Genomic DNA, 1,153,433 nt, shown 5'->3' with positions numbered 1-1,153,433 from the left:
TTGACCCACACTTTTATGTTTAAAATTTACTAAAATTCAACTGAGCAACATAACTTTTTGGTTTGTAAGATTTATGCTTCTGTTCATAAAACCTACTCTCGTTTGCAGTTTAAAGGCTCTAACTTATTTGCATCTTATCAAACCAGCTAAATCTGCAGGGGGTTGAATACTACTTGTAGGCACTGTATATGCAATGGAATTTCTGACTCTCTAAAGTCAATATGTTGTCTTCAGGAATATATTATGCAAACTTCATATAATCTTAATCTCCATGATCATCTATTTTGACATCTTTCATGTTTACCGATACTTTGCAACCCACAATAATATGAATAATGTCCCCATAGGGCACGAATAATACAAATGCAAACAAGAGAAAAAAATGTGCCAGGGATGCAAATCATGAGCAAATAAATAATTATAAAATAAAATCTTTATTTGGACATTTGATAAAATAATGTAAACAAGTAAACACCGAGATCAAGCAAAAAGACTAAAAGTTGGTGGCTGAGCTAATAGGGGAAATCCCTGGAAGTTTAAATTTAAATACCTACCATATGTAATACATACATTCCAAAAGTGAATTAACACATATATTAACACATATATCAAGGGTCATATAAGTAGACGTATGTTCATGTATACACACATGTATATACGTATAAGTGTGTACTTATAGATGGTTACTTAATTTCTATAGGAAGGTTCTTTCAATATAAATTTGTAGTACTAAAAAAGTATGTATATATTACTGTGTACTTAGGAATATTTAGTTAGCTCCTTTAGATAGGTGCTTCCAACATAGATTTGTAGTACTAAAAAAGTAAACAGTTATGTGTTAAGTGCATAAATCTACCATTAAACCCTCAAGGTAAGTATTTCCCACAGAATAAATCTATATACAGTACAGACCAAAAGTTTGGACACACCTTCTCATTTAAAGATTTTTCTGTATTTTCATGACTATGAAAATTGTACATTCACACTGAAGGCATCAAAACTATGAATTAACACATGTGGAATTATATACTTAACAAAAAAGTGTGAAACAACTGAAAACATGTCTTATATTCTAGGTTCTTCAAAGTAGCCACCTTTTGCTTTGATGACTGCTTTGCACACTCTTGGCATTCTCTTGATGAGCTTCAAGAGGTAGTCACCGGAAATGGTTTTCACTTCACAGGTGTGCCCTGTCAGGTTTAATAAGTGGGATTTCTTGCCTTATAAATGGGGTTGGGACTAGTGTTGAGCCACCCCCGTAGTGTTCGGGTTCGGTTCGTCGAACACCGGGATGTTCGAGGAACTGTTCATGGAACTGTTCGTCGAACACCTTAGAACACCGTCGAACACCGTTAAAATCAATGGCAGGCAAACAAAAACACATAGAAACACATAGAAAACACCTTCAAAGGTGTCCAAAAGCTGACAAACTGCTCAGAAGACGCTCTCTTTAAAAAAGCCGGCCGGCAATTCAGCAGCGGCATACACCGGTACCCGACAATTTAGACAAGAAGGAATAGAGCCTCACACATAGATTAGATAGATAGAAACATGTCAGTCACATATATATGAAGTACAGTGACAGTGTTGCTTACTGTACTTGTCATTTAGTGTAAAGGATTTATTTAAAAAAATAATAGTGTTTTCATGCACTGTCTCTTTAAAAAAGCCAGCCGGCAATTCAGCAGCGGTACCCGACAATTTATAACAGACAGAATAGAGCATCACACATAGATAGATATAAACATGCCAATCACATATATAATAAGTACAGTGATAGTGTTGGTTACTGTACTTGTCATTTAGTGTAAAGGATTTATTTAAAAAAACTATAGTGTTTTCATGCACCGTCTCTTTAAAAAAGCCGGCCGGCAATTCAGCAGCGGTACCCGACAATTTATAACGGAAAGAATAGAGCATCACACATAGATTAGATAGATAGAAACATGTCAGTCACATATATATGAAGTACAGTGACAGTGTTGATTACTGTACTTGTCATTTAGTGTTAAAATAAAGGATTTATTAAAAAAAAAATTGGCGTGGGGTTCCCCGTAATTTTAGTCTCTAGCGGAGGTTAAGCAGATGGCTGGGGCAGATGTTTGAAGCCTGGGAAGGGGGTAATACCCACGGAGCTTCCCAGGCTACTAATATCAGCCCCCAGCTGAATACCTAGCCTTTACTAGCTATTAAAATGGGGGACCCCCCCAAAAAAATGACGTGGGGTCCCCCCTATTTTAATAGCTAGCAAAGGCTAGGCAGACAGCTGGGGGCTGATATTAATAGCCCAGGAAGGGTGCCATGAATATTGGCCCCCTCCCAGGCTAGAAACACCAGCCGTCAGCCGCCCCAGAAATGGCGCATCCATAGGATGCGCCAATTCTGGCACTTAGCCTCGCTCTTCCCACTGCCCTGTAGCGGTGGCAGTGGGGTAATAGGGCTGGGGTTGATGTCAGCTTATAATACCAGCTGACATCAAGCCCAGGTTAGTAATGGAGAGGCGTCTATAAGACACCCCCATTACTAACCCCATAGTCAAAGTTACAAAAAAAACCACAAACACCCAGAATAAAGTCCTTTAATTGAAATAAACACACAATTCTTTATTGTTCTAAATTAAACCATACTTACCATCACACCCATTCCAGCTGAAGCCAACGATCTCCTGCAATAAAAGAAAAATAATAAAGCAACATCATCCTTACCTTTCCATGGTTCCCAGGACAGCTTCAGCTCTGCTACATCGAGATGACAGGCTGGACCGCAGCAGAACGCTGCCATCCAGCCTGTCATCCCGCAGACACTGAGAAGCGCAGGCATGCTTGCGCTCCTCAGTGTCTCTCTGTGACGGCATCCAGATGAGCCGAGGTCATGTCCAATGAACTCAGCTCACCTCATGCACGTCACTGACAGCGTGGGAAAATTCTCCTGCACTCAGCGCTTAAGCGTGAGAATTTTCCCACGCTGTCAGTGACGTGCATGAGGTGAGCTCATGTCCAATGAACTCAGCTCACCTCATGTACGTCACTGACAGCGTGGGAGAATTCTCACGCTGAAGCGCTGAGTGCAGGAGAATTTTCCCAACGCTGTCAGTGACGTGCATGAGGCTGATATTTAAATTTGGCGCACAAATCGGTGATTGGTCGCGGGCAGCGTCCGTGACCAATCAGCACGGTAGTGTTTAACTTTGGTGGCAAGATCAGTGATTGGTCGCGCGCCAAGACCGCGACCAATCACCGATTTGGGCGCCACATTTAAATATCGGCCGCGACCAATCAGCACAGCGTTGTTTAAATGTGGATCCAAGATCGGTGATTGGTCGCGGCCGATATTTAAATTTGGCGCACAAATCTGTGATTGGTCGCGGGCAGCGTCCGCGACCAACCAGCACAGTAGTGTTTAACTTTGGCGGCAAGAACAGTGATTGGTCGCGGTCAAGACGGCGACCAATCACCGATTTGTGCCGCACATTTAAATAGCGGCCGCGACCAATTGGATGTCAGCGCCGCTCCCCGGTCCTCCCTTCACGCCCTTGCCGCATGGATGTCAGCGGCGCTGCCTGTGCGGATACTTCCGCTGCGAGAACCCGGGACATGAGCGGGCGCTCGCAGCAGAAGTATCCCGACCCGCAGCGCCGCTCCCCGGTCCTCCCTTCACACCCTAGCCGCTGATGTCCCCACAGTATCCGCATGGTGTTACAAAGGTCCGGACATTTGTGTTAAAAATCGCTGATTGGTCGCTGGCGCTGCCCGCGACCAATCACCGATTTGGGCGCCAAATTTAAATATCCTCCGCGACCAATCACCCATCTTGGCTCCACATTTAAACTCCGCTGTACTGATTGGTCGCGGACGCTATTTAAATGTGGCGCCAAAATCGGTGATTGGTCGCACCCAGCGTCGGCGACCAATCAGCACAGCGGTGTTTAAATGTGGAGCCAAGATTGGTGATTGGTTGCGGCCGATATTTAAATTTGGCGCCCAAATCGGTGATTGGTCGCGGGCAGTGCCCGCGACCAATCAGCGATTTTTAACACAAATGTCCGGATCTTTGTAACACCATGCGGATACTGTGGGGACATCAGCGGCTAGGGTGTGAAGGGAGGACCGGGGAGCGGCGCTGCGGGTCGGGATACTTCTGCTGCGAGCAGTCGCTCATCTCCCGGCTTCTCGCAACGGAAGTATCCGACCAGGCAGCGGCGCTCCCCGGTCCTCACCAATACGATTAGCTGATTGGTCGCGCTCTCCGCACGCGACCAATCAGTGATCTTGGCGCTAAAGTTAAACACCGCTCTGCTGATTGGTCGCGGACGCTGCCCGCGACCAATCACCGATTTGGGCGCCACATTTAAATAGCGGCCGCGACCAATCAGCGAGCTTGGCGCCAAATTTAAACAACGCTCTGCTGATTGGTCGCGGACGCCAGACGCGTCCAATCAGTGAGATTGGCGCCAAATTTAAACAACGCTCTGCTGATTGGTCGCGGACTCCAGCCGCGACCAATCAGCGAGATTGGCGCCAAATTTAAACCCCGCTCTGCTAATTGGTCGCGGATGCCGGCCGCGACTAATCAGCATTATTGGCGCCAAATTTAAACACCGCTCTGCTGATTGATCGCGGTCGCCGTCCGCGACCAATCAGTAGTATTGGCGCCAAATTTAAACCCTGCTCGGCTGATTGGTCACGGTTGCCGGCCGCGACCAATCAGCAGTATTGGCGCCAAATTTAAACCCCGCTCTGCTGATTGGTCACAGTTGCCTTCCGCGACCAATCAGCGATTTTGACGCCAAATTTAAACACCGCTCTGCTGATTGGTCGCGGCCGGCGATTGCGACCAATCAGCATTATTGGCGCCAAATTTAAACCCCGCTCTGCTGATTGGTCGTGACCGCCGGTCGCGACTAATCAACATTGTTGCCGCCAAATTTAAACACCGCTCTGCTGAATGGTCGAGGTCGTGACCAATCACCATTATTGGCGCCAAATTTAAACACCGCTTTGCTGATTGGTCGCGACCACAACCTATCAGCATTATTGGCGCAAAATTTAAACCCCGCTCTGCTGATTAGTCGCGACCGCCGGCCGCGACTAATCAACATTGTTGCCGCCAAATTTAAACACCGCTCTGCTGAATGGTCGAGGTCGTGACCAATCACCATTATTGGCGCCAAATTTAAACACCGCTTTGCTGATTGGTCGCGACCACAACCTATCAGCATTATTGGCGCAAAATTTAAACTCCGCTCTGCTGATTAGTCGCCACCGCCGGCCGTGACCAATCAGTGATATAGTCGCCAAATTTCAACACCGCTGTGCTGATTGGTCGCGGTTGCTTGCCGCGACCAGTCAGCGATTTTGGCGCCAAATTTAAACACCGCTCTGCTGATTGCGCCGGGTCTGCCGCATACATATTCTAGAATACCTGATGCGTTAGAATCGGGCCACCATCTAGTTTCATGAAATAATTAAAAAAAAAATTGACATGGGGCTTCACACTATATTTGTGTCCAGCCAGGTACAGCAGGCAGGAACGGGCTGCCCCCAACCACCAGCTGCCTATTTGTACCTGGCCGGACACAACAATATAGGGAAGCCCTTTTTTTCTTAATTATTTCATGAATTTCATGAAATAATTAAAAAAAAAAATACGTGGGGCTTCGCCCTATTTTTGTGTCCAGCCAGGTACAACTAGGCAGCTGGGGGCTGGAATCTGCAGCGCAGGGAGGCCCAAGCTTTCTGGGTCCCCCCAGCTGCAAATTGCAGTCCGCAGCCACCCCGGAAAATGGCGCGTTCATAGAAGCGCCATCTTCTGGCGCTGTACCCAACTCATCCAGGGCCCTGGTGCGGTGGCTCACTGGGTAATAAAGGGGTTAGGGCCAGCTTGGCATTATCAGCTGGCCCTAAGCCCGAAATTCATGGGGTCACGCCAATATTAGACATGACCACTATGAATTTCTAGTAAAGTATTTAAAAAAAACACAACACCCAGAAAAAAGTCCTTTAATTGAAATAAACACACAATTCTTTATTGTTCTAAATTAAACCATACTTACCGTCATGCCCATTCCAGCTGAAGCCAACGATCTCCTGCAATAAAAGTAAAATAATAAAGCAACCTCATCCTTACCTTTCCATGGTTCCCAGACAGCTTCAGCTCTGCTACATCGAGATGACAGGCTGGACCACAGCAGAACGCTGCCATCCAGCCTGTCATCCCGCAGACACTGAGAAGCACAGGCTTGCTTGCACTCCTCAGTGTCTCTCTGTGACGGCATCCAGATGAGCCGAGGTCATGTCCAATGAACTCAGCTCACCTCATGTACGTCACTGACAGCGTGGAAGAATTCTCCTGCACTCAGCGCTTCAGCGTGAGAATTCTCCCACGCTGTCAGTGACGTACATGAGGTCAGCTGAGTTCAATGGACATGAATGAGCTCACCTCATGCACGTCACTGACAGCGTGGGAAAATTCTCCTGCACTCAGCGCTTCAGCGTGAGAATTTTCCCACGCTGTCAGTGACGTGCATGAGGTGAGCTCATTCATGTCCAATGAACTCGGCTCACCTCATGCACGTCACTGACAGCGTGGGAAAATTCTCACGCTGAAGCGCTGAGTGCAGGAGAATTCTCCCACGCTGTCAGTGACGTGCATGAGGTGAGCTGAGTTCATTGGACATGACCTCGGCTCATCTGGATGCCGTCACAGAGAGACACTGAGGAGCGCAAGCATGCCTGCGCTTCTCAGTGTCTGCGGGATGACAGGCTGGATGGCAGCGTTCTGCTGCGGTCCAGCCTGTCATCTCGATGTAGCAGACCTGAAGCTGTCCTGGGAACCATGGAAAGGTAAGGATGAGGTTGCTTTATTATTTTACTTTTATTGCAGGAGATCGTTGGCTTCAGCTGGAATGGGCGTGGTGGTAAGTATGGTTTAATTTAGAACAATAAAGGATTGTGTCTTTATTTCAATTAAAGGACTTTATTCTGGGTGTTTGTGTTTTCTTTTAACTTTCACTATGGGGTTAGTAATGGGGGTGTCTTATAGACGCCTCTCCATTACTAACCTGGGCTTGATGTCAGCTGGCATTATAAGCTGACATCAACCCCAGCCCTATTACCCCACTGCCACCGCTACAGGGCAGTGGGAAGAGCGAGGCTAAGTGCCAGAATTGGCGCATCCTATGGATGCGCCATTTCTGGGGCGGCTGACGGCTGGTGTTTCTAGCCTGGGAGGGGGCCAATATTCATGGCACCCTTCCTGGGCTATTAATATCAGCCCCCAGCTGTCTGCCTAGCCTTTGCTAGCTATTAAAATAGGGGGGACCCCACGTCATTTTTTTGGGGGGGTTCCCCATTTTAATAGCTAGTAAAGGCTAGGTATTCCGCTGGGGGCTGATATTAGTAGCCTGGGAAGCTCCGTGGGTATTACCCCCTTCCCAGGCTTCAAACATCTGCCCCAGCCGTCTGCTTAACCTCCGCTAGAGCCTAAAATTACGGGGAACCCCACGCCAATTTTTTTTTAAATAAATCCTTTATTTTAACACTAAATGACAAGTACAGTAATCAACACTATCACTGTACTTCTTATATATGTGACTGACATGTTTCTATCTATCTAATCTATGTGTGATGCTCTATTCCTTCTATTCTAAATTGTCGGGTACAGATGCTGAAATGCCGGCCGGCTTTTTTAAAGAGACGGTGCATGAAAACACTATTATTTTTTTTGATAAATCCTTTACACTAAATGACAAGTACAGTAAGCAACACTGTCACTGTACTTCATATATATGTGGCTGACATGTTTCTATCTATCTAATCTATGTGTGATACTCTATTCTTTCGGTTCTAAATTGTCGGGTACCGGTGTATGCCGCTGCTGAATTGCCGGCTTTTCATGTTTCACTGTTGGCACTGTTCCCATCGATTTGGGCAATCACTGTAATGCCACAACCACCATGGCTGTGGCATTACAGTGAGTGGCAGACAATCCCTGCATGATTGGTGCTCTAAATAGCGCCAGACATGCAGGACACGCTTTTGGTGCACGAACAGTTATCGAACATAACCTCGAACAGCCGAATTTTTTGCAAATCGTTCGGGTTCGTCGAACAACTCGAACACCGCCCAAAACAGCTCTAATTTGAGATTGGCGAACAGTTCTAGTCGAACACCGCTCATCTCTAGTTGGGACCATCAGTTGTGTTGTGCAGAAGTCAGGTGGATACACAGCTGATAGTCCTACTGAATAGACTGTTAGAATTTGTATTATGGCAAGAAAAAAGCAGCTAAGTAAAAAAAACGAGTGGCCATCATTACTTTAAGAAATGAAGGTCAGTCAGTGCGAAAAATTGGGAAAACTTTGAATGTGTCCCCAAGTGCAGTTGCAAAAACCATAAAGCGCTACAAAGAAACTGGCTCACATGAGGACCGCCCCAGGAAAGGAAGACCAAGAGTCACCTCTGCTTCTGAGGATAAGTTTATCCGATTCACCAGCCTCAGAAATCGCAGGTTAACAGCAGCTCAGATTAGAGACCAGGTCAATACCACACAGAGTTCTAGCAGCAGACACATCTCTTCAACAACTGTTAAGAGGAGACTTTGTGCAGCAGGCCTTCATGGTAAAATAGCTGCTAGGAAACCACTGCTAAGGACAGGCAACAAGCAGAAGAGACTTGTTTGGGCTAAAGAACACAAGGAATGGACATTAGACCAGTGGAAATCTGTGCTTTGGTCTGATGAGTCCAAATTTGAGATCTTTGGTTCCAACCACCGTGTCTTTGTGCGATGCAGAAAAGGTGAATGGATGGACTCTACATGCCTGGTTCCCACCGTGAAGCATGGAGGAGGAGGTGTTATGGTGTGGGGGTGCTTTGCTGGTGACACTGTTGGAATTTTATTCAAAATTGAAGGCATACTGAACCAGCATGGCTACCACAGCATCTTGCAGCGGCATGCTATTCCATCCGGTTTGCGTTTAGTTGGACCATCATTTATTTTTCAACAGGACAATGACCCCAAACACACCTCCAGGCTGTGTAAGGGCTATTTTACCAAGAAGGAGAGTGATGGGGTGCTACGCCAGATGACCTGGCCTCCACAGTCACCAGACCTGAGCCCAATCGAGATGGTTTGGGGTGAGCTGGACCGCAGAGTGAAGGCAAAAGGGCCAACAAGTGCTGAGCATCTCTGGGAACTCCTTCAAGATTGTTGGAAGACCATTTCCGGTGACTACCTCTTGAAGCTCATCAAGAGAATGCCAAAGAGTGTGCAAAGCAGTCATCAAAGCAAAAGGTGGCTACTTTGAAGAACCTAGAATATAAGACATATTTTCAGTTGTTTCACACTTTTTTGTTAAGTATATAATTCCACATGTGTTAATTCATAGTTTTGATGCCTTCAGTATGAATGCATAATTTTCATAGTCATGAAAATATAGAAAAATCTTTAAATGAGAAGGTGTGTCCAAACTTTTGGTCTGTACTGTATATAGAAATGAATATCACAGTAAATTAGAATACATTATAACAACAGCTTGAAAAATTATCTCAAAATCCAAAATGTTGGCCTACTGAAATGTATGTTCAGTAAATGCACTCAATACTTGGTCGGGGCTCCTTTTGCATCAGTTACTGCATCAATGAGGCGTGGCATGGAGGCGATAAGCCTGTGGACTGCTGAGGTGTTATGGAAGCCGAGGTTGCTTTGATAGCAGCCTTCAGCTCGTCTGCATTGTTGGGTCTGGTGCCTCTCAACTTCCTCTTGACAATACCCCATAGATTCTCTATGGAGTTAAGATCAGGCAAGTTTGCTGGCCAATCAAGCACAGTGATACAGGTATTGGTACTTTTGGCAGTATGGACAGGTGCCAAGTCCTGCTGGAGAATGAAATTTCCATCTCCAAAAAGCTTGTCGGCAGAGGGAAGCATGAAGTGCTCTAAGATTTCCTGGTAGACGGCTGCGCTGACTTTGGTCTTGATAAATCACAGTGGACCTACACCAGCAGATGACATGGCTCCCCAAACCATCACTGATTGTGGAAACTTCACACTAGACCTCAAGCAGCTTGGATTGTGTGCCTCTCCACTCTTCCTCCAAACTCTGTGACCTTGATTTCCAAATGAAATGCAAAATTTACTTTCCTCTGAAAACAACACCTTGGACCACTGAGCAACAGTCCAGGTCTTTTTCTCCTTGGCCCAGGTACAACGCTTCTGGCATTGTCTATTGGTCAGAAATGGCTTGACACAAGGAATGCGACACTTGTAACCCATATCCTAGATACGTCTGTGTGTGGAAGCTCTTGAAGCAATGACTCCAGCAGCAGTCCACTCCTTGTGAATCTCCTCCAAATTTTTGAATGGCCTTTTCTTAACAATCCTTTCAAGGCTGCGGTTATCCCAGTTGCTTGTGCACCTTTTCCTACCACACTTTTTCCTTCCACTCAACCTTCCATTAATATGCTTTGATACAGCACTCTTGTGGAGTGTGTCAATGACTGCCTTCTGGACATCTGTCTAGTCAGCAGTCTTCTCCATAATTGTGGAACCTACTGAAACAGACTAAGGGACATTTTTAAACGCGTAGGGAGCCTTTGCATGTGTTTTTTGTTAATTATTCTAATTTACTGAGATAATGACTTTTGTGTTTTTATTGGCCGTAAGCCATAATCATCAACATTAACAGAAATAAGCATTTGCAATAGATCACTCTGCTTGTAATGACTCTATATAATATATGAGTTTCACTTTTTGGATTGAAGAACTGAAATAAATTAACTTTTTGATGATATTCTTATTTTGTGAGAAGCACCTGTATGTGTTACTATATGCTGTTATGCACACGCCCAGACTGACTGGCGTGTGCGTGTTTATGTAGTGATTCCACTGTGCCATGAACCGGAGAGTGCCTGGAGGGGCGTAACTAAGTATCTGCCTGATCCGACCAAGGTCACACGACGGCATACGACGCCAGTGCACCAGGGAGGAACCGAGCAGAGGAACCAGGGTCTACTCCAGGTCAGACTCCGGACACGGCTGTTGACCCACACCGGGGAATACAGGAACAGGCAGACTAGAGCACAGGCTGGGTAGGGTCCAGTACAGACTGGGAGACAAATTCGAAACCGCAGACGCGGTAGACAGAGCTGAGCAAAGCGAAAACCGCAGACGCGGCGGACAGAGCTGAGCAAAGCGAAAACCGCAGACGCGGCGGACAGAGCTGAGCAAAGCGAAAACCGCAGACACGGCAGACAGAGCTGAGCAAAGCGAAAACCGCAGACGCGGCGGACAGAGCTGAGCAAAGCGAAAACCGCAGACGCGGCGGACAGAGCTGAGCAAAGCGAAAACCGCAGACGCGGCGGACAGAGCTGAGCAAAGCGAAAACCGCAGACGCGGCGGACAGAGCTGAGCAAAGCGAAAACCGCAGACGCGGCGGACAGAGCTGAGCAAAGCGAAAACCGCAGACGCGGCGGACAGAGCTGAGCAAAGCGAAAACCGCAGACGCGGCGGACAGAGCTGAGCAAAGCGAAAACCGCAGACGCGGCGGACAGAGCTGAGCAAAGCGAAAACCGCAGACGCGGCGGACAGAGCTGAGCAAAGCGAAAACCGCAGACGCGGCGGACAGAGCTGAGCAAAGCGAAAACCGCAGACGCGGCGGACAGAGCTGAGCAAAGCGAAAACCGCAGACGCGGCGGACAGAGCTGAGCAAAGCGAAAACCGCAGACGCGGCGAACAGAGCTGAGCAAAGCGAAAACCGCAGCCGCGGCGGACAGAGCAGAGCAAAGCGAAAACCGCAGACGCGGCGGACAGAGCAGAGCAAAGCGAAAACCGCAGACGGGGTGGGAACAGGGCTCTGTTCACACGGAACAGACTAGAAGGAAAAGGCAGAACCAGATACCCACAGGGTACTTGCAGAGAAGTAGCGAGTGGACCACAAACTCACAAACGGAAGTACAGTGACAACGAGCAGGAGTTAGGTACGAGTTCAGACTCTGCAGAAAAAGGAAGGGAACGGACATAGAGGCAAAACAGGTAAAGGATAGGAGAGAGTTCAGACTGGAACTGAGTGTACGGAGGAGACCGACACAGCAGCGGGATACAGGAGCGGGTCTGGGAATACGGCCCCCAGAGAGGCAGGACGAACAGGCAAGGAGCGTGTTCAGACTGGCCTGGAAATACAGCCTCCAGGAAGGCGGAACGAACAGGCAAGGAACGAGTACAGACTGCAGGTTAAGGTACACAGATAGGACACAGTACAGACACGGGAACTGATACCGCAAGGCAGGAGAGATAGACAGGACTCAGTTCAGACACGGGAACTGATACCGCAAGGCAGGAGACAAAGACAGGACTCAGTTCAGACACGGGAACTGATACCGCAAGGCAGGAGACATAGACAGGACTCAGTTCAGACACGGGAACTGATACCGCAAGGCAGGAGACAAAGAACGGGACCTGGCACCTTCAGAGTGCAAGCACACACTGAAAGAAACACTATGCTCAGGCAGGGATAGATGGGAGCAGCTGAGCTATATACCAGGTGACAGACAGCAATAGGCTGAGGACGCACAAGGGGTGTGACCCACAGCAGGTACAAAAAGCAGGAAGTGATCGGGCGCCGCCCTTAAGCAGCAGAAACAGACAGACAGCAAGGAGGGAAGCCAGAAAGACATTCTGGACTGGAGATCAAGTGCGCGCTCTTGCACAGTGGGAGATGGACCACCATGCAAGGACGCCGCCAGGTATGTTACAGTACCCCCCCCCTTACGCCCCCTCTTCTTCAGGCCTGCCAGAATCTTCCGCAGGGAATTCGAGGACCAGTCGTTCACTTCAAGGAGATCACTTCCACAGTCCACAGGAAAAATTGATCTCATCTGGTTAGCTAGGATGCTACCTCCTATCCAGCCATCCTTGGCAACAGACGAAACGGGTGGAGTACCAGGAACAGCACACAAGGAAGTCTCTCTCCACATATTTTCAGGTGGCACCCCAGAGGGTACAGGAGACAACTTGAAGTCCTTCACCGGGTTGGAGGGGGACAGAGACTTGGGGGTAATCTCTGCTTCGAGGTACATCTTGTCAAGCTCACAGGAAGAAATAGACGGGTTATCAGGTACATAATGAGGAAAAGTCACTGTCTCTTTGTTATCTGGTGGTACCCCGGAGAATTCAGGAAACAACTGGAGGTCCTCCGCCCGGTCAGAAGAGTGCAGAGGCTCAGAGAAAACATCTGCTTCAGAGTACACTAGGTCGGACTCACTGGAGGAAGCAGGCGAGGTATCGGGTACCGAGTATAGGAAAGTCTCTGTCCATTCACCACCAGGTGGCACCCCAAAGGGTTCTGGAGACAACTGGGGGTACTCCGCCTGGTCAGAGGAGTGTAGAGACTCATGGGTAACCTCTGCTTCAGAGTAGACAAGGTCGAACTCACTGAACGAAGCAGGCGAGGTATCAGATCCAGGATATAGGAAAGTCTCTGTCCATTCACCACCAGGTGGCACCCCGAAGGGTTCTGGAGACAACTGGAGGTCCTCTGCCTGGTCGGAGGGGTGTAGAGACTCGGGAGTGACCTCTGCTTCGGAGTACACTAGGTTGGACTCACTGGACGAAGCGAGCGAGGTATCAGGTACAGAGTATAGGAGAGTCTCTGTCCTTTCGCTACCAGGTAGCACCCCGTAGGGTTCTGGAGACGACTGGAGGTCCTCCGCCTGGTCGGAGGGGTGTAGAGACTCGGGAGTAACCTCTGCTTCGGAGTACACTAGGTTGGACTCACTGGACGAAGCGAGCGAGGTATCAGGTACAAAGTATAGGAGAGTCTCTGTCCTTTCGCTACCAGGTAGCACCCCGAAGGGTTCTGGAGACAACTGGAGGTCCTCCGCCTGGTCGGAGGGGTGTAGAGACTCAGGGGTAACTACCACTTTGGGGTACCCATTGTCAGGCTCACAGGACGAAGCGGACAAAGTATCGAGTACCGAGTGTAGAGAAGTCTCTCTCCATTTGTCATCGAGTGGTATCCCGGAGGATTCAGGAGGCAACAGGGGGTCCTCCGCCAGGTAGTAGAGGTGCACAGACTCAGAGGTAACCACAGCTTTGGAGCATCCTTGGACATGCACACCGGTTAAAGTGGGTGAAGCATCTGATGCCGGGTGCAGGAAGTTCTCCTGTGTGGAGTCTGGATGGGCAGAAGTCTCTTCGGGCAGGAGAACCGGTGCACTACCCACGCACATTACCCGTTGGGGCTTCTCCGGGATACAGGGAGATGAAGCTTCAGTAGGGACTTCAAGGTTGGGGTCAGGAGGTCTCAGGGAGGACAGACCCTGGTGTGACGGCTTGCCTCTACGTCTAGCACATCTGGACTGCCTCTTGAGGTTGAGAGAAGTCTTCTGGGAAGCGTAGTCACCCTGTGAGGATTCTGGGTGGGCAGTAGTCTCATTGGGCTGGAGGACTATTGCGCTACCCACACACATTACCCATCGGGGCTGCTCCGGGATATTGGGAGGTGAAGCTTCAGCAGGAGCCTCCGGGTTAGGATCATCGAAGACCATTAGAAAGGCCACCAGGAAGGCCATTAGGTCCAGGAGGATCGGATCCTGTGTTTCATATAGGGGGTTGATCCATTCCAAGGCATCACCCGCCAGGTAAGACATAATGAATGCCACCTTAACCCGATCGGTGGGAAAACATAGAGGGTAGAACTTGAAGTGTACCATGCATTGCTCCACAAATGCACGACTTTGTCTTGGATCCCCATAGTAACGTGGCGGATCCGCAGGAACGAGAGCAGATAGATCCATCTGGACGGGTGCGTAATTCGCCTGGAACTCAGCTGAGAAAAAAAAATTTATTTATTTATTTTTAATGCATGTATTCGCTGGAAAACTTCTCAGAGAGCGAAGGCCATGGGGCTCAACGGGAACCATGGCCTGAGCATGCTGTTATGCACACGCCCGGACTGACTGGCGTGTGCGTGTTTATGTAGTGATTCCACTGTGCCATGAACCGGAGAGTGCCTGGAGGGGCGTAACTAAGTATCTGCCCGATCCGACCAAGGTCGCACGACGGCATACGACGCCAGTGCACCAGGGAGGAACCGAGCAGAGGAACCAGGGTCTACTCCAGGTCAGACTCCGGACACGGCTGTTGACCCACACCGGGGAATACAGGAACAGGCAGACTAGAGCACAGGCTGGGTAGGGTCCAGTACAGACTGGGAGACAAATTCGAAACCGCAGACGCGGTAGACAGAGCTGAGCAAAGCGAAAACCGCAGACGCGGCGGACAGAGCTGAGCAAAGCGAAAACCGCAGACGCGGCGGACAGAGCTGAGCAAAGCGAAAACCGCAGACGCGGCGGACAGAGCTGAGCAAAGCGAAAACTGCAGACGCGGCGGACAGAGCTGAGCAAAGCGAAAACCGCAGACGCGGCGGACAGAGCTGAGCAAAGCGAAAACCGCAGACGCGGCGGACAGAGCTGAGCAAAGCGAAAACCGCAGACGCGGCGGACAGAGCTGAGCAAAGCGAAAACCGCAGACGCGGCGGACAGAGCTGAGCAAAGCGAAAACCGCAGACGCGGCGGACAGAGCTGAGCAAAGCGAAAACCGCAGACGCGGCGGACAGAGCTCAGCAAAGCGAAAACCGCAGACGCGGCGGACAGAGCTGAGCAAAGCGAAAACCGCAGACGCGGCGGACAGAGCTGAGCAAAGCGAAAACCGCAGACGCGGCGGACAGAGCTGAGCAAAGTGAAAACCGCAGACGCGGCGGACAGAGCTGAGCAAAGCGAAAACCGCAGACGCGGCGGACAGAGCTGAGCAAAGCGAAAACCGCAGACGCGGCGGACAGAGCTGAGCAAAGCGAAAACCGCAGACGCGGCGGACAGAGCTGAGCAAAGCGAAAACCGCAGACGCGGCGGACAGAGCTGAGCAAAGCGAAAACCGCAGACGCGGCGGACAGAGCTGAGCAAAGCGAAAACCGCAGACGCGGCGGACAGAGCTGAGCAAAGCGAAAACCGCAGATGCGGTGGACAGAGCTGAGCAAAGCGAAAACCGCAGACGCGGCGGACAGAGCTGAGCAAAGCGAAAACCGCTGCCGCGGCGGACAGAGCAGAGCAAAGCGAAAACCGCAGACGCGGCGGACAGAGCAGAGCAAAGCGAAAACCGCAGACGGGGTGGGAACAGGGCTCTGTTCACACGGAACAGACTAGAAGGAAAAGGCAGAACCAGATACCCACAGGGTACTTGCAGAGAAGTAGCGAGTGGACCACAAACTCACAAACGGAAGTACAGTGACAATGAGCAGGAGTTAGGTACGAGTTCAGACTCTGCAGAAAAAGGAAGGGAACGGACATAGAGGCAAAACAGGTAAAGGATAGGAGAGAGTTCAGACTGGAACTGAGTGTACGGAGGAGACCGACACAGCAGCAGGATACAGGAGCGGGTCTGGGAATACGGCCCCCAGAGAGGCAGGACGAACAGGCAAGGAGCGTGTTCAGACTGGCCTGGAAATACAGCCTCCAGGAAGGCGGAACGAACAGGCAAGGAACGAGTACAGACTGCAGGTTAAGGTACACAGATAGGACACAGTACAGACACGGGAACTGATACCGCAAGGCAGGAGAGATAGACAGGACTCAGTTCAGACACGGGAACTGATACCGCAAGGCAGGAGACAAAGACAGGACTCAGTTCAGACACGGGAACTGATACCGCAAGGCAGGAGACATAGACAGGACTCAGTTCAGACACGGGAACTGATACCGCAAGGCAGGAGACAAAGAACGGGACCTGGCACCTTCAGAGTGCAAGCACACACTGAAAGAAACACTATGCTCAGGCAGGGATAGATGGGAGCAGCTGAGCTATATACCAGGTGACAGACAGCAATAGGCTGAGGACGCACAAGGGGTGTGACCCACAGCAGGTACAAAAAGCAGGACGTGATCGGGCGCCGCCCTTAAGCAGCAGAAACAGACAGACAGCAAGGAGGGAAGCCAGAAAGACATTCTGGACTGGAGATCAAGTGCGCGCTCTTGCACAGTGGGAGATGGACCACCATGCAAGGACGCCGCCAGGTATGTTACATATGCGTTAATGAACTTTTGGAATGTTTGTATTACATAGATATTTAAATTTAAACTTCCAGGGGTTTCCCACAGTAGCTTACCCACTAACTTTTAGTCTTTTTGCTTGTACTCGGTGTTTGCTTATTTACATTGTTATATCAAAGTCCAAATAAAGATTTGATTTTGTAACTATTGATTTGCTCATGATTTATGTCTCTGGCAGAATTTTTTCTCTTGGCTGTTTCTGAATTTGAAATAGGTAGTTCTACAGAGACAGAGACAATTTTTAGAGAGTATTGGATACAGACATGTGGCATGCTTGATAACATTGATCATACAGTGCAATAGAAACATTTGAAACCTTGGTCTCTTGGCTGCTGAGTTTGGAAAATAGAACGCAAGACATGATAAAACAGATTATAACAAGGTTCATAACAAGCTTCCTTAAATTTAAAGGACTTCTCCAAGAAATGTAATAAAACAAAATAAACAATTCACATTTAAATATTAAACATTTTTCTAAATACCTTTATTTAGAAAAAAATGTATGCTTTATCTACTGCACTTTGTCAGGATTTTAAACATGGCAACTGCCAGGATATGCAATAGGACGGACTGCATGAAGACAGACACTCTAAACTGTCAGGCTAACTGAACAGAGGGATGGATATTTATTCTCAGTCAGTTTATCTTCTCCTTTACTCCGGCTCCACCCAGTGTCCTGTCAGGTTGACTGAACAGAGGGATGTGCGTTCATGATGCCTGACAGGATGCTACTGTGATGTGATCTCTGTCTCTTGCTTCATGCAGCCTGTTCTACTCCTACTACGTGTCCTCCGAAATCTAGGACGGGTTGTGATTGATAGTAGCTGCCATCTTGGAATCCTGACAGAGTGCATTATATAAAGCAAACCTTTTTGCTATATAAAGATATTTAGAAACATGTTAAATATTTAAATGTGCACTATTTATTTTATTTTAGTACATTTCTCAGAGAACCCCTTTAAAGAATAGATTCTGTTGTGTCCTTTTGTTTAAATGAGATAGCATTTCCTCCATGTCCATAACATTTTCGAGGTTTAGATTAGCCATTTTCGGATTTTACCAAATCTTCTGAAAAAGCGTGCAATACCACGATGGATACTGAACTTTAACACTTCACAAAGCACAATGGCATTCCTTGAAGAAAGAAAATAGGATACATACTACAATTATAAAACAAGGAATCCACAGAAGTCATAGATGACACATTCATTCTAAAGGGTGTTTCACATAAAAAATGAGAAGTAATATCCCAGCCTGGCAGCTGCTGCAGAATGTTGTTGGTACATTATAGCCGCCCCTCGCTATGATATGTACTAATCGATCTCCTGTAACCTTGCCATCAAGAGGACTAACCTTCATGTTAAAGACATCCATGGCATTTATATGCCATAAATGTCTGATGAATGTGTGTCTCAGCTCTCAGATCTGTATGTAACTCCAGAAGAGAGGGCCAAAGACACCTTTCTTACTTGGTGAAGTAGCCCCTCGCTGCCACATCCAGGTGGACAATGAATCCAGTGGTAGCCGTTCAAGGTGAAACTTTCCATTCACTTCTATGTATGCTTGCTCAGATAACAACTACCATAAAGTGAATGCATATGCACCACTTCACCACCTCTCTATTCATTCTCTTCCATGATTCTGAGGAAATCAGGTAGCTGGATATGCTGTATGTTATGTAAAGGTTGGCAAAGTTGGAATTACTGGAGATGACACAAAAAGGAGAGGAAGTTTGCTTTCTGTCATGGACACCAATTAGCTTGGAAACTTCTGTCTTTCCCAATATTTTAACTGCAGCTTTACCATCATTCAATTTCACCTGTTATGAAGGATGGGGGAATGTAATGGCAGCTTACAATCATCCTGAAAGCATGTGTATATTCCGCAGGAAGTCCAGCCTTCTCAGCTGCAAAGTCAAAACTCACACCCCCATCAGCTTAGCTAGTATTCAGAGGGGGGCTTTTTGTGTAACTGTTTGTTAAATCAGATAGGTTTTCATAAGAAGAATATGGAGTTACATCCTAGCCACAAACCGTACATCCTAGCCACAAACCGGTTACATTTTCGAGATCTCCAGAACATAGCGAACGTTTTAGCACTCTGGGGTAGGGAGATACATAGAACAGGTAGCAAAGCCGTTTTGGTCTCAACACATAGCAGGGGCCTGGCTGGATCCGATGGCACCAGAACCGCTGCCCTAGGGCCAGCCAGTAAGGAGTTATGATCTTTCATAGGTTTTAAAGATTTAGCTACAAATCTCCAAGGGGAGAGGGATAAGGACTATCCTGTGGGCGGCAAAGGGTGTGACCAACCAAGGGGTTAAATGCTGGTGTAAAGCATCGCCTAGTACTTTTTTCTGGGGAGGTCACAACCACATATCGTGTGGGGAGAAATCAAGACAGGGGGGACCACAAGTCTCCCATGTGGCAGTCTCTCCCCCACAAGCCAGGCCTTTCATCTGACTGGTAACTGAATCTTAACTCCTGCATACTTTGTACTACCACTATTTGTATTTGCATATACGACCATTATACCGTATATACAGTATATATTGCCAATGTGTATATTGTATATTGTCTATTTTGCCCTTAAGGTGATTAAATATAACCTTGGGCTGCTCTTTTATCTTGATCCACAAATCCACACGTCTGTATTCTCAGCTTAACTTTCCATGCTACCGGGGCTGGTTTCTGGCCGATATAATCCCGTTAATGGACCGGGCTTATATATAATGAGTGACTGGTGGCAGTCCTACCAGGCTGACCAGGCACTGTTTCACAGGTGCTAGTGAAAGGGGCCACTCAGTCTGTCAGGGCTTCGGGCGAGTGTGGTGCCACGTCAGTGAATGCGTGGGCCACATCCTCTCACTCCCCGTGCCTCCCTGGGCCCATGTGGAAAGGGGGAGTCTATGTAAAACTGTGCCAAGCTGACCTTACGTGTCCCCTGATTTAATAGTGATGTCAGGTGGGGTGGAGAGGTGCGGGTTCATCACACCCGTCATTTTCTGTTGGTTATCTCAAATCCTATAGCAAACTATTTACATGTGTGTCAAAACAGAGCTGTTGTAATAGCTCTGCAAATTAGTAACATATTTATGTATGTTAAATAAGACAAATATCCATCAAGAACGTTTTTTTTTTACCTTTTTTACATTTAGCTATTTGCCCAAGAGTTAAAAAAATGAAAACAAAACAAAGCTTTCACTTACTACTAGTGATGAGCGAGCACTAAAATGCTCGGATGCTCGTTACTCGAGTCGAGCAAATCGTAATGCTCGGGTGCTCAACCCGAGTAATGAGTATAATGGAAGTCAATGGGAAATTCGAGCATTTTCCGGCGGCCCCCTGGATATGTGGCAGCAACAAACTGTGGAGGAACGCAAGCAACCCTACCTGCTTTGATGAATTTCTGAGTACAGATCATAGTAAAAAACATGAATCTGTCAATGAGTGTATGGAAAAAAGCAATCAAGTTATGGACAGTGGAAGAGATGTATGTAACCAGAATGAAAACTCATTGCTAGCAGATGATGCCTAGCACCTATCCCTATGCTAAATGCAGCTAACAGCGGGATTAATAGGGAATAGAATAGATGTTACCTGTGTGTTTTGTCACCTAAGCAGATTAGGTTCAGCGGAGCCTGTTGCCGCTTGGCCAAGGCAGTGCTGCAGTGCATCCAGCTTGTGATTGATGTTGACATTTCGGAGATGGAGAGTGAGGAGGAGGTGCAGTAACTGCTGTAGAAGGTGTGGGAAACCCTGATTGAACCAGGGCCTTCAATCCTTGGCATTGATAACATTTTTCCATCCCATGGTCAGACTGGGTCCCGGCTTCCACAATGTTTACCCAGTGTGCCGTCATGGAAATGTAGCATCCCTGGCCACAAGCACTTGTCCACGTGACTTTAGTTAAGTGGACCTTCCCAGTAACAGCGTTGGTCAAGGCACAGCTGATGTTATGGGAAATGTGCTTGTGTAAGGCGGGGACGGCACACAGGGAGAAATAGTGGCAGCTGGGGACCAAGTACCGAAGGATGGCCGCTGCTTCCATCTCCACAACCCTAAGCGGCAACATTTCCAGGGCAAGCAGTCTGGAAATGTGGCAGTTTAGTATTGTGGCCTGTGGGGGGTGGCTGCGTATTTACGCTTGCGTTACAAGGACTGGGGTAGGGACAACTGAACGGTGCACTGGTGCAAGCACGTGGATGTGGTTGCCGACGGTGGTTGCAAGTGTACAATAACAGGTGCAGGGTGGGAGGCATCTTCACCTGCGTCATGGACAGGGGATTGGCATGCATGTAGAAGAGGGGAATAGGCAGTGGTGTCACCCGCAGACACTGTTTCTGGACCTTGACATTCGGCCCAACTAGTCGGGTGCTTTGCTGTCATGTAACAGCATGGCAGATGTTGCAAATGTTGTTTTTATGTTAATTGGACTGTCTATAAAAAAGCCCCAGACTAGGGAACATCTAACCCTTGGCCTCGCAATTTCCCCCGTGTTGGTGCTCTGGGGAACAGTTGCCCGCCTTGTGTCTCTGGCCACCCCGCTGCCTCTTCCTGCCTGTTGTGGTGTTGCGGATCCCTCCCCCTCAGCGCTGCTGTCCTTGCTCTGCATGTCACCTTTCCAGGTTGGGTCAGTGACTTCATTGTCCACCACCTAGTCTGCCATTTCCGCATCCTGCTCCTCCTGACTTGCTGACTTAACAACATCATTTGCTGGTAATTGTGTCTCATCATCATCCACCTCTTGCGGCAGTAATTACAGTTTCCAACCATCGCCTTCTTATGACCATGGCTGCTCAAATATTTGGGCATTGCTACCTGCAATTTCTTGTCCTACTTGAAATAGGCAGGGCGAGAGGCCAGAATCTGTAAACTGAAATGTGAACAGCTCTTCGGATTGTCCAAGTGTGGGATCACTTGTCTCCAGGCACTCGGCATGGTGGGAGGAAGGAGGATCAGAGTGAGGATTATGTGGTTCAGACTCACGCCTACTAAGACTGGACCATGTGGAAGACAGGGTGGTGCTGGCAATCTGACTGGAAGCATTATCTGCTATTCAACCAACAACTTTTTCACAATGGTCTAGCTTTAAGAGTGGTGTTCCGGACCCCCTAAAAAGTGGGACAGGAAGTTAGGTCAACATGATATGTGTGTTTGTAGTGCTCCCGCAGAAGGCACAGTTTCACCTTGCCCACGGCCTCAGCCTCTGCGCTCACCATCAGCATCACATCCACTTCCCCGTCCCTTACCATGCGCCTTGCCCATTGTGCATGATATACATATGATATTTCCCTGCTGAAAAAACTTTGCAGGATTAGTATCGCAAGTAAATTTGCCAACCTCCTATGGATTTGTTACACTGCAGTAGCAATATAGCAATGCTATTGCTAACCAACCAAGTCTGGCTGTATTCTTTTAGAGCACAACTAGAGCAGTTTAAATAGTGTATAATATTTCGATGCTGAGAAAAATTTGCAGGATTAGTATTGCAGGAAATTTTGCCCACCTCCGATAGATTTGATACACTGCAGTAGCAATATAGCTATGCTATTGCTAACCAACCAAGTCTGGTTGTATGATTTTAACGCACAACTGGCGCAGTTTCAATGGCGTACAATATTTTCCTGCTGAGAAAACTTTGCAGGATTTGTATAGCAGGAAATTTAGCACACCTCAGATGGACTTGTTTCACTTTTTGTGCTATATAGTGATGCTATTGCAACCAAGCAAGTCTGGCTGTATGGTTTTAACCCTATCCTGTCCTACACTATCCCTCCGGCACAATCTCTCCCTAAGTGCTGCTAACCGCAGTATTAATATTGATTATAATTAGCCCTAATAAGGGCTGTTGTTGCAGTTGAAAGAAATAAAAGTTGTGTCTAATCGCTGCCTATACACAGCTAAAACTATGTCCCTTGTTCAGCAGCACCTCTCTCTGCTCTGCCTGTTTCCGTTGGTACACTGTGCTGAGCATAGCGCGACCCAATGACACTATGCGGCCAGCCAATCACAATAATGCCACTACCAACATGGCTATGTCATTACAGTGACTGACAGGCAATCCCCGCATGTTTATTGACTGCCTAACAAGCGCCAAATATGCGAGGCGGAGACTCGAGCTTGCGGAAAAAGCACTTTTGGAAAAGTGCCAAAAATTTTGTCCTACCCATTTTTGGGGTTCAGTGTGAAATGATGTCCAATTTGTCTTTTTTCTCAGTTTTTTGTGTTGTTCCAATGTGCACAAAGGAAATAAACATGTGTATAACAAAACATGTGGAATTGCAACCATTTTCTGTGAGAAGTATTTAATTTTCAGGAACAATTTCAAGGGTGCAAAACACTTTTTGTTACAATTATATGTTCAACGAATAAATAAGTTTTGGAAATGAAAAAATAAAAGTGCAAAAATGAAAAATAACCCTGCTCTGAAGGGGTTAATTTAGCTTCTACTTCACCACAAGCTAGTCTAAAGATTCATAAATAGCAGCAAATTACCTATGTACCGAAAAAAAATAAAAATTCTGTGCACAGGTAAATTTGCTGCTATTTATGCATCTTTAGACTAGCTTGTGGTGAGATAGAGCAGGGATAGAGAGATAGAAAATTGTAATAGTAATTTGTGTGGATTTGGGGGGATGACATACTTTGCATAATATGGATGCATTATTATAAAGGTGCAACATGCCCATGTAATGTGCATCAGTGTCATAGAGGATACTTGTGATACAGCTGGGTTAGGAGGTGGTACATATTTTTAATTTGAATTTATTATTATTATTACTATTATTATTATTATTATATTTTTATTTTTTTAGGAGGGGTATGTTTAAATTTTTAACTTATTTTTATTTCTTTATTTTTTACTTCTTTTTTTATACATATTTATATTTTTTACTGACTTTTCTGTTTAAGTCGAAATTCCCAAGGTGAATGGAATTTTTAGAAATCTCATACCCACTGTGCTTTTTTATAATTCTGCGTGAACTGACTTACATTTTCTGTTTGAAATCCTGAACACTAGTAGAAAAGGAGGGCACAACTAATATGGAGTGCTAGCAAGTGTGTTAAAAAAGGAATGTAGAAGAATGCAGAAGACACAAAAGCGATAAAGAATCATTCAAAAATAGAACAATTTACCGAGGACATACAAAAAATCAGATATTTAAAAACAATTATGACAGATAACTCCTGCCTGGAGGCAGAGAATACAGCCTACTGGTCAAATGGTAATATAAACCAGGGAATTCCCCATATACAAAAAAGTATACGTGTAGGATGCAAAAATGTATAAAGAAATAAACTCTAAGTGAAAATACACTAAGTGCTATAAATAATAAAATTACATTATGCAATGCAAACACACCTTTTTGAACCCGTTTTATTAGAAAACCTAGAGCATGAAATTCAGAGGTAGATACTGTATACCATGAGAGTAATACACTATAGGAACCAATATTGAAAACAATTGCCCCTAATATGGTAATGAAACAAACAAAGGATTCCCTATGCTCAAGAGGTAAAAGTATATACAAGGAATAAACTATAAGGCTGTGTGCCCACGATGCATTTTTTAAGCGTTTCGGCAGCGGCAATAACGCTGCTGAAACGCTTAAAAAACGCATGGTAGAAGGCCTGCTATGTTCCCCAATGATAATCCGCATGTGCTGTGCACATGCTGCGGAAATTTCCGTTGCGGGTTATCATTGCGGAAAAAAACGCAGCACTACCAATTATTTTGCGGAAGCGCTGCGCTTTCGCCGCCATTGACTTGCATTGGAACGCATGGATTACGCATCACTGCATCTGTAGATGCGGAATCCATGCGTTTCAATGTGCGGATGGTAGCTGGGTCTGGAGAAGAGGAGACTCTCCTCCGGACCCGGGTACCATAGAACCTGTAAAAAAAGAATAAAATAAAAAATAAATATTATATTTACCTTCTGATGGCCCCCGGTGTCTTTGTCTTCGCTTGCCGGCAGATCGCGGTGGTTGAAGGACCTGCGCTGATGTCATTTAGTCATGTGATGGGTCAAGCGACCGCTGACGTCGGCAGGTCCTTCAGTGTACTGCGAGCTGCCGGCAAGCCGAGACGCAACGTATAAAGACTCCGGGGGCCCATCAGAAGGTAAGTATAGATTTATTTTTTATTTTTAACCATTCTTTACGGTCACACTATATAAGTCCATGCCGGTTGGATGGATTTATATAGTGTGACCAAGTTGTTGCCTAAAGTAAATTCTCAGCATTGTTGAAATCCACAAAACATCAATTTCTCTTGCAGTAGATCTGAGTTTTAACTGCTTATTTTCCTCATAGACTTGAATGAAAATTAAAAAATCCACAGATAAAACACGTGTGAGTTAAATGCATTTCCGCAGCGAAAATGCAATAAAAATGCATGTAATCCATACATGACTTTATCAATAAACTTTTATCAAAGCTAAGTAATAGGAAGTATGCAAAGCAAAGCAGTTAAACCTACCATACAGAAACAAATATTGCAACTGATTAAAAGCGAGAAAACCAATTGTTAAAAAAATGCAATCAATAATGCATCGAAAAAACACAAGTGACACAGTGTAGCTAAAAAATGCTGCAGAAATACTGCAGAAAATCTACATCGAAAGCGCACCAAATACTCATTATATTCATCTTTACGCAACGTAGCTTAAAGGCCCCCATAAACATTTTACTAAAGTTATCCAAGTTTGTCGATATCAACAAGTTTTGCCCCAAACCAATGTGTATGGGGGCAGCAGCCAACATGTTAGCCAGCGGCTCTCTCATATAGAAGTAACAAAATTAACATCTAGGCACAATATAAAGTCCGTAATAAATGATTCATTTGAAGTTTTCAAAATTTATTGCCAACATAGTAAAACAGACTTCAAACCAACGTTTCGGCTCTCGAAGCCTTTATCAAGGTTTATCGGCATATAACAAATTAATACATTATTAATATATTAAACAAAATGAACAAAACAATACAAAGAAAATTAACAAACGGGAATATACATCGATCCGTATACCAATGGCATAAAGTGAGCATGGATAAGTAAACATAAAATATAAAAAAAATATAAAAAACGCAGGTATAAAGGTGATGACATTGAAATAACAAAGGCCATCATATCCAGGTGAAGTTCGTTCTGTAATCAAATCAAGTGAAGAATCTGTTGATAAACATAAGTATACTATATAATATATATAATAGATACGCATCAGTTTTAAGAGGTCCTCTGGTATGCAGAATGAGAGATAGAGGTAAAGGAAAAGAAAAGAAAAGAAAAAAAAAGGGGAAAAAAGGGGGCAAGAAAAAAAGGGGGGAACAAATGGAGGAAAAAGCGGAAAGAAAAAGGGGGGGAGAAAAAGGAAAAAGGGGGAAAAAGAAGGGAAGGGGAAAAAAGAAGAAGGGGAAAAAAGAAGGGGAAAAGAGGGGGGAAAGGGCAGCGGAAAAAGGGAAAAAAATAATGAAAAAGTGAACACATATCAATATGATGATGGTAGTATCATAGGATAAAAAGATATAATTACCTGTCCACTCAGGCTGGAACAATAAGGTTTCTATGAAAAGTATAATGTGAGCTATTAGTTTAAAAGTATAATATAGAATAAATTAACATCAAGAAGAAAAGAAAAATAGTCCCCAAGAATCTATTTAATAATACCTGGTCAATCCTGGGTGATCCAAATAGAAATAGTAGCCTGGGATGGGCGGTGTGTGCTTTCTCCTGGCGGACGCCAGTTTAAATGGAGCCGAGGCGGAAGTACGCGCCCGGCAGCCCGAATCAGCTCTGCGATGATGCGCAGATCAAAACTGTGCATGCGCCAAACCGGCAGAGACGGAGAAAGCCAAGAGAGACCGAAGCAAAAGAGCGGAGCAGCCAGGACAGGGAATAACACAAAACGGAACGAGCACATCGCAGTAAAAAACATAGGAGAATAAGCTGGACAAGAATGAGAGGAAAAAGGGAAGCACAGAAAAATGCAGAAAATTGTAGAAAAATACAGAAAAATACTAGAAGGACGCTATATATATATATATATATATATATATATATATATATATATATATATACAGTACAGACCAAAAGTTTGGACACATCTTCTCATTTAAAGATTTTTCTGTATTTTCATGACTATGAAAATTGTACATTCACACTGAAGGCATCAAAACTATGAATTAACACATGTGGAATTATATACTTAACAAAAAAGTGTGAAACAACTGAAAATATGTCTTATATTCTAGGTTCTTCAAAGTAGCCACCTTTTGCTTTGATGACTGCTTTGCACACTCTTGGCATTCTCTTGATAAGCTTCAAGAGGTAGTCACCAGAAATGGTTTTCATATCACAGGTGTGCCCTGTCAGGTTTAATAAGTGGGATTTCTTGCCTTATAAATGGGGTTGGGACCATCAGTTGTGTTGTGCAGAAGTCTGGTAGATACACAGCTGATAGTCCTACTGAATAGACTGTTAGAATTTGTATTACTGCAAGAAAAAAGCAGCTAAGTAAAGAAAATCGAGTGGCCATCATTACTTTAAGAAATGAAGGTCAGTCAGTGCGAAAAATTGGGAAAACTTTGAAAGTGTCCCCAAGTGCAGTTGCAAAAACCATCAAGCGCTACAAAGAAACTGGCTTACATGAGGACCGCCCCAGGAAAGGAAAACCAAGAGTCACCTCTGCTTCTGAGGATAAGTTTATCCGAGTCACCAGCCTCAGAAATCGCAGGTTAACAGTAGTGTTGAGCCACCCCCGTAGTGTTCGAGTTCGGTTCGGTTCGTCGAACACCCGTGTGTTCGCCGAACTGTTCGTCGAACTGTTCGTCGAACACCTTCGAACACCGTTAAAACCAATGGCAGGCAAACAAAAACACATAGAAACACATAGAAAACACCTTCAAAGGTGTCCAAAAGCTGACAAACTGCTCAGAAGACATAACTAACACATGGAAAAGTGACAAGTACATATAGTCATGCGAAAATAAAAGAGGTGGAGGAGTAAAAGGAGGGGGAGACACAGATATAGGCATGTCATGCCCTTCTAAAATCCAAAAAGTGAGAAGCCGACACGGCCAGTCCGCTCCTGCCCGTGCCACCTCCGTGTCGCCGGGTTTGTGCCAGAGCCGCGGTGAACCCTGATGGCCAGCCCCCCTCTCCCAATACTGGTGCCTGTCCGCTGGTGGGTCGAGCGAGCCCCCCTGTGGTGGAGGCAGCTCTAAGCTTTTTAATTTAAATTGTCTCTCTAATTTGAATGAATACACTTTAAATCCATTTACAAGGATCTATTGGAGGGCAAGTCTCATGCCAGCAGCCGCGTAATTCCAGCTCCAGTAGCGTCCACTAAAGCTGCTGCAGTTAAAAAGCTTTTATAAGGATTGAGCTCGGCTGTCCACCGCAAGGCATCCTACTGCCAGTCCCAGCCCCTATGCCTTGGGGTGCCTCCTGATGCTCTTCACTGAGTATCCCATGGTCCCGAAGCATTTCCTTTGAAAAAATTAAGTGTCTAAACTACAGGTGGTGTAGCTTGCTTAACAGCCGGGATAATCCGCTGACTAGCAGACACTGCTACTAGGCACAAAGTATTTCCTGGGCTAGATGCAGTTAAAAATTTGTAATTAGATACTCTCGTTGGATGCTGAGAAAGCATTCCATAGAGTCTCCTGGCATGCCATATATGATTCTCTTAAAAAGCTTGGGGTAGGGGTCTAGGGGACCCTTTTATATCCAAAATCACGGCCCTGTATCACAATACGTCACCTAGGCTGAAGATAAATGGAACTGTAGCACCCTGAGGGCTCGGTTGCTACAGAGGTATTGCACCTCACCCAGAGGTGTGATATCTCACTCTCAGGTAAGGATGGAGTGTGGATCAGGACCCGACACCTGCATGCATTACACCACATTGCCGTGGGGCAGGGCGACCAATATGCCTCTGAGATGGGCACGACAGTCCCTGTCCCTGGCTGGAGTGGGGGGAGGGAACACTGAGGAAGGGGAACCCTGTAGTGCAGGAGCAGGGAGGAAGCAGTTCCTGGGTGCATTGAGAAGGGAGTATAAAAGGTGGGCACCATCTTAGTTCAGTGCAGAGAAGTCTGAGCAGAAGTGGCAGGGAGCAGGGGCTCTGCATGAGCTCTGCTCCGGAGGCGGGCCTAGTAACAGAGGCCCAGGCCTGGAAGAGGGAGAAGGAAGGAAGAGGAGCGGAGAAGGCTCCAGGAACGAGGAATGAAGGGATCCCAGGGGTGCGGACGGGCGAGTCGCCACCGCACGCCCGAATCCACCTGCGTGGAGGGGTCAGGCCAAAGGGGGAGACCGGTCCCCGAAACTAGTGGAGGCAGGAAACGACCCTCAGCTAGAAACCGGAGGCTGTGACATTTTATGTGGCGCAGCCCCTCGCTACACCCGCTAGGAAGGCACCACATAGGGTCAGGGAAACTGGCGCCAAGTTTACCAAGAGGAGGCCCGAGGCAGCCGGACAGAAGGGTTGGTAAGAAAGGCCAGACAAAGGACACACAAAGGGGGTCCTGTGAAGCGCTCCAAAGTTATCTGGGAGTTGTCTGAGCCCCTCACCTGGTGAGCACAGTACGACGTGGGCAGACGTTACCTGCAGACGTGGTCTGGATAATAAGAACTGTGAGTAAAGGCCCTGGACTGCATCACTGACTCCGTGTCGTTACTGCTGCTGCCCTGCACCATCACCCCCATCCTCCGCATACACTGCCCTGAGGCTATACTCCTCCCGTGGGGAGTTATGCTACGCTCTGCTGCACCCACAACACCAGCCTCAGCGGTCTGCCCTGCAGCGGCGGTTCACTCTGACCGCAATCCACGGGTGGCGTAGTCGGACATTTAAACATCAAAACCACATAAATAGTTCCGCCACTGGTTTGACCACCCTGAGCCACGGAACCGGGTCGCCGCCACGAAGACTACAACCACCAGCATCCACCAAAAAGGGTCCGGCTCCGGGTGTCCCAAGGCCCAGGGGGTGCATCAGAACATTTTCATCACCTTTCACAATCACCAATGGGACAAGGCAGGGATGTCCTCTGTCCCCTCTCTTATACATCCTAGTGACGGAGCACCTGCTCTCATCAATTCGCCATAACCCCAATATTAGGTGGATTGAGGTGGGAGGCACCAAGTACAAGTGCTCTCTATTTGCTGATGATGTCCTAGTATATATCACTCAATCACATATATCCATCCATGCTGTTATGGCTGAAATAGATCACTTTGTTACATGGTCAAATTTTAAAATCAATGCAGCAAAGTCTGAGGCCCTCGATGTCTCCCTCCCCAAATCCATATAGGATTCCATCCAGTCCAACTTTCCCTTTGCCTGGCCCTCACAGGGTATCAAATACTTAGGAATTCTATTCATAGAGACCTCTCCCATCTATGTTATCTTAATTTTGGGCCCTTTATTGAACAACTCCATACAGACCACGGTTGGCAAGTTAGAACTGTAAGATTCACTATGTGAACCACTGGTGTTTTGTGGAAAAGCACATGTACACTGCGTTCCAAATTATTATGCAAAAAGTGTTTAGGAGTGATAAGGGAAGAATTTGTTTGTTTGTCAGTTAAACTCATTGATGGTGATGTGTGTCAGGGCTCTTTATATCACTGTAAGCAATTGCAGACACCTGTGCTAATTAGTTTGGCAGGTGTGTCCAATGAAAGGCAAGACTACTTAACAAGGCTGTCTCACATTATTAAGCAGCCTACATTTTCTGCCAAAATGGGAAAGAAAAAGGATGTGTCGGCTGCTGAGAAGCAACAAATTGTGGAGTGTTTAGGTCAAGGCATGACTACAATCAACATTGTGCGATGATCAGGATGAAGTGTCTTGGCAATCAAGAAGTATGTAGCTGATTCACAGTACACACGTGTGCGTGCTGATAAGGGCAAATTGAGGACTCTTTCCTACAGGCAATTACGTCAGGTTGAAAGAGCAGCGGCAAAAAAGCCTTGTCATAGCAGCAGACAAGTTTTTGAAGCTGCTTGTGCCTCCAACGTCCCCCGAACAACAAGATGCAGGGTCCTTCAGAGGTTTGCAGCTGTGCATACGCCATCCTGTCGACCTCCTCTATCCACTTCACACAAGCAGAAACGGCTCCAGTGGGCCAAACATTACATGAAGACTGATTTCAAAACTGTTTTGTTCACGGATGAGTGCCGTGCAGCGCTCGATGGTCCAGATGGATGGAGTGGAGGATGGCTGGTTGATGGACACCCCACGCAAACACGGCTACAGCGCCAACAAGGAGGAGGTGGAGTAATGTTTTGGGCTGGAATCATGGGGAGAGAGATTGTCGGCCCCTTTAGTATCCCTGAAGGCGCTAAAGATGAACTCCATAATGTATGTGGATTTTCTCAAACAGCACTTCCTGCCATGGTTCAAGAAGAAGAACCGTGTATTTCACAGCAAGATCATTTTTCTGCATGATAATGCACCATCTCATGCTGCACATAAAACATCTGCATCTCTGGCTGATATGGGTGTAGCACCCTGAGGATTCGGCTGCTACAGGAGTATTGCACCTCAACCCAGAGGTGTGATATTCCACTCCCGGGTAAGGAAGGAGTGTGGAACTGAGCTCAGATAGACTGCATGCACTACATACATCCCATTCCAGAGGAGCAGGCCGACGGCACTCCCACTTAGAAATGTGCAGGTGCGACCGAGCCTGTTCCTGGCTGGAGTGGGAGGGGGGAGGAACATCCCATGTAGTGTAGGGGCAGATAGGGGGAGCAGTCTGGGTAGTGGTAGGAGCTCATTGGGTGCTGGTCACCTGAGCTCACACATAGAGGGCTATATAAGGTGGGCACCATCAAAGATCAGGGTCAGACGCAGAGAGTAAGTCTGCTGCAGAGGAAGTCAGCCTGCAGCGAGGGAGCAGAACAGACCTGAGCCTGAAGAGTGGGAGAGTGGAGTACAGAAAGACCCAGAGGGGGAACAAAGAAGGGACCCAAGAACCCAAATAAGAACACCGGGTGAGGAGTCAGCAAGAGGGTACCGGAACCCAAGCTGGTGGGGGTAAAGACATTCCCCAGCCAGAGACCGGAGACCGTGGGCAGAGTCTGTCACGGTCACCCACTACATTCACCCTGAAGGCACACCACATGGAGGGTCAGGGAACCTGAGGCCAAAGGTTGCCCAACAGAAGGCCCGAGGGAGCTGGATTTAGGTGAATCACTGGTGGGGACGGCTGAAGGAAGGACAGAGGGAGAGCTCAGGGCCACGCTCCGGACTTGTTTGGGGGTTGGCCGGATCCAGGACCTGGTGGACGCAGCACGGCTCGGGAGGTCACTTGGAGCTAGAGTGACCAGGAACATCTGCAGTAAGTAAAGACCCTTAACTGCACTACCCGAGTCTGTCATCATTACCGGCTGCACCGCACCACCACAACCCCCATCCTCTGCGCCTGTCCCCTCTGAGGCTATACCCCTCCCGTTGGGGGTTATCCCACCAAGCTGCACATCCACCATCAGCCTCAGCGGACCCCGCTGCAGCGGCGGCCACAGTGACCGCATCACAACGGGTGGCGTAGTCGACACAACGAACTTTAATAACATCAGTAAGGACTGCCACATAACCCTGAGCTTGACGCCCTGGGCACGGGACCGGGTCACAGCCGCTCGGAGACTACAACCCCCCATCTGATCCGGTGCCGGGTATTCCCCTCAAAAAGGAATATGTCCCAGGGGGCGCGTCAACTTTGGCGTAGTCGGCAGGATTACGTGCCCACAACATCCGGGTACTGCGTGCCTGAAGAAAAGTGCAAGTTTACCTCAGAAAGAAGACTCCTGCCGGTTCCGGAGGGTCCACGCCATCGGACTCCATCACCAGTCGTTTCCCGCCGATTGTCCGCCATTTCCAGCTTGTTCCCGCCATCTGCAGAGTTTCCCGCCACTGGGAAGCGATTCCCGCCAAAACCGCAGATTTCCCGCCTTGGAAGAGCAGCGGACGCCATTATGGGCGTGCCAAAGGAGGGCAAGAGGCCGCCTCCCATCGTGGGCCGGGACAGAAAATGGCGCCAAAAGTGGAAACCGCCCCCACCAACAGAGACTGTGATGCTGGAGGTGTCTGTCAGCGTGAAAGAACTACCCCTGGAGCTGACAGTCACCGAGTGGCCCCGGGACCGCCTTCGGAGTGGGAGGAGACGAAAGAAAAGAGCAAAGATGGGTGTCGCTTGGAGCAGTGTAGAACGAGCGCACCCGGAGGCAAGAGGTCTAATGAGGAGTAGCGGAGAAGCTCACCCGGAGTCGAGGAGAGAAAGAGTGGACCCGGGAATGGAGCGGCAGCAGAGCAGCACCGGCCCGCTGGCCAGGAGCCTGCTGGAGGAAGAAGGAGGAGAGCAGAGCAGCACCGGCCCGCTGGCCAGGAGCCTGCCGGAAGCAGAGCAGAGCAGCACCGACCCGATGGTCAGGAGCCTGCTGGAGTCAACAACCCCGCTAGGCTTAGCGGAGATCCTGGCGCAGCTTCCCCGAGATCGGGAGTGCGCGCGGAGTGCCCTGGAGGGCCTCGCGGGAAGGATGGCCCGAGTGCAGAGGGAGATCCTGGCGGAGTGGGGCCGGGAGATGGCCCAGCAAGCTGGAACCCGTCCACTTAACCCGCTCCCTTGGAAGAAGACATCGACTGCCTCTGCGGATGACGCGGGAGGACCCAAGGCCGGAGACGGCGCAGAAGAGGGAGCGAGACGCATGGCAGCAGGTAAGGGGGATGCCTATACCCCATACCGGAAGACCGCTTACCTGCCCCAGCTCCCCGTCGCAGAGCCCGAAGGTCCCCCGGCCGTACCCGAGACCGCCATGACATCGCCACCGACTAGGCCCCGACCGGAAGCCGCCGTCGCGACCCCGATGACGTCACGCATCGTGACCCGGAGCGTGGCGCCGGAAGAGGAGCCTCCGGCCTGGTCACAGGGCCTAGCATTTCCGGGCGCCGCATCCAAAGCAGAGCCATCTACCTCCGCGGAGCCTCCGGCCTTGTCGCAAGGCCAGGTAACCCAGGGCGCCGCCGTCCTAACGGTGCCCTTCACCTTCCAGGTGCCCCAGGCCTGGCCGCAAGGCCTGGGCAACCCGGGCGCCACCACCACCGCGCCCGCGCCCGTAATACCTAGGGTGCCACATCTGGGAGAGGACCCCTTCAGCCAGCTAACGTGGCCGGACGGTCGGCCTTTCATCTGGCCCGAAGGATTCTTGGAGCTGGAGCGGCAGAAGCAACTAGGTCCCCTGTGTGAGCCCCTGATCCCGGCTCCAAAGCCCGTGACTCGGGTCTCGCCTCCCCTAGAAGAGGCTCAATTTGCGTGGGACCCCAAGGGAGAAGATCTGATGGGGTTCACCGGAGAGACTCGGGCAGCTGCAGCAGCGCGCACAGAGTGTTGCCGTCAACAGCTGGCAGAGTTCAAGAGAGAGCGGGAGGAGAGGCAGGCCAAAGAGCAATGGGCCCAGACCCGCAGCGCGGAGCAAAAGAGTCGGACCAGAAGGGACCCCCGTGCAGCAGATCGTCCCCGTACCATCGGGACGGTAATAAAGTTTAATGCGCAGCATGGGTGGGGCTTCATAAGGGACCGGAACACCATGGGTGACGTCTTCGTTACACGACGGGACGTCGAGTCCCACCTGCCAGAGGGTCACAAAGGCCGTGACCTCTACGTCGGTGATGAGGTAACGTTCACCCGGCACAAGTGTGCCAAGGGACCTTACGCCCTCCACGTGCATCGCTTGACGGAGGAGGAGTTGCGGTGCGAGGAGGAGGAGCAAGAGGACCCGGACGGGTCTGAAGAAACCACCAGCCGTAAGATAAGAGCAGGAGGCAGACGCCGTTGAGTGCGGCAGAGCAGGAGACTGTATATAGTTGCCTGTCGGGGCACAGTGAATCGGAACTGAAACTGAAACTGGAACTGTTGTTGCTGCTAAAATAGTCCCCGTTGGGACCAGCGAACTGTTACCTGTAACCCTTTCCATACCAGGCTGAGGACTGTGAGCAGCCATCCCTTTCCCTTTACCTGGCCGGGGACTGAGAACGGCCAAAATTCCCTGTACATAGTTGCGCTTGCTAAAGCGCCCCCTACCGGTTTTATAGGAAAAACCATTTTTCTAAAAGACTGTCGCACTCTACCTGGTCACGAGTTGCACGGTGACCAGAGGAACAGAAGAGAGAAAGAGACGACGAGAATGTTGTTTACCTGAAAAAGTTTATATATATATTTATATAGTATTTCGTATAATATTTAATATGTTTTACATGTTTATAAAATGTTGTATGTTTTGGTGTTTTTTGTCTTTGCAGCCCGAGGACGTGCTGTGATTTACCAGGGGGGAATGTAGCACCCTGAGGATTCGGCTGCTACAGGAGTATTGCACCTCAACCCAGAGGTGTGATATTCCACTCCCGGGTAAGGAAGGAGTGTGGAACTGAGCTCAGATAGACTGCATGCACTACATACATCCCATTCCAGAGGAGCAGGCCGACGGCACTCCCACTTAGAAATGTGCAGGTGCGACCGAGCCTGTTCCTGGCTGGAGTGGGAGGGGGGAGGAACATCCCATGTAGTGTAGGGGCAGATAGGGGGAGCAGTCTGGGTAGTGGTAGGAGCTCATTGGGTGCTGGTCACCTGAGCTCACACATAGAGGGCTATATAAGGTGGGCACCATCAAAGATCAGGGTCAGACGCAGAGAGTAAGTCTGCTGCAGAGGAAGTCAGCCTGCAGCGAGGGAGCAGAACAGACCTGAGCCTGAAGAGTGGGAGAGTGGAGTACAGAAAGACCCAGAGGGGGAACAAAGAAGGGACCCAAGAACCCAAATAAGAACACCGGGTGAGGAGTCAGCAAGAGGGTACCGGAACCCAAGCTGGTGGGGGTAAAGACATTCCCCAGCCAGAGACCGGAGACCGTGGGCAGAGTCTGTCACGGTCACCCACTACATTCACCCTGAAGGCACACCACATGGAGGGTCAGGGAACCTGAGGCCAAAGGTTGCCCAACAGAAGGCCCGAGGGAGCTGGATTTAGGTGAATCACTGGTGGGGACGGCTGAAGGAAGGACAGAGGGAGAGCTCAGGGCCACGCTCCGGACTTGTTTGGGGGTTGGCCGGATCCAGGACCTGGTGGACGCAGCACGGCTCGGGAGGTCACTTGGAGCTAGAGTGACCAGGAACATCTGCAGTAAGTAAAGACCCTTAACTGCACTACCCGAGTCTGTCATCATTACCGGCTGCACCGCACCACCACAACCCCCATCCTCTGCGCCTGTCCCCTCTGAGGCTATACCCCTCCCGTTGGGGGTTATCCCACCAAGCTGCACATCCACCATCAGCCTCAGCGGACCCCGCTGCAGCGGCGGCCACAGTGACCGCATCACAACGGGTGGCGTAGTCGACACAACGAACTTTAATAACATCAGTAAGGACTGCCACATAACCCTGAGCTTGACGCCCTGGGCACGGGACCGGGTCACAGCCGCTCGGAGACTACAACCCCCCATCTGATCCGGTGCCGGGTATTCCCCTCAAAAAGGAATATGTCCCAGGGGGCGCGTCATGGGCATAAAAGGGGACAAACTTATGGTGTGACCCCCATGCTCCCCTGACCTGTACCCCATTCAGAACCTTTGGAGCATCATTAAAAGGAGTGTCTATGATGGCGGGAGGCAGTTCACATCTAAGCAACAGCTCTGGGAGGGTATTCTGTCCTCATGCAAAACAATTGAAGCAGAAACCATCCAAAACCTGACAAATTCAATGGACGAGAGAGTTCAGAAGCTCCTTTCGAACAAGGGGTCCTATGTGAAAATGTAACATCACCTAGAATAAAGTTTTGAGTTGAAAACTGTTTGATTTCAGTTTCTAACAACCTGCTAATGCTTATAATTTCAAAAATGACCATTTTTTTGGTCTTTATTAAAATGAAAAGGTTGATCGAAAAGTTTGGGGGATCTAAGAGTGTGGCAACCCAGTAGTCATGATTACTTAGAATTCTGACAATATGAGGGTCATGCTGCAGGTAGTGCAGCAAGAAGGCACTTATGTGTCTTGCGCATCTCGGAGCCCCAAAATTATTTTCCGGGCTAGATGCAGCTAAAAATTATTATTAATTTTAAATCTGGTGAAGCTTTAGTATAGATGGCCTAATAGGATCAGTGCTGCACACTGCTACAAAGCCCAAATTATTTTCCAGCCAAGATACAGATAAACATGATTAGTAATTTGAAAGCTTAAAACGGTTGGTAGGGTGATTTTAACCAATCATCAAGCTTTTACTCTCCCCAGGATGACACAGGGGTAGAAAAGTCGTTTCGGATCCATGATTTGTTCATCTTTATGAACGTGAGTCTGTCTACATTATCAGTGGAGAGCCGCGTGCGCTTATCTGTCAGCACACCACCAGCAGCGCTGAACACACGTTCAGACAGAACGCTGGCTGCGGGGCATGACAAGATCTCCAAGGCGTAAGTGGCTAGCTCCGGCCATTTATCCAGATTGGAAGCCCAAAAAGAGCAAGGGTCCAGTGACACAGTCGTGGCTTCAATGTTTACTTGGAGATACTCCTGTACCATCGTCTCTAGGCGTTGACTATGTGTCAGACTTCTTGTCTCCTGTAGCCTTGCAAAGGATGGGCTAAAAAAGTGGTGAAATGATTCCGCAAAATTGATGTTACCAGCAGATACTGTGGTTCTGTTACGGTTTGAGTGCTGAACACTTGACGGTCCCACGGTTGGCAAGTTGGAACTGTGAGATTCACTACGTGCACCACTGGTATTTTGTGGAAAAGCACATGTAAGATTCTGCAACAGTCTCTGCTGATACTCCTGCATGCGTGCATCCCTTTCTATGGCAGGAATAATTTCTGCAAATTTACTTTTGTACCGGGGATCTAACAGTGTGGCAACCCAGTAGTCAGGATTATTTCTAATTCTCACAATTCGAGGGTCATGTTGCAGGTAGTGCAGCAAGAAGGCACTCATGTGTGTTGCGCATCCAGGAGCACCAAGTCCCTGTTGTGTTGGTGGCGAGGTAACAATCACGCTTCCTTCCTCTGTCCTCTCCCCCCAACCTCGCACAACAGAAATGTGATCAAGGTCTCCCTCATCTGATGAGTCTTCCATCAGTTCGTCCTCCACTTCTTCCTGGGCTCCTGCACCTTCCTCACTAGTTTGGCTGCTACCATGCGCCCTGGTAAAACCATCTCCCCCACCCTCACATGCCTGCCGCCTTGGTGCTGCCGACCGTCTGGACCTTGCAGATGTTAGCCCTTCCGCATACAACTCCTCCTCCTCTACTTCCTCCACCTCCTCTTGTGCCACCACCTGACTCCGAATTCTGTTTAACATGTGCTCCAGCATGTAAATCACCGGAATAGTCATGCTGATAATGGCATCGTCAGCACTAAACATCTTCGTCGCCATTTCAAAACTGTGCAGAAGGGTGCATAGGTCCCTGATCTGAGACCACTCCTCCAGCGTGATTTGCCCCACCTCTGAATCTCGTTGGCCCAGGCTATACGTCAGAACGTATTGCACCAGGGCTTGTCGGTGCTGCCACAGTCGCTGCAACATGTGCAGAGTTGAATTCCACCGGGTAGGCACATCGCATTTTAGCCGGTGAAGTGGCAGGCCCAACGACTTCTGTAGAGATGTAAGTCGCTGAGCTGCGGGATGCGAACGGCGGAAGTGAGCACACAGCGACCGTGCCCTCTGCAGAAGGCCATCTAGTCTGGGATAGTGGGCTAAAAATTGCTGGACAACCAGGTTCAACACGTGAGCCATACAAGGCACGTGTGTGACATTGCCCCGGCGAAGGGCCGCACCCAGGTTTGCAGCATTGTCGCACACGGCCTTCCCTGGTTTCAGGTCCAGTGGAGACAACCATTCATGAAATTGGTTCTCCAGAGCTGACCACAACTCCTCAGCTGTGTGACTCACATTTCCCAGACATTTCAATGTAAAAACCGCCTGATGACGTTGAGCCCTACTGCCAGCATAGTAAGGAGGTGTGCAGGATCCCTTCTGCGCAGTTAGAAAGCTTGTGGCATGACCAGACAGGCTTTGGGTGCAGGTGGAAGACCGAGAGGAGGTTGAGGAGGCAGAAGCAGTGGAGGAACTTTGACATAAAGAGGATTGACGCACAACTCGTGGGGACGGCAAGACTTGGACAGCAGACCCTTGTCCTGCTGTCACCATAGTTACCCAGTGCCCAGTCAGCGACATGTAACGCCCCTGTCCATGCCTACTCGTCCAAGTGTCTGTGGTGAAATGCACCCTGTCACACACAGAGTTTCTCAAAGAAGCGGTGATGTTGTGTGCGACATGCTGGTGGAGCGCAGGCACACCTTTCTTTGAGAAGTAGTGCCGACTGGGCATCTGGTACTGGGGCACTGCGACGGACATAAGGTCTCGAAAATCCTCTGTGTCCACCAGGCGGAAAGGCAGCATTTCTGTAGCCAAGAGCTTGCAGATGGTGAAATTCAACCTCTTAGCTTTCTCATGGCTAGGAGGAAATGGTCTTTTACTTGTCCACATCTGAGGGACCGAGGGCTGGCTATTGTGCTTAGACGGGGTTGATAAGGGTGTCCCCGGCAAACTGCCGGTCTGTGAGGAAGATGCAGGCGGACATGTTAGGTTGCCTTGATCCAAATGTGGTGCTATCGATGTCGGACAGCGCTCAACACCAGCTGGTGTTACCACCTCCAAAGAAAATGATGACCTGCCAATCACGCTGGCTGTTGCGGGTAAAGAGGTGGCAGGTCTGCGCCCCAAAACAGGTGTGACTGCTGTCCCCCCAGTCACAGAGGATGAAGAGGCCGCGGATGCACAAGATATGGCAGACGGTGGTTGGCCCGGCCGGCTAGGCCGCATTGTAGCACACTGAGCTTCCCACTGCAACTTATGCTTCATGTCCATGTGCCGGTTCATGCATGAAGTACTCAAACTATGTATTTTTTGGCCTCTACTTAGCTTTTGCTGACAAATGTTACAGATAACACGAGTTGGGTCATCTTTATCGATCTGAAAAAATGCCCAGGCTATGCAAGGCTTAGCACCCATGCGACCTGAAGAGCCACCACGACTTGTGGTGAGAGGCAGAGTTGTGTTTGAGGATGCAGTTGTTGACGTGCTTCCAGTACTACGTCTCTGTCCAGGAAGGCGCAACCTGACCTCGTCGTCACTAGCATATTCCTCCACCTCCTCTGCTGACCTCATCTCTTGACTGACTGTGGGTTGACAGTAAGTGGGATCTCCAACCTCATCATCATCACCCTGTGTGTTATCACACCCGTCGTCCTCAGAGCCAACCTGTTCCTGCCCTGACAAAAAACTAAAGTTGTCGCTCCAATCAGGTATTTGAGTCTTATCATCGTCTTCCTCATTGTCTCCACCAACAGGAGTTACAGTTTGGGAATGAGGGTCTACATTATGGTCAGAACCTTCTGCGTCTGGTCCTGGATCCGACTCATAAAGATTCTGGGCATCAGTGCAGATCATTTCCTCGTCTGGATTCACAGAAGCGCTGGAGTCGACCTCTGATTCCCAGGCTATAGTATGAGTAAACAGCTCTGCAGACTCAACCATCTGTTCTACCTCATACTCAGACGGGCAGCTGGAGATTTGGGAGCTGTGAGGAAGCAAGTGCGATTTGGGTGACACCTTTGAGGACTGGAGTATTTGTGATGTTGAAGTTGATGTGGAGGAGAGCCCACTTAAAGGAGCACTTGATATCCGTTGAAGCACCTGCTGTTTTTGTGCCTCATCTGGAATTTGTAGCGATTGGCGTGGCCGTAAGAAAGGGATCTTATCACATTGTCCGCTAAAAGAAGTAGACATTTTAGTTTGGCTGGAAGATGGTCTTTCTTCTGCAGATGTTACTGTTGCTTTAACACCTACCCCACGGACACAACCTTTTTTCCCCTTCCCAACACGCCTATTCCCCTTTCCACCAGCAGCAGGCCTTTTTCCACTCATTTTGGTGGTTAACTAATTCACAACTCTGGAGTTGTTTGCACAAAAAAACAATGGATGGTAACCGAGCAGAGCTGAGTGGCCAAACTGTGGTATTAGGCCAAAACTATTGGCTGGGTTAGATGCAGAAAAAAATTATATTCAATTTGCAACCTGATGGAGGTCAGTATAGATGGACTAATACAACAAGTCCCACACACAGCTAGAAGCCCAATATTTTTTCAGAGGTAGATGCAGAAAAAAATATATTCAGTTTGCAACCTGATGGAGGTCAGTATAGATGGACTAATACAACAAGTCCCACACACAGCTAGAAGCCCAATATTTTTTCAGAGGTAGATGCAGAAAAAAATATATTCAGTTTGCAACCTGATGGAGGTCTGTATAGATGGATTAATAGAACAAGTCCCACACACAGCTAGAAGCCCAATATTTTTTCAGAGGTAGATGCAGAAAAAAATATATTCAGTTTGCAACCTGATGGAGGTCAGTATAGATGGACTAATACAACAAGTCCCACACACAGCTAGAAGCCCAATATTTTTTCAGAGGTAGATGCAGAAAAAAATTATATTCAGTTTGCAACCTGATGGAGGTCTGTATAGATGGATTAATAGAACAAGACCCACACACAGCTAGAAGCCCAAATATTTTTTCAGAGGTACTGTAGATGCAGATAAAAATTATTTTTAATTTGCAACCTGATGGAGGTCAGTATAGATGGACTAATAGAGAAAGTCCGACACACTACTAGAAGGCCAAATATTTTTTCAGAGCTAGATGCAGAAAAAAATTATATTCAGTTTGCAACCTGATGGAGGTCAGTATAGATGGATTAATAGAACAAGACCCACACACAGCTAGAAGCCCAATATTTTTTCAGAGGTAGATGCAGAAAAAAATATATTCAGTTTGCAACCTGATGGAGGTCAGTATAGATGGACTAACAGAGAAAGTCCCACACACTAATAGAAGGCCAAATATTTTTTCAGAGCTAGATGCAGAAAAAAATTATATTCAGTTTGCAACCTGATGGAGGTCAGTATAGATGGACTAATACAACAAGTCCCACACACAGCTAGAAGCCCAAATATTTTTTCAGAGGTACTGTAGATGCAGATAAAAATTATTTTTAATTTGCAACCTGATGGAGGTCAGTATAGATGGACTAATAGAGAAAGTCCGACACACTACTAGAAGGCGAAATATTTTTTCAGAGCTAGATGCAGAAAAAAATTATATTCAGTTTGCAACCTGATGGAGGTCAGTATAGATGGATTAATAGAACAAGACCCACACACAGCTAGAAGCCCAATATTTTTTCAGAGGTAGATGCAGAAAAAAATATATTCAGTTTGCAACCTGATGGAGGTCTGTATAGATGGATTAATAGAACAAGTCCCACACACAGCTAGAAGCCCAATATTTTTTCAGAGGTAGATGCAGAAAAAAATATATTCAGTTTGCAACCTGATGGAGGTCAGTATAGATGGACTAATACAACAAGTCCCACACACAGCTAGAAGCCCAATATTTTTTCAGAGGTAGATGCAGAAAAAAATTATATTCAGTTTGCAACCTGATGGAGGTCTGTATAGATGGATTAATAGAACAAGACCCACACACAGCTAGAAGCCCAAATATTTTTTCAGAGGTACTGTAGATGCAGATAAAAATTATTTTTAATTTGCAACCTGATGGAGGTCAGTATAGATGGACTAATAGAGAAAGTCCGACACACTACTAGAAGGCCAAATATTTTTTCAGAGCTAGATGCAGAAAAAAATATATTCAGTTTGCAACCTGATGGAGGTCAGTATAGATGGATTAATAGAACAAGACCCACACACAGCTAGAAGCCCAATATTTTTTCAGAGGTAGATGCAGAAAAAAATATATTCAGTTTGCAACCTGATGGAGGTCTGTATAGATGGATTAATAGAACAAGTCCCACACACAGCTAGAAGCCCAATATTTTTTCAGAGGTAGATGCAGAAAAAAATATATTCAGTTTGCAACCTGATGGAGGTCAGTATAGATGGACTAATACAACAAGTCCCACACACAGCTAGAAGCCCAATATTTTTTCAGAGGTAGATGCAGAAAAAAATTATATTCAGTTTGCAACCTGATGGAGGTCTGTATAGATGGATTAATAGAACAAGACCCACACACAGCTAGAAGCCCAAATATTTTTTCAGAGGTACTGTAGATGCAGATATAAATTATTTTTAATTTGCAACCTGATGGAGGTCAGTATAGATGGACTAATAGAGAAAGTCCGACACACTACTAGAAGGCCAAATATTTTTTCAGAGCTAGATGCAGAAAAAAATATATTCAGTTTGCAACCTGATGGAGGTCAGTATAGATGGATTAATAGAACAAGACCCACACACAGCTAGAAGCCCAATATTTTTTCAGAGGTAGATGCAGAAAAAAATATATTCAGTTTGCAACCTGATGGAGGTCAGTATAGATGGACTAACAGAGAAAGTCCCACACACTACTAGAAGGCCAAATATTTTTTCAGAGCTAGATGCAGAAAAAAATTATATTCAGTTTGCAACCTGATGGAGGTCAGTATAGATGGACTAATACAACAAGTCCCACACACAGCTAGAAGCCCAAATATTTTTTCAGAGGTACTGTAGATGCAGATAAAAATTATTTTTAATTTGCAACCTGATGGAGGTCAGTATAGATGGACTAATAGAGAAAGTCCGACACACTACTAGAAGGCCAAATATTTTTTCAGAGCTAGATGCAGAAAAAAATTATATTCAGTTTGCAACCTGATGGAGGTCAGTATAGATGGATTAATAGAACAAGACCCACACACAGCTAGAAGCCCAATATTTTTTCAGAGGTAGATGCAGAAAAAAATATATTCAGTTTGCAACCTGATGGAGGTCAGTATAGATGGACTAACAGAGAAAGTCCCACACACTACTAGAAGGCCAAATATTTTTTCAGAGCTAGATGCAGAAAAAAATTATATTCAGTTTGCAACCTGATGGAGGTCAGTATAGATGGACTAATACAACAAGTCCCACACACAGCTAGAAGCCCAAATATTTTTTCAGAGGTACTGTAGATGCAGATAAAAATTATTTTTAATTTGCAACCTGATGGAGGTCAGTATAGATGGACTAATAGAGAAAGTCCGACACACTACTAGAAGGCCAAATATTTTTTCAGAGCTAGATGCAGAAAAAAATTATATTCAGTTTGCAACCTGATGGAGGTCAGTATAGATGGATTAATAGAACAAGACCCACACACAGCTAGAAGCCCAATATTTTTTCAGAGGTAGATGCAGAAAAAAATATATTCAGTTTGCAACCTGATGGAGGTCAGTATAGATGGACTAACAGAGAAAGTCCCACACACTAATAGAAGGCCAAATATTTTTTCAGAGCTAGATGCAGAAAAAAATTATATTCAGTTTGCAACCTGATGGAGGTCAGTATAGATGGACTAATACAACAAGTCCCACACACAGCTAGAAGCCCAAATATTTTTTCAGAGGTACTGTAGATGCAGATAAAAATTATTTTTAATTTGCAACCTGATGGAGGTCAGTATAGATGGACTAATAGAGAAAGTCCGACACACTACTAGAAGGCCAAATATTTTTTCAGAGCTAGATGCAGAAAAAAATTATATTCAGTTTGCAACCTGATGGAGGTCAGTATAGATGGATTAATAGAACAAGACCCACACACAGCTAGAAGCCCAATATTTTTTCAGAGGTAGATGCAGAAAAAAATATATTCAGTTTGCAACCTGATGGAGGTCAGTATAGATGGACTAATACAACAAGTCCCACACACAGCTAGAAGCCCAATATTTTTTCAGAGGTAGATGCAGAAAAAAATATATTCAGTTTGCAACCTGATGGAGGTCAGTATAGGTGGACTAATAGAACAAGTCCCACACACTGCTAGAAGGCCAAATATTTTTTCAGAGCTAGATGCAGAAAAAAATTAGATTCAGTTTGCAACCTGATGGAGGTCAGTATAGATGGACTAATAGAATGATGCTATGCCCAAAAGATTTTACTTCACTAGGTGCAGTAAAAAAATTGGTATTCTATACACAGGTGGTATATCTTGCAACACAGATAGGCTACTCCACTGACTAACACACTCTGCAATAGGCCAAAAAGGATTAGCTTTGCTAGATTCAGCCAAATGCTGTGAAAAAAACTTGCACAGCACTGGCACAGACCTGCCTGACAAAAACTGATAGGAACTTATGTAACCTAGTCCTGAAAAGGACTCCAATTACAATTAGTCTTTACTCCCACAACCTATCTATTTAAGAGCACAGACCTGCCTGATAAAAGTCGTAGGAAATGCTGTAATCTAGTCCTTAAAAGGACTGCAATCACAACTATTCCCTACTCCCAAGCTATCTGTATATTTGTGCGAAAATTGGCTTGAAATTAACAAGGTATAGCGCACACAGCAACAGCGGTGCCGTCTAACACGCAGCTGCAGCAGTGAGAAAATGGTGGCGACGGGGAAAATGGCTTGGTCTTATAGGGCAAGGACATGTGACATACACTGCCAATGACACATGCCCTTGCTTGTGTGAAAAAAAGCACTTCGCTCCGTGTGTGCGCTGCTGATAGGCTGACAGATTGCACCTCCCCACTGTAAATGCGGGAAAGAGAAAAAAAAATGGAGATCTTCATTGTTCCTGCAGAGATCCATCCCCTGCCCCTCCCCCCACCCCGCTGTACACTCAAACTGCGTATTAACATTAATTTTCATCATTACTGAGAAAAAATCCAGTTATGATTTTGGTGCACGAACAGTTATCGAACATAACCTCAAACAGCCGAATTTTTCTCAAATTGTTCGTGTTCGCCGAACGGCTCGAACACCGCCCAAAACAGCTCGAATTTGAGATTTGTGAACAGTTCGAGTAGAACAACGCTCATCTCTAGTTAACAGCAGCTCAGATTAGAGACCAGGTCAATGCCACACAGAGTTCTAGCAGCAGACACATCTCTTCAACAACTGTTAAGAGGAGACTTTGTGCAGCAGGCCTTCATGGTAAAATAGCTGCTAGGAAACCACTGCTAAGGACAGGCAACAAGCAGAAGAGACTTGTTTGGGCTAAAGAACACAAGGAATGGACATTAGACCAGTGGAAATCTGTGCTTTGGTCTGATGAGTCCAAATTTGAGATCTTTGGTTCCAACCACCGTGTCTTTGTACGACGCAGAAAAGGTGAACGGATGGACTCTACATGCCCGATTCCCACCGTGAAGCATGGAGGAGGAGGTGTGATGGTGTGGGGGTGCTTTGCTGGTGACACTGTTGAGGATTTATTCAAAATTGAAGGCAGACTGAACCAGCATGGCTACCACAGCATCTTGCAGCGGCATGCTATTCCATTCGGTTTGCGTTTAGTTGGACCATCATTTATTTTTCAACAGGACAGTGACCCCAAACACACCTCCAGGCTGTGTAAGGGCTATTTGACCAAGAAGGAGAGTGATTGGGTGCCATGCCAGATGACCTGGCCTCCACAGTCACCAGACCTGAACCAAATCGAGATGGTTTGGGGTGAGCTGGACCGCAGAGTGAAGGCAAAAGGGCAAACAAGTGCTAAGCATCTCTGGGAACTCCTTCAAGATTGTTGGAAGACCATTTCCGGTGACTACCTCTTGAAGCTCATCGAGAGAATGCCAAGAGTGTGCAAAGCAGTCATCAAAGCAAAAGGTGGCTACTTTGAAGAACCTAGAATATAAGACATATTTTCAGTTGTTTCACACTTTTTTGTTAAGTATATAATTCCACATGTGTTAATTCATAGTTTTGATGCCTTCAGTGTGAATGTACAATTTTCATAGTCATGAAAATACAGAAAAATCTTTAAATGAGAAGGTGTGTCCAAACTTTTGGACTGTACTGTATATATATATATATATATATATATATATATATATATATATATATACTAGAAAAAGTACTAGAGGAAATACTGGAAAAATTTGAAAAATTACTACAAAATATTAGAGAAATGCTAGAATAGAAGAAATCACAAGAAAAAGTAGAGGGAAAAAAAGACCATAGAACCAAAAGTAGATCAAGGAGAAAGAAGGAAAAAGGACAAAACGCAATACCTGAGGAACCCTTAATTAGCCTGTGGGACATAACGGAGGTAAAAAGGAAGGGAAAATTATTAAAAAAGGAATTTATAACAAATACAGACATCATAAATAACTATTTCATGAGTGTATCAAAATCAAATGGCATACATAACAGATACAATAATAGGGAAAGCAGTCAATGTAGTATTGGCGTCTCTGCCCCCTGACAGGCGGAGACGCTGTCGCTCTCACCGCCGCGCTCCCCGCCCGGCGTCCTCCGGCGCTCCTGCTTCTGCTGCTGCCGGCACTGTGCTTAGGGCGCGCACGCGCTCCCTCCCTCTTCTGAGGCTCCTGCTTGTTACCTGCCGAGTCTGCCAGTCCATCTAGCCGGATCACCCGTCTGCCTGCCGTGCTCATCTGCTGTACTGGTCAGTCCCTGACTTCTGACCCGTGGGAGTCACCTGCTCTCATACAAGGTCTGGCCCAGAGTAGCACCTGGTCCCTCTGGTCGGTCCTTCCCTGGTCACGGAGTCGATTGAGCCTCCGTACGACCTTGGTCAGTCCGAGTTGATACCTAGTTACACCCCTCTGGTCCCTCCTTGCACCGCAGCACAGAGGTTCCACCACCCGGATCCGTAACAGTCAAATACAAAATTTCAATGGAAAACTTCAATAAAAAAATTTCAATAAAAAATTTTGTATTCCCTATTGAGGCCATACGGTTCCAGTGTGTTCAATCTATGGATCCAGTATGCCTCTCTTTCTTTCAACCTAAGGATTCTGTTACCACCACGTCTAGAAAGGTGAACATGTTCCAATACTTGAAAACGATGCTGAGAAATGTCATGTCCTCTCAAAATAAAATGTGCTGGTATAGGTAACATTGTTCTCTTACAACGTATTGTAGATTTATGTTGAGAAATGCGGTCTCGGATATGTTGGATAGTTTCTCCAACATATCCGAGACCGCAAGGGCATTTAATGAGGTATATGACAAATGACGAGTCACATGTAAAAAATCGGAATTTCTTTCCCAACCGGGGATGCGTGAACAAGTCACCTTTGGAGATGTTGGAACATTGTAAACAGTGAAGACAAGGGAACGTTCCCCTTCTCGGTGTAGATAGAAAAGTCTGTGTGTCTTTAAACATTTTGGAGCCAAGATCGGCTCTAACAAGCATATTACGAAGGTTCCGGGGGTTTCTTATGACAAATTAAGGGTAGTTTCTGAAATTCAGATATGTTGGGATAAGAGTTCCTTAAAAGGGCCCAATAGGTATGAATGACTGTATGGATAGCACGCATAAATGGATGGTAGGTATTCACAAATGTCACTCTCGGACCTTCAATTTTTTCTCTAGGTGTCTTAGATACCATGGAAAGGCAAGTATCAGGATAACCCCGATTCCTAAATTTATTCTGCATTTCTCTAAATCGAATCTCGCGGGTGTGAATGTCTGAGACAATACGGCTGACCCTATGGAATTGTGAACGTGGTAATGACCTCTTCATATGGTTGGGATGACAGCTTGAGAAATGGAGGAGACTATTCCTGTCTGTCGGTTTAATAAAGAGATCCGTGGTCAATGTTTCCTCCTGATTTAAAATAACATAGGTATCCAGAAAATTAATCTTATGGGGATGGGAATGTAGCGTAAAGGTAAGCCATGGCACCGCAAGGTTGATGACCTCACAAAACGTGTCAAGGGTAGTTTGATCTCCATGCCATATAAGAAAAATATCATCAATGTACCTCTTCCAGAGTAAGGCATGCCTCTGGAAGAGGACATTGGAGTAAATATAGGTGGATTCAAATTGTGCCATATAGATGTTGGCATACGGAGGCGCCACATTCGAGCCCATTTGTTCCCCCCTTTTTTTCTTGCCCCCTTTTTTCCTCTTTTTTCTTTTCTTTTCTTTTCCTTTACCTCTATCTCTCATTCTGCATACCAGAGGTCCTCTTAAAACTGATGCGTATCTATTATATATATTATATAGTATACTTATGTTTATCAACAGATTCTTCACTTGATTTGTTTACAGAACGAACTTCACCTGGATATGATGGCCTTTTTAATTTCAATGTCATCACCTTTATACCTGCGTTTTTTATATTTTTTTATATTTTATGTTTACTTATCCATGCTCACTTTATGCCATTGGTATACGGACCGATATATATTCCCGTTTGTTAATTTTCTTTGTATTGTTTTGTTTATTTTGTTTAATATATTAATAACATATTAATTTGTTAATTTTTTATATGCAGATAAACCTTGATAAAAGCTTCGAGAGCAGAAACGTTGGTTTGAAGTCTGTCTTACTATGTTGACAATAAATTTTGAAAACTTCAAATGAATCATTTATTACGGACTTTATATTGTGCCTAGATGTTAATTTTGTTACTAGAATACTGTTTTTGCATCAAATAGGCACCATTAAGGAGTGGCCTGTATTCTTTTCCATACTATAGTCGCTCATAGAGAACACACTAGCGCTTGGCAAAAAACAAGAGCTCCTGTGTATGGGAGAGTCGGCTGAGATGGCTGTTGGCTGAACGATCGGCCAACCATCGTTTAGTCGACAGTCATCTAATGTGTATGGCCGGCTTCACTATTCTTACAATTTAAGGGACCCTGTCATCCCAGAATGACTGTTGAAATCAAGTACAGGTGCTCGGTTCTTCACGGTGGAGCGAATCATTAAAATAGACCTTCCCATCTGCTTGCTTTTCATTTATCTCTGCCCCTCTTTGGTTCTATGAAGCCAGAGCTGTCAATCAAAGCAGAGGGGAGGGGGTTGAAATTGAGGGAAAACAAGCAGGTGGGAAAGTGTAGTTAAATGATTGTCCCCGCCTTGAAGCACCAAACGGCGGAACTTATGTTGAACAGTCATCCTGTGCTTACAGAGTCACTTTAAGGCCACGTTCACATGTTCAGTATTGGATCAGTATTTTATCTCAGTATTTGTAAGCCAAAACCAGGAGTGGGTGATAAATACAGAAGTGGTGACGTGTTTCTATTAGACTTTTCCTCTGATTGCTCCACTCCTGGTTTTGGCTTACAAATACTGATGTAAAATACTGATCAAATACTGAACGTGTGACCGTGGTGTAAGGCTCTAAGGCAGTAAAAAGCTTGGATGATGTAATCTGTATCTTCCCTGCATTTCCCTATATGCAGATCACAGATAATTGCAATCTAATACCTGCAGGGCATTGAGTGACTATAGCGGTGATCTGTAGTAGAGAATTGCTGGGAGGTCATTGTGACATTATGGATTTCAATGGCAATGTAATGAATGCACGAAAGAATCTTCCTACATTTGGTCCCAGGACTAAACACAGTGCTCACTGTTTTGCGTTTTGCTCCTCATATCAGCTCCATGACTTGTGTCTGTACATTTTTTATTGTGCAACATTTTAGCCTCACTATTATTTTTTTACGTTATGACCTTTTTTAAACATAGATCCATTGTATTGCCTGCGAGTGGATACAGCATAGTTTGAAGTATTATGTCATTTAGATTCTTGTTTATGGAAATAGTTTTTTCGCATGAGTCACACTTCAGTCAAAATGGAGGTCACACTAAGTTCATTTAAAAGCTTTCATGAAACAATAAGCCAATAAATCAAGATGCGAGGTTTTTATACAATGATATCTCCAACAATAGCATTGTATTCTCAGATCTGTGGGGGTGCAATGATACTTAAAAAAAAAACAGAGCAAGCAAGTCGTTTGAAAATGCGCCACCCTTATCCTTGGGTTGTGTGTGGTATTGCCACTTAGGCTCATTCAAGTGGAGAGTAATCGCTGCATGATTTCTTGAACTAGCCATTGACACTTTCTAACTTATACCTGAATCTTATTTCTGCTTTTTACTATAGCTCTTCCATAATAATTAATTACATAAACTGCTGTACCATAAATGTACTGAGGGTAAGATCCAAATCAGACTACCCTCTCCTACATAAAAAATAATCCAATTCAGTAGGCATCCGTATTACGACTCATGCACCCTACTGATTTTCTCGTATGAGTGCTACCTGTGGTGTTCACAGATATCTCTCTTACCTATGATAGTCTATGGGGCTGGAAAATAAAAAATGATGTAGTGGGCACCACAAATGCTATAGGGGTGCTACAAGAGGCTATGCAAAAATAGGAACAATGAAAAGAGAGGGAAAAAAGCTGCAAATCAAATAAAAGTGCACACCAAAATATTATGTAAAAGGATAAACATGGTTTTATTGAGAATCAAAAATAAAGCTGACAAACTAATAGACAACAAAAATTAAAAGCAATCAAAAAAGGCAGGGGAGAGGTATAATGATCCAAAGTAACCTCCAAAACACCAGGCATACATAAATGTAATAAATGATGTCCCGGATAATGAGACAATCTTATATGCAGGTAGAATAAATAGAGTTGAAAAATAAATTAATAAATTAATAATTGAATAGATGATAAATCAGCAAGACAAATAAATGTTATGATAATTGGAAACAAATATATGCAAAAGCAATCAGAGAAGTACAAAGTATAACCTGCAGGTGGAACATCAGTATATGAGTGCCAGTAAATCTGTCCATGGGAACTTGCAAATATGTAAAAAGATGTCTGGTGGAGGAAACCTGAACCCAACGCGTGTCGCTACTTAGTGTAGTTTTGTCTGGGAAAATAGACTTCCTGTTTCTACATAGAACGTAGAAGGATTTTTAATCACGAGATGTCATAGACCTAATGCAAAAGAGAAGAAGTAACTGGGTAGAAGGGCGAAATCAGCAATTGCAAGTACACAGTGCTATATAATAAGATGATTGCAATATATTAAGAGGATAAAAATTTTTTGGGGGGATTGCTTTAACCCCTTTAGAGACACAGTTCTACTTTTTTGCTTTCATTTTTATCTTATCGCCTTGCAAGAGCCACAGCTTTTTTTATTTTTCCATCAACATAACAATTTCAGGGCTTGTTTTTTATAGGACAAGTTATAGTTTTGGACGACACCATTAATTTTTCAATATAAAATACTGAAAATTAGAAATAAATTCCAAGTAGTGTGGAACTGAAAAATGACAGCAATTCCGCCATGTTTTTTTGGATTTTGTTTTTATGACGTACACTTTCCTGTAAGAATGACATGTTAAGTTTGTTCTACTGGACAGTATAGTGTTGGTGATACCAAATTAATATTTTTTTATGTTTTACTAAAGAAAAAAGTGAAAAAAAAATTGTTTGAGTTGCTATATTCTAAGAACCAACACACAATATGTTCAGAGCTAGTATTTATCCTTTTAGGTATATGGGTTGTACACTGATGAGCAAAAGCAATTCTCATAGAATTAGCACAACCAAAAGCATGTCTTTGGCTTGTCTGCAACTTACTGCCAAGAGATCTTTCTTTTTTGTACTAGTGATTATGCTGTCCCTCCCTTCCTATAGCCATCTCAAAGTGTTCAGAGCCTAGCGACACATAACTTACCAACTATGGCAGTCATTTGGACAAGTGCTATGGGTTGAGGAAAGACCTGGTGACCTACCCCATAAAACATTCACCATGAAACTCTATGAATCATATTCAATTTGCTTTATATATGGTGCTTGACAGTGAGCTGCCCCGGCTGGACAGCATAATACAAGCAGTTGGGAAAGAGCAAAGGCAGATCTGAATTAATCAGGGCAACAAGGAAGCAAGAAGGGGGAACTGAAATGGGGGCCTAATTACTGATGTGGTCCATTACGAAAAAGGCTGCCTGAGCTGCAAAGAACAATATACCATCAGAACGTAGAATGTAAGACAGAAAGGAGAAAATGACATGCAGTTGTGGCCAACAAAAAAGGATTGTAAGGGGTATACAGAGTACTCTGTACATCAATAATAGGGTTATATCAATACACATCAGAGGGAAACTTCAAAATGCAAACATCATGCAAGTCTATGCACCAACAGCACAAGCATTAAAACAGAATATTGGTGACTTCTATACCCAGGTCCAAAGTGCACTCAATAGAAATCCAAGACAGGACCTCATTTACTTTATGGGCAAATTATACCCCAAAGTTGGAGACGGATAGGATGCAGGAATGGTCAACAGTCACAGTCTAGAGGTGAGGAATGAAGTTGAGGTCTGCCTTACAACTCTGGAATGAGCACGAGCTTGGAATCAACAACACTTCATCCAGCTGAAGCGACACCTCTACAGCTGAACATACTCAAATGGACAGCGTCACAAGCAGATCGACTATATCCTCCCCAGCAAAAAGGGAAGCCATTAATTTCTCAGCAACTCCTTATATCAAATTCATGGTCAGATATGCAAGATCAAGCATGCAGCCATTCACAGGAAGTTTGCTATCAATAAGATCTCAGCATGCAGTATGTAACTGAAATGAGTAATAGGTTAAATCGACTCAGGCAGTAAGAAGGGCAATGCCAACATTCAAATAAAGCAAGAAAAGACAAGAACAATTTTCTGAAAGTCATGCAGGAACCTTGAAGAAGCCTATAAGAATAGCTACTCCAGGGCATTATTTTCTAGTGAAACAAGTGAAGAACCTTTCTTAGCATGACAAACAGCCATCAAAGACTGTGATGGGAACCAAATTAGAAACAAGCAGGATATTAATCAGAGATATAAAGAATACACAGAAGAACGTTATGCCAGCACCAGCACTGGCCATCATAAGGAGCGCAGTGGCCAAGAGGAACCAGAACCAGACCTTTCAGAAAGTAAAGTGGATTGGGAGTTGAAGCAGATGCCAAACAAGAAAGCTCCTAGCATTGATAGTGTCAGCTGCTCAAACCAGTCCCAAGAGTCACACTGACAGCATTATTCCAGAAGATCTGGAAGATCTGCACATGGCCAAAGGACTGGAAAACACCAGTTTTCATCTCACTGCTAAAGAAAGGCGACAGCAGAGACAGTGCCAACTATAGAACAATAACCCTGATCCATCATGACAACAAGGTGCTTCTAAAGATCATTCAAAAGTGCTTGGGCAGCATCGTTGATAGAGAACTTCCTGATGTCAAAACTCAATTCTGAAAGGGCATAGGGACCCATGATCACATTGAAAACTTAAATCATAGTAAAGACAAGAGAGTACCAGAACATACTCCCCTGTGCTTAATTTATTATACCAAGACCTTTAACTGTGTTGTACATGATAAGCTTTGGGAAACACTGAGTGAGTTAGGAATGGCTGCGCGTTTGATTAAGTTAATTAGATCACTCTATGGCAGTAAAGAACCTACAGTGTAAACCAGATATTGCAATATGGAATGGTTCAAGATCAAATAGGGCGCAAGACAAGGATGCATATTCTCTCCTTTTCTTTTCAACTACTGTGCAGAAGTAATCATGAAAAAGCTGAACATGGATGATTCGAGTGTTGAGGTGAAAATAGGAGGAACAATCATTAGCAATCTGAGGTATGAAGGACCTAAAAGATCCTGAAGATGAAAGAAGAAAGCAAGAAGATAGTGTTAGAATCTCTGTTGTTTTACTATCAGCCATCTTATTGTGGTTTGCTGGCTTCTAGTCTTTTCCTCTGGTGCTGGATTTCTTAGTCACGTGATCTCTGCACTCTTTATTACCCAGCACCTGGCCCCCATTCCCTGCTGGACATCAGTGTTGTAACGCTCGTGCTCTGGCTAAGTAGCCTGGTTTAGTTCTTCTTGCTTTGGACTATTGTTATCCTGGGACTTCTTGTTCCACCAGTTTTGTTTCCTTTAATTTTCATTTCTGCAACTAACTTTTCTGTTAGGAGGTCTCCTGCTTTTGCTCCCAGTCCTTAGATCTTTTAGGGACCCCTTCCCCTTTCCTACAGGTCTTCATTTGAGTTCAGTGCAGGAGTTTCGGTGGGGCTATTCATAAGGAATAGGGCACCCACCCCAGCGTAGGGTTAAGCTGAGTCTCAGTGCAGGGACAGCTTTTCCTCCTATTCCTTAAGCCCCCGTCTCACATAACGAGATTGCTAGCGAGGTCGCTGCTGTGTCACGGTTTTGGTGACGCAACAGCGACCTCACCAGCGATGTCACTATGTGTGACACTTTGCAGCGATCATTCCCCTGCTGTGAGGTCGCTGATCCCTGCAAAGTGTCCTGGACCATTTTTTGGTCGTTGCCCTCCCGCTGGTCAGCACACATCGCTGTGTGTGACCAGCGGGAGCAGTGATCAGGCTGGTAACCATGATAAACATTGGGTTACTAGGGGCACACGCGCACCTAGTAACCCGTTGTTTATCATGGTTACGAGCCTGCTAAAGTGAGCGGTAACCTCCCGCTCACTGTAGCAGAGTGGTAACCATGATAAACAACGGGTTACTAGGTGCGCGTGTGCCCCTAGTAACCCGATGGTTATCATGATTATCAGCCTGCTAAAGTGAGCGGTAACCTCCCGCTCACTGTAGCAGAGTGGTAACCATGATAAACAACGGGTTACTAGGTGCGCGTGTGCCCCTAGTAACCCGATGTTTACCATGGTTACCAGCCTGCTCCTGCTTCAGCAGCAGGCTGGTAACCAGGAGCAGGACTTCGTGGAAAGATTCTTTCCACGATGTCGCTGCTCCCCTGATCGTTGGTGAGCCTGCCTGTTTGACAGCTCACCAGCGACCACATAGCGACGCAGCAACGATCCCTGACAGGTCATATCATTGTCGGGATCGTTGCAGCGTCGCTAAGTGTGACGGGGCCTTTAAAGTCCACTTAAAGATCAACAATGAAGAAATAGAAGAGATTGACAACTTTGTTTTTCTTGGGAGACCATTATTCACAGTGGATGTTCAAGAGCAGAGATGAGGCATCAACATGAACCAAATATGTAAATACAAGGACATCTCAGTCAATGTTAGAGAAAGACTGAGCACTGCACTTGTGTTTCCATTTGTGACATGTGACTGAGACATGGACACTCACAAACGCAGACAGAAGAAAATTTTATGTCTTTGAGCTGTGGTGCTGAAAAAGACTTCGACAAATCCCTTAGACAGTTAAGATCACCAACAATGATGTTCTTGATGATATTAACCCAGAACCGTCCATGGAAAACAATATCACCAGACAGAAACTGACATATTTTAGACATGTGATCAGGGCAAATCCATTAGAAAAGAAGATGATACTTGGAATGCTCAGTTGTAAGAGGAAACCTGTGAGACCAAAGGCCCATTGGCTGGATACCATTAAGAATGTCATCGGAATGTACAACAAGCAACTGAAAGAAGCTGTGAAAAACAGGGAAGCATGGCAAGTGTTGGCCTACAGAGTATTCAAAGGTAGGGCATGACTGAATGGATAGAATCAGAATCAGAGTGCGCTGTAATTAAATATATACGGTCAAATCATTGGATACCATGTTAAAAAGTGACACCTTGATTTTCATGTTACAATGTAGCCCTAAAATAATCCTAATTAATAGTGTGACACCCCAGGGGTCTGGTTGCCACAGTGATAGAGATATTACGTCTGAGAGCAGGTGGGAGGTCTCTTGGTCAGGGATCCTATGCATGCCACACCTCCTGCCCAGTCCTGGGAGGGGAAGAACTTCCCCTATATAAACCTAGGGCTGAGGCAGGGTTAGTGAGTAGAGAAGAAGTAGAGACAGAGAAGAGCAGCAGATATAGGAAAAGAACATCAGGAGCTCTGTGGGAGCAGTGCTATAAGGAGTCAGGGGCTGGCAGCTGCAGAGCTCGCCCTGACTGAGAAGCTATCACCGGACCCGGAGTCCGAGGCTGTGGGGACTAATCTTTACCCAGCAGCAGAAACCGCCCGGCAGGGGATTTCAGGTCCTCTGGCCAAGAAACCCGAAGGCACGGTCACACGCGTGGGACCAGCACCGCCGTCGTGGAGCGGACGCCACTAGAAGGCCCCGAGTCACCGGCCATACGGGTGAGCACCACACGGTACACTCAGGGACGTGGGCTACTTATACCCGCCTCTAGCAAGGTAGCCAGAAGAGTACAGTCAGTTTGGGAGGCCTACAACTCCGCCTGGCCAGGGGAGATCCCATCTGCTCAAGGACTGACCAGGCCCCGATCGCTAGCCAGTACTCCGGGAGGGTCTATCTTTATCACCAGTAAAGACCCTGAACTACACCGCATCGTCTCTGAGTGATTCCTGCTACCCCCATCATCCACGTCGGCTGCCCTGAGGCCATACCCCTCCCGTTGGGGGTGATACTATCACGCTGCACAATCCTACCACCGGCCTCAGCGGTCTGCCCTGCAGCGGCAGCTCCTTCGCTGCATTCAACGGGTGGCGTAGTCGTCCAACATCTACCGCTAATACAACGCCACTTAGTCTGACTCCCTGGGCACGGACCGGGTCACCGCCACGAGACTACAACCCTCAACAGATCCGGCTCCGGGTAAGCTCCTGCATGCGCAACGCTGTGCGACACAGGCCCAGGGGTGCGTCAACTTTTGGCGTAGTCGGCAGGATCTCGTGCCCGCAACCACCGGGTACTGCGTGCCTGAAAAAGACTGTTCAAACTTACCAGTGGTGAAGATTCCCGCCATCCGTGGAGGTTTCCCGCCATCCGGCGCCATCTTCTACCTTCTTCCCGCCATCCGCGAAGTTTTCCCGCCATCCGGCGCCATCTTCTGCCTTCTTCCCGCCATCCGTGGAGTTTTCCCGCCGTTGGACGCCATCTTGAAGACGCCGCGCGGGAAGAAGAGGGGCGTGGACTCCGAAAACGCGCGAGAACTGAAGCCCCGCCTCACGTCCGGACGTTGCGTAAGGTCCTGGAAGGAGCCCAGCAGACGCCGACGTCACAGGAGCGCGACGGAAGGTCCTCAACCCTGACGATCCACTGCGGAGCCGCGGCCTACAGAAGAGGATCATCGCAAGGTAGGCCACGGTCCACTAGGGGGGAGGAAGATGTCAGATACGGAGGAGAGCTTCACTGCCTCAACCCCCGCCAGCGCCACCGCTGCTGCAGTCATGCCTTTCACCATGCCCTATATCCCGGGAGCGGCCTGGCTACCCCAGTACTCAGGGGAGTCACATACCCTGCATGACTTTAGAGAAAAGCTGGATAGCCTCTTCCAGGTGTATCCCCTCACAGAAGAGCAAAAAGTGAGCATCCTGGTGGCCCAATTAACCGGGGCAGCCCAAAGGGAGGTAAAGTCCTGGCCACCTGGGGGGAGGACTGTTGCAGGGATACTAACCCGGCTGAGGGACACCTTTGATACCCGCACCTCAGCCGAGATCAAGCTTAGATTCTACGGGTGCAAGCAGCGAGCACACAAGAGTATAAGGGACTATGCCCTGAACCTACAAGAGGCCCTGAGAGCCATTAAGCAGACCGACCCTGACGGCCTGGGAAACGAAGACAGGCTGTTGACTGAACAATTTATAGAGGGTTTATATTGCAATGCCCACCGAACCCAGTTGCGGGCAATGGCCTTACAGGACCCTCATCTGGGATTTGCACAGTTCAAGGACAGAGCCATCCGGGTGCTCCGAGAACCGGCACCAGGTGGCGTTGTGACCCACAGACGCCCCACTACCACTTACCACCAGGAGGCGGCGCCCTTGTCGGCAGGGCCTGTGGGAGCTGATGCGCAGGCTTTGAACAATGACCCGGCTCCAGACCTGCACCATCAGGTCCAAGAGCTAGCTAAAAGCGTTGCCGCGCTAACCCGAACTGTGCAGTCTTTACAGGTTTCCACTCCAGGGAAGATCCAGCTGGCATCCGGACCGGAGGACATCCCGTGGCGTCGACCAAGGAGGACCCCACCGGCCAGAGGAAGACCCAGCGATCGATACAACGAGGACGGACAACCCATCTGCCGCCGCTGCAATCAACCCGGACATATGGCAAGGTACTGTCCTTTAAACTGGCACAACCTGGGGTAGAGGGCCAAACCCCAGGAAAAAGATCATCAGGCCCATCGAACTGGCGCGACAAATATGTGGGAGGACGTCCAGTCTTGCCTGTGGTACTGGATGGCATCCCTATGAGTGCCCTACTGGACACCGGGTCACAGGTTACCACTATCCCGTACGTGCTCTTCAAGCAGTACTGGAATGACTCGGATATCACCCGCTACCCTGACGACGATTTGAGTATCATCGCCAGCAATGGTCAGCCCGTGCCACAGATTGGATTTAAAGAGGTGACCATTAAAATCGGTAGACTTGAACTGGCGGCACAGGGACTGATCATTGTAGACATTGACAAGCACGAGAGTCACCCAAAGATAACTCTAGGAACTAATGTAATTGAAAATTGTCTTGCAGAGGTGATTTTCCTTTTACAGCAGGTTGCCAAGAACGCCAGCTCCGGCCAGCAGCGAGTGCTCCAGAAAGAGATCCGGGCACTGATGCGACGGCAACAGATAGAACTCTCCGGTGGTGAGATTGGTAGCGTAAGAATGTGTGACCCTTTCCCTATTGCCATGCCCCCAAAAAGTGAAATGATGATTTGGTGCCGGGCAGCTATTGGTCTGAGAGGTAGAGATTACCAGGCAATGGTAGAACCAGTTTACTCAGACAGTAGGCCCACCATTTTGACAGCACGGGGGGTGGTCAATGTACGCCATGGGAGGGTGCTCGTTCGCATAATAAATATCGGGAAGAGGGAAGTGTACCTGCCCCGGTATGCCACGCTAGCCAAATTGTATACCATCAATCAAAATTCCATACAGTCCGTAGAACCCTTGCCTCCATCTTCCCCGGAGGAAAGTAACGGCTCTAAGGAAACAATGGAGGACTGGTGTCAGCAACTACATTTGGGTACTGACTCCACTCCCTCACACCAGAGACAGGGAGTCTATCGGGTGGTTCAAGAGTACGAGAGAGTGTTTAGTAAACACCCGTTAGACTTCGGGCGAGTCAAGGGGGTAGAACACCACATCCCCACGGTAGACCATCTTCCCATAAAAGAGAGGTATCGACCCGTACCCCCTGCACACTACCAACACGCCAAGGGGATGCTTAGGGACATGAAGGAGGCTGGGGTGATCAGGGATAGCTGTAGCCCCTGGGCAGCTCCACTAGTCTTAGTCAAAAAGAAAGACAACACCATGAGGATGTGTGTAGATTACCGGAAAATCAACCGTATCACACACAAGGATGCGTACCCCTTACCAAGGATAGAGGAGTCTTTGGCTGCTTTAAGATCTGCTAACTTCTTCTCTACCTTGGATCTCACTAGCGGGTACTGGCAGGTTCCTGTAGCAGAGGCGGACCGGGAGAAGACCGCATTCACCACCCCGATGAGACTTAGCGAGTTTACCTGCATGCCGTTCGGACTCTGTAACGCACCAGGAACCTTTCAACGATTAATGGAGTGCTGTCTGGGCCACAAAAACTTCGAGACGGTCCTGTTGTACCTGGACGATGTCATCGTATATTCCAAGACTTATGAGGACCACCTGAAACACCTGGCGGAAGTGTTCGAAGCTCTGGCAAACTACGGCCTAAAGGTAAAACCCTCCAAGTGTCACCTCCTAAAACCAAAGGTGCAGTACCTGGGACACGTGGTGAGCGCTGACGGAGTGGCTCCCGACCCTGATAAGATCACCGCAATTAAGGAATGGCCAAGTCCCTCCAGTGTAAAGGAAGTGCGGCAGTTCCTCGGGTTGGTAGGCTATTACCGCAGATTCATCCCCGGTTTCACCAAAAAGGCAGCTCCTATGCAGGACCTCCTGATAGGCCAGTCCCGAAAGGCCAAGAACCAGAAGCCGCCCTTCAAATGGGAGAAGTTAGAAGAAGAGTCCTTCCGCCAGCTGAAGATGGCCCTCACGGGGGATGAAATCCTGGCGTACCCTGATTACAGCCAGCCCTTTATCCTCTACACCGACGCAAGTAACATCGGGCTAGGAGCCGTACTGTCCCAGATCCAGCAGGGGAAAGAACGAGTAATCGCTTACGCCAGTCGAAAACTGCGACCCACCGAAAGAAACCCTGAGAATTACAGCTCATTTAAGCTAGAGTTCCTGGCAGTGGTGTGGGCAGTCACCGAACGCTTTAAGCACTACCTCGCTTCTTCCCGGTTCACCGTGTACACGGATAACAACCCGTTGACACACCTGGACACGGCAAGACTCGGTGCCCTAGAGCAGAGATGGATGGCCCGTCTGTCCAACTACGAGTTCACAATCAAATACCAGGCAGGACGCTCCAATACCAACGCGGACGCCCTGTCCAGGATGCCAAACCTACCGGACGTAGGAGAAGATCCAGAGGGACTGGAAGAAGTCGAACTCCCCGCGTTCCACCGTCATGGGACTATCCAGTATTCCCATCGGGTAAGGAGTAAGCAAGCCGCTACGTTTAACCCCTTGCCTCACTACAACTGGGAGGAAACGCAAGACAGTGACCCTGCCGTCCGACTGGTGAAGGAGATGCTGACTCGGCCAGAGGCTCGCCTTGACCCAGACGCTCCGGAGGAAGCCAAACAACTGTGGGCTGAGAAGAGTCGACTGTTCCTTTACAAGGGGAAGTTGTGCCGCAGAATGGTTAACTCCCGGACGCATGAACTAATCTGGCAAGTAGTGGTGCCACGAAGAGACGCAGCCATGGTGATGGAGGCATACCACGACGGGGCTGGACACTTCGGATGGAAGAAGCTGGAGTTCCTGCTGCGTGGGCGGTTCCACTGGGTAGGCATGAGGGGAACCATCGAGAGGTGGTGCAGAGACTGTGGCCCGTGCAACCTAAGAAGGAAGGACCGTGCCAGCCAGAAGACCCCCCTTCAGTCCATCGTCACCAAGCAGCCGTTGGAACTGGTAGCCTTGGATCATGTAAAACTGACCCCAAGCAGAAGTGGCTACGTCTACGCGTTAACCATTGTGGATCATTACTCCCGGTTCTTGGTTGTCGTCCCCGTTAAGGACTTAACAGCTCAAACAGCAGCTAGAGCCTTCCAGCAGCACTTCTGCCATCCACAGGGGTACCCGGACCAAGTGCTGACGGACCAGGGACCTGCCTTTGAAGCGGAGGTCTTCCAGGAATTCTGAAATCTGTATGGCTGCCGGAAGATAAGGACGACACCCTATCCTCCGCAAACTAATGGACTTTGTGAGAAAATGAACCAGGTGGTAATGGATCTTCTGAAAACGTTGCTCCTGGAAGAACGCAGTCTGTGGCCTGAGAAGCTGCCCGACCTGGTGGACCTATACAACTACATCCCTGTAGGTTCCACCAACTGTACCCCGGCTTACCTAATGAGGGCAAGGCCTGGTAAGCTACCTGTTGACCTGGAGATGGGAGTCCTGACACCCGAGGACACTTCACCGGAAGCAGACTGGGACACAGAGAGGCAGCAGCAGTACCGGAAAGTACAGGAGAGCGTGGAGCGAAGTCTCTGTCTCGCTAGGGAAAGACAAGAGAAAACTTACAACCAGTATGCTCCCGCTGTTCCCCTGGTACCCGGAGAGCAGGTCTTGAAGAGGAAGAGACGGCTCCACAAGTTGGACGACCAGTGGGAGAAGGACCCGTACACCGTACTGCCCTCAAGCCACGATAACCCAAAGGTTTGTACCATCAGTAAAGACGGAGGGGAAACCACAGCCATTGTATCCCGGGACCACCTGAAGAAGTGTCCCGAACAGCTACGGAACCCAGAAGGAGAGCAAGAAGACCCTCGAGCCGTAGAGGAAAGGGAAGATATGGTTAGTACTGTGCTCGGAGACTTCCCTCGGTCCTGGACTCAAGTCAATGGTGCAGTTGTGGTACCCGTCCTCACGTTCCTCCAACCAGCATCCCAAGTGCCTACGGAGCAACAGGTAGAGCTGGAAGAGCAGCCGGTCCAGGAGGCAGCAGACTCCACACAAGCAGAACAGGAGGATCAACCCTCTGCTCATAGTGAGCCTGCCGTACCCTTAGTGAGCCAAGGAGCCCGTAGACAGCTGCCCAGTTTACCCTTGACAGCTCCTACACCCTGTAGTTCAGGGCCAGACAGTCAGCTCCGTAGGTCCACTAGGGTCACTAGAGGCCAGTTACCCGCACGTTGGAGGATTTGAAGTGTTTAAATTGTTTTATTTGTGGTCACCTGTCTGTTACTTGTAAATAATTATGTGTTTCTAGTTATTTTTAGGAGTCCTTGGTGGATTTACCGGGAATCCTTGTACAATTAGTTGGAGCGTAACCCAGGATGGACTAAAAGACTGATAAGGACTCGGGGCAGGACAGACCCCTACCTGGTTACGTCTCCCTGTTTTGGTGAAATGGACACCTTTGTTTTCTTCAAAACTGCACCCGGTTGCGGACACGCCGTAACCATCTTTATGTGTTTTTCTTATTGTATTATTATTGTTTATACCTTGTTATGTTTTTCTAAAAATATGTTTAGTCCCGGAGTACTAAATTTCACTAGGGGGGAATGTGACACCCCAGGGGTCTGGTTGCCACAGTGATAGAGATATTACGTCTGAGAGCAGGTGGGAGGTCTCTTGGTCAGGGATCCTATGCATGCCACACCTCCTGCCCAGTCCTGGGAGGGGAAGAACTTCCCCTATATAAACCTAGGGCTGAGGCAGGGTTAGTGAGTAGAGAAGAAGTAGAGACAGAGAAGAGCAGCAGATATAGGAAAAGAACATCAGGAGCTCTGTGGGAGCAGTGCTATAAGGAGTCAGGGGCTGGCAGCTGCAGAGCTCGCCCTGACTGAGAAGCTATCACCGGACCCGGAGTCCGAGGCTGTGGGGACTAATCTTTACCCAGCAGCAGAAACCGCCCGGCAGGGGATTTCAGGTCCTCTGGCCAAGAAACCCGAAGGCACGGTCACACGCGTGGGACCAGCACCGCCGTCGTGGAGCGGACGCCACTAGAAGGCCCCGAGTCACCGGCCATACGGGTGAGCACCACACGGTACACTCAGGGACGTGGGCTACTTATACCTGCCTCTAGCAAGGTAGCCAGAAGAGTACAGTCAGTTTGGGAGGCCTACAACTCCGCCTGGCCAGGGGAGATCCCATCTGCTCAAGGACTGACCAGGCCCCGATCGCTAGCCAGTACTCCGGGAGGGTCTATCTTTATCACCAGTAAAGACCCTGAACTACACCGCATCGTCTCTGAGTGATTCCTGCTACCCCCATCATCCACGTCGGCTGCCCTGAGGCCATACCCCTCCCGTTGGGGGTGATACTATCACGCTGCACAATCCTACCACCGGCCTCAGCGGTCTGCCCTGCAGCGGCAGCTCCTTCGCTGCATTCAACGGGTGGCGTAGTCGTCCAACATCTACCGCTAATACAACGCCACTTAGTCTGACTCCCTGGGCACGGACCGGGTCACCGCCACGAGACTACAACCCTCAACAGATCCGGCTCCGGGTAAGCTCCTGCATGCGCAACGCTGTGCGACACAGGCCCAGGGGTGCGTCAATAGCACAAGTTTTTCAGTTTCTTACTCATTACAAATGCAAACCAATTTGTTAAAAATTTAAACCATACGCAACGTGATATAACAATGTAACCAGGTCCAGAAGTTAGCAATTATAGAGAAATCTCAGGAAAAGAAAGAAAAATGTGACAAATTTGTAATTCAAGACCTCACCTTTTTTCATCAATTGATTGCGAGAAACATAAGATTTTATTTTTCCATCAACAAAGATGTATGATGTCTTGTTTTTTGAGGAGCAAGTAGTTTTTATTGCCAACATTTTGGTGTATAACATAATTTATTACCCTTTATTATTATTTCTGGGGAATGGAGGAAAACGTAGAATAATGCCATTGTATTTTCTTTAAAGATGAAAAAGGTTTAATAAAAGTTTCATAGCAAGTCAATAAAACACTAAGGTTATGTGCATGCAACATCTTTTTCAGGCGCTTGAAAAAAGCACCCTAAAAATGCGAACAAGATCAAACATATTCATATCTATGTGTTACGTGCATGCCGCTAGGTTCAGATAGGGGCGAGATAGGTCTCATGAATTGTTGGAATCCTGGGGGAGCCGTTACTCAGGGCGACCATAGGCTGCAGCTTTCTCAGGAAAAAGATGTATTCACTTACTGGCACAGACGCACTTGACAGTGTCCTCATGAACAGGTGAACAGTAGAATTTAATGTACAAGGACGGTCAATACAGATCAAGTCCTTTACAGCAACAGGCTTTCCCTTATTCAACATCAAACAGCTTCTTCACAAAGGCACAGTAGTACACAGCATTCTTTATAGCACAGTGAGATGGAGGAGGGGGGGTTTGCTCCATCAGACGTTATTGCATTATATACCTAACAAGAGAGGACGCTATGTAATAAAGAACAGGGCGCTATAGATAATCCAATATGTAAGGGATGGTGCTGTACATAACAAGAGAGGGCATTGTGTAATAAGGGGCAGCAATATACATAATAAAGGAGGCTATGTAAGAGATATACACTACCGTTCAAAAGTTTGGGGTCACTCAGACAATTTTGTGTTTTCCATGAAAACTCATACTTTTATTTATCAAGTGAGTTGCAAAATGATTAGAAAATATAGTCCAGACATTGACAAGGTTAGAAATAATGATTTTTATTTGAAAGAATAATTTTCTCCTTCAAACTTTGCTTTCGTCAAAGAATGCTCCCTTTGCAGCAATTACAGCATTGCAGACCTTTGGCATTCTAGCTGTTAATTTGTTGAGAAATTTCACCCCATGCTTCCTGAAGCCCCTCCCACAAGTTGGATTGGCTTGATGGGCACTTTTTGCGTACCATACGGTCAAGCTGCTCCCACAACAGCTTAATGGGGTTGAGATCTGGTGACTGCGCTGGCCACTCCATTACAGATAGAATACCAGCTGCCTGCTTCTTCCCTAAATAGTTCATGCATAATTTGGAGGTGTGCTTTGGGTCATTGTTCTGTTGTAGGATGAAATTGGCTCCAATCAAGCGCTGTCCACAGGGTATGGCGTTGCAAAATGGAGTGATAGCCTTCCTTATTCAAAATCCCATTTACTTTGTACAAATCTCCCACTTTACCAGCACCAAAGCAACCCCAGACCATCACATTACCTCCACCATGCTTGACAGATGGCATCAGGCACTCTTCCAGCATCTTTTCAATTGTTCTGCGTCTCACAAATGTTCTTCTGTGTGATCCAAACACCTCAAACTTTGATTCGTCTGTCCATAAAACCTTTTTTCAATCTTCCTCTGTCCAATGTCTGTTCTTTTGTCCATATTAATCTTTTCCTTTTATTAGCCAGTCTCAGATATGGCTTTTTCTTTGCCACTTTGCCCTAAAGGCCAGCATCCCGGAGTCGCCTCTTCACTGTAGACGTTGACACTCGTGTTTTGCGTGTAATATTTAATGAAGCTGCCAGTTGAGGAGCTGTGAGGCATCGATTTCTCAAACTAGAGACTCTAATGTACTTGTCTTGTTGCTCGGTTGTGCAGTGGGGCCTCCCACTTCTCTTTCTACTCTGGTTAGAGCCTGTTTGTGCTCTCCTCTGAAGGGAGTAGTACACACAGTTGTAGGAAATCTTCAGTTTCTCAAATCAGCCAAACCGTGTTCAGCTGGGCTAACATACTTGTGCAAGGGTTTTCTAGGGTTTTCTAAACATCCATTAGCCTTCTTACACAGTTCGCAAACACAATGTACCATTAAAACACTGGAGTGGTGATTGTTGCAAATGGGCCTCTATACACCTATGTAGATATTGCAATAAAAACAAGACGTTTGCAGCTAGAATAGTCATTTACAACATTAACAATGTATAGAGTGTATTTCTGATTCATTTAATGTTAGCTTCATTGAAAAAAAATGTGCTTTTCCTTCAAAAATAATGAAATTTCTAAATGACCCCAAACTTTTGAACGGTAGTGTATATGTGTGTCTTTCTTTATATACATCTGTAGCTTTAGAGCCATAAAAGGTAGGGGGCCCAGACACATTTCTTGCACAGGGGCCCCAAACAGTCAGTGTCCGCCCCTGACAGCAATAGGTATCTGTCCTGGTCTGGAGAGTTGGCCACGTCCTGGTTATTAGTGATTGCTTCTAATGTTGTTGGGAGCGGTGTTTGGTTAACCCTTTCCTTTTTCCCTAGGAAAACTGAGAGGCAACAAAGTAATATAAAGAATATTACTTTGTTGCCTCTCAGTCTGTACACTTTATATTCCTCTGTGTATTTCCCTTAGAGAGTGTTGTGTGGTTGTGCTTCCATTTCTGCCCTGTCTGTCTTATTTTGTAATTCCCCATACACTGTGCAGACTAGTGCTACTTAGGAGCATAGGAAGAAAGAGGACCAGGCATCTCTACCTTCAGGGGTAATCCTGGAACAGGGATAGCCAGGGACTCCTAGCCTGAGGGTCAGTATAGGCGAACACCTATTATCCCACAGTCACACCGTGACAACATGCCACTTTTGAGACTCGCCTCTTTCATAAAGAGGTGTGTGCTTCTTAATTAATCAGAGCATCTGACTCCAACACACTCCCTCATCAAGACTGGCATTGTTCATACTGGTCTTGATGAATCGGGGAGTTTGTCTTTTCACTCATGTTCCTTGCATACAATTAGACATCCTCCTCTCACCTGTATAGTAGGAAGGTTGAGGGCAGAGGACAAGACCTTTATAATCTCTCATCCAGAGAAACTTTGTTTTATATCCTGGAGAAAGAATGCGAATTGTATATCTGTCCTAATTTCTGCGGTGATCTCCTCTGCAAAGAATCACTCAGGGATCTAATCTGTAAGGGCTTTGTTTATTTATTCCTTTTTTTATACTGTTTTTGCCTCATGTGGATGTCTTTTTTATTATTTAATGTTTTCGTCATTTTTGTAAGCATTGCACTTTTTTTAGGAGAGGCTTTATGCATGGATGACACATGCCATTTCTCTGCAGTGTACGTCGTATTGTGTCATGGGAAACACTCACTCCAGTTTAGCTTTCTACCTCTTAAGCTAATTGCAGTGAACTAACATGTCAATTTTCTTCAATCAGAAGATGCTCCTGTTTAGGTGTTTTGTGATTGACCTGGACGTCTCTGTGAAATGGTTACAGTTCCATCTTTGTTAAATTTTTGGATCACTTTTGCTACAGTATTCTGACTGATCAGTAAATATTTGCAGATCTTCTTGTAGCCTTCACCTTTCTTGTGTAAAGAAATAATTTTATTTCTTAGGTTTTGTGACATTTCTCTTCCATGTGGTGCCATTGCTGACAGCATGAAATGTGAAGGGGTCCTCTTTGTTAAGTAATGCCCTTCTATAGTAAACTGTCTTCTGGACACCTTATTAATGAATAATTAGCCTTACCTGTGGCTGAATTATTGTTAATTAGAATTTTGTAGTCTAAATTTTAGCTTTGCTCCTAAGACTTTCATTGGGGTGTACCCATTTTTGCAACACGGTCTTGAATGAATTTGATAGTAAAATTAATTTTCTTGCATGTGCAAAATGAATCTTGTTGGCAATCAGTGGCACACATTTGTGAAAGTATTTTTTATCTTCATTCTGAAAGGCAATTAAAGGTTTTCTGACAATTTCTGAGTGTACTCACTTATGCTGAGCACTGTTGTCTAGATGCTAGTGCTACCTTTAATTGTAATTTTGCCTGTGACGATAATGATATAACTACTGAAGTGTTTTCTATAGACCAGGCAGTGCCAGATTATTGTGAGACTAAGTGGTCAGAGTGAAAATTTCAAGATGTTTGGATTTCTATTAATTTTTTTACAACTGTCCAATTTTTAGACATTGTAAACTTAGACTAATCAGTTTTAAAATGTGGCAATTTTTTTTAGTCTGGCTTGTGTTGTTTGATAAATGTAGCGCATCTTTGGGCTGTGTAGTGTTAGTTTAAAGCAAAAACACTAAAATGTATCTTAACCCAGCACACCTGTAGAAAAATGGTCAATAAAAACAAAAATCAATATTTGAAAAATACATCGGTTATTAATCATATTAAAAATTCACAATTTTGTCTATGCATAAAGAGCATTTGACAAACTGATACCCACATGGGCACAGGAGAGAGATATAAATCACGGTATTTTACATAATTAGGCTTCCGCCTTATTTTGAAGTACAAATATAATGCCTATTACAATAATAATACATAGACACATTTATGCAGACATTTATAAAAAAAAAAACATAGCGTCAACTGAATTCTTAAGGTCAAATACATGCATCAAATACAATTCTTTTAAAAAAGAATGTATTCCTTCAAGTGGTCCCGTAACCACCTTCTACATCTTGGCCAGATAGTAATCATGTGCTTATTAGGTAATAATAATAATATTTTTTTATTTTTAAAGGGGCATCATATTCCACAGCACTTTACAGTGAGTACTTAAAGTATTCAGACCCCTTTAAATTTTTCACTCTTAGTTTCATTGCAGCCATTTGGTAAATTCTAAAAAGTTAATTTTTTTTTCTCATTAAAGTACTCTCTGCACCCCATCTTGACTGAAAAAAACAGAAATGTAGAAATTTTTGCAAATTTATTAAAAAAGAAAAACTGAAATATCACATGGTCATAAGTATTCAGACCCTTTGCTCAGACACTCATATTTAAGTCACATGCTGTCCATTTCCTTGTGATCCTCCTTTGAGATGGTTCTACTCCTTCATTGGAGTCCAGCTGTGTTTAATTAAACTGACTGGACTTGATTTGGAAAGGCATACACCTGTCTATGTAAGACCTCACAGCTCACAGTGCATGTCAGACCAAATGAGAATAATGAGCTCAAAGGAACTACCCAAGGCGCTCAGAGACAGAATTGTGGCAAGGCACAGATCTAGCCAAGGTTACAAAAGAATTTCTGCATTACTCAAAGTTCCTAAGAGCACAGTGGCCTCCATAATCCTTAAATGGAAGAAGTTTGGGACCACCAGAAGTCTTCCTAGACCTGGCCATCCAGCCAAACTGAGCAATCGTGGGAGAAGAGCCTCGGTCAGAGAAGTAAAGAAGAACCCCAAGATCACTGTGGCTGAGCTTCAGAGATGCAGTAGGGAGATGGGAGAAAGTTCCACAAAGTCAACTATCATTGCAGCTCTCCACCAGTCGGTCCTTTATGGCAGAGTGGCCCGACAGAAGCCTCTCCTCAGTGCGAGACATATGAAAGCCCGCATAGAGTTTGCTCAAAAACACATGAAGGGCTCCCAGTGCTATGTTCTGCAACTTAGAACTAAGGAATAGGAGGGAAAAGCTGTCCCTGCACTGAGACTCAGCTTAACCCTACGCTGGGGTGGGTGCCCTATTCCTTGTGAATAGCCCCACCGACACTCCTGCACTGAACTCAAACGAAGACCCGAAGGAAGGGGAAAGGGTGTCCCTAAAAGATCTAAGGGCTGGGAGCAAAAACAGGAGACCTCCTAAAAGAAAAGTAAGTTGCAGAAACAAAGATAAAAGGAAACAAAACTGGTGTAACAAGAAGTCCCAGGATATCAATTGTCCTAAGCACAAAGAACTAACAAGGCAACTTAGCCAGAGCACAAGCAAAACAACACTGATGTCCAGCGAGGAATGGGAGACAGGTGCTGAGTAATAAAGAGTGAAGAGATCAAGTGACCAAGATACCCAGCACTAGAGGAAAAGACTAGAAGCCAGCAAACCACAACAAGATGGCCGATAGTAAAACAACATAGATTCTAACACCCAGACTATGAAAATAAGATTCTCTGGTCTGATGAGACGAAGATAGAACTTTTTGGCCATAATTCTAAGCGGTATGTGTGGAGAAAAACAGGCACTACTCATCACCTGCCCAATACAATCCCAACAGTGAAACATGGTGATGGCGGCATCATGCTATGGGGCTGTTTTTCAGCTGCAGGGACAGGATGACTGGTTGCAATTGAAGGAAACATGAATGCGGCCAAGTACAGAGATATCCTGGATGACAACCTCTTCCAGGGTGCTTTGGACCTCAGACTTGGCCGAAGGTTCACCTTCCAACAAGACAATGACCCTAAGCACACAGCTAAAATAACAAAGGAGTGGCTTCAGAACAACTCTGTGACCATTCTTGACTGGCCCAGCCACAGCCCTGACCTAAACCCAATTGAGCATCTCTGAAGAGATCTGAAAATGGCTGTCCACCAACGTTCACCATTCAACCTGACGGAACTACAGAGGATCTGCAAGGAAGAATGGCAGAGGATCCCCAAATCCAGGTGTGAAAAACTTGTTGCATCTTTCCCAAGAAGACTCATGGCTGTACTAGCTCAAAAGGGTGCTTCTACTCAATACTGAGCAAAGGATCTGAATACTTATGACCATGTGATATTTCAGTTTTTTTCTTTTATTAATAAATTGGCAAAAATTTCTACATTTCTGTTTTTTTCTGTCAAGATGGGGTGCAGAGTGTACTTTATTGAGAAAAAAAATGAACTTTTTAGAATTTACCAAATGGCTGCAATGAAACAAAGAGTGAAAAATTTAAAGGGGTCTGAATACTTTTCGTACCCACTGTACATTTTAGAGGGGAATTGTACAGACAATAAAAGACATTACAGAATAACAATTGTCACATAAATAAACAGATAGCAGGAAGAGTGAGGGCCCTGCTCGCAAGCTTACAATCTATGAGGAAATATGGAAGACACGAAAGGTGGATGGTAACAATTGCTTGTATTGTACAGTCAACCATCAATGTAATAAATGCGATAAACACATAATGCTGAATGAACCAGTCACCAACCAGTATGTGAACAAGTTCAGACACAGAGGTATATTAAGTACATGGGGGTGTGTGAACAGATGATACGAGGGTCCTGATTTGGAAGGAAATTTTGTATGGGATAAACAGGGATAGTTAGACAAGTGTGGTAAGGCAATAGACCAGTCTAAAGAAATCTGTTTTTAGGACACGCTTAAAACGGTGGGTATTGGGGATTAATTGAAGTGTCCTGGGAAGTGCATTCCAAAGAATTGGCGCAGCTCTTGAGAAGTCTTGGAGACGGGAGTGGGAGGTTTGGATGATTGAGGATGTTAATCTTAGGTCATTAGCAGAATGATGGGCACGGGTAGGTTGGTAGACTAAGATGAGGGAGGAGATGGAGGGTGCCGCTGAAGCATGGAGCGCTTTGTGGATGAGGGTGATGAGTTTATATTGAATTCTGTAGCAGATGGGTAACCAGTGCAACGACAGGCAAAGGGTGGAGGCATCGGAGTAGCGGTTGGAGAGGAATATGATCCTGGCTGCTGCATTCAGGACACATTGGAGAGTGTAGAGTTTAGTAAAAGGGAGAACGATTATCAGAGAGTTGCAGTAGTCCAGGCGAGAATAAATCAGAGCTACAGTAAGAGTTTTTGCAGAGTCAAATGGTAAGAAAAGGTCGAATTCTAGAAATGCTTTTGAGGTGTAGATGGCATGAGTAAGCTAGTGATCGGATGTGAGGAGTCAATGAAAGATCTGAATCAAGTATGACCCCAAGACAGCGGGCATGTTGCTGGTGAGTAATGGTGGAGCCACACATGGAAATGGCAATATCGGGCATGGGTAGGTTAGTGGAGTGAGGAAACACAAGGAGTTCATGCTTTGACGGGTTCAGTTTCAGACAGAGGGAGTACATGATGTTAGAGACAGCGGAAAGACAATCACTGGTGTTTTGTAATAATTCAGGGGTGAGGTCAGGAGACAATGTGTATAATTGGGTGTCATCTGCATAAAGATGGTACTGAAAACCAAATCTACTGATTGTTTGTCCAATGGGGGTAGTGTATAAGGAGAAGAGGAGGGGACCTAGGACTGAACCTTGAGGAACCCCAACAAAAAGGGGAAAGGGAGAGGAAGAGGAGCCAGCAAAAGATATAGTGAAGGAGCGGACAGATAGGTAGGAGGAGAACCAGGAGAGAATGGTGTCCTTGAGCTCCATAGAGCGGAGCATCATGAGGAGGAGCTGGTGATCCACAGTTTCGAATGCTGAAGAGAGATTCAGGAGAATCAGCAGGGAGTAGTGACCATTTGATTTAGCTGTTAGTAGATCATTAGAGACTTTAGTAAGGGCAGTTTCAGTGGAGTGTAAAGAGTGGAAACTTGGATTGTAGAGGATCAAAAAGAGAGTTATCTGAGAGAAAGAAGATTAGATGGGAGTAGATCAAGCATTCCAGGAGTTTAGAGATGAAGGGAAGATTAGACACAGGTCTGTAGTTAGTAGTGTTGAGCCACCCCCGTAGTGTTCGAGTTCGGTTCGGTTCGTCGAACACCCGTGTGTTCGCCGAACTGTTCGTCGAACTGTTCGACGAACACCTTCGAACACCGTTAAAACCAATGGCAGGCAAACAAAAACACATAGAAACACATAGAAAACACCTTCAAAGGTGTCCAAAAGCTGACAAACTGCTCAGAAGACATAACTAACACATGGAAAAGTGACAAGTACATATAGTCATGCGAAAATAAAAGAGGTGGAGGAGTAAAAGGAGGGGGAGACACAGATATAGGCATGTCATGCCCTTCTAAAATCCAAAAAGTGAGAAGCCGACACGGCCAGTCCGCTCCTGCCCGTGCCACCTCCGTATCGCCGGGTTTGTGCCAGAGCCGCGGTGAACCCTGATGGCCAGCCCCCCTCTCCCAATACTGGTGCCTGTCCGCTGGTGGGTCGAGCGAGCCCCCCTGTGGTGGAGGCAGCTCTAAGCTTTTTAATTTAAATTGTCTCTCTAATTTGAATGAATACACTTTAAATCCATTTACAAGGATCTATTGGAGGGCAAGTCTCATGCCAGCAGCCGCGTAATTCCAGCTCCAGTAGCGTCCACTAAAGCTGGTGCAGTTAAAAAGCTTTTATAATGATCGAGCTCGGCTGTCCACCGCAAGGCATCCTACTGCCAGTCCCAGCCCCTATGCCTTGGGGTGCCTCCTGATGCTCTTCACTGAGTATCCCGTGGTCCCGAAGCATTTCCTTTGAAAAAATGAAGTGTCCAAACTACAGGTGGTGTAGCTTGCTTAACAGCCGGGATAATCCGCTGACTAGCAGACCCTGCTACTAGGCACAAAGTATTTCCTGGGCTAGATGCAGTTAAAAATTTGTAATTAGATACTCTCGTTGGATGCTGAGAAAGCATTCCATAGAGTCTCCTGGCACGCCATATATGATTCTCTTAAAAAGCTTGGGGTAGGGGTCTAGGGGACCCTTTCATAGCCAAAATCACGGCCCTGTATCGCAATACGTCACCTAGGCTGAAGATAAATGGAACTGTAGCACCCTGAGGGCTCGGTTGCTACAGAGGTATTGCACCTCACCCAGAGGTGTGATATCTCACTCTCAGGTAAGGATGTAGTGTGGATCAGGACCCGACACCTGCATGCATTACACCACATTGCCGTGGGGCAGGGCGACCAATATGCCCCTGAGATGGGCACGACAGTCCCTGTCCCTGGCTGGAGTGGGGGGAGGGAACACTGAGGAAGGGGAACCCTGTAGTGCAGGAGCAGGGAGGAAGCAGTTCCTGGGTGCATTGAGAAGGGAGTATAAAAGGTGGGCACCATCTTAGTTCAGTGCAGAGAAGTCTGAGCAGAAGTGGCAGGGAGCAGGGGCTCTGCATGAGCTCTGCTCTGGAGGCGGGCCTAGTAACAGAGGCCCAGGCCTGGAAGAGGGAGAAGGAAGGAAGAGGAGCGGAGAAGGCTCCAGGAACCAGGAACGAAGGGATCTCAGGGGTGCGGACGGGCGAGTCGCCACCGCACGCCAGAATCCACCTGCGTGGAGGGGTCAGGCCAAAGGGGGAGACCGGTCCCCGAAACTAGTGGAGGCAGGAAACGACCCTCAGCTAGAAACAGGAGGCTGTGACATTTTATGTGGCGCAGCCCCTCGCTACACCCGCTAGGAAGGCACCACATAGGGTCAGGGAAACTGGCGCCAAGTTTACCAAGAGGAGGCCCGAGGCAGCCGGACAGAAGGGTTGGTAAGAAAGGCCAGACAAAGGACACACAAAGGGGGTCCTGTGAAGCGCTCCAAAGTTATCTGGGAGTTGTCTGAGCCCCTCACCTGGTGAGCACAGTACGACGTGGGCAGCCATTACCTGCAGACGTGGTCTGGATAATAAGAACTGTGAGTAAAGGCCCTGGACTGCATCACTGACTCCGTGTCATTACTGCTGCTGCCCTGCACCATCACCCCCATCCTCCGCATACACTGCCCTGAGGCTATACTCCTCCCGTGGGGAGTTATGCTACGCTCTGCTGCACCCACAACACCAGCCTCAGCGGTCTGCCCTGGAGCGGCGGTTCACTCTGACCGCAATCCACGGGTGGCGTAGTCGGACATTTAAACATGAAAACCACATAAATAGTTCCGCCACTGGTTTGACCGCCCTGAGCCACGGAACCGGGTTGCCGCCACGGAGACTACAACCACCAGCATCCACCAAAAAGGGTCCGGCTCCGGGTGTCCCAAGGCCCAGGGGGCGCGTCAGAACATTTTCATCACCTTTCACAATCACCAATGGGACAAGGCAGGGATGTTCTCTGTCCCCTCTCTTATACATCCTAGTGACGGAGCACCTGCTCTCATCAATTCGCCATAACCCCAATATTAGGTGGATTGAGGTGGGAGGCACCGAGTACAAGTGCTCTCTATTTGCTGATGATGTCCTAGTATATATCACTCAATCACATATATCCATCCATGCTGTTATGGCTGAAATAGATCACATTGTTACATGGTCAAATTTTAAAATCAATGCAGCGAAGTCTGAGGCCCTCGATGTCTCCCTCCCCAAATCCATATAGGATTCCATCCAGTCCAACTTTCCCTTTGCCTGGCCCTCACAGGGTATCAAATACTTAGGAATTCCTATTCATAGAGACCTCTCCCATCTATGTTATCTTAATTTTGGGCCCTTTATTGAACAACTCCATACAGACCACGGTTGGCAAGTTAGAACTGTAAGATTCACTACGTGAACCACTGGTGTTTTGTGGAAAAGCACATGTACACTGTGTTCCAAATTATTATGCAAAAAGTGTTTAGGAGTGATAAGGGAAGAATTTGTTTGTTTGTCAGTTAAACTCATTGATGGTGATGTGTGTCAGGGCTCTTTATATCACTGTAAGCAATTGCAGACACCAGTGCTAATTAGTTTGTCAGGTGTGTCCAATGAAAGGCAAGACTACTTAAGAAGGCTCTCTCACATTATTCAGCAGCCTACATTTTCTGCCAAAATGGGAAAGAAAAAGGATGTGTCGGCTGCTGAGAAGCAACAAATTGTGGAGTGTTTAGGTCAAGGCATGACTACAATCAACATTGTGCGATGATCAGGATGAAGTGTCTTGGCAATCAAGAAGTATGTAGCTTATTCACAGTACACACGTGTGCGTGCTGATAAGGGCAAATTGAGGACTCTTTCCTACAGGCAATTACGTCAGGTTGAAAGAGCAGCGGCAAAAAAGCCTTGTCATAGCAGCAGACAAGTTTTTGAAGCTGCTTGTGCCTCCAACGTCCCCCGAACAACAAGATGCAGGGTCCTTCAGAGGTTTGCAGCTGTGCATACGCCATCCTGTCGACCTCCTCTATCCACTTCACACAAGCAGAAACGGCTCCAGTGGGCCAAACATTACATGAAGACTGATTTCAAAACTGTTTTGTTCACGGATGAGTGCCGTGCAGCGCTCGATGGTCCAGATGGATGGAGTGGAGGATGGCTGGTTGATGGACACCCCACGCAAACACGGCTACAGCGCCAACAAGGAGGAGGTGGAGTAATGTTTTGGGCTGGAATCATGGGGAGAGAGATTGTCGGCCCCTTTAGGATCCCTGAAGGCGCTAAAGATGAACTCCATAATGTATGTGGATTTTCTCAAACAGCACTTCCTGCCATGGTTCAAGAAGAAGAACCGTGTATTTCACAGCAAGATCATTTTTCTGCATGATAATGCACCATCTCATGCTGCACATAAAACATCTGCATCTCTGGCTGATATGGGCATAAAAGGGGACAAACTTATGGTGTCACCCCCATGCTCCCCTGACCTCTACCCCATTCAGAACCTTTGGAGCATCATTAAAAGGAGTGTCTATGATGGCGGGAGGCAGTTCACATCTAAGCAACAGCTCTGGGAGGGTATTCTGTCCTCATGCAAAACAATTGAAGCAGAAACCATCCAAAACCTGACAAATTCAATGGAAGAGAGAGTTCAGAAGCTCCTTTCGAACAAGGGGTCCTATGTGAAAATGTAACATCACCTAGAATAAAGTTTTGAGTTGAAAACTGTTTGATTTCAGTTTCTAACAACCTGCTAATGCTTATAATTTCAAAAATGACCATTTTTTTGGTCTTTATTAAAATGAAAAGGTTGATCGAAAAGTTTGGGGGATCTAAGAGTGTGGCAACCCAGTAGTCATGATTACTTCGAATTCTGACAATATGAGGGTCATGCTGCAGGTAGTGCAGCAAGAAGGCACTTATGTGTCTTGCGCATCTCGGAGCCCCAAAATTATTTTCCGGGCTAGATGCAGCTAAAAATTATTTTTAATTTTAAATCTGGTGGAGCTTATTATAGATGGCCTAATAGGATCAGTGCTGCACACTGCTACAAAGCCCAAATTATTTTCCAGTCAAGATAAAGATAAACATGATTAGTAATTTGAAAGCTTAAAACGGTTGGTAGGGTGATTTTAAACAATCATCAAGCTTTTACTCTCCCCAGGATGACACAGGGGTAGAAAAGTCGTTTCGGATCCATGATTTGTTCATCTTTATGAACGTGAGTCTGTCTACATTATCAGTGGAGAGCCGCGTGCGCTTATCTGTCAGCACACCACCAGCAGCGCTGAACACACGTTCAGACAGAACGCTGGCTGCGGGGCATGACAAGATCTCCAAGGCGTAAGTGGCTAGCTCCGGCCATTTATCCAGATTGGAAGCCCAAAAAGAGCAAGGGTCCAGTGACACAGTCGTGGCTTCAATGTTTACTTGGAGATACTCCTGTACCATCGTCTCTAGGCGTTGACTATGTGTCAGACTTCTTGTCTCCTGTGGCCTTGCAAAGGATGGGCTAAAAAAGTGGTGAAATGATTCCGCAAAATTGATGTTACCACCAGATACTGTGGTTCTGTTACGGTTTGAGTGCTGAACACTTGACGGTCCCACGGTTGGCAAGTTGGAACTGTGAGATTCACTACGTGCACCACTGGTATTTTGTGGAAAAGCACATGTAAGATTCTGCAACAGTCTCTGCTGATACTCCTGCATGCGTGCATCCCTTTCTATGGCAGGAATAATTTCTGCAAATTTACTTTTGTACCGGGGATCTAACAGTGTGGCAACCCAGTAGTCAGGATTATTTCTAATTCTCACAATTCGAGGGTCATGTTGCAGGTAGTGCAGCAAGAAGGCACTCATGTGTGTTGCGCATCCAGGAGCACCAAGTCCCTGTTGTGTTGGTGGCGAGGTAACAATCATGCTTCCTTCCTCTGTCCTCTCCCCCCAACCTCGCACAACAGAAATGTGATCAAGGTCTCCCTCATCTGATGAGTCTTCCATCAGTTCGTCCTCCACTTCTTCCTGGGCTCCTGCACCTTCCTCACTAGTTTGGCTGCTACCATGCGCCCTGGTAAAACCATCTCCCCCACCCTCACATGCCTGCCGCCTTGGTGCTGCCGACCGTCTGGACCTTGCAGATGTTAGCCCTTCCGCATACAACTCCTCCTCCTCTACTTCCTCCACCTCCTCTTGTGCCACCACCTGACTCCGAATTCTGTTTAACATGTGCTCCAGCATGTAAATCACCGGAATAGTCATGCTGATAATGGCATCGTCAGCACTAAACATCTTCATCGCCATTTCAAAACTGTGCAGAAGGGTGCATAGGTCCCTGATCTGAGACCACTCCTCCAGCGTGATTTGCCCCACCTCTGAATCTTGTTGGCCCAGGCTATACGTCAGAACGTATTGCACCAGGGCTTGTCGGTGCTGCCACAGTCGCTGCAACATGTGCAGAGTTGAATTCCACCGGGTAGGCACATCGCATTTTAGCCGGTGAAGTGGCAGGCCCAACGACTTCTGTAGAGATGTAAGTCGCTGAGCTGCGGGATGCGAACGGCGGAAGTGAGCACACAGCGACCGTGCCCTCTGCAGAAGGCCATCTAGTCTGGGATAGTGGGCTAAAAATTGCTGGACAACCAGGTTCAACACGTGAGCCATACAAGGCACGTGTGTGACATTGCCCCGGCGAAGGGCCGCACCCAGGTTTGCAGCATTGTCGCACACGGCCTTCCCTGGTTTCAGGTCCAGTGGAGACAACCATTCATGAAATTGGTTCTCCAGAGCTGACCACAACTCCTCAGCTGTGTGACTCACATTTCCCAGACATTTCAATGTAAAAACCGCCTGATGACGTTGAGCCCTACTGCCAGCATAGTAAGGAGGTGTGCAGGATCCCTTCTGCGCAGTTAGAAAGCTTGTGGCATGACCAGACAGGCTTTGGGTGCAGGTGGAAGACCGAGAGGAGGTTGAGGAGGCAGAAGCAGTGGAGGAAATTTGACATAAAGAGGATTGACGCACAACTCGTGGGGACGGCAAGACTTGGACAGCAGCCCCTTGTCCTGCTGTCACCATAGTTACCCAGTGCCCAGTCAGCGACATGTAACGCCCCTGTCCATGCCTACTCATCCAAGTGTCTGTGGTGAAATGCACCCTGTCACACACAGAGTTTCTCAAAGAAGCGGTGATGTTGTGTGCGACATGCTGGTGGAGCGCAGGCACACCTTTCTTTGAGAAGTAGTGCCGACTGGGCATCTGGTACTGGGGCACTGCGACGGACATAAGGTCTCGAAAATCCTCTGTGTCCACCAGGCGGAAAGGCAGCATTTCTGTAGCCAAGAGCTTGCAGATGGTGAAATTCAACCTCTTAGCTTTCTCATGGCTAGGAGGAATTGGCTTTTACTTGTCCACATCTGAGGGACCGAGGGCTGGCTATTGTGCTTAGACGGGGTTGATAAGGGTGTCCCCGGCAAACTGCCGGTCTGTGAGGAAGATGCAGGCGGACATGTTAGGTTGCCTTGATCCAAAGGTGGTGCTATCGATGTCGGACAGCGCTCAACACCAGCTGCTGTTACCACCTCCAAAGAAAATGATGACCTGCCAATCACGCTGGCTGTTGCGGGTAAAGAGGTGGCAGGTCTGCGCCCCAAAACAGGTGTGACTGCTGTCCCCCCAGTCACAGAGGATGAAGAGGCCGCGGATGCACAAGATATGGCAGACGGTGGTTGGCCCGGCCGGCTAGGCCGCATTGTAGCACACTGAGCTTCCCACTGCAACTTATGCTTCATGTCCATGTGCCGGTTCATGCATGAAGTACTCAAACTATGTATTTTTTGGCCTCTACTTAGCTTTTGCTGACAAATGTTACAGATAACACGAGTTGGGTCATCTTTATCGATCTGAAAAAATGCCCAGGCTATGCAAGGCTTAGCACCCATGCGACCTGAAGAGCCACCACGACTTGTGGTGAGAGGCAGAGTTGTGTTTGAGGATGCAGTTGTTGACGTGCTTCCAGTACTACGTCTCTGTCCAGGAAGGCGCAACCTGACCTCGTCGTCACTAGCATCTTCCTCCACCTCCTCTGCTGACCTCATCTCTTGGCTGACTGTGGGTTGACAGTAAGTGGGATCTCCAACCTCATCATCATCACCCTGTGTGTTATCACACCCGTCGTCCTCAGAGCCAACCTGTTCCTGCCCTGACAAAAAACTAAAGTTGTCGCTCCAATCAGGTATTTGAGTCTTATCATCGTCTTCCTCATTGTCTCCACCAACAGGAGTTACAGTTTGGGAATGAGGGTCTACATTATGGTCAGAACCTTCTGCGTCTGGTCCTGGATCCGACTCATAAAGATTCTGGGCATCAGTGCAGATCATTTCCTCGTCTGGATTCACAGAAGCGCTGGAGTCGACCTCTGATTCCCAGGCTATAGTATGAGTAAACAGCTCTGCAGACTCAACCATCTGTTCTACCTCATACTCAGACGGGCAGCTGGAGATTTGGGAGCTGTGAGGAAGCAAGTGCGATTTGGGTGACACCTTTGAGGACTGGAGTATTTGTGATGTTGAAGTTGATGTGGAGGAGAGCCCACTTAAAGGAGCACTTGATATCCGTTGAAGCACCTGCTGTTTTTGTGCCTCATCTGGAATTTGTAGCGATTGGCGTGGCCGTAAGAAAGGGATCTTATCACATTGTCCGCTAAAAGAAGTAGACATTTTAGTTTGGCTGGAAGATGGTCTTTCTTCTGCAGATGTTACTGTTGCTTTAACACCTACCCCACGGACACAACCTTTTTTCCCCTTCCCAACACGCCTATTCCCCTTTCCACCAGCAGCAGGCCTTTTTCCACTCATTTTGGTGGTTAACTAATTCACAACTCTGGAGTTGTTTGCACAAAAAAACAATGGATGGTAACCGAGCAGAGCTGAGTGGCCAAACTGTGGTATTAGGCCAAAACTATTGGCTGGGTTAGATGCAGAAAAAAATATATTCAGTTTGCAACCTGATGGAGGTCAGTATAGGTGGACTAATACAACAAGTCCCACACACAGCTAGAAGCCCAAATATTTTTTCAAAGGTACTGTAGATGCAGATACAAATTATTTTTAATTTGCAACCTGATGGAGGTCAGTATAGATGGACTAATACAACAAGTCCCACACACAGCTAGAAGCCCAAATATTTTTTCAGAGGTACTGTAGATGCAGATAAAAATTATTTTTAATTTGCAACCTGATGGAGGTCAGTATAGATGGACTAATAGAGAAAGTCCGACACACTGCTAGAAGGCCAAATATTTTTTCAGAGCTAGATGCAGAAAAAAATTATATTCAGTTTGCAACCTGATGGAGGTCAGTATAGATGGATTAATAGAACAAGACCCACACACAGCTAGAAGCCCAATATTTTTTCAGAGGTAGATGCAGAAAAAAATATATTCAGTTTGCAACCTGATGGAGGTCAGTATAGATGGACTAATACAACAAGTCCCACACACAGCTAGAAGCCCAAATATTTTTTCAGAGGTACTGTAGATGCAGATACAAATTATTTTTAATTTGCAACCTGATGGAGGTCAGTATAGATGGACTAATACAACAAGTCCCACACACAGCTAGAAGCCCAAATATTTTTTCAGAGGTAGATGCAGAAAAAAATATATTCAGTTTGCAACCTGATGGAGGTCAGTATAGATGGACTAATACAACAAGTCCCACACACAGCTAGAAGCCCAAATATTTTTTCAGAGGTACTGTAGATGCAGATAAAAATTATTTTTAATTTGCAACCTGATGGAGGTCAGTATAGATGGACTAATAGAGAAAGTCCGACACACTGCTAGAAGGCCAAATATTTTTTCAGAGCTAGATGCAGAAAAAAATTATATTCAGTTTGCAACCTGATGGAGGTCAGTATAGATGGATTAATAGAACAAGACCCACACACAGCTAGAAGCCCAAATATTTTTTCAGAGGTAGATGCAGAAAAAATTATATTCAGTTTGCAACCTGATGGAGGTCAGTATAGATGGATTAATACAACAAGTCCCACACACAGCTAGAAGCCCAAATATTTTTTCAGAGGTACTGTAGATGCAGATAAAAATTAGTTTTAATTTGCAACCTGATGGAGGTCAGTATAGATGGACTAATAGAATGATGCTATGCCCAAAAGATTTTACTTCACTAGGTGCAGTAAAAAAATTGGTATTCTATACACAGGTGGTATATCTTGCAGCACAGATAGGCTACTCCACTGACTAACACACTCTGCAATAGGCCAAAAAGGATTAGCTTTGCTAGATTCAGCCAAATGCTGTGAAAAAAACTTGCACAGCACTGGCACAGACCTGCCTGGCAAAAACTGATAGGAACTGATGTAACCTAGTCCTGAAAAGGACTCCAATTACAATTAGTCTTTACTCCCACAACCTATCTATTTAAGAGCACAGACCTCCCTGATAAAAGTCGTAGGAAATGCTGTAACCTAGTCCTTAAAAGGACTGCAATCACAACTATTCCCTACTTCCAAGCTATCTGTATATTTGTGCGAAAATTGGCTTGAAATTAACAAGGTATAGCGCACACAGCAACAGCGGTGCCGTCTAACACGCAGCTGCAGCAGTGAGAAAATGGTGGCGACGGGGAAAATGGCTTGGTCTTATAGGGCAAGGACATGTGACATACACTGCCAATGACACATGCCCTTGCTTGTGTGAAAAAAAGCACTTCGCTCCGTGTGTGCGCTGCTGATAGGCTGACAGATTGCACCTCCCCACTGCAAATGCGGGAAAGAGAAAAAAAAATGGAGATCTTCATTGTTCCTGCAGAGATCCATCCCCTGCCCCTCCCCCCACCCCGCTGTACACTCAAACTGCGTATTAACATTAATTTTCATCATTACTGAGAAAAAATCCAGTTATGATTTTGGTGCACGAACAGTTATCGAACATAACCTCAAACAGCCGAATTTTTATCAAATTGTTCGTGTTCGCCGAACGGCTCGAACACCGCCCAAAACAGCTCGAATTTGAGATTGGCGAACAGTTCGAGTAGAACAACGCTCATCTCTAGTAGTTAGCACTGCAGCACAGTTTTGGTCGATTGATGTTTTTTTTAAGTAATGGATGTATTCTGGAGTGTTTAAAAGAGGAGGGAAAGATATCAGATGAGAGAGAGAGGTTAAATATTTTAGTTAGGTGAGTGGTGACAGCTGGGGAAAGAGACTGAAGGAGATGTGAGGGAATAGGGTCACTGGTGCAGATAGTAGCGTGAGAAGATGCAAGAAGCCTGATCACTTCTTGTTCCATGACTGGTTCAAAAACAGAGAGTGAGCTAGATGCAATGGGGCATCGAAGACCGTGCATGGTATTAGGGGATTGGGAGAAAATTTCCTGTCTGATATTGTAAATTTTTTTTAAAAAATAATTAGCCAGATCGTCAGCGCTGAGGTCGGTAGTCAGGGCTTTCACTCTTGGATTGAGGAGGGAATGAAAAGTGTCAAAAAGGCATTTAGGATTGTTGGAAAGTGAGGTGATAAGGATGTTGAAATGGGTTTGTTTGGAGAGGTGAAGGGTGGAGTTGTATGTTTTAAGCGTAAACTCATAATGAATGAAATCTTCAGCCAGATTGGATTTTCTCCACAGACATTCAGCGCACCTGGAGCACCGCTGGAGAAAACATGTTTGCAGCGTGTGCCAGGGTTGTCGTCGTCTGTGCTGAGTTGGGCCAAGGTATAGATAATATGCTAAAAAAATCAGTTTCCATTTAAGAAATCTGCACAAAGCAGACTAAATAGTAAATCACACAATAGGCTGAATAGAAGACTATTCATTTGTTGCCAAAAATATATGCAAAGCTCGTGCAACAGCATTTAAAAATTAATCATGTTAGTAAAAGCAAAACCACAGTTCCTATTAAGTGAATCCACTAAATGCAAGCCATATTTATATAATACAATGAGCTGGTTAGTGGTTTGTACTTTGTATTTTATTTTTATATTTTCTATTTGAGTATTTTTTTTTGTGCACTCTTGAGTTCTTTAATTATTTGGGTAGGTGTTACTTTAAGACTGTATTATAAAGTGATACCTCGGCACCTGTTAAAATTGATGGTGCTTAGAGTATTAATTGGCTAAATCATGAGAGCCCACTAGCCGCGATTAAGTGTTTTTCTTTGATGACACCCTAACCTAATATTCATCAAACATACCTCTTCCAGGTAATCCTACAAATGAAAAGCACAAATAGAATCCAGCACAAATTAAATACAGCCTTAGAGAGGGATGCTCAGTCAGATATGGAAGCAGTCACCATCCCCAATAGTATACTACAAAAAACAACAGGGTGCTGCAGTATTCATTTGTTTATATATTATGCAGTCATAGCAACTTGCACCTGTTCACATTGCTTTATTCTGTTTGAAGATGCTGGTCAGTTTTTTTCTTGTACCTAGCCACCTGTTAGCAGATTCTGCAGTAGCCGGAAATAAACAGTGCTTACAGATGATTGTGCTGGTGCTGGATGTTAAACCACTACCGATCTGATATTGATGATCTATAGGCCATCAGTATCAAAGTCCTGGACAATTCCGTTAACCCCTTACAGACATATGACATACTGGTACATCATATGCTGGCTCTCTGACTTTGCTGCATCTTTCCCGGCAAGTGATGGCTGAAGTACTCAGCCATGATCTGCCTCTAACAGTTCCGCTCCACCCGTGGCTGATAACATTTAGAATGCCATGGTTAATCTCTGACAGCGGTATTTAACAGGCGCTGGCAAGAGGGAGTGTCACTCCACATGCCCATTGGCGCGCCCATGAAGTGATCGCGGGGAGCTGATGACAGCCGGGATCTGCTGAAGACCCCCGTGCCTATAATTACGATACTGCTGTGAAATCCACAGTTTAACTGGCATTCATAGCGGAATGGCAATTAAAGTCTCAAGGGGTAGATGATGATGAGACACAGTTTCCAACTAGTGATGTTGTTAAGTCAACATTAGGGCCAGAGTGCAGAAGTGGAAGACCAGGTGGTAGACCATGAAGTCCCTGAACCAACCTGGGAGGGTGCCATGCAGAGTGAGTCCAGCAGCGCAGAGGGGGAGGGATCTGTAGCACCGCAATAGGCAGAAAGAGGCATTGAGGTGGCCGAAGGAGAAGGTGGGCAACTGTTGCCCAGAGCACCAACACGTGGCAAGCTCCCAGGCCAAGGGTTAGGTGTTACCCAGTCTGGTACTTTTTTAAAGAATGGTCATTTGCAACCTGTGCTGTACCAACATCAGCAGGGGCCTGACCGCCAGCAGCATGCTCAGTTGCATGTCATATAAGCACCCGACTAGGTGGGATGAACACCTGGTGACACCAGTGCCTTTTTCCCTGTGCTACATGGTTGCCAATCCCCTATCCATGTCGCAGGCACGGATGCTTCCTGTCCTGCACCTGTCGTTGCACATTCACAAGCATCATCAGCAACCACGTCCAATTCCTTGTCCCAACGCAGTGTTCAGCTGTCTCTACCCCAGACCTTGGAACACAAATTAAAATACCCAACCACCCATCCACCTACAGTCCCAAACACTAAACAGGCACATTTCCAGACTGCTTTCCCAGGAAATGTTGCCGTTTAGGTTTGTGGACACTGAGGCTTTCCGCAACCTCATGGCAGAGGCTGCCCCTTGGTACTCGGTCCACAGCTGCCATTATTTTTTCCGGTGTGCTGTCCCTGCTTCCACCAGCACATGTCCCATAACATCACCTGTGCCCTAACCAATTCAGTTACTGGGAAGATCCACTTAACGACCGACGCGTGGACAAGTGCTTATGACCAGGGATGCTACATTTCCCTTACGGCACACTGGGTGAACCTTGTGCAGGCCGGGACCAAGTCAGATCCTGGGACTGCACGCATGCTACAGACACCAAGGATTGTGGGCCCTAGTTCAATCAGGGTCTCCTCCACCTCCTACACCAGTTCTTGCACCCCTTCCTCCTCCTCATCCTCCATCTCTTAATTGTCATCTCGGAGCGCGTCATACATATCAATCACAATCTGGAAGCACTGCAGCACTGACTTAGTGAAGCAGCAACAGACTCTGCTGAAACTAATTTGTCTAGATGACAAACAGCACACCACCGCAGAGTTGTGGAAAGGTATGACAGACCAGACAAATCTGTGACTCTTGCCACTGAACCTACAACCAGGCATGGTCGTATGATAATGGCCGTAACCTGGAGACAGCTCTGAAGCTTGGTAAGCTTGCACATGTACCATGCCTGGTCCATATGCTCAACTTAGTGGTTCAGCTGTTTTCAAAAACCTACCCAGATTTGCCTCAACTACTTATGAAGGTGCACTGCGTGTGCACCCATTTCAGCAAGTCAGCTACAACTGCCACCGGTCTGGCAGTGCTGCAGCAGCGCTTGCAAGTGCCAGTTCACCGACCGGTGTGCGACTTGACCATGCGCTGGAACTCCACATTGCACATGTTGGAAACGCTTTATGAACAGCAGAGGGCAGAAGTTGAATACCAGCTACCACATGCCCGTTGGTTTTCCGGTCAACCACAGCACATAACACCCGATGAGTGGGCATGGATGTCTGACATTTGTGAGGTTATACAAAACTTGAGGAAGCAACCAAGATGGTGAGAGGAGATGACGCCATAATAAGCCTAACCATCCCGATTCTGTATCTACTCAAATGCTTGCTGCTCATAAGTAAAGCGGAAGCTTTGCATGTGGACCAGGTGGAGAGGAGGAAGAAAGTACACAAGTTGATACTACCCAGCCCATCCTCATCTCACCTTCTCAGCATGTATTGATTGATAATGAGTAGGCTGAGGAGGATGAGGAGGAGGAAAAGGAGATGGTTGCCTGCACTACAGAGGGTACCACCCACACCAGCTTCATCCATCCCATCTGTTCAGTGTGGATGGGCTGAAGAGGAGGAGGAGAGGGAGGACTAGCAGGAGATGGAGAGTCATCTTACTGGTGGGGACAGGGCAGTCTTGCCTGTTGGGAGTCTGAACACTATCAAAGGTCTGGGACAGTTTTATAAGACCCTTCCAGCACCCAGGCCCTGATACGTGGTGTAGCCTGACACGGAGGGAAACGTTTTTGAAGATTGTGAAAAAGTACGTAGCTGAACGTACCAGCGTCCTCCGTGATTCCTGTGTGCCATACAACTATTGGGTATCCAAGCTCGACATGTGGCATGAACTGTCCCTCCACGCCTTGGAGCTGCTGACCCTTTAGAGGGTCATTAGGTGTCAATCACTCAAAATCTTTATAGGGTCATCAGACGGCCCTCATTCAAAATCTTTATTGGGTCATCAGTCGGCCCTTATTCAAAATCTTTAGAGGGTCAACATGCTACCCTGAATCAAAATTTTTAGAGGGTTGTCATGCGACCATTGCTCTTAATTTATCCAGGGTGTGTTTGATGCCCTCCTTCATAATTTAGGATGTGTATGAGGCCTACCTCTACAATTCTATTACATATATATACACTGCTCAAAAAAATAAAGGGAACACTTAAACAACAGAATATAACTCCAAGTAAATCAAACTTCTGTGAAATCAAACTGTCCATTTAGGAAGCAACACTGATTGACAATCAATTTCACATGCTGTTGTGCAAATGGAATAGACAATAGATGGAAATTATTGGCAATTATCAAGACACCCTCAATAAAGGAGTGGCTCTGCAGGTGGGTACCACTGACCACATCTCAGTAGCAATGCTTTCTATTTGATGTTTTGGTCACTTTTGAATGTTGGTTGTGCTTTCACACTCGTGGTAGCATGAGATGAACTCTACAAACCACTGAAGTTGCTCATCCAGGATGGCACATCAATGCAAGCTGTGGCAAGAAGGTTTGCTGTGTCTGTCAGCGTAGTGTCCAGAGGCTGGAGGCGCTACCAGGAGACAGGCCAGTACACCAGGAGACGTGGAGGGGGCCATAGGAGGGCAACAACCCAGCAGCAGAACCGCTACCTCCGCCTTTGTGCAAGGAGAAACAGAAGGAGCACTGCCAGAGCCCTGCAAAATGACCTCCATCAGGCCACAAATGTGCATGTGTCTGCACAAACGGTTAGAAACCGACTCCATGAGGGTGGTATGAAGGCCTGACGTCCACAGATGGGGGTTGTGCTCACAGCCCAACACTGTGCAGGACGCTTGGCATTTGCCACAGAACACCAGGATTGGCAAAGTCGCCACTGGCGCCCTGTGCTCTTCACAGTTTAAAGTAGGTTCACACTGAACACATGTGACAAACGTGACAGAGTCTGGAGACACAGTGGAGAGCGATCTGCTGCCTGCAACATCCTCCAGCATGACCGGTTTGGCAGTGGGTCAGTAATGGTGTGGGGTGGCATTTCTTTGGAGGGCCGCACAGCCCTCCATGTGCTCGCCAGAGGTAGCCTGACTGCCATTAGGTACCAAGATGAGATCCTCAGACCCCTTGTGAGACCATATGCCGGTGCGGTTGGCCCTGGGTTCCTCCTAATGCAGGACAATGCCAGACCTCATGTGGCTGGAGTGTGTCAGCAGTTCCTGCAAGATGAAGGCATTGAAGCTATGGACTGACCCGCTCGTTCCCCAGACCTGAATCCGATTGAGCACATCTGGGACATCATGTCTTGCTCCATCCACAAACGTCACGTTGCACCACAGACTGTCCAGGAGTTGGTGGATGCTTTAGTCCAGGTCTGGGAGGAGATCCCACAGGAGACCATCCGCAACCTCATCAGGAACATGACCAGGCATTGTAGGGAGGTCATACAGGCACGTGGAGGCCACACACAATACTGAGCCTCATTTTGACTTGTTTTAAGGACATTACATCAAAGTTGGATCAGCCTGTGGTGTTTTTTTCCAGTTTAATTTTGGGGGTGACTCCAAATCCAGGCCTCCATTGGTTAATAAATTTGATTTCCATTAATCATTATTGTGTGATTTTGTGTATGAGGCCCTCCATTATGTCTAATACAGGGTGTATCGGAGTCCCTCTTCCTTCTAATTTTTGGCTGTTCTTGCATTATCCGCATAAGCTTTGTGAATTTCAGAGTCCCTCCTTCATAAATTAAACAAAATGTATCTGATCATGTCACACACACCACATGCCCAGATAAGGTAGTAAAATGTTAAAATTACATTACCGGTGACCACCAGTGGGTGTCATTTTATATCCCTCTCAGTGGGGAAAATAAATATTTGATACACTGCCGATTTTGAGTTTTCCCACCTACAAAGAATGGAGAGGTCTGTAATTTTTATCGTAGGTACACTTCAACTGTGAGAGACGGAGTCTACAAAAAATCCAGAAAATCACATTGTATAATTTTTAAATAATTAAATTGTATTTTATTGCATGAAATAAGTATTTGATCACCTACCAACCAGCAAGAATTCTGGCTCTCACAAACCTGTTCTTTTTTCTTTAAGACACCCTGCACTCATTACCTGTATTAATTGCACCTGTTTGAACTTGTTACCTGTATAAAAGACACCTGACCACACAGTAAATCAATCACACAGCAACCTCTCCATCATGGCCAAGACCAAAAAGCTGTCTAAGGACACCAGGGACAAAATTGTAGACCTGCACAAGGCTGGGATGGGGTACCGGACAATAGGCAAGCAGCTTGTTGAGAAGGCAACAACTGTTGGAGCAATTATTAGAAAATGGAAGAAACGTAAGATCACTGTCAATCTTCCTCGGTCTAGGACTCCATGAAAGATCTCACCTCATGGGATAAGTATGATTCTAAGAAAGGTCAGGAATCAGCCCAGAACTACATGGGAGGACCTGGTCAATTACCTGAAGAGGTTTCAAACATTAACGTTAGTAACACACTACGCCGAGCAGTATGATGGCTGGACATTCCCATCTTGTTTGTACTTGCGTATAATTGTTTGAACAGATGAACGAGGCACTTTCAGGTATCTTGAAATTGTACCAAAGGATGAGCCAGACTTGTACAAGTTCACAATTCTCTTCCTGATATCATGGCTGATTTCTTTACACTTTCCCATGATGCTACACAAAGAAGCAGTGTGTTTCAGGTGTTCATTAAAATACATCCACAGGTGTGTCTCTAATTAACTCAGATGTTGCCAAAAAGACCTACCAGAAGCTTGCAAACACATGACATCATCATTTGGGAAGTCCAGAATTGTTTAAAGGTATAATAATCTTAGTGTATGTAAACTTTTGACTTTGCTGTAAGTAATAAAAATGCCTTAAAACATTCTCTCTCTCTCATTATTCTGGCATTTGACAAATATTAAAAATTCTGGTAATCCTAATTGACCTAAAATGGAAAAGGTTTATTCTGATTTCATGTCAGATATTGAGAAAAACATGCATATGTGTCTTTTCTATATAGTGTATGTAAACTTCTGCTTTCAACTGTATATGTTTTGTGGATTGTTTAGTCCTTTTTTGCTTTTAGAGTACTTATTAAAAGTTAATTTTTAGGGGTCTAACTTACTTATTCATGCTGGTGTCTAACAAGGTCCTGGAGTGGCCTAGCCAATCTCCAGACCTGAACACAATAGAAAATCTTGGGAGGGAACTGAAACTCAATGTTGTCCAGCCACATCCCCAAAACCTGAAACATCTGGAGAAGATCTGTATGGAGGAGTGGGCCAAAATCCCTGCTGCAGTGTATGCAAACTTGGTCAAGAACTACAGGAAACGTCTGAGCTCTGTAATTGCAAACAAAGGTTTCTGTACCAAGTATTATCTTCTGATTTTCTATTGTATCAAATACTTATTTCATGCAATAAAATGCAATTTAATTATTTAAAAATCATACAATGTGATTTTCTGGATTTCTTTTTAGATTCTGTCTCTCACAGTTGAAGTGTACCTATGATAAATATTACAGACCTCTCCATTCTTTGTAGGTTGGAAAACTTGCAAAATCGGCAGTGTATCAAACGCTTATTTTCCCCACTTTATGTAATTTCCTGTAGCCATAGGTGATGGGAAAATACGTTGAGAGATGGCCCGGCTAATACGGGGTGGAGGAGGCTTGTTTCTTTTTTTTTTTGTCTTTTTAATTTTGCCTTATATACAAGTCATTAAACAGGAAGGGATGTCTCCTAAAAATTTTTCCTGTAAAATCCCTCTTATCTTCGATTTTGGATGTTTTATTGTCAGTCCATAAAAGTAGAGTAATACTCTGACAACATTGTTCCCAACAGTGACCTTGGAGTCAGAGATGCATCCAGGCATCTTCCTTATGCTGTTCCCATTACATTTCAGCGATATTTCCATCAATTTCAGCGTTTTTCCTGCCCCCGGCCCTCCTGTTAGGGTCTTCCAAAAAAATGCTAGAGTTTCCTATTGACTTCCATCATACTAGTTACTCGAGTCGAGCCCATCCGAGTGTCCGACCTGCTCGATTCGAGTACAAAGCACTCGAGCATTTTAGTGCTCGCTCATCACTAGTTATAAATTCCACATTAACCTCCTTCAATTTCCCAGTCTGTATTCACCTTTCTGATCAGGTCAATTTTTTCAATTCTGACCAGTGTCACTTTATGAGGTTAACTCTGGAACACTTCAATGTATCCCAGTGATTCTGTGATTTGTTTTTTTTTTCATGACATGATGTAGTTCATATTAGTGGTAAATTTTGTTAGAAAAATTGATAAAAAAATTTGAAAATTTTTAAATTTTTAAACTTTTAATTTTTATGCCCTTAAACCAGATAATTATTTCACACAAAATAGTTAATGAATAACATTTACCACATACCTACTTTACAGCAGCATCATTTTTGTTGAAAATTAAAAAAAAAAATTGTTAAGAAGTTAGAAGGGTTTAAAGTTTATTAGCAATTTCTCATTTTTCAAACACAATTTACAAAACCAATTTTTTAGGGACCACATGCTATTCGAAGTGACTTTGAGGGACTTATGTGACAGAAAATACCCAAAAGTGACACCATTTTAGAAACTACACCCTCAAAGTCATATTTAAGAAGTTTATTAACCCATTAGGGGCTTCACCAAAATTAAAGCAATGTGGAAGGAAAGAGAGTGCCAACAATTTTGTCCAGCCCATTTTGGGGGTTTTGTGTGAAATTATGTCCAATTTGTCATTTTTTCCTTTGTTTTCTTTGACTGTATATATATATATTTGTAGCATCGGCGTCCCTGCCTCCTGCTAGGCAGGGACGCCGTTCCCCTCACCTCTCCGCTCCGTGCCCGGCGTCTTCCTCCCGCTCTGCTGGCAGCGCGCGCTGCTTCCCGGCCTCTGTGCTTAGGGCGCGCGCGCGCTCCCCTTCTCTTAAAGGGGCCGCGCGCGTCATCCTAAGGAGTCCCCGGCCAATGGCCGGAGGACCTCACCATATATAAGGCACCTCCTCCAAAATGGAGGTGCCCGAGCAATGTTGTTGCAAAGCCTTTCAACTCTGCTTCAGCCCTCAGGTCCCGTTACCAGTTACCTGCCAGTCACCTGCCAGATTCCTGCTTGATACCTGCCTGATACCTGCCTGATATCTGCTTACCTGCTTGCTATCCTGTGGTCCGACAGTCTGCCTACCAGCACCTGTCAGTCTGTCTATGGATCAGTCCGCCTGCGGACCAGGAAGTACCTGCCAGATACCTGCCTGATACCTGCCTGCCTGTCTAGAGACTCTTACTCGCTCACCTGGGAGCGCTCACCTGCTACCTGCCTGCTAGCCTACCTGGAGGCTTAGCCGTCACTTGCTGTGACCACCTGCCTGTCCAGAGACTCTTACTCGCTCACCTGGGAGCGCTTACCTGCTACCTACCTGCTAGCCTACCTGGAGGCTTAGCCGTCACTTGCTGTGACCACCTGCCTGTCCAGAGACTCTTACTCGCTCACCTGGGAGCGCTTACCTGCTACCTACCTGCTAGCCTACCTGGAGGCTTAGCCGTCACTTGCTGTGACCACCTGCCTGTCCAGAGACTCTTGCCCGCTAACCTGGGAGCGCTCACCTGCTACCTGCCTGCTAGCCTACCTGGAGGCTCTGCCGTCACTTGCCGTGACCACCTGACTGTCCAGAGACTCTTGCCCGCTCACCTGGGAGCGCTCACCTGCTACCTGCCTGCTAGCCTACCTGGAGGCTCTGCCGTCACTTGCCGTGACCACCTGCCTGTCCAGAGACTCTTGCCCGCTCACCTGGGAGCGCTCACCTGCTACCTGCCTGCTAGCCTATCTAGAGACTCTTACCCTGCTGTCACTTGCCGTGACCATCCGCCTGTCAAGAGACTGTCCCCGTCACTTGCCGTGACTTCCTGCCCTTCTACCCAGAGACTGTCCCTGTCACTTGCCGTGACTACCTGCCCGCCTTCCCTGGGAGCCACACGCTTCCTTACAAGGACTGCCCCTTTGTATAGTTGCTCAGAGGTTCCTCCTCCCAGACCCGTTACAGTTTGCTCGGGCCATGGAACCCGGTGGCACCCAAGCTCCCTCGCTCTCGGACCTGTGTCATGAACTGTCCCGTCAGAGGTCCCAACAGGAGTCCATCCTGAGCCACCTGCATAGTGTTAACTCCCGCCTGGACACACTGACTACATCTTTGCGACCAGCTTCCAGTCGCACGACTCCTACCCCGGCAGCGCTGCTGCCCATCAATTCCATGGCATCTCTTCCAGGTCCCCGCCTCACCGCCCCGCCTCGTTTTGGCGGAGATCCCGGTCAGGCACGGGGCTTCATTAACCTGTGCACTCTGCACTTCGAACTGTTGGCACACCAGTTTTCCACCGACCGAGCCAAAGTAGCCTTCATCATGTCCCATCTCACGGGGGAGGCGCTGGCTTGGCTAAATCCTCTATGGGAGAGAGGAGACCCCCTGGTGTCCAATCTGCCAGCCTTTCTCTCGGCTTTCCGGAAGGTCTTCGACGAACCAGGACGGAGGACCTCATCCGCCTCATCTCTGCTACGCCTCCGCCAAGGAAGTCTCACCGTGGGCCAATATGCCATACGGTTCCGTACCCTTGCTTCGGAGCTTGCCTGGGATAACGACGCCCTGGTGTCCGTCTTCTGGGAGGGTCTGTCCGGCCGTATTAAAGATGAACTCGCCGGTCGGGACATTCCTACCACTCTCGACGACTTAATTACACTTGCCACCCGGATTGACATCCGGTTCCAGGAGCGCACCAAAGAGGTCACCCATGAGAGAAGGTTTCCACGCCTTGCCCCTACCTTCCAGAGATCCGTCACTTCCTCCGTTACTCCTCCGGCGCACTCACCCGAGCCTATGCAGGTCGACCAGACCAAGATGGTCAAGACCCGTCAAGAATTACGCCGTGCCGAGGGGAGCTGCTTCTACTGTGGCAAAACCTACAAAAGACAAAAGACAAAAATATATCTCATACCCTACCATCATTATATATAAATGTAAAGCAAAGTTGCATAATAAATATAGGGTACTTAGTGAACTATTTTTGATCAAAAAAAGTATACAAGCCGTCCCACCAGCGGCAAGGTGACCCTAAATTGGGACGGTACCTATACTGCCTATATTAAAAACCTTACTGTATATCAAAGTTGAAATAATGCATATAAAAGGGTAGACAAATAGGACCGGGTCCCAACTCCAGACCACCCAGGCCCGTGGTAAGCTACATATATACCAGTCAGCTCAACAAAGGGGATGCCACACCCTTAAATTGCACAGAATGCAAACAAGACAAAAAACCAGGCAATGTGAACTGAGGTCTAAGATGGTAGACATGCAAGAAATAGGAGCATGTTCACACTAGCAAAAAAGAAACAAAACCTACAAAAGACAAAAGACAAAAATATATCTCATACCCTACCATCATTATATATAAATGTAAAGCAAAGTTGCATAATAAATATAGGGTACTTAGTGAACTATTTTTGATCAAAAAAAGTATACAAGCCGTCCCACCAGCGGCAAGGTGACCCTAAATTGGGACGGTACCTATACTGCCTATATTAAAAACCTTACTGTATATCAAAGTTGAAATAATGCATATAAAAGGGTAGACAAATAGGACTGGGTCCCAACTCCAGACCACCCAGGCCCGTGGTAAGCTACATATATACCAGTCAGCTCAACAAAGGGGATGCCACACCCTTAAATTGCACAGAATGCAAACAAGACAAAAAACCAGGCAATGTGAACTGAGGTCTAAGATGGTAGCCATGCAAGAAATAGGAGCATGTTCACACTAGCAAAAAAGAAACAAAACCTACAAAAGACAAAAGAAAATTTAGGGTCACCTTGCCGCTGGTGGGACGGCTTGTATACTTTTTTTGATCAAAAATAGTTCACTAAGTACCCTATATTTATTATGCAACTTTGCTTTACATTTATATATAATGATGGTAGGATATGAGATATATTTTTGTCTTTTGTCTTTTGTAGGTTTTGTTTCTTTTTTGCTAGTGTGAACATGCTCCTATTTCTTGCATGTCTACCATCTTAGACCTCAGTTCACATTGCCTGGTTTTTTGTCTTGTTTGCATTCTGTGCAATTTAAGGGTGTGGCATCCCCTTTGTTGAGCTGACTGGTATATATGTAGCTTACCACGGGCCTGGGTGGTCTGGAGTTGGGACCCGGTCCTATTTGTCTACCCTTTTATATGCATTATTTCAACTTTGATATACAGTAAGGTTTTTAATATAGGCAGTATAGGTACCGTCCCAATTTAGGGTCACCTTGCCGCTGGTGGGACGGCTTGTATACTTTTTTTGATCAAAAATAGTTCACTAAGTACCCTATATTTATTATGCAACTTTGCTTTACATTTATATATAATGATGGTAGGGTATGAGATATATTTTTGTCTTTTGTAGGTTTTGTTTCTTTTTTGCTAGTGTGAACATGCTCCTATTTCTTGCATGTCTACCATCTTAGACCTCAGTTCACATTGCCTGGTTTTTTGTCTTGTTTGCATTCTGTGCAATTTAAGGGTGTGGCATCCCCTTTGTTGAGCTGACTGGTATATATGTAGCTTACCACGGGCCTGGGTGGTCTGGAGTTGGGACCCGGTCCTATTTGTCTACCCTTTTATATGCATTATTTCAACTTTGATATACAGTAAGGTTTTTAATATAGGCAGTATAGGTACCGTCCCAATTTAGGGTCACCTTGCCGCTGGTGGGACGGCTTGTATACTTTTTTTGATCAAAAATAGTTCACTAAGTACCCTATATTTATTATGCAACTTTGCTTTACATTTATATATAATGATGGTAGGGTATGAGATATATTTTTGTCTTTTGTCTTTTGTAGGTTTTGTTTCTTTTTTTGCTAGTGTGAACATGCTCCTATTTCTTGCATGTCTACCATCTTAGACCTCAGTTCACATTGCCTGGTTTTTTGTCTTGTTTGCATTCTGTGCAATTTAAGGGTGTGGCATCCCCTTTGTTGAGCTGACTGGTATATATGTAGCTTACCACGGGCCTGGGTGGTCTGGAGTTGGGACCCGGTCCTATTTGTCTACCCTTTTATATGCATTATTTCAACTTTGATATACAGTAAGGTTTTTAATATAGGCAGTATAGGTACCGTCCCAATTTAGGGTCACCTTGCCGCTGGTGGGACGGCTTGTATACTTTTTTTGATCAAAAATAGTTCACTAAGTACCCTATATTTATTATGCAACTTTGCTTTACATTTATATATAATGATGGTAGGGTATGAGATATATTTTTGTCTTTTGTAGGTTTTGTTTCTTTTTTGCTAGTGTGAACATGCTCCTATTTCTTGCATGTCTACCATCTTAGACCTCAGTTCACATTGCCTGGTTTTTTGTCTTGTTTGCATTCTGTGCAATTTAAGGGTGTGGCATCCCCTTTGTTGAGCTGACTGGTATATATGTAGCTTACCACGGGCCTGGGTGGTCTGGAGTTGGGACCCGGTCCTATTTGTCTACCCTTTTATATGCATTATTTCAACTTTGATATACAGTAAGGTTTTTAATATAGGCAGTATAGGTACCGTCCCAATTTAGGGTCACCTTGCCGCTGGTGGGACGGCTTGTATACTTTTTTTGATCAAAAATAGTTCACTAAGTACCCTATATTTATTATGCAACTTTGCTTTACATTTATATATAATGATGGTAGGGTATGAGATATATTTTTGTCTTTTGTCTTTTGTAGGTTTTGTTTCTTTTTTGCTAGTGTGAACATGCTCCTATTTCTTGCATGTCTACCATCTTAGACCTCAGTTCACATTGCCTGGTTTTTTGTCTTGTTTGCATTCTGTGCAATTTAAGGGTGTGGCATCCCCTTTGTTGAGCTGACTGGTATATATGTAGCTTACCACGGGCCTGGGTGGTCTGGAGTTGGGACCCGGTCCTATTTGTCTACCCTTTTATATGCATTATTTCAACTTTGATATACAGTAAGGTTTTTAATATAGGCAGTATAGGTACCGTCCCAATTTAGGGTCACCTTGCCGCTGGTGGGACGGCTTGTATACTTTTTTTGATCAAAAATAGTTCACTAAGTACCCTATATTTATTATGCAACTTTGCTTTACATTTATATATAATGATGGTAGGGTATGAGATATATTTTTGTCTTTTGTCTTTTGTAGGTTTTGTTTCTTTTTTGCTAGTGTGAACATGCTCCTATTTCTTGCATGTCTACCATCTTAGACCTCAGTTCACATTGCCTGGTTTTTTGTCTTGTTTGCATTCTGTGCAATTTAAGGGTGTGGCATCCCCTTTGTTGAGCTGACTGGTATATATGTAGCTTACCACGGGCCTGGGTGGTCTGGAGTTGGGACCCGGTCCTATTTGTCTACCCTTTTATATGCATTATTTCAACTTTGATATACAGTAAGGTTTTTAATATAGGCAGTATAGGTACCGTCCCAATTTAGGGTCACCTTGCCGCTGGTGGGACGGCTTGTATACTTTTTTTGATCAAAAATAGTTCACTAAGTACCCTATATTTATTATGCAACTTTGCTTTACATTTATATATAATGATGGTAGGGTATGAGATATATTTTTGTCTTTTGTCTTTTGTAGGTTTTGTTTCTTTTTTGCTAGTGTGAACATGCTCCTATTTCTTGCATGTCTACCATCTTAGACCTCAGTTCACATTGCCTGGTTTTTTGTCTTGTTTGCATTTTGTGCAATTTAAGGGTGTGGCATCCCCTTTGTTGAGCTGACTGGTATATATGTAGCTTACCACGGGCCTGGGTGGTCTGGAGTTGGGACCCGGTCCTATTTGTCTACCCTTTTATATGCATTATTTCAACTTTGATATACAGTAAGGTTTTTAATATAGGCAGTATAGGTACCGTCCCAATTTAGGGTCACCTTGCCGCTGGTGGGACGGCTTGTATACTTTTTTTGATCAAAAATAGTTCACTAAGTACCCTATATTTATTATGCAACTTTGCTTTACATTTATATATAATGATGGTAGGGTATGAGATATATTTTTGTCTTTCGTCTTTTGTAGGTTTTGTTTCTTTTTTGCTAGTGTGAACATGCTCCTATTTCTTGCATGTCTACCATCTTAGACCTCAGTTCACATTGCCTGGTTTTTTGTCTTGTTTGCATTCTGTGCAATTTAAGGGTGTGGCATCCCCTTTGTTGAGCTGACTGGTATATATGTAGCTTACCACGAGCCTGGGTGGTCTGGAGTTGGGACCCGGTCCTATTTGTCTACCCTTTTATATGCATTATTTCAACTTTGATATACAGTAAGGTTTTTAATATAGGCAGTATAGGTACCGTCCCAATTTAGGGTCACCTTGCCGCTGGTGGGACGGCTTGTATACTTTTTTTGATCAAAAATAGTTCACTAAGTACCCTATATTTATTATGCAACTTTGCTTTACATTTATATATAATGATGGTAGGGTATGAGATATATTTTTGTCTTTTGTAGGTTTTGTTTCTTTTTTGCTAGTGTGAACATGCTCCTATTTCTTGCATGTCTACCATCTTAGACCTCAGTTCACATTGCCTGGTTTTTTGTCTTGTTTGCATTCTGTGCAATTTAAGGGTGTGGCATCCCCTTTGTTGAGCTGACTGGTATATATGTAGCTTACCACGGGCCTGGGTGGTCTGGAGTTGGGACCCGGTCCTATTTGTCTACCCTTTTATATGCATTATTTCAACTTTGATATACAGTAAGGTTTTTAATATAGGCAGTATAGGTACCGTCCCAATTTAGGGTCACCTTGCCGCTGGTGGGACGGCTTGTATACTTTTTTTGATCAAAAATAGTTCACTAAGTACCCTATATTTATTATGCAACTTTGCTTTACATTTATATATAATGATGGTAGGGTATGAGATATATTTTTGTCTTTTGTCTTTTGTAGGTTTTGTTTCTTTTTTGCTAGTGTGAACATGCTCCTATTTCTTGCATGTCTACTACCATCTTAGACCTCAGTTCACATTGCCTGGTTTTTTGTCTTGTTTGCATTCTGTGCAATTTAAGGGTGTGGCATCCCCTTTGTTGAGCTGACTGGTATATATGTAGCTTACCATGGGCCTGGGTGGTCTGGAGTTGGGACCCGGTCCTATTTGTCTACCCTTTTATATGCATTATTTCAACTTTGATATACAGTAAGGTTTTTAATATAGGCAGTATAGGTACCGTCCCAATTTAGGGTCACCTTGCCGCTGGTGGGACGGCTTGTATACTTTTTTTGATCAAAAATAGTTCACTAAGTACCCTATATTTATTATGCAACTTTGCTTTACATTTATATATAATGATGGTAGGGTATGAGATATATTTTTGTCTTTTGTCTTTTGTAGGTTTTGTTTCTTTTTTGCTAGTGTGAACATGCTCCTATTTCTTGCATGTCTACCATCTTAGACCTCAGTTCACATTGCCTGGTTTTTTGTCTTGTTTGCATTCTGTGCAATTTAAGGGTGTGGCATCCCCTTTGTTGAGCTGACTGGTATATATGTAGCTTACCACGGGCCTGGGTGGTCTGGAGTTGGGACCCGGTCCTATTTGTCTACCCTTTTATATGCATTATTTCAACTTTGATATACAGTAAGGTTTTTAATATAGGCAGTATAGGTACCGTCCCAATTTAGGGTCACCTTGCCGCTGGTGGGACGGCTTGTATACTTTTTTTGATCAAAAATAGTTCACTAAGTACCCTATATTTATTATGCAACTTTGCTTTACATTTATATATAATGATGGTAGGGTATGAGATATATTTTTGTCTTTTGTAGGTTTTGTTTCTTTTTTGCTAGTGTGAACATGCTCCTATTTCTTGCATGTCTACCATCTTAGACCTCAGTTCACATTGCCTGGTTTTTTTTCTACTGTGGCAGTAAGGAGCATCGGATCCGTTCCTGCCCGGAGAGGTCGGGAAACGCCTGTGTCTAGGATCGCTCAGAGAGGTCACCCTAAACAGAAATAAATCCTCTCCATCTCTAATGCTGTCGGTCTTTATCATCTGCGGGGAGAACCGTTATTTTGCACTGGCTCAACTTGACTCTGGAGCTGCCGGAAATCTCATTTCTCAGTCCCTGGTAGAGAAATACCGCATTCCCACCAAACCTCTGGCTGCACCCTTATCTGTCGCCGCCGTGGATGGGGTCCTCTTACCACATCCCATCCAATTCATCACCGAATCCATAACTCTGCAGGTGGGAATGCTGCACTCTGAGAGCATCTGCTTCCATGTTCTGCCTGGACTCTCTCACGCCCTCTTGCTAGGCCTACCTTGGCTCCAGAGACACGCACCCGTGCTTGATTGGCAGACCGGAGAAGTTCTTCGTTGGGGACAGGACTGCCATAAGACTTGTTTAGTTCCCGTTCATCCTGCTCGTCCTTCTCCTACCCCAGCCAATCTACCCGGCCTACCGGCTCCCTATTGGTCTTTTGCGGACGTCTTTAATAAAAGAGAAGCAGAGATATTACCCCCTCATAGACCATACGACTGCCCAATTGAACTGATGCCCGGCGCTACTCCTCCCCGTGGGCCTATTTACCCTTTGTCCGCTGCTGAGACCCGGTCCATGTCTGAATATATTGAGGAGAATCTGGCCCGGGGATTTATCCGGAAATCTACCTCCCCGGCGGGAGCAGGCTTCTTCTTCGTCAAAAAGAAGGACGGCTCACTCCGTCCCTGTATAGACTATAGAGGCCTTAACCAGATCACAGTGAAGAATAAATACCCCCTTCCGCTCATTCCTGAATTATTTGACCGTCTGAGGGGGGCTAGAATCTTCACCAAGCTGGACCTCCGTGGCGCGTATAATCTGGTCCGTATCCGTCAGGGGGATGAATGGAAGACGGCATTCAACACCCGGGATGGTCACTATGAATATCTTGTAATGCCCTTCGGTCTCTGTAATGCTCCCGCCGTCTTTCAAGAGTTAGTCAATGACATCTTCCGTGACCTTCTCTACTCCTGCGTGGTGGTGTACCTGGACGACATCTTGGTCTTCTCTCCGGATCTTCTCACTCACCGGAGGGACGTTTGTCAGGTCCTGCTCAGGCTCAGGCAGAACCACCTCTACGCTAAATATGAGAAGTGCCTCCTTGAGCAGACTTCGCTTCCGTTTCTGGGCTACATAATCTCTCAGACCGGCCTACAAATGGACCCTGAGAAACTGTCTGCCATCGAGAAGTGGCCCCGACCAGAGGGGTTGAAGGCTATTCAGCGGTTCCTGGGCTTCGCCAACTACTACCGCCTCTTCATTCCGCACTTCTCTTCCCGGACTGCCCCTATCTCGGCGCTAATCTCAGAGAATGGCCGCCCGAAGCAGAGGAGGCCTTCCTTTCCTTAAAAAGAGCTTTTTCCTCCGCCCCTGTGCTGCATGGTCCGGATGGCAACAAACAATTCTTTCTAGAAGTTGACGCTTCCTCCTCCAGAGCCGGAGCAGTACTTACCCAAAAGTCGTCTTCCGGAAGAATCGTAACTTGCGGCTTCTTCTCCAAACTCTTCTCCTCTTCTGAGTGCAATTATTCTATAGGAGACCGAGAATTGTTGGCCATTAAGCTGGCACTGGAGGAGTGGCGTTACCTGCTCGAGGGGGCTCTTCACCCGGTAATAATTTACACGGACCACAAGAACTTGGCTTACCTCCAGAGTGCCCAGAGACTTAACCCGCGCCAAGCCCGGTGGTCCTTGTTCTTCGCCCGCTTTAATTTCATTCTTCATTTTCGTCTGGCTGACAAAAACATCAAAGCTGATGCCTTATCCCGATCCTTTTTGGTCTCTGATCTTGAGGAGGAGCCTAAACACATCATCGACCCCGCCAAAGTAATGCAGGTGGCCCCCGTGAATCTAAATCGTCTTCCACCTGGTAAGACGTTCGTAACTGTTCCTGATCGTGAGAAGGTTCTACACTGGGGACACTCGTCCAAGCTGGTCAGAAAAAGACCCTCCAGCTTATTACCCGGCATTACTGGTGGCCTACCCTGCACAAGGACTTAATAGACTTTGTTTCAGCCTGTGTGTCCTGCGCCCGCAACAAGGTTCCGAGACATCTGCCAGCCGGCCGTCTCCTTCCTCTTCCTGTACCTGCTGCCCCGTGGCAACATATAGCTATGGACTTTATAACGGACCTCCCTGTCTCTGCCGGTTGTACGGTCATATGGGTGGTCGCTGACCGCTTTTCCAAAATGGCTCACTTTATTCCCCTGCCAGGTCTCCCGTCTGCATCAGAGTTAGCTAAAGACTTTATCCATCATGTCTTCTGTCTTCATGGTCTTCCTCTCCACATCGTATCCGACCGAGGGGTTCAGTTCACCTCTCGTTTTTGGCTAGCCATGTGTAAACTGCTGGGGGTCACCTTGGACTTTTCTTCTGCTTATCACCCACAGTCCAATGGCCAAGTAGAACGGATCAACCAAATTTTAACCAGTTAACTCCGGCACTTTGTTAATGCTCACCATTCCGACTGGGTGGCTCTTTTACCGTGGGCCGAATTTTCTTACAATAATCACGAGAGCGAATCTTCCTCCAAATCCCCGTTTTTTGTAGTCTTCGGTCAGCATCCTCGGATCCCGTTTCCCGTCTCCGCCTCGGTGGACAATCCGGCTGCGGAATCTCTCGTTAACGAATTTTCCTCCATTTGGGAAAGTACCAGATCTGCACTTCTTCAGTCATCCGAGCGGATGAAAAAACAGGCTGACAAGAGACGTCTGGATCCACCACAATTCCGTCCTGGAGATAAGGTCTGGCTCTCGTCCAAATATGTCCGGCTCAAGATTCCTTCCTACAAGTTAGGGCCTCGGTTCATCGGCCCACTGGAAGTTATCAAACAAATCAACTCGGTGGCCTATAAATTGAAACTCCCGTCCAATTTGCGGATTCCTAACTCCTTCCATGTATCTCTACTCAAACCCGTGATACTTAATTCTTTTTCCAAGTCTACAGGTACGCCTCCTGCTCTGGTTTCCGCTGAAAACGAGTTTGAGGTAGAGAACATTCTGGCCACCAAAAGGGTAAGAGGAAGGACCTTTTTTCTAGTGGATTGGAAGGGGTTTGGTCCTGAGGAGAGAACTTGGGAGCCCCGGGAAAACATCCATGCCCCGCTCATCCTTGATAAATTTCTGTCTGGCTTAAAAAAGGGGGGGCCTAAAGGGAGGGGTACTGTAGCGTCGGCGTCCCTGCCTCCTGCTAGGCAGGGACGCCGTTCCCCTCACCTCTCCGCTCCGTGCCCGGCGTCTTCCTCCCGCTCTGCTGGCAGCGCGCGCTGCTTCCCGGCCTCTGCGCTTAGGGCGCGCGCACTCCCCCTCTCTTAAAGGGGCCGCGCGCGTCGTCCTAAGGAGTCCCCGGCCAATGGCCGGAGGACCTCACCATATATAAGGCACCTCCTCCAAAATGGAGGTGCCCGAGCAATGTTGTTGCAAAGCCTTTCAACTCTGCTTCAGCCCTCAGGTCCCGTTACCAGTTACCTGCCAGTCACCTGCCAGATTCCTGCTTGATAAATGCCTGATACCTGCTTGATATCTGCTTACCTGCTTGCTATCCTGTGGTCCGACAGTCTGCCTACCAGCACCTGCCAGTCTGTCTATGGATCAGTCCGCCTGCGGACCAGGAAGTACCTGCCAGATACCTGCCTGATACCTGCCTGCCTGTCCAGAGACTCTTACTCGCTCACCTGGGAGCGCTCACCTGCTACCTGCCTGCTAGCCTACCTGGAGGCTTAGCCGTCACTTGCTGTGACCACCTGCCTGTCCAGAGACTCTTACTTGCTCACCTGGGAGCGCTTACCTGCTACCTACCTGCTAGCCTACCTGGAGGCTTAGCCGTCACTTGCTGTGACCACCTGCCTGTCCAGAGACTCTTACTCGCTCACCTGGGAGCGCTTACCTGCTACCTACCTGCTAGCCTACCTGGAGGCTTAGCCGTCACTTGCTGTGACCACCTGCCTGTCCAGAGACTCTTGCCCGCTCACCTGGGAGCGCTCACCTGCTACCTGCCTGCTAGCCTACCTGGAGGCTCTGCCGTCACTTGCCGTGACCACCTGCCTGTCCAGAGACTCTTGCCCGCTCACCTGGGAGCGCTCACCTGCTACCTGCCTGCTAGCCTACCTGGAGGCTCTGCCGTCACTTGCCGTGACCACCTGCCTGTCCAGAGACTCTTGCCCGCTCACCTGGGAGCGCTCACCTGCTATCTGCCTGCTAGCCTATCTAGAGACTCTTACCCTGCTGTCACTTGCCGTGACCATCCGCCTGTCAAGAGACTGTCCCCGTCACTTGCCGTGACTTCCTGCCCTTCTACCCAGAGACTGTCCCTGTCACTTGCCGTAACTACCTGCCCACCTTCCCTGGGAGCTTCCTTACAAGGACTGCCCCTTTGTATAGTTGCTCAGAGGTTCCACCTCCCAGACCCGTTACAATGTTTATGGCCAAAAAGCTGAAGGCAGCACTCCAAAGTCCAATATTCAGTGGTTTATTGACCCATTATAACAAGGCTACGTTTCATTTCAAGTGTGGAACTTTTTCAAGCTGTGCAGTATTGTACAATCAGTATATAAATAGGTGTTTCAGTTATATGACAATCTATATATATAATCGTCTAATTCTGTCTGTTTTTTTTGTAATGGAAATCTTGTGTCACTGATTGGTCGCGGGCGGCTGGCGCGACCAATCAGCGACAGGCGCAGTCTGGCCGCGAATTGGCGCAGGATTTGAACCACGCTTAGCTGATTGGTCGCGCCCGGGCGCGACCAATCAGCGATATTGGTGCGGCTACTTTAAATTAACCCCCCAATGTATCCCCCTGGGGCCCCTAATGAATTTCGTAAATACGTCATGTTGCCAATACTGCCTGTGCGCGGCACTAACACTGACCGCGCACAGGCAGCACGTGACCCCCGGCTGCAGCCGGCTCTTGCTTCCTCTTACGTCACGACTATTTGCGGCTGCAGCCAGGGGTCTCCTATTCTGCGTTGCACGGTGAGTGAGGTGTGCGGAATTTAACCACCAGTCACAGCGCGACGTAGTTCACTCACGTTTACTGAACAAGTTCTGTCAGTCACAATGTGATGTAGTTCACTCACGTTTACTGAACAAGTTCTGTCAGTCACAGTGCCACATAGTTCAGTCACATTTACTGGACAAGTTCTGTCAGTCACAGTGCCACATAGTTCACTCACGTTTACTGAACAAGTACTGTCAGTCACAGTGCCACGTAGTTCACTCACATTTACTGAACAAGTTCTGTCAGTCACACTGCCACGTAGTTCACTCACGTTTACTGAACAAGTTCTGTCAGTCACAGTGCCACGTAGTTTAGTCACGTTTACTGAACAAGTTCTGTCAGTCACAGTGCGACATAGTTCACTCACGTTTACTGAACAAGTTGTCAGTCACAGTGCCACGTAGTTCAGTCACGTTTGCTGAACAAGTTCTGTCAGTCACAGTGCCGCGTAGTTCACTCACGCTTACTGAACATGTTCTGTCAGTCACAGTGCCACGTAGTTCAGTCACGTTTACTGAACAAGTTCTATCAGTCATAGTGCCGCGTAGTTCACTCACGTTTACTGAACACGTTCTGTCAGTCACAGTGCCACGTAGTTCAGTCACGTTTGCTGGACAAGTTCTGTCAGTCACAGTGCCACGTAGTTCAGTCACGTTTACTGAACAAGTTCTGTCAGTCACAGTGCCACGTAGTTCAGTCACGTTTGCTGAACAAGTTCTGTCAGTCATAGTGCCGCGTAGTTCAGTCACGTTTGCTGAACACGTTCTGTAAGTCACAGCGCGCTGAACAGATACTTCTTTACTGTACGCTATCATGATTTACGCTTCCTGTCTTCCAATGGGTCATAAGCGAAAATACGCCAATGAGGATGACAGAATAAACTACATACATATTCTAGAATACCCGATGCGTTAGAATCGGGCCACCATCTAGTTAATATATAAGTTCTTAAATTTTAAATACATACATGCATAAAGTGCATAGTGCAAAATGCATGTGCTTAGATATGACAAATGCATCAAAATATATACATCCAATATTAAATACAGTGAATACAGGTACAATACATCTTAATTGGTCACAGCCATCTCATGTTTTATAATTAACTATTGTTATGACTCACCTCACCATTCACAGTAATACAGAAATATCCACGCCGCTTTCGTCGTCCCAGAAGTCACAATGCGCATGTCCAAAGCATGTGGATCATAGGGTAATATAGTTATGTGATGACATGGCAGCAGGGAGACCCCGCAGAATCCCACCGCTGCCACCAATGTGAAGAAACGGCAGCAGGGAGACCCTGCAGAATCTTGCTGTTTCTACTCCTTGTGATGGATCCACACACACCGTTACCCGCCTGACGTCACACTATGCCAGACGGAGCACGTGATACGGATCTACCCTTTGCACCAACATGACGATCCGCACCCCCCTCAAGGATGCGTAAGGTCAGATTAGTACAGTTCTACACAGTCACCCCCTGTCCACACGGGTACAGATAGGCACCAGGGAGTGAAAAAAAGGTGGTCCACCCCGCTACTGACATAGCACCACACTCGCTCACGCCCCTGACAGGCTGAGAGGCTCCTTCACTAATCCAGTGAAACAGAGCCTTGTCCTCCTGGTAGAGCTGCCATCAGTTTCTATTTGATATAATGGACTTATATCGGGCTAGAAACCAGCTCGGTAGCGTGTTTGTTGGACAGAACAACAGACGTAAGGTTCGTGGATCGAGATAAAAGAAATAAAAGACCAGCCCAAGGTTAAATTATCTATTTAATCTCCGTAAGGGCACACTAAACAATACACTATATAGATAAGGGTTATAAATACACAGTGGTCAGAGTTACAAATACTAAAGTATGGTACAACAAGTATAAGCAGAACTTAAGAGTCAATTACCAGTGTAGATGGAATGGCCTGGCTTGTGGGGGAGGGTAGCCACATGGAAGGCTGTGGGCCCTTGGTTGGTGGATGGACTTTTCCCACACGTCTTGATGTCGCGACGTCTCCAGGAAAAAGACTATGATGTCAGGGTTCCTGGAGTACTTAACCCCTCTGACTGACTCCCAATCCTGCCTCGTGGCTATGCCCAAATCTCCTCCCCTGGCCTTTCTTAGTTAAGCGACTCCCAAAACTAAAATGGGCTATACCTCCTTACTGGATGCTCTTAGGAAACCGGTTCTGGTGTCAACGGACCCAGTCAGGCCCCTGCCACATGTGGAGACCAAACACAGTGGCCCTGGGGGTTTCTGAAAGACTGTGCCACATATCTCTCTATTCTTGCTTGCTGGGCGGTGAACAAAGGAATGGTGAGATTCTCCATTCTTTTAGATTTCTGAAAAACTATTTGTGTATCACTCGGATGTATCGTCTTCCCATAATTCGATGCTGAATTATAGTTTCTTGAACAATAGAAGCGCCTGGTGTGGGGGATGGGAAGGGACAAATCCTGTGCAGCTGCTTGCAGCAGCTAAGGGGATTGTCACTCATGCTTGTCGGCCCCCTCCTTTGCAAGTTGCTGTGTCGAATTACATTGTACATGAAGATCTCTGTAATCACCGTTACGTAGTGCACAGTGATTGACAGGGGATTACCTTGAATATCTTCACAAGTTACTATAGTTCTCTCGTCCGCGCATGCGAATATATATATATATATATATATATATATATATATATATACTGCTCAAAAAAATAAAGGGAACACTCAAATAACACATCCTAGATCTGAATGAATGAAATATTCTCATTGAATACTTTGTTCTGTACAAAGTTAAATGTGCTGACAACAAAATCACACAAAAATCATCAATGGAAATCAAATTTATTAACCAATGGAGGCCTGGATTTGGAGTCACCCCCAAAATTAAAGTGGAAAAACACACTACAGGTTGATCCAACTTTGATGTAATGTCCTTAAAACAAGTCAAAATGAGGCTCAGTATTGTGTGTGGCCTCCACGTGCCTGTATGACCTCCCTACAACACCTGGTCATTCTCCTGATGAGGTTGCGGATGGTCTCCTGTGGGATCTCGTCCCAGACCTGGACTAAAGCATCTGCCAACTCCTGGACAGTATGTGGTGCAACGTGACGTTGGTGGATGGAGCAAGACATGATGTCCCAGATGTGCTCAATCGGATTCAGGTCTGGGGAATGGGCGGGCCAGTCCATAGCTTTATTGCCTTCATCTTGCAGGAACTGCTGACATACTTCAGCCACATGAGGTCTGGCATTGTCCTGCATTAGGAGGAACCCAGTGCCAACCGCACCAGCATATGGTCTCACAAGGGGTCTGAGGATCTCATCTCGTTACCTAATGGCAGTCAGGCTACCTCTGGCGAGCACAGGGAGAGCTGTGCGGCCCTCCAAAGAAATGCCACCCCACACCATTACTGACCCACTGCCAAACCGGTCATGCTGAAGGATGTTGCAGGCAGCAGATCACTCTCCACGGCATCTCCAGACTCTGTCACGTCTGTCACATTTGCTCAGAGTGAACCTGCTTTCATCTGTGAAGAGCACAGGGCACCAATCCTGGTGTTCTGTGGCAAATGCCAAGCGTCCTGCACGGTGTTGGGCTGTGAGCACAACCCCCATCTGTGGATGTCGGGCCCTCATACCACCCTCATGGAGTTGGTTTCTAACCGTTTGTGCAGACACATGCACATTTGTGGCCTGCTGGAGGTCATTTTGCAGGGCTCTGGCAGTGCTCCTCCTGTTCCTCCTTGCACAAAGGCGAAGGTAGCGGTCCTGCTGCTGGGTTGCTGCCCTCCTACGGCCCCCTCCACATCTCCTGGTGTACTGGCCTGTCTCCTGGTAGCGCGACCAGCCTCTGGACACTACGCTGACAGACACAGCAAACCTTCTTGCCACAGCTCGCATTGATGTGCCATCCTGGAGGAGATCCCACAGGAGACCATCTGCAACCTCATCAGGAGCATGCCCAGGCATACAGGCACGTGTAAGCCACACACAATACTGAGCCTCATTTTGACTTTTTTTAAGGACATTACATCAAAGTTGAATCAGCCTGTAGTGTGTTTTTCCACTTTAATTTTGGGGGTGGGTCCAAATCCAGGCCTCCATTGGTTAATAAATAGTGATGAGCGAGCATGCTCGCTACTGCTCGGTGCTCACCCGAGCATCTCACTGCTCGAGATGCTCGGCGCTCACCGGGTATTTCCAGGTTGCTCGGGCGGGAACTCGGGTCCCCTCCCTGCATGTTTGGCGCTCTTTAGAGAGCCAATGAACATGCAGAGATTGCCTTCCATGCACTGTAATGCCGTAGCCATGTTGGTTGTGGGCATTACAGTGATTGGCTGGCCACACAGCGTCATCAGGTCTATATCAGACCTGGCGCCACCATGCTCGTCACAGTCACTCCGGATCAGACAGTGTAGGGAGAGTTGCTGCTGTGTCAGGGAGAGATTTGCTTGTGTATTAGGTAGTGTAGGGAGAAAAACCGTACATTACAGATATACATCTTAACAAACAGTCCTTCTGAGGACTAATCTATCTGCAGAGATATCAGGCAGGCAGGGTGTATAGGCAGGCAGAGTATATAGCAGACTGCAGTGCATATAGCACAAGAGGCTCCATTCCAATTCTGCCTTCTGCTGCTATTAGATATTTCTATACAAAGGTCCAGGTCTCAGGGGCCAGGAATACTTTTCTTTGGATCTTAATCCTCATTATTTGCTTAAAAAGCAATCCAGAGAACACCATTTTTTCTGTGCCATTTGCTTGTTTTGGGAGAGGTGATGCTGCGTCAGGGACACATTTGCTTGTGTATTAGGTAGTGTAGGGAGAAAAACCGTACATTACACATATCCATCTTAACAAACAGTCCTTCTGAGGACTAATCTATCTGCAGAGATATCAGGCAGGCAGGGTGTATAGGCAGGCAGTGTATATAGCAGACTGCAGTGCATATAGCACAAGAGGCTCCATTCTAATTCTGCCTTCTGCTGCTATTAGATATTTCTATACAAAGGCCCAGGTCTCAGGGGCCAGGAATACTTTTCTTTGGATCTTAATCCTTATTATTTGCTTAAAAAGCAATCCAGAGAACACCATTTTTTCTGTGCCATTTGCTTGTTGGCACTGCAGAATACAGCCAGGTCCTTTCCATATTAGAGCGCTAGAAATGCAGCTATTTAAAACTGTGTTTTCTCCGTCAACGGATCACATATACGTTGTCAGAAAATACTGCCATTTCTTGCCTCCATTAAAAATTTCCTTTAGTGTGTCATTGAAGCAATTCACTGCAGTTTACTGCTCAAACTACTTACCTACAGGCCAGGTATTTAAAACTGTGTTTTCTCCGTCAAACGGATCACATATACGTTGTCAGAAAATACTGCCATTTCTGGCTTCCATTAAAAATTTCCTTTAGTGTGTCATTGAAGCAATTCACACCAGTTTGCTGTTCAAACTAGTTACCTACAGGCCAGGTATTTAAAACTCTGTTTTCTCCGTCACACGGATCACATATACATTGTCAGAAAGTACTGCCATTTCTGGCCTCCATTAAAAATTTCCTTTAGTGTGTCATTGAAGCAATTCACCGCAGTTTGCTGTTCAAACTACTTATCTACAGGCCAGGTATTTAAAACTCTGTTTTCTCTATTACACGGATCACATATAAGTTCGCTCCAAACACAGTCATTTGTAATGAGTGTGGAAGATACTGTCCTCCATTTAAAATGGGCAAGGCACGTGGCAAGGGACGGGGAACTGGGCGTGATGGTAATGGTGCATGCAGAGGCCGAGGACAAGGCCGTGGGCAAGCCGAAATTGTGCAACAACAAACACCCACATCTTCTCGCCTGACCTTCCTGTCCTAATTTCTAGGGGACCGCAGCACACCACTATTGAACCCAGAGCAGTGTCAAAAGATTGTTGGTTGGATAGCGGATAATGCTTCCAGTCACTTAGCCACCACCACCACCACCCTGTCTTCCACATAGTCAAGTCTCAGTAGCCGTGAGTCTGGACCGCATATTCCTCACCCTGATCCTCCTTCCTCCCACCATGCCGAGTACCCAGAGACAACTGATCCCACACTTGGACACTCTGAAGAGCTGTTCACTTTTCCATTAATAGATTTGGGCCTCACGCCCGGTCCACTTGAAGCGGGGCAAGAGGAGATCGCGTGTAGCGATGCCCAAATATTTGAGCAGCCACGGTCACACAAAGGCAACGGTGGGAAAGTGTCACAAGAGGTGGACGATGATGAGACACAATTGCCAGAAAGTCAGGAGGAGGACCAGGGTGCGGAAGTGGAAGACGAGGTGGTGGATGATATAGTAACTGACCCAATCTGGCAGGAGGACATGCAGAGCGAGGACCGCAGCACACAGGGGGAGGGAGGCAGAGCACCCCAACAGGCAGGAAGAAGCAGTGTGGTGCCGCAGACAGAAGTCAGGCAACCATTCCCTGTAACACCAACACGAAGGAAGTTGCCAGTACAACTGTTAGGTCTTCCCGAGTCTGGTTGTTTTTTAAAGACTCTGCCGATAACCCCAAAAAGGCGATTTGCACCACCTGCCAGGCCAGCATCAGCAGGGGTGGCAAAACGACCAGCCTGACCACCACCAGCATGATCAGGCACATGGCAGCAAAGCACCCGACTTTGTGGGCCGAAGCCCAGTGTCCAGATACAGTGTCTGCGGGTGGCACCATTGCTTCTTCCGCTGTTGAGCATGCAAGCCAATCCCCTGTCCATGGTGCATGCGAAGACGCCTCTTGCCCTGCACCTGTCGTTGCACACTCTCAAGTAGCAGCATCAGGAAGCACGTCCATGTCCTTGTCCCAGTGCAGCGTTCTGGTGTCCATACCCCAGTCCTTGGAACGCAAGCGCAAATATGCAGCCAACGCCCCATAGGCCACACTACTAAATTCTCACATTTCACGACTGCTTGCGCTAGAAATTTTGCCTTCTAGGCTCGTGGAGACGGAAGCATTCCGCAACCTGATGGCGGTGGCTGTCCCTCGGTACTCGGTCCCCAGCCGCCACTATTTCTCCCGTTGTGCCGTCCCCGCATTACACAACCACGTGTCCCAAAACATTAGCCGTGATCTCTACAACGCAGTTACGGGTAAAGTCCACCTAACCACGGACACGTGGTCAAGTGCTTGTGGGCAGGGACGGTACATCTCGCTGACGGCACACCGGGTTAACATAGTGGAACCGAGGACCCAGTCGGACCTTGGGACGGAACACGTCCTCCCGACGCCAAGGATTGCGGGCCCTAGGTCAATCAGGGTTGCCCCCACAGTCTACAGCTCCTGCACCTCATCCTCCTCAGCCTCCTCCTCCTCTTCAGCCTCCATCTCCGAAATGACCACATCAGTCACAAGCTGGAAGCACTGCAGCACTGTCTCGGCCAAGCGGCAACAGGCTGTGCTGAAGCTAATATGCTTACCTGAAAAACCGCACATTGCTGAAGAGTTGTGGACAGCTCTGAAAGAGTAGGCAGATCTGTGGCTCACACCGCTGAACCTACAGCCAGGCATGGTCGTGTGTGACAATGGCCGGAACCTGGTGGTGGCTCTGAGGTGAGGAGAGCTCACATACGTACCATGCCTGTCCCATGTGCTTAACCTCGTGGTTCAGCGGTTTCTCAAATCCTACCCGGAGCTGCCGGATCTGCTTGTTAAAGTACGCCGCCTGTGTGCCCATTTTAGAAAGTCAGCTACAGCTTCCGTCGCCCTTGCAGTGTTTCAGCAGCGTTTGCAGCTTCCGGCTCACAGACTGGTGTGTGATGTCCCCACGCGTTGGAACTCTACACTGCAGATGTTGGGAAGGATTTGTGAGCAGAAGAGGGCAGTTGTTGAGTACCAGCATCAACAAGGCCGTCGGTATTCAGTTCAGACTTCACACATAAGACCTCAGGAGTGGACATGGATGTCAGACATATGTACCATCCTCCAAAACTTTGAGGACTCCACCAAGATGGTGAGCGGCGATGACGCCATAATTAGCGTCACCATCCCGCTTCTCTGTCTTCTGAAACGCTCTCTGCTCACAATCAAAGAGGATGCATTGCATGTCGTACCTTGTTACTGTGGCCCTGCTCCATGTGTCTTTAAATTCTTAGTGGGGTTTTTCCTAAAATTGGTCAGCCGTTGGACTCACTGCATACTGTTAGAACTCTCCTGTTAGGTTTTTTCTATTATGCTGGTCACATGACCGTTTTTGCCTATTTAATCCTGCTCCGCCCTTCTGGCCTTGCTGGACTTCATTGTAATTTCTACTCTTAAGCTAGCCAGGTGCTTTGTTACCTTTCTCAGTCAGTTTAGCTAGGTCTTTTGACCACTATGTTCTATGTTGTTTGTTTGTCTTTTTACTGCTACAACTTCTGCTAGGAGGTGTCCATCTTTCTCCCAGTCCCTAGTTCTTGTAGGGATCCCTCCCTCACATCTATAGGTCTTCGTTCAGACTAGCTGAGGACTTTAGCGGGTCTGATCGCAGGATCAGGTTCCCCGTTACATCGTAGAGATCTAGCTTAGTTCTATTGTAGGGACAGATCTCCTGTCTTTCCTTAGTGCTTGTAGCAGATCATAACAGTAAGTCCAGCCCAAAAAATTTCTCTAAGGAAAGACCTCCAGTTTCCATCATGGTGTCGGTTCAGGATTTGGCTCAACGCCTGCAGGGACTCTCTCTTGAGGTGGCCGAGCTCCAACAACACGTGAGTAACTGTTCTGGAGCGCATTTTGTGGAGTCAAAGGTACGATTGCCTGATTTATTTTTTGGTGAACAACAAGATTTTTTTTCCTTTAAAAATGCTTGTTTATTGTATTTTTGTTTGAGACCCAGATCCTCTGGTGATGAATCACAGCACATAGGGTTCATAATGTCACTTTTACGCAAAGAACCTCAGGGATGGGCCTTTTCTCTCCAACCTAGTGATCCGTGCTTTAGATCAGTGGATAGTTTTTTTTCTGCTTTGGAGTTGTATGATGATCCTGATCGTGTCTCATCAGCTGAGACGGAATTGAGACATTTGAGGCAGGGATCAGGTAATGTGGAAAATTATTGTACTCACTTCCGTCGGTGGTCTGCTCAGGTGGGGTGGAACGATTCAGCTCTGAAAAGTTTGTTTCTTGCTGGGCTAGGTGAAAGGGATAAGGATCTGCTGATTGCTTATCCTACACCTGGAAACTTGCAGGAGGCAATGCAATTAGCTATACGGGTGGACAGGAGACTGCGTGCAAGGGTTAATGAGAGTAAATCCTCTGCCATGTCAGCTCCAAGTCTTGAGAGGGTCTGTACTGACACTGGAGAGCCGATGGAGATTGGGGCGATGTCACCCCGCTCTCAGGAAAAAGACCGCAGGTTTTCTGAAGGTTTGTGCTTTTATTGCGGCAAATCTGACCATTTCATTAAGAACTGTGTGCTTCGTATGAACAAAGAAAAAAAAACGGTCAGTTACGCCCGTATAGCCTGTTTAAACACTAAGGGTGTATTTCTTTCTGATACTACCGCAGCTCAGGAAGAATTAATTGAATTTTGGGCATTTGTGGATTGTGGTTCAACTCTGAATGTGATTGATGGGGGATTCTTGGAAAAACTTAATTTAAAACCCAAACCTTTGTCATCCCCTATTGCCGTGGTTTCTGTCGATGGCTCTCCCTTGAAATGTGTTACTCACAAGGTTTATGAATTTCCCCTCACTATTAATGGTATTCACCAAGAAAATTTGGATTTGGTGGTATTAAATAATTTGCCTTCTCCAGTAGTTTTGGGGTTGCCCTGGTTAAAATTGCACAATCCTGTACTGGATTGGTCTACCAATGAAATTAAGTCCTGGAGCCCTAAGTGTTATGACAAGTGTTGTAACGGGCGCATTGCTGCTGTGGATAAAGGGGAATTACCTGTACCTATTCAGGATTTTTGGAAAGTTTTTTCTGAGGAGGAGTCGCAAATTTTGCCTCCCGATAGAGACTACGATTGTACCATTGAATTTGTCCCTGGAGCGACTCTTCCTAAAAGTTGTTTGTTTAATCTGACTATTCCTGAGAGAAAGGCTTTGGAGGAATACATACAGACGAGCTTGGCCGCCGGTCATATCAGACCCTCTAAGTCACCTGTGGCTGTTGGATTTTTTTGTTGTACGCAATCCCTACCCACTGCCATTGATTCCTGATTTGTTTAACCAGTTAGTGGGGACCAAGTGGTTCTCTAAAATTGATCTCCGGGGGGCATACAATTTGTTGCGCATGAAGGAGGGTGATGAATGGAAGACTGCTTTTAACACTCCTGTGGGTCATTTTGAGAATTTGGTTATGCCTTTTGGTCTTACCAATGCACCAGCATTTTTTCAGAATCTTATTAATGACATCCTTCGACCTTTGATCGGCAAAAATGTGGTTGTGTATTTGGATGACATTTTGATTTATTCGCCTGACCTGGAGTCTCATTGGCGGAGCTTACGTGAGGTATTGCAGTTATTGATTGACAATTCGCTTTTTGCTAAGCTGGAGAAATGTGAGTTCGCTGTACAGAGAATTCGTTTTTTGGGCTACATTATCTCCAGCGAGGGCTTTGAGATGGACCCGGTGAAAGTTCAAGCTGTGCAGGAATGGCCTAGGCCTATTGGTTTGAAATCGATACAGAGGTTTTTGGGTTTCGCCAATTATTACAGAAAATTCATAAAAAAAATTTCTATTATTGTTAAACCACTGACCGATCTCACCAGGAAAGGTTCTAATACGGTTCAGTGGACTACTGAGGCCATTGAAGCTTTTGTGTTTCTAAAGGAGAGGTTCAGCTCTGCCCCCATCCTTATGCAGCCTGATGTGACTAAGCCGTTTTTGGTTGAGGTTGATGCTTCTTCTGTGGGGGTCGGTGCGGTGTTGTCTCAGGAAAACAAGGATGGAGTACATCCCTGTGCCTTTTTTTTTAAAAAAAAATTTCTGAGACTGAACTTAATTACGATATTGGTAATCGGGAATTGCTGGCTATTAAACTCGCATTTGAACACTGGCGTCATCTCTTGGAAGGTGCTGATTTTCCCATTCAGGTTTTCACTGATCATAAAAATCAGATCTATCTTGAAGCTGCCAAGCGCTTGAATGCCCGTCAGGCTAGGTGGGCACTTTTATTTTCGCGGTTTAATTTTTCCGTTACTTACATCCCGGGTACCAAGAATGTTAAAGCTGATGCTTTGTCTCTCAGCTTTTCTCCCATGGTCGGTGCTGAGGAGGAGGAGAGCATTTTACAAGAAGGTGTTGTGATTGCTGCATTGGACTCAGTTTTGGAAGATGAGATTCTTAAAGCACAGGAGAATGCCCCATCTAACACTCCCCATGGGAGGTTGTTTGTGCCTAGGACCTTTAGGAGAGATTTATTTGTTGAGTGTCATGAGTCTCAGTTGGCAGGTCATCCTGGAATTTCTGAGACCAAGAGACTTGTGGGTCGCAGTTTTTGGTGGCCTGGATGGCAGAAGGAGGTCATTAAGTGGGTGCATCAATGTACTGTGTGTGCTAGATCTTAGTCTTCACATACTCCTGCTGCGGGGTTGCTTTGCCCTCTGGAGGTTCCTAGTGCACCTTGGACACATCTGGCTATGGACTTTATTACTGACCTTCCCCCCTCTGAGGGTTTCACGGTCATCTGGGTGGTCGTGGACCGTTTTAGCAAGATGTGTCACTTGGTTCCCTTCATCAAACTGCCCTGCGCTAAGACACTCGCTAAGGCCTTTGTCAAGGAGATTGTCAGACTCCATGGTGTTCCTACTGACATTGTTTCTGATAGGAGACCTCAGTTTGTGGCTCGTTTTTGGCGTGCCTTTTGTGACAGGTTGGGAGTTCATTTGTCATTTTCATCTGGATATCATCCTGATTCTAATGGCCAGAAAGAAAGGAAGAACCAGGATGTTGAGCAGTTCTTGTGTTGTTTTGTGGCAGACAATCAAGAGGGGTGGTCTGAGTTTCTGCCGCTTGCTGAATTTGCTCTTAACAACCATACATCCTCTTCTGCTGGGTGTTCGCCTTTTTTTTGTTGTTCTGGGAAACATCAGTCTTTTGGGTCATTCTCCAAATTGGTATCGGCTGTGCCTGAGGAGGAGAGTTTTTCCGGTGATTTGGAAAGAGTTTGGACGGATGTGCGTGGTAATCTTCAGGAGGCTAACAAAAAATCTAAGAGGTACTTTGACAGGAAACGTCAAGAGGTTTTGTTTACGGTTGGTGACATGGTTTGGTTGTCCTCTAAGAATCTGCGGTTGAGGATTCCTTCTAAAAAATTGGGTCCCAAGTTTGTAGGGCCCTTTAAGGTGCTTCAGGTAGTTAACCAATCTGCTGTTAGGTTGGACGTTCCTACCTCCTGGAAGATTAATCCGGTGTTTCATGTTTCTCTATTGAAAAAAGCTTATGTATCAGATAGAGACGCCACTGCCACTGTTCCTCCGGTGATGGAGGACGGGGAATATGAAATTTCCCGCATCCTTAATTCTAGACGGTATAGAGGGAGTTTGCAGTATCTCGTCGCTTGGAAGGGTTTCGGTCCCGAGGATAACTCATGGGTGAGGGCAAATGATGTTTCTGCTTCCAGACTTGTCAGAGCGTTTCACAAGAGGTTTCCTGATAAGCCTGGGCCTAGGGGATTCGGAGGATCCTCATAGAAGAGGGGGTGCTGTTAGAACTCTCCTGTTAGGTTTTTTCTATTATGCTGGTCACATGACTGTTTTTGCCTATTTAATCCTGCTCCGCCCTTCTGGCCTTGCTGGACTTCATTGTAATTTCTACTCTTAAGCTAGCCAGGTGCTTTGTTACCTTTCTCAGTCAGTTTAGCTAGGTCTTTTGACCTCTATGTTCAATGTTGTTTGTTTGTCTTTTTACTGCTACAATTTCTGCTAGGAGGTGTCCATCTTTCTCCCAGTCCCTAGTTCTTGTAAGGATCCCTCCCTCACATCTATAGGTCTTCGTTCAGACTAGCTGAGGACTTTAGCGGGTCTGATCGCAGGATCAGGTTCCCCGTTACATCGTAGGGATCTAGCTTAGTTCTATTGTAGGGACAGATCTCCTGTCTTTCCTTAGTGCTTGTAGCAGATCATAACACATACCCTATAACTGTATAGCAGACCCTCTCCTTTCTAATGGGAACATGTCATACCTTGTTACTGTGGCCCTGCTCTATGTGTCTTTAAATTCTTAGTGGGGTTTTTCCAAAATTTTGGCAGCCCTTGCAGTCACAGCATGGGCATTACCACTATAGGAGACCCGCTTCTTTATAATGGGAACATTTTTTTTACTGAGACCCTCCTCTATGTCTCTTCAAAGGGGTATTGGGTTGCCTCCAAATTTTTGGCAGCCCTTGCAGTCACTGGATACGCAAGAACAGTATAGGAGACCCACTTGTTAATAATGGGAACAACAAAGCATAGCCGGCTGATGGCTCTCTAACAATAGCTACGGCCGACTGCTGGCCTTTTAAGAATAGTAAGGGCCGTCTGATGTCCCTGTAAAAATAGGCTTTATGACTTTCAGAGTCCCTCCATCATAAATAAAAAAGGATGTGTCTGATGATGTGTCACACACCACATTGCCAGATAAGGTTGTAAAATGGTAAAATGACATTTCCCGGTGAATGCATTTGTCTTAAAAAATAACGTAAAAAAAACAAAACAATAGGATCTTTCTTTAGTATAAAAAACAGCGTCACCAATTTAACCTCAATGTAATCACATTGTTCAGCTCATGCACCTCCTCCTCCATCTCCGAAATGATCACATCAGTCACAAGCTGACAGCACTGCAGCACTGCCCTGGCCAAGCGGCAAGAGGCTGTGCTGAAGATAACATGCTTAATGCTTAATTGACAAACCGCCCAGCGCTGCAGAGTTGTTGAAAGCTGTAACACAGCAGCCTGATCTGTGGCTCTCACCGCTGAACATACAGTCAGGCATGGTCGTGTGTGACAATGGGCGGAACCTGGTGACGGAGAAATGACAGCCAGGGTAGATACGGTATCCCTCTATGCCAGCCCTTTCACCGAGCTAAAGAATATGGCTGTGGTGAAATATAACTCCCACTGAGAAGCTGTTTCAGATTGAAAAACATTGTGCCCACCAGAGGATTTGATTCTGAGGGCTAACCTTTCTCACCCGCTCAAGAGCCCCATAGCAGCTGCAAAGTTAGCGCTATCATGAACTCTCCTGAGATAGAGCCAAGGCACATCAGAGGATTCTCTGGTGGGACCGTCCAACCCTGCTGAGAAGCAGTCCTGGCTAAGAAAAGTGTGTGGGAAGGTTCCCGGACACTCTATGGCTGCTTTTTTACTGAGGAGGAAACACACGCAAACACGGGGAGAACATACAAAGTCCTTGCAGATGTTGTCCTTGCTGGGATTTGAACCCAGGATCCCAGCGCTGCAAGGCTTCAGTGCTAACCACTGATCCAATGTGCTGCCGTTCACCCTCTAATATCTAACAGGCTGGAGAAACTTGCACCTACTGCCACTCTATCTTCAGCTCCTTTGTGAGAAAATGTATTTGGGCAGCCACTCAGTCTACCAAATAAAATTCCTGAGAAGGAAATTGGGGATGGCTTCGCTACGGGTACTGGGGGCAGTGCTAATACCATGGCTTCGTACCATAGTTTGCTGGAAATATTACTGGCTAGTAGGAGGCAAGCAAATTCCCACAGAAAAGTACCAGCAGTAATGTTCAGGCCACATATCAAGTGCAATCAGCTTTAGAGGACTTCCTTGGAGAAATGACACGCAGGGTACATACGGTTTCCCTCTATGCCAGTCCTTTCACCGAGCTAAATACAACTCTCAGCCAAAAAAGTTGTGGACTGGCTCCATACCGTTCCTGGCCACATTCACCTGTCCACGTGTTTGTGGTTAGGCAGTCCTTCCCAGTAAGTGCACTAGGGAGGGCACAGGTAATGTTGTGGGACCCGTGCTTGTGGAAGGCGGAGGCGATACCGGGAAATATAGTGGCGGCTGGGGACCGAGTATGGACACCTGGCTGCCGCCGGCATGAGGTTGTGTAAAGCTTCCGCCTCCACGAGCTTAAAAGGCCATATTTCAAGTGCAAAGAGCTGCGCAGAAATCTGGCAGTTTAGTGTTGCGGCCTGTGGGTGGGTGGCTGGCTGCATACTTGTGCTTGCATTCCAAGTAACAGAAAACTAAGCAGATGGTGGCCTTTATCATTATCATGGCCTCACCTCGGCACTATGAACTCTCCTGAATGAGAAGCCAGGGCCCACCAGAGGAGTCTCTGGTTCTCTGGTGAGCCCGTCCAACCCTGCCGGAAAGCAGCCCTGGCTAAGAAAAGTGTGGGGGAAGGTTCCCGGGCACTCTATGGCTGCTTTTTTAATGTGGATCGGCCATGCTTATGCATGTTATTTCTCAAAACGCATTACAGATCAGGCCATTGTCCAACTCTGTATTCAAGAAATTAAATGAAAGATGTGTGTGAAAAGCTTCCGCCTCCACGAGCCTAAAAGGCCACATTTCAAGTGCAAGCAGCTGTCAAAAATTTGGCAGTATAGTATTGCAGCCTGTGGGTGGGTGGGTAGCTGCCTGCATACTTGTGCTTGCATTCCAAGGAATGGGGTAGGGACAACTGAACGCAGCAGTGGGACAAGGACGTGGACGGTGATTGTTGCAAGTCTGCAACGACAGGTACATGGCGGGAGGCATCTTCGCATACGCCAAGGATCACTTATGATGGACACACTTTTAGGCAGTGACCTGGGAGTCAGAGATGCTTCCAGAGGTCTTCCCCATGCTGTTCCTATGTCTTTTCAGCACTGTATGCATGTGTCTGATGATGTGCCACACACCACATGGCCAGATAAGGTTGTAAAATGTTAAAATGACATTTCCTGGTGAATGCATTTGTCTTGGTTGAAAGCAATTCAAAAGTGCAAAAACGCATCAAAAACGCTACATGTGAACATAGCCCAAGTTGTGGAGGAGTATTTTTGTTTTTGGTTATTTATTTTGCCTTATATACAAGTCATTACCCTGGAAAGGATGTTCCTTAACATATTTCCCAGGAAAATCCATTTTGGTTTCGTTTTTGTATGTTTTATTGTGAGTCCGTAAAAGTGGTGTAATACTCTGACCACGTTGCTGACAGCAGTGATCTGGGAGTCAGAGATGCTTCCAGGGGTCTTCCCCATGCTGTTCTCATGTCATTTGAGCACTGTTCCCATCGATTTGGGCAATTTTTAGGCCCTCTGCAGACCGCCGGGGGGAGCCGCCTGAAAAATGCTCGAGTTTCTCATAGACTTGCATTGGACTTGTTGCTCGGGTCGAGCACCCGAGTATTCCAATTTGCTCGACCCGAGCAATGAGTACCCGAGCATTTTAGTTCTCGCTCATCACTATTAACAAATTTGATTTCCATTGATGATTTTTGTGTGATTTTGTTGTCATCACATTCAGCTTTGTACAGAGCAAAGTATTCAACGATAATATTTCATTCATTCAGATCTAGGATGTGTTATTTGAGTGTTCCCTTTATTTTTTTGAGCAGTGTATATATATATATATATATATATATATATATATACACACACATAACTAAGGAAATATTTTCTAAATTCAATTTTTAAAATAAACTGAAAACCAGCAAAGGAGTAATGGTGTAAAGATGCCAGATTATACAGTTGTTGGCTGTATATTCATAATTCATGAAATATGGGGTTTAACCTTAATGGTGATTTTAGATGTTAGTCTAGAGATAACATTGGGTTTATAAACTGCCCTTATTTTATTTGTCTTCTATTGAGAGCACATGACAATACAATGTAGAGAGGGGATGTCACTGGCCACATGACTGTGTAACAAAGAAAACTCAGTTTTATGATATGAACATGGAATGCCTTTGGGATAATATGATTCTCTGCCAACCTTTCCTGATCACAGAAAGTCATAGTGCTGCTGTGCATTCAAACATTTACATTCATGTGAATAATAATGTGGCATAGTTTAGAAGATCGCTCTGAATTATGGAGCAGACATTCCCGAAGCCAGTATGCAGGGCAGGCCTTAGACTGAATGGTGCCCTGTGCAAAAATGCTCTTCGGTGCCCCCATCTCATTGTTTGCTTACTTAGCGGGGATGTTTCTACATCAGTGGATCCCCTACACAGTTTATGGAGCTGTGATCTGCTTTGCTTCTGGCTGCAGAGAGACCTGCGTACAGCTTAACATAGGGATGACAGGTATCAGACCCCAAACCATCTGATATGGATAACTTATCCAAAGGATAAGGATACGCTATCATTATCTAAGTACTGGACAAGCCCCTTTAACTACTAAGTACAACGCACATCTATGGGTGACTCCATGCACAATATAGGCCGCTTCATGAATAGCAGCTTGGTGCCAACCCAAATTCAAGCGTGATACTGTTTGCAGAGACGTTCCATATAAGGCTTTGTTCACACAGAGGTTTTTTGTGGCAGGCAAAAATGTCAAGCTTTCTAGTTGAAACTGCTTCAGGAAGCCCTCCTTCTTTGTGAAGTTATTGACTTATTGCTCTCCCGGAGATTAGCCGACATCCAACATGTCAGTCAGCAGCTTTATCATAGAAAACATAGGAGTGCTCAGCTGAGCAGGAGCTTGTGTTTATGGGAGAGACGGCTGAGATAGCTGCTTGGTGGAAGCATTGTTTGGCTGACTAACATGTAATGTGTATTGGGGCCTTTGCTGTGAAGCTGGAGTGATGGTGTTTATTGTAACTCAGAATGCATTAAGTGGTGTACCAAGTTTACCTATCCACAGAATAGGGGAAACTTTCCGATAGATGGGGTGCCAACCACGGGGAACCCCATCAATCCCGAGAACAGGGTTTTGTAGGGCCCTGACTGAAGGGAGCAGAGGTCGAGCTAAAAAGAAGTGCTTAATGGAAGTGCTAAAAAGAGGAAAGCACAGTACTCGGTTATCTCCAGCACTCCCATTGGAAATGGATGGAGAGCAGGTGCTCATGTTCAACCTCAGCTCCATTCACATGAGTCTCTTCAGAGCCTCATTCTCAGGATCGGTGGAGTCCCAGTGGTCAGGCACCCAACAATCGGCAAGGTATTCCCTATCCTTTGATAGTGGATATTTTTCAACCTTGGTAAAACCCCTTTAATCCCCCCATAAACATTGGACAGCTGACAGATAAGATTGTTTGGCCAAGCATTACTATGTTCTCTATGAGACAGCCGCTGCCAGACTCTTCTGTCCCCTTCAGACTCTTCTGGCAGCGGCTTATCGCCCAGAGAATGAAAGGATTAGTCGTTGGATATCGGACTTGCCCAAACCTTCTCTGGGTGGCTCCAATTCACAATCTGTAAGGAAACTTTTACAAATTGAAGAAAATGGCGACAGAAACAAAGTTTATTTTGTTATAATGTTCTGTTGTTATTTTAACCAGTAAAATAAATACAGTACAGACCAAAAGTTTGGACACACCTATTCATTTAAAGATTTTTCTGTATTTTTATGACTTTGAAAATTGTACATTCACACGGAAGGCATCAAAACTATGAATTAACACATGTGGAATTATATACTTAACAAAAAAGTGTGAAACAACTGAAAATATGTCTTAAATTCTAGGTTCTTCAAAGTAGCCACCTATTGCTTTGATGACTGCTTTGCACACTCTTGGCATTCTCTTGATGAGCTTCAAGAGGTAGTCACCGGAAATGTTTTTCACTTCACAGGTGTGCCCTGTCAGGTTTAATAAGTGGGATTTCTTGCCTGATAAATGGGCTTGAGACCATCAGTTGTGTTGTGCCGAAGTCTGGTGGATACACAGCTGATAGTCCTACTGAATAGACTGTTAGAATTTGTATGGCAAGAAAAAAGCAGCTAAGTAAAGAAAAACGAGTGGCCATCATTACTTTAAGAAATGAAAGTCAGTCAGTCCGAAAAATTGGGCAAACTTTGAAAGTGTCCCCAAGTGAGTTGCAAAAACCATCAAGCGCTACAAAGAAACTGGCTCACATGAGGACCGCCCCAGGAAAGGAAGACCAAGAGTCACCTCTGCTTCTGAGGATAAGTTTATCTGAGTCACCAGCCTCAGAAATCGCAGGTTAACAGCAGCTCAGATTAGAGACCAGGTCAATGGCACACAGAGTTCTAGCAGCAGACACATCTCTACAACAACTGTTAAGATGAGACTTTTTGCAGCAGGCCTTCATGGTAAAATAGCTGCTAGGAAACCACTGCTAAGGACAGGCAACAAGCAGAAGAGACTTGTTTGGGCTAAAGAACACAAGGAATGGACATTAGACCAGTGGAAATCTGTGCTTTGGTCTGTTGAGTCCAAATTTGAGATCTTTGGTTCCAACCACCGTGTCTTTGTGCGTCGCAGAAAAGGTGAACGGATGGACTCTACATGCCTGGTTCCCACCGTGAAGCATGGAGGAGGAGGTGTGATGGTGTGTGGGTGCTTTGCTGGTGACACTGTTGGTGATTTATTCAAAATTGAAGGCATATTGAACCAGTATGGCTACCACAGCATCTTGCAGCGGCATGCTATTCCATCCGTTTTGCGTTTAGTTGGACCATCATTTATTTTTCAACAGGACAATGACCCCAAGCACACCTCCAGGCTGTGTAAGGGCTATTTGACCAAGAGGGAGAGTGATGGGGTGCTACGCCAGATGACCTGGCCTCCACAGTCACCAGACCTGAACCCAATCGAGATGGTTTGGGGTGAGCTGGACAGCAGAGTGAAGACAAAAAGGCCAACAAATGCTAAGCATCTCTTTTAACTCCTTCAAGATTGTTGGAAGACCATTTCCGGTGACTACCTCTTGAAGCTCATCAAGAGAATGCCAAGAGTGTGCAAAGCAGTCATCAGAGCAAAAGGTGGCTACTTTGAAGAACCTAGAATATAAGACATATTTTCAGTTGTTTCACACTTTTTTGTTAAGTATATAATTCCACATGTGTTAATTCATAGTTTTGATGCCTTCAGTGTGAATGTACAATTTTCATAGTCATGAAAATACAGAAAAATCTTTAAATGAGAAGATCTGTCCAAACTTTTGGTCTGCACTGTATATAAAAAAAAACTTATTTTTGATATCTCCATAATCATACTGACCTTAAGAATCATGTTACCAGGTCATTTTCACCACACAATGAACGGATCAACCCCTATACATATTAAACTACTGGACAATCCCGCCAATATCTGCAGATTCGGCTGACTTTAGTTTCATGTGTATGAGGGCTATTAGTATTAAAACATACAGCCCCTCCACCATTGGATGTGCAGATTGATACACTGGGTCTTGCAACATCATGAAGACCTTACCGCAGCAGCACTGCCCCAGGCACTGACAGCGATGGGGAGAGACTTCAGTAGGAAAGCACGTCATTGAAATAAGAGTAACCTGTCAGTCAGACGCAGGAGGCGGGTAGAGAACAAGGATGGAGGTCCGGAGAACTGCAAGTGCAGTTCAGACTAGACTTGCGCATTTTACACTAGACACTCAATACACTAGACGTGTATTGAGCGATACTAGACGTGCGCAGTGCATGTCTAGTTGGAATATGACCTGGAAGTATGGAAATCACATACTTGTGGTCACATGACCGCCCACTCTCACTGTCAACACTTTAGCAATAGACTGGGCAACCTCTACAATTTTACTGAGCCCTTACTATACCTGGCAGATAACTCACATAGAGTGAGTTATCTGCCCGGTATAGTGTGGCCTCAGTCTGTGAGTCAACTCCATAAACTCGCTCCCGATGTGCACCGTACATGTATGGCGAATGTCGGGAAGGGGTTAAAGTGAACATGACACCTGATAACAAACCTGATTGGGGGCTGGTTTTGTGTGGGATAAGTTAGAATTTTTATTGGTAACATTTTGGGGCACATAACATAACAACTACTCTGAGCACTTATGTTGGGGTTTCCTTTTAAATTCTAGAAAAATGTGATTCAGATGAAACCCCTGACGGAACCACTCACTAAAAAGAGGAAGATGGAGTCACTTTGGTGTCTGTTCCGATGGTATCCATCTTTTAGGCGTGCACACATGTGTGGTCGACCACACTTGTGCTCTAAAAAGATGCTTAAAATGAGGGGACACTGCCAGAACAGAGACCAGACAGAACCCAAAGTGTTTTCATCTGCCTCATTATAGTGAGTGGTTCTGTCAGAGGATTTGTCAGAATTGTGTTTTTTTGGGGGATTTCCAGGGAAACCTCAGTCGCCAACATTGGCATTGAACATGCGTTGGCATTCATGCGTGTCATTCTCTCCGGCCCACCGGCGCACCCGTGATGTGATCCCAGGTCATCAATGGGTTGTCATGACTCATGACAGGGGAAGGTCAGTTGAAGACCCCTGTGCCTGTCATTAAGGAGCTCCTTTGAAACTGTGCCTGTGGCCGGGATTCGAGGGTGATCATGATTTTTGCTATATGCTGCAATGTATATAGCACAAACAATTGGACGATTGCATCTTCAAGTCTCCTTAGGGGGCTAACAATAACAGTGAAAAGTAAAAAAAATGTTTTAAAAATAGTAAAAAAAACCCCTAAAACTTCAAATCATCCCCCTTTTCTCCCATTGAAAATAAATATATTAATCCCTTCATATTCACATCATATGTCGTGTCCCTGACTTTGATGCAGGCTCCGCCGCTGAGCCTACATCGTTCCCCGCACATGACGGTCCTTTAACAGCCACGGGTGTGAAACTCTGACTGAAGAACTTAACATAATCCAGCCGTAAGCGCGTCACAAATCCTGCCCATCGGCACCGCTGTCACATGATCGCGGGGCGTCGATGGGTTGTCATGACTGAAGACCCCCGTGCCTGTCATTGTGAATGTCCTGTGAACATAGCTGTCCTAAAGCACTGCTATGTAAAGCACAGGCAGTCAGACAATCGCAGCATCAAGTCTCCTAAGAGGACTATTAATGGGAATCCGTCAGCAGGTTTTTGCTATGTAATTTGAAGATAGCATGAGGTAGGGGTTACAATGCAGATTTCAGCGATGCCTCTCTTATCATGCTTTTGTTTGCTTAAAATGATTGTTTTAGCACCAGTAGCTTATCATTGCTGGTCACTGAGCCCTGGTCCAGCAACGCCCCCTCCTATGATAGGCAGCTCACTGTCTATAGACATTGTATATATAGAGTCTAGTGTAGCTGGGGCTAGCTTTCTCAGCTCTGCTTTATGCTAAATCTAAAAACTCTGATTGTGTCAGAGCGGCTGCATCCAGTAATCTAAGTGATAAATAGTTGGATTCAGCTTCTCTTTGCCTACATTAGGCTGCATTCAGAAGAGGTACTAAAATATGCTGACAGATTCCCTTTAAATAAAGTAAAAAGTGAAAAAAAAGTTTTAAAAATATGAAAAAAATAAAAAAACACAAAAGTTCAATTCACCCCTCTTTTGCCCAATTGAAAATGCAACAATAAAAAAAATACACATTTTTGGTATTGCTGCTTTCAGAAATGTCCGATCTATCAAAATATAAAGTAAATTAATCAGATAGGTAAACAGCGTCATGAGAAAAAATTGAAACGACACAATTGCGTTTTTTTGTTTGCCGCAACATTGCAATAAAATGCAATAAGAGGTGATCAAAACATCGTATCAATCCCAAAATAGTATCAATAAAAATGTCAGCTCAAAGAACAAAAAATAGGCCCTCATCCGGCCCCAGATCTCGAAAAATTAAAAGACTACAGGTCTCGGAAAATGGCGACAAACGCAAAAAAATTTATTCATACAAATTTCTGCATTTTTTTCACCTCTTAAATAAAGGATAATCTATACATGTTTGGTAACTGTGTACTCGTACTGACCTGGTGAATCATATTACCAGGTCAGTTTTACCATGTAGTGAACATGGTAAATAAAAAAAACAAAAAAACAATTGTGGAATTGCAAGTTTTTTGCAATTTCACCTCACTTGGAACTTTTTTCCCATTTTCCAGTACACTACAGTGGTATGTAAAAGTTTGGGCACCCCTGGTCAAAACTACTGTTATTGTGAACAATTAAACAAGTTGAATATGAAAATATGAAATGATCTCTAAAAGGCCTAAAGTTAAAGATTACATATTTCCTTTGTATTTTAGGCATAAAAATATATATTGTAATTTTGTTTTCATTTTTAAAATTACAATAAGGGAAATGGGCAAAAGTTTGGGCACCTATAGAGATTTGGTGGCTCAGATAACTTTGACCAAGGTTTCAGACCTTAATTAACCGGTTAGGGTTATGGCTTGTTAACTATCATTGTTAGGAAATTTCCCAGCTTTATAAAAACCCAGCCTCCTCTAATCTTGTGTCAAAAAACACCAGCCATGGGTTCTTCTAAGCAGATACAGGTGCAGAGATGAAAAGGTGGCACTCCGTGTCTGGTAAAAACTCTCCTTTATTCAAGCAAGTTTTGAAACATGGATGTAGGGGAAGCGGGTCACTGTGTGGATGACGGCCATTTTGCGTACAGTCTACGCTTCAATGGGGCAAATCAGAACCCCCACTTGACTGCAAAAGACCTTCAGAAAGATTTAGCAGACTCTGGAGTTGTGGTACATTGTTTTACTGCTCAGAGACCCCTGCAAAAATATGACCTTCATGGAAGAGTCATCAAAAGAAAAAGCATCCTCACCATAAAATTCAGTGTCAGAAGTATGCAAAAGAACATCTAAACAAGCCTGATGGATTGAATGAAATTTAAACAAATTCTTGATGCATGTATAACACTATCTGTTAAAAAGCTGAAGTTGAAAAGAGGATGACTTCCACAAATGGATAATGGTTCTAAACACACATCAGAATCCACAATAGACTACCTCAAAAGGTGCAAGCTGAAGGTTTTACAATGCCCTCACAGTCCCCTGATCTGATCATCATTAAAAATCTGAGGGTAGACCTCAAAATAACAGTGCATGCAAGACGACCCAGGAATCTCAGAGAACTGGGAGAATTTTCCAAGAAAGAATAGATAAAAATCCATCAAATAAAAATTGAAAGACTCTTGGCTGGCTACAAAAAGCATTTACAAGCTGTGATACTACTAGGTACTAACCATGCAGAGTTCTCAAACTTTTGCATCTGTCCATTTTCCTTTTTGGAATTTTTAAAATTTAAAAGATGAAAATATATACTGTGAAGGAAATAATTATTTCATTCCTTGCTGTATGTGTAAGTTTGCCCACTGACAAAGACATGAACAATCTATAATCTTAGGGGTAGGTTAATTTTAACATTGAGAGGTACAATGTCCAAAAAAAATCAAGAAAATCACATTGTATAAATTAGATAATTTTTTTTGCATTTGAGGGGCCCCTAGTAACCCAATGTTTATCATGGTTACCAGTCTGCTCCTGCTTCAGCAGGCTGATAACCAGGAGCAGGACATCGTGGAAAGATTCTTTCCACGATGTCGTTGCTCCCCTGATCGTTGGTGAGCCGGCCTGTTTGACAGCTCACCAGCGACCACATAGCGACGCAGCAACGATCCCTGACAGGTCGTATCGTTGTCGGGATCGTTGCAGCGTCGCTAAGTGTGACGGGGCCCTTAAGTGCAAAATCTCACAGTTCTTAATGCATTCATTGTCTACTCTAGAGATGAGATTGACGCATCGCTTGGGCTTGTGGAATTATCAAGACAATTTGAGAAGAAAACAATACCTAACCAGTGAGTCATGGCACCGACCTCACTCAATAACTTATTCTTAACATCTTATTTCTTGTCCATTACACAGACTCACTTAGAAAAGGATAAAACTTAACTTTTAATCACCATAATATTAAAAACCCCAATAAATAACTACAATTAGTGCACTATAGTACTACAAGTCCTGATTCCACAATATGTCACTCAGGAGATATATGTACATAAACAAAATGCATACAAATACCCTACGTAGGTCATAAGCAACAACTCTCCCTAATAGGCATCTAGTCCCTACGCGTTTCGTCATCCCACTAGTAGACAACTCATCTGGAGACATCTATTTACAAAGACCAATTATAATACTTAGGACTATCATGTAACTCTTATACTATTAGAGACTATCAAAAAAAAAGCAAAAAAATCCTAAAGCAAATGTGTGTGCAGGATCTAGTATTAAAGCACCTAAGCTGAGTATGTCGGTGTCCACTGATAACTACCATACACTCAAATAGATCCACAAGGCAGTCACTGTCGTGCTAGAATATATCATTTGTATGCCAAACTTCCTTACTCCAGTGTACTATACCAGCGCCAAAGGCAAGATCACATTTAACGAATGCCCCTTATGCTGACAATTTATTGTCCTTGTGATCCTGCCACCACAGTATATTGGACAACTTTGGACTGATCATATAACGATCCATATTATATCTCAGTCGGTCTATTTTCATGGAGTATCTAAATGCATGCTAAGACCATCATCTCATGTACGATGTAATTCCCTTTGCCCCACCACTCCGAGCGTTCAATAATTATCCCTCACAGTGAGAGTCATTGCACATACGCCCCAGCTCTTATAGAATTTATGGTATAATCAGTCTGATCATTCACAGCGATAGCACACAGTGAAGGTACAGCCATCATCTATATTGTTAATGTACCTCATTGTAAATGGCTATAATTCGCATTCAGAGTCTAGCATATAACGCACAAATCAAGCCCTCTTTATTACAAGCATATTGCTATTAGCTCATTTGACCACTACCAGTTGTTTTAAGTTGCCATTCAACATTCAAGAGTGCAGGACACCAAAGATGTCCTGCATGCACTATGCATGGGCGTACCCACCGTGGGGCAGGGGGGGGGGCAGCTGCCCCCCCCCTAGAAGCAGGGACACATGCCGCACAACAGGGCCGGCGTCAGCACCCGGCGCACCTGGGCAAATGTCAGGGCCCTGAGCAGGCGGGGGGGGCCCTCACCGTCAGCGCCCGCTCCCCCCCGCTTGCTCAAGGCCCCGGCACCTGGCACAATACTTACCTCTCCCCGTGCCTCCGCAGCAGGTCCTGCATCCTCCGCGGCTGCTGCTCTGTGACTTCTCAGGTCAGAGGGCGCGGTGATGTCTTTACACCGCGCTCTCTCCTGAGCAGTCACAGCGCAGAGCGGGATGAGGCCGGCGAAGCTGAGGAGTCCGGAGCAGCGGCAGCAGGTGAGACATGAGGTGAGTATTTGATTTTTTTTTTTTTGCCCCCCCCTCCCCCCTAGTTTTGATCCTGGGTATGCCCATGGCACTATGTATAACGAATAGCTCCACCAACACACCCGGCATACAAAAATAAGGTCACGTCCATTCACTGACGTCAGACCCATGTCTGAATATTGATTAGGTCTGAGCCAAATGCACGCCTAACCCTAATGCATTCATTCTCTAATCTAAATAGAGATGAGATTGAGGCCATGCGCTATCAAGAAAATGCGAGGAGCTCAGAGCAACTGACCAGTGAGTTACAATCAGTGATGGCACCAGCCTCACACTATAACCTAATTCCAACATCTTATTTCTTGTCCGTTACACTTGTAGAGCTTCAAGATTTTTTTACTTTTTCAGGGCAGAAAATCCAAAAAAAAAAGAATGATGCAAAGAGAAGAGCTGATAAGACCAGCAAGCCGCCCCCCAAGAAAAGAGCAAAGAAGAGCTAATAGTGATGAGGTAACAGAGTGCCGAAGTCTGCATGGGGGAAGGGAAGGGACGACCACTCTATACCAGCCCTTTAAGACTGATAAATAATTGCGGAAAGTAGTCGCATAGAAATATTCAAAGTAAGAACATCTATATGAACAGAATGGGTCTTTTATAGAAGACCAAGTGATTGGGAAACACATAAGATAATGACATGCTACATATTATAACAAAGGCCGACACATCCCAGTGGTAAGGAAGGGTACAAAGAACCATGATTATATGTCTGCAGTGAATGAAGATTTCACTAAACCTTGTTTTTCTTTTTATGTTTTCTTGTTCTAGGTGGTGTCTGCCCCATAACATCGCCACCATCAGCTATGATCACTTGCCATTAACAACTCCGACTAAAAAAGATAAGGCGCCAATACCAAGAACAACCACCAGCCACCACCATAATTTAGTATATTTCTATTATCTATTTTATTTCTAGAGCTAGTTATTTATTCTTAGACATCCATTGTTATTTTTAGATTTAGTTAATGTTTGAGCATTTATTTTTATAGTTAGAATTATTTTTATATTTTTTAATCAATTTATATTTTTTCATATTTTATATATATATTATAATTAAAAGATCTATATTTTTATACATCCACCTGCCAGTTCTATCTATGCTTAACGTCCACCTGCCAGTACCATACATGCATAATTTTCACTTGCCAGTAGCATCTATGAATAATGTCCACCTACCAGTACCATCTATGCATAATGTCCACCTACCAGTACCATCTATGCATAATGTCCACCTACCAGTACCATCTATGCATAATGTCCACCTACCAGTACCATCTATGTATAATGTCCACCTGCCAGTACCATCTACTGCTAATTTTCACCTGCCAGTACCATCTATGCCTAAAGCCCACCTGCCAGTACCATCTATGCATAATTTCCACCTGCCAGTACCATCTATGTCTAACTTCTACCTGCAAGTACCATCTATGGCTAATTTCCAGCTGCTAGTACCATCTATGCATAATTTCCACCTGCCAGTACCATCTATGCATAATTTCACCTGCCAGTACCATCTATGTCTCACTTCCACTTGCAAGTACCATCGACGGCTAATTTCCCCCGCCAGTTCCAACACCGCCTAATTTCCATCTGCAAGTACCATCTACGGATAATTTCCACCTGCCAATGCCATCTACAGCTAATTTCCACCTGCCAGTACCATCTATGTCTAACGTCCACCTGCCAGTACCATCTACAGCTAATTTTCACCTACCAGTACCATCTACGGCTAATTTCCACCTGCCAATTCCATCTATGTCTAACGTCCACCTGCCAGTACCATCTACGGCGAATTTCCACTTGCCAGTACCATCTGTGCATAATTTCCACCCGCCAGTTCCATCTATGCCTAACGTCCACCTGCCAGTTCCATTTATGCTTAATTTCCACCTGCCAGTACCATCTATGTCTAACGTCCTCTTGCCAGTACCATCTACCGCTAATTTCCACCTGCCAGTACCATCTATGTCTAACGTCCACCTGTCAGTACCATCTACGCCTAACTTCCACCTGCCAGTACCATCTATGGCTAATTTCCACCTGCCAGCACCATCTATGTCTAACGTCCACCTGCCAATACCATCTACAGCTAATTTTCACCTGCCAGTGCCATCTACGGCTAATTTCCACCAGCCAGTACCATCTATGTCTAACGTCCACCTTCCAGTACCATCTACGGCGAATTTCCACCTACCAGTTCCATCTATGCCTAACGTCCTCTTGCCAGTTCCATATATGCTTAATTTCCACCTGCCAGTACCATCTATGTCTAGCGTCCACCTGCCAGTACCAACTATGCATAATTTCCACCTGCCAGTACAATCTATACATAATTTCCACCATCCATTGTTATTTTTAGATTTAGTGAATGTTATATTTATTTTTATATGCTTTTACTTTATTTATATTTTTGTATATTTTGTATATAGTGTAAATAGTGTAAATATTGTAAATAAGAAATATATATTTTATACCAAAGCCCTGGTGTGGATTGTGTTCTTTAGTCCGCTACAAAAATTCTTTGTTCTAAGATATGTCTTTTACCTGTAATGATGATTCTTTAACTGTTTAAAGTTGTTCCAATTGTCAAAACGACTGCTGACCAATTAGGCCATTAATGTAGCATGCCGCAATGCTGTGCGTGATTTGTGCAGCGTGGCCGCATACACGGGAAACAGAATAGTTTACCGCAGCAGTCTTGTTAATGAATGATCCTGCCGATCCCTACTGATCCTAATCCCCATTGCTGCTTCCTTGTGCTGCTCTCAGCGCAACATGACCAACCCTCTTGTTTTCTGCTCCTACCAGAGTTAGTTTAAGAGAAAAAAAATCAAAGGGTAAGATAGGGTCATAGGAAATAACCAGAGGTGACACGGGTTTCATAGGAAATAATGTGGTGACATGGGGCGATAGGGAATAACTGTGGGGTAATGAGAGATAACAACAGATGGGTAAGAGGAGGGAGTGACAGATGGTGGCAGAGAAAAAACAACACAGAGCATAACCAACAGCTAAGGACCACGGACCCTGGGCTATGAGTACAGTGTGACCCCAACCCCGCCAGCCCAGAACTTAAATAGTTTGAAGCTCAAATTCAAGGTATGACACAGAGAACAACCTACAAACTATACACGTGAAATATGTTTTTACAGCGCAAAATCAGTGAAAAAAGGAACATTTCTACAGTATCTTTTTCTACAGAAAAGCTTTGAGAAAACCTCAAGCAAATTATCCCTTTGATTGACCTGCGTCTGTTCAAACATGTGGACAATGGTGGTTATGGCTCGAAGAAGGTCCCTTATTGGCTGAATTGTTGCCATTATCGCATTGTATGTACCTTTAGGTGGACACGCAATGTAAGGGCCGTTTTAACATCACCCTATTAGAGCGGCATTCGCTTGGGTGCAGAACTCGACCCCAGTGGAAGTGGAGCACTGGACCTCACTTACACAGTCTACACAGCTTGGGGCTAGAGAACGTTTTTGGAAAATCTAAAATGTATGTTAGAGAGCGTCACATGCCTGCTTAGTCTCGACCCCTCTGGTTGCCAAATTGGTGTCATTTTCACACTGGCCACAAGGCCTAATATTACAGTAAAGTAATACTTCCTTTCTTTTCAGTAGCCACATAGACATAAGCAGCAATAGACTGACTGACCCTATTGACTTGTTATAGGAGAGTTTTCTAGCATGCTCTGACCTAGGCAAATGTCATTGTGAATGGAGGGGGAGGAGGTGAGCTGTAACAACACCTATTTAAATGGTGGGTTCTGAGTTATTTATCTTGCATCAAGGTGCTATTTGTCATTGTAACCCTGTCTGTGATGATAATGAGACTGCTGTGAAGTGTTACACAAGAGGAAGGATGAGACTGGTTTTATGTTTAGTGGCCGATGTGAAAACTGCAAGATTATTTTTTAAACATAAATAGCAATATGGAAAAACATTTTTTTTTAAATACAATTGACACAAAATCATTTTTTTCAGTTTTATTACGGCCCTTGAAAATGGCTCTAGCAAAAAAAAAAAAGTTGAAGTTAAAGGAGAGAGCACCCACTGTCCAACTGGCCAGTCTTTATACTGACATGAAAAAAACTGTAGATCAGTTGCTTCTCTTACCTCATGAACATTTCCAGGTTATGGCTGTCTTTGTGTAGCAACCTATGGGAGAAAAAAGAAAAACATCAGATTTTTAGGCATTATCGTAAAGTTGTTGTCTGGGAATTAACAATCTATATTTTTTTACCAAACATGTACAGAAACAGATATAGTAGAAGAACTGACATGTGAGCAGATTAAAGCAGCGAAGAACAGAAAGTTCAATATATCCATCTCACTAAAACAGATATGTCACCACCAGATTTCACAATATAAACTGCATACATTACTAAATCGTTAGCCCTGATAAGGGTGATGTACTTGTAAAAAATCCATGTCAGATGGGCTGTATAGTCCTGAGTACTAAATCAGCAGTTTATGAGTCCAGCTACAGAGAGACCTCATGAGTCCAAGTGTTTTCTGCCTCTGCCCACCCAACCTAACTGACAGCGGCAGCTTGTACTGAGCAGTGTGAGAATTCAGGGAGGAGGGGCACTGAGGAGCTGTCAATCAGATCAGGTGGGCAGAGATTGAGTTTAGCCTTTCAAAAAGGATTTTACAACCATTCTGATAAGTAAGTACACCAGTCTCATCTGGTCTAAAATATAGTGACTAATTCTATGCAGTTTGTACTGTTAAAGTCAGTGACCAATCCGCTTACATTCTATATTAAAAAACAAATAATATGCAATGCCCTGTGAGCCAAATACGAATTTTATCCCCAACGGGGCACTTTATAAAATTGAGCAGCACGTTGGATGCCCAACTGATGCTCCATTCATTCTCTTTGGAGCTGCCAGAAAAAGCTGAGCAGAGCGATTGACAGCCCCAAAGAGGAGTAAAAGGAGCGGCGGTCAGGCATGTACTGCTCCATTCTAAGGCTGCGTGCCCACTGCGTTTTTGCCGGTAATTTCCGCAATTTTAACGCTTAAAAAACGCTTGGTAATACGTGCCCCCTGGTCCCCAATGATAATCCGCATGTGCTGTGCACATGCTGCGGAAATTTCCGCTGCGGATTATCATTGCGGAAAAATCTGCAGCATGTGCATTAATTTTGCGGACACGCTGCGTAATTGCCGCCATTGACTTGCATTGATTCGCTTAATATCCGCATCACTACATGTGCACATGCGGATATTAAGCGATTCAATGTGCGGATGGTACCCGGGTCTGGAGAAGAGGAGACTCTCCTACAGTCCCGGGTACCATGGTACCTGTTAAAAAAATAATTTAAAATAAAAAATAAAGATTATATTTACCTTCTGATGGCCCCCGGTCTTTTCTCCGCTGTGTCCGGTGTGTTGGGCGGCTCGCGGTGGTGTGAAAGGACCTTTCATGACGTCATGGCAGGTCCTTTCACACCACTGCAACCGATACAACAGACCGGACGCAGCAGAGAAAACACCGGGGGCCATCAGAAGGTAAATATAATCTTTATTTTTTACCATTCTTATTCTTTTTTTTTAACTATTACTTGGTCACACTATGCCGGTTGCATGGATTTATATATTGTGACCAAGTTGTCAAGCACTTTTCCAAGTGATGCTAAAATCCCTTGGAAAGCGCTTGATAACCCGCATGCAGAAATGCATGTGAAGAACGCTTCACAAACACTTCTACCTGGTGGGAAAAACACATGTAAAATCCGCATGCGTTTTTCCTGCCAGGGAGATGCGGAAAAAATATGCAGCATTTCTGCATCGTGGGCACATAGCCTAACGGGGATAGAAGTTTAGCTGATCTGTAGTGGTTCCAGATGTAGGACCCCAATTGATTAATAAGTAATCACCAAACCTATGACTTCAAGATAAGGGTTCTCTTTGGCAAAAACAAGTTGAGATGTAACTAAAAAACCCTGTGCATTACAATGAAAATTCATGATTGATTTATCGAAAGCTACAAATAACGTAGTATTTAAAACGAATGAGCAACACCTAGGCAGTAAGCACATCCAAGCTTTATACCTACAGAAATTTGGTCAACTGATTTGTGATATCTATTTGATATACAATTGCACCTTTTTCGGGTAGAATTATCATTTAAGCATATTGGCAACTTGGTATATTAGTCCTAAATTTTGAGGAACTTCTCCTTGAACCAGAATTGATCTAGTTGGATTTTCTTTTGCACAAACCTGGGCAGGACTTAAAATATGGTTCTGTTTTGCAAACAAATATTGACTTATTCTGCATTGAAAGGGCCCTGTTAGCAAGATGATCGCCATATTTATTCCACTTTGTTAATGGGGCATTAAACACAATAAATAAAGAATACAGGATGTGACTTCTATAAATGGCAACATGTTCAGGTAGCGAAATTGATCTTTATCTTTATCTTTATCTCACTAAAAACATTTATCACCTATACTTATGATAGATATGATAGATGCTAAATGTGCATCCCCTGTGTGAAAGGAACGATAATGTACATAATGACTACTATCCATATACATCTTTGGGACTAAGGCCATGTTCAAATTGGCATCGTTCACGGTTTCTTGTACTGACCGCAATGCCCGGACTGACCACGATCTCCCAACCCAAACTTTCAGCCTCATAGTCTGACCCGCTATGAGTCCGAGCATTGGGGTTCATATACCTACTGTGAAATATGCCTGTCTGAACTCGGCATAAGGGAGACAGAATCAATGATTGGTATAATAAATTTCCCTTGCCTAAATGTTGACCTGGTGCCATCTTGGAGCATGACATCCTCTAAGTTGCTGATACTGTTTTTTTGTAGGCTAAAAGGAACTGCAATGGCGTCTACAGTGGTAGTGTTCTGCCACCAATCATTTGTGAAAAAATAACATATTCGCTCCAAGGGAGGTGTTATTTGAGGGTTCTTTTAGTGATATAGAGGCTCTAATACATTTTTAGAAGATTACGTTGGAAAATCAGAGCTGCCACTATGTTTCCAAACACAAAATGCAAATGTTACTGTTTGACCCCATACGATGAGCTAATAGGCAAATAAATACAATGTAGATTGCTGTGGTAGTATGGAAAAATGCATCACTGACCACTCCAAATAAAGCAATGGACAATGGAACCACTTCACTGCCTTTCTCTTCATGCTTCTAGTGCATAACTAAAAATGTCTAAGTCACTTGGAAAAAACAAAAGACAATCTGGTGTCTTGGACCTGTTCCTGGAAATAATGATATCATAGTCAAATTGTCTTCCTTCTGCTGGCTCTGGAAAAATATCAGACGCGGGAAGGATACGTTTTACAAGCATGACATTCTGCGTGCATGGTAAAAAATATGATGTATGCAAATTAACGGTAGCTATTATTGTGCTATGCCATCTACACAACACAATATGGGACTCTGTACTCAATTCACTCCTTCTTATGTGCCTTCACCCTAGCAAAGCATACAGATTCACACAATGCAAGCCAACTCATCTGTCAGTATGTTATTAAACTGTGGGAGATCATAGGAATACTAAAAGTCCATGTGATTATGGCTGACAAAAACACACACTGGGTCCCTTTGACAGATTATAACCCTTGGCCCCAAGCATCAGAGGAAACTACTGTGACGCTATACCACAGTCATTTCTACGACTCAATGCTTTTGATGATTTCTCAAAAATACCATTAAAGTCAGTTATCTATAGTTTTTGCAGCAGGAGCGGACACAGAAAGAAGAGGGCTACTGATCAAGAACAATATATGGGCCTTTTACAGTCCAATAGCTTATCATAATGCACAACTCCTCCTGCTTTGGAGGCAGATACGGGCCCCTTACCTCCTGGGCTTTTGTGCGGCTGCACAGGTTGCACCATTGATATCTCCGTCCCTTATTTGCAGGTAATTGAAATATTGTGTTGCATTATTCTATGTTAATGAGAGGGAAGAAAGTCACCAGAGTGCATATGAAAATAATATATAATTACTAGTGTTGAGTGAGCATGCTCGACACTGCTCGGTACTCGCCCGAGCATCACGCTACTCGGTATGTTCGGCGAGCACCGAGCATTTCCGGGTTACTCGGGCGGGAGCTCGGGTCTCCGCCCTGCATGTTTGGCGCTCTTTACAGAGCCAATGAACATGCAGGGATTGCCAGCCAGTCACTGTAATGCCGCAGCCATGTTGGTTGTGGGCATTACAGTGATTGGCTGGCCGCACAGCGTCACCTCGAGTATTTAAAACCGGGTGCCGCCATCTTGGACACAGTCGCTCCGGATCAGACAGTGTAGGGACAGCGCTGCTGATTTAGGGAGAGATATATCCTGCAAAATAGTTAGTGTAGGGTCTGTAAAGGCTGCCAGATCAAACAAACAGTCCTTCTCAGGACTAATATCCATCCCAGGTATATCAGGCAGGCAGCCAGGCAGGCTGTATAGGAGACGCAGTGGTTATACCAGCAAACGCTGCATTACAGTACTGTGTGCTGCTCCTGTTGCTGAAATTGCTGGACTTAGCTCCAGGTCCCGGGGGCCAGGAAAAATCCTTTTTTTTTATCTAAATCCTATTTTTTTTTTCCTCCTTCACAATGTACAAATACCCATCTTATTAACCTTTTGGTGCCCCCCCCCAAAAAAAAAGTGTGCCTCTGATTTTTCAGACACAAATATATTTGTTGAAAATAGTCTGGTGTAGGCCAGAGAAATAGAAGTGTGGTTTTGCAGTTCTATGGGCCATTTGTATCTAAAAAAAACAGTTTGAGTGTGTCGCTCACTGTTCAGACGCAAATATATATATATTTTAAAAAGCCTGGTATACACCAGTAAATTATTACTGTGGTTTTGATGTTCCACGGTAAAACATCTCTATTATCCTGTTTTTGGCATTTTTTGCTGTATAAAAATAATAATAGTGTCTCCCTGATTTTTCAGGCACAAATATATCTGTTGAAAATAGTCTGGCGTAGGCCAGAGAGACAGAAGTGTGCTTTTGCTGTTCCACGGTAAAAGATCTCTATTATCCTGCTTTTTGCATTTTTTGCTGTAAAAAAAAAAAATAGTGTCTCCCTGATATTTCAGACACAAATATATCTGTTGAAAATAGTCTGGTGTAGGCCCGAGAAATACAAGTGTGGTTTTGCAGTTCCACGGTACAAACCTCTGTATTATCCACTTTTGGGCCATTTGTATCTAAAAAAAACAGTTTGAGTGTGTCGCTCACTGTTCAGCCGCAAATATATATATATTTTAAAAAGCCTGGTATACACCAGTAAATTATTACTGTGGTTTTGATGTTCCACGGTAAAACATCTCTATTATCCTATTTTTGGCATTTTTTGCTGTATAAAAATAATAATAGTGTCTCCCTGATTTTTCAGACACAAATATATCTGTTGAAAATAGTCTGGTGTAGGCCAGAGAGACAGAAGTGTGCTTTTGCTGTTCCACGGTAAAAAAATCTCTATTATCCTGCTTTTTGCATTTTTTGCTGTAAAAAAAAAAAATAGTGTCTCCCTGATTTTTCAGACACAAATATATCTGTTGAAAATAGTCTGGTGTAGGCCAGAGAAATACAAGTGTGGTTTTGCAGTTCCACAGTACAAACCTCTGTATTATCCACTTTTGGGCCATTTTTATCTAAAAAAAACAGTTTGAGTGTGTCGCTCACTGTTCAGCCGCAAATATATATATATTTTAAAAAGCCTGGTATACACCAGTAAATTATTACTGTGGTTTTGATGTTCCACGGTAAAACATCTCTATTATCCTGTTTTTGGCATTTTTTGCTGTATAAAAATAATAAGTGTCTCCCTGATTTTTCAGACACAAAGATATCTGTTGAAAATAGTCTGGTGTAGGCCAGAGAGACAGAAGTGTGCTTTTGCTGTTCCACGGTAAAAAATCTCTATTATCCTGCTTTTTGCATTTTTTGTTGTAAAAAAAAAAAAAAAAATAGTGTCTCCCTGATTTTTCAGACACAAATATATCTGTTGAAAATAGTCTGGTGTAGGCCCGAGAAATACAAGTGTCGTTTTGCAGTTCCATGGTACAAACCTCTGTATTATCCACTTTTGGGCCATTTGTATCTAAAAAAACAGTTTGAGTGTGTCGCTCACTGTTCAGCCGCAAATATATATATATTTTAAAAAGCCTGGTATACACCAGTAAATTATTACTGTGGTTTTGATGTTCCACGGTAAAACATCTCTATTATCCTGTTTTTGGCATTTTTTGCTGTATAAAAATAATAATAGTGTCTCCCTGATTTTTCAGACACAAATATATCTGTTGAAAATAGTCTGGTGTAGGCCAGAGAGACAGAAGTGTGCTTTTGCTGTTCCACGGTAAAAAAATCTCTATTATCCTGCTTTTTGCATTTTTTGCTGTAAAAAAAAAAAAAATAGTGTCTCCCTGATTTTTCAGACACAAATATATCTGTTGAAAATAGTCTGGTGTAGGCCCGAGAAATACAAGTGTGGTTTTGCAGTTCCACGGTACAAACCTCTGTATTATCCACTTTTGGGCCATTTGTATCTAAAAAAAACAGTTTGAGTGTGTCGCTCACTGTTCAGCCGCAAATATATATATATTTTAAAAAGCCTGGTATACACCAGTAAATTATTACTGTGGTTTTGATGTTCCACGGTAAAACATCTCTATTATCCTGTTTTTGGCATTTTTTGCTGTATAAAAATAATAATAGTTTCTCCCTGATTTTTCAGACACAAATATATCTGTTGAAAATAGTCTGGTGTAGGCCAGAGAGACAGAAGTGTGCTTTTGCTGTTCCACGGTAAAAAAATCTCTATTATCCTGCTTTTTGCATTTTTTGCTGTAAAAAAAAAAAAAATAGTGTCTCCCTGATTTTTCAGACACAAATATATCTGTTGAAAATAGTCTGGTGTAGGCCCGAGAAATACAAGTGTGGTTTTGCAGTTCCACGGTACAAACCTCTGTATTATCCACTTTTGGGCCATTTGTATCTAAAAAAAACAGTTTGAGTGTGTCGCTCACTGTTCAGCCGCAAATATATATATATTTTAAAAAGCCTGGTATACACCAGTAAATTATAACTGTGGTTTTGCTGTTCCACGGTAAAAAATCTCTATTATTCAGGTTTTGGTAGTTTTTTCCGTAAAGAAAAACAGTAGTGTCTCCTGACTGTTGTCACACAAAAATATATCTGTTGAAAATAGTCTTGTGTAGGCCCGACATCCCAGTGTGGTTTCGCAGTTTCACGGGTCAAATCGCTGTACTATCCAGTTTTGGACCTTTGGTATCTAAAAAAAAAGCAGTTTGAGTGTGTCGCTCACTGTTCAGCCGCAAATATCTCTATTTAAAAAAGTGTGGTATACCCCAGTAAACAATAACTGTGGTTTTCCTCTTCCACGGTTCTAATCTACTCTTTATTACCCTTTTTCCATTGATAGTGCAAGTGTAAGCTATTTTACTTCATTTACAATGGGCAAGGCGCGTGGCAAGGGACGTGGAAGTGGACGTTCTGGTGATGGTTCGTGCAGAGGACGGGGCCGTGGCCAAGGTGAAAATGTGTCACAACCAACAGCCACATCTTCTCGCTCCCACTTCTTGACCGAATTACTAGGGAAGCACAGAACAACACCAGTATTGAGAACTGATCAGGGTGAACAGGTTATTAATTGGATAGCAGACAATACTTCCAGTTACCTGGGCACCACCACCTCCGGTCTGTCTTCCACACGGTCAACTCTTAGTAGCCGTGAGTCTCGACCGCATACTCCTCCTCACCCTGATGCTCCTTCCTCCCACCATGCCGAGTGTCGTCAGACAGCAAGTGATCCCACACTTGGACACTCTGAAGAGCTGTTCCCTGGTCCATTTCCATATTTGGGCCCCTCGCCTGATACGCTTGAAGTGGTGGAAGAGGAGATCCCATGTTGCGATGCCCAAATATTTGAACAGCCACGTCCACAGGAAGTCGACGTTTGCAATCTGTCACAAGAGGTGGACGATGACGAGACACAATTGCCAGGAAGTGAGGAGGAGGATCGTGGTGCGCAAGTGGAAGAGGAGGAGGAGGTGGATGATCTAGTAACTGACCCAACGTGGAAGGAGGACATGCAGAGTGAGGCCGGCAGCACACAGGGGGAGGGAGGCAGAGTACCCCAACAGGCAGGAAGAAGCAGTGTGGTGGCCGCAGACAGAAGGTAGGCAACCGTTCCCCGTAACACCAACACGAGGGACGTTGCCAGTACAAGCGGTAGGTCTTCCAGAGTCTGGAATTTTTTTAAAGACTCTGCTGATAACCCCAAAAAGGCCATATGTTCCACCTGTCATGCCAGCATCAGCAGGGGTGACAAAACTACCAGCCTGACCACCACCAGCATGATCAGGCACATGGCAGCAAAGCACCCGACTTTGTGGGGCGAAACCCAGGGTCCACGACCAGTGTCAGCGGGTGTCACCACTGCTTCTTCCACTGTTGTGCGTGCAATAGAACCCCCTGTTGTGTGTGCAAGGCAATCCCCTGTCCATACTGCATGTAAAGATGCCCCCTCCTCTCAGTCTTCACTTGTTATGGCAGTTTCTCAAGAAACAGCATCAACGTCCACGTCCACGTCCCACCACAGCGTTCAATTGTCCATATCCCAGACCTTTGAACGAAAGCGGAAATTCGCAGCTAATGCCCCACAGGCCACAGTCCTAAATTCGCACATTTCACGACTGCTTACATTGGAAATGCTGCCTTTTAGGCTGGTGGAGACGGAATCCTTCCGCAATCTTATGGCGGTGGCCGTCCCTCGGTACTCGGTCCCCAGCCGACACTATTTTGCCCGGTGTGCCATCCCCGCACTACACAAGCACGTGTCCCAAAGCATCTGCCATGCCCTCAACAACGCAGTTACTGGGAGAGTCCACCTGACAACGGACACGTGGACAAGTGCTTGTGGCCAGGGACGGTACATCTCTCTGACGGCACACTGGGTAAACATAGTGGAAGCTGGGACCCAGTCGGACCTTGGGACGGAACACATCCTCCCCACACCGAGGATTGCGGGCCCTATGTCAGTCAGAGTTGCTCCCACAGTGTACAGCTCCTGCGCATCCTCCTCCTCCTCATGTTCAGCCTCCATCTCAGATATCACCACATCAGTTACAAGCTGGAAGCATTGCAGTACTGCCTCCGCCAAGCGGCAACAGGCTGTGCTGAAACTCATAAGCTTAGGTGATAAACCTCACACTGCTTGTGAGTTGTGGACAGCTGTGAAAGAGCAGGCAGATCTGTGGCTGAGACCGCTGAACCTACATCCCGGCATGGTCGTGTGTGACAATGGCCGTAACCTGGTGGCGGCTCTGAGGCGAGGTGAGATCACACACGTACCATGCCTGGCTCATGTGCTTAACCTCGTGGTTCAGCGGTTTCTTAAATCGTACCCCGAGTTGCCAGATCTGCTCGTGAAAGTACGCCGCCTGTCAGCTCATTTTCACAAGTCGGCTACAGCTTCCGCCGCCCTTGCTGTGCTGCAGCAGCGTTTGCAGCTTCCGGCACACCGACTGGTGTGTGATGTCCCCACACGTTGGAACTCTACCCTCCACATGTTGCAAAGGATTTGTGAGCAGAGGAGAGCAGTTGTGGAGTACCAGCTGCAACAAGGCCGTCGATATTCAGGTCAGACTCCACACATAAGACCTCAGGAGTGGACCTGGATGTCTGACATATGTACCATCCTGACAAACTTTGAGGAGGCCGCCAAGATGGTGAGTGGCGATGACGCCATCATTAGTGTCAGCATCCCACTTGTCTGTCTTTTGCAACGCTCTCTGCAGAGAATTAAAGAGGAGGCATTGCAGCCAGAGTATGATGAGATGGATCAAGAAGCCATAGCGGGCGATTACACACAGCCCAGCCTCATCTCATCCCAACGTGCATTGGGGGACAATGAGGGAGAGGAGGAGGAGGAGGAGGAAGAACAGGAGCTGCTATCATGCGTTGTAGACGGTAGTACCTGTACAAGTGTCATACCGTCGGTTCAGCGTGGGTGGCCTGAGAACAGGGGGAGGAGGAAGAGGAGGAGGAGAAGGAGAGCATGGTCAGTCGTCATCTTGGTGAGGACACGGAAATCTTGCCCATTACCAGTCTGGCACGCATGGCTGACTTTATGTTACGCTGCCTTAACCGTGACCCTCGCGTTGTCAAAATGTTGGGTGACAGTCATTACTGGTTGGTGACACTTGTAGACCCCCGCTACAAGGAGAACTTTCACTCTCTTATTCCTGAGGTGGAGAGGTCTACAAAAATGGGGCAATACCAGAAGGCCCTTGCTGCAGAACTCTTAAAAAAATTCCCATCTGAACACGCTAGCGGCAGAGGTCACAGTTCGTTGCCCAACCAAGGCGTACAGGCGAGAGAGATGCAACTCCAATCCAGCAGAGGTAGGGGAACACTGTCAACGTTCTGGGACAGTTTTCTGACACCCGCCCAGCTTACAGGCCCTGAGGCGCGGGGTACTCTCACAAGGAGTGGAAAGTTTCAAAAGATGGTGAGGGAGTACCTTGTCGATCGTACCAGCGTCCTCCGTGATTCCTCTGTGCCTTTTAATTATTGGGTATCCAAGCTGGACACTTGGAATGAACTCGCTCTGTACGCCTTGGAGGTCCTGGCCTGCCCTGCCGCTAGCGTGTTATCAGAGCGTGTTTTTAGTGCCGCTGGGGGAATTATAACTTATAAGCGCACTCACCTGTCAACTGACAATGCTGACAAGCTGACCCTTATCAAAATGAACAAGGGCTGGATTGGGCCAGACTTCTCATCACCACCAAATGACAGCAGAGTAACATAAAGTCAAATCCACTGTGTTATTTCGGGAGGTGTATTCACATGCACCGCTTCACACCCACACATGGGTATACGCTTCCTCGTTTCGGCTGTTTAATCTTCTTCTCCTTATCCTCAGCCTCCACCACCACTATACCACCAGGGTGCCAGCATTGCAAGTTCCTCCGTCCTAATTTTTGGCAGCTTTTGCTGGGAAAGCATAAGCAAATACCATGGGACACCCACTCCCCAATAATGGGACTTATGTTTGTAATATGCTGTACTGCATGGCTCTTGTAAGAGGCATTGCAAGTTGCTCCGTCCTAATTTTTGGCAGCTTTTGCTGGGAAAGCATAAGCAAATACTATGGGAGACCCACTCCCCAATAATGGGACTTATGTTTGTAATATGCTGTACTGCATGGCTCTTGTAAGGGGCATTGCAAGTTGCTCCGTCCTAATTTTTGGCAGCTTTTGCTGGGAAAGCATAAGCAAATACTATGGGAGACCCACTCCCCAATAATGGGACTTATGTTTGTAATATGCTGTACTGCATGGCTCTTGTAAGGGGCATTGCAAGTTGCTCCGTCCTAATTTTTGGCAGCTTTTGCTGGGAAAGCATAAGCAAATACTATGGGAGACCCACTCCCCAATAATGGGACTTATGTTTGTAATATGCTGTACTGCATGGCTCTTGTAAGGGGCATTGCAAGTTGCTCCGTCCTAATTTTTGGCAGCTTTTGCTGGGAAAGCATAAGCAAATACTATGGGAGACCCACTCCCCAATAATGGGACTTCTGTTTGTAATATGCTGTACTGCATGGCTCTTGTAAGGGGCATTGCAAGTTGCTCCGTCCTAATTTTTGGCAGCTTTTGCTTGCAAGGCATAAACAAATACTATGGGACACCCACTCCCCAATAATGGGACTTATGTTTGTAATATGCTGTACTGCATGTGACGTGCCCCCTGGGCCGTGTGTACACGTGTGTGGGATACCCGGTGCCGGGTCTCTGGGGTCTGTAGTCTCCGTGGCGGTGACCCGGTCCCGTGGCTCAGGCTGGTCAAACCAGTGGCAATCTTTCTTAGGTTTTGAGGTTAATTGTCCGACTGCGCCACCCGTGGATTGCGGTCAGGGAGTACCACCGCTGCGAGGCAGACCGCTGAGGCTGGTGTTGTGTGTGCAGCATAAAACGGGATAACTCCCCTCGGGAGGAGTATAGCCTCAGGGCAGTGAGTGTGGATGATGGGGGTGATGGTGCACGAGCGCAGCAGGAATTACTCAGAGTCTTTGCAGTGCAGTTCAGGGTCTTTACTGATGATTATAAGGTAGACCCTCCCGGGAGTACTGGCTAGCATAAGAGGCCTGGTCAGTCTGTGAGCAAGCAGGAGTTCCCCTGGCCAGGTGGAGCTGTAGGCCTCCCCGTCTGTCTGCACTCTTCCTGGCTACCTTGCTGTAAGCGGGTAGAAGTAGCCCACGTCCCTGAGTGTACCGTGTAGTGCTCACCCGTATGGCTGGTGACTTGGGGCCTTCTGTTAGCCTCTGCTCCACGACGGCGGTGCTGGTCCCTTGCTTGTGACTGAGCCACCGGGCTTCTATGGCCAGAGGACCTGAAATCCCCTGCTGGCTGGTTTCTGCTGCTGGATATATAAGTCCTCACAGCTTCGGACTCCTGTGTCCGGTTCCTATTGTCTTCTGCCAGGACGAGCTCTGCTCAGCTTCCAGCCCCTCGTCTTTAGCTCCTAGCTCCTACAGAGCTCCTTGTTGTTACTTTCCCTTGCTCTCACTCTGACTCTGACTGTTCTCTGTTCTCTGACTCACTCAACCCCACCCCAGATCCAGTTTATAAGGGCAGAATTCTCCCCTCCCAGGACTGGGGCAGGAGGATGTTGCATGTTTAAGGGATCCTGACCAGGAAACCTCCCACTTGCTCTCCGACGTAATCTCTATTACTGTGGTGACCAGACCCCTGGGGTGCCACACATGGCTTTTGTAAGGGGCATTGCAGTACCTCATAATTTTTGGAAAGCATTCCATTCACTGCTTAGGCCAACAGTGCACAGGAGACCCAGTTGCTATAAATGGAAAAAAAGGTTTAGTTAACGCCCTCTGACCTCAATGTCATTTCCAAAGGGCATTGGAGTGCCTCGAAATTTTTAGTAGGCATTGCACTCACTGTATGCCCTATAACTGTGTAGCCGAACCGCTCCTTTTGTTACAGAAACATATCCTACAAGACATATCTGGTTGACTGGCCTGATATTGATGTGAATGGTCCCTGTTCCTCCTGCTCTTTCTCCTTTGCCACTACCTCATCCACCATTTATCACCTGAAGCTTTGTTTTAACGGGAGTCATAGAACTTGGATAGTAGCAGGAAAACATCCAGCAATCCTCGGAGGAGGTAGGATATGCGCCAAAACGCTGACCTCCTCAGGCCTAGCCGCTACTACATACATGCGCTTGCATTACAACAAAACAAAGCAGATGCTAACTTCTATCATCCTCATCATGCTCCTCACCTTGGCACTCTCAACTCCCCTGATGGAGAAGCCAGGGCCCACCGGAGGAGTCTGATAGTCCGGTGGGCTCGGCCAATGCTGCCCTAAAGCAGGCCAGGCTAAGAAAAGTGTGGGAAAGGTACAAATAGGGGTGGCTGGGGACCGAGTATGGACACCCGGCCACCCCCTGGAGGCTGGGGAGCAAGCGGGGACACCCGGCCACCAGGAGGCTGGGGACTGAGTATGGATACCAGGCCGCCGACACAGCCATGGCGTGGTGGCCAGATTCTGCCTCCACATGCCTAAAAGGCCCAATTTAAAGTGCAAGCAAGCAAGCAGTATGGTATTGCAGCCTGGGGGTGGGTGGGTGGCAGGCTGCATACTTGCGCTTGCATTGCAATGAATGGGAGAGGTACAATTGAACACTGCCCTGGGACAAGGACTTGAATGGGGATAGTTGCAAGTCTGCAACGACAGGTGCAAGGTGGGAGGCATCTTCGCATGTACCATGAACAGGGGTTTGGCATGCACACACTACAGCGGAATAGGCTCTCCTTCCCACTAAATGCACTGGGGAGGGCACAGGTAATGTTTTGGTATACGCGCTTAATCTTATGTATAAGGGACACCAGGACAAATAGGGGCGGCTGGGGACTGAGTATGGATACCTCGCTGCCGAAGCAGCCATGAGGTAGTGGCCAGCTTCGGCCTCCTCTAAACTAAAAGGCCCCATTTCAAGTGCAAGCTAGCAGTATGAATTGCAGTCTGGGGGTGGGTGGGTGGCAGGCTGCACACTTACACTTGCATTAAAAGAAAACATAGCAGATGCTAACTTCTGTCATCATCTTCATGCTCCTCACCTTGGCACTCTCAACTCCACCGATGGAGAAGTCAGGGCCCACCGGAGGAGTCTGGTTCTCTGGTGGGCTCGTCCAATGCTGCCTAAAGCAGGCCGGGCTAAGAAAAGTGTGTGGGGGGATGTTCCAAGGAGAAATGGGGGCGGCTGGGGACCGTTTATGGACACTCGACTGCCCCCAGGCGGCTGGGGACCGTGTGGACACTCGGCCGCGGGGCGGCTGGGGACTGAGTATGGACACCCGGCCGCCGGGCAGCTGGGGACTGAGTATGGATTCCAGGCCGCCAACACAGCCATGACGTGGTGGCCAGATTCCGCCTCCACATGCCTAAAAGGCCCAATTTCAAGTTCAAGCAAGCAAGCAGTATGGTATTGCAGCCTGGGGGTGGGTGGGTGGCAGGCTGCATACTTGCGCTTGTATTGCAAGGAATGGGGGAGGTACAATTGAACACTGCCCTGGGACTAGAACTTGCATGGGGATAGTTGCAAGTCTGCATCTTCTGATGCGGCAAGGATCACTTATGATGGGCACACTTTTAGACAGTGACCTGGGAGTCAGAGATGCTTCCAGGGGTCTTCCCCATGATGTTCCCATGTCTTTTCAGCACTTTATGCATGTGTCACACAGCACATGGCCAGATAAGGTTGTAAAATGTTAAAATGACATTTCCCGGTGAATGCATTTGTCATAGTTGAAAGCAATACAAAAGTGCAAAAACGCATAAAAAATGCTACTTGTGAACATAACCGAAGGTGTGGAGGAGTATTTTTGTTTTTGGTCATTTATTTTAACTTATACACAAGTCTTTTCCCTGGAAAGGATGTTCCTTAACATATTTCACAGGAAAAAAGTTTCACTTTCGTTTTATTGTGAGCCTGTAAAAGTGGCTTAATACCTCTGACCACGTTGTTGACAGCAGTGACCTGGGGGTCAGAAATGCTTCCTGGGGCGATCCCCATGCTGTCCCCATGTCATTTGAGCACTGTCACTATCGTTTTGGGCACTTGTTAGGCTTTTAAAAGACTGCCGGGGGTGCCACCGCAAAAATGCTCGAGTCTCCCATAGACTAACATTGGGCTCGTTGCTCGGGTCGAGCACCCGAGTATCACGGCGAGCTCGGCCCGAGCTTCGAGCACCCGAGCATTTTAGTGCTCGCTCAACACTAATAATTACATTCACAGACATTTGATGTACATATACACACATTCAGTGTACTGTATACATTTACAAATGCACACTTATACTGTACACACATGCACACATATACTGTACACACATGCACATTCTGTTTACAAACATATACTGTACACACAAACATCCACATCTATATGCATCCTATAATCCTGTACTTTGTTGGTAAGCAACGGAAATCATATTGGTGTTTGGGCCAGATGCTTTATTAAAGTGTATGTAAACTTGGGGGCCTTTTTATATCTTGTAGGCCTTTAGAAGAGTATTCTCAAGTTTAAAAGTTATTTTTTATCCATAGGATGGCAGATAATTCCCCAATCACTGGGGGTTCGACCACTGAGACTCACACTGATTCTAATAAATCCTCTGAAGAGCCTTATGTAGATGGAGCGGTGGTCATTTTGTGCACTGCTTCTCCATTCATTCTTAAGGGTATGTGCCCACGATGCAGAATTGAAGCAGAAAATTTCTGCAGCGTTTCTGCATGTTCTTGGCAGTCAAAAACGCTTGCGGATTTTACACACGTTTTTGCAGAATTTTTACATGCTGATTTGACTTGCGTTTTTCAAATGCATTGGGACCTCAAATCCGCATGCAAAAACGCACAAATAATGGACATGCTGTGGATTTTTCGCAGCATGGGCACAGAACATGCAGATTTTCATTGGGGATCATGGGGCACGGATTACCAAGCGTTTTGCAAGCGTTTACACTGCGGTAATTCCGTAGCAAAAACGCATAGTCATCACACAGCCTCATAAGACTTGTCTTCAGCACTCCCACATGATTGAATGGAAATGCAATGTGTAGTGATTGCCCACTGATCCATTCACATGGTATTCTTCAGAACCCACTGTTCGGGTCCCAGTGGTCGGACCTCCAACTGTCAGGAAATTATCCCCTATCTAATGAACAGAGGATAAGTTACAAACTTGAGTATATCCTTTTAATTGTCCTGCAGTCCCTGAGACTATCACTGTTCACTCAAAATACAAGGGCTGTGGAGTCGGAGTCGTGGAGTCGGTGTCCATTTTGGTGGAGTCGGAGTCGGACTTCGTATAAAATGGATGGACTCCAACTCTTATTAAATATATAATAAATTGGGTACGGTAGTTCAATGCAGTTTGTGGGGAATATTTCTTTTATAAGCATTTGGGAAAGTTATGAAATGTCCTATAAATGTCTGTCCTATTCCTGATCTTAGGGTCTAGACTTTTAGCTGAGATGAATCTGTGCTACAGTAAATTTATCACTTAAATATGAGCCATGTATGAGGGAGTCGGAGTCATGGAGTCGGTGTCATGAAAATTGAGGAGTCGGAGGCGGAGGTTTGGCTTACCAACTCCACAGCCCTGGAAATACTGTTTACGATCATGCAGCTCAAAAAGCAGAAGCGCTAAGCTCTTGCCTGAGCACGTACATAGAGCGATTTACTGACCCATAAGCCAATTCATCAATACCAGCGTTTTACACACCAGCCTTCATGAGGAGCATGATGTTGGAGTCAGATTCATTAAGAAGCACATGCAAGTGGCATGCTTCTCACCTCAAATCTTACTCCAGTCTGGAACTGGAGTAAGATTTGCAGCATAAGGAACCCTGCTGCTCATCAAGAATTTGACTAGCGGGGTTTTCTACAACCCCGTCCCACCCAGCTCCACTCACTTTAGCATGAAACTGCCAAAAGTTGTAAAATTTTACTGCAGCCTCACATTGTGCCAAAATTTTTCGACTTTGAAAGCTTTTTACAGCAGAATTCAGACATAAAAACTTTGATGAATAGACCATAGACCCCCATAGAATATGATAGTGCCCCCTTCAGTTAAGAAACATATTGTGATATACGCACAGCTGGCAAACTCCTAAGACCACCCTTCACAAAAAGGTACCGTAAATGGTAAATGTCCACACAAGCAAAAATCAAAAACATATAGATCGAGGAGTGGGATGGTGCCATGTGAAAAAGGCTAAGAGTCAGAGTGTAGAAGGTGCGCTGTGGGGTTATAAAAGTATTAAACGGTCACATGAAGAACGTTCTCTGTGTATGAACACATCAAAGCCATTCATATCATAAAATATTAGTAAGTTGAAGACTAGAAAAAAATATTGCCTTGCAGCTATTGTAGATATAATTATTTTACATTTGCAGAAATGTACGGTAATAATGTAAATCCTGAATCTACTCGCACAATCTTATGACCTACAATTTGAACTAAAGCTTGGGAACATTTTACTGGCTACTGTACAAGTTTAGTCAGTGAAGTTTTAGTGGGATGGCAGGCAGCTCCTACCGAGGCTGACTGCCAGAAGTTCCTGGAGGACCTAGTTAAGGCCAGGAGAGAAATAAGGCGATTTTTGCCGCTGTGTACTTATTAATATCTCAGCATAGATACAATTGATACAAAAAGTCTGAGCGTATTTTGCTGAATAAATAATATTTGTTTGTTACATTTCTTTTTAGAATGTAAAATATTTACTGTATTATTGTTACATTACAATGAATGCTGCATGTGATAATATAGAGATGTATTCAGCAAGAAATGTGTCAACCAGAGGTACCCACAGGCTAAGAATGTATCCAATATACACAAAGTGGCATCAATGTGGCATAAAATAACAAATAGCACTGAGGTCAGTGGCCAGTGATGTTTCACGTATCAAACTGCCATTACTAGAGGCCAGACTGCAGATACCGGTGTGACCTTTGAAGCAGAGGCAAAGAAGCTGCAGGAAATTGATATCATCATTTTAAAGAGTAACTCAATTTTTTTTTAATAAATTTTGTCTGCACTGAAAGTTATGAAAATTTGAAAATCACTATTAGGGAATTTGTCTTCATTCCTATGGAAAAAATGCAGGGAGGTGGCTTCCAAACCCCTGATTTTCCCCCAGTCTAATTGTGTGCCTTTAGCTGCATTGATATTAGAACCTACTCATTTGGAGTACAGATGATGGCAGTGATGGGTCCGCTCAGCCCCTGTGTCTCAATAACTCTGGGGAAAAGCTGCTGCAGGAGATTGTTCTGATAATCACAACACTCAGAGGAGGAGACAAGTTCTGACTCTTTCAATGACATCATCTGTACTCCAAATGAGTACATTCTGATATCAATGCAGCTGAAACCAGGGACATAGGTTGGGAAAAAGCAGGGATTTGAAAGCCACACTAAAGAGTTTTTTTTACAGGAATAAAGAGAAATCTCCAAATAAAGTGATTTGAAAAGTTACCTAACTTTCCATGCTGGACAAAATTCTTAAAAAAATTTAAGTTTAATTGGTCCAAAAATATTACAGACTGCTTAAAGAGTGACTGCAGGAGTTTTTGACAGTGCACATGTTTTGCTAGAAAATTGTCCATTTAGTAGACTGATTATATTGATGTGGTTCAGTCAAATAGATCAATATTCATATTGGGGCAGGTTTACTTATCAAAATGCAGCAGTCTCTCATTCAATTGAGCCCGAAGATTGACGCATGTGTCAGGTATCACATTTTTTAAGTATTTTAGGCACTCTTTGTGCCTTGCTTCACAATGGCCTAAAGTGAACCTGTCACCAGGTTTGACCAAGATATGGCCGACACCTTTCAGCTCTGATATACAACATTCTATAATGTTGTATCTACTCAATCTGCAAGACTAGCAAAAGAGCTAGTGGGGGGCGGTCCGGTCCAAGGAGTGTCTCTTGTCTTTGTCCGGCGCTTCCCTTCTTCTTGCAATGCAGTCCTCCTTCTTGCTTCATGTGGATGACACATCCTACATCATCCACACTGGTTCCATGGCATCCCGCTCCTGCACAGGCATACTTCTCTGCCCTAAAACCTATCGAGTACAAATAAGAGATACGGGATGCAAATATAGCAAAAAACTATTTGACAAATACAACATTTAACAAGTATTAATGTATCTATATATCATATACATCATAGGCAGAAACCAGAAACAACGAGAATCAAACTCAGTGTCCTGTAAGGTGGCTAATGGTCGCATAGTCAATGGGAGGCATGTATCACAGAGATGGCTGTCCTCTGTGATGTAAGTCGGAGTGTTTCTCTAGTGCACGTAAGCACTAAGAGGTTCATTTGGTGCACCTGGGACCGGGTTATGGGTAGTTGGAGAGTTGGGCGGGTCCAGCTACCCACATACCTCACCTCTGGGTGTGGTTAGCAGCCTTTAGAATGGATGCCATTGTTTTGCACATGGTCTGTGTGTTTGGAGGGAGAAGGCTTCCTGTGTGTTGTTTCGCTGGACTGAGCTTAAGCTCAAGCTTAAGCTTGTGTGTGCCCACAGGACTTGCTTACAGGACATTTTACTTTGTTTTGCTGAACTAAAGGCTGTTTGTATTCCTTTTTACTTTTGCCGGGTAAACCGACACAGACATTTAAAGGAACATGCCTCTTGTTTGCCTCCCATCACATGCAAGTTAGTAAAACCCCTACAATTGGTGTTAGACATGCGGGCAGAGTTCCCAGCAGACACGTGTGACTGCTACAAGAGGGACTGCATGTCCTGGGTGAAGTCTGCCATAAGCCAGCAAGTGACACCGGATAAAATGGAGTACCTGCTCAAACATCTGTTACAGGCACAGCACGCCCAGCAGAGTCAGCAGCACATGCAGCAGCAGTATTAGGTACAGCAGGAGACAAATAAACTCCTGATACAGCAGATCCAACAGCAGCAACGCCAGATGGAACTCCTAGCAGGGGAGGTCCGCAGCAGAGAAACCGCCCATTCCCCAAGTCCAGGTGATGACTCACATGTCAGGAAGACGGAAAGAAGAGCTTTGCAAAAGATGACCCCGGGTGATGACGTTGAGGCTTTTCTGACTGTTTTTGAGTGGGTGGCAGAGTGGGAGAAATTACCGCCAGAGCAATGTGCAGAGGTGCTGGTGCCATACTTGACGGGGGAGCCCCAGAAGGCTTACTATGACTTGGCCTTGCAAGACGCCAAGGAATATGGGAAGCTAAAAACAGAAATTTTGGCGCACCTGGAGGTGACAATGACTGTCAGGGCGCAGCGGGTCCATCGCTGGGCGTATTACTGTGAGAAACCCCCTCGCTTGCAAAAGTTTGACTTATTGCACCTAGTCCAAAAATGGTTGCAGCCTGAGTCCTCTAAACCGGCGCAGATGGTAGAGCGAGTGGTTATGGACCGGTTCATACATTCCCTGCCAAGGCCAATACAGACTTGGGTTGCCCAGGGTGATCCCCGGAATGCCGATGAACTGATCGGACTGGTCGAGAGATACCAGGGTGTTGAGAGTTCTTTGGGAAGGCAGCCCACTCCATACTGGGGGTCCCAACAGGGGGCGGAGGCCCAAAAGGGGGAGGCGTGTCCAAAATCCAAAGGGGCGGGTGAGGTAATGCCCAAGGTCCTTACGGGTGATGTCATTTGCTGGAGGTGCCACGGCCCAGGCCATATAGCCGCCCGTTGTTCCCTGACCCTTGAGCAGATGGACTGCAGCATAGGACGCTGATGTTCGTATTACGCGTATCTGGCCTGCAGTGTGAACTGTCCACCCAGCGAGGGGCCACAACAATGTCCCTTAAAGGTGAACGGTTGGCAAGTAACGGGACTGCTAGACTCCGGGAATCTGGTGACCCTTGTGAGGGCCACACTTCCTCTCCATCTGATCCCAGGAAAAAAAGTCGGCTTACGGTGCATTCATGGTGATGCTAAGGACTACCCCATGGCCAGAGTGGACATTGAAACGGTCCACGGTACTCAGTCCCACGAGGCTGGCATCGTTCAGGACTTGTTGCACCCCATTATCATAGGCCGGGACTTTTGTTTATTTTGGGATCTGTGGGGGAAGGGTTCAAGGTTTGCTGGCTCGGAGAAGAAACCAGTTAACCCTGAAGAGGTATTACCACACCCAGAGTCAGACGAGTTTGCCTTTTGTGTCCTTATAGGGGATGAGGAGGTAGTGTCCCCTGAGCCTGACATTCCAGAGTTAGGGGTGACCAGCGAGAATTTTGAGACCGCCCAATATAGGGACCTAACTCTGAGGGAAGCCTTTAACAATGTCACAGTTATAAATGGGATTGCACAGGAGTCGGGGGCTGACACAAGATTTCCCTATTTTATCCTGAGTGGGGAGTTGTTGTATCGGGTCACAAAAGTGAGGGAGGAGCTTGTGGAACAGTTAATAATGCCGGGCCCCTATAGACGGAGGGAGTTGGACATGGTCCATTCACATGTCTTGGGTGGCCATTTGGGAGTGGAAAAAAAGCAGGAACGGATATTTCAGAGGTTCTATTGGTTCCTCATGCTAATTCCTACTGTGGAGAGTAAATTCTTAGCCAAATGGCAAGGGCAGTACGAGGTGGTGGAGAAGCTTGGCGATGTGAACTGTAAGATTCATCAACCAGGAAGACGGAAACCATATGAGATCTACTACAGCAACCTCATCAAGCCATGGCAAGACAGAGAGCCGGCTGAAATTCCGTGCTTGCTGGCAAGCCAGAAGGCGAGGTTGGAGGTGTCACCATAGCAGAGATGCTGTCGAAGGCCCAAAAACAGCAGTGTCGGGAGTTGCTACAGAAGAACAGGGAACTGTTCTCGGAATTGCCAAGCTGCACAAAGGTCATAGAACACGAAGTTCTGACGGAGCCACATGTGTGCGGCATAAACTTGAAGCCCTATCAAATTCCGGAGGCCCGTTGATAATTGATCTCCAAGGAAGTGGAGCATATGTTGAAACTCGGGGTCATTCAGGAATCCAAGAGCGGTTGGTCGAACCCGATTGTCCTGGTCCCGAAACCCGATGGCGAATGGAGATTCTGCAATGACTATCGGAAGTTGAGTGAGGTCTCCAAATTTGACGCATATCCAATGCCGTGTGTCGATGAGCTGATCGAGATACTTCGACCAGCAAGGTACATAACCACCCTGGATTTAACAAAGGGATATTGGCAGATCCCCATGTCACTGGAAGTCAAGGAGAAGACTGCATTTTCTACACCGGACGGGTGCTTCCAATATGTGCGGATGCTGTTTGGACTGCAGGGGGCCCCAGCCACCTTCCAGATGGCCATGGACTGAATCCTTGCACCCCATAAGGAATATGCCACAGCATACCTGGATGATATTGTAATCTTCAGCTCAGACTGGGAAAGTCATTTGGAAGAGGTCTAGGCAGTGTTTGAGACCCTAAGCAAGGCGGGTGTGAAGACCCAGGGTCTTCAGTGGGCATAACGCTACTCAGACAATACAGGGTGACGGTAAAACAGCGTGGCAATACTTTATTGACCCACAAAGCGGACAATGAACACACAGAACAGTACAAGCAAATACCCAAGAGGGTACAATATTACACGGTCTCACACTTCCTTCTCCGCCCGCCTGGTATAGAACAGCTGCGACTTTGGAGACATCCAGGGCCGACTACCTCAACCAGTGGCCCCTCGTTTCTGGTGGGCCCCCACAGAGAGGAGATAGCGGCAAGCTTAGTAAGCTAGCAGTCCATCGAGGTAAAAGACCAGGAGACCCAAGGGTCCCACCCTGGTCTCTCTGAGAGTTTCCATGGGGCCAGGCGACCGGTAGCTCCCTCCTGGCAACTCCAAATGTCTCCATGGGTTCTAGGCGATCGGTGGGTCCCTCCTAGCAACCCCTAAACAACATATCCATGGGGCCAGGTGACTTTTTCGTCCTCTCCTTGATTCCACAAAATGTATCCATGTCTCTCTGATGGTTAAATGGAGCAGATCCGTATCTTTCCAGTCAGGGCCGATACCCTTAGGCTAGAATCATGTAGAATATAAACCTGAGTCTCTTTGGATGCCATGCAATCCATCTACTTTCCTGATGGATGTTTCTCATTCTTCTTCTAAACTCTTTCTGATGTTCCTTGATTCTCTGTCCCAAGTCTCATTCTGTCTCAGAAACACATGTCCCTTCATAAATACACATCCACAGGTTAAGAATTAGGGATGATATTATTCCACAGGGCTTGAGTATCCGCAGCTAACACCCTACAATGGTATTAAACATACCTAGCAAACATTCATTATTCTAGCTAATCTATTTACATAGTTTGTCCTCCTGCCTGGTGAGTCAACAAGCCACAGAGTCCACACAAAGCTTAATAAATTTACATACACTGCTCAAAAAAATAAAGGGAACACTCAAATAACACATCCTAGATCTGAATGAATGAAATATTCTCATTGAATACTTTGTTCTGTACAAAGTTGAATGCACTGACAACAAAATCACAAAAAAATCATCAATGGAAATCAAATTTATTAACCAATGGAGGCCTGGATTTGGAGTCTCCCCCAAAATTAAAGTGGAAAAACACACTACAGGCTGATCCAACTTTGATGTAATGTCCTTAAAACAAGTGAAAATGAGGCTCAGCATTGTGTGTGGCCTCCACGTGCCTGTGTGACCTCCCTACAATGCCTGGACATGCTCCTGATGAGGTTGCGGATGGTCTCCTGTGGGATCTCCCCCCAGACCTGGACTAAAGCATCCGCCAGCTCCTGGCCAGTCTGTGGTGCAACGTGACGTTGGTGGATGGAGCGAGACATGATGTCCCAGATGTGCTCAATCGGATTCAGGTCTGGGGAACGGGCGGGCCAGTCCATAGCTTCAATGCCATCATCTTGCAGGAACTGCTGACACACTCCAGCCGCATGAGGTCTGGCATTGTCCTGTATTAGGAGGAACCCAGGGCCAACTGCACCAGCATATGGTCTCCCAAAGGGTCTGAGGATCTCATCTCGGTACCTAATGGCAGTCAGGCTACCTCTGGTGAGCACATGAAGAGCTGTGCAGCCCTCCAAAGAAATGCCACCCCACACCATTACTGACCCACTGCCAAACCGGTCATGCTGAAGGATGTTGCAGGCAGCAGATTGCTCTCCACGGTGTCTCCAGACTCTGTCACATGTGCTCAGTGTGAACCTGCTTTCATCTGTGAAGAGCACAGGGCGCCAGTGGCGACTTTGCCAATCCTGGTGTTCTGTGGCAAATGCAAAGCATCCTGCACGTTGTTGGGCTGTGAGCACAACCCCCATCTGTGGACGTCGAACCCTCATACCACCCTCATGGAGTCGGTTTCTAACCGTTTGTGCAGACACATTCATATTTGTGCCCTGCTGGAGGTCATTTTGCAGGACTCTGATTGTCAATCAGTGTTGATTCATAAGTGGACAGTTTGATTTCACAGAAGTTTGATTTACTTGGAGTTATATTCTGTTGTTTAAGTGTTCCCCTTATTTTTTTGAGCAGTGTAGTTGGTATCACAGGGGCTCTTGTAAATACACATCATTGTTTGAAAATCAAAGAGCAGACAACATTCAGGTTTATACAAATAATAGTCTGTGTTAATCAACTAAAGAAGAACACAGATTAAAGAGTCAACATAAAAATAAAGGTATGCTGCTCTTGCCATCAGAAAGTATGTCTAGCATAATTAAGATTTTACTCTGTATCATCACAGCGGGGTTTTCAATAAACCCCAAAAAATGTGCCATGGGGAAAGAAGAAGCCAAATATCTGGGATATGTAGTGGGTAGAGATGAGATCAAACCCCAAATCAGCAAAGTGGAGGCAATCCAAACCTGGCCAAGACCACTTTCGAAAAAGCAAGTTAGAGCTTTTTAAGGAATTGTGGGATACTACAGGAGGTTAATCCCAAACTTCGCCATTATGGGCGCACTCCTGACTGACCTCCTTAAGGGGATGAAATCAGCAATGGCCAAATGGTCTGAAGAGGCAAAGACAGCCTTTCAAGAAATTAAAGGGGCTCTGTGTAAGTAACTGGTTCTGGTTTCTCCCGAATTTAAGAAAGAATTCATACTCCAAACAGATGCCCCAGATGTTGGGTTAAGGGCAGTCCTTTCCTAGGAGATAAACGGGGAGGAGCACCCTGTTCTCTACCTGAGTAGGAAGTTGTACTCGTGCAAAAAAAATTATTTTGTCATAGAGAAGGAGTGCTTGGCCATAAAGTGGGCGATGGACACATTACGGTACTATCTGTTAGGACGTAAGTTTAGATTAGTATCTGACCATGCCCCACTCAGATGGATGAGGGAAATAAAGGTAAAAATGCTAGGGTCACCCGCTGGTTCTTAGCCCTACAATATTTAAACTTCCATGTAGAGCATAGAGCAATGAAGCTACATGGTAATGCCTATGCCCTTTCGAGAATCTCCTGTCTGGTAATAGAAAGTGCCAAGCCCCACGGCTTTAGGCAGAGGGGGAGGTATGTAAGGTGGCTAATGGTCGCATAGTCGATGGGAGGTATGTATCACAGAGATGACTGTGCTCTGTGATATAACCCTGAATATTTCTCTAGTGCATGTAAGCAATAAGAGGATTATTTGGTTGACCTGGGACTGGGTTATGGGTTACTTTGCGAGTTGGACGGGGCCAGCTATCCACATACCTCACCTTTGGGTGCGGTTAGCAGCCTTTAAAATGGATGCCGTTGTTTGGCACATGGTCTGTGTGTTTGGAGGGAGAAGGCCTCCTGTGTTTTGTTTCGCCGGACCAGTGAGCTGAAAGCTGCGCAGCCTGTGTGCCCGTAGGACTGGCATAAGCAGAGACTTGCTTAAAGGACATTTTACTTTGTTTTGCTTGAACTAAAGGCTGTTTGTATTCCCTTTTACTTTTGATGGGTTTATGAGGTAATAAACCAAGATGGAGATTTAAAGGAACTTGCCTCCTGTTTGCCTCCCATCGCCCCCAAGTGAGTAAAACCCCTACAGTCCCAATAAATATAACCGTCCCAATAAATATAACAGTCCCAATAAGTATAACCGTCTTGGAAAGCATCGCCAAACCGAATTTGTTTCATTTGTTTATCCTAGGGTATCACAAGAAAGAAGACAGACATCAAGTCAGCAGGGACAAGGAGCAGCATGGCAGATGTGACAACCTACATGGTGAGCTGCAACATGTGCTACATGTTCACAGATCGACCAGAAGCTGAAACCAACTTCACCTGCCAGAAGTGTAGACTACTGGCTCTTTTAGAAGAAAAGGTGCGGGCACTGGAAGAAAGAATTGCAACATTAAAACTCATCAAGGAAAATGAAGACTTCCTGGACAGAACAGAAGCGTCACTACTGGTCACGGAAAGTGAAGGAAGCGTCAGAGAACCTCCAGAGGCAGACAAGTGGAGGCAAGTGACCAAAAGAAGCAAGAAGACCATGGAGACACCACCAACCACACAACTGAGAAACAGATTCCAAGGACTTGTGGAGGACGAAGATGGCACACCTAAGGATGAGGAACTACCAGCAAGCAAAAAAGAAAAGAGTACCCAGAAACACCCAGAAGCGACAAGAAAAAGGACAGCCAAGAAGGGAAGAAGAGTGGTGGTGGTGGGAGACTCACTACTGAGAGGAACAGAAGCAGCTATCTGCAGACCGGACATAACCGCAAGAGAAGTATGCTGCCTCCCAGGGGCGAAGATCAAGGATGTTACCAATAGGATACCAAAGCTAATCAGTCCCAAGGATGTCCACCCATTTCTTCTGATACATGTTGGCACCAATGACACGGCAAAGAAGGACCTACCGACAATCTGCAAGGACTTTGAAGCATTGGGGAAGAAAGTAAAAGAACTGGATGCGCAGGTAGTTTTTTCTTCTATCCTTCCAGTAGACGGGCATGGCGTCAGGAGATGGAACAGGATCCTTGATGTGAACAACTGGCTGTTACGATGGTGCAGACAACAAGGATTTGGATTCCTGGACCACGGTGTGAATTACCTCTATGATGGACTCCTTGCCAGAGACGGACTACACCTCAACAAACCCGGGAAAAACACATTCGCCAGGAGACTCGCAACACTCATCAGGAGGGCATTAAACTAGAAGAAGAGGGGATGGGAAGAAAAACGCCGAACACGAACATGCAACCAGAGGACATACTAATGAAAGATATGAAGTGCGACAAAGAAGGTCCAAGACAAGATACTTGGAAGGGAGGTAAGAAAATTTCTAATACAATCCACAGGGAGAAGATTGGAACAAAACAAAATCATGTAAACTGCGTGCTAGCAAATGCCAGGAGCCTGACAAACAAGATGGATGAACTGGAAGCAGAAATATCTACAGGTAACTATGACATAGTGGGAATAACCGAGACATGGTTGGATGAAAGCTATGACTGGGCAGTTAACTTACAGGGTTACAGTCTGTTTAGAAGGGATCGAAGAAATCGGAAAGGGGGTGAAGTCTGTCTATATGTAAAGACGTGTCTAAAGCCTACAATACGGGAGGATGTATGGGAGGGAAATGAGGAGGTCGAGTCCTTATGGGTGGAGATACATGGGGCAAAAAAACAATAATAAAATTATCATAGGAGTCTGTTATAAACCACCAAATATAGCAGAAGCCACGGAAAGTCTATTAATGAGACAAATAGACGAAATAGCAAAAAATAACGAGGTGATTATTATGGGGGACTTCAACTACCCCGATATAGACTGGGAAACCGAAAGCTGTAGATCTCAGAAAGGAAACAGGTTTCTGTCAATTATCAAAGACAATTATTTGTCACAACTTGTGCAGGAACCAACTAGAGGGACGGCCCTTTTAGACTTAATATTAACTAACAGGCCAGACAGAATAACTGAGGTGCAGGTCGGGGGGCACCTGGGAAATAGTGACCACAACATTATACAATTCCACATGTGCTTCTGTAGGGTGCCCAGCAAGGGAGTCACAAAAACACTGAACTACAGGAGGGCAAAGTTTGATCAGCTAAGAGATGCCCTTCACCTTATAGACTGGGATAGTATCTTCAGTAATAGGAGCACGGATAGAAAATGGGAAATTTTCAAAACAGTCCTACATAGTCACTGTAGAAGGTACATACCTTATGGGAATAAAAGGGCTAGGAATAGGAGGAAGCCAATGTGGCTAAATAAGGAAGTCAAGAGGGCAATGAAAAACAAAAAAAGGGCTTTCGGTAAACTTAAACAAGAAGGCAGCGAGGAAGCGCTAATATCTTATAGGGAAAAAAACAAAATCTGTAAGAAACAAATAAGAATAGCAAAAGAGGAGACAGAGAGACTAATTGCCAAAGAAAGTAAAACGAATCCCAAACTGTTCTTTAACTATATAAACAGTAAAAGGATTAAAACTGATGGAGTTGGCCCATTGAAAAATAACCTGGGTAAAATCATAGAGGGCGATGAGGGTAAAGCAAACCTACTCAATAGCTTCTTCTCCACTGTTTTCACAAAAGAAAACAATTTATCGGAGGAAATGCAAAGTGATAAAGTAAACCCTCCGCTAAATATCACCCACCTAACCCAGGAGGAAGTTCAGAAACGCCTAAATAATATCAAAATAGACAAGTCACCAGGCCCAGATGGCATACACCCCCGGGTACTAAAAGAATTAAGTAATGTGATAGACAGACCGCTGTATCTTATATTCAAGCACTCTTTATGGACAGGGACTGCCCCACTAGACTGGCGCCAAGCAAATGTGGTACCAATATTCAAAAAGGGGTCTAAAAGTGACCCTGGGAACTATAGACCAGTCTGCTTAACGTCTGTTGTGGGTAAATTGTTTGAAGGATTTCTTAGAGATGCTATTGTAGAATATCTTAATGATAATAACTGTCTAACTCCATATCAACATGGATTCATGAGAGATCGCTCCTGCCAAACAAACCTGATTGCCTTCTACGAGGAGGTGAGCTCACAGCTGGACCGGGGAGAGTCAGTGGATGTTGTATACCTTGACTTCTCCAAAGCGTTTGATACCGTGCCACACAAAAGGTTGGTATATAAAATGAGAATGCTTGGTCTGGGGGATAATGTGTGCAAGTGGGTAAATAGCTGGCTGAGTGATAGAAAGCAGAGGGTGGTTATCAATGGAGTAAGCTCAGGGTGTGTCAGGGTTACTAGCGGGGTGCCTCAAGGGTCTGTCTTGGGCCCTATATTATTTAATATATTTATTAATGATCTAGTGGAAGGGTTGCATAGTAAAATAGCAATATTTGCAGATGATACTAAACTTTGTAAAGTAGTTAACACAGATGAGGATAGGGCACAGCTACAGGAGGATTTAGATAAATTGGGGAGTTGGGCCAAAAAATGGCAAATGGGGTTCAATGCCGATAAATGTAAGGTCATGCACATGGGAAAGAAAAACAGCAGTCACCCATACATATTAAATGGGAAAACGTTGGGGAAATCTGACATGGAGAAGGACCTGGGCGTCTTGGTTAATAGCAAATTAAATTGGAGTGCCCAGTGTCAGGCAGCAGCTGCGAAGGCAAATAGAGTCATGGCATGCATCAGAAGAGGAATAGGGGCATATGATGAGAACATTGTTCTTCCTCTGTATAAAGCGCTGGTAAGGCCGCACTTAGAATATTGTGCACAGTTCTGGGCTCCGGTGCTCAGGAAAGACATATTGGAGCTAGAGAGGGTACAAAGGAGGGCGACTAAGGTAATAAAGGGAATGGAGGGACTAGAATACCCAGAGAGGTTGTCAAAATTAGGCCTATTTACGTTGGAAAAGAGAAGGCTTAGGGGAGACCTCATAAACATGTATAAATACATCAGGGGGCAGTACAGAGATCTCTCCCATGACCTGTTTATACCAAGGATGGTGACAAAGACGAGGGGGCACACTATGCGTCTGGAGGAAAGGAGGTTCCTGCACCAGCATAGAAGGGGATTCTTTACGGTCAGAGCCGTGAGACTCTGGAACTCTCTGGGAGAGGAAGTGGTGATGTCCAACTCACTTAATGAGTTCAAGAGAGGCCTGGACGCCTTTCTTGAGAACAATAAAATTACATCTTATGCTTAGTGATAGTTAATTAATCCAGATTGGTGTCGGGAAGTGAATTTTTTCCTCAATGATGTCAATTGGCCTATACCGCATGTTTTTTTTTGTTTTGTTTTGTTTTTTTTTGCGTTCCCCTGGATCAACGCTGCGGAATAGCTGCAGTGCACAAGAAATAGGCTGAACTGGATGGACGCTTGTCTTTTTTCAGCCTTATAAACTATGTAACTATGTAACTATGTAACTATGTCCACTATATACAGTAAGTATTAGTTATACAGCATAACAGTTATCATATATATGAAAAAGGGTAACAACACTAGGACAATAATAAGTTAGCAGAGCATGGCTGTGACCATATCACTCACCCAAACCCGTGTCAAAGTAACTCATCACAATAGCTGTAAATAACATGGTCCTAACCTGCAGATATCGTACTAATAGGCCAACCTTATGATATGCATAGTGCAGATACTATGCTATAATAATACAATGAAAGGGTTATGTACCTGTACTCATATTGCTGGACCAGTTACGGGGGACAGAGAGAGTTTGCTAACGTCTCGTCACGCGTTTCACCGCTGCACAGTGCGACTTTGTCAGGTTGGCCTGTTAGTACGATATATGCAGGTTAGGACCATGTTATTTACAGCTATTGTGATGGGTTACTTTGATACGGGTTTGGGTGAGTGATATGGTCATAACCCTACTCTGTTTGACTTATTATTGTGCTATTGTTGTTACCTTTTATTCATATATATGATAACTGTTATGCTGTATAACTAATACTTAGATAGTGGATGGTTATATTTATTGGGACATTGAGTTTGATTCTCATTGTTTCTGGTCTCTGCCTACGATGCATATGATATATATATACAGGTGCATCTCACTAAATTAGAATATCATCAAAAAGTTAATTTATTTCAGTTCTTCAATACAAAAAGTGAAACTCCTATATTATATAGAGTCATTACAAACAGAGTGATCGATTTCAAGTGTTTATTTCTGTTAATGTTGATGAATATGGCTTACAGCCAATGAAAACACAAAAGTCATTATCTCAGTAATTTAAAATAATTAACAAAAAACACCTGCAAAGGCTTCCTAAGCTTTTAAAAAGGTCCTTTAGTCTGTTTCAGTAGGCTCCACAATCATGGGGAAGACTGCTGACTTGACAGATGTCCAGAAGGCAGTCATTGACACACTCTACAAGGTCCCAGAGTTCCAATTTTCATTTGGAAATCAAGATCCCAGAGTCTGGAAGAAGAGTGGAGAGGCACACAATCCAAGCTGCTTGAGGTCTAATGTGAAGTTTCCACAATCAGAGATGGTTTGGGGAGCCATGTCATCTGCTGGGGTAGGTCCACTCTGTTTTATCAAGACCAAAGTCAGCGCAGCCGTCTACCAGGAAATTTTAGAGCACTTCATGCTTCCCTCTGCTGACAAGCTTTTTGGAGATGGAAATTTCATTCTCCAGCAGGACTTGGCACCTGTCCACACTGCCAAAAGTACCAATACCTGGTTTAAAAACAACAGTATCACTGTGCTTGATTGGCCAGCAAACTCGCCTGACCTTAACCCCATAGAAAATCTATGGGGTATTGTCAAGAGGAAGATGAGAGACACCAGACCCAACAATGCAGACGAGCTGAAGGCTGCTATCAAAGCAACCTGGGCTTCCATAACACCACAGCGGTGCCACAGGCTGATCGCCTCCATGCCACGCCGCGTTGATGCAGTAATTGATGCAAAAGGAGCCCAGACCAAGAATTGAGTGCATTTACTGAACATACATTTCAGTAGGCCGACATTTCTTATTTTAAAAACATTTTTCTAGCTGTTATTATAAAGTATTCTAATTTACTGAGATAATGACTTTTGTGTTTTCATTGGCTGTAAGCCATAATCATCAACATTAACAGAAATAAACACTTGAAATAGATCACTCTGATTGTAATGACTCTATATAATATATGAGTTTCACTTTTTGTATTGAAGAACTGAAATAAATTAACTTTTTGATGATATTCTAATTTAGTGAGATGCACATGTACATTAATACTTGTTAAATGTTGTATTTGTCAAATAATTTTTTGATATATTTGCATCCCATATCTCTTATTTGTACTCAATAGGTTTTATGTTTAGTGTAAAGAGGGGATTTTATTTATATACAGGACTAACATATGTGTTATACTTCTCTGCCCTGACTAGGTCAGAGCAAAGTACTGAAGTGTGCAGTCACTGAGAAAGGTCACAGAACCACAGATCATGCTCACTGCAGTAGTTTACTCTGCCCTACTCAAGGCAGAGAAGTATGCCTGCATAGTAGCGTGATGCCGTGGAGCCTGTGTGGATGACGTAGGGAAGCGTCATCCACACAAAGCAAGAAGGAGGACGGCATTACAAGAAGAAGGGAGACGCCGGACCAGGACCAGCGACACCCCTTGGACTGAACCACCCCCCAGGTGAGTATAATAAAAGCTATTTGCTTGTCTTACAGATCAGATTGGGATCTTAAATACAGCATTTTAGAATGCTGTATATGAGGGGTGAAAGGTGGTGGCCGTATCTCATATCAGTCAAACCTGGTGACAGGTTCCCTTTAAGATGCACCACATTGTAGTTAATTGTTGGTGCAAAAAAAACCAATGGTCTAAAGTAGGTAAAAAAAAAGAGGTGATGTAAATTTACTGATCCATTACAAGAGATACCAGTGGTGCTAGGTAAGAATAGGCTGCTCAGACTGCAGTCCACCCTGTCTTTCTGATCTAATACTGGAGATACCAGGCGTGCTGAGGTATAAAGTATCTGCTCATACTGATGTTTACCCTGTGTTTCTGATCTAACACTAGAGTAACCAGAGGTACTGTGGTAAGAAGAAGCTGCTCAGACTGCAGTCCACCCTGTCTTTCTGATCTAATACTGGAGATACCAGGCGTGCTGAGGTATAAAGAAGCTGCTCATACTGCTGTCTACCCTGTGTTTCTGATCTAACACTAGAGTAATCAGGGGTACTGTGGTCAGAAGAAGCTGCTCACACTGCTGTCCACTATGTCTTTCAGAATACTGTGTGGCTGCTGTGACCTGGAGAAAGCCTGGTGGACATGGTATAAGTTATTTTCAGGTCACATCAGCAGAGCTTCCTACTGTACATGCTCACAGGCACCTATGCTATTAACATTCCAGGACAGGTTTATGTCTGTGTAACAAGAAGGTGGCCATTTGGATCTACTACAGCCATTATCTTCCTATAGAAAACAAATATAATTTGATAATTAAAAGTATTTAGGAATTTATTTATAATGACGTTCTTTTTTTTTTCTATTCCCGTGGCAATGCTTTTAAAGCAGTATTTGGCAGAAGAAAAAAAAACGCAGCAATCCAGGGCTGTGTGAAGACAGCCTTACAGAGAACAATACATGTAGGTAATTTTTTTGAGTTGTTTGAGCCTGGATTTAATAATAATAATCATTTTTATTTTTATAGCGCCAACTTATTCCGCAGCACTTTACAATTCAGAGGGTACTTGTACACACAAGATAACACATTACAGAGTAACACACAGTTACTTTATTCTTAGATTCTGCTTTTGTCTGCTGTTCTCTTCCTGCTCTGAACCTGTTATTGATCTATGGCTGTGATTCCTGGATTATTAGTTTGTTTGATGATTGTTTCATAGGTACCGTCCCGATTGCCTGACCATGTTTCTCTTTGCCACCACCTTTCAAATTACATCTCGGGGGTTGTGAACTGGGAGTTCTACTGCCATAGAATCCAAATTCCCTTGTGTAGGTCTAAGGTGAAGACATGGAGTGATTCTGAGTCAACCAGTGTTATATTGGTAGCGGTATTGCATGCAGCCCCTTACACAACTTGGGTACTGCCCATTGGTATACCTCTTATTTGTATTATTAAAGAGTTATTACCCATGTTATAAGTTATCCCCAGGAACTGGGCATTGCAGAGCACCATCTTGGATGCGGAAGTGCATATACTTAACTTCCGATCCATTCATGGTCTATGTTGCTTCTGGAGGAAGAATAGTACAGTACTCATCTATTTCTGGCAGTCCCATAGAAAATGAACGGAGTAGAGGTAGAGCTCGTGCACCTCCAAATCATTAAAGACATTGCTCTGCATAGCCCGATTCCTGGGATCTAAAGCTCCATTCTCAGGATCGTTGGGGTTCTCAGCAGACATCTTACAATTTGGGGAATAACTCTTTAACAATCACACTGCCAATCAACACTATTTACAATTTATATTCACATATATTATAAACTATATGTAAGGTTGCTTAACATTATAAAACCATTACTTTACCTAACTTTCTGTTCTTAAGAAAAATCCTGCATTATCCTGTTTTTTCGACTCTATTTGATGCCAGTTGGAATTAGGAAATTATTTTTTTTCTTTATCAGAAGACTGTATAAAGTAGGGTGGGCTTCAAAAATTGAAAATCACTGTGACAGTCAATCTCAGAGAAGTCCAAAAACATCTGTGCAACTAGTCTGTGACTTGCTATCATCCAACTATTGGGAAAACAAGGCACTGACCCTGCAGCACTACCACATATGAAATGAAAGGCATTCTTCACCTATTTTTTTTCTCACCCCTATTCCACATTATTTAAGTCAGCACAAACGGGCAGAATAAATTAAGTAGCCCTAACAAAAATCGCACCTTTAATGTTCGAATCACAGTCTCCATTATGCAGAAACTGAAGTTTAATCAAACATACCAATTAGGGTGCTGGACATTCCTTTGGTGTGGCAGGAGGCTCCATCCCACCCTGTAGTTTTGCACGCCTCCACCTCTCTCACTAGTGAGTGATAGCTGGCCTGAACCTTCTCTGCCGACAGTGCTCGCACCAAACCAGAGCCGTCAATCATCAGTGAGGAACTAGTTAGCGGAACACATGCAGAGCGGGCTTACCACATCTATAGTGTACTATCCCATGGTCTGAAAAAGGATGGGTGCCAGATGTGTTGCAGGCAGTCAGCTTCACAATAGATGGAATAACTGCACATCCATATAATCTAAAATCACAAAATCTTCTTTACTAGAATGGAAAAATCCTTAAAAAATTTCCAAACAAAAATTGGTTCATATGATATCCATGACTTACACGCTTTGGGCGACTGTTTCACCCTAAAGCCACAACCCCACCATCAGTATTCTGTCTGTATTTTTTCTCAGGAGTGGGAGCCAAAACCAGGTGAGGAACAATCAGAGAAAAGGTATAATAGAAACAAGTCACCAATTCTGAATTTATCACCCACTCCTGAGAAAAAATACTGACCGAATACTGACCAAATACTGAAAGTGGCACTGTAGCCTTATTCATAGTCTATACTGGGTTATCAGGAGAATATACCAATCATGTGTGCATATGTAATAAATTGCAGTTGTAGCATTTAGGAGCAGACACAGACAGAAGAGGGCACCTGTGCAAGAACAGAATATGGGCCCTTTGCAGGCCAATAGCTCATCATAATGCACAATTCCTCTTCCTTTGGAGCTGGAAATGGCCCCTTTACTTCTTGGGCCCCCATGTACGCCCCTGAGGGCATAATATTCAATGTTCTTCCCTTAAAAAATGTAGCTGTGAAATATCAGCTTCAGGTGATATATAAACTCTTTTAATTTTCAATTCCATGAAAGTAAATGAAATGACATTTCCATCATGCCTCTCAACAAGGTGTTTGACAGCTCTGGAGTTGATGAATTTTTTACAAATATTAGATAGATTTTCTGCGATCTTTTTTTTTAATTTTGCGAATGGTGCAACCTACACCTCTTATCACACGAGTATTGCAATATATGCAGTAATGGTGCATGATGTGTATTGGAGTTAATCAATTGCTGAATCTTGTGGTCCAAGCCATGTGCCACAATGAGAGTTTTGTTCTTCTCTGTTGCAAAACAAGCAATGCATCTATTACATCAACATTTATCAAATTATTTGAGTGCCACCCATGTGTCAGTAGTGTTTTTAAGCATACAAACTAGGTGAAAGTGTATTACCAAGTGATTTACCTTTTTTCGCAACAAAATGGCAACTTTTAGGCCATGTTCACATGTTCAGTATTTGCTCAGTATTTTACATCAGTATTTGTAAGCCAAAACCAGGAGTGGAGCAATCAGAGGAAAAGTATAAGAGAAACACGTCACCACTTCTGTATTGTTCACCCTCTCCTGGTTTTGGATTACTAATACTGAGGTAAAAAACTGACCAAATACTGAATGTATGAATGTGGCCTTACTGTCAATCTCTTGTACAGGAATTGTACATTACTCGGACAGCTCCTTCTCACATAAAAAAGAGACGTGTCCTACTCTGGTTCACTTTGGGTACAAGACTTATCCATTCAAGCAAAAGAGTCAGTGAAGCAGTGAAGGTATCCATTTGCTGTTCCTTTTTACAGGAGCATTTATGGTGAAATCTACATTGTTTTTTGTTTTTTTTTGCATATGGCAAAAATTTAAACACAAACTAAAACTGGATGAAAAATCGACCCAGCGCACTGATGAAAAATGGTCAATTTTTGCGGCCATGAAAAAAAAATCACTGATGTATGAATAAGACTCTGGTGCTCGGGACATTTGTAATTTCATTGTAAGTGCCGACATCCCATCTGTAGGTGCCAGCAGTTGATGATTCAGGACGCCAGCAATAATGTCAGGTCCACATACTCAGCAGAGAAGTGTATAGGGCTTCTAACGGGTTCTGTGTCCCTACCTGATGGGAAACGTAGTTCCCGTGTCAGGCTAAAACTACACAAATGCCTCCAAAACCAAAAGTGATGCTTGTGTAAATCTGTCCAGAAACTGAAGATTAAAGTTTAAAAAAAAGGAGAAAGAAAAGGTTTTCTGTACTTTTACTAGTCTTTGGCTTCGAGATCACAGCCTGGCGAACCTCCTCCTAACATCCTCGGACCCTCTTCTGATTAGTAGGCCGCTGCAACGTCAACGAGTTATTTTCTTACACATGGAAGAAAAAGTAGCTGCTTGCCGATTCTTTGTTCGGTCAGGTTGTATATCCTTTTAGCATTTTTGATTTAATAAAATAAAAAACCCTAAATTCACAGAATTTCATATTGTTTCTGTTGTACTGTCATGTAATGTCTTATGATGTTTCCACACTTGTCTAGCACTTTGTCTCACCATGCACCATAAACATAAAGTAATCTTTCCAACACTCATCCAAGAGGCAGATGCAGGTTTAACTTCGTTGTGTTTGAGAAATGATTGACTTAAGCTTACTTTAAATAGAAAAGGGACGCACCAAAATAGATTTTATCCCACTCGCTTTTTAAAATAATGTGCCATCTGGCAGAAGATAAAACTTGTCCATCGACTGTCAGCTCCTTCAGGTTATCGCTGGCTTCCACACATCTATTCTGGGAACACTAGTGTAACCCATTGCTGTCCATGGGTCAATTCAGATTCATGACTTAAAGGTTACAACTTCAGGTTAAGTAACAAAAAAACAAAAACACTAGACAGCCCAAATAGATAATAGATGTCAAGGCATGGTGGGAGTTATCGTTTTTTAAACAGCTGGAGGACAAACGTTTGTCCAGATTAAAGTTGCCCTAATGATAACAATTGACTGTCATGGGCCAGGGGTTAGGGTTAGCTGCCGATCAGCCGATCACTATGGTGGTGATCACCATCATTAGTCCTTCTCAGATGAGCTCTTTAATAGGAAAAAAAAGTTTTTTGATCTTTCTAATTTCTGATATTCAGAACTTATTTTCTATACAAAATAAAAATGATCATAATATGAATAGGTGAAAAAGAAGGATGACATCAATGGGTCAAAAAAATATCAGAATAAGATAGCAATGAGAATATTACTACGGTATATCAAGCATATACGGTACATTGAAAAATAGTAAAATATGTCTCAAATATATAAAAAAATGGAAAATATGTTTATTTGCCTCAGAATTACTGATACGTAATACTATCTGTACGCAGAAAATTCTAGATCATGTCGTTTCCATATATATAGGTGTATGGAAAAAGAGTAAGTCCTGATTACTGCCCTGGGTCCCTTGTGGAGAGGCCCAGGTTAGATTACTCCATGTGAGCCCATTATAATTGGTGGTGTGAATCTGCACAGGACTCCCCATCTCCAGACCATGCAGACAAAGATATATACTTTCAAGGGTCTTGCTGTTTTTTTCTTTACATAGAAGATGATGAGGTAATATTGGGACCAGGGTGTAATAATTAGAACTAGTAATGGGTTGGTATATGGCATAATAGACATTCTTTTCACCCTGAGTTTGGCCAGGAGTCCCGCAGCAGGTCTGGAGATCATGGTCTGTACTCAGATTGTAATGGTGGATATGTGAAAGCAACCTCAGAAATGGAGGCTAAGGGCAGAGACAGACTGCCGTATAACTCGTGCGATGATCGCATTGCACTGAATGGACTGGCCGGTACCTCTCCTGACCTGAACATGACAACATGATGGATGTCTATGCAGCTTTCAAGGTCAGGTCAGGAGAGCAGACAGCCAGTACAAGGTTTACCATGCGATCATCGCGCGAGAAATATGGCAATGTGTCTCTGTCCTAAGAAAGAGAGGCACAGGTGCAGAATGCCTGAGCTAGTCGTACTAACTCGTCAGTCTCTCTATACTACAGTCCACACTGTGGGCTCTTCTCTGACATGCAGGGCAGAGCAAAACAAAAAACTGTAATACATGCGCATGCACTGGCTTTACTTGTGGGACATCGCGCTCTTCATACTCTCCCTGCTCATGCGCATTACAGTACTTTGCTCTGACCTCGGCAGGGCAGAGAGAAGTGTGCCTGCGCAATGGAGGACACTGTGTGGATGAGGTAGGACCTGTCATCCACATGAAGCAGGGCAAGAGGGCAACAATTGCAACGAGAGAGGAAGAGCCGGAGCAAGACCTGCGACGACCAACGAACCAGAACGTATGGGGGTATAATAAAAGGTATTAGTGGGAAGTGACATACAGCTTACTAGAATATTGTAGAAGAGGCATTAAAGCTGGTGGCCTAAGTTTACTCTAAGTCTTACTCCACACAATTCAACAGGACTGGCATGAAAACATGGGCCTATAAGCCAATACATAGAGCAGAGTAAAAGCTCAAGCACTTTCTATTACGCCCATACACTGCTCTATGAGTCCATTTATGCAAAAGCTCACTGCTTCTGCCTGACCAGCTGCTTATTTCAGAATGTTTATTTTGACCAAATGGTGAGGTTCAAGACCTTGACCCCAACCAACCTGCAGTATGTGTAAAATAGTATGTATCATTTAAAAGCATTTAAGCTTGGTCTAATTTTTTTGTTTGTTTTCTTCATTCATCTGCTGAGGAATACATTTGGTATTCTAACAGTAATAGGAGCTAACAGTAGGGCCAAAAGATGACAAGGGCGCAAGAACTGTGCCAATGCCATCAGCAGCAGGGGCTTGCTGTAATACATAGCCCACATGCCGCTGCAATGGCTCAAGCTTCAGATTTTGGTCACTTATAGGAAAGTAAACACTATAAAAAATATAGTTATACAATTAATATATGGATTTCTTACTTTATCTCTGGCTCTCTTTCGTAGTTCTAATAATTATAAATAATGACCAGTTGTGAATATTTCCATAGGTTGTAGAAAACAGTATTGTGGATTCATATTTCAATCATTTCTAAATTATATAAAATTGGGTACTTTTCTACAAACTTTTTGGGTGAAGCCTTGTATTTGCAGATGTCACTTTAGCTGTTTGATATTTTTGGCCTTAGGACTGATGAGTTGGTATAATAAATTATATTTTGGAGGATTTATGATCAGAACAGACTGGGATTTGTTTTTGTCTGGGTGCTGACAACAAATCAAAGCGAGAGACGCCACATGTTAGTGCGCTGGTGTGAAGATGAAATATGTGGAGACCATTGGCCAACTGCTTTAACAAGAGGCCTAGAGGTCTCTTTACTCAGGATTTCTTTTCATACATTGTGAAATTGCAATTTCACCTTGATGTAGTCCTTGGACAGTAATTTTACTTACAGGTACACCAATCATTTGGTTCAGGCATCCCTTAAATTGTTCATACTCATAAGATCACTTGTAGAGGAGATTATTTCTACAGGTCCCTGCCACTTCTGGCATTGGCTTATCTGCCAGCTAATAGGATAGAATGAATTTTATAAAAATGAAGCCTTGTGGTCTTCAAGCATATTAAATTGATGGCAGTTTCCACTACCATCGGGTTGACCAATATTAATTGAGAATGTTGGCTAATTTTAAAGGGAATCTGTCAAAAGGTTTTTGCCACCGAATTAGAGAGCAGCATAATGTAGGGGCAGAGACCCAGAGTGCAGCAATGTGTCACTTATTGGGCTGCTTGCTGTGGAATTGATAAAATCAGCAGGAGATTATCAGTAGAGGACTAGTAAACTTGCTGCCATGTATTCCTCATGTATAACCCCACCCCAATCCCTGCTTTCTGCCTATGCACAGTTTACACAGAGCGCTATCAATCAGTGGTGTGGACAGGGTTATACAGTGCGCAGTATTCAGAGAACTGCTAGATCTACAGCAGATCTAACAGTGATTTTATCAAAACTATAACAAGCTGCCCAGTAAGTGATACATTGCTGGAATCAAGTGCTATGTCCCTACATTATGCTCAGATAGAGTAGCAAAAACGTGCTGACAGATTCTCGTTAAAGTGATGTTCCACTTTGCAACCAATATTTTTTTTTCTATATGCATTTACACATACCGAGATGTCTCAAAAAAATCAACACCTTCCCCTCCCTCACCTCTCCCCAAAAAATACCATGTATTATCCCATCGCAACGCCAATTTGCCACATATCCAACTCTTACATCTTATCTCAACAAAATAAAGTTAGGTCATGTTCATGTCAAGGTTTTTTTTTTTATTCTATCGTTGAATACGTTAAATGCATAACAGTATCCACGTAACAGATACAGCATGAGCTTATAATGATGTGACGGGTAAACTGGTGCCACTATAGTCTATGGGCGATGAATGCCACTGGTATGCATCAGTTTGACACATCCATCACCCATTGGATTTAATTACATACTTTTAACAGTAGAGTCATGAAATTAATGGATACATGTGACAGATCCATACAGTGGCATCCGTCACTCATATACTTTGAGGTAAGAGAGGGGGAGAAAAGATAATTCTGGTTGTATGGTTTCTCTGTGATTGAATTACAAATGGCATTTTTTATTGTTTTCATGAAGCTAAAATATAAGAGTAAGGTGGCCCTTCCCTTCAAGTCTGTAAATTAAAAGGAAATTGTAGCAATGGAACAAGCCGCTGCCGGCTTCAGGTTTGAGTAACGTTGTTCTCTCATTTGGTCCTCTGCCCCTGCCGAATTGCAAATTAGTAGGTGGCCGCATGATCATCTAATATCATGTAAAAGATCCTTTACTTGTAACAAATATAATAGCTACATAGCCCTTGACCGTAGCAGAGTCTTTTTGTTTCAAAAATGGCTATACTACTATTATGGGCTGAAACATTATACAACAGGTTGAAAAATCAAGGATTTTTTGCACGATATCAACGTATTATCTAGCAGTCTGTAAATTGTACTGGACATCAATTGTACAGTAATGATAGATCTTGGACGAACTAAAATTACTATTTTTTTCTTCAATATCTTGTTTTATGACTTTTCCGGTATTTAAACTTCAATAAGAAAAGATGAAAAGGACAAAAATACCAGGACTTTTTCTGCTATACTGATCAGGTGAACTTAGCAGAGTAAAAAATGTTCCCTATATGTGTTAGGTTCCTTGTTATGTTTCTTTGGTTAAATATGCTCATATGAACTATCATCAGTCTGCAAAATACTGTATTCCTAATCCTTATAGATAAGTATAGACAGTTTACATAAAAAATTCCCAAAGCATATTAAACATTTAAAAGATCCCAGACAACATAACCTAGCTATGAACCTATTAAATACTGCCACATCCTGGAGAACCTGAAAACGACAGCTACAAGTAAAGTGCGTAACAATGCGAAATCCTTATAAACTGCACTCACTGCAGAGCATTAACGGTATAATTACACATTGCAGATTTATTGCACAGTTTTCAGCAACTTTTTTCAGAAAGGAATGTACAACTCTGTTCAGATGTATGAAACACATACCAATCTACCAAACAAAATAGAATAGAATCAATAAAAGACCAAAAAAAATGTTGCCCTCAGCAGCCAACCTGATTTCAGATGGCACAGCTATATGGAAAAGTCTAAAGGGTTAGTAGTATACATTCAAAGTACTGCCTCACCAATCAAGTCAATTATCATAGAAAAAGTGATGGCGCCAAGTATGTGGATTTTGCAGCCCCTTGTTCTTGGTCCATGTTTGATACTTATATGGAGAGAATGAATTTCAGAAATGTTGCCAAGATGATTAGCTGATTGTTATGGATCTGGCTTCCAATCTTGGGAGACCACAGTCAGATAGACATTTTCCCTGTTGTGGCCACTGCACAAATTATCATGAGAGCCCACTAGCCATGACAAAGTTTACCTTTATTTGATGGGACCCTAACCTAATATCAAGCACGCTTCTCTCGGGTTAGAAGCATACAAATGTAAATGGCAGGTAGGAACCAGGACTAATTAAAAACAGGCTCAGGCTGATGGGAGGAGTGCTCAGTCAGAAAAAGTAGGCATTCAGAACCTCCAATACCATACTGCAAAAAACTGACCAGCATCTCCTGGATTATACCTGCCCTTTAAGGTTTTCCGCCGGATAAGCATGTTTAATAAATATTAGGACTAGGGTCCCATCAAAGAAAGATACGGCTTGTCGCGGCTGGTGGGCTCTCATTAATTGGCTAATTTATGCACTAAGTACCTTATTTTTTTAAAGTATATTCTATATAGCAGTAATGCAGCCCCAATTTTATATATTTAATATTTGCATACATCTTAGCACTTACAGAGTACTGCCACATTCTTTTGTTTGTATATTATGCAGTAGTAGCAGCTTGTACCTGTTCACACTTGCTTTATTTTGTTCGGAGGTGCTGGTCAGTTTTTTGTTTATATACTCTTTCTATATACACTGCTCAAAAAAATAAAGGGAACACTCAAATAACACATCCTAGATCTGAATGAATGAAATATTCTCATTGAATACTTTGTTCTGTACAAAGTTGAATGTGCTGACAACAAAATCACACAAAAATCATCAATGGAAATCAAATTTATTAACCTATGGAGGCCTGGATTTGGAGTCACCCCAAAAATTAAAGTGGAAAAACACACTACAGGCTGATCCAACTTTGATGTAATGTCCTTAAAACAAGTGAAATTGAGGCTCAGTATTGTGTGTGGCCTCCACGTGCCTGTATGACCTCCCTACAATGCCTGGGCATGCTCCTGATGAGGTTGTGGATATTCTCCTGTGGGATCTCCTCCCAGAACGGGCGGGCCAGTCCATAGCTTCAATGCCTTCATCTTGCAGGAACTGCTGACACACTCCAGCCACATGAGGTCTGGCATTGTCCTGCATTAGGAGTAACCCAGGGCCAATCGCACCAGCATATGGTCTCACAAGGGATCTCATCTCGGTACCTAATGGCAGTCAGACTACCTCTGACGAGCACATGGAGGGCTGTGCGGCCCTCCAAAGAAATGCCACCCCACACCATTACTGACCCACTGCCAAAACGGTCATGCTGAAGAATGTTGTGTGGCGCCCCTGAGGGTTCAGTCGCCACAGAGGTACTGCACCTCACCCAGAGGTGTGGTGTCTCCTTCTCTCAGGTAACGAGGGAGTGCTGCCCGGAACCCCAACACCTACATTCAACACTACACTGCTCCAGGCTGGCTGGAAGGGCAAGATGCATGTGCGCAGCTGCTGAGCCCTGTCCCTGGCTGGAGTGGGGGGAACCCAAAGGTAGGGGGAACCAGTAGTGGGTGTGGGTGGAGGAAGTAGCTTAGGGGAGCACTTTGAAAGTAGGTATATAATGGGAAGCCATCTTAGGGTGGCAGGAGAGTGGAGGAGGTCAGTCAGTGGAGAACAGTCTGGGCCCAGTCATAGAGGCCCAGGAGGGGAGCAGAGGAGTCGGCTCTGTTCTAGTAAAAGGGATCCCAGGGGGTACGGCGAGTGCAGGACAGCAACCGTACGCCCCAAATCTGTCAGAAGACAGAGGGATCGTAGGCCGCAAGAAGGGGACCGGCCCCTGGACCAGTCGTGTTACTCCAAGTCTCGGCTGGAAAAACCTTATATAATTCAGTTGCCAAAGCCTCATTCTAATCCCCGTGAGGGTCAAGCTGGTCCGGGAACTCCAGTAAGAAAGGAGGGACTTCAGAGCACCCGAGCGGGATTGAGAGTGGGGAAGCACAGGGCAGGAGGGAGAAGACCCAGCGTGAAGACGGTCTAGAGAGGAACACAAGAAAGCGGGGTTCCGTCAGGTCCTCCTAAACTACCTGGGAAAGAGCTGAACCACCGTTCTGGTGAACGCAGCGCGACGTGGGAGGCTGTAAGCTGGACAGTGCAACCTGAGGAACTTAACAACTGTGAGTAAAGACTCGGCTGACTGCACCGCACTGCCTCCGTCCATTATTTTAGCTGCGCCGTCTTTCCCCCTGCACTACAACGCCCAGCGCAACCAACAACTCTTCCACTGCCCTGGAGCTAGTTCTTCCTGTGAAGAGCCACACCATCTCTGCTGCAGTAACATCAGCTCCAGAGGACTGCTCTGCAGCGGCGGCTCCCTTTGGCCGCATTCCACAGGTGGCGTCACGAACTTTACAAATCCCCTATAAATATTTACCCCTTTTGTTGACCGCCCTGGACCATGGACCGGGCCAGCCACCGTGATATCCCCCACCGGCTACAGAGTACCCCACGGCTCTGGGGGCGCGTCACCTTCTGGCGACACGAACAGGATACGTGACCAACCCCGTTATCAGCGGGTATTGTGTGCCTAAGGAACTGTTTTTCTACATTGAATGTGGCGCCCGCCCCAGAAGAACGGGCGCCATTATGTGCATGATCAAAGACAACAATATGGAACCTCCCATCGTGGGCTGGGTCCCAGAATGGTGCCAAAAGCATACCCTGCCCCTTGCAACAGTGACTGTCCGCGTAGATGTGTCCGTTAAGGCAGGGAGGACGTCACAAGGAGTGACCGACAGCAAGCAGCCATGGGACCGTCCCCGAAAGGGGCGGGGAGGAAGAGAGAAGGAATGGAGACAGGGTGTGGTCTTAACCAGTCTAGACAGACCGCACCCGGCAGCCAGCATGGACGGAAGCAAGAATCCAGCCTCCGCCTCTGGCCTGCAGCAGCAAGCGACCCCTCTCACCCTGGAGGGGGAAGCCAGTAAATTGTCCCTGGAGGATGCGGAATTCCTCCAAAGTGAGATTCTGGAGCTGAGCCAGCAAGCAGAACGGGCCCAGCAAGCAGCGGTCACCAAGTGGAGGAGCGAGCTGCTAGAGAAATTGGCAGCACGGTGGAGAGCAGCACAGGATGCCAGCAGCGGCACCCCAGCCCCGGCGGAGCCCGCTGAATACCAGGAGGCCATGTGCAGCACAGGAGCAGGTAGGAAGAAATCCCCTGTCCCGGGCGCTGCAAGCGCCGACCTGCTCCTGGGCCTCCTACACCAGCACTCCCCGTACCCCGCCATGCCCTCCCTGGAGCAGCTGCTCAGCCCGGAACCTCCACCCCCGGGCGCTGATCCTGAGGACCTTCTACTTGGTGCCCTTCCGGAAACTCCACTCCCCGGCGCTGAAGCTAGGAACCTCCTGCTTGGTTCCCTTCCGGAGCCTCCACCTCCGGCACCCGAGTGGGTGTATGGCGCGCCGGCCTTTGGTTGGTCCGCCCGGTTCAAGGACCAACAGCCGCGCCCACTACTCCCGACACCAGCGCTCCCGGTTGCCTGCCCCAGCGGAGAAGAGTTTAGTTGGGACAACCGGTGGGGGGACCTGATGGGGTTCCCACAGGAGTCCCAAGCTGAGGCCCTGCAGAGGAAGGAATTCTGCAGGCCGGAGCTCCAGCAGCTGGAGAAGGAGCGGCGCGCTCGGCGGGCACGTTATGAGCGACTGGAGGCCCGGAACAAGTTCAAGGACCAACAGCTGCGCCCACTACTCCCGACACCAGCGCTCCCGGTTGCCTGCCCCAGCGGAGAAGAGTTTAGTTGGGACAACCGGTGGGGGGACCTGATGGGGTTCCCACAGGAGTCCCAAGCTGAGGCCCTGCAGAGGAAGGAATTCTGCAGGCCGGAGCTCCAGCAGCTGGAGAAGGAGCGGCGCGCTCGGCGGGCACGTTGTGAGCGACTGGAGGCCCGGAACAAGGCCGCCAAGGCTCAAGCCCGTCAGGCGGAGTCTGCCCACCCCAGCCCCCATGAAGAAGGACTCGTGGTGAAGTTTTACCTGAAGGCTGGGTGGGGTTTCATACGAGATCCCGACTTTGCAAGAGACATTTTTGTGAACCGGCGGGATGTGGAGCCCGAGCTGGAACAGGGCCATCCCGACCGGAATCTGTACCCCGGTGACCATGTCACCTACACTCGGCACCACGGGGAACGCGGGTGGTACGCCCTCCAAGTGTACCGTGTGATTGAGGACACCACCCCCGCAGGACATAGCTGATGACCCGGCTGGGTCCAGCAAGAACCAGAAGTACCCCAGGCGGGGACCCCACTACTAGTCCAGTAGGTGGGACTAAAAACTGTAAATAGTCACCTGTAAGGGTACCATCAGTATTTTGTTTTATGTGTGCATAATTACCCGTCAGGGTATACAGACTCCTGGCTGGGGACTGTGAACAGCCAAAAACTTATTGTGTATATAGTTCTGCACTTCTTAAAGTGCTCCCTATTGGTTTTATAAGTGTAACCAAATGACCTCAGAAGAAAAACCAGTTTGGCGTGGCGGAAGACGTGGTCCAGCACCAGGATCACCTATGCCCTGCAGCCACGCCCAGGGCCTATGTTGAGGATTTGTGGACAGGTCCCTCATGCTGCTACCTTTGCACTCTTTTACCAGTAAAAGGACACCCTGTTACAGAATGTTATTAAAAAGTGTTTATAATGTTTGGTAAATGTAACCTGTAACGTTAAAGTGAAGTGCCTCCCATAAAGGGAAGAAATGTTTTATTATCTTCTTATTTTGCATGTCTAATATACCGTGTTTTACTCTGTTCCAGCCCGCGGACGTGCTGTGTTTTACCAGGGGGGAATATGGTGCCCCTGAGGGTTCAGTCGCCACAGAGATACTGCACCTCACCCAGAGGTGTGGTGTCTCCTTCTCTCAGGTAAGGAGGGAGTGCTGCCCGGAACCCCAACACCTATATTCAACACTACACTGCTCCAGACTGGCTGGAAGGGCAAGATGCATGTGCGCAGCTGCTGAGCCCTGTCCCTGGCTGGAGTGGGGGGAACCCAAAGGTAGGGGGGACCAGTAGTGGGTGTGGGTGGAGGAAGTAGCTTAGGGGAGCACTTTGACAGTAGGTATATAATGGGAAGCCATCTTGGGGTGGCAGGAGAGTGGAGGAGGTCAGTCAGTGGAGAACAGTCTGGGAGCAGAGTCTCCTTAGGAGCTCTGCTCCACAAGTAGGGCCCAGTCATAGAGGCCCAGTAGGGGAGCAGAGGAGTCGGCTCCGTTCTAGTAAAAGGGATCCCAGGGGGTACGGCAAGTGCAGGATGGCACCTGTACGCCCTGCATCTGTCAGAAGACAGAGGGATCGTAGGCCGCAAGAACGGGACCAGCCCCTGGACCAGTCGTGTTACTCCAAGTCTCGGCTGAAAAAAACGGAGGCTTCTGGCTTATATAGTTCAGTTGCCATAGCCTCATTCTAATCCCCATGGGGGTCAAGCAGGTCCGGGAACTCCAGTGAGACAGGAGGGACTTCAGAGCACCCGAGCGGGATTGAGAGTGAGGAAGCGCAGGGCAGGAGGGAGAAGACCCAGCGTGAAGACGGTCTAAAGAGGAACACAAGAAAGCGGGGCTCCGTCAGGTGCTCCTAAACTACCTGGGAAAGAGCTGAACCCCCGTTCTAGTGAACGCAGCGCGACATGGGAGGCTGTAAGCTGGACAGTGCAACCTGAGGAACTTAACAACTGTGAGTAAAGACTCGGATGACTGCACCGCACTGCCTCCGTCCATTATTTTAGCTGCGCCGTCTTTCCCCCTGCACTACAACGCTCAGCGCAACCAACAACTCTCCACTGCCCTGGAACTAGCTCTTCCTGTGGAGAGCCACACCATCCCCGCTGCAGTAACATCAGCTCCAGAGGACTGCTCCGCAGCGACGGCTCCCTTTCGCCACATTCCACAGGTGGCGTCACGAACTTTACAAAACCCCTATAAATATTTCGCCCTTTTGTTGACCGCCCTGGGCCACGGACCGGGCCAGCCACCGTGATATCTCCCACCGGCATCCAGAGGTCCGGCTGCCGAGTACCCCATGGCTCTGGGGGCGCGTCAGTTGCAGGCAGCAGATCGCTCTCCACGGTATCTCCAGACTGTGAGGTCTGTCACATGTGCTCAGTGTGAACCTGCTTTCATCTGTGAAGAGCACAGGGAGCCAGTGGCGACTTTGCCAATCTTGGTGTTCTGTTGCAAATGCCAAGTGTCCTGCACGGTGTTGGGCTGTGAGCACAACCGCCATCTGTGGACGTCGGGCCCTCATACTACCCTCATGGAATCGGTTTCTAACCGTTTGTGCAGACACATGCACATTTGTTGCCTACTGGAGGTCATTTTGCAGGGCTCTGGCAATGCTCTTCCCGTTCCTCCTTGCACAAAGGCGGAGGTAGAAGTCCTGCTGCTGGGTTGTTGCCCTCCTACGGCCCCCTCTATGTCTCCTGGTAGTGCCTCCAGCTTCTGGACACTACGCTGACAGACACAGCAAACCTTCTTGCCACAGCTCACATTGATGTGCCATCCTGGATGAACTGCACTACCTGAGCAACTTCTATGGGTTGTAGAGTCCGTCTCATGCTACCACGAGTGTGAAAGCACAACCAACATTCAAAAGTGACCAAAACATCAGCCAGAAAGCATTGGTACTGAGATGTGGTCTGGGGTCCCCACCTGCAGAACCACTCCTTTATTGAGGGTGTCTTGATAATTGCCAATAATTTCCATCTATTGTCTATTCCATTTGCACAACAGCATGTGAAATTGATTGTCAATCAGTGTTGCTTCCTAAGTGGACAGTTTGATTTCACAGAAGTTTGATTTACTTGGAGTTATATTCTGTTGTTTAAGTGTTCCCTTTATTTTTTTGAGCAGTGTATATATTATACATACTTATGTATACACACACACAACCAAAGCAGTTCTCAGGGGCCTTTGAATGTCCTATGTACACTGTGTGCAGAATTATTAGGCAAGTTGTATTTTAGAGGATTATTTTTATTATTGATCAACAACTATGTTCTCAATCAACCCAAAAGACTCATAAATATCCAAGCTTAATATTTTTGGAAGTTGGAGTGTTTTTTTTTTAGATTTGGTTATCTTAGGAGGATATCTGTTTGTGCAGGTCACTATTACTGTGCAGAATTATTAGGCAACTTAATAAAAACCAAATATAATCCCATCTCACTTGTTTATTTTCACCAGGTAAACCAATATCAGTGCACAAAAATTAGAAATAAACATTTCTGACATGCAAAAACAAAAATCCAAAAAATTAGTGATCAATATATCCACCTTTCTTTATGATGACACTCAACAGCCTTCCATCCATAGATTCTGTCAGTTGCTTGATCTGTTTTCGATCAACATTGCGTGCAGCAGCCACTACAGCCTCCCAGGCACTGTTCCGAGAGGTGTACTGTTTTCCCTCCCTGTAGATCTCACATTTTACGATGGACCACAGGTTCTCTATGGGGATCAAATCAGGTGAACAAGGGGGCCATGTCATTATTTTTTCTTCTTTTAGACCTTTACTGGCCAGCCACGCTGTGGAGTAGTTGGATGCATGTGATGGAGCATTGTCCTGCATGAAAATCATGTTTTTCTTGAACGATACCGACTTCTTCCTGTACGACTGCTTGAAGAAGTTGTCTTCCAGAAACTGGCAGTAGGTCTGGGAGTTGAGCTTCACTCCATCCTCAACCCGAAAAGGTCCCCCAAGTTAATCTTTGATGATACCAGCCCATACCAGTACCCCACCTCCACCTTGCTGGCGACTGAGTCGGAGTGGAGCTCTCTGCCCTTTACAGATCCAGCCTCTGGCCCATCCATCTGGCCCATCAAGAGTCATTCTCATTTCATCAGTCCATAAAACCTTTGAAAAATCAGTCTTAAGATATTTCTTGGCCCATTCTTGACGTTTTATCTTATGTTTCTTGTTCAAAGGTGGTCATTTTTCAGCCTTCCTTACCTTGGCCATATCCCTGAGTAACGCACACCTTGTGCTTTTTGATACTCTAGTAACGTTGCAGCTCTGAAATATGGCAAAACTGGTGGCGAATGGCATCTTGGCAGCTTCACACTTGATTTTCTTCAATTCATGGGCAGTTATTTTGCACCTTTTTTAGCCAACACGCTTCTTGCGACCCTGTTGGCTATTTCCCATGAAACGCTTGATTGTTCGGTGATCACGCTTCAAAAGTTTGGAAATTTCAAGACTGCTGCATCCCTCTGCAAGACATCTCACAATTTTGGACTTTTCAGAGCCCGTCAAATCTCTCTTCTGACCCATTTTACCAAAGGAAAGGAAGTTGCCTAATAATTAAGCACACCTTATATAGGGTGTTGATGTCATTAGTCAACACCCCTCCTCATTACAGAGATGCACATCACCAGATTTACTTAATTGGTAGTTGGCTCTCAAGCCTATGCAGCTTGGAGTAGGACAACATGTATAAAAAGTATCATGTGATCAAAATGCTCATTTGCCTAATAATTCTGCACATAGAGTATTAGAAATTTCACCCAAATCACCAATCATCAGTGTTAAGAAACTTCCTAAATACAACGCCAATTCCAAGAAAGTAAAATGTAAAGAAAACAAGAATGTAATAATTTGGAAATTTATCATAGTCATATTTTATCTACAACAGAACACATATCAGAAGTTGAAAGTTTGATTTTTTTCCATTTCATTTGAAAAAATTAACTCATTTAGTTATTGATGAAAGCAACACATGTCAGAAAAGTTGTGACAGGGTCAGGTATAGCATTGTGTAGCATCTCGTCTTCTATTCATAACAGTCTGTAAGCTACTGGGAAGTAAAGAGACTAATTGTTGGAGTTTTGGGAGAGGAATGTTGCCCAATTCTTGTCTGATGTACAATTCTAGCTCCTCAACAATCCTGGGTCTTTGCTGGATGTTTTGTTTCAAAATGTTTTCTAATGGTGAAACTTCTAGACTGCAGGCAGCCAGTCCATCTCCCGAAATCTTCTTCAGTGAAGCCATGCTGTTGTGATGGATGCAGTAGGTGGTGTTGCATTGTCTTGCTGCAATATGAAAGGCCTTCCCTGAAATATATGTTGACTGTATTGGAGCATATATTATTCTAAAACCTCTGTGTAATGCTCAGCATTAAGTGCCTTATAAAACATGTAAACTGCTCATGCCACAGACCATCAAAGATGCAGGCTTAGAACTGTGTGACGATAACCAACTGGATGGTCCCTCATTTTCGAAAGATCACAGTTTACATAAAAAAATGCAAATTTTGACTGATCTGACTATAGAACCTGATCTGACCACAGAACAGTTTTCCATTTTGCCCAAGTCCATTTTAAATAAGCTTTGACCCAGAGAATATGTCAGTATTTCTAGATTGTGTTGATATAGGTGCATCTCACAAAATTAGAATATCATGAAAAAGTTCATTTTTTTCAGTTCTTCAATACAAAAAGTGAAATTCATATATTATATAGAGTCATTACAAACATAGTGATCTATTTCAAGTGTTTATTTCTGTTAATGATTATGGCTTACAGCCAATGAAAACACAAAAGTCATTATCTCAGTAAATTAGAATACTTTATAACAACAGCTTGAAAAATATTTTTCAAATCCAAAATGTTGTACTACTGAAATGTATGTTCAGTAAATGCACTCAATACTTGGTCGGGGCTCCTTTTGCATCGATTACTGCATCAATGCGGCGTGGCATGGAGGCGATGAGCCTGTGGCCCTGCTGAGGTGCTATGGAAGCCCAGGTTGCTTTGATAGCAGCCTTCAGCTCGTCTGCATTGTTGGGTCTGCTGTCTCTCATCTTCCTCTTGACAATACCCCATAGATTCTGTATGGGGTTAAGGTCAGACGAGTTTGCTGGCCAATCAAACACAGTGATACTGTTGGTTTTAAACCAGGTATTGGTACTTTTGGCAGTGTGAAAAGGTGCCAAGTCCTGCTGGAGAATGAAATTTCCATCTCCAAAAACCTTGTCGGCAGAGGGAAGCATGAAGTGCTCTAAAATTTCCTGGTAGACGGCTGCGCTGACTTTGGTCTTGATAAAACACAGTGGACCTACACAAGATGACATGGCTCCCCAAACCATCACTGATTGTGGAAACTTCACACTAGACCTCAAGCAGCTTGAATTGTGTGCCCCTCCACTCTTCCTCCAGACTCTGGGACCTTGACTTTGCATTTACTTAGTGTGTCAATGACTGCCTTCTGAACATCTGTCAAGTCAGCAGTCTTCCCCATGATTGTGGAGCCTACTGAAACAGACTAAGGGACCTTTTTAAACACTTAGGAAGCCTTTGCAGGTGTTTTTTGTTAATTATTCAAATTTACTGAGATAATGACTTTTTAGTTTTCATTGGCTGTAAGCCATAATCACCAACATTAACAGAAATAAACACTTGAAATACATCACTCTGTTTGTAATGACTCTATATAATATACGAGTTTCACTTTTTGTATTGAAGTACTGAAATAAATTAACTTTTTGATGATATTTTAATTTTGTGAGATGCTTGATAGAACTTTAACTTGCATTTGTGGATTGTATGGCGAACTGTGTTCACAGACAATGATTTATTGTCATATTCCCGAGCCAATATAGTGATTTTTTTTTTTTAAACTATACATTTTTCTTAAACGGTTTAAAGAACATACATAGCAAATATATATCAAAACATAACAATACAAATGATTGAGTGGAATCATGAAGGAAACAATAAGGGGGAATGCTGAGGGGTGAGATGAGGGGAAATGCTGAGGGGTGAGATGAGGGGGAAGGGGGAATAGAAGAAGCCCAAAGGAGAGATCAGATATATCTTTTGGATGAAAATTTATTAAGGTTAATCAAGGTTGGATGAAGCCTGCAGATATGAAGCTGCATAAGGGGTGCACGTGTCTTCTTGCGCAAAGTGTGTCATCGGCGCTAAGTGTGTTGCAGTTATTTCATTCAGATGTTATTCAGGTCAGGATTCAGGTAACCACACCTTATACCCTCTTTACGCACTTAAAAGATATAAAAACATTGCTTAATGTGAATGTGTACTATGTCTTCACTCTCTCCCCTGTAGTCCTTCACTTTTTACTAACCCCATTAATCCCTAAACCTTGTAATGAACTGTTCATCTCTCCCTCCATCCTCCCTATCCATCTAACCTCCTCCTCAGAATTGTTCCTCAATATTCAAACCTGTCTCCAAACACAGACCGCTACCTCATGCTCACTCCTGCTTCCGCCTACTAACTTTCTCTTCTCCTCCTCGCTGCTGGCGATACCTCTCCAAATCGTAGTCCTCCTCACCACATCCCCACAGTCACTTCTACCTCTCATCCATGACCTACCACAAATTTCCGTAACCTTTCTAACCTTATATCCATCTGCCCAGTCCCCACTTCCCCGGTTTCTCTAACAGGAGCTCTATGGAATGCTAGCTCTGTCTGAAACAAACTTTCCTACATCCATGATCTTTTCATTACTAACAAACTTTCCTTCCTCGGCATCACAGAAACCTGGCTCACCACCTCTGACACAGCTTCTCCAGCTGCGCTTTCTTATGGTGGATTCCACCTTTCCCACACACCCCGCTCCTGCGGCAAGCATGGCGGAGGAGTTGGTATCCTCCTGTCAGATAACGCCTCCTTTTCTCCAATTCCACTGCCGCCCTCCATTACTTTCCCCTCTTTTGAGGTGCACTATGCGCGCATCTACTGCCCCTCGAACTGGCTGTCATTTACCGCCCCCAGGGCCAAACACCGCTTTCTTCGACCATTTCACCACTTGGCTACTTCACTTCCTTTCAGCTGGCATTCCCACTATCATCATGGGTGACTTCAACATCCCCATTGAAACTTCCCACTCACCTGTCTCTAAGCTCCTATTCCTCACACCCTCCTTCGGCCTTGCTCAATGGTCTTTCGCAGCCACTCGCAAAGATGGCCACATACTGGACCTCATCTTCCAACGCCTCTGTTCCCTATCTAAACTCTCTAATTCTCCTTTCCCTCTGTCTGACCACAACCTACTTACATTCTCTTCCCTCTCCTCTCTAGGTGCACAATCCCCACTCCACAAACTTGCATACCCTCCCAGAAATCTCAAACACCTTGACCTACACTCACTCTCAATCTCTTCTCCCTCTTAAAGACATAAGTTCCTTACATGGTGCAGATTTTGCTGCAGCTTTATTGAACACCACAATAGCTGCAGCTCTCAATTCAGTAACCCCCCTCAAAGCTCGCACAATCAATAAGGAACCCTGGCACACCAACCTGTCTAAAGAACTGAGACGGGCCTCTAGGGTTGCTGAGTGGAGATGGAAAAGTCATAAGTTACTTACCAGTAACAGGATTTTTCGGAGACCATAACAGCACCACGAGAGAGGGGATCCGCCCACCAAGGACAGGAAGCCTACAGGCTTAAAAGGGGCAGCCCTCTCCCTCGCCTCAGTTTGGATTACAGAGCATTGAGAGTACCACCAGGTTAGTAGACATAGCAAACAGCCATAAAAATAATATTTTTTATACAACACCAACTAAGTGTGAAATCTTTAATTAATAAATAAGGAGTGCTCCCATAATATGAAGGAAGGGAATATAAGGGTGCTGTCATGGTCTCCGAAAAATCCCATTACCGGTAAGTAACTTATGACTTTATCGGTCGACCATGACAGCACCACAAGAGAATTGCAGAGATGAAGAAGTCTAGGGAGGGACCACAGCCTAGAGCACCCTTCTCCCAAATGTGAGGTCTGATGAAACACCCAAATCCAGTCTATAGTGCCTATAGAAGGTAGATGGAGAAGACCAGGTAGCAACCTTACATATGTCTTCCATCGAGACACCAGTCTTCTCCGCCCACGAGGTCGCCACTGCCTGGGTAGAGTGAACCTTCAACCCCTGTGGCGCTTCCTCACTACTGGAAGCATAAGCTAGAGTAATAGCCTCTCTGATCCACCTAGTATGGTGGACTTAGCAACCTTAAGCCCCTTTCTAACCCCTTGGTAGGAGATAGTTCTTTGTTTACCCTTCCCGAAAGCCTGGGTGACTGAAAGGTAACTAATCACACATCTTCTTACATCTAAAGTATGGAATTCTGCCTCTTTTTGGTAACTTGGATTAGGACAGAACGAGGGTAGGATTATTTCTTGGAGCCTATGGAAATGGGAAGCTACTTTAGGGAGATATGCTGGGTCAGTTCTAAGAATTATTCTATGGTCCAGGATCTGAGTGAAAGGTGAAGCTGAAGACAGAGCCTGGATGTTGCTGATCCTCCTAGCTGATGTTAGAGCTATTAGAAGCGCTGTTTTAAGGGAGATGGACTTAAGGGTTGCTGAATCTATTGGTTCAAAGGGTGAACTAGTTAGTGCTTTTAGAACTAAATTTAGATCCCAGGGTACGAAATTGGTTTTGATAACAGGCCTGGATCTAAACACGACTTTGATAAAGCGAGAAACCGAATAATTGCCCGCCAAGTCACAGTTATATAGGGCACCCAATGCAGAGACTTGGACTTTTAGGGTACTTGTTGCCAACCCCAACTCGAGGCCCTTCTGTAAAAACTCTAAAATTTTACCAATTGGCTCCCCCTCACCAACTAAAGAACCAGAAAAAGCTTAAAATTTCTTCCGAGTTGTAGCGTAAATTCTAGTAGTGATAGGTTTTCTACTACGCATTAATTATCACTAGTTCCCGAAAGAATCCTTTGCGTTCTAACAGAGACCTCTCAAGTTCCACACCGTCAAGTGGAGGCCAGGAGCTTGAGGATGGACTATTGGACCCAGGACGAGGAGATCCGGAATCTCGGGCAAGACCCAAGGATCGGAGATGGACATGTTCCTCAGGCATGAGAACCAGGGCCTCCTGGGCCGAAAGTGTGCGACCAGAAGAACCCTCGCCTTGTCCTCTCTGATCTTTCTTAGGACCATGGGAAGAAGATTCAATGGGGGAAAGGCATAGGCCAGGCTGAAATCCCAAGTTACTTGGAGGGCGTCCACTGCCAGGGGGTTTTCTATGGGATTTAGGTAACAAAAGAGCTCTATCTTTTGATTTAGTCTCGTGGCAAAGATCTCTACCACCGGAAGCCCCCATCTTTGGACTATTTGGGAAAAAATGTCTTGTTTTAGTTCACATTCGCCCTGCCTCAGAGAATAGCGGCTTAAGTAGTCTGCTTTTATGTTTTATGTCTTTTCCTTTGATGTGGAGGGCCGTTAAGGAAAGGAGATGGCATTCCGAAATCTGAAAAAGATGATCCGTCACTCTCATCAGTGATCTTGAAGTTGTACCCCCTTGATGGTTCACGTAAGCTACCGCAATCCTATCTAAAAGGATCTTAACGTTTTTATCATGAAGGAAAGGCAAGAAATGATTAATCACTTTGTCCACTGCTAGCAGTTCTTTAGTGTTGGTGGAAAGACCCTTTTCAGTATCTGACCAAGACCCCTGGGCTACCATATCCCCCAGATGGGCCCCCCACGGGAGCTTGCATCGGTGGTAATTATCTTAGTGACTCTAAACACCCAGGGAACCCCTCGAGATAGGTTCACCACATTCACCCACCACTGTAAGGACTCAACTGATCGGGGTGACAAGAATATTCGTCCTTCTAAGTGCTCATTTAACAAAACTTCATTATGTAGAACGTCCGACTGTAGAACTGTGGAGTGGTATTGTGCCCACAGAACCCCGGGAAGGCAAGATGACAGAGTACCCAACAAGGACATTGCAGCTCTAAGGGACATGACCGGGTTTGATAACGCTTTTACTACCAGAATTTTAACCTTTTGTTTTTTGGCTTCCGGGAGGTAACATACTTGAAGGTCTGAATACAGCATAATACCCAAAAACTGCTGTATTTTTGAAGGCACTACCCTAGATTTCTCTAGATTCAGGATCCAGCCCAGACTTTCTAAGATGGAGGTTAGTAATTTTAGGTGTTTATCACATTGGGAGGCCGAGTCTCCAACTATCAAGAAATCATCCAGGTAAGGGATAATTAAAATATCATGTTCCCCAACATGAGCCATGACCTCTGCTATAACCTTAGTAAATACCCGGGGGGCTATGGCCAGACCGAATGGCAGGGCTCTAAACTGGAAATGTTTAATTTCTCCATCTATGATGAAACCTACCCTAAGGTATTTCTGGAAATCCTTATGTATAGGTAAATGGTAATAAGCGTCTTTTAAATCTAATACTACCATGTAACAGCCTGAAAAAATCAACTTTATTGTTGATTTTACGGATTCCATCTTAAAGGTGGGGACTATCAAAAACTTGTTAAGGGCTTTCAAGTTAATGATACACCTAAATGAACCGTCATGCTGGGACTTCCACTAGGACCGCTTTACGAACCAAGTCCAGGACTTCCACTTGTAGGGCAGTCTACTCTCATACTGAGGAACGGACTGGGGTCAAGATGAATCTCCCACGAGGAATCTGCCAAAACTCGAACCTCAGACCCGTACCTACCAGATCAAGGATCCAGTTACTGTCAGAAATTTTTGTCCAGACAGGTAAGAAGCTCAACAGCCTCCCCCCTACCTGGGCTGCGAGTCATTTACTCGGGGCCCTTGATTAGAAGAAGAATCGAATAGGAGCCCTCTACCTTTCGGCCTGCGGTCTTCCCATTTCTCCTGACCCTTCTGCGGTCTTTTTCGTAGAAATCTTCTTCTATGGAAAGGATGTTTATAAGCAGGAACAGGCAAGCTAGAGAACCCTTTCTTTATGTCACTAGCTTTATCCAGAATCTCGTCCAGAACAGGCCTAAAAAGATGCTCCCCTTCACACGGTATAGTGCAGAGTCTCGTTCTTGCCTTTTTATCACCTGGCCAACATTTAAGCCACAGGGCTCTACGGGCTGTGTTGGACATGGCGGCTGACCTTGCCACCAATCTGACTGAATCCGCAGAGGCATTCGCCAGGAAGGCTGCTGCCCCCTGTAAGAGTGACATATCTGATAAAATCTCTTTCCTGAGTGTTATTCTTCAGATGGGATTCAAGCTGGTCCAGCCATATCATTAGGGACCTGACTGTACAAGTAGCGGCAACCGCCGGCTTTAAAGCTCCAGCAGTCATTTCCCAAGTCCCTTTGAGAAAGGTGTCAGCTTTCCTGTCCAAAGGGTCCTTAAGAGCCCCCATATCGTCAAAGGCGAGAGTCGATCGTCTAGATACCTTAGCTATGGCCACATCTATTTTTGGGGCTTTCTCCCAGGAGGAAGAAGCTGAGTCTTCAAAGGGGTATTTTCTCTTAAAGAACGGAGGGAGAACACCCTTTCTCTCTGGTATTTTCCATTCTCTACGTATCAAATCCTTGAGTTTATCATTAAAAGGAAAACTTCTTCTTTTCCTTTGCCCCAGCCCCCTGAACATTACGTTCTGGACTGATTTCTCTGGTCTGGCATCTGTAATATCCATGGTTGAGCGAACCGCTTTAACCAAACCATCAATCTCATTAAGTGGGAAACAACGCTGACCCGCACCACTGTCTGAGGAAGTGGATGATGAAGAGGCTGAGTTGTCCGAGTTCAACTCATAAGCCAATGACAAGGAGTCATCAGGGGCTGGGGAGATCTCACAGTCTGTATCCACCTTTCTCTTGGCCTCTTTAGAGAGGATTTTACTAATTTCACACTTGACTAAGGTTTTCAATCCCGAGCCAAACTAGGGGTCTCATCTGCTAGCGTCTGATTGATATAGGATTGACACAATATTTTGGGATACGAGTCTGGAAGGACGGTATTACACAATGCACATTGAAAATGCTTGGTCTTGGAGGCACACTTCTTCCCCTATTAAAAGATAGAAGGGTAGAAGGGATACTCCATTACGAAGTGAACTTTCTCAAAGATCACTTACCCAGGCGGCTCAAATGGCTGGTACCTGTTTGGAGGAAGGACCTTTCTCAGCTGGGGGATAATTCCTGGAGGCTGCAGATTCGTCCATCCTGCTGGAGCCGTGATGACAGGACTTAGACGCCGAACCTCGCTTTCCTGAGGACCAGACATTACCAGTAGCTCGAGGGTGATGCACCTTTTGAAGCTCCCCAAACAGCCGCTGAGATGGTGAAGATGGCGACTGCTGAACTTGCTGCTGCTGCTCACTATCAGTCTCCATGATAGGGAGAAGTGAAGCTGGGAAGCCCCGAACAGCGGTGCTTGGGCCAGTTAAATAGCTGCACCTGTTCCACCCTTACATTAATCCCAATTACCTGTTTGTATTTAATTATATATATATTTTTTTAAGACAAGGGACGCCGCCGCGGTTAGTATCGCACTTATACTTGCGATTGAGATGCACGTGAACGGACTTCCGGGTCCCGGTCACGTGACCGCCCCGAGGCGCTTTGATGTCATCAAGCCGCGACTCACAGGAGGCCGGAAGCGCGTGCCTGCGCGAGCCCCGAGGACGCCGAGATGCTCCAGCCGCCGACGCTCCAGGGGGATGATCGGCCCTTTTTCCCAGGTTGCAGTCACCGCTGAACCGACGGGGCTGCCACCCCAGACAGGGACGTAGTCCCCCAGAATATCCAGAGAGCCATGCTCCGCCGGGTGTCGATGGGAATGGCATCCCACGCAACCCGCCATTATCTTCAGGGCGTTAGTGGACTTGCCACCCCAGATAGGAGCGCAATCCCACTGCAGTCCGGACCAGTCCAGGGGCAGCCCCCCCCCCCCCCCTCAGGGGGTGCAGACCTGGCTGTAGCAGGTGATGTTAGGGCTGCCACCCCACTGCTATCCGGTGCAAGGATGCTGTGCATTCCCCAGATAGGGGTGCACCGGCATAGCTGACTCTGGAGCTGCCGATCCCAGATAGGGGCGTTGTTCGACAGCCGTCGCCATATCCAGCTTCATAAGAAGATCTTCCATGAGTCTGCTATAGGTTCCCTCCATCACGGACTGGAAACCAAACTGAGGCGAGGGAGAGGGCCGCCCCTTTTAAGCCTGAAGGTTTCCTGCCCTTGGTGGGCAGATCCCCGCTCTCGTGGTGCTGTCATGGTCGACCGATAAAAGTCCCACTCCAACGAGCACTTCATCGCATTCAAACAGTCCCTCACTACTTTCAAGTCCAGACTCACTGCAGCAAAACAACCTACTTCTCACCTGTCATATGCTCCCTCACAACCCTAAACAGCTATTCAACAATTTCATTTCTCTCCTCCGTCCCCCAGCGCCTCCTCCCTCTCCTCTCAGCCGAGGACTTTGCCTCATTCTTCAAACAGAAGAGTGATGCCATCAGACAAAGCTTTTACCTAAAGTCCCCACAGCCCCTTCTGATATCTCCTCAATCCTCCTCCTCCAAAACCAGCTTCTCCATTATTGCTGAAGATCAACTTTCCTCCTTACTCTCCAGACAGGTAACACGATTACTTCAAGTGTGATGAATGTGTGAGGAGAAAAATCACATTTGGCAGAAGACTTCATCCACTATATTTAAAACATAAAACTCTCCTCATCATTTTGCCAAGGAAGCATACTTCTCCACCCTCATCACCTCACTATCAAATTATCCTAAACAACTCTTTGAAATCTCAATCGCTCCTTAATGGTAAAGTGCAGGTCCCTATCACCAATCTCAGAATTGGCCACTTATTTTAAAAAATGACAATATCCACTAGGAAATTACCCCCTCAAACCCTTAGTATCATGAATCCCCTTCCCTCCCATATTTCATCCAGTTCACTTTCTACATTTGAACTAGACACAGAATAAGTTACCAGGCTCCTAGCATCTTCTTGCTCTATTCCCTGCACTAGTGACCCTTTCCCCTAAAACATCCTTCAGTCCATCTCCCAGCCATCACTACCCAAACTAAAATATTTAGTTTCTCTTTTCCTTCTTGTATGTCTCCTTTCAGTTTCAAACACGTGGACATAACCCCATTAGAAAAAAAAACAGTGGGGTATATACAGTCGTGGGAGGGAGTCTACAGTACTTACCCCCACTAAAAGGACCTAAACTTAACTTTTATATATATATATACATAAATGTGGGCGTAGAACTAATGCAAAACAGGGCAAACTATTATTTGGGGGGACTATAGTTTATTGATTGAATGTTATTATTTGGTGGACTATATTTTAATAGTTTGCCCTGTGTGTGTGTGTGTGTGTGTGTGTGTGTGTGTTTTTGTGTGTGTGTGTGTGTGTGTGTGTGTGTGTGTGTGTGTGTGTGTGTGTGTGTGTGTGTGTGTGTGTGGGGGGGGGGGTGTTTGCCCCCTTTTGGTACATAACTCCTTTACTTAAAAAAAAAAAAGAAAAAAAAAAAAAAAAATCTCTTGACCCGTCCTGTTCTGCTAATTACAGATCAGTCTTTAATCTTCCCTTTATCGCTAAACTCCTGGATCGCTTGGGTTACGCTCATCTAAATCAGTTATCTTTCAGATAACTCTTCTTGACCCTTTACAATACAGTTTCAGCTTTTTAAACTCAACAGAAATGTCCATTACTAAAGTTTCTAATGACTATTGGCTAAATCTAATGGTGACTACTCTATTCTCGATCTCTCTGCAGCATTTGACACTGTGGATCACCAACTCATCCTCACTACGCTCCGCTCTATCGGTTTCAAGGATACTGCTCTGGCTTGGTACTCTTCTTACCTCTCTGACTGCTCGTTAAAGGGGTACTCCTATCTCCAAGATCCTATCCCAATATGTAGTAGGTATAATGGTAATAATACCTCCGAATAGAAATTTAGTAGTTTTTCTGATTTGTTATGTCTTTTTCGTCATGTGCAGGCACTGCAGGACCTTAGGTATCTATGGTTATGACCAATCGCAACAATCACTAGATCAGTGGTCAGAACCATGGATACCTAAGGGCCTGCAATGCCCTGCACTTGAGGAAAGAGACATAGCTAAATCAGGAGAACTATACTACTTTTCTACTTGGAGGTATTTGCTGATATTATTACACCTACTACATATTGGGATATGGTCTTGGAGATGGGAATACCCCTTTAAGTGTATAATTTTCTGACACTTCTTTCTATCCTCTCTTCCTAAGGGTGCCTTCACATTGCATTTGTGGGTCCCGTCAGAGCATACATCCGAACCCCCCCACGAAACGGGGATTGGACATATGCGCCGACAGGGCCAGATTGTAATGATGCAGACAGAGTGAATGTGCGCTCTGCCGTGCATCATTTTCGGGAGTGTAAGCCTACAAGAGCTGGACACTCAGAGGTAGTAGACTGCGTCAGAGTGTCAGCCTCTTGTAGGCTTGCAGTCCTGAAGATGGAGCACGTTCGCTCTGTCTGCATCATTACAGTCTATGATCCTGTCGCCGCATAAGTCCAAACTCCATTTTGCAGGGCTTCACAAACAGTACTCTACATTTCCTCCCTCATCTCTACCACCTACTCATGCTCTTTATTATGATATTGACCTAAGACTAACATCCACTATAATCAGAAACCTTCCGCTTTTGTTTCCAGACTTTCCTCAAGGTGCAACAGTTATCTGGAATGCGTTACCCCATTTAGTACAATTCTCAGCTTTAAGCGTGTCCTAAAAACATCTCTCTGAAGGCAGTCCTATGACATCAACTCGCTAATTTAACTTTTCAGTTTTCCATTGCTACATTTTCCTCAGAATCTGGTCCTATCATCTGTTTCCACTCACTCCATACTAGCTTGTATATGGACATAGACAGATACTGGCTGGTGATTGGCTAACGCAGCTTTAAAAAAATACCCTTATTTATTATATAGATGGCCAGAACATACAATAAAACCCCTTTTTACTATTTATAGGACCCCTATTTCATAATAGACTGTAAAATCTTGCGAGGAGTGCCCTCATTCATCTTTGAATTGTTGAACTGTATGTTGCTCTGTTTTGTCTGATATAGATTGTAAATGAACCCTTGGACTTGTAAAGTGCTGCAAAATATGTTATAAATAAAATTATTACAATATAAAATAAAAGGTATGCTTTCCTTTCATTTTTTTCCATGTACTTGTGAGAATAATATTTTGCGGATGGAATTTTACATTCTAGGAAAATGTTAAAGATAAAAAAAAAGAAACCAGACGACATAAGGCCTTCAACAACTTTATTTAAATTTCTATAAATAAATTAATCATGCACATTTTAAATGTAAACCCAAGTGAACGTAAAGTGCAGACAAACCTGTAACCTTCGTCATGCAGAAGGTTAACATTTGACATTATAAAATGAAAAAACCAAAAGCAGCTTTAAAATACCAGGATATAATCACATCAGCTTTAATATCGAGCTAGGAAGCAAAGCCAAACCCTCAAGTCTCCTGGTCTTATACATTTATCTGTATTCTTAATGCTAAGGTATAAATAAAATAAATTTACCAAAATGTGCACTCACAGAGTGAACTTGTATTTACAATACACAATTTAAAACCTATTGTAGTTTTATTACATTGGTTCAAGTGAAGAAAGTTAAACTTTTTCTTTTAACTCTTTAAATTAGTTTTCCTCCGCCGGGACAGTAAAGAAATTTGTCAGGTAGTAGATATGTAAAGCACGTCCCACCATTTACAGAGTCTTCTCGTAGGCAGTGTACAAAACAACGATACATTCTTCAAACAAGATCACAGGTAAAGCAGCAAATAAACAACTTGTCTTACAAAATGTTCAATGTTTTCTAGGTTGGTTGGTTTGTTTCTTTTGGCATCCTGGACCCTTGAATGCAGTTAGCCAACATTAAATCCAAGGCTTGTTTGCAATATACACAGTACAGCTTCGGATAGTTGAACATGCAAATGTCAGTTTTCTTTCTTTTTTTTTTTTTTTTTTTTTTTAGAACAATTTACCCTTTGAGATGAGTTGTAAGGCCATTGTGAGCACACGAAATTCCACAGACCTACCTTGGATAAAGTCATACATAGTAAAACTCATAGGAACTAAAAAGAACATCATCCCATTAAAGATTCTTCCACAGTAATTGTCAGCCATTGTAAATGGTCTTTTTTTTTTTTTTACATTTGCAGTGTCACACGAGAGCTCCATATTCCCCTAAATTAAATATATTGGATGGGTAGAAGTTACAACACAAAAGTTAAAAACAGAAGTTCAGAAAATGTAACAGTTTTAAGCAAATATAACAGGAATTCAACAAGTGACAGGGGAAACTTACATTCAATCCAAACTATTCCATGACACAGCATTGTGAAATCCAAATCCAATACACAGCTTTAAATAAAACCCAAACTAGATCTTAAAAGGCTAAAACACCTTTGCTATCCCCCCCCCCATTTCATTATTCAGATGGTGGTATACACCGATTCCAGAGTGATTCAAAGACATTAAGTAAATATATAGTGGAAATAACTGACCTATATATCAAGCATAACCCAAAAAAAAAAAGGAAAAAAGTGGCTCTAGTTCTGCCATGGAAATGAAACTAAAAAAAAAAAAAAAAAAACACATATCTAGAAATAAACACTAGAGTAAGTGATAACACAGTATCCATCGCTCTTCCTACCCTCAAAGGCTCAGCAGATCAAAGCCGCACTCCTAGCATCCAGCGTCGCGAGCCTTTGAGGATTTAAGAGATGTCATATCACAGCATAAACTAGTAAGAGCAGCAAACATGACATTTTTTGTCGCTCCTTAATTTGCAGAAATAAATCTACGTGGAGCAGAGATTGTTCAGTCACTGCACTGTTCTGTCATGGAACACTGCAATAAAGGGTTGAAAAAAAATCAGCAAAACCACACAAAAAGTTTACATTCTGCCAGCTGTGATTCATCGTTTTATATTTTGGTTTAAAAAAAAATATATATATATAGTGGCTTTTTAATAAAGGTGATTGCCATTGCCATGGATGTGATCACAGGCCCCTTTAAGTTAGTTGGTATGCATACAGTTTTCATTCTCTATGTCATTTTCATTCTCATTCGTCTCCTCGTCGCTCTCCAGTGCGGCTCCCGTGGTGGCTGAAGTACCTGGCGTGACTTCTCTGTCCAGAGGAAAGAAGCCAGTCCCGCTAATAGTATCTTGCCGTTGATAAAAAAGAACATATGCTGCTTTGGACTAAAAAAAACAAAAAAAAAAAAAACGAACAAGATTTAGAATATGCCGTAGTCTTAAAGGAATTTTCCTGTGTTTAAATTTTCTCTCTCTCAGTTACATTATACAAAACATTAGCATTTCTGGTCTTGGTAGCACTGGTGAGAAAAAGCTGGTTCTACAATGCCGCTTTTTATCTAAGGGAATCCGTCAGCAGGTTTTTTTTTTTAATGTAATCTGAGGACAGCATGAGATTGGGGTTAAAACACAGAATTCAACTATGTGTCACATGTCAGGCTGTCTGCTGTTTACTTACAGTAAAGGTTTTATCACCTTGTGATGATCATTGTAGTGACCAGCAGGCTCTCATCAAACTCCGCCCCCTCCTGAGATAAGCAGCTCACTGTCTATAGACTGATTGTGTCAGAACTACTGCACCCAGTAAACTGAGATACATCGTTGAATTCAAAGTCGCTTTCTCTACATTATGCCGCTCTCAGATGTAGCAAACTCTGCTGTCAGATTTAACCCCTTCACGACAGATGACATGCATGTATGTGATCGGCCGTGTCTCTGCCTTGGATCTTTCCCCGCACTTGATGGCCGATTTAATCAGCCATCAAGAGCCTCTAACAGCCGCGGGTGGATCAGACCATCCGTGGCCAGTGTTCATATGAAATCGAGATTTTTGCTATGCATAGAAGTGCTGCTATGTATAGCACAGGCAATCGGACGATCGCAGATTCTCCTAAGCTCCTATTAAAAATAGTAATAAAAAAAAAAGTTTAAAAAAAAAAAATTAAAGAAACAAAAAAAGTTCAAATCGCTCCCCTTTTTGCCCACATTAAAAATAAAACAATTAGAAAAGAAATGCACATTTTGTATTGCAGTGTTCAGAAATGTCCGATATACCAAAATATAAAAAATTAATCAGATCAGTAAATGGCCCAACGAGAAAAAACATCAAAATGACAGAATTACCTTTTTTTGGTCGTCGCAACATGACAATAAAAAGCAGTATCAAAACATCGTACCAACCTCAAAATGGTATCAGTAAAAAAGTCAGCTGAGGGACCAAAAAATAAGCCCACACCCAGCCCCAGATCATAAAAATGAGAACGTTATGGGTCTCAGAAAATGGGGACAAAAGCTACTTAAACAAAACAAAAATAAAAAACCTATACATGCTTGGTATCTGTGTATTTGTACTGATCTACAAATCATATTGCCCGGTCAGTTTTACCATATATTGAACATGGTAAAAAAAATCAACAAAAAAAACACCATTGTGGAATTGCACTTTTTACTTTTTTGCAATTTCACTGCTCCTGGAATTTGTTTCCAGTTTTCCAGTACACTATGTGGCAGAATGAATGGTGTCCTTCAAAAGTACAATTTGTCTCGCAAAATAAAAACCCTCATACGGCTATATGTCTGGAAAAATAAAGTTATGGCTCATGGTAGAAGGGGAGGAAAAAATAAAAAATTGCAAGGGGGTTCAGTAACCTGCACAAAACCTGCAGAAAAGCAGGCATCACTTAACCAGCTATGTACAAATTGACCTGGAAGGTGGGGCTGAGCTACTGAGCATGTGTGACCATTGGACACGTTAGGTAAATGCTTCCAAGCCTGCAGAAATCCGTTCGTACACACAAAATACTCACCACTATCTGGTCTTCAGATGCAGTAGAAACGCTGCTGTCATCAAAATAATACCATTTTCCATCATCTTTATTTTTTGCAAAAGCTGTGTCTAGGTGAAAAAAAACAAAACAAAACGAAAATACATCAAACTCACCCATTCTAAAGATTATTCTTTATGTCTAAGAGAGAATATTTTCAGGTTATTCATAGAGTTCAAGACATGGCAGAATTAAAGGGGCTGTCCGCTTTAAGAAAATGTTCAGCTCCCCCTGCAGTTTATTAAAAACAAATAAAATAAACTGTGCTGTACTCACCTTTCCTGGGTCCAGCGCCGAATCTCGGCCACTGCTTCCAGTATCTGGCATTAACTGTGGCGCAGATGTCATGTTGACAGCCAATCAGTGAGCTCAGCAGCTCTGAAAGGGAGGATCCATCTACATTGGCAGAGCCGCTGAGCTCACCAATTAGTTGATGTGAAGTCTGCGCCACATGCAATGCGAGACACCAAGAGCAACGGTGGACACTTGCCGGTAGACCTAAGGAATGGGAGCATAGCGTGGATATTTTAGAAAGCTGCAGATGGGGCTGAACATTTTCTCAAAGGGAACAACCCCTTTAAGTAAATTAGTCTGTGGATTCACTGCAAAACCCCATCTATTAGTACTGTTTAGCAAACTGCTGAGGATTTGTGACAATTCTGCCATATCTGAACCTAGCCATACTGTAAAAGGTGGTGTCATTAAAACCGAACCCATGAAAATCAAATAAAATACTACTTCCGTGTCCTCTTGTGATTTTTGGGATCAGTGATACCCAACAGCTAAGCGGGAGAGAAAGTCTTGCAGAATCCAACTTATGTAATACTGAATACCTTTTACAACGTGTGAAAACATATTTGTTATATAGTGTATACATCCCAATTAGCTCTATGAGAAATAGGTTTTTCAGTTGTAGAAATAAAATGGCACATACCCACTAGTAACACACCGTGCAGCATGGCTGCTGGCTGCGCTAATGGTAGCCGTGTGATTGAAGATTCATGCATTTATGAGGTTTATAAATGCAGAAAAATAAAATGATTGGGCACTGTATAACGCCATAAGGTGCAGCACATGCCAACATACAGAGTGCCTCAGGCTTCACAGCATGGAGCCAAAGGCACTGTGTGTACGGCCATATGTACAGGATCAGTCAGCAAGTGATGTAGTACAAGACGCTTCTCACCGCCTGCCAAGCTCCTGTATGCCCTGCAATGTACTGTATCACTAATCAATGGTGGCAATAAAAAGGGCTGTGACTTACAATGGCCGCCTCCCATTCCTCCATAGTGGTTTGATACAGCAATTAAGTTGTAGCAACAGGGGCCAGCGTTTGGATTGATGAGGAATTTCGACATGTCCAAATCACTGTTGAGGTGAAAAAAAAAAGAAACATTAAAATATGAGGGCAGCACGGTGGCTCACTGGTTAGCACTGCCGCTGTGGGGTCCTGGGTTTGAATCCCACCTAGGACAACATCTGCAAGGAGTTTGTATGTTCTCCCCATGTTTGTGTGGGTTTCCTCCGGGTTCTCCGGTTTCCTCCGACACACTCAAGACATACTGTTAGGGAATGTAGATTGTGAGCCCCAATGGGGACAGTGGTGACATTATCTGTAAAGCGCTGCGGAATACGATAGCGCTATACAAGTATAATAAACCCACGTAATAAAGGTCTTACATAGCACACAAGCTATAGGACGCAAAATCTATTTCTAACTGTAAAAAGGACCTAGAAATAAACATCTCATAGAGGTGGTGTAATGGCTAGTAGGTAAGTGACATAAGGCTGGCGCCTGCTCACATTAGATCTAAGTTGGCAATTTCTGCAGGATCAGCTGAGGATCTAATATGGATGGGGGCCTCCTGATACATAATGGCTGATCCTTTTGTTCAGTTTAAGAAAAGCTGATGCCACACAAGTCTGTCAGCATCTCTTTTATCGAGAACACAGGAGACTAGACAGAATCAAGCGTTCCTGTATATGGGGAAATCGGGAAAGACCAACATCCAGCTATCTAATGCGTCTGGCCAAGGGTACAGATACGGTAATAAGAATCTATTAATCGTTCACAAAACATTTCAATGGATCTTACCTTACAGGAAAATCAACTAATGTGTCCAGTTTATCCCTCATGTATCTACTATATGAAAAGCGTTTCAAGTGCACCACAAGAACCGGCGGCAAGGACCAGAGATCTAATTTTTTGGTTGCTTGCTGATGTTCCTTACAATTTGGACAATACCTGTAAAAATAGATTACATTCAAGTTCTTCCACAATATGCTAGAATAATCTACACAAAGGTTAGAAACACTGGCTGACCATCAGGCTTAGCAATGCTGTAAGCAGCGGTATGGGAGCTCTCACATCCAAATAATGGATGAAGCAGGACTAGGTCTAACTAATTCATCACAATTGGGACAGTGACTAAATCATGTAGGGCATTAGCATTAGAATAATAAAATGACCAGACACAGGTTACTACATCCTCAATACTATGAACTTTTTTTGTGCAGTCCTAAAGCCATTTCCATGCCAAATTACAGCAGTGTAGTCTATGATACAATTCACTTGGGTAAAACACAATTTACACAAATATATAGTGAAAGGCTAAATAAATAATAAAAAAAGGAAAAAAGGCACATAATAGTCAGTCTAGGATTGAGGAAAAGGAATGACTGTTACATTTATCAATGACTATGATGCACAGGAATCCACATTCCTGCACAAGAAGGTCTTCATGACCTCTTCTAGCATTACACGGGCACATTCTTTACAAAGAACCAACAAGCCCTAGAATTCACAAATCTGTTCTATCACATAGCAAAGGCTGATCTAAGGCCACATTCACACGATCAGTATTTGGTCAGTATTTTACACCAGTATTTGTAAGCCAAAACCAGAAGTGGAACAATACAGAAGTGGTGATGTGTTTATATTATACTTTTCTTCTGATTGCTCCACTCCTGGTTTTGGCTTACAAATACTGATGTAAAATACTGATCAAATACTGAACATGTGAACATGGCCTAATAATGAGAGGAGACGGGCAAAATGTTCCTTTAATAATGCTGGCCAAATGCATCCAGACCACTAGATTAGTGGCCCTCAGGCTGCCGCCTGTAGAGAATGGTTAGAGTTGTAGTTCTGCAGCAACTAGAGATCTGCAGGTTGGGGTCAGCTTTTCTATAGGAGTGTTTTCCAGCCTAAGATCCCCCCCTCCTCCCCCAAAATATGGACGATCTCAATCCTACGCCAACGTACTGAACTTGCAGAATAATATACTTCTAATGTTGGCAGCTTTGAGTATCCATGCATAAAGCAATCTCAAATAATGAAATTAAAAAAGAAAACAAAAAAGAAAAAACACAAGAGAAGATTAATGTCAGTGTGAAAGTTTCGTTTTTACACAATCAGTACGGCCAAACAATGCCTACTTAGTTCCCCATATAGTGCTCAACTAATTCACTACACAATTGTTCCAAATGAAAAAGGAACCAGTCATCTGAATCATGCTGCCCAAATGAATCAGAGTTTGGCTTTGAGGGATCGGTCTCTCCCATCTAAGAGACCGGGGCAGGGTAAAGTTCGGCGCAGCTTTCTCGGACTAGTCGGTTGAGACCTACAGTTTCAGGACAGTTTTTCAAAGTAAAGTATAAAGAGCTCCAATAATGCAGACAGACTCTGATTCATGCTACCTGTGGTTCGGCGGAATGAATCAGACCACAGGTTCCCTTCAATGCTGCCACTCAGTATCTACAATGCAGGTCACCAATATTGGCACCCCTTCATTATTTTCATAGACTGTACTTCAGAAATAAATGGCATTGTACCAAAATTATATCCTCAGGATTTTTTAATTAGTGATCCAAAGTAATACAATAATAAAACATTGTTTTTCAACTTCCATGCAATTTCAAAGAAGAAACAGAATAAACAGCATGTGCAGCAATAAAGGCACCCATAATTAATACTTGGTTGCACACCCTTTGGCATTGATGACAACCTCCAAACGTTTCTTGTAGCCATCTATAAGCTTCTTGCACTTCTCAGCTGGAATTTTCTCCCACTCTTCCTTTGCAGTTTGTTCAAGCTCCTGAATGTTTGCAGGGTTATTTTTCCCAATGGCAGATTTCATATCACCCCAAAGATTTTCAATGGGATTGAGGTCAGGATTCACTGCTGGCCTTTGTAAAACAGTCCATTTTTTCCTTTTTCAACCATTTCTGTGTACTTTTGGATGTGCACTTTGGGTTACTGTCTTGCTGGAGGACCCATGATCTTCGACTCAAACCAAGTTTTCTTACACTGGGTAGGACATTTCGCTCTAAAATCTCTTGATAATTCACTGATTTCATGATTCCTGTGATATGGTCAAGGCCTCCAGTATGAGAAGCAGCAAAGCAATCCCACAGCATTATAGATCCTCCACCATGCTTAACTGTTGGTAAGGTGTTCTTTTCCTTATAAGCTTCATTGCGCCGTCTGTAAAGAAACTGTTGCTTTGTATTGTCAAAAAGATCTAATTTTGTTTCATCTGTCCACAGACTATTATTCCATAAGGATTGTGGTTTGTCAAGGTACTCTTTGGCAAAGATTAGTTGTTCCTTTTTATGTCTTTTCTTCAACAAGGATTTCTTCCATGGCATTCGCCCATAAAGCTCTCCTTGGTTTAGTGTGCGGCGTATGGTACTTGTTGAAACCAAGACCCCAGACTGTTCTAGGTTGGCCTTTGGATGTTTGACGTGGTGTTTTTTTCCAACATTCGCACCAACCTTCGAAGACATCTCTTGGCAATTTTCCTCTTTCCCGCACGTCCAGGGAGCTTCTTGATGGTTCCATGATTGGCAAACTTCTTAACAACATTGCGCACTGTTGAAACTGGGATACCAAGGTCTTTGGAGATGGCCTCATAACTTTTGGAAGTCTTGTGTTTGCTAGTAATAGCAGTTCTGATGTCTTCAGACATCTCCTTTGGCTTCACCATTGTGACAAAGGAACAGGGCCAACCATGTGGCTTTTTAAAACTCTGAAGTCATCATTCATTGGCTAATTCATGTCACATGGGCTCCGACAATTAATCAGAGAAGAATCTCTTTTGTGATTTACCACAGGCGAGTCAAAATGTGTTTCCATACTAAATTAATGCAAAGGGAGCCAATACCAGTGCACAGCAAGCTTTAGGTTTTTCTATTTTCCCTCCCATTGTTTTTGGCTTTAAATTATTGTTCATCATTTGCTCTTTTTTATTTAACACAAGTGCTCTATACAAAAAAAACTGGTTTCACTTGATTCACTTTTTTCAGGAGATATTCCACATTATGTACTTAAACTTCATGGATACCAATAAAAATGAGCAGGACTGTAAATAATGCCGAATTACACTAACGTTCATGGTACAAGTAATGTGGATATTCATTTATCTGGCCAAGAGCAGCACAGGCAATGATGACAGTCACAGTACAATGAGTGCTGTAACCCACTCACAGTCTCACAATGCCACCACTAACCTTCAGTTAGTAACCTTCACTAACCACACATAGTATAATTATACACAATGGGGGAAATTTTGAGAGCAAAATTCATGGCAAAAACTGTTTTTTTCACGACTTGCACCATATTTATTATGAGCTTTAGACACCATTTGTGCCTTGTATGTCAAGGGATATGGCCTCACTGAAAGAAGGTGTGATTTATCAGGAAATGGGACATGGACTTGCGTGCAACACTGTGCCCCAAAAAATGCACCAAAATTGGGATGCAAATTTTTGACACAAAATTAGGTAACCAATAGGTGGTGTAAACTTAGATTAGACAATAAAAGAATCCAGCAGATTTATAAAACAGCATGAACCACTTTGGTAAATCTGGCAGATTTGAAGACTGTCCAGTTGAAGTTTGCACTAAGTGGCAGTTATCATTGGTATACCTGCCACTATGACTCCACGGGGTCATGGTATACATGTTTGATCAGTGGGAGTCTGATGCTGGGATCCTCAGAATTGTAAGAACGTTTACATTGAGGTCATTTATTGTAAGAACATGTTCAGTGCTTTTTTCACTGTTTATTGACTTTAAAATAAAAAATTCCGTAAAGAGTTTTTAAACTTTATTGGGTGTTTCGGTCACTCAATCTTAATGCATATATCAAGAGAGTCCATAGACAAAAATCATGGGTTGATAACCACTGATACAAAGCACGACACACCCATGGTGTACCAGCACAGAACCATTTATTTCATACCTATTTTTTGAGGTGTGTTTAAACCATGATTGAAAGATCTGGACATGGCTCCAGTGATGTAGTAATAGTCCATTCTAAAAAATGTTAGTACATCGTTCCTACAATAAATGAGGATCCCTATCAGGCACTTATGGCATATGTTATGGATATACAATAAATGTTATCTGACTGCGAACATCTTACACAATTTTGTTTCCTCCTTGTATTTTCTTGCATGCATTCTGCTCAGTCTAACTATTCTCTCAGTATATTAAAATCTCAGTGCAAAGTCCATTAAACAGTGGGGAAAATATTGCAGACACAACTCTGTCACATGTTCCAGTGATGTGTCTGACAATAACGAGGTGGACAATTCTCTCCCGACGTCCTTTTGTTATTTCAGCAAAGCTTTTAGAGACAGGATGTTGGACAGAACCACAAAGCTTTGTGACTTTCCTCCACAGTGGGATACATCATCATTATATTAATTAGAAACTTCAAAGACATATTGCTTCTATGCAGGGGAAAAAGTACTCAAAAGCGGATTACTACAGGAAACAGTGAAAGAAAATCTTTAAAACAAAAAAAAAGGGAAAAAATACAGCATTCAATTTTCCAAAGAACATAGATCTGAATAGTTATAAAAGAAGTAGACTTTGTGCACAGAAGCAGTTCAAGGATTCTTTACCCCATAACTGCATTGCCATCTAATTGTCACACTGTACTTTTATACATGCTGTATTTAGGCAATATAAGTATACACTCAGGGAGGCTGAACTGAACGGTCATCATCTTCATTATAACTGTGCGACAGGAGCTGTCTAATCATCAGGAATTAAAGGGGTTGTCCAGGTTTGGCATGAAAGTCTGCTGACACTCTATATGACTGCAAATTTGCAGATCCTCACAGAGCGCACTGTCACGATTCTAAGCAGCGATATGCATACTCCCAGCCACATTCAGACTAAACGTGCATGGTTTTCTACTATTCACTTGCATTGAGTAAGGCAGTGTACGTCTAGTCAGACTGTGTTCGGGAGTATGGATATAGCATACTTGCAGTGACTTGGTCTCCCACTACTGGCATGAGAATACTAACAACGCATGCTGTGCGCGACGTGAGGATTCACATGAAGTGACTGCAGATTTTGGTGCCAAACCTGGACAACCCCTTTAAGAATTTCTACCCCTCACTTGGAGAACTTGTGTGGCAGAATCCAAGCAGTTTCGTCATACAGGAATTTCTGGTGATTGCGATGGTGACCGCCTTCGAAGAACATAAAGGCACATAATTCCAAGGGGGTCACCATGTTATCACATAACCTAGCCGAAGAGAAGGATACCCTGAATTTGCAGATAGAAAGGAATAACAAAATAAATTAATGCTAGACTCTAAGAATTATATATGATTGAGGCTAGTACCAGAGTGTAGAAAAATCACATTGGAGTGTTATTTTAGAATATGAAAGGTCTTTTTTACATAGTACAATATTTGATGATGATTAAAGCAGTCTGAATAAGGCCAAAAAGAAGACATTTGGGATCCCCACATTGTGCATAAGCAGTGAATTTTCTTAACAGTTACAGTAGCCATATTGTGACTGAAATGTTCAGAGATCTCATTCACACTCTGCAGAGGAAATCCACAGTGAAAAAACTGACCTGCACCGTGGGCTGATGGCTGATCTGCATTAATGGAAAAATCGTTAATGCCTACTCACAGCCATGGGCAATGATAAAAATTGCTAAATGACGAAGACTATACTACCTTATACAACATATTCTTCCATGCCACAACTGATCCTATTTAACCCTGTTAAACCTACCATGGATCCTCAGCACCCAGTTTTTCCTTTGTGGTAAAAAGTTCAATGCAATCTTTTAATTTCATGAAGGACTTTTTCTGGGGAGTGAAATCCACACTTTCGTGCTTTTCAAAGTCCTGAAAATATAGAGCAAAAGATATCCCACATCATAAAAGTTCACCAAAGTTTTTAGGTTTATTATTTTGTACAGTAATTATAATAAAAAAAAAGTGTTCTGTAACGATCTCCTAATGAGCAGGTTGCAAAGGAAAAAATATATTGTAGTGATGTATCTTATTATACTACTAGAATATGGCTGACTATAACAGGCCTTGCTGTAAGTCCTAAGCTCTCAGCAGAAGGCCGGGTTCAGACAGGTTTTTTCAGTCAGAACACTGGATGTGTGCTCAACGGACAACACCCTAATCCAATAATAACTGGCGTTCCTGTGGGCACCAGCAACGTTTTACATGCACCAAAGGTCCGAGTGAAATTAATCACAACATTCAGTAGTCTGGTCCATTTTACAGAACAGACTAGAGCATATCAATAGCATGCACGGATAAGCACAGGAGCTGCACACAGGGCCAGTCACATCCACAACTGGCAGGCATGACTGGCCCAAATTATAGTTAGGCCCCCTTCACATGTCCACTTAAAAAAAAAATCGTACACACGAGACGGTCCGTTTTTACTATCAGTGTGGTTTTCTGTTGGCCATCCAGGTGTGACAACCGTGTGCCACGTACCGTAATAGAATGCAGAATAGCAGATGTTTAGGTGTTAAAGATGTGCAAAGATAGAGATAAATGTGGTAGATATCCGTGAGATATACGATTAATGCCTTGGGTGTGTGTGTGGGGCTTACAGTACTTGTATTAACCTAATGAATGAATGATTGAATGAATAATTGAATGAAAAAAAAACGAAGTGGAGTTCCCACATTTTTGGTAACCAGCAAAGGTAAAGCAGCCAACTGTGAGCTGAATTTATCAGGGTGGGAAGATTATTGGGCCTTTCCCAGCCTAAAAATACAACCCGTAGCCGCCCCAGAAGTGGAGCATCACAGAAGATGCTCTTCACGATTGCCCTGCTGTGTTAGCAATCAGGGTAATGGGGCTTGGGGTTGATGTCAGCTGTGAATTGTCCAAAAACACAACTGACATCAAGCCCTGGGTTTATTTATTTATTAAGTTAATACATGTACAGTAAGGCACTAATTATACATCTCATGGACATCATCTATATCTTTGCACATCTTTAACACCTAATGATCTGTAATTTCTATTCTGCATTCAATTCCGGTACTTGTCACACGGATGTCATCTGGGTGCGGTATGTATTGTCATCTGTGCTGCTGGAAAAAAATGGACATGTCTATGTGAGGGTCACACGGACACACATGAAAACACAGACATGTGCACAGCCCCATAGATTATAATGGGTGTGTGTGTGTACATGTGGAAACAGATGCCACATGTACAGGAAACACAGACAAGTGAAGAGGGCCTTAAGCCGTCTAAACCCGGCCTTAAAGGGAGTCTATAACCAGATTTTTGCTACCCCATCTGAGAGCAGCATAATGTAGGAAAAGAGACCCTGATTCCAGAGAGGTGTCATTTACTGGGCCGCCTGCTCTCATTTTGATAAAATCCCAGTTCTAGCTGCTGCAGATCTAGCAGTTCTCTGAATGCTGAACTCTGTATAACCCCGCCCACACCACTGATTGCCAGCATTCTGCCGACATACAGTGTACACAGAAAGCTGCCAATCAGTGGTGGGGACGGGGTTATACAGAGCTCATGAATATGGAGGACTATATGACAGCAGGCTTACTAGTCTTTGAGTGATAATCTCCTGCTGATAAAACAGTGATTTTAACAAATTTGCAGTAAACAGCCCTGTAAGGGACACATCGTTGGAATCAGAGTCTCTGCCACTATGTTATGCTGCTCTCAGATTAGGTGGTAAAATCTGGTGACAGATTCCCTTTAAATGACAAACCCAGGTCCAGGTTAAAAATTCTTTAAAAAAAAAAAAAAAAATGGACACAGAGAAACATTCTTTCGAGGAAAACAGTCTTAATTTATTTATGGTATAACATTATAGAAAATATATTTCAGCACTATATGAAGTGTAATTATATTACACTCTTACTAGAGTACTACTGGAGTATGGTGGAAGGGATAAGTGGTAGCAGCAGATGCCATTTTGACTCATACAAAAGACTAATATACAACCATACAAGGTTAGCATATCATACACTTATTCTACCACCTTAAAGGAGTTGTCGTGCATTATGACATCCATGATAGGTCATCAATATGGGAATGGTGAGGGTCCACCACCCTGCAGTCCAACTGATCTGAGGCTGGCCAAATCTATATAGGTAAGAGTGTCTGAAAGGCACAGCTGAGATCTAGTCACTTGTATAGGAGCTGATGGGCAGTTCTTGGTGAATGGCGCTGTTCTGATATTGTTCACTGTATCTACTCAATCTGAACTGAGAAGAGCTGATCGTGGGGGAGCCGGCTGACAGACTCCCACCAATCTGATGACCGATCCCATGTATAGGTCATTAATGCTGGACAACGCCCTTAAAAGTCCATCCACATGGATAGGATATGTCATCTGGACAATCTGCTGAATATTACATAACCTGAATTGAGGAGACCATTTTCTGTATACTCAGCAGCACTATGGATCTGATATCCAGAACTCTCAACTTACCAATGTGGAGTATGATAGCTGTGATTTCTGCTTTGGAATCCGCAACTTAATCCTCTTTTTTAGTTTGGATTTACTGGAGAATCTCAGCTGCCTAAAACCAGCAGCATATCCGACATCCCAAAGTTGCTGGAACATACTTCACTATGGGGGCTATCCCCCACTCTTTTTCCCCCTGGTCTTTCCTCATTCTTTATAACATGGATATAACTCAATGAAATACAAATCTATTAAAGATGATGGCCACATTTTTTGGCCAATTTTTTCTTTACTTGAATGCTTTTATTTTGGGCTTAAAAAAAATATTGGGGTTTCATAAAACTTTTGGCACAGTTTGCCTTCTATAGCCTTTGTGTTGTACTGTCAATCAGTGGCTGCAGAGTGGGTTAACTGAGAATCCATTGGTCTGCCAATTTTGATGGTTTGTAACTCATTTACCTGTCTTTTTCTGAGTTCCACTCTGCTGATTTATGATCACAGACTACATTATCGTTTAATGTGCCAAAAAACAAGGTGCCTAAAAAAATCAAAATAGTCCAAAATGTTTAATGAAACCCAATCGTAAATTAGGTTTTTAGTCCTAAATACATGCAGTTAAGGTAAATAAAAATGCTATAAAAAGGTGGACAGCCCCTTTAATGCATTTAATGTTGTTTTAGAAGTAAATGAGGAAAGGTTGAAGCGTCAATGACCTTGTTGCCCAATCTCTTTGTTGCTCTTCATCAGACCAATCAGGTAAAAGCATAGATAGGCAGAACTCCTTATGATTATTTCTGACTAATCATTAATTGTAGCACAAAAGATTTATTATATCATTATAAGGCGATTGTCCCAGAGATGCAAAAATTGTGACGTGACCCTAGTTACAAAAGTCAAGCCGGGTAAAAATGAATATTGAATCTTTTAAAGGGGCAGTCCACTTTTGGGGACAATTTTTTTTCCTTACATGCATGTAAATAGAGTTAAAATAATTTCCCAAATTCGGCTTCATTACAAATGTTGCACCATTTCTTTTCTATGGCCTGTGTTGCACTGTTTAATCAGATATCTAAGAATCCGTCAGCCCGCTATGACGTTCTGGCAGAGTTTGTAACTTTTTGTTTTATCTGTCTCTTCCGGAGCTTCTCTCTGCTGATTTATGGCCACAGAAAATCTTAAAATTGAATATGCAAGAAAACAAAGAGCCTGTAAAAGTCAAAATGATACAAAAAAATTAAATAGCCCCAAATACATGCATTCAAGAAAAAAAAAAAAAATGTCCCCAGAGGTGGACAATCCCTTTAACCACATAGGATACACAAATGGAATCTGAAAATCTTTTAAAACTCATTAATACCATATAACCTACAGAGCTGCCATTCCATTTCTACATTTGTATTTGAGAAATTGCCATGGGATTTTTTTGGGCATCGCTTTCATTAGCTAACAGACCCTTCCAAACATAATGGAGTAATATACTGTACTGTAGAGGAATACTTACCTCTGCTGCATTTTCATCAAAGTACTTTTTCTTCATTTTGGGATCCCAGTCCAGTGCAAGGTAAGAGCTTTCTAAGGTAACATAATAGATTGTGAGTCCATTATACAGATATTTCTACATTTACTGCAGGTTTTACAAACAAATATTTGCCTGCAATGTATAAAAGAGCTCTCACTAAGTATCTTACAGCAAAAAGACTCCTCTCTACATTTTTGAGGAGTATTTTTGGGCAAGGAGGAGTACACAATTTGCAATATTTTACATTTGTAATAGTAAGGAATACATAATGTTAAGATCTGAGTATTAAGGCATGGAAACATAACATCTTTGAACAAGGCTTCCATGCGTAAATAGAGAATTGAGGCAAGGCTTATAATATTATTATATTACATACAAGGACTAGATGTCATACTTCGAAAGAATATGGACGGAAGCAGGCAGAGCATTCTCACAAATACAACGGTAAACCAGCACCGATTGGGACAGGAGCAGATGGGGCATCCTCAAATACATTGGTCAAGCAGTGATGATTGAGATTGGGAGCACATGGCGCATCCTCATAAACCGGTTTGGAACCAAAGTAGATGGGGCAGCCGCACAAATCCAATGTTAAACAAGCGCTAATTAGGATAACAATACAATGGTAAATCGTCATCGATTGGGATGGAAGTAGATCGGGCGTATGTCACGCAAGGTGTGGGAAAGACTTCGTGCAACACAGAGGGAAGAGGGAAAGGGAGCCCAGACTCTAGGGAAAGGGGGGAGTGGAGACCTTAGTTTGGTCTAGAGTCACCCTGTCTCAACTACCGTCCCTATATTGGCTCTTCACCAATCGCCACATGCCTGCTTCGCCGTGACTTTCCCTGGTGTATGGCTAAGGCTAGGGAGGGAGGAGATGAGCACTAGTCGATCCCCACTAAACTCTATAGACAACAAGGGTAGACAAACAGGGGGGATTGCTTAGCTTTAGACGACTCCAAACAAATGCGCACACGGCCTCAAGCTCCAGAGAGGACGAAGTACTGCTCTTGCTAAGCTTTCACAAGTACTAATTAATATCGCCGGCACCTCCCTCTCAGACACACCAGGTATTTATACACCCAGACCAGGTAGCTAATTAGCCAGAGGGAGGTAGCCGCTGGGTCCTAGAGACAGTCAGCCTCTAAGAAGATGCCTGCAATGCCAAACGTAGAGATCTCTTGCAATCAATTGCAGGGCGACAGTCACCTCTGACACACCCGTGACAGCGTCCTTTCAAATGCTACAGTCAAACCGTGCTGATTGGGACAGAAACAGTTGTGACTCCCTCATAGATACGACTATAAGCCAGAGAGGAATAGGAGGGAAGCAGATGGGGCATTCTCATGAAAACAGGGCTGATCGAGTCGGAAGCAGGCAGGGTATGCTCACCAATACAACGATAAACCGGCGCTGATTGGAACGGAAGGAGATGGGGTGTCCTCAAAAATATAATGGTAAACCAGCAGTATTTGGGACAGAAACAGGCAGGGCGTCCTCACAAACACAACCGTAAACCAGAACTTAATGGGATGGAAGCAAATGGGACGTCCTCATACAGGGCGGTCTGCTGTATTCTTTCTGTTAGACAGCTTTACATTATTCCATATCCAGTTATAATATGTTGCCCTGGTGGATTTTCCCATTACAAAATGTGATGGTATAGCAACAAGATATGTAGATATGGCTACTCAGATCAAAAGCCACAGATAGAAAAATCCCTTAAAGATGTGCAGAAATTAAACCCACTGCACATAGATCAGTTTTTAACCTTATAAGCTCTCTAATATTTTAGCACCAATATCCCTTTCACAGCATTAGCCATAGATGCCCCATATAAAGTAGTCACTACATACTGTACAGTGATGCACACGGGAGTTTTTACAACGCACATTCACCACACACATGGACGCACACACATATCCACATTCAGCACACACATGGACGCACACACATATCCACATTCACCACACACATGGACGCACACACACAGCCACATTCAGCACACACATGGACGCGCACACACACAGCCACATTCAGCACACACATGGACGCACACACATAGCCGCATTCAGCACACACATGGACGCGCACACACACAGCCACATTCAGCACACACATGGACGCACACACACAGCCACATTCAGCACACACATGGACGCGCACACACACAGCCACATTCAGCACACACATGGACGCACACACATAGCCGCATTCAGCACACACATGGACGCACACACATATCCACATTCACCACACACATAGCCACATTCAGCACACACATGGACGCACACACATATCCACATTCACCACACACATGGACGCACACACACAGCCACATTCAGCACACACATGGACGCACACACAGCCACATTCAGCACACACATGGACGCAAACACAGCCACATTCAGCACACACATGGACGCACACACATAGCCGCATTCAGCACACACATGGACGCACACACACAGCCACATTCAGCACACACATGGACGCACACACATAGCCACATTCAGCACACACATGGACGCACACACATAGCCGCATTCAGCACACACATGGACGCACACACGTAGCCACATTCACCACACACATGGACGCACACACAGCCACATTCACCACACACATGGACGCACACACATAGCCACATTCAACACACACACGTAGCCACATTCACCACACACATGGACGCACACACATAGCCACATTCACCACACACATGGACGCACACACATAGCCACATTCAACACACACACGTAGCCACATTCACCACACACATAGCCATTCACCTCAGGCATGGATGCATTCACTACAAACATGAATGCTCTCATACAGGTGCTCACCATGAATAATAACAGTGGTGGGAACCCCTCAGTCCTCCACTATCTATAGTAACAGTGACAGTCCATTAAATCCTCCATAAGTGAAAGTTGCAGGCCCTGGAACCTCAGCTATAATTTTTCTGAGTGCAGTAAACAGTTGAAGGCCCCCACCGCCATAATGAAAGTGACATATTTATCCAGGGTTGGTACTGAATGACAAATCAGCCTCTTTCATAGTCAACAGGAATAATAGTTATAAGGAAAATGAGGGTCAAAATGGCCCACAAGCCAAGTCAAAGTATGCCCAATCTCAACCTGCAGGAGCAGGTAAATCCCCCCCAGATATAGCTATATGGGTTAGACGATACTCTACGCTGTATATGTGAGCAATGTTGTCAGCAGCAGGCGAAGGAGCTGGTCTTATAGTTTGGGAAGATTCAGGCATCTCCCACCACTTGTGATATATTAGTCCATGAAGTCCACTGGACAGAATATAGGGGTGAAGAGTTGGGGTATCACAACATGCTGCGTTAGGCAGCAGAGGAAAGCTATTCCTTTATTATAAATATTATAAATAGGTGCTGTGTCTGCAATTATTATGTACGATGAAAAGCTTTTATAGAAACCAATTACCTGTTTTGAATACTGGCCGCTTTACTTAAGAGTAAAACAGCCTACACCAGGGCTGGGGAACCTCAGGCCCGAGGGCCATTTACTGCCCTCAATGACCTTCTCTCTGGCCCCAGGGCAGATTCCCAGGGACAGCAGTGCATGGGTCGGCAGCTGTGTTTTGATGGTCACTGGCCCATTAATTTCTTCTTGCTCTGTGAGCATGTGCACACAGCGTTCAATACTGAATGCTTAGGAGCGTGCAATGAAAGATTACGTCCCGACACCAGTGCCAGCGTCAGGACGCACTTTGTGGGCATAGTTAGCGCACAATTTGTACGGCCCCCGAAGGATGGCTTAAATATCCAAGATGACCCTTGGCAGAAAGAAGGTTCCTCACCCCTGGCCTACACAAATGTCTATGACTCCTATGCAGGAGATACTGCGACCTCTGCCCAATACTGAAACATAAACTGAACTTACCATCTAGCCTGAGTTGTCGGTCATCAAACCTGATGTATCGAGTGTCATCTTTGATGTAACTGATGTCAGCGTTGCCCAAGTTAGTAAACTGGAATGTAAACAGGCGCTTTTTCTGCCCCGTGGCCGATTGTCCTTTGCTGGTTTCTTCGCACAATCCATTTTCCGAGTCATTATCTCCCCCCACAGAGTCTTCTGACTGACTGTTCTCATTCTCTGAAGGAAGCTCCTGATCCTGGCTAGACTCGTCATCGGGTTCATCAGTTTCCATTTCACCTTGGAAAACAGGCACAGCTTGATCACAATACTGATAACATGCCACGATGTACTGAGTACACAACAAAACATGGATGGATTCAGGAATGGAAAAGCTGCTGCAGTGTACAAACCATCCAGAAGGATCGGCAATGACTATAGTATTATACATTGTATTTAGCTATAATATTTATCGAAAATAAAGACAGATGTAGATTAAAAAAAAACAAACCAAAAATCCTGAAAAAAATTAAGCTACAAAAGATAAATGGCTCATTAACTTGATTGAGTGCCTCATAACTATTTGCTCTAGTATTACGCTCTCTTCTCACCGAGCAATCCAACATACTCCCTTTTGGGGTTCCGCTACATAGCACACGTTATATGACAACTGAGCATCTACTTAGCGGACTGACCACATCCATATCACCTTACATACTACCATCTTATGGATTCTCAAGCAAATATACGGTCAGCTTTTAAACCTGCTCCAAGCAGGATTTTCGGGCCCCCTCAGTGGGCACAGGAGCATCCACATGCTTGTTTATCTTACTCGCCTAACCTAGCCCCCTGCGTCAACTTCTTATTCCCAAGAATGAAGAAAGACCTAAAAGGAAAGCATTTTCAGGATGTAGAATAGGTTAAAAAATAGCTGGAGGAACTTAACAGCCTTAATTCAGAAGAATATGAAAAAATGTTTCGAAAAGTGGGACAATCGCATATCATCTAATGGAGTGTTTTGAAGGGGATTAAGGTTTTCAAAATGTTATCTTGAATACAATTTTTTTAAAATAAGTAATTCTCATTTTTTTTTGGGGTACTCCCTCGTATGATGTAGGTGTGTAACAGATGGTGTGTGTATGTGTAGTGATGTCATTTTGATGTATAATGTTGTGTATAAATGGTTTGTGTAACTTATACTGTATATGTGTATATATATGTACGAGCGTGTACATGTTGGATGTATGAATGTATATATGTTGGATGTAGAAGTATATATACAGTGCATTGTGAAAGTATTTGCCCCCCTTGAACTTTTCGACCTTTTGCCACATTTCTGGCTTCAAACATAAAGATATAAAATTCTATTCTTTTGGGGAAGAATCAACAAGTGGGACACAATCATGAAGTGAATGAAATTTATTGGATATTTTAAACTTTAACAAATTAAAAACTGAAAAGTGAGGCGTGCAATATTATTCAGCCCCCTTACTTTCAGTGCAGCAAACTCACTCCAGAAGTTCAGTGAGGATCTCTGAATGATCCAATGTTGTCCTAAATGACTGGTAATGATAAATAGAATCCACCTGTGTGTAACCAAGTCTCCGTATAAATGAACCTGCTCTGTGATAGTCTCAGGGTTCTGTTTCAAATGCAGAGAGCATCATGAAGACCAAGGAACACACGAGGCAGGTCCGAGATACTGTTGTGGCGAAGTTTAAAGCCGGATTTGGATACAAAAAGATTTTCCCAAGTTTTAAACATCTCAAGGAGCACTGTGCAAGCAATCATATTGAAATGGAAGGAGTATCAGACCACTGCAAATCTACCAAGACCCGGCCGTCCCTCTAAACTTTCATCTCGAACAAGAAGACTGATCAGAGATACAGCCAAAAGGCCCATGATCACTCTGGATGAACTGCAGAGATCTACAGCTGAGGTGGGAGAGTCTGTCTATAGGACAACAATCAGTCGCACACTGCACAAATCTGGCCTTTATGGAAGAGTGGCAAGAAGAAAGCCATTTCTCAAAGATATCCATAAAAAGTCTCGTTTTGAAGTTTGCCACAAGCCACTTGGGAGACACACCAAACATGTGGAATAAGGTGCTCTGGTCAGATGAAACCAAAATCAAACTTGTTGGCCACAATGCAAAATTATATGTTTGGTGTAAAAGCAACACAGCTCATCACCCTCAAAACACCATCCCCACTGTCAAACATGGTGGTGGCAGCATCATGGTTTGGGCCTGCTTTTCTTCAGCAGGGACAGGGAAGATGGTTAAAATTGATGGGAAGATGGACGGAGCCAAATACAGGACCATTCTGGAAGAAAACCTGCTGGAGTCTGCAAAAGACCTGTGACTGGGAAGGAGATTTATCTTCCAACAAGACAATGATCCCAAACATAAAGAAAAATCTACAATGGAATGGTTCAAAAATAAACATATCCAGGTGTTAGAATGGCCAAGTCAAAGTCCAGACCTGAATCCAATCGAGAATCTGTGGAAAGAGATGAAAACTGCTGTTCACAAACGCCCTCCATCCAACCTCAATGAGCTTGAGCTGTTTTGCAAGGAAGAATAGGCAAGAATTTCAGCCTCTCGATGTGCAAAACTGATAGAGACATACCCAAAGCGACTTGCAGCTGTAATTGCAGCAAAAGGTGGCGCTACAAAGTATTAACTCAAGGGGGCCGAATAATATTGCACGCCCCACTTTTCAGTTTTTAATTTGTTAAAAAAGTTTAAAATATCCAATAAATTTCGTTCTACTTCACGATTGTGTCCCACTTGTTGTGGATTCTTCCCAAAAAAATTAGAATTTTATATCTTTATGTTGGAAGCCAGAAATATGGCAAAAGGTAGAAAAGTTCAAGGGGGCCAAATACTTTCAAATTTGAATCCCACCCCTGCTTCTGTAAACCTAATCATGTTACGTGAGAAACACCACAGGTATGCAGGCTAGAATTCATTTTACAATGATTCCAGAAATGTAGTAATTAGTAAGTGATGGAAATGACAAATGGATCCTGTACATTTCCAGTGATGTTTGTCTGCTTCCTTGTAAGGTTTCTTAGTGACAGTTGTCATGTGAGTTTTTCCCTTCCATTGACATTACTTACTTGGGGAACCCTCTTCGTGGATACCATTTGGGCCATTGCCATTTATAGTATGTTCTTTATTACAGTGTAAAGGGCCATCATTTTCCTCACTGTCGTTTGTGATTTTTACATATCGGCTACACACAGTAGAAAATAAAAGGAGAAAGAAAAGTCACACACGAGAAGTAATAGATTGCCATATCTACATACTCCATTCATAGCACAGCACAAGAGATGGATATTCGGAAACAAGATACAGCACGATATAAATCTGCTGAAAAAAACATAAGGTTTCTTGGAATACACACCACATCCTCGCTAAAAGCAAGTTATACAGCTTATCTTCAGTGATGTTTCTAGGCATGGTTAGAAGAAAAGGTTGGCCAAACAACGTTGATCCATGGTGATGGCTGTAACTGGCATGACGGAACTTCTCTCGGAGATAGATAGGAATTATCACCTGCTCTGTATCTTCTGTCCTGTTGATAGATGTTTCAAATCTACAAAAATAAAAGTAAAAAGTTACAGTGAAGGAAATAATTATTTGATCCCTTGCTGTTTTTGTAAGTTTGCCCACTGACAAAGACATGAACAGTCTATAATTTTAAGGGTATGTTGATTTTAACATTGACAGATAGAATATTCAAAAAAAAAAGGGAGTGGCTCAAAAAGAAGCACAGTAAGGTCATGGAGTGGCCTAGCCAGTCTCCAGACCTTAACCCAATAGAAAAATTATAGAATGAGTTGAAGCTCTGAGCTGCTAAGCGACATCCTTAAAATCTGAATGATTTAGAGGTGATCCGTAAAGAGGAGTGGACCAAAATTCCTTCTGACATGTGCGCAACCCTCATCATCAACTACAAAAAAACGTCTCAGTGCTGTGCTTGCCAAGAAGTGTTTTGCCATCAAGTATTAAGTGTTGTTTGCCAGAGGAATCAAATACTTATTTTTCACTGCAAAATGCAAATAAATTTATCTAATTTATACAATGTGATTTTCTTGATTATTGTTTTGGATATTCTCTCTCTCAGGGTATGTGCCCACGTAACGTTTTACAAGCGTATATGCTGCGGAATTTCCGCAGCGTAAACGCTTCAAAAACGCTTGGTAATCCGCCCCCCATGGTCCTCAATGACAAGCCACACTGTCAATGCCCATGCTGCGGATTTTTCCGCAGCGTTTATGCTGCGCTCAAAAATCCGCAGCATGTCCATTAATTTTGCGGACACTCAGAGTAATCGCCGCCATTGACTTGCATTGAGACGCATATAATCCATGTCAGTACATTTGTACACATGGATTATATGCGTTTCAATGTGCGGATGGTACCCAAGTCTGGAGGAGAGAAGACTCTCATCCAGACCTGGGTACCATAGAAACTGTAAAAAAAAAAAGAATTTAAAATAAAAAATAAAGTTTATACTCACCTACCGATGTCCTCCTGGTGTTATCTCTGCCGCGTCCACTCTCTTGCAATGCTCGCGCTGTTGTAAAGGACCTGCCATGACGTCACTGAGTCATGTGACCCATCACATGGCTCAATGACGTCACTGCAGGTCCTTCACACCACTGCGAGCCGCCCAACACACCGGATGCGGCGGAAAGAACACCGGGAGGACACCGGAAGGCGAGTATAAACTTTATTTTTTAATTTTTTACCATTTTATTCTTTTTTTTTTTTTAACTAACTTGGTCACACTACTATAAATCCATGCCGGTTGCATGGATTTATATAGTGTGAACAAGTTGTCAAGCACTTTTTCAAGTGATGCTAAAATCGCTTGGAAAAGCGCTTGATAACCTGCATGCAAAGACGCTTGACAAACGCTACTACCTGGCGGGAAAAACGCATGTAAAAAACACATGCGTTTTTCCTGCCAGGGAGAAGCGTAAAAAATATGCAGCATTTCTGCATCGTGGGCACATAGCCTCAATGTTAAAATTAAATACATTCAGTCAAAACATTTATACATAAATCCACGGAAATGACATAATTCTCATTAACATAAAAAAGAGTAGACCAACAAAACAAAAAATATATAACAAAACTATTACAATAACATACAAAAAATAAGCACTAATACATTAAATTTCCACAAACAAAAAACAAGTGAATTCATATATTTAAGCAATCCCCAACCAAATATCAGAATATATAAATCACAGATTGTAGAATTTATTACATGAATGTATCACATTTCAATACCTATATTTCCCCATATTCTCTCGGCTAAATATATGTACCATTTCATAGTTTTTCTAGAAAAAATTCCTTAATATTTTTTGATTTTTTAATATTTCCCATGGAATCCAATATATAAATGCCAAATAAATTCATATATCCAAATAGTCTCCAATCAAAATATAGGAGTATAAATGTTGAGACATGGATTCCATCTCATAAATAAATCATAAATGTTCTAATCCAAATTTCTCAATGTTCTTTTTATTAAACATATCTAACAATATATAATTTTTTAGAAATAATTCTTCCATGTCTCAAGATTTCTTCAAAAAATTTATTAGAACAATACTACTTATTACATTAATATAAACAGCTGATTCCCCATGAACAGTCTGCATCCAGTGACTCAATCTATCCTTAATTTTCTTCTCCCTTATAATCATATTAGTAAATACCCTATAAAGGGATCAATATACTACCACATTCCCATAGATCCTAATTCACATCATAGAAAGAATTCATCATATTATTCCTATGTCACTTTTCATCTCATTATAAAATTGTAACTACATATAAAGCTACTGCTAAAGGAATAATAATAGACGTACGGGAATAGAGAACATCTGTCTTGTAAGTAATTCTCACCTCCCCTAGATCGTGGTCTGAGATAAGGGAGACTTTTTCAATTTATCCTTTGTTATCCTCTATCCCCTGAACAAGACTTTATTTATTTCGTTAAAGGTGACAGTATAATTGATTGTCTCTCCATCATTTTTAAAGATACCGTAAATACATAGGAAAAACCGTTCATCTTACATCATGTCATATCTCAGTTCTCAATCTCATTTAACCCAACAAAATATGGCAGTATAATATGCATCCCATTTGTTCCTATGTAGATACTTCAGGAATTCATCGCATCTGGGATGTCTAAAAAGAAAAATAGGATGCATATATTACTCATTTCCCTGGTCACACAATACCACTAACATCATATTCTCGATTCAGACCATTTGGATATAAAGTTCCCAAAGTATATATCCAAAAGGCTTCTCTACGTAAAAGAATTTTTTTGATACTACCTCCTCTTCTAGGTGTATCTATTTGTTCTAAAACCTGATATTTCAATTGAGCTATTGAATGCCCTTTTTCCTTAAAATGTAATGGAAGGGGAAGCGAAGTATCACCACACCTGATAGTAGATTTATGTTTATTGACCCGTGTTCCCACTGACTGCATGGTTTCTCCAATATATGAAAAACCGCACGGACATTTTATCTGGTAGACCACATTTGTAGATTTACACGTATAGAAACCTTTAATACTAAATCTTTTACCTGTCCTAGGATGACTAAAATATTCCCCCTTAATTACATTACTGCATTGAGCACAATTTAAACAGGGATACGTTCCTTTATTCTTTGTTGAGCGAAAAGTCTGTCTAGGAATTATTGCATCACTTCCAACATCAGCCCGTATTAGTTTATCCTTCACATTGGGCAATCTTTTGTTACAAATAAGGGGGGGTATATTAAATTCCATTACATTCGGATATGCCTGTCCTAGGATATACCAATATTTCTTTATAATTTGATCTACTTTTAAATTGACCGGATGATATTCCCTCACAAAACATATACGTGATTCATCCCTTTTGCATGTTTTCTTGTCAATAACTACCTCTCTTAATGCCCCATCTAAAATACGTTGGGGATAATCTCTCAATCTAAAGTTTTCACACATTTCCTTAATTCTTGTTGAACAGGTAGAGGGGTTGGTGACAATCCTAGTCACTCTCTGAAACTGTGATTTGGGGATAGCCTTTTTAACAGAATGTGGATGTGCACTCCTAAAATGTAAGATACTATTCCTGTCCGTATCTTTTTTATATAAATCTGTCTCAAAGTCCCCTTTCTCATTCCTAATCACCATAGTATCCAAAAAATTTATCCTCTCAGTGCTGTGTGAAATGGTAAATTTTAATTCATTCCACACATTATTCAAATCATCATAGAATGTCATTAGGGTTTCTTGTGGCCCCTCCCATACGCAAAAGATGTCATCTATGAACCTAAACCAGGCTCTTCCATGTATTTTAAATAGAGGATGTACATAGACATAATGTTCCTCAAAAAATGACATATATGCATTTGCGTATGGGGGGGCCACATTCGCGCCCATTGCCGATCCCCTCTTCTGTTTATAGTATACATCTTGGAACAAAAAATAGTTCTCATACAGAACCACCTCTAGTAACTCCGTAACCATATCTCTTTGAATCCCTGGAAATTCATTTATCTCCAGAAGCCACCTCACTGCGTTTAATCCTTTTTCATGTTCTATTGATGTATATAAACTTATCACATCTATTGTAGTGATGATGGCATCTGAAGATATGTTATGAATGGTTCGAATTTTTTCCAGAAAATCCCCTGTATCTAATAAAAAAGATTTGCTTTTCTTCACTAGAGGGGTCAAAATGTGTTCCAATATTATAGATAGAGGGGATAATACTGACTCTGTGGACGCCACAATTGGTCTACCCGGAGGATCAATTAAAGTTTTATGCACTTTCGGTAATATATAAAATACTGGGGTAATAGGATCATCTTTAATCAAAAAATCGGCCAACTTTGAATCAATTTTACCCCTTAATTTATATCTATCTACCATCATCTCAATTTTCCTTTGTATATCCTTCAATGGGTTCCCTTTTAATGGTTGATAAGTTGTAGAATCTGATAATTGTCTCATTATCTCCCCAATGTATCTCTCTCTATCCATAATCACAATTGATCCCCCTTTGTCAGCGGGCTTTATCTCTATCGTTTTATCATCCTGTAAAAGTTTAAGGGCTTCCTTTTCTTTCATGGTCCAATTACTACCATGAAAAAAACCTCCTAGTTGTGTCCGATGTAATAAAGATTCAACCTCTCTTGCAACAAAGCTAATATATGTTTCTGTCGGGTGATAAATCTTAGGTGGCGTAAAACTGCTCTTCGTTCTCAAACCTAAATCTGCTAACTTCAAACACTCCTCCTTATCTACAACAGATCTAATTGGTGCTGTTGGTGGTATAGTAGAAAAATGTGTTTTTAACCTTATATTTCTGAAGAAACGATTTAAATCCAAATCTAATTGAAAACCATTCAGTTTAGACATAACACCAAAAGACAGACCTTTCTGTAGCAATTCTATTTGTGACGATTGTAAAGTCTTAGAGGAAATATTGATAACTAGCATGTCCTTAATACCTGCGACCTTGTGGTCATCGCTGGAGTAATTCCTCCTGTGGTGACGACCGGCTCTCCTCGGTTTCTTCTGAAATGTCGTCCTCTTCCTCTCCTGAAAAAAGGGCGTTGTGGGTTCCAAGAGCCTGAAGTATCACTCCCAGAATCCGAAGAGTATTGACTGCTGCGGAAAAAAGTTCTAGAGTATTTTTCATGACCAAAAGCTGGGTCCCGCCACTTGTAGACCTTATTCATAAGGTAGTCCTCTGTGTCTCTAGCAAACTTTCGTCGTTTTCTTTCCTGTAGATCTTTACGAAAATTATCCATGGAGATATTCAGAGAGTCTTTCAGAGCAGTCAATTCATCCAGTTTCAAGCAAGTACTCAATTGAGTCTCGATATTATTTATTTCAGTCCCCAAATCAGTAATAGCTTTTTGTAATCTATCGATCGTCAGGAGAATTAAGTCCAGTGAACATTTATTTATAATCTGTTCAAATCCATCGCAGAAAGCCAAATCATCCGAGAAAAGAGTTGGGCGTAAGTGTACTCTCAACCCTCGTGGTATGCGTTTCTCCTTATAATATTCAGTTAGTGTTGCTGCATGAAGTTCATAAGAAACCAGCCTTTTCATCTCTTTTTCCAAATCTCGTCTTTTAAATTCACTTGTGGGTATCTTAAGAAAATCTGATTAAGGACTACCTTATGAATAAGGTCTACAAGTGGCGGGACCCGGCTTTTGGTCATGAAAAATACTCTAGAACTTTTTTCCGCAGCAGTCAATACTCTTCAGATTCTGGGAGTGATACTTCAGGCTCTTGGAACCCACAACGCCCTTTTTTCAGGAGAGGAAGAGGACGACATTTCAGAAGAAACCGAGGAGAGCCGGTCGTCACCACAGGAGGAATTACTCCAGCGATGACCACAAGGTCGCAGGTATTAAGGACATGCTAGTTATCAATATTTCCTCTAAGACTTTACAATCGTCACAAATAGAATTGCTACAGAAAGGTCTGTCTTTTGGTGTTATGTCTAAACTGAATGGTTTTCAATTAGATTTGGATTTAAATCGTTTCTTCAGAAATATAAGGTTAAAAACACATTTTTCTACTATACCACCAACAGCACCAATTAGATCTGTTGTAGATAAGGAGGAGTGTTTGAAGTTAGCAGATTTAGGTTTGAGAACGAAGAGCAGTTTTACGCCACCTAAGATTTATCACCCGACAGAAACATATATTAGCTTTGTTGCAAGAGAGGTTGAATCTTTATTACATCGGACACAACTAGGAGGTTTTTTTCATGGTAGTAATTGGACCATGAAAGAAAAGGAAGCCCTTAAACTTTTACAGGATGATAAAACGATAGAGATAAAGCCCGCTGACAAAGGGGGATCAATTGTGATTATGGATAGAGAGAGATACATTGGGGAGATAATGAGACAATTATCAGATTCTACAACTTATCAACCATTAAAAGGGAACCCATTGAAGGATATACAAAGGAAAATTGAGATGATGGTAGATAGATATAAATTAAGGGGTAAAATTGATTCAAAGTTGGCCGATTTTTTGATTAAAGATGATCCTATTACCCCAGTATTTTATATATTACCGAAAGTGCATAAAACTTTAATTGATCCTCCGGGTAGACCAATTGTGGCGTCCACAGAGTCAGTATTATCCCCTCTATCTATAATATTGGAACACATTTTGACCCCTCTAGTGAAGAAAAGCAAATCTTTTTTATTAGATACAGGGGATTTTCTGGAAAAAATTCGAACCATTCATAACATATCTTCAGATGCCATCATCACTACAATAGATGTGATAAGTTTATATACATCAATAGAACATGAAAAAGGATTAAACGCAGTGAGGTGGCTTCTGGAGATAAATGAATTTCCAGGGATTCAAAGAGATATGGTTACGGAGTTACTAGAGGTGGTTCTGTATGAGAACTATTTTTTGTTCCAAGATGTATACTATAAACAGAAGAGGGGATCGGCAATGGGCGCGAATGTGGCCCCCCCATACGCAAATGCATATATGTCATTTTTTGAGGAACATTATGTCTATGTACATCCTCTATTTAAAATACATGGAAGAGCCTGGTTTAGGTTCATAGATGACATCTTTTGCGTATGGGAGGGGCCACAAGAAACCCTAATGACATTCTATGATGATTTGAATAATGTGTGGAATGAATTAAAATTTACCATTTCACACAGCACTGAGAGGATAAATTTTTTGGATACTATGGTGATTAGGAATGAGAAAGGGGACTTTGAGACAGATTTATATAAAAAAGATACGGACAGGAATAGTATCTTACATTTTAGGAGTGCACATCCACATTCTGTTAAAAAGGCTATCCCCAAATCACAGTTTCAGAGAGTGACTAGGATTGTCACCAACCCCTCTACCTGTTCAACAAGAATTAAGGAAATGTGTGAAAACTTTAGATTGAGAGATTATCCCCAACGTATTTTAGATGGGGCATTAAGAGAGGTAGTTATTGACAAGAAAACATGCAAAAGGGATGAATCACGTATATGTTTTGTGAGGGAATATCATCCGGTCAATTTAAAAGTAGATCAAATTATAAATAAATATTGGTATATCCTAGGACAGGCATATCCGAATGTAATGGAATTTAATATACCCCCCCTTATTTGTAACAAAAGATTGCCCAATGTGAAGGATAAACTAATACGGGCTGATGTTGGGAGTGATGCAATAATTCCTAGACAGACTTTTCTCTCAACAAAGAATAAAGGAACGTATCCCTGTTTAAATTGTGCTCAATGCAGTAATGTAATTAAGGGGGAATATTTTAGTCATCCTAGGACAGGTAAAAGATTTAGTATTAAAGGTTTCTATACGTGTAAATCTACAAATGTGGTCTACCAGATAAAATGTCCGTGCGGTTTTTCATATATTGGAGAAACCATGCAGTCAGTGGGAACACGGGTCAATAAACATAAATCTACTATCAGGTGTGGTGATACTTCGCTTCCCCTTCCATTACATTTTAAGGAAAAAGGGCATTCAATAGCTCAATTGAAATATCAGGTTTTAGAACAAATAGATACACCTAGAAGAGGAGGTAGTATCAAAAAAATTCTTTTACGTAGAGAAGCCTTTTGGATATATACTTTGGGAACTTTATATCCAAATGGTCTGAATCGAGAATATGATGTTAGTGGTATTGTGTGACCAGGGAAATGAGTAATATATGCATCCTATTTTTCTTTTTAGACATCCCAGATGCGATGAATTCCTGAAGTATCTACATAGGAACAAATGGGATGCATATTATACTGCCATATTTTGTTGGGTTAAATGAGATTGAGAACTGAGATATGACATGATGTAAGATGAACGGTTTTTCCTATGTATTTACAGTATCTTTAAAAATGATGGAGAGACAATCAATTATACTGTCACCTTTAACGAAATAAATAAAGTCTTGTTCAGGGGATAGAGGATAACAAAGGATAAATTGAAAAAGTCTCCCTTATCTCAGACCACGATCTAGGGGAGGTGAGAATTACTTACAAGACAGATGTTCTCTATTCCCGTACGTCTATTATTATTCCTTTAGCAGTAGCTTTATATGTAGTTACAATTTTATAATGAGATGAAAAGTGACATAGGAATAATATGATGAATTCTTTCTATGATGTGAATTAGGATCTATGGGAATGTGGTAGTATATTGATCCCTTTATAGGGTATTTACTAATATGATTATAAGGGAGAAGAAAATTAAGGATAGATTGAGTCACTGGATGCAGACTGTTCATGGGGAATCAGCTGTTTATATTAATGTAATAAGTAGTATTGTTCTAATAAATTTTTTGAAGAAATCTTGAGACATGGAAGAATTATTTCTAAAAAATTATATATTGTTAGATATGTTTAATAAAAAGAACATTGAGAAATTTGGATTAGAACATTTATGATTCATTTATGAGATGGAATCCATGTCTCAACATTTATACTCCTATATTTTGATTGGAGACTATTTGGATATATGAATTTATTTGGCATTTATATATTGGATTCCATGGGAAATATTAAAAAATCAAAAAATATTAAGGAATTTTTTCTAGAAAAACTATGAAATGGTACATATATTTAGCCGAGAGAATATGGGGAAATATAGGTATTGAAATGTGATACATTCATGTAATAAATTCTACAATCTGTGATTTATATATTCTGATATTTGGTTGGGGATTGCTTAAATATATGAATTCACTTGTTTTTTGTTTGTGGAAATTTAATGTATTAGTGCTTATTTTTTGTATGTTATTGTAATAGTTTTGTTATATATTTTTTGTTTTGTTGGTCTACTCTTTTTTATGTTAATGAGAATTATGTCATTTCCGTGGATTTATGTATAAATGTTTTGACTGAATGTATTTAATCACAATTGAAAAAAGCCTTGGACAGGCTGAAACGTCTTGTGTGAGTTGTGGAATAAATCAACTGATTATCAACACGTGAGTGCCGGGATTTTCTTTTCCTTCAGACATTGTTTTCCACGTGCACCACCCTAATTGTACGGAGTGCCGACTATTCCTTTTTGATACTGATCAATGTTAAAATTAACCTACCCTTAAAATTATAGACTGTTCATATCTTTGTCAGTGGGCAAACTTATAAAAACAGCAAGGGATCAAATAATTATTTCCTTCACTGTACATACAGCACAACTACATAATTTTATCATTTATACAGGATTTTTAGTTTCTTTTATTATTATTTCTTTCACAATAGTGTGAGTGTAAAATGGGTAGAATCTAACAGGAGTACAGAGAGTAAAAAAATATTAAAATGCAGGGAAAGAGGGAATAGTACTGGGAGTACTCCTCACATCCAATGTCGGCTTTTCAAAGAGAAATGAAAAAAAAGGCCAAAGAAGGTCCAGAGCAATAGAAAATAAAAAGGGAACTTTTATTTTTGACACTAAATACTGATAGAAACATGAACAGAATCTTTCTAAAATAAACCTATACTGAAACAGTTCAGTTTCTTCAGATATGTGCTGGTACACAAGAACATAAGCATTGGACATATGGACTACACTTAGCATTAGCTCCTAGCTTTCTGTGCACCATTCACAAGCAGTTAGTATATACTGAACTTTAGGCAGCTCCCGATTTCAGATTTACCCTTTGAGGGGGTCACGTGAAAAAGTCCATGCAAAACGCGCATTGGGGACCTTCCTTGGATCGTCACTGACACTTTACTATGGGTAAGCATCTCATACTATCTACTCTTGTTGTGGGTTAACAGTCTTTGGATAAGTTATACACACGTGTGGCTAGTGGCTAATTACCACAACACGTGCCATACATCATATTGGTGAAGATGAGTGAATGTAATTTACCTATTGGGATACTGTAAGTCACCATTTAATAGATCACCTGTCACTATTGATGTATGGTCTGATACATACTATAGGACTTGTCTTCCACGTAATAACACATGTCTATGTAAACCTTGGTAATTTCGAATCTTCTATTGGAGACCTTTTTTCATATTTGGTGTGAATGAAGTTTCATTGTTAATTAATAAAACGTTATATTTTAATCATTTGTGATTATAGTACTCCAATTAGTGTGTCACATACTGTATAGTACATTAAAACCTACAAAGAATTGCACTATTCTTTCATAGGGGGCAGTGAATGGAATATACCGTATTTTTCGGACTATAAGACACACTTTTTTCCTCCAAAATTTTGGAGGAAAGTGAGGGGTGCGTCTTATAGTCAGAATACTATATACCTATATACTATGGCGGGCGTGGAGAGCAATGAATATTCATTTTCCTTAATAGTGCACACACTGTACAGCAGCGCTGCTCCTGCTGCGCTCTGTGGTCAGTGTGCCTGCTATTAAAGCTCATGAATATTCCCTACAACCCACTCCCATGGGTTGTAGTGAATATCCACAGTCTTTAATAAGAGGCAGACTGACTGCAGAGTGGCAGCAGGAGCAGCGCTGCTGTACAGTGTGCGCACTATTGGAGACTGAATGGTCACTGCTCCCCGCGCACAGAGTCCAGGCGCGGGGAGCAGTAACTATTCCGGCACAGCACTTCACTGTGAGGGCGCATGGCAGGGACGCCATGCACAGCTCACACAGTGAGAGTGTCGGCAGCAGGACAGCGCGACAGCGCTGGAGGAGAGAGGAGGTGAGTATGATTGTTCATTTTTTTCGTGGACAGCATGGTGGGGGCTCAAGGGGTGCCATGCGTGCCAGGATGGGGGCTCAAGGGGTGCCATGTGTGCCAGGATGGGGGAATTAAGGGGTGCCATGCGTGCCAGGATGGGGGAGTCAAGGGGTGCCGTGCATAACAGGATGGAGGATGAGGGCCACGTATACCAGGAAGGAGGGGCCATACATACCAGGATGGAGGATATTAACAGAATTGGGGGACATTACCCCAATACCGGTGTCAGCAGCAGATCCCCTCCCCCATAATAGTGAATCATGACCACATTCTTTGCTTAATTTATTTTTTCCTCCTCTAAAACCTAGGTGTGTCTTATGGTCCGGTGCGTCTTATAGTCCGAAAAATACGGTAGTTCAAGGAGCCAGAAACACATTAAAATATTATTCTCGTTTAGTGCATGCATTTCTGAGGCAGTATTGAACTGGTGCACAATTTTCCTCATGGTCTATAAATATAAATTAATTTATTTTTAATAAAATAGAGTGGATCTATGAACCAACACTGGATTTCAGGTGCAGTTACTTAAAACTATAAAAAAAATACAATAGAGGTGAGAAGCTGCAGAAGGAAGACCATATTTAGCTGTGAATATAAAAACATTCCAGTCGATCATGCGTTTCAGGCTCCTAGTCACAGCGTGCAAACATGAAATGAATTAGTGGCAACTTTTATTTTGACTTTTGGATCTTATCTCTTTGACATTCGCTCCTCCATCAAACCAGTTTAAACCCATAGAGAATCCCACACTTTCACGCTGGTATATTAATGTCGAGCTGACTGACTGAAACTAATTAAGTACCCACTTCATCATTCTTCTAAAGTACAAGTCTGAACCAGCAGTAATAGTTTGTTTAAACAAGCGGTAAAGTGTTTTCTGTGAATTCATACCTAATGCTTTATCTTTAGGATACTCATGAATATTTGATCTGTGAAAGCCCAACTGCCTGCATGCCTGTCAATCAAGTGAATGAGAAGAACATGGCATCAGCATTGTCATCCTCTCCTACCTCACCAGTAAGCCGAATGAAGAGACTGTGGGATCAGCATTATTTCCCCCCCACCAATCAACTAAATAAAGCCACCATAGCGTCACCATTCTTTACCCCTGCACCTTTACCCCAGGCTAATCAGCTGAATGAAGAGACTGTTGAATCAGCATTGTTTACCCCTTTTCCAGCCAATCAGCTGAATGGTAGGACTGTGGTATCAGAATTGTTTTCCACTCCCTGCAACAATAAGCTGAATGAAGTAACTGTGGCATCAACATTTTCCCCCTCTTCTCCCCCTGACCAAAAGCTGAATGAAGGGACTGTGGTGTCTTGGAAATATTAAGAATTTCTCCCAAACCCCTCATTCCCCCTCCTCTATACTATTTGTCAGAGTAGAAAAGCTGGCAATCTACGGAGCTGTCTATGCAAATTAGCACACACAGGAGAAGTGGCTAATCGGCAAATGATAGTACAAAGAGTGTATTTTCTAGTGACAATGGCCTGTGACAAATATGCACCTAGGTGAGAAGGATGTAGTCCTGGCTTCAATAGAATTCTCTCACCCCCAGGGCATCCCCCTTTTGCTCAACAGAAATCTACAGCCTCGCTGGCACAGACATAAAATATGGAATATCGGAAGTTCTATACTTCTGATAATAATGGGACACAGTTTTAGCGGCAGGGTCAGCTAAGGAACAATATGCATAGTTTTCCGTAGCGGTGAACCCCTCCGGAGAGCTGTGGCGCATTAGTATCAGATAACGGACCGCAGCTATGCCAGGTGCAGTCTCTAAGGAAAGGTAAATTCATAATAAAGAATATGGCGTCACTTGCAAGCTTCTGCGATCAACCAGAGATAAGTTATCGTGGAAGTTAGATATTTTAATCAAAATATGAAGGCTGGAACCCAGCCCAGGTGATGTCATCACAGGGGATGTGTGGGCAGGTCTCCTCTTCGACATAAAATACCCAGCCAAGGATGGGGTGAGAGAGAATTCTTTTGAAGCTAGGACTAAATCCTTCTCACCTAGGTGCATATTTGTAAAAGGGCAGCATCACTAGAAAATACACTCGTATGTTAATTGGGTTAGTAGCTCCCTTTGTAACAGCATTTGACGATTAGCGACTTCTCCTGTGTGTGCTAATTTGCACAGACAGCTCCGTAGATTGCCAGCTTTTCTACTCTGACAAATAGTATAGAGGAAGGGGAATGAAGTGTTTGGGAGAAATTCTTAATATTTCTATGACATGTGGCGTCTTCTCCCCAGACCATAAGCTGAATGAAGGGACTGTGGCGTCAGCATTTTTTTACCCCTCAACCCCCTCCTGGCCAACCAGATGAATGGAAGGACAGTGGGTCAGCATTGTTTTCCACTCCCTGCTAATCAGCTGAATGAAGAGACCATGGCATTAGCATTGTCCCCCTCTCCTCCCCCACCAATAAGCAGCATTATTTACCCCCCGCTAATCAGCTGAATAAAGTCACCCTGGCGTCAGCATGGTTTGCCATGGCTTGGTGTCATTCAGGGATTTGCAACTGTACTTCTCCTGACTGTTGGAGACATATCCCCAATCCTGGACCCCCACAGCTGCCACTTCCCACTTATTCCTCATCCTATCGCTCCAAACCAAAAATTAACTACCGCAACCTCTGCTACCTAAAACCCATCCCCGTGACGCCCACCCCCCTGCTCCCTCTCTCTGAAGCACTCTGGAACTCCCACTCTGTCTGCAATAAGCATGTGATTTATGACCTCTTTACCTCCCGCAATTTCTCCTTTCTGGACCTCACCGAAACATGGCTGATACCCTCTGACACAGCCTCCCTTGCTGAGCTGTGTTACAGCGGCCTCCACTTCACCCACACTCTTCGCCCTGGCAACAGATATGGTGGTCTTCAACTTTCTAACAACTGCACCTTTAACCCAATCCCACCTCTACCCTCACTTATTCTCCCTTCTTTTGAAGTCCACTCGGTTCTCATCTACTCTCCCTGCAACCTCCAAGTGGCCGTCATATACCGACCTCTGGGCCTGGTCACTACATTTATTGACCAATTCTCCACCTGGCTTCTTCACTTTCTCTCTGCTGACATTCCCACCATCATCATGGGCAACTTCAACATTCCTATTGACACCCACCAGTCACCAGCCTCCAAACTCCTGTCACTTACTTCTTTTGGACTTACTCAGTGGTCCTCGTCAGCCACCCACACAGACGGACATACATTAGCCCTCATCTTCACCCATCTCTTCTCCCTATCTAACTTCACAACCTCCTCTCTCCCCCTATCTGACCACCACCTACTCACTTTCTCATCCCTGTTGTTCTCTCCTGTCACCCATGTCCAAAAAACTAACACCCCCCCCCCGCAGAAACCTCACATCTAGACACTCACGCACTCTCTGACTCTATTCTACCACTGACATCCATATCTTCACTGCCTTCTACAATGCCACTCTCGCATCACCTATTGATGCAGTCGCCCCTCTCGTGCATGGCAGAGTGCGACAAATCAATTGACAACCCTGGCACAATAACCTCACTAAAAAGCTTCGGCAAATGTCCAGGGTATCGGAGCAGCATTGGAAGAAAACACACTTGCATGATGACTTCACTGCATTCAAACAAGCAACACTCACTTTTAAATCAGCCCTCACCTCCGCTAAACAAGCCTACTTCACAACTCTTGTATCTTCCTTATCCTACAATCCTAAACAGTTATTCAATACTTTTAACTCCCTCCTCCGCCCTCCACTGCCCCCACCGACACCCCTCATCTCTGCTGAGGACTTTTCCACACACTTCAAAAAGAAGATCGGTCAAACAAGGAAAGTCTTTATGGTTCAACCACAACCCAGACTAATGCCCTTCCCCTATAACCTCCCTCTCAAACATCACTGAATGAGAGCTTACTCGCTTCCTCTCCAAATCACACCTCACCACTTGTGCACTCGACCCCATCCCATCCCACATCCTCCCCAACCTCAGTACCACACTTATCCCGGCCCGAACCCACCTCTTCAACCCATCACTAACCTCTGGTACCTTCCCTTCTGCTTTCAAACATGCCACAATCACGCCTATCCTCAAAAAGCCATCCCTCGACCCGACTGCTATGTGTCAAGCTATCGCCCCATATCGTTGCTCCCATTTGCTTCCAAACTCCTTGAGCAACATGTTCACGCTAAACTTTCTTCCCATCTCTCATCTAAATTGCTCTTCGACAACCTACAATCTGGTTTTCGTCACCATCATTCCACTGAAACTGCCCTGACCAAAATTACCAATGACCTACTTAAAGCTAATAGACAATTCTCTATACTTCTCCTTCTAGACCTGTCCTCTGCCTTTGATACCGTTGACCACTGCTTCCTACTACAGATCCTCTCTTCCTTTGGCGTCAAAGACCTTGCCCCATCTTGGATCTCCTAATACCTTTCCAACCCCACATTTAGCATCTCCCACTCCCACACTACCTCCTCATCCAGCCTTCTCTCTGTTGGAGTCCCTCAAGGCTCTGTCCTAGGACCCCTACTCTTCTCCATCTATACCCTTGGCCTGTGACAACTCATATTCCCATGGCTTCCTCAAGCTCAGTGTGGACAAACTTGAACTCATCATCTTTCCTCCATCTCACATATCTTACCTACCTGATCTATCACAATAAATGACATCACGCTTTCCCCTGTACTGGACATCTGGAGTAACCCTTGACTCAGCCCTGTCCTTCAAACTGCACATCCAAGCTCTTCCCACCTCTTGTTGCCTCCAGCTCAAATATATTTCCAGAATCCGTCCTTTCCTCAATCTACTAAAATGCTTGTGCATGCCCTCATCATCTCCCGCCTGGACTACTGCAACATAGTCCTCTGTGGCCTACCTGCAAACACTCTCGCACCTCTCCAATCCATTCTTAACTCTACTGCTCGACTAATTCATTTCTCTCCTTGTTACTCCTCCGCTTCTCCTCTCTGCAAATCTCTTCACTGGCTCCCATTTCCCCAGGGTATCCAATTCAAACTACTAACACAGACCTACAAAGCCACCAATAACCTTTCTCCTCCGTACATCTCGGAACTAATTTCCCGATATATTCCCTTACATTATCTCCGGACCTCCCAAGACCTCATTCTCTTCTCCACACTTATTCGTTGCTAACCCAATCGCCTCCAAGACTTCGCCCGAATATCCTCCATCCTCTGGAATTCTGTGCCCCAACACATCTGACTATCCACCACACTCGGATCCTTCAGACGGAACATGAAAACCCATCTGTTCAAGAAAGTTTACAGCCTGCCATGACCCCGCTGCCTCCTCAACACCACTGGAGCTGTCACCTTACAGACACCGGACCTGCGACTCACCAACACCGGAGCTGCTGCAAACCCCCACCTACTGTCTCCTTCCCCACCAGCCTTTAGAATATAAGCCCGCGAGGGCAGGGTCATCCTCCCTCTGTACCAGTCTATCATTGTTTATTTGTTACTGTAAGTGATATCTGTATTTTGTATGTAACCCCTTCTCATGTACAGCACCATGGAATCAATGGTACTATATAAATAAATAAATAACAAAGCTAGGACAGCCATTTTTAATGCGCTGTGCTTTCATAAACAAAGATGAAAAAGCAGTTTTTAAATAATGATGGTGTATCTTATGTATATAATTATGGAAATCCTATTATTTTGTATTTCGTTTCTTGCACTTCTGTTACATTTTACACTTCGCTCTGGGTACACCTTTAACTTTTCAGATTATACTCTTAAACCTACACATAGATGTCATCCCGCTCCATAATGCTACTCAAGTTTTCATCCATAGCAAATATCCTGTGAAATCGATGATTGTAAATATCTGTGACCACCATCTGAAAAAAAAAAATCCCACAAAATAAAAATGTTCAGTTAGTTCATAACTAAGAATAAAGCACACAATAATCCTTCACAATGTATACTGTACCTTCTCTGGAGGAATATCAGATAGAGAAGAAAGGGCTGTGCAAAGGTCCATAATATTTCCAATCTTTGGAACAACTACTTTGTACTAAAAGAAAACAAAACAAAACAGATACAAAAGAATAAAAACTCAACTAAAATATTTATTAATTTGGAATATATTATTTGTAATTAACCCCTTAAGGCTGCGTGCCCACTATGCGTTTTTCAGGGTTTTTTGCAGCGGAATTTCCGCAGCGAAAACGCTTGGTAATACGTGCCCCATGGTCCCCAATGATAATCCGCATGTGCTGTGCACATGCTGCAGAAATTTCTGCTGCGGATTATCATTGCAGAAAAATACACAGCATGTCCATTATTTTTGCGGAAACGTGGCGTAATTGCCGCCATTGACCTGCATTGAATCGCATAATATGCGTATGACTACATGTGCACATGTGTATATTAAGCGATTCAATGTACGGAAGGTACCCGGGTCTGGAGAACAGGAGACTCTCATCCAGACCCGGGTACCATAGTACCTGTAACAAAAAAAGAATTTAAAATAAAAAATAAACATTATACTTACCTTCTGATGACCCCCGGTCTTCTCTCTGGTGCGTCCTGGATTCCTGGTGGCTCGCGATGATGTAAAAGGACCTTCCATGACGTCATTTAGTAATGTGACAGGTCACGCGCCGGAGAAAAGACCGAGGGCCATCAGAAGGTGAGTATAATGTTTATTTTTTTCTTTTTTACCATTTTTATTCTTTTTTTTTAACTATTAACTTGGTCACAATATATAAATCCATGCCGTTTGCATGGATTTATATAGTGTGACCAAGTTGTCAAGCACTTTCCAAGTGATGCTAAAATCGCTTGGAAAGCGCTTGATAACCCGCATGCAAAAACGCTTCTACCTGGCAGGAAAAATGCATGTAAAATTCACATGCGTTTTTCCTGCCAGGGAGATGCAGAAAAAATCCGAAGCATTTCTGCTTCGTGGGCACTTAGCCTAAATGGGGTTTTACCACAAACAAAGTATATTTTAATCAATAGATCTTTGAATAATAAGTTCCATAATTGGATATATTAAATAAAATGTTCCTGTGCTGAGATAATCCTATAGATGTGCCTCTGCTGTGTACTATGTAATGGCTGTGCCGTGTACCGTGCAGGAACATGGTCTGATCATACCACATCTCCTGGGCAGGAGGGAAAAGGGGGGGGGGAAAGAAAAAAAGAAAAAAAAAAAAAAAAAAAAAAAAGAAGAGTATACAGACAGGACAGCACTAGATCATAGATGCTTGATTCTGTAAGGAAAAACATTTCCCTGCCTGTTTAAAAACTTGTTTTACCTCACAGAGAGAATCATCTGTGCTATCAAGATGTCCTGTCTGTATACTCTTTTGCTTCTTCCCAGGAGCTGTGGTATGATCAGACCATGTTCCTGTACGGTCAGACACAGACATTACACAGTACACAGCAGGGGCACATGTATAAGATTATCTCAGCACAGGAACATTTAACACATCTAATTGTGGAAGTTAGTTATATTCCAAAATCTATTAATTAAAATGTACTTTGTTTGTGGGAAATCCCCTTTAAATGAACACTTCAAGCAAAACTCATACACTGTTTAATACCTAACCAGAGGGGAGGAGCAGGACACAAAAAAAAGATATAGAAAGACATTTGTTAGCAAAACATCTCAATACAACACAGTTTTGCATGTCTTACAGAAATATTGTCTTTACGACTATTTTCTATATTTGCTGGACACATTTTTTCTTATTTTTACATCCATAGTATCTGACTTGCCCACATATAACAGTGAGGAGATGTTGTATTGAGAACGGTTTCTTTATCAGATTCTACATTTAGATGACAACCTTAAAAGTCAGTACGAGTTTATTAAATATCTAGTGCTTGGTAATCGAACACCGATAAAAATTATACCTATTTTGTATTAATCTGATGTGTTAGCACTGAGAAATCAAACGTTGAAGCCAAATGCAAATTAGCCTGAAAGTACATTTGGGGTGGGTTAGAGTAGATCAACCGGCGCCCAGTGCTCTTACAGGTTAATTTACATGCGACTTTAAAGCTCAATTTCTCAGCTCTGGCATATTGGATTACTACAGAGCAGGTGTCATCTTTATTGTTGTTTTATTGCCTATATAACCATATCACTAGTTCAATTTGTATAACAGTACAGATTGTTTTAAAAGCAAATCTTTCCTTAAGAACTCCTCTAATGTAAAGAATAATGGGAAAAAGAGTCCCAAAATACATGATATTAAAAAAAACCTTATGGCTAGTGTTGAGCATTCCGATACTGTAATATCGGGTATCGGAATTCCGATACTTTTACAATATCGGATACCGGAATCGGAAGTTCCCATAATGCCTGCGCTCTGCAGTGTCTGTGAAGGATGACAAGTTGGATGGCAGCGCGATCCAGCCTGTCATCAGAATGCCATCCCAGCGGGGGAGAATTCTCCTGATTGTTTAAAAGCCGGCGGGCGGTATAAAGCCGCCGGCTTTTAAACAATCACACAGCCCCATACTGCTTCCCCGCAGCCTCCCACCCCGATCCTCCGCTCCCCTCGCCACCTCCCATCCCGATCGTAAGTTAGGACCGGGCGGGGAGCGCAGCTCCAAGGAGCGGGGAGTGAAGGACCCGGGCGGGGAAGCCGGCAGTGAAAAGACTTCACCGCCGGCTTTCCCGTTCTGTGCTGCGCTTTCCCGCCGGTTATTTCAAATGAACAGCTGAGGTATCAGGTGATGCCGATCAGCTGTTCATTTGAATTAGCCGCGGTGCCCTCAGAGGGTTCATGTGAGTTCATGCTTGACTGCATGAACTCACATGAACTTTCCCACGGCCGCACAGGTCAGCCTCACCTCCCAGACCCGTCATGATTAGTGTGTGTGCGGGGTGTGTGCGCGATGTTTGTGCGGGTGTGCGCGGTGTCTGTGCGATGTGTGCGGTGTGTGTGCGGGTGTGTGCGTGCAGGCAGACATAGGCCGATGTGACACTACTACTCCCATCGGCCTATGTCTGTCCCCCGTCCACTCCTGCCAGCAGGATCAGCTCGATGGGAGCAGTAGTTCCCATCAGACTGATCCTGCTATTTAAATTGCCCTACTGTGTCCCCAATAAATTTTAAATACATGTCATTGGTGGCCAGTGGTTACTTAAAAGAAATTAGTTCATACATTACCTGTCCCCGCCGATCGCCACCTAAAATAAAGTAAAAAATAAAAAACTACACCTATACTCACCAAGACACCTAATTCCCCGAAGCCATCGATCTCCTGTAATAAAATATAAAATAATAAACCACAACCTTATCCTTACCCCTCCGTAGCAGTCCACGAGTGTCCCACGAAGATCTCCAGTTCAGAGCAGCCACATAGAATGTGACCGCTCTGAACCGCTGCCGCCGCTAGAATGACGGGGCCGTAAGGGTTCACCGGAGTTCAGGCAGCGCTGCTCCGGTTAGCTCCTTTACGGCCCTGCTGTATCGTGAGAAATTCCCACGGTACAGCAGTGCCGTAAAGGGGGTCTCCGGAGCTGCGCTGACTGAATGCACTCCGGTGACCTCAGTCAGTGGCTCCCGCTGCCGGGAGCGGACGTGTTCCCGGCAGCGTGAGCTTACAGCAGCCATGACAGCTGTCACCATTTCCAGATGTGACAGCTGTGCATGGGAGATCAGCGCAGGAACGTGGACAGGTAACTATTATTTTTAGTAAACTAAGAATTAAATAAAATTGTGTGTTTTATTTCAAATAATGGATGCGCCATTTCTGGGGCGGCTGACGACTGGTGTCATGGCTCCCTTCCTGGGCTATTAATATCAGCCCCCAGCTGTCTGCCTAGCCTTTGCTAGCTATTAAAATAGGGGGGACCCCACGTCATGAATTTCCTGAAATGATTTAAAAAAAATTGACGTGGGGCTTCGCACTATATTTGTGTCCAGCCAGGTACAGCAGGCAGGAACGGGCTGCCCCCAACCACCAGCTGCCTATTTGTACCTGGTTGGACACAACAATATAGGGAAGCCCTTTTTTTCTTAATTATTCCATGAATTTCATGAAATAATTAAAAAAAAAAATGCGTGGGGCTTCGTCCTATTTTTTTGCCCAGCCAGATACAACTAGGCAGCTGGGGGCTGGAATCCGCAGCGCAGGGAGACCCAAGCTTTCTGGGCCACCCCCGCTGCAAATTGCAGTCCGCAGCCGCCCCAGAAAATGGCGCGTTCATAGAAGCGCCATCTTCTGGCGCTGTACCCAACTCATCCAGGGCCCTGGTGCGGTGGCTCACTGGGTAATAAAGGGGTTAAGGCCAGCTTGGCATTATCAGCTGGCCCTAAGCCCGAAATTCATGGGGTCACGCCAATATTAGACATGACCACCATGAATTTCTAGTAAAGTATTTAAAAAAACACAACACCCAGAAAAAAGTCCTTTAATTGAAATAAACACACAATTCTTTATTGTTCTAAATTAAACCATACTTACCATCACGCCCATTCCAGCTGAAGCCAACGATCTCCTGCAATAAAAGTAAAATAATAAAGCAACATCATCCTTACCTTTCCATGGCTCCCACGACAGCTTCAGCTCTGCTACATCGAGATGACAGGCTGGACCGCAGCAGAACGCTGCCATCCAGCCTATCATCCCGCAGACACTGAGAAGCGCAGGCATACTTCCACTCCTCAGTGTCTGGCTGTGACGGCATCCAGATGAGCCGAGGTCATGTCCAATGAACTCAGCTCACCTCATGTACGTCACTGACAGCGTGGGAAAATTCTCCTGCACTCAGCACTTCAGCGTGAGAATTTTCCCACGCTGTCAGTGACGTGCATGAGGTGAGCTGAGTTCATTGGACATGACCTCACCTCATGTATGTCACTGACAGCGTGGGAGAATTCTCACGCTGAAGCGCTGAGTGCAGGAGAATTTTCCCACGCTGTCAGTGACGTGCATGAGGTGAGCTGAGTTCATTGGACATGAACTCGGCTCATCTGGATGACGTCACAGAGAGACACTGAGGAGCGCAAGCATGCCTGCGCTTCTCAGTGTCTGCGGGATGACAGGCTGGATGGCAGCGTTCTGCTGCGGTCCAGCCTGTCATCTCGATGTAGCAGAGCTGAAGCTGTCGTGGGAACCATGGAAAGGTAAGGATGAGGTTGCTTTATTATTTTACTTTTATTGCAGGAGATCGTTGGCTTCAGCTGGAATGGGCGTGATGGTAAGTATGGTTTAATTTAGAACAATAAAGAATTGTGTCTTTATTTCAATTAAAGGACTTTATTCTGGGTGTTTGTGTTTTCTTTTAACTTTGACTATGGGGTTAGTAATGGGGGTGTCTTATAGACGCCTCTCCATTACTAACCTGGGCTTGATGTCAGCTGGCATTATAAGCTGACATCAACCCCAACCCTATTACCCCCTGCCACCGCACCAGGGCAGCGTGGAAGAGCGAGGCTAAGTGCCAGAATTGGCGCATCCTATGGATGCGCCATTTCTGGGGCGGCTGACGGCTGGTGTTTCTAGCCTGGGAGGGGGCCAATATTCATGGCACCCTTCCTGGGCTATTAATATCAGCCCCCAGCTGTCTGCCTAGCCTGTGCTAGCTATTAAATTAGGGGGGACCCCACGTTATTTTTTTTGGGGGGGTTCCCCCATTTTAATAGCTAGTAAAGGCTAGGTATTCAGCTGGGGGCTGATATTAGTAGCCTGGGAAGCTCCGTGGGTATTACCCCCTTCCCAGGCTTCAAACATTTGCCCCAGCTGTCTGCTTAACCTCCGCTAGAGCCTAAAATTAAGGGGAACCCCACGCCAATTTTTTTTTAAATAAATCCTTTATTTTAACACTAAATGACAAGTACAGTAATCAACACTGTCACTGTACTTCATATATATGTGACTGACATGTTTCTATCTATCTAATCTATGTGTGAAGCTCTATTCTGTCTGTTATAAATTGTCGGGTACCGCTGCTGAATTGCCGGCCGGCTTTTTTAAAGAGACGGTGCACGAAAACACTAATATTTTTTTTAATAAATCCTTTACACTAAATGACAAGTACAGTAAGCAACACTGTCACTGTACTTCATATATATGTGACTGACATGTTTCTATCTATCTAATCTATGTGTGATTCTCTATTCTTTCTATTCTAAATTGTCGGGTACAGATGCTGAATTGCCGGCCGGCTTTCTTAAAGAGACGGTGCATGAAAACACTATTATTTTTTTAAATAAATCCTTTACACTAAATGACAAGTACAGTAAGCAACACTGTCACTGTACTTCATATATATGTGACTGACATGTTTCTATCTATCTAATCTATGTGTGAAGCTCTATTCTGTCTGTTATAAATTGTCGGGTACCGCTGCTGAATTGCCGGCCGGCTTTTTTAAAGAGACGGTGCACGAAAACACTAATATTTTTTTTAATAAATCCTTTACACTAAATGACAAGTACAGTAAGCAACACTGTCACTGTACTTCATATATATGTGACTGACATGTTTCTATCTATCTAATCTATGTGTGATTCTCTATTCTTTCTATTCTAAATTGTCGGGTACAGATGCTGAATTGCCGGCCGGCTTTCTTAAAGAGACGGTGCATGAAAACACTATTAATTATTTTTTTAAATAAATCCTTTACACTAAATGACAAGTACAGTAAGCAACACTGTCACTGTACTTCATATATATGTGACTGACATGTTTCTATCTATCTAATCTATGTGTGAAGCTCTATTCTTTCTGTTGTAAATTGTCGGGTACCGGTGTATGCCGCTGATGAATTGCCGGCTTTTCATGTCATTCTACATTATTCTTAGTTGTTTTCCTTCATGTAGAATTAACCTACAAGGAAAGAAAGGGTTTATTTTCATTCCGATATTTGTGTCCCATTGACTTGCATTGGTTTCCGGTATCGGAATCGGCGATATCCGATACTTTTTGGGTATCGGCCCGATCCAATCCGATACGATATTTCCTGATATCGGAAGGTATCGCTCAACACTACTTATGGCTGTTCCCTTTGTTGGTAATATACATAATTTAAAGAGAATCTGTCACTAAGTTTTTGCCATCTCATCTGAGAGCAGCATGATGTAGACAGAGAACCTGATTCCAGTGATGTGTCACTTACTGGACTGCTTGCTGCAGTTTTGATAAAATCCTTGGTTACCTGCTGCAGATCTAGCAGGTAACCATCTAGCTGAGCTCTGTATAACACCGCCCACACCACAGATTGCCAGCTTTCTATGGACACTGTGCATAGGCAGAATACTGACAATAAGTGGTGGGGGCTAAATTGAGCATATGAAAACATGGTGAACTACATGACAGCACGTTTACTAGTCCACTAGTGATAATCTCCTGCTGATTTTAGCAAAACTACAGCAAGCAGCTTACTAAGTGACACAGTTCTAGAATCAGGGTCTCTGCCACCTAATTTGGGAGTAGCATAATGTAGAGACAAAAACGTAGTGACAGATATCCTTAATTTGCATGGGCACCATTTTAGTTCATAAATTAGCAAACCACGGCACAGGTTTATTGAAAATTCAGCTTTTAGTATCCATTATAGACAAACTCAATACTGAATTTTCTCCTTATTTGCACACTGGGTGCCATGGTTTGCCAATTTATCTACACAAGATCCGTATCCTGCCATAGAACACCAGAAAACTCTCCTGATACCCGACCATATATTCAATAAAGACCATTATATTTCAGATATTTAAAAAAAAAAAATTTCACGCAGAGAAAAAAAATACTCTCATATGCTTAAAGGGGTATTCCCATCTCCAAGATCTTATCTATCCTAATATACAGTAGGTGTAATAATAATAAAAAATAATAATAATAATAAAACCAAATATCTCCAATTAGAAATGTAGTATAGTTTTTCTGTTTCGCTTTGTCTCTTTCCTCATGTGCAGACATTGCAGGACCTTAGGTATCCAGTTATGACCACTAGCAACTAGCTAACTGCCACTGTATCAGTGGTCGTAACCATGGATACCTAAGGTCCTGCAATGCCCTGCACATGAGGAATCAGAAAAACTATACTACATTTCTAGTTGGAGGTATTTGCTAATATTTCTATTATTACACCTACTGCATTTTGGGATAGGATCTTGGAGATGGAAATACCCCTTTAAGTGAGAACAGTTCTGCAAAATGACCATAAAAAAATCTATTGATGCATCACTGTGATACTGTGCGGCTAGGACTCTCATTACAATTACTGAAAGTGTCTAGTATCTTACCTGCATAGGTTTGGCAAGAGGGTCCATTCTAACTAGGTATACTTCCAGCGTGCGCTCTTTTTTCATCGGTAGCGGAAGTGTTAAGTAACAAAAAGGATCAAACGTCACAGAAATTTTAGCACATTCAGGACAAACTAAGGTGGACTTAAATAAACCATGAAATATATCAACGATAATGGAGTCATTTCTTTTTATATGGTTCTCCCAGGCCTCTTCAGCAACTACCTGTAATACAAGAGTATCTAGTGTAAGAGTAAAAATCATATGCTTTCCAGGCAAATATGTACGCACAGGTCACAGGCTTTAATGGACATTTTGCTGTTAGTGGTTACGTGTACTAGGAATGTTTTTTTTTTCTTTACTACTAAGCTCTAGACTCAAAATGACACATGCTCTTCAATATCAGACTGTTTAACCATAGTGGCAGAGCAAAAAATGCAAGCCAGTACTGACATTGCAAAGAGCTAGTGTAACCTGTAGTCCTGTGTGCCCCAACAAGCATGTTTCACCCAAGCTTCATCAGGGGGGCTTGTCAAATTAAAGAGATTGTCTGACAGCAAATTTTTATTTTTTTATTTTTAGGCACGGACCGATTAAAAATAGTAAACATACCCTTTCCAGGGCCCCCGCAGATGCAGCTTGGGCTGCTATAGAAAATCCCAGCACCGCAGCCGCTGTAATTGGATTCAGCAGTGCTGTGACTTTCCAACAGTGGTGAAGAGCATGATGGAAACCTCTTTTATGGTTCGCGCTAGATCCACAGGAGCGCTAGAAGGCGACTATGTCTCCGTTCATTAATTTTAATCAATCCATGCCTTAAAAAAATAATTATTTATTTTTTAATTACATTACTGTCAGGCAACCCCTTTACAGCAAAAAGAGTTGTAGTCTCGGCCATTTCCCCCACCCCCCAAGCCCTACAAAATGTGTGTAATGTAACGCAAGTGTATTAAAGAACTCCCCTATTGCCATCCGCTATTTACGTACAGATATAGAGATAACCTACAGGTTAATAGCGTTAAAAAGGTACCTAGAAGAATTACTGAAAGTGAAGCTCCCGAGAGAAAACGTGCTTTATTCCTCCCAGGAGCCTGACCGCTTTCAGTCATGCAGGCATGACCACCGCTCAGCATAGTGTCAGCACGCCTCGGAGCTATGACTGACAGCCGGCTCTGCACTGATGCACTGCAGAGTAGGCTGTCAATCCATGTTACAGCACTTAGTGATGGAATCCATGAGACAAATACCTTGTCTGGCCTCCCATCTGCATCCTTGAGTTGGATATAAGGCTTCTTTCGAATTCGATTTAAGTCTTCGTGTAAGCCATCTAATAAGAAAGCGAGTAGTTCTTGGCAATCTTGCTGCTGATAACCAGAGAATTGAGGTGCAAATCGGCCTACCTGAGTCTGCAAGATGGAAAAGAATTATTTCTGCTACCGGTAAGAGAGGAGAATACATGTGACTACACTTACAGCCCATTAACAGACTAGTGGAAGCAGTTTGTATGGTGTCTAAACTGGCAGAAAATCTGTAGAGCAGATAATGATCAAGCTTTAATGTTAAAAGGTAACTGTACTTTTCAGAAATAGTTATCCTGAGTGTACATGAGGAATAAACACTACTTCTGACTATTATATGTCTTGTTTCCTGCATTTTAATTGGTTTTCCACTCTGCGTGCACACACTCTAATTTGCAGTCCACTGTGAGCTGGATAGAGAAGACTATCTGCAATGACCTGTTCCATACACAGCACAGCACACAGAGAAGGACTCCTGCTCTTCATTCAGGTTTAGAAAACAAGCTGCAACAGCATGGAGAAAATTATACAGCAGTACTAAACTGTCTGGATGTTAATCATGGGTCAGGTAAAAGACTTGTAAGAAAGCTCAACATGATCTTTCCTTGACTCCCACTGCCTGTTTCCTCTCCCTGCTCCTCCTGGGCTGTGTCATATAACTTTCTAGGGAGCTGGAATTCGGTCTTGTCTGAAGATGGATTTGAGCTGTATTTTTCAGAGTGGATGCCAAGGTCAGGAGAGAGCGGTATAAGTGTCTGATAAGTGGGGAAGAAGTTTTTTTTTCTCTTACAAGATACATTAGAAAGGAATTATTATAGATATAACAATTGCCAAGCTAACTGACCACACACTAAGTTGTTAAAGAAACTGTCATCGGGTTCTTGCTCTCCCATCTAGGAGCTGCTAAGAGCTGCTTGATGTAGGGGCAGAGACCCAGATTCCAGCAATGTATCACTTACTGGGCTGCATGCTGTGTTTTTTTTTTTTAAATAAAATCACTCAACTACGGCAGTTATTGGAATGCTTTGCCTTCTATAACCCCAGCCACAGCACTGATCGGCAGCTCTCTGTATACAATGTACATGGGCAGAAAACTACCAATATGTGATAGGTTATATAGAGTTCATGAATATGATTGACTACATGGTAACAGGTTTACTAGTGCTCTAGTGATAAAATCTTAGTTTATTCAGCAGAATATAATGAAAACTACTCTAAGTAGCACAGTAAGTGACACATTGATGGAATCAGGGTCACAGCCTTTTCATCATGCTGCTCTCAAGTTAGGTGGCAAAAACCGGATGACAGATTCCCTTTAATATGGTATGCTGTAGCTGCAACGTACACCCCTGACAAAGCTTGATATGAAACACAAGTGGAGTGCATTTTCTTGATAGGCAAAGTCGGTCTGAAGCCACTGTGCATTACTACAGCTATCTGATACCACTCCTTATTCTTTATTCTCTTTTCTGAATATTTACTCTGGCTAAATAGCACTGGCTATCAGGCTGTGTGCCTACGATGCGGATTTAATGCGTTTAAGCGGCGCCATTTCAGCCGCAAAAGCGCATGTTAAGTTGTCTGCCACGTTTCCCAATGATTATCATTGCGGAAAAATCCGCAGCACAACCATTTCTTGTGCATAATCGCGGCGAAATCACCGCAACTGACTTGCACTGAACCGCATATGGTATCCGGGTCTGGAGAAGAGGAGACTCTCCTTCAGACTCGGGTACCATTAGTGAAAAAAAAGAATAAAACGTAAAAAAAAAAAAAAACCCACATTATACTTACCTCTCCGGCGGCCCCCGGTCTCCACCTCTGGTAGCGTGCTCTGTCCTCCGAGTCCCACGGTGTTCTGAAAGGACCTGCAGTGACGTCATTTAGTCATATGATGTTCACGCGACTGATGACGTCAGCTGACTAAATTACGTCAGGGCAGGTCCTTGCTGAACACAGTTTTTTTTTTTTTTTTTTTTTTTTTTTACTATTGATGCTGCATTTAAAGCAGCATAAGTTGGTCACACAATATAAATCCATGCCGGTTGCATGGATTTATATTGTGTGACCAACTTGTCAAGCACTTTCCAAGTGATGCTCAAAATCGCTTGGAAAATCGCTTGCAAAAAACGCATGCAGAAATGCATGCAAAAACACTTAAAAAAATGCTTATCCAGGGCACAAAAAACGCATGTAAAATCGGCATGCGTTTTTTTCTGCCAAGGACATACAGAAATGCTCATGAAATTTCTGCTTCATTTCTGCATCGTGGTCACATAGGCGATGAAGGTATGAGTGAGACAGACTATCTGTCCTCAATGTTGAGACTACATTAAATATACCTAGTTTGTTTTATATTTTGGGAGCGTGGTACCATTGTGCGCCAATTTGATGCATTTATGAATTTGGCGTAAACTCTGCAAGGGCAAAAATAAATAAAAAAAGAAAAAAAAACACCCCATAAAAAACGCGAATGATGAATCAACGTGAAAGTGTATTAGCAGCCACAGTATGTAAAGAGCATAAGTGCGCAAGTCTGCCTCTAATACTGCATCTGTATCGCAATAGCCATTTATATATGGTATTTAATAGAAACAAACCTTGAATGCTCTGGGAGTTACGTAGCTGTATTTCCCTGACCACATTTGCTTGATGAGCTCTGCATAAGACTTGGCGATTTCTCCTCTCATTCCTAAAGGGTTGTCCAAATTCAACTCTTCTTGATACTTATCATTAAGGAAGTACTCTGTTAGTGGTGGGGTATTGCTCAAACACTGGGAAAAAAGGGACACGATGCTGTAAATTCAAAGAGCTCAGGGATACATTTATTATTACAAGAGGATGGCTCCTGAACACAACTCCCTGTTTAAATTGAATCTGACATGCCAATCAGGTCATCGCCATTGGACTGAGTACTCTAACCCAGACTTTCAGCTTCTAGTGAAGGTGGTTCTAAGGGGTAACATTTCTCCTTGCGGAGAGTGACAAGCCAAGCCTGGCATGTCAGAGTGAGGAGAATTATACGCCATGCATGCGCCTCTTGGAAATTAAACATGCAGATTGTCTTTTCAAAGAGGAAGATGACTTGATCTCTAGTGCCATCTATTGGAAGCAGCAATCCTACAAGTCATTATTGACTCTTTAACAAGCCTTACGATATGACTTAGGATAAAAGTCAAACCAGAATCTCAATTTGCAGGCACGGTGTTTCGGGGTGTTGCCCCTCATCTGTGCACAGCATGAGAACTGATTTGGCTAGGTGAGAGGCTCTGGACTGGGGTCTAATGGGTAAAGTTTCTCCTTATAGAGAGTGATAAGCCAAGCCTGGCATGTCAGAGTGCGGAGACTTATAAGTCATGCATGCTGTTATGGGAAATTAAATATGCAAATTACTGATACGGTGTCAAACTGTACCGAGCAAATTCTTGTACCCACACATCAACCACAAGGGCAATTTAAACCTTTTACCGATACCCTGGGATCTTTCTCATCACCACTTCCACTTCTTTGCAGCTCATAACATTTCATTAGCCCAATTCATAGATAGTGGATGTGCCTGAATATCTGAAATTCATCTGAAAATGCTTTTCCCAGCTAGGCACAAGTAATATTATCCAACATTAGGATGAAATGAACCATATTTTACCTGAATTGCAGAATTCATAAAACAAGTGTTCCCCAGGTTACTTAGGCCACAAAGTCCTGGCTGCTCATTGTGTCTTCCCGGCTCAGAGTATTCATAGTTCTTGTAGGCAGCATATGAAGGCAGGCAATAGTTAGAATTTTTCACACTGGAAAAAGAAGAAAAAAAAATGCAGTGCTAAATGCAAATGGAATTAGGTCGATCGGAATCCTAATTAATTCTCCTAAAACATTTTTTATACCCAGAAATTGTGTGTGTGTAGGTTCACAGCTCACTCTTTTTTCTATAGGTATATTCCAATTTTAAACATTTAATATTAAAATATATCCTGCAGCATCTGAGGATTGCACATCCAAAGCAATGCCCTGTGTTTGGTGTTCTTATTTGCACAGTTTTACTATTTAATATTGGCTATTTAATTACAGACGATACAGCGAAATTCCCAGGACTGCTGATGCATCGCAAAGCCAATGCAATAAGAAAAACACTACGGTATTTATAGGACAGTGGGATCTAAGGTTTACAAGCCCAAAACCGAAAAGACCAATGAAGGATGCGGAAATGTGTTCCAGTTAGGTAATCTATACAGCTATGCCCCAGCGGGGAAACTTTCCAGAGTGCACAACTTCCCTTAATCAGAACGTCAAGGACAGAAAATTCTAAAATACGTTTTACATTATGATGAAGCATTAAATATTCAGAGACAGAAAAATACACTGCATAAAATAAAAGCAGAAAAGAGTGAGATAGAAAGACTCATTGCAAAAAAAGGAAGAATAATCCAAAAATATTCTTCAACTATATAAATAGTAAGAGACTCAAAAATGATAGTGTTGGCCCCCTCAAAATTAGTCTGGGGAAATGGAAGAGAATGAGGGAAAGTACAATTAAACGCGGCCTTCTCTATAGTTTTTTTTTTTACACAGTAAAATAACATAACAAATGACATTATACAGGATACTATAAATTAACCATTACATGTCACCTGCTTAAAGGGAATCGGTCAGTAAGATCAAGCCCCCAAATGGCATAGATGGGCATGCTTGAAATGTAAATCCATGGACACCATTAGATTTCTTATCTATTGCTGCATTCCCGGGAAATCAGCACTTTAATTCACAAGCAAGTGAGGCATGAAGTGCTCTGGGTGTGACAGAGCACTTCCCGAGCCTCTGCCTCCCAAAGGTTGTTTCCCCGCCTATCACCAGCCGCATTAGTTTCATAGATAATCCACTGTCTGTGTAAGGTCAAGTGGAAGGCAAAAATGAATGTCTCATTTGAACATGATTTCCCGGAATACAGCAATAGAGAGAAGATATAGAATATGTCAAAGGGTTACACTCCTAAAGACCTACATGGTCATTAATGTATGTGGTTTCGGGAGGAAAGGGGGGTTGATCTGACAAACTCTCTTTAACCCACCAGGAAGTACCGAACTGCCTCAAAAACACTAAAGCAGACACAACTGGGCCTGGATGGCATACACCCCCAAGTACTGCAGGGATTAACCCCTTAAGCCCCGGAGCATTTTCCGTTTTTGCATTTTCGTTTTTGCTCCCCTTGTTCCCAGAGCCATAGCGTTTTTATTTTTTGGTCAATATGGCCATGTGAGGGCTTATTTTTTGCGGGACGAGTTGTACTTTTCAACGCCATTACTAGTTTTACCATATCCTGTACGGGAAAACGGGAAAAAAATTCCAAGTGCGGTAAAATTACAAAAAAAGTGCAATACCACAGTTGTTTTTTATTTATTTTTTTTTACCACGTTCACTGAATGCTAAAACTGACCTGCCCTTCTTATTTTACAGGTAATTACGAGTTCATAGACACCAAACATGTATAGGTTCTTTTATATTTAAGTGGTGAAAAAAAATTCCAAAATTTGGTAAAAAAAAATAAATAAAAAAATAGTGCCATTTTCTAAGACCCGTAGCGTCTCCATTTTTCGTGATCTGGGGCTGGTTGATGGCTTATTTTTTGCACACCGGGCTGACATTTTTATTGATAACATTTGGGGTAGATCCGATGTTTTGATCGCCCGTTATTGCAATTTTGCGGCGACCAAAAAACGTAATTCTGGCGTTTAGAATTTTTTTTCTCGTTACGCCGTTTACCGATCGGATTAATTCTTTTTTTATATTGATAGATCGGGCGATTCTGAACGCGGCGATACCAAATATGTGTATGTGGGGTTTATTTTTTATTATTTTATTTTGAATGGGGCAAAAGGGGGGCGATTTAAACTTTTATATTTTTTTTTAATATTTTTAAAAACTTTTTTTTTTTTTTTACTTTTTGCATGCTTCTATAGTCTCCATAGGAGACTAGAAGCAGCAACTGTCCGATCGCCTCTGCTACATACAGGGGACGAGCAGGTCCCCTGCATGCAGCAGAAATGGTCCTGTGCTATGAGCGCCGACCACTAGGTGGCGCTCATAGCGACAAGATCATGACAACCACAGGCGTCTGCTGCAGACCCTGGGTTGTCATGCCCACCCATCGGCGACCCGCGATCACGTGACGGGGTCGCCGGTGGGCGGGGCTTATGACGCGCTACCCGGAAGCGCGCGTTAAATGCCGCTGTCGGAGATTGACAGCGACATTTAACATGTTAACAGCCGCGGGTGGATCGCGATTCCACCCGCGGCTGTTGCGGGCACATGTCAGCTGTAAGAATCAGCTGACATGTGCTCGGTTCAGTGCGGGCTCACCGCCGGAGCACTCACTGAACGGGCGGTACGCAAATATGCGTACTAATACGTCCCCGGTAATTAAAGGGGTTTCCCAAGAACAAAAGTTCATTTCAATCAATAGATCTTGGAATAATAATAATTTCCACAACTGGATGTGTTTAAATAAAATGTCCCTGTGCTGAGATAATCTAATCCCCTGCTGTCCTGCCTGTATACTCTCTTGCCTCCTCCCCTGCCCAGGAGCTGTGGTATGATCAGACCATGTTCCTGCATGGTAAGATATAGCTATTACACAGGGGAACATTAATAAGATTATATCAGCACAGGAACATTTTATTTAAACACATTCAATTGTGGAAGTTATTATTCCAAGATCTATTGATTAAAATGAACTTTTGTTCGTGGGAAAACCCCTTTCAGTACAGTGATAGACAGACCATTATTCCTAATACTCAAGGATTACATAGCAGCAGGGTCTGTACCACAGGACTGGCGCATAGCAAATGTGACAATGTTCAAAAAAGGGGTCAAACCCTGTAAACTATAGACCGGTAAGTTTTTCTTACACTATGGACGAAACCTTTGAGATTGTCCTAAGAAGCTACTTTATAGTATCTCAATAAGAATAACCTTATGACCCAGCATCAACATGGGTTTATGATTGATCGATCCGGTCAAACTACGGTAATCTGATCAGCTTCCATGAGGAGGCAAGTTCTAGACTGGACTAGGGTAATGCTGTGGATGTGGTCTAACTGGGCTTTTCAAAGGTGTTTCATACCGTGCCAGATAAGGCTATAGGACTAGGGATGACAGCTTATTTGGAAAAAAGATCCAAAGCTTAGTTACTCTTTAAGTTGCTTATATAAAACGGCCTTTGGAATGTAGGTGTTTATTGAAAATTTCCTCCAAGACACCGTAGCAGACAGTACAAGTTTTTTTTGGGTTCGTTTAAAGACACCACTGATTTTTCTAAGGAAATACATTTAAAAGACAATGAGGAAGATTGTTATAACAGAAAAAAAGGAGGCAATTTCCTCCAAATCTTTTAAAGTGGCGCACAGGGCATAATATGTTTGACAAATATCACTAGGCATGTTGAAGCACCACTCCAGGATGTCTTTTTTTTATTGCAGCGCTAGAGTGGTGTTACTAAACCAAGTTCCCTGCCCCTAGTGTTATACTTACCAGCCGCCATCTTCATCTGTTATCGGTGCAGCTCATGTCTGTCGCCAGCAGTTTGTGACCTGCCGGATGGCTCCAGTATTTGTTGGGTGATCCGGAAATCACCACTCAATGTAAGCCTATAGGAAGCAGAACGAAGCTCTCATAGACTTACACTGAGATCTTGTGACAGTTACCTCTGACTTACGGTCAGTCAGAACTTGCGGTCTCAAGATGGCGGAGTGGGACTGGAGTGGCGTCGGTAAGAGGCGAAGATGGCGGCTGGTAAGGAGGATACTTAATGTAGTAGAACCACTCCAGTACTAAAAAAAACAAAAACCACTGGAGTGATGCTTTACAAATCTCTGTGTTATGCCACCCCATGATTCCCTTTAGCACTAATTTGAGTTTCCTTTCCTCGGTCCCTATACATTTATGCAGCTATTTTCTATGTAATTCTGGCATATTTATTTTACTTAGAAAAACGATTGTTCCTAAGCATGAATTATCATGAACTTAAAGGAGTTGTCCAGGCATATAATATTAAAGACCTAAACTTAGGACAATCAATATTAGATTGGTGGGGGTCCGAGACCCACCGGCCAGCTGCTGGAGACAACAGCAGATCAGCTTCTGTTCCCTGAAATTCTTCTTTTGTATGCATTAACAGTACATGTAATACAAAATCATTTGATAAACTTAAGAATTGAGGAAACACTGAACATAAAAATACCAAGATGCTTAATGTAGAACTAGGAAGATTTCAGTCTACAGGGAGATGCTCAGAGAAAAAAAAAAAATGCTGAACGTGCGCATTCTCAGCTTGTCTGGAAGAAAAATGCAAATCCATCGTCTTTACCAAGGAAGTAAAATGACATTTTTTTCATGTCCATTAAAATATAAATTACCCATTACACCCCGCTTCTGGCACAGTCTCAGGTTCAATAATGAGACTTCTAATAACTCATTTATGATGCCATGGCCACAAGCAACAAACTATTAGCACAAAGGTATTTTAACCCGGAGCCAATTATGTACTTAATGACCAAGTCAAATTTTACAATTCTGACCACTGTCACTTTATGAGGTAATTACTCTGGAACGCTTCAACGGATCCCCCTGATTCTGAGAATGTTTTTCGTGACATATTGTACTTCATGATTGTGGTAAAATCTCTTCGATATCACTTGCGTTTATTTGTGAAAAAAAAAAAAAAAGAAATTTGACAATTTTGAAAATTTTGCAATTTTCAAACTTTGAATTTTCATGCCCTTAAATCAGAGAGATATGTCACACAAAATAGTTAATAAATAACATTTCCCACATGTCTACTTTACATTAACACAATTTTGGAACCCAATTTTTTTTGGTTAGGAAGTTATAAGGGTTAAAAGTTGACCAGCGATTTCTCATTTTTCCAACAAAATTTACAAAACCATTTTTTTAGGGACCACATCACATTTGAAGTGACTGAGGGGTCTACATGACAGAATATACCCAAAAGTGACACCATTCTAAAAACTGCACCCCTCAAGGTGCTCAAAACCACATTCAAGAAGTCTATTAACCCTTCACATGCTTCACAGGAACTGAAGCAACGTGGAAGGAAAAAAATGAACATTTAACTTTTTTTCCCACACAAATTTTACTTCAGGCCCCAAATTTTTAATTTTCTCAAGGGTAACTGAGAAAATGGGCCAAAAAATTTGTTGTGTAATTTCTCCTGAGCACGCCGACACCCCATATGTGGGGGTAGACCACTGTTTGGGCGCACGGCAGGGCTCGGAAGAGAAGGAGCACCATTTCACTTTTTTAATGCAAAATTTGCTTGAATAATTAGCGGACACTATGTCGCGTTTGGAGAGCCCCTGATGTGCCTAAACAGTGGAAATCCCCCACAAGTGACACCATTTTGGAAACTAAACCCCTCAGGGAACTTATCTAGATGTGTGGTGAGCACCTTGAACCGCCAGGTACTTCACAGAAGTTTATAACATTGAGCCATAAAAATAGAATTTTCAAATTTTTCCCACAAAAATGTTTTTTTTCAGCCTCCAGTTTTGCATTTTCATAAGGGTAACAGGAGAAACTGCACCATGCATTTTATTGTGCAATTTCTCCTGAGTAAGCAGATACCCCGTATGTGGGGGAAAACCACTGTTTGGGCGCACGACAGGGCTCGCAAGGGAAGGAGCACCATTATACTTTTTAAATGTAAAATTTGCTTGAATAATTAGTGGATGACATGTCGCGTTTGGAGAGCCCCTGATGTGCCTAAACAGTGGAAACCCCACACAAGTGACCCCATTTTGGTAACTACACCCTTCAAGGATTTTATCAATGGGTATAGTGAACATTTTGAACCCAGAGGTACGACACAGAATTTGATAACATTAGGTAATCATATTGAATAAGTTGTCATTAGTCTTGAGCGCAAGTGCTCGCTACTTGAGTTTGCATCAGATACTCAGCTATGCACCAAGTATCACGGGTGCTCGAGTCCCCGCTCCGTATGTTTCACAGCTGTTAGACACCCGAAAAAAACCCAAAAAACCCACATACGGGGATCGCTCGTGTATGGCAGGCAATCCCAGCGTGTTTTTTTTTTTTGCTGTATAACAACCGCGAAACATGCAGGGCGAAGACTCGAGCATGACATTTGAGCACCCGCGATACTCGGTGCATACCCGAGCACCCGATGCAAACTCAAGTAGCGAGCACTTGCACTCAACACTAGTTGCCATCATTTTTTCTTTACTTTTGAAAAAATCCCAACCCCAACACAACTGTAACAAAACCCTAACCGAAACCCTGGGCTAACCCTAACCAAACATGTATTTTTTTTTATTTTATAATTTTTATTTACCTAAGGGGGGGGGGGGGGACAAAAGGGAGTTTGATTTATTTATTTTTTTATTTTGATCACTGTGATACGGTTTATCACAGTGATCAAAATGAACCACTGGCGCCCACCATTTTTTTTCTGCGGCAAGATGCCGGAGAGCCGGGGGAAGATCCGGGGGGGTGATCAGAGGACGGCGGAGGTACCGGAGGGCTAGGGGGCTTAATTTCTCTCTCCTCTGACATGTACAGTGGGGGAAATAAATATTTGATCCCTTGCTGTTTTTGTAAGTTTGCCCACTGACAAAGACATGAACAGTCTATAATTTTAAGGGTATGTTAATTTTAACATTGAGAGATAGAATATCCCCCCCCCCAAAAAAAAAACAAGAAAAATCACATTGTATAAATTAGATAAATTTATTTGCATTTTGCAGTGAGAAGTAAGTATTTGATCCTCTACAAACCAAAATGAATTCTGGCTCCTACAGACTAGTTAGACGCTCCTAATCAACTCGTTACCTGCATTAAAGACAGCTGACTTACATAGTTACCTATATAAAAGGCTCCTGTCCACAGACTCAATTAATCAGTCAGACTCTAACCTCTACAACAAGACCAAAGCGCTTTCTAAGGATGTCAGGGACAAGATCATAGACCTGCACAAAGCTGGAATGGGCTACAAAACCATAAGTAAGACCCTGGGTGAGAAGGAGACAACTGTTGGTGCAATAGTAAGAAAATGGAAGAAATACAAAATGACTATCAATCGACATCGATCTGGGGCATCATACAAAATCTCACCTCGAGGGGTATCCTTGATCATGAGGAAGGTTAGAGATCAGCCTAAAATTACACAGGGGGGAACTTGTTAATGATCTCCAGGCAGCTGGGACCACAATCACCAAGAAAATCATTGGTAACACATTACGCCTTAAAGGCTTAAAATCCTGCAGTGCCCGCAAGGTCCCCCTGCTCAAAAAGGCACATGTGTAGGCTCGTCTAAAGTTTGCCAATGAACACCTGGATGATTCTGTGAGTTATTGGGAAAAGGTGCTGTGGTCAGATGAGACAAAAATTGAGCTCTTTGGCATTAACTCAATTCGCCATGTTTGGAGGAAGAAGAAGGATGAGTACAACTCTAAGAACATCGCCCCGACCGTGAAGCATGGTGGGGGAAACATTATACTTTGGGGGTGGTTTTCTGCAAATGGGACATGACGACTGAACCGTACTGAAGGGAAGATGGATGGGGTCACGTATCGCGAGATTTTGGCCAACAACCTCCTTTCCTCAGTAACAGCATTAAAGATGGGTCGTTGCTGGGTCTTCCAGCAAGACAATGACCCAAAACATACAGCCAAGGCAACAAAAGGAGTGGCTCAAAAAGAAGCACAGTAAGGTCATGGAGTGGCCTAGCCAGTCTCCAGACCTTAATCCCATAGAAAACTTATGGAGGAAGTTGAAGCTCCAAGTTGTCAAGCGATAGCCACAAAATCTTAATGATTTAGAGATGATCTGCAAAGAGGAGTGGACCAAAATTCCTCCTGACATGTGCGCAACCCTCATCATCAACTACAAAACACATCTGGCTGCTGTGCTTGCCAACAAGGGTTTTGCCACTAAGTATTAAGTGTTGTTTGCCAGAGGGATCAAATACTTATTTCTCACTGCAAAATGAAATAAATTTATCTAAATTTATACAATGAGTGATTTTCTTGATTTTTTTTGGATATTCTATCTCTCAATGTTAAAATTAACCTAACTTTAAAATTATAGACTGTTCATGTCTTTGTCAGTGCGCAAACTTACAAAAACAGCAAGGGATCAAATATTTATTTCCCCCACTTTATATTATGTCAGAGAGAGAGAAATGATTGTAAACTGCGGGCACACTTTTTTTTTTGTGATCGCCGTTATTCGGTGAATAATGGAGATCACATGACAGGGGACCGTAAAAACCAGCCCTGATCATATTCTCCAGGGTCTCAGCTACCCTCGGTAGCTGAGACCCCGAGACTTTTCCGGCTCTGGGGGGCGCTACAGCCTTATTCCTCAGCACCGTGAAAATGCGTAGCTGAGGAATAAGTACCCTTAACGGCCACCATGAAAATGCGTTACGGCGGTTGTTAAGAGGTTAAAGAGGAACCTTTGGACACTGAAAAGATGGACAAGTATGTATAAAATACACATGATGTAGAGATCGGTGTATACAGCTATACAGAAAAGTAGATTACTGAAGGAATAATCTGCAGGGTTACAAAGTCTGCTCTGAATGACATCAAAATGCAAGTTGTAACATGCTTTAAAATAAGGAGCACAGGCAACAAAACCAATAGACATGCTGGTACAAATCACGAAATTTTCAATACTTTAGGAAAAAAAAAAAATCATCAACAGTACACATGCAGATTCTTGGTATTTTCAAATTTTCAAAGGAAAATTAGACAGGAATTTACATCTTTTCACTCATTGGAGAACTAAACTATTTTTAAAGGGAAGTGTCTCAAAAGCATGCAACTTAGTATATGTGGAGATTGGTTTCCTTTGCATCTTAAATAAGTAACATTTACAAAAGTTAGAGGGACCATAAAAAGTTATGTTTTATTCCAAATACATTGGCCAAGTTAAAAGATTTCAACAAATTTGGCCGTTTTATCTTCCCTACATTTCCAATAAGTAACCTTCCTGCTTACATCTGCCTGTGCAATAGTAAAATAGTTTTTACCTGACAGATGTGCACCAGAATTCAGCTGCTCTTGAAGTATCTGAATAGGTCTTTATTTTTAGTCTAATTAGGGCTTCTGTGCAGTGGAAAATATATTTTATTATTATATTAAAGGGTGGGGTCATGCACTCAGCTTTATAAATGTAGGTTTAAAATCCAAAGACAAGTATGGATTCACAAAAAGGAGTCTCAGTCTTTCCTTTAATAGTGTCCTTTGGGATACCATTTGATACTGGATTTGGATAAAAAAAATTGCATCAAAATTCTTAAAGGGGTTTTCCGGGCCGAAATGAAAAGTCTGCAGTCACTCTAGTTGACTAAAAACTGTTGAATCTTGACAGTAATTCAATTCCCCATGCGGATGGGCAGTCACATTCACAGGACTGTATGTATGCCATTTGCATACATGCAGTCACACACCGACTAGACTTCTGCACTTTTCAGTGTGCTAGTGAATAAGTCTAGTCGGCATGTAACAAATGATATACATACGGCCATGTGAATGCCCACCCGCACTGTCACAGTTCAGCAGTCAAACAGTGTGACTACAGAGTTTTAATTTCAGCCTGGAAAACCCCTTCAACAAAGTAACTCAACAGACAGGGGTTGTCCAGCTAGAAAGTACAACTTACTAATATACTTTTATTACCAAACCTCCACCGATGTCCAGCAGTCAGCACCTTTACTGGGTCCCAGCAGCTTGATTTCCACATTTGCTTCAATAAGGGCTAAAAGTTACTGCCCCTCTATCTCAGTGACGTGTATAAAGGGGGCCCCAACTACACTGGGCCAGCCCACTTAAAAAACGTCAGACAGAAAGAGGGGTGGGAAAGCTCTTTGCCATAACGAATGCAGAAGAGGAGATTCATTGACTTCAAGACAAAGGGGAAATTTAGATGAAACTCTTAGTAAATTGTTGTCTTGTTAATTTAGCTGGAGAACCCCTTTAAACAGTGCTATGACCCAATTGGCACATTTGTCTTTTGATTTTAACCAGTGGAGCTGCTTTGGAACGATGGAGGACATGGGCGGACGATTTAACCTCACCGTTGACTATATAAGACCACCTCTTTAACAAAAGGTAGAGCTTCACTTTAAAAGAAATATTGGGAGATTAATTTCAATAAGATAAGGTCACTTTTTATAGGAAAACTTTGATCCATTTATTACCTGTGTTATATGTAAAAATTAAGGACACACATGCAGATAAATTCATAACAATAATCATGCAATGCATTAGAGATAGCAAAGACTTAGATTGTGCAACAAAAAACCTAGACACCTAGTTGAAAAAGTAGACTTGCAGTAACGGGAGCTTGGGACAAGTCGTGATTTATTGGAAAGGAAAAGAGCAAACCCACTCAATGGAGGACAATGGGCTAAACACACACTCCAGGACACACAGCTTACTTTCTGTTGCTGAAGGTGCTATAATTATTTGACAGAGATGGAGCAGATATCTTTGGTAATGCTGAACATTGTGAGGTACCTGCAGACCTTCAAAACATGGAGACAGTGAGGAGCAATGGTGGATTATGACAGTCAGGAAGTAAAAATCGTGACACACAGACAGACACACAAATATTTGTTTGGGATTCTAGATAAAGACTGTGATGGGATAATAAGACGCTAAACTAGGAAAGTCCTAACAAAGAACATACTATAGAGTAGGGGAGTATGATACGCATGTGTGTAAATATTATATATGATACACATTTAAGTTTGTGGGTGTAACGTGGAAAAGTTCACGGCGCATGAATACTCAGCTCTGAAGAAGGAAAGGATGTTTATTTACAGCTCGCTACCCAAGTGACCAAACACTATTTTGTTCTGGTTACCGGACTTCTATGGAAATAGATATACCAAATCTGTTTAATGTTGAAATTTTTTTTTAAAGTTTTTAAAACTTTTTTTACTTTGTTAGTACTCTTAAGTGACTTGAACCTGCAATTATCCGATCACATCTATCCCAGCGTTCCAGTATATTGGGAAAATAACAGTCTCCTATTAACCCAACAAGCTGATCCTCATAGGAGCAATTTCATAGCAGGCATGGTACACTTCAGCAAACCCCTGGCCTCCACAGCAACTCATCAATGTCCTGCAACAGCATCGGAGGGTGCCAAAGGGCAAACTGAATGGCGCACCCTCGGGCTGCATGATATAAATGTCGCTGTCAGCAGCATTTAAAGAGTTAACAGCAGAGATCAGCTCCACTAGCTGCTGTTAAGAGGTAGATGACAATTTAAATTATATTCTGAACTTTGTCTTTAATATGTTGGAAGTTTTAGCTTTACCGCTTTTAAATTCTGAATAATTTGTGTCACCATTTTCTGAGATCTGGCACTTTTTTTCATTGAATGATGGAGCTAAGGGGAAACCTTTTTTCATTTGACCCATTATTAACTAATGACAAAATAATTTACGGATTTCTTTCAAAAGTAATATCCCTCCTGTTAAAGTCCATAATATATTAATGTCTCCTATATTAAATTGTCAGGTGAATTTATGTATACCAGTAGATCAGGTTGAACAATTTGGGAAGGTGACCTGACCTGTAAATAATATTCAAAGCAAGTGTGGTAAAAAAAATAAAATAATCAATCAAATCTGAATTTCTTAAAGAGATTGTCCCCTTTCAGATGGTTATGTTTTAACAAAATGCAGCCGGCGCCAAACAGCACTGTATTCACCTTCCCCAGGTCCACTAGTAAGTCTCCGCTGCTGCTCCCGGTATCTGGTATGGGCTGCGGCACTGATGTCACGTTGACAGCAGCCAATCAGTGAGTTCAGCGGCTCTGCCGGTGTAGACTGAATGCCCCCTTCAGAGCCACGGAGCTCACTGATTGGCTGGTGCGCTGTCAACGGGACATCCGTGCCACGGCGTTAAGACACGCAGGTGGACTCAGGGAAGGCGAGGTTTATGTTTTAAACAAACTGCAGCCGGGTTAGCCCCCCTTTAAAGGAAATGCACTATCTACATTTTTCTTCATAATAATCAAAACCAGGCAGTAGAATATATTCCCTTTTCTTTTGATTATAGATCTATTATTTTCTGCACATGGGTCACCTCTACTCAGCTTCTGTTAAAAGTATTTTGGGATATGTTTTACAACAGCCAAGTGAGCCCTACAGAGCAATAGACAGGGATTGCAAGATTTTAGGATTTTTTTTTATATACATAACATATGAGAATTAAAAAAAATTAACATTTAAACAAAAAAATGTAAGTTTCGGACTACTTTATTTTCGGAGGATACAATCACTTTAAATAGCTAAGACTATAAAACAGCTCCGTTCATTTAACAGTCAGTCTCCAATGTGAATCCCCTGTTGCTTTTCATTTAAAAAAGTTATTTTTATTCTACATATACCCAGTTAAACCTATTTAATGAAATTATAAAACAGAAAAAAAAAAGCAACTTACTTCGGCATTGAACCTCTTGGCCACTGACCATCTTGGTTTCTCTGTTCAATTACCAGCATCTGTGCAAAAAAATAAAACAGAAATAAATCTTAAAAGCATGTTCCCTAAAGTGGCTGCTGCACTCAACAGCAGGATTACATGATGGCCACTCAAACAAATGGCAGTCTTTTTAGGGACTAGACAGCAGTGGTGGACGGTTTCCTTGGCAACGAGCTGTAATCAAAAGTATTGATATCATTAGAATGGCTGAAAATGATAAACAGTAAATTGCAAAACTGCTTGTTTTTACAAGTGCTATCTGAAAATACCCCTCTATGAAGATAGGAATATCCCTTTAAAAAAGGTTTAATTTTTAAACAACCCTTTGAATTGAAAAACTATCCACTCTAGATCAGTCCCTACTTTTTATTTTGCAATGTGAAAACAGGGTAACAGAAAACTCCTTTAAGGTTAGTCAAGGTTATTTTGCCATTTTATTGTTGGAGGATTATCAGAGTATTTTAAGGCAAACCCCTTCAGAAATCATAACTACCCACTAATATAAGGGCTTGTTCACACATTGTGCTTTTTTGATGCAAAAAACTGCAGCATTTTACAGTGCCAGCAAAGTGAATAAGATTTCTAAAATCTCATGCTGCTTATTTTTTTTTTCCTTGCAAATTTGATGCAATTTCTCAAACCTGCAGCATGTCCATCCTTTCAACGTTTTTCACCCAAATAAACAAGGAAAAATAACACATCGAAAGAGGGACGCAAAAATGCACGTATTTTACACAGCGTTTATCCTGTCAACACTGGTTTTGGCAACGGAAAAATCTGCTGCAAATACTCAATGTGTGCACACAGCCTAAAAGTGTGAATCTTTATTCATTCAAACGACTGACGTTTACTGTGACATATAGATCTCATAAGATGATAGAATTCAGAATGCCTTTAATTACCAGAAAACTACCGTAGATATCAGAATACATGGCAGGTCAGTACTCTACCTGTCCTTGGTACAAGCCAGCATCCTGTATGGTGCTCTCGGGTTTATTTAGAGGTTCAAACGTATTGCTCATATATTTGTTCCACAGTCTGGTCTCTTTTTCATCTGGAATAGTGAAGATTTTTCTCATCTCCTTTTCAATCATATCTGAATGTAGTAATAAAATCATTTCGATAAGGATTAGCTGTAAGACGCCATTCACAATGATATTAATAGGTTCATGCTGATCAATGATACATATAGCTGTATGAATGAGCATTTACAAATATCTATGCTAGCTTAGCATGTTTAGACCTAATATGTCTAAGAATGTATTTCTCCTTTACCCCAAATAATAGAAAATTGAGAAAAACCTATGTCGACAGCAAATATGAAAACAAGTAAAATTATTTGATCTTTAGTTAATAACCTATAGATAAATCACAGGATAAAACTTCCAGAGTGTAACAAAAAAAAACAAACAAACAAATGTTGTATTACTTAAAAAAATAAGTAAAAAACACTGCACATAGATGTCCATAAATTAAGTTTTACAAAATAATGAGAAATAACAGTGAAAAAGTATTGAATACACAAAGAAAGATAGGTGCAAAAAGCCATGGAAAGTCGAGATGAAATCCATCAGTAATTAGAAAGTAATCCTACCACTTAGTGAAAAATAATATCAGCTGGTTCAACTGATGGCCTATAAAAAGGGGTCTCATTACCAAGGTGCCACACAAGAAAGATATCATGGAGGGTAAAACCAGTGAGAGGTCTAAAGACCTTCACAACCTTATTGTTGCAAAACATACTGATGGCATTGGCTACATAAGAATTTCTAAACTACTGAAGGATCGATCCAGTGAGCACTGTTGGGCAAAATCTGGAAGTGAAAGGAACATATCACCATTAAAAGGCCATGACCAGGTGCTTCCCACAAGATTTCAGACAGAGCAGTGAAAAGAATTATCAGAAGAGTTGCCCAAGAACCAAGGATCACCTGTGGAGAGCTAGAGAAAGACCTGGAATCGGAAGGTACAATTGCTTCAAAGAAAACTAAGTAATGCACTCAACCTGTATGCACGCTCACCATTCAAGACACCACTGCTGAACAAAAAGCATGTTCAAGCACTTTTAAAGTTTGCTCAACAACATTTAGACAAGCCTGTGAAATACTGTGACAATACATTCTGCTCAGATGAGACCAAAATTGAACTATTTGGATTCCATAATACACACCATGTTTGGAGGCCAAAGGCACCACACCAACAGTGAAATTTGGAGGTAGAAACATGATGTAGGGCTGTTTTTTAACATGCGGCACTGGCAAACTTCATATAGTTGAAAAAACGATGAATGGACAAATGTACTATTGTTGCTAAAAATCTGCTGCCATCTATCAGGATGATGAAGACGAAACAAGGGTGGACATTTCAGCAAGACAATGATCCAAACACACATCCAAGGAAACTCACAATTGGTTTTGGAGAACGAAAATAGAGCTGCTAGAATGACCCAGTCAATCACCTGGCTTAAATCCAGTAGAAAATTTATGGACGGAACTAAAGCTCAGAGTTCATAGAAGGAGCCCACAGAACCTTCAGGATTTGAAGAGTGTTTATGTGGAAGAATGGTCCAAAAACCACACCTGAGCAATGCATGTGACTAGTTTCTCCATAAAGAAGGCGTCTTGAAGCTGTGATCACCAACAAAGGCTTTTGTACGAAGCATTAAATACATTTCAGTAAGCGCGTTCAATACTTTCTCATTATTACACATAACTTAATTTATGGACATCTATGGTTCAATTTCTTCGCCTGTGTGGATTGGATGGGTTGTCACCTGGCAGTACAAAATGGTACTAAAGAAAATAACGAGTTGTCTTTAAAGCCCTCCTAACAACATCCACAGAAACATAAAATTGTAATTAGTAGAGTTTGTGAAAGACGATTCGTAGGACCTGACCCATTGGCAATGTTCACGTCCTTCCTGACGGCATCAGTGGCCTTACATTTGGTTAGCCGTTCTTGCGTCACATGTGCAACAAGGATTTCTCACCAGGCCAGGTAATCAAAAGAAGAGCCACGGATATGTTTGGATTATGAGAAGCACTTTTTAGGAAGAAAAAAATCTTGCTAAAAAATAAATGCATGTCTTAGGCTGTGTGCCCACGATGCGTTTAAGTGTTTCCGCAGTGGCAACGCTTAAAAAACGCTTGGTAGAAGGTCTGCCATGTTCCCCAATGATAATCTGCTTGTGCTGTGCACATGCTGCGGGAATTTCCGCTGCGGATTATCATTGCGGAAAAAAACGCAGCACTACCAATTATTTTGCTTAAGCGCGGCGTTTTTGCCGCCATTGAATCGCTTAATATCCGCATGACTACATGTGCACATGCGGATATTAGGCGATTCAATGTGCGGATGGTACCCGGGTCTGGAGAATAGGAGACTCTCCTCCAGACCGGGTACCATAGTACCTGTAAAAAAAAAAAAGAATAAAATAAAAAAATATACATTATACACTGCTCAAAAAAATAAAGGGAACACTCAAATAACACATCCTAGATCTGAATGAATGAAATATTCTCATTGAATACTTTGTTCTGTACAAAGTTGAATGTGCTGACAACAAAATCACACAAAAATCATCAATGGAAATCAAATTTATTAACCAATGGAGGCCTGGATTTGGAGTCACCCCCAAAATTAAAGTGGAAAAACACACTACAGGCTGATCCAACTTTGATGTAATGTCCTTAAAACAAGTCAAAATGAGGCTCAATATTGTGTGTGGCCTCCACGTGCCTGTATGACCTCCATACAACGCCTGGACATGCTCCTGATGAGGTTGCGGATGGTGGGATCTCCTCCCAGACCTGGACTAAAGCATCCGCCAACTCCTGGACAGTCTGTGGTGCAACGTGACGTTGGTGGATGGGACGAGACATGATGTCCCAAATGTGCTCAATCGGATTCAGGTCTGGGGAACTGGCGGGCCAGTCCATAGCTTCAATGCCTTCATCTTGCAGGAACTGCTGACACACTCCAGCCACATGAGGTCTGGCACTGTCCTGCATTAGGAGGAACCCGGGGCCAACCGCACCAGAATATGGTCTCACAAGGTGTCCGAGGATCTCATCTCGGTACCTAATGGCAGTCAGGCTACCTCTGGCGAGCACATGGAGGGCTGTGCGGCCCTCCAAAGAAATGCCACCCCACACCATTACTGACCCACTGCCAAACCGGTCATGCTGAAGGATGTTGCAGGCAGCAGATCGCTCTCCACGGCGTCTCCAGACTCTGTCACATGAAAGCAGGTTCACACTGAGCACGTCTGTGAAGAGCACAGGGCGCCATTGGGGACTTTGTCAATCCTGGTGTTCTGTGGCAAATGCCAAGCGTCCTGCACGGTGTTGGGCTGTGAGCACAACTCCCATCTGTGGATGTCGGGCCCTCATACCACCCTCATGGAATCTGTTTCTTACCGTTTGTGCAGACACATGCACATTTGTGGCCTGCTGGAGGTCATTTTGCAGGGCTCTGGCAGTGCTCCTCCTGTTCCTCCTTGCACAAAGGCAGAGGTAGCAGTCCTGCTGCTGGGTTGTTGCCCTCTCCACGTCTCCTGATATACTGGCCTGTCTCCTGGTAGCGCCTCCAGCCTCTGGACACTACACTGACAGACACAGCAAACCTTCTTGCCACAGCTCGCATTGATGTGCCATACTGGATGAGCTGCACTACCTGAGCAACTTCTGTGGGTTGTAGAGTCCGTCTCATGCTACCACGAGTGTGAAAGCACAACCAACATTCAAAAGTGACCAAAATATCAACCAGAACGCATTGGTACTGAGATGTGGTCTGTGGTCCCCACCTGCAGAAACATTCCTTTATTGAGTGTGCTTGATAATTGCCAATAATTTCCATCTATTGTCTATTCCATTTGCACAACAGCATGTGAAATTGATTGTCAATCAGTGTTGCTTCCTAAGTGGACAGCTTGATTTCACAGAAGTTTGATTCACTTGGAGTTATATTCTGTTGTTTAAGTGTTCCCTTTATTTTTTTTTTAGCAGTGTACTTACCTTCTGATGACCCCCGGTCTCCTTAGCGATGCATCCTGGCTCCCTGGCAGCTAGCGATGGTCTAAAAGGACCTTCCATGACGTCATTTAGTCATGTCGGCAGTCGCGTGACCTGTCACATGACTAAATGACGTCATGGAAGGTCCTTTTAGACCATCGCGAGCTATCGGGGAGACCGGAGAAGGAGACCGGGGGCCATCGGAAGGTGAGTATAATGTTTTTTTTATTTTTTAACATTTTTATTCTTTTTTTTAACTTACTTGGTCACACAATATAAAATCCACGCCGGTTGCATGGATTTATATAGTGTGACCAAGTTGTCAAGCACTTTTCCAAGTGACGCTAAAATAGCTTGGAAACTGCTTGACAACCAACATGCGAAATTGCATGTGCAAAACGCGTGACAAACTCTTGTCCCTGGCTGAAAAAAAATGCTCAGGAAAAATCCGGAGCATTTCTGCATCGTGGGCACATAGCCTTATAGTCAGGCGGCAGCTTCCAATGATTGAGGAGAACGCTAACACAATGTCATGTCCTTCCCGATCACGGAGATCTATGCAGTGGCACAGCTCTCTTTCCTCCAGTCAGACAATGATCAGTCCGAATGGTGCATGGCAGGAAAAGAAACTACCAGATCCTGTGCATCATTAAAGCTGCACAGATACTGCAGCCCTGAGTAACTGAAGGACCATTCAGTGATCAACCACATGCCTGGAAGGAATTTCATAATGTAGCAGTGCAGCAGAGGTGTGTGTTTAAGAGCATAGATGTAGCAGAGCTGTGCGTGTGTATATGCAGTAGTGTTGTGTACATACGTGTGTTGCATAGAGTGTACATAATGTGCATTCTGTAACAGGGCTGTGGAGTCGGTAAGCCAAACCTCAGACTCCTCAATTTCCATGACTCCGACTCCAACTCCGACTCCCTCATACAGGGCTCATGTTTAAGTGATAAATTTACTGCAGCACAGATTCATCTCCGCTAAAAGTCTAGACCCTTAGATCAGGAATAGGACAGACATTTATAGGACATTTCATAACTTTCCCAAATTCTTATGAACAAATATTCCCCACAAACTGCATTGAACTACTGTACCCAATTTATTATATATTTTAGGAATCGGAGTTGGTCCATTTTATACCGACTCCACAGTCCTGTTCTGTAACGCTATGTGAGACTGATAGAAACACAAACAGATCTATCATCTCCCTAGTGTATTAAATTAGTGATATTGACCCTTCTACGTCTTTACACCCCCAGAGAAGTTTTAAATTAGTAAATGTTTTTTTCTCCATTTTCTGCTGTCTAAACCTGGGGTGCATCTAATCGTACGAAAAATATAGTAACTCGTTCAATTAAATTGCCGTCAAGCAAATAAGAAAAAAAAAAGGCATACCTATAGTGTCAGCTTTACTAAATCTTCTTGTTACCACGTTGTTCATATTCCCATTCTCACACAGCTTTAATTCAGTTAGGTAAACTTCGACTTTACAGTGCTTTACAAACATACCCTGTTCAACAACCTGGAAATGGAAACCCACAGTAAAGGTCAGTATAGTATGTAGCAGATACAAGAGGAACTCGACAGGAAATTAATGTTTTATAACATTTACAAATCAAGTTTTTTTCACTACATCTTTATATTAAAAATTGGCTAATTGGGGTACTTATAAAAAAAATAAATAAAAAAATATGTGTATAAGGTATGTGGGAAACTGTAGTGTAAAATCTCATAGATTCAGGTTAAGAAGGTTAAACCAAGTGGCTTAAAAGGGTTGTCCGGCCTTAGGGTACAAGTCTGAGGTCACATTGTGAGTGCGCACTGTGAGGATTCTCCTGTGCCAGGAGGAAGCGAGCACGCACGCGCTTGCAAGCATGTGATTTGCATACATGAGGTCACATGATAACTAGAGGTGTGCGGCCTCGTTCAATACAAGTGAATTGAGTGAGGCTGGACAAGTCTAGTTGGAATGTGGCTGAAGTATGGAAATTGCATACTTGTGGTAACATATCTTCCTGCTCCTGCTCATAGATTATCATTACAGCACTGCGTGCTGTGCATGACAAGTCTTCAGACTCAGAGCGACTGCAGACTTGTACCCCTAAGGTCGGAAAACCCCTTTTAAACTGGCTGTAGCCAGATTGCACCACTGTTCAGTCAAAAGGATGATATACGTTTTCATGACTCCATATATACAGTATCCGGGGGTGTCATTATGTATATTTAATGAATGAGCACATTCATGATTGGATAGAAAACATAATAAATCATGACACGCTATATTAACCCCACCTATGATGTTATTTTTATTAATAAAGTTATTTTTGAGGCTTGTAAATGATCAAGTGACAGGTGATATCTACTCCGCTTTAGGACGGCTGTGAAAATAGCGGATTTAGTCACCCCATTGGCTTCTTTTGTCCTTATTATAATGTTACATTTCGCTCAGGAGAAGAAATTAAAAATTAATTAGGCAATATTATTAATTTTGGCCTGGACCTCATCCACCACCGAGGCCTCGATATCAGCACAATCTTGGTGGCAATTCCCTGGTAGAAAGAAAGCCTGAGAAAATCTGCTGTAACACAGTACAGGAACATCAGCAAAAAGACTACATTCAGCAATAAGTTGGTCTGTGGACTTTCACCAAGTGTCAACCAGCAGGCCATAACTAATTACTATTAGGGAGGAACAACAAAGCAATGGTTGGTCCAATTTGTAAAAGTGATCATCAACAGTGTTTTTTCAGCAGAGATCAGAGATTTTAAAAGGGTAGGCCTACAAAAAAACTAAAAAATAAATAAAATCTGATTTCTTATGCAAAACTATCAATGCCTCCCCTTTCTTCTGTGTTTCCTGGAGCTCCATTTCTAGACTAGAGTGTTCCTATATTGGCGCATATCCAATGATATGTATGAAGGGGGCCGGCCGATTGTTCATTTCAATAGCGGAGTCAGCCATTTTGTCTATGCATCTGCAATGACGGAGAAGATGGTGGCTTAGCTACTGAAACACGGAGCAATGCAATGAATAAAAAATGAATGATTTAAAAAAAAAATAAAAAATTATACAGTGAAGGAAATATTTGATCCCTTGCTGTTTTTGTAAGTTTGCCCACTGAAAAAGACATGAACAGTCTATAATTGTAAGGGTTGGTTAATTTTAACATTGAGAGATTGATTTTCTTGATTTTTTTGGGATATTCTCTCATTGTATAAAATTAGATAAATTTATTTGCATTTTGCAGTGAGAAATAAGTATTTGATCCTCTACAAACCATTATGAGCTCTGGCTCCTACAGACCAGTTAGACGCTCCGAATCAACTCGTTACCTGCATTAAAGACAGCTGACTTACATAGTCACCTATATAAAAGACTCCTGTCCACAGACTCAATTAATCAGTCAGACTCTAACCTCTACAACATGGGTAAGACCAAAGAGCTTTCTAAGGATACCAGGGACAAGATCATAGACCTACACAAAGCTGGAAAGGGCTACAAAACCATAAGTAAGACACTGGGTGAGAAGGAGACAACTGTTGGTGCAATAGTAAGAAAATGGAAGAAATACAAAATGATTGTCAATCGACATCGATCTGGAGCACCATGCAAAGTCTCACCTCGTGGGGTATCCTTGAAAACCTTTGGTAACACATTAAGCCTTAAAGGTTTAAAATCCTGCAGTGCCCGCAAGGTCCCCCTGCTCAAGAAGGCACATGTGCAGGCCCGTCTAAAGTTTGCCAATGAACACCTGGATGATTCTGTGAGTTATTGGGAGAAGATGCTGTCGTCAGATGAGACAAAAATTGACCTCTTTGGCATTAACTCAACTTGCCGTATTTGGAGGAAGAGAAATGCTGCCTATGACCCAAAGAACACCGTCCCCACTGTCAAGCATGAAGGTGGAAACATTATGTTTTGGGGGTGTTTCTCTGCTAAGCATACAGGACTACTTCATCGCATCAGTGGGAGAACGGATGGAGCCATGTACCGTAAAATCTTGAGTGACAACCTCCTTCCCTCCACCAGGACATTAAAAATGGGTCGTGGCTGGGTCTTCCAGCAAGACAATGACCTAAAACATACAGCCAAGGCAACAAAGGAGTGGCTCATAAAGAAGCACATTAAGGTCATGGAGTGGCCTAGCCAGTCTCCAGACCTTAATCCCATAGAAAACTTATGGAGGGAGTTGAAGCTCCAAGTTGCCAAGCGACAGTCTCAAAATCTGAATGATGTAGAGATGATCTGCAAAGAGGAGTGGACCAAAATTCCTCCTGACATGTGCGCAACCCTCATCATCAACTACAAAAAACATCTGACTGCTGTGCTTGCTAACAAAGGTTTTGCCACCAAGTATTAAGCGTTTGCCAGAGGAATGAAATACTTATTTCTCACTGCAAAATGCCAATACATTTACATAAATGTATACAATGAGTGATCTTAATTTATATATATCTATATCTATGTAATATGTATATATACACATACATCTTTATTTTTGTGGACAAACTCTTTATCTCAGCATTTTCTTTATCATTTAAAATATTTAATAGAAGATCCATGTGTGCCCAAGACCGATCTCTGTTGCACTTTCACATATCATGAATATTTTAGTACTATACCATATTAAAATGTAAACATTAGAGCGGAGATGAGGACTAGATCACCAAGAGCAGCTCCATTACAACTGCTTCATTGGCAATGGACTCCACCTCGCACATAACTGATTTACCTTTTGATATAAAATGTATTATGTGTTCAGGATATAAAAACATCACAATAATGCAGCAGATGTGTGGCTTTGTGTTAATGTATTATTCTGGCAGTAAACACACACATTAATCTTGCAGACATAGAAAAGAAATGCATTAAGATTTTGAGACTTGGACCATGTTCACCATTTATAATAAGAAGTAATAACCAGTATCTGGTTTGTGGTGCAGCATGACTCGGACATTGGCTGCATTATGACAGTCATGAATGCCTAACTCTGAAATACTGCTGCATTTTGTCTTTGGGAACCATTAGGGCTTGTTCACACGTCAAGTTTTTGCAGTGTTTTTTTTTTCAGGACACAAAAAAAATGCCGCGTTTTACAGTCCAAGCATAAAGAACAGAATTTCCAAAATGTCATCCACATGCTGCGTTTTTTATTCCTTGCAATTTTAAATCAATATCATATTGTCAAAGCTGCAGAATGCCAGTTCTTTAAGCTTTTTTCTTTTCACCATTCAAATTAAAAATTAACCCCTTCACCTCCTTGGGTTTTTCCATTTTTGCGATTTAGTTTTCTACTCCCCTTCTTCCCAGAGACAGAACTTTTTTATTTTTTGGTTAATATGGCCATGTGAGGGCTTGTTTGTTGCAGGACAAGTTGTACTTTTGAACGACACCATTGATTTTACCACATAGTGTACTGGAAAACAGGAAAAAAAATCCAAGTGCAGTGAATTAACAAAGAAAAGTGCAATTCCACAATTTTTTTTTTTAAATCATGTTCATTAAATGCTAAAACTGACCTTCCATTATGATTCCATAGATACCAAACGTGTATAGGCTTTTTTTTTTTTTTTAAAAGTGGTGAAAGAAAAAAATCATAAGTTTGCGAAAAAAAAAAGTAGTCTTTTTAAGAGATCCGTAGCGTCTCCATTTTTCGGGATCTGGGGCCGGGTCAGGGCTTTTTTGCGCACCGAGCTGAAGTTATTGATACAATTTTGGGGTAGATACGATGTTTTGTTATTGCAAAGTTGAAGCAACCAAAAGACGTAATTCTGGGGTTCTGACTTTTTCTCTCGTTACGCCATTTACTGATCTGATTAATTATTTTTATATATTGATAAATCAGGCGATTCTGAATGAGGGTGACACCAAATATATGTACCGTATACTTGTTTTGTTTTTTTGTTTGTTTTATTTTGAATGGGGCCCCAATTTAAACTTATATATTTTTAAAAACATTTTTTTTTTTTTTTTTTTTTTTTTTTTACTTTTCACTTGCTTCAATAGTCTTCATAGGAGACAAGAAGCTGTGATCATCCAACTGCAGAAATGCTCACCGTCTAAGAGCGCTCATAGCTTCCTGGCAATGACAACCACAGGGGTCTCCTGCAAACCCCGGATTGTCATGTCAACCCATCGACGACCCGTGGTCAAGTGACATGGGTGCTGAGGGGCCGGATTAGTGACGCGCTTCCATGTTAAATGCCGCGGTCCGAGATTGACAGCGGCATTTAACATGTTAACAGCTGCACGTTGATTGCGTTTTTACCCGCGGCTGTTAGGGGCACATGTCAGCTGTACAGATCAGCTGTCCTGTGCCCAAAAACACGCGGGCTCTGCTACTGAGCCCGCATGGGGTGCAGGGATACAACCTTGGAAGTACTCATACGTCCAAGGTCGTTAAGGGGTTAAAAAGCACAACTAAAAACGCAATGGAAACATAATAAACAACTAAACATGCATAAAAAAATAGGGTTTTATTTTATTTATTTTTGCATCCTGTATTAAACATACATTTATAGGAGGAAAAACTTTGGAATAACACAATGTAGAATTCTAAGAAAAGACATCTGTTGATTCATCTGAAGAACGGATGTTTAGTAGAGATGAAGGTTGTTTTCAACTTTGTTTTTGGTTGTCATCTTGAAGATTCTCCACCCTTACAAGTTAGTTTTATACTGCCTATAGACTTTATCTCTAAGGCTGTTACTAAGCTTCATCACCGATCAAGCCTAGCCGCCATGTGGATCACTTGTAAGCCATCAATGCTCATCAGTTCATTATTCAATATGACTTTAGAGTATCCACGTGCATAATTTATGGACTATATATTGTTTAAAGGAGAGCTGTCATCATGATCTGTTACTGTTCACTAGCAAACAGTTTCTACTACTAGCCCAAATTGCCCAGAAATACTGTGCATTTTGCTACTTTTAAAAATCCACTGGATTTAAAGAGGGGAACACTTCTCATGCTTTGATGGCAGCTGTGCATCCTCATAGCATACGTATGGCAGCCATCAATCACTGCTCAGCGAGTGGGTGCTGGGAAAGACAAGGGAACGCTGCCTGATGAATACAGTACACTCAGCCATATTCGGCTCCATTACCTGTACAGACCCGTCTCCTGATGACAGATCCATTCTAGCTGTTTCGTGAGTCTTCAACCCGGGGCTCTCTCTTGTCAAGCTACAAGTCCCGGCACGTCAGGACAGTTTCACACTATTCAGAACATAGATTTTCATAATAAATCAAACTACAGACCTGTGATGACCACAGGATTGAGGATAATGGAGCGATCACTGGTGGACCGACCGCTGGGTCCCCCCAACCATCCAGTGAACAGGGGTCTGGAATGTAGGAACAATGCTCTGCTCGGTCTCTCTTGAAAGAAGCAGAGGTGGGCCTGCTCAAACCCCACGCCAGTCCTTACCCACGGGACAGCCGTAGAAATCTGAGCTCAGCACTTGGCTTCTTACAGGCTATTCCAGGACTTAAACTAAGGCAGTGGATTTTCCGTCTAAAAAATCTGCCATTCATTTGTATTTTTTGCAAAATATAGTTATAGTTTTAGATCAGCCGAGTATCCTTGTGCCTTCACCCTAAATCACTGGCAAATTTGCAATGATGTGAGGCCATGTAAAATCTGAAAGAATTGCTAGTAAAATAATAATAGGTTTTATATAGCGCCAACAAATTCCGCAGCACTTTACAATTGAGAAGGGACAGATAATAAAGGTATCACATACAGTACAGACCAAAAGTTTGGACACACCTTCTCATTTAAAGATTTTTCTGTATTTTTATGACTATGAAAATTGTACATTCACACTGAAGGCATCAAAACTATGAATTAACACATGTGGAATTATATACTTAACAAGAAAGAGTGAAACAACTGAAAATATGTCTTATAATATTCTAGGTTCTTCAAAGTAGCCACCTTTTGCTCTGATCACTGCTTTGCACACTCTTGGCATTCTCTTGATGAGCTTCAAGAGGTAGTCACCGGAAATGGTTTTCACTTCACAGGTGTGCCCTGTCAGGTTTAATAAGTGGGATTTCTTGCCTTATAAATGGGGTTGGGACCATCAGTTGTGTTGTGCAGAAGTCTGGTGGATACACAGCTGATAGTCCTACTGAATAGACTGTTAGAATTTGTATTATGGCAATAAAAAAGCAGCTAAGTAAAGAAAAACGAGTGGCCATCATTACTTTAAGAAATGAAGGTCAGTCAGTCTGAAAAATCGGGCAAACTTTGAAAGTGTCCAAGTGCAGTTGCAAAAACCATCAAGCGCTACAAAGAAACTGGCTCACATGAGGACCGCCCCAGGAAAGGAAGACCAAGAGTCACATCTGCTTCTGAGGATAAGTTTATCCGAATCACCAGCCTCAGAAATCGCAGGTTAACAGCAGCTCAGATTAGAGACCAGGTCAATACCACACAGAGTTCTAGCAGCAGACACATCTCTACAACAACTGTTAAGAGGAGACTTTCTGCAGCAGGCCTTCATGGTAAAATAGCTGCTAGGAAACCACTGCTAAGGACAGGCAACAAGCAGAAGAGACTTGTTTGGGCTAAAGAACACAAGGAATGGACATTAGACCAGTGGAAATCTGTGCTTTGGTCTGATGAGTCCAAATTTGAGATCTTTGGTTCCAACCACCGTGTCTTTGTGCGACGCAGAAAAGGTGAACGGATGGACTCTACATGCCTGGTTCCCACCGTGAAGCATGGAGGAGGAGGTGTGATGGTGTGGGGGTGCTTTGCTAGTGACACTGTTGGGGATTTATTCAAAATTGAAGGCATACTGAACCAGCATGGCTACCACAGCATCTTGCAGCGGCATGCTATTCCATCTGGTTTGCGTTTAGTTGGGCCATCATTTATTTTTCAACTGGACAATGACCCCAACAACACCTCCAGGCTATGTAAGGGCTATTTGACCAAGAAGGAGAGTGATGGGGTGCTATGCCAGATGACCTGGCCTCCACAGTCACCAGACCTGAACCCAATCGAGATGGTTTGGGGTGAGCTGGACCGCAGAGTGAAGGCAAAAGGGCCAACAAGTGCTAAGCATCTCTGGGAACTCCTTCAAGATTGTTGGAAGACCATTTTTGGTGACTACCTCTTGAAGCTCATCAAGAGAATGCCAAGAGTGTGCAAAGCAGTCATCAAAGCAAAAGGTGGCTACTTTGAAGAACCTAGAATATAAGACATATTTTCAGTTGTTTCACACTTTTTTGTTAAGTATATAATTCCACATGTGTCAAGTCATAGTTTTGATGCCTTCAGTGTGAATGTACAATTTTCATAGTCAAGAAAAAAAAAAGAAAAATCTTTAAATGAGAAGGTGTGTCCAAACTTTTGGTCTGTACTGTAGTTCAACAGTAGCAGTGAGGGTCCTGCTCACAAGCTTACAATCTATAAGGAAACAGGGGGACACGATAGGTAGGAAGTGCTTGTCATGTATGGTTCAGCTTTCATTATAATAAAAAGGGCATTTCAAATAAGCTGCATGATCCAGTCATCAGCCAGTATCTGTCCAAGTACAGTTACCGAGTGTATGGAGGATGGAGAGACAGATGAATAGGAGGGACCAGCTTCTGAGGAAAATTTAGAAAGATGGAACAGAGAAGAGTTAGATTAGTGAAGTGAGGTGATAGGCTGATCTAAAGGGATGCATTTTCAAAGTACACTTAAAAATGTGGGGGCTAGGTATTAGTCATATTGTCCGGACAGTACATTCCAGAAAACTGGTGCAGCACAAGAGAATTATGGAGTATGTTTGTCTAAGATCAGTACTGAACTGAGAGCACAGGTAAGGTGATAGGCAGAGATGAGGGAGGAGATATAGGGTGATGCAGAACTGTAGAGAGCTTTGTGGGAGAGAAAGATAAGTATTTATTGTATTCTGTAGCGAATGGGCAACCAGTGTAATGACTGGTACAAGGTAGAGGCATCTGTGCAACGGCAGGACAGAAATATGATCCTGGCTGCCGCATTCAAGAGGGATTGGAGAGGAGAAAGTTTCGTTAGAGGGAGACCCATCAGTAGAGAGTTGCGGTAGTCCAGACGAGAATGAATAAGAGCGACAGGAACAATTTATGCAATTTAAAAAGGTGAAAAAAGGTTGGATTCTGGAGATGTTTTTAAGATGCAGGTAACCTGAGCGAGTGAGCGATTGGATATAGGGAATAAAGGAAAGTTCTGTGTAAGATATAACCTTAACCCCTTTACAACCTGACGTCTTAGTACGTCACAGGCTACCTCCCCCGATTCCGTGAGGGCTCTGGCGGTGAGCCCGCACTGAACCGAGCACATGTCAGCTGATTCTTACAGCTGACATGTGCCCGCAACAGCCGCGGGTGGAATCGCGATCCACCCGCGGCTGTTAACATGTTAAATGCCCCTGTCAATCTCTGACAGCAGCATTTAACGCGCGCTTCCGGGTAGCGCGTCCTAAGCCCCGCCCATCGGCGACCTCCGTCACGTGATCGCGGGTCTCCAATGGGCGGGCATGACAATCCAGGGTCTGCAGCAGATGCCTGCGGTTGTCATGAGCTGGTCGCTATGAGTGCCACCTAGTGGTCGGCGCTCATAGCACAGGAACATTTCTGCTGCATACAGGGGATGTGCTGATCCCCAGTATGTAGCAGAGGCGATCGCACAGTTGCTGCTTCTAGTCTCCTATGGAGACTATAGAAGCATGCAAAAAGTGAAAAAAAAAAATGTAAAAAATATAAAAGTTTAAATCACCTCCCTTTCGCCCCATTGAAAATAAAATAAAAAAAAAAACCCTACATAGACATATTTGGTATTGCCGCGTTCAGAATCGCCCGATATAAAAAAAGAATTAATCCGATCGGTAAACGGCGTAACGAGAAAAAAATTCTAAACACCAGAATTACGTTTTTTGGTCGCTGCAAAATTGCAATAAAATGCAATAACGGGCGATCAAAACATCGGATCTACCCCAAAATGGTATCAATAAAAACGTCAGCCCGGCGCGCAAAAAATAAGCCCTCACCCAGCCCCAGATCCCGAAAAATGGAGACGCTACGCGTCTTAGAAAAAGGCGCCATTTATTTTTACCAAATTTTGGAATTTTTTTTCACCACTTAAATAAAAAAGAACCTATACATGTTTGGTGTCTACGAACTCGTAATGACCTGGAGAATAATAATAGCAGGTCAGTTTTAGCATTCAGTGAACGTGGTAAAAAAAAAAAAATAAATAAAAAACAACTGTGGTATTGCACTTTTTTTGAAATCTCACCGCACTTGGAATTTTTTTCCCGTACAAGATATGGTAAAACTAGTAATGGCGTTGTTGAAAAAGTACAACTCGTCCCGCAAAAAATAAGCCCTCACATGGCCATATTGTCCAAAAAATAAAAACGCTATGGCTCTGGGAACAAGGGGAGCAAAAAACGAAAATGCAAAAACAAAAAATCCCAAGGTTGCGAAAGGGTTAAGACAGCAAGCGTGCTGCTTGGGAGTTATGGTTGAACCACCCAAGGCAATTGCAATATTGGGTATAGGTAGGTTAGTAGAGGGATGAAACACGAGAAGTTCAGTTTTGGAGAAATTCAGTTTCAAATAGAGGGAGGACATGATGTTAGATACAGAGGACAGATGATACCTGGTATTTTGTATTAAGTTGGTGGTGGTCAGGAGAAGAGGTGCATAATAGGGTAACATCAGCATAGAAATTAAACTGGACACTAAATCTGCTGATTGTCCAATAGGGTAGGTGTATATAGAGGAAAAGGAGGAGCCTAGGACTGAACCTTGAGGAACCCCAACAGTAAGGGGAAGAGGAGGGGAAAAAAACCCAGCAAAAAATACAGTAAAGGAACAATCAGAGAGGCAGGAAGAGAACCAGGGGAGAACGGTGTCCTTGAGGCTGATAGAGCGAAGCATAGTGAGGAGGAGCTGGTGATCCACAGTGTCAAAAGCGGCAGAGAGATCCAGGAGAAACAGCAGGGAGCAGTGATCATTAGATTTAGCTGCTAATAGATGGTTAGAGACTTTAGTGAGGGCAGTTTCAGCAGAGTGTAAAGAGCGGAAACGGGATTGTAGAGGGTCAAGAAGGGAGTTACCTGAGAGATAGAGGATTAAAGGAGAGTGGACTAAGCATTCCCGTTTAGAGATGTAGGGAAGATTAGGTACAAGTCTGTAGTTAGTAGTGCAGTTCTGGTTTAGGGATGTTTTTTTTTTTTTTTTTCCCAGTAAAGGGGTTATGCCGGCATGTTTGAATGAAGAGTTAAAGATACCAGGAAAAAGAGAGAGGCTAAATATTTTAGTTAGTTGGGCAGTTACAGCCGGGAAGAGGGACTGAAGGAGATGTGAGGGAATAGGGTCACTGGTGCATGTTGTAAGGCGAGAAGAAGCAAGAGCCTGGTAATAACTTGTTGCGCAACAGGTTCAAAGGTGGAAAGTGGGCTTAAGGTGCGGGAGGGAAAGGGATCCAGACTGAGTGGATTGAGCAAAAATATCCGGATGGATATGGTTGATTATTTCTATGAAATAAGTCAAAGCTGAGGTTGGTGACGGGGCCTAAACTTTAGGGCTCAGGAGGGAGTGGAAAGTTTCAAAGTTACACTCGGCAATGTATTATTATAATGTGACAATGCTGGGTCTGGACAGGAGAGGGAGGTGATCGGAGCTAAAGATGACTGCAGATTGTTCATTAGCTGCTGTGCACTGGTGGCATGTAGATTTCTGTATGAGCGGTAAGTGGGGGTGTCCTGAGAAGGGAGACAGTTCTTGACAGGAAAAGTTGTGGTCAGAGAGCAGGAGAGGGGAGTTAGTAAAGTCATACATTGGGCAGAGCCAGGAGAAGACCAGGATATTCCCATCCTCATGTGTAGGAGAGTACGTAAATCTCACTTACATACATACATACATACATATATGTCGGACCTAAAGCTTGATAATCCCTGGGCTAAGGGTAGAGAAAGGGAAATTCACGTTGGCTATAAAGACTCCTCTTTACCATTCATCTTTTGACTTTCCTTTTTAACGGACACATTTTCAAATGTTATTGTTTCAAAATGTTTGTTTTTCTTCAATTTTCCAACTCCCAAGAACGATTCTATTTTTTTAAATGGAGGTTACCCGCCAGTGTGCATGACACTCTAGAATGACACACGCGTGCTACTCTAAAAGCGGAGTGAGCTGCCCATACTTTTGTCTTGGAGCACAACTGAATTGGTAGCCAGGATCTTACTTGAGAAAGTAGCTGTCACAGTTGGTAGAAGTTGCCCTGAAATGTTCGTTATGTGCCACTCAATCTACACCTTTGGTGGCACTACTAAATCTCCATGTAACCCAGGCAATCATCTTACTCAGCAAAAGCAGGGGTGACGTGCAGTGTGAAAGATTTGGACTGGAACAAGGAGGACAACAGCACCTGAGAAGTAACCGGGTTTCACAATGAAGGCTACAGACATAAGTAAATGTAACAGAGTAGGAAAAATTGTTAAGGCCGAGCTGCTAGAAGTGTTGGAAGTAATTGGAAAATTAGATTAGTACTTGGCAACAAAGACTGTATATGATTAAGGGTGTACTACCGGTAGAAGTGGCAGACCCACGCTGGCCTTTCACAACATACTAGCTTTGCTTGGATTTACAATCTGATGCCATGTGATGGAATATAAAACATAAAGGAAATACTGCACCTTGCGAGCTATGGGTTCCTGATTCTCCATAACGGTGTACCAGCTGACCAGCTTGTTCCAGCCTTCGGTAGGCAACAGAATGTAATCAAGTTCATCAATAAGATGCTCCTTGAGAGACTGCGTATCAGTATCTGTGAAAGAGACTGTCAGTATTTAACCATGAGAAACCAAACCAGTAACAGATTGATGGATGGATGCGTGTAGAGAGTGTATATATTATATGTAATACAAGACACTGTTGGTGGGAGACAGTTTCAGTATATTTTCATTAAAAAGTATTTTGCAAAAGAACGCAGACACCGATACAGTTGCATGCTATTGCCATTAGCTTCCATTGTGAAACAAAAAACAGTAAAACTTCTGGAAAAGTGAATCCTGCTGTGCATTTCTATTCTGTTAAATACACAGGAAAAAAAAACAGTATTCAAACGTATATGTCAGTGGAAGTCAATGACAATGCTACTGTAAAGGCCTTCCTTTTTTGCAGTATACTTTGGAAAGACGCCAATGAGCTAGTATCATTATAGCAAAAACATGGTGTAATATTATAATATATATGCACACAAACATGCACATAATATGTATACGGATAGGTATTGTCTCACATATTCACAAATAGGGAATGACCTTTAAGGAGTCCAGAATTATCAATAGGACCTGGATACACATTCTGATCTCCCATCTGGTACTTGTCCCAGCTGTCAAACCCCACATATTTCTTCCACTGCTTGAACCAGCGACTATCAATCAAGTACCTAAAATAATAAAAGATTGCAAAAATAAATGTTGGAGCAAATAAAATCAGATGGGCTAGAGTGGAACAGGACATTAAAAAGGAACCACTTGACAAGATAAAAAGTTCTCTAGAAATGTCAAGATGTAAAAGCAATAAAACTTACTAATGTACTTTAATCCTGAACAATGCCCTTTGGTCTGATGTCAGTGAGCTGGCTGTCCGGCTCAGTTCATAAGCTAAGCCAGCCCCCTTCTAAGTCTCTGCAAAAGATGCAGAAACTATAATACAAATATTACCACGACAGCACAGTGAATTATGAAAATGAATAGAACATACTGAAGAGGTTAGTTAAGCAAGTTATCAAATGACTTAAAGAAACTAGGATTCAGTGGTCTGGATCACAAAATCGCAGTCCTGCACATATAAAAATATAATGTGAAATTAATCGGAGCATTATTTTCAATCCATTAAGAATAAACTATAGGTACACATCTAACCAGCTCCAGCAGTCTGGAAAATGTCAAGAAGTATTATAAGTAGTGTTGAGCGAGTATGTTCTATTAACCCTTTCGCCGAGTATGCTCGGGCCGAGCTCCGAGTACTTACAGCTGCTCGGTGATATGGTTGAATCGCTCCCGTGTGCATGATTTGCAACTGTTTGACAGCTTTATTACATGTGAGGAATGTCTAATTTCTTACACATTCCTCACATGTAATAAAGCTGTCACACAGTCGCAAATCATGCACACGGGAGCGATTCAACCATATCACTGAGTACGCTATAAATACTGGGAGCTCGGCCCGAGCATACTCGGACAGAACATACTCGCTCAACCCTAATTATAAGGCAAGCAGAATAAAACAGCTCAGTATAGGCTTTACTTTGAATGGACTGGCACAGAGGATAACAGGTCAATCACCCAGTGGGCCACTCTGAAGGACTAGCCTGCACCTTCATATTCTATAGAAAGAAAAAGGTAGCATTTCATTATTTATTAAAAGGGATTCTCCCCTATTACTGAAGCTAATATGAACGGGCCAGGAGCAGTTCAGTATTTCTGTACTGAATTGGATGTCGAGAACCCTTTTAAACAACTACTCAATTTTTCTATTATATAAAAGCATAGGCTGAGACGACAAAAGAACAGCAGAAGACCACAGAGTATCAGCCATCCCTGGGCTTTGCCTTAACACCTTCCCTAACATCTTCTTACGTGGTCTTGCATTTGCACAAAAGGGAATCTGTCAGTAGAATCAACCCTTCTAAACTGTTTATGTGGTCTTACATGCAAATGAGCTGTTAAGATCTATGGGCTGGACACAGATCTCCCTGAGAATCTGCCTCCACAGCTTCTTTTAAATAAAAAGGGAAGCTACCAGTGTGAGAAATGTAGAGAGCAGACCGTCAGTCATTACAAGTCTCACATTGCTAATGCCTCCTTTCATTTAAAATAAGCTCTGGAGGCAGATTCTCAGGGAGATCTGTGTCTGGCCCATAGATCTTAACAGCTCATTTACACATTAAATATGTAGATTTCTCTGGAATAAGACATTGGTTCGCAGATATCAAGGAATAATTTTTTTCAACCTTTTATAACCTACATGCCCCTACAGATTGCTATGGAGGATTGATCCTACTGACAGATTCCCTTTAAAAAGAGTAACTTAAGTTTGCTCCTGAATTTTTCATATGTGGCAGGCACTTGAACTGCCTTAGACCCCAACGATCAGGCAATAGACCCTCTGAGAAGTGCATGGCTTCGTAGCCTGTGTTTTCTATTGAATCTGTACTCCGGTCAGGGTTGCCATCAGGGCATTACTGCCCTTACTGCTGTATGGGGCCCAGGCCCAGTCAGGGCCCCCCGCTGTAACAAAGTGCCAAGCGCCGGGGCGTGCACCGCCTTAGGCGGCGCACATCTCGGCGCTGGGTTCCTTACCGGAGCTGTGCAGCTGCAGCAACTCCTTCATACTTCTCCTGACTTCTGGTCATCTGACAGCGCGTACGTGCAGTCACCTGAGAAGAAGTCAGGAGAACCTGGCGGCAGTGTATATAGAGCACCAGGATGCTGCAGGGATTGTATGAGGGATAAGTATGAGAACTTTGTATTTTTAAATAGAATTAATTAAATTAGAGTGAGAGGATGAGCTGCACATGGGGGAGAATGAGCTGCACATGAGGTAGTGGGGGGGTGGGAGTTGAGAATGAGCTGCACATGGGGGGAGTGCGGGAAATGAGCTGCATCGGTGAGTTAGTGTATTACATGTACACTGACACTATACACTATGTTCAGGGCTCTTGTGTATAATGTCTCTGGTGATCACTGCATTACCTGTACACTATATACAGAACTCCTGTGTATAATGTCACTGGTAATCACTGTATTACCTCTACACTTACATTATACACTGTATACCATGTACAGAGCTCCCGTATATAAAGGCACTTATGGTAATATTAGTATTGTGTGTTTTGTTTTTTTTATTAAAAAAAAAAAGTATTGTAGGATTCGGTGACAATGTGGTGGTAATATGTGGTTTGGTCATGGTGTGGCATTTTTTGTCTCTTCTATGTGGCATTACTTGGTCACTATGTGGTGGTAATATGTGGTCTGGTCATGGTGTGGTGGTTTTTGATCCTTGCATGTGGTATTATTGGTCATTTTAAAAAATGTACATGACACATTCCCTTAAAGAAAAATATACCTAAAAAGAGTATTGGATATTTTAAGAAAATTTTAATAGCTTAGAGTAGAGTAGGGCCCGGCCAGAAGAGTCTACTTTATCGTGGTGGCGGCTTTAAAAATCTTTTGGCCAAAACAAAAGCTGCTGGCTATGTGTATGATCTGGTGTTCACTGGGAACTGGTAATGTGTGATTGGGGAGGACGTGGTGCAGAAGTGGAGGAGAGGGGGCGGTGGGACTGTAGAAGGTTTGAGGGATGGAGGCGGAGTCTCAAGGGGGCCCAAAAATGTTGCCAGTATGGGACCCCTAAATTTCTGGTGGCAGCCCTGCCTACGGTACCTATGAACGCTCAGACAGGAGTTGTGCATTCCCATATGCTGAACTGTGTACTTCTCAGGGGTCTATTGCGCAATTGGTGGGGGTGTCAGGATGAAAGAGCCCCTCCAATCTGTAGGCAATACAGGTGGCTGCTGAACAGGGAAAATCAGAAAGAAAAGTTTAATTACTCTTTAATGCTTACTGCTAACTGTGGCCTGATGTTGTGTGCACATGTTCCCTGCCCCTTTTCCCCCCCTCTTCCCTAGGGCATAGAGTTCAAAAGGAGCCCCTAATCCTAGGTAAGAGTCAGGCATCAGGCTTATACTTATAAAGAAATAAAAAGGAGTATCCTCTCTCTTTTAGCAAAGAAGGACTATGCACTACAGCTTGCGATGCTAATGACTAATTATTAATCAATACAAAATGTACAAGTGACATTTTACTGCAAAAATACTGACATTCTTCAGACATAAGGACTGTGTTAAAGCGAAAAGGAGAAACGGTATCATAGCCGTGCAAGAGTGCTGCTTAGGATGTGACTACTGACAATGGTGGTGTATGTCCTATAAACTAGCGACAATGAATCTACATCGACAGCATGTATAATGGGCACCAGGACTGTGGAGTCGGAGTCATGGAGTTGGAGTCAGCATAATATGGGCCGACTCCTAAAATATATAATAAATTGGGTACAGTAGTACAATGCAGGATGTGCTGTAAATGTTTTCATAAGTTATGAAATGTCTGTTCTGTTCCTGAGCTAAGGGTCTGGGCTTTTAGTTGAGATGAATCTGTGCTGCACTTTATGTACACGCTCAGTAGTGAGGCCGTGCTGTGGAGTCATGAAGCAGGGAAATTGAGGAGTCGGAGGTTTGGCTTACAGACTCCACAGCCCTGGTGGGGACCCAGAATCATTTTTACTTGTGAAACCTTGGAATCACAGTACGACACTGGACAGGGAATGTTTCAGGGGCCTTTTGTTTTCAACATCTGTATCCATGTTAATTTAAACAAAGTGAACACTGACCAAAGAACAGGCTGCAACTAACCGCTTTCACAGAAGATATTCACTCTACAAACAGTAAAGTGGTTCTCAGATTGAAGGGGTTGTCCGATTCAAATCGTTAAGTCTGCGATCACTCTGTGTGACTGCAGACTTATGAATCCCCCCAGTGTACTCACTGTGCACTGCGAGGATTCACTAGTTACTGAGCCGGAACCGGAGAATATGTCTGAGTCATACACACTCCCAGCCAGTGGACCCGTCTAGTGGGCGTGGCCTGGCTCCATACACTTATATAGAGCCAGTCAAGTGACGAGGCCGTCCAGTGGGCATGGCTGACAAGAAGGCGCGGCCTTGCTCCATACAAGTGTATGGAAGCGAGGCAGCGCCCAATGGCGGGGAGTATGTATGACACATACATACCCTCTGGTGTCGGGTCAGAAGAACTCTCAATCAGTGGTGTGGGCGGGGTTATACAGAGCTCAGCATTCAGAGAACTGCTAGATATGTAACCGAAAAAAAAAAAAAAAGTGATTTTATCAGAACTACAGCAAAGAGCCCAGTATGTCATACAGTGGGGAAAAACAGTACTTAGTCAGCCACCAATTGTGCAAGTTCTCCCACTTAAAAAGATGAGAGAGGCCTGTAATTCACATCATAGATAAACCTAAACTATGAGAGACAAAATGAGAAAACAAATCCTGAAAATCACATTGTCTTGTTTGGAAAGAAATTTTTTCAAATTTTAGTGGAAAATAAGTATTTGGTCAATTACAAAAAATTCATCTCAATACTTTGTTATGTATCCTTTGTTGGCAATGACAGAGGTCAAACATTTTCTGTAAGTCTTCACAAGGTTGGCACACACTGTTGCTGGTATGTTGGCCCATTCCTCCATGCAGATCTCCTCTAGAGCAGTGATGTTTTGGGGCCGTTTCTGGGCAACACGGACTTTCAACTCCCTCCAAAGGTTTTCTATAGGGTTTAGATCTGGAGACTGGCTAGGCCACTCCAGGACCTTGAAATGCTTCTTACGAAGCCACTCCTTCGTTGCCCTGGCAGTGTGCATGGGGTCATTGTCATGCTGAAAGACCCAGCCATGTTTCATCTTCAATGCCCTTGCCGATGGAAGGAGGTTTGCACTCAAAATCTCACGATACAGGGCCCCATTCATTCTTTCATGTACACGAATCAGTCGTCCTGGTCCCTTGGCAGAGAAACAGTCCCAAAACATGATGTTGCCACCCCCATGCTTCACAGTAGGTATGGTGCTCTTTGGATGCAACTCAGCATTCTTTCTCCTCCAAACAAGACGAGTTGTGCTTCTACCAAACAGTTCTACTTAGGTTTCATCTGACCATATGACATTCTCCCAATACTCTTCTGGATCATCCAAATGCTCTCTAGCAAACTTCGGGATTGGGGAAATAGCAAAAAAAAAAAAAAAAATTTACTGCATCAGGCAGGGGTTAATGCTTCCTTCAAAATGGGATGTATAAACCTTTTGACAGCTAAATTTGATGTCTTAAAGTGAATCTAAGTTTCCATTGTGTCTATTATATACATACACAGCATTTGCATAGAGAAGGCAGTGTGTTACAGTAAAGTGAATGAGAATTCTATCAATCTCATGCCAATTTTTACGCTGCCGAAATTGACCTGCAGTGTGACTTTGAAATCTACAGCATGTCAATTTAAAATTGTGGTAATTATGTGTTATTTTCTGGATTTTCCTCGTAGATTTAAATGAGGTGTAGATAAAAACGTAAATGCGTTTTTAGTACTTTTCCACTGAAGAGAAACAAAGAAAAAAAAAAGCATATGATCCACAGTCATAAATCATAGAATGGTAGAGTTGGATGGGACCTCCAGGGTCACCTGGTCCAACCCCCTGCTCAAAGAAGGATTCACTAAACCATCTCAGACAGATGTCTGTCCAGCTTGACAATCTGTCTGTCACTTGACAAACATTAAAGAAGGGCTCTGAATGCCCTCCTAATTGGATAGGGAACAGGAAGTTTCCAAAATAAACATGTTTTTGGGTGGTCAAGATTTAAATAAAACTAAAGAACTGCAGCTGAAAAATACAGTAAGAGTAGGTGCACACAAAGGTTTTCTCTTGGTCCGATAATTCTGACCAGTGGCATAAAGCAAAAAGTTCCTCCACCTTCTTCATTCTGTCAGTCGATGAAAATCAGACTGTACTTGGATGTCATCAGAGAGCGGTCCGATGTTTTTTCACAGACCCATAGACTTGCATTTCAGATATTGATCCAATACCCATATCAAAACAGGACATCTCTAATTTTTTTTTTCTAGGACAACTTGGTTACGGAAAAAAAGGGACATGTGCACAACCACATAGAATATCATGGATGCAAGTGCTGAAAACCACAGATCGTACTGATCAGATATAATCAGTTGTATGCACGAACCCCGAAAGAAAGAGTTAGGCTGTGTGTCCACGATGCGTTTTTTAAGCGTTTCCGCAGCGGCAAAAACGCTGCAGAAACGGATGGTAGAAGGCCTGCCATGTCCCCCAATGACAATCCGCATGTGCTGTGCACATGCTGCAGAAATTTCCACTGCGGGTTATCATTGCGGACAAAAACGCAGCACTACCAATTATTTTGCGGAAGTGCTGCGTTTTCGCCACCATTGACTTGCATTAGAATTCGTGCATTCCGCTTCACTAGATAAGCACATGCGGAATACATGCGTTCAATGTGCGGATGGTACCCAGGTCTAGAGGAGAAGAGACTCTCCTCCCGACCCGGGTACCATAGTACCTATAAAAAAAAAAAGAATAAAATAAATATATACTTACCTTCTGGCGGCCCCCGCTGCACTCGTCCTTTCATGCCGGCAGCTAGCGATGGACTGAAGGACCTGCGCTGACGTCATAGTCATGTGACGGGTCACGCGACGCTGATGTCGGCAGGTCCTTCAGTGTACCGCTGCCGGCAGCCAGGACGGAGCGCGAAGCAAGACTCCGGGGGGCCATCAGAAGGTAAAGTATATATTTATTTTTTACCATTTTTTCGGTCACACTATATAAATCCATGCCGTTTGCATGGATTTATATAGTGTGACCAAGTTGACAACCACTTTCCAAGTGATGCTAAAAATCGCTTGGAAAGCGCTTGTCAACCCGCATGCGGAAATGCATGTGAAGAACGCTTCACATCCACATGTCCCTGGCAGGAAAAACGCATGTACAATCCGCAAGTACAGTCCGCATGCGTTTTTTTCTGCCAGGGAGATGCACAAATGCTCAGAAAAAATCCTGAGCATTTCTGCATCGTGGGCACATAGCCTTACTCAGATCAGCTAATTGGTGCGGAAATACTTCTGAAAGTCCGCAGTATCCAAAAGACAGGCAGAGTTCACCCTAGCACATTTCATGGTCTGTTTAGGGACCACAATGATCGCACTGACCAGTCTATGGTTTGAGTGAGAAGACCCGTGGTCAGTTCGGGCATGGCGGTCCGTAAATGGGCGATGAAATGCGGCAGTGTGAACCTGGCCTTGTTAGACCATTTCAATGTAATACATACTTGTCAAACTCTGGCCCGTAGGGTGGTTTTATTTGGCCCATGACACCAGAACCACCAACCCTATGTGGGGCCCATTATTCTGTACGAAGGAGTACGTGGGGCCCATTATTCTGTATACTAGCTGGCCTGCAACTTTGTCCAAGTTTTTCATTTTGGCTCTCTGTGTGTTTGACATCTCTGATTTAATCGAAGGGAGTTCCCTATTCAGGATGTTCATCACTCAGAGCAGAGAACGCGGCCAAGAAAAGCTCTCGCTCTGGAAGCGCTGAACACGTTTAGTCATTACACGCAGCCTCTTGATGACAATGGGCATTATGTGATACTTCATTTCTCCTGCATTAAAGCAGTAGGGAAAATGAACACTGCATAGGTGTCTAAAGAAAAAGAACATAAGGAGGGAGGTAAACACATTCTGGTAAGAGTGGTTGCCATGATTTACAAGCTACGTAGCTGGCTTCGAGTAACGGTTCTCAACAAATTTCTATGAACCCTAATGGCTTTCACAGCACAAAACATTTCACAATTAGTTTCCCCCCCAAGAACAGCATGATACGCCTTGACTTGAGATCTCACTGATCCACATCATCTTACAGCAATAAAAAACAATTTCTATGCTTGCTGTATTTGTGCTCTGTTATTTGATGCATTGTATTCAATATTTACTGATATGTGTCTGTCCTTCCATCATTGTAGACTTTATCTGATGGTGCAAGGTGTTATACTGTGTCAGGCATAGTATTAGGCCTGTTTCTTTGATCAGCTATCCACTCCCTGGTGAGCTAAGCAGCTGCCAATTTAGTCACAAGCAGCTCCCACAATCCCTCTCACCTGATGCTATAGTCCTTCCTATAAATCTAGATGCATCATAAGGGGTGCACACAGTGTGGGGTACATGCACGTGTCCTCTTCAGCAAAGTGTCTTGTTCAACAAGTGTCTGACAGTCATTTCAATGGCAGTCATTCAGGGCAGGAGTCAGGTAACCCACACTTTATACTCTCTTCTAACTATGTACTTTATTCCTGCATCCATATTCCCGTGTGCTTTATTCATCCACATTCACCCCCCCCCCCCATCACCACTCATCCATATCTGCCCCTCACTCCTTCCCTCTCCCATGTACAGCTCCCATGCTCTTTTGAACTTCCTGAAAAATCTCACTCTATCTTATCCAAAAGGTATTGCACAAGAAATCATGTCACAAATCCAAAAACTATCTGCTCTTTCTCTTTTTACCGCTACTACTCATTTCAGGGGATATCTCTCCTAACCTCGGACCACCCTCCACCTCTCCCTTACCTCACATCGAAACCCTGCTAACCTTATTAACATCAGCTGTACTCCTTCATCTCCCTCCTTCAATTGCGCACTGTGGAATCCACAGTCTGTATGCAACAAGCTTCCTTTCCTGCACAATTACTTTCTGACCAACTCTCTCAATCTGCTGGCCCTCACTGAAACCTGGATCCAGGATTCTGACACTGTCTCCCCTGCCGCTATTTCTCATGGCGGCCTGCATTTTTCCCATTCCCCGAGACCTGCAAACAGACTTGGTGGTGGGGTCGGCATACTCCTGTCCCCACAATGCACCTTCCAGGTCATCCCCCCAGTTCCATCACCCTCCTTCCCTTCTTTTGAGGTCCACACCATCAGGTCCTTCCATCCCCTCTCCCTCAGAGTAGCGGTCGTATACCGTCCCCCAGGCTCACCCACCCAGTTCCTTGACCATTTTTCCGCCTGGCTGCCGCACTTCATGTCCTCAGATTTACCAACCCTTATCCATGGAGACTTCAACATCCCCATAAACAGCCCCACCTCCTCATCCGCATCCCAGCTTCTATCTAACTACTTCTCTTGGCCTCTCACAGCTTTGAACCTCTGAAACACACAAAGAAGGAAACACCCTTGGTCTGGTCTTTGTCCGGCTTAGTTCAATCCCCCACCTAGACAACTCCCCTCTTCCCCTCTCTGATCATAACATTCTCTCCCTCACACTCACAAATCCTCGCCCGCCCCAGCACACTCCTACCTATCACACATTCAGAAATCTACAAGCCATTAACCCTCATACACTTACAGACTCCCTTCACTCATCACTTTCCTCAATCGCTTCTTTTTCCTGTCCTGATCTGACTGAAAATCACTACAATGACACTCTCAGAAGCACGCTGGACCAAGTAGCGCCCCTCACCCTCAGAACACAGAGGAAAACAGCCCTGGCTCACACTGCAAACCCGATTTCTCCGGCGTTGCTCTAGAAGCGCCGAACGCCTATGGAGGAAAACTCGCACACTAGAAAACTTTACCCACTATAAATTTATGGTAAAAACATGTAGGTCTGTTTGGCGAGGTGAAGGGCAGAGTTATTTCACCACCCTGATCTCCTCACTATCCAACAACCCCAAAAAACTCTTTGATACCTTTCACTCCCTCCACAGTCCCCCATCACGGACATTTGTGCTGAGGACTTGGCCTCCTACTTCACAGAGAAAATAGACACCATCCGTCAGGAAATCAGCTCCCAGCCACCAAGTGGATCACTCTCCACATTTGCCCCAGTCACAGAAGACAAAGTCTCCAGGCTCCTCTCATCGCACTACATGCACCACTGACCCCATTCACTCACACCTACTCCAGTCTCTTTCTTCATTCGTCAGTACTCACCTAACTAAAATCTTCAACCTCTTCCTCTCTTCTGGTATCTTCCCCTCCATCATTACTTCATTATTAAAAAAGCCCTCTCTTGACCCTTCCTGCACAAACAACTACAGACCAGTCTCCAATCTTCCCTTCATCTCTAAACTCTCGGAGCGCCTGGTCTACTCCTGATTTACCAGTTACCTCTCCACTCACTCTCTTCTAGACCCATCACAGTCCAGCTTCCATCCCCTACATTCTACAGAAACTGCACTCAAAGTAACCAATGACCTTCTGACAGCAAAACGTAATGGTGACCACTCTCTGCGCATTCTTCTTGACCTCCCTGCAGCTTTTGACACCATTGACCACCACCTCCTACTCTCTATGCTCCACTCAATCGGCATAAAGGACACTGCTCTCTGCTGGTTCTCATCCTACCTATCTGACCGCTCTTTCAGTGTATCGTTCGAAGGCTCCACTCCCCCCTCCCTTCCTCTCACTATAGGGGTTCCTCAGTTCAGTCCTTGGCCCTCTTCTCTCTCTACACAGCCCCAATAGGACAGACCATCAGCAAATTTAGTTTTCAGTACCATCTTTATGCTGATGAAACACAACTATACACCTCATCCCCTGACCTTACCCCCACTGTACTACAGAACAACAGTGACTGTCTGGCCGCAGTTTCTAACATCATGTCCGCTCTCTATCTGAAACTCAACCTTTCCAAAACTGAACTTCTGCTCCCGCCATCTTCTCACCTCCCTAAATCTGACATCTCTCTCCGTGTGTGGCACCACAATAATACAGAGCCAGCAGGCGCGTTGTGTTTGACACCAATCTCTTGCCTGCTCTTGTCGCTTGCACCTGAAGAACATCTTTAGAATCCGCCCCTTTCTCACCTTGGAAACAAAAACCCTCACTGTTAGCCTGATTCACTCCCGCCTTGATTACTGTAACTCTCTATTAATTGGCCTCCCCCTCACTCGACTCTCCCCTCTCCAGTCCATCCTTAATGCTGCAGCCAGGGTCATCTATCTGGCTAACCGTTACTCAGACTCCACCGCTCTGTGCAAGTCATTGCACTGGCTGCCCATGAATTATAGGATCCAATTTAAATTGCTTGTTTTCACCCAGAAAGCTCTCCACAATGTGGCACCCCCCTACATCTCTTCCCTCATTTCTGTTTATCGGCCTACCCATTATCTACACTCCGCAAGCGACTTTCGACTAACATCCGCACTAATCCGTACCTCCCACTCCCGGCTTCAAGACTTCTCCCGAGCTGCACCTATTCTTTGGAACGCTCTACCCCAAGAAATTAGGATGAACCACAACTTACAGTTTTAAGCGCTCCCTAAAAACACACGTATTTTATATTCTTATAGCCCATCCCTTATTTCTCCAAACACAAGTCTCCACCGAACCAAAAAGCACTAAAGATACTGGATGGTGATGAGCTCATGCAGCCTTTATCTATCCCTCATCCCCTCAACATGGCTGGACCATCCTTGTAAATAAGCCATTGTACTTTGTCTCCCCCACCTCATTGTAGAATGTAAGCTCTTCCGAGCAGGTTCGTCATTATTTTTTGCTGTAATTATTGTACTTCTATCTTTAGCTAGGTTATTTATGACTGTTGTATGTGAACCTCTGAATTGTTAAGCACTGCGGAATATGTTGGCGCTATATAAATAAAGATTATTAATAAAAGAACCATGATTGCTACCTAATGAATAGTATAACCAGCAAAATATCTAATTTCCATAAGTAGAAATTTTTTATACCACTGAACATGTGCTAATGTTACATTGGATGTCAGCACAGACGCTGGACCCGAACCATCACTTCTGGGTGTTGGCTGCATTATACAGCGGAGCTCTAATTTAACAGCTGGGATCGGAGGCAACTCCAATCCTGGCAATTTAACCCTTAGACTATGTTCACACGTTGTGTTTTTGCTGCATTTTTTTCTGCAGGCAGAACCTGCTCTATTGGCAGTAAAGAAGCTGCTTACAAAAAGCATGTTTTGCTGCATTTTTTAGGATCCCAAAGTTCAGCTTTGCTTCTACCACAAAAGCATGAACACAGGTCACCAATGCAAGACATAGCTTCATGAAAAAAAAAACACAATTATAAATGTAACAGCAGGGGGAAGTGAATTGGTTGGGAATAGCTTACCTAAGACACTGACAGAGCATTGAGTTTATAGGACACTGTTTAATTCACACTATGGTCTGTCATTGAGTTGCTCAGGCATTGTTCAATTTCACACCTCTGTGGGCCACAGGCATTGTTCAATTTCACACCTTGGTCAGCCAATGTTTACTTTACATACATCACTAGTTTAATTAAACTGTACTAATCCTAACTGCCATCTCAAGTAACAATACCAAGACATTATGGTTTAAACTTGGGAAAATAAAAATCACAACAATAAATGGGTTTCATATACTGCTGTACATGCTTTTATTCACCCACTAAAAACGCAATAAAACCTGATACCTGTGTTTTTGTCGGCATTACTCATTGCTTTACATAGGTGAAAAAACGCTGCAAGAAGTGACATACTGCAGTTTGCAACAACGCAGCAGTTTTCCAAATCAGTCAAGAAAAAAAAAAAAAGTGTGTGCATGAGATTTCTGAAATATCATCGCTGTTACAGGTACTGTAAAAGCAGCTTTAATTTACATAAATTTGCATAAAAAACATGCGAACATAGCTGACAGTGTCATGGATGACTGTGGAATCGGTACGGCATTCTGTATGCGAGGTAAAACCTGCCTACTACAAAGTTTACATGATGAAAATCAGATTTTCTAATCATGAAGTCACAATTTCAGTAACTTCCTTAATAGAACCCAAGTATACTAATCTCTGGGAAATTCCACACTGTCAGTGACACACGTGTAGGTTTAGAATATTTCTTTAAAAAAAGCCTTTCCGCATTGAAAGAATGTTACCATCATTTGACTATCATGTGAAACCGGGCACTTGGAGAGGCTGCGGGCATAAGCGACCGCTGATCCATTCTTTCTCTGTGGAGCTGCTGGAAAGAGTGCAGCTGTGTAGTCAAGCATGCGCCAGCTGCTCAAATCTAACAGGGAGAAAAGTGCTCCATTCTGCTGATTTGGGGTTTTTTCCCCACCACCCAGAAAAAAAGGTAAAAAAAAAAAAAATGAAGAAACAATGCAAAAAAAAAACAAAACACTATGGAATTGGCATGTGAAAACATTTACTGTATTTCACAAAAAATATTTCTTGAAGTGTGCTTCATGACTTCTTGTACCTTTAAAGAGTACCTGCCACTTGCTCAAAAAAGTGAATTAAATACCTTGTAAAATTCCCTGAGCAGCCTGGATTCTGAAGGTCTTTTCTGTTTTGCGCTGTCGCTCTATTGCAAAGCTATTCAAACTTGTTGATTATTTTAGCACAGTATGTGAAATCCCTGCTTTACAGTCCAACTTTCTTCAGTCTTCTCTGGGGGCATGCACTTTCCCGTCTCCTTCCCAGAGTCTGACAATCACAGCTGGCCAACGTTTGAGACTGCAAGATCAGCTGCCGAGTTGTGATTGACAAGGAGGGATGAAAGAGCACGCTCCCAGAGAAAACGCTGAAGAAATGCGCAGTTGCACGACAAGCAGAGATTTCACATACAGCGCTCCAAAAGCAACAAATGTGAAGATATCTGCAATGAAATGACGCAGCGCAAAACGGAGAAAAGTGGAGGAATCAGGGAAGCTGGAGGATTTTTATAAGGTGTTTAATACCATGTTTTTGAGCACATGACAAGTCCTCTATAAATAATACGTTACAAAAGCTAAAATTTGCCATAAAACAACCCAAGTTGTTAATCCATTTGGCACTGAAAATCCAGCCCTAGCTCTGTAATAAATAACAGGTTATCTGTTCTGTTCTTGAACTTCAATCTTAAAAAGGGAATCAGTCAGTAGGATCAACCCTCCTCCTAAGCTGTCTATATGGGCACAGGTCATAGGAAGCTGAATAAGATGATACATCAGATCACACCTATAAAGGTATTATTGCAGAAAAACACCATATTTTTCTTATATGTAAATGAGCTATTTCAGGCTATGGGCCAGACACTGATCTTCCCTAGAATCTGCCTCCCGAGCTCATCTTAAATTAAATGGAGAGATATCAGTTGGAGACATGTAAATAAGGAGAGAAGACTGTCAGTCATTACATGTCTCACTCTGGTAACTCCACCTTTCATTTATAATAAGCTCTGGAGGCAGATTCCCATGCAGATCAGTGTCCGGCCCATAGATCTGAACAGCTCATTTACATATAAGAAAAACAGATTAATCGAGAATAAGACATTGGATCGCAGATATCAAGGTAGCAGTTTATTCAACTTTCTATGACTTACATACCCATGTAAATGGCTTGGGGTAGATCTTTCTGAAAGATTCCCCCTCCCCCACCCAAAGAATCAAAGACAGCAATAACCACATGTAAACTGGTCATTAAATTCTTCTATTCTACATTGCAGCTTTGTCACCAGAGGATACAAACAGGCTTCTAAATCGAGATGTTGGTTATATATGGCAACTACTATTGTGCACTGATAAAAGCTTATCTCTCCTGTAAGTGACAGCAGCTACATGGCAATGTGCAGCCCTGGCCAAGAGCAGGACTAGTAAAGCAGAATACAGAAAAGCTGCTGACATCAGCACTCTACTTACTATATTATTATGGTGTCCAAGGACCACAACATACAGATTATTTGAAACCTTAAAAAGCCATTATCCAGTTTCAGAAAACCTGTCTCCGCGAAGAACTACTTTACTCATCAGCTAAAGTCCAGAGCTGAGTTTCGGCCATTGCTTCCAGTGTCGTATTGTCTGCAGCGCTGGCATCGTGCTGACAGCGCTGCAGATGATCAGTTAGCTCAGCCCAAGTGACAGTACAAGCCGTCTAGAGCCGCTGAGCTCAGTTACTGGCTGCAGCGCCATCAACGCGACGTCTGTGGCCGAGCATAATGTATGTGCTGAAAGTTTTCCCACGGCATGCGGTACATGAAGATAGAGGACTCTCTGAATAGACCCAAAGACAAAAATGTTACTTTTTTCTTTTTTAAACCAGTTCAGCTGTATACAAAAAGAAGCTAATATCCAGCGATGATGGTGTGGGCGGCTTCGCTGCCTCAGACTCACCATGATTCTTGTAAATATTCAAGGCACAACATCTAGACCCAGCACATCACACACCTGCATATCAATATTAAAGGGAATCTGTCAGAAGGTTTTTGCTACTTAATCTGAGAGCAGCACAATGTAGGGGCTGAGCCCCTGATTGCAGCAATGTGTCACATATTGGGCTGCTGGTTGGAGTTTTGATAAAATCACTGTTATATAAGTAGGAGATTATCACTAGAGGACTAGTAAACCCTCTGCATAGTCAAATAGGCCTCCATATTCATGAACTCTGCATAACCTCTCTTCCACCAATTATTGGCAGCTTTCTGCCTATGCATAGTGCACATAGAAAGCTGTGAATCAGTGATGTGGGCAGGGACAAAGAGCTCAGGATCAAGAGAATGGGTAGATCTGCTGCAGATAAAACAGATTTTTTTTCAAAACTGCAGCCAGCAGCCCAGTAAGTGATACATCGCTAGAATCAGGGTCTCAGCCCCTACAACATATTGTTGTCAGATGGAGTGGCAATTACCTGGTGTCAGATTCCCTAATAAAGGGAGCCTGACAGCTGATGTATGCAACCACTGGCAGCATGAATCACAGACTATCTTCATTATTGCTGCAGGGTTTCTGATATAATATACTTATAGATGCCAGCTGGGGACTATGAGAGGGGACCTGTCTCTTGGACTAGTCAAGCTCGTCTCATCGTTCCCAGCTTCTTTTAGCTACAATCCTGCAGTGTTTCAGTAAAAGGCAGACAGCTGCAGCTAGTCTACAATAGTCCATAGTTTGGGCACCATGAAGCAGCTGTCAGGTTCCCTTTAAATACTGATCTCTTGTTATCAGAAGGGTTTGATTGCAGCGGATAGAAATGAAAGGAGGCACAAGAAGGAGCTACTGCCACGGCCAAGCTGGACTTTGAATACAAGAATCTATAAAAATGATGATCTACGATCAGTCAGCTGGGAAAAAGCGCTGTACTGTCCCTGATACAGGATTTGGGGGTACGGTTTTATGCTCCTAGAATTTCTGAGAAATCGATATACACATGGCACTTAGTGGCACTGCAGTAGGTGCACGTCAATTTGGGAAGATAATGTCACATTAATTACCATTTAAAGCAGTATTTAATATCCAGTATAAACCGCTAGGTGCAGTCTAAGAATGTCTTAAAAGAAAAAAAGCCTGGATTAGTAAATCTGCCCTAATATTTCTGTACAGCATAAGCCCATGCATTTCTATTAGCATTGTAGTACAGATCACTGCCACACAGATCCCTTATAATGCCGTGCACACAGGTCTTAAAGGGATTGTCCAGGATGGCAAGTGTATTCAATGGTGACAGCAGAGTAAGTGTGCGTTAGCAGTAGTCTATGGTGGCAGTATAGGTGTGGGTGAGCTGTACTACCAGGGTGGCAGGTGTGTGCTAGGGTGACAGCAGTGTAGTTGTGGGTAAGATGAAGCATTGGGATGACCAGCGCAGTCTACGATGACAACAGCGTAGATATGGGTAAGTTATAGTCTGGTGACAGCAGTGTTGTCTTTGGTGATAGCAGTGTTGGTTAGCTGTACTACTGTTGCGACAGTTGTAGTCTAAGGTGACAGCAATGTAAGAGTGGGTGAGCTGTACTCTACGGTGACAGCAGTGTTGGTGAGCTGTAGTACCGAGGTGACAGGTGTAGTTTATGGTGACAGCAGTGTAGGACCTGGGCAGCTGCGGCATATGACAGCTATAGCACAAAGTGGCAACCAGGCAATAGCGACAGCACTGTTGGTGAGCTGTAGTATCAGGTTGACAGGTGTAGTCTATGGTGACAGCGGTGTAGGAGTGGATGAGCTGTAGTCTATGGTGACAGCGGTGTAGGAGTGGATGAGCTGTAGTCTATGGTGACAGCAGTGTTGGTGAGCTGTAGTACTGGGGGTGACAAGTGTAGTCTATGGTGACAGCAGCATGGGTGCACTGTAATCTATGGTGACAGCAGTGTAGAAGTTGGGTAGCTGTGGCATGTGACGGGTGTAGCACACAGTGGCAGCCAGGCTGTAGTGACAGCAGAGTTGGTGAACTGTGGTACCGGTGGTAACAGCTGTAATCTATGGTGACAGAAGTCTTGGTGAACTGTAGTAGTCGGGTGACAGCAGTGTAGGAGTGGGTGAGCTGTAGTCTATGGTGACAGCAGTGTTGGTGAGCTGTAGTACCGGGGTTGACTGTAGTGTTGGTGAGCTGTAGTACTGGGTTAACAGGTGTAATCTATGGTGACAGCGGTGTGGGTGAGCTGTAGTACCTGGGTGACAGCAGTAGTCTATGGTGACAGCAGTGTAGGTGTGGGTGACAACTGTAGTCTATGGTGACAGCAGTGTAGGTGTGGGTGACAGCTGTAGTCTATGGTGACAGCAGTGTAGGTGTGGGTGACAGCTGTAGTCTATGGTGACAGTTGTAGTCTATGGTGACAGCAGTGTAGGTGTGGGTGACAGTTGTAGTCTATGGTGACAGTTGTAGTCTATGGTGACAGCAGTGTAGGTGTGGGTGACAGCTGTAGTCTATGGTGACAGCTGTAGTCTATGGTGACAGCTGTAGTCTATGGTGACAGCTGTAGTCTATGGTGACAGCAGTGTAGGTGTGGGTGACAGCTGTAGTCTATGGTGACAGTTGTAGTCTATGGTGACAGCAGTGTAGGTGTGGGTGACAGTTGTAGTCTATGGTGACAGCAGTGTAGGAGCCGGGCAGCTGCGGCATGTGACAGGTGTAGCACCAGTGGCAGCCAGGCTGTAGCGAGTCCCGCAGGCCCCTCGGCAGAGTGTAGCGCAGTGACGGAGGACAGGCACCGGCTGCCTCGGGCCGCAGATGAGTGACAATGAGCAGGTGACCCCGGTGCCGGCTGCAGCGCTCACTTCCCGGCATGATACAGATGTTTTCTCTATCACTCACGACCAGTCTTGTACATCCACGCCCCCGGCAGCGCGTCTCCCCTCATTCTAGCCCTTCCCGGGCCCCCACGCCCTTTAGCACCACTTACCATGTGTCCCCTCTTCGAAGCGGGGTCTTCAGCAGCGCCGACACTTCGGATCTCTGAGTCTCCAGATCAACCACTCCGCCCTCCGCCATCTTCCTGCACTGACAGCTGCGCGCTGCATCCTGGGAGTGACGTCACTGCTGGGAAGTAGGGGAAGCAGTGAGAGCGGCTGTGTGCGCCTGGGAAACGCTGCAGCCAATCACTGGAGACGCGACTGTAACCAGGACGCGGAGGAAGCTGACGGCTGCAGCTCTCAGATATAGGCCGGTGTCAGAGCGCAGAGCCCCGAGCAGTGCCCGGCAGCACCTGGGATGGCAGCTGGCAGTGAGGGGCATGGGCACTGCTGTGTGAGCGGCAGCGCCCAGGAATGAGCCGTAAAGCAGAGTAATGTGGGCAACAAATAATACCAAGATTTCTACATGGATTAATAGGCTGTCGTTAACCCCTTAGCGACCTGTGTAGTGTCCTGGGGTTTCCTCCCTTTCCCAGAGCCATACCTTTCTTTTCCATCCACGTAGTGATAAGGACTTGTTTTTAGGATGAGTCGTAGTTCTGACTGACACCATCAATGTTGGGTGAGTTACAGCTGACACTTGTTTTTGATTAACGTTTGGCGTCTGAATCGCAAAGTGACCCCAGTTTTTTTCTACTACTACAACTTTTTAATCTACAGGATACCCTCCCTTGTCTCCAAAACTGTACAAAATGTACATACATGGGAAATAATACACAAAATAACCTACATGTAATGTTAGCTATGTGTTCATGCAAAGGATATATTGTTACTGTAAGTCAAATTGTGTGCAATTAGTAAAACTAGGCAGCAATTAACCCCGACCGATAACGTATAGATAGGTTCATATGGTGTGTCCCTGCATTTGATGCGGGCTCCGGTGCTGAGCACGCATCTTTCCCTGCACATGACAGCTGATCTAATCAAAACTCCAGAATTAAGTTTTTTTGGTCGCGGCAACATTGCAATAAAATGCAATATCGGACGATCAAAACATTGTACCTACCCCATGGTATCAATAAAAACGTCAGCTCAACACGCAAAAAATAAGCCCTCACCCAGCCCCAGATCCTGAAAAAGAGAGACACTACGGGTCTCGGAAAATGGCGACATTTTTTCACCACTTAAAAAAGAACCTATGCATGTTTGGTATTTGCAAACTCGTAATGGCCTGGAGAATAATAATGGCAGGTCAGTTTTAGCATTTAGTGAACATTGTAAAAAAAAAACCCAAATAACAATTGTGAAATTGCACTTTTTTTTTTGCAGTTTCACCGCACTTGGAATATTTTTTCCTGTTTTCCAGTACACGGTATGGTAAAATCAGTAATGTCGTTCAAAAGTACAATTCAGCCCGCAAAAAACAAGCCCTCACATGGCCATATTGACGGAAAAATAAAAAAGTTATGGCTCTGGGAACAAGGTGAGCAAAAAACAAAAACGGAATATCGCAACGTCATGAAGGGGTTAAGGTAGAAATGTAAACTTATAGCTTTTCCTGGAGTGTTCAATCTCTGGATAATCTCGCCTGATTCTCCATCAATAGTCAGCCATCATATGTACAATCCATCTACCGTGATAACGACCCTCCATAACCTTCAATGCTAGTGGAATCCTTCACCTTGTTTATCACTGACTGCACCAAGGTTTTCAGGGACTTTAGTAAGAGGCTTTGCAGAATGTTGCAGCCAAGTATTTTGTAGCTCTCCAACAGTTACTGGACAACAATTTTGATGTAATTGTTTGCTCATGTATTTCCAAGAAAGTCCTTGACAATGTCTTTGAATGATGACCAAGCATTCCTTTGAAGTTCTGACATTGTCCTGATGAAATGTTCATCTTTGATGAGCTGCTGAATCTGTGGACCATCAAATACACATTTTTTCAAATGACAGACTAGGAAATGCCAAATGGGGTACCTGAAATAGTCTTCTTCAGTTGACAAAGCCGTAATGAATTGCTACGAGACCCAATTTCATGAGCGGAGGTGGGAATATAATGTTCTTTCTGTCAACAAGTGGCTCATGTACAGGGTGGGCCATATATATGAATACACCTAAATTAAATGGGAATGGTTGGTGATATCAACTTCCTGTTTGTGGCACATTAGTATATGGGAGGGGGAAAACTTTTCCAGATGGGTGGTGGCCATGGTGGCCATTTTGAAATCGGCCATTTTGGATCCAACTTTATTTTTTTCAATGGGAAGAGGATCATGTGACACATCAAACCTATTGAGAATTTCATAAGGCAAACAATGGTGTGCTTGGTTTTAACGTAACTTTATCCTTTCATGAGTTATTTACAAGTTTATGACCTCTTATAAAATGTGCTTCCCATTGTGTTGGATTGTCAATGCAACCCTCTTCTCCCACTCTTGACACACTGATAGCAACACGGCAGACGAAATGCTAGCACAGGCTTCCAGTATCCGTTGTTTCAGATGCTGCACATCTCGTATCTTGACACACACTCTTTTTCCACAGGGACTTAATCCCAAAAAAAAGAAATTTATATGAGTATATTATTCAACCATAAAAATAAATTTTATGTCAAAAAATTAAAAAACAATGAAATACAGTGCTTCACAAAAAAGAGCGGGCAGCAAATAAATTTATATGCACAGACAGTTGATAAGAACATATTTCATCAAAAAACCTTTATGGTATGAAAGATGTAAAGAGGACATGCCCTAATAGGTTATTCGATAAAAAAACAGTTTTGTTGCCAAAAATAGCCTATAGAATAAGAACACACCTAATTTGTGGCTAAATCACATGTTATATGCATATGGGGAAAACTGTATTGAAACATTGAATACCACCTGTGTAATACAGGAATAGGTAAGTATGGACTGACATGTTTAAACAGTAATGAATAACTGCCAAAAACAATTCTACACGCGGTTTTCCAATAACTATGTGAATAAATTAGATAAGAATGAATAAGAGAGTAAATATCAAAAAGGGTTAATACCTTAATAAAGTGCTCTGTGCAACCACCCGCCCGTCGCCCCAACGCGCGTTTAGTCTAGCCTTCTACAGGGAGCTATAGTTGGTATGCCGCATATGTGATATGCTCCGCTACTTCCGGTCAGGACCCAACCTCAAGTGGCACATGCGCAGGATGACAACTTCCTGTAGCCATGGAACTTCCGTTCGCGGCCGGTGAACCGCAAGCGACAGGTTGCTAAGCAACGCATGTACGCTCGAGGCCACAGTGGCAGAGTTGGGAAGAATCCTGGAAGCGGTCAATTCCACGCATGCGCACCAGTCCGGGCATCCTGCTAATGGCATATATGAACGCTATCAAAAGGAACAATATCGGAAGGAAAAGGAGGGCAATTAAGTTAATGTTGCCAAATGTTACTGTTCATGATATGGGTACCAGTATCACACAATTCAAGCAGCATTTGATATTTCCCAAGTTTACATAAATCATGAACATAATAAACATAGTAAGTCGATATGCAGAGAAAGATTCTTTGCGTACTACATCAATTACTTTACATAATTGACTGACACATAATCATTGTGCAAAATATTAAATAAAATTATAAAATAAAACATAGAATAATACCTTTATAAACTAATAAATGAATGAATGAATAAGTAAAATAAAATGAAATGAGAGAATATAGTGCCAACAGTGTGATTTAGCCACAAATTAGGTGTGTTCTTATTCTATAGGCTATTTTTGGCAACAAAACTTTTTTTTATTGAACAACCTATTAGGGCATGTCCTCTTTACATCTTTCATATCATAAAGTTTTTTTGATGAAATATATTCTTATCAACTGTCTGTGCATATACATTTATTTGGTGCCCGCTCTTTTTTGTGAAGCACTGTATTTCATTGTTTTTAATTTTTTGACATAATAAAATTTATTTTTATGGTTGAATAATTTACTCTTATAAATTAAGTCCCTGTGGAAAAAGAGTGTGTGTCATGTCAATATTGAGTTTATGACCAGAATTGCCACATAGGATTCCATTAGTGGAACTTTGTTGTTAACATCTTGTATCTTGATGGTATGGTGTGGTATATGGGGTACAAAGATAGTGGGGCCATTCTTCTTCATCAATGGAATCCTCAATGCCACTGGATATCTGAAATTGCTACATGATAATGTGTTGCCCTCTTTATGCACTGAAGATGGCACGTTCCCTGAGTTTTTCCAACAAGATGGTGCACCACCACATTATGGGTGTCAGGTCCGAGCATTCCTACATGAACAGTTTCCTGGAAAGTGGATTGGTCGTCGTGGGCCAGTTGAATGGCCACCAAGGTCACCCGATCTGACCCCCTTAGACTTTTATCTTTGGGGTCATCTGAAGGCAATTGTCTATGCTGTGAAGATACGAGATGTGCAGCATCTGAAACAACGGATACTGGAAGCCTGTGCTAGCATTTCTTCTGCGGCGTTGCTATCAGTGTGTCCAGAGTGGGAGAAGAGGGTTGCATTGACAATCCAACACAATGGGCAGCACTTTGAACACATTTTATAAGTGGTCATAAACTTGTAAAAACCTCATGAAAGAATAAAGTTACGTTAAAACCAAGCACACCATTGTTTTTCTTATGAAATTCTCAATAAGTTTGATGTGTCACATGACCCTCTTCTTATTGAAAAAAATAAAGCTGGATCCAAAATGGGGAAAAGTAGCTTTTGGTACTGACTGTATGTAGAGTAATAAAATATAACCTTTAATAAATACCTTTAAAAGCTTTTAAGTATAAAAAAGTGCAAAAAATGGTGCCCACACATGTGATGTCAAATAGCCCCTGTGTCCAACAGGGGATATAAAGAGGTGCCTGTATATTAACCACTTCTTTCCAAATCAAATGGCTACCAGAAACACCTTCTCTTTTTGTATGGTATATGCCTTGTGGTTCTTCCCTAAAAGTTGTTACCAATAGTATTGCACATTAAAGGGAAAGGACACACATATGTAAGAGAACTTGCGTCTACTATTTGTCTCTCACAGATCAGAATAGTACAAAACCTCCAGACGTCCCACCACAAAAGTGTGGCTGAATACATTTAGACATGTAATACCATACGCAGCAGCAGCCTGGATATATATTGAATGCAAACTACGTATAATCATATCCAGTAATGGAAAACAGTTGCCTGAATGATTTGTTTTACAGGCAGGTTACTGTCATACCATGATGCACATTTATAGCAAATAACATACCGTCTTATAATATGGCACCAGATATCATGCTGTTGTGGCACCCCAGGAGTCCGGTTGCCACAGTGGCATTGCCTTCCTCGCAAGGGGGTGATGCCATGCCTGGAAGCAAGCAGGGGTGCCCTAATCAGGTTTTGCTAGCATGCAACACTGTCCTGTCTCCAGACCAGCAAGGGGAGCCCCTCCCCTTGGCAACTGGGATCTGGAGGCGGGGTTAGTTAGACTTAGTGTGAGGAGTTGAAGTGAGGACGTCAACGAGAGAGGAGCTGGGGAGTGGAGCTGCGCGGCAGTTCACCCCGGAAGGAACCAACACAGAGGAACCGGACACGGGAGTCCGAGGCAGTAGGGCACTGAAGGCAGAGCAGTAGAAACCGCAGGGCAGGAGACTGCAGGTCTCCTGGCCCCAGCAAACGCCCGGAGGCTCAGCAGCATAGAGGGCCCAGCACCGCCACGTGGGAGCGACGCATCAGCAAGGCGCGAGCTGCCTGCCATAAGGGTGAGCACAAAGACGTTGCACTCAGGAACGAGGGCCACCGCACAGCTACAAGCAACAGGGCCAAAGAGATTAGTGGAAAGGGAAGGCCTCCAACTTCACCTGGTGAGATGGATTCCTTACTTGCTTCCAGGCTGCCCGGACTTCCACTTCTAGCCAGTACCCCAGTCCCGGTTTGCCTAATCACCGCCAGTAAAGATAAGAGGAAACCGCCATTAAGTTGTGGACTGATTATTGCTACGCCATCAAACCCTGCACTACAACGCCCAGCATCACCTATAACATCTACACTGCCCTGGAGCTAAGCTCTACCTGTGGAGAGCCACACCAGCTTTGCTGCACTAACATCAGCTCCAGAGGACCTGCTCCGCAGCAGCGGCTCCCTTTAGCCACATACCACAGGTGGCGTCACAAACTTTGTACATAAAAACTATAACATCCCCTTTTTACTGACCGCCCTTGGTCACGGACCGGGTCACCGCCACTGTGACAACGACTGGCCCAGGGGGTGCGTCACTGTACTACACTACCTTGGTGCGGACAAGTATTGATTAGTAAGATAATGCAAGGATCAATCTCACCCCTTTTTTGCCACAGTCATTCAGGGATCACTCCTGGCAAATCCTCTGTCCATATATAGGAATGGCTGATGGGGGGGGGGTAATTGTCTTCCAATCGTACTCCCAACGCGTTTCGTCGGGTATCGACTCGTCAAGGGAGAACTATTTGGTGTCTGCCACAAACAGACCGCATCATGAGATCGAACGCTTGCCGCCTAATAGGATCATCATGTGTGTTATTTTAAATAGAGCCGCGCCATCTTGGCTCTGCCCACGGCGGGTGACGCGGATTTGGTCTGTGGACCGCATCGGCAGCTTGTGAACGCCCTTCCGGCATGGTGGAACGCACTTTGTGATGCAACTTCCTTTTCTTGTGTTCCACCATCCGGGAAACTTTGTGTGCATCCGCCGGAGAATAGTGGGAGTATTCCATACTCCTAAGAGAGAACACAGCGCCGGCAGCCATCACGCTGTCAAAGCGCAGCAAGGCTGACCTCAGTGTCACCCTAAGGCCAAAAAACAAACCGATCAGCCTAGTAATCTAGGTACCAAGAAATGTACCCACTGGTCACAGCCATCAAATAGCATTTAGCTAGATTATACCTCTCAGGCACAAATATTTTGGCAATGACTTTCTTGGCTATTAGGAAGTAAAAAATGCAGAAAAATCTCAGGCAGAATACAGGACAAATAAGGCTGGGATAAAGATAGATGAGCCCACGGTCACTGGTCAAAGTGGTGCCATTAAAGGGGTTTTATTTGAACAGTGAAGGTGCTGTAATCACTTGTTGACATAGTTGGATGCACTAAAGATGGCATCCGGCTTCAAAATGGCCACCATGGTCACCACCCATCTGGAAAAGTTTTCCCCCTCCCATATACTAATGTGCCACAAACAGGAAGTTGATATCACCAACCATTCCCATTTAATTTAGGTGTATCCCTATAAATGGCCCACCCTGTAGAATGTTTGGATCACCAGGTTTGAGGTTAGATCTTGGAGGCCAATTCCTCTTCACCCAATGCTTCTCAAGAGCTCTGCTGTCCCACATGCACAGAATGAACACTTGGTTTATTCGCGTTGCTGGCCAAGAAGCAAGCATATTATTTTAAGGTCAACACAGATGATCCAATTGTGTTTGTGATATTGCAACAAGTCAATAACTCTTTATGTCTCCGTATTCTTCACAAAGAAAAACTGAATAGCCAATTGGGACTGCATCAAAAATAAATTGCCATTATGGAAGAGGACACACTTTAGGGTCCGCTTTGAGCTATCGATGAACAGTTGCCATTCATTTAAGTTATAGATTGAAATTTCCAATTCCTCAATTAAACCATATATGTTATGGCTATACACAAAGCCACTGTTACTTACAAAGTGTTTCAGAAATGCACTTTCTCTGGATCAAAAATCAAAAGTAGGATGCCTTTACTCCTTTTCAAGCAAGTTTTTCTCGTATTAAAAGCAAGGCCACATAAAGAGGAATTAAAATTTTCCCCCAAATTCAAGAATTAACACAGCAAAAAAAGGGCAACAGTATAATCGACTAATACCTCATGTTTACTATATGCAGGAGCTTCTCACAAAATAAGAATATCATCAAAAAATTAATTTATTTCAGTTCTTCCATCCAAAAAGTGAAACTCCTATATTATTTAGAGTCATTACAGAGTAGAATCATAGAATCATAGAATGGTAGAGTTGGAAGGGACCTCCTGGGTCATCTGGTCCAACCCCCTGCTCAAAGCAGGATTCACTAGATCATCTCAGACAGATGTCTGTCCAGCCTCTGTTTGAAGACGTCCATTGAAGGGGAACTCACCACCTCTCGTGGCAGCCTGTTCCACTCATTAATCACCCTAACTGTCAAAAAGTTTTTTCTAATATCTAATCTGTGTCTCCTCCCATTTAGTTTCATCCCATTGCTTCTAGTCTTTCCTTGTGCAAATGAGAATAAAGATGATCCTTCTACAATGTGACAGCCCTTGACATATTTGTAGACAGCTATTAAGTCTCCTCTCAGTCTTCTTTTTTGCAAGCTAAACATTCCCAAATCCTGCAACCGTTCCTCATAGGACATGGTTTGCAGACCAGTCACCATTCTGGTCGCTCTTCTCTGAACTTGCTCCAGTTTGTCTATGTCTTTTTTAAAATGTGGTGCCCAAAACTGTACACAGTATTCCAGATGAGGTCTGACCAAAGAGGAGTAAAGACCGATAATGACTTCACGTGATCTAGACTGTATGCTTCTGTTAATACATCCCAGAATTGTATTTGCCTTTTTTGCTGCTGCATCACACTGTTGACTCATGTTCAGTCTATGATCTATTAGTATACCTAAGTCTTTTTCACATGTACTGTTGCTTAGCTCTATTCCTCCCATTCTGTATATGCTTTTTTCATTTTTATTGCCCAGATGTAGTACTTTGCATTTTTCCCTGTTAAAAACCATTCTGTTGGTTGCTGCCCACTGCTCCAGTTTATTTAGGTCTTTTTGAATCCTCTCTCTCTCTTCTCTAGTATTAGCTATCCCTCCTAGCTTTGTGTCATCAGCAAATTTAATCAGCTTACCCTCAATTCCTTCATCTAAATCATTGATAAAGATGTTGAACAATACAGGTCCCAGGACGGAGCCCTGTGGTACCCCACTTGAGACATTCATCCAGCTGGATGTGAAGCCATTTACAACCACTTTACACTTAGTCCGATCACTAAGCCAGTTATGAATCCACCTAACAGTTGCCTGGTCCATTGCATACTTGGTCATTTTTTCAATAAGGATGGTGTGAGATACTTTGTCAAATGCTTTGCTGAAGTCAAGATATACTATATCTACAGCATTTCCCTGATCCACCCAGTCAGTGATTCTGTCATAGAAGGAAATTAAGTTAGTCTGACATGACTTGTTAGTTACAAACCCATGCTGACTCTGGTTAATCACTTCATTCTTATCCATGTACTTACATACATGTTGTTTAATAATTTGTTCAAAGATCTTTCCTGGTATAGAAGTCAGACTCACCGGCCTATAGTTCCCTGGGTCCACCTTCTTCCCCTTTTTGAAGATAGGAACAACATTTGCTCTTCTCCAGTCTTCTGGGACTTCTCCTGTTCTCCAAGAATTTTCAAAGATTATGGAGAGTGGTTCTAAAATTTCTTCTACGATCTCCTTCAGTACTCTGGGGTGTAATTCATCTGGACCTGGAGACTTGAACTCATTTATGTTAGCTAAATATTCCCTCACAATCTTTCGGTTTACAGATAACTTGGATTCCTCTATTCCTTTAAAAGGACAGTGAAGATCAGTTGATGTTACATTTTCTTTCTGAGAGAAAACAGATGCAAAATAGGAATTAAAAAGTTCGGCCTTCTCAACATCCTCTCTTACCATTTCTCCATTTTCATCCTGTAAAAATCCTATAGCATCTTTGACTTTTCTTTTACTTTTGACATACCCCCAAAATCCTTTTTTATTGCTTTTGACATCTCTTGCAAGCCTTAATTCATTGTCAGCTTTAGCTAACCTGATACGTGCCCTACAGGATCTGCAGACTGCATTATAATCTTCTTTAGATATTCCTCCCTCTTTCCATTTAATAAACATTTCTTTCTTTCTTTTTAGCATGTGTTTAAGTTCTGTGTTCATCCATCCTGGTTTCCTTAAATGCTTCCCATTCTTCCTACTTTTCGGGATTGTTAACGATTGTGCTTTGAGAATCTCATTTTTAAAAATTTCCCATCCTTCCTGGACATTTTTGTCCTTAAGGACATCCAGCCATTGGATCCCTCCTATTCTCTTTCTGAGTCTCTTAAAATCTGCCTTTCTAAAATCTAACCTTGAAGTTTGAGTCTTCACATGTCTTCCTCCTCTAGTTATCCAAAATTCTATAATAGCATGATCGCTGCCTCCTAGGGTCCCAGCCACCTTTACCTCCTCAACCATTTCCTCCCTGTTTATAAGGATTAGATCCAAAGTAGCAGATCCCCTTGTTTTCTCCCCTACCTTTTGGAAGATAAAGTTGTCAGCAAGAGAGGATAAGAATTTGCTTGACCTGTTAGTTTTACTTGAGAGAGATTCCCAACAAATGTCTGGATAGTTGAAATCTCCCATGACCACTACGTCATATTTTTTGGAGAACTTGGTCATTTGATACATAAAGAGTTCATCCATATCTTCAGCTTGCCCAGGTGGCCTGTAGTAAATGCCTACAATGGTGTCCTTTCCGTTGTTCTCTCCTTGTATTCTTACCCAAACAGTTTCCACAGAACTCCCAGTCTCTGAAGCTTCAATCTCTGTGCAGATATACGCTTTTCTAACATACAATGCAACACCTCCTCCTCGTTTATCAAGTCTGTTTCTTGCAAATAAGTTGTATCCTTTTAGCCTTTTATTCCAATCATGTGTATCGTCCCACCAAGTTTCAGTGATTCCAATGACATCATATTCCTTTTCCTGCATTAGTAGTTCCAATTCTCCTTGTTTGTTGCCCATGCTTTGTGCATTTGTATAAAAACATTTTAGTTTGTGATTGGTTTCTCTTCCTCCCATATTTTTATTATTTAAATTGTTTTGTCTTTGTTCTTCTTTTCCACTTCCAGTAGCAGAGATCTCAATAGTATTTGTCAGCTGTATGGCTTTTTCTGGCCTTTTGCTTCCCTTCCCACATTGTTCTAGTTTAAAGCTCTTCTGATGAGTGTAGCAAGGCGACTTCCAAATACATGTTTTCCAGTCTTCGTAAGGTGCACCCCATCTCTAGCAAGTAGTCCATCGTATAGGTAATTCATTCCGTGATCCAGAAATCCAAATCCTTGTTGACGGCACCATCGACGTAGCCAGTTGTTCACCTGTAGAATCTTATTCCACCTCATTGTTCCATGGCCATCCACTGGGAGGATGGATGAGAAGACCACCTGCGCTCCCAATTCTTTCACTTTCTTGCCTAAGTCTTCAAAGTCACTGCAGATGGTTTCCAGGTCCTTTCTTGCGGTGTCATTTGTCCCCACATGTATTAGCAGGAATGGGTAGTGATCTGTAGGTCTGAAGAGTCTTGATATCCTGTCAGACACATCTTTAATTTTTGCTCCTGGAAGACAGCACATTTCTCTTGAGGTTATGTCTGGTCTGCAGATAGTGGCCTCTGTTCCTCTTAACAGGGAATCCCCCATAACCACCACTCTCCGTTTTTTCTTCACAACATTCTTCTTTCTCCATCCAGGAGGATTCTGAGGGCTTACAAGGTTATTCATTGCTGGCAAAGTCTTATTTTGCTGTATTTCTTCATGGTTCTCCTGCGTGAGAGCCTGGTACTGGTTCCTGAGCAGTATGGGTGCTGACTGCCTCTCGATCCTCCTGCTTCTGTGGGTCACATGCTTCCATTCATCTGTTTCGTCAGGTGCAGTTCGAATTTCTTCTCTTTCTGAATCATGAAGAGATAATTCTGCTCTGTCTAAGAACTCTTCACCTTCCTTAATGATTTTCAAGGTAGTTAACCTCTCTTCTAGATTTCGCAACTTTTCCTCCAACAGGGACACAAGCTTGCATTTCTGGCATGTGAAGTTTGGCTTTTCCACTGGCAAGTCTGTGAACATGTAGCAGGATATGCAGCTCACCAAATGGCTCCTGGACTCTTCCATGTTCTTATTGTTAATGTTCTGAAAACAGTGAAAAAAGCTTAAAAAAAAAAGCTGCAAAATGCGCGCGTCGGTAGGCGCGCGGTTTACCGATGTCCTCTTTTCAGCTCCAACAGCCAAAATCCAGTGTTCTTTGAGCTCGCGGAGACTCTTCACTTACCCCAAAATGCAGTGGGAATATGCAAATTATCTCCTCAGGACTCCTCCCCTGGAGTGTTTATTTCTGTTAATGTTGATGATTATGGCTTACTGCCAATGAAGACACAAAAGTCATTATCTCAGTAAATTAGAATACTTTATAACACCAGCTTGAAAAATGTTTTTAAAATCTGAAAATTTGGCCTACTGAAATGTATGTTCAGTAAATGCACTCAATACTTGGTCGGGGCTCCTTTTGCATCAATTACTGCATCAATGCGGCATGGCATGGAGGCGATCAGCCTGTGGCACTGCTGAGGTGCTATGGAAGCCAAGGTTGCTTTGATAGTAGCCTTCAGCTCGTCTGCATTGTTGGGTCTGGTGTCTCTCATCTTCCTCTTGACAGGTCAGGTGAATTTGCTGGCCAATCAAGCACAGTGATACTGTTGTTTTTAAACCAGGTATTGGTACTTTTGGCAGTGTGGACAGTTGCCAAGTCCTGCTGGAGAATGAAATTTCCATCTCCAAAAAGATTGTCGGCAGAGGGAAGCATGAAGTGACCTAAAATTTCCTGGACCTACACCAGCAGATGACATGGCTCCCCAAACCATCACTGATTGTGGAAACTTCACATTAGACCTCAAGCAGCTTGGATTGTGGCCTCTCCACTCTTCCTACAGACTCTGGGACTTTGATTTCCAAATGAAATGTAAAATTTACTTTCATCTGAAAACAACACCTTGGACCACAGAGCAACAGTCCAGGTCTTTTTCTCCTTGGCCAAGGTAAGACGCTTCTGGCATTGTCTATTGGTCATGAGTGGCTTGACACAAGGAATGCGACACTTGTAGCCCATATCCTGGATATGTCTGTGTGTGGTGGCTCTTGAAGCAGCAGCAGTCTATTCCTTGTGAATCTCCCCAAAATTTTTGAATGGCCTTTTCTTAACAATCCTTTCAAGCTGCGGTTATCCCGGTTGCTTCTGCACCTTTTTCTACCACACTTTTTCCTTCCACTCAACTTTACATTAATATGCTTGGATACAGCACTCTGTGAACAGCCAGATTCTTTAGCAATGACCTTTTGTGGCTTACCCTCCTTGTGGTGTGTGTCAATCACTGCCTTTTGGGCATCTGTCAAGTCAGCAGTCTTCCCCATGATTGTGAAGCCTTCTGAAACAGACTAAGGGACCTTTTTAAACGCACCAGAAGCCTTTGCAGGTGTTTTTTGTTAATTATTCTAATTTACTGAGACAGAGACTTTTGTGTTTCCATTGGTTGTAAGCCATAATCATCAACATTAACAGAAATAAACACTTGAAATAGATCACTCTGTTAGTAATGAGTCTATATAATATATGAGTTTCACTATTTGGATTGAAGAACTGAAATAAATTAACTTTTTGATGATATTCTAATTTTGTGAGAAGCACCTGTAGATATTTTTGCACATTTTTATATTCAGGGTGCAGCCGGGTGCATCACTGTTGGCCTTGTGAACTAGGGTGTCTGTCCTCATGGGGTGCACTTATATAGTACTGGGCAGCCCACCTAATCTAATAGTATGGGCGTCACTAATAGGCTTGAAGCCAGATACTGTGCACTACACGTGTGACCAGCGCCCTATACAAGTCTTTTGTGTGTGCAGTTTTTGTACTAAGCAATCACCCCCTCCATGCACTGGTAGGTTGTGAGTGGTTTTCCCATCAGTATTTTGCACTTGTGTTGCCTCCATCTTTATTATATGGGTTTGCTGCATCCTGAGTGCATTAGTTTTGTGACCTGGGCAGGTACATACTGTTGCCATTTTATTGCTGTGTTAATTCTACAAGTTTTTCTCATGCAGTCTTGATGATGGGAGTTCTGAAGCCTTTTTTCATAGTTCCAAATCTCGTGCCAAACTGTTGAACTCATGCTGGTCAAATCCCTTATCAACTGAGGCATCTTCAGTTTCATAATCTTCATTATTGCTGTCGGTTTGTTTTTCACCATAATACTGTTCTTGAAAAGAGGGTAGTTCAAGGATAACTGGCTGGGATTTCAGCTGAATGAGGCACTAGACGTATAGAAGATGGTAGACTAGGATTCTCTATTTTATACTTATTTTTCTTGTTATATCCTGAAGTTTTCACTTACAAAAGTAACAATCACTGGAATGATCTCTTGGCTCTCACAAGACCATAGGTATAGCATAGGGCATCTTATCAGGTGTTCCCTTCATCCACATCCGTAAATTCTCAACACAATGCTTGCACACCTTGTGAGGGGCCCAAAACTTATCTCGCTTTATCTCGCTCACCAAGTCTTACTTTAAATTATGCAAAATAGACTTTCTGTACAAATGTGCTGATGTTCGTCTTTTGACTGGGAATGGTGAAACAGCCACAGATATAACCACAAGGAATCAGGGCTGTTTAGGCTCTTATGACGAGAAATCACAGAGACAGACATGATCTGAAAGAAAAGGAAATATATTTTTCGGATTATAAGACACACTATTTTTTCCCCCAAATCTGCGCATGGGCCTTCTCCGACGGTCATGTTCTCGAAGACCACCGCAGTGAAAACAATGAGAAGTGTGGGGACTCTGCCAACAATTTGTGAAAGCCCTCGCACCGCCGAACACCACCTCCTCCCATCGCCCCTCTCCTGCCGCCACTAGCTTCCTGCAGCACTCCACCTCAGCCACCCTCACCGGTAAGCTACTGTAAAATCGGACTATAAGATGCACCACCATTTCATTAAAAACATTTTTTTTCCTATTTTCCTCCCCAAAATTTGTTGTGCATCTTATAGTCAAAATACGTAAGTGGGTAAATAGAGAAATACATTCCGCTAACCTCTTGTATACAGATTTAGTTCACAGGAAATAAACCATTTAATCATTACTTTTTTTGTTTATTCATTTAAAAAAAAATATATAAAAAAATTGAAAGATAATACTAATATGAATAATATTTACTGTATTTTGCGGACTATAAGAGGCACTGGACCATAAGACGCACCCGAAATTTTAGGGTGGAAAATAGTAAAAAAAATGGTGCATCTTAAACAGTTTTAATGGTAGCTTACCAGGGGGGGCGGCGGTGGTGGAGCGGGGTGACAGGAGGCAGGGTCGGTGCTTCAGGAGGCCAGCGACTGCAGGAGTGGAGCAATGCTGCGGGCCCCGGGCTGGGAGGAGGGGGCGTCCAGGCATTGCGAGGATGCGGGCCCTGGGCTCTAATAAGATGTCGGCACTGGTGAGCGGAGTCCCATTTTCCATCTTAACTCCTGAGAACGCAATCTTTCTGCCTCTGGCGGCCATTTTCCCAAAGCCCACTGCAGGGAAATCAATGGGAAAGGGACTCTGCTCACTGGTGCCAATATCTTATGAGAGCCTAGGGCCCGCAGCATTGCCTCACTCGTACCGCCGCCGGACTCCTGAAGCAGTGATCCTGCCTCTTGTGACCCTGCTCCACCACAGCAACCTCCCCTCCCCCGGTAAGCTGCCTTCGGATTATAAAATGCACCCCCATTTCCCGTTTTTGGGGAAAAAAGTGCATCTTATAATCCAAAAAATACAGTAATTGCTATCCCCAATTGGTAAGAAAACTGCTAGAAAGTAGATACTACTTGTCAATATCAATCAGAAAAGGGATGAAAAAAGGTCTGTAAAGGGGTTATTTTATGAGAGAGTAAAAACCCTGTTAATAATCTGGTATCAACCCTGCCTTACCGCAGAGTTTTGGTACCCTACAATAGCACAAATGACGCCCCCGCACAACGTGGACTAGTCTTAATAGGCCCTATTACACCATATATAGGTAAAAAATTGTTTAAGGCCCAAAGTGCAGCAGATAAATAGACCGGAACTGTCTACACATAACAAGATTGTCATAGAGAATATGAAAATCTCTGCAGTCTCAGTCCCTCTCTACTTCCCTCCTCCCCTCTGTCATTTGCAATCTAAGCTGACATTCTTAGATGTAGGATTATACAATAGACTAATACAAGTAGGAAATTGAGTAGTGAACTAGCTTAATTAACATGCAAGAGCAGACAGTCTAGTCTCTTAGATGTGAATTACACAGTTTAACATATGGGCCAGGTGACTGAACGAGGATGTATATTGTGCATAGACAAAGAGTACAGATTGAACAAATAGGTTAGACAGGAAAAGGCCTTTTAAGTTTTGGAGGGGATTAAAACAGATACCTCACACTCTTTAGAAATAGCTATTATCATCCTGCATATACATTCCTTTCACCAGAACAGCTTCAGCAGACAGTATGTCTCCAAAAGAAAATATAGAATATTGGAATTTGTATAAATCCAATATTAATGAGATATACATTTCCAGCACCAGGGCTAACAGGGGAAGACAACGCATAATTTTTCATAATGGTAACCGCTGCCAATGAGCCGCAAATCAACAGTAACCAGATAACTGGCAACAGCTATGCCATGTTTGGTCTCTAAGTAAAGATAAAATCCAGATAAAAAATATGGCATCAATCTCGAACTTCTGCGATCATCCGATGAGGGGTTATCGCATAAGTTGGGATTTCATAACATCCTGGAGGGCTGAGAACAGCCCGCAACCCTGCCCACGTGAGGTCATCACAGGGAGGATGTGTGGATAAAACTCAGGGGCTGATAAAAGATAAAGGCAAATTATGATCTGTGTTCGTGTAGAGAGATACATATCGTGTATGCATGAAGCCTGTTCTCTGAACATCCCCAAGCCAAGTGCTCACCTTTGGCTAAGTGGACTCGTCTCTGTAAGTGACATAGTGAGCACTCCATAATGTATTCAAGCCGGAAGCTGACCTCTTGTGAGAAGAATTACTCCATAGTGGAGAAGGAATGTTAGGCAATCAAGTGGGCGTTGAACACTCTAAGGTACTACATCTTAGGCAGGAAGTTCAGGCTGGTGTCAGACCACGCCCCACTAAAATGGATGAGTGAGAAGAAGGGGAACAATGCCCGAGTGACCCGGTGGTTCCTAGCCCTTCAGGATTTTAGCTTCCATGTAAAGCATAGGCCGGGGAAACTGCATGGCAATGCTGACGCACTGTCGAGGGTCCATTGTTTGCTAGCGAAAGGTGCCAAGCCCCCCGGCTTTGGCAGAGGGGGAGTATGTAAGATGGCCACCGGAGATGTCCTTGAGGGGAGATATGTATCTCTGAGGTTGGTAGCTTCAGTGATATAAAACCGGGAAGCATGCTCCAGCACACATAGTGCTAAGAGGGTTAATTGAGCGTATCAGGGCCGGTTTTTACGAGCTGTCATAAGAGTTGGGTGGGATTGGCTGCTCGCATATCCCCACCCCAGGACGTGTGTATAAAATGGAGACCAAGTGTCTCATTAAGTGTCTGTGGCCGGAGGTGTGGAGACCTTCAGCGTGTTTGTACTGAAGGACACTGATTGTGAGTGGGCGAACACGCAGTACTGTATGGACTGTTTTGCTGTTTTGTTACTCTGAACCGGACAAGGCCGTGTGGTTTATGAAGTCACAATAAACCTCCCGTGGACATTTTTAAACAAACCGTATCCTGTGCCTACCTCAAGCAGCTGAGTGAGTACCAAACCCTACACTGTATATGCTGTATTGTTTTTTCCCCTTTGTAAAATCTTTTGTATATTTTTCATAAACACTGCCTCCATTTGGATTAAATATAGAATTTAATAGTTCTGTTCCTTTTGTTCTGTAACTGCGTCTCGAAGCCATACGATACTATCAGACGTCCAGTCAGTCTGTAAAAATGACTGGTGGCGGCAGCAAGTAGTCTGGGGTTATCGTGGAGTTAGCGGTGATCGTACAAGGGTATATACACATATTCCATGTGTATATACCCCATATACCCCATTCCATTCACTTCTGATTTAGACGATGTGTGGGCCGGCGATCACATCCAGTGATAGTTGCAAGGTCATGTGCATGATTGGCAGATATGGTACACTTGACCTAGTCTGATAAATAGGCCTACCAATCATGCACGCAATCCAGTAGTTTTTAATACATGTGAATTGGACATGTGCTTGATACATGCCAATCGTGCACGTCAGCCAGCAGGTATCAGTAAATTTTATCTTCCCATATAGAAATGTGTCAAACCCCTTTAACACTACAACTTATTTTTGAAGTTTTGCTTATATATCTCTAATATTCTCTACAACAATAAGCAGCACATATGTACTAGTTCTGTATAACTGAGGGATGGACCCCCTTGGAGGACCCTATGTGTCCTAGCACAACAGGTCCAATTTAATTTATTTTCAGTCTGCAAATAGATGCAAAGTTAGAAAAAGAGCAAGCAAAAAAAGAATGGAACACAGTAAATTGTCATTGAAGTTCCAATGAGAAAAAAAGAATTGAAATTTCATACTCGTTTCACAGCTGGTCTGGACAAGTTCTCTGACATTACAGGAATTTAACAGAAACTGATATGCTTGGCACTGATACTGAACTGGTGTCAGTTTTCCAACTTTTTTTAAGTTGTTGTTTGAGGCTTAGTTGGCCAGTGAAAACATTGTATCAACTATCCACAGGATAAATGATAACTTGTTGATTTTTGGGAGTCTGAACACTGGGATCCCCACCGATTGCCAGAATGGGGCCCTTTTATTCCAGTCGGTTTGAAGCTGCAGTGTGCATGATTGAACACTACTCTATTTGTCCCCTATGGGGCTGCTGAGCATTGTGCTCATCGTTTTCTGGCAGCCCCATAGAAAGTAAATGTTAAGACAGTGAGGCATCCTACCTACTGCTCTATCTAGATAAAAGTGCTCTACTAATAAGTATATACACATCATCATGTAGCAATTTCAGATATCCAGTGGCATTGAGGTTTCCATTGATGAAGAATGGCCCCACTATCTTTTTACCCCATATACCACACCATACCATTAAGAAACGAGATGTGCTGCATCTGAAACAACGGATACTGGAAGCCTGTGTTAGCATTTCTTCTGCGGTGTTGCTATCAGTGTGTCAAGAGTGGGAGAAGAGGGTTGCATTGACAATCCAACACAATGGGCAGCACTTTGAACACATTTTATAAGTGGTCATAAACTTGTAAAAAACTCATGAAAGAATGAAGTTACGTTAAAACCAAGCACACCATTGTTTTTCTTATGAAATTCTCAATAAGTTTGATGTGTCACATGACCCTCTTCCCATTGAAAAAAATAAAGTTGGATCCAAAATGGTCGACTTCAAAATGGCCGCCATGGTCACCACCCATCTGGAAAAATTTTCCCTCTCCCATATACTAATGTGCCACAAACAGGAAGTTGATATCACCAAACATTCCCATTTAATTTAGGTGTATCTATATAAATGGCTCACCCTGTAGAATAAACAATATGGTTTTTAACCCCTTAATGACCAATGACTGGTACAGCACATCATGAGCAGGTATCAGTTCCCGCATCATGACGTGCTATACCCGTCATGGATTTAAACTGCCACTGTATATAAACACACAGTGATAGTTCCGTGCCAGCAGCTCCCTCTCTCACCCCTATCAGCACCCCTGTGACTAAATCACTGTGAGCTAATGGTTGTCATGGCACCCAGAGGCAAACCATGACCTCCTGGGGTGCAAAGTATGGTGGCCTGTTAGACCCAGCTTTAGGCAGGGTCTAAGGCGATGTGCACGCAAAGCGATTTAAATGCGTTTTTGCGGCGTATTTTCACTGTGCACATCATGCGGAAATTTCCGCTGCGAATTTGCATTGCCGTAAAACCCGCAGCGAGACCAATTCTAGTGCGATTTCGCTGCGAAATCGCCACCATTTACTTGCATTGGATCGCATAAGATCCGCATGACTACATGTAGTCATGCGGATCTTATGTGATTAATGCGCGGATGGTACCCGGGTCTGGAGAAGAGGAGACTCTCCTCCAGACCCGGGTACCATAGTACCTGTAAGTAAAAAAAGAATTAAAATAAAAAATAACCTTATACTCACCTTCTGATGGCGCCCGCTCTGCTCCCGGCATCGCTGCTGGCTCCGCGGCGGGTACCTATAATGTAAAAGGAACTTCCATGACGTCAGCGGTCACGTGACCTGTCACATGACCGCTGGCGTCATGAAAGGTCCTTTTACATTACCGGTACCCGCCACGGAGCCAGCAGCGACACCGGTAGCCGAGTGGGGGCCATCATAACGTGAGTATAAGGTTATTTTTTATGTTCGAATTCTTTTTTTTTTTTTTAAATTATGTTGGTCACACAATATAAATCCATGCCGGTTACTTGAATTTATATTGTGTGACCAACTTTCAAGCACTTTTCCAAGTGATGCTAAAATGGCTTGGAAAGTTCTTGACTAAAGCATGGAAAATTGCATGCTAAAAATGCTTGACAAACGCTTGTCCCTGGCAGAAAAAACGCATGTAAAATCCGCATGCGTTTTTTCTGCCAGGGAGATGCAGAAATGCTCAGGAAAAATCCTGAGCATTTCTGCATCGTGGGCACATAGCCTATCAGGTATTTTGCTAGTTTATGCTCACTGGTCTCATGCAGTACATCTGTATTGCAATGTTTGAGACCAGTGATCAGACAAAAGTTAAAGTCCCATAGAGGGATGAAGTAAAAAAGTTTTAAAAAAATTATTTAAAAAAAAAAATAAAACAAAAAACGCACGAAATAAAGAACAAAAAATAGTACTCCAATAAATACCCATATTACAGGTATATATTTCTTACTCCTATGTGTGATCTATCCTGAAAACTGCCTTGTACATCCATGCAATTCTCTGCAGCCTATCACTGGTATATATTTCTCACTCCTATGTGTGATCTATCCTGAAAACTGCCTTGTACCTCCATGCAATGCTCTGCAGCCTATCACTGATATATATTTCTCACTCCTCTATGTTGTTTAATCCATGATACTTTAAGGTCATCACACTTACTTTAACATTTTATGATCCATGTAGAGTTGCCAGTCTGTTTTTTTTTCTACAGTTTTATGGTCTCCTGTTGTCTTAAGCTAGTTGATTGATTCCTAACGAGTTAAATCTGTGTAGATCTAAGCAGATACGTCCCTATATATTGAGACATAGTCAAGGGGCAGCATTTATGCGGGGGCATTTATGCATACTTTATGGAAGTGCCATAATTTATCAAAGTGCCGCGGCAGTTAGAAAATTGCAGTTGGACAGGGCAGGAGACAGGTAAGACATGCAAGACAATTAAACAAACTTGCTTCCAGGTCATCTGTCTTGCAAACAGTATTCACCATTTGTATCTGTGCCATTTATATTCTGGCTGCTACAATCATCCACATTCACCGTTCTCCCACAAATTCGGCACACTTCATCCATATTAACCCCTCTCTCCTCTCTTCTCCTATGTACAGTTGTCATGCTCTCTTCACAATGTTATACCATGCAGATCCATTCATTCCCACCATACAACACAGGAAACGCTCTCACAAATCACTCAACCATCTGCTCACTCTCTGTATCTTCCTTCTATTAGTCGCAGGTGATATCTCTCCCAACCAAGGACCCTCCAGTAATAATAGCACTAACTCTTTCCCTGTTACTTTCAGAAACCCTGCTAATCTCATTAATATTCCCTGCATATCTTCTGTCTCATTCAACTGTGCCCTTTGGAATGCGCGCTCAGCTTGTAATAAACTCTCTTACATCCATGACTTTTTCCTCTCTAATTCCCTCAACCTTCTGGCTCTCACTGAAACCTGGATCCAGCAGTCGGACACCACTGCCGCTGCAGCTCTCTCCTATGGTGGCCTACATTTCTCTCATACCCCGCGACCTGACAACAGATCAGGGGGGGGGTGTTGGTCTGCTTCTTTCAACAAAATGTACTTTTCAGGTTATCCCCCCTGTACCCTCCCTTATCTTCCTGTCTTTTGAGGCCCACACAGTCAGACTCTACCGGCCCTTCTCCCTGCGAGTGGCGGTTGTCTATCGCCCTCCAGGTCCCCCCTGTCAATTCCTGGATCACTTTGCTCCCTGGCTTCCAAATTTTCTATCCTGCGACATCCCCACGATAATCATGGGAGATTTTAACATCCCAATTGGCGATTCTCTTTCCCCATCTGCCATGCATCTTTTATCACTAACCTCCTCCATCAGCCTTTCACAGCTTGCTAATTCTCCTACACATGAAGACGGGAACACATTGGACCTGATCTTCTCCTGGCTTTGCTCAGTACATGACTTTACTAACTCTCCCCTTCCACTCTCTGACCATAATCTGCTTTCATTCTCTGTCAAGAACTGTGACTCTACTCAAGACACTCCCACCATCCACACTTATAGAAATTTACGCACCATTAACACACAGAAATTTATAAAAAGGTTGCAATCATCATTGGCCACAATCTCCTCCCTCTCATGTCTCAACTCTGCATTGAAGCATTATAACAAAATAATGCTATGCGCCCTGGATGAAGCAGCACCTCCTACACAAAGAAAAATTCAGCATAGACGGCGACAACCCTAGCACACGCCTCAAACACGTCTTCTCCAGAGGTACTACAGGTGCGCTGAACGGCTGTGGAGAAAATCAAATCTGCCCGAAGATTTCCTCCATTATAAATTTATGCTGAAAACATGTAACTCTGCCCTTCACCTCTCCAAACAAACCTACTTTAACAACCTCATCATCTCACTTTCCAATAATCCTAAATGACTCTTTGACACGTTTCATTCTCTCCTCAATCAAACAACACAGGCCCCGACCACCGACCTCAGCGCTGACGATCTGGCCAATTATTTCAAAGAAAAAATTGACCATATCCGACAGGAAATTTTCTCCCAATCCCCAAATGTTATGCATGCTCTCCCCTGCCACATTGTATCTTGCTCACTTTCTGACTTCGAACCAGTCACGGAAGATGAAGTGATCAGGCTCCTTGCATCTTCTCGCCCTACCACCTGCACCAGTGACCCTATCCCCTGACATCTCCTTCAGTCCCTTGCTCCAGCTGTCACCACTCACCTAACTAAAATTTTCAACCTTTCCCTCTCATCTCATATCTTTCCCTCTTCTTTTAAACACGCCAGCGTACAACCATTACTTAAAAAACCATCCCTTGACCAGAACTGCACGGCCAACTACAGACCTGTTTCCAATCTTCCCTTTATCTCTAAACTCCTGGAACGCCTGGTCCACTCCCGTCTCATCCGCTATCTCTCAGACAACTCTCTTCTTGACCCTTTACAATCTGGTTTCCGCTCTTTACATTCTACTGAAACTGCCCTCACTAAAGTCTCTAATGATTTACTAGCAGCTAAATCTAATGGTCACTACTCCCTGCTAATTCTCCTGGATCTCTCTGCAACATTCGACACTGTGGATCACCAGCTCCTCCTCACTATGCTCCGCACTATTGGCCTCAAGGACACTGTTCTCTCCTGGTTCTCCTCCTATCTCTCTGACCGCTCCTTCTCTGTGTCTTTTGCCGGCTCCTCCTCCTCCCTACTTCCCCTTACTGTCGGGGTTCCTCAAGGATCAGTTCTAGGCCCCCTTCTTTTCTCCTTATACACCGCTCCTATTGGACAAACAATCAGTAGATTCAGTTTTCAGTACCATCTCTATGCTGATGACACCCAATTATACACCTCTGCTCCGGACATCACCCCTGCATTACTACAAAAGACCAGTGATTGTCTTTCTGCTGTGTCTACATTATGTCCTCCCTCTACCTAAAACTGAATCTGTCAAAAACTGAACTACTCATCTTTCCTCCCTCCACTAACCTACCTGTGCGCGATATTGCCATTTCCGTTTGTGGCTCAACCATTACTCCCCAGCAACAAGCCCGCTGTCTTGGGGTCATTTTTGATTCAGATCTTTCTTTCACTCCTCACATCAAATCACTCGCTCGTTCATGTCATCTACACCTCAAAAACATCTCAAGAATCAGGACTTTTCTCACCTTTGACTCGGCAAAAACTCTTACTGTAGCTCTTATTCATTCTCGTCTTGACTATTGCAACGCTCTACTAATCGGTCTCCCTCTTACTAAACTCTCCCCTCTCCAATCCGTCCTTAACGCAGCAGCCAGGATCATATTCCTTGCCAACCGCTACACCGATGCCTCTTCCCTGTGCCAGTATTGCATTGGTTGCCCATCCAATATAGAGTTCAATTTAAACTTATCACGCTTACTCACAAAGCGCTCCATGCTTCAGTACCCCCCTACATCTCCTCTCTTGTCTCAGTCTACCACCCTACACGTGCCCTCCGTTCTGCAAATGACTTAAAACTAAAATCCTCCATAATCCGAACTTCCCACTCCTGTCTCCAAGATTTCTCGCGTGCTGCTCCAATTCTTTGGAATGCACTACCCCGGACAGTTCGATTAATTCCCAATACCCACAGTTTCAAGCGAACCCTAAAAACACATTTCTTTAGACTGGTGTATCGCCTAAACACACTCTATCCATCCCAGTTTTCCCCCATATTAAAATCTTCTTCAACTTCAGGTTCATACCAACCATGCACTTAATAGCCTCTGTCAGGACTGTACACATACTGGCTGGCGACCAGTCCATGTATTATTATTTATCCTATTTAGTATATCAAGGCTGCGTTATACAATATATGTACTTTTTACCTTTTGTGTCTCCCCCATTTCCTCATAGACTGTAAGCTTGCGAGCAGGGCCCTCACTCCTTTAGATATGAGATATGCTTATTCAGTATTGTCTGTGTATGTCCCCCCTAAAATTTGTAAGGTGCTGCGGAATATGTTGGCGCTATAAAAATAAAAACTATTATTATTATAAAAATAAAAACTATTATTATTATTATTATTATTTATTTAAAAACAAAAATAAACAAAACAAAACAAATACACAAATTTGGTATTGATGCTCCCAGAACGACCCAATCTATAAAACTGTCACACTATTTAACCCTTCAGTGAATACTGTAAAAAAAAGTAAATAAAAAACTTGACAAAAAAACTTTGTTTTCTCATCCTACCGACAAAAATAAAGTGGAATAAAACGCAATCAAAAGGATGTATGTAAATAAAAATGGTATGGCTGAAAACATCATTTTGTCCCGCAATAAATAAGCTGCTATACGGCTCCATCAGTGGAAAAATCAAAAAGCTATTACTCTCAGAATATAGTACAACAAAATAACAATGACAGATAGGACCTTGGATGTAATAGGGGGCATACCACTAAACATTATATAAGCCAGAGAGACCATAGGTATTTTCAAAACCCCAAGATAACATAATTAAAACACCATATGTTGACTAAAAGAGATAAATGCTTTATTTATGTATTTTTTAAGAAATAACACATAGGTATAAATAAAGTGTGAAAAGACATAACATGGGCATGTGAGGCAGCAGGGGGTAGATAGAGACACAGCTGGTATCAAATTCACATTGGACCTATATTAGGTCACATAGTCCAATCCATACAATCCATTAGTCACAGAATATGTGTGCAGAAAAAGTTAAATAACATAGATCAAGTGACCTATAACAAGTCACAGTATAAACAACCATCAGAGGTTTTTTCAGCAACACATAAAAAGTACAAGCATCACATGGAAAGGATTAAGTAAGACATACTTAGTGAAAGTAAACAGGTGACCAGCAGTGCCAGGGGAGGCCCCCACACGTGTTTCCGTACTTCCTCAGGGGGCGTGGTGGGCATGGGCGCCCCCTGAGGAAGTACGGAAACACTTGTCAGGGCCTCCCCTGGCACTGCTGGTCACCTGTTTACTTTAACTAAGTATGTCTTACTTAACCCTTTCCATGTGATGCTTGTACTTTTTATGTGTTGCTGAAAAAACCTCTGATGGTTGTTTATACTGTGACTTGTTATAGGTCACTTGATCTATGTTATTTAACTTTTTCTGCACACATTGTCTGTGACTAATGGATTGTATGGGTTGGACTATGTGACCTATTATAGGTCCAATGTGAATTTGATACCACCTGTGTCTCTATCTACCCCCTGCTGCCTCACATGCCCATGTTATGTCTTTTCACACATGTCATTTATACCTATGTGTTATTTCTTAAAAAATACATAAATAAAGCATTTATCTCTTTTAGTCAACATATGGTGTTTTAATTATGTTATCTTGGGGTTTTGAAAATACCTATGGTCTCTCTGGTTTATATAACTCTCAGAATATAGCAAAGCAAAAACAATGATTTATTTTTTTAACTGTTTTTGTTTACGTAGAAGCGGCAAAACATAAAAAAATATATATAAATGTGGTATCACTGTAATTGTACTGACCAGAAGAATAAAATGACTTATCAGGTTTACCACATGGTGAGTGGCATAGTCGGATTATAATGAGGGCAATCCGGGCGACCGCCCAGGGCCCCGAGCCGGCAGGGGGCCCGCAGCTCCAGGCGGGGTGTCTAATGCCGGATTGCCCTCATTATATGTGCGGGCCGCCGTGGCACATAGCGGTAGCAGTGGCGGGAGGGGGGGGCCCGGACCGCTCCCCCAGCAGCGGCCGCCGCTACTTCTTCATCGGCCGGGCCAGCACTGCAGCAGTTAACTTCCCTGTGCTGGCCCGGCCGCGTCACTGCTAGGAGACACAGCCCTGTGCGCGGCTGTGTCTCCTAGCTGTGACGTCACGCAGTGCGCGCCCGGCCTGCAGTGCTGCACCGGAGAAGTCAGAGCAGGCAGGAGGAAGGGAGTCGGGGGATGGTGAGTGTGTGTGTGTGTGGGCAGGTGTGTTTGTGGGCAGGTGTGTGTGTATATGTATGTGTGTGTGTGTATATGTGTGTGTGTGTGTGTATATGTGTGTGTGTGTATATGTGTGTATGTGTGGGCAGGTGTGTGTATGTGTATATGTGTGTGTGTGTGTATATGTGTGTGTGTGGGCAGGTGTGTGTGTGTTTGTGGGCAGGTGTGTGTGTGTGTGTTTGTGGGCAGGTGTGTGTGTGTGTGTGTGTATATGTGTGGGCAGGTGTGTGTTTGTGTGGGGGGCAGGTGTGTGTGTTTGTGGGCAGGTGTGTGTGTGTGTGTGTGTGTCTGTGTGGGCAGGTGTGTGTATATGTGTGTATGTGTGTGTGTGTGTGTGGGCAGGTTAGAAAGTCTTGCCCTGTTGAACACTACACCTGACTTGAGGCCACCACCTCTTGGTTGTCCAATGTTCTTGCTTCTCTAGGGCTCTTCTCAGATATTCATTATACCAGCTCCCCAGAATACCAAAGCTAGGGTGGGTGACCGCGAGCCCTGGTGGTGGTCATAACTGCGGCCACCCAGGGGCAATACTCCATAACAACAATCCCCTGAGGTGGTGTAGGATGTAAGGACCTATTCACACTACATTCAGCGCTGCATTCAGGTCTTTACACAAGGCTTACAACTGAATCCCTGAAATTCAGGATTGTGCTGTCTGAAATGAGACATCTGAAAGCAGAGCAAATGGAGCCTAAAGATTCAGACTTTAGCCTCGGTTTGCCTTTGTTCAAATCAATGGCTATGTCAAGGCCCATCTGAATGCCATTTTTCAGGGATTTAGATAGAAGCCTGGAAAGAGGAGATGAATCCATTGCAAAATTCAGTGTGAATAGGCCCTTATTTCTGGAGTCTTGATATTGATGCCACATGCATTTTACTTGTTTTTAACTTAAAAAAAAAAAATACACACACACACTATACATACACACACTATACATACACACATTATACACACTATACATACACACACATTATACACACTATACATACACACACACACACTATACATACACACTACATACACACACACACACACTATACATACACACACATACTATACATACACACACACACTATACATACACACACACAGATGTGTGTGTGTGTGTGTGTGATGTCTGTGTGTGTGTGTGGGCAGATGTCATTGTGTGATGTCTGTTTGTATGTATTTTTGTGTTTCAAATGTGTTTATGCGTGTCTGTATATGTTTGTGTGTGTGTATGACTGCATGCGGCCTCCTGCTTAGTATAGTTGGCGCCGTGCGGCCTCCCGCTGTGTATAGATGGCTACGTGCGGCCCCCCGCTGTGTATAGATGGCTACGTGCGGCCCCCCGCTGTGTATAGACGGCGCCGTGCGGCCCCCCGCTGTGTATAGATGGCTACATGCGCCCCCCGCTGTGTATAGATGGCTGCGTGCGGCCCCCCGCTGAGTATAGATGTCGCCGTGTGGCCTCCTGCTGTGTATAGAAGGCTACGTGTGGTCTCCCGCTGAGTATAGATTTCGCCGTGTGGCCTCCTGCTGTGTATAGATGGCTACGTGCGGTCTCCCGCTGAGTATAGATGGCGCTGTGCAGCCTCCTGCTGTCTCTGGGGGGAGCACCATGCGGCATCTATTCTCAGCAGGAGGCCGCACGTAGCCATCTATACACGTATACTCAGCAGTAGGCCGCATATAGCCATCTATACGGCGCCATCTATACTCAGCGGGAGGCCGCACGGCGCCATCTATACACAGCGGGAGGCCGCACGGCGCCATCTATACACAGCGGGAGTCTCAGTGCTTTGCAACAGCAGTCAATAAATTCTGCTTGACTAATTCTGAGCACCATAAAGTCTGGTTCGCTTCTAACCTGCTGTCTTCATTTTCAGCTTGCTGAATTCTAACTCATTTACTGTCATTCGAGACGATGCCTTTGCTGGTCTCTTTCACCTTGAATACCTGTAAGTGCTCCACTTAATGTCATATTTTTGATTCTGTTCTTCTTCATCTTTTGGCATGTGCAATTGTATGAGCAAGTATTCATATGAATTTATGACCTACTTAAACCTTGGAGGACCTTAAATTTTATTCAATATAATTTTTTTCCAGTTTAAAACTATGGGACATATATGTGCCTTGGTCCTCAAAGGGTTTTTTAAAGGGGCTGCAAACATAAATCCGAAAAAAATAATTCAATTAGTGCTTTTTGTGTTCATTTAATTTTTATTTGAAGTCCATTTTTTTTATATACCTTGAAATTAAGCCCTACCCCATGGAATGAAGCCCTACCTACATGACATCTGAGAGCTACATGGATCCCGCTTGTGAGGTGCCTGTCCGTCACTACTTTTCAGTTTTAGGGTCCACTCACTAAGCCATATATTCTCTCATGCAAGAGAATAGGGCCAATTATGCTAATGACACTCGGCTCAAACTCTGTCAGAGCTTCAACTGAGTGTGATCCGATTCTCTCGCAGCACAGATATGGAGAAGATGGAGAACTTAATTTCTCCATCTTCTCCATAGTCTCTGTGAGTGTTCATCGGACTGCACTTGGATGACATCCGAGTGGAGTCCAATGTTTTACATGCACCCGTAGACTTGTATGGGTGCACATGGTCCGAATATCGAATGAGATTATTTTCTCATGCCAATAATCGCAGATCTGCACTGTCCCATAGTATAACATAGGGCCGAGTCCTATCCGGTAAAACATCACATAGCATTCGGCCGTGTTATACGACAGTGTGAGCGAGCCCTTAGAGTCAAGGAATATTTACATGCAGATGATAATATTACTCTCCAAGTGTATATTTTTTTAGGCGAGTTCATAGTAAATGCTTTGCCTTTTTGACATGTGATCAACTAAAGAACAAGAAAGATTTAGGACCTCCCCTATACAGAAACAGAAAATAGTTTGGAGGACTTGCATGTCCTTTTTTATTAATTTTGAGAAAATCATAAAAGATCCCTTTTTTAACCATGCTGTGACTTTCTGCTGAGGGAGAGGGAGAGAGCTGCCCTATTCAGAGTCTGTAATAAGACCTGCTGACAAAAGTGTTGAAGATACAGTCTAATGTGAATTAACAATGAAAAAAAGTTAATTTCACAAATGGCTTGTATTTTTTTTAATACAAACTTTTTTGTCTTTACAGCTCCTTTAAAGGGAATCTGTCATCAGGTTTTTGCCACCTAATCTGAGAGCAGCATAATGTAGGGTTAGAGGCACTGATTCCAGTAATGTGTCACTTACTGGGCTGCTTAGTGTTGTTTTGATAAAATCATTGATTTGTCAGAAGGTAATTGACTAGTAAGTTCTGTAGGACCCCACCCCCATCACTGATCAGTAGATTTCTGTGTACACTGAGCATGGGCAGAAAGCTGCCAATCAGTGGTGTGGGCGGGGCTATACAGAGCGCAGCATTCAGAGAGCTGCTAGATCTGCAGCAGATGAAACGGTGATTTTCTCAAAATGACAACAAGCAGCTGAAAAAGTGACACATCGCTGGAATCAGGGTATCTGCCCCTATATATCTGCCCCTGCTCTCAGATGGAGCAGCACAATTAATATTGTGGCAAATTAATTTCCCGTGAACTATCACATGATCTATCACAGGGGATCATGTGACATGTCACGTGATAAATCTGGTGTGTGGGGGGGGCCCGCGCCTTCTAAACTTCCCGGGGCCCTTGCTACTCTTAATCCACCCCTGGTGAGTGGGCATAAATTCCCCCATCTTCCCTCCAAAAAAAACCCAGACATTTCTGAATCGATGTCTTTTGTTCATTCTGTGTCCCTTAAATCAGAATAGAAAGCGATCAAAAAATATTATGTGCCCGAAAATGGCAACAATAAAAATTCCAACTCATCCCGTAAAAAAAAGCCCTCACATGACTCTGTCGGCAGAAATATAGAAAAATTATAGCTTTCAAAATATGACCATGCAAAAACTTTTTTTGTTAAAATATGTGCTTTTTAGTTTTGATAGTACCCAAACTTAAAAAAACTATATAAATCTGATATCGCTGTAATCGCACTGACCCAAAGTCGTGTAATCACCTAAACTGCTCTTGGAACAGCATAAAAAATAAATAAAACCAATTCCTGACACGCTGTTGATTTGTTTATTCTGCCTCCCAAAAATTGCAGTAAGGCTTGGCGCACATTTCTCCTACACTCTACACTAAGCGCCTACATTGGAGTTTCTGTGTAAATCTCTGAAATACGTGATTCAGACGGAACCCTTGACGGAAGATTCCTGATAATGAGGCAGATGAAGTCACTTGGGACTCTGTCTGGCCTATGATCCTACGGTGCCTGTCTTTTAAGACGTACATGAAAGTGCAGTCAACCACAGTTTTGTGCACCTCTTAAAATCTCGATACCAGCGAAAAGAAGCCACACAGAGTCTAGCGTATCTATGCTGCCTCATTATTGAATGGATCTCTTGGGAGTTTCATGTGAATCATGTGTTTTGTAGATTTAGATGGAAACCGCGATGTAAGTGGTGAGCGTACAGCACAGGATTAATGTGAACTGATGCTAAATGTTCTGTACCCCAAAATGACACCAATAAAAGCTTCTACTCAACCCATAAAAATAAGTCCCCACTCAGGTCAATCATCTGTTAGCAGAAATATAGGGGGTGTTCATGTTACTGGTAGCACAAAGGCGCTGGAAAAGTGACATGGCTGCCACCAAAAGAAATCAAGCTAAATCTGTGTTCCCAAATCCAAATGGCCCCTCTTACTGAGCCTCGCAGTGTGCATAAACCGCAGTTAGCATCCACATGTTTGGCATTATTGCAGTGAGAAAAATCAACTTAATGTATGGGATGCTTATCAAACTATTCTAGGAAAATCTGTGCTCCAAAAATCAAAGAGTGCTCCTTGCCTCCTGAGTATTGTGTGTGGCCAAGCAGTATTGTACAGCCGCATGTGGGGTATTGCCACATTCACAAGAAATTGTGTAACAAATTATGCGGTAATTTTTACCTCTTAGCCTTTGTGAAAATGTAAAATCTAGGGCTAAAACAATATTTTAGTGGTAAAAATATAATTATTTTTGATTTACCGTCTAATGGTGTAAAGCTTAGTGAAACACATGTGGTGTTAGTGTGCTCACTGCACCACTAGCTAATTTCATTAAGAGGTTTAGTTTGGAAAATTGGGTCACTTACCCCCGGTCTTGCTGTCTTGACATCTCAGAGTCTCTGCCAATGTGACATGGCACCCTTAAACAATTCTAGGCAAATCTCCATCCAATATGACGCTCCTTCCCTTCTGAGCTGTGCACTGTGCCTGAAAAGTAGTTTCCAACCAAATATGGGGTATTGGAGAAATTGCGTAACAATTTTTTTGGTCCATTTTCTCCTATTAGCCCTTTTGAAAATTAAAAACTTAAGGCTAAAACAACATTTCTGGGCAAAAATGTAATTTTTAATTTTCACAGCCCAATGTTATATAATTCTGTGAAATACCTGTGGGCTTAAAATGCTCCTTAAACACCTAGAGGAATTATTTAAGAGTTGTAGTTTCCAAAATGGGGTCACTTTTGGGGATTTCTGCTGTTTTGGCATCTCATGGGCTCTGTCAATGTAACATGGTGTTCGTAATCTATTCTAGGAAAAATTGTGCTCTGAAAGTCAAATGACACTCCTCCCCCCTTGAGCCTTGCTTTGTTCCCAAACAAGAGTTTCTGATCACATATGGGGTATCCCTGTACTTAAAACAAAAAGCACAACAAATTATGCAGTCCATTTTCTCCTGTTACCATTTTAATATTAAAAATGTTGACCTTCAGCAACATTTTTATTAAAAAAACGTAATATATAATTTCCCCAGCCCAATATTATAAGATTCTTTGAAGCACCAATGGGTTCAAGATTAGAGATGAGCGGTGTTCGACTCGAGCTGTTCCCCAATCTCAAATTCGAGCTGTTTTGGGCGGTGTTCGAGCCGTTCGGCGAACACGAACGATTTGAAAAAAATTCGGCTGTTCGAGGTTATGTTCGATAACTGTTCGTGCACCAAGATCATAACTGGATTTTTTCTCAGTAATGCTGAAAATTAATGTTAATACGCAGTTTGCGTGTACAGCGGGGCGGGGGGAGGGGCAGGGGATGGATCTCTGCAGGAATAATGAAGATCTCCATTTTTTTTTCTCTTTCCCGCATTTACAGTGGGGAGGTGCAGTCTGTCAGCCTATCAGCAGCGCACACACGGAGCGAACTTCTTTTTTTCACACAAGCAAGGGCATGTGTCATTGGCTGTGTATGTCACATGTCCTTGCCCTATAAGACCCAGCCATTTTCCACGTCGCCACCATTTTCTCACTGCTGCAGCTGCGTGTTAGACGGCACCGCTGTTGCTGTGTGCGCTATACTTTGTTAATTTCAAGCCAATTTTCGCACAAATCTACAGATAGCTTGGGAGTAGGGAAGAGTTGTGATTGCAGTCCTTTTAAGGACTAGGTTACATCATTTCATACGACTTTTATCAAGCAGGTCTGTGCTCTTAAATAGATAGGTTGGGAGTAAAGACTAATTGTAATTGCAGTCCTTTTCAGGGCTAGGTTACATCAGTTCCTATCACTTTTTGCCAGGCAGGTCTGTGCCAGTGCTGTGCAAGTTTTTTTCACAGCATTTGGCTAAATCTAGCAAAGCAAATCCTTTTTGGCCTATTGCAGAGTGTGTTAGTCAGTGGAGTAGCCTATCTGTGTTGCAAGCTACACCACCTGTGTATAGAATACAATTTTTTTTACTGCAACTAGTGAAGTAAAACCTTTTGGGCATAGCATCATTCTATTAGTCCATCTATACTGACCTTCATCAGGTTGCAAATTAAAAATAATTTTTATCTGCATCTAGCTCTGAAAAAATATTTAGGCTTCTAGCAGTGTGTGGGACTTGTTCTATTAGTCCATCTATACTGACCTCCATCAGGTTGCAAATTCAATATAATTTTTTTCTGCATCAAGCTCTGAAAAAATATTTCAGCTTCTAGCAGTGTGTGGGACTTGTTCTATTAGTCCATCTATACTGACCTCCATCAGGTTGCAAATTAAAAATAATTTTTATCTGCATCTAGCTCTGAAAAAATATTTAGGCTTCTAGCAGTGTGTGGGACTTGGTCTATTAGTCCATCTATACTGACCTCCATCAGGTTGCAAATTCAATATAATTTTTTTCTGCATCTAGCTCTGAAAAAATATTTAGGCTTCTAGCAGTGTGTGGAACTTGGTCTATTAGTCCATCTATACTAACCTCCACCAGGTTGCAAATTAAAAATAATTTTTATCTGCATCTAGCTCTGAAAAAATATTTGGGCTTGTAGCAGTGTGTGGTACTCATTGTATTAGGCCATCTATACCAAGCTCCAACAGCTTTGAAATTAATAATAATTTTTAGCTGCATCTAGCCCTGAAAATAATTTTTCTTCCCAATAGTGATAGCAATAGAAATATGGGGTGCACGCCTGGCTAACAAAAATATACTCTTCATAACAAAAAACACCAGCCTAGCGCATTGCATTAATAAGATGGCATCATCGTCTCTCCCAGTGCTAGGCCTACTACGCCGGCTAGCATTCCTGTGCCTAAAACACAATGTATGGTCCGCGCTAGCCACTATGCTGAGGGGTCTAAAGCTGCTGCTAACGCTTTATAACAATTCAATTGGCAGATTTTCACAGAGCTCTTCCCCAACGCCCACCCATCCCTATGGGATCTAGTGGAGAATAGTTGATGCCATTAATCAGAGCGTTCGTTGCCCCGTTGACGTGGCAAGCATACAGTAAGGCGTGGGAAGAGTGGACACGACTAGTAGCAGGCAGACGGGTTGACCAATGTGAACAAGCCAGATCACAAGTCACCATAGAATTTCTCCACCAGCTAATGATGAGGGGCATATCAGGGGCGTCAGCGCAGCGGTGTCTGACCGGAGTAGCATTTCACTTCCAACTACTGAATTGGGGAGATGTGACAAAGATTCATCATCAGACAATCCATAAAAGGGTGGAAAAGGGGTCAGCCAAGTCAGGAGTGTAGAAGTCCCATCCCGTGTCACTAAAACTGATTTCTCACATCATATCCCTAACACCATTAACATGACACTCACAATTTGAAGCAACACTACTGTCTGCTGCATTTGTGATCGCCTTCTTCGGGGCACTATGCATAAGCGAATTAGTCCCTCAATCCGAAATTACCACCAGTGGAGGCTTATTACACCAGGACGTAGTCATAGCCAATAATGCAATACGTCTACGCATACGCCAATCGAAAATGGTTCCAGCGGGCAGGGGCACTTGGGTACTTCTACAACCCACAAACGGTACACTGAGTCGGGTAACAATAGTAAAAACATATCTAACCATCAGATCACAAAGTAATTTCTTCCTATCACACATTGATGGAACGCCATTATCAAGATACCAGTTCCAAGCTATATTTAATAAATGCATAACATCGGCAAGGAACCACCCCAAAGATTACGGGACACACTCATTCCGCATAGGCGCGGCCACGGAAGCAGCAAGAGCAGGACTGTCAGAAACGGAAGTTCAGAGGATAGGGAGATGGCGATCCACGTGTTTGGCGAGATACATAAGACCGGACTTGTTATCCTAACGTGGTTTGTTTCGTTTACAGGTGACGCTAAGCCAATAGTGTGGGTGATAGGCCACTCGTATATATATTGGGCAGAAAAAAGGGCGAAAGTCCGCCCAGGCGGGAGGAAATTAGAGTTTCATAACACATATTTCAACTAGAGAGGTATTAGAGGCCTGCTATGGCCACAGGTACTAATGGAGGTAATCAAGGTAGGGAGAGAGGCAAGAGGTCTGGTCATCTTAGTTATACAGGCCAGGGGAAACAACTTAGGTCATCACAAGAGCGCATAACTAATGGCAATAATGAAACTAGACACTGAGCGCTTCAGAGAATTTTTCACAAAACTAGCTATAGTATGGTCAGAGATTGTGCCGATAGCAGTATGGGAAGGTGCGCGAGACATCACGGCCATCGAACGGACAAGGCGGGTAATAAATATTCGGATGGCAAAATTTAGAAGAGACAGAGGCGGTGTAGTGATACGACACCGACAACTGGAAGGAGATAAAGCAGGCCTCATACGGCCCGACGGTGTTCACTTAATGGATATTGGACTGGACATATTCCTGTCAGGACTCCAGGACGGAGTGGAACAAGCGTTAAGAGTGATGGGTGGGGGTCAGAGTCCTGCATACGAGTACGCAGGATCCTCCGTGGCCTGGAAATAGAAAGGACATGTTGGAGAGTTACACTTGTTGGCCAACTTGCCGGAGTGGAGACCCAGGGCATGCTGCAACAAGCTGAATTATTTTAGAAATAAAATGCCTTTCTAATGGAATGAGTATAAAGAGTTAATAAAGCTGTGACCGATCCTCACCCATCCAGTTGTAAGAGTTACATTATTGTATTGTCAAGGAAAGGGGGGCGGTAGGGGGGCTGAGCGTCTGGGTTTGGTTGGGGGTCCCCACAGTCTGCTTAGGCTAGATGCATTTAAAAATTCTTATTAGATACACAGGCGGTGCAGCTTGCTTCGCAGCTGGGCTACTACGCCCAAAGTATTGCCTAGGCTAGATGCAGTTAAAAATTCTACGCTGGCTAGCAGACACTGAAGCTTTGGAGCAGACCTCTGAGTAAACAGCTCTTCAGACTCAACCATCTGTGTTACCCCAAGCCATAGTGTATGTAGTTTCTTACAGTTAAAAGGGGGGGGAGCGACCCAACCCACTTCGAATTGACGATGCCAACGTCACGTAAGACACAGCAAGGGGACTCCAAAAAGAGTCTCCATTTTTTCCAAAAATTGTCGCACAGACACCACTTAACCCTAGAACGCATACCTGGGGCCTCGCAGGCCCATCCTGTTAATTGTTTTCTATTTTCTGCAAGATTACTTTAGTTAGAATTTTGAAACTCTAGGTATTCTTCATGTATATAGTTGTTTGTCATTTGAGTTTGAGTTATTCCATGTTATTTGCACACGGGCCTCAAAGGCCCCAGGTATGTAAAAGTGTAGATTTTTATGGTCATGCGTTCTAGGGTTAAGTGGCATCAATTGCCCCACAGTTGCGTAAAACGGTTGGTGAGGTGATTTTACCAAATCCTCAAGCTTTTAGTCTCCCCAGGATGACACAGGGGTAGAAAAGTCCTTGCGAATCCATGATTTGGTCATCTTTATGAACGTGAGTCTGTCTACATTCTCAGTGGACAGCCGCGTGCGCTTATCTGTCAGCACACCACCAGCAGCGCTGAACACACGTTCAGAGAGAACGCTGGCTGCAGGGCATGACAAGATCTCCAAGGCGTGAGTGGCGAGCTCCGGCCATTTTTCCAGATTGGAATCCCAAAATGAGCAAGGGTCCAGTGACACAGTCATGGCTTCGATGTTCACTTGGAGATACTCCTGTACTATCCTCTCTAGGCTTTGACTATGTGTCAGACTTCTTGTCTCCTGTGGCCTTGCAAAGGATGGTCTAAAAAAGTGGTGAAACGATTCCACAAAATTGCTGTTACCAGCAGATACTGTGTTACTGTTACGGTTTGATTGATGAAGAATCGACAGCCCCACGGTTGGCAAGTTAGAACTGTGAGATTCACTATGTGCACCACTGGTGTATTGTGGAAAAGCACATGTAAGATTCTGCAACAGCGTCTGCAGATACTCATGCATGCGTAAATCCCTTTTTATGGCAGGAATTATTTCGGCAAATTTACTTTTGTACCGGGGATCTAAGAGTGTGGCAACCCAGTAGTCAGGATTCCTTCTAATTCTGACAATCCAAGGGTCATGTTGCAGGTAGTGCAGCAAGAAGGCACTCATGTGTCTTGCGCATCCAGGAGGACCAAGTCCTTGTTGTGTTGGTAGCGAGGTAAGAATCATGCTTCCTTCCTCTGCCCTCTCCCCCCAACCTCGCACAACAGAAAAGTGATCAAGGTCTCCCTCATCTGATGAGTCTTCCATGCCCATCGCCAGTTCATCCTCCACTTCTTCCTCGGCTCCTGCACCTTCCTCAACAGTTTGGCTACTACCATGCGCCCTGGTTAATCCCTCTCCCCCACCCTCCCATGCCTGCCGCCTTGGTGCTGCCGACCGTCTGGACCTTGGAGATGTTATCCCTTCCGCATACGACTCCTCCTCTACTTCCTCCACCTCCTCTTGTCCCACCACCTGACTCTGAATTCTGTTTAACGTGTGCTCCAGCATGTAAATCACTGGAATAGTCATGCTGATAATGGCATCGTCGTCAGCACTAAACATCTTCGTCGCCATTTCAAAACTGTGCAGAAGGGTGTGTGGTGCCCCTGAGGGTTCAGTCGCCACAGAGTTACTGCATCTCACCCAGAGGTGTGGTATCTCACCCTCAGGTAAGGAAGGCGTATGGCTTGGGACCCTAACACCTGCATCAAACACATACCCGCAGTGGGGGTAGGGCGAGATTGCTCCTAAGGGAGAGCACAGTCCCAGGTCCCTAGCTGGCGGGAGGGTCCTATGTTGTGGGTGCTTAGGGGAGCAGCTTAGGGGAGCACATGACAGGGAGAGTATAAATAGGAAGCCATCTTAGAAAGAGCAAGCCAGTCAGAGGAGGAGAAGTGACAGGAGCAGAGGCTCTGCATGAGCTCTGCTCCGGAGGCGGGCCTAGCCTGGAAGGCCCAGGACTGAAGGAGAGAAGAGAGGAGTGGGAGCCGGAAGGCTCCAGGAACCGAAGGGACCCTTGGGCTACGGGCCGTGCAGAAGGCCACCCGTACTCCCGCTGCTACCAGGAGGTAGAGGAGTCAGGCCAGATAAGGGGAACCGATCCCTCAACTAGCGGAGAAACAGCAAGGCTCAACTAGAAACCGGAGGCTGCAGCATTTCATGTACTGCAGGCCAAAGTCCACACCAGTCTCACTAAGAAGGTAGCCACATAGGACCCAGGGGACGGAACACACGTCGCCCGCCAAGGCCCGAGGATACCGGATAGAAGTGTCACTGGGTGTGAGGTGCAGGGAGAAGGTCAGAGAAAGGACACACAGAAGGGGGTCCTGCTAAGTACTCCGGAGCTATCTGGGGGTGGACTGAGCCCCTCACTGAGTACGCACAGCATGACGGGGGAGATTGCTCTGGTACCTGTAATCTGGACTGCAACAACTGTGTGTAAAGATCTTGGGACTGCATCACACGGACTCTGTGTTCATTACTGACTCCCTGCACTACAACCACCATCATCCACCCACACTGCCCTGAAGCTACACTCTTCCTGTGGGGAGTAATAATACCATTGCTGCAAAACCACCAGCTTCAGAGGACTGTTCCGCAGCGGCGGCCCCTTTGGCCGCACTCCACAGGTGGCGTAGTTGGACATTATAAAACCCATATATACAAATTACCCTTGGATTGACCGCCCTGGGTCACGGACCGGGTCACCGCCACAGTGACTACAACTCCCAGCGTCTACCGGCCAGGCTCCGGGTACCCCATGGCCCAGGGGGCGCGTCAACTTCATAGGTCCCTGATCTGAGACCACTCCTGCAGCGTGATTTACCCCACCTCTGGATCTCGTTGGCCCAGGCTATACGTCAGAACGTATTGCACCAGGGCTTGTCGGTGCTGTCACAGTCGCTGCAACATGTGCAGAGTTGAATTCCACCGTGTCGGCACATCGCATTTCAGCCGGTGAACTGGCAGACCCAACGACTTCTGTAGAGATGTAAGTCGTTGAGCTGCGGGATGCGAACGGCGGAAGTAAGCACACAGCGACCGTACCCTCTGCAGAAGGCCATCTAGTCCGGGATAGTGGCCTAAAAATTGCTGGAATACCAGGTTCAACACGTGAGCCATACAAGGTACGTGTGTGACATTGCCCCGGCGAAGGGCCGCACCCTGGTTTGCAGCATTGTCGCACACGGCCTTCCCTGGTTGCAGGTCCAGTGGAGACAACCATTCATGAAACTGGGTCTCCAGAGCTGACCACAACTCCTCAGCTGTGTGACTCACATTTCCCAGACATTTCAAAGTAAACACTGATGCCGTTGAGCCCTGCTGCCAGCATAGTAAGGAGGTGTGCAGGATTCCTTCTGCGCAGTTAGAAAGCAGGTGGCATTACCAGACAGGCTTTGGGTGCAGGTGGAGGACCGAGAGGAGGTTGAGGAGGCAGAAGCAGTGGAGGAACTTCGAGATAAAGAGGATTGACGCACAACTCGTGGGGACGGCAAGACTTGGACAGCAGCCCCTTGTCCTGCTGTCACCATAGTTACCCAGTGCCCAGTCAGCGACATGTAACGCCCCTGTCCATGCCTACTCGTCCAAGTGTCTGTGGTGAAATGCACCCTGTCACACACAGAGTTTCTCAAAGAAGCGGTGATGTTGTGTGCGACATGCTGGTGGAGCGCAGGCACACCTTTCTTTGAGAAGTAGTGCCGACTGGGCATCTGGTACTGGGGCACTTGGACGAACATAAGGTCTCGAAAATCCTCTGTGTCCTCCAGGCGGAAAGGCAGCATTTCTGTAGCCAACAGCTTGCAGATGGTGAAATTCAACCTCTTAGCTTTGTCATGGCTAGGAGGAAATGGTTTTTTACTTTTCCACATCTGAGGGACTGAGGGCTGGCTGTTGTGCTTAGACGGGGTTGAGTAGGGTGTCCCCGGCAAACTGCCAGTCTGTGAGGAAGATGCAGGCGGACATGTTAGGTTGCCTTGATCCAAAGGTGGTGCTCTCGATGTCGGACAGCGCTCAACACCAGCAGGTGTTTCCACTTCTCAATGAACTGACGACCTGCCAATCACACTGGCTGTTGCGGGTAAAGAGGTGGCAGGTCTGCGTCCAAAAACATGTGTGACTGCTGTCCCCCCAGTCACAGAGGATGAAGAGGCTGCGGATGCACAAGATGGCCTGGCTTGCTAGGCCACATTGTAGCACAGTGAGCTTCCCACTGCAACTTATGCTTCATATCCATGTGGCGGTACATGCATGAAGTACTCAAACTATGGATTTTTTGGCCTCTACTTAGCTTTTGGTGAAAAATATTACAGATAACACGAGTTGGGTCATCCTTATCGATCTGAAAAAATGCCCAGGCTATGCAAGGTTTAGAGCCCATGCGACCTGAAGAGCCACTACGACTTGTGGTCAGAGGCAGAGTTGTGATTGAGGATGCAGTTGTTGACGTGCTTCCAGTACTCCGTCTCTGTCCAGGAAGGCGCAACCTAACCTCATCGTCAATAGCATCTGTGACGCCCCGCTGCGCTTGGTATCACAGATCCTAGAAGAGTGCATTGATGGAATCCTCCACAAGAGGCCCCCATAAACATTCACACATCTTCACCTTCCACCTCAGACCAGCAGAGGGAGCCCTTTAGGGATATAAATAGGGAAGGTGGAGCTAGGCAGTTCAGTTCCTCTGAAGAGTTCCTGCAGTAGAGAAGCCTAAGAGAGGTCAGTCTGCAGTGGAGCTCAGTCTAGTCTAGAGAACTCAGTTAATAATTCAGCAGTGGAGCACGAGGCTCCTGCTAGCTAGATTCAGGGAGCTCAGATAGAGCTTAAGGTGTGCCGGCGCCATAAGATCGGTGAAGCGCGGCAAGCTGCCGTTAGTGTGTATAGCCTAGTGAGGGCCCGAGTAGGCCGAAGGCGAGTGGCGAGTTAGTACATAAGGGGCAAAGGAGCTTAACCAGCTCACCCCGAAGCATTTACCGGACACCGGATCCGAGCTTACCGGGATCTCTATGACCCAGTAAGGCATAACCGGAATCCCTGGAGAACTACAAGTCCCAGGATCGCTAAGGTGCTGATACGTAACAGAGCCAGGAGATGCTTAGGCCCCGCATACTGGGAGCGTGAACTCCAAGAGAAGGCCCTACCACAAGGTCAGCCAGCGCAGGACAGAGACAAAGTTAGGCCTAGCTCCAGGCAGGTCAGAAGCTTACTACGCAGAGGCAAGAAACAGGAGGCCCTACACCCGCTCATTGGGGAGGATCCTGATATGCACCCTTCACCCTACAGTGCTCCGGGATGTGCCTGAATTTCCACAAGTAAAAGGTACTGAAGTGACTACCGTGTCCATTCCCGTTCTTGCTCTGACCCAGCTGGGTCTCGCCTGTCCTGCATTCCCCCTGCATACGCTGCCCTGAGACCTAGCTCCACCTGTGGGGAGCTATACCATCGAGCTGCCTTATCACCGGCCTCAGTGGACTGCTGCAGCGCTGGTGCTTCTCACCAGATACCACAAGTGGCGTCACGAACTCTTATAAAATTAACAATTATCCAACCTTTTAAAGAGTGACCCCAGGGTACGGGCCAGGGAGCCGACCACCGCGACATCCCCAAGGCCAGGCAAAGGCCCGGGCACCGAGTCATCCCCATCCCCTGGGCTAGTCACATCCTCCTCCACCTCCTCTGCTGACCTCATCGACTGGCTGACTGTGGGTTGACAGTAAGTGGGATCTCCAACCTCGTCATCATCACCCTGTGTGTTCTCACACCCGTCGTCCTCAGAGCCAACCTCTTCCTGCCCTGACCGAAAAGTCAAGTTGTCGCTCCAATCAGGTATTTGAGTCTCATCATCGTCTTCATCATTGTCTCCACCAACAGGAGTTACAGTTTGGGAACGAGGGTCTACATTATGCTCAGAACCTTCTTCATCTGGTCCTGGATCCGACTTATAAAGATTCTGGGCATCAGTGCAGATCATTTCCTCGTCTGGATTAACAGAAGCTCTGGAGCAGACCTCCGTTTCCCAGGCTATAGTATGAGTAAACAGCTGTGCAGACTCAACCATCTGTGTTACCCCATACTCAGACGGGCAGTTGGAGACTTGGGAGCTGTGAGGAAGCAAGTGCGATTGGGGTGACACCTCTGAGGACTGGAGTATTTGTGATGTTGAAGTTGAGGTGGAGGAGAGCCCACTTGAAGGAGCACTTGATATCCGTTGAAGCACCTGCTCTTTTTGTGCCTCATCTGGAATTTGTAGCGATGGGCGTGTCCGTAAGAAAGGGATCGTATCACATTGGCCACGAAAAGAAGTAGACATCTTAGTTTGGCTGGAAGATGGTCTTTCTTCTGCAGATGTTATTCCCCCCCACCACGGGGGGACTCGACCCACCAGCGGACAGGCACCAGTATTGGGAAAGGGGGGCTGGCCGTCAGGGTCCACCGCGGCTCTGGCACAAACCCCGGCGACACGGAGGTGGCACGGGCAGGAACGGACTGGCCGTGTCGGCTTCGCACTTTTTTGGTTTTAGAAGGGCATGACATGCCTATATCTGTGTCTCCCCCTCCTTTTACTCCTCCACCTCTTTTCTTTTCGCATGACTATATGTACTTGTCACTTTTCCATGTGTTAGTTGTGTCTTCTGAGCAGTTTGTCAGCTTTTGGACACCTTTTGAAGTGTTTTCTATGTGCTTTATATGTGTTTCTATGTGTTTTTGTTTGCCTGCCATTGGTTTTAACGGTGTTCGACGAACAGTTCGACGAACAGTTCGACGAACAGTTCGGCGAACATACGGGTGTTCGACGAACCGAACCGAACTCGAACACTACAGGGGTGGCTCAACACTGTTCAAGATGCTCACCCCACTCCTAGATAAATTCCTTGAGGGGTGTAGTTTCCAAAATGGGGTCACTTGTGGGGGTTTTCAGAGGCTCTGCAAACGCGACAGAAAGTCCGCTATTTATTCCAGCCAATTTTATGCTCCAAAAGTCAAATAGTGCTCCTTCATTTCTGAACCCTGCTATGCACTCAATCAGTAGTTTTGAACCACATATGGGGTATTGGTGTACTCGGGAGAAATTGCACAACAAATTTTACACTTCACTTTCTCCTGTTACCATTGTGAATATGAAAAATTTGGGTTTAAGCAACATTTAACCCAAATTTAAATTTTTTCCTTCCACATTGCTTTAATTCCTGTGTGGGTTAAAGGGTTAATAAACTTCTTGAATGTGGTTTTGACATTTTGAGGGGTGCAGTTTTTAAAATGTCACTTTTGGGTATTTTCTTTTACAGAGACACCCCGACACCACTTCAAATGTGCTGTGGTCCCTAAAAAACAGTTTTTGTAAATTTTGTTTGAAAAATGGAAAATTGCTGATAAACTTTTAACCCTTCTGACTTCCCAACAAACAGCAAAACAAATTGTTTTTCACAAATTATTCTGATGTAAAGTAGACATATGGGAAATATTACTTATTTACTATTTTATGTGGTATAACTGATTTAAAGGTGGAAAAAAACCGCAATTTTTTTTTTTATTTTTTTGACAAATTTTCGATATCTTCATAAATAAACACAAATCATATCAACCAAAATTTGCCACTAACATGAACTATAGTGTGTCACGAGAAAACAATCTCAGAATCACTCAGATATGTTGAAACATTCCAGTATTGTTACCACATAAAGCGACGCATGTCAGATTTGAAAGATGAGGCACGGCCATTAACGTACAAAGTGGCTCTGAACTTTGCAAAAAAAAAAAAAAAGATTTATACTGTTATTTTCTGCGTCTTGTAGCTTCTTTACTTTTCTGTTGATGAAGATGTGTGAGGCCATGTTTTTTGCATAGTGATTTGGTGTTTATATTGATACCATTTTGGGTACATACGACATCTTGATTGCCAAGTGAACAGGCTGCTACATTGGTCAAAGGATGGTTCATATGTTTTACCCACAGTTCATTTAAATGATAACAGGGCTGTAATTTATGAGTGATTGTTGAAAAACCAACCCTTATCTCTAAAATCTATCTTCAAGAGACGGGTGAAAAAAGGAGGTTTAAGTCAATGTTTCATCTCGAATAAGATGAGCTTCATATAGAGGAACGATTTACATATTGACAGTAATTTAAAACATGGACCTCAATTCACCAAGACTGGCCTTTTTGATGCCAGTCTTAATGAGGCATCCTCCTCTTAAAGAATTTGATGTATCTGTTAGCTGCCATGCACCACCACAATAAATATACTCATGGTCATGGACCTGAGTCCTTTTCTGGCATAACTTATGCCACTTTTGTGGAGTAAATTCTTATTGCTTTGATGGCCGCTCCCAGTCACGCTCCCTTCCTGTAAAACTCCACCAACTTTTCAAAAGGGAAAAAAACAAAAGTAGCAAAACTGTGGCACAAAATTTTTGTGAAATGTAACAGTTTCAAACCAGAATTCAGGCATAACTTTTTGATGAATTGGGGCCATAGTGTTGAATGCATGTGTTTTGGGGCACAATGTGCCCCAATGCCAAAAGTTAATAGCCTAATAATCGATTGCACTGAATTGGCAGTATTAATTCTAGTTACATAATTTCAGCTAAGTCATTCTTAAAGAGGTTGATGAACTTTCCTTGCCAAACTGCCTTAGTTAAGATAAATTGGTAGGTTTCTATGTATGAAGTGCTTGTTTCAGGTACTGCAATGTTATCACTATTGGGTTAAAACTGGTACAATCAAATGTTTTCATTTTGTTTCCATTTGTTTCACCGTATGGACCGATGGCTTGTCATGGTCTCTAATAGTTTTGCAGTAAAATTAATATTTCACAGGTCTTTTATTAATGTACTAGTTTTATTAACTGTACTAGTTATATAATTTTACTCGTTACAGTTTATTTCTGCTTTTACAAAGAAAAAGACCATGAGGAGGATCAGTTAGAGGCAATCTATCACCAGGTTTATGCTCCCTCATTTAAATCAACATGATGAATGGGCAGAGACCATGATTTCAGCAATGTGTCACTCCTGGGTTCAGTACTACAGTTTTGATAAAATCACAGTTTTATCTGCTGCAGATCTACCAATTGTGTAAATAGTGAGTTCTGTATAACGCCGCACACATCACTGATTGGCACATTTCTGTGCACACTATGCATAGGCAGAAAGTTGCCAATCAGTGGTGGGGTCGGAGTTATACAGAGCTCATAAATATGGAGGACCACATAGCAGATTGTTTACTACTCCTATGGATAATCTAATTCTGATAAATGAGTGTTTTTAGCAAAATTACAGCAGGCGGCCCAGTAAGTGACACGCCATTGGAAACAGGTTCTCTGTCTTTAGATTATGTTGCTCTCAGAATATGTGGCTAGATTGTGGTGACAGATTCCCTATAAAACAAGTGTTACCACTGGATGAAATTGTGAATATTTGTGGATTTATAAAATAGAAAAGCAGGATGCTTAGAAACATATTCAAAGTATTGATTTTTTTTTTCAAAGCAAAAAATGCTGCTGGAAGTTGTTTGCCTTGTGAATACTCTCTTAAGAATTTCATTTTTGTCTTGTCTCTTTCTTATTGTGCAGCCATAAACAATAACAGCTGATGTTCATCTGTGATGTTTTGTGTCATGTTCGATGGGATAGCGCCGTGCCTTTAAAGTACTTTTTACTGGCTCACCACTTCTCAGAAGTTGACCATTGTTCCAAGGTTTCTCCTTCTGAAAGTGATTTCTTTCATAGTAGTTGATATGGAATTACAGTTTCTTGTTAAGAAGAAATTTGCTTTTTTTGCTGCAATAACTGTTAAGAGCCCCAGTCCTACAGTAATGTTCTTTCTCTTCACTATAATACATTGTTCTTGTGAAAACTTTGTAGTGCCTACTGCCACCTTTTACCATTTTTGAATACATATTATTGTTTACATTAAAGACAATGTCTACAACTAATTATAGCAAATGTATGGCTGCTATAGATTGTGCAACTAGAGACAGTTAAAGGCTCACATGAAAGTTGACTTCCTAAAAGTACAACTAAAGCTAGAAATGAAGACTTGAAGGTGATTTTTGGAATTCTGAGAATGTAAACCAAAAATTAATGGCAGAACAATGACAACGGATAAGTGTGACATTTAAACAATTCAGGACAGGCCATTTTCCTCCGTTCCTGACACTTTTAGGTTTCATCATACATGCACATCTAACTCCTTCACTCCCAAGCCTGTTTTCACCTTCATGACCAGGCCAAATTTTCCAATTCTGACCAGCGTCACTTTATGTGGTAACAACTCTGGAATGCTTCAACGGATCGCACTGATTCTGAGATTGTTTTTCATGGCATATTATACTACATGGTAGTGGTAAAATTTGTTCGATAACGACTTGCGTTTACAGTGGCATGTAAAAGTTTGGGCAAACTTTGGTCAAAATTACTGTTATTGTCAACAGTTAAGCAAGTTGAAGATGAAATGATCTCTGAAAGGGCTAAAGTTAAAGATGACACATTTTGTTTGTATTTTAGGCAAAAAATAATATATATATACTAGCTATTGAACCCGTTCTAGCATTTTTATTGGTATATGGTCTCTCATGCTGGTATGTGCTGCCCCCATCCTGGTATTTGTGCTTCCCCCCTCCTGTCCCCACCATCCTATCCTGGTATGCATGGCACCCCTCATCCCCATCCTGGTATGCATGGCACCCCTCACCCCCAGTCCTAGTATGCATGGCACCCCTCACCCACAATCCTGGTATGCATGGCACCCCTCACCCACAATCCTAATATGTATGGCACCCCTCACCCCCAATCCTAGTATGCATGGCACCCCTCAACCCCAATCCTGGAAGGCATGGCACCCCTCATCCCCAATCCTGGTATGCATGGCACCCCTCACCCCCAATCCTGGTATGCGTGGCACTCCTCATCCCGATCCTGGTATGCATGGTATCCCTCATCCTGGTATGCATGGGCCCCTCACCCCCATCCTGGTATGCATGGCACTACTCACCCCCATCCTGGTATGCATGGCACCACTCATCCCTATCCTGGTATGCATGGCACCCCTCATCCCCAATCCCAGTATGCATGGCACCCCTCATCCCCAATCCCGGTATGCATGGCACCCCTCATCCCTCATCCCGGTATGCATGGCACCCCTCATCCCCAATCCCGGTATGCATGGCACCCCTCATCCCCAATCCTGGTATGCATGGTATCCCTCATCCTGGTATGCATGGGCCCCTCACCCACATCCTGGTATGCATGGCACCCCTCACCCACAATCCTAATATGTATGGCACCCCTCACCCCCAATCCTAGTATGCATGGCACCCCTCAACCCCAATCCTGGAAGGCATGGCACCCCTCATCCCCAATCCTGGTATGCATGGCACCCCTCACCCCCAATCCTGGTATGCGTGGCACTCCTCATCCCGATCCTGGTATGCATGGTATCCCTCATCCTGGTATGCATGGCTCCCTCACCCCCATCCTGGTATGCATGGCACTACTCACCCCCATCCTGGTATGCATGGCACCACTCATCCCTATCCTTGTTTGCATGGTATCCCTCATCCTGGTATGCATGGCTCCCTCACCCCCATCCTGGTATGCATGGCACTACTCACCCCCATCCTGGTATGCATGGCACCACTCATCCCTATCCTGGTATGCATGGCACCCCTCATCCCCAATCCCAGTATGCATGGCACCCCTCATCCCCAATCCCGGTATGCATGGCACCCCTCATCCCTCATCCCGGTATGCATGGCACCCCTCATCCCCAATCCCGGTATGCATGGCACCCCTCATCCCCAATCCTGGTATGCATGGTATCCCTCATCCTGGTATGCATGGGCCCCTCACCCACATCCTGGTATGCATGGCACTCCTCATCCCTATCCTGGTATGCATGGCACCCCTCATCCCCAATCCTGGTATGCATGGCACCCCTCATCCCCAATCCTCGTATGCATGGCACCCCTCATCCCCAATCCTCGTATGCATGGCACCCCTCATCCCCAATCCTGGTATGCATGGCACCCCTCATCCCCAATCCCTGTATGCATGGCACCCCTCATCACCAATACTGGCATGCATGGCTCCCTCATCCCCAATTCTGGTATGCATGGTTCCCTCATCCCCAATCCTGGTATACATGGCATCCCTCATCCCCAATCCTGATATGCATGGCACCCCTCATCCTCAATCCTGGTATGCATGGCTCCCTCATCCCCAATCTTGGTATGCATGGCTCCCTCATCCCCAATCCTGGTATACATGGCACCCCTCATCCCCAATCCTGATATGCATGGCACCCCTCATCCTCAATCCTGGTATGCATGGCTCCCTCATCCCCAATCTTGGTATGCATGGCTCCCTCATCCCCAATCCTGGTATGCATGGCTCCCTCAACCCTAATCCTGGTATGTATGGCACCCTTCACCCCCATCCTGGTATGCATGGGCCCTCATCTCTAATCCTGGTATGCATGGCACCCCTCACCCCCAATCCTGGTATGCATGGCTTCCTCATCCCCAATCCTTGTATGCATGGTACCCCTCATCCCCAATCCTGGTATGCATGGCTCTGTCATCCTCAATCCTGGTATGCATGGCTCCCTCACCCCTATCCTGGTATGCATGGCACTCCTTATCCCTATCCTGGTATGCATGGGCCCCTCATCCCTATTCTAGTATGTATGGTACCCCTCAGCCTGGAATGCATGGTACCCAATCCCTCATCCTGGTATGCATGGCACCCCATCCCTCATCCTGGTATGCATGGTACCCCACATTCCTATCCTGGTATGTATGGTACCCCTCATCCCTATTCTGGTATGCATGGCACTCCGCATCCCTATCCTGGTATGCATGGGCCCCTCACCCCCAATCCTGGTATGCATGGTACCCCTCACCCCCAATCCTGGTATGCATGGTACCCCTCATCCCTATTCTGGTATGCATGCTACCCCTCATCCCTATTCTGATATGCATGGCACCCCTCACCCCCCAATCTTGGTATGCATGGACCCCACATCCCCCAATAATGGTATGTGTGGTACCCCTCATCCCCCAATCCTGGTATGCATGGTCCCCTCACCCCCCAATCCTGGTATGCATGGTCCCCTCACCCCCCAATCCTGGTATGCATGATCCCCTCACCCCCCAATCCTGGTATGCATGGTCCCCTCACCCCCCAATCCTGGTATGCATGGTCCCCTCACCCCTCAATCCTGGTATGCATGCTCCCCACATCCCCCAATAATGGTATGTGTGGTACCCCTCATCCCCCAATCCTGGTATGCATGGTCCCCTCACCCCCCAATCCTGGTATGCATGGTCCCCTCACCCCCCAATCCTGGTATGCATGATCCCCTCACCTCTCAATCCTGGTATGCATGATCCCCTCACCCCTCAATCCTGGTATGCATGGTCCCCTCACCCCCCAATCCTGGTATGCATGGTCCCCTCATCCCACAATCCTGGTATGTGTGGCCCTCTCACACCTCAATCCTGGTATGCATGGTCCCCTCACCCCACAATCCTGGTATGTGTGGCCCCCTCATCCCTTTCACACTGTACACACATACAAAAAAATAAACAGTTATGCTCACCTTTCTTCTCTGTGCTCCAGCGCTTCTGTGTCCTGTTCTGCCGGAGGCCGGGGGAGGAGTACGGCGCCGGAGCACCGCACTGTCTGGCGTCATTTTGCTGAAGACACACTGCAAGGCTTCAGACAGAGACACACTTAGCCGATTATATTATAGATACCCCTCATCCCTATCCTGGTATGCATGGTACCCCTCATCCCTATCCTGATATGTATGGTACCCCTCATCCCTATTCTAGTATGTATGGTACCTCTCAGCCTGGAATGCATGGCACCCAATCCCTCATCCTGGTATGCATGGCACCCCATCCCTCATTCTGGTATGCATGGTACCCCGCATTCCTATCCTGGTATGTATGGTACCCCTCATCCTTATTCTGGTATGCATGGCACTCATCCCTATCCTGGTATGCATGGCACCACTCATCCCCAATCCTGGTATGCATGGCACCCCTCACCCCCAATCCTGGTATGCATGGTACCCCTCATCCCTATTCTGGTATGCATGGTACCCCTCATCCCTATTCTGGTATGCATGGCACCCCTCACCCCCCAATCCTGGTATGCATGGTCCGCTCATCCCCCAATAATGGTATGTGTGGTACCCCTCATCCCCCAATCCTGGTATGCATGGTCCCCTCACCCCCCAGTCCTGGTATGCATGATCCCCTCACCCCACAATCTTGTTATGCATGGTCCCATCACCCCCCAATCCTGGTATGCATGGTCCCCTCACCCCACAATCCTGGTATGTGTGGTCCCCTCACCCCCTAACCCTGGTATGCATGGTCCCCTCACCCCACAATCCTGGTATGTGTGGCCCCCTCACCCCTCAATCCTGGTATGCATGGTCTCCTCACCCCATAATCCTGGTATGTGTGGCCCCCTCATCCCTTTCACGCTGTACACACATTCAAAAAAAGAAACAGTTATACTCACCTTTCTTCTCTGTGCTTCAGCGCTTCTGTGTCCTGTTCTGCCGGAGGCCGGGGGAGGAGTGCAGTGCCGGAGCACCGCGCTGTCTGGCGCCATTTTGCTGAAGACACACCTCAAATGTGTCTTCAGTAAAATGGCACCGGATAGCGCTATGCACATGCGCCGATCCGACGCCTCACTCCTGCCCCGGTCTCCGGCAAAGAGAGAGGCGCCACGGCAACACTCCTCCCGGTCAAGTAAGTATGTAAGTATGGCGCCGGAGATCGCGGTATGCGTTCAGTGTCTACACATACCGCGATCTCCGGCGCCATACACTCCTCTTACTTGTAACGGCTGGATGCGGTCTTCTGTCTGGAGCCAGACTGCGCATGTCTAAAGGCTTCAGACAGAGACATGCTTAGCCGATTATATTATATATATATATATATATATATATATATATATATATATATATATATATATATATATATACAGTACAGACCAAAAGTTTGGACACGCCTTCTCATTTAAAGATTTTTCTGTATTTTCATGACTATGAAAATTGTACATTCACACTGAAGGCATCAAAACTATGAATTAACACATGTGGAATTATATACTTAACAAAAAAGTGTCTAACAACTGAAAATATATCTTATATTCTAGGTTCTTCAAAGTAGCCACCTTTTGCTTTGATGACTGCTTTGCACACTCTTGGCATTCTCTTGATGAGCTTCAAGAGGTAGTCACCGGAAATGGTTTTCACTTCACAGGTGTGCCCTGTCAGGTTTAATAAGTGGGATTTCTTGCCTTATGAATGGGGTTGGGTCCATCAGTTGTGTTGTGCAGAAGTCAGGTGGATACACAGCTGATAGTCCTACTGAATAGACTGTTAGAATTTGCATTATGGCAAGAAAAAAGCAGCTAAGTAAAGAAAAACGAGTGGCCATCATTATTTTAAGAAATGAAGGTTAGTCAGTGCGAAAAATTGGGAAAACTTTGATAGTGTCCCCAAGTGCAGTTGCAAAAACCATCAAGCTCTACAAAGAAACTGGCTCACATGAGGACCGCCCCAGGAAAGGAAGACCAAGAGTCACCTCTGCTTCTGAGGATAAGTTTATCCGAGTCACCAGCCTCAGAAATCGCAGGTTAGCAGCAGCTCAGATTATAGACCAGGTCAATGCCACACAGAGTTCTAGCAGCAGACACATCTCTTCAACAACTGTTAAGAGGAGACTTTGTGCAGCAGGCCTTCATGGTAAAATAGCTGCTAGGAAACCACTGCTAAGGACAGGCAACAAGCAGAAGAGACTTGTTTGGGCTAAAGAACACAAGGAATGGACATTAGACCAGTGGAAATCTGTGCTTTGGTCTGATGAGTCCAAATTTGAGATCTTTGGTTCCAACCACCGTGTCTTTGTGCGATGCAGAAAAAGTGAACGGATGGACTCTACATGCCTGGTTCCCACCGTGAAGCATGGAGGAGGAGGTGTGATGGTGTGGGGGTGCTTTGCTGGTGACACTGTTGGGGATTTATTCAAAATTGAATGCGTACTGAACCAGCATGGCTACCATATCATCTTGCAGCGGCATGCTATTCCATCTGGTTTGCGTTTAGTTGGACCATCATTTATTTTTCAACAGGACAATGACCCCAAACACACCTCCAGGCTGTGTAAGGGCTATTTGACCAAGAAGGAGAGTGATGGGGTGCTACGCCAGATGACCTGGCCTCCACAGTCATCAGACCTGAACTCAATCGAGATGGTTTGGGGTGAGCTGGACCGCAGAGTAAAGGCAAAAGGGCCAACAAGTGCTAAGCATCTCTGGGAACTCCTTCAAGATTGTTGGAAGACCATTTCCGGTGACTATCTCTTGAAGCTCATCAAGAGAATGCCAAGAGTGTGCAAAGCAGTCATCAAAGCAAAAGGTGGCTACTTTGAAGAACCTAGAATATAAGACATATTTTCAGTTGTTTCACACTTTTTTGTTAAGTATATAATTCCACATGTGTTAATTCATAGTTTTGATGCCTTCAGTGTGAATGTACAATTGTCATAGTCAAGAAAATACAGAAAAATCTTTAAATGAGATGGTGTGTCCAAACTTTTGGTCTGTACTGTATATGTGTGTATATAGACACTGCTCAAAAAAATAAAGGGAACACTCAAATAACACATCCTAGATCTGAATGAATAAAATATTCTCATTGAATACTTTGTTCTGTACAAAGTTGAATGTGCTGACAACAAAATCACACAAAAATCATCAATGGAAATCAAATTTATTAACCAATGGAGGCCTGGATTTGGAGTCACCCCCAAAATTAAAGTGGAAAAGCACACAACAGGCTGATCCAACTTTGATGTAATGTCCTTAAAACAAGTCCAAATGAGGCTCAGTATTGTGTGTGGCCTCCACGTGCCCGTATGACCTCCCTACAATGCCTGGGCATGCTCCTGATGAGGTTGCGGATGGTCTCCTCTGGGATTTCCTCCCAGACCTGGACTAAAGCATCCGCCAACTCCTGGACAGTTTGTGGTGCAACGTGACGTTGGTGGATGGAGTGAGACATGATGTCCCAGATGTGCTCAATCGGATCCAGGTCTGGGGAACAGGCGGGCCAGTTCATAGCTTCAATGCCTTCATCTTGCAGGAACTGCTGACACACTCCAGCCACATGAGGTCTGGCATTGTCCTGCATTAGGAGGAACCCAGGGCCAACCGCACCAGCATATGGTCTCACAAGGGGTCTGAGGATCTCATCTCGGTACCTAATGGCATTCAGGCTAACTCTGGCGAGCACATGGAGGCCTGTGCGACCCTCCAAAGAAATGCCACCCCACACCATTACTGACCCACTGCCAAACCGGTCATGCTGAAGGATGTTGCAGGCAGCAGATCGCTCTCCACGGTGTCTACAGACTCTGTCACGTCTGTCACATGTGCTCAGTGTGAACCTGCTTTCATCTGTGAAGAGCACAGGACGCCAGTGGCGACTTTGCCAATCCTGGTGTTCTGTGGTAAATGCCAAGCGTCCTGCACGGTGTTGGGCTGTGAGCACAACCCCCATCTGTGGACGTCGGACCCTCATACCACCCTCATGGAGTCGGTTTCTAACCGTTTGTGCAGACACATGCACATTTGTGGCCTGCTGGAGGTCATTTTACAGGGCTCTGGCAGTGCTCCTCCTGTTCCTCCTTGCACAAAGGTGGAGGTAGCGGTCCTGCTGCTGGGTTGTTGCCGTCCTACGGCCCCCTCCACATCTCCTGGTGTACTGGCCTGTCTCCTGGTAGCGCCTCCAGCCTCTGGCCACTACGCTAACAGACACAGCAAACCTTCTTACCACAGCTCGCATTGATTTGCCATCCTGCATGAGCTGCACTACCTGAGCAACTTCTGTGGATTGTAGAGTCTGTCTCATGCTACCATGAGTGTGAAAGCACAACCAACATTCAAAAGTGACCAAAACATCAGTCAGAAAGCATTGGTACTGAGATGTGGTCTGTGGTCCCTACCTGCAGAACCACTCCTTTATTGAGGGTGTCTTGATAATTGCCAATAATTTCCATCTATTGTCTATTCCATTTGCACAACAGCGTGTGATATTGATTGTCAATCAGTGTTGCTTCCTAAGTGGACAGTTTGATTTCACAGAAGTTTGATTTACTTGGAGTTACTGTATATTCTGTTGTTTAAGTGTTCCCTTTATTTTTTTGAGCAGTGTGTGTATATATATATACACATAGTTATTTTTTACATTTTAAAAATTACTAAAAGGAGAATGGGCCGATGCAAAAGTTTGGGCACCTTTACAGGTTTGTATGCTCAGATAACCTTGACTAAGGTTTCAGACCTTAATTAGCCAGTTAGGGTTATGGCTTGTTGACTATCATCATTAGGAAAGGCCAGGTGATGCAAATTTCCCAGCTATATAAAAACACAGCCTCCTCTATCCTTGTGCCAAAAACTGCAGCCAAGTAGCTGCCTAGCACTCTGAAAATGAAAATGGTGGAGGCTCACAAAGGAGGCGAAGGCTATAAGAAGATAGCAAAGTGTTTTAAAGTTTCTCTTTACTCAGTTCGAAATGTAATTAAGAAATGGCAGTTAACAGAAACAGTGGAGGTCAAGATAAGGTATGGAAGACCAAGCAAAATTTCAGTGAGAGCTGCTCATAGGATTGCTAGAGAGGCAAATCAGAACGCTTGCTTGACTGCAAAAGACCTTCAGAAAGATTTAGCAGACTCTGGAGTTGTGTCACATTGTTCTACTGTTCAGAGACACCTGCACAAATATGGCCTTCATTGAAAAGTCATCAGAAAAAAACTCTCCTGCATCCTCACCATAAAATTCAGCAATGTATGCAAAAGAGCATCTAACCAAGCCTGATGCATTTTGAATACAAGTCCTGTGGACCGATGGGGTTAAAACAGAACTCTTTGGCCACAATGATCAAAAGTGTGTGTGGAGAAGAAAGGACACAGAATGTCAGGAAAAGAACATCTCGCAAACCATTAAGCATGGGGGTGGCTAAATCATGCTTTGAGGGGTTGTGTTGCAGCCAATGGCACAGGGAACATTTCATGGATCGAGGGAGGAATAGATTCAATAAAATTTCAACAAATTCTTGATGCTAACAACACCATCTGTAAAAAAAAGCTGCAGCTGAAAAGAGAATGGCTTCTACAAATGGATAATGATCATCCTAAACACATGTCAAAATCCACAATAGGCCACCTCAAAAGGCGCAAGCCTAAAGTTTTGCAATGGCCCTCACAGTCCCCTGATCTGAATATCATTGAAAATCTGTGGCTAGACCTCAAAATAGCAGTGCATGCAAGACGACCCAGGAATATCACAGAACTGGAAGAATTTTCCAACAACGAATGGATGAAAATCCCTCAAACAGAATTGAAAGACTCTTGGCTGGCTACAAAAAGCGTTTACAAGCTGTGATACTTGCAAAAGAAGGTGCTACTAAATACTAACCATGCAGGGAACCAAACTTTTGCATTGGCCCATTTTACTTTTTGTCATTTTTAAAATGTAAAAAATGACTTTATATATATATAAATATTTTTATTTTTATTTTTTTTTGCCTAAAATACAAAGTAAATGTGTCATCTTTAATTTTAGCACTTTTAGAGTTCATTTCATCTTCAACTTGCTTACTGTTCACAATAACAGTAATTTTGACCAAGGGTGCCCAAACTTTTACATGCCACTGTATTTATGAAAATATCGGAAATTTGGCAAAACTTTTGAATATTTCACAATTTTCAAACTATTAATTGTTATGCCCTTAAACAAGAGTTATATCACACAAAATAGTTAATTAGTAACATTTACCATATGGTTACTTTACATTTGCATCATTTTTGAAACATAATTTTTTTTTGTTAGGAAGTTAGAAGGGTTAAAAGTAGGAATGGGCAAACCCGAACGGTAAAGTTTTGGGTACACAGCAAACACCTAGTGTCCATGCACGGACCCCGACACGGACTTCTCCAAGAAGTCCATGCTACTGTTCGGGTTCGGAAGCCCGAACAAAGTTTGTTGAAGGCTTCAGCACAGCCAATCAAAAAGCTTTGCCGGTGTAGGCACTTTCAGCTCAATCACAGCTATGTCAAGTATTGGCATAGCTGTGATTGGCCGGGGCATACAGTGTAAAAAAAAAAAAAAAATGACGTGCGGTCCGCTCTATTTGTGCTAACCAGTGCAAGAAACGCTGCAGCTGTCAGCTTTATATTGGCTGGTTACCAAAAATAGAAGGGCCCCACGCCATTTTTTACATCAGGGGGCTGGTATTCTCAGACTGGGAAGGGGCCATGGATATTGGCCCTCCCCAGTCTAAAAATAGCAGCCTGGGCCATCCCCTGCCCAGAAAAGGTGCATCTATTAGATGCGCCAATTCTGGTGCTTTGCACAGCTCTTCCCACTTGCCCTGGTGCAGTGGTAAGTGGGGTAATATTTGTGGGGTTGATGTCAGCTTTGTAATGTCAGCTGACATGAAGCCCCCATAGTCAAATGTAATAAAACACACACAGAGTAAAAGTCCTTTAATTGAAATAAAAACATAGACTCCTTTATTTGAAAGAAACACTCCCCACCCTCTTTCACGTATAATCATTTATTACTGTAAAATTAAAAATAATAAAACACCATATTCCTTACCCGTCCGATGATAATCCATATGTCTCACAAAGTGGTCCAACTCTGCTACATGTGGAGAATTTCATGGCTGAGCGGTGGCATGATGCGACCACTCAGCTGTGAATCCAGGAGATACTGAGCTGAGCCTGAGAACTCAGCTTCAGTGCCGAGCAGCGACGTCAAAAGGTGCTCGGAAGTCATAGCCAATGAACTCTGGTCACCTCACGCAGCGAGCGCTGACGTCAGTGAGGTAAACAGAGTTCACTAAAGTTCATGAACACTGATCACCTTTTGACATCATCGCTGAGTTCTCAAGCTCATGTCAGTGTTTGCTGGATTCACGGCTGAGCAGTTGCATCATGCCACCGCTCAGCCATGAAATCCAGATATAGCAGAGTTGGACCACGTTGTGGGACATATGGATTATTGTCGGACAGGTAAGGAATATGGTGTTTTATTATTTTTAATTTTACAGTAATAAATGGGTAAAAGATGGTGGGGAGTGTTTATTTGAAATAAAGGATTTTTGTGTGTTTTGTTCATTTAAAGGACTTTTTCATGTGTGTGTCTTCATTTAATTTTCACAACGGGGTTAGTAATGGGGGTGTCTTATAGTTGCCTCTCCATTACTAATCAGCTGACATCAACCTCAAAACTATTACCCCACTTAACACCGCTCCATGGAAAGAGCTGAGGCTAAGCGCCAGATTTGGTGCATCTAATGGATGTACCATTTCTGGGGCGGCTGAGGCCTGGTGTTTTTAGTCTGGGAGGGAGCCAATATCCATGGCCCCTTCACAGCCTATTAATATCAGCCTGCAGCTGTCTGTTTAGCTTTTGCTAGTCAGTAATATAAGTGGGGACCACTTCATTTTATTAGGGGGTTCCTCCTTCACTAACCAGTAAAGGCTATGCAGAGAGCTGTGAGCTGAGGTTAATAGCCTGAGAAGCTTCATGAATATTGGCCCATTCCCAGAATAATAACTCCAGCCCCCAGCTGTTGGCTTTACCTCAGCTGGTTAGGATAATTAAGGGGGACCTCACTCCATTTTTTTCAATTATTTATTTATAAAATACATGTACAATAAGCTCCGGCGCAGTATTTAAAAAAAATGAATTAAAGAAAAAAAGTTAATGCAGGTAACAGGAGAAAATGGAACCCAAAATTTATTGTGCAAATTTTCCTGAGTACGCTGATACCCCATATGTGGGGGGAAAACTACTGTTTTTTTTAACTACTTTTTTAACCCATAATTAGCTGGAATCAAGAGTGGATGCCATGTTGCTTTTGGCCCATGCTGTGACTAAACAGTGAAAAGCACCCATATGTGACCCCATTTTGGAAACTAGACCCCTCAAGGGGTTAAGTGCTTGTATGAGGCCGTGTGGCCTTTTGTTCACTTCTAAGTGGGGGTCACAACTTGCATTGTGTTGGAAGAAACCGGAAACAGCTGGCACCCCACAGCTCCCATGTGGTCCGGCTGTAAGGCCTAACATCAAGCCGGTAACTGACTTATGCTTCATTTGCTTATACTTTTTGTATTACCACCTGTATTTGCATATCTGACCATTGTATATGTAGATCCATTGTGTATATAGTGTTTTGTCTAGTGTGCCCTTAAGGCGATTAAATATCAAATTTAACTTTAAGTTTCTCTTTTATCTCAAACCAAAAAACCACGCGTCTGTGTTCTAGGTGTAACATCACATGCTACTGGGGCTGGTTTCTGGCCCAATATATTTCCGTCAACGGACTGGACTTATATCTAACGAGGAATTGGTGGCAGTCCTACTGGGCTGGCAAGACTCTGGTTCACTATTGCTAGCGAAATCTTGTCAGAGTTGTGAGTGAGTGTTGTGCCATGCCAGCGGGTACGTGGGCCACCCTCGCTCACTCCCTATGCCTCCCTGTGCCCATATGGACAGGGGGTGTCTGTGTAAAGCTGTGCCAAGCTGACCTTATGTATCCCCAGGGGGTGCAGTACGTCACATTGGTGAAAATGGGGAGACCGTACCGTGTGACCCCTCGACGTATTAGTGACATCAGATGGGGCTGCGAGGTGCTGTTCTTCACTCCTCCTCTATGGAGAAACTAGTCGCATATATTGCTCAGTTGTGAATTTGGCCCATTCTTCCACACAAACTCTCTTCAAATCCTGAATATTCAGTTGTCTCCTATTATGAACTCTGAGCATTAGCTTCTTCCATACATTTTCTATTGGATTCAGGTCAGATGATTGTTTGGGCCAGTCAGGCAGATTTATATTCTTTCTCTGAAAACAGTTGAGAGTTTCATTGGCTGTTTGTTTGGGATCATTACTTTGCTAAAATGTCCACCCTAATTTCCTGTCATGCACAGTATGGTAAAGACTAAGTGCAACACGAAGGGATGAGGGGAAGGAAGCCCAGACTCTATGGAAAGGGGGAGTGGAGACCCCTAGGCAAATCTAATAACACCCTGCCTACACTACCATCCCTATATTGGTTCCACACCAATCACCGAGCAGGAAACCTAAGCCCTGTATATCCCTAGATCTAGGCCCTAGATAGGGAGGAGGTGAGCACTGGTCAGTCCCCACTATAAACTAAAGACAACAAGGGAGACAAACAAAGGGGGAGAAACTTAGCTTGAGCAGACACCAGAGAGATAACACCAAATGTCCTCCAAGGGCACCAGAGAAGAAGCTAGCCGACTGCTATAGCTCCAAGCCTTCACAAGGGAAAAATGAGAATATCACCGGCAACTCCCTGAAGAAGACTGCGAGTTTATAAACACCCAGGCCAGAGTGTGTCAATCAGAGAGGAGGGAGGTTGCCTCTGGGTCCAAAAGTCAGAAGGATTAAGAAGGCGTCTGCAATGCCAAATGCAGTGACCTTCTGCAGCCAGATGCAGAGCGGCTGTCTGTTACATCTGACAAACCCGTGACATTTCCTCCTCATTATCCTGGTAGATGGCAGCAGATTTTTACCTCGAATGTCTCTGTACATTTACTTATTCATCCTTCCTTCAATCACATGACGTTTGCCAGTGCCATATGCTGAAAAACAGCCCTACACCATGATGTTCTCAGCTCCAAACTTTACTGTTGGCATGGTGTTTTTGGGGTGATGTGCAGTGCCTTTTGGCCTCCAAACAGTATGTGTGTTATGTTATCCAAAAAGTTCAATTTTGGTCTCATTTGACTAGACTATATTCTCCCGGTATTTCACAGTCTTGTGGAAATGTTGTTGAGCAAATATTAAATGCACTTGAACATGTAGTTTTGTAATTCTTCTGTAACCAATGCCATCAGTATGTTTTGCAACGATATGGTTGCAAAGGTCTTGAGACAGCTCACTGGTTTTACCCATCATGAAATGTTTCTTGTGTGGCACCTTGGCAATGAACCCCTTTTTATAGGCCATCAGTTGAACTAGCTGATATTATTTTTCACTAAGTGGCAGGATTGCTTTCTAATTACTGATACATTTCAGTTGGTGTCATGACTTTCCATGGGTTTTTGCACCTCTCATTCTTCATGTGTTCAATACTTTTTTACCTGTGTCATTTCTCTTTATTTCACATAACTTAATTTATGGACATCTATGATTTGATTTCTTTGCGTGTGTGGACTGGATAGGTTGGTATCGACATCTGGTGAGAATTTCATGTCAATAGCACTTTTAAAAATATATTTACTTAGAAAATTGGTGACATGTTCAATACTTATTTCACTCGCTGTACAGTCATGGCCAAAAGTATTGAGAATGAGACAAATAGTAATTTTTCCAAAGTTTACTGCTTCATTTTTTGTAATGGAAATTTGCATATACTCCTGAATGTCAAAGAGTGATCAGCTTAACAGCAATTACTGTACTTGCAAAGTCAATATTTGCCCAGAAAATGAACTTTAACCCCCAAAACACATTTCAACATTATTGCAGTCCTGCCTTAAAAGGAGCAGCTAAAATCGTTTTAGTGATTGATCCATTAACACAGGTGTGGGTGTTGATGAGGACAGGGCTGGCGATCAATCAGTCATGATTAAGTAAGAATGACATCACTGGACACTTTAAAAGGAGGCTGGTTCTTGGTATCATTGTTTCTCTTCAGTTAACCATGGTTATCTCTAAAGAAACACGTGCAGCCATCATTGCACTGCACAAAAATGGCCTAACAGGGAAGAGTATCGCAGCTACAAAGATTGCACCTCAGTCAACAATCTGTCGCATCATCAAGAACTTCAAGGAGAGAGCTTCCATTGTTGTCAAAAAGGCTCCAGGGCGCCCAAGAAAGACTATCAAGAGCCAGGACCGTATCTTAAAACTGTTTCAGCTGCGGGATCGGACTACCAGCAGTGCCGAGCTTGCTCAGGAATGGCAGCAGGCAGGTGTGAGTGCTTCTGCACGCACTGTGAGGCGGAGACTCTTTGAGCAAGGGCTGGTTTCAAGGAGGGTAGCAAAGAAGCCACTTCTCTCCAGAAAAAACATCAGGGACCGACTGATATTCTGCAAAAGGTACAGGGAGTGGACTGCTGAGGACTGGGGCAAAGTCATTTTCTCTGATGAATCCCCTTTTCGATTGTTTGGGACATCTGGAAAACAGCTTATTCGGAGAAGAAGAGGTGAGCGCTACCACCAGTCTTGTCTCATGCCAACTGTAAAGCATCCTGAAACCATTCATGTGTGGGGTTGCTTCTCAGCCAAGGGAATCGGCTCACTCACAGTCTTGCCTAAAAACACAGCCATGAATAAAGAATGGTACCAGAATGTCCTCCAAGAGCAACTTCTCCCAACCGTCCAAGAGCAGTTTGGCGCCCAACAATGCCTTTTCCAGCATGATGGAGCACCTTGCCATAAAGCAAAGGTGATAACAAAATGGCTCATGGAACAAAACATAGAGATTTGGGGTCCATGGCCTGGAAACTCCCCAGATCTTAATCCCATTGAGGACTTGTGGTCAATCATCAAGAGACGGGTGGACAAACAAAAACCAACAAATTCTGGCAAAATGCAAGCATTGATTATGCAAGAATGGACTGCTATCAGTCAGGATTTGGTCCAAAAGTTGATTGAGAGCATGCCAGGGAGAATTACAGAGGTCTTGAAGAAGAAGGGGCAACACTGCAAATATTGACTTGCTGCATTAACTCATTCTAACTGTCAATATAACCTATTGGTACTCATAATATAATTGCAATTATATTTCTGTATGTGATATAAACATCAGACAAACACTAATAAAAACCAGAGGCCAGCAGATCATGTGAAAATATAATTTTGGTGTCATTCTCAAAACTTTTGGCCATGACTGTATATGCTGACATGGACAAAATTATTGGTATCCTTCTGTTAAAGAAAAACCCACAATTGTTATTGAAATAACTTGAAACTGGCAAAAGTAATTTTATATTTACATTTGCTGAATATAAACTAATGAAAATCAGAAATTGTTTTTGAATTGTGGTTCAACAGAATAAAAAAAACAAAAACAAACTAATGAAAATGGTGGCCTGGACAAAAATCATGGTACCACTAGAAAAGGTTGAAAATAATTTGACCAAAGGGACTTGTTAAACTATGGTTATGCTGTAATTAGCATAACATGTGTCACGCTTGCAGGTGGCCCACGTGCGTTCGTGGACCCACTGTGCCACGGGGCCAGACTTGCCTAGGAGGGATGTAACTAAGTGGCTATCTGGTTTTCACTGGAGCTCCTAATGGTGGAGTCAGGTTTGAGCTGCAGGTAGCCACCAGTTACTACTCCTAAGCAGTCCCCGGTACTGCAGCTGCTAACTTAAAAAGGCAGGTATGCTGGCACGGACTGGATTTGGAGTCACAGACAAGGCTCGATTCGGAGCCTGTTCAGACAGGTGCAGCTCCAGGGTTCAGGTACCGCCAATGCAGCTTTAGGTTGAGGGTCCGCTCATGTGGCTGCAGAGTTCACAATGTACACACTATATGGGAATATAGGAACAGGATCGGGAAAATGAATTAACTTAACTAGATAGAACGAGGAACCTGGCAACATACACTTGCACACACATGATGTAGGGAAACTACAGGGGTTGCCCAGGCACCTCCCTACTGGGGAGGGTGCCTTTTCAAAAAGATGCCTCCCAGCTTTTGGCTGGGGGCATTTTCACAGCCAGGAAGCAGGAGACAGGGAGCTCACTGTGCGGCCGTGGCGGTGAGTATGTCTGCATCCCTGCATGAACATGGACCAAAGAAATCTGAGAGTTGTCTTAGGAGCTTAGAAAGAAAATTATAGGCAAAAATGTTAAAGGTAAAGACTATACAACCATCTCCAAATTGCTTGATGTTCCTGTTTCTACAATTTCAAATATTATTCAGAAGTTTAAGGTCTATGAGACTGTAGCCAACCTCCCTGGAAGAGGAAAATTGATGACAAATTGAAGAGACGGATAATAAAATAAATACTATGGTAACCAAACAGCCAAGAACAACTTCAAAAGAGATTAGAGGTGAACTCCAAGGTCAAGGTACATCAATGTCAGATTACACCATCTGTCGCTATCTGGGCCAAAGTGGACTTCATGGAAAACGATCGAGAAGGAAATAACTGTTGAAAGAAAATCATGAAAAAACGAGATTGGAATGTTCTAAAATGTATATTGACAAGGCACAAAGTCTCTGGGAATGTCCTTTGGACAGATGAGACAAAACTGGAACTTGTTCACATGTCACATCAGCTCTATGTTCAAGCAAAACTGAAACATACTAAGAAAAGAACATTGTACCTATTGTGAAACATGGAAGAGGCTCAGTTATGTTATGGGGCTGCTCTACTGCATCTGACACAGGGTATCTTGAATCTGTGCAGGGTACAATGAAATCTCAAGTGTGAAATGGGCTGTCCATTTTCAGAAAGCTTGGTTTCAGCCACAGTTCATGGATCCTCCAGAGGGCGAATGGCTCAAAACACACAGCTAAAAACATCCAAGAATGGCTAAGGGCAAAGCATTGGACTACTTTGAAGTGGAGGAGTCCTGAGGAGATAATTTGCATATTTCCACTGCATTTTGGGGTAAGTGAAGAGTCTCCGCGAGCTCAAAGAACACTGGATTTTGGCTGTTGGAGCTGAAAAGAGGACATCGGTAAACCAGGAGAGGAGTCCTGAGGAGATAATTTGCATATTCCCACTGCATTTTGGGGTAAGTGAAGAGTCTCCGCGAGCTCAAAGAACACTGGATTTTGGCTGTTGGAGCTGAAAAGAGGACATCGGTAAACCAGGAGAGGAGTCCTGAGGAGATAATTTGCATATTCCCACTGCATTTTGGGGTAAGTGAAGAGTCTCCGCGAGCTCAAAGAACACTGGATTTTGGCTGTTGGAGCTGAAAAGAGGACATCGGTAAACCAGGAGAGGAGTCCTGAGGAGATCATTTGCATATTCCCACTGCATTTTGGGGTAAGTGAAGAGTCTCCGCGAGCTCAAAGAACACTGGATTTTGGCTGTTGGAGCTGAAAAGAGGACATCGGTAAACCAGGAGAGGAGTCCTGAGGAGATAATTTGCATATTCCCACTGCATTTTGGGGTAAGTGAAGAGTCTCCGGGAGCTCAAAGAACACTGGATTTTGGCTGTTGGAGCTGAAAAGAGGACATCGGTAAACCAGGAGAGGAGTCCTGAGGAGATAATTTGCATATTCCCACTGCATTTTGGGGTAAGTGAAGAGTCTCCGCGAGCTCAAAGAACACTGGATTTTGGCTGTTGGAGCTGAAAAGAGGACATCGGTAAACCAGGAGAGGAGTCCTGAGGAGATAATTTGCATATTCCCACTGCATTTTGGGGTAAGTGAAGAGTCTCCGCGAGCTCAAAGAACACTGGATTTTGGCTGTTGGAGCTGAAAAGAGGACATCGGTAAACCAGGAGAGGAGTCCTGAGGAGATAATTTGCATATTCCCACTGCATTTTGGGGTAAGTGAAGAGTCTCCGCGAGCTCAAAGAACACTGGATTTTGGCTGTTGGAGCTGAAAAGAGGACATCGGTAAACCAGGAGAGGAGTCCTGAGGAGATAATTTGCATATTCCCACTGCATTTTGGGGTAAGTGAAGAGTCTCCGCGAGCTCAAAGAACACTGGATTTTGGCTGTTGGAGCTGAAAAGAGGACATCGGTAAACCAGGAGAGGAGTCCTGAGGAGATAATTTGCATATTCCCACTGCATTTTGGGGTAAGTGAAGAGTCTCCGTGAGCTCAAAGAACACTGGATTTTGGCTGTTGGAGCTGAAAAGAGGACATCGGTAAACCAGGAGAGGAGTCCTGAGGAGATAATTTGCATATTCCCACTGCATTTTGGGGTAAGTGAAGAGTCTCCGCGAGCTCAAAGAACACTGGATTTTGGCTGTTGGAGCTGAAAAGAGGACATCGGTAAACCAGGAGAGGAGTCCTGAGGAGATAATTTGCATATTCCCACTGCATTTTGGGGTAAGTGAAGAGTCTCCGCGAGCTCAAAGAACACTGGATTTTGGCTGTTGGAGCTGAAAAGAGGACATCGGTAAACCAGGAGAGGAGTCCTGAGGAGATAATTTGCATATTCCCACTGCATTTTGGGGTAAGTGAAGAGTCTCCGCGAGCTCAAAGAACACTGGATTTTGGCTGTTGGAGCTGAAAAGAGGACATCGGTAAACCAGGAGAGGAGTCCTGAGGAGATAATTTGCATATTCCCACTGCATTTTGGGGTAAGTGAAGAGTCTCCGCGAGCTCAAAGAACACTGGATTTTGGCTGTTGGAGCTGAAAAGAGGACATCGGTAAACCAGGAGAGGAGTCCTGAGGAGATAATTTGCATATTCCCACTGCATTTTGGGGTAAGTGAAGAGTCTCCGCGAGCTCAAAGAACACTGGATTTTGGCCGTTGGAGCTGAAAAGAGGACATCGGTAAACCAGGAGAGGAGTCCTGAGGAGATAATTTGCATATTCCCACTGCATTTTGGGGTAAGTGAAGAGTCTCCGCGAGCTCAAAGAACACTGGATTTTGGCCGTTGGAGCTGAAAAGAGGACATCGGTAAACCAGGAGAGGAGTCCTGAGGAGATAATTTGCATATTCCCACTGCATTTTGGGGTAAGTGAAGAGTCTCCGCGAGCTCAAAGAACACTGGATTTTGGCTGTTGGAGCTGAAAAGAGGACATCGGTAAACCAGGAGAGGAGTCCTGAGGAGATAATTTGCATATTCCCACTGCATTTTGGGGTAAGTGAAGAGTCTCCGCGAGCTCAAAGAACACTGGATTTTGGCTGTTGGAGCTGAAAAGAGGACATCGGTAAACCAGGAGAGGAGTCCTGAGGAGATAATTTGCATATTCCCACTGCATTTTGGGGTAAGTGAAGAGTCTCCGCGAGCTCAAAGAACACTGGATTTTGGCTGTTGGAGCTGAAAAGAGGACATCGGTAAACCAGGAGAGGAGTCCTGAGGAGATAATTTGCATATTCCCACTGCATTTTGGGGTAAGTGAAGAGTCTCCGCGAGCTCAAAGAACACTGGATTTTGGCTGTTGGAGCTGAAAAGAGGACATCGGTAAACCAGGAGAGGAGTCCTGAGGAGATAATTTGCATATTCCCACTGCATTTTGGGGTAAGTGAAGAGTCTCCGCGAGCTCAAAGAACACTGGATTTTGGCTGTTGGAGCTGAAAAGAGGACATCGGTAAACCGCGCGCCTACCGGCGCGCGCATTTTGAAGCTTTTTTTTTAAGCTTTTTTCACTGTTTTCAGAACATTAACAATAAGAACATGGAAGAGTCCAGGAGCCATTTGGTGAGCTGCATATCCTGCTACATGTTCACAGACTTGCCAGTGGAAAAGCCAAACTTCACATGCCAGAAATGCAAGCTTGTGTCCCTGTTGGAGGAAAAGTTGCGAAATCTAGAAGAGAGGTTAACTACCTTGAAAATCATTAAGGAAGGTGAAGAGTTCTTAGACAGAGCAGAATTATCTCTTCATGATTCAGAAAGAGAAGAAATTCGAACTGCACCTGACGAAACAGAGGAATGGAAGCATGTGACCCACAGAAGCAGGAGGATCGAGAGGCAGTCAGCACCCATACTGCTCAGGAACCAGTACCAGGCTCTCACGCAGGAGAACCATGAAGAAATACAGCAAAATAAGACTTTGCCAGCAATGAATAACCTTGTAAGCCCTCAGAATCCTCCTGGATGGAGAAAGAAGAATGTTGTGAAGAAAAAACGGAGAGTGGTGGTCATGGGGGATTCCCTGTTAAGAGGAACAGAGGCCGCTATCTGCAGACCAGACATAACCTCAAGAGAAATGTGCTGTCTTCCAGGAGCAAAAATTAAAGATGTGTCTGACAGGATATCAAGACTCTTCAGACCTACAGATCACTACCCATTCCTGCTAATACATGTGGGGACAAATGACACCGCAAGAAAGGACCTGGAAACCATCTGCAGTGACTTTGAAGACTTAGGCAAGAAAGTGAAAGAATTGGGAGCGCAGGTGGTCTTCTCATCCATCCTCCCAGTGGATGGCCATGGAACAATGAGGTGGAATAAGATTCTACAGGTGAACAACTGGCTACGTCGATGGTGCCGTCAACAAGGATTTGGATTTCTGGATCACGGAATGAATTACCTATACGATGGACTACTTGCTAGAGATGGGGTGCACCTTACGAAGACTGGAAAACATGTATTTGGAAGTCGCCTTGCTACACTCATCAGAAGAGCTTTAAACTAGAACAATGTGGGAAGGGAAGCAAAAGGCCAGAAAAAGCCATACAGCTGACAAATACTATTGAGATCTCTGCTACTGGAAGTGGAAAGGAAGAACAAAGACAAAACAATTTAAATAATAAAAATATGGGAGGAAGAGAAACCAATCACAAACTAAAATGTTTTTATACAAATGCACAAAGCATGGGCAACAAACAAGGAGAATTGAAACTACTAATGCAGGAAAAGGAATATGATGTCATTGGAATCACTGAAACTTGGTGGGACGATACACATGATTGGAATAAAAGGCTAAAAGGATACAACTTATTTGCAAGAAACAGACTTGATAAACGAGGAGGAGGTGTTGCATTGTATGTTAGAAAAGCGTATATCTGCACAGAGATTGAAGCTTCAGAGAATGGGAGTTCTGTGGAAACTGTTTGGGTAAGAATACAAGGAGAGAACAACGGAAAGGACACCATTGTAGGCATTTACTACAGGCCACCTGGGCAAGCTGAAGATATGGATGAACTCTTTATGTATCAAATGACCAAGTTCTCCAAAAAATATGACGTAGTGGTCATGGGAGATTTCAACTATCCAGACATTTGTTGGGAATCTCAAGTAAAACTAACAGGTCAAGCAAATTCTTATCCTCTCTTGCTGACAACTTTATCTTCCAAAAGGTAGGGGAGAAAACAAGGGGATCTGCTACTTTGGATCTAATCCTTATAAACAGGGAGGAAATGGTTGAGGAGGTAAAGGTGGCTGGGACCCTAGGAGGCAGCGATCATGCTATTATAGAATTTTGGATAACTAGAGGAGGAAGACATGTGAAGACTCAGACTTCAAGGTTAGATTTTAGAAAGGCAGATTTTAAGAGACTCAGAAAGAGAATAGGAGGGATCCAATGGCTGGATGTCCTTAAGGACAAAAATGTCCAGGAAGGATGGGAAATTTTTAAAAATGAGATTCTCAAAGCACAATCGTTAACAATCCCGAAAAGTAGGAAGAATGGGAAGCATTTAAGGAAACCAGGATGGATGAACACAGAACTTAAACACATGCTTAAAAGAAAGAAAGAAATGTTTATTAAATGGAAAGAGGGAGGCATATCTAAAGAAGATTATAATGCAGTCTGCAGATCCTGTAGGGCACGTATCAGGTTAGCTAAAGCTGACAATGAATTAAGGCTTGCAAGAGATGTCAAAAGCAATAAAAAAGGATTTTGGGGGTATGTCAAAAGTAAAAGAAAAGTCAAAGATGCTATAGGATTTTTACAGGATGAAAATGGAGAAATGGTAAGAGAGGATGTTGAGAAGGCCGAACTTTTTAATTCCTATTTTGCATCTGTTTTCTCTCAGAAAGAAAATGTAACATCAACTGATCTTCACTGTCCTTTTAAAGGAATAGAGGAATCCAAGTTATCTGTAAACAGAAAGATTGTGAGGGAATATTTAGCTAACATAAATGAGTTCAAGTCTCCAGGTCCAGATGAATTACACCCCAGAGTACTGAAGGAGATCGTAGAAGAAATTTTAGAACCACTCTCCATAATCTTTGAAAATTCTTGGAGAACAGGAGAAGTCCCAGAAGACTGGAGAAGAGCAAATGTTGTTCCTATCTTCAAAAAGGGGAAGAAGGTGGACCCAGGGAACTATAGGCCGGTGAGTCTGACTTCTATACCAGGAAAGATCTTTGAACAAATTATTAAACAACATGTATGTAAGTACATGGATAAGAATGAAGTGATCAACCAGAGTCAGCATGGGTTTGTAACTAACAAGTCATGTCAGACTAACTTAATTTCCTTCTAGGACAGAATCACTGACTGGGTGGATCAGGGAAATGCTGTAGATATAGTATATCTTGACTTCAGCAAAGCATTTGACAAAGTATCTCACACCATCCTTATTGAAAAAATGACCAAGTATGCAATGGACCAGGCAACTGTTAGGTGGATTCATAACTGGCTTAGTGATCGGACTCAAAGGGTGGTTGTAAATGGCTTCACATCCAGCTGGATGAATGTCTCAAGTGGGGTACCACAGGGCTCCGTCCTGGGACCTGTATTGTTCAACATCTTTATCAATGATTTAGATGAAGGAATTGAGGGTAAACTGATTAAATTTGCTGATGACACAAAGCTAGGAGGGATAGCTAATACTAGAGAAGAGAGAGAGAGGATTCAAAAAGACCTAAATAAACTGGAGCAGTGGGCAGCAACCAACAGAATGGTTTTTAACAGGGAAAAATGCAAAGTACTACATCTGGGCAATAAAAATGAAAAAAGCATATACAGAATGGGAGGAATAGAGCTAAGCAACAGTACATGTGAAAAAGACTTAGGTATACTAATAGATCATAGACTGAACATGAGTCAACAGTGTGATGCAGCAGCAAAAAAGGCAAATACAATTCTGGGATGTATTAACAGAAGCATACAGTCTAGATCACGTGAAGTCATTATCGGTCTTTACTCCTCTTTGGTCAGACCTCATCTGGAATACTGTGTACAGTTTTGGGCACCACATTTTAAAAAAGACATAGACAAACTGGAGCAAGTTCAGAGAAGAGCGACCAGAATGGTGACTGGTCTGCAAACCATGTCCTATGAGGAACGGTTGCAGGATTTGGGAATGTTTAGCTTGCAAAAAAGAAGACTGAGAGGAGACTTAATAGCTGTCTACAAATATGTCAAGGGCTGTCACATTGTAGAAGGATCATCTTTATTCTCATTTGCACAAGGAAAGACTAGAAGCAATGGGATGAAACTAAATGGGAGGAGACACAGATTAGATATTAGAAAAAACTTTTTGACAGTTAGGGTGATTAATGAGTGGAACAGGCTGCCACGAGAGGTGGTGAGTTCCCCTTCAATGGACGTCTTCAAACAGAGGCTGGACAGACATCTGTCTGAGATGATCTAGTGAATCCTGCTTTGAGCAGGGGGTTGGACCAGATGACCCAGGAGGTCCCTTCCAACTCTACCATTCTATGATTCTATGATTCTATGAGCCCTGATCTAAATCCCATTGAACAAGTGTGGAAGGAGGTGAAATCTGAGTCAGCTGGAGCAGTTTGCTCAGAAGGAGTGGTTCAAAATATTTGTGGACAGACGGAGAAGTTTGAGTGTTACAGAAATCGTTTGCAGAGATTGCCTGAAAAGATTGTGAAACAAAATAATAAGTTAAGGGAACCATCATTTTTGTCCAAGCCATTTTCATTAGTTTTGTTTTTATTTTTATTTTGAACCACAATTCAAAAACAATGTCTTTTTTCATTAGTTGATATTCAGTGAATTTACCCTGAACATTACTTTTGTCAGTTTCAAATTATTTCAATGACCATCGTAGGTTTTTCTTACTTTAACAAAAGGGAAGCAATATTTTTTTCCACATCTGTAAGCAAAATAGAAATTCTGCCAGTGCTTTTTAATGTTTTCAATTTTACACTATTTACTGTACTGCACAAATAAAGTGTTTCCTTTATTTTGTGGGTCAATTAAATTGTGTCATTAACAATTATATGTAGTTTTTAGTGATGAGCGACTGTGCTCGCCACTGCTCGGTACTCGCCCGAGCATCACTGTGCTCGACAAGCTCAGAGCTCGGCGAGTATTTCCGGGGTTGCTCGGGCAGGAACTTGGGTCCCCACCCTGCATGTTTGGCGCTCTTTAGAGAGCCAATGAACATGCAGGGATTGCCTGCCACGCACTGTAATGCCGTAGTCATGTTGATTGCGGGCATTACAGTGATAGGCTGGTCGCACAGCATCATCAGGTCTATATAAGACCTGGCGCCACTATGCTTGTAAAAGTCTACCCCGGAATCAGGCAGAGTAGGGAGAGGTGCTGCTGTGTCAGGGAGAGATTTGTTTGTTTATAGTTAGTACAGGTATTCCACAACATATATATATATATATATATATATATATATATATATATATATATATATATATCTCCTCTGAACGAACAGTCCTTCTGAGGACTAATCCAGCTGCATATAATCAGTGCTAGGCAGGCAGGCAGTGTATGTGGCAGACTGCAGCGTATGATACAGCACAAGAGGTTCCATTGAAAGTCCTGTCCTGTAATAATTACAGATATTTGTAGAAATGGCCCCAGATATCAGGGGCCAGGGCAATTTTTTTTTTAATCTTAATCCTGGTTATTTGCTTAAAAAGCAATCCAGAGTACACCATTTTTCTGCTCCATTTGCTTGTTCTTACTGCAGTATAAAGCCAGATCTGTTCCATATTTCAGTGATAAAAATCCAGAAATTTGAACTGAACGTGGAAAATATTGGCCTCCTTTTCCATTCTGTTGCAGTGTGTCGGTCAAGCTATTCACACTAGGTATCTGTGAAGAATAGTATTAGTAAATTACAGGCCTGCTATTTAAAACCGTGGTTCTCTGTCAGACACATCACCTATAAGACTATTCCAAAATCAGAAATTTCTTCCATTTCCATTCTGTTGCAGTGTGTTGGTCAAGCTATTCACACTAGGTCTCTGTGAAGAATAATATTAGTAAATTACAGGCCTGCTATTTAAAATCGTGGTTCTCTGTCAGACGTATCACATATAACTGCGTTCCAAAACCAGCCATTTCTTGTGAACGTGGAAAATATTGTCCCCCATTAATAATGGGCAAGGTGCGTGGCAAGGAACGGGGAAGTGGACATGATGGTGATGGTGCATGCAGAGGCTGAGGACGTGGCCTTGGGCAAGCGGAAATTGTGCCACAACAAACACCCACATCTTGTCGCTCGAGCTTCCTGTCCCAATTACTAGGGGACCGCAGAACACCACTATTGAACCCAGAGCAGTGTCAAAAGGTTGCTGGTTGGATAGCATATAATGCTTCCAGCCACTTTGCCACCACCACCACCACCCTGTCTTCCACACGGTCAAGACTCAGTAGCCGTGAGTCTGGACCGCATATTTCTCACCCTGATCCTCCTTCCTCCCACCATGCCAAGTGCCCGGAGACAACTGATCCCACACTGGGACACTCCAAAGAGCTGTTCATTTTTCCATTTATAGATTCGGCCCTCTCGCCCGCTCCACTTGAAGCAGGGCAAGAGGAGATTGCATGTAGTGATGCTCAAATATTTTAGCAGCCACGGTCACACGAAGGCAACGGTGGTAAAGTGCAATTACTATCGCAAGAGGTGGATGATGATGATGAGACACAATTGCCAGAAAGTCAGGAGGAGGACCAGGGTGCGGAAATGGAAGACGAGGTGGTGGATGATATAGTAACTGACCCAACCTGGCAGGGGGACATACAGAGCGAGGACAGCAGCACACAGGGGGAGGGAGGCATAGCACCACAACAGGTAGGAAGAAGCAGTGTGGTGGCCGCAGACACAAGGCGGGAAAGCGCTCCTCGTAACGCCAACACGACGGAAGTTGCCAGTACAACTGTTAGGTCTTCCCGAGTCTGGTTATTTTTTAAAGCAAAGTAGAAGGATCCCGGCACTCACGTGTATACGATCAATTCATTTATTCCACATGTAGGAAAACTACAACAAAACATTTCAGCCCCTTGCAGGCTTTTGTCAATTGTGGATAACAAGACAAATTCCACACATATATAGAAAAATTTAGAGGAAATGACATCATACAAAGAAAAATATTATAGAAAACCACAATGGAACATTACACAAAATATAACATTATACATGAAATAATAAATAAACATCATAAATAAACAATAAAACAAAAAACAAAAATAGACATCAAAAAATGACATCATAAATTAATATAGTATCTCCATACCAGTACAACAAAATATTAAATACAAAAACCTAAACATTCTTGCATATAACACCAAAAATTCCTCCAAATATTAAATATCCCATTGTTAATTCACCTATCTAGAATATATAAATAAACAATCCATAATTATTACAATTACTGCAATTTTATAGAAACATTTTTTAAAAGTTATTTTATTAAAGATTTTTTTTATAAAGATTTTTAAAAAAAAAACTTTTTAGAATTTTTATTAATTTTATAATGCTCCATCAATTTAATTAATATTTTTAATTCATTGACACTAATCCTCAAAAAACAGTACCGATAATCAGATCATTTTGTATAAGGTCATGCCATAATTATAGCATCACAAACCATTAAATTTCCACCTAATCATGTTCATAGTCACTCCTACCACTAATTCTATTATCAAAATGGGTTACATCAAGTTATCACCAATAAAAAATGAGAGAAATCACAAGAATATAATATTATGCCCAATATAATATGTTTCACTGCTGCAAGATATGGCCATATCTGGAGATCGCCTTCTTATTGGCCTCATCCAATACTGGTTATTTTTTAAAGACTCTGCTGCCAGGCCAGCATCAGCAGGTGTAGCAAAACTAGCAGCCTAACCACCACCAGCATGATCAGGCACATGGCAGCAAAGCACCCGACTAAGTGGGCCGAACCCCAGGGTCCAGGAACAGTGTCTGCGGGTGACACCACTGCTTGTTCTTAAGTTGTGCATGCGCGCCAATCCCCTGTCCATGGTGCATGCCAAGATGCCTCCCGCCCTGCACCTGTCGTTGAACACTCTCAGCTAGCACAATCTGCAAGCACGTCCTTGTCCCAGTGCATCGTTCAGTTGTCCATACACCAGTCCTTGGAATGCAAGCGCTAATACGCAGCCAACGCCCTACAGGCCACACTACTAAACTCACATATTTTGCGAATGCTTGCACTCGAAATGTTGCCTTTTAGGCTTGTGGAGACGGAAGCTTTCCGCAACTTGATGGCGGCAGCCGTCCCTCGGTACTCGGTCCCCAGCCGTCACTATTTCTCCCGGTGTGCCATCCCCGCATTACACAAGCACATGTCCCACAACATTAGACGTGCCCTCAACAACGCAGTTACTGGGAAGTCCACCTAACCACGGACACGTGGACAAGTGCTTGTGGGCAGGGACGGTACATCTCGCTGACTGCACACTGGGTTAATATAGCTGAAGCCGGGACCCAGTCGGACCTTGGGACAGAACACGTCCCCCCGACGCCGAGGATTGCAAGCCCTGGGTCAATCAGGGTTGCCCCCACATTCTACAGCTCCTTCACCTCCTTCTCCTCTTCAGCCCCCATCTCTGAAATGACCACATCAGTCGCAAGCTGGAAGCACTGCCTCGGCGAAGCGGCAACAGGCTGTGCTGAAGCTAATATGCTTAGGTGACAAACCGCACAACGCTGAAGAGTTGTGGACTGCTCTGAAAGAGCAGGCAGATCTGTGGCTGACACCGCTTTCCCTACAGCCAGGCATGGTCACGTGTAACAATGGCCGGAACCTGGTGGCTGCTCTGAGGCGAGGCCAGCTCACACACGTACCATGCCTGGCCCATGTGCTTAACCTCGTGGTTCAGTAGTTTCTCAAAACCTACCCATATCTGCCAGATCTGCTTGTCAAAGTACACCGCCTGTGTGCCCATCTTAGAAAGTCAGCTACAGCTTCCGCTGCCCTTGCCATGGTTCAGCAGCATTTGCAGCTTCCAGCTCACCGACTGATCTGCGATGTCCCCACACATTGGAAATCTACATTGCAGATGTTGGGAAGGATTTGTGGGCAGAAGAGGGCAGTTGTTGACTACCAGCATCAACTACCTTGCCGTCTGTACCAACGTCCTCCATGATTCCTCTGTGCCTTATAATTATTGGGTATGTAAACTGGACATGTAGCATGAACTGGGTCTCTACGCCTTGGAGGTCCTGACCTGCCCTGCCTCTAGCGTTTTGTCAGAGCGGGTTTTTAGTGCCGCTGGTGGAATTATAACCGATAGGCAAATCCGACCTGTCAACTGAAAATGCTGACAGGCTAACTCTTCTAAAAATGAACAAGGGCTGGACTGGGCCAGACTTCTCAACATCACCAAATGATAGCAGCGTAACATAAACTCAAATACAGTGTCTTTTTTTTGGGGAGATACAACTCTATTCCCATGCATCTCTGTCTTCACACCCAGAGATGGGTATACACTTCCTGATTTTGTCTATTTGCTCTTGTCTTTCTCCTCCGCATCCTCACCTTCCACCACCATAACACCACCATATGTACCATATCAACATATTTACGTCTCTTGCAAGGGACCTTGGAGTTCCTCCAAGTTTTTGGCAGCCGTTGCTTCACTGCATAGGCAAACAGTATGGGAGACCCACTTCCTAATAATGGGAATATTGTTTTCAGGAGGCCCTCCGACTTTTACAAGGGGCATTGGAGTTCCTCCAAATTTTTGGAAGCTGTTGCTTCACTGCATAGGCAAACAGTATGAGAGACACTCTCCTTTCTAATGGGAATATGTCGTTACTGAGGCCCACCTCTATGTGTCTTTAAATTGTTAGTGGGGTTTTTCCTAAATTTTGGCAGCCGTTGGAGTCACTGCATACCCTATAACTGAATAGCAGACCCTCTCCTTTCTAATGGGAACATGTCGTTACTGTGGCCCAGCTCTGTGTCTTTAAATTGTTAGTGGGGTTTTTCCTAAATTTTGGCAACCGTTGCACTCACTGCATACACTATAACTATAGCAGACCCTCTCCTTTTTAATGGGAACATGTCGTTACTGTGGCCAAGCTCTATGTGTCTTTAAATTGTTAGTAGGGTTTTTCCTATATTTTGGCATCCGTTGCACTCACTGCTTACCCTATAAATGAATAGCAGACCCTCTCCTTTATAATGGGAACATGCCGTTACTGTGGCCCAGCTCTATGTGTCTTTAAATTGTTACTTTGATTTTTCCTAAATTTTGGCAGCCATTGGACTCACTGCATACCCTATAACTGAATAGCAGACCCTCTCCTTTCTAATAGGAACATGTTGTACTCGTTACTGTGTCCCAGCTCTATGTGAAATTGTTAGTGGGTTTCTCCCAAATTTTGGCAACCCTTGCAGTCACAGCATGGGCATTACCGCTATAGGAGACCCGCTCCTTTATAATGGGAACTTTTTTTACCGAGACCCTTCTCTATGTCTCTTTAAGGGGGTATTGGGTTGTGTCCAAATTTTTGGCAGCCCTTGCAGTCACTGCATACGCAATAACAGTAATGGAGACCCACTCGTTAATAATGGGAACAATCAAGCATAGCCGGCTGATGGCTCTCTAACAATAGCGAGGGCCGACTGCTGGCCCTTTTAGAATAGTACAGGCCACCTGATGGCCCTATAAAAATATGCTTTGTGACTTTCAGAGTCCCTCCATCATAAATGAAACAGTATGTGTCTGATGATGTGTCACACACCACATGGCCAGACAAGGTTGTAAAATGTTAAAATTACATTTCCAGGTGAATGCATTTTTCTTGGTTGAAAGCAATGCAAAAGTGCAAAAACGCATCAAAAATGCTTCATGTGAACATAGCCCAAGGTGTGGAGGAGCATTTTTGCTTTTGTATATTTATTTTGCCTTATATACAAGTCATTACCCTGGAAAGGATGTTCCTTAACATATTTCCCAGGAAAATCCATTTTGGTTTAGTTTTTGTATGTTTTATTGTGAGTGTCACGGGTGTGTCAGAGGTGACAGACAGTCGCCCTGCAGTTGGTTGCAGGAGATCTCTACGCTTGGCAGTGCAGACAGCTTCTTAGATAAGAGGCTGTTGCTAATTAGCTCTCTGGCCTGGGTATATATATACCTGGTGTGTCTGAGAGGGAGTCGCCGGCTATACTCATTTCTACTTGTGTGGCTTAGCAGGAGCAGTACTTCTTCCTCTCTGGAGCTTGAGGCCGTGTGCATATTTGGAGTCTTCTAAAAGCTAAGCAATTTTCCACTGTTTTATCTTCCCTTGTTGTCTTTAGTGTTTAGTGGAGGTTGACTAGGGCTCATCTCCTTCCATCCCTAGCCATAGCCTTACGCCAGGGAAAGTAGGGCAAGGCACGCGTGTGGTGATTGCTGAAGAGGCAATATAGGGATGTTAGTTGAGACAGGGTGATGCTAGACCAGACTAGGAGGTCTCCACTTCCCCCTTTCCCTAGTATCTGGGCTCCCTCTCCCTTTTCCCTCTTGTGTTGCACTAACACCTGGCGTGACAGTGAGTCCGTAAAAGTGGCGTAATACCTCTGACAACATTGTTGACAGCATTGACCTGGGAGTCAGAAATGCTTCCAGGGGTCTTCTCCATGCCATTCCCATGTCATTTGAGCACTGTTCCTATTGATTTGGGCAATTTTTAGGCCCTCTGCAGACCGCCGGGGGGACAAATGCTCAAGTTTCACATAGACTGACACTGGGCTCGTTACTTGGACCGAGCACTCGAGCATTCCAATATGCTCAACTCAAACAACGAGTACCCGCGCATTTTAGTGCTCGATCATCACTAGTAGTTTCATGTTTTTTGTGCTGAAAAATCAATTCTTTTTGTGTCACCATATTCTGAGATCCATGCGTTTTATAACTTTCCTTCGTTAGAGTTGGTATGAGGGCTCCTTTTCGCTGGACAAGCTGTAGTTTTTACTATATGATTATTGGGTACTGTGAGGCAGTGACTGGGATCGTATACAAGGGACTTTATATATCCACAGAATGTGTACAGAGACCTATTAAATCCATTGGAGTGCATTGCAGTCACAGACACACCTGCGGCTGCAATGCAGGAATGAAGGTGAGCAATGACCTGGTCAGACTACCTGGCTAAGGCAGATTAGTAAAACCCGGCAGGGCATTCATTTCTTGGAGGAGGCTACAGGAAGGCAGTGGGACGGCCTCCTCCCTCCAACCTGGGTTTTCCAGTGGCTCTTCCCACAGGTCCTTTAAAAACCCTGCATTAAGGGTTAGTGTTGTTCAGTGTTAGGACCTGCTAGGAGCATAGCAGGAAAGCTCGGCGGATCTGTGAGTAGCTGAACCCCCGCCTGGGAAGGCTCTGCACCCATCAGGCTCTGAGTGGCCCGGCGTGGCCGTTGCCCCCGGCAGCCATTGTTGTGGACTTGTGTTAACCCGGCTGCGAACCGGAGGACTTTCTGTTTACCTGTAAGTTTTGCTGAATAAAAGCTGCTTATGTTGGACTTGCTTGGGTCACTGCCTCAGTTACTGCACGGTGTGAACACCGCCGCCTTACAGTACATATGACTTTTTGATTACTTACATTTTTTTTGATCGTTTGGACAAAAAGATAATAAATCTGGAAATAATTTATTAATTACATTTTTTTTTAATCAAATTCATGTTAACTTTATTATGCAGGTCGATGTCGATTTGATACCCAATTTATACCTTGTTTTATGGTTTAAACAGAAAAATTAATTTTATTTTGCAAAAAAAATCTTTGTTTTTTTTGATCATCATATTGAGACCAATAACTGCGTTTACCGGATAAAACAAATCAACAATATGTAACAGTCATAGAGTTATGAAAATCACTGGAGTGATTGACATATTAATGATATGCAGATGATAAAAATATGGAAAAAGAATTATCAAAACAATGTGTTCTGTATCGAGTATAAGCCCCATACACCTAAATACACTCACATACCTTGGCATGCTGCAATGAGGTTATTAATGGTTGTCTGCGGAGTGCTTTGCCATGCTGAATGAACCTAGGAATGCAAATCATCAAGATTTGCTGCTGGCAGCTCCCTTTTCAATTGCCAACTAATGAAATCTCAGATTTTCTGGCTTCGGCAGTCCCTAGCTGCTATGGTAATCCATTGTGTAATAGGGAGCCAATGGAAGCTGGTGCACACACGCGCTGGCACTGACGTCTTTTAGGAGATTGATAGCGGCATTTTGTTGCTTAAACTTACGCGATCTAAGTATTGTCCAGTCTCTGTAGTTATAGGCAGATGTCGGCTATATAACACAGCTGGTATCTGCCTGCTTCACACATTCCTTAAAGTTCTATCACGTAAATGTACGTCATAGGTCATTAAGAGGTGAAACCCTGTGTTTATTTAATACCTTTTTCGGATCCTCCCTCCGACACTCATATTTTTGTATCATATATTACCTTTTACATTTTTTTCCCATCTTATTAGTCACTCTTTTATTTCACATATATTTCGTGGCCCGCACATTATTTATTTTGCACAATGGGTTATTGTTAGTCCACATATAGCTATATATTTGTTTATAATATAGTTTTATTCTGATCATGCTATTACATTGTTGTTATTATTTTCATTTATATTATTATGTATTACACAATTATGGTTTCTAGATTAGCTCTACCTATATTTTTTACCTCTTTACCCTACTTTATTTGGACATTTTACTGCCTGCAATCAAGACTTTTTATACTTTATATTTTTAATATATATTAACATAAGTGTGACTTCAAAATCTGGCTCACGGTCACAGTGGTTCACACAGTTGCCCTTGAATCCTGAGTTCAAATCCCACCAACTATTGAATCCTGGGTTCAAATCTAACCATCAATCAATGAGTGTTTTTTTTTCTCCTCCTCTATCTTGTCATTTATTATGTCATTCGCTTTCCGTTTTATCGTGTGTTTAAATCCCTGTTGTATCTTCCTAGAGCATGAGGAAGGCACTGGTTTTATGCCAAAACATGTAGCAGTATATAGCAGGCAAAATCTTTCATTGGACATTTTTAAAGATTTTCCGAATTTTTTCATTGTATTTTTTTTTTATTTGCTCTGGTTTAGCTCTCTGAGGACTAACAGAAGCACTGCCCCTTGTGGCCAATGAGGGAGGTACACAGTGCCCAGCAGCGAAGCTTCTGCTATATCCAGCTATACAGTATTTCCGCACACAAAACAATAAGGAAGGAGTGGCAGGCTTGTTTTTTTATATATATTTCTGAGTTTAAATTTTAGTATGATACAAAATATTTAACAGTAAAAAAGGAAATTAAAAGAGGCACTGCAAATATGTTTCTGTGTTTAGTTTTTCTTTACATGAAACTATTAATAAGTCTGGAATTGTGTATTATGATTGTGTTTAATATTTATTCTGGTTCTGTTTGTCAAATAAAAGCTGTAAACTCTTTTGATTTTTTACAATAATGTGTTAAATTGTAGTTTAGAATTTTATGACCGTAATGTACTTTCCGTCTAGGGGATGTTACCTTGTTCCTTATACAGTTAATTAATTTTTATGACATAAGCACCTGGCACACTTGATCTCCTTCTCTTTAACCCTTTGCACGCTATAGTAGCTGTCTTTATTAACCCCTTCCCGACCCGTGTCACACCGTTTGTGACATGGAAAACAGTTCGTTCCCGACCCATGTCACAGCGTCTGTGACATGGAGGGAAAGACCCCCTGCAGCGCCTGCGAGCGGGGTCGCTCAGGTGTCACAGTTGCTACTGCAACTGGACATCCTGAAGTCGACCCCCCAGGGGGTGGATTAACCCCCCCGTGCCTGGGACCCCTCCGATTGGCTGTTTCATTTTCACTTTTAATGAAACTGCCAATCGGTATGAATTAAATATTTCACCAATGAAAATTGGTGTAATATTTAAATCTGGGCATGGCCTGATGCTTACAGCATCAGCCATTGGCTGGGGGGAGTGTCACCTCTGTCCCCCCCTCCCCCCAGATCTGATTGGGGGGCTAGCGTCACATGGATACTAGCCCCAATCAGATGTGGAGGGAGTTTTTAATGATGGCCGCAACTGCCCGTCCATGGATCGGGTGCCGGCCGTTGTGGACCCTCTGCTGCTGCCTCCTGTGGACCCTCTGCTGCTGCCCCCCCGTGGACCCTCTGCAGCTGCCCCCCCATGGATCGCCTGCTGCCGCCGCTGATCGCCTGCTGCCGCCGCTGATCTGCATCAGGTAGTATTGCCCCCGCTCCCCCCCGACCCCCCCTCCACTCCACCCTGCCCCCCCTCCACCCCCGACCCCCCCTCCACTTTCATACCTGCACCCCGACCTCCGCTCCCTCTGCTCCCTCTCCCACGTCTTCATCCACCGGCTGCTGCTCTCCTTCTGACAGCCGGTGGACTGTGATCACAGCAGCAGCAGGCTCAGTGTAAATGCCCTGCTCCTGTGATCAAACCCACCATCCCCCAGTCCCAGTGATATCACCCCCCACCTCCCAATAATCACCCCTCCCCCAGTGTTCACCCCCCCTGTCCCCAGTGTTCACCCCCCCTGTCCCCAGTGTTCACCCCCCCTGTCCCCAGTGTTCACCCCCCTGTCCCCAGTGTTCAACCCCCCTGACCCCAGTGTTCACCCCCCCTGTCTCCAGTGTTCACTCCCCATCCCCAGTGTGCACCCCCCCATCCCAGTGATCATCCCCCCCCCCCGCAAACCCAGTGATCACCCCCCTTGCTGCTGCCGGCTCCTGCCCCAGTGATCACCCCCCTTGCTGCTGCCGGCTCCTGCCCCAGTGATCACCCCCCTTGCTGCTGCCGGCTCCTGCCCCAGTGATCACCCCCCTTGCTACTGCCGGCTCCTGCCCCAGTGATCACCCCCCTTGCTGCAGCTGCTGGCTCCTCCATCTCTTCAGCCCCCCCCCTACGCCTGACAGCCCCGTACGCCTGACAGCCCCCGTACACCTGACAGCCCCCCTACGCCTGACAGCCCCCCTACGCCTGACAGCCCCCCTACGCCTGACAGCCCCCTACGCCTGACAGCCCCCTACGCCTGACAGCCCCCTACGCCTGACAGCCCCCACACGTGACTGCAGAAGGTTACACCAAGCACACACACACACACACGTACACTCACACTATAATAAAGTTTCGATTTTTTTTTTTTTTTACACACGCACACAGCACACAAAATGTCCCGCCCGTCCCACTCATCCCAGTCTAGGGCGTACTCAGCTTAGTAGGCTATGTCAGGTTGGTGTGTGTGTTGTAGTGTGTGTGTGTGTGTGTGGTGTATACACTACAATATACCACACCGCACACCAACCTGACATACACTACACAATGGTGTCCACTAACAAATTGGAACCATGTTGCGTTTGGAGAGTCCCTGTGTGCCCAAACATTGGAGCTCCCCAACAAGTGACCCCATTTTGGAAACTAGACCCCCCAAGGCACCTATCTAGATGCATAGTGAGCACTTGAAACCCCCAGGTGCTTCACAAATTGATTCATAAAAATGAAAAAGTGGAAAAAAAAACACTTTTTTATTTTTACGGATTAATTTGTGAAGGACCTGCGGGTTCCAAGTGCTCACTATGCATCTAGATAAGTGCCTTGGGGGGTCTAGTTTCCAAAATGGGGTCACTTGTGGGGGAGCTCCAATGTTTGGCCACACAGCGGCTCTCCAAACGCAACATGGTGTCTTCTAACAATTTGAGCCGACAATTTGTTAGCGGACACCATGTTGCTTTTGGAGAGCCGCTGTGTGCCCAAACATTGGAGCTCCCCAACAAGTGACCCCATTTTGGAAACTAGACCCCCCAAGGCACCTATCTAGATGCATAGTGAGCACTTGGAACCCCCAGGTGCTTCACAAATTGATTCATAAAAATGAAAAAGTGGAAAAAAAAACACTTTTTTATTTTTACGGATTAATTTGTGAAGGACCTGGGGGTTCCAAGTGCTCACTATGCATCTAGATAGGTGCCTTGGGGGGTCTAGTTTCCAAAATGGGGTCACTTGTGGGGGAGCTCCAATGTTTGGCCACACAGCGGCTCTCCAAACGCAACATGGTGTCTTCTAACAATTTGAGCCGACAATTTGTTAGCGGACACCATGTTGCTTTTGGAGAGCCGCTGTGTGCCCAAACATTGGAGCTCCCCCACAAGTGACCCCATTTTGGAAACTAGACCCCCCAAGGCACCTATCTAGATGCATAGTGAGCACTTGGAACCCCCAGGTGCTTCACAAATTGATTCATAAAAATGAAAAAGTGGAAAAAAAAACACTTTTTTATTTTTACGGATTAATTTGTGAATGACCTGGGGGTTCCAAGTGCTCACTGTGCATCTAGATAGGTGCCTTGGTGGGTCTAGTTTCCAAAATGGGGTCACTTGTGGGGGAGCTCCAATGTTTGGCCACACAGCGGCTCTCCAAACGCAACATGGTGTCTTCTAACAATTTGAGCCGACAATTTGTTAGCGGACACCATGTTGCTTTTGGAGAGCCGCTGTGTGCCCAAACATTGGAGCTCCCCCACAAGTGACCCCATTTTGGAAACTAGACCCCCCAAGGCACCTATCTAGATGCATAGTGAGCACTTGGAACCCCCAGGTGCTTCACAAATTGATTCATAAAAATGAAAAAGTGGAAAAAAAAACACTTTTTTATTTTTACGGATTAATTTGTGAATGACCTGGGGGTTCCAAGTGCTCACTGTGCATCTAGATAGGTGCCTTGGGGGGTCTAGTTTCCAAAATGGGGTCACTTGTGGGGGAGCTCCAATGTTTGGCCACACAGCGGCTCTCCAAACGCAACATGGTGTCTTCTAACAATTTGAGCCGACAATTTGTTAGCGGACACCATGTTGCTTTTGGAGAGCCGCTGTGTGCCCAAACATTGGAGCTCCCCCACAAGTGACCCCATTTTGGAAACTAGACCCCCCAAGGCACCTATCTAGATGCATAGTGAGCACTTGGAACCCCCAGGTGCTTCACAAATTGATTCATAAAAATGAAAAAGTGGAAAAAAAAACACTTTTTTATTTTTACGGATTAATTTGTGAATGACCTGGGGGTTCCAAGTGCTCACTGTGCATCTAGATAGGTGCCTTGGGGGGTCTAGTTTCCAAAATGGGGTCACTTGTGGGGGAGCTCCAATGTTTGGCCACACAGCGGCTCTCCAAACGCAACATGGTGTCTTCTAACAATTTGAGCCGACAATTTGTTAGCGGACACCATGTTGCTTTTGGAGAGCCGCTGTGTGCCCAAACATTGGAGCTCCCCCACAAGTGACCCCATTTTGGAAACTAGACCCCCCAAGGCACCTATCTAGATGCATAGTGAGCACTTGGAACCCCCAGGTGCTTCACAAATTGATTCATAAAAATGAAAAAGTGGAAAAAAAAACACTTTTTTATTTTTACGGATTAATTTGTGAATGACCTGGGGGTTCCAAGTGCTCACTGTGCATCTAGATAGGTGCCTTGGGGGGTCTAGTTTCCAAAATGGGGTCACTTGTGGGGGAGCTCCAATGTTTGGCCACACAGCGGCTCTCCAAACGCGACATGGTGTCCGCTAGCAAATTGAATGGAAAATCGGCTCAAATTGTTAGCGGACACCATGTTGCGTTTGGAGAGCCCCTAATGTGCCTAAACAGTGGAGCTCCCCCACAAGTGACCCCACTTTGGAAACTAGACCCCCCAAGGCACCTATCTAGATGCATAGTGAGCACTTGGAACCCCCAGGTGCTTCACAAAATGATCTGTGAAAACAAAAAAGTACTTTTTTTTTCACAAAAATTTTCTTTTAGCCTAAATTTTTTAATTTTCACATGGGTAACAGGATAAAATGCATCCTAAAATGTATTGGTCAATTTCTCCTGAGTACACTGATACCTCATATGTGGTCGTAAACCACTGTTTGGGCACATGACAGGGCTCAGAAGAGAAGGAGCGCAATTTGACTTTTGGAGCTAATTTTCCATTCAAAAAGTAAAATGGCGCTCCTTCCCTTCTGAGCCCTGCCGTGTGCCCAAACAGTGGTTTATGACCACATATGAGGTATCAGTGTACTAAGGAGAAATTGACCAACAAATTTTAGGATGCATTTTATCCTGTTACCCATGTGAAAATTAAAAAATTTAGGCTAAAAGAAAATTTTTGTTAGAAAAATAAAAATGTTCATTTTTTTCTTCCATGTGGCTTTAGTTCCTGTGATGCACCTGAAGGGTTAATAATCTTCTTGAATGTAGTTTTGAGTAGCTTGAGGGGTGCAGTTTTTGGAATGGTGTCACTTTTGGGTGTTTTCTGTCATGTACACCCCTCAAAGGGACTTCAAATGTGATGTGGTCACTAAAAAAAATGGCTTTGCAAATTTTGCTGGAAAAAAGAAAATTTGCTGATGAACTTTGAACCCTTCTAACTTCCTACCAAAAATTTTTTTTTTTCAAAAATTGTGCTGATGTAAAGTAGACATGTGGGAAATGTTATTTATTAACTATTTTGTGTCACATCACTCTCTAGTTTAGCAGAATAAAAATTCAAAATTTGAAAATTGCAAAATTTTCAAAATTTTTCCCATATTTTTGATTTTTTCACAAATAAACGCAAATATTATCGACCTAAATTTAATACTAACATGAAGCCCAATATGTCACGAAAAAACAATCTCAGAATCGCTAGGATCCGTTGAAGTGTTCCAGAGTTTTTACTTCGTAAAGGGACACTGGTCAGAATTGACAAAAATGCCAAGGTCTTTAGGGTCAAAATAGGCTGGGTCCTGAAGGGGTTAAAGTTTTAAATTAACTTCTGCCAGTTAAGATAGGGTAAGACGCTCTTAGTTGCATCACTCTCAGTATTTTCAAGCCTTAAATGATCACAACTGATGACAAAATAATTGTAAAAATTCATTAGTTGCCATCACGATTTTTCACCTTTCTCTGTCTTTCTCACACTTTTCTCCTAGGTGCCCACAAATAAACTAGCTCCTAAGTTCATTTGTCCATTCCAATAAGTGGCCAAATTAGTCTGATCATTCTCTGTTTGAAACTGCCTCTGCTTTGAAGATTCCAATGCTTTTCATTTTTCTTTATTCCACACATTGGTTTTGAATAAATTCTCCTCTACTATCAATTCAATTCCTGATTCTGCCACTGATCCTGATGTAGAGTATGAAAGTAGCCAAATTTTGGATTGTGATAAAGTGTGTGAATCTTTACCTGATTGGAAGGGATACAATCCCAAAAGAGAGATGCTAGGTTCCTAAAAAAGAAGCGGGGGGCCACTGGTTGAGGTAGTTGGCCCTGGAAGTCTCCAAAGTCGCAGCTGTTCTATCCCAGGCGGGTGGAGAAGGAAGGGTGAGACTGTGTAATGTTGAACCATCCTGGGTATTTGCTGGGACGGTTCTATGTGTTTATTGTCCGCTTTGTCGTTCAATAAATTATTGCCACGCTGTTTTACCCTCACCCTGTGTTCTCTGAGTAGCGTCACGCCCACGGAAGATCCGGGTCTTCACAATACATATTTACATTCATATTATAAATATATATTTATAAATCTGTTCAATACTTAGCAATGTACTGGTATGTAAAGCTCTATCTGTTAAAAGTGCTTATAAGGATGAAAACCATCATGTACAGATGTAGTAGAGAGAAAGTTCTCCCATCCGTGGTAATATAGCTTGCGGCTCAAACCTAAACCTGTTGAGAACTACAAGTTAGGGTTGAGTTATAAAATAATATCCCAATCTCTGATGATCCCCCACAGCACCATCAAATCCATTATTATCAAATGGAAAGAACAGGGTACCACAACAAACCTGCCAAAATAAGATCAAAATGTAACTTTTTGACTACTAAGGTAAACGCTGTATCTGGTGCCAAACCAAAACAGCTCATCACCCCAAGAACACCATTCCCACAAAGAAGCATGGTGGTGGCAGCATCATGCTGTGGGGATGTTTTTCGACAGCAGGACAGGTAAAATGGTCCGAGTCAAGGGGAAGATGGATGTTGCTAAATAAAAGGATATTCTTGAGCAAAACCTGGTTCAGTCTGTCAGTGATTTGAGACTGGGACAGAGGTTCATCTTCCAACAAGACAAGGACCCAAAGCATACTGCTAAAGCAACACTTGAGTGGTTTAAAGGTACACATGTAAATGTTCTGGAGTGGCCGAGTCAAAGCCCAGACCTTAATCCAATAGAGAATCTGTGGTCAGACCTGAAGATTGCTTTTGACCAGAGGAAACCATTTAAAGTGAAGGAGCTGGATCAGTTTTGCGTTGAGGAATGTGAAAAAAAATCCCAGTGGCCAGATGTGGAAAGCTCATAAAGACTTATCCAAAGCGACCTGCAGCTGTAACTGCCACAAAAGGAGGCGCTACAAAGTACTGACTTTAGGGGGGAGAATAGTTATGCACACTGAAGTTTTCAGTTATTTTGTACTATTTGTCATTTGCTTCACAATAAAAAGAAAACCAAATGTTCCCAGTTGTAAGAATGTTCTTCACATGAACTGATGCAAACCCTCAAAAAAAACTGAAATTCCAGGTTGTAAGGTAGCAAAACTCAAAATGTGTCAATGGTTGGGGGTGGGGATGTTAATGTTTTTGAAAGCCACTGTTAATAAAAAGCACTTTTTACCTTTCAATTTCTCATAGAATGTACGCTCTTGCGAGCTAGGCTTTCAGGATTCTTGTTTACGTTGCTTATTTTTGATAATTTTGTTTGTTACATGTACCTTCTGAATTGCACCGAGTTGTGGAATATATTCCCACTATATTGAGATTATTATTGCTTTCCTAAATGTCTGCTTGTTCCACATTTCAGAGTGTAGGTGGTATATATAACAGTATTATTTGCAGATTAATTAATAGATAATGTACTTTCCTCAATTAGTTCTACATGATACAGAAAGTTAAGAACGGAAGTGAAATGTTCATCTTTGACCACTGGAGGGAGACACAGTACATATCTTGTATTCTTTTCCACCAAGTGTTTTCCATGCTAATATAATAAATTGCAAATTAAAATTAAACTATGTTGAAATTGAGACAACATAAATAGCTAAATATAGAATTTACAATACAATATTAAGTTATTTGCCCTTTATTTAAAGAAGCAGAATCCACCACACATCACAGTATTATGCCAATAGTTAGGATTTACCCATAATTTCTGTGCTGGAAGATTTCACAGTGTTAATTTGTTGGTGCTTGATGAATCTCTATTAGGTTGCCCAGTGATGAAGTCAGATGGCATTTCTGTAGGGGCTATTATTTTAGCCTTCCCTCTCTATTTGTTCACTAGGTTTGCAGTAGTAAGCCAACTCCTAGACCTGCTGTTCCTCCCACTATTCTTCATCTAGTTCAGACTTTAGGAAATTCTTGCAGTGAAAGGTAGGAAGAATAGAAGCATGCAATGTATGTGATGACTGCACTTTAATGCTCAAGGCAGACAGTTATCTTGAGTGGTTGTGCTAGGACTCCACACCTGGCTCCAGAGACTTATTCCAGCCATCCTACCCAAGTCACAGAGCTGGGATTACACTGCTGCAGGTGGGAGCTGCTGTTCTTTGACGATTTCCTCTGGAGTAAAGGAGCAGAAACTGAAAGGCTGAACAGAGCTCATGAGACATCCAATAAGATGATCATTGCTGCAGTGAGACCTATGTCTGGATGCTGCTTGTAACTACACCTGTGTAAGAAGCATCTTGGACAGGTGAGGGGTCTGCAACAAACAGTTCTGTGATATATCAACTGCTAACAGTTATCAGAGGGGGTTAAACAGACTGCTTAATGGATCTTACAGTACATTGGAGTACAGAAGGATGCTGCTGAGATAGGACTTGTTTCAGCACACTGGACCTACAAGGAGTCTACAGCTACAGACCTGGAAGCAGGTAGGTTCATCCAGAGTAATGTGGTCATTGGGGGGGTCAACACTTTATTATTTGTGGGACATCTGCCTACTTGTGAATGAAGTCAAAGGGGTTTGTCTTAAAAGGGTTAAAGCGTTTAGGTCAAGTGCTCGGTGGGTTAAGTGGTGCACTGCAATTCATTTGGTGCTCTTGATTAGTGTGCTTCATTTGTTTTGTTGATTGTGGTGTTGGCTTTGGTTGATGACTTGCAGTCGATTATTTGGGCATGATTTCACAATTAGAGCTGGAACAGTGCTGACCTCCTGCAGAATGTGGCACTCCAGCAGATGGAGTTCAGAGGACAGAAATTAATTAAGAGATAGACATAGGAGCATAGGTTTTTTTTTCCTTCTAAACTGAACCTACATAAGTTTATAACCCACTTTGCTTTATGTATACGTATATATATGTATATATATATATATATTTATTTTTGACTGTATGTGTATACTCTATAGTATATAGAGTATACACATACAGTCAAAAATAAATATATATATATACATATATATATACATATGCATATACTCAAATTCTGCAACACTTTGCATACATTATATATATATATATATATATATATATATATACACATACAGTGGAGAATTTTATAGATTCTGTGAGTGTTCTACATATAGCACTTTTGCTAATTCTGCAATGTCTGCAGTATATGATAGTGTGACTAACTGAATTGCTTTTATCCCAGTTATTATTACATTTCTATTCTGCCACCACTGAATAATCTGCAGTTTAGTGATTTGTAACACGTATTCTGTAATGTCAAAAAAATCAGATAAATGGTCATAACGTTACCCCTGAAATAATTTGTGCAGTGGAATTGTGTGGTGTAATTTATATTTTTCCCAACCATTCTAATTCGCTTCCTTTAGCATTATTATGCTATCAGTGTACTTAGAAGCCTGGCATTGTTGCTGCACATGTAATCATAGGCAACAGGATTATGGCTATTCATTGTCTGTTCCTTAGTCATATTGGATCAGCGTGGTAACTACAATTGGGAAAGAAATTGTTTTTTTTTCATATGTATTTGCCTTGTAATTGTAATTTGAGCATAATCCTGCTTAAGTGACTGAATCCAAATTATGGCAGTAACATTGCATGTCTTGCAGATCTTTTCATGGCTGCAGATCACTATTGACGAATTGATGATTTCTTTTTTAGCTCTTGGTGTTAACTATTTTATTGCCAGTGGATGTTTAAGTTGATACCAAATGCAGTACTTTCCTACTAGACACATGGTGTGTGACCTTCCGATTGCCTACAGAATATAATAACATACAGTATGTGGTACATAAGCAATGTAATACTCAGTCTTTAGCAACATATAAAGTGGATATAGTAGTGGAAATTAGCTTTACACTGATTATTTTGTGAACACAATTATCAACAAGATCATTGATAAAGGTCTGAATGATGAACCCCCACTGATTGCTTACATGAGGACCTAATGATCTCCGTTTCTTATGACTGCAGGACCTCAACGAGGAGGAGTTGTCATAGAGTGGTGGTCATGGATGTCCCCTGCTGCTCCATACTATGATTATAGGACTCACCGAAAGATCTGAGTACTTTACTTGGCTGTTTTTGAATGCCCCTAAAAAACTGAATGAAGAGGCAAAACTCATATGTGATCATTGCTCAGTTCAAACTGCAATGAGGAGCTCTGTCCCCCTTTCTATTGATTAGTGGGGGTCCCAGAGCTGGGAGCTACAGAGAGCATGACATTTATTACTTATTCTGTGAATAGGTTATAAATTCCCTTTTGTGGGATAACTCCCTTAATTTCTCCTTTAATTTTTTTGTTGAGGGAATATAGGGGTTATGACATTGTGTAAAATATAGTCCCTTTTATCCTTGTTTTAAAAAGACCTGTCACCAGATCAAAATTTTGTACAAACAGCGACCAACATTTCTTAAAGAAACAATGGCTGAAACCCCGGTAAATCCAGGGTCAGCCAGAATAGCCTACTCTTATAACATTTAGAACAGTTAAAAACATGAGTACAAAATGGCATAAAAAGTTTTATTTAGTCAATCTGTAAATAACTTACATTAATATATCCATAATATAAATATAATGCATGACAAGAAAGTGCAATGTGCTGGAAGAAAAACGCAGTCCCTCCTGAAAGGGCATATCATACCCAAGCTAAAAAGATAGAGTCTATATACATAGCGTGGTATCTTTCCGAGAGATATACTGGATAGAATAAGGCTATATATTCCAAGTGGAGCACATAAAAATGTTTAAACCAAACCCAGGTTCACCAGATGCTTACCACAATTATATATGGGGTCCAGGGAGACGCGGAGGGCAAGTGGCAAAGGTGTCAAACACACCAATATATTAATGTAAGTTATTTACAAATTGACTAAATAAAACTTTAACTTTTTATGCCATTTTGTAATCATGATTTTTTCTGTTCCAGATTAAAATTTTGTAGTTTTTATTATTATTTTATTCCCGTTGCTCCCCTGAATATGCCATTTAGTTTCTTTCTTTAAATCCACCTTAAAGTTCCAGTTTTTACTTTTTATTGTCTTTACCAAGTAGGCGGTGCTCATAAGAAAATAAAGCAAAGCAGTCTAAAGACATGCCCCCAGAGATTTGAGTTTGCCATTTTGACTGGCCAAACCATTTTCATTTGTGCTGCCTATTTAGGTCCTGGTTCTGGTGGTCTTTCGGTGGTAAAAGCAGTGCCAGCCACTGGTCCACTTAACAAGGGGTGTATTGATGTAGGTCCTGACTATTACTTCATATTGCCAACATAGAAAGTAGAAACCTTCTCTAGGCCAAGGTCATCTACTGTAGTTTGGTGTAATTTTTCGGCAAAAAAGCCAGGAGTGAATCTTGATGTGAGGAAAGTAAGAAAGATATAGGCCATAAAAACTATGCGATATCAAACTGAACTTAATTGTGTTGTGTAACTCTTTAAATTCAAGGCTGATAGCAAGGCTAGTGATTTAAAGGTCGCTGAATATATTCGACCAGTCAGGTCTGCAAATTGCAGACTTATCGCTTCTTATGCTGCTCCATGAGCACCTTCACACGGTGGACAGGTGCAGGAGCTTCGTACATTTACATGACCATAAATCTGACCACACTAGGGCATGCTGAAATTTTTGTCACAAGGACCTGAGGCTAATATTAGGTTTTTAGTCACCACACAGACTAAAAATAATTTTTTGGTCTAAATGTAACCCAAGATATTTGGTTAGCTGTAATTCAAGAACATCTTACTGTGTCTTGGCCGGTAGTCTTTATAAAGGTAAAAGTATTCTGGGAGTGATACCATTATTGACTAATCAGAAATATGATATTTTCAAATTTATGAACATAACCCCCCCTTCATCAGGTAAGCTGGCTGGTATTCAGTATAAATACATTTATCAAGTCAAATAAACTTGCAAACAAATAGACAAGAACTGATTTAACACAATATTTAGAAGAATTTAGTGTCTGGTACGTATACAAGGTAATTTTAGGAGCTTTCTTGTGATCTGACTCATTTCTATTGCATTTAGCTATAATTATTATGTGTGAATGGCGTAGTTGAAATGAATGCAGTAGTTTTAGGTCATCAGCATAGGAAATAATGGCAGCTCATTGTAAATGCCTGCTAACGCCAGTCAGTGAGCTGTGTGAATCTTGTCAAACTTGTCTGCATATACACAATAATCATACCCAATCATAACATTAATCATCATAGTAATCATTACAAGTCTTCACCGACTTGAAGCCAGGTTTACACTTATGTAGTCGCTGTGTTTCTTTAGCAGCACCCGTATCATAAGAAAAGGGAAATATATTGATATCTGGGATATGAGATTAATTACTACTGTAATTGCGGGGACCCGTTATAGGAAATGTTGCAATAGAATATAATGCACTTTGTTTTATTCTTTATCTGCTATATTATATCAGGAAAGAAAAAGTTTACAAACCAAGATTACTTTGGAATATGTATGATATTCCCATATTAATATAAACTTTGTTTTATCACAATATTATATTGCATCTGTCTGCTACATTGGCGAGTTTATGCCTATAGGATACTCCTGATTATATCAAGCAGGTGCTGCTTAAATGAGGTGTTTTATGCAGGTCAATACACCAGCCATCTGCATAAACTGGCGCACATTAAGTAAAGTAAATTGATCAATGCAGTAATACTGGAGCTGTTCAGTCTGTGCGCTGCCCTTAGGCCCCTTTCAGACATCAGTGCTTTGTCTTGTACGTGATAAAAACGCTCCGATTTTCATTAGTGTACCGGATCATATTTTCATCTAAGTGTGGTCAATGTTTCAGGTTTTACTATCAAAGTTTTATCAGTTTTTCTCCTATGCAAAAAAAAAACTGTCAAGGATTTCTCAAGCTTCTCCTAGGCTGATCTAGAATGAAACTAGGATGCCATCCATGTGCTGTCCAAGATTTTCATTTTTGATCAGAAATTCAGATCAAACACAAACACGTCTCTTTTTTATGGACGCTTGGTTGACAAAAAAACATGGGCATGTGAACAAATCCATAGAATGAAATGGTTACATGTTCTATCCGAAAAGAGAACGGATAGAGCATGTACAGTGGTGGCCAAAAGTATTGGCACCCCTGCAATTCTGTCAGATAATACTCAGTTTCTTCCTGAAAATGATTGCAATCACAAATTCTTTGGTATTATTATTTTCATTTAATTTTCTTGCAAGGAAAAAACACAAAAGAGAATGAAGCAAAAATCAAATCATTGATCATTTCACACAAAAACTCCAAAAATGGGCCAGACAAAAGTATTGGCACCCTCAGCCTAATACTTGGTTGCACAACCTTTAGCCAAAATAACTGCGAACAACCGCTTCCGGTAACCATCAATGAGTTTCTTACAATGCTCTGCTGGAATTGTAGACCATTCTTCTTTGGCAAACTGCTCCAGGTCCCTGATATTTGAAGGGTGCCTTCTCCAAACTGCCATTTTGGGATCTCTCCACAGGTGTTCTATGGGATTCAGGTCTGGACTCATTGCTGGCCACCTTAGAAGTCTCCAGTGCTTCCTCTCAAACCATTTTATAGTGCTTTTGGAAGTGTGTTTTGGGTCATTGTCCTGCTGGAAGACCCATGACCTCTGAGGGAGACCCAGCTTTCTCACACTGGGCCCTACATTATGCTGCAAAATTTGTTGGTAGTCTTCAGACTTCATAATGCCATGCACACGGTCAAGCAGTCCAGTGCCAGAGGCAGCAAAGCAACCCCAAAACATCAGGGAACCTCCGCCATGTTTGACTGTAGGGACCGTGTTCTTTTCTTTGAATGCCTCTTTTTTTTTTTCCTGTACACTCTATGTTGATGCTTTTTGCCAAAAAGCTCTACTTTTGTCTCATCTGACCAGAGAACATTCTTCCAAAACGTTTTAGGCTTTCTCAGGTAAGTTTTGCAAACTCCAGCCTGGCTTTTTTACGTCTCGGGGTAAGAAGTGGGGTCTTCCTGGGTATCCTACCATACAGTCCCTTTTCATTCAGACGCCGACGGATAGTACGGGTTGACACTGTTGTACCCTTGGACTGCAGGGCAGCTTGAACTTATTTGGATGATAGTCGAGGTTCTTTATCCACCATCCGCACAATCTTGCGTTGAAATCTCTCATCAATTTTTCTTTTCCGTCCACATCTAGGGAGGTTAGCCACAGTGCCATGGGCTTTAAACTTCTTGATGACACCGCGCACGGAAGACACAGGAACATTCAGGTCTTTGGAGATGGACTTGCAGCCTTGAGATTGCTCATGCTTCCTCACAATTTGGTTTCTCAAGTCCTCAGACAGTTCTTTGGTCTTCTTTCTTTTCTCCATGCTCAATGTGGTACACACAAGGACACAGGACAGAGGTTGAGTCAACTTTAATCCATGTTAACTGGCTGCAAGTGTGATTTAGTTATTGCCAACACCTGTTAGGTGCCACAGGTAAGTTACAGGTGCTGTTAATTACACAAATTCGAGAAGCATCACATGATTTTTCAAACAATGCCAATACTTTTGTCCACCCCCTTTTTTAGGTTTGATGTGGAATTGTATCCAATTTGGCTTTAGGACAACTCTTTTTGTGTTTTTTCATTGAAGACAAATTAAATGAAGATAATAATACCAAAGAATTTGTGATTGCATTCATTTTCAGGAAGAAACTGAGTATTATCTGACAGAATTGCAGGGGTGCCAATACTTTTGGCCACCACTGTACGTGAAGGATGGAAGTCTGAATCAGACCTCGTCTTGAAGAACTTGTCTATGTAAAGTGATGACAAAAGTGAACTGTTTACCAAAAGCATTCCGTGAATGTGCAGCATCTGAAACAACGGATACTGGAAGCCTGTGCTAGCATTTCTTCTGTGGTGTTGCTATCAGTGTGTCAAGAATGGGAGAAGTGGGTTGCATTGACAATCCAACACAATGGGCAGCACTTTGAACACATTTTATAAGTGGTCATAAACTTGTAAAAAACTCATGAAAGAATAAAGTTACGTTAAAACCAAGCACACCATTGTTTTTCTTATGAAATTCTCAATAAGTTTGATGTGTCACATGACCCTCTTCCCATTGAAAAAAATAAAGTTGGATCCAAAATGGCCGACTTCAAAATGGCCACCATGGTCACCACCCATCTGGAAAAGTTTCCCCCTCCCATATACTAATGTGGCACAAACAGGAAGTTAATATCATCAACCATTCCCATTTAATTTAGGTGTATCCATATAAATGGCCCACCCTGTATATATATACACTGCTCAAAAAAATAAAGGAACACTTAAACAACAGAATAAAACTCCAAGTTAATCAAACTTCTGTGAAATCAAGCTGTCCACTTAGGAAGCAACACTGATTGACAATCAATTTCACATGCTGTTGTGCAAATGGAATAGACAATAGATGGAAATTATTGGCAATTATCAAGATACACTCGATAAAGGAGTGGTTCTGCAGGTGGGGACCACAGACCACATCTCAGTACCAATGCTTTCTGGCTGATGTTTTGGTCACTTTTGAATGTTGGTTGTGCTTTCACACTCGTGGTAGCATGAGACGGACTCTACAACCCACAGAAGTTGCTCAGGCAGTGCAGCTCATGCAGGATGGCACATCAATGCGAGCTGTGGCAAGAAGGTTTGCTGTGTCTGTCAGCGTAGTGTCCAGAGACTGGAGGCGCTATCAGGAGAAAGGCCAGTACACCAGGAGATGTGAAGGGGGCCGTAGGAGGGCAAAAACCCAGCAGCAGGACCACTACCTCTGCCTTTGTGCAAGGAGGAGCACTGCCAGAGCCCTGCAAAATGACCTCCAGCAGGTCACAAATGTGCATGGGTCTGCACAAACGGTTAGAAACCGACTCCATTGGGGTGGTATGAGGGCCCGACGTTCACAGATGGGGGTTGTACTCACAGCCCAACACCGTGCAGGACGCTTGGCATTTGCCACAGAACACCAGGATTGGCAAAGTTGCCACTGGCACCCTGTGCTCTTCACAGATGAAAGCAGGTTCACAATGAGCACATGTGACAGACGTGACAGAGTCTGGAGACGCCATGGAGAGCGATCTGCTGCCTGCAACATCCTTCAGCATGACCGGTTTGGCAGTGGGTCAGTAATGGTGTGGGTGGCAATTCTTTGGAAGGCAGCACAGCCCTCCATGTGCTCACCAGAGGTAGCCTGACTGCTATTAGGTACCCACATGAGATCCTCAGACCCCTTGTGAGACCATATGCTGGTGCGGTTGGCCCTGGGTTCTCCTAAAGCAGGACAATGCCAGACCTCATGTGGCTGGAGTGTGTCAGCAGTTCCTGCAAGATGAAGTCATTGAAGCTATGTACTGGCCCGCCTGTTCCCCAGACCTGAATCCGATTGAGCACATCTGGGACATCATGTCTCGCTCCATCTACCAACGTCACGTTGCACCACAGACTGTCCAGGAGTTGGCGGATGCTTTAGTCCAGGTCTGGGAGGAGATCCCACAGGAGACCATCCGCATCCTCATCAGGAGCATGCCCAGGCATTGTAGGGAGGTCATACAGGCACGTGGAGGCCACACACAATACTGAGCCTCATTTTGACTTGTTTTAAGGACATTACATCAAAGTTGGATCAGCCTGTAGTGTAGTGTTTTTCCACTTTTATTTTGGGGGTTACTCCAAATCCAGGCCTCCATTGGTTAATAAATTTGATTTCCATTGCTGATTTTTGCGTGATTTTGTTGTCAGTACATTCAACTTTGTACAGAACAAAGTATTCAATGAGAATATTTCGTTCATTCAGATCTAGGATGTGTTATTTGAGTGTTCCCTTTCTTTTTTTTGAGCAGTGTATATACCAGATATACTCGAGTATAAGCCAACCCGAATATAAGCCAAGGCACCTAATTTTACAACAAAAAACTGGGAAAAATTATTGACTCGAGTATAAGACTAGGGTGGGAAATGCAGCAGCTACTGGTAAATTTCCCATCCTGGTAAGTATTGCCCCCTCATCCTCAATCCTGGTATGCATGGCCCCTCATCCCCAATCCTGGTATTCATGGACCCCTCATCCCCAATCCTGGTATGAATGGACCCATCATCCCCAATCCTGGTATGTATGGCCCCATCATCCCCAATCCTGGTATGTATGGCCTCCTCATCCCCAATCCTGGTATGCATGGCTCCCCTCATCCCCAATCCTGATATGCATGGCCCCATCATCCCCAATCCTGGTATGCATGGCCCCATCATCCCCAATTCTGGTATGCATGGCCTCCTCATCGCCAATCCTCGTATGCATGGCCCCCTCATCCCTAATCATGGTATGCATGGCACCCCTCATCCCCATCCTGGTATGCATGGCACCCCTCATCCCCCAATCCTCATATGCATGGCACCCCTCATCCCCAATCCTGGTATGTGTAGCACCCATCGTCCCCAATCCTGATATACATGGCCCCATCATCCCCAATTCTGGCATGCATGGCCTCCTCATCACCAATCCTCGTATGCATGGCCCCCTCATCCCCAATCCGGATATACTTGACCCCTGCAGACCCAATCCTGGTATGCATTACCCCCTCATCCCAATCCTGGTATATATGGCCCCCCTATCCTGGTTTGCATGGCCTCCCATCACATTAAAAAAATAAACACTCATACTCACCTTCCTCCCCTCTGCACCAGCGCTGCTCCTGTTCTATCCATGGGCATGGAGAAGGATGAATATGCATTCTCTTTAGTAGTGGGCACAGAGGATCACTGAGCCGCAACGTTAACTGCGGCGCTACTGACACTGTGTGCATGCTATTAAAGAAATTAATTTTCATCCCTCTCTACTCCCATGGGCGTGAAGATGGGTGAATATTCATTTCCCTTTAGGAGCGGACACACATGATAGCTGCAGCAGCGGCTACTGCGTGTGCCCCGCTCCTCCGCTGCTGCAAAAGCTGAGGGGGGCTTTTTCAGCCTAAAAAATGGGCTGAAAAAGTTGGCTTATACTCGAGTATATACGGTATATGGATATTTGATGACAGGTCCTCTTTAACTTTCTTTCTTCTTTTGCTCTCAAACAGCTATATTGTTATGCATACCCAAAATTTGAATGGATACAATTTACTAAAGCCGTAAAAGTAATTGAATAGCTAATTATCTACATATCGTGTACATCGCACCCTAGCCACTAGTTACTTCACTTATATTGCCATTAAAATGTTAGATTAATTATATTGTGCATATATTATGGAAAAACTGTTGCTTGGTAAATCCAGATTGTTTACTCCCTATATTTAATTGCGGTAGCTATTACAATAATGATCCTGTTTTCAATTATAGGCAATTTCCATTGCTCCTTTCAATCCCTTCTGTGCCAAGTTGACAACTTTGTACTTTATATTCAGTGCAACATGTCATTAAGTTCTCTTGTGCTGAAAAGTACTGTTGTGACCAAAAATTTTGAGACTGACAAATTTTTTGCTTTCATAGTTTGCTGCTTCAGTGTTTTTAGAGCTTTTAGTCAGATATTTCTTTTGGTTACTGAAGTACAATTATAAGCATTTCATACATTTTTTATTGACAAATAGATCAAGTTTATTCAAGGACTCCATATTTACAGTGTTGACCCTTATTTTTCAAGACTTCTGCTATTCACCCTGGCATGCTGGATATCAGCTTCTATTCCAAATCCTAACTAATGGCAACCCATTCTTGCCTAAACAGTGGAGTTTATCACAATTTTTGTGTTTTTTGTTTGTCTATATGCTTTTTGAGGATTTGACCACAGCCTCTCAATTGGACCTGCTGCCATTCCTTAGCAAGCTTTGTACTGGAGCTGAACCTGTTCCGTAGCTGAATCCTCTTTAAGAGATGGTCTGAACACTTGCTGTACTTTCTTGGATGCCCTGAACCCTTTTCACAGTAATTTAATCTCTCCCTTTGAAGTTCTTGAATGCTTGATGATGGTTGATTCAGGGGCAACCTTAAATCCATAAATGTCCTTGCCTGTAAAGCCCTTTTAAAGCAAAGCAATGATGAATGTATGTGTTTCAGTTGAAGGAATTACTCTGCAATTTTGTGCAATGCAACTGATCATTCTTCATAGCAATCTAGAGTTACAGCTTTGGCAAAAAATTAAGAGGCCACTGAACAGTTTTCTATTGGAAAGCATGGAAAGCTTGGGGGAAGCATGCCAAGACGCATGAAAGCTGTGATTAAAAATCATGGTTAGTCCATCAAATATTGATTTCTGAACTCTTCCTGAGTTAAAACATGAGTAATTTGAGGTCTGAAAGCACTGTTTCTTTTTTAGTATTTTAGTATTTTGACGCTTTATCATTTGCTGCAAATAAATACAAAATTTTTAGCTTTGAATTTCGGAGACATGTTGTCAGTAGTTTATAGAATAAAACAACAATGTACATTTTACTCAAAAATATACCTATAAAGAGAAAAATCAGAGAAAATGAAAATTTTGCAGTGGTCTCTTAATTTTTGCCAGAGCTGTATATAAATATATATATACACCGTATTTTTTGGAGCATAAATTATGGAGAGGAATGGGGGTGCATCTCATGGTCCGAATGTAACGTTTTGTGATGTGGGGGCGGCTGGGGCTGTGGCAGCTGGGGCGGTGATGGAACGGCACAGCGCGCAGTCATCCCCGGCCCTGCCTCTTTGTAACGTCACTGCAGCGCACGATCTGGATGAGAGCCCGCCCACCTCCTAATGTCCAGCGTGGACGTAGTGAATTCATGGCTGTGCCCTCAAACATGCTGCTGCCGCCGCTCTTTACTGGGTAGCACCGCTTCATCACCGCCACAGCCCCCTGGTGCCACATCCACAGTCCCCTCCTGCCACAGCCACAGCGCCCTCCGCTGCCACAGCCACGGCTCCCTCCACTGCCACAGCTGCAGCCCCCTCCGCTGCCACAGCCCCAGACCCCTTCTGCCACAACCACAGTCCCCTCCTGCCACAGCCCCCTCCTCTGCCACAGCCCCAGCCCCCTCCCGCTGCCACAACCCCAGCCACCTCCGCTGCCACAGCCCCAGCCCCCTCCGCAGCCCCAGCCCCAGCCGCCTCCGCTGCCACAGCCCCAGCCTCCTCCACTGTCACAGCTCCCTCTGCAGCCCCAGCCACCTCCGCTGCCGTAGCCCCCGGCCAGTGTGACCCCGCTCCCTGCCTATCGTGGGTCCAGAATGAGAGGCAAGCATTATAACGTAGAAGTAAAATATAAAGTAAAGTGAAAAAGCACATGTCATGAAACATTGTACCACTCCTGTGGTGAACTATAACTTCCAGCATGCCATTAGAGCTGAAGGACTTGCTGGGAGTTATAGTTCTCCTCAGAGCAAGCACATGACAAATATGTGGTGAACTATAACTCCTAGCATGGCATAAGAGCTGCAGGATATCCTGGGAGTTATAGTGCCCCTCAAAGGCAACCACAATACCTGTGCGATCTTAAAGAGGACATACCATACGTGGCTGAAGTCATACAGCTAGTACATGATGCAAGCCGCCAGTGGATCGGGCAGCATACTGGCTGTATGACTTCAGCCACGTTTGTTTTTTGGCGTTTCTTCCTGCGTGTGTGTACAGTTAGAGACCAGTCAGTCATTGACAGCAGGAGAGGAGAAGCCAAAGTATGGTACGTTTTCCTCTGCCGCAGCATTTCAGACTGAAGACTGAAACATACCATATCAGCCTTACGTCGTACATCCAGTGTCTGATACATTCAGTCTGATTCAAACGTTTTTTTTCCACTATTTTCCACCTCTATAACCTGGGTGCGTCTTATGGTCGGGTGCGTCTTATGGTCCGGTGCGTCTTATAGTCCGAAAAATACGGTAATATACATATATGATTTGCAGCACCCTCGTCCAGCGCCTATGTTGGTAATCCCAGGCGCCCTTTCCGATTAGAGTGCCCCGTGACAGCGTACTAATCAAAAGAGCCCCCCCAAGGATGCTGGGAGGTTGTGAGAAGTTTGCAATGCTCTGGTCCTGTGCCATGGAGTACCTGCCCTGCGAATTATTTTATTTATACAATGATAAATAAACACAACTGATGAAAAATGTAAAAATGTTGATAGCTGGTTATAGAGATCAGGTATTGGCGCCAAGCGAAAACTATATTTATTCATAGTGAGAGCTAGATTGTTCATGTAAGTGCATTAATGTAGTAACTGTGACACCTTGTGATTAGAATTGTAAATGTTAGTCAGTAGGTACAAAAGCTGATTGGCAGATTGAAGACATGTCCGTGTGTTGTACACTAAAGAACTAAGTGTACTTATTCGGAGTGACATCAGTGATAGAAACACTATTCTGTATGATTGGCTTTGTTTGCACAGTGCTTTATTAGTAATGCCTCATTGAATAACATTATTGTGCAGCTGTTTGTTCATTAAAATACAAGAGGAAGGACGAGCTTATTGAGCCCTGCAGCACTGTAGTCTTTGTTAAGTACTGAAAGCTAAAGAAATGAAATATTGGGTGATGCTATCATTCTTGTGTCAGCACATTGGTTTCTTATGATCTATGAATGCCATTTTCAAAGACAAATTACCAATCCAAGTATTAGCACTGGATTCTTCAATTACATAAAAACAAAGAATGGAAAAGAAATAGACCAATTCATGGAAATATAATTAACTTCTCTTCTACTTCATCCTTCAGTCTGGCTCTAGTAAAAGGCTATAAAACTGCAGCATTTAGTTTTACAGTCACATATTAATCAAAAGGAAGACTATTTTATAATTGTATTGTCCTCTGGGGAGCTCATTTAACTAGTTATATCTACAGTACAGACCAAAAGTTTGGACACACCTTCTCATTTAAAGATTTTTATGTATTTTCATGACTTTGAAAATTGTACATTCACACTGAAGTCATCAAAACTATGAATTAACACATGTGGAATTATATACTTAACAAAAAAGTGTGAAACAACTGAAAATATGTCTTATATTCTAGGTTCTTCAAAGTAGCCACCTTTTGCTTTGATGACTGCTTTGCACACTCTTGGCATTCTCTTGATGAGCTTCAAGAGGTAGTCACCGGAAATGGTTTAAACTTCACAGATGTGCCCTGTCAGGTTTAATAAGTGGGATTTCTTGCCTTATAAATGGGGTTGGGACCATCAGTTGTGTTGTGCAGAAGTCAGGTGGATACACAGCTGATAGTCCTACTGAATAGACTGTTAGCTGCTTTTTTCTTGCCATAATACAAATTCAGAGTAAAGAAAAACGAGTGACCATCATTATTTTAAGAAATGAAGCTCAGTCAGTCTGAAAAATTGGGCAAACTTTGAAAGTGTCCCCAAGTGCAGATGGAAAAACCATCAAGCGCTACAAAGAAACTGGCTCACATGAGGACCGCCCCAGGAAAGGAAGACCAAGAGTCACCTCTGCTTCTGAGGATAAGTTTATCCGAGTCACCAGCCTCAGAAATTGCAGGTTAACAGCAGCTCAGATTAGAGAGCAGATCAATGCCACACAGAGTTCTAGCAGCAGACACATCTCTTCAACAACTGTTAGGAGGAGACTTTGTGCAGCAGGCCTTCATGGTAAAATAGCTGCTAGGAAACCACTGCTAAGGACAGGCAATAAGCAGAAGAGACTTGTTGGGCTAAACACAAGGAATGGACATTAGACCAGTGGAAATCTGTGCTTTGGTCTGATGAGTCCAAATTTGAGATCTTTGGTTCCAACCACCGTGTCTTTGTGCGACGCAGAAAAGGTGAACGGATGGACTCTACATGCCTGGTTCCCACCGTGAAGCATGAAGGAGGAGGTGTGATGGTGTGCTGGTGACACTGTTGGGGATTTATTCAAAATTGAAGGCATACTGAACCAGCATGGCTACCACAGCATCTTGCAGCGGCATGCTATTCCATCCGGTTTGCGTTTAGTTGAACCATCATTTATTTTTCAACAGGACAATGACCCCAAACACACCTCCAGGCTGTGTAAGAGCTATTTGACCAAGCAGGAGAGTGATGGGGTGCTACGCCAGATGACCTGGCCTCCACAGTCACCAGACCTGAACCCAATCGAGATGGTTTGGGGTGAGCTGGACCGCAGAGTGAAGGCAAAAGGGCCAACAAGTGCTAAGCATCTCTGGGAATCCTTCAAGATTGTTGGAAGACCATTTCCGGTGACTACCTCTTGAAGCTCATCAAGAGAATGCCAAGAGTGTGCAAAGCAGTCATCAAAGCGAAAGGTGGCTACTTTGAAGAACCAAGAATATAAGACATATTTTCAGTTGTTTCACACTTTTTTGTTAACTATATAATTCCACATGTGTTAATTCATAGTTTTGATGCCTTCGGTGTGAATGTACAATTTTCATAGTCATGAAAATACAGAAAAATCTTTAAATGAGAAGGTGTGTCCAAACTTTTGGTCTGTACTGTATGTACGCTTAATATTGTTACTTGTCAGTTCTAGTTGAAACTATAAAGGTCATGTAAGGTATTGTTATATACATATATATATATATATATATATATATATATATATATTTATACTATCGTTCAAAAGTTTGGGGTCATTTAGAAATTTCATTATTTTTGAAAGAAAAGCACATTTTTTTTAAAATGAAGCTAACATTAAATGAATCAGAAATACACTCTATACATTGTTAATGTGGGAAATGACTATTCTAGCTGCAAACGTCTTGTTTTTATTGCAATATCTACATAGGTGTATAGAGGCCCATTTCCAACAACCACCACCCCAGTGTTTTAATGGTACATTGTGTTTGCTAACTGTGTAAGAAGGCTAATGGATGTTTAGAAAACCCTACAAAACCCTTGCACAAGTATGTTAGCCAAGCTGAAAATGGTTTGGCTGATTAGAGAAGCTATAAAATTGACCTTCCTTTGAGCTAGTTGAGAATCTGGAGCATTACATTTGTTTGTTCTATGAAACTCTCAAAATGGCCAGAAAAAGAGAACTTTCATGTGAAACTCGACAGTCTATTCTTGTTCTTAGAAATGAAGGCTATTCCATGCGACAAATTGCCAAGAAACTGAAGATTTCCTACAACGGTGTGTACTACTCCCTTCAGAGGAGAGCACAAACAGGCTCTAACCAGAGTAGAAAGAGAAGTGGGAGGCCCCGCTGCACAACTGAGCAACACGACAAGTACATTAGAGTCTCTAGTTTGAGAAATCGACGCCTCACAGCTCCTCAACTGGGAGCTTCATTAAATAGTACACGCAAAACGCCAATGTCAACGTCTAGAGTGAAGAGGCGACTCCGGGATGCTGGCCTTCAGGGCAAAGTGGCAAAGAAAAAACCTTATCTGAGACTGGCTAATAAAAGGAAAAGATTAATATGGGCAAAAGAACACAGACATTGGACAGAGGAAGATTGGAAAAAAGTTTTATGGACAGATGAATCAAAGTTTGAGGTGTTTGGATCACACAGAAGAACATTTGTGAGACATAGAACATCTGAAAAGATGCTGGAAGAGTGCCTGACGCCATCTGTCAAGCATGGTGGAGATAATGTGATGGTCTGGGGTTGCTTTGGTTCTGGTAAAGTGGGAGATTTGTACAAGGTAAATGGGATTTTGAATAAGGAAGGCTATCACTCCATTTTGCAACGCCATGCCATACCCTGTGGACAGCACTTGATTGGAGCCAATTTCACCCTACAACAGGACAATGACCCAAAGCACACCCCCAAATTATGCATGAACTATTTAGGGAAGAAGCAGGCAGCTGGTATTCTATCTGTAATAGAGTGGCCAGCGCAGTCACCAGATCTCAACCCCATTGAGCTGTTGTGGGAGCAGCTTGACCGTATGCTATGCAAAAAGTGCCCATCAAGCCAATCCACCTTGTGGGAGGGGCTTCAGGAAGCATGGGGTGAAATTTCTCAAGATTACCTCATCAAATTAACAGCTAGAATGCCAAAGGTCTGCAATGCTATAATTGCTGCAAAGGGAGCATTCTTTGATGAAAGCAAAGTTTGAAGGAGAAAATTATTCTTTCAAATAAAAATCATTATTTCTAACCTCGTCAATGTCTGGACTATATTTTCTAATCATTTTGCAACTCATTTGATAAGTAAAAGTATGAGTTTTCATGGAAAACACAAAATTGTCTGGGTGACCCCAAACTTTTGAACGGTAGTGTATGTATATATATATATACAGTATATACATAATATTTTTATTAAAACGTGGTTTATTCCTTATTTTCACTACTGAAAAAAGTTTTTAGTTCCTTTATATAGTGTTATGTTTCTTGGTCCATATTTATCTATCTGTCTATGTTAAAGGAATGATCACATTTTTTTAAATTTAAATTCTCTAGCATTATTAAAATTTTCCCCATAATTTGATTTGCAGTGATTCCATTCTCCGCAAATCACAAGTACTGCAAAGCCTTTAAATGCCTGGAAAAGATGTATAAGGGTATGCTTTCTCCTAAGATTGTATTGAACCCATTTCAAACTCTTTATTGCAAACACAGCCTTAGAAATGTCATAGTGACCTATCTGGCTATGGGTTATCAAATGTTTGCAACTAACAGCCTGTTTAATGATACATTGGACTGACAGATTTTTTATTGGAAGCAGATGCCTGTTTTACTGGTGTTTATACACTTGTGGTGTACATGAAGAAGTCATGGCTTTTTGACAAGTGGGCCCCAAAAAATTATCCTTGTTTGGATAGTAGCAAGAGGTTTGTTGTTTATTAAATAATGGAGCTATAATTTATTAACAAGCCTTCCAAAAATGATCCCTAAATTGTGATCAGCAACAATGGCTTCTTGACAACGCATGCAAAAGTTGTTGTTATTATTATTATTTTGGAACAGCAACAGGTTTACTGTTTGAAAAATGAAGAAACAATGCCTTGGTAATAGGCCAATTTTGATTCTTTTTTGGAGCTGGAAAAACTCCCATTTTACTTTTATAGCAAGGGTCTAAAAGCATGACTATCCAGTAGTTATCCCTTTGCTTGATGCTAACGATGCACCTATCTTCCCACAAACAAGCATACTATTCACCATTTTCTCCTGCATGACCATGGGCTACATTGGCTTACCATGCTGGAATGATTGGTCATCAAGCCCAGTGTCATTGTTGTCATGACTGCCAACCTCTTCCCTTATTCCCCTTCACATTCACCCACTGCTGCTATTCCTCCTCCTTTTCTTCCTTTCCCACCTCTACATCTTGCTACATGTAACATTGACCTTGAGAGTCCCCAACATCCTCAGGATGGCTATGTACATGTTTAATTATCTCCATCCCCTGTGACATCCTTCTGGGTGTTTTAGAAGGTGTAGGAGAAGGCAGATAACCACCACCTGGCAGTGGAACTAGACTGAGTTCCAAAACATGGAGACTTCACCACCTGTTCTGTTTGTTCTTGCAGAGCTGCTGCTCTAAACATTAACCCAGTGGGCTGTGGAAGACATGTACTGTCCCATTTCATAATTGCTGCTCCAAGTGTCTATGATGCAGTGCACTTGCAAGCTCAAAGACAAGTTGAGTACAAACTAGGCACCCTTTTCTGTGAAAAATAATGGCAACTGTGTGTCTTTCACTGAGGCTGAGTGCACGCCATAATTTCTTGACTGCACCACCAGCAACTTGACCTAGTGAGAGTTGAGTTGGCATGCAAGTGATGATTTTCAGCATATGCCTGCTTCCTCGACACACACAATCAGGAATGGATTTCTGTCAGTGTGATAAAAAAGCAGAAGGCGGCATCAGAGTAGGACAAGCAGTAGTTGTGGATAAAGATGTTGGTGATGATGACACCTACCAGTTACTACTTGAGGATGTGGCCAGACTAAAAGAAAGATGAGTGTGAGGAGGAGTAGGAGGACAACTTGAGCTTTGGTCTTCCAAAATGAGCAGGCAATGTCGTGTTGCTGGAAAGATAAAGTTTCTAGTCTAGTTGAATGAAGATTCTGTCTAATAAAAGAATAAAAAGTCACAGTATCTCTGAGTCCTGGGAATTCTTCACTTTATTTAACTTCCACATGCACAACAGGGAGTGGAGTGCTGATCGCCATTTGGATTTCCTACTCTAGTTGAGTCTGGATGTCTAGACTGCCAAAGATTTGTCTTTTGTGAAAAGAACTCCACAGCTAAAATGCTCGTATTTAGAAATTGCCACAACCAACTCTTTCAGGCACTTCTAACCCTCCTCCATTAACGGCACATGTGACATGACCTGTTCCTGAGCTTTTTGAAGAAGAAGCCGATATTTTTGCTGTTTATCTTCAAAGCCGACACCTTCTTTCTATGATAACATCTTCTTGCCACCCTGATCTGGTTTCCAGATCTTGTCCACCATACAGTCATCACCATTATCATCATCATGATCCCTGACTTTGCTGACAACTGCCTTAGTGTGGGAAATTTCATGAGCTGCTTGCCCCCACCTATAGGATCCATACCTCCATATTTTCTCTGTCATTGCCAGTGCTCTTACTCTACCAGCTGACCTTCATCAAGATGTCCTTCATCTCCTGCAGTACAGTACTAATCGGTTGTCACAGACAGGAGTCAACGATGTAAGCACATAATGACATATGAGACTGGCTGGACTCCTAAAGTGTTCACTCAGATGCAGTGCAACTGATTGAGTTCAGAAAGAGCTCTCTTGAGTGCACCAAATCCACATCATTTGCTTACAAAATAATCATTCTATTCTGTAACTAAACCACTAAACTTACATATCTGCATAAGTTAGTGTTTAGAGGATGACATGTTTCCTTTAAATCTCTTTTCTCTAAGAGGATTTAACAAAAATGGCAGGTAGGTACATTGCCAGAAAGCAAGATGCGTCAAGTGGCTGCAGTACTGTTGTGGCGAGTACAGTTGTGAAATTTAACTAGCAAAACAGATATGTAAACAGTAGTGTTGAGCAAGCACTAAAATGCTCGGGTGCTCGAAGCTCGGGCCGAGCTCACCGTGATACTCGGGTGCTCGACCGACCAATGAGCCCAATGTTAGTCTATGGGAGACCCGAGCATTTTTGCGGCGGCACCCCCGGCAGTCTTTTAAAAGCCTAACAAGTGCCCAAAACGATAGTGACACTGCTCAAATGACATGGGGACAGCATGGGGATCGCCCCAGGAAGCATTTCTGACCCCCAGGTCACTGCTGTCAACAACGTGGTCAGAGGTATTAAGCCACTTTTAAGGGCTCACAATAAAACGTTCAAAAACAAAACTGAAACTGCTTTCCTGTGAAATATGTTAAGGAAGTTCCTTTCCAGGGTAAAGACTTGTGTATAAGGTAAAATAAATAACCCCCCAAAAAAATACTCCTCCACACCTTGGGCTATGTTCACAAGTAGCATTTTTTATGCGTTTTTGCACTTTTGTATTGCTTTCAACCGTGACAAATGCATTCACTGGGAAATGTCATTTTAACATTTTACAACCTTATCTGGCCATGTGCTGTGTGACACATGCATACAGTGCTGAAAGGACATGGGAACAGCATGGGGAAGACCCCAGGAAGCATCTCTGACACCCAGGTCACTGCCTAAAAGTGTGCCCATCAGAAGTGATCCTTGCCGCATCAGAAGATGCAGACTTGCAACTATCCCCGTGCAAGTCCTTGTCCCAGGGCAGTGTTCAATTGTACCTCCCCCATTCCTTGCAATGCAAGCGCAAATATGCAGCCAACCATCCACCCACCCGCAGGCTGCAATACTATACTGCTAGCTTGCACTTGAAATGGGGCCTTTTAGTTTGGAGGAGGCCGAAGCTGGCCAGTACCTCATGGCTGCTTCGGCAGCGAGGTATCCATACTCAGTCCCCAGCCGCCCGGCGGCCGGATGTCCGTGCTCGGTCCCCAGCCGCCAGGGGGCGACTGGATGTCCATACTCGTTCCCCTGCCGCCCCGCGGCCGGGTGTCCACACACGGTCCCCAGCCACCTGGGGGGCGGCCGGGTGTCCATAAACGGTCCCCAGCCACCCCTATTTCTCCTGTCACCTTCCCACACACTTTTCTTAGCCTGAACTGCTTTAGGGCAGCATTGGACGAGCCCACCAGAGAACCAGACTCCTCCAGTGGGCCCTGGCTTCTCTATCAGGGGAGTTGAGAGTGCCAAGGTGAGGAGCATGATGATGATGATAGAAGTTAGCATCTGCTTTGCTTTCTTTCAATGTAAGTGTGCAGCCTGCCACCCACCCACCCTCAGGCTGCAATGCCATACTGCTAGCTTGCACTTGAAATGGGGCCTTTTAGTTTGGAGGAGGTCGAAGCTGGCCACTACCTCATGGCTGCTTTGGCAGCGAGGTATCCATACTCGGTCCCCAGCCGCCCCGCGGCCGGGTGTCCACACACAGTCCCCAGCCGCCTGGGGGCGGCCGGGTGTCCATAAACGGTCCCCATACGCCCCTATTTCTCCTGTCACCTTCTCACACACTTTTCTTAGCCCGGCCTGCTTTAGGGCAGCATTGGACGAGACCACCAGACAACCAGAGACTCCTCCGGTGGGCCCTGGCTTCTCCATCAGAGGAGTTGAGAGTGCCAAGGTGAGGAGCATGATGATGATGATAGAAGTTATCATCTGCTTTGTTTTCTTGGAATGCAAGCGTAAGTGTGCAGCCTGCCACCCACCCCCAGGCTGCAATACCATACTACTAGCTTGCACTTGAAATGGGGCCTTTTAGTTTGGAGGAGGCCGAAGCTGGCCACTACCTCATGGCTGCTTCGGCAGCAAGGTATCCATACTCGGTCCCCAGCCGCCCCTATTTGTCCCGGTGCGCCTTATACATAAGATTAAGCACGCAAACCAAAACATTACCTGTGCCCTCCCCAGTGCATTTAGTGGGAAGGACAGCCTATTCCGCTGTAGTGTGTGCATGCCAAACCCCTGTTCATGGTACATACGAAGATGCCTCCCACCCTGCACCTGTCGTTGCAGACTTGCAACTATCCCCGTTCAAGTCCTTGTCATAGGGCAGTGTTCAATTGTACCTCTCCCATTCCTTGCAATGCAAGTGCAAGCATGCAAGCTGCCACCCACCTACCCCCAGGCTGCAATACCATACTGCTTGCTTGCACTTTAAATTGGGCCTTTTAGGCATGTGGAGGCGGAATATGGCCACCAGGGGGCGGCCGGGTGTCCATACTCGGTCCCCAGCCGCCCCGCGACCGGGTGTCCACACACGGTCCCCAGCCGCCTGCGGGCGGCCGGGTGTCCATAAATGGTCCCCAGCCGCCCCTATTTCTCCTGTCAACTTCCCCCACACTTTTCTTAGCCAGGCCTGCTTTAGGGCAGCATTGGACGAGCCCACCAGAGAACCAGACTCCTCCGGTGGGCCCTGGCTTCTCCATCAGGGAAGTTGAGAGTGCCAAGGTGAGGAGCATGATGATGATGATAGAAGTTAGCATCTGCTTTGTTTTCTTGGAATGCAAGTGCATGTATGTAGTAGCGGCTAGGCCTGAGGTGGTCAGTGTTTTGGCGCATATCCTACCTCCTCGAGGAGTGCTGGATGTTTTCCTGCTATTATCCCAGTTCTATGACTCCCGTTAAAACAAAGCTTCAGGTGATAAATGATGGATGAGGTGGTGGCAAAGGAGAAAGAGCAGGAGGAACAGGGACCATTCACATCAATATCAGGCCAGTCAACCACATATGTCTTGTAGGATATGTTTCTGTAACAAAAGGAGCAGTTCGGCTACACAGTTATAGGGCATACAGTGAGTGCAATGCCTACCAAAAATTTCGAGGCACTCCAATGCCCCTTGGAAATTACATGGAGGTCAGAGGGCCTTAACTAAACTGTTTTTTCCATTTATAACAACTGGGTCTCCTGTACACTGTTGGCCTAAGCAGTGAATGGAAGGCTTTCCAAAAATTATGAGGAACTGCAATGCCCCTTGAAACAGACGTGGATTACAGCGTACTAAAAACCTTCTACCCATTATTGGGGAGTGGGTCTCCCTAAGTTTTCGCCTTTGCATTGAAAAGCAAAAGCTGACTAAAATTAGGAGGAAATGCAATGCCCGTGGAGGTTAGAGGTAATTAAAAACAACATTTCAATGCCCCTTGGAAGAGCTGTGGAGTTCAGAGTGGTTTAAGAAGACGCTTTTAATGCCCCTTTGAAGAGACATGGAGGTCACAGTAGCTTAACAAGACGGTTTTTATGCCCCTTGGGAAAGTGGTGGAGGTCGCAGTAGCTTAACAAGACGGTTTTAATGCCCCTTGGAAAAGTGGTGGAGGTCACAGTAGCTTAACAAGATGGTTTTAATGCCCCTTGGAAGAGCTGTGGAGTTCAGAGTGGTTTAAGAAGACGCTTTTAATGCCCCTTTGAAGAGACATGGAGGTCACAGTAGCTTAACAAGACGGTTTTTATGCCCCTTGGGAAAGTGGTGGAGGTCGCAGTAGCTTAACAAGACGGTTTTTATGCCCCTTGGAAAAGTGGTTGAGGTCACAGTAGCTTAACAAGACGGTTTTAATGTCCCACGAAAGAGACGTGGAGGTCACAGTAGCTTAACAAGACGGTTTTAATGCCCCTAGGAAGAGACGTGGAGGTCACAGTAGCATAACAAGACGGTTTTAATGCCCCTTGGAAGAGACATGGAGGTCGTCACAGTAGCTTAACAAGATGGTTTTAATGCCGCTCGGAAGAGACGTGGAGGTCACAGTAGCTTAAAAAGACGGTTTTAATGCCCCTTGGAAAAGTGGTGGAGGTCGCAGTAGCTTAACAAGACGGTTTTAATGCTCCTTGGAAAAGTGGTGGAGGTCACAGTAGCTTAAGACGGTTTTAATGCCTCTCGGAAGAGACGTGGAGGTCACAGTAGCTTAACAAGACAGTTTTAATGCCCCTCGGAAGAGACGTGGAGGTCACAGTAGCTTAATAAGACGGCTTTAATGCCCCTAGGAAGAGACGTGGAGGTCACAGTAGCATAACAAGACGGTTTTAATGCCCCTTGGAAGAGACATGGAGGTCACAGTAGCTTAACAAGACGGTTTTAATGCCCCTCCGAAGAGACGTGGAGGTCACAGTAGCTTAATAAGACGGTTTTAATGCCCCTTGGAAGAGACGTGGAGGTCACAGTAGCTTAACAAGACGGTTTTAATGCCCCTTGGAAAAGTGGTGGAGGTCGCAGTAGCTTAACAAGACGGTTTTAATGCCTCTCGGAAGAGACGTGGAGGTCACAGTAGCTTAACAAGACGGTTTTAATGCCTCTCGGAAGAGACGTGGAGGTCACAGTAGCTTAACAAGACAGTTTTAATGCCCCTCCGAAGAGACGTGGAGGTCACAGTAGCTTAATAAGACGGTTTTAATGCCCCTTGGAAGAGACGTGGAGGTCACAGTAGCTTAACAAGATGGTTTTAATGCCCCTCGGTACAGACGTGGAGGTCCCAGTAGCTTAACAAGACGGTTTGAATGCCCCTTGGAAGAGACGTGGAGGTCACAGTAGCTTAACAAGACGGTTTTAATGCCCCTTGGAAAAGTGGTGGAGGTCACAGTAGCTTAACAAGACGGTTTCAATGCCCCACGAAAGAGACGTGGAGGTCACGGTAGCTTAACAAGACGGTTTTAATGCCCCTCGGAAGAGAGGTGGAGGTCACAGTAGCTTAACAAGACGGTTGTAATGCCCCTTGGAAGAGACGTGGAGGTCACAGTAGCTTAACAAGACGGTTTTAATGCCCCTCGGAAGAGACGTGGAGGTCACAGTCGCTTAACAAGACGGTTTTAATGCACATTGGAAAAGTGGTGGAGGTCGCAGTAGCTTAACAAGACTGTTTTAATGCCCCTTGGAAAAGTGCTGGAGGTCACAGTAGCTTAACAAGACGGTTTTAATGCCACTCGGAAGAGAGGTGGAGGTCACAGTAGCTTAACAAGACGGTTTTAATGCCCCTTGGAAGAGACTTGGAGGTCACAGTAGCTTAATAAGACGGTTTTAATGCCCCATGGAAGAGACGTGGAGATCACAGTAGCTTAACAAGACTGTTTTAATGGCCCTTGGAAAAGTGGTGGAGGTCACAGTAGCTTAACAAGATGGTTTTAATACCCCTTGGAAGATACGTGGAGGTCCCAGTAGCTTAACAAGACGGTTTGAATGCCCCTTGGAAGAGACGTGGAGGTCACAGTAGCTTAACAAGACGGTTTTAATGCCCCTAGGAAAAGTGGTGGAGGTCACAGTAGCTTAACAAGACAGTTTAAATGCCCCTCGGAAGAGACGTGGAGTTCACAGTAGCTTAACAAGACGGTTTTAATGCCCCTTGGAAAAGTGGTGGAGGTCGCAGTAGCTTAACAAGACGGTTTTAATGCCCTTGGAAAAGTGGTGGAGGTCACAGTAGCTTAACAAGACGGTTTTAATGCCCCTCGGCAGAGACGTGGAGGTCACAGTAGCTTAATAAAACGGTTTTAATGCCCCTCGGAAGAGACGTGGAGGTCATAGTAGCTTAACAAGACGGTTTTAATGCCCCTCGGAAGAGACGTGGAGGTCACAGTAGCTTAAAAAGACGGTTTTAATGCCCCTTGGAAAAGTGGTGGAGGTCACAGTAGCTTAACAAGACGGTTTTAATGCCCCTTGGAAAAGTGGTGGAGGTCACAGTAGCTTAACAAGACGGTTTTAATGCCCCTCGGAAGAGACGTGGAGGTCACAGTAGCTTAACAAGACGGTTTTAATGCCCCTTGGAAAAGTGGTGGAGGTCGCAGTAGCTTAACAAGATGGTTTTAATGCCCCTTGGAAAAGTGGTGGAGGTCACAGTAGCTTAGCAAGATGGTTTTAATGCCCCTTGGAAGAGACGTGGAGGTCACTGTAGCTTAACAAGACGGTTTTAATGCCCCTTGGAATAGACGTGGAGGTCACAGTAGCTTAATAAGACAGTTTTAATGCCCCTCGGAAGAGACGTGAAGGTCACAGTAGCTTAACAAGACAGTTTTAATGCCCCTCGGAAGAGACGTGGAGGTCCCAGTAGCTTAACAAGACGGTTTGAAGGCCCCTTGGAAGAGACGTGGAGGTCACAGTAGCTTAACAAGACGGTTGTAATGCCCCTAGGAAAAGTGGTGGAGGTCACAGTAGCTTAACAAGACAGTTTAAATGCCCCTCGAAAGATACGTGGAGGTCACAGTAGCTTAACAAGACGGTTTTAATGCCCCTCGGTAGACACGTGGAGGTCACAGTAGCTTAACAAGACGGTTTTAATGCCCCTTGGAAATGTGGTGGAGGTCGCAGTAACTTAACAAGACTGTTTTAATGCCCCTTAGAAAAGTGGTGGAAGTTACAGTAGCTTAATAAGACGGTTTTAATGCCCCTCGGAAGAGACGTGGAGGTCATAGTAGCTTAACAACACGGTTTTAGTGCCCCTCGGAAGAGACGTGGAGGTCGCAGTAGCTTAACAAGACGGTTTTAATGCCCTTTCGAAAAGTGGTGGAGGTCATAGTAGCTTAACAAGATGGTTTTAATGCCCCTCGGAAGAGACGTGGAGGTCACAGTAGCTTAACAAGATGGTTTGAATGCCCCATGGAAGACACGTGGAGGTCACAGTAGCTTAACAAGATGGTTTTAATGCCCCTTGGAAAAGTGGTGGAGGTCACAGTAGCTTAACAAGACGGTTTTAATGCCCCTTGGAAAAGTGGTGGAGGTCACAGTAGCTTAACAAGACGGTTTTAATGCCCCTCGGAAGAGACGTGGAGGTCACAGTAGCTTAATAAGACGGTTTTAATGCCCCTCGGAAGAGACGTGGAGGTCATAGTAGCTTAATATGACGGTTTTAATGCCCCTCGGAAGAGACGTGGAGGTCCCAGTAGCTTAAGAAGATGGTTTGAATGCCCCTTGGAAGACACGTGGAGGTCACAGTAGCTTAACAAGATGGTTTTAATGCCCCTTGGAAAAGTGGTGGAGGTCACAGTAGCTTAACAAGACGGTTTTAATGCCCCTTGGAAAAGTGGTGGAGGTCACAGTAGCTTAACAAGACGGTTTTAATGTCCCTCGGAAGAGACGTGGAGGTCACAGTAGTTTAACAAGATGGTTTTAATGCCCCTCGGAAGAGACGTGGAGGTCACAGTAGCTTAACAAGACGGTTTTAATGCCCCTTGGAAAAGTGGTGGAGGTCCCAGTAGCTTAACAAGACAGTTTTAATGCCCCTTGGAAAAGTGGTGGAGGTCATAGTAGCTTAACAAGACGGTTTTAATGCCCCTCGGAAGAGACGTGGAGGTCCCAGTAGCTTAACAAGACGGTTTTAATGCCCCTTGGAAAAGTGGTGGAGGTCACAGTAGCTTAACAAGACGGTTTTAATGCCCCTCGGAAGAGACGTGGAGGTCACAGTAGCTTAACAAGACGGTTTTAATGCCCCTGGGAAGAGGCGTGGAGGTCCCAGTAGCTTAACAAGACGGTTTGAATGTCCCTTGGAAGAGACGTGGAGGTCACAGTAGCTTAACAAGACGGTTTTAATGCCCCTTGGAAAAGTGGTGGAGGTCGCAGTAGCTTAACAAGACGGTTTTAATGCCCCTTGGAAAAATGGTGGAGGTCACTGTAGCTTAACAAGACGGTTTTAATGCCCCTCGGAAGAGACGTGAAGTGCACAGTAGCTTAACAAGATGGTTTTAATGCCCCTCGGAAAAGACATGGAGGTCACAGTAGCTCAACAAGACGGTTTTAATGCCCCTTGGAAAAGTGGTGGAGGTCCCACTAGCTTAAGAAGACAGTTTTAATGCCCCTTGGAAAAGTGGTGGAGGTCACAGTAGCTTAACAAGACAGTTTTAATACCCCTCGGGAGAGACGTTGAGGTCACAGTAGCTTAACAAGACGGTTTTAATGCCCCTCGGAAGAGACGTGGAGGTCCCAGTAGCTTAACAAGAGGGTTTTAATGCCCCTTGGAAAAGTGGTGGAGGTCACAGTAGCTTAACAAGACGCTTTTAATGCCCCTTGGAAGAGACGTGGAGGTCACAGTAGCTAAACAAGATGGTTTTAATGCCCCTCGGAAGAGACGTGGTGGTCCCAGTTGCTTAACAATACTGTTTTAATGCCCCTTGGAAAAGTGGTGGAGGTCACAATAGCTTAACAAGAAGCTTTTAATGCCCCTAGGAAAAGACGTGGAGGTCACATTAGCTTAACAAGACGGTTTTAATGCCCCTCGGAAGAGACGTGGAGGTCCCAGTAGCTTAACAAGATAGTTTTAATGCCCCTTGGAAAAGTGTTGGAGGTCACAGTAGCTTAACAAGACGGTTTTAATGCCCCTCGGAAGAGACGTGGAGTTTGCAGTAGCTTAACAAGACGGTTTTAATGCCCCTTGGAAAAGTGGTGGAGGTCGCCGTAGCTTAACAATACGGTTTTAATGCCCCTTACAAGAGCCATACAGTACAGCATCTTAAAAATATTATTCCCATTATTGGGGAGTGGGTCTCCCACAGTCTTTGCTTATGCCTTCCAAGCAAAAGCTGACAAAAATAAGGACGGAGGAACTTTCAATAATGGCAACACGGACCACGGTCACCCTGGTGGTATAGTGGTGGTGGAGGCTGAGGATAAGGAGAAGAACATAAAACAGCCGAAATGAGGAAGCATATACCCATGTGTGGGTGTAAAGCGGTGCATGTGAATACACCTCCTGAAATAACACAGTGGATTTGACTTTATGTTTCTCTGCTGTCATTTGGTGGTGATGAGAAGTCTGGCCCAATCCAGCCCTTGTTCATTTTGATAAGGGTCAGCTTCTCAGCATTGTCAGTTGACAGGCGAGTCCGCTTATTAGTTATAATTCCCCCAGCGGCACTAAAAACATGCTCCGATAACACGCTAGCGGTAGGGCAGGCCAGGACCTCCAAGGCGTACAGAGCGAGTTCATTCCAAGTGTCCAGCTTGGATACCCAATAATTAAAAGGCACAGAGGAATCACGGAGGACGCTGGTACGATCGGCAAGGTACTCCCTCACCATCTTTTGAAACTTTCCACTCCAGTGTTCCCCTGCCTCTGCTGGATTGGAGTTGCGTCTCTCTCGCATGTACGCCTTGGTTGGGCAACGAACTGTGACCTCTGCCGCTAGCGTGTTCAGATGGGAATTTTTTTAACAGTTTTGCAGCAAGGGCCTTCTGGTACTGCCCCATTTTTGTAGACCTCTCTACGTCAGGAATAAGAGAATGAAAGTTCTCCTTGTAGTGGGGGTCTAAAAGTGTCACCAACCAGTAATGACTGCCACCCAACATTTTGACAACCCGAGGGTCACGGTTAAGGCAGCGTAACATAAAGTCAGCCATGCGTGCCAGACTGGTAACGGGCAAGACTTCCGTGTCCTCACCAAGATGATGACTGACCATGCTCTCCTCCTCCTCCCCCCTGTCCTCAGGCCACCCACGCTGAACCGACGGTATGACAGTTGTACAGGTACTACCGTCTACAGCGCATGATACAAGCTCCTGTTCTTCCTCCTCCTCCTCCTCTCCCTCATTGTCCCCCAATGCACGTTGGGATGAGATGAGGCTGGGCTGTGTGTAATCGACCACTACGGCTTCTTGATCCATCTCATCATACTCTGGCTGCAATGCCTCCTCTTTAATTCTCTGCAGAGAGCGTTGCAAAAGACAGACAAGTGGAATGCTGAGGCTAATGATGGCGTCATCGCCACTCACCATCTTGGTGGACTCCTCAAAGTTTGTCAAGATGGTACATATGTCAGACATCCAGGTCCACTCCTGAGGTCTTATGTGTGGAGTGACCTGAATATCGACGGCCTTGTTGCAGCTTGTACTCCACAACTGCTCTCTTCTGCTCACAAATCCTTTGCAACATGTGGAGGGTAGAGTTCCAACATGTGGGGACATCACACACCAGTCGGTGTGCCGGAAGCTGCAAATGCTGCTGCAACACAGCAAGGGCGGCGGAAGCTGTAGCCGACTTGCGAAAATGAGCTGACAGGTGGCGTACGTTGATGAGCAGATCTGGCAACTCTGGGTACGATTTAAGAAACCGCTGAACCACAAGGTTAAGCACATGAGCCAGGTACGAGTGTGAGATCGCCTCACCTCAGATCCGCCACCAGGTTACGGCCATTGTCACACACGACCATGCCTGGATGTAGGTTCAGTGGTCTCAGCCACAGATCTGCCTGCTCTTTCACAGCTGTCCACATCTCTCAAGCAGTGTGAGGTTTCTCACCTAATCTTATGAGTTTCAGCACAGCCTGTTGCCGCTTGGCGGAGGCAGTACTGCAGTGCTTCCAGCTTGTAACTGATGTGGTGATATCTGAGATGGAGGCTGAACATGAGGAGGAGGAGGAGGATGATGCGCACGAGCTGTACACTGTGGGGGCAACTCTGACTGACATAGGGCCCTCAATCCTCGGTGTGGGGAGGATGTGTTCAGTCCCAAGGTCCGACTGGGTCCCGGCTTCCACTATGTTTACCCAGTGTGCCGTCAGGGAGATGTACCGCCCCTGGCCACAAGCACTTGTCCACGTGTCCGTTGTCAGGTGGACTCTCCCAGTAACTGCGTTGTTGAGGGCACGGCAGATGTTTTGGGACACGTGCTTGTGTAGTGCGGGGATGGCACACCGGGCAAAATAGTGTCGGCTGGGGACCGAGTACCGAGGGACAGCCACCGCCATAAGGTTGCGGAAGGATTCCGTCTCCACCAGCCTAAAAGGTTGCATTTCCAGCGCAAGCAGTCGTGAAATGTGCGAATTTAGGACTGTGGCCTGTGGGGCGTTAGCTGCGAATTCCCGCTTTAGTTCAAAGGTCTGGGATATGTACAATTGAACGCTGCGGTGGGACATGGACGTGAACGTTGATGCTGTTTCTTGAGAAACTGCCATAACAAGTGAAGACTGAGAGGAGGGGGCATCTTTGCATGGGGACAGGGGATTGCCTTGCACACACAACAGGGGGTTCTATTGCACGCATAACAGCGGAAGAAGCAGTGGTGACACCCGCTGACACTGGTCGTGGACCCTGGGGTTCGACCCACAAAGTCGGGTGCTTTGCTGCCATGTGCCTGATCATGCTGGTGGTGGTCAGGCTGGTAGTTTTGTCACCCCTGCTGATGCTGGCATGGCAGGTGGTACAAATGGCCTTTTTGGGGTTATCAGCAGTCTTTAAAAAAATTCCAGACTCTGGAAGACCTACCGGTTGTACTGGCAACGTCCCTCGTGTTGGTGTTACGGGGAACTGTTGCCTGCCTTCTGTGTGCGGTCACCACACTGCTTCTTCCTGGCTGTTGGGGTACTCTGCCTCCCTCACCCTGTGTGCTGCCGGCCTCGCTTTGCATGTCCTCCTGCCACGTTGGGTCAGTTACTAGATCATCCACCACCTCCTCCTCTTCCACTTGCGCACCACGATCCTCCTCCTCACTTCCTGGCAATTGTGTCTTGTCATCGTCCACCTCTTGTGACAAATTGCCGGCGTCGACTTCCTATGGCCGTGGCTGTTCAAATATTTGGGCATCGCTACATGTGATCTCCTCTTCCACCACTTCAAGCAGAGCAGGCAAGGGCACAAATCTGGAAATGGACCAGTGAACAGCTCTTCAGAGTGTCCAAGTGTGGGATCAGTTGCTGTCTGACGACACTCGGCATGGTGGGAGGAAGGAGCATCAGGGTGAGGAGGAGTATGCGGTCGAGACTCACGGCTACTAAGATTTGACCGTGTGGAAGACAGACCGGAGGTGGTGGTGCCCAGGTAACTGGAAGTATTATCTGCTATCCAATTAATAACCTGTTCACACTGATCACTTCGCAATACTGGTGTTGTTCTGTGCTTCCCTAGTAATTCGGTCAAGAAGTGGGAGCGAGAAGATGTGGCTGTTGGTTGTGGCACATTTTCACCTTGGCCACTACCTCGTCCTCTGCACGCACCATCACCAGAACGTCCAGTTCCACATCCCTTGCCACGCGCCTTGCCCATTGTAAAGGAAGTAAAATAGCTTACACTCGCACTATCAATGGAAAAAGGGTAATAGAAAGTAGATTAGAACCGTGGAAGAGGAAAACCACAGTTCTATTTCTCTGGCCTACACCGGACTCTTTTAAAGAATCTGAACAATCAGGGAGAAACTATTACCATTTTTCTTTACGGAAAAAATAACAAAAGCCGGATAATAGAGATTTTTTACTGTGGAACGGCAAAACCACAGTTATAATTTACTGGTGTATACCAGACTTTTTTAAATATATATATTTGCGGCTGAACAGTGAGCGACACACTCAAACTGTTTTTTTTTTTAGATACAAGTGGCCCAAAAGTGGATAAAACAGAGGTTTGAACCGTGGAACTGCAAAACCACACTTCTGTTTTTCTGGCCTACACCAGACTATTTTCAACAGATATATTTGTGTCTGAAAAATCAGGGAGACACTATTAGTTTTTTTTTACGGCAAAAAATGCCAAAAGCAGGCGTGGAGCTGCAAAACCACACTTCTGTTTCTCTGGCCTACACCAGACTATTTTCACCAGATTTATTTGTGTCTGAAAAATCAGGGAGACACTATTAGTTTTTTTTTACGGCAAAAAATGCCAAAAGCAGGATAATAGAGATTTTTTACCGTGGAACAGCAAAACCACAGTTATAATTTACTGGTGTATACCAGACTTTTTTAAATACATATATTTGCAACTGAACAGTGAGCGACACACTCAAATTGTTTTTTTTTTAGATACAAATGGCCCAAAAGTGGATAATACAGAGGTTTGAACCGTGGAACTGCAAAACCACACTTCTGTTTCTCTGGTCTATACCAGACTATTTTCAACAGATATATTTGTGTCTGAACTGTCACAGGCACACTTTTTTTTTTTGGGGGGGGGGACACCAAAAGGTTAATAAGACGGGTATTTGTGCAGTGTGAAGTAGGAAAAAAAAAAGAGGATTTAGATGTAAAAAAAGGATTTTTCCTGGCCCCCGAGACCTGGAGCTAAGTCCAGCAATTTCAGCAACAGGAGCACACAGGACTGTAATGCAGCGTTTGCTGGTATAACCACTGCGTCTCCTATACAGCCTGCCTGCCTGATATCTGGGATGGATATTAGTCCTGAGAAGGACTGTTTGTTTGATCTGGCAGCCTTTACAGACCCTACACTAACTATTTTGCAGTATATATCTCTATCTAAATCAGCAGCGCTGTCCCTACACTGTCTGATCCAAGATGGCGGCGCCCGGTTTTAAATACTCGAGGTGACGCTGTGCGGCCAGCCAATCAATGTAATGCCCACAACCAATATGGCTGCGGCATTACAGTGACTGGCTGGCAATCCCTTCATGTTCATTGGCTCTGTAAAGAGCGCCAAACATGCAGGGCGGAGACCCGAGCTCCCGCCCGAGTAACCGGGAAATGCTCGGTGCTCGCCGAACATCCCGAGTAGCGTGATGCTCGGGCGAGTACCAAGCAGTGTCGAGCATGTGCGCTCAACACTACTATACAGTTAAATGTTTTTTCAACTTTTTTACCACTATTACAATGGTAAGTTTTTGCACAGAAAGGAAAATGCGGCAACAGCCAAAAATATTATTGGGGTGTGTCAGTTAGCAAATTAGGCTACATTGTAAAACAGGTATGCAAAAAGATAAAAGGTGTTTTTTTTTTCTATTTTTATAACAAAATCCAACCCCTCTTTCTAATAAAAATAATGAAACAAGAAATGCTAGGCATGTACACATCCCAAAAGCCAACACCTGAAATAGGGCACAGTATTAGTGTGGTGTGGCATGTACGAATCTCAATTTTGACTCATTAAACAAGTGTGCAAAAAAGGTGCAAAGAATGCTTTCAAAAATAGAAGTATTAATAGTAAAAAAATGGCAGATTGCCTCACAGCATGATCTGCAGCTATACACATAAATATTTTTATTTTAGATTTATTGCCACACAGTTTTATTTGATTACTTTTATCCGCTCTTCATATGCTTCCTATCCTGCAATATATAATTAATTAGTAGGTTGTTTGTATCATTGTTTTCATTGGTGTTTGTGGTCTAGTAATATAACTTTTATATATTTTTTTCAATTGTTCATGCATACAAATAGGCATATGCACTACTATTTGCTGCCATTAATCATCTGGAATATTGTAAAACGATACCCACGTCTATTCACATAAAGATGTGTTAATAATATTTTTTATCAGTTAAAATGAAAAGTGAAAGAACAAAAAATAAAGCTAAATCAATCAATATGTGGTGTGATTACTAGAGATGAGTGTATCAATCCGCAGATGTTCAACTTTGAGTCTAATCTCCTGAAATACGCAGGTCCCTACAATTTCGAGCATTCTGTGATTTGATTTGTGAGAATTGCCAAAAAAAAATGCTTGGTGCCATTTCACATATTGCTTAGGACATAGTGAACAGTCCAATGACATCAGGCATGGCCGCACGGGCTTCCTTATAATGCCCTGCAGCTATTACATCACATGATCTAGCCAAGCCTATCGTAGTGGAGTCTTTCAGCCAGTATAAAAAATGGGGGCCAATTAAGCAGCGCCATTTTAGGCTTTTCTAGCTTGGTGATAGGAGGTCAGAGCAAACAGCTCATTACACATAGGCAGTGTGTCATACTACTTCAGTGCAAAATCATATCGAAAATGGGAGGCGAGATGTCTCATTTTGTGAATGATAATCCAAAGATTCATTTGATATAGGCAAGTGCTGTACCTGCATAGCCACTCAATGTGACTGTGATTTCATAGATCTGAGATATACTGCAGTAACAGCATCTGAATAACAGCCTTTTTTATGCTTCACATACTGCAAACAAGCAGGGCAGTACTAAACCTCTCAGTGCAAATATTGCTACTAAACCAAAATCCTGATACCAAGGCTTGTTTATCAGAGAGAGTGTGCTTCCTGCATTATGAAACAGGCAAACTGTAGTTTACTTTTAATTTTTTCAAATGCAAAAATAAATATCTATATAATCCAGAAATGAAAACACAACTGTCTACCTCACAAAGTATACGTGTTGTAAAAAAATTATCTTTGTATTTTTCCACACTTCCTTGTTGTAGTAGACTCACATACACCACCTAAATACCGTTATTGGTTATCACTGGTTACCATCTGTTTTCCCCTAGCCAAAGAGGTTGAGGTCACTTGGACATTAATAAGGCTGTATTTGCATTAAAGAGCTCAAAACTGGTTCAGTACACTTTAAGGACAAATCAAGAGTGTTATGCACATATTTTCTTCGTCACCTAGAGGCTTTTAATGTTGCAATTCGTAGCAAGGTAATTCACTGCACACCTCATTTTTTTGTAAAATTCAATAAAGCTGGTGAATTAAAATTTCAAACAATCTGCCCAATTCTAGCAACCACCCTCCCTTTGCTTTCAAAACAGCATCAATTATTCTAAGTACAACTTGCACACAGCTTTTGTAGGAACTTGGCAGGGAGGTTGTTCCAATCATCTTGGAGAACTAACCATTGATCGTCTGTGAATGTAGATATTTGCAAATCTTTCTGTCCATTCATGGAATCCCAGAATAATTCGATGATTTTAAGATCAGAGTCCTGGTGGAATCTTCACTTACAGGACTCCTTGTTCTTTTTTATGCTGAAGAACGTTTTCAATGATATTGGCTGTATGTTTGGAGTCATTATCCTGCTGCAGAATAAATTTGGAACCAATCAGAAGCATCCCTGACTGTAATACATGATGGTTAAGTGTATGCCTGTTTTTTTCAGCACTGAGGACACCATTAATCCTAGCCAAATCCCAAACTCCATTTGCTGAAATACAGCCTCAAACTTGCAAGGAACATCCACCATGCTTCACTGTTGCCCATGTGGCACCCCAGGGGTCTGGTTTCCACAGTAATAGCAATATTATGTCTGAGAGCAGGTGGGAGGTTTCCTGGTCAGACATCCTATGCATGCCACACCTCCTGCCCAGTCCTGGGAGGGGAAGAACTTCCCCTATATAAAGCTGGGGCTGAGGCAGGGTTAGAGGAAAAAGAGTAGAGAGAGAAGAGGAGAAGCAGCTATAGGAAAGAGAGATCAGGAGCTCTGGGGAAGTCGTGCTAAAAGGAATCAGGGGCTGGCAGCTGTAGAGCTCGCCCTGATTGAAGAGTTACCACCGGACCCGGAGTCCGAGGCTGTGGGGACTAATCCTTACCCAGCAGCAGAAACCGACCAGCAGGGGATTTCAGGTCCTCTGGCCAAGAAACCCGAAGGCATGGTCACACGCGTGGGACCAGCACCGCCGTCGTGGAGCGGAAGCCACTAGAAGGCCCCGAGTCACCGGCCATACGGGTGAGCACCACACGGTACACTCAGGGACGTGGGCTACTTTTACCCGCCTCTAGTAAGGTAGCCAGAAGAGTACAATTAGTTGGGGAGGCCTACAACTCCACCTGGCCAGGGGAAATCCCATCTGCTCAAAGACTGACCAGGCCCCGATCGCTAGCCAGTACTCCGGGAGGGTCTATCTTTATCACCAGTAACCCTGAACTACACCGCATCGTCTCTGAGTGGTTCCTGCTACCCCCATCATTCACGTCGGCTGCCCTGAGGCCATACCCCTCCCGTTGGGGGTTATACCATCTACGCTGCACAATCGTACTACCGGCCTCAGCGGTCTGCCCTGCAGCGGCAGCTCCATAGCTGCATTCAACGGGTGGCGTAGTCGTCCAACATCTACTGCTAATACTCAGCCACACAGTTTGACTCCCTGGGCACGGACCGGGTCACCGCCACGAGACTACTACCCCCAACAGGCCCGGCTCCGGGTAGTCCCCGCGTGCGCAACGCTACACCAAGTAGGCCCAGGGGCGCGTCAACTTTGGCGTAGTCGGCAGGATTTCGTTCCCGCAACCACCGGGTACTGCGTGCCTGAAAAAGACTGTTCAAACTTACCAGTGGTGAAGATTCCCGCCATCCGTGGAGGTTTCCCGCCATCCGGCGCCATCTTCTACCTTCTTCCCGCCATCCGCGAAGTTTTCCCGCCATCCGGCGCCATCTTCTGCCTTCTTCCCGCCTTCCGTGGAGTTTTCCCGCCATTGGACGCCATCTTGAAGACGCCGCGCGGGAAGAAGAGGGGCGTGGACTCCGAAAGCGCGCGAGAACTGAAGCCCCGCCTCACGTCCGGACGTTGCGTAAGGTCCTGGAAGGAGCCCAGCAGACGCCGACGTCACAGGAGCGCGATGGAAGGTCCTCAACCCTGACAATCCACTGCGGAGCCGCGGCCTACGGAAGAGGATCATCGCAAGGTAGGCCACGGTCCACTAGGGGGGGAGAAAGATGTCGGATACGGAGGAGAGCTTCACTGCCTCAACCCCCGCCAGCGCCACCGCTGCTGCAGTCATGCCTTTCACCATGCCCTATATCCCGGGAGCAGCCTGGTTACCCCAGTACTCAGGGGAGTCACATACCCTGAATGACTTTAAAGAAAAGCTGGATAGCCTCTTCCAGGTGTACCCCCTCACAGAAGAGCAAAAAGTGAGCATCCTGGTGGCCCAACTAACCGGGGCAGCCCAAAGGGAGGTAAAGTCCTGGCCACCTGGGAGGAGGACTGTCGCAGGGATACTAACCCGGCTGAGGGACACCTTTGATACCCGCACCTCAGCCGAGATTAAGCTTAGATTCTATGGGTGCAAGCAGCGAGCACATGAGAGTATAAGGGACTATGCACTAAACCTACAAGAGGCCCTGAGAGCCATTAAGCAGACCGACCCTGACAGCGTGGGAAACGAGGACAGGCTGTTGACCGAGCAATTTATAGAGGGACTATATTGCAATGTCCACCGAACCCAGTTGCGGGCCATAGCCTTACAGGATCCTCATCTGGACTTTGCACAGTTCAAGGACAGAGCCATCCGGGTGCTCCGAGAACCGACACCGGGTGGCGTTGTGACCCACAGGCGCCCAGCTATCACTTACCACCAGGAGGCGGCGCCCTTGTCGGCAGGGCCTGTGGGGGCTGATGCGCAGGCTTTGAACAATGACCCGGCTCCGGACCTGCACCATCAGGTCCAAGAGTTAGCTAAAAGCGTTGCTGCGCTAACCCGAACTGTGCAGTCTTTACAGGTTTCCACTCCAGGGAAGATCCAGCTGGCATCCGGACCGGAGGACATCCCGTGGCGTCGACCAAGGAGGACCCCACCGGCCAGAGGAAGACCCAGCGACCGGTACAACGAGGACGGACAACCTATCTGCCGCCGCTGCAATCAACCCGGACATAGGGCAAGGTACTGTCCTTTAAACTGGCACAACCTGGGGTAGAGGGCCAACCCCAGGAAAAAGATCACCAGGCCCATCGAACTGGCGTGACAAATATGTGGGAGGACGTCCAGTCTTGCCTGTGGTACTGGATGGCATCCCTATGAGTGCCCTACTGGACACCGGGTCACAGGTCACCACCATCCCGTACGTGCTCTTCAAGCAGTACTGGAATGACTCGGATATAACCCGCTACCCTGACGACGACTTGAGTATCATCGCCAGCAATGGTCAACCCGTGCCACAGATCGGATTCAAAGAGATGACCATTAAAGTCGGTAGAGTCGAACTGGCAGCACAGGGACTGATCTTTGTAGACATTGACAAGCGCGAGAGTCACCCAAAGATAACTCTAGGAACTAATGTGATTGAAAATTGTCTTGCAGAGGTGATTTTCATTTTACAGCAGGTTGCCAAGAACGCCAGCTCCGGCCAGCAGCGAGTGCTCCAAAAGGAGATCCGGGCACTGATGCGGCGGCAACAGGTGGAACTCTCCGGTGGTGAGATTGGAAGCGTGAGAATGTGTGACCCTTTCCCTATTGCCATGCCCCCAAAAAGTGAAATGATGATTTGGTGCCGGGCAGCTATTGGTCTGAGAGGTAGAGACTACCAAGCAATGGTAGAACCCGTCTACTCAGACAGTAGGCCCACCATTTTGACAGCACGGGGGGTGGTTGATGTACGCCATGGGAGGGTGCCCGTTCGCATAATAAATATCGGGAAGAGGGAAGTGTACCTGCCCCGGTATGCTACGCTAGCCAAATTGTATACCATCAATCAGAATTCTGTACAGGCCGTGGAACCCTTGCCTCCATCTCAACCAGAGGAAGGTAACGGCTCTAAGAAACCAATGGAGGACTGGTGTCAGCAACTACATCTGGGTACTGACTCCACTCCCTCCCACCAGAAACAGGGAGTCTACCGGGTGGTTCGAGAGTACGAGAGAGTGTTTAGTAAACACCCGTTAGACTTCGGGCGAGTCAAGGGGGTAGAACACCACATCCCCACGGGAGACCATCCTCCCATAAAAGAGAGGTATCGACCCGTACCCCCTGCACACTACCAACACGCCAAGGGGATGCTTAGAGACATGAAGGAGGCTGGGGTAATCAGGGATAGCTGTAGCCCCTGGACAGCTCCACTAGTCTTGGTCAAAAAGAAAGACAACACCATGAGAATGTGTGTAGATTACCGGAAAATCAACCGTATCACACACAAAGATGCGTACCCCTTACCAAGGATAGAGGAGTCTTTGGCTGCTTTAAAATCTGCTAACTTCTTCTCCACTTTGGATCTCACTAGCGGGTACTGGCAGGTTCCTGTAGCAGAGGCGGACCGGGAGAAGACCGCATTCACCACCCCGATGGGACTTAGCGAGTTTACCTGCATGCCGTTCGGACTCTGCAACGCACCAGGAACCTTCCAGCGATTGATGGAATGCTGTCTGGGACACCGAAACTTTGAGACGGTCCTGTTATACCTGGACGATGTCATCGTCTATTCCAAGACCTACGAGGACCACCTGAAACACCTGGCGGAAGTGTTCGAAGCTCTGGCAAGTTACGGCCTAAAGGTGAAACCCTCCAAGTGTCACCTCCTGAAGCCAAAGGTGCAGTACCTGGGACACGTGGTGAGTGCTGACGGAGTGGCTCCCGACCCTGATAAGATCACCGCAATTAAGGAATGGCCAAGCCCCTCCAGCGTAAAGGAAGTGAGGCAGTTCCTCGGGTTGGTAGGCTACTACCGAAGGTTCATTCCCGGTTTCACCAAAAAGGCAGCTCCTATGCAGGACCTCCTGATAGGCCAGTCCAGGAAGGCCAAGAACCAGAAGCCACCCTTCAGATGGGAGAAGCTGGAAGAAGAGTCCTTCCGCCAGCTGAAGATGGCCCTCACAGGGGATGAAATCCTGGCGTACCCTGATTATAGCCAGCCCTTTATCCTCTACACCGACGCCAGTAACATCGGGCTAGGAGCCGTACTGTCCCAGATCCAGCAGGGGAAGGAACGGGTAATTGCTTACGCCAGCCGAAAACTGCGACCCACCGAAAGAAACCCTGAGAATTACAGCTCATTTAAGCTAGAGTTCCTGGCAGTGGTGTGGGCAGTCACCAAACATTTTAAGCACTACCTCGCTGCTTCCCGGTTCACCGTGTACACGGATAACAACCCGTTGACACACCTGGACACTGCAAGACTCGGTGCCCTAGAGCAGAGATGGATGGCCCGCTTGTCCAACTATGAGTTTACAATCAAATACCGGGCAGGACGCTCCAATACCAACGCGGACGCCCTGTCCAGGATGCCGAACCTACCGGACGTAGGGGAAGATTCAGAGGAACTGGAAGAAGTTGAACTCCCCGCGTTCCACCGTCATGAGACTATCCAGTATTCCCACCGTGTAAGGAGTAAGCAATCCTCTACGTTCAACCCATTACCTCATTACAACTGGGCGGAGACGCAAGACAGTGACCCTGCTGTCCGACTGGTAAAGGAGATGCTGACTCAGCCAGATGCACGCCTTGACCCAGACGCTCCGGAGGAAGCCAAGCAACTGTGGGCTGAGAAGAGTCGACTGTTCCTTTACAAGGGGAAGTTGTGCCGCAGAATGGTTAACTCCCGGACGCATGAACTAATCTGGCAAGTAGTGGTGCCAAGAAGAGACGCAGCTATGGTGATGGAGGCATACCACGACGGAGCTGGGCACTTCGGATGGAAGAAGCTGGAGTTCCTGCTGCGTGGGCAGTTCCATTGGGTAGGCATGAGAGGAACCATCGAGAGGTGGTGCAGAGACTGTGGCCCATGCAACCTAAGAAGGAGGGACCGTGCCAGCCAGAAGACTCCCCTGCAGTCCATCATCACCAGACAGCCGTTGGAACTGGTAGCCTTGGATCATGTAAAACTGGCCAAAAGCAGAAGTGGCTACGTGTACGCGTTAACCATCGTGGATCACTACTCCCGGTTCTTGGTAGTCGTCCCCGTCAAGGACTTAACGGCTCAAACAGCAGCTAGAGCCTTCCAGCAGCACTTCTGCCGTCCGCACGGATACCCGGAGCAGGTGCTGACGGACCAGGGGCCTGCCTTTGAAGCGGAAGTCTTCCAGGAGTTCTGCACCCTGTATGGCTGCCGGAAGATAAGAACAACACCCTATCACCCGCAAACTAATGGACTTTGTGAGAAAATGAACCAGGTGGTGATAGATCTTCTGAAAACATTGCCCCTGGAAGAACGTAGTCTGTGGCCTGAAAAGCTGCCCGACCTGGTGGACCTATACAACCACATCCCTGTGGGTTCCACCAACTGCACCCCGGCTTACCTAATGAGGGCGAGACCTGGTAAGCTTCCTGTTGATCTGGAGATGGGAGTCCTGACACCCGAGGACACTTCACCAGAAGCAGACTGGGACACAGAGAGGCAGCAGCAGTACCGGAAAGTACAGGAGAGCGTGGAGCGAAGTCTCTGTCAAGCTAGGGAAAGACAAGAGAAAACTTACAACCAGTATGCTCCCGCTGTTCCCCTGGTGCCCTGAGAGCAGGTCTTGAAGAGGAAAAGACGGCTCCACAAGTTGGACGACCAGTGGGAGAAGGACCCGTACACCGTACTGCCCTCAAGCCACGACAACCCAAAGATCTGTACAATCAGTAAAGACGGAGGGGAAACCACAGCCATTGTATCCCGGGATCACCTGAAGAAGTGTCCCGAACAGCTACGGAACCCTGAAGAGGAACAAGAAGACCCTCGACCCGTAGAGGAAAGGGAAGATATGGTTAGTACTGTGCTCGGAGACTTCCCTCGGTCTTGGACTCAAGTCAATGGTGCTGTTGTGGTACCCGTCCTCACGTTCCTCCAACCAGCATCCCAAGTGCCTACGGAGACACAGGTAGAGCTGGAAGAACAGCCGGTCCAGGAGGCAGAAGACCCCACACAAGCAGACCAGGAGAATCAACCCTCTGCTTATAGTGAGCCTGCCATACCTCTAGTGAGCCAAAGAGTCCGTAGACGGCTGCCCAGTTTACCATTGACAGCTCCTATACCCTGTAGCTCAGGACCAGTCAGCCAGCTCCGTAGGTCCACTAGGGTTACTAGAGGCCAGTTGCCCATACGGTGGAGGATCTAAATGTTCAAGCTATTTTATTAATGTTTACCTGTTTATTGTTGCTTGTGTATAATTATGTGTTTCTAGTTATTTGTAGGAGTCTTTGGTGGATTTACCGGGAATCCTTTGTGCATATAGTTGGAGCGTAACCCAGGACGGACTAAAGACTGTTAAGGACTCGGGGCAGGACAGACCCCTACCTGGTTACGTCTCCCTGTTTTTGGTGAAATGGACACCTTAGTTTTCTTCAAAGACTGCACCCGGTTGCGGACACGCCGTGACCATCCTAATGTTTTTCTTTATTGCGTTGTTTCTGTTTGTAATTTGTTATGTTACAAAAATATGTTTAGTCCCGGAGTACTAAAATTCACTAGGGGGGAATGTGGCACCCCAGGGGTCTGGTTTCCACAGTAATAGCAATATTATGTCTGAGAGCAGGTGGGAGGTTTCCTGGTCAGACATCCTATGCATGCCACACCTCCTGCCCAGTCCTGGGAGGGGAAGAACTTCCCCTATATAAAGCTGGGGCTGAGGCAGGGTTAGAGGAAAAAGAGTAGAGAGAGAAGAGGAGAAGCAGCTATAGGAAAGAGAGATCAGGAGCTCTGGGGAAGTCGTGCTAAAAGGAATCAGGGGCTGGCAGCTGTAGAGCTCGCCCTGATTGAAGAGTTACCACCGGACCCGGAGTCCGAGGCTGTGGGGACTAATCCTTACCCAGCAGCAGAAACCGACCGGCAGGGGATTTCAGGTCCTCTGGCCAAGAAACCCGAAGGCACGGTCACACGCGTGGGACCAGCACCGCCGTCGTGGAGCGGAAGCCACTAGAAGGCCCCGAGTCACCGGCCATACGGGTGAGCACCACACGGTACACTCAGGGACGTGGGCTACTTTTACCCGCCTCTAGCAAGGTAGCCAGAAGAGTACAATTAGTTGGGGAGGCCTACAACTCCGCCTGGCCAGGGGAAATCCCATCTGCTCAAAGACTGACCAGGCCCCGATCGCTAGCCAGTACTCCGGGAGGGTCTATCTTTATCACCAGTAAAGACCCTGAACTACACCGCATCGTCTCTGAGTGGTTCCTGCTACCCCCATCATCCACGTCGGCTGCCCTGAGGCCATACCCCTCCCGTTGGGGGTTATACCATCTACGCTGCACAATCGTACTACCGGCCTCAGCGGTCTGCCCTGCAGCGGCAGCTCCATAGCTGCATTCAACGGGTGGCGTAGTCGTCCAACATCTACTGCTAATACTCAGCCACACAGTTTGACTCCCTGGGCACGGACCGGGTCACCGCCATGAGACTACTACCCCCAACAGGCCCGGCTCCGGGTAGTTCCCGCGTGCGCAACGCTACACCAAGTAGGCTCAGGGGCGCGTCACCCACAGACACTCATTATTGTTCTGCTCTGCAGCTCTTCAAGGAACCTGCTTTCTGTTATAGCCAAATATTTCAAATTTTGACTCATGAGTAGAGATGAGTGTATTGATCCACAGAGGATCAACTTAGAGTCTAATTTCCCCAAATTTGCAGGTCCCCACAAATTTGAACAGTTTGCAGTTCAATTTGAGAGGATCGCAAAAAAAAGCCCTAATGACATCACGCATGTCATACAGGCTTCTCCATAATGCTTCGTAGTTATCAGATCACATAGTCTAGTGCAGACAATCAGGGGAGACTATCACAGGGACTATAAAAGTTGAGGCACAGTCAAGGAGTTCCATTTTAGGATTTTACAGCAAAAAGATAGGAGATCAGAGCGCACAGTTCTTATTGTGGTGTACTACTGCAGAGCTGAAGCACATTGAAAATGGGAGTGGTAGTCTTAGTTTGTGAATAATAATCCAAAGATTCAAGTGATATAGGGAGGTGCTGAATCTATATAGTTACTCAGTGCGACTGTGAATTGATTGATCTGTGATATATTGCAGTAACAGCATCTTAATAACGGTATTTTTTTTATTCTTGATACACCGGAAACAAACCAGGCAGTTTAATTCCTTTCTGTCCTAATTTTGCTGATAAACCAAATTTCTGAAGCCAAGGCTTGTGTGTCACAGAAAGTGTGCTTCTTGACTTGTGGGATAGGCAAGTCATAATTTTTTAAAGACAAAATAAAATTCTTCATAATCCCAAAATTTAAACACAACTATCTATCTCACAAAGCGTGCATGTTGTCAAACTGTATTTGCAGCAGATGGAATTTTTGGGGAAAATTCGGCAAAGCTGGCGGATTCAAATTTCAAATGATCCACTAATCTTTAGTCATCAGTCCCAATCACCTGCTGACATTTTTCACCCCCCCCCCTCAGTTCCTATGTATTTATTCATAATTAAGTCATTTAGCCTTGATTCCATGTCAAAGGTATGCTTTTTTAGCCACAATTCTTACATGAAAATCACATCTGGCCAGGCTTCTCTGAACAGTAGCTGGTCCCACTGGTTGCTGCGAATTGTGACCCGATGGCACTGCTGGTATAACTTCCACGCTTGGTATAAACCCTTCAAGATTACAACATCAGAGCAGCTGCAATTAATGTGAAGGTAGAATCTTGATGTCAGTAATCACACCACTAAGCAGACAGGAATTACACAAAATCATATTATCAGCTGCTTCTTTTTCTTCATAACAATGTTGATTTAGTATCGGTAAGTTAAATTATTTCTAGTTGTAAAGCATTTTTGTAGCAAAATGCATAACAAGTCTTCAGGATACATGCATCACGGTAGCACTTATTGTTACAAAAATCTTGTCAGCTTTCCTGACCTGTTTATTTTAATCAATTATTTTATTTTAATTCAAGATTGTACAGTTGGATTTTTATAAGAATTTTTTAATTCATTGACAATTGAGCGTTACAAGTTGTGTTACCAGTTGTTAGTGTACTTTGACACTGCCAAACACTTTTTCAGCAATAGAATGGTTACACCCTATTGTGAAATTATTCATAAATATTCAGAAAGAATAACAAATGACATTTACGAGAATAGATGACACACACAAAATTGTTATTTCATGGGTAATACAACTGTGTATTTAAACAGATATTTCAGGGGAGGTTACAGGTGTTCTTTGTACCTTCTCAAAGTGCATGCTGGTATCAAGAAAAAATAAAATATCAGCCCCCTTCTATTGTTTCATAGTCCAGATCTGATGCTCACATGGCTATTGTAGGTGTTTTGGGCAGTGGATAATGGTCAGCTTGGTCACTCTGACCAGTCTGTGGCTAACAAGCTGTATTATAGTCAGCATTATTTCTTTCATTAAACTGTGCTACATTCAGTCTTCTGTGGGAACGGACCAGGTGAGGTAGTCTGGCTTCTGCACCGACACACATAAATGTATCTATGATCCTGTTACTGTTTTACCATTTGTCTTTCCTTGGAACAATTTTGGTAGGCACTGACCATTGTATACCTAAAACACTCCGCAAGAGCTACCAATTGGGAGATACTTAGACCAAGTCTTTTATCTCAGGGATTCTCAAACCTTTTCTCCTGGGACCTTATCAGGTAGACAAAAAAAATGTCTGGGTCCCACCAGACAGGCAAACATGATGTGGACCGAGACAGTCGAAGGGCTGAAACAGTGGCCCACGTGCCACACCATGCCCTCCCTCACTGCACATCCCCCGCAGAGGCCGTTTTCTGTCACCGCTGTTCACATCCTCAGGATGCAGACAGCAGTGAATACATTGGTAGAGGAGGGGCCACCGGCACCTTATTTCACCAATCAGAGTGTGAGACAGCAGACGTGTTGACGTCATTTCATCACATCAGCTGTGAACTGTCGAGAGTCAGTGCACCGGAGACAGGAGCAGGGGAAGCGGGGAGAGCACGGTGAGTATATTGTGGTTTTTTTCATGTGTATGGGATGTTTTTATGTACATGGGAGGCTATGTGGGGCTCATGCTGTGTATGGGAGGCTATGTACAGCTCATACAGTAAATGGGAGGCTAGGTGGGGCTCATGCTGTATATGGGAGGGTATGTGGGGCTCATTCTGTATATTTGAGGTTATGTGGGCTCATGCTGTATATGGGAGGGTATGTGGGGCTCATGCTATGTGATGCTCACACTGTATCTGGGAGGCTATGTGGGGTTCACACTGTATATAGGAGGCATGGGGGAGTCATGCTATATATAGTGAGGCTATGTGGGGCTCATGCAGTATATTGGAGATTATGTGGGGAACAAGCTGTATATGGGAGGCTATGTGGGGCTTATGCTATATATGGGAGGCCATTTTGGGGCTTACGCTGTATATGGGTGGCTATGTGGGGGGGCTCACGCTGTATATAGGGAGGCTATGTTGGGCTCACGCAGTGTATAAGAAGCAATGTGAGGGTGCATATTGTATATACAGTGGCATGTAAAAGTTTTGGGCAAAATTACTATTACTCAGTTAAACAAGTTGAAGGTGAAATGATCTATATAAGGGCTAAAGTTAAAGATGACACATTTCCTTTGTATTTTAGGCAAAAATAAAATATTGTAATTTTTTTCAATTTAAAAATTACAAAAAGGAAAATGGTTAGATACAAAATTTTGGGCACCTTTGGAGATTTGTGTGCTCAGATAATTTTGACCAAGGTTTCAGACCTTAATTAGCCTGTTACGGTTATGGCTTGTTCACTATCATCGTTAGGGAAAGCCAGGTGATGCAAATATCCCAGCTTTATAAAAACCCAGCCTCCTCTAACCTTGTGGCAAAAATTTCTACAAATGGATAATGATCCTAAACACACGTCAAAATCCACAACAGACTACCTCAAAAGGCCCAAGCTGAAAGTTTTACAATGGCCCTCACAGTCCCCTGATCTGAACATCATTGAAAATCTATGGCTAAACCTCAAAATAGCTCTGCATGCAAGATGACCCAGGAATCTCACAGAACTGGAAGAATTTTCCAAGGAAGAATAGATGAAAATCCCTCAAACAAGAATTGAAAGACTCTTGGCTGGCTACAAAAAGTGTATACAAGCTGTGATACTTGCAAAAGGTGGTGCTACTAGGTACTAACCATACAGGGTGCCCAAACGTTTGCATTACTTTTGTAATTTTTAAATGTAAAAAATGACAATATTGTTTTTAAATGTGTCACCTAATGTGTCACCTTTAACTTTAGGCCCTTTAGAGATCATTTCATATTCAACTTGCTTAACTGTTCACAATAACAGTAATTTTGACCAGGGATGCCCAAACTTTTACATGTCACTGTAGGGTCTATGTGGGGATCATACTGTATAAAGGGGGCAATGTGGGGGCTCTTACGGTACATGGGGACTGATACCGTATACATGGGAGCTGTGTGCCTGTGTGTTTTTAACATTGTGTCTCTCTTGCTCACACTCTTAGTGAAAACAAGTTAGTCCAATAGTGTTTCTTTAAAAAAAAAATGTTTCTTTAAAAAAAACAACTAAAAATCTAGGTAAAAATGTAGAAGTGGTGTGTGAAAAATTACGTACAACCTTATTAGTTCCTTAGGAATTAAAAAGGTAAGAAGCTGCCAAAGCAGAAGTTTTGGCATTTGGCTGTATTAACACAATGCCAATGAGGAAAGCAATGATCTTAGGGAAGCAGTTGTTGCTGCTCATCAATCTGGGAAGCTATAAGGCTTTTTCCAAACAATTTGGAGTCCATCATTCTACAATGACAAAAAATATTCTTAAAACATTCAAGAAAGTTAACAATCTTCCCCGGAGTGGACATTCCAGCAAATTTCTTCCAATGCTCAGGAAAATTGCACATAATACAAAAGCTACAGCTCAGTCTCTGAAGGCCTTAGTATGTCAAATGTTCAAGTTCATGACAGTACAATTAGAAAAAGACAAACCAAGGAGATTTTATTTTGAAGGGTTGCAAGGTGAGAGCCTCTTTGTTTAGAAAAAAAATGGCTTCATTGCTAAAGATTGCAAAGTTTCACCTGAACATACCACAAGACTATTGGAACAATGACCTTTGGGTGGATGAGACCAAAGTGTAGATGTTGGGCCACATTACATATACACCGCATATCAGCAGAAACTGCTCATACCACCTTTTAATCACGGATCTCCAGGAGGTGATGATTTGGGTTTGTTTTGCAGTCTTAAAACCTGAGCACTTTGAAGTAATTGAATCAATTTGATACCAAAGTATTCTCGAGTCAACAGTCAGGCCATCTAACCAAAGGCTAAAACTTATCCAAAACAGGGTCAAACAACAGGACACAATGATCCTAAGTACACTAACAAGTCTATATCAGAATGGCTGAAAAATAAAAGAATCAAGGTGTTGAAATATAGTCCAAGACCAAACCAATTGAAATATCATGCCAGAATCTTAAAAAGGGAACCTGTCATATCCTAACTACTATCTACACTGCCCCCAGTGTATATTGCCGGGAGCAATAGTAAAATACATGGGTGGCGCCAGCAGTGACTGAATGCTGCGCCCACCCCTGACTGAATGAGAGAATCACACCCCTATGACTGAATATGAGCAGGTAGGAAAAAGTATATAATGTTATAAAATCATTATACTACCACCGATTTTAATGAAAAAAGCTTGTTAGTTATGCATCTGGTGGAGCAGAACAATTGTTTTATTGCAACTACCAGTAGTACACTTGTGTTATAACGGTTGCAAACATTTACTTTTGAATGTAATTCTTGCACTTGTACATTCTTTGTGACTCACCCCCTGGGCCATGTTGTGCAGCGTTGCGCATGCGGGGAATACCCGGAGCCGGATCCGATAGGGGTAGTAGTCCTCGTGGCGGTGACCCGGTCCGTGCCCAGGATGTCAAACTAAGTGGCGATGCTTGGCATAAGATGTTGTTTTGTTCGACTACGCCACCCGTTGATTGCGGCTATGAAGCCGCCGCTGCAGGGCAGACCGCTGAGGCCGGTGGTACGGTGGTGCAGCGTGGATGGTATAACCCCCAACGGGAGGGGTATAGCCTCAGGGCAGCTGGAAAGGCAGGGAAGAATGATGGTGGTAGTGGTAGTGTGGCAAGGAATCACTGAGACGTGCGGTTGCAGTTTTCACAGCTTTACTCACAGTTCTTTATCAGGTCACTTGTGCGCAGTAAGGACCACCCGAGCCGTGCTGCGCCCACCAGGTGAGGGACTCGGCTAACTCCCAGGCAATTCCGGAGCGTGGTCCAGGGCTCCCCTCTCTTCCTTTCTACTGGCCGTCCCCACCAGGGACCCACCTTTGTCCGGCTCCCTCGGGCCTTCTAGTGGTGAAACCTTTCCCGGCTCCCCTGACGCTATACGTGGTATGCCTTCCTGGTGGATATGGTGAGGGGTCGCGCCAAGGCTTGACCACGACCTCCGGTTCCTGGCTGAGGATAATTGGCCTCCACCAGTTTGGGATCCGGTACCCTGTTCTGCCAACCCTTCACCCGTTAACTCGTGGGATCTCAGGGTTCCCTCTCTTCTTGCGTCTCTGGGCCTTTCCTGGTGTTTCTGTTCCTCCTTCTTCTTCTTTCTCTCTCTCTCTGCCTCGGGCCTCCTCTCCAGGCCTGGCTCTGGAGCTGGGCCCGGACTGAGCCACAGCTCCCTGTCAGCCCTCTCTGGCTGAGCTCCTCTCCTCTTCTCCTCCTGCCTGAACTCTCTAATCCAAGATGGTGCCCACCTTTTATACTCCCTTCTGACACCCGAGCCCAGGTGACTAGCACCCAATGGGCTCCTACCTATGCCCAGAGTCCCTCCCCTGTCTGCTCCTACACCACTGGGATGTTCCTCCCCCCTCCCCACTCCAGCCAGGGACAGAAGCTGTCGTACCTGCACATCTATCTGGTGGGAGTACCGTTGGTCTGTCCCCCGGAAATGGGGTGAGTGTAGTGCATGCAGCTAACTGAGCTATGTTCCACACTCCATCCTTACCCGGGAGTGGAATATCACACCTCTGGTTCGAGGTGCAATACCCCTGTAGCAGCCGAGTCCTCGGGGTGCTACATTCCCCCCTGGTAAATCACAGCACGTCCTCGGGCTGGAATAGAGCAAAACAATTAGACATACAAAAAATTTTAAAGTGTACACTTGCATATAAGATATATCAACTTTCAACTCATCCCTTTATGGGAGGTACTCTTCTCTTTAACGTTACTGGTCAAAACTACCGGAACTCTTTTAGCATATGACACATTATAGAACATCACAGGTAACTTTTACATTATTATACTAGCAGCATTTAAACTTTCAATATAAAACTTTTTCAAGTAAAACATTCTCATATAAAACGTTCTTCACAAACACATTCTTGATCTCTGGCCACGGCGCAACTTGTGACCAGGTAAAGTGCAACAGTCACTAATTCCGAGGTAGAAAAACAGTTCCTTATAAAAACAATAGGGGGCGCTTTAAGAAGCGCAACTATTTACAGGGTGTTGACCGCTCTCAGTCCTCGGCCAGTGGGGATAAGGGAGTGGCTGCTCACAGTCCTCAGCCTGGTTAGGGATAGGGGCACACAGGAAACAGTTTTTTAACAGTTCCACTCTAGTCCCAACGGGGACCACACTCCAATTAGCAGCATGACAGGTACCCCTACGGGTAACTATATACAGTTTCAGTTACCGTTCATTAGTAACAATGTCCTCCTGCTCCTTCCTGAGGGTAGTCTTCAGACCCGTCCGGGTCCTCTTGGTCTTCCTCATACTGCAACTCCTCCTCTGTTAGCCGGTGTACGTGAAGGGCGTACGGTCCTTTGGCACACTGATGCCAGGTGAAGGCGACCACATCACCCGGGTAGAGGTCACGTCCGCGGTGTCCCTCCGGCAGGTGGCTCTTGACATCCCTGCGGGTGACAAAGACGTCGCCGGGGGTTCGGTGATCCCGGATAAAGCCCCAGCCGTTCTCCAGTTGAAACTTTATTACGGTCCCGGTGGTGCGGGGGCCGTGGGCCGTACGGGGGTTTCGTCGGGCCCGGCGTTTCTGCTCCGCGCTTTGGGCCTGCAGCTGTTCCTCGCGGATTCGCCTCTCTCGCCGTTCTCTCCCAAAGACCTCCAGCTGTTGACGGCAGCACTCCTCACGCCGGGCTGCGGCCGCCCGGGTCTCCTTGGTGAACCCCATGAGGTCCTCACCGGTCGGATCCCATGCGAATTGGGCGTCTTCCAATGGGAGCGGGACAATTTTGGCAGGCGCCGGTGCCGGGATCAGAGGCTCACACAGGGGCCGTTCCCTCCGGAGTCGGGGGTTGATGTACTCCGGTGGCCACACGAAGGGCAGCCCGTCCGGGCTAGTATGCTGCGCGAAGAGATCTTCGCCCAGGGGCAGCACTGTGGAGGTCGAGGGCGCTGTGGGGGCAGCGGTGCCCGGAGGTACCCGGCCTTGCGACCAGGCCGGCGGAACAGTGGAGGTAGAGGGCGCTGTGCAGACCGCGGCGCCCGGGGGTACTCGGCCCTGCGACCAGGCCGGGGGAATCCTATTTGGGTCAAAGGACGGCACCGTTGAGGAAGAGGGCGCTGGAGGGGCATCAGCGCCTGGGTTCACCAGGCCCTGCGACCAGGCCGGTGGCACTTCCTGTTTTGCCGCGCTCAGGGTCAAGGGGCGTGGCGCGGAAGAGGCCGTGACCGCGGCTCCTGCCGCTTGAGGCCTAGTTGGGAGTAGTGGCGGTGCGGCAACGGGCGTGGTGAGTAGGACTTCGGGCTCTGCGACGGGGAGCTGGGGCAGGCTTGCGGCTACTGGGCTCGGGGTAGTGACGTCCCCATTACCTGCTTCCATCCTTGCAGCTCCCTCCGCGGCGTCGTCTCCGGCCTTCGTCCCTCCTGCACCATCCTCAGGGGCAGACATGCCCCACGTTGCGGGTGGCGTCCTCTGCTGGCGGGTTCCAGCCTGCTGGGCCATCTCCCTTCTCCATTCGGCCAGTGCTTCCTGCTGTACTTGGGCCATCTTCCGGGCCAAGGCCTCCAGCGCGGTCTGTGCACGCTCCCGATCTCTGGGGAGTTGTGCCAGGATATCCACCAGGCCTTCTGGGGTGGCGGCCTGCAACAGGCTCCGAACCACGGGGTCGGTGCTGCTCGACTCTTCCTCCATCCCCGGGTGCGATCTGTCCAGACTCCTCCAGGCCGCACCCATCTTCTCAGCTTTATTCCCTATCCGCCCCCATTGGGAGTGGTCCCGGGGCATCTTAGTGACAGTCAGTTTCAGGGGCAGACCCCCCACTCTGATGGACATCTCCATTATTGTAGTCTCGGCTGGTGGGGGCGGTCTCTTCCTTTGGCGCCACTCTGGGGCCATGCCCACGATGGGAGGTGGTCTCTTGCCACCCTCTGGCACGCCCATAATGGCGTCCGCTCTGCCAGGGCGGGAAACCATCTCAGATGGCGGGAATCGTCTCCTGATGGCGGGAAACTCCGCGGATGGCGGGTAAAGGCTGCAAATGGCGGGGCAAACGGCGGGAAACGACTCCGGACGGCGTCCGATGGCGGGAATCCTCCGGAATTGGCGGGAGACTTCTTTTTCAGGTACATGTTAACTTTCCTTCAGGCACGCAGTACCCGGTGGTTGCGGGCACGTAATCCTGCCGACTACGCCAAAGTTGACTCACCCCCTGGGCCATGTTGTGCAGCGTTGCGCATGCGGGGAATACCCGGAGCCGGATCCGATAGGGGTAGTAGTCCTCGTGGCGGTGACCCGGTCCGTGCCCAGGGTGTCAAACTAAGTGGCGATGCTTGGCATAAGATGTTATTTTGTTCGACTACGCCACCCGTTGATTGCGGCTATGAAGCCGCCGCTGCACGGCAGACCGCTGAGGCCGGTGGTACGGTGGTGCAGCGTGGATGGTATAACCCCCAACGGGAGGGGTATAGCCTCAGGGCAGCTGGAAAGGCAGGGAAGAATGATGGTGGTAGTGGTAGTGTGGCAAGGAATCACTGAGACGTGCGGTTGCAGTTTTCACAGCTTTACTCACAGTTCTTTATCAGGTTACTTGTGCGCAGTAAGGACCACCCGAGCCGTGCTGCGCCCACCAGGTGAGGGACTCGGCTAACTCCCAGGCAATTCCGGAGCGTGGTCCAGGGCTCCCCTCTCTTCCTTTCTACTGGCCGTCCCCACCAGGGACCCACCTTTGTCCGGCTCCCTCGGGCCTTCTAGTGGTGAAACCTTTCCCGGCTCCCCTGACCCTATACGTGGTATGCCTTCCTGGTGGATATGGTGAGGGGTCGCGCCAAGGCTTGACCACGACCTCCGGTTCCTGGCTGAGGATAATTGGCCTCCACCAGTTTGGGATCCGGTACCCTGTTCTGCCAACCCTTCACCCGTTAACTCGTGGGATCTCAGGGTTCCCTCTCTTCTTGCGTCTCTGGGCCTTTCCTGGTGTTTCTGTTCCTCCTTCTTCTTCTTTCTCTCTCTCTCTCTGCCTCGGGCCTCCTCTCCAGGCCTGGCTCTGGAGCTGGGCCCGGACTGAGCCACAGCTCCCTGTCAGCCCTCTCTGGCTGAGCTCCTCTCCTCTTCTCCTCCTGCCTGAACTCTCTAATCCAAGATGGTGCCCACCTTTTATACTCCCTTCTGACACCCGAGCCCAGGTGACTAGCACCCAATGGGCTCCTACCTATGCCCAGAGTCCCTCCCCTGTCTGCTCCTACACCACTGGGATGTTCCTCCCCCCTCCCCACTCCAGCCAGGGACAGAAGCTGTCGTACCTGCACATCTATCTGGTGGGAGTACCGTTGGTCTGTCCCCCGGAAATGGGGTGAGTGTAGTGCATGCAGCTAACTGAGCTATGTTCCACACTCCATCCTTACCCGGGAGTGGAATATCACACCTCTGGTTCGAGGTGCAATACCCCTGTAGCAGCCGAGTCCTCGGGGTGCTACATTTGTACCTTTGTTTTCTTTTGATTCATAAAGTGCATTTGTCTCTAGCCCTTGACCAATCATTTATCTCCTGCTGCGCTGTTCATTTTCCATAAGCTGGATACCGGGCTCAGCTGTACAATACCTTGTTGTGTTTACATTAACTTTATCTACAAACCTGTTTTTATTGGAGAAAATTGTTTTACAAATGTTCTTTCAAGACAAAGCTCAAGAGAAAAAAAGGCTTTGCTATTCTGGACAAATCTATTTTTTTGCTGTATATTATTTGCATTGCACATGTGGTTTTGATTTGTATTCTTAAGTATATTATGCTAAAGGCTTTTTTCTCTCCCTTACCAATCCCAAGTAACCCGTCTCCATAATCTACTTTATATTACTTCACCTATTATTTTAGAATCTTCCTCAAGACCTTTAAATTTGACCTGAATGTCCTTTATCTAAATGGTTTAATCTTTTTGTAAGTGCAATGTCTGTTATAAAAGATGAGTTTCTGAGAAGTAATTGGTGACCATTTTCAGATCTTCTCTGTGTGTTACACCTTAAAGGAATTGTCCAGGGTTTGCATATTGATGACCTCTCTATGGATCCATGGGATAGGTCATTAATATCAGATCGGTGGGGGACAGACACTTGGCACCCCTATTCATCAGCTTTTATCTTTTCCAGCAGCAGCTGAATGGAAACTATAATTGTTTGGAGCTGAGACACCATGGCTTCGTACCGTGCTTAGTGGCCACTCGTAGGTACTACAGCTCGAATTTAGCCACAGGAGATAACAGCTGATAGATGCAAAGGCCAGGTGGCGGATCAATACCAATCTGAAAAATTCTACAGTCTTTTTAGTCCTGTTCAACCCCTTTAATTTGAAAACAACAAATATGGCTGCACATTCCGTTTAACTCTTTTACTTTGGTAAGTGACTACCCCAACTTAATAAAAAAATGTCAACGTCGCTGTAAAAATTGAAAAACAAAAAAAAAACGTAATAAAAAAAATGACTGCTATTCCAACGTGGAATTATTAACAAGATGCAAATTATATATTATTAATGAAAATCTTCTTTATTTGTAGTTTGAGGACCTTCAATAGTGATGCAAGTGTGACTATAATCATATAGAAAGGGTTTTCTTAAAGGTTAATAACTGTGCCATGGCATGTTTGAGTATTATTCATAACACACATTATTATTTTTATGTTTTACTTTTAGACCAGTAACACTAAGGTTGTTTCCAGGATTATTTGGGCCCTTAAAGGAGTTTTCCACTTTCTCTTTATTTTGACGAATGTGTTGAGGACATGATTATGGCAGAGCTTTTCATTTGCAGATGATGGACAAAACTAGGCACATGTCCCTCCATCAATTGCTATTTTGAGAACAGGAATCCTGTGCAGTCTGTGGGAAAGGCTACACTAACAAGTGGGACAAGGGTGGTGGGGTGCTTCACAAAGGTAACAGGTGATGACGCTGTAATATATTCGTAAGTGCTGCAAAATCATGTCCCCAATGCATTTGTTAACATAAAGTAGACAACCAGTCTAAGGGAAATGTTGTGGATGCCAGCCTGTAGTCGGTGTTCATAGGAGATTGTGATTTCTCCTATACATATAGTAGCTGTGCTGATGCACTAGTATGTATAGCACAGGCGATCGGACAATCGCAGCTCCTAAGGGGACTGTTAAATTCAGTAAAAGTAAAAAAATTTTTTTTTAAATATGAAAACAATAAAAAACAAACAAGTTCAAATCGCCCCCCTTATGCCCCATTGAAAATACAACAATTAATAAAAAAATACAAATTTTTGGTATCACTTCGTTCAGAAATGTCCGATCTATCAAAATATAAAATAAATTAATCTGATCGGTAAACGGAATAACGAGAAAAAAAATCAAAACGCCAGAGTTACGTTTTTTTTGGCCTCATCAAATTGCAATAAAATGTAATAACAGGCGATCAAAACATTGTATCTACCCCAAAATGGTGTAAGTAAAAATTTCAGATCAGGGCCCAAAAAATAAGCCCTCACACAGCCCTATATCTCAAAAAATGAAAACATGACAGGTCTCTGAATAGACGACAAAAAACAAAAATTACTTTTTTTTTTTACAAATTTCTGATTTTTTTTTCACCACCTAAATAAAAAAAAACTATACATATTTAGTACCTACATTCTTTTACTGACCTGGAGAATCATATTGCCAGGTCAGTTTTACCATATAGTGAATATGGAAAATAAAATGCCCCCAAAATTATTGTGGAGTTGCACTTTTTTTTTGCAATTTCAACGCCCTTGGAATTTTTTCCCCTTTTTCAGTATACCATATGGTAAAATGAATGGTGTCATTCAAAAGTACAACTCATCCCACAAAAAAAACAAGCCCTCACATAGTAATATTGACAAAAAAATAAAAAAAATAAGGCTCTTGGAAGAAGGGGAGAAGAAAACGAAAAAATGGATAATCGCTGGGCAGTTAAGGGGTTAAATTAGTGTTTTCAATCTTCATATATAAACAGTATAATATAATTTATAGAAAGCATTCACAGTTCATGGCTTCATATTGTTTTTCTAGATAGCTCTTAAGGTTGAATAATAATTAGGGTTTCTGTCTGATATACTGTTTATGCTATAGACACCTGTCATCCCCTGGAATACTTAATTAGTTAAATGGACACAAAATCTGAAAACATTGTCAAATACATATAATTAGGAAACTGAAAAAAAATCCTGTTTTATTTAGTGATAATAGTTCTGCCTTTTTTAAAAAAAGGTCCCTGAAGTTGGTCTCTCCGTTATCTTAAAGGTGTTGTCCAGTACTTTTTTTAAGTTGCCCAATGTATTCAGCATGTGGGCATAAGCCTGTGACACTGGCAGGGCGGGACTTCCTCTGATCATCTGATCCATAGTTCTGTTCCAGAGTTGGAAGCTGCCCTAGTCTATATGGCTGCGGGTACCACACAGTGTATGGGGGAGACACATGGACAGTACCAATGTATACACACTGTGCAGGGGATCGCTGCTGTTCTGTAGGTGCCAGGTCAGTGCAGCTGTATCTGCTAGTGTACAGGAGAGTAGCAGACAGCTGGCCTATATACATGTCTGTGTTGGATGATTAGCTGGTGGATGGAAGGATTTTTACTATCACTGACATTGGTGCCGAGAGGTGGCGGGTTTTTGGGTGTGGGGAGCAGTGCATAGTAAATCCAAATTGAATATCACTGAAGCCAATGCAGAGTGGTGAGCGGGATTATGGCCGTGGGGAGCAGTGCATATTAATTTTGGATTTACATATGCTTGACAAGCAGGCACGAGGCTGTGAATTCTCCAGTGCTCGCAGCAAAAAAACAAACAGAGAAGCTACAGCAATAAAAGTTACATATTCTGAAAGGGCTACCCAAGCCCTATTTCAGGATACCATTAATATAGTACAAGAAGTCACCTGACAGATTCCCTTTAAGACTTCCTGCTTCTGCACTGGGAGATACCACTATTTGGAGTGGTCAGCATCAAAAGTGGGATAGTTGTATTGCTGTATAACTGTTGTTTCATGCTGAATGTTATTGTAGAGGAGAAGAAGGCTGGATACACCATCTAAGGTTAATCCTGTCATCCTTCCTTGGCTGTCTGTCTATGTTCTCTGTAATGAGAGACTCAAATGAACATTTTACAGGCATTTGAGTCCTAGTTTTGCTGATTAAACTTTAAAAGTAACTAGAATGCTTTTGGCAAATTAATCCTGTAGATGCAGCCACCATCATCTTTAATACTAACCCTTTACAAGCAGCTGTATCTGCCTCCTTTATCTGGGCTGCGTAATATATAGGGATAACTTACACTGTGTGCACAATAATTAGGCAGTTTGTACTTTTGATGATTAATTTTAATTTTGAACAACTACAGCATCTGAAACAACGGATACTGGAAGCCTGTGCTAGCATTTCTTCTGCGGCGTTGCTATCAGTGTGTCAAGAGTGGGAGAAGAGGGTTGCATTGACAATCCAACACAATGGGCAGCATTTTGAACACATTTTATAAGTGGTCATAAACTTGTAAAAAACTCATGAAAGAATAAAGTTATGTTAAAACCAAGCACACCATTGTTTTTTCTTATGAAATTCTCAATAAGTTTGATGTGTCACATGACCCTTTTCCCATTGAAAAAAATAAAGTTGGATCCAAAATGGCCGACTTCAAAATGGCCGCCATGGTAACCACCCATCTGGAAAAGTTTTCCCCCTCCCATATACTAATGTGCCACAAACAGGAAGTTGATATCACCAACCATTCCCATTTAATTTTGGTGTATCCATATAAATGGCCTACCCTGTACACATCACCTGATCACCAAGTTTATACATCTTGGAGTTGGAAAATCTGCATAAAAATTACATCATCAAAATGCTCACTTTTCTAATAATTGTGCACCCATTTTATTACATGGCGGAGAAAATTTAGTTTGAGGTATAGTTTAGCGTCCTGGTGGGAAATGAGGTAACCTTTCACTTGCATTTCACTGGATACGCTACCAATTGGTATGCATTGGTGAATTAGTTTCACACATTACATTATATTAACCATCGGGTCAACATAATGGCAAAGTAGGCCAAATTCTGCCAGATATGACAACAAGGCTCTACTTTGCCTTCAGATGTTGTTTAGAATCAGCCTCCCCCCATCAATGTTGGTAGCTCCAAGATATAAAAAAGGGAGAATCTCATCAGATTTTGTGCTCGCTTTGGTAAAAAGAAAGTAAAACCCATTTCCCTGTAATATTGAGGAAAATCATTTGATTTTCTAATGACATACTGTATATTTGAGACAATTCTGGTAATTTCATCTCATGTTACTTTGTCTTATAGGGAATATGTCAGCAGGTTTATATTTTGGAATCTGAGAGCAGCATGATGTAGAGACAGAAACCCTGATTCCAGTGATATATCACTTTCTGGGCTGCTTGCTGTCGTTTTGATAAAATCATTGTCTTCTCTGCTGCAGATCTAGAAGTTCTCTGAATGCTAAGATTTGTATAATCCCATCCATACCATTGATTGGCAGCTTTCTGTGTCCTTGCTAATCAGTGGTGTGGGCGAGGTTACACACAGCAGTAGGACTACATGGCACTAGACAACTAGTCCCCTAGAGATTATCTCCTGCTGATAAAACTGCAACAAGCAGCCCAGTAAGTGACATATTGCTGGAATCATCCATCATACTGCTCTCAGATAACATAAGAAAAGCATGCTGACAGATTGCCCTTAACTGCGTAGTCCTCTTTAAAAATGTATGCAGCTTTATGTACCAATAGTTTTTACAGTAATCAGTTTACAAGAAATATGTTTTTCAAGATAATTATAAATGCATATCAAATTTTATTTGAGATGCATTGATTTTGGAATTGTGCTTAACATTTCTTTTACAAAATTTCTTTTACAAGATTCTTGGCAAATTTGATCATCTCGAATTTCATGTGACTCACAAACTGAATGATCAAATGTTTTATTCAAAGCATTGCACTTATGTAGGCAGCTATGACCATCTCAGTGAAGTTATTCAGAGGACTAGCAATGGAAGTCTAACATATTCCCAGTGTTCGTGGCAGGGGACAAATTGTATACAGCAGTCTGCAATCTTTTCTAAATTTGCAAATTATATTGATAAGTTTTTTATTCACCCTAATATTGGCTTAACCACATTCCCGTAAGTGATTTTACTACTTGTGTTCCAAGAATTTAAATGCAATCTGCTTGGCTGTTCCTCCTATTGTGTAACGATACACGTTATTCTATAATTAATATGCCATTCCTTTTGCCAACAAGAATGAATGCCAGTCTAAATCCATTGCAGTAGAATATAATTATAATCAGTTGGGTTGTCAAGCATGGATTATTGGCTTTATTTTTGTTTTTTATTTAAACTAAATGAAGTTATTCAGATTTTTACAATGGGGTCTGGTGCTGCTAATTTACACACAGCTCTAAACTGTTGATTCTCTTTATTTATAGAAAGGTTAAATAGTATCAATTTAAACAGACCTAGAATTCTGACCAAGGCTTCTCAAACTTTCTTTCCAGTTGTCACGGGTGTGTTGCCACGAAGATCGTCACGAGTACACAGCCTGACTTCTCGCAGCTGACTTGTTGGTGCTTTGTGTTTTTTTCGGCAGTGAAGGAGTTAATTCTCTCTCTCTCTGGGCTAGCTGAGGTCCAGCCTCGCCCAGCTGCAATCAATGCTTCTTTAGTGAGACTCCTTCATATTCCTGCAGGTCTGTTTGGGAGGTGTCGGTGAAAGCTTTTCATTCAGACTTACAGAGCGGATCGTGGTGTTTGGAGTTGCTGAGATAAGTGTATTTGGAAGTGTTTTTTCCCTTTCCTCGCTTTATCATTTATCTCCTTTCCCGTTGGTGTTCCCTCTGTTGTAGTTGTGTAGAAGTTGTATGCAAGGTGGTTTTGGTTTTTCCCTTGTACTGTCTCGTTCGTCTAAATACTGTGTGTGGGCATATTATTTCTGGTTCCCAATTGTTGTGATCGGGGTCCTTCTCAGGACTAGATTACTGAGGTGCAGGGATCCTCAGGAGGTAGGGGTTACGCTGGCGGCCTGGACCTCTGTACCTTTAACAGTACCTCCAGGTTGAGGGATTAGTCAGGGCCCCAGCTTAGGGTCAGCTTAGGCCCCCTACCTCCAGTATTCTGTGACAGTGTGACATTTTCACCGACCAACTTAGTTTTTCTCCAGCTACCATGGATCCAGTAGCCGGTCTAGCTCGGCAGTTGCAGAGTTTGTCCATGGGGCTGGCGGACGTTAGGTCCAAGGTTTTGCATCCTCTGGAGCAAGCCGGACCAGAACCTAAAGTAGCTCTCTCTGACAGGTTCACTGGGGGGCGGGACAAGTTTTTTGTTTTCCGGGAGGCATGCAAATTGTACTTTCGGCTGCGGCCTCGGTTATCGGGCAGCGAAGAACAAAGGGTGGGAATTGTCATCTCGCTCCTACAAGGAGACCCACAATCTTGGGCGTTCTCTCTTCCCCCAAGCTCCCCGGTTCTCCAGTCAGTGGATAGGTTTTTCGCTGCTCTGGGACTCGTATATGATGACCCAGATCGGATCTCCCTTGCTGAGTCTAAGTTACGTAGGATTCAGCAGGGAGATCGTCCGGCGGAGGAATTCTGTTCGGAGTTCCGTAGGTGGGCCACGGACACCCAGTGGAATGACCCGGCTCTTAGGAGCCAGTTTTGTCATGGTTTATCCGACAAATTACAGGATGTGTTGGCACAGTATGACTCTCCCGCGTCACTGGAAGCCGCTATGGCCCTTGCCATTCGCGTTGACAGACGGCTTCGGGAGAGGTGCGGGATAACTCTACCCCCTGTAATGTCTCCACCTCCTACAAGGTCCCCTCATATGGTGGTTCCCCTGGTCAGTCCGGAGGAGCCTATGCAATTAGGAGGGACATCATTTCGGGGAAGGGGACCGGTGGAGCGCCATAAGACAGGAAGGTGTTTCCTCTGCGGGAAAAAGGGACATTTTATTGGGGGGTGTCCATCCCGTCCCTTGCAGAGTAAAGAGTCGTCGAAAAAACTGTTGATCCCAGGTTGTGTGGTGGACGGCAATCTGGGAGTAGGTATTTCGTCCCTAGGTTCGTCTCAGTTTCTCGTACCGGCGGAGGTGGTGGTGGGTGCGAGAACTGAGAGGATATCTGTTCTTCTGGATAGTGGGGCCGGGGCTAAACTGGTTGATGCTCGGTTTGCCCGGGTTCAAGGTATGCGATTGAGTGAGTTGGCTAAACCCATCCCCATATTCTCGATCGATGCCAGGCCTCTCGGTCAGGGAAGTTTTTTGCAAGCTGTGCATGGCGTAAAACTTCAAGTGGGGGCAATACATAAAGAACTGTTGTCTTGCTACGTGTTGGAGGGTCTTCCCGCTCCTATAGTGTTGGGCCTTCCTTGGTTAGCTAAGCATAACCCGGTTATTAATTGGCAAACCAGAGAGATAAGCCAATGGAGTAAATTCTGTAATAAAAACTGCATGAACACGGTCATCGGTGCGGTTACTCCTTGGGTCTTACCTCCATTTCTGGCGGACTTTGAGGATGTATTCTCGGAGAATGGGTGTCAGGAACTACCTCCTCATCGCGAGTATGACTGTTCTGTAAAACTGCTCCCTGAGGCCAAGTTACCTAAAGCTAGGTTGTATAACCTTTCTGGTCCTGAGAGGCAGGCCATGAAGGATTATATTTCTGAAAGTCTGGCTAAGGGGCATATTAGACCTTCATCTTCACCGGTGGCCGCGGGGTTCTTCTTTGTTAAGAAGAAAGATGGAGGCCTACGCCCTTGCCTGGATTTCCGTGAACTTAATCGGATTACGGTCCGAGATCCGTATCCGCTCCCACTTATTCCCGATCTCTTTAATCAGATCGTGGGCGCCAAATGGTTCTCTAAGTTGGATCTCAGGGGGGCGTACAATCTGATTAGGATGAAGGAGGGGGATGAGTGGAAGACGGCTTTTAACACTCCGGAGGGGCATTATGAGAACCTTGTCATGCCATTCGGTCTGACTAATGCCCCGGCGGTGTTTCAACACTTTGTTAATGATATTTTTCGCCACCTGGTGGGACAGTTTGTTGTCATATATCTGGATGATATCTTAATTTACTCGCCGGATCTGGTGTCTCATCAGGAGCACGTTAGGCAGGTGTTACAGATCTTGCGGGATAATAAACTGTATGCCAAGTGGGAAAAGTGTGTGTTCGCCGTACAGGAACTCCAGTTTTTAGGCTTCCTGGTTTCAGCGTCCGGTTTTCGTATGGACCCTGGGAAAGTGCGGGCAGTTCTTGAGTGGGATCGGCCGGAGAATCTTAAGGCACTACAACGTTTCCTGGGGTTTGCTAACTATTACCGGAAGTTCATTCGTAATTTCTCGTCCATGGTTAAGCCTCTCACAGACATGACTAAAAAGGGGACGGATTTTTCTAGGTGGTCTGACAAGGCTTGTCAAGCATTCTCCTCCTTGAAAAAATGTTTTGCCTCGGCACCCATACTCATTCAACCTGATGCGTCTCAGCCATTCTTTGTAGAGGTAGACGCTTCCGAGGTAGGGGTGGGAGCAGTATTGTCACAGGGTTCGTCCCCTGGTAAGTGGCATCCGTGCGCCTTTTTCTCTAAAAAATTGTCGTCCGCTGAGAGGAATTACGATGTCGGCAATAGGGAACTCTTGGCCATTAAGTTAGCTTTTGAGGAGTGGCGCCATTTTTTGGAGGGGGCAGTTCATCCGGTCACCGTCATCACCGATCACAAAAACCTGCTATATCTGGAGTCCGCTAAACGTCTGAATCCCAGACAAGCTAGGTGGTCATTGTTTTTTACCAGGTTTAATTTCGTCGTTACATATCGTCCTGGGTCTAAAAATGTAAAGGCGGATGCCTTATCTCGTAGTTTCCCTGGGGCCGGGAATACGGACGACCCGATTCCTATCCTTCAGGAGGGGGTGGTGGTTTCGGCAGTATGCTCTGAGCTGGAGGAGGAGATATTGGAGGCTCAGGGGGACGCCCCTGTTGGACCTCCGGGGAGACTGTTCGTTCCAGATCAGTTGCGACAAAAGGTGATCGAGGCACACCATAACTCAGTTTTTGCAGGACACCCGGGGAGTAAAGCAACTGTGGATCTCCTCTCGCGTCGGTTTTGGTGGCCTAACTTACATAAAGAGGTGGTAACTTTTGTCGCGTCCTGTGGGGTTTGTGCGCGCTCTAAGACCTCACATACCCGTCCGTCTGGGGCCCTTTTACCTTTGAAGATCCCGGAGCGTCCTTGGACTCATCTGTCTATGGACTTTATTACGGACCTCCCTCCGTCTTCGGGTAAAACGGTCATACTCGTTGTAGTGGACAGGTTCAGCAAGATGGCTCTCCCTAATGCTAAAACTCTTGCGCAGGTGTTCATTGGGGAAATTGTGAGGCTTCACGGGGTACCCTCCGAGGTGGTGTCTGATCGGGGGTCTCAGTTTGTGTCCAAGTTCTGGAAGGCGTTTTGTGCACGGCGGGGGATGCATTTGTCATTCTCGTCGGCTTTTCATCCTCAGACCAATGGTCAGACGGAACGTATGAACCAGAGCTTGGAGACATATCTTCGGTGTTTTGTGTCAGAGAACCAGGAGGACTGGGCTTCTTTCCTACCTCTGGCAGAGTTTGCTCTCAATAATAGGCGGAGCGAGTCCACTGGTAAGTCCCCGTTTTTTGGGGCATATGGTTTTCACCCCCAGTTTTGTACTTTCAGTAGGGGGGGCTCTTCGGGGGTTCCGGAGGAGGAACGATTTTCCTCATCTCTCGCTTCAGTATGGAGAGGGGTGCTGAAGAATCTGAATACTATGGGGAACCGATACAAACGTATGGCTGATAGGAGGAGAGTGTCTGGTCCGGACCTAAGTGTGAACGATCAGGTATGGTTGTCTACCAGGAATATTAAACTTAAGGTTCCCTCCTGGAAACTGGGTCCCAGGTTCATCGGGCCGTACAGAATCAGTTCTGTTATTAATCCGGTGGCATTCCGTCTTGACCTCCCCCCTACGTTTAAAATTCACAACGTGTTTCACAGATCATTGCTTAAGAGGTATGTGGCGCCGGTGGTACCGTCACCTTTACCTCCCCCTCCTGTGGTTGTCAATGGTAACTTGGAGTTCCAGGTATCGAGGGTCATTGATTCACGCTTTAATCGCCGGTCCCTTCAGTACTTGGTTCATTGGAAGGGGTATGGTCCTGAGGAGAGGATGTGGGTTCCTGCGTCGGATATTAACGCAGACCGATTAGTTCGGGCCTTCCACACGACTCACCCGAATAAACCTGGCCCTGAGGGTCCGGAGGCCCCTCGTAGAAGGGGGGGTACTGTCACGGGTGTGTTGCCACGAAGATCGTCACGAGTACACAGCCTGACTTCTCGCAGCTGACTTGTTGGTGCTTTGTGTTTTTTCGGCAGTGAAGGAGTTAATTCTCTCTCTCTCTGGGCTAGCTGAGGTCCAGCCTCGCCCAGCTGCAATCAATGCTTCTTTAGTGAGACTCCTTCATATTCCTGCAGGTCTGTTTGGGAGGTGTCGGTGAAAGCTTTTCATTCAGACTTACAGAGCGGATCGTGGTGTTTGGAGTTGCTGAGATAAGTGTATTTGGAAGTGTTTTTTCCCTTTCCTCGCTTTATCATTTATCTCCTTTCCCGTTGGTGTTCCCTCTGTTGTAGTTGTGTAGAAGTTGTATGCAAGGTGGTTTTGGTTTTTCCCTTGTACTGTCTCGTTCGTCTAAATACTGTGTGTGGGCATATTATTTCTGGTTCCCAATTGTTGTGATCGGGGTCCTTCTCAGGACTAGATTACTGAGGTGCAGGGATCCTCAGGAGGTAGGGGTTACGCTGGCGGCCTGGACCTCTGTACCTTTAACAGTACCTCCAGGTTGAGGGATTAGTCAGGGCCCCAGCTTAGGGTCAGCTTAGGCCCCCTACCTCCAGTATTCTGTGACAGTGTGACACCAGTGGACAGGTCAAGGTGGCACCAGGGCCTCAACACATAGACCTCACCAGTAGTGGAAAATCCTTTATCCTCAGCAAACTTAAAAATATTACTCAATTTACCTTTCATCTGTCTCCTAAACTCTGTATAGTTTTAATATTAGTAGAATATGAGTTAAATATCTTACTAAATCACAGATTACTACAGCTTGAGAAAAAATGGCCAGCTTATCCCCACTTCTAGAAACACTGTCACTCCTGGTCTGCCTTACTGGTCATCAATATAAAATGCCCTTTTATTTTTTAATATGAATTAAGTTTTCTTCACTTAGGATAGATATACAGTGCATTTGAAACATCTACACACCCCTGTTAAAATGACAGATTGTTGTCATGTAAAAAAAATCATACCAAGAAGAATCATTCTAGAACATTTTCCACATTTAATGGTAATCTGTCACCAAGATTTCACACTCCAAACTAGTCTAGACAAGTCTAGCAATACTTTTACATGGCCAGTTTGCTCCTCTGTTACTGAGAAATCAGCGTTTGACTTAATATTCAAATGGCTATGGTAGATCTTTGTCACTCCAGCTCTATCCCCGCCCAGTGTCGCCTCCTTCTGCTTGACTGACAGCCTCTATTCTGTGTGACTACAAGAAATGGAGCAGTCAGTCATTCAGAAGGATGCAGTGCTGGGCAGGGAATAGAATTGGAGTGACAGAGGCTTCAAATCTACTAGATCCATTTTCATATCAATTCACATACTGATTTCTTAGTAACAATAACAGATTGGCCATGTACAGGTATTGTTGGTCTTGTCTTTGAAAGTGCTACATTTCCATGTAAATAGTTTGTAATGTCAAAAAAGGAGGAAAAAATAAAAGTACAAAAGGGAAAATTGGCTGTATTATTAAGGGATTAGTAAGGGAGGTTAGAATGTTCAAAATGGTATTACAGTGGCAAGTAAAAGCTTGGGCACCCCTGGTCAAAATTACTGTTATTGTGAACAGTTAAGCAAGTTGAAGATGAAATGATCTCTAAAAAGGCCTAAAGTTAAAGATGACACATTTCCTTTGTATTTTAGGCAAAAAAATATACATATACTGTCATTTTTTTTTTTCATTTTAAAAATTACAAAAAGGAAAATTGGCCAATACAAAAGTTTGGTCACCCTTGGAGATTTGTGTGCTCAGATAGGTTTGACCAAGGTTTCAGACCTTATTTAGACTGTTAGGGTTATGACTTGTCCACTATCATCATTAGGAAAGGCCAGGCAATGCAAATTTCCCAGCTTTATAAAAAACAGCCTCCTCTAACCTTGTGCCAAAAAACAGCATGGGTTCTTCTAAGCAGCTGCCTAGCACTCTGAAAATGAAAATGGTGGAGGCCTACAAAGCAGGAGAAGGCTAAAAGAAGACAGCAAATCATTTTCAAGTTGCCCTTTCCTCAGTTTGAAATGTAATTGAGAAATGACAGTTAACAGGAACAGTGGAGGTCAAGATAAGGTCTGGAAGACTTAGCAAGATATAAGTAAGAGCCACTCATAGGATTGCTAGAGAGGCAAATCAGAATAGCTGCATGACTGCAAAAGATGTTCATAAAGATTTAGCAGACTCTGAAGTTGTGGTACATTGTTCTAGTGCTCAGAGACACCTGAAAAAATATGACCTTCATGGAAGAGTCATCAGAAGAAAACCTCTCCTGTGTCCTCATCATAAAATACAGCATCAGAAGTATGCAAAAGAACATCTAAACAAGCCAGATGCATTTTGGAAACAAGTTCTGAGGACCGTTGAGATTACAGCAGAACCACAATGATCAAAGGTATGTGTGGAGGAAAAAGGGCACAGAATTTCAGGAAAAGAACAACCATTAAGCATGGGGGTGGATCAATCATGCTTTGGGGTTGTGTTGCAGGCAATAGCACAAGGAACATTTCACAGGTAGAGGGAAGAATGGATTCAATGAAATTTCAACAAATTCTTGATGCAAACAAAACATCATCTGTAAAAAAGCTGAAGTTGAAAAGAGGATGGCTTCTACAAATGGATAATGAATGATCCTAAACACACCTCAAAATCCACAATAGACGACCTCAAAAGGTTTTACAATGGCCCTCACCATTCCATGGTCTGAACATCATTGAAAATCTGTGGCTAGATCTCAAAATAGCAATGCATGCAAGATGACCCAGGAATCTCACAGAACTGGAAGAATTTTCCAAGGAAGAATGGATGAGAATCCCTCAAACAAGAATTGAAAGATTCTTGGCTGGATGCAAAAAGTGTTTACAAGTTGTGATACTTGCAAAAGGTGGTGCTACTAGGTACTAACCATGCAGGATGCCCAAACTTTTTCATCTACCCATTTTCCTTTTTGTAATTTTTAAAATGTAAAAAATAAAATAAAAAATAAAAAATACAAAGGAAATAGGTTGTCTTTAACTTTAAGCCCTGTTTAACAGTTCACAATAACAGTAATTTTGACCAGGGGTGTCCAAACTTTTACATGCCACTGTATATGGTATCCATTCAAGTGAATGGGTGTGCTTTTGAACTAACATTGTGTTGAGTCTGCCAGAATGGCTTCCCAACTCTCGCTTATTGAAAAAGCTCATTAGCAGGGGGCCCACTCCATAGCATCCATATAAAGAGCATATTGCCGGCTCAATATACTAGGTCATCCTTAATATATTTATATATTCAAAAGTTTCTTTCATGCCTTGAGGATAGATTCCAAAAATTAAAAAAGGTGCTTCTACACATTAAAGCTAAGTCAGCTACCATCAATCAACCTGCCGATTTTGGCTAGACTGTCTGACTAACTAACTTGTGTATCTATATGTGTGGGGACATTCCAACTCTCCTGAAAGCTGGCGTTAAGGAATGCTATGGATATATTGAATTTTAATGCCTAATCATTTACTTCTCAGAGAAGATGGGCTTCTGCCAGACTCATCTGGAAGGAAAGCACTTATACATGTGTGAGGATGTAGAGAGGAATAGCTGTTGGATGAATGGACATTTAGGCAATAGCTATTAAAGCTGTATGATCACCTTTGAAACTCTGGATCACTTTTGTAGATATTCTTTAGTCACGTCTTTTGTAGATTGATCCCAAAATCAAATAAAAAATATTCCACTTTCAAATGAATTGAAAAGTGCCAAGTTTTTGTCATTAGCAGTGGCTAATGTATTCATATACATTGTTCATATACTGGATTATAATAGTTATATAACACAATGATGGGTCAGACCTTGTTACACTGAAGTAACAATATTATTGATCACAAAACTTTTAATCTGGAACTGTATTCTACACAGAATTTAGACTGATCAAATACAAGGAATAAAGTGTTCCACATCTGGTGCCATGAAACTGCTCTTTCATTTGTTCTCTCTTATGCGTTTGAGTGTTGCAGAGTCATTTGCATCGAAACAGTTTGATGATTAATGGGTGTTTATATTTGCATGTAAATGGAAAAGTTCTCTTTTCACTGATTAACATAGAAATGTGTTCAGGGGATAAAACGGCAGTAATTAGCCATTTGGCGCTTTGAACATTTTCATGGTATTTTTTTATGTTGTTAAATTTGTGATTTTAACTCATTTTTGTTTTGATTCTCCCAAACTGATTTCATTGAGATGCTATAATACTGAAAGAATACCTGATAATATGTAATGGAACTCATGAACGTATTACAGGTATTTTACAATTAACTATGTACCAATATATAATTTTCAGATGTTTTACAGTTTGTCATTATTTGCAGTTGTTGTTATTATGTTGATTTGCACAGTTTACTACCTGATTGTGCCATATTTCTTCTTGATCTCCCTATAAATGAAACAAAAACAATAAAATTAAAAAGCAGACTTTAGTAACCCAGAGTACAATTGGAATACAATAGTTAAAGAACATTTCCATCCAGTCTTCGAGGTGCCCTTATCTATCAACATTTTGTGCAGCCATTTCTTGGTTATATGTTTTTTCCTTTTGCTATATTATAAAAGTGACAACTGGTAATGGATACGATTGCAGCTCCTATGAGGATTGTCATCTCCTAAATGGCAAATCTGCCTAATTATATAGCAATATAGGGCAGACATTTTGCAAATGCATAATGAGGCTGATTTGCCATTCAGGAGTCTGGGGAAGCATGTTGACAAGCCCCAAGGGAGATGTAATGGTACCATTTCCTTTTCTGATTTTGTAAAAAGTGAGATATAAAAGCGATATTAAAAATAATTGTTTGAGTAAAATTTTAGGAGAGATGAAAATAGTTTGAAAAAGTACAATTTTACCAGTGATTTATTTAGGTTGAAATACTCTTTTAAGAGAACTTCTTTCTTTTTTATTGTCATTTCAAATGTTAAAGTTGTTTAATATAATTCAGAATGACTTAAAAAGTTTTATGTTGGGTATAAATGTAAATTGTAAAACTTGAAACTTGCTTGCACGCGATACAGGGACCATAAAATATATCATGTATTAGTTGTTATTTATAACATGAAAGTACTATAACATGAAACCATGTCAGTCACATGCTTAAGAGTAGTGGATGGCCTTCACATCTAGCAAGTCCAACTATTAAACTTGTGTGCAAACCATTATCTCTGTAATCTTTGTTGCTTATTGGGTTTGAAACACCAAATCCCGGATGTGAAGCAAAATGTGCTAATACAACTCTGCTGCAGCTATTTCCATGCTTTTTATGTAAAATTTCACACAATTCCTCTACCAGAGATTGCAAAAAGAAAACATGGAACAGCCTGGCATTTAATCTACATTGTGCAACCTCAGATTGAACCCTGTCCCAAAAGGGATCAGACCATAGCCATCTTCGTCCAACCTTGTTTCTTGATAAGCATGTGTTTGACTTCATTCTGCTTAAAATTGAGTTCTAAAAACATCAGTTATGGAAATTCAATGCATTATAGCTTCTATTGAATTACAACATTCCACATCACTTATTACAGGGGATTGGAAAGACCTTAAGACAAGAATCAATAAGGTTATTGTGAATTACTAGACAGCACACATGGAGGTCCAATTGGCAATATATGGGAGAAAGTGTACAGTATACCAAATTATGGTTATGGAACACAACCTAGTGGTCAATATCTTCATGTAGAACTATATGTTCTTCTTTTGTCCAACTCCACCATGTAATGTGTTTTCTACTGGGCTTTTTAGTTTTTACAGAACCCTGAAACTCAAAACACACTTTGAACTCCCTATTGAACAGAACCCTTAATAACATGGTCAGTCTGTTCTGGACTGTCCATCAGTAGGCCCAAACAGTAGAAGGCCCAAACAGGAAACAAAATGGCTTTCACAGGTTCAATATCGGCCATATTGGAAAATGATTGAAGAAACACAATAACAACATCCAGTGGTAAGGAGTGGAATTGCAGCACAATTTAGCAAAGTCAATAATAGCAGCCACTAGTGGTCAATCCGCAGAAGGACAACAGAATCCTGACAAAAAGACAAAATCCTTCCTCCTCGACACAGGTCACTTTCTACAAAACATCCATATTCTTGCCTAGTTCTCACCAAACAGCATCCTTACTACCCATGATTTCAGCAGTTTTTCTAGCATAACAAGAGCTTATCCATGCTAGAAACTTTAATAAGAACCTCTTCTCTTCTGATTCTATTCCATTCTGAATTGAATTTTTTACTATACGGTGACAACTATTATATCCAATCATGTATCGCCATGAAGAAGTTGAATACTTCCCATTCATATGCAAATTGCTACATGAGTAAGTTTGAAGACTACCATATATACACTAACCCCCTTTCTATACCAGATACCATCTGCTGGTACACAGATATACATGATGTCTTCTGGAATGAAGCACATGACACCCTTTATCAGTTCCTCTTTCATCAGAACAACATCAAACCTGCACTACAGTTTAAACCATGACAATTTTTTTTCTATAAATCTTAGTCAAGAAGCATATTGAGATTAGTACAGGCTACACTGATGGGTCACGTGTACATGTGGGATCTGGGTATATTGTTGTTCCCCAGTCACAAGTACTCAAAAGTCACATGATGAACCTCTATATCTGATGAAAATAGGGAAACTGGTTGGGAAAGAGTGCAAGTAACTGTGGAGCTCCAGGACTTGCATCCCAAGGAGGAATAACAAAATAACAAGAGATTATGCTATGTAATGGGTAGTGCTCTACAAGAGATTACACCATATAACAATGGGAGGGTGATATATATAACAAGAGAGGACGCTATGTAATAAGGGATTGCACCATACATAACTAATCAGTAGAGATGAGCGGATCAGGCAAAATTCAAATTCGCCTGCTCACCTGGATTTTCACAAGAAATTCTATTACACGTAGAAGTTGTTCTCCATCAATTTAATGTCCCTTGTTATCTATTGGGGTCTCTCTTGACCTCAGAGCATAATGTAAAAAATAGAAAATATCCTTATACTTACATAGCAGTTGAAATCTCTGGCCCCTCTACTTCTCACCATCACCTGTCCTGTGCTTGTCGAATCTTCTGATACCCTCAGCTTCCGCTGAAAACACAGGGCCCTTCATGATGAGCCGGACTTTCGGCTCTGATGAAGTCCAGGAGGGTTTTGCACACATGCACAAAAGACCAAATGACGTCACGACGTGCAGTGATTTTGTGAGCACAGAAGAAACCTCCCAGGCCTCATCAGAGCCAGAATTTGTGCAGAAGCAAATTACAAAAAAAAACACATTTTGGCAAATGCAGATCTTTGCAAAATTCTAATAGAATTATTCGCTCATCTCTAGTAATAGGGGATGGCGATGTACGTGACAATAAATTACCCCATATACTAAGAGACGGCACTATAAATAATAAGACAGTACACTATATACTAAGGGGTGGTGCTATATTCAAAAGGAGAGTAAACCATATACTACGGTGTTATACATAATAAGCGAGTACATTATAGAGATGGTGCTATTCATAATGAGGCTACACTGAAACATCTGTGTAAAGTGTCGTTGTGCTGCCCAATTTTTTTCTCGAACAGCACACAGACACATTGAAAATGTCCCATTCTGATCTACAAAACTGGATCAGAATAGGACATGCTCTGAGCCTCACTGATCTCATTCTCAGATCTGAGATTTTCACAGATGTGTGAATGAATCTATGAAACTCTGAGTCCATGTGCCGTCCAATAAAAAATTCTGGTAACACATGGACATTTAACATGAATGTGTGAATGTATGCTGTTCATGGGTAGCTATGCAGCTTGAGAGTTGCTGCTTGATGCACAGCAGCAACTTGTGCACTGTAATGCTTTTTTCCCCATGCTTTCAAGTTGTAAAACCGCTTGGTAGCGCTTTACCTTGCATAAGCAAGAAGAATGAGGTAGGAATGTGGAATCAACTTTGTCACTGTTTCCTTTGGCTGATTAAGATGGGTTAATGTCTGTTGAGCAGGATTAGGAAAAGGTATAGGAGGTGATAGATAACCACCGCTTGATGATGGAAACAGTCATAGCTCCCAGTCGCAGAGACTTAACAACCTGTCACAGTTGTGGTGGTGTCTCGCTTCCACTGAAAACATTAACCCAGTGATGCAGTGAACTTTGAACCTTGAAGATAAGTCAAGAGAGCAGCCTATGTTCTCCTGCAGATGAGAGCAGAGAGTGGGTACTATTTTCTATGAAAAATTATGACAGCGAGGCTGAGCACTCAACATCATTTCTTGAAAGGCAGCCAACGCCCCAAGGTGGTACAGCCACAACTGCATCTCCAAAAACTTGAACAGGTGAGAGTTTAGTTAGAAAACCAGCCAATGGCGGGAAACCTGTTTCCTCAACACACAATCAGAGATCATCATAAATAAGTAGAGACATCTTTTTACCATAAACCTTGAGCCGCAAATACCATTCTGAGAGCAGACAGGCAATATCCCTCAAATACCATTAATTCAATTTCAATGGTGAAAAAAGTTTTAACAAATTGCGTAAGAGAAGTTATAAGTTGTGGATGCTCCATAGAACAGAAACTTACCTTAAAGATAAAACACATTAATTCTTATTATTCCACAGTGAATTACAACAAAATTCCAAAAATAAAAATTCCACTACCAATAGTTGCTATGCTAGGTATGGGGAGAACCCAGTGCACAGTGCATAACAACGGGAAAAGTGGAGGGAGCCTTATATATATATATACCCTATATACCCTAAATAAGTTCTGCACCTATCACCGAGCAGGAAACCTGGCCCTAACTGACCCTAAGGCTAGGCCCTAGGTAGGGAGCGGGAGGGGTGACAAATAAGTCAGCCCCACTACAAGCTAAAGTACACACAGGGGAAACAAAAAAGGGAATACACTTAGCTCTAAGATGACGCCGGAGAAAGCACGGCAACAATCCATGAAGGAACTCCAAGGTAATTCTAGTAGACTACTAGAATCCCAGGCCTGAATAGGTATACACGCTATCACCAGCAACTCTCCGAGGATCTGAGTGTATTTAAGGACACAGCAAGAAATTGCTGTTTAACAGCAGAAAGGTGAGGATACCTCAGGGTCCCAAAGGGAAAGTTATAATCCCCAAGCAAGGTGAGGATCACCGCTTGGTCCTAAAGAGAGAGGAATCATAAAAGGATCAGGGAGATGTTTGTAAGGCCAAACGCAGTGACCTTGTACAGCCCGACACCGTATGACTGTCTCTCAACCCTGACACACCCGTGACAATAGTGTAACATTTACCATAGCCAGTTTTCAACCACGATGTGATTTGGAAAATATAGCATACCAAGATGTGTAGCCAAAAGAAGTAGAAAATTTAAGAGACATTTTGTCACCTAGCACATACTAAAAAGATAGGTAATAATACAGGTATAATCACTATGTGATCTCACAGGTAGAGAAAACCAAATCTTGTACACATCTAGACATGGGATGGACCCAGTAATTTTGTTTTTTAAATAATGGCACTTTGCCATTGAATGATATTCTATGACTAAGAGCAATTTGCGCTCAACATGCTTAAGAAATATTGACCTGTATAGCATTTTTTAATCTACAATATTTGAATTAAGAATATTGAAGGTTTGTTGAGGTGCTGGAACAGCTTCTCTTTTAAACCACGCAATCAAAGATGATTGTTTGCTGGTTCGACGGAGAAGGAGGAGTATGACTAGCAGTAGTGGTGGATGACAATGATGATGCGGACACCAATCGGGTACTACTTGAGGGTTTGACCTCAATGAGAAAAAGATGAGCATTGCAAGATGGGATAGTATTACAACTTGTGGCTTGCTCTGATTGCCGTTCAGCTTGATTTTCCCAAATGATCTGCTAATGTTGCTACATATGCTGATACAGAGCCATAGTTTCCAGTCTATTTAGTCTATGGCTTATTTTTCTCTCAAACAACCTGCTGACTGCCATAGAATCATCAGGTGCATAGTGCAAAATACCTCCTTCATACAAGATGCACACACGTACAACTCTCCACACTTGCGACCAGAAACCAGACGTCATTAGCCCATTTTCTGTCTTTAGTAGAGTGTCAAATGGAGCTAAGCACTAGTTTTTTTTTCGATGCTCGCTAACCGAATTGCAAACTGCTCAAATTCGCTGGGACCAGCAAAATTTAGTTAATTTGGGTCGAAGTCGATTGTCCATGGATTTATCTGCTCATCTCTACTAACTACATTATCTTTTAACTCGATATTGACAAAGCACCATAAATTCTCTTGGTCCTAGGCTTTAATCTTAATCCATTGCAAAATTACAAAGGAGGGGAAAGCTGGAACAGGAGCAGGTCCGGTCTCTGGCTGTGTCTGACACTTTTGCAAACCATGAGATGAAGCCAGAAGCCATTTAATACTGCTTCTGTCTTTTATTTTGTCAGCTATAGAGTGATTAATGGGTGATATGCTGTGAACAAAAGCATCAGCATTTCTAATGCTTTTGTAGGACCTTATGATAACATAACTTCCATGTGACTGACTGGCATAGCAGAGGAAATGGATACTAACAGACCTAGATAAACTCTGTCAGTGGTGTGTAGCACAGTGGGGAGAGTTTACCTCTGTAACTGGGGTTCATTTAGATAACCCAGTTACTGTGGGAAAAAAAGAATAAAAGAAAAAAATGATAAGTTTCAAGAGTAAGAATGCTTTCAGAAATAAAAGTATTAGTTTATCTTTATCAATTAACAAAAGACAATCTGAGTGAACAAAAGAGAAATCTAAATTAAATCAATATTTGGTATGACCAGCCTTTGCCTGCAAATGAGGGTATAAAAAATTGTCTGCATTTCAACCAGAAAACTCAGATGAATTTTTTCTAATTTTCATCAGATTTTCATCCATGTCTCATCCATGTGTCCATTTTTTACATCCGTGTGAAATCCTTTTGACCTCGGTGTGCTGTTCATGTGCAATCCATTTTCATACAACAACATTAATACATGTACATGATCACATACAGTTTCCTACGTTTCATAAAAGAAATATATCCATAAAAAATTGATGATGGTCCATGTGGTACCTGATATTTTTCTCACACCCACTGAATTGATTGAGTGAGTCTTATCAGAGACTCGGATGAAAGTACTGCATGCTGTGATTTTTTACTCATGCACACTCAGACCGAGAAAAAAATCATTCATCTGAATAGCCCGAATAACGTGGATCAGTGTGTTATCGTCCGATTTATATGGTCGCCTGCATGAGCTTTAAATGTGATTGGCTAATTTTGAACACAACTACATCCCCAATTATAAGATGGTATTCACACTTATGCAACCACATTGTTTAGCTTTGATATATTTTTGTGATTTTCCCCCTTAAATGATCGGTTTGTTCCTCAATCGATTTTTATATATACAGCCAAAAAAACACACGTGGGGATTGCCTGCCATACACAGGCAACCCCTGCATGTTTTTGTTGTGTTTCTAACAGCCGTGAAACATGCAGGGCTGGAACTCGAGCACATCACTCGAGCACTCACAATACTCAGTGCATACCCGAGTACCCGATGCAAACTCAAGTACAAGCCCTTGCGCTCTACACTAATGACAACATATTCAATATGATGACCTAATGTTATCAAATTCTGTGTCGTACCTCTGGGTTCAAAGTGCTCATTATACCCCTTGATAAAATCCTTGAGGGGTGTAGTTTCCAAAATAGGGTCACATTGTTTTTTTCTCACTGTTTAGGCACATAAGGGGTTCTCCAAAAGCGACATGTCCGCTCTCAATTCCAGCCAATTTTGTGCTCAAAAAGTCACACAGTGCTCCTTCCCTTCCATACATTATAAACCTGGGGGTTCAAGGTGCTCACCACACATCTAGATAAGTTCCTTGAGGGGTCTAGTTTCCAAAATGGGGTCACTTGTGGGGGGTTTCCACTGTTTAGGACATCAGGGGCTCCCCAAATGCTACATGGCATCCATTCCAGCCTGTTTTGCGTTCAAAAAGTGAAATGGTACTCCTTACCTTCCGAGCCCTGCCATGCGCCCAGTGATTTTCCCTCACATATGGGGTATTGGCGTGCTCAGGAGAAATTGCAAGACAAATTTTGTGGTCCATTTTCTCTTGTTACCCTTCCAAAAACAAAAAAATTGGGGACTGAATTGAAATTTCTTGAATGTGGTTTTGAGTAGTTTGAGGGGTGCAATTTGTAGAATGGTGTCATTTTGGGGTATTTTCTGTCATCTAGACCTCTCAAAGTCACTTCAAATGTGATGTGGTCCCTAAAAAAATGGTTATGTAAATTTTGTTGGAAAAATTAGAAATTGCTGGTCAACTTTTAACCCTTATAACTTCCTAACAAAAATAGTTGTTGCAAAAATTATGCTGATGTAAAGTAGACATGTGGGAAATGTTATTTTTTTAATATTTTGTGTGACATATCTCTCTAATTTAAGGGCATAAGAATTCAAAGTTTGAAAATTGCAAAATTTTAAAAATTTCGCCAAATTTTCATTTTTTTCACAAATAAACGCAAGTCGTATCGAACAAATTTTACCACTATTATGAAGTACAATATGTCATGAAAAAAAACAGTCTAAGAATCAATGGAATCCGTTGAAGCGTTCCAGAGTTATTACCTCATAAAGTGACAGTGGTCAGAATTGTAACATTTTGCCCTGTCATCTACTATATAATTGTCTTATCCCATCTGTCTGTCTGTCTATCTGTCTGTCTGTCTTTCTGTCTGTCTGTCTTTCTGTCCTGGAAATCCCGCGTCGCTCATTGGTCCGGCAGCGGCCAATCAGCGCCGCGGGATTTCTGAAAAAAGATGGCGGCCGTTAGCGGCTCATTTGGCGGACGGAGGTCAGCGGCGATGCAGCGGGGAGATGAGCGGCGCTAGCAGCACAACTACCCCGACCGCGCCGCTGACCTCCATGCGGCTAACGTCGGAAGATCAGCGGCTTGGCCCGCTGATTTCCCGACAGCAAGTGTGAACGGACGACCGAGGAGTGGTGCCGCCGGTCGGGATACTTCTGCTGCGAGCAGCCGCTCATCTCCTGGCTTCTCGCAGCAGAAGGAGCCGCACAGGCAGCGCCGCTCCCCGGTCCTCGCTAATACGGAGCCGCACAAGCAGCGCCGCTCCCGGGCCCACACTAATACGACGCTGATTGGTCGCGGTGGCCGGCCGCGACCAATCAGCGAGATGGGCGGCAAATTTAAACGCCGCTCTGCTGATTGGTCGCGGTGGCCGGCCGACCGCGACCAATCAGCGAGATGGGCGGCAAATTTAAACGCTGCTCTGCTGATTGGTCACGGTGGCCACCGCGACCAATGAGCGAGATGGGCGGAAAATTTAAATGCCGCTCTGCTGATTGGTCGCGGTGGCGGGGCCGACCGCGACCAATCAGCGAGATGGGCGGCAAATGTAAACGCCGCTGTGCTTAATGGTCGCGGTGGCCGGCCGTGACCAATCAGCGAGATGGGCGGCAAATGTAAACGCCGCTGTGCTGATTGGTTGCGGTGGCTGGCTACCGCGACCAATCAGTGAGATGGGCGGCAAATTTAAACGCCACTCTGCTGATTGGTAGCGGCCGGCTACCGCGACCAATCAGCGAGATGGGCGGCAAATTTAAACGCCGCTCTGCTGATTGGTCGCAGCCGGCCACCGCGACCAATCTGCGAGATGGGCGGCAAATTTAAATGCCGCTCTGCTGATTGGTCGCGGTGGCCGGCCGCGACTAATCAGCGATTTTGGTGCCAATTTGAAACACCGCTCTGCTGATTGGTCGCGGTCGCCGGCCGCGACCAATAAGCAGTATTGGCACCAAATTTAAACCCCGCTCTGCTGATTAGTCGCGGTTTCCGGCCGCGACCAATCAGCAATATTGGCGCCAAATTTAAACACCGCTCAGCTGATTGGTCGCGGTCGCCGGCCGCGACCAATCAGCAGTATTGGCGCCAAATTTAAACCTCGCTCTGCTGATTAGTTGCAACCACCGACCGTGACCAACCAGCGATATTGGCGCCAAATTTAACCACCGCTTCGCTGATTGGTTGTGGTGGCCGGCCGCGACCAATCAGCGATATTGGCGCCATATTTAAATACCGCTCTGCTCATTGGTCGCGGTTACCGGTCACGAATAACCAGCATTATTGGCGACAAATTTAAACACCGCTCTGCTGATTAGTCACGGCCGTGACCAATCACCATTATTAGCGCCAAATTTGAATAACGCTCTTCTGATTGGTCGCGACCGCCGGCAGCAACCAATCAGCATTATTGCCGCCAAATTTAAACCCCGCTCTGCTGATTGTTCGCGTTCGCTGGCCGCGACCAATCAGCATTATTGGCACCAAATTTAAACCCCGCTCTGCTGATTAGTTGTGACCGCCGGCCCTGACCAATCTGCGATATAGGCGCCAAATTTTAACACCGCTTTGCTAATTGGTCGCGGTTGCCGGCCTCGACCAATCAGCGATTTTGGCGCCAAATTTAAATACCACTCTGCTGATTGCGCCTGGTCGGCCGCATACCTATTCTAGAATACCTGATGCGTTAGAATCGGGCCACCATCTAGTTAAGGACATAATTGTCTCCGTCACTAAGGGGTTAAAGATGGAAAAGTGTTGAAATTCTTCTTGATATGATTTTTTACATGACAAAAACCTGCATTTTAACTGGGATGTGTAGACTTTTAAATTTCACTGAATATATTTATATTGATATATTTATATTTTTAAAATAATTCATCATAAGAAAATTAATATTTAGAACTGCTTCAGATGTAATCACATGTAGAATAAAGTTAACTTATTTTTACTGCAAAGTAAGTGAAAAAACACCCTGAAAATTAATGACAGTATTACTGATATTTTTCATTCCCCCCAATAAAGGTTCCTAATAAATTATTAGTGTAATAAATGTATATCACAAAATAGTAGCAAAAACATTTCAACCCATGGCACAAAGAGCAAGCCTTCTTATGGCTACATTGGTAGAAAAATGTAAATGTTATAGTTCTCATGATGCAGCTACATAAAAATTACTTTTGCCATAAAACAAGATTTTTTTTGTGCAAAATTTATAAAACCCTTTTGTAGTATCATATTCCTACCACATGCTCAAAATTGTTGTAGCATAGCCATAGGCGGATTATAGTGAGGGCAATCCGGGCGAACGCCCGGGGCCCCGAGCCTGCAGGGGGCCCGCGGCTCCAGGTGGGGTGTCTAATGCCGGATTGCCCTCATTATATGTGCGGGCCGCCGCGGCACATACCGGTAGCAGTGGCGGGAGGTGTGGGGGGGCCCGGACTGCTCCCCCAGCAGCGGCCGCCGCTACTTCTTCATCGGCCGGGCCAGCACTGCAGCAGTTAACTTCCCTGTGCTGGCCCGGCCTCGTCACTGCTAGGAGTCACGGCCCTGTGCGCGGCTGTGTCTCCTAGCTGTGACGTCACGCAGTGCGCCCCGGCCTGCAGTGCTGCACCGGAAAAGAGAGAGAGCAAGCAGGAGGAATGGAGCCGGGGGATGGTGAGTGTGTGTGTATGTGTGTGTGTGTGGGCAGATGTGTGTGTGTTTGTGGGCAGGTGTGTGTGTGTGCATGTGTGTGTGTGTGGGCAGGTGTGTGTGTGTTTGTGGGCAGGTGTCTGTGTTGGCAGGTGTGTGTGTGGGCAGGTGTGTGTGTATGTGTGTGTGTGGGCAGGTGTGTGTGTGGGCAGGTGTGTGTGTGTGTGTGGGCAGGTGTGTGTGTGGGCAGGTGTGTGTGTGTGTGTGGGCAGGTGTGTGTGGGCAGGTGTGTGTGTGTGTGTGTGGGCAGGTGTGTGTGTGGGCAGGTGTGTGTGTGTGGGCAGGTGTGTATGTGTGTGTGTGTGTGTATATGTGTGTGTGTTTGTGGGCAGGTGTCTGTGTGGGCAGGTGTCTGTGGGCAGGTGTGTGTGTGTGTATATGTGTATATGTGTGTGTGGGCAGGTGTGTGTGTGTGTGGGCAGGTGTGTGTGTGTGTGTATATGTGTGTGTGTGTGTGTTTGTGGGCAGGTGTCTGTGTGGGCAGGTGTGTGTGTGGGCAGGTGTGTGTGTGTGTGTGCAGGTGTGTGTGTGTGGGCAGGTGTGTGTGTGTGGGCAGGTGTGTGTGTGTGTGTGTGTGGGCAGGTGTGTGTGTGGGCAGGTGTGTGTGTGTGGGCAGGTGTGTGTGTGTGTGTGGTCAGGTGTGTGTGTGGGCAGGTGTGTGGGCAGGTGTGTGTGTGTGTGGGCAGGTGTGTGTGTGTGTGTGGGCAGGTGTGTGTGTGTGGGCAGGTGTCTGTGTGGGCAGGTGTGTGTGTGTATATGTGTGTATGTGTGTGTGTGTGTGTGTGGGCAGATTAGAAAGTCTTGCCCTGTTGAACACTACACCTGACTTGAGGCCACCACCTCTTGGTTGCCCAATGTTCTTGCTTCTCTAGGGCTCTTCTCAGATATTTATTTTACCAGCTCCCCAGAATACCAAAGCTAGGGTGGGTGACCGCGAGCCCTGGTGGTGGTCATAACTGCGGCCACCCTGGGGCAATACTCCATAACAACAATCCCCTGAGGTGGTGTAGGATGTAAGGACCTATTCACACTACATTCAGCACTGCATTCAGGTCTTTACACAAGGCTTACAACTGAATCCCTGAAATTCAGGATTGTGCTGTCTGAAATGAGACATCTGAAAGCAGAGCAAATGGAGCCTAAAGATTCAGACTTTAGCCTCGGTTTGCCTTTGTTCAAATCAATGGCTATGTCAAGGCACATCTGAATGCCATTTTTCAGGGATTTAGATAGAAGCCTGGTGTGTGTGTGTGTGTATGTGTGTGTGTGTGTGGGCAGGTGTGTGTGGGCAGGTGTGTGTGTGTGGGCAGGTATGTGTGTGTATGTGTGTGTGTGGGTAGGTGTGTGTGGGTAGGTGTGTGTGGGCAGGTGTGTGTGGGCAGGTGTGTGTGTGTGTGTGGGCAGGTGTGTGTGTGTGGGCAGGTGTGTGTGTGTGGGCAGGTGTGTGTGTGTGGGGGGGCAGGCGTGTGTGTGTGGGCAGGTGTCTGTGTGGGCAGGTGTGTGTGTGTGTGTGTGGGCAGGTGTGTGTGTGTGTGGGCAGGTGTGTGTGTGTGTGGGCAGGTGTGTGTGTGAGGGCAGGTGTGTGTGTGTGTGTGGGCAGGTGTGTGTGTGGGCAGGTGTGTGTGTGTATATGTGTGTGTGTGTTTGTGGGCAGGTGTCTGTGTGGGCAGGTGTCTGTGTGGGCAGGTGTGTGTGTGTGTTTGGGCAGGTGTGTGTGTGCGCAGGTGTGTGTGTGTGGGCAGGTGTGTGTGTGTGGGCAGGTGTGTGTGTGTGTGGGCAGGTGTGTGTGGGCAGGTGTGTGTGTGTGTGGGCAGGTGTGTGTGTGTGTGGGCAGGTGTGTGTGTGTGGGCAGGTGTGTGTGTGTGTGTGTGTGGGCAGGTGTGTGTGTGTGGGCAGGTGTGTGTGTGTGTGGGCAGGTGTCTGTGTGGGCAGGTGTGTGTTTGTGTGTGTATATGTGTGTATCTGTGTGTGTGGGCAGGTGTGTGTGTGTGTGTGGGCAGGTGTGTGTGTGTGTGGGCAGGTGTGTGTGTGTGGACAGGTGTGTGTGTGTGGACAGGTGTGTGTGTGTGGGCAGGTGTGTGTGTGTGTGGGCAGGTGTGTGTGTGTGGGCAGGAGTCTGTGTGGGCAGGTGTGTGTGTGGGCAGGTTAGAAAGTCTTGCCCTGTTGAACACTACACCTGACTTGAGGCCACCACCTCTTGGTTGTCCAATGTTCTTGCTTCTCTAGGGCTCTTCTCAGATATTTATTATACCAGCTCCCCAGAATACCAAAGCTAGGGTGGGTGACCGCGAGCCCTGGTGGTGATCATAACTGTGGCCACCCTGGGGCAATACTCCATAACAACAATCCCCTGAGGTGGTGTAGGATGTAAGGACCTATTCACACTACATTCAGCGCTGCATTCAGGTCTTTACACAAGGCTTACAACTGAATCCCTGAAATTCAGGATTGTGCTGTCTGAAATGAGACATCTGAAAGCAGAGCAAATGGAGCCTAAAGATTCAGACTTTAGCCTCGGTTTGCCTTTGTTCAAATCAATGGCTATGTCAAGGCACATCTGAATGCCATTTTTCAGGGATTTAGATAGAAGCCTGGAAAGAGGAGATGAATGCATTGCAAAATTCAGTGTGAATAGGCCCTTATATCTGGAGTCTTGATATTGATGCCACATGCATTTTACTTGTTTTTAACTTAAAAAAAAATACACACACACAAATTATACACACACACACATACACACACACACACATACACACACACTATACATACACACACACTATACATACACACATATACACACACACACACTATACATACACACACACACAGATGTATGTGTGGGCAGGTGTGTGTGTGTGTGGGCAGGTGTGTGTGTGTGTGTGTGGGCAGGTGTGTGTGTGTGTGGGCAGGTGTGTGTGATGTCTGTCTGTTTGTGTGTGTGTGTGGGCAGATGTCATTGTGTGATGTCTGTTTGTATGTATTTTTGTGCTTCAAATGTGTTTATGCGTGTCTTTATATGTTTGTGTGTGTGTGTGTATGACTGCATGCGGCCTCCTGCTGAGTATAGTTGGCGCCGTGCGGCCTCCTGATGTCTCTGGGGGGGCGCCGTGCGGCCTCCCGCTGTGTATAGATGGCTACGTGCAGCCTCCCGCTGTGTATAGATGGCTACGTGCGGCCCCCCGCTGAGTATAGATGTCGCCGTGCGGCCTCCTGCTGTGTATAGATGGCTACGTGAGGTCTCCCGCTGAGTATAGATGGCGCTGTGCGGCCTCCTGCTGTCTCTGGGGGGAGCGCCGTGCGGCATCTATACTCAGCAGGAGGCCGCACGTAGCCATCTATACACGTATACTCAGCAGGAGGCCGCACGTTGCCATCTATACGGCGCCATCTATACACAGCGGGAGGCCGCACGGCGCCATCTATACACAGCGGGAGGCCGCACAGCGCCATCTATACACAGCGGGAGTCTCAGTGCTTTGCAAGAGCAGTCAATAAATTCTGCTTGACTAATTCTGAGCACCATAAAGTCTGGTTCGCTTCTAACCTGCTGTCTTCATTTTCAGCTTGCTGAATTCTAACTCATTTACTGTCATTCGAGACGATGCCTTTGCTGGTCTCTTTCACCTTGAATACCTGTAAGTGCTCCACTTAATGTCATATTTTGGATTCTGTTCTTCTTCATCTTTTGGCATGTGCAATTGTATGAGCAAGTATTCATATGAATTTATGACCTACTTAAACCTCCGAGGACCTTAAATTTTATTCAATCAAATTTTTTTCCAATTTAAAACTATGGGACATATATGTGCCTTGGTCCTCAAAGGGTTTTTAAAGGGGCTGCAAACATAAATACGAAAAAAATAATTCAATTAGTGCTTTTTGTGTTCATTTAATTTTCATTTGAAGTCCATTTTTTTTATATACCTTGAAATTAAGCCCTACCCCATGGAATGAAGCCCTACCTACATGACATCTGAGAGCTACATGGATCCCACTTGTGAGATGCCTGTCCGTCACTACTGTTCAGTTTTAGGGTCCACTCACTAAGCCATATATTCTCTCATGCAAGAGAATAGGGCCAATTATGCTAATGACACTCGGCTCAAACTCTGTCAGAGCTTCAACTGAGTGTAATCCGATTCTCTCGCAGCACAGATATGGAGAAAATGGAGAACTTAATTTTTCCAAAGTCTCTGTGAGTGTTCATCGGACTGCACTTGGATGACATCCGAGTGCAGACCAATGTTTTACGTGCCCCCATAGACTTGTATGGGTGCACATGGTCCGAATATCGAATGAGATTATTTTCTCATGCCAATAATCGCACTGTCCCATAGTATAACATAGGGCCGAGTCCTATCCGGTAAAACATCATATAGCATTCGGCCGTGTTATACGACAGTGTGAGCGAGCCCTTAGAGTCAAGGAATATTTACATGCAGTTGATGATATTAAAATCCAAGTGCATATTTTTTTAGGCGAGTTCATAGTAAATGCTTTGCCTTTTTGACATGTGATCAACTAAAGAACAAGAAAGATTTAGGACCTCCCCTATAGAGAAACGGAAAATAGTTTGGAGGACTTGCATGTCCTTTTTTATTTATTATGAGAAAATCATAAAATATCCCGTTTTTTAACCATGCTGTGACTTTCTGCTGAGGGAGAGGGAGAGAGCTGCCCTATTCAGAGTCTGTAATAAGACCTGCTGACAAAAGTGTTGAAGATACAGTCTAATGTGAATTAACAATGAAAAAAAGTTAATTTCACAAATGGCTTGTATTTTTTTTAATACAAACTTTTTTGTCTTTACAGCTCCTTTAAAGGGAATCTGTCATCAGGTTTTTGCCACCTAATCTGAGAGCAGCATAATGTAGGGTTAGAGGCACTGATTCCAGTAATGTGTCACTTACTGGGCTGCTTAGTGTTGTTTTGATAAAATCATTGATTTGTCAGAAGGTAATTATCACTAGATGACTAGTAAGTTCTGTAGGACCCCACCCCCATCACTGATCAGTAGATTTCTGTGTACACTGAGCATGGGCAGAAAGTTGCCAATCAGTGGTGTGGGCGGGGCTATACAGAGCGCAGCATTCAGAGAGCTGCTAGATCTGCAGCAGATAAAACGGTGATTTTCTCAAAATCACAACAAGCAGCTGAAAAAGTGACACATCGCTGGAATCAGGGTATCTGCCCCAATATTGTGCTGCTCTCAGATGAGGCAGCACAATTAATATTGTGCCAAATTAATTTCCCGTGAACTATCACATGATCTATCACAGGGGATCATGTGACATGTCACGTGATAAATCAGGTGTGGGGGGGGGCCGCGCCTTCTAAACTGCCCGGGGCCCTTGATACTCTTAATCCACCCCTGAGCATAGCTGTTTTTTCTATTGTTCAAGAGAATTAATCAAAAGGAATCAATAAGTTATCTGTGACCCATAAATGCTGCCATTAGAAAATACAACTCGCACTGCAAAAAAAAAAATTGGTGGAAAAATAAAGTTATAGTCTTTGAAATGTAACAATGAAAACAAAATTGTTTTTGTATCTGTATGATCTAAAACAAATTTGATATTGAAGGTTTAAAGGTGTATCCCTCTTTAAGTAAATACAGATACTTTTCTGTATAATGAAAGTTTGCACAATTTTCTAATATACATTCCTTATTCATTTTTCATGTTCTTTAAAGAGAACCTGTCAGCACGAGTTTGTATGTTAAAGTAAAGGCATGGCCATAGTGGCGCTGTTATACAGATTAAATAGATACTAGTGTTGAGCGAGCACTAAAATTCTCGGGTGCTCGAAGCTCGGGCCGAGCTCGCCGTGATACTCGGGTGCTCGACCCGAGCAACGAGCCCAATGTTAGTCTATGGGAGACCCGAGCATTTTTTACGGCGGCACCCCCGGCAGTCTTTTAAAAGCCTAACAAGTGCCCAAAACAATAGTGACAGTGCTCAAATGACATGGGGACAGCATGGGGATCGCCCTAGGAAGCATTTCTGACCCCCAGGTCACTGCTGTCAACAACGTGGTCAGAGGTATTAAGCCACTTTTACAGGATCACAATAAAACGTTCAAAAACGAAACTGAAACTGCTTTCCTGTGAAATATGTTAAGGAACATCCTTTCCAGGGTAAAGACTTGTGTATAAGGTAAAATAAATAACCAAAAAAAAAAATACTCCTCCACACCTTGGGCTATGTTCACAAGTAGCATTTTTTATGCGTTTTTGCACTTTTGTATTGCTTTCAACTGTGACAAATGCATTCACCGGGAAATGTCATTTTAACATTTTACAACCTTATCTGGCCATGTGCTGTGTGACACATGCATACAGTGCTGAAAAGACATGGGAACAGCATGGGGAAGACCCCTGGAAGCATCTCTGACACCCAGGTCACTGTCTAAAAGTGTGCCAATCAGAAGTCATCCTTGCCGCATCAGAAGATGCAGACTTGCAACTATCCCAGAGCAACTTCTTGTCCCAGGGCAGTGTTCAATTGTACTTACCCCATTCTTTGCAATGCAAGCGCAAATATGCAGCCAACCACCCACCCACCCCCAGGCTGCAATACCATACTGCTAGCTTGCACTTGAAATTGGGCCTTTTAGGCATGTGGAGGCGGAATCTGGCCACCACGTCATGGCTGCGTTGGCGGCCTGGTATTCAAACTCAGATCCCAGCCGTCTGGCGGCCAGGTGTCCATACTCGGTCGTCAGCCGCCCCGCGGCCGGGTGTCCACACACGGTCCACAGCCGCCTGGGGGCAGCTGGGTGTCCATAAACGGTCCTCAGCCGCCCCTATTTCTCCTGTCAACTTCCCCCCACACACTTTTCTTAGCCCGGCCTGCTTTAGGGCAGCATTGGACGAGCCCACCAGAGAACCAGACTCCTCTGGTGGGCCCTAGCTTCTCCATCAGGGGAGTTGAGAGTGCCAAGGTGAGGAGCATGATGATGATGATAGAAGTTAGCATCTGCTTTGTTTTCTTGGAATGCAAGCGCATGTATGTAGTAGCGGCTAGGCCTGAGGTGGTCAGCGTTTTGGCGCATATCCTACCTCCACCGAGGATTGCTGGATGTTTTCCTGCTACTATCCCAGTTCCATGACTCCCGTTAAAACAAAGCTTCAGGTGATAAATGATGGATGAGGTAGTGGCAAAGGAGAAAGGGCAGGAGGAACAGGGACCATTCACATCAATATCAAGCCAGTCACCCACATATGTCTTGTAGGATATGTTTCTGTAACAAAAGGAGCGGTTTGGCTACACAGTTATAGGGCATACAGTGAGTGCAATGCCTACCAAAAATTTTGAGGCACTCCAATGCCCCTTGGAAATGACATGGAGGTCAGAGGGCCTTAACTAAACCTTTTTTTCCATTTATAGCAACTGGGTCTCCTGTACACTGTTGGCCTAAGCAGTGAATGGAAGGCTTTCCAAATATTATGAGGAACTGCAATGCCCCTTGAAACAGACGTGGATTACAGCGTACTAAAAACCTAGCCATTATTGGGGAGTGGGTCTCCCTTAGTTTTCGCCTTTGCATTGAAAACCAAAAGCTGACTAAAATTAGGAGGAAATGCAATGCCCGTTGGAAGAGTCGTGGAGGTTAGAGGTAATTAAAAACAACATTTCAATGCCCCTTGGAAGAGCTGTGGAGTTCAGAGTGGCTTAAGAAGACATTTTTAATGCCCCTTTGAAGAGACGTGGAGGACACAGTAGCTTAACAAGACGGTTTTAATGCCCCTTGGAAAAGACATGGAGGTCGCAGTAGCTTAACAAGACGGTTTTATTGCCCCTTACAAGAGCCATACAGTACAGCATCTTAAAAACATTATTCCCATTATTGGGGAGTGTGTCTCCCATAGTCTTTGCTTTTGCCTTCCAAGCAAAAGCTGCCAAAAATTAGGACGGAGGAACTTGCAATGCCCCTTACAAGAGCCATGCAGTACAGCATATTACAAACATTATTCCCATTATTGGGGAGTGTGTCTCCCATAGTCTTTGCTTATGCCTTCCAAGCAAAAGCTTCCAAAAATTAGGACGGAGCAACTTGCAATGCCCCTTACAAGAGCCATGCAGTACAGCATATTACAAACATTATTCCCATTATTGGGGAGTGGATCTCCCATAGTATTTGCTTATGCCTTCCAAGCAAAAGCTTCCAAAAATTAGGACGGAGCAACTTGCAATGCCCCTTACAAGAGCCATGCAGTACAGCATATTACAGACATAAGTCCCAATATTGGGGAGTGGGTCTCCCATAGTATTTGCGTATGCCTTCCAAGCAAAAGCTTCCAAAAATTATGAGGAAATGCAATGCCCGTTCGAAGACTCGTTGAGGTCCCAGTAGCTTAACAAGATGCTTTTAATGCCCCTTACAAGAGACGTGGAGATCAGAGTGGTATAACAAGACGGTTTTAATGCCCCTTACAAGAGACGTGGAGGTCAGAGTGGTATAACAAGATGCTTTTAATGCCCCTCAGAAGAGACGTGGAGGTCAGAGTGGTATAACAAGATGCTTTTAATGCCCCTCAGAAGAGACGTGGAGGTCAGCGTGGTATAACAAGACGGTTTTAATGCCCCTTACAAGAGAAGTGGAGGTCAGAGTGGTATAACAAGATGCTTTTAATGCCCCTCAGAAGAGACGTGGAGGTCAGAGTGGTATAACAAGTAGAGATGAGCGTTGTTCTACTCGAACTGTTCGCCAATCTCAAATTCGAGCTGTTTTGGGCGGTGTTCGAGCCGTTTGGCGAACACGAACAATTTGAGAAAAATTCGGCTGTTCGAGGTTATGTTCGATAACTGTTCGTGCACCAAAATCATAACTGGATTTTTTCTCAGTAATGATGAAAATTAATGTTAATACGCAGTTTGAGTGTACAGCGGGGTGGGGGGAGGGGCAGGGGATGGATCTCTGCAGGAACAATGATGATCTCCATTTTTTTTTCTCTTTCCCGCATTTGCAGTGGGGAGGTGCAATCTGTCAGCCTATCAGCAGCGCACACACGGAGCGAAGTGCTTTTTTTCACACAAGCAAGGGCATGTGTCATTGGCAGTGTATGTCACATGTCCTTGCCCTATAAGACCAAGCCATTTTCCCCGTCGCCACCATTTTCTCACTGCTGCAGCTGCGTGTTAGACGGCACCGCTGTTGCTGTGTGCGCTATACCTTGTTAATTTCAAGCCAATTTTCGCACAAATATACAGATAGCTTGGGAGTAGGGAATAGTTGTGATTGCAGTCCTTTTAAGGACTAGGTTACAGCATTTCCTACGACTTTTATCAGGGAGGTCTGTGCTCTTAAATAGATAGGTTGTGGGAGTAAAGACTAATTGTAATTGCAGTCCTTTTCAGGACTAGGTTACATCAGTTCCTATCAGTTTTTGCCAGGCAGGTCTGTGCCAGTGCTGTGCAAGTTTTTTTCACAGCATTTGGCTGAATCTAGCAAAGCTAATCCTTTTTGGCCTATTGCAGAGTGTGTTAGTCAGTGGAGTAGCCTATCTGTGTTGCAAGATATACCACCTGTGTATAGAATACCAATTTTTTTACTGCACCTAGTGAAGTAAAATCTTTTGGGCATAGCATCATTCTATTAGTCCATCTATACTGACCTCCATCAGGTTTCAAATTAAAACTAATTTTTATCTGCATCTACAGTACCTCTGAAAAAATATTTGGGCTTCTACCTGTGTGTGGGACTTGTTGTATTAGTCAATCTATACTGACCTCCATCAGGTTGCAAACTGAATATATTTTTTTCTGCATCTACCTCTGAAAAAATATTGGGCTTCTAGCTGTGTGTGGGACTTGTTGTATTAGTCCATCTATACTGACCTCCATCAGGTTGCAAACTGAATATATTTTTTTCTGCATCTACCTCTGAAAAAATATTGGGCTTCTAGCTGTGTGTGGGTCTTGTTCTATTAATCCATCTATACTGACCTCCATCAGGTTGCAAACTGAATATAATTTTTTTCTGCATCTAGCTCTGAAAAAATATTTGGCCTTCTAGTAGTGTGTCGGACTTTCTCTATTAGTCCATCTATACTGACCTCCATCAGGTTGCAAACTGAATATAATTTTTTTCTGCATCTAGCTCTGAAAAAATATTTGGCCTTCTAGTAGTGTGTCGGACTTTCTCTATTAGTCCATCTATACTGACCTCCATCAGGTTGCAAATTAAAACTAATTTTTATCTGCATCTACAGTACCTCTGAAAAAATATTTGGGCTTCTAGCTGTGTGTGGGACTTGTTGTATTAGTCCATCTATACTGACCTCCATCAGGTTGCAAACTGAATATATTTTTTTCTGCATCTACCTCTGAAAAAATATTGGGCTTCTAGCTGTGTGTGGGACTTGTATTAGTCCATCTATACTGACCTCCATCAGGTTGCAAACTGAATATATTTTTTTCTGCATCTACCTCTGAAAAAATATTGGGCTTCTAGCTGTGTGTGGGTCTTGTTCTATTAATCCATCTATACTGACCTCCATCAGGTTGCAAACTGAATATAATTTTTTTCTGCATCTAGCTCTGAAAAAATATTTGGCCTTCTAGTAGTGTGTCGGACTTTCTCTATTAGTCCATCTATACTGACCTCCATCAGGTTGCAAATTAAAACTAATTTTTATCTGCATCTACAGTACCTCTGAAAAAATATTTGGGCTTCTAGCTGTGTGTGGGACTTGTTGTATTAGTCCATCTATACTGACCTCCATCAGGTTGCAAACTGAATATATTTTTTTCTGCATCTACCTCTGAAAAAATATTGGGCTTCTAGCTGTGTGTGGGACTTGTTGTATTAGTCCATCTATACTGACCTCCATCAGGTTGCAAACTGAATATATTTTTTTCTGCATCTACCTCTGAAAAAATATTGGGCTTCTAGCTGTGTGTGGGTCTTGTTCTATTAATCCATCTATACTGACCTCCATCAGGTTGCAAACTGAATATAATTTTTTTCTGCATCTAGCTCTGAAAAAATATTTGGCCTTCTAGTAGTGTGTCGGACTTTCTCTATTAGTCCATCTATACTGACCTCCATCAGGTTGCAAATTAAAACTAATTTTTATCTGCATCTACAGTACCTCTGAAAAAATATTTGGGCTTCTAGCTGTGTGTGGGACTTGTTGTATTAGTCCATCTATACTGACCTCCATCAGGTTGCAAACTGAATATATTTTTTTCCTGCATCTATCTCTGAAAAAATATTGGGCTTCTAGCTGTGTGTGGGTCTTGTTCTATTAATCCATCTATACTGACCTCCATCAGGTTGCAAATTCAAAATAATTTTTTTCTGCATCTAACCCAGCCAATAGTTTTGGCCTAATACCACAATTTGGCCACTCAGCTCTGCTCGGTTACCATCCATTGTTTTTTTGTGCAAACAACTCCAGAGTTGTGAATTAGTTAACCACCAAAATGAGTGGAAAAAGGCCTGCTGCTGGTTGAAAGGGGAATAGGCGTGTTGGGAAGGGGAAAAAAGGTTGTGTCCGTGGGGTAGGTGTTAAAGCAACAGTAACATCTGCAGAAGAAAGACCATCTTCCAGCCAAACTAAAATGTCTACTTCTTTTAGCGGACAATGTGATAAGATCCCTTTCTTACGGCCACGCCAATCGCTACAAATTCCAGATGAGGCACAAAAACAGCAGGTGCTTCAACGGATATCAAGTGCTCCTTTAAGTGGGCTCTCCTCCACATCAACTTCAACATCACAAATACTCCAGTCCTCAAAGGTGTCACCCAAATCGCACTTGCTTCCTCACAGCTTCCAAATCTCCAGCTGCCCGTCTGAGTATGAGGTAGAACAGATGGTTGAGTCTGCAGAGCTGTTTACTCATACTATAGCCTGGGAATCAGAGGTCGACTCCAGCGCTTCTGTGAATCCAGACGAGGAAATGATCTGCACTGATGCCCAGAATCTTTATGAGTCGGATCCAGGACCAGACGCAGAAGGTTTTGACCATAATGTAGACCCTCATTCCCAAACTGTAACTCCTGTTGGTGGAGACAATGAGGAAGACGATGATAAGACTCAAATACCTGATTGGAGCGACAACTTTAGTTTTTTGTCAGGGCAGGAACAGGTTGGCTCTGAGGACGACGGGTGTGATAACGCACAGGGTGATGATGATGAGGTCGGAGATCCCACTTACTGTCAACCCACAGTCAGCCAAGAGATGAGGTCAGCAGAGGAGGTGGAGGAAGATGCTAGTGACGACGAGGTCAGGTTGCGCCTTCCTGGACAGAGACGTAGTACTGGAAGCACATCAACAACTGCATCCTCAAACACAACTCTGCCTCTCACCACAAGTCGTGGTGGCTCTTCAGGTCGCATGGGTGCTAAGCCTTGCATAGCCTGGGCATTTTTTCAGATCGATAAAGATGACCCAACTCGTGTTATCTGTAACATTTGTCAGCAAAAGCTAAGTAGAGGCCAAAAAATACATAGTTTGAGTACTTCATGCATGAACCGGCACATGGACATGAAGCATAAGTTGCAGTGGGAAGCTCAGTGTGCTACAATGCGGCCTAGCCGGCCGGGCCAACCACCGTCTGCCATATCTTGTGCATCCGCGGCCTCTTCATCCTCTGTGACTGGGGGGACAGTAGTCACACCTGTTTTGGGGCGCAGACCTGCCACCTCTTTACCCGCAACAGCCAGCGTGATTGGCAGGTCATCATTTTCTTTGGAGGTGGTAACACCAGCTGGTGTTGAGCGCTGTCTGACATCGATAGCACCACCTTTGGATCAAGGCAACCTAACATGTCCGCCTGCATCTTCCTCACAGACCGGCAGTTTGCCGGGGACACCCTTATCAACCCCGTCTAAGCACAATAGCCAGCCCTTGGTCCCTCAGATGTGGACAAGTAAAAGACCATTTCCTCCTAGCCATGAGAAAGCTAAGAGGTTGAATTTCACCATCTGCAAGCTCTTGGCTACAGAAATGCTGCCTTTCCGCCTGGTGGACACAGAGGATTTTCGAGACCTTATGTCCGTCGCAGTGCCCCAGTACCAGATGCCCAGTCGGCACTACTTCTCAAAGAAAGGTGTGCCTGCGCTCCACCAGCATGTCGCACATAACATCACCGCTTCTTTGAGAAACTCTGTGTGTGACAGGGTGCATTTCACCACAGACACTTGGACGAGTAGGCATGGACAGGGGCGTTACATGTCGCTGACTGGGCACTGGGTAACTATGGTGACAGCAGGACAAGGGGCTGCTGTCCAAGTCTTGCCGTCCCCACGAGTTGTGCGTCAATCCTCTTTATGTCAAAGTTCCTCCACTGCTTCTGCCTCCTCAACCTCCTCTCGGTCTTCCACCTGCACCCAAAGCCTGTCTGGTCATGCCACAAGCTTTCTAACTGCGCAGAAGGGATCCTGCACACCTCCTTACCATGCTGGCAGTAGGGCTCAACGTCATCAGGCGGTTTTTACATTGAAATGTCTGGGAAATGTGAGTCACACAGCTGAGGAGTTGTGGTCAGCTCTGGAGAACCAATTTCATGAATGGTTGTCTCCACTGGACCTGAAACCAGGGAAGGCCGTGTGCGACAATGCTGCAAACCTGGGTGCGGCCCTTTGCCGGGGCAATGTCACACACGTGCCTTGTATGGCTCACGTGTTGAACCTGGTTGTCCAGCAATTTTTAGCCCACTATCCCAGACTAGATGGCCTTCTGCAGAGGGCACGGTCGCTGTGTGCTCACTTCCGCCGTTCGCATCCCGCAGCTCAGCGACTTACATCTCTACAGAAGTCGTTGGGCCTGCCACTTCACCGGCTAAAATGCGATGTGCCTACCCGGTGGAATTCAACTCTGCACATGTTGCAGCGACTGTGGCAGCACCGACAAGCCCTGGTGCAATACGTTCTGACGTATAGCCTGGGCCAACGAGATTCAGAGGTGGGGCAAATCACGCTGGAGGAGTGGTCTCAGATCAGGGACCTATGCACCCTTCTGCACAGTTTTGAAATGGCGACGAAGATGTTTAGTGCTGACGATGCCATTATCAGCATGACTATTCCGGTGATTTACATGCTGGAGCACATGTTAAACAGAATTCGGAGTCAGGTGGTGGCACAAGAGGAGGTGGAGGAAGTAGAGGAGGAGGAGTTGTATGCGGAAGGGCTAACATCTGCAAGGTCCAGACGGTCGGCAGCACCAAGGCGGCAGGCATGTGAGGGTGGGGGAGATGGTTTTACCAGGGCGCATGGTAGCAGCCAAACTAGTGAGGAAGGTGCAGGAGCCCAGGAAGAAGTGGAGGACGAACTGATGGAAGACTCATCAGATGAGGGAGACCTTGATCACATTTCTGTTGTGCGAGGTTCGGGGGAGAGGACAGAGGAAGGAAGCATGATTGTTACCTCGGCACCAACACAACAGGGACTTGGTGCTCCTGGATGCGCAACACACATGAGTGCCTTCTTGCTGCACTACCTGCAACATGACCCTCGAATTGTGAGAATTAGAAATAATCCTGACTACTGGGTTGCCACACTGTTAGATCCCCGGTACAAAAGTAAATTTGCAGAAATTATTCCTGCCATAGAAAGGAATGCACGCATGCAGGAGTATCAGCAGAGACTGTTGCAGAATCTTGCATGTGCTTTTCCACAAAATACCAGTGGTGCACGTAGTGAATCTCACAGTTCCAACTTGCCAACCGTGGGACCGTCAAGTGTTCAGCACTCAAACCGTAACAGAACCACAGTATCTGCTGGTAACATCAATTTTGCGGAATCATTTCACCACTTTTTTAGCCCATCCTTTGCAAGGCCACAGGAGACAAGAAGTCTGACACATAGTCAACGCCTAGAGACGATGGTACAGGAGTATCTCCAAGTAAACATTGAAGCCACGACTGTGTCACTGGACCCTTGCTCTTTTTGGGCTTCCAATCTGGATAAATGGCCGGAGCTAGCCACTTACGCCTTGGAGATCTTGTCATGCCCCGCAGCCAGCGTTCTGTCTGAACGTGTGTTCAGTGCTGCTGGTGGTGTGCTGACAGATAAGCGCACGCGGCTCTCCACTGATAATGTAGACAGACTCACGTTCATAAAGATGAACAAATCATGGATCCGAAACGACTTTTCTACCCCTGTGTCATCCTGGGGAGAGTAAAAGCTTGATGATTGGTTAAAATCACCCTACCAACCGTTTTAAGCTTTCAAATTACTAATCATGTTTATCTGTATCTTGACTGGAAAATAATTTGGGCTTTGTAGCAGTGTGCAGCACTGATCCTATTAGGCCATCTATACTAAAGCTTCACCAGATTTAAAATTAAAAATAATTTTTAGCTGCATCTAGCCCGGAAAATAATTTTGGGGCTCCGAGATGCGCAAGGCACATAAGTGCCTTCTTGCTGCACTACCTGCAGCATGACCCTCATATTGTCAGAATTCGAAGTAATCATGACTACTGGGTTGCCACACTCTTAGATCCCCCAAACTTTTCGATCAACCTTTTCATTTTAATAAAGACCAAAAAAATGGTCATTTTTGAAATTATAAGCATTAGCAGGTTGTTAGAAACTGAAATCAAACAGTTTTCAACTCAAAACTTTATTCTAGGTGATGTTACATTTTCACATAGGACCCCTTGTTCGAAAGGAGCTTCTGAACTCTCTCGTCCATTGAATTTGTCAGGTTTTGGATGGTTTCTGCTTCAATTGTTTTGCATGAGGACAGAATACCCTCCCAGAGCTGTTGCTTAGATGTGAACTGCCTCCCGCCATCATAGACACTCCTTTTAATGATGCTCCAAAGGTTCTGAATGGGGTAGAGGTCAGGGGAGCATGGGGGTCACACCATAAGTTTGTCCCCTTTTATGCCCATATCAGCCAGAGATGCAGATGTTTTATGTGCAGCATGAGATGGTGCCTTATCATGCAGAAAAATGATCTTGCTGTGAAATACACGGTTCTTCTTCTTGAACCATGGCAGGAAGTGCTGTTTGAGAAAATCCACATACATTATGGAGTTCATCTTTAGCACCTTCAGGGATCCTAAAGGGGCCGACAATCTCTCTCCCCATGATTCCAGCCCAAAACATTACTCCACCTCCTCCTTGTTGGCGCTGTAGCCGTGTTTGCGTGGGGTGTCCATCAACCAGCCATCCTCCACTCCATCCATCTGGACCATCGAGCGCTGCACGGCACTCATCCGTGAACAAAACAGTTTTGAAATCAGTCTTCATGTAATGTTTGGCCCACTGGAGCTGTTTCTGCTTGTGTGAAGTGGATAGAGGAGGTCGACAGGATGGCGCATGCACAGCTGCAAACCTCTGAAGGACCCTGCATCTTGTTGTTCGGGGGACGTTGGAGGCACAAGCAGCTTCAAAAACTTGTCTGCTGCTATGACAAGGCTTTTTTGCCGCTGCTCTTTCAACCTGACGTAATTGCCTGTAGGAAAGAGTCCTCAATTTGCCCTTATCAGCACGCACACGTGTGTACTGTGAATCAGCTACATACTTCTTGATTGCCAAGACACTTCATCCTGATCATCGCACAATGTTGATTGTAGTCATGCCTTGACCTAAACACTCCACAATTTGTTGCTTCTCAGCAGCCGACACATCCTTTTTCTTTCCCATTTTGGCAGAAAATGTAGGCTGCTTAATAATGTGAGAGAGCCTTCTTAAGTAGTCTTGCCTTTCATTGGACACACCTGCCAAACTAATTAGCACAGGTGTCTGCAATTGCTTACAGTGATATAAAGAGCCCTGACACACATCACCATCAATGAGTTTAACTGACAAGCAAACAAATTCTTCCCTTATCACTCCTAAACACTTTTTGCATAATAATTTGGAACGCAGTGTACATGTGCTTTTCCACAAAACACCAGTGGTTCACGTAGTGAATCTTACCGTTCTAACTTGCCAACCGTGGTCTGTATGGAGTTGTTCAATAAAGGGCCCAAAATTAAGATAACATAGATGGGAGAGGTCTCTATGAATAGGAATTCCTAAGTATTTGATACCCTGTGAGGGCCAGGCAAAGGGAAAGTTGGACTGGATGGAATCCTATATGGATTTGGGGAGGGAGACATCGAGGGCCTCAGACTTCGCTGCATTGATTTTAAAATTTTACCATGTAACAAAGTGATCTATTTCAGCCATAACAGCATGGATGGATATATGTGATTGAGTGATATATACTAGGACATCATCAGCAAATAGAGAGCACTTGTACTCGGTGCCTCCCACCTCAATCCACCTAATATTGGGGTTATGGCGAATTGATGAGAGCAGGTGCTCCGTCACTAGGATGTATAAGAGAGGGGACAGAGGACATCACTGCCTTGTCCCATTGGTGATTGTGAAAGGTGATGAAAATGTTCTGACGCACCCCCTGGGCCTTGGGACACCCGGAGCCGGACCCTTTTTGGTGGATGCTGGTGGTTGTAGTCTTCGGTGCGGCGACCCGGTTCCGTGGCTCAGGGCGGTCAAACCAGTGGCGGAACTATTTATGTGGTTTTGATGTTTAAATGTCCGACTACGCCACCCGTGGATTGCGGTCAGAGTGAACCGCCGCTACAGGGCAGACCGCTGAGGCTGGTGTTGTGGGTGCAGCAGAGCGTAGCATAACTCCCCACGGGAGGAGTATAGCCTCAGGGCAGTGTATGCGGAGGATGGGGGTGATGGTGCAGGGCAGCAGCAGTAACGACACGGAGTCAGTGATGCAGTTCAGGGCCTTTACTCACAGTTCTTATTATCCAGACCACGTCTGCAGGTAACGGCTGCCCACGTCGTACTGTGCTCACCAGGTGAGGGGCTCAGACAACTCCCAGATAACTTTGGAGCACTTCACAGGACCCCCTTTGTGTGTCCTTTGTCTGGCCTTTCTTACCAACACTTCTGTCCGGCTGCCTCGGGCCTCCTCTTGGTAAACTTGGCGCCAGTTTCCCTGACCCTATGTGGTGCCTTCCTAGCGGGTGTAGCGAGGGGCTGCGCCACATAAAATGTCAGAGCCTCCGGTTTCTAGCTGAGGGTCGTTTCCTGCCTCCACTAGTTCGGGGATCGGTCTCCCCCTTTGGCCTGACCCCTCCACGCAGGTGGATTCGGGCGTGTGGTGGCGACTCGCCCGTCCGCACCCCTGGGATCCCTTCATTCCTCGTTCCTGGAGCCTTCTCCGCTCCTCTTCCTTCCTTCTCCCTCTTCCAGGCCTGGGCCTCTGTTACTAGGCCCGCCTCCGGAGCAGAGCTCATGCAGAGCCCCTGCTCCCTGCCACTTCTGCTCAGACTTCTCTGCACTGAACTAAGATGGTGCCCACCTTTTATACTCCCCTCCAGCCAGGGACAGGGACTGTCGTGCCCATCTCAGGGGCATATTGGTCGCCCTGCCCCACGGCAATGTGGTGTAATGCATGCAGGTGTCGGGTCCTGATCCACACTCCATCCTTACCTGAGAGTGAGATATCACACCTCTGGGTGAGGTGCAATACGTCTGTAGCAACCGAGCCCTCAGGGTGCTACAGTTCCATTTATCTTCAGCCTAGGTGACGTATTGCGATACAGGGCCGTGATTTTGGCTATAAAAGGGTCCCCTAGACCCCTACCGCAAGCTTTTTAAGAGAATCATATATGGCGTGCCAGGAGACTCTATGGAATGCTTTCTCAGCATCCAACGAGAGTATCTAATTACAAATTTTTAACTGCATCTAGCCCAGGAAATACTTTGTGCCTAGTAGCAGTGTCTGCTAGTCAGCGGATTATCCCGGCTGTTAAGCAAGCTGCACCACCTGTAGTTTAGACACTTAATTTTTTCAAAGGAAATGCTTCGGGACCATGGGATACTTAGTGAAGAGCATCAGGAGGCACCCCAAGGCATAGGGGCTGGGACTGGCAGTAGGATGCCTTGCGGTGGACAGCCGAGCTCGATCCTTATAAAAGCTTTTTAACTGCAGCAGCTTTAGTGGACGCTACTGGAGCTGGAATTACCGCGGCTGCTGGCATGAGACTTGCCCTCCAATAGATCCTTGTAAATGGATTTAAAGTGTATTCATTCAAATTAGAGAGACAATTTAAATTAAAAAGCTTAGAGCTGCCTCCACCACAGGGGGGCTCGCTCGACCCACCAGCGGACAGGCACCAGTATTGGGAGAGGGGGGCTGGCCGTCAGGGTTCACCGCGGCTCTGGCACAAACCCGGCGACACGGAGGTGGCACGGGCAGGAGCGGACTGGCCGTGTCGGCTTCTCACTTTTTGGATTTTAGAAGGGCATGACATGCCTATATCTGTGTCTCCCCCTCCTTTTACTCCTCCACCTCTTTTATTTTCGCATGACTATATGTACTTGTCACTTTTCCATGTGTTAGTTATGTCTTCTGAGCAGTTTGTCAGCTTTTGGACACCTTTGAAGGTGTTTTCTATGTGTTTCTATGTGTTTTTGTTTGCCTGCCATTGGTTTTAACGGTGTTCGAAGGTGTTCGACGGACAGTTCGACGAACAGTTCGGAGAACACACGGGTGTTCGACGAACCGAACCGAACTCGAACACTACGGGGGTGGCTCAACACTAATAACAAGACGCTTTTAATGCCCCTTACAAGAGACGTGGAGGTCAGAGTGGTATAACAAGACGGTTTTAATGCCCCTTAAAAGAGACGTGGAGGTCAGAGTGGTATAACAAGACGCTTTTAATGCCCCTTACAAGATATGTGGAGGTCAGAGTGGCATAACAAGATGATTTTAATGCCCCTCAGAAGAGACGTGGAGGTAAGAGTGGTATAACAAGACGCTTTTAATGCCCCTTACAAGAGACGTGGAGGTCAGAGTGGTATAACAAGACAGTTTTAATGCCCCTTACAAGAGACGTGGAGGTCAGAGTGGTATAACAAGATGCTTTTAATGCCCCTCAGAAAAGACGTAGAGGTCAGAATGGTATAACAAGATGCTTTTAATGCCCCTTACAAGAGTCGTGGAGGTCAGAGTGGTATAACAAGACAGTTTTAATGCCCCTTACAAGAGACGTGGAGGTCAGAGTGGTATAACAAGATGCTTTAAATGCCCCTTACAAGAGCCATACAGTACAGCATCTTAAAAATATTATTCCCATTATTGGGGAGTGGGTCTCCCACAGTCTTTGCTTATGCCTTCCAAGCAAAAGCTGACAAAAATAAGGATGGAGGAACTTTCAATAATGGCAACACGGACCACGGTCACCCTGGTGGTATAGTGGTGGTGGAGGCTGAGGATAAGGAGAAGAGCAAAAAACAGCCAAAATGAGGAAGCGTATACCCATGTGTGGTTGTGAAGCGGTGCATGGGAATACACCTCCCGAAATAACACAGTGGATTTGACTTTATGTTACTCTGCTGTCATTTGGTGGAGATGAGAAGTCTGGCTCAATCCAGCCCTTGCTCATTTTAATAAGTGTCAGCTTGTCAGCATTGTCAGTAGTGTTGAGCCACCCCCGTAGTGTTCGGGTTCGGTTCGGTTCGTCGAACACCGGGATGTTCGAGGAACTGTTCGTCGAACTGTTCGTCGAACACCTTAGAACACCGTCGAACACCGTTAAAACCAATGGCAAGCAAACAAAAACACATAGAAACACATAGAAAACACCTGCAAAGGTGTCCAAAAGCTGACAAACTGCTCAGAAGACACTCTCTTTAAAAAAGCCGGCCGGCAAATTCAGCAGCGGCATACACCGGTACCCGACAATTTAGACAAGAAGGAATAGAGCATCACACATAGATTAGATAGATAGAAACATGTCAGTCACACATATAAGAAGCACAGTGACAGTGTTGGTTACTGCACTTGTCATTTAGTGTAAAGGATTTATTAAAAAAAATATTAGTGTTTTCATGCACCGTCTCTTTAAAAAAGCCGGCCGGCAATTCAGCATCTGTACCCGACAATTTAGAACAGAAAGAATAGAGCTTCACACATAGATTAGATAGATAGAAACATGTCAGTCACATATATAATAAGTACAGTGATAGTGTTGCTTACTGTACTTGTCATTTAGTGTAAAGGATTTATTTAAAAAAATAATAGTGTTTTCATGCACTGTCTCTTTAAAAAAGCCGGCCGGCAATTCAGCAGCGGTACCCGACAATTTAGAACAGAAAGATAGAGCATCACACATAGATTAGATAGATAGAAACATGTCAGTCACATATATATGAAGTACAGTGATAGTGTTGGCTTCTCAGTGTCTGCGGGATGACAGACTGGATGGCAGCGTTCTGCTGCGGTCCAGCCAGTCATCTCGATGTAGCAGAGCTGAAGCTGTTGTGGGAACCATGGAAAGGTAAGGATGAGGTTGGTTTATTATTTTTCTTTTATTGCAGGACATCGTTGGCTTCAGCTGGAATGGGTGTGATGGTAAGTATGGTTTAATTTAGAACAATAAAGAATTGTGTCTTTATTTCAATTAAAGGACTTTATTCTGGGTGTTGTGTTTTTTTTAAATACTTTACTAGAAATTCATGGCGGTCATGTCTAATACTGGCGTGACCCCATGAATTTTGGGCTTGGGGCCAGCTGATAATACCAAGCTGGCCCTAACCCCTTTATTACCCAGTGAGCCACCGCACCAGGGCCCTGGATGAGTTGGGTACAGCGCCAGAAGATGGCGCTTCTATGAACGCGCCATTTTCCGGGGTGGCTGCGGACTGCAATTTGTAGCGGGGGGGGGCCCAGAAAGCTTGGGCCTCCCTGCGCTGCAGATTCCAGCCCCCAGCTGCCTAGTTGTACCTGGCTGGACACAAAAATAGGGCGAAGCCCCACGTACTTTTTTTTTAATTATTTCATGAAATTCATGAAATAATTAAGAAAAAAAGGCCTTCCCTATATTGTTGTGTCCGGCCAGGTACAAATAGGCAGCTGGTGGTTGGGGGCAGCCCGTTCCTGCCTGCTGTACCTGGCTGGACACAAATATAGTGCGAAGCCCCACTTCAATTTTTTTTAATTATTTCATGAAATTCATGAAATAATTAAGAAAAAAAGGGCTTCCCTATATTGTTGTGTCCGGCCAGGTACAAATAGGCAGCTGGTGGATGGGGGCAGCCCGTTCCTGCCTGCTGTACCTGGCTGGACACAAATATAGTGCGAAGCCCCACTTCAATTTTTTTAAATTATTTCAGGAAATTCATGAAATAATTTAAAAAAAATTGACGTGGGGCTTCGCACTATATTTGTGTCCAGCCAGGTACAGCAGGCAGGAACGGGCTGCCCCCATCCACCAGCTGCCTATTTGTACCTGGCCGGACACAACAATATAGGGAAGCCCTTTTTTTCTTAATTATTTCATGAAATAATTTAAAGAAAATTGACGTGGGGCTTCGCCCTGTTTTTGTGTCCAGCCAGGTACAACTAGGCAGCTGGGGGCTGGAATCCGCAGCGCAGGGAGGCCCAAGCTTTCTGGGCCACCCCCGCTGCAAATTGCAGTCCGCAGCCACCCCGGAAAATGGCGCGTTCATAGAAGCGCCATCTTCTGGCGCTGTACCCAACTCATCCAGGGCCCTGATGCGGTGGCTCACTGGGTAATAAAGGGGTTAGGGCCAGCTTGGCATTATCAGCTGGCCCTAAGCCCGAAATTCATGGGGTCACGCCAATATTAGACATGACCACCATGAATTTCTAGTAAAGTATTTAAAAAAAACACAGCACCCAGAAAAAAGTCCTTTAATTGAAATAAACACACAATTCTTTATTGTTCTAAATTAAACCATACTTACCATCACGCCCATTCCAGCTGAAGCCAACGATCTCCTGAAATAAAAGAAAAATAATAAAGCAACATCATCCTTACCTTTCCATGGTTCCCATGACAGCTTCAGCTCTGCTACATCGAGATGACAGGCTGGACCGCAGCAGAACGCTGCCATCCAGCCTGTCATCCCGCAGACACTGAGAAGCGCAGGCTTGCTTGCGCTCCACAGTGTCTCTCTGTGAGGGCATCCAGATGAGCCGAGTTAATGTCCAATGAACTCGGCTCACCTCATGCACGTCACTGACAGCGTGGGAAAATTCTCCTGCACTCAGCGCTTCAGCGTGGGAGAATTCTCACACTGAAGCGCTGAGTGCAGGAGAATTCTCCCACGCTGTCAGTGACGTGCAGGAGGTGAGCTGAGTTCATTGGACATGAGCTCACCTTATGCACGTCACTGACAGCGTGGGAAAATTCTCCTGCACTCAGCGCTTCAGCGGGAGAATTCTCACGCTGAAGTGCTGAGTGCAGGAGAATTCTCCCACGCTGTCAGTGACGTGCAGGAGGTGAGCTGAGTTCATTGGACATGAGCTCACCTTATGCACGTCACTGACAGCGTGGGAGAATTCTCCTGCACTCACCGCTTCAGCTTGAGAATTTTCCCACGCTGTCAGTGACGTGCATGAGGTGAGCCGAGTTCATTGGACATGAACTCGGCTCATCTGGATGTCGTCACAGAGAGACGCTGAGCAGCGCAAGCAAGCCTGCGCTTCTCAGTGTCTGCGGGATGAGAGGCTGGATGGCAGCGTTCTGCTGCGGTCCAGCCTGTCATCTCGATGTAGCAGAGCTGAAGCTGTCGTGGGAACCATGGAAAGGTAAGGATGAGGTTGCTTTATTATTTTTCTTTTATTGCAGGAGATCGTTGGCTTCAGCTGGAATGGGCGTGACGGTAAGTATGGTTTAATTTAGAACAATAAAGGATTGTGTCTTTATTTCAATTAAAGGACTTTATTCTGGGTGTTTGTGTTTTTTTTAACTTTGACTATGGGGTTAGTAATGGGGGTGTCTTATAGACGCCTCTCCATTACTAACCTGGGCTTAATGTCAGCTGGCATTATAAGCTGACATCAACCCCAACCCTATTACCCCCTGCCACCGCACCAGGGCAGCGTGGAAGAGCGAGGCTAAGTGCCAGAATTGGCGCATCCTATGAATGCGCCATTTCTGGGGCGGCTGACGGCTGGTGTTTCTAGCCTGGGAGGGGGCCAATATTCATGGCTCCCTTCCTGGGCTATTAATATCAGCCCCCAGCTGTCTGCCTAGCCTTTGCTAGCTATTAAATTAGGGGTGACCCCACGTCATTTTTTTTGGGGGGTCCCCCATTTTAATAGCTAGTAAAGGCTATGTATTCAGCTGGGGGCTGATATTAGTAGCCTGGGAAGCTCCGTGGGTATTACCCCCTTCCCAGGCTTCAAACATCTGCCCCAGCCGTCTGCTTAACCTCCGCTAGAGCCTAAAATTAAGGGGAACCCCACGCCAATTTTTTTAATAATAAATCCTTTATTTTAATACTAAATGACAAGTACAGTAACCAACACTATCACTGTACTTCATATATATGTGACTGACATGTTTCTATCTATCTAATCTATGTGTGAAGCTCTATTCTGTCTGTTATAAATTGTCGGGTACCGCTGCTGAATTGCCGGCCGGCTTTTTTAAAGAGACGGTGCATGAAAACACTATTATTTTTTTTGATAAATCCTTTACGCTAAATGACAAGTACAGTAAGCAGCATTGTCACTGTACTTCGTATATATGTGGCTGACATGTTTCTATCTATCTAATCTATGTATGATGCTCTATTCTGTCTGTTATAAATTGTCGGGTACCGCTGCTGAATTGCCGGCCGGCTTTTTTAAAGAGACAGTGCATGAAAACACTATTATTTTTTTAAATAAATCCTTTACACTAAATGACAAGTACAGTAATCAACACTGTCACTGCACTTCTTATATATGTGACTGACATGTTTCTATCTATCTAATCTATGTGTGATTCTCTATTCCTTCTATTCTAAATTGTCGGGTACAGATGCTGAATTGCCGGCCGGCTTTTTTAAAGAGACGGTGCATGAAAACACTATTATTTTTTTTGATAAATCCTTTACGCTAAATGACAAGTACAGTAAGCAGCACTTTCACTGTACTTCGTATATATGTGGCTGACATGTTTCTATCTATCTAATCTATGTGTGAAGCTCTATTCTTTCGGTTCTAAATTGTCGGGTACAGGTGTATGCCGCTGCTGAATTGCCGGCTTTTCATGTTTCACTGTTGGCACTGTTCCCATCGATTTGGGCAATCACTGTAATGCCACAACCACCATGGCTGTGGCATTACAGTGAGTGGCAGACAATCCCTGCATGATTGGTGCTCTAAATAGCGCCAGACATGCAGGACACGCTTTTGGTGCACGAACAGTTATCGAACATAACCTCGAACAGCCGAATTTTTTGCAAATCGTTCGGGTTCGTCGAACAACTCGAACACCGCCCAAAACAGCTCGAATTTGAGATTGGCGAACAGTTCAAGTCGAACACCGCTCATCTCTAATTGTCAGTTGACAGGAGAGTGCGCTTATCAGTTATAATTCCCCCAGCGGCACTAAAAACACGCTCCGATAACACACTAGAGGCAGGGCAGGCCAGGACCTCCAAGGCGTACAGAGCGAGTTCATTCCAAGTGTCCTGCTTGGATACCCAATAATTAAAAGGCACAGAGGAATCACGGAGGATGCTGGTACGGTCGGCAAGGTACTCCCTCACCATCTTTTGAAACTTTCCACTCCTTGTGAGAGTACCCCGCGCCTCAGGGTCTGTCCGAAGGGAGGGTCTGAGAAAACTGTCCCAGAACGTTGACAGTGTTCCCCTGCCTCGGCTGGATTGGAGTTGCCTCTCTCTCGCTTATACGCTTTGGTTGGTCAACGACTGTGACCTCTGCCGCTAGCGTGTTCAGATGGGAATTTTTTTAACAGTTCTGCAGCAAGGGCCTTCTGGTACTGGCCCATTTTTGTAGACCTCTCCACCTCAGGAATAAGAGAGTGAAAGTTCTCCTTGTAGCGGGGGTCTACAAGTGTCACCAACCAGTAATGACTGTCACCCAACATTTTGACAACGCGAGTGTGACGGTTAAGGCAGCGCAATATACAGTGGTGGCCAAAAGTATTGGCACCCCTGCAATTCTGTCAGATAATACTCAGTTTCTTCCTAAAAATGATTGCAATCACAAATTCTTTGGTATTATTATCTTCATTTAATTTGTCTTCAATGAAAAAACACAAAAAGAATTGTCCTAAAGCCAAATTGGATACAATTCCACACCAAACCTAAAAAAGGGGGTGGACAAAAGTATTGGCACTGTTTGAAAAATCATGTGGTGATTCTCTAATTCGTGTAATTAACAGCACCTGTAACTTACCTGTGGCTCCTAACAGGTGTTGGCAATAACTAAATCACACTTGCAGCCAGTTAACATGGATTAAAGTTGACTCAACCTCTGCCCTGTGTCCTTGTGTGTACCACATTGAGAATGGAGAAAAGAAAGAAGACCAAAGAACTGTCTGAGGACTTGAGAAACCAAATTGTGAGGAAGAATGAGCAATCTCAAGGCTACAAGTCCATCTCCAAAGACCTGAATGTTCCTGTGTCTTCCGTGTGCAGTGTTATCAAGAAGTTTAAAGCCCATGGCACTGTGGCTAACCTCCCTAGATGTGGACGGAAAAGAAAAATTGCCGAGAGATTTCAACGCAAGATTGTGCGGATGGTGGATAAAGAACCTCGACTAACATTCAAACAAGTTCAAGCTGCCCTGCAGTCCGAGGGTACAACAGTGTCAACCCGTACTATCCGTCGGCGTCTGAATGAAAAGGGACTGTATGGTAGGATACCCAGGAAGACCCCACTTCTTACCCTGAGACATAAAAAAGCCAGGCTGGAGTTTGCCAAAACTTACCTGAGAAAGCCTAAAACGTTTTGGAAGAATGTTCTCTGGTCAGATGAGACAAAAGTAGAGCTTTTTGGGAAAAAGCATCAACATAGAGTGTACAGGAAAAAAAAAGAGGCATTCAAAGAAAAGAACACGGTCCCTACAGTCAAACATGGCGGAGGTTCCCTGATGTTTTGGTGTTGCTTTGCTGCCTCTGGCACTCGACTGCTTGACCGTGTGCATGGCATTATGAAGTCTGAAGACTACCAACAAATTTTGCAGCATAATGTAGGGCCCAGTGTGAGAAAGCTGGGTCTCCCTCAGAGGTCATGGGTCTTCCAGAAGGACAATGACCCAAAACACACTTCCAAAAGCACTATAAAATGGTTTGAGAGAAAGCACTGGAGACTTCTAAGGTGGCCAGTAATGAGTCCAGACCTGAATCCCATAGAACACCTGTGGAGAGATCTCAAAATGGCAGTTTGGAGAAGGCACCCTTCAAATATCAGGGACCTGGAGCAGTTTGCCAAAGAATAATGGTCTACAATTCCAGCAGAGCATTGTAAGAAACTCATTGATGGTTACCGGAAGCAGTTGTTCGCAGTTATTTTGGCTAAAGGTTGTGCAACCAAGTGTTAGGCTGAGGGTGCCAATACTTTTGTCTGGCCCATTTTTGGAGTTTTGTGTGATATGATCAATGATTTGATTTTTGCTTCATTCTCTTTTGTGTTTTTTCCTTGCAAGCAAATTAAATGAAGATAATAATACCAAAGAATTTGTGATTGCACTAATTTTCAGGAAGAAACTGAGTATTATCTGACAGAATTGCAGGGGTGCCAATACTTTTGGCCACCACTGTAAAGTCAGCCATGCGTGCCAGACTGGTAACGGGCAAGATTTTCGTGTCCTCACCAAGATGACGACTGACCATGCTCTCTTCCTCCTCCTCCTCCTTCTCCCCCCCTGTCCTCAGGCCACCCACGCTGAACCGACGGTATGACACTTGTACAGGTACTACCATCTACAGCGCATGATAACAGCTCCTGTTCTTCCTCCTCCTCCTCCTCCTCTCCCTCATTGTCCCCCAATGCACGTTGGGATGAGATGAAGCTGGGCTGTGTGTAATCGCCCACTACGGCTTCTTGATCCATCTCATCATACTCTGGCTGCAATGCCTCCTCTTTAATTCTCTGCAGAGAGCATTGCAAAAGACAGACAAGTGGGATGCTGACACTAATGATGGCGTCATCGCCACTCACCATCTTGGTGGCCTCCTCAAAGTTTGTCAGGATGGTACATATGTCAGACATCCAGGTCCACTCATGAGGTCTTATGTGTGGAGTCTGACCTGAATATCGACGGCCTTGTTGCAGCTGGTACTCCACAACTGCTCTCTTCTGCTCACAAATCCTTTGCAACATGTGGAGGGTACAGTTCCAATGTGTGGGGACATCACACACCAGTCGGTGTGCCGAAACTTGCAAACGCTGCTGCAACACAGCAAAGGCGGCGGAAGCTGTAGCCGACTTGCGAAAATGAGCTGACAGGCGGCGTACTTTCACGAGCAGATGTGGCAACTCGGGGTACTATTTAAGAAACCGCTGAACCACGAGGTTAAGCACATGAGCCAGGCATGGTACGTGTGTGATCTCGCCTCGCCTCAGAGCCGCCACCAGGTTACGGCCATTGTCACACACGACAATGCCTGGATGTAGGTTCAGCGGTCTCAGCCACAGATCTGCCTGCTCTTTCACAGCTGTCCACAACTCACAAGCAGTATGAGGTTTATCATCTAAGCTTATGAGTTTCAGCACAGCCTGTTGCCGCTTGGCGGAGGCAGTACTGCAGTGCTTCCAGCTTGTAACTGATGTGGTGACATCTGAGATGGAGGCTGAACATGAGGAGGAGGAGGAGGAGGATGATGCGCAGGAGCTGTACACTGTGAGGGCAACTCTGACTGATATAGGGCCCGCAATCCTCGGTGTGGGGAGGATGTGTTCCGTCCCAAGGTCCGACTGGGTCCCGGCTTCCACTATGTTTACCCAGTGTGCCGTCAGGGAGATGTACCATCCCTGGCCACAAGTACTTGTCCACGTGTTCGTTGTCAGGTGGACTCTCCCAGTAACTGCATTGTTGAGGGCACGGCAGATGTTTTGGGACACGTGCTTGTGTAGTGCGGGGATGGCACACCGGGCAAAATACTGTCGGCTGGGGACCGAGTACCGAGGGTCGGCCACTGCCATAAGGTTGCGGAAGGATTCCGTCTCCACCAGCCTGAAAGGCAGCATTTCCAACGCAAGCAGTCGTGAAATGTGCCAATTTAGGACTGTGGCCTGTGGGGCGTTAGCTGTGAATTTACGCTTTCGTTCAAAGGTCTGGGATACAAATGGCCTTTTTGGGGTTATCAGCAGAGTCTTTAAAAAAATTCCAGACTCTGGAAGACCTACCACTTGTACTGACAACGTCCCTCGTGTTGGTGTTACGGGGAACGGTTGCCCGCCTTCTGTCTGCGGCCACCACACTGCTTCTTCCTGCCTGTTGGGGTACTCTGCCTCCCTCCCCCTGTGTGCTGCTGGCCTCACTCTGCATGTCCTCCTGCCACGTTGGGTCAGTTACTAGATCATCCACCACCTCCTCCACTTCCACTTGCGCACCACGATGCTCCTCCTCACTTCCTGGCAATTGTGTCTCGTCATTGTCCACCTCTTGTGACAAATTGCCAGCAACGACTTCCTGTGGCCGTGGCTGTTCAAATATTTGGGCATCGCTACATGGGATCTCCTCTTTCACCACTTCAAGCAGAGCAGGCGAGGGGCACAAATATGAAAATGGACCAGTGAACAGCTCTTCAGAGTGTCCAAGTGTGGGATCAATTGCTGTCTGACGACACTCAGCATGGTGGGAGGAAGGAGCATCAGGGTGAGGAGGAGTATGCGGTCGAGATTCACGGCTACCAAGAGTTGACCGTGTGGAAGACAGACCGGAGGTGGTGGTGTCCAGGTAACTGGAAGTATTATCTGCTATCCAATTAATAACCTGTTCACACTGATCAGTTCGCAATACTGGTGTTGTTCTGTGCTTCCCTAGTAATTCGGTCAAGAAGTGGGAGCGAGAAGATGTGGCTGTTGGTTGTGGCACATTTTCACCTTGGCCACGGCCCCGTCCTCTGCACGCACCATCACCAGAACGTCCAGTTCCACGTCCCTTGCCACGCGCCTTGCCCATCGTAAAGGAAGTAAAATAGCTTACACTCGCACTATCAATTGAAAAAGGGTAATAAAAAGATTAGAACCGTGGAAGAGGAAAACCACAGTTCTATTTCTCTGGCCTACACCCGACTCTTTTAAACAATCAGAACAATCAGGGAGAAACTCTTACTGTTTTTCCTTACGGAAAAAATACCAAAACCTGAATAATAGAGATTTTTTACCGTGGAACAGCAAAACCACAGTTTTAATTTACTGCGGTATACCAGACTTTTTACAATATATAGATTTGCGGCTGAACGGTGAGCGACACACTCAAACTGTTTCTTTTTTTAGATACCAAAGGCCCAAAACTGGATACTACACACATTTTACCCGTTGTACTGCAAAACCACACTGGGATTTGTCAGGCGTACACCAGACTATTTTCAACAGATATATTTTTGTGTCAGAACACTCAGGAGACACAACTTTTTTTTTTTACTGCAAAAACTGCGAAAAGCAGGATAATAGAGATTTTTTACTGTGGAACAGCAAAACCACAGTTTTAATTTATTGCGGTATACCAGACTTTTTACAATATATAGATTTGCGGGTGAACGGTGAGCGACACACTCAAACTGTTTTTTTTTTAGATACCAAAGGCCCAAAACTGGATACTACACAGATTTTACCCGTTGAACTGCAAAACCACACTGGGATTTGTCAGGCGTACACCAGACTATTTTCAACAGATATATTTTTGTGTCAGAACACTCAGGAGACTCTACTTTTTTTTTTACTGCAAAAAATGCGAAAAGCAGGATAATAGAGATTTTTTACCGTGGAACATTTAAACCACAGTTTTAATTTACTGCGATATACCAGACTTTTTACAATATATAGATTTGCGGGTGAACGGTGAGCGACACACTCAAACTGTTTTTTTTTTTAGATACCAAAGGCCCAAAACTGGATACTACACAGATTTTACCCGTTGAACTGCAAAACCACACTTCTGTTTCTGTGGCCTATACCAGACTATTTTCAACATATATATTTGTGTCTGAAAAATCAGAGACACACTTTTTTTTTTTTGGGGGGGGGACACCAATAGGTTAATAAGACGCGTATTAGTAGAGTGTGTAGGAGGAAAAAAAAAAGAGGATTTAGATGAAAAAAAAGGATTTTTACTGGCCCCCGAGACCTGCCGCTAAGTCCAGCAATTTCAGAAACAGGAGCACACAGGACTGCTGGTATAACCACTGCGTCTCCTATACAGCCTGCCTGCCTGATATCTGGGATGGATATTAGTCCTGAGAAGGACAGTTTGTTTGTTCTGGCTGCCTTTACAGACCCTACACTAACTTTTTCGCAGCAAAAATCTCTCCCTAGCTCAGCAGCGCTGTCCCTACACGGTCTGATACGGAGCGTCTGTGTCCAAGATGGCGGCGCCCAGTTTTAAATACTCGAGGTGACGCTGTGCGGCCAGCCAATCACTGTAATGCCCACAAACAACATGGCTGCGGCATTACAGTGACTGGCTGGCAATCACTGCATGTTCATTGGCTCTGTAAAGAGCGCCAAACATGCAGGGCGGAGACCCGAGCTTCCGCCCGAGTAACCCGGAAATGCTCGGTGCTCGCCGAACATCCCGAGTAGCGTGATGCTCGGGCGAGTACCAAGCAGTGTCGAGCATGCTCGCTCAACACTAATAGATACCTTTAGTGAAGAAATTCACATGATTGTTCTTTAATCCCTTCATGACCTTGCAATTTTCCATTTTTACCCTTTCGTTTTTTCCTCATCATCTTGCAAGAGCCATAACTATTTTATTTTTCTGTCAATATAGCCATATGAGGGCTTGTTTCATGCAGGAAGAGCTGTACATTTGAATGACACCATCGATTTTACCATGTATTGTACTGGAAAAAGGGAAAAAAATCCCAAGTGCAGTGAAATTGCAAAAAAAGTTCAATTCCACAATGTTTTTTTGGTGTTTTTATTTACCTTGTTCACTATATAGTAAAACTGACCTGGCAATATGATTCCCCAGGTCAGTATGAGTACGCAGATACCAAACATGTCGTTTTTTTTTATTTAAGAGGTGGAAAAATATTCCAAAATTTGTAAGAAATTTTTTTTTGCTTATGTCACCATTTTAAGAGACCCGTTGCGTTTTCAATTTTTGGGATCTGGAGCTGGGTGAGGGATTATTTTTTGCGCCATGAGCTGATGTTTTTATTGATACCATTTTGGTATAGATACAATGTTTGATCTCTTATTGCATTTTATTGCGATGTTGTGATGAGCAAAAAAACGCAATTCTGGCGTTTTGATTTTTTTCTCATTTTGCTGTTTAGCAATCGGATTCATTTACTTTACATTTTGATAGATCAGACATTTCTGAACGCAGCAATACAAAATATGTTTATTTTTTATTTTTTTTAATTGTTTTATTTCCAGTGGGGCAAAAGAGGTGTTATTTGAACTTTTGTGTTTTTTCTTTTTTTTAAAAACTTTTTTTTCTACTGTCTTCAATAGTCCTCTTAGGAGATTTCAAGCCACGATCGGCCAGTCGCTATAAATAGCAGTGCTTCAGCGCTGCTATGTATAGCAAAAATCACTATCTCCTATGAACCACGAGCCGGCGTTCACAGGAGATTCACAATGACAGGCAAGGGGGTCCAGACCCTCGGCTGTGATGACAGCCCATTGGTGCCCTGTGACCTAGTGACGGGTGCATAGATGGATGGGATTTGTGACGCGCTTATGGTTGACGATAATTAAATTCCGCTGTCAGAAGGTTTTAACTGGTTAACTGCTGTTGGTGGAACACCATGGCTTGTAAAGGCACTTGATGGCTGATAACATCAGCATTCAAGTTGGTGAAAATTGCAGGCTCTGTCGTTGAGTATATATATATATATACATATATATATATACACACATACACACATATTGCCACTTTTGAGTTAAAAATTACTTAGAAAAAGATTATCTTGCGTTGATAAACCCATTAACTTTGAATATTACATTTCTTATTTAGATCTAACTAGTATATACATATTGCCACTTTTGAGTTAAAAATTACTTAAAAAAAAGTTTTTTGGGGGGTCACAAAATTATGATACCCATAACTTTTTACTTTTCTGTCGAGCAAGTTTTATGAGGGATTATTTTTTTTGTGGGACCAGTTGCAATTTCCACTGGCACCATTTTTGGGTGTATATGACTTTTTGTTCAGTTTTTTAAATTAATTTTTTTATAGATGGCATTAAGTTAAAACAAGAACTCTTAAATATATATTATTTATTTAAGAAGTTCACAATGCAGAACAATTGACATGTTAACTCCATTTTGTGTTTTGATTGTATTATGGTGATACCCAATTTATATTGCTTTTCTACTTTTGCACAAGAAAATCACTATTTTTAAATTCTTTTTTTGGGGTTCTCATATTATGAGAGCCATATCTTTTTCATCTTTTCATCTTTTATCTTTATCTGAATTTGGAGAGGCATGAGAGCTTGCTTTTTACAACATGAGCTGTAGTTTTTATTGGTTCCGTGTTTGGACACATATGATATTTTGTACACTTTTTAGTTAATTTTTGTGGAGTAAGATGAACAAAAGCAATCCTGTCATAGTTTTTCATTTTTTTTAAATGACATTCAGCCAATGGGATAAATGTTAATATAGTTGTATAGTCCGGTTGTTTTGATTGCAGCGATCCCAAATGTGTTGTTTTTGAAGAGTTTTTTTTATAATTAAAGGGGTCTTTCACTGAGTTTTTTTTTTTATTTAGACTGAGTACCTCCTTCTTGCTGCCTCACAGATTCTGGAATAGTTTTACTTCTGTGCCCTTCTGTTTCAAAGTTGTGCTCACTGGAAATAAAGATGCACATTTTCCCGTCAACCAACTAGGCCTATCCCACAGGACTCATAAGCATGCGATCCATTGATAAACTGTACAACCATTGTAGTACAGTGCGTTGTGTAACCTGTTAGTGTTTGCCTTCTCTGCGACATAACTGTACATCGGATTACAGGAAACCACTTGTCATCTGGACATACAGTTACATCATTTTGTGAGAAGAGGTTAAGGATTTGTTTTCCATAGACAAATTGAAAATGAAAAATATTTCCTGTGCTGTGTATCAATCAATTTATATATTATTCTCCCATCTCATTTGCTGGTTCTTGAAAACATTAAATCCAAGTTCATTGCTTTTAATTCCCTTGGGTAATGTAAAAATGCAAATACTATATTAACGATATACTGTTTTTGCCACAATTGTTGAAAAAATGATTAAATAACACTAACGAAATGATTACATAAATAACTATTAGGCTTACAGTATTTGCATTTGTTCGGGTTACAATTTTCCAAAGCAATATATTTTTTTTCTGCAGCACTGCCAAACACATTTAGCGAAGTTGAAGAATTTTTATAAATCATAAATGTATATTGGAATGCATAATCCCTCAAAGGACTGGAGTGAAATAGCGCAGGTGACATGTTTAATGGGTCTCATCCAAGTGACTGATGCTTTCTTTATCTGAATTGGACATAGCATTAAATTATATTTTAAAGTTTGAATTGATAGAGAGTTGATTTTTTCTGTCCCATTTCCCTTCTTAAGTGTCACATATGATTCAGTAAACCACTTTCAAATAAAATTCAAATTGAATTACCATAACTCACAATATCTGTATAGTTGGCAGTCAGTATATAAGTGAATTAGTCACATAGACCAACCATTTTTCTTTAAATATAGTTATACTTTTGTACGATAGTATAATATGCATATAATTGTTCTTTCCTTGTAACACGACCTCTTGTGTCTCGTCATGATTGCTTTATCCTTTTGCGTTGCTTGTTTAATTTTTTTCACAATTATTCTATTCTTCCCGTTGCAAGGACCTAAAACAAAGTTATGTATAATAGACATGTAAATTCTTGTTTAGCGGAAAGAACTTCTTGTGATCACAGCATGTAAAGAATAATTAAGGGTAGAGAAGGAGCCTAGACATTTTGCCTGCAAAGAATATAATAGTTGGTAAACTGTGAATCCAATTATGTTATTGATCTCTTAGCAGCTCAACCTAATATTAACATAGAAATTTGCATAAATAATCCCGATTTTTAATATCGTATACACAGAATACACACTACATAGATATCTCATATTTGTAAAATATTTGGCATTCATAGGGAATCTCTAATCTACAAGTTACAGTACCTAACCATATTTTTATTATTGTTCTATTACATATATTATACATTACATATATGTAGTAGTAATCTTGAGCTGCATAATCTGGAATTTGTCAACCAGAACGTTGGCAATGGAGGTATATCATAACGTAAGAACTATATTTTCTTTTCAACGATGTTATTCATTTAGGCTATGTGCCCACGATGCAGAAATGAAGCAGAAAATTTTTGCAACATTTCTGCATCTCCCTGGCAGAAAAAACGCATGCAGATTGTACATGCGTTTTTCCTGCAGAATACATGCGGAATACATGCGGATTCACATGCGTACGCACATGCGTTAATGCATGTGTTTCCGCATGCGGACTGACCAGCACTTTCCAGGCGATAGCATCACTTGGAAAGTGCTTGACAACTAGGTCACACTATATAAATCCATGCAACCAGCATGGATTTATATAGTGTGACCGTAAAAATAAAAAAATAAAAGCTATACTTACCCCCCATCCCCCGCCGCGTGTGCCGTCGCGCTCCTTCCTGGTTCCTTCCTGGCCTGCCGGCATCTCGCGAGACAGCCTGCGGTCACATGACTGCGACGTCATCTCAGGTCCTGGAAGGTAAGCACTGCAGGGGCCGCCGGACAGGTGAATATAAACTTTATTTATTATTTTATTCTTTTTTTACAGGTACAATGGTACCCAGGTCTGGATGAGAGTCTCCAGAACTGGGTACCATCCGCACATTGAGCCGCATATAATCCGCTTGTACAAATGTACAGACACGGATTCTATGCGTCTCAATGCAAGTCAATGGCGGCGCTTCCGCTGCGCTTCCGCAAAATTAATGAACATGCTGCGGATTTATGAGCGCTGCAGAAACGCTGCGGAAAAATCCGCAGCATGTGCATTGACATTGCGGAATGCCATTGGGGACCATGGGGTGCGGATTACCATGCGTTTTTGATGCGTTTCCGCTGTGGAAATTCCGCAGCATAAACGCATGAAAAACCCATCGTGTGCACGCAGCCTTAGAGTCAGACTTTGCAAATTCTTTACGACATACCTTAGAGGCCAGATTTTCCAACATTATGACCAATAATATCATAGAAGGAAAGTCCATTTCTGCATCCTCAGAGTATGTTCTATGGAGCAAATGTATTACAGAAATCTCTTTGATAATTACATACATCTGAATGTGTTTTTACAAATAAATAGAAAACCCTGAAACAATCTCATTTATTTTTTTTTAATGGAACTTTAGCTGAAATACCATATAGCGGCGTTAATACCTGGTGCATGCGTGGTACTACTCATACCACCTGGTATGCACTAGGCATTAACACCGCCATATGGTACATGGGATACGGGCAGCACTACGCATGTGCGGGGTAATAATGCCGCAATGGGGTACACTTGGGTGAGTTCTATTTATTGTAGTCTGACACACAGTTAGCAACAGCCCCCCGAGGAAGCCAACACGAAAAAATCCTTCAAACAAGAATTGAAAGACTCTTGGCTGGCTACAAAAAGTGCTTACAAGCTGTGATACTTTCAAAAGATGGTGCTACTAGCTGCTAACCATGCAGGGTGCCCAAACTTTTGCATTGGCCAATTTTCCTTTTTCTAATTTTTAAAATGAAACAAATGACAGTATATATTTTTTGCCTCAGATACAAAGGAAATTTGCCATCTTTAACTTTAGGCCTTCTAGAGATTATTTCATCTTCAACTTGCTTAACTTTTCATAATAATAATAATTTTGACCAGGGGTGCCCAAACTTATACATGCCACTGTAATGCTCAGCATTTATGTTACCTTTCAAGATGTGTAAACTGACCATATCATAGACACTTATGCAACCCCATACCTTCAAAGATGCAGAATTTTTAACTGTGCGCTGATAGCAAGCTGGACATTCCCTCTCCTCCGCAGTCCGCAGGCCTCTGTGGTTTCCATGAAGAATTTAAAAATTTTGATTCATCTAACCGCAATGCAGTTTTCCATTTTGCTTCAGTGTATTTTAAACGAACTTTGGACTCGAGAAGACGTCAGCGTTTCTGGATTTTGTTTATTTGTAGCTTCTTCTCTGTATGATAAAACTTTAACTTACATTTGTAAACTCTATGGATAACTGTGTTGATAGACAATAATTCTTGGACATTTTCCTGAGCTTATGCAGTAATGTGCCACTTGCGAGCCTGTAGATAATAGGCATCCATTATTGACCGTCAGCCTTGATCCTTGTTTAAATGGATTTCTCCAGAATCTCTGAATCCTTTGATGATATTATGTACTGTAGACAATGGGGTATTCAGAATCTTTGCAATTTTAAATTGAGGAGCATTTTTTTAAAATTGTTCCATCGTGTGGATTTACCTGTGAAATTCAGTTTGCAGAAGAATTATTCTCCGCAAATCTTACTATGCTCTGGGATCCCTTCAGACCCCAGGGCATAATAAATGTAAGATGTAGACCAAAAAATTGTTTATATTCATTTCACCACTCACCTCTCTGGTTCCACTACTCCTCACCATCAACAGTCTGGTCTTTGCTGCAACTTTTTATCTCTGTCTCATGCTGAAATCCTCGGGCCTCATTTTATGGTCATGATGTAATGATTTCATGATGAGCGCCTTGACCATGCTCACGGACGCGCAGAGCTCTCCCAGGACTCATCAGAGCTGGAAGTCACAGTCTAGCGTGAGAGAGAATTTTGGCTCGAGTGGCAGTCATAAGACGATGTGACGAGAACCGGATGGTGAAGAGCAGAGGGGCTGGAGAGGTTAGCGGTAAGTTGAACATAAGGATTTTTCTTTATTTTTTAACCCTTTGATGGTCCTTTATGGCTCATAAAAATGGCAATCAATGGCCACTGTTTTGCTGAATCCACGTGCATGCGAATTACAAAAAAAAATCTGCATTTTGGCAAATGCGGATTTTTGTAAAATTCTAATAGAATTGAATTCTTATCTAACATATTCGCTCATCTCTATTTAGAAATATTTTTTTATTGATGCATTAAATGTATAGAGTTTGAAAGGTGATTATGGTGAATGATATTACTAATTTGAAAACATAGTCTTTTCTAGGCTAGGCTAACTATATATCAACATCCCCTTGTATAATTATATTTTACAGTTACTATTTTACCCAAGTGATTCAAAGGGCTATTGTGCCCATTAACTTTATCTACAAAATGTCTAAGTACTTTCTATGGTGTACATCTGATTGGAGGATCTTCATGTCAGTCATACATTACCCTATTTAGAGAATATCTGCAGGGTGGGCTCCACTCCTTGGAAGAAGCCACTTATCCTAATGAAACACGTGTCAGGTGCATTCTTTTACTTTTTTTAACCTAATTCATGTAATCAGCCACAATTATGCACAAAGCAACATCCATAGTTGAGTTGCATTTATACTGGTCCATAATAAGATTTTAAAGGTAACAACTCATCATTCACGATAATTTCGTAATATAAATAAGGTGAACAACTAGCCGATGTGTCCAAAATGCTTGTTCATGAAATCATTTAAGTGAACAAAAATTTCTAGTTAATTTTTCCAAAATTTTGTAATGTAAATGGAAATTGTTTGCTTGTTCAATGATTTGTCCATCAAAAATCAAGTCCTAAATAGGGTTGTTTGTGTTCCAAGGCAATAGTTCAGTAGCAGTTGGAGTATTGTAACAAACATATATTTGTGATTATTGAAAGTTATTTTTGCTTTGCTAATTAGATTACAATTTTTTTGTACTGCATAAATGCAAATGTTTGTACAATACTTTAGGAATTCATGTATTCAAAATAAATAATATCACTCTTTTAATTTGAAAATTGCACGATGTTCGATGTTATGTTATTCAACCATTTTATTCGTGATTTCCGTCCTATATAAACACTTTTTTCAAGTTGTGAATTATTTGCTTGTGTAAAGGAATTTTCTGAAACTTCCAGTGCATGCCAGGCAACTTTATTGCGCTGTCAGTTCCCGTGAAAGTTGTCCCAGCCCTATAAACAAGTTAGCACATGCTGACTCTGATAAACCTGCTAAATGTGCACACACTAACATCTAATGCCAGTGTCTAGTGTCAGTTTTCATTTCCACTAACAATTAGGTGTGCACTGAAATCAAAATCAAAAGTCAGAAAGAAAATCTAATATCAAATCCCGCTGGATATAAATGTTATTATATACTGACATTGATGAAGGTTGCAATACCAATATTGAGTCTTTTGTATAGAGGTATGTCAGCTCATGCTGATACTGATAAATCAGCTAGACAGCTGTCAAAGTGTAGATGTGCTCATTATTCTATCAGCCTACATTGCAAGTGTTGATGAATCCTCATTGTATTATTCTGTAATCAGTTTAAAGGTATTTTCAAGTTTCTGCCATAAATAGTAGCCACAGGGGCCATCATACAATTGGTGCAATCAACGCAGTGACACGACACAGGGGCCCAAGAGGTAAGGGGGCCCACTTCCACCTCCAATGCAGCAAGCAGCTTCTGTCATAGACAAAGGAAACATATATGTACTCTTCACTGTGACTAGTGATGAGCGAGTACCGTAATATTCGTAATCGCTATACTCGTAACGAGTACTTTGTAATAATCGCGTATTTGTAACGAATAGCGAGTACAATGTAAGTCAATGGGAAATGCGAGTAATTTTCTGCTGGACCCTGCAAAGGGTTTTGAGGGCCTGAGGAAAAGGCTGAAATGGATGGGAAAGTGATGAAACAGAATGGGAAGAGCCTGGAGAATATGCCTGCATGCATTTGTGACTCACATATGGTTTCTGGGAATTAGTTTGTCGCAGTATTATGCCACTTTTACAGACGCACAAGAACAACTACCAAACCTAACCTAAATTGCATTTAACAGACCAAAAAGGTTAAGAAACAGTTTTTCCTGCATAATCACTAGAGATGAGCGTTGTTCTACTCGAACTGTTCGCCAATCTCAAATTCGAGCTGTTTTGGGCGGTGTTCGAGCCGTTCGGCGAACACGAACAATTTGAGAAAAATTCGGCTGTTCGAGGTTATGTTCGATAACTGTTCGTGCACCAAAATCATAACTGGATTTTTTCTCAGTAATGATGAAAATTAATGTTAATACGCAGTTTGAGTGTACAGCGGGGTGGGGGGAGGGGCAGGGGATGGATCTCTGCAGGAACAATGAAGATCTCCATTTTTTTTTCTCTTTCCCGCATTTGCAGTGGGGAGGTGCAATCTGTCAGCCTATCAGCAGCGCACACACGGAGCGAAGTGCTTTTTTTCACACAAGCAAGGGCATGTGTCATTGGCAGTGTATGTCACATGTCCTTGCCCTATAAGACCAAGCCATTTTCCCCGTCGCCACCATTTTCTCACTGCTGCAGCTGCGTGTTAGACGGCACCGCTGTTGCTGTGTGCGCTATACCTTGTTAATTTCAAGCCAATTTTCGCACAAATCTACAGATAGCTTGGGAGTAGGGAATAGTTGTGATTGCAGTCCTTTTAAGGACTAGGTTACAGCATTTCCTACGACTTTTATCAGGCAGGTCTGTGCTCTTAAATAGATAGATTGTGGGAGTAAAGACTAATTGTAATTGGAGTCCTTTTCAGGACTAGGTTACATCAGTTCCTATCAGTTTTTGCCAGGCAGGTCTGTGCCAGTGCTATGCAAGTTTTTTTCACAGCATTTGGCTGAATCTAGCAAAGCTAATCTTTTTTGGCCTATTGCAGAGTGTGTTAGTCAGTGGAGTAGCCTATCTGTGTTGCAAGATATACCACCTGTGTATAGAATACCAATTTTTTTACTGCACCTAGTGAAGTAAAATCTTTTGGGCATAGCATCATTCTATTAGTCCATCTATACTGACCTCCATCAGGTTGCAAATTGAATATAATTTTTTTCTGCATCTAGCTCTGAAAAAATATTGGGCTTCTAGCTGTGTGTGGGACTTGTTCTATTAATCCATCTATACAGACCTCCATCAGGTTGCAAACTGAATATATTTTTTTCTGCATCTACCTCTGAAAAAATATTGGGCTTCTAGCTGTGTGTGGGACTTGTTCTATTAATCCATCTATACAGACCTCCATCAGGTTGCAAACTGAATATATTTTTTTCTGCATCTACCTCTGAAAAAATATTGGGCTTCTAGCTGTGTGTGGGACTTGTTCTATTAATCCATCTATACAGACCTCCATCAGGTTGCAAACTGAATATATTTTTTTCTGCATCTACCTCTGAAAAAATGTTGGGCTTCTAGCTGTGTGTGGGACTTGTTCTATTAATCCATCTATACAGACCTCCATCAGGTTGCAAACTGAATATATTTTTTTCTGCATCTACCTCTGAAAAAATATTGGGCTTCTAGCTGTGTGTGGGACTTGTTCTATTAATCCATCTATACAGACCTCCATCAGGTTGCAAACTGAATATATTTTTTTCTGCATCTACCTCTGAAAAAATATTGGGCTTCTAGCTGTGTGTGGGACTTGTTCTATTAATCCATCTATACAGACCTCCATCAGGTTGCAAACTGAATATATTTTTTTCTGCATCTACCTCTGAAAAAATATTGGGCTTCTAGCTGTGTGTGGGACTTGTTCTATTAATCCATCTATACAGACCTCCATCAGGTTGCAAACTGAATATATTTTTTTCTGCATCTACCTCTGAAAAAATATTGGGCTTCTAGCTGTGTGTGGGACTTGTTCTATTAATCCATCTATACAGACCTCCATCAGGTTGCAAACTGAATATATTTTTTTCTGCATCTACCTCTGAAAAAATATTGGGCTTCTAGCTGTGTGTGGGACTTGTTGTATTAGTCCATCTATACTGACCTCCATCAGGTTGCAAACTGAATATATTTTTTTCTGCATCTACCTCTGAAAAAATATTGGGCTTCTAGCTGTGTGTGGGACTTGTTGTATTAGTCCATCTATACTGACCTCCATCAGGTTGCAAACTGAATATATTTTTTTCTGCATCTACCTCTGAAAAAATATTGGGCTTCTAGCTGTGTGTGGGACTTGTTCTATTAATCCATCTATACAGACCTCCATCAGGTTGCAAACTGAATATATTTTTTTTCTGCATCTACCTCTGAAAAAATATTGGGCTTCTAGCTGTGTGTGGGACTTGTTCTATTAATCCATCTATACAGACCTCCATCAGGTTGCAAACTGAATATATTTTTTTCTGCATCTACCTCTGAAAAAATATTGGGCTTCTAGCTGTGTGTGGGACTTGTTCTATTAATCCATCTATACAGACCTCCATCAGGTTGCAAACTGTATATATTTTTTTCTGCATCTACCTCTGAAAAAATATTGGGCTTCTAGCTGTGTGTGGGACTTGTTCTATTAATCCATCTATACAGACCTCCATCAGGTTGCAAACTGAATATATTTTTTTCTGCATCTACCTCTGAAAAAATATTGGGCTTCTAGTTGTGTGTGGGACTTGTTGTATTAGTCCATCTATACTGACCTCCATCAGCTTGCAAACTGAATATATTTTTTTCTGCATCTACCTCTGAAAAAATATTGGGCTTCTAGCTGTGTGTGGGACTTGTTCTATTAATCCATCTATACAGACCTCCATCAGGTTGCAAATTGAATATAATTTTTTTCTGCATCTAACCCAGCCAATAGTTTTGGCCTAATACCACAGTTTGGCCACTCAGCTCTGCTCGGTTCCCATCCATTGTTTTTTTGTGCAAACAACTCCAGAGTTGTGAATTAGTTAACCACCAAAATGAGTGGAAAAAGGCCTGCTGCTGGTGGAAAGGGGAATAGGCGTGTTGGGAAGGGGAAAAAAGGTTGTGTCCGTGGGGTAGGTGTTAAAGCAACAGTAACATCTGCAGAAGAAAGACCATCTTCCAGCCAAACTAAAATGTCTACTTCTTTTAGCGGACAATGTGATAAGATCCCTTTCTTACGGCCACGCCAATCGCTACAAATTCCAGATGAGGCACAAAAACAGCAGGTGCTTCAACGGATATCAAGTGCTCCTTTAAGTGGGCTCTCCTCCACATCAACTTCAACATCACAAATACTCCAGTCCTCAAAGGTGTCACCCCAATCGCACTTGCTTCCTCACAGCTCCCAAATCTCCAGCTGCCCATCTGAGTATGAGGTAGAACAGATGGTTGAGTCTGCAGAGCTGTTTACTCATACTATAGCCTGGGAATCAGAGGTCGACTCCAGCGCTTCTGTGAATCCAGACGAGGAAATGATCTGCACTGATGCCCAGAATCTTTATGAGTCGGATCCAGGACCAGACGCAGAAGGTTCTGACCATAATGTAGACCCTCATTCCCAAACTGTAACTCCTGTTGGTGGAGACAATGAGGAAGACGATGATAAGACTCAAATACCTGATTGGAGCGACAACTTTAGTTTTTTGTCAGGGCAGGAACAGGTTGGCTCTGAGGACGACGGGTGTGATAACACACAGGGTGATGATGATGAGGTTGGAGATCCCACTTACTGTCAACCCACAGTCAGCCAAGAGATGAGGTCAGCAGAGGAGGTGGAGGAAGATGCTAGTGACGATGAGGTCAGGTTGCGCCTTCCTGGACAGAGACGTAGTACTGGAAGCACGTCAACAACTGCATCCTCAAACACAACTCTGCCTCTCACCACAAGTCGTGGTGGCTCTTCAGGTCACATGGGTGCTAAGCCTTGCATAGTCTGGGCATTTTTTCAGATCGATAAAGATGACCCAACTCGTGTTATCTGTAACATTTGTCAGCAAAAGCTAAGTAGAGGCCAAAAAATACATAGTTTGAGTACTTCATGCATGAACCGGCACATGGACATGAAGCATAAGTTGCAGTGGGAAGCTCAGTGTGCTACAATGCGGCCTAGCCGGCCAGGCCAACCACCGTCTGCCATATCTTGTGCATCCGCGGCCTCTTCATCCTCTGTGACTGGGGGGACAGCAGTCACACCTGTTTTGGGGCGCAGACCTGCCACCTCTTTACCCGCAACAGCCAGCGTGATTGGCAGGTCATCATTTTCTTTGGAGGTGGTAACACCAGCTGGTCTTGAGCGCTGTCCGACATCGATAGCACCACCTTTGGATCAAGGCAACCTAACATGTCCGCCTGCATCTTCCTCACAGACCGGCAGTTTGCCGGGGACACCCTTATCAACCCCGTCTAAGCACAATAGCCAGCCCTCGGTCCCTCAGATGTGGACAAGTAAAAGACCATTTCCTCCTAGCCATGAGAAAGCTAAGAGGTTGAATTTCACCATCTGCAAGCTCTTGGCTACAGAAATGCTGCCTTTCCGCCTGGTGGACACAGAGGATTTTCGAGACCTTATGTCCGTCACAGTGCCCCAGTACCAGATGCCCAGTCGGCACTACTTCTCAAAGAAAGGTGTGCCTGCGCTCCACCAGCATGTCGCACACAACATCACCGCTTCTTTGAGAAACTCTGTGTGTGACAGGGTGCATTTCACCACAGACACTTGGACGAGTAGGCATGGACAGGGGCGTTACATGTCGCTGACTGGGCACTGGGTAACTATGGTGACAGCAGGACAAGGGGCTGCTGTCCAAGTCTTGCCGTCCCCACGAGTTGTGCGTCAATCCTCTTTATGTCAAAGTTCCTCCACTGCTTCTGCCTCCTCAACCTCCTCTCGGTCTTCCACCTGCACCCAAAGCCTGTCTGGTCATGCCACAAGCTTTCTAACTGCGCAGAAGGGATCCTGCACACCTCCTTACTATGCTGGCAGTAGGGCTCAACGTCATCAGGCGGTTTTTACATTGAAATGTCTGGGAAATGTGAGTCACACAGCTGAGGAGTTGTGGTCAGCTCTGGAGAACCAATTTCATGAATGGTTGTCTCCACTGGACCTGAAACCAGGGAAGGCCGTGTGCGACAATGCTGCAAACCTGGGTGCGGCCCTTCGCCGGGGCAATGTCACACACGTGCCTTGTATGGCTCACGTGTTGAACCTGGTTGTCCAGCAATTTTTAGCCCACTATCCCAGACTAGATGGCCTTCTGCAGAGGGCACGGTCGCTGTGTGCTCACTTCCGCCGTTCGCATCCCGCAGCTCAGCGACTTACATCTCTACAGAAGTCGTTGGGCCTGCCACTTCACCGGCTAAAATGCGATGTGCCTACCCGGTGGAATTCAACTCTGCACATGTTGCAGCGACTGTGGCAGCACCGACAAGCCCTGGTGCAATACGTTCTGACGTATAGCCTGGGCCAACGAGATTCAGAGGTGGGGCAAATCACGCTGGAGGAGTGGTCTCAGATCAGGGACCTATGCACCCTTCTGCACAGTTTTGAAATGGCGACGAAGATGTTTAGTGCTGACGATGCCATTATCAGCATGACTATTCCGGTGATTTACATGCTGGAGCACATGTTAAACAGAATTCGGAGTCAGGTGGTGGCACAAGAGGAGGTGGAGGAAGTAGAGGAGGAGGAGTTGTATGCGGAAGGGCTAACATCTGCAAGGTCCAGAAGGTCGGCAGCACCAAGGCGGCAGGCATGTGAGGGTGGGGGAGATGGTTTTACCAGGGCGCATGGTAGCAGCCAAACTAGTGAGGAAGGTGCAGGAGCCCAGGAAGAAGTGGAGGACGAACTGATGGAAGACTCATCAGATGAGGGAGACCTTGATCACATTTCTGTTGTGCGAGGTTGGGGGGAGAGGACAGAGGAAGGAAGCATGATTGTTACCTCGCCACCAACACAACAGGGACTTGGTGCTCCTGGATGCGCAACACACATGTGTGCCTTCTTGCTGCACTACCTGCAACATGACCCTCGAATTGTGAGAATTAGAAATAATCCTGACTACTGGGTTGCCACACTGTTAGATCCCCGGTACAAAAGTAAATTTGCAGAAATTATTCCTGCCATAGAAAGGGATGCACGCATGCAGGAGTATCAGCAGAGACTGTTGCAGAATCTTACATGTGCTTTTCCACAAAATACCAGTGGTGCACGTAGTGAATCTCACAGTTCCAACTTGCCAACCGTGGGACCGTCAAGTGTTCAGCACTCAAACCGTAACAGAACCACAGTATCTGCTGGTAACATCAATTTTGCGGAATCATTTCACCACTTTTTTAGCCCATCCTTTGCAAGGCCACAGGAGACAAGAAGTCTGACACATAGTCAACGCCTAGAGACGATGGTACAGGAGTATCTCCAAGTAAACATTGAAGCCACGACTGTGTCACTGGACCCTTGCTCTTTTTGGGCTTCCAATCTGGATAAATGGCCGGAGCTAGCCACTTACGCCTTGGAGATCTTATCATGCCCCGCAGCCAGCGTTCTGTCTGAACGTGTGTTCAGCGCTGCTGGTGGTGTGCTGACAGATAAGCGCACGCGGCTCTCCACTGATAATGTAGACAGACTCACGTTCATAAAGATGAACAAATCATGGATCCGAAACGACTTTTCTACCCCTGTGTCATCCTGGGGAGAGTAAAAGCTTGATGATTGGTTAAAATCACCCTACCAAACGTTTTAAGCTTTCAAATTACTAATCATGTTTATCTGTATCTTGACTGGAAAATAATTTGGGCTTTGTAGCAGTGTGCAGCACTGATCCTATTAGGCCATCTATAATAAGCTCCACCAGATTTAAAATTAAAAATAATTTTTAGCTGCATCTAGCCCGGAAAATAATTTTGGGGCTCCGAGATGCGCAAGACACATAAGTGCCTTCTTGCTGCACTACCTGCAGCATGACCCTCATATTGTCAGAATTCGAAGTAATCATGACTACTGGGTTGCCACACTCTTAGATCCCCCAAACTTTTCGATCAACCTTTTCATTTTAATAAAGACCAAAAAAATGGTCATTTTTGAAATTATAAGCATTAGCAGGTTGTTAGAAACTGAAATCAAACAGTTTTCAACTCAAAACTTTATTCTAGGTGATGTTACATTTTCACATAGGACCCCTTGTTCGAAAGGAGCTTCTGAACTCTCTCGTCCATTGAATTTGTCAGGTTTTGGATGGTTTCTGCTTCAATTGTTTTGCATGAGGACAGAATACCCTCCCAGAGCTGTTGCTTAGATGTGAACTGCCTCCCGCCATCATAGACACTCCTTTTAATGATGCTCCAAAGGTTCTGAATGGGGTAGAGGTCAGGGGAGCATGGGGGTCACACCATAAGTTTGTCCCCTTTTATGCCCATATCAGCCAGAGATGCAGATGTTTTATGTGCAGCATGAGATGGTGCATTATCATGCAGAAAAATGATCTTGCTGTGAAATACACGGTTCTTCTTCTTGAACCATGGCAGGAAGTGCTGTTTGAGAAAATCCACATACATTATGGAGTTCATCTTTAGCGCCTTCAGGGATCCTAAAGGGGCCGACAATCTCTCTCCCCATGATTCCAGCCCAAAACATTACTCCACCTCCTCCTTGTTGGCGCTGTAGCCGTGTTTGTGTGGGGTGTCCATCAACCAGCCATCCTCCACTCCATCCATCTGGACCATCGAGCGCTGCACGGCACTCATCCGTGAACAAAACAGTTTTGAAATCAGTCTTCATGTAATGTTTGGCCCACTGGAGCCGTTTCTGCTTGTGTGAAGTGGATAGAGGAGGTCGACAGGATGGTGTATGCACAGCTGCAAACCTCTGAAGGACCCTGCATCTTGTTGTTCGGGGGACGTTGGAGGCACAAGCAGCTTCAAAAACTTGTCTGCTGCTATGACAAGGCTTTTTTGCCGCTGCTCTTTCAACCTGACGTAATTGCCTGTAGGAAAGAGTCCTCAATTTGCCCTTATCAGCACGCACACGTGTGTACTGTGAATCAGCTACATACTTCTTGATTGCCAAGACACTTCATCCTGATCATCGCACAATGTTGATTGTAGTCATGCCTTGACCTAAACACTCCACAATTTCCACAATTTGTTGCTTCTCAGCAGCCGACACATCCTTTTTCTTTCCCATTTTGGCAGAAAATGTAGGCTGCTTAATAATGTGAGACAGCCTTCTTAAGTAGTCTTGCCTTTCATTGGACACACCTGCCAAACTAATTAGCACAGGTGTCTGCAATTGCTTACAGTGATATAAAGAGCCCTGACACACATCACCATCAATGAGTTTAACTGACAAACAAACAAATTCTTCCCTTATCACTCCTAAACACTTTTTGCATAATAATTTGGAACGCGGTGTACATGTGCTTTTCCACAAAACACCAGCGGTTCACGTAGTGAATCTTACAGTTCTAACTTGCCAACCGTGGTCTGTATGGAATTGTTCAATAAAGGGCCCAAAATTAAGATAACATAGATGGGAGAGGTCTCTATGAATAGGAATTCCTAAGTATTTGATACCCTGTGAGGGCCAGGCAAAGGGAAAGTTGGACTGGATGGAATCCTATATGGATTTGGGGAGGGAGACATCGAGGGCCTCAGACTTCGCTGCATTGATTTTAAAATTTGACCATGTAACAAAGTGATCTATTTCAGCCATAACAGCATGGATGGATATATGTGATTGAGTGATATATACTAGGACATCATCAGCAAATAGAGAGCACTTGTACTCGGTGCCTCCCACCTCAATCCACCTAATATTGGGGTTATGGCGAATTGATGAGAGCAGGTGCTCCGTCACTAGGATGTATAAGAGAGGGGACAGAGGACATCCCTGCCTTGTCCCATTGGTGATTGTGAAAGGTGATGAAAATGTTCTGACGCACCCCCTGGGCCTTGGGACACCCGGAGCCGGACCCTTTTTGGTGGATGCTGGTGGTTGTAGTCTTCGTGGCGGCGACCCGGTTTCGTGGCTCAGGGCGGTCAAACCAGTGGCGGAACTATTTATGTGGTTTTGATGTTTAAATGTCCGACTACGCCACCCGTGGATTGCGGTCAGAGTGAACCGCCGCTACAGGGCAGACCGCTGAGGCTGGTGTTGTGGGTGCAGCAGAGCGTAGCATAACTCCCCACGGGAGGAGTATAGCCTCAGGGCAGTGTATGCGGAGGATGGGGGTGATGGTGCAGGGCAGCAGCAGTAACGACACGGAGTCAGTGATGCAGTCCAGGGCCTTTACTCACAGTTCTTATTATCCAGACCACGTCTGCAGGTAACGGCTGCCCACGTCGTACTGTGCTCACCAGGTGAGGGGCTCAGACAACTCCCAGATAACTTTGGAGCACTTCACAGGACCCCCTTTGTGTGTCCTTTGTCTGGCCTTTCTTACCAACACTTCTGTCCGGCTGCCTCGGGCCTCCTCTTGGTAAACTTGGCGCCAGTTTCCCTGACCCTATGTGGTGCCTTCCTAGCGGGTGTAGCGAGGGGCTGCGCCACATAAAATGTCAGAGCCTCCGGTTTCTAGCTGAGGGTCGTTTCCTGCCTCCACTAGTTCGGGGACCGGTCTCCCCCTTTGGCCTGACCCCTCCACGCAGGTGGATTCGGGCGTGCGGTGGCGACTCTCCCGTCCGCACCCCTGGGATCCCTTCATTCCTCGTTCCTGGAGCCTTCTCCGCTCCTCTTCCTTCCTTCTCCCTCTTCCAGGCCTGGGCCTCTGTTACTAGGCCCGCCTCCGGAGCAGAGCTCATGCAGAGCCCCTGCTCCCTGCCACTTCTGCTCAGACTTCTCTGCACTGAACTAAGATGGTGCCCACCTTTTATACTCCCTTCTCAATGCACCCAGGAACTGCTTCCTCCCTGCTCCTGCACTACAGGGTTCCCCTTCCTCAGTGTTCCCTCCCCCCACTCCAGCCAGGGACAGGGACTGTCGTGCCCATCTCAGGGGCATATTGGTCGCCCTGCCCCACGGCAATGTGGTGTAATGCATGCAGGTGTCGGGTCCTGATCCACACTCCATCCTTACCTGAGAGTGAGATATCACACCTCTGGGTGAGGTGCAATACGTCTGTAGCAACCGAGCCCTCAGGGTGCTACAGTTCCATTTATCTTCAGCCTACGTGACGTATTGCGATACAGGGCCGTGATTTTGGCTATAAAAGGGTCCCCTAGACCCCTACCCCAAGCTTTTTAAGAGAATCATATATGGCGTGCCAGGAGACTCTATGGAATGCTTTCTCAGCATCCAACGAGAGTATCTAATTACAAATTTTTAACTGCATCTAGCCCAGGAAATACTTTGTGCCTAGTAGCAGTGTCTGCTAGTCAGCGGATTATCCCGGCTGTTAAGCAAGCTACACCACCTGTAGTTTAGACACTTAATTTTTTCAAAGGAAATGCTTCGGGACCATGGGATACTCAGTGAAGAGTATCAGGAGGCACCCCAAGGCATAGGGGCTGGGACTGGCAGTAGGATGCCTTGCGGTGGACAGCCGAGCTCGATCCTTATAAAAGCTTTTTAACTGCAGCAGCTTTAGTGGACGCTACTGGAGCTGGAATTACGCGGCTGCTGGCATGAGACTTGCCCTCCAATAGATCCTTGTAAATGGATTTAAAGTGTATTCATTCAAATTAGAGAGACAATTTAAATTAAAAAGCTTAGAGCTGCCTCCACCACAGGGGGGCTCGCTTGACCCACCAGCGGACAGGCACCAGTATTGGGAGAGGGGGGCTGGCCATCAGGGTTCACCGCGGCTCTGGCACAAACCCGGCGACACGGAGGTGGCACGGGCAGGAGCGGACTGGCCGTGTCGGCTTCTCACTTTTTGGATTTTAGAAGGGCATGACATGCCTATATCTGTGTCTCCCCCTCCTTTTACTCCTCCACCTCTTTTATTTTCGCATGACTATATGTACTTGTCACTTTTCCATGTGTTAGTTGTGTCTTCTGAGCAGTTTGTCAGCTTTTGGACACCTTTGAAGGTGTTTTCTATGTGTTTCTATGTGTTTTTGTTTGCCTGCCATTGGTTTTAACGGTGTTCGAAGGTGTTCGACGAACAGTTCGACGAACAGTTCGGCGAACACACGGGTGTTCGACGAACCGAACCGAACTCAAACACTACGGGGGTGGCTCAACACTAATTAGAAATATCTTGCAATGACTATAGCTAGTTCTACGCCAAAATGTTCCAGTAGTCTCATATGAGCTTCTGCAATAAATGATAAATGACTGCTATCCAAATATTTCTGTACTAATAGCAACCCTTACAATGAAATTGCTGTCGTGTTTATTGGCCTATTGGGTTTATTCATTATTATCTAAAAGATATTGGATGTCTAATAGGAAAAAATAATTCTGTGCTTTATGGCGTAACAATCCTTTTTAAAATAAAATTAAGTTTTAGATAAGATTAAATTGCGTATCAGGGGACAACAATAAGAGTATATAATAGGAAGCTGCTGATTTTTGCTTTACCTTTTAGGAGTCACTATATTCAGCAGTGTGACCTCTATAGGGTCTGCTGGTAAAACCATGATAAAGTTAGAGTTTTGCACAATATTTTTTAAAAGTGGGCAGCCCCTTCACTTAGCATAATGAAAAAGGGGGCAACTATTAAAATGTGGTTCACTGCTGAGAACTGTGACCAAATCAAAATATGTTACATGTTCATATTTTAGGAAAAAAAATAATTAGACATGTAATTGATATTTTACAGTGCTAAATTTTCCTTTTGTCTCCTTCAGAACTAGCTGCACTATTTTCTTAAGCTCTTATAAAATGTTCCTTAAACCCACCAGTTGTAATGATAAATGGCAATAGGTTACCTACGAGGTCAGAACAGCATCACAACTGTAAAGATGTTATTTAGAGCTACATCATAAATTATGTATAGTGCTAAATAACATTTTATAGCAATCAATAATAAGAGAATATGTAAATTCGTGTTCACTGATCTTTCCAAGTTCAGTCAGGAGAACACTTCTGAAAAATATGGTGTATCACCTTAGCTATCAAATGTAAGTGGTAGCATGAAGACATCTAGGTGACCCAAAGGTTGCATTTATAATATCTACCTCTCATTAAGTCAAGGTACTGGAGGACATTTGCTAGAAATCTTTGACCTTCAAACGTTAAAGGTGAAAGGGGTTATCTGGGGCTTTTGTATTTTTGTATTTTGCTAACAACTTACAGGCGGGTAGTTTTTAAATACTTGCCTGTACTGCCTGGTGACAATCTCTGGTGGCACAGAGCAGTCACTGATTGCTCCTTCCAGCAATTCTGCGACTTCTGTTGATGTCGCTTCGACAGAGCTGCGTCTTCTCTTATACTCTGCTCTGTCGACGGGATGTCTCTGCCCATGTCATTCTGATAGATAGCCGGATTCCCGCTGTCTAATTGTGGATAGTCACCTGTTAATCAGAATGACTTGGGCAGTGATGCCTCAGCGACAGAGAAAACTGGAAGAGGAAGAGCTGCTCTATTGACGTGAGGTGAAATGAAGCAGCATATTCACCAGCCAAAATTGGCGCCAGGCAGAACAGACAGACAGTAATTACCTGCTTGTAAGTTCTTAGCCTCATAAGAAAAAAATAAAAAGTCCCGGATAACCCCTTTAAAGAAGCTCTACATTTCTTTCCATCCCCACCTGAATGCATACCACACTCTTCACTTTTCATTTTTAGAGAACATCCATTATGAATTTCAGATTTCACTCTGCTTCTTTCTCCTCAATGCTGTTCTATCAATCACTGATGCATCAACGAAACATCACAACTATTTTCACATTTTAGAACATAGGGAATGACCAAGGCCTGGGATATTATGAAACTTTGGCTGTCCTTACTTTTACAGTGTACTGACTAGTGTTGAGCCACCCCCGTAGTGTTCGGGTTCGGTTCAGTTCGTCGAACACCGGGATGTTCGAGGAACTGTTCGTCGAACTGTTCGTCGAACACCTTAGAACACCGTCGAACACCGTTAAAACCAATGGCAGGCAAACAAAAACACATAGAAACACATAGAAAACACCTTCAAAGGTGTCCAAAAGCTGACAAACTGCTCAGAAGACGCTTTCTTTAAAAAAGCCGGCCGGCAATTCAGCAGCGGCATTCACCGGTACCCGACAATTTAGACAAGAAGGAATAGAGCCTCACACATAGATTAGATAGATAGAAACATGTCAGTCACATATATATATGAAGTACAGTGACAGTGTTGCTTACTGTACTTGTCATTTAGTGTAAAGGATTTATTAAAAAATATAATAGTGTTTTCATGCACTGTCTCTTTAAAAAAGCCGGCCGGCAATTCAGCATCTGTACCCGACAATTTATAACAGACAGAATAGAGCCTCACACATAGATTAGATAGATAGAAACATGTCAGTCACATATATATGAAGTACAGTGACAATGTTGCTTACTGTACTTGTCATTTAGTGTAAAGGATTTATTTAAAAAAATAATAGTGTTTTCATGCACCGTCTCTTTAAAAAAGCCGGCCGGCAATTCAGCATCTGTACCCGACAATTTATAACAGACAGAATAGAGCTTCACACATAGATTAGATAGATAGAAACATGTCAGTCACATATATATGAAGTACAGTGATAGTGTTGGTTACTGTACTTGTCATTTAGTATTAAAATAAAGGATTTATTATTAAAAAAAATTGGCGTGGGGTTCCCCTTAATTTTAGTCTCTAGCGGAGGTTAAGCAGACAGCTGGGGAAGATGTTTGAAGCCTGGGAAGGGGGTAATACCCACGGAGCTTCCCAGGCTACTAATATGAGCCCCCAGCTGAATACATAGCCTTTACTAGCTATTAAAATGGGGGACCCCCCCAAAAAAATGACGTGGGGTCCCCCCTAATTTAATAGCTAGCAAAGGCTAGGCAGACACCTGGGGGCTGATATTAATAGCCCAGGAAGGGAGCCATGAATATTGGCCCCCTCCCAGGCTAGAAACACCAGCCGTCAGCCGCCCCAGAAATGGCGCATTCATAGGATGCGCCAATTCTGGCACTTAGCCTCGCTCTTCCACGCTGCCCTGTAGCGGTGGCAGGGGGTAATAGGGCTGGGGTTGATGTCAGCTTATAATGCCAGCTGACATCAAGCCCAGGTTAGTAATGGAGAGGCGTCTATAAGACACCCCCATTACTAACCCCATAGTCAAAGTTAAAAGAAAACACAAACACCCAGAATAAAGTCCTTTAATTGAAATAAAGACACAATCCTTTATTGTTCTAAATTAAACCATATTTACCATCACGCCCATTCCAGCTGAAGCCAACGATCTCCTGCAATAAAAGAAAAATAATAAAGCAACATCATCCTTACCTTTCCATGGTTCCCACGACAGCTTCAGCTCTGCTACATCGAGATGACAGGCTGGACCGCAGCAGAACGCTGCCATCCAGCCTGTCATCCCGCAGACACTGAGAAGCGCAGGCATGCTTGCGCTCTGCAGTGTCTGGCTGTGACGGCATAAAGATGAGACGAGTTCATGTCCAATGAACTCAGCGCACCTCATGCACGTCACTGACAGCGTGGGAAAATTCTCACGCTGAAGCGCTGAGTGCAGGAGAATTCTCACACGCTGTCAGTGACGTGCATAAGGTGAGCTCATGTCCAATGAACTCAGCTCACCTCCTGCACGTCACTGACAGCGTGGGAGAATTCTCCTGCACTCAGCGCTTCAGCGTGAGAATTCTCCCACGCTGAAGCGCTGAGTGCAGGAGAATTTTCCCACGCTGTCAGTGACGTGCATAAGGTGAGCTCATGTCCAATGAACTCAGCTCACCTCCTGCACGTCACTGACAGCGTGGGAGAATTCTCCTGCACTCAGCGCTTCAGTGTGAGAATTCTCCCACGCTGAAGCGCTGAGTGCAGGAGAATTTTCCCACGCTGTCAGTGACGTGCATGAGGTGAGCCGAGTTCATTGGACATGAACTCGGCTCATCTGGATGCCCTCACAGAGAGACACTGTGGAGCGCAAGCAAGCCTGCGCTTCTCAGTGTCTGCGGGATGACAGGCTGGATGGCAGCGTTCTGCTGCGGTCCAGCCTGTCATCTCGATGTAGCAGAGCTGAAGCTGTCATGGGAACCATGGAAAGGTAAGGATGATGTTGCTTTATTATTTTTCTTTTATTTCAGGAGATCGTTGGCTTCAGCTGGAATGGGCGTGACGGTAAGTATGGTTTAATTTAGAACAATAAAGAATTGTGTGTTTATTTCAATTAAAGGACTTTTTTCTGGGTGTTGTGTTTTTTTTAAATACTTTACTAGAAATTCATGGTGGTCATGTCTAATATTGGCGTGACCCCATGAATTTTGGGCTTAGGGCCAGCTGATAATGCCAAGCTGGCCCTAACCCCTTTATTACAAAGTGAGCCACCGCATCAGGGCCCTGGATGAGTTGGGTACAGTGCCAGAAGATGGCGCTTCTATGAACGCGCCATTTTCCGGGGTGGCTGCGGACTGCAATTTGCAGCAGGGGTGGCCCAGAAAGCTTGGGCCTCCCTGCGCTGCGGATTCCAGCCCCCAGCTGCCTAGTTGTACCTGGCTGGACACAAAAACAGGGCGAAGCCCCACATCAATTTTCTTTAAATTATTTCATGAAATAATTAAGAAAAAAAGGGCTTCCCTATATTGTTGTGTCCGGCCAGGTACAAATAGGCAGCTGGTGGTTGGGGGCAGCCCGTTCCTGCCTGCTGCACCTGACTGGACACAAATATAGTGCGAAGCCCCACGTCAATTTTTTTTTAATTATTTCATGAATTTCCTGAAATAATTTAAAAAAATTGAAGTGGGGCTTCGCACTATATTTGTGTCCAGCCAGGTACAGCAGGCAGGAACGGGCTGCCCCCAACCACCAGCTGACTATTTGTACCTGGCCGGACACAACAATATAGGGAAGGCCTTTTTTTCTTAATTATTTCATGAATTTCATGAAATAATTAAAAAAAAAATACGTGGGGCTTCGCCCTATTTTTGTGTCCAGCCAGGTACAACTAGGCAGCTGTGGGCTGGAATCTGCAGCGCAGGGAGGCCCAAGCTTTCTGGGCCCCCCCCGCTGCAAATTGCAGTCCGCAGCCACCCCAGAAAATGGCGCGTTCATAGAAGCGCCATCTTCTGGCGCTGTACCCAACTCATCCAGGGCCCTGGTGCGGTGGCTCACTGGGTAATAAAGGGGTTAGGGCCAGCTTGGTATTATCAGCTGGCCCCAAGCCCAAAATTCATGGGGTCACGCCAGTATTAGACATGACCGCCATGAATTTCTAGTAAAGTATTTAAAAAAAACACAACACCCAGAATAAAGTCCTTTAATTGAAATAAACACACAATTCTTTATTGTTCTAAATTAAACTATACTTACCATCACACCCATTCCAGCTGAAGCCAACGATCTCCTGCAATAAAAGAAAAATAATAAACCAACCTCATCCTTACCTTTCCATGGTTCCCACGACAGCTTCAGCTCTGCTACATCGAGATGACAGGCTGGACCGCAGCAGAACGCTGCCATCCAGCCTGTCATGCCGCAGACACTGAGAAGAGCAGGCATGCTTGCGCTCCTCAGTGTCTCTCTGTGACGGCATCCAGATGAGCCGAGGTCATGTCCAATGAACTCGGCTCACCTCATGCACGTCACTGACAGCGTGGGAAAATTTTCACGCTGAAGTGCTGAGTGCAGGAGAATTCTCCCACGCTGTCAGTGACGTGCATGAGGTGAGCTCATGTCCAATGAACTCAGCTCACCTCATGCACCTCACTGACAGCGTGGGAAAATTCTCCTGCACTCAGCGCTTCAGCGTGAGAATTCTCCCACGCTGTAAGTGACGTGCATGAGGTGAGCCGAGTACATTGGACATGACCTCGGCTCATCTTTATGCCGTCACAGAGAGACAATGTGGAGCGCAAGCAAGCCTGCTCTTCTCAGTGTCTGCGGGATGACAGGCTGGATGGCGGCGTTCTGCTACGGTCCAGCCTGTCATCTCGATGTAGCAGAGCTGAAGCTGTCGTGGGAACCATGGAAAGGTAAGGATGAGGTTGCTTTATTATTTTATTTTTATTACAGGAGATCGTTGGCTTCAGCTGGAATGGGCGTCATGGTAATTATGGTTTAATTTAGAACAATAAAGAATTGTGTCTTTATTTCAATTAAAGGACTTTATTCTGGGTGTTTGTGTTTTTTTTAACTTTCACTATGGGGTTAGTAATGGGGGTGTCTTATAGACGCCTCTCCATTACTAACCTGGGCTTGATGTCAGCTGGCATTATAAGCTGACATCAACCCCAGCCCTATTACCCCCTGCCACCGCACCAGGGCAGCGTGGAAGAGCGAGGCTAAGTGCCAGAATTGGAGCATCCTATGAATGCGCCATTTCTGGGGCGGCTGACGGCTGGTGTGTCTCGCCTGGGAGGGGGCCAATATTCATGGCTCCCTTCCTGGGCTATTAATATCAGCCCCCAGCTGTCTGCCTAGCCTTTGCTAGCTATTAAATTAGGGGGGACCCCACGTCATTTTTTGGGGGGGTCCCCCATTTTAATAGCTAGTAAAGGCTATGTATTCAGCTGGGGGCTGATATTAGTAGCCTGGGAAGCTCCGTGGGTATTACCCCCTTCCCAGGCTTCAAACATCTGCCCCAGCTGTCTGCTTAACCTCCGCTAGAGACTAAAATTAAGGGGAACCCCACGCCAATTTTTTTAATAATAAATCCTTTATTTTAATACTAAATGACAAGTACAGTAACCAACACTATCACTGTACTTCATATATATGTGACTGACATGTTTCTATCTATCTAATCTATGTGTGAAGCTCTATTCTGTCTGTTATAAATTGTTGGGTACAGATGCTGAATTGCCGGCCGGCTTTCTTAAAGAGACGGTGCATGAAAACACTATTATTTTTTTAAATAAATCCTTTACACTAAATGACAAGTACAGTAAGCAACACTGTCACTGTACTTCATATATATGTGACTGACATGTTTCTATCTATCTAATCTATGTGTGATTCTCTATTCCTTCTATTCTAAATTGTCGGGTACCGCTGCTGAATTGCCGGCCGGCTTTTTTAAAGAGACGGTGCATGAAAACACTATTATTTTTTTTGATAAATCCTTTACGCTAAATGGCAAGTACAGTAAGCAGCACTTTCACTGTACTTCGTATATATGTGGCTGACATGTTTATATCTATCTAATCTATGTGTGAAGCTCTATTCTTTCGGTTCTAAATTGTCAGGTACCGGTGTATGCCGCTGCTGAATTGCCGGCTTTTCATGTTTCACTGTGAGCACTGTTCCGATCGATTTGGGCAATCACTGTAATGCCACAACCACCATGGCTGTGGCATTACAGTGAGTGGCAGACAATCCCTGCATGATTGGTGCTCTAAATAGCGCCAGACATGCAGGACACGCTTTTGGTGCACGAACAGTTATCGAACATAACCTCGAACAGCCGAATTTTTTGCAAATCGTTCGGGTTCGTCGAACAACTCGAACACCGCCCAAAACAGCTCGAATTTGAGATTGGCGAACAGTTCTAGTCGAACACCGCTCATCTCTAGTACTGACTTACCAATAAAATTCCGGCTTTAATCGCAAGTCCATTTCTGTGCCAAGTTCCTCCACTAGTGTCTTCTGGATTGACGCCTACTACTGAGCACCTCCATTGAACTAATACAAGTGCCGACTAGACATTTATTTATTTTGCAGTGGTAACAGACATGATTATCCACTCTACTATATTCTCCTAAATTAGCTAATAGATTATCAGTTTATTATACATTATGTGTATGACACTAACTGTGTAATAATCTGCATCAACTGTGATATTCGTTTCATCCCCTCCAGTGGAGAAAGTGTGTGGTATATTCCATGCAAATTTCATCATTCAGAAAGTTATGGTAATTGAAATGGTCTCCTAAAGAGAACATAAAGCCAAATAATTCTCAGGGGGTCACCATAGTGGAGAGACATGCCCCATGTATTTTCAGGTTAAAAGGAACCATGGCATTAGTAAAGACCAGCTGAATTATATATGCAGAAGGACGTGTAACAGATTGGTATAAAAGAAAAATTACTCAAAGTAATAATTTAAATTCCCATTGTGGTTTCAACAAGCTTTGCATAATTCAATCACAGAAGCATATAAATAATTTTGCAATTTATCTTATCAAAGACATTTTTTTACTCCACTTTTTCCCCTCCAACTTGCTTTCTAAACTCATCATTCACTCTGAAAAACAGCTAAAAACCAATTTAGGGAAAACAGGATGGACTGCCAGCTCTCTGAAAGATCAGGTTACAGCTGCATATTGAACTCTATACAGAAGCAAAAGGGTAGGACCACGGTAAGAGAGGGTAGCACAGACCAGCGGACAGTGCTTCTTTATAGTAAGTGTTTATCGCACCCCAGTGCAGTATTCACATCCATATTGCTCAATATGGCTGTACAATGTGCTCCATGCTTCTGAATGGTAAAGTTATAGCAATAGTTACTACTTAGCAGGACACTGCAAGTGGCGCTATCTGAACATCTTGAGTTTTTGTCACTTGGGTATTCATCCAAAGTTTCCCTTTATTTATGTAAGGTGCATACAGGATAGCGGGCAGCACGGTGACTCAGTGGATAGCACTGCAGCCTTGCTGCGCTGGGGTCCTGGGTTGAAATCCCACCAAGGACAACATCTGCAAAAAGTTTGAATGTTCTCCCCATGTTTGTGTGGGTTTCCTCCGGGTTCTCCAGTTTCCTCCCACACTCCAAAGACATACTGATAGAGAATGTAGATTGTGAGCCCCAATGGGGACAGTGTCCATAATGTCTGTAAAGCGTTGTGTAATTAATGGCGCTATATAAGTGAATAAAATAAATAAGTAAATATAGATTGCAGGACACAAGTGTGCAACAAAAGCTAGCACCTGATGATCAGTATTCATCCTCAGACACTTTCTCAAAGCTTACTGGGAACCCACGTACAGTGCATTGTGAAAGTATTTGGCCCCCTTGAACTTTTCTACCTTTTGCCACATTTCTGACTTCAAACATAAAGATATAAAATTCAAATTTTTTTGGGAAGAATCAACAACAAGTGGGACACAATCGTGAAGTGGAACGAAATTTATTGGATATTTTAAACTTTTTTAACAAATTCAAAACTGAAAAGTAGGGCGTGCAATATTATTCAGCCCCTTTAATTTCAGTGCAGCAAACTCACTCCAGAAGTTGTGAGGATCTCTGAATGATCCAATGTTGTCCTAAATGACTGGCAATGATGAATAGAATCCACCTGTGTGTAATCAAGTCTCCGTATAAATGCACCTGCTCTGTGATAGTCTCAGGGTTCTGTTTCAAGTGCAGAGAGCATCATGAAGACCAAGGAACTCACCAGGCAGATGGATAGAGACATACCCCAAGCGACTTGCAGCTGTAATCGCAGCAAAAGGTGGCGCTACAAAGTATTAACTCAAGGGGGCCGAATAATATTGCACGCCCCACTTTTCAGTTTTTAATTTGCTAAAAAAGTTTAAAATATCCAATAAATTTGGTTCCACTTCACGATTGTGTCCCACTTGTTGTTGATTCTTCCCCAAAAAATTAGAATTTTATATCTTTATGTTTGAAGCCAGAAATGTGGCAAAAGGTAGAAAAGTTCAAGGGGGCCAAATACTTTCACAATGTACTGTAACTGCTCTTATATTCCCTGCTGCACTAATCAATCATTCAATCCAACATTTAAAAAGACAAAATACAAAGGATACTAAAAGAAAAATAAATAGAAAAATAGAACATCACAATGCATCACATATAACATAATCTTCGGAATAATACACATTACACTGCATTATTGTGATGCAAATCATGGATGATTAAGACAGGGGCAATAGGACCATGTAGACTGAATGAAAGAAATTATCTTTCTCCATTTTTGTAATAAAGATCTAATATTAATCAATTACAATGTATAATATTATGAAGATTGTGTTATATGTGGTGTATTGCAATGTTTTTGGATTAATTATTTTTTTTTTGTATTCTTTGTATTTATGTCTTTTTAAATGTTGTATTACTTGATTAGTTGCAGCAGGGATTATAAACGCTGTTACGTGGGTTCCCAGTAAGTTTAGAAAAAGCGTCTGAGGACATGAAATGATCGTCAGCTGCTGGCTACTATTGCACACTTGTATCCTGTAATCTACTGTATATCTTGTATGCACCTCATGTAAAAAAACTGAAACTGTGGATGAAGATTCATGTGGTGAGTGCTGTGAATATACCTCTTTTCGTGAAGTACTTTACTAACTTCCACAGAGCACCAACCCTTATAGTGTGAATATTGCCTATTATATCGTACATAGAAAGTATAATAGTGCTGACCTAATTCTTTTGTGATGGAACATGTTACCATAAGCCCTATTGTAACATGTATTAGCAGTAGCAGCAAGTCAACAAGACTTAATTCTGTTCAATATTAAATTCTAAAAATGAATATAAAATAAGTAGAATTATATTCAGCCCTCCACAACAATCATGGTCTCTAATCTGGCCCCTCAGGAAAAATAATTGCTCACCTCTCGCCTCGACTATAGTAAGGCTGTGTGCCCACGATGCGTTTTTTAAGCATTTCCGTAGCAACAAAAACGCTGCAGAAACGCTTAAAAAACGCATGGTAGAAGGCCTGCCATGTTCCCCAATGATAATCCACATGTGCTGTGGAAATGCTGCAGAAATTTCCGCATCAGGTTATCATTGCGGAAAAAAACGCAGCACTACCAATTATTTTGCGGAAGCGCGGCGTTATCGCCGCCATTGACTTGCATTGGAACGCATGTAATCCGCATCACTGCATCTGTACATGCAGAATCCAAGCGTTTCAATGTGCGGATGGTACCCGGGTGTGGAGGAGAGGAGACTCTCCTCCGGACCCGGGTACCATAGAACCTGAAAAAAAAAAAAAATATATATTATATTTACCTTCTGATGGCCCCTGGTCTCCTTGTCTTCACTTGCCGGCAGATCGCGGTGGACTGAAGGACCTGCGCTGTCGTCATAGTCATGTGACGGCAGGTCCTTCAGTGTACCGCGAGCTGCCGGCAGCCAGGACGGAGCGAAGCAAGACTCCGGGGGCCATCAGAAGGTAAGTATAGATTTATTTTTTTATTTTCTGACATTCTTTGGGGTCACACTATATAAATCCATGCCGTTTGCATGGATTTATATAGTGTGACCAAGTTGTCAAGCACTTTCCAAGTGATGCTAAAATCTCTTGGAAAGCGCTTGTCAACCCGCATGCGGAAATGCACGTGAAGAACGCTTCACTTCCGCATGTCCCTGGCAGGAAAACGCATGTAAAATCCGCATGTACAATCCGCATGTACGATCCGCATGCGTTTTTTCTGCCAGGGGAGATGCAGAAATGCTCAGGAAAAAATCCTGAGTATTTCTGCATCGTGGGCACATAGCCTTACAAAGAAAGAGCAGATCACATCTTGATGAGCAGACTGACATAAGGAATCTTCCAGAGGTTCAACTTCTTATCCCTTGTATACAAATAAAGGTCCATTTACACAGGTCCATTTACCATACGACTGCCAATTGGTAAACTTTTATCGATTGACGGTGGTTTGAGTGACTGTTTACACAGGCAGACCGAGAGCAAACGATGTACACTGAGCAGTCTATACTTTATCGCTTAATGTGCATAGACTGCCATAGTAATCAGCAGAGTGAGTCCTGTTTACACAGGATTAAGCACCGCCGAGAACGATGATATTTTACGCTGCACAAAAGATACTTTCACCTGATAAATGAGTATTTTGCATTGCTCATCAAGTGATTGAAAGCCTGTTTACAAGACAATCGCTAAATGAGCACTTTCAACAACGCTCATACATGATTATCTTGCAGTATAAATGCCTCTTTAGACATTCGGTATACATATACAAAGGAGAGGAAAAAAATCAGTAGCTAAGAGTCTACATTTTACATTCTCCGAACTAGATAATGATAGCAGGTATGGAAGTTTAAAGTGGAAATGTTACTATCCATTCATGACTTGTACGAGTGAGAAATAATCACACACTACAACTTTTGGTGCATTGACTCTTTATCACAGAACTTGACTTAAGGAAGGAAACAATCTATTTTACTGATGGAAACAGAATAAAAAAAGCAGATAGAACTGCACATGGAATCCTCATGAACCCCAGTAAAAATGGACATTAAAAGACATATTGTATATTTCTGTTCTAGAAGGAGGACTGTTATCTGCAAATTGTATAACAGTTAAAGGGCTCACTGTAAAGTTCCAAGGTAATACGTGCTATCCTGGGTAGAAAATATGTAATGTCAAAGCTAATAAGCAATTATATAATCTCAAAACTGTAAAAAAACAAATAAGACAGCACACATGGACAAAATGACTGTATCCGCACATGGCATGTCAAAGACATCTGGAAAGCATTAAGGAGCTGCAACAAAGGGACTTGATAAAGGATCTCATAGTGTCTAGTTGTCAAAATACTGTAAAATGTGAAAACCGCATAAAATCCAAAGGCTACTAAAGCACCATTTTCTAAAGAGAATCAGACCAGAAATTCATGACCATTTGGCTTAATACACAGTAACGTGTTGTTCATAGAAACTATATACCTGCTGCCTCACAATGTAGTCAATGACCTTTAGTGATGACTATTTAAGTGAAGATTTTTGAGAAACAAAAAGACTATGTAACGAAGACAAGTAACAAGTTTCTGCAGAACAGAACCATGACTGCAAAGATATGATTAATGCTGACAAATTCTGGACTAACTGAAAAATATTGGGGTGAAGGCTCAGTAACAGCAACCTATTTTCAAAACAGGCTCATCTCTAGAATAATGGAGAAAACTGCATATAAACTTTGGCACTGTAAGACAGCCAACTGTAAAAGACATGAGTTTTTGGTTGCAGAAAATATGATTATTTTCCAGAAGCAAAAAACACACTGAACTCCAAAACAGAGCAGTAGAAGGAATCTTTGTTGGATGCAGTGACAACTCAAAGAACACAGGATGCTAAACCCCAAAACAGACAGAATTACTTTTAGCAACAGCATTACTTTTGACTTGAATGATAATATGACGACAGACATCATTGAAAAAAACAGGAACGAAAACTGACAGTGATCAGACTGGTTCTAAACAGACCACATATTACCACCACATAGTGACCGAACATTACAATACTGATCACTAATAAAAAAACACAATACTAATATTAACATAAGTGCCATTATACACGGGAGCTCTGTATATAGTGTCAATGTACAGGTAATACAGGGATCACCAGTGATATTATACACAGGAACTCTGTATATAATGTATAGTGTACAGGTAATACAGTGAACATCAGTGATATACACAGGAGCTCTGTATATAGTGTACAGGTAATACTTTGAACACCAGTGATATTGTACACAGGAGCTCTGTACATAGTATTTAGTGTATAGTGTCAGTGTACAGGTAATACAGGGATCACCAGTGACATTATACATGGGAGCTCTATATATAGTGTATAGTGTAAGTGTACAGGTAACACAGTGGCGTCTCTAATTGTAGTCCTTCATCTTCGCTTTTCTTTTTCATCCAGTGCAGACCACCATCACTTCTTCCAGCCAGGACTCGTCTGTGCATAAAATAACAGTTATCTAGAGCACATTCCCCACTTTTTCCCCTTCTACTCAGCTGAATACAGACGTGCACCCACCATTAATATATCATTAGTTATTATGCAACCCACCATTCCAAATATAAATTGTAATCGACCACTGAGCTCCTACTAACTATAAATAGCCACTTTCCCCACCTAATATATAAATTAGTTAGCACCCATACGCTTTCTGCCAATTCAGTCACACTCCTGCAACCTCAACACCCTCACTCTGTACTTCATCATTTGCAGTCCCCCCACTTCATCATTTGCAGTACCCCCTCACGTCATCATTTGCAGTCCCCCTTGCCCCCTCACTTCATCATTAGCTGTCCCCCCCTCACTTCATCATTTGCAGTCCCCAATTCACCCTCATTCCATCATTTGCAGTTACCCTTCCTCTCTCACTTTATCATTTGCAGTCACCCTCCCCCACACTTCATCATTTGCAGTCACCCTCCTCCTCACTCCCATCAATTGCAGTCCCCCTTCCCCTCTCTCCATCATTTGCAGTCCCCCTTACTCCATTTGCAGTCCCTTGTTCCGCCCTCACTCCATCATTTGCAGTCCCTCGTTCCCCCTCACTCCATCATTTGCAACTCCCCCTCCACCATCATTTGCAGTCCCTTGTTCCCCCCTTGCTCCATAATTTTCAGTCCCTCGTCCTCCCTCACTCCATCATTTGCATCCCCCTTCCCCCATCATTTGCAGCCCCCCTAGCTCCATCATTTGCAGCCCCCCTTGCTCCCTCATTTGCAGCCCCCCCACTTCATTATTTGCAGCCGCCCCCACTCTATCATTTGCAATCCCTCGTTCCCCCCCACTCCACCACTCCATCATTTGCGGTTTCTTGTCCCCCCCTCACTCCATCAATTGCAGTCCCTCGTCCCCCCTCACTCCATCATTTGCATCCACCTTCCCCATCATTTGGAGCCCCCCTTACTCCATCACTTACAGCCCCCCTCACTCCATCATTTACAACACCTCCTCACTCCATCACTTACAGCCCCCCTCACTCCATAATTTACAGCCCACCCTCACTCCATCTCTTACAGGCCCCCTCACTCCATAATGTACAGCCCCCCGCACTCCATTGTTTACAGCCCCCCATCACTCCATAATTTACAGCCCCCCCTCACTCACAGCCCCCCTCACTACATAATTTACAGCCCCCCTCACACCATCATTTGCAGTCTCCTTACCTCACCTATTTAATTCATTTTAGAAAGAAAATGGAAAAAAAAAGTTTGACGATACTTACCATCAACCGAAAGGCTTAGCTCAGCTTGTGGTGTCCTGTCAACGGCGCTGTGTGCTTTCACGGAGCTCCGCAGCTGCACAGCTCCTGCTCCCTCATACTAGTTCTCCTGACTTCTGGTCAGGTGACGGGGCGTACTTGCGGAGCTCCATGAAAGCACACAGTGCCGTTGACAGGACACCATAAGCCGAGCTAAGCCTTCCGGTTGATGGTAAGTATGATCAAACTTTTTTTTCCTTTTTCTTTCTAAAATGAATTAAATAGATGAGGTCGGGAGACTGCAAGTGATGGTATGAGGGGGAGCTGTAAATGATGGAGCAAGGGGGGCTGCAAATGATGGGGAAGGGGGAGCGGAGCTGCGGAGCTCCGGTAAGGCAGCCAAAGTGGTGAGCAGAAGCACAAGAAGAGGGGCCCTACCTCTGTACTGCTGCTCCCAGGGTTCCCATACAGCAGTAAGGGCAGTAATGCCCTGATGGCGGCCTTGGCGTCTGCTATTGATTGCAGCCAATTTTCCAAGACTCAAATAGTGCTCCTTTCCTTCCGAGCCATGCCGTGCACCCAAACAGTAGTTTTCCACCACTTATGGGGTATCAGCGTACCGAGGAGAAATAGCACAACAAATTTTATGGTGCATTTTCTCCTGTTACCCTTGTGAAAGTGAAAAATTTGGGGCCAAAGTAACATTTTTGTGGGAAAAAGTAAAACTTTCATTTTTTCTTCCACATTCAAATAATTCCTGTGAAGCACCTGAAGGGTTAATAAACTTCTTGAATGTGGTTTTGAGCACCTTGAGGGGTGCAGTTTTTAGAATGGTGTAACTTTTGAGTATTTTCTGTCATATAGATAAGTCACTTTAAGGCTAAGTGCCCACAATGCAGAAATGCTTCGGATTTCTCCTGAGCATTTCTGCATCTCCCTGGCAGAAAAAACGCATGCGGATTTTACATGCATTTTTTCAGCCAGGGACAAGCATTTGTCACGCGTTTTGCACATGCGATTTCGCATGCGGGTTGTCAAGCGCTTTTCCCACCGATTTTAGCATCACTTAGAAAAGTGCTTGACAACTTGGTCACACTATATAAATCCATGCAACCAGCATAACTTGTGACCAAGTTAATAGTTAAAAAAAAGAATAAAATGGTTAAAAATAAAAAAAAACATTATACTCACCTTCCGATGGTCCCCGGTCTTCTTCTTCGGTCTCCCCGGTGGCTCGCGGTGGTGTAAAAGGACCTTCTATGACATCATGTAGTCATGTGACAGGTCACGCGACCACTGACATCAGCGGTCACGTGACCTGTCACATGACTAAATGACCTCATGGAAGGTCCTTTTACACCATGGCGAGCCGCCGGGGACACACTGTACAGGAGACCGGGGGCTATCAGAAGGTGAGTATAATGTTTTTCTTTTTTTATAAATTCTTCTTTTTTACAGGTACTATGGTACCCTGGTCTGGATGAGAGTCTCCTCTTCTCCAGACCCGGGTACCATCCGCACAGTGAATCGCTTAATATCCGCATGTGGACATGTAGTCATGCGGATATTAAGCGATTCAATGCAAGTCCATGGCGGCAATTACGCTGAGTGTCCGCAATATTAATGGACATACTGCGGAAATTTTCGCAGCATGTGCACAGCACATGCGGATTATCATTGGAGAACATTGCAGACCTTCTACCAAGCGTTTTTTAAGCGTTTTCGCGGCTGAATTGCCGCTGCGGAAACGCTTAAAAAATGCATAGTGGGCACGCAGCCTAAATGTGATGTAGTCCCTAAAAAAATGGTTTTGTAAATTTTGCTGTAAAAATGAGAAATCGCTGGTCAACTTTTAACCCTTCTAACTTCCTAATAAAAAAAAATTATGTTTCAAAAATTGTGCTGATGTAAAGTAGACATGTGGTAAATATTATTTATGAACTATTTTGTGTGACATAACTCTCATTTAAGAGCATAAAAATTAGAAGTTTGAAAATTGCAAAATTTTTAAAATTTTCAACAAAAGTCGTACTCAAGAAATGTTACCACTATAATGAAATGCAATATGTCACGAAAAAACATTCTCAGAATCAGTGGGATCTGTTGAAGCGTTCCAGAGTTATTACCTCCTAACTTGACATTGGTCAGAATTGAAATTAATTGGCCTGGTCACGAAGGCAAAAACAGGCTCTGGCGCAAAAGGGTTAACAAAATGTTTTGTATAAAAGGCTGCTTTAAATATTGAAAACATACTATAATTCATAAGAAAATTAAGTTAAAATACAAAATATATAAATATGTAATTGTACAATTTTTAATAATTTATAGATATGATCCCTTATGTGATAATAGATACATATTAACCACACAACCCATTGAGAAAAAAAGAACTCTGAAAAATACTTGCTGTACCTCCTGAAATTTTCCTGTCTTTTTGTAGCTGATTTCTGTTGCTTGCATGCACTCATTTGGTCACTGTGACACTATGCCACATGGCTACATACTCCAATAGTTTGGGCCTTAACTTTTCTTTATAAATACATAATGCAAATTTTATTTTTGTTAAGAAAAGAAAGTGGATATTATTTATATGCATAGTCTTCCTTTAAGAACCATAGCGTAATAGGATCTACATGTACAAAGAATACATTTTTGGAATACAACGTCTTTACAACAGTTTTTCTGCTTGCTTAAATGATCTTCGCTGATATATGTTAATACTAAAATAATCTTGATTAACAAGAAAATATAACAACTTCTGTGTAAAGTCATTGTGACCTATCAAAATTGAATGAGATTATTCAATATAGAAAAAGATGTGATCACACATTTCTGAATGATTTGTTTTACTTTTCTGTTCTTTCATGCTGCCAAGATGTAAAACTTGGCAGCATAAATCGAGTGACAGTTTTGTTAATTAACTTCACAATTCCTACTCGGTGGCACGAATTCCATTAGCTTCTCAAAGATGTAGATACTGGAGAAAATTTATGATGGGCAGAAATCTGATCATGTTTGTTTTAAATATTTCTGTATATTAATAATATACTGCAATTTATTTTTTTGTATTTATTATACATTTGTATTTGATGTGATAATTATATACCATTGCTTATTAAATTGAGATTAGCTGTTTTGGCAAACAAATGTAACCAACAAGTGCAACTTCTGAAAAGATATTTGAAAATTACTAACTAAAAAGGTTTACATACTGTATATACACTTATATACCTACTGTATGTAAATGATTCTTGGGGACTCATCAAACTGGGATTGTGTGAAATAAATTCGTTATGGCAACAGACCTTTTCAAGACGTCCTCATAGTAATAAAGTTAGTGCTTTTATAGAAAAGAACTGATTTTTTTCAGAAGCTCAGAAAATAGAGATATAATGAACTTTTTTGTCTAATTTAACATCTTAACACCCCATTACAGATATATCTGTCATGAAGCTGGACAGGTGTGTGTGTAGCGGGCTGAGGAGTTGAGCCCACTATATGTGTGGCAGATTCTAGCTAATTTAAATGGCCAGCATCTGTGTTTAACAGCCACAGGTGCAGCTGCTGTTAACTATTTAGATGTTATTATTAGTGATAAGCGAGCACTAAAATGCTCGGGTAGTCGTTGTTCGATTCGAAAAATTGGAATGCTCAAGTGCTCGGTCCGAGTAACAAGCCCAATGTAAGTCTATGGGAAACTCAAGCATTTTTCCGGCGGCTCACCCCGGAGGTCTGATGAGGGCCTTGAAATTGTCCAAATCGATGGGAACAGTGCTCAGATGACATGGGAACATCTTGGGGAAGACCCCTGGAAGCATTTCTGACTCCCAGGTCACTGCTGTCAACAACATTGTCAGAGTATTACGCCACTTTTACGGACTCACAATAAAACATTCAAAAACTAAACCAAAATGGATTTTCCTTGGAAATATGTTAAGGAACATCCTTTCCAGGATAATGACTTGTATATAAGGCAAAAAAAATAACCAAAAACATAAATGCTCCTCCACACCTTGGGCTATGTTCACATGAAGTGTTTTTGATGCGTTTTTGCACTTTTGCATTGCTTTCAACTAAGACAAATGCATTCACCAGGAAATGTCATTTTAACATTTTACAACCTTATCTGGCCATGTGGTGCGTGAAACATCATCAGACACATCTTGCTTCATTTATGAAGGAGGGAATTATGAAAGTAACAAACACTATTTTTACCGCCTTACTATTCTTAAAGGGAAAGCAGTCGGCCCTCGTTATTGTTAGAGAGCCATCAGCCGGCTATGCTTTGCTGTTCCCATTATTAATGAGTGGGTCTCCTATGCTGTTATTGCGTATGCAGTGACTGCAAGGGCTGCCAAAAATTTGGATGCAACCCAATACCCCTTTGAAGAGACATAGAGGTGGGTCTCAGTAAAAAAAAAATGTTCCCATTATAAAGAAGTGGGTCTCCTATAGTGGTAATGCACATGCTGTGACTGCAAGGGCTGCCAAAATTTTGGAAAAACCCCAATAACAGGGCTGCCAAAAATTTGGAGGAACTCCAATGTCCCTTGCAAGAGACGTTGATATGGTTCATATGGTGGTGATATGGTGGTGAAGGATGAGGATGTGGAGGAGGAGGAGGACAGAGCACATAGACAAAATCAGGAAGCGTGTACCCATGTCTGGGTGTGAAGACAGAGGTGCATGGGAATAGAGTTAGACCTCCCCCAAAAAAGACGCTGTATTTGAGTTTATGTTACGCTGCTATCATTTGGTGGTGTTGAGAAATCCCACCCCTTGTTCATTTTTATAAGAGTCAGCCTGTCAGCATTTTCAGTTGACAGACGGATGTGCCTATTGGTTATAATTCCACCGGCGGCACTAAAAACCCTCTCTGACAAAATGCTAGCGGCAGGGCAGGCTAGAACCTCCAAGGCATAGAGAGCCAGTTCATGCAACATGTCCAACTTGGATACCCAATAATTTCTGTATAAGGCACAGAGGAATCGTGGAGGCTTTAGGTTCAGCGTTGTCAGCCCCAGATCTGCCTGCTGTTTCAGAGCTATTCACAACTTTTCAGCGTTGTGTGGTTTGTCACCTAAGCATATTAGCTTCAGCACAGCCTGTTGTCGCTTGGCTGAGGCAGTGCTGCAGTGCTTCCAGCTTGCGACTGATGTGGTCATTTTGGAGATGGGGGCTGAAGAGGAGGAGGAGGAGGTGCAGGAGCTGTAAAATGTGGGGACAACCCTGATTGACCCAGGACCCGCAATCCTCGGCGTTGGGAGGACGTGTTCCGTCCCAAGGTCCGACTGGTTCCCTGCTTCCACTATATTAACCCAGTGTGCCGTCAGCGAGATGTTCCGTCCCTGCCCACAAACACTTGTCCATGTGTCCATGGTTAGGTGGACTTTTCCAGTAACTGCGTTGTTGAGGGCACGTCTAATATTGTGGGACACGTGCTCGTGTAATGCAGGGACAGCACACCAGGAGAAATAGTGGTGTCTGGGGACTGAGTACCAAGGGACAGCTGCCGCCATCAGGTTGCGGAAAGATTCCATCTCCACGAGCCTAAAAGGCAACATTTCGAGCTCAAGCATTCGCGAAATGTGTGAATTTAGTAGTATGGCCTGTGGAGCATTAGCTGCGTATTTGCGCTTGCGTTCCAAGGATTGGGGTAGGGACAACTGAACGCTGCGCTGAGACAAGGACGTGGACGTGCTTGCTGATGGTGCTAGTTGAGAGTGTTCAATGACAGGTGCAGGGCGGGAGGCATCTTGGGATGTGCTATGGACAGGGGATTGGCGTGCATGCACAACAGCGGAACAAGCACCCGCGGACACTGTTGCTGGACCCTGGGGTTCGGCCCACTTAGTCGGGTGCTTTGCTGCCATGTGCCTGATTGTACTGGTGGTGGTCAGGCTGCCAGTTTTCCTACCCCTTCTGATGCCTGCCTGGCAAGTGGTGCAAATGGCCTTTTTGAGGTTATCTGTAGAGTCTTTAAAAAATAACCAGACTCGGGAAGACCTAACAGTTGTACTGGCAACTTCCATCGTGTTGGTGTTGCAAGGAACGCTTTCCCACCTTGTGTCTGTGGCCACCACGCTGCTTCTTCCTGTCTGTTGTGGTGCTACGCCTCCCTCCCCCTTTGTGCTGCTGTCCTCGCTCTGTATGTCCCCCTGCCAGGTTGGGTCAGTTACTATATCATCCACCACCTCATCTTCCACTTCCGCACCCTGGTCCTCCTCCTGACTTTCTGGCAATTGTGTCTCATCATCATCATCCTCCACCTCTTGCGACAGTAATTGCACTTTCCCACCATCACCTTCATGTGACCGTGGCTGATCCAATATTTGGGCATCGCTACACGCGTTCTCCTCTTCACTCACTTGAAGCTGGCTGGGCGAGAGGCCTGAATCTACAAATGGAAAAGTGAACAACTCTACCGAGTGTCCAAGTGTGGGCTCAGTTGTCTCTGGGCACTCGGCATGGTGGGAGGAAGGAGGATCAGGGTGAGGAATATGCGGTCCAGACTCACGGCTACTGAAACTTGACGATGTGGAAGATAGGATGGTGGTGGTGGTGTTGGCTAAGTGACTGGAAGCATTATCTGCTATCCATCCAACAACCTTTTGACACTGCTCTGTATTCAATAGTGTTGTTCTGCTGTCCCCAAGTAATTGGGAAAGGAAGGTTGAGCGACAAGATGTTGGTGTTTGTTATGGCACAATTTCAGCTTGCCCACGGCCACATCCTCGGCCTCGGCCTCTGCATGCTCCATCGCCATCACGTCTACTTCCTCGTCCCTTGCCATACACCTTGCTCTTTTTTAATGGAGGACAATATTTTCCACGTTCACGAGAAATGGCTGATTTTGGAACACAGTTTTATGTGATACGTCTGACAGAAAACCACAGTTTTAAATAGCAGGCCTGTAATTTGCTAATACTATCCTTCACAGGCACCTAGTGTGAATAGCTTGACCGACACACTGCAACGGATTGAAAATGGAGGAAATATATGATTTTGGAACACTCTTATAGGTGTTATGTCTGACAGTGAACCACGATTTTAAATAGCAGGCCTGTAATTTGCTAATACTATCCTTCACAGACACATAGTGTGAATAGCTTGACCGACACACTACAACAGAACGAAAATGGAAGAAATGTCTGATTTTGGAACACTCTTATAGGTGTTATGTCTGACAGAGAACCACGGTTTTAAATAGCAGGCTTGCAATTTGCTAATACTATCCTTCACAGACACCTAGTGTGAATAGCTTGACCGACACACTGCAACGGAATGAAAATGGAAGAAATGTCTGATTTTGGAACAATCTTATAGGTGTTATGTCTGACAGAGAACCACTGTTTTAAATAGCAGGCCAGTAATTGTAATACTATTTTTCACAGACACCTAGTGTGAATAGCTTGACCGACACACTGCAACAGAATGGAAAAGGAGGCCAATATTTTCCACGTTCAGGTTAAATTTCTGGATTTTTATCGCTGAAATATGGAATAGATCTGGCTTTATTCTGCAGTGAGAACAAGCAAATGGAGCAGAAAAATGGTGTACTCTGGATTGCTTTCTAAGCAAATAACCAAGATTAAGATAAAATATTTTTCTCCCTGGCCCCTGATATCTGGGGCTATGTCTACAAATATCTGTAATTAAACAGAAAAAATGGCAGTTAACCCCGCCCACAACCCAGAAGCCACCACGGGGACCCCAGTTCTGAGTCATGCCTCACTTGTTGTGATTTCAGCGCGGGGTCACGTGATGCCTGTGAGCGGCCAGTGATAGCGCCGCTCACAGGCATTATCTGCAACAGAAAGTATTTACAAAAAGTCTTAGGGGCCCCGGGGGGATACATTGGGGGGTAATCTAAAGTAGTGGACAACCCCTTTAATATTACACTTAGTACATATTGAAATAGGATCTCTGAGATGGGAATACACCTTTAAGTTATCGTTACGCCCCTGACTCATCTATGGCATGTGTCTAGTTTGCTGCTAATCGGGTATGTGTCTAGCATTTGATTGTTGGTTATGTGATTGTGCAGGACCGGCCCCTATGTGGCATGTGACTAGTGTGTGACCGGTCTCTATGTAGCATGTGCCTAGTGTATGACTCGTGTATGTGGCATATGTCTACTGTGTAATTGATGTTTATGTTGTCACAATTTCACCTCTCAGTGTGGTGAGTGACAGCTCAGCCGTCCAGTATGGTGCAGGGGTGTGCTAAGCTGTCATTATTATGAGTGACAGTCCAGTCACCCAATCAGAGCTGAGGTGTGTTGGTCTTTCTACAGGTGTCACCCTAGCTGAATTGTAAAGCACTGTTAAAAAGGTTGGCGCTATATAAATAAAGATTATTAATATTATTATTATTATTAAACTGGCTGTCTGCCTCTTATTACTGTCAGTTGTAGCCTTAGCTCGGTGGTGCATGTTTGTCTTGTTCTTGAGTCTTTTGTCTCAGATCTATTGCTGCCTGACCTTGAACCTTGCCTCTAGCTATCCATTTTCCTAGCTCCTCTGTCTTGATCCGCTACCTTTCTGGAAGTCTGACCTTTGTCTTTGACCTGACTATGCCTTTGCCTTACCCCTTTGTTTATGACTAGCCCTCTTGGTGTCTGACCGCGGACCTCTTGACTACCCAGCCTCGCAGCATGTCCATGAGTAGTGACTAGAAAGCATTACATATGTGCCATGTGTTTTTCATTTTCTTGGGTGTTATAAAAGGGTGAGAGACTCTGACACATTTCTTACGCAGGGGCCTCAAGCTGTCAGTGTCTGCTCTTGCTTTAATGGTTAGCTCAAAAGATAACATGTTTTATTAAGAGAAACCAATGCAGTTGTCAGGCAAAATGTATTTTTGTCCTAGTTTTAAAAATGTTGAAAGGACAGCCAGAGATGTCTTAAATCTCCGCCCCCTGTTCACTTGGAAGGGACATCCATAGAACTCTACTCTTGCTTCCCCCAAACAAGAAATTTTTATAACCGCCATAAACCTCAGCCAAGAGCAAGCATACTGGTCTACACTAGATTTCCCCTCCAAAGTCCTATTGTGTAACTGTACAAACTTTTAATGTCGAGTTTAATAATGCACATGACTGTCACAAATACATGGACCACATTTTTGGGATGCTCACCTTTTTCCAGTTATGATGGTGTATCTTTCATAACTGGGAAACCACCAGAAACCTAGGAAATGGGTTCTGAGCTTCTGAACATCATAGAGATATCATATTTGATATCAATCTTCGTGAATATTGGTGACGGCAAACATGATGTATCCATCTTGGATGTGGGCCCCTCCCCATACCAAGATATGAAAGATGAAGGATTTTTATGTCTTGTGCAGCTGGTTTGGTTCACAAAACCGAGCCCCCGTGTGAGGTAAACAACATGGGTATGTCCTAGTGTTTTGCCTCCTTACTTAAAACCAGAACGTCCATTTTGGCTTATTCCAACCCAGGGACGTCAGACGCAAGCACTCCTCGCTGCGTGGAGGAATCACACCTAATCTGAGACCATCACCTCGTGGCGCAGGTTTTGCTATTATTTACCCCTTTTATTTTAATAACTGTTTTATGCATATATGTAAACTAGATGGTGGCCCGATTCTAATTTATCGGGTATTCTAGAATATGTATGCGGCCGACCGGGTGCAATCAGCAGAGTGGTGTTTAAATTTGGCGCCAATCAGCAGAGCGGTGATTAAATTTAGCGCCGCGACCAATCAGCGAGCCGTGTTAGTGAGGACCGGAGAGCGTGTTTAAATTTGGCGCCAAAATCGCTGATTAGTCGCCGCCGGCGGCCGCGACCAATCAGCGAACCGTATTAGTGAGGACCGGGGAGCGGCGCTGCCTGTGAAGGTCATCTCCCGGCTGCGAGCAGTAGAAGTATCCCGACCGACGGCGCCGCTCCCCGGTCCTCCCTTCACACTTGCCGTCGGGAGATCAGCGGCCCTAGCCTCTGATCTCTCGACGGTAGCCGCATGGAGGTCAGCGGCGCCGCCGGTCGGGGTACTTATGCTACGAGCAGCCGGGAGATCACCGGCTACCGCCGGTCATCTCCCGGCTGCATCGCCGCTGACCTCCGTGCGGCAGATGAGCCGCTAACGGCCGCCATCTAGTTCTGAACTCCCGCGTCTCTGATTGGCCACGGCCGGACCAATCAGCGACGTGGGATTTCCTGGACAGAAGGACAGACAGACGGGATAAGCCGATTATATAGTAGATTGTCTCTTTTATAATATCTTGTATATCTTTTGTAAACACTGCCAACTTTCGGGAGTAAATTATTATTATTTACCAGCTTCGTTCTTCTTGTCCTATGTCGAGCAAACACGTGACTCACCCGCTAATTCACGTTACATAACGGGTACCCGATCCACCTGTTAAGAGATCGGTGGTGGCAGCATACGGTGTATTTATGTGTAATGTAGAAAAAATATTTCAGCTCACCCGGGTCAGCCTGCTCGGTCCACTTTCTCATGAGGCACGGTGCTTGGATTGTAAAGATCCCTGTCTGGGAGACATTAGGCAGTGATGAAGAGGTAGTTATCCAGCAACTCGTGAAAGTGACTTAAAAAATAGCCTTTATTTTGAAAAAATTAAAACCATGAGACCATGGTGCAAATAAAAGCGTACAGAGGCTTACGCGTTTCGGATACGTAGATCCTTATTCATAGCATAATACAATGTTGAAATGGAAAAACTTTTAAGGCATATGGAGAAAGCAGCCCACCAACATCACTTGTTCAGAAGCTCAATTACACATGAGTCCAGAGTCTCAGAAAACTCAGTTTTAACCCTAAATGAACTGACTGTATTTTAAAGGGGAAAAAAAAAAATAAAATTGGAAAGTTGCCAAACAATTACAAACTCCATAAATATAACTCGATAAATATAAGTCACATAATATTGACCTAGAGACAGATAGTTATAATGAATATATCAGGAAATCAGCTAGTGTAAAATAGTGCAGGTGGAAATAACCGGAATATTAATACAAATACATTAATTCATTTCTCATATTTAAACCTGTTGGATATCTAGTATTTAATTTCAAAATCCACTGTGCTTCTTTTTTCCGCAAAAATTTAACCCTGTCTCCACCACGATGAGATATAGGGACAATTTCCAATGAACTTACACGTAAGCAGCCGGTGTATTTATGTGATATTGTGGTTGAGGGTGGCTGGATTGAGGTATATATACGTTCCTGGAAGGAACTGGTGGTATATATACGTCCTGTCACATCACGTGCCACAATAGTTGACATAAATGCGCCCTGTTGCTTATCCTCGGTCAATACCATGCTTGACCAGCAGGATAAGGGGGCGCCAGAGGGCTGCAAGGTCTGACCAAGTTTTCCTGACAATTGGTGGCAGCGGTGGGATCACAGAACATTAGCGATCTGGTTTGAGCAATCATTCCTCTCGCTAAAAACTTGCAGGGTTCTTACCTGGACCCTGCACAAAAGTTTTGAAGATCAAACTCAGTGTTTATTAGATCTGAGACAATACTGTATGTGTAGCAGTCACCCCTACCCTTCTTCATTTTTTCTTTTCTATTTGTATTTTGGTGATCATGGTCATAGTTGGGGAGTTCTGGAACAGCCAGCAGAAAAAGGACACTCTTATTGGAATATGTATAACCAAAGGCATTGACCCCCTCGGCAAAAACAAAGAACAAATGGCTGCTGCACTGGCGCAACTGGAGGCAGAGCAAGCCCTTCTCCAGACCTCAGCAGGGCCAGGGGTCAGCCGAGATATGGACAATACTGCTGCAGGGGTCCCACCTGTAGACGCACGCTGCGTCAGCGACCAGGGCAGCGTGGACCCATATCTGCAGATGGCTCTACAGCAACTTCCTGCAGAGGATCATGAAGGACGGCTGAAAGTAATTCAGCAGCACCAGGAGGCTGCCAAGTGGCGAGCGGAGGCCCAAGCCCAGTGAGAGGCCGAGAGAGATGCTGAGCGAGCTGAGCGGCAGGTCCAAGCTCAGAGGGCCCATGAACTGCAGATGGCCCAACTCGGGATCTCACCATCCACCTCACAGAACGGTGACACCAACAATGCGACCCTGTTTAAACCTCGTCCAGAGCATTTTCCTGTGATGGAAAAGGACGGCGACCTCGACACCTTTCTGAGAGGTTTTGAAAAGGTTTGCAGACAGTACCAGCCGCCTGAGGACCAGTGGGCCCGGTACTTAACTGCAGGGCTGCGAGGCAAATCTCTGGATGTGTTTGTGGCTCTTCCTCAGGGCCTAGATGGGAACTATGATGCCATTAAGCAGGCCCTAATCCAGAGGTTCCAACTGACTGCTGAGGTGTACCGTAAAAAGTTCCGGAACCTCCAATGTGGACTGCACAACAGTTACAGCGATGTGGTGCATGGGCTCAGAACCAACTTTTAGCAGTGGATCCAAGGACTGTCAGCGACCACCTTTGAGCAGTTAAAGGACCTGATGGTGAAAGACCAGTTCCTGCATCTGTGTCCGACTGAGGTACGGCAGTTTGTGATGGATCGGGAGTCACCAGATGCCAATAAAGCAGCACAGATCAGAGACACCTACTAGGCCAACCGGAGACCGGAGGTGCAGAAGCCAGTCGTCGCCAGCTGGAAAGGGGGTAAGCCATCAACCACCATCCCTGCCCCTGCCAGCCGACCTTCCGGAGGCCTTGTCCCCGTTACCAACGCCCGGCCTGCATCTGATGCCCGCAAGGTTTATTTCTGCAACCAGACTGGTCATCTCAGCGCCACTTGCCCAGAGAAGCAGAGGAAGAACCCCCCATCCAAGGCCCCAGGGCCTAGTGCATCAGTTCTTTTGGTGGGTGGGCCGGTTGGGAGGGCCTGTGAAAACTTGCAGTCTGTCACTGTGGGGGACACTGTCACTGTAGGCCTCAAGGACAATGGGGCCGAACGACCCTCATCCGACCCGAACTGATGTCCGCTGAAGAGCTTATTCTGGGAAAGACCCTGACTGTCACCGGGATTGGGGGCGCCCATGGCCGGGTTTTTATTGACTGGGGTGCGGGGAGTGGGGTGAAGGAAGTGGGAGTATCTGAAAACCTACCTGCAAATGTTTTGTTGGGAACTGATTTGGGGAGGATGTTTGCTTATTATGTCCCTGACACCCCTCCCCGATCTGATACGGTTGGTAAGGTTAATGCTGATAATGTGAATGTCAAAGCTTTACCTGATGATGATGATGATGATGTATTTGAAGGTACAGGAGAACTCAGCCATGTCACGCTGCGGGGTGATATTGCTGAGGATACCCTAGCAGGAGCAAGTGTCAGTGCTAAGGGTAATGGGGAGAGGCACGGGGACCATGAAGCAGGTGGTGCTGTGCCAGCGACCAGTGTCACAACAGACGCTGATCTGGCTGATGGTAGCTGCCCCATAAGTAGCACTGTGCCTGAGGTAATGGGGGAGGATGGGGAAGTAGTACTCATAGCCGCGCAGGCTGATGGGACAGTGTTATTCCCCGGGGAGATGGCCTATATAGCTGCTGTTACCCACAGTCAGAGTGCCCAGAACACAAGTAACGCCCTGCCTTCTGGACCCTCCTCGGACAGAGGAATAACGGAATCAGTTATGGACCCAGAGCCGGTCCAAGAGGGTCCCAGTGAGGACGTGGCCTTAACCTCACTTCTGGCTTCCTCCAGCCAGGAGTTTCAGGCAGCTCTGCACTCAGATGCTAGCCTAGAGACGTTAAGGAGCCTCGCTGAGAAACCCACCTCTGAGTCGGATAAGGAGAGGGTATTCTGGGGCCAAGGGAGGTTGTACCGGGAGACAGTTCCCTGTTCACCCCAACAGGAGTGGCTGAGGGAAAGACAGCTGGTCGTCCCCTACCAATTCAGGGATGAGTTGTTGTGGATCACCCATGAGATTCCACTTGCTGGACACTTGGGGTCAGCAAAACCCAGGCTCGGCTGTCTCACCACTTTTATTGGCCCAAAATGGGGACGGATGTGGTGAACTACTGTTGCTCCTGTACCACGTGTCAAAGAGTGGGAAAGTCAGGGCCAGCTCCAAAAGCGCCCCTGATCTCTTTGCCAGTGATAGAGGATCCTTTCCAGAGGATTGCTGTGGACATTGTGGGACCACTGGCCATATCCAGCAGCTCTGGAAAACATTTCATCCTTACTGTGGTAGACTATGCTACCCGGTATCCGGAGGCAGTAGCTCTGTCCTCAATTAGGGCGGATAAGGTGGCGGATGCCCTCTTGGCCATCTTTTCGCGAGTAGGCTTCCCCAGTGGGATGCTTACCGACCAGGGGACCCAGTTCATGTCTTGCTTAATGGAGGCCCTATGTAAGAAAATGCAGATGCAGCATCTGGTATCGAGCGTGTATCATCCCCAAACCAATAGTTTGTGTGAGCGATTCAACGGTACCCTCAAACAGATGTTAAAAATGCTGGTTGAGACCCAGGGACGCGACAGGGAGCGTTACCTCCCACACCTGCTATTTGCTTACAGAGAGGTTCCACAGGCCTCGACGGGGTTCTCCCCCTTTGAGCTCCTGTATGGCAGGCGTGTCTGAGGACCCCTTGGGTTGATAAGGGAATCCTGGGAAGAAGAGGCGAGCGCCCTAGGTGTGTCCATCGTGGAGTATGTCATGCGCTTCCGTGACAAGATGCAGACCTTGACGCAGTTGGTGCATGACAACATGGTGCAAGCCCAGGCTGACCAGAAGCATTGGTACGACCAGAATGCCCGAGAGCGGACCTACTTGGTGGGTCAGAAGGTGTGGGTGCTGGTCCCCGTACCAAAGGACAAGCTTCAGGCGGCCTGGGAAGTCCCGTACGTCATTCACCAACAGCTCAACCTGGTCACCTATGTGATCACTCTTGATCACGCGTGGGGTAGGTGGAAGGCTTTTTACGTTAATATGATGAAGGCTGGTCAAGAACGTGGAGCCTGCGTCCTACCGGTCTGCAGCCTGCCTGAGGATGGGGAGGACGACCCCCTCTTGGACATGCTGGCCCAAGCGAAGGCCAGTGGGTCCCTAGAGGATGTAGAGATAAGCACCTTGCTATCCGCACCCCAGAGGTCTCAGATGCGAGCAATGCTGAAACCCTTCCAAGCAGTGTTCACCAACATGCCTGGCAGGACTGAGGTGGCGGTCCATGAAGTGGACACCGGTTATCATGCCCCACTCCGGCGGACAGCCTATCGAATCTCAGACTAGGTACAGTATGTCATGTGCCAGGAGGTTGAGGAGATGCTGAAGTTGGGGGTGATTAAGCAGTCCAAGAGCGTGTGGGCCTCACCTGTAGTCCTGGTGCCAAAGAAGGACCGGACCACCCAATTCTGTGTGGACTACAGGGGGCTCAACGCTATCACAGCCTTTGATGCACAACCAATGCCACGCATTGAGGAGCTGCTTGAGCAGTTAGACAGCGCGAGCTATCTCTCCATTATGGATCTGAGTCAGGGATATTGGCAGATTCCCTTGAGCCCCATGGCCCAGGAGAAGTCCGCCTTTATCACCCCCTTCGGATTGTATGAATCCACGGTCATGCCTTTTGGCATGAAAAATGCCCCTGCCAGTTTCCAGCGAATGGTCAATCACCTGCTCCAGGGACTGGAGAGCTACGCAGTGGCGTACCTGGATGACATTGCCATCTTCAATCCCACATGGGAGGATCACCTCGAGCATCTGCGGCAGGTGATTGGGCGCATTCACCAGGCGGGCTTGACCATCAAGCCAGGAAAGTGCCAGATGGGCATGAACGAGGTCCACTACCTGGGGCACTGGGTAGGTAGGGGTACTCTGAAGCCAGAGCCTGGGAAGGTGGACGCTATCGTGTATTGGCCCACCCCCACAACCAAGAAGCAAGTGCAGTCCTTCTTGGGCACCGCAGGGTACTATAGACGCTTTGTACAAGACTATAGTAGCCTTGCAAAGCCCTTGACAGACCTCACCAAGAGGAGCCTACCCCATCCAGTCAAAAGGACAGATGAATGCGAGGTGGCCTTTTGGGTTTTGAAGGCTGCCCTGAGCAGCTCCCCTGTGCTAAAGGTTGTCGACGGCCATTCTTCGTACAGACCGACGCCAGTGAGTTTGGCCTCGGTGCTGTGCTCAGCCAGGTCGACTCGGGGAACCAAGAACACCCCGTGTTGTACCTAAGCTGGAAACTGCTGCCGAGGGAAGTGGCCTATTCCACCATAGAGAAGGAGTGCCTGGCCATTGTATGGGCCCTGCACCGCTTACAGCCTTACTTGTACAGGCGCCCCTTCACTGTCGTGACTGAGCACAACCCCCTGAGTTGGCTGCACACCATGTCCGGTGCCAACGGAAGGTTGTTACGCTGGAGCCTCACCCTCCAGCATTACGACTTTACCGTTCAACACCGCAAAGGCAGCGAGCATGGCAATGCCAATGGGTTGTCCCGGCGAGGGAAGCCTCCAGAGATATGCCTGGAGGAGTACCAGAAGGTCCTACCTCTGTAGCGCAGTCTAAAAAGTGGGAGGTGTCAGGCAAAATGTATTTTTGTCCTAGTTTTAAAAATGTTGAAAGGACAGCCAGAGATGTCTTAAATCTCCGCCCCCTGTTCACTTGGAAGGGACATCCATAGAACTCTACTCTTGCTTCCCCCAAACAAGGAATTTTTATAACCGCCATAAACCTCAGCCAAGAGCAAGCATACTGGTCTACACTGGATTTCCCCTCCAAAGTCTTATTGTGTAACTGTACAAACTTTTAATGTCGAGTTTAATAATGCACATGACTGTCACAAACACATGGACCACATTTTTGGGATGCTCACCTTTTTCCAGTTATGATGGTGTATCTTTCATAACTGGGAAACCACCAGAAACCTAGGAAATGGGTTCTGAGCTTCTGAATGTCATAGAAATATCATACTTGATATCAATCATCGTGAATATTGGTGACGGCAAACATGGATGTGGGCCCCCCCTTCCATACCAAGATATGAAAGATGAAGGATTTTTATGTCTTGTGCAGCTGGGTGAGTTCACAAAACCGAACCCCCGTGTGTGGTAAACAACATGGGTGTGTCCTAGTGTTTTGCCTCCTTACTAAAAACCAGAACGTCCATTTTGGCTTATTCCCACCCAGGGACGTCAGACGCAAGCACTTTTCGCTGCATGGAGGAATCACACCTAATTTCCAGGGAGCCGTCCCCCCCACAGAATCTAAGACCATCACCTCGTGGCGCAGGTTTTGCTATTATTTACCCCTTTTATTTTAAGAACTGTTTTATGCATATATGTAAATTGTCTCTTTTATAATATCTTGTATATCTTTTGTAAACACTGCCAACTTTCGGGAGTAAATTATTATTATTTACCAGCTTCGTTCTTCTTGTCCTATGTCGAGCAAACACGTTCCTCACCCGCTAATTCACGTTACCTAACGGGTATCCGATCCACCTGTTAAGAGATCGGTGGTGGCAGCATACGGTGTATTTATGTGATATTGTGGTTGAGGGTGGCTGGATAGAGGTATATTTACGTTCCTGGAAGGAACTGGTGGTATATATACATCCTGTCACATTACGTGCCACAATAGTCGACATAAATGAGAGCAGCTGCACCCTATTGCTTATCCTCGGTCAATACCGTGTTTGACCAGCAGGATAAGGGGGCACCAGAGGGCTGCAAGGTCTGACCAAGTTTTCCTGACAGCAGTGATCAGCTGAAATGGTGCTGCAGAGAAAATGTAGAATTACATGCCAACTATTGAGATTAATAGCTGTCCATGCAATTCATGGACTTAGCAGGTCTACCTTATCTATGTATGGCATATAGGAGAAGGCCTCAAGCAGGGCACTACTCTCTGTGTAGTCCATAAGCCCTTATAGAAAAGAGATCATGAGTTGGCACAACCCCTTCAGGCTGCATTTATGTATTGAATATCTTGGGGGAAAAATATACCTTTATACTGTTACTTTCAAAAACCACAGCAAAAATGCTGTGAATTTAGCATTAATCTGTCACTGAGATTTTACTGTCTAATCTGATGGCAGCAAAATGTAGAGACAATGTCTCTGATTGCAGCTATGTATTACTTACCGGACTGCTTCCTGTAGTTTAATTGAAATCACTGTTTTATCAGCAGGAGATTATCAATAGAGGAGTAGTAAACCTGCTACAATGTGTTCCTGTACATTTATGAGTTCTGTACGACCCCCACCTCCACCACTGATTGGCAGCTTTCTGCCTATGCACAGATAGCTGTCAATCAGTGGTCTGGCCAGGGTTATACAGAGCCCAACGTTTAAAAAATGGTAGACCTGCAGCAGATAAAATAATGATTTTATCAAAACTGCAGCAAGCAGCAAAGTAAGTGATGCATTAGTGGAATCGAGGTCTCTGCACTGCATTATGCCCCTCTCAGATGATGTAGCAAAAATCTGGAGACCGGTTCCCTTTACATGCACCATTTCTGCAATGTGTAAGTGCAGCTTTGAAATGCAAACATGTCTCTCTTAGAAAGTCTGTTTGCAAAATGTTTTTTCATTCACTCAGTCACACTTTTAAAAACTTTGTAGAAAATACCCAGTGTAAACCCAGCTGTGTGTGAGATCAGCGTGTGTTGGTTTATTTATATTGTGTTACTTTCACACAGCGATGTAGAATATGCATGGACTTACATATCAGAAATTTTAATTAGCAATTGATTGTTAAACAGATTAAGTTAATGTGTTTGCAGGTTTTCAAAGCAATTCGCTTTTATAACACGTTTAGATTTAGTTTTATCCTTTTCTTTTATCATAATAAGTGTTACTGATGTATCATTTCAGTTTAAATAAAGGCTGATGTTTCGGAAAATATGTATTTTTAAAATAAGAAATAATTGCAACCAATATGCTTACATTTCATTGGACAACAACCTTTTCTAATATGAATAACATCATACACTATGCATGTTAAGACTTAAAGGAAATCTGTCACCACATTTGACCTATCTAAACTATAATTTGGGCATACATGCTATAGAATGCTGAAAAAAATCCTACCTGTATGCCTCATATCAGATGCCTTGTTATTGAGAAACATTGTTTTATCACTTTAGATAAATGACCTCTTGCAGGCTCTGGGAAGGACATTGTCTGGAAGATAACTCTGCCTCCAGAAATTATTTTACATGAAGGGGGAGTTACCAGTGTGAGACAAGTAACTAACACCGAACAGGAGAAATTACATTTATCTTCTTGCAAACACATTTTTTTCTACTCTCTCAGCTCTGCTGTATTGCAACAATATTGCAGCCTTGCCTGCCTATGAGATGGAAGCTGGAGCTGAGAGGAACCTGCAGATGTGTCAGGTATAATCACTCACAGCTCTGCAGTGAGATCAGGAGAGCAGAGAGAGGCAATTACACATCACACTGGTAATGATGACCCCTTCATGTATAATAAGCTCTAAAGGCAGAGTCATCTTCCAGACAACATCCTCGCCAGAGCCTGGAAGAGGTCGTTTATATAAAGTTATAAAAGATGATTTATCAACAACAAGGCATCTGATGAGGCATACAGTGAGGACTTTTTTCAGCAGTCCCTAACCTGTATGCCCATATTAATAGTTTAAATAGGTCAAATGTGGAGACAGGTTCCTCTTAAATGCACAATATAGCTTAAACTTGATCATTACACTACAGAGCTTTTTGTACATATTTAGTGATGAACGAATGCGCTCGCCACTGCTTGGTATTCGCCCAAGCATCACTGTGCTCGACGAGCTTGGCACTCGGCTAGTGTTTCCGGTTTGCTTCAGCGGGAACTCGGGTCCCATCCTTGCATGTTTGGCGCTGTTTAGAGAGCCAATGAAAATGCAGGGATTGCCTGCCATGCACTGTAATGCCATAGCCATATTGGTTGTGGGCATTACAGTGATTGGCTGGCCGCACAGCGTCATCAGGTCTATATAAGACCGGGCGCCGCCATGCTCATCACAGTCTACCCCGGAATCAGGCAGAGTAGGGAGAGCTGCTGCTGCGTCAGGGAGAGATTTGATTGTTCATAGTTAGTATAGGTATTCCACAACATCTATAATATAACCGGAGATGCGTCCCTCTGTCTGAAGCCTTTATAGAATGCGCAAGCGCGACACGCTTGCGCAGTCTGGCTCCAGACAAAAGAACGCATGGAGCTGTTACAGGTAAGAGGAGTGTGTATGGCGCCGGAGATCACGGTATGCTTAGGCACTGAACGCATACCGCTATCTCTAGCGCCATACTCACTTACCTGACCAGGAGGAGTTTTGCCGCGGCGCCCCTGTTCGGTCCGGAGGCCAGGGGAGGAGTGAGGCGTCGAAATCACATTTGCAGTGTGTCTTCAGCAAAATGGCGCCGGACAGCGTGATATGGGCACGCACGTACTCTGGCGCAACACTCCTTCCCCGGCCTCCGGCAGAACGGGACACAGCGCTGGAGCACAGAGAAAAAAGGTGAGTGTAAATGTTTATTTTTTTGCATGTGTGTGCAGCGTGATAGCGATGAGGGGTACCACACATACCAGGATTGGGGGGTGAGGGGACCATGCATACCACGATTGGGGGGTGAGGGGTGCCACACATACCAGGATTGGGGGATGAGGGAACCATGCATACAATTATTGGGGGATGAGGGATACCATGCATATCAGGATAGGGATTAGGGGGTAATTTGCATGCCAGGATTGGGGGGTGAGGGGACAATGCATACCAGGTTTGGGATGAGGGGGTACCATGCATACCAGGATTGGGGGATGAGGGTACCATGCATAACAGGATTGGGGGGTGAGGGGACCATGCATACCAGGATAGGGATGAAGGGGTACCATGCATATAAGGATTGGGGGGTGAGGGGACCATGCATACCAGGATTGGGGGGTAAAAGGTGCCTTGCATACCAGGATTGGGGGGTGAGGGGTGTCATACATACCATACCAGGATAGGGATGAGGGGGTACCATGCATACGTGGATTTGGGGGTGAGGGGACCATGCATACCAGGATTGGGGTGTGAGGGGGGGACCATGCATACCAGGATTGGGGGGTGAGGGGAGCCATACATACCAGGATTGGGTGGTGAGGGGACCATACATACAAGGATTGGGGGGTGAGGGGACCATACATACAGGGATTGGGGGGTGAGGGGCCAATGCATACCAGGATAGGGGGGTGAGGGGTGCCATACATACTAGGATTGGGGGGGTGAGGTGGCCATGCATACCAGGATTGGGGGGTGAGTCGCCATGAATACCTGGATTGGGGGGTTAGGGGACCATGCATACCAGGATTGGGGGATGAGGGTTACCTTGCATAACAGGATTGGGGGTGAGGGGACCATGCATACCATGATTGGGGGGTGAGGGGGAACCATGCAAACCAGGATTGGTGTGTGAGGGGACCATGCATATCAGGATTGGAGAGTGAGGGTTGCCATACATACCAGGATTGGGGAGTGAGGGGACCATACATACAAGGATTGGGGGGTGAGGGGACCATGCATACAGGGATTGGGGGGTGAGGGGCCAATGCATACCAGGATTGGGGGGTGAGGGGTGCCATACATACTAGGATTGGGGGGGTGAGGTGGCCATGCATACCAGGATTGGGGGTGAGGGGCCATGAATACCTGGATTGGGGGGTTAGGGGACCATGCATACCAGAATTGGGGGATGAGGGAGCCATGCATACCAGGATTGGGTGGTGAGGGGTGCCATGCATACCAGGTTTGGGGGTTGAGGGGGCACAATACATACCAGGATAGGGATGAGGGGGTACCATGCATACCAGTATTGGGGGGTGAGGGGACCATGCATACCAAGATAGGGATGAGGGGGTACCATTCATACCGGGATTGGGGGGTGAGGGAACCAATCATACCAGGATTGGGGGATGAGGGGACCATGCATACCAGGATTGAGGGGTGAGGGAACCATGCATACCAGGATTGGGGGGTGAGGGAACCATGTACACCAGGAATGGGGGTGAGGGGTGCCATACATACCTGGATTGGGGGGTGAGGAGCCCATGAAAATCAGGATTGGGGGGTGAGGGATGCCATACATACCAGGATTGGGTGGTGAGGGGACCATGGACACCAGGATGGGGGTGTGAGGGGACCATGGACACCAGGATTGGAGGGTGAGGGGACCATGGACACCAGGATTGGAGGGTGAGGGGTGCCATACATACTAGGATTGGGGGTGTGTGGTGGCCATGCATACCAGGATTGGGGGGTTAGGGGACCATGCATACCAGGATTGGGGGATGAGAGAGCCATGTATACCAGGATTGGGTGGTGAGGGGTGCCATGCATACCAGGTTTGGGGGTTGAGGGGGTACAATACATACCCAGATAGGGATGAGGGGGTACCATGCATACCAATAATGGGGGGTGAGGGGACGATGCATACCAGGATAGGGATGAGGGGGTACCATGCATACCGGGATTGGGGGGTGAGGGGACCAATCATACAAGGATTGGGGGGTGAGGGGACCATGCATACCAGGATTGGGGGGTGAGGGGACCATGCATACCTTTATTGGGGGATGAGGGATGCCATGCATATGAGGATAGGGATTAGGGGGTACTATGCATGCCAGGATTGGGGGGTGAGGGGACAAGGCATAACAGGATTGAGGGATGAGGGGATCATGCATACCAGGATTTGGGGATGAAGGGACCATGTTTACCTGGATTGGGAGATGATGGAGCCATACATACCAGGATTGGGGGGTGAGAGGCCATGAATACCAGGATTGGGGGATTAGGGGTGCCATGCATACCAGCATTGGGGATGAGGGGTGCCATGCATACCAGCATTCGGGGTGAGGGGTACCATGCATACCAGGATTGGGGGGTGAGGGGTACCATGCATACCAGGATAGGGGGGTGAGGGGTACCATGCATACCAGGATAGGGGGGTGAGGGGACCATGCATACCAGGATTGGAGAGTGAGGGGACCATGCATACCAGGATTGGGAGGTGAGGGGTGCCATACATACCATACCAGGATAGGGATGAGGGGGTACCATGCATACCAGGATTGGGGGATGAGGGGACCATGCATACCAGGATTGGGGGATGAGGGAGCCATGCATACCAGGATTGGGGGGTGAGGGGCCATGAATACCAGGATTGGGGTGTGAGGGGCTATGCATACCAGGACTGGGGGATGAGGGGTGCCATGCATACCAGGTTTGGGGGTTGAGGGGGTACAATACATACCAGGATAGTGATGAGGGGTTACCATGCATTCCACGATTGGGGGGTGAGGGGACCATGCATACCAGGATAGGGATGAGGGTGTACCATGCATACCGGTATTGGGGGGTGAGGGGACCAATCATACCAGGATTGGGGGTGAGTGGTACCATGCATACCAGGATAGGGGGGTGAGGGGACCATGCATACCAGGATTGGAGAGTGAGGGGACCATGCATACCAGGATTGGGAGGTGAGGGGTGCCATACATACCATACCAGGATAGGGATGAGGGGGTACCATGCATACCAGGATTGGGGTATGAGGGGACCATGCATACCAGGATTGGGGGATGAGGGAGCCATGCATACCAGGATTGGGGGGTGAGGGGCCATGAATACCAGGATTGGGGTGTGAGGGGCTATGCATACCAGGACTGGGGGATGAGGGGTGCCATGCATACCAGGTTTGGGGGTTGAGGGGGTACAATACATACCAGGATAGTGATGAGGGGTTACCATGCATTCCACGATTGGGGGGTGAGGGGACCATGCATACCAGGATAGGGATGAGGGGGTACCATGCATACCGGTATTGGGGGGTGAGGGGACCAATCATACCAGGATTGGGGGTGAAGGGTGCCATGTATACCAGGATTGGGGGGTGAGGGTTACCATGCATACCAGGATTGGGGTGTGAGGGGACCATGCATACCAGGATTGGGGGATGAGGGGGAACCATGCAAACCAGGATTGGTGGGTGAGGGGACCATTCATATCAGGATTGGGGAGTGAGGGGTGCCATACATACCATGATAAGAGGGGTGCCATACATACCAGGATTGGGGGGTGAGGGGCCCATGCATACCAGGATTGGGGGGTGAGTGGTGCCTTACATACCAGGATTGGGGGGTGAGGGGACCATGCATACCAGGATTGGGTCAGGGGTGCCATGCACATCTGGATTGGGGGGTGAGGGGTGCCATGCATACCAGGATTGGGGGGTGAGGGGTACCATGCATACCAGGATTGGGGGGTGAGGGGACCATGCATTCCAGGATTGGGGGGTGAGGGGTGCCATGCATACCAGTATTGGGGGGTGAGGGGTGCCATGCATACCAGGATTGAGGGGGTGAGGGGTGCCATACATACCAGGATTGGGGAGTGAGGGGCCCATGCATACCAGGATTGAGGGTAGAGGGGTGCCATACACACCAGGACTGGGGGGTGAGGAGATCATGCATACCAGGACTGGGGGGGAGTGAGGGAACCATGCATACCAGGATAGGGATGAAGGGGTACCATGCATACCAGGATTAGGAGGTGAGTGGACCATGCATACCATGATTGGGGGGTGAGGGGTGCCATGCACACCAGGATTGGGGGGTGAGGGGTGCCATGCATACCAGAATTGGGGGGGATGAGGGGTGCCATACATACCAGGATTGGGGGGTGAGGGGCCCATGCATACCAGGATTGGGTGGTGAGGGGACCATGCATACTTGGGATTGAGAGGTGAGGGGACCATGCATACCAGGATTGGAGGGTGAGGGGACCATGGACACCAGGATTGGAGGGTGAGGGGTGCCATACATACTAGGATTGGGGGTGTGTGGTGGCCATGCATACCAGGATTGGGGGGTTAGGGGACCATGCATACCAGGATTGGGGGATGAGAGAGCCATGTATACCAGGATTGGGTGGTGAGGGGTGCCATGCATACCAGGTTTGGGGGTTGAGGGGGTACAATACATACCCAGATAGGGATGAGGGGGTACCATGCATACCAATAATGGGGGGTGAGGGGACGATGCATACCAGGATAGGGATGAGGGGGTACCATGCATACCGGGATTGGGGGGTGAGGGGACCAATCATACAAGGATTGGGGGGTGAGGGGACCATGCATACCAGGATTGGGGGGTGAGGGGACCATGCATACCTTTATTGGGGGATGAGGGATGCCATGCATATGAGGATAGGGATTAGGGGGTACTATGCATGCCAGGATTGGGGGGTGAGGGGACAAGGCATAACAGGATTGAGGGATGAGGGGATCATGCATACCAGGATTTGGGGATGAAGGGACCATGTTTACCTGGATTGGGAGATGATGGAGCCATACATACCAGGATTGGGGGGTGAGAGGCCATGAATACCAGGATTGGGGGATTAGGGGTGCCATGCATACCAGCATTGGGGATGAGGGGTGCCATGCATACCAGCATTCGGGGTGAGGGGTACCATGCATACCAGGATTGGGGGGTGAGGGGTACCATGCATACCAGGATAGGGGGGTGAGGGGTACCATGCATACCAGGATAGGGGGGTGAGGGGACCATGCATACCAGGATTGGAGAGTGAGGGGACCATGCATACCAGGATTGGGAGGTGAGGGGTGCCATACATACCATACCAGGATAGGGATGAGGGGGTACCATGCATACCAGGATTGGGGGATGAGGGGACCATGCATACCAGGATTGGGGGATGAGGGAGCCATGCATACCAGGATTGGGGGGTGAGGGGCCATGAATACCAGGATTGGGGTGTGAGGGGCTATGCATACCAGGACTGGGGGATGAGGGGTGCCATGCATACCAGGTTTGGGGGTTGAGGGGGTACAATACATACCAGGATAGTGATGAGGGGTTACCATGCATTCCACGATTGGGGGGTGAGGGGACCATGCATACCAGGATAGGGATGAGGGTGTACCATGCATACCGGTATTGGGGGGTGAGGGGACCAATCATACCAGGATTGGGGGTGAGTGGTACCATGCATACCAGGATAGGGGGGTGAGGGGACCATGCATACCAGGATTGGAGAGTGAGGGGACCATGCATACCAGGATTGGGAGGTGAGGGGTGCCATACATACCATACCAGGATAGGGATGAGGGGGTACCATGCATACCAGGATTGGGGTATGAGGGGACCATGCATACCAGGATTGGGGGATGAGGGAGCCATGCATACCAGGATTGGGGGGTGAGGGGCCATGAATACCAGGATTGGGGTGTGAGGGGCTATGCATACCAGGACTGGGGGATGAGGGGTGCCATGCATACCAGGTTTGGGGGTTGAGGGGGTACAATACATACCAGGATAGTGATGAGGGGTTACCATGCATTCCACGATTGGGGGGTGAGGGGACCATGCATACCAGGATAGGGATGAGGGGGTACCATGCATACCGGTATTGGGGGGTGAGGGGACCAATCATACCAGGATTGGGGGTGAAGGGTGCCATGTATACCAGGATTGGGGGGTGAGGGTTACCATGCATACCAGGATTGGGGTGTGAGGGGACCATGCATACCAGGATTGGGGGATGAGGGGGAACCATGCAAACCAGGATTGGTGGGTGAGGGGACCATTCATATCAGGATTGGGGAGTGAGGGGTGCCATACATACCATGATAAGAGGGGTGCCATACATACCAGGATTGGGGGGTGAGGGGCCCATGCATACCAGGATTGGGGGGTGAGTGGTGCCTTACATACCAGGATTGGGGGGTGAGGGGACCATGCATACCAGGATTGGGTCAGGGGTGCCATGCACATCTGGATTGGGGGGTGAGGGGTGCCATGCATACCAGGATTGGGGGGTGAGGGGTACCATGCATACCAGGATTGGGGGGTGAGGGGACCATGCATTCCAGGATTGGGGGGTGAGGGGTGCCATGCATACCAGTATTGGGGGGTGAGGGGTGCCATGCATACCAGGATTGAGGGGGTGAGGGGTGCCATACATACCAGGATTGGGGAGTGAGGGGCCCATGCATACCAGGATTGAGGGTAGAGGGGTGCCATACACACCAGGACTGGGGGGTGAGGAGATCATGCATACCAGGACTGGGGGGGAGTGAGGGAACCATGCATACCAGGATAGGGATGAAGGGGTACCATGCATACCAGGATTAGGAGGTGAGTGGACCATGCATACCATGATTGGGGGGTGAGGGGTGCCATGCACACCAGGATTGGGGGGTGAGGGGTGCCATGCATACCAGAATTGGGGGGGATGAGGGGTGCCATACATACCAGGATTGGGGGGTGAGGGGCCCATGCATACCAGGATTGGGTGGTGAGGGGACCATGCATACTTGGGATTGAGAGGTGAGGGGACCATGCATACCAGGATTGGGGGGTGAGGGGACCATGGATACCAGGAGGGGGGTGTAATGCACACGCCCGGACTGACTGGCGAGTGCGTGTTTAGTGGTTCCACTGTGCCATGAACCGGAGAGTGCCTGGAGGGGCGTAACTAAGTATCTGCCTGATCCGACCAAGGTCGCACGACGGCATATGACGCCAGTGCACCAGGGAGGAACCGAGCAGAGGGACCAGGGTCTACTCCAGGTCAGACTCCGGACACGGCTGTTGACCCACACCGGGGAATACAGAAACAGGCAGACTAGAGCGCAGGCTGGGTAGGGTCCAGTACAGACTGGGAGACAAATTCAGAGCCACAGATGCGGTAAACAAACAGAGTAAAGCGAAACCGCAGGTGCGGTAGACAAGGCTGAGCAGAGCAGAACCGCAGACGCGGTAGACAAGGCTGAGCAAAGCGAAACTGCAGACGCGGTGGACAGGGCTGAGCAAAGCGAAACGGCAGATGCGGTGGACAGGGCTGAGCAAAGCGAAATTGCAGACGCGGTGGACAGGGCTGAGCAAAGCGAAACCGCAGACGCGGTGGACAGGGCTGAGCAAAGCGAAACCGCAGACGCGGTGGACAGGGCTGAGCAAAGCGAAACCGCAGACGCGGTGGACAGGGCTGAGCAAAGCGAAACCGCAGACGCGGTGGACAGGGCTGAGCAAAGCGAAACCGCAGACGCGGTGGACAGGGCTGAGCAAAGCGAAACCGCAGACGCGGTGGACAGGGCTGAGCAAAGCGAAACCGCAGACGCGGTGGACAGGGCTGAGCAAAGCGAAACCGCAGACGCGGTGGACAGGGCTGAGCAAAGCGAAACCGCAGACGCGGTGGACAGGGCTGAGCAAAGTGAAACCGCAGACGCGGTGGACAGGGCTGAGCAAAGCGAAACCGCAGACGCGGTGGACAGGGCTGAGCAAAGCGAAACCGCTGACGCGGTGGACAGGGCTGAGCAAAGCGAAACCGCTGACGCGGTGGACAGGGCTGAGCAAAGCGAAACCGCAGACGCGGTGGACAGGGCTGAGCAAAGCGATACCACAGACGCGGTGGACAGGGCTGAGCAAAGCGAAACCGCAGACGCGGTGGACAGGGCTGAGCAAAGCGAAACCGCAGACGCGGTGGACAGGGCTGAGCAAAGCGAAACCGCAGACGCGGTGGACAGGGCAGAGTGGGCTAGAACCGCCGGAGCGGTAAGCAAGGCAGAGCAGAGGGGACAGGGCTCTGTTCACACGAAACAGACTGGAAGGGAAAGGCAGAACCAGGTACACACAGGATACTTGCAATGAAGTAGCGAGTGGACTCTAAACTCACAAACGGGAGTACAGAGACAATGAGTAGGAGATAGGTACGGGATCAGATTCTGCAGGAAAAGGGAAGGTACGGACATAGAGAAAAACAGTTAACAGGCTAGGAGCGTATACAGACAAGAACAGACACAGCAGCAAGATACAGGAGTGAGTCTAGGTATGCGGCCTCTAGAAGGCGGAACGAAAAGGCTAGGAGCGTGTTCAGACAGGAACAGGCAAGATACAGGAATGGGTCTAGGTATGAGGCCCCTAGAAGGCGGAAAGAACAGGCTAGGAGCGTGTTCACACTGGCCTGGAAATACAGCCTCCAGGATAGGCAGAAGACAACAGGCTAGAAGATAGTTCGGACAGGACACAGTTCAGACACGGGAACTCATACCCCAAGGCAGGAAACATAGACAGGACCTGGCACATCAGTGACCGAAGCCAGCTGACAGAACACAATGCTCAGGCAGGTTTTCTTGGGAGGAGCTGGGTTAAATACCAGGTGACAGACAGCAATAGGCTGAGGACGCATCAGGGGTGTGTCTGCAGCAGGTACAAGAAGCAGGAAGTGATCGGGCGCCGCCCTTAAGCAGCAAAAACAGAGGCAAGCAGACAGCATGGAGGAATGCCAGGCTAGCAGACTGGACTGAAGATCAAGTGCGCGCTCTTGTACAGTGGGAGAGGGACCACTATGCAACGACACCGCCAGGTATGTTACAGGGGGTGAGGGGTGCCATGCATACCAGAATTGGGGATGAGGGGTACCATACATACCAGGATTGGGGGAATAAGGGGACCATGCATACAAGGATAGGGATGAGGGTTACCATGCATACCAGGATCTGGGGGTGAGGGGTGCCATGCATACTAGGAATGGGGGGGTGAGGGGTGCCATACATACAAGGATTGGGGGGTGAGGAGCCCATGAATATCAGGATTGAGTGGTGAGAGGTGCCATACATACCTGGGATTGAGAGGTGAGGGGACCATGAATACCAGGATTGGGGGGTGAGGGGACCATGGATACCAGGAGAGGGGAGAGGGGTGCCATGCATACCAGCTTTGGGGATGAGGGGTACCATGCATACCAGGATTGGGGGGTAAGGGGACCATGCATACCAGGATAGGGATGAGGTGGTACCATGCATACCAGGACTGGGGGGTGAGGGGACCATGCATACCAGGATAGGGATGAAGGGGTACCATGCATACAAGGATTGGGGTGGTGAGGGGACCATGCATACCAGGATTGGGGGGTGAAGGGTGACTTGCATACCAGGATTTGGGGGTGAGAGGTGCCATACATACCATACCAGGATAGGGATGAGGGGGTACCATGCATACCAGGATAGTGGGGTGAGGGGACCATGCATACCAGGATTGGGGTGTGAGGGTGAGACCATGCATAACAGGATTGGGGGTGAGAGGACCATGCATATTAGGATAGGGATGAGGGTTACCATGCATACCATGATTGGGGAGTGAGAGGACCATGAATACTAGGATTGGTGGTTGAGGGTTGCCATACATATCAGGATTGGGGAGTGAGGGGACCATGCATACCCTGATTAGGGGGTGAGGGGACATGGATACCAGGATTGGGGGTGAGGGGTGCCAGGCATAGCTGTATTGGGGATGAGGGGTACCATGCATACCAGGACTGGGGGGTGAGGGGACCATGCATACCAGGGTAGGGATGAAGGGGTACCATGCATACAAGGCTTGGGGGGGTGAGGGGACCATGCATACCAGGATTGGGGGGTGAAGGGTGACTTGCATACCAGGATTGGGGGGTGAGAGGTGCCATGCATACCATACCAGGATAGGGATGAGGGGGTACCATGCATACCAGGATTGGGGGGTGAGGGGACCATGCATACCAGGATTGGGGTGTGAGGGTGGGACCATGCATAACAGGATTGGGGGATGAGGGGCCCATGCATATCAGGATAGGGATGAGGGTTACCATGCATACCAAGATTGGGGAGTGAGGGGACCATGAATACTAGGATTGGGGGTTGAGGGTTGCCATACATATCAGGATTGGGGGGTGAGGGGACCATGCATACCCTGATTAGGGGGTGAGGGGACATGCATACCAGGATTGGGGGGTGAGGGTTGCCATGCATACCAGTATTGGGGATGAGGGGTACCATAAATAACAGGATTGGGGGGTGAGGGGTACCATGCATACCAGGATTGGGTGGTGAGGGGACCATGCATACCAGGATAGGGATGAGGGGGTACCATGCATACCAGGATTGGGGGGTGAGGGGCCCACGCATACCAGGATTTGGGGTGAGGGGTGCCATACATACCAGGATTGAGGGGTGAGGGGACCATGCATACCAGGATTGCGGGGTGAGGGGACCATGCTTACCAGAAGGGGGGTGAGGGGTGCCGTGCATACCAGCATTGGGGATGAGGGGACCATTCATACCAGGATTGGGGAGTGAGGGTCTCATGCATACCAGGATTGGGGGGTGAGGGATGCCATGCATACCATGATTGGGGGGTGAGGGGACCATGCATACCAGGATTGGGGGGTGAGGAGACCATGCATATCAGGATTGGGGGTTGAGAGGATTATGCATACCAGGATTGGGGGTGAGGGGTGTCATGCATACCAGGATTGGGTGTGGTCACTGCAGAATAAAGCTAGATCTGTTCCATATTACAGCCATAAAAATCCAGAAATTTGAACTGAACGTGGAAAATATTGGCCTCCTTTTCCATTCTGTTGCAGTGTGTCTTCACACTTTGTCTCCGTGTAGAATAATATTAGTAAACTATATGGTGGCCTGATTCTAACGCATTGGGTATTCTAGAACATGTATGCGGCCAACAGGGTGCAATTAGCAGAGCGGTGTTTAAATTTGGCGCCAAAATCGCTGATTGGTCGCGGCCGGCAACCGCGACCAATCAGCAAAGCGGTGTTTAAATTTGGCGGCAATATCGGTGATTGGTCGCGGGTGGCGGCCGCGACCAATCAGCGAACCGTGTTAGTGAGGACCGTAGAGCGTGTTTAAATTTGGCGCCAAAATAGCTGATTAGTCGCGACCACGACCAATCAGCAAAGTGGTGTTTAAATTTGGCGGCAATAATGCTGATTGGTCGCGGCCTGCAAACGCGACCAATCAGCAGAGCGTTGTTTAAATTTGGCGCCAATCTTGCTGATTGGTCGCGGTCGGCCGGCGGCCGCGACCAATCAGCAGGGCGTTGTTTAAATCTGGCGCTAATCTCGCTGATTGGTCGCGGCTGTCGGCCGCGACCAATTAGCAAAGCGATGTTTAAATTTTGCGCCAAAATCGCTGATTGGTCGCGGCGGGCGGCCTCGACCAATCAGCAGAGCGTTGTTGAAATTTGGCGCCAATCTCGCTGATTGGTCGCGGCGGGCGGCCTCGACCAATCAGCAGAGCGGTGTTTAAATTTTGCGCCAAAATCGCTGACTGGTCACGGCCGGCGGCCTCGATCAATCAGCAGAGCGTTGTTGAAATTTGGCGCCAATCTCGCTGATTGGTCGTGGTTGGCCGGCGGCCGCGACCAATCAGCATTGTGTTGTTTTAATTTGGTGCCAATCTCGCTGATTTGGTCGCGGCGGCCGCGACCAATCAGCAGACCAGGGTTTAAATATGGCGCCAATACTGCTGATTGGTCGCAGTTGGCAACCGCGACCAATCAGCTGAGCGGTGTTTAAATTTGGCACCAAAATCGCTGATTGGTCGCGGCCGGCGACTGCAACCAATCAGCAGAGCGGCGTTTAAATTTGCCGCCCATAACGCTGATTGGTCGCGGCCGGCCACCGCGACCAATCAGCAGAGCGGCGTTTAAATTTTCCGCCCATATCGCTGATTCGTCGTGGGCGTCGACCGTGACCAATCAGCGTCGTATTAGTGAGGACCGGGGAGCGGCGCTGCCTGTGTGGCTACTTCCGCTGCGGGAAGCCGGGAGATGAGCGGCTGCTCGCAGCAGAAGCATCCCTACCGGCGGCGCCGCTCCCCGGTCCTCCGTTCACAATTGCTGTCCGGAGATCAGCGGGCCAAGCCACTGATCTCCCGACGTTAGCCGCATGGAGGTGAGCGGCGCCGCCTGTCGGGGTACTTGTGCTGCCAGCAGCGGAGAGATGAGCGGCTAGCGCCGGTCATCTCCCTGCTGCATCGCCGCTGACCTCCATCCGGCAGATGAGCCGCTAACGGCCGCCATCTTTTTCTGAAATCCCGCGTCGCTGATTGGCCGCGGCCGGACCAATCAGCGACGCGGGATTTCCTGGACAGACAGACAGAAAGACAGACAGATAGACGGGATAAGACGATTATATATATAGATTACAGGCCTACAATTTAAAGCCGTGGTTCTCTGTCAGACATATCACTAAAAAGACTTAAAAAATCATACATTTCTTCCATTTTCATTCTGTTGCAGTGTGTTGGTGAAGCTTTTCACACTAGGTCTCCGTGTAGAATAATATTAGTAAATTACAGGCCTGCTATTTAAAATCGTGGTTCTCTGTTAGACATATCACATATAACTGCATTCCAAATTCAGCCATTTCACGTGAACGTGGAAAATATTGTCCTCCATTTAAAATGGGCAAGGTGCGTGGTAAGGGACAGGGAAGTGGTGATGGTGCATGCAGAGGCCGAGGAAGTGGCCGAGGGCAAGGTGAAAATGTGCCACAACAAACATCTTCTTGCTCAACCTTCCTGTCCCAATTACTAGGGGAAAGCAGAGCACCACTATTGAACACAGAGCAGTGTGAAAAGGTTATTGGTTGGATAGCAGATAATGCTTCCAGTCATTTGGCCACCACCACCTCCACTCTGTCTTCCACATGGTAAAGTCTCAGTAGCTGTGAGTCTGGACTGCATATTCCTCACCCTGATCCTCCTTCCTCCCACCATGTCGAGTGCCCGGAGACAACTGATCCCACACTTGGAGACTCAGAAGAGCTGTTCACTTTTCCATTTGTAGCCAGCCAGCTTCAAGCGAGTCAAAAGGAGAACGTGTGTAGCGATGCCCAAATATTGGAAGTGGAAGACGATGTGGTGGATGATATAGTAACTGATCCAACCTGGCAGGGGGACACACAGAGCGAGGACAGCAGCACACAGAGGGAGGGGGGCGTAGCACCACAACAGGCAGGAAGAAGCAGCGTGGTGGCCGCAGACACAAGGCGGGAAAGCACTCCTCGTAACGCCAACACGATGGAAGTTGCCAGTACGACTGTAAGGTCTTCCCGAGTCTGGTTATTTTTTAAAGACTGCACATAACCTCAAAAAGGCCATTTTCACCACCTGCCAGGCCAGCATCAGCAGAGGTAGCAAAACTACCAGTCTCACCACCACCAGCATGATCAGGCACATGGCAGCAAAGCACCCGACTAAGTGGGCCGAACCCCAGGGTCCAGCGACAGTGTCTGCGGGTGATACCACTGCTTCTGCTGCTGTGCGTGCACGCCAATCCCCTGTCTATGGCGCATGCCAAGATGCCTCCCACCCTGCACCTGTCGTTGCACACTCTCAAGTAACACCATCAGTAAGTATGTCCACGTCCTTGTCCCAGCGCAGCGTTCATTTGTCCCTACCCCAGTCCTTGGAACGCAAGCGCAAATGCGCAGCTAATGCCCCACAGGCCACACTACTAAATTCACACATTTTGCGAATGTTTGTGCTCGAAATGTTGCCTTTTAGGCTCGTGGAGATAGAAGCTTTCCGCAATCTGATAGCGGCGGCCATCCCTCGTTACTCTGGCCCCAGCCACCACTATTTCTCCTGGTGTGCCATCCGCACATTACATGAGCACGTGTCCCACAATATTAGACGTGTTCACAACATCGCAGTTACTGGGAAAGTCCACCTAACCACGGACACGTGGACAAGTACTTGTGGGCAGGGACGGTACATCTCGCTGACGGCACATTGGGTTAATATAGTGGAAGCCAGAACCCAGTCGGACCTTGGGACGGAACAAGTCCTCCCGAAGCCGAGGATTGCGGGCTGCCCCCATATTCTACAACTCCTGCACCTCCTCCTCCTCCTCCTATTCAGCATCCATCTCTGAAATGACCACATCAGTCACAAGCTGAAAGCACTGCAGCACTGCCTTCACTAAGCGGCAACAGGCTGTGCTGAAGATAACATGCTTAATGCTTAGGTGACAAACCACCCACCGCTGCAGAGTTGTTGAAAGTTGTAACACAGCAGTCTGATCTGTGGCTCTCACCACTGAACATACAGCCAGGCATGGTCATGTGTGACAATCAGCAGAACCTGGCGACGGAGAAATGACAGCAAGAATAGATACGGTTTCCCTCCATGCCAGTCCTTTCACCGAGCTAAAGAATATGGCTGTGGTGAAATACAACTTCCACTGAGAATCAGTTTCAAACTGAAAAACATTGAGCCCAACAGAGGATTTGATGCTGAGGGCTCACCTTTCTCCCCCACTCAAGAGCCCCATAGCTGCTGCAAAGTTAGCGCTATCATGAACTCTTCTGATGGAGAAGCCAGGGCCCAGCTGAGGATTCTCTGGTGGGACCATCCAACCCTGCCGAGAAGCAGTCCTGCCTAAGCAAAGTGTGTGGGAAGGTTCCAGGACACTCTGTGGTTCCTTTTTTTACTGAGGTGGAAACCCACGCAAACATGGAGAGAACATGCAAAATCCTTGCAGATGTTGTCCTTGCTGGGATTTGAACCCTGGATCCCAGTGCTGCAAGGCTTCAGTGCTAACCATTGAGCCAATGTGCTGCCATTCACCCTCTGATATCTAACAGGCTGGAGAAACTTGCACCTACTGCCACTCTATCTTCAAAACAATTTAAATAATAAAAATATGGGAGGAAGAGAAACCAATCACAAACTAAAATGTTTTTATACAAATGCACAAAGCATGGGCAACAAACAAGGAGAATTGGAACTACTAATGCAGGAAAAGGAATATGATGTCATTGGAATCACTGAAACTTGGTGGGACGATACACATGATTGGAATAAAAGGCTAAAAGGCTACAACTTATTTGCAAGAAACAGACTTGATAAACGAGGAGGAGGTGTTGCATTGTATGTTAGAAAAGCGCATATCTGCACAGAGATTGAAGCTTCAGAGACTGGGAGTTCTGTGGAAACTGTTTGGGTAAGAATACAAGGAGAGAACAACGGAAAGGACACCATTGTAGGCATTTACTACAGGCCACCTGGGCAAGCTGAAGATATGGATGAACTCTTCATGTATCAAATGACCAAGTTCTCCAAAAAATATGACGTAGTGGTCATGGGAGATTTCAACTATCCAGACATTTGTTGGGAATCTCTCTCAAGTAAAACTAACAGGTCAAGCAAATTCTTATCCTCTCTTGCTGACAACTTTATCTTCCAAAAGGTAGGGGAGAAAACAAGGGGATCTGCTACTTTGGATCTAATCCTTATAAACAGGGAGGAAATGGTTGAGGAGGTAACGGTGGCTGGGACCCTAGGAGGCAGCGATCATGCTATTATAGAATTTTGGATAACTAGAGGAGGAAGACATGTGAAGACTCAAACTTCAAGGTTAGATTTTAAAACCAGGCAATGTGAACTGAGGTCTAAGATGGTAGACATGCAAGAAATAGGAGCATGTTCACACTAGCAAAAAAGAAACAAAACCTACAAAAGACAAAAGACAAAAATATATCTCATACCCTACCATCATTATATATAAATGTAAAGCAAAGTTGCATAATAAATATAGGGTACTTAGTGAACTATTTTTGATCAAAAAAAGTATACAAGCCGTCCCACCAGCGGCAAGGTGACCCTAAATTGGGACGGTACCTATACTGCCTATATTAAAAACCTTACTGTATATCAAAGTTGAAGTAATGCATATAAAAGGGTAGACAAATAGGACCGGGTCCCAACTCCAGACCACCCAGGCCCGTGGTAAGCTACATATATACCAGTCAGCTCAACAAAGGGGATGCCACACCCTTAAATTGCACAGAATGCAAACAAGACAAAAAACCAGGCAATGTGAACTGAGGTCTAAGATGGAAGACATGCAAGAAATAGGAGCATGTTCACACTAGCAAAAAAGAAACAAAACCTACAAAAGACAAAAGACAAAAATATATCTCATACCCTACCATCATTATATATAAATGTAAAGCAAAGTTGCATAATAAATATAGGGTACTTAGTGAACTATTTTTGATCAAAAAAAGTATACAAGCCGTCCCACCAGCGGCAAGGTGACCCTAAATTGGGACGGTACCTATACTGCCTATATTAAAAACCTTACTGTATATCAAAGTTGAAGTAATGCATATAAAAGGGTAGACAAATAGGACCGGGTCCCAACTCCAGACCACCCAGGCCCGTGGTAAGCTACATATATACCAGTCAGCTCAACAAAGGGGATGCCACACCCTTAAATTGCACAGAATGCAAACAAGACAAAAAACCAGGCAATGTGAACTGAGATCTAAGATGGTAGACATGCAAGAAATAGGAGCATGTTCACACTAGCAAAAAAGAAACAAAACCTACAAAAGACAAAAGACAAAAATATATCTCATACCCTACCATCATTATATATAAATGTAAAGCAAAGTTGCATAATAAATATAGGGTACTTAGTGAACTATTTTTGATCAAAAAAAGTATACAAGCCGTCCCACCAGCGGCAAGGTGACCCTAAATTGGGACGGTACCTATACTGCCTATATTAAAAACCTTACTGTATATCAAAGTTGAAGTAATGCATATAAAAGGGTAGACAAATAGGACCGGGTCCCAACTCCAGACCACCCAGGCCCGTGGTAAGCTACATATATACCAGTCAGCTCAACAAAGGGGATGCCACACCCTTAAATTGCACAGAATGCAAACAAGACAAAAAAACAGGCAATGTGAACTGAGGTCTAAGATGGTAGACATGCAAGAAATAGGAGCATGTTCACACTAGCAAAAAAGAAACAAAACCTACAAAAGACAAAAGACAAAAATATATCTCATACCCTACCATCATTATATATAAATGTAAAGCAAAGTTGCATAATAAATATAGGGTACTTAGTGAACTATTTTTGATCAAAAAAAGTATACAAGCCGTCCCACCAGCGGCAAGGTGACCCTAAATTGGGACGGTACCTATACTGCCTATATTAAAAACCTTACTGTATATCAAAGTTGAAGTAATGCATATAAAAGGGTAGACAAATAGGACCGGGTCCCAACTCCAGACCACCCAGGCCCGTGGTAAGCTACATATATACCAGTCAGCTCAACAAAGGGGATGCCACACCCTTAAATTGCACAGAATGCAAACAAGACAAAAAACCAGGCAATGTGAACTGAGGTCTAAGATGGTAGACATGCAAGAAATAGGAGCATGTTCACACTAGCAAAAAAGAAACAAAACCTACAAAAGACAAAAGACAAAAATATATCTCATACCCTACCATCATTATATATAAATGTAAAGCAAAGTTGCATAATAAATATAGGGTACTTAGTGAACTATTTTTGATCAAAAAAAGTATACAAGCCGTCCCACCAGCGGCAAGGTGACCCTAAATTGGGACGGTACCTATACTGCCTATATTAAAAACCTTACTGTATATCAAAGTTGAAGTAATGCATATAAAAGGGTAGACAAATAGGACCGGGTCCCAACTCCAGACCACCCAGGCCCGTGGTAAGCTACATATATACCAGTCAGCTCAACAAAGGGGATGCCACACCCTTAAATTGCACAGAATGCAAACAAGACAAAAAACCAGGCAATGTGAACTGAGATCTAAGATGGTAGACATGCAAGAAATAGGAGCATGTTCACACTAGCAAAAAAGAAACAAAACCTACAAAAGACAAAAGACAAAAATATATCTCATACCCTACCATCATTATATATAAATGTAAAGCAAAGTTGCATAATAAATATAGGGTACTTAGTGAACTATTTTTGATCAAAAAAAGTATACAAGCCGTCCCACCAGCGGCAAGGTGACCCTAAATTGGGACGGTACCTATACTGCCTATATTAAAAACCTTACTGTATATCAAAGTTGAAGTAATGCATATAAAAGGGTAGACAAATAGGACCGGGTCCCAACTCCAGACCACCCAGGCCCGTGGTAAGCTACATATATACCAGTCAGCTCAACAAAGGGGATGCCACACCCTTAAATTGCACAGAATGCAAACAAGACAAAAAAACAGGCAATGTGAACTGAGGTCTAAGATGGTAGACATGCAAGAAATAGGAGCATGTTCACACTAGCAAAAAAGAAACAAAACCTACAAAAGACAAAAGACAAAAATATATCTCATACCCTACGATCATTATATATAAATGTAAAGCAAAGTTGCATAATAAATATAGGGTACTTAGTGAACTATTTTTGATCAAAAAAAGTATACAAGCCGTCCCACCAGCGGCAAGGTGACCCTAAATTGGGACGGTACCTATACTGCCTATATTAAAAACCTTACTGTATATCAAAGTTGAAGTAATGCATATAAAAGGGTAGACAAATAGGACCGGGTCCCAACTCCAGACCACCCAGGCCCGTGGTAAGCTACATATATACCAGTCAGCTCAACAAAGGGGATGCCACACCCTTAAATTGCACAGAATGCAAACAAGACAAAAAACCAGGCAATGTGAACTGAGATCTAAGATGGTAGACATGCAAGAAATAGGAGCATGTTCACACTAGCAAAAAAGAAACAAAACCTACAAAAGACAAAAGACAAAAATATATCTCATACCCTACCATCATTATATATAAATGTAAAGCAAAGTTGCATAATAAATATAGGGTACTTAGTGAACTATTTTTGATCAAAAAAAGTATACAAGCCGTCCCACCAGCGGCAAGGTGACCCTAAATTGGGACGGTACCTATACTGCCTATATTAAAAACCTTACTGTATATCAAAGTTGAAGTAATGCATATAAAAGGGTAGACAAATAGGACCGGGTCCCAACTCCAGACCACCCAGGCCCGTGGTAAGCTACATATATACCAGTCAGCTCAACAAAGGGGATGCCACACCCTTAAATTGCACAGAATGCAAACAAGACAAAAAACCAGGCAATGTGAACTGAGGTCTAAGATGGTAGACATGCAAGAAATAGGAGCATGTTCACACTAGCAAAAAAGAAACAAAACCTACAAAAGACAAAAGACAAAAATATATCTCATACCCTACCATCATTATATATAAATGTAAAGCAAAGTTGCATAATAAATATAGGGTACTTAGTGAACTATTTTTGATCAAAAAAAGTATACAAGCCGTCCCACCAGCGGCAAGGTGACCCTAAATTGGGACGGTACCTATACTGCCTATATTAAAAACCTTACTGTATATCAAAGTTGAAGTAATGCATATAAAAGGGTAGACAAATAGGACCGGGTCCCAACTCCAGACCGCCCAGGCCCGTGGTAAGCTACATATATACCAGTCAGCTCAACAAAGGGGATGCCACACCCTTAAATTGCACAGAATGCAAACAAGACAAAAAAACAGGCAATGTGAACTGAGGTCTAAGATGGTAGACATGCAAGAAATAGGAGCATGTTCACACTAGCAAAAAAGAAACAAAACCTACAAAAGACAAAAGACAAAAATATATCTCATACCCTACCATCATTATATATAAATGTAAAGCAAAGTTGCATAATAAATATAGGGTACTTAGTGAACTATTTTTGATCAAAAAAAGTATACAAGCCGTCCCACCAGCGGCAAGGTGACCCTAAATTGGGACGGTACCTATACTGCCTATATTAAAAACCTTACTGTATATCAAAGTTGAAGTAATGCATATAAAAGGGTAGACAAATAGGACCGGGTCCCAACTCCAGACCACCCAGGCCCGTGGTAAGCTACATATATACCAGTCAGCTCAACAAAGGGGATGCCACACCCTTAAATTGCACAGAATGCAAACAAGACAAAAAACCAGGCAATGTGAACTGAGGTCTAAGATGGAAGACATGCAAGAAATAGGAGCATGTTCACACTAGCAAAAAAGAAACAAAACCTACAAAAGACAAAAGACAAAAATATATCTCATACCCTACCATCATTATATATAAATGTAAAGCAAAGTTGCATAATAAATATAGGGTACTTAGTGAACTATTTTTGATCAAAAAAAGTATACAAGCCGTCCCACCAGCGGCAAGGTGACCCTAAATTGGGACGGTACCTATACTGCCTATATTAAAAACCTTACTGTATATCAAAGTTGAAGTAATGCATATAAAAGGGTAGACAAATAGGACCGGGTCCCAACTCCAGACCACCCAGGCCCGTGGTAAGCTACATATATACCAGTCAGCTCAACAAAGGGGATGCCACACCCTTAAATTGCACAGAATGCAAACAAGACAAAAAACCAGGCAATGTGAACTGAGGTCTAAGATGGTAGACATGCAAGAAATAGGAGCATGTTCACACTAGCAAAAAAGAAACAAAACCTACAAAAGACAAAAGACAAAAATATATCTCATACCCTACCATCATTATATATAAATGTAAAGCAAAGTTGCATAATAAATATAGGGTACTTAGTGAACTATTTTTGATCAAAAAAAGGTTAGATTTTAGAAAGGCAGATTTTAAGAGACTCAGAAAGAGCATAGGAGGGATCCAATGGCTGGATGCCCTTAAGGACAAAAATGTCCAGGAAGGATGGGAAATTTTTAAAAATGAAATTCTCAAAGCACAATCGTTAACAATCCCGAAAAGTAGGAAGAATGGGAAGAATTTAAGGAAACCAGGATGGATGAACACAGAACTTAAACACATGCTAAAAAGAAAGAAAGAAATGTTTGTTAAATGGAAAGAGGGAGGCATATCTAAAGAAGATTATAATGCAGTCTGCAGATCCTGTAGGGCACGTATCAGGTTAGCTAAAGCTGACAATGAATTAAGGCTTGCAAGAGATGTCAAAAGCAATAAAAAAGGATTTTGGGGGTATGTCAAAAGTAAAAGAAAAGTCAAAGATGCTATAGGATTTTTACAGGATGAAAATGGAGAAATGGTAAGAGAGGATGTTGAGAAGGCCGAACTTTTTAATTCCTATTTTGCATCTGTTTTCTCTCAGAAAGAAAATGTAACATCAACTGATCTTCACTGTCCTTTTAAAGGAATAGAGGAATCCAAGTTATCTGTAAACAGAAAGATTGTGAGGGAATATTTAGCTAACATAAATGAGTTCAAATCTCCAGGTCCAGATGAATTACACCCCAGAGTACTGAAGGAGATCGTAGAAGAAATTTTAGAACCACTCTCCATAATCTTTGAAAATTCTTGGAGAACAGGAGAAGTCCCAGAAGACTGGAGAAGAGCAAATGTTGTTCCTATCCTCAAAAAGGGGAAGAAGGTGGACCCAGGGAACTATAGGGCGGTGAGTCTGACTTCTATACCAGGAAAGATCTTTGAACAAATTATTAAACAACATGTATGTAAGTACATGGATAAGAATGAAGTGATTAACCAGAGTCAGCATGGGTTTGTAACTAACAAGTCATGTCAGACTAACTTAATTTCCTTCTAGGACAGAATCACTGACTGGGTGGATCAGGGAAATGCTGTAGATATAGTATATCTTGACTTCAGCAAAGCATTTGACAAAGTATCTCACACCATCCTTATTGAAAAAATGACCAAGTATGCAATGGACCAGGCAACTGTTAGGTGGATTCATAACTGGCTTAGTGATCGGACTCAAAGGGTGGTTGTAAATGGCTTCACATCCAGCTGGATGAATGTCTCAAGTGGGGTACCACAGGGCTCCGTCCTGGGACCTGCATTGTTCAACATCTTTATCAATGATTTAGATGAAGGAATTGAGGGTAAACTGATTAAATTTGCTGATGACACAAAGCTAGGAGGGATAGCTAATACTAGAGAAGAGAGAGAGAGGATTCAAAAAGACCTAAATAAACTGGAGCAGTGGGCAGCAACCAACAGAATGGTTTTTAACAGGGAAAAATGCAAAGTACTACATCTGGGCAATAAAAATGAAAAAAGCATATACAGAATGGGAGGAATAGAGCTAAGCAACAGTACATGTGAAAAAGACTTAGGTATACTAATAGATCATAGACTGAACATGAGTCAACAGTGTGATGCAGCAGCAAAAAAGGTATTAACGGAAGCATACAGTCTAGATCACGTGAAGTCATTATCGGTCTTTACTCCTCTTTGGTCAGACCTCATCTGGAATACTGTGTACAGTTTTGGGCACCACATTTTAAAAAAGACATAGACAAACTGGAGCAAGTTCAGAGAAGAGCGACCAGAATGGTGACTGGTCTGCAAACCATGTCCTATGAGGAACGGTTGCAGGATTTGGGAATGTTTAGCTTGCAAAAAAGAAGACTGAGAGGAGACTTAATAGCTGTCTACAAATATGTCAAGGGCTGTCACATTGTAGAAGGATCATCTTTATTCTCATTTGCACAAGGAAAGACTAGAAGCAATGGGATGAAACTAAATGGGAGGAGACACAGATTAGATATTAGAAAAAACTTTTTGACAGTTAGGGTGATTAATGAGTGGAACAGGCTGCCACGAGAGGTGGTGAGTTCCCCTTCAATGGACGTCTTCAAACAGAGGCTGGACAGACATCTGTCTGAGATGATCTAGTGAATCCTGCTTTGAGCAGGGGATTGGACCAGATGACCCAGGAGGTCCCTTTCAACTCTACCATTCTATGATTCTATGATTCAGCTCCTTTGTGAGAAACTAATGTATTTGGGCAGCCACTCAGTCTACCAAATAGAATTCCTGAGAAGGAAATTGGGGATGGCTTTTCTACTGGTACTGGGGGCAGTGCTAATACCATGGCGTCATACCATAGTTCACTGGAAATATTACAGGCTAGTAGGAGGCAAGCAGATTCTCACAGAAAAGTACCGCAGTAGTGTTCAGAGACCCTTGCTTGTGGAAGGCGGAGATGATACCAGGAGAAATAGTGGCAGCTGGGGACCGGGTATGGACACCCGGCCGCCGCCGCCGCTATGAGGTTGTGAAAAGCTTCCGCTTCCACTCGCCTAAAAGGCCACATTTCAAGTGCAATTAGCTGCCCAGAAATCTGACAGTTTACTATTACGGCCTGTGGGTGGGTAGTCAGCTGAATACTTGCGCTTGCATTCCAAGTAACAGAAAACTAAGCAAATGGTGGCCTCTATCATCATCATGGCCTCACCTCGGCACTATGAACTTTCCCGAAGGAGAAGCCCTGGCCCACCGGAGGAGTCTCCGGTTCTCTGTTGGGCCCGTCCAACCCTGCCGAGAAGCAGCCCTGGCTAAGAAAAGTTTGTGGGTGTGGGAAGGTTCCCTGACACTCTATTGCTGCTCTTTTAATGTGGATTGGATGTGCTTATGCATGTTATTTCTCAAATTGCATTGCAGATCAGGCCATTGCCCAACTCTGTAGTCATGAAATTAAAGGGCAAGGAAAGATGTTTGTGTGTCGAAGCACCACTGACAATTGTGTGAACTGATGTTGAATGGGCTGCCATTGCTTATGCGACAAGCTGCATTAGAGGACTTCCTGGGAGAAATGACAGCTGGAGTAGATACGGTTTCCCAAGTCCTTTCATCGAGCTAAAAAATATGGCTGTGGTGAAATACAACTCTCACCGACAAGCTGTGGACTGGCTCCGTACCGTCCCTGGCCACATTTACTTGTCTACGTGTTTGTGGTTAGGCGGTCCTTCCCAGTAATTGCACTGTGGAGGGCACTGCTAATGTTCTGGGACCCGCGCTTGTGGAAGGCGGAGACAATACCGGGAGAAATAGTGGTGGCTGGGGACCAAGTATGGACATCCGGCCGCCTCCGCCATGAGGTTGTGAAAAGTTTCCGCCTCCACGAGCCTAAAAGGCCACATTTCAAGTACAAGCAGCTGCCCAGAAATCTGACAGTTTACTATTGCGGCCTGTTAGCTGGCTGCCTACTTGTGTTTGCATTCCAAGTAGCAGAAAACTAAGCAAATGGTGGCCTCTATCATCATCATGGCCTCACTTCGGCACTATGAACTCTCCCGATGGAGAAGCCAGGGCCCACTGGAGGAGTCTCCGGTTCTCTGGTGGGTCTGTCCAACCCTGCCGAGAAGCAGCCCTGGCTAAGAAAAGTTTGTGGAAAGGTTCCCAGTCACTCTATAGCTGCTTTTTTTTAATGTGAATTGAACGTGCTTAATTGCATGTTATTTCTCAAACCGCATTGCAGATCAGGCCATTGCCCAACTCTGTAGTCATGAAATTAAAGGGCAAGGAAAGATGTTTGTGTGTCAAAGCACCACAGACAAATGCGAGTTGATGTTGGATGGGCTGCCATTGCTTATGCGACAAGCTGCAGTAGGGGACTTCCTGGGAGAAATGACAGCTGGAGTAGATACGGTTTCCCAAGTCCTTTCACCGAGCTAAAGAATATGGCTGTGGTGAGAAGCAACTCTCATCGACAAGCTGTGGACTGGCTCCGTACTGTCCATGGCCACATTCACCTGTCCACGTGTTTGTGATAAGGCGGTCCTTCCCAGTAAGTGCACTGTGGAGGGCACGGCTAATGTTGTGGGACCCCTGCTTGTGGAGGGTGGAGACGACACCGGGAGAAATAGTGACGGCTTGGGACCAAGTATGGACACCCGGCTGCCGCCATGAGGTTGTGGACAGCTTCCACCTCCACGAGCCTAAAAGGCCACATTTCAAGTGCAAGCACTGTCAAAAATTTGGCAGTATAGTATTGCAGCCTGTAGGTGGGTGGGTAGCTGGCTGCATACTTGCGCTTGCATTCCAAGGAATGGAGTAGTGACAACTGAACACTGCACTGGGATGTGGCAGGTGATTGTTGCAAGTCTGCAACGACAGAGGCATCTCCGCATGCACCAAGGATCACTTGTGATGGGCACACTTTTAGGCAGTGACCAGGGAGTCAGAGTTGCTTCCAGGGGTCTTTCCCATGCTGTTCCCATAGCTTTTCAGCACTGTATGCATGTGTCTGATGATGTGTCACACACCACATGGCCAGATAAGATTGTAAAATGTTAAAATGACATTTCCCAGTGAATGCATTTGTCTTGGTTGAAAGCAATACAAAAGTGCAAAAACGCATCACGCTACGTGTGAACATAGCCCAAGGTGTGGAGGAGCATTTTTGTTTTTGTTTATTTATTTTGCCTTATATACAAGTCATTACCCTGGAAAGGATGTTCCTTAACATTTGTCTCAGGAAAATCCATTCTGGTTTCGTTTTTGCATGTTTTATTATGAGTCTGTAAAAGTGGCGTAATACCTCTGACAAAGTTGTTGACAGCAGTGACCTGGGAGTCAGAAATGCTTCCGGGGTCTTCCCCATGCTGATCCCATGTCATTTGAGCACTGTTCCCATCGATTTGGGCAATTTTTATGCCCTCTGCAGATCGCCGGGGAAAGCCGCTGGAAAAATGCTTGAGTTTCCCATAGACTTACATTGGGCTCGTTACTCGGTCCGAGCACTCGAGCATTCCAATTTGCTCAATCCAAACAACGAGTATCCGAGCATTTTAGTGCTCACTCATCATTATTAGAGATGAGCGTTGTTCTACTCGAACTGTTCGCCAATCTCAAATTCGAGCTGTTTTGGGCGGTGTTCGAGCCGGTCGGCGAACACGAACAATTTGAGAAAAATTCGGCTGTTCGAGGTTATGTTCGATAACTGTTCGTGCACCAAAATCATAACTGGATTTTTTCTCAGTAATGATGAAAATTAATGTTAATACGCAGTTTGAGTGTACAGCGGGGCGGGGGGAGGGGCAGGGGATGGATCTCTGCAGGAACAATGAAGATCTCCATTTTTTTTTCTCTTTCCCGCATTTGCAGTGGGGAGGTGCAATCTGTCAGCCTATCAGCAGCGCACACACGGAGCGAAGTGCTTTTTTTCACACAAGCAAGGGCATGTGTGATTGGCAGTGTATGTCACATGTCCTTGCCCTATAAGACCAAGCCATTTTCCCCGTCGCCACCATTTTCTCACTGCTGCAGCTGCGTGTTAGACGGCACCGCTGTTGCTGTGTGTGCTATACCTTGTTAATTTCAAGCCAATTTTCGCACAAATATACAGATAGCTTGGGAGTAGGGAATAGTTGTGATTGCAGTCCTTTTAAGGACTAGGTTACAGCATTTCCTACGACTTTTATCAGGCAGGTCTGTGCTCTTAAATAGATAGATTGTGGGAGTAAAGACTAATTGTAATTGGAGTCCTTTTCAGGACTAGGTTACATCAGTTCCTATCAGTTTTTGCCAGGCAGGTCTGTGCCAGTGCTGTGCAAGTTTTTTTCACAGCATTTGGCTGAATCTAGCAAAGCTAATCCTTTTTGGCCTATTGCAGAGTGTGTTAGTCAGTGGAGTAGCCTATCTGTGTTGCAAGATATACCACCTGTGTATAGAATACCAATTTTTTTACTGCACCTAGTGAAGTAAAATCTTTTGGGCATAGCATCATTCTATTAGTCCATCTATACTGACCTCCATCAGGTTGCAAACTGAATATAATTTTTTTCTGCATCTAGCTCTGAAAAAATATTTGGGCTTCTAGCAGTGTGTGGGACTTGGTCTATTAGTCCATCTATACTGACCTCCATCAGGTTGCAAATTAAAAATAATTTTTTTCTTCATTTAGCTCTGAAAAAATATTTGGGCTTCTAGCAGTGTGTGGGACTTGTTCTATTAGTCCTTCTATACTGACCTCCAGCAGGTTGCAAATTGAATATAATTTTTTTCTGCATCTAGCTCTGAAAAAATATTTGGGCTTCTAGCGGTGTGTGGGACTTGGTCTATTAGTCCATCTATACTGACCTCCATCAGGTTGCAAATTAAAAATAATTTTTTTCTGCATCTAGCTCTGAAAAAATATTTGGGCTTCTAGCAGTGTGTGGGACTTGGTCTATTAGTCCATCTATACTGACCTCCATCAGGTTGCAAATTAAAAATAATTTTTTTCTTCATTTATCTCTGAAAAAATATTTGGGCTTCTAGCAGCGTGTGGGACTTGTTCTATTAGTCCATCTATACTGACCTCCATCAGGTTGCAAATTAAAAATAATTTTTTTCTGCATCTAGCTCTGAAAAAATATTTGGGCTTCTAGCAGTGTGTGGGACTTGGTCTATTAGTCCATCTATACTGACCTCCATCAGGTTGCAAATTAAAAATAATTTTTTTCTGCATCTAGCTCTGAAAAAATATTTGGGCTTCTAGCAGTGTGTGGGACTTGGTCTATTAGTCCATCTATACTGACCTCCATCAGGTTGCAAATTGAATAAAAAAATTTTCTGCATCTAGCTCTGAAAAAATATTTGGGCTTCTAGCGGTGTGTGGGACTTGGTCTATTAGTCCATCTATACTGACCTCCATCAGGTTGCAAATTAAAAATAATTTTTTTCTGCATCTAACCCAGCCAATAGTTTTGGCCTAATACCACAGTTTGGCCACTCAGCTCTGCTCGGTTACCATCCATTGTTTTTTTGTGCAAACAACTCCAGAGTTGTGAATTAGTTAACCACCAAAATGAGTGGAAAAAGGCCTGCTGCTGGTGGAAAGGGGAATAGGCGTGTTGGGAAGGGGAAAAAAGGTTGTGTCCGTGGGGTAGGTGCAGAAGAAAGACCATCTTCCAGCCAAACTAAAATGTCTACTTCTTTTAGCGGACAATGTGATAAGATCCCTTTCTTACGGCCACGCCAATCGCTACAAATTCCAGATGAGGCACAAAAACAGCAGGTGCTTCAACGGATATCAAGTGCTCCTTTAAGTGGGCTCTCCTCCACATCAACTTCAACATCACAAATACTCCAGTCCTCAAAGGTGTCACCCAAATCGCACTTGCTTCCTCACAGCTCCCAAATCTCCAGCTGCCCGTCTGAGTATGAGGTAGAACAGATGGTTGAGTCTGCAGAGCTGTTTACTCATACTATAGCCTGGGAATCAGAGGTCGACTCCAGCGCTTCTGTGAATCCAGACGAGGAAATGATCTGCACTGATGCCCAGAATCTTTATGAGTCGGATCCAGGACCAGACGCAGAAGGTTCTGACCATAATGTAGACCCTCATTCCCAAACTGTAACTCCTGTTGGTGGAGACAATGAGGAAGACGATGATAAGACTCAAATACCTGATTGGAGCGACAACTTTAGTTTTTTGTCAGGGCAGGAACAGGTTGGCTCTGAGGACGACGGGTGTGATAACGCACAGGGTGATGATGATGAGGTCGGAGATCCCACTTACTGTCAACCCACAGTCAGCCAAGAGATGAGGTCAGCAGAGGAGGTGGAGGAAGATGCTAGTGACGACGAGGTCAGGTTGCGCCTTCCTGGACAGAGACGTAGTACTGGAAGCACGTCAACAACTGCATCCTCAAACACAACTCTGCCTCTCACCACAAGTCGTGGTGGCTCTTCAGGTCGCATGGGTGCTAAGCCTTGCATAGCCTGGGCATTTTTTCAGATCGATAAAGATGACCCAACTCGTGTTATCTGTAACATTTGTCAGCAAAAGCTAAGTAGAGGCCAAAAAATACATAGTTTGAGTACTTCATGCATGAACCGGCACATGGACATGAAGCATAAGTTGCAGTGGGAAGCTCAGTGTGCTACAATGCGGTCTAGCTGGCCGGGCCAACCACCGTCTGCCATATCTTGTGCATCCGCGGCCTCTTCATCCTCTGTGACTGGGGGGACAGCAGTCACACCTGTTTTGGGGCGCAGACCTGCCACCTCTTTACCCGCAACAGCCAGCGTGATTGGCAGGTCATCATTTTCTTTGGAGGTGGTAACACCAGCTGGTCTTGAGCGCTGTCCGACATCGATAGCACCACCTTTGGATCAAGGCAACCTAACATGTCCGCCTGCATCTTCCTCACAGACCGTCAGTTTGCCGGGGACACCCTTATCAACCCCGTCTAAGCACAATAGCCAGCCCTCGGTCCCTCAGATGTGGACAAGTAAAAGACCATTTCCTCCTAGCCATGAGAAAGCTAAGAGGTTGAATTTCACCATCTGCAAGCTCTTGGCTACAGAAATGCTGCCTTTCCGCCTGGTGGACACAGAGGATTTTCGAGACCTTATGTCCGTCGCAGTGCCCCAGTACCAGATGCCCAGTCGGCACTACTTCTCAAAGAAAGGTGTGCCTGCGCTCCACCAGCATGTCGCACACAACATCACCGCTTCTTTGAGAAACTCTGTGTGTGACAGGGTGCATTTCACCACAGACACTTGGACGAGTAGGCATGGACAGGGGCGTTACATGTCGCTGACTGGGCACTGGGTAACTATGGTGACAGCAGGACAAGGGGCTGCTGTCCAAGTCTTGCCGTCCCCACGAGTTGTGCGTCAATCCTCTTTATGTCAAAGTTCCACCACTGCTTCTGCCTCCTCAACCTCCTCTCGGTCTTCCACCTGCACCCAAAGCCTGTCTGGTCATGCCACAAGCTTTCTAACTGCGCAGAAGGGATCCTGCACACCTCCTTACTATGCTGGCAGTAGGGCTCAACGTCATCAGGCGGTTTTTACATTGAAATGTCTGGGAAATGTGAGTCACACAGCTGAGGAGTTGTGGTCAGCTCTGGAGAACCAATTTCATGAATGGTTGTCTCCCCTGGACCTGAAACCAGGGAAGGCCGTGTGCGACAATGCTGCAAACCTGGGTGCGGCCCTTCGCCGGGGCAATGTCACACACGTGCCTTGTATGGCTCACGTGTTGAACCTGGTTGTCCAGCAATTTTTAGCCCACTATCCCAGACTAGATGGCCTTCTGCAGAGGGCACGGTCGCTGTGTGCTCACTTCCGCCGTTCGCATCCCGCAGCTCAGCGACTTACATCTCTACAGAAGTCGTTGGGCCTGCCACTTCACCGGCTAAAATGCGATGTGCCTACCCGGTGGAATTCAACTCTGCACATGTTGCAGCGACTGTGGCAGCACCGACAAGCCCTGGTGCAATACGTTCTGACGTATAGCCTGGGCCAACGAGATTCAGAGGTGGGGCAAATCACGCTGGAGGAGTGGTCTCAGATCAGGGACCTATGCACCCTTCTGCACAGTTTTGAAATGGCGACGAAGATGTTTAGTGCTGACGATGCCATTATCAGCATGACTATTCCGGTGATTTACATGCTGGAGCACATGTTAAACAGAATTCGGAGTCAGGTGGTGGCACAAGAGGAGGTGGAGGAAGTAGAGGAGGAGGAGTTGTATGCGGAAGGGCTAACATCTGCAAGGTCCAGACGGTCGGCAGCACCAAGGCGGCAGGCATGTGAGGGTGGGGGAGATGGTTTTACCAGGGTGCATGGTAGCAGCCAAACTAGTGAGGAAGGTGCAGGAGCCCAGGAAGAAGTGGAGGACGAACTGATGGAAGACTCATCAGATGAGGGAGACCTTGATCACATTTCTGTTGTGCGAGGTTGGGGGGAGAGGACAGAGGAAGGAAGCATGATTGTTACCTCGCCACCAACACAACAGGGACTTGGTGCTCCTGGATGCGCAACACACATGAGTGCCTTCTTGCTGCACTACCTGCAACATGACCCACGAATTGTGAGAATTAGAAATAATCCTGACTACTGGGTTGCCACACTGTTAGATCCCCGGTACAAAAGTAAATTTGCAGAAATTATTCCTGCCATAGAAAGGGATGCACGCATGCAGGAGTATCAGCAGAGACTGTTGCAGAATCTTACATGTGCTTTTCCACAAAATACCAGTGGTGCACGTAGTGAATCTCACAGTTCCAACTTGCCAACCGTGGGACCGTCAAGTGTTCAGCACTCAAACCGTGACAGAACCACAGTATCTGCTGGTAACATCAATTTTGCGGAATCATTTCACCACTTTTTTAGCCCATCCTTTGCAAGGCCACAGGAGACAAGAAGTCTGACACATAGTCAACGCCTAGAGACGATGGTACAGGAGTATCTCCAAGTAAACATTGAAGCCACGACTGTGTCACTGGACCCTTGCTCTTTTTGGGCTTCCAATCTGGATAAATGGCCGGAGCTAGCCACTTACGCCTTGGAGATCTTGTCATGCCCCGCAGCCAGCGTTCTGTCTGAACGTGTGTTCAGCGCTGCTGGTGGTGTGCTGACAGATAAGCGCACGCGGCTCTCCACTGATAATGTAGACAGACTCACGTTCATAAAGATGAACAAATCATGGATCCGAAACGACTTTTCTACCCCTGTGTCATCCTGGGGAGAGTAAAAGCTTGATGATTGGTTAAAATCACCCTACCAACCGTTTTAAGCTTTCAAATTACTAATCATGTTTATCTGTATCTTGACTGGAAAATAATTTGGGCTTTGTAGCAGTGTGCAGCACTGATCCTATTAGGCCATCTATACTAAAGCTTCACCAGATTTAAAATTAAAAATAATTTTTAGCTGCATCTAGCCCGGAAAATAATTTTGGGGCTCCGAGATGCGCAAGGCACATAAGTGCCTTCTTGCTGCACTACCTGCAGCATGACCCTCATATTGTCAGAATTCGAAGTAATCATGACTACTGGGTTGCCACACTCTTAGATCCCCCAAACTTTTCGATCAACCTTTTCATTTTAATAAAGACCAAAAAAATGGTCATTTTTGAAATTATAAGCATTAGCAGGTTGTTAGAAACTGAAATCAAACAGTTTTCAACTCAAAACTTTATTCTAGGTGATGTTACATTTTCACATAGGACCCCTTGTTCGAAAGGAGCTTCTGAACTCTCTCGTCCATTGAATTTGTCAGGTTTTGGATGGTTTCTGCTTCAATTGTTTTGCATGAGGACAGAATACCCTCCCAGAGCTGTTGCTTAGATGTGAACTGCCTCCCGCCATCATAGACACTCCTTTTAATGATGCTCCAAAGGTTCTGAATGGGGTAGAGGTCAGGGGAGCATGGGGGTCACACCATAAGTTTGTCCCCTTTTATGCCCATATCAGCCAGAGATGCAGATGTTTTATGTGCAGCATGAGATGGTGCATTATCATGCAGAAAAATGATCTTGCTGTGAAATACACGGTTCTTCTTCTTGAACCATGGCAGGAAGTGCTGTTTGAGAAAATCCACATACATTATGGAGTTCATCTTTAGCGCCTTCAGGGATCCTAAAGGGGCCGACAATCTCTCTCCCCATGATTCCAGCCCAAAACATTACTCCACCTCCTCCTTGTTGGCGCTGTAGCCGTGTTTGCGTGGGGTGTCCATCAACCAGCCATCCTCCACTCCATCCATCTGGACCATCGAGCGCTGCACGGCACTCATCCGTGAACAAAACAGTTTTGAAATCAGTCTTCATGTAATGTTTGGCCCACTGGAGCCGTTTCTGCTTGTGTGAAGTGGATAGAGGAGGTCGACAGGATGGCGCATGCACAGCTGCAAACCTCTGAAGGACCCTGCATCTTGTTGTTCGGGGGACGTTGGAGGCACAAGCAGCTTCAAAAACTTGTCTGCTGCTATGACAAGGCTTTTTTGCCGCTGCTCTTTCAACCTGACGTAATTGCCTGTAGGAAAGAGTCCTCAATTTGCCCTTATCAGCACGCACACGTGTGTACTGTGAATCAGCTACATACTTCTTGATTGCCAAGACACTTCATCCTGATCATCGCACAATGTTGATTGTAGTCATGCCTTGACCTAAACACTCCACAATTTGTTGCTTCTCAGCAGCCGACACATCCTTTTTCTTTCCCATTTTGGCAGAAAATGTAGGCTGCTTAATAATGTGAGAGAGCCTTCTTAAGTAGTCTTGCCTTTCATTGGACACACCTGCCAAACTAATTAGCACAGGTGTCTGCAATTGCTTACAGTGATATAAAGAGCCCTGACACACATCACCATCAATGAGTTTAACTGACAAACAAACAAATTCTTCCCTTATCACTCCTAAACACTTTTTGTATAATAATTTGGAACGCAGTGTACATGTGCTTTTCCACAAAACACCAGTGGTTCACGTAGTGAATCTTACAGTTCTAACTTGCCAACCGTGGTCTGTATGGAGTTGTTCAATAAAGGGCCCAAAATTAAGATAACATAGATGGGAGAGGTCTCTATGAATAGGAATTCCTAAGTATTTGATACCCTGTGAGGGCCAGGCAAAGGGAAAGTTGGACTGGATGGAATCCTATATGGATTTGGGGAGGGAGACATCGAGGGCCTCAGACTTCGCTGCATTGATTTTAAAATTTTACCATGTAACAAAGTGATCTATTTCAGCCATAACAGCATGGATGGATATATGTGATTGAGTGATATATACTAGGACATCATCAGCAAATAGAGAGCACTTGTACTCGGTGCCTCCCACCTCAATCCACCTAATATTGGGGTTATGGCGAATTGATGAGAGCAGGTGCTCCGTCACTAGGATGTATAAGAGAGGGGACAGAGGACATCACTGCCTTGTCCCATTGGTGATTGTGAAAGGTGATGAAAATGTTCTGACGCACCCCCTGGGCCTTGGGACACCCGGAGCCGGACCCTTTTTGGTGGATGCTGGTGGTTGTAGTCTTCGTGGCGGCGACCCAGTTCCGTGGCTCAGGGCGGTCAAACCAGTGGCGGAACTATTTATGTGGTTTTCATGTTTAAATGTCCGACTACGCCACCCGTGGATTGCGGTCAGAGTGAACCGCCGCTACAGGGCAGACCACTGAGGCTGGTGTTGTGGATGCAGCAGAGCGTAGCATAACTCCCCACGGGAGGAGTATAGCCTCAGGGCAGTGTATGCGGAGGATGGGGGTGATGGTGCAGGGCAGCAGCAGTAACGACACGGAGTCAGTGATGCAGTTCAGGGCCTTTACTCACAGTTCTTATTATCCAGACCACGTCTGCAGGTAACGGCTGCCCACGTCGTACTGTGCTCACCAGGTGAGGGGCTCAGACAACTCCCAGATAACTTTGGAGCACTTCACAGGACCCCCTTTGTGTGTCCTTTGTCTGGCCTTTCTTACCAACACTTCTGTCCGGCTGCCTCGGGCCTCCTCTTGGTAAACTTGGCGCCAGTTTCCCTTACCCTATGTGGTGCCTTCCTAGCGGGTGTAGCGAGGGGCTGCGCCACATAAAATGTCAGAGCCTCCGGTTTCTAGCTGAGGGTCGTTTCCTGCCTCCACTAGTTCGGGGACCGGTCTCCCCCTTTGGCCTGACCCCTCCACGCAGGTGGATTCGGGCGTGCGGTGGCGACTCGCCCGTCCGCACACCTGGGATCCCTTCATTCCTCGTTCCTGGAGCCTTCTCCGCTCCTCTTCCTTCCTTCTCCCTCTTCCAGGCCTGGGCCTCTGTTACTAGGCCCGCCTCCGGAGCAGAGCTCATGCAGAGCCCCTGCTCCCTGCCACTTCTGCTCAGACTTCTCTGCACTGAACTAAGATGGTGCCCACCTTTTATACTCCCTTCTCAATGCACCCAGGAACTGCTTCCTCCCTGCTCCTGCACTACAGGGTTCCCCTTCCTCAGTGTTCCCTCCCCCCACTCCAGCCAGGGACAGGGACTGTCATGCCCATCTCAGGGGCATATTGGTCGCCCTGCCCCACGGCAATGTGGTGTAATGCATGCAGGTGTCGGGTCCTGATCCACACTCCATCCTTACCTGAGAGTGAGATATCACACCTCTGGGTGAGGTGCAATACGTCTTTAGCAACCGAGCCCTCAGGGTGCTACAGTTCCATTTATCTTCAGCCTAGGTGACGTATTGCGATACAGGGCCGTGATTTTGGCTATAAAAGGGTCCCCTAGACCCCTACCCCAAGCTTTTTAAGAGAATCATATATGGCGTGCCAGGAGACTCTATGGAATGCTTTCTCAGCATCCAACGAGAGTATCTAATTACAAATTTTTAACTGCATCTAGCCCAGGAAATACTTTGTGCCTAGTAGCAGTGTCTGCTAGTAAGCGGATTATCCCGGCTGTTAAGCAAGCTGCACCACCTGTAGTTTAGACACTTAATTTTTTCAAAGGAAATGCTTCGGGACCATGGGATACTTAGTGAAGAGCATCAGGAGGCACCCCAAGGCATAGGGGCTGGGACTGGCAGTAGGATGCCTTGCGGTGGACAGCCGAGCTCGATCCTTATTAAAGCTTTTTAACTGCAGCAGCTTTAGTGGACGCTACTGGAGCTGGAATTACCGCGGCTGCTGGCATGAGACTTGCCCTCCAATAGATCCTTGTAAATGGATTTAAAGTGTATTCATTCAAATTAGAGAGACAATTTAAATTAAAAAGCTTAGAGCTGCCTCCACCACAGGGGGGCTCGCTCGACCCACCAGCGGACAGGCACCAGTATTGGGAGAGGGGGGCTGGCCGTCAGGGTTCACCGCGGCTCTGGCACAAACCCGGCGACACGGAGGTGGCACGGGCAGGAGCGGACTGGCCGTGTCGGCTTCTCACTTTTTGGATTTTAGAAGGGCATGACATGCCTATATCTGTGTCTCCCCCTCCTTTTACTCCTCCACCTCTTTTATTTTCGCATGACTATATGTACTTGTCACTTTTCCATGTGTTAGTTATGTCTTCTGAGCAGTTTGTCAGCTTTTGGACACCTTTGAAGGTGTTTTCTATGTGTTTCTATGTGTTTTTGTTTGACTGCCATTGGTTTTAACGGTGTTCGAAGGTGTTCGACGAACAGTTCGACGAACAGTTCGGCGAACACACGGGTGTTCGACGAACCGAACCGAACTCGAACACTACGGGGGTGGCTCAACACTAATCATTATACATATTATTTCAAACCCATGGGCATTTACAGTACATTCAAAATGTATTCATTCCCTGAGATCTTTTCCAATTTTTTGCACGTAACAACCACAAACGTAAATATATTTTTATTGGGATTTTATGTGATATAACAACACTAAGTAGCATGTATTTGTCAAATGTAAACTAAATGATACATGGTTTTCTAAATATTTAAAAAATATAAATCTTAAAATTGTGACATGCATTTGTATTCAGCCCTCTGAGACAATACTTTGTAGGACCACCTTTCGCTGCAATTACTGGTGTAAGTCTTTTGGGGTATGTCTTTACCAGCTTTGTACACCTAGAGGCTGAAAATATTGCCCATTCTCCATTGTAAAATATCTCTAGCTCAGTGAGATTGGATGGAGGTAGAACCAAGAAAAAAGGGGATTGTATGGGAAAAGTATCAACAAACCAGATGGTAAATACTCAATCCCAAGAAAAGACAGCCAGAGAAAAAAGCCATTGAATAATAATACAATTTATTGAATCTTAAATAGAACAAATATCAAAGTATAAAATTGCTACTAGTAAAAAGTGGTTTCCGTGAGAAGCACAACTAGATAAGGCAGATGAAAAAAAGCAAAGGAAAGAGACAATATCCCTATAAGCCGCCCCAAGCAACAACCGTATATGTATAAGGCATGTGCATTTAAACTGACTAAGATCAAATGATGCAAATATCATATAACTCTAGTTCATAAAATGGTCAATGCTGTAAAAGTCAGAACAGTAGTATCAAATGAGGCTGAAGTGAGACTCTAATGCCATCAATGGTAGCATCAAGTCACCTGGCATATATACACCACAAGTCAGTGGTATATACCAGAGCTCCTTGATATAGTTAGACAGCCAGAAAACTGATAACCCTTAAAGTAACACTATGTACATATGTAAGTGTCTTAAGGGCTATAGAAGATACAAGGTATTGGTACAAGCAACATTACCTAGAGACATGTTGAATGTGCGGTGTGCGGGCACAGCTGGCAGGGGACTGATAGCACGCCTCGACGCGCGTTTCGCCCTGGTGGCTTCGTCAGGAGGCGTGGCTTAGTGATGTGTAGGTGGGTCTATATATATGACTCAGCGTGAGAACCGACTGATTGGATGGAGGTGTCTGTGAGCAGCAATTTTCAAGTCTTGCCACAGATTCTCAATGGGATTTTGGTCTGGAATGTGACTGGGAATATTCAATGTGTCAATTCATTCAAACACATGAATATTATTATTATTATTAATTATTATAGCGCCATTTATTCCATGGCGCTTTACATGTGAAAAGGGGGTATACATCGCAAAAACAAGTACAATAATCTTGAACACAATGTGACAGCAACTGGTACAGGAGGAGCGAGGACCCTGCCCGCGAGGGCTCACAATCTACAAGGGATGGGTGAGGATACATTAGGTGAGGGTAGAGCTGGTCATGCATCGGTGGTTACTGGAGGTTGTAGGCTTGTCGGAAGAGGTGGGTCTTCAGGCTCCTTTTGAAGGTTTCCACGGTCGACGAGAGTCTGATGTGTTGGGGTAGAGAGTTCCAGAGTAGGGGGGAAGCACGGGAGAAATCTTGTATGCGATTGTGGGAGGAAGAGATAAGAGGGGAGTAGAGAAGGAGATCTTGTGAGGATCGGAGGTTGCGTGTGGGTATGTAACGGGAGACTAGGTCAGAGATATATGGAGGAGACAGGTTGTGAATGACTTTGTATGCCATGGTTAGGGTTTTGAACTGGATTCTCTGAGGAATGGGGAGCCAGTGAAGAGATTGACAGAGAGGAGAGGCCGGGGAATAGCGGGGGGACAGGTGGATTAGTCGGGCAGCAGAGTTTAGGAGGGGTGCAAGAGTGGTAGAAGGGAGGCCACAGAGCAGGAGGTTGCAGTAGTCGAGGCAGGAGATGATGAGGGCGTGCACTAGTGTTTTTGCAGATTCATGGTTGAGGAATATGCGGATCCGGGAGATATTTTTGAGTTGCAGTCGGCAGGAAGTGGAAAGGGCTTGGATATGTGGTTTGAAGGAGAGATCAGAGTCCAGGGTTACTCTAAGGCAGCGAGCTTGAGGGACTGGGGAGAGTGGACAGCCATTGACATTAATAGATAGGTCAGGTGGGGGGGTGAATGGGATGGCGGAAAGATGATGAATTCTGTTTTGTCCATGTTAAGTTTTAGAAATCTAGCAGAGAAGAAGGATGAAATAGCGGACAGACATTGTGGGATTTTGGTTAGTAGGGAGGAGATATCGGGTCCAGAGAGGTAGATCTGTGTATCATCAGCATAGAGGTGATACTGAAAGCCATGAGACTCTATGAGCTGTCCCAGGACTAAGGTGTAGATGGAGAAGAGCAGGGGTCCTAGGACTGAACCTTGGGGGACACCGACAGATAGGGGGCGAGATGAGGAGGTGGTGCGTGAGTGGGAGACACTGAATGTCCTGTCTGTTAGGTATGAGGAGATCCAAGATAGGGCTAAGTCTGTGATGCCGAGAGATGAGAGAGTTTGTAGTAAGAGGGAATGGTCCACTGTGTCGAAGGCAGATGACAGGTCTAGGAGGAGGAGGACCGAGTAGTGTCGCTTAGATTTGGGGGTTAGTAGGTCGTTAGTGACTTTAGTCAGTGCAGTTTCAGTAGAATGGTGCGGTTGGAAACCAGATTGTAGGTGGTCGAAGAGGGAGCAGGAGGTGGGAGGACAGTTCAGAATGGACGTGTTGTTCTAGTAGTTTTGAGGTATAGGGGAGAAGTGATATGGGGCGATAGCTAATCAGGGAGGATGGGTCAAGGGAGGGCTTTTTGCGGATGGGTGTGATTGAGGCATGTTTGAAGCATGAGAGGAAAGCACCAGTTGTTAGTGAAAGGTTAAAGAGGTGGGCTAGAGTTGGGATGAAGATAGTGGTAAGGTTTGGGATGAGGTGGGACGGGATTGGGTAAAGTTCACAGGTGGTGAGGTGTGATTTGGAGAGTAAAGAGGAAGGTTGATCTTCCGTAATGGTGGAGAAGGTGGTTTTGGAGGAGGAGGGTTGAGTAGGTGTGGGGTGGGGCTGTGGGGGCTTTAGGCAAAAGCTTTGTCTGATGGTGTCAATCTTCTGCTTGAAGAATGAGGCAAAGTCTTCGGCTGAAATAAGAGGAGAGGGAGGAGGCACTGGGGGACGGAGGAGAGAATTGAAGGTGTTGAAAAGTTGTTTGGGGTTGTGAGACAGGGAGGATATGAGGGATGCGAAGTATGTTTGTTTTGCTGCAGTGAGTGTGGACTTGAAGGTAGTGAGGGTTGTTTGAATGCAATGAAATGCTCATTGGAGTGGGACTTTTTCCATCTACGCTCGGCAACCCTGGAGGCTCGTGGAAGTTCTTTAGTTAGGCTGGTGTGCCAGCGTTGTCTGTTGATTGTGCGAGCTTGGTATGTGTGAGGGGGGCGACCGAATCGAGAGCTGCAGCTGTTGTGGTGTTGTATAAAGTGGCAGCAACATCTGCATCATGTAAGGAACTAATGTCTGTAAGAGGGAGAAGGGATTCAGAGAGTGAGTGTAGGTCAAGGTGTTTGAGGTATTAGGGATGAGCAAACGTGCTCGGTTATACTGTGGTATCAATTGAGCATCTGGGTGCTTGGATGTGCTCAGCACTCGACGAGCATTAGCTGGTGTTCGGATTTGAAGCTCAAATCCCCACCCAGCATGTTTGCCACCTGTTACATAGCCAATTAACATGCAGGGATAGCCTGCCAGTCACTCTAATTCCGTAGCCACCTTGGTAGTGGCATTACTGTGATTGGCTGGCCGCATTACATCTTCAAGAATTATAAAAGGCAGGCGCCACCATGCGCGGCACACTGATACCATTGCACTGCTCAGGGACAGTTGTGATTGGAGGGAGAGAGCAGTTATCCAGGCTTGTGTGTGTACAGTTTAACTAATCAGAGTCCTTTAGTGTTGATACTGGTGCTGATGCTGAACCATCATACTAACAGTCTTTCTAAGGACAAATCCTGTGCTTTGCTGTATCAGATACATTCTGCATTTAGCCTAGGGACAGTTGCATGAGCAGGGAGAGTGGCAGAATACAGCCTCAAGGCAGGGCTTAGGGCTTTCTAGTCCATTGCTAAATATATAGCTGCTGCATGTGACCACATTCCTTTTTTTGGGTGAATAAATTGACTATATTGTCATCCATAAAGTTTATCGTGCTTTGTATTACATTTCGGTGGTATATGATACTAAAAAAGCGTTCAAAAATCTTTCTGGGTTGAATTTGTTATCCATAGAGTATTATGTGCTTTGTGTTACATTTTGGTGATATATAACACTCCAAAAAAAGGAAAAAAATGTTTCTGGATTGAATTTGTTATCCATAGAGTATTATGTGCTTAGTGTTACATTTCGGTGGTATATAACACACCAAAAAAGCTTTCAAACATTTTTCTAGGTTCAATTAGTCATCCTTAGAGTATTATGTGCTTTGTGTTACATTACTGTGGTATATAACACTCCAAAAAAACGTTCAAAAATGTTACTGGAGTGAATTTGTCATCCATAAAGTATAAGGTGCTTTTTGTTACATTTCGGTGGTATATAACACTCAAAAAAAGCATTAAAAATTTCTTCTAGATTTAATTTGTTATCTATAGGGTATTACATGCTTTGTGTTACATTACAGTGGTTTATAAAACTGCAAAAAAGGTTACTTTTTTTTTCAGGATTCAATTAGTCATCCATACAGTATAACGTGGTTAGTGTTTCATTACGGTGGTAAATAATCCACAAAAGAAGTTAACATTTTTTTTCCCGGTGTTGGCCAGGACGGCCAAAAGAGTTTATGTTTTTCCCCTCCCAGTTTGTTTTTGCACACAGTTGCGCATTCCCTTGCTGGATTAAGTGACTGAATTCTTAAATGGCACGAGACCCTATCTTTCCCTATGGACTTTGCCATTAAAAGGAACTGTTACCAGCAAAAAGGGAGGGTAGGAAACAAATGACTTGATAATCTGGACAGGTCAGGAATCTATAGATATTTTAATGAGGCCTGCAATTTGTTGCCTTCAATGGTCTATGGATGACTGTATTACCATCCTTATCATTTTCTCCGGGCTTTGCACTTTGTGCAAAGCTGTTTTGAGTGTAGAAATACATCAACTGCACTTTCAAAATATTTTAATGATGCGCGCAATTGTTGTCTTCAACAGGCTATGGATTACTATATTACCCTCCTTATCATTTTTTGATGGCTTTGCACTTTGTACAAAGCCTTTATGAGTGTAGAAGTGCATCAACTACACTTTCAAAATATTTGTTGTTGTCTTTAAGGGTCTATGAATGACTGGATGACCCTCCTTATAATTTTTTTCTGGCTTTGCACTGTGTGCAAAGCCTTTATAAGTGTAGAAGTGCCACAACTACTCTTTCTTACTTTTTTCATGAGACACTCCATTTGGTGCCTTAAAGGGTGTATGGATGACTCTCCTTAGAATTGTTTTCTTGCTTTGCACTCTGTAAAGCCTTTATGATTGTAGGAGTACCACAACTACACTATTTTAATATTTAAATGAGGCACTACAGTTGGTCTTTGGATGCCATAATACACACCATGTATGGAGGCCAAAAGGCACTGCATATCACTCCAAAAACACTGTACCAACAGTGAAGTTTGGAGGTGGGAACATCATGGTGTGGGGCTGTTTTTCAGCATACAGCACTGGCAAACTTCATGTAATTGAAGAAATGATAACTGGACAAATGCACTGAGATATTCTTGATAAAAAATCTGCCTCCATCTACCGGGATGATGACAATGAAACGAGGGTGGACATTTCAGCAATAAAATAAATCCAAGCACACTGCCAAGGAAACTCTCAATTGGTTTCAGAGAAAGAAAAAAAGTTGCTAGAATGGCCCAGCCAAACACCTGACCTAAGTCCAATAGAAAATTTATGGAAAGAACAAAAGCCAGAGTTCATAGTAGAAGAGCATGAAACCTTCAGTATTTGAAGAGTGTTTGTGTGGAAGTGACTCGCCCCCTGGGCCGTGGGGCACTCGGATCCGGGCAATAGGGAAACGGTGGGGGTAGTAGTGGCAACCCGGTTCCGTGGCTCAGGGTGGTCAGGCCAGTGGTAGTCCGCTATGTGATGTTGATTATGTCCGACTACGCCACCCGTGGATTTGCGGTCATTAGGAACCGCCGCTGCAGGGCAGACCGCTGGGGCTGATGATATATGCAGCTGGGATGGTGTGACTCCCCACGGGAAGAGTGCGGCCCCAGGGCAGTGTGGTGGATGGTGGGAGTGATGGTAGTGAGAGTCCCGGTGCCGATAGTGCTGGAGGAGCAAGGAGCACACAGACAACAAGTTGCAGTCCAGGGTCTTTACTAAAACAGGTAAACTGACCCATAAACAGTCCCGGCTAGGAGGGGACCTGGATGTCTGAGAGCAACGGGGAAATTGGCCCTGGTCAGGGTGAGGGTGTAGGCCTACCAAGCTTTCTGCGCTCCTTCTGGCTATCTCCTCGTTATAGGGTAACAGCCCACGTTTCCGAGCTTTCCGTGTATTCTCGCCTGTATGGCCTGCGACGTGGGTTCCTTTCTGCTCCCAGCCTTGTACGACTTTACTGGTCCCTTCGGTTGTGGCAGGGCCTCCAGGCTTCTTAGGCCAAGGAATATACAGTCCCTTGCGGACTGGTTCTCTGCTGGGGGATGTGGAAAGTAAGTCTTTTATCTGCCAAGACAGGCTCTCTTCGCCTCTTGTCTCTGGCTTGTGGCTCTGCTCCTGCCACACTTCCTCTTAGGTGCAATACAAAACTGTCTGTCCCTGCTCTGCTCTGGGACAAGTCTCAGTCCTGAGACAGGCCTTCAAGTTCTCTCTAACCCTGCCCCCAGCACCAGCTTTTATAGGGGCATCCTGCTCCCCCTACTGGCCTGAGACAGGAGGTACTGCATGCTAATGTTCCCCTGACTAGAGAACCTCCCCCTTGCTCTCAGACACAGCTTTAATTACACTTGTGGCATCCAGGCCAGGGTGACACATTCCCCCCTAGTAAAATTTAGTACTGCGGGACTAAACAGTAAACAAAGACAATATGCATAACCATAAAACAATAACAGACAGACGACGCACAGATTGAGTTCTTAAGGTCACAGTGTGGCCTGTGACCGGGTGTCCATATCACCAGCACAACGGGGAGCCTTAACCAGGTGGGGGTCTGTCCTACCCCAAGTCCTTTACAGTCTTAGTTCATTCCTGGGTTAGGCTCCGAACGCAGTCCATACAAGGTCCCGGTTATAAAAAAGTCCATAACCTGTGAGTCCTTACAGTAGCTGCAAGAAACTGAAATACAGAATTACCAAACATGCATGTAACTTGGCAAACAATTCAACATTTGGCAACAGAGTCATTTACAATTTTAGTACACTCTATATTTTCCAGCGAGCGGGTATCTGTCCCTTTGTGCTCGTGGTTGATCTCCTTAACCCACTGTCTGGTGGTGGACCGACCTGGCTTTCCCCACTAGCGTTAGGGGTACAGCTACCAGCTGGGTGTACAGGTAGGGCAGGCAGCTGTCTGCGGGTCCTTTGGCTTACCGCAGGCATGGCAGGCTCACTGTCAGCAGAGGGTTGACTCTCCTGGGCTGCTGGTACAAGCTCTTCTGCCTCTGGAACTGCTTGCTCCTCTTCGCCTTCTGGCTCAGGTGTTGGTTGTTGCTGTGACGGTTGCAGGAAATGCAGGACGGGTACCACTATAGCATCATTTATTCGAGTCCAGGACTGAGGGAACTCTCCGAGAACGGTGCTGATCATTTCTTCCTTGTCCTCTGTGGGTTCAAGGTCACTCTGATCCTCTTCTGCACTACGGAGTTGCTCGGGGCATCTTTTGAGGTGGTCTCTGGAGACGACACTAGTGGTTTCTCCTCCGTCCTTGGTGATTACGCACACCTTTGGGTTGTCGTGGTAAGACTGCAGTACGGTGTAGGGTTCCCTTTCCCACTGGTCGTCCAACTTATGTAGCCTTCTTTTTCGCTTTAGGACTTGCTCACCAGGTTCTAGGGGACCAGCAGGGGCGTGTTGGTTGAAGAGCTTTTCTTGCCTCTCTCTCACCTGGGCTAGGCTCTTCTCCACACTCTCCTGTACCTTCTTGTACTGCAATTGCCTTTCCGTATCCCAGTCCGCATCCGGGGAGGTGTCCTCAGGTATTAGGACTCCCATCTCCAGGTCTACGGGCAGCTTACCTGGTCTGGCTCGCATCAGGTAAGCCGGGGTGCAGTTTGTAGCATTCACCGGGATATTGTTGTATAGGTCTATCAGGTCCGGCAGTTTTTCTGGCCACAGGCTGCGTTCCTCCAGGGGCAACGTCTTCAGGAGATCAATGACTATATTGTTCATCTTCTCACACATCCCGTTGGTTTGTGGGTGGTAAGGCGTTGTCCAAATCTTCTTACAGCCATAGAGGTTGCAGAATTCCTGGAAGATTTCAGCCTCGAACGCTGGACCCTGGTCTGTCAGGACCTGTTCCGGACACCCGTGTGGACGGCAGAAGTATTGCTGGAAGGCTCTGGCCGCTGTTTGGGCTGTCAAGTCCTTTACCGGGACCACCACTAGAAAACGGGAATAGTGGTCCACGATTGTCAGGGCATAGATGTATCCAGACCGGCTGGGAGCCAATTTGACATGGTCCAGAGGTACCAGCTCAAGAGGCTGCGTGGTGACGATGGGCCTCAAGGGTGTCTTCTGGCTGGCGCGGTCCTTCCTCCTTAGGTGACAAGGGCCACAGTCTCTGCACCATTTTTCTACAGCTCCTCTCATGCCGACCCAAAAGAACCTTCCTCTTAGTAGGAACTCCAGTTTCTTCCAACCGAAGTGTCCCTCTCTGTCATGGTAAGCCCCCAGGACCATAGCTGCATCCCACCTTGGGACCACGACTTGCCAGGTCAGCTCGTGCGTCCGGTGGTTGACAATCCTTCTGCACAACTTGCCTTCGTAGAGGAACAGCTTGCTCTTCTCTTTCCATAGCTGCTTGGCTTCCTCTGGAGCATCCGGATCTATGCGGGCATCTTCCTGGGTCAGCAGATCTTTCACCAGGCGGACAGCAGGGTCACTATCTTGGGTCTTGGCCCAGCTGTGGTGAGGTAGGGGGTTGATCATCACAGTTGTTAGATCCTCCTCCTTCACACGGTGAGAGTATTGAGCGGCTCCATACCAGTGAAACGCGGGGAGTTCTACCTCCTCCAGCTCTTCTGGGACTTCGTCACCTTCAGGTAAGTGAGGCATCCTTGATAGGTCGTCCGCGTTGGCATTGGTTTTGCCTGCCCGGTACTTGATCACGAAGTCATAGTTGGAGAGACGGGCCATCCACCGCTGTTCCAGGGCACCCAGTCTTGCATTGTCCAGGTGTGTCAACGGGTTGTTGTCCGTGTACACGGTGAACTTCGCAGAGGCCAGGTAATGCTTGAAGCGTTCCGTCACGGCCCACACCACCGCCAAGAATTCTAGCTTGAAGGAGCTGTAATTCTCCGGGTTCCTCTCAGTGGGCCTCAGCTTCCGGCTGGCGTATGCGATCACCCGTTCTCTGCCCTGTTGGTTTTGGGACAGTACGGCTCCCAGTCCCACATTACTGGCATCCATGTGGAGAATAAAAGGCTGGCCATAATCAGGGTAGGCCAGGATCTCATCCCCCGTGAGGGCCATCTTCAACTGGCGGAAGGACTCCTCTTCTGGTTTATCCCACTTGAAGGGTGGCTTTTGACTTCCGGACTTAGACTGTCCGATCAGGAGGTCCTGCATTGGAGCTGCCATCTTGGTAAACCCGGGGATGAATCTTCGGTAGTAGCCTACCAACCCGAGAAACTGTCTCACCTCTTTGATGTTCGAGGGGCTTGGCCAGCTCTTGATTGCCGTGACCTTGTCAGGGTCGGGGGCCACTCCTTCCACGCTTACCACGTGCCCTAGGTACTGGACCTTTGATTTCAACAGGTGACACTTCGATGGTTTCACCTTCAGGCCATAGCCTGCCAGGGCTTCGAACACCTCGGCCAGGTGCTTTAGATGGTCCTCGTAGGTTTTCGAATAGACGATCACGTCGTCCAGGTAAAGGAGGACCGTCTCGAAGTTTCGGTGCCCTAGACAGCATTCCATCAGCCGCTGGAAGGTCCCTGGTGCGTTGCAGTGCCCGAAAGGCATACAGTTGAACTCACTCAGTCCCATCGGGGTGGTGAAGGCGGTCTTCTCCTTGTCAGCCTCTGCCACAGGAACCTGCCAGTACCCGCTAGTAAGGTCCAAAGTAGAAAAGAAGTTAGCTGATTTTAGTGCGGCTAAAGACTCCTCTATTCTAGGCAGCGGATATGCGTCTTTGTGAGTGATACGGTTGATTTGTCTATAGTCGACGCACATTCTCATGGTGCCGTCTTTCTTTTTCACCAGAACCAAGGGGGCTGCCCAGGGGCTACAGCTGTCTCTAATGACCCCAGCTTCTTTCATCTCTCTTAGCATGCCTTTTGCGTTCTGGTAGTGTGCAGGGGGTACAGGTCTGTGTCTTTCTTTTATCGGTGGGTGGCTTCCTGTGGGGATGTGGTGTTCTGTCCCCTTTACTCTGCCGAAGTCTAGCGGGTGCTTACTAAAGACTCTCTCGTACTCCTGTACCACCCGGTAGACTCCTTGTTTTTGGTGCAGGGGAGTGGAGTCAGCACGCACATGGAGTTTCTGGCACCAGTCCTCCTTTTGTTTCTGGGAGCCATTACCCTCCGCCTGTGGAGATGGAGGCAAGGGTTCCACGGCTCTGATAGCTTTGTGTTCGACAACAAACAGTTTGGCGAGTGTAGCGTACCTGGGTAAGTGTACTTCCCTCGCCCCAATGTTGAGGATGCGGACGGGCACCCTCCCATGACGGACATCAACCACCCCCCTGGCTGTCAAAATGGTGGGCCTGCTGTCTGAGTACACGGGTTCTACCATGGCTTGGTAGTCTCTACCTCTCAACCCGATTGCAGTCCGACACCAGATCATCATTTCACTTTTGGGAGGCATGGAAATGGGGAATGGGTCACTCAGTCTTACGCTACCGATCTCACCACCAGACAGTTCTACCTGCTGCCGTCTCATCAGGGCTTTTATCTCCTTGTTGAGGACTCTCTGTTGGCTGGAACTAGCATTCACCGCCACCTGTTGTAGAATTACAATTACCTCTGAAAGACAATTTTCAATTACGTTAGTACCCACAGTTATTTTAGGGTGACTTTCATGACGGTCAATGTCCACAATAATCACTCCCTGTGCCAGCAGTTCAACTTTACCAATTTTAATGGTCATCTCCTTGAACCCCATCTGCGGCATGGGTAAGCCATTACTGGCGATGATGCTCAAGTTACTGTCTGGATACCGTGTGATATCAGCATCAGTCCAATACTGCTTAAAAAGTACATAAGGGATAGTGGTTACTTGTGACCCAGTATCCAGCAAGGCGCTCATGGGGATACCGTCCAGCACCACGGGTAAAACCGGGCGCCCCCCAACGTACTTATTACGCCAATTGTAAGGGCCTGGTGATCTTATGCCTGGGGGTTGGCCCTCTGCCCCAGGTTGGACCCGTTTAAATTACAGTACCTGGAAATGTGTCCGGGCTGGTTGCATCGACGGCAAATGGGCTGTCCATCCTCTGCGTAGCGGTCTGTGGGCCTCCCTCGGAATGACGGGATCCTCCTCTGTCGACGCCACGGGACATCCTCCGGACTTGAAGCCAGCTCGATGGGTCTTGCCGGGTCCACTTGCAACGCCTGGACGGTCCTGGTCAATGCCGCGACGCTCCTGGTCAGCTCCTGGACTTGGTGGTGCAGGTCTTTCGACGGGGCTTGGTTCAGGGCCTGTGCATCAGCCCCCACGGGGTCCATAGAGGAGGGCGCCGCCTCCTGGTGGTAGGTGAGAGCAGGGCGCCGGGGGTCTATAGCGCCACTGGTTGCAGATTCACGGAGCACCCTTATGGCCCTGTCCTTAAATTGGGCAAAGGTCAGGTCGGGGTTCTGAAAGAACATGAGGCGCAGTTGGGCCCTGTGGGCGCTAGACAGCAGACCTTCTATGAATTGTTCTGTTAGCAGCTTATCCGTTTCCTGCACACTGCCAGGGTCAGTTTGTTGAATAGCCCTCAAGGCTTCCTGCAAATTTAGGGCATAGTCTCTGATGCTGTCCTGTGCCCGCTGCTTACATCCATAGAACCTCATTTTAATCTCAGCAGAGGTATGTGTGTCAAAGGTACCCCGCAGCCGGGCCAGAATACCCTTCACAGTCCTTTTCTCCTCAGTGGACCATGATTTTACCTCCCTTTGTGCTGCGCCAGTTAACTGCCCTGTTAGTTTGCTGACCTTCTGTTCCTCTGTCAGGGGGTAGACTTGGAACAAACTGTACAGCCTTTCCTTAAAGTCAGTTAGGGCATGGGGCTCCCCTGAGTACTTGGGCAGCCAGGCCGCTCCAGGGATGTAGGGCAGGGAAAAGGGAATCACCGCTGCTGCAGCCGCGTTGGTGGTAGTGGGCGCCTCTGTGTCCGACATCTTCCTCCCCCCTAGTTAAGCGTGGCCTACCTTCCGACGATCCTCTTCTGTAGGCCGCGGCTCCGCTGCTGCTGCTATGGACGAGGACCTGGCGTCGGGTCCTGATGACGTCAGCGTCGCTCTCTCTCCCTTCCAGGACCTTGCGCAGCGTCGGTGCGTGGGGCGGAGCTTCGGATCTCGCGCGGTTTTGATGTCCACGCCCCTCTTCTTCCCGCGCGGTGTCCTGAAGATGGCGTCCGATGGCGGGAAACAGCTGCGGATGGCGGGAAGACGGCAGAAGACAGCGGGAAACGGTCCAAGATGGCGTCTGATGGCGGGAATCGGCTCCGGATGGCGGGAAACGACTCCGGACGGCGGGAAACTTCGCCACAGGTAAGTTACAAAAGTCTTTTTCAGGCATGCGGTACCCGGTGGTTGCGGGCACGAAATCCTGCCGACTTCGCCAAAGCTGACTCGCCCCCTGGGCCGTGGGGAACTCGGATCCGGGCAATAGGGAAACGGTGGGGGTAGTAGTGGCAACCCGGTTCCGTGGCTCAGGGTGGTCAGGCCAGTGGTAGTCCGCTATGTGATGTTGATTATGTCAGACTACGCCACCCGTGGATTTGCGGTCATTAGGAACTGCCGCTGCAGGGCAGACCGCTGGGGCTGATGATATATGCAGATGGGATGGTGTGACTCCCCACGGGAAGAGTGTGGCCCCAGGGCAGTGTGGTGGATGGTGGGAGTGATGGTAGTGAGAGTCCCGGTGCCGATAGTGCTGGAGGAGCAAGGAGCACACAGACAACAAGTTGCAGTCCAGGGTCTTTACTAAAACAGGTAAACTGACCCATAAACAGTCCCGGCTAGGAGGGGACCTGGATGTCTGAGAGCAACGGGGAAATTGGCCCTGGTCAGGGTGAGGGTGTAGGCCTACCGTGCTTTCTGCGCTCCTTCTGGCTATCTCCTCTTTATAGGGTAACAGCCCACGTTTCCAAGCTTTCCGTGTATTCTCGCCTGTATGGCCTGCGACGTGGGTTCCTTTCTGCTCCCAGCCTTGTACGGCTTTACTGGTCCCTTCGGTTGTGGCAGGGCCTCCAGGCTTCTTAGGCCAAGGAATATACAGTCCCTTGCGGACTGGTTCTCTGCTGGGGGATGTGGAATCCTCCCAGCCTCAGACACCAAAGTCTGGTAAAGTAAGTCTTTTATCTGCCAAGACAGGCTCTCTTCGCCTCTTGTCTCTGGCTTGTGGCTCTCCTCCTGCCACACTTCCTCTTGGGTGCAATACAAAACTGTCTGTCCCTGCTCTGCTCTGGGACAAGTCTCAGTCCTGAGACAGGCCTTCAAGTTCTCTCTAACCCTGCCTCCAGCACCAGCTTTTATAGGCCTGAGACAGGAGGTACTGCATGCTAATGTTCCCCTGACTAGAGAACCTCCCCCTTGCTCTCAGACACAGCTTTAATTACACTTGTGGCATCCAGGCCAGGGTGACACAGAAGAATAGGCCAAAATCACACCTGACCAATGCATGCAACTAGTTTCTTCATACAGGAGGCTGTTTGAAGCTGCCATGACCAACAAAGGCTTTTGTACAAAGTATTACATTAATTTCAGTAAGCGTAATTTATAGACATCTATGGCTTGATTTCTTTGCTGTGTAGATTGGATAAGTTGTCACTGATATCTGGTGGGAATTTTGAATTTCATGTACCATACTAATAAAACATGTCCAAGTCCCGGTGTGCAATCTTATGTAAGGTGCATCACACTCACTTGCAGGCTGGAAGCCTTCGCTGTCTCCACATCCACGGTTTAAGGAACAGCCGCGCACACATCAGTGTCAATATCCATTTCCCTTCCCAGCTTATTAATATCAGCCACCATCTGTCTTCTTTCCCTTGGCTGGTTATTTAAAATATGAGGGACCCCACATTGTTTTATTTTATCTTTTTTATTTATTAAAAAATATAGTAGACTACACACACAAGGCACTCCTCCACTTGGACCTCCGCCTCTTGGTTCAAAATTATTATGTTTTATTCTTTTTATGTGTTATTTTAAGTAATTTCCCTATCAATATTTGTTTGCAGGGCAATTGTCCTGCCCTTACCCCATCTTACTTCCCTTTTCAGCCCCCTAGCCCTTTCTATGACCATTTTACAGCATCAAAGTTCAGGTCCCCATTGACTTCTATGGGGTCTTATCCGAGGTCAATTTTGGGTACACGAACCAAACTTTGGACTAAAGTTCGGCCGAGCTAGACGAACCTGAACTTCAATGGATCCACTCATCTCTATTGGTAATATGATGAGTGTCACAATTGATAAAGGTATTCAGGGGCGGTTCAGCTGTATCGGGGCCTGGAGGTGGATGGGGGCCCGCCGACCCCAGTGCCTATTTCAGCTGGATGTGCATACGAGGATGCAAATTCAGTTCAAATGTATTGTGGCGTAGGGGACCCGCCGGCTCCCTGCACTGCAATACACTCCCCTAGCCAATCAGAGGCTGGCAGCTGAAGTCGGCATGCCCGTGACTGGGGGTGCATGACAGTCTTGTCATATACCATAGCGCGCACGCTGACATCTGCTGGCACCTGGAAAAAGAAGAGGACGCTGCATATCGTGGGAACCGGGGGAAGGTGACCATAATCGTTTTTTTTTTTTTATGTGTTGGAGAAGGGCAGAAAAGGGCACATTACCAAAGGAAGGGGCTCAGGATGGGGCACACTACCCCAGGAAAGTGCCTAGAATGGGGCACATTACTCAAGGAAGGGGCCCAGGATGGGGCGCATTACCCCAGGAAGGGGACTAGGATGGGGCATAGTACCACTGGATGGGACACATTACACCAGGAAGGGGACCAGGATGGGGCACATAATCCCAGGATTGCTCACAATATCCTAGGAGGGTGTCTAGGATGAAGCACATTACCCCAGGAAGGGGCCTGGGATGGGGCATATTACATCAGGAAAGTGCCCAGAAAGGGGCACATTTCCCCAGGAAGGGGACCAGGATGGGGCACATTACCCCAGGAAGAGGTCCAGGATTGCTCACAATATCCTACAAAGGGGACCAGGATGGGCCACATTACTCCAGGAATGGAACCCGGATGTGGCACATTATCTCAAAGAGGGGGAACAAGATGGGACAAGTTATTCAAGGAAGGGAACCAGTATGAGGGACATTATTACTGGAAGTCTGATTATTACCTGATAGTGTTACGCACACGCCCGGACTGACTGGAGTGAGCGTGGTTAGTGATCCCACTAGACCATTTACCGAGTAGTGCCTGGAGGGGCGTGACTAAGTATCAACTCGGTCCGACCAAGGTCGCACGGCAGCTCAGTCGACTCAGTGAACCAGGGAGGAACCGAGCAGAGGGACCAGGTGCTACTCCAGGTCAGACCCCGGTCACAGCAATTAGGCAGGTTAGGCTGGCATACTGACAGGTGGTTACTGGCAGGCACGACTGGTATGCAGACAGGTGGGTACTGGCAGGCACAGCTGGTATGCATACAAGTGGGTACTGGCAGGCACGGCTGGTATACAAACAGGTGGGTACTGGCAGGTAGGAACGCAGGCAGGATAGGGACCAGTACAAACTGGGAAACAGGAACAGAGCCGCAGGTGCGGCAGACAAGCAGAGCAGAGCAAAACGCGCAGGTGCGGTAGATGAGCAAAGCAGAGCAAAATCCACAGGTGCGGTAGACAAGTCGAGCAGAGCAAAATCCGCAGGTGCGGTAGACAAGCAGAGCAGAGCAAAACCCGCAGGTGCGGCAGACAAGCAGAGCAGAGCAAAACACACAGGTGCGGTAGACAAGCAGAGCAGAGCAAAACCCGCAGGTGCGGTAGACAAGCAGAGCAGAGCAAAACCCACAGATGCGGTAGACAAGCAGAGCAGAGCAAAACCCGGAGGTGCGGTAGACAAGCAGAGCAAAGCAAAACCGCAGGTGCAGTAGACAAGCAGAGCAGAGCAAAACGCGCAGGTGCGGTAGACAAGCAGAGCAGAGCAAAACCCACAGGTGCGGTAGACAAGCAGAGCAGAGCAAAACCCACAGGTGCGGTAGACAAGCAAAGCAGAGCAAAACCCGCAGGTGCGGTAGACAAGCAGAGCAGAGCAAAACCTGCAGGTGCGGTAGACAAGCAGAGCAGATACACACAAGGTACTTACAATGAAGTAGTGAGTGAACACTAAACTCACAAACAGAAGTACAGAGACAACGAGTTGGAGTTAGGTGCAGGTTTAGACACTGCAGGAAAAGGGAAGATACGAACATAGAGAGAAACAAGTAACGGGCTAGGACACTGTTCAGACAGGAACTGAACCAGGAACAAGATACAGGAGCAAGCCTCGGTACTCAGCCCCCAGGGTGGCGGAAACAGACTAGAAGTCACAGATACAGGTAACAGGGCTGGGTATACAGCCCCCAGGGTGGCGGAAACAGACAAGATACAGGACAGGACCTGGCAACTCAGTTGCACAGAACACACTGAAAGAAAGTGTTGCTCAGGCACCTCCTACTGGGTGGAGGGGGTTTAAGTATCCAGTGACTCACAACATTATGCTGGGGACGCATTAGGAGTGCGCACACAGTAACTATAAGAATCAGGCAGTAACCGCGCCGCCGCCCTAAGCAATCAGACAAGAGACATGCACACAGAAGGTACTGGAGCAAAGTGTGCTGCCTGGACTGATAGGTAAGATGGCGGTCTTGCATGGTGGGAGGTGGTAAGCCATGCCAGCATGCCGCCAGAGATGTTACAGATAGCATTCTCTCCAACCCCCCATTTCATTATAAGACCTTGATAACATCTTCTCCTACCCCATAATTCATTATGTTGATGCTATCAGGGACTTATAATGAATGTGTGTGTGACGGGAATCACAGGACAGGGACTAATGCTATGGGCACATGTTCAGGATTTGCAACAGAAAGTTCTGATGTGTTGGCAGGAAAAACACTGCGTAAAATATGTGGTTTTGACATTTTTTTTACATGAGTTTTTCTTGCTTATTTTTCCTCATTCATTAGTATGGGTGAATATGCATATTTGACGCAAAGGGGTCAAAAAAATCCCTCTCCTATTCACACATTAAAAAAAAAGAAATAAACAAATGAACAAAAAAAAGAAATAAATAAACAAATTTAAAAATATATATATATTTCATTTCGTATCTCTGCATCATAAAAGTCCAGCCTATCAAAATAGAAAATGAACATACTTGGTAAACACTGTAATGAGAAAAAAATCAAATTGTCAGAATTACTTTTTTTGTTCCACTACTAAGTAAACAAATCTAATAAAAACAAGTCAAAAGACTGTATGTACTCCAAATTGGTAGAGATAAAACAATTGGCTCGTATGCAGAAAACAAGCCCACATACAGCTCAATCGACAGAAAAATAAAAATGTTACGGCTATGGGAAAATGGCAAAAAAAATACAAAAATTTTATTTTACAATCTTCTGATTTTTTTTTCTCCACCTAAATGAAAAAAATAATCTTTGGAAATTTGTAATATTTGTATAATTCCAATAATTGTACTGACCTGGAAAATCATGATTCAGAGTCACTTTTACTGCAAAATGAATGCCTTAAAAACAAATCCCCAAAAAACATGGCAAAATTGCAGTTTTCACAATTTCACCACTCCTAATTTTTTTTTATCATTTTACTGTACATTGACTGTTAAAATGAATGGTGTCATTTAAACTACAAAAAAACAAGCCCTCATTCAGATATGTCAATGGAAAAATAAAAAAGTTAAAGCTCTTGGAAGAAGGGGAGGAAAAAACAAAAGGGCAAAAATGATCTTTAAGTGGTTAAGTGAAATAATACTTGATAAAATGGAGTAGAGAGGTGGAAGGAAAACTTTGTTATGCATTTTGGGAAGGATGTGAAAAATAGGGATGCCCGGATGAGCTTTTAATTTTTTTTTCCTTTTTTAAAAATTCCCATGTTTTCCTTTTCTTCCACAAGGCATGATAAAACATTTCCTTGCATTGTAGTAGGAACCAAAGCTATTCATTTATAAGTATTATTATAATCTAAAATACAGTGGTGGCCAAAAGTATTGGCACCCCTGCAATTCTATCAGATAATACTCAGTTTCTTCCTGAAAATGATTGCAATCACAAATTCTTTGGTATTATTATCTTCATTTAATTTGTCTTCAATGAAAAAACACAAAAAGAATTGTCCTAAAGCCAAATTGGATATAATTCCACACCAAACCTAAAAAAGGGGGTGGACAAAAGTATTGGCACTGTTTGAAAAATCATGTCATGCTTCTCTAATTCGTGTAATTAACAGCACCTGTATCTTACCTGTGGCACCTAACAGGTGTTGGCTGTAACGGGTCTGGGAGGCGGAACCTCTGAGATACTATACAAGGGGGCTGTCCTTGTAAGGGAGCGGGTGGCGACCAGGGAAGACGGGCAGGGAGTCACAGCAGGTGACCGGGACAGTCTCTGAGTGAACGGGCTGGAGGTCACGGCAAGTGACCGGGGCAGTCTCTGGATGAACGGGCAGATGGTCACGGCAAGTGACCGGGGCAGTCTCTGAATGAACAGGCAGATGGTCACGGCAAGTGACCGGGGCAGTCTCTGAATGAACGGGCAGATGGTCACGGCAAGTGACCGGGGCAGTCTCTGGGTAAAGGGTTGGTACGACCTTTGGCGGCTGATGATAGACGTGAGCTCCCAGGTGAGCAGGCAAGAGTCTCTGGATGAACGGGTGGTCACAGCATGTGACGGCGGAGCCTCCAGGAAGACCAACAGACAGGCGGCAGATGAGCGCTCCCAGGTGAGCGGGCAGAAGTCTCTGGACAGGCGGGTGGTCACAGCACGTGACGGCAGAGCCTCCAGGTAGGCTAGTAGACAGGCAGCAGATGAGCGCTCCCAGGTGAGCAGGCAGGAGTCACTGGACAGGCAGGTGGTCACAGCACGTGACGGCGGAGCCTCCAGGTAGGCTAGCAGGCAGGTAGCAGATGTGTGCTCCCAGGTGAGCAGGCAAGCTGGTCCATAGACAGACTGACAGGAGTTGGAAGGCAGACCGTCGGACCTCAGGCAAGCAGGCAGGTGGCTGAAGTGCGCTCCCAGGTGAGCGGACAGGCTGGTCCTTAGACAGACTGACAGGAGTAGTAAGGCAGACCGTCGGACCTCAGACTAGCAGGCAGGTAGCAGATAATCAGGCAGGAATAAGACAGCAAGCTGGCAGGAATCTGGCAGGTATCTGGCAGGTAACTGGCAACGGGACCTGAGGGCTGAAGCAGAGTAGTGAACAGTGCAACAACATTGCTCGGGCACCTCCATTTTGGAGGAGGTGCCTTATATATGGTGAAGTCCTCCGGCCATTGGCCGGGGACTCCTTAGGACGGCGCCCGCGGCCCCTTTAAGAGGGAGGGAGAGCGCGCGCGCGCGCCCTAAGCACAGTGGCCGGGAAGGAGCGCGCGCTGCCAGCAGAGCGGGAGGAGGACGCCGGGCACGGAGCAGAGAGGTGAGGGGAACAGCGTCCCTGCCTAGCAGAGGGCAGGGACGCCGGCGCTACATTGGCTATAACTAAGTCACACTTGCAGCCAGTTAACATGGATTAAAGTTGACTCAACCTCTGTCCTGTGTCCTTGTGTGTACCACATTGAGCATGGAGAAAAGAAAGAAGACCAAAGAACTGTCTGAGGACTTGAGAAACCAAATTGTGAGGAAGCATGAGCAATCTCAAGGCTACAAGTCCATCTCCAAAGACCAGAATGTTCCTGTGTCTTCCGTGCGCAGTGTCAACAAGAAGTTTAAAGCCCATGGCACTGTGGCTAACCTCCCTGGATGTGGACGGAAAAGAAAAATTGACGAGAGATTTCAACGCAAGATTGTGCGGATGGTGGATAAAGAACCTCGACTAACATCCAAACAAGTTCAAGCTGCCCTGCAGTTCGGGGGTACAACAGTGTCAACCCGTACTATCCGTCGGCATCTGAATGAAAAGGGACTGTATGGTAGGATACCCAGGAAGACCCCACTTCTTACCCCGAGACATAAAAAAGCCAGGCTGGAGTTTGACAAAACTTACCTGAGAAAGCCTAAAACATTTTGGAAGAATGTTCTCTGGTCAGATGAGACAAAAGTAGAGCCTTTTGGCAAAAAGCATCAACATAGAGTGTACAGGAAAAAAAAAGAGGCATTCAAAGAAAAGAACACGGTCTCTACAGTCAAACATGGCGGAGGTTCCCTGATGTTTTGGGGTTGCTTTGCTGCCTCTGGCACTGGACTGCTTGACCGTGTGCATGGCATTATGAAGTCTGAAGACTACCAACAAATTTTGCAGCATAATGTAGGGCCCAGTGTGAGAAAGCTGGGTCTCCCTCAGAGGTCATGGGTCTTCCAGCAGGACAATGACCCAAAACACACTTCCAAAAGCACTATAAAATGGTTTGAGAGAAAGCACTGTAGACTTCTAAAGTGGCCAGCAATGAGTCCAGACCTGAATCCCATAGAACACCTGTGGAGAGATCTCAAAATGGCAGTTTGGAGAAGGCACCCTTCAAATATCCGGGACCTGGAGCAGTTTGCCAAAGAAGAATGGTCTACAATTCCAGCAGAGCATTGTAAGAAACTCATTGATGGTTACCGGAAGCGGTTGTTCGCAGTTATTTTGGCTAAAGGTTGTGCAACCAAGTATTAGGCTGAGGGTGCCAATACTTTTGTCTGGCCCATTTTTGGAGTTTTGTGTGAAATGATCAATGATTTGATTTTTGCTTCATTCTCTTTTGTGTTTTTTCCTTGCAAGCAAATTAAATGAAGATAATAATACCAAAGAATTTGTGATTGCAATCATTTTCAGGAAGAAACTGAGTATTATCTGACAGAATTGCAGGGGTGCCAATACTTTTGGCCACCACTGTAGAATATGCCTGACTTTAATAAATCGCTATATTCATCACTACAACTCATCTTGCTTTGTCTGATTTTATTTCTAAATTCTTATTCCTTAAACATTGTATCACATCGATCTGAGTTGGCAACAGATTGAATATTTATACCTACTGAACCTTTAATGTTTTCATATCTCTTTCAATTAATGTTTGAAAGAAATCTAAAATGGGAGCGTGAGACTTTCTGGTATTTTATGAACAGTATAGAAGATTTAACCCCACATACTGTATTTTTCATCAATTAAATTATCTTCCTCATTTTCTTTATGCAGTTTATTTAGTGGAGTTATAGTATTTTCTTCAGAAAATCTAGAGATCGGCAAACTCATTATCCTGTAAAAAAAGTTCATTATTATCATCATATACCTGATTATTGTGCAGTGAAAAAATGCCTCTTTACATTAAGAGCTCTGACAAACCTGTTCACATTATGTAAAGTTTGAAACAGATTAAAGTTGTGACTCATGTTGAGTCTCTTAGCCCGAACCTCCGCTTTCATATTGGTTATCTCCTGATGGTTTCTTTTCTGCTTCGTATATACCACCACCCCTCCTTTTTTTTTCTTCATCCATTTTATTATAATTCCTTTAAAAAGAAGATTTTCAAGAGTCCAAAATATCAAGACACAAATCTGAGGTTTCAGCTTCAGAAACAGAAAAATTAACTTGCTTTTTCTAATGTTTTCCAAATCTGTTGTTTTTTTTTCAATATTGATTTTGGTACCTTATTGCGTTTTCAACGTTGTTGTAATTCCACTGGTTTATAATCTAGTGAGTCTCTGTGAAAATTTCCTTTTTTTAAAGACATAATGACCTCCTCCAATTTTGCACTATACGCTATACATAGCTATTCCCATCTGAGAAGAGTTGAGCATAGTCTATCACAACTAAATGGACATAGTGCTAGGCTGAACCATTCTGCACCCTTAATTTCAGTGATTAGTGTGGGTCACTATGGCATGTCAAAGGTTTTAAAAAACTACAGTTACTTTTAATTTAAAGCAGGAATATAGGTCAGGGACACACGGACCTCGGGTGTTGGCACGGTAGGCTGTGAGGCATGTGGTGCAATGAGGACTCGGATAACTGGCAAAGCGAACAGAAGACAATCTTGCAATGAAGGACAAGCTGGAAGCAACAGAAGCAGGAAGACAGAAGTAGGAAGATGGTAGGTCTGAAGCTTGAACACAGGTGTAGGTAATCTGAACAATCTCCAATAGCTGTTTAGGGTGTTCACAGCAAGTAATGGGTTAAACGGCAGCAGGTGCAGATATTGAAAGCAGACTTCAATAATAGTTCAAGAAGCACATGTCAAGAATTAAGTTAACTGGCTGGAATGATGAAAAATTCACAGAAGTCTCGAGGAGACAACAGAAACTGAAGACTTGGATAAAGTCAGAGTCCAAACACAAGCCTGTAGTACACAGTTTTGGTTTAATGTTCAGACACAGGGGTGTGTCCAAACAAGCCTTAAAAGGCCTAGGGAGAAGCTATTATGGAGGCAAGCCAGGTCACTTGTAAAACCCAACGTGGAGAATAGCAGACAGCAGTGGCCATAGGGACAGGAGGCAAAGCCCTGCCAAGCCGAGATTGGTGCATAACAGTATATGTTAAACCTAGATTGCTCAAAGAGCCCCCCATTTACTATAGAGACAGCTTTGCACACCCTTGCATTCTCTCAACCAACTTCATTAGGTAGTCACCTGGAATGACTTTGAATGACCATGTATGGAAGAGCTTATTTGTGGAATCAGTGACCTTTAGAAAGTGTTTGTGACCGTCAGGTTTGTTTTGTAGAGGCAGTTCCATTTATTGCTTATCCATATTCCGCAACTTATTAAGCAAGTATATAGGAAGAAACACTCAAGTCAAGTAAAATTACAGTTCATCATTACAAGACATGAAGGTTAGTCAATACAGAAAATTGCTAGAACCTTGAAGGTATCCTCAAGTGCATTTATGAAAATCATCAATCATTATGGTGAATTTGGCTCGTATGATGCCTGTCCCTGGAAAGGAAGACCAAGAATTACCTCTGATGTAGAGGATAAGTTCTTCAGAGTTACCAGACTCAGAAATTGCATATTGAGATCACATAAGATAACTGTCCTCATAAATGATTCATAGACATCAAGCATCAGACATATCTCAACATTAACTACCCAGAGGAGCAGGGCCGGCTCCAGGTTTTTCTGGGCCCTGGGCGAAAGAGTCTCAGTGGGCCCCTTTAACACATACCACGATTCATGATGCAGAGATACGGCGGAGAAATATATATATATATATATATAGTACAATGCAAAGATTTCACTTCTTATATTACAGGAGTGATATCTATTGTAAATTCCACAATAGCTCAGAAACTGGTGAATCGCTCCATACGGAATACTGGCCCCCATATAACGCTTCATACGGAATACTGGCCCCCATATAACGCTTCATACGGAATACTGGCCCCCATATAAGGCCCCATACGGAATACTGGCCCCCATATAAGGCCCCATAAGGAATACTGGCCCCCATATAAGGCCCCATACGGAATACTGGCCCCCATATAAGGCTCCATACGGAATACTGACACCCATATAAGGCTCCATGCGGAATACTGGCCCCCATATAAGGCTCCATGCGGAATACTGGCCCACATATAAGGCTCCATACGGAATACTGGCCCCCATATAAGGCTCCATACGGAATACTGGCCCCCATATAAGGCTCCATACGGAATACTGGCCCCCATATAAGGCTCCATACGGAATACTGGCCCCCATATAAGGCTCCATACGGAATACTGGCCCCCATATAAGGCTCCATACGGAATACTGGCCCCCATATAAGGCTCCATACGGAATACTGGCCCCCATATAAGGCTCCATACGGAATACTGGCCCCCATATAAGGCTCCATACGGAATACTGGCCTCCATATAAGGCTCCATACGGAATACTGGCCCCCATATAAGGCTCCATACAGAATACTGGCCCCCATATAACGCTCCATATAGGAAACTGGCCCCCATATAACGCTCCATACAGGATACTGGCCCCCTTATAAAGCTCCATACAGGATACTGGCCCCCATATAAAGCTCCATACAGGATACTGGTCCCCTTATAAAACTCCATACAGGATACTGGCCCCCATATAACGCTCCATACAGGATACCGGTCCCCTTATAACGCTCCATACAGGATACCGGTCCCCTTATAACGCTCCATACAGGATACTGGCCCCCATATAATGCTGCATGCAGGCTGTTACCCCCCACATAATGCCCCATACAGGACACGCATTAGATTAGTAGAAATTTGTGGTCTGATGACTCAAAATTGTAGATTTCTGGTATCATAGCGCCATGTCTTTATGAAAAGATGATCAGATGTTTTCTAAATGTGTAATGCTTATCATGAGTAGTAGAAGGAAATGTGATGGTGTGGATGTGCTTTGCTGGTGACACTGTTGATGATTTGTTCCAAATTCAAAGCACACTTACTCAATATTGCTACCATTGCATTTTTTAACTACAGTATATGCCATCCCATTTTAGTTAACCGTTAGTGAGAACATAATTTTTGCTATGACAAGACAATAATCCAAAACACAGCTGCTATAAGGGCTGTTTAAGCAAGAAGGAAATAATAACCATAATAACCAAACTTTAACCCAATTGAGAAGGTTTAGGATGAGAAGGAGCACAGCCTGAAAGCAGAGCACCCAAGAAGTAGCACCCCTGGGAACAACATCAAGCCTGTTGGAAAGCCATTCTAGGTGATGAATTGGAAGCTGGTTGAGAGAATGCCAAGGGAGTGTGAAGCTGTCATCAGAATTAACCCTTCTACAACATGACCAGTTTCCATTTTTTCCTCACTTGTTTCCAGGAGCCGTCATTTTTTTATTTTTCCATCCACATAGATGCATTGTAACATACCTGGCGGCGTCCTTGCATAGTGGTCCATCTCCCACTGTGCAAGAGCGCGCACTTGATCTCCTGTCCAGAATGTCTCTCTGGCTTCCCTCCTTGCTGTCTGTTTGTCTGTTTTGGCTGCATAGGGCGACGCCCGCTGAACTTCCTGTTTCTTGTACCTGCTGCGGACATGCCCCTGTTGCACCTTCAGCCTATTGCTGTCCATCTTTGGGTATTTATACCACCTTCTTCCTCAAGATGGCGCCTGAGCATTGTGTCCTGTCAGTCGGCTTTTTGTCTCTGACATGCCAGGTCCTATCCTGTTTTCCTGCCTGTTTTCCAGTTCTGTGTCTGAACTGTGGTCTGTTCTTGTGAACACGCTTCTTGCCTGTTCTTTCGCCTTCTAAGGGCCGTATTCCTAGATCTGCCTGTCTGTGCCTTGCGGTATCTGTTCCCATCTGAACAGAGTCCTGTTTGTGTCTCTGCCTTGCGGTATCTGTTCCCGTCTGAACAGAGTCCTGTTTGTGTCCCTGCCTTGCGGTATCTGTTCCTGTCTGAACTGAGTCCTGTCTATGTCTCCTGCCTTGCGGTGTCAGTTCCCGTGTCTGAACTGAGTCCTGTCTGTGTACTCTTGCCTGCTGCCTTTCCTGGAGGCTGTATTTCCAGGCCTGTCTGAACACGCTCCTAGCCTGTTCCTCCCGCCTTCTAGGGGCCGATTACCTAGATCCGTTCCTGTATCTTGTCTGTCCTGTCTGAACACGCTCCTTGCCTGTTCGTCCCGCCTCTCTGGGGGCCGTATTCCCAGACCCGCTCCTGTATCCCGCTGCAGTGTCGGTCTCTTTCGTACACTCAGTTCCAGTCTGAACTCTCTCCTATCCTTTACCTGTTTTGCCTCTATGTCCGTTCCTTTCCTTTTTCTGCAGAGTCTGAACTCATACCTAACTCCTGCTTGTTGTCTCTGTACTCCCGTTTGTGAGTTTGTGGTCCACTTGCTACTTCACTGCAAATACCCTGTGGGTATCTGGCTCTGCCTTTCCCTTCCTGTCTGTTCCGTGTGAACAGAGCCCTGTCCGTCCTGCTCTGACTCCTTGCTCACTGCTCCGGCAGCCTTGCTCCGCTCTGACCCTTTTGTTCACTGCTCCGGCAGTCCTGTCCTGCTTCTGCCCACTGCTCCGGCAGTCCTGTCCTGCCCTGCTTCTGCCCGCTGCTCCGGCAGTCCTGTCCTGCCCTGCTTCTGCCCGCTGCTCCGGCAGTCCTGTCCTGCCCTGCTTCTGCCCGCTGCTCCGGCAGTCCTGTCCTGCCCTGCTTCTGCCCGCTGCTCCGGCAGTCCTGTCCTGCCCTGCTTCTGCCCGCTGCTCCGGCAGTCCTGTCCTGCCCTGCTTCTGCCCGCTGCTCCGGCAGTCCTGTCCTGCCCTGCTTCTGCCCGCTGCTCCGGCAGTCCTGTCCTGCCCTGCTTGTGCTCGCTGCTCCTGCAGCCCCGTCCTGCTCTGTTCTTGCCCACCGCTTTGGGCGTTCCCTCTCTGCTGTGGTTGTCTACCGCATCTGCGGTTCTGTGACCCAGTCTGTACTGGGTCTTAACCTTTCTGTGCTCCAGCCCGTCCTTTCGGCCAGTACCTCCCTGCCTGCATACTCGCCTGTATCCACCCATCTGCATACCTGCCGTGTTTGCTTACATCCACCAGTCTGTGCCAGCCTAACCTGCCTGTTCCAGTAATCCCAGTGTGGGTCAACCCCCGTGTCTGGAGTTTGACCTGGAGTAGCACCTGGTCCCTCTGCCCGGTTTCTCCCTGGTGCACTGGCGTCGTATGCCGTCGTGCCACCTTGGTCGGATCGGCCAGATACTTAGTCACGCCCCTCCAGGCACTCTCCGGTCCATGGTCCAGTGGAACCACAACACCCGCACACGCCAGTCAGTCCGGGCGTGTGCATAACAGCATGCTCAGGCCATGGTTCCCGTTGAGCCCCACGGCCTTCGCTCTCTGAGAAGTTTTCCAGCGAATACATGCATTAAAATAAATAAATAAAAATTTTTTTTTTTCCTTTAGCTGAGTTCCAGGCGAATTACGCACCCGTCCAGATGGATCTATCTGCTCTCGTTCCTGCGGATCCGCTACGTTATTATGGGGATCCAAGACAAAGTCGTGCATTTGTGGAGCAATGCATGCTACACTTCAAGTTCTACCCTCTATGTTTTCCCACCGATCGGGTTAAGGTGGCATTCATTATGTCTTACCTGGCGGGTGATGCCTTGGAATGGATCAACCCCCTATATGAAACACAGGATCCGATCCTCCTGGACCTAATGGCCTTCCTGGTGGCCTTTCTAATGGTCTTCGATGATCCTAACCCGGAGGCTCCTGCTGAAGCTTCACTTCCCAATATCCCGGAGCAGCCCCAATGGGTAATGTGTGTGGGTAGCGCAATAGTCCTCCAGCCCAATGAGACTACTGCCCACCCAGAATCCTCACAGGGTGACTACGCTTTCCGGAATACTACTCCCAACCTCAAGAGGCAGTCCAGACGTGCTAGACGTAGAGGCAAGCCGTCACGCCAGGGTCTGTCCTCCCTGAGACCTCCTGACCCCAACCTTGAAGTCCCTACTGAAGCTTCATCTCCCTGTATCCCGGAGAAGCCCCAACGGGTAATGTGCGTGGGTAGTGCACCAGTTCTCCTGCCCGAAGAGACTTCTGCCCATCCAGACTCCACACAGGAGAACTTCCTGCACCCGGCATCAGATGCTTCACCCACTTTAACCGGTGTGCATGTCCAAGGATGCTCCAAAGCTGTGGTTACCTCAGAGTCTGTGCACCTCTACTACCTGGCGGAGGACCCCCTGTTGCCTCCTGAATCCTCCGGGATACCACTCGATGACAAATGGAGAGAGACTTCTCTACACCCGGTACTCGATACTTTGTCCGCTTCGTCCTGTGAGCCTGACAATGGGTACCCCAAAGTGGTAGTTACCCCTGAGTCTCTACACCCCTCCGACCAGGCGGAGGACCTCCAGTTGTCTCCTGGACCCTTCGGGGTGCTACCTGGTAGCGAAAGGACAGAGACTCTCCTATACTCTGTACCTGATACCTCGCTCGCTTCGTCCAGTGAGTCCAACCTAGTGTACTCCGAAGCAGAGGTTACTCCTGAGTCTCTACACCCCTCCAACCAGGCGGAGGACCTCCAGTTGTCTCCAGAACCCTTCGGGGTGCTACCTGGTAGCGAAAGGACAGAGACTCTCCTATACTCTGTACCTGATACCTCGCTCGCTTCGTCCACTGAGTCCAACCTAGTGTACTCCGAAGCAGTGGTTACTCCCGAGTCTCTACACCCCTCTGACCAGGCGGAGGACCTCCAGTTGTCTCCAGAACCCTTCGGGGTGCCACCTGGTGGTGAATGGACAGAGACTTTCCTATATCCTGGATCTGATACCTCGCTTGCTTCGTCCAGTGAGTCCGACCTAGTGTACTCTGAAGCAGAGGTTACCCGTGAGTCTCTACACCCCTCTGACCAGGCGGAGGACCGCCAGTTGTCTCCAGAACCCTTCGGGGTGCCACCTGGTGGTGAATGGACAGAGACTTTCCTATACTCGGTACCCGATACCTCGCCTGCTTCGTCCAGTGAGTCCGACCTAGTGTACTCTGAAGCAGATGTTTTCTCTGAGCCTCGGCACTCTTCTGACCCGGCGGAGGACCTCCAGTTGTTTCCTGAATCCTCCGGGGTACCACCAGATAACAAAGAGACAGTGACTTTTCCTCATTATGTACCTGATAACCCGTCTATTTCTTCCTGTGAGCTTGACAAGATGTACCTCGAAGCAGAGATTACCCCCAAGTCTCTGTCCCCCTCCAACCCGGTGGAGGACTTCCAGTTGTCTCCTGTACCCTCTGGGGTGCCACCTGAAAATATGTGGAGAGAGACTTCCTTGTGTGCTGTTCCTGGTACTCCACCCGTTTCGTCTGTTGCTAAGGGTGGCTGGATGGGAGGTAGCATCCTAGCTACCCAGAGGAGACCAGTTTTTCCGGTGGACAGTGGAAGTGATCTCTTCGAAGTGAAGAATTGGCCCTCGAATTCCCTGCGGAAGATTCTGGCAGGCCTGAAGAAGAGGGGGCGTAAGGGGGGGGGTACTGAACATACCTGGCGGCGTCCTTGCATAGTGGTCCATCTCCCACTGTGCAAGAGCGCGCACTTGATCTCCTGTCCAGAATGTCTCTCTGGCTTCCCTCCTTGCTGTCTGTTTGTCTGTTTTGGCTGCATAGGGCGACGCCCGCTGAACTTCCTGTTTCTTGTACCTGCTGCGGACATGCCCCTGTTGCACCTTCAGCCTATTGCTGTCCATCTTTGGGTATTTATACCACCTTCTTCCTCAAGATGGCGCCTGAGCATTGTGTCCTGTCAGTCGGCTTTTTGTCTCTGACATGCCAGGTCCTATCCTGTTTTCCTGCCTGTTTTCCAGTTCTGTGTCTGAACTGTGGTCTGTTCTTGTGAACACGCTTCTTGCCTGTTCTTTCGCCTTCTAAGGGCCGTATTCCTAGATCTGCCTGTCTGTGCCTTGCGGTATCTGTTCCCGTCTGAACAGAGTCCTGTTTGTGTCTCTGCCTTGCAGTATCTGTTCCCGTCTGAACAGAGTCCTGTTTGTGTCCCTGCCTTGCGGTATCTGTTCCTGTCTGAACTGAGTCCTGTCTATGTCTCCTGCCTTGCGGTGTCAGTTCCCGTGTCTGAACTGAGTCCTGTCTGTGTACTCTTGCCTGCTGCCTTTCCTGGAGGCTGTATTTCCAGGCCTGTCTGAACACGCTCCTAGCCTGTTCCTCCCGCCTTCTAGGGGCCGATTACCTAGATCCGTTCCTGTATCTTGTCTGTCCTGTCTGAACACGCTCCTTGCCTGTTCGTCCCGCCTCTCTGGGGGCCGTATTCCCAGACCCGCTCCTGTATCCCGCTGCAGTGTCGGTCTCTTTCGTACACTCAGTTACAGTCTGAACTCTCTCCTATCCTTTACCTGTTTTGCCTCTATGTCCGTTCCTTTCCTTTTTCTGCAGAGTCTGAACTCGTACCTAACTCCTGCTTGTTGTCTCTGTACTCCCGTTTGTGAGTTTGTGGTCCACTTGCTACTTCACTGCAAATACCCTGTGGGTATCTGGCTCTGCCTTTCCCTTCCTGTCTGTTCCGTGTGAACAGAGCCCTGTCCGTCCTGCTCTGACTCCTTGCTCACTGCTCCGGCAGCCTTGCTCCGCTCTGACCCTTTTGTTCACTGCTCCGGCAGTCCTGTCCTGCTTCTGCCCACTGCTCCGGCAGTCCTGTCCTGCCCTGCTTCTGCCCGCTGCTCCGGCAGTCCTGTCCTGCCCTGCTTCTGCCCGCTGCTCCGGCAGTCCTGTCCTGCCCTGCTTCTGCCCGCTGCTCCGGCAGTCCTGTCCTGCCCTGCTTCTGCCCGCTGCTCCGGCAGTCCTGTCCTGCCCTGCTTCTGCCCGCTGCTCCGGCAGTCCTGTCCTGCCCTGCTTCTGCCCGCTGCTCCGGCAGTCCTGTCCTGCCCTGCTTCTGCCCGCTGCTCCGGCAGTCCTGTCCTGCCCTGCTTGTGCTCGCTGCTCCTGCAGCCCCGTCCTGCTCTGTTCTTGCCCACCGCTTTGGGCGTTCCCTCTCTGCTGTGGTTGTCTACCGCATCTGCGGTTCTGTGACCCAGTCTGTACTGGGTCTTAACCTTTCTGTGCTCCAGCCCGTCCTTTCGGCCAGTACCTCCCTGCCTGCATACTCGCCTGTATCCACCCATCTGCATACCTGCCGTGTTTGCTTACATCCACCAGTCTGTGCCAGCCTAACCTGCCTGTTCCAGTAATCCCAGTGTGGGTCAACCCCCGTGTCCGGAGTTTGACCTGGAGTAGCACCTGGTCCCTCTGCCCGGTTTCTCCCTGGTGCACTGGCGTCGTATGCCGTCGTGCCACCTTGGTCGGATCGGCCAGATACTTAGTCACGCCCCTCCAGGCACTCTCCGGTCCATGGTCCAGTGGAACCACAACACCCGCACACGCCAGTCAGTCCGGGCATGTGCATAACATGCATGAAGGTTATATTTTTTGCAATATGAGTTGTTCTTTTGAATAAATCCCTTCATTTTATCATATAGTGTACTGGAAAACAGGGAAAAAATCCAAATGCGGTGAAATTGTGAAAAAATTATGACAATTTTTTGGGGGATTTTTACATTGTATGTTTTGACCTGGAATCATGATTATCCAGGTAAGTAAGATTATTGCGATACCAAACCAGCTTTTTTAGTACTATAAAGGTGAAAAAACATTTTGAAATTCCTCAAAAAAATGTTTTTGATTGTGTCTCCGCTTTCATGACCCATAACATTTTCATTTTTCGAGCGATTGAGCTTTGAGGACTTGATTTTTGTGCAGCAAGGCAACATTTTTATTGATACCATTTTGGGATAGATATGACATTTTGATCACTTCTTATTGCATTTATTAGCAATTTTGCTGTAACCCCCCCCACCCCCCAAAAATTAACATTTTTGAGTTTTTAATTTTTTTCCGTTTACCAACTAGGTCTATTTATTAATGTTATATCATAATGCAGGGTGGGCCATTTATATGGATACACCTAAATTAAATGGGAATGGTTGGTGATATCAACTTCCTGTTTGTGGCACATTAGTATATGGGAGGGGGAAAACTTTTCCAGATGGGTGGTGACCATGGCGGCCATTTTAAAGTTGGCCATTTTGGATCCAACTTTATTTTTTTCAATGGGAAGAGGGTCATGTGACACATCAAACTTACTGAGAATTTCATAAGAAAAACAATGGTGTGCTTGGATTTAACGTAACTTTATTCTTTCATGAGTTTTTTACAAGTTTATGACCACTTATAAAATGTGTTCAAAGTGCTGCCCACTGTGTTTGTGTTGGATGGTCAATGCAACCCTCTTCTCCCACTCTTGACACACTGATAGCAACACCGCAGAAGAAATGCTAGCACAGGCTTCCAGTATCCGTTGTTTCAGATGCTGCACATCTCATATCTTAACAGCATAGACAATTGCCTTCAGATGACCCCAAAGATAAAAGTCTAAGGGGGTCAGATCAGGAGACCTTGGTGGCCATTCAACTGGCCCATGATGACCAATCCACTTTCCAGGAAACTGTTCATGTAGGAATGCTCAGACCTGACACCCATAATGTGGTGGTGCACCATCTTGTTGGAAAAACTCAGGGAACGTGCCATCTTCAGTGCATAAAGAGGGCAACACATCATCATGTAGCAATTTCAGATATCCAGTGGCATTGAGGTTTCCATTGATGAAGAATGGCCCCACTATCTTTGTACCCCATATACCACACCATACCATCAAGATACGAGATGTGCAGCATCTGAAACAATGGATATTGGAAGCCTGTGCTAGCATTTCTTCTGTGGTGTTGCCATCAGTGTGTCAAGAGTGGGAGAAGAGGGTTGTGTTGACAATCCAACACTATGGGCAGCACTTTGAACACATTTTATAAGTTGTCATAAACTTGTAAAAAACTCATGAAAGAATAAAGCTACACTAAAACCAAGCACACTATTGTTTTTTCTTATGAAATTCTCAATAAGTTTGATGTGTCACATGACCCTCTTCCCATTGAAAAAAATAAAGTTGGATCCAAAATGGCCGACTTCAAAATGGCCGCCATGGTCACCACCCATCTGGAAAAGTTTTCCCCCTACCATATACTAATGTGCCACATGCAGGAAGTTGATATCACCAACCATTCCCATTTAATTTAGGTGTATCCATATAAACGGCCCACCCTGTAGATGGGAATTTTATTTACACAGTGATACCAAATATGTGTAATTTTCATTTTTTAACATCTTTATTTTTAGTCAAGGAAAAAAAGGGTTGAGGTGAATTTTTCATTTTTTTTTAGTTTTTTTTCCATATTTTTTTTAAACTTTTTATTTTACTTTTTGTTGTACTTTAACTTACAATCACCTGGTCGCTTGTACTTTATGCAGAAATACTTCAGTACTGCTGGATATAATAAAAATCATGGTGTCCTTTGAAGCAGATCCACAGGCTGTAATAGGCTATTTAGGTTCGGAGAGTTGTGAGTGAATGTTCTTAAAGAGGATTAGTGATGGAAAATCAAGAGAAATGTATGCGTCCATAATCACTACTTTATTTTACATATGTCCAATTTTTGGGACCTACAGAAACATGTGATGCTTCATCTTTATCAAATAAGACCTTTAGATTTTTCCTTTAATAATTTGTCACCATGTCCAGTTTATGTTTAATCTTTTTAATATTTTTAAGCTTTCATTTCTTCCTTTATAGATTCTAGAAAATCCTGCTTAACGATTTTTGCAAATCATTGTCCCAACAGGAAAAATTCAATAGTACATGCTAGTATATCTACAGAAAGAAAATGTGATAATTTGTTTCAATAATTTTTAGTGCGTACACAGAGCTGTTCCTGCTGGTGAGATTAGCACCTGCGAGTCATTTTCAAAGGAGTTTTTTTTATTAAATTGGTACACCAGTTACATCTATAATTTAATTTCAGTCACCAAGGATAGTGGCTCAAATGGATAAAATAATTAGTCTATTTAAAGGCATGAAAATATTAAATTCCTGCCAATTTCATTTGTGGTTCTCAGAATGAAAGAGGAGTGTAACAAAAGCTTTTACTAATTGATCGGCATCACAGCTAAGAAATTTCTAGTTTTACTTTGTAAAATGAAATGAAAAAATACAATCACAGTTGAAAAGGTTTATTTATCTAAGTATGTGACTGCAATTATAATATATAGTCTTCACAAAGCATCTTTCATGATTGTTTAATATTTCAATTATAACAAACATGTTATCTGCAGATCTGTAGATTCTTTAATGGTATAGTCACACTAGTAGAATTTTCTGCAACTATCCCCATTCATGTGAATGGAGCTTGGAGAAATCCATACACATGCTACACATACAACCACATTCGCATAAATGAAGCTGAATTTCAGTAGCAAATATTTCTGCAATAAATCTGCTATTTATGATTTTCTGCTCCAAGCAATGTCTTTAAAAATGGCACCCTTAATATTAATCAAGACAAGCTGCAAGCTCTGGTCGCTCACAAACATTTATATAGATTTTGAGCTAAGGCAACTGACAATTCCCATGGATTTACAAGTTTGTTTAGAAATCTGGATTCATATATATGTACTTTTAACCATACTTAAATTCTGCAACACAGTATTGTACAATGTTAGTAAATCTGGCTTTGACAAACCCTATTCACTCATATTTACAAAAAAAATCCAAATTCAGGGCATGTTCTTGTTTTTAAAATCTGCTGCAGAAATGCCAAATTTCCAGTGTGGATTTCATTCATTATAATGCATTGCTTGAAATTGGCTGCTAAATCTACACCAAAATGTGTATTGAGATTTTATTAAAGCACCAACAATTTTTTTAATTTCAGCACTGGAATGGTGCATTGCTACTAATCTGAAGTCCCTAACCCTCGTCTTATACTTACCAGCCGCAATCTTCAGCAGTTCCCGGTGCCGCTCCAGTTCCATGCTGCCATCTTATGACCGCAACTTCTAACTGATCTGAAATTAGAGGTAACGGTCACAAGCACTCAGTGCAATTGACATTTATTAGCATCCTGAATAGGACCTGTGCACAATATATACCCTATGGGAATAAACATGCTAGAAATAAGAGGAAACCACTATGGCTAAATAGAGCTGTAAGGGGCGCAATAAGTGACAAAAGAAAGCATTTAGAGAGCTAAAGCAAGTAAGTAGTGATGAGGCATTAAATAAATGCAGAAAATTAAATAAATTCTATAAAAACCAAATCAAGGCAGCAAAGATTGAGACAGAGAGACTCATTGCTAGAGAAAGTCAAAATAATCCCAAAATATTCTTTGACTACATAAATAGTAAAAACTAAAAAATGATAGTGTTGGCCCCCTTAAAAATAGTCTGGGTGAAATGGTGGATGAGGAAAAAGCCAATATGCTAAATGATTTTTTTTCAACAGTATTTACACAAGAAAATCGCATGACAGAAAACATGATTGTTGATGACAAAAATTCTCCATTAGATGTCACTTGCTTAACCCAGCAAGAAGTACGGCGGCGTCTAAAAATCACTAAAGTTGACAAATCCCCGGGCCTGGATGGGATACACCCGCGAGTACTGCAGGAATTAAGTAACGTCATAGATAGACCATTATTTTTAATCTTTAAAGATTCCATAATAACAGGATCTGTACCACAGGACTGGCGTAAAGCAAATGTGGTGCCAATATTCAAAAAGGGGACAAAAACCGAACTTGGAAATTATAGGCCGGTAAGCTTAACCTCTACTGTGGGTAAAATCCTGGAGGGTTTCCTAAGAGATGCTATACTAGAGTATCTGAAGAAGAATAACCTCATGACCCAATATCAACATGGGTTTATGAGGGACCATTCCTGTCAAACTAATCTGATTAGCTTTTATGAGGAGGCAAGTTCCGGCTGGACCAAGGAAATGCAGTGGACGTTGTGTATATGGACTTTTCAAAAGCTTTTGATACTGTTCCACACAAAAGGTTGATACATAAAACGAGAACAACGGGGATAGGGGAAAATATATGCCTGTGGGTTAAGAACTGGCTCAGTGATAGGAAACAAAGGGTGGTTATTAGTGTTGAGCGAGCATGCTCGACACTGCTTGGTACTTGCCCGAGCATCTCATTACTCGGGATGTTCGGCGAGCACTGAGCATTTCCGGGTTACTCAAGTGGGAGCTTAGGTCTCCGCCCTGCACGTTTGGAGCTCTTTACAGAGCCAATGAACATGCAGGGATTGCCAGCCAGTCACTGTAATGCCGCAGCCATGTTGTTTGTGGGCATTACAGTGATTGGCTGGCCGCAGTGCTGCTGAGTTAGGGAGAGATATATAGTGCAACATAGGTAATGTAGGGTCTCTAAAGCCTGCCAAATCAAACAAACAGTCCTTCTCAGGACTAATATCCATCCCAGATATCAAGCATGCTGGCAGGCTGTATAGGAGACGCAGTGGTTATACCAGCAAATGCTGAATTACAGTCCTCTGTGCGCATGTTGGTCAAATTGCTAGACTTATCCCCCAGTCTCAGGGGCCAGGAAAAATCCTTTTTTTTTTCCATCTAAATACTGTATTTTTTTTCCCTCAGTCAGACTGTACAAATACGCATCTTATTAACCTTTTGGTATCCCCCCCCCCCCACCCCCCCAAAAAATTGAGTGTGTCTATGACTGTTAAGACACCAATATATCTGTTTAAAAGAGTCTGGTGTAGGCCACATAACTAGAACTGTGGTTTTGCAGTTCCACGGATCAAATCTCTGTATTATCCTGCTTTTGGCATTTTTTCCATAAAATAAAGCTGCAATAGTGTCTCCCTGACTGTTCAGACATCAGTATATCTGTTTAAAAGAGTCTGGTGTAGGCCAGATAACTAGAACTGTGGTTTTGCAGTTCCACGGTTCAAATCTCTGTATTATCCTGCTTTTGGCATTTTTTCCGTAAAAAAAAACAGTAATAGTGTCTCGCTGACTGTTCATACACAAATATATCTGTTTTAAAGAGTCTGGTGTAAGCCAGATAACTAGAACTGTGGTTTTGCAGTTCCACACGTCAAATCTCTGTATTATCCTGCTTTTGGCATTTTTTCTGTAAAAAAAAAACAGAAATAGTGTCTCCCTGACTGTTCAGACACCAATAAATCTGTTTAGAAGAGTTTGGTGTAGGCCAGATAACTAGAACTGTGGTTTTGCAGTTCCACGGATCAAATCTCTGTATTATCCTGCTTTTGGCATTTTTTCCGTAAAAAAAACCAGGAATAGTGTCTCCCTGATTGTTCAGACACAAGTATATATGTTTAAAAGAGTCTGATATAGGCCAGAGAAATAGAAATGTGGTTTTGCAGTTCCATGGTTCAAATCTCTGTATTATCCTGCTTTTGGCATTTTTTCCGTAAAAAAAAACTGCAATAGTGTCTCCCTGACTGTTCAGACACCAATATATCTGTTTAAAAGAGTCTGGTTTAGGCCAGATAACTAGAACAGTGGTTTTGCAGTTCCATGGTTCAAATCTCTGTATTATCCTGCTTTTGCCATTTTTTCCTTAAAAAAAAAACAGTAATAGTGTCTCCCTGACTGTTCAGACACAAATATATCTGTTTAAAAGAGTCTGGTGTAGGACGGAGAAATAGAACTGTGGTTTTGCAATTCCACAGGTCAAATCTCTGTATTATCCTGCTTTTGACATTTTTTCCATAAAAAAAAACAGTAATAGTGTCTCCCTGACTGTTCAGACATAAATATATCTGTTTAAAAGAGTCTGGTATAGGCCAGAGAAATAGAACTGTGGTTTTGCAGTTCCACGGTTCAAATCTCTGTATTATCCTGCTTTTGGCATTTTTTCCTTAAAAAAAAACAGTAATAGTGTCTCGCTGACTGTTCATACACAAATATATCTGTTTTAAAGAGTCTGGTGTAGGCCAGATAACTAGAACTGTGGTTTTGCAGTTCCACGGGTCAAATCTCTGTATTATCCTGCTTTTGGCATTTTTTCTGTAAAAAAAAAACAGAAATAGTGTCTCCCTGACTGTTCAGACACAAATAAATCTGTTTAAAAGAGTTTGGTGTAGGCCAGATAACTAGAACTGTGGTTTTGCAGTTCCACGGATCAAATCTGTGTATTATCCTGCTTTTGGCATTTTTTCCGTAAAAAAAAAACAATAATAGTGTCTCCCTGACTGTTCAGACACAAATATATATGTTTAAAAGAGTCTGATATAGGCCAGAGAAATAGAAATGTGGTTTTGCAGTTCCATGGTTCAAATCTCTGTATTATCCTGCGTTTGGCATTTTTTCCGTAAAAAAAAAACCGCAATAGTGTTTCCCTGACTGTTCAGATACCAATATATCTGTTTAAAAGAGTCTGGTTTAGGCCAGATAACTAGAACTGTGATTTTGCAGTTCCATGGTTCAAATCTCTGTATTATCCTGCTTTTGGCATTTTTTCCTTAAAAAAAAAACAGTAATAGTGTCTCCCTGACTGTTCAGACACAAATATATCTGTTGAAAAGAGTGTGGTATAGGCCAGAGAAATAGAACTGTGGTTTTGCAGTTCCACGGTTCAAATCTCTATATTATCCTGCTTTTGTCATTTTTTCCGTAAAAAAAACAGTAATAGTGTCTCCCTGACTGTTCAGACATAAATATATCTGTTTAAAAGAGTCTGGTATAGGCCAGAGAAATAGAACTGTGGTTTTGCAGTTCCACGGTTCAAATCTCTGTATTATCCTGCTTTTGGCATTTTTTCCTTAAAAAAAAACAGTAGTAGTGTCTTCCTGACTGTTCAGACACCAATATATCTGTTTAAAAGAGTCTGGTTTAGGCCAGATAACTAGAACTGTGGTTTCGCAGTTCCACGGGTCACATCTCTGTATTATCCTGCTTTTGGCATTTTTTCCGTAAAAAAAACAGTAATAGTGTCTCCCTGACTGTTCAGACATAAATATATCTGTTTAAAAGAGTCTGGTATAGGCCAGAGAAATAGAACTGTGGTTTTGCAGTTCCACGGTTCAAATCTCTGTATTATCCTGCTTTTGGCATTTTTTCCGTAAAAAAAAACTGCAATAGTGTCTCCCTGACTGTTCAGACACCAATATATCTGTTTAAAAGAGTCTGGTTTAGGCCAGATAACTAGAACAGTGGTTTTGCAGTTCCATGGTTCAAATCTCTGTATTATCCTGCTTTTGCCATTTTTTCCTTAAAAAAAAAACAGTAATAGTGTCTCCCTGACTGTTCAGACACAAATATATCTGTTTAAAAGAGTCTGGTGTAGGACGGAGAAATAGAACTGTGGTTTTGCAATTCCACAGGTCAAATCTCTGTATTATCCTGCTTTTGACATTTTTTCCATAAAAAAAAACAGTAATAGTGTCTCCCTGACTGTTCAGACATAAATATATCTGTTTAAAAGAGTCTGGTATAGGCCAGAGAAATAGAACTGTGGTTTTGCAGTTCCACGGTTCAAATCTCTGTATTATCCTGCTTTTGGCATTTTTTCCTTAAAAAAAAACAGTAATAGTGTCTCGCTGACTGTTCATACACAAATATATCTGTTTTAAAGAGTCTGGTGTAGGCCAGATAACTAGAACTGTGGTTTTGCAGTTCCACGGGTCAAATCTCTGTATTATCCTGCTTTTGGCATTTTTTCTGTAAAAAAAAAACAGAAATAGTGTCTCCCTGACTGTTCAGACACAAATAAATCTGTTTAAAAGAGTTTGGTGTAGGCCAGATAACTAGAACTGTGGTTTTGCAGTTCCACGGATCAAATCTGTGTATTATCCTGCTTTTGGCATTTTTTCCGTAAAAAAAAAACAATAATAGTGTCTCCCTGACTGTTCAGACACAAATATATATGTTTAAAAGAGTCTGATATAGGCCAGAGAAATAGAAATGTGGTTTTGCAGTTCCATGGTTCAAATCTCTGTATTATCCTGCGTTTGGCATTTTTTCCGTAAAAAAAAAACCGCAATAGTGTTTCCCTGACTGTTCAGATACCAATATATCTGTTTAAAAGAGTCTGGTTTAGGCCAGATAACTAGAACTGTGATTTTGCAGTTCCATGGTTCAAATCTCTGTATTATCCTGCTTTTGGCATTTTTTCCTTAAAAAAAAAACAGTAATAGTGTCTCCCTGACTGTTCAGACACAAATATATCTGTTGAAAAGAGTGTGGTATAGGCCAGAGAAATAGAACTGTGGTTTTGCAGTTCCACGGTTCAAATCTCTATATTATCCTGCTTTTGTCATTTTTTCCGTAAAAAAAACAGTAATAGTGTCTCCCTGACTGTTCAGACATAAATATATCTGTTTAAAAGAGTCTGGTATAGGCCAGAGAAATAGAACTGTGGTTTTGCAGTTCCACGGTTCAAATCTCTGTATTATCCTGCTTTTGGCATTTTTTCCTTAAAAAAAAACAGTAGTAGTGTCTTCCTGACTGTTCAGACACCAATATATCTGTTTAAAAGAGTCTGGTTTAGGCCAGATAACTAGAACTGTGGTTTCGCAGTTCCACGGGTCACATCTCTGTATTATCCTGCTTTTGGCATTTTTTCCGTAAAAAAAACAGTAATAGTGTCTCCCTGACTGTTCAGACATAAATATATCTGTTTAAAAGAGTCTGGTATAGGCCAGAGAAATAGAACTGTGGTTTTGCAGTTCCACGGTTCAAATCTCTGTATTATCCTGCTTTTGGCATTTTTTCCGTAAAAAAAAACTGCAATAGTGTCTCCCTGACTGTTCAGACACCAATATATCTGTTTAAAAGAGTCTGGTTTAGGCCAGATAACTAGAACAGTGGTTTTGCAGTTCCATGGTTCAAATCTCTGTATTATCCTGCTTTTGCCATTTTTTCCTTAAAAAAAAAACAGTAATAGTGTCTCCCTGACTGTTCAGACACAAATATATCTGTTTAAAAGAGTCTGGTGTAGGACGGAGAAATAGAACTGTGGTTTTGCAATTCCACAGGTCAAATCTCTGTATTATCCTGCTTTTGACATTTTTTCCATAAAAAAAAACAGTAATAGTGTCTCCCTGACTGTTCAGACATAAATATATCTGTTTAAAAGAGTCTGGTATAGGCCAGAGAAATAGAACTGTGGTTTTGCAGTTCCACGGTTCAAATCTCTGTATTATCCTGCTTTTGGCATTTTTTCCTTAAAAAAAAACAGTAATAGTGTCTCGCTGACTGTTCATACACAAATATATCTGTTTTAAAGAGTCTGGTGTAGGCCAGATAACTAGAACTGTGGTTTTGCAGTTCCACGGGTCAAATCTCTGTATTATCCTGCTTTTGGCATTTTTTCTGTAAAAAAAAAACAGAAATAGTGTCTCCCTGACTGTTCAGACACAAATAAATCTGTTTAAAAGAGTTTGGTGTAGGCCAGATAACTAGAACTGTGGTTTTGCAGTTCCACGGATCAAATCTGTGTATTATCCTGCTTTTGGCATTTTTTCCGTAAAAAAAAAACAATAATAGTGTCTCCCTGACTGTTCAGACACAAATATATATGTTTAAAAGAGTCTGATATAGGCCAGAGAAATAGAAATGTGGTTTTGCAGTTCCATGGTTCAAATCTCTGTATTATCCTGCGTTTGGCATTTTTTCCGTAAAAAAAAAACCGCAATAGTGTTTCCCTGACTGTTCAGATACCAATATATCTGTTTAAAAGAGTCTGGTTTAGGCCAGATAACTAGAACTGTGATTTTGCAGTTCCATGGTTCAAATCTCTGTATTATCCTGCTTTTGGCATTTTTTCCTTAAAAAAAAACCAGTAATAGTGTCTCCCTGACTGTTCAGACACAAATATATCTGTTTAAAAGAGTGTGGTATAGGCCAGAGAAATAGAACTGTGGTTTTGCAGTTCCACGGTTCAAATCTCTATATTATCCTGCTTTTGGCATTTTTTCCGTAAAAAAAACAGTAATAGTGTCTCCCTGACTGTTCAGACATAAATATATCTGTTTAAAAGAGTCTGGTATAGGCCAGAGAAATAGAACTGTGGTTTTGCAGTTCCACGGTTCAAATCTCTGTATTATCCTGCTTTTGGCATTTTTTCCTTAAAAAAAAACAGTAGTAGTCTCTTCCTGACTGTTCAGACACCAATATATCTGTTTAAAAGAGTCTGGTTTAGGCCAGATAACTAGAACTGTGGTTTCGCAGTTCCACGGGTCACATCTCTGTATTATCCTGCTTTTGGCATTTTTTCCGTAAAAAAAACAGTAATAGTGTCTCCCTGACTGTTCAGACATAAATATATCTGTTTAAAAGAGTCTGGTATAGGCCAGAGAAATAGAACTGTGGTTTTGCAGTTCCACGGTTCAAATCTCTGTATTATCCTGCTTTTGGCATTTTTTCCGTAAAAAAAAAACAGTAATAGTGTCTTCCTGACTGTTCAGACACCAATATATCTGTTTAAAAGAGTCTGATGTAGGCCAGACAACAAGAACTGTGGTTTTGCAGTTCCACGGGTCACATCTCTGTATTATCCTGCTTTTGGCATTTTTTCCATAAAAAAAAACAGTAATAGTGTCTCCCTGACTGTTCAGACACAAATATATCTGTTTAAAAGAGTCTGGTGTAGAACAAAGAAATAGAACTGTAGTTTTGCAATTCCACGGGTCAAATCTCTGTATTATCCTGCTTTTGCCATTTTTTCCGGAAAAAAAACAGTAATAGTGTCTCCCTGACTGTTCAGACACCAATATATCTGTTTAAAAAAGTCTGGTGTAGGCCAGATAACTAGAACTGTGGTTTCGCAGTTCCACGGGTCACATCTCTGTATTATCCTGCTTTTGGCATTTTTTCCGTGAAGAAAAACTGTAATAGTGTCTCCCTGACTGTTCTGACACCAATATATCTGTTTAAAAGAGTCTGGTGTAGGCCAGATAACTAGAACTGTGGTTTTGCAGTTCCACAGTTCAAATCTCTGTATTATCCTGCATTTGGCATTTTTTCCGTAAAAAAAACAGTAATAGTGTCTCCCTGACTGTTCAGACAAAAATATATCTGTTTAAAAGAGTCTGGTGTAGGCCAGATAACTAGAACTGTGGTTTTGCAGTTCCACGGGTCACATCTCTGTATTATCCTGCTTTTGGCATTTTTTCCGTAAAAAAAACAGTAATAGTGTCTCCCTGACTGTTCAGACACCAATATATCTGTTTAAAAGAGTCTGGTGTAGGCCAGATATTTATGACTGTGGTTTTTCAGTTCCACGTTTCAAATCTCTGTATTATCCTGCTTTTGGCATTTTTTCCGTAAAAAAAAACAGTAATAGTGTCTCCCTGACTGTTCAGACAAAAATATATCTGTTTAAAAGAGTCTGGTGTAGGCCAGATTAGTAGAACTGTGGTTTTGCAGTTCCACAGTTCAAATCTCTGTATTATCCTGCTTTTGGCATTTTATCCATAAAAAAAACAGTAATAGTGTCTCCCTGAGTGTTCAGACACAAATATATCTGTTTAAAATAGTCTGGTGTAGGCCAGAGAAATAGAACTGTGGTTTTCCTCTTCCACGGTTCTAATCTCCTTTTTATTACCCTTTTTCCATTGATAGTGCGAATGTATTTTACTTAATTTACAATGGGCAAGGCACGTGGCAAGGGACGTGGAACTGGACGTTCTGGTGGTGGTGCTTGTAGAGGACGGGGCTTTGGCCAAGGTGAAAATGTGCCACAACCAATGTCCACATCTTCTCACTCCCACTTCTTGACCGAATTACTAGGGAAGCACACTACAACACCAGTGTTGCGAACTGATCAGTGTGAACAAGTTATTAATTGGATAGCAGATAATACTTCCAGTTACCTGGGCACCACCACCTCCGGTCTTTCTTCCACACGGTCAAGTTTTAGTAGCTGTTGTAACAACCCTGACAGCGTGCTTGCATGGTGCACCACCACCCACCATGCAAGACCGCAATCTTACCTGTCAGTCCATGCGGCACTCTCTGCTCCATTACCTGCTGTGTCCATGTCTCCTGTCTGATTGCTTAGGGTGTCGGCGTGGCTTTCTGCTTGTTTGTTATAGCTACTGTGTGCACAGTCCTAATGCGTCCCCAGCCTATTGCTATGAGTCACTGGATACTTAAACCCCCTCCATCCAGTAGGAGGTGCCTGAGCAACACTTTCACTCAGTTTGTCTCTTGCAACTGAGGTGCCAGGTCCTATCCTGACTCTTGTCTGTCCGCCACCCTGGGGGCTGAGTACCCAGGGCCTTTTCCTCTACCTGTGACTTCTAGTCTGTTTCCGCCACCCTGGAGGCCGAGTACCCAGGGCCGCTACCTGTATCTCTGACTTCTGGTCTGTTTCCGCCACCCTGGGGGCAGAGTTCCCAGGCTCGTTCCTGTATCTTGTTCCTGGTACAGTTCCTGTCTGAACAGTGTCCTAGCCCGTTACTTGTTTCTCTCTATGTCCGTACCTTCCCTTTGCCTGCAGTGTCTGAACCTGCACCTAACTCCAACTCGTTGTCTCTGTACTTCTGTTTGTGAGTTTTGTGTCCACTCGCTACTTCATTGTAAGTACCTTGTGTGTATCTGGTTCTGCTTGTCCCCTTTCCCTGCCTCCGTATCTACCTCCTGTGTTCTAACCATCTTCCTGTATTTTCCAGTCTGTTCCATGTGAACAGAGCCTTGTCCTGTCTGCCTTCACCTTCTGCTCTGTTCTGCTCTGCTTGTTCACCGCTCTGGCGGTTCCGCTCTGCTCCGCTTGTTTACCGCACCTGCGGTTCTGTTCTGCTCTGCTTGTTCACCGCTCCGGCGGTTCCACTCTGTTCCGCTTGTTTACCGCACCTGCAGTTCTGCTCTGCTTGTTCACCGCTTCGGCGGTTATGCTCTGCTCCGCTTGTTTACCGCACCTGCGGTTCTGCTCTACTTGTTCACCGCTCCGGCGGTTCCACTCTGCTCCGCTTGTTTACCGCACCTGTGGTTCTGTTCTGCTCTGCTTGTTCACCGCTCCGGCGGTTCCGCTCTTTTCTGCTTGTTTACCGCACCTGCGGTTCTGCTCTGCTTGTTCACCGCTTCGGCGGTTCCGCTCTGCTTTGCTTGTTCGCCGCACCTGCGGTTCTGCTCCGCTCTTCTTGTTCTCCGCACCTCCGGTTTTGCTCCACTCTGCTTGTTCACCGCTCCTGCAGTTTTGCTCCGCTCTGCTTGTTCACCACACCTGCGGTTTTGCTCCGCTCTGCTTGTTCACCGCTCCTGCGGTTTTGCTCTGCTAGACCACCGCACCTGCGGCTCTGTTCCTGTATCCCAATCTGTACTGGTCCCTATCCAGCCTGCGTTCTTACCTGCCAGTATTTGCCTGTCTGCATTCCAGCCGTGCCTGTCAGCATCCGCCGGTCTGCATACCAGCCGCGCCTGCCAGTACCCACCTGCCTACATACCAGCCGTGCCTGCTAAGTACCCACCTGCCTACATACCAGCCGTGCCTGCTAAGTACCCACCTGCCGTCATATCAGCCGTGCCTGACAGTACCCACCTGTCTGCATACCAGCTAACCTGCCTGTTCCTGCATTCCACGGTGTGGGTCAACAGCTGTGACCGGGGTCTGACCTGGAGTAGCGCCTGGTCCCTCTGCTCGGTTCCTCCCTGGTTCACGGAGTTGACTGAGCCACCGTGCGACCTTGGTCGGACCGGGTTGATACTTAGTTACGCCCCTACAGGCACTCCTCGGTTCATGGTACAGTGGGATCACTAATCACGCTCACGCCAGTCAGTCCGGGCGCGAGCATAACAGCCGTGAGTCTCGACTGCATACTCCTCCTCACCCTGATGCTCCTTCCTCCCACCATGCCGAGTGTCGTCAGACAGCAACTGATCCCACACTTAGAAACTCTGAAGAGCTGTTCACTGGTCCATTTCCATATTTGTGCCCCTCGCCTGCTCTGCTTGAAGTGGTGGAAGAGGAGATCCCATGTAGCGATGCCCAAATATTTGAACAGCCACGGACACAGGAAGTCAACGCTGGCAATTTGTCACAAGAGGTGGACGATGATGAGACACAATTGCCACGAAGTGAGGAGGACACGCAGAGCGAGGCCAGCAGCACACAGGGGGAGGGAGGCAGAGTACCCCAACAGGCAGAAAGAAGCAGTGTGGTGGCCGCACACAGAAGGTAGGCAACAGTTCCCTGTAACACCAACACGAGGGACGTTACCAGTACAACCCGTAGGTCTTCCAGAGTCTGGAATTTTTTTAAAGACTCTGCTGATAACCCCAAAAAGGCCATTTGTACCACCTGCCATGCCAGCATCAGCAGGGGTGACAAAACTACCAGCCTGACCACTACCAGCATGATCAGGCACATGGCAGCAAAGCACCCAACTTTGTGGGGCGAACCTCAGGGTCCACGAACAGTGTCAGCGGGTGTCACCACTGCTTCTTCCGCTGTTGTGCATGTAATAGAACCCCCTGTTGTGCGTGCAAGGCAATCCCCTGTCCATACTGCATGCAAAGATGCCCCCTCCTCTCAGTCTTCACTTGTTATGGCAGTTTCTCAACCAACAGCATCAACGTCCACGTCCACGTCCCACCGCAGCTTTCAAATGTCCATATCCTAGAGCTTTGAACGAAAGCGCAAATTAGCAGCCAACGCCCCACAGGCCACAGTCCTTAATTCACACATTTCATGACTGCTTGCATTGGAAATGCTGCCTTTTAGGCTGGTGGAGATGGAATCCTTCCGCAACCTTATGCCGGTGGCCGTCCCTCGGTACTCGGTCCCCAGCCGACACTATTTTGCCCAGTGTGCCAACCCCGCACTACACAAGCACATGTCCCAAAACATCTGCCGTGCCCTCAACAACGCAGTTACTGGGAGAGTCCACCTGACAACGGACACATGGACAAGTGTTTGTGGCCAGGGACGGTACATCTCCCTGACAGCACACTGGGTAAACATAGTGGAAGCCGGGACCAAGTCGGACCTTGGGATGGAACACATCCTCCCCACACCGAGGATTGCGGGCCCTATGTCAGTCAGAGTTGCCCCCACAGTGTACATTTCCTGCGCATCATCATCCTCCTCCTCATGTTCAGCCTCCTTCTCAGATATCACCACATCAGTTACAAGCTGGAAGCACTGCAGTACTGCCTCAGCCAAGCGGCAGCAGGCTGTGCATAAGCTTAGGTGATAAACCTCACACTGCTTGTGAGTTGTGGACAGCTGTGAAAGAGCAGGCAGATCTGTGGTTGAAACCGCTGAACCTACATCAAGGCATGGTCGTGTGTGACAATGGCCGTAACCTGATGGCGGCTCTGAGGCGAGGCGAGATCACACACGTACCATGCCTGGCTCATGTGCTTAACCTCGTGGTTCAGCGGTTTCTTAAATCATACCCCAAATTGCCAGATCTGCTCGTCAAAGTACGCCACCTGTCAGCTCATTTTCGCAAGTTGGCTACAGCTTCCGCCGCCCTTGCTGTGTTGCAGCAGCGTTTGCAGCTTCCGGCACACCGACTGGTGTGTGATGTCCCCACACGTTGGAACTCTACCCTCCACATGTTGCAAAGGATTTATGAGCAGAAGAGAGCAGTTGTGGAGTACCAGCTGCAACAAGGCCGTCGATATTCAGGTCAGACTCCACACATAAGACCTCAGGAGTGGACCTGGATGTCTGACATATGTACCACCCTGACAAACCTCCGTAATTCCTCTGTGCCTTTTAATTATTGGGTATCCAAACTGGACACTTGGAATGAACTCGCTCTGTACGTCTTGGAGGTCCTGGCCTGCCCTGCCGCTAGTGTGTTATCGGAGCATATTTTTAGTGCCGCTGGGGGAATTATAACTGATAAGTGCACTCGCCTGTCAACTGACAATGCTGACAAGCTGACACTTATCAAAATGAACAACGGCTGGATTGGGCCAGACTTCTCATCACCACCAAATGACAGCAGAGTAACATAAAGTCAAATCTACTGTGTTATTTCGGGAGGTGTATTCCCATGCACCGCTTCACACCCACACATGGGTATACGCTTCCTCATTTCGGCTGTTATTTGCTCTTCTCCTTATCCTCAGCCTCCACCACCACTATACCACCAGGGTGACCGTGGACTCTGTTGCCAGCATTGCAAGTTCCTCTGTCCTAATTTTTGGCAGCTTTTGCTTGGAAGGCATAGGCAAAGACTATGGGAGACCCACACCCCAATAATGGGAATAATGTTTTTAATATGCTGTACTGCATGGCTCTTGTAAGGGGCATTAAAATAGTCTTGTTAAGCTACTGTGACCTCCACGTCTCTTCCAAGGGGCATTAAAACCGTCTTGTTAAGCTCCTGCGACCTCCATTACTTTTCCAAGGGGCATTGATATTGTCTTTTTATTCCACTGCGACCTCCACCATTCTTCCAAGGGGCATTAAAACCGTCTTGTTAAGCTACTGCGATCTCCACCACTTTTCCAAGGGGCATTGATATTGTCGTTTTATTCCACTGCGACCTCCACCATTCTTCCAAGGGGCATTAAAACCGTCTTGTTAAGCTACTGTAACTTCCACGTCTCTTCCAAGGGGCATTAAAACCGTCTTGTTAAGCTACTGCGACCTCCACCACTTTTCCAAGGGGCATTAAAACCGTCTTGTTAAGCTACTGCGACCTCCACGTCTCTTCCAAGGAGCATTGATATTGTCTTTTTATTCCACTGCGACTTCTACCATTCTTCCAAGGGGCATTAAAACTGTCTTGTCAAGCTACTGCGACCTCCACGTCACTTCCAAGGGGCATTAAAACCGTCTTGTTAAGCTACTGCGACCTCTACCATTCTTCCAAGGAGCATTAAAACCATCTTGTTACGCTACTGTGACCTCCACGTCTCTTCCAAGGGGCATTAAAACCGTCTTATTAAGCTACTGCGACCTGCACCATTTTTCCAAGGGGCATTAAAACGTCTTGTTAAGCTACTGCGACCTCCACCACTCTTCCAAGGGTCATTGATATTGTCTTTTTATTCCACTGCGACCTCCACAATTCTTCCAAGGGGCATTAAAACCGTCTTGTTAAGCTACTGAGACCTCCACTACTTTTCCAAGGGAAATTGATATTGTATTTTTATTCCACTGCGATCTCCACCATTCTTCCAAGTGGCATTAAAACCGTCTTGTTAAGCTACTCCGACCTCCACGTCTCTTCCAAGGGGCATTAAAACAGTCTTGTTAAGCTACTGCGACCTCCACCATTCTTCCAAGGGGCATTAAAACCGTCTTGTTAAGCTACTGCGACCTCCACGTCTCTTCCAAGGGGCATTAAAGCCATCTTGTTAAGCTACTGCGACCTCCACCACTTTTCCAAGGGGCATTAAAACTGTCTTGTTAAGCTACTGCGACCTCCACCACTCTTCTAAGGGGTATTGATATTGTCTTTTTATTCCACTGCGACCTCCACCATTCTTCCAAGGGGCATTAAAACCGTCTTGTTATGCTAGTGCGACCTCCACGTCTCTTTCAAGGGGCATTAAAACCATCTTGTTAAGCTACTGCGTACTCCACCATTCTTCCAAGGAGCATTAAACTGTTTTGTTAAGCTACTGTGACCTCCACCATTCTTCCAAGGGGCATTAAAACCATCTTGATAAGCTACTGCGACCTCCACGTCTCTTCCACGGGGCATTGATATTGTCTTTTTATTCCACTGTAACCTCACCACTCTTCCAAGTGGCATTAAAACCGTCTTGTTAAGCTACTGCGACCTCCACCATTCTTCCAAGGCGCATTAAAACCGTCTTGTTAAGTTACTGCGACCTCCATGTCTCTTCCAAGGGGCATTAAAACCATCTTGTTAAGCTACTGCGACCTCCACCACTTTTCCAAGGGGCATTAAAACCGTCTTGTTAAGTTACTGCGACCTCCACGTCTCTTCCAAGGGGCATTAAAACTGTCTTGTTAAGCTACTGCGACCTCCACATCTCTTCCAAGGGGCATTAAAACCGTCTTGTTAAGCTATTGATAATTTTACTGGCACCATGAGAGTAAGGAAACTCCTATAGCTAATATACCTTACAAACAAATAGAGAACTGGAGCCAAGCATCCCATAATGTAAAGAGACATTGTCAAAATTGTTCAATTAAAAAAAAATATATTTTTTATTGATACATAAACATTAAAAATCTTCATCAAAGTTCAGAAAAGTAGTACATAGCATAAATTGTACGATAATGACACAAGAAAAAGTGTATGACAATTAAAGGCGAAGCATATATATATCCAAATGGAAAAAATTGGGTAGCATGTGAATGGATATGGTGATCACTATCATAAGTGTCTTTCCCCAAATAGACTATATAGGACCGTGTCTTGTGACCACAATAATCCCAATTTCATGGTATAGAATATGAACTGGAATGGGAATGTTATTGCCTCCTATATTAACAAATGGCAAATGCTTGTGTATGTATATATAAATCAACTAATGAGAATGAGCCTTCAGTAAAGCTAAAGGCCAAGCATACCATTTAATCAAAACATGCTTACCCATAGAATGATAAATTCCTCCTGTATGTCAGACTGCCCCGATGCGCATTTCGCATACCTTGCTTCCTCAAGGGACTAGTCTTGTTAAGCTACTGCGACCTCCACGTCTCTTCCAAGGGGTATTAAAACCTTCTTGTTAAACCACTCTGAACTCCACAGCTCTTACAAGGGGCATTGAAATGTTGTTTTTAATTACCTCTAACCTCCACGACTCTTCCAACGGGCATTGCATTTCCTCCTAATTTTAGTCAGCTTTTGCTTTTCAATGCATAGGCGAACACTAAGGGAGACCCACTCCCCAATAATGGGTAGAAGGTTTTTAGTATGCTGTAATCCACGTCTGTTTCAAGGGGCATTGCAGTTCCTCATAATTTTTGGAAAGCCTTCCATTCACTGCTTAGGCCAACAGTGTACAGGAGACCCAGTTGCTATAAATGGAAAAAATGGTTTAGTTAAGTCCCTCTGACCTCTATGTCACTTCCAAGGGGCATTGGAGTGCATCAAAATTTTTGGTAGGCATTGCACTCACTGTATGCCCTATAACTGTGTAGCCGAACCGCTCCTTTTGTTACAGAAACATATCCTACAAGACATGTGTGGTTGACTGGCCTGATATTGATGTGAATGGTCCCTGTTCCTCCTGCTCTTTCTCCTTTGCCACCACGTCATCCATCATTCATCACCTGAAGCTTTGTTTTAACGGGAGTCATAGAACTGGGATAGTAGCAGGAAAACATCCAGCAATCCTCGGTGGAGGCAGGATATGCGCCAAAACGCTGACCACCTCAGGCCTAGCCGCTACTACATACATGCGCTTGCATTCCAAAGAACAGAAAGCTAAGGAGATGGATGGCCTCATGATCATGAATAATTTACTTGTTGTGTAGGAGGCCAACCACTGCTGCTGTCTACCTTTTGAACTTTGTGTTGAAGCCTGATTGACCCAGGACCCGAAATCCTCTATGTCTGGAGGACGTGTTGCATCCCAGTGTCCAAATGTGTCCCGGCTTCCTCAATATTAACCCAGTGTGAAGGCGTCAGTCAGATGGACCATCCCTGGCCACATTCACTTGTCCACATGTTTGTGGTTAGGCTGTCCTTCAAATAGGGGCAGCTGGGGACCGTTTATGGACACCCGGCCGCCCCCAGGCGGCTAGGGACCGTGTGTGGGCACCTGGCCGCAGGGCGGCTGGGGACCGAGTATGGACACCCGGCCGCCCCCTGGCGGCTGGGGACCAAGCGTGGACACCCGGCCGCCGGGCGACTGGGGACTGAGTATGGATACCGGGCTGCCGACGCAGCCATGACATAGTGGCCGGCGTCTGCCTCCACATGTCTAAAAGGCCCAATTTCAAGTGCAAGCAAGCTAGCAGTATGGTATTGCAGCCTGGGGGTGGGTGGGTGGCAGGTTGCACACTTACGCTTGCATTCCAAGAAAACAAAGCAGATGCTAACTTCTATCATCATCATCATGCTCCTCACCTTGGCACTCTCAACTCCCCTGATGGAGAAGCCAGGGCCCACCAGAGGAGTCTGGTTCTCTGGTGGGCTCGTCCAATGCTGCCCTAAAGCAGACCAGACTAAGAAAAGTGTGGGGGAAGTTCCCAGAAGAAATAGGGGCAGCTGGGGACCGTTTATGGACACCCGGCCGCCCCCAGGCGGCTGTGGACCATGTGTGGGCACCTAGCCGCGGGGCGGCTGGGGACCGAGTATGGACACCCGGCCGCGCCCTGGCGGCTGGGGACCGAGCGTGGACACCCGGCCGCCGGGCGGCTGGGGACTGAATTTGGATACCAGGCTGCCGATGCAGCCATGACGTGGTGGCCAGATTCCGCCTCCACATGCCTAAAAGGCCCAATTTCAGGTGCAAGCAAGCAAGCAGTATGGTATTTCAGCCTGGGGGTGGGTGGGTGGCAGGCTGCATACTTGCGCTTGCATTGCAAGGAATGGGGGAGGTACAATTGAACACTGCCCTGGGACAAGGACTTGCGTGGGGATAATTGCAAGTCTGCATCTTCTGACGCAGCAAGGATCACTTCTGATGGGCACACTTTTAGGCAGTGACTTGGGTGTCAGAGATGCTTCCAGGGGTCTTCCCCATGCTGTTCCCATGTCTTTTCAGCACTGTATGCATGTGTCACACAGCACATGGCCAGATAAGGTTGTAAAATGTTAAAATTACATTTCCCGGTGAATGCATTTTTCACGGTTGAAAGCAATACAAAAGTGCAAAAACGCATAAAAAATGCTACTTGTGAACATAGCCCAAGGTGTGGAGGAGTATTTTTGTTTTTCGTTATTTATTTTACCTTATACACAAGTCTTTACCCTGGAAAGGAAGTTCCTTAACATATTTCACAGGAAAACCGTTTCATTTTCGTTTTTGAATGTTTTATTGTGAGCCCGTAAAAGTTCTTTTAATACCTCTGACCACGTTGTTGACAACAGTGACCTGCGGGTCAGAAATGCTTCCTGGGGCGATCCCCATGCTGTCCCCATGTCATTTGAACACTGTCACTATCGTTTTGGGCACTTTTTAGGCTTTCTACAGACTGCCGGGGGTGCCGCCGCAAAAATGCTCGGGTCTCCCATAGACTAACATTGGGCTCGTTGCTCGGGTCGAGCACCCGAGTATCACGGTGAGCTCGGCCCGAGCTTCGAGCACCCGAGCATTTTAGTGCTTGCTCAACACTAGTGGTTATTAATGGAACACACTCAGACTGGGTCTCAGTTAACAGTGGGGTACCACAGGGGTCAGTATTGGGCCCGCTTCTTTTTAACATATTTATTAATGACCTTGCAGGGGGCATACAGAGTAGTATTTCAATATTTGAAGATGACACTAAACTTTGCAGGGTAATCAATACAGAGGAGGACAATTTTATATTACAGGAGGATCTATGTAAACTAGAAGTGTGGGCTAATAAATGGCAAATGAACTTTAATGGGGATAAATGTAAGGTAATGCACTTGGGCAGAGGAAATAAAATGTATAATTATATTCTTAATTATAAAACACAGGGCTAAACTGTCACTGAAAAAGACCTGGGTGTATTGGTGGACGACAAGCTTACGTTTGGTGGCCAGTGTCAGGCAGCTGCTGCAAAGGCAAATAAAATAATGGGATTCATTAAAAGAGCCATAGATGCTCATGAGGAGAACATAATTTTACCTCTATACAAGTCACTAGTGCGACCACACTTAGAATACTGTGTGCAGTTCTGGTCTCCGGTGTATAAGAAAGACATAGCTGAACTAGAGCGGGTGCAGAGAAGAGCGACCAAGGTTATTAGAGGACAGGGGGGTCTGCAATACAAAGACAGGTTATTACACTTGGCATTATTTACTTTGGAAAAACGAAGGCTTAGGGGTGATCTTATTACTATGTACAAGTATATGAGGGGACAGTACAAAGACCTTTTTACTGATCTTTTTACTCTGAGGCCTGAGACGGGGACAAGGGGGCATCTTCTACGTCTGGAGGAAAGAAGGTTTAATTATAATCACAGACGCGGATTCTTTACTGTAAAAGCAATGAGACTTTGGAACTCTCTGCCGCATAATCTTGTAATGAGTAATTGATTCCCTACTAAAATGTAAGAAGGGCATGGATGCCTTTCTTGAAAAGTATAATATTACAGGTTATATATACTAGATTCCTTGATAGGGCATTGATCCAGGGAACTAATCTGATTGTCATATGGAGTCAGGATGGAATTTTTTTCCCCAATGTGGAGCTTGGTGTTTGCCACATGTTTTTTTTTGCCTTCCTCTGGATCAACATGTTAGGCTACGGGTTGAACTAGATGGACTTAGTTTTTAAGGTTGAAGGAAGACTATGTTACTATGTAATTCAATGAGAGCCTCATTCTGGCCTCATTCTGGCTCTCATGGACTTACATTGGTTTTGACTTCCGGCCTCCTAGCAAACACTGGAGCGATCAGCGGGTCGCAACCTGCAGAAGACCTAGTGAAGTGGAGCCAATAACAGATGAAGAATGCGGCTGGTAAGTATAATACTAGCGAAAGGGAATGTACATTAAAAGTTGAAAATCACTGACAGCATTCATACGTGAAAATCATTTTGTTCTCCTAAGGCCACATTTAGGCTGAGTGCACATGATGCAGTTTTAATGTGTTTCGGCGGTGGTTTTTCCACCTCGGAAATGCATTAAAACTGCTTGGTGATAGGTCTGCCATGTATAGCAATGATAATCCGCATGTGCTTTGCACATGATGTGGAAATTTCCGCTCCAGGATTATCATTGTGGCAAAAACCGCAGCATAACTAATTGTGGCACTATTCCGCAACGAATTCCCGCCCATTGACTTGCATTGAATCGCAGCAAACCCACATGTATAATATCTATACATGCAGATTTGCTGCGTTTCAATGAAAATCAGTAGGCACAAAATGGCGCCGGAATCGTGCTGTGGTTGGTACCCAGGTCGGGAGAGGAGACTGCTACTCCTCTCATCTGACCACTGCTCTGGCTAATAACAGCAAGAGATGCGTGGATGGGCGGAGCAGCAGCCTGCTGTTCCCAGCCCGCGTGCCTACGGTAGTTAAAAAAAGAATAAAAAAGTAAAAATAAAAGAAAAAACCTTTATACTCACCTGTCCGGCGGACCCCGGTGTCCTCCTGGTCCCAGGCGGCAATCCTCTCTCATCGGCGGCCAGCAGTGTATTGCCAGGACCTGCGGTGATGTCACTGATCACCTGATGGTCACGCGACCATCAGCTGATCGGTGACGTCAGCAATCACCTGATGGTCACGCGACCATCAGCTGATCGGTGACGTCAGGGATCACCTGATCGTCACTGAACCATGCAGATTTTCTAGTGGTCAAATTTCTGTTATGGAGACTAGCGACTCCGCAAGAGAAATTGACATGCTACGGTCCTGAAAGACGTGCCGCATGTCAGTGTCCACGGGTGGTTCGTCCTCTGATGTACGCATAGCGGACATGGGATTTCTAGAGATCTAATCCACTATGCTGTAACATCTGGATGCTGCGGGTTTGACACTGTATATACACGCAGCGTCAAACCTGCAGCAGCTCCTGATTATGGCCACGTACCCAAACTCACCTGCAGCATGTCAATTTCTGTAGCAGAGACGCTAGTCTCCGCTGCAGATTTTGACCGATTGAAGTGTCGTTATATGCGGTGGATTCACATGTACCAACAACAAAAGTGCGGCATTAGAACACCGCATTTTGGACGCAGCATAAATACTCTGTGTCCAAAGCGCTGCTGAGTGCTGATTGGGGGGGCGTAGAGGCTAACAAATGAGCTGTGAGATGTTATTTAATGGCCAGGGAAATGTTTGCCTAATGGCACCTTCCCAGGCTTAAAAAACCAGCTCACAGCAGTCGTATAAATTACATGAATAGAAATGCTAATGAAGATTGGGTGAATGGGACTAGTTGACACCCAGCTCTTTTGTTTGGTGATTTTGTTTTGTTTCATGACCAAACAAAGTAAAGAAACACACAGACACAGTGTAAACACTTTATTTGAAATACAACAGAGCCATTCTTTAATCATTTAAATGAACCAATATACTCACCCAGCTCTTATCCAAGGGCTTAAGCAATGTCCCACCAAATAACTTGATTTATCTCCAAAAATTATTCATTGATGCTCAAAAACGCTTCAAAAACCGCTTAAAAAAACACATGTAAAAAAGCATGTAAAAACGCGTCAAAAATGCATGTAAATCTGCATGCGTTTTTTTCTGCCAGGGAAAGGCAAAAACGCTCTGGAGATTTCTGCTTCAATTCCTGAACGTGTGCACATACCCTTATACATTCTGTATTTGGTCAGTATTTTACATCAGTATTTGTACGTCAAAATCAGGAACATGTTTATATTATACTTTTCCTCTGATTGTTTCACTCCTGGTTTTGGCTTATAAATACTGATGTGAAATACTGACCAATTACGAACGTGTGATTGTGGCCTGTGGGCTGTTTCAGATATCCGTGACGTCGGATTGCACTAGCTGGCCACACATCTTGTGTCTTGAGCATGATCGCTTCATATATTTCTATGAAGCTGTCACGCTCAGGTCAGGAGATGTGCGGCCAGCCAGCGCGATCCGACATCGGTTATCACGGACATCTGAAACCGCCCTAAGGCCTCATTCACAAGTCAGTATTTAGTCCATATTTTGCATCTTTGCTGCAACCAGTAGTGGAAGTTACAGAGAAAATCTATGATTCAAAGACTGACACCTGTTCTCTGTTTTGGAGACACTCTTGGTTTTGACATATAATTACTGATGAAATATTGATCAAAAATTTTGATGTGTGAATAAAGCCTAAGAATGTATTCAATAGAGATGAGTAAAAACATTTGAGTGTAATTGAATTCTAATCAAGTTTTACAAACATTCGCATTCGTCAAAATGCGGATTTTTTGCAATTTGCTTCTGCGAAGATTAAGCAAAATAGCGGCTGCTGTGGCTGTCATTTTTTGAACCGTAAAAGAAAATCAAAATGTTAAAAAAACAACAAAAAAACCCACTTATGCTTACCTTACCCTTTACCTCTATAGCCCCTCCGCCTTACCCATCTGTTCCTCGCCGCATCTTAAGACCTTGCTCATGCATGTGCAGAACACTCACATCCATTCATCTCTAGTAAATGGCATGAAGAAAAAGAATTGTATCACGAGAACGAACATTTTTCAGTCACATCAACTCACATGAAAAATGCAATAAATAGCAACTAAAACTATGCATGAGCTACAAAATTGTACCAATAAAAATTACAACTCATCTCACAAAAAACAAGCCCTCACAACTACAATCTATGGAGAAAATAAAAAAAAGCTATGGGTCTCAGAATATAATGAGGTTGGCTTTCTTACTAAAAAAACACAGATCCACAGATCTTGAAAGGTATTGCAGATTAGCTTCTTGTTATGGAGCACAACTACAATAAGGCTGTGTTCAGTTGTGGTTTTGTCCCAACTTTTTGCGTAAGAACTACATGTTTTTGCCGTGACTTTACAAAATGAGTTCGCAACTTGTGAATGCAGCTTCATAGTCATAACCCTTTAACAGGTTTGTATCTATTTATGGAAAAATAGCAGCCATGTTTTTTGTAACGCTGGACAACAGAATAAAGATTAGTTGTTATTTTAATTTTTATTTCATAAATCAATAGTGCACATGAAAAGAGGCAACTTTGTCATATATCTTATCAGAGAAATCTGCTTCTTTATCTTCCTGGACTGTTCTTTCAACCTCAATTCATGGGTAAAATCTGTGAAACCTGTATTCAATGAAGGCAGATTTTTTCCCATTACTGAAATAAGAGAAAACAGTTGGAACTTTTAAAATTCTATTTAGGGGGTGAAGCAGGAAGGATGAGCTAAAGGCAGATGTAGACATTCTGCAGCAAGTTCTCCCAAAACGACAGTTATAATTCCATAGAACTTTTATGAGCACCAATGGGCCATCTCCTATCTCAGTAATGTGAAAGTCTGTCTTCACTAAATACAGATTTTACCTGTGAATTGAGAATGAATGATCAATGATAGAGAAGAAAGAATGGGATTTCTCTGATAAGATACATTACAAAGTTTCTTATTTTCGTGTGTACTATTGATTTATTACAAAAATGAATAAAAAGATAAATGACTGTTGTTTACATTTTTTTTGCATTTGATGCTTAAAAGTTTGTAAATTATCAGAAAAATATTAGCACGCTGTTTTCTTCCCAAAATAGTGTCACAGTTATTTGTGGGCTGTTATTGCAAGTTAGCTCAATTCTCTTTGATTGAGATTAGCTATAACGCTGCACACAATCTATGGGTATGGGTGATACTGTGTTTGGTACAAAGGATCCATATTTTTTCGAATCACACATCAGACATGTTTTTCTAATCCTGCTTAACTCCTCTACTCTTATTAGTAGCCTATGTTGTAAAGGCAATGTCATGGGGCTAAAATCACAGCCAAGGTAACTTACATTTGCGATCAACTAGTGTTTAGACTGTAATGTTCTCGTTACTGATAAGAAAAATGTATATACAAGTCTAATATCTTGCATAATACTTGTTAGTTATGTCATCAGGATTGAGCGGAGAAGTGTAAACAGGTTTGATTCCTAAAGGTATTTCATTGCTGCTATATACACAATATATCCATGTTAGAAGAGTATGAGTAAAATTAATATTTTACAGCAGTTCTCAATAACTCTTTTATTCAAAATAGAGGTTTATTTTATTCTATTATGCCCCAAAACTCTTGCATTTGCCAAAAAAGTATTTAACATTTTAGGTAAAATGTAAAAATTTACAACCATTCTATGTAATGCATTGAATAGATTTTTATGATCTTCGTCAAGGGCAAGTGTAAGGTTGCTGATGCATTTAAAATAATGGACTGTGAAGGGGTTTAGGCCTTAGGGTTAGTGCTGCACTAGAAAAAACAAGGTCACAACCTTTCCATTTGGATTCCTAAAGCAAAAAAGCAATTTTAAAAAGATCTTTCTAGTTCTACCTGTGGGAATTACACTTCTCAGTGGCTGCTGTTGCCTTCAGCAAACTGCACATCCAGTAGTACTTTATGATTACAAATCTGACTTCATTCTCACAGCTAGGTTATATTTTCATCAGGCAAAATAGGCCTTTCTGTAAAGAGTGAATAAGAGCACAAGTCAACACCAATAATAAGAGCACAAGTCAACACCAATAATAAGAGCACAAGTCAACACCACTTAGCTAATTCACATTAGGTTACTCGTGTTTTCAATTGCACTTTTCTAGTGCGATTTTATTTTATTTTTTTATAAGAACTTATATAAGGCTGTTCCCACTATGAGCTTTTTGGTGAGTTTTTGATGTTGCAGATTTTCTGCACAATTTCTGCGCCCATTAAATAAAATACGTTTTTTGCGTTTTTTTTAAACTGCGCAGCATAAAAACTCACCAAAAGCTCATCGTGACAACGTACAGTGGGGAAAGTATTTGATACACTGCCGATTTGACAAGTTTCCCACCTACAAACAATGGAGAGGTCTGTAATTTTTATCGCAGGTACACTTTAACTGTGAGAGACAGAATCTAAAAATAAAAAACAGAAAATCACATTGTGTGATTTTTAAATAATTAAATTGCATTTTATTGCATGAAATAAGTATTTGATCACCTGCCAACCAGCAAGAATTCTGGCTCTCACAGACCTGTTAGTTTTTCTTAAAAGAAGCCCTCCTACTCTGCACTCATTACCTGTATTAATTGAACTTGTTTGAACTCATTACCTGTATAAAAGACACTTGTCTACACACTCAATCACACTCCAACCTCTCCACCATGGCCAAAAACAAAGTGCTGTCTAAGGACACTAGGGACAAAATTGTAGACCTGCACAAGGCAGAGATAGGCTACAGGACAATAGGCAAGTAGCTTGGTGAGAAGGCAACAACTTTTCATTAGAAAATGGAAGAAACACAAGATGACTGTCAATCTCCCTCGGTCTGGGGCTCCATGCAAGATCTCGCCTCGTGAGGTAAGGATGATTCTGAGAAAGGTCACGAATCAGCCTAGAACTACATGGGAAAAACTGATCAATGACCTGAAGAAAGCTGGGACCCCAGTCTTAAACGTTACCTTTAGTAAAATACTACGCCGTCATGGATTAGTATCCTGTAGGGCACGCAAGGTCCTCTTGCTCACGCAAGCACATGTCTAGGCCAGTTTGAAGTTTGCCAATGACAATCTAGATGATCCAGAGCAGGCATGGACGAAGGTCATGCGGTCAGATGAGACTAAAATAAAACTTTTTGGTAGCAACTCCACTTGCCATGTTTGGAGGAAGAAGAAGGATGAGTACAACCCCAAGAACACCGTCCCAACCGTAAAGCATGGTGGGGGAAACATCATACTTTGGGGGTGCTTTTCTGCAAAGGGGACAGGATGACTACACCTTATTGAAGTGAGGATGGATGGGGTCATGTATTGCGAGATTTTGGCCAACAACCCCCTTCCCTCTGTAAGAGTATTGAAAATGATTCGTGGCTGGGTCTTCCAGCATGACAATGACCGGAAACACACAGCCAGGGTTCCATAAGAAGAATGTCAAGGTCCTGGAGTAGCCTAGTTGGTCTCCAGACCTGAACCCAATAGAAAATCTTTGTAGGAAGTTGAAACTCAATGTTGCCCAGGAATAGCCCCGAAACCTGAAACACCTGGAGAAGATCTGTATGGAGAAGTGGGCCAAAATCCCTGCTGCAGTGTGTGAAAACTTCGTCAAGAACTACAGGAAACATCTGACTTCTGTAATTGCAAACCAAAGTTTCTGTACCAAATACTAAGTTGTTTTACTATTGTATCAAATACTTATTTTCTGCAATAAAATGAGGTCTAAGGGGGAACGTTTCTCCTTGTGGAGAGTGACATACCAGCTCTGGCATGCCAAAGTAAGGAGGCTTATTTGCCGTGCAATGCTCCTCTGGGAAGTACGTGTGTCTGCAAATTGAGATTCTGATTTGACTATTATCCTAAGTCATATTGCACGACTCGATAAAGGGTTGATTGTGACTTGTAGGATTGCTGTTTCCAATAGGTGGCTCTATAAAGTTCAAGTCCTCTTTTTCTCTGAAGAGGCAATTTGCATATTAAATTTCCCAGAGGAGCATTGCACTGCGAATAAGCCTCCTTACTTTGGCATGCCAGAGCCGGTATGTCACTCTCCACAAGGAGAAACGTTACCCCTTAGACCTCAGTCCAGAGAGCCTCTCACCTAGCCAAATCAGTTCTCATACTTTGCACTGATGAGGGCCAACAGCCCAAATCACCGTGTCTGCAAATTGAGATTCTGATTTGGCTTTTATCCTAAGTCATATTGCACGACTCGTTAAAGGGTTGATTGTGACTTGTAGGATTGCTGCTTCCAATAGGTGGCGCTATAGAGTTCAAGTCCTCTTTTTCTCTGAAGAGGCAATTTGCATGCAATAAAATGCGAATTAATTGTGTAAAAATCATACAATGTGATTTTCTTGATTTTTTTTTAAGATATAGTGTCTCACAGTTGAAGCATACCTATGAAAAAAAATACAGAACACTCTTTGTAGGTGGGAAAACTTGCAAAATCGGCAGTGTATCAAATACTTATTTTCCCCACTGTATCCTTCAAATATAACAGTCGATTTAATTTTCATTGCATAAATAAGTAGTACACATGAAAATAAGAAGCTTTGCAATATTGTATACGATAAATCTGCTTCTTTCTGCTCCTGGATTGATCTTTCACTCTCATTTCAGAGGTAAAATCTGTTAATTCTATATTCAATTAAGACAGATTTCTCTATTCCTGAGAAAGGAAATGATAGTTTAGGGTTTTAAAATTCTATTGATTAGGAAGGAAAAATTGTTTTTCATTAATTTTTATTAATAATTTTTTTAGAAAAAAGGGGAGAGGAAAGGATAAAAGAGGAATAAGTGAAGGAAATATTAAGGAAGGGGAAAGGTTAGGGAGAGAAGAAAAAAGCTAAGTGGAACTGGCTAATTTGTGTAAGTATGACATAAATTAAAGAGCAAATATAACATTATAACATCAACAAAACATAGCAAACAATTATTTAGTACAGCTATTGTTCACCCAATGATGATTAGAACACTGTAATATTGAGCCCTGTTAAAGTTCTTTAGAAACTTTGTAAAACTTAGGGAAAGGCAGCAGACCATATTTCCCATTTTTTAGCATGTTTGTTAAGACAATTATTTTTGATATCGAATATTAGTTCGAAAACTTTATGGAGAGAAATTTTTTCCATCATTTCTGGAAATGTAGGTATGTCAGGCTTTTTCCAGAATAAATCTATTGCATTTTTAGCTAAAAGAAAAATATGAATAAGAATGTGTCTAACAAATGGCTCCATATCTTTCAATCCAATTGAAGAGACAGCCATTTGGGGGGTGATCTTTAATTTTCTGTTGAGTAATTTATTTATGATGGTGGAAGTTTTATCCCACAATCTTTTGACTTTCGGGCAAGTCCAGAAAATGTGGAGGAGGTCACCTTGAAATCCACAACTCCTCCAACACATTGAAGAATTGTTTGGACTTATGTGAGAAAGTCTGATTAGAGTATAATACCATTTTGTGAATAATTTATAAAATGATTTGTGAAGTGACGTAGATTTGTTTGATGCATATGAGTATTTTAGGTAGGAAAAATTGGAGGCAGAAACAGACATTTTGCTGCGAGTTCTCCTGAAATTACAGTTACAGTTCTCCATAAAACTTTATGAACATCAATTGTCATCTCCTATCTCAGTAATGAAAAAGTCTGTATTCACAGAATAAAGATTTTACCTGTGAATTGAGAATTTTGAGAATGAATGATCAATTTAGGATGAGAAATTAGTAGATTTCTCTAATAAGATGGAGATATAAAAAATCTACACACCCCTATTAAAATGCCAGGTTTTTGTCATTTTAAAAAATCATACCAACAATAATTTCAGAACTTTTTACACCTTTAATGCAATCTAGAATCTGTACAATTCAATTGAAAAAAAATTACCTCAATCTTTTCTGGTGGAAAAAGAAAAATAAAGAACGAAAACAATATGGTTGCATAAATACCCTTAAATTAATACTCTGTTGAAGTGCATTCTGAATTTATGACAGCATTCAGTTTTTTTGGGTTGGAGTTTCTCAGCATGGCACATCTAGAATTGGCAATTTTTGCCCCCTCTTCCTTGCAGTAGCGCTCAAAATCTGTCAAATTGTGAGGGCATCTCTTGTGTACAGCCCTTTTCAGGCCAATCCACATATTTTCAATTTAATTCGGGACTGTACTCTGGTTGAGCCATTCCAAAACTTTGATATTCTTCTGGCGAAGCTATTCTTTTGTTGATTTGAAGGTACTCTTATGATCATTGCCATGCTAAAAGATGAAATTCTTTGTCATTGTCAGCTTTTTAGCAGAAGGTTTTGATGCAAAATTAATTGATATTTGGAAATGTTCAAAGTTCCCTCCACCTTGAGTTCCAGCTGCAGAAAAACAGCCCCAAAGGATAATGCTGCCTATACCATGTTTCACTGTGGATATACAGCAGTGTTCTCTTGGTGATGTGCAGGGTTGATTTTGTGGTCACAAAGTTCACCCTTTGTTTCATCAGACTATACCATGGTTTCCTATATGATTTTTGCAGACTTGATGTAGGTTGTGGCTTGGATATTTTTTATTTGTAACAAAAGGCTTCCATCTTGCCATATTATCCCACAGGCCGACATATGATGCATACAGGAGATTAATATCACATGCAGTACACAACCAGTACTTTTCAGAAATTCCTGCAGCTTCTTTAATGTTGCTATAGGGCTTTTGGCAACCTAAAAGAGCAATGTTCTTATTTTCTTTTCATCATTTTTTAAGGGATGTCCAGTTGAAGGTAATGTCACTGTTGTGCCAAATTTAAGCCACTTCTTGTTGACCACCTTCACAGTGTATATAATGAATTGGAATTTTTTTTGCTCCCTTCTGACTGATAATATTCAATCATGGGATCCCTTTTCTGTGTTGTCGGCAACTTACAGATCATAGCTTTTGCTATAAAATGCAACTAAGAAAATGTCAGGAAAATCCTAATAGAACAGATAAACTTTATATGGGGGTTAATCAGAATCAAGTGATGGCAGCTGTGTACTTACTTTTATTAAACACGAGTTTAAATGTGATTGGCTAATTCTAAACACAAACGCATTTATAAGAGGGTGTTCACACTTATGCAATATCATTATTTTATTTCTTTGTTTATTTTCCCTTTCAAAATGAGCTAATTGTATTTCTCACTAGATTTGTACAAATTATGCGTGACATAAAAGGTGGGAATAGTTCTGAAATGATTCATCCTGTTATGATTTGTTAACTTGACAAAAACCTGTAATATGAAAAGGGGTGTGTAGACTTGCTATATCAACTGTAAATTACTAAGTTTCTTATTTTCATGTGAACTATTGATTAAAAAAAATACAGTGGATTGAGAAAGTATTGATCCCCCTTGGCATTTTTCGTATTTTGCTACCTCACAACCTGAAATTTCACTGTGACCATTTGGTTTTCTTTTTATTGTCAAGCAAACAACAAATAGGACAAAAGAACTGAAAACTTCAGTGTGCAAAACTATTCCTTTTGCAGCAATTACAGCTAAAAGTTGCTTTGGATAAGTCTCTATGAGCTTTCCACATCTTGCCACTGGGATTTTTGCCCATTCCTCAAGGCAAAACTGCTCCAGCTTCAAGTTAGATGGGTTCCACTGATGAACAGCAATCTCCAAGTCTGACCACAGATTTTCAATTCAATTAAGGTCTGGGCCTTGACAAGGCCACTCCAAAACATTTACACGTATCCCCTTAAACCACTCAACTGTTTAGCAGTATTCTTTGAGTCATTGTCTTGTTGGAAGGTGAACTTCCGTCCCAGTCTCAAATCACTGACAGACTGAAACAGGTTTTGCTCAAGAATATCCCTGTATTTCACCATCCATGTTCCCCTAAACTTGGACCATTTTCCCTGTCCCTGCTGCTGAAACAAAGCCCCACAGCATGATTCTGCCACCACTATGATTCACTGTGGGGATGGTGTTCTTGGGGTGATGAGTTGTGTTGGTTTGGCACCAGACATAGCGTTTACCTTGGTGGCCAAAAAGTTTAATTTTGGTCTCATCTGACCACAGCGCCTTCCTCCATACATTTGAGCTGTCTCCCACGTGTCTTTTGGCAAACTCAAAATGAACCTTACAATTTTTGTGAGTAAGTAAAGACTTTTTTCTGCCCACTTTTCAATAAAGGTCACCTCTATGGTGTGTACAGCTTATTGTGGTTGTATGGACAGACACTCCAGTCTCTGCTTGGGAACTCTGCAGTTCCTTTATGATTGCCTTTGGTCTCTGTGCTGCCTCTCTCATTAATGCCCTCCTTGCCTGAGTTGAGAATTTTGGTGGGCGGCCCTCTCTTGGCAGGTTTATTGTGGTACCATGTTTTTTCCATTTGATAATGGATTTGATGATTCTCTTGGGGATCATCAGAGATTGGAATATTTTTTTATAACCCAACCCTGACTTGTATTTCTCAATAACTTTGTCCCTGACTTATTTGGAGATATCCTTGGTCTTCATGGTGTTGTTTGGTTAGTGGTGCCTCTTGCTTAATGGTGTGGCAGCCTCTGTGGCCTTTGAGAAAAGGTGTGTATTTACTGACAGACCATGTGAAACTTAGATTGCACACAGATGAACTTCCTTTCATTAAGCATATGCATTATGAAGATAATTTCTTGCATCAGAAATTTTTAGGGGCTTCATAGCAAAAGGGATGAATGCAAATGCACATGACAATTTTTAGTTATTTGATCCCATAAATATAATTTATGCCTATATTTTTCTTCACTTCACTATCTTAGACTATTTAGTGCTGATGCATCACACACAAATTGGATTACAAAAATATTTAAACACAGGTTGTAATGCAACAAAATAGGTACAAAGCCAAGTGGGAATGAGGGGTGAATTCATACAAGTCTATGGCTGTGTGGAAAACATCGGACTGTGTCGGAACATTGGATCCGAGTGAAGTCCGACATCCACTGACAGAGACAATGGAGAAGATGAAGAAATTAAGTTTTCCATCTTGTCCGCACCAGTGGTACAATTCTCTTATTCAAGAGAATTGGATTATAGTAAACTGACACTCTATCAGAGTTTGAGCCAATTGTCTTTACCATAATCAATCTGATTTCTCACATGAAAGAATAGATGGTCGTGTGAGTAAGGATTCCACTATGTATAATCTTGGGATATGTTGACCATATTCAGTCTTTTATATAAGAAGACCAGCTGTTTATATAGTACTTACAATTTGAAAAATATGTAATTTTCTTTCCATTTTGGGAATTTAATTAAAAAAGTAAAGGCCTGTATTTTCACTTGAGTGTTTGCATAGTAATTTTAATATTGATTAAAATACAGCAAGTGTAACGTTCTTTTTCAGCCTTTGTGAAAAGCAATAGATATTGTGTCAGTGACAAACATTTCCACTATTGACAAGTGACAGTCATTTCAAGATCTAGTCAATATGTCCTGAAATTACCTTGTCATCATGAATACGCACAGGTGTTGGGCTTTTGTAATTGAAGCAAAGTTATTAAATCTCTTCGTCTTCCTCTTTTCATAAGTACTTAAAGAGGACTTCTCACTTTCCATAGATATGTATTTTTTTATCTAGTGTAAAAGCTTCTGTTCTCTTGAATCTGGCATTGTTTTTCTTTTGTTTTTGCGCCTCTCTGTTTCTGAGATATGTCCACCATTTACCTGTATGTATGTTTGTGACTTTTAACTCTCCTCTATGGGTGTCTTTGTGAATTCTGTGCCCAGTTGGCTAATAATACTAGATTTATATACAGGGAATAGGGGTCATCAGAAATAAAGAGGTGCAGGATCAAAAATAATTGTCAGACCAGGAAAACAGCGGCACTTATACCAGGTAAATTACATATTTATTGCCAGTTCATAGCAGGGGCACATTTATAAGATTATCTCAGCACAGCAACATTTTTGAGCACATCCAATTGTTGAAATTATTATTAATTCAAGATTTATTCATTTGAATGTACTTAATTCGTGGGACAATCCTTTTAAGCTGCCAGTCAGTGACTGTAGTACATCTCTTTGACCACTTTTCAAAAAATTGTTAGAGCTGGCCAGAGTTGACGTCAAAATGCCAGAATTCACAACATTTTTGCAAAACTACATGTGCAAAAAATTTGCGACATGTCAGTTTTATGCTATAATTCTGGTGAAAACCATTTTGATGAATTGAGGCCTTGATGCTATATTATTTGTCAGAAAATTCTGTTAGCGTTAACATGTGGCAGCACACATAGTTTTAATGGCTCAGTAATCTGCAACTATTAGGACTCTGTTTGCCACCACACAGACTTTGCCATGCACATGAGACTTAAGTGAGATTTCTAACAGATACTTAACCCCTTCACCCCGGTCAATTTTCCATTTTTGTTTTTACCTCCCCTTCTTCCAAGAGTCATAACCTTTTTATTTTTCTGTCCACATAGCCATATGACGATTTGATTTTTTGCAGGACGGGTTGTACTTTTGAATTAAATCATTAATTTTATCATGTAATGCACTGGAAGACAGGAAAAAAAGTGTCTTGAAATTGCAAAAAAGTAAAATTTTACAACTTTTTTTTATTTACCATTTTCAGAAAAATGACTTGATAATGTAATGCTGCAGGTCAGCACAATTACCCAGATACCAAACATGCATAGTTTTAATTTTTTTAAGTGGTGTAAAAAAATTCAGAAATTTGTAAAAATAAAAACCCCAACTTTGCTTGTGTCACCATTTTCTGAGACCTGTAACACTTTCAATCTTTGGGAAATAGTGTTGTGATGGCTTATTAATTGCGCCTTGAGCTAACATTTTTTACTGTTACCATTTTGGGGTAGATACAATGATTTCATCGTCTCTTCTTTCAATTTATTGCAATACTGCCCAAAAAAATATAATTCTGATGTTTTGCTTTTATTTCTTGTTACGCCATTTACCGGTCAGATTAATTTACTTTGTATTTTGATAGATCAAACTTTTTCAAAAGCAGCAATACCAAATATGTGTATTTTTTAAATTGTTTTATTTTTAATGGGGCAAAAGGAAGATGATATGAACGCTTGTGTTTTTTTATTTTTTCATATTTTAAAAGCTTTTTTTAAACTTTTTACTTTATTTAATAGTCTGCTTAGGGGACTTGAAGCTGCAATTGTCTAGCTGTCATGACAACCCATCGGCGCCCCGCAATCACATCACGGACGAGTATGGAATGACGCACCCCTCTGCCGACGTGTGTTCAATGCCACTGTGAGAGATTGACAGTGGCATTTAATCAGTTCACAGCTGCTCACCCTTGGCTGTTAGAGACACATGATGGCTGATTGAATCGACATAAAATACAAAATAAACCTTCTGCCATTTAGCATTGTCATACTTGGTGTTGGTGGGAATAATTTCTCATACAGTTCTAAAGTCACACAATATTAGCTCTGTGTCGGAACAGACATGATGTGTCTACAGAAGTGATGCTTACGCCGTCAGGAGTGTAAGTTCAGCTGCCGATATAGCTATGGATACCAGAACAAGTTCTGATGTCCACCATTTAACCAACTTTGTCGTTTGTAGGATGTGTGTGTATGTAATAGTGTATTGTAGTATTTATGTGTGTTTCTATGTAATAGCGCAGAAATAGTAATAGCAGAAGTGGTGTATATATACTGTATATCTGTGTGTAAAATATATTTGGATATTTGGGGCAAATATAACCTATAAAACCTATAAGGGCTCTTTCACAACTGTGTTAGGGAATGCCATTGGTTTATTCTGCTTTAGGAACAAATAATTGAAATTAATGCGCGTAGTAGATCTTCTGCAAATTTATGCAAATGTAAGCAGAGGGATCTCACTGATATTATTGTTTCGATTAGGGTTTTGTTACATGTCAATTTTTAAAACAAACATATAACAGTATAAGTGGCAGGGGATCAGAAGATGAGGCGAGGATCAAATGGGTGGCAGTGAGTAACGATAGGTGAGTAGTGAAGAGAGTATATTTTTTATCCTACTGATGGCCCATTATGATTCTGAAAAGTGGTAGCCAAGTGGATGAGTGTGGAAGGGGTTTACATAAAAATCTGCATTTTGACAAATGTGGATTTTTGCAAAATTAGAGTAGAATTTAATTCCACTTGAATTTATTGTTTACAAAATCATGGATGTCTTTTCATGTATATCCTCAAATGTGGTGTACATGATACAATGTAGAAGGTGCCCGGAAGGAGTTTATATTGGAGAAACGATGCAAAAACTTCAAACGAGAATGAATTTACACTGGCACACAATTAAGAATGAACTGGACACACCTGTGGGAAAACATTTCTCTGGCCGGGGACACTGTATGAAAGATCTAAAAGTTTTAACACTAAAAGGTCACTTCAAGGGCAACAGAGAAAGAAAAATTTGGGAATTCAAATTGATAAGGATGTTCAATTCACTGACAACAGGAATAAATATAACACCTGTGTTTATGACTCACTACATGGAAACAATTCACACCTCCAGATAATTAAACATTCCCAAGGCCTCATAATTTGCAACAAAAAAAAAACTAATTTGATCTCCCTGACTTATCAGTAGGAGGCATCACAACTTGCACCTCATGAACAAATGTCTTGTTTTAACATCTCTCAAATGTTGGGCCTTTTGTCTTATGAATTCATTTGTAAACCTGCCTGAAGAAGGAGCCCTTGTGCTCTGAAAGCTTGCATATATATATATTTTTTCTGGTTAGCCAATAAAGGTATCACTCCGAGAATACTTTTGTCATTTTTGGCATAAATGTATTTACATCGATTTTTCTGGCTAACACGGTACCACAATATAAGTTTGCTTTGTACATCATCTAAATCTATAAAATACATGATTCAGACGAAACCCCTGAGGGGTCCATTCACTTATGAGGCAGCAGAGATACTCTGGGCTCTGGTTGTCCTCTGCTTCTGGCTTCGGCAGTATCCGGCTTTTAAAAGGTGCACAAAATTGTGGCTGATTGGGCTTTTATGCACATCTAAAAAGATGGGCACAGCCAGATCATAGTCCAGACAGACTCCACCTGCCTCATTATGGGAAATCTTCTGCTGAAGGTTCTGTCTGAATCACATATTTCAGAGATTTACATGGAAATCCCGATGTAAACCCTCAGCAAAGAGAGCTCAGGATAATTGTGAGCTGAGCCTTACTGCTCACATTTATTGCTTACTCTTTGGGAGGCAGAATGAACAAATCAACAGCAGGTAAAGAATTGTTTTTATTTTTTACACCATTCCTCGTGCAGTTAAGTGATTATACGACTTTATTCTTCGGGTCGGTGTGATTAAAGCAATACTAGATTCATATAGTTTTTTTTAGGTTTTTGCTACTATCACAGTACAGCCAAAGCAAAAAACTGAATTTTTTAAAAATTCCAAATTTCAATTAGAAAATAGCAAAATGGCAATGATAGTTACCAGCCAAAATGTCAAGGAAAATGCACAACAGGATCCCCTGTTAGAAGGAGGTAACACAGGTGCAGAATGCTGATGAACAATCACTCTCAACCTCTCACTCCATGAAGGGGGTGATTGTCTAGGGTGTTTAATAGGTTGCTGGCTAGGCACGGTGCTGCATATGTGTGACTTGCACCCTATTGCAAGCTTCATCTGTGTGTAGTTTTAGTGCTAGGCAATCAACCCGTCCATGGAGTGAGAGGTTGTTAGTGAATCTTCATCAGCATTCTGCACCTGTCTTACCTCCTTCTAACAAAAGTGGGCTTGCTGCATCCTGTTCTGCATTTTCCTTGACATTTTGGCCGTTTGCTACTATGACACACTAAAAAACCCTTTTTTTTTACAAAAACAAGTTTTTTGCATCGCCATAGCTATAATTTTTCAATGTTTCTGCTGACAGATTAATGTGAGGGCTTGTTTTTTGTGAGAGGAGTTGGAGTTTTTATTGGTACCATTTTTGGACACATATTTTTTGATTGCTTTCTATTCTGATTTTTGGGAGGCAGAATGAACAAACTCCAGCAATCCTGAAATTTTGTTTTGTTTTCTATTATGCCGTTTACTGTATGGAAAAATTGATAAGGTAGCTTTATTCTTTGATTCAGTACTATTACAACGATACTGCATTTATATAAATGTTATTTGTTTTATTGCTTCAACACAATAAAAACAATTTTATAGAAAAAATATTGTTTTTTAATCACTGTATTCTGAGAGCTATAGCTTATTTCTTTTTTCACTGATGGAGTTGTATGGCAGCTTGTTTTTTGCAGGACAAAATTATGTTTTTAGCTATACCATTTTTATTTATATTCGTCTTTTTGTTTTATTCCACTTTTTTCGAGTGTATGATGAAAAAACATTCATTTTTGCTTCATTTTTAAGTTTTTTTCTTACAGTGTGCACTGTAGGGGTTAACTAATTTGGTAGTTCTGTAGATTTGGTTGTTCCGGACACATGTTTTCTGGCTGCTTCATGGCTGGTCCTCAACTGTCCTCAACTGTCCTCTGAGGTGTTCACTGGAACACTGACTGAAATAAGGGTTGCAGCTATTTTTAGTAATCCAGAGGCTCCACGCACTAAGCCCTCCGCCTATCAACTGCCTCAATGGGGATCCTGGCTTATCACTACCTGGGGGGCTGCAATGAGTGTTGAAATACAGGGTCACAGACCAATTCTTACATGAAATAGTACTAAACTCTAATATTATGAGTAACAATACATAACTTATAGTGATACCCATCTCTGGGGTATTACAAGGGGGCATCTGAAAATGCTGACAGTTTCATATAGCTGCAACTAAATCCTAATAAAGAATATTGAACATGACTGTATCCAGTACTGATCACTTTAATAAAGTATGTTATGTCTCCAAGAGGAAAAAAAACACACATCTTCCTACCTAGTTTATTCTATCGGTATGCAGGTAACAAGTGGGTGGTAATGTATTTATTAAATTTTCACTCACTCCAGTATTCTTATAAATGGTTTCTGGGAATATTTACAAAGGATGAAATCTGTTTTATTTTTTAATACTGCATTTTAGCTTTAAAATGTTAGATATATTATTATATATGTTATGGTAAATAGTGAGATGGACACAACATTTCCAAAATGTCAAAAATTAAATAACTGTTTACAGAAATGTTACAGAAATGTCTATATGGCATAGAGAACAACAATTACTGTCTTTCCTTTTACAGATTTATTTAAGTATGACACAGCAAAGATTCTGGCATTCTGACAACAATCCCAGTGCTCTTTCTCCAAGCTGTCAGGTTGCATGGTTTATAGACATGGCTCTCAGCTCTGTGCCATTAGTAGTTCTTTAAATAACATCTAATGACTCTTAAAATGCACATATTTTGTATACAGATGCTTATGCTAGCTTGAAATGTCACCCTTCTCATCTCTTAAAAGGATTGACAGTCTTAATTGCATTTTTCCCATTTTCATGATCCATGTAAGCTAAACCTGTGGAATATATACAAAATTGGTTCATTATGCAGCAAGATTGCAGTAGTGGTATTTTTCCAACATTGTCAGTTTAATAATAAATAACACTGAAAACATTCAGCAATACCTATAGCTATATATATTTATTATATTGTATGGATTCACACTCTCAGGTACGCATTAGGTAGCATTCACATAGGCAATACGGTTTGGTCCAAACGTGCAGTTTTCTGCTTTCATAAAGTACAAGGGATTCAAAAGCAAAAACAGTCTCTTCTGGGCACAAAGGTATCATAGCAAATAAACAGTTCATTCAGCAGGCACATTTATGTCAGTGTGTGAGCACCCAAACAGATTACAGTCCTTTCTATGGCAGCAAACTTTAAACTTAGAAGAGGTACAGTCCTATGATGTCTTGGTATCCCCTGAAGAAGCTTTTTGTGCCAAACAGAACTATTCATCTCCATTCACAGTTCACACTGAACAAGCTGCAACTTCCACATGTTTGCATCTCCAACAAACAGACTGCTCAGGGTTCCTAGCTGACCCATGCAGTCTCCATTCAGAGATATACCTCAGCACATCTCTCTCAGCTACAGCTCATATTTTGGCTGGTCACTCACCAGCAGCAGACTCAACTATGCTTCATCCAGCAGACTGATGGTTTTAGTAAAAAGCTAGGCAGGTGCATCAAATCAAATCCTGCAGAGCTAGGACTTAACCCTGTCCTACCTGGTTCTACTACAATATATACAGTGCTCAGCAGAAATGAGTACACCCCCTTTGAAAAGTAAAATTTTAATTAATATCTCACTGAAAGAATAATTTCCAAAATTTTGACAAGCCTCCGTTTCATAGAACATTTTAGCTCATAACATGAAAGTAAAGCTGATATAACTTTCATTAGGAAATCTTCAGTTTTACTCAAATTAGTTGATGCAAAAATGAACACTCCCCACATCAAAACTACTACATTTGGCATTTTGTATGACCTCCATGATTTTAAAGGACAGCAGTAAGTCTTCTCGGCATGTAATAAACAAGTTGGCAACAGATTGTAACATCTATGGATGCTCGTTGGAAAGTGATGCTGAACTTGCCTCTTCAAAATTCCCCATAAGTGCTTTGGTTGGGTTCAAATCAAGAGATATACTTGAATCAATTTCAACCTGATTTCTTCAGAAATGCAACAGATGTGTGTTTTGGATCATTGTCATGTTGGAAAATGCACATATTCCAAGATGACGTAGTGATGGTAGCATCTTCTCTTTCAATAAAGAGAAATACATCTGTGAATTCATGCTACTATCAATGAAATGTAGCTCCCCGACACCAGCAGCACTCATGCATCCCTACATAAGGACACTGCCACCACCAAGTTTCACTACAGTCACCATGCATTTAGAAAAAAATGCTTGTCTACCAAGGTCTCGAGTGATGTTAGCATCCTCTCTTTAAATATTGAGCAGTACAGCTGTAAATTCATGATACCATCAATGAAATTTAGCTCCTCAATCAGCAGTACTCATGGAGCACCACATAAGGACACTGCCACCACCTTGTTTCACTGTAGGTCCATGCATTTTTTTAAAATAATTTTTCAAAATGCATAGTGTATAATGAAATCTCAAGACTACTAAGGCATTTTGGAGTGAAATGTGCTGCCCAGTGTCAGAAAATTTGTTCTGAGTGGCAGGTCATGGGTCCTCCAACAGGATTATGACCCAAAACACACAGCTAAAACATCCAAGAATGGCTAAGAACAAAGCATTGGACTATTCTGTAATGGCTTCTATGAGCCCTCATCTAAATCCTATTGATCATCTGTGGAAGGAGCTGAAACATTCAGTCTGGAGAAGGCACCATTCACACCAGAGACAGCTGAAGCACATGGCTCACAAGGCGTGGTCCAAAATACCGGTGGACAGGTGCAGAAGTGTCACTGAGAGTTACAGAAATTGTTTGTTACAGTGAACGCCTCAAAAGCCTGTCCCACAAAATAATAAGTTAAGGGTACCACCACCATCATTTTTGTCCAGGCCACTTTCATTATTTATTTATTTTAATTTTCTGTTGAATTGCAATTCAAAAGCAATGTCTGATTTTTATTAGTTGATATTCTATTAAGGTTAAAAATTTTATATATCTCTCATGTGTATATATTATTATTATTATTTATTATTATAGCGCCATTTATTTCATGGCGCTTTACATGTGAGAAAGGGGTATACATAGTGAAAACAATTACAATAATTTTGAACAAAACGTGACAGCGACTGGTACAAGAGGAGCGAGGACCCTGCCCGCGAGGACTCACAGTCTACAAGGGATGGGTGAGGATACAGTAGGTGAGGGTAGGGCTGGTCTTGCAGTGGTATGGTGGAGCGGTGTTTACTGCAGGTTGTGCGCTTGTCGGAAGAGGTGGGTCTTCAGGTTCCTTTTGAAGGTTTCCACGGTAGGCAAGAGTCTGATATGTTGGGGTATAGCGTTCCAGAGTAGGGGGGATGCACGGTAGAAATCTTTTATGCGATTGTGGGAAGAGGAGATAAGAAGGGAGTAGAGAAGGAGAGCTTGTGAGAATCGAAGGTTGCATGTGGGTATGTACCGGGAGACTAGGTCAGAGATTTATGGAGGAGACAGGTTGTGAATGGTTTTGTATGCCATGGTTAGGGTTTTGAACTGGAGTCTCTGGGTAATGGGGAGCCAGTGAAGAGATTGACAGAGAGGAGAGGCCAGGGAATAGTGGGGGGACACTTGGATTTGTCAGGCAGCGGAGTTTAGGATAGATTGGATTGGTGCGAGAGTGTTGGAAGGGAGGCCACAGAGCAGGAGGTTGCACTAGTCGAGGCGGGAGATGATGAGGGCATGTAATAGTGTTTTTGCAGATTCATGGTTGAGAAATGTGCGGATCTGGGAGATATTTTTAAATCGGAGTCGGCAGGAAGTAGAAAGGGCTTGGATATGTGGTTTGAAGGAGAGGTCAGAGTCCAGGGTCACCGCAAGGCAACGAGCTTGCAGGACTGGGGAGAGTGGACAGCCATTGACGTTGATAGATAGGTCAGTTGGGGGGGTTGAGTGAGATGGCGGAAAGATGATGAATTCTGTTTTATCCATGTTAAGTTTTAGAAATCTAGCAGAGAAGAAGGATGAGATAGCCGACAGACATAGTGGGATTTTGGTTAGTAGGGAGGAGATATCGGGTCCAGAGAGGTAGATCTGTGTGTCATCGTCATAGAGGTGATACTGAAAGCCATGAGACTCTATGAGATGTCCCAGACCTAAGGTGTAGATGGAGAAGAGCAGGGGTCCTAGAGCTGAACCTTGGGGAACAACGACAGATAGGGGGCGAGATGAGGAGGTGGTGTGTGAGTGGGAGACACTGAATGTCCGGTCTGTTAGGTATGAGGAGATCCAGGATCCAGGATAGGGCCAAGTCTGTGATGCCGAGAGATGAGAGAGTCTGTAGTAAGAGGGAATGGTCCACTGTGTCAAAGGCAGATGACAGGTCTAGGAGGAGGAGGACAGAGTAGTGTCGCTTGGATTTGGCAGTTAGTAGGTAGGTCATTGGTGACTTTCGTCAGTACAGTTTCAATAGAATGGTGCAGTCAGAAACCAGATTGTATGCAGTAGAAGAGGGAGCAGTAGGAGAGGTGGGAGGACAGTTCAGAATGTTCTTCCAGTAGTTTTGAGGCATAGGGGAGAAGTCATAGCTAGTCAGAGAAAAAGGGTCAAGGGAGGGATTTTTGAGGATGGGTGTGATTGAGGCATGTTTGAAGCATGAGGGGAAGAAGCCAGTTAGTGACAGATTGAAAAAGTGGATTAAGGTTGGGATGAAGATAATGGTAAGGTTTGGGATGAGGTGGGACGGGATTGGGTCAAGTTTACAGGTGGTGAAGTGTGATTTGGAGAGTAAAGGAGAAAGTTGATCTTCCATAATGGTGGAGAAGGTGGTTTTGGAGGAGGAGGGTTGAGTGGATATGAGGAGGGGCTGTGGGGACTTTAGGAAAACGCTTTGTCTGATGGTGTCAATCTTCTGCTTGAAGAATGAGGCAAAGTCTTAGGCTGAAATAAGAGGAGAGGGAGGAGGCACTGAGGGACGCAGGAGAGAATTGAAGATGTTGAAAAGTTGCTTAGGGTTGTTAGACAGGGAGGATATGAGAGATAAGAAATACGTTTGTTTTCCTGCAGTGAGTGTGGACTTGAAGGTAGTGAGGGACTGTTTGAATGTGGTGAAGTGCTCATTGGTGTGGGACTTTTTCCATCTATGCTCAGCAACCCTGGAGGCCCATTGCAGTTCTTTATTTAGGCTGGTGTGCTAGGGTTGCCTTACCTGTAGTGTTGAGCCACCCCCATAGTGTTCGAGTTCGGTTCGGTTCGTCGAACACCCGTGTGTTCGCCGAACTGTTCGTCGAACTGTTCGTCGAACACCTTCGAACACCGTTAAAACCAATGGCAGGCAAACAAAAACACATAGAAACACATAGAAAACACCTTCAAAGGTGTCCAAAAGCTGACAAACTGCTCAGAAGACATAACTAACACATGGAAAAGTGACAAGTACATATAGTCATGCGAAAATAAAAGAGGTGGAGGAGTAAAAGGAGGGGGAGACACAGATATAGGCATGTCATGCCCTTCTAAAATCCAAAAAGTGAGAAGCCGACACGGCCAGTCCGCTCCTGCCCGTGCCACCTCCGTGTCGCCGGGTTTGTGCCAGAGCCGCGGTGAACCCTGATGGCCAGCCCCCCTCTCCCAATACTGGTGCCTGTCCGCTGGTGGGTCGAGCGAGCCCCCCTGTGGTGGAGGCAGCTCTAAGCTTTTTAATTTAAATTGTCTCTCTAATTTGAATGAATACACTTTAAATCCATTTACAAGGATCTATTGGAGGGCAAGTCTCATGCCAGCAGCCGCGGTAATTCCAGCTCCAGTAGCGTCCACTAAAGCTGCTGCAGTTAAAAAGCTTTTATAAGGATCGAGCTCGGCTGTCCACCGCAAGGCATCCTACTGCCAGTCCCAGCCCCTATGCCTTGGGGTGCCTCCTGATGCTCTTCACTAAGTATACCATGGTCCCGAAGCATTTCCTTTGAAAAAATTAAGTGTCTAAACTACAGGTGGTGTAGCTTGCTTAACAGCCGGGATAATCCGCTGACTAGCAGACACTGCTACTAGGCACAAAGTATTTCCTGGGCTAGATGCAGTTAAAAATTTGTAATTAGATACTCTCGTTGGATGCTGAGAAAGCATTCCATAGAGTCTCCTGGCACGCCATATATGATTCTCTTAAAAAGCTTGGGGTAGGGGTCTAGGGGACCCTTTTATAGCCAAAATCACGGCCCTGTATCGCAATACGTCACCTAGGCTGAAGATAAATGGAACTGTAGCACCCTGAGGGCTCGGTTGCTACAGACGTATTGCACCTCACCCAGAGGTGTGATATCTCACTCTCAGGTAAGGATGGAGTGTGGATCAGGACCCGACACCTGCATGCATTACACCACATTGCCGTGGGGCAGGGCGACCAATATGCCCCTGAGATGGGCACGACAGTCCCTGTCCCTGGCTGGAGTGGGGGGAGGGAACACTGAGGAAGGGGAACCCTGTAGTGTAGGAGCAGGGAGGAAGCAGTTCCTGGGTGCATTGAGAAGGGAGTATAAAAGGTGGGCACCATCTTAGTTCAGTGCAGAGAAGTCTGAGCAGAAGTGGCAGGGAGCAGGGGCTCTGCATGAGCTCTGCTCCAGAGGCGGGCCTAGTAACAGAGGCCCAGGCCTGGAAGAGGGAGAAGGAAGGAAGAGGAGCGGAGAAGGCTCCAGGAACGAGGAATGAAGGGATCCCAGGGGTGCGGACGGGCGAGTCGCCACCGCACGCCCGAATCCACCTGCGTGGAGGGGTCAGGACAAAGGGGGAGACCGGTCCCCGAACTAGTGGAGGCAGGAAACGACCCTCAGCTAGAAACCGGAGGCTCTGACATTTTATGTGGCGCAGCCCCTCGCTACACCCGCTAGGAAGGCACCACATAGGGTCAGGGAAACTGGCGCCAAGTTTACCAAGAGGAGGCCCGAGGCAGCCGGACAGAAGTGTTGGTAAGAAAGGCCAGACAAAGGACACACAAAGGGGGTCCTGTGAAGTGCTCCAAAGTTATCTGGGAGTTGTCTGAGCCCCTCACCTGGTGAGCACAGTACGACGTGGGCAGCCGTTACCTGCAGACGTGGTCTGGATAATAAGAACTGTGAGTAAAGGCCCTGGACTGCATCACTGACTCCGTGTCGTTACTGCTGCTGCCCTGCACCATCACCCCCATCCTCCGCATACACTGCCCTGAGGCTATACTCCTCCCGTGGGGAGTTATGCTACGCTCTGCTGCACCCACAACACCAGCCTCAGCGGTCTGCCCTGTAGCGGCGGTTCACTCTGACCGCAATCCACGGGTGGCGTAGTCGGACATTTAAACATCAAAACCACATAAATAGTTCCGCCACTGGTTTGACCGCCCTGAGCCACGGAACCGGGTCGCCGCCACGAAGACTACAACCACCAGCATCCACCAAAAAGGGTCCGGCTCCGGGTGTCCCAAGGCCCAGGGGGTGCGTCAGAACATTTTCATCACCTTTCACAATCACCAATGGGACAAGGCAGGGATGTCCTCTGTCCCCTCTCTTATACATCCTAGTGACGGAGCACCTGCTCTCATCAATTCGCCATAACCCCAATATTAGGTGGATTGAGGTGGGAGGCACCGAGTACAAGTGCTCTCTATTTGCTGATGATGTCCTAGTATATATCACTCAATCACATATATCCATCCCTGCTGTTATGGCTGAAATAGATCACTTTGTTACATGGTAAAATTTTAAAATCAATGCAGCGAAGTCTGAGGCCCTCGATGTCTCCCTCCCCAAATCCATATAGGATTCCATCCAGTCCAACTTTCCCTTTGCCTGGCCCTCACAGGGTATCAAATACTTAGGAATTCCTATTCATAGAGACCTCTCCCATCTATGTTATCTTAATTTTGGGCCCTTTATTGAACAATTCCATACAGACCACGGTTGGCAAGTTAGAACTGTAAGATTCACTACGTGAACCACTGGTGTTTTGTGGAAAAGCACATGTACACTGCGTTCCAAATTATTATGCAAAAAGTGTTTAGGAGTGATAAGGGAAGAATTTGTTTGTTTGTCAGTTAAACTCATTGATGGTGATGTGTGTCAGGGCTCTTTATATCACTGTAAGCAATTGCAGACACCTGTGCTAATTAGCTTGGCAGGTGTGTCCAATGAAAGGCAAGACTACTTAAGAAGGCTCTCTCACATTATTAAGCAGCCTACATTTTCTGCCAAAATGGGAAAGAAAAAGGATGTGTCGGCTGCTGAGAAGCAACAAATTGTGGAGTGTTTAGGTCAAGGCATGACTACAATCAACATTGTGCGATGATCAGGATGAAGTGTCTTGGCAATCAAGAAGTATGTAGCTGATTCACAGTACACACGTGTGCGTGCTGATAAGGGCAAATTGAGGACTCTTTCCTACAGGCAATTACGTCAGGTTGAAACAGCAGCGGCAAAAAAGCCTTGTCATAGCAGCAAACAAGTTTTTGAAGCTGCTTGTGCCTCCAACGTCCCCCGAACAACAAGATGCAGAGTCCTTCAGAGGTTTGCAGCTGTGCATACGCCATCCTGTCGACCTCCTCTATCCACTTCACACAAGCAGAAACGGCTCCAGTGGGCCAAACATTACATGAAGACTGATTTCAAAACTGTTTTGTTCACGGATGAGTGCCGTGCAGCGCTCGATGGTCCAGATGGATGGAGTGGAGGATGGCTGGTTGATGGACACCCCACGCAAACACGGCTACAGCGCCAACAAGGAGGAGGTGGAGTAATGTTTTGGGCTGGAATTATGGGGAGAGAGATTGTCGGCCCCTTTAGGATCCCTGAAGGCGCTAAAGATGAACTCCATAATGTATGTGGATTTTCTCAAACAGCACTTCCTGCCATGGTTCAAGAAGAAGAACCGTGTATTTCACAGCAAGATCATTTTTCTGCATGATAATGCACCATCTCATGCTGCACATAAAACATCTGCATCTCTGGCTGATATGGGCATAAAAGGGGACAAACTTATGGTGTGACCCCCATGCTCCCCTGACCTCTACCCCATTCAGAACCTTTGGAGCATCATTAAAAGGAGTGTCTATGATGGCGGGAGGCAGTTCACATCTAAGCAACAGCTCTGGGAGGGTATTCTGTCCTCATGCAAAACAATTGAAGCAGAAACCATCCAAAACCTGACAAATTCAATGGACGAGAGAGTTCAGAAGCTCCTTTCGAACAAGGGCTCCTATGTGAAAATGTAACATCACCTAGAATAAAGTTTTGAGTTGAAAACTGTTTGATTTCAGTTTCTAACAACCTGCTAATGCTTATAATTTCAAAAATTACCATTTTTTTGGTCTTTATTAAAATGAAAAGGTTGATCGAAAAGTTTGGGGGATCTAAGAGTGTGGCAACCCAGTAGTCATGATTACTTCGAATTCTGACAATATGAGGGTCATGCTGCAGGTAGTGCAGCAAGAAGGCACTTATGTGTCTTGCGCATCTCGGAGCCCCAAAATTATTTTCCGGGCTAGATGCAGCTAAAAATTATTTTTAATTTTAAATCTGGTGGAGCTTATTATAGATGGCCTAATAGGATCAGTGCTGCACACTGCTACAAAGCCCAAATTATTTTCCAGTCAAGATACAGATAAACATGATTAGTAATTTGAAAGCTTAAAACGGTTGGTAGGGTGATTTTAACCAATCATCAAGCTTTTACTCTCCCCAGGATGACACAGGGGTAGAAAAGTCGTTTCGGATCCATGATTTGTTCATCTTTATGAACGTGAGTCTGTCTACATTATCAGTGGAGAGCCGCGTGCACTTATCTGGCAGCACACCACCAACAGCGCTGAACACACGTTCAGACAGAACGCTGGCTGCGGGGCATGACAAGATCTCCAAGGCGTAAGTGGCTAGCTCCGGCCATTTATCCAGATTGGAAGCCCAAAAAGAGCAAGGGTCCAGTGACACAGTCGTGGCTTCAATGTTTACTTGGAGATACTCCTGTACCATCGTCTGTAGGCGTTGACTATGTGTCAGACTTCTTGTCTCCTGTGGCCTTGCAAAGGATGGGCTAAAAAAGTGGTGAAATGATTCCGCAAAATTGATGTTACCAGCAGATACTGTGGTTCTGTTACGGTTTGAGTGCTGAACACTTGACGGTCCCACGGTTGGCAAGTTGGAACTGTGAGATTCACTACGTGCACCACTGGTGTTTTGTGGAAAAGCACATGTAAGATTCTGCAACAGTCTCTGCTGATACTCCTGCATGCGTGCATCCCTTTCTATGGCAGGAATAATTTCGGCAAATTTACTTTTGTACCGGGGATCTAACAGTGTGGCAACCCAGTAGTCAGGATTATTTCTAATTCTCACAATTCGAGGGTCATGTTGCAGGTAGTGCAGCAAGAAGGCACTCATGTGTGTTGCGCATCCAGGAGCACCAAGTCCCTGTTGTGTTGGTGGCGAGGTAACAATCATGCTTCCTTCCTCTGTCCTCTCCCCCCAACCTCGCACAACAGAAATGTGATCAAGGTCTCCCTCATCTGATGAGTCTTCCATCAGTTCGTCCTCCACTTCTTCCTGGGCTCCTGTGCCTTCCTCACTAGTTTGGCTGCTACCATGCGCCCTGGTAAAACCATCTCCCCCACCCTCACATGCCTGCCGCCTTGGTGCTGCCGACCGTCTGGACCTTGCAGATGTTAGCCCTTCCGCATACAACTCCTCCTCCTCTACTTCCTCCACCTCCTCTTGTGCCACCACCTGACTCCGAATTCTGTTTAACATGTGCTCCAGCATGTAAGTCACCGGAATAGTCATGCTGATAATGGCATCATCAGCACTAAACATCTTCGTCGCCATTTCAAAACTGTGCAGAAGGGTGCATAGGTCCCTGATCTGAGACCACTCCTCCAGCGTGATTTGCCCCACCTCTGGATCTCGTTGGCCCAGGCTATACGTCAGAAGGTATTGCACCAGGGCTTGTCGGTGCTGCCACAGTCGCTGCAACATGTGCAGAGTTGAATTCCACCGGGTAGGCACATCGCATTTTAGCCGGTGAAGTGGCAGGCCCAACGACTTCTGTAGAGATGTAAGTCGCTGAGCTGCGGGATGCGAACGGCGGAAGTGAGCACACAGCGACCGTGCCCTCTGCAGAAGGCCATCTAGTCTGGGATAGTGGGCTAAAAATTGCTGGACAACCAGGTTCAACACGTGAGCCACACAAGGCACGTGTGTGACATTGCCCCGGTGAAGGGCCGCACCCAGGTTTGCAGCATTGTCGCACACGGCCTTCCCTGGTTTCAGGTCCAGTGGAGACAGCCATTTATGAAATTGGTTCTCCAGAGCTGACCACAACTCCTCAGCTGTGTGACTCACATTTCCCAGACATTTCAAAGTAAAAACCGCCTGATGACGTTGAGCCCTACTGCCAGCATAGTAAGGAGGTGTGCAGGATCCCTTCTGCGCAGTTAGAAAGCTTGTGGCATGACCAGACAGGCTTTGGGTGCAGGTGGAAGACCGAGAGGAGGTTGAGGAGGCAGAAGCAGTGGAGGAACTTTGACATAAAGAGGATTGACGCACAACTCGTGGGGACGGCAAGACTTGGACAGCAGCCCCTTGTCCTGCTGTCACCATAGTTACCCAGTGCCCAGTCAGCGACATGTAACGCCCCTGTCCATGCCTACTCGTCCAAGTGTCTGTGGTGAAATGCACCCTGTCACACACAGAGTTTCTCAAAGAAGCGGTGATGTTGTGTGCGACATGCTGGTGGAGCGCAGGCACACCTTTCTTTGAGAAGTAGTGCCGACTGGGCATCTGGTACTGGGGCACTGCGACAGACATAAGGTCTCGAAAATCCTCTGTGTCCACCAGGCGGAAAGGCAGCATTTCTGTAGCCAAGAGCTTGCAGATGGTGAAATTCAACCTCTTAGCTTTCTCATGGTTAGGAGGAAATGGTCTTTTACTTGTCCACATCTGAGGGACCGAGGGCTGGCTATTGTGCTTAGACGGGGTTGATAAGGGTGTCCCCGGCAAACTGACGGTCTGTGAGGAAGATGCAGGCGGACATGTTAGGTTGCCTTGATCCAAAGGTGGTGCTATCGATGTCGGACAGCGCTCAACACCAGCTGGTGTTACCACCTCCAAAGAAAATGATGACCTGCCAATCACGCTGGCTGTTGCGGGTAAAGAGGTGGCAGGTCTGCGCCCCAAAACAGGTGTGACTGCTGTCCCCCCAGTCACAGAGGATGAAGAGGCCGCGGATGCACAAGATATGGCAGACGGTGGTTGGCCCGGCCGGCTAGGCCGCATTGTAGCACACTGAGCTTCCCACTGCAACTTATGCTTCATGTCCATGTGCCGGTTCATGCATGAAGTACTCAAACTATGTATTTTTTGGCCTCTACTTAGCTTTTGCTGACAAATGTTACAGATAACACGAGTTGGGTCATCTTTATCGATCTGAAAAAATGCCCAGGCTATGCAAGGCTTAGCACCCATGCGACCTGAAGAGCCACCACGACTTGTGGTGAGAGGCAGAGTTGTGTTTGAGGATGCAGTTGTTGACGTGCTTCCAGTACTACGTCTCTGTCCAGGAAGGCGCAACCTGACCTCATCGTCACTAGCATCTTCCTCCACCTCCTCTGCTGACCTCATCTCTTGGCTGACTGTGGGTTGACAGTAAGTGGGATCTCCAACCTCATCATCATCACCCTGTGTGTTATCACACCCGTCGTCCTCAGAGCCAACCTGTTCCTGCCCTGACAAAAAACTAAAGTTGTCGCTCCAATCAGGTATTTGAGTCTTATCATCGTCTTCCTCATTGTCTCCACCAACAGGAGTTACAGTTTGGGAATGAGGGTCTACATTATGGTCAGAACCTTCTGCGTCTGGTCCTGGATCCGACTCATAAAGATTCTGGGCATCAGTGCAGATCATTTCCTCGTCTGGATTCACAGAAGCGCTGGAGTCGACCTCTGATTCCCAGGCTATAGTATGAGTAAACAGCTCTGCAGACTCAACCATCTGTTCTACCTCATACTCAGACGGGCAGCTGGAGATTTGGGAGCTGTGAGGAAGCAAGTGCGATTTGGGTGACACCTTTGAGGACTGGAGTATTTGTGATGTTGAAGTTGATGTGGAGGAGAGCCCACTTAAAGGAGCACTTGATATCCGTTGAAGCACCTGCTGTTTTTGTGCCTCATCTGGAATTTGTAGCGATTGGCGTGGCCGTAAGAAAGGGATCTTATCACATTGTCCGCTAAAAGAAGTAGACATTTTAGTTTGGCTGGATGATGGTCTTTCTTCTGCAGATGTTACTGTTGCTTTAACACCTACCCCACGGACACAACCTTTTTTCCCCTTCCCAACACGCCTATTCCCCTTTCCACCAGCAGCAGGCCTTTTTCCACTCATTTTGGTGGTTAACTAATTCACAACTCTGGAGTTGTTTGCACAAAAAAACAATGGATGGTAACCGAGCAGAGCTGAGTGGCCAAACTGTGGTATTAGGCCAAAACTATTGGCTGGGTTAGATGCAGAAAAAAATTATATTCAATTTGCAACCTGATGGAGGTCAGTATAGATGGACTAATACAACAAGTCCCACACACAGCTAGAAGCCCAATATTTTTTCAGAGGTAGATGCAGAAAAAAATATATTCAGTTTGCAACCTGATGGAGGTCTGTATAGATGGATTAATAGAACAAGAACCACACACAGCTAGAAGCCCAATATTTTTTCAGAGGTAGATGCAGAAAAAAATATATTCAGTTTGCAACCTGATGGAGGTCAGTATAGATGGACTAATACAACAAGTCCCACACACAGCTAGAAGCCCAAATATTTTTTCAGAGGTGCTGTAGATGCAGATAAAAATTATTTTTAATTTGCAACCTGATGGAGGTCAGTATAGATGGACTAACAGAGAAAGTCCCACACACTGCTAGAAGGCCAAATATTTTTTCAGAGCTAGATGCATACAAAAAATTATTTTGAATTTGCAACCTGATGGAGGTCAGTATAGGTGGACTAATAGAACAAGTCCCACACACTGCTAGAAGGCCAAATATTTTTTCAGAGCTAGATGCAGAAAAAAATTATATTCAGTTTGCAACTTGATGGAGGTCTGTATAGACGGATTAATAGAACAAGACCCACACACAGCTAGAAGCCCAATATTTTTTCAGAGGTAGATGCAGAAAAAAATATATTCAGTTTGCAACCTGATGGAGGTCAGTATAGATGGACTAATACAACAAGTCCCACACACAGCTAGAAGCCCAATATTTTTTCAGAGGTAGATGCAGAAAAAAATATATTCAGTTTGCAACCTGATGAAGGTCAGTATAGATGGACTAATACAACAAGTCCCACACACAGCTAGAAGCCCAAATATTTTTTCAGAGGTACTGTAGATGCAGATAAAAATTATTTTTAATTTGCAACCTGATGGAGGTCAGTATAGATGGACTAATAGAGAAAGTCCGACACACTACTAGAAGGCCAAATATTTTTTCAGAGCTAGATGCAGAAAAAAATTATATTCAGTTTGCAACCTGATGGAGGTCAGTATAGATGGATTAATAGAACAAGACCCACACACAGCTAGAAGCCCAATATTTTTTCAGAGGTAGATGCAGAAAAAAATATATTCAGTTTGCAACCTGATGGAGGTCAGTATAGATGGACTAACAGAGAAAGTCCCACACACTACTAGAAGGCCAAATATTTTTTCAGAGCTAGATGCAGAAAAAAATTATATTCAGTTTGCAACCTGATGGAGGTCTGTATAGATGGATTAATAGAACAAGACCCACACACAGCTAGAAGCCCAATATTTTTTCAGAGGTAGATGCAGAAAAAAATATATTCAGTTTGCAACCTGATGGAGGTCAGTATAGATGGACTAATACAACAAGTCCCACACACAGCTAGAAGCCCAATATTTTTTCAGAGGTAGATGCAGAAAAAAATATATTCAGTTTGCAACCTGATGGAGGTCAGTATAGGTGGACTAATAGAACAAGTCCCACACACTGCTAGAAGGCCAAATATTTTTTCAGAGCTAGATGCAGAAAAAAATTAGATTCAGTTTGCAACCTGATGGAGGTCAGTATAGATGGACTAATAGAATGATGCTATGCCCAAAAGATTTTACTTCACTAGGTGCAGTAAAAAAATTGGTATTCTATACACAGGTGGTATATCTTGCAACACAGATAGGCTACTCCACTGACTAACACACTCTGCAATAGGCCAAAAAGGATTAGCTTTGCTAGATTCAGCCAAATGCTGTGAAAAAAACTTGCACAGCACTGGCACAGACCTGCCTGGCAAAAACTGATAGGAACTGATGTAACCTAGTCCTGAAAAGGACTCCAATTACAATTAGTCTTTACTCCCACAACCTATCTATTTAAGAGCACAGACCTGCCTGATAAAAGTCGTAGGAAATGCTGTAACCTAGTCCTTAAAAGGACTGCAATCACAACTATTCCCTACTCCCAAGCTATCTGTATATTTGTGCGAAAATTGGCTTGAAATTAACAAGGTATAGCGCACACAGCAACAGCGGTGCCGTCTAACACGCAGCTGCAGCAGTGAGAAAATGGTGGCGACGGGGAAAATGGCTTGGTCTTATAGGGCAAGGACATGTGACATACACTGCCAATGACACATGCCCTTGCTTGTGTGAAAAAAAGCACTTCGCTCCGTGTGTGCGCTGCTGATAGGCTGACAGATTGCACCTCCCCACTGTAAATGCGGGAAAGAGAAAAAAAAATGGAGATCTTCATTGTTCCTGCAGAGATCCATCCCCTGCCCCTCCCCCCACCCCGCTGTACACTCAAACTGCGTATTAACATTAATTTTCATCATTACTGAGAAAAAATCCAGTTATGATTTTGGAGCACGAACAGTTATCGAACATAACCTCGAACAGCCAAATTTTTCTCAAATTGTTCGTGTTCGCCGAACGGCTCGAACACCGCCCAAAACAGCTCGAATTTGAGATTGGCGAACAGTTCGAGTAGAACAACGCTCATCTCTACTTACCTGTTGATTGTGTGAGCTTTGGTATGTGTGAGGGGGGGCGACCGAATTGAGAGCTGTAGCTGTTGTGGTGTTGTTTAGAGTGACAGAAACGTCTGAATCATGTAAGGAACTAATGTCTGTAAGAGGGAGAAGGGATTCAGAGAGTGAGTATAGGTCAAGGTGTTTAAGATTTGTGCAAGGGTGTGCAAGTTTGTGGAGTGGGGATTGAGGACCTGGAGAGGAGAGGGTAGAGAATGTAAGTAGGTTGTGGTCAGAAAGAGGGAGGGGTGAGTTAGAGAGGTTAGACAGGGAGCAGAGGCGGGTGAAGATGAGGTCCAGAGTGTGGCCATCTTTGTGGGTGGCTGCGGAAGACCACTGAGTAAGGCCGAAGGAGGAAGTGAGGTATAGAAGCTTAGAGGCAGCTGGGAGGGAAATGTCAATGGGGATGTTGAAGTCGCCCATGAGGATAGTGGGGATGTCAGTGGAAAGGAAATGAAGTAGCCAGGTGGTGAAGTGGTCAAAGAAGGTGGTGGCTGACCCTGGGGGATGGCAAATGACAGCCAGTTAGAGGTTGGAGGGGGAGTACATGTGCACACAGTGCACCTCAAAGGAGGGGAGAGTAACGGAGGGCAGCAGTGGGATTTGGGTGAAGGAGCAGTTATATGATAGGAGGAAACCTACTCCTGCACCATGCTTGCCAGTGGGGCGGGTGGTTTGGGAAAGGTGGAATCCACCATGCGAAAGTGCAGCAGGAGAGGCCGTGTCGGAGGGGGTGAGCCAGGTTTCTGTGATGCCAAGGAAGGAAAGCTTGGTAGTGATGAAGAGATCATGAATGTAGGAAAGTTTGTTGCAGACGGAGCGAGCTTTACATAGTGTTCCTGTTAGAGGGACTGCGGAAGCGGGGGCTGGGCGGATGGGTATAAGGTTAGAAGGGTTGCGAGAGTTTGTGATAGATCGTGGGTATGAGGTGGAAGTAACTGTGGGGATGTGGTGAGGAGGACCAGAATTCGGGGCTATATCACCAGCAGTGAGAAGGAGCAGTGAAAGTGTTAGTAGGTGGGAGCAGGAGAGAGCGTGAGGTGGCTGTCTGTGTTTTGAGACACAAGAAAGAATGTTGAGGAATAGTTCTGAGGAGGAGGTGAAATGAATGGGGAGGATGGAGGGAGAGATGAAGAGTTCATTACTAGGTGTAGGGATTAGGGGTGGTTGTAAAAAGTGAAGGATTAAGGGGATGAGACTGAAAACAAACACAAACATTGCTAACTGTGATTTAGTATCCAGTTCCCTTCAGGTTCAATTCAGGTATAATTCATATTTGTCACACTTAAGCAATGGACACACTTAAGTTCTCTTAATGGACAGACTCTTAGTTCACAATTATATAATATTAGCTATAGAGTGCATTCAGCTGTGAACCAGAGGGGAGTGGTCTGTGCTCATCTTGACCAGCTGATTAAGGCTGAGCCACATGCCGGATATTCAAAGGCCAAGTAAACAGTCATAAATAAGAGTGGGGGGTAGTAGTTGTTAGCTGAAAAACATACCATTAGTATATAGGAGCAGAGAGAAGAGATAAATCAGCATGGAAATCAGGATGGGAAAGCTGGGTCACGTACCATTAGTATATAGGAGCAGGGACGTATACATACATATAAGTATGGATATATATATATGTATATATATGCAGTGCTGCTCACCATTATTGGCACACCTTCATTTTTTTCATAGACTGTACAATATCTTCAGAAATAAATGGAAATGTACCAAAATTATATCCTCAGGATTTTTTAATTAGTTGTCCAAAGTAATACAACAATAAAACATTGTTTTTCAACTTCCAATTCAAAGAAGAAACAGAATAAACAGCATGTGCAGCAACAAAGGCACTCCTAATTAATACTTGGTTGCACACTCTTTGGCATTGATGACAGTCTCCAAATGTTTCTTGTAGCCATCTATAAGCATCTTGCACTTCTCAGCTGGAATTTTCTCCCACTCTTCCTTTGCAGTTTGTTCAAGCTCTTGAATGTTTGCAGGGTTCTTTTTCCCAATGGCAGATTTCAGCTCACCCCAAAAATTTTCAATGGGATTGAGGTTAGGATTCATTGCTGTCCATTTTAAAACAGTCCACTTTTTCTTTTTCAACCATTCCTGTGTACTTTTGGATGTGTGCTTTGGATCATTGTCTTGCTGGAGGACCTATGATCTTCGACTCAAACCAAGTTTTCTTACGCTGGGTAGGACATTTCGCTCTAAAATCTCTTGATAATTCTCTGATTTCATGATTCCTTTGAGATGGTCAAGGCCTCCAGTACCACACGCAGCAAAGCAACCCCACAGCATTATGGATCCTCCACCATGCTTAACTGTTGGTGAGGTGTGTTTTTCCTTATAATCTTCATTGCACCATCTGTAAACAAACTGTTGCTTTGCATTGACAAAAATCTCTAATTTTGTTTCATCTGTCCACAGAACATTTTCCCAGAAGGATTGTGGCTTGTCAAGGTACTCTTTGGCAAAGATCAGTCATTCCTTTTTATGTCTTTTCTTCAGCAATGGTTTCTTCCTTGGCCTCCGCCCATAAAGCTCTGCTTGGTTTAGTGTGTGGTGTATGGTACTTGTTGAAATCGTGACGCCAGACTGTTTCAGGTTGGCCTTCAGGTCTTTGTATGTTTGACGTGGTGTTTTTTCCACCATTCGCACCAACGTTCGAAGACATCTCTTGTCAATTTTCCTCTTTCCCCCACGTCCAGGGAGGTTCTTGACGGTTCCATGCATGTAAAAGTTCTTAATAACATTACGCACTGTTGAAACTGGGATACCAATGTCTTTTCCTTTAGAAGTCTTGTGTTTGCTCATAATAGCAGTTCTGATGTCCTCAGACAGCTCATTCGTCTTCACCATTGTGAGAAAGGAACAGGGCCTACCATGTGGCTTTTTAAAACACTGGAGTCATCATTCATTGGCTAATTCATGTCACATGGGCACAGACAATTAATCACAGGTGAATCTCTTTTGTGATTTACCACAGGCGAGTCAAAATGTGTTTCCTTACTAAATTAATGTAAAGGGTGCCAATACCAGTGACACAGCAAGCTTTAGGTTTTTATATTTTTCCCTCACATTATTTTTGTTTTAAATTATTGTTCATCATTTGCTCTTTTGTATTTAACATGAGTGCTCTATACAAAATAACTGTTTCACTTGATTCATTTTTTTCCAGGAGATATTCCACATTATGCACTTAAACTTCATGGGTGCCAATAACAATGATCTGGACTATATATACTGCTCTTGCAAAAATTAAGAGACCACTGCACAGTTTTATAAATATCACCATCTCTACATGTCTGACAGCCATTCCATTCCAGTGTCAGTTGAATTCCAACCAAAGTCCACCTCATTCTACTTAATGTGCTTCTGATTAGGTGATGACCTGAACCAAATCTTATGTAACGAGGGAAAGTATAAAAAACACTGCTGTGGTCTTCACAATCCTCTTGCAATAGGACAAGCTGGATGGCAAAACAAGTGCTAGGAATAGCCCAAAAGTAATTTGAATGAAAAAACAGCTTTTAACCATGCCAAAGGAGTTGAAAAGAAAAGTCTTGAGTGAGGTAAAGAAGGGTTCAATTCTGGCTTTACTAGCAGAGGGATACAGTGAGCGTCATGTTACCTCCACCCTTAAAATTTCGAAGATGGCAGTCCATTACCACAAGGTCAAGCAGCAGACATTGGGGACAGCAAAGCTACAGACCGCCAGAGGGCAGAAGTGACCCTCCACTGACAGGGATGACCGTCATCTTATTCGAATGTCACTCAGCAACTGCAGAATGACATCAAGTGACCTACAAAAGGAATGGCAAATGGCAGCTGGGGTGAAGTGCATGGCAAGAACAGTTCCTAACAGGCTCCTAGAGGCAGGCCTCAAGTCACGTAAAGATAGAAAAAAGCCTTTCATCAATGAGAACCAAAGGAGAGCCAGGCTGAAGCTTGCCAAAGACCATAAGGATTGGACCATAGAGGACTGGAGTAAAGTAATCTTCTCTGATGAGTCTAATTTTCAGCTTTGCCCAACACCTGGTCGTCTAATGGTTAGATGGAGACCTGGAGAAGCATACAAGTCACAGTGTCTTGTATCCATTGTGAAATTTGGTGGAGGATCGGTGATGATCTGGGGATGCTTCAGCAAGGCTGAAATTGGACAGGTTAATCTTTGCGAAGGACGTATGAATCAAGCAGCATACAAGGTTATCCTTGAAAAAAACTTGCTTCCTTCTGCTCCGGCAATGTTCCCCAACTCTGAGTACTGTTTTTTCTAGCAGGACAATGCCCCATGCCACACAGCTAGGTCAATCAATGTGTGGATGAAGGAGTACCACATCAAGACCCTGTCATGGCCAGCCCAATCTCCAGACCTGAACCCCATTGAAAACCTCTGGAATGTAATCAAGAGGAAGATAGATAGTCACAAGCCATCAAACAAAGAACTGCTTAAATTTTTGTGCCAGGCGTGGCATAAGGTCACCCAAAAGCAGTGTGAAAGACTGGTGGAAAGCATGCCAAGACGCATGAAAGCTGTGATTAAAAATCATGGTTATTCTACCAATTATTGATTTGTGAACTCTTCCTTAGTTAAAACATGAGTATTGTTGTTTCTAAATGAATAAGAACTTGTTTTCTTTGCATTATTTGAGGTCTGACAGCACTGTTTCTTTTTTATTATTTTGACGATTTCTCATTTGCTCCAAATAAATACAAAATTTTTAGCTTTGAATTTCGGAGACATGTTGCCAGTAGTTTATAGAATAAAACAACAATGTACATTTTACTCAAAAATATACCTATAAAGAGAAAAATCTGAGAAAATGAAAATTTTGCAGTGGTGTCTTAATTTTTGCCAGAGCTGTATATATATATACACACACATATTGTAATAAAGCTGCTGGACAGGTCTTCGAGGGGAGATATGTGTCATTGAGGTGGTTAGACTTGGTGATGTAAGCCCGAAAAAGCAGGCTCCAGCACGTATAGTGCTGAGAGAGTTAATAGGGCTAGCAAGGGCCGGCTTTAGGGGCAGTCAAAGAGATGGATGGGACTGGATGTTCCCATATCTCCACCTCTGGGTGTGCTACTGCCTATATAATAAGGCAGTTCAGCTGCCTCATTGTGTGTCTGTGAGTGGAGGTGTAATGACCTCCAGTGGCGTTCTGTCTCCAACAGAGATTCAGAGTTGGACACTTACCTAAGTGGGTGAGCCCATGCTAGCAAATGAACTGTTTGTTTTCTGTTTCGGTTCTGTTATACATTTTGTATCCAGAAGAAGCCATTAGATTTTGATAACGAGGATGGTTTATCAGCATTTTATAAACCTCACATTTGCTTTGAGATCCTTGTGGGTGCACCAGTGTCTACCAGAGAGCTGATCTCTTACAATTTATATATATACACATGGACAAGCTGTCTGCATTTATATTACATAAACTGCATACATTAATATATACTGTGTATATAAATAATTTCATTTAGGATTGTAATTTTTATGTATGTAATATATGAAATGATTTCTTTTTAGTAAACGCAGATTTTACTCACCTTTCTGTACTCCAGCAATGCCTGGTTGCTACTGTTTCAATCTTTGATGACAGTCTCTACGTTGGTGTCCCTACTAGAGATGAGCGGTGTTCGACTAGAACTGTTCGCCAATCTCAAATTCGAGCTGTTTTGGGCGGTGTTCGAGTTGTTCGACGAACCCGAACGATTTGCAAAAAATTCGGCTGTTCGAGGTTATGTTCGATAACTGTTCGTGCACCAAAAGCGTGTCCTGCATGTCTGGCGCTATTTAGAGCACCAATCATGCAGGGATTGTCTGCCACTCACTGTAATGCCACAGCCATGGTGGTTGTGGCATTACAGTGATTGCCCAAATCGATGGGAACAGTGCCAACAGTGAAACATGAAAAGCCGGCAATTCAGCAGCGGCATACACCTGTACCCGACAATTTAGAACCGAAAGAATAGAGCATCACACATAGATTAGATAGATATAAACATGTCAGCCACATATATACGAAGTACAGTGAAAGTGCTGCTTACTGTACTTGTCATTTAGCGTAAAGGATTTATCAAAAAAAATAATAGTGTTTTCATGCACCGTCTCTTTAAAAAAGCCGGCCGGCAATTCAGCAGCGGTACCCGACAATTTAGAATAGAAAGAATAGAGAATCACACATAGATTAGATAGATAGAAACATGTCAGTCACATATATATGAAGTACAGTGACAGTGCTGCTTACTGTACTTGTCATTTAGCGTAAAGGATTTATCAAAAAAAATAATAGTGTTTTCATGCACCGTCTCTTTAAAAAAGCCGGCCGGCAATTCAGCAGCGGTACCCGACAATTTATAACAGACAGAATAGAGCTTCACACATAGATTAGATAGATAGAAACATGTCAGTCACATATATATGAAGTACAGTGATAGTGTTGGTTACTGTACTTGTCATTTAGTATTAAAATAAAGGATTTATTATTAAAAAAATTGGCGTGGGGTTCCCCTTAATTTTAGGCTCTAGCGGAGGTTAAGCAGACGGCTGGGGCAGATGTTTGAAGCCTGGGAAGGGGGTAATACCCACGGAGCTTCCCAGGCTACTAATATCAGCCCCCAGCTGAATACATAGCCTTTACTAGCTATTAAAATGGGGGACCCCCCAAAAAAAATGACGTGAGGTCCCCCCTAATTTAATAGCTAGCAAAGACTAGGCAGACAGCTGGGGGCTGATATTAATAGCCCAGGAAGGGAGCCATGAATATTGGCCCCCTCCCAGGCTAGAAACACCAGCCGTCAGCCGCCCCAGAAATGGCGCATTCATAGGATGCGCCAATTCTGGCACTTAGCCTCGCTCTTCCACGCTGCCCTGGTGCGGTGGCAGGGGGTAATAGGGTTGGGGTTGATGTCAGCTTATAATGCCAGCTGACATCAAGCCCAGGTTAGTAATGGAGAGGCGTCTATAAGACACCCCCATTACTAACCCCATAGTCAAAGTTAAAAAAAACACAAACACCCAGAATAAAGTCCTTTAATTGAAATAAAGACACAATCCTTTATTGTTCTAAATTAAACCATACTTACCGTCACGCCCATTCCAGCTGAAGCCAACGATCTCCTGCAATAAAAGAAAAATAATAAAGCAACCTCATCCTTACCTTTCCATGGTTCCCACGACAGCTTCAGCTCTGCTACATCGAGATGACAGGCTGGACCGCAGCAGAACGCTGCCATCCAGCCTCTCATCCCGCAGACACTGAGAAGCGCAGGCTTGCTTGCGCTGCTCAGCGTCTCTCTGTGACGACATCCAGATGAGCCGAGTTCATGTCCAATGAACTCGGCTCACCTCATGCACGTCACTGACAGCGTGGGAAAATTCTCACGCTGAAGCGGTGAGTGCAGGAGAATTCTCCCACGCTGTCAGTGACGTGCATAAGGTGAGCTCATGTCCAATGAACTCAGCTCACCTCCTGCACGTCACTGACAGCGTGGGAGAATTCTCCTGCACTCAGCGCTTCAGCGTGAGAATTCTCCCACGCTGAAGCGCTCAGTGCAGGAGAATTTTCCCACGCTGTCAGTGACGTGCATAAGGTGAGCTCATGTCCAATGAACTCAGCTCACCTCCTGCACGTCACTGACAGCGTGGGAGAATTCTCCTGCACTCAGCGCTTCAGTGTGAGAATTCTCCCACGCTGAAGCGCTGAGTGCAGGAGAATTTTCCCACGCTGTCAGTGACGTGCATGAGGTGAGCCGAGTTCATTGGACATTAACTCGGCTCATCTGGATGCCCTCACAGAGAGACACTGTGGAGCGCAAGCAAGCCTGCGCTTCTCAGTGTCTGCGGGATGACAGGCTGGATGGCAGCGTTCTGCTGCGGTCCAGCCTGTCATCTCGATGTAGCAGAGCTGAAGCTGTCATGGGAACCATGGAAAGGTAAGGATGATGTTGCTTTATTATTTTTCTTTTATTTCAGGAGATCGTTGGCTTCAGCTGGAATGGGCGTGATGGTAAGTATGGTTTAATTTAGAACAATAAAGAATTGTGTGTTTATTTCAATTAAAGGACTTTTTTCTGGGTGTTGTGTTTTTTTTAAATACTTTACTAGAAATTCATGGTGGTCATGTCTAATATTGGCGTGACCCCATGAATTTCGGGCTTAGGGCCAGCTGATAATGCCAAGCTGGCCCTAACCCCTTTATTACCCAGTGAGCCACCGCATCAGGGCCCTGGATGAGTTGGGTACAGCGCCAGAAGATGGCGCTTCTATGAACGCGCCATTTTCCGGGGTGGCTGCGGACTGCAATTTGCAGCGGGGGTGGCCCAGAAAGCTTGGGCCTCCCTGCGCTGCGGATTCCAGCCCCCAGCTGCCTAGTTGTACCTGGCTGGACACAAAAACAGGGCGAAGCCCCACGTCAATTTTCTTTAAATTATTTCATGAAATAATTAAGAAAAAAAGGGCTTCCCTATATTGTTGTGTCCGGCCAGGTACAAATAGGCAGCTGGTGGTTGGGGGCAGCCCGTTCCTGCCTGCTGTACCTGGCTGGACACAAATATAGTGCGAAGCCCCACGTCAATTTTTTTTTAATTATTTCATGAATTTCCTGAAATAATTTAAAAAAATTGAAGTGGGGCTTCGCACTATATTTGTGTCCAGCCAGGTACAGCAGGCAGGAACGGGCTGCCCCCATCCACCAGCTGCCTATTTGTACCTGGCCGGACACAACAATATAGGGAAGCCCTTTTTTTCTTAATTATTTCATGAATTTCATGAAATAATTAAAAAAAATTGAAGTGGGGCTTCGCACTATATTTGTGTCCAGCCAGGTACAGCAGGCAGGAACGGGCTGCCCCCAACCACCAGCTGCCTATTTGTACCTGGCCGGACACAACAATATAGGGAAGGCCTTTTTTTCTTAATTATTTCATGAATTTCATGAAATAATTAAAAAAAAAGTACGTGGGGCTTCGCCCTATTTTTGTGTCCAGCCAGGTACAACTAGGCAGCTGGGGGCTGGAATCTGCAGCGCAGGGAGGCCCAAGCTTTCTGGGCCCCCCCCGCTACAAATTGCAGTCCGCAGCCACCCCGGAAAATGGCGCGTTCATAGAAGCGCCATCTTCTGGCGCTGTACCCAACTCATCCAGGGCCCTGGTGCGGTGGCTCACTGGGTAATAAAGGGGTTAGGGCCAGCTTGGTATTATCAGCTGGCCCCAAGCCCAAAATTCATGGGGTCACGCCAGTATTAGACATGACCGCCATGAATTTCTAGTAAAGTATTTAAAAAAAACACAACACCCAGAATAAAGTCCTTTAATTGAAATAAAGACACAATTCTTTATTGTTCTAAATTAAACCATACTTACCATCACACCCATTCCAGCTGAAGCCAATGATCTCCTGCAATAAAAGAAAAATAATAAACCAACCTCATCCTTACCTTTCCATGGTTCCCACGACAGCTTCAGCTCTGCTACATCGAGATGACTGGCTGGACCGCAGCGGAACGCTGCCATCCAGTCTGTCATCCCGCAGACACTGAGAAGCGCAGGCATGCTTGCGCTCCTCACTGTCTCGCTGTGACGGCATCCAGATGAGCCGAGGTCATGTCCAATGAACTCGGCTCACCTCATGCACGTCACTGACAGCGTGGGAAAATTCTCACGCTGAAGTGCTGAGTGCAGGCGAATTCTCCCACGCTGTCAGTGATGTGCATGAGGTGAGCTCATGTCCAATGAACTCAGCTCACCTCCTGCACGTCACTGACAGCGTGGGAAAATTCTCCTGCAATCAGCGCTTCAGCGTGAGAATTTTCCCACGCTGTCAGTGACGTGCATGAGGTGAGCCGAGTTCATTGGACATGAACTCGGCTCATCTGGATGTCGTCACAGAGAGACGCTGAGCAGCGCAAGCAAGCCTGCGCTTCTCAGTGTCTGCGGGATGACAGGCTGGATGGCAGCGTTCTGCTGCGGTCCAGCCTGTCATCTCGATGTAGCAGAGCTGAAGCTGTCGTGGGAACCATGGAAAGGTAAGGATGAGGTTGCTTTATTATTTTTCTTTTATTGCAGGAGATCGTTGGCTTCAGCTGGAATGGGCGTGATGGTAAGTATGGTTTAATTTAGAACAATAAAGGATTGTGTCTTTATTTCAATTAAAGGACTTTATTCTGGGTGTTTGTGTTTTTTTTAACTTTGACTATGGGGTTAGTAATGGGGGTGTCTTATAGACGCCTCTCCATTACTAACCTGGGCTTGATGTCAGCTGGCATTATAAGCTGACATCAACCCCAACCCTATTACCCCCTGCCACCGCACCAGGGCAGCGTGGAAGAGCGAGGCTAAGTGCCAGAATTGGCGCATCCTATGAATGCGCCATTTCTGGGGCGGCTGACGGCTGGTGTTTCTAGCCTGGGAGGGGGCCAATATTCATGGCTCCCTTCCTGGGCTATTAATATCAGCCCCCAGCTGTCTGCCTAGCCTTTGCTAGCTATTAAATTAGGGGGGACCCCACGTCATTTTTTTTGGGGGGTCCCCCATTTTAATAGCTAGTAAAGGCTATGTATTCAGCTGGGGGCTGATATTAGTAGCCTGGGAAGCTCCGTGGGTATTACCCCCTTCCCAGGCTTCAAACATCTGCCCCAGCCGTCTGCTTAACCTCCGCTAGAGCCTAAAATTAAGGGGAACCCCACGCCAATTTTTTTAATAATAAATCCTTTATTTTAATACTAAATGACAAGTACAGTAACCAACACTATCACTGTACTTCATATATATGTGACTGACATGTTTCTATCTATCTAATCTATGTGTGATGCTCTATCTTTCTGTTCTAAATTGTCGGGTACCGCTGCTGAATTGCCGGCCGGCTTTTTTAAAGAGACAGTGCATGAAAACACTATTATTTTTTTAAATAAATCCTTTACACTAAATGACAAGTACAGTAAGCAACACTATCACTGTACTTATTATATATGTGACTGACATGTTTCTATCTATCTAATCTATGTGTGAAGCTCTATTCTTTCTGTTCTAAATTGTCGGGTACAGATGCTGAATTGCCGGCCGGCTTTTTTAAAGAGACGGTGCATGAAAACACTAATATTTTTTTTAATAAATCCTTTACACTAAATGACAAGTGCAGTAACCAACACTGTCACTGTGCTTCTTATATGTGTGACTGACATGTTTCTATCTATCTAATCTATGTGTGATGCTCTATTCCTTCTTGTCTAAATTGTCGGGTACCGGTGTATGCCGCTGCTGAATTTGCCGGCCGGCTTTTTTAAAGAGAGTGTCTTCTGAGCAGTTTGTCAGCTTTTGGACACCTTTGCAGGTGTTTTCTATGTGTTTCTATGTGTTTTTGTTTGCCTGCCATTGGTTTTAACGGTGTTCGACGGTGTTCTAAGGTGTTCGACGAACAGTTCGACGAACAGTTCCTCGAACATCCCGGTGTTCGACGAACCGAACCGAACCCGAACACTACGGGGGTGGCTCAACACTAGTCCCTACCAGGGCTGCCACCAGGAATTTCAGGGCCCCATACTGGCAAAATAGGACCCCTTTGAGATTCTGCCCAGGCTCCACCCCAGCTCTGCCTCCACCACTCGAACCTTCCATAGTCCCACCGCCGACTCTTGGAAAAACTCCACTTCCTCACCAATCACACATTAACAGTTCCCATTGAACACCATCTCACATCCATACCCAGCAGCTTTTACTTTGGCCAAAAGATTTTATAAGCTGCCACCATGAAAAATTAGTCTCTTTTGGCCGGTCCCTACTCTACTCTAACCTACTAAACATTTCTTAACATATCCAATACTCTTTTTAGGGATATTTTTCTTTTTCTTTAAGGAAATGTGTTACATACTGTACATTTTTTAAAATGACCAAAAATACCACATACAAGGGACAAATACCGTCACACCATGGCCGGACGAAATATTACCATCACATATTGACTGACTAATACCATGTACAAGGGAGAAATACTGCCACACTGTGACCAGACCACATATTACACAACATAGTGACTGAATAATACCACATACAAGGAACAAATACAGCCACATCATGACCAGACAACATTTTCACCACATAGTGACCAATAATACCACATACAAGGAGCAAATACCACCCACTGTTATGCACACGCCCGGACTGACTGGCATGAGCATGATTAGTGATCCCACTGGACCATGAACCGAGGAGTGCCTGGAGGGGCGTAACTAAGTATCAACTCGGTCCGACCAAGGTCACACGGCAGCTCAGTCGACTCCGTGAACCAGGGAGGAACCGAGCAGAAGGACCAGGTGCTACTCCAGGTCAGACCCCGGTCACAGCTGTTGACCCACACCGGAGAATGCAGGACCAGGCAGGTTAGGCTGGCATACAGACAGGTGGGTACTGGCAGGCACGGCTGGTATGCAGACAGGTGGATATTGACAGGCACGTCTGGTATGCAGACAGGTGGGCACTGGTTGGCACGGCTGGCATGCAGACAGGTGGGCACTGGCAGGCACGGTTGGCATGCAGACAGGCAGGTACTGGCAGGTAGGAACACAGGCAGGATAGGGACCAGTACAGACTGGGACACAGAAACGGAGCCGCAGATGCGGTAGACAAGCAGAGCAGAGCAAAACCCGCAGATGCGGTAGACAAGAAGAGCAGAGCAAAACCCGCAGGTGCGTTAGACAAGCAGAGCAGAGCAAAACCCGCAGGTGCGGTAAACAAGCAGAGCAGAGCAAAACCCGCAGGTGCGGTAGACAAGCATAGCATAGCAAAACCCGCAGATGCGGTGGACAAGCAGAGCAGAGCAAAACCTGCAGATGCGGTAGACAAGCAGAGCAGAGCAAAACCCGCAGATGTGGTAGACAAGCAGAGCAGAGCAAAACCTGCAGGTGCGGTAAACAAGCAGAGCAGAACAAAACCCGCAGGTGCAGTAGACAAGCAGAGCAGAGCAAAACCTGCAGGTGCGGTAAACAAGCAGAGCAGAGCAAAACCCGCAGGTGCGGTGAACAAGCTGAGCAGAGCGAAACCGCCAGTGCGGTGGACAAGCAGAGCGAAGCAAAACCGCAGGTGCGGTGAACAAGCAGAGCAGAGTGAAACTGCAGGTGCAGAGAACAAGCAGGGCAGAGCAAAACGCAGGTGCGGTGAACAAGCAGAACCAGATACACACAAGGTACTTACAATGAAGTAGCGAGTGTGCACAAAACTCACAAACAGAAGTTCAGAGACAACGAGTTGGAGTTAGGTGCAGGTTCAGACACTGCAGGAAAAGAGAAGGTTCGGACATAGAGAGAAACAGGTAACGGGCTAGGACACAGTTCAGACAGGAACTGAACCAGGAATAAGATACAGGAACGAGCCTGGGAACTCAGCCCCCAGGGTTGTGGAGACAGACTAGAAGTCACAGATACAGGTAACAGGCCTGGGTATACAGCCCCCAGGGGCGGAAACAGACAAGGTACAGGACAGGACCTGGCAATTCAGTTGCACAGAACACACTGAATGAAAGTGTTGCTCAGGCACCCCCTACTGGGTGGAGGGGGTTTAAGTATCCAGTGACTCACAGCAGTAGGCTGGGGAGGCATTAGGAGTGCGCACACAGTAACTTTAAGAATCAAGCAGTAGCCACGCCGCCGCTTTTAGCAATCAGATAAGAGACACAGCAGGTACTGGAGCAAAGTGTGCAGCCTGGATTGATAGGTAAGATGGCGGTCTTGCATGGTGGGAGGTGGTAAGCCATGCCAGCATGCCGCCAGGGATGTTACACCCTCCATAACCAGATTACATATTACCACCACATAGTGACCAATAATACCACATACAAGGAAAAAATACCACCACACCTTGACCAGACCACATATTACCACCAGATAGTGACCGAATAATACCACATACAAGGAAAAAATACCGCCACACCATGACCAGACTACTTATTGCCACCTCATAGTGACCGAATAATGCCACATGCAAGTAACAAATACTGCTACACCATGACCAGACCACATATTATCACTTCATAGTGACCGAATAATACCACATATAAGAAACAAATACCGCACCACCATGACCAGATCACATATTACCACCACATAGTATCCAAATAATACCACATACATGGAGCAAATAGTAACACACCATGACCAAATCACATATTACTACCACATAGTGACCAAATACTACAATACTGATCATTAATATAAAAACAACACAATACTAATATTACCATAAGTGCCATTATACACAGGAGCTCTGTACATAGTGTCAGTGAACAGATAATTCAGGGATCACCTGTGACATTATACACAGGAGCTCTGTATATAGTGTATACTGTACAGGTAATACAGTGATCACCTGTGACATTATACACAGGAGCTCTGTACATAGCATACAGTGTATAGTGTCAGTGTACAGGAAATACACTGACTCACCGGTGACATCTCTAGTTGAAGTCCTTCATCTTTGCTTTTCTTCTTCATCCAACGTAGACCGCCATCACTTCTTCCAGCCAGGACTCGTCTCTGCAGAAAATAACACAGTTATCTACAGCACCGCTTCCAGAGCACATTCCCCACTTTTTTTTTCCAACTTCTACACTACACAGCTGAATACAGATGTGCACCCATCATTAAAGTCTAATTAGTTATTATGCAACCCACGATTCCAAATATAAATTTTAATCCACCACTGTGCCCCCATGAACTATAAATAGCCACTTTTCCACCAAATAAATCTATAAATTAATTAGCACCAGTACTCTTTCCTCCAATTCATTACCAGTCACACTCCTGCATCCTCAACACCCCCCACTCTATACCTCTCGCTCTCCCGATTCATTACATTTATATGCCCCCTCTGCTTCAATTCATTATGTCATGTCCTCTCTCTCTTCTGCCCCACTCTCAATACATCATCATTTGCTGTACTCCACCCTCAATTCATTATCATTTGCTGTCCCCATCCCCCCATCCCCCCAGACTCAATTCATCATCACTAGCTCTCCCCCCACCCTCAATTCATTATCATTTGCTGTACCCCACCCTCAATTCATCATTATTTGCTTTCCCCACCCCCAACTTCAAGTCATTTGTTCTCCCCACCCTCAATTCATCATTCACTGTCCCCCATCCCCCACCCTCGATTTATCATTCGTTGTCACCCGTCGCCCACCCTCAATTCATCACTCACTGTCCCCGTTCCCCACCCTCAAATCATCATTCACTGTTCCCCATCCTCCACCTTCAATTCATCATTCACTGTCCCCCGTTCCCCACCCTCAGTTCATCATTATTTGCTGTCCCCAAGCCAATATAATTCATTTTATAAAAAACTCTCATATGATCCCCTGCAGCTCCACTTCTGGTATCCTCCTGGCGAGTGGCACGCATACATACTGGCACATAATCGATGATGGGACTTCCTAGGAGATGCAGAGCCATTCTGTGGAGCTCCAAGAAGCCTCCCTGCACCAGTGTACAATACCCAGGGGTCCGATGTGCAGAAGCACAAGAGGAGGGGCCCGGACTGGGTCTGGGCCCCCCTCTTTGCTTCTGTTCACCAGGCTCCATACATCAGTAAGGGCAGTAATGCCCTGATGGCAGCCCTGGTCCTGGCTACAGCACATATGAATGCTGAGCTCAGGGATGGCTGCAGTGATCATGTGTACTGCAGTCGTGACATCTTAGCTAAAGTCTGTCAACATGTAAATAGCTCAGAGGTGGAATGGCTTCTTGGAGCAGGGGGTGAGTAGCAGTTGAATTTATCACTTTAATTAGTGCTAGATGATAAACATTAAAAAATCTACATAAAACCCCTTTATAGAATCTTAAATGATAGTATGTACTGACACATACACACATATGCATACATTATATATGCTTGCACATTACAACACATATTATGTACTGCTCATTACACACACAACATATGAACAAACAAATACATACAGACTTTATACATCATTCAAGGATGTACAATCACTGTGAACAGAGCTGGGCTGTGACTACAAAGCAACTCTGGAACACAATCACCACCAGCCTACATACAAAATCGTTCTCTTCTTCCCCAGCATTGAAAAATGTAGGTGAGACAATATTCATACACTTCAAAGAAGAATAACAGAGGCATGTTCTAACTAAAAATACTCTAGAATACTTAGGGTAAACTGGTATTTTCCATTACAAATGTGTCAAGAGAGATATAAGTTTATCCATAGAGATGATGCAGATATTTATTTTGTTGGTCTGCTTAAACAACAAAATCGACCCAATTTCTGGATCCCCTACATGCCTAACACCTGTGGCACCCAATGGACTCCATTGATTATATTAGTACCAGTTAGATTTTCGTAATGTAATGAGGTCCAGCATTTTACTGTACAAGAGTATAGCAAGATGCTGCACTATTTTGCCCAATAATCTTGGCTTTCACAAGGTATGCTCTTTTTCATTCTTGGCAGCTTTTTGAGTTAGGCAAATGAATGAGCAACGCAGACATCTGTATGATATCTCCTTAGCATGGAATGGTCAATAGCTTCTGTGAATAATTCCAGCGTTAGACTAAGTTCACATGACTATATTTTTGGTCTTTTCACGGACAGTACTCATTCTAATGTTATGTAATGGGGGTTGTGCAGATGAGCCTTTTTTTATAATTGACCAAATCTGTGCATGAAAAAAAATTGCATCATTCACTAGTTTCTTCCATATATCAGATAAGCCTCGCTATCTCAAATCTTTGGGTGCATCCCAAAAAATCAAATTCCATACGGGGCCACCATCAAGCATTTGATTTAGAATCATAGAATGTTAGAGTTGGAAGGGACCTCCAGGGTCATCGTGTCCAACCCCCTACCCAATGCAGGATTCACTAAACCATCTTAGACAGATGACTGTCCAGCCTTTGTTTGAAGACTTCCATTAAAGGAGAACTCACCACTAGTGATGAGCGAGCACTAAAATGCTCGGGTGCTCGTTACTCGAGTCGAGCACATCGTAATGCTTGGGTGCTCTACCCGAGTAACGAGTATAATGGAAGTCAATGAGGAATGCTAGCATTTTTCTGGTGGCCCCCCTGGTGGTCTGGAGGGGTATAAAAATTGCTCAAATTGATGGAAACAGCACTGAAATGGCATGGGAACAGCATGGAGAAGACCCTTTGAAGCATCTCTGTATCCCAGGTCACTGCTGGAAACAATGTTGTCTAAGCATTACGCTACTTTTACGGACTGACAATAAAACATACAAAACCGAAGATAAAATGGATTTTACTGGAAAGAATGTTAAGAAACATTCTTTCCAGGATTATGACTTGTATATATATAATAGAAAAAAAAATGCTCCACCACACCTTGGGCTATGTTCACACGTAGTGTTTTTTCAGGTTCGCATTGCCTTCAATGGTGCAAAAAACATTCACCAGTAAATGTAATTTTAACACTTTACTATATTATCTGGCCATGTGGTGTCTTAGACATGATCTGACACATCCTGTTTAATTTATGAAGGAGGAACTCTGAAAGTCACAAAGCCTATTTCTACAGTGCTATCGGCCGTGCAGGCGGCCGTCAATATTTTTAGATGGCCATCAGATGGCCCTTACTCTAATTTTATAGGGTCAGCAGCCGGCCCTCACTCAACAGTTTTAGAGGGCCAGCAGCCAGCCCTCACAAAGCATTTTTGGAGGGCCAGCAGCCGACTTGCTTTGCATAGCCGTATATTACTACTGCAATATAATTTATCCATCTGAGGTGGGCAAATTTTCTTTTCTGTATTAAAACCATAAAGTTTGAAACTTGAAGGGCCAGCAGGCGGCCCTCACAATTTATAGAGGGCCAGCAGGTGGCCCTCACTATTTTTAGAGGGCCAGCAGGTGTCTTGTGGGCAGTTGAGACCAAGATTGAGCTTTCTGGTAAAGCATATCATTCAACTATTTACTGTAAATGGAATGAGGCCTAGAAGTAAAAGAACATAGTACTTACAGTCAAATATGGTGGAGGTTCAAAGATATTTAGGGATTGGTTTGCTACCTCTGACACTGGGTGCCTTAACTGTGTGCACGACATCATGAAATGTGACGATTCCCAGAAGATTTTGGGTCACAATGTATACCCAGTGTCAGAAAGCTGGGTTTGCATCCTAGGTCATGGATCTTCCAGAAGGAGTATGACCATAAACATTCTTGAAGAAGCACCCATAATTGGATGGAAACAAAGCACTGGAGAGTTCTGAAGTGGTAATTCCAGCTCCAGTAGCGTAAAGTCTCCGACCAGTACTTCTTACATACAGATGCTACAGAGAAACTGCAAATGGACTCATTAAATCAGTTAATTTTGCCTGCTTTGATAAATTTCAATCAAGTTATGGACTGTGGAAGAGATGTATATGACCAGAATGAACACTCATTTCCAGCAGATGATATCTAGCACCTATCCCTACACTAGACACAGCTAACAGCGATATTAATAGGGAATAGAATAGATGCAGCACGGTGGCTCAGTGGTTAGCACTGCAGCCTTGCAGCACTGGGGTCCTGGGTTCAAATCCCACCAAGGACAACATCTGCAAGGAGTTTGTATGTTCTTCCCGTGTTTGCATGGGTCTCCTCCGGGTTCTCCGGTTTCCTTCCAGAGACAAACTGATAGGGAATGTAGATTGTGAGCCCCAATGGGGACAGTGCCAATATTGTCTGTGAAGCACTTTGGAATTAATGGCGCTATATAAGTGAGTAAAATAAAAAAAAATGTTACCTTGTTATTTTTTTTATGTTGCAGCAGCAAGGACTATAAGGTAATAATCCCTGACTAGATGCCTGTAATACGCTATCCCTACTGCGACAGCTGACCCTACATGAATTTCTGATAAGAGCAGTAATAATGCAGAATATAGAATGGATTTGAATTGGCCCTGAAAAGATTTTTTATTGTACATGTCAGCAACAAACTGTGAAGGAACGCAAGCAACCCTACCTGCTTTGATGAATTTCTGAGTATAGATCACCGTAAAAAATATGAATCTGTCAATGAGTGTATGGAAAAACAGCAATCAAGTTATGGACAGTGGAAGAGATGTATGTGACCAGAATGAAAACTCATTTCAACTCATTTCCAACAGATGATACCTAGCATCTATCCCTATACTAAATGCAGCTAACAGCGGTATTAATAGGAAATAGAATAGACGTTACCTTGATATTTTTTTTAGGCTGCAGCGGCAAGGATTATAATTTATAAAGCAATAATCCTTGACTAGATGCCTGTAATATGCTATCCCTACTGTGACAGCTCAGCTGTACACGAATTGCAGATAAGAGCGGTATTATTAGAGAATAGAAGCTATTTGAATTAGCCCTGAAGAAAGCTATTAGTTTAATGTAGCTGCATCACGGACTGTTATTTCATCAACCCTTCTGGGGATTCTAGTGGGTTTATGATGCCCGCATTGAGAATTTTTAGAGGCTTACCTCTAACATTCATTGATATGTATGTACAGTACAGACCAAAAGTTTGGACACACCTTCTCATTTAAAGATTTTTCTGTATTTTCATGACTTTGAAAATTGTACATTCACACTGAAGGCATCAAAACTATGAATTAATACATGTGGAATTATATACTTAACAAAAAAGTGTGAAACAACTGAAAATATGTCCTATCTTCTAGGTTCTTCAAAGTAGCCACCTTTTGTTTTGATGACTTCTTTGCACACTCTTGGCATTCTCTTGATGAGCTTCAAGAGGTAGTCACCGGAAATGGTTTTCACTTCACAGGTGTGCCCTGTCAGGTTTAATAAGTGGGATTTCTTGCCTTATAAATGGGGTTGGGACCATCAATTGTGTTGTGCAGAAGTCTGATGGATACACAGCTGATAGTCCTACTGAATAGACTGTTAGAATTTTTATTATGGCAAGAAAAAAGCAGCTAGGTAAAGAAAAACGAGTGGCCATCATTACTTTAAGAAATGAAGGTCAGTCAGTCCGAAAAATTGGGAAGACTTTGAAAGTGTCCCCAAGTGCAGTTGCAAAAACCATCAAGCGTTACAAAGAAACTGGCTCACATGAGGACTGCCCCAGGAAAGGATGACCAAGAGTCACCTCTGCTTCTGAGGATTAGTTTATCCGAGTCACCAGCCTCAGAAATAGCAGGTTAACAGCATCTCAGATTAGAGACCAGGTCAATGCCACACAGAGTTCTAGCAGCAGACACATCTCTACAACAACTGTTAAGAGGAGACTTTGTGCAGCAGGCCTTTGTAACATACCTGGCGGCATCCTTGCATAGTGGTCCATCTCCCACTGTGCAAGAGCGCGCACTTGATCTCCAGTCCAGGGTGTCTCTCTGGCTTCCCTCCATGCTGTCTGTTTGCTTCTGTGTCTGCTACTTAAGGGCGGCGCCCGATCACTTCCTGCTTTTTGTACCTGCTGCAGGCACACCCCTTGTGCGTCCTCAGCCTATTGCTGTCTATCACCTGGTATTTAAACCAGCTGCCCCAATTAACTGATGCCTGAGCATCTTGCCCTGTCAGTTGGCTTTTGTCTCTGACATGCCAGGTCCTGTCTATGTTACCAGTCTTGCAGTATCTGTTTCCATGTCTGTACTGTGTCCTATCTGTGTACCTTAACCTGCAGTCTGTACTCGTTCCTTGCCTGTTCGTTCCGCCTTCCTGGAGGCTGTATTTCCAGGCCAGTCTGAACACGCTCCTTGCCTGTTCGTCCTGCCTCTCTGGGGGCCGTATTCCCAGACCCGCTCCTGTATCCCGCTGCAGTGTCGGTCTCCTCCGTACACTCAGTTCCAGTCTGAACTCTCTCCTATCTTTTACCTGTTTTTTCTCTATGTCCGTTCCTTTCCTTTTTCTGCAGTCTGTACTCGTACCTAACTCCTGCTCATTGTCACTGTACTTCCGTTTGTGAGTCTGTTGTCCACTCGCTACTTCTCTGCAAGTACCCTGTGGGTATCTGGTTCTGCCTTTCTCTTCTAGTCTGTTCTGTGTGAACAGAGCCTTGTCCACCGCGTCTGCGGTTTTCGCTTTGCTCAGCTCTGTCCACCGCGTCTGCGGTTTTCGCTTTGCTCAGCTCTGTCCACCGCGTCTGCGGTTTTCGCTTTGCTCATCTCTGTCCACCACGTCTGCGGTGGTCGCTTTGCTCAGCTCTGTCCACCACGTCTGCGGTTTTCGCTTTGCTCAGCTCTGTCCACCGCGTCTGCGGTTTTCGCTTTGCTCAGCTCTGTCCACCGCGTCTACGGTTTTCGCTTTGCTCAGCTCTGTCCACCGCGTCTGTGGTTTTTGCTTTGCTCAGCTCTGTCCACCGCGTCTGCGGTTTTCGCTTTGCTCAGCTCTGTCCACCGCGTCTGCGGTTTTCGCTTTGCTCAGCTCTGTCCACCGCGTCTGCGGTTTTCGCTTTGCTCAGCTCTGTCCGCCGCGTCTGCGGTTTTCGCTTTGCTCAGCTCTGTCCGCCGCGTCTGCGGTTTTCGCTTTGCTCAGCTCTGTCCGCCGCGTCTGCGGTTTTCGCTTTGCTCAGCTCTGTCCGCCGCGTCTGCGGTTTTCGCTTTGCTCAGCTCTGTCCGCCGCGTCTGCAGTTTTCGCTTTGCTCAGCTCTGTCCGCCGCGTCTGCGGTTTTCGCTTTGCTCTGCTCTGTCCACCGCGTCTGCGGTTTTCGCTTTGCTTAGCTCTGTCCACCGCATCTGCGGTTTCGCTTTGCTCGGCCCTGTCCACCGCGTCTGCGGTTTCGCTTTGCTCGGCCCTGTCCACCGCATCTGCGGTTTCGCTTTGCTCGGCCCTGTCCACCGCGTCTGCGGTTTCGCTTTGCTCGGCCCTGTCTACTGCGTCTGCGGTTTCGAATTTTTCTCCCAGTCTGTACTGGACCCTACCCAGCCTGCGCTCTAGTCTGCCTGTCTCTGTATTCCCGGGTGTGGGTCAACAGCCGTGTCCGGAGTCTGACCTGGAGTAGACCCTGGTTCCTCTGCTCGGTTCCTCCCTGGTGCACTGGCGTTGTATGCCGTCGTGCGACCTTGGTCGGATCGGGCAGATACTTAGTTACGCCCCTCCAGGCACTCTCCGGTTCATGGCACAGTGGAATCACTACATAAACACGCACACGCCAGTCAGTCCGGGCGTGTGCATTACAGCATGCTTAGGCCATGGTTCCCGTTGAGCCCCACGGCCTTCGCTCTCTGAGACTTTTTTCCAGCGAATACGTGCATTAAAAATAAATAAATTTTCTTTTTTCTCTAGCTGAGTTCCAGGCGAATTACGCACCCGTCCAGATGGATCTATCAGCTCTCGTTCCTGCGGATCCGTCACGTTACTATGGGGATCCAAGACAGAGTCGTGCTTTTGTGGAGCAATGCATGCTACACTTCAAGGCTTACCCTCTCTATTTTCCTTCCGATTGGGCTAAAGTGGCCTTTATGATTGACTACCTAGCGGGTGATGCCTTGAAATGGGTCACCCCCCTATGAGAAGCATGGGATCCTGTCGTCCTTGACCTGCAGGCCTTCCTGGTGGCCTTTCGTATGGTCTTCGAGGACCCTAACCCTGAAGCCCCTGCTGAAGCTTCACTTCCCAAAATCCCGGAGCAGCCCCGACGGGTAATGTGTGTGGGTAGCGCACTAGTCCTCCTGCCCGTAGAGACTACTGCCCACCCAGAATCCAGACAGGATGACTACGCTCTCCGGAATACTTCTCACGATCTCAAGAGGCAGTCCAGACGTGTTAGGCGTAGAGGCAAGCCGTCACGCCAGGGTCTGTTCTCCCAAAGACCTCCTGATTCCAACCTTGAGGTTCCTGCTGAAGCTTCATTTCCCGGTATCCCGGAGCAGCCCCGACGGGTAATGTGCGTGGGTAGCGCACCTGTTCTCCTGCCTGAAGAGACTACTGCCTACCCAGAATCAACACAGGAGGACTTCCTGCATCCGGTATCTGATGCTTCACCCACTTTAACCGGTGAGCCTGTCCAAGGGTACTCTGAAGCAGTGATTACCTCCGAGTCTGTGCATCTCTGCTACCTGGCGGAGGACCCCCTGTTGCCTCCTGAATCCTCCGGGATACCACCTGATGACAAATGGAGAGAGACTTCCCTACACCCGGTACCCGATACTTCGTCCGCTCCGTCCTGTGAGCCTGACAATGGGTACCTCAAAGCGGTAGTTAATCCCGAGTCTCTATACCCCTCCGACCAGGCGGAGGACCTCCAGTTGTCTCCTGTACCCTTCGGGGTGCTACCTAATAGCGAATGGACAGAGACTCTCCTATACTCGGTACCTGATACCTCGGTCGCTTCGTCCAGTGAGTCCAACCTAGTGTACTCCGAAGCAGAGGTTACTCCCGAGTCTCTACACCTCTCCGATCGGGCAGAGGACCTCCAGTTGTCTCCAGAACCCTTTGGGGTGCTACTTGGTAGCGAATGGACAGAGCCTTCCTTATACTCTGTACCTGATACCTCGCCCACTTCGTCCAGTGAGTCTGACCTAGTGTACTCCGAAGCAGAGGTTATCCCCGAGTCTCTACACCCCTCCGACCAGGCGGAGGACCTCCAGTTGTCTCCTGAACCCTTCGGGGTGCTACCTAATAGCGAATGGACAGAGACTCTCCTATACTCGGTACCTGATACCTCGGTCGCTTCGTCCAGTGAGTCCAACCTAGTGTTCTCCGAAGCAGAGGTTACTCCCGAGTCTCTACACCTCTCCGATCGGGCGGAGGACCTCCAGTTGTCTCCAGAACCCTTTGGGGTGCTACTTGGTAGCGAATGGACAGAGCCTTCTTTATACTCTGTACCTGATACCTCGCCCACTTCGTCCAGTGAGTCCGACCTAGTGTACTCCGAAGCAGAGGTTATCCCCGAGTCTCTACACCCCTCCGACCAGGCGGAGGACCTCCAGTTGTCTCCTGAACCCTTCGGGGTGCTACCTGATAGCGAATGGACAGAGACTCTCCTATACTCGGTACCTGATACCTCGGCCGCTTCTTCCAGTGAGTCCGACCTAGTGTACTCCGAAGCAGAGGTTATCCCCGAGTCTCTATACCCCTCCGACCAGGCGGAGGAGCTCCAGTTGTCTCCTGAACCCTTCGGGGTGCTACCTGATAACGAATGGACAGGTACTCTCCTATACTCAGTACCTGATACCTCGCCCGCTTCATCCAGCGAGTCCGACCTAGTGTACTCTGAAGCAGAGGTTACCCCCGAGTCTCTACACCCCTCCGACCAGGCGGAGGACCTCCAGTTGTCTCTTGAACCCTTCGGGGTGCTACCTGATAACGAATGGACAGGTACTCTTCTAAATTCGGTACCTGATACCTCGCCCGCTTCATCCAGCGAGTCCGACCTAGTGTACTCCGAAGCAGAGGTTACCCCCGAGTCTCTGCACTATTCCGACCCGGCGGAGGACCAGCAGTTGTTTTCTGAATCCTCCTAGGTACCACCAGATAACAAGGTAACAGGGACTTTTCTACACCTTGTACCTGATACCTCGCCCATTTCATCCTGTGAGTTTGACAAGATGTACCCCGAAGCAGAGGTTACCCCCGAGTCTCTGCACTCCTCCAACCCGGCGGAGGACTTCCAGTTGTCTCCTGAACCCTCTGGGGTGCTACCTGATAATAAGTGGAGAGAGACTTCCTTGTGTGCTGTTCCTGGTACTCCACCCATTTCGTCTGTTGCTGAGGATGGCTGGATAGGAGGTAGCATCCTAGCTACCCAGATGAGACCAGTTTCTCCAGTGGACAGTGGAAGTGATCTCCTTGAAGTAAAGGATTGGCCCTCGAATTCCCTGTGGAACATTCTGGCAGGCCTGAAGAAGAGGGGGCGTAAGGTGGGGGGTACTGTAACATACCTGGCGGCATCCTTGCATAGTGGTCCATCTCCCACTGTGCAAGAGCGCGCACTTGATCTCCAGTCCAGGGTGTCTCTCTGGCTTCCCTCCATGCTGTCTGTTTGCTTCTGTGTCTGCTGCTTAAGGGCGGCGCCCGATCACTTCCTGCTTTTTGTACCTGCTGCAGGCACACCCCTTGTGCGTCCTCAGCCTATTGCTGTCTATCACCTGGTATTTAAACCAGCTGCCCCAATTAACTGATGCCTGAGCATTTTGCCCTGTCAGTTGGCTTTTGTCTCTGACATGCCAGGTCCTGTCTATGTTACCAGTCTTTCAGTATCTGTTTCCATGTCTGTACTGTGTCCTATCTGTGTACCTTAACCTGCAGTCTGTACTCGTTCCTTGCCTGTTCGTTCCGCCTTCCTGGAGGCTGTATTTCCAGGCCAGTCTGAACACGCTCCTTGCCTGTTCGTCCTGCCTCTCTGGGGGCCGTATTCCCAGACCCGCTCCTGTATCCCGCTGCAGTGTCGGTCTCCTCCGTACACTCAGTTCCAGTCTGAACTCTCTCCTATCTTTTACCTGTTTTTTCTCTATGTCCGTTCCTTTCCTTTTTCTGCAGAGTCTGTACTCGTACCTAACTCCTGCTCATTGTCACTGTACTTCCGTTTGTGAGTTTGTGGTCCACTCGCTACTTCTCTGCAAGTACCCTGTGGGTATCTGGTTCTGCCTTTCTCTTCTAGTCTGTTCTGTGTGAACAGAGCCTTGTCCACCGCGTCTGCGGTTTTCGCTTTGCTCAGCTCTGTCCACCGCGTCTGCGGTTTTCGCTTTGCTCAGCTCTGTCCACCGCGTCTGCGGTTTTCGCTTTGCTCAGCTCTGTCCACCGCGTCTGCGGTTTTCGCTTTGCTCAGCTCTGTCCACCGCGTCTGCGGTTTTCGCTTTGCTCAGCTCTGTCCACCGCGTCTGCGGTTTTCGCTTTGCTCAGCTCTGTCCACCGCGTCTGCGGTTTTCGCTTTGCTCAGCTCTGTCCACCGCGTCTGCGGTTTTTGCTTTGCTCAGCTCTGTCCGCCGCGTCTGCGGTTTTCGCTTTGCTCTGCTCTGTCCACCGCGTCTGCAGTTTCCGCTTTGCTTAGCTCTGTCCACCGCGTCTGCGGTTTCGCTTTGCTCGGCCCTGTCCACCGCGTCTGCGGTTTCGCTTTGCTCGGCCCTGTCCACCGCGTCTGCGGTTTCGAATTTGTCTCCCAGTCTGTACTGGACCCTACCCAGCCTGCTCTCTAGTCTGCCTGTCTCTGTATTCCCCGGTGTGGGTCAACAGCCGTGTCCGGAGTCTGACCTGGAGTAGACCCTGGTTCCTCTGCTCGGTTCCTCCCTGGTGCACTGGCGTCGTATGCCGTCGTGCGACCTTGGTCGGATCGGGCAGATACTTAGTTACGCCCCTCCAGGCACTCTCCGGTTCATGGCACAGTGGAATCACTACATAAACACGCACACGCCAGTCAGTCCGGGCGTGTGCATTACAGCCTTCATGGTAAAATAGCTGCTAGGAAACCACCGCTAAGGACAGGCAACAAGCAGAAGAGACTTCTTTGGGCTAAAGAACACAACGAATAGACATTAGACCAGTGGAAATCTGTGCTTTGGTCTGATGAGTCCAAATTTGAGATCTTTGGTTCCAACCACCGTGTCTTTGTGCGACGCAGAAAAGGTGAACGGATGGACTCTACATGCCTGGTTCCCACCGTGAAGCATGGAGGAGGTGTGATGGTGTGGGGGTGTTTTGCTGGTGACACTGTTGGGGATTTATTCAAAATTGAAGGCATACTGAACCAGCATGGCTACCACAGCATCTTGCAGCAGCATGCTATTCCATCCGGTTTGCGTTTAGTTGGACCATCATTTATTTTTCAACAGGACAATGACCCCAAACACACCTCCAGGCTGTGTAAAGGCTATTTGACCAAGAAGGAGAGTGATGGGGTGCTACGCCAGATGACCTGGCCTCCACAGTCACCAGACCTGAACCCAATCGAGATGGTTTGGGGTGGGCTGTACCGCAGAGTGAAGGCAAAAGGGCCAACAAGTGCTAAGCATCTCTGGGAACTCCTTCAAGATTGTTGGAAGACCATTTCCGGTGACTACCTCTTGAAGCTCATCAAGAGAATGCCAAGATTGTGCAAAGCAGTCATCAAAGCAAAAGGTGGCTACTTTGAAGAACCTAGAATGTAAGACATATTTTCAGTTGTTTCACACTTTTTTGTTAAGTATAGTCATAGTCATGAAAATACAGAAAAATCTTTAAATGAGAAGGTGTGTCCAAACTTTTGGTCTGTACTGTACATACATATCAAAGAATGTTAGAGGTAAGCCTCTAAAAATTCTCAATGCGGGCATCATAAACCCTTAAAAAAATTATAGCAATGGTAGCATGATCACCGTGTTGATATGGTGGTGGAGGAGGAGGAGGCGAAGGAGGAGGATGACATAAAAAAGATGAAATTCTGAAGCACCATGTTTGGGTGGGAAGGGGTGCAGAAAAAAACAAAACAGTGATTTGAGTTTATGTTCCGCTGCTGTCATCTGGTGGTGTTGAGAAATCTGGGCCAATCCAGCCTTTGTTCATTTTGTTAAGAGTCAGCCTGTCAGCATTTTCAGTTGACAGGCGGATGCAACTATCAGTTATAATACCCCCGGCAGCACTAAAATCCCGCTCTGACAAAATGCTAATGGAAGGGGAGGCCAGGACCTCCAAGGCGTAGAGAGACAGTTCATGCCTCGTGTCTAGCTTGGATACCCATTAGTTATAAGGCACAGAGGAATCATGGAGGATGCTGGTAGGGTAGGCAAGGTACTCCTTGCATCTTCCAAAACTTTTCCCTCCTTGTCAGAGTACCCAGCGCATCAGAGCCTGGGCGCTGGAAGGGTCTGAGAAAACTATCCCAGACCTTTTATAGTGTTCCCCTGCCTCTACTGCATCTGGTGTGTGTCTCCCTTGTCTGTACTCCTTGGTTGTCCAAGGAACTGTGACCTCTGCCGCCAGCATTGTCAGATGGGAATTCTTTTAATAAATCTTCAACTAGGACCTTCTGGTACTGCAACATTTTATTAGACCTCTCAGCCATGGAAAGGAGAGATGGAAAGCTCTACTTGTAGCGTGAGTCTAGAAGTGTGACCAACCAGTAATTAGTGTTGCCCAAAATGCGTACCAACAGCGGCTCCTGGATATCCAGATGAATCTGTCCGATATGGTTACCCTCTACAGACGAAATGAGTGAGATTGACACTTTTTTGCACTCGTGTATGCACTATGACAATTTCTATTATTGTTTGTCCTATTTGGCTGTGGTACTTTTTACTAAGGTGACCTTGTAATGTCTGGACACTGTTTTGGCTAGGAGTGTCTATACCTAGTAAAATTAGTACTTATAGGTCCTTATAGGTCCAATTAATTAGCCCCCTGACGAAGGTTCGCCGAAACGTTGGGGTGGATGTTCACCATCCAGCCATTGGTACGCTCCTGGCTCACTGCAATTAAAGGTAGCTATATACTCTATATATAACATACGTTATCATATATGGTCTACAAATGGCCCTAGATTGGTTGGAACACTTGAGTGGTAGTATAGATTGGAGCATGCAAATCTAATCATCGATTGTATTGATATGCCAAAAGGCCTGGATGTTTGGTACGTCCATTCTTCTCTGTACATTGCCATTGGTGTCAAATACTTATTATGCGATTGAACTGTTTTTCTAAAAAATATATGTTTAATAAAGGTATATATTTTTTACACCAACAAATGTTCATGGGCTTTATGTCACTGCTTCTCTCTTTTCCTTTCCCTAGTGTTTTTTGCGATGCTCCCCTAATATTTGTCCATGAGTATTCCCATAGTGGTGGTATATCTCTTGTGAGATTATGCGGACTCTTCTGTGGTATGTCTTAATCATTTCTGTGGTTAAGTTAACCTTCCCAGTAACAACGTTGATCAGGGCATGGCTGATGTTATGAGACATGTGCTTGTGTAAGGTGGGGACGGCACACCGGGAGAAATAGTGGCGGCTGGGGTCCAAGTACTGAGGGATGGCCACCGCCATGAGCTTGCAGAAAGTTTCCGTCTCCACAAGTCTAAACGGCAACATTTCCAGGGCAATCAGTCTGAAAATGTGGTTTTTTAGCATTATGGATTGTGGGTTGGTGGCTGCGTATTTACACTTGCGTTCCAAGGAATGGGGAAGGGACAACTGAACGCTGTACTGGGACAAGGACATGGACGTGGTTGCTGACGGTAGTTGCAAGTATGCAAAGACAGGTTTAGGGTGGGTGGCATCTTCGCCTGCGTCATAGTCAGGGGATTGGCGTGCACGTAGAACAGGGGAAGAGGCAGTGGTGTTACCCGCAGACACTGTTTCTGGACCCTGGTGTTCGACCCAACTAGTCAGGTGCTTTGCTGTCATGTCATTAGCATGCTAGTGGTCAGGTTGGTAGTTGTGCTACCACTGCTGATGATGGAGTGGCAGATGCTGCAAATGTCGTTTTTTGCGTTAACTGGACAATCTTTAAAAAAAGCGCCAGACTTGGGAACACCTAACCCTTGGCCTAGTAACTTCCCCCGTATTGATGCTCTGTGGAACAGTTGCCCGCCTTGTTTCTGTGGCCACCTCACTTCCTCTTCCTGCCTGTTGTGGTTCTTTGGATCCCTCCCCCTCTGTGCTGCTGTCCTTGCTCTGCATGTCACCTTTCCCGGTTGGATCAAGGACTTCATCGTCCACCACCTCGTCTTCAACTTCCATACCCTGGTCCTCCTCTCGACTTGCTGACTTAACAACATCACTTGTTGCCAGTTGTGTATAATCATCATCCACCTCTTGCGACACTAATTGCAGTTTTCCACCGTCGCCTTCTTGTGACCATGGCTACTCAAATATTTTGGCATCGCTACCTGCGATCTCCTCATGTCTCGCTTGAAATGGGCAGGGCGAGAGGGCAGAATCTATAAATGGAAATGTGAACAACTCTTCGGAGTGTCCAAGTGTGGGATCACTTGCCTCCGGGCACTCAAAATGGTGGGAGGAAGGAGGATCAGGATGAGGATTATGTGATGCAGAATCACAGCTACTGAGACTGGACCGTGTAGTAGACAGGGTGGTGCTGGAAAACTGACTGAAAGCATTATCTGCTATCCAACCAACAACCTTTTCACACTGATCTGGCTTCAAGAGTGGTGCTTCGTGCCCTCCTAAAAAGTGGGACGTGAAACTAGGTATACATGATGTGTGTGTTTTTTGTGCTCCCGCAGCAAGCACAGTTTCACCTTGCCCTCAGCCTCTGCTCTCATTATCAGCATCACATCCACTTCCCCATCCCTTACCACATGCCTTGCCCATTTTAAATTACATATGATATTTCCCTGCTGAAAAAACTTTGTAGGCTTAGTGTCACAAGAAAATTTGCTCACCTCAGAAGGACTTGTTACACTGTAGTAGCAATATAGCGATGCTATTGCTAACCAACCAAGTCTGGCAGTTTAAATGGCATTTAATATTTCCCTGCTGAACAAACTTTGCAGGACTTGTATCGCAGAAAATTTAACACACCTCAGATGGACTTGTTTCATTGCTTGCGGTATATAGCGATAGTATTGCAACCAACAAAGTCTGGCTGTATGCTTTTAACACACAACTGGAGCAGGATAAATAGCATATAATGTTTCCTTGCTCAGAACAATTTGCAGGATTAAGAGCAAAAAGAATATTAGTAGCCTTGAGAAGCGCTTTTCAAATGAGTTGCAGCAGAAAGGACGTGCAATTAACCCTATCCTGTCTTACAGTCTATCCCTAAGTGCTGCTAACAACAGTATTAATATTGATTATAATTCGACATAATAAGGGCTGTTGTTGCAGTTGAAAGAAATGAAAGTGATGTGTAATCACTGCCTATACACAGATAAAACTCTGTCCATAGTTCAGCAGCTACCCGCTCTGCCTGTTTCTATTGTTACACTATGCCGAGCATAGCGTCCCGGATCTTATATAGACCCGATGATGCTATGAGCCCATCATAGCTCGCTCATCACTACTCACCACCTCTCGTGGCATCCTGTTCCACTCATTGATCACCCTCACTATCAAAAAGTTTTTTCTAATATCTAATCTGTATCTTCTCTCTTTCAGTTTCATTCTATTGCTTCTCGTGTTTCCATGTGCAAATGAGAATAAGGATGATCCCTCTATACTGTGACATCCCTTCAAATATTTGTATACAGCTATTAAGTCTGCACTTAACCTTCTTTTTTGCAAGCTAAGCATTCCCAGATCCTTTAACCGTTCCTCATAGGACATAGTTTGCAGTCCTCTCACCATCCATGTCTTTTTTCAAATGTAGTGACCAGAACTGGACATAGTATTCCAGATGAGACCTGACCAAGGAGGAGTAGAGGGGGATAATTACTTCATGTGATCTAGAATCTTTGCTTCTCTTAATACATCCCAGAACTGTGTTTGCTTTTTTTGCTGCTGTATCACACTGATGACTCATATGCATGCTGTGATCTATTAGTATACCTAAGTCTATTTCACACGTGCTGTTGCTTAGTTCTATCCCTCCCATTTTATAGATGTAATTTTCATTTTTCTTGCCCAGATGTAGAATCTTACATTTCTCCCTGTTAAATACCATTCTATTAGTCAGTGCCCATTGTTCAAGCTTATCTAGATCCTTATGAATCCTTTCTCTGTCTCCTCTAGTGTTAGCTATCCCTCCTAGTTTTGCATTGTTTGCAAATTTAATTAGTTTTCCTTCAGTTCCCTTATCTAGATCATTTATAAAAATGTTGAACAACACTGGGGCCAGGACAGAGCCTTGTAGTACCCCACTTGAAACACTCTGTGTTGTGTATGTGCAACCATTTATTCGTACGATCACTGAGCCAGTTGTGAATCCACCTAACAGTAGCCTTGTCAATCCCATACTCAGTTATTTTTTCAATAAGGATAGTATGAAATACCTTAACAAATGCTTTGCTGAAGTCGAGATATACTATATCTACCGCATTTCCCTGATCCACCCAGTCAGTGATTCCATCATAGAAGGAAATTAGATTAGTCTGGCATGACTTGTTTGCTACAAACCCATGCTGGCTCTGGTTAATTACTGTATTCTTATCCAAGTACTTACATACATGCTGTTTAATAATTTGTTCAAAGATCTTTCCTGGTAAAGAAGTACGTTTAAGGACAAATTACAATTCTTTAAAAATGTATTTAGTTTTGTAACGTTTTAATAACTGCTACAATATGAAAATGGACTCCACACAGATTACATACAAATGACAAATAGTTTCATCATTTTTCACATTTTCATAGTGTTTAATGTTGAATGTAAACACAAGTGAACTATCAGCATAGTGAACTATTTTGTTTTGTATTTATGGCGCGAACTGCTAGGAAAGTTCAAAATGCAGATTTGGCAATACTGGATGAGAGTATTCAATTTTCTTTTCACTAATACCTCTCATCTTTTCATAGTTTAAGGCCATATTCACATGTTCAGTATTTGGTCAGTATTTTATATCATAAAGTATGCTGCGTCCAAAGCGCTGCCTGTCTGGATCGTGTGCACATACCCTTATACTTTTCCACTGACTGACATGAAAATCACCATTCTTGATGAATCGAGGCTGTAATATACAAATAGTCAAGATTTGTCTGTTCTTGCAGTGGGCAGCAAAGAGATGTCTCTGTATATATGCAGTAAGCTCACACAGCTCAGCTAAACACAAGCATATAGCTCCACTGTCTACATATTATACTCAAATGATTCTGCTGTCAACATATTATACACTCTTACAAGGGGCTGGAATGCACACATTCATAGGCGGATTATAATGAGGGAAATCCGGGCTACCGCCCGGGGCCCCGAACCTCCAGGAGGCCTGGGGCTCCGGGGTGTCTATGGCCAGATTGCCCTCATTTTATGTGGGGTGCCGCGGCACATACCGGCAGACAGTGGCGGGGGGGCCCTCGGACTGCTCCCCCAGCAGAGGCGCACGGCCGCTGCTTCTCCTTCGGCCGGGCCAGCACTGCAGCAGTTAACTTCCCTGTGCTGGCCCGGCCGCGTCACTGCTAGGAGACATGGCCCTGTGTGCGGCCGTGTCTCCTAGCTGTGACGTCACGCAGTGCGCACCCAGCCTGCAGTGCTGCACCGGAAAAGAGCATGAGGACTGGAGCCGAGCCGGGGGATGGTGAGTGTGTGTGTGTATGTGTGTGTGAGTGAGTGTGTGTGTGTGTGTGTATGTATGTGTGTGTGTGTGTGCAGGCAGATATCATTGTGTGATGTCTGTTTATATGTATTTTTGTGTTTCAAATGTGTTTATGCATGTATGGATATGTCTGTATATGTTTGTGTGTGTGCTTGACTGCGTGTGTGACTGCGTGTGGCCTCCTGCTGAGTATAGATGGTGCTGTGTGGCCTCCTGCTGTCTCGGGGGGGTGCCGTGCGGCCTCCCGCTGTGTATAGATGGCGCCGTGCGGCCTCCCGCTGTGTATAGATGGCGCCATGCGGCCTCCCGCTGTATATAGATGGCGCCGTGTGGCCTCCCGCTGTGTATAGATGGCTACGTGCGGCCTCCTTCTGTGTATAGATGGCTACTTGCGGCCTCCTGCTGTGTATAGATGGCGCCGTGCGGCCTCCCGCTGTATATAGATGGCGCCGTGTGCCCTCCCGCTGTGTATAGATGGCTACGTGTGGCCTCCTTCTGTGTATAGATGGCTACTTGCGGCCTCCTGCTGTGTATAGATGGCGCCGTGCGGCCCCCTGCAGTGTATAGATGGCGCCATGCGGACTCCCGCTGTGCATAGATGGCATCGTGCGGCCCCCTGCTGTGTATAGATGGCATCCTGCTGCCTCCCGCTGTGTATAGATGGCGCCGTGCAGCCCCCTACTGTGTATAGATAGCACCGTGCGGCCTCCCGCTGTGTATAGATGGCGCCGTGTGGCCTCCTGCTGTGTATAGATGTCACCGTGCGTCCTCCCGCTGTGTATAGATGGCATCATGTGGCCTCCTGCTGTGTATAGATGGCATCGTGCTGCCTCCCACTGTGTATAGATGGCGCCATGCGGCCCCCTACTGTGTATAGATGGCGGCGTGCGGCCTCCCGCTGTGTATAGATGGCGCCGTGCAGCCTCCTGCTGTGTATAGATGGCGCCGTGTGGCCTCCCGCTGTGTATAGATGGCGCCGTGCGGCTCCCGCTGTGTATTGATGGCTACGTGCGGCCTCCCGCTGTGTATAGATGGCGCTGTGCGGCCTCCTACTGTGTATAGATGGCGCCGTGCGGCCTCCCGCTGTGTATAGATGGCTATGCTCGGCCTCCCGCTGTGTATAGATGGCTGCGTGCAGCCTCCCGCTGTGTATAGATGGCTACGTGCGGCCTCCTGCTTTGCATAGATGGCTACGTGCGGCCTCCTGCTGTGTATAGATGGCTATGTGCGGCCTCCTGCTGTGTATAGATGGCTACGTGCGGCCTCCTGCTGTGTATAGATGGCTACTTGTGCTCAATATTGAGTCATAGAATTAATGTAAGGCTATGTGCCCGCCCACGATGCAGAAATGCTCCGGATTTTTTTTGAGCGTTTCTGCATCTCCCTGGCAGAAAAAACGCATGCGGATTGTACATGCGGATTGTACATGCGTTTTTCCTGCCAGGGACTTGCGGATGTGAAGCGTTCTTCACATGCATTTCCGCATGAGGGATGACAAGCGCTTTCCAAGCGATTTTAGCATCACTTGGAAAGTGCTTGACAACTTGGTCACACTATATAAATCCATGCAACCGGCATGGATTTATATAGTGTGACCATAAAAGAATGGTAAAAAATAGATATATAATTACTTTCTGATGGCCTGCCGACGTCAGCGGTCACGTGACCCGTCACATGACTAAATGACGTCACGGCAGGTCCTTTTCAGACCATCGCAAGCTGCTGGCAAGCCAGGACGCATCGGATAAAGACACCGGGGGCCATCAGAAGGTAAGAATAATATTTATTTTTTATTTTATTCTTTTTTTACAGGTTCTATGGTACCCGGGTCCGGAGGAGAGTCTCCTCTTCTCCAAACCCGGGTACCATCCGCACATTGAAACGCATGGATTCTGCATGTACAGATGCAGTGATGCGGATTCCAATGCAAGTCAATGGCAGCGAAAGCGCAGCGCTTCCGCTAAATAATTGGTAGTGCTGCGGATTTTTCCGCAATGATAATCCGCAGCGGAAATTTCCGCAGCATGTGCACAACACATGCGGATTATCATTGGGGAACATGGCAGACCTTCTACCAAGCGTTTTTTAAGCATTTCTGCAGCGGAATTGCCGCTGCGGAAACGCTTAAAAAACGCATAGTGGGCACACAGCCTAAAAAAATTATTATAATTAATATTGTGCCAAATTAATTTCACGTGAACTATCACATGTCACGTGATACATCAGGTGTGTATGTGTGTGTGTGGGGGGGGGGGCGCGCCTTCTAAACTGCCCGGGGCCCTTGCTACTCTTAATCCACCCCTGCACACATTACATTCAATCTCATTCCCAACCGCTGTAGGCAATAGAGATGTGAATGCATGTAATGTGTGCTCAGCAGAGCTGTGTTTGCAAAGTGCAGACTGCAAATGTATGAGTGTATTTAATACAGTATATGCGCAACAGACTGTGCACATTGCAAACACACAGCTCTGCTGTACATATATTGGGTCCTACACTGTTCTTCAGACAGTCTCTTCCTCTTATTCTTGAACTGCACATTCCTTCCCTAGACTTTTGTGTCTATGAATGATATATGGAAGACGAAGTTTAGTGACAGCGTTTAGGTCAAAAAGGGAGCATTTCACCCTTGTGATAGTAGACATGGGAACAGCCAGGCAGGGACAAAGAAGAAAAAACAAAAAACAATTTTGCCCGCATTTCACCTTTCCTTCTCAGTTGTCCTGCCTGTAAGAGTGAGGAGTGGTGCAGCTTATCCTGCGATGACCCCAGCCAATCATTCGTCAAATCTGTATTTCATTTCAGTTGAGTACGGTAATTCTAGATGGCAACTCTAGTTATATTAGCCACTAGTAGAGAAATCCTATGAAAGCAATCAGCCCTGGTCACGTCACTAGGGGCTCCTGTCAGCACAGCCACAATCAGTTATACTCGCACTGGTCATCTGAGACTAAGAGGTTGCCATCTAGGTGGTTTTGCGCTATCATTGAGATGAGAAACTCTGCTGCTCAGTTTTGTAGAAGTAGGACCTTGAAAGACAACCTTAGCTTCTGATCCATGGAACATCTGACCAGCATCAGGAGGAGGATCTATCCAGGCCTGAGTGGGATTCAGGTAGTGTCCACCTGCTCAAAGCATAGTGACACTGCGACTGGACGGTTAGAGTCCCGAGATGCTATATTCCTTGCAGGCCGACACAGAGTGTTATCTCTCAGGGAACAGTAAAGCTGGTAAATTTGAATTTTTAAAAATTTGCCTAAGGCTACCGTCAGATGGCCGTAGATTCTCTCATTTGATTCTCTCATCTGAGCAAACTCTGAGTGTGATTAGAGTGTCAGCATAGTGTGATCTGATTCACACTGTGAGGAGGAGATGGAAAACAAAATTTTTCCATCTTATCCATTCCGTGAGTCCGGAAGAATCGGACTGACCTCAGATGTGATCTGTGATTTTTTTCCACTGGCAGATTCTGTCAGTGAAAAAAATCATGCATCAGCACTGCCCCAAAGAATAACATTGGACCAAGTGCTATCCGAAAAAAAAAAAAAATCGGATATCACTCTTCCGATGTATGCATTGATGTGAGAGCCCTTGCTCTGGTGGTCACACCAAATACTGATTTGATTTGCATTTTTCTTTTGTTCACTCACTTTGCATTTTGTTTACTGATAAAAATAAATGAACACTTTTTTAAAAAGTATTCTTTCATTGCTGCATTTTACACAGTTGCCTAAAATTTTTGCACAATACTGTATATCATATAATTTCCTCAAATATATTTTTAGTACTACACTTGTGAAACAGAACAGGGATGCCATTTAGATAGGTCATTTAGTACATAAAGTACTGCTTTGCCATTATTTTACTTAATTTATGTAGGACAGATATTTTGTGCAATGGACAATTCATTATTGCTTTATATTTTGATAAATGTATTGGCTTTGGTTCAATTGTGAAGTGATTACTATCATGATGAAAATCAATCTTTGCCCAAAGCATAAGGAAAGCACTTAATATGTATCATAGAGGAATTGCAGCTTCTCCAGTGAGCAAAGGAAGCTGCATATTTTAAGAGACAGGTCTGACAGGTTTATGTATTGTTTTAATACAGTTTAAAATTGTAAATGCCAATTGAGTATTTATTAATGTGTAATTATGGAGAGGATTTCCAGTACAACCCTTCATAAATCATTCAGTCTTAAAGACCTGGTTACACTGAAAAATACCCTTTTTTGCAGGAATAATTCATAATAAAATAAATACAAATTTCTTAGTTTTACCAAACTGTACCTAAGAAATCTTATTGGCCTAGGGCAATAAAAAGCAAGAACTTTATGTACTCTAGAACCACCTGCATAACTAAGCTATTCACTAGCTGTAAAGCACATGTGCTTTCACATTTCTGAAGCGTGATATATTTTAATGTTCTCACCTTACTGTTTCCTCACCTTATCTTTGTCCCTAGCCTCCTAAATAATTATCCCGCCTAAATAATTATCCCGCCTAATCCTTAGTTTGTCCCATGGGGGTATAGCTCGGAAAGATGGGTATGCAGATGTTAGCACCAAGAAGCCACATCTAGATACTAGGCTAAGGCATAGTGACAACCCAACTACATCTCAGAGACTCCTAGTATTAGTCCCATATGCTACATTCCACATAGTCCCCATGTGTACAGAACTTGTAAAGCTGTGCATGGCCTTGTTTGCTTCTGTACATCCTACATTATATATATATATATATGTATATATATATGTGTGTATGTGTATGTATATGTATATGTATATATATATATATATATATATATATATATATGTATATATATATATATACATATATATATATATATACAGGTGGGTCCAAAAGTAGGTGGCCAGAAAATAATAACATTTAGTTTGATTTATATATAAAATTATATTTACTAACACAAGCATAACATTGACAATTAAATATTATTCTGAACAATAATACAAAAGCCCTTAAATTTTATCAACGCAGGTGCTCAAACTGTTTTCCATTACAATTTGCACAGCTTTGAAGTCTGCCTCTTACTCTTCGACAAACTTTTTTGCACAAGTCTCTTTGGGTATTAATTTCTTGAAATGCATCTCTTATGTAATTTTTCAAATCACTGACACTTTTTGGTTTTCGAATATAAACTTTGTCCTTGAGTACTCCCCAAAAGAAAAAATCCATTGGGGCAAGTCTGGTGAACATGCCGGCCAATCAAGTGGGCCCCTTCAGCCAATCCATTTATTAGGAAATGTTTCATCAAGATGCTCGCGGACTACTCTTGAATAATGTGGAAGGGCCCCATCTTGTTGGAAATAAGGATGTGTGCCCACGATGCGTTTTTTAAGCGTTTCCGCAGCCGCAGAAACGCTGCAGAAATGCTTAAAAAACGCATGGTAGAAGGTCTGCCATGTTCCCCAATGATAATCCGCATGTGCTGTGCACATGGTGCGGAAATTTCAGCTGCGGACTATCATTGCGGAAAAAAACACAGCACTACCAAATATTTCGGGGAAGTGCTGCGTTTTCGCCTCCATTGACTTGCATGGATTAAGCATCACTGCATATGTAGATGCACATTCCATGCGTTTCAATGTGCGGATGATACCCCGGTCAAGAGGACAGGAGACTCTCCTCCGGACTCGGGTACCATAGAACCTGTGAAAAAAATAATAAAATAAAAAATAAATATGATATTCACCTTCTGACGGCCCCCGCTGCGCTCCTCCTCCCTTGCCGGAAGATCGCGGTGGACTGAAGGACCTGTGCTGACGTCATAGTCATGTGACGGCAGGTCCTTCAGTGTACCGTTATGTGCCGGCAGCCAGGACAGAGCGAAGCAAGACTCCGGGGGCCATCGGAAGGTAAGTATAGATTTATTTTTTTATTTTTAACCATTCTTTACGGTCACACTATATAAATCCATGCCGATTGCACTTTCCAAGTGATGCTAAAATCGCTTGGAAAGCACTTGACAACCCGCATGCGGAAATGCATGTGAAGAACACTTCACTTCCGCTTGTCCCTGGCAGGAAAAATGCATGTACAATCCGCATGTGTTTTTTTCTGCCAGGGAGATGCAGAAACGCTCAGGAAAAATCCGGAGCATTTCTGCATCGTGGGCACATAGCCTTAAGGTCATTTGAATTAGGATGTTGCTGTAACTGGGGAACAACTTGATTCATTAGAATTTCGAGATACTTATCTCCTGTGACTGTTCCATCAAAAAATATTGGTCCTAAAACACCAAATCTTGAAATGCCACCCCAAACATTGACACCAGGCTCATGCAATTGTTGCTCTAATGTTAAATGCATGTTCTCATTATACCAGTAAATACAATTATGTCTGTTAATATGGCCGGATAATTTGAAAGAAGCTTCATCACTCCACATAATGTTATCTAAAATTCTCACTAAATTGCAGCCGCCTGTCTGGATCATCCTCCAATAAACCATGAATTAGACGTGGGCGATAAGCTTTCCACCCAATAGATTTCAGGATTCGCATGATAGAAGCTCGTGAAATTCCCAATTCCAAAGAGGCTCTTCTGGTGGACTTTTTTGGACTCTGAACAAATGTTTCAGCAACAAGTTGTTTATTATCTTGTGTACAGACTGTTTTGGGTCGACCAGTTTTTGGAGCATTAAGGATTAGAGATGAGCGGTGTTCGACTCGAACTGTTCGCCAATCTCAAATTCGAGCTGTTTTGAGCGGTGTTCGAGCCGTTCGGCGAACAAGAACGATTTGAAAACAATCTGGCTGTTCGAGGTTATGTTCGATAACTGTTCGTGCACCAAAATCATAACTGGATTTTTTCTCAGTAATGCTGATAATCAATGTTAATACGCAGTTTGAGTGTACAGCGGGGCAGGGGATGGATCTCTGCAGAAATAATGAAGATCTCCATTTTTTTTTCTCTTTCCCGCATTTACAGTGGGGAGGTGCAATCTGTCAGCCTATCAGCAGCGCACACACGGAGCGAACTGCTTTTTTTCACACAAGCAAGGGCATGTGTCATTGGCTGTGTATGTCACATGTCTTTGCCCTATAAGACCCAGCCATTTTCCCCGTTGCCACCATTTTCTCACTTCTGCAGCTGCGTGTTAGACGGCACCGCTATTGCTGTGTGCGCTATACTTTCAGTGTTAATTCCAAGCCAATTTTCTCTGAAATATACAGATAGCTTGGGAGTAGGGAATAGTTGTGATTGCAGTCCTTTTGAGGACTAGGTTACAGCATTTCCTATGACTTTTAGCAGGCAGGTCTGTGCTCTTAAATAGATAGGTTGGGAGTAGGGACTAATTGTATTTGCAGTCCTTTTGAGGACTATTTTACAGCATTTCCTAGGACTTTTTGCCAGGCAGGTCTGCGCCAGTGCTGTGCAAGTGTTTTTCACAGCATTTGGCTAAATCTAGCTAAGCAAATCCTTTTTGGCCTCTTGCAGTGTGTGTTAGTCAGTGGAGTAGCGTATCTGTGTTGCAAGCTACACCACCTATGTATAGAATATAATTTTTTTACTGCACCTAGCGAAGTAAAACCTTTTGGGCATAGCATCATTCTATTAGGCCATCTATACTAAGCTCCACCAGCTTGCAAATTAGTAATAATTTTTATCTGCATCTAGCTCGGAAAATAATTTTGGGCTTGTAGCAGTGTGTGGGACTTAGTCTTAGTCCATCTATACTAAGCTCCTCCAGCTTGCAAATTACAAATAATTTTTATCTGCATCTAGCTCGGAAAATAATTTTGGGCTTGTAGCAGTGAGTGGGACTTATTCTTAGTCCATCTATACTAACCTCCTCCAGCTTGCAAATTACTAATAATTTTTATCTGCATCTAGCTCGGAAAATAATTTTGGGCTTGTAGCAGTGTGTGGGACTTATTCTTAGTCCATCTATACTAAGCTCATCCAGCTTGCAAATTACAAATAACCTTTATCTGCATCTAGCTCGGAAAATAATTTTGGGCATAGCTGTAGTGTGTGGTACTCATTGTATTAGGCCATCTATACCAAGTTCCACCAGCTTTGAAATTAATAATAATTTTTAGCTGCATCTTGCCTGTAAAATAATTTTGGGCATATTAGCAGTGTGTGGTACTCATTCTATTAGGCCATCTATACTAAGCTCCACCAGCTTTCAAATTAATAATAATTTTTTGCTGCATCTTGCCTGTAAAATAATTTTGGGCATATTAGCAGTGTGTGGTGCTCATTCTATTAGGCCATCTATACTAAGCTCCACCAGCTTTCAAATTACTAATAATTTTTAGCTGCATCTTGCCTGGAAAATAATTTTGGGCATAGTAGCAGTGTGTGGTACTCATTGTGTTAGGCCATCTATACCAAGCTCCACCAGCTTTGAAATTAATAATAATTTTTAGCTGCATCTTGCCTGTAAAATAATTTTGGGCATATTAGCAGTGTGTGGTACTCATTCTATTAGGCCATCTATACTAAGCTCCACCAGCTTTCAAATTACTAATAATTTTTATCTGCATCTTGCCTGGAAAATAATTTTGGGCATACTAGCAGTGTGTGGTACTCATTGTATTAGGCCATCTATACCAAGCTCCACCAGTTTTGAAATTAATAATAATTTTTAGCTGCATCTTGCCTGTAAAATAATTTTGGGCATATTAGCAGTGTGTGGTACTCATTCTATTAGGCCATCTATACTAAGCTCCACCAGCTTTCAAATTACTAATAATTTTTAGCTGCATCCTGCCTGGAAAATAATTTTGGGCATAGTAGCAGTGTGTGGTACTCATTGTATTAAGCCATGTATACCAAGCTCCACCAGCTTTGAAATTAATAATAATTTTTAGCTGCATCTTGCCTGTAAAATATTTTTGGGAATATTAGCAGTGTGTGGTACTCATTCTATTAGGCCATCTATACTAAGCTCCACCAGCTTGCAAATTACAAGTAATTTTTATCTGCATCTAGCTCAGAAAATAATTTTGGGCTTGTAGCAGTGTGTGGGACTTATTCTTAGTCCATCTATACTAAGCTCCTCCAGCTTGCAAATTACAAATAATTTTTATCTGCATCTAGCTCGGAAAATAATTTTGGGCATAGTAGTAGTGTGTGGTACTCATTGTATTAGGCCATCTATGCCAAGCTCCACCAGCTTTGAAATTAATAATAATTTTTAGCTGCATCTTGCCTGTAAAATAATTTTGGGCATATTAGCAGTGTGTGGTACTCATTCTATTAGGCCATCTATACTAAGCTCCACCAGCTTTCTAATTACTAATCATTTTTAGCTGCATCTTGCCTGGAAAATAATTTTGGGCATGGTAGCAGTGTGTGGTACTCATTGTATTAGGCCATCTATACCAAGCTCCACCAGTGTTGAAATTAATAATAACTTTTAGCTGCATCTTGCCTGGAAAATAATTTTGGGCATAGTAGTAGTGTGTGGTACTCATTGTATTAGGCCATCTATACCGAGCTCCACCAGCTTTGAAATTAATAATAATTTTTAGCTGCATCTAGCCCGGAAAATAATTTTTCTTCCCAATAGTGGTAGCAATAGAAATATGGGGCGCGCGCCTGGCTAACAAAAATATACGCTTCATAACAAAAAACACCAGCCTAGCGCACTGCATTAATACGATGGCATCATCGTCTCTCCCAGTGCTTGGCCTACTACGCCGGCTAGCATTCCAGTGCCTAAAACACAATGTATGGGTCCACGCTAGCCACGATGCTGAGGGGTCTAAAGCTGCTGCTAACGCTTTATCACAATTCAATTGGCAGATTTTCACAGAGCTCCTCCCCAACGCCCACCCATCGGGCAACAGTTGCCCACCCTCCCTATGGGATCTAGTGGAGAATAGTTGATGCCACTAATCAGAGCGTCAGTTGCCCCGTCGACGTGGCAAGCATACGGTAAGGCATGGGAAGAGTGGACACGACTAGTAGCAGGCAGACGGGTTGACCAATGTGAACAAGCCAGATTACAAGTCACCATAGAATTTCTCCACCAGCTAATGATGAGGGGCATATCAGGGGCCTCAGCGCAGCGGTGTCTGACCGGAGTAGCATTTCACTTCCAACTACTGAATTGGGGAGATGTGACAAAGAGATTTATCATCACCATAAAAGGGTGGAAAAGGGGTCAGCCAAGTCAGGAGTGTAGACGTCCCGTCCCGTGTCACTAAAACTGATTTCTCACATCATATCCCTAACACCATTAACATGACACTCACAATTTGAAGCAACACTACTGTCTACTGCATTTGCGACCGCCTTCTTCGGGGCTTTGCATAAGCGAATTAGTCCCTCAATCCAAAATTACCACCAGTGGAGGCTTATTACACTAGGACGTAGTCATAGCCAATAATGCAATACGTCTACGCGTACGCCAATCGAAAACGGTTCCAGTGGGCAGGGGCACTTGGGTACTTCTACAACCCACAAACGGTATACTGAGTCGGGTAACAATAGTAAAAACAGATATAACCATCAGATCACAAAGTAATTTCTTCTTATCACACATTGATGGAATGCCATTATCAAGATACCAGTTCCAAGCTATATTTAATAAATGCATAACATCGGCAGGGAACCACCCCAAAGATTACGGGACTCTCTCATTCCGCATAGGCTCGGCCACGGAAGCAGCAAGAGCAGGACTGTCAGAAACGGAAGTTCAGAAGATAGGGAGATGGCGATCCATGTGTTTGGCAAGATACATAAGACCGGACTTGTTATCCTAGCGTGGTTTGTTTCTTTTACAGGTGACGCTAAGCCAACAGTGTGGGTGATAGGCCACTCGTATATATATTGGGCAGAAAAAAGGGCGAAAGTCCGCCCAGGCGGCAGGAAATTAGAGTTTCATAACATATATTTCAACTGGAGATGTATTAGAGGCCTGCTATGGCCACAGGTACTAATGGAGGTAATCAAGGTAGGGAGAGAGGCAAGAGGTCCGGTCATCTTAGTTATACAGGCCGGGGGAAGCGACCTAGGTCATCACAAGAGCGCATAACTAATGACAATAATGAAACTAGACACTGAGCGCTTCAGAGAATTTTTCACAAAACTAACTATAGTATGGTCAGAGATTGTGCCGATAGCGGTATGGCAAGGTGTGCGAGACATCACAGCCATCGAACGGACAAGGCGGGTAATAAATATTCGGATGGCAAAATTTAGAAGAGACAGAGGCGGTGTAGTGATACAACACCGACAACTGGAAGGAGATAAAGCAGGCCTCATACGGCCCGACGGTGTTCACTTAATGGATATTGGACAGGACATATTCCTGTCAGGACTCCAGGACGGAGTGGAACAAACGTTAAGAGTGATGGATGGGGGTCAGAGTCCTGCATACGAGTACGCAGGATCCTCCGTGGCCTGGAAATAGAAAGGACATGTTGGAGAGTTACACTTGTTGGCCAACTTGCCGGTGTGGAGACCCAGGGCATGCTGCAACAAGCTGAATTATTTTAGAAATTAAATGCCTTTCTAATGGAATGAGTATAAAGAGTTAATAAAGCTGTGACCGATCCTCACCCATCCAGTTGTAAGAGTTACATTATTGTATTGTCAAGGAAAGGGGGGCGGTAGGGGGGCTGAGCGTCTGGGTTTGGTTGGGGGTCCCCACAGTCTGCCTAGGCTAGATGCATTTAAAAATTCTTATTAGATACACAGGCGGTGCAGCTTGCTTCGCAGCTGGGCTACAACGCCCAAAGTATTGCCTAGGCTAGATGCAGTTAAAAATTCTACGCTGACTAGTAGACACTGAAGCTTTGGAGCAGACCTCTGAGTAAACAGCTCTTCAGACTGAACCATCTGTGTTACCCCAAGCCATAGTGTATTTAGTTTCTTACAGTTAAAAGGGGGTGGGCGCCCCAACCCCCCTGGAATTGACGATGCCAACGTCACTTAAAACACAGCAAGGGGACTCCAAAAAGAGTCTCCATTTTTTCCAAAAATTGTGGCACAGACACCACTTAAGTGGCATCAATTGCCCCAGAGTTGCTTAACATGGTTGGTGAGGTGATTTTACCAAATCCTCAAGCTTTTAGTCTCCCCAGGATGACACAGGGGTAGAAAAGTCCTTGCGGATCCATGATTTGTTTATCTTTATGAACGTGAGTCTGTCTACATTCTCAGTGGACAGCCGCTTGTGGCTTATCTGTCAGCACACCACCAGCAGCGCTGAACACACATTCAGAGAGAACGCTGGCTGCAGGGCATGACAAGATCTCCAAGGCGTGAGTGGCGAGCTCCGGACATTTTTCCAGATTGGAATCCCAAAATGAGCAAGGGTCCAGTGACACAGTCATGGCTTCGATGTTCACTTGGAGATACTCCTGTACCATCCTCTCTAGGCATTGACTATGTGTCAGACTTCTTGTCTCCTGTGGCCTTGCAAAGGATGGTCTAAAAAAGTGGTGAAACGATTCCACAAAATTGCTGTTACCCGCAGATACTGTGTTACTGTTACGGTTTGAGTGATGAAGACTCGACAGTCCCACGGTTTGCAAGTTAGAACTGTGAGATTCACTACGTGCACCACTGATGTTTTGTGGAAAAGCACATGTAAGAATCTGCAACAGCCTCTGCTGATACTCCTGCATGCGTGAATCCCTTTCTATGGCAGGAATTATTTCGGCAAATTTACTTTTGTACCAGGGATCTAAGAGTGTGGCAACCCAGTAGTCGGGATTACTTTGAATTCTGACAATCCAAGGGTCATGTTGCAGGTAGTGCAGCAAGAAGGCACTCATGTGTCTTGCACATCCAGGAGGACCAAGTCCTTGTTGTGTTGGTAGCGAGGTAAGAATCATGCTTCCATCCTCTGCCCTCTCCCCCCAACCTCACACAACAGAAATGTGATCAAGGTCTCCCTCATCTGATGAGTCTTACATGCCCATCACCAGTTCGTCCTCCACTTCTTCCTCGGCTCCTGCACCTTCCTCAACAGTTTGGCTGCTACCATGCGCCCTGGTTAATCCCTCTCCCCCACCCTCCCATGCCTGCTGCCTTGGTGCTGCCGACCGTCTGGACCTTGGAGATGTTATCCCTTCCGCATACGACTCCTCTACTTCCTCCACCTCCTCTTGTCCCACCACCTGACTCTGAATTCTGTTTAACGTGTGCTCCAGCATGAAAATCACCGGAATAGTCATGCTGATAATGGCATCGTCAGCACTAAACATCTTCGTCGTCATTTCAAAACTGTGCAGAAAGGTGTGTGGCGCCCCTGAGGGTTCAGTCGCCACAGAGGTACTGCATCTCACCCAGAGGTGTGGTATCTCACCCTCAGGTAAGGAAGGAGTATGGCTCGGGACCCTAACACCTGCATCCAACACATACCCGCAGTGGGGGTAGGGCGAGATTGCTCCTAAGGGAGAGCACAGTCCCAGGTCCCTAGCTGGCGGGAGGGTCCTATGTGGTGGGTGTGGGTGGAGAAAGAAGCTTAGGGGAGCACATGACAGGGAGAGTATAAATAGGAAGCCATCTTAGAAAGAGCAAGCCAGTCAGAGGAGGAGAAGTGACAGGAGCAGAGGCTCTGCATGAGCTCTGCTCCGGAGGCGGGCCTAGTCTGGGAGGCCCAGGACTGAAGGAGAGAAGAGAGGAGTGAGAGCAGGAAGGCTCCAGGAACCGAAAGGACCCTAGGGGTACGGGGCGTGCAGAAGGCCACCCGTACGCCCGCTGCTACCAGGAGGTAGAGGGGTCAGGCCAGATAAGGGGAACCGGTCCCTCAACTAGAGGAGAAACAGCAAGGCTCAACTAGAAACCGGAGGCTGCAGCATTTCATGTACTGCAGGCCAAAGTCCACACCAGTCTCACTAAGAAAGTAGCCACATAGGACCCAGGGGATGGAACACACGTCGCCCACCAAGGCCCGAGGATACCGGATAGAAGTGTCACTGGGTGTGAGGTGCAGGGAGAAGGCCAGAGAAAGGACACACAGAAGGGGGTCCTGCTAAGTACTCCGGACCTATCTGGGGCGGACTGAGCCCCTCACTGAGTATGCACAGCACGATGGGGGAGATTGCTCTGGTACCTGTAATCTGGACTGCAACAACTGTGAGTAAAGATCTTGGGACTGAATCACACGGTCTCTGTGTTCATTACTGACTCCCTGCACTACAACCACCATCATCCACCCACACTGCCCTGAAGCTACACTCTTCCTGTGGGGAGTAATAATACCATTGCTGCAAAACCACCAGCTTCAGAGGACTGTTCCACAGCGGCGGCCCCTTTGGCCGCACTCCATAGGTGGCGTTGTCGGACATTAGAAAACCCATATATACAAATTACCCTTGGATTGACTGCCCTGGGTCACGGACCGGTTCACCGCCACAGTGACTACAACCCCTAGCGTCTACCGGCCTGGCTACGGATACCCAGGGGGCGTGTCAACTTCATAGGTCCCTGATCTGAGACCACTCCTGCAGCGTGATTTGCCCCACCTCTGGATCTCGTTGGATCTCGACCTATGTCAGAACGTATTGCACCAGGGCTTGTTGGTGCTGCCACAGTCGCTGCAACATGTGCAGAGTTGAATTCCACCGTGTCGGCACATCGCATTTCAGCTGGTGAACTGGCAGGCCCAACGACTTCTGTAGAGATGTAAGTCGTTTAGCTGCGGGATGCGAACGGCAGAAGTGAGCACACAGTGACCATGCCCTCTGCAGAAGGCCATCTAGTCCGGGATAGTGGGCTAAAAATTGCTGGAAAACCAGGTTCAACACGTGAGCCATACAAGGCACATGTGTGACATTGCCCCGGCAAAGGGCCGCACCCAGGTTTGCAGCATTGTCGCACACGGCCTTCCCTAGTTGCAGGTCCAGTGGAGACTACCATTCATGAAACTGGGTCTCCAGAGATGACCACAGCTCCTCAGCTGTGTGACTCACATTTCCCAGACATTTCAAAGTAAACACCGTCTGATGCCGTTGAGCCCTGCTGCCAGCATAGTAAGGAGGTGTGCAGGATTCCTTCTGCACAGTTGGAAAGCGGGTGGCATTACCAGACAGGCTTTGGGTGCAGGTGGAGGACCGAGAGGAGGTTGAGGAGGCAGAAGCAGTGGAGGAACTTCTAGATAAAGAGGATTGATGTACAACTCGTGGGGATGGCAAGACTTGGACAGCAGCCCCTTGTCCTGCTGTCACCATAGTTACCCAGTGCCCAGTCAGCGACATGTAACGCCCCTGTCCATGCCTAATCGTCCAAGTGTCTGTGGTGAAATGCACCATGTCTCACACAGAGTTTCTCAAAGAAGCGGTGATGCTGTGTGCGACATGCTGGTGGAGCGCAGGCACACCTTTCTTTGAGAAGTAGTGCCGACTGGGCATCTGGTACTGGGGCACTGCGACGGACATAAGGTCTCGAAAATCCTCTGTGTCCACCAGGCGGAAAGACAGCATTTCTGTAACCAAGAGCTTGCAGATGGTGAAATTCAACCTCTTAGCTTTGTCATGGCTAGGAGGAAATGGTCTTTTACTTGTCCACATCTGAGGGACCGAGGGCTGGCTGTTGTGCTTAGACGGGGTTGGGTAGGGTGTCCCCGGCAAACTGCCGGTCTGTGAGGAAGATGCAGGCGGAAAAGTTAGGTTGCCTTGATCCAAAGGTGGTGCTCTCGATGTCGGAGAGCGCTCAACACCAGCTGGTGTTTCCACTTCCAAATGAAATGATGACCTGCCAATCACACTGGCTGTTGCGGGTAAAGAGGTGGCAGGTCTGCATTCAAAAACATGTGTGACTGCTGTCCCCCCAGTCACAGAGGATGAAGAGGCTGCGGATGCACAAGATGGGGCAGACGGTGGTTGGCCCGGCGCACTAGGCCGCATTGTAGCACAGTGAGCTTCCCACTGCAACTTATACTTGATATCCATGTGACGGTTCATGCATGAAGTACTCAAACTATGGATTTTTGGGCCTCTACTTAGCTTTTGGTGACAAATATTACAGATAACATGAGTTGGGTCATCCTTATCGATCTGAAAAAATGCCCAGACTATGCAAGGCTTAGAGCCCATGTGACCTGAAGAGCCACTGCGACTTGTGGTCAGATGCAGAGTTGTGGTTGAGGATGCAGTTGTTGACGTGCTTCCAGTACTCCGTCTCTGTCCAGGAAGGCGCAACCTAACCTCGTCGTCAATAGCATCTGTGACGCCCAGCTGCACTTGGTATCACAGATCCTAGACGAGTGCATTGATGGAATCCTCCACAAGAGGCCCCTATAAACATTCACACATCTCCACCTTCCACCTCAGACCAGCAGAGGGAGCCCGTTAGGGATATAAATAGGGAAGGTGGAGCTAGGCAGTTCAGTTCCTCTGAAGAGTTCCTGCAGTAAAGAAGCCTAAGAGAGGTCAGTCTGCAGTGGAGCTCAGTCTAGTCTAGAGAACTCAGTTAATAGTTCAGCAGTGGAGCACGAGGCTCCTGCTAGCTAGATTCAGGGAGCCCAGTTAGAGCTTAAGGTGTGCCGGCGCCATAAGATCGGTGAAGCGCGGCAAGCTGCCATTAGTGTGTATAGCCTAGTGAGGGCCCGAGTAGGCCAAAGGCGAGTGGAGAGTTAGTACATAGGGGGCAGAGGAGCTTAACCAGCTCACCCCGAAGCATTTACCGGACACCGGATCCGAGCTTACCGGGATCTCTATGACCCAGTAAGGCATAACCGGAATCCCTGGAGAACTACAAGTCCCAGGATCGCTAAGGTGCTGATACGTAACAGAGCCAGTAGACGCTTAGGCCCTGCATACTGGGAGCGTGAACTCCAAGACAAGGCCCTACCACAAGGTCAGCCAGCGCAGGACAGAGACAAAGTTAGGCCTAGCTCCAGGCAGGTCAGAAACTTACTACGCAGAGGCAAGAAACAGGAGGCCCTACACCCGCTCATTGGGGAGGATCCTGATATGCATCCTTCACCCTAGAGTGCTCCGGGATGTGCCTGAATTTCCACCAGTAAAAGGTACTAAAGTGACTACAGTGTCCGTTCCCATTCTTGCTCTGACCCAGCTGGGTCTCGCCAGTCCTGCATTCCCCCTGCATATGCTTTTCTGAGGCCTAGCTCCACCTGTGGGGAGCTATACCATTGAGCTGCCTTATCACCGGCCTCAGTGGACTGCTGCAGCGCTGGTGCTTCTCATCAGATACCACAGGTGGCGTCACAAACTCTTATAAAATTAACAATTATCCACCCTTTTAAAGAGTGACCCCAGGGTACGGGCCCGGGAGCCGACCACCGCGACATCCCCAAGGTCAGGCAAAGGCCCGGGTACCGAGTCATCCCCATCCCCTGGACTAGTCACATCCTCCTCCACCTCCTCTGCTGACCTCATCGACTGACTGACTGTGGGTTGACAGTAAGTGGGATCTCCAACCTCGTCATCATCACCCTGTGTGTTCTCACACCCGTCATCCTCAGAGCCAACCTCTTCCTGCCCTGACCGAAAAGTCAAGTTGTCGCTCCAATCAGGTATTTGAGTCTCATCATCGTCTTCATCATTGTCTCCACCAACAGGAGTTACAGTTTGTGAACGAGGGTCTACATTATGCTCAGAACCTTCTTCATCTGGTCCTGGATCCGACTCATAAAGATTCTGGGCATCAGTGCACATCATTTCCTCGTCTGGATTAACAGAAGCTCTGGAGCAGACCTCCGTTTCCCAGGCTATAGTATGAGTAAACAGCTGTGCAGACTAAACCATCTGTGTTACCCCGTACTCAGACGGGCAGCTGGAGACTTGGGAGCTGTGAGGAAGCAAGTGCGATTGGGGTGACACCTCTGAGGACTGGAGTATTTGTGATGTTGAAGTTGAGGTGGAGGAGAGCCCACTTGAAGGAGCACTTGATATCCGTTGAAGCACCTGCTGTTTTTGTGCCTCATCAGGAATTTGTAGCGATGGGCGTGTCCGTAAGAAAGGGATCGTATCACATTGTCCACGAAAAGAAGTAGACATCTTAGTTTGGCTGGAAGATGGTCTTTCTTCTGCAGATGTTACCCCCCCACCGCGGGGGGGCTCGACCCACCAGCGAACAGGCACCAGTATTGGGAGTGGGGGGCTGGCCGTCAGGGTCCACCGCGGCTCTGGCACAAACCCGGTGACACGGAGGTCGCACGGGCAGGAACGGACTGGCCGTGTCGGCTTGGCACTCCAGCGTAGTCCCTCTGCCCGCTCGCGCCCGTAACCTCAAAGGGATGCGCAAGCGGCTTTTCTTCCCAGGGCTGTTCCCCGCCCAGTAGGAACAGGGGGGAGCTCAGGTCGGCCTTCCACTGTACTCCCTTACCTCCCTCGCCCTCTTTCCTTCTTCCGTTCTCCATCTAACCCCTCGGCTCTGTGGTGTCCGCTCTCCCTCCAGCTCTCTCCTTCTCACAGGTGGACTACCACGTGTATTCACACTGTGGCGAATCTTTTGGGCCCAGGCATAAAAGTTGTCGAGGTAATGGATAATATGTGCCCCCTTAGAAACGTCCATTACAACCCATTCGAGGAAGCAACTAAACGTCTCAAATAGTGAGCAGGATCTGGAGCACCCCATGGGCATACAGCGATCTATATAGTATGCTCCTTCCCAGAAGCAGCCCAATAGGTGGACACTATTCGGAGGCACAGGTAGTAAGTAACCGGAACGCCGCATCAATGTCTGTTTTGGCCATTAGGGTGACCCTTCCCAACTTCTTGATCCGCCTGATTGCCTGTACTTGGTTCCGCGTCGATGTTGTCGTTTACGTACCTGCCCCTTGGATATGACAAATGGTGGATTAGTCCGAATGTATTGGGTTCTGTTTTTGGCACAACTCACAACGGGGATACCACTACGTCTTGTAAGGAAAGTGTTCTGAATGGAACCGCCATTCTACCTAAAGATATTTCTTTTTTTAATTTTCTTGTCACGATGTTTGGGTGGTGGTAGGCTGATTTTAGATTTTTACTCCAGCCTTTCGTGATTTTAGAAGGGCATGACATGCCTATATCTGTGTCTCCCCCTCCTTTTACTTCTCCACCTCTTTTCTTTTCGCATGACTATATGTACTTGTCACTTTTCCATGTGTTAGTTGTGTCTTCTGAGCAGTTTTTCAGCTTTTGGACACCTTTGAAGTGTTATCTATGTGTTTTCTATGTGTTTCTATGTGTTTTTGTTTGCCTGCCATTGGTTTTAACGGTGTTCGACGAACAGTTCGATGAATAGTTCGGCGAACATACGGGTTTTCGACGAACCGAACCGAACTCGAACACTACGGGGGTGGCTCAACACTATTAAGGATTGAGCCAGTGGCATTGAATTTGTCACGAATGTGGTAAATGGTTTGTCTCATTGGGGCTTGAGTAACAAATGTTTCAACCCAATTTGCTCTAACGGTTTCAGCATTTTGAGATTTCCAATACTCTGTTAAAATCCATTTTCTTTGATCTGTATTTAAATTATTTGCCATTATGTGTTTTCTGAATTATCTGAAAAGAAAATAGATTTGGGGGAGATCTATCTGTGAAAACTAGATCTGTGAAAATGGTTCAGTTGCCCTTAGCAACCTATCAGATTCCACCTTTCATTTTCCAAAGAGTCTGTGAGGAATGAAAAGTGGAATCTGATTGGTTGCTAAGGGCAACTGAGCCAGTTTCACCTTACATCATGTTTGATAAATCTCCCCCTTCATAACCTTATTACACTTTCTGTCCACCTACTTTTGGACAACCCTGTATATATATATAAACAATATCTATGGAGAAAAAAATTGAGCATGGCATAATTTTTTCCTGTGTGGTACTGAAAATGGAGAGGAAAATGTTTCTGTATGTATGATTGTGATTTTGGACACATTTATTAAGACTGATCGTTTTGGACGCCAGTCTTATACAACAGATAACATAATTAAAATATATAATGTTACTGTATAAGCAACTTAAAATATTACTAAGGTGAGATAATATAGGAATATTGTGTGTTACAAACCATAAGTACCATTGAAATGAATCTTTAGAGTGTTGTAAGAAGACTAGGAAACTATTTTTACCTAATACATGCTACCCAGAAGGTTTGTATTCCAACAATAGTATTAAAGTGCTATTCCAGTGTCCAAAATCCTATCCCAATATGTAGTAGGTGTAATAATAATAATATTAGTAAATACCTCCAATTAGTAATGTAGTATAATTTCTCATTCCATCATACCTTATTCCAACTCACTCAGGTTTTTCCCTATATATATATCTTACGATACTTATGTATATTGGTGTTCATTTGCATTAATGTGATTACACATTGCATACCTTATTATACTATTGCATGTGACGCGCCCCCTGGGATTCCCGGTGCCGGGCCGGTAGATGCTGGGGGAATGTCATAGTGGCGGTGACCCGGTCCGTGACCCAGGGCGGTCAATAAAAGGGGTTAGATATAGGGGATTTATAGAGTTTTTATAGAGTTCGTGATGCCACCTGTGGAATGCGGATAAAGGGAGCCGCCGCTGCGGAGCAGGTCCTCTGAAGCTGATGTTACTGCAGCAGGGATGGTGTGGCTCTCCACAGGAAGAGCTAGCTCCAGGGCAGTGTAGATGATGTTGCAGGTTGTGCTGGGCGTTGTAGTGCAGGGGTTGATGGAGCAGCAAGAAACACAGAGACAAGGAAGTGCAGTCCTCAGGGTCTTTACTTACGGTTATTGCAGTCCAAGTTACAGAGCTCAGTATAACTGCCCACGTTGTGCTGTGTTTACTCAGTGAGGGGCTCAGTCCACCCTCAGATATCTCCGGAGTACTTAGCAGGACCCCCTTTTGTGTCTTCTCTCTGGCTGTCTCCCTGAACCTCATACCAAGTGTCCCAGTCCAGTATCTGGGGGCCTTGTCGGGCAACGTCTGTTCCATCCCCTGGGTCCTATATAGCTACCTTCCTGGTGAGACTGGTATGGAATGTTGGCTACAGGACATGAAATACTGAAGCCTCTGGTTTCTAGCTAAGATGTGCAATCTTTAGCTAGTTGAGGGATCCGTTACCCTGTATGCAGCCTGACCCCTCCACCTCCCGGTAGATGCGGGCGTACAGGTGGCCTTCTGCACGGCCCGTACCCCTAGGGTCCCTTCTTCTATTCCTGGAACCTCTCCGCTCCCTCTCCTCTCTTCTCTCCTTCTCCTCTCAGACTTGGGCCTCACTGGCTAGGCCCGCCTCTGGAGCAGAGCTCCTACAGATCCTTTGCTCCTGTCACTTTCCTCCTCTGACTGAACTCTACTCTCCAAGATGGTTTCTCTTTTTATATATTTCTTCTATGTGCTCCCCTTAACTACGTCCTCCACCCACACCCACTACATGGTTCCCCTTTACTAGGTCCCCCCCCCACTCCAGCCAGAGACCAGGGACTGTGCTCTCCCGTAGGAGCAATCTCGCCCTGCCCTCTGAAGTGTGGTGTAATGAATGCAGGTGTTAGGGTCCTGAGCTGTACTTCTTCCTTACCTGAGAGTGAGATACCACACCTCTGGGTGAGATGCAGTACCTCTGTGGTGACCAAACCCTCAGGGGCGCCACACATGGACCTTACTATATACTATTTTTGTATTATTATACCCTATTAAGTCTATACTCGCATGATTATAAGTCTGCATCCTGCTGTGTAAATAATTTTTAATACTTCTCAGCCCTGACCACCTTACATAATATTTTAATTACATTTTTAATAAAATATACTTTTCATTCTCATTTTAATGTGCCTTGCACTCATCCTTTGTAGGTTTTCCCTCTATTTATATGTGCTTTTTGGCCTATTACCCTATGCTCATCATACATATGTAGGTTTAAAATGTACATTTTACTAGATTTTATTTTAGGTGGTCTGCACTGAAATATGTATTTAGATTGCCTAAAATTGATGTAGCTGTGCGGTGTTAAAAAAAATCTGCCTGTTGATTTTTCCTATGCAATCTGACACCATCATGAGGTAGGGAGAGAGTTTTTCGTCTGACAGATTTTTCTCACATTTTTTAGATACGATTATCCATATTTTATATATGCTTGTGCATATACAGAGTCTTGCGAAAGTATTTACACCCTTAGCTTTTTACCTATATTTTTAATACATACATTTAAATGGACTGTTACCTTAACCATGCAGCACTTTGGATTTATAAAAGATGAAAGTCGGTTCTAGAAACTTAGAAGAATGAGTCGAGCATTGTAGTTTCTTTATTTTAGTGTTTATACCAGGGAACAAGGCCGACTTGGCTGTGACTTCTGTGATAATTCATGGTGCACAGATGGGTAATGGTTTATTAGTACAGATGGTATTCAGGGAACACCAAATCCATTGGCATTTCCACTGTACATACAGAAATACTTATAGCAAAAACAAAAACAACCAGCAAGTAAATGGACATAGTTTGACTGTATGCTGTATTAACAGTCAAATTGAGTATAGTTAGGTACATTAGAATACAATAATAAGACTTTAAGGGGTGGTCCGGCACCTGAAATGTAATTTTTTTTAAATATCTATCATTACAACCTAAACACTTTTGTCATTTGCTTTATTACACAATGCACTACACTTTTCCATATCTATCTAATCCCCCAATATGCTTTTTTTTAGGCTGTGTGCCCATTATGCGTCTTTTAAGCGTTTCCGGAGCGGCAATTCCGGAATCCATGCGTTGGTACCCAGGTTTGATGAAGAGGAGACTCTCCTCCAGACCCGGGTACCATAGTACCTGTGAAAAAAAGAATAAAATATAAAATAAATATTATACTTACCTTCTGATGGCCCCCGATGTCCTTAGCGATGCGTCTCGGCTTGCCGGCAACTCGCGATGGTCTGAAAAGGACCTGCCATGACGTCATTTAGTCATGTGACAGGTCACGCGACCGCTGACGTCGGCAGGTCCTTTAGTGTACCGCGAGCTGCTGGCAAGTCAGGACGCATCGGATAAAGACTCCGGGGGCCATCAGAAGGAAAGTATATATTTATTTTTTTATTTTTTACCATTCTTTACGGTCACACGATATAAATCCATGGTTGCATGGATTTATATAGTGTGACTAAGTTGTCAAGCACTTTCCAAGTGATGCTAAAATCGCTTGGAAAGCACTTGACAACCCGCATGCGGAAATACATGTGAAGAACGCTTCACATCCGCATGTCCCTGGCAGGAAAAACGCATGTACAATCCGCATGCGTTCTTTCTGCCAGGGAGATGCAGAAACGCTCAGGAAAAATCCAGAGCATTTCTGCATCGTGGGCACATAGCTTTATTGTTCTTCCTGTGACATTTTGTTTGAGAGGAGTTTCAAACGTGATATCACAGGAGGCTGGGGCTGCACTCACTCCCCACATCGTCCATCGCCCCTCCTGGATTAAGACATCACATGGGGCAGTGCTGCAGTTACTCACTGAATAGCTTGAATTGCTGCCACCTCTGAAGACGTCATAGATCCTGGGTGATGGACGCTGTGGGAGATGTGAGTGCAGCACTGGCAATCTGCTTCTATCTACACTGACGCCGTAACTTCTAACTGAAAGAAGTTGTCTTTCGTATCAATCCTTAACGGTGTAGTGAACCGCAGTATGTAACCACAATAGACCTCTTGAGCAAATAATAATTTTAAATCACCGTGAGATATCAATAGTTAATTGCTAGAGAAAAAGAAATAAACATAATCAAATCATGAATAAAAAAGGAAATGTTGAGACAACAAAATTATAAAATATAACCAAGGGAAAAACAGCAGGTAAGTATTATAATTGAAAGAGAAAAGTAAATATTGCACAAATTAATTAGAAAACAAGAAAACTGGTAAATACACAAAATAGTTGGAGGAGCAACGCGCAAAATGATAGAGGGAGCTGATCTCAATTTCAGTCATGAATTTTGTTTAAAAGCCCAAATTGTCTATTTTTAAGCTTTTACTAGTTTTACAACTTTTTAGTCTGAAAAGTCACCCATTTTGCTAAAATTTACAAAAAATGCACCAAAATAACTGGTGTACATAAAATCAGCAATCGGCCAGCAATCGTGTCAGTGTGTGTGCAACATACAGTAGCACACAATAGCATTGATTCAACATGTTCTATTAATAATGAATAAGCATATAATACTGCCTTGCCCCTGATGAATCAAGACAGCAAATAGAAAATGAGGAAACGCGTAGGGCTTTTTAGATAGGGTAAATAGGTAGTTAGTATCAGTTAGTGTTGCTTCCTAATTCAGGATGAAATCATGCTTAGGGCTTGTGCAATAACACATTGCACTTTAGGACTTATGAATTAATATATCCTATCTAATAGTACCCTCAGGGCTTATGCAATAATATATCCTGCCCTTAAGGTTGAGTCATAACATTGCTTATTGAATGACACCTCTGGGTTTGTGCAGTAATATATCTTTTTTACTTAGGGCTTGAGTCATAACATAAAGTCATTGAATGACATCCAAGACCTGGGTAAAAACATATTATTATCACTATTATACTAGTGATTGCACTAGTTCCATGGTCTTGTACTGAAAATAGTCCTATAAATTTTACATCACCCTGATGGGAGTTAGACTTTCACACTAGTGGGACTAAACTACAATCAATGTCATACCATTAAATGTATCAGCCATATTTCCTCCCACTGAAAGCTGCCTTATACACTATATTTACCCTTATGGGATTTTCACATTTATGGGATTAAATGACAAGTAGCATCATAACACTAAGTGCATTGTAAATAGCCTTATACACACTTTGTTACATTGGCGTGAAAGGAATTCATACGTAGACTACATATTATCTGGAGAAAAATTAGATTAATTTATGTTGTTGGGAAATTATCTACTACCTAGTACTATTCTCGCTTGTTTGTACAAATCATGTTGTATATATTTTTGTTTTTATAGTGCTCGATCTTTTTTCAGGATATTTAGTAATAGTTATATTTTAACAAACCCTTAATATTAAAATCAGATAATTAATTTGTAAAACTGTTTTGGAGAGTTCTCTCGATTTATTTTCAGTAAAGTCAAGAGTGTACTGGAATAGAATTGCGACAAATTTTGCAACTTCTTTTTAAAAAGTCACATTTCATTAATCTGTTTACAACATCTGAAAAAGCCACATTGACGTTAAAATCAGAAAACTAACTATAAAACAAGACACATACTGAAAAAGGCATGAGTCCGTTTGATGAATTTATCGCAAATAAAAAAGTCATGAATTGAGAGACCAACCAACTGGAGGAAATGCAATGATGAATCGGGTCCAATATCCATTAAATAATCTAAGTTCTAAATTGATAACTCCCTTATTGAACTCCCTCAATTAGTAATACGATTTTATAGGAATGTCAAAGGCCATCACCTTGGGTACCACATTTTTGTTCCATCTAATGCTCCATGCTTCACAGAGTAAATATAGTACAATAGCATGGATCACATGCAACATAATTGTTTGTGGGTGTTCTTACCCAAGTAAAATGTCAAACAAAAAGAAAACTTCAACTGAAAAAAAAAGCAGTAAGAGGTTGAGGGAAGGGGCAATGCCCGCCTTACAGTGGGGGGCTTTATGTTATCGTATCTTTCATCTATTTCACTCATCTTCACTCAGGCGCTGTGGCCATTTACTGTGTATATGGTGGAAACTTTATTGTACCCTTGTTGGCTACCGCCAGGTTAAGGCGTCCTGTTAACATGAATATTGGTAACTTATAGAGATGAGCAAATATAGTCGAGTTGAATTCTGCTCAAATATTACAAAAATCCGCATTTGCCAAAATGCATATTTTTTGTAATTTGCTTCCGCCGCAGATTTAACAAAATAGCGGCCCTTGGCCATTTTGCTGAATCATTGAGGGCCATCAAAACTCACTTTACAGGTCACCGCTCCGGCCCCTCTTTTCCTAACGTCACCTTAATGTCCTCATCACATCTTATTACTGTTTATTACTGTCACCACAAGTGCTAAATCCTCAGGCCTCTTTGTACTAGGCTGGGACTTCTGGTCTGATGACCTAATGAGAGCTGGAAGTCCAAACTAGCATGAAAAATTCTTCTGCGGTGATAAGAAAATGCAATGAGGATCAGATGGGTTACCATGAGGAAAAGAGGATCCAGAGAGGTGAGCGGAAAGGTAATTATAAGTATTTTTCTTTATTTTTTACTTTTTTACTTTTCTTTATTTTTTTATTATCTTACCTATAATATGGTTTGAGGTCTGGAGAGATCCTAGAGTACTGTAAAGGACATTTAATTTGCGGAGAGCATAATAAAGAACTTTCAAATTGTGGAGAATAGCTTCTTTCTGAGTCAAATTTCCCAGGAAAATCCTTGCAAAGTGGAGAATTTGAATTTGGTTCAACTGCACATCTTTTGTAACTTATCTTGGTATTAGTGATGAGTGAGCGTGCTCGTTTAACCCTTCCACCGAGCACGCTTGGGTGCTTTCCGAGTATCTTCGGCGTGCTCATATATTAAGTTCGAGTCCCTGCGTCTGCATGATTTATGGCTGTTAGACAGCCTCAACACACGTGAGGATTCCCTAACAAACAGGCAATCTCTGCTTGTGTTGAGGCTAACAGCCATAAATAATGCAGACGCAAAGACTCGCACTTAATATACGAGCACGCTGAAGATACTCAGAAAGCACACGAGCATGCTCGGCGAAAGAATTAAACGATCACACTCGCTCATCACTACTTGGTATACACACTAAGTGGATGCCAATGACATGATGTGAATCCTGACTTAAAAGTTAGAATTATGTCTTAGGCTATGTACCCACACATTGTGTTTTGCAGCGTATTTTGCTGCAGATTTTTATGCAAATTTTCTGCTGTGTTTTGCAGTACCAGCAAAGTCTATAAGAAACTAGAATTCTCTGTTCACACATCTTGTTTTTTTTTTGCTGCGTATTTTGTGCCTTGGTTGGGTTTTTGAAAAATAGAGCATGTCTCTTCTGTTAGCGTTTTTTCAGCGTTTTTTCACCCATAGGAAGTAATGGGTGATGAAAATAATGCACCAAAAAACGCACGTAAATTTTTTCACCATTTTTTCAGCATTTTTGATGGCAAAATAGAATGGGGTTATTTTTTCACAGAACTTTATGTGCGTGCATAAATAGAGACAGAAGATAGAGACAGAAGGGCAGTAAAAAAAAAACGCTGACAAAACGCATAAAAAAACGCAGCAAAACCTGCAACTGATTTCCTGCCAGAGATCAGTTTGGCTGCCGATTTCTGACTGAAAAAAACACAACATGTGGGAACATAGCCTTAAAGTGAGATATTTAACTAATTAAAGTCCATTATCAGTAAATATTTACAAATCAGAGTTGCTTAATGCCCATTTCTGGTTGCTGTTCTTTATTCCTTGTCTTTTAAGACAGATGGAGCATGATTCATTTAGACAGTCAGGCTAAGAAAGCAAAAAGCATTTATTTCTTCACACAGGCCTGCCATTTATTCAGTACAGTTGAGTACAAGGCGCACTGATCCTTCCGCCCAAATCAAAATGCATAATGATTCTATAAAACTATTATCGAGTGGGCATGGTTAGAGCAGCATGATATGGCACATATCCTAGACTCGTGATATGTCATGCTGGTACACTAACTTAATAGTGTGATATTTGGAATTGTTCCTCTTACAAGATACTTATTATTTTAAAGTCCAGTGACTGTTCTACAAAAAATAGCTTTATATTGGCCATCACTGAAATATATTGCTCCCCTTTCTTCTCTAGAGGTTCTGTAGCAGTTGGGGTATAATACTGCCTTTTGCCTTATAATACCATGGGGAAAATAAGTATTTGATACACTGACGATTTTACAAGTTTTCCCACCTACAAAGAATGGAGAGGACTGTCATTTTTTTGTAGGTACACTTCAACTGTGAGAGACAGAATTTTTACATAATTAATTTGCATTTTATTGCATAAAATTAGTATTTTGTACAATAGAAAAAAAGAACTTAATATTTAGTGCAGAAATCTTTGTTTGCAATTAACGATGTCAGAGGTTTCCTGTAGTTCTTGACCAAGTTTGTACACACTGTAGCAGGGATTTTGGCTCACTCCTCCATACAGATCTTCTCCAGATCTTTCAGGTTTCGGGGCTGTTGCTTGGCAACATTGAGTTTTAGCTCCCTCCAAAGATTTTCTATTTGGTTGAGGTCTGGAGACTGGCTAGGCCACTCCAGGACCTTGAAATGCTTGTTACAGAGCCACTCCTTAGTTGCCCTGGCTATGTTTTTTGGGTGACTGTGAAGACCCAGCCATGATTCGTCTTCAATGCTCTTACTGAGGGAAGAAGGTTGTTGGCCAAATTTTTGCGATACATGACCCCATCGACCCCCCCTTCAATACGGTGAGGTCGTCCTGTGACCTTTGCAGAAAAGCACCCCCAAAGTATGATGTTTTCCCCACCATGCTTGTTGGGACGGTGTTTTTGGCGTTGTACTCATCCTTTTTCTTAACCAGTTGAAGTTGATACCAAAAAGTTTTATTTTGGTCTCATCTGACCACATGACCTTCTCCCATGTCTCCTCTGGATCATCCAGATAGTCATTGGCAAACTTAAACGGGCCTGCACATGTGCTTGCATGAGCAGGGGGACCTTGCGTGCCCTGCAGGATTTTAATCCATGATGACTTAGTGTGTTACTAACGTTAATGTTTGAGACTGTGGTCCCAGCTCTCTTCAGGTCATTTATCAGGTCCTTCTCCTTAGTCCTGGGCTGATTCCTGACCTTTCTCAGAATCATCCTTACCCCACGAGGCGAGATTTTGCATGGAGCCCCAGACCGAGGAAGATTGACAGTAATCTTGTGTTTCTTCCATTTTCTAATAATTTTTCCAACAGTTGGTGCCTTCTCACCAAGCTGCTTGTCTATTGTCCTGTAGCCTATCCCAGCCTTGTGCAGGACTACAATTTTGTCCCTGGTGTCCTAAGACAGCTCTTTGGTCTTGGTCATGGTGGAGAGGTTGGAGAGTGATTGATTGAATGTATGGACAGGTGTCTTTTACACAAGTAACAAGTTCAAAAGGTGCAATTAATACAGGTAAAGATTGCAGAGCAAGAGTGCTTCTTAAAGAAAAACTACCAGACCTGAGAGAGTCATAATTCTTGCTGGTTGGTAAGCTATCAAATACTTATTTCATGCAATAAAATGTTATTTAATTATTTAAAAATCATACAATGTGATTCTCTGGATTTTTTTTATATTCTGTCTCTCACAGTTGAAGTGTACCTTCAATAAAAATTTCACACCTCTCCATTCTTTGTAGGTAGGAAACTAGCAAAATTGGCAGTGTATCAAATACTTATTTTCCCCACTGTATATAGTTGAGCTACAGCAGAACCATATTGTGTTCTGCAGCAGCTGAGATGTTTATGATGAGGATTTTTTTCTTCCTCCCTCAAACCCCAAGAAAGGTAACATTAGAAGGTCCTGTGCTTCTATAAAGCTTCTATAAGGTCACAAAGTGTTGATTCTGTTAACTGCTAGTATTAATATAACTAAATATAAAACTCTTCATACAAAATACAATGACACCTAAGGTTGGGGCTTCATCTATTAATCCAAGCTGAACAGTCTTCTTGTAGCCTACAACATTTGAGTCAATTTCAAGGCTGAGATCAAAAGAACACTCAAAATAGCTTTATGGCAAAGTTTTTGTAAAGTATCAGTCAGAAGATGGAAGCAAAAAAAGTAAAAATTAGTATACATCCTTCAGGATACCGTTGAAATTATTTGATAGAAACGAAAAATCCAAAATCCTTCTGAAATGGTGTATTCATGTATTCATGCTTAGCATAATTTTACACCATTAAAAAATATGCTGTCTTCTATATCAATTTTGATACCCATTTATTGTAGAATTCAGTATTGCAAATTCCACAACAATTCTATATCAAAATCTGAAAACTTTGCTGTGTGGGATCCAACTTATGGGTGGTAGCCTGTCTGTCGCTTGCCCCGGACAGCTAGAAGGTAAAATAAATGAAACACTGTTGAACACACACAAAAGGGGCTCTGTGCAAGAAGAATATATGGGCCCTTTTCAGTTCAATACCTCATCATTATGCACAATTCACACAATTCCACCTGCTTTGTGTTACGGGTCCGGATGGTTGAACCACTGTGCCGTGGTGCAAGGAGGGACCAGAGGGGCGTAACTAAGTGCCTACCCGGACCGACCCTGGCTACATGGCGGCTTAGTCGACTCTGTGAGCCAAGGAGGGACCAGGAAGGTGAACCAGGTGACACTCTGGGACCGACCTCATGCGAGAGCAGGCGACTCCCACGGGACTGATAGCCGAAGCGGACTGGCACGACAGATGGGCAGACAGATGTGCATGGCTAGTAGGCAGGCAGACAGAGCTGACTGATGGACAGGCTCGGCTGGCAGGCTGATTGGCAGGCACGGCTAATAAACAGGCTGGCGGACACGGCAGATAGGAAGGCTGGCGGACATGGCAGATAGGCAGGCTGGGACCTGGGGGCTGGAGAGTGTTAACACACAAACTTCAACATTGCACAGGCACCTTCATTTTGGAGATGGTGCCTTATATAGGAGCAGTCCTCCGGCCATTGGCCGGGGACTCTTTAGGATGGAGCGTTTGGCTCCTTTAAGAGGGAGGGAGCGTGCACGCCCTAAGTACAGTGCCCGGGGATCTGCATGCAGTGCGCACCCCTGGTGGATGCAGCGAGGGAGCCGAAGGCCGCTGGACCAGGACAAGAGGCAAAGAGGCAAGAGGCATAGACGCCGACGCTACACTTTGGAGGTGGAAATGGGCCCCTTTACCTATTGGGCCCCTGTGCAGCAGCACAGGTTGCACCAATGATATATCTGCCCCTGGAATGAAGAAAATATAGAGAAATTGTTGATTCATTTATGAGGATAATTATTTCCCTGTAAGACAATTGCACAACATAAATAGGAATCACAAACCCTTGCAACTTAAATAAAAAGAAAAACAAGCAGGGGAAGGAGTACGGTAATTTTATATAAACAATCATCATGGTAGAGCACTTCTCATTGGTGTTAGTACTGTATTTTCTCCTATCCTTGTCAACTTTTGGAGATCAATATGATGGTATAATAAATGAAGATTCAGTCACTGGCTTTACATGCGTGACTATGCACAGAGTTACTCTAGGAACACCAGGGAGAGCCATTGTAAGCTTATTTTAGTGATATCTCAACATTTTAAGCATCTGCTTAATTTTTCCATAATCTATTGTTTAAAGCAGTAGTCCCCAACCTATGGCTTGGAAGCCACATGTGATTCATGACTGTCTACCAGCTTAGTGCATTAGCATCAGGTCTATCAAACCGCTATGAAAGCGCAGACTTCCAGATGGTGACTTTTGTGAGTAGCCTGGCAGATCTGGATGTGCATATACTGGCCATGGGGAGTGGAGAAATAAATGAAGTAGTGATGGGCAGCTAAGCTTTTTTGGTGATTAGGGTCATTTGGCTATTCTCACTAAAAAAGCTGGCTCTTTTGGATCCAAAATTTATCCCTATAAAATATATGTTCACCCATATTTAAAGTAAAATCATCACTGTTCAATGCCTTCAAAAATGTGCCCACTTGCAGCTAAACAATGAATAAGCTGAGTAGGTTAGACTTCAGTGGCATGGGTGAGGTTATGGTGGCATTGGCAGCCAAACACTGTCATTTTGCCTCCAGTGAGAGCCATTCAGAAACTGCAAGTGTTTTCATTGTGGTTCCGGCTTCCATTGTTTGGCCGTTAAAGGCTAAGCTGGAAATATGATGATACTGCAAGATAGAGGAGGTGATTGAAGCTAGATGTGATCCGGTGGTGGTAATGCTTGATGCAAGAATACTGAATGGGGGTAAGGTAGGAACCCCTGAATGTGAGTATTCTTCCTTGGTATTATTTCTGTGTGGAAATATTAGCTATTATTAAACTGATAATGGGGAATCTGGGTGTCACTACTATGGGGGACTTTAGATATGACTCACGACACTGTTTCAGAGCTGACTATGGCTCTCAAGGCAGGAAAGGTTGGGGACCACTGGTTTAAAGCATACCTATCCTTTTGCACATAATCTGTAGCAAAGAATCAGCACGTTGCCCAAATTCCCCACATGTTTAAAAAGGTTTTATGTTTCAAATACCAGTCTCATATTACTACCATATAATATTAATTATAATAATAGTAACTACTATTATATTTATTATTATATTGTAATGGTGGCATATGGTTTTCTTTATAAAGATCATATAGTAAACTATTAAAATATTCTCTTGGCCTCATTCATACTCAAAAAAAGGTCCAAGTTTCATTAGTGTTTTAGATCTGATTTTCATTGGGATTTGGTTCTATTTCAATTTTAACATCAGTGTTTCATCCGTGATTTTCTCATAGGAATAAAATTGCAAAGCTTTTCCTAACCATTTCAATATTAATCAATGATTGTATCCCCATGATTATTTGTCCAGAAAAAAAACATGGTCGTGTCAAAAGCATCACAGGCTTTAATGCGTACATCTTCCATCATGAAAAGCATGGATTGAGCTTGTGCGTTATTCACGGACATCTGAATAAGACCTTATGCCTGTTTCACTCTGCTCATCAAAAAAGTGCTAACGTGTTCCCCATGAAACTAATAATTAAGATGGTGTGATTTTTCAATGTTGTGTACAAGGTGTCATATTAATGTCCTTATGTTGATATTTTCAGTCTTTCTGGATTTCATTGAGGATGCCTTATTCACAAACCTTGTTATTCTGTATGCTGAATAGAAGATTTGCTTGTACATCCAAGTGCTTATTAGTAATCATTATTAAAAAATATAGTTATGAAAGAACCATTATATTCTACGCACGACCTGCAATTCTGCAAACCAATTTACAATTCACCTGGTACTTGTCTGGGATGCTTTAAGTGAATCGATTTTTTTCAAATATTTGATATTTTTTAGCAATTATGAAGAAAAATAGAATAGACTCACCTATTGTATTATACGGATGATGGGTGGTTTGTAAACTGAGTGGATTGTTACACTCATTTGTAGTGATAGTGAAAGGGCACACATGGAAATTGTCTTTGTTAGCTTTCTAACCGTTTAATGCATTTCAACTGGATTTTAATAAATTACTATAAAACTAAATGTACTTTGTGAAATGGCAATATTTAATTCCTCCCTTTTTCTAAATAACTGGTTTCTGAATTATATTCCGCAACATATCATTATAACTCTTGGTCTTCTAATCTCATACTTCTAGCGTAATCCTTTAATTCTTGCTCTATTGACATTTATTTCATTTAGTGGTACTTTCATTCATGTTTAACCTTGTGAGAAAGAAAAATCTCATAGATATATTTTCAAACTAGGCGTTTAAATGCTATTTTGCATGTAGACTTTGCATAGAAATAGATCTAAGGAGAGAAAATAGATGCTTTGTAAATTTAAAAACTCACAAAATGACAGAATAGCAAAAGTATCAAACAGAAACGAGGATATTGTATTTTTTCATGGCCAGGTAAACGTACAGCAGATTGTTGGAATAGCATGGAAATAATGGCAGGCAGAGGCAGACTTAAAAATGCAACAAATCAAAACCTTTTTTCAGGATTAAAGATGATCAGAACAATCCGCGGAGAATCTAATTCAAGTCGAATTTCCTGAAATTTAAGGTGTCACTCAAATTTCAACATTTTGAAATTTTATTTGCTGTTTGCAAAAAAACACCTTGCCCCGCACCATTTCCCACAGTGCTGAGGCATCAGAGAGCTGGCTAATGTCATTTTGTATTGCTGTGTGGGAGCCCCAGTAATGCCTTGATGCTATGACTAGCAGATTATCATACCTTGTACAGTGGTGGTCATTATCTGGGCCCTTAGAGATCAGTGGTTCCCACTAGAGCACAGTTTGTATGGCAGAGTCATTTTCCTTGTCCAGAGTCACTGGGTAAGTCTCTCTCCTGTAGAGTGTAAGCTTTTATGGTCAGCGGGGTCCCTTCTCTCTTCTGTAAAGTGTAAGCTCTTATGGTCAGCTGGGTTTTCTCTCCTTACCCCATGTATATTTCTCAAGCAATTACAAGCTTTCCAGTATTAAAATTCGCATGAAATTTTTTTTGCCACAAATTTGATTTTTGGAGAGAATTCAGTAAAGTCGTTGAAATCGAATTTCAAAACATCTCTACTCATAATATCTGGTACTCAGACATGGCAGTCCATCAATTTACATTTATTGAAGAATTCTAATACAAGTCTCTAATATGAGAATGCCTTTAAGTTGACAGTCTGTAATTGACCTTAAAGCCACAAGGGGTATCATGAATAGTGTTGAGCCACCCCCGTAGTGTTCGAGTTCGGTTCGTCGAACACCCGTGTGTTCGCCGAACTGTTCGTCGAACTGTTCGTCGAACACCTTCGAACACCGTTAAAACCAATGGCAGGCAAACAAAAACACATAGAAACACATAGAAAACACCTTCAAAGGTGTCCAAAAGCTGACAAACTGCTCAGAAGACATAACTAACACATGGAAAAGTGACAAGTACATATAGTCATGCGAAAATAAAAGAGGTGGAGGAGTAAAAGGAGGGGGAGACACAGATATAGGCATGTCATGCCCTTCTAAAATCCAAAAAGTGAGAAGCCGACACGGCCAGTCCGCTCCTGCCCGTGCCACCTCCGTGTCGCCGGGTTTGTGCCAGAGCCGCGGTGAACCCTGATGGCCAGCCCCCCTCTCCCAATACTGGTGCCTGTCCGCTGGTGGGTCGAGCGAGCCCCCCTGTGGTGGAGGCAGCTCTAAGCTTTTTAATTTAAATTGTCTCTCTAATTTGAATGAATACACTTTAAATCCATTTACAAGGATCTATTGGAGGGCAAGTCTCATGCCAGCAGCCGCGTAATTCCAGCTCCAGTAGCGTCCACTAAAGCTGCTGCAGTTAAAAAGCTTTTATAAGGATCGAGCTCGGCTGTCCACCGCAAGGCATCCTACTGCCAGTCCCAGCCCCTATGCCTTGGGGTGCCTCCTGATGCTCTTCACTAAGTATCCCATGGTCCCGAGGCATTTCCTTTGAAAAAATTAAGTGTCTAAACTACAGGTGGTGTAGCTTGCTTAACAGCCGGGATAATCCGCTGACTAGCAGACACTGCTACTAGGCACAAAGTATTTCCTGGGCTAGATGCAGTTAAAAATTTGTAATTAGATACTCTCGTTGGATGCTGAGAAAGCATTCCATAGAGTCTCCTGGCACGCCATATATGATTCTCTTAAAAAGCTTGGGGTAGAGGTCTAGGGGACCCTTTTATAGCCAAAATCACGGCCCTGTATCACAATACGTCACCTAGGCTGAAGATAAATGGAACTGTAGCACCCTGAGGGCTCGGTTGCTACAGACGTATTGCACCTCACCCAGAGGTGTGATATCTCACTCTCAGGTAAGGATGGAGTGTGGATCAGGACCCGACACCTGCATGCATTACACCACATTGCCGTGGGGCAGGGCGACCAATATGCCCCTGAGATGGGCACGACAGTCCCTGTCCCTGGCTGGAGTGGGGGGAGGGAACACTGAGGAAGGGGAACCCGGTAGTGCAGGAGCAGGGAGGAAGCAGTTCCTGGGTGCATTGAGAAGGGAGTATAAAAGGTGGGCACCATCTTAGTTCAGTGCAGAGAAGTCTGAGCAGAAGTGACAGGGAGCAGGGGCTCTGCATGAGCTCTGCTCCGGAGGCGGGCCTAGTAACAGAGGCCCAGGCCTGGAAGAGGGAGAAGGAAGGAAGAGGAGCGGAGAAGGCTCCAGGAACGAGGAATGAAGGGATCCCAGGGGTGCGGACGGGCGAGTCGCCACCGCACGCCCGAATCCACCTGCGTGGAGGGGTCAGGCCAAAGGGGGAGACCGGTCCTCGAACTAGTGGAGGCAGGAAACGACCCTCAGCTAGAAACCGGAGGCTGTGACATTTTATGTGGCGCAGCCCCTCGCTACACCCGCTAGGAAGGCACCACATAGGGTCAGGGAAACTGGCGCCAAGTTTACCAAGAGGAGGCCCGAGGCAGCTGGACAGAAGTGTTGGTAAGAAAGGCCAGACAAAGGACACACAAAGGGGGTCCTGTGAAGTGCTCCAAAGTTATCTGGGAGTTGTCTGAGCCCCTCACCTGGTGAGCACAGTACGACGTGGGCAGCCGTTACCTGCAGACGTGGTCTGGATAATAAGAACTGTGAGTAAAGGCCCTGAACTGCATCACTGACTCCGTGTCGTTACTGCTGCTGCCCTGCACCATCACCCCCATCCTCCGCATACACTGCCCTGAGGCTATACTCCTCCCGTGGGGAGTTATGCTACGCTCTGCTGCACCCACAACACCAGCCTCAGCGGTCTGCCCTGTAGCGGCGGTTCACTCTGACCGCAATCCACGGGTGGCGTAGTCGTACATTTAAACATCAAAACCACATAAATAGTTCCGCCACTGGTTTGACCGCCCTGAGCCACGGAACCGGGTCGCCGCCACGAAGACTACAACCACCAGCATCCACCAAAAAGGGTCCGGGTGTCCCAAGGCACAGGGGGTGCGTCAGAACATTTTCATCACCTTTCACAATCACCAATGGGACAAGGCAGGGATGTCCTCTGTCCCCTCTCTTATACATCCTAGTGACGGAGCACCTGCTCTCATCAATTCGCCATAACCCGAATATTAGGTGGATTGAGGTGGGAGGCACCGAGTACAAGTGCTCTCTATTTGCTGATGATGTCCTAGTATATATCACTCAATCACATATATCCATCCATGCTGTTATGGCTGAAATAGATCACTTTGTTACATGGTCAAATTTTAAAATCAATGCAGCGAAGTCTGAGGCCCTCGATGTCTCCCTCCCCAAATCCATATAGGATTCCATCCAGTCCAACTTTCCCTTTGCCTGTCCCTCACAGGGTATCAAATACTTAGGAATTCCTATTCATAGAGACCTCTCCCATCTATGTTATCTTAATTTTGGGCCCTTTATTGAACAACTCCATACAGACCACGGTTGGCAAGTTAGAACTGTAAGATTCACTACGTGAACCGCTGGTGTTTTGTGGAAAAGCACATGTACACTGCGTTCCAAATTATTATGCAAAAAGTGTTTAGGAGTGATAAGGGAAGAATTTGTTTGTTTGTCAGTTAAACTCATTGATGGTGATGTGTGTCAGGGCTCTTTATATCACTGTAAGCAATTGCAGACACCTGTGCTAATTAGTTTGGCAGGTGTGTCCAATGAAAGGCAAGACTACTTAAGAAGGCTCTCTCACATTATTAAGCAGCCTACATTTTCTGCCAAAATGGGAAAGAAAAAGGATGTGTCGGCTGCTGAGAAGCAACAAATTGTGGAGTGTTTAGGTCAAGGCATGACTACAATCAACATTGTGCAATGATCAGGATGAAGTGTCTTGGCAATCAAGAAGTATGTAGCTGATTCACAGTACACACTTGTGCGTGCTGATAAGGGCAAATTGAGGACTCTTTCCTACAGGCAATTACGTCAGGTTGAAAGAGCAGCGGCAAAAAAGCCTTGTCATAGCAGCAGACAAGTTTTTGAAGCTGCTTGTGCCTCCAACGTCCCCCGAACAACAAGATGCAGGGTCCTTCAGAGGTTTGCAGCTGTGCATACGCCATCCTGTCGACCTCCTCTATCCACTTCACACAAGCAGAAACGGCTCCAGTGGGCCAAACATTACATGAAGACTGATTTCAAAACAGTTTTGTTCACGGATGAGTGCCGTGCAGCGCTCGATGGTCCAGATGGATGGAGTGGAGGATGGCTGGTTGATGGACACCCCACGCAAACACGGCTACAGCGCCAACAAGGAGGAGGTGGAGTAATGTTTTGGGCTGGAATCATGGGGAGAGAGATTGTCGGCCCCTTTAGGATCCCTGAAGGCGCTAAAGATGAACTCCATAATGTATGTGGATTTTCTCAAACAGCACTTCCTGCCATGGTTCAAGAAGAAGAACCGTGTATTTCACAGCAAGATCATTTTTCTGCATGATAATGCACCATCTCATGCTGCACATAAAACATCTGCATCTCTGGCTGATATGGGCATAAAAGGGGACAAACTTATGGTGTGACCCCCATGCTCCCCTGACCTCTACCCCATTCAGAACCTTTGGAGCATCATTAAAAGGAGTGTCTATGATGGCGGGAGGCAGTTCACATCTAAGCAACAGCTCTGGGAGGGTATTCTGTCCTCATGCAAAACAATTGAAGCAGAAACCATCCAAAGCCTGACAAATTCAATGGACGAGAGAGTTCAGAAGCTCCTTTCGAACAAGGGGTCCTATGTGAAAATGTAACATCACCTAGAATAAAGTTTTGAGTTGAAAACTGTTTGATTTCAGTTTCTAACAACCTGCTAATGCTTATAATTTCAAAAATGACCATTTTTTTGGTCTTTATTAAAATGAAAAGGTTGATCGAAAAGTTTGGGGGATCTAAGAGTGTGGCAACCCAGTAGTCATGATTACTTCGAATTCTGACAATATGAGGGTCATGCTGCAGGTAGTGCAGCAAGAAGGCACTTATGTGTCTTGCGCATCTCGGAGCCCCAAAATTATTTTCCGGGCTAGATGCAGCTAAAAATTATTTTTAATTTTAAATCTGGTGAAGCTTTAGTATAGATGGCCTAATAGGATCAGTGCTGCACACTGCTACAAAGCCCAAATTATTTTCCAGTCAAGATACAGATAAACATGATTAGTAATTTGAAAGCTTAAAACGGTTGGTAGGGTGATTTTAACCAATCATCAAGCTTTTACTCTCCCCAGGATGACACAGGGGTAGAAAAGTCGTTTCGGATCCATGATTTGTTCATCTTTATGAACGTGAGTCTGTCTACATTATCAGTGGAGAGCCGCGTGCGCTTATCTGTCAGCACACCACCAGCAGCGCTGAACACACGTTCAGACAGAACGCTGGCTGCGGGGCATGACAAGATCTCCAAGGCGTAAGTGGCTAGCTCCGGCCATTTATCCAGATTGGAAGCCCAAAAAGAGCAAGGGTCCAGTGACACAGTCGTGGCTTCAATGTTTACTTGGAGATACTCCTGTACCATCGTCTCTAGGCGTTGACTATGTGTCAGACTTCTTGTCTCCTGTGACCTTGCAAAGGATGGGCTAAAAAAGTGGTGAAATGATTCCGCAAAATTGATGTTACCAGCAGATACTGTGGTTCTGTTATGGTTTGAGTGCTGAACACTTGACGGTCCCACGGTTGGCAAGTTGGAACTGTGAGATTCACTACGTGCACCACTGGTATTTTGTGGAAAAGCACATGTAAGATTCTGCAACAGTCTCTGCTGATACTCCTGCATGCGTGCATCCCTTTCTATGGCAGGAATAATTTCTGCAAATTTACTTTTGTACCGGGGATCTAACAGTGTGGCAACCCAGTAGTCAGGATTATTTCTAATTCTCACAATTCGAGGGTCATGTTGCAGGTAGTGCAGCAAGAAGGCACTCATGTGTGTTGCGCATCCAGGAGCACCAAGTCCCTGTTGTGTTGGTGGCGAGGTAACAATCATGCTTCCTTCCTCTGTCCTCTCCCCCCAACCTCCCACAACAGAAATGTGATCAAGGTCTCCCTCATCTGATGAGTCTTCCATCAGTTCGTCCTCCACTTCTTCCTGGGCTCCTGCACCTTCCTCACTAGTTTGGCTGCTACCATGCGCCCTGGTAAAACCATCTCCCCCACCCTCACATGCCTGCCGCCTTGGTGCTGCCGACCGTCTGGACCTTGCAGATGTTAGCCCTTCCGCATACAACTCCTCCTCCTCTACTTCCTCCACCTCCTCTTGTGCCACCACCTGACTCCGAATTCTGTTTAACATGTGCTCCAGCATGTAAATCACCGGAATAGTCATGCTGATAATGGCATCGTCAGCACTAAACATCTTCGTCGCCATTTCAAAACTGTGCAGAAGGGTGCATAGGTCCCTGATCTGAGACCACTCCTCCAGCGTGATTTGCCCCACCTCTGAATCTCGTTGGCCCAGGCTATACGTCAGAACGTATTGCACCAGGGCTTGTCGGTGCTGCCACAGTCGCTGCAACATGTGCAGAGTTGAATTCCACCGGGTAGGCACATCGCATTTTAGCCGGTGAAGTGGCAGGCCCAACGACTTCTGTAGAGATGTAAGTCGCTGAGCTGCGGGATGCGAACGGCGGAAGTGAGCACACAGCGACCGTGCCCTCTGCAGAATGCCATCTAGTCTGGGATAGTGGGCTAAAAATTGCTGGACAACCAGGTTCAACACGTGAGCCATACAAGGCACGTGTGTGACATTGCCCCGGCGAAGGGCCGCACCCAGGTTTGCAGCATTGTCGCACACGGCCTTCCCTGGTTTCAGGTCCAGTGGAGACAACCATTCATGAAATTGGTTCTCCAGAGCTGACCACAACTCCTCAGCTGTGTGACTCACATTTCCCAGACATTTCAATGTAAAAACCGCCTGATGACGTTGAGCCCTACTGCCAGCATAGTAAGGAGGTGTGCAGGATCCCTTCTGCGCAGTTAGAAAGCTTGTGGCGTGACCAGACAGGCTTTGGGTGCAGGTGGAAGACCGAGAGGAGGTTGAGGAGGCAGAAGCAGTGGAGGAACTTTGACATAAAGAGGATTGACGCACAACTCGTGGGGACGGCAAGACTTGGACAGCAGCCCCTTGTCCTGCTGTCACCATAGTTACCCAGTGCCCAGTCAGCGACATGTAACGCCCCTGTCCATGCCTACTCGTCCAAGTGTCTGTGGTGAAATGCACCCTGTCACACACAGAGTTTCTCAAAGAAGCGGTGATGTTGTGTGCGACATGCTGGTGGAGCGCAGGCACACCTTTCTTTGAGAAGTAGTGCCGACTGGGCATCTGGTACTGGGGCACTGCGACGGACATAAGGTCTCGAAAATCCTCTGTGTCCACCAGGCGGAAAGGCAGCATTTCTGTAGCCAAGAGCTTGCAGATGGTGAAATTCAACCTCTTAGCTTTCTCATGGCTAGGAGGAAATGGTCTTTTACTTGTCCACATCTGAGTGACCGAGGGCTGGCTATTGTGCTTAGACGGGGTTGATAAGGGTGTCCCCGGCAAACTGCCGGTCTGTGAGGAAGATGCAGGCGGACATGTTAGGTTGCCTTGATCCAAAGGTGGTGCTATCGATGTCGGACAGCGCTCAACACCAGCTGGTGTTACCACCTCCAAAGAAAATGATGACCTGCCAATCACGCTGGCTGTTGCGGGTAAAGAGGTGGCAGGTCTGCGCCCCAAAACAGGTGTGACTGCTGTCCCCCCAGTCACAGAGGATGAAGAGGCCGCGGATGCACAAGATATGGCAGACGGTGGTTGGCCCGGCCGGCTAGGCCGCATTGTAGCACACTGAGCTTCCCACTGCAACTTATGCTTCATGTCCATGTGCCGGTTCATGCATGAAGTACTCAAACTATGTATTTTTTGGCCTCTACTTAGCTTTTGCTGACAAATGTTACAGATAACACGAGTTGGGTCATCTTTATCGATCTGAAAAAATGCCCAGGCTATGCAAGGCTTAGCACCCATGCGACCTGAAGAGCCACCACGACTTGTGGTGAGAGGCAGAGTTGTGTTTGAGGATGCAGTTGTTGACGTGCTTCCAGTACTACGTCTCTGTCCAGGAAGGCGCAACCTGACCTCGTCGTCACTAGCATCTTCCTCCACCTCCTCTGCTGACCTCATCTCTTGGCTGACTGTGGGTTGACAGTAAGTGGGATCTCCAACCTCATCATCATCACCCTGTGCGTTATCACACCCGTCGTCCTCAGAGCCAACCTGTTCCTGCCCTGACAAAAAACTAAAGTTGTCGCTCCAATCAGGTATTTGAGTCTTATCATCGTCTTCCTCATTGTCTCCACCAACAGGAGTTGGGTCTACATTATGGTCAGAACCTTCTGCGTCTGGTCCTGGATCCGACTCATAAAGATTCTGGGCATCAGTGCAGATCATTTCCTCGTCTGGATTCACAGAAGCGCTGGAGTCGACCTCTGATTCCCAGGCTATAGTATGAGTAAACAGCTCTGCAGACTCAACCATCTGTTCTACCTCATACTCAGACGGGCAGCTGGAGATTTGGGAGCTGTGAGTAAGCAAGTGCGATTGGGGTGACACCTTTGAGGACTGGAGTATTTGTGATGTTGAAGTTGATGTGGAGGAGAGCCCACTTAAAGGAGCACTTGATATCCGTTGAAGCACCTGCTGTTTTTGTGCCTCATCTGGAATTTGTAGCGATTGGCGTGGCCGTAAGAAAGGGATCTTATCACATTGTCCGCTAAAAGAAGTAGACATTTTAGTTTGGCTGGAAGATGGTCTTTCTTCTGCAGATGTTACTGTTGCTTTAACACCTACCCCACGGACACAACCTTTTTTCCCCTTCCCAACACGCCTATTCCCCTTTCCACCAGCAGCAGGCCTTTTTCCACTCATTTTGGTGGTTAACTAATTCACAACTCTGGAGTTGTTTGCACAAAAAAACAATGGATGGTAACCGAGCAGAGCTGAGTGGCCAAACTGTGGTATTAGGCCAAAACTATTGGCTGGGTTAGATGCAGAAAAAAATTATATTCAATTTGCAACCTGATGGAGGTCAGTATAGATGGACTAATACAGCAAGTCCCACACACAGCTAGAAGCCCAATATTTTTTCAGAGGTAGATGCAGAAAAAAATATATTCAGTTTGCAACCTGATGGAGGTCAGTATAGGTGGACTAATAGAACAAGTCCCACACACTGCTAGAAGGCCAAATATTTTTTCAGAGCTAGATGCAGAAAAAAATTATATTCAGTTTGCAACCTGATGGAGGTCTGTATAGATGGATTAATAGAACAAGACCCACACACAGCTAGAAGCCCAATATTTTTTCAGAGGTAGATGCAGAAAAAAATATATTCAGTTTGCAACCTGATGGAGGTCAGTATAGATGGACTAATACAACAAGTCCCACACACAGCTAGAAGCCCAATATTTTTTCAGAGGTAGATGCAGAAAAAAATATATTCAGTTTGCAACCTGATGGAGGTCAGTATAGATGGACTAATACAACAAGTCCCACACACAGCTAGAAGCCCAAATATTTTTTCAGAGGTACTGTAGATGCAGATAAAAATTATTTTTAATTTGCAACCTGATGGAGGTCAGTATAGATGGACTAATAGAGAAAGTCCGACACACTACTAGAAGGCCAAATATTTTTTCAGAGCTAGATGCAGAAAAAAATTATATTCAGTTTGCAACCTGATGGAGGTCAGTATAGATGGATTAATAGAACAAGACCCACACACAGCTAGAAGCCCAATATTTTTTCAGAGGTAGATGCAGAAAAAAATATATTCAGTTTGCAACCTGATGGAGGTCAGTATAGATGGACTAACAGAGAAAGTCCCACACACTACTAGAAAGCCAAATATTTTTTCAGAGCTAGATGCAGAAAAAAATTATATTCAGTTTGCAACGTGATGGAGGTCTGTATAGATGGATTAATAGAACAAGACCCACACACAGCTAGAAGCCCAATATTTTTTCAGAGGTAGATGCAGAAAAAAATATATTCAGTTTGCAACCTGATGGAGGTCAGTATAGATGGACTAATACAACAAGTCCCACACACAGCTAGAAGCACAAATATTTTTTCAGAGGTACTGTAGATGCAGATAAAAATTATTTTTAATTTGCAACCTGATGGAGGTCAGTATAGATGGACTAATAGAGAAAGTCCGACACACTACTAGAAGGCCAAATATTTTTTCAGAGCTAGATGCAGAAAAAAATTATATTCAGTTTGCAACCTGATGGAGGTCAGTATAGATGGATTAATAGAACAAGATCCACACACAGCTAGAAGCCCAATATTTTTTCGGAGGTAGATGCAGAAAAAAATATATTCAGTTTGCAACCTGATGGAGGTCAGTATAGATGGACTAACAGAGAAAGTCCCACACACTACTAGAAGGCCAAATATTTTTTTAGAGCTAGATGCAGAAAAAAATTATATTCAGTTTGCAACCTGATGGAGGTCTGTATAGATGGATTAATAGAACAAGACCCACACACAGCTAGAAGCCCAATATTTTTTCAGAGGTAGATGCAGAAAAAAATATATTCAGTTTGCAACCTGATGGAGGTCAGTATAGATGGACTAACAGAGAAAGTCCCACACACTACTAGAAGGCCAAATATTTTTTCAGAGCTAGATGCAGAAAAAAATTATATTCAGTTTGCAACCTGATGGAGGTCTGTATAGATGGATTAATAGAACAAGACCCACACACAGCTAGAAGCCCAATATTTTTTCAGAGGTAGATGCAGAAAAAAATATATTCAGTTTGCAACCTGATGGAGGTCAGTATAGATGGACTAATACAACAAGTCCCACACACAGCTAGAAGCCCAATATTTTTTCAGAGGTAGATGCAGAAAAAAATATATTCAGTTTGCAACCTGATGGAGGTCAGTATAGGTGGACTAATAGAACAAGTCCCACACACTGCTAGAAGGCCAAATATTTTTTCAGAGCTAGATGAAGAAAAAAATTAGATTCAGTTTGCAACCTGATGGAGGTCAGTATAGATGGACTAATAGAATGATGCTATGCCCAAAAGATTTTACTTCACTAGGTGCAGTAAAAAAATTGGTATTCTATACACAGGTGGTATATCTTGCAACACAGATAGGCTACTCCACTGACTAACACACTCTGCAATAGGCCAAAAAGGATTAGCTTTGCTAGATTCAGCCAAATGCTGTGAAAAAAACTTGCACAGCACTGGCACAGACCTGCCTGGCAAAAACTGATAGGAACTGATGTAACCTAGTCCTGAAAAGGACTCCAATTACAATTAGTCTTTACTCCCACAACCTATCTATTTAACAGCACAGACCTGCCTGATAAAAGTCGTAGGAAATGCTGTAACCTAGTCCTTAAAAGGACTGCAATCACAACTATTCCCTACTCCCAAGCTATCTGTATATTTGTGCGAAAATTGGCTTGAAATTAACAAGGTATAGCGCACACAGCAACAACGGTGACGTCTAACACGCAGCTGCAGCAGTGAGAAAATGGTGGCGACGGGGAAAATGGCTTGGTCTTATAGGGCAAGGACATGTGACATACACTGCCAATGACACATGCCCTTGCTTGTGTGAAAAAAAGCACTTCGCTCCGTGTGTGCGCTGCTGATAGGCTGACAGATTGCACCTCCCCACTGTAAATGCGGGAAAGAGAAAAAAAAATGGAGATCTTCATTGTTCCTGCAGAGATCCATCCCCTGCCCCTCCCCCCACCCCGCTGTACACTCAAACTGCATATTAACATTAATTTTCATCATTACTGAGAAAAAATCCAGTTATGATTTTGGTGCACGAACAGTTATCGAACATAACCTCGAACAGCCGAATTTTTCTCAAATTGTTCGTGTTCGCCGAACGGCTCGAACACCGCCCAAAACAGCTCGAATTTGAGATTGGCGAACAGTTCGAGTAGAACAACGCTCATCTCTAATCATGATCAGTCCTAAATACTCTACAAAGTCTAGTAGTGCCTCTTCAAAGCTCACAATCCAGGGTCTCTAAGTAAGTTTTTGTCTCCTTTTGGTATACAGCTCACACTCATCACACTCATTTGCAGCTACCAGATGCTGCTCTACTTTTACAGGTGTATGACCATAGTATGCCCACAGCAAACACCACTGCTGTCATGCCCTTCTTTTGCAAGTTGAAAGTTGGACTCTGGGCACACCCTAGAGCAGCAGGGCAATTAAGATATACAGCACCATCCCTATATTACCACAACAATAAGCTGGACAGACAGATGGCTTACCTGTAAACTGAGTGACAGCTGACTGCTTATGTACTGCTGAGTAGTTTTGAGCCACCCCCATAGTGTTCGAGTTCGGTTCGGTTCGTCGAACACCCTTGTGTTCCCCGAACTGTTCGTCGAACTGTTCGTCGAACACCTTCGAACACCGTTAAAACCAATGGCAGGCTAACAAAAACACATAGAAACACATAGAAAACACCTTCAAAGGTGTCCAAAAGCTGACAAACTGCTCAGAAGACATAACTAACACATGGAAAAGTGACAAGTACATATAGTCATGCGAAAAGAAAAGAGGTGGAGGAGTAAAAGGAGGGGGAGACACAGATATAGGCATGTCATGCCCTTCTAAAATCCAAAAAGTGAGAAGCCGACACGGCCAGTCCGTTCCTGCCCGTGCCACCTCCGTGTCGCCGGGTTTGTGCCAGAGCCGCAGTGAACCCTGACGGCCAGCCCCCCTCTCCCAATACTGGTGCCTGTCCGCTGGTGGGTCGAGCGAGCCCCCCTGTGATGGAGGCAGCTCTAAGCTTTTTAATTTAAATTGTCTCTCTAATTTGAATGAATACACTTTAAATCCATTTACAAGGATCTATTGGAGGGCAAGTCTCATGCCAGCAGCCGCGTAATTCCAGCTCCAGTAGCGTCCACTAAAGCTGCTGCAGTTAAAGAGCTTTTATAAGGATCGAGCTCGGCGGTCCACTGCAAGGCGTCCTACCGCCAGTCCCAGCCCCTATGCCTTGGGGTGCCTCCTGATGCTCTTCACTGAGTATCCCGGGGTCCCGAAGCATTTCCTTTGAAAAAATTAAGTGTCCAAACTACAGGTGGTGTAGCTTGCTTAACAGCTGGGATAATCCGCTGACTAGCAGACACTGCTACTAGGCACAAAGTATTTCCTGGGCTAGATGCAGTTAAAAATTTGTAATTAGATACTCTCGTTGGATGCTGAGAAAGCATTCCATAGAGTCTCCTGGCACGCCATATATTATTCTCTTAAAAAGCTTGGGGTAGGGGTCTAGGGGACCCTTTTATAGCCAAAATCACGGCCCTGTATCGCAATACGTCACCTAGGCTGAAGATAAATGGAACTGCAGCACCCCGAGGGCTTGGTTGCTACAGAGGTATTGCACCTCACCCAGAGGTGTGATATCTTACTCTCAGGTAAGGATGGAGTGTGGATCAGGACTAGAGATGAGCGTTGTTCTACTCGAACTGTTCGCCAATCTCAAATTCGAGCTGTTTTGGGCGGTGTTCGAGCCGTTCGGCGAACACGAACAATTTGAGAAAAATTCGGCTGTTCGAGGTTATGTTCGATAACTGTTCGTGCACCAAAATCATAACTGGATTTTTTCTCAGTAATGATGAAAATTAATGTTAATATGCAGTTTGAGTGTACAGCGGGGTGGGGGGAGGGGCAGGGGATGGATCTCTGCAGGAACAATGAAGATCTCCATTTTTTTTTCTCTTTCCCGCATTTACAGTGGGGAGGTGCAATCTGTCAGCCTATCAGCAGCGCACACACGGAGCGAAGTGCTTTTTTTCACACAAGCAAGGGCATGTGTCATTGGCAGTGTATGTCACATGTCCTTGCCCTATAAGACCAAGCCATTTTCCCCGTCGCCACCATTTTCTCACTGCTGCAGCTGCGTGTTAGACGGCACCGCTGTTGCTGTGTGCGCTATACCTTGTTAATTTCAAGCCAATTTTCGCACAAATATACAGATAGCTTGGGAGTAGGGAATAGTTGTGATTGCAGTCCTTTTAAGGACTAGGTTACAGCATTTCCTTTGACTTTTATCAGGCAGGTCTGTGCTCTTAAATAGATAGGTTGTGGGAGTAAAGACTAATTGTAATTGGAGTCCTTTTCAGGACTAGGTTACATCAGTTCCTATCAGTTTTTGCCAGGCAGGTCTGTGCCAGTGCTGTGCAAGTTTTTTTCACAGCATTTGGCTGAATCTAGCAAAGCTAATCCTTTTTGGCCTATTGCAGAGTGTGTTAGTCAGTGGAGTAGCCTATCTGTGTTGCAAGATATACCACCTGTGTATAGAATACCAATTTTTTTACTGCACCTAGTGAAGTAAAATCTTTTGGGCATAGCATCATTCTATTAGTCCATCTATACTGACCTCCATCAGGTTGCAAACTGAATCTAATTTTTTTCTGCATCTAGCTCTGAAAAAATATTGGGCTTCTAGCTGTGTGTGGGTCTTGTTCTATTAATCCATCTATACTGACCTCCATCAGGTTGCAAACTGAATATAATTTTTTTCTGCATCTAGCTCTGAAAAAATATTGGGCTTCTAGCTGTGTGTGGGTCTTGTTCTATTAATCCATCTATACTGACCTCCATCAGGTTGCAAACTGAATATAATTTTTTTCTGCATCTAGCTCTGAAAAAATATTTGGCCTTCTAGCAGTGTGTGGGACTTGTTCTATTAGTCCACCTATACTGACCTCCATCAGGTTGCAAACTGAATATATTTTTTTCTGCATCTACCTCTGAAAAAATATTGGGCTTCTAGCTGTGTGTGGGACTTGTTGTATTAGTCCATCTATACTGACCTCCATCAGGTTGCAAACTGAATATATTTTTTTCTGCATCTACCTCTGAAAAAATATTGGGCTTCTAGCTGTGTGTGGGTCTTGTTCTATTAATCCATCTATACTGACCTCCATCAGGTAGCAAACTGAATATAATTTTTTTCTGCATCTAGCTCTGAAAAAATATTGGGCTTCTAGCTGTGTGTGGGTCTTGTTCTATTAATCCATCTATACTGACCTCCATCAGGTTGCAAACTGAATATAATTTTTTTCTGCATCTAGCTCTGAAAAAATATTGGGCTTCTAGCTGTGTGTGGGTCTTGTTCTATTAATCCATCTATACTGACCTCCATCAGGTTGCAAACTGAATATAATTTTTTTCTGCATCTAGCTCTGGAAAAATATTGGGCTTCTAGCTGTGTGTGGGTCTTGTTCTATTAATCCATCTATACTGACCTCCATCAGGTTGCAAACTGAATATAATTTTTTTCTGCATCTAGCTCTGAAAAAATATTGGGCTTCTAGCTGTGTGTGGGTCTTGTTCTATTAATCCATCTATACTGACCTCCATCAGGTTGCAAACTGAATATAATTTTTTTCTGCATCTAGCTCTGAAAAAATATTGGGCTTCTAGCTGTGTGTGGGTCTTGTTCTATTAATCCATCTATACTGACCTCCATCAGGTTGCAAACTGAATATAATTTTTTTCTGCATCTAGCTCTGAAAAAATATTGGGCTTCTAGCTGTGTGTGGGTCTTGTTCTATTAATCCATCTATACTGACCTCCATCAGGTTGCAAGCTGAATATAATTTTTTTCTGCATCTATCTCTGAAAAAATATTGGGCTTCTAGCTGTGTGTGGGTCTTGTTCTATTAATCCATCTATACTGACCTCCATCAGGTTGCAAACTGAATATAATTTTTTTCTGCATCTAGCTCTGAAAAAATATTTGGCCTTCTAGCAGTGTGTGGGACTTGTTCTATTAGTCCAACTATACTGACCTCCATCAGGTTGCAAACTGAATATATTTTTTTCTGCATCTACCTCTGAAAAAATATTGGGCTTCTAGCTGTGTGTGGGACTTGTTGTATTAGTCCATCTATACTGACCTCCATCAGGTTGCAAACTGAATATAATTTTTTTCTGCATCTAGCTCTGAAAAAATATTGGGCTTCTAGCTGTGTGTGGGTCTTGTTCTATTAATCCATCTATACTGACCTCCATCAGGTTGCAAACTGAATATAATTTTTTTCTGCATCTAGCTCTGAAAAAATATTGGGCTTCTAGATGTGTGTGGGTCTTGTTCTATTAATCCATCTATACTGACCTCCATCAGGTTGCAAACTGAATATATTTTTTTCTGCATCTACCTGTGAAAAAATATTGGGCTTCTAGCTGTGTGTGGGACTTGTTGTATTAGTCCATTTATACTGACCTCCATCAGGTTGCAAATTGAATATAATTTTTTTCTGCATCTAACCCAGCCAATAATTTTGGCCTAATACCACAGTTTGGCCACTCAGCTCTGCTCGGTTACCATCCATTGTTTTTTTGTGCAAACAACTCCAGAGTTGTGAATTAGTTAACCACCAAAATGAGTGGAAAAAGGCCTGCTGCTGGTGGAAAGGGGAATAGGCGTGTTGGGAAGGGGAAAAAAGGTTGTGTCCGTGGGGTAGGTGTTAAAGCAACAGTAACATCTGCAGAAGAAAGACCATCTTCCAGCCAAACTAAAATGTCTACTTCTTTTAGCGGACAATGTGATAAGATCCCTTTCTTACGGCCACGCCAATCGCTACAAATTCCAGATGAGGCACAAAAACAGCAGGTGCTTCAACGGATATCAAGTGCTCCTTTAAGTGGGCTCTCCTCCACATCAACTTCAACATCACAAATACTCCAGTCCTCAAAGGTGTCACCCAAATCGCACTTGCTTCCTCACAGATCCCAAATCTCCAGCTGCCCGTCTGAGTATGAGGTAGAACAGATGGTTGAGTCTGCAGAGCTGTTTACTCATACTATAGCCTGGGAATCAGAGGTCGACTCCAGCGCTTCTGTGAATCCAGACGAGGAAATGATCTGCACTGATGCCCAGAATCTTTATGAGTCGGATCCAGGACCAGACGCAGAAGGTTCTGACCATAATGTAGACCCTCATTCCCAAACTGTAACTCCTGTTGGTGGAGACAATGAGGAAGACGATGATAAGACTCAAATACCTGATTGGAGCGACAACTTTAGTTTTTTGTCAGGGTAGGAACAGTTTGGCTCTGAGGACGACGGGTGTGATAACACACAGGATGATGATGATGAGGTTGGAGATCCCACTTACTGTCAACCCACAGTCAGCCAAGAGATGAGGTCAGCAGAGGAGGTGGAGGAAGATGCTAGTGACGACGAGGTCAGGTTGCGCCTTCCTGGACAGAGACGTAGTACTGGAAGCACGTCAACAACTGCATCCTCAAACACAACTCTGCCTGTCACCACAAGTCGTGGTGGCTCTTCAGGTCGCATGGGTGCTAAGCCTTGCATAGCCTGGGCATTTTTTCAGATAGATAAAGATGACCCAACTCGTGTTATCTGTAACATTTGTCAGCAAAAGCTAAGTAGAGGCCAAAAAATACATAGTTAGAGTACTTCATGCATGAACCGGCACATGGACATGAAGCATAAGTTGCAGTGGGAAGCTCAGTGTGCTACAATGCGGCCTAGCCGGCCGGGCCAACCACCGTCTGCCATATCTTGTGCATCCGCGGCCTCTTCATCCTCTGTGACTGGGGGGAGAGCAGTCACACCTGTTTTGGGGCGCAGACCTGCCACCTCTTTACCCGCAACAGCCAGCGTGATTGGCAGGTCATCATTTCCTTTGGAGGTGGGAACACCAGCTGGTGTTGAGCGCTGTCCGACATCGATAGCACCACCTTTGGATCAAGGCAACCTAACATGTCCGCCTGCATCTTCCTCACAGACCGGCAGTTTGCCGGGGACACCCTTATCAACCCCGTCTAAGTACAATAGCCAGCCCTCGGTCCCTCAGATGTGGACAAGTAAAAGACCATTTCCTCCTAGCCATGAGAAAGCTAAGAGGTTGAATTTCACCATCTGCAAGCTCTTGGCTACAGAAATGCTGCCTTTCCGCCTGGTGGACACAGAGGATTTTCGAGACCTTATGTCCGTCGCAGTGCCCCAGTACCAGATGCCCAGTCGGCACTACTTCTCAAAGAAAGGTGTGCCTGCGCTCCACCAGCATGTCGCACACAACATCACCGCTTCTTTGAGAAACTCTGTGTGTGACAGGGTGCATTTCACCACAGACACTTGGACGAGTAGGCATGGACAGGGGCGTTACATGTCGCTGACTGGGCACTGGGTAACTATGGTGACAGCAGGACAAGGGGCTGCTGTCCAAGTCTTGCCGTCCCCACGAGTTGTGCGTCAATCCTCTTTATGTCAAAGTTCCTCCACTGCTTCTGCCTCCTCAACCTCCTCTCGGCCTTCCACCTGCACCCAAAGCCTGTCTGGTCATGCCACAAGCTTTCTAATTGCGCAGAAGGGATCCTGCACACCTCCTTACTATGCTGGCAGTAGGGCTCAACGTCATCAGGCGGTTTTTACATTGAAATGTCTGGGAAATGTGAGTCACACAGCTGAGGAGTTGTGGTCAGCTCTGGAGAACCAATTTCATGAATGGTTGTCTCCACTGGACCTGAAACCAGGGAAGGCCGTGTGCGACAATGCTGCAAACCTGGGTGCGGCCCTTCGCCGGGGCAATGTCACACACGTGCCTTGTATGGCTCACGTGTTGAACCTGGTTGTCCAGCAATTTTTAGCCCACTATCCCAGACTAGATGGCCTTCTGCAGAGGGCACGGTCGCTGTGTGCTCACTTCTGCCGTTCGCATCCCGCAGCTCAGCGACTTACATCTCTACAGAAGTCGTTGGGCCTGCCACTTCACCGGCTAAAATGCGATGTGCCTACCCGGTGGAATTCAACTCTGCACATGTTGCAGCGACTGTGGCAGCACCGACAAGCCCTGGTGCAATACGTTCTGACGTATAGCCTGGGCCAACGAGATTCAGAGGTGGGGCAAATCACGCTGGAGGAGTGGTCTCAGATCAGGGACCTATGCACCCTTCTGCACAGTTTTGAAATGGCGACGAAGATGTTTAGTGCTGACGATGCCATTATCAGCATGACTATTCCGGTGATTTACATGCTGGAGCACATGTTAAACAGAATTCGGAGTCAGGTGGTGGCACAAGAGGAGGTGGAGGAAGTAGAGGAGGAGGAGTTGTATGCGGAAGGGCTAACATCTGCAAGGTCCAGACGGTCGGCAGCACCAAGGCGGCAGGCATGTGAGGGTGGGGGAGATGGTTTTACCAGGGCGCATGGTAGCAGCCAAACTAGTGAGGAAGGTGCAGGAGCCCAGGAAGAAGTGGAGGACGAACTGATGGAAGACTCATCAGATGAGGGAGACCTTGATCACATTTCTGTTGTGCGAGGTTGGGGGGAGAGGACAGAGGAAGGAAGCATGATTGTTACCTCGCCACCAACACAACAGGGACTTGGTGCTCCTGGATGCGCAACACACATGAGTGCCTTCTTGCTGCACTACCTGCAACATGACCCTCGAATTGTGAGAATTAGAAATAATCCTGACTACTGGGTTGCCACACTGTTAGATCCCCGGTACAAAAGTAAATTTGCAGAAATTATTCCTGCCATAGAAAGGGATGCACGCATGCAGGAGTATCAGCAGAGACTGTTGCAGAATCTTACATGTGCTTTTCCACAAAATACCAGTGGTGCACATAGTGAATCTCACAGTTCCAACTTGCCAACCGTGGGACCGTCAAGTGTTCAGCACTCAAACCGTAACAGAACCACAGTATCTGCTGGTAACATCAATTTTGCGGAATCATTTCACCACTTTTTTAGCCCATCCTTTGCAAGGCCACAGGAGACAAGAAGTCTGACACATAGTCAACGCCTAGAGACGATGGTACAGGAGAATCTCCAAGTAAACATTGAAGCCACGACTGTGTCACTGGACCCTTGCTCTTTTTGGGCTTCCAATCTGGATAAATGGCCGGAGCTAGCCACTTACGCCTTGGAGATCTTGTCATGCCCCGCAGCCAGCGTTCTGTCTGAACGTGTATTCAGCGCTGCTGGTGGTGTGCTGACAGATAAGCGCACGCGGCTCTCCACTGATAATGTAGACAGACTCACGTTCATAAAGATGAACAAATCATGGATCCGAAACGACTTTTCTACCCCTGTGTCATCCTGGGGAGAGTAAAAGCTTGATGATTGGTTAAAATCACCCTACCAACCGTTTTAAGCTTTCAAATTACTAATCATGTTTATCTGTATCTTGACTGGAAAATAATTTGGGCTTTGTAGCAGTGTGCAGCACTGATTCTATTAGGCCATCTATACTAAAGCTTCACCAGATTTAAAATTAAAAATAATTTTTAGCTGCATCTAGCCCGGAAAATAATTTTGGGGCTCCGAGATGCGCAAGACACATAAGTGCCTTCTTGCTGCACTACCTGCAGCATGACCCTCATATTGTCAGAATTCGAAGTAATCATGACTACTGGGTTGCCACACTCTTAGATCCCCCAAACTTTTCGATCAACCTTTTCATTTTAATAAAGACCAAAAAAATTGTCATTTTTGAAATTATAAGCATTAGCAGGTTGTTAGAAACTGAAATCAAACAGTTTTCAACTCAAAACTTTATTCTAGGTGATGTTACATTTTCACATAGGACCCCTTGTTCGAAAGGAGCTTCTGAACTCTCTCGTCCATTGAATTTGTCAGGTTTTGGATGGTTTCTGCTTCAATTGTTTTGCATGAGGACAGAATACCCTCCCAGAGCTGTTGCTTAGATGTGAACTGCCTCCCGCCATCATAGACACTCCTTTTAATGATGCTCCAAAGGTTCTGAATGGGGTAGAGGTCAGGGGAGCATGGTGGTCACACCATAAGTTTGTCCCCTTTTATGCCCATATCAGCCAGAGATGCAGATGTCTTATGTGCAGCATGAGATGGTGCATTATCATGCAGAAAAATGATCTTGCTGTGAAATACACGGTTCTTCTTCTTGAACCATGGCAGGAAGTGCTGTTTGAGAAAATCCACATACATTATGGAGTTCATCTTTAGCGCCTTCAGGGATCCTAAAGGGGCCGACAATCTCTCTCCCCATGATTCCAGCCCAAAACATTACTCCACCTCCTCCTTGTTGGCGCTGTAGCCGTGTTTGCGTGGGGTGTCCATCAACCAGCCATCCTCCACTCCATCCATCTGGACCATCGAGCGCTGCACGGCACTCATCCGTGAACAAAACTGTTTTGAAATCAGTCTTCATGTAATGTTTGGCCCACTGGAGCCGTTTCTGCTTGTGTGAAGTGGATAGAGGAGGTCGACAGGATGGCGTATGCACAGCTGCAAACCTCTGAAGGACCCTGCATCTTGTTGTTCGGGGGACGTTGGAGGCACAAGCAGCTTCAAAAACTTGTATGCTGCTATGACAAGGCTTTTTGGCCGCTGCTCTTTCAACCTGACGTAATTGCCTGTAGGAAAGAGTCCTCAATTTGCCCTTATCAGCACGCACACGTGTGTACTGTGAATCAGCTACATACTTCTTGATTGCCAAGACACTTCATCCTGATCATCGCACAATGTTGATTGTAGTCATGCCTTGACCTAAACACTCCACAATTTGTTGCTTCTCAGCAGCCGACACATCCTTTTTCTTTCCCATTTTGGCAGAAAATGTAGGCTGCTTAATAATGTGAGAGAGCCTTCTTAAGTAGTCTTGCCTTTCATTGGACACACCTGCCAAACTAATTAGTACAGGTGTCTGCAATTGCTTACAGTGATATAAAGAGCCCTGACACACATCACCATCAATGAGTTTAACTGACAAACAAACAAATTCTTCCCTTATCACTCCTAAACACTTTTTGCATAATAATTTGGAACGCAGTGTACATGTGTTTTTCCACAAAACACCAGCGGTTCACGTAGTGAATCTTACAGTTCTAACTTGCCAACCGTGGTCTGTATGGAGTTGTTCAATAAAGGGCCCAAAATTAAGATAACATAGATGGGAGAGGTCTCTATGAATAGGAATTCCTAAGTATTTGATACCCTGTGAGGGACAGGCAAAGGGAAAGTTGGACTGGATGGAATCCTATATGGATTTGGGGAGGGAGACATCGAGGGCCTCAGACTTCGCTGCATTGATTTTAAAATTTGACCATGTAACAAAGTGATCTATTTCAGCCATAACAGCAGGGATGTATATATGTGATTGAGTGATATATACTAGGACATCATCAGCAAATAGAGAGCACTTGTACTCGGTGCCTCCCACCTCAATCCACCTAATATTGGGGTTATGGCGAATTGATGAGAGCAGGTGCTCCGTCACTAGGATGTATAAGAGAGGGGACAGAGAACATCCCTGCCTTGTCCCATTGGTGATTGTGAAAGGTGATGAAAATGTTCTGACGCGCCCCCTGGGCCTTGGGACACCCGGAGCCGGACCCTTTTTGGTGGATGCTGGTGGTTGTAGTGTCCTTGGCGGCAACCCGGTTCCGTGGCTCAGGGCGGTCAAACCAGTGGCGGAACTATTTATGTGGTTTTGATGTTTAAATGTCCGACTACACCACCCGTGGATTGCGGTCAGAGTGAACCGCCGCTCCAGGGCAGACCGCTGAGGCTGGTGTTGTGGGTGCAGCAGAGCGTAGCATAACTCCCCACGGGAGGAGTATAGCCTCAGGGCAGTGTATGCGGAGGATGGGGGTGATGGTGCAGGGTAGCAGCAGTAACGACACGGAGTCAGTGATGCAGTCCAGGGCCTTTACTCACAGTTCTTATTATCCAGACCACGTCTGCAGGTAACGGCTGCCCACGTCGTACTGTGCTCACCAGGTGAGGGGCTCAGACAACTCCCAGATAACTTTGGAGCACTTCACAGGACCCCCTTTGTGTGTCCTTTGTCTGGCCTTTCTTACCAACACTTCTGTCCGGCTGCCTCGGGCCTCCTCTTGTAAACTTGGCGCCAGTTTCCCTGACCCTATGTGGTGCCTTCCTAGCGGGTGTAGCGAGGGGCTGCGCCACATAAAATGTCAGAGCCTCCGGTTTCTAGCTGAGGGTCGTTTCCTGCCTCCACTAGTTCGGGGACCAGTCTCCCCCTTTGGCCTGACCCCTCCACGCAGGTGGATTCGGGCGTGCGGTGGCGACTCGCCCGTCCGCACCCCTGGGATCCCTTCATTCCTCGTTCCTGGAGCCTTCTCCGCTCCTCTTCCTTCCTTCTCCCTCTTCCAGGCCTGGGCCTCTGTTACTAGGCCCGCCTCCGGAGCAGAGCTCATGCAGAGCCCCTGCTCCCTGCCACTTCTGCTCAGACTTCTCTGCACTGAACTAAGATGGTGCCCACCTTTTATACTCCCTTCTCAATGCACCCAGGAACTGCTTCCTCCCTGCTCCTGCACTAGAGGGTTCCCCTTCCTCAGTGTTCCCTCCCCCCACTCCAGCCAGGGACAGGGACTGTCGTGCCCATCTCAGGGGCATATTGGTCGCCCTGCCCCACGGCAATGTGGTGTAATGCATGCAGGTGTCGGGTCCTGATCCACACTCCATCCTTACCTGAGAGTGAGATATCACACCTCTGGGTGAGGTGCAATACGTCTGTAGCAACCGAGCCCTCAGGGTGCTACAGTTCCATTTATCTTCAGCCTAGGTGACGTATTGCGATACAGGGCCGTGATTTTGGCTATAAAAGGGTCCCCTAGACCCCTACCCCAAGCTTTTTAAGAGAATCATATATGGCGTGCCAGGAGACTCTATGGAATGCTTTCTCAGCATCCAACGAGAGTATCTAATTACAAATTTTTAACTGCATCTAGCCCAGGAAATACTTTGTGCCTAGTAGCAGTGTCTGCTAGTCAGCGGATTATCCCGGCTGTTAAGCAAGCTACACCACCTGTAGTTTAGACACATAATTTTTTCAAAGGAAATGATTCGGGACCATGGGATACTTAGTGAAGAGCATCAGGAGGCACCCCAAGGCATAGGGGCTGGGACTGGCAGTAGGATGCCTTGCGGTGGACAGCCGAGCTCGATCCTTATAAAAGCTTTTTAACTGCAGCAGCTTTAGTGGACGCTACTGGAGCTGGAATTACGCGGCTGCTGGCATGAGACTTGCCCTCCAATAGATCCTTGTAAATGGATTTAAAGTGTATTCATTCAAATTAGAGAGACAATTTAAATTAAAAAGCTTAGAGCTGCCTCCACCACAGGGGGGCTCGCTCGACCCACCAGCGGACAGGCACCAGTATTGGGAGAGTGGGGCTGGCCGTCAGGGTTCACCGCGGCTCTGGCACAAACCCGGCGACACGGAGGTGGCACGGGCAGGAGCGGACTGGCCGTGTCGGCTTCTCACTTTTTGGATTTTAGAAGGGCATGACATGCCTATATCTGTGTCTCCCCCTCCTTTTACTCCTCCACCTCTTTTATTTTCGCATGACTATATGTACTTGTCACTTTTCCATGTGTTAGTTATGTCTTCTGAGCAGTTTGTCAGCTTTTGGACACCTTTGAAGGTGTTTTCTATGTGTTTCTATGAGTTTTTGTTTGCCTGCCATTGTTTTTAACGGTGTTCGAAGGTGTTCGACGAACAGTTCAACGAACAGTTCGGCGAACACACGGGTGTTCGACGAACCGAACCGAACTCGAACACTACGGGGGTGGCTCAACACTAATCAGGACCCCGACACCTGCATGCATTACACCACATTGCCGTGGGGCAGGGCGACCAATATGCCTCTGAGATGGGCACGACAGTCCCTGTCCCTGGCTGGAGTGGGGGGAGGTAACACTGAGGAAGGGGAACCCTGTAGTGCAGGAGCAGGGCGGAAGCAGTTCCTGGGTGCATTGAGAAGTAAGTATAAAAGGTGGGCACCATCTTAGTTCAGTGCAGAGAAGTCTGAGCAGAAGTGACAGGGAGCAGGGGCTCTGCATGAGCTCTGCTCCGGAGGCGGGCCTAGTAACAGAGGCCCAGGCCTGGAAGAGGGAGAAGGAAGGAAGAGGAGCGGAGAAGGCTCCAGGAATGAGGAACGAAGGGATCCCAGGGGTGCGGACGGGCGAGTCGCCACCGCACTCCCGAATCCACCTGCGTGGAGGGGTCAGGCCAAAGGGGGAGACCGGTCCCCGAAACTAGTGGAGGCGGGAAATGACCCTCAGCTTGAAACCGGAGGCTGTGACATTTTATGTGGCGCAGCCCCTCGCTACACCCGCTAGGAAGGCATCACATAGGGTCAGGGAAACTGGCGCCAAGTTTACCAAGAGGAGGCCCGAGGCAGCCGGACAGAAGCGTTGGTAAGAAAGGCCAGACAAAGGACACACAAAGGGGGTCCTGTGATGTGCTCCAAAGTTATCTGGGAGTTGTCTGAGCCCCTCACCTGGTAAGCACAGTACGACGTGGGCAACCGTTACCTGCAGAAGTGGTCTGGATAATAAGAACTGTGAGTAAAGGCCCTGGACTGCATCACTGACTCCGTGTCGTTACTGCTGCTGCCCTGCACCATCACCCCCATCCTCCGCATACACTGCCCTGAGGATATACTCCTCCCGTGGGGAGTTATGCTACGCTCTGCTGCACCCACAACACCAGCCTCAGCGGTCTGTCCTGCAGCGGCGGTTCACTCTGACCGCAATCCACGGGTGGCGTAGTCGGACATTTAAACATGAAAACCACATAAATAGTTCCGCCACTGGTTTGACCGCCCTGAGCCACGGAACCGGGTCGCCGCCACGAAGACTACAACCACCAGCATTCACCAAAAAGGGTCCGGCTCCAGGTGTCCCAAGGCCCAGGGGGCGCGTCAGAACATTTTCATCACCTTTCATAATCACCAATGGGACAAGGCAGGGATGTCCTCTGTCCCCTCTCTTATACATCCTAGTGACGGAGCACCTGCTCTCATCAATTCGCCATAACCCCAATATTAGGTGGATTGAGGTGGGAGGCACCGAGTACAAGTGCTCTCTATTTGCTGATGATGTCCTAGTATATATCACTCAATCACATATATCCATCCCTGCTGTTATGGCTGAAATAGATTACTTTGTTACATGGTCAAATTTTAAAATCAATGCAGAGAAGTCTGAGGCCCTCGATGTCTCCCTCCCAAAATCCATACAGGATTCCATCCAGTCCAACTTTCCCTTTGCCTGGCCCTCACAGGGTATCAAATACTTAGGAATTCCTATTCATAGAGACCTCTCCCGTCTATGTTATCTTAATTTTGGGCCCTTTATTGAACAACTCCATACAGACCACGGTTGGCAAGTTAGAACTGTAAAATTCACTACGTGAACCCCTGGTGTTTTGTGGAAAAGCACATGTACACTGTGTTCCAAATTATTATGTAAAAAGTGTTTAGGAGTGATAAGGGAAGAATTTGTTTGTTTGTCAGTTAAACTCATTGATGGTGATGTGTGTCAGGGCTCTTTATATCACTGTAAGCAATTGCAGACACCTGTGCTAATTAGTTTGGCAGGTGTGTCCAATGAAAGGCAAGACTACTTAAGAAGGCTGTCCCACATTATTAAGCAGCCTACATTTTCTGCCAAAATGGGAAAGAAAAAGGATGTGTCGGCTGCTGAGAAGCAACAAATTGTGGAGTGTTTAGGTCAAGGCATGACTACAATCAACATTGTGCGATGATCAGGATGAAGTGTCTTGGCAATCAAGAAGTATGTAGCTGATTCACAGTACACATGTGTGCGTGCTGATAAGGGCAAATTGAGGACTCTTTCCTACAGGCAATTACGTCAGGTTAAAAGAGCAGCGGCAAAAAAGCCTTGTCATAGCAGCAGACAAGTTTTTGAAGCTGCTGGTGCCTCCAACGTCCCCTGAACAACAAGATGCAGGGTCCTTCAAAGGTTTGCAGCTGTGCATACGCCATCCTGTCGACCTCCTCTATCCACTTCACACAAGCAGAAACGGCTCCAGTGGGCCAAACATTACATGAAGACTGATTTCAAAACTGTTTTGTTCACGGATGAGTGGCGTGCAACGCTCGATGGTCCAGATGGATGGAGTGGAGGATGGCTGGTTGATGGACACCCCACGCAAACACGGCTACAGCGCTAACAAGGAGGAGGTGGAGTAATGTTTTAGGCTGGAATCATGGGGAGAGAGATTGTCGGCCCCTTTAGGATCCCTGAAGTGGTAAAGATGAACTCCATAATGTATGTGGAGTTTCTCAAACAGCACTTCCTGCCATGGTTCAAGAAGAAGAACCGTGTATTCCACAGCAAGATCATTTTTATGCATGCTAATTCACCGTCTCATGCTGCACATAACACATCTGCATCTCTGGCTGATATGGGCATAAAAGGGGACAAACTTATGCTGTGACCCCCATGCTCCCCTGACCTCTACCCCATTCAGAACCTCTGGAGCATCATCAAAAGGAGTGTCTATGATGGCGGGAGGCAGTTCATATCTAAGCAACAGCTCTGGGAGGGTATTCTGTCCTCATGCAAAACAATTGAAGCAGAAACCATCCAAAACCTGACAAATTCAATGGACAAGAGAGTTCAGAAGCTCCTTTCGAACAAGGGGTCCTATGTGCAAATGTTGTTAGAACCTTGCTCTTAGGTTTTTTCCTTTGCTGGTCACATGACCTCGTTGGCCTATTTAATCCTGCTCCGCCCTTCTGGCTTTGCTGGACTTCATTGTATAACTACTTTCTAGCTAGCCTGTGCTCTGTATCTAACTCTGTTAGTTTGCTTGGTCTACGGACCTCAGTGTTCTATATATTTTATTTGTTTGTCTGTCTGCTACTATTTCTGTTAGGAGGTGTCTCATTTTCCTCCCAGTCCTTAGTACTTGTAGGGATTCCTTCCCCACATCTATAGGTCTCCGTACAGACTAGCTTAGGACTTTAGCAGGTCTGATCGCAGGATCAGGTTCCCTGTTACATCGTAGGGATTCAGCTGAGTTCTATCGTAGGGAAAGATTTCCTCTCTTTCCTTAGCTCTGGTAGCAGAACATAACAGTAAGTCCAGCCTGCAAATTCTCTAAGGAAAGATTTTTCTGTTCCATCATGGTGTCGGTTCAGGATTTGGCTCATCGCCTGCAGGGACTCTCTCTGGAGGTGGCCGAGCTCCGTCAGCACGTGAGTAACTGTCCTGGAGCACATTTCTTGGAGCCTAAGGTATGTTTGCCGGATTTATTTTTTGGTGAACACCGAGAATTTTTTTCATTTAAAAATGCTTGCTTATTGTATTTTCGTTTGAGACCCAAGTCCTCTGGGGATGAATCCCAGCGCATAGGGTTCATAATGTCACTTTTGCGCAAAGAGCCTCAGGAGTGGGCCTTTTCTTTGCAACCTAGTGATACATGCTTCAGATCAGTGGATAGTTTTTTTTCTGCTTTGGGACTATTATATGTTGATCCTGACCGTGTCGCATCAGCTGAGACTGAGTTAAGACGTTTGAGACAGGGATCAGGTAATGTGGAAAAATATTGTACTCATTTCCGTCGTTGGTCTACTCAAACAGGGTGGAACGATTCTGCTCTGAAAAGTCTATTTCTTGCTGGGCTCAATGAAAGGGTTAAAGACCTGCTAATTGCTTATCCTACACCTGAAGATTTGCAACAGGCTATGCAATTAGCTATACGGGTGGATAGGAGACTGTGTGCAAGGGTTAATGAGAGCAAATCCTCTGCTATGTCAGTTTCTGGTTATGAGAATGTGTGTACTAACAGTGGTGAATCGATGGAGATTGGATCGGTGGCACCTCGCTCTCAAGAAAAAGACCGTCGATTTTCTGAATGCTTGTGTTTCTATTGCGGAAAATCTGGTCATTTGATTAAAGGCTGTGAGCTTTGTATGAAGAAAGAAAAAAAAATGGTCAGTCATGCCCGTATTGCCTGTTTAAATTCCAAGGGTGTATTTTTAGCTGCCTCCACGATTGCTCAGGAAAAATTAATGGAATTTCGGGTGTTTGTTGATTGTGGATCTACTCTGAATGTAATTGATGGGGGATTCTTGGAAAGACTCAATTTAAAACCCGAACCTTTATCATCCCCCATTGCTGTGGTTTCTGTGGATGGTTCCCCTTTGAAGAATATTACTCTCAAGGTCTGTGAATTTCCTCTCACTATTAATGGTGTTCACCATGAGAAATTGGATTTGGTAGTTTTGAATAACTTGCCTTCTCCAGTAATATTGGGATTGCCCTGGTTAAAATTTCACAATCCTGTACTGGATTGGTCTACCAATGAAATTAAATCCTGGAGCCATAAATGTTATGACAAGTGTTGTAACGGGCGTATTGCAGCTTTGGATGGGGGAGAATTGCCTGTTCCTATTCAGGATTTTTGGAGAGTTTTTTCTGAGAAGGAATCGCAGGTTTTGCCTCCCCATAGAGACTATGATTGTTCTATTGAATTTGTCCCTGGAGCGACTCTTCCTAAAAGTCGTTTATTTAACCTTACTATTCCTGAGAGGAAGGCTTTGGATGAATACACACAGACAAGTTTGGCCGCCGGTCACATTAGGCCCTCTAAGTCTCCTGTGGCGGTTGGATTTTTTTTTGTAAAAAAAAAGGACGGCGGTTTACGTCCTTGTCTGGATTTTCGTGAGATTAACAAAATTACTGTACGCAATCCTTACCCACTGCCATTGATTCCTGATCTGTTTAACCAGTTAATGGGGGCCAAGTGGTTCTCTAAAATTGACCTTAAGGGGGCATACAATCTGTTGCGCATGAAGGAGGGTGACGAATGGAAGACTGCTTTTAACACTCCTGTGGGTCATTTTGAGAATCTGGTTATGCCTTTTGGTCTTACTAATGCTCCTGCATTTTTTCAGAATCTTATTAATGACATCCTTAGACCTTTGATCGGCAAAAATGTGGTTGTGTATTTGGATGACATTTTGATTTATTCGCCGGATCTGGAGTCTCATTGGCGGAGCGTACGTGAGGTATTACAATTGTTAATGGACAATTCGCTTTTTGCTAAGCTGGAGAAATGTGAGTTCGCTGTACAGAGAATTAGTTTTTTGGGTTACATTATCTCCAGCGAAGGTTTTGAGATGGACCCGGTTAAAGTTCAAGCTGTACAGGAATGGCCTAGGCCTATTGGTTTGAAATCGATACAGAGGTTTTTAGGTTTCGCCAATTATTACAGAAAATTCATAAAAAATTTTTCTAGTATTGTCAAACCTCTGACCGATCTCACCAGGAAAGGTGCTGATGCGGTTCAGTGGTCTTCTGAGGCCATTGAAGCTTTTGTGTATCTCAAGGAGAGGTTCACCTCTGCTCCCATCCTTATGCAGCCTGATGTGATTAAGCCGTTTTTGGTTGAGGTTGATGCTTCTTCGGTGGGGGTTGGCGCAGTATTGTCTCAGGATAACGGGGATGGATTACATCCCTGTGCCTTTTTTTCAAAAAATTTTTCGGAGACTGAACTGAATTACGATATTGGTAATCGGGAATTATTGGCTATTAAACTCGCATTTGAACACTGGCGCCACTTCTTGGAAGGTGCGGAATTTCCCGTTCAGGTTCTTACGGATCATAAAAATCTGATATATCTTGATGCTGCCAAGCGCCTGAATGCCCGTCAGGCTAGGTGGGCACTGTTTTTCTCGCGGTTTAATTTCTCCGTTACTTACATCCCTGGTACTAAGAATGTTAAGGCGGATGCCTTGTCTCGCAGTTTTTCTCCCATAGTCGGTGCTGAGAAAGAGGAGAACATTTTACAAGAAGGTGTTGTGATAGCTTCTTTGGACTCCGTTTTGGAAGATGAGATTCTTAAAGCACAGGAGAATGCCCCATCTAACACTCCTCATGGGAGGTTGTTTGTGCCTGGGACCTTTAGGAGAGATTTGTTTGTTGAGTGTCACGAATCTCGGTTGGCAGGTCATCCCGGAATCTCTGAGACCAAGAGACTGGTGGGTCGCAGTTTTTGGTGGCCTGGATGGCAGAAGGAAGTCATTAAGTGGGTGCGTCAATGTACTATATGTGCTAGATCTAAGTCCTCACATACTCCTGCTGCGGGGTTGCTTTGTCCTTTGGAGGTTCCCAGTGCTCCTTGGACACATTTGGCTATGGACTTTATAACTGACCTTCCCCCCTCTGAGGGTTTTACTGTCATCTGGGTGGTCGTGGACCGTTTTAGCAAGATGTGTCACTTGGTTCCCTTCGTCAAACTGCCCTGCGCTAAAACTCTCGCTAAGGCCTTTGTCAAGGAAATTGTCAGACTTCATGGCGTTCCTACTGACATTGTTTCTGATAGGGGTCCTCAGTTCGTGGTTCGTTTTTGGCGTGCCTTTTGTGACATGTTGGGAGTTCATCTGTCGTTCTCGTCCGGATATCATCCTGAATCTAATGGCCAGACAGAAAGGAAAAACCAGGATGTTGAGCAGTTCTTGCGTTGTTTTGTGGCAGACAATCAAGAGGGGTGGTCTGAGTTTCTGCCACTTGCTGAATTTGCTCTGAACAATCATACATCTTCTTCTGCTGGTTGTTCGCCTTTTTTTTGTTGTTCTGGGAGACATCTGTCGTTTGGGTCGTTCTCCAAGTTGGGATCTGCCGTGCCTGAGGAGGAGAATTTTTCCGGTGATTTGGAGAGAGTTTGGACGGATGTGCATGGTAATCTTCAGGAGGCCAACAGAAAATCTAAAGACTACTTTGATAGGAAACGACAGGAGGTTTTGTTCGCTGTTGGTGACATGGTTTGGTTGTCCTCTAGGAATCTGCGGTTGAGGATTCCTTCTAAGAAATTGGGTCCCAAGTTTGTAGGGCCCTTTAAGGTGCCTCAGGTTATCAACCAATCTGCTGTTAGGTTGGAGGTTCCTACCTCCTGGAGAATTAATCCGGTATTTCATGTCTCTCTGTTAAAAAAAGCTGTTGTATCGGATTGTGACGCCTCTGCCTCTGTTCCTCCGGTGGTGGAGGGCGGGGAATATGAAATTTCTCGCATCCTTAACTCTAGACGGTATAGAGGTAGTTTGCAGTATCTGGTGGCCTGGAAAGGTTTCGGACCCGAGGATAACTCTTGGGTGAGGTCAGATGATGTTTCCGCGTCCAGACTTATCAGAACGTTTCACAGGAGATTTCCTGATAAGCCTGGTCCTAGGGGATCCGGAGGATCCTCTTAGAAGGGGGGGTACTGTTAGAACCTTGCTCTTAGGTTTTTTCCTTTGCTGGTCACATGACCTCGTTGGCCTATTTAATCCTGCTCCGCCCTTCTGGCTTTGCTGGACTTCATTGTATAACTACTTTCTAGCTAGCCTGTGCTCTGTATCTAACTCTGTTAGTTTGCTTGGTCTACGGACCTCAGTGTTCTATATATTTTGTTTGTTTGTCTGTCTGCTACTATTTCTGTTAGGAGGTGTCCCATTTTCCTCCCAGTCCTTAGTACTTGTAGGGATTCCTTCCCCACATCTATAGGTCTCCGTACAGACTAGCTTAGGACTTTAGCAGGTCTGTTCAATGTTTACTTGGAGATACTCCTGTACCATCATCTCTAGGCGTTGACTATGTGTCAGACTTCTTGTCTCCTGTGGCCTTGCAAAGGATGGGCTAAAAAAGTGGTGAAATGATTCCGCAAAATTGATGTTACCAGCAGATACTGTGTTTCTGTTACGGTTTGAGTGCTGAACACTCGACGGTCCCACGGTTGGCAAGTTGGAACTGTGAGATTCACTACGTGCACCACTGGTGTTTTGTGGAAAAGCACATGTAAGATTCTGCAACAGTCTCTGCTGATACTCCTGCATGCGTGCATCCCTTTCTATGGCAGGAATAATTTCTGCAAATTTACTTTCGTACTGGGGATCTAACAGTGTGGCAACCCAGTAGTCAGGATTATTTCTAATTCTCACAATTCGAGGGTCATGTTGCAGGTAGTTCAGCAAGAAGGCACTCATGTGTGTTGCGCATCCAGGAGCACCAAGTCCCTATTGTGTTGGTGGCGAGGTAACAATCATGCTTCCTTCCTCTGCCCTCTCCCCCCAACCTCGCACAACAGAAATGTGATCAAGGTCTCCCTCATCTGATGAGTCTTCCATCAGTTTGTCCTCCACTTCTTCCTGGGCTCCTGCACCTTCCTCACTAGTTTGGCTGCTACCATGCGCCCTGGTAAAACCATCTCCCCCACCCTCACATGCCTGCCGCCTTGGTGCTGCCGACCGTCTGGACCTTGCAGATGTTAGCCCTTCCGCATACAACTCCTCCTCCTCTACTTCCTCTACCTCCTCTTGTGCCACCACCTGACTCCGAATTCTGTTTAACATGTGCTCCAGCATGTAAATCACCGGAATAGTCATGCTGATAATGGCATCGTCAGCACTAAACATCTTCGTCGCCATTTCAAAACTGTGCAGAAGGGTGCATAGGTCCCTGATCTGAGACCACTCCTCCAGCGTGATTTGCCCCACCTCTGGATCTCGTTGGCCAAGGCTATACGTCAGAACGTATTGCACCAGGGCTTGTCGGTGCTACCACAGTCGCTGCAACATGTGCAGAGTTGAATTCCACCGGGTAGGCACATCACATTTTAGCCGGTGAAGTGGCAGGCCCAACGACTTCTGTAGAGATGTAAGTCGCTGAGCTGCGGGATGCGAATGGCGGAAGTGAGCACACAGCGACCGTGCCCTCTGCAGAAGGCCATCTAGTCCGGGATAGTGGGCTAAAAATTGCTGGACAACCAGGTTCAACACGTGAGCCATACAAGGCACGTGTGTGACATTGCCCGGCGAAGGGCCGCACCCAGGTTTGCAGCATTGTCGCACACGGCCTTCCCTGGTTTCAGGTCCAGTGGAGACAATCATTCATGAAATTGGTTCTCCAGAGCTGACCACAACTCCTCAGCTGTGTGACTCACATTTCCCAGACATTTCAAAGTAAAAACCGCCTGATGATGTTGAGCCCTACTGCCAGCATAGTAAGGAGGTGTGCAGGATCCCTTCTGCGCAGTTATAAAGCTTGTAGCATGACCAGACAGGCTTTGGGTGCAGGTGGAGGACCGAGAGGAGGTTGAGGAGGCAGAAGCAGTGGAGGAACTTTGAGATAAAGAGGATTGACGCACAACTCGTGGGGACGGCAAGACTTGGACAGCAGCCCCTTGTCCTGCTGTCACCATAGTTACCCAGTGCCCAGTCAGCGACATGTAACGCCCCTGTCCATGCCTAATCGTCCAAGTGTCTGTGGTGAAATGCACCATGTCACACACAGAGTTTCTCAAAGAAGCGGTGATGTTGTGTGCGACATGCTGGTGGAGCGCAGGCACACCTTTCTTTGAGAAGTAGTGCCGACTGGGCATCTGGTACTGGGGCACTGCGACAGACATAAGGTCTCGAAAATCCTCTGTGTCCACCAGGCGCAAAGGCAGCATTTCTGTAGCCAAGAGCTTGCAGATGGTGAAATTCAACCTCTTAGCTTTCTCATGGCTAGGAGGAAATGGTCTTTTACTTGTCCACATCTGAGGGACCGAGGGCTGGCTATTGTGCTTAGACGGGGTTGATAAGGGTGTCCCCGGCAAACTGCCGGTCTGTGAGGAAGATGCAGGCGGACATGTTAGGTTGCCTTGATCCAAAGATGGTGCTATCGATGTCGGACAGCGCTCAACACCAGCTGGTGTTACCACCTCCAAAGAAAATGATGACCTGCCAATCACGCTGGCTGTTGCGGGTAAAGAGGTGGCAGGTCTGCGTCCCAAAACAGGTGTGACTGCTGTCCCCCCAGTCACAGAGGATGAAGAGGCCGCGGATGCACAAGATATGGCAGACAGTGGTTGGCCCGGCCGGCTAGGCCGCATTGTAGCACAGTGAGCTTCCCACTGCAACTTATGCTTCATGTCCATGTGCCGGTTCATGCATGAAGTACTCAAACTATGTATTTTTTGGCCTCTACTTAGCTTTTGCTGACAAATGTTACAGATAACATGGGTTGGGTCATCTTTATCGATCTGAAAAAATGCCCAGGCTATGCAAGGCTTAGCACAAATGCGACCTGAAGAGCCACCACGACTTGTGGTGACAGGCAGAGTTGTGTTTGAGGATGCAGTTGTTGACTTGCTTCCAGTACTACGTCTCTGTCCAGGAAGACGCAACCTGACCTCGTCGTCACTAGCATTCTCCTCCACCTCCTCTGCTGACCTCATCTCTTGGCTGACTGTGGGTTGACAGTAAGTGGGATCTCCAACCTCATCATCATCACCCTGTGCGTTATCACACCTGTCGTCCTCAGTGCCAACCTGTTCCTGCCCTGAGAAAAAACTAAAGTTGTTGTTCCAATCAGGTATTTGAGTCTCAGCATCGTCTTCCTCATTGTCTCCACCAACATGAGTTACAGTTTGGGAATGAGGGTCTACATTATGGTCAGAACCTTCAGCGTCTGGTCCTGGATCCGACTCATAAAGATTCTGGGCATTAGTGCAGACCATTTTCTCGTCTGGATTCACAGAAGCCCTGGAGCCGACCTCTGATTCCCAGGCTATAGTATGAGTAAACAGCTCTGCAGACTCAACAATCTGTTCTACCTCATACTCAGACGGGCAGCTGGAGATTTGGGAGCTGTGAGGAAGCAAGTGCGATTGGGGTGACACCTTTGAGGACTGGAGTATTTGTGATGTTGAAGTTGATGTGGAGGAGAGCCCACTTAAAGGAGCACTTGATATCCGTTGAAGCACCTGCTGTTTTTGTGCCTCATCTGGAATTTGTAGCGATTGGCGTGGCCGTAAGAAAGGGATCTTATCACATTGTCCGCTAAAAGAAGTAGACATTTTAGTTTGGCTGGAAGATGGTCTTTCTTCTGCAGATGTTACTGTTGCTTTAACACCTACCCCACGGACACAACCTTTTTTCCCCTTCCCAACACGCCAATTCCCCTTTCCACCAGCAGCAGGCCTTTTTCCACTCATTTTGGTGGTTAACTAATTCACAACTCTGGATTTGTTTGCACAAAAAAACAATGGATGGGAACCGAGCAGAGCTGAGTGGCCAAACTGTGGTATTAGGCCAAAACTATTGGCTGGGTTAGATGCAGAAAAAAATTATATTCAATTTGCAACCTGATGGAGGTCAGTATAGATGAACTAATAGACCAAGTCCCACACACTGCTAGAAGCCCAAATATTTTTTCAGAGCTAGATGCAGAAAAAAATTATATTCAATTTGCAACTTGATGGAGGTCAGTATAGATGGACTAATAGAACAAGTCCCACACACTGCTAGATGCCCAAATATTTTTTCAGAGCTAGATGCAGTTAAAAATTATTTTTAATTTGCAACCTGATGGAGGTCAGTATAGATGGACTAATAGACCAAGTCCCACACACTGCTAGAAGCCCAAATATTTTTTCAGAGCTAGATGCAGAAAAAAATTATTTTTAATCTGCAACCTGATGGAGGTCAGTATAGATGGACTAATAGAACAAGTCCCACACACTGTTAGAAGCCCAAATATTTTTTCAGAGCTAGATGCAGAAAAAAAGTATATTCAATTTGCAACCTTATGGAGGTCAGTATAGATGGACTAATAGAATGATGCTATACCCAAAAGGTTTTACTTCACTAGGTGCAGTAAAAAAATTGGTATTCTATACACAGGTGGTGTAGCTTGCAACACAGATAGGCTACTCCACTGACTAACACACTCTGCAATAGGCCAAAAAGGATTAGCTTTGCTAGATTTAGCCAAATGCTGTGAAAAAAACTTGCACAGCACTGGCACAGACCTGCCTGGCAAAAACTGATAGGAACTGATGTAACTTAGTCCTGAAAAGGACTGCAATTACAATTAGTCTTTACTCCCAACCTATCTATTTAAGAGCACAGACCTGCCTGATAAAAGTCGTAGGAAATGCTGTAACCTAGTCCTTAAAAGGACTGCAATCACAACTCTTCCCTACTCCCAAGCTATCTGTAGATTTGTGCGAAAATTGGCTTTAAATTAACAAGGTATAGCACACACAGCAACAGCGGTGCCGTCTAGCATGCAGCTGCAGCTCTGAGAAAATGGTGGCGACGTGGAAAATGGCTGGGTCTTATAGGGCAAGGACATGTGACATACACTACCAATGACACATGCCCTTGCTTGCGTGAAAAAAAGCAGTTCGCTCCGTGTGTGCTCTGCTGATAGGCTGACAGATTGCAACTCCCCACTGTAAATGCGGGAAAGAGAAAAAAAATGGAGATCTACATTATTCCTGCAGAGATCCATCCCCTGCCCCTCCCCCCGCCCCGCTGAGCACTCAAACTGCGTATTAGCATTAATTTTCAGCATTACTGAGAAAAAATCCAGTTATGATTTTGGTGCACGAACAGTTATCGAACATAACCTTTTTTTCAAATTGTTCGTGTTCGCCGAACGGCTCGAACACCGCCCAAAACAGCTCGAATTTGAGATTGGCGAACAGTTCGAGTCGAACAACGCTCATCTCTACTGCTGAGCTGACTGTCAGTCAATGCTGGAGCGTGGTTACAGGTGCCTGTCACTATGTACTGAGCTGTGACTGAAACTGAGCTGACACCACCTCAATAAGTAGAAGCTGTAGGCTGGTGGGAAGAATAAAGTTCATTTCCTCCCTGTAGCCGGTCTTTCAGTACAGCGGCTTGGCAACTTTGGAATGCTATTAACCTGCAGATTAACCTGAAATCTGCAAGTTAATAACATTTTGGGACATGACAGGTTCCCTTTAAGTCAGATTTTATTTGCTAGCATGAAAGGAGGGTTTTATGTGCTCTTGTTTTCAAGGACATTGTTGATACACCATTATTTATTACAATCCTTCATTATCTAATCATACAATGGTGGTGAAAATAATTTGCACAATAAATAAAATCCATTTTAAAGCATCCACATCAATTGGGGGAAACACATTTTCTTCAATCATTTACATATTTTACATTATCATGTCTTCAGCTCAGTGCTTTTCTAATGTTACATTCATAATGAAGCTTCAGACAGGTCTGCTTAAGTTTGAAAAATAGGGAAAGATTATTGTCTGAAGTTCTTATACTTTCATTGCTCACAATAATATTTGATGCTTTTATCCTTAGGTCAGATTTTTTTCTTCACTGATTCAGATTTTGCTAAGTGAAATAACACACAGAGAATAATACGCTATTAAGGGACCTTTTATTTTGTTTTACGTGAAAAGATACATTCTATTAGCTTGATGCATAACATGTTAAATAGGATCGGAGGTGCAAAGAAGAATGAAAAATGTAGAAATGTCATTATATTAAATAGCAATTCTCCTAAAAACCAAAAGGTCACTTGAATTGTCCTTTTCTATTAGAGAAATATTTTTGGAACAACCTTACAGGGGACTCCTGTTCTCCCATTAACCTCCCACTTATCAGGCATTTATGGTGCAATCTGTGTATCCATGTCTTAAATGGGAACACTCTTTTACCAATCTTACATTTTTAAAAATAATTTCCTAACATATGCAGGTTTGAAACCTTCCATCTATTTTTCATACTTAGGTCTTTAGTTGTTAGATGAAAAATGAATTTTACTTGTATAATCTCATATTTACAAACAGGGTGGGAATGAAAATGGTTATACCCAATGATGTAGTTCCTTTAGACTAGAAGCAATAAAAGTGTTTTCAGTTCATGGTGGCACATTTATTTGATTTTATTTAAATAATTCTCAAGAAGGACTTTCTTTCATTTTACCGTAACCTGTATATTTTTGAAGAAAACATTACTCTTAAATTCTTTTTTAGAAATGCGTTTCTATAAAAAGAATATAATTTCATCTAATCATTTTTATGAATATTTTTCACTAAATATGAACACAAAAAACATGTATACAAATATCTAAACTATATCACATATTGACACAAATATAAATACTGGTTTCTATTTATTATATTACCCTATTTATTATATTGATGGCTGGATCATACATTACAAGCACATTTTACCATTTACCTTTTTTGTCCCCCCTATTTCCTCATAGATTGTAAGCTCTTGCAAGCAGGACACTGGCTCCACTTGGTATATGTTTCAATTAGTTGTTACTTTGTAATGTCTGATATTGGCTGCTCATGTCCCCTCTGAATTGTAAAGTGCTGTGGAATATGTTGGCGCTATAGAAATAAAATTATTATTATTGTTTTAAATATTTTTTATGGGAGCAAGCATGAAAATAAAGGCTCATGCTCACAATGCTTCGTAATTCGCAATTACTCACCGCCCCCGGCCCTGCGTCATGGTCACGTTCCATGGTCAGCCTATTGCTGAGAGCCATTTAGTATAATGACCTCACCTGCTGGATGGCTCTCAGCCTATTGCTGGGAGTCATCCCGCTCCCTTAGGGAGTTGCCGAAGCAACCATTTTGATTAGTATATACATGGCACAGTGAGCCCACTAATCCACATGTGCCACCATTAGGCGTAACAGTTTGCTTCGACCATGGGCCCTGCTGATCCCCAGTCCACTCTTCGCTTGGAGCTGTGTCGGCGGCTGATCTCTCAGCGAGATAGCCAGGAATTTTATTTTTACCATCTGCAGATGGGGAACCAAAGCGGTGCCGTGGGTTCCTGGAGCAGTGCATGCAGCACTATGAAGTTTTCGGTCAGCAGTTTTCTTCCTATCGGGAAGATGGGATTCATGATGTCCTTCCTAGCTGGAGATGCCCTGGCATGGCTCAACCCCTATGGTAAAAAGGGGCTCCTATTAACTCAGACCTGCAGGCCTTCCTGGTGACTTTCCGAAAGGTCTTTCATGAGCAGAACTCAGAATCTTTTGCAAAAACTCCCTTCCCAACTTCCATAAGCAGACCAGATGGGTGATGCGTGTGAGGAAATGTCACGTGTGGCACTGTCCTTTCAAAAACCACCCGTTCCCCATCCTGTAGAGGCCGTACCCATGCAGAATCTGTGAACATCGACCGTGTTTGGCAGGCTGAACAGAAGCCAGAATTCAATCGTGAGATGGGATTGGGGAATTGCTGTGGTTGTGTGGAACATCCTGACTGTCTTTGTCCAGTGAAGTTTAAAAAAACTACAGAACTTTGGGCCAGTGAGAGAGGGCATCCTTGCCAGGACTATTCCCTCTCCGCAGATGACTGTGACTGTATCCATGGCAAGTGGAGGCTTTGGTTCGGCGGGAAAATTTGTGCTGCAAACCATGAAGAGTCGGAGCCTGATTCCCGTCCGACAGCTCTAGAATCCAATGGGGGTGTTATCAAGTGAAGGACAAGCCCTACTCTGAAACAGTCAAGTCATGTCTGAACAACTTGAGCTCCAGATTGGAGCGTTATATGCGGAGAAGATTGCCTTCCATGTGCTGTCTGGTATACCTATAGGTCATCCAGAGCCGAGAACTCAAGTGCCCATTCTGATCTGGATACCCTGCTTGGTGCTTTGTTGGGGACAGCCGAGTCAAGAGAGGTGCCTAGTCCCCATATGTCCTGGTCAATCAGCAGTGTTGCCTTCTTCTCCGCCAGGTCTTCTAGTCAGCGACTCACTGTATGCTGGTGTCTTTGGAGGAAGGAAAGCGGAAGCGATGTCCTCACACTGCCCCGATGATTATACCAATGATGTGCCCCCAGGAACTTCTCCACCTCGTGGACTTGTCTTCTTGGAGAAAAGGCTGAAGACGGGCCCAAAGCAGGTATCTTCAGTCTCTAGTAGGTCTGGTGAAGAGAACATCAAGGTGGTGGCATACTCCAAGACTATGCAATCCACCAACCAGGCTGAGTAACTCTAGTTGGTCCATGAATATTCCGGCATGGTAGCTGCTCTCAATGAATGGAGAGATACTTCCTAATGCCCAGTTCCTGGTACTATGCCCGCTTCATCCATTGCTGAGGATGGAGAGAAGCATCCTAGCCGTGAAGATGGTGAGACGTGTCACTTTTCTTCTAGTGGACATAAGAAGTCGTGGTCCTGAAGAGAAGTCCTGTGAGTCCTTGAAGTTGTGTTGGCCTCCAACTTCTCTGCAGAGAGCCCTCGTGGGCTTGAAGAATAGGGGCCTAAGAGGAGGTACTGTAGCGGTATGGCCAGTGCCCCTGCATGGTGTCCCCTTTACCCTTCATGCAGGGACACCGGCATACTCACCATCCTCAGCATGGTCCCTGGTACGCTTCCTGCTCTGTACAGAGTCCCAGTGCGCGCATGCTCCCCTGATCTTAAAGGAGCAGTGCACCCATCCTTTGCCTGAAGTCCCCTGGTCCCGGTGCGGCCAGTGCCTGAACATTTTCCCCTGGTCCAGGTGTGGCCTGTCCTGTTCCAGAAGTCCCCTGCTCCCAGTGCGGCCAGTGTCTGAATGTTTCCCTATCAGAATCTCCGTGTCAGTAACCATTCTGCAGTGATCCTGAACTCAATCTATTAGTCTGAATGGAGCCCTAGTCTGTGTCAGCTAACTTGACCCCCGGGGTCAGATGCTGTAGTACGCAGTACTGGCATCTGCCTAGGAGTGGTACCTGGTGGCTACCTGCAACTCAGTCTGTCTCCCCCACCAGGAACTCTAGTGAACACCAGGTAGCCGCTTTGCTACTCCCCTATCCAGGCAGACCCAGGCCTGTGGCACAGTGCGTTCACTAATCCACATGCTCCACCGTTGGGTGTAATAGCTGTAATTAATTCATTCCATTTAAAAACAATTGCGGCATTCTCCAGTCTATAGTTTTACTTTATTTAGAATCCACTCCTAACTTTTGTAAAAAAATGCAAAATTTTGAATTCTAAATGTGTTTCATTAGAAATCCAACAAACAAAATCACTTGACCATGATTGCCTTCTATATAAATGGCGTTTTAACTACTCTCAAATTATTCCCAATACATACTGCATTAGGTATGTAAGTAATTAGAGGAGAACAGGCATTTGCCTTGACTAAATGAATGTTATTTTTAACTTTGAAGAGTATATGACTTTCTAATGAAATTAGCCAGTTCTTTAGTTCCGTGTATGTGTCTTTTCCCCTTAAATGATTTATATTCAGGCTGCCTTTGATCAGTGCTGTTTCTGCAATCTAAAACACCTGCTGTGGATTAGCATGAGTAACACAGAGGTAATTTCAATTTATGCAGGTAGGGAAGCAATCCAGTCATTGGAGCAAGGCAAGCCTTTGTTGGCTTTTCTAATCGCACTGACATTTTACATGAAATATAAAACGTAAATGAACAGTTAAATCGATAAATACAACTTATCTTCGTATATATAACTTAAACTTGAATAACTTCAGCTGTCTAAAATGCATGGACTTGATTATGTATGGTATGTTGTAGAGAATACATATACATGTCATAGTAAGTCAATGGGTGAACAAGAAATGGATCATATATTTGTTTATTATAGATCCATTGCAATTAGCCTAACAAACTGTATGTGGCCTTGTATTATTTATGAAATTAAAACCTAAAGAGATGAACTGGAATATAAGTTGGTATGAATGCAATGTGTAGGTGTATGTTCACACTTGCCAGTAAACAGACAAAATCCAAGATAAAAACAAAATAAGCAAATACCCTGCAGTGAATAAATGTATAGCAATAGTGTATTAAAATAATGTAAGCTACTTAGTTAACATAATTTTGATCAAAAAAACTTAAAGCCATCCCACAACGTCAATGTGACCCTAATTGGGACCGTCCTAACCCTTAGTATTAAAACCTTACCATATGTCAATTGACATAAATATGAATAAGACTGTCCCGAATGGTTTCACCCTGATGTTGTGGGATGACTTTTATGTTTTTTTAATTAAAATTATGCTAACTAAGTAGCCTATGTTATTTTCATGCACTATTGCTATTTATTTATTTACTGCAGGGTATATGCTCATTTTGTTTTTATCTTGGGTTTTGTTTATTTATGAAATAGTTGATATTAAAACCAGATACCATATGAATGCCATAAGAATGTCATACACAAAAAGGAAATGGACATATGGATGGTAGACAGAAAAATGATGAAAAATCATCATTTTTTTCAGGATCTAAGGGGTAACATTTCTCCTTGTGGAGTTAGAAGACTTATACGCCATGCATTCTCCTCTGGGAAATTAAATATGCAAATTGCCTCTTCAGAGAGGAAGAGGACTTGAACTCTAGTGCCACCTATTAGAAGTAGCAAAGCTAAAAGTCATTATTGACCCTTTAACAAACCCTGCCATATGACTTAGGATAAAAGTCAAACCAGATTATCATATCTTAAACAGTGATGGTCAGTACCTTGGCCATCAAAGATAGGCAGTTCCAAGTGGAGCCCAATGTGTACAAAGTTGTCCATCTCCAGAGTCACTGGATAACTCACTATCTTCTGTAGTGTCTATGCTCTTGTGATCACCGGGATCCTCTCTCTCTTGTAGAGTGTAAGCTCTTATGGTTAGTAGGGTTCTTTCTCTCCTGTAGAGTGTAAGTGTCATAACACAGCTGTCGGGTGACCAGGGACCAGGGGCTTCTACCCTGTCCCTAACACTAGGGGGCACCCTAGCTTGCCCTATTCCCCGGGATACCTCTGAAGGTGAGGATGCCGGGCCCTCCACCCTCGCCCTAACTCCTGAGTAAGCCCTCCATCTGTTCACTCCATCCACCCAGAGAAGGGGGCGCTACTGTGAACCCTGGTACACCAACCCAACAATCAGGGTTACACAGACAGAGGTAAATAGAAAACTCCAGGCACACAAAATATTCACTCACATATAACAGGGGAAAGCACCAGGGTGTGAAAGTAGAAGGATAAGGAATTACCAAGCGTACAAACCAGACTACAGTCACAAATAATTCCTTCAACACTCCTTCTCATAAGAACTCCTCTCCCTCCGTTAGCCATGCAGCAAAAGCTAGCTCTGAAAAGGATTTGTATGAGAGCCTAGATGATAAAGGGAAAAGGAGTGGCTAACCGAGCTCAGCTGTGAGCACAGGGATTTCCAACATGGCCGCTTAACCCCTTTTCTGCCAGAAGAAATAAACACACATTTAAAATGATGGAGAAGCGCTTCTTCTCAGAGCTGGAGTAGGAGCCATCCGACGCTGAGGTCTTCTGGCTCTAGACAGTCATGGTAACCCCATGAAAGTACCCCCTCCTCTACGAGGGACATCCGGAACCTCAAGACCAGGCCTATTGGGTGAGCCGCATGAAAAGCCCAGACCAGTCTGGCCGCATGAACCTCAAATGCTGGTACCCACATCCTCTCCTCAGGACCATACCCCCTCCAATGTACCAGATACTGAAGTGACCAACGAACAAGATGAGAATCCAAGATCTTAGCAATCTGAAACTCCAAATTACCGTTGACAATGATAGTTGATGGAGGTAGAGGTGATGGTACAGAAGATGCAACATATTTTTTGAGTAGAGAACGATGAAAAACATTATGGATCCTAAAAGTAGGTGGTAGAGCAAGGCAAAATGCTACAGGATTGACGATGGCTATGATTTTATAAGGACCGATAAACCTGGGACCCAGTTTCCACACAGGTCCGGACCCAGCAAACGTCTCCGATCAGCCACACTCTTATACTTGTATCCCATCTTCCTCAAATTATTAGTATCCCCCTGCCAAAAGGTAAAAGTAGAAGATGAAAACCGTTCCTCCTCTGGTAATCCAGAAGGGTGATTACCAAAAAAAAGAACTAAACTAAGGATGAAACCCATATGCCCCAAAAAACGGGGACGTACCAGTTGATTCCTGACAACGATTATTTACAGCAAATTCGGCTAATGGCAAATAAGTAACCCAGTCCTCCTGACTGTCAGATACAAAACACCTGAGGTACGTCTCCAGATTCTGGTTAACCCTCTCCATCTGACCATTAGACTGCGGGTGAAGCGAGGAAGAAAATGATAAATGGATCTCCAAACGGGTGCAAAATGCCCTCCAAAACTTGGAGAAAAACGGAACTCCACGATCAGAAACAATGTAGGTCGGGATCCCATGTAACCTAATTATTTCCCTGATAAAAACTTGCACCAAGATCTTGGCATTCGGTAAAGCTGGTAATGCGACAAAATGAGGCATTTTACTGAAACTATCAACTACTACAAGGATTACAATATGTATTCCCCACTGACATGGGAAGATCCGTGATAAAATCGATAATTGAGTCCAAGGTTTACTGGGAATCTCCAAGGTGTGGAAAGCCCCCGATGGATGAGTATGAGGGGTTTTAGAATGCGCACAGACACTGCAGGCGGCTACATACTCTTGGACATCCTTATGAGCACCTGGCCACCAAAAATGCAGAGTAAGCAGATCCGCGGTGGCTTTATTACCAGCATGTCCGGCCAACACCGAATCGTTATGTTCGCTGAGAACTCTGAGATGAAGATTTACAGTAACAAACAGTTTACCAAGTGACAGGCAGCAGGGGCGTCCCCCTGAGCGCTAATAACTTCTCTTTCCAGATCGGAGCATATAGACGACATAAACACCCCCTTTTGAAGAATAGCTACCGGTTCACACTTATCTCCTACCCCAGGAAAGCAATGGGATAAGGCTTTTGCCTTAATGTTTTTGTTCCCCGGCCTATATGTGATAAAGAAGTGAAACCTGGTAAAAAACAATGCCCATCTAGCCTGATGAGGTGTTAGACGTTTTGCCGATTCCACGTATACCAGATTCTTATGATGCGTGGCTACCATCTCAGGGTGGACCACCCCCTCCAAAAAATAATGCCACTCCTCAAAAGCCCATTTGATAGCTAAGGGTTCCCTGTTACCAATGTCATCATTTCTCTCGGCAGGTGACAGTTTTTTAGAGAAATAAGCACATGGTTGCTATTTACCAGGAGACGCCCCCTGCGACAACACAGCCCCCACTCCCATCTCAGACGCATCGACCTCAAAGGCTGAGAGACGTCAGGATGTATAAGAATTGGAGCAGAAGAAAAACACTTTTTCAACATATTAAATGCCTCCCTGACAGGACTGGACCACCTGGAGAAGTCTGTCCCCTTCCTGGTTATATCTGTAAGCGGTTTGACTAATAGCAAAAAATTCTTTATGAACTTGCGGTAGTAGTTGGCGAAACCTAAAAACTTTTGAAATGCCTTCAAATTCTCCAGACGATCCCAATCCAATACCGCCCGGACTTTCACTGGATTCATGCTAAAACCGGTGAAAGACAACACGTATCCTAGGACTGGGATCTCCTCAACTGAGAGCTTACACTTCTCAGATTTGACAAATAATTTATTGTCACGAACAATATGTAATACCTGTCTGGTATGATTCAGGAGAATAGATTAGTATGTCATACAGGTAGGTCAACACAAACCTGCCTATCAGATGGCTAAAGATGTCATTTAAAAAGTGTTGAAAGACGGTGGGCGTGTTCGTCAACCCAAAAGGCATCACAAGATTCTCATAGTGACCTTCAGGTGTTTTAAACGCGGTCTTCACTCATCTCCCTATTTAATGCGTATGAGATTATATGCCCCCCCCCTGAGGTCCATCTTAGAGAACCATTTAGCCCTGATAATTTGGTTAAAGAGGTCTGGAATGAGCGTAAGAGGATACAGAACACGAACAGTGATCGCATTGAGCTCACGGAAATCCTGTCAAGGGCATAACCCCCATCTTTCTTTTTAACAAAGAAAACCCCAGCAGCAACAGGGGAAAATTAAGGCTTGATATGACCCTTAGCCAGGCTTTCCGTATTGTAATCCCTCATGGCCTGTCTCTCCAGACCAGATACATTGTAGAGTCTGCTCTTGGGCAGCTTGGCCCCAGGCACGAGATTTATGGCACAATCATAGGGATGATGGGGAGGAAGTTCTTGGCACCCCTGCTCTGATAAAGCATCCCCAAAATCTGACAGGTAACTAGGCACAGACCGGATATCCACGCTAATCAACTGGGTACCCAAGCAGTGTCCTTAGCAATACTCACTCCATTTTACTACCTCCTGAGTCTGCCAATCTACCACTAGATTGTGCAGAGTGAAAACCAAGGGAGACCCATTACCACGGGTGACGGCAGACCTTCTAGCACATAACAGTCTAAAACCTCAGTGTGTAAGGCCCCCACCTGAATCCGCAGGTCATTGATGGCGTGAGTAAAGTGCCCCTGTCTCAAGGGGGAAGAGTCGATGGCTATTGTGGGTATAGGTCTGGACAGGGTATATGGGCTGAGGCCTTGGGCCTGGACGAACCTAGAGTCGATCAAATTAAACCCTGCCCCACTGTCCAGAAAGGCAGACACCTCCATCTTAACTCCCCCCACATGAACTACGGCTGGCAGGATAAACTGTGTACTACCTACAGAGGTGAAAAGTACACCCAGGTTGCTAACCTCCCTGCAACCTGGACCATCTTGTTTTCTGACGGTTGCTTACCATGTGGACGGGAAGTACACGTACCCAAGAAATTGCCCTTTTTTCCACAAAAGAAACACATTCCCCCCTTATGCCGGACTACCAGCAATTTCCCAGAGGAAGATGTCGCACCCACCTGCATGGGTTTCTCAGGTGACTCCACATTGACCTCCCTGGAGCCTGGACCCCCCACACATGGGGCCGATTCCCTATGTCTCTGGCGAAGACGGCGATCAACTCAAATCACCATAGACATGGCGGTCTCAAGGCAGTCAGGAGTCTCATACAGGGACAAAGCGTCCTTCACCCTTAACGTAAGCACCTCACAGAACAGACTACGTAGTGCGGGGTCATTCCACTTGGTAACCGTGGCCCACCTACTAAACTTGGAGCAATATTCCTCCACCAGCTGGTCTCCCTGCCGAAGTTGGCGACTAAGGAGACGCGATCGGGGTCATTATATATAAGGCCCAGAGCCTGAAAAAAACACTCCACCATCTGAAGTGATTGTGAGTCAAACGGGAGAGAAAACGCCCATGCTTGGGGATCCTCCTGAAGGAGTGAGATTACTATCCCCACCGTTGCTCCTCTGTCCCTGAGGAAAGCAGATGTAGCCTGGAGTACAGTTTACAGGCCTCTCTGAAAACCACAAACTTGTCCAACCCCCCAGAAAACCTGTCAGGCAATGCTACCTTGGGCTCCACTACGGTTTGACTGAGAGACAAAACTCCCACACCCACTGTATTAGGGGACTGCAAAACCACCGTGCGTAAATCCACCACCTCCAGACTGAGCTGCTGCAATTGCCTCGTCAGAGTAGTAATAGGATCCATCATGAACCAGAAGATACTGTTGCGGTCAGAGCTAATGTCACGACACAGCTGTCAGGTGACCAGGGACCAGGGGCTCCTACCCTGTCCCTAACACTAGGGGGCGCCCTGGCTTGCCCTATTTCCCGGGATATCTCTGAAGGTGAGGATGCCCAGTGCCTCCACCCTCACCCTTACTCCTGAGTAAGCCCTCCGTCTGTTCACTCCCTCCACCCAGACAAGGGATCGCTGCTGTGCACTGTAGTACTACCACCCGACAAACAGGGTTACACAGACAGGGGTAAACAGAAATCTCAAAGCACACAAAATATTCACTCACATATAACAGAGGAACGCACCGGAGTGTGAAGGTAGGAGAATAAACCAAAAATGTAGAAGGATAAGGAATTACCACGCATACAAACCAGACTACAGTCACAAATAATTCCTTCAACACTCCTTCTCATAAGAACTCCTGTCCATCCGTTAGCCATGCAGCAAAAGCTAGCTCTGACAAGGATTTGTATCAGAGCTCAGATTATAAGGGGAAAAGTAGCGGCTAACCAAGCTCAGCTGTGAGAACAAGGATTTCCAACATGGCCGCTTAACCCCTTTTCAGCCGGAAGAAATAAACACACATTTAAAATGACGGAGAAATGCTTCTTCTCTGAGCTGGAATAGGAGCCATCCGACGCTGAGGTCTTCTGGCTCCAAACTGTCGCGGTAACCCTGTGACAGTAAGCTCTTATTGTCAGTTGGATCCTCTCTCTCTCTAACCTGTAAAGTGTAAGCTCTTATGGTCAGAGCAGTTCTCTCTCATTTTCCTCTCCCTCACTTGGATTTCCTGAGTAATTATAAGGTACACAGTTTTAAGATTTGCACAAATTAATTCAGCGCAAATTACATTTTTGGGGAAAATTTTACAAAGTTGGCGAATTTAAATATCAAAAGATACACTTATCTCTAGTTAAGATGAATCCACTAGTGAGCTCATTCAGAAAGCATAGTTTTTAATGTTATCTCTCTTCTCCTGAACAATCATCTAAGCTGGTCTTTGAACACAATTACAGCAGTAGCAGTTAAAGGGGTTGTCCAGGAAAGAGTAGATATCAGCTGATCAGTGGAGGTGCCTGGCTTCGGCCCATCAATATAATAATAATAATAATAATAATAATGATCTATAAAATATTCAAGTCCCGGACAACCTCTTTAAATATTGAAGCATTTGAAGCTGGGAAAAAAACATTAACTTGGAAATACTATTACATGTTTGAAGATTTATGTAGAAAAGACTTAAGGGTTCTTGTGGTGTGGATCACTCTTTATGTGAGTAATGTTTGCCCTAGATTCTGTTAGTGATGTTTGCCCTAGATTCTTTCTAGAATATAATATGGTGCATAAAAAACTGACAACTAATAATTTACAATTTATTTTGCAGATGTTAAACTGTATTCTTGTGTGCCTGGGGGGAATCTGGATTTTGAATGAAGGAGGTAAGAACATTTTTTTTAACTTAGAAAGTATTTGTTTGAATGATAAATTACTGCAAAATCGCTCCTACTCTCCACTCCTGACCCAGACTTTTTTTGTGATGGCTTATGAATTCCTATACATCTTATAATATTGTAGCTTACTTAAGAAAACCACCCCTCTGGAAGACCATTTTTAGGCTATGTGCCCATGATGCAGAAATGCTCCGGATTTTTCCTGAGCGTTTCTGCATCTCCCTGGCAGAAAAAACGCATGCAGATTTTACATGTGTTTTTCCTGCCAGGGACAAGCGGAAGTGAAGCGTTTTTGCATGCATTTCGGCATGCGGGTTGTCAAGCATTTTCCAAGCGATTTTAGCATCACTTGGAAAGTGCTTGAAAACTTGGTCACACTATATAAATCCATGCAACCGGCATGGATTTATATAGTGTGACCGTAAAAGAATGGTACCCAGGTTTGGAGAAGAGGAGACTCTCCTCCGGACCCGGGTACCATAGTACCTGCAAAAAAAAGAATAAAATAAAAAATATACATTATACTTACCTTCTGATGGCCCCCGGTGTCCTTAGCGATGCGTCTTGGCTTGCCGGCAGCTCACGGTGGACTAAAAGGACCTGCCATCACGTCATTTAGTCATGTGACTAAATGACGTCATGGCAGGTCCTTTTCCGACCATCACGAGCAGCCGGCAAGCCACGACACATTGCTAAGGAAACCGGGGGCCATCAGAAGGTAAGTATAATGTATATTTTTTATTTTATTCTTTTTTTTACAGGTACAATGGTACCCGGGTCCGGAGGAGAGTCTCCTCTTCTCCAAACTCGGGTACCATCCGCACATTAAAACGCATGGAATCCGCATCTGCAGATGCAGTGATGCGGATGTCATGCGGTCCAATGCAAGTCAATGGCGGCAAAAACGCAACCATTCCACAAAATAATTGGTAGTGCTGCAGATTTTTCCGCAATGATAATCCGCAGCTGAAATTTCCGCAGCATGTGCACAGCACATGCGGGTTATCATTTGGGAACATGGCAGACCTTCTACCAAGCGTTTTTTAAGCGTTTCTACAGTGGAATTGCTGCTGCGGAAATGCATAAAAAATGCATAGTGGGCACACAGCCTTACTGTCATTTTGATTGGTTATGAAAAAAGTTTTTTTTTACCAAACTGAACTGGAGATTAAAGTTGGCCATATACAGTGGGTACGGATAATATTCAGACCCCTTTAAATTTTTCACTCTTTGTTTCATTGCAACCATTTGGTAAATTCTAAAAAGTTCATTTTTTTCTCATTAAAGTACACTCTGCACCTTATCTTGACTGAAAAAAACAAATGTAGTAATTTTTGCAAATGTATTAAAAGAGAAAAACTGAAACATCACATGGCCATAAGTATTCAGACCCTTTACTCAGTATTGAGTAGAAGCACCCTTTTGAGCTGATACTGCCATGAATCTTCTTGGAAATGATGTAACAAGTTTTTCACACCTGGATTTGAAGATCCTCTGCCATTCTTCCTTGCAGATCCTCTCCAGTTCCGTCAGGTTGGATGGTGAACGTTGGTGAACAGCCATTTTCAGTTCTCTCCAGAGATGCTCAATTGGGTTTAGGTCAGGGCTCTGGCTGGGCCAGTCAAGAATGGTCACAGAGTTGCTCTGAAGCCACTCCTTTGTTATTTTAGCTGTGTGCTTAGGGTCATTGTCTTGTTGGAAGGTGAACCTTCGGCCAAGTCTGAGGTCCAAAGCACTCTGGAAGAGGTTTTCATAGAGGATATCTCTGTACTTGGCCACATTCATGTTTCATTCTATTGCAACCAGTCGTCCTGTCCCTGCAACTGAAAAACACCCCCATAACATGATGCTGTCACCACCATGTTTCACTGTTGGGATTGTATTGGGCAGGTGATGAGCAGGTTTGGTGCCTGGTTTTCTCCACACATACCGCTTAGAATTATCAACCGAAAGTTCTATCTTTGGCTCATCAGACCAGAGAATCTTATTTCTCATAGTCTGGGAGTCCTTCATGTGTTTTTGGGCAAAGTCTATGTGGGCTTTCATATGTCCTGCACTGAGGAGAGGCTTCCGTCGGGCCACACTGCCATAAAGGCCCAACTGTTAGAACCCTCCTGTTTGTTTTTTTCCATCTTGTGTTTTGCGGTCACGTGACCATCTGCCTTTATATTCCAGCTCCGCCCTTTTGGCTGTGCTGGACTTCAGTGTTTGACTGTTTCTCTAGCCAGGTGCTTCGGTGCCTTTCTCTGTCAGTTCGCTTGGTCCTTCTGGGACCTCTAGTATCTTTTTGTCAGTTTGTCTTTTTGCGTTCTGCAACAACTTCTCTGTTTAGGAGGGGTCCCATTTTTGTCCCAGTCCTTAGTTCTTTTAGGGACCCCTCCCCTTATGCTATAGGTCTTCATTCAGACTAGCCGAGGACAAAGGCGGGTTTGTTCGCTAGGAACAGGCAGCCTGCTACATCATAGGCATTCAGCTTAGTCTTACTGTAGGGACAGCTTTCCCCTATCTTTCCTTAGTACTTGTTGCAGATCATAACACCAACTGGTGGAGGGCTGCAGGGATAGTTGATTTTGTGGAACTTTCTCCCATCTCCCTACTGCATCTCTGGTGCTCAGCCACAGTGATCTTGGGGTTCTTCTTTACCTCTCTCACCAAGGCTCTTCTCCCACGATTGCTCATTTTGGCTGGACGGCCAGGTCTAGGAATACTTCTGGTGGTCCCAAACTTCTTCCATTTAAGGATTATGGAGGCCACTGTGCTCTTAAGAACCTTGAGTAATGCAAACATTCTTTTGTAACCTTGGCCAGATCTGTGCCTTGCCACAATTCTGTCTCTGAGCTTCTTGGGCAGTGCCTTTGAGCTCATGATTCTCATTTAGTTTGACATGCACTGTGAGCTGTGAGGTCTTATATAGACAGGTGTGTGCCTTTCCAAATCAAGTTTTATCAGTTTAATTAAACACAGCTGGACTCCAATAAATGAGTAGAACCATCTCAAGGAGGATCACAAGGAAATGGACAACATGTGACTTAAATATGAGTGTCTGAGCAATGGGTCTGAATACTAATGACCATGTGATATTTCAGTTTTTCTTTTTTAATAAATTTGCAAAAATTTCTACATTTCTGATTATTTTCAGTCAAGATGGGGTGCAAAGTGTATTTTAATGAGAAAATAAATGAACTTTTTAGAATTTACCAAATGGCTGCAATGAAACAAAGAGTGAAAAATTTAAAGGAGTCTGAATACTTTCCGTACCCACTGTACGTTATATAATTATCACCTAATGTTCATATGACACACAGCTATTTCTGTTGAAACTACTCATTTGCAGCCGGGGTGTGCATGAGTTCTCATTGGGGAGAGGAGAAGAGGCGAGTGCCAGACTCAAAATGCCAAAAGCGTGATGAAATCCAATATGTCCGATTCTTCCTTGCCCCAACATCTGTCATCAAAGGAGAGTCTGGAAACATCCATCCGTATTTGATTGTCCAACAGTCCCACGGAAACTTACAAAGTCTCTGAAAAAAATAGGTTAGTTTAGTACGGCCAGGGCCTGCTCCAGGTTTTTGTGGACCCTGGGCGAAAGAGTCTCAGTGGGCCCCTTTAACACATACCACGATTCATGATGCACAGATACCGCAGAGAAATATACATATAGTACAATGCGAAGATTTCACTTCTTACAGTACATGAGTGATATCTAATATAAATTCTACAATAGCTCAGAATCGCTCCACACAGTATACTGGCCCCCATAAAATGCTCCATACAGAATACTGGCCCCCATAAAAAGCTCCATACGGAATACTGGCCCCCAGAAAAGCTCCATACAGGATACTGGCCCCCATATAACGCTCTGTACAGGATACTGGTCCCCTTATAACTCTCCATGCAGGATACTGGCCCCCATATAATGCTCCATGCAGGCTGTTCCCCCCACATAATGCCCTATGCACGCTGTTCCCCCCTTATAATGCCCCATGCAGGCTGTTCCCCCCCATATAATGCCCCATGCAGGATGTCACCCCCATATAATGCCCCATGCAGGATGTCATCCCCCCATATAATGCCCCATGCAGGATGTCACCCCCCCATATAATGCCCCATGCAGGATGTCACCCCCCCATATAATGCCCCATGCAGGATGTCTCTTGTCCCCCCCATATAAGGCCCCTTGCAGGATGTCACCCCCCCATATAATGCCCCATGCAGGATGTCACTCCCCCATATAATGTTCCATGCAGGCTGTTCCCCCCACATAATGCCCAATGCAGGCTGTTCCCCCCTTATAATGCCCCATGCAGGATGTCACCCCCATATAATGCCCCATGCAGGATGTCACCCCCCATATAATGCCCCATGCAGGATGTCACCCCCCATATAATGCCCCATGCAGGATGTCACCCCCCCATATAATGCCCCATGCAGGATGTCACCACACCATATAATGCCCCATGCAGGATGTCACCCCCCATGTAATGCCCCATGCAGGATGTCTCTTGTTCCCCCCATATAATGCCCCTTGCAGGATGTCACCCCCCCATATAATGCCCCATGCAGGATGTCACCCCCCATATAATGCCCCATGCAAGATGTCACCCCCCATATAATGCCCCATGCAGGATGTCACCCCCCATGTAATGCCCCATGCAGGATGTCACCCCCCATATAATGCCCCATGCAGGATGTCACTCCCCCATATAATGCCCCATGCAGGATGTCAGCCCCCCATATAATGCCCCATGCAAGATGTCACCCCATGTAATGCCCCATGCAGGATGTCTCTTGCCCCCCCCCATATTATGCCCCTTGCAGGATGTCACCCCCCATATAATGCCCCATTCAGGATGTCACCCTCCCATATAATGCCCCATGCAGGATGTCACCCCCCATATAATGCCCCATGCAGGATGTCACCCCCCATGTAATGCACCATGCAGGATGTCACCCCCCATATAATGCCCCATGCAGGATGTCACCCCCCCATATAATGCCTCCATACATTAAAAAAAACAATCAAATACCTCACTCTTCCTCACCTGCTGCCGCTGCTCAGGTCCAGGCTCCAGCGTCACCGGCATCGACCTGCTCTGTGCTGCCTGTGACGGCTCAGGGGAGGGAGCGGTGGAAAGACGTCACCGCACCCTCTGACCTGAGACGTGACAGGGAGCGCACAGCAGGAAGACAGCGGATCTGCGGAGGCATGGGGAGAGGTAAGTGCCGGGGCCCTGAGCAAGCGGGGGAGAAGGGCGGGCGCTGGCACCGCTCTCCTCCACCCATAGCCCTGCGGGCTGCCCGACTGCGAGTGGGTCCCCCGCCTGCTCAGGGCCCCGGCACTTGCCCAGGTACGCCGGGTGCTGACGATGGCCCTGAGTACGGCCACAAGTATATTTCCCAATTATCGAACAAGATGCTGTACATATGCATGGAACATTTCATTATTTATTAATAAAATAATCCAACCATTTTTTGTTATTAATATTTGGCCTTTCTCAGGGATAGGAAGTACATGCAACGTATTGATACATCAAGGAACTGACATTGATCTGAGCTGATTTATCTAGTATGACTTACAATATTAATGAAAGTACTTGCTAGATAACATCTGTGTAGATATATGTGGCATATCTCTGCACAGTAAAGGTCCATTTACACGACCGACAAGCGGCACTAAATAATCGCCAATTGGTACACTGTTACACTATAGTGTTCATGTAATAGCCTGTTTACACAGGCAGACTAAAATAAATAATGCACATTTAGCTATCTGTACTGGGTCACTCAGTGCACATAGGATGCCATGGTTCTCAGCATCGAGAGTTCTATATCCACAGGACGAAACACAACTGAGAACGATGATTTTTTTCAATGCACAAAAGATAATTTCTCTCGATTAAAGCACTTTTGCCACATTCATTCATTAGGTAATTGGTAGCCTGTTCACACTGGAAGATAATTGTGAAACAAATGTTTTTAATAATGCATATTCACTATTATCTTTCAGCATAAATGCAGCTTAAACATAGCAGGAGGGCAATGGTTGTTTTTGTTGTATTGATTGATTGCCAGGAGGAGCTAACACAAGAAGTGGGAGGTGAAGACTAGAATACTACATATAGTCACATACTTGTAGGCACTTTGCTTGGCGGACTGGATGAATTATTAGGCCACGGCCCCACTATCAGTATTTGGTCAGTATTCGGTCAGTATTTTTTCTCAGGAGTGGGAGCCAAAACCAGGAGTGGGTGATAAATGCAGAATTGGTGACTTGTTTCTATCATACATTTTCTCTGATTGTTCCTCACCTGGTTTTGGCTCCCACTCCTGAGAAAAAATACTGACCAAATACTGGCCAAATACTGATAGTGGCCTTAGTCTCATTAGAGCTAGTATGACTGAAAGAAAGTAGCATCTTTCTATATCAGAGACTAAAGAATGTCGAAACTAGTGTTGAGCGAACATGCTCGACACTGCTCGGTACTCGCCCGAGCATCACGCTACTCGGGATGTTCGGCGAGCACCGAGCATTTCCGGGTTACTCGGGCAGGAGCTCGGGTCTCCGCCCTGCATGTTTGGCGCTCTTTACAGAGCCAATGAACATGCAGGGATTGCCAGCCAGTCACTGTAATGCCGCAGCCATGTTGTTTGTGGGCATTACAGTGATTGGCTGGCCGCACAGCGTCACCTCGAGTATTTAAAACCGGGCGCCGCCATCTTGGACACAGTCGCTCCGGATCAGACAGTGTAGGGACAGCGCTGCTGATTTAGGGAGAGAGATATCCTGCAAAATAGTTAGTGTAGGGTCTGTAAAGGCTGCTAGATCAAACAAACAGTACTTCTCAGGACTAATATCCATCCCAGGTATATCAGGCAGGCAGGCAGGCTGTATAGGAGACGCAGTGGTTATACCAGCAAAGGCTGCATTACAGTCCTGTGTGCTGCTCCTGTTGCTGAAATTGCTGGACTTAGCTCCAGGTCCCGGGGGCCAGGAAAAATCCTTTTTTTTTATCTAAATCCTCTTTTTTTTTTTCCTCCTTCACAATGTACAAATACCCATCTTATTAACCTTTTGGTGTCCCCCCCCCCCCCCAAAAAAAAAGTGTGCCTCTGATTTTTCAGACACAAATATATCTGTTGAAAATAGTCTGGTGTAGGCCAGAGAAATAGAAGTGTGGTTTTGCAGTTCTATGGGCCATTTGTATCTAAAAAAAACAGTTTGAGTGTGTCGCTCACTGTTCAGCTGCAAATATATATATTTAAAAAAGTCTGGTATACACCAGTAAATTATTACTGTGGTTTTGCTGTTCCACGGTAAAACATCTCTATTATCCTGTTTTTGGCATTTTTTGCTGTATAAAAATAATAATAGTGTCTCCCTGATTTTTCAGACACAAATATATCTGTTGAAAATAGTCTGGTGTAGGCCAGAGAGACAGAAGTGTGCTTTTGCTGTTCCACGGTAAAAAATCTCTATTATCCTGCTTTTTGCATTTTTTGCTGTAAAAAAAAAAAATAATAGTGTCTCCCTGATTTTTCAGACACAAATATATCTGTTGAAAATAGTCTGGTGTAGGCCCGAGAAATACAAGTGTGGTTTTGCAGTTCCACGGTACAAACCTCAGTATTATCCACTTTTGGGCCATTTGTATCTAAAAAAAACAGTTTGAGTGTGTCGCTCACTGTTCAGCCGCAAATATATATATATTCAAAAAAGTCTGGTATACACCAGTAAATTATAACTGTGGTTTTGCTGTTCCATGGTAAAACATCTCTATTATCCTGCTTTTGGCATTTTTTGCCGTAAAAAATAAATAGTGCCTCCTGATTGTTCAGACACAAATATATCTGTTGAAAATAGTCTGGTGTAGGCCCGAGAAATCCAAGTGTGGCTTTGCAGTTTCACGGGCCTAAAAACCTCTGTATTATCCACTTTTGGGCCATTTGTATCTAAAAAAAACAGTTTGAGTGTGTCGCTCACTGTTCAGCCGCAAATATCTCTATTTAAAAAAGTGTGGTATACCCCAGTAAACAATAACTGTGGTTTTTCCATCCCATGGTAAAAAATCTCTATTATTCAGGTTTTGGTAGTTTTTTCCGTAAAGAAAAACAGTAGTGTCTCCTGACTGTTGTGACACAAAAATATATCTGTTGAAAATAGTCTTGTGTAGGCCCGACATCCCAGTGTGGTTTCGCAGTTCCATGGGTCAAATCGCTGTACTATCCAGTTTTGGGCCTTTGGTATCTAAAAAAAAAGCAGTTTGAGTGTGTCGCTCACTGTTCAGCCGCAAATATCTCTATTTAAAAAAGTGTGGTATACCCCAGTAAACAATAACTGTGGTTTTCCTCTTCCACGGTTCTAATCTACTCTTTATTACCCTTTTTCCATTGATAGTGCAAGTGTAAGCTATTTTACTTCATTTACAATGGGCAAGGCGCGTGGCAAGGGACGTGGAAGTGGACGTTCTGGTGATGGTTCGTGCAGAGGATGGGGCCGTGGCCAAGGTGAAAATGTGCCACAACCAACAGCCACATCTTCTCGCTCCCACTTCTTGACCGAATTACTAGGGAAGCACAGAACAACACCAGTATTGAGAACTGATCAGTGTGAACAGGTTATTAATTGGATAGCAGACAACACTTCCAGTTACCTGGGCACCACCACCTCCGGTCTGTCTTCCACACGGTCAACTCTTAGTAGCCGCGAGTCTCGACCGCATACTCCTCCTCACCCTGATGCTCCTTCCTCCCACCATGCCGAGCGTCGTCAGACAGCAAGTGATCCCACACTTGGACACTCTGAAGAGCTGTTCACTGGTCCATTTCCATATTTGGGCCCCTCGCCTGATACGCTTGAAGTGGTGGAAGAGGAGATCCCATGTTGCGATGCCCAAATATTTGAACAGCCACGGCCACAGGAAGTCGACGTTGGCAATCTGTCACAAGAGGTGGACGATGACGAGACACAATTGCCAGGAAGTGAGGAGGAGGATCGTGGTGCGAAAGTGGAAGAGGAGGAGGTGGTGGATGATCTAGTAACTGACCCAACGTGGAAGGAGGACATGCAGAGTGAGGCCAGCAGCACACAGGGGGAGGGAGGCAGAGTACCCCAACAGGCAGGAAGAAGCAGTGTGGTGGCCGCAGACAGAAGGCAGGCAACCGTTCCCCGTAACACCAACACGAGGGACGTTGCCAGTACAAGCGGTAGGTCTTCCACAGTCTGGAATTTTTTTAAAAACTCTGCTGATAACCCCAAAAAGGCCATATATTCCACCTGCCATGCCAGCATCAGCAGGGGTGACAAAACTACCAGCCTGACCACCACCAGCATGATCAGGCACATGGCAGCAAAGCACCCGACTTTGTGGGGCGAAACCCAGGGTCCACGACCAGTGTCAGCGGGTGTCACCACTGCTTCTTCCACTGTTGTGCGTGCAATAGAACCCCCTGTTGTGTGTGCAAGGCAATCCCCTGTCCATACTGCATGTAAAGATGCCCCCTCCTCTCAGTCTTCACTTGTTATGGCAGTTTCTCAAGAAACAGCATCAACGTCCACGTCCACGTCCCACCGCAGCGTTCAATTGTCCATATCCCAGACCTTTGAACGAAAGCGGAAATTCGCAGCTAACGCCCCACAGGCCACAGTCCTAAATTCGCACATTTCACGACTGCTTGCATTGGAAATGCTGCCTTTTAGGCTGGTGGAGACGGAATCCTTCCGCAATCTTATGGCGGTGGCCGTCCCTCGGTACTCGGTCCCCAGCCAACACTATTTTGCCCGGTGTGCCATCCCCGCACTACACAAGCACGTGTCCCAAAGCATCTGCCGTGCCCTCAACAACGCAGTTACTGGGAGAGTCCACCTGACAACGGACACGTGGACAAGTGCTTGTGGCCAGGGACGGTACATCTCTCTGACGGCACACTGGGTAAACATAGTGGAAGCCGGGACCCAGTCGGACCTTGGGACGGAACACATCCTCCCCACACCGAGGATTTCGGGCCCTATGTCAGTCAGAGTTGCCCCCACAGTGTACAGCTCCTGCGCATCCTCCTCCTCCTCCTCATGTTCAGCCTCCATCTCAGATATCACCACATCAGTTACAAGCTGGAAGCATTGCAGTACTGCCTCCGCCAAGCGGCAACAGGCTGTGCTGAAACTCATAAGTAGAGATGAGCGTTGTTCTACTCGAACTGTTCGCCAATCTCAAATTCGAGCTGTTTTGGGCGGTGTTCGAGCCGGTCGGCGAACACGAACAATTTGAGAAAAATTTGGCTGTTCGAGGTTATGTTCGATAACTGTTCGTGCACCAAAATCATAACTGGATTTTTTCTCAGTAATGATGAAAATTAATGTTAATACGCAGTTTGAGTGTACAGCGGGGCGGGGGGAGGGGCAGGGGATGGATCTCTGCAGGAACAATGAAGATCTCCATTTTTTTTTCTCTTTCCCGCATTTGCAGTGGGGAGGTGCAATCTGTCAGCCTATCAGCAGCGCACACACGGAGCGAAGTGCTTTTTTTCACACAAGCAAGGGCATGTGTGATTGGCAGTGTATGTCACATGTCCTTGCCCTATAAGACCAAGCCATTTTCCCCGTCGCCACCATTTTCTCACTGCTGCAGCAGCGTGTTAGACGGCACCGCTGTTGCTGTGTGCGCTATACCTTGTTAATTTCAAGCCAATTTTCGCACAAATATACAGATAGCTTGGGAGTAGGGAATAGTTGTGATTGCAGTCCTTTTAAGGACTAGGTTACAGCATTTCCTACGACTTTTATCAGGCAGGTCTGTGCTCTTAAATAGATAGATTGTGGGAGTAAAGACTAATTGTAATTGGAGTCCTTTTCAGGACTAGGTTACATCAGTTCCTATCAGTTTTTGCCAGGCAGGTCTGTGCCAGTGCTGTGCAAGTTTTTTTCACAGCATTTGGCTGAATCTAGCAAAGCTAATCCTTTTTGGCCTATTGCAGAGTGTGTTAGTCAGTGGAGTAGCCTATCTGTGTTGCAAGATATACCACCTGTGTATAGAATACCAATTTTTTTACTGCACCTAGTGAAGTAAAATCTTTTGGGCATAGCATCATTCTATTAGTCCATCTATACTGACCTCCATCAGGTTGCAAACTGAATATAATTTTTTTCTGCATCTAGCTCTGAAAAAATATTTGGGCTTCTAGCAGTGTGTGGGACTTGGTCTATTAGTCCATCTATACTGACCTCCATCAGGTTGCAAATTAAAAATAATTTTTTTCTTCATTTAGCTCTGAAAAAATATTTGGGCTTCTAGCAGTGTGTGGGACTTGTTCTATTAGTCCTTCTATACTGACCTCCAGCAGGTTGCAAATTGAATATAATTTTTTTCTGCATCTAGCTCTGAAAAAATATTTGGGCTTCTAGCGGTGTGTGGGACTTGGTCTATTAGTCCATCTATACTGACCTCCATCAGGTTGCAAATTAAAAATAATTTTTTTCTGCATCTAGCTCTGAAAAAATATTTGGGCTTCTAGCAGTGTGTGGGACTTGGTCTATTAGTCCATCTATACTGACCTCCATCAGGTTGCAAATTAAAAATAATTTTTTTCTGCATCTAGCTCTGAAAAAATATTTGGGCTTCTAGCAGCGTGTGGGACTTGTTCTATTAGTCCATCTATACTGACCTCCATCAGGTTGCAAATTAAAAATAATTTTTTTCTTCATTTAGCTCTGAAAAAATATTTGGGCTTCTAGCAGTGTGTGGGACTTGTTCTATTAGTCCTTCTATACTGACGTCCAGCAGGTTGCAAATTGAATATAATTTTTTTCTGCATCTAGCTCTGAAAAAATATTTGGGCTTCTAGCAGTGTGTGGGACTTGGTCTATTAGTCCATCTATACTGACCTCCATCAGGTTGCAAATTAAAAATAATTTTTTTCTGCATCTAACCCAGCCAATAGTTTTGGCCTAATACCACAGTTTGGCCACTCAGCTCTGTTACCATCCATTGTTTTTTTGTGCAAACAACTCCAGAGTTGTGAATTAGTTAACCACCAAAATGAGTGGAAAAAGGCCTGCTGCTGGTGGAAAGGGGAATAGGCGTGTTGGGAAGGGGAAAAAAGGTTGTGTCCGTGGGGTAGGTGCAGAAGAAAGACCATCTTCCAGCCAAACTAAAATGTCTACTTCTTTTAGCGGACAATGTGATAAGATCCCTTTCTTACGGCCACGCCAATCGCTACAAATTCCAGATGAGGCACAAAAACAGCAGGTGCTTCAACGGATATCAAGTGCTCCTTTAAGTGGGCTCTCCTCCACATCAACTTCAACATCACAAATACTCCATTCCTCAAAGGTGTCACCCAAATCGCACTTTCTTCCTCACAGCTCCCAAATCTCCAGCTGCCCGTCTGAGTATGAGGTAGAACAGATGGTTGAGTCTGCAGAGCTGTTTACTCATACTATAGCCTGGGAATCAGAGGTCGACTCCAGCGCTTCTGTGAATCCAGACGAGGAAATGATCTGCACTGATGCCCAGAATCTTTATGAGTCGGATCCAGGACCAGACGCAGAAGGTTCTGACCATAATGTAGACCCTCATTCCCAAACTGTAACTCCTGTTGGTGGAGACAATGAGGAAGACGATGATAAGACTCAAATACCTGATTGGAGCGACAACTTTAGTTTTTTGTCAGGGCAGGAACAGGTTGGCTCTGAGGACGACGGGTGTGATAACGCACAGGGTGATGATGATGAGGTCGGAGATCCCACTTACTGTCAACCCACAGTCAGCCAAGAGATGAGGTCAGCAGAGGAGGTGGAGGAAGATGCTAGTGACGACGAGGTCAGGTTGCGCCTTCCTGGACAGAGACGTAGTACTGGAAGCACGTCAACAACTGCATCCTCAAACACAACTCTGCCTCTCACCACAAGTCGTGGTGGCTCTTCAGGTCGCATGGGTGCTAAGCCTTGCATAGCCTGGGCATTTTTTCAGATCGATAAAGATGACCCAACTCGTGTTATCTGTAACATTTGTCAGCAAAAGCTAAGTAGAGGCCAAAAAATACATAGTTTGAGTACTTCATGCATGAACCGGCACATGGACATGAAGCATAAGTTGCAGTGGGAAGCTCAGTGTGCTACAATGCGGTCTAGCCGGCTGGGCCAACCACCGTCTGCCATATCTTGTGCATCCGCGGCCTCTTCATCCTCTGTGACTGGGGGGACAGCAGTCACACCTGTTTTGGGGCGCAGACCTGCCACCTCTTTACCCGCAACAGCCAGCGTGATTGGCAGGTCATCATTTTCTTTGGAGGTGGTAACACCAGCTGGTCTTGAGCGCTGTCCGACATCGATAGCACCACCTTTGGATCAAGGCAACCTAACATGTCCGCCTGCATCTTCCTCACAGACCGGCAGTTTGCCGGGGACACCCTTATCAACCCCGTCTAAGCACAATAGCCAGCCCTCGGTCCCTCAGATGTGGACAAGTAAAAGACCATTTCCTCCTAGCCATGAGAAAGCTAAGAGGTTGAATTTCACCATCTGCAAGCTCTTGGCTACAGAAATGCTGCCTTTCCGCCTGGTGGACACAGAGGATTTTCGAGACCTTATGTCCGTCGCAGTGCCCCAGTACCAGATGCCCAGTCGGCACTACTTCTCAAAGAAAGGTGTGCCTGCGCTCCACCAGCATGTCGCACACAACATCACCGCTTCTTTGAGAAACTCTGTGTGTGACAGGGTGCATTTCACCACAGACACTTGGACGAGTAGGCATGGACAGGGGCGTTACTTGTCGCTGACTGGGCACTGGGTAACTATGGTGACAGCAGGACAAGGGGCTGCTGTCCAAGTCTTGCCGTCCCCACGAGTTGTGCGTCAATCCTCTTTATGTCATTTTTCCTCCACTGCTTCTGCCTCCTCAACCTCCTCTCGGTCTTCCACCTGCACCCAAAGCCTGTCTGGTTATGCCACAAGCTTTCTAACTGCGCAGAAGGGATCCTGCACACCTCCTTACTATGCTGGCAGTAGGGCTCAACGTCATCAGGCGGTTTTTACATTGAAATGTCTGGGAAATGTGAGTCACACAGCTGAGGAGTTGTGGTCAGCTCTGGAGAACCAATTTCATGAATGGTTGTCTCCACTGGACCTGAAACCAGGGAAGGCCGTGTGCGACAATGCTGCAAACCTGGGTGCGGCCCTTCGCCGGGGCAATGTCACACACGTGCCTTGTATGGCTCACGTGTTGAACTTGGTTGTCCAGCAATTTTTAGCCCACTATCCCAGACTAGATGGCCTTCTGCAGAGGGCACGGACGCTGTGTGCTCACTTCCGCCGTTCGCATCCCGCAGCTCAGCGACTTACATCTCTACAGAAGTCGTTGGGCCTGCCACTTCACCGGCTAAAATGCGATGTGCCTACCCGGTGGAATTCAACTCTGCACATGTTGCAGCGACTGTGGCAGCACCGACAAGCCCTGGTGCAATACGTTCTGACGTATAGCCTGGGCCAACGAGATTCAGAGGTGGGGCAAATCACGCTGGAGGAGTGGTCTCAGATCAGGGACCTATGCACCCTTCTGCACAGTTTTGAAATGGCGACGAAGATGTTTAGTGCTGACGATGCCATTATCAGCATGACTATTCCGGTGATTTACATGCTGGAGCACATGTTAAACAGAATTCGGAGTCAGGTGGTGGCACAAGAGGAGGTGGAGGAAGTAGAGGAGGAGGAGTTGTATGCGGAAGGGCTAACATCTGCAAGGTCCAGACGGTCGGCAGCACCAGGGCGGCAGGCATGTGAGGGTGGGGGAGATGATTTTACCAGGGCGCATGGTAGCAGCCAAACTAGTGAGGAAGGTGCAGGAGCCCAGGAAGAAGTGGAGGACGAACTGATGGAAGACTCATCAGATGAGGGAGACCTTGATCACATTTCTGTTGTGCGAGGTTGGGGGGAGAGGACAGAGGAAGGAAGCATGATTGTTACCTCGCCACCAACACAACAGGGACTTGGTGCTCCTGGATGCGCAACACACATGAGTGCCTTCTTGCTGCACTACCTGCAACATGACCCTCGAATTGTGAGAATTAGAAATAATCCTGACTACTGGGTTGCCACACTGTTAGATCCCCGGTACAAAAGTAAATTTGCAGAAATTATTCCTGCCATAGAAAGGGATGCACGCATGCAGTAGTATCAGCAGAGACTGTTGCAGAATCTTACATGTGCTTTTCCACAAAATACCAGTGGTGCACGTAGTGAATCTCACAGTTCCAACTTGCCAACCGTGGGACCGTCAAGTGTTCAGCACTCAAACCGTAACAGAACCACAGTATCTGCTGGTAACATCAATTTTGCGGAATCATTTCACCACTTTTTTAGCCCATCCTTTGCAAGGCCACAGGAGACAAGAAGTCTGACACATAGTCAACGCCTAGAGACGATGGTACAGGAGTATCTCCAAGTAAACATTGAAGCCACGACTGTGTCACTGGACCCTTGCTCTTTTTGGGCTTCCAATCTGGATAAATGGCCGGAGCTAGCCACTTACGCCTTGGAGATCTTGTCATGCCCCGCAGCCAGCGTTCTGTCTGAACGTGTGTTCAGCGCTGCTGGTGGTGTGCTGACAGATAAGCGCACGCGGCTCTCCACTGATAATGTAGACAGACTCACGTTCATAAAGATGAACAAATCATGGATCCGAAACGACTTTTCTACCCCTGTGTCATCCTGGGGAGAGTAAAAGCTTGATGATTGGTTAAAATCACCCTACCAACCGTTTTAAGCTTTCAAATTACTAATCATGTTTATCTGTATCTTGACTGGAAAATAATTTGGGCTTTGTAGCAGTGTGCAGCACTGATCCTATTAGGCCATCTATAATAAGCTTCACCAGATTTAAAATTAAAAATAATTTTTAGCTGCATCTAGCCCGGAAAATAATTTTGGGGCTCCGAGATGCGCAAGACACATAAGTGCCTTCTTGCTGCACTACCTGCAGCATGACCCTCATATTGTCAGAATTCGAAGTAATCATGACTACTGGGTTGCCACACTCTTAGATCCCCCAAACTTTTCGATCAACCTTTTCATTTTAATAAAGACCAAAAAAATGGTCATTTTTGAAATTATAAGCATTAGCAGGTTGTTAGAAACTGAAATCAAACAGTTTTCAACTCAAAACTTTATTCTAGGTGATGTTACATTTTCACATAGGACCCCTTGTTCGAAAGGAGCTTCTGAACTCTCTCGTCCATTGAATTTGTCAGGTTTTGGATGGTTTCTGCTTCAATTGTTTTGCATGAGGACAGAATACCCTCCCAGAGCTGTTGCTTAGATGTGAACTGCCTCCCGCCATCATAGACACTCCTTTTAATGATGCTCCAAAGGTTCTGAATGGGGTAGAGGTCAGGGGAGCATGGGGGTCACACCATAAGTTTGTCCCCTTTTATGCCCATATCAGCCAGAGATGCAGATGTTTTATGTGCAGCATGAGATGGTGCATTATCATGCAGAAAAATGATCTTGCTGTGAAATACACGGTTCTTCTTCTTGAACCATGGCAGGAAGTGCTGTTTGAGAAAATCCACATACATTATGGAGTTCATCTTTAGCGCCTTCAGGGATCCTAAAGGGGCCGACAATCTCTCTCCCCATGATTCCAGCCCAAAACATTACTCCACCTCCTCCTTGTTGGCGCTGTAGCCGTGTTTGCGTGGGGTGTCCATCAACCAGCCATCCTCCACTCCATTCATCTGGACCATCGAGCGCTGCACGGCACTCATCTGTGAACAAAACAGTTTTGAAATCAGTCTTCATGTAATGTTTGGCCCACTGGAGCCGTTTCTGCTTGTGTGAAGTGGATAGAGGAGGTCGACAGGATGGCGTATGCACAGCTGCAAACCTCTGAAGGACCCTGCATCTTGTTGTTCGGGGGACGTTGGAGGCACAAGCAGCTTCAAAAACTTGTCTGCTGCTATGACAAGGCTTTTTTGCCGCTGCTTTTTCAACCTGACGTAATTGCCTGTAGGAAAGAGTCCTCAATTTGCCCTTATCAGCACACACACGTGTGTACTGTGAATCAGCTACATACTTCTTGATTGCCAAGACACTTCATCCTGATCATCGCACAATGTTGATTGTAGTCATGCCTTGACCTAAACACTCCACAATTTGTTGCTTCTCAGCAGCCGACACATCCTTTTTCTTTCCCATTTTGGCAGAAAATGTAGGCTGCTTAATAATGTGAGAGAGCCTTCTTAAGTAGTCTTGCCTTTCATTGGACACACCTGCCAAACTAATTAGCACAGGTGTCTGCAATTGCTTACAGTGATATAAAGAGCCCTGACACACATCACCATCAATGAGTTTAACTGACAAACAAACAAATTCTTCCCTTATCACTCCTAAACACTTTTTGCATAATAATTTGGAACGCGGTGTACATGTGCTTTTCCACAAAACACCAGTGGTTCACGTAGTGAATCTTACAGTTCCAACTTGCCAACCGTGGTCTGTATGGAATTGTTCAATAAAGGGCCCAAAATTAAGATAACATAGATGGGAGAGGTCTCTATGAATAGGAATTCCTAAGTATTTGATACCCTGTGAGGGCCAGGCAAAGGGAAAGTTGTACTGGATGGAATCCTATATGGATTTAGGGAGGGAGACATCGAGGGCCTCAGACTTCGCTGCATTGATTTTAAAATTTTACCATGTAACAAAGTGATCTATTTCAGCCATAACAGCAGGGATGGATATATGTGATTGAGTGATATATACTAGGACATCATCAGCAAATAGAGAGCACTTGTACTCGGTGCCTCCCACCTCAATCCACCTAATATTGGGGTTATGGCGAATTGATGAGAGCAGGTGCTCCGTCACTAGGATGTATAAGAGAGGGGACAGAGGACATCCCTGCCTTGTCCCATTGGTGATTGTGAAAGGTGATGAAAATGTTCTGACGCACCCCCTGGGCCTTGGGACACCCGGAGCCGGACCCTTTTTGGTGGATGCTGGTGGTTGTAGTCTTCGTGGCGGCGATCCGGTTCCGTGGCTCAGGGCGGTCAAACCAGTGGCGGAACTATTTATGTGGTTTTGATGTTTAAATGTCCGACTACGCCACCCGTGGATTGCGGTCAGAGTGAACCGCCGCTACAGGGCAGACCGCTAAGGCTGGTGTTGTGGGTGCAGCAGAGCGTAGCATAACTCCCCACGGGAGGAGTATAGCCTCAGGGCAGTGTATGCGGAGGATGGGGGTGATGGTGCAGGGCAGCAGCAGTAACGACACGGAGTCAGTGATGCAGTTCAGGGCCTTTACTCACAGTTCTTATTATCCAGACCACGTCTGCAGGTAACGGCTGCCCACGTCGTACTGTGCTCACCAGGTGAGGGGCTCAGACAACTCCCAGATAACTTTGGAGCGCTTCACAGGACCCCCTTTGTGTGTCCTTTGTCTGGCCTTTCTTACCAATAGTGTTGAGCCACCCCCGTAGTGTTCGAGTTCAGTTCGGTTCGTCGAACACCCGTGTGTTCGCCGAACTGTTCGTCGAACTGTTCGTCGAACACCTTCGAACACCGTTAAAACCAATGGCAGGCAAACAAAAACACATAGAAACACATAGAAAACACCTTCAAAGGTGTCCAAAAGCTGACAAACTGCTCAGAAGACACAACTAACACATGGAAAAGTGACAAGTACATATAGTCATGCGAAAAGAAAAGAGGTGGAGGAGTAAAAGGAGGGGGAGACACAGATATAGGCATGTCATGCCCTTCTAAAATCCAAAAAGTGAGAAGCCGAGACGGCCAGTCCGCTCCTGCCCGTGCCACCTCCGTGTCGCCGGGTTTGTGCCAGAGCCGCGGTGAACCCTGACGGCCAGCCCCCCTCTCCCAATACTGGTGCCTGTCCGCTGGTGGGTCGAGAGAGCCCCCCTGTGGTGGAGGCAGCTCTAAGCTTTTTAATTTAAATTGTCCCTCTAATTTGAATGAATACACTTTAAATCCATTTACAAGGATCTATTGGAGGGCAAGTCTCATGCCAGCAGCCGCGTAATTCCAGCTCCAGTAGCGTCCACTAAAGCTGCTGCAGTTAAAAAGCTTTTATAAGGATCGAGCTCGGCTGTCCACCGCAAGGCATCCTAGTGCCAGTCCCAGCCCCTATGCCTTGGGGTGCCTCCTGATGCTCTTCACTAAGTATCCCGTGGTCCCGAAGCATTTCCTTTGAAAAAATTAAGTGTCCAAACTACAGGTGGTGTAGCTTGCTTAACAGCCGGGATAATCCGCTGACTAGCAGACACTGCTACTAGGCACAAAGTATTTCCTGGGCTAGATGCAGTTAAAAATTTGTAAGTAGATACTCTCGTTGGATGCTGAGAAAGCATTCCATAGAGTCTCCTGGCACGCCATATATGATTCTCTTAAAAAGCTTGGGGTAGGGGTCTAGGGGACCCTTTTATAGCCAAAATCACGGCCCTGTATCACAATACGTCACCTAGGCTGAAGATAAATGGAACTGTAGCACCGAGGGCTCGGTTGCTACAGACGTATTGCACCTCACCCAGAGGTGTGATATCTCACTCTCAGATAAGGATGGAGTGTGGATCAGGACCCGACACCTGCATGCATTACACCACATTGCCGTGGGGCAGGGCGACCAATATGCCCCTGAGATGGGCACGACAGTCCCTGTCCCTGGCTGGAGTGGGGGGAGGGAACACTGAGGAAGGGGAACCCTGCAGTGCAGGAGCAGGGAGGAAGCAGTTCCTGGGTGCATTGAGAAGGGAGTATAAAAGGTGGGCACCATCTTAGTTCAGTGCAGAGAAGTCTGAGCAGAAGTGGCAGGGAGCAGGGGCTCTGCATGAGCTCTGCTCCGGAGGCGGGCCTAGTAACAGAGGCCCAGGCCTGCAAGAGGGAGAAGGAAGGAAGAGGAGCGGAGAAGGCTCCAGGAACGAGGAATGAAGGGATCCCAGGGGTGCGGACGGGCGAGTCGCCACCGCACGCCCGAATCCACCTGCGTGGAGGGGTCAGGCCAAAGGGGGAGACCGGTCCCCGAACTAGTGGAGGCAGGAAACGACCCTCAGCTAGAAACCGGAGGCTCTGACATTTTATGTGGCGCAGCCCCTTGCTCCACCCGCTAGGAAGGCACCACATAGGGTCAGGGAAACTGGCGCCAAGTTTACCAAGAGGAGGCCCGAGGCAGCCGGACAGAAGTGTTGGTAAGAAAGGCCAGACAAAGGACACACAAAGGGGGTCCTGTGAAGCGCTCCAAAGTTATCTGGGAGTTGTCTGAGCCCCTCACCTGGTGAGCACAGTACGACGTGGGCAGCCATTACCTGCAGACGTGGTCTGGATAATAAGAACTGTGAGTAAAGGCCCTGAACTGCATCACTGACTCCGTGTCGTTACTGCTGCTGCCCTGCACCATCACCCCCATCCTCCGCATACACTGCCCTGAGGCTATACTCCTCCCGTGGGGAGTTATGCTACGCTCTGCTGCACCCACAACACCAGCCTTAGCGGTCTGCCCTGTAGCGGCGGTTCACTCTGACCGCAATCCACGGGTGGCGTAGTCGGACATTTAAACATCAAAACCACATAAATAGTTCCGCCACTGGTTTGACCGCCCTGAGCCACGGAACCGGATCGCCGCCACGAAGACTACAACCACCAGCATCCACCAAAAAGGGTCCGTCTCCGGGTGTCCCAAGGCCCAGGGGGTGCGTCAGAACATTTTCATCACCTTTCACAATCACCAATGGGACAAGGCAGGGATGTCCTCTGTCCCCTCTCTTATACATCCTAGTGACGGAGCACCTGCTCTCATCAATTCGCCATAACCCCAATATTAGGTGGATTGAGGTGGGAGGCACCGAGTACAAGTGCTCTCTATTTGCTGATGATGTCCTAGTATATATCACTCAATCACATATATCCATCCCTGCTGTTATGGCTGAAATAGATCACTTTGTTACATGGTAAAATTTTAAAATCAATGCAGCGAAGTCTGAGGCCCTCGATGTCTCCCTCCCTAAATCCATATAGGATTCCATCCAGTCCAACTTTCCCTTTGCCTGGCCCTCACAGGGTATCAAATACTTAGGAATTCCTATTCATAGAGACCTCTCCCATCTATGTTATCTTAATTTTGGGCCCTTTATTGAACAATTCCATACAGACCACGGTTGGCAAGTTAGAACTGTAAGATTCACTACGTGAACCACTGGTGTTTTGTGGAAAAGCACATGTACACCGCGTTCCAAATTATTATGCAAAAAGTGTTTAGGAGTGATAAGGGAAGAATTTGTTTGTTTGTCAGTTAAACTCATTGATGGTGATGTGTGTCAGGGCTCTTTATATCACTGTAAGCAATTGCAGACACCTGTGCTAATTAGTTTGGCAGGTGTGTCCAATGAAAGGCAAGACTACTTAAGAAGGCTCTCTCACATTATTAAGCAGCCTACATTTTCTGCCAAAATGGGAAAGAAAAAGGATGTGTCGGCTGCTGAGAAGCAACAAATTGTGGAGTGTTTAGGTCAAGGCATGACTACAATCAACATTGTGCGATGATCAGGATGAAGTGTCTTGGCAATCAAGAAGTATGTAGCTGATTCACAGTACACACGTGTGCGTGCTGATAAGGGCAAATTGAGGACTCTTTCCTACAGGCAATTACGTCAGGTTGAAACAGCAGCGGCAAAAAAGCCTTGTCATAGCAGCAGACAAGTTTTTGAAGCTGCTTGTGCCTCCAACGTCCCCCGAACAACAAGATGCAGGGTCCTTCAGAGGTTTGCAGCTGTGCATATGCCATCCTGTCGACCTCCTCTATCCACTTCACACAAGCAGAAACGGCTCCAGTGGGCCAAACATTACATGAAGACTGATTTCAAAACTGTTTTGTTCACGGATGAGTGCCGTGCAGCGCTCGATGGTCCAGATGAATGGAGTGGAGGATGGCTGGTTGATGGACACCCCACGCAAACACGGCTACAGCGCCAACAAGGAGGAGGTGGAGTAATGTTTTGGGCTGGAATCATGGGGAGAGAGATTGTCGGCCCCTTTAGGATCCCTGAAGGCGCTAAAGATGAACTCCATAATGTATGTGGATTTTCTCAAACAGCACTTCCTGCCATGGTTCAAGAAGAAGAACCGTGTATTTCACAGCAAGATCATTTTTCTGCATGATAATGCACCATCTCATGCTGCACATAAAACATCTGCATCTCTGGCTGATATGGGCATAAAAGGGGACAAACTTATGGTGTGACCCCCATGCTCCCCTGACCTCTACCCCATTCAGAACCTTTGGAGCATCATTAAAAGGAGTGTCTATGATGGCGGGAGGCAGTTCACATCTAAGCAACAGCTCTGGGAGGGTATTCTGTCCTCATGCAAAACAATTGAAGCAGAAACCATCCAAAACCTGACAAATTCAATGGACGAGAGAGTTCAGAAGCTCCTTTCGAACAAGGGGTCCTATGTGAAAATGTAACATCACCTAGAATAAAGTTTTGAGTTGAAAACTGTTTGATTTCAGTTTCTAACAACCTGCTAATGCTTATAATTTCAAAAATGACCATTTTTTTGGTCTTTATTAAAATGAAAAGGTTGATCGAAAAGTTTGGGGGATCTAAGAGTGTGGCAACCCAGTAGTCATGATTACTTCGAATTCTGACAATATGAGGGTCATGCTGCAGGTAGTGCAGCAAGAAGGCACTTATGTGTCTTGCGCATCTCGGAGCCCCAAAATTATTTTCCGGGCTAGATGCAGCTAAAAATTATTTTTAATTTTAAATCTGGTGAAGCTTATTATAGATGGCCTAATAGGATCAGTGCTGCACACTGCTACAAAGCCCAAATTATTTTCCAGTCAAGATACAGATAAACATGATTAGTAATTTGAAAGCTTAAAACGGTTGGTAGGGTGATTTTAACCAATCATCAAGCTTTTACTCTCCCCAGGATGACACAGGGGTAGAAAAGTCGTTTCGGATCCATGATTTGTTCATCTTTATGAACGTGAGTCTGTCTACATTATCAGTGGAGAGCCGCGTGCGCTTATCTGTCAGCACACCACCAGCAGCGCTGAACACACGTTCAGACAGAACGCTGGCTGCGGGGCATGACAAGATCTCCAAGGCGTAAGTGGCTAGCTCCGGCCATTTATCCAGATTGGAAGCCCAAAAAGAGCAAGGGTTCAGTGACACAGTCGTGGCTTCAATGTTTACTTGGAGATACTCCTGTACCATCGTCTCTAGGCGTTGACTATGTGTCAGACTTCTTGTCTCCTGTGGCCTTGCAAAGGATGGGCTAAAAAAGTGGTGAAATGATTCCGCAAAATTGATGTTACCAGCAGATACTGTGGTTCTGTTACGGTTTGAGTGCTGAACACTTGACGGTCCCACGGTTGGCAAGTTGGAACTGTGAGATTCACTACGTGCACCACTGGTATTTTGTGGAAAAGCACATGTAAGATTCTGCAACAGTCTCTGCTGAAACTCCTGCATGCGTGCATCCCTTTCTATGGCAGGAATAATTTCTGCAAATTTACTTTTGTACCGGGGATCTAACAGTGTGGCAACCCAGTAGTCAGGATTATTTCTAATTCTCACAATTCGAGGGTCATGTTGCAGGTAGTGCAGCAAGAAGGCACTCATGTGTGTTGCGCATCCAGGAGCACCAAGTCCCTGTTGTGTTGGTGGCGAGGTAACAATCATGCTTCCTTCCTCTGTCCTCTCCCCCCAACCTCGTACAACAGAAATGTGATCAAGGTCTCCCTCATCTGATGAGTCTTCCATCAGTTCGTCCTCCACTTCTTCCTGGGCTCCTGCACCTTCCTCACTAGTTTGGCTGCTACCATGCGCCCTGGTAAAACCATCTCCCCCACCCTCACATGCCTGCCGCCTTGGTGCTGCCGACCGTCTGGACCTTGCAGATGTTAGCCCTTCCGCATACAACTCCTCCTCCTCTACTTCCTCCACCTCCTCTTGTGCCACCACCTGACTCCGAATTCTGTTTAACATGTGCTCCAGCATGTAAATCACCGGAATAGTCATGCTGATAATGGCATCGTCAGCACTAAACATCTTCGTCGCCATTTCAAAACTGTGCAGAAGGGTGCATAGGTCCCTGATCTGAGACCACTCCTCCAGCGTGATTTGCCCCACCTCTGAATCTCGTTGGCCCAGGCTATACGTCAGAACGTATTGCACCAGGGCTTGTCGGTGCTGCCACAGTCGCTGCAACATGTGCAGAGTTGAATTCCACCGGGTAGGCACATCGCATTTTAGCCGGTGAAGTGGCAGGCCCAACGACTTCTGTAGAGATGTAAGTCGCTGAGCTGCGGGATGCGAACGGCGGAAGTGAGCACACAGCGACCGTGCCCTCTGCAGAAGGCCATCTAGTCTGGGATAGTGGGCTAAAAATTGCTGGACAACCAGGTTCAACACGTGAGCCATACAAGGCACGTGTGTGACATTGCCCCGGCGAAGGGCCGCACCCAGGTTTGCAGCATTGTCGCACACGGCCTTCCCTGGTTTCAGGTCCAGTGGAGACAACCATTCATGAAATTGGTTCTCCAGAGCTGACCACAACTCCTCAGCTGTGTGACTCACATTTCCCAGACATTTCAATGTAAAAACCGCCTGATGACGTTGAGCCCTACTGCCAGCATAGTAAGGAGGTGTGCAGGATCCCTTCTGCGCAGTTAGAAAGCTTGTGGCATGACCAGACAGGCTTTGGGTGCAGGTGGAAGACCGAGAGGAGGTTGAGGAGGCAGAAGCAGTGGAGGAACTTTGACATAAAGAGGATTGACGCACAACTCGTGGGGACGGCAAGACTTGGACAGCAGCCCCTTGTCCTGCTGTCACCATAGTTACCCAGTGCCCAGTCAGCGACATGTAACGCCCCTGTCCATGCCTACTCGTCCAAGTGTCTGTGGTGAAATGCACCCTGTCACACACAGAGTTTCTCAAAGAAGCGGTGATGTTGTGTGCGACATGCTGGTGGAGCGCAGGCACACCTTTCTTTGAGAAGTAGTGCCGACTGGGCATCTGGTACTGGGGCACTGCGACGGACATAAGGTCTCGAAAATCCTCTGTGTCCACCAGGCGGAAAGGCAGCATTTCTGTAGCCAAGAGCTTGCAGATGGTGAAATTCAACCTCTTAGCTTTCTCATGGCTAGGAGGAAATGGTCTTTTACTTGTCCACATCTGAGGGACCGAGGGCTGGCTATTGTGCTTAGACGGGGTTGATAAGGGTGTCCCCGGCAAACTGCCGGTCTGTGAGGAAGATGCAGGCGGACATGTTAGGTTGCCTTGATCCAAAGGTGGTGCTATCGATGTCGGACAGCGCTCAACACCAGCTGGTGTTACCACCTCCAAAGAAAATGATGACCTGCCAATCACGCTGGCTGTTGCGGGTAAAGAGGTGGCAGGTCTGCGCCCCAAAACAGGTGTGACTGCTGTCCCCCCAGTCACAGAGGATGAAGAGGCCGCGGATGCACAAGATATGGCAGACGGTGATTGGCCCGGCTGGCTAGGCCGCATTGTAGCACACTGAGCTTCCCACTGCAACTTATGCTTCATGTCCATGTGCCGGTTCATGCATGAAGTACTCAAACTATGTATTTTTTGGCCTCTACTTAGCTTTTGCTGACAAATGTTACAGATAACACGAGTTGGGTCATCTTTATCTATCTGAAAAAATGCCCAGGCTATGCAAGGCTTAGCACCCATGCGACCTGAAGAGCCACCACGACTTGTGGTGAGAGGCAGAGATGTGTTTGAGGATGCAGTTGTTGACGTGCTTCCAGTACTACGTCTCTGTCCAGGAAGGCGCAACCTGACCTCGTCGTCACTAGCATCTTCCTCCACCTCCTCTGCTGACCTCATCTCTTGGCTGACTGTGGGTTGACAGTAAGTGGGATCTCCGACCTCATCATCATCACCCTGTGCGTTATCACACCCGTCGTCCTCAGAGCCAACCTGTTCCTGCCCTGACAAAAAACTAAAGTTGTCGCTCCAATCAGGTATTTGAGTCTTATCATCGTCTTCCTCATTGTCTCCACCAACAGGAGTTACAGTTTGGGAATGAGGGTCTACATTATGGTCAGAACCTTCTGCGTCTGGTCCTCATAAAGATTCTGGGCATCAGTGCAGATCATTTCCTCGTCTGGATTCACAGAAGCGCTGGAGTCGACCTCTGATTCCCAGGCTATAGTATGAGTAAACAGCTCTGCAGACTCAACCATCTGTTCTACCTCATACTCAGACGGGCAGCTGGAGATTTGGGAGCTGTGAGGAAGCAAGTGCGATTTGGGTGACACCTTTGAGGACTGGAGTATTTGTGATGTTGAAGTTGATGTGGAGGAGAGCCCACTTAAAGGAGCACTTGATATCCGTTGAAGCACCTGCTGTTTTTGTGCCTCATCTGGAATTTGTAGCGATTGGCGTGGCCGTAAGAAAGGGATCTTATCACATTGTCCGCTAAAAGAAGTAGACATTTTAGTTTGGCTGGAAGATGGTCTTTCTTCTGCACCTACCCCACGGACACAACCTTTTTTCCCCTTCCCAACACGCCTATTCCCCTTTCCACCAGCAGCAGGCCTTTTTCCACTCATTTTGGTGGTTAACTAATTCACAACTCTGGAGTTGTTTGCACAAAAAAACAATGGATGGTAACCGAGCAGAGCTGAGTGGCCAAACTGTGGTATTAGGCCAAAACTATTGGCTGGGTTAGATGCAGAAAAAAATTATTTTTAATTTGCAACCTGATGGAGGTCAGTATAGATGGACTAATAGACCAAGTCCCACACACCGCTAGAAGCCCAAATATTTTTTCAGAGCTAGATGCAGAAAATTTTTTTATTCAATTTGCAACCTGATGGAGGTCAGTATAGATGGACTAATAGACCAAGTCCCACACACTGCTAGAAGCCCAAATATTTTTTCAGAGCTAGATGCAGAAAAAAATTATTTTTAATTTGCAACCTGATGGAGGTCAGTATAGATGGACTAATAGACCAAGTCCCACACACTGCTAGAAGCCCAAATATTTTTTCAGAGCTAGATGCAGAAAAAAATTATTTTTAATTTGCAACCTGATGGAGGTCAGTATAGATGGACTAATAGAACAAGTCCCACACGCTGCTAGAAGCCCAAATATTTTTTCAGAGATAAATGAAGAAAAAAATTATTTTTAATTTGCAACCTGATGGAGGTCAGTATAGATGGACTAATAGACCAAGTCCCACACACTGCTAGAAGCCCAAATATTTTTTCAGAGCTAGATGCAGAAAAAAATTATTTTTAATTTGCAACCTGATGGAGGTCAGTATAGATGGACTAATAGACCAAGTCCCACACACTGCTAGAAGCCCAAATATTTTTTCAGAGCTAGATGCAGAAAAAAATTATTTTTAATTTGCAACCTGATGGAGGTCAGTATAGATGGACTAATAGAACAAGTCCCACACGCTGCTAGAAGCCCAAATATTTTTTCAGAGATAAATGAAGAAAAAAATTATTTTTAATTTGCAACCTGATGGAGGTCAGTATAGATGGACTAATAGACCAAGTCCCACACACTGCTAGAAGCCCAAATATTTTTTCAGAGCTAGATGCAGAAAAAAATTATTTTTAATTTGCAACCTGATGGAGGTCAGTATAGATGGACTAATAGACCAAGTCCCACACACTGCTAGAAGCCCAAATATTTTTTCAGAGCTAGATGCAGAAAAAAATTATTTTTAATTTGCAACCTGATGGAGGTCAGTGTAGATGGACTAATAGACCAAGTCCCACACACCGCTAGAAGCCCAAATATTTTTTCAGAGCTAGATGCAGAAAAAAATTATTTTTAATTTGCAACCTGATGGAGGTCAGTATAGATGGACTAATAGAACAAGTACCACACGCTGCTAGAAGCCCAAATATTTTTTCAGAGATAAATGAAGAAAAAAATTATTTTTAATTTGCAACCTGATGGAGGTCAGTATAGATGGACTAATAGACCAAGTCCCACACACTGCTAGAAGCCCAAATATTTTTTCAGAGCTAGATGCAGAAAAAAAATATTTTTAATTTGCAACCTGATGGAGGTCAGTATAGATGGACTAATAGACCAAGTCCCACACACTGCTAGAAGCCCAAATATTTTTTCAGAGCTAGATGCAGAAATTTTTTTTATTCAATTTGCAACCTGATGGAGGTCAGTATAGATGGACTAATAGACCAAGTCCCACACACTGCTAGAAGCCCAAATATTTTTTCAGAGCTAGATGCAGAAAAAAATTATTTTTAATTTGCAACCTGATGGAGGTCAGTATAGATGGACTAATAGACAAAGTCCCACACACTGCTAGAAGCCCAAATATTTTTTCAGAGCTAGATGCAGAAAAAAATTATTTTTAATTTGCAACCTGATGGAGGTCAGTATAGATGGACTAATAGAACAAGTACCACACGCTGCTAGAAGCCCAAATATTTTTTCAGAGATAAATGAAGAAAAAAATTATTTTTAATTTGCAACCTGATGGAGGTCAGTATAGATGGACTAATAGACCAAGTCCCACACACTGCTAGAAGCCCAAATATTTTTTCAGAGCTAGATGCAGAAAAAAATTATTTTTAATTTGCAACCTGATGGAGGTCAGTATAGATGGACTAATAGACCAAGTCCCACACACCGCTAGAAGCCCAAATATTTTTTCAGAGCTAGATGCAGAAAAAAATTATATTCAGTTTGCAACCTGATGGAGGTCAGTATAGATGGACTAATAGAATGATGCTATGCCCAAAAGATTTTACTTCACTAGGTGCAGTAAAAAAATTGGTATTCTATACACAGGTGGTATATCTTGCAACACAGATAGGCTACTCCACTGACTAACACACTCTGCAATAGGCCAAAAAGGATTAGCTTTGCTAGATTCAGCCAAATGCTGTGAAAAAAACTTGCACAGCACTGGCACAGACCTGCCTGGCAAAAACTGATAGGAACTGATGTAACCTAGTCCTGAAAAGGACTCCAATTACAATTAGTCTTTACTCCCACAATCTATCTATTTAAGAGCACAGACCTGCCTGATAAAAGTCGTAGGAAATGCTGTAACCTAGTCCTTAAAAGGACTGCAATCACAACTATTCCCTACTCCCAAGCTATCTGTATATTTGTGCGAAAATTGGCTTGAAATTAACAAGGTATAGCGCACACAGCAACAGCGGTGCCGTCTAACACGCTGCTGCAGCAGTGAGAAAATGGTGGCGACGGGGAAAATGGCTTGGTCTTATAGGGCAAGGACATGTGACATACACTGCCAATCACACATGCCCTTGCTTGTGTGAAAAAAAGCACTTCGCTCCGTGTGTGCGCTGCTGATAGGCTGACAGATTGCACCTCCCCACTGCAAATGCGGGAAAGAGAAAAAAAAATGGAGATCTTCATTGTTCCTGCAGAGATCCATCCCCTGCCCCTCCCCCCGCCCCGCTGTACACTCAAACTGCGTATTAACATTAATTTTCATCATTACTGAGAAAAAATCCAGTTATGATTTTGGTGCACGAACAGTTATCGAACATAACCTCGAACAGCCGAATTTTTCTCAAATTGTTCGTGTTCGCCGACCGGCTCGAACACCGCCCAAAACAGCTCGAATTTGAGATTGGCGAACAGTTCGAGTAGAACAACGCTCATCTCTACTTACCAACACTTCTGTCCGGCTGCCTCGGGCCTCCTCTTGGTAAACTTGGCGCCAGTTTCCCTGACCCTATGTGGTGCCTTCCTAGCGGGTGGAGCAAGGGGCTGCGCCACATAAAATGTCAGAGCCTCCGGTTTCTAGCTGAGGGTCGTTTCCTGCCTCCACTAGTTCGGGGACCGGTCTCCCCCTTTGGCCTGACCCCTCCACGCAGGTGGATTCGGGCGTGCGGTGGCGACTCGCCCGTCCGCACCCCTGGGATCCCTTCATTCCTCGTTCCTGGAGCCTTCTCCGCTCCTCTTCCTTCCTTCTCCCTCTTGCAGGCCTGGGCCTCTGTTACTAGGCCCGCCTCCGGAGCAGAGCTCATGCAGAGCCCCTGCTCCCTGCCACTTCTGCTCAGACTTCTCTGCACTGAACTAAGATGGTGCCCACCTTTTATACTCCCTTCTCAATGCACCCAGGAACTGCTTCCTCCCTGCTCCTGCACTGCAGGGTTCCCCTTCCTCAGTGTTCCCTCCCCCCACTCCAGCCAGGGACAGGGACTGTCGTGCCCATCTCAGGGGCATATTGGTCGCCCTGCCCCACGGCAATGTGGTGTAATGCATGCAGGTGTCGGGTCCTGATCCACACTCCATCCTTATCTGAGAGTGAGATATCACACCTCTGGGTGAGGTGCAATACGTCTGTAGCAACCGAGCCCTCGGTGCTACAGTTCCATTTATCTTCAGCCTAGGTGACGTATTGTGATACAGGGCCGTGATTTTGGCTATAAAAGGGTCCCCTAGACCCCTACCCCAAGCTTTTTAAGAGAATCATATATGGCGTGCCAGGAGACTCTATGGAATGCTTTCTTAGCATCCAACGAGAGTATCTACTTACAAATTTTTAACTGCATCTAGCCCAGGAAATACTTTGTGCCTAGTAGCAGTGTCTGCTAGTCAGCGGATTATCCCGGCTGTTAAGCAAGCTACACCACCTGTAGTTTGGACACTTAATTTTTTCAAAGGAAATGCTTCGGGACCACGGGACACTTAGTGAAGAGCATCAGGAGGCACCCCAAGGCATAGGGGCTGGGACTGGCACTAGGATGCCTTGCGGTGGACAGCCGAGCTCGATCCTTATAAAAGCTTTTTAACTGCAGCAGCTTTAGTGGACGCTACTGGAGCTGGAATTACGCGGCTGCTGGCATGAGACTTGCCCTCCAATAGATCCTTGTAAATGGATTTAAAGTGTATTAATTCAAATTAGAGGGACAATTTAAATTAAAAAGCTTAGAGCTGCCTCCACCACAGGGGGGCTCTCTCGACCCACCAGCGGACAGGCACCAGTATTGGGAGAGGGGGGCTGGCCGTCAGGGTTCACCGCGGCTCTGGCACAAACCCGGCGACACGGAGGTGGCACGGGCAGGAGCGGACTGGCCGTCTCGGCTTCTCACTTTTTGGATTTTAGAAGGGCATGACATGCCTATATCTGTGTCTCCCCCTCCTTTTACTCCTCCACCTCTTTTCTTTTCGCATGACTATATGTACTTGTCACTTTTCCATGTGTTAGTTGTGTCTTCTGAGCAGTTTGTCAGCTTTTGGACACCTTTGAAGGTGTTTTCTATGTGTTTCTATGTGTTTTTGTTTGCCTGCCATTGGTTTTAACGGTGTTCGAAGGTGTTCGACGAACAGTTCGACGAACAGTTCGGCGAACTCACGGGTGTTCGACGAACCGAACCGAACTCGAACACTACGGGGGTGGCTCAACACTACTCATAAGCTTAGGTGATCAACCTCACACTGCTTGTGAGTTGTGGACAGCTGTGAAAGAGCAGGCAGATCTGTGGCTGAGACCGCTGAACCTACATCCCGGCATGGTCGTGTGTGACAATGGCCGTAACCTGGTGGCGGCTCTGAGGCGAGGTGAGATCACACACGTACCATGCCTGGCTCATGTGCTTAACCTCGTGGTTCAGCGGTTTCTTAAATCGTACCACGAGTGGCCAGATCTGCTCGTGAAAGTACGCCGCCTGTCAGCTCAATTTCGCAAGTCGGCTACAGCTTCCGCCGCCCTTGCTGTGTTGCAGCAGCGTTTGCAGCTTCCGGCACACCGACTGGTGTGTGATGTCCCCACACATTGGAACTCTACCCTCCACATGTTGCAAAGGATTTGTGAGCAGAAGAGAGCAGTTGTGGAGTACCAGCTGCAACAAGGCCGTCGATATTCAGGTCAGACTCCACACATAAGACCTCAGGAGTGGACCTGGATGTCTGACATATGTACCATCCTGACAAACTTTGAGGAGGCCACCAAGATGGTGAGTGGCGATGACGCCATAATTAGTGTCAGCATCCCACTTGTCTGTCTTTTGCAACGCTCTCTGCAGAGAATTAAAGAGGAGGCATTGCAGCCAGAGTATGATGAGATGGGTCAAGAAGCCATAGCGGGCGATTACACACAGCCCAGCCTCATCTCATCCCAATGTGCATTGTGGGACAATGAGGGAGAGGAGGAGAAGGAGGAGGAAGAACAGGAGCTGCTATCATGCGTTGTAGACGGTAGTACCTGTACAAGTGTCATACCGTCGGTTCAGCGTGGGTGGCCTGAGGACAGGGGGGAGGAGGAAGAGGAGGAGGAGGAGAGCATGGTCAGTCGTCATCTTGGTGAGGACACGGAAATCTTGCCCGTTACCAGTCTGGCACGCATGGCTGACTTTATGTTACGCTGCCTTAACCGTGACCCTCGCGTTGTCAAAATGTTGGGTGACAGTCATTACTGGTTGGTGACACTTGTAGACCCCCGCTACAAGAAGAACTTTCACTCTCTTATTCCTGAGGTGGAGAGGTCTACAAAAATTGGGCAATACCAGAAGGCCCTTGCTGCAGAACTCTTAAAAAAATTCCCATCTGAACACGGTAGCGGCAGAGGTCACAGTTCGTTGCCCAACTAAGGCGTACAGGTGAGAGAGATGCATCTCTAATCCAGCAGAGGCAGGGGAACACTGTCAACGTTCTGAGCCAGTTTTCTGACACCCGCCCAACTTACAGGCCCTGAGGCGCGGGGTACTCTCACAAGGAGTGGAAAGTTTCAAAAGATGGTGAGGGAGTACATTGCCGATCGTACCAGCGTCCTCCATGATTCCTCTGTGCCTTTTAATTATTGGGTATCGAAGCTGGACACTTGGAATGAACTCGCTCTGTACGCCTTGGAGGTCCTGGCCTGCCCTGCCGCTAGCGTGTTATCGGAGCGTGTTTTTAGTGCTGCTGGGGGAATTATAACTGATAAGCGCACTCGCCTGTCAACTGACAATGCTGACAAGCTGACCCTTATCAAAATGAACAAGGGCTGGATTGGGCCAGACTTCTCATCACCACCAAATGACAGCAGAGTAACATAAAGTCAAATCCACTGTGTTATTTCGGGAGGTGTATTCAAATGCACCGCTTCACACCCACACATGGGTATACGCTTCCTCGTTTCGGCTGTTTAATCTTCTTCTCTTTATCCTCAGCCTCCACCACCACTATACCACCAGGGTGCCAGCATTGCAAGTTCCTCCGTCCTAATTTTTGGCAGCTTTTGCTGGGAAAGCATAAGCAAATACCATGGGACACCCACTCCCCAATAATGGGACTTATGTTTGTAATATGCTGTACTGCATGGCTCTTGTAAGCGGCATTGCAAGTTGCTCCATCCTAATTTTTGGCAGCTTTTGCTGGGAAAGCATAAGCAAATACTATGGGAGACCCACTCCCCAATAATGGGACTTATGTTTGTAATATGCTGTACTGCATGGCTCTTGTAAGGGGCATTGCAAGTTGCTCAGTCCTAATTTTTGGCAGCTTTTGCTGGGAAAGCATAAGCAAATACCATGGGACACCCACTCCCCAATAATGGGACTTATGTTTGTAATATGCTGTACTGCATGGCTCTTGTAAGGGGCATTGCAAGTTGCTCCGTCCTAATTTTTGGCAGCTTTTGCTGGGAAAGCATAAGCAAATACTATGGGAGACCCACTCCCCAATAATGGGACTTATGTTTGTAATATGCTGTACTGCATGGCTCTTGTAAGGGGCATTGCAAGTTGCTCCGTCCTAATTCTTGGCAGCTTTTGCTGGGAAAGCATAAGCAAATACTATGGGAGACCCAATGCCAAATAATGGGACTTATGTTTGTAATATGCTGTACTGCATGGCTCTTGTAAGGGGCATTGCAAGTTGCTCCATCCTAATTAGGCATAAGCAAATACTATGGGAGACCCACTCCCCAATAATGGGACTTATGTTTGTAATATGCTGTACTGCATGGCTCTTGTAAGGGGCATTGCAAGTTGCTCCGTCCTAATTTTTTGCAGCTTTTGCTTGCAAGGCATAAGCAAATACTATGGGACACCCACTCCCAAATAATGGGACTTATGTTTGTAATATGCTGTACTGCATGTGACGCGCCCCCTGGGCCGTGTGTACACGTGTGTGGGATACCCAGTGCCGGGTCTCTGAGGTCTGTAGTCTCCGTGGCGGTGACCCGGTCCCGTGGCTCAGGCTGGTCAAACCAGTGGCAGTCTTTCTTAGGTTTTGAGCTTAATTGTCCGACTGCGCCACCCGTGGATTGCGGTCAGGGAGTACCACCGCTGCGAGGCAGACCGCTGAGGCTGGTGTTGTGTGCGCAGCATAGAATGGGATAACTCCCCTCGGGAGGAGTATAGCCTCAGGGCAGTGAGTGTGGATGATGGAGGTGATGGTGCACGAGCGCAGCAGGAACGACTCAGAGTCTTTGCAGTGCAGTTCAGGGTCTTTACTGATGATTATAAGGTAGACCCTCCTGGGAGTACTGGCTAGCATAAGAGGCCAGGTCAGTCTGTGAGCAAGCAGGAGTTCCCCTGGCCAGGTGGAGTTGTAGGCCTCCCCGTCTGTCTGCACTCTTCCTGGCTACCTTGCTGTAAGCGGGTAGAAGTAGCGCACGTCCCTGAGTGTACCGTGTAGTGCTCACCCGTATGGCTGGTGACTTGGGGCCTTCTGTTAGCCTCCGCTCCACGACGGCGGTGCTGTTCCCTTGCTTGTGACTGAGCCTCCGGGCTTCTATGGCCAGAGGACCTGAAATCCCCTGCCGGCTGGTTTCTGCTGCTGGTTATATAAGTCCTCACAGCTTCGGACTCCTGTGTCCGGTTCCTATTGTCTTCTGCCAGGGCGAGCTCTGCTCAGCTTCCAGCCCCTGGTCTTTAGCTCCTAGCTCCTACAGAGCTCCTTGCTGTTACTTTCCCTTGCTCTCACTCTGACTCTGACTGTTCTCTGACTCACTCAACCCCGCCCCAGATCCAGTTTATAAGGGCAGAATTCTCCCCTCCCAGGACTGGGGCAGGAGGATGTTGCATGTTTAAGGGATCCTGACCAGGAAACCTCCCACTTGCTCTCCAACGTAATATCTCTATTACTGTGGTGACCAGACCCCTGGGGTGCCACACATGGCTCTTGTAAGGGGCATTGCAATTCCTCATAATTTTTGGAAAGCCTTCCATTCATTGCTTAGTGCACAGGAGACCCAGTTGCTATAAATCGAAAAAAAGGTTTAGTTAACGGGGCATTGGAGTGGCTCGAAATTTTTGGTAGGCATTGCACTCACTGTATGCCCTATAACTGTGTAGCCGAACCGCTCCTTTTGTTACAGAAACATATCCTACAAGACATATCTGGTTGACTGGCCTGATATTGATGTGAATGGTCACTGTTCCTCCTGCTCTTTCTCCTTTGCCACCACCTCATCCATCATTTATCACCTGAAGCTTTGTTTTAACGGGAGTCATAGAACTAGGATAGTAGCAGGAAAACATCCAGCAATCCTCGGAGGAGGTAGGATATACGCCAAAACGCGGACCACCTCAGGCCTATCCGCTACTACATACATGCACTTGCATTCCAAGAAAACAAAGCAGATGCTAACTTCTATAATCATCATCATGCTCCTCACCTAGGCACTCTCAACTCCCCTGATGGAGAAGCCAGGGCACACCGGAGGAGTCTGGTTCTCTGGTGGGCTCGTCCAATGCTGCCCTAAAGCAGGCCAGGCTAAGAAAAGTGTGGGGGAAGGTGACAGGAGAAATCAGGGCGGCTGGGGACCGAGTATGGACACCTGGCCACCACCTGGCGGCTGGGGACCGAGCGTGGACATCTGGCCGCCGGGCGGCTGGGGACAGAGTATGGATACCTCGCTGCCGAAGCGGCCATGAGGTAGTGGCCAGCTTCGGCCTCCTCCAAACTAAAAGGCCCCATTTCAAGTGAAAGTTAGCAGTATGGTATTGCAGCCTGCGGGTGGGTGGGTGGTTGGCTGCATATTTTCGCTTGCATTGCAAGGAATGGGGGGGTACAATTGAACACTGCCCTGGGACAAGGACTTGCACGGGGATAGTTGCAAGTCTGCATCTTCTGATGCGGCAAGGATCACTTCTGATGGGCACACTTTTAGACAGTGACCTGGGGGTCAGAGATGCTTCCAGGGGTCTTCCCCATGCTGATCCCTTGTCTTTTCAGCACTGTATGCATGTGTCACACAGCACATGGCCAGATAAGGTTGTAAAATGTTAAAATGACATTTCCCGGTGAACGCATTTGTCACGGTTGAAAGCAATACAAAAGTGCAAAAACGCATGAAAAATGCTACTTGTGAACATAGCCCAAGGTGTGGAGGAGTATTTTTGTTTTTGGTTATTTATTTTACCTTATACACAAGTTTTTACCCTGGAAAGGAAATTCCTTAACATATTTCACAGGAAAACCGTTTCAGTTTCGTTTTTGAACGTTTTATTGTGAGCCCGCAAAAGTGGCTTAATACCTCTGACCACGTTGTTGACAGCAGTGACCTGGGGGTCAGAAATGCTTCCAGGGGCGATCCCCATGCTGCCCCCATGTCTTTTGAGCACTGTCACTATCGTTTTGGGCACTTTTTAGGCTTTCTACAGACTGCCGGGGGTGCTGCCGCAAAAATGCTCGGGTCTCTCATAGACTAACATTGGACTCGTTGCTCGGGTCGAGCACCCGAGTATCATGGTAAGCTCGGCCCGAGCTTCGAGCACCCGAGCATTTTAGTGATCGCTCAACACTATCAGTCGTCATCTTGGTGAGGACACGGAAGTCTTGCCCGTTACCAGTCTGGCACCCATGGCTGACTTTATGTTACGCTGCCTTAACCGTGACCCTCGCATTGTCAAAATGTTGGGTGACAGTCATTACTGGTTGATGACACTTTTAGACCCCCTCTACAAGGAGAACTTTCACTCTCTTATTCCTGAGTTGGAGAGGTCTACAAAAATGGGGCAGTACCAGAAGGCCCTTGCTGCAGAACTATTAAAAAAATTCCCATCTGAACACGGTAGCGGCAGAGGTCACAGTTCGCTGCCCAACTAAGGCATACAGGCGAGAGAGACGCAACTCCAATCCAGCAGAGGCAGGGGAACACTGTCAATGTTCTAGGACAGTTTTCTGAGACCTGCCCAGCTTACAGGCCCTGAGGCGCAGGGTACTCTCACGAGTGGAAAGTTTCAAAAGATGGTGAGGGAGTACCAGCGTCCTCTGTGATTCCTCTGTGCCTTTTAATTATTGAGTATCCAAGCTGGATACTTGGAATGAACTCACTCTGTATGCCTTGGAGGTCCTGGCCTGCCCTGCCGCTAGCGTGTTATCGGAGCGTGTTTTTAGTGCCGCTGGGGGAATTATAACTGATAAGCGCACTCGCCTGTCAACTGACAATGCTGACAAGCTGACCCTTATCAAAATGAACAAGGGCTGGATTGGGCCAGACTTCTCATCACCACCAAATGACAGCAGAGTAACATAAAGTCAAATCCACTGTGTTATTTCGGGAGGTGTATTCCCATGCATCGCTTCACACCCACACATGGGTATACGCTTCCTCATTTCGGCTGTTTTTTGCTCTTCTCTTTATCCTCAGCCTCCACGACCACTATACCACCAGGGTGACCGTGGTCCATGTTGCCAGCATTGCAAGTTCCTCTGTCCTAATTTTTGGCAGCTTTTGCTTGGAAGGCATAGGCAAAGACTATGGGAGACCCACTCCCCAATAATGGGAATAATGTTTTTAATATGCTGTACTGCATGGCTCTTGTAAGGGACATTGTAAGTTCCCCCTTCCTAATTTTTGGCAGCTTTTGCTTGGAAGGCATAGGCAAAGACTATGGGAGACCCACTCCCCAATAATGGGAATAATGTTTTTAATATGCTGTACTGCATGGCTCTTGTAAGGGGCATTAAAATCGTCTTGTTAAGCTACTGTGACCTCCACGTCTCTTCCAAGGGTCGTTAATATTGTCTTTTTATTCCACTGCGACCTCCACCACTCTTCCAAGGGGCATTAAAAGCGTCTTGTTAAGCTACTGTGACCTCCACGTCTCTTCCACAGGGCGTTGATATTGTCTTTTTATTCCACTGTAACCTCCACCACTCTTCCAAGGGGCATTGATATTGTCTTTTTATTCCACTGCGACCTCCACCACTCTTCCAAGGGGCATTAAAACCGTCTTATTAAGCTACTGTGACCTCCACGTCTCTTCCACGGGGCATTGATATTGTCTTTTTATTCCACTGTAACCTCCACCACTCTTCCAAGGGGCATTAAAATTGTCTTGTTAAACCACTCTGAACTCCACGTCTCTTCCAAGGGGCATTAAAACCATCTTGTTAAGCTACTGTGACCTCCACATCTCTTCCAAGGGGCATTAAAACTGTCTTGTTAAACCACTCTGAACTCCACGTCTCTTCTAAGGGGCATTAAAACCGTCTTGTTAAACCACTCTGAACTCCACAGCTCTTCCAAGGGGCATTGACATGTTGTTTTTAATTACCTCTAACCTCCACGACTCTTGCAACGGGCATTGCATTTCCTCCTAATTTTTGTCAGCTTTTGCTTTTCAATGCATAGGCGAACACTAAGGGAGACCCACTCCCCAATAATGGGTAGAAGGTTTTTAATACGCTGTAATCCACGTCTGTTTCAAGGGGCATTGCAGTGCCTAATAATTTTTGGAAAGCCTTCCATTCCCTGCTTAGGCCAACAGTGTACAGGAGACCCAGTTGCTATAAATGGAAAAAACGGTTTAGTTAAGGCCCTCTGACCTCCATGTCACTTCCAAGGGGCATTGAAGTGCCTCGAAATTTTTGGTAGGCATTGCATTCACTGTATGCCTTATAACTGTGTAGCTGAACCGCTCCTTTTGGTACAGAAACATATCCTACAAGACATGTGTGGTTGGCTGGCCTGATATTGATGTGAATGGTCCCTGTTCCTCCTGCTCTTTCTCCTTTGCCACCACCTCATCCATCATTCATCACCTGAAGCTTTGTTTTAACGGGAGTCATAGAACTGGGATAGTAGCAGGAAAACATCCAGCAATCCTCGAAGGAGGTAGAATATGCGCCAAAACGCTGACCACCTCAGGCCTAGCTGCTACTACATACATGCACTTGCATTCCAAGGAACAGAAAGCTAAGGAGGTGGATGGCCTCATGATCATGAATAATTTACTCGTTGTGTAGGAGGCCGACCACTGCTGCTGTCTACCTTCTGAACTTTGTGTTGAAGCCTGATTGACCCAGGACCTCTATGTCTGGAGGACGTGTTGCATCCCAGTGTCCAACTGTGTCCCGGCTTCCACAATATTAACCCAGTGTGAAGGCGTCAGTGAGATGGACCATTCCTGGCCACATTCACTTGTCCACGTGTTTGTGGTTAGGCCTTCCCACTTGTCCTTCCCACTAAATGCACTCGGGATGGCACAGGTAATGTTTTGGTATGCGCGCTTGTGTATAAGGCGCACCGGGACAAATAGGGGCGGCTGGGGACCGTTTATGGACACCCGGCCACCCCCATGCGGCTGGGGACTGTGTGTGGGCACCCGGCCGCGGGGCGGCTGGGGACTGAGTATGGACACCCGGCCGCCCCCTGGCGGCTGGGGACCAAGCGTGGACACCCGGCCGCCGGGCGGCTGGGGACTGAGTATGAATACCAGGCTACCGACGCAGCCATGATGTGGTGGCCAGATTCCACCTCCACATGCCTAAAAGGCCCAATTTCAAGTGCAAGCGAGCTAGCAGTATGGTATTGCAGCCTGGGGGTGGGTGGGTGGCAGGCTGCATACTTGCGCTTGTATTGCAAGTTATGGGGGAGGTACAATTGAACACTGCCCTGGGACAAGGACTTGCACGGGGATAGTTGCAAGTCTGCATCTTCTGATGCGGCAAGGATCACTTCTGATGGGCACACTTTTAGGCAGTGACCTGGGTGTCAGAGATGCTTCCAGGGGTCTTCCCCATGCTATTCCCATGTCTTTTTAGCACTGTATGCATGTGTCACACAGCACATGGCCAGATAAGGTTGTAAATTGTTAAAATGACATTTCCCGGTGAATGCATTTGTCACGGTTGAAAGCAATACAAACGTGCAAAAACGCATAAAAAATGCTACTTGTGAACATAGCCCAAGGTGTGGAGGAGTATTTTTGTTTTTGGTTATTTATTTTACCTTATACACAAGTCTTTACCCTGGAAAGGATGTTCCTTAACCCCTTTCCGACCTGGTCAGTAATAGTACGCACCAGGTCGGGAAGGCCGGTTCAGCGGGGGCTCCGGCGGTGAGCCCGCACTGAAGCGAGCACATGTCAGCTGATTATTGGAATCGCAATCCACCCGCGGCTGTTAAGATGTTAAATCTCTGACAGTGGCATTTAACTCGCGCTTCCGGGAGTCCTAAGCCCCGCCCATCAGTGACCCCGTCACGTGATCGCGGGTCACCAATGGGTGGGCATGACAACTCAGGGTCTGCAGCAGACGCCTGTGGTTGTCATGTCTCAATTGCTATGAGCGCCACCTAGTGGTCAGCGCTCATAGCAAGTGAGCATTTCTCCTGCATACAAGCGATCTGCTCATCGCTTGTATGCAGTAGAAGCAATCAGACAACTGCTGCTTCTAGTCTCCTCTGGAGACTATAGAAGCAAGCAGAAAGTGTAAAAAAAAAGTTTTTAAAAAAATAAAAAAAATAAAAAATATATAAAAGTTTAAGTCACCCCCCTTTCGCCCCATTCAAAATAAAATATATATATATATAAAAAAAAAAAACACATACACATATTTGGTATCGCCGCGTTCAGAATCGCCCGATCTATCAATTTAAAAGAAGAATTAATACAATCAGTAAACGGCGTAACGAGAAAAAAATTTTAAATGCCAGAATTAAGTTTTTTTGGTCGCTACAACTTTGCAATAAAATGCAATAACGGGCGATCAAAACATCGGATCTACCCTAAAATGGTATCAATAAAAACGTCAGCCCGGCACGCAAAAAATAAGCCCTCACCTGGCCCCAGATCCCGAAAAATGGAGAAGCTAAGGGTCTCGGAAAATGGCGTCATTATTTTTGTTTTTTTTAGCAAGCTTTGGATTTTTTTTTCACCACTTAAATAAAAAAGAACCTATACATGTTTCGTGTCTATGAACTCATAACGACCTGGAAAATAATGATGGCAGGTCAGTTTTAGCAATCTGTGAACGTGGTAAAAAAAGGACCCAAAAAACAACTGAGGAATTGCATTTTTTTTTGCAGTTTCACTGCACTTGGAATTTTTTTCCCATTTTCCAGCACACGATATGGTAAAACCAGTGATGGTGTTTAAAAGTACAACTCGTCCCGCAAAAAATAAGCCCTCACATGGCCATATTAAACGAAAATTAAAAAAGTTCTGGCTCTGGGAAGAAGGGGAGCAAAAAAGGAAAACACAAAAACAGAAAGACCCATGGTCGTTAAGGGGTTAACATATTTCACAGGAAAGCACTTTCACTTTCGTTTTTGAACGTTTTATTGTGATCCTGTAAAAGTGGCTTAATACCTCTGACCATGTTGTTGACAGCAGTGACCTGGGGGTCAGAAATGCTTCCAGGGGCGATCCCCATGCTGTCCCCATGTCATTTGAGCACTGTCACTATCGTTTTGGGCACTTTTTAGGCTTTCTACAGACTGCCGGGGGAGCCGCCGCAAAAATGCTCGGGTCTCCCATAGACTAACATTGGGCTCGTTGCTCAGGTCGAGCACCCGAGTATCACAGTGAGCTCGGCCCGAGCTTCGAGCACCCGAGCATTTTAGTGCTCGCTCAACACTAGTCGAAACCTAAAACACAAATAGCTTACCATACAAAAGCAGGACTCTGATTTTAAAAAAGAAATATTGAAGAAAGAGAGCTCCTCAGTGCCATATACTGTAAATTATATATTTGGTTGTAAATTTTGGATATCAGGTAAAAGTCCTCTAAATATGTCCACTTTACACAAGGTGCTGTACATAGAAATAAAATAAATACAATAAATAAAATAAAATGAATTAATATCATCACATATTTAAGAAAAGTCATTTAGTTCAAAACGTCATTGTCCATACCCCTCCATTTGAATTAGTGAAAACCACAAAAGACAATATACATTAAAACGTGAGTATAATACTAAGATTAAAATAGTAAGACTTTGTTATCTGCACCAAAAACTGAAGATAACCAAATCCTTTGCCCACATTTTTAAAAACATATGAATCGGTTTACTTTTTGTGACTTAAGTGGTAATAGGCATAATGATTTTCTAGGTTTGAAGCAAACTTTTGGAAACTGTAAAGCAGCTTTCATTTGGCTGTCATACACACACGCTAGTATCTGTAAGAACTTTGCAATGCCCAAACCTCCCCTTGATCCAATTTTGGTCAAAGATTAGGTCAGTTGAGCTGCAGGAGGTCCAGGCAGAGGCAGACAAAGCATTGCTGTAACTTGTGCAGGCTCACAGGACCCAAAAGATAAGAGGGGCCACTTTTATTGATAAGGTAGCAGCAAGAGGCACGGAACTATTGAATTGCAAAGGGACTGTATACTGTTCTTGTAAAGGGGCCCTTTTCTGTCTGTGTAGGCCACTGGGTCCAGGTATTAAAGCTGTTATTCATACGCTAACAGGCATATTTATTCTACAATTGTATTATAAGGACTAGCAAACCTGCAATTCAATGAGTAAGTAAATTAGGAAAAATGATTCACTCTACCGTTGACTTTTTACATTAGCATCTTTGTGTTATTTTTTTTCAGTATCTGTTACAAGATGTATATTTCATTTCCATAAAGTTAGAAATGATACACTTGCTTTGGAGTGCTCTCTTGACATTTGGATTATGAATTCTCTCATCAAGTTTTTAAACTGTAAATATGTTTTAACCTTTAAATTAGATTCAGTTGTACCCTTTGTAAAGACAGAAGGGAGCTCAAGCATATACCAAGAGGCAGAACACATACCCTACAACCTTTGTTAAAGATTTTTCTAACATTTGTGCTGTTAATTTGCGCTGGCTTTGGGCAAGGTTTATGTTGCACTTGGCTTCTCGTTTATGATGCTTGCCCTGGTTCTTTTCTGTTGATCAAGATTTGCAAGATCTGGGTTGTGCATCAGTCAGAACAGGATCAAAACACATTTCCTCTCCTATTGGGAAACAAGCTCTTTGTTGAAATCTATCCTTCACAACAATGCTCTCGGGAAATCACTGTTTCACCGCAGCGTCGCATTCAGTGTGGTACAGTTTTCTTGCAGACCTCTAAGATGTGCAGTTGAGATGGATAAAACATTTACTTTTCAATATGGGAAATGTGAGCTATTTGCTTGTGCCCATGGCCCTTTGAGCATAAGTGGAAGATCAGGAAATGTGAGAATAACAGTAATTCTATTCCTATTTCCTAAAAATACATACACTTTTTGAAACAAAAAGAAGCATAACATTTTACACCCTTATATCATGTTTCAGTGATATAAGGTTATAGAAAAGATAGAAATATAAGATGATAATCCAGTACGCAATAATCCTTAAAAACGTTGTTGTTTTATTCCATGTAACACGATAAACTGTCAAAACCTTTCAAACCTACACATATCAAGCAGGTATACTGCTTTTATTCACTGTCAAATTCAAGATTTTTAGTAAATAACACAATCATTTTCCAGCATACTTGTAGACTTCTGTTGCACATTTCTCAGATTTAAATGGTCATTATCATTTCAACAAACTTTGCCTAGATCAGTAATACAAACAAATATAAGAAACTTTTTAATATTTCATATTAGAAAAACATGCTTCTTTTCAGGGCCGGACTGGGACTGAAAATCAGCCCTGGCACCCAAACCAAAGCAGCCCACATGCAAATCGCTGTTTTTAAATAGGAGTGTATCTTTTCTATGCTGCCTTTTCTGTACAGTTTGTGGGTGAGAACACTAAGGGAGTTCAATAGGTGAAAAATGACTTTGTCTTTAAAAGTTGGGAGATCCGCCATTCTGTGAGTGTGACGCGCCCCCTGGGCCATGTTGTTAGGGATACCCGGAGCCGGATCAGATGGGGGTTGTAGTCTCCGAGTGGCTGTGACCCGGTCCGTGCCCAGGGTGTCAAACTCAGTGTGTGGCAGTCCTTATAGATGTTACTAGATGTTCTTTTATGTCGACTACGCCACCCGTTGATTTGCGGTCACTACGGCCGCCGCTGCAGCAGGGTCCGCTGAGGCTGGTGGTGTGTGTGCAGCTTTGGGTAGTATAACCCCCAACGGGAGGGGTATAGCCTCAGGGGGTCAGCCGTGGAGGATGGTGGTTGTGAAGGTGCAGCAAAGAGACTCAGAGGCATAAAATGCAGTTCCAGGATTTTACTTACTGGTGTTGCTCGGGTCACTGTGTACAGCAGTGACCACCCAAGCCGTGCTGCATCCACAAGGTCCTGGACTCGGTCAACTCCCAGGCAACTCCGGAGTGTGGTCCTGAGCTCCTTTCTGACTCTCCCTTCTTCTGGCCGTTCCCACCAGGGATCCACCTAAGTCCGGCTCCCTCGGGCCTCCTGTTGGTAAACCCTTGTCTCTGGGTTCCCTGACCCTATTCTTGGTTTGCCTTCCGGGTGGATTTAGTGGGTGGTCGTGGCAGATCCTGCCCACGACCTCCGGTCTCTGGCTAAGGATTAGGGCCCTCCACCAGCTTGGGATCCGGTACCCTTGTGCCAACTCTTCACCCTCTGATCTAATTTTGGGTTCTTGGAGTTCCCTCTTCTCCCCCTCTGGGTTCTTCTTTCTCCTCTCTCTCTCTCTCTTTTGGCCTTGGAGCTGGCTGAGCTGCTCTGCTTCTCTGACTCAACTCTGACAGACTGACCCTGATCTAAGATGGTGCCCACCTTATATACTCCCTCTATGTGTGAGCTCAGGTGACCAGCACCCAATGACCTCCTAGCTTTACCCAGGCTGCTCCCCCTATCTGCCCCTACACTACTGGGATGTTCCACCCCCCTCCCACTCCAGCCAGGAACAGACACTGTCGTACCTGCACATTTCTCTAGTGGGAGTACCATCGGTCTGCTCCCCGGAAATGGGATGTGTGTAGTGCATGCAGCCTACTAGCTCAGTTCCACACTCCATCCTTACCCGGGAGTGGAATATCACACCTCTGGGTTGAGGTGCAATACCCCTGTAGCAGCCGAATCCTCAGGGTGCTACAAGTGCACCAGTGCCCCATGACCCTGTTGAGAATTTTTGGTTTTGAAAGGGGGAACCAGAATTAGGATTTCTTCTGTGTATGCCCCTAGCTGCAGGAGGACATAAGGTTAGTGCATATTCTAATAATTATTTATACACCCAGCCCACCCTACCTCCTAGTTATAGAGGTTTTTCACCCAGTGCACATTTTTTGTTAGCAGTGGAGCTTGCTGACCACTAACAGAGTGTTATGTTGGGATTCGGCTTTACCAGGCGGTTCAGTCAGTTGTCACGTGACCATAAGTATGTGATCTGCCAAACACGTTCTCATCCAATTCTCTTACGGGAAGCAGATGAGAATGTGTTTGGCACAGTGAGGCCTCAGTCACACTGGCGTATAACACGGCTGAGTGCTCTCTGATGTTTTATCAGATAGCTCTCGGCCCAATGTTATACTATGGGCAGTGCAGATCTGCATTGTTCTCCATAGACCAAATCATTCTGATATTTGCAGCAAGCTGCGAGTGGCTCTGGAATTCAGATAACACGTTCAAGTCTATGGGTCCGTGTGAAACATCGGACTGCGCTCAGACGTCATTCAAGTACAGTCTGATGTAAATGGACACAGACAATGGAGGAGATGGAGAAATTAAGCTCTCCGTCTTCTCCGCACCTGAGATACGATTCTATTACGTGAGAATCAGATCACAGTAAACTGACACTGATCAAACTGTGATTGGAGTGTGATCAATGTCATTACCATAATCATTCTGACTATCTGGCAATCATCGATCGTGTGAACGAGCCCTTTATGTTATCACGACATAAAGAAAAAAATAAAGGGGTTGTCTCTCTACTAAAAACGGCCAGTCCTCCAGCCAGTTTTGCACCAGGAGCTTATTTGGCCAAGAATATATGATTTATATAGGGACTGATTGTCCAGCACTTATAGAAATCATATGTTCTTGGACAAATAAGTTCCTAGTGCAAAACTGGCTGGAGGACTGGCCATTTTTAGTAGGGAGAAAATGTAATAATAATCAGCCCCAAAAGTCATATACCAGCCAGTTCTGGACCAGAGGAGAGAAACATGAATATTTAAAGGGATTGTGCACTGCTTAAACACTGATGACCTATCCTTAGGATAGGTCATCAATATCTGATCGGTGTTGGTGCGACACTTGTTACCCCGCAGATCAACTGTTATCGGTGCTAGCAGGAACCGCTCAGTTACAGAACTGCACAGCTCTGTCTACTGTATAGTGGCCGCAACGGGGTACTGCACATCCGCCCCTTATTGATTTAAATACGTGACGAATGTGCAGTACCCGGCTGTGGGCACTATACAGTAGGCAGAGCTGTGCTGTGCCATAACTGAGCTGTGAGAACAGCTGGTCTGCGGGGGTGCCAGGTGTCACAGCCACACAGATGAGACATTAATGCCCTATAATAAGGATGAGTCATCATTGTTAAGAGTGGACAACCTCTTTAAATTTACTAAATGTGTCTCTGGGCTGGGATAGAACACGAGCTCACCCAGTGACCCAGATTGCTGCAGATTGGGGCAGGAACGATAACACACTGCGCCTGACTGCTGTTCTGGAGCGGATTAGACGGCGGCCAGGGGCGTACACAAAAATTATGGGGCCCAATAACAAAAGTCCTAATAGCCCTGCACATAGAATGATGGCCCCACATATAGTCCTGCACGTAGTATGATGGTCCCACATACAGTCCTGCAAATAGTATGATGGCCCCACATATAGTCCTGTACATAGTATGATGGCCCCACAAACAGTTCTGCACGTAATAAGATGACCCCACATACAGTCCTGCACATAGTATGATGGCCCCACAAACAGTTCTGCATGTAATAAGATGGCCCCACATATAGTCCTGCACATAGTATGATGGCCCCACAAACAGTTGTGCACGTAATATGATGGCTCCACATATAACGGCCCACATAGTCTTGATGGCCCCCACATAGCATGATGGCCCCCACAGTATGATGGCCCCTATAGTATGATGGCCCCCACAGTATGATGGTCCCTATAGTATGATGGCCCCCACAGTATGATGGCCCACCCATTTGATGGCCCCTATAGTATAATCGCCACCACATGCGATGGCCCCCACAGTATGATGGCTCCCATAGTATGATGGCCCCTATAGTATGATGGCCCCTATAGTATGATGGCCCCCACAGTATGATGGCCCCCACAGTATGATGGCCTACCCATATGATGGCCCCTATAGTATGATGGCCCCAACATACGATGGCAACCACAGCATGATGGCTCCCATAGTATGATAGATCCTAGAGTATGATGGCCCCCACATATAATGGCCCCCACAGTATGATGGCCCACACAATATGATGGCCCCACAAAGTACTGTTTGATGAAAAAAAAAAAAATACTCACCTACCTAGTTCCTTGCTGCTCCGGCTGGGCTGTGGGCAGCTGCTGTGTTGCTGGAGTCGCGGCTGCAGCATTGCTAGGGCTGGTGGCGGGAGAGCAGAGTGCAGTGCTCAGAGCGCAGTGCTCTGCTCACAGAACTCGCTGCCGCTGACACATAGCAGCGTCAGCGCATTCCCGAACTTCCTGGCTTCAGTCACATGTCATATGCACGTCTCGCAGTGTGCGCACGCACTGCCCCCGGTGATGCCGAGTCACCAGGGCAGGCACTCGGAAAATTAAAGGGGCCAGCAGCTGTAAAAATGGGCTTGTGGTCCCCCGAGCAGTGAAACACCGCGGCCCATCGGGAAAGTGCCCGGAAGGGCAGATTAGCAATCTTGGCCTGCTTCTTTCTGTACACGAGCTGCTTCTTCGCCTGCACACAGATAAATTATGTGTTGGTCAAAAGTGGACAGACTACAAGCTCAGTGAGGGATCAGATCGCAGCTGCATATTTAATTCTATAGGAAGGGTAGTGTGGGTAAGGGGAGGTAAGAAGAAAGTAAGTGGGAGTAGTAGAGAGATAGTGCATATACAGTGGTGTGAAAAAGTGTTTGCACCCTTCCTGATTTTTCATTTTTGTCACATGTTTGCATGTTTGTCACACTTAACCCCTTCACAACCTTGGGTTTTTCCGCTTTCGTTTTTTGCTCCCCTTCTTCCCAGAGCCATAACTTTTTTATTTTTCCATCAATATGGTCATGTAAGGGCTTGTTTTTTGCAGGACGAGTTGTACTATTGAACGTCACCATTGGTTTTATCATATTGTGTACTGGAAAATAGGAAAAATATTCCAAGTGCGGTCAAATTGCAAAAAATGTGCAACTCCACAACTGTTTTTTCTTTAGCATGTTCACTAAATGCTAAAACTGACCTGCCATTATTATTCTCCAGGTCATTACGAGTTCGTAGACACCAAGCATGTGTAGGTTCTTTTTTATTTAAGTGGTGAAAAAAAAATCTCAAAGTTTGTAAAAAAAAAATTGCACAATTTTCCGTGACCTGTAACATCTCCATTTTTTGGGATCTGGGGCTGGGTGAGGGATTATTTATTGCATGTCGAGTTATCGTTTTTATTTATACCATTTTGGGGATAAATACGATGTTTTGATCGCCTGTTATTGAATTTAGAAAATGTAATTCTGGCGTTTTGATTTTTTTTCTAGTTAAACCGCTTACCAATTGGATTAATTTTTTTTTAAATTGATAGCTAGGGCGATTCTGAACTTGGCGATACCAAATATGTGTATTTTTTTTTATTGTTTTATTTTGAATGGGGCAAAATGGGGGGGGGATTTGAACTTTTATATACAGGGTGGTCCAAAAGTAGGTGGACAGAAAGTGTAATAAGGTTATGAAGGGGGAGATTTATCAAACATGATGTAAAGTGAAACTGGCTCAGTTGCCCTTAGCAACCAAACAGATTCCACTTTTTATTCCTCACAGACTCTTTGGAAAATGAAAGGTGGAATGTGAGTGGTTGCTAAGGGCAACTAAGCCAGTTTCACAGATCTAGTTTTCACAGATAGATCTCCCCCAAATCGGTTTTCTTTTCAGATAATTGAGATAACACATAATGGCAAATAATTTAAATACAGATCAAAGAAAATGAATTTTAACAGAGTATTGTAAATCTCAAAATGCTGAAACCGTTAGAGCAAATTGGGTTGAAACATTTGGTACTCAAGCTCCAAAGAGACAAACCATTTACTGCATTCGTGACAAATTCAATGCCACTGGCTCAATCCTTAATGCTCCAAAAACTGGTCGACCCAAAACAGTCTGTACAGAAGATAATAAACAACTTGTTGCTGAAACATTTGTTCAGAGTCCAAAAAAGTCCACCAGAAGAGCCTCTTTGGAATTGGGAATTTCATGAGCTTCTATCATGCGAATCCTGAAATCTATTGGGTGGAAAGCTTATCGTCCACGTCTAATTCATGGTTTATTGGAGGATGATCCAGACAGGCGGCTGCAATTTAGTGAGATTATGCTTAACAAAATTGAAGAAAATCCAGTAATTTTAGATAACATTATGTGGAGTGATGAAGCTTCTTTCAAATTATCCAGCCATATTAACAGACATAATTGTATTTACTGGTATAATGAGAACATGCATTTAACATTAGAGCAACAACTAAATGAGCCTGATGTCAATGTTTGGGGTGGTATTTCAAGTTTTGGTGTTTTAGGACCAATATTTTTTGATGGAACAGTCACATGAGATAAGTATCTCGAAATTCTAATGAATCAAGTTGTTCCCCAGTTACAGCAGCATCCTTATTCAAATGACCTTTATTTCCAACAAGATGGGGCCTCTCCTCATTATTCAAGAGTAGTCTGCGAGTATCTTGATGAAACATTTCCTAATAAATGGATTGGCCGAAGAGGACCACTTGATTGGCGGGCACGTTCAGCAGACTTGACCTCAATGGATTTTTTCTTTTGGGGAGTACTCAAGGACAAAGTTTATATTCGAAAACCAAAAAGTGTCAGTGATTTGAAAAATTACATAAGAGATGCATTTCAAGTTATTAATACCCAAAGAGACTTGTGCAAAAAAGTTTGTCGAAGCGTAAGAGGCAGACTTCAAAGCTGTGCAAATTGTAATGGAAAACAGTTTGAGCACCTGTGTTGCTAAAATTTAAGGGCTTTTGTATTATTGTTCAGAATAAAATTTAATTGTCAATGTTATGCTTGTGTTAGTAAATATAATTTTATATATAAATCAAAATAAATGTTATTATTTTCTGGCCACCTACTTTTGGACCACCCTGTATTTTTTTATTTTTTTTATATTTTTAAAAATGTTTTTTTTTTTAACTTTTCACATGCTTCAATAGTCTCCTTAGGAGACTTGCAACTGCAATCATCTGATCACTTGTGTTCAGCCCTGCTATGTGTAACAAAAACATGCCCATCTGCTATGAACGCTGACCGCTGGGCGGTGCTCATAGCAGATCAGTCATGACAACCACAGGGGTTGCCTGCGGATTTTCATGCCAACTCATCAGTGGCCCGCGACATGTGACGGGCGCGCCAATGGCCGTGTCTAATGATGCGCTTCCGGCGCGGCCAGGTTAAATGCTGCTGTCGGAATTTGACAATGGCCCTTAACATGATAACAGCCACAGGTGGAATCGTGATTCACATGACAGATCAGCTGTCATGTGCCTGAAAACATGTGGGCTCAGCACCGCAGCCCGCATGAAGTACAGGGACACAACCTATGATGTATGGATACGTCATAGGTCGTGAAGGGGTCACATAACAAAACAAATTTAAATACTAGACAGAGATAACAAAAGTAAACACATAATGCAGTTTTTAAACAAAGGCCTTTATTATTAAGGGAAAAAGAAATCCAAACCTACAGGGCCCTGTAGGAAAAAGTGATTGCTCCATAAACCTAATAACTGGTTGAGCCACCTTTAGCAGCAACAACTGCAATCAAGTGTTTGCAATAACTGGCAATGAGTCTTTTACAACGCTCTGAAGGAATTTTGGCCCATTCATCTTTGCAAAATTGTTGTAATTCAGCCACATTGGAGGGTTTCCGAGCATGAATCGCCTTTTTAAGGTCACGCCACAGAATTTCAATTGGATTAAGGTCAGGACTTTGACTAGGCCACTCCAAAGTCTTAATTTTGTTTTTCTTAAGCCATTCAGAGGTGGACTTGCTGGTGTGTTTTGGATCATTGTCCTGCTGCATAACTCAAGTGCGCGTCAGCTTGAGGTCACAAACAGATGGCCGGATAGTATCTCTTCAAGATTTTTTGGTAGACAGCAGAATTCATGGCTCCATTTACCACAGCAAGTCTTCCAGGTCCTGATGCAGCAAAACAGCACCAGACCATCATACTACCACCACCATATTTTACTGTTGGTATGATGTTCCTTTTTTGAAATGCTGTGTTACTTTTATGCCATATTTAATGGGACATACACCTTCAAAAAAGTTACATTTTTGTCTCGTTAGTACACAGATTATTCACCCAAAAGTCTTGGTGGTCATCAAGATGTATTCTGGCAAAACTGAGATCCACCTTTATATTGATTTTGCTCAGCAGTGGTTTTTGTTTTGGAACGCTGCCATACATGCCATTTTTGTCCAGTCTCTTTGTTGTTATGGTGGAGTCATGATATACACTGACCTTAACTGCAGCAAGTGAGGTCTTCAGTGCTCTGGATGTTGTGGTGGGGTCTTTGGTGACCTCTTAGATGAGTCGTCACTGTGCTCTTCGGGTAATTTTGGTCGGCTGGCCACTCCTGGGAAGGTTCACCACTGTTCCATGTTTTCTCCATTTGTGGATAATGGCTCTCACTGTGGTTTGCTGGCTGGCGTCCCAAAGCTTTAGAAATGTCTTTATAACCTTTTCCTGACTGATAGATCTTAGTTACTTTGTTTCTCATTTTTTCCTGAATTTCTTTGGATTGCAGCATGATGTATAGCTTTTGATGATCTTTTGGTCTACTTCACTTTGTCAGCTAGGTCCTATTAAGTGATTCTTTACCCACCTGGTAATGGAGCTGGTCCAGTACAGCGCTACTATGGTCGCAAGCCATTGTCCTGACCCTGGGGGCAGAGTTACTATGCATGCAGGGAAATTGTCCCAGTCTTGTGAAGCATCATGTTCTGGTGTTGTGGGCTGTGTGAGGACATGGGACACCATGTTCCTCACTGATTTCTCTGCCCAGGAAAGATAGGACACTGTCTTCCCTGGTTGCCAAGCAACACAGTACGCTGGTTTGTTTGGCAATAAGCAACGGTGGGATTTTTTCCAGCCTGCTGTTGAAGCTAGCAGGGAATGACTGTCTGGGGATGATTGGGAGGTAGTCAGCACCTGATCATTAAGTGGGATATATAATCCTGCTCCCTGCTCAGTCCTTTGCTGTTTATTGTAGTTTCCCATGTGCTTGGTGGTTTGTGGTGTTAGCATTAGGTTTTGCTATTACAGCAGGGTTTTCTCATTTTCTCTTTTGGTTACGCTTTCTGGGGTTCCTGTAGAGGTACTCGCCTGGTCCTAGACTGAGCACCAGCCGCATCACCAGACGCCAGCTGTCCAGAGAAAGTGGGCCTGGGAAGGGTTCTGCCAAAGTCTCTCTTCCATTTTATGGGAGCTGGGTGAAGAGTATTCCCAGCCCTCAAAGGCTCACCTAGCTCGGCAGCTTGTGCGAAGTGTGTCTGTAGCTGTGCATTTGCTGGTTTGGTGCCAGTCTTTTTGGGTCCCTCTTTGAAGCGCATAACAGCTTGTGTGTAGATAGGGTATAGAAATTTTCACCGCACACTCAGGAAATTCAATGCAAAAGTTTTAATGATATTTAGAAAAACGTGCAAGTGGCGGAAAAAATACAGATCTTTTGTTTAGAGGCGACTTTTACATTTCGGCCCGCTCCTAGGCCTTGCTCACATAGTCACTCAGGGGAAGGCTATGATGGTCAAAACCGTATGAGAGAAATCCCTGTGGGGATTCATATAGAGTTGAGTCCTTATGGGTAATGGCAGTAAGGTGCTCCTGCCCCTCCTGTGTGAAGGCCTTGTGTGTAGTTAGAGATATTGAACTCAGCTTACCAAAGATGTAATAAACCACAGTTAAATTATGTTTTAAGGGGCGGTGAGGCAATCACTTTTTCACACAGGGCCCTGTGAGTTTGGATTTCTTTTTCCCTTAATAATAAAGACCTTTATTTAAAAACTGTATTTCGTGTTTACTTGTGTTATCTTTGTCCAATATTTAAATTTGTTTTGTAATCTGAAAATATAAGTGTGAAAAACATGCAAAAGAATAAGAAGTCAGAAAGGGGATAAACACTTTTTTTCACAACACTGAATCTAGTAAGTGTTTATCTCACCACAGTACTGTATTACCATCTATACTGTTCAGTAATAATATTATATTTTCCATTTTGATCATTTTTGTAAACATGTGCTACATAGAGCCAGGAGAGCAGGAATCCATCATAATGTGTATGGGAGACATCAAAGCCCCATGTCTCCATCCAATAGTTTAGAGATAACTACCGTATTTTTCTGACTATAACACGCACTTTTTTCCTCCAAAAATTTGGAGGAAAATGGGGGTTGAGTCTTATAGTCCAAATGTTGGGGGGGAGGGGGTATATATATATATGTTGTGTGGGGTGTGGGGGGAGCGGTAGCGGTGGAGGAGCGGGGTACAGGAAGCAGCAGCTGCCCGCTGCAGCCTGCATTGTCCCCGCTGCTGAAGAAAATGAATATTCAGTGCTCCCCACGCCCATGCTCCTTAATAGTGGCCCACAGTGTTGCCGCACCGCGGCTCCTGCTGTTGCCAGAATTTCCTGTGCCCGCTGTTAAAGAGCATGAATATTCAACCTCTCTCCATGCCCACGGGCATGGGGAGGGGTGAATATTCATGCCCTTTAATAAGCGGCCACACGCGATAGCCCGGCAGCAGCAGGAGCCGCCCAGTTGATAAACTGTGTGCCGGCTATTAAGGAGCATGAAGTTACTGCTCCCCGCGCACACAGTCCCGGCGTGGGGAGCAGTGACTTCCGGCAGCTGATCTCTCATTGTGAGCCGCGCATGGCAGTGACGCCATGCGCGGCTCACATGGAGAGATTAGTGTAGGCAGACAGGACACAGCTCTGGAGGAGAGAAGAATGGTGAGTAGGAGTGTTTATTTTTTTATGTGCAGCATGATGGGGAATAGGGGGACATGCATACCAGGATAAGGATGAGGGGGCATACATAACAGGATAAATATGAGGGGGCCATACATACCAGGATAAGGATGAGGGGTGCCATGCATACCAGGATAGGGATTACGGGTGCCATGCATACCTGGACAGGGATGAGGGGTGCCATGCATTTCAGGATGGGGATTGTTGTGCCATGCATACCAGGATGGGGATTGCTGTGCCATGCATACCAGGATAAGGATGAGGGGTGCCATGTATACCAGGATAGGGATGAGGGGTGCCATGCATATCAGGATAGGGATTAGGGGTGGCTTGCATACCAGGATAGGGATGAGGGGTGCCATGCATACCAGGATAGGGATTAGGGGTGCCATGCATACCAGGATAGGGATGAGGGGTGCCATGCATACCAGGACAGGGATGAGGGGTGCCATGCATACCAGGACAGGGATGAGGGGTGCCATGCATACCAGGACAGGGATGAGGGGTGCCATGCATACCAGGATAAGGATGAGGGGTGCTATGCATACCAGGATAAGGATGAGGGGTGCCATGCATACCAGGATGGAGGGATGCCAGGCATACCAGGATGGGAATGGGGACCACGTATAAAAGGAGGGGGGCATATATACCAGGATGGGGGATATTGTCAGAATTGGGGGACATTACCCCTATACCAGTGTCAGCAGAAGACCCCCTCCCCCTTAAAAGTGCATCATGAACACATTTTTTGCTTAAATTATTTTTTTATTTTCCTCCTCTAAAACCTAGTTGGGTCTTATGGTCCAGTGCATCTTATTGTCCGAAAAATATGGTAAATGTTTCCTGTAGATGGAAAATCTTGTGAAAATTCAAGATACAAGCCATAGAATTGCAAGAAATAGTGTTATTATTTCTGTGTACACACATGACAACTTAATATGATAAGTCACATGAAAAAAGTGCAATTTAAATGTCACAGTTAGCGATGAGCGAGTATGTTCTCTCGGGAAACACCCGAGCATGCTCGTAAATCTTGAGTAATGAGCATGCTCGCTCATCACTAATCACAGTCAATAATTGGATATCAGTGTCATCTTCGAAAACTCCTCTCAAACAATTTCTTGAATTTTAGTTTGGACAAATATGAACTCTAAGGCTACCACAGAGGTTACATAATGCAATATGGAAATAGGTTCTTGCAACTTTCTCAGTAAATACTACAGTCATCTGCTGCTAACAGCAGTGAGCGAAGCTGAGCTCCACTCACTGCTGTTAAAACCATTTAAATGCTGCTGTCAGTATTTGACTCCAACATTTACAGTGTGTGAACTTGGTCCATTGGCCCCCCCATGACTCAATTGCATGGTGCCGATGGGTTGTTATGGCAGCCAGATGTTTATTAAAATATAAAAGAGTATAAAAATCACTTTCCTTTTCTACCATTAAACCTTAATAAACTAAAAAATTAAGCAAACAGTCATATTTAGTACCACAGCATCCATAAAAGTGCAGACAATCAAAATATAAAACCCTTTTTAATGAGAATAAAATCGAAACAGCAATATGGCATTTTTTTTTGTCACCACAACATTGCAAAATAATGCAATAGGAAGTAATCAAAGCGTAATTTCTGCCCCAAATGATCTCAATAAAGACATCAATTTGCTTCACAAAATAACAGTCACCTAGTTTCATTGACTGAAAAATGAAAATGGTATGGGTCTTGGAAAATAGAGAAATTTTAATTTTACGAATTTCTGAATTATTTTTACCACTTAAATAAAAAAAATTACAAGTTTGGTATTGCTGTAATCATACTGACTTGAAGAATCTCCTTGACAACTCATTTTTTCATGCAATGAAAGCTGTAAAAACAAATCTCAAAAAAAATTGCGGAATTGAGTTTTAAATTTTTGTAATTTCATCACACTTGGAATTTTTTCCAATTTTCCAGCATATTGAATAGTGCATTCAAAACTAATACTTGTCTCCCAAAGAATGAGCTCTCATTTGTCTATCTCAAAGACAAAATAAAAAAAAAATGGCTTTTAAAAAAAATGGAGGAAAAATGAAACAGCAAAAACCGAAAATCTTTATGTCGGGAAAGGATTAAAATTTACATTCCATGTAAGTTAAAAATACATCATATTGAACATTAAAGAATTCTAAAGGTGTGCTTTCAATTTTGGGTAACAGAACTCCTTTACCCACCATTTGTTAGGACTCATGCAGACATCTGTGCAAATTGGTCCGAGCACGAAACGCTAATGTATGAACTGGCAGCTAGTCTCCTGACCAGCACACCTTTAGATGTGACAGCCTCATAGAAATATATGAAGTAATATATGAAATATATGAAAAGAAAGAAATATATACAGTATGTAAGAAATATATGAAATATATGAAGTTATCAAGCTTGGGTCAGGAGAGCAGCTGCCAGTCCGTACATTGAGGTCCGAAATCAGACTAAGGTCCACAGATGTCTGCATGAGCCCATAAAGGGTCTTATTTTGCAAGGTGCTGACAATGTTTGAGCCACGAGTCTTCTATGTACATGGCCACCAGTCTCCCGCAAAAGGGGATACATAAACATATCATGAGGACAAGAAATCATAGTTTCTTGTTTTTATATAACACTGTTCATATTTTCAGTCAAAAATATCGTAGGTCAGTAGCATCTTCCTGAGGAGAAATTTACATTGCTCTAAACAATATAAAGTATATCAAGATAGTAAACAAATTCATTTTGTCAGGATTTACTGTATATGTAGTTTACTAGTAAAGTAAGTATAAGAAAACTTGATATAAATTTTTTACTGCATGTAGAAACAATGCTTCTGGGCTGTGAATGCCTAGTAGATAAACCACTAAAGGATGTCTATATGGAGGAGATTAAAGTGTTTTAAAGGCCAGCCTTCAGGATTTTTTTTACATTTATATACTGCATATTCTGCTGGTGTTTTATAGAGTAAGCTTTAACGATTTCTATTTGTATTACATGCTATAAAAGCCGCTTGAAATACTCCAGTAAACCTTCACAATATCATTCTGACACATGTATTTAAAGTTTTCAAGGATTATCCAAAATTTATGGATGGATTATTATTCCACTGAATCAACTCCTTAATTACTTCTGTCACAGATTCAGACCTAGCAAAATCCGATTAATTTCCATATACAGTAAGTTGCTTAAAATGTTTTTCACTGATAATTATTGAAATACATTCAAGATAATAACTGAAATAATTGAAGTCACTTCTGATACAATGCACGGCTGCCCAAATATTATTTATCTTTTGGCACAAATTTTGAGATTTGTGTATGAATAGAATGGGGGAAAATGAACAAAATCTGTAAAAAACACAACTGCCAATAGAAAAAGTTATGATTCTTTCAGTTAATAACTCAATAGTTTTCCTAAACCAGAGTTTAATTTCTTTTCCTATAATGAAGTTTAATTACCTAAATGATTCAGCTATTTGTAAATGTGGTTTGCAGTAAAACATTAGGCACAAAATTTTAATTACATGTAAATGATATTTTAAATGGCATTTGTTTTACAAAAAAATGTTAACAATGTTATAATCTACCACTCATGGGACAACTAGGCCAGGAATTCTGCTCTTTGCTTCAGCTGATAAATTTGGTAAGATTGTAGCCCCTGGTACCAGAAATTCCAGATTAGAATGGACTTCTTAACAACATGATATCGGAGCAGTAGAGTGATCTATTTGCTTGTCCTTCAAATTATGTTGATTTTTTCCTAAACGAAGACAAAGTAAAAGGACACAAAAATAAAAAAATAGCAGAAAAAAAGCAGCTATATTACCCAACACAGTTCACAAAACTAATGCACTACAGCAATGTTCCCCAACTCCAGTCCTCAAGAGCCACTAATAAATTGATCATATTTTCAGGATTTCCTTAGTATTGCATCGGTGATGGAATTATCACCTGGGAAATACTAAGGTAATCCTTAGTCCTTGAGGGCAGGAGCTGGGGAACACTGCACTACAGAATGCATAAAGACAGTGGGATCACAGGTGCAAAATATTCATGAAACAACCACTCACACACCTAACATACATGGAAAGGTGGTTGTCTAGTTTTAGAATTGCACACAGATAAGTCTTGTGTAGGGCGCCAGTCATACAAATCTAATGCACACTATCTGGCTTACAGCCTATTGAATATTTTTCCAGTTCAATTAAAAATTTAATAATGTAAAAATAATCTGCATTTATGAATGACATTATCCATTCATAACATCATCAAAGCTTTATAGGAGTAGGAGTTGAGTTAAAAGTTGTGCTCAATTATGGATGAAATTTCATAAAAATGAACAATATTCTCTTCTCCTGCCATCACTTTTTCTGTTGATGTTCATTCATATAGGTATAAAGGCAAAGTAATCAACACTACTAGGCACTAAAAATATGCCATTAGTCTTTGGGTGGAGCGTTGCAGTCCCTCTTCTATATAAGATATCAGAATCAACTTCTCAAGTCAACATTCACAACAAATAGGGTTCACCTCTATATATTAAAACTATTATAAAAAAACTAAATTGCCTAGCATAGTAAGAAAAGGTTTATTGGCATATTCTAAACATGGATGATGTTGAACAATAATAAATTTGCAGCTTATTTTTATAACAGAATGAATAGAAGATATCTGCAGAAGGCAACAAAACGGACATTTCTTATAATAATATTTATTGGAAGTCTTTGGGGCAAGTTATCGGTTGGGGCAGTTCATCAAAGAGGTAAGCTGACTCTTCATATGAAAACAGATTTGTTTTAAATGTAAAGGTAATTTATATGTAAGATATTCATTCATAACATATAAAAAATGGATGAATGGAGAATCGTTTTGTAATCTAAAGTGGGTAGAGATTAATGAAATTTATTACAAGGGTAGAGATAAATGAAATGACTGGAATTGATTGAAAATCTTATAGAGTTTTTATTTTGAAGCATTACCAAAGCTTCTTTGTAAATGGATATATTTGGAGATATATAATTATTCATATTGTATACATTTGGTGTTTGCATGTTACCATATACTAAATTATAACATTTTTATATACAGTATTTTTTAAAGGCTATATATACACACGTGATCAAAATTGCTGGTACCCCTCGTTTAATGAAAGAAAAACCCACAATGGTCACAGAAATAACTTGAATCTGACAAAAGTAATATTAAATTAAAAATCTATGACAATGAACAAATGAAAGTCAGGCATTGCTTTTTCATCCTGCTACCACAGAATTTATAAAAAAATTTAACTCATGAAATAGGCCTCGACAGAAATGATGGTACTCATAACATAATATTTTGTTGAACAAACTTTTGAGGCAATCACTGTAATCATACGATTCCTGTAACTGTCAATGAGACTTCTGTACCTCTCGACAGGTATTTTGGCCAACTCCTCATGAGCAAACTGCCCCAGTTGTCTCGTGTTTGAAGGTTGTCTTTTCCAGACGGCATGTTTCAGCTCTTTCCAAAGATGCTCAATAGGATTTAGGTCAGGGCTCATAGAAGGCACTTCAGAATAGTCCAGTGTTTTCCTCTTAGCCATTCTTGGGTATTTTTAGCTGTGTGTTTTGGGTCATTATCCTGTTGCAAGACCCATGACCTGCGACTGAGACCAAGCTTTCTGACACTGGGCAGCACATTTCTGTCTAGAATCCCTTGATAGTCATGAGATTTCATTGTACCCTGCACAGATTCAAGACACCCTGTGCGAGATGCAGCAAAGCAGCCCCAGAACATAACAGAGCCTCCTCCGTGTTTCACAGTAGGGACAGTGTTCTTTTCTTGAAATGCTTCATTTTTCCATCTGTGAACATACAGCTGATGTGCCTTGCCAAAAACTTCCATTTTTGTCTCATCTGTCCATAGGACATTCTCCCAGAAACTTTGTGACTTGTCAACATGTAGTTTGGCAAATTCCAGTCTGGCTTTTTTATGATTATTTTTCAACAATGGTGTTCTCTTTGGTCGTCTCCCATGAAGTCCACTTTGGATCAAACAATGATGAATGGTGCGATCTGAGACTGATGTTCCTTGAGCTTGAAGTTCACCTTTAATCTCTTTAGAAGATATCCTGGGCTCTGTTACCATTCATATTATCCGTCTCTTTGATTTGTCATCAATTTTCCTCCTGCGGCCATGTCCCATAGATCTTTAATTTCTGAATAATATGTGCAAATGTAGTCACAGGAACATCAAGCTGCTTGGAGATGGTTTTATAACCTTTACCTTTAATGTGCTTGTCTATAATTTTCTTTCTAATCTCCTGAGGCAACTCTTTCCTTTGCTTCCTCTGGTCCATGTTGAGTGTGGTACACACTATGTCACCAAACAGCACAGTGAGTATCTGTAGCCCTATATACATGCCCACTGACTGATTACAATATTGTAGACACCTGTGATGCTAATTAGTGGACACAACTTGATTTAACATGTCCCTTTTGTCACATTATTTTCAGGGGTACCATCATTTCTGTCCAGGCCTATTTCATGAGTTAAATTTTTTTAAAAATTCTGTGGAAGCAGGGTTGAAAAGCAATGTCTGACTCTCATTTGTTCATTTTCATAGATTTTTAATTTATTATTATTACTTTTGTCAGATTCAAGTTATTTCTGTGACCATTTGGGGTTTTTCTTTCATTAAACGGGGGGTACCAACAATTTTGACCACGTGTGTGCCTTCATACATGACAATTTTTTTTATTGCTTGGTTGTGTCCTAAATGCAAATTTAAGCAGCTTTTCAAATAGTTTTCATTAAAATATTACAACGTTTTGGTACTGCAGTGTCTGTAAATCCTTTATCTAGCTGCCTGTTTTTCAAACCAGATTCAAATCCATCACAAAGTCTGCTCCTGGTTCTGACACCTCTTTCTACTCTCCATCACCATTCTTGTAGTATTAGAGATAACAGAGAGGACAATGGTTTTACACAGTTTTCCACAATGTGAAAAAGAGGGGAAAGTCTCAGGGAGGGCAGATAAAACAAGCTAAAGAGAAGGAGGAAAGCACATAAAGATGACATTTTTGCAACATTAGGGCTGTTCTGATATATAAGCTGCTGCGGTCAGCAGCACCCTCTATACACACAGAGCTCACCACCAGCCTATATTACTGGAAGAGACACTCCCACAAGAGAGGCTGTAAAGGATCTGAAAAAAAAAATGATTGAAGACTGCAGATTGAAACTGAGTGTACTTGTTTTAACTAGAAGCTGTTTATACTAGAAGCAACCATTAATGTGTAAAAATATTTTTTTTCCATATCAAAATTGTCCATAGGCTTTAACTTAATTGAAATAAGACATAAAATTAAAACTTTTTGTAGTGAAATTTTAGAAAATGCAGCTAGAAAAAAGTCAGCAGTGTATTTTTTTCCAATAGTCAGAAATGTGGTTCAAATGTAAATTCAGGATCTTTATATTTAAATCCGTTGTGCTTGTGGAGGAGATGGCAAACTAGTCCTTTTTATACTCACTTTGCCTGATTGTTTTCATGCATTGTATTACCTGTTTCTACATAAAATGTTTTAAGGGTTTGTGGTTCTACAAATACAGAGCTAAATGATAAAAGTCTGCCTGAAACCACCTCAAGAATGAACTTATGCATATTGATTTTTAAGTCTCTCATTGCTTTATTAATCTGTATGTAAGCGACTTCAGCTAGGTAGAATATGACATCCTATTCTTACAATCTTTGTACTTCTCTTATGCACCCAAGAGGATCCCCTCACCTACTACAGCTGCACACAGGTTTAATAGTGTATATTGTCCTCGGCATGCAGTAGCCAAAATATAGTTTTCCCAAGTTAAAATGGTTGCCAAAAGTTATGTTTGTCTTAGCTGAATGCCATGGATACTGACCAGTGATTGTTCCTGATAATAAAATCTCCTGAATAGGTCAAATTCTCATCGTTTTTCCAAGTTTCCTTTCCACAATTTACACCTATTTATTCCTACTTCTTTTTTATTTATTGTGCCATTCTGTTGTCCTTCTAGAATTTTAGTTCCTATTTTTGAAGAAGTAATTATTTTGTAATCTAGTAATGGTATATTAAATAGCAAAGGCATTATTGCCCTCTGGTTAAACTAAATTGATTCTGATTCACTCAGCTATACATTTGCAATAGAAATTACTCCTTAAGAAAATCAGTGTGAATACATTTTATTTCCAATTCTCTAGCACCTTGTCTTTAAATTTTAATGACAATTTTAATGTGGAGTTTGGCTTAGATCTTATTTTGTTTGGTTCACAGTCATTAGGATAGACATAACTTACATCATCTTCCCAGTATTGTGTCTTAATGCTTAAGTAGTGATTAACAATCAATACAAGACAATGAGATAAAACAAAAGAAAAATTATGCTACAAAATATTTCACAAATATATCAACTTTATTAAATATAAAATATAACAGATTTTGTTAAAAAAATGAGTAGCTTTAGGGAGGGCAAAAACATCCCAAGTCTATGAACAGTATGCCCACATGCCTATTGCAGTAAATTCCCTAATGGTTAACATATGCATCAGATGGCAAATAAGAGGCAAACTTACATAGTAATAATGTGGAATCCTTTTAGGTGTGTAGCCTAAATTTTGATGTATGAAATAAAAATTAAAACAATAGTTATTCTTTAAGTACTTTTTTTAAACTCCATTAATATCACAATAAGCGTATAGATCATAGAAAACAAACTGTCTACTTACAAATGTCAAGCAAAAAATGTCTTATAACCCCTTAGTGACTTAATGACCAGGCCAAATTTTTGAAATCTGACTAGTGTGACGTTTAGCTCTGGAATGCTTCAATGTATCACAGTGATTTTTAGATTGTTTTTTCGTTACACATTCTACTTTATATTAGTGGTAAATTAAAAATAAGTTTTGAAAAATTCGTAATTTTCACACTTTCAATTTTGATATCCTTAAACCAGTTAGTCTTGCTGTACAAAAAAATAATAAATAACATTTCCCATATGTCTACTTTACACTGACAAGCAAAAGGGTAACAGTGTTTGTTACATCTGTGTACAGTGTACATCGGCATAATTTTTCAAATGGCATTTTATTTTATTAGGATGTTAGAAGGGTTAAAAGTTGAGCAGCAATTTTTCATTTTTTCAAGACATTTACAAAATCTGTTTCTTTAGTGACCTATTCAGATTTAAATGGACTTTGAAGGGCCTTTTTATTAAAAACTCTCAAAAAGTGAAACCATTTTAAAAACTGCACCCCTCAAATACTTCAAACCTGTTGTCAGGAAAATGTTTAACCCTTCAGTTGCTACACAGGAATTAATACAAAGTGGAATGAAAACAAAAATTATTGTAATTTTACTTCTAAAATGCTGCTTTAGCCCCAATTTTTTCACTTTTTCAAGGAATAGCATGATAAAATGGACCCCCAAAAATTGTTACCCAGTTTCTTCTGAGTATGGTGATACCCCACATGTGATCAGAAACCTCTATTTAGACAAACAGCAGGGCTCAGAAAGGAAAGAGCACCATTTGAGTTTTGGAACATAAATTTGGCTGAAATTGATTGTGGGCGCCATGTTGCATTTGCAAGACCCCTAAGTTGAGTAAACAGCAGAAACCCCCAACAAGTAACCCCGTTTTGGAAACTACACCTCTTGAGGAATTCATCCTCAAATTTTTCACTTTTAGAAGAGGAAACACCAAAAAATGGACCACTCAATTCGTTACCCACTTTCTTCTGAGCACAACAAAACTCCACATGCAGTCAAAAAGTACTGTTTGAACACACGGCAGGTCTCGGAATGAAATTTGGTATATGGAATGTAAATTTAGCTGGAATAGATTACAGACACCATGTCTCATTTGCAGAGTCCCTAAAGGTACCAAAACAGAAGAAACTCCCACAAGTGACCTCATTTTGGAAACTAGACCCATCAAAGAATTAATATAGGGCTGTGTTGAGAAGGACTAAGGGCGTCTGAGCCCGAAACACATAGACCTGTGTCTCACCCAACCTTTCCCCTCCTTTTTTTTTTTGTTTGATTGTATATGTTTCTTGCCCTTACATTTTTTAATTGTTGCCATTAAAAGTCATGTTTTTAACTACCCGAATAGTATATCTCAACATAAGCAAAGCATTTTATAAAGTATCTCAGCCTATCCTTTTTGAAAAAATGACCAAGTATGGGATTGATAAGGCTACCATTAAGTGGATTCATAACTGGCTCAGTGATCATACTCAAAGAGTGGTAATAAATGTTTGGACATCCAATTGGAAGAGTGTTTCAAGTGGGGAACCACAAGGCTCTGTCCTGGCCTCAGTTTTGTTCAACATCTTTATAAAAGATCTAGATAAGGGAATGGAGGGTAAACTAATCAAAATTGCAAACGATGCAAAGCTAGGAAGGATAGCTAACACTAGAGGAGAGAAAGTATTCAGAAGGATCTAGATAAGCTTGATCAAAGGGCAGCGACTAATAGAATGATATTTATCATCTACAGAATAGGAGGAATTGAACTAAGCAACAGCACTAGTGAAAAAAACTTGATATACTAACGGATTACAGACTGCACATGAGTCCACACTGATACAGCAGCAAAAAAGGCAAACAGTTCTGAGATGTATTAAGTGAAGCATAAAGTCTATATCACGTGAAGTAATTATCCCCCTCTACTCCTCCTTGGTCAGACCTCATCTGGAATACTGTGTCCAGTTATGGGCACTACATTTTAAAAAAGACATCGAAAAACTGGGGCAAGTTCGGAGAAGAGCTACCAGGATGGTGAGAAGACTGGAAACAATGTCCTACGAGGAATGGTTAAAGGATCTGGGAATGTTTAGCTTGCAAAAAGAAGGTTAAGAGGAGACTAAATAGCTGTCTACAAATATCTGAAGGGATGTCACAGTCCAGCGGGATCATCCATATTCTCATTTGCACATGGAAACACAAGAAGCAATGGAATGATAGTGAAAGGTAGAAAATACAGGTGTCACAAAGTCACTGGTAGTGTGTCAGAAGGGAGATATGTGTCACTGAGACTCTTAGCCTCGGTGATGTGAAAACATGGAAGTTTCTCCTGCACATTAGGTGCAGAGAGAGTTAACAGGACCACGTTTACAAGGGAATGTTTTTAGTGGATAACAAAGTGCAGGACAGCACGTTATTCACCCTATCTCCAATCCAGGGAGTATCTGGGCTTTAAATAGCCAGCCCTGACACTCAGGTGTGTTCAGTATTTTGGGGAAATCTTGCTCCAGGGAGGAGCTTACACGTGCTGTGCTAAACCGTGAGAGCTTAATTGTGAGTAGCCAGACCCGAGATACGGACTCTGCTGCAAGTTTTGTATTTTGTTTTATCTCTTTAGCCGAATGGGCTGTGTTTTCTTCATAGACTCCAGGGTAGTTTATGCCTGCTGAATAAACTAACCCCAAAATTTAAAGAGAATGTATTCTGTGCTTACCTCCGCATTCAGCTGAACTTGTCGCTTTACCACATGTGGTGGTAGAATTGCGGGAAAAACTCCTAGCGAACACGTGTAACTGTTACAGGAAGGGCTGCATGTTCTGGGTGAAGTCGACCATAAGCCAGCAAGTGACGCCGGACAAAATGGACAACCTCCTTAAGCATCTGTTGCAGGCACAGCCGGCGCAGCAAGCGCAGCACCAACAACAGTAAGCGCAGCACCAGCAGATGCTACAGCAACAGCAGATGGCGCAAAAGGAGATCACCAAGTTGCTTATGCAGCAGCTTCAGCTCCAGCATCAGGCCCAACAGGACCAGTGCCGACAACAGCAGCAGCAGATCGATTTGTTCAAAGAGGTGATCCGTGGCTCGGCAACAGCTCTGACGATAATGTCAGTGGACGACTTTACGGTCCGAAAGGCGGTAAGGTGAGCGCTGCAGAAAATGACTTCGGATGATGATGTAAAAGCTTTTCTGACGGTATTGGAGAGGGTCGCCAAGAGGCAGAGGCTTCTGCCAGAGCAATGGGCAGAGGTGTTAGCATCATACCTGACAGGGAAACCCCAGAAGGCGTATTATGACTTAGCCTTACAGGATGCCAAGGAGTATGGCAAATTAAAGACTGAAATTTTGGTACACTTGGGGTAACAATGACTGTGAGTGGCCAGACTTTGGCCCGAGATACGGACTGTGCTACAAGTTTTGTATTTTGTTTTGTCTCTTTAGCCGAATGGGCTGTGTTTTCTTTATGGACTCCAGGGTAGTTTATGCCTGCTGAATAAACTAACCCCAAAATTTAAAGAGAATGTATTCTATGTTTACCTCCACATACAGCCAAGCTTGTCGCTTTACCACACAGGTTAGATATTAAAAAAAACTTTTTTGACAGTGAGGGTGATCAATGAGTGGAACAGGCTGCCACGTGCATTCGTGCGTTCTCCTTCAATCAAAGTCTTCAAACAGAGGCTGGACAGACATCTGACTGAGATGGTTTAGTGATTCCTGCATTGAGAAGGGGGTTTAACACGATGAAACTGGAGGTCCCATTCATCTCTAACATTCTATGATTCTATGTGAATAATGTGATAATACCTCATATGTGGTCAAAAACGGCTGATTGGACACATGGTAGGGCTCAGAAAGGCAAGAGTGCTATCTAATTTTTGGAGCATAAATTTGTCTGGAACAGATTATGAATGCCATGTCACAATTGCTGACTCCCTGATATGCCTAAACAGCAGAAACCCCCCTAAATGTGACCCAATTTTGGAAACTAGACCCCTCAATGAATTCATCTAGGGGTGTATTGATCATTTTTAATGTACAGGTGACTCACGAAACATTATAACTAGTGTTGAGCGAGCACTAAAATGCTCGGGTGCTCGAAGCTCGGGCCGAGCTCGCCGTGATACTCGGGTGCTCGACCCGAGCAACGAGCCCAATGTTAGTCTATGGGAGACTCGAACATTTTTGCGGTGGCACCCCCGGCAGTCTTTTAAAAGCCTAACAAGTGCCCAAAACGATAGTGACAGTGCTCAAATGACATGGGGACAGCATGGGGATCGCCCCAGGAAGCATTTCTCCTCCACACCTTCGGAAGAATACTCCTCCACACCTTCGGCTATGCTCACAAGTAGCATTTATTATGCGTTTTTGCACTTTTGTATTGCTTTCAACTATGACAAATGCATTCACCGGGAAATGTCATTTTAACATTTTACAACCTTATCTGGCCATGTGCTGTGTGACACATGCATAAAGTGCTGAAAAGACATGGGAACAGCATGGGGAAGACCCCTGGAAGCATCTCTGACTCCCAGGTCACTGTCTAAAAGTGTGCCCATCATAAGTGATCCTTGCCGCATCAGAAGATGCAGACTTGCAACTATCCCCATGCAAGTTCTAGTCCCAGGGCAGTGTTCAATTGTACCTCCCCCATTCCTTGCAAAACAAGCGCAAGTATGCAGCCTGCCACCCACCCACCCCCAGGCTGCAATACCATACTGCTTGCTTGCTTGAACTTGGGCCTTTTAGGCATGTGGAGGCGGAATCTGGCCACCACGTCATGGCTGTGTTGGCGGCCTGGAATCCATACTCTGTCCCCAGCCGCCCGGCGGCCGGGTGTCAATACTCGGTCCCCAGCCGCCCCGCGGCCGGGTGTCCACACACGGTCCCCAGCCGCCTGGGGGCAGCCGGGTGTCCATAAACGGTCCCCAGCCGCCCCTATTTCTCCTTGGAACATCCCCCCACACACTTTTCTTAGACCGGTCTGCATTAGGCAGCATTGGACGAGCCCACCAGAGAACCAGACTCCTCCGGTGGGCCCTGACTTCTCCATCGGTGGAGTTGAGAGTGCCAAGGTGAGAAGCATGATGATGATGACAGAAGTTAGCATCTGCTATGTTTTCTTTTAATGCAAGTGTAAGTGTGCAGCCTGCCACCCACCCACCCCCAGACTGCAATTCCATACTGCTAGCTTGCACTTGAAATGGGGCCTTTTAGTTTGGAGGAGGCCGAAGCTGGCCACTACCTCATGGCTGCTTCGGCAGCGAGATATCCATACTCAGTCCCCAGCCGCCCCTATTTGTCCTGGTGTGCCTTATACATAAGATTAAGCGCGTATACCAAAACATTACCTGTGCCCTCCCCAGTGCATTTAGTGGGAAGGAAAGCCTATCTGCTGTAGTGTGTGCATGCCAAACCCCTGTTCATGGTACATGCAAAGATGCCTCCCACCTTGCACCTGTCGTTGCAGACTTGCAACTATCCCCATTCAAGTCCTTGTCCCAGGGCAGTGTTCAATTGTACCTCTCCCATTCCTTGCAATGCAAGCGCAAATATGCAGCCTGCCACCCACCCAATACCATACTGCTTGCTTGCTTGCACTTTAAATTGGGCCTTTTAGGCATGTGGAGGCGGAATCTGGCCACCACGCCATGGCTGTGTCGGCGGCCTGGTATCCATACTCAGTCCCCAGCCGCCTGGTGGCCGGGTGTCCCCGCTTGCTCCCCAGCCTCCAGGGGGTGGCCGGGTGTCCATACTCGGTCCCCAGCCACCCCTATTTGTCCCGGTAACCTTTCCCACACTTTTCTTAGCCTGGCCTGCTTTAGGGCAGCATTGGCCGAGCCCACCGGACTATCAGACTCCTACGGTGGGCCCTGGCTTCTCCATCAGGGGAGTTGAGAGTGCCAAGGTGAGGAGCATGATGAGAGTGATAGAAGTTAGCATCTGCTTTGCTTTGTTGTAATGCAAGCGCATGTATGTAGTAGCGGCTAGGCCTGAGATGGTCAGCGTTTTGGCGCATATCCTACCTCCTCCGAGGATTGCTGGATGTTTTCCTGCTACTATCCAAGTTCTATGACTCCCGTTAAAACAAAGCTTCAGGTGATAAATGATGGATGAGGTAGTGGCAAAGGAGAAAGAGCAGGAGGAACAGGGACCATTCACATCAATATCAGGCCAGTCAACCAGATAAGTCTTGTAGGATATGTTTCTGTAACAAAAGGAGCGGTTTGGCTACACAGTTATAGGGCATACAGTGAGTGCAATGCCTACCAAAAATTTCGAGGCACTCCAATGCCCCTTGGAAATGACATGGAGGTCAGAGGGCGTTAACTAAACCTTTTTTTCCATTTATAGCAACTGGGTCTCCTGTGCACTGTTGGCCTAAGCAGTGAATGGAAGGCTTTCCAAAAATTATGAGGAACTGCAATGCCCCTTACAAGAGCCATGTGTGGCACCCCAGGGGTCTGGTCACCACAGTAATAGAGATATTACGTCGGAGAGCAAGTGGGAGGTTTCCTGGTCAGGATCCCTTAAACATGCAACATCCTCCTGCCCCAGTCCTGGGAGGGGAGAATTCTGCCCTTATAAACTGGATCTGGGGTGGGGTTGAGTGAGTCAGAGAACAGTCAGAGTCAAAGTGAGAGCAAGGGAAAGTAACAGCAAGGAGCTCTGTAGGAGCTAGGAGCTAAAGACCAGGGGCTGGAAGCTGAGCAGAGCTCGCCCTGGCAGAAGACAATAGGAACCGGACACAGGAGTCCGAGGCAGCAGAAACCAGCCGGCAGGGGATTTCAGGTCCGAGGCAGCAGAAACCAGCCGGCAGGGGATTTCAGGTCCTCTGGCCATAGAAGCCCGCAGGCTCAGTCACAAGCAAGGGACCAGCACCGCCGTCGTGGAGCGGAGGCTAACAGAAGGCCCCAAGTCACCAGCCATACGGGTGAGCACTACATGGTACACTCAGGGACGAGGGCTACTTCTACCCGCTTACAGCAAGGTAGCCAGGAAGAGTGCAAACAGATGGGGAGGCCTACAACTCCACCTGGCCAGGGGAACTCCTGCTTGCTCACAGACTGACCAGGCCTCTTATGCTAGCCAGTACTCCCGGGAGGGTCTACCTTATAATCATCAGTAAAGACCCTGAACTGCACTGCAAAGACTCTGAGTCGTTCCTGCTGCGCTCGTGCACCATCACCCCCAACATCCACACTCACTGCCCTGAGGCTATACTCCTCCCATTCTCTGCTGCGCACACAACACCAGCCTCAGCAGTCTGCCTCGCAGAGGTGGTACTCCCTGACCGCAATCCACGGGTGGCGCAGTCGGACAATTAACCTCAAAACCTAAGAAAGACTGCCACTGGTTTGACCAGCCTGAGCCACGGGACCGGGTCACCACCACGGAGACTACAGACCCCAGAGACCCGGCACCGGGTATCAAACATACGTGTACACATGGCCCAGGGGGCGCGTCACATGAAGTACAGCATATTACAAACATAAGTCCCATTATTGGGGAGTGGGTCTCCCATAGTATTTGCTTATGCCTTGCAAGCAAAAGCTGCCAAAAATTAGGACGGAGCAACTTGCAATGCCCCTTACAAGAGCCATGCAGTACAGCATATTACAAACATAAGTCCCATTATTGGGGAGTGGGTCTCCCATAGTATTTGCTTATGCCTTGCAAGCAAAAGCTGCCAAAAATTAGGACGGAGCAACTTGCAATGCCCCTTACAAGAGCCATGCAGTACAGCATATTACAAACATAAGTCCCATTATTGGGGAGTGGGTGTCCCATAGTATTTGCTTATGCCTTGCAAGCAAAAGCTGCCAAAAATTAGGACGGAGCAACTTGCAATGCCCCTTATAAGAGCCATGCAGTACAGCATATTACAAACATAAGTCCCATTATTGGGGAGTGGGTCTCCCATAGTATTTGCTTATGCTTTCCAAGCAAAAGCTGCCAAAAATTAGGACGGAGCAACTTGCAATGCCCCTTACAAGAGCCATGCAGTACAGCATATTACAAACATAAGTCCCATTATTGGGGAGTGGGTGTCCCATAGTATTTGCTTATGCCTTGCAAGCAAAAGCTGCCAAAAATTAGGACGGAGTAACTTGCAATGCCCCTTACAAGAGCCATGCAGTACAGCATATTACAAACATAAGTCCCATTATTGGGGAGTGGGTCTCCCATAGTATTTGCTTATGCTTTCCAAGCAAAAGCTGCCAAAAATTAGGACGGAGCAACTTGCAATGCCCCTTACAAGAGCCATGCAGTACAGCATATTACAAACATAAGTCCCATTATTGGGGAGTGGGTGTCCCATAGCTTTTGCTTATGCCTTGCAAGCCAAAGCTGCCAAAAATAAGGACGGAGGAACTTGCAATGCTGGCACCCTGGTGGTATATTGGTGGTGGAGGCTGAGGATAAGGAGAAGAAGATAAAACAGCCGAAATGAGGAAGCGTATACCCATCTGTGGGTGTGAAGCGGTGCATGTGAATACACCGCCCGAAATAACACAGTGGATTTGACTTTATGTTACTCTGCTGTCATTTGGTGGTGATGAGAAGTCTGGCCCAATCCAGCCCTTGTTCATTTTTATAAGGGTCAGCTTGTCAGCATTGTCAGTTGACAGGCGAGTGCGCATATCAGTTAAAATTCCCCCAGCGGCACTAAAAACACGCTCCGATAACACGCTAGCGGCAGGGCAGGCCAGGACCTCCAAGGCGTACAGAGCGAGTTCATTCCAAGTGTCCAGCTTGGATACCCAATAATTAAAAGGCACAGAGGAATCATGGAGGACGCTGGTACGGACGACAAGGTACTCCCTCACCATCTTTTGAAACTTTCCACTCCTTGTGAGAGTACCCCGCGCCTCAGGGCCTGTAAGCTGGGCGGGTGTCAGAAAACTGTCCCAGAACATTGACAGTGTTCCCCTGCCTCTGCTGGATTGGAGTTGCATCTCTCTTGCCTGTACGCCTTGGTTGGGCAACGAACTGTGACCTCTGCCGCTAGCGTGTTGAGATGGGAATTTTTTTAAGAGTTCTGCAGCAAGGGCCTTCTGGTACTGCCCCATTTTTGTAGACCTCTCCACCTCAGGAATAAGAGAGTGAAAGTTCTCCTTGTAGCGGGGGTCTACAAGCGTCACCAACCAGTAACGACTGTCACCCAACATTTTGACAACGCGAGGGTCACGGTTAAGGCAGCGTAACATAAAGTCAGCCATGCGTGCCAGACTGGTAACGGGCAAGATTTCCGTGTCCTCACCAAGATGACGACTGACCATGCTCTCCTCCTCCTCCTCCTCTTCCTCCTCCCCCCTGTCCTCAGGCCACCCAGGCTGATCCGACGGTATGACACTTGTACAGGTACTACCGTCTACATCGCATGATAGCAGCTCCTGTTCTTCCTCCTCCTCCTCCTCTCCCTCATTGTCCCCCAATGCACGTGGGGATGAGATGAGGCTGGGCTGTATGTAATCGCCCGCTACGGCTTCTTGATCCATCTCACCATACTCTGGCTGCAATGCCTCCTCTTTAATTCTCTGCAGAGAGCGTTGCAAAAGATAGACAAGTGGGATGCTGACACTAATGATGGCGTCATCGCCACTCACCATCTTGGTGGCCTCCTCAAAGTTTGTCAGGATGGTACATATGTCAGACATCCAGGTCCACTCCTGAGGTCTTATGTGTGGAGTCTGACCTGAATATCGACGGCCTTGTTGCAGCTTGTACTCCACAACTACTCTCTTCTGCTCACAAATCCTTTGCAACATGTGGAGGGTAGAGTTCCAACGTGTGGGGACATCACACACCAGTCGGTGTGCCGGAAGCAGCAAACGCTGCTGCAACACAGCAAGAGCGGAGGAAGCTGTAGCCGACTTGCGAAAATGAGCTGACAGGCGGCGTACTTTCACGAGCAGATCTGGCAACTCGGGGTACGATTTAAGAAACCGCTGAACCACGAGGTTAAGCACATGAGCCAGGCATGGTACGTGTGTGATCTCACCTCGCCGGGATGTAGGTTCAGCGGTCTCAGCCACAGATCTGCCTGCTCTTTCACAGCTGTCCACAACTCACAAGCAGTGTGAGGTTTATCACCTAAGCTTATAAGTTTCAGCACAGCCTGTTTCCGCTTGGCGGAGGCAGTACTGCAATGCTTCCAGCTTGTAACTGATGTGGTGATATCTGAGATGGAGGATGAACATAAGGAGGAGGAGGAGGAGGAGGATGCGCAGGAGCTGTACACTGTGGGGGCAACTCTGACTGACATAGGGCCCGCAATCCTCGGTGTGGGGAGGATGTGTTCCGTCCCAAGGTCCGACTGGGTCCCGGCTTCCTCTATGTTTACCCAGTGTGCCGTCAGAGAGATGTACCGTCCCTGGCCACAAGCACTTGTCCACGTGTCCTTTGTCAGGTGGACTCTCCCAGTAACTGCGTTGTTGAGGGCACGGCAGATGCTTTGGGACACGTGCTTGTGTAGTGCGGGGATGGCACACCGGGCAAAATAGTGTCGGCTGGGGACCGAGTACCGAGGGACGGCCACCGCCATAAGATTGCGGAAGGATTCCGTCTCCACCAGCCTAAAAGGCAGCATTTCCAACGCAAGCAGTCGTGAAATGTGCGAATTTAGGACTGTGGCCTGTGGGGCGTTAGCTGCGAATTTCCGCTTTCGTTCAAAGGTCTGGGATATGGACAATTGAACGCTGCGGTGGGACGTAGACGTGGACGTTGATGCTGTTTCTTGAGAAACTGCCATAACAAGTGAAGACTGAGAGGAGGGGGCATCTTTACATGCAGTATGGACAGGGGATTGCCTTGCACACACAACAGGGGGTTCTATTGCACGCACAACAGTGGAAGAAGCAGTGGTGACACCCGCTGACACTGGTCGTGGACCCTGGGTTTCGCCCCACAAAGTCGGGTGCTTTGCTGCCATGTGCCTGATCATGCTGGTGGTGGTCAGGCTGGTAGTTTTGTCACCCCTGCTGATGCTGGCATGGCAGGTGGAACATATGGTCTTTTTGGGGTTATCAGCAGAGTCTTAAAAAAAATTCCAGACTCTGGAAGACCTACCGCTTGTACTGGCAACGTTCCTCATGTTGGTGTTACGGGGAACGGTTGCCTGCCTTCTGTCTGCGGCCACCACACTGCTTCTTCCTGCCTGTTTGGGTACTCTGCCTCCCGCCCCCTGTGTGCTGCTGGCCTCACTCTGCATGTCCTCCTTCCACATTGGGTCAGTTACTAGATCATCCACCACCTCCTCTTCCACTTGCGCACCACGATCCTCCTCCTCACTTCCTGGCAATTGTGTCACGTCATCGTCCACCTCTTGTGACAGATTGCCAACGTTGACTTCCTGTGGCCGTGGCTGTTCAAATATTTGGGCATCGCAACATGGCATCTCCTCTTCCACCACTTCAAGCGTATCAGGCGAGGGGCTCAAATATGGAAATGGACCAGTGAACAGCTCTTCAGAGTGTCCAAGTGTGGGATCACTTGCTGTCTGACGACACTCGGTATGGTGGGAGGAAGGAGCATCAGGGTGAGGAGGAGTATGCGGTCGAGACTCACGGCTACTAAGAGTTGACCGTGTGGAAGACAGACCGGAGGTGGTGGTGCCCAGGTAACTGGAAGTATTATCTGCTATCCAATTAATAACCTGTTCACACTTGCCCATTGTAAATGAAGTAAAATAGCTTACACTTGCACTATCAATGGAAAAAGGGTAATAAAGAGTAGATTAGAACCGTGGAAGAGGAAAGCCACAGTTATTGTTTACTGGGGTATACCACACTTTTTTAAATAGAGATATTTGCGGCTGAACAGTGAGCGACACACTCAAACTGCTTTTTTTTTTAGATACCAAAGGCCCAAAACTGGATAGTACAGCCATTTGACCCGTGGAACTGCGAAACCACACTGGGATGTCGGGCCTACACAAGACTATTTTCAACAGATATATTTTTGTGTCACAACAGTCAGGAGACACTACTGTTTTTCTTTACGGAAAAAACTACCAAAAGCTGAATAATAGAGATTTTTTACCTTGGGATGGCAAAACCACAGTTATTGTTTACTGGGGTATACCACACTTTTTTAAATAGAGAGATTTGCGGCTGAACAGTGAGCGACACACTCAAACTGCTTTTTTTTTAGATACCAAAGGCCTTAAACTGGATAGTACAGCGATTTGACCCGTGGAACTGCGAAACCACACTGGGATGTCGGGTCTACACAAGACTATTTTCAACAGATATATTTTTGTGTCACAACAGTCAGGAGACACTACTGTTTTTCTTTACGGAAAAAACTACCAAAAGCTGAATAATAGAGATTTTTTACCGTGGGATGGCAAAACCACAGTTATTGTTTACTGGGGTATACCACACTTTTTTAAATAGAGAGATTTGCGGCTGAACAGTGAGCGACACACTCAAACTGCTTTTTTTTTTAGATACCAAAGGCCCAAAACTGGATAGTACAGCGATTTGACCCGTGGAACTGCGAAACCACACTGGGATGTCGGGCCTACACAAGACTATTTTCAACAGATATATTTTTGTGTCACAACAGTCAGGAGACACTACTGTTTTTCTTTACGGAAAAAACTACCAAAAGCTGAATAATAGAGATTTTTTACCGTGGGATGGCAAAACCACAGTTATTGTTTACTGGGGTATACCAGACTTTTTAAAATATATAGATTTACGGCTGAACAGTGAGCGACACACTCAAACTGTTTTTTTTTTTAGATACAAATGGCCCAAAATGGATAATACAGAGGTTTGAACCGTGGAAGTGCAAAACAACACTTCTGTTTCTCTAGCCTACACCAGACTATTTTCAACAGTTATATTTGTGTCTGAAAAATCAGAGACACGCTTTTTTTTTGGGGGGGGGGGGGGACACTCCAAAAGGTTAATAAGACGGGTATTTGTACAGTGTGAAGGAGGAAAAAAAAAGGAGGATTTAGATGAAAAAAAAAGGATTTTTCCTGGCCCCCGACACCTGGTGCTAAGTCCAGCAATTTCAGCAACAGGAGCACACAGGACTGTAATGCAGCTTTTGCTGGTATAACCACTGTGTCTCCTATAAAGCCTGCCTGCCTGGTGTCTGGGATGGATATTAGTCCTGAAAAGGACTGTTTGTTTGCTCTGGCAGCCTTTACAGACCCTACACTAACTATTTTGCAGTTTATATCTCTCCCTAAATCAGCAGCGCTGTCCCTACACTGTCTAATCTGGAGCGACTGTGTCCAAGATGGTGGCGCCCGGTTTTAAATACTCGAGGTGACGCTGTGCGGCCAGCCAATCACTGTAATGCCCACAACCAACATGGCTGCAGCATTACAGTGACTGGCTGGCAATCCCTGCATGTTCATTGGCTCTGTAAAGAGCGGCAAACATGCAGGGCGGAGACCCGAGCTCCCGCCCGAGTAACCAGTAAATGCTCGGTGCTCGCCGAACATCCCGAGTAGCGTGATGCTCGGGCGAGTACCGAGCAGTGTCGAGCATGTTCACTCAACACTAATTATAACATTTAGATGTGAAAACAAAAAACTACATTTTCTCCACTAAAATACTATTTTAGCACCAAATATATAGTTTCCACAATGAGTAATAGGAGAATATGGGCCCCATAATTTGCTATTTCATTTTTACTGGAAGTGGCAGTACCCCATATGTGGCTGTACACTAATGTTTGAGCACACAGCAGGGATCGGATGTGAAGGAGTGCTAATTTACTTTTAGATTGCAGATTCCATTCGAATAGATTGTTGCTGAGCCCCTGAGGTGCCAAAACAGGAAAAAAAAACTATGTGACCCCATATTAGAAACTTCACAGCTTAAGGAATTCATCTAGGGGTGTAGTGAGTATTTTGAACCCGTAGGTGCCTCACAGAATTTTGTAAAATTGGGACATGGAAATATAACATTTTAGTGGTAAAAACATCATTTTTTTCTTTGCTGCAAATTTGTCAGTTACACAAGGGTTAATAGGTGAAACAATTTACTGTGCAATTTCTCCAGAATGCGTTGATGCCCCATATGTCATCAGAAAGTACTGTTAGACCACACATCAGGGCTGGAAGGGAAGGAGCGCTATTTGGCTTTTGGAGCAAAGATTTTGCTAGAGTAGTTTGCGGGTGATATTTGTAGAGCCCCAAACGTGCCAGAACAGCAGAAAACCTCCAAAAGTAACCCATTGTAGAAATTGTACCTCTCCATGTTTTCATCTGCGTTTGCAGTGACTATTTTCTAACATCAACACCATGCTTTATTCTGGTGCATTGCAAATATGCTAGTTTAATGCCCATACATTGTGCCCCAATACAGTGTAGTACACCCATATATTGTAGCGCCCATACATTGTGCCCAGCTTGTGCTTCTATAGACATGCACCCATGCACCCGGTAAATTGTTAATTGGGCTCTCCTCACTGCAATAATGCCAAACATGTGGCCACTTACTGATTTATAGGCACAGTGGGGCTCAGAATGAGGGAGCATTTTTATTTGAGGGAGCAGATTTCACTTGAAATGAGGGAGCTGGAGCCATGTCACTTTTCCACGGTCTTTGTTCTACAAGTAATGTGGAAACCCTTATATTTCCAGTGACAGATGACAGAACTCAGTTAGTGGGTTTTGTGTGGGACAAGTTAGGGTTTTTATTGGTAACATTTTGGGTACTTAACATATTTGGATCACTTTCAGTACAAGACTTGTATCGGATTCTTGTGTTCTACACTGAGCACTTAATTACGTTGGGGTTTCCGTATAAATCACACAAAAAGTGATTCATACAAAACCCCAGACGGAACCATCCACTATAATGATGAAGATGGGGACGCTTTGTATGCCTTTCGATGTCTGTTCCGGTGGTTTCCACCGGAACGGAGACCACACGGAGTCCAAAGTGTCTCCATGTGCCCCATAAGTGAGTGGTTCCGTCAGGGGTTTTGTCTGAATTGCATTTTTTGGGATCTATATGGAAACCCTGTCTTAAGCGCTCAGTATAGATAAATATAACCCAAGCATTAATCTGATTTTTGAGAGGTAGAATTAAGAAAAGGACAGCTGTGCAAAAATATTTCTGATTTTTGTTTTAGCACGGTTTACCGTGCAATATAAGTGATTTGACGGCTTTATTTTTCGGGTTGGTGCGATTACAGTGATCCCAGATTTAGATTGAGTTTTTTATGTTTTGCTGCTATCACACAGTAAAAATGCTTTTTAATAAAAAAAATAGTTTTTTTCGTCTCCATATTCTGAGAGCTTAACCGAAAAAAATGAACTGTAGTATTAGTTTGTATGCATGTAAAATATAAGAAATATAAGAGCATATTCATTCTGCTGAATGAGCTATATTAGGGCTTCCCTTTTGCGTTTGGCTTTTTCATTTATACCATTTATTTTACATATGACCATTTGATCACTTTTTATTACATTTTTTGTGTGTCAGTATGATGAAAAAGCGACATCTTTGGCATGTTTTTTTTTTTTTTTACAGTGTTAGCTGTGGCGCCCCTGAGGGTTCGACCGCCACAGGGATGCTGCACTTCTTTAATGGAGTGTAGTGTTCCTCCTATGAGGTAAGGACAGTGTGATAGTCGTGACCCAACCTTTGCATCCAACACTACACTTCTCCACCAGAGGGAGCTAGTATGCACTAGGTGCGGCTCCCCTGACTGGGGAACACAAAGTGGTAGGAACCAGTTAGTGGGTGAGGGTGGAGGACTTACAAGTTAGTTACGCTTCAAATCTAATATTTAATGTAAGGCCATCTTGGCTCTTGGTTCTCTGACTGTTCTTGACTGATGCCTGACAGTACTCAGCTGTACTATGGCTGTACCCTGACTGGTGTCAGAACGTGATCTCCTACCCTGAAAGTGGATCCTGTGTGGGCCTGCAGGAGATTGAGACACGGCCCTAGTCCCTAGGGCTTGGGATGATGGGCAGGCGGGAGATAAGGACTATCTCAGCCCGGTCGAGGACCATGAGCAAGAAGGCCCGGGAGCTCTAGAGTGTGGCTCCACAGCAAATGGGTCCCGGGGAGGATGCAGACGGAGCGGAGTACACCATCTGTCCTCGCCTAGCTGATCTATTCAGAGGGATTCCGGCTGCAAGAGGGGTACCGGCTCCCAACACCCGACCTCGTCACTCCAAGTTCTAGTTGGGAAAGCCCGGTAGGCCCAGAGGATCCCACCGGGCATCGGATGGAGAGGAATTGCCACCCGTGCCCTAATTCTGAGAGGAGCTCAGAGGGAGACCCGGCCTATCTACACATGCACAGACGAGAAAGGGAGAGGTCTGTAGTGCAGGAACACTCTGGTGTAGGGTCCCGACTGAATGCTGGACTTCCTCGGAGGTAGTCGGACCCCCGTCCCTGGTAGCCGCAGGACTCCGCGGGGAGCAGGGAGTCCCCTTCCCGCTGTCGTCTCTAAGTGAGTAAAGCCTTGGAAGTTCACCCCTATGGCCTCCGGACTGTTCATTCTGCGCCATGCCATGCGACGCGGTGCCCGTACTCCCCCGCACTACTACCCCCCTTCCATCCTGCCTGTCTGCCCCGAGGCCTTGCTCCACCTGTGGGGAGCAGTGAGAACTGTGGCCGCCATGACACCAGGCCTCGGCGGACTGCAGCGGCGCTGGTGACCCTTCACCAGGCACCACAGGTGGCGTAGTCGTTAATTAAGCCACTCAACCCAGACAAGCCCACAACATCTTCCTTTTCATGTGACGGCCCTGAGCACGGGTCGGGTCCGGGCCACGGCTGCACCCCATCTCTTCATCACAGGACCCGACGCCGAGTCCCCCCATCACCCAGGGTAAGCTCAAAAGGGGCTCTTTCGAGAATGAGGCGTCACATTAGCCATACGGAATAAATAACATGACAGTTTTATACTGTAGATCGGGTCGTTGTGGACGCAGTGATACCAATTATGTGTACTTTTTTTATTTATTTTTGTTTTATCACAAAGGCGAATTGGCTTTTCATGATTTGTCTGTGCTTTTTTTCCTTTTTTTGACCCTTGGGGGTTATGTATATTTATAGCAGGATCTTACTTGTCACCATACCCTGGGGTCATCAGATGTCCTCAGGGTACTATGGCATTGATCGGCACCCGCGATTAGGATCGGGGGCGGTCGATCCTGTCAAAGAGGGTCTTTTAACCCCCATTTAACCACTTAGATACTGCTGTCACAATTGACAGCGATGTTTAAATGGAGAATCGGCCCCAATCGGCTTCAAAACTGTCTGAGACCAATACCTGTCATGTACAGCTGTCACTTGAGGATATTCTGGCTGTGGGGCAGCGCGGGCAGTGCTATTCATGCATTTTCTCCTTAATGATCGCCATTTTAATATGTGTCGGTAGTCATAAAGGGGTTAAGTTCCCACAAATGAGTTTTTGGTGAGTTTTTGATACTGCATATTTTCGCTCCACAACTTAATGCAGGGATGTTAAACTCAAACACACAAAGGGCCAAAATGAAAAACTTGGGCAAAGTAACGAGTCAACCAGTATACAGTATAATGTGCTCCACATAGTCCCTCATACAGAATAATGGGCCTCACATAGTCATCCAAACAGTATAATGGCCCCACATAGGGGTGGTGGTTCTGGTGTCGTGGGCCAAATATAATCACCCTGTGGGCCAGATTTGACCTACAGGTCAGAGTTTTACATATATGACTTAACGTAACATCTTAGTCTAAGTTTCCATGATGAGCATTTGATGAATTTTCGATGGTGCAGATTTTCTGCAGAATTTCTGCACCTATTAGCTAGATTAGATTACCTGCTTTTATTCATTGCATTTATAAAAGTATTTTTTACACGTGTTTTTGTCACTTTTTGGATGCTGCAATTTTTATCTTTTTTTGGTATGTCAAGTTTTAAATTAAACTGCTTTGTTTTTGATACTTCCTTGCCTTTGGCTTTGACAAAACTCTATTGATACAGTCATGTATCTGGTCTGGGGGATAATGTGTGCAAGTGGGTAAATAGCTGGCTGAGTGATAGAAAGCAGAGGGTGGTTATCAATGGAGTAAGCTCAGGGTGTGTCAGGGTTACTAGCGGGGGGCCTCAAGGGTCTGCCTTGGGCCCTATATTATTTAATATATTTATTAATGATCTAGTGGAAGGGTTGCATAGTAAAATAGCAATATTTGCAGATGATACTAAACTTTGTAAAGTAGTTAATACAGATGAGGATAGGGCACAGCTACAGGAGGATTTAGATAAATTGGGGAGTTGGGCCAAAAAATGGCAAATGGGGTTCAATGCCGATAAATGTAAGGTCATGCACATGGGAAAGAAAAACAGCAGTCACCTATACATATTAAATGGGAAACCGTTGGGGAAATCTGACATGGAGAAGGACCTGGGCGTCTTGGTTAATAGCAAATTAAATTGGAGTGCCCAGTGTCAGGCAGCAGCTGCAAAGGCAAATAGAGTCATGGCATGCATCAGAAGAGGAATAGGGGCATGTGATGAGAACATTGTTCTTCCTCTATATAAAGCGCTGGTAAGGCCGCACTTAGAATATTGTGCACAGTTCTGGGCTCCGGTGCTCAGGAAAGACATATTGGAGCTAGAGAGGGTACAAAGGAGGGCGACTAAGGTAATAAAGGGAATGGAGGGACTAGAATACCCAGAGAGGTTGTCAAAATTAGGCCTATTTACGTTGGAAAAGAGAAGGCTTAGGGAAGACCTCATAAACATGTATAAATACATCAGGGGGCAGTACAGAGATCTCTCCCATGACCTGTTTATACCAAGGATGGTGACAAAGACGAGGGGGCACACTATGCGTCTGGAGGAAAGGAGGTTCCTGCACCAGCATAGAAGGGGATTCTTTACGGTCAGAGCCGTGAGACTCTGGAACTCTCTGGGAGAGGAAGTGGCGATGTCCAACTCACTTAATGAGTTCAAGAGAGGCCTGGACGCCTTTCTTGAGAACAATAAAATTATATCTTATGCTTAGTTAATTAATCCAGGGATTTAATCTGACTGCCAGATTGGGGTCGGGAAGTGAATTTTTCCTCAATGATGTAAAATGGCCTATACTGCATGTTTTTTTTTTTGCTTTCCCCTGGATCAACGCTGCGGAATAGCTGCAGTGCACAAGAAATAGGCTGAACTGGATGGACGCTTGTCTTTTTTCAGCCTTATAAACTATGTAACTATGTAACTATATGCGAATTACATGCATTTTAGTGCATTTCTGCAGCGGAAACACACAAGATGCATATGCTTTTTTACATGCAGATTTTCTGCATATAATGCCATCCTATTGGCAAAATCTGTACAGAAATTTCAGCGTACCCGCAAGAGAAATTGTCATTGTAATTTTGTGAAGCAAAAAGGCACAGCGTCAAAACACTAACTAAAAACTCACTGTGAGTGCTTAACCTTAAGTTTTATTCAGACTTCAGGGATTTTTCTGCAAAATAAAATGGTCCGAATTTCAGCAGTAATTTTGAACCAATTTTCATCAGTATTTGGTCAGTGTTTTAGTTTTTACTCTGTTTCATATATGATTTTCTCGCTTGGAAAAATAAATTGCAAATCTTCTCCTACCCATTTGCCATGTTGAAAGTGAAGAGCACATGGATTGCACATGGATTCTAATGTGTGTGATTTTCACTGACCAATAAACTTTTATGGGTAATTTTGATCCATGACTTGAATCAAATAAGACATATTTTTCTTTGCGGACCAATTGGTCCGACACTGACATGTAAATGACCACAATGGACTATAATGGATATGTTTTATATCACAGAAAGAACATGTACATGATTCATCAGTGTCTAAGGTGTTGAGAGTATTATTATTATTATTTATTATTTTAGCGCCATTTATTCCGTGGCGCTTTACATGTGAGTGTATATTAGAGTTTACTAATTCTGACATCAATGATTTTTCTCACACACAAAAAAATGGTCTGATTTCCATTGGTGTTTTGAATCAGATTTTCCTCAAGGTTTGATCAAAGCGTCAGTTTTTACCATCAGCATTTCATCTTTTTTTTTTTGGCATATGAGAAGTTCTCTCAAGCTTTTTTATCAAATAAATATGCAATTTGGATAGCAAACAGATGGCATCCGAGTGGAGTCTGATTATTTCATGGATCCACAGACTTACATTAGCAAGTTTGACTTGGATCAAAATCAAATGTGTCTTTGTGTTTTGGTGTGAACCACTCGACCTGCAAAAGTACATGGACATCTGAACAGCTCCATAGACCAGTGGCGTGCCACCCATAGAGGCAGACCACGCGACTGCTTTGGGGCCCCAGCGTTCAGGGGGCCCGGAGCCGGCTGCTCTGTCCATAGACACACCCCTCGAGATCACTGCGCTGCGTGCACAGCAGAGAAGAGCTGAGCAGCCTGAGCGATCATCATTAGAGCTGCCTAATAGAGACAAAGGAGCCGGCCTGGCTGCAGGGGTGAGTCTCAGCTGACTGACTGGCTGCAGGGGTGAGTCTCAGCTGACTGACTGGCTGCAGCACTCTGCACTTTGAGTGTGAAATGTAAACAAGTTTCTTTCTACCTTAATGTCCTGTTGGATGTGCGGCCGGGTGTTAAGGCAGGGGAGGGGTCGTGTTTCGAATTGTTCAACTATCTAGGCTAACTGGGGATGAGGGCTGTGAACAAAGAAAGAGTCAGGAAGCCCCTCACAGCCAGCCACTGTCTTGGGTCTGTCAGTCACCACAGAGATCCTGAACCTGGGACCAGAGGGTTGAGCTGAATCCCATCCACTGTGCTGTAACATCTGGATGCTGCGGGTTTGATGCTGTATAAACACGCAACTTCAACCCCGCAGCGGCTCCTGATCGTGGGCACATACCCGTAAGGTGCATCCCCACGTTCAGGATTTGCTGCAGTTTTGACACTATATATTTATGCAGTGTCCAGATGTTACAGCATAGTGGATGGGATTCTAAAAATCCCATGTCCATCATGCGTATCTGGGCACCTGCGGTACACCCGCAGAAACTGACATGCGTCTTTCACACCCGCAGCATGTCAATTTCTCTTGCGAGTCCGCATGTGGACTTTCCTCAAAGACTTGCCTAGATGAGGAAAATCCGCATGTGTAAAAAAAAAACGTAAAATGCGTGTCCACTGATTTACATAATAAGTGCAGAAGTTCTGCAGCGTAAAAACCGCAGCAAATCCTGAAAGTACAAAATAGAATTGATTAAAGCACTTTTCTCTGCAATCAAACCTCTACCATGGGCCATACATGTAAGTATAGATTTACTTTTCTATACCCTGTATGGCCATAGTAGAGGTCTGATAACTCCAAAGTGGTGATAGATTCCCTTTAAAGGCTCCCTGCTGCACCATTCAGACATGAGTCTGTGTTTCATTGCACCGAGAATGATGTCACTATGTCACGTCTGCTGTGCATCGCCTCCGTTCACACGGTGCATAGAGCAGCTCATTGTTGAAACAGGGCTAGTTGATTAATTTTTATATTTTTTTTTCATCAGTCAGGACTTGTAGGTGGCTGTGGGGCCTTATACTGTGGAGGGGACTACTGTGGGGTCATCATACTGTGTTGGGGGCTTGTGGGGACCATCATTGTCGTGAGGACTACTGTGGGGGCCAACATTACTGTGTGTGGGGGACCTGTGCCGGCCATTATACTGTGGGTACCTTCATCATATTGTATGGAGGTCCTGTGGAGACCATGATACAGAGGAGGACCTGTGGGGTCATCATACTTCGTGGGCGGCTGTGAGGACATCATACAATGTGGGTCATCATACTTTTTGGAAACCATAATACTGTGTGAGGGAGGGGGTTGCTGGGGGATCATCATACAGTGTGGGTATATGGGGGGGCATCATACTTAGTGGGCGTCTGTGAGGGCATCATACTTTGCTGGGGAAATTTGCTGCATATTTTTTTTATGGGGGGGGGGTCCCAATTTGGACTTTTGCTAATGGTCCCTATGGTTTCTATGTACGCCCCTGCCATAGACTATAATAGGTACGAGTTCTATCAATGAAAAACATTGATAGAATTGTCCATTTTGATCTGCGTGACGGATTGAAATCACTCACACAAATCTATAGGTCCATGAAAATCACAGACAGGACATAGATACCGTCGGTGTAAATCTCTTTGCTGTCCCTTTTTAACATTGCAATTGATAAAAGAAACTTTGCATTTTTTTTTGCATAGGAGAATATCACAGTATCAGTGATTTTTCTGGTACACAAAAAATGGTTCTCGTTTCATCAGTGTTTTGACCCGATTTCATCAGTGATCGATCAATTTTTATCATTAGATTTTCATCAGTGATTTTCCCTAATGCAAAAATAAAGTTGCAGAGTTTCTCCAACCCATTGCAATGGTAATCACTAACATCCGTGTGCTGTTCATGATTTTTATGGACCCTTAGACTTGTATGAATAATTTTTCTCAGATCAAAGACAGACGCGTCTCCTTTAAAGAGAAGCATATTTGATGTAAATTAGGTGAGTTCCTCAAATTTTCCTCAAAAATATGATTGGTGGTGAACAAATTTACAGGAATTTCAATAATGTAAAGCTTGTAATTGCTTAGAAAATACTTGTGAGGGAGAGGAGAGAGAGAACCCAGCTGACCATAAAAGCTTACACTTTACAAATAAGAGAGAGGACCCCACCTACCATTAGAGCTCATACCTTACAGGTGAGAGAGAGAAGACCCAGGGGGAGAGGAGAGAGAGGACCCCACAGACCATGAGAGCTCACAATTTACAAACAAGAGAGAAAGAGAGAATCCCACTGACCATAAGAACTTTAACTTTACAGTGGAGAGAGGACCCCACTGACCATAAGAGTTTACACTTTACAGTGGAGAGAGGACCCGACTGACCATAAGAGTTTACACTTTACAGTGGAGAGAGGACCCCACTGACCATAAAAGTTTACACTTTACAGTGGAGAGATGACCTCACTGACCATAATAGTTTACACTTTACAGTGGAGAGAGAACCCCACTGACCATAAGAGTTTACACTTTACAGTGGAGAGAGGACCCCACTGAGCATAAGACCATAAGAGCTTACAATTTACAGATGAGAGAGAGTGAGAGAGAGGATCCCGCTGACCATAAGCGCTTACACAGTACAGAATAGAGAGACTTACCCAATGACTCCACTATGAACCGCTGATCTGTGATAGCCCAGGTACCACCAATGTACAAGATATAATAATCTGCTAGTCATGCTGCAGGGCATTATGGGGAGGCCCACAGGGCAAAGCAAAATGACATTAACTCGTTCTCTGATATTTCAGCAGTAAAGGAAATACTGGACAAGTTTACTTTATTTTTTTTATAAATCAAATCTCAAAATGTTTGAATTTGTGTGAAGCTGTGAACTTCCGGAAACTCGATTTAATCTTAATCCTTCACATATGGAAGAGCTCATCTATAGTCTTCATTATTTCTTTGTGGACACATAGTCGGTGAAAATCATGGGCATGTGAACAGCCACATAGACTATAATAGCTACCGGAAAAACATGGATACAACATGTATGTGAATATTGTATGTCTGAATGATGCCTTATAAATGCATGTATATTTTATTTCTATTTTTATTAAATACTAAAATATTAATTTCCAAACTATTTACATATACATTGTGCAGTTTTAAGTGTGGTTATGTTAACTTTGCATAAAGGGCACATGGCTACACACAGATGGCTAGTATGTGTAATTTGCAAGAAGAGCTGATGTTCTATCTTGGCAACACACATGCAATAGTCTCATGTGGTGCTCTCAGACTCCCAGTCATTAGCTCTGTTAGTGACACAACACATTATGCCAACATGAGCCCTGTGCAAAAGCTTTGATTTTGTCTAAAATAGGTTAATTAAGCAGCAGGGACAATGATTAAGAAGAAACCAGCTTGTACATAGACATACCTGCCTTTCACATCTGGGATTCATGGTCAGTATTGGCAACTTCTCTCTACTTTAATGAGTAAATAAGTGATATTCTTTTTCTTTGTCCAGATTTTGTTTTGTTCTAATGGATTGACTTTTTGGCAGAAGACTATTGAACTGCTAATAATATACATGTTAATGGTCTTAAAAGGACCATTATTGTCCAAATGTCTGTTGGCCCTATTGGTTAAGTTGTTTTCACCAGTTTTCTGGCATAAACATTTTGAAATGTCACAAACTTTTTGCACAACTCGAAGTTCTACAAAAATTTTATGACTTATGACATTTTTACACTCGTCCTGGACAGCGACACCAAAGTGGGTAGAGCTTGGTTGGGATTTCGCATTTCTGGTGAAGGTGCACAGCTGTTCTAAGATGTACCTAATGCTGTGCACCTCTTAAAGAATTAAGCACATCTTAAACCAGCAGTGCCTCCATTAAGACTGGTATCATAAAGGGAATGTATCATCAAATTTTTTACAATTGAAAAAATTTAAAGTATTAATATTTAAAAAAAATAAGTTTTTAGAGGTATAAAATAAGAGAAAATAATTCAAAAAAAGTTTTTATATTTTCAGTAGGGGGAGCAGCTGTTGAAACTTGCCATGAAAAACCTAGTATACTCTAAAGACATACTGATAGGGAATTTACATTGTGAGCCCCAATGGGGACAGTGATGATAATGTCTGTAAAGTGCTGTGGAATTAATCGTGCTATAGAAGTGAGTAAATTAAATAAGTAAATACTTCTACATATAAATAAATAATAAATAAATACTGTTACTGTGTATTTGTTGTGTGTATTCTGTATTTGTTGTCTGTATTGCATGTTTAATGTTTGTATTGTGTATCGGATGTCTGTATTATGTTTTCGTTATCTGTATTGCATATTTGTTAAGTGCATTTTATGTGCTATTGTGTTTTTGTTGTCTGGATTGTGTTTTTTGCTGTCTGTATTGTGTATTTATTGTGTATATTGTCTATTTGATGTATATATTGTATTTTTTATGTCTGTATTGTGTATTTGTTGTGTGGATCAGTGATATTGAAAGCTATGCCATCAGCAATGTATTTTGCCATCAGGGACACCCCGGGCGGACAGGTTTCAACTGAAGTACCAAACTAAGCATACTGCCCAATGCCAGCATCAGCATCTTGACAATGCATGATGAGGCTGTTTGTGTTGACATCATCCAACTCTGGACAAGATCCGTGTTAATTCCTATTCCGAAGAAGGGAGATGCTACCGACTATTACTCAGATTTCAGACTATTGCACTCATTCCTTATGCCAGCAAAATACTACTGAAGCTCCTACAAAGACGGCTACAGCCTTACTTTGACAAATAGCTGTCAGAGAAATAAGCAGAATTCAGAAAAGGCAGAGGAACTAGAGATGTAATTGCTAACATTAGATGGATAGTGGAAAAGGCCAAAGAATACAACAAGGAGATTTATTTTGGCTTCATTGACTACAGCAAAGCCTAAAACTCTAAACTCTGTTAATCATCAGAAACTTTGGAATACCATGAAGGATATTGGTGCACCGATCCATCTGATCTGTCTCATTAGAAACCTTTACATCAACCAAGAAGTAACAGTCCGAACTGAACATGGCAACATGGCATGATTCAAAGTAGAGCGAGGGGTCAGACAAGGCTGCATCCTGTCACAATTTCTCTTCAATCTATATGTAGAAGCTATGTTCAGGAATGGTAAACTTGCCAAAAAAGAACAAGGAATTAAAATTGCTGGATGAATTATCAACAATCTTAAATATGTGGACAATACAACATTGATAGCAACAAGTGTAGATAAAAAGAAGGACTTATTACTGAGTGTCAAGATAGAAAGCTCTAACATCGGACTCCTACTCAATATGATGAAGACAAAGATATTGACTACTGCCAGGTACGACCTGGACACAATTGAGATGGACAGCGATGAACTGAAAGTTCACTCAAGATGCTGCGATCACACCGGAAGTCAATAAGAGAATAGCTATGGGCAAATCAACAATGAAGTTACTGCTAGGGATGAGTGGACATATGCATGTTCAGGTTCATCTGGTTTGGCTGAACTTTAGTTCAAAGTTCGATTGGGGTACCAGAAGTTGACCCGAACTTGACCCTGAACCCGAACCCAATAGAAGTCAAAGGTGACCCGAACTTTGTTGCAGTAAAATGGCTGTAAAATGGTCATAGTAAGGGCTAGGGGGCTGAAAAAGGAAGCAGAATGGGGATAAGAGCAGGACAAATGCCCTGCAATCAAATGTGAATAGGGAAATTACTTAAAATAGCATAGAATAAAAAAATAATGATCTTGAACCAAGAGGTGGAGGTCCAAGTGGAGGAGTGGAGCAGTGCCTTGCATGTGTAGGTTACTGTACTTTTTAATAAATGAAAAAATGATGTGAAGTCCCCCCTATTTTTAATAACCAGCCAAAGGAAAGCAGACAGCTGTGAGTTGATCGTATTATGCTGGGAAGGGGCAAATATCCATGGACCATCTCAGCCTATTAATATCAGCCCCAGCTGTCTGCTTTGCCCTTGCTGGTTATTAAAAATGTGGAGTCCCCCCAAAAAATGATGTGGGCCCCCCCCCTATTTTTAATAACCAGCTTAAGCAAAGCAGACAGGTGGGAGCTGATATTAATATGCCGGGAAGGTCCATGGATATTGGGTTCTTCTCAGCCTAATAAGACCATCCCTCAGCCACCACAGATATGGCGCATCCATTAGATGCACCAATTCTGGCCCTTAGCCTTGGCTCTTTTCGATTCCCCTGGTGTGGTGGCAATTTAGGAAATAGTTTTAGGGGTTGATGACAGCTGTGTAATGTCAGCTGGCATCAAGCCCAGGGGTTAGAAATGGAGAGGTATCCATCAGACACCCCCATTACTAACCCCATATTTAAAAATAAAATGACACACACAGAGGAAAAAAAAAGTTTATTTGAATAAAGACTCCATGACACATTCCCTCATTCACCCATTTATTATTAAAAGAGCTCCTATGTAATCCATTGTGGTTCCCACGACATCCAACGATTCTCTACTGCAACCTATGGAGCGTCGTTCTAAGAACAACATTGCATAGTTCACTTCTGGTCATGTCTTACAAGACATCGGTAACATCATCACTTTTGAGACATGACCGGGAGTGACCTATGGAGCTTCGTTCTAGTCATGTCTCACGAGTAGTGTTGAGCGATACCTTCCGATATCGGGAAATATCGGATCGGATTGGATCGGACCGATACCCAAAAAGTATCGGATATTGCCGATTCCGATACCGGAAACCAATGCAAGTCAATGGGACACAAATATCGGAATGCCATCCCAGCGTGAGAGAATTCTCCTGATTGTTTAAAAGCCGGCGGGCGGTAAAAAGTCACCAGCTTTTAAACAATCACACAGTCCCATACTGCTTCCCCGCAGCCCCCCATCCCGATCCTCCGCTCCCCCCATCCCGATCGTAAGTTAGGACCGGGCGGGGAGCGAAGGACCCGGGAGGGGAAGCCGGCAGTGAAAAGACTTCACCGCCGGCTTTCCCGTTCTGTGCTGCGCTCTCCCGCCGGTTATTTCAAATGAACAGTTGAGGTATCAGGTGATGCTGATCAGCTGTTCATTTGAAGTAGCCGCGGTGCCCTCAGAGAGTTCATGTGAGTTCATGCTTGACTGCATGAACTCACATGAACTTTCCCACCACCGCACAGGTCAGCCTCACCTCCCAGACCATCAGACCGGTCATGATTAGTGTGTGCGCGGTGTCTGCGGGTGTTTGCGGGTGTCTGCGGGTGTGTGCGCAGTGTCTGCGGGTGTTTGTGCGATGTCTGCGGGTGTTTGCGTGCAGGCAGACATTGGCCGATATGACACTACTACTCCCATCGCCTATGTCTGTCCCCCGTCCACTCGTGCCAGCAGGATCAGCTCGAAGGGAGCAGTAGTTCCCATCAGCCTGATCCTGCTATTTAAACTGCCCCATATGTTATTTTTGCCCCTATACATCTTTTATTCTTTTAGGCCCCCATATATATTTTTTTTGTTTTTGGTCCCCAATAAATTGTAAATACATTTCATTGGTGGCCAGTGGTTACCTAAAATAAATTAGTTTATACATTACCTGTCCCCGCCGATCGCCACCTAAAATAAAGTAAAAAATGAAAAAATACACCTATACTCACCTAGACACCTAATTCCCCGACGCCATCGATCTCCTGTAATAAAATATAAAATAATAAACCTCAACCTTATCCTTACCCCTCCGTAGTAGTCCACGAGTGTCCCACGATGATCTCCAGTTTAGAGCAGCCACATAGAATGTGACCGCTCTAAACCGCTGCCGCCGCTAGAATGACGGGGCCGTAAAGCAGCCCCGTCATTGCATAAGCGGGTTCGCCGGAGTTCAGGCAGCGCTGCTCTGGTTAGCTCCTTTACGGCCCTGCTGTACCGTGAGAAATTCCCACGGTACAGCAGTGCCGTAAAGGAGGTCTCCGGAGCTGCGCTGACTGAATGCACTCCGGTGACCTCAGTCAGGGGCTCACGCTGCCGGGAGCGGACGTGTTCCCGGCAGTGTGAGCTTACAGCAGCCATGCACAGCTGTCACCATCTCCAGATGTGACAGCTGTGCATGGGAGATCAGCGCAGGAATGTGGACAGGTAACTATTTTTTTTTGTAAACTAAGAATTAAATAAATTGGTGTGTTTTATTTCCAAAAATTTTTTTTTTCTGGGTGTAGTGTGTTTTTTCTTTTTAACACTTTGTAGGTTAGTAATGGGGGTGTCTTATAGACGCCCATCGTTACTAACCTGGGCTTCATGGCAGCTGGTGCTGACATGAACCCCACCACTATTACCCCCTGCCACCGCACCAGGGCAGCGTGGAAGAGCGAGGCTAAGAGCCAGAATTGGCGCATCCTATGGATGCGCCATTTCTGGGGCGGCTGACGGCTGGTGTTTCTAGCCTGGGAGGGGGCCAATATTCATGGCACCCTTCCTGGGCTATTAATATCAGCCCCCAGCTGTCTGCCTAGCCTTTGCTAGCTATTAAAATAGGGGGGACCCCATGTCTTTTTTTTGGGGGGGTCCACCATTTTAATAGCTAGTAAAGGGTAGGTATTCAGCTGGGGGCTGATATTAGTAGCCTGGGAAGCTCCATGGGTATTACCCCCTTCCCAGGCTTCAAACATCTGCCCCAGCCGTCTGCTTAACCTCCGCTAGAGACTAAAATTATGGGGGATCCCACGCCAATTTCTTTTTTAATAAATCCTTTATTTTAACACTAAATGACACTTGAGGGGTTAATAAAGATGGAGTCCCTAAATTATTATTTATTTTTTAATTAATTTTTCCCAAAATTTTTGACGTGGGCTTCCCCATATTTTTGTATGCCAGCCAAGTACAGCATCCAGGAACGGCCTGCCCCCAACTCCCAGCTGCCTATTTGTACCTGGCCGCACACAACAATATAGGGAAGCCCTTTTTTTTATTATTTCATGAATTTCATGAATTAAGTAAAAAAAAAAAAATATGTGGGGCTTCGCCCTATTTTTGTGTCCAGCCAGGTACAACTAAGCAGCTGGGGGCTGGAATCCACAGCGCAGGGTGGCCCAAACTTTGTACTGCTCCCATCGAGCTGATCCTGGCACGAGTGAACGGGGGACAGACATAGGCCAATGGGAGTAGTAGTGTCACATCGGCCAATGTCTGCCTGCACACAGACACCCGCAGACATCGCACAAACACCCGCGGACACCGCGCACACATCCTCAGACACCGCGCACACCCCCGCAGACACCACGCACACACCCGCAGACACCACGCACACACCCGCAGACACCACGCACACACTAATCATGACCGGTCTGATGGTCTGGGAGGTGAGGCTGACCTGTGCGGCGGTGGGAAAGTTCATGTGAGTTCATGCAGTCAAGCATGAACTCACATGAACCCTCTGAGGGCACCGCGGCTACTTCAAATGAACAGCTGATCAGCATCACCTGATACCTCAGCTGTTCATTTGAAATAACCGGCGGGAGAGCACAGCACAGAACGGGAAAGCCGGCGGTGAAGTCTTTTCACTGCTGGCTTCCCCTCCCGGGTCCTTCGCTCCCCGTTTCCTGGTGCTGCGCTGCCCGCCCGGTCCTAACTTACGATCGGGATGGGGGGCTGCGGGGAAGCAGTATGGGGCTGTGTGATTGTTTAAAAGCCGGCGGCTTTTTACCGCCCGTCGGCTTTTAAACAATCAGGAGAATTCTCCCACGCTGGGATGGCATTCTGATGACAGGCTGGATCGCAGCTGAGCGCTGCCATCCTGCTTGTCATCCTTCAGAGACACTGCAGAGCGCAGGCATTATGGGAACTTCCAATTCCGGTATCCGATATTCTAAAAGTATTGGAACTCAGTATCGGAACTCCGATACCGCGAATATCGGCCGATACCCAATATTACAGTATCGGAATGCTCAACACTACTCATGAGTGATGATTTTAGTAACGTCATCGCTCATGAGACATGAGTGGAACCTATGGAGCCTCATTCTAGTGCTTGCTAGTTCGACACTGCCCCCTTTTGTGATAAGCAGCTCACTGTCAATAGACTATGTACATAAAGAGCCTGGTGGGGTCGGGGAAAGCTTTCTCAGCTCTGCCCCCTGCTAAATCTAAGAACTCTGAATGTGTCAGAACTGCTTTACCCAGTAATCTAGTTGATACATCATTGGATTCAGGGTCTCTTTGCCTACATGAGGCTGCTCTCAGATGAGGTAGCAAAAACCTGCTGACAGATTCCCTTTAACATGGTCTATATTGTGTTTAGAGTTGAAGGGAATGCGTGTCGTTATTTTACTGCAATCTTTTTTCAACTACAGATTGTGTATTTTTTTATTGTATTTTCTTTACATAACATTGAGGGCAGGTAAGGAAGGTTGTTATATTTCATTGTAATCCGACCTGTGATGATAATGAGATTATTACAGGGAAGTGATTTCTAGAGATCAGAAAGTACCAGTCTATTATGAGGCTCAGTTGATACTGTGAAATAAACAATATTTTACAGCTTTGTTTAAGTATATGATAATAATGATGAAAAAGAAAAAGAAAAAAAAATCAAATTTAGAAAAATTTCTGTTTAAAATGAAAACTTGATTTAAGCACTAAGTCATTTTTTGACAATAAATTCTATTTAAAATATGTAAAAAAAATGAAGTTACCATAATGCTCATTTATTTTTTTTACATTGAGAACTTAAGCTCATGTTGATTTTCCCAAATCAGGGGCTACAGCATTCATATAAAGGGGGTCACCTTATTTTTATTTTTCAAATGTCACTGATATGAAATTCTAAATGTCCCTTTAATCCAGTAATGTATTGACTACAAGAGGGCTAATATCTTTTTTAAGAATGCCACCCCTTTACAGTGCAGCATAACAGTAAGGGCTCATACCCATATGTGAGAAAAAAAACTGTCCGATTTCTGGACCGAAAAAACGGACGAGTGCCATGCGAGTGTCATGCGAGTGCCATGCTATTGCTATGCGATTTTCGCACCTAGCATCCATATGACATCCGTGTGACATCCGTATGCAATCCGTATGCAATGCGATTTTAACATGGGCTTTTACATAGGGGAACATTCTTGGGATTTTGCACAGTTTTCTATGGCATTATTCTTCACTACACATATAAATGTGTGTATATATACAGTACAGACCAAAAGTTTGGACACACCTTCTCATTTAAAGATTTATCCGTATTTTCATGAATTTGAAAATTGTACATTCACACTGAAGGCATCAAAACTATGAATTAACACATGTGGAATTATATACTTAACAAAAAAGTGTGAAACAACTGAAAAAAGGTCTTATATTCTAGGTTCTTCAAAGTAACCACCTTTTGCTTAGATGACTGCTTTGCACACACTTTTGGCATTCTCTTGATGAGCTTCAAGAGGTAGTCACTGGAAATGGATTTCGCTTCACAGGTGTGCCCTGTCAGATTTAATAAGTGGGATTTCTTGCCTTATAAATGTGGTTGGGACCATCAGTTGTGTTGTGCAGAAGTCTGGTGGATATACAGCTGATAGTCCTACTGAATAGACTGTTAGAATTTGTATTATGGCAAGAAAAAAGAAGCTAAGTAAAGAAAAACGAGTGGCCATCATTACTTTAAGAAATGAAGGTCAGTCAGTCTGAAAAATTGGGAAAACTTTGAAAATGTCCCCAAGTGCAGTTGCAAAAACCATCAAGCGATACAAAGAAACTGGCTCACATGAGGACCGCCCCAGGAGAGGAAGACTAAGAGTCACGTCTGCTTCTGAGGATAAGTTTATCTGAGTCACCAGCCTCAGAAATCGCAGGTTAACAGCAGCTCAGATTAGAGACCAGGTCAATGCCACACAGAGTTCTAGCAGCAGACACATCTCTTCAACAACTGTTAAGAGAAGACTTTGTGCAGGCCTTCATGGTAAAATAGCTGCTAGGAAACCATGCTAAGGACAGGCAACAAGCAGAAGAGACTTGTTTGGGCTAAAGAACACAAGGAATGGACATTAGACCAGTGGAAATCTGTGCTTTGGTCTGATTAGTCCAAATTTGAGATCTTTGGTTCCAACCACCATGTCTTTGTGCGACGCAGAAAAGGTGAACGGATGGACTCTACATTAGTGTTAAGCCACCCCCGTAGTGTTCGAGTTCGGTTCGGTTCGTCGAACACCCGTGTGTTCGCCGAACTGTTCGTCGAACTGTTCGTCGAACACCTTCGAACACCGTTAAAACCAATGGCAGGCAAACAAAAACACATAGAAACACATAGAAAACACCTTCAAAGGTGTCCAAAAGCTGACAAACTGCTCAGAAGACATAACTAACACATGGAAAAGTGACAAGTACATATAGTCATGCGAAAATAAAAGAGGTGGAGGAGTAAAAGGAGGGGGAGACACAGATATAGGCATGTCATGCCCTTCTAAAATCCAAAAAGTGAGAAGCCGACACGGCCAGTCCGCTCCTGCCCGTGCCACCTCCGTGTCGCCGGGTTTGTGCCAGAGCCGCGGTGAACCCTGATGGCCAGCCCCCCTCTCCCAATACTGGTGCCTGTCCGCTGGTGGGTCGAGCGAGCCCCCCTGTGGTGGAGGCAGCTCTAAGCTTTTTAATTTAAATTGTCTCTCTAATTTGAATGAATACACTTTAAATCCATTTACAAGGATCTATTGGAGGGCAAGTCTCATGCCAGCAGCCGCGTAATTCCAGCTCCAGTAGTGTCCACTAAAGCTGCTGCAGTTAAAAAGCTTTTATAAGGATCGAGCTCGGCTGTCCACCGCAAGGCATCCTACTGCCAGTCCCAGCCCCTATGCCTTGGGGTGCCTCCTGATGCTCTTCACTGAGTATCCCATGGTCCCGAAGCATTTCCTTTGAAAAAATTAAGTGTCTAAACTACAGGTGGTGTAGCTTGCTTAACAGCCGGGATAATCCGCTGACTAGCAGACACTGCTACTAGGCACAAAGTATTTCCTGGGCTAGATGCAGTTAAAAATTTGTAATTAGATACTCTCGTTGGATGCTGAGAAAGCATTCCATAGAGTCTCCTGGCACGACATATATGATTCTCTTAAAAAGCTTGGGGTAGGGGTCTAGGGGACCCTTTTATAGCCAAAATCACGGCCCTGTATCACAATACGTCACCTAGGCTGAAGATAAATGGAACTGTAGCACCCTGAGGGCTCGGTTGCTACAGAGGTATTGCACCTCACCCAGAGGTGTGATATCTCACTCTCAGGTAAGGATGGAGTGTGGATCAGGACCCGACACCTGCATGCATTACACCACATTGCCGTGGGGCAGGGCGACCAATATGCCTCTGAGATGGGCACGACAGTCCCTGTCCCTGGCTGGAGTGGGGGGAGGGAACACTGAGGAAGGGGAACCCTGTAGTGCAGGAGCAGGGAGGAAGCAGTTCCTGGGTGCATTGAGAAGGGAGTATAAAAGGTGGGCACCATCTTAGTTCAGTGCAGAGAAGTCTGAGCAGAAGTGGCAGGGAGCAGGGGCTCTGCATGAGCTCTGCTCCGGAGGCGGGCCTAGTAACAGAGGCCCAGGCCTGGAAGAGGGAGAAGGAAGCAAGAGGAGCGGAGAAGGCTCCAGGAACGAGGAATGAAGGGAACCCAGGGGTGCGGACGGGCGAGTCGCCACCGCATGCCCGAATCCACCTGCGTGGAGGGGTCAGGCCAAAGGGGGAGACCGGTCCCCGAAACTAGTGGAGGCAGGAAACGACCCTCAGCTAGAAACCGGAGGCTGTGACATTTTATGTGGCGCAGCCCCTCGCTACACCCGCTAGGAAGGCACCACATAGGGTCAGGGAAACTGGCGCCAAGTTTACCAAGAGGAGGCCCGAGGCAGCCGGACAGAAGGGTTGGTAAGAAAGGCCAGACAAAGGACACACAAAGGGGGTCCTGTGAAGCGCTCCAAAGTTATCTGGGAGTTGTCTGAGCCCCTCACCTGGTGAGCACAGTACGACGTGGGCAGCCGTTACCTGCAGACGTGGTCTGGATAATAAGAACTATGAGTAAAGGCCCTGGACTGCATCACTGACTCCGTGTCGTTACTGCTGCTGCCCTGCACCATCACCCCCATCCTCCGCATACACTGCCCTGAGGCTATACTCCTCCCGTGGGGAGTTATGCTACGCTCTGCTGCACCCACAACACCAGCCTCAGCGGTCTGCCCTGCAGCGGCGGTTCACTCTGACCGTAATCCACGGGTGGCGTAGTCGGACATTTAAACATCAAAACCACATAAATAGTTCCGCCACTGGTTTGACCACCCTGAGCCACGGAACCGGGTCGCCGCCACGAAGACTACAACCATCAGCATCCACCAAAAAGGATCCGGCTCCGGGTGTCCCAAGGCCCAGGGGGTGCATCAGAACATTTTCATCACCTTTCACAATCACCAATGGGACAAGGCAGGGATGTCCTCTGTCCCCTCTCTTATACATCCTAGTGACGGAGCACCTGCTCTCATCAATTCGCCATAACCCCAATATTAGGTGGATTGAGGTGGGAGGCACCGAGTACAAGTGCTCTCTATTTGCTGATGATGTCCTAGTATATATCACTCAATCACATATATCCATCCATGCTGTTATGGCTGAAATAGATCACTTTGTTACATGGTCAAATTTTAAAATCAATGCAGCGAAGTCTGAGGCCCTCGATGTCTCCCTCCCCAAATCCTTATAGGATTCCATCCAGTCCAACTTTCCCTTTGCCTGGCCCTCACAGGGTATCAAATACTTAGGAATTCCTATTCATAGAGACCTCTCCCATCTATGTTATCTTAATTTTGGGCCCTTTATTGAACAACTGCATACAGACCACGGTTGGCAAGTTAGAACTGTAAGATTCACTACGTGAACCACTGGTGTTTTGTGGAAAAGCACATGTACACTGCGTTCCAAATTATTATGCAAAAAGTGTTTAGGAGTGATAAGGGAAGAATTTGTTTGTTTGTCAGTTAAACTCATTGATGGTGATGTGTGTCAGGGCTCTTTATATCACTGTAAGCAATTGCAGACACCTGTGCTAATTAGTTTGGCAGGTGTGTCCAATGAAAGGCAAGACTACTTAAGAAGGCTCTCTCACATTATTAAGCAGCCTACATTTTCTGCCAAAATGGGAAAGAAAAAGGATGTGTCGGCTGCTGAGAAGCAACAAATTGTGGAGTGTTTAGGTCAAGGCATGACTACAATCAACATTGTGCGATGATCAGGATGAAGTGTCTTGGCAATCAAGAAGTATGTAGCTGATTCACAGTACACACGTGTGCGTGCTGATAAGGGCAAATTGAGGACTCTTTCCTACAGGCAATTACGTCAGGTTGAAAGAGCAGCGGCAAAAAAGCCTTGTCATAGCAGCAGACAAGTTTTTGAAGCTGCTTGTGCCTCCAACGTCCCCCGAACAACAAGATGCAGGGTCCTTCATAGGTTTGCAGCTGTGCATACGCCATCCTGTCGACCTCCTCTATCCACTTCACACAAGCAGAAACGGCTCCAGTGGGCCAAACATTACATGAAGACTGATTTCAAAACTGTTTTGTTCACGGATGAGTGCCGTGCAGCGCTCGATGGTCCAGATGGATGGAGTGGAGGATGGCTGGTTGATGGACACCCCACGCAAACACGGCTACAGCGCCAACAAGGAGGAGGTGGAGTAATGTTTTGGGCTGGAATCATGGGGAGAGAGATTGTCGGCCCCTTTAGGATCCCTGAAGGCGCTAAAGATGAACTCCATAATGTATGTGGATTTTCTCAAACAGCACTTCCTGCCATGGTTCAAGAAGAAGAACCGTGTATTTCACAGCAAGATCATTTTTCTGCATGATAATGCACCATCTCATGCTGCACATAAAACATCTGCATCTCTGGCTGATATGGGCATAAAAGGGGACAAACTTATGGTGTGACCCCCATGCTCCCCTGACCTGTACCCCATTCAGAACCTTTGGAGCATCATTAAAAGGAGTGTCTATGATGGCGGGAGGCAGTTCACATCTAAGTAAGAGCTCTGGGAGGGTATTCTGTCCTCATGCAAAACAATTGAAGCAGAAACCATCCAAAACCTGACAAATTCAATGGACGAGAGAGTTCAGAAGCTCCTTTCGAACAAGCGGTCCTATGTGAAAATGTAACATCACCTAGAATAAAGTTTTGAGTTGAAAACTGTTTGATTTCAGTTTCTAACAACCTGCTAATGCTTATAATTTCAAAAATGACCATTTTTTGGGTCTTTATTAAAATGAAAAGGTTGATCGAAAAGTTTGGGGGATCTAAGAGTGTGGCAACCCAGTAGTCATGATTACTTCGAATTCTGTCAATATGAGGGTCATGCTGCAGGTAGTGCAGCAAGAAGGCACTTATGTGTCTTGCGCATCTCGGAGCCCCAAAATTATTTTCCGGGCTAGATGCAGCTAAAAATTATTATTAATTTTAAATCTGGTGAAGCTTTAGTATAGATGGCCTAATAGGATCAGTGCTGCACACTGCTACAAAGCCCAAATTATTTTCCATCCAAGATACAGATAAACATGATTAGTAATTTGAAAGCTTAAAACGGTTGGTAGGGTGATTTTAACCAATCATCAAGCTTTTACTCTCCCCAGGATGACACAGGGGTAGAAAAGTCGTTTCGGATCCATGATTTGTTCATCTTTATGAACGTGAGTCTGTCTACATTATCAGTGGAGAGCCACGTGCGCTTATCTGTCAGCACACCACCAGCAGCGCTGAACACACGTTCAGACAGAACGCTGGCTGCGGGGCATGACAAGATCTCCAAGGCGTAAGTGGCTAGCTCCGGCCATTTATCCAGATTGGAAGCCCAAAAAGAGCAAGGGTCCAGTGACACAGTCGTGGCTTCAATGTTTACTTGGAGATACTCCTGTACCATCGTCTCTAGGCGTTGACTATGTGTCAGACTTCTTGTCTCCTGTGGCCTTGCAAAGGATGGGCTAAAAAAGTGGTGAAATGATTCCGCAAAATTGATGTTACCAGCAGATACTGTGGTTCTGTTACGGTTTGAGTGCTGAACACTTGACGGTCCCACGGTTGGCAAGTTGGAACTGTGAGATTCACTACGTGCACCACTGGTATTTTGTGGAAAAGCACATGTAAGATTCTGCAACAGTCTCTGCTGATACTCCTGCATGCGTGCATCCCTTTCTATGGCAGGAATAATTTCTGCAAATTTACTTTTGTACCGGGGATCTAACAGTGTGGCAACCCAGTAGTCAGGATTATTTCTAATTCTCACAATTCGAGGGTCATGTTGCAGGTAGTGCAGCAAGAAGGCACTCATGTGTGTTGCGCATCCAGGAGCACCAAGTCCCTGTTGTGTTGGTGGCGAGGTAACAATCATGCTTCCTTCCTCTGTCCTCTCCCCCCAACCTCGCACAACAGAAATGTGATCAAGGTCTCCCTCATCTGATGAGTCTTCCATCAGTTCGTCCTCCACTTCTTCCTGGGCTCCTGCACCTTCCTCACTAGTTTGGCTGCTACCATGCGCCCTGGTAAAACCATCTCCCCCACCCTCACATGCCTGCTGCCTTGGTGCTGCCGACCGTCTGGACCTTGCAGATGTTAGCCCTTCCGCATACAACTCCTCCTCCTCTACTTCCTCCACCTCCTCTTGTGCCACCACCTGACTCCGAATTCTGTTTAACATGTGCTCCAGCATGTAAATCACCGGAATAGTCATGCTGATAATGGCATCGTCAGCACTAAACATCTTCGTCGCCATTTCAAAACTGTGCAGAAGGGTGCATAGGTCCCTGATCTGAGACCACTCCTCCAGCGTGATTTGCCCCACCTCTGAATCTCGTTGGCCCAGGCTATACGTCAGAACGTATTGCACCAGGGCTTGTCGGTGCTGCCACAGTCGCTGCAACATGTGCAGAGTTGAATTCCACCGGGTAGGCACATCGCATTTTAGCCGGTGAAGTGGCAGGCCCAACGACTTCTGTAGAGATGTAAGTCGCTGAGCTGCGGGATGCGAACGGCGGAAGTGAGCACACAGCGACCGTGCCCTCTGCAGAAGGCCATCTAGTCTGGGATAGTGGGCTAAAAATTGCTGGACAACCAGGTTCAACACGTGAGCCATACAAGGCACGTGTGTGACATTGCCCCGGCGAAGGGCCGCACCCAGGTTTGCAGCATTGTCGCACACGGCCTTCCCTGGTTTCAGGTCCAGTGGAGACAACCATTCATGAAATTGGTTTTCCAGAGCTGACCACAACTCCTCAGCTGTGTGACTCACATTTCCCAGACATTTCAATGTAAAAACCGCCTGATGACGTTGAGCCCTACTGCCAGCATAGTAAGGAGGTGTGCAGGATCCCTTCTGCGCAGTTAGAAAGCTTGTGGCATGACCAGACAGGCTTTGGGTTCAGGTGGAAGACCGAGAGGAGGTTGAGGAGGCAGAAGCAGTGGAGGAACTTTGACATAAAGAGGATTGACGCACAACTCGTGGGGACGGCAAGACTTGGACAGCAGCCCCTTGTCCTGCTGTCACCATAGTTACCCAGTGCCCAGTCAGCGACATGTAACGCCCCTGTCCATGCCTACTCGTCCAAGTGTCTGTGGTGAAATGCACCCTGTCACACACAGAGTTTCTCAAAGAAGCGGTGATGTTGTGTGCGACATGCTGGTGGAGCGCAGGCACACCTTTCTTTGAGAAGTAGTGCCGACTGGGCATCTGGTACTGGGGCACTGCGACGGACATAAGGTCTCGAAAATCCTCTGTGTCCACCAGGCGGAAAGGCAGCATTTCTGTAGCCAAGAGCTTGCAGATGGTGAAATTCAACCTCTTAGCTTTCTCATGGCTAGGAGGAAATGGTCTTTTACTTGTCCACATCTGAGGGACCGAGGGCTGGCTATTGTGCTTAGACGGGGTTGATAAGGGTGTCCCCGGCAAACTGCCGGTCTGTGAGGAAGATGCAGGCGGACATGTTAGGTTGCCTTGATCCAAAGGTGGTGCTATCGATGTCGGACAGCGCTCAACACCAGCTGGTGTTACCACCTCCAAAGAAAATGATGACCTGCCAATCACGCTGGCTGTTGCGGGTAAAGAGGTGGCAGGTCTGCGCCCCAAAACAGGTGTGACTGCTGTCCCCCCAGTCACAGAGGATGAAGAGGCCGCGGATGCACAAGATATGGCAGACGGTGGTTGGCCCGGCCGGCTAGGCCGCATTGTAGCACACTGAGCTTCCCACTGCAACTTATGCTTCATGTCCATGTGCCGGTTCATGCATGAAGTACTCAAACTATGTATTTTTTGGCCTCTACTTAGCTTTTGCTGACAAATGTTACAGATAACACGAGTTGGGTCATCTTTATCGATCTGAAAAAATGCCCAGGCTATGCAAGGCTTAGCACCCATGCGACCTGAAGAGCCACCACGACTTGTGGTGAGAGGCAGAGTTGTGTTTGAGGATGCAGTTGTTGACGTGCTTCCAGTACTACGTCTCTGTCCAGGAAGGCGCAACCTGACCTCGTCGTCACTAGCATCTTCCTCCACCTCCTCTGCTGACCTCATCTCTTGGCTGACTGTGGGTTGACAGTAAGTGGGATCTCCAACCTCATCATCATCACCCTGTGCGTTATCACACCCGTCGTCCTCAGAGCCAACCTGTTCCTGCCCTGACAAAAAACTAAAGTTGTCGCTCCAATCAGGTATTTGAGTCTTATCATCGTCTTCCTCATTGTCTCCACCAACAGGAGTTACAGTTTGGGAATGAGGGTCTACATTATGGTCAGAACCTTCTGCGTCTGGTCCTGGATCCGACTCATAAAGATTCTGGGCATCAGTGCAGATCATTTCCTCGTCTGGATTCACAGAAGCGCTGGAGTCGACCTCTGATTCCCAGGCTATAGTATGAGTAAACAGCTCTGCAGACTCAACCATCTGTTCTACCTCATACTCAGACGGGCAGCTGGAGATTTGGGAGCTGTGAGGAAGCAAGTGCGATTGGGGTGACACCTTTGAGGACTGGAGTATTTGTGATGTTGAAGTTGATGTGGAGGAGAGCCCACTTAAAGGAGCACTCGATATCCGTTGAAGCACCTGCTGTTTTTATGCCTCATCTGGAATTTGTAGCGATTGGCGTGGCCGTAAGAAAGGGATCTTATCACATTGTCCGCTAAAAGAAGTAGACGTTTTAGTTTGGCTGGAAGATGGTCTTTCTTCTGCAGATGTTACTGTTGCTTTAACACCTACCCCACGGACACAACCTTTTTTCCCCTTCCCAACACGCCTATTCCCCTTTCCAAAAGCAGCAGGCCTTTTTCCACTCATTTTGGTGGTTAACTAATTCACAACTCTGGAGTTGTTTGCACAAAAAAACAATGGATGGGAACCGAGCAGAGCTGAGTGGCCAAACTGTGGTATTAGGCCAAAACTATTGGCTGGGTTAGATGCAGAAAAAATTTATATTCAATTTGCAACCTGATGGAAGTCCGTATAGATGGATTAATAGAACAAGTCCCACACACAGCTAGAAGCCCAATATTTTTTCAGAGGTAGATGCAGAAAAAAATATATTCAGTTTGCAACCTGATGGAGGTCAGTATAGATGGACTAATACAACAAGTCCCACACACAGCTAGAAGCCCAATATTTTTTCAGAGGTAGATGCAGAAAAAAATATATTCAGTTTGCAACCTGATGGAGGTCTGTATAGATGGATTAATAGAACAAGTCCCACACACAGCTAGAAGCCCAATATTTTTTCAGAGGTAGATGCAGAAAAAAATATATTCAGTTTGCAACCTGATGGAGGTCTGTATAGATGGATTAATAGAACAAGTCCCACACACAGCTAGAAGCCCAATATTTTTTCAGAGCTAGATGCAGAAAAAAATATATTCAGTTTGCAACCTGATGGAGGTCTGTATAGATGGATTAATAGAACAAGTCCCACACACAGCTAGAAGCCCAATATTTTTTCAGAGGTAGATGCAGAAAAAAATATATTCAGTTTGCAACCTGATGGAGGTCTGTATAGATGGATTAATAGAACAAGTCCCACACACAGCTAGAAGCCCAATATTGTTTCAGAGGTAGATGCAGAAAAAAATATATTCAGTTTGCAACCTGATGGAGGTCTGTATAGATGGATTAATAGAACAAGTCCCACACACAGCTAGAAGCCCAATATTTTTTCAGAGCTAGATGCAGAAAAAAATATATTCAGTTTGCAACCTGATGGAGGTCTGTATAGATGGATTAATAGAACAAGTCCCACACACAGCTAGAAGCCCAATATTTTTTCAGAGGTAGATGCAGAAAAAAATATATTCAGTTTGCAACCTGATGGAGGTCAGTATAGATGGACTAATACAACAAGTCCCACACACAGCTAGAAGCCCAATATTTTTTCAGAGGTAGATGCAGAAAAAAATATATTCAGTTTGCAACCTGATGGAGGTCTGTATAGATGGATTAATAGAACAAGTCCCACACACAGCTAGAAGCCCAATATTTTTTCAGAGCTAGATGCAGAAAAAAATATATTCAGTTTGCAACCTGATGGAGGTCTGTATAGATGGATTAATAGAACAAGTCCCACACACAGCTAGAAGCCCAATATTTTTTCAGAGGTAGATGCAGAAAAAAATATATTCAGTTTGCAACCTGATGGAGGTCAGTATAGATGGACTAATACAACAAGTCCCACACACAGCTAGAAGCCCAATATTTTTTCAGAGGTAGATGCAGAAAAAAATATATTCAGTTTGCAACCTGATGGAGGTCAGTATAGATGGACTAATACAACAAGTCCCACACACAGCTAGAAGCCCAATATTTTTTCAGAGGTAGATGCAGAAAAAAATATATTCAGTTTGCAACCTGATGGAGGTCTGTATAGATGGATTAATAGAACAAGTCCCACACACAGCTAGAAGCCCAATATTTTTTCAGAGGTAGATGCATAAAAAAATATATTCAGTTTGCAACCTGATGGAGGTCTGTATAGATGGATTAATAGAACAAGTCCCACACACAGCTAGAAGCCCAATATTTTTTCAGAGGTAGATGCAGAAAAAAATATATTCAGTTTGCAACCTGATGGAGGTCTGTATAGATGGATTAATAGAACAAGTCCCACACACAGCTAGAAGCCCAATATTTTTTCAGAGGTAGATGCAGAAAAAAATATATTCAGTTTGCAACCTGATGGAGGTCTGTATAGATGGATTAATAGAACAAGTCCCACACACAGCTAGAAGCCCAATATTTTTTCAGAGCTAGATGCAGAAAAAAATATATTCAGTTTGCAACCTGATGGAGGTCTGTATAGATGGATTAATAGAACAAGTCCCACACACAGCTAGAAGCCCAATATTTTTTCAGAGGTAGATGCAGAAAAAAATATATTCAGTTTGCAACCTGATGGAGGTCAGTATAGATGGACTAATACAACAAGTCCCACACACAGCTAGAAGCCCAATATTTTTTCAGAGGTAGATGCAGAAAAAAATATATTCAGTTTGCAACCTGATGGAGGTCTGTATAGATGGATTAATAGAACAAGTCCCACACACAGCTAGAAGCCCAATATTTTTTCAGAGCTAGATGCAGAAAAAAATATATTCAGTTTGCAACCTGATGGAGCTCTGTATAGATGGATTAATAGAACAAGTCCCACACACAGCTAGAAGCCCAATATTTTTTCAGAGGTAGATGCAGAAAAAAATATATTCAGTTTGCAACCTGATGGAGGTCAGTATAGATGGACTAATACAACAAGTCCCACACACAGCTAGAAGCCCAATATTTTTTCAGAGGTAGATGCAGAAAAAAATATATTCAGTTTGCAACCTGATGGAGGTCTGTATAGATGGATTAATAGAACAAGTCCCACACACAGCTAGAAGCCCAATATTTTTTCAGAGCTAGATGCAGAAAAAAATATATTCAGTTTGCAACCTGATGGAGGTCTGTATAGATGGATTAATAGAACAAGTCCCACACACAGCTAGAAGCCCAATATTTTTTCAGAGGTAGATGCAGAAAAAAATATATTCAGTTTGCAACCTGATGGAGGTCAGTATAGATGGACTAATACAACAAGTCCCACACACAGCTAGAAGCCCAATATTTTTTCAGAGGTAGATGCAGAAAAAAATATATTCAGTTTTCAACCTGATGGAGGTCAGTATAGATGGACTAATACAACAAGTCCCACACACAGCTAGAAGCCCAATATTTTTTCAGAGGTAGATGCAGAAAAAAATATATTCAGTTTGCAACCTGATGGAGGTCTGTATAGATGGATTAATAGAACAAGTCCCACACACAGCTAGAAGCCCAATATTTTTTCAGAGGTAGATGCATAAAAAAATATATTCAGTTTGCAACCTGATGGAGGTCTGTATAGATGGATTAATAGAACAAGTCCCACACACAGCTAGAAGCCCAATATTTTTTCAGAGGTAGATGCAGAAAAAAATATATTCAGTTTGCAACCTGATGGAGGTCTGTATAGATGGATTAATAGAACAAGTCCCACACACAGCTAGAAGCCCAATATTTTTTCAGAGGTAGATGCAGAAAAAAATATATTCAGTTTGCAACCTGATGGAGGTCTGTATAGATGGATTAATAGAACAAGTCCCACACACAGCTAGAAGCCCAATATTTTTTCAGAGCTAGATGCAGAAAAAAATATATTCAGTTTGCAACCTGATGGAGGTCTGTATAGATGGATTAATAGAACAAGTCCCACACACAGCTAGAAGCCCAATATTTTTTCAGAGGTAGATGCAGAAAAAAATATATTCAGTTTGCAACCTGATGGAGGTCAGTATAGATGGACTAATACAACAAGTCCCACACACAGCTAGAAGCCCAATATTTTTTCAGAGGTAGATGCAGAAAAAAATATATTCAGTTTGCAACCTGATGGAGGTCTGTATAGATGGATTAATAGAACAAGTCCCACACACAGCTAGAAGCCCAATATTTTTTCAGAGCTAGATGCAGAAAAAAATATATTCAGTTTGCAACCTGATGGAGGTCTGTATAGATGGATTAATAGAACAAGTCCCACACACAGCTAGAAGCCCAATATTTTTTCAGAGGTAGATGCAGAAAAAAATATATTCAGTTTGCAACCTGATGGAGGTCAGTATAGATGGACTAATACAACAAGTCCCACACACAGCTAGAAGCCCAATATTTTTTCAGAGGTAGATGCAGAAAAAAATATATTCAGTTTGCAACCTGATGGAGGTCAGTATAGATGGACTAATACAACAAGTCCCACACACAGCTAGAAGCCCAATATTTTTTCAGAGGTAGATGCAGAAAAAAATATATTCAGTTTGCAACCTGATGGAGGTCTGTATAGATGGATTAATAGAACAAGTCCCACACACAGCTAGAAGCCCAATATTTTTTCAGAGGTAGATGCATAAAAAAATATATTCAGTTTGCAACCTGATGGAGGTCTGTATAGATGGATTAATAGAACAAGTCCCACACACAGCTAGAAGCCCAATATTTTTTCAGAGGTAGATGCAGAAAAAAATATATTCAGTTTGCAACCTGATGGAGGTCTGTATAGATGGATTAATAGAACAAGTCCCACACACAGCTAGAAGCCCAATATTTTTTCAGAGGTAGATGCATAAAAAAATATATTCAGTTTGCAACCTGATGGAGGTCTGTATAGATGGATTAATAGAACAAGTCCCACACACAGCTAGAAGCCCAATATTTTTTCAGAGGTAGATGCAGAAAAAAATATATTCAGTTTGCAACCTGATGGAGGTCTGTATAGATGGATTAATAGAACAAGTCCCACACACAGCTAGAAGCCCAATATTTTTTCAGAGCTAGATGCAGAAAAAAATTATATTCAATTTGCAACCTGATGGAGGTCAGTATAGATGGACTAATAGAATGATGCTATGCCCAAAAGATTTTACTTCACTAGGTGCAGTAAAAAAATTGGTATTCTATACACAGGTGGTATATCTTTCAACACAGATAGGCTACTCCACTGACTAACACACTCTGCAATAGGCCAAAAAGGATTAGCTTTGCTAGATTCAGCCAAATGCTGTGAAAAAACTTGCACAGCACTGGCACAGACCTGCCTGGCAAAAACTGATAGGAACTGATGTAACCTAGTCCTGAAAAGGACTCCAATTACAATTTGTCTTTACTCCCACAATCTATCTATTTAAGAGCACAGACCTGCCTGATTAAAGTCGTAGAAAATGCTGTAATCTAGTCCTTAAAAGGACTGCAATCACAACTATTCCCTACTCCCAAGCTATCTGTAGATTTGTGCGAAAATTGGCTTGAAATTAACAAGGTATAGCGCACACAGCAACAGCGGTGCCGTCTAACACGCAGCTGCAGCAGTGAGAAAATGGTGGCGACGGGGAAAATGGCTTGGTCTTATAGGGCAAGGACATGTGACATACACTGCCAATGACACATGCCCTTGCTTGTGTGAAAAAAAGCACTTCGCTCCGTGTGTGCGCTGCTGATAGGCTGACAGATTGCACCTCCCCACTGCAAATGCGGGAAAGAGAAAAAAAAATGGAGATCTTCATTGTTCCTGCAGAGATCCATCCCCTGCCCCTCCCCCCATCCCGCTGTACACTCAAACTGCGTATTAACATTAATTTTCATCATTACTGAGAAAAAATCCAGTTATGATTTTGGTGCACGAACAGTTATCGAACATAACCTCGAACAGCCGAATTTTTCTCAAATTGTTCGTGTTCGCCGAACGGCTCGAACACCGCCCAAAACAGCTCGAATTTGAGATTGGTGAACAGTTCGAGTAGAACAACGCTCATCTCTACTCTACATGCCTGGTTCCCACCGTGAAGCATGGAGGAGGAAGTGTGATGGTGTGGGGGTGCTTTGCTGGTGACACTGTTGGGGATTTATTCAAAATTGAAGGCATACTGAACCGGCATGGCTACCACAGCATATTGTAGCGGCATGCTATTCAATCCGGTTTACGTTTAGTTGGACCATCATTTATTTTTCAACAGGACAATGACCCCAAACACACCTCCAGGCTGTGTAAGGGCTATTTGACCAAGAAGGAGAGTGATGGGGTGCTATGCCAGATGACCTGGCCTCCACAGTCACCAGACCTGAAACCAATCGAGATGGTTTGGGGTGAGCTGGACCGCAGAGTGAAGGCAAAAGGGCCAACAAGTGCTAAGCATCTCTGGGAACTCCTTCAAGATTGTTGGAAGACCATTTCCGGTGACTACCTCTTGAAGCTCATCAAGAGAATGCCAAGAGTGTGCAAAGCAGTCATCAAAGCAAAAGGTGGCTACTTTGAAGAACCTAGAATATAAGACATATTTTCAGTTGTTTCACACTTTTTTGTTAAGTATATAATTCCACATGTAACATGAACTCAGTTCACCTCATTGACCTCATTGACGTCACTGCGAGCGTGGGAGAATTCTTACCGCGCATGCGGTGACATCATTTGCCGGCACTGAGAGCGGTGGAGGAGAGCAGGAACCAGCAAATGGAGTAGGTGGTGGCGGAGGAGAGCAGGAACCGGCAGATGGAGGAGGTGGTGACGCAGGAGAGCAGGAACCAGCAGATGGAGAAGGTGGTCGTGGAGGAGAGCAGGAACCAGCAGATGGAGTAGGATGAAGGGGAACCAAAAATGATGCCGGGCTTGGAGGAGGCTGTAGGGGAACGAAACATGTGTGGGGCCTTGGGGGAGGGTGTTGCATAGCCGAATGAGGAAGGTAGGTGCACCGAGGCTGGGCCTTTAGGGTCTGGCACCCAAGAGCAAGAGGCTAAGGTCGGGTGGCTTGCATGACTGACTAGCCTCATGTTGATGCCAATGATTGTATTTGATTTGCATTAGAAAGCTGCCACTTTTCCAGTAAATCAAATAGAACCATTGGAGTGTTTGGGGGGGTGGCAGCAGAAATCAAGATTTGTATAGCCGTCCTGGTCCTCAGCCACAAGTGGAAAGGAAACTTCTCCAAATATTGGGCCAGACTCCTACAGAACCCCTCCTCACCATCCTCAGTCACAACCTCCTCACAGCGGGTGGTTTTTGGGATCTTTTGGCTCCTCCTTCGCTGGTTGACATCAGGACGGCTCATGGGTGGCTGGGGGGAGCTGTCCTGAGAGACACTGGTGCTGCTTGTTTCAAGGGACTGCTCCTCAGCCTCTGGTCCACTTGACCCAATCTGGTTGGAAGGGCCACCTGCAGCACCAAACTCCGAAGCCAAAGGTTTACCCTTTTTGGATCTGAGTGGAAAAGCAAACAACAATGAAAGCAATATAACGTGACTATTTACTTACATTACAAATAGCATTCTGTTCCAAACTTACGGTCTCAGATCAATGACAAAAATTACAGCTTTTCAAAATAGAGATATTCCCGCTTCTCGATAACGGTTGGATCACCCTGGGAACGCATCTGTCTCTCCCGCCTAAATTGATCCCGGCAGCTTCTCCACCATTTCTGCACTGTAAGCACTGGAAAAACATAACATATTTAGGACTTTTAATGATTAATGTTCCAAAGTAAAAGCAAAAAAAAGCACACTTACTTATGCCTTCCTGATCTTTTTTTGACATCTTGTGGAAGTTGGGGTACAGAATCACTTATGTCGCACCAGGCTGCATGTCGCTGGCCCACATCCTGGTAGCCATGTCCAATGTCCCTGGGTCCGCTGCTGCACTAAGGAAATAAGGCTGCTCACATTCATTTTTTGACTTGGCTTCTGTGGAGGCATGACTATGTGGAGACTTCCAATATATGACATCACTTGTGTGAATTAATGAGCTTCCTGGGTTGTCCTGATCAATTTAGTGGATACTTGATTGTGTTTTTTACGCAACAAAAACATATGGTCTGTATGCCGTCCGTTTTTTTTCTCGCACCCATTGACTTGCATTGGCGAGTCTCGTCCGATATACGCGGCAAATCGCAGCATGCAGCAATTTTTTTCTCAGTCCGATTTCAGCTGAGAAAAAAAAAAAAAAAATCGCAATTGAGATGTACCTCATAGATTAACATTGTTCTGAGTGCAATCCGATTTTTTTCCGTTTTTCTGAGTGAGTATGAGCCCTTAGGAACATGATAGAGTGACATATGCTTGCAGCTGTCCATCAGCTGTAACTGAATAATTGTGCGCATGGTACTGGATGTGTGCTAGATTCTAATGCCATTTGCTTTGTATTTCCAGGTTGCCAATTAATGGGTCTGGAGTCAGGACACACACATAGCTAACCATATGATATGCAGCTCTAGATTTTACAGCAAACTTTACCTTAAGGCTGTGTGCCCACGATGCGTTTTTGGTGCTGATTTGCAGCGCGTAAACGCTCCAGAAACGCATTGCATACCTTATCCCATGACCTCCTATGACATTCTGCAAGTTCTGTGCACATGGTCAGGAATTTGTCTGAGCGTATTTTACTCGCAGAAAAAATACGGACATGACCAATTCTTGTGCGGTTCTGCATGCGTAGTTGCCTATACAATGCATTGGAAAAACACATGGCAAATACGCATGCAAAAATGCATCAAAAATGCGTCAAAAACGCATGTAAAAAACGCATGCGTTTTTCTGCCAAGGAGATGTAGAACTGCTCAGGAAAATTTCAGCTTCATTTCTGCATCGTAGGCACTAAGCCTAAGAACTGCACGCATGTATTTATAAAGTTTCTCAGCTATATCACTGAAGCTTGTAAAAGGAGATGATAATGCTTTGAATGTCTACAATATATGTAATAGATATTTTAGTAAACAAAAAGAAAATCAATAAATGTTGTTTATATAGGTAATGACTAGTGATGAGCGAACATGCTCGCCACTACACGGTAGTCATCTGAGCATCACTGTGTTCGACAAGCTCGGCAAGTTTTTCTGGGTTGCTCGGGCGGGAGCTCGGGTCCCCGCCCAGCATATTTGGCGCTCTTTAGGGAGCCAATGAACATGCAGAGATTGCTTGCCATGCACGGTAATGCCGTAGCCATGTTGGTTGTGGCATTACAGTGATTGGCTGGCCACATAGCGTCATCAGGTCTATTTAAGCCCCGGTGACGCTAGACTCATCACAGTCTACCCTGGAAACAGGCAGAGTAGGGACAGCTGCTGCTGAGTCAGGGAGAGATTTGCTTGTTTATAGTTAGTAAAAGTATTCTACAGCATATATCTATATATCCATCTGAACTAACAGTCCTTCTGAGAACTAATCGAGCTGCGTATATTCAGTGGTGATAGCAGGAATTAGGCAGGCAGGCAGGGTTTGTGGCAGACTGCAGTACATACAGCACAAGAGGGTCCATTGCACGTTCTGACTGATCCTGCTGTTACAGATATTTGTAGACATAGCTCCAGGTATTAGCTAGGGCTAATTTGTTTTAACTTAATCCTGATTATTTGCTTAAAAAGCAACCCAGAGTACACCATTTTTTTGCTCCATTTGCTTGTTAGCACTGCAGAATACAGCCAGATCTTTTCTATATTACAGCGATAAAAATCCAGAATATTGTAGTGAACGTGGAAAATATTGACCTCCATTCACAGTTTGTTGCGGTGTGTCAGTGACGCTATTCACACAAGGTCACTGTGAAGAATAGTAACCTACAGGCCCACTATTTAAAACCGTGGTTGTCCGTCAGACGTATCACATACAACTGTGGTCCAAATTCAGCCATTTCTGGCCTCCATTTACATATTGTTGCAGTATGTCAGTGAAGCTATTCACGCAAGGTCGCTGTGAAGAATAGTAATCTACAGTCCCACTATTTAAAAATGTGGTTGTCCGTCAGAAGTATCACATATAACTGCAGTCCAAATTCAGCCATTTCTGGCCTCCTTTTACATTTTGTTACAGTGTGTCAGTGAAGCTATTCACACGAGGTCACTGTGAAGAATAGTATTAGTAAACTACAGGCCCACTATTTAAAACCGTGATTGTCTATCAGACATATCACATATAACTGCTTTCCAAATTCTGCCATTTCTGGCCTCCATTCACATTTTGTTGTACTGTGTCAATGAAGCTATTCACAAGAGGACTCTGTGAAGAATAGTAACCTACAGTCCCGCAATTTAAAACCGTGGTTGTCCGTCAGAAGTATCACATATAACTGCAGTTCAAATCCAGCCATTTGTAGTAACCGTGGAAAATATTGTCCTCCATTTAAAATGGGCAAGGCGCATGGCAAGGGACAGGGAAGTGAACGTGTGATGGTGCATGCAGAGGCCAAGGCCGAGGGTAAGCTGAAATTGTGCCACAACAAACACCCACATCTTGTCACTCGACCTTCCTGTCCCAATTATTAGGGGACCGTAGATTACCACTATTGAACACAGAGCAGTGTCAAAAGGTTGTTGGTTGGATAGCAGATAATGCTTCCAGTCACTTTGCCACCACCACTACCACCCTGTCTTCCACACGCTCAAGTCTCAGTAGCCGTGAATCTGGACCGCATATTCCTCACCCTAATCCTACTTCCTCCCACCATGCTGAGTCCGAGGAGACAACTGATTCCACACTTGGATACTCAGAATAGCTGTTCAGTTTTCAATTTTTAGACTCAGGCCTCTCGACTGGCCAGCTTCAAGCGGGTCAAGAGGAGAACGCGTGTAGCGATGCCCAAAATATGGGAAAAGTGCAATTACTGTCTCAAAAGGTGGATGATGATGAGACGTAATTGCCAGAAAGTCAGGAGGAGGACCAGAGCGCGGAAGTGGAAGACGAGGTGGTGAATGATATAGCAACTGACCCAACCTGGCAGGGGGACATGCAGAGCAAGGACAGCAGCACACAGGGGGAGGGAGGCGTAGCACCAAAACATGCCGAAAGAAGCAGTGTGGTGGCCACAGACACAAGGCGGGGAAGCGTTCCCCGTAACACCAACATGATGGACTTTGCCAGTACTACTGTTAGGTCTTCCCAAGTCTGATTGTTTTTTAAAGACTGCAGATAACCACAAAAAGGCCATTTGCACCACCTGCCAGGCCAGCATCAGCAGGGGTAGCAAAACAAGCAGCCTGACCACCATCAGCATAATCAGGCACATGGCAGCAAAGCACCCAACAAAGTGGGCCGAACCCCAGGATCCAGGAACATTGTCTGCGGGTGACACCACTGCTTCTTCCGCTATTGTGCGTGCACACCAATCCCCTGTCCATGGCGCATGCAAAGAAGCCTCCTGCCCTGCACCTGTCATTGCACACTCTCAACTAGCACCATCAGCAGGCACGTCCATGTCCTTGTCCCAGTGTTCAGTAGTCCCTACCCCAGTCCTTGAAACGCAAGCGGAAATACGCAGCCAACGCCCCACAGGCCACACTGCTAAATTCACACATTTCGCGAATGCTTGCATTCGAAATGTTGTCTTTTAGGCTCGTGGAGATGGAAGCTTTCCACAACTTCATGTCGGCAGCCGTCCTTCGATACTCTGTCCCCAACTGCCACTGTTTCTCCCGGTGTGCCGCCCCCGCATTACACAAACACATGTCCCACAACAACGCAGTTACTGGGAAAGTCCACCTAACCACCGACACATGGACAAGTGCTTGTGGGCAGGGATGGTACATCTCGCTGATGGCACACTGGGTTAATATAATGCAAGCCGGGACCCAGTCGGACCTTGGGACGGAACACGTCCTCCTGACACTGCTGAACCTACAGCAGCCAGGCATGGTCGTGTGTGATAATGGCCACAACCTGGTGGTGGCTCTGAAGCAAGACGAGCTAACACACGTACCATGCCTGTTCCATATGCCTAACCTCATGGTTCAGCGGTTTCTCAAAACCTACCCAGATCTGCCGGATCTGCTTGTCAAAGTATGCCGCCTGTGTGCCCATTTTAGAAAGTCAACTATAGCTTCCGTCGCCCTTGTCATCCTTCAGTAGCGTTTGCAGCCTCCAGCTCACCGACTGGTTTGCGATGTCCCCACACGTTGGAACTCTACATTACAAATGTTGGGAAGGATTTGTGAGCAGAAGAGGGCAGAACAAGGCCATCGGTATTCAGGTCAGACTTCACGCTTAAAACCTCAGGAGAGGTCATGGATGTCAGACATCTGTACCATCCTCCAAAACTTTGAGGACTCCACCAAGATGGTGAGCGGCGATGATGCCATAATTAGCATCACCATCCTGCTTTTCTGCCTTCTGAAAGGCTCTCTGCTCACAATTAAATTGGATGCATTGCAGGTAGAGCATGATGAGATGGAGCAAGGAACCATACAGGGTGATTCCACACAGCCCAGCCTCATCTTATCCCATCATGGATTGGGTGACAATGAGGAAGAGGAGGAGGAGGAATGACAGGAGTTAGTTTCCTGTGCTATAGACGGTAGTACATGTACAACTGTCATACCGTCTGTTCAGCGTGGATAGCCTGAGGACAGAGAGGAGGAGGATGAAGAAGGAGAACCTGGTCAGTCGTCCTATTGTTGAGGACACGGAACTCTTGCCTGTTAGCAGTCTGGCACACATGGCTGCGTTTGTTAATGCTGCCTTTCCCGTGACCCACACGTTGTCAAAATTTTGGGTGACAGTTATTACTGGTTAGTGACACTTCTAGACCCACGCCCCACGCTACAAGGAGAACTTTATATCTCTTATTCCTGTGGCAGACAGGCCTAATAAAATGGGGCAGCATCAGAAGGCCCTTGTTGCGGAATTATTAAAAAAATTCCCATCTGAAAACACTGACAGCAGGGGTCACAGTTCATTGGACAACCAAGGAGTACAAGGAAGAGAGACACAAATCCAATGCAGCAAAGGCAGGGGAACACTGTCAAAGTTCTGGGACAGTTTTCTCAGACCCTACCATCGCACAGGCCCTGATGCGCAGGGTACTCTCACAAAGAGGGAGAAGTTTGGGAAGATGCTGAGGAAGTACCTTGCCCACCGTACCAACGTCCTATGTGATTCCTCTGTGCCTTGTAATAATTGGGTATCCAAGCTGTACACGTGGCATGAACTCGCTCTCTACGCCTTGTAGGTCCTGGCCTGCCCTGCCGCTAGCGTTTTGTCAGAACGGGTTTTTACTGCCGCTGGTGGAATTATAACTGCCTGTCAACTGAAAATGCTGACAGGCTGACTCTTGTAAAAATGACTTCTCAACACCACCGAATTATAGCAGTGTAACATAAATTCAAATCCAGTGTCTATTTTTTGGGAGGTCTATTCCCATACACTTCTTCACACCTAGACATTTCCTGATTTTGTCTATTTGCACTTTTCCTCCTCCTTCTCCATCACCATACTACCATATCACCTCCTCTATGTATCTTGCAGGGTGCATTGGAGTGCCTCCAAATTTTTCGCAGCAGTAGCAGTCACTGCACTGGAAAACAGTATCGGAGACCCACTTCCTAATAATGGGAACATTGTTTTCAGGATGCCCTCCTCTATGCCTCTTGCAAGGGACATTGGACTGCCTCCAAATTTTTGGCAGCCATTGCATTCACTGCATAGGCAAACAGTATGGGAGACCCACTTCCTAATAATGAGAACATTGTTTTCAGGAGACCCTCCTCTACGTCTCTTGCTAGGGGCATTGAAATGCCTCCGGTTTTCACGAGGGTACTAGGGGAAATTGGACCCCAAAAGTTGTTGTGCAATTTCTCCTGAGTACGCTGATACCTCATATGTGGGGGAAAGCCATTGTTTGGGTGCACGGCAGGGCTCGGAAGCGAAGGAGCGCCATTTGACGTTTTCAATGCAAAACTTGCTGGAATTGACAGTGGACCCCATGTCGTGTTTGGAGAGCCCCTGATGTACCTAAACAGTGGAAACTCCCCACAAGTGACCCCATTTTGGGAACTAGACCCCTTGAGGAACTTATTTAGATGTGTGGTGAGCACTTTGAACCCCCAAGTGTTTTGCTAAAGTTTATGACGTAGAGCCAAAATCATTTTGTTTCCACAAAAACGATATTTTAGCCACAATATTTTTATTTTAACGAGGGTACTAGGAGAAATTGGACCCCAAATGTTGTTGTGCAATTTCTCCTGAGTACACTGATTCCTCATATGTGAGGGAAAGCCATTGTTTGGGTGCACAGCAGGGTTCGAAAGGGAAGGAGCGCCATTTGATGTTTTCAATTCAAAACTCGCTGGAATTGACAGCAGACCCCATGTCGCGTTTGGAGAGCCCCTGATGTGCCTAAACAGTTGAAAACCCCAACAAGTGATCCTGGAAACTAGACCCCTTAAGGAACTTATTTAGATGTGTGGTGAGCACTTTGAACCCCCAAGTGTTTTGCAAAAGTTTATGACGTAGAACCAAAATCATTTTTTTCCACAAAAACTATATTTTAGCCGCAATATTTTTATTTTCAAGCGGGTACTAAGAGAAATTAAACCCCAGAAGTTGTTGAGCAATTTCTCCTGAGTATGCTGATACTCCATGTGTTGGAGAAAACTACTGTTTGGGCGCATGTCAGGGCTCAGAAGGGAAGGAGTGACGCTTTGGAATGCAGACTTTGATGGAACGGTCTGCGGGCGTCATGTCACATTCTCAGAGCCCCTGATGTGCTTAAACAGTGGAAATACCCAATAAGTGTCCCCTTTTTGGAAACTAGACTCCCAATAAATTTATCTAGATGTTGTAAGGCAGCGCTACTTATTATCCTGAGGGATACTCGCTTTGCTGCGTCAATCAATGCACACCAGCAACTACTTTGCCGTGTTTCACAATCCACAGTTTATTGTCTCATCATAAACCGCATTTCACACACATAATGTCAAACAAGCCCAAGTGGCAAACTTGCAGCACACACACACACCCACAGATAGGACCTTAACTGTGTGCAAAAGGACCTGTGTGATGTCACGGTCATGTGACCAGTCAGTTAAAGGGGAAGGTACATGGTCATTCAAAACACACTGAACCATTAAAGGGATGTCTGCTACGCCACATATTCCCCCCCTCTGTTCAAACTTGTGGGGTTGAACACATAACATACACAAACAGTCTATATCCCACAGTTCACACTGAGACCATGCACTTGACCCTTGCATTGTCCAGCCCCTGGAACATTAGTCATTGACATTAGCCCACTCCTTAGGGACCTACCATCTGTCAATGTCATCGACTCCGTCAAGTCACATTTCCGGGTCGTAAACTTGTCAGACTTCCCTCGCTCCCAGCGGTCAGTCGAAACCCTGTCAGGTCTCCCCCGCTCCCAGCGGTCAATACAACAGTGTGACTCCACATGGTTCCGTCCTCTATTGGGTCGATTGTATGGGCCACTCAACCCTGAGTCACTGGAGGTCTCACTACCTCCAAACCCACTCCCAGGACATCTTGAAAGGTCCCTAATCTCACACTTTCTAGACGGCTGCCATCTTCTGCTGCTCAGATGATGCTGTCTATCCACTCGCAGTCTAGCGAGATTCAACTTTTCCACCTCTCGCAGGTAGGTCACTCGGTACTCCACCAGCATGCTCATATCTGCAAGACTTTCTTCCGTTCCTACAGCGTAGAACGACACCATGCCGTCTTCATCCGGCATCCAGTCCCGACGATCACGTGGACTGCTTACTTTTACCACACCAGACTTCTTCACCATCATCTGCATGGCTCGGCCATTTCTCCCAATGAGCTCTCTCACCAGAACACAAGGCACCCGGATGACCTCTTCTCGCAGACTGTGAGCCTTTCTCATCAGCTCCAGTTGTCTAGCAGCTTGCTCCGTCTTCAACCGGAGAAACCGCTTCGTGCGAATACATCGCCAATGTATATCACTCAGGATCGCCACCCTCTTCACCGTGACTTCGGTTGTGGACAGGACCACCAGCTGTTTAGCTTCTGAGGTCGAGTACACCTTACAGGCTCCCACATCCTTCTTAAACTTCTCATGCACGAACTCACGGGTGCATTCTTCCCTCAAGTCCTCGGGTACATCTACGAGGCACTTGTACCGAGACGTTTCGGTCTCACCAGTGGTTTCCAGACGATCAACCAGCTCAGGTTTCAGGGACAACTGACTTTCAGCTTCTTCACCCTGGATGCTTCCCCTGAGCTGACTCACAGCTACAACTTCACAACTTTTCGTCTTGACCACCTCCACTTCACCTTTATCTTCCAACACCATACTCTTAGTTCTCCTCAGGTCCACCTTCTCATGGTCTAAGGGAGTAAGTGCAGCTTGATTGCCTTTTCCCTTCTCCAAGGAGACCTCGTTCACCACGTGACACTTTGCTAGGTGACCTTTGAGCTCTAAGACTTCTCCTTCCAGCTCAGTTACTCGCCTCTCAGCAGTCCATCTCTGACGCTCTTCCTGCGTCAACTGCTCTTCCAGCAGCAGAGCTCTCTCAGACCTCTCCGTCTCCAATGCGCCCACTCGGCTCTCAATAGCCAGTCTCTCACGCTTCTCTTGTGTCTACTGGGCTTGTAGCAACTCCTTGAGCTGCTTGATCTCGGCTCCGACATCCACCGAATCCTCCGAGCCCACATCACTCGAGGAGGTATTTGCTTCATACCTCCCATCACCAGCGGTCAACTCCTGGCCCTGGTCTGTGGCTTTTCCGATGGACTCCTCCATCTTCACTCGCTCAGCTTCCATCTTGCTGACTGTTTCCTTAAGGTACATCTCCGCCTTCTGGAGAGTATCACAGGACATCTGTAACTCCTTCATCTGAGCTTCCAGATCTAGGGTCTTTCCCCGGAGATCATCATTCTCCTCACGGATATCTTGCAGAGTGGTCTCAACCACTTGGCGCACTTGCTCTGCACCCGCCTTATCCTCCTCTAGTTTTTCTTTAACTTTGAGGAGATCCTCATAATCTCTCTTACTCTGTTGCAGTTCCTCATTGAACTTTCCATACCTCTTTTCTGCCTCATGGTCATGAGCAGACACTTCAACTTTTATTGCCTCTTTCAGGGTGGATAGCTCCTGGTCTCGCTGGTACAGAGAGTCCTCCAGCCGCTCCTTCTCCTGCATTAGAGGCTTTACTTGGTCCTGGAACTGCTGCAGCTCCCTCATGAGTTCATCATACTCCTTTTTAGATTTACACAGCTCCTGGTTGAACTGTTCGCGCAGTCGTTCTAGTTCCTGATCACGTCCAGAAACTCCATCCTGCCGCGTCTCCTTCTCAAGTTTCAACTGCAAAACCTCTTCCTTGATTTTGTGACTTTCTCACCTCATCAATCCCCTCCTGACTGACCTCTCCTTCTACTTCCGTAGTGTCACCGTCAGCTACGGGGTCTGTGTCACTCCCCATGATGTTGTGGACTACCAGGTCACCTCCCACTTTGACGTCACGCCCTTCCACTGGAGCTACCCCGTTCTCAATGGTCAAATTGTCATATCTAGGAGGTACCATCCCACAATCAGCAACAATTTCCAGTTTTCCACACTCTACGCTCTTTTGAAAACCCGCCCCTTTTTTAGACTCCGCCCCCTTTTTAACAACCACACCGGCAGGGTAATTTTTACAAAAAACATCAGCGACAGTCTTAGGACTCAGTTCACAAGACCTCTTACCACCTCCCCGGGCACTCTGGGACAACACGGGCGCCCCTGGAGAGTCCATAGAATGGTCCACTGCCGCCATTCTATACGGTGCCCACAGCTCCTGCTGTTCCCGCACCATGTCCTGTAAGAGTTTCTCAAATACCTGCTCCGGTCCCAACCGGCCCTTCAAACGCTCAATAGCTCCAGACACCTCTGTTGCTTTGCTCACAGCCATCACGGTACACTGTTCACACTTGAACTTCACCGCTCTCCCCGAAAAAAATTTCGTGGCCCCGCCGAGCCACCGCAACACAGGATTTGAGTGCGATGTAAATCTTCGCAACCCCGCCGAGTTGCAGCAAGATGCTTTGACCTTTGTGAGCCCCGCCGAGCCACAGCAAACCAGGTTTGAGTGCGACGACGACCTTCACAACCCCGCCGAGTTGCAGCCAGATGCTCCACCACACTCGTCGACCTGTACAGTTGCTCCCAGCAACCAGACTGCAATTGCCCCTAGCAACCAGACTGCAATTGCTCCCAGCAACCAGACTGCAGAGTGCCCCTAGCAACCAGACTGCAGCTGCCCCTAGCAACCAGACTGCAGCTGCCCGCACTCTCAAACCAGATGTAAGGCAGCGCTACTTATTATCCTGGGGGATACTCGCTTTGCTGCGTCAATCAATGCACACCAGCAACTACTTTGCCATGTTTCACAATCCACAGTTTATTGTCTCATCATAAACCGCATTTCACACACATAATGTCAAACAAGCCCAAGTGGCAAACCGGCCCACTTGGCTCTAATTACAGCCTTCCCAAGGTAATACTAAAACAATGTCCATATAAATGTCCATAACATAAAGAGTATTACCTTGATCGGCTTTCAGCTGCTTTTAGTCCATTTGTTTCATACGCCACCCCTGTAGCTTTACGGCTTCCCAGATATGGGTCTCTAGCCATCCTCCCGTCCAAGGCTTACTGGCATCTAGTCACCAGATCCAGGCTTCACCCTCCAGGATGCTGGTGTGGCACTCCGAGGCTTACTGGCATCCCTCACACTCTCATACAGGGATCCAGGCTTCACCTCCACCGGAGTCCACCAAGCCTCTTGTGTGGCACTCCGAGGCTTACTGGCATCCCCCACACTCTCACAGAGGGATCCAGGCTTCACCTCCACCGGAGTCTACCAGGCCACTCCAGGCCTCACACGAGCGGTCTTCCCACCACACACAGGGAACAGCCTCGTGCCTCTCCCACGGTGCCCACACAGGAGCTCCCAACACACAGGAACTCCTACACACGGGAACACACCTGTCACAAATCACACAGGGTTTATATATACTGCAGCACACACACACACCCACAGATAGGACCTTAACTGTGTGCAAAAGGACCTGTGTGATGTCACGGTCATGTGACCAGTCAGTTAAAGGGGAAGGTACATGGTCATTCAAAACACACTGAACCATTAAAGGGATGTCTGCTACACCACAATGTGTAGTGAGCCCATTGAACCCCCAAGTGCTTCACAGAAAATTATAATGTTGACTTGTGAAAATAAAAAAAAAACATTTTTTCCACAAAAATGCTAAAAAAAATATTTTCACAAGGGTACCAGGAGAAATTGTACCACATAAGTTGTTGTGCAATTTCTCCTGAATACACTGATACCCCATATGTTGGAGAAAACTACTGTTTGGGCGCATGTCAGGACCCGGAAGGGAAGGAGTGACGCTTTGGAATGCAGACTTTGATGGAACGGTCTGCGGGCGTCATGTCACGTTCTCAGAGCCCCTGATGTGCCTAAACAGTGGAAATGCCCACTAAGTGCCCCCTTTTTGGAAGTGATAGCTGCTTTTTGAATCTTATAATGTAGTGTCATACATCAATTGTGTAGGACAACCTGACGAACGCTACACAACTGACGTAGGACAACCTGACGAACACTACGTCAGTTGTGTAGTGTTCGTCAGGTTGTCATACGTCAGAAATTAATTTAGTAGTCCATGGAAGTATGGTACCTCCTGAAGCATTCTTTCATGCACAGGCCAGGTTTGTCAGGGCAGGTGCCACATTGATAAATGGTGTCCTTGCGCATTCCCCTTTTATAACACATTCCGCACTTCTTTTATGACTTACCTTTTTTTCCGCTCTGAGGGATCTGCCCCGGGAAATGCTGGCCTGGTACAATTTGAGGTCCTTCAGTTCTGGAAGTACTGGGGCCCGCTCCGTCACCGCTGCCAAATATTAGGGCCTTGATAAATGCCTCCTAGAAGTGAAGATATGACGTAGAAGTCTGGCCTGCACATTGTGACAGAAGGAAAGCGTTGTGCATTGCCATCTGAACGATGTGCATGGCCAGCTTGTTGTTCCACACCTTGGCCTTTCTCAAAGCACTGTACGGCTGGAGGACTTGATCAGAGAGATCAACTCCCCCCATGTACTTGTTGTACCCCACTACACAGTCTGGTTTGGCGACCTGTGTAGTGGAACCTGAGGGTGCTGCCATCACCATGTATGGTGGTCAAGATAAGGACATCCCTCTTGTCCTTGTACTTGACCACCAGCAGGTGGTCACTACATTGGGCTCTGCTCTCACTGCTTCTGAGCAGCTGCCCAATTAGCATCTTTGGGAGGCCTCTCTGATTTTTGCGGACAGTACCATAAGCTGTGGTACGTCGCGCAGAGAGGGACTTGAAGAGAGGGACACTGGTATAAAAGTTATCCACGTACAGGTGATAACCGTTATCCAGCAGTGGGTGCACCAAGTCCCACACAATTTTCCCACTCACTCCCAGAACAAGGAGACATTCAAGGGGTTCAATCCGGGAGTCCTTCCCTTCATAAACTCTAAACTTGTGAGTATACCCTGAGGTACTCTCACACAGTTTATACAGATATATTCCGTACCCGGCCCTCTTACTGGGCAGGTGCTGCCGGAATCCAAGCCGCCCCTTAAAAGCGATTAAGGACTCATCCACGCAGATGTCCCTTTGGGGCACGTACACTTCAGCAAACTTGTTGTTGAAGTGTTCGATGACCGGCCGAACTTTGAAAAGACGATCAAAGTTCGGGTCATCGCGTGCAGGGCACCTTGCATTTTCTTGGTAATGTAAGAACTTATGGATGGCCTGAAAATGTTTCCGGGTCATGACCATTCGGAACACTGGAGTGTTATACAAAACGTTAACTCTCCAGCATTGCCGAAATTCTGTCTTCTTCATGATCCCCATATTAAGGACCAGGCCCCAAAGCATCATCATTTCTACTGCGTCTACAGGAGACCAGTTAGAAAATGATGAAGAGGGGTTTTGTTCCAAAAATTGATGAGCGTATAAATTACTTTGGCCCACCATGAGGTTTACGAAATCCTCAGAGAAAAAGCCTTTGAAAAAGTCTATTTCTGTGAGGCCGGTGGTGTCAAACTTGATTCCTGATTCCGCCACGAAATCAGGAATCAGTGGCTCATAATTTTCGGGGGGCGAGGTTCATATGGGATCAGTAGTGGGGGGGCGCTGGATCATCTTCTCTCCTTGGATGACTGCTGGGCGGTCCAGCAGCACCTGAGGAGGAAGAGGAGGAAGAGGAGGAGAAAGACGACGAGGAGTCATAAAAATAAAAAAATGTGGGATCCTCGCCCTCGCTGTCAGTGTCGGAGGCAAGAAAAGCGTATGCCTCCTCCGCTGAATAGCGAGTTTGGAATGAGTGAGACATTTTTTTTTGTTATGTATGTGGTGCGTGTGTGTCAGTACTTTATTTAGAGCGTGTGGAAAAAGGAACTACTGTATATGGTGCAAACAGGAAGCACTAGTGTGGATTGGTGAACCATGTCACCGATCAACACTCGGCGGCTGCTGGATTTGCGCATGGATGTGTAGGGAGTGGAAAGAGGGGTATTGGGGTGGATGAGGGGAGATCAGAGATGGATTTACCAAAGGCTCTGGAGCAGGATCAGCAGCAGGACCGAAGCAGGAGACCAGGAGCCTGGAGCAGGAGCAGGAGACCTGGAGCAGGAGACGGAGCCCAGAGCAGGAGACCAGGAGCCCGAAGCAGGAGACCAGTACTGGAGCTGGAGACCAGAACCGAGAGAATTAACAGGGACACTGGGGTGAGGGGGATTAGGGTGGGAAGGTGGGTAAAAAGACGGGGGAGTGGGGGAAGGGGGATTGGGGTGGATGAGGGGAGATCAGAGATGGATTTACCAAAGAATCAGCAGGATCAGCAGCAGAACCAGAACAGAAGACCCAGACAGGAGCCGGAGCCCAGAGCAGGAGACCAGGAGCCCGGAGCAGGAGACCAGTACTGGAGCTCGGAGCAGGAGACCGTTACTTGAGCTGGAGACCAGAACCAAAAGAATTAACAGGGACACTGGGGTGAGGGGGATTGGGGTGGGAAGATTTGAAGAGCCAATCACAGCGATCGCTGGTGCGGGAGGGCGGTGACACCCCCTGGGATGACGGCGCCATTTACCCAGGGGTAAGATGGCGCCAGAAATTTAATGCGATCACCGCGACTTCGGTAGCGGTGCCGCATTAACGATAGGACGTACTAATACGTATCAGGCTCTTAAGTCCCAGGGCACAGTTATGTATTAGTACGACCTGGGCTTTAAAGGGGTTAAGTGCGTGGCAGTCATACTCAATACTGAATAAATTGAGATCTTTTGAAACTTTTGTTTAAATTTTTCATGATTTGCATTTCATTAACATGTCTATTGAGCCTGTGATTTTCATAATTTCATGACTTATCCTTGGAACTGCAGCCTTCACTATGTTCAAGCTGAGGGACCTTCACTGGGGAAGAAAGACCTTCCAGGATATCAGTCATGGGGTCAGTCACATGCAATCTTTGGGAAATAAGAAGACTTTATACCTGCCACTAAACTAGTCATTAAAATTGGTGTGGAATATTAGCAGCAGAGGTTTATATGTGTGTGTGTGTATTTAGGTTTAGGTTTATATGTGCGTATTTAATTGTTAAAATATTGCAATTTGGGCGAAAATTTAGCAATTTTCAAACTTCAAATTTTTATGCCCTTAAACCAGATAGTTATATCACACCAAATAGTTAATAAATAACATTTACATTTTTTTTTATATTCTCTCTCTCATTATTCTGGCATTTGGCAAATATTAAAAATTATGGTAATTCTAATTGACCTAAAACGGAAAAGGTTTATTCTGATTTCATGTCAAATATTGAGAAAAACATACAGGAACTTGCTCCATAAGGGTACTCACACATAAAATAATTGGTCTTCCTGGATTTCCAGATTTGTGGATTTTAGGAAGCATATAGAATGTCCCCCTATTCTTGGACTTTCTGGTATCCGGTCATTGGCTCTTACTGGTATTAAAAGGTCATTTCAAATCTCAGAGAGAGACTGAAAAGTCTGGGAATGTAAACTAATGACAACCTTTGACACCTTTAGAGCAGAAATGTATGTGTCACATGGATTTATGTCATTCTACATCAACTAAGGAATGTGCTTCTCAGACCTGTGGGGGCATCAAAGCACTGGACCATACTTAATCACAGGACAATAAAACTTTAACATTCCTTATCTATGAACTATTCCAATATTTACTGGCCACAACTGTTTATCCCTCTCCCATAGTAATAGTCTTGTTTTACGTCACTTGTCTCATCTATTGCATTATTTCTGTGTCTTGCTGTGTATAAATATGTGACTCTTCAGATTTTGTGTTATACTATGCCTGATGAAGAGATGTGAGGAGTCTTGAAATCTTGCAATTTGTTACTATCTTTTCAGTTAGCCATTAAAAGGCATCAACCACTGAGGACTCTCAAATCTAAATATTTTTGTTGGGTGTTAAGGGAGCTAAAAGACACAAAGGATGCTGTAAGAATAAAGTAACATGTTAGAACCTCTGAAACATTGATATTTTTTGTTTTGTTTTATTTCTGTTCTACTTTGGGATACATGTTCTCTAGTTATGAGTCACCATAGAGATTATTTCAACTGTAAAAAAAAATGTATTATTTAAAAAAATAGCCACTTATCTTCTTTCCTCTTCAGCTCATCATGTTAAAACTGGAACATGTGAAGTCGTGGCTCTTCACAGATGCTGTAATAAGAACAAAATAGAGGAAAGGTCACAGACAGTAAAGTGCTCATGCTTCCCGGGACAAGTGGCAGGAACAACAAGAGCGACCCCGTCTTGTGTAGATGGTATGTATCTTGGCTCTGCTAAGTGTTGTCATCTGGTCTACAATAATTACTTTGAAAGGATTTTTTACTTCATATTTTCATTATGAATTCTAATCCAGAATTTTGATAACTAAATAAAATACATTATAACAGATTTATTTATTGTTTGACTGTTTAGACATAAATTACACCAAATTTATCACAGTGGTACATCCACTTTAATAAATTGGTGGATCTTTATCCAATGTGATGCCAGTTGTGGGTAAACATTTTTACATAAAGGTCAAAAAAAAAGTTGTGATTACCTTTAATGTCACTGTATACAGTCGTGTTGTGAGTGACAACAATTTTCACAAAGTTTGCTCCGGGATTTTTTACATCTTTTGGTCAGATGTTTCTATGATAAACTGGAATACAATTATAAGCATTTCATATGTTTTAAAACTTTTATTGATAAATGTAAAATCAAGTTTATGTAAAGACTCAATATTTACAGCATTGACCCTTATTTTTCAAGACTTCTGCAATTTACCTTGGTATATTTGATTTCTTCAGTACCAAATCCTGACTGATGGCATCCCTTTCTTGCATAATCACTGCTTGAAGTTCATTATATTTATTGTGGTTTGTCTATCCACTTTTTGAGGATTGACCATAGATTCTCAATGGGATTAAGATCTGGGGAATGTCCTAGCTGTAGACAAAAAATGTCAATGTTTTGTTCACAAAGCCACTTATTTATTACTTTTGCCTTGTGACATTGTCTCTATTATCCTGGAAAAAGCATTTTTCATCACAAAATTGTTCCTAAATCACTGGGAGAAGTTGGCCTTGGAGGTTGTTTTCGATACCATTATTTATTCATGTTGGTGTTCCTAGGCAAAATTGTGAGTGAGCCAACTTCCCTGGATGAAAAGCAACCCCACGAGATTAGTCTCTGAAAGCTTAACTGTTGGCATAACAGAGGAATCATAGTCTTTTCTTCTTCAGACAATAATTCTTCCTGATATCATAAGGCCCTCATCAGAGAAAATAACTTTACCCCAGTTCTCTTTGACTCGCCCCCTGGGCCGTGGGGCACTCGGATCCGGGCAATTAGGGAAACGATGGGAGTAGTAGTGGCAACCCGGTTCCCTGGCTCAGGGTGGTCAGGCCAGTGGTAGTCCGTTATGTGTTAATGATTATGTCTGACTACGCCACCCGTGGATTGCGGTTATTTGGAACCGCCGCTGCATGCAGACCGCTGGGGCTGATGAGGTGTGCAGCTAGGGTAGTGTGACTCCCCACGGGAAGAGTGCGGCCCCAGGGCAGTATAATGGATGGTGGGAGTGATGGTAGTGAGAATCCCAGTGCTGATAGTGCTGGAGGAGCAAGGAGCACACAGGCAACAAGTTGCAGTCCAGGGTCTTTACTACAACAGGTAAACTGACCCATAAACAGTCCCGGCTAGGAGGGGACCTGGATGTCTGAGAGCAACGGGGAAATTGGCCCTGGTCAGGGTGAGGGTGTAGGCCTACCGTGCTTTTTGCGCTCCTTCTGGCTATCTCCTCTTTATAGGGTAACAGCCCACGTTTCCGAGCTTTCCGTGTACTCTCGCCTGTATGGCCTGCGACGTGGGTTCCTTTCTGCTCCCAGCCTTGTACGGCTTTACTGGTCCCTTCGGTTGTGGCAGGGCCTCCAGGCTTCTTAGGCCAAGGAAAGTACAGTCCCTTGCGAACTGGTTCTCTGCTGAGGGATGTGGAATCCTTCCAGCTTCAGACACCAAAGTCTGGTAAAATTAAGTCTTTTCTCTGCCAAGACAGGCTCTCTTCGCCTCTTGTCTCTGGCTGGTGGCTCTCTCCTACTGCCACACTTCCTCTTAGGTGCAATCAACTTTCTGTCCCTGCTCCACTCTGGGACACGTCTCAAAGCTGAGACAGGCAATCCAGTTCTCCCTAACCCTGTCCCCAGTACCAGCTTTTATAGGGGCAGCCTGCTCCCCCTACTGGCCTGAGACAGGAGGCATTGCATGCTAATGTTCCCCTGACCAGAGAACCTCCCCCTTGCTCTCAGACACAGCTTTATTACACTTGTGGCATCCAGGTAGGGTGACACATTCCCCCCTAGTGAAATTTAGTACTCCGGGACTAAACAATAAACAAAGACAATATGCATAACCATAAAACATTAATAGACAGACGACGCACAAATTGAGTTCTTAAGGTCACAGTGTGGTCTGTGACCGGGTGTCCATATCATCAATACAACGGGGAGCCTTAACCAGGTGGGGGTCTGTCCTACCCCAAGTCCTTCACAGTCTTAGTTCATTCCTGGGTTAGGCTCAGAATGCAGTCCACACAAGGTCCCGGTTATAAAAAGTCCATAACCTGTGAGTCCTTACGGTTGCTGCAAGAGACTGAAACACACTATTAATAAACATGCAGGTAACTTTGGCAAACATTTTAACATTTGGCAACAGGGTTATTTACAATTTAATACACTCTATATTCTCCAGCGAGCGGGTATCTGTCCCTTTGTGCTCCTGGTTGACCTCCTTAACCCACTGTCTGGTGGTGGACTAACCTAGCTTTCCCCACTAGTGTTAGGGGTACAGCTACCAGCGGGGTGTACAGGTAAGGCAGGCAGCTGTCTGCGGGTTCTCTGGCTTACCGCAGGCATGGCAGGCTCACTGTCAGCAGAGGGTTGACTCTCCTGGGCTGCTGGAACAGGCTCTTCTGCCTCTGGAACCGCTTGCTCCTCTTCACCTTCCGGCTCTGGTGTTGGTTGTTGCTGTGCCGGTTGCAGGAAATGCAGGACGGGTACCACTATAGCATCATTTATGCGAGTCCAGGACTGAGGGAACTCTCCGAGAACGGTGCTGATCATTTCTTCCTTGTCCTCTGCAGGTTCAAGGTCATTCTGATCCTCTTCTGCACCACGGAGTTGCTCGGGGCACCTTTTGAGGTGGTCTCTGGAGACGACACTAGTGGTTTCTCCTCCGTCCTTGGTGATTACGCACACCTTTGGGTTGTCGTGGTCAGACTGCAGTACGGTGTAGGGTTCCCTTTCCCACTGGTCGTCCAACTTATGTAGCCTTCTTTTTCGCTTTAGGACTTGCTCACCAGGTTCTAGGGGACCAGCAGGGGCGTGTTGATTGAAGAGTCTTTCTTGCTTCTCTCTCACCTGGGCCAGGCTCTTCTCCACACTCTCCTGTACCTTCTTGTACTGCAGTTGCCTTTCCGTATCCCAGTCCGCATCCGGGGAGGTGTCCTCAGGTATTAGGACTCCCATCTCCAGGTCTACGGGCAGCTTACCCGGTCTGGCTCGCATCAGGTAAGCCGGGGTGCAGTTTGTAGCGTTCACCGGAATATTGTTGTACATGTCTACCAGGTCCGGCAGTTTTTCTGGCCACAGGCTGCGTTCCTCTAGGGGCAACGTCTTCAGGAGATCAATGACTATATTATTCATCTTCTCACACATCCCGTTGGTTTGGGGGCGGTAAGGCGTTGTCTGAATCTTCTTACAGCCATAGAGGTTGCAGAACTCCTGGAAGATTTCAGCCTCGAACGCTGGACCCTGGTCTGTCAGGACCTGTTCCGGATACCCGTGTGGATGGCAGAAGTATTGCTGGAAGGCTCTGGCCGCTGTTCGGGCTGTCAAGTCCTTTACCGGGACCACCACTAGAAAACGGGAATAGTGGTCCACGATTGTCAGGGCATAGATGTATCCGGACCGGCTTGGAGCCAATTTGACGTGGTCCAGAGCTACCAGCTCAAGAGGCTGCGTGGTGACGATGGGCCTCAAGGGTGTCTTCTGGCTGGTGCGGTCCTTCCTCCTCAGGTGACAAGGGCCACAGTCTCTGCACCATTTTTCTACAGCTCCTCTCATGCCGACCCAAAAGAATCTTCCTCTTAGCAGGAACTCCAGTTTCTTCCAACCGAAGTGTCCCGCTCTGTCATGGTAAGCCCCCAGGACCATAGCTGCATCTCGCCTTGGGACCACGACTTGCCAGGTCAGCTCGTGCGTCCGGTGGTTGACAATCCTTCTGCACAACTTACCTTCGTAGAGGAACAGCTTGCTCTTCTCCTTCCATAGCTGTTTGGCTTCCTCTGGGGCATCTGGATCTAGGCGGGCGTCTTCCCGGGTCAGCAGATCTTTCACCAGGCGGACAGCAGGGTCACTATCTTGGGTGTCGGCCCAGCTGTGGTGAGGTAGGGGATTCATCATCACAGTTGTTAGATCCTCCTCCTTCACGCGGTGAGAGTGTTGAGCGGCTCCATACCGGTGAAACGCGGGGAGTTCTACCTCTTCCAGCTCTTCTGGGTCTTCGTCACCTTCAGGTAAGTGAGGCATTCTTGATAGGGCGTCCGCGTTGGCGTTGGTTTTGCCTGCCCGGTACTTGATCACGAAGTCATAGTTGGAGAGACGGGCCATCCACCGCTGTTCCAGGGCACCCAGTCTTGCATTGTCCAGGTGTGTCAACGGGTTGTTGTCCGTGTACACGGTGAACTTTGCAGAGGCCAGGTAATGCTTGAAGCGTTCCGTCACGGCCCACACCACCGCCAAGAATTCTAGCTTGAAGGAGCTGTAATTCTCCGGGTTCCTCTCGGTGGGCCTCAGCTTCCGGCTGGCGTATGCGATCACCCGTTCTCTGCCCTGTTGGTTTTGGGACAGTACGGCTCCCAGTCCCACATTACTGGCATCTGTGTGGAGAATGAAAGGCTGGCCATAATCAGGGTAGGCCAGGATCTCATCCCCCGTGAGGGCCAACTTTAGCTGGCGGAAGGACTCCTCTTCCGGTTTATCCCACTTGAAGGGTGGCTTTTGACTTCTGGACTTGGACTGTCCGATCAGGAGGTCCTGCATAGGAGCTGCCATCTTAGTGAACCCGGGGATGAACCTTCGGTAGTAGCCTACCAACCCGAGAAACTGTCTCACCTCTTTGATGTTCGAGGGGCTTGGCCAGCTCTTCATTGCCGTGACCTTGTCAGGGTCGGGGGCCACTCCTTCCGCACTTACCACATGCCCGAGGTACTGGACCTTTGGTTTCAGCAGGTGACACTTCGATGGTTTTACCTTCAGGCCATAGCCTGCCAGGGCTTCGAACACCTCGGCCAGGTGCTTTAGGTGGTCCTCGTAGGTCTTCGAATAAACGATCACGTCGTCCAGGTAAAGGAGGACCGTCTCGAAGTTTCGGTGCCCTAGACAGCATTCCATCAGCCGCTGGAAGGTCCCTGGTGCGTTGCAGAGCCCGAAAGGCATACAGTTGAACTCACTCAGTCCCATCGGGGTGGTGAAGGCGGTCTTCTCCTTGTCAGCCTCTGCCACAGGAACCTGCCAGTACCCGCTAGTAAGGTCCAAAGTAGAAAAGAAGTTAGCTGATTTTAGTGCGGCTAAAGACTCTTCTATTCTAGGCAGCGGATATGCGTCTTTATGGGTGATACGATTGATTTGTCTATAGTCCACGCACATTCTCATGGTGCCGTCTTTCTTTTTGACCAGAACCAAGGGGGCTGCCCAGGGGCTACAGCTGTCTCTAATGACCCCAGCTTCTTTCATCTCTCTTAGCATGCCCTTTGCGTTCTGATAATGTGCAGGGGGTACAGGTCGGTGTCTTTCCTTTATCGGTGGGTGGCTCCCTGTGGGGATGTGGTGTTCTATCCCTTTTACTCTGCCGAAGTCTAGCGGGTGCTTACTAAAGACTCTCTCGTACTCCTGTACCACCCGGTAGACTCCTTGTTTTTGGTGCAGGGGAGTGGAGTCAGCACCCACATGGAGTTTCTGTCACCAGTCCTCCTTTTGTTTCTGGGAGCCATTACCCTCCGCCTGAGGAGATGGAGGCAAGGGTTCCACGGCCCTGATAGCTTGGTGTTCGACAACAAACACTTTCGCGAGTGTAGCGTACCTGGGTAAGTGTACTTCCCTCTCCCCAATGTTGAGGATGCGGACGGGCACCCTCCCATGACGGACATCAACCACCCCCCGGGCTGTCAAAATGGTGGGCCTGCTGTCTGAGTACACGGGTTCTACCATGGCTTGGTAGTCTCTACCTCTCAACCCAATTGCAGTCCGACACCAAATCATCATTTCACTTTTGGGAGGCATGGAAATGGGGAATGGATCACTGAGTCTTACGCTACCGATCTCACCACCAGACAGTTCTACCTGCTGCCGTCTCATCAGGGCTTTTATCTCCTTGTTGAGGACCCTCTGTTGGCTGGAACTAGCATTCACCGCCACCTGTTGTAGAATTACAATTACTTCTGAAAGACAATTTTCAATTATGTTAGTACCCACAGTTATTTTAGGGTGACTTTCATGACGGTCAATGTCCACAATAATCACTCCCTGTGCCGGCAGTTCAACTTTACCAATTTTAATGGTCATCTCCTTGAACCCCATCTGCGGCACGGGTAAGCCATTACTGGCGATGATGCTCAAGTTACTGTCTGGATACCGTGTGATATCAGCATCAGTCCAATACTGCTTAAAAAGTACATAAGGGATTGTGGTTACTTGCGACCCAGTATCCAGCAAGGCGCTCATGGGGATACCGTCCAGCACCACGGGTAAAACCGGGCGCCCCCCAACGTATTTATCACGCCAATTATAAGGGCCTGGTGATCTTATGCCTGGGGGTCGGCCCTCTGCCCCAGGTTGGACCCGTTTAAATTACAGTACCTGGAAATGTGTCCGGGCTGGTTGCATCGACGGCAAATGGGCTGTCCATCCTCTGCGTAGCGGTCTGTAGGCCTCCCTCGGAAGGACGGGATCCTCCTCTGTCGACGCCACGGGACATCCTCTGGACTTGAAGCCAGCTTGATGGGTCTTGACGGGTCCACTTGCAACGCCTGGACGGTCCTGGTCAACGCCGCGACGCTCCTGGTCAGCTCCTGGACTTGGTGGTGCAGGCCTTTCGACGGGGCTTGGTTCAGGGCCTGTGCATCAGCCTCCACGGAGTCCATAGAGGAGGGCGCCGCCTCCTGGTGGTAAGTGATAGCAGGGCGCCGGGGGTTTATAGCGCCACTGGTTGCAGATTCACGGAGCACCCTTATGGCCTTGTCCTTAAATTGGGCAAAGGTCAGGTCGGGGTTCTGGAAGAACATGAGGCGCAGCTGGGCCCTGTGGACGCTGGACAGCAGACCCTTTATGAATTGTTCTGTTAGCAGCTTATCGGTTTCCTGCACACTGCCAGGGTCAGTTTGTTGAATAGCCCTCAAGGCTTCCTGCAGATTTAGGGCATAGTCTCTGATGCTGTCCTGTGCCCGCTGCTTACATCCATAGAACCTCATTTTAATTTCAGCGGAGGTACGTGTATCAAAGGTACCCCGCAGCCGGGCCAGAATACCCTTCACAGTCCCTTTCTCCTCAATGGGCCATGATTTTACCTCCCTTTGGGCTGCGCCAGTTAACTGCCCTGTCAATATGCTGACCTTCTGTTCCTCTGTCAGGGGGTAAACTTGGAACAAACTATACAGTCTTTCCTTGAAGTCAGTTAGGGCATGGGGCTCCCCTGAGTATTTGGGCAGCCAGGCCGCTCCAGGGATGTAGGGCAAGGAAAAGGGCATCACCGCTGCTGCAGCTGCGTTGGTGGTAGTGGGCGCCTCTGTGTCCGACATCTTCCTCCCCCCCTAGTGAAGTGTGGCCTACCTTCCGACGATCCTCTTCTGTAGGCCGCAGGCTCCGCTGCTGCTCTGGACGAGGACCTGGCGTCGCACTCCGATGACGTCAGCGTCGCTCTCTCTCCCTTCCAGGACCTTGCGCAGCGTCGGTGCGTGGGGCGGAGCTTCAGATCTCACGCGGTTTTGACGTCCACGCCCCTCTTCTTCCCGCGCGGCATCCTGAAGATGGCATCCGATGGCGGGAAGACGGCAGAAGACGGCGGGAAACGGTCCAAGATGGCGTCTGATGGCGGGAATCGGCTCCGCATGGCGGGAAACGACTCCGGACGGCAGGAAACTTTGCCACAGGTAAGTTACAAAAGTCTTTTTCAGGCACGCAGTACCCGGTGGTTGCGGGCACGAAATCCTGCCGACTACGCCAAAGCTGACTCGCCCCCTGGGCTGTGGGGCACTCGGATCCGGGCAAATAGGGAAACGATGGGAGTAGTAGTGGCAACCCGGTTCCGTGGCTCAGGGTGGTCAGGCCAGTGGTAGTCCGTTATGTGTTAATGATTATGGCCGACTACGCCACCCGTGGATTGCGGTTATTAGGAACCGCCGCTGCATGCAGACCGCTGGGGCTGATGAGGTGTGCAGCTAGGGTAGTGTGACTCCCCACGGGAAGAGTGCGGCCCCAGGGCAGTATAATGGATGGTGGGAGTGATGGTAGTGAGAATCCCAGTGCTGATAGTGCTGGAGGAGCAAGGAGCACACAGACAACAAGTTGCAGTCCAGGGTCTTTACTACAACAGGTAAACTGACCCATAAACAGTCCCGGCTAGGAGGGGACCTGGATGTCTGAGAGCAACGGGGAAATTGGCCCTGGTCAGGGTGAGGGTGTAGGCCTACCGTGCTTTCTGCGCTCCTTCTGGCTATCTCCTCTTTATAGGGTAACAGCCCACGTTTCCGAGCTTTCCGTGTACTCTCGCCTGTATGGCCTGCGACGTGGGTTCCTTTCTGCTCCCAGCCTTGTACGGCTTTACTGGTCCCTTCGGTTGTGGCAGGGCCTCCAGGCTTCTTAGGCCAAGGAAAGTACAGTCCCTTGCGAACTGGTTCTCTGCTGAGGGATGTGGAATCCTTCCAGCCTCAGACACCAAAGTCTGGTAAAATTAAGTCTTTTCTCTGCCAAGACAGGCTCTCTTCGCCTCTTGTCTCTGGCTGGTGGCTCTCTCCTACTGCCACACTTCCTCTTAGGTGCAATCAACTTTCTGTCCCTGCTCCACTCTGGGACACGTCTCAAAGCTGAGACAGGCAATCCAGTTCTCCCTAACCCTGTCCCCAGTACCAGCTTTTATAGGGGCAGCCTGCTCCCCCTACTGGCCTGAGACAGGAGGCATTGCATGCTAATGTTCCCCTGACCAGAGAACCTCCCCCTTGCTCTCAGTCACAGCTTTATTACACTTGTGGCATCCAGGTAGGGTGACACATCTTCACCTCTGCAGTTTGATCCCTATGCTTGCTGGAGATTTGGAGTCTGTCCATGCTGTTTTGCTTGGAGAAAAGTGCCTTCTTTACTGCCCTTTCTGACACCAGACCAGCCTCCGAAATATTTCACCACGGCCACGATTGTGCAGTGCATAATGTTAACACCAGAAGAGATTAGATTATGTTGGTAGTACAATTTACATAAAATTTTGTTAAATCTAGTAAATGTCATTGTCTAGATGTTCATTTTGTTACTTTTAGCATCGATAGTGGAACAGAAATGGTGGTGTCAAATGCATCCATGTCTTGATGGAGAGGAATGCAAAGTCCTTCCAGACCAAAAAGGATGGAGTTGTGCCTCAGGTAGTAAAGTGAAAACCACTAAGGTGAGTTCTAGCAAATTCATGTATGCAATTTTAATGTCAGCATTAATGTTTCCCACTATTAGTAACATTTAAATTCTAAACAATATAAAAATATAATGAATACCTTTTTGCAATACTGTATTTGCTTTAAATATGATATTAATTAAATAAATTATAATAATAATGTAAACACTGTAGCAGGTTAATTTACCCCATGAAAGGCTTCATAAGAACAAAAGCATCAAAGACAATTTTATTTTCTCAATATAATTGATGAAGCCTTATGCCCCCATTTTTAGTTAGATACTTAATGCACCACTGTAGCTTTTTTTTTTATTTCAGCACTGAAATGGTGCCACAAATGTTAATTCACAGACCCTAGTAATATACTTACGAGCCGCTGTCGTCTGCTCTTCTCGACGCTGCTTTTGTCCTGATACCCTATCTTGCGACCACAACTACTGACTTGCCGGAAGTCAGAGGTAACAGTCACATGTTCTCAAAATAAGTCTATTAGAGCCTCGTTCTGGCCTCGTTCTACCTCCAATAGACTTACATTGAGTAGTGACTTCCAGCTTGTCCAGCAAACACTGAAGCAATTTGGCAAGTCACAACCTTCAGAAGATGACTGGAGCGGCGCTGAAAACAGGAGAAGACAGTGGCTGGTAAGTATAATATTAGAGGCAGGTAACTTAGATTAGTGACACCACTCCAGCAGTAAAAAAACAAAACAAAAGAAAAACGCTGGAGTGGTGCTTTAAGAGCTATTCTGTACTTTCGTATTCAAGTGAAAACCAGTGTATAAATTAGCATACACTCAAGTGCTGTGTGTAGGAATTGAGACTCATCTGTGCCCCAGACAAAAAGTCATGTACTCCTACTAACCATCCAGAGTTGAGCAAAAAAGATCTGCAGGACCCTGGCCCAGCAGCCATGTCGGTAGACTTTGGCCACAAGACCAAAGCACTGCAAAATTCCCATTACCTGCGTTATTCCTGACACCTCTTCTGATGATATTATGCTGCAGTACATTGATGTCCTGGCAGCCTACTATCAAAAGAGATAACAAGCATGTGTAACGGGTCTGGGAGGCGGAACCTCTGAGCAACTATACAAGGGGGCGGTCCTTGTAAGGAAGCGGGTGGCTCCCAGGGAAGACGGGCAGGTAGTCACGGCAAGTGACAGGGACAGTCTCTGGGTAAAAGGGCAGGTAGTCACGGCAAGTGACAGGGACAGTCTCTGGGTAGAAGGGCAGGTAGTCACGGCAAGTGACAGGGACAGTCTCTGAGTAGAAGGACGGGTACTCACGGCAAGTGACAGGGACAGTCTCTGGGTAGAAGGACAGCAGGCAGGTGACTGGTGAGCGCTCCCAGGTGAGCGGGCGAGAGTCTCTGGACAAGCAGGTGGTCACGGCAAGTGACGGCAGAGCCTCCAGGTAGGCTAGCAGGCAGGTAGCAGGTGAGCGCTCCCAGGTGAGCAGGCAAGAGTCTCTGGACTGGCAGGTGGTCACGGCAAGTGACGGCGGAGCCTCCAGGTAGGCTAGCAGGCAGGTAGCAGATGAGCACTCCCAGGTGAGCAGACAAGAGTCTCTGGACAGGCAGGTGGTCACGGCAAGTGACGGCGGAGCCTCCAGGCAGGCTAGCAGGCAGGTAGCAGATGAGCGCTCCCAGGTGAGCGGGCAAGCTGGTCCATAGACAGACTGACAGGTGTCGGAAGGCAGACCGTCGGACCACAGGCTTGCAAGCAGGTAAACGGATATCAGGCAGGTATCAAGCAGGAATCTGACAGGTGACTGGCAGGTAACTGGTAACGGGACCTGAGGGCTGAAGCAGAGTGAAGGCTTTGCAACAACATTGCTCGGGCACCTCCATTTTGGAGGAGGTGCCTTATATATGGTGAGGTCCTCCGACCATTGGCCGGGGACTCCTTAGGACGGCGCGCGCGGCCCCTTTAAGAGAGGGGGAGCGCGCGCGCCCTAAGCACAGTGGCCGGGAAGCAGCGCGCGCTGCCAGCAGAGCGGGAGGAGGACGCCGGGCACGGAGTGGAGAGGTGAGGGGAACAGCGTCCCTGCCTAGCAGGAGGCAGGGACGCCGACGCTACAGTACCCCCCCCTTTAGGCCCCCCGTTTTTTAGGCCAGACAGAATTTTATCAAGGATGAGAGGGGCATGGATGTTCTCCCGGGGCTCCCACATTCTCTCCTCAGGACCAAATCCCTTCCAATCTACCAGAAATCTTACCCTTTTGGTGGCCAGAATGTTCTCTACCTCAAACTCGTTTTCAGCGGAAACCGGAGCAGGAGGCGTACCTGTAGACTTGGAAAAAGAGTTAAGTATCACGGGTTTGAGGAGAGATACATGGAAGGAGTTAGGGATCCGCAAGTTGGCCGGGAGTTTCAATTTATAGGCCACTGGGTTGATTTGTTTGATAACTTCTAGTGGGCCGATGAACCGAGGCCCTAACTTGTAGGAAGGAATCTTGAGCCGGACATACTTGGACGAGAGCCAGACTTTATCTCCAGGACGGAATTGTGGAGGATCCAGGCGTTTTTTGTCAGCGTGTTTCTTCATCCGCTCGGACGACTGAAGGAGTGCGGATCGGGTACTCTCCCAAATGGAGGAAAATTTGCTAACGAGAGATTCCGCAGCCGGATTGTCCACCGAGGTGGAGACGGGAAATGGGATCCGAGGATGCTGACCGAAGACTACAAAAAACGGGAATCTGGAGGAAGATTCGCTCTCGTGATTATTGTAAGAGAATTCGGCCCATGGCAGGAGATCCACCAAGTCTGAATGGTGGGCATTAACGAAGTGCCGGAGGTAACTGGTCAGGATCTGATTGATCCGCTCCACCTGACCATTGGACTGTGGGTGGTATGCGGAGGAGAAGTCCAGGGTGACGTCTAGCAGCTTACATGTGGCTCTCCAGAAGCGTGAGGTGAACTGAACCCCACGATCCGACACGATGTGGAGGGGCAGGCCATGGAGACGGAAGATGTGGCGGATAAAGTCTTTAGCCAGCTCGGGTGCAGACGGGAGGCCTGGCAGGGGAATGAAATGAGCCATTTTGGAAAAGCGGTCAGCGACCACCCAAATAACCGTACAACCGGCAGAGACAGGGAGATCTGTTATGAAGTCCATAGCTATATGCTGCCAGGGGGCAGCAGGTACTGGAAGAGGAAGGAGGCGACCGGCTGGCAGGTGTCTCGGAACCTTGTTGCGGGCGCAGGACACACAGGCAGAAACAAAGTCTATTACGTCCTTGTGCAGGGTAGGCCACCAGTAGTGCCGGGTGATAAGCTGGAGGGTCTTTCTCTGACCGGCATGGCCAGCAAGCTTAGACGAGTGACCCCAGTGTAGGATCTTCTCCCGATCAGGTACCGTTACGAACATCTTACCGGGATGGAGACGATTTAGACTCACGGGGGCCACCTGCATTACTCTGGCGGGATCGATGATGTGTTTAGGTTCCTCCTCAATATCAGACACCAGGAAGGATCGGGACAAGGCGTCAGCTTTGATGTTTTTGTCAGCCGGGCGAAAATGAAGAACAAAATCAAAGCGAGCAAAAAACAAGGACCACCGGGCTTGGCGCGGGTTAAGTCTCTGGGCACTCTGGAGGTAAGCCAAGTTCTTGTGGTCCGTGTAAATTATTACCGGGTGAAGAGCCCCCTCGAGCAGGTAATGCCACTCCTCCAATGCCAGCTTAATGGCCAATAATTCTCGGTCTCCTATAGAATAGTTGCGCTCGGAAGAGGAGAAGAGTTTGGAGAAGAAGCCGCAAGTTACCATTCTCCCGGAAGACGATTTTTGGGTAAGTACCGCTCCGGCTCCAGAGGAGGAGGCGTCAACTTCCAGGAAGAATTGCTTGTTGCTGTCCGGGCGATGCAGCACCAGGGCGGAAGAGAAAGCCTGTTTTAAGGAAAGAAAGACCTCCTCAGCTTCGGGCGGCCATTCTCTGGGATTAGTGCCCTTACCGGTGAGCGCAGAGATTGGGGCAGTCCGGGAAGAGAAGTGCGGTATGAAGAGGCGGTAGTAGTTGGCGAAGCCCAGGAACCGCTGAATAGCCTTCAACCCCTCTGGTCGAGGCCACTTCTCGATGGCAGACAGTTTCTCAGGATCCATTCGTAGGCCGGTCTGAGAAATTATGTAGCCCAAAAACGGAAGCGAGGTCTGCTCAAAGAGGCACTTCTCATATTTAGCGTAGAGGTGGTTCTGCCTGAGCCTGAGCAGAACCTGACGAACATCCCTCCGGTGTGTGGGGAGATCCGGAGAGAAGACCAAGATGTCGTCCAGGTACACCACTACGCAGGAATAGAGAAGGTCCCGGAAGATGTCATTGACCAACTCTTGAAAGACGGCGGGAGCGTTACAGAGACCGAAGGGCATTACCAGGTATTCATAGTGGCCGTCCCGGGTGTTGAATGCCGTCTTCCATTCATCCCCCTGACGGATACGGACCAGGTTATACGCCCCACGGAGGTCCAGCTTGGTGAAGATTCTAGCCCCCCTAAGACGGTCAAATAATTCCGGAATGAGCGGAAGGGGGTATTTATTCTTCACCGTGATCTGGTTAAGGCCTCTATAGTCTATACGGGGACGGAGTGAGCCATCCTTCTTTTTTACGAAGAAGAAGCCTGCTCCCGCCGGGGAAGTAGATTTCCGGATGAATCCCCGGGCCAGATTCTCCTCAATATATTCTGACATGGATCGGGTCTCAGCAGCGGACAAAGGGTAAATGCGCCCACGGGGAGGAGTAGCGCCGGGCATCAGGTCGATTGGGAAGTCGTATGGTCTATGAGGGGGTAATGTCTCTGCCTCCTTTTAATTAAAGACGTCCGCATACGACCAATAAGGAGCCGGAAGACCAGGTAGATTGGCTGGAGTAGGAGAAGGACGGACAGGATGGACGGGAACTAAACAAGTCTTATGGCAGTCCTGTCCCCAGCGAAGGACTTCTCCGGTCTGCCAATCAAGCACGGGTGCATGTTTCTGAAGCCAAGGTAGGCCTAGCAATAGAGCGTGAGAGAGTCCAGGCAGAACATAAAAGAAGATGCTCTCAGAGTGCAGCATTCCCACCTGAAGGGTTATGGATTCGGTGATGAGTTGGATGGGATGTGGTAAGAGGCCCCCATCCACGGCAGCGACAGATAAGGGTACGGCTAGAGGTTTGGTGGGAATGCGGTATTTCTCTACCAGAGACTGAGAAATGAGATTTCCGGCAGCTCCAGAGTCAAGTTGGGCTAGTTCAAAATAACGGTTCTCCCCGCAGATGATAGAGACCGACAGCAACAGGGATGGAGAGGGTTTACTCTTGTCTAGGATGACCTCTCTGAGCGATCCTATACACAGGTGTTTCCTGACCTCTCCGGGCAGGAACGGATCCGGTGCTCCTTACTGCCACAGTAGAAGCAGCTCCCCTCGGCACGGCGTAACTCTTGACGGGTTTTGACCATCTTGGTCTGGTCAACCTGCATAGGCTCGGGTGAGTGCGCCTGGGGAGTAGCAGGAGAAGGGACAGGTTTCTGAAAGGTAGGGGCTAGACGTGGAAACCTCCTCTCACGGGTGACCTCTTTGGTGCGTTCCTGGAACCGGATGTCAATCCGGGTGGCAAGAGTTATTAAGTCGTCGAGAGTGGTAGGTATGTCCCGACCGGCGAGTTCATCTTTAATACGGCCGGACAGACCCTCCCAAAAGACAGACACCAGGGCGTCGTTATCCCAGGCCAGCTCCGAAGCAAGGGTACGGAACCGTATGGCATATTGGCCCACGGTGAGATTTCCTTGATGGAGACGTAGCAGAGATGATGCGGATGAGGTCTTCCGTCCGGGTTCGTCGAAGACTTTCCGGAAAGCCGTGAGAAAGGCTGGCAGGTTGGACACCAGGGGGTCTCCTCTCTCCCATAGAGGATTTAGCCAAGCCAGTGCCTCCCCCGTGAGATGGGACATGATGAAGGCTACTTTGGCCTGGTCGGAGATAAACTGGTGGGACAGGAGTTCAAAATGCAGGGAGCATTGGTTTATGAAGCCCCGAGCTTGAGCGGGGTCGCCTCCGAAGCGAGGAGGTGCAGAAAGCCGGGGTCCGGGGCAGGATGCCATGGTATTGGTGGGCAGCGGCGCTGCCGGGCTGCGAGTCATGACACTAGCGGTGGTTGCTGGTGGAGCAGTCAGAGTGTCCAGGCGAGAGTTGATATTCCGCAGATGACTCAGGATCGACTCCTGTTGGGACCTCTGACGGGACAGTTCATGACATAGGTCCGAGAGCAAGGGAGCTTGGGTGCCACCGGGTTCCATGGCCCGAGCAAACTTTAACGGGTCTGGGAGGCGGAACCTCTAAGCAACTATACAAGGGGGCGGTCCTTGTAAGGAAGCGGGTGGCTCCCAGGGAAGACGGGCAGGTAGTCACGGCAAGTGACAGGGATAGTCTCTGGGTAAAAGGGCAGGTAGTCACGGCAAGTGACAGGGACAGTCTCTGGGTAGAAGGACGGGTACTCATGGCAAGTGACAGGGACAGTCTCTGGGTAGAAGGACAGCAGGCAGGTGACTGGTGAGTGCTCCCAGGTGAGCGGGTGAGAGTCTCTGGACAGGCAGGTGGTCACGGCAAGTGATGGCAGAGCCTCCAGGTAGGCTAGCAGGCAGGTAGCAGGTGAGCGCTCCCAGGTGAGCAGGCAAGAGTCTCTGGACAGGCAGGTGGTCACGGCAAGTGACGGCGGAGCCTCCAGGTAGGCTAGCAGGCAGGTAGCAGATGAGCGCTCCCAGGTGAGCAGACAAGAGTCTCTGGACAGGCAGGTGGTCACGGCAAGTGACGGCGGAGCCTCCAGGCAGGCTAGCAGGCAGGTAGCAGATGAGCGCTCCCAGGTGAGCGGACAAGAGTCTCTGGACAGGCAGGTGGTCACGGCAAGTGACGGCGGAGCCTCCAGGCAGGCTAGCAGGCAGGTAGCAGATGAGCGCTCCCAGGTGAGCGGGCAGGCTGGTCCATAGACAGACTGACAGGTGTCGGAAGGCAGACCGTCGGACAGCAGGCTTGCAAGCAGGTAAACGGATATCAGGCAGGTATCAAGCAGGAATCTGACAGGTGACTGGCAGGTAACTGGTAACGGGACCTGAGGGCTGAAGCAGAGTGAAGGCTTTGCAACAACATTGCTCGGGCACCTCCATTTTGGAGGAGGTGCCTTATATATGGTGAGGTCCTCCGGTCATTGGCCGGGGACTCCTTAGGACGGCGCGCGCGGCCCCTTTAAGAGAGGGGGAGCGCGCGCGCGCCCTAAGCACAGTGGCCGGGAAGCAGCACGCGCTGCCAGCAGAGCGGGAGGAGGACGCCGGGCACGGAGTGGAGAGGTGAGGGGAACAGCGTCCCTGCCTAGCAGGAGGCAGGGACGCCGACGCTACAGTATGTCACAGGTAGTAGGAGGTTTTCAGTGCTCTGGTCTGGCAGCTGCGAACTACTGATATGGCTGCTGGGACAGGATCCTGCAAATCTTTTTGTTCAACTATAAATTCAACCATTATCATATTACTCATAATATTCTGATCAGGTAATACTGCATATATTGTTACAAACTAATGTCATGCCATGTCCAAATAGATCCACCATATCAATTAACACCATTCCCTAATAATATTGCCAAATCATTCCTATAAAATATCACCAAATTACCTCAAAACACATCTAAAAACATAATAAAACAACCACAAATACTACACACCTTTCTACGGAAGTAGCTCATACTTCTCAGAGTAAGTGCTGCCACTTTTCTGGAAGGTTGCAGGGGCCCCTGCAGTCCCAATGGCATCCGGACATACTGGAAACTGTAACATACCTGGCGGCGTCCTTGCATAGTGGTCCATCTCCTACTGTGCAAGAGCGCGCACTTGATCTCCAGTCCAGACTGCCACTCTGGCTTCTTTCCATGTTGTCTGCTTTGCTTTGCTCTTGCTGTTTAGGGCGACGCCCGCCAAACTTCCTGATTCTTGTAGCTGCTGCAGACACACCCCTAATGCGTCCTCAGCCTATTGCTGTCTGTCACCTGGTATTTAACCCAGCTCCTCCCTGGAATCCATGCCTGAGCATCTTATTCTGTCAGTTGGCTTCTGGTCACTGACATGCCAGGTCCTGTCTATGTTTCCTGCCTTACGGTATCAGTTCCCGTGTCTGAACTGTGTCCTGTCTGTGCACTCTAGCCAGCTGTCTCTCTGCCTTCCTGGAGGCTGTATTTCCAGGCCTGTCTGAACACACTCCTAGCATGTTTGTCTCGCCCTCTGGGGGCCGCATACCCAGACTCGCTCCTGTATTTGTTGCAGAACAGTTCCTGTCTGAACTGTCTCCTAGCTTCCTACCTGTTTTGTCTTTATGTCCATTTGTTCCCTTTTTCTGCAGTGTCTGAACCAGTGCTTGGCTTTACCTAGGCTCGTTCCTGCATTTTGTTGCAGTAACTGTTCTTGTCTGAACTGTCTCCTAGCTTCTTACCTGTTTTGTCTTTATGTCCGTTTGCTCCCTTTTTCTGTAGAGTCTGAACCTGCACCTAACTTCTAATCGTTGTCATTGTACCTCCGTTTGTGAGTTGGAGTCCTTTCGCTACTTCTTTGCAAGTACCTTGTGTGTATCTGGTTCTGCTTTTCTTTTTCAGTCTGTTCCGTGTGAACAGAGCCCTATCCCTTTTGCTTTGTCTTTGTTTACCTCTTCGGCGATTTATCTCAGCCTTGTCCACCGCGTCTGCGGTTTTGCTCTGCTCAGCCTTGTCCACCGCGTCTGCGGTTTCGCTCTGCTCAGCCTTGTCCACCGCGTCTGTGGTTTCGCTCTCCTCAGCCTTGTCCACCGCGTCTGCGGTTTCGCTCTGCTCAGCCTTGTCCACCGCGTCTGCGGTTTCGCTCTGCTCAGCCTTGTCCACCTCATCTGCGGTTTGGCTCTGCTCAGCCTTGTCCACCGCGTCTGCGGTTTTGCTCTGCTCAGCCTTGTCCACCGCGTCTGCGGTTTCGCTCTGCTCAGCCTTGTCCACCGCGTCTGCGGTTTCGCTCTGCTCAGCCTTGTCCACCGCGTCTGCGGTTTCGCTCTGCTCCGCCTTGTCTACCGCGTCTGCGGTTTCGCTGTGCTCAGCCTTGTCTACCGCACCTGCGGTTTCGCTTTACTCTGTTTGTTTACCGCATCTGCGGCTCTGAACTTGTCTCCCAGTCTGTACTGGACCCTACCCAGCCTGCACTCTAGTCTGCCTGTTCCTGTATTCCCCGGTGTGGGTCAACAGCCGTGTCCGGAATCTGACCTGGAGTAGACCCTGGTCCCTCTGCTCAGTTCCTCCCTGGTGCACTGGCGTCGTATGCCGTCATGCGACCTTGGTTGGATCGGGCAGATACTTAGTTATGCCCCTCCAGGCACTCTCCGGTTCATGGCACAGTGGAAACACTAAACACGCACACGCCAGTCAGTCCGGGCGTGTGCATTACAACATGCTCAGGCCATGGTTCCCGTTGAGCCCCACGGCCTTCGCTCTCTGAGACGTTTTTCAGCGAATACATGCATCTAGAAGAAATTTATTTATTTATTTATTTTCTTTTTGCTACCAGCTGAGTTCCAGGCGAATTACGCACCCGTCCAGATGGATCTATCTGCACTCGTTCCTGCGGATCTGCAACGGTACTATGGGGATCCAAGACTGAGTCGTGCATTTGTGGAGTAATGCTTGCTACACTTCAAGTTCTACCCTCTTTGTTTTCCCACCGATCGGGTTAAGGTGGGATTCATGATGTCTAACCTAGCGGGTGATTCCTTGGAATGGATCAACCCCCTATGGGAAACACAGGATCCTATCCTCCTGGACCTTCAGGCCTTCCTGGTGGCCTTTCTAATGGTCTTCGATGACCCTAACCCGGAGGCTCCTGCTGAAGCTTCACTTCCCAATATCCCGGAGCAGCCCCGATGGGTAATGTGTGTGGGTAGCGCACTAGTCCTCCTGCCCAAAGAGACTATTGCCCACCCAGAATCCACACAGGATGACTATGCTCTCCGGAATACTTCTCCCAACCTCAAGAGGCAGTCCAGACGTGCTAGGCATAGAGGCAAGCCGTCACGCCAGGGTCTGTCCTCCCAAAGACCTCCTGACCCCAACCTTGAAGTCCCTGCTGAAGCTTCCCTTCCCAGTATCCCGGAGCAGCCCCGACGAGTAATGTGCGTGGGTAGCGCACCAGTTCTCCTGCCCGAAGAGATTGATGCCCACCCAGAATCCACACAGAAGGACTTCCTGCACCCTGTATCTGATACTTCACCCACTTTAACTGGTGAGCCTGTCCAAGGGTACTCCGAAGCAGTGATTACCTCCGAGTCTCTACACCCCTTTGACCAGGCGGAGGACCTCCAGTTGTCTCCTGAACCCTTCGGGGTGCTACCTGGTAGCAAATGGACAGAGACTTTCCTATACTCTGCACCTGATACCTCGCCCGCTTCGTCCAGTAAGTCCGACCTAGTGTACTCCGAAGCAGACATTACCCCCGAGTCTCTACACCCCTCCGACCAGGCAGAGGACCTCCAGTTGTCTCCTGAACCCTTCGGGGTGCTACCTGGTAGCGAATGGACAGAGACTTTCCTAAACTCTGCACCTGATACCTTGCCTGCTTCATCCAGTGAGTTCGACCTAGTGTACTCCGAAGCAGAGGTTACCCCCTAGTCTCTACACCCCTCCGACCAGGCAAAGGACCTCCAGTTGTCTCCTGAACTCTTCAGGGTGCTACCTGGTAGCGAATGGACAGAGACTTTCCTATACTCTGTACCTGATGCCTCGCCCGCTTCGTCCAGTGAGTCCGACCTAGTGTACTCCGAAGCAGAGGTTACCTCCGAGTCTCTGCACTCCTCCAACCCGGCGGAGGACCTCCAGTTGTTTCCTGAATCCTCCGGGGTACCACCAGATAACAAAGGGACAGTGACTTTTCTACACCTTGTACCTGATACCTCGCCTATTTCATCCTGTGAGCTTGACAAGATGTACCCCGAAGCAGAGGTTACCCCCAAGTCTCTGCACCCCTCCAACCCGGCGGAGGACTTCCAGTTGTCTCCTGAACCCTCTGGGGTGCTACTTGAAAATGAGTGGAGAGAGACTTCCTTGTGTGCTGTTCCTGGTATTCCATCCGTTTTGTCTGGTGCTGAGGATGGCTGGATAGGAGGTAGCATCCTAGCTACCCAGATGAGACCAGTTTTTCCTGTGGACAGTAGAAGTAATCTCCTTGAAGAGAAGGATTGGCTCTCAAATTCCCTGCGGAAGATTCTGGCAGGCCTGAAGAAGAGGGGGCGTAAGGGAGGGTACTGTAACATACCTGACGGCATCCTTGCATAGTGGTCCATCTCCCACTGTGCAAGAGCGCGCACTTGATCTCCAGTCGAGACTGCCACTCTGGCTTCTTTCCATGTTGTCTGCTTTGCTCTTGCTGTTTAGGGCGACGCCCGCCGAACTTCCTGATTCTTGTAGCTGCTGCAGACTCACCCCTAATGCGTCCTCAGCCTATTGCTGTCTGTCACCTGGTATTTAACCCAGCTCCTCCCTGGAATCCATGCCTGAGCATCTTATTCTGTCTGTTGGCTTCTGGTCGCTGATATGCCAGGTCCTGCCTATGTTTCCTGCCTTACGGTATCATTTCCCGTGTCTGAACTGAGTCCTGTCTGTGCACTCTAGCCAGCTGTCTCTCTGCCTTCCTGGAGGCTGTATTTCCAGGCCTGTCTGAACACGCTCCTAGCCTGTTTGTCTCGCCCTCTGGGGGCTGTATACCCAGACTCTCTCCTGTATTTGTTGCAGTATAGTTCCTGTCTGAACTGTCTCCCAGCTTCCTACCTGTTTTGTCTTTATGTCAGTTTGTTCCCTTTTTCTGCAGTGTCTGAACCAGCGCTTGGCTTTACCTAGGCTCGTTCCTGCATTTTTTGCAGTAACTGTTCTTGTTTGAACTGTCTCCTAGCTTCTTACCTGTTTTGTCTTTATGTCCGTTTGCTCCCTTTTTCTGTAGAGTCTGAACCTGCACCTAACTTCTACTCGTTGTCATTGTACTTCCGTTTGTGAGTTGGAGTCCTTTTGCTACTTCTTTGCAAGTACCTTGTGTGTATCTGGTTCTGCTTTTCTTTTCCAGTCTGTTCCGTGTGAACAGAGCCCTATCCCCTTTGCTTTGTCTTTGTTTACCTCTTCGGCGATTTATCTCAACCTTGTCCACCGCGTCTGCGGTTTCGCTCTGCTCAGCCTTGTCCACCGCGTCTGCAGTTTCGCTCTGCTCAGCCTTGTCCACCGCGTCTGCGATTTCGCTCTGCTCAGCCTTGTCCACCGCGTCTGCGGTTTCGCTCTGCTCAGCCTTGTCCACCGCGTCTGCGGTTTCGCTCTGCTCAGCCTTGTTCACCGCGTCTGCGGTTTCGCTCTGCTCAGCCTTGTCCACCGCGTCTGCGGTTTCGCTCTGCTCAGCCTTGTCCAAGGCGTCTGTGGTTTCGCTCTGCTCAGCCTTGTCCACCGCGTCTGTGGTTTCGCTCTGCTCAGCCATGTCTACCGCGTCTGCAGTTTCGCTCTGCTCAGCCTTGTCTACCGCGTCTGTGGTTTCGCTCTGCTCAGCCTTGTCTACCGCACCTGCGGTTTCGCTTTACTCTGTTTACCGCATCTGCGGCTCTGAACTCGTCTCCCAGTCTGTACTGGACCCTACCCAGCCTGCGCTCTAGTCTGCCTGTTCCTGTATTCCCCGGTGTGGGTCAACAGCCGTGTCCGGAGTCTGACCTGGAGTAGACCCTGGTGCCTCTGCTTGGTTCTTCCCTGGTGCACTGGCGTCGTATGCCATCGGGCGACCTTGGTCGGATCGGACAGATATTTAGTTACGCCCCTCCAGGCACTCTCCGGTTCATGGCACAGTGGAACCACTAAACACGCACACGCCAGTCAGTCCGGGCGTGTGCATTACAGAAACATCTGTCCGCTGTAGTAAACTTCTTCTCTTTGGCTCCCTGTGCCATGGGGATCTGCCAATATCCCTTCGTCCAAGGTGATTATGCACTTTGCTGGCCCAAGTCGCTCTATCAGCTTATTGACACGTGGCATCGGATAGGCATCGAACTTGGAGACCTTATTCAACTTCTGATAGTCGTTGCTGAACCTCCATTCCCCATTGGGCTTTGGAACCAGGACAATCGGGCTCGACCACCCACTCTTGGATTCCTCAATGACCCCGAGCTTCAGCATACCAGCCACCTCTTTAGAGGTCAACTCTCGTCGGGCCTCAGGTATCCGATAGGGCTTCAAGTTCACCCAAATATGTGGCTCCGTCAGAACCTCGTGTTCTATGACGCTTGTGCAGCCCGGCAATTCTGAGAACAGATCCCAGTTCTTCTGCAGTAACTCCCGACACTGCTGTTTCTGGGCCTTCGTTAACGTTTCCGCTATTGCGACTCCTCCAACATCACCTTCTGACTTGCCCAGCAAGCATGGAGCTTCCACTGCCTTCCTGTCTTGCCACGGCTTGATGAGGTTGACGTGGTATATCTGGTATGGTTTCCGTCTTCCTGGTTGATGAATCTTATAGTTCACCTCACAAAGCTTCTCCACCACCTCATATGGCCCTTGCCATTTGGCCAAGAACTTTCTCTCCACAGTAGGGAGTAGCACAAGGACTCGGTTTCCCGGATTGAACTGCCTCACTCTGGCTGACCATTTGAAGACCCTGGCCTGAGCTTCTTGCGCCTGGAGATGTCCTTTTACGATGGGCATCATCTTCGCAATCCTCTTCTGCATCAGTGCCATGTGCTCGATGACGCTCCTGTGAGGCGTGACTTCATATTTCCAGATTTCCTTGGCAACATCCAGGAGATCTTGCGGATGTTGGCCATACAGAAGTTCAAATGGCGAGAACCCCGTGGAGGCCTGGGGAACCTCTTGGATGAAGAACAACAAATATGGGAGGAGACAGTTCTAGTCTCTTCCATACTTTTCTATGGCCTTCCTCAGTATACTCTTTAGCGTTTTATTCAACCTTTCCACAAGGCCATCTGTCTGAGGATGGTACACTGAAGTCCTCAGTTGTGAGATTTGAAAGATCTTGCTTAACTCCATCATCACCTTTCTCATAAAAGGTGTTCCCTGGTCAGTCAGGATCTCTTTTGGCAAACCTGTCTGGGAAAAGACGTGGCCAATTCGCGGGCTACACTCTTTGCAGAGGAGTTTCTCAGGGGAATTGCTTCTGGATAGTGTGTGGCATAGTCTAGGATGACCAAGATATATTTATGCCCACGAGCAGATTTAACCAGGAGTCCAACCAAGTCCATGGCAATTCTCTCAATAATAGGCAATGGCACGAGGGGACTTCGAAAGTGAGAGATGGGGCGGTTAACTGGCATGTTGGGCAGGACCTGCAATACTTTAATATTTCCCGGTGACACCCAGGCCAAAAGAACCTCTGCATAATTCATTCCTGTGTTTTTTCCACCCCTAGATGTCCCCCCAAGATATGTGAATGGGCCATATCCAACACCTTCCATCTATAGGGACCTGGCACTATTAACTGTTCCACCAGCTCTTCCCTCACTTTCGTGACCCAGTACAACAATTCCCCACTTATCATAAAATATGGAAACCTTGTGTCAGCCCCTGGCTCCTGTGCCACCCCATTTATGTCCGTGACATTATTGAAAGCTTCCTTCAGAGTTAGGTCCCTATGTTGGGCAGACCCATAATTCTCGCTGGTCACCCCTAACTCTGGAATGTCAGACTCAGGGGGCACTACCTCCTCATTCCCCACGAGCACACAAAAGGGAAACTTGCCTGACTCTGGGTGATACCTCATCAGGTTTAACTGGTTTCTTATCTAAGCCAGGGAACCCTGAAGCCTTCCCCCACAGATCCACAAACAAACAAAAGTCATGGCCTATAATGATGGGGTGCAACAAGTCCTGAATGACGCCGACCTCGTGGGACTCGGTAGCGTGGGCCATTTCAATGTCCACTCTGGCTGTGGGATAGTCCTTAGCATCGCCATGAATGCACCGTACGCCGACTTTTTTCTCCGGGATCAGTCAGAGAGGAAGGGTGGCCCTCATAAGGGTCACCAGACTCCTGGAGTCTAGCAGCGCCGTTACCTGCCACCTGATCACTTTCACGGACATGCTTGTGGCCCCTCGCTGGGTGGACAGTTCACACTGCAGGCTGGATAGGCATAATACGAGCAGCGGCATCCTATGCTGCAGTCCATCTGCTCGGGGCTCAGGGGATAACGAGCAGCAATATGACTGGGGCCGTGGCATCTCCAGCAAATAATATCACCTGTAAGTACCTTGGGCACCACCTCCCCCACCCTTTGGACTGTGGATACCCCACCGCCTTATGTGCCTCTGTCCCCTGTTGGGACCCCCAGTATGGAGTGGGCTGCCTTGCCAAGGAACCCTCAATCCCCTGGTATCTCTCGACCAGTACAATCAGTTCATCTGCATTCCGGGGATCACCCTCGGCAACCCAAGTCTGTATTGGCCTCGGCAGGGAATTCACAAATTGGTCTATTACCACTCGCTCTACCATCTGCGCAGGTATATAGGACTCCAGCTGCAGCCATTTTTGGACCAGGTGCAAAAGGTCAAACATTTGGGAGCAAGGAGATTTGTCCCTTTAATACACCGAGCGGTGGACCCGCTGCACCCTAACAGCCATTGTCACCCCCAAGCATGCCATAATCTCGGTCTTCAGCTTGCCATACTCCTTAGCTTCCTGCAAAGCTAGGTCATAATATGCTTTTTGGGGCTCCCCTGTCAGGTATGGCGCCAGCACCTCTGCCCACTGCTCTGGCGGAAGTCTCTCTCTCGGCGACCCTTTCAAACACCATCAGAAAGGCCTCTATGTCATCCCCCGGGGTCATTTTCTACAGGGCTACCCTTACAGCCTTCCGGATGGAAAAATCACCCACTGACCTTGTCATCGAAGCTGTTGCCGAGCCACGGATAACCTCTGTTAGCAAATCGATCTGCTTCAGTTGTTGTCAGCACTGGTCCTGTTGGGCCTGCTGCTGGAGCTGGATCTGCTGCATAAGCAATTTGGTGGTCTTCTGTTGTGCCATCTGCTGTTGCGCCATCTGCTGTTGATGCTGCGTTTGCTGCGCGTGCTGCACCTGCAACAGATGCTTGAGCAGGTCCTCCAACTTGTCCGGTGTCACTTGCTGGCTAATGGCAGACTTCACCCAGGACATGCGGGTCTTCTTATAGCAGTCACACGTGACTGCTGGGAACGCTGCCCGCAAGTCTAACACCAATTGTAGGGATTGAACTCACTCAGGTGCGATGTGAGGCAAACAGGAGGCAGGTTCCTTTAAATGTCCAGTACAGTTTATTGGCTTCATAAACTGGTCAGAAAGTAAAATGCAATCAAACAGCCTTCAGTGCAGGCAAAAAGCAAAGTGAGCAGTCCTTTTAGCAAAAGTCTCTGGTTAGCCAGCACTGTGGTCACACAGGCTGGCGTAGCATCCAGTACACGGCCTAGTCTGGAGACAACCACAACAGGAGGCCTTCTCCCTCCAGACACACAGACCATGTGCCAAACAACAGCCTCCATTATATAGGCTGTTTAACCACACCCAGAGGTGAGGTATGTGGGTTGCTGGACCCACCCATCTCTCCTAGCAACCCATACCCGGCTCCCTGCTGCATCAATTAATTATCTTAGTGCATGCGTGCACTAGAGAAACTACACCGGGTTACATCACAAAGACCAGCCATCTCTGGGATACATACCTCCCATCAACTACATGACCATTAGCCACCTTACAATATACATACATAACCTAACTTGGCAATACATTACTTTAGCATTTAAGCTGTCATTAATGATCAAATTTTACAATATGAATGTTAAATAGCTCTCCAGTGAATCTGTTTTCCTTTCTTTGAAGACTCATATCAGAAAATTCTGATAATCCAGGTAGTAAAGTGAAAATTTTATGAAGTAAATCAACTTTTTTTTAAAATCTAATTATCCTCGAGGCATTCCAAATGATGAGTTTTTGCAACGTACTTAATTACCCTATTTTGCTTCCCTCTCTCCCAAATATTCTGTTGAATTTTTGTTTCAATGCCCAGTTCATGTTCCTTTAGAGGCTGCTTTCAACTGGTGCTACTGCTTAGCATACATAAAGTTATATGAAAAAGTTTGAGCACCACTATTAATCTTAAGCTTAATGTTTTATAAAAAATGGTGTTTTTGCAACAGCTATTTCATTTTGATATATGTAATAACTGTTGGACACAGTAATGTTTCTGCCTTGAAATGAGGTTTATTGTACTAACAGAAAATGTGCAATCTGCATTCAAACAAAATTTGACAGGTGCATAAGTATGGGCGCCTCACCAGAAAAGTGACATTAATATTTAGTAGATCCTCCTTTTGCAAAAATAACAGCCTCTAGTTGCTTCCTGTAGATTTTAATGAGTTCCTGGATCCTGGATGAAGGTATTTTTGACCATTCCTCTTTACCAAACAATTGCAGTTCAGTTAAGTTTGATGGTCGCCGAGCATGGACAGCCCTCTTCAAATGATCCCACAGATGTTCAATGATATTCAGGTCTGGGGACTGGGATGGCCATTCCAGAACATTGTAATTGTTCCTCTGCATGAATGCCTGAGTAGATTTGGAGCGGTGTTTTGGATCATTGTCTTGCTGAAAGATCCATCCCCTGCGTAACTTCAACTTTATCACTGATTCTTGAACATTATTGTCAAGAATCTGCTGATACTGAGTGGACTCCATGCGTCCCTCAACTTTAACAAGATTCCCGGTGCCGGCATTGGCCACACAGCCCCAAAGCATGATGGAACCTCCACCAAATTTTACTGTGGGTAGCAAGTGTTTTTCTTGGAATGCTGTGGTTTTTTGCCGCCATGCATAACGCCTTTTTGTATGACCAAACAACTCAATCTTGGTTTCATCAGTCCACAGGACCTTCTTCCAAAAAGAAATTGGCTTCTCCAAATGTGCTTTTGCATACCTCAGCCGACTCTGTTTGTGGCGTGCTTGCAGAAACGGCTTCTTTCGCATCACTCTCCCATACAGCTTCTCCTTGTGCAAAGTGCGTTGTATAGTTGACCGATGCACAGTGACACCATCTGCAGCAAGTTGATGCTGCAGCTCTCTGGAGGTGGTCTTAGGATTGTCCTTGACTGATCTCACCATTCTTCTTCTCTGTCTTTCTGATGTTTTTCTTGGCCTGCCACTTCTGGCCTTAACAAGAACTGTCCCTGTGTTCTTCCATTTCCTTACTATGTTCCTCACAGTGGAAACTGACAGGTTAAATCTCTGAGACAGCTTTTTGTATCCTTCCCCTGAACAACTATGTTGAATAATCTTTGTTTTCAGATCATTTGACAGTTGTTTTGAGGAGCCCATGATGCCACTCTTCAGAGGAGATTCAAACAGGAGAACAACTTGCAAGTGGCCACTTTAAGTAGCTTTTCTCATGATTGCATACACCTGGCTATGAAGTTCAAAGCTCAATGAGGTTACAAAACCCAAAAAAGTGCTTTAGTACTAGTGTTGAGCCACCCCCGTAGTGTTCGGGTTCGGTTCGGTTCGTCGAACACCGGGATGTTCGAGGAACTGTTCGTCGAACTGTTCGTCGAACACCTTAGAACACCGTCGAACACCGTTAAAACCAATGGCAGGCAAACAAAAACACATAGAAACACATAGAAAACACCTGCAAAGGTGTCCAAAAGCTGACAAACTGCTCAGAAGACACTCTCTTTAAAAAAGCCGGCCGGCAAATTCAGCAGCGGCATACACCGGTACCCGACAATTTAGACAAGAAGGAATAGAGCATCACACATAGATTAGATAGATAGAAACATGTCAGTCACACATATAAGAAGCACAGTGACACTGTTGGTTACTGCACTTGTCATTTAGTGTAAAGGATTTATTAAAAAAAATATTAGTGTTTTCATGCACCGTCTCTTTAAAAAAGCCGGCCGGCAATTCAGCATCTGTACCCGACAATTTAGAACAGAAAGAATAGAGCTTCACACATAGATTAGATAGATAGAAACATGTCAGTCACATATATAATAAGTACAGTGATAGTGTTGCTTACTGTACTTGTCATTTAGTGTAAAGGATTTATTTAAAAAAATAATAGTGTTTTCATGCACTGTCTCTTTAAAAAAGCCGGCCGGCAATTCAGCATCTGTACCCGACAATTTAGAACAGAAAGATAGAGCATCACACATAGATTAGATAGATAGAAACATGTCAGTCACATATATATGAAGTACAGTGATAGTGTTGGTTACTGTACTTGTCATTTAGTGTTAAAATAAAGGATTTATTATTAAAAAAATTGGCGTGGGGTTCCCCTTAATTTTAGGCTCTAGCGGAGGTTAAGCAGACGGCTGGGGCAGATGTTTGAAGCCTGGGAAGGGGGTAATACCCACGGAGCTTCCCAGGCTACTAATATCAGCCCCCAGCTGAATACATAGCCTTTACTAGCTATTAAAATGGGGGACCCCCCCAAAAAAATGACGTGGGGTCCCCCCTAATTTAATAGCTAGCAAAGGCTAGGCAGACAGCTGGGGGCTGATATTAATAGCCCAGGAAGGGAGCCATGAATATTGGCCCCCTCCCAGGCTAGAAACACCAGCCGTCAGCCGCCCCAGAAATGGCGCATTCATAGGATGCGCCAATTCTGGAACTTAGCCTCGCTCTTCCACGCTGCCCTGGTGCGGTGGCAGGGGGTAATAGGGTTGGGGTTGATGTCAGCTTATAATGCCAGCTGACATCAAGCCCAGGTTAGTAATGGAGAGGCGTCTATAAGACACCCCCATTACTAACCCCATAGTCAAAGTTAAAAAAAACACAAACACCCAGAATAAAGTCCTTTAATTGAAATAAAGACACAATCCTTTATTGTTCTAAATTAAACCATACTTACCATCACGCCCATTCCAGCTGAAGCCAACGATCTCCTGCAATAAAAGAAAAATAATAAAGCAACCTCATCCTTACCTTTCCATGGTTCCCACGACAGCTTCAGCTCTGCTACATCGAGATGACAGGCTGGACCGCAGCAGAACGCCGCCATCCAGCCTGTCATCCCGCAGACACTGAGAAGCGCAGGCTTGCTTGCGCTGCTCAGCGTCTCTCTGTGACGACATCCAGATGAGCCGAGTTCATGTCCAATGAACTCGGCTCACCTCATGCACGTCACTGACAGCGTGGGAAAATTCTCACGCTGAAGCGCTGATTGCAGGAGAATTTTCCCACGCTGTCAGTGACGTGCAGGAGGTGAGCTGAGTTCATTGGACATGAGCTCACCTCATGCACATCACTGACAGCGTGGGAGAATTCTCCTGCACTCAGCACTTCAGCGTGAGAATTTTCCCACGCTGTCAGTGACGTGCATGAGGTGAGCCGAGTTCATTGGACATGACCTCGGCTCATCTGGATGCCGTCACAGCGAGACAGTGAGGAGCGCAAGCATGCCTGCGCTTCTCAGTGTCTGCGGGATGACAGACTGGATGGCAGCGTTCTGCTGCGGTCCAGCCAGTCATCTCGATGTAGCAGAGCTGAAGCTGTCGTGGGAACCATGGAAAGGTAAGGATGAGGTTGGTTTATTATTTTTCTTTTATTGCAGGAGATCGTTGGCTTCAGCTGGAATGGGTGTGATGGTAAGTATGGTTTAATTTAGAACAATAAAGAATTGTGTCTTTATTTCAATTAAAGGACTTTATTCTGGGTGTTGTGTTTTTTTTAAATACTTTACTAGAAATTCATGGCGGTCATGTCTAATACTGGCGTGACCCCATGAATTTTGGGCTTGGGGCCAGCTGATAATACCAAGCTGGCCCTAACCCCTTTATTACCCAGTGAGCCACCGCACCAGGGCCCTGGATGAGTTGGGTACAGCGCCAGAAGATGGCGCTTCTATGAACGCGCCATTTTCCGGGGTGGCTGCGGACTGCAATTTGTAGCGGGGGGGGCCCAGAAAGCTTGGGCCTCCCTGCGCTGCAGATTCCAGCCCCCAGCTGCCTAGTTGTACCTGGCTGGACACAAAAATAGGGCGAAGCCCCACGTACTTTTTTTTTAATTATTTCATGAAATTCATGAAATAATTAAGAAAAAAAGGGCTTCCCTATATTGTTGTGTCCGGCCAGGTACAAATAGGCAGCTGGTGGTTGGGGGCAGCCCGTTCCTGCCTGCTGTACCTGGCTGGACACAAATATAGTGCGAAGCCCCACTTCAATTTTTTTTAATTATTTCATGAAATTCATGAAATAATTAAGAAAAAAAGGGCTTCCCTATATTGTTGTGTCCGGCCAGGTACAAATAGGCAGCTGGTGGATGGGGGCAGCCCGTTCCTGCCTGCTGTACCTGGCTGGACACAAATATAGTGCGAAGCCCCACTTCAATTTTTTTAAATTATTTCAGGAAATTCATGAAATAATTTAAAAAAAATTGACGTGGGGCTTCGCACTATATTTGTGTCCAGCCAGGTACAGCAGGCAGGAACGGGCTGCCCCCAACCACCAGCTGCCTATTTGTACCTGGCCGGACACAACAATATAGGGAAGCCCTTTTTTTCTTAATTATTTCATGAAATAATTTAAAGAAAATTGACGTGGGGCTTCGCCCTGTTTTTGTGTCCAGCCAGGTACAACTAGGCAGCTGGGGGCTGGAATCCGCAGCGCAGGGAGGCCCAAGCTTTCTGGGCCCAACCCGCTGCAAATTGCAGTCCGCAGCCACCCCGGAAAATGGCGCGTTCATAGAAGCGCCATCTTCTGGCGCTGTACCCAACTCATCCAGGGCCCTGATGCGGTGGCTCACTGGGTAATAAAGGGGTTAGGGCCAGCTTGGCATTATCAGCTGGCCCTAAGCCCGAAATTCATGGGGTCACGCCAATATTAGACATGACCACCATGAATTTCTAGTAAAGTATTTAAAAAAAACACAACACCCAGAAAAAAGTCCTTTAATTGAAATAAACACACAATTCTTTATTGTTCTAAATTAAACCATACTTACCATCACGCCCATTCCAGCTGAAGCCAACGATCTCCTGAAATAAAAGAAAAATAATAAAGCAACATCATCCTTACCTTTCCATGGTTCCCATGACAGCTTCAGCTCTGCTACATCGAGATGACAGGCTGGACCGCAGCAGAACGCTGCCATCCAGGCTGTCATCCCGCAGACACTGAGAAGCGCAGGCTTGCTTGCGCTCCACAGTGTCTCTCTGTGAGGGCATCCAGATGAGCCGAGTTAATGTCCAATGAACTCGGCTCACCTCATGCACGTCACTGACAGCGTGGGAAAATTCTCCTGCACTCAGCGCTTCAGCGTGGGAGAATTCTCACACTGAAGCGCTGAGTGCAGGAGAATTCTCCCACGCTGTCAGTGACGTGCAGGAGGTGAGCTGAGTTCATTGGACATGAGCTCACCTTATGCACGTCACTGACAGCGTGGGAAAATTCTCCTGCACTCAGCGCTTCAGCGTGGGAGAATTCTCACGCTGAAGCGCTGAGTGCAGGAGAATTCTCCCACGCTGTCAGTGACGTGCAGGAGGTGAGCTGAGTTCATTGGACATGAGCTCACCTTATGCACGTCACTGACAGCGTGGGAGAATTCTCCTGCACTCACCGCTTCAGCGTGAGAATTTTCCCACGCTGTCAGTGACGTGCATGAGGTGAGCCGAGTTCATTGGACATGAACTCGGCTCATCTGGATGTCGTCACAGAGAGACGCTGAGCAGCGCAAGCAAGCCTGCGCTTCTCAGTGTCTGCGGGATGAGAGGCTGGATGGCAGCGTTCTGCTGCGGTCCAGCCTGTCATCTCGATGTAGCAGAGCTGAAGCTGTCGTGGGAACCATGGAAAGGTAAGGATGAGGTTGCTTTATTATTTTTCTTTTATTGCAGGAGATCGTTGGCTTCAGCTGGAATGGGCGTGACGGTAAGTATGGTTTAATTTAGAACAATAAAGGATTGTGTCTTTATTTCAATTAAAGGACTTTATTCTGGGTGTTTGTGTTTTTTTTTAACTTTGACTATGGGGTTAGTAATGGGGGTGTCTTATAGACGCCTCTCCATTACTAACCTGGGCTTGATGTCAGCTGGCATTATAAGCTGACATCAACCCCAACCCTATTACCTCCTGCCACCGCACCAGGGCAGCGTGGAAGAGCGAGGCTAAGTGCCAGAATTGGCGCATCCTATGAATGCGCCATTTCTGGGGCGGCTGACGGCTGGTGTTTCTAGCCTGGGAGGGGGCCAATATTCATGGCTCCCTTCCTGGGCTATTAATATCAGCCCCCAGCTGTCTGCCTAGCCTTTGCTAGCTATTAAATTAGGGGGGACCCCACGTCATTTTTTTGGGGGGGTCCCCCATTTTAATAGCTAGTAAAGGCTATGTATTCAGCTGGGGGCTGATATTAGTAGCCTGGGAAGCTCCGTGGGTATTACCCCCTTCCCAGGCTTCAAACATCTGCCCCAGCCGTCTGCTTAACCTCCGCTAGAGCCTAAAATTAAGGGGAACCCCACGCCAATTTTTTTAATAATAAATCCTTTGTTTTAATACTAAATGACAAGTACAGTAACCAACACTATCACTGTACTTCATATATATGTGACTGACATGTTTCTATCTATCTAATCTATGTGTGAAGCTCTATTCTGTCTGTTATAAATTGTCGGGTACCGCTGCTGAATTGCCGGCCGGCTTTTTTAAAGAGACGGTGCATGAAAACACTATTATATTTTTTGATAAATCCTTTACGCTAAATGACAAGTACAGTAAGCAGCACTGTCACTGTACTTCATATATATGTGACTGACATGTTTCTATCTATCTAATCTATGTGTGATTCTCTATTCTTTCTATTCTAAATTGTCGGGTACCGCTGCTGAATTGCCGGCCGGCTTTTTTAAAGAGACGGTGCATGAAAACACTATTATTTTTTTTGATAAATCCTTTACGCTAAATGACAAGTACAGTAAGCAGCACTTTCACTGTACTTCGTATATATGTGGCTGACATGTTTATATCTATCTAATCTATGTGTGAAGCTCTATTCTTTCGGTTCTAAATTGTCGGGTACAGGTGTATGCCGCTGCTGAATTGCCGGCTTTTCATGTTTCACTGTTGGCACTGTTCCCATCGATTTGGGCAATCACTGTAATGCCACAACCACCATGGCTGTGGCATTACAGTGAGTGGCAGACAATCCCTGCATGATTGGTGCTCTAAATAGCGCCAGACATGCAGGACACGCTTTTGGTGCACGAACAGTTATCGAACATAACCTCGAACAGCCGAATTTTTTGCAAATCGTTCGGGTTCATCGAACAACTCGAACACCGCCCAAAACAGCTCGAATTTGAGATTGGCGAACAGTTCTAGTCGAACACCGCTCATCTCTATTTAGTACGTCAGTAAAAAGTAGGTAGGAGTATTTAAAACAAGAAAATGATAAGGGTGCCCATACTTATGCACCTGTCAAATTTTGTTTGAATGCAGATTGCACATTTTCTGTAAGTACAATAAACCTCATTTCAAGGCAGAAACATTACTGTGTCCAACAGTTATTACATATATCAAACTGAAATAGCTGTTGCAAAAACACCAATTTTTATAAAACATTAAGCTTAAGATTAATAGGGGTGCCCAAACTTTTTCATATAACTGTATGTACATTATAATAAGTCTCTGTATTGTATTTTTACTGTCTGAGTATCAGGAGAGGGAGTTTAGTTAGGGATAATGATATTAGGCTTAGGCAATTTTCTGTATTTTAAGCAAAGCAGCAGCTACACACATTTGGCTGCCATTTTGCTATGATGGCCACAATTCATCAAGACCGGCATTGTCCATACAGGTCTTGATGAGGGGACATGTTAAAATCTGAGGTGCCCAATTCTTTAAGAGGAACATATGTCTTAATGAATCAGGCATGTCTGAAAAGTGGCATGTGCCTCACCACAAATCTTATTCCAGTCAGTTATAAAATAGATGAGCTGTGACATCATGACCCCGTTCCACCTCATCCCACCCCAGCTCTGCCCATTTTGGCGGAGCTGGGTTAAACTGGTTTGAAGATGCAAAAAGTTGCCAAATTTTTGAGCAACATCGAATTGCTAATTTTTTTTGCATCTAATCAAAGTGTTTTAGGCCAGATTTCTGGTGAAAATTTTGATGAATTGGGGTCTCAGTGTCAGTCTGGAGTCCAGACTTTGAAGCTTGCAGAACGCTGTTCAGACTTCATATTCACTTCTCACCTAAGAAGAGGACTAAAAGTGTTAAGTCTTGCTGCCTCTAAATGCAGTCAAGAATGTTACTTTCATTGGCAGCAAACAAATGTCTTAAAAATAATGAGCAGTGAACATAATGTAGGTCAGAAACTTGTACAACTTTTCATGTTTGTGATTGTTACCCCTAAGCATAATACCACAACCATGTATTACATAGCCGGCATCTGTCTAACAGATGCAGTTTTATCTGTGCTGCTCCACGATCTTTTGATACTGAGAAAACAAAGCTTTTTCTTGGACCTGTAGGGTTGGGTAAAGGAGACGCTATTAGGCTAATCACTAACAGTGGCAGTGAATTTGTGGACAGGGAACCATTAGATGTCCGTAAAGTGGGTAACTATTCGTTGAATACTACCGCTAGCGCGAATTTATACTTCAACGAATAGTTTTTCTTGGACCTGATTGAAAAATAACAGATCCATCCTTTCTTATGCTGGAAAACCATTTTTTTGTGAGAATCAGCCATCGCAGAGACAAAAATTTTCAAGCACAAGTACCAAAGAAGCCTTATGTTTCAGCCTATAATATAATGTAATAATATCTGTATTCTTATAAAGAAAGGATGATGTAATGGTGATAAAAATTGTCTATTATCTAAGGTTAAATATAAAGACATATACTGTGAATTATGTATGTTTCTGTCCACTGGTAAAAGTTTTAATGCACACACTTTTTTGTTTTATTTCTGAGGCAACTCAAGTGAGTAAACTGGTTAGAAAGTTGTACATTAGAAAGATGGAAATCCAAAAATGAGTTGTTGCAAAGAAAACATTTCTGAAACCCTATAATTCATGTAAATGGAAGACACAATTTGATTGACAAAGGCTGAATATTAATATTAGATTTCCAGATGCATGTAGAGACTAGCATGAAAATGTGAAAAATACCACTGTTACGACCACAACATTTTAGAAAAGATCTAAATATAAATTCACCAGATGAATTGACTTGTACGTAGAATCACAACTCTTACTGCTGAGAATTCTAAATTCCCAACCATACTGAGTGACTTTAAAACACATCATAATTTCAACAGCGGGTGTGTTCCTCCAGGGAGTCTTGATTACACGACTGTGAATGGTGTTTCCATAATGATGATGAAAGTGAGTTCTGCTTTTGGTTACAAACTGGAAATGTTGGAAACAAAATAAAATGAAAACCAGTACACATGTCTGATAAATCCTATTGAGCCATTCAAACAGAATATTCCAACATATTGTATACACATGTAATAGGTGTGCACATGAAATGTGTGTTGCATTAAGAATTCAAAAGACATGCCTTTCCCCAGTGATGTGAAGGAAGTCACCTGAGATATGTACACCTGTCCTGCATATGGTAAGAGAAAATGAGCTTATTGCTGTCTTCCTGCTTTTAAATCCTTTGCTAATCTTCATACATTTGTACATTAGTCTGTTTAGTATGCACAAAAATAATATTTAAAGGTGTACAATCTAATAAGCTAATGATATTAACAGCATTGATTGACACTAGTTTAAGATAATTTAAAAATGAAAAATTTATAAGAGGCCTTCACCTGCTATATGCCACTTATAATACCGGTACCAGGACCTGGGTGTGTATGCTACACATTAAATGGGCACCTTTGCTTTTTAAAATAGAAATAACAAGTAATAAACATCTCTATAGCTTCATCATTTTTTCTACCACCATAAGCCACACACTATAATGACTATATTATGTCCTTAAAATTATCATCTAGGGGTGTTTATTAATTTTAGGGAGAAAATGAAGAAAAAAAACAAAATAAATGCTGGACCCAATGACCCATCTCTATAAACTAATGCCCATAGCTTGCAGTATATTCTTATTCCTGATAAACCATATTTAGATGTCCATGAAACATGGTTTGCCTATGGACTGCGATGGTCTAGAGCCTCCTGACCCAAACTTCATAGGCTCATGGTTATATATGAAGCTGTTGAGTTTGGCTCAGTCCTGAAGTCTGGGTCCTTATTTGCATCATGATATACAGATTTCTGAATTCAGCCTTGTGGTCACAATACCTCATCTATAAGGTAAAAGATATATTTTCTTTACGCATAGTTGATGCCTAATTATGTTTATCCAAACCATTATTCCATAATTCAGAAATGCCTGATCACTGATATGATAACCAACGGGAAAACCTCACAGAGAGAATTGACTATAATTGATCTGTTAGGTTTCCTTCATGTTGTCTCGTATTTTACAGAATAAAATAGAGCAGCATGCTGAACTTTTTTATCTGGAATTTTTGGCTGGATCTGCAATGTAGGTTAAAAAAGCAGACTTTTGCAGCAGCTGTCTGGCCCTGGGGAAGATGGTTAAGTTTGCTATTCGCTAATATTCCCAATTTTTTTTTCTATGGATTTTATACCTAGCCTTATCCTTGTTGGTACGTAGTTAAGTGTTACATCTTGTTTTCCATTCCAAAATCAAATTTCTCTGCTCAGAGGCAAAAAATAAAATTTTTATGTTTTAGATACCGTAAGTTTTTATGGCGGCAAACTTTTGGATTAAATACTGTACAAACTGTGTTTTGGACAGATGTGGACAAAATAAAACTGTACCAAAAATCACAGTTTAAATCCACCTTGTTCAAGGAAAGACTTCTTAATGAGGCTGTGAATAAAAAAACAAGACTGTAGTGTTGTTCTCTTGAGATATATGACATGATTGTTGTGCAATTATGTAATTGTGTAATAAGCACTGATTCTCAAGAGCATAGTAATACAGCTGAAAATAGAGAAAGAGATTGTACTCGGCCTTTGAAAATAACATTTTCTTATTTACTAAGTAGCCACCTGTAGTTTTCTACTGTGAAGAATATTTAATATTCACTTTAACAAGTTTCATAAAAGACAGTTATGAGATAGATATCTGATAAACAACGTTTTAAAAAGTTTTTAGATGTTTCAGCTGAAAGTAATATAAAGAGATTTGACTACGGGAGGAATCCAGATAAAAAAATAATACATGCAGTATGTGAACTTCATATAGGACTTCGTTATTCATCACTTTTATCACCATTTAACCTGTTAAGAATGAATTATTGCCTTTACTGAGTAGTGCTAACAATAAATTGTAACATTATTAAGACTACATTATTACAAATAAATAAGACACTAGTTTCTTTGGTTCATAAAACAGCTGAGATAAGTATGAAGGAGCTGATTTTATGCAGACATTGGGGGTTCTGTCGAGTTTCTGAGATTTTTAATTTGAAATGTCCAGCAGAATAAACTATTCTTGCCATCAAAAACACTGGAAACTCAAAGGAACCAAAGCTCTAATGGTATCAATTTACTGTGTTAATTTTTTGTCTTAGTACCTTTATTAAAGGGTTGTTAACAAAAGATATGAGATAACCTTTGATTCCTGGGGATTCTAGCGCTGGAATATCGATCGATCCTAAGATCGGGACTTTGAAACCCTGATAACATTAACTAGGCTCCATTCTTTGTCTATAGGACTACCGAGTGCAGAAGTATTTTTTTAAATAACCCTTTAACTTCTTTTGATAACTTTTCATTTTCCTGAATTACAGCTAGTGCAAGGAGCAGGATACAACACACGTATTTAAAGAATACACAAGATATATTCCTATGTTGTAAATTGCCCCATTTCTTTTTAGACTAGGTAGTACACAGTGTTTCATGACTGCAAGAAAATGACCCTCTAATAATAAGAACTATATCATTGTAGAATAATTGGTCCAAAAATATATTAAAACCATATTTTAAACCAATCATAAATCTAATGATTTTATTTTTTTCATCCCTTAGGTAACTCGATAGCTGTGTGAGTAAATATGAAAACAGAGGTTTATTTTGGGAAAGACTAATGAAGAAAACTCCAAACATCCAAGCCTTTGTAGAGAAAATGTCTAACAGAACTTGAGCCAGATGTTATGTACAAAAACGATAAGAGCACAATCCCTCCCGAATTCCTGGACCGCGTTGCGAATGTTAGACCTGTTGAGTGCATGACTACAGTAGCTCAGTGTGGAAGCAAGAAGTGATATCCTATCCTCATGTTATTTCAGACACAACACTTTACAGTACGAAGAAGCTTGACCAACCACATTTTATAATCTGTGTACAGCTGATAAGACTGCACATGCTGATCAGACCTTTTTCTGTATGCCATAATTTTTAGGTTTATTTATTTGTAGTATTTGCCTCCATAATATTTGGGTCCATTTAAAGTTACTTTAATTATTTTTTAATAATACAATTTATCATCATTTTTATGGGCCCCAAAACGTAAATTGTAGCAATACAGGCTTTATAAAATGTATACAAATAGTTGCAACTCACAATATAACTGTTCCTAGTTTACCGTAATGAATGCATATAAAGAAAATAATGCAGAAAAATTAATAATTATGTTTTCAATTTTATGTCATTACCCATATGCATTTATTTATTTGCTTTTATACATTTTCGTACTTTTTCTTTCACATTATTTTTTATATTTGTGAGCAGTAATTGGTTAAGAGTGGACTGTGCTTAGACTAGTATTTTATACTTCTAAAGTGAGGGCTTTGTAAGCATATGGGTGATTGTGTCTATGTTTAAGATGCCGTAAAGTAAATTTTTTTCAAGTCTTACACAGGACTATTTGATTGGTGTCTGCACTTTAGGATTGTTATTTTAATTCTATGTATCTTTTTGCTTTATTATGCTTTGATCTCATAAAGCCTTAAAAATGATGATTTTGCTCGTGTCAGACATTTGGAGATTTAGAGATGGAAGTATGAATTTGAGAATAGTCTATTTTTAAAATAAATGAACACGATGACTTGGAAGTCTGACTGATCACAATACAAAATAAAGAAATAATGATATGTAATATTCATAAAAGATTTATAGACCAGTTTTGAAAAACTAATCTGTTAATATGAGAATATTCAATGTATATTATGGAAATAACTTGTACAGGATAATTTAAACGGTGCAGATTTGGTTTGTATTTTTACCTTTTTTTGGGGGGCAAAATCAGAGCTGGATCATAAAGTTAAAATACGTCCAATAGAAACATGTATGCTCTTTAATGTATGCGCCGCTTATTTTAGTTTAAAAATGTAAGCAAAAAATTGATGAAATTGGTACTTTGTGAAAAGTCCTAACATAAAACTCCTTTCAAGCAATTTATTTCCTGTTGAGAATGGAAATTCTGTGATACAGGTATCCCAATTTTCCAACCACAAATCCCATTTAAGATATTCACACTAGGCAGATTTTTTTTCTACAGACATTTGTGTAACCAGAATTTAGTTCTTTTCATCTGGTTAGGTCTGTTGCAGAAATGTTTGCAAAAAATCTGCAATGTACAAGCTTTTCATAAATGGAATGTGTCATAAGAAAATGATTTATTTTTTTATATCAGGTTATTATGTGTAATGTATTTTTTTGGGGGGCAATTGTTTTTTTTCCATATCACACTCAGTATTAAAAATAAAAATGAGAAATATTGCAACTTTTACATTGGTCACTAGGTCTATTTTAGAGTTTTACTTCCTGTTCTAAGAAATTCACATATAGATTTGCAGCAACAACCTATCTATTGTATTGAAGCATCTAATAAGTGTGTGCGAAGGTGATTGTGCAGGAAACGGAGCAGGGTTAACTTTTACATCACCTATTATGAATGGTGGATCCTGTGTTATCAGCTGTGTATAGAATTATTACGTGTCATTGTAATTCTGCCTCTGAGAATTCTGAACACTCCTCCTGAATGGGCAGGAAATATAAGTCTTAAATATTCCCAGTGAGTAGTGTGAAAATTGAAAGATTACTAATTTTGTTTTTTAATACAGGCAGTGATATGCGAAAAAAAACATTGCTACTAGTTAAAAAATATATGTAACACAAAAATCAGATTAAAAATAGGTAATTTTCTTATGAAACATTCTTTTTAACAGATCTTTGGGAAGCTGAGATATGAGTTTGGCAGGATTCTCGCATAATGGTTACCGTTAATTATTATTCTTGTTTTCTTTATCTCATTTTTTTTCCATAAATAAAAACAATGGTTACCACTATGTGGTCAAAACAATCAATCTTTAGATTAAACTCAACTTCTTCCTGAGGGCCCTAATATTTTAATTTCATTTTTTTAATACCCCTTCTTTCAAGAGCCATAAACTTTTTTTTTTCTATTGACACAGAACTCAACTTTAGGGCGTATTTTTGCGGGACCATTGTATTTGCATGGCACTAATCATTTTATCATATAATTGACTAAAAACCTTTAAAAAAATCAGAGTTGGGTGAAAAGGTGAAAAAGTCACAATGCCACCATTGTTTTTGGCTTTTCTTTATGACGTTCATTGTGCTTCTTCAGGTCAGTACTATTATATATTACCAAACTTATATAATTTTTTTAAAGTATAGACGTCTTTGTAAAATAAATTTTGTGTCTTAATTATATGAAACACATAGATTTTTATTTTTCCATTGATGGAGAATTGTGAGGGATTATTTTTTTATGTCATGTTCTCTGTAGACGTTTTGTTTTTTAACTAAGAGATCTTCAGAGACCATAACAAGATTGTGGAGGTGAATAAACAATAAACATAGAAAAACAAAATGGAGTGTGCAAGGTAGGCTTGGAACTGACATTTGCCATTGCTATAGCCAAAACATGTAAACCAGCTTCATGAAGCGGCTGAGAGACTGAGAGCTGTATGGATGATCTAAAAATGGTATGTAAAGTATATGCTTATTAAGCATTACTTTATACAAATGTTCTAATTTTTGTTTAAGGGTAAAATAGACAACTCCTTCCTGCTGTGGCCAATTTTAATATTTTGCGATATAACTTTCCTCCTCCCCCTTTTCCAAGAATTATTACTACTTTATTTTCCATTGACGTAGCCATATGAGAACTTTTTTTTACAGAACAAGTTGTAATTTTGAATGATACATTCATTTTATCATATAGCTGACTAAAAAAAATTCAGTATTTAGAGAAATGATGAAAAAAAAATGCAATTCAACCATTTTTATTTATTCATTTATTTTTTTGTTATGGCATACAATGTGCATAATAAAAAGTCTTGGCAACATGACTCTCTAGGTCAGTACAATTATAGCAATACCAAACTTGCATTTTTTTATTTTAGTAGTGAAAAGAAATTCAAAATTTGGTAGAAAAAAAAGTTTGGTTTGTGTTGCCATTTTATTTCTCCATTTCTGGAACTTTATATGGGCTATGGGTATAATTATGTGCATAGAAAGCTGAAGATTTTTGTTGCACCATTTTTATTGATCTTTATTGAATTCTGGCTAATCCTTTTTTCCTGTGGTACATACACTAAGGATTAAATCATTTTATATGTTTATAGATTGGGCTTTTATGGACAGGGTAATACCATATGTGTTTGGCTATCTATTTTTTATTTGTTTTTAACTGGGCAAAATATAGGGAGTGATTCTAAATTTTTAGGCTTCATTTTATTATTTTTAACATTTTTTTACTGTAGATTTTGTTTTCTAGTCCTTTTAGCATACTTAAGTATTGCGGTATGTGTTGAAAATCATGTTCTCATATGAAGCCTGAGTAGCCCATGGCAACCCATCAGTACCCCATGACTATATCATGGAGTCCGATGGGCAGCCAAACAGCTGACAACCAAGATCTCCTTACTTAAATGCTGCTGTTGGAGATTGGCAGAGGACTTTAAGTGATTAGACAGCAGTGATTGGAGCTCACTCCATTTGCTGCTGTTAGAGGCGGGTGCTGACTGTATAACACAATTGCCACCTTCCTTGGGTGAAGCAGGTTCAACTCCCAAACCCACTCTAAAAAACTCGGCACTGACTTGTGACATACATGTATGTCACATGTGAGGATAGGGTTAAGATTTTCTATGTAAGAGAAGTAAAATACAAATTTATAGACACCCTTTCATAACTCAGCTTCCTAAACTTGAGACAAGGGAGAGGATATTGTAGTAAACTGTTGTTACACATGAATTTAAAGTTGCTTGTAACTTAGATTAAATAAGTATTAAAACTTTGTATGATAGATGTCAGCTGTAAATGAGTTAAAAAGTAAAAATAAAATAAAATGAAGCAGTATTTTATAAAAAAAATATCTACTTCTTTGTCGGAATATAAGACAGACACATCTGTTCCATTAATAAGCCAGTTTGCTTCTAGCATATACATATACTTACTGAATTTGGTCCTTATATTACACACATTTAACATGATCTGATGTTTCATTGATATCCGTGATATGTCTCGATAACACTTTAACTTGCCCCTTATGGGTCCCACTCAAGCGAATACAGAATTACTGAACTTCGGTCCATTATGCCTAGCATTGGTTGCTATTTATGAAATAAAATCTACTTGTATTTTGTAATTAATGTAGATTATATTAAATAAAGTGAACATTTTATAGTTCTGCATTCATTTTTATTAGGTTTACATTTTCCATTATAGCTTGGTACAGTATTTCTAATGTTTCCTTATGGATGTGTGTTATTTTGAGAGATCTAATGACTATGGTAATAGAGTTTTTTTTAAAACCTGGAAGTCAATTGTAAAAGATAATTGATTTAATTCTATATTTGAATAAAAGTACATGTCACACTTTCAACGATTGCTTGATTGTGTCTATTTTAATTCCATTTACACTTCAATAGGAAGCTATAATTGGAAAAGGACCTATTGTTTAAATCAGGTTTTTGTGCTACGTTTATTTTATTTTTTTTTAATTGTTGGTAATATTATTTTTTCATATGATAATATTTTTTTTAAAAAATGTAATAATTTTGCAATTTTCACACTGGCCACTAGAGCTTTTGTAGACTCTTTCTTAAGGCCCCGTCACACATATCGAGATCGCTAGCGAGATCGTTATTACGTCACGGTTTTGGGATCGCTGGAGAGTCGTTTCGTGATCGCTGGCGAGCTGTCAAACATGCAGAACTTCCCAACGATTTCGGCCGCCTCAGCGATCTAACTAACGATCTTGGCGGTCATTGGGACGCTTTCACACAGCAGCTATTTCAACGATCCACACCTTGATAGGGACTGTAATGTGTCACAAAGGCGTGCATAAAATTACTTTTCCGCGCCCCCTCATCTCCGATTGGTGGACACTACTGCGTTCTGATTGGGTGGCCTTGGTCGCTACAACAGCCCGGAGAATTCTGCTAGGATCTGCAATCCAGCACGAGGTCAGAAACAAAGGATGGAATCGCTATTCTGTTGCCTTCTTTATGCACGGTGGAAAATGAGAACGCTGTAGCGACCACCAATTGGGGACGAGGGGCGCGGAAAAGTCCAATTTATGTACGCCTACCTGTCTCAGCTCTGAATCGCTAACGAGGTCGTTGATAAGGTGTCAAACACTGCGATGCACACTGCCCAGCGGGAGCGCAACGACCCAGGAATGGTCCAGGAAGCTTTGTAACGATCAGCGATCTCACAGCAGGGGCCTGATCGTTGCTACCTGTCAGACATAATGAGATCGCTAGCAAGATCGCTATTGCGTCACAAAAACCGTGACGTATCAACGATCTCGCTAGCGATCTCGTTATGTGTGATGGGGCCTTTAGACTTCATGTCTGTTCAAGAAGGGTTCACAGAATTCTCACCATGATAAGAGTCAGGATTACAATGACAGATAACACCTCTATATACAGTGCTGGCCAAAAGTATTGGCACCCCTGCAATTCTGTCAGATAATACTCAGTTTCTTCCTGAAAATGATTGCAATCACAAATTCTTTGGTACTATTCTCTTCATTTAATTTGTTTTCAATGAAAAAACACAAAAAGAATTGTCCTAAAGCCAAATTGGATATAATTCCACACCAAACCTAAAAAAGGGGGTGGACAAAAGTATTGGCACTGTTTGAAAAATCATGTGATGCTTCTCTAATTTGTGTAATTAACAACACCTTTAACGTACCTGTGGCACCTAACTGGTGTTGGCAATAACTAAATCACACTTACAGCCAGTTAACATGGATTAAAGTTGACTCAATCTCTGTCCTGTGTCCTTGTGTGTACCACATTGAGCATGGAGAAAAGAAAGAAGACCAAAGAACTGTCTGAGGACTTGAGAAACCAAATTGCGAGGAAGCATGAGCAATCTCAAGGCTACAAGTCCATCTCCAAAGACCGAAATGTTCCTGTGTCTTCCGTGCGCAGTGTCATCAAGAAGTTTAAAGCCTGTGGCTAACCTCCCTAAATGTGGACGGAAAAGAAAAATTGATGAGAGATTTCAATGCAAGATTGTGCGGATGGTGGATAAAGAACCTCGACTAACATACAAACAAGTTCAAGCTGCCCTGCAGTCCCAGGGTACAACAGTGTCAACCCGTACTATCCGTCAGCGTCTGAATGAAAAGGGACTGTATGGTAGGATACTCAGGAAGACCCCACTTCTTACCCCGAAACATAAAAAAGCCAGGCTGGAGTTTGCCAAAACTTACCTGAGAAAACCTAAAATGTTTTGGAAGAATGTTCTCTGGTCAGATGAGACAAAAGTAGAGCTTTTTGGGAAAAAGCATCAACATCGAGTGTACAGGAAAAAAAAGAGGCATTCAAAGAAAAGAACACGGTCCCTACAGTCAAACATGGTGGAGGTTCCCTGAAGTTTTGGGGTTGCTTTGCTGCCTCTGGCACTGGACTGCTTGACCGTGTGCATGGCATTATGAAGTCTGAAGACTACCAACAAATTTTGTAGCATAATGTAGGGCCCAGTGTGAGAAAGCTGGGTCTCCCTCAGAGGTCATGGGTCTTCCAGCAGGACAATAACCCAAAACACACTTCCAAAAGCACTATAAAATGGTTTGAAAGAAAGCACTGGAGACTTCTAAGGTGGCCAGCAATGAGTCCAGACCTGAATCCCATAGAACACCTGTGGAGAGTTTGGAGAAGGTACCCTTCAAATATCAGAGACCTGGAGCAGTTTGCCAAAGAAGAATGGTCTACAATTCCAGCAGAGCATTGTAGGAAACTCATTGATGGTTACTGGAAGCGGTTGTTCGCAGTTATTTTGGCTAAAGGTTGTGCAACCAAGTATTAGGCTGAGGGTGCCAATACTTTTGTCCGGCCCTTTTTTGGAGCTTTGTGTGAAATGATCAATGATTTGATTTTTGCTTCATTCTCTTTTGTGTTTTTTACTTGCAAGCAAATTAAATGAAGAGAATAATACCAAAGAATTTGTGATTGCAATCATTTTCAGGAAGAAACTGAGTATTATCTGACAGAATTGAAGGGGTGCCAATACTTTTGGCCAGCACTGTACAGCTGGTAACACAGGATCCTCCATTCACAATAGGCAATGTTAAAACTGACCCTGCTTCTCATTGCTGCACCTTTGTACACATTTATTAGATATTCCAAAACAATAGACAGGGTCTCATTCAGTCTATTCCTGCTAATTTACATGGGTTACGTTTTTAGTGGAGTGTGTGAAAATTGCAAGATTTCTAAGTCATATTTTTAATACAGGTTTTAATATGGAAAAAAAATTGCCACAAATAAAAAAATAAATTAAACACGATAACTTGCCTTAAAAAAATAAGTCATTTTTTGCTAACAAATTTATTTCTAGAAGAGTTTTCAGATGTCTTTTTATAATCAAAGGCAGGATTACAATGACAGGTAACGCCTATATACATAACTGATAATAAATGATTCTCTGTTCACAATAGCTGATGTTATAGCAGACCAAAAATAGGGTCTGAGTCTCTTTATTGTGACAATTGCACACGTGGATTTACCGAAACAAGAGAAAGAGTCTAAAAATGCACCTTTGGAAAATATGGAAATTGCAAGATTGCTAGCTTTGTTTTTTCTTAAAAATTGTGAATGTGATATGAAAAAGAAAACATTGGCAAACATTTTTAAAGCATCCATGTAACACAAGAAGCTGATGTAAACAATAGATTATTTTCTGATGATAGCTTCTATTTAAAGAGGTTGTCCACTACTTTTACATTAATGACCTATCCTTAGGATAGGTTATCAATGTCTGATCAGTCAGGGTCTGACAGGCGGATGTGTAGTATCCTGCCTCGGCCATTACAAGTAGACAACCAGCTCCGCAAGTAAGTACTTCTGGCTGGCGGCCACCGCCACCACCACCTATAACAGCTGATCAGTGGGAGTACTGAGTGTCGGACTCCAGACTATCAGACATTGATGACCTATCCAAAGGATAGATCATGAATGTAAAAATAGTAGGCAACCTCTTTAAGGATGTGTTACAAAGCATGTGTTAGACATTGTAACATTTTGTTCATATAAATTAAGAGAAGCAGGAATTCATATAGCATATACAGTAGATATAAAATATTGCACACCACTGTTAAAATGCCAGGTTTTTGTCATGCAAAAAATCATACCAAAAAGAATAATATCAGAACTTTTTCCACCTTTAATGTTACCCATAATCTGTACAAATCCACTGAGAAATATACTGAAATTTTAAAGGGGGAAATAAAAATAGCAAAACTAAAACAACATCTTTGCATAAGTGTGAACACTCTCTTATAACTGGGGATGTGGCTGTATTCAGAATTAGCCAATAACATTTAGACTGTAGTCAGACGGCCATAGATTCTTTCATATGAGAGAATCAGACCAATTACATTAATAACACTGTTTAAACTCTGTCAGAGTGTGAGCCGAGTATCCTCTTACTGATTTTTAATTCTCTTGCATGCGAGAATCGTATCACAGGTGTAGAGAAAATGGAGAACTTAATTTTTCCATCTTCTCCATTGTCTGTGTCCACAGATGTCGGACTGCACTCATATGACATCCAAGTGCAGTCTGATGTTTTACACACACCCATAGAGTTATATGGGTGTGTGTGATCCGAATTCCGGAGTCACTCGCAGCATGCTGCAATTTTTTTCTCGTGCCGAATCCCCAGAGTATAACATTGGTATGACTGCTATATGTGTTATACGTTCTGTAAGCAAGAATTAAACTTAAGATAAACAGTAGTCAGTATACAGCTGCCATCATTTAAAGTGGTTCTGAATAACCTTGTGAGGTGATGGGAAATATACCACTGACCATCACCTACCATTAACCATTTGCACGTAATTTGCTGCTGCTGTTCTATTTTATTAGTAATGCTCATGGACATTGAAAATATTATTGCCTGAAGTACTAATCACCGGCGACAGGAGGCCACTGTTTCCCCTGTAACTGCTTGATGACTCTGGCTTAAACTGGGTTATGCAGGTTTTTTATTCTGAGACAGTTACAAAGTTCAGTGAGGAGACATAGAAACCACTATTCTGTTGGCAGAGACTTGTGTTATGTTAAATTGGCTTTGTTCTGCTGCGTTGAACTGCAATTTGGACAGAACCAGACAGAGCCCCAGGCTGGGGGGAGTCAATGTAAACAATTGAGAGGAAATGCCCAACAGGAAGGGGTTGGTTCTGCGGCCATCTTGAGAGATTGAGGTGAGAGCTGGAAGGAGGAGGACATTTGACATCTCCATCAAGAGCGATCCGTGGGGCCAGGTTTTTCAGGGGGAAAAAGACCACACTGGGTAGCAGAGGATATCGTCCTGTTCCAGTTTCACCGGCAGAGGAGAAGTTTGAAGTGTCGATGTCCACAGGAAGTTGCGGAGCCAATATTTCCAGGATCCGACATCAATGACGCACCCAGAGGGCCTTCCAGCAAGTCAGCTGTGGTACCACGCATTGGTTAGAGATTCAGCAACCCTTGGTCAAACAGGCGTCATCCAGGCAGGCTCACCTCTTCAATGACACAGCGACTAGACACAGGTTGGTAAGTCCTGAGCTCAGGCCCACCGCAAGGATAACGGTGGGAGAGTGCACATACACACAATTAGTTTGGTGCCAAACTCAGAAAAGCAGATACAGGCACCTGAATGCATCAGTGCACATCAGAATCAGCATTAAAGGGGAATCTACCGAATTACACAGATGTGTTCCAAGGAGCGGCCCATTGCACTCACATGGTCCTTAAAGTGAACACGACAGTGTATAATTCAATAACTGAGTTCTACCTTGCAGGTTTAGAGTCGTTTTGTTTAGTTTGTAAGCTGTTGTGCTGCATCACCAATAGGCCACCCTGGGTATTCATTTGACTATTCCAGTTTTCCAGGTAAATTCTCAGTAGCCACACTAAGGTGCACAACTAGACACATAGTTTCCCAAATTAAGTCAAACACATAATTGGTCAAACTCAATAAACATCTATTCACATAGAAATCATAGGCAGTAGAAATTAAGCCCTAGACACCATAGAGTACACTAAACCTGAAAAAGTACTTTATTGATAATTTATATACACACAATAAAAAACATATAACAACAGAGTGCTGCTAAAAAAAATCAAGAAAATATATAAGATCCTCCAATTATCATGTAGCCCAATAATAAATTACACTTAATGAATAGAAATGTCCATTATGTTCAATTAAATAGTCCTAGCTAGCCAGGCTTATACAAATTCTGTCTAACATATATCCACTAAAGATCAATTAAGTAAATACAACCCATGCATTAATATTGAATGCTCAAGTAATTACTAGTATTGCCATAATATGGAGTGAATATGCCATCTATGTATGGCAATATCAAACTGAATGCACATTAGCAAAAAACATCAGGGTAATCAAGTGTTTAACTTATTGAATAGCTATGAATAGATCCTATCCTGCCGCCCGTACCCATGTTTTGCCATGTTTCTTTGTCAGGAGGCGTGACAAAGAAACATGGCGAAACACCTCCTGATGCCTTGTGCAGGTCTACAGGTTTGTCCCTGGTGTTCTTAGACAGCCTTTTGGTCTTGGCCATGGTGGAGAGTTTGGGTGTGATTGATTGAGTGTTTGTGTAAGAGGGTGACCAGGACGGTCATGCGCCTCTTTCCTTTTGTGCACATATTATTGTACTCTGTGCTTATATATGAGTATGTAAATGACCTATTGTCTGATGTGTTAGTTACAAGGTCAGTATAGTTTAGGAGTAGATAAAGTATTAGATTATGAATTGGGTACAGTGCAGTGGTGGGCACAATAGTTTAGGATAGAAACAGTTAATGTGTTTAGCAACAGCTCTAGTGCAGGAAGAGCCGGGGTAGTAGCAGGGAAGTCTGCCCAGCAACTGAAGGAGGATTGGTGATTGGTCCAGTCAAAAAGGGAAGGAGCTTGGACCAAGTGAGCACAATGGTTTTTCCTGTCAGTCAGTTAGATAGAGTTTGAGAGAGAGATGTGAAGAGCAGTAGTTGGTGGCCCAGAGCACGATCTGTCCAGCAGCAGAGGAATGTTAGTCAGTAACTCTGAAACAGACTTTCCCTTAACTTTCAGGGCCTACGGTCCACAGGAGCCAGCAGAATAGCTTGTCTCAAAATCTTCCCAAAAGGGGAATTCGGACGGGAAATAGTACAGAGGAGACAGTACGGGACTCTTAAAACTGCTAGCATCTCAGAGGCCAAAGAGGTCGACTATGGAAGGGACAGCTCAGGACAAAAGGATGGTGAATATCAAAATGTGCTGTGCAATGAACTGTGAACCTGGAAAAGTATGTAGCTAATACTGCATGTTCCACCATGTTGAACTTGGACCATTAAGTAGAGTTTTTTTTTATAAAATGGAGTGGAAGTCCCTAAATGTGTGTGCGACGGTTCCTGAAGTGGAAGAACTGAAGACAGCAGAGATCTGTGACCAAATCGTGAGTACAGCCAGGAGAATTGGGACATTTGTCTTTATCAGGGAACCAGGGTGTAGGAACACAGCAGTCTCTCGCCACTACTACCACCCTGCACCCCTCACATGTGGACAAGTGTCTTTTCTACAGGTAACGAGCTCAAACAGCTGCAATTAATACAGGTAATGAGTGCAGAGTAGGAGGGTTTTTTAAATAAAAATTAACAGGTCTTGCTGGTTAGTAGGTGATCAAATACTTATTTCATGCAATAAAATGCAATTTAATTATTTAAAAATCATACAATGTGATTTTCTGGATTTTATTTTTAGATTCTGTCTCTCACAGGCGAAGTGTACCTACGACAAAAAATACAACCTCTCCATTCTTTGTAGGTGGGAAAACTTGCAAAATCGGCAGTGTATCAAATACTTATTTTCCTCACTGTATATTTCTAAAGATGCTATTGATATAAAATTCTCACCATATGACGGTAATGACCCATTCAATCCACACAGGCAAAGAAATCAAACCATAGATGTCCATAAATTAAGTTATATGTAATAATGACAAATGACACAGGGAAAAAATATTGAACACATGAAAAAAGAGAGATGTGGAAATTCATGACACCATGGAATTTACTTATTTCTAAATTATTATATGGGGTGGTTTTTTTTAGACTTTTTCAAGGAAGGTTTTGACCAATACTGTTATTTTGGTAATGAAATACATTTTTTTGGGAGGGGGAGCATTTTGGAATCTTTCTATAGGCTAGGTCATAAATATCAGATTAATCGAGATTTGATTCTCAGCACCCAACTGATCAGCTGATTGAAGAGACAACTACTCAAGGCCATTATACAATAAACGGAGCTGTGCCTACTCTTTAGCCAGCTGATTGGTGTTGGTGAGGAAAGTCTGAGCTCCACCAATCCGATATTGATGACTTGTTCTAATTGTCAGTCACCAATTTAAAAGTTGCAGAAAAACTTGTGAAATTTAAGTCACATGATAAGCCATTAGATTTATGGGTAGGTCAACTAGGGTGGCTGAACAGGAACAAAATTTCTCATGAAAATTTGAGTAGTTATTTTGAAAAATAAAGTTAAGACACCTTAAAAAAAACACAATGTAAGCGAACTAAAGAAAGTAATAACTGTCAGTAATATATTAATACAAATAGGGGCATAGCTAAAGGGAACTAGCAATTTTGAGTGCTGGGTGACAAGGATGACTACAACAAGCCATTTTGGCTTAGTGAACATATTTAGATGCAGGGGTGGAGGGAGCAAACAACCTCTGCCATGGCAAAATGCTAACTATAGTTCTGATAACAAATATGTTTAATAAAACAAACTCTACATCTAAACAATTTCATAGTATATGTTTGGTTTTAGGAGTTGGTTTTGTAAAGACTAGAATTTTACTGAGTGTAACATGTTTATTACAGGCTTGAACTCCAACAGCTAGCAAACAATCAAGATTTCAATCTCCTATCACTGCAGACACTTAGAGCAGAGCAAGAGAAGCAATAACAAAACAAGAAAACACCTGCTCCCGTGATAGTTTTCATTATCCTGTTCGAAACCAACCAATACATATCCCAACCTGAAATCACCAGTAACATTCACTTAATATTGTCGGAAATTATCAAGGTTTCTAGCCCTGTAAAACTGTTGGAAAATAAAATGGAGGAATGCAATGGTAGGTTTGCAAATATATTGCTCTAAAAACACTGAAGATACTTCATACATTTCTATGGTACAAGAAGCAGAAATTTGGTCAGTACTTCAAATGTCATTTTTGTGTAGGTTTTGACTGCTATGAACCAGTAAGACTATATTAGACAAATCATAAAAATAAAAGGTTATGATTTGAACACAACCTTGATGTGGAAAAATTATTTTACGTATGTAAGAAGTTACCTTTTACTAATTAAATAATAAAATTGTACTAAGCTTCAGTCTGCAATCTTCATTCCTTCGTTCATTTTTAGACCTCCTTATTTGCAGTTTGCAGTCTGATCCAAGATTCAAACATTTTCTTAGGGTAACAAAGGGTGGTTGTGAGCTCAGTGTATTTTTAGGTTGCTGCTGTTGTCACTTGCTTTGATGTATTAGCAGAGCTTTTATTCTGCACTTATTTCTTCTTTATTTGATTTATTCATTAAAGAAGCACTCCTCCCATTAAAATTTCTATCCTCTTAATATATTGCAATCATCATATTATATGGCACTCTGTACTTACAATTGCTCATTTTGTCTGTTTTCCATTAGGGCTATGACTTCTCGTGATTAAACATTGACTGGCTGAATCCTTCAAAGCTCTATGTAGAAACAGGAGGTCAATTTTCCCTGTAGGAGTCATAAGTCACTGCAATAGTGCCTGGCAGGGGGAGGAGCAGAGCAGCTGGCTTAGGAGTTGAAGAGAGAAATTATTTTTGCAGGGAAAAGAGACTTCCTGTTTTTACACAAGGCACAGGAAAGAGAAGAATTAGCTAGGTAGAAGGGAAAAATGAGCAATTGTAAGTACACAGTTTTGTATAATATAATTATTGCAATATATTAAGAGGATAAAAAGTTTGATGGGAGTGCTTCTTTAATTATAACATTTTTCTTTATGCTCAATGAGATACTGTCCCCTTCTCCATAATTTGGAGATCTGTGTTCAATCCCTCCATGCTTGAATTAGAGATGGTCACATCAATTTGATGAGAATCAAATTTGAATTTGTAGGGACTTAAGAATGTCATAACAGTTTGAGGTTCTATTCATACAAATTGCCAAAACAAATGCCTGCTGCCTGTTTATACATTGCATAAGGTGTTGCATCAGTCACAGAAGGCTGACATGACATCAGTTAGTATTCTGCTAGAACAGTGTACCTAATCACAGATGACTAAGAGGTGTAACGGGTCTGGGAGGTGGAACCTCTGAGCAACGATACAAAGGGGCAGTCCTTGAAAGGAAGCGGGTGGCTCCCAGGGTAGGCGGGCAGGTAGTTACGGCAAGTGACGGGGACAGTCTCTAGGCAGAAGGGCAGGAGGTTACGGCAAGTGACGGGGACAGTCTCTGGGTAGAAGGGCAGGAGGTCACGGCAAGTGACGGGGACAGTCTCTGGGTAGAAGGGCAGGAGGTTACGGCAAGTGACGGGGACAGTCTCTTGACAGGCGGGTGGTCACGGCAAGTGACGGCTAAGCCTCCAGATAGCCTAGCAGGCGGGTAGCAGGTGGACGCTCCCAGGTGAGCGGGCAAGAGTCTCTGGACAGGCAGGTGGTCACAGCAAGTGATGGCTAAGCCTCCAGGTAGACTAGCAGGCAGGTAGCAGGTGGACGCTCCCAGGTGAGCGGGCAAGAGTCTCTGGACAGGCAGGTGGTCACAGCAGGTGACGGCAGAGCCTCCAGGTAGGCTAGCAGGCAGGTAGCAGGCAGACGCTCCCAGGTGAGCGGGTAAGAGTCTCTGAACAGGCAGGTGGTCACAGCACGTGACGGCAGAGCCTCCAGGTAGGCTAGCAGGCAGGTAGCAGGCGGACTCTCCCAGGTGAGCGGGTAAGAGTCTCTGGACAGGCAGGTGGTCACAGCACGTGATGACAGAGCCTCCTGGTAGGCTAGCAGGCAGGTAGCAGATGAGCGCTCCCAGGCGAGCGGGCAATCAGATCCATAGACAGACTGGCAGGGCTGGTAGGCAGACTGTCGGACCGCAGGAATGCAAGTAGATAGACAAGTATCAGGCAGGTATCAAGCAGGAATCTGGCAGGTAACTGGCAGGTATTTGGTAACGGGACCTGAGGGCTGAAGCAGAGTGATAGGCTATGCAACAACATTGCTCAGGCACCTCCATTTTGGAGGAGGTGCCTTATATATGGTGAGGTCCTCCGGCCATTGGCCGGGGACTCCTTAGGACGGCGCGCGCGGCCCCTTTAAGAGAGGGGGAGCACGCGCGCGCCCTAAGCACAGTGGCCGGGATGCAGCGCGCGCTGCCAGCAGAGCGGGAGGAAGACGCCGGGCACGGAGCGGAGAGGTGAGAGGAACAGCGTCCCTGCCTAGCAGGAGGCAGGGACGCCGATGCTACAAGAGGGATCATTTTTTGATCATTTTATTTTATTTTATTTAGAAAAAAATGAAAACTCTATCAGTGCACTGTGTTATAAAATAGGCAGTTGGTTACCACCAAGTTGCCATCCATTCCTATAAGACATCAGCAGATTTGGCGAGCTTCAATTTAGCCAAATTTAATGAATTTTTCTGGGAAATACAATTTGCAGCAAGTTTATTCTCTGCAATCTGAATATTACTTATTATGCTCTGGGTTCTGGAGAGACCCCAAAGCATAATAAATGTAGGACGTAGGAAAAAAGAGAAAAAAAAAACAATCAATACTCATCTCACCACTCACCGTCAAAGCTGTGTCCCGTGTACGCTCATAAAAGCTCTACACACAGTGCAAAACCTGCCAAAAATGATAAGAAAGTTCATCCATACACCCTTAAAGGCACCAACTGTAGTGCCTCATTCAAATATTAAGAAAGTGTAGTTGTGGTACTCCCACACTCATAAAGGTTCTGCACACAGTGCAAAGGAAAAAAATTATAAGGAGGGTCATCCATACACCCTTGAAGGCACCAAATGGAGTGCTTCATAAAAAAAATTAAGAAAGTGTTGCTGTGGCTACACTCATAAAGGCTTTGCACACAATAAAATTATAAGGAGGGTCATCCAGTCATCCATAGACCCTTGGAGGCAACAACTGGCGGGCCTCATTCAAATGTTTTGAAAGTGTAGTTGATGTACTCCTACACTCATAAAGGCTTTGAAAAGCCAAGAAAAAAATATTAGGATGGTAATACAGTAATCCATAGACCCTTGAATAGTCAGATATGCCGGATCACCAGTGTGGCCGAATTAAGAAATTAGGCCCTCCAATATTTCGAGCGCCCGGAGAAAAGACTGCATACAGGTCGTGAGAACATCAGTTTCTGTTTATTCACACCAAAAGCTGTATTTTTTACATCATTTACAAGCAATGCAACTCAATGCAGCGGGCGACCAGGTCATGATGACTTTATTCATCCTGTTCCATAGCATGATTTAAGCAGGAGTTAGCAGAATGTTACAAATGAGATAGGAAGCATAAGATCCTCGAGTGGAGACTGCGAGATTGGATAACTCTAAACAGAGTATGAGATAGAGAATGGTCAGGCATATAGAGAATGTAAAGAAATATAGAGCAGAGAGGAAAAACATTAACCCTTCTATATCAAACACAACAACTGGTGGACCTCATTCAAATATTTTGAAAGTGTCGTTGATGTACTCCTACACTCATAAATGCTTTGCACACAGTGCAAAGCCAGGAAGAATTATAAGAAGGGTAATACAGTAATCTATAGACCCTTGAAGGCAACAACTGGCGGGCCTCATTCAAATATTTTAAAAGTGTAGTTGATGTACTCCTCCACTTATAAAAAATCCACAGGAAAAAATGATAAGGAGGGTAATACAGTAATCCTCTTCAGGTGTTCGCTTCTTCTCCTTCCTCGGGAGGCTGGGGTGACTGCCTCCACCTGCTTCCTGGGGCCTGATTCCCAGGTGTCTGGGCTGTAAGTGACCTGAAAATTTATAATATAATACAACTGTTTTGAGGATGAAGGTAAGCACACATAAAAACCTCAAAATTTTTTTTTTTTTATTACAATATATATCTATAGGCGAACACATAAACATTCAAATATCCCACATGTAACCACCACTCAGGATATTGACTGTTGGTATGATATATTTAAGAAAGGGCCATTAATTTACCAATGATGTCTCAGTGGACCTAATAGGGAAATATCCCCTATAATAAATCAGACCCCAGACCTTCTCTTATCTGTCAATACTGAAAGAAAAAAATGACAAATGTGTACAAAGTGCAATTAGTGCATATATAAAAACAACAAGAGAGATGAGTTACCCTCAGGTCACTGCTATCTGATATAAGGCTATCCAGGCTCTAGGACTAAATCTATACACTGATACCTACCTATCAGCGGAGGTTGGCACCCTAGTTAAAGTTGGCGATATGGCGCCCCCGCTCCACTGCAGCTCTCCCTCGCTAGCCATGGAAAACCCTCAATCAATACACTATGTTGTGTCACAGACCCTAGAGCTTAGCCCTAGATAGGAAGGGAGAGGGGTGAGCACTGGTCAGGCAGCACTACAAACCAAAGACAACAAGCTAGACAAACAAAGGGGATTAACTTAGCTTGAGCAGACACCAGAGGAGTAACGCCAACTGTCCTCCAAGGGCACCAGAGAAGATGCTAGCCGACAGCTAGAGCTCCAAACCTGTACATAGAAGTATCACCGGAGATTGCCTGAAGCAAACTGAGGGTTTTTAACTCACATGAAAGGGTGTGTCAATCAGCATTAGGAGGGAGGTTGCCGCTGGGTATTAAAGGAAGAAGGATTAAGGTGTCTGCAATGCCAAGCGCAGTGACCTTGTACAGCTAGATCCAGAGCGACTGTCAATTACACCTGACACACCCATGACAATACCCCCCCTTCTACGAGTGGCATCCGGACACTCGGGACCAGGTTTCTCAGGATAAGAGATGTGAAGTGCACAAACCAACCTGGGGGCATTCACCTCTGATGCTGAAACCCACATCCTTTCCTCTGGACCATAACCCTTCCAGTGCGCCAAATACTGTAGGGAACGATGCTGGATATGAGGATCTACAATCCTCGAAATCGGAAACTCCAAATTACTATCAACCATGTTTGGGGCGGCGGTAGGGGAAAGGACTCAAGAGGTTCTACATATTTCTTGAGCAGAGACATGTGAAAGACATTGTGGATCTTAAGGGCCTGATGTAGCTCAAGACGAAACGCTGCTTTGTTAATGATGGCGGTTATTTTATAGGGGCCAATAAATCTAGGTCCCGGCTTCAAGGAAGGAACTTTCAACTTGATATTCCTGGTAGACAACCACACAGAGTCATTCACATTCAGGTCCGGACCTGGCGAGCATTTCCTGTCCGCCATACGTTTGTACCTATCTCCCATGATCTTCAAATTACTTAGAACTCCCCCGCCACACAGAGGAGAGCTACAAAGAAAAACGTTCCTCCTCAGGAACTCCTGAAGCCCCTCCCCACTAAAAGTACCAAACTGTGGATGGAAACCGTATGCACCAAAGACCTGCCGGTAGATTCTTGGCGATGATTATTAATAGCAAATTCTGCCAGCAGTAAGTAAGATGCACAATCCTCCTGGTTTTCGGAGACAAAATACCTGAGATAAGTCTCCAGATTCTGGTTAATGCATTCGGTCGGCCAATTCGACTGAGGATGGAAGGCAGAGGATAAGGACAGTTGCACTCCCAGTCGAGAACAGAAAGCTTTCCAGTACTTGAAAACTAACTGTGTCCGCCGATCTGACACCACATCAGAGGGAACCCCGTGAAGCTTCACAATCTCAGTTTTAAACACCTGAGCAAGAGTTTTGGCATTCAGAAGTGCTGGTAATGTAACGAAGTGAACCATTTTACTGAATCTATCTACAACCACCAAAACCACAGGTTTGCCTGCAGATACCGGTAGGTCAGTAGTAAAATCCATGGACAAGTGTGTCCATGGCCTGCTAGCAATAGGTAGTGGAAGAAGAGTATCAGACGAACGGGTATGCGATACTTTAGAATGCGCTACAAGCAGACACGTGTTCAATCACATCCCAATGCAACCCCGGCCATCAAAAATGACGAGAAAGAAAGTCTGCAGTTGCCATACCACCTGGATGACCAGCAAGCACAGAGTTGTGATGTTCCCTAATTACTTTGCGGTGCAGATTAAATGGTACAAATAACCTTCCTGAAGGGCAGGAGGCAGTGGCGTCCCTCTTAGCCTCCAACACCTCACCCTCCAGTTCAGGGTACAATGCTGAAATGACTACCTTCTTCTGCATGGGTTCTTCCACCTCCCCCAGTACTGGTTCACCCCCAGACCGCTTTCCCGGCAAAGGGGCATTAACCCCGAAGAGAGGGCTCCGGAGAAGGTGGTCTCACCCACCTATACTGAAGGCATCTATCAACACATATGGCCAAAGACATGGCAGCCTCCAAGGACTCTGGGGTTTCATACACAGCCAAAGCATCTTTCAACCTTTCAGTAAGGCCCTGACAAAATTGACTTCTAAGAGCCGTGTCATTCCATTTTGTATCAGTTGCCCATCTGCGGAATTCAGAGCTATATGTCTATACTGACCGACTCCCATACTGAATGCGACGCAGCCTGGACTCAGCCAAGGAGATTCGGTCAGGGTCATCATAGATGAGGGCTAGAGCCCTGAAAAACCCTTACATAGACTGGAGACAAACTGCACCATACGGCAAAGAGAAAGCCCAGGATTGAGGATCTCCTTGCAGTAGTGAGATCACAATCCCTACTTGCTGCTCCTCACCTCCAGAGGAGTAAGGACAAAGTTTAAAATATAACTTGCAAGCTTCTTTGAAGACAAAAAACCTCCCGAAAACCTGTCCGGGAGGGCAACCTTCAAGCTTGACTGGCCTTCCCACAGAGACCCCAACATCAGGGACCTGCAGCCGCTGATACTGTTGCTGAACCTCATAGCGAAGGTCAGTCACCTCCAGAGACAGCCTGAGCAGCTGCTCTGCCAGCTCTGCAACAGAATCCATGAACCAAGGGAGAACTAAAAAAAAACACACCGGAAAAAAAAAAGCAAATAAAACCATGTGTCAGGTTTTTTTTCCTCTATTTATACACTGCCGGTGATAATGTCAAGCAAGGTGTGGGAAAGACTAAGTCCAACACAAAGGGAAGAAAGCCCAAACACTAGGGAAAGGGGGAGTAGAGACCCCTAGGCAGATCTAATATCACCCTGCCTACCCTATCATCCCTATATAAGTTCCACACCTATCGACGAACAGGACCCTAAACCCTGGATAACCCTAGAGCTTAGCCCTAGATAGGAAGGTGGAGGGGTGAGCGCTGGTCAGGCCTCACTACAAACTAAAGACAACAAGGTAAACAAACAAAGGGGTTTAACTTAGCTTGAGCAGACACCAGAGGAGTAACGCCAACTGTCCTCCAAGGGCACCAGAGAAGACGCTAGCCGACTGTTAGTGCTCCAAGTCTGTACATAGAAGTATCACTGGTGATTGTCTGGAGCAAACTGAGGGTTTTTAACTCCCATGCAAGGGTGTGTCAATCAGCATTAGGAGGGAGTCGCCGCTGGGTCTTAAAGGAACAAGGATTAAGTTGTCTGCAATGCCAAGTGCAGTGACCTTCTACAGCTAGACCCAGAGCAACTGTCTATTACACCTGACAAACCCATGACAGTAATACTCTATCAATGACTAATTGAATCCTGGAAAGTTTTTGAACGCATTTTTTTGAGTTTTAAATACCACCATAATATAACACTGAGCACGTTAAAAGCTTTTTCACCCAAAAAAAAGAATGTGGTCAACTGCCACAGCTTTATTTTTAGCAACGGATTGCAAAGCCCTAAGCCCTGCTTAGAGACTGTATTCAGTCACACTCACTTCTGGATTAGACCTTTCTAGGACTGTTAATATGATGGTTCAGCAACAGCACCAGTATCAACACTAGAGGACTCTGGTTTGTTAAATTGTGCACACACAGGCCTGGATAATCACTCTCTCCCTCCAATATGAACTATTCCTGAGCTGTGCAATGGCGCCAGTGCACAGAGCGTGGTGGCGCCTGTCCTTTTATAACCTCTGATGAGGTAATGGAGCCAGCCAATCACAGTAATACCACTACCAAGATGGCTACGGAATTACAGTGACTAGCAGGCAGTTTCGCATGTTTATTCGCTGTGTAACAGGCACCAAACATGTGGGCAGTGATTCGAGCTTCAAATCCGAGCACCAGCTAATGCTCATCGAGTGACTAGCACATCCAAGCACCCAGATTCTCGAGTGGTATCTGAGTATCATCGTGCACGTTCGGTCATCCCTAATGTTAAACCCTGCCTGGGAAATCTTTTCCCGCTGTGCTATACATGCATGGTGGATGTCGAGCAAGTGTTTCACAGACTCATAATTTTTAAGGCTGAAAGTAGACATAAATTAATTGAGTTTGTCATAGTTATCATAGAGAAAAAATAAAATACAGAAAGACTTCTCCATAGAGAGAACATATGGAATTAATTATAACTAGGGAAATAAGAAAAAGCTGACACTTCAACCTCCACTGTAGTAGGGATCTCATGCAGTGACCAGGTAATTACAGCAGAGATTTGCTCTGATAACCAGCCACCAAGACTGTGATTTGTTTACTCAGAGGCAGAGAAGTACACTTCCAAGGCAAGAACTTCCTCTGTTCATGGTGTTATCTGTGACAAACTGGTGGCAAGCGGTGGGATATTGCAGAGCATTAATGATCTGGGGTGAACAATCATCCCTGTTACTAAAAACTTGCAGGGTCCCTGGAAGGATTCTGTGCATAGTTTTGAGGATCGGACTCAGTGTTTATTTACACCTGGGAAAATACAGTAAATGTAACAATTACACCCTTCCCCCCTCTTGTTTTTCTGTTCTATCTTTTATTTGGCGAGTGACTGCTAAGATGGCAACTACTTATAAAAAGCACGAGAAAGCTGTGCTAATCTGTTTGTGTGAGGAACAAGGTCTCAATGGGTCAGACAAGACGAAAGAGATGTTGATCTGTGCTTTAATGGAGGATGATGCCAGGCTCAAACACGATGTGGATGCCCAGTCGTGGATCCAGTTCCAGAACTGTCCGACTCAGAAGGAGCCAGCAGCAGCCATAGCTCCCAGAGTGGAATGGACTTTTGCTTGCCACTCATTCTGCACGGAGGATGTGACTCTTAAATGTGGATGCAGCTTGTGCTACAAGTTCGCAGAGCAAAGCGTGAGTTTACAGAGCGGCAGGCCCAGGAAGAGCAAGAGTCTCCTGCTCGAAAGGTCCGAGCATGAGTGTTAGAACCTTGCTCTTAGGTTTTTTTTCCTTTGCTGGTCACATGACCTTGTTGGCCTATTTAATCCTGCTCCGCCCTTCTGGCTTTGCTGGACTTCATTGTTTAACTACTTTCTAGCTAGCCTGTGCTCTGTATCTAACTCTGTTAGATTGCTTGGTCTACGGACCTCTTTGTTCTATATATTTTGTTTGTTCGTCTGTCTGTTACATCGTAGGGATTAAGCTGAGTTCTATCGTAGGGACAGATCTCCTCTCTTTCCTTAGCTCTGGTAGCAGAACATAACAGTAAGTCCAGCCCAGCAAATGCTCTAAGGAAAGATTTTTTCTGTTCCATCATGGTGTCGGTTCTGGATTTGGCTAAACACCTGCAGGGACTCTCTTTGGAGGTGACTGAGCTCCGTCAACATGTGAGTAACTGTCCTGGAGCACATTTCTTGGAGCCTAAGGTACGTTTGCCGGATTTATTTTTTGGTGAACACCGAGAATTTTTTTCATTTAAAAATGCTTGCTTATTGTATTTTCGTTTGAGACCCAAGTCCTCTGGGGATGATTCCCAGCGCATAGGGTTTATAATGTCACTTTTGCGCAAAGAGCCTCAGGAGTGGGCCTTTTCTTTGCAACCTAGTGATACATGCTTCAGTTCAGTGGATAGTTTTTTTTCTGCTTTGGGACTATTATATGATGATCCTGATCGTGTCTCATCAGCTGAGACTGAGTTAAGACGTTTGAGACAGGGATCAGGTAATGTGGAAAAATATTGTACTCATTTCCGTCGATGGTCTACTCAAACAGGGTGGAACGATTCTGCTCTGAAAAGTCTATTTCTTGCTGGGCTCAGTGAAAGGGTTAAAGACCTGCTAATTGCTTATCCTACACCTGAAGATTTGCAACAGGCTATGCAATTAGCTATACGGGTGGATAGGAGACTGCGTGCAAGGGTTAATGAGAGCAAATCCTCTGCTATGTCAGTTTCTGGTTATGAGAATGTGTGTACTAACAGTGGTGAACCGATGGAGATTGGAGCGATGGCACCTCGCTCTCAAGAAAAAGATCGCAGATTTTCTGAAGGCTTGTGTTTCTATTGCGGAAAATCTGGTCATTTAATTAAAGACTGTGAGCTTCGTATCAAGAAAGAAAAAAAAATGGTCAGTCATGCCCGTATTGCCTGTTTAAATTCCAAGGGTGTATTTTTAGCTGCTTCCACGATTGCTCAGGAAAAATTAATGGAATTTCGGGTGTTTGTTGATTGTGGGTCTACTCTGAATGTTATTGATGGGGGAATCTTGGAAAGACTCAATTTAAATCCCGAACCTTTATCATCCCCCATTGCTGTGGTTTCGGTGCATGGTTCCCCTTTGAAGAATATTACTCTCAAGGTCTGTGAATTTCCTTTCACTATTAATGGTGTTCACCACGAGAAATTGGATTTGGTAGTTTTGAATAACTTGCCTTCTCCAGTAATATTGGGATTGCCCTGGTTAAAATTTCACAATCCTGTACTGGATTGGTCTACCAGTGAAATTAAATCCTGGAGCCATAAATGTTATGACAAGTGTTGTAACGGGCGTATTGCAGCTTTGGATAGGGGAGAATTGCCTGTTCCTATTCAGGATTTTTGGAGAGTTTTTTCTGAGAAGGAATCGCAGGTTTTGCCTCCCCATAGAGACTATGATTGTTCTATTGAATTTGTCCCTGGAGCGACTCTTCCTAAAAGTCGTTTATTTAACCTTACTATTCCTGAGAGGAAGGCTTTGGAGGAATACATACAGACAAGTTTGGCCGCCGGTCACATTAGGCCCTCTAAGTCTCCTGTGGCGGTTGGATTTTTTTTTGTAAAAAAAAAGGACGGCGGTTTACGTCCTTGTCTGGATTTTCGTGAGATTAACAAAATTACTGTACGCAATCCTTACCCACTGCCATTGATTCCTGATCTGTTTAACCAGTTAATGGGGGCCAAGTGGTTCTCTAAAATTGACCTTAAGGGGGCATACAATCTGTTGCGCATGAAGGAGGGTTTTACTGTCATCTGGGTGGTCGTGGACCGTTTTAGCAAGATGTGTCACTTGGTTCCCTTCGTCAAACTGCCCTGCGCTAAAACTCTCGCTAAGGCCTTTGTCAAGGAAATTGTCAGACTTCATGGCGTTCCTACTGACATTGTTTCTGATAGGGGTCCTCAGTTCGTGGCTCGTTTTTGGCGTGCCTTTTGTGACAGGTTGGGAGTTCATTTATCGTTCTCGTCCGGATATCATCCTGAATCTAATGGCCAGACAGAAAGGAAAAACCAGGATGTTGAGCAGTTCTTGCGTTGTTTTGTGGCAGACAATCAAGAGGGGTGGTCTGAGTTTCTGCCACTTGCTGAATTTGCTCTGAACAATCATACATCTTCTTCTGCTGGTTGTTCGCCTTTTTTTTGTTGTTCTGGGAGACATCCGTCGTTTGGGTCGTTCTCCAAGTTGGGATCTGCCGTGCCTGAGGAGGAGAATTTTTCCGGTGATTTGGAGAGAGTTTGGACGGATGTGCGTGGTAATCTTCAGAAGGCCAACAGAAAATCTAAGGACTACTTTGATATTAAACGACAGGAGGTTTTGTTCGCTGTTGGTGACATGGTTTGGTTGTCCTCTAGGAATCTGCGGTTGAGGATTCCTTCTAAGAAATTGGGTCCCAAGTTTGTAGGGCCCTTTAAGGTGCTTCAGGTTGTCAACCAATCTGCTGTTAGGTTGGAGGTTCCTACCTCCTGGAGAATTAATCCGGTATTTCATGTCTCTCTGTTGAAAAAAGCTGTTGTATCGGATTGTGACGCCTCTGCCTCTGTTCCTCCGGTGGTGGAGGACGGGGAATATGAAATTTCTCGCATCCTTAACTCTAGACTGCATAGAGGTAGTTTGCAGTATCTTGTGGCCTGGAAAGGTTTCGGACCCGAGGATAACTCTTGGGTGAGGTCGGATGATGTTTCTGCGTCCAGACTTATCAGAGCGTTTCACAGGAGATTTCCTGATAAGCCTGGTCCTAGGGGATCCGGAGGATCCTCTTAGAAGGGGGGGTACTGTTAGAACCTTGCTCTTAGGTTTTTTTTCCTTTGCTGGTCACATGACCTTGTTGGCCTATTTAATCCTGCTCCGCCCTTCTAGCTTTGCTGGACTTCATTGTTTAACTACTTTCTAGCTAGCCTGTGCTCTGTATCTAACTCTGTTAGTTTGCTTGGTCTACGGACCTCTTTGTTCTATATATTTTGTTTGTTCGTCTGTCTGTTACATCGTAGGGATTAAGCTGAGTTCTATCATAGGGACAGATCTCCTCTCTTTCCTTAGCTCTGGTAGCAGAACATAACAATGAGTTTGCTGAGCGACAGGCTGCGAGAGCTGATCATCAGGCCAAATGAGAGACTGCAGGACGAGAGCGATAGTCTGAAAGATAGCACCAGCTGGAGTTAATATGACTCCAGAAGGAGCAATCTATCCCACTGAACAGTGAGTCCAGTAATATCGACACCTTTAAACCCCAACCCAAGCATTTTCCTGTCATACACAAGGATGTAGATCTGGGCACATTTTTGAGGGGGTTTGAAAAGGCCTGATGACCAGTGGGCTCGATATTTAACCACATTGCTAAGAGGCAAAGCTTTGGAGGTATTCTCCCTCGAAATCAAGATGGAAACTATGAGGCCATCAAACAGGCCCTGATAAGGAAATATCAGCTGACTCCTGAGGTGTACCAAAAAAAGTTCCAGACTCTCCACTGTGGATCTCACTACAGCTACAGTGATGTGGTGGATGGCTTCAGAACCAACATCATCTTTGCCCTGCAGAGGTATGACAGTTTGTGATGGACTGGGAGCCAAAGGAGGCCACCAAAGCCGCATAGATTGAATACCATACAACTGAGGTTGGAAGTCAGCCACCACCCAAGGGGGTAAGCCGACACCCAATGCCCCTGCCAGCCGGTCCTCGGGGGGTTTCGCCCCATCTTCTAGCACCCAGCCTACATTTTACTCCTGCCAGTGCTATACCAAACTGGCCACATCAGCTTCACCTGCCCAGAGAGGCAGAAGAAGAACCTCACATCCGAGGCCCAGGAGTCTAATGCTGCAGTCCTTTTTGGGGGTGGGGCAGTTGGGAGAGCCCATGAAAATTTGCAACCAGTTACTGTGGATGACACTGTCACTGTGGGGGTCAAAGACACCAGTGTAGAACAAACTCTCATAAGCCCTGAATTTGTGTTCCCTGAAGAACTTATCCCTAGGAAGACTCTGACTGTCACCAGGATTGGGGGTGTTCTCCGACCTTCACCAATGGCCCGATGTTTCCTAGACTGGGGTGCCAGTAGGGGGTGAATGGAAGTGGGGGTGTCCAAGAACCTCCTCTATAAATGTTTTATTGGGGACCGATCTAAGATGGTTACTCACTACATTCCTGACAACCCTTCTGGATGTGGTACTTTATGTGATTCAAATGTCAATAACTTGAATGTCAATGTTATGCATGATGATAATGTGTTTTGCTGTACAGGAGAGCTCAGTCATGTAACTCTATGGGGTCAAGTAGCTGAGGATGAACTAAAAGGAGCTATGGGGAAAGGCATGGGGATCATGAAGCAGGTGGCCCCGTGCAGCTGACCAGTGTCACGACAGACTGTGACATGGGCAATGATGGCTGTCCCATGATTAGCATTGCTTCTGAGTTATTAGGGCAGGATTGGGACAGGTACGGGGATCATAAATAGGTGGTTGCGTGCAGCTGATCAGTGTCACAATGGACTGCGACATGGCCGGTTGTAGCTGCCCCATGATTCACACTACTCCTGAGGAAATAGGGGAGGATGGAGACAGGCTTGGGAATCGTAAAGAAGGTGGTCACGTGCAGCTGACCAGTGTCATGACAGACTGTGACATGGCCGGTCCCATGATTAGCACTGCTCCTAAGATATCAGGGGCAGCGGGGAAAGTTTTATCGCCAGCCTATCAGGATAGTGGGAAAGTGTGTCCCATACCTTGTCTGAGACACTTTGGAGACAGTGGTCAGTGATGAATATTTGGGTTTGCATCGATACGATATTTATGTGAGATATATTTTCGGCGTCTTAGAGAAGGAACGAACATAATGCATTCACTCACACTCACATTCCAGTAAGGCCATTCTAATCCCTCCAACTTAATATTATTCCAATGGATGATGCTATCCTTGCCATGTTTCATTTCTATAGAAAGGTAAAATCGCGATAGGAAACATGACGACAATATCTACCGCCTGGGACCTCCAGGGGTGAAGATATCCTGAAAGTTTGGAATCTCATAAATTTCTAACAGACCTAGTACATCCCACAACCAGCCCCATATGAGCTCACCAAGAGTAGATATGAGGGGGTAACCACAAGGTAATAAAAACACACGTCTGCAAAGGTAAAATTGAAAACTAAGGGGTGATTTCTATATACTTTTGACCACTGAACTCAGTAAAAATATCGAAAAAAATCCATCATATGAAGTTTTTTCACCATACTTTGACCCCTTTGCGTGATCTTTGGTGGATGATTTTGGTGTCATTAGATTGGTTAGAAAATAATTGACGCTGTGCTGCAATTGGTTGCTGTGGGTAAAGAATGTTTTCTTAACCCAGCTTTCAAAGGGTGTGGTGGTGTCCATAAAATCCAATCATAACATATGTTTCAGTTTATCTCAGCAGTATAAGAAATGAAAGCTGAGCTGTGATTGGTTGATATGGGCAGTAAAGACAGATACTGGGCTGTATTCTGTTTGTGTTGAAGAGCTATGACAGTGGTCTAAAAGCAAGAAAGAAATTTTGTTTTGGTGTGCCTATGATGTGGAGGGAACCACAAAATCATAGTGATAACTGCTACATTTGGATGTGCAACATGGAGGGATTCAACCTTAAAAATAATAAGTAAATGATATAACTGGACTTCCTGCCAGCGATTCGCCTTGTGCCTCATGGTCCAGGAATACGTGACCTTTCACCTCTGGAGAAACTTGAAGATACACCTGATTCAGAAGATTCAGAACATGAAGAGTAGGATTCTGATGAAGACTTTGATGCTAGTCCCAATGAGCCACAGGTTTTTTAACAGCTTGAATTAAATGATTTAGTCTGGGACTTGGACCTTCCTAAACTTTCTGCAGAACTTTTAGACTCTAGACTAAAGGCAAAGAACCTGCTAGCTCCTGTTACCTGTTTTTCAAGGTACAGAAGCAAAAAAACCGAATTCCTTCCATACTTTTCTCAAGATGTTGCTCTAGTATATTTCAGTGATGTTCCTGGCCTGATGAAAAAATTTAACATACAGTACAAAGCGAGTGGATACTCATTATTGGTTCATCCAAAAAAAGTCTGAAAGCTGTGCTACTGCACAATGGCAGCAAGTATTCTTCAGTGCCTATAGGGCATTCTGTGCACTTGAAGGAAAACTATGAGAATTTAGACTTTATTCTCCAGACACTTAACTATGAGGATGAAGAATGGTCAATATGTGGTGATCTGAAAACTCCATTTTTGCTCCTTGGTTAGCAAGTAGCCATGCTTTTTGTGTGAATGGGACAGCTGGGTTAGGACTGATCACTAGAGCCAAAAAAGTTGGCCAATGAGAACATCTTTGTAACCTGGGCTCAAGAACATAGCTGCGGAAAGTTTCGTTGATCTCGCTCGCTAAAGTTCTCCTGCCACCACTCCACATTAAGCTTGGACTTATGAAAAAGTTTTTGAAAGTTCTACTGAAAGAAGGAGAGACTTTTAAGTACCTGTGTACCAAGTTTCAGGGACTGTCAGAAGCAATGCTGAAGGAAGGCATTTTTGTGGGTCTGGACGTTCGGAAACTCATGAAGGACGACGTGTCTGAAATAAAAATGAAGGCTGTTGAGAAAAGGGCTTGGGATTCTTTTAAAGAAGTGGTGAAGAAATTTCTTGGTAACAACAAAGATCCAAAATGTAAATCCATCGTCGAGAACATGCTGAAACATTTCAGAGCCTTGGGTTGTCTGATAAATTTGGACTGCATTTTTTACATTCCCATTTGGACTACTTTCCTGAAAACATTGGTGCTGTTGGCGAAGAGCAAGGAGAAAGATTTAATCAGGATATCAAGGAGATGTAAATACAAAACAAAGGTAGATGGAATGTGAACATGGTGGGGGACTCCTGTTGAATGTTTCACAGAAAAGATCCACAGGCCTTCTATAAGAGAAAAGATATTAAGAGAAGCTTTGAAGAGAAAAAGAAAAGGTGCAAGAATTAATTTACAATACAGCTGTAGAATGAATGTTGAATACATTTTATATAAAATATTGTATACATTTTTGGCTACAATAAAGATATTTCTTGTTCATCTCGCTTGTACGTAATTTCACATGCGTTCTGTGCAAAATCCATACATGATGATTAAAAATAGAATTGCTTTTTGAAATCAGGTTATAAGAAAACATAAGAATCAGTCATTGGATTTGAAAAAATTCCATAAACCCAAATTTTACATACCTGTGAAATCGGAGTTTGGGTTTCTGTCATTGTTCATTTCTGGAAGACAAAGTTCGCTGTGAGAGTGTTCCATTTTCCTAATCGGAATGCTTCCCTCCATAAAGATAAAAGCCATTCCTGCAACACAGGTTTTGTACTTTTTCTTTTGTTATCCCTTTTATTTCACATGATTGTATATACCGTATTGTTTTGTTTCCATGTTGTAACATCTTTGTATAGTTTTCAAAAACACTCCTATCTTTACAGATTTAATATATAAAATTTAATAGCTCTGTTTCTCTCACTCTGTAAACCGCATCCCATGTCATACGCTGCCTGTAATGGATGTCCAATCGGCCTGCATAAATGAATGGTGGTGGCAGCTAATAATTCATTTAGTTAATGTGGAGTTGGTAGTGACCGTAACGGAGTATATATATGTGATCCATGTGTTGGAATCGGAGGTGTATACCATACGCTCATTTTGAGTTCCTCAATAACTGGCCTAGTAGCGGATACAGCCACAGCCTCGTCCATCACTCATCAGTCAATTGCGTAATTGCCTTGATGATTGGAGGCAGTGGAGTTGCATCTCCCTGACAAATTGGTGGCAGCGGTGGGATCTGGTTGATCTCTCCTGTGTGATCTGTGACAGAGTTTAATCTGTTAACTAACATGTTAAGGTGTGTTTAATAGTAAGGATGAAATACAGCTATACAATAAAGTAATATCAATTTCTAAAAAGGTATTTGTTGTACATTTTTCAATATTTTTTCAATTATTTCTTTCTTTCTTTCTGATTTTAAGCATATAACGAATTATTACAGAAAAATCTAGCAATGTTTGTGCACCATATACTTGGACCTTTGAATTAATCAAATAATCTAAATAATGAATATTGCATTTTCAATCCACAGTCTGTGGTCCCATTTCAACTCTCCTGTTTTTGTTTCAATTTAAGTGGCCCCTGTTATTTCAGTTCTGGCAGTTAATATTTGATTTTAATTTTAATGATTTCCCTGAATGGATAACATAAAAAGGTTTTACACTAATACACTTGTTGAATTTGCTAATAACCTGCTAACATCTAGAACTTTCCATACTGCATAATTTTTCGATTGCATTACAATAAAACTGTTAGTTAAGAAAAGGAACAAGTTGGTCTCATGCAAAAAATTGTTATTAGAAAGTTAGAAAAACATGGCTCTTTTTTTTCCATAAAGAATGGCACACCTTGTCTATGCTTTGTGTCTAACGATGCATCTCAGCTCAATTGAATTGAAATACCACTTAAAACGTGTGGATAGTTGTGACTTACAGGTTCCAGGTGATTATATTTCTTGACTTTTATAAGTAATTAACAGTATTAATATTCTGAATAGAGCTTTGAGCATGATCTACAGCATGTATAAAAGTAGGTAATAATTATTTGGATGCCTCAACCCTTCAATGTTTTTAGCAATTCATTAGAAGAGCCCTCGGCAATGCAATGTCGGTGCCAACATTTGCTATAGTAACCATAGGCCTAACAAAGGCTTTAGAGCTTTTGATTTACAGAAGGTTATTAGGTCTCGCAGGGCAATACTGACAGGTGGGACATCCGTGACAGTGCCTGTCCCTTCTATTACTGCTTTGATCGTCACCCGACGCAGAGTGACTATTTAGTAACTCTGCTTTACTCCTGGGGCTTGTGCCTTTGTCCAATCCAGAAGCTTAAGGGTTAAATTCTGTTAGTTTGTATTCCTTCCTGCTCACAGCACTGAGTGGGGCTGCTCATTATTTAACCCCTGAGAATCAGTACCCACTGCCAGCTATAAGGTAACTAGCTTTGGTTGCATGCATCAGATCCTGTATCTTAATGTATATTCCTGATTTTGACTTAAATATTTTTACAGACGTTTCTCCTGCCTGATGATTTTGTACCTACCTGTACATCCTGGTTCTGACTTGGCTACCTGACAATTCTTCTTTCTTGCTCGCAACACTGAACATCAGCTGACTCTGTGGCCCCAGCCTAGGGAAGTCTGTGTAACTCTAGATCCCACTACAGGGGTTAACCCCTTAAGCCCCGCGGGTGGTTTGCACGTTAATGACCGGGCCAATTTTTACAATTCTGACCACTGTCACTTTATGAGGTAATTACTCTGGAACGCTTCAACGGATCCCCCTGATTCTGAGATTGTTTTTTCGTGACATATTGTACTTCATGATTGTGGAAAAATTTCTTCGATATCACTTGCGTTTATTTGTGAAAAAAACGGAAATTTGGCGAAAATTTAGAAAATTTTGCAATTTTCAAAATTTGAATTTTTAAGCCCTGAAATCAGAGCGATATGTCACACAAAACATTGGAGCTCCCCCACAAGTGACCCCATTTTGGAAACTAGACCCCCCAAGGCACCTATCTAGATGCATAGTGAGCACTTGGAACCCCCAGGTGCTTCACAAATTGACTCGTAACAATGAAAAAGTGAAAAAAAAAAACACTTTTTCATTTTTATGAATCAATTTGTGAAGCACCTGAGGGTTCCAAGTGCTCACTATGCATCTAGATAGGTGCCTTGGGTGGTCTAGTTTCCAAAATGGAGTCACTTGTGGGGGAGCTCCAATATTTGGGCACACAGCGGCTCTCTAAATGCAACATGGTGTCCGCTAACAAATTTAACGCAAAATTGGCTCAAATTGTTAGCGACACCATGTTGCGTTTGCAGAGCCGCTGTGTGCCCAAACATTAGAGCTCCCCCACAAGTGACCCCATTTTGGAAACTAGACCCCCCAAGGCACCTATCTAGATGCATAGTGAGCACTTGGAACCCCCAGGTGCTTCACAAATTGATTCGTAACAATGAAAAAGTGAAAAAAAAAACACTTTTTCATTTTTATGAATCAATTTGTGAAGCACCTGAGGGTTCCAAGTGCTCACAATGCATCTAGATAGGTGCCTTGGGGGGTCTAGTTTCCAAAATGGGGTCACTTGTGGGGGAGCTCCAATGTTTGGGCACACAGCGGCTCTCCAAACGCAACATGGTGTCGCTAACAATTTGAGCCGATTTTCCGTTAAATTTGTTAGAGGACACCATGTTGCATTTAGAGAGTCCCTGTGTGCCCAAACATTGGAGGTCCCCCACAAGTGACCCCATTTTGGAAACTAGACCCCCCAAGGCACCTATCTAGATGCATAGTGAGCACTTGGAACCCCCAGGTGCTTCACAAATTGATTCGTAACAATGAAAAAGTGAAAAAAAAAACACTTTTTCATTTTTATGAATCAATTTGTGAAGCACCTGAGGGTTCCAAGTGCTCACTATGCATCTAGATAGGTGCCTTGGGTGGTCTAGTTTCCAAAATGGGGTCACTTGTGGGGGAGCTCCAATATTTGGGCACACAGCGGCTCTCTAAATGCAACATGGTGTCCGCTAACAAATTTAACGCAAAATTGGCTCAAATTGTTAGCGACACCATGTTGCGTTTGCAGAGCCGCTGTGTGCCCAAACATTGGAGCTCCCCCACAAGTGACCCCATTTTGGAAACTAGACCCCCCAAGGCACCTATCTAGATGCATAGTGAGCACTTAGAACCCCCAGGTGCTTCACAAATTGATTCGTAACAATGAAAAAGTGAAAAAAAAAACACTTTTTCATTTTTATGAATCAATTTGTGAAGCACCTGAGGGTTCCAAGTGCTCACAATGCATCTAGATAGGTGCCTTGGGGGGTCTAGTTTCCAAAATGGGGTCACTTGTGGGGGATCTCCAATGTTTGGGCACACAGCGGCTCTCCAAACGCAACATGGTGTCGCTAACAATTTGAGCCGATTTTCCGTTAAATTTGTTAGAGGACACCATGTTGCATTTAGAGAGTCCCTGTGTGCCCAAACATTGGAGCTCCCCCACAAGTGACCCCATTTTGGAAACTAGACCCCCCAAGGCACCTATCTAGATGCATAGTGAGCACTTGGAACTCCCAGGTGCTTCACAAATTGATTCGTAACAATGAAAAAGTGAAAAAAAAAACACTTTTTCATTTTTATGAATCAATTTGTGAAGCACCTGAGGGTTCCAAGTGCTCACTATGCATCTAGATAGGTGCCTTGGGTGGTCTAGTTTCCAAAATGGGGTCACTTGTGGGGGAGCTCCAATATTTGGGCACACAGCGGCTCTCTAAATGCAACATGGTGTCCGCTAACAAATTTAACGCAAAATTGGCTCAAATTGTTAGCGACACCATGTTGCGTTTGCAGAGCCGCTGTGTGCCCAAACATTGGAGCTCCCCCACAAGTGACCCCATTTTGGAAACTAGACCCCCCAAGGCACCTATCTAGATGCATAGTGAGCACTTGGAACCCACAGGTGCTTCACAAATTGATTCGTAACAATGAAAAAGTGAAAAAAAAAACACTTTTTCATTTTTATGAATCAATTTGTGAAGCACCTGAGGGTTCCAAGTGCTCACAATGCATCTAGATAGGTGCCTTGGGGGGTCTAGTTTCCAAAATGGGGTCACTTGTGGGGGATCTCCAATATTTGGGCACACAGCGGCTCTCCAAACGCAACATGGTGTCGCTAACAATTTGAGCCGATTTTCCGTTAAATTTGTTAGAGGACACCATGTTGCATTTAGAGAGTCCCTGTGTGCCCAAACATTGGAGCTCCCCCACAAGTGACCCCATTTTGGAAACTAGACCCCCCAAGGCACCTATCTAGATGCATAGTGAGCACTTGGAACTCCCAGGTGCTTCACAAATTGATTCGTAACAATGAAAAAGTGAAAAAAAAAACACTTTTTCATTTTTATGAATCAATTTGTGAAGCACCTGAGGGTTCCAAGTGCTCACTATGCATCTAGATAGGTGCCTTGGGTGGTCTAGTTTCCAAAATGGGGTCACTTGTGGGGGAGCTCCAATATTTGGGCACACAGCGGCTCTCTAAATGCAACATGGTGTCCGCTAACAAATTTAACGCAAAATTGGCTCAAATTGTTAGCGACACCATGTTGCGTTTGCAGAGCCGCTGTGTGCCCAAACATTGGAGCTCCCCCACAAGTGACCCCATTTTAGAAACTAGACCCCCCAAGGCACCTATCTAGATGCATAGTGAGCACTTGGAACCCCCAGGTGCTTCACAAATTGATTCGTAACAATGAAAAAGTGAAAAAAAAAACACTTTTTCATTTTTATGAATCAATTTGTGAAGCACCTGAGGGTTCCAAGTGCTCACAATGCATCTAGATAGGTGCCTTGGGGGGTCTAGTTTCCAAAATGGGGTCACTTGTGGGGGAGCTCCAATGTTTGGGCACACAGGGACTCTTCAAATGCAACATGGTATCCGCTAACAATTTGAGCCGACAATTTGTTAGCGGATACCATGTTGCATTTGAAGAGTCCCTGTGTGCCCAAACATTTGAGCTCCCCCACAAGTGACCCCATTTTGGAAACTAGACCCCCCAAGGCACCTATCTAGATGCATAATGAGCACTTGGAACCCCCAGGTGCTTCACAAATTGATTCGTAAAATTGAATAAGTGAAAAAAAAACACTTTTTCATTTTTATGGATCAATTTGTGAAGCACCTGGGGGTTCCAAGTGCTCACTATGCATCTAGATAGGTGCCATGGGGGGTCTAGTTTCCAAAATGGGGTCACTTGTGGGGGAGCTCCAATGTTTAGACACACAGGATCTCTCCAAACGCGACATGGTTCCAATTTGTTAGCGGACACCATGTTGCGTTTCGAGAGCCCCTGTGTGTCTAAACATTGGAGCTCCCCCACAAGTGACCCCATTTTGGAAACTAGACCCCCCAGGGAACTTATATAGAAGTGTGGTGAGCCCATTGAACCCCCAGGTGCCTCTCAGAAAATCATAATGTTGACTTGTGAAAATAAAAAAAAAACATTTTTTCCACAAAAATGCAAAAAAAAATATTTTCACAAGGGTACTAGGAGAAATTGCACCCCATAAGTTGTTGTGCAATTTCTCCTGAGTACTCATATACCCCATGTGTTGGAAAAAAACTACTGTTTGGGCGCATGTAAGGGCTCGGAAGGGAAGGAGTGACGCTTTTGATCGCAGACTTTGATGGAATGGTCTGCGGGCGTCATGTCATGTTCTCAGAGCCCTTGATGTGCCTAAACAGTGAAATGCCTAACAATTGCCCCCTTTTTGGTAGTGTTAGTTGATTTTTGAATTTTGTAATGTAGTGTTATACATCAGTTGTGTAGGACAATCTGACGAACTCTACACAACTGATGTATGACAACCTGACGAACACTACGTCAGCTGTGCAGTGTTCGTCAGGTTGTTATACTTCAGAAATTAATTCAATAGTCCATCGAAGTATGGTACCTTTTGAAGCAGTCTTTCATACACAGGCCAGGTTTGTCAGGGCAGGTGTCACATTGATAAATGGTGTCCTTGCGTATTCCACTTTTATAACACACTCGGCACCTCTTTTGTGACTTTCCTTTTTTTCCGCTGTGAGGGATCTGCCCTGGGAAATGCTGGCCTGGTACAATTCTTGGTCCTTCAATTCCAGAAGTACTGGGGCCCTCTCTGTCACCGCTGCCAAATATCAGGGCCTTGATAACTGTTTCCTGAAACTGAAGGTACGACGCAGAAGTCTGGCCTGCACATTGTGACAGAAGGAAAGCATTGTGCACTGCCATCTGTACAATGTGCACGGCCAGCTTCTTGTACCACACTCTGGACTTTCTCAAAGCACTCTATGGCTGGAGGACTTGATCAGAGAGATCAACTCCCCCCATGTACTTGTTGTACCCCACTACACAGTCTGGTTTGACGACCTGTGTAGTGGAACCTCGTACAGTGCTGAGTGTGCTGCCATCACCATGTATGGTGGTCAAGAAAAGGACATCCCTTTTGTCCTTGTACTTGACCATCAACAGGTGGTCGCTACATTGGGCTCTGCTCTCACCCCTTTTGAGCAGCTGCCCAATTAGCGTCTTTGGGAGGCCTTTCTGAATTTTGCGGACAGTACCGCAGGCTGCGGTACGTCGCGCAGAGAGGGACTGGAAGAGCGGGATACTTGTATAAAAGTTATCCACGTAGAGGTGATAACCTTTATCAAGCAGTGGGTGCACCAAGTCCCACACAATTTTCCCACTCACTCCCAGAACAGGGGGGCATTCAGGGGGTTCAATCCGGGAGTCCTTCCCTTCATAAACTCTAAACTTGTGAGTGTATCCTGAGGTACTCTCACAAAGTTTATACAGCTTGATCCCATACCTTGCCCTCTTACTGGGCAGGTACTGCCGGAATCCAAGCCGCCCCTTAAAAGAAATTAAGGACTCATCCACACAAATGTCCCTTTGGGGCACGTACACTTCACCAAACTTGTTGTTGAAGTGTTCGATGACCGGCCGAACTTTGAAAAGACGATCAAAGTTCGGGTCATCGCGTGCAGGACACCTTGCATTATCTTGGTAATGCAAGAACTTGTAGATGGCCTGAAAACGTGTCCGGGGCATGACCATTCGGAACACTGGAGTGTTATACAAATTGTCAACACTCCAGTATTGCCGAAGCTCGGGCTTCTTCAAGATCCCCATAAGAAGGACCAGGCCCCAAAACTTCATCATTTCTACTGCGTCTACAGGAGACCAGTTAGAAAATGATGAAGAGGGGTTTTGTTCTAAAAATTGATGAGCGTATAAATTAGTTTGGCCCACCATGAGGTTTATAAAATCCTCAGAGAAAAAGACTTTGAAAAAGTCTATTTCTGTGAGGCCGGTGGTGTCAAACTTGATTCCTGATTCCGCTACGAAATCAGGAATCAGCGGCTCATAATTTTCGGGGGGCGAAGTCCATATAGGCTCAGTAGTGGGGGGCGCTGGAACATCTCTCCTGCGACGACGGCGGGGCGGGCCAGCAGAACCTGAGGAAGAGGAGGAAGAAGAGAAGGAGGAAGACGACGAGGAGTCGGAAAAACAAAGAAATGTGGGATCCTCACCCTCACTGTCAGTGTCGGAGGCAAGAATAGCGTATGCCTCCTCCGCTGAATAATGAGTTTGGGATGAGCAGGACATTGTTTGTTATGTATGTGGTGCGTGTGTGTCAGTACTTTATTTAGAGTGTGTGGAAAAAGGAAATACTGTATGTGGTGCAAACAGCGAGCACGAGTGTGGATTGGTGAACTATGCCACCGATCAATACTCGGCGGCTGCTGGATGTGCGCACAAATGTGTGGGGAGTGGGAAGAGGGGAATTGGGTTGGATGAGGGGAGATCAGATTACTTACCAAAGTCCTCTCTGTTCTTTCAGGACCGGGAGCCCGTAGCAGGAGCCCGGCGCTGGTGACCGGGAGCCCGGCACTGGTGACCGGGAGCCCGGCGCTGGAGACCGGGGGCCCGGAGCAGGAGACCGGGGGCCCAGAGCAGGAGACCGGGGGCCCGGAGCAGGAGACCGGGAGCCCGGAGCAGGAGACCGGGAGCCCGGAGCAGGAGACCGGGGGCCCGGAGCAGGAGACCGGGAGCCCGGAGCAGGAGACCGGGGGCCCGGAGCAGGAGACCGGGAGCCCGGAGCAGGAGACCGGGAGCCCGGAGCAGGAGACCGGGGGCCCGGAGCAGGAAGACGGGAGCCCGGAGCAGGAGACCGGGAGCCCGGAGCAGGAAGACGGGAGCCCGGAGCAGGAAGATGGGAGCCCGGAGCAGGAGACCGGGAGCCCGGAGCAGGAAGACGGGAGCCCGGAGCAGGAGACCAGGAGCACGGAGCAGGAGACTGGTACTGGAGCTGGAGATCAGAAGCAAAAGAATTAACAGGGACACTGGGGTGAGGCGGATTGGGATGGGAAGGGGGGTTAAAAGACAGGAGAGTGGGAAGAGAGGGAATGGGGTGGATGAGGGGAGATCAGAGATGGACTTACCAAAGGGTCAGCAGGACTGGAACAGAAGACCCAGAGCAGGAGCCCGGGAGCCCGGAGCAGGAGACCAGGAGCGCGGAGCAGGAGACCAGGAGCCCGGTGCAGGAGACCAGGAGCCCGGTGCAGGAGACCAGGAGCCCGGTGCAGGAGACCGGTACTGGAGCTGGAGATCAGAAGCAAAAGAATTAACAGGGACACTGGGGTGGGAAGGGGGGTTAAAAGACAGGGGAGTGGGAAGAGGGGTAAAAAGACAGGGGAGTGGGAAGAGGGGGAAGAGGGGGATTGGGGTGGATGAGGGGAGATCAGAGATGGACTTACCAAAGGGTCAGCAGGACTGGAACAGAAGACCCAGAGCAGGAGACCAGGAACCCGGAGCAGGAGACCAGGAACCTGGAGCAGGAGACCAGGAGCCCGGAGCAAGAGACCAGGAGCCCGGTGCAGGAGACCAGGAGCCCGGTGCAGGAGACCAGGAACCCGGAGCAGGAGACCAGGAGCCTGGAGCAGGAGCCCGGAGCAGGAGACCAGGAGCCCGGAGCAGGAGACCAGGAGCCCGGTGCAGGAGACCAGGAGCCCGGTGCAGGAGACCAGGAGCCCGGTGCAGGAGACCGGTACTGGAGCTGGAGATCATAAGCAAAAGAATTAACAGGGACACTGGGGTGGGAAGGGGGGTTAAAAGACAGGGGAGTGGGAAGAGGGGTAAAAAGACAGGGGAGTGGGAAGAGGGGGATTGGGGTGAATGAGGGGAGATCAGAGATGGACTTACCAAAGGGTCAGCAGGACTGGAACAGAAGACCCAGAGCAGGAGACCGGGAGCCCGGCGCTGGTGACCGGGAGTGGAGCTGGAGACTCGGACCAGAGCTGGAGACCGCTGCAGGACGCAGAAAAAAAAGGTAAGGGGGGGGTAAAAAGAGGGGGGAGGGGGGATTGGGGTGGATGAGGGGAGAACAGACTTACCAAAGTCTTCTCTGCAGGATCAGCAGCAGGCTCTGGAGCAGGAACCACAGCAGGTCAGGAGCAGAAGATCCAGGAGCTGGAGCAGAAGATCCAGGACGCTGGAACAGAAGATCCAGGAGCAGCAGCAGCGACTGGAACAGTGAGAAGATGGTCTTGTGGTGTCACAGAATATTCTGTGGCACTACAAGGCCCAGCACAGATACATCAGATGTGATCGCTCTGTAGAAATCCTCACCAAATGTGAGGGTCTGCAGGGCGGTCACAGGGTGATGATGGGGTGGTGACAGGTGGAGGTAATCTGATTGGAGCAATCATTGATGACATCGATCGCTCCAATCAGAGTACCTGAATACAGGTGACCAGGCGGTCACAGGGAGGTGTCACCCCTCTGTGACCCCCTGTGGTGCATGTTGTGCCCCAGCCATCTGATTGGTGACACTGATTGCACCAATCAGACATGGCTGGAGCAGAGCACGCACCACAGGGGGTCACAGAGGGGTGACACCTCCCTGTGACCGCCTGGTCACCTGTATTCAGGTACTCTGATTGGAGCGATCGATGTCATCATCGATCGCTCCAATCACAGCAGTCTGGGGGCTTGAGTCACATTACAGGGGGTCATGGGGCGGTGACAGGCAGGTCACAAGTCGGTCACCGCCCCATGACCGCCCTGTCACCGCGCGGTCGCGCTACGATCGGTGCGATTGATGTGATCGGCGATCGCACCGATCATAGCAGTCCGGGGCCAGGGCTGGGGTGTCCTAGCAACAGTCTAGGATCGGTGCTCATAGGAGCACCGATCCTAGGCTGCAGATCACTGTTTCCGGCAATCACATTGCCGGAAACAGTGAGAAATGCTGTGATTGGCTGTTCAGATTTGAACAGCCAATCACAGCGATCGCTGGTGCGGGGGGGCGGCGACAGCCCCCGGGATGATGACGCCATCTACCAGGAGGTAAGATGGCACCGTAACTTTAATGCTGTCACCGCGACTTAAGTCGCGGTGCCGCATTAAAGATATGACGTACTACTACGGGTCTGGCTCTTAAGTCCCAGGGCACAGACGCGTATTAGTACGTCAGATGTTATTAAGGGGTTAAAGGGTGAAGGCCAGGGTAACACCAGGGATCTGGAAAACAGGGTAACTTGTGCCAAGCCTATTCATGGTAGCTATCTTTAGAGCTGCCAGGTGACCACAAATGGTAGCCCTGTGTAAATAGGTGTAAAATTATACCAGTGATCTGAAATTATTATTATTGTTATTATTATTATTAATAAAACACTATGCTACTTAAACTATTCAATGAATACTGTAAAAAAAATAAACAGCCAGAGTTGCTGTTTATTTGGTCATCTTCCTTTCTGGAAATAAAAGGAATAAAAAGCTATCAAAAAGTCACATGTATTCCAAAATGGTACCTATAAAAACTGCACATCATATCACAAAAACAAGCCTTTTTATACCTTTAAGGACAAAAAGTTATGACTCTTAGACCACGGTGACACAAAAACAATTGTATTATTAGTATTATTTTTATAAAGAGATGTTATTGCACAAAAGCAGAAAACATTGAAACAATATATATCGATGATTTTATCATTCTGTAATGAAATACAGAATAAAATGAATGAAAAGCAATGACAGAGTTTCTTTAGTTAGCAGAAAAAAAGTGATGGCTTCTCGAAAATGGTGACACAATTTTTAGTATCTCTTTAGTGTTTGCGTTGTGCAAACATAGTAAATCAAAAATAAAACTGTATAAATTTGGTATTGTCATATTTGTACTTACCCACAGAATAAAATCAATATGTCACTTATACCACACTGTCTATACCATAAATAGAATAAACCCTAACAATAAAATATTTCATTTTCATTTTTTTTTTTAAAAACACTTTGGAAGAGAAATTTTTCATTATACTACTTGATAACTGTTTCCAAAATTGGATCATAACTCAGGGATTTCTTTAATTTTTTAAATCTTATACCTTCAGGAATTTTTGGCCAATGCTTTGTAAATCTCCCAATTATGCCTCAAATGCTCATGGTACTATTTTACAGAATTTCAAGCCAAAAGCTAAGGGCTATATGTACATAGATATTTATACAGGCATTTTTCAAAACCTGGAAAAAAAGCATAATAGTTTTACAGAGCTGTCGTTTTATGGTGGCACAAACTGGAACAGCATATTGGTAGTGAAATAGCATATCTATGGAAAAATTGGCAATTTTCATAATGTAAAATGAATTTGTGCATTGATTTCTGGAAATACCATAAACAACACCTCACAATACCTCACAATGCTCACATCACGCTTTGATAAATGCATTGAAGAGGGCTGTTTGCAAATTCAGGTCCATTCTTTAGTATATATTTTTTTGTAAATTCACACTAGAAGCCCTTTAAATTTTTTCGAATGTTGTGTAAACTCATTAGCCCTGACAGACCTACAACCAAAATATTAGGGCTACATGCAGGAAGTTTCAAAAGAAGGGAAGCAGAGAATAGTAATTAGCAAAATGTGCCACATCAAATTGGACAGTGAAGTAGCATATCTAAGGAGTAGTGATGATCGAGCATGCTCGTTGGTCGAGATTTACGAGCATGCTCGGGCGAGCACCTATTATCTTCAGCGTGTTCTGGGGTTACGTTTTTGTCGCTCCATGAACATGATTTGCGACTGTTTGACAGCTTTAATACATGTGAGGAATGCCTGTTTTTCCAGCATTCCTCACATGTATTAAAGCTGTTAAACAGTTGCAAATCATGTTCCCGGAGCGACCAAAACTTAAAGCCCGAGCACGCTGAAGATAATAGGTGCTCGCCCGAGCATACTCGTAAATCTCGAGCAACGAGCATGCTCGATCATCACTACTAAGGAGGCATTGCAGTTATCACACCTCAACTTCAGTTGCGCATTATTTTCTGTAAAACACGCATATAGTCAAAATGCTCACAATATTTTTAGATAAATACATTGAGAGGTGTATTTTTGAATTGGGGGTCACTTTTGGTTACAGAAAAACACAATCAAAATTTGTGCTTCGAAACTGAAAAGAAAAATTTTGAGCTAACTCTACATATCGTTGTAACAGATTCATTCTTTTCATTTTCGTGGCACATTGGCACTATATGCAAAAAATGAATTCTAGTGACTGAAGTTTCTAAAACTATTACCTCTTCAGAATATAAAAAAATAACTAAAACAACACATTTTTAATTCCCAACATTTTTCCTTTTAAGTGCCAAAATCTATAAAAATCTATGAAACACCTGTCTAGTTCAAATGCTCTCTACACTACAAGATACATTTCTGGAGGTGTGCAGATTTCACAGCAGAACATAGAGCAGATGTCAGAAGTTGACAGACCTTTTTCCATTTAATAAAAAAATTAACTTGGGACAGGGTTAACAAAAGGCTTGAAAAATAAGTGGTACTAATGGAAAACAGCTGGACGGTCAATTTTCAACTAATTCACACGACTATGTATAAAAATAGCCTATTAGAGAGGCAGAGTCTCTCACAAGCAAAGATGGTCAGAAGTTCGCCAAGCAGTAAAGAACTGCGTCTAAAAATTGTGGAACAATTTCATGAACAACATTCCTTAACGTAAAATTGCAAAGAGTTTGAGTATCCCACCATCTACAGTACATAATATCACCAAAAGATTCAGAGAATCTGGAGAAATCCATGTGCATAAGGGACTAGGATGACAGTCAATATTGAATGCTCTTGATTTATGAGCCCTGAGGCAGTACTGCTTTAAAAATAGACATGATTTGGTCATGCAAATAACTGAGGCAAAATGGAAAACTGTTTTGTGGTCAGATGAACCAAAATTTGAAATTCTTCATGGACAACAAGGGCATAGTATTCTGTGGACTCAAGAGGAGAGGGACCATACAGCTTGTTATAAACACAAAGTTCTAATGCTTGCATCTTTACATAGTTACATACATAGTGTGAGGAGGTGCCCACTTACTAAAGACTATGAGACTTTTCCAGCATGGATCTCTTTTTCCCTTGATATTATTACTGTGTTTTATTAGACATTTGCTTGCTGTGTTTTATTACTGTTCTGCTTGCTCGTCAGTTCATGTACACTAATTTTATTTGTAAAGTGTCCAGCATTCCAGTAATCTCATCAGTACCTCGGGAGCCTTAAACCATTGTTCAAACAACATCTAGGCCCATTGTGTGTGTGTTGAAAGTAGATCTGGCTGAGTCGTCACCACAGGGAGTCTCACATGCAGACCCAGGTGATGGGTTCAATCTGAGGAAAATACCTACACTAATGCACACTTAGCTTTGGGGTGGGGGTTAGGGCAGTTCTGCCCATTCAAGGGACTGATCCCAGTGAAGAAGAAAAGAAGCCACATGTTTAGTCAGGAGTTGGTGGAATGATGTCCAAGGGGTAGGATCTAATTTGAGGACCTGGACCATGGATGGATCGATGGCATATGGAATATTGGAGATCAGTATCAACTGGGCTGGACGAACGTGCTACAGTTGTGAGATATGTCGTTGGGATTTAAACTTTCTTAAAGGACTGTTGCTACTAGATATCTGTGCTTCCATCGCTTTATCTGTCGTCTGGAGGATCATGGACTGTGGCTCTAGACTATACTGGCTGGAGATACGAAATCTATGGGCCAACCAAAGGTTGGGAGACAGTGAGTATTGCCTGATACAAAGTCAGTGGAACTACTGATCCCAGGTTGGGAACTTCAGGACTGAGAGAACTGTATTTTGGCCACTTACCTGGAGCTGTTTTTATTACCATAGATGTAAGGAATAAAATATTGTTGCATCGTTAACCTGCTGAGGTGATTATTTAAAATGCACAACCACGTATCTTCACACATAGGTTAAAAAAAGTTAAACTTTTCTCCACCAATTATACATTTTGTCACTAAATTATCTATAACCCACAATGTTACGTGTACTTAGGATATCACCCAGCCCATTTTTAAAAGTTGTTATAGCATCTGCAATTACTACCTTTTGTGGTTGGGTATTCTACAGTTTGACTGCTCTAACTGTAAAGAACTCTTTCCTATTTAGCTGCCGGAATCTCCTTTCTTACACCCGTAATGAGTGACCCTGGTCCTTATTATGGTCTTTGGAAGGAATAAGTCATGTGCTAGTCCTTTGTATTGACCACACATGTATTTAAATATATAAATGAGATCTCAGAGATATCTTTTTTCTAAGCTAAACAAGCCCAACTTTTCCAACCTCTCATTGTATAAGAGGCCTTCCATCCCATGTAATAATATAGATACCCGCCTTTGAACTGACTCTAACTTCTGAATATCCTTTTTAAAATGTGAAGCCCAAAACTGGATCCCATATTCTAGATGTAGCCTTGCAAGTGATTTATAGAGAAGTAACAATACGTTGGGTTCACTGGATTTTATCTCTCTGTTTTACATCCTAAAATCTTGTTGGCTTTTGTGGCTGCTGCTTGACATTGAGTTCTGCTGCTCAGCTTACATGTAACCAAAATACCCAAGTTCTTCTCCTGTTCTGTAGTACCTAGCATACTCCCATTTAATGTATATGCAGCAATAGGATTACTCCGTCTTAAGTGCATTACTCTACATTTGTTAACATTAATTCTCATTTGCCAAGTGATTGCCCATTCAGTCATCTTATCCAGATCGTTTTGTAATATTATACTGTCAAAGTCAGTTTTTAATATCCTATATAGTTTGGTGTCATCAGCAAAGACTGACATTTTACTCTCAATCCCATCCACAAGGTCATTATTAAAGAGATTTAAAATAATTGGTCCTTGCACAGGTCCCTCTGGCACCCCAGTGCTAACTATATCCCATTTAGAGAATGTACCATTTACGATGACTCTTTGTTTCCTGTCTTTAGCCAGTTCTTTACTCATCTGCACATAGCTTCCCCGAGTCCTTGCTTCCGTAGCTTCAGTATTAGGCTGTTATGTGGTACAGTATCAAATGCCTTTGCAAAGTCCAAATAAATAACATCTTTGATGGTATGGGGTTGCATTAGTAGCCATTGTATGGGCAGCTTAAAAATTTGAAGGTCATTATCAATACTGAGCATTACAGTATATAGAGGTTTTAGAACACCACATATCCTCCCATCCAGACGATGTCTACTTCAGGAAAGGTCTTGCATATTTCCAATGCAAACAGCTGAAAGCACTTATCGTGCTTAAGGTTATGGCAAGTTTCAGTACCTGGTTTTATGTGTATAAAGGAATGAAAATCCAGAACTTATAATTAAAATCTTCCAATACTTTATTTACATCTTTTTTTTAAATAAACATATGTAGACAAGTCCAAAATATGTCTAAGAAACTCCAACGCATTTCAAGCTGATCACTACTCTTATCCACATCTTACATAAAATAAAACAAAAAACCCTTATACAACCATGAGTTCCAATTACCAATTAAAGACAGCGGATGTCTCTACTTTATATGGATGACACTATAACGTGTTAACGATAGGTTAACAAAGCTCTGCTTTTAGAAAACGGGGAGGAGGAAAAGGAAAGGCAGGAAAGGAGGAGGGAGAAAAAAGAGGAAAAGTTAATAGAAAAGCAGTAGAGTTGACACTTATATATATGCATGTGTGTATGATATGAGTTAGTATAGCTCAAAAAAATGTTGACAGTACTAATAAGTTATGGGAGTATGACAATAAAGGATTAGAAAAGAATATCACATGAATACCATATCCCAAAGGAAGATCTCAAAAAGAGAAAAATAACTCTAGTAAAAACACTTAATTATTTATACAGTCCCCAAATTCAAAATCCAGAAGGCCTCCTTATTGTAGACCTCAGTTTCCCTATTGCCTCTATGGATAGAGTTGTATACGTTATCAATATCAACAAAATTAAAAACAACTAAGATATTTTTTATCAACAATAAAGAAGTGTTTGCTAGCTCCTGAAGCATTGGCAAAGCCTTTTCCTATCCCGGCACTATGTTTAGCCATTCTTACTGTATAATTCCTAGAAATGTATGCAATATGATATACTGTAGATTACAAAAAGAACATTTTATTATGTCTATAAATAGAAATGTGCACATTGATCCCCGGGGGATTGATTTTGAGAAGAATTTCCTGAAATTCGCAATATAATGTAAACTTGAACATTTTGACATTAGATTTGCGGCTTGCAAAAAAAATAAAACCTTACCTGGCACCATTTCCCACCCTGCTGAAGCATCTCAAAGTGAGTTGATATAATTTTGTGTTGCCTCGTGGGCCTCTCAAAATGGCCTGTAGCTATAACATCTTACGGATTATCATACTTTATACTGTGGTGGTCAGTACCTGGGCGGTTCTTGGTGGAGTAGTTTTCAATCTCAGAGTCACTGGGTAATTTTCTCTCTTAATGTAGTGTGTAAGCTCTTGTGGTCAGCAGGGTCCTCTCTCTTTCTTCTATAGAGTGTAAGCTCTTATGATCAGCGTGGTCCTCCCTCTCACCTTTAGGCCATGTTCACACATCATGTTTTTTTCAGCGTTTTTTGATGTGTTTTTTATGCAAAATTTCAGCTGGGTTTTGCAGTACCAGCAAAGTCTATGAGATTCCAGAAATTTTAGTTCACACATCATGGTTGATTTTTATTCAGGATTTTATGCCTTGCATGTTTTTTTGCAAAATATAACATGTCACTTTTTTCTGCGTTTTTTCAGCGTTTTTCACCCATTGGAAGTAATGAAAAAGCGCCTAGTGTGAACATAGCTATCAGGTTTTGCTGCATTATTAGTGAAAATAAGCAAGTACAGAAATATGTGAAACTCATATATTTTTGTGATTTTACCATCTTGTCTTGGTCACTGAGATGGAAGTTTGTATTAGTACAGTGTCATTAAATTAGTGATGTGTAAAGTGTAAACATTGGCTGAGCTACTTGTGAGATTGAACAGGTATTCTGTGGTGCAGGCAGGTGTGAACTTGAACAATGTCCAGAGCAACTCAATGGCAGACAGCATAGTGTGAAAGTAAATAGTGTTATACAAACTCAATGCACTGCTAGTGTTTTAGGTAAACTGTTCCTGAAAAATTCACCTCCCCACTGTACATTTGAAATTCTTGCATTGGTGACCTGTGTTTATGCTTCTGTGGTGGAAGCAAAGCTGAACTTTGGCTATCCACTGCATAAAGTTAATTAGAAAACCAGCACCATTGCATACCACATTTTCTCCATTAAGCAGGACTGAGCATCTATCCCTTGCGACTGGGTACTTAAATTCTATATAAAGATTCAAGTGTCCATATAGCAATAAGAAAAGTAGAAGGCACTCACCGGTCTGAATAAAAGCTGCTTCTTTATATTTCATTAGTAAAAACACAAGCTGGGGGGTATACGTGTTACACCTGTATTGACAATACAGGTGTAACACATACACCCCCCAGCTTGTGTTTTTACTCAGCTTTGGCTATGTTCACACATCATGGTTTTTCAGTGTTTTTTGTGCCTAAACAAGAATGAGATTTTTTTTCACTGAACTTTATGTACATGCATAACAGAGACAAAAGGACAGTGAGAAAAACGCTGAGAAAACGCACCAAAAAAAAGGCAAAAAAAGCAAGAAAACAGCAACAAAACATCCTGAACAACATCCTGGCAAGAGATCAGGTTTTGCTGCAGAAAATGAATTCTGAAAAAAAACATGATGTGTGAACATAGCCTTACAGTGTAAGCTCTTATGGTTAATGGGTTCTTTCCCTTGCCTGTAAAAGCAGAAGTATTACTAAAGGAGAGGGATAAACAGTTGTGGCCATAAATAATGGAATAGTTCGTAGATAAGGAGTGTGAAAGTTTTATTATCCTGTGATTGAGGTCTGCTCCAGGGATGTGATGACCCCACAAGTCTGAGGAGCACATTGCTTAGTTGATGTAGAATGACATAAATCCATGCGACACATTCATTCCTGCTCTGAAGGTGTCAAAGGTCATCATGAGTTTATATTCCCAAACTTTTCTGTCTCTATGAGATTTGAAATTACCTTTTAATACCAGTAATTTCATATCCATGATGCTGTGATCAGGGAAACAAAAATGTTTGGCCACAGGTAGATCTATTCTTTTTTCTTTTATTGTGTGGCGATGAGAATCCATCCTTGTCCTAAGTTTTTGCCCTGTCTCCCCTACACACAGCCCCCCAGCTGGACCTTTGGTAAACATATTTAAGTACACTACTTTAGATGTGATAGCTGAAAGTACCTGGGATCTTGTAGTCCTGATGTGAATTGGGTGAACTGGGGATCTTTATATTGTCTGTGGTCATTATAAATGGACAGGTTATTCAATTTTTCCGGTTGCAGGGAAAGGTACCTGTAGGTGATGGAGATGAAAGAGAGCTTCTGACAATGATGCTTCTTAAATTTGGGGGCTGCCTGAAACACAGAAGTGGGGGGTCTGGAAATATGGATTATAGTTGGGCATCTTTTTGTAGTAAGGGTTTTAGTTTCCGTGCAGCTCTCGTTAGCACCTCCAGATTTGGATTGTAGTTGACTACTAGAGGCTCCTTGTAGCTTTCTTGTTTAGTTTTGTAATATAGGAGATGATTCCTTGATATTCTGGTGGCTCTTGTAATCTGGTTCTCAATTGTTCTTGGATGGTAGCCCTGATTCAAAAAGGTCTTTCTGAGGTCACCAAGGTGTTTGTCTCTATCCATAGGGTTGGAACATATCCGATTGTATCTGATGGCTTGGCTGTAGACAACAGAGTTTTTTATGTGTTTTGGATGGAAACTGTCCCATTTAAGGTATGTTGGACAGTCAATTGGCTTCCGGTACAGGGATGTCTCTATGTCATTGTTCTGTAGCTTGATGATGGTGTCCAAAAAGTTAATTTCAGTACAGGACTAGTTGAGTGTTGGGTTGATGGTGGGATGAAATTGATTAAAGTGTTCATGGAACGTCTTCAGCTGTTGCTCAGACTCCGTCCAGATGATTAAAATATTGTTAATGTAACGATAGTAGCCCAGGGGCCTGATGGGACATGAGGACAAAAGGTCCCTTTCAAGCTTGGCCATGAAGGGATTTGCATACTGTGGAGCCATTTTACTTTACATCGCTGTACCAGTCTCCTGTAGATATATTTTGTTATCAAATTCAAACTAATTGTGGGTGATGATGAATTTTGTAAGTTTCACCACAGAATCGGCATCAATTCCTGTATTTTCCATGATGATTTTGCAGGCATTTAATCCATCCTGGTGTGAGATATTAGAGTACAAAGATTCCACATCCAAGGTAGCCAGGATGCTTCCTTCTGGTAGAGGACCTATTGCTGCTAGTTTATTCAGTAGGTCCGTCGTGTCCTAAATGTAGCTGGGTGTATGCTTTACCAGGGATTTAAGAACACCCTCTATGCATCTAGAAACTTGCTCAGTAAGGGTGCCCACACATGAAATAATTGGTCTTCCTGGTTTTCCAGATTTGTGGATTTTGGGAAGCATATAGAATGTCCCTATTCTTGGACTCTCTGGTATCAGGTCATCTGCTCTTATGCATTCGTCAGGCAGACAAGATACCAATTTGTTTAGTTCCTTGTAATAGTCCTGTGTAGGATCAGACTCCAGTTTTTTGTAGTAGCGCGTGTCCATCAGCTGTCTGTTTGCTTCCTTTATATAGTCTGATCTGTTCATCATGACTATTGCACCACCCTTGTCAGCAGGTTTAATGATGATTTCTTTGTTGGTTTTCAAAGATTGTATGACCTTTCTCTCCTGGGCACTGATGTTGGATGGTTGTCTACTGTTTGTGTCTATGATGGTGGATTTTATCAAATGTCTGAAGGAGTCTATATATGTATCCAAATGAGGGTTGCGTCCAGGTGGAGGTGTCCAGTCTGACCTCTTCTTGGTTGTCAAAATCCCTTTTCCTTCAGTTTAGGTGGGTTCTGAATCTTCTGTATCATTGAAATATTCCCTCAGACGCAGTCTCCTGAAATAATTTTCCATATCACTGCAGAGTTCAGTTTTATCTAGGGCCTTAGTAGAACAAAATGAGAGTCCTATAGAAAGCATGGCCAGCTCCACTTTGTTTGGATTATAATCTTAGAGATTGATGACACAGTTAGATGCTTTTGTGTCTGGAATGGATAAGTTGTCCAAGTTGTCAGGTTTTGGCTTTGTTTTGTAACTGTGTATATAGAGTCCTGAATTTAGGCGCAATCTATGTAGTTTCTTTTCCTTGTTATGAATCAGAACAGTCCGTAGTTTGTTGTAGTATTGCTGCAATCTTTGCTGTGATCTCTGTAAGTGTTTTCCTCTGAGTTTCAAATTGCCCTTGGACTTTACTCTTGATGCTGTAGAAGACATGTAAGAGGTGGTTCCTTATTCTCTCAGAAGTCCTGTGCCAAAGGTTTTGTGCATAATGAGTATTGTAGATATTAAGAATTAGGTTTGTAATCCAGAGTCCTTTGGGAATTAGATTCTCCTTTTTGCATTTAGATAAGAAAAAATGTTGTTGTCCAATTGTGCACGTTTCTTCAAAAGTGGCTTTAGTTCCATAAAGATGCGGTACATTCTGGTGTCTTCCATTCTGATACAGGGAAAATATATATCTTTGTACTGTGTTAGCCAGTAGATAGAAAAATTTGACCATAGACAAGATAAAGATACCCAACTAACATCAGGACTACAAGATCCCAGGTACTTTCAGCTGTATCACATCTAATGTAGTGTACTTAATTATATGTACCACATGTCCAGCTGGGGGTCTGTATGTAGGGGAGACAGGGCAAAAACTTATAACAAGGATGAATTCTCATCACCACATAATAGAAGGAAAAAGAATAGATCTACCTGTGGCCAAACATTTTTGTTTCCCTGATTACAGCATCATGGATATGAAATTACTGATATTAAAAGGTAATTTCAAATCTCAGAGAGACAGAAAAGTATGGGAATATAAACTCATGATGACCTTTGACACCTTCAGAGCAGGAATGAATGTGTCGCATGGATTTATGTCATTCTACATCAACTAAGCAATGTGCTCCTCAGACTTGTTGGGTCATCACAACCCTGGAGCAGACCTCAATCACAGGATAATAAAACTTTCACACTCCTTATCTATGAACTATTCCAATATTTACGGCCACAACTGTTTATCCCTCTCCTTTAGTAATGCTTCTGCTTTATGTCACTTGTCTTATCTATCGCATTGTTTCTGTGTCTTGCTGTGTACAGTACAGACCAAAAGTTTGGACACACCTTCTCATTTAAAGATTTTTCTTTATTTTCATAACTATGAAAATTGTACATTCAGACTGAAGGCATCATAACTATGAATTAACACATGTGGAATTATATACTTAACAAAAAAGTGTGAAACAACTGAAAATATGTCTTATATTCTAGGTTCTTTAAAGTAGCCACCTTTTGCTTTGATGACTGCTTTGCACACTCTTGGCATTCTCTTGATGAGTTTCAAGAGGTAGTCATCGGAAATGGTTTTCACTTCCCATGTGTGCCCTGTCAGGTTTAATAAGTGGGATTTCTTGCCTTATAAATGGGGTTGGGACTATCAGTTGTGTTGTGCAGAAGTCTGGTGGATACACAGCTGATAGTCCTACTGAATAGACTGTTAGAATTTGTATTATGGCAAGAAAAAAGCAGCTAAGTAAAGAAAAACGAGTGGCCATCATTACGTTAAGAAATTAAGGTCAGTCAGTCTGAAAGATTGGGCAAACTTTGAAAGTGTCCTCAAGTGCAGTTGCAAAAACCATCAAGCGCTGCAAAGAAACTGGCTCCCATGAGGACTGCCCCAGGAAAGGAAGGCCAAGAGTCACCTCTGCTTCTGAGGATAAGTTTATATGAGTCACCAGCCTCAGAAATCGCAGGTTAACAGCAGCTCAGATTAGAGACCAGGTCAATGCCACACAGAGTTCTAGCAGCAGACACATCTCTACCACAACTGTTAAGAGGAGACTTTGTGCAGCAGGCCTTCATGGTAAAATAGCTGCTAGGAAACCACTGCTAAGGACAGGCAACAAGCAGAAGAGACTTGTTTGGGCTAAAGAACACAAGGAATGGACATTAGACCAGTGGAAATCTGTGCTTTGGTCTGATGAGTCCAAATTTGAGATCTTTGGTTCCAACCACCGTGTCTTTGTGCGACGCAGAAAAGGTGAACGGATGGACTCTACATGCCTGGTTCCCACCGTGAATAATGGAGGAGGAGGTGTGATGGTGTGGGGGTGTTTTGCTGGTGACACTGTTGGGGATTTATTCAAAATTGAAGGCATACTGAACCAGCATGGCTATAACAGCATCTTGCAGCGGCATGCTATTCCATCCGGTTTACGTTTAGTTGGACTATCAATTATTTTTCAACAGGAAAATGACCCCAAACACACCTCCAGGCTGTGTAAGGGCTATTTGACCAAGAAGGAGAGTGATGGGATGCTACGCCAGATGACCTGGCCTCCACAGTCACCGGACCTGAACCCAATTGAGATGGTTTGGGGTGAGCTGGACCGCAGAGTGAAGGCAAAAGGGCCAACAAGTGCTAAGCATCTCTGGGAACTCCTTTCAGATTGTTGGAAGACCATTTCCGGTGACTACCTCTTGAAGCTCATCAAGAGAATGCCAAGAGTGTGCAAAGCAGTCATCAAACCAAAAGGTGGCTACTTTAAAGAACCTAGAATATAAGACATATTTTCAGTTGTTTCACACTTTTTTGTTAAGTATCAAATTCCACATGTGTTAATTCATAGTTTTGATGCCTTCAGTGTGAATGTACAATTTTAAAAGTCATGAAAAATCTTTAAATGAGAAGGTGTGTCCAAACTTTTGGTCTGTACTGTATAAATATGTGACTCTTCAGATTTTGTGTTATACTATGCCTGATGAAGAAACCTAAGTAGTTTTGAAAGCTTGCAATTTGCTACCATCTTTTCAGTTAGTCATTAAAAGGTATCAACCACTGAGGACTCTCAAATCTAAATATTTTTCTTGCATTTATTGAAACCTTTTAAAGAGAGTATAAACGGTATCTGAAAGGAGCTCTTAATGAGTTCTAATTTTCAACCTATTTTCAGCCCTTTTAAACATTCACTTACTGTATCTCCTTTTAAGTCTAGTATTGATATATTTACAGATGTTTTTACAATCTGTGAATATATGTTTTGCCCTAGTGTATTTTCCAATGGGCATCAATTTGATTACATGATTAGAATGGCAACTTATAGCAATGAAAATGGTATTACTAGCTTGCGATTTAACATGACATGAGTCACAATTAATGGAATAATTATATGAAATTAAGTATTGTGTGCAGATCAGTGGAAGTGTCTAGTTTTAGATTATACTGACACATATTACATCATGAATTGTCTCATATTTAAAAAAACTTTTAAAGAGAGCTATTTTTTGGGAGGCATATTTGGTTGCTTGACATATACTCGACGATAATAAATTTACTACTGACTTGCTTTGCTGTGCATTTTACACCTGAATGTAGAATGGTTTTCAATTTTTCATCTGTATATAATAGAGATAAATGGTAAAGGTAAAAAAATCTTGGGATGTCCTGAAAATTGGCACTATAAGCTGTTGACAATACCAGAAGTACGGTTTGGTCTCTGGTATAAACGGTATCTGAAAGGAGCTCTTAAGGAGTTTTTGTTTTCAATCCATTTTCATCAGTTTTAAACATTCACTTACTGTATCTCCTTTTAAGCAGAGGTGTATCTAGGTTTCTGGCACCTGGTGCAAGAATTCAGTTTGGTGCCCACCCTCAAGCAGTTTGAGAAGTTGTTATGTGACCAATTATTCATATGCGATTTGCACACTTACAGTCACGTGCCTACTAGTGGCTCTTCATAATTCTCTTAAATCTTCGGTGAAAAACTGAGAGAAGTAGGAAGAAAAGATAGTTGTCACTAAAGATGAGCAAACTCGGACTATAAAGTCTGTTGTACTGTTTGGGTTTCGATGCCAAATAAAGTTTGTTTAAAGGTTGCAGCACAGCCAATCAACAAGTTTTTAGGCTGTGAGCACTTAAGGCATGGCTGTGAATGGCCGGCACACCACATGACCTGGCCTGTATAAATGCTGGATCATGGGTTGCGCTGCTATTCTATTCTCATCCTGGTTCAGAGTACCCTCACAGCCTGGTGTAGTGTGCCCTAACAGTCTGGTGCAGAATGCCCTAATAGCCTGATACACATTGCTCCAAAAGCCTGGTGTAGAGTGCCCTAACAGTGTTGTGCAGAGTGCCCTAACAGCCTGGTACACATTGCCCTAACAGCCTGGTATAGAGTGCCCTAACAGCATTGTGAAGAGTGCCCTAACAGCCTGGTGCACATTGCCCTAACAGCCTGGTACACATTGCCCTAACAGCCTGGTGCACATTGCCCAAACAGCCTGATGCAGAGTGCCCTAATAGCTTGGTGCACATTGCCCTAACAGGATATCCTCATCAAAGCATACAGGGAAACGTGCGTTGGATCCAACCAGACACCTTGGGGGTCAGTATCACTCAGTTTATTTGTATACTCTTTCTGCCACAGATTTATTTTGCAGTACATTCCTATACTTACCTTGGCTGTTACTTATCCTTCATGGCAGATGGGGTGTAGTATATGCTGTGTTATGCAGTGGGACTTTTATCCCTATTGATTGTTGGCCCAATATATAGTGTACCAGCATGCACAGCACTTTCTCTATACTTTGGATACAGCACTACGCACTTTACTATTTATTTATTTATGTATCAATTTGTTTATTTATTTATTTATCTACTGAATTATATTTGTATATGGTACCATCATATATTCTTTTTGGAATTAATTTGATCTGCATTTGTATCATATGCTGTGGTGTTCATTTGTACTTAGATTATTATCTTACTACTGATACCCCTATGTCTGTCCCTGTTGGTTATTTTTCCCTTTGGTTTTAAGCCTTTTGATTTTATATTATCAATTAATGTTATATTTTATTTCACTGGTAGTTTATCTGTCATATTTGTAGGTGTTATTCCATTGTAGTAGACACATTAACATGCGATTTATTCTCTTACTGAGTTTAATTCTTTTCACCCAGTAAAAAAGTGTAATTTGTTGCTACTAATCCTGTATCTAAAAAACCTGACAAAGGCAAAGTGGCTTGTTGGTAACCCCCAGGACTTATGCACCTGGGAATCATGCCTCAATTTCCCTCGTAGTTATGCCTATGTGATATGATATGAAATGTATATTTCTAGTGATTATTCATGGGCTGTAGTTCTAAACTAATTTTTAAAATACAGATATTGTCATTTTGATGCAATATTTGGAATCATTACAATATAACCTCTTAATCCTCTGGAGATTTTCTTTCACAATAGTCACTTGGAGCTTTATGGAGAAACTAATTAGTCAGCAAATGATAGCCTATGTGAAGAAGCATCACAAATTAGGCATTTGTTTACTGATTCTTTGCTGTAGCGTATAATCTTTGTTGTAATTAAAATGTGAAGCTACATTGTTAAATTAAAAGGGTATAATTCAAAGATAATAGCTGCATTTTACACAGGGCAACTGAGGCGTATGTTGACATATTTATTAGCTATTTAGCTTGTCAAAGTAAAATAGATCTAAAATCTGAACACACTAGAAAGAGAAAAACAGATTTAAGCTGTCAAGATAAAATAAATAAAAAAAATTGAATATTTTTAAATCTTCATTTCTTTTTATCTGAAAAGGGGGGTAATCCCTCGAAAAGTGTTATTTTAGACTATTAATAGTGATGAGCGAGCACTAAAATGCTCGGGTGCTCGAAGCTCGGGTCGAGCACATTGGAATACTTGGGTGCTCGACCCGAGCAACGAGCCCTATGTAAGTCTATGGGAAACTTGAGCATTTTTCTGGCTGTCCCCCCTCCCTGGCGGTCTGCAGAAGGTCAAAAATTGCCCAAATCAATGGAAACAGTGCTCAATTAAACGTCAGGCAGGCAGAATATATAGGGAGACAGGCAGGCAGGGTATATAGGAGGGTGCATGAAAAACATAGCAGGGTACTTGGAACACACTAGTGCCCTCCGATTTTCATGCACCCGTCTCTTTAAAAAAGTTGGCCGTCAATTCAGCAGCGGCATACACAGGTACCCGACAATTTAGAACAGAAAGAATAGAGCATCACACATAGATTAGATAGATAGAAACATGTCAGTCACATATTTAATAAGTACAGTGACCGTGTTGTTTACTGTACTTGTTATTTAGTGTTAAAATAAAGGATTTATTAAAAAAAATATATATTGTTTTTGTCTCTTTAAAAAAGCCGGCTGGCAATTCAGCAGCGGCATACATCGGTACCCGACAATTTAGAACAGAAAGAATAGAGCATCACACATAGATTAGATAGATAGAAACATGTCAGTCACATATATAATAAGTACAGTGACAGTGTTAGTTACTGTACTTGTCATTTAGTGCTAAAATAAAGGATTTATTAAAAAAAAAATTGGCGTGGGGTTCCCCGTAATTTTAGCCTCTCTAGCGGAGGTTAAGCAGACGGCTGGGGCAGATGTTTGAAGCCTGAGAAAGAGGTAATACCCATGGAGCTTCCCAGGCTACTAATATCAGCCCCCAGCTGAATACCTAGCCTTTACTAGCTATTAAAATGGGGGACCCCCAAAAAAATGACGTGGGGTCCCTCTATTTTAATAGCTAGCAAAGGCTAGGCAGACAGCTGGGGGCTGATATTAATAGCCCAGGAAGGGTGCCATGAATATTGGCCCCCTCCCAGGCTAGAAACACCTAGTCAGCCACCCCAGAAATGGCACATCCATAGGATGCGCCAATTATGGCACTTAGCCTCGCTCTTCCCACTGCCCTGTAGCGGTGGCAGTGGGGTAATAGGGTTGGGGTTGATGTCAGCTTATAATGCCAGCTAACATCAAGCCCAAGTTAGTAATGGAGAGGCGTCTATAAGACACCCCCATTACTAACCCCATAGTGAAAGTTAAAAAAACCCACAAACACCCAGAATAAAGTCCTTTAATTGAAATAAAGACACAATTCTTTAATGTCATCCTTCAGAGACACTGAGGAGCGCAGGCATGCTTGCACTCCGCAGTGTCTCTGAAGGATGGCAAGCTGGATGGCAGCGTTCTGCTACCATCCAGCCTGCCATCTCAATGCCGTCCCAGCGTGGGAGAATTCTCCTGCTCAAGCGGTGACGTCATTTGCCGCCACCGCATGCGCAAGAGAATTCTCCCACGCTGTCAGTGATGTGCATGAGGTGAGCTGAGTTCATTGGACATGAACTCGGCTCATCTGGATGCCGTCACAGCCAGACACTGAGGAGCTTCACTGCGGAGCTTCTCAGTGTCTGCGGCATGGCAAGCTGGATGGCAGCGTTCTGCTGTGATCCAGCCTGTCATGTCAATGTAGCAGTGCTGGAGCCGTACTGGGAACCATAGAAAGGTAAGGATGAGGTTGGTTTATTATTTTACTTTTATTGCAGGAGATCGTTGGCTTCAGCTGGAATGGGCGTGATGGTAAGTAGAGTTTAATTTAGAACATTAAAGAATTGTGTCTTTATTTCAATTAAAGGAATTTATTCTGGGTGTTTGTGTATTTTTTTAACTTTCACTATGGGGTTAGTAATGGGGGAGTCTTATAGATGCCTCTCCATTACTAACCTGGGCTCGATGTCAGCTGACATTATAAGCTGACATCAACCCCAGCCCTATTACCCCACTGCCACCGCTACAGGGCAGTGGGAAGAGCGAGGCTAAGTGCCAGAATTGGCGCATCCCATGGATGCGCCGTTTCTGGGGCGGCAGACGGATGGTGTTTCTAGCCTGGGAGGGGGCCAATATTCATGGCACCCTTCCTGGGCTATTAATATCAGCCCCCAGCTGTCTGCCTAGCCTTTGCTAGTTATTAAAATAGGAGGGACCCAACGTAATTTTTTTTTTGGGTCCCCCATTTTAATAGCTAGTAAAGGCTAGGTATTCAGCTGGGGGCTGATATTAGTAGCCTGGGAAGCTCCGTGGGTATTATCCCCTTCCCAGGCTTCAAACATCTGCCCCAGCCGTCTGCTTAACCTCCGCTAGAGACTAAAATTACGGGGAACCCCACGCCAATTTTTTTTTAAATAAATCCTTTATTTTAACACTAAATGACAAGTACAGTAACCAACACTGTCACTGTACTTATTATATATGTGACTGACATGTTTCTATCTATCTAATCTATGTGTGATGCTCTATTCTTTCTGTTCTAAATTGTCGTTTACCGAGGTATGCCGCTGATGAATTGCCGGTGGCTTTTTTAAAGAGACGGGTGCATGAAAACATTATTATTATTTTTTTAATAAATCCTTTATTTTAACACAAAATAACAAGTATAGTAACCAACACTATCACTGTACTTATTATATATGTGACTGACATGTTTCTATCTATCTAATCTATGTGTGACGCTCTATTCTTTCTGTTCTAAATTGTCGGGTACCAGTGTATGCCGCTGCTGAATTGCCGGCTTTTCATGTTTCACTGTGAGCACTCTTCCCATCAATTTGGGCAATCACTGTAATGCCACAACTACCATGGCTGTGACATTACAGTGAGTGGCAGGAAACCCTGCATGATTGGTGCTCTAAATAGCGCAAAACATGCAGGACGGGGACACGAGCTCCCGCCCAAGCATCGAGCAAGTACTCGGCGAGCTCCGAGCATCTCGAGTACTGAGATGCTCGAGTGAGTACCAAGCAGTGGCGAGCATGCTCGCTCATCACTAACTATTAATAAATACCTTTGGACTAAGCACTAGCTCTTGGATTTTTGTTTGCATTTCCTCTGCTACAGATTACCTTCTATAAGAGTTATTATTATACTGTTTCTGCAAACAGTATCTCTCTCTCTCCCTCAACATATCTTGACTCATTGTATTTTCAGACATCAAGGGAAATTTAACATACTTATATGTCAATTTTCTAGTGTAAAAAAATAACAAATTTGCTCAAAAATTCATTCATTTGTTTTTTATTTTTTGCGGGTCCTAGGACCTTTCTAAAAAGTAGGCATGACTTATCGTAAAAGGATGACCCAGCTAATTTACTATAATTTAACAGCTGATAGTAACCCTCTTAGACTGTTTCAAAAACTGTAAAGAACTCCCTTGTTTTGCTTTTATAGCGGTGGTCTAAAAGCCTGGCTATCCAATACTCAGCATTTTGCTTCATGTTAACAATATGCCTGTCTTCCCACAAGCATTGCAGCATTCAAACTGCATGATCACCAGCACGACCAAGTGCCCTTTTGTTTCATTCTCATCATCCCACTGCATCAGTAGGTGTTATGACTAGACTCTCAGGCTCGATCCGGTGACCTCTGTGTGTTCCGTTTCATTCTCTGTTGGACCACAGCCAAAATATACAACATCAAATTCCAGTGGGTAGTGATGTCACTAACTAAGCTGCACTGCGGCACTTCTTTTTTTGCACAGCCAAAAGAGCGTACTTTGCCACATAAGATCTATTGAAATGGACTGACAATTTTCTGGCCATAGCACCACCTTCCTCAAACATGTATATTTGTGAAAGAAATTTTACACTATTTGCTTCAAGATGTGAGCCATGCATGGTTTGTAAGTTACTACTCCTAACTGTAAGGTAGTCCCAATGTTCTGGGCATGGTCAGAACAATTCCAAGTTGCTGTGGAGTCAGCCAGAAGGTGAGATATTGCTTGATGCACAGTGCTTTGCTTTGCATGGCAGTGCTTTGCTTTGCATGAGTGAAAAAGAAAGCGGTCGGGATGAAGAATCAACAGTGGGCCCTGTGACTGTTGGGGTGGGGTCATATCACTAGAGCAGATGCGTACGGGGTGTATGAAGAGACAAATAACTGCTACCTAGCGGTGGAAACAAATTTAGCTCTCAATTATGGAGGCATTAGAGAAATGCAATGATAGTGGTGATGATGACACTGACAAGGTAAGGTTGCATTATGGTAGACAGAAAGAAGTGCATGGCAAGAGGGGGAAAAGGACAACTTGATGCTTACTCTGATTGCTGGCTGGTTGGTCTTTGGCAGTTGAGCAGGTGATATAATTTCATGTGCAGATGGACAGCTGTAGTTCCTAGTCTTTAACCCCTTAACGACCTTGGGCTTGTTTTTTGCGGGACCAGTTGTAATTTTGAACAACAATATTGGTTTTACCATATTGTGTACTGGAAGACTGGAAAAAAATTCAAAATGAGGTGTAATTGCAAAAAAAGTTCAATTCCATAATTGTTTTTTTTTTACCATGTTCACTAAATGCTAAAATTGACCTTCCATTGTGATTCTCAAGGTCATTATGAGTTCGTAGATACCAAACATGTATAGGTTTGTTTTTATTTAAGTGGTGAAAAAAAATTCCAAAGTTTGCAAAAAAAAAATGGTGAAATTTCTGGAACCCGTAGCATCTACATTTTTCGGGATCTGAGTGTAGGAGTACATCAACTACACTTTTAAAATATTTGAATGAGGCCCACAGGTTGTTGCCTTCAATGGTCTATGGATTACTGTATTACCCTCCTTATCATTTGTGCAAAGCCTTTATGAGTGTTAAAGTACATCGACTACACTTTCAAAATATTTGAATGAGGAGCGCCAGTGGTTGCCTTCAAGGGTCTATGGATGACTGGATGACCCTCCCTATAATGTTTTTGTGGCTTTGCACTGTGTGCAAAGTCTTTATGAGTATAGAAGTGCCACAACTACACTTTCTTAATTTTTTTATGAAGCACTACATTTGGTGCCTTCAAGGGTGTATGGATGACCCTCCGTATAATTTTTTTTCTGTTTTTTCAGTGTGTGCAGAGCCTTTATGAGTGTAGGAGTACATCAACTACACTTTCAAATTATTTGAATGAGGCCCACCTGTTTTTGCCTTCAAGGGTCTATGGATTACTGTATTAACCTCTTTACAATTTTTCCTGGCTTTGCACTGTGTGAAAACCCTTTATGAGTGTAGAAGAACATCAACTACACTTTCAAAATATTTGAGTGAGGCCCGCCAGTTGTTGCCTTCAAGGGTCTATGGATGACTGGATGACCCTCCTTATAATTTTTTGTGGCTTTGCACTGTGTGCAAAATCTTTATGAGTGTAGAAGTGCCACAACTACACTTTCTTAATTTTTTATAAAGCACTCCATTTGGTGCCTTCAAGGGTGTATGGATAACCCTCCTTATAATTTTTTCAGTTTTTTCACTGTGTGCAGAGCCTTTTTGAGTGTTGCAGTACAAAAAACTACATTTTCTTAATATTTGAATGATACACTACAGCTGGTGCCTTCAAGGGTGTATGGATTACTCTTCTTGTAATTTTTGGCAGGCTTTGCACTGTGTGCAGAGCTTTTATGAGTGTAGGAGTACCACAATTACACTTTATTCACAATATTTGAATGAGGTACTACATTTGGTGCCTTCAAAGGTGTATGGGTGACCCTGATTGTACTTTTTAGCAGGCTTTGCACTGTGTGCAGAGCTTCTATGAGTGTAGGAGTACCACAACTACACTTTATTCACAATTTTTGAATGAGGTACTACATTTGGTGCCTTCAAAGGTGTATGGGTGACCCTGATTGTACTTTTTGGCAGGCCTTGCACTGTGTGCTGAACTTTTATGAATGTAGCCGTACCACAACTGTACTTTATTCACAATTTTTGAATGAGGCACTACAGTTGGTGCCTTCAAGGGTGTATGGATGACCCTGCTTGTAATTTTTGGCAGACTTTGCACTTAGTGCATAGCCTTTATGAGTCTAGGAGTACCACTACGTGACAATTTGAACAGAATGTGTATGAGGCACTCCTTTATGTCTAATACAGGGTGTATCTGAGTCCCTCTTCCATCTAATTTTTGGCAGTTTTTGCTTCCTTCATAAATTACACTGACATTTCCAATTTTTTAATAAAAGTTTAAATTTTGGTTAACATATAAGTAGTGTTGAGCGATACCTTCCGATATCAGGAAATATCGTATCGGATTGGATCGGGCCGATACCCAAAAAGTATCGGATATCGCCGATTCCGATACCGGAAACCAATGCAAGTCAATGGGACACAAATATCGGAATGAAAATAAACCCTTTCTTTCCTTGTAGGTTAATTCTACATGAAGTAAAACAACTAAGAATAATGTAGAATGACATGAAAAGCCGGCAATTCATCAGCGGCATTCACCGGTACCCGACAATTTACAACAGAAAGAATAGAGCTTCACACATAGATTAGATAGATAGAAACATGTCAGTCACATATATATGAAGTACAGTGACAGTGTTGCTTACTGTACTTGTCATTTAGTGTAAAGGATTTATTAAAAAAAATATTAGTGTTTTCGTGCACCGTCTCTTTAAAAAAGCCGGCCGGCAATTCAGCATCTGTACCCGACAATTTATAACAGACAGAATAGAGCTTCACACATAGATTAGATAGATAGAAACATGTCAGTCACATATATAAGAAGTACAGTGACAGTGTTGCTTACAGAACTTGTCATTTAGTGTAAAGGATTTATTTAAAAAAATAATAGTGTTTTCATGCACCGTCTCTTTAAGAAAGCCGGCCGGCAATTCAGCATCTGTACCCGACAATTTAGAATAGAAGGAATAGAGAATCACACATAGATTAGATAGATAGAAACATGTCAGTCACATATATATGAAGTACAGTGACAGTGTTGATTACTGTACTTGTCATTTAGTGTTAAAATAAAGGATTTATTTAAAAAAAAATTGGCGTGGGGTTCCCCTTAATTTTAGGCTCTAGCGGAGGTTAAGCAGACAGCTGGGGCAAATGTTTGAAGCCTGGGAAGGGGGTAATACCCACGGAGCTTCCCAGGCTACTAATATCAGCCCCCAGCTGAATACCTAGCCTTTACTAGCTATTAAAATGGGGGACCCCCCCAAAAAAATGACGTGGGGTCCCCCCTAATTTAATAGCTAGCACAGGCTAGGCAGACAGCTGGGGGCTGATATTAATAGCCCAGGAAGGGTGCCATGAATATTGGCCCCCTCCCAGGCTAGAAACACCAGCCGTCAGCCGCCCCAGAAATGGCGCATCCATAGGATGCGCCAATTCTGGCACTTAGCCTCGCTCTTCCACGCTGCCCTGGTGCGGTGGCAGGGGGTAATAGGGTTGGGGTTGATGTCAGCTTATAATGCCAGCTGACATCAAGCCCAGGTTAGTAATGGAGAGGCGTCTATAAGACACCCCCATTACTAACCCCATAGTCAAAGTTAAAAGAAAACACAAACACCCAGAGTAAAGTCCTTTAATTGAAATAAAGACACAATTCTTTATTGTTCTAAATTAAACCATACTTACCATCACGCCCATTCCAGCTGAAGCCAACGATCTCCTGCAATAAAAGAAAAATAATAAAGCAACCTCATCCTTACCTTTCGATGGTTCCCAGGACAGCTCCAGCTCTGCTACATCGAGATGACAGGCTGGACCGCAGCAGAAAGCTGCCATCCAGCCTGTCATCCCGCAGACACTGAGAAGCGCAGGCATGCTTGCGCTCCTCAGTGTCTCTCTGTGACGTCATCCAGATGAGCCGAGTTCATGTCCAATGAACTCAGCTCACCTCATGCACGTCACTGACAGCGTGGGAAAATTCTCCTGCACTCAGCGCTTCAGCGTGAGAATTCTCCCACGCTGTCAGTGACATACATGAGGTGAGGTCATGTCCAATGAACTCAGCTCACCTCATGCACGTCACTGACAGCGTGGGAAAATTCTCACGCTGAAGTGCTGAGTGCAGGAGAATTTTCCCACGCTGTCAGTGACGTACATGAAGTGAGCGGAGTTCATTGGACATGACCTCGGCTCATCTGGATGCCGTCACAGCCAGACACTGAGGAGTGGAAGTATGCCTGCGCTTCTCAGTGTCTGCGGGATGACAGGATGGATGGCAGCGTTCTGCTGCGGTCCAGCCTGTCATCTCGATGTAGCAGAGCTGAAGCTGTCGTGGGAGCCATGGAAAGGTAAGGATGAGGTTGCTTTATTATTTTACTTTTATTGCAGGAGATCGTTGGCTTCAGCTGGAATGGGCGTGGTGGTAAGTATGGTTTAATTTAGAACAATAAAGAATTGTGTGTTTATTTCAATTAAAGGACTTTTTTCTGGGTGTTGTGTTTTTTTAAATACTTTACTAGAAATTCATGGTGGTCATGTCTAATATTGGCGTGACCCCATGAATTTTGGGCTTAGGGCCAGCTGATAATGCCAAGCTGGCCTTAACCCCTTTATTACCCAGTGAGCCACCGCACCAGGGCCCTGGATGAGTTGGGTACAGCGCCAGAAGATGGCGCTTCTATGAACGCGCCATTTTCTGGGGCGGCTGCGGACTGCAATTTGCAGCGGGGGTGGCCCAGAAAGCTTGGGTCTCCCTGCGCTGCGGATTCCAGCCCCCAGCTGCCTAGTTGTATCTGGCTGGGCACAAAAATAGGGCGAAGCCCCACGCATTTTTTTTTTAAATTATTTCATGAAATTCATGGAATAATTAAGAAAAAAAGGGCTTCCCTATATTGTTGTGTCCAACCAGGTACAAATAGGCAGCTGGTGGTTGGGGGCAGCCCATTCCTGCCTGCTGTACCTGGCTGGACACAAATATAGTGCGAAGCCCCACGTCAATTTTTTTTTAATTATTTCATGAAATAATTTTTTTAAAAAAGGGCTTCCCTATATTGTTGTGTCCGGCCAGGTACAAATAGGCAGCTGGTGGTTGGGGGCAGCCTGTTCCTGCCTGCTGTACCTGGCTGGACACAAATATAGGGCGAAGCCCCACGTCAATTTTTTTTAAAATAAGTCCTTTATTTTAACACTAAATGACATTTGAGGAGTTAATAAAGATGCAGTCCCTAAATTATTATTTATTTTTTAATTAATTTTTCCCAAAACTTTTGACGTGGGCTTCGCCATATTTTTGTATGCCAGCCAGGTACAGCATCCAGCTTCTATGAACGCGCCATTTTCCGGGGTGGCTGCGCACTGCAATTTTCAGCGGGGGGAGGGGGGGGGCAGAAAGCTTGGGCCTCCCTGCGCTGCAGATTCCATCCCCCAGCTGCCTAGTTGTACCTGGCTGGACACAAAAATAGGGAGAAGCTTCACGTATTTTTTTTTTTTAATTATTTCATGAAATTCATGAAATAATTAAGAAAAAAAGGGCTTCCCTATATTGTTGTGTCCAACCAGGTACAAATAGGCAGCTGGTGGTTGGGGGCAGCCCGTTCCTGCCTGCTGTACCTGGCTGGACACAAATATAGTGCGAAGCCCCACGTCAATTTTTTTTAAATCATTTCAGGAAATTCATGAAATAATTTAAAAAAATTGATGTGGGGCTTCGCCCTATATTTGTGTCCAGTCAGGTACAGCAGGCAGGAACGGGCTGCCCCCAACCACCAGCAGCCTATTTGTACCTAGCCGGACACAACAATATAGGGAAGCCCTTTTTTTCTGAATTATTCCATGAATTTCATGAATTTAAAAAAAAAAAAACGTGGAGCTTCGCCCTATTTTTGTGTCCAGCCAGGTACAACTAGGCAGCTGGGGGCTGGAATCTGCAGCGCAGGGAGGCCCAAGCTTTCTGGGCCCCACCCGCTGCAAATTGCAGTCCGCAGCCGCCCCGGAAAATGGCGCGTTCATAGAAGCGCCATCTTCTGGCGCTGTACCCAACTCATCCAGGGCCCTGATGCGGTGGCTCACTGGGTAATAAAGGGGTTAAGGCCAGCTTGGCATTATCAGCTGGCCCTAAGCCCGAAATTCATGGGGTCACGCCAATATTAGACATGACCACCATGAATTTCTAGTAAAGTATTTAAAAAAAACACAAACACCCAGAAAAAAGTCCTTTAATTGAAATAAACACACAATTCTTTATTGTTCTAAATTAAACCATACTTACCATCACGCCCATTCCAGCTGAAGCCAACGATCTCCTGCAATAAAAGAAAAATAATAAAGCAACCTCATCCTTACCTTTCCATGGCTCCCACGACGGCTCCAGCTCTGCTACATCGAGATGACAGGCTGGACCGCAGCAGAACGCTGCCATCCAGCCTGTCATCCCGCAGACACTGAGAAGCGCAGGCATACTTCCACTCCTCAGTGTCTGGCTGTGACGGCATCCAGATGAGCCGACAATGAACTCGGCTCACCTCATGTACGTCACTGACAGCGTGGGAGAATTCTCCTGCACTCAGCGCTTCAGCGTGTGAATTTTCCCACGCTGTCAGTGACGTGCATGAGGTGAGGTCATGTCCCATGAACTCGGCGCACCTCATGCACGTCACTGACAGCGTGGGAGAATTCTCACGCTGAAGCGCTGAGTGCAGGAGAATTTTCCCACGCTGTCAGTGACGTGCATGAGGTGAGCTGAGTTCATTGGACATGACCTCGGCTCATCTGGATGACGTCACAGAAAGACACTGAGGAGCGCAAGCATGCCTGCGCTTCTCAGTGTCCGCGGGATGACAGGCTGGATGGCAGCGTTCTGCTGCGGTCCAGCCTGTCATCTCGATGTAGCAGAGCTGAAGCTGTCCTGGGAACCATGGAAAGGTAAGGATGAGGTTGCTTTATTATTTTACTTTTATTGCAGGAGATCGTTGGCTTCAGCTGGAATGGGTGTGGCGGTAAGTATGGTTTAATTTAGAACAATAAAGAATTGTGTCTTTATTTCAATTAAAGGACTTTTTTCTGGGTGTTTGTGTTTTTTTTAAATACTTTACTAGAAATTCATGGCGGTCATGTCTAATATTGGCGTGACCCCATGAATTTCGGGCTTAGGGCCAGCTGATAATGCCAAGCTGGCCTTAACCCCTTTATTACCCAGTGAGCCACCGCACCAGGGCCCTGGATGAGTTGGGTACAGCGCCAGAAGATGGCGCTTCTATGAACGCGCCATTTTCCGGGGCGGCTGCGGACTGCAATTTGCAGCGGGTGGGACCCAGAAAGCTTGGGTCTCCCTGCGCTGCAGATTCCAGCCCCCAGCTGCCTAGTTGTACCTGGCTGGACACAAAAATAGGGCGAAGCGCCACACATTTTTTTTTTTAATTATTTCATGAAATTCATGGAATAATTAAGAAAAAAAGGGCTTCCCTATATTGTTGTGTCCGGCTAGGTACAAATAGGCAGCTGGTGGTTGGGGGCAGCCCGTTCCTGCCTGCTGTACCTGGCTGGACACAATTATAGGGCGAAGCCCCACATAATTTTTTTTTAATTATTTCATGAATTTCCTGAAATAATTAAAAAAAAATTGACGTGGGGCTTCACACTATATTTGTGTCCAGCCAGGTACAGCAGGCAGGAACGGGCTGCCCCCAACCACCAGCTGCCTATTTGTACCTAGCCGGACACAACAATATAGGGAAGCCCTTTTTTTCTTAATTATTCCATGAATTTCATGAAATAATTAAAAAAAAAAAAACGTGGAGCTTCTCCCTATTTTTGTGTCCAGCCAGGTACAACTAGGCAGCTGGGGGATGGAATCTGCAGCGCAGGGAGGCCCAAGCTTTTTGCCCTCCCCCCCCCCGCTGAAAATTGCAGTCCGCGGCCGCCCCGGAAAATGGCGCGTTCATAGAAGCTGGATGCTGTACCTGGCTGGCATACAAAAATATGGCGAAGCCCACGTCAAAAGTTTTGGGAAAAATTTATTAAAAAATAAATAATAATTTAGGGACTGCATCTTTATTAAGTCCTCAAATGTCATTTAGTGTTAAAATAAAGGATTTATTTAAAAAAAAAATGGCGTGGGATCCCCCATAATTTTAGTCTCTAGCGGAGGTTAAGCAGACGGCTGGGGCAGATGTTTGAAGCCTGGGAAGGGGGTAAAACCCACGGAGCTTCCCAGGCTACTAATATCAGCCCCCAGCTGAATACCTAGCCTTTACTAGCTATTAAAATGGGGGACCCCCCAAAAAAAAATGACGTGGGGTCCCCTCTATTTTAATAGCTAGCAAAGGCTAGGCAGACAGCTGGGGGCTGATATTAATAGCTCAGGAAGGGTGCCATGAATATTGGCCCCCTCCCAGGCTAGAAACACCAGCCGTCAGCCGCCCCAGAAATGGCGCATCCATAGGATGCGCCAATTCTGGCACTTAGCCTCGCTCTTCCACGCTGCCCTGGTGCGGTGGCAGGGGGTAATAGTGGTGGGGTTCATGTCAGCGCCAGCTGCCATGAAGCCCAGGTTAGTAATGATGGCCGTCTATATGACACCCCCATTACTAACCTACAAAGTGTTAAAAAGAAAAAACACACTACACCCAGAAAAAAATAATTTATTTGAAATAAAACACCATTTTATTTAATTCTTAGTTTACTAAAAAAAAAATAGTTACCTGTCCACGTTCCTGCGCTGATCTCCCATGCACAGCTGTCACATCTGGAGATGGTGACAGCTGTGCATGGCTGCTGTAAGCTCACGCTGCCGGGAACACGTCCGCTCCCGGCAGCGGGAGCCACTGACTGAGGTCACCGGAGTGCATTCAGGCAGCGCAGCTCCGGAGACCTCCTTTACGGCAGTGCTGTACCGTGGGAATTTCTCACGATACAGCAGTGCCGTAAAGGAGCTAACCGGAGCAGCGCTGCCTGAACTCCGGTGAACCCTTACGGCCCCGTCATTCTAGCGGCGGCAGCGGTTCAGAGCGGTCACATTCTATGTGGCTGCTCTGAACTGGAGATCTTCGTGGGACACTCGTGGACTACTACGGAGGGGTAAGGATAAGGTTGTGGTTTATTATTTTATATTTTATTACAGGAGATCGATGGCTTCGGGGAATTAGGTGTCTTGGTGAGTATAGGTGTAGTTTTTTATTTTTTACTTTATTTTAGGTGGCGATCGGCGGGGACAGGTAATGTATGAACTAATTTCTTTTAGGTAACCACTGGCCACCAATGACATGTATTTAACATTTATTGGGGACACAGTAGGGCAATTTAAATAGCAGGATCAGGCTGATGGGAACTACTGCTCCCATCGAGCTGATCCTGCTGGCAGGAGTGGACGGGGGACAGACATAGGCCGATGGGAGTAGTAGTGTCACATCGGCCTATGTCTGCCCGCACACACACCCGCACACACACCCGCACACACACACCCCGCACACACACCCGCACACACACACACCCCGCACACACACCCCGCACACACACACACCCCGCACACACTAATCATGACGGGTCCGGGAGGTGAGGCTGACCTGTGCGGCCGTGGGAAAGTTGATGTGAGTTCATGCAGTCAAGCATGAACTCACATGAACCCTCTGAGGGCACCGCGGCTACTTCAAATGAACAGCTGATCGGCATCACCTGATACCTCAGCTGTTCATTTGAAATAACCGGCGGGAAAGCGCAGCACAGAACGGGAAAGCCGGCGGTGAAGTCTTTTCACTGCCGGCTTCCCCGCCCGGGTCCTTCGCTCCTTGGTGCTGCGCTCCCCGCCCGGTCCTAATTTACGATCGGGATGGGAGGTGGCGAGGGGAGCGGAGGATCGGGGTGGGAGGCTGCGGGGAAGCAGTATGGGGCTGCGTGATTGTTTAAAAGCCGGCGGCTTTTTACCGCGCGCCGGCTTTTAAACAATCAGGAGAATTCTCCCACGCTGGGATGGCATTCTGATGACAAGCTGGATCGCAGCTGAGCGCTGCCATCCAGCTTGTCATCCTTCAGAGACACTGCAGAGCGCAGGCATTATGGGAACTTCCGATTCCGGTATTCGATATTATAAAAGTATCGGAATTAAGTATCGGAATTCCGATACAGTGAATATCGGCCGATACCCGATATTTCAGTATCGGAATGCTCAACACTACATATAAGTCATTATAAAGGAAAGAATGTTTCTTAACATTCTTTTTCCTGTAAACTCCAATTTCTCTTTGATTTTGAATGTTTTATTGTCCGTCTTTTAAGTGGAGCAAAAGTATGACACCATTGTTCTCAACAGTTATTTTGGAGACAGAGATGCTTTTAGGGGTCTTCCCCATGCTGTTCTCCTTCCATTCAGCACTTTTCCATCCATGTCAACAATTTCACTGCCTCCCATACCTCCTTGTAGGGACTGCAGGCAATATGCTTGGATTTCCCATTGACTCCCATTATACTCGTTACTCGAAACGAGCATCCGAGCATAAGGAATTGCTTGGTTTGAATAACGAGCATCCGAGCATTTAAGTGCTTGCTCATCTCTATCAATTAGGCAAAACTATAGGAATAGCATGCAAGTTCCAAGTCACAGACTTTTTATTCTGACATCGTGTTCGGTTCCCATTTTTCTGCAGTAAGCTCGGTTTTGCTCCTGTAGCTAGGCAGTAAGGTTGGTAATGTTCCTGTATCTGTATAGTAAGCTCAGTTCTGGTGTTGTGTCTATGTAGCAAGCATGGTTCTGTACCATATCTATGTAGAATGCTTGGCTGTTACCATACCAATGTAGTAAGATTGGTTCTAGTACCATATGTATGCTCTATCCTTAGTTCTGCTGTTGAATCTATATAGTAGTCTTGGTTCTGTTGCTGTATCTATGTAGTAAGCGTGGTTCTGTTCCCATATTGATGTAATGAGCTTAGTTCTCTTCTCATATCTGTATAGTAAGATTTTTTTGTTCTTTTGTCTATGTAGTAAACTTGGTTCTACTGTCTTAATTATACAGTAAGCTCCTTTCTGTCCCTGTTTATATATATGTATTTATATAGTAATCTCGATTCCATTCTCATATCTGTGAAGTCAGTTAGTTCAGTTCCTATATCTATGTAGTCAGCTTTTTTCTGTTCCCATATCTATGTGATCAGCTTTATTCTGTTCCTGTATCTATGCAGTAGGCTTGGTTCTGTTCCTGCTTCTACAGTATATAGGTAATAAGCTTTGCTCTGCTTTTGTATTTATGCTGTAAGCTCTGTTCTGTTCCTATATCTATGTACCAGCTTTAATGCAGCAGCCAGAAATAAGCAGATTAAAGATGGGCCGCTGCAACCCAAGGGCCACTGTTTTGCTATTGCCCCCCATGCTAAATTTTGCCAGACCCTGACGATGACACGCAGAGCCGGCAACACAGCTCAGCATTGGAATGGTGTTCTACATCATGTTCTTCATCTCCGCTGGCACCATGTCTTCCAAGAACAAAGGCTGACTGTTCATCTATATCTATTGCAAAAAAACAAATGAAATAAGTTTTCTGTTGTAGTCTGTTCCTTAGTACTCAGGTTGCTATAGGTTACGAGACTATGGTGCAAAACAGAAACAGGTATGGTTGATTGATTGGAAATTCTGTTATGTACAATGTTAAGTATTATGGCAGCAGAGGAAGTGGACTGAGCAGAAAACTGACTTCAATTGATGGTGTCACTGTCAAAGGCTACATAATCCTGCGGTGACTGATATGAGTGATGGGACATATAGTCCATTATGCCTTCCACTTCCTCCACACCAATATGCTTGTCAGAGGCAAAGGAGGCCAAATGTAACCTACGTTTGGTACTACAGACAGAACAAATGCTGCTAGCAGTGCCAGTGGTACTGCTGTTAGCAGCTAACACATTCTTATCCGTGATGTTAGTTTTCTTTCTCTTGCCCTACCATGTCTGTTACTCATGCCATGTTTAGATTTAGGATACATTTTGGACAAAAGGATGATGGTTAATTTGATTCTAAACTTTGTTGAGAAACTTAGTCAACCCTGGAAAAATATGACATCAGCCATAAATGCTTGGCACTGGCAGAGTTCACGTGATGGACTAAAAGGATATCTCAGCAACAACGTGCTTGTAATATTACTGTGGCATCTATGTGTCTCCAATATGACAATTTTAACAGGTGTGGAAAAACAAACTTTCACTGTTAGGCTTCGTTCCTAAGATCAGTATTTGGTGAGTTTTTGACGTTGCAAAATTTCCCACCATTTCTGCACCTATTATGTAAATTAGGTTACTTGTGTATTTGCATTGCATTTTTGTGTGCATTTTTTTATGTGTTTTTATCGCATTTTTGCCGCTGTGTTATTTGCCTTTGTTTAGTGTGTCATGCTTTAAATAAAGCTACTTTGTTTTTGAAGTGTTCTGGGATTTGACATTCTTAGGTGCGAATTACATGTGTTTTTGATACGTTTCCTCCATGGAAACACACTAAAAATGCATGTGCATTTTTACCTGTGGCTTCTCCACATCTAATGCAAGCTTATGAGGAAATTCCGAACAGAAAACTCAGCATACCGGCAAGAGAAATTGACTTGCTGCGGATTGGAAAAATGCACTGCAAGTCAGTTTACGCAGCATAAAAAGAAGCACAGTGGGCATCAGATTTCAATAAATCCCATCCACTTTGCTGGTACTGTAAAGCGCTGCATTTTTGCCATAGTGAAAAAAATGCAGCATCATAAATGCGATAAAAGCTCATCGTGGGCATACAAGCCTTAAATGTTTTGATTTACCTTAATCTATTTACAAAATCTGGGTTATGAATTTACCCTGGCCAAAAAGGACCATATAGAAACTAATGCCAGGAGGTATGAACTCTGCCTAATGCTGCAACAAACCACAGTATAGTTTGGTGGTGTACTGTTGTCAAAGGGGAATATTGAAGTGGGTAGGCACAAAGTAAACCATGTGTAACTGGGTTTACTTTTTCATTTCTTAAAAAAAAAATTGGAGGGGGAAGGATATTCTTAGTTTAAAATTAACAAAAAATCATTAACTCTAAATAAAGCTCGCTACATAGTGTGGTAAGACGACTCACTCGGCCTCTTACTGAAGTAAACTCAGGAACCCCGGTTTTCTCTGCAGGCTTTATTAAATGGCATAAAACCCTGCACTCCAGCAAAATAAACACAGCCTTACTGGCAAAATGGCAAAACAAAAGAATAAACGATAGCAGAGTCCATATGTGTATGGAATTCGCCCACACAGTTTGTAGTCCCAGCCTTCAGCTCTGTCCTGAGCTGAAGCTCTCCCAGTCTGGAGATCTTGCCTCTCCAAACCACAACAGAGAAAAAAAAACAGGACTGACATTTAAACATTGCTCAGCCACATTCTGAGGTGGAGGTATGGGGAATGACTTCCCTCCCATCTCTACGTGATTCCTATAAAACTACACCCTTTAAAAGAGTTAACCCCAGCATATAACATGCTGGCAGAAAGTTTATTGGTTTCAGTTCACACAGGCTAGCAACCTGCGTGACACATACCTCCCCTCATATATCATACCAGTGACTCTGTCAAAATAGGAACATGAATGGAAAGTAATTTGCGTTATCAGACAGTATTGTTGAGGCATCTAAGATTGTTAAATATGACTATAATCAAACTTTGTAAAACCTTAATCCTTTACATTTTTTTGAGGAATTTTTTTTTCATTTTTATTTCAAAACAAAATAAAGAGACTTTTTATAATACAGGTGGAGAACAAAACAAAGCATGGCCATGTGCCTTTACAAAATAGGATGATACCAGAAAGCTAGTTGTAATCCCATCTCAAAAGCAAGCACCTGCAACTGACAACTGTATTCTGTTGCCATTTTTATGTGTCTAATATCAGACTATTAGAGCAATGAAGGGGAATGAAAATATTATTTTATCCCATGTGCACACTTTGGTAGGTAAACAGTTGTGTTTAAGTTACGGATTATAAATATTTCTCTTGAAAAAAATTTTGCTTGCACTTCTCAAAATATAGGAATCACATTTTCATTGAAACACAAGCTTTGAATTCTGAATTTGGCTATGGCTGCATTATTAGCATTGAGGGATGTAATACTGACCATTCTTGCTTTCACTGTGTGAAAAGTTAAAAGAAAATGCAGCTATTAAGTTGCTTTGCTGCAGTATACCACTAATCTATTAGTCACTGAGTGACTATACAGCTACAACAGTTCCCTATATATCACTTGAATCTTTGGATTAGTATTCACAGACTGAGACTATAACTTTAATTTTCAATCTGGCACATCTAAACAAAAGTAGTGCACCACGTCGCATTAGGCCTTTTTCTACCCCTATACAATCTGCTCACAGCTCCTATCCCTACATAGTACATGCATAAAATGCCATTTCTTGGCCTTGCCCTATCTTCTAAACTGGCTATAATAGACTCCCTAAATGATTGTGCTAGACCATGTGAACTGATACTGCAGATTATAATGTCCGAGCCTAATGCAATTAACACACTCACTGAGTCTTCAGCAGTGGGGAAAATACTGCCGATTTTGCATTCCCATTGAATGCAGGAGAGGAAAAGCGCTCGGTGGTTGCTGGGCTATGATGCGCGGGGAAACCTCGCCCACAGTCCATCAATCAGTGGGGAGCACATCACTGAGTCATGCCTGACTTGACATGACATCTGCGGATGTCAGAGCTGGCTGCAGCCGGGGGTCACGTGACGCCTGTGAGGGGTCAGCGATAGCGCCGCTCACAGGCAATATTGAGAGTGCAAGGTATTTGCTAAAAGTCTTATTTACACCATTTACATCAATGGGGGGCATGTTCAATAATAGTGGACAACTTCTTTAATGAGCCTTGTAAATTGAATCTCTAATCATTTGCAACTTCTTTAATAAGCCTTGTAAATTGAATCTTTAATCATTTGCGTGGAAAAGCCAATTTCAGAAACTTTGATTGAAATTCGATCCTCTGTGGATAGATCCACTCATCTCCAATATACAGGGTGGCCCAAAAGTAGGTGGACAGAAATTGCAATAAGGTTATGAAGGGGGAGATTTATCAAACATGGTGTAAAGTGAAACTAGCTCAGTTGCCCTTGGCAAACAGATTCCACTTTTCATTCCTCACAGACTCTTTGGAAAATGAAAGGTGGAATCTGATTGGTTGCTATGGGCAACTGAGCCAGTTTCACAGATCTAGCTTTCACAGATAGATCTCCCCCAAATCTGTTTTCTTTTCAGATAATTCAGATAACACATAATGTCAAATAATTTAAATACAGATCAAAGAAAATGGATTTTAACAGAGTATTGGAAATCTCAAAATGCTGAAACCGTTAGAGCAAATTGGGTTGAAACATTTGGTACTCAAGCCCCAAAGAGACAAACCATTTACCGCATTTGTGACAAATTCAATGCCACTGGCTCAATCCTTAATGCTCCAAAAACTGGTCGACCCAAAACAGTCTGTACAGAAGATAATAAACAACTTGTTGCTGAAACATTTGTTCAGAGTCCAAAAAAGTCCACAGAAGAGCCTCTTTGGAATTGGGAGTTTCACGAGCTTCTATCATGCAAATCCTGAAATCTATTGGGTGGAAAGCTTATCGTCCACGTCTAATTCATGGTTTATTGGAGGATGATCCAGACAGGCGGCTGCAATTTAGTGTTTGATAAATCTCCCCCTTCATAACCTTATTACACTTTCTGTCCACCTACTTTTGGACCACCCTGTATATGTAAAGAATTTGGGTATGTATAAGTATATTGAGAAATCAAGGGGTTCAGTACTACTAATAGATCCCAGGGACTTCCCTTTCCCTGGCACTGCTGGGGGGTATTTTATGCTGCACGGTTTTGCTGTCTTGGATAGAAGCATTTTATGAAACTTTGTGGAATTTGTTTAGCGCCACTGAGAATCTATTTTGTGCTTCACTGTGTTATTTGGTTGGTAGGTCTAAGAATCCCAAATTCATGTGGTATTGATGCTACAGTGGGAGATGACTATTTTACACTGCATTATGATGTTTGTTTTTGCTTCTAGTGTTTTATTCTTCCTTGTGGTAGGTTATGTTGGAATGGTCATAGGGGCCCTTATTTTTTAATTGTATGGGGTTAAACATTTTGTAATGATTGCACTGCCTCCGAGTACTCCGATTTCCTCCCACACTCCAAAGTCATACTGCAATTTAGACTGTGAGACTCAATAAGGATAGTGATTTCTGTAATGCGCTGAGGGATATGATGGCGCTAATTAAGAAAGCGAAATAAATAATAATAATAATAAATTCCCTTATATTTGTTTGTAAAGGCAAATTGCATGGCAAAGGGCTGGATTGAATCGAATAGGACCGAATTCAATGGTTTAGAGGTGTGTACCAATACTTTTGTCCATATTGAGTATCATGGTAAAATAGAAGATTTAGAATAGTTTTCAAAATGTTTTGTGTATTTGTCTATGAACAAATTTTTTTGCAACTATTTCAAACAAATTGGCTTTGTTAAGTCATTACACAATAATTTTATACCTAACTATGCACTCACAAATTAATATATGGTTAATGAATTGTTACAAGCCACAATTAGTTTAATTGCCTATGAGTTGATTGAGTTCGTTTTTATTTTTTATAGTAATTTTAGTGTAGTAATTCATCCTATGACACATGATATATTTTTATCTCTTTTAAATTGGGTACCTTGCATTTTAAAGATACTGTTCTAAACTGTTTTTCTTCTTAAGAAAGTGTTTAGCTTTTAAGGATTTGTATGAGATCCCAAGTGTGTTATTGTTCCCTCCTATGAAGGTTATTCCTGCTGAAAGAACACTCTTCTTATAGAAACATTTTTCTCTAGTCCCCATGGTGTTTTTATAGAGACAATTCTCTACATCCTGAATTTAGCGTTTTGTAGTACAGTACATTTTTGTTCACAAAATGCACAGATTGTATCTTTGTGAGAATGCTCAATTATCTGCTTGAGAGATAGTTGAACAATTTTCATTACTTTTCTCATTTTATTTTTTTCTATGCAATATTGAATTTTAAAATGTACTCTTAATTTAATACATTTATCCATTGACAGAGACAGATACTTTGAAATATGTACAATGATAATGCTAAGTAAAATAAAATATGCTTATATAATTAATAGTTATATTACAAGTAAAGTTAATGTATAATGAATTTGGGGTACTTTACATAATCAGACAGGTATTTTACAGACCCCGCTACTCCACTGAAACTGCACTAAAAAAGTTTAAATGACTAGTTGTCTGCCAGAGCCAACAGCAAATACTATATACTCCTCTTCCTTAAACCACCATTCCAGCGTTTTTTTTTAATTGCAGCTCTGACATGGTGCTACTAATCTAAGTTCCCTGCCCCACAACTCAATGTAAGTCTATGAGAGCCAGAATGAGGCTCTCATAGACTTAGGCTGTGTGCCCACGATGCGTTTTTGGTGTGTTTTTTGGTGCGTATTTGCAGCACGTAAACGCTCCAGAAACGCATTGCATACCTTATCCCATGACTTCCTATGACATTCTGCAAGTTCTGTGCACATGGTCCATATTTTTTCTGCGCAGATTTTACTCGCAGAAAAAATACGGACATGACCAATTCTTGTGCGTTTCTGCATGCGTATTTGCCTATACAATGCATTGGAAAAACGCATGGCAAATACACATGCAAATACGCGTCAAATACGCATGTAAAAACCGCATGCGTTTTTCTGCCAAGGAGATGCAGAAATGCTCAGGAAAATTGCTGCTTCATTTCTGTATCGTTTGCACTAAGGCTATGTGCCCACGTAGCAGATTTGATGCAGAGCGTTTTTGCCTCTCTCTGGCAGAAAAAAACGCATGCAGATTTACATGCGTTTTTTCTGCCAGAGAGAAGCGTTTTTTCAGCTTTTTTACATGCGTTTTCGCATGCGTTTTTTCAAGCAGTTTTCCAAGCGATTTTGAGCATCACTTGGAAGAGTGCTTGACAAGTTGGTCACACTATATAAATCCATGCAACCGGCATGGATTTATATAGTGTGACCAAGTAATAGTTAAAAAAAAGAATAAGAATGGTAAAAAATAAAAAAAAAAGATTATACTCACCTTCCAGTGTCTTCCCGGTATCATCTCTGCTGCGTCAGGTCTCTTGCAATGCTCGCGGTGGTGTGAAGGACCTGCGGTGACGTCATTGAGTCATGTGATGGGTCACATGACTCAGTGACGTCATGGCAGGTCCTTCACAACAGCGCGAGCATTGCAAGAGACCGGACGGCTTGGACAAAACACCGGGAGGACATCGGAAGGTGAGTATAAACTTTATTTTTTATTTTAAATTTTTTTTTTTACAGATTCTATGGTACTCAGGTCTGGATGAGAGTCTCCTCTCCTCCAGACCTGGGTACCATCCGCACATTAGAACGCGCCAATTACACAAGTACAGATGCAGTCTTGCAGAATTGGCGAGTTCTAATGCAAGTCAATGGCGGCGATTACACTGCGTGTCCGCAAAATTAATGGACATGCTGCGTATTTTTGAGCGCAGCATAAACGCTGCGGAAAAATACGCAGCATGGGCATTGAAAGTGCGGAATTGCATTGGAGACCATGGGGGAAGGTTTACCAAGCGTTTACCAAGCGTTTACGCTGCGGAAATTCCGCAGCGTAAACGCTTGAAAAACGCATTGTGGGCACACAGCCTAAGACTTACATTGAGAGCTTATCCTGTCAGTCAGAAGTTGCTGTTACAAGATGGCAAAACAGGACCAGCGTGGTACTGGGAAGAGCTGAACTTTTTACTTCCAGGCTCCATACCTCACCATCCACTACTGCTTCAAACATGAGACTACTAACATTTTATAGACAATCAATCATCTTGGCTATCTAATACATAAATTTGACTTGCAACTATTTTGCATATGATTAGTTATGCAGATTCTTGTCATGTCACTGCATTGTTATCAAAATTTTAATTTTTATTATTTTGTCTGTATTTTGTAAATACACCTTTGGCTTTCAACACTTCCTGAATCCTTCTGGGCATGCTCTCGACCAGATTCAAGCATGTCTTGACCGAAAACTGATCCAAGTTCTCTTCTACACGTTCCCAAAGTTGGTACATACTGGTCGACTCACTTGGGTATGTATACAGATTTTCTTCAATTCCACCCACAAGTGTTCGGTTGTGTTGAGGTCTGGGGACTATGGGGCCAGTGTAGCACCTCTACTTTATTGTCAATGAACCATTTCTTCGTCAATCTCGACATATGCTTTGGGTCGTTGTCCTGCTGGACACTATGTCGTTCTTTTCATACCCATAGTATTCCAGTATATGAAGTAATTCTTCTTTTCGGATACTCACATGTAGCTCAGCATTGAGATTACCATCGATCCTGGTGAAGTATCCAATGTCTTTGGCTGTGAAACAACCCCATATTATCAGGCTTCCTCCACCGAACTTGACAGCTCCTTCAATTTCTCGATTCGCTAGTTTATTTTTCGCTTGTTTCTTCCAGACCCATTTGCACCCATCAGAGCCTAATCTATAAACTTTGATGTCATCGCTTCAAATCACTCTTTTCCATTTTTTTACTGTCTACTTTTTGTACTTTCTTGCAAACTTGAAAGTTTATGACAATATTAAAGTCTAGGCTTCTTCACTTTTTTTGGGCCACCATTCCAGACTTGTGTAACCTGTGATCTCACTATTACAAAGCATGTGAGCCACCTCCACTGCTATATTTATCGTGCCAGAACTGATAGACCTTGTGATGAGCTGAATCGTTGACTCCATTTTTTTTGCCTGGACATCCAAATTTTGGCTTTTGAATGAATGGAGAGACTTAATTCCATATTCTTCCAACTGTCATGGCTTTCACATGACAGTTTTGCAATTTTCTTTGGCGAGACCCATATCGATGAGCTGGATGATGCTGTTTCTCTTTCCTTGGGAAATCTTCTTCATGGCTGCTCTTAAATTCAAACCAGTGACCTTTCCCTTGGGAATCAACCTAATAACTAGAGATGAGCGTTGTTCTACTCAAACTGTTCGCCAATCTCAAATTCGAGCTGTTTTGGGCGGTGTTCGAGCCGTTCGGCGAACACGAACAATTTGAGAAAAATTCGGCTGTTCGAGGTTATGTTCGATAACTGTTCGTGCACCAAAATCATAACTGGATTTTTTCTCAGTAATGATGAAAATTAATGTTAATACGCAGTTTGAGTGTACAGCGGGGTGGGGGGAGGGGCAGGGGATGGATTTCTGCAGGAACAATGAAGATCTCCATTTTTTTTTCTCTTTCCCGCATTTACAGTGGGGAGGTGCAATCTGTCAGCCTATCAGCAGCGCACACACGGAGCGAAGTGCTTTTTTTCACACAAGCAAGGGCATGTGTCATTGGCAGTGTATGTCACATGTCCTTGCCCTATAAGACCAAGCAATTTTCCCCGTCGCCACCATTTTCTCACTGCTGCAGCTGCGTGTTAGACGGCACCGCTGTTGCTGTGTGCGCTATACCTTGTTAATTTCAAGCCAATTTTCGCACAAATATACAGATAGCTTGGGAGTAGGGAATAGTTGTGATTGCAGTCCTTTTAAGGACTAGGTTACAGCATTTCCTACGACTTTTATCAGGCAGGTCTGTGCTCTTAAATAGATAGGTTGTGGGAGTAAAGACTAATTGTAATTGGAGTCCTTTTCAGGACTAGGTTACATCAGTTCCCATCAGTTTTTGCCAGGCAGGTCTGTGCCAGTGCTGTGCAAGTTTTTTTCACAGCATTTGGCTGAATCTAGCAAAGCTAATCCTTTTTGGCCTATTGCAGAGTGTGTTAGTCAGTGGAGTAGCCTATCTGTGTTGCAAGATATACCACCTGTGTATAGAATACCAATTTTTTTACTGCACCTAGTGAAGTAAAATCTTTTGGGCATAGCATCATTCTATTAGTCCATCTATACTGACCTCCATCAGGTTGCAAACTGAATCTAATTTTTTTCTGCATCTAGCTCTGAAAAAATATTTGGCCTTCTAGCAGTGTGTGGGACTTGTTCTATTAGTCCACCTATACTGACCTCCATCAGGTTGCAAACTGAATATATTTTTTTCTACATCTACCTCTGAAAAAATATTGGGCTTCTAGCTGTGTGTGGGACTTGTTGTATTAGTCCATCTATACTGACCTCCATCAGGTTGCAAACTGAATATATTTTTTTCTGCATCTACCTCTGAAAAAATATTGGGCTTCTAGCTGTGTGTGGGTCTTGTTCTATTAATCCATCTATACAGACCTCCATCAGGTTGCAAACTGAATATAATTTTTTTCTGCATCTAGCTCTGAAAAAATATTTGGCCTTCTAGTAGTGTGTGGGACTTTCTCTGTTAGTCCATCTATACTGACCTCCATCAGGTTGCAAACTGAATATATTTTTTTCTGCATCTACCTCTGAAAAAATATTGGGCTTCTAGCTGTGTGTGGGTCTTGTTCTATTTATCCATCTATACTGACCTCCATCAGGTTGCAAACTGAATATAATTTTTTTCTGCATCTAGCTCTGAAAAAATATTTGGCCTTCTAGTAGTGTGTCGGACTTTCTCTATTAGTCCATCTATACTGACCTCCATCAGGTTGCAAATTAAAAATAATTTTTATCTGCATCTACAGTACCTCTGAAAAAATATTTGGGCTTCTAGCTGTGTGTGGGACTTGTTGTATTAGTCCATCTATACTGACCTCCATCAGGTTGCAAACTGAATATATTTTTTTCTGCATCTACCTCTGAAAAAATATTGGGCTTCTAGCTGTGTGTGGGTCTTGTTCTATTAATCCATCTATACAGACCTCCATCAGGTTGCAAACTGAATATAATTTTTTTCTGCATCTACCTCTGAAAAAATATTGGGCTTCTAGCTGTGTGTGGGACTTGTTGTATTAGTCCATCTATACTGACCTCCATCAGGTTGCAAACTGAATATATTTTTTTCTGCATCTACCTCTGAAAAAATATTGGGCTTCTAGCTGTGTGTGGGACTTGTTCTATTAATCCATCTATACAGACCTCCATCAGGTTGCAAACTGAACATATATTTTTCTGCATCTACCTCTGAAAAAATATTGGGCTTCTAGCTGTGTGTGTGGGACTTGTTCTATTAATCCATCTATACAGACCTCCATCAGGTTGCAAACTGAATATATTTTTTTCTGCATCTACCTCTGAAAAAATATTGGGCTTCTAGCTGTGTGTGGGACTTGTTGTATTAGTCCATCTATACTGACCTCCATCAGGTTGCAAATTGAATATAATTTTTTTCTGCATCTAACCCAGCCAATAGTTTTGGCCTAATACCACAGTTTGGCCACTCAGCTCTGCTCGGTTACCATCCATTGTTTTTTTGTGCAAACAACTCCAGAGTAGAGATGAGCGTTGTTCTACTCAAACTGTTCGCCAATCTCAAATTCGAGCTGTTTTGGGCGGTGTTCGAGCCGGTCGGCGAACACGAACAATTTGAGAAAAATTCGGCTGTTCGAGGTTATGTTCGATAACTGTTCGTGCACCAAAATCATAACTGGATTTTTTCTCAGTAATGATGAAAATTAATGTTAATACGCAGTTTGAGTGTACAGCGGGGCGGGGGGAGGGGCAGGGGATGGATCTCTGCAGGAACAATGAAGATCTCCATTTTTTTTTCTCTTTCCCGCATTTGCAGTGGGGAGGTGCAATCTGTCAGCCTATCAGCAGCGCACACACGGAGCGAAGTGCTTTTTTTCACACAAGCAAGGGCATGTGTGATTGGCAGTGTATGTCACATGTCCTTGCCCTATAAGACCAAGCCATTTTCCCCGTCGCCACCATTTTCTCACTGCTGCAGCTGCGTGTTAGACGGCACCGCTGTTGCTGTGTGCGCTATACCTTGTTAATTTCAAGCCAATTTTCGCACAAATATACAGATAGCTTGGGAGTAGGGAATAGTTGTGATTGCAGTCCTTTTAAGGACTAGGTTACAGCATTTCCTACGACTTTTATCAAGCAGGTCTGTGCTCTTAAATAGATAGATTGTGGGAGTAAAGACTAATTGTAATTGGAGTCCTTTTCAGGACTAGGTTACATCAGTTCCTATCAGTTTTTGCCAGGCAGGTCTGTGCCAGTGCTGTGCAAGTTTTTTTCACAGCATTTGGCTGAATCTAGCAAAGCTTTTTGGCCTATTGCAGAGTGTGTTAGTCAGTGGAGTAGCCTATCTGTGTTGCAAGATATACCACCTGTGTATAGAATACCAATTTTTTTACTGCACCTAGTGAAGTAAAATCTTTTGGGCATAGCATCATTCTATTAGTCCATCTATACTGACCTCCATCAGGTTGCAAACTGAATATAATTTTTTTCTGCATCTAGCTCTGAAAAAATATTTGGGCTTCTAGCAGTGTGTGGGACTTGGTCTATTAGTCCATCTATACTGACCTCCATCAGGTTGCAAATTAAAAATAATTTTTTTCTTCATTTAGCTCTGAAAAAATATTTGGGCTTCTAGCAGTGTGTGGGACTTGCTCTATTAGTCCTTCTATACTGACCTCCAGCAGGTTGCAAATTGAATATAATTTTTTTCTGCATCTAGCTCTGAAAAAATATTTGGGCTTCTAGCGGTGTGTGGGACTTGGTCTATTAGTCCATCTATACTGACCTCCATCAGGTTGCAAATTAAAAATAATTTTTTTCTGCATCTAGCTCTGAAAAAATATTTGGGCTTCTAGCAGTGTGTGGAACTTGGTCTATTAGTCCATCTATACTGACCTCCATCAGGTTGCAAATTAAAAATAATTTTTTTCTTCATTTATCTCTGAAAAAATATTTGGGCTTCTAGCAGCGTGTGGGACTTGTTCTATTAGTCCATCTATACTGACCTCCATCAGGTTGCAAATTAAAAATAATTTTTTTCTGCATCTAGCTCTGAAAAAATATTTGGGCTTCTAGCAGTGTGTGGGACTTGGTCTATTAGTCCATCTATACTGACCTCCATCAGGTTGCAAATTAAAAATAATTTTTTTCTTCATTTAGCTCTGAAAAAATATTTGGGCTTCTAGCAGTGTGTGGGACTTGTTCTATTAGTCCTTCTATACTGACCTCCAGCAGGTTGCAAATTGAATATAATTTTTTTCTGCATCTAGCTCTGAAAAAATATTTGGGCTTCTAGCGGTGTGTGGGACTTGGTCTATTAGTCCATCTATACTGACCTCCATCAGGTTGCAAATTAAAAATATTTTTTTTCTGCATCTAGCTCTGAAAAAATATTTGGGCTTCTAGCAGTGTGTGGGACTTGGTCTATTAGTCCATCTATACTGACCTCCATCAGGTTGCAAATTAAAAATAATTTTTTTCTGCATCTAGCACTGAAAAAATATTTGGGCTTCTAGCAGTGTGTGGGACTTGGTCTATTAGTCCATCTATACTGACCTCCATCAGGTTGCAAATTGAATAAAAAAATTTTCTGCATCTAGCTCTGAAAAAATATTTGGGCTTCTAGCGGTGTGTGGGACTTGGTCTATTAGTCCATCTATACTGACCTCCATCAGGTTGCAAATTAAAAATAATTTTTTTCTGCATCTAGCTCTGAAAAAATATTTGAGCTTCTAGCAGTGTGTGGGACTTGGTCTATTAGTCCATCTATACTGACCTCCATCAGGTTGCAAATTAAAAATAATTTTTTTCTTCATTTAGCTCTGAAAAAATATTTGGGCTTCTAGCAGTGTGTGGTACTTGTTCTATTAGTCCTTCTATACTGACCTCCAGCAGGTTGCAAATTGAATATAATTTTTTTCTGCATCTAGCTCTGAAAAAATATTTGGGCTTCTAGCGGTGTGTGGGACTTGGTCTATTAGTCCATCTATACTGACCTCCATCAGGTTGCAAATTAAAAATAATTTTTTTCTGCATCTAGCTCTGAAAAAATATTTGGGCTTCTAGCAGTGTGTGGGACTTGGTCTATTAGTCCATCTATACTGACCTCCATCAGGTTGCAAATTAAAAATAATTTTTTTCTTCATTTATCTCTGAAAAAATATTTGGGCTTCTAGCAGCGTGTGGGACTTGTTCTATTAGTCCATCTATACTGACCTCCATCAGGATGCAAATTAAAAATAATTTTTTTCTGCATCTAGCTCTGAAAAAATATTTGGGCTTCTAGCAGTGTGTGGGACTTGGTCTATTAGTCCATCTATACTGACCTCCATCAGGTTGCAAATTAAAAATAATTTTTTTCTTCATTTAGCTCTGAAAAAATATTTGGGCTTCTAGCAGTGTGTGGGACTTGTTCTATTAGTCCTTCTATACTGACCTCCAGCAGGTTGCAAATTGAATATAATTTTTTTCTGCATCTAGCTCTGAAAAAATATTTGGGCTTCTAGCGGTGTGTGGGACTTGGTCTATTAGTCCATCTATACTGTCCTCCATCAGGTTGCAAATTAAAAATAATTTTTTTCTGCATCTAGCTCTGAAAAAATATTTGGGCTTCTAGCAGTGTGTGGGACTTGGTCTATTAGTCCATCTATACTGACCTCCATCAGGTTGCAAATTGAATAAAAAAAATTTCTGCATCTAGCTCTGAAAAAATATTTGGGCTTCTAGCGGTGTGTGGGACTTGGTCTATTAGTCCATCTATACTGACCTCCATCAGGTTGCAAATTAAAAATAATTTTTTTCTGCATCTAGCTCTGAAAAAATATTTGGGCTTCTAGCAGTGTGTGGGACTTGGTCTATTAGTCCATCTATACTGACCTCCATCAGGTTGCAAATTGAATAAAAAATTTTCTGCATCTAGCTCTGAAAAAATATTTGGGCTTCTAGCGGTGTGTGGGACTTGGTCTATTAGTCCATCTATACTGACCTCCATCAGGTTGCAAATTAAAAATAATTTTTTTCTGCATCTAACCCAGCCAATAGTTTTGGCCTAATACCACAGTTTGGCCACTCAGTTCTGCTCGGTTACCATCCATTGTTTTTTTGTGCAAACAACTCCAGAGTTGTGAATTAGTTAACCACCAAAATGAGTGGAAAAAGGCCTGCTGCTGGTGGAAAGGGGAATAGGCGTGTTGGGAAGGGGAAAAAAGGTTGTGTCCGTGGGGTAGGTGCAGAAGAAAGACCATCTTCCAGCCAAACTAAAATGTCTACTTCTTTTAGCGGACAATGTGATAAGATCCCTTTCTTACGGCCACGCCAATCGCTACAAATTCCAGTTGAGGCACAAAAACAGCAGGTGCTTCAACGGATATCAAGTGCTCCTTTAAGTGGGCTCTCCTCCACATCAACTTCAACATCACAAATACTCCAGTCCTCAAAGGTGTCACCCAAATCGCACTTGCTTCCTCACAGCTCCCAAATCTCCAGCTGCCCGTCTGAGTATGAGGTAGAACAGATGGTTGAGTCTGCAGAGCTGTTTACTCATACTATAGCCTGGGAATCAGAGGTCGACTCCAGCGCTTCTGTGAATCCAGATGAGGAAATGATCTGCACTGATGCCCAGAATCTTTATGAGTCGGATCCAGGACCAGACGCAGAAGGTTCTGACCATAATGTAGACCCTCATTCCCAAACTGTAACTCCTGTTGGTGGAGACAATGAGGAAGACGATGATAAGACTCAAATACCTGATTGGAGCGACAACTTTAGTTTTTTGTCAGGGAAGGAACAGGTTGGCTCTGAGGACGACGGGTGTGATAACGCACAGGGTGATGATGATGAGGTCGGAGATCCCACTTACTGTCAACCCACAGTCAGCCAAGAGATGAGGTCAGCAGAGGAGGTGGAGGAAGATGCTAGTGACGACGAGGTCAGGTTGCGCCTTCCTGGACAGAGACGTAGTACTGGAAGCACGTCAACAACTGCATCCTCAAACACAACTCTGCCTCTCACCACAAGTCGTGGTGGCTCTTCAGGTCGCATGGGTGCTAAGCCTTGCATAGCCTGGGCATTTTTTCAGATCGATAAAGATGACCCAACTCGTGTTATCTGTAACATTTGTCAGCAAAAGCTAAGTAGAGGCCAAAAAATACATAGTTTGAGTACTTCATGCATGAACCGGCACATGGACATGAAGCATAAGTTGCAGTGGGAAGCTCAGTGTGCTACAATGCGGCCTAGCCGGCCGGGCCAACCACCGTCTGCCATATCTTGTGCATCCGCGGCCTCTTCATCCTCTGTGACTGGGGGGACAGCAGTCACACCTGTTTTGGGGCGCAGACCTGCCACCTCTTTACCCGCAACAGCCAGCGTGATTGGCAGGTCATCATTTTCTTTGGAGGTGGTAACACCAGCTGGTCTTGAGCGCTGTCCGACATCGATAGCACCACCTTTGGATCAAGGCAACCTAACATGTCCGCCTGCATCTTCCTCACAGACCGGCAGTTTGCCGGGGACACCCTTATCAACCCCGTCTAAGCACAATAGCCAGCCCTCGGTCCCTCAGATGTGGACAAGTAAAAGACCATTTCCTCCTAGCCATGAGAAAGCTAAGAGGTTGAATTTCACCATCTGCAAGCTCTTGGCTACAGAAATGCTGCCTTTCCGCCTGGTGGACACAGAGGATTTTTGAGACCTTATGTCCGTCGCAGTGCCCCAGTACCAGATGCCCAGTCGGCACTACTTCTCAAAGAAAGGTGTGCCTGCGCTCCACCAGCATGTCGCACACAACATCACCGCTTCTTTGAGAAACTCTGTGTGTGACAGGGTGCATTTCACCACAGACACTTGGACGAGTAGGCATGGACAGGGGCGTTACATGTCGCTGACTGGGCACTGGGTAACTATGGTGACAGCAGGACAAGGGGCTGCTGTCCAAGTCTTGCCGTCCCCACGAGTTGTGCGTCAATCCTCTTTATGTCAAAGTTCCTCCACTGCTTCTGCCTCCTCAACCTCCTCTCGGTCTTCCACCTGCACTCAAAGCCTGTCTGGTCATGCCACAAGCTTTCTAACTGCGCAGAAGGGATCCTGCACACCTCCTTACTATGCTGGCAGTAGGGCTCAACGTCATCAGGCGGTTTTTACATTGAAATGTCTGGGAAATGTGAGTCACACAGCTGAGGAGTTGTGGTCAGCTCTGGAGAACCAATTTCATGAATGGTTGTCTCCACTGGACCTGAAACCAGGGAAGGCCGTGTGCGACAATGCTGCAAACCTGGGTGCGGCCCTTCGCCGGGGCAATGTCACACACGTGCCTTGTATGGCTCACGTGTTGAACCTGGTTGTCCAGCAATTTTTAGCCCACTATCCCAGACTAGATGGCCTTCTGCAGAGGGCACGGTCGCTGTGTGCTCACTTCCGCCGTTCGCATCCCGCAGCTCAGCGACTTACATCTCTACAGAAGTCGTTGGGCCTGCCACTTCACCGGCTAAAATGCGATGTGCCTACCCGGTGGAATTCAACTCTGCACATGTTGCAGCGACTGTGGCAGCACCGACAAGCCCTGGTGCAATACGTTCTGACGTATAGCCTGGGCCAACGAGATTCAGAGGTGGGGCAAATCACGCTGGAGGAGTGGTCTCAGATCAGGGACCTATGCACCCTTCTGCACAGTTTTGAAATGGCGACGAAGATGTTTAGTGCTGACGATGCCATTATCAGCATGACTATTCCGGTGATTTACATGCTGGAGCACATGTTAAACAGAATTCGGAGTCAGGTGGTGGCACAAGAGGAGGTGGAGGAAGTAGAGGAGGAGGAGTTGTATGCGGAAGGGCTAACATCTGCAAGGTCCAGACGGTCGGCAGCACCAAGGCGGCAGGCATGTGAGGGTGGGGGAGATGATTTTACCAGGGCGCATGGTAGCAGCCAAACTAGTGAGGAAGGTGCAGGAGCCCAGGAAGAAGTGGAGGACGAACTGATGGAAGACTCATCAGATGAGTGTGACCTTGATCACATTTCTGTTGTGCGAGGTTGGGGGGAGAGGACAGAGGAAGGAAGCATGATTGTTACCTCGCCACCAACACAACAGGGACTTGGTGCTCCTGGATGCGCAACACACATGAGTGCCTTCTTGCTGCACTACCTGCAACATGACCCTCGAATTGTGAGAATTAGAAATAATCCTGACTACTGGGTTGCCACACTGTTAGATCCCCGGTACAAAAGTAAATTTGCAGAAATTATTCCTGCCATAGAAAGGGATGCACGCATGCAGGAGTATCAGCAGAGACTGTTGCAGAATCTTACATGTGCTTTTCCACAAAATACCAGTGGTGCACGTAGAGAATCTCACAGTTCCAACTTGCCAACCGTGGGACCGTCAAGTGTTCAGCACTCAAACCGTAACAGAACCACAGTATCTGCTGGTAACATCAATTTTGCGGAATCATTTCACCACTTTTTTAGCCCATCCTTTGCAAGGCCACAGGAGACAAGAAGTCTGACACATAGTCAACGCCTAGAGACGATGGTACAGGAGTATCTCCAAGTAAACATTGAAGCCACGACTGTGTCACTGGACCCTTGCTCTTTTTGGGCTTCCAATCTGGATAAATGGCCGGAGCTAGCCACTTACGCCTTGGAGATCTTGTCATGCCCCGCAGCCAGCGTTCTGTCTGAACGTGTGTTCAGCGCTGCTGGTGGTGTGCTGACAGATAAGCGCACGCGGCTCTCCACTGATAATGTAGACAGACTCACGTTCATAAAGATGAACAAATCATGGATCCGAAACGACTTTTCTACCCCTGTGTCATCCTGGGGAGAGTAAAAGCTTGATGATTGGTTAAAATCACCCTACCAACCGTTTTAAGCTTTCAAATTACTAATCATGTTTATCTGTATCTTGACTGGAAAATAATTTGGGCTTTGTAGCAGTGTGCAGCACTGATCCTATTAGGCCATCTATAATAAGCTTCACCAGATTTAAAATTAAAAATAATTTTTAGCTGCATCTAGCCCGGAAAATATTTTGGGGCTCCGAGATGCGCAAGACATATAAGTGCCTTCTTGCTGCACTACCTGCAGCATGACCCTCATATTGTCAGAATTCGAAGTAATCATGACTACTGGGTTGCCACACTCTTAGATCCCCCAAACTTTTCGATCAACCTTTTCATTTTAATAAAGACCAAAAAAATGGTCATTTTTGAAATTATAAGCATTAGCAGGTTGTTAGAAACTGAAATCAAACAGTTTTCAACTCAAAACTTTATTCTAGGTGATGTTACATTTTCACATAGGACCCCTTGTTCGAAAGGAGCTTCTGAACTCTCTCGTCCATTGAATTTGTCAGGTTTTGGATGGTTTCTGCTTCAATTGTTTTGCATGAGGACAGAATACCCTCCCAGAGCTGTTGCTTAGATGTGAACTGCCTCCCGCCATCATAGACACTCCTTTTAATGATGCTCCAAAGGTTCTGAATGGGGTAGAGGTCAGGGGAGCATGGGGGTCACACGATAAGTTTGTCCCCTTTTATGCCCATATCAGCCAGAGATGCAGATGTTTTATGTGCAGCATGAGATGGTGCATTATCATGCAGAAAAATGATCTTGCTGTGAAATACACGGTTCTTCTTCTTGAACCATGGCAGGAAGTGCTGTTTGAGAAAATCCACATACATTATGGAGTTCATCTTTAGCGTCTTCAGGGATCCTAAAGGGGCCGACAATCTCTCTCCCCATGATTCCAGCCCAAAACATTACTCCACCTCCTCCTTGTTGGCGCTGTAGCCGTGTTTGCGTGGGGTGTCCATCAACCAGCCATCCTCCACTCCATTCATCTGGACCATCGAGCGCTGCACGGCACTCATCCGTGAACAAAACAGTTTTGAAATCAGTCTTCATGTAATGTTTGGCCCACTGGAGCCGTTTCTGCTTGTGTGAAGTGGATAGAGGAGGTCGACAGGATGGCGTATGCACAGCTGCAAACCTCTGAAGGACCCTGCATCTTGTTGTTCGGGGGACGTTGGAGGCACAAGCAGCTTCAAAAACTTGTCTGCTGCTATGACAAGGCTTTTTTGCCGCTGCTCTTTCAACCTGACGTAATTGCCTGTAGGAAAGAGTCCTCAATTTGCCCTTATCAGCACGCACACGTGTGTACTGTGAATCAGCTACATACTTCTTGATTGCCAAGACACTTCATCCTGATCATCGCACAATGTTGATTGTAGTCATGCCTTGACCTAAACACTCCACAATTTGTTGCTTCTCAGCAGCCGACACATCCTTTTTCTTTCCCATTTTGGCAGAAAATGTAGGCTGCTTAATAATGTGAGAGAGCCTTCTTAAGTAGTCTTGCCTTTCATTGGACACACCTGCCAAACTAATTAGCACAGGTGTCTGCAATTGCTTACAGTGATATAAAGAGCCCTGACACACATCACCATCAATGAGTTTAACTGACAAACAAACAAATTCTTCCCTTATCACTCCTAAACACTTTTTGCATAATAATTTGGAACGCGGTGTACATGTGCTTTTCCACAAAACACCAGTGGTTCACGTAGTGAATCTTACAGTTCTAACTTGCCAACCGTGGTCTGTATGGAATTGTTCAATAAAGGGCCCAAAATTAAGATAACATAGATGGGAGAGGTCTCTATGAATAGGAATTCCTAAGTATTTGATACCCTGTGAGGGCCAGGCAAAGGGAAAGTTGGACTGGATGGAATCCTATATGGATTTAGGGAGGGAGACATCGAGGGCCTCAGACTTCGCTGCATTGATTTTAAAATTTTACCATGTAACAAAGTGATCTATTTCAGCCATAACAGCAGGGATGGATATATGTGATTGAGTGATATATACTAGGACATCATCAGCAAATAGAGAGCACTTGTACTCGGTGCCTCCCACCTCAATCCACCTAATATTGGGGTTATGGCGAATTGATGAGAGCAGGTGCTCCGTCACTAGGATGTATAAGAGAGGGGACAGAGGACATCCCTGCCTTGTCCCATTGGTGATTGTGAAAGGTGATGAAAATGTTCTGACGCACCCCCTGGGCCTTGGGACACCCGGAGCCGGACCCTTTTTGGTGGATGCTGGTGGTTGTAGTCTTCGTGGCGGCGATCCGGTTCCGTGGCTCAGGGCGGTCAAACCAGTGGCGGAACTATTTATGTGGTTTTGATGTTTAAATGTCCGACTACGCCACCCGTGGATTGCGGTCAGAGTGAACCGCCGCTACAGGGCAGACCGCTAAGGCTGGTGTTGTGGGTGCAGCAGAGCGTAGCATAACTCCCCACGGGAGGAGTATAGCCTCAGGGCAGTGTATGCGGAGGATGGGGGTGATGGTGCAGGGCAGCAGCAGTAACGACACGGAGTCAGTGATGCAGTTCAGGGCCTTTACTCACAGTTTTTATTATCCAGACCACGTCTGCAGGTAACGGCTGCCCACGTCGTACTGTGCTCACCAGGTGAGGGGCTCAGACAACTCCCAGATAACTTTGGAGCGCTTCACAGGACCCCCTTTGTGTGTCCTTTGTCTGGCCTTTCTTACCAACACTTCTGTCCGGCTGCCTCGGGCCTCCTCTTGGTAAACTTGGCGCCAGTTTCCCTGACCCTATGTGATGCCTTCCTAGCGGGTGGAGCAAGGGGCTGCGCCACATAAAATGTCAGAGCCTCCGGTTTCTAGCTGAGGGTCGTTTCCTGCCTCCACTAGTTCGGGTACCGGTCTCCCCCTTTGGCCTGACCCCTCCACGCAGGTGGATTCGGGCGTGCGGTGGCGACTCGCCCGTCCGCACCCCTGGGATCCCCATGCTCCCCTGACCTCTACCCCATTCAGAACCTTTGGAGCATCATTAAAAGGAGTGTCTATGATGGCGGGAGGCAGTTCACATCTAAGCAACAGCTCTGGGAGGGTATTCTGTCCTCATGCAAAACAATTGAAGCAGAAACCATCCAAAACCTGACAAATTCAATGGACGAGAGAGTTCAGAAGCTCCTTTCGAACAAGGGGTCCTATGTGAAAATGTAACATCACCTAGAATAAAGTTTTGAGTTGAAAACTGTTTGATTTCAGTTTCTAACAACCTGCTAATGCTTATAATTTCAAAAATGACCATTTTTTTGGTCTTTATTAAAATGAAAAGGTTGATCGAAAAGTTTGGGAGATCTAAGAGTGTGGCAACCCAGTAGTCATGATTACTTCGAATTCTGACAATATGAGGGTCATGCTGCAGGTAGTGCAGCAAGAAGGCACTTATGTGTCTTGCGCATCTCGGAGCCCCAAAATTATTTTCCGGGCTAGATGCAGCTAAAAATTATTTTTAATTTTAAATCTGGTGAAGCTTATTATAGATGGCCTAATAGGATCAGTGCTGCACACTGCTACAAAGCCCAAATTATTTTCCAGTCAAGATACAGATAAACATGATTAGTAATTTGAAAGCTTAAAACGGTTGGTAGGGTGATTTTAACCAATCATCAAGCTTTTACTCTCCCCAGGATGACACAGGGGTAGAAAAGTCGTTTCGGATCCATGATTTGTTCATCTTTATGAACGTGAGTCTGTCTACATTATCAGTGGAGAGCCGCGTGCGCTTATCTGTCAGCACACCACCAGCAGCGCTGAACACACGTTCAGACAGAACGCTGGCTGCGGGGCATGACAAGATCTCCAAGGCGTAAGTGGCTAGCTCCGGCCATTTATCCAGATTGGAAGCCCAAAAAGAGCAAGGGTCCAGTGACACAGTCGTGGCTTCAATGTTTACTTGGAGATACTCCTGTACCATCGTCTCTAGGCGTTGACTATGTGTCAGACTTCTTGTCTCCTGTGGCCTTGCAAAGGATGGGCTAAAAAAGTGGTGAAATTGATGTTACCAGCAGATACTGTGGTTCTGTTACGGTTTGAGTGCTGAACACTTGACGGTCCCACGGTTGGCAAGTTGGAACTGTGAGATTCACTACGTGCACCACTGGTATTTTGTGGAAAAGCACATGTAAGATTCTGCAACAGTCTCTGCTGATACTCCTGCATGCGTGCATCCCTTTCTATGGCAGGAATAATTTCTGCAAATTTACTTTTGTACTGGGGATCTAACAGTGTGGCAACCCAGTAGTCAGGATTATTTCTAATTCTCACAATTCGAGGGTCATGTTGCAGGTAGTGCAGCAAGAAGGCACTCATGTGTGTTGCGCATCCAGGAGCACCAAGTCCCTGTTGTGTTGGTGGCGAGGTAAAAATCATGCTTCCTTCCTCTGTCCTCTCCCCCCAACCTCGCACAACAGAAATGTGATCAAGGTCTCCCTCATCTGATGAGTCTTCCATCAGTTCGTCCTCCACTTCTTCCTGGGCTCCTGCACCTTCCTCACTAGTTTGGCTGCTACCATGCGCCCTGGTAAAATCATCTCCCCCACCCTCACATGCCTGCCGCCTTGGTGCTGCCGACCGTCTGGACCTTGCAGATGTTAGCCCTTCCGCATACAACTCCTCCTCCTCTACTTCCTCCACCTCCTCTTGTGCCACCACCTGACTCCGAATTCTGTTTAACATGTGCTCCAGCATGTAAATCACCGGAATAGTCATGCTGATAATGGCATCGTCAGCACTAAACATCTTCGTCGCCATTTCAAAACTGTGCAGAAGGGTGCATAGGTCCCTGATCTGAGACCACTCCTCCAGCGTGATTTGCCCCACCTCTGAATCTCGTTGGCCCAGGCTATACGTCAGAACGTATTGCACCAGGGCTTGTCGGTGCTGCCACAGTCGCTGCAACATGTGCAGAGTTGAATTCCACCGGGTAGGCACATCGCATTTTAGCCGGTAAAGTGGCAGGCCCAACGACTTCTGTAGAGATGTAAGTCGCTGAGCTGCGAGATGCGAACGGCGGAAGTGAGCACACAGCGACCGTGCCCTCTGCAGAAGGCCATCTAGTCTGGGATAGTGGGCTAAAAATTGCTGGACAACCAGGTTCAGCACGTGAGCCATACAAGGCACGTGTGTGACATTGCCCCGGCGAAGGGCCGCACCCAGGTTTGCAGCATTGTCGCACACGGCCTTCCCTGGTTTCAGGTCCAGTGGAGACAACCATTCATGAAATTGGTTCTCCAGAGCTGACCACAACTCCTCAGCTGTGTGACTCACATTTCCCAGACATTTCAATGTAAAAACCGCCTGATGACGTTGAGCCCTACTGCCAGCATAGTAAGGAGGTGTGCAGGATCCCTTCTGCACAGTTAGAAAGCTTGTGGCATGACCAGACAGGCTTTGGGTGCAGGTGGAAGACCGAGAGGAGGTTGAGGAGGCAGAAGCAGTGGAGGAACTTTGACATAAAGAGGATTGACGCACAACTCGTGGGGACGGCAAGACTTGGACAGCAGCCCCTTGTCCTGCTGTCACCATAGTTACCCAGTGCCCAGTCAGCGACATGTAACGCCCCTGTCAATGCCTACTCGTCCAAGTGTCTGTGGTGAAATGCACCCTGTCACACACAGAGTTTCTCAAAGAAGCGGTGATGTTGTGTGCGACATGCTGGTGGAGCGCAGGCACACCTTTCTTTGAGAAGTAGTGCCGACTGGGCATCTGGTACTGGGGCACTGCGACGGACATAAGGTCTCGAAAATCCTCTGTGTCCACCAGGCGGAAAGGCAGCATTTCTGTAGCCAAGAGCTTGCAGATGGTGAAATTCAACCTCTTAGCTTTCTCATGGCTAGGAGGAAATGGTCTTTTACTTGTCCACATCTGAGGGACCGAGGGCTGGCTATTGTGCTTAGACGGGGTTGATAAGGGTGTCCCCGGCAAACTGCCGGTCTGTGAGGAAGATGCAGGCGGACATGTTAGGTTGCCTTGATCCAAAGGTGGTGCTATCGATGTCGGACAGCGCTCAAGACCAGCTGGTGTTACCACCTCCAAAGAAAATGATGACCTGCCAATCACGCTGGCTGTTGCGGGTAAAGAGGTGGCAGGTCTGCGCCCCAAAACAGGTGTGACTGCTGTCCCCCCAGTCACAGAGGATGAAGAGGCCGCGGATGCACAAGATATGGCAGACGGTGGTTGGCCCGGCCGGCTAGGCCGCATTGTAGCACACTGAGCTTCCCACTGCAACTTATGCTTCATGTCCATGTGCCGGTTCATGCATGAAGTACTCAAACTATGTATTTTTTGGCCTCTACTTAGCTTTTGCTGACAAATGTTACAGATAACACGAGTTGGGTCATCTTTATCGATCTGAAAAAATGCCCAGGCTATGCAAGGCTTAGCACCCATGCGACCTGAAGAGCCACCACGACTTGTGGTGAGAGGCAGAGTTGTGTTTGAGGATGCAGTTGTTGACGTGCTTCCAGTACTACGTCTCTGTCCAGGAAGGCGCAACCTGACCTCGTCGTCACTAGCATCTTCCTCCACCTCCTCTGCTGACCTCATCTCTTGGCTGACTGTGGGTTGACAGTAAGTGGGATCTCCGACCTCATCATCATCACCCTGTGCGTTATCACACCCGTCGTCCTCAGAGCCAACCTGTTCCTGCCCTGACAAAAAACTAAAGTTGTCGCTCCAATCAGGTATTTGAGTCTTATCATCGTCTTCCTCATTGTCTCCACCAACAGGAGTTACAGTTTGGGAATGAGGGTCTACATTATGGTCAGAACCTTCTGCGTCTGGTCCTGGATCCGACTCATAAAGATTCTGGGCATCAGTGCAGATCATTTCCTCGTCTGGATTCACAGAAGCGCTGGAGTCGACCTCTGATTCCCAGGCTATAGTATGAGTAAACAGCTCTGCAGACTCAACCATCTGTTCTACCTCATACTCAGACGGGCAGCTGGAGATTTGGGAGCTGTGAGGAAGCAAGTGCGATTTGGGTGACACCTTTGAGGACTGGAGTATTTGTGATGTTGAAGTTGATGTGGAGGAGAGCCCACTTAAAGGAGCACTTGATATCCGTTGAAGCACCTGCTGTTTTTGTGCCTCAACTGGAATTTGTAGCGATTGGCGTGGCCGTAAGAAAGGGATCTTATCACATTGTCCGCTAAAAGAAGTAGACATTTTAGTTTGGCTGGAAGATGGTCTTTCTTCTGCACCTACCCCACGGACGCAACCTTTTTTCCCCTTCCCAACACGCCTATTCCCCTTTCCACCAGCAGCAGGCCTTTTTCCACTCATTTTGGTGGTTAACTAATTCACAACTCTGGAGTTGTTTGCACAAAAAAACAATGGATGGTAACCGAGCAGAGCTGAGTGGCCAAACTGTGGTATTAGGCCAAAACTATTGGCTGGGTTAGATGCAGAAAAAAATTATTTTTAATTTGCAACCTGATGGAGGTCAGTATAGATGGACTAATAGACCAAGTCCCACACACTGCTAGAAGCCCAAATATTTTTTCAGAGCTAGATGCAGAAAAAAATTATTTTTAATTTGCAACCTGATGGAGGTCAGTATAGATGGACTAATAGACCAAGTCCCACACACCGCTAGAAGCCCAAATATTTTTTCAGAGCTAGATGCAGAAATTTTTTTTATTCAATTTGCAACCTGATGGAGGTCAGTATAGATGGACTAATAGACCAAGTCCCACACACTGCTAGAAGCCCAAATATTTTTTCAGAGCTAGATGCAGAAAAAAATTATTTTTAATTTGCAACCTGATGGAGGTCAGTATAGATGGACTAATAGACCAAGTCCCACACACCGCTAGAAGCCCAAATATTTTTTCAGAGCTAAATGAAGAAAAAAATTATTTTTAATTTGCAACCTGATGGAGGTCAGTATAGATGGACTAATAGACCAAGTCCCACACACTGCTAGAAGCCCAAATATTTTTTCAGAGCTAGATGCAGAAAAAAATTATTTTTAATTTGCAACCTGATGGAGGTCAGTATAGATGGACTAATAGAACAAGTCCCACACGCTGCTAGAAGCCCAAATATTTTTTCAGAGATAAATGAAGAAAAAAATTATTTTTAATTTGCAACCTGATGGAGGTCAGTATAGATGGACTAATAGACCAAGTCCCACACACTGCTAGAAGCCCAAATATTTTTTCAGAGCTAGATGCAGAAAAAAATTATTTTTAATTTGCAACCTGATGGAGGTCAGTATAGATGGACTAATAGACCAAGTCCCACACACTGCTAGAAGCTCAAATATTTTTTCAGAGCTAGATGCAGAAAAAAATTATTTTTAATTTGCAACCTGATGGAGTTCAGTATAGATGGACTAATAGACCAAGTCCCACACACCGCTAGAAGCCCAAATATTTTTTCAGAGCTAGATGCAGAAAATTTTTTTATTCAATTTGCAACCTGATGGAGGTCAGTATAGATGGACTAATAGACCAAGTCCCACACACTGCTAGAAGCCCAAATATTTTTTCAGAGCTAGATGCAGAAAAAAATTATTTTTAATTTGCAACCTGATGGAGGTCAGTATAGATGGACTAATAGACCAAGTCCCACACACTGCTAGAAGCCCAAATATTTTTTCAGAGCTAGATGCAGAAAAAAAATATTTTTAATTTGCAACCTGATGGAGGTCAGTATAGATGGACTAATAGACCAAGTCCCACACACCGCTAGAAGCCCAAATATTTTTTCAGAGCTAGATGCAGAAAAAAATTATATTCAATTTGCAACCTGCTGGAGGTCAGTATAGAAGGACTAATAGAACAAGTCCCACACACTGCTAGAAGCCCAAATATTTTTTCAGAGCTAAATGAAGAAAAAAATTATTTTTAATTTGCAACCTGATGGAGGTCAGTATAGATGGACTAATAGACCAAGTCCCACACACTGCTAGAAGCCCAAATATTTTTTCAGAGCTAGATGCAGAAAAAAATTATTTTTAATTTGCAACCTGATTGAGGTCAGTATAGATGGACTAATAGAACAAGTCCCACACGCTGCTAGAAGCCCAAATATTTTTTCAGAGATAAATGAAGAAAAAAATTATTTTTAATTTGCAACCTGATGGAGGTCAGTATAGATGGACTAATAGACCAAGTTCCACACACTGCTAGAAGCCCAAATATTTTTTCAGAGCTAGATGCAGAAAAAAATTATTTTTAATTTGCAACCTGATGGAGGTCAGTATAGATGGACTAATAGACCAAGTCCCACACACTGCTAGAAGCCCAAATATTTTTTCAGAGCTAGATGCAGAAAAAAATTATATTCAATTTGCAACCTGCTGGAGGTCAGTATAGAAGGACTAATAGAACAAGTCCCACACACTGCTAGAAGCCCAAATATTTTTTCAGAGCTAAATGAAGAAAAAAATTATTTTTAATTTGCAACCTGATGGAGGTCAGTATAGATGGACTAATAGACCAAGTCCCACACACTGCTAGAAGCCCAAATATTTTTTCAGAGCTAGATGCAGAAAAAAATTATATTCAGTTTGCAACCTGATGGAGGTCAGTATAGATGGACTAATAGAATGATGCTATGCCCAAAAGATTTTACTTCACTAGGTGCAGTAAAAAAATTGGTATTCTATACACAGGTGGTATATCTTGCAACACAGATAGGCTACTCCACTGACTAACACACTCTGCAATAGGCCAAAAAGCTTTGCTAGATTCAGCCAAATGCTGTGAAAAAAACTTGCACAGCACTGGCACAGACCTGCCTGGCAAAAACTGATAGGAACTGATGTGACCTAGTCCTGAAAAGGACTCCAATTACAATTAGTCTTTACTCCCACAATCTATCTATTTAAGAGCACAGACCTGTTTGATAAAAGTCGTAGGAAATGCTGTAACCTAGTCCTTAAAAGGACTGCAATCACAACTATTCCCTACTCCCAAGCTATCTGTATATTTGTGCGAAAATTGGCTTGAAATTAACAAGGTATAGCGCACACAGCAACAGCGGTGCCGTCTAACACGCAGCTGCAGCAGTGAGAAAATGGTGGCGACGGGGAAAATGGCTTGGTCTTATAGGGCAAGGACATGTGACATACACTGCCAATCACACATGCCCTTGCTTGTGTGAAAAAAAGCACTTCGCTCCGTGTGTGCGCTGCTGATAGGCTGACAGATTGCACCTCCCCACTGCAAATGCGGGAAAGAGAAAAAAAAATGGAGATCTTCATTGTTCCTGCAGAGATCCATCCCCTGCCCCTCCCCCCGCCCCGCTGTACACTCAAACTGCGTATTAACATTAATTTTCATCATTACTGAGAAAAAATCCAGTTATGATTTTGGTGCACGAACAGTTATCGAACATAACCTCGAACAGCCGAATTTTTCTCAAATTGTTCGTGTTCGCCGACCGGCTCGAACACCGCCCAAAACAGCTCGAATTTGAGATTGGCGAACAGTTCGAGTAGAACAACGCTCATCTCTAATCACAAATACTCCAGTCCTCAAAGGTGTCACCCAAATCGCACTTGCTTCCTCACAGCTCCCAAATCTCCAGCTGCCCGTCTGAGTATGAGGTAGAACAGATGGTTGAGTCTGCAGAGCTGTTTACTCATACTATAGCCTGGGAATCAGAGGTCGGCTCCAGCGCTTCTGTGAATCCAGACGAGGAAATGATCTGCACTGATGCCCAGAATCTTTATGAGTCGGATCCAGGACCAGACGCAGAAGGTTCTGACCATAATGTAGACCCTCATTCCCAAACTGTAACTCCTGTTGGTGGAGACAATGAGGAAGACGATGATAAGACTCAAATACCTGATTGGAGCGACAACTTTAGTTTTTTGTCAGGGCAGGAACAGGTTGGCTCTGAGGACGACGGGTGTGATAACACACAGGGTGATGATGATGAGGTTGGAGATCCCACTTAGTGTCAACCCACAGTCAGCCAAGAGATGAGGTCAGCAGAGGAGGTGGAGGAAGATGCTAGTGACGACGAGGTCAGGTTGCGCCTTCCTGGACAGAGAACAACTGCATCCTCAAACACAACTCTGCCTCTCACCACAAGTCGTGGTGGCTCTTCAGGTCGCATGGGTGCTAAGCCTTGCATAGCCTGGGCATTTTTTCAGATCGATAAAGATGACCCAACTCGTGTTATCTGTAACATTTGTCAGCAAAAGCTAAGTAGAGGCCAAAAAATACATAGTTTGAGTACTTCATGCATGAACCGGCACATGGACATGAAGCATAAGTTGCAGTGGGAAGCTCAGTGTGCTACAATGCGGCCTAGCCGGCCGGGCCAACCACCGTCTGCCATATCTTGTGCATCCGCGGCCTCTTCATCCTCTGTGACTGGGGGGACAGCAGTCACACCTGTTTTGGGGCGCAGACCTGCCACCTCTTTACCCGCAACAGCCAGCGTGATTGGCAGGTCATCATTTTCTTTGGAGGTGGTAACACCAGCTGGTGTTGAGCGCTGTCCGACATCGATACCACCACCTTTGGATCAAGGCAACCTAACATGTCCGCCTGCATCTTCCTCACAGACCGGCAGTTTGCCGGGGACACCCTTATCAACCCCGTCTAAGCACAATAGCCAGCCCTCGGTCCCTCAGATGTGGACAAGTAAAAGACCATTTCCTCCTAGCCATGAGAAAGCTAAGAGGTTGAATTTCACCATCTGCAAGCTCTTGGCTACAGAAATGCTGCCTTTCCGCCTGGTGGACACAGAGGATTTTCGAGACCTTATGTCCGTCGCAGTGCCCCAGTACCAGATGCCCAGTCGGCACTACTTCTCAAAGAAAGGTGTGCCTGCGCTCCACCAGCATGTCGCACACAACATCACCGCTTCTTTGAGAAACTCTGTGTGTGACAGGGTGCATTTCACCACAGACACTTGGACGAGTAGGCATGGACAGGGGCGTTACATGTCGCTGACTGGGCACTGGGTAACTATGGTGACAGCAGGACAAGGGGCTGCTGTCCAAGTCTTGCCGTCCCCACGAGTTGTGCGTCAATCCTCTTTATGTCAAAGTTCCTCCACTGCTTCTGCCTCCTCAACCTCCTCTCGGTCTTCCACCTGCACTCAAAGCCTGTCTGGTCATGCCACAAGCTTTCTAACTGCGCAGAAGGGATCCTGCACACCTCCTTACTATGCTGGCAGTAGGGCTCAACGTCATCAGGTGGTTTTTACTTTGAAATGTCTGGGAAATGTGAGTCACACAGCTGAGGAGTTGTGGTCAGCTCTGGAGAACCAATTTCATGAATGGCTGTCTCCACTGGACCTGAAACCAGGGAAGGCCGTGTGCGACAATGCTGCAAACCTGGGTGCGGCCCTTCGCCGGGGCAATGTCACACACGTGCCTTGTATGGCTCACGTGTTGAACCTGGTTGTCCAGCAATTTTTAGCCCACTATCCCAGACTAGATGGCCTTCTGCAGAGGGCACGGTCGCTGTGTGCTCACTTCCGCCGTTCGCATCCCGCAGCTCAGCGACTTACATCTCTACAGAAGTCGTTGGGCCTGCCACTTCGCCGGCTAAAATGCGATGTGCCTACCCGGTGGAATTCAACTCTGCACATGTTGCAGCGACTGTGGCAGCACCGACAAGCCCTGGTGCAATACGTTCTGACGTATAGCCTGGGCCAACGAGATCCAGAGGTGGGGCAAATCACGCTGGAGGAGTGGTCTCAGATCAGGGACCTATGCACCCTTCTGCACAGTTTTGAAATGGCGACGAAGATGTTTAGTGCTGATGATGCCATTATCAGCATGACTATTCCGGTGATTTACATGCTGGAGCACATGTTAAACAGAATTCGGAGTCAGGTGGTGGCACAAGAGGAGGTGGAGGAAGTAGAGGAGGAGGAGCTGTATGCGGAAGGGCTAACATCTGCAAGGTCCAGACGGTCGGCAGCACCAAGGCGGCAGGCATGTGAGGGTGGGGGAGATGGTTTTACCAGGGCGCATGGTAGCAGCCAAACTAGTGAGGAAGGTGCAGGAGCCCAGGAAGAAGTGGAGGACGAACTGATGGAAGACTCATCAGATGAGGGAGACCTTGATCACATTTCTGTTGTGCGAGGTTGGGGGGAGAGGACAGAGGAAGGAAGCATGATTGTTACCTCGCCACCAACACAACAGGGACTTGGTGCTCCTGGATGCGCAACACACATGAGTGCCTTCTTGCTGCACTACCTGCAACATGACCCTCGAATTGTGAGAATTAGAAATAATCCTGACTACTGGGTTGCCACACTGTTAGATCCCCGGTACAAAAGTAAATTTGCAGAAATTATTCCTGCCATAGAAAGGGATGCACGCATGCAGGAGTATCAGCAGAGACTGTTGCAGAATCTTACATGTGCTTTTCCACAAAACACCAGTGGTGCACGTAGTGAATCTCACAGTTCCAACTTGCCAACCGTGGGACCGTCAAGTGTTCAGCACTCAAACCGTAACAGAACCACAGTATCTGCTGGTAACATCAATTTTGCGGAATCATTTCACCACTTTTTTAGCCCATCCTTTGCAAGGCCACAGGAGACAAGAAGTCTGACACATAGTCAACGCCTAGAGACGATGGTACAGGAGTATCTCCAAGTAAACATTGAAGCCACGACTGTGTCACTGGACCCTTGCTCTTTTTGGGCTTCCAATCTGGATAAATGGCCGGAGCTAGCCACTTACGCCTTGGAGATCTTGTCATGCCCCGCAGCCAGCGTTCTGTCTGAACGTGTGTTCAGCGCTGCTGGTGGTGTGCTGACAGATAAGCGCACGCGGCTCTCCACTGATAATGTAGACAGACTCACGTTCATAAAGATGAACAAATCATGGATCCGAAACGACTTTTCTACCCCTGTATCATCCTGGGGAGAGTAAAAGCTTGATGATTGGTTAAAATCACCCTACCAACCGTTTTAAGCTTTCAAATTACTAATCATGTTTATCTGTATCTTGACTGGAAAATAATTTGGGCTTTGTAGCAGTGTGCAGCACTGATCCTATTAGGCCATCTATAATAAGCTCCACCAGATTTAAAATTAAAAATAAATTTTAGCTGCATCTAGCCCGGAAAATAATTCTGGGGCTCCGAGATGCGCAAGACACATAAGTGCCTTCTTCCTGCACTACCTGCAGCATGACCCTCATATTGTCAGAATTCGAAGTAATCATGACTACTGGGTTGCCACACTCTTAGATCCCCCAAACTTTTCGATCAACCTTTTCATTTTAATAAAGACCAAAAAAATGGTCATTTTTGAAATTATAAGCATTAGCAGGTTGTTAGAAACTGAAATCAAACAGTTTTCAACTCAAAACTTTATTCTAGGTGATGTTACATTTTCACATAGGACCCCTTGTTCGAAAGGAGCTTCTGAACTCTCTCGTCCATTGAATTTGTCAGGTTTTGGATGGTTTCTGCTTCAATTGTTTTGCATGAGGACAGAATACCCTCCCAGAGCTGTTGCTTAGATGTGAACTGCCTCCCGCCATCATAGACACTCCTTTTAATGATGCTCCAAAGGTTCTGAATGGGGTAGAGGTCAGGGGAGCATGGGGGTCACACCATAAGTTTGTCCCCTTTTATGCCCATATCAGCCAGAGATGCAGATGTTTTATGTGCAGCATGAGATGGTGCATTATCATGCAGAAAAATGATCTTGCTGTGAAATACACGGTTCTTCTTCTTGAACCATGGCAGGAAGTGCTGTTTGAGAAAATCCACATACATTATGGAGTTCATCTTTAGCGCCTTCAGGGATCCTAAAGGGGCTGACAATCTCTCTCCCCATGATTCCAGCCCAAAACATTACTCCACCTCCTCCTTGTTGGCGCTGTAGCCGTGTTTGTGTGGGGTGTCCATCAACCAGCCATCCTCCACTCCATCCATCTGGACCATCGAGCGCTGCACGGCACTCATCCGTGAACAAAACAGTTTTGAAATCAGTCTTCATGTAATGTTTGTGTTAGAACCTTGCTCTTAGGTCTTTTTTTCCTTTGCTGGTCACATGACCTTGTTGGCCTATTTAATCCTGCTCCGCCCTTCTGGCTTTGCTGGACTTCATTGTATATCTACTTTCTAGCTAGCCTGTGCTCTGTGTCTTGCTCTGTTAGTTTGCTTGGTCTACTGACCTCTATGTTCTATATATTTTGTTTGTTCGTCTGTCTGCTACTATTTCTGTTAGGAGGTGTCCCATATTCCTCCCAGTCCTTAGTACTTGTAGGGATTCCTTCCCCACATCTATAGGTCTCCGTACAGACTAGCTTAGGACTTTAGCAGGTCTGATCGCAGGATCAGGTCCCCTGTTACATCGTAGGGATTAAGCTGAGTTCAATCGTAGGGACAGATCTCCTCTCTTTCCTTAGCTCTGGTAGCAGAACATAACAGTAAGTCCAGCCAGCAAATTCTCTAAGGAAAGATTTTTCTGTTCCATCATGGTGTCGGTTCAGGATTTGGTTCATCGCCTGCAGGGACTCTCTCTGGAGGTGGCCGAGCTCCGTCAGCATGTGAGTAACTGTCCTGGAGCACATTTCTTGGAGCCTAAGGTATGTTTGCCGGATTTATTTTTTGGTGAACACCGAGAATTTTTTTCATTTAAAAATGCTTGCTTATTGTATTTTCGTTTGAGACCTAAGTCCTCTGGGGATGAATCCCAGCGCGTAGGGGTCATAATGTCACTTTTGCGCAAAGAGCCTCAGGAGTGGGCCTTTTCTTTGCAACCTAGTGATTCATGCTTCAGATAAGTGGATAGTTTTTTTTCTGCTTTGGGACTATTATATGATGATCCTGACCGTGTCGCATCAGCTGAGACTGAGTTGAGACGTTTAAAACAAGGATCAGGTAATGTGGAAAAATATTGTACTCATTTCCGTCGTTGGTCTACTCAAACAGGGTGGAACGATTCTGCTCTGAAAAGTCTATTTCTTGCTGGGCTCAGTGAAAGGGTTAAAGACCTGCTAATTGCTTATCCTACACCTGAAGATTTGCAACAGGCTATGCAATTAGCTATACGGGTGGATAGAAGACTGCGTGCAAGGGTTAATGAGAGCAAATCCTCTGCTATGTCAGTTTCTGGTTATGAGAATGTGTGTACTAACAGTGGTGAACCGATGGAGATTGGATCGGTGGCACCTCGCTCTCAAGAAAAAGATCGTCGATTTTCTGAAGGCTTGTGTTTCTATTGCGGAAAATCTGGTCATTTGATTAAAGGCTGTGAGCTTCGTATGAAGAAAGAAAAAAAAATGGTCAGTCACGCCCGTATTGCCTGTTTAAATTCCAAGAGTATATTTTTAGCTGCTTCCACGATTGCTCAGAAAAAATTAATGGAATTTCGGGTGTTTGTTGATTGCGGGTCTACTCTGAATGTAATTGATGGGGGATTCGTGGAAAGACTCAATTTAAAACCTGAACCTTTATCATCCCCCATTGCTGTGGTTTCTGTGGATGGTTCCCCTTTGAAGAATATTACTCTCAAGGTCTGTGAATTTCCTCTCACTATTAATGGTGTTCACCATGAGAAATTGGATTTGGTAGTGTTGAATAACTTGCCTTCTCCAGTAATATTGGGATTGCCCTGGTTAAAATTTCACAATCCTGTACTGGATTGGTCTACCAGTGAAATTAAATCCTGGAGCCATAAATGTTATGACAAGTGTTGTAACGGGCGTATTGCAGCTTTGGATAGGGGAGAATTGCCTGTTCCTATTCAGGATTTTTGGAGAGTTTTTTCTGAGAAGGAATCGCAGGTTTTGCCTCCCCATAGAGACTATGATTGTTCTATTGAATTTGTCCCTGGAGCGACTCTTCCTAAAAGTCGTTTATTTAACCTTACTATTCCTGAGAGGAAGGCTTTGGAGGAATACATACAGACAAGTTTGGCCGCCGGTCACATTAGGCCCTCTAAGTCTCCTGTGGCGGTTGGATTTTTTTTTGTAAAAAAAAAGGACGGCGGTTTACGTCCTTGTCTGGATTTTCGTGAGATTAACAAAATTACTGTACGCAATCCTTACCCACTGCCATTGATTCCTGATCTGTTTAACCAGTTAATGGGGGCCAAGTGGTTCTCTAAAATTGACCTTAAGGGGGCATACAATCTGTTGCGCATGAAGGAGGGTGATGAATGGAAGACTGCTTTTAACACTCCTGTGGGTCATTTTGAGAATCTGGTTATGCCTTTTGGTCTTACTAATGCTCCTGCATTTTTTCAGAATCTGATTAATGACATCCTTAGACCTTTGATCGGTAAAAATGTGGTTGTGTATTTGGATGACATTTTGATTTATTCGCCAGATCTGGAGTCTCATTGGCGGAGCGTGCGTGAGGTATTACAGTTATTAATGGACAATTCGCTTTTTGCTAAGCTGGAGAAATGTGAGTTCGCTGTACAGAGAATTAGTTTTTTGGGCTACATTATCTCCAGCAAAGGTTTTGAGATGGATCCGGTTAAGGTTCAGGCTGTGCAGGAATGGCCTAGGCCTATTGGTTTGAAATCGATACAGAGGTTTTTGGGTTTCGCCAATTACTACAGAAAATTCATAAAAAATTTTTCTAGTATTGTCAAACCTCTGACTGATCTCACCAGGAAAGGTGCTGATGCGGTTCAGTGGTCTTCTGAGGCCATTGAAGCTTTTGTGTATCTCAAGGAGAGGTTCACCTCTGCTCCCATCCTTATGCAGCCTGATGTTACTAGGCCGTTTTTGGTTGAGGTTGATGCTTCCTCTGTGGGGGTTGGCGCAGTATTGTCTCAGGATAACGGGGATGGATTACATCCCTGTGCCTTTTTTTCAAAAAAATTTTCGGAGACTGAACTGAATTACGATATTGGTAATCGGGAATTATTGGCTATTAAACTCGCATTTGAACACTGGCGCCACTTCTTGGAAGGTGCGGAATTTCCCATTCAGGTTCTTACGGATCATAAAAATCTGATATATCTTGATGCTGCCAAGCGCCTGAATGCCCGTCAGGCTAGGTGGGCACTGTTTTTCTCGCGGTTTAATTTCTCCGTTACTTACATCCCTGGTACTAAGAATGTTAAGGCGGATGCCTTGTCTCGCAGTTTTTCTCCCATAGTCGGTGCTGAGAAAGAGGAGAACATTTTACAAGAAGGTGTTGTGATAGCTGCTTTGGACTCCGTTTTGGAAAATGAGATTCTTAAAGCACAGGAGAATGCCCCTTCTAACACTCCTCATGGGAGGTTGTTTGTGCCTGGGACCTTTAGGAGAGATTTGTTTGTTGAGTGTCACGAATCTCGGTTGGCAGGTCATCCCGGAATCTCTGAGACCAAGAGACTGGTGGGTCGCAGTTTTTGGTGGCCTGGATGGCAGAAGGAAGTCATTAAGTGGGTGCGTCAATGTACTATATGTGCTAGATCTAAGTCCTCACATACTCCTGCTGCGGGGTTGCTTTGTCCTTTGGAGGTTCCCAGTGCTCCTTGGACACATTTGGCTATGGACTTTATAACTGACCTTCCCCCCTCTGAGGGTTTTACTGTCATCTGGGTGGTCGTGGACCGTTTTAGCAAGATGTGTCACTTGGTTCCTTTCGTCAAACTGCCCTGCGCTAAAACTCTCGCTAAGGCCTTTGTCAAGGAAATTGTCAGACTTCATGGCGTTCCTACTGACATTGTTTCTGATAGGGGTCCTCAGTTCGTGGCTCGTTTTTGGCGTGCCTTTTGTGATAGGTTGGGAGTTCATTTGTCGTTCTCGTCCGGATATCATCCTGAATCTAATGGCCAGACAGAAAGGAAAAACCAGGATGTTGAGCAGTTCTTGCGTTGTTTTGTGGCAGACAATCAAGAGGGGTGGTCTGAGTTTCTGCCACTTGCTGAATTTGCTCTGAACAATCATACATCTTCTTCTGCTGGTTGTTCGCCTTTTTTGTTGTTGTTCTGGGAGACATCCGTCGTTTGGGTCGTTCTCCAAGTTGGGATCTGCCGTGCCTGAGGAGGAGAATTTTTCCGGTGATTTGGAGAGAGTTTGGACGGATGTGCGTGGTAATCTTCAGGAGGCCAACAGAAAATCTAAAGACTACTTTGATAGGAAATGACAGGAGGTTTTGTTCGCTGTTGGTGACATGGTTTGGTTGTCCTCTAGGAATCTGCGGTTGAGGATTCCTTCAAAGAAATTGGGTCCCAAGTTTGTAGGGCCCTTTAAGGTGCTTCAGGTTGTCAACCAATCTGCTGTTAGGTTGGAGGTTCCTACCTCCTGGAGAATTAATCCGGTATTTCATGTCTCTCTGTTGAAAAAAGCTGTTGTATCGGATTGTGACACCTATGCCTCTGTTCCTCCGGTGGTGGAGGACGGGGAATATGAAATTTCTCGCATCCTTAACTCTAGACGGTATAGAGGTAGTTTGCAGTATCTTGTGGCCTGGAAAGGTTTCGGTCCCGAGGATAACTCTTGGGTGAGGTCGGATGATGTTTCCGCGTCCAGACTTTTCAGAGCGTTTCACAGGAGATTTCCTGATAAGCCTGGTTCTAGGGGATCCGGAGGATCCTCTTAGAAGGGGGGGTACTGTTAGAACTTTGCTCTTAGGTCTTTTTTTCCTTTGCTGGTCACATGACCTTGTTGGCCTATTTAATCCTGCTCCGCCCTTCTGGCTTTGCTGGACTTCATTGTATATCTACTTTCTAGCTAGCCTGTGCTCTGTGTCTTGCTCTGTTAGTTTGCTTGGTCTACTGACCTCTATGTTCTATATATTTTGTTTGTTCGTCTGTCTGCTACTATTTCTGTTAGGAGGTGTCCCATATTCCTCCCAGTCCTTAGTACTTGTAGGGATTCCTTCCCCACATCTATAGGTCTCCGTACAGACTAGCTTAGGACTTTAGCAGGTCTGATCACAGGATCAGGTCCCCTGTTACATCGTAGGGATTAAGCTGAGTTCTATCGTAGGGACAGATCTCCTCTCTTTCCTTAGCTCTGGTAGCAGAACATAACAGTTTGGCCCACTGGAGCCGTTTCTGCTTGTGTGAAGTGGATAGAGGAGGTTGACAGTATGGCGTATGCACAGCTGCAAACCTCTGAAGGACCCTGCATCTTGTTGTTCGGGGGACGTTGGAGGCACAAGCAGCTTCAAAAACTTGTCTGCTGCTATGACAAGGCTTTTTTGCCGCTGCTCTTTCAACCTGACCTAATTGCCTGTAGGAAAGAGTCCTCAATTTGCCCTTATCAGCACGCACACGTGTGTACTGTGAATCAGCTACATACTTCTTGATTGCCAAGACACTTCATCCTGATCATCGCACAATGTTGATTGTAGTCATGCCTTGACCTAAACACTCCACAATTTGTTGCTTCTCAGCAGCCGACACATCCTTTTTCTTTCCCATTTTGGCAGAAAATATAGGCTGCTTAATAATGTGAGAGAGCCTTCTTAAGTAGTCTTGCCTTTCATTGGACACACCTGCCAAACTAATTAGCACAGGTGTCTGCAATTGCTTACAGTGATATAAAGAGCCCTGACACACATCACCATCAATGAGTTTAACTGACAAACAAACAAATTCTTCCCTTATCACTCCTAAACACTTTTTGCATAATAATTTGGAACGCAGTGTACATGTGCTTTTCCACAAAACACCAGTGGTTCACGTAGTGAATCTTACAGTTCTAACTTGCCAACCGTGGTCTGTATGGAATTGTTCAATAAAGGGCCCAAAATTAAGATAACATAGATGGGAGAGGTCTCTATGAATAGGAATTCCTAAGTATTTGATACCCTGTGAGGGCCAGGCAAAGGGAAAGTTGGACTGGATGGAATCCTATATGGATTTGGGGAGGGAGACATCGAGGGCCTCAGACTTCGCTGCATTGATTTTAAAATTTTACCATGTAACAAAGTGATCTATTTCAGCCATAACAGCAGGGATGGATATATGTGATTGAGTGATATATACTAGGACATCATCAGCAAATAGAGAGCACTTGTACTCGGTGCCTCCCACCTCAATCCACCTAATATTGGGGTTATGGCGAATTGATGAGAGCAGGTGCTCCGTCACTAGGATGTATAAGAGAGGGGACAGAGGACATCCCTGCCTTGTCCCATTGGTGATTGTGAAAGGTGATGAAAATGTTCTGACGCACCCCCTGGGCCTTGGGACACCCGGAGCCGGACCCTTTTTGGTGGATGCTGGTGGTTGTAGTCTTCGTGGCGGCGACCCGGTTCCGTGGCTCAGGGCGGTCAAACCAGTGGCGGAACTATTTATGTGGTTTTGATGTTTAAATGTCCGACTACGCCACCCGTGGATTGCGGTCAGAGTGAACCGCCGCTACAGGGCAGACCGCTGAGGCTGGTGTTGGGGGTGCAGCAGAGCGTAGCATAACTCCCCACGGGAGGAGTATAGCCTCAGGGCAGTGTATGCGGAGGATGGGGGTGATGGTGCAGGGCAGCAGCAGTAACGACACGGAGTCAGTGATGCAGTCCAGGGCCTTTACTCACAGTTCCTATTATCCAGACCACGTCTGCAGGTAACGGCTGCCCACGTCGTACTGTGCTCACCAGGTGAGGGGCTCAGACAACTCCCAGATAACTTTGGAGCACTTCACAGGACCCACTTTGTGTGTCCTTTGTCTGGCCTTTCTTACCAACACTTCTGTCCGGCTGCCTCGGGCCTCCTCTTGGTAAACTTGGCGCCAGTTTCCCTGACCCTATGTGGTGCCTTCCTAGCGGGTGTAGCGAGGGGCTGCGCCACATAAAATGTCAGAGCCTCCGGTTTCTAGCTGAGGGTCGTTTCCTGCCTCCACTAGTTCGGGTACCGGTCTCCCCCTTTGGCCTGACCCCTCCACGCAGGTGGATTCGGGCGTGCGGTGGCGACTCGCCCGTCCGCACCCCTGGGATCCCTTCATTCCTCGTTCCTGGAGCCTTCTCCGCTCCTCTTCCTTCCTTCTCCCTCTTCCAGGCCTGGGCCTCTGTTACTAGGCCCGCCTCCGGAGCAGAGCTCATGCAGAGCCCCTGCTCCCTGCCACTTCTGCTCAGACTTCTCTGCACTGAACTAAGATGGTGCCCACCTTTTATACTCTCTTCTCAATGCACCCAGGAACTGCTTCCTCCCTGCTCCTGCACTACAGGGTTCCCCTTCCTCAGTGTTCCCTCCCCCCACTCCAGCCAGGGACAGGGACTGTCGTGCCCATCTCAGGGGCATATTGGTCGCCCTGCCCCACGGCAATGTGGTGTAATGCATGCAGGTGTCGGGTCCTGATCCACACTCCATCCTTACCTGAGAGTGAGATATCACACCTCTGGGTGAGGTGCAATACGTCTGTAGCAACCGAGCCCTCAGGGTGCTACAGTTCCATTTATCTTCAGCCTAGGTGACGTATTGCGATACAGGGCCGTGATTTTGGCTATAAAAGGGTCCCCTAGACCCCTACCCCAAGCTTTTTAAGAGAATCATATATGGCATGCCAGGAGACTCTATGGAATGCTTTCTCAGCATCCAACGAGAGTATCTAATTACAAATTTTTAACTGCATCTAGCCCAGGAAATACTTTGTGCCTAGTAGCAGTGTCTGCTAGTCAGCGGATTATCCCGGCTGTTAAGCAAGCTACACCACCTGTAGTTTAGACACTTAATTTTTTCAAAGGAAATGCTTCGGGACCATGGGATACTTAGTGAAGAGCATCAGGAGGCACCCCAAGGCATAGGGGCTGGGACTGGCAGTAGGATGCCTTGCGGTGGACAGCCGAGCTCGATCCTTATAAAAGCTTTTTAACTGCAGCAGCTTTAGTGGACGCTACTGGAGCTGGAATTACCGCGGCTGCTGGCATGAGACTTGCCCTCCAATAGATCCATGTAAATGGATTTAAAGTGTATTCATTCAAATTAGAGAGACAATTTAAATTAAAAAGCTTAGAGCTGCCTCCACCACAGGGGGGCTCGCTCGACCCACCAGCGGACAGGCACCAGTATTGGGAGAGGGGGGCTGGCCGTCAGGGTTCACCGCGGCTCTGGCACAAACCCGGCGACACGGAGGTGGCACGGGCAGGAGCGGACTGGCCGTGTCGGCTTCTCACTTTTTGGATTTTAGAAGGGCATGACATGCCTATATCTGTGTCTCCCCCTCCTTTTACTCCTCCACCTCTTTTATTTTCGCATGACTATATGTACTTGTCACTTTTCCATGTGTTAATTATGTCTTCTGAGCAGTTTGTCAGCTTTTGGACACCTTTGAAGGTGTTTTCTATGTGTTTCTATGTGTTTTTGTTTGCCTGCCATTGGTTTTAACGGTGTTCGAAGGTGTTCGACGAACAGTTCGACGAACAGTTCGGCGAACACACGGGTGTTCGACGAACCGAACCGAACTCGAACACTACGGGGGTGGCTCAACACTACTAATAACACACTGAGCTATTAGGGAATGTGAGAGCTGGTTGTAATTTGTGGTATACAGTACAGACCAAAAGTTTGGACACACCTTCTCATTTAAAGATTTTTCTGTATTTTCATGACTTTGAAAATTGTACATTCACACTGAAGGCATCAAAACTATGAATTAACACATGTGGAATTATATACCTAACAAAAAGTGTGAAACAACTGAAAATATGTCTTATATTCTAGGTTCTTCAAAGTAGCCACCTTTTGCTTTGATGACTGCTTTGCACACTCTTGGCATTCTCTTGATTAGCTTCAAGAGGTAGTCACCGGAAATGGTCTTCCAACAATCTTGAAGGAGTTCCCAGAGATGCTTAGCACTTGTTGGCACTTTTGCCTTCACTCTGCGGTTCAGCTCCCCCCAAGCCATCTTGATTGGGTTCAGGTCTGGTGACTGTGGAGGGCAGGTCATCTGGTATAGCACCCCATCACTCTCCTTCTTTGTCAAATAGCCCTTACACAGCCTGGAGGTGTGTTTGGGGTCATTGTCCTGTTGAAAAATAAATGATGGTCCAACTAAATGCAAACCTGATGGAATAGAATGCCGCTGCAAGATGCTGTGGTAGCCATGCTGGTTCAGTATGCCTTCAATTTTGAATAAATCCCCAACAGTGTCACCAGCAAAGCACCCCACATAATCACACCTCCTCCTCCATGCTTCATGGTGGTGACCAGGCATGTAGAGTCCATCCGTTCACCTTTTCTGAGTCGCACAAACACACGGCGGTTGGAACCAAAGATCTCAAATTTGGACTCATCAGACCAAAGCACAGATTTCCACTGGTCTAATGTCCATTCCTTGTGTTCTTTAGCCCAAACAAGTCTCTTCTGCTTGTTGCCTGTCATTAGCAGTGGTTTCCTAGCAGCTATTTTACCATGAAGGCCTGCTGCACAAAGTCTCCTCTTAACACTTGTTGTAGAGATGTGTCTGCTGCTAGAACTCTGTGTGGCATTGACCTGGTCTCCAATCTGAGCTGCTGTTAACCTGCGATTTCTGAGGCTTGTAACTCGGATAAACTTATCCTCAGAAGCAGAGGTGACTCTTGGTCTTCCTTTCCTGGGGCGGTCCTCATGTGAGACAGTTTCTTTGTAGCGCTTGATGGCTTTTGCAACTGCACTTGGGGACACATTCAAAGTTTGCCCAATTTTTCTGACTGACTGACCTTCATTTCTTCAAGTAATGATGGCCACTCGTTTTTCTTTACTTAGCTGCTTTTTTCTTGCCATAATACAAATTCAAACAGTCTATTCAGTAGGACTAACAGCTGTGTGTAACGGGTCTGGGAGGCGGAACCTCTGAGCTACTATACAAGGGGGCGGTCCTTGTAAGGGAGCGGGTGGTGACCAGGGAAGACGGGCAGGCAGTCACAGCAGGTGACCGGGACAGTCTCTGGGTGAACGGGCTGGAGGTCACGGCAAGTGACCGGGGTAGTCTCTGGATGAACGGGCAGGAGGTCACGGCAAGTGACCGGGGCAGTCTCTGGATGAACGGGCAGGAGGTCACGGCAAGTGACCGGGGCAGTCTCTGGGTAAAGGGTAGGTACGACCTGTGATGGCTGAGCCTCCAGGTAGGCTAGCAGGCAGATGGTAGATGTGTGCTCCCAGGTGAGCAAGCGAGAGTCTCTGGATAAACGGGTGGTCACAGCATGTGACGGCGGAGCCTCCAGGTAGGCCAACAGACAGGCGGCAGATGAGCGCTCCCAGGTGAGCGGGCAGGAGTCTCTGGAATGGCAGGTGGTCACAGCACGTGATGGCGGAGCCTCCAGGTAGGCCAACAGACAGGCAGCAGATGAGCGCTCCCAGGTGAGCGGGCAGGAGTCTCTGGAATGGCAGGTGGTCACAGCACGTGACGGCGGAGCCTCCAGGTAGGCTAGCAGGCAGGTAGCAGATGTGCGCTCCCAGGTGAGCGGGCAGGAGTCTCTGGAATGGCATGTGGTCACAGCACGTGACGGCGGAGCCTCCAGGTAGGCGAGCAGGCAGGTAGCAGATGTGCGCTCCCAGGTGAGCGGGCAAGCTGGTCCATAGACATACTGACAGAAGTAGGAAGGCAGACCGTCGGACCTCAGGCTAGCAAGCAGGTAGGAGGAATGTCAGGCAGGAAACAGACAGCAAACTGGCAGGTTTCTGGCAGGTAACTGGCAGGTAACTGGCAACGGGACCTGAGGGCTGAAGCAGAGTAGTGAACAGTGCAACAACATTGCTCGGGCACCTCCATTTTGGAGGAGGTGCCTTATATATGGTGAAGTCCTCCGGCCATTGGCCGGGGACTCCTTAGGACGGCGCGCGCGGCCCCTTTAAGAGGGAGGGAGCGCGCGCACGCGCCCTAAGCACAGTGGCCGGGAAGGAGCGCGCGCTGCCAGCAGAGCGGGAGGAGGACGCCGGGCTCGGAGCAGAGGGGTGAGGGGAACAGCGTCCCTGCCTAGCAGAGGGCAGGGACGCCGGCGCTACATTACCCCCCCTTTAGGCCCCCCTTTTTTAGGCCAGAGAGAAATTTAGCTAGGATGAGAGGGGCATGGATGTTCTCCCGGGGCTCCCACGTTCTCTCTTCAGGACCAAACCCCTTCCAATCTACTAGAAAAAAGGTCTTCCCTCTTACCCTTTTGGTGGCCAGAATGTTCTCTACCTCAAATTCGTTTTCAGCGGAAACCGGAGCAGGAGGCGTACCTGTAGACTTGGAAAAAGAGTTAAGTACCACAGGTTTGAGGAGAGATACATGGAAGGAGTTAGGGATCCACAAGTTGGCCGGGAGTTTCAATTTATAGGCCACCGGGTTGATCTGACTGATGACCTCCAGAGGACCGATGAACCGAGGCCCTAACTTATAGGAAGGAATCTTGAGCCGGACATACTTGGACGAGAGCCAGACCTTATCCCCTGGACGGAGTTGAGGAGGATCCAGACGTTTTTTGTCAGCATGTCTTTTCATACGCTCGGATGACAGAAGGAGTGCGGACCGGGTACTCTCCCATATGGAAGAAAATTTGTTAACAAGAGATTCCGCAGCCGGATTGTCCACCGAGGTGGAGACGGGAAATGGGATCCGAGGATGCTGACCGAAGACAACAAAAAACGGGGATTTGGAGGAAGATTCGCTCTCGTGATTGTTGTAAGAAAATTCGGCCCATGGCAGGAGATCCACCCAGTCTGAATGGTGGGCATTAACGAAGTGCCGGAGGTAACTGGTCAGGTTCTGATTGATCCGCTCCACTTGACCATTAGACTGTGGGTGGTAAGCGGAGGAGAAGTCCAGGGTGACGTCTAGCAGTTTACAAGTGGCTCTCCAGAAGCGTGAGGTGAACTGTACCCCACGATCCGACACTATGTGGAGGGGCAGTCCATGAAGACGGAAGATGTGGCGGATAAAGTCTTTAGCCAGCTCGGGTGCAGACGGGAGGCCTGGCAGGGGAACGAAATGAGCCATCTTGGAAAAGCGGTCAGCGACCACCCAAATGACCGTACAACTGGCAGAGATCAGTTATAAAGTCCATTGCTATATGGTGCCAGGGGGCAGCAGGTACTGGGAGCGGAAGGAGGTGACCGGCTGGCAGATGTCTCGGAACCTTGTTGCGGGCGCAGGACACACAGGCAGAAACAAAGTCTATTACGTCCTTGTGCAGGGTAGGCCACCAGTAGTGCCGGGTAATAAGCTGGAGGGTCTTTTTCTGACCGGCGTGGCCAGCTAGTTTAGACGAGTGACCCCAGTGTAGGATCTTCTCCCGATCAGGTACTGATACGAACGTCTTACCGGGAGGGAGACGATTTAAACTCACGGGAGCCACCTGCATTACTCTGGCGGGATCGATGATGTGTTTCGGTTCTTCCTCGAGATCAGACACCAGAAAGGATCGGGACAAGGCGTCCGCCTTGATGTTTTTGTCAGCCGGGCGAAAATGATTAATAAAATCAAAGCGAGAAAAAAACAAGGACCACCGAGCTTGGTGCGGGTTAAGTCTCTGGGCATGCTGGAGGTAAGCCAAGTTCTTGTGGTCAGTGTAAATTATTACCGCGTGAAGAGCCCCTTCGAGCAGGTAACGCCACTCCTCCAATGCCAGCTTGATGGCCAATAACTCTCGATCTCCTATGGAATAGTTGCGCTCAGAAGAGAAGAGTTTGGAGAAGAAGCCACAAGTTACCATTCTCCCGGAAGATGATTTTTGGGTAAGTACCGCTCCGGCTCCAGAGGAGGAGGCGTTAACCTCCAGGAAGAACTGCTTGTTGCCATCTGGGCGATGCAGCACCGGGGCGGAAGAGAAGGCCTGTTTTAAGGAAAGAAAGGCCTCCTCTGCTTCGGGCGGCCACTCTCTGGGATTAGTGCCCTTACGGGTGAGCGCGGAAATTGGGGCAGTCCGGGAAGAGAAGTGCGGTATGAAGAGGCGGTAGTAGTTGGCGAAGCCCAGGAACCGCTGAATGGCCTTCAACCCCTCCAGTCGGGGCCATTTCTCGATGGCAGACAGTTTCTCTGGATCCATTCGTAGGCCGGTCTGAGAAATGATGTAGCCCAAAAACGGAAGCGAGGTCTGCTCAAAGAGGCACTTCTCATATTTAGCGAAGAGGTGATTCTGCCTGAGCCTGAGCAGGACCTGACGAACGTCTCTCCGGTGAGTCTGGAGATCCGGAGAGAAGACCAAGATGTCGTCCAGGTACACCACAACGCAGGAGTAGAGAAGGTCCCGGAAGATGTCATTGACCAACTCTTGAAAGACGGCAGGAGCGTTACAGAGACCAAAGGGCATTACCAGATATTCATAGTGGCCGTCCCGGGTGTTGAATGCAGTCTTCCATTCATCCCCTTGACGGATACGGACCAGGTTGTACGCCCCACGGAGGTCCAGTTTGGTGAAGATTCTAGCCCCCCTCAGATGATCAAATAATTCTGGAATGAGCGGAAGGGGGTACTTATTGTAGCATCGGCGTCTCTGCCCCGTTCTAGGCAGAGACGCCGTCCCTCTCACCTCCCCGCTCCTGGCGCGGCGTCCTCCAGCGCTGCTCTCCCCGCTGCTTCCGGCACGCGCTCCTTCCCCGGCAGTGTGCTTAGGGCGCGCGCGCGCTTCCCCTCTCTTAAAGGGACCGCGCGCGCCGTCCTAAGGAGTCCCCGGCCAATTGCCGGAGGACCTCCCATATAAAAGGCACCTCCTCCAAAATGGAGGTGCCCGAGCAATGTTGTAGCACTGTTCACTACTCTGCTTCAGCCCTCAGGTCCCGTTGCCAGTTACCTGCCAGATACCTGCCAGATTCCTGCCAGTCTGCTGTCTAATTCCTGCCTGACATCAACTACCTGCCTGCTTGCCTGAGGTCCGACGGTCTGCCTTCCAACTCTTGTCAGTCTGTCTATGGACCAGCTTGCCCGCTCACCTGGGAGCGCACATCTGCTACCTGCCTGCTAGCCTACCTGGAGGCTCTGCCGTCACGTGCTGTGACCACCTGCCTGTCCAGTGACTCCTGCCCGCTCACCTGGGAGCGCTCATCTGCTGCCTGTCTGCTAGCCTACCTGGAGGCTCTGCCGTCACGTGCTGTGACCACCCGCCTGTCCAGAGACTTCTGCCCGCTCACCTGGGAGCGCTCATCTGCCGCCTGTCTGTTGGTCTTCCTGGAGGCTCCGCCGTCACATGCTGTGACCACCCGTTTATCCAGAGACTCTCGCCTGCTCACCTGGGAGCTCACATCTACCATCAGCCGCCACAGGTCGTACCAACCCTTTACCCAGAGACTGCCCCGGTCACTTGCCGTGACCATCTGCCCGTTCACCCAGAGACTGCCCCGGTCACTTGCCATGACCATCTGCCCGTTCACCCAGAGACTGCCCCGGTCACTTGCCGTGACCATCTGCCCGTTCACCCAGAGACTGCCCCGGTCACTTGCCGTGACCTCCTGCCCGTTCTTCTAGAGACTGTCCCGGTCACCTGCTGTGACTGCCTGCCTGGTCGCCACCCGCTCCCTTACAAGGACCTCCCCCTTGTATAGTAGCTCAGAGGTTCCGCATCCCAGACCCGTTACAGTTTGCTCGGGCCATGGAACCCGGTGGCCCCCAAGCTCCCTCGCTCTCGGACCTGTGTCATGAACTGTCCCGTCAGAGGTCCCAACAGGAGTCCATCCTGGGTCACCTGCGGAATGTCAACTCTCGCCTGGACACTCTGACTGCTCTGCCTGCAACCACCGCCAGTGCCATGACTCGCAATCCGGCAGCTCCACTGCCCACTAATAACATGGTATCCTACCCCGGACCCCGGCTTTCTGCACCTCCTCGTTTCGGAGGCGACTCCGCCCAGGCTCGGGGCTTCATAAATCAGTGCACCCTGCACTTTGAACTCCTGTCTCACCAGTTTAACTCCGACAGGGCCAAAATTGCCTTCATCATGTCCCATCTCACCGGAGAGGCCCTGGCCTGGCTAAATCCTCTATGGGAGAGAGGAGACCCCCTGGTGTCCGACTTGCCTGCCTTTCTCACGGCTTTCCGGAAAGTCTTCAACGAACCCGGACGGAAGACCTCATCCGCATCATCTCTGCTACGCCTCCGTCAGGGAAGTCTCACCGTGGGCCAATATGCCATACGGTTCCGTACCCTTGCCTCGGAGCTGGCCTGGGATAATGACGCTCTGGTTTCCGTCTTCTGGGAGGGTCTGTCCGGCCATATAAAAGATGAACTTGCCGGTCGGGATATTCCTACCACTCTCGATGACCTAATAACTCTTGCCACCCGGATTGACCTGCGGTTCCAGGAGCGTGCCAAAGAGGTCACCCGTGAGAGGAGGTTTCCACGTCTAACTCCTACTTTTCAGAAACCCGTCACTCCCTCCGTCTCTCCTCAGCTACACTCTCCTGAGCCTATGCAGGTCGACCAGACCAAGATGGTCGGTTCTCGCCAAGAATCTCGCCGAGCCGAGGGAAGCTGTTTCTATTGTGGCAGTGTGAAGCACTTCATCCATTCCTGCCCGGAAAAGCCGGGAAACGCCAGTGTCTAGGACCACTCGGAGAGGTCGTCCTAGACAAAAGTAAGCCCTCTCCGTCTCTGACCTTACCGGTCTCTATTGCTTGGGGAGAAAACCGTCTCTTTGAACTCGCCCATCTGGATTCTGGAGCTGCTGGAAACCTCATCTCCCAGTCTCTGGTAGAGAGATACCATATTCCCACCAAGTCCCTGGCTGAACCATTGTCAGTCGCCTCCGTGGATGGAAGACTTCTCTCGCAGACCATCCTGCTCGTCACCGAACCCATAACCCTGCAGGTGGGAATGCTGCACTCTGAGGAGATCTCATTCCATGTGCTGTCCGGACTTTCTCACTCCCTGTTGCTAGGTCTACCTTGGCTCCAGACACATGAACCCGTATTGAACTGGCGGTCCGGTGAAGTACTCCGATGGGGTTCTGACTGCCATAGGACCTGCCTGGTCCCGGTCCGTCCACTTCGCCCTCAGCCTACTTCAGCTAACTTGCCTGGTCTCCCGGCTCCCTACTGGCCCTATGCGGACGTCTTCGGTAAGAAGGAAGCTGAGACGTTGCCACCCCATAGGCCATACGATTGCCCGATCGACCTGGTACCTGGCACCACTCCTCCCCGTGGGCGTATCTACCCGTTGTCTGCAGCCGAGACCCGAGCCATGTCTGAGTACATTGAAGAGAATCTGGCTAGGGGATTTATCCGAAAATCTACCTCCCCGGCTGGAGCCGGATTCTTCTTTGTCAAAAAGAAAGACGGCTCGCTACGTCCCTGTATTGACTACAGAGGACTCAATCTCATCACGGTAAAAAACAAATATCCCCTGCCACTCATCTCCGAATTGTTTGACCGTCTCAAGGGCGCCAGGATCTTCTCCAAGCTGGATCTACGAGGAGCGTATAATCTGGTCCGTATCCGTCAAGGAGACGAGTGGAAGACGGCATTCAATACCCGTGACGGTCACTACGAGTACCTTGTGATGCCCTTCGGTCTCTGTAATGCTCCCGCGGTCTTTCAGGAACTAGTCAACGACATCTTCCGTGACCTCCTGTACTCCTGCGTAGTGGTATACCTGGACGATATCTTGGTCTTCTCTCCGGATCTCCCCACACACCGGAGGGATGTTCGTCAGGTCCTGCTTAGGCTTCGGCAGAACCACCTTTACGCCAAATACGAGAAGTGCCTCTTCGATCAGACCTCCCTTCCGTTCTTGGGCTATGTCATCTCCCAAACAGGTCTGCAAATCGATCCCGAGAAGCTCTCTTCCGTTCTAAAATGGCCTCGTCCTGAAGGTTTGAAGGCGATACAGCGATTCCTGGGCTTCGCTAATTATTATCGTCTTTTCATCCCACACTTCTCGTCTCGGACTGCTCCCATATCTGCACTTACCCGTAAGGGGGCTAACCTCAGAACATGGTCGCCTGAAGCCGAGGAGGCCTTCCTTTCCCTAAAGAAAGCCTTCGCCTCTGCTCCCGTCCTGCACCGTCCGGACAGTAATAAACAAGTCTACCTGGAGGTTGATGCCTCCTCTTCCGGAGCCGGAGCGGTGCTCACCCAGAAGTCTTCTACTGGGAGAATGGTAACGTGTGGCTTCTTCTCCAAAATCTTCTCCTCGTCGGAGCGCAACTACTCCATTGGAGACCGGGAATTGCTAGCCATCAAATTGGCACTGGGAGAGTGGCGCTATCTGCTTGAAGGGGCTCTCTACCCGGTAATTATCTACACGGATCACAAAAACCTGGCATATCTCCAAAATGCCCAGAGACTCAATCCTCGCCAGGCCCGGTGGTCGTTGTTTTTTGCCCGCTTCGACTTCATTCTTCATTTCCGTCCGGCGGACAAGAACGTCAAAGCTGATGCCTTGTCCCGGTCCTTCCTGTCCTCCGATCAAGAGGAGGAACCTACGCACATCATCGACTCCTCCAAGGTGATGAATGTGGCCCCCTTGGATCTGACTCGTCTTCCACCCGGTAAGACGTTCGTAGCTGTGCCAGATCGGGAGAGGGTTCTTCGCTGGGGACATTCTTCTAAACTAGCTGGCCATGCTGGCCAAAAGAAGACCTTCCAACTTATTACCCGGCATTACTGGTGGCCTACCCTGCGTAAGGACGTGGTAGACTTCGTCGCGGCCTGTTCATCCTGTGCCCGTAACAAAGTTCCCCGACATCTACCTGCCGGCCATCTCCTGCCCCTTCCCGTACCTACTGCTCCTTGGCAACACATCGCTATGGACTTTATCACCGACCTTCCAGTTTCTGCTGGTTGCACTGTCATTTGGGTTGTCGCTGACCGTTTTTCTAAGATGGCCCACTTCATTCCCCTGCCTGGTCTTCCGTCTGCACCCGAGCTGGCTAAAGACTTTATCCGCCACATCTTCCGTCTCCATGGTCTGCCCCTCCACATCGTGTCGGATCGTGGGGTTCAGTTCACCTCTCGTTCTGGAGAGCCACATGTAAGCTGCTGGACATTACCCTGGATTTCTCCTCCGCTTACCACCCTCAGTCCAATGGTCAAGTGGAGCGGATCAATCAGATCTTGTCCAGCTACCTCCGGCACTTTGTTGATGCTCACCACTCGGACTGGGTGGATCTCCTACCATGGGCCGAGTTCTCTTATAACAACCATGAGAACGAGTCCTCTTCCAAATCCCCGTTCTTTATAGTCGGTGGCTAACATCCCCGGATTCCACTTCCTGTCTCCGTTTCTGTGGACAACCCTGCTGCGGAGTCTCTTGTCAGCGAATTTTCTACTATTTGGGAGAGCACCAGGTCCGCTCTTCTTCTCTCCTCTGAGCGGATGAAGAGATATGCTGATAAGAGACGTCTGGATCCGCCCCAATTCCGTCCGGGAGACAAGGTTTGGCTCTCATCCAAACATGTGCGGCTCAAAGTACCCTCCTACAAGTTGGGTCCTCGATTCATCGGCCCCTTCGAAGTCCTCTGGCAAATTAACCCTGTGGCCTACAAATTAAAACTCCCGGCCACCCTACGGATCCCCAACTCCTTCCACGTATCTCTCCTCAAACCCGTTGTCTTTAACTTTTTTTCCAAAAATCCAGGTGCCCCTCCTGCTCCGGTTTCCGCTGATGACATCTTTGAGGTAGAGAGTATTCTGGCCTCCAAGAGGGTAAGAGGAAAAAACTTTTTTCTGGTAGATTGGAAGGGGTTTGGTCCTGAGGAGAGAACTTGGGAACCCAGGGAGAACATCAACGCCCCGCTTCTCCTTGAGAAATTTCTTTCTGGCCAAAAAAAAGAGGGGGCCTAAAGGGGGGGGTACTGTAGCATCGGCGTCTCTGCCCCGTTCTAGGCAGAGACGCCGTCCCTCTCACCTCCCCGCTCCTGGCGCGGCGTCCTCCAGCGCTGCTCTCCCCGCTGCTTCCGGCACGCGCTCCTTCCCCGGCAGTGTGCTTAGGGCGCGCGCGCGCTTCCCCTCTCTTAAAGGGACCGCGCGCGCCGTCCTAAGGAGTCCCCGGCCAATTGCCGGAGGACCTCCCATATAAAAGGCACCTCCTCCAAAATGGAGGTGCCCGAGCAATGTTGTAGCACTGTTCACTACTCTGCTTCAGCCCTCAGGTCCCGTTGCCAGTTACCTGCCAGATACCTGCCAGATTCCTGCCAGTCTGCTGTCTAATTCCTGCCTGACATCAACTACCTGCCTGCTTGCCTGAGGTCCGACGGTCTGCCTTCCAACTCTTGTCAGTCTGTCTATGGACCAGCTTGCCCGCTCACCTGGGAGCGCACATCTGCTACCTGCCTGCTAGCCTACCTGGAGGCTCTGCCGTCACGTGCTGTGACCACCTGCCTGCCCAGTGACTCCTGCCCGCTCACCTGGGAGCGCTCATCTGCTGCCTGTCTGCTAGCCTACCTGGAGGCTCTGCCGTCACGTGCTGTGACCACCCGCCTGTCCAGAGACTTCTGCCCGCTCACCTGGGAGCGCTCATCTGCCGCCTGTCTGTTGGTCTTCCTGGAGGCTCCGCCGTCACATGCTGTGACCACCCGTTTATCCAGAGACTCTCGCCTGCTCACCTGGGAGCTCACGTCTACCATCAGCCGCCACAGGTCGTACCAACCCTTTACCCAGAGACTGCCCCGGTCACTTGCCGTGACCATCTGCCCGTTCACCCAGAGACTGCCCCGGTCACTTGCCGTGACCATCTGCCCGTTCACCCAGAGACTGCCCCGGTCACTTGCCGTGACCATCTGCCCGTTCACCCAGAGACTGCCCCGGTCACTTGCCGTGACCTCCTGCCCGTTCTTCTAGAGACTGTCCCGGTCACCTGCTGTGACTGCCTGCCTGGTCGCCAGCTCAGAGGTTCCGCATCCCAGACCCGTTACACTTATTCTTCACCGTGATCTGGTTAAGGCCTCTATAGTCTATACAGGGATGGAGAGAGCCGTCCTTCTTTTTTACGAAAAAGAAGCCTGCTCCCGCCGGGGAGGTAGATTTCCGGATGAATCCCCTGGCCAAATTCTCCTCAATATATTCGGACATCGACCGGGTCTCAGCAGCGGACAATGGGTAAATACGCCCACGGGGAGGCGTAGTACCGGGTAACAGGTCGATAGGACAGTCGTATGGTCTATGAGGGGGTAATGTCTCTGCCTCCTTTTTATTAAAGACCTCAGCAAATGACCAATAGGGAATCGGAAGTCCAGGTAGATTAGTTGGGGTAGGAGAAGGACGGGCGGGATGAACAGGAACCAAACAAGTCTTATGACAGTCCTGTCCCCAGCGAAGGACTTCTCCGGTCTGCCAGTCAAGCACGGGTGCATGTCTCTGGAGCCAAGGTAGACCAAGTAAGAGGGTGTGAGAGAGTCCAGGCAGAACATGAAAAGAGATGCTCTCAGAATGCAGCATTCTCACCTGCAGAGTTATGGATTCGGTGATGAGTTGGATGGGACGTGGTAAGAGGCCCCCATCCACAGCAGCGACAGATAATGGTATAGCCAGAGGTTTGGTGGGAATGCAGTATTTTTCTACCAGGGCCTGTGAAATAAGATTCCCGGCCGCTTCAGAGTCAAGTTGGGCAAGTTCGAAATAACGATTCTCCCCGCAGATAATTGAGACTGACAGCAGCAGAGATGGAGAGGATTTATTCTTGTCTAGGTCGACCTCTCTGAGCGAACCTAGACACAGGCGTTTCCCGACCTCTCCGGGCAGGTACGGATCCGGTGCTCCTTACTGCCACAGTAGAAGCAGCTCCCCTCGGCACGGCGTAAGTCCTGACGGGTTTTGACCATCTTGGTCTGGTCGACCTGCATAGGCTCAGGAGAGTGTACCTGGGGAGAAACGGAGGGAGTGACGGGTTTCTGAAAAGTAGGAGCTAGACGTGGAAACCTCCTCTCACGGGTGACTTCTTTGGCACGCTCCTGGAACCGTAGGTCAATCCGGGTGGCAAGAGTTATTAGGTCATCGAAAGTGGTAGGAATGTCTCGACCGGCGAGTTCATCTTTAATACGGCCGGACAGACCCTCCCAGAAGACAGATACCAGAGCGTCGTTATCCCAGGCCAGCTCCGAGGCAAGGGTACGGAACCGTATGGCATATTGGCCCACGGTGAGACTTCCCTGATGGAGGCGTAGCAGAGATGATGCGGATGAGGTCTTCCGTCCGGGTTCGTCGAAGACTTTCCGGAAAGCCGTGAGAAAGGCAGGCAAGTCGGACACCAGGGGGTCTCCTCTCTCCCATAGAGGATTTAGCCAGGCCAGGGCCTCCCCGGTGAGATGGGACATGATGAAGGCAATTTTGGCCCGGTCGGAGTTAAACTGGTGGGACAGGAGTTCAAAGTGCAGGGTGCACTGATTTATAAAGCCCCGAGCCTGAGCGGAGTCGCCTCCGAAGCGAGGAGGTGCAGAAAGCCGGGGTCCGGGGTAGGATACCATAGTATTGGTGGGCAGCGGAGCTGCCGGATTGCGAGTCATGGCACTGGCGGTGGTTGCTGGTGGAGCAGTCAGAGTGTCCAGGCGAGAATTGACATTCCGCAGGTGACCCAGGATGGACTCCTGTTGGGACCTCTGACGGGACAGTTCATGACACAGGTCCGAGAGTGAGGGAGCTTGGGTGCCACCGGGTTCCATGGCCCGAGCAAACTGTAACGGGTCTGGGAGGCGGAACCTCTGAGCTACTATACAAGGGGGCGGTCATAGTAAGGGAGCGGGTGGCGACCAGGGAAGACGGGCAGGCAGTCACAGCAGGTGACCGGGACAGTCTCTGGGTGAACGGGCTGGAGGTCACGGCAAGTGACCGGGGCAGTCTCTGGATGAACGGGCAGGAGGTCACGGCAAGTGACCGGGGCAGTCTCTGGGTAAAGGGTAGATACGACCTGTGATGGCTGATCCTCCAGGTATGCTAGCAGGCAGATGGTAGATGTGTGCTCCCAGGTGAGCAAGCGAGAGTCTCTGGATAAACGGGTGGTCACAGCATGTGACGGCGGAGCCTCCAGGTAGGCCAACAGATAGGCGGCAGATGAGCGCTCCCAGGTGAGCGGGCAGGAGTCTCTGGAATGGCAGGTGGTCACAGCACGTGACGGCGGAGCCTCCAGGTAGGCCAACAGACAGGCAGCAGATGAGCGCTCCCAGGTGAGCGGGCAGGAGTCTCTGGAATGGCAGGTGGTCACAGCACGTGACGGCGGAGCCTCCAGGTAGGCTAGCAGGCAGGTAGCAGATGTGTGCTCCCAGGTGAGCGGGCAGGAGTCTCTGGAATGGCAGGTGGTCACAGCACGTGACGGCGGAGCCTCCAGGTAGGCGAGCAGGCAGGTAGCAGATAGGAGGAATGTCAGGCAGGAAACAGACAGCAAACTGGCAGGTTTCTGGCAGGTAACTGGCAGGTAACTGGCAACGGGACCTGAGGGCTGAAGCAGAGTAGTGAACAGTGCAACAACATTGCTCGGGCACCTCCATTTTGGAGGAGGTGCCTTATATATGGTGAAGTCCTCCGTCCATTGGCCGGGGACTCCTTAGGACGGCGCGCGCGGCCCCTTTAAGAGGGAGGGAGCGCGCGCGCGCCCTAAGCACAGTGGCCGGGAAGGAGCGCGCGCTGCCAGCAGAGCGGGAGGAGGACGCCGGGCTCGGAGCAGAGGGGTGAGGGGAACAGCGTCCCTGCCTAGCAGAGGGCAGGGACGCCGGCTCTAAACTGTGTATCCACCTGACTTCTGCACAACACAACTGATGGTCCCAACCCCATTTATAAGGCAAGAAATCCCACTTATTAAACATGACAGGGCACACCTGTGAAGTGAAAACCATTTCCGGTGACTACCTCTTGAAGCTCATCAAGAGAATGCCAAGAGTGTGCAAAGCAGTCATCAAAGCAAACGGTGGCTACTTTGAAGAACCTAGAATGTAAGACATATTTTCAGTTATTTCACACTTTTTTGTTAAGTATATAATTCCACATGTGTTAATTCATAGTTTTGATGCCTTCAGTGTGAATGTACAATTTTCAAAGTCATGAAAATGCAGAAAAATCTTTAAATGAGGTGTGTCGAAACTTTTGGTCTGTACTGTATGCGAAGAAAAAAATGGTTACACCACCAGGAGCAAAACAGCAACAATGCAGTGACATGACAAGAATCTGCATAACTAATCATATGTAAAATAGTTGAAGTTAAATTTTTGTATGAGATAGCCAAGATGATTGTCTATAAAATGATGGTTGTCTCACATTCGAAGCAGTAGTGGATGGTAAGATATGGAGCCTGAAAGTCAAAAGGTCAAAACATTGTTAACCTTTTGCTCATCAGTGTAGGCCAAGGAACTTAGATTAGTAGCACCACTCCAGCGATAAAATAAATTAAAAACGATGGAGTGGTGCTTTAATCTGTCCTCTGCCTTCAAAACAGTCAACCACTTCCTCAATTAATGATCATCTCTTTCTTTGACATCAAAGATCTTGCCCTTTCCTCAATATTCTTATATCTTACTAACTGCACATTTAGCATCTCCCATTTCCACACAAGCTCTCGACCATTTTCTGTTCACACTTAAATTTACCTCTCTGGCCCAGATGGCACCTCTCTGTTGTCTAGAATTCCAGACTGTTTATTAGCTATAGCCTCCTTTTCATTATGCTTTCTAAAACTCAATTGGGACAAAACTGAACACTATCTTACTCAACCTCCCTACCGAGCTATTACAATAAATATCATGGTTTTTTGAGTATTAAAAGTCCGCAGCCTGGTGTGTAACCCTTGACTCTGCTCTGTCCTTCAAACCACACATCCAAGCCTTCACCACCTCCTGCTGACTCCAACTCAAAAATATTTCCAGAATCTGTTCTTTCCACAACTCTGAATAAACTAAAATGTTAGTACATGCCCTCATTATCTCCCACCTTGACTACTGTAATATCCTCTTTTATGGCCCTCCAATTAACACTGTCACACCCCTCCAGTCTATCCTTAACTCTACTGCCTGTTTAATCAACCTCTCCCCTCAATACTCCTCTACCTTTGCCCTCTGCCAATCCTTCACTTGCAACCACCTCCAAGATTTTTCTAGAGCTTCCCGAAACCTCTGGATTTTCATGCCTCAGCAATCATACTGAATCCCACAACTGAAACCTTCAAACACAACCTTCATAGAATCATAGAATCATAGAATGGTAGAGTTGGAAGAGACCTCCTGGGTCATCTGGTCCAACCCCCTGCTCAAAGCAGGATTCACTAAATCATCTCAGACAGATGCCTGTCCAGCCTCTGTTTGAAGACGTCCATTGAAGGGGAACTCACCACCTCTCGTGGCAGCCTGTTCCACTCATTGATCACCCTAACTGTCATTTTTTTTTTCTAATATCTAATCTGTGTCTCCTCCCATTCAGTTTCATCCCATTGCTTCTACTCTTTCCTGCAAATGAGAATAAGGATGATCCTTCTACAATGTGACAGCCCTTGAGATATTTGTAGACAGCTATTAAGTCTCCTCTCAGTCTTCTTTTTTGCAAGCTAAACATTCCCAAATCCTGTAACCGTTCCTCATAGGACATGGTTTGCAGACCGGTCACCATTCTGGTCGCTCTTCCCTGAACTTGCTCCAGTTTGTCAATGTCTTTTTTAAAATGTGGTGCCCAAAACTGGACACAGTATTCCAGATGAGGTCTGACCAAAGAGGAGTAACGTGCGATAATGACTTCATGTGATCTAGACTGTATGCTTCTGTTAATACATCCCAGAATTGTATTTGCCTTTTTTGCTGCTGCATCACACTGTTGACTCATGTTCAGTCTATGATCTATTAGTATACCTAAGTCTTTTTCACATGTACTGTTGCTGAGCTCTATTTCTCCCATTCTGTATATGCTTTTTTCATTTTTATTGCCCAGATGTAGTACTTTGCATTTTTCCCTGTTAAAAACCATTCTGTTAAAAAACCTTAAAGCATATTTCTTCAGAAAAGCCTACAGACTGCAATAACCCTGCAGACTTTTTCTGCTTTTTAAAATTAAAAAACTGTCCAAAAAAGATCCCTATCAGTCTATACTGATAAGGCACTCCATTCTGTCACTCACTGTAAGTCTATGAGAATGACTGACATTTCCTGCATGTCTATACTAAACTAGATTGACCATGCATTTCACAACTAAGGCACGCATTGTCCTACACTTGATAATGGCCATCAATTCTTGTGGCAACAACACTATGTCTGTGTGTTCTATCAATTTTGGATTGTACTTTCCGTAGGTAAAAAGTACAAATAAAATAAACACTTAAAGAAGTGATGTCTTCTCAAAATAACTGTTTAATTCGGCAACCTCTTGATCCGATAGTGTTGGGCGGGATCCATCTCCTAAGGTAAATGATATTTGTTTGTTAGTGAAAAAAAGGAGTATAGGTATTAAAACTATCAGAACTTTAGATGTTCCTATGCCTAGTTAGGGCACAATCCTGCTCAGGGATCTTCCTGGTGAATAAACCCCAGGTGGTGCTATCCCCACAGGTCTCCCAATTTCTTATTTCTTTTTTTTGTAATAAATGAGGAAGAACCTAACGTAAAGAAATCGGACTCATAGATGATCAAGAATATTTAAAAAAGGTTTTGCCCTTTGTGCCTATACATGTGCAGCAGCCAATCTTGTACAGTGTCTTACTATGGAGTTCACCCCAGTTGATGCACCCACAAAATTTTCTAGCTAAAATTTCAAGAGGAATCTGAGAATATTGGAAAATTGAAGTTTGGCCAAGAACTTTATTTTGATAAAAAATGTTGCCTTTTGTGCTTGCACTGTGCAGTGACAACAGATGATGAGTCATGGAAGACAAGGAGTTTTGCTTTGAATACATTTTTAGATTTTGTGCCCAGACCTACACAAGGGCCCACTCCTGAATAGGGTTTTGCCTGTGAGACTCACACCAAATGCTATCCCCTTAAAATTAATTTCCCTAAAAAAAATTAAGATGTGGAGTACTTAAATTGTGAGCAACAATGCTGATGAATTTACTTTACATTTTTTTGCATTTTGGGCCAAGTCCTATGCAACGTCCTACAAAACGAATTCATCTCAGATGGTGCCCCTTCAAAAAGTAATGTACTAAAATTAAGAGGAGGCTGAGACGCACCTAAAATTTGAAATATGGAAACCAAAGATTTTGCTTCAAAAAATGTTTGCCTTTTGTTCCCAGCCCTGTTGTTTGTCATTCCAGTTGATGTTCACAAAATACTGATGTTTTACCCCAAACTTATAACAATAATTTCTGTTTGCATAAAGGAGCAGTAGGAGCACTATAAAACAACAAGCCGTAAATTATGATGATGCTGACACCAGCCAGATAAAACCAGGGGGTGAGGTTACACCAATTTAGACCAATCTACTGCAGAAAACAGCCTCATATTTACCAAAACTGTGGATGTTTGCATTATTAATGATGGAAGGAATAGCTTGTTTTCCTAATGTTGCAAAAACATATATTTGTTTAGACCAGCAATAACATCATTAGAATGTTGACTACCACACTCCAAAGATTGCCCAAAGCACTCAGGCATAAACGAAATTAATAGAAGAATGCAAAACTGCTTGGGTAGGCCCATACTTTACAGTCTGTGAGAAAGCAATGAAAAGCACCATGGACTATTAAAAGACCAAGTACGGAGGAATAATTTTTGAAATTGACTTGTCTACTTGTCTACTAGGCACAGTTGTCCCTAGTATGACATTTTTTACCCTATTTGAAAGACCTTTGAAAGTATGCGACACATGGCCCTCATAACCTATCAGCTAAAAGCAGTTAAAAGAAGCTCAAAAGTCATTTTGAAATTTCAATGCATACAGTTGTGCTCAAAAGTTTACATACCCCGGCAGAATTTTTCCTTTCTTGGCCTTGTTTCAGAGAATATGAATGATAACAAAAAACTTTTTCTCCATTCATGGTTATTGGTTGGGTGAAGCCATTTATTGTCAAACTACTGTGTTTTCTCTTTTTAAATCTTAATGACAACCAAAAACATCCAAATGACCCTGATCAAAAGTTCACATACCCACAGCTTGAAGTCTTTTGTGATAGTTGTGGATGAGGTTCTTTATTTTTTCAGATGGTAAAGCTGCCCATTCTTCTTGGCAAAAAGCCTCCAGCTCCTGTAAATTCCTGGGCTTTCTAGCATGAACAGCACAGCACAATGAAGATCTCCCCAGAGTGGCTCAATGATATTGAGGTCAGGAGACTGAGATGGCCACAATAACTGTGGTTTAGTCCTGATGAAGAGGTTTGAAAACCTTGAAATGCATTGACATAATAAACCGCATTCATGCTTCATCTTTGTGTGTGATCGTACCTTTGAACCTTGGGCTGCACAGAATCATAACCAGGCAACAACCTCCCACCCATTGTTTTAGTATGGCGTGTATGTCTCTAGAGTTTACCAACTTGAATAGTTGTGCTTAATCAGACCGGTTAAATGTCTCGATTTAGAAAACTTTACGTTGACATTTTTTGTTATGCAAATTAAATTCCCCTGCCAAAAAAGGACAATATAATGTCAGATATGTTCACAGCCAGGAAGCTGCACCAGCCTGCATATTGTTTTTGGGTGTATGGTAGGTTGACTAGTAAAACAGATATGCAAAAATTAAAACTTGTTATTTAGATATTTTTTTGAAACACTAATCTTCAACTACTGTCAAAAGCTGCCACAGAGAGTGCTATGTCAATACGTTGTGTAGGAAAGTCAGATAGTTTAGCGTTAAATTCTATTACTACAGGTCCTGATTAGGAGCACCTGGATAGTTATGACTAGAACTAGGCCATATGTTCACTAGTCAGCTAGCTGGTGAAGCAAAGCAGAGTGGGTTGTGTTGGACATGGAGAGCGAGACAAGCCAGTATCTCTCTAACAAGAGACTGCACAGACTGTGTGCCCCAAACTGCAAGCATCAGAGATTGCATAACTGTTTTGTGCTACTAAATTAAGACTACCTCAGCTGTGTATGAAAAACCAGGGTTTGTATTGTTTAGTAAGTGCCTGGACAAGGCTAGGGATTTTATGTTTATGGTTTTGTTTTTGGTACTGTACTACCAGTGGAGATAAACACTATTAAACACTATTACATGTGTCATATAAAAACCATGTGGCTTCATGTTCCAAGTGGCTACCCAAGAGAGTGAACCACTACAGTAGGTACATGCCAAGAAAGGAAAATCTGACACCAGCCTTAATTATTTTTGTGGGGTGTACAGTTTCTAAAATGGATTAGTAAAATAGGAATGCAAAAAGTAAAACGTGTATGAATATTTTACTTTTTTATTAATTTTCAAAACACTATTCTCCCCCTCCTCCCTACCTCAGCAAAAAGTCATAAGCAAAATTGCTACTTTGTGAAGTAAACAGTTGCTTTTAAAATGTCAAGAATGTTGGAAATTTTCTTTAGCTTTTTGTAAAAAAAAAAAAAAACTTTACAAAAGGAAATTCTGAAGTAATGCAAAACATATGTGTCACGCAAGGTGTGGGAAAGACTTAGTGCAAAACAAAGGGAGGAGGGAAAGGGAGCCCAGACACTAGGGAAAGGGGGGAGTGGAGACCTCCTAGGCTGATCTAATATCACCCTGTCTACACTAACGCCCCTATATTGGTCCTTCACCAATCGCCGCACGCAAACCTTGCCCTGTCTTCCCTGGCTTGAGGCCCTGGCTAGGGAAGGGAGGGGGATGAGCACTAGTCGATCCCCACTGACAACTAAAGACAACAAGGGGGAACAAACAAGGGAAGATAGCTTAGCTTTAGTCGACTTCAGAGAGATGAACACCCGTCCTCATAGCTCCAGAGAGGAAGAAGTAATACACTAGCTCCGAGCCTTCACAAGGGGTAATGTGAGTATCGCCGGCACCTCCCTCTAGCAGACAGCAGGTATTTATACACCCAGGCCAGGGTGTTAATTAGCCAGAGGAAGATAGCCACTTGGTCCTAGAGAGACAGCCTCTAAGAAGGTATCTGTAATGCCAAACAAAGAGATCTCCTGCAACCAACTGCAGGGCGACTGTCTGTCACTTCTGACATACCCGTGACAATATGTTTCTTATTGCTTGCCAGTCTCACAAGCCAGCTTAAACGGCCTTCCTGGTTTTTAGTGCTTCAGGAAACATTGGAGTATTTTAGGTTCTGTATTGCATTATATCACAGATCAATCAATTCATAGTCACACAGAATGTGCAGCTCCTGCACCTCTCCTAAGTCAATGTCCCCCTATCACTTCAAGCTATGTAATATTATATGCAGACAAAGAATATGAAACCCATTTTCAATATTTTTTAGTATTTCAGTAGTACACCGCAATCTGTTTTAGCTCTTTCTATGCTTATATCTAATGATGAGCTGTGTGATCTGACCTTCCAACCCTAGACTGCAAAAAAACTGAAATGGCCTCTGCTTTTCTGGCCTAATCTTTATAGTGGCTGTGATAGTCCAACCTGATTGGGTGCAATAGACGAGTGATGCAATAACAGCAATGTATATTATAGGGAAGGCTGCACCAGATATCATGTGACCCCACTCTCTGGTTGATGCAATCTTTCTAAATGAGTCAAATGGCACTTTTTTTTTAGATTTTTTTTTTTTACAGAGCCGTCAGAAATTATTAATAAAAATTGTTCCTATCCCACCGGGAACTGCAAATTTCACAAAATTAGACTCAAAGTTGATTTGATCACATCTAATTAGCACCTGCTTGCTCAATGACAGCTTACCTGATTTGGGGTAAAACGTTCATACGGTCCTCCGAATGAAAAGTGAATGGCTTCTGTAGCTTGATGTGGGCAACTGATCCAGGAAAGTTTTGATCATCTTATTTTGGGTCATAATGAATTAACTTTATATTACATTAGGAAATTCAGTCAGCTATTTAATAGTGTTTTGGTCTATGCCTTACTCTAGATTTATATTGCATGAAGATAATAGGTTGCATTTTATGGAGTGTTTTTCTTTTCAACATTACTATTTATGTAACTGTGTATATTCTAGTTCTTAGGTCACTGAAGGACAACAGCAGATTCTCTTTTACTGTCACAACTAACTTGAATTCAAGATCTCAGCATAAACAATATTTGTAATGATGAAATGTTTCCACTACTTGTAAATGTGATGTTAAAAGCTGCAGAGAATGTCATGTCTAATTGCAAATGCATCTCTTCATATATTCACAAATATGGAACCTTCCAAGAAATGCGTTCACTGACCTGACAAAGCAACTGAAGGCTTGACAAATGTCATAGCAAGTATGTCTTATACAAACTCAGTCATAGCTATGCAAATAAAATTTTCTCTCCAAATAAATGAAACACTAATTATTTCAGCATTAATTTATTTTATGATTGTAAGGGACCTAGGGTGGCTGTGATGGTGAGGGACTGCTGTGTTACTTCACCCCGGCTCCCAGACAAAGACAAGTGTACTAGTCTTCCCGTGTTGTACTTGTGATACATGGCACTTATGTTTTGGTTGCAGGTAAGTGCCAACGTAGCAGACCATACAAGGATGATCTGTTGTATTGTCAGGGTTACAGTTCTTTACATGGCACATGTTCTTAATTCACCGTCCGTCCGTCTGTCCGTCTCAAGCTATCCCTTTCTCTTAGTTGGCCACTTTGAACATTGAGATGCTCGAGACACTTTCAGCCTTGTGAGTCCCGCTCTTCCCAGCATCCGTCTCATGATGCATGACTCGACCCTGCTTGCAGCGCCAATTTTGTACGGGACCTAGGGTGGCCGTGATGGCAAGGCACTGCTGTGTTCCTTCACCACGTCGTTTTGGTTGCAGGTCTTTTCAATCCATGAACCTTTTCCTCCATGGACCGCCACCTGCACGCTAAAGGACTTCCACTCCTTTTTGTAAAAAACAACTCTACTTTCAGTTTTCAATTTAACGTAGCAGAACATACAAGGATGGACAGTTGCATTGTCAGGGTTACAGTTCTTTACAGCGCACATGTTCTTAATTCACTGTCCGTCCATCTATCTCAAGCTATCCCTTTCTCTTAGTTGGCCGCTTTGACCCTTGAGATGCTCGAGACACTTGCAGCCTTGTGAATCACGCAAAGCCTTCTCTGGACTAATCCCCGTCCATCTGATCCTCTGTTCTGGGAGGCTTTGGAGGAAACCTCACTGCTACCTTTTGTGGACTGTAGGTCCCGAACGCTATGGGATAGCCTGTGTCAGATTTACAGGCCGACGGTTCTCTGCTACTCGACCGACAGTGCTCCTACTGTTCCCCTGGTCCTGCAACAACTGCCCTCAAACAGGAACTTCCCCCTCTCTTTACTGTCCTGCTCCTCCCACACTGAGCAGCCACCAATTCTTTAACTATTTCCCAGCTTAACCTCTGCACTACACCAATCTACCTACCTAAACCTACACTAACCCTGCAGTTAACACATCCGAAAACTGTCACATGCATGTTCATATACATATAATAAACAGAGTATATTACAACGTGCACACAGAGGGAAGAGGCGCATGACCGTTCCGGCCACCCCCTTACTTTCCTCCCTCTTAGAACATGGCCGTCCTGGGCATGACAACACCTATAAGCAAAATCATTGCACATTTAAAACATTCAATTCACATCTTTAAAACCACAACAAATTAATACATTCTTCAAGGAGTCCCTCTCTGTTTGAAAAATCCTGACCTCGGTCCCACTTGGTTGGGACTCTGAAACATAGAGTTCAAGATTTTTTTTTTAATTATGGGTCCGCAAACGTGCGCAAAGAAACTTGGAGGGGGGAAAAAAACACTTACACAAATAAAGTAATCTCCCGGCCGTCTGGCCAGCACCGATTCTAGAGTGGTGCCATTAGGGTTCCTTGCTCTTTAAGAGACGCAAAACAGTCTCTTTGTCAGTAGCCACATCCTTGGCCACCTCCAATCATTTCTGGGCTGAACAGGGGCTCCTGCCCTTAGGAATGCGGAACAGTTCCTTTTATATGTATTTTAGTGCAACCAGCACAACATTAAGGGAACTTGAAGGGACCGTTTCATTCAGGGATTCCTTTGTGGGCAGTGTAGTGGACCACTCCTTGACCCTGAATGTAAATTATAGTGGTCCCTGAGGATGATCAACAGGAGGCAGACCCCCCGCTGTTGTGCCTGCTCCTTGTCCCCGGCTCTGATGAGAGCCGGCCGTGGCTCACAGCAACTCCAGAATGGGGGACGCTGCTCTAAGGTTCTTGCCATCGTTCTGGGCCACTGCCAGTTGTACCGTGGCCACTACAGTCGGCCACACAGGCCGGTTCATTGCCTGCTGTTATTCTATCTCATACAGAATAGTAACGGCCACTGCTTTCGGACCTCTGGGCCCATATTCTTTGACAAAGGATACTTTACTGCTCTCTAGCAAGAGGCCGTGGCCGTGGACAGATCCGGCATTGACCTACACTTTCTCATCTGTCTCAGACTCTTGGATAAAGCCGTAGCCGTGGGAAAAGTTGAAGTGGCGAACTAAGCCGTAGGTCATCCGGCTGGACATGGCTCCTCTCCCTGGGAGCTGCAATATCTCCAGGATTCGGCGCTCCCGCCGTTTTTTCTCCTCAATCACCCCTGAGATCCACTGGGTCTCCTCAGCGGTGGGGGTGCGCACCGCTTCTTGGTAGGTAGGGGGCTGGGGCAGGGGGAAGGATCTGGAACAACACTCACCGTCGCCACCGCTGCCGGAGCCGGTTCTCCACTGTCTTCAGGTACCTCTGCGGTGTACGTTCCCCAGACCGTCCAGCCTAGTAGCGTCATCTTGCTGGCCTCCCAGGCTATCTCCACAGGAGCCTTTACCGCCTCTGCCAACGGCACAGTATCCCTTCGCGGGTGCTTGAAGGGGAAACAGCCTGGTTTGAAGGGAAAGCTGCTCTCCATGGAGTACTTGTCTAGGTCAAATACTCCCCAGTGGCCACCGGATCGTCTCTCCGCTTCCTGACACTGCCTGCGCCGATCCCATTCCATCAGCCCGAGGCCTCCACGATATGACATGATGCTGTGTTGCTGCAGCTTCACCACCTCTTCCAGCAATGGCGCCGCACTCTTTGCCACGAGGGATCCTCCCTCCAGACTCCACCCGTCCGTGGGTGGAGTTGCTTCCCGCAGTTCCTCCCAGTAAGCCTCTGTCTCTGGGATCTTCATTAGGGGGCAGGATTTCTTCTTTCTTTGTCGCACCCACCGTGGGTGGGCACCACTCACAGGGGGCCATAACTTCAGCCCAGCTCAACGTCCATGCCCTGTCATTTTTCGCGCCGTTTTGCACCCAGGACACCCACGAAGGGTGGAGCTATTGCCAGCCTCTGACATCTTAATCTTCACCGAAATCTTCCTCGCATCCGTCTCACGATGCATAACTCGACCCTGCTTGCAGTGCCAATTTTGTAAGGGACCTAGGGTGGCATTAATGGCAAAGGACTGCTGTGTTCCTTCACCCCGGCGTTTTGGTTGCAGGTCTTTTCAATCCATGATCCTTTTCCTTCAGGGACCGCCACCTGCATGCTAAAGGACTTCCACTCCTTTTTGTAAAAAAACAACTTTACTTTCAGTTTTCAATTTAACGTAGCAGAGCATACAAGGATGGACAGTTGTCAGGGTTACAGTTCTTTACAACGCACATGTTCTTAATTCACTGTCCGTCCGTCTGTCTGTCTCAAGCTATCCCTTTCTGTTAATTGGCAGCTTTGACCCTTGAGATGCTAGAGACACTTGCGGCCTTGTGAATCCCACACAGCCTTCTCTGGACTAATCCCCGTCCATCTGATCCTCTGCTCTGGGAGGTTTTGGAGAAAACCTCACTGATACCTCTTGTGGACCGTAGGTCCTGTACGCTGTAGGACAGCCTGTGTCAGATTTACACGCCGACGGTTCTCTGCTGCTCGACCAACAGTGCTCCTACTGTTCCCCTGGTCTGGAAACAACTGCCCTCAAACAGGAACTTACCCCTCTCTTTACTGTCCTGCTCCTCCCACAGTGAGCAGCTCCCAATTCTTTAACTATTTCCTAGCTTAACTATCTCCAATCTTAAAGTGCCCTCCTCTTTACTACCTCAATCTACCTATCTAAACCTACACTAACCCTGTAGTCAACACGTCAGACAACTGCCACATGCATGTTCATATACATATAATAAACAGAGCATATTACAATGTGCACAAGGAGGGAAGAGGCGCGTGACCGTTCGGGTCACACCCTTACAAGATGACATTTAGAAATGTGTACACTAAATTTGACAAAAAATGTTTTTTGAGAAAATATATTGATTTACCAATCCATTATAATCAAATATTTGAGTTTAATCGTATATAGATTATGAAATACTGTTTTGTACTGTTTGTACTTACAGCTAAAAGTGAGATGTAAATGTTTAAACCATCTGCTGTTCTTCAATCTGTATAATAAAGGATTAATTTAACACACTCAATTCAAAATTTTCCAGAGTTTTTACTATTTTGAATAGAAAAGCAAGAAGCGTGGGAAAGAGGAAAAAGAAAAACTGGCTCTTATAATTAACAAGACAATGATGTCATCAATGCTAATTAAACACCAAAGCTAAACAAATATGCAGCAAAGATTGCATGCGAAGAAACACTAGGGAGTGGATGGGTGAGTAATAGTGTTGAGCGAGCACTAAAATGCTCGGGTGCTCGAAGCTCAGGCCGAGCTCACCGTGATACTCGGGTGCTCGCCCCGAGCAACGAGCCCAATGTTAGTCTATGGGAGACCCGAGCATTTTTGCGGAGGCACCCCCGGCAGTCTGTAGAAAGCCGAAAAAGTGCTCAAAACGATAGTGACAGTGCTCAAAAAACATGGGAACAGCATGGGCATCGCCCCAGGAAGCATTTCTGACCCCCAGGTCACTGCTGTCAACAACGTGGTCAGAGGTATTAAGCCACTTTTACGGGCTCACAATAAACCGTTCAAAAACGAAACTGAAACGGTTTTCCTGTGAAATATGTTAAGGAACTTCCTTTCCAGGGTAAAGACTTGTGTATAAGGTAAAATAAATAACCAAAAACAAAAATACTCCTCTACACCTTGGGCTATGTTCACAAGTAGCATTTTTTGTATGCGTTTTTGCACTTTTGTATTGCTTTCAACGGTGACAAATGCATTCACCGGGAAATGTAATTTTAACATTTTACAATCTTATCTGGTCATGTGCTGTGTGACACATGCATACAGTGCTGAAAAGACTGGGAACAGCATGGGGAAGACCCCTGGAAGCATCTCTACACTCAGGTCACTGCCTAAAAGTGTGCCCATCAGAAGTGATCCTTTCCGCATCAGAAGATGCAGACTTGCAACTATCCCCGTGCAAGTCCTTGTCCCAGGACAGTGTTCAATTGTACCTCCCCCATTCCTTGCAATGCAAGCGCAAGTATGCAGCCTGCCACCCACCCACCCCGAGGCTGCAATACCATACTGCTAGCTTGCAATTGAAATGGGACCTTTTAGTTTGTAGGAGGCCAAAGCAGGCCACTACCTCATCGCTGCTTCGGCAGCGAGGTATCCATACTCAGTCGCCAGCCGCTCGGCGGCCGGGTGTCCACACTCGGTCCCCAGCCGCCAGGGGGCGGCCGGGTGTCCATACTCGGTCCCCAGCCGCCCCGCGGCCGGGTGTCCACACACGGTCCCCAGCCAACTGGGGCGGCCGGGTGTCCATAAACGGTCCCCAGCCGCCCCTATTTCTCCTTGGTAGTTCCCGCACACTTTTCTTAGCCTGGCCTGCTTTAGGGCAGCATTGGACGAGCCCACCAGAGAACCAGACTCCTCCGGTGGGCCCTGGCTTCTCCATCAGGGGAGGTGAGAGTGCCAAGGTGAGGAGCATGATGACGATGAAAGAAGTTAGCATCTGCTTTGTTTTCTTGGAATGCAAGCGTAAGTGTGCAACCTGCCCCCCACCCACCTCCAGGCTGCAATACCATACTGCTAGCTCGCACTTGAAATGGGGCCTTTTAGTTTGGAGGAGGCCGAAGCTGGCCACTACCTCATGGCTGCTTCGGCAACGAGGTATCCATACTCAGTCCCCAGCCGCCCGGCGGCCGGGTGTCCACGCTCGGTCCCCAGCCGCCAGGGGGTGGCCGGGTGTCCATACCCATGTATGTAGTAGCGGCTAGGCCTGAGGTGGTCAGCGTTTTGGCGCATATCCTACCACCTACAAGGATTGCTGGATGTTTTCCTGCTACTATCCCAGTTCTATGACTCCTGTTAAAACAAAGCTTCAGGTGATGAATGATGGATGAGGTGATGGCAAAGGAGAAAGAGCAGGAGGAACAGGGACCATTCACATCAATATCAGGCCACTCAACCACACTTGTCTTGTAGGATATGTTTCTGTACCAAAAGGAGCGGTTCGGCTATACAGTTATAGGGCATGCAGTGAGTGCAATGCCTACCAAAAATTTCGAGGCACTCCAATGCCCCTTGGAAGTGACATGGAGGTCAGAGGGCCTTAAGTAAACCATTTTTTTCATTTATAGCAACTGGGTCTCCTGAGCACTGTTGGCCTAAGCAGTGAATGGAAGACCTTGTGAAGATGATGGCGGAAGCTGGTAAGATTGTGTCAATATCCACAGTGAAACGAGTACTGTATCAACATGGGCTGAAAGGCCACTCTGCCAAGAAGAAGCCATTACTCCAAAAGAAACCTAAAAAAGCCAGAGTAATGTTTGCAAATGCACACAGGAACAAAGACCTTAAATTTTGCAGACATGTCCTGTGGTTTGATGAAACTAAAATGTAACTTTTTGGACATAATGACCATTGTTACGTTTGGAGGAAAAAGGGAGAAGCTTGGAAGCCTAGGAGGAAATGCAATGCCCCTGGTAAAAGTGGTGGAGGTCGCAGTAGCTTAACAAGACGGTTTTAATGCCCCTTGGAAGAATGGTGGAGGTCACAGTGGAATAAAACGACAATATCAATGCCCCTTGAAAAAGTGGTGGAGGTCGCAGTAGCTTAACAAGACGGTTTTAATGCCCCTTGGAAAAGTGGTGGAGGTCGCAGTAGCTTAAGAAGATGGTTTTAATGCCCCTTGGAAGAGACGTGGAGGTCGCAGTAGCTTAACAAGACAGTTTTAATGCCACTTGGAAGAGATGTGGAGGTCGCAGTGGAATAAAAAGAAAATATCAATGCCCCTTGGAAAAGTGGTGGAGGTCGCAGTAGCTTAACAAGACGGTTTTCATGCCCCTTACAAGAGCCATGCAGTACAGCATATTAAAAACATTATTCCCATTATTGGGGAATTAGGACGGAGGAACTGCTGATGCGGTCACCCTGGTGGTATAGTGGTGGTGGAGGCTGAGGATAAGGAGAAGGGCAAAATACAGCCGAAATGAGGAAGCGTATACCCATGTGTGGGTGTGAAGTGGTGCATGGGAATACACCTCCCAAAATAACACAGTGGATTTGACTTTATGTTACTCTGCTGTCATTTGGTGGTGATGAGAAATCTGGCCCAATCCAGCCCTTGTTCATTTTGATAAGGGTCAGCTTCTCAGCATTGTCAGTTATCAGTTATAATTCCCCAAGCGGCACTAAAAACACAATCCGATAACACGCTACCGACAGGGCAGGCCAGGACCTCCAAGGCGTACCGAGCGAGTTCATTCCAAGTGTCCAGCTTAGATACCCAAAAATTAAAAGGCACAGAGGAATCACGGAGGATGCTGGTACGGTCGGCAAGGTACTCCCTTCTCCATATTTTGAAACTTTCCACTCCTTGTGAGAGTACCCCGCACCTCAGGGCCTGTAAGCTGGGCGGGTCTCAGAAAACTGTCCCAAAATGTTGACAGTGTTCCCCTGCTTCTGCTGGATTGGAGTTGCGTCTCTCCAGCCTGTACACCTTGGTTGGTCAACGAACTGTGACCTTTGCCGCTTGCGTGTTCAGATGGGAATTTTTTTAACAGTTCTGCAGCAAGGGCCTTCTGGTACTGTCCCATTTTTGTAGACCTCTCCACCTCAGGAATAAGACAGTGAAAGTTCTCCTTGTAGCGGGGGTCTAAAAGTGTCACCAACCAGTAATCACTGTCACCCAACATTTTGACAACGCGAGGGTCACGGTTAAGGCAGCGTAACATAAAGTCAGCCATGCATGCCAGACTGGTAAGGGGCAAGACTTCCGTGTCCTCACCAAGATGACGACTGACCATACTCTCCTCCCCCTCCTCCTCCTCCCCCCTGTCCTCAGGCCACTCACGCTGAACCGACTGTATGACAGTTGTACAGGTACTACCGTCTACAGCGCATGATACCAGCCCCTGTTCTTCCTCCTCCTCCTCCTCTCCCTCATTGTCCCCCAGTGCACATTTGGATGAGATGAGGCTGGGCTGTGTGTAATCGCCCATTACGGGTTCTTGATCCATCTCATCATACTCTGGCTGCAATGCCTCCTCTTTAATTCTCTGCAGAGAGTGTTGCAAAAGACAGACAAGTGGGATGCTGACGCTAATGATGGCATCATCGCCACTCACCATTTTGGTGGACTCCTCAAAGTTTGTCAAGATGGTGCATATGTCAGACATCCAGGTCCACTCCTGAGGTCTTATGTGTGGAGTCTGACCTGAATATCGATGGCCTTGTTGCAGCTGGTACTACACAACTGCTCTTTTCTGCTCACAAATCCTTTGCAACTTGTGGAGGGTAGAGTTCCAACGTGTGGGACATCACACACCAGTCGGTGTGCCGGAAGCTGCAAACGCTTCTGCAACACAGCAAGGGCGGTGGAAGCTATTGCCGACTTCTGAAAATGAGCTGACAGGCGGCTTACTTTGACGAGCAGTGTGTGATCTCGCCTCGCCTCAGAGCCGCCACCAGGTTACGGCCATTGTCACACACGACCATGCCTGGATGTAGGTTCAGCGGTCTCAGCCACAGATCTGCCTGCTCTTTCACAGCTGTCCACAACTCACAAGCAGTGTGAGGTTTATCACCTAAGCTTATGAGTTTCAGCACAGCCTGTTGCCACTTGGCTGAGGCAATACTGCAGTGCTTCCAGCTTGTAACTGATGTGGTGATATCTGAGATGGAGGCTGAACATGAGGAGGAGGATGATGCGCAAGAGCTGTACAGTGTGGGGGAAACTCTGACTGACATAGGGCCCGCATTCCTTGGTGTGGGGAGGATGTGTTCCGTCCCAAGGTCCGACTGGGTCCCGGCTTCCACTATGTTTATCCAGTGTGCAGTCAGGGAGCTGTACCGTCCCTGGCCACAAGCACTTGTCCACATGTCCATTGTCAGGTGGACTCTCCCAGTAACTGCGTTGTTGAGGGCACAGCAGATGTTTTGGGACACGTGCTTGTGTAGTGCAGGGATGGCACACCGGGAAAAATAGTGTCGGCTGGGGACCGAGTACCGAGGGAAGGCCACCGCCATAAGGTTGCGGAAGTATTCCGTCTCGACCAGCCTAAAAGGCAGCATTTCCTATGCAAGCAGTCGTGAAATGTGAGAATTTAGGACTGTGGCCTGTGGGGCATTGGCTGTGAATTTGCGCTTTCGTCCAAAGCTCTGGGATAAGGACAATTGAACGCTGCGGTGGGACGTGGATGTGGACATTGATGCTGTTTCTTGAGAAACTGCCATAACAAGTGAAGACTGAGAGGAGGGGGCATCTTTGCATGCAGTATGGACAGGAGATTGCCTTGCACGCACAACAGGGGGTTGTCTTACACGCACAACAGCGGAAGAAACAGTGGTTACACCCGCTGACACTGGTCGTGGACCCTGGGGTTCGCCCCACAAAGTCGGGTGCTTTGGTGACATGTGCCTGATCATGCTGGTGGTGGTCAGGCTTGTAGTTTTGTCACCCCTGCTGATGCTGACCTGGTAGGTGGTACAAATGGCCTTTTTGGGGTTATCAGCAGAGTCTTTAAAAAAATTCCAGACTCTGGAAGACCTACCGGTTGTACTGGCAACGTCCCTCGTGTTGGTGTTACGGGGGAGCGGTTGCCCGCCTTCTGTCTGCAGCCACCACACTGCTTCTTCCTGCCTGTCGGAGTACTCTGCCTCCCTCCCCCTGTGTGCTGCTAGCCTCGATCTGCATGTCCTCCTGCCACATTGGGTAAGTTACTAGATCATCCATAACCTCCTCCTCTTCCACAATCCTCCTCCTCACTTCGTGGCAATTGTCTCGTCATCGTCCACCTCTTGTGACAAATTGCCAGCGTCGACTTCCTGTGGCCGTGGCTGTTCAAATATTTGGGCATCGCTACATGGGATCTCCTCTTCCACCACTTCAAGCGGAGCAGGCGAGGGGCCCAAATATGGAAATGGACCAGTGAATAGCTCTTCAGAGTGTCCAAGTGTGGGATCAGTTGCTGTCTGACGACACTCGGCATGGTGGGAGGAAGGAGCATCAGGGTGAGGAGGAGTATGCGGTCGAGACTCACGGCTAATAAAACTTGACCGTGTGGAAGACAGACCGGAGGTGGTGGTGCCCAGGTAACTGGAAGTATTATCTGCTATCCAATTAATAACCTGTTCACACTGATCAGTATGCAGTACTGGTGTTGTAGTGTGCTTCCCTAGTAATTCGGTCAAGAAGTGGGAGCGAGCAGATGTGGCTGTTGGTTGTGGCACATTTTCACCTTGGCCACGGCCCCATCCTCTACGCGCACCATCACCAGAACGTCCAGTTCCACGCCCCTTGCCACGCGCCTTGCCCATTGTAAATGAAGTAAAATAGCTTACACTCGCACTGTCAATGGAAAAAGGGTAATAAAAAGGAGATTAGAACCGTGGAAGAGGAAAACCACAGTTCTATTTGTCTGGCCTACACCAGTCTCTTTTAAACAGATATATTGGTGTCTGACCAGTCAGGGAGACACCATTACAGTTTTTTTTACGGCAAAAAATGCCAAAAGCAGGATAATACAGAGATTTGAGCCGTGGAACTGCAAAACCACAGTTCTATTTCTCTGGCCTACACCAGACTCTTTTAAACAGATATATTGGTGTCTGACCAGTCAGGGAGACACAATTCCTGTTTTTTTACGGCAAAAAATGCCAAAAGCAGGATAATACAGAGATTTGACCCGTGGAACTGCAAAACCACAGTTCTATTTCTCTGGCCTACACCAGACTCTTTTAAACAGATATATTGGTGTCTGAACAGTCAGGGAGACACTATTACTGTTTTTTTTACGGCAAAAAATGCCAAAAGCAGGATAATACAGACATTTGACCCATGGAACTGCAAAACCACAGTTCTATTTCTCTGGCCTACACCAGACTCTTTTAAACTGATATATTGGTGTCTGACCAGTCAGGGAGACACTATTACAGTTTTTTTTATGGCAAAAAATGCCAAAAGCAGGATAATACAGAGATTTGACCCGTGGAACTGCAAAACCACAGTTCTATTTCTCTGGCCTACACCAGACTCTTTTAAACAGATATATTGGTGTCTGACCAGTCAGGGAGACACAATTACTGTTTTTTTACGGCAAAAAATGCCAAAAGCAGGATAATACAGAGATTTGACCCGTGGAACTGCAAAACCACAGTTCTATTTCTCTGACCTACACCAGACTCTTTTAAACAGATATATTGGTGTCTGACCAGTCAGGGAGACACAATTACTGTTTTTTTACGGCAAAAAATACCAAAAGCAGGATAATACAGAGATTTGACCCGTGGAACTGCAAAACCACAGTTCTATTTCTCTGGCCTACACCAGACTCTTTTAAACAGATATATTGGTGTCTGAACAGTTAGGGAGACACTATTACTGCTTTTTTTACGGCAAAAAAATGCCAAAAGCAGGATAATACAGAGATTTGACCCATGGAACTGCAAAATCACAGTTCTATTTCTCTGGCCTACACCAGACTCTTTTAAATGGATATATTGGTTTCTGACCAGTCAGGGAGACACTATTACAGTTTTTTTTTATGGCAAAAAATGCCAAAAGCAGGATAATACAGACATTTGACCCGTGGAACTGCAAAACCACAGTTATATTTCTCTGTCCTACACCAGACTCTTTTAAACAGATATATTGGTGTCTGACCAGTCAGGGAGACACTATTACTGTTTTTTTTTACGGCAAAAAATGCCAAAAGCAGGATAATACAGAGATTTGACCGGTGGAACTGCAAAACCACAGTTCTATTTCTCTGGCCTACACCAGACTCTTTTAAACAGATATATTGGTGTCTGACCAGTCAGGGAGACACTATTACAGTCACAGACACACTCAATTTTTTTTTGGGGGGGGGGGAATGCCAAAAGGTTAATAAGACGCGTATTTGTACAGTCTGACTGAGGGAAAAAAAAATACAGGATTTAGATGAAAAAAAAAGGATTTTTCCTGGCCCCTGAGACCGGGGGATAAGTCTAGCAATTTGACCAACAGGAGCAAACAGGACTGTAATGCAGTGTATGCTGGTATAACCACTGCGTCTCCTATACAGCCTGCCGGCCTGCCTGCCTAATATCTGGGATCGATATTAGTCCTGAGAAAGACTGTTTTTTTGAATTGGCAGGCTTTAGAGACCCTACACTACCTATTTCGCACTATATATCTCTCCCTAACTCAGCAGCACCCTCTCTACACTGTCTGATCCGGAGCGACTGTGTCCAAGATGGCGGCGCCCGGTTTTAAATACTCGAGGTGACGCTGTGCGGCCAGCCAATCACTGTAATGCCCACAAACAACATGGCTGCGGCATTACAGTGACTGGCTGGCAATCCCTGCATGTTCATTGGCTCTGCAAAGAGCACCAAACGTGCCGGGTGGAGACCCAAGCTCCCACCCGAGTAACCCGGAAATGCTCGGTGCTTGCCGAACATCCCGAGTAGTGAGATGCTCGGGCGAGTAACGAGCAGTGTCGAGCATGCTCGCTCAACACTAGTGAGTAACATTGGAAAAGCAAGTGAAGAAAAGATTGCCAAGTTGCTATTACTTACCCTATACAACATACTTTATTGCTCTCCTTAAGGTCATTTAGTGGGAACCCATTTCTCTGAAAATAGGGCATTTGAAGAATTTTCCTACTGTTGTATTGCCCACATTGCTTACTTTTTTGAGCAACTAAACTACAGTTTAACTTCTTGTTATATCGGCAATGTGTATATGTTACTGCTACTAAGGGGTTTGTGACATATGATGTGGGTGTCAACTGTATATTACAGGAGGTACAACAAAAGGAGAATTGGGTCTCAGTGAAACTAATAGGTGTAACTCAGGATAAGTAGCAGTGTGTATCGTAAAGCCTGATTCTGGGTGCTGTATGGTCATTAAAGGGGTATTCCCATCTCCAAGATCCTATCCCAATATGTATTAGGTGTAATAAAAATAATATTAGCAAATACCTCTAATTAGAAATGTAGTATAGTTCTTCTGATTAGATATGCCACTTATCCCATGTGCAGGGCATGCAGTAGCTTAGGATTCCATGGTGAAGACCACTCTTATAGTGATGGTTAATTAGTTAGTTATTATTCATCATAAACATGGATACCTAAGCTACCGCAATGTCCTGCACATGGGGTAAGCAACACAGTGAATCAGGAGAACTATACTACATTTGTAATCTGAGGTACAGTGGTGGCCAAAAGTATTGGCACTCCTGCAATTCTGTCAGATAATACTCAGTTTCTTCCTGAAAATGATTGCAATCACAAATTCTTTGGTATTATTATCTTCATTTAATTTGCTTGCAAGGAAAAAACACAAAAGAGAATGAAGCAAAAATCAAATCATTGATCATTTCACACAAAACTCCAAAAGTGGGCCAGACAAAAGTATTGGCACCCTCAGCCTAATACTTGGTTGCACAACCTTTAGCCAAAATAACTGCGAACAACCGCTTCCGGTAACCATCAATGAGTTTCTTACAATGCTCTGCTGGAATTGTAGACCCTTCTTTGGCAAACTGCTCCAGGTCCCTGATATTTGAAGGGTGCCTTCTCCAAACTGCCATTTTGAGATCTCTCCACAGGTGTTCTATGGGATTCAGGTCTGGACTCATTGCTGGCCACCTTAGAAGTCTCCAGTGCTTTCTCTCAAACCATTTTATAGTGCTTTTCGAAGTGTGGTTTGGGTCATTGTCCTGCTGGAAGACCCATGACCTCTGAGGGAGACCTAGCTTTCTCACACTGGGCCCTACATTATGCTGCAAAATTGGTTGGTAGTCTTCAGACTTCATAATGCCATGCACACGGTCAAGCAGTCCAGTGCCAGAGGCAGCAAAGCAACCCCAAAACATCTGGGAACCTCCGCCATGTTTGACTGTAGGGACCGTGTTCTTTTCTTTAAATGCCTCTTTTTTTTTCCTGTACACTCTATGTTGATGCTTTTTCCCAAAAAGCTTTACTTTTGTCTCATCTGACCAGAGAACATTCTTCCAAAACGTTTTAGGCTTTCTCAGGTAAGTTTTGGCAAACTCAAGCCTGGCTTTTTTATGTCTCGGGGTAAGAAGTGGAGTCTTCCTGGGTATCCTACCATACAGTTCCTTTTCATTCAGACGCCGACGGATAGTACGGGTTGACACTGTTGTACCCTCGGACTGCAGGGCAGCTTGAACTTGTTTGGATGTTAGTCGAGGTTCTTTATCCACCATCCGCACAATGTTGCGTTGAAATCTCTCGTCAATTTTTCTTTTCCGTCCACATCTAGGGAGGTTAGCCACAGTGCCATGGGCTTTAAACTTCTTAATGACACTGCGCACGGAAGACACAGGAACATTCAGGTCTTTGGAGATGAACTTGTAGCCTTGAGATTGCTCATGCTTCCTCACAATTTGGTTTCTCAAGTCCTCAGACAGTTCTTTGGTCTTCTTTCTTTTCTCCATGCTCAATGTGGTACACACAAGAACACAGGACAGAGGTTGAGTCAACTTTAATCCATGTTAACTGGCTGCAAGTGTGATTTAGTTATTGCCAACACCTGTTAGGTGCCACAGGTAAGTTACAGGTGCTGTTAATTACACGAATTAGAGAAGCATCACATGATTTTTCAAACAGTGCCAATACTTTTGTCCACCCCCTTTTTTAGGTTTGGTGTGGAATTATATCCAATTTGGCTTTAGGACAATTATTTTTGTGTTTTTTCATTGAAGACAAATTAAATTAAGATAATAATACCAAAGAATTTGTGATTGCAATCATTTTCAGGAAGAAACTGAGTATTATCTGACAGAATTGCAGGGGTGCCAATACTATTGGCCACCACTGTATTTGCTAATATTATTATTATTACACCTACTAGATATTGGGATAGGATCTTGGAGATGAGAATACCCCTTTAAGTACTGAAACGAGAAAAGAAGACTTGATAAATGAGAAAGTGTCATGGAGTTAGAGTGAGACAAGTGATTGCAGTGTCAGCCTCAATGCCCCATAGTTTTACCTCAATGCCCCATAGTCACAGCAACCCCAAGTGATGTGCCTCCTAAAGTCAGAGGTCACAAAGATTGAGAGATGAATGTACAGAAAGCTCCAAAATATTCAGCAGTACGAAATGCTGGACTGAAGTCTAAACTACAGTATTGAATTGTGTAGTTCCCTATAGCATAGAGAGAGAGACTGAACAACGAAAGCATGTAGAAAGTAAAAAAGGGATTGCAACAATTCAATATCTTAATGAACTCTTGATCAAATCTGTGAATGTACTAGTATGCCAGCAAAAAGTGAGTGATAACTAAAGCACAACATTTATTTAATATCATATAAAATATATTTTCAATCACAAACAGTACAAAAAATACCATATTTAAAAGATCACCTAACCAAACAGTCAGAAAGTCAAGAAAAATGCAATGTCCACAGTGGTAGATTTAGACAAAGCAAACAAAGATTATGACAAGTGGTATAACTTGATAACAATATTATACTGACATTGGTCAGTTATATACAGATGGTCTGCAGGTACACAGGACCCATCTAACCTAATTATTACCCATCTAACCTAATTCTTATTATTTATTATTATAGCGCCATTTATGAAGGGATGTCAAAGATTAACGTGTCATTCTAGCACCCATAGATCCACCAGTATACGGAAAGAGAGAAAAAAATGAAACAATCTCACCAATGTGTCAATCCAAAGGAGTCCTTGCATCTCAATCCATGCTTCAATGACTCATGTTGCCAGTATGGTAGTAGCCTGGTGATGACCCTATTAGGCCTTGTAGTGACTATCTAGGACCTGGTTACCCCAAGACTACGACCCTGAAAAGGGCAGTCCAGAGCTGTCCCTACATAGAAGACTTCCTAAATCTTCCCTACGTGCCTCCCAACATGTTTCTTACATTGGGTTCATAAGAGTAATTATTATGTAGATCTATAGAAAATATCCAGTGCTACAATGCTTAGTATTCTTGCTGTAGAATGTGCATCTATAAAAATGGCACAAATCAAATAAGGTGAAGAGTGTATATAAGAATGTCCCAATCGAAATATATCTCAAAAATTCTAACTTAATTACATACCAACATGCAGATGTTATGTTCATTTATTCCTCATTGTGTGACACATAGAAGGGGTGTCATATCCGAAATAAGTGGTGCACACTCATGTATTTGGGCATATGATAGGAGAGGATGATAAGAGAGGACATATAACTTCCCAGTTGAAGACACATACCTACGTGCCATCAGACACGCCTCCTAGTCATTGCTTTTGGTAGATCACATGATCAGGAGAAACGCCCTATCCAAGCCCTCACTTATAAATGCTAAAAACATCACTCCGGTCAAATGGAACATATATATTCAGGGAGGTGTGGTTCATATAATCCCGGTCACGTGATAAAGAAAAGTCACGTTACCCATAAGTTACCAATGTGCATATATACGTCATAAGTTATTAGCACATATTTTACAGCCTAAATCTGGGCTTATCATGGTGGCAAGATTAGCCCAGCCTGAGAAGGTACAGGCTGCCATTAAATAATAAAGGACTCTCACAACCTATGGTGATGATGCAACCCATAGCAAACATTATGTTCCAACAACCATCAGAGGGAAAAAAGAAAGGGCTGTCAAAGCAGCAAAGTCCAAGTGTTACTACAGAACCATATAACTATACATAAAAGCAAGAAAGCAGTTAAGTATAAGGCAAAATAGCACATTTTATCTAGACTTATAAAAAATAATACCTCACAAAAACAATAAAATGTGATATGGGCATGAAATTACATATGTGCCATTTAAATAAAACAACTGAAATTTAGCTGTTTCGTTCAGTCCATGAGGTGAAATGGTATTAAGACGAAAAATCCATTTTGCTTCTGTCTGAAGGATCAACTGATCCCCGTTGCCTGCTCTTATTGGTTTATCAATTTTATCAATGCCCATAAAACTCAATGATAAATAAAACCCACCAAAATCTAGACATTTAAAGAGGATCTTCCATCAGTTATAGCATGTTAATCTGGCAACATCAGATAGAAATGGAATCAGAGATAAATAAAATGTAGCTGTGATTTTTTCATTTTTCCTTTCTGTTGTGGAGATATTAGCTTGTAAAGTGTTGGTTATATATTATGATAAACATAAGCCTCCACAGGGCATTACCAGAGAGTCTTCGCTAGGTACATGCATTTTCTGTATTTCTTTCCATGCCGGAGAACGACCAATCATAAACAGACACCAACATACAAGGGAAAAAATAATATGCCCCTACAATAGCTTAGAGCAAGTTTCTCAGTGTGAGACATGTAAGAACAGACAGTCTGTTCTTACTGATTTCATTCCAGAGTTATGTGTGATTACAAAGTGCTGGGAGTAGAGCAGAGATGAATGTAATTACATACACCTTTCAGCTTTCGTCTGGGGGCAGTCAGTGTGTGGGGAGGGGCAATGTAGAAGAGCTGAGTTTTGTTTCATTACAAACACCTTTTCAGCTGCATCTCTCCTCTGCTGTCAGCTCAGTTGTACACACCTCAACCCACACTAGCTGCCATGAGATGAAAGCTGAAGGTGTTAGTAATCTTTGCTTTACTTCCAGCACTTATAATCACACAGAGCTCTGCAGTGAGACCAGCAAAGAGATCGGACTGTCTGTAATTACATGTCTCCCACTGAGAAACCTGCTCTAAACTATTTTGGGGACATGTTCTTTTTTCCACAGTATGTTGCTGCCTGCTTATGATTAGTGACCCACATGCAGGTGAAAAAGTACATGTCTCCAGTAGTAAATATCTGGTTATGTCCCTGACATAACATAAATTTTAACTTTAAATTTACAAACTAACATCTTTACAATGTAGATGAGAAATTAAAAACTGAAAGCTGTGTTTTACTCACATCAGTAGCCGCTATTCCATAATATGGCCAGTTTAACATGCTCAAGCTGGTGAAAGGTCCTCTTCAACTATGACTGTCTACCTCACAAGTTGTGCTAGCAAGCAATTTTCTATTTACTATTCAAATTTTACATCTGCACACGCCTCACTAATGTTGCAGACGCTGGATTTTTTGGACATGTACCTACCTGACATTTCTTATCATGTCTCTTTGGGAGGTTGAAAAAATTATAACAAATATGTTTAAAAAATGTAAACATTTAACTGCATGTCTGTTTTTGCATACCTGTCCAATTTGACAACCATACTTGACACACCTAAGCTGGTGCCACATTCTGCTTTCTGAACGTGTACCTATCTTACTGCTTACCTCTCCGACACCTCTGCTCTTCACTAGTGATGAGTAATGATGAGTGAACCTGCTCGCCTCTGCTTGGTACTCGCCAGAGCATCTCACTGCTCGATGAGAATTTCCGGGTTGCTTGGGCGGCCGCACAGCATCATCAGGTGTAAATAAGACCGGGCGCCACCATGCTCGTCACAGTCTACCCTGGAATCAGGCAGAGTAGGGAGAGGTGCTGCTGCATCAGGGAGAGATTTGCTTGTTTAGAGTTAGTATAGGTATTCCACAACATATATCTATTATATCCATCTGAACTAACAGTCCTTCTGAGGACTAATCCAGCTGCATTTAATCTGTGCTAGGCAGGCAGGCAGTGTATGCTGCAGACTGCAGTGCATGATACAGCACAAGAGGGTCCATAGAACGTCCTGTTAGTATAGGTATTCCACAACATATATCTATATCCATCTAAACTAACAGTCCTTCTGAGGACTAATCCAGCTGCATATAATCAGTGTTAGGCAGGTAGGCAGTGCATGTGGCAGGCTGCAGTGCATATAGTGCAAGAGAGTCCATTGAATGTTCCTGCTGATGCTGTTCTTATAGATATTTGTAGACAAAGCCCCAGATATCAGGGGCAGGGGAAAAAGGGTTTTTTTTATCTTAATCCTGTTTATTTGCTTAAAAAGCAATCCAGAGTACACCATTTTTCTGCTACATTTGCTTGCTGGCACTGCAGAATACAGCCAGATCCTTTCCATATTACAGCGATAAAAATCCAGAAATTTATAGTGGAAAATATTGGCCTCCATTTAAATTTTGTTGCAGAGTGTCAGTGAAGTTATTCAAACAACGTCGCTGTGAAAAATAGTAACCTACAGGCCAGCTATTTAAAACTGTGGTGTTCCATCACACGTATCACATATAAGTGTGCTCCAAATTCAGGTATTTCTGACCTCCGTTTAAATTTGGTGTCAGTGTCAGTGAAGTTATTGACACGAGGTTGCTGTGAAAAATAGTAACCTACAGGCCAGCTATTTAAAACTGTGGTTTTCTGTCACACGTATCACATATACAGTACAGACCAAAAGTTTGGACACACCATCTCATTTAAAGATTTTTCTGTTTTTTCATGACTATAAAAATTGTACATTCACACTGAAGGCATCAAAACTATGAATTAACATGTGGAATTATATACTTAACAAAAAAGAGTGAAACAACTGAAAATATGTCTTATATTCTAGGTTCTTCAAAGTAGCCACCGTTTGCTTTGATGACTGCTTTGCACACTCTTGGCATTCTCTTGATGAGCTCTAAGAGGTAGTCACTAGAAATGGTTTTCACTTCACAGGTGTGTCAGGTTTAATAAGTGGGATTTCTTGCCTTATAAATGGGGTTGGGACCATCAGTTGTGTTGTGCAGAAGTCTGGTGGATACACAGCTGATAGTCCTACTGAATAGACTCTTAGAATTTGTATTATGGCAAGAAAATAGCAGCTAAGTAAAGAAAAACGAGTGGCCATCATTACTTTAAGAAATGAAGGTCAGTCAGTGCGAAAAATTGGGAAAACTTTGAAAGTGTCCTCAAGTGCAGTTGCAAAAACCATCAAGCGCTACAAAGAAACTGGCTCACATGAGGACCGCCCCAGGAAAGGAAGACCAAGAGTCACCTCTGCTTCTGAGGATAAGTTTATCCGAGTCACCAGCCTCAGAAATCGCAGATTAACAGCAGCTCAGATTAGAGACCAGGTCAATGCCACACAGAGTTCTAGCAGCAGACACATCTCTTCAACAACTGTTAAGAGGAGACTTTGTGCAGCAGGCCTTCATGGTAAAATAGCTGCTAGGAAACCACTGTTAAGGACAGGCAACAAGCAGAAGAGACTTGTTTGGGCTAAGGAACACAAGGAATGGACATTAGACCAGTGGAAATCTGTGCTTTGGTCTGATGAGTCCAAATTTCAGATCTTTGGTTACAACCACCGTGTCTTTGTGCAACGCAGAAAAGGTGAACGGATGGAGTCTACATGCCTGGTTACCACCGTGAAGCATGGAGGAGGAGGTGTGATGGTGTGGGGGTGCTTTGCTGATGACACTGTTGGGGATTTATTCAAAATTGAAGGCATACTGAACCAGCATGGCTACCACAGCATCTTGCAGCGGCATGCTATTCCATCCGGTTTGCGTTTAGTTGGACCATCATTTATTTTTCAACAGGACAATGACTCCAAACACGCCTCCAGGCTGTGTAAGAGCTATCTGACCAAGAGAGAGAGTGATGGGGTGCTACGCCAGATGACCTGGCCTCCACAGTCACCAGATCTGAACCCAACCGAGATGGTTTGGGGTGAGCTGGACCACAGAGTAAAGGCAAAAGGGCCAACAAGTGCTAAGCATCTCTGGGAACTCCTTCAAGATTGTTGGAAGACCATTTGTGGTGACTACCTCTTGAAGCTCATCAAGAGAATGCCACGAGTGTGCAAAGCAGTCAAGCAGTCATCGAAGAAAAAGGTGGCTACTTTGAAGAACCTGGAATATAAGACATATTTTCAGTTGTTTCACACTTTTTTGTTAAGTATATAATTCCACATGTGTTAATTCATAGTTTTGATGCCTTCAGTGTGAATGTACAATTTTCATAGTCATGAAAATACAGAAAAATCTTTAAATGAGAAGGTGTGTCCAAACTTTTGGTCTGTACTGTAAGTGTGCTCCAAATTCAGCCATTTCTGACCTCCATTTAAATTTTGTTGCAGTTTGTCAGTGAAGTTATTGACACGAGGTCGCTGTGAAAAATAGTAACCTACAGGCCAGCTATTTAAAACTGTGGTTTTCCGTCACACGTATCACATATCACTGCGGTTCAAATCCAGCCATTTGTAGTGAACGTGGAAAAAATTGTCCTCCATTTAAAACGGGCAAGGTGCGTGGCAAGGGACGGGGAAGAGGACGTGATGGTGATGATGGTGCATGCCGAGGAAGAGGCAGAGGCCGTGAGCAAGCTAAAATTGTGTCACACTAGTGATGGGCGAGCACTAAAATGCTCAGGTCGAGCAAATTGGAATACTCGAGAGCTTGATCATAACGACGAGCCCAATGTAAGTCTATGGGAAACTCAAGCATTTTTCCGGTGTTCCCCCCGGCGGTCTGCAGAGGGCCTAAAAATTGCTCAAATTGATGGGAACACTGCTCAAATGCCATAGGAACAGCATTGGCAAGACCCCTGGAAGCATCTCTGACTCCCAGGTAGCTTCTGTCAACAACATTGTCAGGGTATTACGCCACTTTTACAGACTCACAATAAAACATACAAAAATGAAACCAAAATGAATTTTCCTGGGAAAAATGTTAAGGAACATCCTTTCCAGGGTAATGATTTGCATATAAGGCTAAATAATTAACCAAAAACAAAAATGCTCCTCCACACCTTGGGCTATGTTCACACGTAGCATTTTTGATGCGGTTTTGCACTTTTGCATTGCTTACAACGGTGAAAAATGCATTCACCGGTAAATGTAATTTTAACATTTTACTACCTTATCTGGCCATGTGGGGTGCGAGACATTATCAGAAACATCCTGTTTCATTTATGAAGGAGCGACACTGAAAGTCAAAAATCCTATTTTTATAGGGCCATCAGACGGCCCTTACTATTCTTAAAGGGCCAGCAGGCGGTCCTCGCTATTGTTAGAGGGCCATCAGCCAGCTATGCATTGTTGCCAAAGTTTGGAAAAAAAAACAATAGCAATATAAAGACACATAGAGGTGGGCCACAGTAACGACATTTTCCCATTACAAAGGAATGTGTCTGCTATCCAGTTACAGGGTATGCAGTGAGTAAAAGGGAGGCCAAAATTTAGGGAAAACCCCTAAAACAATTTAAAGACACATAGAGGTGGGCCTCAGTAATGAGTACGACATGTTCCCATTAGAAAGGAGTGGGTCTCCCATGCTGTTCTTGCTTATGCAGTGACTGCAACAGCTGGCAAAAATTTGGAGGCACTCCAATGCCCCTTGCAAGAGATGTAGAGGACGGCCTCCTGAAAAAAATGTTCCCATTATTAGGAAGTGGGTCTCTCATACTGTTTGCCTATTCAATGAATGCAACGGTTGCCCAAAAATTGGAGGCACTCCAATGCCCCTTGCAAGTGATGTAGATGTCGGAGGGCCTCCTGAAAACAATGTTCCCATTATTAGGAAGTGGGTCTCCCATACTGTTTGCCTATGCATTGAATGCAATAGCTGCCAAAAATTTGGAGGCACTCCAATGCCCCTTGCAAGAGACGTAGACATGGTGATATAGTAGATATAGTGGTGGAGGATGAGGAGAAGGAGGAGGACAAGAGCAAATAGACAAAATCAGGAAGCATATACCCATGTCTGGGTGTGAAGGCAGAGGTGCATAGGAATAGAGTTAGACCTCCCAAAACAAAGGCATTGTATTTGAGTTTATGTTACACTGCTATCTTTCGGTGTTGTTGAAAACTCTGTCCCAATCCAGCCCTTGTTCATTTTTATGAGTCAGCCCGTCAGCATTTTCAGTTGACAGGCGGATGCGCCTATCGGTTATAATTCCACCAGCGGCACTAAAAACCCACTCTGACAAAACGCTAGTGGCAGGGCAGACCAGGACCTACAAGGTGTAGACAGCCAATTCATGCCACGTGTCCAGATTGGATACCCAATAATTATAAGGCACAGAGGAATCACAGAAGATGTTGGTACGGTCGGCAAGGTACTCCCTCAGCATCTTTTGAAACATTTCCCTCCTCTTGAGAGTACCCCACGCCTCAGGGCCTGTGCGATGGGAGGGTCTGAGAAAACTGTCCCAGAACTTTGACAGTGTTCCCCTGCCTCTGCTAGATTGGATTTGTATCTGTCTCGCCTGTACTCTTTGGATGTCCAACGAACTGTGACCTCTGCAGCCAGTGTTTTCAGATGGGAATTTTTTGAATAATTCAGCAACAAGAGCCTTCACGCACTGCCCCATTTTATTTGACCTGTCTGGCGCGGGAATAAGAGACAGAAAGTTCTCCTTGTAGTGTGGGTCTAGAAGTGTCACCAACCAGTAATAACTGTCACCCAAAATTTGGACAACGCAAGGGTCACGGGAAAGGCAGCGTAACATAAACTCAGCCATGTGTGCCAGACTGCAAAGAGGAAAGACTTCCATGTCCTCACCAAGAGGACGACTGACCGTGCTCTCCTCCTCCTCCCTGTCCTCAGGCCATCCCCACTGATCAGCCGGTATGACAGTTGTGCAGGTAGTACCATCTATAGCGTGCAAAACTAGCTCCTGTTCTTCCTCCTCTTCATTGTCACCCAATCCACGTTGGGATGAGATGAGGCTGGGATGTGTGTAATCACCCTGTATGGTTCCTTGCTCCATCTCATCGTGCTACGCCTGCAATGCATCCTCTCTAATTTAGAGCATAGAGCATTTCAGAAGACAGAGAAGCGGGATGGTGATGCTAATTATGGCGTCATTGCCGCTCACCATCTTGGTGGAGTTCTCAATGTTTTGGAGGATGGTAAAGATGTCTGACATCCATCTCCACTCCTGATGTATTATGTGTGGAGTCTGACCTGAATACCAATGGCCTTGTTGATGCAGGTAGTCAACAACTGCTCACTTCTGCTCAAAAATCCTTCCCAACATCTGCAATGTAGAGTTCTAACACGTGGGGACATCGCACACCAGTCGGTGAGCTGGAAGCTGCAAACGCTGCTGAAGTATGGCAAGGGCAGCGGAAGCTGTAGGTGACTTTCTAAAATGGGCACACACACTGCGTACTTTGACAAGCAGATCCGGCAGATCTAGGTAGGTTTTGAGAAACCGCTGAACCACAAGCTTAAGCACATGGGCCACGCAATATTCGTGTGTGAGCTGGCCTCGCTTCAGAGCCACCATCAGATTCCGGCTATTGTCACACATGACCATGCCTGGATGTAGGGTCAGTTTTGTCAGCCACAGATCTGCCTGCTCTTTCAGAGCTGTCCACAACTCTTCAGCACTGTGCCGTTTGTCACCTAAGCACATTAGCTTCAGCACAGCCTGATGCCGCTTGGCCGAGGCAGTGCTGCAGTGCTTCCAGTTTCTGACTGATGTGGTCATTTCAGAGATGGAGGCTGAAGAGCAGGAGGAGGTGCAGGAGCTGTAAAATGTGGGGGCAACTCTGATTTACCTAGGGCCTGCAATCCTCGGCGTCGGGAGGACATGTTCCGTCAAAAGGTGCCACTGGGTCCCTGCTTCCACTATATTAACCCAGTGAAACATCAGTGAGATGTACAGTCCCTGCCACAAGCACTTGTCCACATGTCCTTGGTTAGGTGGACTTTCCCAGTAACTGCATTGTTAAGGGCATGGCTAATGTTGTGGGCTACATGCTCGTGTAATGTGGGGACGGCACACGGGGAGAAATAGCGATGGCTGGGGACTGAGTACCGAGGGACGGCCGCCACCATCAGGTTGCGGAAAGCTTCCGTCTCCACGAGCCTAAAAGGCCACATTTTGATGGCAAGTATTTGTGAATTTAGTAGTGTGGCCTGTGGGGCGTTGGCTGTGTATTTGCACTTGCATTCCAAGGACATGGATAGGGACAACTGAACGTTACGCTGGGGTAAGGACGTGGATGTGCTTGCTGATGGTGCTAGTTGAGAGTGTGCAACGACAGGTGCAGGACTGGAGGCATCTTCACATGCACCATGGACAGGCAATTGGAGTGCACATACAACAGCGGAAGAAGCAGTGGTGTCACCCGCAGACACTGTTTCTGGACCCTGGGGTTCGGTCCACTTAGTCGGGTGCTTTGCTGCCATGCGCCTGATCATGCTAGTGGTGGTCAGGCTGCTAGTTTTGCTACCCCTGCTGATGCTGGCCTTGCAGGGGGTGCAAATGGCCTTTTTGGGGTTATCTGCAGAGTCTTTAAAAAACAACCATACTCGGGAAGACCTAACAGTTGTACTGGCAACTTCTGTCGTGATGGTGTTACTGGGAACGCTTTCCCTCCTTGTGTCTGCGGCCACCACACTGCTTCTTCCTGCCTGTTGTGGTGCTACGCCTCTCTCCCCCTGTGTGCTGCTGTCCTCCCTCTGTATGTTCCCCTGCCATGTTGAGTCAGTTACTATATCATCTCCCACCTCGTCTTCCACTTCCGCACCCTGGGTCTCCTCCTGACTTTCTGGCAATTGTGTCTCATCATCATCCATCTTTTGCGACAGTGATTGCACTTTCCCACCGTTGCCTTCATGTGACCGTGGCTGCTCAAATATTTAGGCATCGCTACAAACGTTTTCCTCTTCACCTGCTTGAAGCTGGCCGGGCGAGAGGCCCGATTCTATAAATGGAAAAGTGAACAGCTCTTCTGAGTGTCCAAGCGTGAGATCAGTTGTCTCCGGGCACTCGGCATGGTCGGAGGAAGCAGGATCAGGGTGAGGAATATGCAGACCAGGCTCACGGCTACTGAGACTTGACTGTGTGGAAGACAAAGTGGTGGTGGTGGCAAAGTGACTGGAAGCATTATCTGCTATACAATCAACAACCTTTTGACACTGCTCTGTGTTCAATAGTGGTGTGCTGCGGTCCCCTAGTAATTGGGACAGGAAGGTCGAGTGACAAGATATGAGTGTTTGTTGTTGCACAATTTCAGCTTTCCCACGGCCTCGGCCTCTACTTGTACCATCACCATCATGTCTACTTCCCTGTCCCTTGCCACGCACCTTGCCCATTTTAACCCCTTTCTGGACCAGGGTGTATTAATACGTATCTGTGCCCTGAGCCTTATGGGCCTGATACTTATTAGTACGCCCTGGCGATTTCGCCCGCACACAAGCGATGCGGGCGAGATAGCCGCCAGATGTCAGCTGATTGTTACAACTGATCGATCGCAGCATTCCAGTGGCAAGAGGAGGTAAGCGCGATACTTACCTTCTCTGCAGGCATCCTGCGGCGTCTAAGTCCGGTCCCGGATGTTGCCATGGTGACCCGACATCATCATGACAACATCCGGGTCACCAGGAGGCAGGAAGTTACTTTGATCATGCGCAGTGCACGACCAAAGTAACTTCTCCCTGTGCAGCCCTGACAGGCTGCATGGCATAGGGAGCTGCTGCTCTCTATGCCATGGCACCGATCAGGTTGCAAAAAATGAAAATACCATAGTGGGATAATGTGAACAAGTAATAAAAATGTCAGAAAGTGAAAAAATAAAATAAAAAAAAAATTGTAAAAATATAAAAAAAAAATGAAAAGAACACCCCCCCCAAAAATATATATTGTACCCATAAATAAATAATCTTATGAAAAAAATAAATAAGCCAAAAATAGTGCACATATTTGATATCGCCGCGTCCGGAACGACCTTACCTATAAAACTGTCCCACTAGTTAACCCTTTTACTAAACACGGTAAAAAAAAACAAAAAAACCCCGAAACTTAAAATGATGTTTTATCATCATACCGCCAAAAAAAAAAGGAATAAAACGCGATCAAAAAGACGAGTGCAAATAAAAATGGTACCGCTGAAAACATCATCTTGTCCCGCCAGCCACCATACAGCTCCAACAGCCAAAAAATAAAAAAGTTATAGCTCTCAGAATAAAGCGATGCAAAAACAATTATTTTTTCGATAAAATAGTTTTACTGTGTAAAAGCGCCAAAATATAAAAAAATATATAAATGTAGTACCGCTGTAAACATACTGACGCAAAGAATAATGCTACCTTATCAATTTTACCACACGCAGAACGGCAAAAAAAACAAAAAAAACAAAAACAATTGCAGAATTGATGGTTTTTGTTTATTCTGCCTACTAAAAATCAAAATAGAAAGCGATCAAAAAATGTCACATGCCTGAAAATGGTACCAATAAAAACGTCAACTTGTCTCACAAAAAACAAGCCATCACATCACTTTGTCGGCTGAAATATGGAAAAATTATAGCTCTCAAAATATGGCGATGTAAAAACTAGTCTTTGCAAAAAAATGCGTCTTTTAGTGTGTGACAGCTGTCAATCATAAAAACCTGATATGAGTCTGGCATCGCTGTAAATGCACTGACGCGAAGAATAAGTTGTCTAATCACTTATACCGCACGAGAGAACGGCATAAAAAATAAACTTTAGGGTTAGGGTTGTGCTAGGGTTAGGGTTGTGGTAGGGTTAAGGTTGTGCTAGGGTTTGGGTTGTGCTAGGGTTTGGGATAGGGTTGTGCTAGGGTCAGGGTTGGGGTTGGGCTAGGGTTGGGGTTGGGCTAGGGTTGGGCTAGGGTTAGAGTTGGGCTAGTTTTAGGGTTTGGCTAGGGTTAGGGTTGGGCTAGGGTTAGGGTTGGGCTAGGGTTAGGCTAGGGTTAGGCTAAGGTTAGGGTTAGGCTAGGGTTAGAGTTGGGCAAGGGTTGGGCTAGGGTTAGGGTTGGGGTTGGGGTTGGGATTTTTTCAGAAGTAAAGAAAAAAAAATGACGACGATATGGCGACTAATGTTGAGCGCAAGTGTTCGCTACTTGAGTTTGCATCGGGTGCTCGGGTATGCACCGAGTATAGCGGGTGCTCGAGTGACATGCTCGTGTCTCTGCCCCAAATGTTTTGCAGCTGTTATACAGCCAAAAAAACCTTGCGGGGATTGCCTGCCATGCACGAGCGATCCCCGCATGGTTTTTTTGGGTGTCTAATAACCGTGAAACATGCGGGGCAGGGACTCGAGGATGTAACTTGAGCAGTTGCGATACTTGGTGCATACCCGAGCACACGATGCAAACTCAAATAGCGAGCACTTGCACTCAAGACTAATGACAACTTATTCAATATGATGACCTAATGTTATCAAATTCTGCGTCGTACCTCTGGGTTTAAAATGTTCACTATACCCCTTGATAAAATCCTGGAGGGGTGTAGTTTCAAAAATGGAGTCACTGGGAGGAGGGGGGGGGGTGGTTTTCACTATTTAGGCACATCAGGGACTCCCCAAATGCAACATAGCGTCCGCTAATTATTCAAGCAAATTTTACATTCAAAAAGTCAAATGGCGCTCCTTCCTTTCCGAACCCTGCAGTGTGCCCAAACAGTGGTCTTCCCCCACATATTGGGTATCGGCTTACTCAGGAGAAATTGCACAACAAATTGCATGGTGCAATTTCTACTGTTACCCTTGTGAAAATGCAAAATTGGGGGCTGAAAAACATTTTTGTTGGAAAAATGTGAAAATTTTATTTTTACGGCTCAATGTTATAAACTTCTGTGAAGCACCTGGGGCTTCAGGGTGCTCACCACACATCTAGATAAGTTGATAAGTAGAGATGAGCGTTGTTCTACTCGAACTGTTCGCCAATCTCAAATTCGAGCTGTTTTGGGCGGTGTTCGAGCCGTTCGGCGAACACGAACGATTTGAGAAAAATTCGGCTGTTCGAGGTTATGTTCGATAACTGTTCGTGCACCAAAATCATAACTGGATTATTTCTCAGTAATGATGAAAATTAATGTTAATACACAGTTTGAGTGTACAGCGGGGTGGGGGGAGGGGCAAGGGATGGATCTCTGCAGGAATAATGAAGATCTCCATTTTTTTCTTCTCTTTCCCGCATTTACAGTGGGGAGGTGCAATCTGTCAGCCTATCAGCAGCGCACACACGGAGCGAAGTGCTTTTTTTCACACAAGCAAGGGCATGTGTCATTGGCAGTGTATGTCACATGTCCTTGCCCTATAAGACCAAGCCATTTTCCCCGTCGCCACCATTTTCTCACTGCTGCAGCTGCGTGTTAGACGGCACCGCTGTTGCTGTGTGCGCTATACCTTGTTAATTTCAAGCCAATTTTCGCACAAATCTACAGATAGCTTGGGAGTAGGGAATAGTTGTGATTGCAGTCCTTTTAAGGACTAGGTTACAGCATTTCCTACGACTTTTATCAGGCAGGTCTGTGCTCTTAAATAGATAGGTTGTGGGAGTAAAGACTAATTGTAATTGGAGTCCTTTTCAGGACTAGGTTACATCAGTTCCTATCAGTTTTTGCCAGGCAGGTCTGTGCCAGTGCTGTGCAAGTTTTTTTCACAGCATTTGGCTGAATCTAGCAAAGCTAATCCTTTTTGGCCTATTGCAGAGTGTGTTAGTCAGTGGAGTAGCCTATCTGTGTTGCAAGATATACCACCTGTGTATAGAATACCAATTTTTTTACTGCACCTAGTGAAGTAAAATCTTTTGGGCATAGCATCATTCTATTAGTCCATCTATACTGACCTCCATCAGGTTGCAAATTGAATATAATTTTTTTCTGCATCTAGCTCTGAAAAAATATTTGGCCTTCTAGCAGTGTGTGGGACTTTCTCTATTAGTCCATCTATACAGACCTCCATCAGGTTGCAAACTGAATATATTTTTTTCTGCATCTACCTCTGAAGAAATATTTGGGCTTCTAGCTGTGTGTGGGACTTGTTCTATTACTCCATCTATACTGACCTCCATCAGGTTGCAAATTGAATATAATTTTTTTCTGCATCTAGCTCTGAAAAAATATTGGGCTTCTAGCTGTGTGTGGGACTTGTTGTATTAGTCCATCTATACTGACCTCCATCAGGTTGCAAACTGAATATATTTTTTTCTGCATCTACCTCTGAAAAAATATTGGGCTTCTAGCTGTGTGTGGGACTTGTTCTATTAATCCATCTATACAGACCTCCATCAGGTTGCAAACTGAATATAATTTTTTTCTGCATCTAGCTCTGAAAAAATATTTGGCCTTCTAGCAGTGTGTGGGACTTTCTCTAGTAGTCCATCTATACTGACCTCCATCAGGTTGCAAATTAAAAATAATTTTTATCTGCATCTAGCTCTGAAAAATTATTTGGGCTTCTAGCTGTGTGTGGGACTTGTTCTATTACTCCATCTATACTGACCTCCATCAGGTTGCAAATTGAATATAATTTTTTTTCTGCATCTAGCTCTGAAAAAATATTGGGCTTCTATCTGTGTGTGGGACTTGTTGTATTAGTCCATCTATACTGACCTCCATCAGGTTGCAAACTGAATATATTTTTTTCTGCATCTACCTCTGAAAAAATATTGGGCTTCTAGCTGTGTGTGGGACTTGTTCTATTAATCCATCTATACAGACCTCCATCAGGTTGCAAACTGAATATAATTTTTTTCTGCATCTAGCTCTGAAAAATCATTTGGCCTTCTAGCAGTGTGTGGGACTTTCTCTATTAGTCCATCTATACTGACCTCCATCAGGTTGCAAACTGAATATAATTTTTTTCTGCATCTAGCTCTGAAAAAATATTTGGCCTTCTAGCAGTGTGTGGGACTTTCTCTATTAGTCCATCTATACTGACCTCCATCAGGTTGCAAACTGAATATAATTTTTTTCTGCATCTAGCTCTGAAAAATATTTGGCCTTCTAGCAGTGTGTGGGACTTTCTCTATTAGTCCATCTATACTGACCTCCATCAGGTTGCAAATTAAAAATAATTTTTATCTGCATCTAGCTCTGAAAAAATATTTGGGCTTCTAGCTGTGTGTTGGACTTCTTCTATTACTCCATCTATACTGACCTCCATCAGGTTGCAAATTGAATATAATTTTTTTCTGCATCTAGCTCTGAAAAAATATTGGGCTTCTAGCTGTGTGTGGGACTTGTTGTATTAGTCCATCTATACTGACCTCCATCAGGTTGCAAACTGAATATAATTTTTTTTTGCATCTAGCTCTGAAAAAATATTTGGCCTTCTAGCAGTGTGTGGGACTTTCTCTATTAGTCCATCTATACTGACCTCCATCAGGTTGCAAATTAAAAATAATTTTTATCTGCATCTAGCTCTGAAAAAATATTTGGGCTTCTAGCTGTGTGTGGGACTTGTTCTATTACTCCATCTATACTGACCTGCATCAGGTTGCAAATTGAATATAATTTTTTTCTGCATCTAGCTCTGAAAAAATATTGGGCTTCTAGCAGTGTGTGGGACTTTCTCTATTAGTCCATCTATACTGACCTCCATCAGGTTGCAAACTGAATATATTTTTTTCTGCATCTACCTCTGAAAAAATATTGGGCTTGTAGCTGTTTGTGGGACTTGTTCTATTAATCCATCTATACAGACCTCCATCAGGTTGCAAACTGAATATAATTTTTTTCTGCATCTACGTCTGAAAAAATATTTGGGCTTCTAGCTGTGTGTGGGACTTGTTCTATTACTCCATCTATACTGACCTCCATCAGGTTGCAAATTGAATATAATTTTTTTCTGCATCTAGCTCTGAAAAAATATTGGGCTTCTAGCTGTGTGTGGGACTTGTTTTATTAGTCCATCTATACTGACCTCCATCAGGTTGCAAACTGAATATATTTTTTTCTGCATCTACCTCTGAAAAAATATTGGGCTTCTAGCTGTGTGTGGGACTTGTTCTATTAATCCATCTATACAGACCTCCATCAGGTTGCAAACTGAATATAATTTTTTTCTGCATCTAGCTCTGAAAAAATATTTGGCCTTCTAGCAGTGTGTGGGACTTTCTCTATTAGTCCATCTATACTGACCTCCATCAGGTTGCAAATTAAAAATAATTTTTATCTGCATCTAGCTCTGAAAAAATATTTGGGCTTCTAGCTGTGTGTGGGACTTGTTCTATTACTCCATCTATACTGACCTCCATCAGGTTGCAAATTGAATATAATTTTTTTCTGCATCTAGCTCTGAAAAAATATTGGGCTTCTAGCAGTGTGTGGGACTTTCTCTATTAGTCCATCTATACTGACCTCCATCAGGTTGCAAACTGAATATATTTTTTTCTGCATCTACCTCTGAAAAAATATTGGGCTTGTAGCTGTGTGTGGGACTTGTTCTATTAATCCATCTATACAGACCTCCATCAGGTTGCAAACTGAATATAATTTTTTTCTGCATCTACGTCTGAAAAAATATTTGGGCTTCTAGCTGTGTGTGGGACTTGTTCTATTACTCCATCTATACTGACCTCCATCAGGTTGCAAATTGAATATAATTTTTTTCTGCATCTAGCTCTGAAAAAATATTGGGCTTCTAGCTGTGTGTGGGACTTGTTTTATTAGTCCATCTATACTGACCTCCATCAGGTTGCAAACTGAATATATTTTTTTCTGCATCTACCTCTGAAAAAATATTGGGCTTCTAGCTGTGTGTGGGACTTGTTCTATTAATCCATCTATACAGACCTCCATCAGGTTGCAAACTGAATATAATTTTTTTCTGCATCTAGCTCTGAAAAAATATTTGGCCTTCTAGCAGTGTGTGGGACTTTCTCTATTAGTCCATCTATACTGACCTCCATCAGGTTGCAAATTAAAAATAATTTTTATCTGCATCTAGCTCTGAAAAAATATTTGGGCTTCTAGCTGTGTGTGGGACTTGTTCTATTACTCCATCTATACTGACCTCCATCAGGTTGCAAATTGAATATAATTTTTTTCTGCATCTAGCTCTGAAAAAATATTGGGCTTCTAGCTGTGTGTGGGACTTGTTGTATTAGTCCATCTATACTGACCTCCATCAGGTTGCAAACTGAATATATTTTTTTCTGCATCTACCTCTGAAAAAATATTGGGCTTCTAGCTGTGTGTGGGACTTGTTCTATTAATCCATCTATACAGACCTCCATCAGGTTGCAAACTGAATATAATTTTTTTCTGCATCTAGCTCTGAAAAAATATTTGGACTTCTAGCAGTGTGTGGGACTTTCTCTATTAGTCCATCTATACTGACCTCCATCAGGTTGCAAACTGAATATAATTTTTTTCTGCATCTAGCTCTGAAAAAATATTTGGCCTTCTAGCAGTGTGTGGGACTTTCTCTATTAGTCCATGTATACTGACCTCCATCAGGTTGCAAACTGAATATAATTTTTTTCTGCATCTAGCTCTGAAAAAATATTTGGCCTTCTAGCAGTGTGTGGGACTTTCTCTATTAGTCCATCTATACTGACCTCCATCAGGTTGCAAATTAAAAATAATTTTTATCTGCATCTAGCTCTGAAGAAATATTTGGGCTTCTAGCTGTGTGTGGGACTTGTTCTATTTCTCCATCTATACTGACCTCCATCAGGTTGCAAATTGAATATAATTTTTTTCTGCATCTAGCTCTGAAAAAATATTGGGCTTCTAGCTGTGTGTGGGACTTGTTGTATTAGTCCATCTATACTGACCTCCATCAGGTTGCAAACTGAATATATTTTTTTCTGCATCTACCTCTGAAAAAATATTGGGCTTCTAGCTGTGTGTGGGACTTGTTCTATTAATCCATCTATACAGACCTCCATCAGGTTGCAAACTGAATATAATTTTTTTCTGCATCTAGCTCTGAAAAAATATTTGGACTTCTAGCAGTGTGTGGGACTTTCTCTATTAGTCCATCTATACTGACCTCCATCAGGTTGCAAACTGAATATAATTTTTTTCTGCATCTAGCTCTGAAAAAATATTTGGCCTTCTAGCAGTGTGTGGGACTTTCTCTATTAGTCCATCTATACTGACCTCCATCAGGTTGCAAACTGAATATAATTTTTTTTTGCATCTAGCTCTGAAAAAATATTTGGCCTTCTAGCAGTGTGTGGGACTTTCTCTATTAGTCCATCTATTCTGACCTCCATCAGGTTGCAAACTGAATATATTTTTTTCTGCATCTACCTCTGAAAAAATATTGGGCTTGTAGCTGTGTGTGGGACTTGTTCTATTAATCCATCTATACAGACCTCCATCAGGTTGCAAACTGAATATAATTTTTTTCTGCATCTACCTCTGAAAAAATATTTGGGCTTCTAGCCGTGTGTGGGACTTGTTCTATTACTCCATCTATACTGACCTCCATCAGGTTGCAAATTGAATATAATTTTTTTCTGCATCTAGCTCTGAAAAAATATTGGGCTTCTAGCTGTGTGTGGGACTTGTTGTATTAGTCCATCTATACTGACCTCCATCAGGTTGTAAACTGAATATAATTTTTTTCTGCATCTAGCTCTGAAAAAATATTTGGCCTTCTAGCAGTGTGTGGGACTTTCTCTATTAGTCCATCTATACTGACCTCCATCAGGTTGCAAACTAAAAATAATTTTTATCTGCATCTAGCTCTGAAAAAATATTTGGGCTTCTAGCAGTGTGTGGGACTTTCTCTATTAGTCCATCTATACTGACCTCCATCAGGTTGCAAACTGAATATAATTTTTTTCTGCATCTAGCTCTGAAAAAATATTTGGCCTTCTAGCAGTATGTGGGACTTTCTCTATTAGTCCATCTATTCTGACCTCCATCAGGTTGCAAACTGAATATATTTTTTTCTGCATCTACCTCTGAAAAAATATTGGGCTTGTAGCTGTGTGTTGGACTTGTTCTATTACTCCATCTATACAGACCTCCATCAGGTTGCAAACTGAATATAATTTTTTTCTGCATCTAGCTCTGAAAAAATATTTGGCCTTCTAGCAGTGTGTGGGACTTTCTCTATTAGTCCATCTATACTGACCTCCATCAGGTTGCAAATTCAAAATAATTTTTTGTCTGCATCTAGCTCTGAAAAAATATTTGGGCTTCTAGCTATGTGTGGGACTTGTTCTATTACTCCATCTATACTGACCTCCATCAGGTTGCAAATTGAATATAATTTTTTTCTGCATCTACCTCTGAAAAAATATTGGGCTTCTAGCTGTGTGTGGGACTTGTTCTATTAATCCATCTATACAGACCTCCATCAGGTTGCAAACTGAATATAATTTTTTTCTGCATCTAGCTCTGAAAAATTATTTGGCCTTCTAGCAGTGTGTGGGACTTTCTCTATTAGTCCATCTATACTGACCTCCATCAGGTTGCAAACTGAATATAATTTTTTTCTGCATCTAGCTCTGAAAAAATATTTGGCCTTCTAGCAGTGTGTGGGACTTTCTCTATTAGTCCATCTATACTGACCTCCATCAGGTAGCAAACTGAATATAATTTTTTTCTGCATCTAGCTCTGAAAAAATATTTGGCCTTCTAGCACTGTGTGGGACTTTCTCTATTAGTCCATCTATACTGACCTCCATCAGGTTGCAAATTAAAAATAATTTTTATCTGCATCTAGCTCTGAAAAAATATTTGGGCTTCTAGCTGTGTGTTGGACTTGATCTATTACTCCATCTATACTGACCTCCATCAGGTTGCAAATTGAACATAATTTTTTTCTGCATCTAGCTCTGAAAAAATATTGGGCTTCTAGCTGTGTGTGGGACTTGTTGTATTAGTCCATCTATACTGACCTCCATCAGGTTGCAAACTGAATATATTTTTTTCTGCATCTACCTCTGAAAAAATATTGGGCTTCTAGCTGTGTGTGGGACTTGTTCTATTAATCCATCTATACAGACCTCCATCAGGTTGCAAACTGAATATAATTTTTTTCTGCATCTAGCTCTGAAAAAATATTTGGACTTCTAGCAGTGTGTGGGACTTTCTCTATTAGTCCATCTATACTGACCTCCATCAGGTTGCAAACTAAAAATAATTTTTATCTGCATCTAGCTCTGAAAAAATATTTGGGCTTCTAGCAGTGTGTGGGACTTTCTCTATTAGTCCATCTATACTGACCTCCATCAGGTTGCAAACTGAATATAATTTTTTTCTGCATCTAGCTCTGAAAAAATATTTGGCCTTCTAGCAGTGTGTGGGACTTTCTCTATTAGTCCATCTATTCTGACCTCCATCAGGTTGCAAACTGAATATATTTTTTTCTGCATCTACCTCTGAAAAAATATTGGGCTTGTAGCTGTGTGTTGGACTTGTTCTATTACTCCATCTATACAGACCTCCATCAGGTTGCAAACTGAATATAATTTTTTTCTGCATCTAGCTCTGAAAAAATATTTGGCCTTCTAGCAGTGTGTGGGACTTTCTCTATTAGTCCATCTATACTGACCTCCATCAGGTTGCAAATTCAAAATAATTTTTTGTCTGCATCTAGCTCTGAAAAAATATTTGGGCTTCTAGCTATGTGTGGGACTTGTTCTATTACTCCATCTATACTGACCTCCATCAGGTTGCAAATTGAATATAATTTTTTTCTGCATCTAGCTCTGAAAAAATATTGGGTTTCTAGCTGTGTGTGGGACTTGTTGTATTAGTCCATCTATACTGACCTCCATCAGGTTGCAAACTGAATATATTTTTTTCTGCATCTACCTCTGAAAAAATATTGGGCTTCTAGCTGTGTGTGGGACTTGTTCTATTAATCCATCTATACAGACCTCCATCAGGTTGCAAACTGAATATAATTTTTTTCTGCATCTAGCTCTGAAAAATTATTTGGCCTTCTAGCAGTGTGTGGGACTTTCTCTATTAGTCCATCTATACTGACCTCCATCAGGTTGCAAACTGAATATAATTTTTTTCTGCATCTAGCTCTGAAAAAATATTTGGCCTTCTAGCAGTGTGTGGGACTTTCTCTATTAGTCCATCTATACTGACCTCCATCAGGTTGCAAACTGAATATAATTTTTTTCTGCATCTAGCTCTGAAAAAATATTTGGCCTTCTAGCACTGTGTGGGACTTTCTCTATTAGTCCATCTATACTGACCTCCATCAGGTTGCAAATTAAAAATAATTTTTATCTGCATCTAGCTCTGAAAAAATATTTGGGCTTCTAGCTGTGTGTTGGACTTGATCTATTACTCCATCTATACTGACCTCCATCAGGTTGCAAATTGAACATAATTTTTTTCTGCATCTAGCTCTGAAAAAATATTGGGCTTCTAGCTGTGTGTGGGACTTGTTGTATTAGTCCATCTATACTGACCTCCATCAGGTTGCAAACTGAATATATTTTTTTCTGCATCTACCTCTGAAAAAATATTGGGCTTCTAGCTGTGTGTGGGACTTGTTCTATTAATCCATCTATACAGACCTCCATCAGGTTGCAAACTGAATATAATTTTTTTCTGCATCTAGCTCTGAAAAAATATTTGGACTTCTAGCAGTGTGTGGGACTTTCTCTATTAGTCCATCTATACTGACCTCCATCAGGTTGCAAACTGAATATAATTTTTTTCTGCATCTAGCTCTGAAAAAATATTTGGCCTTCTAGCAGTGTGTGGGACTTTCTCTATTAGTCCATGTATACTGACCTCCATCAGGTTGCAAACTGAATATAATTTTTTCCTGCATCTAGCTCTGAAAAAATATTTGGCCTTCTAGCAGTGTGTGGGACTTTCTCTATTAGTCCATCTATACTGACCTCCATCAGGTTGCAAATTAAAAATAATTTTTATCTGCATCTAGCTCTGAAGAAATATTTGGGCTTCTAGCTGTGTGTGGGACTTGTTCTATTACTCCATCTATACTGACCTCCATCAGGTTGCAAATTGAATATAATTTTTTTCTGCATCTAGCTCTGAAAAAATATTGGGCTTCTATCTGTGTGTGGGACTTGTTGTATTAGTCCATCTATACTGACCTCCATCAGGTTGCAAACTGAATATATTTTTTTCTGCATCTACCTCTGAAAAAATATTGGGCTTCTAGCTGTGTGTGGGACTTGTTCTATTAATCCATCTATACAGACCTCCATCAGGTTGCAAACTGAATATAATTTTTTCTGCATCTAGCTCTGAAAAAATATTTGGCCTTCTAGCAGTGTGTGGGACTGTCTCTATTAGTCCATCTATACTGACCTCCATCAGGTTGCATACTGAATATAATTTTTTTCTGCATCTAGCTCTGAAAAAATATTTGGCCTTCTAGCAGTGTGTGGGACTTTCTCTATTAGTCCATCTATTCTGACCTCCATCAGGTTGCAAGCTGAATATATTTTTTTATGCATCTACTTCTGAAAAAATATTGGGCTTGTAGCTGTGTGTGGGACTTGTTCTATTAATCCATCTATACAGACCTCCATCAGGTTGCAAACTGAATATAATTTTTTTCTGCATCTACCTCTGAAAAAATATTTGGCCTTCTAGCAGTGTGTGGGACTTTCTCTATTAGTCCATCTATACTGACCTCCATCAGGTTGCAAATTAAAAATAACTTTTATCTGCATCTAGCTCTGAAAAAATATTTGGGCTTCTAGCTGTGTGTGGGACTTGTTCTATTACTCCATCTATACTGACCTCCATCAGGTTGCAAATTGAATATAATTTTTTTCTGCATCTAGCTCTGAAAAAATATTGGGCTTCTAGCTGTGTGTGGGACTTGTTGTATTAGTCCATCTATACTGACCTCCATCAGGTTGCAAACTGAATATATTTTTTTCTGCATCTACCTCTGAAAAAATATTGGGCTTCTAGCTGTGTGTGGGACTTGTTCTATTAATCCATCTATACAGACCTCCATCAGGTTGCAAACTGAATATAATTTTTTTCTGCATCTAGCTCTGAAAAAATATTTGGACTTCTAGCAGTGTGTGGGACTTTCTCTATTAGTCCATCTATACTGACCTCCATCAGGTTGCAAACTGAATATAATTTTTTTCTGCATCTAGCTCTGAAAAAATATTTGGCCTTCTAGCAGTGTGTGGGACTTTCTCTATTAGTCCATGTATACTGACCTCCATCAGGTTGCAAACTGAATATAATTTTTTTCTGCATCTAGCTCTGAAAAAATATTTGGCCTTCTAGCAGTGTGTGGGACTTTCTCTATTAGTCCATCTATACTGACCTCCATCAGGTTGCAAATTAAAAATAATTTTTATCTGCATCTAGCTCTGAAGAAATATTTGGGCTTCTAGCTGTGTGTGGGACTTGTTCTATTACTCCATCTATACTGACCTCCATCAGGTTGCAAATTGAATATAATTTTTTTCTGCATCTAGCTCTGAAAAAATATTGGGCTTCTAGCTATGTGTGGGACTTGTTGTATTAGTCCATCTATACTGACCTCCATCAGGTTGCAAACTGAATATATTTTTTTCTGCATCTACCTCTGAAGAAATATTGGGCTTCTAGCTGTGTGTGGGACTTGTTGTATTAGTCCATCTATACTGACCTCCATCAGGTTGTAAACTGAATATAATTTTTTTCTGCATCTAGCTCTGAAAAAATATTTGGCCTTCTAGCAGTGTGTGGGACTTTCTCTATTAGTCCATCTATACTGACCTCCATCAGGTTGCAAACTAAAAATAATTTTTATCTGCATCTAGCTCTGAAAAAATATTTGGGCTTCTAGCAGTGTGTGGGACTTTCTCTATTAGTCCATCTATACTGACCTCCATCAGGTTGCAAACTGAATATAATTTTTTTCTGCATCTAGCTCTGAAATAATATTTGGCCTTCTAGCAGTATGTGGGACTTTCTCTATTAGTCCATCTATTCTGACCTCCATCAGGTTGCAAACTGAATATATTTTTTTCTGCATCTACCTCTGAAAAAATATTGGGCTTGTAGCTGTGTGTTGGACTTCTTCTATTACTCCATCTATACAGACCTCCATCAGGTTGCAAACTGAATATAATTTTTTTCTGCATCTAGCTCTGAAAAAATATTTGGCCTTCTAGCAGTGTGTGGGACTTTCTCTATTAGTCCATCTATACTGACCTCCATCAGGTTGCAAATTCAAAATAATTTTTTGTCTGCATCTAGCTCTGAAAAAATATTTGGGCTTCTAGCTATGTGTGGGACTTGTTCTATTACTCCAGCTATACTGACCTCCATCAGGTTGCAAATTGAATATAATTTTTTTCTGCATCTAGCTCTGAAAAAATATTGGGTTTCTAGCTGTGTGTGGGACTTGTTGTATTAGTCCATCTATACTGACCTCCATCAGGTTGCAAACTGAATATATTTTTTTCTGCATCTACCTCTGAAAAAATATTGGGCTTCTAGCTGTGTGTGGGACTTGTTCTATTAATCCATCTATACAGACCTCCATCAGGTTGCAAACTGAATATAATTTTTTTCTGCATCTAGCTCTGAAAAATTATTTGGCCTTCTAGCAGTGTGTGGGACTTTCTCTATTAGTCCATCTATACTGACCTCCATCAGGTTGCAAACTGAATATAATTTTTTTCTGCATCTAGCTCTGAAAAAATATTTGGCCTTCTAGCAGTGTGTGGGACTTTCTCTATTAGTCCATCTATACTGACCTCCATCAGGTTGCAAACTGAATATAATTTTTTTCTGCATCTAGCTCTGAAAAAATATTTGGCCTTCTAGCACTGTGTGGGACTTTCTCTATTAGTCCATCTATACTGACCTCCATCAGGTTGCAAATTAAAAATAATTTTTATCTGCATCTAGCTCTGAAAAAATATTTGGGCTTCTAGCTGTGTGTTGGACTTGATCTATTACTCCATCTATACTGACCTCCATCAGGTTGCAAATTGAACATAATTTTTTTCTGCATCTAGCTCTGAAAAAATATTGGGCTTCTAGCTGTGTGTGGGACTTGTTGTATTAGTCCATCTATACTGACCTCCATCAGGTTGCAAACTGAATATATTTTTTTCTGCATCTACCTCTGAAAAAATATTGGGCTTCTAGCTGTGTGTGGGACTTGTTCTATTAATCCATCTATACAGACCTCCATCAGGTTGCAAACTGAATATAATTTTTTTCTGCATCTAGCTCTGAAAAAATATTTGGACTTCTAGCAGTGTGTGGGACTTTCTCTATTAGTCCATCTATACTGACCTCCATCAGGTTGCAAACTAAAAATAATTTTTATCTGCATCTAGCTCTGAAAAAATATTTGGGCTTCTAGCAGTGTGTGGGACTTTCTCTATTAGTCCATCTATACTGACCTCCATCAGGTTGCAAACTGAATATAATTTTTTTCTGCATCTAGCTCTGAAAAAATATTTGGCCTTCTAGCAGTGTGTGGGACTTTCTCTATTAGTCCATCTATTCTGACCTCCATCAGGTTGCAAACTGAATATATTTTTTTCTGCATCTACCTCTGAAAAAATATTGGGCTTGTAGCTGTGTGTTGGACTTGTTCTATTACTCCATCTATACAGACCTCCATCAGGTTGCAAACTGAATATAATTTTTTTCTGCATCTAGCTCTGAAAAAATATTTGGCCTTCTAGCAGTGTGTGGGACTTTCTCTATTAGTCCATCTATACTGACCTCCATCAGGTTGCAAATTCAAAATAATTTTTTGTCTGCATCTAGCTCTGAAAAAATATTTGGGCTTCTAGCTATGTGTGGGACTTGTTCTATTACTCCATCTATACTGACCTCCATCAGGTTGCAAATTGAATATAATTTTTTTCTGCATCTAGCTCTGAAAAAATATTGGGTTTCTAGCTGTGTGTGGGACTTGTTGTATTAGTCCATCTATACTGACCTCCATCAGGTTGCAAACTGAATATATTTTTTTCTGCATCTACCTCTGAAAAAATATTGGGCTTCTAGCTGTGTGTGGGACTTGTTCTATTAATCCATCTATACAGACCTCCATCAGGTTGCAAACTGAATATAATTTTTTTCTGCATCTAGCTCTGAAAAATTATTTGGCCTTCTAGCAGTGTGTGGGACTTTCTCTATTAGTCCATCTATACTGACCTCCATCAGGTTGCAAACTGAATATAATTTTTTTCTGCATCTAGCTCTGAAAAAATATTTGGCCTTCTAGCAGTGTGTGGGACTTTCTCTATTAGTCCATCTATTCTGACCTCCATCAGGTTGCAAACTGAATATATTTTTTTCTGCATCTACCTCTGAAAAAATATTGGGCTTGTAGCTGTGTGTTGGACTTGTTCTATTACTCCATCTATACAGACCTCCATCAGGTTGCAAACTGAATATAATTTTTTTCTGCATCTAGCTCTGAAAAAATATTTGGCCTTCTAGCAGTGTGTGGGACTTTCTCTATTAGTCCATCTATACTGACCTCCATCAGGTTGCAAATTCAAAATAATTTTTTGTCTGCATCTAGCTCTGAAAAAATATTTGGGCTTCTAGCTATGTGTGGGACTTGTTCTATTACTCCATCTATACTGACCTCCATCAGGTTGCAAATTGAATATAATTTTTTTCTGCATCTAGCTCTGAAAAAATATTGGGTTTCTAGCTGTGTGTGGGACTTGTTGTATTAGTCCATCTATACTGACCTCCATCAGGTTGCAAACTGAATATATTTTTTTCTGCATCTACCTCTGAAAAAATATTGGGCTTCTAGCTGTGTGTGGGACTTGTTCTATTAATCCATCTATACAGACCTCCATCAGGTTGCAAACTGAATATAATTTTTTTCTGCATCTAGCTCTGAAAAATTATTTGGCCTTCTAGCAGTGTGTGGGACTTTCTCTATTAGTCCATCTATACTGACCTCCATCAGGTTGCAAACTGAATATAATTTTTTTCTGCATCTAGCTCTGAAAAAATATTTGGCCTTCTAGCAGTGTGTGGGACTTTCTCTATTAGTCCATCTATACTGACCTCCATCAGGTTGCAAACTGAATATAATTTTTTTCTGCATCTAGCTCTGAAAAAATATTTGGCCTTCTAGCACTGTGTGGGACTTTCTCTATTAGTCCATCTATACTGACCTCCATCAGGTTGCAAATTAAAAATAATTTTTATCTGCATCTAGCTCTGAAAAAATATTTGGGCTTCTAGCTGTGTGTTGGACTTGATCTATTACTCCATCTATACTGACCTCCATCAGGTTGCAAATTGAACATAATTTTTTTCTGCATCTAGCTCTGAAAAAATATTGGGCTTCTAGCTGTGTGTGGGACTTGTTGTATTAGTCCATCTATACTGACCTCCATCAGGTTGCAAACTGAATATATTTTTTTCTGCATCTACCTCTGAAAAAATATTGGGCTTCTAGCTGTGTGTGGGACTTGTTCTATTAATCCATCTATACAGAGCTCCATCAGGTTGCAAACTGAATATAATTTTTTTCTGCATCTAGCTCTGAAAAAATATTTGGACTTCTAGCAGTGTGTGGGACTTTCTCTATTAGTCCATCTATACTGACCTCCATCAGGTTGCAAACTGAATATAATTTTTTTCTGCATCTAGCTCTGAAAAAATATTTGGCCTTCTAGCAGTGTGTGGGACTTTCTCTATTAGTCCATGTATACTGACCTCCATCAGGTTGCAAACTGAATATAATTTTTTCCTGCATCTAGCTCTGAAAAAATATTTGGCCTTCTAGCAGTGTGTGGGACTTTCTCTATTAGTCCATCTATACTGACCTCCATCAGGTTGCAAATTAAAAATAATTTTTATCTGCATCTAGCTCTGAAGAAATATTAGGGCTTCTAGCTGTGTGTGGGACTTGTTCTATTACTCCATCTATACTGACCTCCATCAGGTTGCAAATTGAATATAATTTTTTTCTGCATCTAGCTCTGAAAAAATATTGGGCTTCTAGCTGTGTGTGGGACTTGTTGTATTAGTCCATCTATACTGACCTCCATCAGGTTGCAAACTGAATATATTTTTTTCTGCATCTACCTCTGAAAAAATATTGGGCTTCTAGCTGTGTGTGGGACTTGTTCTATTAATCCATCTATACAGACCTCCATCAGGTTGCAAACTGAATATAATTTTTTCTGCATCTAGCTCTGAAAAAATATTTGGCCTTCTAGCAGTGTGTGGGACTGTCTCTATTAGTCCATCTATACTGACCTCCATCAGGTTGCAAACTGAATATAATTTTTTTCTGCATCTATCTCTGAAAAAATATTTGGCCTTCTAGCAGTGTGTGGGACTTTCTCTATTAGTCCATCTATTCTGACCTCCATCAGGTTGCAAGCTGAATATATTTTTTTATGCATCTACTTCTGAAAAAATATTGGGCTTGTAGCTGTGTGTGGGACTTGTTCTATTAATCCATCTATACAGACCTCCATCAGGTTGCAAACTGAATATAATTTTTTTCTGCATTTACCTCTGAAAAAATATTTGGGCTTCTAGCTGTGTGTGGGACTTGTTCTATTACTCCATCTATACTGACCTCCATCAGGTTGCAAATTGAATATCATTTTTTTCTGCATCTAGCTCTGAAAAAATATTGGGCTTCTAGCTGTGTGTGGGACTTGTTGTATTAGTCCATCTATACTGACCTCCATCAGGTTGCAAACTGAATATATTTTTATCTGCATCTACCTCTGAAAAAATATTGGGCTTCTAGCTGTGTGTGGTACTTGTTCTATTAATCCATCTATACAGACCTCCATCAGGTTGCAAACTGAATATAATTTTTTTCTGCATCTAGCTCTGAAAAAATATTTGGCCTTCTAGCAGTGTGTGGGACTTTCTCTATTAGTCCATCTATACTGACCTCCATCAGGTTGCAAATTAAAAATAATTTTTATCTGCATCTAGCTCTGAAAAATTATTTGGGCTTCTAGCTGTGTGTGGGACTTGCTCTATTACTGCATCTATACTGACCTCCATCAGGTTGCAAATTGAATATAATTTTTTTCTGCATCTACCTCTGAAAAAATATTGGGCTTCTAGCTGTGTGTGGGACTTGTTGTATTAGTCCATCTATAATGATCTCCATCAGGTTGCAAACTGAATATATTTTTTTCTGCATCTACCTCTGAAAAAATATTGGGCTTCTAGCTGTGTGTGGGACTTGTTCTATTAATCCATCTATACAGACCTCCATCAGGTTGCAAACTGAATATAATTTTTTTCTGCATCTAGCTCTGAAAAAATATTTGGCCTTCTAGCAGTGTGTGGGACTTTCTCTATTAGTCCATCTATACTGACCTCCATCAGGGTGCAAACTGAATATAATTTTTTTCTGCATCTATCTCTGAAAAAATATTTGGCCTTCTAGCAGTGTGTGGGACTTTCTCTATTAGTCCATCTATTCTGACCTCCATCAGGTTGCAAGCTGAATATATTTTTTTATGCATCTACTTCTGAAAAAATATTGGGCTTGTAGCTGTGTGTGGGACTTGTTCTATTAATCCATCTATACAGACCTCCATCAGGTTGCAAACTGAATATAATTTTTTTCTGCATTTACCTCTGAAAAAATATTTGGGCTTCTAGCTGTGTGTGGGACTTGTTCTATTACTCCATCTATACTGACCTCCATCAGGTTGCAAATTGAATATCATTTTTTTCTGCATCTAGCTCTGAAAAAATATTGGGCTTCTAGCTGTGTGTGGGACTTGTTGTATTAGTCCATCTATACTGACCTCCATCAGGTTGCAAACTGAATATATTTTTATCTGCATCTACCTCTGAAAAAATATTGGGCTTCTAGCTGTGTGTGGTACTTGTTCTATTAATCCATCTATACAGACCTCCATCAGGTTGCAAACTGAATATAATTTTTTTCTGCATCTAGCTCTGAAAAAATATTTGGCCTTCTAGCAGTGTGTGGGACTTTCTCTATTAGTCCATCTATACTGACCTCCATCAGGTTGCAAATTAAAAATAATTTTTATCTGTATCTAGCTCTGAAAAAATATTTGGGCTTCTAGCTGTGTGTGGGACTTGCTCTATTACTGCATCTATACTGACCTCCATCAGGTTGCAAATTGAATATAATTTTTTTCTGCATCTACCTCTGAAAAAATATTGGGCTTCTAGCTGTGTGTGGGACTTGTTGTATTAGTCCATCTATAATGATCTCCATCAGGTTGCAAACTGAATATATTTTTTTCTGCATCTACCTCTGAAAAAATATTGGGCTTCTAGCTGTGTGTGGGACTTGTTCTATTAATCCATCTATACAGACCTCCATCAGGTTGCAAACTGAATATAATTTTTTTCTGCATCTAGCTCTGAAAAAATATTTGGCCTTCTAGCAGTGTGTGGGACTTTCTCTATTAGTCCATCTATACTGACCTCCATCAGGGTGCAAACTGAATATAATTTTTTTCTGCATCTAGCTCTGAAAAAATATTTGGCCTTCGAGCAGTGTGTGGGACTTTCTCTATTAGTCCATCTATTCTGACCTCCATCAGGTTGCAAACTGAATATATTTTTTTCTGCATCTACCTCTGAAAAAATATTGGGCTTGTAGCTGTGTGTGGGACTTGTTCTATTAATCCATCTATACAGACCTCCATCAGGTTGCAAACTGAATATAATTTTTTCCTGCATCTACCTCTGAAAAAATATTTGGGCTTCTAGCTGTGTGTGGGACTTGTTCTATTACTCCATCTATACTGACCTCCATCAGGTTGCAAATTGAATATAATTTTTTTCTGCATCTAGCTCTGAAAAAATATTGGGCTTCTAGCTGTGTGTGGGACTTGTTGTATTAGTCCATATATACTGACCTCCATCAGGTTGCAAACTGAATATATTTTTTTCTGCATCTACCTCTGAAAAAATATTGGGCTTCTAGCTGTGTGTGGGACTTGTTCTATTAATCCATCTATACAGACCTCCATCAGGTTGCAAACTGAATATAATTTTTTTCTGCATCTAGCTCTGAAAAAATATTTGGCCTTCTAGCAGTGTGTGGGACTTTCTCTATTAGTCCATCTGTACTGACCTCCATCAGGTTGCAAACTGAATATAATTTTTTTCTGCATCTAGCTCTGAAAAAATATTTGGCCTTCCAGCAGTGTGTGGGACTTTCTCTATTAGTCCATCTATACTGACCTCCATCAGGTTGCAAACTGAATATAATTTTTTTCTGCATCTAGCTCTGAAAAAATATTTGGCCTTCTAGCAGTGTGTGGGACTTTCTCTATTAGTCCATCTATACTGACCTCCATCAGGTTGCAAATTAAAAATAATTTTTATCTGCATCTAGCTCTGAAAAAATATTTGGGCTTCTAGCTGTGTGTGGGACTTGTTCTATTACTCCATCTATACTGACCTCCATCAGGTTGCAAATTGAATATAATTTTTTTCTGCATCTAGCTCTGAAAAAATATTGGGCTTCTAGCTGTGTGTGGGACTTTTTGTATTAGTCCATCTATACTGACCTCCATCAGGTTGCAAACTGAATATATTTTTTTCTGCATCTACCTCTGAAAAAATATTGGGCTTCTAGCTGTGTGTGGGACTGGTTCTATTAATCCATCTATACAGACCTCCATCAGGTTGCAAACTGAATATAATTTTTTTCTGCATCTAGCTCTGAAAAAATATTTGGCCTTCTAGCAGTGTGTGGGACTTGTTCTATTAGTCCACCTATACTGACCTCCATCAGGTTGCAAATTCAAAATAATTTTTTGTCTGCATCTAGCTCTGAAAAAATATTTGGCCTTCTAGCAGTGTGTGGGACTTTCTCTATTAGTCCATCTATACTGACCTCCATCAGGTTGCAAACTGAATATTTTTTTTTCTGCATCTACCTCTGAAAAAATATTTGGGCTTCTAGCTGTGTGTGGGACTTGTTCTATTAGTCCATCTATACTGACCTCCATCAGGTTGCAAATTGAATATAATTTTTTTCTGCATCTAACCCAGCCAATAGTTTTGGCCTAATACCACAGTTTGGCCACTCAGCTCTGCTCGGTTCCCATCCATTGTTTTTTCGCGCAAACAACTCCAGAGTTGTGAATTAGTTAACCACCAAAATGAGTGGAAAAAGGCCTGCTGCTGGTGGAAAGGGGAATAGGCGTGTTGGGAAGGGGAAAAAAGGTTGTGCCCGTGGGGTAGGTGTTAAAACAACAGTAACATCTGCAGAAGAAAGACCATCTTCCAGCCAAAATAAAATGTCTACTTCTTTTAGCGGACAATGTGATAAGATCCCTTTCTTACGGCCACGCCAATCGCTACAAATTCCAGATGAGGCACAAAAACAGCAGGTGCTTCAACGGATATCAAGTGCTCCTTTAAGTGGGCTCTCCTCCACATCAACTTCAACATCACAAATACTCCAGTCCTCAAAGGTGTCACCCCAATCGCACTTGCTTCCTCACAGCTCCCAAATCTCCAGCTGCCCGTCTGAGTATGAGGTAGAACAGATGGTTGAGTCTGCAGAGCTGTTTACTCATACTATAGCCTGGGAATCAGAGGTCGACTCCAGCGCTTCTGTGAATCCAGACGAGGAAATGATCTGCACTGATGCCCAGAATCTTTATGAGTCGGATCCAGGACCAGACGCAGAAGGTTCTGACCATAATGTAGACCCTCATTCCCAAACTGTAACTCCTGTTGGTGGAGACAATGAGGAAGACGATGATGAGACTCAAATACCTGATTGGAGCGACAACTTTAGTTTTTTGTCAGGGCAGGAACAGGTTGGCTCTGAGGACGACGGGTGTGATAACGCACAGGGTGATGATGATGAGGTTGGAGATCCCACTTACTGTCAACCCACAGTCAGCCAAGAGATGAGGTCAGCAGAGGAGGTGGAGGAAGATGCTAGTGACGACGAGGTCAGGTTGCGCCTTCCTGGACAGAGACGTAGTACTGGAAGCATGTCAACAACTGCATCCTCAAACACAACTCTGCCTCTCACCACAAGTCGTGGTGGCTCTTCTGGTCGCATGGGTGCTAAGCCTTGCATAGCCTGGGCATTTTTTCAGATAGATAAAGATGACCCAACTCGTGTTATCTGTAACATTTGTCAGCAAAAGCTAAGTAGAGGCCAAAAAATACATAGTTTGAGTACTTCATGCATGAACCGGCACATGGACATGAAGCATAGGTTGCAGTGGGAAGCTCAGTGTGCTACAATGCGGCCTAGCCGGCCGGGCCAACCACCATCTACCATATCTTGTGCATCCGTGGCCTCTTCATCCTCTGTGACTGGGGGGACAGCAGTCACACCTGTTTTGGGGCGCAGACCTGCCACCTCTTTACCCGCAACAGCCAGCGTGATTGGCAGGTCATCATTTTCTTTGGAGGTGGTGTTGAGCGCTGTCCGACATCGATAGCACCACCTTTGGATCAAGGCAACCTAACTTGTCCGCCTGCATCTTCCTCACAGACCGGCAGTTTTCCAGGGACACCCTTATCAACCCTGTCTAAGCACAATAGCCAGCCCTCGGTCCCTCAGATGTGTACAAGTAAAAGACCATTTCCTCCTAGCCATGAGAAAGCTAAGAGGTTGAATTTCACCATCTGCAAGCTCTTGGCTACAGAAATGCTGCCTTTCCGCCTGGTGGACACAGAGGATTTTCGAGACCTAATGTCCGTCGCAGTGCCCCAGTACCAGATGCCCAGTCGGCACTACTTCTCAAAGAAAGGTGTGCCTGCACTCCACCAGCATGTCGCACACAACATCACCGCTTCTTTGAGAAACTCTGTGTGTGACAGGGTGCATTTCACCACAGACACTTGGACGAGTAGGCATGGACAGGGGCGTTACATGTCGCTGACTGGGCACTGGGTAACTATGGTGACAGAAGGACAAGGGGCTGCTGTCCAAGTCTTGCCGTCCCCACGAGTTGTGCGTCAATCCTCTTTATGTCAAAGTTCCTCCACTACTTCTGCCTCCTCAACCTCCTCTTGGTCTTCCACCTGCACCCAAAGCCTGTCTGGTCATGCCACAAGCTTTCTAACTGCGCAGAAGGGATCCTGCACACCTCCTTACTATGCTGGCAGTAGGGCTCAACGTCATCAGGCGGTTTTTACTTTGAAATGTCTGGGAAATGTGAGTCACACAGCTGAGGAGTTGTGGTCAGCTCTGGAGAACCAATTTCATGAATGGTTGTCTCCACTGGACCTGAAACCAGGGAAGGCCGTGTGCGACAATGCTGCAAACCTGGGTGCGGCCCTTCGCCGGGGCAATGTCACACACGTGCCTTGTATGGCTCACGTGTTGAACCTGGTTGTCCAGCAATTTTTAGCCCACTATCCCAGACTAGATGGCCTTCTGCAGAGGGCACGGTCGCTGTGTGCTCACTTCCGCCGTTCGCATCCCGCAGCTCAGCGACTTACATCTCTACAGAAGTCGTTGGGCCTGCCACTTCACCGGCTAAAATGCGATGTGCCTACCCGGTGGAATTCAACTCTGCACATGTTGCAGCGACTGTGGCAGCACCGACAAGCCCTGGTGCAATACGTTCTGACGTATAGCCTGGGCCAACGAGATCCAGACGTGGGGCAAATCACGCTGGAGGAGTGGTCTCAGATCAGGGACCTATGCACCCTTCTGCACAGTTTTGAAATGGCGACGAAGATGTTTAGTGCTGACGATGCCATTATCAGCATGACTATTCCGGTGATTTACATGCTGGAGCACATGTTAAACAGAATTCGGAGTCAGGTGGTGGCACAAGAGGAGGTGGAGGAAGTAGAGGAGGAGGAGTTGTATGCGGAAGGGCTAACATCTGCAAGGTCCAGACGGTCGGCAGCACCAAGGCGGCAGGCATGTGAGGGTGGGGGAGATGGTTTTACCAGGGCGCATGGTAGCAGCCAAACTAGGGAGGAAGGTGCAGGAGCCCAGGAAGAAGTGGAGGACAAACTGATGGAAGACTCATCAGATGAGGGAGACCTTGATCACATTTCTGTTGTGCGAGGTTGGGGGGAGAGGACAGAGGAAGGAAGCATGATTGTTACCTCGCCACCAACACAACAGGGACTTGGTGCTCCTGGATGCGCAACACACATGAGTGCCTTCTTGCTGCACTACCTGCAACATGACCCTCGAATTGGGAGAATTAGAAATAATCCTGACTACTGGTTTGCCACACTGTTAGATCCCCGGTACAAAAGTAAATTTTCGGAAATTATTCCTGCCATAGAAAGGGATGCACGCATGCAGGAGTATCAGCAGAGACTGTTGCAGAATCTTACATGTGCTTTTCCACAAAACACCAGTGGTGCACGTAGTGAATCTCACAGTTCCAACTTGCCAACCGTGGGACCGTCAAGTGTTCAGCACTCAAACCATAACAGAACCACAGTATCTGCTGGTAACATCAATTTTGCGCAATCATTTCACCACTTTTTTAGCCCATCCTTTGCAAGGCCACAGGAGACAAGAAGTCTGACACATAGTCAACGCCTAGAGACGATGGTACAGGAGTATCTCCAAGTAAACATTGAAGCCATGACTGTGTCACTGGAGCCTTGCTCTTTTTGGGCTTCCAATCTGGATAAATGGCCGGAGCTAGCCACTTACGCCTTGGAGATCTTGTCATGCCCCGCAGCCAGCGTTCTGTCTGAACGTGTGTTCAGCGCTGCTGGTGGTGTGCTGACAGATAAGCGCACGCGGCTCTCCACTGATAATGTAGACAGACTCACGTTCATAAAGATGAACAAATCATGGATCCGAAACGACTTTTCTACCCCTGTGTCATCCTGGGGAGAGTAAAAGATGGATGATTGGTTAAAATCACCCTACCAACCGTTTTAAGCTTTCAAATTACTAATCATGTTTATCTGTATCTTGGCTGGAAAATAATTTGGGCTTTGTAGCAGTGTGCAGCACTGATTCTATTAGGCCATCTATAATAAGCTCCACCAGATTTAAAATTACTAATCATGTTTATCTGTATCTTGGCTGGAAAATAATTTGGGCTTTGTAGCAGTGTGCAGCACTGATCCTATTAGGCCATCTATACTAAGCTCCACCAGATTTAAAATTAATTATAATTTTTAGCTGCATCTAGCCCGGAAAATAATTTTGGGGCTCCGAGATGCGCAAGACACATAAGTGCCTTCTTGCTGCACTACCTGCAACATGACCCTCATATTGTCAGAATTCGAAGTAATCATGACTACTGGGTTGCCACACTCTTAGATCCGCCAAACTTTTCGATCAACCTTTTCATTTTAATAAAGACCAAAAAAATGGTCATTTTTGAAATTATAAGCATTAGCAGGTTATTAGAAACTGAAATCAAACAGTTTTCAACTCAAAACTTTATTCTAGGTGATGTTACATTTTCACATAGGACCCCTTGTTCGAAAGGAGCTTCTGAACTCTCTCGTCCATTGAATTTGTCAGGTTTTGGATGGTTTCTGCTTCAATTGTTTTGCATGAGGACAGAATACCCTCCCAGAGCTGTTGCTTAGATGTGAACTGCCTCCCGCCATCATAGACACTCCTTTTGATGATGCTCCAGAGGTTCTGAATGGGGTAGAGGTCAGGGGAGCATGGGGGTCACACCATAAGTTTGTCCCCTTTTATGCCCATATCAGCCAGAGATGCAGATGTTTTATGTGCAGCATGAGATGGTGCATTATCATGCAAAAAAATGATCTTGCTGTGAAATACACGGTTCTTCTTCTTGAACCATGGCAGGAAGTGCTGTTTGAGAAAATCCACATACATTATGGAGTTCATCTTTAGCGCCTTCAGGGATCCTAAAGGGGCCGACAATCTCTCTCCCCATGATTCCAGCCCAAAACATTACTCCACCTCCTCCTTGTTGGCGCTGTAGCCGTGTTTGCGTGGGGTGTCCATCAACCAGCCATCCTCCACTCCATCCATCTGGACCATCGAGCGCTGCACGGCACTCATCCGTGAACAAAACAGTTTTGAAATCAGTCTTCATGTAATGTTTGGCCCACTGGAGCCGTTTCTGCTTGTGTGAAGTGGATAGAGGAGGTCGACAGGATGGCGTATGCACAGCTGCAAACCTCTGAAGGACCCTGCATCTTGTTGTTCGGGGGACGTTGGAGGCACCAGCAGCTTCAAAAACTTGTCTGCTGCTATGACAAGGCTTTTTTGCCGCTGCTCTTTTAACCTGACGTAATTGCTTGTAGGAAAGAGTCCTCAATTTGCCCTTATCAGCACGCACACGTGTGTACTGTGAATCAGCTACATACTTCTTGATTGCCAAGACACTTCATCCTGATCATCGCACAATGTTGATTGTAGTCATGCCTTGACCTAAACACTCCACAATTTGTTGCTTCTCAGCAGCCGACACATCCTTTTTCTTTCCCATTTTGGCAGAAAATGTACGCTGCTTAATAATGTGAGACAGCGTTCTTAAGTAGTCTTGCCTTTCATTG

At 44.7% G+C, this 1,153,433-nt stretch overlaps 2 protein-coding genes across 7 annotated transcripts; one reads left to right on the top strand and one right to left on the bottom strand.

Moving 5' to 3' along the window:
• Positions 1-200,391: 200,391 nt before the first annotated feature.
• USP15 (ubiquitin specific peptidase 15) lies at positions 200,392-304,248 on the bottom strand. Of its 4 annotated transcripts, XM_073651870.1 has the most exons (22): positions 304,097-304,248; positions 285,615-285,742; positions 284,988-285,118; positions 272,699-272,825; positions 267,239-267,384; positions 266,250-266,308; positions 264,233-264,319; positions 253,400-253,544; positions 252,354-252,527; positions 249,703-249,861; positions 248,456-248,680; positions 240,175-240,258; positions 239,988-240,082; positions 222,868-223,059; positions 222,581-222,696; positions 219,485-219,757; positions 215,553-215,623; positions 211,367-211,482; positions 205,412-205,561; positions 204,581-204,684; positions 203,299-203,387; positions 200,392-201,658 (listed from the first exon to the last, which is right to left on the bottom strand). In XM_073651870.1, exons 1-22 carry the CDS (start codon positions 304,183-304,185, stop codon positions 201,473-201,475), a joined length of 2,946 nt encoding a protein of 981 aa, XP_073507971.1. In that variant the 5' UTR covers positions 304,186-304,248; the 3' UTR covers positions 200,392-201,472. The 4 variants fall into 4 exon arrangements, with proteins under 4 accessions (XP_073507971.1, XP_073507968.1, XP_073507969.1 ...); XM_073651867.1 differs by lacking the exon at positions 264,233-264,319 and having other exon boundaries at positions 284,988-285,130; XM_073651868.1 differs by lacking the exon at positions 264,233-264,319.
• An 88,365-nt stretch (positions 304,249-392,613) lies between these two features.
• TAFA2 (TAFA chemokine like family member 2) lies at positions 392,614-969,637 on the top strand. Of its 3 annotated transcripts, none has more exons than XM_073651864.1 (6): positions 392,614-393,297; positions 799,089-799,143; positions 858,085-858,207; positions 926,197-926,349; positions 935,655-935,779; positions 964,810-969,637. In XM_073651864.1, the coding sequence occupies exons 2-6, from the start codon at positions 799,089-799,091 to the stop codon at positions 964,819-964,821; spliced, it is 468 nt and encodes a 155-aa protein (XP_073507965.1). In that variant the 5' UTR covers positions 392,614-393,297; the 3' UTR covers positions 964,822-969,637. The 3 variants fall into 3 exon arrangements, with proteins under 3 accessions (XP_073507965.1, XP_073507966.1, XP_073507967.1); XM_073651865.1 differs by having other exon boundaries at positions 392,624-393,297; positions 858,101-858,207; XM_073651866.1 differs by lacking the exon at positions 392,614-393,297 and adding an exon at positions 476,924-476,996 and having other exon boundaries at positions 858,101-858,207.
• Positions 969,638-1,153,433: the final 183,796 nt, after the last annotated feature.

This window comes from Phyllobates terribilis, unplaced genomic scaffold (assembly GCF_046119375.1).
Source record: "Phyllobates terribilis strain yellow unplaced genomic scaffold, ASM4611937v1 Scaffold_11__3_contigs__length_659146591, whole genome shotgun sequence".
Classification (NCBI taxonomy): domain Eukaryota; kingdom Metazoa; phylum Chordata; class Amphibia; order Anura; family Dendrobatidae; genus Phyllobates; species Phyllobates terribilis.
The sequence above is the reverse complement of the archived record's forward strand: the minus strand, read 5'-3'. Positions and strand labels throughout refer to the sequence as shown.

Bases quoted from the DNA above. Each gene is read 5' to 3' on its own strand.
- USP15 (XM_073651870.1), bottom strand. From the start codon at position 304,185: ATGGCGGAGGGCGGAGTGGTTGATCTGGAGACTCAGAGATCCGAAGTG. The intron at 266,309-267,238 runs GTAGAGTACTGA...TTTTTTGCACAG, and splicing joins CTGGCTTGTACCAAGGACAG to ATGCTGGTAATTGAACAGAG. The intron at 222,697-222,867 runs GTGTGTATTCCA...TACTGTGTGTAG, and splicing joins TTGCTTTTAGCGAGGATGTG to CCGATATGTAAAAATCACAA.
- TAFA2 (XM_073651864.1), top strand. From the start codon at position 799,089: ATGTTAAACTGTATTCTTGTGTGCCTGGGGGGAATCTGGATTTTGAAT. The intron at 799,144-858,084 runs GTAAGAACATTT...ATAAATTTGCAG, and splicing joins CTGGATTTTGAATGAAGGAG to CTTATTTTTATAACAGAATG. The intron at 926,350-935,654 runs GTATGTATCTTG...TGTTACTTTTAG, and splicing joins GACCCCGTCTTGTGTAGATG to CATCGATAGTGGAACAGAAA.